A 1153433-nucleotide genomic window follows, 5' to 3' on the forward strand; every position below is an offset into this window, starting at 1 on the left:
TAATGTGTGCCATTTTTACCAATTCTTGTTTGCTGTGGTTTTTGGAGAATACTATCTTCCTCCATAAATTCTTAAATAATGTTCAAGAAAAGTACTGTGTGATGGATGAATCTTCTTTAGGAAACTATTCCATGATTACTTCCTTTGTAAACCAGTACATACTATTTACTTTTCACCAGAAATTACACGCCCTAGAGTAATTTAAACTGACACATAATTGTGCTTCTATTAAGGTTTTTATTTCTAATCTCTTCCCAATTTATAGAGGAATAAAATTATTGATGCCATCTTATGTGAGGACCAGGTGATTGTAATTCCCTTAAGAGTGTGAGCGTGTGCCAGACAGAGTTGCTGAAGAGAGAATGTGATATTATGAAATATACATTTGGTCTTCAACTCTGTTTCCTGTCATGCAACTCCTGAAATCCTTGGAATCTCCAAAGTGATGTCTTTTTTTTTTCCTGAGATGGAGTCTTGCTTTGTTGCCAAGGCTAGAGTGCAGTGGTGCGATCTCGGCTCACTGCAACCTCCACCTCCCAGGGTCAAGTGATTCTCTTTCCTCAGCCTCCCAAATTGTATGGGATTACAGGCACATGCCACCACGCCCGGCTGATTTTTGTATTTTTAGTACAGACGGGGTTTCACCATGTTAGCCAGGCTGGTGTCAAACTCCTGACCTCTAGTGATCTGCCCGTCTTGGCCTCCCAAATTGCTTGGATTACAGGCGCCCAGCCAGATGGGTTTTATTTGACCCTATATATCGTGACTTACTTTCCAATCTGATTCTGGCATAACATTATGAGACAAGGAAAAAAATCAAAATATTTAAACTCACTATATATTTCCTTGCCATACCTTGAAATTGCCCTGCGGAGTCTCTTGCGGGAAGAATCCACATTCTGTAGAGAATCCCCTTTCCTCTTTGTTTTCCTTCCTTCCTTTCCAGGTCCAGGAGAAAATCAAGTAAGAACCAGGCACCCTTTTAGGTCTGATAAGAAACATTTTACCACCTGCTCTCTCTGAAGTCGACTGAGAGCTTCCTCTGCACAATAAAACTTGGTCTCCACAATCCTTTATCTTAACCTGAACATTTCCTTGCTCTTGATCCCAGGTCTTCGGATGAAGTCAACCAGTTGTCAACCAGAAAATGTTTAAATCTACCTATACCCTGGAAGCCCCACGCTTTGAGTTGTCCCACCTTTCTGAACCAAACCAACGTATTTTTTAAACGTATTTGATGTTTCATGCCACCCTAAAATATATAAAACCAGGCTGTGCCCTGACCAACTCAGGCTCATGTTCTCAGGGCCTCCTGAGGGCTGTGTCACAGGCCACGGTCACTCATATTTGGCTCACAATAAATCTCTTCAAATGTTTTACAGAGTCCGACTCTTTTCGTCGACACTACATCGCTTCTCCATTCCTAATCCCAAATTATATGAAGAAACGCCTCTAAATAAAAGCAAGCCATTTCCTATGCATACATGCTCGGACAGTGCAGCTTTGCAACGGCAACTGGAGTCCTTGAGACAGCTCCCAGCTCACACCCACAGAGCATCTCCTGCAGAGCTGATCCAGGGCAAAGGGAAACAGATTGCGTCTCTCAGTCTTCCAGATTCCAACAATGATCGCTGGTCCTTCAGAGTTATGTTTCGTGGGAGTGACACGCTCTGAGCAACGATCCTTGTTATTACAGATTGTCTCCTTTGGGCGAAAAGAAATGGTCAACATTTGGCTGGAAGAAACATGATGAGGCTTTTCCTTGTGGCCACACAGTCCTCTGTCTTGAATGAGCAGCTAAAAGAAGGGGTAAAAGATATGTAAATGATTTGTTTGAATGAATCAAATAAACAGAAGTGATTATTAATTAAGGTAAACTGGATAAGAAAGCTAACACCTCATTTATGGAATAGACAGCTATTTACACAGTCTGACTTTAGAAGTATTGAAAGATTCTCTAACTTCAAAATACTTTATGCTGGCATGGCGCAGTGGCTCACTCCTGTAATCTCAGCACTTTGGGAGGCCGCAGCGGGCAGATAACCTGAGCTCAGGAGTTCAAGACCAGTCTGGTCAACATGGTGAAACCCCATCTCTATTAAAAATACAAAAATTAGTCTGGCGTGGTGGTGCTCGCCTGTAATCCCAGCTGCTCTGGAGGCTGAGACAGGAGAATCGCTTGAACCCAGGAGGCAGAGACTGCAGTGAGCCAAGATTGTGTCACTCCAGCCTGGGCGACAGAGTAAGACTCCGTCTCAAACACAAAAACAAAAAACAACTTTATCCTGCTGGCCATGGTGGCTCACACCTATAATCCCAGCAGTTTGGGAGGCTGAGGCAGGTGCATGACTTGAGGTCAGGAGTTCAAGACCAGCCTGACCAACATGGTGAAATCCCATCTCTACTAAAAATACAAAAATTAGCCAGGTGTTGTGGTGCATGCCTGTAATCCCAGCTACTTGGGAGGCTGAGGCAGGAGAATCACTTGAATACGGGAGGCAGAGGTTGCAGTGAGCCGAGATTGTGCCACTACACTCCAGCCTGGGCAACAAAAAAAACTTTATCCCAAGTTGCCATCACAGTATCTGAAACCCATACCATCAGACAATTCACTACTTTGAATGAAGGCAGTATATATCTGTAAGAGTGTACTCCATTGAGCATGAATCTATGTCATACTAAGAAAAAACCATACACACAGACAGATGTTCATTAATGTCCATGAATGTAAAGAAATCCCAGATTTAAATAAATAGTTGTATTTACCGTAAAACTTACTGGCGTTTGGAAAAACTAAGCATTACAAATCTCCAAAAAATGTGACATAATAGGCAGTATGTTTCAAACTTGATTGGCAATGGGACACTGTTTTACAATACATCTTATGAGATTGGTTTTACTCAGATTAAAAAAGGCGTCTTTCCCAGGTGACAACTGAGAGTACGTATCATAGTCTGACGGGGCTAATATAACAAAAACAGAATAAATGGGGTGGCTTATAAACAAAAACAGAATAAATGGGGTGGCTTTTAAACAAAAACATTTATTGCTCACAATTCTGGAGAGCTGAAAGTCCAAGATTAAAGGCACCAGCAGATTTGGTGTCTGGTGAGAGCTCATTCTCTGGTTAATAGATGGCACTTTCTCACTGTCACCTGCCATAGTGGAAGGAGCTAGGTAGCTCCTTGGGGTTTCTTTTACGAAGGCACTAATCCCATATGAGAGGGCTCTATTTTCATGACCTAGTCACATCCCAACATCTCCACCTTCTAATACAATTGCACTGGGGACTAGGTTTCAATGTATAAATTTGAGGGTGGGGTGACACAATTATTCAGACCATGGCAGTATGCAAATATCCTAACTAGATGGGCAACTCCTGAATACATTATCCTGCAGAAATAACTGAACACGAATTTTTATTTTTTTTTTGGTAGATATGCGGATCTCATTATGTTGTCCAGTGTAGTTTCAAACTACTGGCCTCAAGTGGTTCTCCTGCCTCACCTCCCAAAGCGCTGGGATTACAGGTGTAAGGCTTTTTTTTTTTTTTTCTTTCATCAAGAAAACTTGAAACTTGCAGCAACAGGGGATTTTCATGTTGGTGTGATTAAGAGAGAATGGTGATACCTAGTGAGTGCTAGGGCATCCACGAGGAAAATTGCTGAGCAGCTGAACTCATGTACAGCACTACCCAGTAAAAATTACAAGAAACCCCACAGCGAGGAGAGCACGTGATGGAGAACAGAGAGCCTGTGTGAGAATCATCAAAGAGACAGAAATGGAAGTGCATTGGGAAAATGGTGGGAGACATTTAAGTTTTTTTGTTTGTTTGTTTGTTTGTTTGTTTTAAGATGGAATCTCGCTCTGTTGCCAGGCTGGAGTACAGTAGCACAATCTCAACTCACTGCAACTTCCGCCTCCCGGATTTAAGTGATTCCCCTGCCTCAGCCTCCCGAGTAGCTGGGACTACAGGTGTGCGCCACCATGCCTGGCTAATTTTTTGTATTTTACTAGAGACAGGGTTTCACCATGTTGGCCAGGATGGTCTCGAACTCCTGACCTCGTGATCTGCCCACCTCAGCCTCCCAAAGTGCTGGGATTACAGGCATGAGCCACTGTGCCTGGCTGGCTTTTTTTTGTTTGTTTTAAATAGAGACAAGGTCTTGCTCCATTGCGCACGCTGGAGTGCAGTGGGCTTATCATAGCTCACTGTAGCCTCAAAATCTCAGGCTCAAGCAATCCTCCCACCTCAGCCTCCTGAGTAGCTGGGACTACAGGTTTGCAGCAATGTGCCCAGCTAATTGTTTAAACAATTTTTTTGTGGAGACAGGGTCTTACTATGTTGCCTAGGCTGGTCTCGAACTCCTAGCTCAAGCAATCCTCCTGCCTCAGCCTCCCAAAGAAGTGCTGGGGTTACAGATGTGAGCCACCACATCCAGTCAAAAGACATTTTTTTGTGCATGCAAATCTTTTGCCTAGAACTACCCTTACCAGAAAAGTAAAATCCACCATTTTTCATTTCCGGAGGCAGCCAGCTATTACAGGCTGCTTCTAAGGAAGTCATCCAAATGTGATTCTTTCTGCAGCACACTGTAAATGGATGTAATTACAGTGTGCAAAATAGTGGAGACCTTCAGAAATACGAAGTTACAGCCTAACACTCAATACTGTGTGACTCTCCAGTGCTCTGAAGTTTAACAACCACATTTTAATTCCCCCGCTTCTCTATGGAGAATGGGTTAATTTCCTTGTCTGAAAACCATTCATCAAAAGCACACAATGTTTAATTCTGTATTTGGAATTTATTCTTACGACGAGAGTTTCAGATTTGCCTCCAAGGAAAAGCACCTGTAATAGAACCCCCAGAAAATATTAATTTCTTCTGTAAAGTGAAGTGTTAGTCAAGACCCCAAATTTATATAAACACCATTCCAATTTTAAAATTAAGTTTCTCAGTTTAAAGAGATTAGGGATTCACTTGATCCTAAGAGAACACTTTCCAACGTCACCTCTCAGTATAACTGAATAAATTCAAAAGAAAGTGGTGATAGCGCTTTTATTTTGGGAGATGAGCAGATCATGTCAGTATCATAATTCAACGAAGACACGATACACACGTGGACTGTTATTTTGAACTGCATCCTTTTCCAAATGAAGGGAAAATGTGTCTTGCTGTAGCAAGAGGGTTTTTTTTCTTCTTCCCACCTAAAGTCATGTTTTTCACCTTAATACTCACATTCGATTAAATATTTTCATGTGCAGTTTCTATCGCCTGTCAAAAGGCGCAATTTGCCTGTTATATGATGTGCTAACATATTTGTACCTTATCATCTGTTAATTAGTGTGACAGCCTGAGACTTCTTTTTTTTTTAAATTTACGGCAGCCCTTGGTGTCTAGGCTTAGGTTAAAAGTACAGGCTGACATAACTGCTATCCTTTTACACTTACTTGGTGTTCTCTGGATGCTGACAGAAATATTTTTTATGCTGATAAGCCAGGCTGTCCTGTTATCTAAAAGAGGAAAGAAGGCAAGCAAAAAAGTTAGGGAAACAAACATTTCTATGACTGCACCCATGCCAGAAGGTAAGCAATAATCCCATCTCTGAGGGGTACAAATGATACCTTATTCCTACAAGATTTCTTGTAAAATACTGAATTTGCCTGATGTCCGAACAAAATTAGGTTGTCTTCTATTACTATAATAAATAAAGTGAGTAATAATAGCTTGTCCTTTTAAAGAAGTCTCTGGTTAATTTCAAATCCTGTCTTTTCCAACTTTTTCTCTCCTTGCCTTTCGGTCTATCCCCTTACCAATCAGAAAGTCATCTTTAAATAAGGTGGTTAAGGGTTTTGAATGTGAACGGAATCATAGGAATCACTCAGTACAGGTGCAACTACAAGGTCAGGTGTGAGCCATGAAGAACCACATTAGGTGTTCATGCAATTCATTAGCAAAGCGCAACTCTCAAGCAAGGCAAAGGAAACTTATCCAACCTGTTAACCAGGTACAGGAATTCTACAGCAACACTCAGCAGCTCGTGGTAGCATTTCAACAGAGCACAACACAAACCACTGTCTCAGAGCAGGCACGTATTAGCCACTGGCATCTGCATTCTGAGACCTTTGCCAATGTTATTACTGGAACACAAAACTAGAGGCAGAGAGAAATGTGCCAAAATTAGCTGCAAAATAAGACACAACCAATATTCCGTTTCAAACCATTGATATCAAAATACTCAAAAGAATAAAGCAAGTTATTTAACATCATCGTCTTTAGTTACTGACTTACTATTTGGAGGAAAAGACAAAGCCAGGACTGCCTTCCATTTTCTTCTCTTCTTCATTTGCACTACACATTCTGACAGTCACATGCCTTCTTATCCCAAGTCATCATTTGCTCTGGGACTCTAGTTCTCAGGATTCTTTCTGTTGAATGACCTGAGTCAAGATGTTTCACTGGGAGAGTCCAAGCAGTATCGAGATGGAGGATCTATTATCCGCGGTATTCCTCGGACACCATGGGGTTAACTGAGGTTCTGAAGGTTCAGTGGGACTTGCGGTGGATCCTATAGATCCTGAAGTCTTGGTGCTTAGGCTCGTGGTCTGCCCCTGTTCTAACTTCAACAGGGAAGCCAGTGTGGCCAGAACTTACCCTCTTTGAAGAATTTTCCCAGCCCACGCTGTGCCTACAAAAATAGAGTCATTCTGTTTTTACAATATAGAGTTTCACCAGTAAACCCTTGGGATCTCTAACTTAAAGAGCAGAGGAGTGAGCCAGGAAGTCTTCTCAATCATTCAAAATCTGCCAAACGTAGCCGGGTGCCATGGCTTGCACCTGTAATCCCGGCACTGGGAGGCAAAGGCGGGAGGATCGCTTCAGCTCAGGAGCTCAAGACCACCCTGGGCAAGGTAGTGAGACCCCTACCCTTACCAAAAAAAAAAAAAAATCTGACAACACAGAACAGTCTTTCAATAGGTAATTACTCTAGAAATTAGCCCTTTGGGAATTTTTATCCCTAAAAAGCTTAGACAAAGTCAAGTGTATTGATTTGTTATAGCATCTAACTGACATACTATGTGTTGAATACTGTTGTTGATTCTAGCGCTTGAAGGAACTTTTATAAGTGACTTATGTCTTATGTTTCATGTCTGAAAAGTACCATCGTTAACTTTAAAGACAACTTAAATTTGAGCAAAATTGTATTAAGAAAAATGGCATTTGCTGTCACTTTGCAGGTCTGATTTTCAAGGGTAACACTTTCCCACTATTCTGTATCCTGCCTGCAGGAGGTGGTAGTGGTGAAGGGCCTGCAGTACTGGATGTTTCTAAAAGTAAGAGAAGAATAATTAACATAGGCTGGGCACAGTGGCTCATGCCTGTAATCCCAGCACTTTGGGAGGCTGAGGCAGATGAATCACCTGAGGTCAGGAGTTCAAGACCAGCCTGGCCAACATGTTGAAACCCCATTTCTACTAAAAATACAAAAATTAGCTGGGCATGGTGGCACATACCTGTAATTCCAGCCTCTCAGGAGGCAGAGGCAGGAGAATCGCTTGAACTCAGCAGGCGGAAGTTGCAGTGAGCCGAGATCACGTCACTGCACTCCAGCCTGGGTGACAGAGTGAGACTCCGTCTCAAAAAAAAAAAAAAAAAAGAATAACATAAAATTCAGGAGGGTGGCTGCCTGCAATGGGGAGGTGAGAAACGTGGCAGTGGGGAGATATGCAAAGAACATCAATGGCATTGACGATGCTGGGTTGGGTTCAGGGCTGTTTACGTTATTACTAGGCCTTATAAATTACATAATATATGTTGCATTATTCATCTGTATCAATTAAAAAAAACCTGTGTGCTTGCCCTCAAATAAGAGCTGCCACATTTATGCTCCTTAGATTAAAAAAATAGTCTTTTTTTCTTTTTATTTTTTTGAGACAGGGTCTTGCTTTGTCACCCAGGCTGGAGTGCAGTGGGGCAATAACAACTCACTATTGCCTCAGACTCCTGGGATGCAGCCATCCTCCCACCTCAGCCTTCCAAGTAGCTGGGACTACAGCATGCAACACCACGCCTGGCTAATTATTTTGTTTTGTTGTTGTTGTTGTTGTTGTTGAGATGGAGGCTCGCTCTGTCACCCAGGCTGAAATGCAGTGGTGTGATTTCGGCTCACTGCAACCTCCACCTCCCAGGTTCAAGCGATTCTCCTATCTCAGCCTCCCAAGTAGCTGGGATGACAGGCATGTGCCACCACGCCTGACTACTTTTTGTACTTTTAGTAGAGACGTGGTTTTGCCATGTTGGTGAGGCTGGTCTTGAACTCCTAACCTCAGGTGATCTGCCCGCATTGGCCTCCCAGAGTGCTGAGATGACAGGCATGAGCCACTGCGCCTAGCCCTGCTAATTATTTTATTTTTTGTATAGATGAGGTTTTGCTATGTTGCCCATGCTAGTTTCAAACTCATGGGCTCAAGCCATCCTCCCGTCTCGGCCCCCCCAAGGTGCTGGGATCACAGGTGTAAGTCACCACACCCAGCCAAAGATAGTTCTTTACGAAAATGACCCAATCATCCTCACATCCTATTACCATCTAAATATCAGAATAATGAAATACTCTATTTTTAAACAGTTTAAGGAATCTTAAGAAAAAGAATGCCAAAGCCTAATATGAAAGTTTTCCTGTTACATCTGTTCCTATTAACACGTATTCTAACCTTAATCTCACACATATGCTGTGATTATGAAGTGCTTTCTGACTCACCCTGCTTCTCTAAAACCTCTCTCTGAGACTTCAGGCTCTTTGCATTAAAAGCCCTTTTGAGTTTCTTTATTTCTCCACAGATGGTGATTTTTAAAAATCCCAGTGAATGTCCTTTGCCTCCTTCCAAGAGGAAAGGGTTGGACACTAGATTGTTTTTAAGATCTTCTTCTGGCTCTCAACATCTCTCATTTTGTGATCATCAGGAAGAGTGCTAGCTTTTCTTTCCAGCTTCCTTGTTATGAAAGCATCTGGTTCCTTCTCTGCACAATTAGAGAGAAAAAAGAATGCTTGAAATTAGGAATACCTTTGCTTTCTGACTCCTCACTTCTTTACTCTCTGATATGAGTCAAGTTTCCTTACTCACCAGAACACCTCCCACTGTGTCCCTCCACCTACACACTGGCCTCCCCTCCACACACCCATGCATGCACACATGCCTGCGTGCGCGCGCACACACACACACACACACACACATACACCAGTATATAAGGAGCCTGGCTTCACAGTGTCTCCAGGTGAGTTTCCACTTTGTTTCTGCTGATCTGTACCTAACAATCCCTTGTTTAGATAACAGCTAACATCTATTGATCCCTTTGCTATGCACTGTGCTAAACGCTTCACTTAGATTACTGGGTTGTTTTGTTTTAAGAGACAGGGTCCCATTCTGTTTCCCAGGTTGGAGTGCCAAGGCGTGATCATAGCTCACTCCAGCCTCGAACTCCTGGGCTCAAGCAATCCTCTTGCCTTAGCCTCTTGAGTAGCTCGAATAATAGGAGCCTGCCACCATGCCCAGCTAATTTTTTTTTTAAGAGGTAAGATTTCACTATGTTGCCGAGGCTAGTCTCAAACTCCTGATCTTGAGCAATCCTCCTGCCTGAGCCTCCCAAATAACTGGGATTGGATTACTGAGCAGTTCTTAGAGTTTGAGTTTTAGAGTCAGCTCGTCCTAGACTTACCGTCTTAGTCCGTTCTCATGCTACTGTAAAGCACTGCCCCAGACTGGGTAATTTACACAGGAAAGAGGTTTAATTGACTCACAGTTCTGTGGGTCTGCGGAGGCCTCAGGAAACTTACAATCATGGTGAAGGAGAAGCAAACATGTCCTCCTTCACATTGTGGCAGGAAGGAGAATTGCTGAGCAAAAAGGAGAAAAGCCCTTTGTAAAACCATCAGGTACTGTGAGAATTCACTCACTATCACAAGAACAGCAGCATGGGGGTAACTGCCCCCATGACTCAATTACCTCCCACCAGGTCCCTCCCATGACACATGGGGATTACGGGAACTACAATTCAGGAGAGATTTGGATGGGGACACAACCAAACCATGTCAATTTGAATCTTGACTTAGCCATTTATTAGCTATGAAACCTTGAGCAAAAGGACTTCACATATCTGAGCGTCAGTAAAATGGGGATTATGTGCCTGTAAACTTTTAAAATGTTTACAAAGCACTAATAGAGACTGGCACACAGACTGTTAATAAATGATAGTTATTTTTGTCACTGTTATTATTGTTATTGCCACTATATTGACTGAAATTCCTAAATCATTGCACCTAGACTCTCGGTTCAGGGCACTGATAACTTGGTTTTCCTGTCCGCAGTAGTGGTGTTGGATCCTTTCTCCTGACCTTTGGATCCTGGGCTTCTGGCAGATGCTCCCTGCATGGTGATCGCTTAGGCTACCACACCCTGAGTCCCACCTACCCTCCTGTCTAAAAACACTATTTTTTTCTTTCTGAGAAGGAGTCTCACTCTGTCACCCAGGCTTGAGTGCAGTGGCATGATCTTGGCTCACTGCAACCTCCACCTCCTGGGTTCAAGCGATTCTCCTGCCTCAGCCTCCCAAGTAGCTGGGTTTGCAGGTGCGGCACCATCACACCTGGCTAATTTTTGTATTTTTAGTAGAGACAGGGTTTCACTATGTTGGCAAGGCTGGTGTCAAACTCCTGACCACAGGTGATCTGCCCATCTTGGCCTCCCAAAGTGCTGGGATTACAGGTGTGAGCCACCATCCCCAGCTTTTTTTTTTTTTTTTTTTTTTTTTAATGGAGCCACGCTCTGTTGCCCAGGCTAGAGTTCAGTGGTGCGATCTCAGCTCACTGCAATTTCTGTCTCCCAGGTTCAAGGAATTCTTCTGCCTCAGCCTCCCAAGTAGCTGGCATTACAGCTGCGTGCCACCACAGCTGTCCAATTTTTGTATTTTTAGTAGAGATGGGATTTTGCCATGTTGGCCAGGCTGGTCTGGAACTTCTGACCTCAGTTAAAAGCACATTATTTACTCAATTCTGTTTGCTATTTCTGACTTCTTTGTACTTAAATCCTAATTACTGTCTCTTGTCTGGCGAACTCCACAGTGTTGCTCTAAAGACCCCAAATAAGACACTTTCATATTGTGTGTCATTTAATTCACATGCCAATCCTACGAAGGTACAGGGTTTCTACCATCCTCAACACTTAAACTCTGGTTTCCAGGCAGCTTCTTCAATTCTCATCGTCTCCCAGTGGGATATGCACCTAATCTTCTTAGTCATAGGACCATGCCTAGCTGCGAGAGAGGCTGGGCAATGTCACCTTTAACTGGGAGGCCATGAACCTCACTAAATTAGTTATGTGACAGAAAAGGGAAAAGGATCTTTGAGGCAACCTGGAGTTGGCCAGGGCAATGTAATAATATCCCCACTTTATATGAAGACACCATGGCTCAGAGACATTAAGAGGTCCCATAGCAAGAAAAGAGAGGAGCCAGAAATTGAAGTCAGGTCTATCTGACTGCAGAGCTACTTTCCAATGGACTGGTCTATACCACCTGGTCCCCTGTGTTCACAGAGAATCCACGTGTTGCAGCACACCCTGGCAGGAGATTCATTCCAAAGACAAGACTCTGATAGTTCCCCTTTATTCTAGCTAGGAGATTGAATCAAACTCTGGTTATTTTAGCTGCAATATAATTTTTATATATTTTATCTATGATTTTTATTTTTATATGTAATTTTATATATCCTAGATGTTTTTATATATCCTAGATATTTTTATATATCCTGGATATTTTTATATATCCTGGTAATATTTACTAAGTGACACAATTTTGCAAACTACACATGCAGAGGAGTTCTTTAGTAACTAAAGCTGCAAAGGCATGTGTTCCTTACATAGTACAATCAAAAACAGGACTTTTTTAATTTTTAAGAGACAGGGTCTCTGCTCTGTTGCTCAGGCTGGGGTGCAGTGGCACAATCACGGGTCACTGCAGCCTTGACCTTTCAGGTTCAAGAGATTCTCCCACCTAAGCACCCTGAGTAGCTGGGATCACAGGTGCATGCCACCATGCCCACCTAATGTCTAGTTTTCCCATTTTGTAGAGACAGGCTCTTCCTATGTTGCCCAGGCTGCTCTTGAACTCCTGGACTCAAGTGATCCTCCTGCCTTAGCCTCCCAAAGCACTGGGATTACAGGCATGAGCAACAAAGTTTCTGATTAGAAGTTTTAACTAACTCCATGGCAGAAAAATTTCTTTAGAAGACCTTCAAATGAAAACAAATTATTCATATTACTTAAAGAAAAAAAGTCAAGGAATTTGATTTATAAATTCAAGTTGTCCTTGCAATGTTTAGTTCCAGACCACATTGTTTTTCAACACTGAGAACACCACCATTTGGCATTCTTCACAGACACACATGGTTGAGCTTCCAGTTAATAAATAGCTTCCTGGCCATCATTTTGAGAGTTTAATTCCTTCTGTTTAATTAATCCAGCTCTCAACATTGTATTTATTAGAGACCAATAATCACATTATTGTGTGCTAATAGATGCTAGTATTTAAATAATTCTCCCAAGGATTTGGAAGTCATCCTGGGACCTATTTAATATTAGTAGTTAATGGCTTGCTAAAGAAAGTTGGTTTTCAATTTGCATATAGGTTCTTCGAATTCTCTTACTGGGACAAATACCATATTAATTAGGGTACGCTATCTGCTGTAACAAATAATCACAAATCTCAGTGACTTACAACAATAAAACTACATTTTTCTTTCTTTCTTTCTTTCTTCCTTTCTTTCTTTCTTTCTTTCTTTCTTTCTTTTTTTTTTGACAGAGTCTTGCTCTGTTGCCTAGGCTGGAGTGCAGTGGTGCGATCTTGGCTCACTGCAGCCTCTGCCTCCTGGGTTCAAGCGATTCTCTTGCCTCAGCCTCCTGAGTAGCTGGGATTACAGGTGTGCACTGCCATGCCTGGCCTATGTTTTTTATTTATATCATTTATATTTATATCAGATGTTAGGGTTAGTAGGAGGGTTCTGCTCCACACAGCTCTTCAAATATAGCCCCCTGCCCTCCTGTGGCTGCATTCCACAGGTCCTAGAGAATTCTCTTTAGCCAGCCCACAGATGAACAAAGAGAGGAAGGATAGTTGTTGATGGGCCGGTTCTGGAAGGAACATGTCTACTTCTACCACATCCCATTGGCTGGAATGTAGTGGCAGGAACACACCTAACTACCAGGGAGCCTGGGAAATGTAGTATAGCTATGTGTCCAGGAGGAGTGGGAAATGGGGTCAGTGAGCACAGTCACCAAATACCATTAAGTCTCTGTCACAAATACCAAAAGAAATTGCTAAGCTAAAAAAATACATAGGCTGGGCACAGTTACAAATATCAAAAGAAATTGCTAAGCTAAAAAAAATATATAGGCTGGGATTACACCTGTAATCCCAGCACTTTCAGAGGCCAAGGTGGGTGGATCACTTGAGGTCAGGAGTTCAAGACCAGCCTGGCCAACATGGTGAAACACGGTCTCTACTAAAAATACAAAAATTAGCTGGGTGTGGTGGCACATGCCTGTAATCCCAGCTATACAGGAGGCTGAGGCAGGAGAATTGCTTGAACCCGGGAAGCAGAGGTTGCATGAGCTGAGATTGTGCCTTGTACTTCAGCCTGAGTGATAGAGTGAGGCTCTGTCTATATATAGATATATATATCAACAAAGTGATTTGATTAACACATTTTTTTAAGTAATGGTGATATAATTTAAAATTCTGACCCTTTCTTTAACATTAGCAAATATTAGTGAGAGTAATAGGTGTTCTAATTCGAGTTATTGCTGGTTATCTACACAGCCATCTAAAGTCAAATATTTTTTATTGTGGCAAACTATACACAACATAAAATTTACTATTTTAACCTTTTATTATTATTATTTTTGGTTTTAACCATTTTGAAGTACAGTTCAATATGGGTACATTCACATTGTTGTACAAGTACCCACACTGCTGCTCTCCAGAACTTTTTTTATCATCCCAAACAGATAACAGCTCCTCATCTTCTTCTTCCCTCAGCCCCTGGTAACCACTTTTCTCATTTCTGTCTCTATAAGTGTACTACTCAAAGTATCTCATAGAAGTGACATAATACAATGTCTGCTCTGTGTCTGGCTTATATCACATAGCAAAATGTCTTCCAGGTTCATCTAAGCTCCAGCATTATCAGAATTTTATTCTTTCTTTCTTTTTTTTTTTTTTTAAAAAGACGAATTTTCTCTCTTGTTGCCCAGGCTGGAGTGCAATGGTGTGATTTCGGCTCACTGCAATCTCTGCCTCCTGGGTTCCAGTGATTCTCCTGCCTCAGCCTCCTGGGTAGCTGGTATTAACAGGCGACCGCCATCACGCCTGGCTAATTTTTTTGTATTTTCGGTAGAGACAGGATTTCACCATGTTGGCCAGGCTGGTCTCAAACTCCTGACCTCAGGTGATCCACTCACCTCAGTCTCCCAAAGTGCTAGGATTACAGGCATGAGCCACCACGCCCGGCCCAGAATTTTATTCTTTTTTAAGGTTAAATAATATTCTATTGTGCCTATATGCCACTTTTTTTTTTTTAATCTGCTCATCTATTGGACATTTGGGTTGCTTCCACCTTTTGGCTATTGTGAATAATGCTATAAAAGACTGAGCTCCTGCGTTTACTTCTTTGGTAGAATTCCACCAAGAAGTGGAATTGCTGGATCACATGGCAATTATGATGGATTGCTTTTGAGGAATTGCCTGCCCGTTATCCACAGCAGCTATGAAGTCAAAATATTTTTTAAGACAAACTTGTAGTTGGCTTCTACAAAAGGTTGTAAAAACGTACCGATGATGACATAGTCCCGGAAGAAAGGCTCACTCAGTTGCGGAGTTATGTGTTCTTAATCTGGCTCTTTAAGATCTAGAATGAGGTTAGGCGTGGTGGCTCACGCCTATAATCACAGCACTTTGGGAGGCTGAGGCAGGCATACCATGAGGTCAAGAGATCGAGACCATCCTGGCCCACATGGTGAAACCTCCGTCTCTACTAAAAATACAAAAATTAGCCGGGCATGGTGGTGCGTGCCTATAGTCCCAGCTACTCAGGAGGCTGAGGCAGGAAAATCACTTGAACCCGGGAGGTGGAGGTTGCAGTGAGCCGACCCTGCCCTCCAGCCTGGGGACAGAGAGAGACTCCATCTCAAAAAAAAAAAAAAAAAAAAAAAAAAAAAAAAAAAAAGAAAAGATCTAGAATGATTTAAATTTCACTTTTCCTTTGCTTCTAAGTGAAGTAACAATATACATTGAATACTTAGTTGTATTTTCTGGGGGGTACAAAGAATAGGAATTTGATAGAAAAAGATCTGTGTGTTCAAAGTTCTGTTCTAGTTCTCTTGTGACATTAGTATCTAATAGGTGTCCTATAAATGATAGGAATGGCTTATCACACCATGACTCAAAATTAAACCAAGAAAATCTCTGCAGCACTGTAAATTTCAGCTTCCAATTAACAATTAAAACCTAACAGCAACATCATTGATAGAATTGACATCATAGGTCCTGCTTTTTTTCCTGCTGCTTATGTGATAATTATCTGGATTATTTTCTATTTTGCCCCCCCCCCCCCAGATTGTTTCTATAAACTACTTTTGTGTAAAAATTTAAAACAACTAACTAGGGTGATAAAAACCTGTGTGTTTTCTAGAAGTTTAACCCAAACAGCAGGGGCTTTGGATGTTTGCTTTTGATTTCATCCTTTTTGCCAATTTAGTGTTCCCGGGTACAGGTACTGTCAAAATTCAAAGATACTATGAAAATGAAAAGTAAGTACTGTAGAAATGAGAGTGCATTTGAACTAAACCTTAACTGAGAGATTGATTTGGAAACTCGGTTCCTTAATAATGTGATTTTCAACTTTGCTATTTCATCACAGACATACGACAGTACATTGATATTCTCGGTTTCAAAAATTATTTCCAAGTTAAGTTTCTCTAGGAAGAAAGACTGAAAAATAAAGTTGGGCACAAGTTTGATGCCAGATTATCATGTTTGACAGCAGAACATCATCAAGAACCCTTTTCACCCATTCTTGTCCGCCTATCCCAGGGCTAGTAGATTTTGAGGCCAGTAGTGAAGAATGTTTCTTTTGCTTTCTAAAAGATTCAATAGCATTTAGTGTTTAACTAGCAATAGTGCTTAGCGAAATAGGATTACAGTGTGTACACAGGTGCTATATGCTAAAAAGTTTTCCATTCTTGTGCATTGGATTTACATGATTTTCTCTACTGTTCTTTGTTCGTTTGTGTTTGTTTGTTTTTGTTTTTGCTTTTTGAGATGGAGTCTCACTCTACCTCCCAGGCTGGAGTGCAGTGGCACGATCTCGGCTCACTGCACTCTCTACCTCCCAGGTTTAATCTATTTTCCTGCCTCAACCTCCTGAGTAGCTGAGACTACAGGTGCACGGCATGACGCTCGGCTAATTTTTGTATTTTTTTTTTTTTTTTTTTTTTGAGATGGAGTTTCACTCTGTTGCCCAGGCTAGAGTGCAGTGGCATGATCTTGGCTCAATACATCCTCCGCCTCCCGGGTTTAAGCAATTCTCTGCCTCAGCCTCCCGAGTAGCTGGGATTACAGGCACCAACCACCACGCCTAGCTAGTTTTTGTGTGTGTGTTTCGTTTTTTTGTTGTTTGTTTGTGTTTTTTCTTTTTTTAGTAGAGAGATGGTTTCACCATCTTGGCCAGGCTGATCTTGAACTGCTCACCTTGTGATGCACCCGCCTCGGCCTCCCAAAATGCCAGGATTACAGGCATGAGCCACCGCACCTGGCCTTTTTTTTTTTTTTTTTAGGGGAGATAGGTTTTCACCATGTTGGCCAGGCTGGTCTCAAACTCCTGGCCTCAAGGGATCTGATCACCCTGGCCTCCCAAATTGTTGGGATTGCAGACGTGAGCCACAACACTGGCCTCTGCCTTTCTTTGAACACACCTGTAGACAATAGTTTGAGAAAGTTCCTGAAATAAATATCCTGCATATTAATTTGAAGTTTCTTTGTAGCTGCTTCTTTCAAAAGAGAAATAAAATCTCTTTACCACTATCTTTTTAAGGAGTAAAGCCACAGAAGTAAGAGCGTGCATTTGAAACCCATCACAAATCTTGCTCAGTGGATTTAATGTGGGCAGTGGAGAATTTAGTAACTTCCATAAAGAAAAACTAAAGTTTATTTTTCAATTTTTTTTTTTTTTTTTTTTTTGAGACAGGGTCTCTCTCTGTCACTAGGCTGAAGTGCAGTGGCATGATCTCAGCTCACTGCAATCTCCACCTCCCAGGTTCAAGCAATTCTCATGCCTCAGCCTCCTGAGTGGCTGGGACTACGGGCACGCACCACCACACCCGGCTAATTTTTGTATTTTTAGTAGAGATGGGGTTTTACCATGTTGGCCAGGCTGGTCTCCAATTCCTGGCCTCAAGTGATCTGCCCACCTTGGCCTCCCAAAGTGGTGGGACTGCAGGCGTGAGCCACTGCGCCTGGCCTGAAGTCGTTTTTTAACAAGGACCTCGTGTATCATTTAACATCTAGCAGCATAGACTACTAAAATTCATAACATTATAAATAATGGACTTTCGAGCCTCTCCTTAACACCGTCAGGTCCACATTTATATGGCTCCGTGCTTGTAGCACACACAAAGAGGGAGCTAGCACTGAAATCACTCCAGAAGCCTCCCTGGATCCAACTCCTCATTACAGAATCTCAGTGTGAGCCCGTCATTGCTACTAATATCCAACTGTCCCAGCACTCATGCCTCTGCAGTTCTTAACCCCTACAGTTATTCTTGTCTCTCCTACTCTTGGGCCCTATTTTTATCCCTTTTCTGTTTCTAGGATTTACCCAGCCATCCTCCTTAAGAACCAATTTTTTCCTCAGTATCTTCTCCCTGACTGTCCCTTACCAACCAACCCCTTTTCTAAATAACTTCTTGTACTTTTACCCTTAAAAAACAAAAAACAGAGAACAAGACCTGTATATTTTTTTCTCCTCCTTTTTTTCTGATTTAAATGAATTAATTTATTTCTATTAATCTCCTATCAAAGCACCCCATTCTCTCCTGGTGCGGTGGCTCATGCCTGTAATCCCAGCACTTTGGGAGGTCAAGGCAGGTGGATCACTTGAGGTCAGGAGTTCGAGACCAAGCTGGCCAACATGGCAAAACCCCATCTCTACTAAAATTACACAAAATTAGCTAGCATGGTGGTGGGTGCCTGTAATCCCAGCTACTCAGGAGGCTGAGGCAGGAGAATCCCTTGAAACCAGGAGGTGGAGGCTGCAGTGAGGTGAGATTGCACCACTGTACTCCAGCCTGGGCAACAGAGCAAGACTCTGTCTCAAAAACAAACAAACAAACCAAAAAAATTCCCCATTCTCTACTAAGAAGGCATAGTGTAGTGACTGATATCAACTAATCTGGGTTCCTAGTCCCATCCTTGAACAAGGTGCTTGTCTAAGTTTGTTTTCTTGTCTGTAATTGGAGGGAAATAGCTCCTACCACCTGCAGGTTGCTCAAAATCTTAAACAAAATAACATACACCCATTACAAAACCTGGTAGAGTTGGCCCCGATAAACATCATCTATTAATATTATTATTAAATCTCTATTTTCCTTTGAAATGACATCTGTAGCTTCTGCCCATCTGCATACCTATTCTGTTTTTTCTCAGAATTCAGGATAAAATTAATTAACTTGGCCTTGTGCTATGGCTCGTGCCTGTAATCCTAACGCTTTGGGAGGCTGAGGTGGGAGGATCCTTTGAGCTTAGGAGTTTGAGACCAGGCTGGGCATCATAGCGAGACCTCCATCTCTACAAAATTACAAATATTAGCTGAGTGTGGTGGTGCACACTTGTAGTCCCAGCTGCTCAGGAGGCTGAGGCAGGAGGATCCCTCGAGCCCAGGAGTTCAAGGCTGCAGTGAGCTATGACTGCACCACTGTAATCTAGCCTGGGCAACAGAGCCATTTCAAAATAATAATAATAATAATAATTGATGACAGTGTAATATTGTTGGGGTTCAGAAAATGATACCCCAAAATGAAGGCCTTAGAAGCAGCTCTAACCTCATGTCCTCCTGCCTCTGGCCCGTCATTCTAGAAACTGGAATCCCTCTTCCCCAAGGTGATTCACAGAAGCCAGAACCCCCCTATCCCCAAAGCCAAGCATAAAACCTAAAAGTTTGACTCTGCGTGTCCCCTGACTCTCTGTGTCAAAACTGGCTGTAAAGAAATTCTCTGGCCTGCTTTGTTTGACTGTAGGTCATAAGACCCCCACTCCAGAAAGGGTCCTGCTCTATACCCAGAAGGAAGGAACACTGCACAGAAAAGCCAAAAAGAATCTAAACAGACAGGGCTTGCTCACTAAGTCTATTAGCATTATATCAGACCCTTTTTATGCCATCGTAGTATCTATTAGGTTTGTGCAGAAGTAATTGCAGTTTTTGCCATTAAAAAAAGCAATTACTTTTGCACCAGCTGAATACATGGCGGTCCATACTTTGTTGAACCTAAGCAAAAAAATGGACCGTTTCCCCTGCATCTTTGGGTCTTCATTCTACATAAAGTTATGATCTAGTATATTTGTATGCCTTTTCTACTGTGAAACTGCCTTTTGTCAGTTGATTTTCAGCAAACCTTCAGAGGACGAAGGAGAGGTTTGCCCTTGGCCCCCTACAATACCTAAAGGTATGACTCTTTATTGTGGCAGCTGCTCCAAGCATCATGTTTTGCCAACAGACTTACACACACTCACTAAGTTTATTTCAGTCGCAGCAAGTACCAGGGCCAGTTCAAGTGCTCTAGCACGGCACTCTAATTCTAAAGAGAAGGAAACGCGGCCCCGGGGCAGGAAACAGTGACAAGTGGGAACACAAAACCAAAGTTCTCCGTATGCAGCATGAGGATCGAGAACCCACTGTGACATCAAACTGCCAGCGCACCACCTCCGATTTATTCCTGGGGAAAACTAAAAGAGCTACGGAATGCTCCCTTGTTCCAGGATGTTCTATGGAGAACTGGGATCTGGGGAAAATGCAAGTTTCTTTCCGTTTGGGGATCTAGCCCCGAATTTTTTTCATTCAGGCAAACTACAGACAGTCAGACAGCCCCTGCAGGAGGGAGTGGCTAGGCAGAAACGCGGGGAACCGCCCCGGACCAGGGTGGGGCGTGGCGAGCGTTTGAAGGGGGTGTCCTACGAAGAGGTAGGGCGTGGCAAGGACCCACGGGGCGTGTCCTAGGACTCGGTGAGGGCTTGACCTCGGGCCAGGGGCGGGGAGAGAACCAGAGGGCTAAGTGGGAGGGAACAGGGGAGACTAAAAAGGCCAGGGAAGCTGGCCTGGTGGAAGTTCCCAGGGAGAAAGCGTCGCGTTGTGACTCGAGGTAAGGCTCCTAGGAGTCAGAGCAGGAGCCGGAACTGTGGGCCCAGTAGGAAGAGTGGGGCCCGACGGCGGAGGCCGCGCGGCCGGGGCTCGCTGCAGAGTTCTACGCGAGGGTCCTGCCGGAAGGAAGGATTTTCTAGCCGCTGGCGCTTGGGCCCTGCCGCCTCTCCCTAAGTGCTTGAGGGACGTTGCAAAGAGCGCCAGTCCCATGCGGCGCCAGCTCCCTGTGGCTCGACAGCAATGCCCGGGGGCGTCGTCGGGTAGCTGTGCTGGGTGGGAACGGCTATTCCCTGCTAAGCCTCCTTTAATAAGCTTTCTTTTTTTGTTTTTGTTTTTTTTTTTTTTTAATTCAGGGTCTGGCTCTGCTGCCCAGGCTAGAGTGCATTTGGCGCGATCACAGCTCACTGCAGCCTGGACCTCCTGAGCTCAAGCGAACTTCCTGCCTCAGCCTCCTGAGCTTCCTGAGTAGCTGCGACTACAGGCACGTGCCACCACGCCCGGTTAATTTTTGTATTTTGTAGAGAGTGTCTCGCCATGTTGCCCAGGCTGGTTTCGAACTTCTGGGCTCAATCAGTCTGCCTGCCTCGGCCTCCCAAAGTGCTGGCATACAGGTCTATATTTTTTGACAGTTTGTAAAAGCTAATTACCAGCGGTCATATGTCAGAGTCCTGTGCACTCTTGCTTAATCCACTCTGCAGCCCTGTGAAGGATTCTAGTGATAACGACAAAGCTAAGGTACAGAAAAATTAGGCCACACTGCTGGAACGTTTAGAGATGGAAACAAAGTTTAGAGGTGGAGTCTTTCTGACTCCACAGTCTGTGTGCTATTACTCTCTTAGACTACCTTATTCTTTGTACATCACAAGTCAACAGGAACTAAAGGTATACCCTTACATAAGCAGTAACAGGGGTTGCTGATTTAAAGAACTTTGGACCCGGAAAGACTAGAGCCCTATTCTAGTTCTGGTTCCAGCTCAGTGACTTTCGACAAGTTGGTTTTCTTTTGCTTTTTTTTTTAGACGGAGTCTCGCCCTTGCCCAGGCTGGAGTGCAGTGGTGCGATCTCGGCTCTCTGCAACCTCCGCCTCCCGGGAACAAGCGATTCTCCTGCCTCAGCCTCCTGAGTGGCTGGGACTACAGGCGCATGCCACCTCACACAGCTAATTTTTGTATTTTTAGTAGAGACGGGGTTTCACCATATTGGCCAGGCTGATCTCGAACTCCTGACCTTGTGATTCACCCACCTCGGCCTCCCATAGTGCTGGGATTACAGGCGTGAGCCACTGTGCATTGGCCTCTTGCTTTTTAAGACTAGGTCTCACTCACCGAAGCTGGAGTGCAGTGGTGCTATCATAGCTCACTGCAACGTTCACTTCCCCAGTTAAAGTGATCCTCCCAGCTCAGTGTCCCACAGGTGCACACCACCACGCCCGGCTAGTTTTTATTTTCTATTTTATTTTTTGTATTTTTGTTAGAGACGGGGTTTTGCCATTTTGCCCAGGTTGGTGTCAAACTCCTGGGCTCGAGTGATCTGGCTGCCTCGGCCTCCCAAAGTGCTAGGATTACAGGCGCCTGGCCTGCCTATGTTTTCTAGACACATTAAGGTAAGTGGTCTCAGGCCAGGCGTGGTGGCTCATGCCTGTAATCCCGTTACTTTGGGAGGCTGAGGCAGGTGGATCACTTGAGGCCAGGAGCTCGAGACCAGCCTGGCCAACATGTTGAAACTCCTTTTCTTCAAAAAATTAGCCGGGCATGGTGGTGGGCGTGCTTGTAATCCCAGCTACTCAAGAGGCTGAGGCAGGAGAATTGCTTGAACCTGGGAGGCGGAGGCAGCTGTGAGCTGAGATCACACCACTGCACTCCAGCCTGGGTGACAGAGCAAGACTCTGTCTCAAAAAAAAAAAAAAAAAAAAAAAAAAGTAAGTGGTCTCTAGTGGATCTAATAATCTATAGATTTATGAGGATAAGATCCTGATTTTACCATTTAATGATATTTTGGGCCCTTTTTTTCCTTTTTAATTGGGCAGCCCTCAAACCAGAATAGATTCAGAGGGTCTTCCAATTTTTGGTCATATTTGCTGCTGAAATTACAAGGTAGTCAGGAAGGGTCTGTTTATTCAATCAAAGACCAATAAGTGTGTATTTTAGAGGTCAGTAGGAGAGGATCCAGCCAGAAGGTGGCTAGTGAGACAGGAGGAAATCAGGACGGTGGCTCTTCTGGAGGGACTTATGGAAAGATCAGTTTCACTGAGCAAATTTCCCCTTCCCTGTGAAGGACAGAAAATACCTTCGATATGGCTAAAGTGAGAAGCATTTCTGAAAAAAATTGCAATTTAATATCCTTTGAAGTGTCAGTAAATTTTGAGCCAAATAGCAGAGAGCAAGAGAACACAAAAATAGATCATTTAGAATCTGGGAAGCACATGACCACGTACTCAGTGCCAGGGCTTGGCCATAGGATCCCTGTGACTATTTTAAGTTGAGTAAGCAGCCCTGATGGAAGGGTTTTAGAGATTGTCTCAGATTTAAGCTTAAAGACAAAATGATGAATTGTATAGCATGAAAAGAGCTTGGTAAACATCCACCTTTGCTTCCATGTGCTTTGAAGTGTTCATACAGGAGGAATGTTTATCCTTAAATATCTTCTTTTTAAAATATTTGTTTATTTATTTTTGTAGAGATGGAGGGTCTTGTTTTGTTGCCCAGGCTGGTCTTAAACTCCTGGGCTCAAGTGATCTTCCCACCTCGGCCTCCCAAACTGTTGAGATTACAGGCGTGAGCCACGGCACCCAGCCAAGTTCAAATCTATTAAATACCCTAGTAAGCCATATAGTAACAATATTGAGAATTTCTGATCAAGCTCCAGTCTGCTCAGTATCCCTATGAACTTAACTGAGATAGTTGTTGAATATTTTTTCATACATCAAATGTGGCTTTGTTCTGTTTTCTCTAGCTGTTCTCGCTAGTGTATTTTCAGTGGTCCAGGTTTTCCTAATAAGGTTTTTTTTTTTTTTTTTTGTGGCAGGGTCTCACTCTGTTGCCCAGACTGGAGTGCAGTGGCGCTATCTTGACTCACTGCAACCTCTGCCTCCCAGGTTTAAGTGATTCTCCTGCCTCAGCCTCCCAAGTAGCTGGAAATACAGGCATGCACCACCATGCCCAGCTAATTTTTTTGTATTTTTGGTAGATACGGGGTTTCATCATGTTGATCAGGCTGCTCTTGAACTCCTGACCTCAGGTGATCCACCTGCCTCAGCCTCCCAAAGTGCTGGGATTACAGGCATGAACCACCACGCCCGGCCGTTAATAACAATTTTATAACAAAAGGCTTCTCATTCATAGACATCATCTCTTAAAAAAAAAATAAATAAGAAAAATAAAATATCTGGTTCCATTTGGCATAAACTGGCTCTGTGGTTCTACCTATTTTGTCAAAACAATAACCACCTGAGTACAAATACCTCTCTGCCTGCTCAGCCTGAGAGCTGTGTTAGCTATTTCCCTGTCTCCTTCCAGGCACCTATGTCCATGTGACTTGTTTGGCTAATGAAACGCAAGTGGAGTGACCTGTGTCACTTCCAGGTAAAAGTGTGTTAGAAGCCAGTGAAAGATTTGTCACACTTTCCCTCTGCCACAGTGACCATCCAGCTAGAGGCAGCAGTCTCAGCCCGGGTCATAGAAAGAGGACAGTGAGCGGAGCCCCCTGCCTTCCTGTGTTAGACGTATTAGATGAGCTAGAAATAAACTTTTGTTGTGTTCAGACCCTGAGATTTGGGGATTTGTGTGTTACCGTGGCCTAGCCTGGTCAAGCCTGCGTAATGAATATTATCAGATAAGCTGCATGTATGCGGGGATTTCTGGCTCTGGTTTACCAGATACCTTGGGAGCTGTGGGGAGGGGCCTGAAAGAGGCTTGTCCTATGAATCATGCTCCTTTTACTGTGTGGGAGATGGCAGGTGTGCTATTCCCATCATGCTCCAGTCTACTTTGTGATTTTAATCAAAAGTGGCAAAAATGGCATTTAGTGTTTAATTGCATTCTGTAAGGGCAGACCATGTTAAAGTATAAAATAGGTAAAGGCTCTATGCCTGGAAGGGATGAGAATCAAGGCTTTCATTTTTACTTTGAAAAACACAATTTATATATTTTTAACAATTTTCAGTGCACTTCCAAATTTTCCAATACAGAGGATTGTTCGTGGGTGAGTTGTGAAAAGATGATTCTTCCCAAATGCAGTTATCAGTGGATACATTTCAGAAATTATTTTGTCACTGAAGGACATTTGAAATGAATCATCCATACTTACCATTGACTAATACATTTTTTTCGGGCAGCTTCAAAGAGTATTTTAAATATGATTTCCTGGCTATCTGATTACGGATCTAAGAGTATCAGACTTAGGTTTTGCTGTTAATGTCCTGGGGGCAGTGTGTTCACTCTTTTATTCTGAGTTAAACAGAAGGCAAGCAGGGAGCATTGTGCTTTGGACAGAGCTGTGCTACATTCTTAGGGGACACTGGCTATAAATCCAGTCTCCCTAGAGGTTAACAATCAAAGTTCTCCCCCTCTCATACTCAGGCGAGTGATATGATGATGATAAATTGCTTGGACATGACTGCCCCAAGCACTAGTGTGATGAATTATGTTGTTCAGGGCATGACCGAAGATCTCCTATTGTCAGCTGGCAATGCTAAGTATTGGCAGTATTCATAAATAGCCTTTTGCCAATGGTGGTCTCTGCTTTACATATTAAATTCTCTGTTTTCACAGGTTGTGGTTCTTAGTCATCTCTGTCCTCCACTGAATTCACTTACATAATCAACCTTTTTTTTTCCCTGTTCCCTACTCATTAAAAGGGTGGGATGTGCTCACTTGTATATGGTAAACATTGAGTTCTTTCTTCACAGAAACTGTTAAAAGAGTAATTATTAGTACTTTTTACTAAATCCAGAGTAATAGCAGCTTACCTTGCAGTGGCTTAATTGGGTAATTATTAGATGTCTGAAAAGCACTTTGAAGAGAATATTGGTAAATATTGTTAATTTCATGCTCTTTTGTGTAACTGAAAGCCCATTGTGACCACAAAATCCTTGGTGTTATTGTGTACCTACAAAATTTCTTTCCTGATGTGGCTTACTATTTTCAAAATATTTGTGTGTTGATTTTTAAAAATATTTTTAAAATTTTCATAAATTCTCAAAGTTATCTCATGTTTATGCCTTCACAATTCGACATGTCTCATCTGCTACATTCCTTGCGTAACTGAAAGGTTAGATGTTATCAGTCTTGCTCTCTAACAGTTTGGAGGACAGATAAAGCCCAGCCATGTAATTGAGTAATTGAAATAAAGATGTATTTGGTCAGAGCCCATGCCCTGAGCTGTTATCTGATTGCCATCAGAATTTGTTTAAAAGTGTTAGGTTGGCCAGGCACGGTGGCTCATGCCTGTAATCCCGGCACTTTGGGAGGCCAAGGCAGGAGGATTGCTTGAGCTCAGGAGTTCAAGACCAGCCTGGGCAACATAGTGAGACCCCATCTCTATTAAATAAGTAAATAAATAAAGAATTAGGTTGACTTGCATGTGCCTGGCCAGCTCTTTGGACAGATTTTCTTCTCACTTTATAAATTCAGAGCCTGCAGGCCAGGCGTGGTGTCTCACTCCTATAATCTTAGCATTTTGGGAGACCAAGGCGGGCGGATCACTTGAGGTCAGGAGTTCAATACCAGCCTGGCCAACATGGTGAAACCCCGTCTTTACTAAAAATACCAAAATTAGCCAGGCACACGCCTGTAATTTCAGCTACTCAGGAGGTTGAGGCAGGAGAATCGCTTGAACCCAGGAGGTGAAGGTTGCAGTGAGCCAAGATTGTACCACTGCATACCAGCCTGGGTGACAGAGTGAGACTCTGTCTCAAAATAATAATAATAATAATAAAATTCAGAGCCCCCAGGTGTAAGTAAGGGCCATTTCTGCAGCTTAGATTAGATGACCTTCATTACTCACTATATTTGTTTTCCTAGGGCTGCCATCACAAAATACCACAAACTGGGTGGCTTAAACAACAGACATTTATTTTCTCACAGTTCTGGCAGCTGGAAGTCCCAGATCAAGGTGTCAGCAGGGTTGGCCTCTTGTGAGGTCTCTCTCTTTGGCTTGTAGATGGCTGTCTTCCCTTTATGCATGTCTGTGTACTGATCTTTTATAGGGACACCAGTCCTATTGGATTGGGACCTACCCTAACAACCCCATTTTAACATAATTACTTCTGTAAAGACTATCTGCAAATACAACCACATCCTAAGGTGCTAAGGGTTAGGGCTGCAACAGACAAATTTTGCAGGGAGACATAATTGAGCCCAAAATGCTGCCCTGCAGTAGTAATGGTCTGTTTGGAAGCTACTGTTTTTGGAGTTATTTTCTTTGATTGTTAAATTTGACCTTTCAAGTGATGACTACACATCTTTGGAGAATCTCCGCAGTTTAGGAACTTCTTTTTAACTAACATTACTTGGAGGAGAGCTTAATGCTTGTGACTTTAAACATTTATGTAATTAGGTAAAAAGGGAAGCAACATTATTAAATGAATTGGGTACAGTTCATCAAGCAGTTAAGAAAAAAATGTACATAATCAAGCGTACATTGCAATCTGAACGACAAACATCCAAACATTTGCTATAACAACTCGCAGATATTTTTACCAAAAATTTCCTCTCCGAATCAGAAACTTACTATGATGAGTCCATGTACTTACATGTACCATCAAAAAGGGCAAGAGGATCTCTAGACTATGCTGTGGTCCTATCTGCTCTTTCTATAAAGTGGTATCTTGTGCTCATCTTGCTTAAATATGTTGTGTCTTATAATTGTCACGATATTATCAACTGAAAATAGAAAGGTCTCTGAGAAGAGATGTGAGCCTAAGAAGCTAAAAAAGCTCTTTTCTTTTCTTTTTCTTTTTCTTTTTTTTTTTTTTTTTTTTTTTGAGATAGAGTCTCGCTCTGTTGCCAGACTGGAGTGCATTGGCGTGATCTCGGCTCACTGCAACCTCTGCCTCCCGAATTCAAGTGATTCTCCTGCCTCAGCCTCCCGAGTAGCTGGAACTACAGGCATGTGCCGCCACACCCAGCTGACTTTTATATTTTTAGTAGAGACATGGTTTCACCATGTTGGCCAGGATGGTCTCAATCTCTTGACCTTGTAATCTACCCACCTCGGCCTCACAAAGTGCTGGGATTGCAGGCATTAGCCACCACACCTGGCCTCTTTTCTTTTTTATTGAGACAGTGTCTTGCTGTGTCACCCAGGCTGGAGTGTGGTCGTGATCATAGCTCACTTGAGCTTCTGGGCTAAAGTGATCCTCCTGAGTAGCTGGATTACAGGTACTCAACACCATGCCTGGTTATTTGTTTGTTTGTTTGTTTGTTTTGGACAGAGGACCTACAGGGAACTTTATTCTCTTGCTTTGTCTTCACTGGGGCACTACCCCTCGGGAAGACCAGGTTGGCTCCTGGCACAGGGATACGCCTGGTTAATTTAAAAATAATTTTTGTAGAGATGGGGTCTCACTCTGTTGCCCAGGCTGGTCTCCAACTCCAAGGCTCAAGTGATCCTCCCGCCTCGGCCTCCCAAAATGCTGGGATCACAGGCATGAGCCACCACACCCAGCTAGCAAAGCTCTTATATTCAAAGAAATATTGGGGAATGTGAAGGCACAGAAGGCCTCAGTTTGACATTATCCGTCCATATCTATAATGCATAGTATCTTTGATTCTGACGAGCTTTTACAATGTTCCTTCAGAATAGAATAATAGGGGTTTTTTTTTTATCCTTAAAAGAATCTTGCATAGTAAATTGGTAGTCAGAAATATTAGAGCGTTGTTACATGGGTATGTAAGAGTATATAAGTAAAACTTGGGGTTTTGAATGGGCTGTAAAACCCTTTTCCCTTTAAAACTGTTTTAAGTGGAAATGTATTGTTGAAGCTGTGTGATGGATGAGTAGGGGTTCACTATACTGCACTCTCTACATTAGCGAATTTTTGAGAATGTCCATATTAAAAAGTTTAAATAAAAGTTATTTTTTAAAAAGAATAAATGAGTGAAATATATGGCCTTCTGTGATGCAAAATTCAATACCTATATAAGGGACAGATTAAATGAGGTATGCATGCATATGTTAGACAATAGTAAGTTGAGTATGGTTTTAACTACCAATCGCTCTGTAGAAAAGTATTGTTGAGGCTGGTCGTGGTGGCTCATGCCTGTAATCACAGCTACTCAGGAGGCTGAGGCAGGAGAATGGCTTGAACCTGGGAGGTGAAGGTTGCAGCACCACTGCACTCTAGCCTGGGCGACAGAGTGAGTGAGATTCCATCTCAAAAACCAAAAAAATTATTATTGAAACCCTTATCCAAGAGTAGCTGGAAGAGCATCTTTCCTAGTTTTGGCCTAGATTATTTGAGACATTTTTTATTTATGCTCCTCTGGCATATGACATGTCTATTACTTCCATGAATCAGTGCCTTTCTCCCAGTTAGCGTTTCCCAGGCTCTCAGGCTGCAATGTCTCCGAGTTCAGTCTTTGATTTCAGAGCCTGTCTATTAGCCATGGCGCAAATCGAGTGGACACAGAAACTTAGAAAGAGGCTGCTTGCCTCTGATGCACCATGTGCGGCTAGTGCCTTCTGCCCAATATCTTCTCTAAAAACATTCCCTGTTGTTGTAGGAAGGATCCTACAGGCTGACAGCAAGGAAGCCATGCTCTCTCCTGGGCGTTCTTCAGAGGACACTGCCTCCTGAGGGGCTGACATGGCCAAAGCCCATCCAAGTCCTCTCAGCTTCTATATCTAGGATTAGAAGTTGTCCTGGGCCTGTGAGTCTCGCTCACATTTCTACATAAGTGTCAGGCCTAGCATAGATGATTCCCTTTTGCTTTGGTGCTACTTTGAGCTTGCCCCGTTATCATTTAGTAAAGTGCATCTTCAGGAGTGTTCGTCTTTCTCCTGTGCGCCAAATGTTTCGGAGCAGTTCAGTGCATAAGTGGTAAAGAATTTGCTATTTCACATACTGACATTACTGAGACTTTTACTTGCAACCATAGTTGATCTTGAATGTTTGGGGTTGGGGAGAAGGCTCTTAAAAATAGAGGTGCAATGCACGCCACCCCACCCCAACTTCTTTTTTTTTTTTTTTTTTTTTGAGACAGAGTTGGTCTGTCGCCCAGGCTGGAGTGTAGCAGTGTGATCTCGGCTAACTGCAGCCTCTCCCTCCCTGGTTCAAGTGATTCTTGTGCCTCAGCTTCCTGAGTAGCTGAGATTAAAGGCATGCACCACAATGCCTGGCTAATTTTTTGTATTTTTACTACAGATGTGTTTCCACCGTGTTGGTCAGGCTGGTGCAGTGTCCCTTGTTGGCGTTCATTCCTGCCAAGTGTTATCTTTGCACTCTTTGCCTGTTACTGTAGTTGGATAGAGAGATCAAAATATTTCAAGCTAAAAGTTCAAGTTTAAAATGTTCTCCATGAAGACTCTATGTAGTTCCATTTGTGTATTGAATTTAATTGTTAGATTTGTTATATATATTAAAGAACATATGCAGTTTCTTAGCATTAGAAACATTTCATGGACTGTTGCTACTAGTTATTGTTGCCATGGTGAGGTCAAAAAACTTAATTTTTAAATTCTTTCTTTTTTATTTTGATAGACCATCAAGATTGTAAAGGATTTTTTTTTTTTTTTTTTTTTTTTTTTTTTTTTTTTGAGACAGGGTCTCCCTCTGTTGCCTCGGCTGGAGTGCAGTGGTGCGATCTCGGCTCACTGCAACCTCTGCCTCCCAGGTTCAAGCAATTCTTATGCCTCAGCCTCCTGAGGAGCTGGGATTACAGGCATATGCCACCATGCCCAACTAATTTTTGTATTTTTAGTAGAGACAGGGTTTTGCCATGTTAGCCAGGTTGGTCTTGAACTCCTGACTTCAGGCGATCTGCCCCACTTGGCTTCCCAAATTGCTGGAATTACAGGTATGAGACAGCACACCCGGTCTTTTTTTTCTTTTTTTTTTTGAGTCGGAGTCGCTCTGTCGCCCAGGCTAGAGTGCAGTGGTGCCATCATAGCTCACTGCAGTCTTGAACTACTGGGCTCAAGCGATCCTCCCACCTCAGCCTCTCAAATAGCTGAGACAACAGGCGCGTGCCACTACGCCTAATTGTTTTTTTTGTTTGTTTGTTTGTTTTTTACTTTTGTAGAGATAAGGTCTCACTGTGTTGCTCAGGTCAATGTCTTGAACTCTTGGCCTCAGGTGATCCTCTGGCCACAACCTCCCAAACTGCTAAGATTACAGGTGTGAGCCACTGCACTAAGCCTGCAAAATACTTTTTATGTGGAATTTTCGTAATGCATTATGTAGTGACACTATTTTTTTGTTATCCTGTTTCCACTTCTCTGTTTTTATTTTTGTGTAATACCTTGGTCATAATAGGTTTACATTCATTATTACTATATAACATAACAATTTCACATTAGCATTAAGGACAATTTTTAATAAGTTGTTTCTATACAAAGAATGATGTATTAAATTTTAGAGTTTTTAATCTATAAATATCGGAAAGCTTTGGAAGTGGCTATACTATCTCTGACTATAAGGTCTTGGTCCATATTCTTTACACCATACATCATATTTATATATATGCCTGCATATATTCACGCCTGCATATTGTGCAGAACCACCTGTGAACCAGACCCTAGTCTTCGCTTCCTCTGTCAACTGATCATAGGGAACTCCCCATGATACCATTGGTGCAGGCTGGGGAGAGAAGGCATGGTGGCAGGATTGGAGACCATGGGCATTTGAGCCACTTCCTCATATAACTTACCTGTGTCTTCAGGACCTGTTCGAGCCTGATCACTTATATACCACTTCTGTTTGATGATGGAATGCTGCTGTGCCCACCCTACTTTCTGGCTAGGTGGGTCAGAAAGCACCCAGTTCATGATAAGCAGTTCAGGTCACATGGTGACTTGATGATCCATAGTTAAATGTTCAGTTTCTACCAAAGCCCAGTAACAGGCCAAGAGCTATCTCTCAAAAGGACACTAGTTATCTGCAGAAGATGGCAGGGCCTTGCTCCAACATCCCAGAAGCCTCTGCTGTGATTCACCTATGGGAGCCTGCCAAAGGCTCCAAACAGCATCCCTATCTGCCACTGACACCTCAGGCACCATTGGATCTGCTGGGTCATATGGCCCAAGTGGCAGAGCAGCTTTCACAGTAGCCTGGACCTGTTGCAGAGACTTCTCCTGTTCTGGACCCCACTCAAAACTGGCAGCCTTTCAGGTCACTTGATAAACGGGCAGGAGTAACACACCTAAATGAGGAATGTGCTGCCTCCAAAAATCTAAATAGGCCCACTAAGCATTGTGCCTCTTTCTTGGTTGTAGGAGGAGCCAAATGCAGCAACTTATCCTTCATCTTAAAAGGAATATCTCAACAGGCCCCACACTACTGGACCCCTAGACATCCTACTGAGGTAGAAGGCACCTGAATTTTAGTTGGATTTATTTCCCATCCACTGGCATGCAAATGTCTCACCAATAAGTCCACTGTGTTTGTTACTTCTCACTCACTGGGTCCAGTCAGCATAATGTCATCAATGTAATGGACCAGTGTGATACGTCATGGAAGGAATAAGTGATCAAGGTCCCTCTGAACAAGATTATGACACAAAGCCAGAGAGTTGATATACCCCTAAGGTAGGACAGTAAAGGTATATTGCTGGCCTTGCCATCTGAAGGCAAATTACTTCTGGTGGGCCTTATGGATAGGAATGGAGAAAAAGGCATTTGCCAAGTCAATGGCTGCATTCTAGGTACCAGGAGATTTATTAATTTTCGCAAGCAATGAAACCATATCTGGTACAGCAGCTGCAACTGGAGTCACTACTTGGCTAAGCTTACAATAATCCACTGTCATTTTCTAAGATCCGTCTGTCTTCTGCACAGGCCAAATAGGAGAGTTGAACAGGGATGTGGTGGGAATCACCACCCCTGCGTCTTTCAAGTCCTTGATGGTGGCTCTAATCTCTGCAGTCCCTCCAGGGATGCAGTATTGTTTCTGATTTACTATTTTTCTAGGTAGAGGCAGCTCTAATGGCATCTATTTGGACTTTCCCAGCATAGTAGCCCTCACTCTACCAGTCAGGGAGCCACTGTGGGGATTCTGCCAGGTGCTAAATATGTCTATACCAATTATGCATTCTGGTACTAGGGAAATGACCACATGATGAGTCCAGGGACCTACTGGACCCACTGTAATTCAGACCTGAGCTAAAACTCTATTAAAAGATGTTCTTCCAGCTACTCTTGGATAAGGGTTTCAACAGTAATTTTCTTTTTTTTTTTTTTGGGACGGAGTCTCACTCACTCTGTCGCCCAGGGTACAGTGCAGTGGCGCAATCTCGGCTCACTGCAAACTCTGCCTCTTTGCTTCTGCTGTCCATTACAGTAACGATGCCCACCTTGTCTTTGATGGTTCAGTGTTGCCACTTGGCCTCTGCCACCTTGGGATCCAATTATTCCCACTGCATTTAAATTTTGTAGTTGAGTGACTGAGGTTCCCACTGTAAGATCTGGCATACAAAGAAGAGCAATCACAGAGCTCTTCAAGGATGCAGGTGCTCCTTTCACAAATCTATTTCACAAGGTATTGGTGAAGGACATATCTTCTGGGTCCTCCTAGCTGGGATGGGTAGGTCTAAAGTGACTAATCCACTCTAGCATCTTAATCTCGCTAAGCCCTTGGATCCCTTCCTCTACATTAAACCAAGGGAAATCAGGCATTTCTAGCCCACACACAGTGGGTCATCTTTTGATCCACATTTCAGCTAACCAAACAAATAAACTATTAGAACCTTTTCTAACTCCCTGAGTTGCAACATTAAATGCAGAATCCCTGCTTAGTGGGCCCGAATCAGTAAGTTCAGCCTGATCCAACTTTACGTTCCATCTACCATTATCTCACACCCTTAATATCCATTCCCATGCCTGTTCTCCAGATTTCTGCCTATATAAATCAGAAAACTAAAGCAATTCTTTTGGAGTGTAGTGCACCCCCACATGGGTTATACTCTGAACCTCATCTCTAGGGGCCTACTGGGACTTTAGTCTAGTTATATATCTAGAAGCAAACAGGTATTGGGAGTGGGTCCTGAGGAGAATCGACATTGTCTTGCCTGGCAGCTGCCTCAGGAGAGGCCGTCACTGTTGCCTCAGGTAGTGCCTGGTTAATCTCCTCAGACAAAGGTGGAAAGGCTGATGGCAGTATGGGTGGAAGAGGGGACGTTGCCACCACTGGGGATGGGGAAGCTGTTTCCTCTGGTAAAAAAAAAAAAAAAGGCTGATAAGAGTTTACAAGCTCAGTGTCCCCAGTTTCATCTGGGTCCTCCCACACGTCCCCATTCCAAGTTGCAGGGTCCCATTCTTTTCCAGTCAGTGCCCTCACTTTGACAGCAGACATCTGATGAGACTGAGCATCCACCTTTAATTGCAGATCAGCCACTCACATGATAAGAGCTTGTGTCTGATTTTCCACAATTTCAGCCCTTTGTCTACAGGATATAAGACCCTCCCTCAGGGCAATCTTAGAAGACTTGAGGCTCAGTATGTGCTTCTGGAGCTGGAAGTTAGAATCCCTGAACTCATCTTTTGCTTTCATTACCTTGTCCAGCGAACTTAGTAGCAACCAACCAAGTTTATTATATTCCTTGGTTCTCCACATATGGTCAAAGGTATTATGTAGAGAGTCACTAAACCCCTTGCCTCTCATAAGTGGTGAATCAGGAGTATCAAATGCATCTATTTTGCATAACTCTTTAAACAGTTTGCACTAAGGACTATCAGCGTTCTCATACTATTAGAAGTAGGGTACTTAGCATTTTTGGATGTCATCAGATTAAGCAGTCAACTCCAGAAACCCCAAAATGCACTAAAGAACTCCATCCTTAAAATTCTGTCTGTGACCAAAGGCCCGAGAGCCCCTGGTAAACCACTGGTGTAAGTACAAGAGTCCAAAAGCTGAAGAACTTGGGGTCTAATGTTTGAGGGCAGAAAGCCTCCAGCACGGGAGAAAGATGAAGTCCAGAAGGCTCAGCAAGCCTGCTCTCTCATCTTCTCCTGCTTGCTTTACTCTAGCTGCACTGGCAGCTGATTAGATAGTGCCCACCCAGATTGAAGGTGGGTCTGCCACTCCCCATCCACTGACTCAAATGTTAATCTTTGCCAACACCCTCACAGACATACTCAGAAACTATACTTTGCATCCTTCAGTCCAATCAAGTTGACACTCAATATTAACCATCACAAGGTTTGAGAGTTAAAATTGGATAATAGGCCGGGCATGGTGGCTCACGTCTGTAGTCCTAGCATTTTGAGAGGCCGAGGTGGGTGGATCACTTGAGATCAGGAGTTTGAGACCAGCCTGGCCAACATTACAAAACCCTGTCTCTACAAAAAATACAAAAAACAGTAGCTGGGTGTGGTGGTGGGCTCCTATAATCCCAGCTACTCAGGAGGCTGAGGCAGGAAAATCATTTGAACCCTGGAGGCAGAGGTTGCAGTGAGCCAAGATCGTGTCACTGCACTCCAGCCTGCGCAACAGAGTGAGACTCCATCTCAAAAATAAATAAAATAAAATAGGATAATAGCTTTCTCTGCCTAATTAGAAGTCAAGGCTATTATATCTGATGTGTTGGGAGGGTTATTACACCCCAGAAAAGGAGTTAGTTCTTTAACAGATGAAATAAAATAAATTTGTTACAAGACATTGTGGAGATGTTGCTAAGCCCTTTAATTTTGGAAACTCAGTGTAATTTTCGTCAGTTCTTGTGAAACTTGATTTATGCTCGTATCATCTTCCAGAGTGTTTGCTATACCTGTGTACTGTCTTTACCGCTAATTACTTAATAGTTTTTCTTTAAACCAATCCACTTTTTTACTTTAGCTCCATCATAAGCAGTAACATCTATGAAATCACAGGCTTGCAATGTTGATTACTTTCTTTTTTCTAAAACACATTAAAATAAATAAAAACTTGTTTAAAAAAATTTTAATGCCCATATATCACCTAAAATCAGTTTGAACCACCAGTGGGATACACACACACACACACACACGCATATATATATATATTTATATATACATATGTATAATATTACAGTTTTTGAAAGCACTGAAAAAAACCAAGCAGATTATTGACTTTTTTTTTTTTTTTTTTTTTTTTTTTTGAGATTGAGTCTTGCTCTGTCACCCAGGCTGGAGTGCAGTGGCGTGATCTCAGCTCATTGCAACCTCCACCTCTGAGGCTCAAGCAGTTCTCTTGCCTCAGCCTCCTGAGTAGATAGGACTACAGGTGTGCATGTCCATGCTCAGTTAATTTTTGTATTTTTAGTAGAGGTCGGGTTTTACTATGTTGGTCAGGCTGGTCTTGAACTCCTGACCTCAAGTAATCCGTCTGCCTAAGCCTCCGAAAGTGCTGAGATTTACAGGCGTGAACTACTGCGCCCAGCTGTGACTTTTTGTTTTCTCTCTTCCTCCTCCTTCCTCTTCTTCCTTCTTCTTCTCCTGCTGCTGCTGCTGATGATGATTCTCCTTCTCCTTCTCCTTCCTTTTCCTCTTCCTCTTCTTCTACTTCTTCCTCATTATTGTTATTATCATTTTGAGACAGTGTCTTGCTCTGTCACCCAGGCTGGAGTGCAGTGGCATGATCTTGGCCCACTGCAACCTCCACCACCCAGATTCAAGTGATTCTCCTGCCTCAGCCTCCCAAGTAGGTGGGATTACAGGCATGCTCTCACACCCGGCTAATTTTTATACTTTTTTAGAGACGAAGTTTCACCATGTTGCCCAGGCTGGTCTCAAACTCCTGACCTCAAGTGATGTGCCTGCCTAAGCCTCCCAAATTATTGGGATTACAGGCGTGAGCCACTGCGTCCAGCCATTTCTTCTTATTTTTCAATATAATAGAGATGGGGTCTCACTATGTTGTCCAGGTGGGGTCTCACTGTGTTGCCCAGGCTGATCTTGAATTCCTGGGCTCAAGTGATTCTTCTGCCTCAGCCTCCCAAAGTGCTGGGATTATAGGCATGAGCCACTGCACCTGGCCAGGTTATTGATTTTTTTTTTTAACACTTATTTCACCATCTACTAAAGAATAAAATTATTCTTGGTTAAGTTGGCACAAAATTTTCACAGTAGTTTCTGCAGTTGTGTTGTGATTATTGGAAACTGAAAACTGTGTATATAGACACACACACATATATCCATATATATTATATATATATAAACACACACTTATATACATATATGCCTAGACAAATAGTGGATTATATAAACTTTTATTTGGGATATAGCCAGCCGTTTTCAGTTGCTTAGGCAGTCAGCATCATGTATTTGAGGGCTACTATAAAGACACCATTATTTTATACTTATGCCTCTATTCTTACTCACAAGCAGTATGAAGAATGATAATAAATGATTAACAATCTGGAACTTCTGGGTTGTGAGGTATTTTTATTTCACGCATCTGTTAGTAATAATCTGTTGTTTATACTAAGTTTATAGTAAAGTAAATACTGGAATATGGTTCATTTAAGTATGGTTTGCCTAATGGGACATCAGGAAAAATTCATATAAAGAAAGATATCAATAGTTTTCACATTCCTTGTAACAAAATGGTCTGTCTGATTTTCTACTATACATATATCCCCATTCATTTAATATTGAAACAGATGTGAACAAATGGAGAAGCTTCTGGAAAGGTCATTTAGAGCCCATCTAACATCTCTCCACATAGACTCATAGAACTTGTATCCGGAAGGAAGCTTAGAAATCACTTTGTTCAACTCCCTTGTTTTATTAATGAGAAAACTGAGGTCCTCAGACTAAGTGATTTGCCCAAATACGTGCTTCTGGCATATCAGCTTTGTCACATTTATGCAGCTGGTAAAGTTTTAGCTTTTCTTCCTTGGGGAAATAGTGATATGCTCAGAAAGCATTATGTCATCCCATCTGTGTCCATTTTTTTGTGAGGGAAGACAATTTTTTGGAGGACAATGAAATAACATCCACTTTTATTTTACATTACAGAAATTCCATGGTCAACCAACTCAACTTCTAAGCCATTTTCGAAATACAGTAAGTTAACATTAATTTTTGGTGGCACAGAAGATACTTTATAACTACTATTATTCGTATAAATACAAAATTAACCTGCCAAGCACGGTGGCTCATGCCTGTAATCCCAACACTTTGGGAGGCTGAGGTGGGTGGATTGCTTGAGGCTAGGAGTTCAAGACCAGCCTGGGCAACATGGCAAAACTCCATCTCTACTAAAATACAAAAAATTAGCCAGGCGTGGTGGTGCATGCCTGTAATCCCAGATACTTAGGAGGCTGAGGCATGAGAATTGCTTGAACCTGGGAGGCAGAGGTTGCAGTGAGCCAAGATCACACCACTGCACTCCAGCCTGGGTAACAGAGTAAGACTGTCTCAAAAAAAAAAAAATTAACCTATTGAATTAGAGAATTAGCCTATTGAATCAGGAATTATTTGTGTTTCTAATATACGTGAACAAGGGAGAAAAACATTTTTCTAAGCAATGTCAAGACATACATAATATAGGTTCCATTTTTATGGCAAGTAAGTATACGTACATTTAAACATTCCAAGTTCTTGATTTTTAATCTATAATTATGTCTAATAACAAAAAATAGAACAATAAATACTAATATATAATAAACTGATAAGTACTATACAGTAATGAAATAATAAAAGCTGATAATCAAATGTAATAAAAGAACATTTTCATATTAATGCATAATGAAAACTGTATGAAATAAGTTACCTAAAGACTAAACTGGCCAGGTGCATTGGTTCATGCCTGTGATCCTAGCACTTTGAGAAGCTGAGGAAGGTGGATCACTGAAGCCCAGGAGTTGAAGACCAGCCCGGGGGACATGGTGAAACCCTGTCTCTACAAAACATACACAAATTATCTGGGCATGGTGGTATACACCTGTAGTCCCAGCTATTAGGGAGGCTTTAGTGGGAGGATGGCTTGAGCCTGGGAGTCGGAGGTTGCAGTGAGCTATGATCATGCCACTGCACTCCAGTCTGGATGACAGAGAGAGACCTTGTCTCAAAACAAAACAAAACAAAAAAATGAATAAGCAGAGCTGTTCTCCTGAAGCATCAGACCAAGGGCCAGAAAAAAGAGAAACTTCTGTGCAGAAAAGTACTGCCCTGGCCCCAATAGTTTCCTTGATTTGCTTTCCATAGTTGCAACCATGGTATAAAACGATTATCATGTGTCAATGACAAATTAACAGGTGCAGTGACTCATGCCTATAATCCCAACACTTTGGGAGACCGAGTCAGGAGGATCATTTGAGCCCAGGAGTTTGAGACCAGCCTGGGCAACATATCAATACCTCGTCTCTATTAAAAATAAAAAAATTAGTGAAGTGAGATGGCGTATTTCTGTGGTCCCAGCTACTCAAGAGGCTGAGCGAGGTGGATCACTTGTACCTGGGAGGCTGAAGCTGCAGTGAGCCATGATCATGCCATTGCACTCTAGCCTGGGCAACAGAGCGAGACCCTCTCAAAAAATAAAAAGAGCAAGCCAAGAGGTAAAGTTTTAACTTCATCTGATACCTAAACAAGAACTCAAGAATAGCATAGCAAGTGCCATAGAGACTTTACCTATGAAGTTAAAAATAGTTTCAAAAGAAGGACAGCTAAGTTTGTGTTTGTAATAGGTTTATACTGGATTGCTCCACAGCTTGTTGGTAAAAGTCACTTTGAGCACTTAGAGAACACATATTTATCCTTAGTGTGTTCCCATTTAAAAAGTGTTATTACTTTTTTTTGGAAACTGAGCTTCCAAGTAGTTCTGAGGTCTCCCAGGCCAACAGAAACTGAGACAGGGAAAATGAACAATCATCATCCCCGGAATGCTGTGATTTCCCACAACCAAGAAGGCAAGTGAGTTTTCACTGTGCAAAAGACGTTGCCAGTTGTTCATTCTTCTGTTAATGCTACCAGAGAGTACATATTCTAAATCTGTTCACCTGTGTTTTCAGACTCAAAGCAGCTCTAAAACATGTACATGCTTTCCAGTCAAGTTCGTTTATCCATCCATCCACAAACATTTATAGAATCCTGCTATGGGCCATCCATTGTGCTAAATGCTGTCTGTGATGCTGTTCTCACTTAAACATTGGGCAGAGATGAGTGTTTAAGAGTTATGATAGTCCTTTTGTAGTTCTCCTGTGGTGTCCCCAGAGAATGCCAGGAGATTAGAGGCCCCTCAAATGCACACAATATCCTGCCAGTCTCTGCAGTGTGCGTCATTTGTCATTGACACAGTATAGTCATTTTGCACCATTGTTGCAACTATGAAAAGCAAACCAAGGAGACTCTTGGAAGCTGGGCAATGCTGTTCTGCATAGACGTTTCCTTTTTTCTGGCTCTTGGTCTCAGGCTTCAGGAGAACAGCTCTGCTTGTTCTTCTCTTAGCAATAAAGAACAAGGTCCCACCTTCCATTATCTCCACTGAAAGCAGTAGAGGTACCCGCAGGGGAGAAGAATTCTGCGCATTACCTGTTCTTGCTCCCTTCTTGGATAGGGCTGTGGCTGTGTCCATTGCTAGTGTCTTTCGTGGCTGATACGGTTTGGCTGTGTCCCCATCCAAATCTCATCTTGAATTGTAGCTCCCGTAATTCCCACGTGTTGTGGGAGGGACCTGGTGGGAGGTAACTGAATCATGGCGGGGGTTTCCGCAGTGCTGTTCTCGTGGTAGTGAATAAGTCTTACGAGATCTGATGATTTTATAAGAGGTTTCCACTTTCACTTGGATCTCTCATTCTCACTTGCCTGCCGCCATGATTGTGAGGCCTTTCTAGCCATGTGCAACTGTGAGTCCATTAAACCTCTTTCTTTAAATAAATTACCTAGTCTTGGTTATGTCTTTATCAGCAGCATGAAAACAGCCTTCTTTCTTCCCAGAGTGAATTAGTGAATACAAAGACTTCAGCGAGTTACATGCGCTTCATTTCTGCCTCATAGTCATTATCTTTAATACGTTTAACCCTTTAGTTGTTTTTTTTTTTTGTTTCTGTTTTTGAGATGGAGTCTTGCTGTGTCGCCCAGGCTGGAGTGCAGTGGCGCGGTCTCGGCTCACTGCAAGCTCCGCCTCCCGGGTTCACGCCATTCTCCTGCCTCAGCCTCCCAAGTAGCTGGGACTACAGGCGCCCGCCACCTCGCCCGACTAATTTTTTTGTATTTTTTAGTAGAGACGGGATTTCACCGTGTTAGCCAGGATGGTCTCGATCTCCTGACCTCGTGGTCTGCCCACCTCAGCCTCCCAAAGTGCTGGGATTACAGGCGTGAGCCACTGTGCCCGGCCCCTTTAGTTGATGATTAAGCATTTCTTCTTTAGAAAAGCCTTGTTTAGTTATTCTCACCACTATGTAATGCCAGTTACTTCAAAGTACTTTGTTTTTTTTGTTTTTTTTGTTTTTGAGAAGGAGCCTCACTCTGTCACCCAGGCTGGAGTGCAGGGATGCAATCTTGCCTCACTGCAACCTCCCCTTCCCAGGTTCAAGCGATTCTCCTGCCTTAGCCTCCCCAGAAACTGGGACTACAGGTGTGTGCCACCACAGCCAGCTAATTTTTGTATTTTTAGTAGAGACGAGATTTCACCATGTTTTCCAGGCTAGTCTCAACTCCCAGCCTCAGGTGATCTACCCGCCTTGGCCTCCCAAAGTGCTGGGATTACAGGCATCTGCCACCATGCGGGGCCCTCAAAGTACTTTGTGTATCATAAGTGTATTCATTCCATTTACCTACATGCTGTATAAAATTTGTTATAAACCTGATTAAATTGCAAACTCATTGAAGACAGGCACTATGTCTGCTTTTCCTGTCTCTACGGCAGAGAGGGTCTGACCCAATTTATTACTGTTGTATGAACCATCAGCAAAGAAAAAGAAAAACAAAACAAAAGAAACCCTGATGTCTTGTGGAAGGACCTTATATTGAATTAAGGATTATAGGAAGACCTGACTGCAGAATGGATTGAACTTTTGAGGAGTGAAATGCTTTGCTGCTGCCCGGCACTTTTTTTTTTAAGCTCTCATATCATAACAACTTGGCTCCATCACAATTAATCTTATATGGTAATGCAGTGACAATGAGATGATTTCTCTGGAGAATCTATGCTAATACTATTAAAATGCGCTTACAATGTCAAAGTGATTGCAGTGTATGCATGTGGGGACTGTGCTTATGCGATTATGATATTATAGTGATGGGCGATTACCATAGGAAACTACTAATTCAACCCTGCAGGGACTTGCATTATGAAGCCATTATAACATGAGATTATAATGACACAATAACTTGGATGCACATTCGTGATGTGAAAACCAAAAGCTAATTGGAATGCAAGTCATATTTCCATTAAATTGTAATTAAACACTGAAAGCAATGCTTGTTTAAATTTGAGACGGAGACGTGCAATCCAGGAATGAAAGTTGTGGGGAAGGAGTGCATGGCGAGTGTAAGCTTAGAAGTGTCTAGAAACCATTTGCAAGTCTGCCCTTTAGTATTTACTGGGTGTGAAAGCTGTCTCCGAAGGTGCTTCTCCAGATTTGCTCCCTCTCTGCTGGTCCTCTAAAGCAACCAAAAACAGTACCAAGACACAAGAAGCGTGGGTCCAATTTCCATTCCTATCACAACGGCTAACATTGACAGCCTTTGTGTTTTGTTTTTGAAGTGGGCATAAAGCACCTTACCTCCCACAATACAAGAGACTAAAGCAAAATTTTTTTCCATGAATAATAACCTTTTTTATATACAACAAAATTAGTCCATATTCAAAATCAGACAGAACAGATAAGTGCAAAGGGAAAAAAGATTTTAAAAAAACTTTACAAATTCTACCCCCAGAGATGACCTATATTAGCATCTCTGGGTATTTTCTTTCAGACTATTCTCCATGCATAGTATCAATGTATTTTTCTTCAAAAATTTGCATTCTACAACACTTTTAAAACCTACTTAGTGATTCTTCTCACCCCTTCCAGTCGCAAGATCTATTTCTTATCCAAGAGATTCCAGTTGATAAGTTTTGTTTGTTTTTTAAAGGTCAGCTCAAGCTGGACGATTTTACGTGTCACTTGGGCAAGTATATTTTACTATTAGAGAACCATACTTGCAAAGGTTTATACTGTGCATATATCAGTTACAGGGTGGGTCTATAGTAAATTCTTCAGATTCTACTAGCAGTACTGTAGCTACTCCACATTTGTCTCTGTTTAAGGAATCAGTGGGGCCTTTGAGAAATCATAGGGCTCTAATTTGTTCTCAAACTGATAATTATTGTATGGTTTAGATAAACATTGATTATTTTGAAAAAACTAGGAACATTTAGGAACTACAGAACTTGTTAGATACACCCCTGCATCTGCTAGTTCAGATGTGCTAAGGTCACACACAAGCTCCTATGTATTCTCCCCTAATTATGACTCAAAGTAGTTCTTGCTCCTTGGTTTAAATATAGTTGAGTTTTTGTTATTAAGTATTTGCTTTGCACTTAGATATGCTGTATATTTCAGAGTTATTTATTTATTTATTTATTTACTTATTTTAGACCAAGTTTTGCTCTCCTTACCCAGGCTGGGGTGCAATGGCACCCCACCCCAATGGCTCACCACAACCTCCGTGTCCCGGGTTCAACCGAGTCTCCTGCCTCAGCCTCCCGAGTGGCTGGGATTACAGGCATGCGCCACCATGCCTGGGTAATTTTGTATTTTTAGTAGAGACCGGGTTTTTTCCATGTTGGTCAGGCTGATCTTAAACTCCCGACCTCAGGTGATCTGCCCGCCTCGGCCTCCCAAAGTGCTGGGATTACAGGCGGGGGCCGACGCGCCCAGCCCAGAGTTATTTTTATTACCCCTTCTTGCAAATGAAGAAGACAATTTAAATTACTAGAGTCTTATTTTTCTAATTAGGAAAAGGAAAGCACACTGCAGTTAAAGGGCTTGCTTCGTGTCATTCAGTGAACAGTGGAATTGAGATCAGGTCTTCTGGTCCTGGGTTAGCATAGCCTCTTTTTTAGGCTAAGATGTGATGTTACCTTGGGTTAATACTTCTGTATTAATAGAGACAAGAATAACTAATTTTGATGTTCATAGTAAATACCTACATAGCTTAGTAAAACGAACACTGGACAAATTGAGAGACTGGGTTCTAGTTTAGGCTATCTGACCTTCAAAAGATTAAGGATTCCATTTTAGCATCTGAAAATGAAGTCATCAGATTAAACAATCTCCTTAGTTTATTCCAGCTCAAAAATTCTAAAATCAAATAGTATTTAACATTAATTGAAATGCAAATATTTTCATTTTAAGCATTATACATTTTAATATTTAATAATATATTTTACCTACTTTAAAAACCATTAATCTAAATTTAAAACCAGTCCTTACTTGGATGGCATTTAATAATTTGACATTTTTTAGCAGTAGATTTGTGATTTGACTTAAACTTTCTTTTTTTATTTAAGACATTTATTAAAATCATTAAAGTTGCAGTTATAAATCTAATCGAAAAGAGATGAAAATTACAGTCTTTTTTTTTTTTTTAAATAGAGTCTCACTCCGTTGCCCAGGCATCCTATTGCAACCTCCACCTCCCGGGTTCAAGAGATTCTCCTGCCTCAGCCTCCCAATTAGCTGGGATTACAGGCACCTGCCGCCACGCCTGGCTAATTTTTGTAATTTTGATAGAGACAGGGTTCCACTATGTTGGCCAGGCTGGTCTCGAACTCCTGACCTCAGGTGATCCGCGTGCTTCAGCCTCCCATAGTGCTGGGATTACAGGCGTGAGCCATTGCACCTGGCCGAAAATTACAGTCATTTGATATATCGGAATATTGTTAAATTTTACTGTAGTTAAAACTACAGTGAAAGGAGATTTTTTGCTTGCATAATAATATAAGTATATAGAGAAATCATTGTGTCAAATAATATTTTAAATATATAATTTTCTGTGAATTCTTAGGAAGCAGGTGATAGCAATGATTGAGGTGCTCAGTTAAGCTATGGTGCTAGACAAACCTTTCTAAATATTTTACTGCAGCTTATTTTTATGGGGAAAATACATAAGCAAATTAAATTTAAGCAAATTAATATTAAATTCCTTCATATTTAATTACATATATAATTATATATATGAGTTAATTAAAATTTGTTATTTGATAGTAGAGATTTTTTTCTATTTTTGCTAGACCTTTTCTCTAGAGAATTTAGAATTCGGTTAGAGTATTTTCTCAGCCATCTCAAAGACTGGGAAAGAATGATTATTGCTCTATGACACATGTAGTCATTACAGATTTGCCCTTGACCCCATTGTAGTAAATCAGCTTTCAGGAGTTGAAATCAGCTGTTTGTTACCTTACTTTTAGTACATCAAATACTAGTCTTTCCCCAAAACACTTCTGTCAGGTGCCACACTCTCTTAGGACTAGACAAAATTTGTTACTTTGAGTTCTTTCCTAGACCGTTAATAAAGGCTACCTCTAAAGCAATTTTTTCTTAAACTTGGAGTTCTACAAACTCTCAACAAAATTTTGATTTTGTCTTTTCATTTTTATAATCATCAAACCATTTTAAGCATATTCTGAATCAATATACCTATTTTATAACCATATATTGCCCTAGGGTTTCATTATATGCATTTCCATTACCTTTTTAAGACTTGAGTGATACTGGCCCGGCGCGGTAGCTCATGCCTGTAATCCCAGCACTTTGGGAGGCCGAGACGGGCTGATCACGAGGTCAGGAGATCGAGACCATAGCTGGCTAACACGGTGAAACCCCGTCTCTACTAAAAATACAAAAAATTAGCCAGGTGTGGTGGCGGGCGCCTGTAGTCCCAGCTACTCGGGAGGCTGAGGCAGGAGAATGGTGTGAACTGAGATCACGCCACTGCGCTCCACCTGGGCGACAGAGTGAGACTCCGTCCCAAAAAAATAAATAATAAATAAATAAGAATTTGGAATTTGCACTGACTGTCCTCTTTGCCTAGAATGCTTTGCTGGGCACGGTGGCTCACACCTGTAATCCCAGCACTTTGGGAGGCTGAGGTGGGCGGATCACCTGAGGTCAGGAGTTCGAGACCAGCCTGACCAACATGGAGAAACCCCGTCTCTACTAAAAATACAAAATTAGCTGGGTGGGGTGGCACATGCCTGTAATCTCAGCTACTTGGGAAGCTGAGGCAGGAGAATCGCTTGAACCCAGGAGGTGGAGGTTGCAGTGAGCCGAGATCGTGCCATTGCACTCCAGCCTGGGCAACAAGAGTGAAACTCCCTCTCAAAAAAAAAAAAAACAAACAAGAAAAACAAACAAAAACAAACAAACAAAAAAAAGACTTGAGTGATACCAAATCGTTACCTAAAATGACAACATATATCTTTTTCATGACTTTTTTTTTTCAAACTGGGGTCTCTGTTTTACTGGAAGCCATAACCGTATTTCTTAGGACTTTTTTTTTTTTTGAGACGAAGTCTTGCTGTTGTCACCCAGGCTGGAGTGCAGTGGCGTGATCTCGGCTCTCTGCAACCTCTGCCTCCCGGGTTCAAGCGATTCTCCTGCCTCAGCCTCCCGAGTACCTGGAATTACAGGCGCCTGCCACTACGCCCTGCTAATTTTTGTATTTTTAGTACAGATGGGGTTTCCCCATGAAGGCCAGGCTGGTCCTGAACTCCTGACCTCAAGCAATCCACCCGCCTCGGCGTCCCAAAGTGCTGTGATTACAGGTGTGAGCCACCATGCCCAGTCTTCCTAGGACTTTTTGAGAGGTGGTTGGATTGAGAAAGCGGGGGATAATCTGTCAAAGTGGTTTACTTCCTTTATTTCCTTTATTAGAAGTACAGTTGGTTTACAAATTAAATCATATATGATGGTGGCATGTATGTTTGTTTTTCTGAGTCTGACTTTAGGGTTTGTTTATACCAGTATCCTAAGGGTAGAACCAAGAGTTAAGACTTGTTGTGAGTTTTCTCGTCTTTGCAATTTTTCCAGCCCTGCGATTTGTACTGTCTTCCACATAATCTACTTTTTTTTTTTTTTTGAGACAGAGTCTCACTCTGTTGCCCAGGCTGGAGTGCAGTGATGCAGTCTCAGCACATTGTAGCCCCCGGCTGCCAGGTTCAAGTGATTCTCCTGCCTCAGCCTCCTGAGTAGCTGGGATTACAGGCATGCACTACCATGCCTGGCTAATGTTTGTATTTTTAGTAGAGACGGGGTTTCACCTTGTAGGCCAGGCTGGTCTCAAACTCCTGGCCTCAAGTGATCCACCTGCCTCAGCCTCCCAAAGTGCTGGGATTACAGGCATGAGCCACCGTGCCTGGCCACATATCTACTCTTAACATTACCTCCTTAAGATTGATGCCTGCCGGGCGTGATGAGTCATGCCTGTAACCCCAGCACTTTGGGAGGCTGAGGAGGGCAAATCGCAAGGTCAGGAGACTGAGACCATCCTGGCTAACATGGTGAAACCCCATCTCTACTAACAATACAAAAAATTAGCCGGGCTTGGTGGCAGGTGCCTGTAGTCTCAGCTATTGGGGAGGCTGAGGCAGGAGAATCGCTTGAATCCGGGAGGCAGAGGTTGCAGTGAGCCAAGATTGTGCCACTGCACTCCAGCCTGGGTGACAGAGCGAGACTCTGTCTAAAAAAATAAAAAAATAAAAAATAAAATACTGATGCTCGATCATCTCTCAAGCAGAGGGAAACTTGGAGACAGAGGGAAGAACTCAGCCAAGCTCCTGATAAACCACTTAATTAAAGCTAAGAGATTATCATGACAAATGATAATTGGGATTATCATGATAAATTGGGATTCTTGTCCTGTGTTCTTTTATAAGAAACAGGTGATGCATGGCTAACTGCAACCTCTGCCTCCCGGGTTCAAGCAATTCTCCTGCCTCAGCCTCCCGAGTAGCAGGGATTACAGACGGGTGCCACCATGCCCGGCTAATTTTTGTATTTTTAGTAGAGACAGGGTTTTGCCATGTTGGCCAGGCTGGTCTCGAACTCCTGACCTCAGGTGATCCACCCACCTCGGCTTCCCAAACTGCTGGGATTACAGGCATGAGCCACCACGCCCAGCCAATGCATATTTTCTTTGGCCTACATTTTAGGTGTTTATTAATAAGTGTTGGTTGACTCCCAAAGGAGAAATCTCAGAGGTCATGGTTGTTATACTATTTTTAAAGGTCTCCCACGAGTTGCTTACGGAACCTATAGCAGTGGATTCTGCCTTTAGTGAAAGTGGGATACAGCTCATCATCCTTGTCTCAATAATAACCCCATTTCCTCATTGGTGAAATGGGAACAATAATAATAAAAGTGGATTTCATCTCAAAGTACATCCGATGGTCCGGTCTTCCACTGTTTTTGATGACTCACCTTCTGTTGATCCCTTGCCTATTTCACCAGTACATTAGGAGATTTAATTAAAGTGTGTAGAGGATCTAAGCTCTTCAGAGAAATACACAGCATTATTATGGTAGATAACACTTCTGATCTTCCATAATCTTTTGAAGGTAATGAAACCAGCAATATAGAAAGCTGAGGGTTTAATATAGTCAGAGTTTTATGAAGACACTTCCATACAATACTTTATTAATAGTGGTCATCGTTGTGGGCTTGAGAGTTCAGAATTCAATTCCTAGGAACTTTCTAATTGTTCTAAGCATTTTAATTTAACTTTTTTCCTATCAATAAACACATTTGAGAGATCAGTTAGGTATTCAGGTCATGCTGGTTTTATTCAACTTTGAAGGCTTTCCTATTTTGTTTTCAAACTATGATTATTACAATACTTTTATAAGTTGGAGCAGGGGGGAAAAGAGTATTTATTCAGGCTTGTGTTTCCCCTGAAACACAGTCCTGCTTTTAAGATCGCTGAGGAACAAGGAAAATTACTTTTGTTTCCTGACTCGTCTCCTGGTCTCCGGTTTCTCCAGCTTTCAACCTATACTCCAACTGCCTACTTAATGATTGCCCTAATGTAGTTCTTATCCTCTGGGCCAAGCCCTTGTGTCAGTATTTTTCACTGTAAGCTAATGTGCAACCTACAATCAGCCTTTACGGGATGCTTTAAAGTCTGGAAACATGCTCCTCATTGCTCATATCATCAGAATGTCTCTGTGACATGCCACCTCCTCCAGGAAGCCTTCTCATTCCTCCAGTATCAGTGAATGTTGTCCATACCAACTTCACAGGGCACTTGCTTTGTACCTGTATCCGTCCATTTTCATGCTCCGGATAAAGACATACCTGAGACTGGGTAATTTATAAAGAAAGGAGGTTTAATTGACTCACTGTTCCACATGGCTGGGGAGGCCTCACAATCATGGCCGGAAGGGAAGGAGAAGCAAAGTCACATCTTACATGGCAGCAGGGAAGAGAGAACTCATGCAGGGAACTCCTCTTTATAAAACCATCAGATCTCGTCAGACTTAAACACTATCACGAGAACAGCATGAGAAAGACCCACCCCCGTGATTCAATTACCTCCCACTGGGTCTCTCCATGACACATGGGAATTGTGGGAGCTACAATTCGAGATAAGATTTGGGTGAGGACACAGCCAACCCGTATCAGTACCTCTCTCCTAACATTTACTGCACTCTGCTTTGAATCATAAGTATCCTATGAATATAGAAAAACAATGAATGTCTCATTGAATGCTTACCATATATGTGCTAGACACTGTGTTGGTGGCTCCTCTCCTAGGGCCAGGATTGTTTCTTTTTCATCTTTGTTTCCCTGCATATCTTCAGTTGAAGTTAGTAGATACTCAGCAAACATTTGCAACATTCAATTGAAATGTATGCAGGTGAAATGAGCACGTTTGGAAAGCTGATTTCCTTGTATTCCCTTCCTATGCCCTGAGAACTTAAGACCCAAGTTACCCCCTCAGATCTGTAAATCAAAGCAGTTTTTCTTAATATTTCAGGAAGCATAAAGATTGTTGGTCACAAGCCTATGAAGAGGACATAATGCCAATGAAAACAGGTTTGCTTGTGGCTGAAATTACATTCCATCAGTGTGGAACTGAAGGGTGGATAGAACAGAACTAAATATTTGCTCATTGGTTGAGCAGACATTTATTGAGCATCTGCCTCTGTGCAATTGCTGTTTGTATTAGTTCATTCTAACACTGCTATAAAGATACTACCCAAGTCTGGGTAATTTATAACGGAAAGAGGTTTAATTGACTCATAGTTCTGCCTGTCTGGGGAGGCCTCAGGAAACGTAAAATTATGGTGGAAGGGGAATCAGGCATGTCGTACATGGCAGCAGGAGAGAGAGGGCGAGTGACAGCAGGGAAAACTGCCTCATAAAACTGTAAGATCTTGTGAGAACCCACTCACTATCATGAGAACAGCATGGGGAAAACCGTCCTCATGATCCAGTCACCTCCCATCTGTTCCCTCCCTCAATATGTAGGGATGATGGGGATTACAATTTGAGATGAGATTTGGGTGGGGACACAGAGCCAAACCATATCATTGTTATAGCTTAGAGTTGTACATAGTGTTCCAAGCATGGGAATGGAGTTAGTTATCAAAACAAAGTCTAGTTACAAGTACAGCTGTCCTTTTCATCAATTATGGTGTTGAGTTTCCCAGACAGGTGTCCAGGCAGATAGCAGACCCAAGCAAGGCAAGGGTTACAGTCAGAATGGAAAAGTCTCTGAGCCCCCTGCTAGTGGCTGTCAGACCTTTTTCTGTGATAACTACCATTTTTTTTTTTACACCAAACAGGCTAGGTTAGACCATCTAAAAACAGGTACCTGCACTGATTGTTTGTTTGAGACAGAATTTTGCTCTGTCACCCAGGTTGCAGTGCAGTGGCACCATCTCAGCTCACTGCAATCTCTGCCTCCCCTGTTCAAGTGATTCTCGTGACTCAGCCTCCCAAGTAGCTGGGATTACAGGCATGGGCCACCACGCCCAGCTAATTTTTGTATTATTAGTAGAGATGGGGTCTTGCCATGTTGGCCAGGCTAGTCTCAAACTCCTGGCCTGAAGTGATCCACCTGTCTCTGCCTCCCAAAGTGCTGGGACTACAGGCATGAGCCACTGGACCTGGCCTGATTCTTTTAAACTCTGGATTAGCAAAACATAGTAGCCGAAATCAAGACTTTTCTCAGAGAGTCTACTGTGTGATCTTCAAAGGACCTGGGGAGACTTGTGTGGGAAATACCTTTTAGATATACTGTATTGTTATTTGTGCAACTGAATCATACAGCCTTTCTGTGATTCAAAGTTTATTTAAAAATTAAACGGCCTTAGCAAGAAATTCCTGTAGATGGTCTATACATTTAAAACATTTGCCTAGGAGCCATTATCCAGTTTTACTTCTTACAAAGGATGACCTGTGGCCATGAGTCACCTGCAGTAATTTTACTAAGTATTTTTAGTTTTCTGATTTTCAGTTGACTTCCACCAATGCAGATAGGAAATGTCTTTGGAGATGAAGTCACTTGCTGTTATTTTTTATATGCTCAAGATTCTGGCTCTTACACTACTACTCTCCCCTTATCCATGGTTTTGCTTTTTGTGGTTTCAGTTACCTGTAGTCAACCACAGTCTGAAAATATGAAGATATTTTAAGGCAGAAAGAGAGAGAGGAGAGAAACCGCATTCACGTAAGTTTTATTCCAGCATATTGTTATGATTCTTCTATTTTATTATTAGTTATTGTTGTTAATCTTTTACTGTGCCTAAATTATAAATTAAACTTTATCATAAGTATGTATATATGGGACAAAAACATAGTCTCTACAGGGTTAGATACTATTTGCGGTTCCACGCATCCACTGGGGGCCCTGGAACAGATTTTCTTTGGATAAGAGGGCACTACTGTGGATAGTAAGGGAAAGTTAAAAAAAAACAAAAACAAAAAAACAAAACTTAAAAAGACTATGTATTCCTATGTAGTTGGGTACAGAAGAATAATCTAAAATAGTACATTTGCTGCCAGGTGCAGTGACTCACGCCTATAATCCCAGCACTTTGGGAGGTTGAGGTGGGTGGATCACCTGAGATCAGGAGTTCGAGACCAGTCTGGCCTACATGGTGAAACGTTGTCTCTAGTAAAAATACAAAAATTAGCCAGGTGTGGTAGTGGGTGCCTGTAATCCCAGCTACTCGGGAGGCTGAGGCAGGAGAATTGCTTGAACCCGGAAGATGGAGGTTGCAGTGTGCAATTGCACTGCAGCCTGGGCAACATGAGTAAAATTACATCTCAAAAAATAATAATAGTAAAATAAAATAGTATATTTGCTGCCTTTTGAGAACTTGGAGTGTGAAGATACAGGAAAGTTGAAAAAACAAACCTGGCTTCAAAATCCAGAGCCCAAACACTTTTGGAAAAACATTTTCCATGCTTTTTAATAATTTTTAGATCTTCCGATTTGGGAAAATAATGTGATATTCCATAAAAGGGCTGTGCTGTGATCTCAGAATTATCTATTGTCAGAAATATATTAAATAAAGATTCCAGGAAAATGGCCAGGCATGGTGGCTCATGCTTGTAATCCCAGCACTTTGGGAGGCAGAGGCGGGCGGATCACTTTAGGTCAGGAGTATGAGACCCACCTGGCCAACACGGCGAAACCCCATCTCCAGATACAAAAATTAGCCGAGTATGGTGGCAGACACCTGTAATCCCAGCTACTTGGAAGGCTGAGGTAGGAGAATCACTTGAACTCGGGAGGCGGAGGTTGCAGTGAGCCAAGATCAAGCCACCGTACTCCAGCCTGGGTGACAGAGCAAAACTCCATCTCAAAACAAAAAAGATTCCAGGAAAATGTTTAGCTCTTTTTTAAAAAATAACTTTTAACCTCTATTAACTACACATTTATGTTGTTCTTTTCTAGTGCTAATTCCACTTCTATTTATAATTTGTTTGCTTCTGCTTTAATTTTTGTTTTCTTTATTGTGTGCTTCCTTTGTGCAAGTCTCCTCAAACCCTTTGTGGATAATGCTGGACTAAAACAAGCAAGCATCTAGATGTTCGCTAAATACATACTATGTACCAGGCACTGCAGGGAACTGGGGATTGAGAGGCAAAGAAGATGTGACTCACCCCAACGAGCTCAAAGTCTGATGGAAAAGACATAAAACAGAAGAAGGTAGCTGGGTGCAGTGGCTCATGCCTATAATCCCAGTACTTTGGGGGCCAAGGTGGGAGGATCCCTTGAGTCTAGGAGTTCAAAACCAACCTAGGCAACATAGGGAGACCCCTTTCTCTATAGAAAATAAAAAAAAATAGTTGGGTGTGGCAGCATGCACTTGTAGTCCCAACTACTCAGGAGGCTGAGGTGGGAGGATCGCTTGAGCCCAGGAGTTTGAGGCTGCAGTGAGCTACGATCATACCACCGTACCCCAGCCTGGGTGACAGGGTGAGACCCTGTCTCTTAAAAGAAAAAAAGCCAAAAAACAAAAATCAGAAGTGCATTATTAAGGTGAAACTTGAGGTGCTATGAAAGTACCTAGAATTGACGTCTTACCCGTATTGCTTGAGCAACAAGGAGGAACCACAGGACAGTCTGCTAGTTAGGAAGAGTGCTGAAGGCCGAGTAGAAGTTGGCCAGGACTGGGAAAGGGTTAGGGAGGCAGAGTGGGCATAGGCTGGATTTGCAAGCTGAGAGCAAAGAGGCAGAAACCTGCTCAGAGACCTTGGGACAGGGGAGAAGATGAAGTCCAGGAAAGGGCAGGTGAGTGCAGAGTGGGTTCACAGGGTACTATCAGGCTCTATGTTCACATTTGTTTTTTAAGATTAGAATAAGACTCAGGGAGAGACACATTCATGTCTGCGTTTTAGAAAGAGCGCTGTATAGGCTTCCTAAGGTGGATTGCAAAGCCAGAGAGACTGCTGAGAAGCTTTTACTGGAATCCATCTGTGAGATGATGGTGGTTCCTACTAAGATCGTGACTGTGAGAATGAAGGGGAAAAGATGAATCAAAGAGCTATTAAAGTGGTGGAATTTACAGGATTTAGAAACTGAGTGGGTGTGGGTGAGGCAGGAGTCTTGGATGAAATCTGAGTTTGTTTTGTTTTCTTGTTTGTTTCTGAGAACATGAACATGGCTCACTATAGCCTCGAGTCCAGGCTCAAGTGATCCTTCTGCCTCAGCTTCCTGTGTAGCTGGGACCACAGGTGTGTGCCACCATGGCTGGCTAATTTTGGGATTTTTTTTTCTAGAGATGAGGTCTCACTTTGTTGCCCAGGCTGATTGCGAACTCCTGGGCTCAAGCAGTCCTCCTGCCTCAGCCTCCCAAAGTGGTGCTGGGGTTATAGCATGAGCCACCATGCCTGGCTGGTTTTTTTTTTTTTTTTAATTTAAATAAGAGCATTTGTAGATGTTGCATCAGAGAGAATGTGAAAAATGTAGACATGTCATGTAAATTACCAAGTGCTGGGCTTGGCACATGGTAATTTTCCAATAAGGTTGCTATCTATTGTCATTGTTGGCTAAACTGGTCTAATTAATCTTAACAGAACTCTGTATGAAGTGCTGTTCATAGTCAATATTTTGCATTCTCTAAGCAGACTCAGGTTGGAATTGCAGCCTTTCAGTCCAGGGGCAAGTTTCTTAACTTTTCTTGGCCTTACTTTCCTCGTAGAATATCAAGCTAGCAATGCATTCATGAGAATTTGAGATAAGAGATGTAAAGTGCTTTAAGCAACACATAGCAGAAGCTTAGTCAATGAACAAAAGGCATTATTGTTGGTTCCCAGCCTCCAAATGAAGCCACAGGACTCTTATCTATCTTTGTATCTCCCGTAGACCTTACCTGCCTCTCATAGCATCTTACACTTATTAACTGCTTAATACATATTTATCAAATCCATAGTAACTTTTTATTTCATCTTGTTGAGGCTGTTCGCCCTCCATTAAAAAGGTTTTTTGGGAGAGAGCAGTGGCTCACGCCTGTAACCCCAGCACTTTGGGAGGTCAAGTCAGGCGGATCACTTGAGGTCAGGAGTTCAAGACCAGCTTGGCCAACAGAGTGAAACCCCATGTCTACTAAAAATACAAAACTTAGCTGGGTGTGGTGGCAGGTGCCTGTAATCCCAGCTACTTGGGAGGCTGAGGCAGGAGAATCACTTGAATCCGGAAGGTGGAGGTTGCAGTGAGCCAAGATTGTGCCACTGCACTCCAGCCTGGGCGACAGAGTAAGGCTCCATCTCAAAAAAAAAACAAAAAAAATTCTTCTTACGGATCTGTTCTTTAAAAAGGTTTCTTTCTATGGTTCTATTTTTATGGTTTATCTTTACTTAAAATTTATTGTTCTTGATTCTTTTTTTTTTTTTTTGACTTAAAAATGATGACTGACACTTCCTAATTTATGATTAGGAAGTTCCCTTCACAACACCCCCGCCTCCATTTCCGCTGCTAACCCCTCACATGAGTGTGTTCAAATGAGATCTTGTTCCTGGTCTGGCTTAACTGTGATAAGAATTATTCAGGCCATGGAGCTTTTTCCAGAATTGTCACTGGGCTTCAAGACTTCCACCAAAGTCAAAATCAGTCAGCGATGGACTACCTCAAACAGCTTGAATTGAATTAAAATGAACCATAGCACTAGAAAGGCATGTAATTGGATCTGAAATATTGTGCAGGAACAATATCAGGTCTCAGGCAAGACAGGCAATTAGCAGCTTTGTGATAATAAAGAATTTGAAATAGCTCTTGAGTTCATAACTCGTTGTCTGTTTTGGTTGGGGGATTCAAAATCTGTATTTTACTATTTTACCTGTGACATTAGTGTAAGCATCCGATGGATTTACACTAGTAACATTGATCTTTTCTCATTTTACTCCCTTTTACTGATTATAAATGTCATAAACATTAAAAACTGGAAAATACATTAAAGTGTAATGAAGGAATAAAAATGGTCGATCTTCACTCCTCCCGCTCAAAGATAAGCTTAACATTTTAGTATCTCTGGCTGTTAAGTCCTATTTATGTGTAGATACATACACTCCGTATAAATTTTTATCGCACTTAATTTACTTAAACTAGTTTTGTGTTTTGCTTTTTCAGGTAATAGGAGCATTTTTCTTTATTTTCCTCATTTTTTTCTTTACATCAAAGAGCATACAGAATATAAGAGCATTTTTCTATGTCATTAAATATTCTTTGCAAATATAATTGAATGGTTGCGTAATGTTCCATCCTGTTTATATGTAAACATTCCTATGTTATAAGACATTTTGTTGCCATTCTATATAATGCCATAATGGACTCTTTGAGCATAAATCTTTTTTACACATGTCAAAATATTCCCTTAAGACAGATTCTCACCAGCAGGGCAACATTTTTAAGACTCGGGATACTTACTGCTAAATTACTTTTCAGACAAGTTGGGCAAATTTGCACTTTTGCCAGCGTTGTGGCTAGGAGGTTGTCATATCTCCACGCTCACTACAATCTTCCTGTTTTCACAAACAAGTCAGTGAATGGGCTGGATTTGTTGTAACTGTCTCTCAAGTGATGCTTTCTATTGGATTCCCACAATATGACTACTGCTAACTTTTAAAGACTAAGTTACTATTTTAAATGGAAAGATTTTTTCTCGAATGTGTAGCTGGATATCTATAAATAAAAAATTGCAATTGGTTATTTGGTGTTTCTTGCATTGCTAGTATAAGTTCCTTAAGTATTATATAGATATTATTTTTATTATTTAGCATTTATCCCACGATAAAACTGGAATCATGTATGCCTGATACAGATTGACTGTGTCCCCACCCACATCTGACCTTGAATTGTAATAATCCCCACATGTCAACGGTGGGGCCAGGTGGAGATAATTGAATCACGGGGGCTGTTTCCCCCTTACTGTTCTCCTGGTAATGAATAAATCTCACGAGATCTGCTGTTTTTATAAATGGGAGTTCTCCTGTGCAAGCTCTCTTGCCTGCTGCCATGTAAGTCATGGCTTTGTTCCTCATTTGCCTTCCGCCATGATTGTGAGGCCTCCCCAGCCATATGGAATCGTGAGTCCATTAAACCTCTTTCCTTTATAAATTACCCAGTCTCAGTTATATCTTTATTAGCAGTGTGATAACAGATTAATACAGTCCTTCTCCCCCACCATGTTTTGGGGCTTATGTAGGGATAGTAATTCCTAATAAATACTTTACTTCTTTGGTATTTGGACCTCTGGACAGCTTTTTGAAATTTTAACAGTTTTCTATTATCTTGTACCCTCTGGAATTTATAAAAAATACACTGTGCTTCAGGTTTAGTTTGTAGAAGTGAGAATTTTATGTACGTAGCTTCTATTCTTTTCATTTCTCACTAAGAAGTCAAAATTTAAACCAGACTTCATGTTTGTCTGGACATAAAAGAAAAAGTAATTATTTGTAGAGTAATTTAATTGAGTAGGTCTTAGGGCATAGCTCTCCATATTACATGCCCAATTTCCTTGCAAACGTCAACAAAAAAAAAAAGGAAAAAACTTTATTGGAATTTTAGAGTTAAAGCACATTGTACTTTATTCACTTTAGAATAAACCGTTTGGCTCTTTCATTCTTTAATTAGGATTTAAACTAGTTATTATACTTTCCTTCCCTCTATTCAGTTCAACTGAGTCTCACTGATGCCAACTAAATACTAGATACTATGTAACTATTGGGGATAAAGGAGACCTTCTGCCCACCCCACCTCTAACCTGACGAAGCCCCTGATGAAGTCAAAGGAAGACAAATCCATGCAGTGCTGGGATATACTGTGGAACCTCATGATGTATTCATTATGAGTCCTCCTCTCCACCACACTCCAGTTAGTTACTTAGATAAACCATATCTATGCACAAATGAACGGACTATTAAAAATTAGTTATCCTAGCGCTTGAACCCGGGAGGCGGAGGTTGCAGTGAGCCGAGATCGCACCACTGCAGTCCAGCCTGGGCGATAGAGTGAGACTCTGTCTGAAAAAAAAAAGTTCTCCCGTAAGCATTCCTATGTCCTTAATACCACTTTCTGTTCCTGCCTTGCATCTGTGCATCTTTTCCTTTGTGTCTGGCCAAATACTGTAAATGCTCATAAATATCAAGTAATATGATGCAAAGAGATTGTAAACTAAAACTGAAAACCTTAAAGATGCAGTTTGTTATGAAGCTGCTGAAAGAGATACTGGAGAAATGCCAAAATACCTCCAAAGCCAAAGTCTGGCTGTGTGACTGTGGAGCATATAAAAGCTTCTCATGACTTAGTTTCCTCACTAATATCTGCCTGATTAACCACATAAGATTTGAATTAAAAAGCAAGTAAAATGATACCTAAAAGCACTACTTAAATAATAAAGTACCTGGCCAGGCGCAGTGGCTCAGGCCTGTAATCCCAGCACTTTGGGAGGCCAAGGCGCGCAGATCACGAGGTCAGGAATTCGAGACCAGCCTGGCCAACACAGTGGACCGTCATCTCTACTAAAAATACCAAAAATTAGCCAGTTGTGGTGGCATGTGCCTGTAATCCCAGGTACTTGAAAGGCTGAGGCAAGAAAATTGTTTGAACCCGGGAGTTAGACCCTTAACAGCCCAAGAGGAGAAATTGGTAGGAATGGTATCAAGACAAGTGCTTCAGAATAGAAGAAGTTGCATAACAACCAGTTAATAGAGGACCTTGGTAAAAAAAAAAAATGATAGTCTTCAAAAATATTTTTGCAAAACTTTTTTCATCACTGGGATACCAAAGTCATGAAAAGAATGTAGTCTCACATAATTTTGTCAGAAAAATTATCTTCCCTCCCCACCAAACCTAACACTCAACTAATTCTTTGTTCTAACCATTAGGGCATATTTATAATGATGACTTATTTTGATTTTTTTTATCATAAAATCTTAAGCCCTTTAAAAGTGACATATTATTCGGTGTTGGTCTCTATATTTTGATTATCTACTGCTATGTGAAAAAACCACCTACCCATTCGGGGTGCTCTAACAGAATCATATAGCCTGGGTGGCTTACAGAAAAACAGAAATTTGGCTAGGCGTGGTGGCTCACGACTGTAATCCCAGCACTTTGGGAGGCCGAGGTGTGTGGATCATGAGGTCAGGAATTGGAGACCAGCCTGGCCAGCATGGTGAAACCCCGTCTCTGCTAAAAATACACAAAATTAGCTGGGCATGGTGGCGTGCACCTGTAATCCCAGCTACTCAGGAGGCTGAGGCAGGAGAATCGCCTGAACCCAGGAGGCAGAGGTTACACTGAGCCTTGATCGCGCCACTGCACTCCAGCCTGGGTGACAAAGTGAGACTCCATCTCAAAAAAACAAAACAAAACAAATCAGAAATTTATTTCTCATCATTCTGAATGCTGAGAAGTCTAAAATCGAAGCCCTGGCAGATTTGGTGTCTCGTGAGGGCCTATGTCCTGATTTGCAGATGGTCATCTTGCTGGGTCTTCACATGGTGGAAGGAAGGAGAGAGCTCTTTGGGGTCTTCTTAATAAAGGGACTAATTCCATTTATGAAGCCTCTACCTTCATGAGTTGATCACCTCTCAAAGGCCCTACCTGCTAATACTGTTACTGGGGATTAGGATTTCAACATAGGAATTTTGGAGGGACACACACATTTATAGCACCAACCCTAAGCCAGAGGTTACAAACAACCACCATTGTATTGTCCCTCATCATTCTGTGGGTTGGTCAGACTCTGCCTGTTGCATTTAGCTGGGCCTGACGTCATTTGGGATCTTGGCTAGACTAGAATGTCCAGGATAACTCACTTAATCTGCTACCTTCACAGGGACGGCTGCAAGGCCGAGATGATTGGGGGCCCTGGGATGGCTGGAGCCTCTCTCTTTCTCTCCATATTGTCTCAGGGCCTCCTCTTCTCCATGTAGGAAGGTAGCCAGACTTCTTACATTGCAACTCAAGGTTTCACAAGGCACAAAAGCAGAAGCTACTTCCAATGATATGGGTCCTAAACTGGCTTTGCATCACTTTATTCACGTGCTGTTGGTTAAAGTGATTCACAGACCAGCTCTGGTACAGGGTAGAAGGGGGCTACACAAGGATTTGAGTATTGGAAAGCACTGAAGGTCATCATGAAGGCTAACGTACTGTAGGAAGCACATTCATCGAAAACGTCATTTCCAGTACTGCTTATCCGTGGATAATGAGGACCTCCTGTAGCTGTAGTCACTTTGGTGCATCATTTCCAAAAACCTAATGAGTTGTGATGTCAATTGCAGCTGTCAATCTACTTTTAATAATCACAGGCCTCAAATGAAGAAATTCATTTACAGGATAAGCAAATTGTAGCTTCAGTTTGGTTCATAAACTTAAGCCCCTTATTGCTAATTTTTTGAAAGAAAAGTTTATACTGATTTGTCCTAGGATACTCAGCAAATATTTGGAAATAATTCAAAGTTTAATGTATAATCATAATCCTATCGCTTCTCGGCCTTTTGGCTAAGAACAAGTGTAGTGTCTGTTCTTATCAGTTTAATAATCATAATCCTGAACATTTGTATAATATTATTATTATTTTGAGATGGAGCCTCGCTCTGTTGCCCAGGCTGGAGTGCAATGGTACGGCCTCGGCTCACTGCAACCTCTGCCTCCCGGGTTCAAATGATTCTCCTGCCTCAACCTCCTGAGTAGCTGGGACTACAGACGCATGCCACCACACCTGGCTGATTTTTGTATTTTCAGGAGAAACAGGATTTCACTGTGATGGCCAGGCTAGTCTCGAACTCCTGACCTCGTTATCCACCTGCCTCGGCCTCCCAAAGTGCTGGGATTACAGGCCTGAGCCACCATGCCCTACCTGATACTTTATTATTTAAGTGGTGCTTTTAAGTATCGTTTCACTTGCTTTTTATTTCAAATCTTATGTAGTTAATCAGGCAGATATTCTGGTTTTCAAGTGAGGAAACTAAGTCATGAGAAGCTTTTAAATGCTCCACAGTCACACAGCCAGAAAAGATTGGAGCCAAGACTCCAAGTTTTGGGTTCTTCCTTTTTTTATTTTTATTTTTTATTTTTTAAAGACAAGGTTTTACTTTGTTGGCCAGGTTGGAGTGCAGGGGTGTGATTAAGGCTTACTGCAGCCTCAGCCTCAACCTCGCAGGCTCAAGTGATCCTCCCACCTCAGCCTCCAGAGTAGCTTGGACCACAGGAGTGCCCCACCATGCCCAGCTAATTTTTGTAGAGACAAGGCATTGCTATGTTGCCCAGGCTGGTCTCAAACTTCGAGACTCAAACAATTGTTCCACCTTAGCCTCTCACGGTCCTGAAATTACAGGCTTGAGCTGCTGTGCCTGGCATTGGGGTTTTGTTCAAACCACCGTTCCATCCCAGAATTCTCTCTCTCTCTCTTTTTTTTTTTTTTTTTTTTGAGACAGGGTCTCACTCTGTCACCCAGATTGGAGTGTAGTGGTGTGATTTTGGCTCACTGCAGCCTCTGCCTTCCAGGCTTAAGCAATACTACCACCTCAGCCTCTCAAGTAGCTGGGACTATAGGCACACACCACCATGCCTGGCTAATTTTTGTGTTTTTAGTAGAGATGGGCTGGCCATATTGTGCAGGCTGGTATCAAATTCTTGAGCTCAAGCAATTTGCCTGCCTTGGCCTCCCAGAGTGCTGGGATTACAGGCATGTGCCACCATGCTGGACCTAGAGTTCTCTTTTAAACTTTGAAGGACGTGAAATGGAAATTCATTCTGTCTTTCGATAGATAGATAGATGATAGATAGATAGATAGATAGATAGATAGATAGATAGATAGATAGATGTCTGCACATGCATATAAAATACACATTTTTTTTATTAGAGATGGGGTTTTACCATGTTAGCCAGGTTAGTCTTGAACTCCTGACCTCAAATGATCCGCCCACCTCTGCCTCCCAAAGTGCTGGGACTACAGGCGTGAGCTACTGCGCCCAGCCTAAAATATACTTTTAAAAATCCATTCTGGAAGTATAGCTTTCATTGTCAGTTAATGATCTATAGGTAGTCAATAAAATCCATTTCAAGTTAAAGGAATCACAGATGCATGGATGCCATCTGGAAGTTATCTGGTCAACCCCTTCATTTCACAGACGGGAAAAATAGGTGTGGAGTGGTTAAGTAAGTTGCCCAAACCCACACAGCTATTTAGTGAAGAGCCATGGATTCTTGCCTGTGAACCCATCGTTTTACCAACTAGACCTCACCACCTCAAGAATAGCCTTCCGGATGAAACTGTGACAGGAATATAGATTATTTTACATGTTGCAAACATTTGTCTACGGTTTGCCAGGACTTAAAAGTAATACAAATTTTAGGCACTTTACTGATCAAATACAGCTAAAGACCACTTGTGCAGCTGGCTCGAAGTATCGCTATTTCTGGGAGGCAACCTATGACTAGGATTCCATGGGACAGAAAATCCCCTGTAGAAAAAGCAGAGGGCAGACTTCAACGTGGAGAGTTCTTTATGAAGAAAAGCAAGTGATAACCATTGTATTCCAGTAACTTGGTGTATGTTTCACTCTCAGGAATATATGTTGCTAGCAAAATCAAGAATTTTACATCAAACATTCTCAAGGCATTGAGTGTGGAACCTTCTGAGAATGAAAAGGGCAGAGATGAGATCTCCATTTTTCAAATTAAGTAAAATTTAAAGGTCAGTTACTCCAACAGTGTCTTGACAATAATATTGCACTTGTCCCAACTCTAGGATGTCACTATAGTGAGTAATGTTGCACTTTGATCTGGGTTGAAATACTGTTTTCTTCCTCCTTCTCCCTTTTCCTCCTTTGTTTCCGTTTTTTTGTTTTTTGTTTTTTGTTTTTTTTTTTGGAGTTGGAATTGGAGTTTTGCTCTTGTTGCCCAGGCTAGAGTGCAATGGCACGATTTTGGCTCACTGCAACCTCTGCCTCTTGGGTTCAAGTGATTCTCCTGCCTCAGCCTCCCATGTAGCTGGTATTACAGGTGCCTGCCACCACGGCTGACTAATTTTTGTATTTTTAGTAGAGACGGGGTTTTACTATGTTGGCCAGGCTAGTCTCAAACGCCTGAACTCAGGTGATTTGCCTGCCTCAGCCTCCCAAAGTGCTGGGATTACAGGCATGAGCCACCATGCCCAGCCCCATTAAAAACAAACAAACAAAAAAAACCACATGTTTTCAGTTGGCCACTAAACAGAGAAATTTGGGAAGCCAGTGGTACTAGTTACAAGTTTGTAGACCACAGTCTACACAAAGGCCATCTGTTCAATCCTGGTGACTTGAGGTTGACTGGCCCATGTTAAATTGAAGAGTTAATGAAGCCACAAGCTGATTTTTTTCATTCAAGGAGTCTGATGTGTTTTCTGGGTTTTTAAATGGCTTCAATGAATTTACTTACCAGTTTAAGATGAACAGCTCACATCAAGGAATGCAGGATGGCGAAAGCCTGAGCTGACCCAGAGGAGGAGACCTTTCCCAGGCTGACCTGTCTGCAAAGGCCTTTTCCCAGCGCTGTCACTTCCTGGGTGCATCACTGCCATAGTCCTCGTAATTGTTTAGAATTTGCAAATTTCCTCAGGTTTTCTCACATTCTTAGTCAATTTAAAAAAAAAAAAAAAGGAAAGCTTGGGAATGAAACCCAACGTTTTCCTCCAACGACAAGCTGCTCATTTGTGTCTCTGAGCAGTTTTGCTTTATTTATGTCACAGTTTAAAGAACTTGCTGGGTCCCATTATTGCTCTGTATCCTGAAGTGGTGGGATTTCTTTCTCTTCATTCAGGCATGGTTATTGATTCTTTTGACAGTGTTTAATATTAAAAGTTATAAATCCACATGCAGTAGGGCCATTACACCATTAATATCTGAGAGAGTAGAAGCGTGGTGACTGTGTCCAAGGAGGGACTCCTGGTGTCACCGTTGGTCAGCGTCCAGGCCCAGGCTGCTTCAAAGAAGACATGTTGCAGGTCTGAACCTGTATGCACAATGGAAGTATTCAAACAAGCTTTAAAAAAAAAAAAGGATGTATTTAAAACATATTTTTGTCACAAATCAAATGTCAGCGTTAAGTGCAGTGTTTCTAGAGTGCAGCCGCGCTCTGTGATGTAACACTTCAAAAAATAGAAGTGCTGATCTATTTGGGCCAGACAGCACTTTTTTCTTAGAAGTCCGTTTATTTGGAGGATACTTTTATAGTACCAGCAAGTCCAGTTAGAAAGTTCCATCTGCTCTGCCTCTTATTGCTTCTGGTTTCTTGCCATCTCCACTGGTGTCATCTCAGACAAGACACTACCTGATTTTTTCTGGATAATAGCGACATCCTATGGGGCTCCCTTCAGGTACAACGGGCCCCCTCCCTTCATCCATTCATACACGGCTACCAGGCTCTTCACTTCATATCATCTGCCTAAAACCCTGAGATGCCTTCCCATTTTTTTGTCAGTTAGTGTTTGTTCAGAGACACAAAACTATTAGGTTGGTGCCAAAGTAATTGTGGTTTTTACCATTACTTTCAATGGCAAAGACCGTGATTACATTTGCACCAACCTAATACTATGAGTAAAATGAAACAAGGGGTGTATGATAAGAATTAGACCTTTCATGGTTGGGGGAGGAGTTGGGAAACTCAACTTAAAACTGATCCACCAAAACTCAATTTTCTAATTTGACTATTGGATTTTTTTTTTTTTTTTTTGAGATGGAGTCTCACTCTGTTGTCCAGACTAGAGTGCAGTGGCACAATCTTGGCTCACTGAAACCTCTACCTCCCAAGTTCAAGCGATTCTCATGCCTCAGCCTCCCGAGTAGCTGTGATGACAGGCATGTGTCACCACGCCCGGCTAATTTTTGTATTTTTTATAGAGGCGGGATTTCAACATGGTGGCCAGGCTGGTCTCGAACTCCTGGCCTCAAGTGATCTGCCTGCCTTGACCTCCCAAAGTGTTGGGATTACAGGCGTGAGCCATTGTGCCTGACCTGATTTGACCATTGCATTTAAAATTATTAGACGAGTACCTTCAACCAGGTCGAGGGCTGGGTATAACAGAATCGGGGTGGGAGAAGAGCCTATGTTTATGAAATAAGGACAGTGTATTGCAGTTAAGAGAAGCTCTCCTCATTCACAGGTGAAATAGAGTTCTGGAAAGTCCTACCCTCTGAAATTCAAAATGCCACTGAAAAATATATTCAATCTACATGGACAGAATCATCTTAAGTATAATGGCCAGGGTGCAATAGCTGTGAGGAACTCTTAGTGAAACTGAACTAAAATTGCCCCCAAACTACCGTCCTGCACACCAAATCTTCAACAATTAGGTGAATTGTCTAAATATTTTGTAGAAGTTGATTTATGCATATAGTTTTAGAATACACATATTTTAAACATGCATATTTTAAATAAGACAAATCCTATTTATCGTTTCTGGCTTTCAGCTGTGCTGGAGTACTGTTCTCTGATTCTCTTCTCTTGTCCGTTTTATTTTTTGTCTTTAAACCTGTTCTTTTTCAGTTCTAGATCCATCAGAATTAGAAAGTTGTTCCCCTGGGCTAGGCTGTAATAGTAATTGCAGTCTATCCTCAGTCTCTCAGATTGTTCAAATTTCACATTTGAAGTGCAACAGAACTTTTGACCCATGTGTTTATAGCTCTGGCTACCCGCTTTCTCAATAGCTTCTGTGCCGGTGTATGTGAGTGATGCTTAAGCTTCTCAGGCATACTCTGGAAAATGCCAGAAGCCTGCTTTGTTTGTTGGCAACCAGTCCTGTTTGCACCATTGGGTATAGCTGCTCTCATCGTTCCTTGCCTTCCTCCTTGTTCTGTGAACTCTCTGCTCTGTGGCGGAAGGCCATGAATAGCCCCTTGCCTGTATGTTGAGAAGAGAGCAACCTCCAAGCTGAATGCAGACGGAAAAGGGCTCCCTCACTGCACAGGAAGCGTGTATTCTAGATACATACTCCACCCCACTCAAAGACATTCCAGCTTAGAGCAATGTTGGCTACAGTTTGTTCTTTAATCGTTTCTTATCCTTTGCGTGGAGGTTACATTGTGTGTGATCATAGGAAGTGCCAGCCAGTTCTGCCTGAGAGCATTAGAGGAATCTCCCAGAAGGGATGACATTTCTTAAGTGATTTTTTTTTTCAGAAAGACTCACAGCTTGTGAGCTTGAAACGTACCAACATTGCTCTTTCAAATATACATCAATTAAATATGCAGTTTGGTACTTTTCTAGCAAAAGTGATAGCATTTTATCAATTTAGCTCAGTTTCTGCCCCTCTGTGACTCTCTGGAACACGTCCGTAAGATGGTCAGCCGGAAGGAAAGAAACAGCACAGTTAACCCATATGGAAGTTTGCATCTATTATTAATGGTACTGTGATTTCATCAACGGAAGGCATGAACTACATACTTCTTGCTCTCAGTAGCAAGGAATAAGACATTGAACAGTAAATTCCTATCCATCATCAATGGAAAATATTGCCCTGTATAGTGCCTGGCAGCTGTGTGGTGATTCTCTGAACAGACACTGCCTGATCTTCTCCTAGCCACCGCTTGAATTGCCTAGCTGATAGAAGCTTGGCTTCCAGAAAGGCACTATCAAACAAAATCAATGGCCATGTTAGCCACAAGTCCTAAGTTCTGTCCAAAAGTCTAAATCCATCATTTATGCCTTATGAGCCAGTATGTCTCAAACACCTGAGTTCCAGATAATTGCAGTGGCTTGCTATAAATTGGCCTACAATTCTGTCACCCTCTGACCTCTGGTGTTGTTTTCACCTTGTCTTACCGTGTGTACTGTACCCTTCACAAATTTTCCCGTTGTTCCCCCAAATCATCTCCCCTCTCATCAGCCACTTCGTCTGAAAAGAAATAATCTAGGAAATACATGAATAGTTGCTAGAATTCGCAGAACAAAGCTACTATTTGTTGAATATGGGCTGTGTGCCAAATGCATCTACAGGTATTTTTGCCTGTGGTATCTAATTTGTTTTTATGACAGTCTATGAAATGTGCTTTGTTATTTTAATTTACAAATGACAAAAAATGGAAGGCAAAGAAGGCTTTCAAGGGATATGGGGGAAATGATGACTTCAGAATGTCGTTTGAAGGAACAGTTTGAGAGCTTGGAAACACGTGATGCTCCTTTTCTTCAGTTCCCAGAGTGTGGGACTCGAGTCCTGGTTTTGCTCTTGGCCATGCAGGAGTTTGTCCTCACTGTTTTCAGTAGCTCTTGTTCCTTTATAAACCGTTCATTTAGGAAATGTATTTTAAGTTTTTTTTTGAGACATAATCTCGCTCTGTTTCCCAGGCTGGAGGGCAGTGGCACGATCTCAGCTCACTGCAACCTCCGCCCCCTGGGTTCAAGCAATTCTTCTGCCTCAGCCTCCCAAGTAGCTACAATTACAGGCACACTCCACCACACTCGGCAAATTTTTGTATTTTTAGTAGAGAGGGGGTTTCACCATGTTGGCCAGGCTGGTCTCAAACTCCTGGCCTTATGTGATCTTCCCACCTCAGCCTCCCAGAAGTGCTGGGATAATAGGCATGAGCCAACTGCACCTGGCCATTTAATCTTTAATTTAAACAAATTTTTTAAAAGGAAATGTACTTTTAAAGGAAAACAGTGGAATTGGAGTTCTTCGTATCACTGATAGACATTGGTGAACACTTAATTTGTGCTAGAAATGAAAGCAAATCGAGGATAGAGAGGGCTTTGCTCTTTTTAGAGCTAGCCGATTTCAGTTTCAATAAATCACAATCGCTTTCATTATGGCTAAGAATTTTTGCTTTTCAGTATTTTTGAAGTGTGTTTCTGTGTGCCCTAGACAATCAAGCATTCAACCTGCAGAGGTTCGTTTATTGTCGTTATTTCATTATTCAACCAAGTGTGCTCCTCAGTTGTTTTGGGGAGGGGCATATTCTATGAAGTCATGTGAGTCAGAGATCTCGTCTTTTGTTTCTTTATGGCTCTAATTTCTGACACATAATGGACCTTCAACAGAAATTTGTTTGCTTGGGTAGTGGAAGAACAGTAGAAAGATCAGTTGTGGCCAGGCACGATGGCTGACACCTGTAATCCAAGCACTTTGGGAGGCCGAGGCAGACAGATCACCTGAGGTCAGGAGTTCAAGACCAGCCTGGCCAACGTAGGGAAACCCAGTCTCTACTAAAAATACAAAAATTAGCCAGGCTTGGTGGCACATGCCTGTAGTCCCAGCTACTCAGGAGGCTGAGGCAGGAGAATCCCTTGAACCCAGGAGGCAGAGGCGAAGTTAAAGTGAGCTGAGATCGCACCACTGCACTCCAGCCTGGGCAACAGAGCAAGACTCTCCCTCAAAAAGAAAAATAAAGGAGGAAAGATCAGTTGCTTCGGGATATTTAATTTAGCTACAAAGTGACAAATGAAACAGTACTGATACATGGTTAGTTTGGATGTAAGTTATTGATTCTGAATAATTTTTTTTTCCTTTTTTTAATTATTATTGTACTTTAAGTTTTAGGGTACATGTGCACAATGTGCAGGTTTGTTACATATGTATCCATGTGCCATGGTGGTGTGCTGCATCCATTAACTCGTCATTTAGCATTAGGTATATCTCCTAATGGTGTCCCTCCCCCCTCCCCCCACCCCACAACAGTCCCCGGAGTGTGATGTTCCCCTTCCTGTGTCCATGTGTTCTCATTGTTCAATTCCCACCTATGAGTGAGCATACGTGATGTTTGGTTTTTTGTCCTTGCAATAGTTTACTGAGAATGATGGTTTCCAGTTTCATCCGTGTCCCTGCAAAGGACATGAACTCCTCATTTTTTATGGCTGCATAGTATTCCATGGTGTATATGTGCCACATTTTCTTAATCCAGTCTATAGTTGTTGGACATTTGGGTTGGTTTCAAGTCTTTGCTATTGTGAATAGTGCCACAGTAAACATACATGTGCATGTGTCTTTATAACAGCATGATTTATAGTCCTTTGGGTATATACCCAGTAATGGGATGGCTGGGTCAAATGGTATTTCTAGTTCTAGATCCCTGAGGAATCACCACACTGACTTCCACAATGGTTGAACTAGTTTACAGTCCCACCAACAGTGTAAAAGTGTTCCTGTTTCTCCACATCCTCTCCAGCACCTGTTGTTTCCTGACTTTTTAATGATCACCATTCTAACTGGTGTGAGATGGTATCTCAATGTGGTTTGGATTTGCATTTCTCTGATGGCCAGTGATGATGAGCATTTTTTCATGTGTTTTTTTGGCTGCCTAAATGTCTTCTTTTGAGAAGTGTCTGTTCATGTCCTTTGCCCACTTTTTGATGGGATTGTTTGTTTTTTTCTTGTAAATTTGTTTGAGTTCATTGTAGATTCTGGATATTAGCCCTTTGTCAGATGAGTAGGTTGTGAAAATTTTCTCCCATTTTGTAGGTTGCCTATTCACTCTGATGGTAGTTTCTTTTGCTGTGCAGAAGCTCGTTAGTTTAATTAGATCCCATTTGTCAATTTTGGCTTTTGTTGCCATTGCTTTTGGTGTTTTAGACATGAAGTCCTTGCCCATGCTTATGTCCTGAATGCTATTGCCTAGGTTTTCTTCTAGGGTTTTTATGGTTTTAGGTCTAACATTTAAGTCTCTAATCCATCTTGAATTAATTTTTGTATAAGGTGTAAGGAAGAGATCCAGTTTCAGCTTTCTACATATGGCTAGCCAGTTTTCCCAGCACCATTTATTAAATAGGGAATCCTTTCCCCATTGCTTGTTTTTGTCAGGTTTCTCAAAGATCAGATAGTTGTAGATATGCAGCATTATTTCTGAAGGGTCTGTTCTGTTCCATTGATCTACGTCTCTGTTTTGGTACCAGTACCATGCTGTTTTGGTTACTGTAGCCTTGTAGTATAGTTTGAAGTCAGGTAGCATGATGCCTCCAGCTTTGTTCTTTTGGCTTAGGATTGACTTGGTGACGTGGGCTCTTTTTTGGTTCCATATGAACTTTAAAGTAGTTTTTTCCAATTCTGTGAAGAAAGTCATTGGTAGCTTGATGGGGATGGCATTGAATCTATAAATTACCTTGGGCAGTATGGCCATTTTCACGATATTGATTCTTCCAACCCATGAGCATGGAATGTTCTTCCATTTGTTTGTATCCTCTTTTATTTCATTGAGCAGTGGTTTGTAGTTGTCCTTGAAGAGGGCCTTCACATCCCTTATAAGTTGGATTCCTAGGTATTTTATTCTCTTTGAAGCAATTGTGAATGGGAGTTCACTCATGATTTGGCTCTCTGTCTCTTATTGCTGTACAAAAATGCTTGTGATTTTTGCACATCGATTTTGTATCCTGAGACTTTGCTGAAGTTGCTTATCAGCTTAAGGAGATTTTGGGCTGAGACAATGGGGTTTTCTAGATATACAATCATGTCATCTGCAAACAGGGACAATTTGACTTCCTCTTTTCCTAATTGAATACCCTTTATTTCCTTCTCCTGCCTGATTGCCCTGGCCAGAACTTCCAACACTATGTTGAATAGGAGTGGTGAGAGAGGGCATCCCTGTCTTGTGCCAGTTTTCAAAGGGAATGCTTCCAGTTTTTGCCCATTCAGTATGATATTGGCTGTGGGTTTGTTGTAGATAGCTCTTATTATTTTGAGATACGTCCCATCAATACCTAATTTATTGAGAGTTTTTAGCATGAAGGTTGTTGAATTTTGTCAAAGGCCTTTTCTGCATCTATTGAGATAATCATGTGGTTTTTGTCTTTGGTTCTGTTTATATGCTGGATTACATTTATTGTTTTGTGTATGTTGAACCAGCCTTGCATCCCAGGGATGAGTGCCGTCTGTCACCCCTTTCTTTGACTAGGAAAGGGAACTCCCTGACCCCTTGCGCTTCCCAAGTGAGGCAATGCCTCGCCCTGCTTCGGCTCGTGCACGGTGCGCAGCACTGACTGTCCTGCACCCACTGTTTGGCACTCCATAGTGAGATGAACCTGGTACCTCAGATGGAAATGCAGAAATCACCCGTCTTCTGCATCGCTCACACTGTGAGCTGTAGACCGGAGCTGTTCTTATTCGGCCATCTTGGCTGTGCCCCAATTTTTTAAATTATAATTATTGTTGATTTATCCAAGAATGCATAGCTATGACTAGGAGATACAATTAAGTTAAAGAAAAGTGAACTGAATATCAAAGAATATTTCCAGTAGATAAGGTTAGGACTAACTCAGGCAGAGGACTTCCAGTAGAAGGGGTGGGAGGCAATTAACACCACGCATGTCACTTAGATCTGCAGTGGGGATAGATTCTGATGTCAGCAGGATCGTGAGATCATATCTCTATTTCTGTTGATTTGCCTTCTTACATGGGTATATGTTCACAGCCTCCCACCCCTTACGGACAAGGGTTTATGTGTGTGTTAAATATTCTGATTGTAGTTGTTTGTTTGTTTTTAGAAAAAAAAATCCTCTTTTTAGAACATCTCTTGGTGGGACCATCAGAAATGTCTTCCTTAAGTGGAAAAGTCCAAACCGTTTTGGGCCTTGTAGAGCCGAGCAAACTGGGCCGCACCCTGACCCATGAACACTTGGCCATGACCTTTGACTGCTGTTACTGTCCACCTCACCCGTGCCAAGAAGCTATTTCCAAAGAACCTATCGTGATGGAGAATTTATATTGGATTCAGAAAAACGCCTATTCCCATAAAGAAAACCTTCAATTAAATCAGGAGACAGAAGCCATAAAGGAAGAATTGTTGTATTTTAAAGCTAATGGTGGAGGGGCTTTGGTGGAAAACACAACCGCTGGGATTGGCCGAGACCCGCAGACATTGAAGAGGCTTGCAGAAGAGACTGGCGTCCATATCATATCCGGAGCCGGGTTTTATGTGGATGCAACCCACTCCTCAGAGACCAGGGCCATGTCAGTGGAGCAGGTAAAAAGCCTAAGTTCTTTGACAATATTTGTTCGTAAATTCAGAACAGCCAGAACTTTGGAAATGCCCTGGGTTCAGAGGTAGCTGGGCATGCTACAGAAATTTGCTAGCTAGCAAAGACATCTGCCAGTTGGGGCCCCAGTTAGTAGCACTGTATTTCATAAAGAAAGTGCCAATTTTGCAAGCAAGCCTTGTGGTAAAGAAAAAAGAAAATAATAATAATAAGTGTCAAGGAAAGAGATCTTAGTGCACTGGTCACTGGAAAATCCAACGTGGTAATAGTTAGATTTGTGTATATCGTATCTGTCCTCAGTGTTGGCACCACAGTCTATTTGTAAACCTCACTTTTCCATCTTCAGTTATGCTACCTCAATTTTTTTTTCACCCTGGATTTTATAATAACCAGCAATGAAGATTCACTGTAGGGTGAAACTTGGCAGGCAAAGACTTGGCACATTTGTGAATATGTTTCACTCTCCTTTCACAAAACAGGAGAGGTGGAAGGAAATTCATTCCCCTGTGTTTTGTCATAATATGGTCTTAAACAAGAATGGGCAGAAGGAAGTAAATTGTTTAGGGACAAAGAGAATAAGCTGCAAAACCTTTTTTGCATATGTATGTGTTCTCTTTCTAAACACACATGTATCTATTTATACATGTTTACACATATATGTATATATTCATATGCATCTTCCATTGCCTGCATGACAGGCATAGGGTGTCAGCTCAGTCTTTGCGAAAGATCACTTACTCTCTAGAATATTTTGTATTTCAAAATTTTTTCTGCATTATTTTCCAACCAGGACTTTTTAAATATATTTATGTTATTTAAAGACTATGCTGATGATGAGGATTATATATTCTTCCAACCACTCTTAGTGGTAACTATACATATGAACCAAAAAGTGTAATAGTAGTATAGTGTGCTGTGAATTTTCTATGCTGTCTGTGATAAAAGACTGAATAAATAGGAGAGAATTAAAGCATTTCTTGATGCCTTGTGTGGTGATGCAAGCCTGTAGTCCTAGCTACTTGGGAGCCTGAGATGGGAGGATCACTTGATCTCAGGAGTTCAAGTCCAGCCTGAGTAACATGGTGAGACCTCTGCTTCTTTAAAAAAAAAAACAAAGAAGAAAGAAAAAGAATGACTTGATACACGGGACATAGTTTCAATTCATTGGCGGTCTTTCTATATTCTAGATGCTGCTCCCCAGGTTAAGTTATAGATTTTTCTTGCTTCACTCTGAAGGTACTCTCATTAAGTCACTTTGTCCCCCTCCAGCTTCCTAAAGCTATAAATTTCTTGTTAAATAATCACAGTGTGATATTATCTAATCTTGGATTTAGTGCAACTTGTTGATTTGTCATTTGGCCAACAGAATGCCTTTTTCCTTGGCTAGTACTAATTGATAAATATTGAATACATTTTTAAAAGAATGAATGACTAAATAAATAAATTCATTCACATACTGTGGTGGATCTATTTTGATAAATTTCACAACCTATAAAATATGTTCCTTCTCACTCTTCCTTAGCTTACCGATGTCCTTATGAATGAAATTCTCCATGGAGCTGATGGAACCAGTATCAAGTGTGGCGTTATTGGAGAAATTGGTTGCTCCTGGCCTTTGACTGAGAGTGAAAGAAAGGTTCTCCAGGCCACAGCTCATGCCCAGGCTCAGCTTGGTTGTCCTGTTATTATCCATCCTGGACGGAGCTCCAGGGCACCATTTCAGATTATCCGAATATTGCAAGAAGCAGGTGCAGACATCTCCAAAACAGTCATGTCGCACCTGGATAGGTAAGCAGGCTATCTTACAAATGGATGCAAACCGCCATATAATTAATGCATGATCAAATTAAGAATCTACAGTAATCAGTCAATGCGATACTAATCACGTAGAGAAAACCACTAACAATATGGAAGGTAGTATTTATAAAGTTTCACAACTGACATTAGTAAAAGTCAATGCTGCCATTTTTGTGTCCCTCCTCTGTGTCAGATAGTATCCTAGGTATTTTGCATAAGGTATTTTGCATAAGTCATTTCCTTTAATTTACTCAATCCTTTATAACTCATAATAGGTGTCACTGTCTCCTTCATTTCTTTGTCTCATGGGATGCTATCAAAGTAGCTGCCAATTCCACTTGCTCAATGTTTACCAGTAGTTGGAGTAATAAAGTTATCACACATATAAAGGGAGGGAACGTCACTGGTTTCACCCAGAGAAGAAAACCGCAAATATAAATGTTCACATTTGTGTCACTTGTGATATGAATCATCTGAATTTTGGAAAATGCAATTATAAAAAATAATAAGTATAGCATGTGTTGGTTAGTATCATGCATTAGTTTCCTATTGCTGCTGTAACAAGTTATCACAAACTGGGTGCCCCTAAACAACAGAAATTTCGTCTCTCAAAGTTCTGGAAGCCAGAAGTCTGAAATGAAACATCGTCAGGGCCCTGCTTCCTCCAAAGGCTGCAGGGAGAATCTTTCCTTGCTTCTTCCATAGCCTCGGATCGAGCTGTTTCACGGTTTGTGGCTGCATAACTACAGTTTTTGCCTCCGTCTTTGCATAGCCTTTTCCTCACTGTCTGTGTCTTCTCCTCTGTTTGTTACAACAACAGTTACCATTGGATTTATGGCCTGTCCAGATAATCCAGAATAATCTCATCTCAGATCATTTACTTAATTATACCTGCAAAGAACTTTTCCCCCAAATAATGTCACTTTCAGAGGTTCCAAGAGTTAGAATATGGTCCTATCTTGTTGGGGTTCACCATTTAATCCCTACGTATTATTTTAGATGCATAGGGGACAGTAAAATAAATGACGAAATGGAGAAATGTCAGCTGCTGTTAATTTTATGAACGCGTCTAACAGTGTTGCTAAGGCTACTCATTAGCCTTAAATTGAATTTATTACAGAATTAATACAGCACCAGTGAGACTAATAATATAGTTACTTCTGTCTTGCCTATTGGAGTAAAGCCATATTAACATATTGATAAATCCTGATTATCAGACCAGACACATTGCTATTTAATAAACTAACAGTCCTGCAAAATGTATGGATAAAATGCCTGTCCTTCTGAGGCTGCAGTGAACCATGATCACACCACTACACTCCAGCCTAGGCAACAGAGCAAGACCCTGTCTCAAGAAAAAAAAAATTCTTCTACTTAATAAAAAATATTGTAAAATCATGTGCAGGAAATATAAACAAGTTGTAGTTATAGCAGAACAGAGAAGTCAGTATTAATGGGGAAACTGAGGCACAATAGGGTAAAGGTGGTTCTCCTGGCAACCGGGTTGGTATCAAGATCCATACTTGGGTATCTTCAGGAATCTTCTGGTTGCGCTGATAAAATAGAGGCGTGCTTCTATATACTGGTCGCAGAGGTACTGCATCAGAATGTGAAAACTAGACTCTTTGGACCCAGTGAGAACTTTCAATTCTGACTCTCATTGGTGTAAGACCTTGGACAGCTTAATTTGAATTTAAAACAATGTATTTTATAATGTTGCCTTGTATGATATGGGATATATGTAGCAAATTTATTAAGTAAGGATGATACTTTTTAAACACTGTGATATATGTCATACCTTCAAAAATGTATTACACTAATACTTTTAAATTTTATAAAATTTTTTTAGATTCTTAAAAGCATTGTGTTCTGCAGTTATTACACAGTATAAGTGTTCTGTATGTCTATTAGAACATAATTGTTTATCACGTTCAAGTATTCTGCATTTCTACTAATTTATATATATAGAGAGAGAGAAAGAGAGAGAGAGAGAGACTCTCTCTGTTGCCCAGGCTGGAGTGCAGTGGCATGATTTTGGCTCACTGCAGCCTCAACTTCCCAAGTTCAGGTGGTCCTCCCACCTCAGCCTCCCAAGAAGCTGGGACTACAGGCATATGCCTCCACACCTGGCTAATTTTTATATTTTTTGTAGAGATGGGTTCTTGCCCTGTTGCCCAGGCTGGTCTCAAACTCCTGAGCTCAAGCAAGTTACTCACCTTGGCCTCCCAAACTTCTGGGACTATAGGCATAAGCCATTGTACCTGGTCATAAATTTCTTTTAACTGCGTGCTTGGCATTCCTTGGGACTCCTGAATGTAAGGATGTATCTTTCGTTGTTTCTGAAAAGCCTCAGCCATTATCTCTTTAAATATTGTTTCACTCACATGTTGTTTATCATCTGTATCACAAACTCCAATTTGATATATGTAGGACTTTCTTACCTATGCTCTGTATTTCTTAACATCTCTTTCGTATTTCCATCCACTTGCATCACTGAGCTATAATTTCTTCCGTTCGATCTTCCTATTTACTACTTCTCTTTCCAGTAGAATCAATCTGTCGCTTAGCCAATCTATTTGGTTTATAATATTGAGAACTATATAGTTTTTCTGTTACCTGTTAAGTTCTAGTTGGTTACTTTTCAAATCTGCTTGTTTAATTTTGATAATTTATTTTCCTTTCAACATGGGTTCAATTCAACCTTTAAAAAAATATTAAACATACAATGTATAACTTGTAATTGATAAATCTAATTTCTACTGCCTTTTTTTTACTCTGATATCATTTACTAGTTCTTCTGGCTGTCATTTATATGAGGTTATTTCCTTATAATTTAGAGTAAAACTTTTTGTTGTGAGATCAGTCTTCTTGGAAATTATTATGAGCGTTAGGTTGGTTTCCCCTTACCCCTGTTTTGTTTTGGTTATTTTTTATTTCTGGTGGGCAGTTGTGGCACTACCTACGTGGGACAATTTATACTAAATTTTTTAATTGTGGTAAAATGTGCATAACATAAAATTTATCTTTTAAACATTTTGAAATGTACAGTTCAGTAATGTTGAGTGTATTCACTCCCCAAGGCCTGTGACAAATGCTATTCTACTTTCTGTCTCTATGAATTTGACTGCTCTAGGTACCTCATTTAGATGGAATCACATAAAGATTTTTGTGACTGTTTAAACTAAATTTTAGACTTGAGAGACTTAGACCAACACAGGTGCTATGAGTTCTGACCCCTCAGCTTAGCAAGTGCAGGAATGGGGCTATGGATTCTCAAGGGAGACTTTTTCTTAACTTACCTTCCTTTCACTGGAAGACAAGACTGAGAAAGATATATGCAGATACCACTCGACTTAAGATGGGTTATGTTCCAGTAAACCCATTGTAAGTCAAAAATATTGTAAGCTGAAAGTGCATTTAATATACCTAACCTACCGAACACCACAGCTTAACGTAGTCTACCTTAAACATGCTCAGAACACCTACATTAGCCTGTACTTCTGCAGAATCATCTAACGCAAAGCCTATTTTATAATACGGTGTTGAACAGCTCATGTAATTTATTGAATACTGTACTGAAAGTGGAAAACAGAATGTTTCTCTGGGTACTTGAAGTACGGTTTCTAGTGAATGTGTATTGCATACACGCCATTGTAAAGTCCAAAAAGCATTAAGGCAAACTAGCCAGGGACCATCTGTAATCTCCAAAAACTGTTTGTGGGCCAAATTTTTACCTACTTCATCCTCAAGGGTTTTGACTTCCATATAAAGGGAGTAGCCCTTTATATGTCTCCAGTCTGATCTCCTACTCAGTTCAAGCCCAAGCTCTCTCTTACTTGGCTCATTAATACCTTTTAGGCAAATGCTAGCTCTAGGTCTCAACTTATTCCTCATTTTCTCAGCTCTCTTGTTGTCTCTGTCCCCCGAGCAAGTAAGTGTTACTTTCCCACCAGCTAAACCAAGCATTTCAAAATAGGGTGTTTTTTTTCCCTCTCTTCAATATAATGCAGTATTTTACATGCATTCTGCTGGAAAGGTTTTCTGTGAACATCTAGTCTGCCATACTGCTTGAAACTGGCTCAAGATGATTCGTAAAGAAGAATCTTTCTATCTCCATCTATTTACAGTTAGACATGTATGTAAGTTAGAAAATTATGCTTGGCACAAGTGGAAAACAAGCTTTCATTGGAAAATGTGAAATAAACCTTTACTTCTACCACAGTAGTACCTCCCTGCTCATAAAATCAAACAATATATAAATTGCAAATGTTTTCTTTATTGCCTAGTGATATACATATATGTATACACTACACCTATATATACACATATGTATATATTTATGTATATACACATATGTATATATTTATGTATATACACACACATATGTATTTTTTTTCTGTTAAACAATAAAGATACATTACCAGATTTCCATGTGGCTGCAGTTTCAATATATCTCTCTAGAATGGCTCAGAACAGAATGGAAAGGTTGACCTGACATCAGATGAACTCAGAACATTCTAGAGAATTCTGAGACCATCGCTAGAGCAGCCATCCATTCTGTACCTATCTGATGGATTATGCAGGGTTCCAGTGCATGAAAAAGACATACCTGAAAGTATGAGCATTTCAGTAGGGAGGCAGCTAGGGAACATGGCTTTAGAAAAAGCAGTGCATTCGGAAAAGCATACCGAATAAAGTAACAGAAAAAAATAATCAGGGAGGCAGATGCAGGCATTGTTAGCTCTTTGAAGTGGCTGTTCCCAGCAAGACAGTGGCCATGCTGAAGTTTGACTGGGTCAGCCTCTCACAGACTCTCTGAGGTCTGCAGGGCTGTGCATACAATCTGAGCCATACTGAAAGGCCAAGGACTTCAGCTTTCTGTAATGGGGACAAATCACAAAGGGCATGTATTTCATGCAACGAAATGCACAGAAGCCTCACAAAACAGACCTGCATCCCCAAAACAACGCCTCCAAAAAATAAAAACCAAAACAAAATGGCAAATCATTTCATTTCCCCCACCATGCCTTTTCAGACATTAAAAACCAAAAAAAAGGCTCTGAAGCTACCCTGTGATTGGAAGATAATCAGGCGGTGGCTCTGCTTCATAGCCGCCTCTAGAATGCTGGGACTCTCCAATTGGACTGACCCTCAGTCTTACCTACCCATGATCAGTTTATTTTTCCCCTTTAAAGTGGTATTTCCATCATTTGAGTATAGAAAAATAAAATATTATAGTATGCCCCCAATCACATTGAAGCAGGTAAATATTTTTGAAGATATACAATCTTCATTAGGATTCATGAATTTGTGTGGGTGCACATACACACACATAAACACATTGCGACAACAACAACAAATTGCTACATGGCTATCCAAAAGGGGCATTTGGGACCCTGAGAGGGAAGAGTTAATGAATGGCCATCACCTTAGGAGACCTCTGAGCTACATTGTTGTCATGTGACCATTGGTGACCTGCTTAAGGTCATTTACTAAGAGATAACAGCTTGACAAGATAAATCTGCTTCAGTGTCTAGGCCGTCCCGTAACCATCTGCTCCCTTTAAGAAACATGGGCCTGTTGGCTGCTGTGAATTTAACCCTAGGGAACATTGCAGGGGGCTGCCCTTGATGGTTACAGCCACCCAAAGTCAACATTTATTGGAAAAGAGCACCTGGCACTTAAGTGTTACTGCTTGGTCTTAATCTATGAAGGCTTTCTGCCTTTCAATCACTTACTATAATTTTACTACCTGTTAAAACTCTACCCACGTGTCCAGGTGACATGTAATGATAGCACTGCCTTGGCCTCCGATCTAATACAGGCTAGATGCGGTTGAAAAAAAAAACACCCCACATATATCCTTTTTGCCATTCATCTTCAAGATTTTATCCTTAATGGACTATCAGAGTAGCTGTAGGTATTTTTATGATGACAAAATTATTTACCAATGAAAGCTGAGTAAAACAGCATGGCTGGCAGGTATTTGGGTAGCAACTACTTACTGATTAAATTTTTGAGCCCCCTGGAGGGGCAACAGACAGGTGCTGTGTGCCTGAATCTTTTTTCTACTTGATTATCTATTCAACAAGCCAAAGGGCTTTGATAGAAATTCAGGGCCTAGGGTTTGATTAAGGGCACAATGATAATTAAGTGAAGGAAAATAGCGCATCACTGTCTTTGAAAATTCCTAGCTGAGGAAGGTAGAGGAGTTGACCTAAGGGTTTCTGAAAGACAACAAGAGGGAAACATTTAGGGAACTGGCCAACAGCGCATTTTATTCCCTTTGCCTCTGATCATTCGTGCCAAATTGGCCAAACTCTTGGAAAGCTATAATTTTGATATTTTTTTCATGCTCTTAATTAGATGAAATAAGAGAGTGGAATATCACATCATTCATTCATTCCACAAATACTTGCATGTCTAATTACCATATACCAGACGCTGGGCTGTAGCCTGAAGAACAACCCACTCTCTGCCTTCAAAGTCATTATTTAATTATAATTGCGGTGATTTTTAACCTTAAGGTTTTCTGTGAAAAGCCACAAAAAATAATTACGTGGTTTCCTTGGAACTTACATTTAATCCCTGTGAATATTCGTGAATTAATGGGAAGTCATTCAAAAACAATTCCAAGCAAATGTTTGACAAACTGAAATTGAGCAAAACATATTGATATAGTTAAGTAATACAGTGGTGTTTAAGAACAATTGGAATGCTATGTGCATGTATTTTTAACATCTAGAATCCTATGAATATGGCACTGAGTTTCTTTTATTCTTAAAAACAAATTTTTTTTTAATTTTTAAGAATAAAAGAGATGGGGACTTGCTATGTTTCCCAAGTTAATTTTGAACTCCTGCCTCAAGTGATCCTCCTGCCTCGGCCTCCCAAAATGCTGGGGTTACAGGCGTGAGCCACTGAGCCAGCCAGAAAAATTATTTTTAACTCTAAAGTGTTATGCAAATTTTCCCCACCTCTGTCCTAATTATTGCTTACTATGTATTTTCCCTCAACATGTATAACCTATGGAAGGAAGAAAGGGAAAGGGGGAGGGAGAGAGGCAGAAAGGAAGGGAAGGGAGGGAGAAAGAAAGGAGAGAAAGAAAGAAGGAAAAGGGATGAGAAAGAAATCCAGGCAAATATTTGACAAAATAAAATGCACCAAAATTCTTTATATTCATAAATAGTGCCAAATAAAATGCAATAAAGTTATGGTGATAATTAATAATTAATTGTGGAGTATCCCAAATTATACTATTTTGGGCAGACTTGCCTTCCTGGTGAAAGGGAAACGCTGGCCACGTGCTCTATCCAGTACATTCTACCCACCAAAGCCTTCCACGAGTACTTTTTTTTCTAAAGCAATTTTTCATGACTCTGACACCATTCCCATGAAATGTGACATTTTAACAAATAGGATTGCCACGTCTATGAGATTTATCTTCACTCTCCTCAATACCGTCATTCCCTGAACCGTGTATTGCCTTACATGAAAAACGCAACCTCTTTTGTGCTATCTGGTAGCTGAAGAGTTCATATGGTAAAAAGCTCTTCCTGGGATGTATAAACTGTGAAATGCATTCTAAAATAAAGTTTTAATTACACTTTGTAATTTGGAGCCAACTTCTGGGTTTAGTCTAATTTAAACAAGGGTTTTTCTCTCTTGCAGCCATCTGTTCCTTTTGCTTAAACCTACACTTAAGTCATAATATTGAAAGAGTGACGTCATTCCTTCCTATGATGTCATTAAACATTTCTTTAACGACCCAAGCAGTCAGAGAACTGAATAAAGTGGTGGGGGAGATGCTTGTTAAAATACAGATAATAGCAAACTGAATTTTTTTTTATTTTTCATTCCCAATTATTCTCCAATATCAAAAATATTATTCAATAAAAGTCATGCCTTCATGCAAAAAGAATCCCATAAAAAATAAATCTTTAAAATACCTACGTATTTGGGCATAAACTAGTATATTAATGCAAACGTACCACTCTCATTTATGGCTTGAGTCTGGATCAAAGTAAAATTCTTGGCAAATTGTTAGTGGAAGTAGCAAATTATGTATTTTTAATCATAGGCAATGTTTAGATCACACATTAAAAACTTACATCATCTCTATTTACTTTCTATTTTTGACATTTAAATTTATTTTTAATTAATTGAGATCAGTTAAATTCCATCAATTAAGAATTTCTCAGATCTCATAGTTGCAGTGGAGCTGTCATTAGCAGTGTAAGAATATACATGAATAATGTTTTAAAATTATGTTAATATCAAATCAGAGTATAGTAAATTAGGTTATAATCACTCGATTATAGTAGTTTGCTTTTTTAAAATATTGCATTATAAACATTTTAAAATTAATTTTAGGTTATTAAGTGTATAAGTCTAGCTGAGTTTAGTAATTATTTTAAGTAGTTTTGAAAAACTTTAAAAAATTAAGAATTCCATATAGTTTTACAAATATTCATTGGTTCTAAATTGATAAACTCAAGGGGGAGGAGGACAAAGATTTTTTGGAATTACTTTTTTTTTTTTTTTCGAGACAGTGTCTTGCTCTGTTATCCAAGCTGGAGTGCAGTGGCGCGATCTCAGCTCACTGCAACCTCCACCTCCCAGGTTCAAGTGATTCTTGTGCCTCAGGCTCCTAAGTAGCTGAGATTAGAAGAGTGCACTATCACGATAGCTCAGCCAATTTTGTATTTTTAGTAGAGACGAGGTTTTGCCACGTTGGCCAGGCTGGTCTCAAACTCTCCACCTCAAGTGATCCACCCACCTCAGCCTCCCAAAGTGCTGGGATTATAGGCGTGAGCCACCGCGCCCAGCCTGGAATTACTTTTTTGGTAAACAATTTTTAATGATCAGTCGCTGAAATTCAACAATTTTTTCAATAAATCAGTTGTATATATAAGCATTCTGTTGCTATTTTATTTGTATGCCAATTTTTAAAACATACTTGATCAAGTCTGTAAGTTTTATCAGGGAATGCAATTTATGATAAATTCCGATGTCAGGGCCTGAGCTAACTCCATGAGCCACATAGAGCTGCCCTCACAGACCCACCACTTGCCCAAGGACTTCACAGAGTCAAATGGCTGATGAGTTACAATTAAATCAAAGCTCAGCACAATGGAAAGGGCACTAGATTAGGAGTTGGAATACCTGCGTTGTTGATCACTTTAAAGAAGACCCATGTTTTCATTTCTTTATTTGTGCAGTGACATTAATATGTGACATAATTATTTCACCAGTCTATTGTGAGTTTCACAACCTGCTCCTTGTTCTTGTTATTTAATGGTGCCAACATCTAATCAGTTGCCCAAGCAAGACAGGCTTGTGATTCTCCTCCTGCATGGCTGTCCCTGTGGTGCCAATCCCTCATCCTTCACTCTTGCTGCTGTGCTCCGTAATCTGGCTAATAGCAGCGCTATTTACCCAGCTGTTAGCCTAAAGACCTCCAAATACAAGCTCTCCTATCCACTCTGGTGTTCTCTGAATTCAGCCCCTCATTTATCATTTGAATTATTATAAGTCTCCAAACACAAATCCCTCCCTTAGTTTTGGTCCCAGATCTAGCCTCCACAGTCCACTAGATCTTTCCAAAGTCAAATCTAATTATATCCCTGATCCTGACTTAAAACCCTCCAATGGGTCACCTTTGTCTCAGGCACAAAATCCGAAGGTCTAAGTCTTCTGGTTCCCTCGCCTCCCTCCACCTTATCTCTCGTTATTTCCAGTATGCTCACAGTCTCTGAGCCAAAGCCACATTGACCATGTCTTTGAGTGCCCTGTATTGGTTGTCCTTATATGCATCTCACACATGCTATTCTCTCTGCTATGAATGTTCTATTTCCCCTTATCTATTTAGCAGAATCTTTCTTCAAAATGCAATTCACCAGGGGTTTTCTCCTCTATGAAGCTTTTCCAGAACCAGCCAACCACTGTTTGTTATCTCCTTCTCTTTGCCAAACTAGTTCCTAGCAGCACTCCTACCATGACACTTGGTAAATTCTGTACAACAAGTATTTGTTTCCATGTCTCTTTTCTGTAGTAGATACTGAACTTCTTCCAAGATGGGACTGGTGTTATTTGTGTTTGCTTTCCCAGCTCATGGCTGATTGCAAGTAGGTGATCAACAATTTCTTGTTAAATGGATGGGTGGATAGATGGATGGATGATTCCCCTCTCTTCTCCCCTTTCTCTGATAAATTACACCCTTATATTCAGAAACAGCAAGCTCCCTTTTTGCCTCTCAGCAGGTGATTCTCTGGATTTTTTTTTTTTTTTTTTGAGATGAAATCTCACACTGTCACCCAGGCTGGAGTGCAGTAGCACGATGGCTCACTGCAGCCTTTGCCTCCTGGGTTCCAGCAATTCTCCTACCTCAGCTTCCCAAGTAGCTGGGATTACAGGCGCCTGCCACCACGCCCGGCTAATTTTTGTATTTTTAGTAGAGACAAGGTCTCACCATGTTGGCCAGGCTGGTCTCAAACTCCTAACCTCCGGTAATCCCCTCGACTTAGCCTCCCAAAGTGCTGGGATTACGGGCATGAGCCATATGCCCAGCCTCTCTGGATCGTTCATCTTGAACCCTATCAACGTTTGTCTAAATAGTGTCCTTTAAAACTCAACTCAAATGAATCAAAGTGAATCAAGTGAAAAAAATTAAGTGCTTCATTCTTCTTTTGTAATACTTTGTATTTATTTGTACTTAAATGTTTTTAGCACATTTAACTATAATTATTAGCTTAAATATCTTCCTTTTGCAGACTTTAATTTCCTTGAGACAGCATCTTAAATTTCTTATTCGTGTCTATATTCCTAACACAGAGAATAGCACAAGACAGCTGATAGTAGATGTTCACTGAATTAATTTATGAAGGTGTGTTTCAATGTGTGAAATGAAATAATGTACCTGAGAGTTATTTGAAACTGTAAAGCCCAAGACAAATGGTAGGTGCTTTCGTTATCTTGATCCTACCCACGGATCAAATTCTTTCCTTTGCTCCTTAGTTCTTTCTACCTAGGGAGCCCACAGACCCTTGTCTAAATTATCACTTCATGCAGACTTCCTTTCTCCCACACAGAGTGCATTTTGACATTAAACTAAACCCCTCAGCATATGGATTAGATCTAGAATATAAAAGGGGGTTGAAAATAGAATCACCTGTCTTGCATTATAGTACCAGCCTTAAGAAACTAGGTAAATGATAACTATATTCTGACAATAAAGAGCCAAATCACTTTGGACACCTTTTTTTTTTTTTTTAGCTGATGGCAATATATTTTCCCTAAATTTATGCCTGTTTTTTATACACAGAAAAGTTACTTACGAGTTGAGCAAAAGTATAAAATATGCAGCAGAAAAAATGATACCATATGAATGACATGAACAATACTTGATGCAAAAATCTGATCTTCCTTCTGGGAAATCCCAGGATATTTTGTAAATGACATTGCAATCATTTCATCCACCTTGAAGATGGGACTTTTCTTCAGTGTGAAATGCAGTAGCTCTTCTGTGTGTCACAATCACTTCACTGACTCTTCAGGGGAAGAAGAGAAAAACACCCACCTTAAAAGCTGGGAAAGATTGGAGTAAGAAAGAATAGAATTATTCATGGATGGCCGGGCACAGTGTCTCACACCTGTAATCCCAGCACTTTGGGAGGCTGAGGCAGGCAGATCAGCTGGTGGATCAGCTGAGGTCAGGAGTTTGAGACCAGCCTGGCCAACATGGCGAAACCCCGTCTCTACTAAAAATACAAAATTAGCCAGGTGTGGTGGTGGGCACTTGTAATCCCAGCTACTTGGGAGGCTGAGGCAGGAGAATCGCTTGAACCCAGGAGATGGAAGCTCCAGTGAGCCAAGATCGTGCCACTGCACTCCAGCCTGTGTGACAGAGCGAGACTCTGTCTCAAAAAAATAAAATAAAAAACAACTCTCAAGAAGTATTCATGGATATAGAATGCAGAATGAGGAAAATTGGCTGAGGTTAGCACCTCCACTCTTCTAAGATGTGCTATGAGATCATTGGTGACTGGGAGGGACAGGACCTCTGTTTAATCCTCATCTGCTGGACGGCACACAGAGTTCATTTTCCCATGGTAATATACTGACATCTGGGGTCAATCCTCTCCAAGTGAAAAAGAAATTCACTTGCATAAATGCAACTTCAGTAGCGCTTTGGCAGTCCCTGGAAGCCATCCAGCTGAATGTCAGTTTCACATAGGTAAGTCACCTTGTTAGACGTTCATGGCGCAAGGCGCTTGTTCCTAGATGTCACTGCGATGGTGAGTATGTCTCCGTAGTGTGAGTGCCTTGGAGGAGGTACGGAGTTGCCGTGGTGCCTGGGTGTTCTCACCCCTGGAGGGGCAGCCTGGTCTAAGTACATGGCCTCTGAACACAAAAGCAGTTTGGGTTTCTTTGAAGCTCTTCAGGTTGAGACCTGAGTTTATCTTTTCTGAGACTTGAAGTCCTCATCTGTAAGATGGGGACAGTCACACCTTCCTGATAGAGCTTCTGTAAGGATTAAACAAGCTGGGGTCATATTAAATACCTGATGACTATCAGGTGTTGATTTTCTTATTTCCCATCCCACTCCTTATTAATATCTCATACCACATTCTACTTATTTTCAGGACTTTCCTTTGAAAACCATGTGTGATCACTCACACCATTTTCTTCCCCTGAATTTTGCACTTGGTTTGCTTTGTCAATAAGAAAAATTTAAATGAATTCATTCCCTTTTTTTAATTTAATTATTTTATTTATTTATTTATTTATTTTTTGGAGACAGGGTCTCACTTGCTCTGTCACCTAGGCTGGAGTGCAGTGGCTTGATCGTGACTCACTGCAGCCTCGGCTTCCCGGGCTCCAACCTCAGTCTCCCACCTCAGTCTCCCGAGTAGCTGGGACCCCGGGCGTGTACCACCCTCACCTGGTTGATTTTTTGTATTTTTGTTAGAAATAGGGTTTTGCCATGTTGCCCAGGCTGGTCTGGAATTCATGAGCTCAAGTGACCCCTCCACCTGAGCCTCCCAAAGTGCTGGGATTACAGGCATGAGCCACTGTGTGCAGCTGAATTCATTTCTTAATTGCCTTCACATTAATATTTAGTTACCCAGAGGAGGTCATATCAATAAATGTCAGTTAAAAAATCAGAAAAAAACCTGCATATATATGTAAGTCTTGTTTTTTTAATGACAGCAAATTTATCTTCCCCTCTTTTTCTATTTCTTTATTTCTTTATTTATTTATTTATTTATTTATATTATAGAGGCAGAGTCTCTCTGTGTTTGGTCTCAAACTCCTGGGCTCAAGCAACCCTGCCAGAGGCTCGGCCTCCCAAAGTGCTGGGATTACAGGCATGAGCCACTCACTACGTCTGGCCTTGCCCCTCTTTTTCAACTGCATTTTCCTGATGTCTAAAATATCAGCCTAATTGCTTCCCTTCTGAAGCAATCTCCTGTCGCATGTGACCATGAAATTTTTAAGAGCATTTTTACAGGGGAACCAGCTTCCCCAAGGTCACACCCCTTTATATAAGCTTTTTGAGCAGAGAAGAATTCACAGGGATTACTTTTTTTTTTTTTCTTTTTTTTTTGACACAAGGTCTCGCTCTGTCACCCAGGCTGGAGTGCAGCAGTGTGACCATAGCTCACTGCAGCCTCAAACTCCTGGGCTCAAGTGATCCTCCCACCTCAGCCTCCTGAGCAACTGGGACCACAGGCACACACCACCATACCCTGCTAATTTTTAAAGTTTTGTTGTAGAGACAGGGTCTTGCTTTGTTTCCAAGGCTAGTCTCAAACTGCCGAGCTCAAGGGATCCTTCCACCTTGGCTTCCCAAAGTGCTGGGATTACAGGAGTGAGCCAATGTGCCCGGCCAGCGGTTACTTTTGAAACTTACATGTGTGGATGAATCTTATTGAACAGTGTTAGTCTTCCTCTAGAAAGACATCTCTGCTTATTGTGAGATTCTTCAGTTAACATTTATAACGTAGGTAACATTTATATTTCATTGCATCTGGAGAATTAAGTCCCTACAGCCCCCATTCATCTTTTATTTTTTATTTGTTTATATTTCTTTTTTTAGAGTCAGGGGCTCCCTGTGTCACCCAAGCTGGAGTATAGTGGTGTGATCGTAGGTCACTGCAACCTTGAACTCTTGGGCTCAAGCAATCCTCCTCACTCATCCTTGCAAGTAGCTGGGACCACAGGCGTGAGCCACCATGCCTGCCATCTCCCCATTCCTGTTGTATTTTTTTTTTTATTTTTATTTTTTGAGACACAGTCTCACTCTGTCACCCAAGCTGGAGTACAGTGGCACGATCTCGGCTCACTGCATCCTCTGCCTTCCAGGTGCACGCAATTCTCCTGCTTCATCCTCCTGAGTAGCTGGGACTGCAGGCAAACGCCACCACACCCAGTTAATTTTTGTATTTTTAGTAGAGTCAGGTTTTCACCATGTTGGCCAGGCTGGTCTTGAACTCCTGACCTCAAGTGATCCACCTGCCTCTCAAAGTGCTGGGATTACAAGTGTGAGCCACCACGCCCGGCCCCCATTCCTCTTTTAGATGAGGCTTTTGCAAGACCACGTGGACAGAGATCACACAATACCTCATGGGCCACCATAAGGCCTTGGCTTTTACTTTTGAGAGAAATAGCCATTGGTGGGTTCTGAGCAGAGGAGAGACCTAGTCTGACTTAGGTGTGGAGGTGGCACTTTAATTGCAGTATGTAGAATAGACCGTAATAGAGCCAAGGTAAAAGCTGAGAGAACAATTTGGTATCTATTGCAGTGTTCCTGCAAGGGACGAGGGTGATTTGGGTCTGGAGGGTAGTATGGGAGGTGATGATAGGTCTGGATTCTGGTTGTATTTTGAAGGTTGAGCCAAAATGCTTTCCTAATAGGTAAAATATAGAATGTCAAGGGAAGAAAGCAGTCAAGAATGATTGAGGTTTTTGGCCTGAGCAGCTAGAATGGAGTTGTTGTCAACAGAGATAGGGAAGGGTGTTAGAGCAGCCAATTTGGAGGGTAGAAGAAAGGTCCAGTTTGGGACATGTGAAGGTTGAAGTCGCTATTAGGCATCCAAGTAGAGATGGCAAGTGGGCAGTTGGATTTCAGGTCTGGCTTCAGGAGAGACGTCTGATCTGGTGATAGAAGTTGCGTCTGTGCCCCTTAATATTTGAAATATTCGTTTCTTTTTTCTTTCTTTGTTGTTGTTGTTGTTGTTGTTGAGACAGAGCCTCCCTCTGTCACCCAGGCTGGAGTGCAGTAGTGCGAGCTTGGCTCACTGCAACCTTCACCTCCCAGGTTCAAGCAATTCTCCTACCTCAGCCTCCCAAGTAGCTGGGATTACAGATGTGAGCCCCCATGTCTGGCTAATTTTTGTATTTTTAGTAGAGACAGAGTTTCACCATGTTGGCCAGGCTGGTCTTGAACTGCTGACCTCAAGTGATCCACCTGCCTCGGCCTCCCAAAGTGCTGGGTTTACAGGTGTGAGCCCCCATGCTCAGCCAATATTTGTAATATTCATTTCTTAGTTGACTTCACACTAGTGTTTAGTTATCCAGAGGGGGTCATATCACTATATGTCAGTTAAAAAAATGAATAACTACAAACACATGCGCACACACACACACACCCCATAGTAAGAAAGTAAGCAATTGTCATGATTATCATAGTTCCTTTGTCTTTGATCATGTCATTCAAATTGTCTAAAATAACTATAAAGATTTAATCCTGCTTACTATATGTAGTTACCCTCTGAGTTAGCAATTAAAAATCTCCACAAGTGAATCCTTTCTTACCTTTCTGGGATTTTCACTTTCTTCCCCCGATACTACCCTTTGATGGTAAATTCTCCGTTTTTCAAGTGCAGTTTGAGGGTACCATGGGGAAGAAATTTCAAATTAAAAATTAAAGCACACTCTGTGCACATTCAGTCATTGTAATTCTGGAAAATGTCCTTTGAGTAAAAAACAATATTTAGCAATAGGAGAAGCCATACAGTATGGTGGTTAACAGCGTAAGTTCTAACTTTGAGATGAATTTAAATTCTAGCACATCACCTTGAGTGAGTATCTAATCAAGTCCCAGTTTCTCAGTCTTTAAAATTGAGAGCTGCTGGGATCATGGAGAGTATTAAATGAGATAATACATGTAATGCACTTCGCACAATGTCAGACACATAGTAAGTTCTCATAATTGTCAGCATGATGATAATGATGCTAAGTGACTTTACTTTTTATTTTCAATTGGAGCTAAGGCTAAAGAGTTTTCTAAGGCTTTACATTTACCACAGACTTTTCACTAAGTATGTGCCTTGATATAGCACTGAAAATTTGGAAAAGTTATTCTCAAGGCATTGGGCCAAAGGAAAGAAAAAGACATTAGGAGCAGAAATAAGAGTATGATCCAACCTGTAATTGGTGGCTCCATTTCCCTGCTGACTCCTCCCCTCCCCCAGTACCCTGCCCATATTGGATAATTAACACACTGAATTTACTCAGACGGAAAAATACTAAACTTACCTCTTCCCGCTTACGTTACTTTAATTGTGTATATTTTGTTTTTTTCAAGTGTGGTTCTTTGGGGAAAACAGAATATGTTTTCTATAGAAAAACACATATTCTTTCAGCCTAGTAATTTTGGAAGCAAAAGATGGTCTCCATGGTAAGAAGATGGAAAATGAGTAGTATTAATAGAAGATAGCACAGAACTAATGTACATTTTATAGTATAAAGGAAAGATTTTTTAGCCTCCCTGCCTAAAACAACATCGTGAACTCTAAGTTATGCTAAATTGGTGAATAAAATGAAAAGGAGCCAGCCAGGGTATGATAGCTCAGAATGAAAGTCAGTAGTCAACTCCCAGGAATCTCACAGGAAAGGAGAAATTTCCCACACCCGTGGCACATGGAGGCTTAATTGGTTCTCCTATGGTTTATAAGAAAAGCTTTGACCAGGTACGGTGGCTCACGCCTGTAATCCCAGGACTTTGGGAGGCTGAGACAGGTGGATCACCTGAGGTCAGGCATTCGAGACCAGCCTGGCCAACATGGCAAAACCCCGTCTTTACTAAAACTACAAAAATTAGCCAGGAGTGGTGGCACACGCCTGTAGTCCCAGCTACTCGGGAGGCTGAAGCAAGAGAATCACTTGAACCCAAGAGGTGGAGGTTGCAGTGAGCCGAGATCATGCCACTGCACTCCAGCCTGGGCGACTGAGGGAGACTCCGTCTCAAAAAAAAAAAAAAAAAAAAAGCTCTGAAAATACTTCTGACCTCTTAGAAGTAGATTCATGAATACATAATAGTGCTTTTTTTTTCTTTTTCTTTTTCTTTTTCTTTTTTTTTTTTTTTTTTTGTATTTTTAGTAGAGATGGGTTTTCACCATGTTGTCCAGGCTGGTCTCAAACTCCTGGCCTCAAATGATCCACCCACCTTGGCCTCTCAAAGTGCTAGGATTACAGACGTGAGCCACCACGCCCAGCCACATATTAGTGCTTTTAGTTTTTTGAGATGGAATCTCGCTCTGTCACCCAGGCTGGAATGCAATGGCACGATCTCAGCTCAATGCAACCTCCACCTCCCGGTTTCAAGTGATTCTCATGCCTCAGCCACCCGAGTAGCTGGGATTACAGGTGCCTGCCACCACCCCCAGCTAATTTTTGTTTTGTTTTTGTTTTTGTATTTTGAGACGGAGTCTCACTCTGTTGCCCAGGCTTGAGTGCAATAGTGTGATCTCAGCTCGCTGCAACCTCTGACTCCCGGGTTCAAGCAATTCTCCTGCCTCAGCCTCCCAAGCCAACTAATTTTTAGTATTTTTAGTAGAGATGGGGTTTCTCCATGTTGGCCAAGCTGGTCTTGAACTCCTGCCCTCAGGTGATCCACCCACCTCGGCCTCCCAAAGTGCTGGGATTACAGGTGTGAGCCACCACACCCGGCCATTTTTGTATTTTTAGTAGAGACGTGGTTTCATCATGTTGGCTAGACTGGTCTGGAACACCTGACCTCAAGTGATCCACCTACCTCGGCCTCACAAACTGCTGGGATTGAGCCACTGCACCCTGCCACAAAATAGTGCTTTAATCCTCACATCGTGGAGTTGCCAAAGTAATAGAAATATCAGCATGGATAAAAAGCCAATAAGACAATGACTGTCTAATGTTCTCGACTCATCTCCAGGACAATTTCCATCCCAAACGATCCCTTATATTTCTCTAGGTCCTTCATTCCTTTCATGCAGTGTCTAATGGGGTATATTTTTCCTTCATTCCCTTCATGCAGTGTCTTCCTTCCCTTTCTGAAATGTCTAATGGGGTATATTTTTCCTTCACTTTTTTTTCCCATATTGTCTTCTGCTAGGATGTTTTTATTCCTTCTTAGCTCTCTGTGTGATTGGATCCCTACAGTGGTATTTTGGGGTTTCCTTAGTGCATCTCTTTTTACTTGTTATAATGCAAATTTCTTGAGATAATCTACTCTTGCTCTGTACTCTACTCTTGTCTGTAGCCTGTACTTGTCTTACATTTCTCTCCTTTCCCTTTCATTTACATAATCTTACATCCTAAAATAGTTATATTCTTTATATGATATCTATTGAAATGAGAAGATATCCATAAAATTTATCATAAAATAATAAATTTTATTTAAAAAATAAGCACTCCAGAACATAAATATCTGTATGAGTATTGTGCCTTAAAGAAAATGTTGGAATGATATTCTTTAAAGGCTTTAGAATTAATTTTAGAACCACTTTACAATCTTCACAAGAAAATCACCTTCCTACCATAAGGCAAAGCCTCATGTGTTACCCAGATTAGCATTACTCACCTAATTCACCAGACCTGAGGCCAGATTTCCTTTGATAGTTTTCACAATTCATAGCAGTCCTTAGAGGATGAAAATTTACCGCATTAAGGATTCTCAAAATAGTGTGGGGGCATATTCTGAACACAGTTCTGAGGGAGAATTCCAAACTTGCTTTGGAATAATGGAAGCATCATTAAACGAAGTCTGTAGTACCCAAGTACTTTAGAGGGGAAAACTCCCTTTTAGATAAGTAAGTTCTTTTATTTCTAGTAACAAATTGAACTTACTGTTTTATACTCACATCCTTAAGAGCCATTTCAGAAGTTTCTGTTGCTTGACTTCAGCTATGTTCTTGTACACAGTGTGCTTAAAACTTCTAGTATGTACATGTGGAAAATGGGCTCTTCATAATAACAATTTTTCTGTCGTATTGTTTCTAGGACTATACTTGATAAGAAGGAGCTCTTGGAGTTTGCTCAACTTGGCTGCTACTTGGAATATGATCTCTTTGGTACTGAACTGCTTCATTACCAACTCGGCCCAGATATTGACATGCCTGATGATAACAAAAGAATTAGAAGGTAAATATGGTAAAGTCTTTCATAGCATTCCTTTTCCCTAGCCCTTTTTGATTGTCATATCTAGGGAAGTATTAGCAAAGATTCAGAAAACAGTAAGCAGGCTGAACCACAGACTTGCAGAGAAAAATATATCTATACTGTTTCAGGGAGAAAATCTCTCTATATTATTTTAAGGAGAAAATGAGTCATCCTAAGTAGGCTAAAGCTTAGCAGAGCCTTAGAAGTTCAGTGCAGATGGGCAGCTGACAGGAAACACAGACAATACCCAATCCCTGCCATGAAAATCAGAGAATAAAAGACATTTTCCTCTTTTTTACCCCAATGAAATAAGCTGTTCCTCTCTTAGGTTGACCACACTAAAGCCATAACTTCCTACAAGTAATATTTGAAATGCTTTGTCAAAAGTTTTCATTAAAAAGGTGATTTCAAGTTAAATGCTAGAAGTATAAGGTCTAAAGACCAAATATCATGTAAAATGAATGCAGCCTTCCAAAATTGCATAATGTGTGATGCTAGCAGATAATTGTAGGAGTCATTCTTTGTAATCAAGTAGAAAATTTTAGGTGTCAATGATAGCTACCTAGTTTGGTCTTGGTCACATGGTGATAAGAAGACTGAATGAACCAAGTTAGAAAATCTAGGAGGAGAAATAAATTGGAGATTGATAAGGAAGACTTTCTTTTGGGAATATCTAGGTGTTGCTATCCAGTGAAGCCCTAAGATATGGTTTGTATGTGATAGTTGAACCATGGGAATGAATGACATCACTCAGAGAAGAGAGTGAGGACAGAGACCTGGGGACAGAGACATTTAAGGAATGGAGTAGGAACCGTTGCTAAGGAAAGGTTGAAGAGAAGTTTTCAAAGTGAAAACATGAGAGACATATCTTGTTACGGAAGTCAGTAGAGAGGAAGTCTCAGGGCAGAAGGGCTTGAATGCCGGTAATAAGTGACAAATATCAAGGGAAATAAAGACTGAAAAGCATCTATTGGATTTCACAATTAGGAGGTTCACATTTTATAAACAGTAAGTGAAGTGTCAGTGGAAAAGGCTTGAGAAATGGATGGGCCGTGAGGAAGAGAAGAGAGGATGTGGAGGTGACCCTTTTAAGAAGCTTGGCAGTGGAGGGAAGCAAGGAGATGGGGCTGGAGTTAGAAGTCAATAAAGGATCAAAGGAAGCTTCTAGTAAGAGTTGAGCAATGCTTATGTGACTTAAGAGCAAGAGCAGAGACAGAGCCAGAGAGAATGAATCCAGGGAAGTGCCCATTCCACAGGATTACTATAGAATTGACATGAAATAATGTTTTCCAAGTTTTTATCTGAGTGTCTGGTGCAGAATATGGAAGTGTTCAATAGATGTTGACTTTAAAAACCCTGGATAGATAAGAAATATAGAGCAAGTTTCCTAAGGCGACAAATAGATGGAATCTGGGGAACAAATAGAAAGTCAGTTGAAAGGATGCTTTCTCCATGGAAATGAGAGCGCGTGACCCAGCAATGGGGTGAATGCAAATAGAAGTCTTAGTAAGGGAAACAGGAGACTGAGGACACGTGGCCACATGTCCTCTAGTGTCTCTGTGAGGTGGACATGGTTATCTCCTGAGAAAAAAAGAGGAGTGGATTTAGGGCAGCACCATGTAGAGCAGGAGGAAGGCTAGGAATTGCTATCAGGTCAATGAGAGAGATCATGACATGGATGTGTTATGTGTGAGACTCAGTTGAGTCTAGAAATCATGACTGTGTACCTGTGTATTGAAACCAATGCACATGATTTGGTGATTATTTTCCAAAAGCAAAACTGTTTTGTGTTTTGGTAGTGGAACCAGAGAAGTTGTGTGCATACAAGCAGAAAATGGGAACAGTTCAAGAGATTGAGGGTTGGGATTCTATCTGAAAGAGATGCATAACAAAGGAGGGGTTGAGATGAGGGTCATGGGATCCAAGCTGGGGGTGAAGAAAGCATAGAGAGGAATGGGCAGATAGACAGGAAAAGCATAGCAGGGCAAATAACTGGACTGCAGGCTTTAATGAAGTGGGTGGAGCATATTTATATATATGTTCAAATATATATACTGTATGTGTATGTGTATATATATATATGTGTGTGTATATATATACACAGTAAAAGAAGTGACTGGAAAATGTAGAAAAATGTAACATGATCGGGGTGGGAAACTGAAGATTGAGATTTCAGAGGGGGAGCAGTAGTTCCCTATGATAACAAGAACTAGAATGTAATTATGAGAACAGAAAAGTGGTTGCAATGGAAGTAGCAAAGCTGGAATTGAGAAGTGATGTCCAGGAACCATGAGATTGAAGTATCACTAGTTGAATAAGGCACACTGGGTTGAGGGGAAGCTCTTGAGCCAGTGGTCATAGTTGGGACATCCTGAGGATCTTCCCCTGGGAAGTCAACGTTTACGTCTGTATGCCTTCTGCTGTCTCCAAGTACTGGCATTCTGCCTTGATTACCTCATTAATAGTACTACGCTTCACGTTTAGTATCATTAAGGAAAGCTAGTTAATCAGTGTTGCGCTAGTTAGGTAAGATGGCAACTCTCAACTCTACATGAGCAAATGACTTCACCTGTCTTGACCAAAGAAGCTCTGTCTTATTCTTTTAATACTCAGATCAGTTATTTGACAAGTAGATGTATTGTTTCTTTGTTTATTTTTGTTTTATTATTTTAATTTACTTGCCCAGGAACCCGATTCAATACAGGTGAACCTGTTCCCCTAAAGCCCTAGTAGTTAGTTTATACTCAGAGGAGACTATTCCTTGCCTAAGGGCATCTGGAATTTAAAATAGGGCAGTGCATTCAGTCATTCTCATCTTTCACAGTCTCAAAACCATGATTTCCTGATCAGTGCCCTCAACATATGTTTTATTTCTTTTTTCTTTCTTTTTTTGAGACGGAGACTCACTCTGTCACCCAGGCAGGAGTGCAGTGGCACAATCTCACCTCACTGCAAGCTCTGCCTCCCAGGTTCATGCCATTCTCCTACCTCAGCCTCCCGAGTAGCTGGGACTACAGGCGCCCGTCACCACGCCTGGCTATTTTTTTGTATTTTTAGTAGAGATGGGGTTTCACCATGTTAGCCAGGATGGTCTTGATCTCCTGACCTTGTGATCTACCTGCCTCGGCCTCCCAAAGTGCTGGGATTACAGGCGTGAGCCACCGCACCCGGCCTCAACATGTTTTCTAAATCATCTTGGAAATGGGAACTTTGCACTCTGGATCGGCTTCCTTTTACCAAGCCCCTTTGTGGTAGTGAGGTGCATCTTTTGTGTGCCTGTGTCTCGCATGAGGCTCCCAGACCTTCTAGAATAAGAGAAAGAAGATCTGTAAAGGGGCATCTATGAAGGAGATAGAAGGGTCAGATGACCGATGGCTCCCTCAGCATTCCTTCTTAGCTCCTTTTGGCCATTTGTTTATCCTTTACTGTGCTAAATATAGCCATTCTGGATGTATGGAAATAATAAAAACTATTATAATATAAATGTGTGTATATATATATATAATGCCTGTGTGCTATTCCATACATATGTATATGTATGTGTGCTTAATCTTCCTTAAATTAAACCATGCATTATCACTTGGCCCAAGGACAGCCCATGGTAAGCACTGAATGCCTTTTTGGGTTGCATGTGCTCCAGTACCCCACTGTCTTGCACACTTGGTTGTCATCATGCATCTGTGGTCCTTTTCTGAGCCATCATAGTCTTAAACCTCTGAAGTGCATGAACACAGAAGCACGCTTCTGCCTACCTCTGGTGTTCAGCACCATAAATTCTGTGTCTAACACCTGTTTTCAATCTTCTGCTCCATTTCTCAAATCTTATTATATCTCTGTCTTTTCACACTTTGTAGTCTCTCTCTAATATTTGTTTGCAAACACTAACTCATTTGTATTTCTATAATTACCGTGATTTTTTGTCTTCTCAACTGCAGTGGCTCCCCCTTTTCTGGCAGCATCTCTGTAACTCCTGTTCTTCCTTATAATGACACAACAGGAGAGATGATCTTTTAGTGTAAGCGGGATGGGGCAGGTTTTCTTGATAGTCAAGATATGATCCTGTGTCCAGAGCCATAACGTTATCTTTCTCATAAGTAGTCTCCAGATTCTTGACTTGATGGATTCTAAGGATTCCCGGTTTTAAGTATGAGTATCTTGTCCTCTATACTCTTTCATTCTACTTCACGATTTGATAACATTGTGTTTCAAGGTCTGACACAAGACATCTTAGAGGAATTTGTTTATCCACACGATCTGCCTTTATAGTATGAGAAATTATATTTCTCAGATAAGAAACATAGGCAAAAATTTTGGAAAATGCCCAGAAAATATCAGGGAGAAAGTGTTTCCTAAAACCTCCTATACCATGATACTTCTTTGCAGTTGTGGATCAAGGTTTGTCACCCTAAGCTTCAGCATTGTGTATGCATTCTGTCAAATCTTCCTCTTTTTTTAATGTGATCATATAACTTATCTTAGATAATTCCCCTAAACTGAGTGTGTTCCAAAAGTAATTGCAGATCAGAACTTTAGGATATTATACAAATTTCAATGAGGCAAAAAATCGTAGTGGCACGAAAGTCATTATATGCACTTATAGGACAGGCATGGCTCATCTCTACTGGTGCTTGCATTCCTTTGACCTGCAGATACAAAGTCTATTCTTTCATTATAATTTATTTTAAAATATGTGTTCTCAGAGGGCAGGGCTTTGTGCTTGAGTTTGTGTGTGTGTGTGTGTAGTACCCCACGTTTTGCTCACTGTAGTAGTTATTAAATATGACTCATGTACTAGGACACCAAGAAATGCTTTTGAAACAAAAAAGACAACTTTCAAATAATCAACCTCTAGAGGAAGGCACAGTCCATCCGTCTAGATCCACTTTAGAATCTAGATGCTGAAAAAACTATTCAGAGAATCCCAGAGAAGAGCCATTGTCTGCAAGTGACATCTTCCACCATCAAAGACCCATGGAAGTCACGACAGACACTGCCCAGAGTCCAGACACGTACAGATGGTGGCTGTCAGGAGGTGACTCACACTACAGATTCCAGCATTTAACAAAGCAAAGAGGATTTCATTTTTAGAGAATAGTCAGGAAGCTGTTCTTTAGTCCACCGACTATAAATTTAAAGGAACAGCTTATTATTTTAGCAATCTTGCTGACATGGAAAGAAGACAGAATATATTTGTATTGGTCAGTTTAATCCAATGCTCAGAGACTACAACTAAATCAAAATTGCCTTAGACTTCAAAGGGGCAAATGATTAAAATACTGACCAACCCTTTTTCAGTGGCTTTGTAGCTTATCAAATGCCCCTCACTTGCAGACCAACTGATTTTGCTCTCAGAATATTTTACTTGTAGTGAGATTCCTTTTGTTTCCCTATTTTAATCGCAAATAGTCCTTGATATTTATTTGCTAGATAAAAGGAGAAAGCAAGAATGAGATCTGAAAAATGGGCCCACAGAGAGAGGCATTTGAGAGAGGATTGCTGAATACAAATCCAAAACAAAGTTATTTAGTGAAATGCCAAAGTGGTCATTCATCCAGACTGGCACATCCTATTAGAAGCTATCTTTAATGCGGTATTGCCAGGCATTGTCATAAAAATCACAGGTTAGAAATTGCTGTGTGCATGGAATAAGGATATGTTCCTGCTAGGATGCAGCAATATTTTTATCGTCACCACACAATATTTATTAAAGGTCTCTCAGTACACACGCCACAATAGAAGGCAGTATCTTTACGACAAGCACAATAGGTTAATGAGTAAAAAGTCGAAAGCACCCTGAAAAGCGAAAATGAAAGACAAATGACAACTAATGAGTTAACATTTTTCACAGGGTGCGTCTCCTGGTGGAGGAGGGCTATGAAGATCGAATTCTGGTAGCACATGACATACATACGAAAACCCGGCTGATGAAATATGGAGGTCACGGCTATTCTCATATACTCACCAATGTTGTTCCTAAAATGTTACTGAGAGGTATAACTGAGAATGTGCTTGATAAGATTCTAGTAGAGAACCCTAAGCAATGGCTAACCTTCAAATAGGATGGTTGCTTATGAATTCACACCTTGGGTATAAAACTTGCAGAGAACATTCAGCGATTCCCAGTCCACTGTGAGATATTAATCAGTTACCTAGGACTAATGACTGATCATTTCCTTCTGATGAGAACTAGGAGGGTTTGCCTTCTCTGAGACTAGCTATTACAACTGTGCCTCTGGGGAGTTACTCAGCCTAATTGAGCCCTATTATTTTGCCTTAACAAAATAAATACAGAAGTACCTATTTCTAAACAATGATTTAAAGTCTATATCCCCTAAGCGGAGTTGTTGTTTTTCTCCCTAATCTATCAGCTGCACTACTTGAGAAAATTTAAAGTGTTTCTAGTTGAATTATTCCCTTCTTGAGTGATCTAATGTTTCTTGTAATATTGATGATCCTACTAATTATCCTGCTGTTCTTTAATTAATGCTTAATGAATAATATGGCACTGTAAAATAGCTTCTGCAATAAGGGAAGTTAAATTTTGAGACATTTTCCCCAAAGGATACTGACTGTAATACGATTACCAATTCACAATGCTAAAAATATTTTGAAAGGTTAATTTTATGCTGTCCACCTATCTATATATTCTTCTGATAAAATGATTTTGATATCTTTGGCTTTCTGGTATCCATTTTGCCATAAATTTTGCTGTTTTGCAAAGTTTGTGTAAGAACACATAACACTACTGAATTATAAAAGTTCAATCATAAAAGTCAAAATATATTACATAATATAGTTTAATGAATCATTACATTTATAGTAACAAAGGCCACAATTTAATTAATTGATAAGATATAATGCAAAAAAAAGAGAAATGTTTGCCTTATATATATTCCCTTTATTTCCTTTACTTTTTGTTTTTCCTTGGACCTAAACAGAGAAAATAATGCTTATTTATCTGAAGAAAAGGTCAGATCTATTGGAAATGACAGGCTGATACTAGAGCCTCCCCTTTAAAAGGTATCCAGCCCTGATATTTTGTGTAAATAAAGCATTTTTTAAAACTCTTAGTTAAAACACTTAGGTGATGGGCACTGCTGCTTATAAATTCATCTTTTGGTTGAATCCTCACTATGCTATTTGGTACCTAAAAATATTCTCCAAACCCTTGCTGCCAATTCCTCTTTGATAAATATATAGTTAATTCGAAATAAAATCCATTGCGATTCATTTATGAGTTATCTTACGTATCACAAAGGCCAATTAGAATTAGTCATTATTCTTGATGAAGGGTCTGTTTTTAATCATAAAAATCGTGACAGTTACTCAGACCCAGGCATTTCAACAGAGCTAACACCGCCTTCAGATAGGCACACCGTGCACAACTCTTGGGAAGTTGAGCTTTGCTAAATAAAAGATATTTCTGCTGATCAAAGATGATCAAGCTTTCTGTGTATTGGAACAGAAAGTAACAAAGAGGAATGAGCCAGGAGAACAAATTAATTCCTTTAAATAAAAAAAAATGCAAATGTCCTTCACCGGTAAAGCAAGCAAATTTTTAAAATGTCTGTTTTTGAAATCTACTTGTCAAAGAGTTTTCAAAGGCAATGAAATGGGAACAGATTTTTCATTGTAATAGTGGAAGTTGTATGATAGCTAGGAGATATCAACATGCATTTTTAATCTTTTCCTTAGATGAAAGAGATGGCTTTTGGCAGTGTGTTCTAACCAGAAAGAAAGGATTTGTATTACTCTCCAAATCTACTGTACTGTCAGCTTCACTCCACCTGAGAAAAAAGAAAAAAAATTGATAGCTCAAATACATATAATTCATAAACACTGCAAATGAGAGCCACTTCGTGTCTACAGTCCTGATATTAACAGTCTGTCACAGAATGCAGTTAAAGTATTGATTGGCATATGGTAATAGAGCAACCATAGCCTTAACTCACAGACCTGTGAAATAAAGGGCATTTTAACCTCATACAATTAATTTTCTGGATAACTCTTAAAGAGAAGTCGTTTTAACTGTTTTTGCTACTCCATATATTGTCATTCAAAATATATTTTAGCCCAAAATAAGTTAAACAATTTGTGCATGTTTGTGTGTGTGTATATATGCATACACGTTTTTATATTAAAATTTTGAGGCTATACAGCCACTGTGCCCTATGGAATAAAGCCATTGTTTTATATGTATATGTTTTATACATATATAAAACATTTCATCTAACATATATACGTGTGTGTGAGTATATGTGTGCGTGTATAGCAGATATTTGTATAAAATATAAACACTCTGTTGTCATATTGATTATATGCGAAATTGTTAATTTTGAAAGAATCTCAGGCCACAGACTTGTAGTAATCATTTGAAGGCCTCACCTAGTGTCCCCTTGGTGACGTATGCAGCAGTGCAAATTAAACATTTGTGTATTGGGTTATGAATAATCTTTTGTTCCAAAGATGGCAAAAGCCTCGGTTTGATTTGATACTAAAGAATAAATTTCTCTGACTTTCCCAGTGAATCTAAATGTATTCAGTTGACAAAATGGACACATAAGGGCTTTTTCTAAATACCGTACATAATTACACATTTTCACACTTACAGGGTAATCCTATGATACACTGTCAATCTCTATTTTTAAAGACTATCACCAGAAAAGAGAGAAAAGAAAATTCATATAAGAAAAAGAAAATGTGAAAATGATCATAGGCTTGGGAATTCCCTCAAATCCAGAAAATTCCAGGTTAAGGCTTGAAGTTGAATCATTCCCAGGTCTAGCTCTAAAGTTAACAAGAGTACAAGGCAAACAATTTCTTTGGGGACAAGCAGCATTATTTCAATTAGACCTTCTCCTGCAGGGTAAAAATTCTTCCCCACACTATGAATGGACTCCAAGTATCATAATAAGCAGGTAAACTCACAAGAACCAAAGCTGACGTATGGATAAAAGCAGCAAGATCACAGTACACCAAAGTATCATATATATAGAAGAAATAATTCAGTGTCTTAGATTTGTCTATAAAAATTTGTGATCTATATAGGACTTCATTCACATGGACACTAACAATAAGGAGTATTTGCTTTGGCGGAAGTGGATCACACATCTGCTTATCTTGCTTTGATATTTTTTACACAATGTTTCTGAGTGATACAGATGTGAGTCAGGTAGCATTTGATTTCCCCACATATACACAACTGAGATGCCCTGCCATTGGCATCCCCTGGGATCCTTGATTCACTGACGTTAGCCATACGAATCCAGTGTTCAAACTCAGAATAATAAGCTTAGTTTCTGCATTATCAGTCAGCATAAATAATAAATCCAGAAAACGTGCTGTATTTGTTGTTGTTGCCTCCATGGGCTTTCCCGCCATCTAATTTGATATAGACTTCATCTCCCGGCTCCAAATGAAGAACCACACTGTTACTGGCATAGTCGTAATTCTGATCAGCGTCTTGGGCAATTGCACTAGCACGCACCTATGTGAAACAGACAAGAATTAGGATGCATAAACGAGAATTCTCAAGTTTTCTTTTTTGCCATTCATGTAGCATCACAAGCTGACTTGCTGCCATAGTACAGAATTTAGCATAGGAAAGTCCATGTTGACCTCAGAGCTTTATGAGGATAGTGCTGTGGCAGTTTCAGCTGCATTAGTGAGAAGGAGGACAGAAAGGGACAAAACAGTGCTTCAGTGGGGACCATTCTGGCAGTCTTATCTAACTACACATTCTAAACTATGCATACAATTTATTATCTTCCTGTATCACTCGTTTTTCTAACTCCTTCAATCCCTATGCCCAATCACATTTTGAAATGAAACTAATAGTATTTTTTGCATTTTAATTTAAGCCAAATAGCAATATTCTAATCAGCTGTTTATGAGTACAGACGTTAAAGTCTAAGTTCAGCTGTTCACCACAATTATTAGAAAATTGAGGTATGTAATAGCTAAAAATACCCAGGAAAATACCAACTCCTCTACTACTTACAAAGAAAAAAAAAAGAAAAAGTCATTTGATTTAGGGCTTTCCAAATCTAATTCATGTAAAGCCCGCTTTACCAGGCTGCTTCAGAAGCTTAGCTCATTTATACATCTTTGATTATATCACTTGAGTTTTCAGAGTTCTTTTTTCCATCGTGTCTTTTTATTACTTAACTATGACATGTGCATTTAAATCAAGAATTTAACCTCAACATATCTAAAAGTTAAAGAAAGGACTAAATTTTCATGCTCTGAGGCCTCTCAAGTTTCAAGAATTTTTGAATGATTTCATTGAATATCCACTTACACTTAGGAGATTCGAAATATGTGGCTTGATTTGAGGACAGAGGCTGCTTATAATCTGCCCATGGTAAGCCTGTGATCTCATTAGTGAGTTGATAGACATTTACAAACAGTCAAATTGCCTATCATCTCATGCATTGTGGACATTCTGTCAGATCCTTAGCTCAAATTAGGCTTCATATTCATTTAGATATATTGTGATTCTGCCTTGGAAAATCAACAGGCAGACTTAGATTTGATTTATTTCAGTAAAACATCTTCTACTTTGTGGCTTGTTTCATTTCTATTCCACTATAATGATATTTCCCTGAATAACATAGCAAGTGATTTAGTGGTTTTGTAAACCTGCACTATGTAATAATGCATGATTTGGGGTACAATATGCTGGATTTTATCACTTGGCAAAATGAGAGAAATGAGACAGAAGTCAGGAATTTCCATGCATTTCTTTCAAAATTTAAATGATGAGTTTTCCAATTAAGTTTTCATGTGATATGTTCTCACGTTAATGCTGAAATGTTAAAAAAAAAAAAAAAAAAAAAAGGAGAAGGCTCTTTAACACTGCTGAACTTGTAAAGTCATTTGAGTAGTATCTTTAAAATGTCTTTCTGGGTATCATATAGCAAAAGGAGAAAATGGCTTAAAGGATTTAGAATTGCTTAACACTGTACTAACAGGCACTAATATAATGAAAGCAATATACCATGTAATTATGCTTGGACGCATTGACTCCAATGTATATGCCAATTTAGTAAAGTGGTCCGTTTTGACCATTAAATAATGAAGCAGTCTGATTTCATAATATTTTCTAAAAATTAATCATGAGTTTGTAGGAGTTGAATGCTTTGATTCATTAATTTCATCTGGCCATTAATTCCCAGGGAACCAAATCTACAAGAAGGATATTGCTCTTATGACTTGTGTTTTTTCTCATCTGTGGATTTTTAATGGGTGAAAAAAATTAAAAACAAAATATTCATGAGCTATATTAGTAATACGTTAGTTATCAACCCATAATATACTCCTCAGCTATTACTAATAACCAGACACATTTTATTCAGTGCTTTGGGTATTTAGGACATGTTCTATGGTTACTGGGCTTTAACATGGTTTTCTACATGAAGGTAGTGGAGAAACAGGACATACTAAAATTACTTGATTTAGACACAATAATCCTTTTACAAATATAATGCCATTTTTATTCTCCAGGGTGTAATCACAAAACCAAGTGAACGTCACCATTTTTATTCAGCAGGTATAACCACAAAAACCTGCGAATGCATTAGAGTGATTCCACAGACTGAAAGGTTACCCTCACAGTTTCCACCACCTTTGCTGGATCAAGCCAGTGTGGTTGCTTTTTAATGAATGTAATTCTCTAAGATTTTAACCTATACTGTACCGTAAGACTGTCCCAATTAAATAATTGCCATACTCCAGTGTACCTGGCATGATTTTGGTATGGCTGCTCACCTGATCATACTCTAAAGATATAACAGGACTTGAAATTTCAAGCTCTAGTATCCAGCTCAGTGACTTCAACAATTCTTTCAAGCCATCAAACTATTGAGGAAGGTAATGTGTTCACCCCAGAGGCTATTTCCAGATTCCTAAATGTACACTGATTTCAGCATTCTGTCTGGGAATAAGATCCATCCTTTCTTCAGCGCAATCGACCGATTTCTACCTAAATTTACTCTAATATCTTTTCTTATTACAAGATAACTATTTAGATTGTGCTTTGTCTTTAGTCCATATTTCTTTAACCCTAAAAAGATTATTAATTTGACATGTCATTGATCTCTCTAATAAGCGAATACTAACCCACAAACCACTCATCCTTTTAAAAATATTTCGTGAGCATCAGTGCCATAACTAATAAATTTTTAAGAGTACCAACTGATCTTTAATTATTTTATGCTTTTAATCCTGAACTAGTTTTAGTTTTCATTAGAGTGACTTATTTATTATAGTGGCATTAGAGTGATTGTATTCAAATAGCAATTTTTCTTCATGTTTTCTGCTAAAAGGGTTACAAACATTAAAGAGATTTCCTCTTTCCAAATGTAAAGCTATTTGAGTTGAACTTTTACCTTTAATATGCACTGTCATGGGCTTTCAACAAATGGTAGGATTAAATTTAGGTTGATGGCTTCATGGGGAGTATGAGAGCTGCCGTCATTTTAGGGGTATGTTTCTGTGTCTGCAATAGGTTGTGTAGTTTTAGCATTATCTTATTAGTGAGGATCTATCATTAGAGATAATATTTATGGTGACATTTGTAATTAAATTAATTGCTACTGATGTTCTCGTAATTTCATTTTCATTGTACTTCTGTGGAATCATAAACAAAAGGTTAAGTGGCACATCAGGTTAATTTACTGGTCTTTGATGTTTCCATCTGTGATCTTACATTCTACACAAAGCATAAATAAAATGGCTCTCATATGGTTACGGTCCAGAAGCATTTCTCTCTCTTAGAGGGAACTGCATTTTTAGTTTAATTTTTGTGCTTCTCAAAATCCACTTAATCCGTAGAACATTACACTGACATGGATCTCTGAGTTTCTGTTTTATGAAAACAAATTAGGTCAGCTCAGAGAGGGAAACTGCCATTCTAAGAAGTGATTAGACCAGAATATAATCGAAAAGCAAGAGTGAAGTATTATTTAAAATTAATAAAAAGATTTTATAAGATTTCTCATTTGTAACTGCCTTCAGACTGGACTTGACAAAATAGTTCTAGTCTAGAGATAAAATTCCTTAACAGTAGTAGTGTAGTAACCATTTTCCAAAATGGTCCACACTGAACTAAGAAAAAAATGTTTACCACTATAGATTTATTTTTCTGAATTACCTGTTGCATACCTTTTGCAGAAGTAGCAGCTTAATATTACCAATGAAAAGCATTATACATTATAAGGTCAGCTGTTTTACCTTATTATTTTTCCTGATCCTCATGGAATGTGTGTGCTAGCGTGATACAAAGGAAGATTTTACACCCCAAACAATGAAATAATTATAAAAACAAAATGCACGTAGAACACCTACATGGTGTTATTTTCTTGGAATCAGTGTAATATACACAGGCTCAGCAGTCTAGACGTCAACATTTAAACTAATTTAAATGTATTAATCCCTGCCTTTTTTATGCAATTGCAATTTCCAGATAAAGATGTCAGCGTTTTTATACATTTGCTGATAAAATTGGAATCATTTCATTTTAATTGATACCTCTAAAAATCATCTCTTCAGCCCGATTGTATTTTCCAGACCTGACCTTTGAGTCAGAGGAGAGCCAATTTGCAAATAAAGGGGTGTCTCACGGCTGCCTGCTGAGGGGCTGTTCATAAGCCGTTTTGTGAGGGTGATTCAATAGCTCCATTCTGGTACAGTGAGTCCTGCCCGTTTTAGCCATTTGCCTATAACTGTTTTACTGCTCTGTGAATAATTTTTATTTATCTTAATATTATTTTCATGCATAATAACGATAATAAACAACCCTGTCAGTGCCTCCTGGTGGCCATTTTTCCTCTTTTTGTTCTATGTTTCCTGAGGGTCCCTTAAGCTATTTGTAGGATAGGGTAGAGAACAGGACGTTTTTTGTCTTTTTTCTCTCTTACGCATTTAGGACTTTTTTTTTTTTTTTTTTTTTTTTTTTTTTTTTTTTTTCGGTCTTTCACTTTCGAAAGAATTCTGACACTAAATTAGGTCTTCCGAATCCTGCTTGAATGGTGCTTAACAGAAACCTGGGTTATAGCTAAGAATCTCTGAATGTCCAGGGGGCGAGTACCTAAAGCCCAATAGACCTCGTTAAGTCAAAGTTGCTGCAGGGGAGGAGGTCTCTTGATGGTGATCCCAGGGTCGCGGGCCATCCCCTATGCCACTCAATAAGCAAAGTTAAAACCGAGAAACTCAGCCCACACCGCAGGCTGCAGGATGCAAGGCCTCGCCTCAGTGGCTACTGATTCAGCGTGCACAGAAGGTCCCATTACACTTTTAGGTAGTTACAAATATTATTTTCCTCCTCTGACCAAGAGATCAAACAAGCTTCGGTTTTGCGATGACCTCGAATTTCTCCACAGTAAAGTGGCCCCAGCAGAATACTGCAGACCCATGCTTAGCCCTTGTAGCGGCGCCGACCGGCTCAGGGAATCAAATCCTCTTGGCCGGCTGGTCCAGAGGCCCATAGACCCGGGGCTGGGCTCGAACCGGTCGCCCCCCAGGCCACCTGCCTGAGCGTCCTCCGACTCCATAGAGAGTTTGGGTTCTGAGTCTGGCTGCGCGCTGTGTTTCAACGCATGAACCCCCGAATCTCAACTATTCTTTTTGTTATCAGCACTCCTTGCCTCTCCTCTCCGCTATTTTTTGGCTGAAAACGAAACTGGAGTTTGCGCCTTGAAATTGACTGTATGTGAGTTTCACGGCCTGGGACACCGCAAGGACTCGGCGACGGCTGGCCCCACGGTCGCTCCTCCGCTGTGGCTGCGCCCTGCTTGGACTCACTCCTTCGGGGCCCTCGTTTCTCCCTCGGGCCTTTGTCTACCACCCCAGAGTCGGTCACCCTGCCACGCCCATTCCGGACTCCCCCAGCCCTCTCCACTCCCCAGAAAGCCCGTAAGCGACCCTATGCTGCGGAGGATCCCACGGCCAGGGGTCGCTTCCCGCGCCGGGACTCCCCAGCGCACGAGCTGTCCCGGGGACCCAGCTCCCGGCTTCCCGCCCCTCAAGGGTCACGCTCGCAGGCGAGCGCACCGATCCAGGGTCCCAGACTCTGGAACCGCCCTCTCCAGGCCGCGGGGCGCCCTCCTGCGCGCACGACCCCCGCCTCTCCAGGGTGGGACGGCGTCCCCCCTCGCCGTCGCTCCGGGGAGCCCGGCCGCCGCGCCCTTCCTCCGCGGGCTCCCACCCCCATTTCCGGGGTCTCCTCCCTCTCGCCCGCACCTTCCCGCTCTCCCTCCCCGCCCTCCTCGCCGCCCGCCCGCGCTCACCTGGTTGTTTTTGCAGAGATCAGCCCACATGCTGGTGCCGTCCCCTCCGCGCATCAGAACGTGGTAGGTGAAGAAGTAGATGCCCGGGATGGAGCAGGTGAACTTGCCGGTGGTGGGGTCGTAGTGGTTTCCGAGGTTGGTGACCACGTCGTCGAACTTGAGCACCTCGTAGCCTTCGTGCTGCCGCTTGAGGCCGGCGTAGAAGGCGATCTTGGGCACCGTGCTGTAGGTGGCGGCGCTGATGGCCCCGGCCGCGTTCAGGCCGGGCGCCCCGGGCGGGCCCGGCAGGCCTTGGCGGCCCGGCTCGCCCTTCTCGCCCGGGGGCCCCATGGGGCCCGGCGGCCCGGGCTCTCCGGGGGGCCCGCGCGGACCCGCCTTCCCGGGCCGGCCGGCCTCGCCTTTGGGGCCCTGGATGAAGGTGGGCAGGGACTGCATGAGGCCGCGGTCGGGCGTGGCAGCAGTGCTGGGCGCCTTGGTGCCCCCGTAGGGGTCGCAGACCATGCGGCAGGTGCCCAGCATCTCGTAGTGCGCCGACGTGCCGGCCGAGCTCACCAGCACCGGGATGAGGATCACCAGCAGCAGCACCATCACCACCCCCAGCGCCCCGGCGGCGATCAGGCGCCTCCTGCTGCCCACCAGCCGGCTCAGCGCGGGGCGATCCTCTTGTCTGCTTTTGGACAGAATTTTGAAGGTTGGGCGGGGACCTCTTCAGAGCCGAAAACAAACCCCTGCGAACCCCAACTCCCTTGGGCGGGCGTGCGCTGGCCTCTGCTGCCGACTCCTGCTCCCCCCGCGGAGGCTGCGGCTGGGGAGGGAGCGCGGGCGCCCAGTGACTTGAGCCGAAGTCCCGAGCCCGGGGTGGGGGCCGGGGGAGGGATGCGCGGGGCGCCCTCGCCCCCCGCGAGCTCCTTCGCACCTGTGGCTGCAGCCCGCGCCGGCGCGGCCACCGGGAGGACAGAGCCAGCCGCCGCCTCCTGAGCTCGCCGGGGCAGCTCACACTTTTATGCTGCCGCCGCCTGCGATCGACTTTTCCGTTTTTGCAGACTGCGCCAGTTCGCACCAACTTTCCGTCTGAAGTTGCCTTTTTCTGCCTCCTCCTCCTCTTCTTTCGCTCGCTCAGTTCGCCCGTCCGCTGCCTTTTTTTTTATTGCCTCCTTTCTCTCTTCCTCCTTTGCCACCACCACAACTCGAATAGACGCGCACCCCAAAGCCCTGCGTGGGCCCGGGCGTCCCCCGGGTGCGCCCAGCGGCGGCGGCGGCGGGCACGGTCGGCACGGCGAGGCTCAGAGCTGGGGCGGAGGAGCGAGCGAGCAGCGGCGAGCGCCTCACGGCCAGGAGCGGAGCGAGAGAGAGACTGAAGGCAGAATTCTGCCTGGGTACCACCTGCCAGGAGAAGAGGAGGCTGACAAACGCGCGCCGGAGCAATTTATAGGCACCCAAGGCACAGAGGAAGGGGAGCCGCTTTGGCATCTCATTGCAGCATCTGCTCTGCTCATCCCACTCAGAGAGAGTTTGGCATTACTCTGACAATGTGGGATTTTTTTTTTTCGGCCTCTCTTTTTTCTCTCTCTGCACATGGATGAACAGTGAGATTCTGAATACTCCCTTGCTGAACCAAGCGATGGCAGGTCCTACTGGACCCACCTGGGGGAGGGAGACAGCTGTGCGACAGCTTTCAGGGCTCAAGGGTCACACCTAAGTCCCAGATTTCCCCACTGCCAGCAGCCCCAGTTGGAGGGTGGAGGTAGAAGGTTGAAAGGAGGGTAGCTGAGTTGACAATGTTTCTTTGCTGGCTTCTCTACAATCAGTGCTTCAGGTGTTTTCAAAATGCCACTGTTAACAGAAGGAGAGCCTTTTAGAATTTTCCAAATGGTAGATGTGATTTTCTTTTAACCTGATGGTTTTCCTCCTCTGCCTTCTAAATGAATAAGATGTTACCCCAAGAACAGTGAGGTATGTTGAAAAGCCAAAGAACATTTCTGAATGATTTTAAATGAACATGTCCACCTCATCTGGGGGAGGAGGGGGTTGGTCCTTTTTACAAATGCTGCACCGTGGTGAGTGCATACATATGTACTCCACTTACAGGCTTACAGTTCTAGCAATCTTTCAGGGGATACTGCCAATGGCCCTGAAGTTGCATTTACTTAAAGTCGCTAAATGTACGAGAAATAATCACTTGTCAAAATGGCGTCAAAAGATCAAGCAAGGAGCTTTTACACAAGTGCTGGGCAAGGTCTTTTCCTAGGATATGGAAAGAGTTCTATAAGCTCCATGGCAGATTTCCCGAATGTACATTGAGGGAGGGGAGAAGTAGGAGAAATACAAGAAAGAAGAGCCCCCATTCTCAGTGGGTGAGCTGCAGAAGGAACAGCATGGTTTATCATATTACTGGAAGGCCTCCAGGGTAGATATCAGGCAAGTTAGCCCACCAACAAATGCATAAGACACACAAGAATGGCTTTAAATAAATAAGTAGAATTGATTCCTAAATCATACTTCTGCATTCAGGAGCAACAGATGTCAATCAAACGTGGGTGACATTTGCTTGTCAATACGAGGATGATGGCTGGGAAGACGGTGACTTATTACATCAGGGTGAGAATCTGAAATGAGAAAAGCAGGAAAAAATAAGACTACAGCCAGCAAACAGTAACATCCTGGGTGAGGATCAACAGCCTGTGATCTTGTCTGTGGGTGTCACAGCATGGACTTCTCCTTTCCTCCCTGTGCCTCAACCTCCCCGTCCCCCAGCCTACTTCAGTCCACCCCACCAATTTAGTTCTTTCTTTCCTTCTTCTCTGTTTCAAAACAAAATAAGGTCAAATGAGCAGACAGAAGGAAACAAAGATTCATTGATTCTTTTAAGAGAAATGTCAGTAGCTCCTTCAGGCCTTGGCTGGGAGAATCAACCCTAAGAGGTGTGCTGTGTGGCTCAGCGGGGTGGGGGTCTCCACCTCCTGGCTACTGACAGAGCCACACTGCTCCTGGTATTGGAAAATAGGCCTTCCCACTTCTCAAGCCCTTAACTTTTATTTTAGGGTAGTGGTTTTATAAATGCGCGCCTATTGCTTGGGCATAATTATACACATATCTCCATAATATTTTTGTTCATATGAGCTGCCTTATTTTCATATTTTTAAGCAGCAAGCACATAATAAGTTCTCTCCTGGCCGTAGTACTTACTTTCCTAACACACCTTCTGGATTGCTTCTTAAAAGTCACCTTCCTTTTGGAGGACAAAATGGTGAGGTTTGCTGCCAGCACTGGGGGGGCGGGGTAGGATATTAATAAAACTCTGATGCACCAAATTATCAAATTTCATAAGGCCTCTCTATTGCTATGGAGAGTTCTGTAGGTGACACAAAAGGAGTTTTTAAAAGGTAGAGATGTATAGAGAAGTTCTCATCAAAACCTCAAGCTATGTGGAGTTTTCCCATTGACTAACGCTTAAGATATATTACAGTCGAATGCTCATAAAATGCTCATCAATGCTTATAAAATATTAGAGTTGAAATGGACCCTCTGTTCATGCAGATGATGAGCCCGAAACAGCTTCCAGGAGGATCAGCGCCATTCAACGAGCTTGCTGCTGCACTCCCCTCTACACAATATGGATACATCCCATCCCAGCCCGAGACTGGCCATACTAGTTCTAGTAACTGAGGCTTTCCTCCTTCTACTTTCTCTGACACCAAAGCAAATTTGATTTTGCAAGTGAGTGCCCTCACATTTTAAAGCTCTGCTGAGATTTAGAAAGGCAATCAGAAGTCATCATTCATCATGAAGGCACTCCCTCCCAGGCCATGTGGCTGACCCCAGACCTTCTATTAACTGCACAAGCCTGGGCAACGCATGGATATTTGGCTCTGAAGTGAAGCAAGTTTAAATTCTTGGTCTCCTTCCTCTCCTCTAGTAGTGTCTCACTGTGCACTTTGGGAGAACCAAAAGGTTCCCCCACAATTTTCAAGGATGGATTGGTAGTAAACGAACTTATGGCTTGTTATTGACACTTTCTACTGCTTGAATTTCCCAGAAGGTTCTCTGCAAAGTTACTCACGCTTCAGCTCTTGTTCTGACAGTTTGGATAAACCATCTGATATGGCATATTACTCATCATCTTTATATATATATAATAATAGAAAACGTCTCAATTAAAAAAATATTTGATTTTCTTCAGTCCTCATTAGAGAACCAAGTTTTCTCTCATATTCGATAAGAATCTTGGAAGTGGGCCCTGGAATCTCATTTCTGCAGCATCTCCCAACCATCTCTCAAGAAAACACCGGGCTCCCTACTCCCATTCCACCTGTACCTGGGCCCCGCAGACCCTCCAGAGGATGAAGTCCAATCCAGAAAGCCGTGATCGTGGTTGGATCACAATCCTGTGATTTTTATCTTCCCAACATCATTTCTGTTGCTTTCGGAGAGCTGAGCGGATCCTAAGCACACGACTCCCACACAGACGTGCACGGCCATCCATTAATCATTATTGAGTATCTACCGACAGCACAGCCCTACGCTGGGCTCTTACCAGGGAGACAAATATTTAGTCATGAAAATGATTTCCAAATCCAACAGCACTTAAGCAGAAATAGCATTTCTTAGAACAGGAAAAATAAATAAATTAATGAACCCAAGGACTGTCTAGAGAATCAGACATAAAAAATACAAAAAAAAAAAAAAAAATTGGGACTAGATCTGCTATTTATCTTTAATTTTGTGGCCTCCAAATTGCATTGCAGAACATACACTCCTTTGACTGAAGAATTGTACATTTCTAACCAGAAAGAGTCTGCCTGGAGTTATGCAGGGAAGCTGTATATCCTTACGGCTTTGGAATCAGATGGGTCTTAATTTGAATACTAGCTTCCTCATTTAGGAGCTGTGAAAATTACTTAATCTCCCAGAGGCTCAATTTCCATTTCTGTAAAGTGGAAATAACACTAATACCTAAATTATAGGGTTGTTGTGAAGATTAAGTGAGTTAATGCATATAATTACAATGGTACCCAATTTATAATAAGAGCCTAATGACTGCCAACTGTCAAGTTAGTATATTGTAGGACTAATGAGTAGTGTATGCCTATGAATTGAATGTAAGAATGCAAGCCTTAGTAAAGGAAGCTGAAACCAAAGGGCCTGACTTAAGACAAATGGCATAAAATGAACAGTAAGTATGTTAGACTTAGATAAAACTGAGGGGAATACGAAAGTTCTCCAAGAGAGTTGCCGAGGTGTACTCTCCTGTAATATCAAGCAAAACAAAACTCAAAACTCAAAACAAGGATCACATGACCCTTCTCCAAAGTAAGAAGACAAAGTTTTATATCAAGGTCATTTGAATTCATTGTGCTTTGATAGCCCAAGTTTTCAGATATAAGACCTAGTAGGATGTATTAACACATGCTTTTTGTCCTCTAGGAATTCCGCAAGTCAACAAGTTGCAAATGTACTTAAAAATTATTGAGGTCGTTATTCAGGAACTGTTTCTGTGGATAACAATTCTCAAAAAAGCAAACATACCAGAGAGGGCTGCTTTGTTTTTTGTTTGTTGTTTTGGGGTTTTTTTTTTTTTTTTTTTTGAAACAGGGTCCCACTCCATCACTCAGATGGAGTGCAGTGGCATGATCTTGGCTCACTGCAACCTCTGCCTCCCAGGTTCAAGGGATTCTCGTGCCTCAGTCTCCTAAATAGCTGGGATTACAGGCATGCACCCCATACCAGCTAATTTTTGTATATATATACATATATATATATATAATTTTTTTTTTAAGTAGAGACAGGGTTTTGCCACATTGCCCAGTCTGGTCTCGAACTCCTGGCCTCATATTATCCAACTGCCTTGGCCTCCCTAAGTGTTGGCATTACAAGAGTGAGCCACTGAGCCCGGCCCCACTTGTACATGAACCAGAAGAGCAGTCACTCTGAAAGACACCTAAGTCATAGCCACATCTCTGGGGAATTTTCAACACGAAACTCTCCATAGAAGGCAAGTTGGAAAGCTAGCTTGGCAGGTGTCTTGTCAAAAATTATTGAACCACTAAATGGAGATGGTTACCAGCACATTACAGAAGGCTCAATGTACAATGTATGGCTTCATTTTGGTCCAAAATTCTAACTATATCAGTCAAGAGAAGGATGAAATCTCAAGTATGGATGTGACACTTTATACCTGCGATACGTAGAATGTTCAATTCGTATGACCTTACTTTATGTAGAATTAAAGGAAAAGTTACCAAGAATGAGATCTGAGAGCTTAGCAAGTCCTCCTAAGCTATAGACATGATAACTCATCATACAAGGAAAATCAGTGAATTCAAAGAACTAAAAGCAGCTGCCATTAGATTACAGGGAACTTTCAAACAAAAGATATATCATAGGAAGTCAGGTGAGAAGCTGTCAACTGGGCAGGCAGTGATGAGAATCGTAGTTGTCTTATTGTACTGTTTTGTTCAAAAAACCTAAAGCATCATGCATTTTGAAAGCAAAGTTTGCAGAGAGTCCCCAACAGAGCCAGAACTTGCCAAGAGCGACTGATATTTCTAGAATCTGGCTCTTAAAGTAATAAGGCTGGAGGAGACATGAACACCAAGGGAAAGTGTATTCAGCCCCACTCCTATGTGAATGTAGCTTCAGAGCAAGTCATATTCAACGAGGAGCAGCACATCCTGTAAACAAATACCATGCCTCTTGGGTACTTATGTGCAAATAGACATACCAGCTTTTCCCTAATGCAGGCAGTCTCTTGGGGATAGTTCTGTAACATGTAAAAATATATATAATTTGAAACCATAATCCTAAAAGTAAATTGTGAAGGTATTTTAGATTTGTAATAAATTGCAGGAGGAGAAGAGAGAAGACAAAAGTAACCTATTGCAAGTGGCTGTATATTCCATATAAGTAGTTGTATACCTCAGTGTTTCCCATTGAAAGTAGCTGTAACAATTCATGCTTTAATTCATTAATCAATAATTTAATCTCTGGCTCTGGAAAGTGGAAAAAGTCCGTAAAAGTTGGTCCTACTTAGATGGAGATTTGGAGTTTTCGTTTTTCCCGGATTAGTCAAGATACTAGTAGAAATCCTTACACCTGCCAATACCCACAAAGGCATCTATGTTTTCACACAGGCCCCTCTAATTACATATCAGCAGTTAAGAGGTTTCTCCCCTTCTAGCTGCTTCTAAGATGCTAATGATCCTGGGAGTTTTAGCCTTTTGTTGCCTGCTGCTGCGGTGTTTGAACCATTCCATAAGCCAGCAACTTTGCAGGGTCAAGGACAGAGGTAAGATTTGTTTGTTGTTTGTTTGGTTGGTTGGTTTTTGTTTTGTTATCAATGGGTGAAAAAAAGTTAAAACTATTGATTAAATTAAGGGATTACCTGAACATGTCTATTATCCAATAGGATACCCATTATCCATTATGTATTTACATTTGTGTGTATGCCTTCCATTATACATATGTATATTATTTATTTTACATTCACTATTAAGAATTTGTTTTTGTAGGTGGGCAGAGGGTGTCAATGGCTACATAATGAGGGTCAGATATTGAGTAACCATGATGGTTTCTTTTTGTCCAAAGCCCCAGTACATAGGAACATTGTTCTGTCATGACACAGACAAGCAACTGGCCCTCTGCCCATGTTCCCCAGGAATAAGGGTGCATTCAGCCTCAGTGGCAGTTTTTGTAAAAGTTCTTGAACAGAAAAGAGAAAAAAAATTAGGAGCGAATTAAAAGGGATTTTAGGAGAAGTGTCCTCAGCAAAAATGCACTGGGCCAAGCACAGTGGCTTATGCTTGTAATCCCAGCAGTTTGGGAGGCCAAGGCAGGAGGGTCACTTGAGTCCAGGAGTTTGAGACCAGCCTGGGCAACACAGGGAGACTTCATCTCTATGAAAAATAAAATAAAAATTTAGCCAGGCCTTCTGCTGTGATGGTGTCACTGCACTCCAGCTTGGGCAACAAACTGAGACCTTCTCTGTCTCAAAAATAAAACATTTTTTAAAAAAAACATGCACTAAATCTAAGCTACACAATCAAGCTTTCCTTCAGAAATTCTGGAAGAGCCAGAAGGCCCTAATCCAATGTTTTAATCTAATGTTTGACTGCAATGGTTAGAATGAATTCTCTGGGTATATCCATTCTATTATCTTCTCATTAATGTGTAACATTTAATTCAATTTAATTTAAAACATGCAAGAAGAGAAGTAGCCTTTGCTGTCCATTCCCCTTCCTCCAGCCTTTCCCATCTCCAAACTGTCTCACACAGGGCATCAATGGTCATCTTCCTGTATCAACTGCTCACAGCCTGTGCCCACTCAGCTCAGAAGCAATGATATCCTTCCCTGTTGTCCACATTGTCGGAAAGTCTAACTCCGTGGTGCCAGGTCCTGCACCACGGGCGCAAAGCTTCTCTAAATTCCCAGGTTTCATTTTCATAACTGGCCCTCTCTTCTACTCCACTGTTCAGTTATCGGGTATTCACACCTTAAACGGCCTTGTCATTTCTCATTTTGCCTTCCCCTTGACTCTTTCAACCTACCTCCTCCCTCTCTCTCTCTCTTCTTTTTTTTTTTTTTTTTTTTTTTTTTTTTTTTTTTTTAGATAGTGTCTCATTTTTCAGTCCAGGCTGGAATGCACTGGCATGATCATGGCTCACTGCAGCCTCGAGCATCCAGGTTCAAGCAATCCTCCCATCTCAGCCTCCCAAGTAGCTGGAACCACAGGTACTCATCACCTCACCAGGCATTTTTTTTTTTTTGTAGAGATGAGGTCTCACTATGTTACCGAGGCTGGTCTCAAGCTCCTGGCCTCAAGTGATCCTCCTGCCTCCACCTCCCAAAGTGCTACAATTACAGACATCAGCTACCACACCCGGTTCTCACTCCTCCTGATCTTGTCACTCTTTTGAGACCCGGCTGCAAAGTCACCTCCTTCCCCTATCACTCCATCCTGAGCCCCGAACTGCCAACCACTGGATCTTTCTTCCCTGTGCTCCCAAGCACGTTAAATGTCACCTCCTGAAAACGCTTACCTCATTCTGCTTTTGCCTTACACCCTCATCCTTTTTCCTGTTATTGAGAGAAATATGAAGTCTCTTAATCTCTGGTCTCCAACCCCACCCTCACTCCCACACCCAGGCACCAAGGACATATTTACTAGGACTAAATACGTGTTTGTTTATTTGAATGGCTGAATTGGGAACAAATAGCCCAGCTTGCAAAATATTCTATAAATTTAACAAACCTAGATGTAGTGAAAAAGCCTGGACTGAAAATTAGACATTTCTATGACCCACTTTCCCTAAAGGACTGGACACTCTTTCAACTCTGCCAGAGAGGTTAGATTAAGAGCCAGCTTAGTGTCAATTCTTTACAAAAGAAGTAAAGATAAGAACAGAGAGATAACTTGCACAAGAGTTGGAGTTTAAAATGTATTAGGGCCTTGGATGTCAGACCTTATATGTGATGGGAAGGGATGCTTGCAGATCCGCTGATACTTGCAACTGGTTCTAATAGTTTAAATATATGATTAGATTTTCTAATCATATATTTTCTAATGTATTTTCTAAATGTCTCACACCATGAGTGTGGTGGAAGCAGAAACTGCACTGTGGTCACTGGAAGAGAACATGACTTTCTCACAGATTTCTGCCCAAGATAGTGGCTGTATGAACCATCTAAATTATGTACCTCAGTGGATATTCTATGAGGTTCTTCACCTCATCTCTTTAAGGTTTGTGGACAAGTATTTTGTCTATACTGTAGACATACAAAATAGTTTTTTTTAATAAAAATAAGAAACCTACAGTTATGTGGCTGAAAGGAGGGCCATGGAAAAGAAAGAATTATACCAGAAGTGCTATGTCAAGGATGATAGCTGCCATATAGGAAATAAAAATACTTTCTGAGTTTCCCAATAGCCAAGGCAAAAAGGGAAACACTACAAGTTACCCTTATGATTTTTTAAAATAAACATTACAGTTTTTCATGAGACAGGAGATTTTTTCCTATCACAGAATTCTGGGAAGAATATATCAAGCGAGGGATATAAAATAATATCATGGATACTGATTAAAGGTGGCTTTATAGAAAATAAAGAAATTACAGACGTCAGCTACAATTACAGACGTCAGCTACCACATCCGGCTCTCACTCCTCCTGATCTTGTCACTCAAGACCCTGCTGCAAAGTCACCTCCTTCCCCTATCGCTCCACCCTGAGCCCCGAACTGCCAACCACTGGATCTTTCTTCCCTGTGCTCCCAAGCACGTTGAATGTCTCCTCCTGAAAACACTTACCTCATTCTGCTTTTGCTCATTGCTTCTCAATGAGGAACTAAAGCAGTTCAAGTCTTACCCAGTTCACCATTTCCTAGAACATCTTGAAATTCATTCAAAGAAAGCTGACATTGTTGCATAAGAGGCAAATACTACCCCAAGAAAATGCACAATTAGCAAGAACAGAATGGATGGGATAGATTGAAGAGCAGAGACTGAAGTTTCCACCAGAAGGAGTGACAACTCGTTTTCAAATAAAAAGCAAAAGTGCAGTAAATGCTATCACTGGAGTGATGAGACTCAGCTAGAACGAATGCAAATAAATTCCACATTTCTGTTTCTTTTCAGTAAGTAGTTTGAAAAGATCAGTCAAATGTGTGTGACTAGCTGCAGGAAAAAAAAAAATTAAACAATTTGGCAGATTTGTTCCCAAGTCATGCCTACAATATTTTGACCCATGAATTACTACAGATATAAAAATGTTACTACTTGTATTATAAAAAACGCAACCTTGAGCAAATACGAAGTTAATGAAATCACACTGAAATCTTCAATTTTGAAAACAGAAAATGATTGTCAACACTATTTGATAATGATGTTCATCACCGCTGTGAACTACTCTAATAAAAACTTAACAATCGTATGCACCCTCTTTGAATCTGCAAGCACTGATTTACTTACTGCAAATATAAAAGCCATTTCCCCCTCACATTTAATTTGTAACTTATAATTAGAAAATTTATTTCAACCCCAGTAACTCCTTAATTTGCCCTATAGTAAGTCATTGCATAATTACTCAAAGTCTCCAAAATACAGGCAAGGATATGCAAAGTAAAGGCATCACGGTGTTCTTGAGACAGCCAATGAATTTTCTGAAGATTTTTGAGCATTCGGTATAGTAAGAATTTTCATGATCTTCAGCTCCTCTTAGATCTAGACACAAATATGGAAATGTATATTGTGCAATGCAAATGAACTGGAAATGGGTTCAGTGGAAGGTACTGCCATCCCTGGGATTGTTGCATTAATACCCAGGACCGAAAACTGCTCAAAAGGTAACACTCTTCTATCACCAAAAGAGAACAGGCAAACTGCTCTAACAAAATAATAAACTACGTGTCCAAACAGGGAAAGTAAATACTTTTACATAACACAAAAGAGAATGGAGCTAGGGAGAAAACAATGCAGGAATATGCCAGGCATGGTGGCTTATACCTGTAATCCCAGCACTTTGGGAGATCGAGGCAAGAGGATAGTGTGAGTCCAGGAGTTCGAGACCAGCCTGGACAACACAGTGAGACTCTGTCTCTACAGAATTTTTTTTTTTTAATTAGCCAGGCATAGTGGCATGTGACTGTAGTCCCAGCTACTTGGGAGGCTGATGTGGGAGGATTGTGTGAGTTTGGGAGGTTGAGGCTGCAATGAGCCATGATTGTGCCACTGTACTCCATCCTGAGTGACAGACCAGCCCCTGTCTCAAAACAAAAATAATGCAAGAATAAATATGGGTACTTTACGTTAGTAAAGGAGAATCTAAATGAGGGAGAAAAATAATTTGGCTGCTTTATTTGAGGGCTTGACAGACAAGCTTTCTCAGAATAACTCAAGTTTCAAACATGGCAGCATATTCAAGTTCAGTGTTTGAATCCTGTCATGGTCATGAAAAGATGTTGAAGCACTGTGTGCATATCGAAAAATTGGAACCTCTTCGAAACAATGGTTACACTATTTTTCAGTGCAATTAAAAATAATGAGTAGGGAGGCCAGGTGCGCTGGCTCATGCCTGTAACTCCAGCACTTTGGGAGGCCGAGGTGAGTGGATCACCTGAGGCCAGGAGTTTGAGACCAGCCTGGCCAACATGGCAAAACCCCGTCTCTACTAAAAATACAAAAAATTAGCCAGGCATGGTGGCACACGCCTGTAATCCCAGCACTTTGGGAAGCCAAGGTGGGCAGATCACTTGAGCTCAAGAGTTCAAGACCAACCTGGCCAACATAGTGAAATCCAATCTCTACTAAAAATACGAATTAGCCGGGCATGGTGGCATGCACCTGTAGTCCCAGCTACTCAGGAGACTGAGGCAGGAGAATCACTTGAAGCCAGGAGGCAGAGGTTGCAGTAAGCTGAGATCGCACCGCTGCACTCCAGCCTGGATGACAGCAGGAGCCTCTGTCTCAAAAAAGAAAAAAAAAAGAAAGAAAGAAAGGAAAGAAAGAAGAAAGAGAGAAGGAAAGAAAGAAAATAACCAGAAGGGAGGCATGAGAGGAAATGTGAAAGTCTGCCATGCTATTGTGTGCCAGTTTCTTCCACCAACTCAAAATCTACTGTCATCTTTAATGAGCGCCCTGGTGGCATGATAAACCACGGTCCTTTTTACTCATCAGAAACTTGATGGATGTGTGCTCTGAGTGGAGAGCTGGGAGTGGGCAACTCCAAATTAAAATCTTCGCTGTTTCGTTAGCCAGGAGATTCATTTTGGCTGTCATCCTCTTCATATACTCCTCCCTTTGTTTCCTGATTATTAAATTTGGAATCATTCATAATTTAATTTTTTAACCACAAATGCAATCATTTTAATTATTCAAGTGTAATTTTTTTTTTTTTTTGACAGCGTCTTGCTCTGTCGCAAGGCCAGAGTGCAGTGGCCCGATCTCTGCTCACTGCAACCTCCGCCTCCCCGGTTCAGATGATTCTCCTGCCTCAGCCTCCTGAGTAGCTGGGACTACAGGCACCCGCCACCACACCCAGCTGATTTTTGTATTTTTTAGTAGAGACGGGGTTTCACCATGTTGGCCAGGATGGTCTTGATCTCCTGACCTCGTGATCCACCCACCTCGGCCTCCCAAAGTGCTGGGATTACAGGCGTGAGCCACTGTGCCTGGCCTCACATGTGTAATATTTTTAAATTTAAAGTAGGAGAGAGTTTAATCTAAACTGAGTTCTCTGAAATGACCTGGCTTCTTTGTGGTAGATAGCCTGTTTTAAGGCAACTCGGAGTCTTTGGGGGGAATTTTGCTGCAATCCTAGAGTCCAAGGTAGTGGGATGATTGGGCGTATCTTCATGGATTTAAATAAAATGTACACAATTGGAGTTGGAAAAATCTTTTTGGATGAACTATTCATGAAAGTGAAAAATGATAGGATTTTTCTCAGTAACATAAAATTTGGAGCTATGGGAGGATAATATAAATACTATCGCTGATTCTGACAATAAGATCTTGTTCAAGTAAACGGGATTCTTTGAAAGGAGGGCCTCAGATTCGAAGGCTGTTTGTTTTGTTTCGTTTTTCATAATGATGAAGCAACAAAATCATAAAAATATTTCTTAAGGCTGTTAAAGAAAGAAGCAGCAAAGAAGCCAGCCTCCTTTCAGTTCTCAAATTATTCAGTTTTGGATAGAAAAAGTCTGTATTCAGGGGTTGGATATATTTGCTACCAAACATATCTTCTTCCCTTTTATATGTCCCAGAACATCTATACCAGCACCTGTGCACCAAGTAAGGCCACAATAATTGTTTTTTTCCAAATGTGTAAAAAGAAATAGCATGTTTGTGTAAAGCTAAGATCAAAGCATTTGCAGTTGTTATGGTACAATGAAGTGTTCTGTATCAGCCGCTAAAGGGACACCTTCATCCAGTACCCTGGATCCTTGTGGAGGTTGTGGCCCCACTCAGAGTGACTCCTCGTTCTCCAGGATCATTGGGAAGACGCTGGGATGGGCGACCGGTAGCCATGCTGTCCTCTGTCCTTGAGGACCCTGTTGCCACATTTTCACCAGCCACATTTGACCAAGTGAACCCTTGTCCTGACATGGGCCGATCAGATTCTCTTTCCTGATTTTTGAGACTTGGAACAAAAAGACATGGAAACTTAGCCAGGTGCAGTGGCTCACGCCTATAATTCCAGCACTTTGGGAGGCCGAGGCAGGTGGATCACATGAGGTCAGAAGTTCTAGACCGGCCTGGCCAACATGGCAAAACCCCGTCTCTACTGAAAACACAAAAATTAGCCAAGCATGGTGGCGGGCACCTGTAGTCCCAGCTACTGGGGAGGCTGAGGCAAGAAAATCACTTGAGCCTAGGAGGTGGAGGTTGCAGTGAGCTGAGATCGCGCCAGTGCACTCCAGTCTGAGCGGCAGAGTGAAACTCTGTCTCAAAAAAAAAAAAAAAGACATGGAAACCGAAGACCACTGGCAGCTCCATAGAGAAAAGGCCAGAAGAGCCTGCTGCCAAAGTCATCAGAGCTGCCCTTGGTTCTTCCAGCTGTCCTTTTGATCTTGTGGGGTATTTATATCTTCCAATAAGGTCCACAACTACCTTCCTATTCCACCTTAAAAAAAGAAGAAAAATCTACCTCGAGCAGGTTTATGTTGCTTACAACTAAAAGAACCTTAACAAATACAACCAGGTTGGGGCTCTAAAAGAGAGGATTTAAGCTTTCTCCTATAGCATGTCCAAGAGAACTCTACGATAAGGGAAATGTTTTATATGTGCCATCCAATAAGTTAGCCACTAGTCACATGTGGCTATTGAACACCTAAAATGTAGCTACTGCAAGAGAGAATCTGAATTTTATATTGTATTTCATGTTAATTAAGTGGAATTTAAGTAACCATAAGTGGGCCAGGTGTGGTGGTTCACACCTGTAGTCCCAGCACTTTGGGAGGCTGAGGCTGGCGGATCACTTCAGGTCGGGGGTTTGAGACCAGCCTGGCCAACATGGTAAAACTCCGTCTCTATAAAAATGCAAAAATTAGCCAGGCATGGTGGTACACTCCTATAATCTCAGCTACTAGGGAGACTGAGGCAGGAGAATCACTTGAACCTGGGAGGCGGAGGTTACAGTGAACCGAGATTGCGCTACTGCACTCCAGCCTGGGCAACCAGAGCAAAACTCCGTCTAAAATAAATAAATAAGTAACCATAAGTGACCAGTGGTTATGTATTAGATGATGCAGTATGATGAGGATGACATGAATTCATTTTCTCTACTAAAGGACAGAACAAGAGAAAATGGATTTAAGAGGAAGCAATGAAGCTATGTAGTGGCCGTGAGCCAAATCACTGGAAAAGGGGATCAAGAAAGGTTCCTGGAAGCCCCTGGCATGCTCACAAGTGGCCATTGAGTAGAATGGTGTAATCTTTTGCTTGGGCTGCCTTAACAAAAGTATCCACATACTGGGTGGCTTAACTCCAGAAATTAATTTACTCGCTGTTTTGACTCTGTAAGTCTGAGGCTGAGGCGTCAGCAGGTTGGTTTATTCTAAGGCCCATGTCCTGGGCTTGTAGATGTCCATCTTCTCTCCATGTCCCCCTTCATGTGGTTTTCCATCTGTGCATGTCTGTGTCCTCTTCTCTTCTTAGAAGGGTACCCATAGGACCTCATTTTACTTGAATTACCTCGTTAAAGACCCTGTCTCCAAAAACAGTCACATTTTCAGGTACTGGGGGTTACGGCTTCAATGTACGCATTTGGGAGAGACACAATTTAGCCGATAACAAGTGGTTTAGGTGTGAATATGCCTGAGAGATGAAGGAATGATGAAAATTCCAATCACAGCATGGCTGGGAACTTGCAGTCTCCTGAGACCAGAGACCTGTTCAGCATTTTGCAATCCGAGTTTGGCTGCGCCTCATGCATTTTAATTGTGGCATCAGATGAGCTGTAGATATGGCATAGCTCCTTTCTAGGTTACCATTTCCAGGGAGTTTAATGAGTGTGACTTAGTTCATGTAACTAAGAGATTTCAATGCCAGTTTTGACTCAGTCAATTCTTCCTTTGAAATTATCTCCAGTTTTCTATTTCTCCTGCTACAATTGCGATTTAAAGCAGCCCTTTATGACCACGTACACAGGGCCTCAGAATAGCTTCCTGCACAGTCACCTGGCCTTTCAGTTTATCCCAATTCTCATTCATTCTGTGTACCGAGTTGAGATTCTTCTTCCCATGAGACCATGTTCACGATTCCTCCCATTTCCCTGAAACTTCAAAGGACTCTCTCAACCCAGTTGTCTCAAGATTAATCCCAAATCCCTAACTTCTCAATAATTGTACTTTATCACCTAACTATGACTTTATTTAGTCTTTGACTTCTGGCTGTAATTTCTATTGCTATAACTTTAGCATATCACCCTGCAAAGGACGTTAACTTCTATTGCTACTAAAAACAAAACAAAATAAAACTCTTCTATGACCCCCAGATCTATTTTCTTACCTTCCATGACATTTCTCACACATGTAAAAGCCCAGGTTCTTGTTTATGCTACTCATCTAGAATGCCTCCAAGAGCTCCAGGTCTCAAGGCACTTTCTCATCACAAGAAAAGTTTTCATTCATTCATTCATTCATTCATTATTGTTTGTAGAGACAGAGTCTTGCTATGTTGCCCAGGCTGGTCTCGAACTCCTGGTCTCAAGCAGTCCTCCCACCTCAGCCTCTCAGAGTGTGGGGATTACAGGCATGAGCCACTGCATTCGACCAAAAAGAAAGCTTTTACTCAAATGTTACTTTCTCAGAAATGTCTTCCCTGGTCATTCCGGGTAAAACAGTGCTCCGTCAGCCAAAATCCTATAACACTGCTTTCTTTTTCTTTATGATGTTATGGGCTGAATTGTTCCTCCTCACCCCAAATTTGTGTGTTGAGGTCCCAACCTCTAGTTAGCTCAGAATGTGATTGTATTTGGAGAAAGGGTCTTTAGAGAGGTAATTAAGGTCAAATATGCTTATATGGGTACCCTCCTAAGAAGAAGAGATGCACACAGACATGCACAGAGGAAAAACCGTGTGAAGACACAGGGAGAAGGTGGCCGTCTGCAAGCCAGGGACAGGGACTTTACAAGAAAGCAACCCACAGACACCTCAGTCTCAGATTCACAGCCTCCAAAAGGGAGGTGATTTGGTGATAGGGTCTTTTCTTATTTATTTTTATTTTTTATTTTATTTATTATTATATTTCTATAACCCAATCTTGGAAGTAAAGGAGGTAGGATCTTTAGACTGTATTTGGCACACCCTTCTATGTGCCAGCTGTGTCCCATCCCTGCCTCATTCTGGGGTTTATTAAAGGAAGCCCATCTGCCTGCAGCTAAAAACTACATCCTCCAACCTGGACTTTGTTGATCATAGGGTCTTTAGAGAGGTGATCTTTAAATTACAATAAGGTCATTCTTGTGGGCCCTAATCTGGTATGACTGGTGTCCTTATAAGAAAGAGGCGATTAGCACACACACACATGCACAGAAGGGAGGCCGTGTGAAGACGCAATGAGAAGACCATCTACACTCCAGGAAGAGAGCCCTGGAACAGACCTTCCCTCGTGACTCTCAGAAGAACCCAACCCTGCCGGCACCTTGGTCTCCAGCTTCCAGCCTCCAGAGCTGAGAGAAAATTAATTTCTTTCTTTCTTTCTTTTTTTGAGACAGAGTATCACTCTGTCACCCAGACTAGAGTGCAGTGGCGCCATCTTGGCTCACTGTAACCTCTGTCTCCCAGGTTCAGTTAATTCTTGTGCCTCAGCCTCCCCAGTAGCTGGAATTACAGGTGCACACCACCACGCCCAGTGAATTTTTATATTTTTAGTACACATGGGGTTCCGCCATGTTGGTCAGGCTGGTCTCCAACTCTTGGCCTCAAGGGATCCACCCACCTTGGCCTCCAAAAGTGTTGGGATTACAGGCATGAGCCACTGCACCCAGCTGAGAAAATGCATTTCTGTTGTTTAAGTTACCCAGTCCATGCTACTTTGCTATGGCAGCCTAAGCAAAGTAACACAGCTGTGTATATCACTATCTAACTTTTTTTTTGAAGGGGGGTCTATATTCCCTCACTAGAAATCAAGTTCACAGGGCAGAAACATAGTTTTATTCACTGCAGTGTCTCCTTATCTAGAGCAGTGCCTGGCATGCAGAAGGTGCTCAGTGAATGGGTTTTGGAAGATCATTCTTTGTGCCCAGCTCTGCCCATCCATTTGTGCCTGGCTCTGCCCATCCCTGCCTCGTTCTGGGCTTTAGAAAAGGAAGCCCATCTGCCTGCCGCTATAAACTACTTCCTCCAACCTAGCCTTTGTTGGTCATAGAGGTAGTGCTTTGGTCTCTGTTGGCTTTATCTCATTTCTCAATTGACTTAGAACGTGGGCAAGGAGGAGGGGTGCTAGTGCTTAGTACTCTTGCTCCCTAACACCCTGCAGTATCTTGCCATTGGCAGACACTCTGTGAATATTTTCCTAAATAAGGTCCTATTTACATGTTTCCTGACAATTTCATGCATGCATATTTTGATTCCCAGCTAGCATCCCAGCTTCTAAAGGGGAGAGTTGTCCCTAAGGCCTGAAATTCTGCCCTTTTGTAGTAGTGGCTCAATAAATCTTTAATGAATGAATGACACATATACCCATTCTGTGGGGCCTTTCGGGATATTAATTGAGCTTCCAACAGCTCCCTTCTCTGAGGATCATCTCACTCCCCTGTCTCTTCATTTCTCCTCTACAGCGTGCAAAGCATGGAGGGAAAGTAGGAGTGTTTGTACCATGAGTCTCTGCACACCCCTCATCTTGGCTATAGTAGACTGGACCACAGATGGACACTGTACCATGCAGAGTACTTCTTCCAGGAACTTGGATTGAGACCAAGAGACTCACGGCATCCTTTTCTGGCTGCAAGACTTATATTTTTATATTTAGGCAATAGAAGAGGGGCAGCAGATGCCTACCTTGTGGAGCAGAGGAAGGAAGGCAGTTCACAGAGAAAGAGGACTAGACAGTCAGGCAGAGGGGAGCGGGCTTGAGAGCTTCCTGGAGCAAATGTCCATCTCTGCCCTTCTTTTCCACTCGATGCTCCTGAGTCCCTGCCTTCAACCCCCACTTCTTTGCTTAAACTGGTTTAAGTTTGTTTCTGCTGTTTGAAAAACAACAACAATAACAACAAAACCCCAAACAAAACAAACATCAAACAAAAACCAAAACAAAACCATTAACTCACTCATCCCTATGATCGTATTTTGAGAAATAGAGGTGATTTCCTTCAGAAAACAAAGTGTAAAAACGCTGCCCTCCACCTCTACCTCTCCAATCACCTATTAAAGCTCATTTGCTCCACGGTACTATAGAAGCTGTTCCCACCCATCAGCTCATGTACAGTGTTGGACAGCATTTCTTTGCAATTCTTTCCAAATCAAAGATAGTTCACCTGTGCTCCCAAATCTACCAGGAACACTCAGTGTTTTTAAATCTATGTCTTTCTAAATTGCCTCATAAATTCTTGCTGTTCTCAGGATCGCCTTTCTCAACGGTACCAGCTGAGATCAATTCAGGCAGTTACCCTAACAGTTCCAAGATGCTCAATCGGAAATGCTAAACAAAGATCTTTCTGGGAAGAAGGGCGTTCAGAATGTGCGTGTGTGTGTGTGTGTGTGTGTGTGTGTGTGTGTGTGTGTGTTTACAGCAACACTGTTCAAGAGGAAAATAGGGAGGAAAAAAATCCTTGTGCATTAAATTCAGATTGCAGTGACAGAACAAAATTGTTGGACACATCTCCAAGGACTTCCACCTGTCTTCATTAGTTTCTTATTGATAACCAATGAGAAGGCAGTTGCAGTGGATCAAGTCAGATGGTGGCTTAGAGCAGGAGGTCTTGGTGGAGACAGAGGGGGCCCAATGAGAGCAAGAATCAGAGACAGAAAAGGAAGAAACAGGTAATAGATGAGGGAATCAAACCTAGCAATGATAAATTCAGTGAGGAAAATGAGAGCTGCGGCATTGTCCTCTGGGAGGACTGACAGGTAAACTGGGACCTGGAGAATCTGGGGAGAGAAAAAGATTGCAGGATAAGGGAACAACTTCATGTAAGGCACTTGATTTTTAACAAGACTGGCAGGCTCTAGAAACAGAAGGAAAGTCAGTATGGTTGGTGCAGAGTGAAGCCAACGGGAGGAGGGGTCACAGAAGGAAGGCAGCAACTCCCCAAGGTCCCTGGAGGCTCTGGTCATTGTAGCCAGTCAAAGGGCTCTTTTTTTTCCCTTTACATAGGATTTTTCCTCTTAAAAAATGGGCTGGGCATGGTGGCTCATGCCTCTAACCCCAGCACTTGGGGAGGCTGAGGCGGGCAGCTTGCCTGAGGTCAGGAGTTCCAGACAGCCTGGCCAACATGGTGAAACCCCCTCTCTACTAAAAATACACAAATTAGCCAGACTTGGTGTTGTGCACCTGTCATCCCAGCTTCTCAGGTGGCTGAGGCAGGAGAATCGCTTGAATCCGAGAGGCAGAGACTGCAGTGAGCCGAGATCACGCCACTGTGCTCCAGCCTGGATGACACAGGGAGACTCCATCTCAAAAAAAAAAAAAAAAAAGATTAATAGACTATTGTTAAGAGCAGTTTGAGCTTTCCAGAAAAATGGAGCAGAGTACATAGTTCCCAGGTATCTTCTCCCCTCTTCCTCTGCCTCAGTTTCCCCTATTACTAAAGTTGTTAATCTTTGCCTTAGTGGGCATATTTATTACAATTGGGGAATCAATACTGACACATTATTATAAACTCTATAATTTACATTAGGGTTCACTCTTTCATTGAAGGGATCTTAGTGTAGGTGGAGAATGGGACTGACATTTTCTGATGTACAATTTTGGAAGACCCAGGTTCACAAAAGCTGTTGTTACGGGCTGGATTCTATTCCCCACCCCCCCAAAAAAATTCCTATACTGAAGTCCCAACCCGCAGTATCTCAGAATATGTGAAGTTATTTGGAAATAGGGTCATTGGAGATATAATTAAGATGAGGTCACACTGGAGTGGGGTGGGCTGTAATCCAATATGACTGGTGTCTTTGTAAAAGGGAGAAATAGGAACACAGACAGGCATATACAGGGAAGACACTGAATAAACCCGAAGATGGACGTACACAAGCCCTACAGAGAGACCCTGAACAGGTATTTCCCTCACTGCCTTTGGAAGAAACCAGCCCTGCCAACACCTTGAATTATGGGTTTCAGCCTCTAGGACCATGAGACAATACATTTTTGTTGCTTAAGCCCCCCAGTCTGCGGTACTTTGTTATGGCAGCCCTGGTAAACTCATAACAGCTGTGAAGACCTGCTGTAAGAAAACCTACTGAGGGCCTAGCGTGCCAGCTCACACCTGTAATCCCAGCATTTTGAGAGGCCAAGGTGGGAGGATTGCTTGAGGTCAAGAGTTCAAAACAGGGCCTCACTGTGTCGCCCAGGCTGGAGTGCAGTGTACAATCACATCTCACTGCAGGCTTGGCCTCCAGTGATCCCCCTGCCTCAGCCTACTGATTGATGGGATTACAGGTATGTGCCACCATGCCCAGCTAATTTTTTAAAAAGAATTTTTAGTAGAGACGAGGTATTGGTATGTTTCCTAGGATGGTCTCGAACTCCTGGCCTCAAGAGATCCTCCCAGCTAGCCTCCCAAAGTGCTGGAATTACAGGCGTTAACCACTGCACCTGGCCTCCAAATTTATTTTTGAAATCACCTAAGTAAAAAGAACAGCTGTAAGCAAACAAATATCATATTTTTTCTCACCATTCTCACTAGAGAAATCTCTAGGGGCACCTGGTTCTCTAGGTGGGTTTACACCAGGTAACTGTATTCTCTAGAGAACTGTTTAATCATCTGTATAGCGTTGGTGTAGCAAAAAATACTCTATTACCAGAAGTCGAGTCTACAGAGTGCTACGTGAAAATAAAAAGTGGTCTTTATTCTATACAGGTGATCTGGTTTGGCTTTGTGTCCCCACTGAAATCTCATCTCAAATTGTAATCCCCAGGTGTTGAGGTGATTGGAGCATGGGGGCGGTTTCACCCATGCTGTTCTCGTTATAGTCAGGGAGTTCTCACGAGATCCGGTTTTATAAATGGCAGTTTCTATAGGTTTCCTTTTTTTTCCTCCTGCCACCTTGTGGAGAAGGTGTCTGTTTCCCAGTCCGTCATGACTGTAAGCTTCCTGAGGCCTCCCCAGCTATGTGGAACTGTGAGTAAATTCAACCTCTTTCCTTTATAAATTACCCAGCCTCGGGTAGTATGTTGATAGCAGTGTGAAAACGGACTAATACAACAGGTTTAAAAGCACGGTTATGAGATATTTAAGAATAACAGCACTCTCTGTTCCAGGGAGTAAATTGAGTTATTTACAGTAGTCCTCACCTGTGGTGCTAGGATTATTTGGAAAGAAGGAACACAGCCTCCCTTGAGCAACTTAAGCCAAGTGGCATAGAGCATTAAAACACATGTGGGCTAGAGCAAAAACCATTAGGAAGTGAGGCGTGTTCAAAGATAAACTTTCTGCTGGCTTTCTCATCTGGTCTGTATGTTCTCCCTTAAGTATGGCTTCTTGTTTCCCTGATTCTCAGTTCTCCTGTAGGTCCTAACTGACCCTGCCTTTATGTATTCTTCGATTCCAGAGAGAATTCATTTCCTTTGTTCAGTTCATTACCACAGCGACTTTGGGAAGAGTCGTTTGTATGACGCCATGTCAGGTCATTGCACAGGTTTATGGCCAGACTGTCTAGGGCACTTTGTGGGACTTTGTGGGTTGTACCCAGTGAGTGGCTCTGGGGCTGTCTGTGGGGCCCCCAACAAGCCACTGGTCCAGTCAGTGGCCGCCCTTGCAGAAGGAACGGTTGAGTTGTCTGTGACCATGGTACGCACATCTGGGGTGCTTTGCTTTCATATTCTGTTTACGTGAATCTCAGTTATCACCTGTGTTCTTCAAAGCTCATCAGTCTGAAGTGGCATAAGGGTGTGAAGAAAACAAAAGCAGGGAGACAGGGCGTTGCTGGAACAATAATCTCTTCACTGGTTATTTTCATATCTTATTAACTTTAGTCCACTTTGCAAATTATATTTCATTTGCACATCGGATATGCAAAACTGAATCTGTTTGAAAACTTCAAGTATTCAATAACTTAAAATTTGAAAGCCTCAAATATTCCAATAACTTGAATGCAACATCTTCGTAGTAATTTTTTTTTTTTAGACAGAGTCTCACTCTGTCCCTCAGGCTGGAGTGCAGTGGCGTGATCTCAGCTCACTGAAACCTCCACCTCCCAGGTTCAAGCGATTCTTCCGCCTCAGCCTCCTGAGTAGCTGGGATTACAGGTGGCTGCCACCACACTTGGCTAATTTTATTTATTTATTTATTTATTTATTTATTTATTTATTTTGTATTTTCAGTAGAGATGGGGTTTTACCACATTGGCCAGGCTGATCTTGAACTCCTGGCCTCAGGTGAGCCACTCACCTTGGCCTTGCAAAGTGCTGGGATTACAGGCATGAGCCACCACACCCAACCCTGGTAGTAATTTTTAAATATCTATCTTGTCAACGAATGCCTGATAGCAAATATAAAATGTTACAGCAGACACGCTGTTCAAACGTTGTGAAGAAAACCGTCTTTTTAAGAAACTGACAATGAAACTGACCTCTCTGGTTCCCTTACCACATAAATAAAAGCCTTTAGTACAGAAGTATCTTTTGGAAAAAAAAAAAAAAAAAAGTCTAAAAAGTAAATGAGAGCCCTGCATTGGCTCACGAGTGGAGAAAAAATGGAAAGTTTTCAGGAACAATCAACATAACTCTCTGCCCCACCCCTGCCCTTTCCACTGAAGGAGGACACGCTGTCATTACACCTCAGACAAACACCGTTGCCCCAGTCCCTTGGGCTCATTGGAAGGTAGGCAAGGAGGGAACAGCCTGTCTCCTGATAAACAAGTGCAGAGGGTTCCAAATATCATCTCAAAGAGCCTAATTTATTTTCCTGCAACTTTTCATAAACCCAAGGGCTACATGGCTCACAGTAACAAAAAAAAAAAAAAAAAAAAAAAAAAGTGTACAAACCAAAGCATTGGGATTTTAAGAATTATAGAAACATTTAGTCATTAAAAAGCATAGAGACAGTACTTGATAGATATATAAATATTTTATACATAAAATCTTCTTGGTTATTGGAAAGGAAAAAGGTGCCAAACTTGGAAAATGGCAGCTTCTACCAAATGTGTGAACGAGGAGAAAAGCTGGTTTGCTTCTCTGTGCGTTTGTGAATCTTATTTTCACAGGGGAAAGCCTGCCCTGTTTCTCTTTTCACGATACACTTAGCAGCCCTGCAGCCAGATTTTTTAGAGAGAAATGAGGGAGATTGGTGAGAAGCAAAGTATGAGTTTTCCAGCCATTTGGCTGGCACTATGCTTTTTAAAATGGTTTATACCACTTCATATTTCCCAAGAACCCCACATCATCCATCTAAAAAAGACAAACACAGGAATCAAGTATTTGGTTGGTTTTTCTTTTTTTTTTTTTCCAAAAGAAATAGCAGGTGGATTTTAACTTGATCTGTGATAGTTGGACTTTGGTCTTAGATGTCCATTATTTTTTATGTTTGAAAAATTACCCAATATAAACTATGAGTCGTGATTTTGTCTCCTTTCCTTCCTGTTTAGCTTGGATCTCTTTGGCAAGAACTCTTTTATTCCCCTTGGCTCGTGCAAAAACATATGCCAGTTATGGTGTTTCCTCTGTACTTCCTGGTTGTCAGAAGCAATGTTGGTAGACTACATCTTCAAGTATCAGTGTTGTGTTAAGGGAAAGGGTTGCTGACGGCAAAAAAGTAAGCTCCCTCTGCTGGTTGAGGGCTCCCTCTGCAGAAACGAATGTCTGAATATCCATTTAGAGACGGCGTTCTTTCTTCTTCCTACCCAGACACAAACGCTTTTCTGTTATTGGAGGTGAAGACTGTCTATGAACCTGAGACCTGGAAGAGCCCCACAGGAAATGCTGGAGTGGATTTCTCTGAGGATACTCCCTGAGGTTTTACATGCAAACCCCGAGACTCTGGACAGTGTTAAATGATAAGGCTTATCACTCTGAAAGGGACAGATGGCAGACCTACCCTGAAATAGCTTTTCTGAAAGAGTAACACATGGTAAATTGCATTAATTGCAATAATTGCTTTTTATGCCTTGATAAAAACCACCGAAGACCTTCAAAGATCTTCTAATCATGGCAGATGAGCACAGTTCCCCCTTAGCAGTGACACAGCTACAGTGCTATGGCTTGGGCTTCTGCAGACCGGCTGCAGAATTAAAAGCATAGGAACCCGCAGACTTAGGAAAGAGATGGGCAGATGAGGCCCTGGGTGTAGCACAAGCTGGAGGAGTATCTAGTCCCATCTGGGGGCTAAGTTGTGGGTATTTCTTGTATAACATGTATTTGGTTAATTCAGTAGTCATGGTGGAGGCCGGGGTGGGCAGATCACGAGGTCAGGAGATCGAGACCATCCTGGCCAACATGGTGAAACCCCATCTCTACTAAAAATGCAAAAAATAGCTGGGCATGGTGGCACATGCCTGTAGTCCCAGCTATTAGGGAGGCTGAGGCAGGAGAATCACTTGAACCTGGGAGGCGGAGGTTGTAGTGAGCCGAGATTGTGCCACTGCACTCCAGCCTGGTGACAGAGTGAGACTCTGTCTCAAAAAAAAAAAAAAAAAGTCATGGTACATAAGAATTTAGGGAGGCTTCTCACTTAGCATGAACTGCAGGTGAGAATGACGTTGGTGTCTTGTCTTCCTTCTTTCAAACTCAACAGAATAGCAGAGGGGGTGGAGGGTAGACTTTCCTACTACATTTCTGTGATTTCCATCTGACACAAACTAACCATGTAACTCAAGGAGGATTTATATTCTTTAACAAAGCTTTCCAGTTTTTCTCCTTTCAAATGATTTGGTTATGTGTCCCCTCCAAATCTCATGTTGAAATGTGACCGCCAATGTCGGAGGTGGGGCTAGTGGGAGGTGTTTGGGTCATGGGGGTGGATTCCTCATGAATGGCTTGATGCCCTCCTCATGGTAATGAGTGAATTTTTACTCTGTTAGTTCACACAATAACTGGTGCTTTAAAAGAGCCTGGCTTCTCTCTTGCTCCCACTCTTGCCATGTGACATGCCTGCTCCCCCTTCATCTACCACTAAGCTTCCTGAACCCTCACCAGAAGCCAAGCAGATGCTGGCACCATGCTTGCACAGCTGAAGAAGCATGAGCCAAATAAACCTCTTTTCTTTATAAATTACCCCGCCTCAGGTACTTCTTTATAGCAATGCAAATGGAGTAAGACATCCTTCTATGAAGATTTTTACGTCTTTGCTTTATTGTACCTCCGTTATGTTGAGTCAAGCTTCTGCTTTGTGCATGGAATCAGTCTATGACTTTGGATATTTTCCATTATTTTAATCTTCCAGGAATATTTATATCTTTTTTCATTCACTCTGCCAACAAATGCAGGAAACTTGATGAAGAAGACACTAGATTTCAGGCACTCTACTAGTGTGGGCTACTTCCATGGTATGTGGGATAAAAAGATTACTTATCTCTAACATTTTGTTGTTGTTGTTCCAGACAGTATTGGAAGCACTTTTGGTATATCTCATTTAATCCTCTCAGTAAACCTTTGCAGTTATTATTATCCCTATTTTGCAAGTGAGAAACCAGCACCCAGACAGATTACGTGGTTTTTTCAAGGCCACACAACTCATAAGTGGCAGAGCTAAAACCAGAAATTTTCAGACACCTTGTTCCTCATGGTCTGTACATGGAAGGACTATCACTGTTGGGGGGGTGGGGGTGAACTTGCAAGTTAGCAAACAACTCCCATCCAGGATGACAAGGGTCCTATTGTACATATGCAATGTGTTAGGGCAGATGATATCATTTGGATGTGTGTCCCTGCCCAGATCTCATATTGAAACGTAGTTGCCAGTGTTGGGACTGGTGGGAGGTGACTGGATTTCTCATGAATGGTTTAGCACCATCCCTTTGCTGCTCTCTTTGTGATAGAGTTCTCTTGAGATGTGGTCATTTAAACGTATGTGTCATCTCCCTCCTACTTCCATTGTTGCTGCTCTGGCCATGTGACCTGCCTGCTCCTCCTTTGCCACCATGATTGTAAGTTTCCTGAGGCTTCCCCAGAAGCTGAGCAGATGCCAGCATCATGCTTCCTGTACAGCCTGTGGAGCTGTGAGCCAATTAAACCTCTCTTCTTTCTTTCTTTATTTTACATTAAGTTCTGGGATACATGTGCTGAACATACAGGTTTGTTGCATAGGTATACATGTGCCATGGTGGTTTGCTGCACCTATCAACCCGGTCATCTAGGTTTTAAACCCTGCATGCATTAGGTATTTGTCCTAATGCTCTCCCTCCCCTTCCCCCCACCCACCCCAATAGACCCCAGTATGTGATGTTCCCCTCCCTGTGTCCATGTGTTCTCATTGTTCAACTCCCACTTATGAGTGAGAACGTGCAGTGTTTGGTTTTCTGTTCCTTTGTTAGTTTGCTAAGGATGATGGTTTCCAGCTTCATCCATGTCCTTGCTGAACCTCTATTCTTTATAAATTACCAGTCTCAGGTATTTCTTTATAGCAGTGCCAGAACTGACTAATACAGCAGGTGTCAGCAGTTTTCTTCTGTCAAGTGCCACATAATTAATATTTAGGCTTTGTGGGCCAAACAGTCCCTGATGCAACCGCTTAACTCTACATACTAGCAACAAAGCAACCACAAAAAATATTGAAGTGAATGAGGTGACTGTGTTCCAATAAAACTTTATAAAAACAGGTGGTAGGCTGGATTTGACCCACAGGACTGTAGTATGTCAACCTCTGTTCTAGGGGATTACAAGGAATAGAAAAACCAATTCTGCCTAAACATGAGAAACAGACATTTGAATTAATCCTTGGATATTAGGCCACAAAGGAGAAAGCCATTCCAGGCAGAGAGAAATGTGTTTATAATTGGGGAACTCCAATTGAAAATTGCTATTTGGGGAAAATATGAAATGTTAGTGACAAGAAATGTGTAGGACAATGGCAGAATCCAAGTTTGGAAAGGGGGATTTGTGCCTAGGTTAACAAATCATGTATTTTATGATAACCACTTAGTAAGTGCAGTTTGTTTATGTAGGCTTTTTGTTTTCTTCTGTGAACAACTTGTTTCTCTTCTCCTGATACTACGTTGCTATTTTCCTCTTAATTTGTGACATACAAAATGCCTTCATATGCAATTGTATCAGCAAGACAAGAAGATAAACCGTAAGGGGTCTACCAGCTACATGGGGATAAATACAGTTGATGAAACATGGTATTTCAAAGATACTGGACTGAAACATTGTAGGAGATACTCTGACAGAAAATGAGGACAAATTTTTGTCTTTTGTAAAACCCTGTGGGTATAATTTTGCCATTAGTCAAGATGGATGTTTCAATGTTGAGACATGAGAAATCTTTGAAACACCAAGGCATCACATGAATGCTGCAGGGAGAATGAAGTTGATTTTTTTGAGCTGTAAGTCAACTAAATTTGCTTATGACAGCTTGCTGATGAAACATGATTTTTATAATGCTCACAGACACTTGTCCAAGTTACTAAGTTTATTAGAATTCTTGCATAGGTGGGAAAGTTGTTGAGTATGGTGTTGGATTCTAGTCTCTAAAGTCAAGTGATATCCCCAGGGCTGTATCTGGGATAGTTTCAGTATGGGAGAAAAAAGTAGAGACTGGAAGATCCATCCGTTTCTCTCAAGATGTGGGCATGTTCTCTTCATGCAATCAGGAGATTCCCTTAGTTCTAAGATTCCCCATCTGGAAAAAGTAAATTTCAACTGATGCACTGAGATAAAATAGATGATATTCCTTAGTTGAGTGCCAAGCCAAGCTGCAAGTTTTTAAAAGAGAAAACCAAAAAGTATTATAGATTTTTAAGCCCCTACCCACATTGAAGGAGTAAAAGGAGCAATTAGGGTGCTAGGTGTCCCCTTCTACCACACCCACCCAAGGAGCAGATGGAGAGGCTCTGCCCTGCACTTCAAGCCCAGTGGAGTTCCATCAGGACCCCACAGTTAGTGGCACGGTGGGGCCCAGCGGCCCAGTGTCTGACTGCAACTCCTGAGAGTGGAAAGCAGGCTGGCAAGTGGAAGGGGGAACATTTGAGCTGGGGACTCCCTGCTCCATGAGAGTTTGCTGGAGCAAAGGATGCACCAAGGTTTCTTGCAGATTGGAAATGGATCATGTGGGAGGGTGCTGATGGGCTGGTCTTAATCCAGTCTGAGATGGCCACACACAATGTGAAGGAACTTCAGTGCAAAGCAGCTGGCGGTGAAGTCCAGATTTAAAGAGGCTGAGAAAGGAGAATTTTAGAGACCAGCGGGGAAAAGAAATTCATTCTCCCTCATTAGGGGATGATGTGGTTTGGCTCTGTGTCTCACCCAAATCTCATCTCAGATTGTAATCCCCATGTGTCGGGGGAGGGACCTGGTGGGAGACGCTTGGATCGTGGGGTAGTTTCCCCCTTGGTGTTCTCGTGATAGTGAGATCTCATGAAATCTGATGGTTTCAAAGTGTGGCACTTGCACCTTTGTGCTCACTGTCTCCTGCTGCCATGTAAGACGTGCCTTGTTTCCCCTTTGCCTTCTGCCATGATTGTAAGTTTCCTGAGGCCTCCCCAGTCATGCAGAACTGTGAGCCAATTAAAACTCTTTTCTTTATAAATTACCCAGTCTCAGCTCACTGCAGCTTCCCCCTTCCCCCTTAAGCGATTCTTGTGCCTCAGCCTCCCGAGTAGCTGGGATTATAGGCACTTGCTACCCTACCCGGCTAATTTTTGTGTTTTCAGTAGATACGAGGTTTTGCCATGTTGGCCAGACTGGTCTCAGACTCCTGGCCTCAAGTGATCCATCCACCTTAGCCCCCCAAAGTGCTGGGATTACCGGCGTAAGCCATGGTGCCTGTCCTCAGGTAGTTCTTTATAGCAGTGTGAAAACAGACAAATAGAAGGGAACTGTAGGTAGGAGATGCCCAACCCTGGAAACATCTCCAAGAAAGCCATACACATGTCTACAAGAGAAAGGAAGCATTAAACATCTGCCAGGCCCAGAATGCATGAAGCCAAGCTTTGACAGCACTGGCTTCAAAAGTTTCCTGCCCTACCCTCCATGCGCGTCTTGGAGGCTGGTCACTTTTATCTGCCCCCTTTGTGAAGGTGTTGGAAACTGCACTGAGCAACATGGAGAGGAAAAGAAGAGCGAAGCAGGGAAACAGCAGAAACTGATCACAGCCTTAATCCAGTCTAAGATGGTCTTAATCCAGTCTAAGATGGTCACACAATCTGAAGGGACAGCTTCCTGGGCCTGAGTTAGGAAAAGGAGGAGAAACATCCACTTTGATCAACTTAAAATGTTGGCTCTGGGCCAGGCATGGTGGCTCATGCCTGTAATCCCAGCAGTTTGGGAGGCCAAGGTGGGTGGATCACCTGAGGTTAGAAGTTCAAGACCAGCCTGGTCAACATGGTAAAACCCCGTTTCTACTAAAAGTACAAGAATTAGCCGGGCGTGGTGGCGCATGCCTGTAATCCCAGCTGCTTGGGAGGCTAAGGCAGGAAAATCACTTGAACCCAGGAGGCAGAGGTTGCAGTGAGTTGAGATCGAGCCACTGCACTCCAACCTGGGCAACAAAGTGAGACTCCATCTCAAAAAAAAAAAAATGACCCTGACATGCAACTGGACAATCCAATCAGTAAATTGGCACAGTGTGTTATGACCTAGGCATGAGTTTACCCCTTTAGTTGATAGATTTTTTTTTTTTGAGATGGAGTCTCGCTCTGTCTGCCAGGATGGAGTGCAGTGGTGCGATCTCAGCTCACTGCAAGCTCTGTCTCCCAGGTTCACGCCATTCTCCTGCCTCAGCCTCCCGAGTAGCTGGGACTACAGGTGCCCGCCACCACACCCAGCTAATTCTTTTTTTTTTTTTTTTTTGTACTTGTAGTAGAGACAGGGTTTCACCGTGTTAGCCAGGATGGTCTCCATCTCCTGACCTCATGATCCGCCCACCTCAGCCTCCCAAAGTCCTGGGATTACAGGTGTGAGCCACCGTGCCAGGCCTAAACTCCTTCTTTTTAAAAAACTCAAATGGTTTCTGATTCCTGGTTAGATCCCAACCATAAGAGCATCCCATGAGTCATGCATCCCTCTACATTTGCCTGCATGTAAATATATATGACACTTCTAATATATGTGTGCATGAATAAATCTGTGTGTGTATATATATATATATATATACGTGTATATATGTATATATATACGTGTATATATGTATATATATACATATATATGTATATATATACGTATATATATATATACGTATATATGTATATATATACGTATATATATATATATATATATACTTTGTTTTAGTTAAACAATGACCCAAAGCACATTCAGTGAGCTTCCAGCACTTTAAGAATGCTTTTAGCTCATTAATAAATTGCTGAAGGAAAACACGTTCTTGCATTTAGTAAAACAACATGTTAAACGTTTTGCTAGACAGATCATTGACCTAATTGAGAATCCCAAATCCATCTTTGCCATCTAATCCATGATGCCACAAATCTTTGTGTGCTTGGTCCTCTGGGCCAGGAGCTGATCCAGTTCCAGGGACTCTGAAGAACTCTACTTCCTCCTCCTTTACCGTTATGTCATGCATTCAATAGGTACTTGGCATCAGTACATCTACAATAGGTACTTGGCATCACTAAATCTACAAAGCCCAGAATTAGCAAGCACTTAAAACAAGCATATACTGAGTGTCCTGGTCATTCAAAAACATATTTTATCCATAGTTATTCAGAAACCCATTCATTTGGTCACATTGGCACATCTTGGTATAAAGTAGAGATACTTCCTCAAAGGAGTGAATTCCTAGACTGTTACAGAATATAAACTTTCTTGCCCTTTTTACGATATGCCATTTATGGCTGGAGTTTGCAGGAAAATGTTGAGTAAGGGATGCTCAAATGCAAAGGCTCGACCCACAAAAGGGGAGCTGCTGTTCCAGCTCTTTATCTAACATTTGTGTATGAATATGCATTAAAGAGCCAGTTGGCCTAGGCTGTGGATTAGTGCCCTAGGTAGGCCCTGTTTCTCACAGAGGTAACACTGTTTTATGAGTGCTGACTTAATCCTTAGATGTAGCTTGTTGCCACACCTATCAGTAGCCCAGTGGTAGCTTTAGGCAAACAGAGAAGGAGAGAACAATTCAACGCAATAGAACTCACGATCAGGAGTCAGGAATAAACCTGCATGATGGAGGCTCAGCAGAGGTACCTTCTCAGATGCAAGTTGAAAAAAAAATTTGTTTTTAGTTTAATTGGCATGATTAACACTTTCTCTATCACTCTCTTAAGCCTCAAAAAATCAAATAATTAATCAAGCTCTGGGCCAGGCACAGTGGCTCATGCCTGTAATCCCAGCACTTTGGAAAGCCAAGGCAGGTGATCACCTGAGGTCAGGAGTTTGAGACCAGCCTAGCCAACATGGTAAAACCCTGTTTCTACTAAAAATACAAAAATTAGCCAGGCATGGTGGCACATGCCTGTAGTCCCAGCTACTACAGAGGCTGAGGTAGGAGAATCGCTTGAACCTGGGAGGTAGAAGTTACAGTGAGCAGAGATCACGCCACTGCACTCCAGCCTGGGTGACAGACTCCATCTAAAAAAAAAAAAAAATTAAATTTTAAATTTTAAAAATCCAGCTCTGATTTGGAGGGTTTGCCCGTTTCCATGGTGTAAATGTTAGTGTGTAACCCTCTAGCATTAATCACTAAGCTGGAAGCTTGATGTGGGGATGTGTGTATCTGCTATACACACAGCTGTGTCCCCCAAACTTTGTAGAGTTTATCCTGGTCAGTCTACCCAGTGTTGCTAACCGTGCTGCATATTCAGCCCCTGCCATTACTCACCTTGGGCCATGGTAGATGTTTGGTTACAAACCAACAAGCAATGCAGAGCATTTGCTCTTCTGTCTTTTCGTTTCAACGTCATGATGATGCTGTGGACAGAAACAACAATGGATTCTAATGTGAGCCAACTGATTGTTCAGAATGTTGCCTTTTGATGAATACCTGTATCTGTGGCCATGCTGTGTGAAAGACAAAGGAGCATAGTTCTGACATGAATGGTGGTTGGTGTTTTCCTTAATGAGTGAAAAAGGAAAGTAAAACAGCAAAGGAAATGTATATAGGAATTTCACTCATTTGTCAATGATATGAGTGGCTCCTTTGCAGATTTAGGTAATAACTTTCTATTAATTTCAATGGTTTTTGAGGAATGGGTAGTGATCAGTTACATGAATAAGTTCTTCAGTGGCGATTTCTGAGATTCTGGTGCACCTGTCACCCGAGCAGTGCACACTGCACCCAACATGTAGTCTTTTATCCCTCACCCACTTCCCACCATTTCTCCAAGTCAGCCGAGCCCATTGTATCATTCTTAAGTTTTTGCATGCTCATAGCTTAGCTCCCACATATGAGTGAGAACATACGATGTTTGGTTTTCCATTCCTGAGTTACTTAGAATAATGGTTTCCAATGCTATCCAGGTTGCTGTGAATGCCATTATTTCATTCCTTTTTAGAGCTGAGTAGTATTCCATGGTGTGTGTATGTATTACCTTGGGCCATGGTAGATGGCCCACACACACACACATATATACATACAGACCACATTTTCTTTATGCACTCATTGATTCATGGGCATTTGGGCTAGTTCCCTATTTTTGCAAGTGTGAATTGTGTTGCTATGAATATGCATGTGCAAATATCTTTTTTGTACATTGACTTCTTTTCCTCTGGGTAGATAACCAGGAGCAGGATTGCTGGATCAAATAGTAGATCTAATTCTTTAAGGAATCTTCATGCTGTTTCCCATAGAGGTTGTACTAGTTTACATTCCACCAGCAGTGTAAAAGTGTTCACTTTTCACCACATCCTCTCCAACATGTATTTTTTTTTATTATGGCCATTCTTGCAGGAGTGAGGTGGCATCTCATTGTGGTTTTGATTTGCATTTCCGTGATCATTAGTGACGTTGAGCATTTTTTCATGTTAGCCATTTGTATATCTTATTTTGAGTATTAGCTGTTCATATCCTTAGCCCACTTTTTGATGGGATTGTTTTGTTCTTTTGGATTTGAGTTCCTTGTAGATTCTAGGCATTAGTCCTTTGTCAGATGTATAGATTGTGAAGATTTTCTCCCACTCTGTTTTGCTGACTATGTCTTTCACTGTGCAGAAGCTTTGTAGTTTAATTAAGTCCTATCTATTTATCTTTGTTCTTGTTGGATTTCCTTTTGGGTTCTTGGTCACGAAGTCTTTGCCTAAGCCAATCTCTAGAAGGGATATTCCAGTGTTACCTTCTAGAATTTTATGGTTTCGGGTCTTAGATTTAAGTCTTTGATTTACCTTGAGTTGATTCTTACAGAGGGTGAGAGATGAGGATCCAGTTTCATTCTACATGTGGCTTGCTAATTATCCTGGCACCATTTGTTGAACGGGGTATCCTTTTCCCACTGTATGTTTTGGTTTGCTTTGTCAAAGATCAGTTGAGCGTAAGTATTTGGCTTTATATCTGTGTTTTCTATTCTTTTCCACTGGTCTATATTCCTATTTTTATACCAGTACCATGGTGTTTTGGTGACTATGGCCTTACAGCATAGCTTGAAGTTGGGTAATGTAATTCCTCCAGATTTGGTGTGTTTGTTGTTTGTTTGTTTGTTTTTTGCTTAGTCTTGCTTTGGTCACGTGGGCTCTTTTTTGTTTCCGTATGAATGTTAAGATTGTTTTTTCCAGTTCTGCAAAGAAGCCTGGTGGTATTTTGATAAGAATTTCATTGAATTCTTAGATTGCTTTTGTCAGTCTGGTCATTTTCACAATATTGATTCTACCCATCCATGAACATGGGATGTGTTTCCATTTGTTTATAACATCTGTGATTTATTTCAGCAGTGTTTCAATGTAGTTTTCCTTGTAGAGGTCTTTGACCTCCTGGATTAAGTATATTCCTAAGTATCTTTTTGTTGTTGTGGCTGTTGTAAAAGGGGTTGAGTTCTTGATTTCATTCTCGTCTTGATTGCTGTTGGTGTATAGCAAAGCTACTGATTTGTGTACATTAATATTGTATCCTGAAACTTTGCTGAATTCATTTACCAGTTCTAGGAGCTTTTTGGATGAGTCTTTGGGGTTTTCTAGGTATACGATCATGTCATAAGCAAATAGTGACATTTTGACTTCCTCTTTACCGATTTGGATGCCCTTCATTTCTTTCTATTGTTTCATTGCTCTGGCTAGGACTTCCAGTACCAAGTGGTGAGAGTGGGCATCCATGTCTTGTTCCAGTTCTCAGGGGGTTGCTTTCAACTTTTCCCAACTCAGTATAATGCTGGCTGTTTGTTTGTCATAGATGGCTTTTATTACCTTAAAGTATGTCCCTTCTATGCCAATTTTGCTGAGATTTTAATCACAAAGGGATGCTGGATTTTGTCAAGTGCTTTTTCTGCACCTGTGGAGATGATCATGTGATTTTTGTTTTTAATTCTGTTTGCATGGTGTATCACATTTATTGTGGATGCTAAACCATCCCTGTATCCCTGGTATGAAACCCACTTGATCATGGTAGATTATCTTTCTGATGTGCTGTTGTATTCTGGTAGCTAGTATTTTGTTAAGAATTTTTCCATTTATGTTTATCAGGGATATTGGTCTGTGGTTTTCTTTCTTTGTTATGTCCTTCCCTGTTTTTCAGATTAGGGTGATAGTGGCTTCGTAGATTTAGGGAGGGTTCTCTCTTTATGTATCTTTTGAAATAGCATCAATAGGATTAATACCAATTCTTCTTTGAATGTCTGATAGAATTCAGCTGTGAATCTGCCTGGTCCTGAGCTGATTTGTTGTTGGTGGTGGTAACTTTTTAATTACCATTTCAATCTCACTGCTTGTTATTGGTCTGTTCAGAGTTTCTATTTCTTCCTGGTTTAATCTAGGAGGGTTGCATATTTCCAGTAATTTATCCATCTCCTCTAGGTTTTCTAGTTTCTGCATGAGAAGGCAAACGTTTATAGTAGCCTTGAATGATTTTTGGTATTTCTGTGGTATCAGTTACAATATCACCCATTTCGTTTCTAATTGAGCTTATTTGGATCTTCTCTCTTTTCTTGGTTAATCTCACTAATGGTCTATCAATTTTATTTATATTTTCAAAGAACCAGCTTTTTGTTTCATTTATCTTTTGTATTGTTTTTTTTTTTCAATTTCATTTAGTTCTGCTCTGTTCTTGGTTATTTCTTTTCTTCTGCTGGGTTTCAGTTTGGTTTTTCTTTCTCTAGTTCCATGAGGTGTCACATTAGATTGTTCATTTGTGCTCTTTGAGACTTTTTTATGTAGGCATTTAATGCTATGAACTTGCCGCTTAGCTCCGCTTTTGCTGTATCCCCGAAGTTTTAATAGGTTGTGTCACTATTCAGTCCAAAGAATTTTTAATTTTCCATCTGGATTTCATTGTTGACCCAAAAATCATTCAGGAGCAGGTTAATTTCCATGTATTCGCATGGTTTTGAGGGTGTCTTTTGGAGTTGATTTCCAATTTTATTCCACTGTGGTCTGAGAAAGTACTTGATATAATTTCGATTTTTAAAAATGTGTTGAGACTTGTTTTGTGGCCTATCATATGGACTTTCTTGGAGAATGTTTCATGTGCTGTTGAATAGAATGTATAGTCTGCAGTTGTTGGGTAGAATATTCTGTAAATATCTGTTTAGTCCATTTGTTGTAGGGTATAGTTTAAGTCCATTTTTTCTGTGTTGACTCTGTCTTGATGACTGTCTAGTGCTGTCAGTGGAGTATTAAAGTCCCCCACTATTATTGTGTTGCTGCCTATCTCATTTCTTAGGTCTAAGAGTAATTGTTTTATAAATTTTGGAGCTCCAGTGTTAGGTGCATATGTATTTAGGACTGTGATGTTTTCCTGTTGGACTACTCCTTTTATCATTACATAATGTCCCTCTTTGTGTTTTTAAACTGCTGTTCCTTTAAGGTTTGTCTGATATAAAAATAGCTACACCTGGTAGATTTTGGTGTCCATTTGCATGGGCTATCTTTTTCCACCCATTTACCTTAAGTTTATGTGAGTCCTTATGTGTCAGGTGAGTCTCTTGAAGACAGCATATACTTGGTTGGTGAGTTCTTATCCATTCTGCCATTCTGTATCTTTTAAGTGGAGCATTTAGACCAATTACATTCCATGTTAGTATTGAGATGTGAGGTACTATTCTGTTCATTGTGCTATTTGTTGCCTGAATATCCTGTTTCTTTCTTTCTTTTTTTCATTGTGTTTTTTATATAGGTCTTGTGAGATTTATGCTTTAAGGAGATTCTATTTTGCTGTATTTCAAGGATTTGTTTCAAGATTTAGAGCTCCTTTTAATAGTTCTTGTAGTGCTGGCTTGGTAGTAGTGAATTCTCTAAGCATTTGTCTGAAAAAGAGTATCTTTTCTTTATAAAGCATAGTTTTGCTGGATACAAAATTATTGGCTGATACTTGTTTTGTTTAAAGAGGCCTTCTAGCTTGTAAAGTTTCTCCTGAGAAATCTGCTGTTAGTTTGACAGGTTTTCTTTTATAGGTTCCTGATGCTTTTGCCTCACAGTACTTAAGACTTTTTCCTTTCTCTTGACCTTAGATAACCTGGTGACCATATGCCTAGGCGATGATCTTTTTGTGATTAATTTCACAGGCATTCTTTGAGCTTCTTCTATGTGGATATCTAGATCTCTAGCAAGGCCAGGTAAGTTTTCCTCGATTTCTCTCTCAAATATGTTTTCCAAACTTCTAGATTTTTCTTCTTCCTAGAGAACACCAATTATTCTTAGGTTTGGTTGTTTAACATAATCTCAAACTTACGGACGCTGTGTTCATTGTTTAAAATTATTTTTTCTTTGTCTGTGTTGGACTGGGTTAATTCAAAAGCCTTGTCTTCAAGTTCCAAACTTCTCTCTTCTACTTATTATTCCATTCTATTGCTAAGACTTTCCAGTGATTTTTGCATTTCTCTAGATGTGTCCTTGCTTTCCAGAAGTTGTGATTTTTTTTTTATTTATGCTATCTATTACACTGGAGATTTTCCCATTCATATCCTGCATCATTTTTTCAAATTCTTTAAGTTGGACTTCACTTTTCTCTGGTGCTTTTTTTTTTTTTTTTTTTTTTTTTTTGAGACGGAGTCTCGCTCTGTCACCCAGGCTGGAGTGCAGTGGCGCAATCTCGGCTCACTGCAAGCTCCGCCTCCTGGGTTCACGCCATTATCCTGCCTCAGCCTCTCCGAGTAGCTGGGACTACAGGCGCCCGCCACCACGCCCGGCTAATTTTTTATATTTTTAGTAGAGACGAAGTTTCACCGTGGTCTCGATCTCCTGACCTCGTGATCCGCCCACCTCGGCCTCCCAAAGTGCTGGGATTACAAGCGTGAGCCACCGCGCCCAGCATCTCTCTGGTGCCTTTTTGATTGGCTTAAAAATTGACCTTCTGATTTCTTTTTCTGGGAATTCAGCAATTTCATCTTGGTTTGGATCCACTGCTGGTGATCTAGTGTGATCTTTTGGGAGTGTTAAAGAATCTCGTTTTGTCATATTACCAGAATTGCTTTCCTGGTTCCTTCTTATTTGGGTAGACTATATCAGAGGGAAGATCTGGGACTCAGGAGCTGCTGTTCAGATTCTTTTGTCCCGCAGAGTGCCCCCTTGATGTGGTGCTCTCCCATTTCCCTTATGGATGGGGCTTCTGAGAGCCAAACTGCAGTGATTGTTATTTCTCTTTTGGATCTGGCCACCCAGCAGAGCTACCGGGCTCTCGGATGGTACTGGGGAGTGTCTGCAAAGAGTCCTGTGATGTGATCTGTCTTCAGGTCTCTAAAGCATGGATACTGGTACCTACTCTGGTGAAGGTAGCAGGGCAGTGAAGTGGATTCTGTGATGGTCCTTGGTTGTATTTTTGTTAAGTGTTCTGGTTTTGTGGTGGCCTCCAGCCAGGAGTTGGCACTTTCAAGAGCACTTTCAGTTGCGGTAGGATAGGGAGGATCCGGTGGTAGTGGGGGCCCTAGAGCTCCCAAGAGATTGTGTCCTTCGTCTTTGGCTACCAGGAGAGGTAGAGAAAGACCATCAGGTGGGGGCAGGGATAGGCGTGTCTGAGTTCAGAAACACCTTGAGTGGGGCTTGCTGTGGCTGCTGTGGGGGATGGGGATGTGGTTCCCAGGCCAATGGAGTTATGTTTCCGGGGGGATTATGGCTGTCTCTGCTGCATCACACAGGTCACCAAAGAAGTGAGGGAAAGCAGGCAGCCGCACACAGCCCTCACCCAGCTCTCAAACAGCCTGCAGCCAAGAGGCCAGTCTCCTCTCTTTCCAACTATGACCCACCAATAGCACCAAGTTTATTTCCACGTAGCCAGTGAGCAGGGCTGAGAACTTGCCCCAGCATACAAGCCTCCCAGCTCCGAAAGCAAGCGGACTCACAGTTCTTCAGTTGTCCCATGGAGCCTGCAGCAGCAGTCCACCTCCTTCAAAGAGTCTGTGGATTCTCTTAGCTTTCTTGCTATGTTCCTGCAGTAGTCCTTGGAGCAACAGTTCAAGATGTCGGTGTCCAGACACTGCTGTATCCACCAAAGTGGGAGATGCAGATTAGTCCTGCCTTCTATTCTGCCATTACTCCCCCTTTGGTCTTCTTATCCTCTCAGGCAATAGTTTTTGAATACTAGAATACTGCCTCATGCTTCTGTGCTGTATGCAACATAGCAGCTACACACACAACACATTTTTGTGTTCTATATGTAGGATTAACATTTTCTCCATCACTTAAAGCCTAGAAAATCAACAAATAATAAATGAAGCTCTGACTTGGAGGGTTTGCTATTTCTGTGGTGTAAATCTAGTGTGTAACCCTCTAGTATGAATTACTAAGCTGGAAGCTTGATGTGGGGAGGACAGACGCTTATCTGCTATGTGCACAACTGTATCCCCTAGATGTACAGTTTATGGTAGATGTAAGATGCTCAACAGGAATGTATTGAAAGAATGAATAAATCCTCTCTATCCTCCCTCTTCTGAAATGAATGGAAAACAAACTCCTAACCTTTTGGGAGTTATTTCATTAAAATTCCTTGGTTTAGAGAGGTGATTACTTTTTGTTACTATTTTGTGACTGAGATCTAGCAATCCCACAGAGGGCTGAGAGGGCTTCCCAACATCCTTTCCTTCCTTAGTCAGTAACAGGGATGGTTGAGGGAAATAAGTGAATCAGAAAATCCAAATTATATTTCTGCCACTTAGCTCAGAATAAATTCCCATTTGAAGGTGGACTCCTGTAATAAGAAAGAGATTAGATATCCTTTCTAAGCTTGCTTTCTTCCTCCTTATGTTTGTATCAGTCACACTTTGTCTTCATTCCTTACCATCTTCGTCCTGGTCCTGAGTAAATGCTGCCTGATGGAGCTATTTTCTTAAATGTCGCTTTGCAGGTAAGACTTTCCTTGGCCAACATATTTAAACAGTATGCATCTCTCATCAACATAATCCCTATACCTTTCTTTAATTTTCTCTGAAACACTCTACATACTATATATTTAATATATAGAAATTATATTTATTATTTCTCCACAACACTTTACATACTATATATGTTTATGGGTTCATTTTCTGCCTCGCCCTACCAGAATGTAAGCTCCATGAAGGTAAAGATTTTTTGTTGTTATTTGATTTACAGTATCTCCAGTTCCTCAAATGATAGGTATTAAATGCATAAGCCAATGCATTGAGCACCTACTTTGAACCACAAACTGTTCTGAGAGAGAGTGGTAACAAGAAAGACAAAATTACTACCCTTAAAATTTACATTTTAGAAAATTTCAACTTACATAAGACCATAATTCATCAATGATTTATGTGAACATAACAACATACAGCATACTTACATAAAACCATAACTCATCCATGACATGGATGTGTACCACAACATACTTAAGTATACCATAACATACTTATTATACTTGTTAAGTATACAATAACATGCTTACATAGAACAATTTACATAAGACCATAACTCATCAATGATTTACGTGAATTCTTTTTTGTTTAGTGGCCAAATCATTAATGAGTTATGGTCTTATGTAAGTCGGAGGTAAGGTACAGGTTGATTAGCCAAATCCTAAACTCATGGAAGGCCTCCAATATGGTTTGAATCTATGTCCCAACCCAAATCTCATGTTGAATTGTAATCCACAATGTTGAAGCTGGGAGATGGTTGGATCATGAGGGAGGTTTCTCGTGGTTTTACACCATCCCCCTTGGTGCTGTCCTCACTATGCTGAGTTCTCATGAGATTTGGTTGTTTAAAAGTGTGTGGCACCTCCCACCTCATTCCCTCTTTCTCCTGCTCTGGCCATGTGAAGTGCTCATTCCCCCTTTGTCCTCGGCCCTCATTGTAAGTTTCCTCAGGCCTCCCCAGAAGCCAAGCAGATGCCAGCATCATGCTTCTTGTGCAGCTTGCAGAACCGTGGGCCAATTAAACCTATTTTTAAAAAAATATATTTCCCAGTCTCAGGCATTTCTTTTTCTTTTTTAAAATTGAGACAGAGTCTCATTTTATCACCCAGCTTGAAGTAGAGTGGCGCAATCTTGGCTCACTGCAACCACTGTCTCCCAGGCTCAAGTGATCCTCCCACCTTAGCCTCTGGAGTGGCTGGGACCACAGGTATGCACCACCATACCTGATTATTTATTTATTTTTGTATTTTTAGTAGAGACGGGTTTCGCCATGTTGCCCCGGCTGGTCTTGATCTCCTGAACTGAAGTGATCCGCCCAACTGGGCCTCCCAAAGTGCTGGGATTACAGGTGCAAGCCACCACGCCCAGCCCTCAGGCATTTCTTTATAGTGATTAGAGAATGGACTAATGCAGCCTTACTTACCCATTTCCCATTTAGAAAAAGTGCAGCTTGCTGCCAGCACTCATTTCATTTTACATAAACACGTTCTTTGAAGTTGAAGCAAATCTGACTGATTTTCAATGTGAAAATGAAATATAAAAACATGGCTGGGCATGGTGGCTCATGGCTGTAATCCAAGCACTTTGGGAGGCCAAGGTGGGTGGATCATTTGAGGGAGATCAGCCTGGCCAACATGGTAAAACCCTGCATCTACCAAAAATTGTCTGGGCATGGTGGCTCACACCTGTAATCCCAGCACTTTGGGAGACCAAGGGGGGCGAGTCACGAGATCAAGACACTGAGACCATCCTGGCTAACACAGTGAAACCCCATCTCTACTAAAAATACAAAAATCAGTTGGGAGTGGTGGCGGATGCCTGTAGTCTCACCTACTCAGGAGGCTGAGGTGGGAGAATCGCTTGAACCTAGGAGGCGGAGGTTGCAATGAGCCGAGATCGCACCACTGCACTCCAGCCTGGGCAACAGAGCGAGACTCCGTCTCAAAAACAAAAACAAAAATCCTGTTCTTGGAGTTATTTGTAAACAAAACTAACATCAGAACCATCTGAATCATCAGAATTGTCTGTTTCAGAAAAATCAGATTCGTGAAATGAATTTTCAGCCAATGGCTGTTAGAGAATCACATTAACTTCATGTATAGGAATGTTACGTTTTCTAGAATTTGACATTTTCAGCAATTGAGAATTACTATATTTTGTAAATGGAAATGCCACTACTAAAAACAGAATGCTATAAATAGAATGATGTCTTTGGTTTCCGAAGTCGATAAAGTAGAGCGATACAATAATAATAAAAGTGAGCTATTTTGTGGCAAAGTTATCTCGGGGTAAATGCTGCAGCTGCAATTACTGCTGGCGAGTATTCTTGGGGCAAACAGGAAAAGGGTTAAAAATCACTAGTTTTTAGGCTGAGATTTCACAGAACGTATGTAGACACAACCAAGCATCAGGAGTGAGGGCAACAGAAAGCTCTGTTAAGTATTCAAAAACGTAAGGAACACGGTGTTGTGAGTCCTTGTTGGACAAAGTTGCTTGCTGACAAGATCCAGCAGGTCATGAAGAAACACAAATTTAAAATGTTAGTTTAATTACTAAATTTAGTGTACATTTAGTAATTAGGCCAGGTGCGGTGGCTGATGCCTGTAGTCCCAGCACTTTGGGAGGCCAAGGCGGGAGGATCTCTTGAGCCCAGGAGTTCAAGACTGGCCTGGGCAACATAGTGAGACCCTGTCTCTAAAAAAATACATAAATAAAATAAATTTAGTAATTAAGATGATACAGTGGAAGAACTAGCTGTGGGCACTGAATCTATTTAGATAAAGGACTAAGGATAAGCACGATGGCAATTGTGATTAGGGCCGTAATGAAAACCTTATAAACCTTGACAACATAAAAATAGTAATAAAACTGCAAAACTAGAAGGAGGAGGGAAAAATTGTAGGAGAAAGTATGAATGCTAATTTTCTAATCTTTTGTAGCAAAGAGTCAACAGAATCTGTTAAAATCAAAATACATCATTTAAAAATTATAATGGGTCGTTAGTTTACTTACTGAGTTTTGAGAAGTCTTTATATAACTTAGATACCCGTTATCAGATATGTGCTTTGCAAATATTTTCTCCGGGTCTGTGGCTTGTCTTTTTTTCCTTTCAACAATGCATTTTGAAGAGCAGATGCTTTACATTTGTGAGGAAGTCCAATTTATCATTGCAATAGCCCCAAGTTGGAAAGAACCCAAATATCCATCAACAGGTAATGATAAACAAATTGTGGTACATAGGTGCAATGAAATATTATATAGTAATTAAAAGGAATAAACTACTGATGCATGCAACAGCACATCAAATAATCTCGAAATAATTATCTGAGTGAAATAAGCCAGACAAAATGAGTGTGTATTACATGATTCTATTTATAGAAAACCCTTAACAAATTCAAAGTAATCAATAGTTTATAGATAAAGAAAGCACGTCTGTTTGGGAAAAGGTGGCAGGGAAGGGTAAAAGAAAGGAATCTGCAAAAGTGTATGAGGAAACTTTCGGTAGTGAAGGTGTGTTCACTCTCCCAAGTATAGAGATGGTTTCACGGCATGTAAACAGACAAAACTTAGCACCTTCGATGCTTGGAGTTTGTGCAGTTTATAATTCCTCAAGTACAGCTCCAGAAAGCTGTTACAAAACAGAGGAAGTCTATTTACTAGTCTGTGTTTTTTTATTAACTTTAGTGGGATTTTCCTTTTTCATTTTCTTTTTTTTTTGGGGGGGGACACAGAGTTTTACTCTTGTTGCCCAGGCTGGAGTGCAGTGGTGCAATCTTGGCTCACTGCAACTCTGCCTGCCAGGAGTGATTCTCCTGCCTCAGCTTCCTGAGTAGCTGGGATTACAGGTGCCCACCACCACACCCAGCTAATTTTTGCATTTTTAGTAGACATGGGGTTTCACCATGTTGGCCAGGCTGGTTTCGAAATCCTGACCTCAGGTGGCCCACCTGCCTCAGCCTCCCAAAGTGTTGGGATTAGAGGCCTGAGCCCCTGCACCCGACTGCTTGTTTCTTACATGTGAGGGAAGCTGCGCTAGATACTGACAAAATGCTTGGAGAGGTTGGGGGTGGCAGCCAGACAGAAGAGGAACACTTGGGGGAAGTATAAAGAACAGGGTTTATTTGCCACACAGCAGTCATTCTTGCTCCTGCCCTTTAGCTGTTTATGAAATACAAACGCATCCTTATGGAGTGTGCACAGTTCCTGACTTGTTCTTACAAGTTGTTTCTTAATTCCAAAGTATGACATGGATTGGGACTTTTTTTTCCTTACCTCCCTTGTTAAAATAGAAAGAAAACAACCATTAGTAATTTTCAGATGGTTCCATTCTGAAAAAATTATCGGAAGACAATTCAATTTTTTTGAGACACGGTTTTGTCATGTTGGCCAGGTTGGTCTTGAACTCCTGACATCAAGTGATCTACCTGCCTCGGCCTCCCAAAGTGCTGGTATTAGAGGCATGAACCACCACACGTGGCCTTTTTTTTTTTTTTTTTTTTTTTTTTTTTGAGACAAGGTGTCACTCTGTCACCCAGGCTGGAGTGCAGTGGTGCAGGGAATATGGGGGTACACCACCATGCCAGGCTAATTAGAAAAAAAATTTTTTTTGTAGAGACAAAGTCTCACTAAATTGTCCAGGCTGGTCTCAAACTCCTGGGCTCAAGCAATCCACCTGCCACAGCCTCCCAAAGTATTGGAATTATAGGCATAAGCCACTGCGCCCAGCATGAAGTACTTCTTACATGTATATATGTGTGTGTATATGTATTATCTAAGTAATATATATCACATGAGCATGTATAAACTATATATACATACTTTATATGTAACATACATTTAAATGTATAAACATATAAATGTATATTAAATATATTGTATGTGTATGTTTGTGTATGTATTTGATATGTACTGCATATTTTAAACATGTGTACATATTTATATATTTGTGTATATAAACAAGGTTTGAAACGTTCAATGTGAATCATAGTAATTAGTGGTGAACTGACTTTTTTAAGACTATTTTGAGCTCTGTATTGCTTGAGTTTGTTGATTTGAAGCATACTGCATTTTCGGTAAACAAACATAGTTACTAGTTACTATGAAGAAGGTGAGGGGCAGGAAGTCAACTGAACAGGAGGAAGAGCATTTCCGGAACTGGGAATTCTCATGGGAATAGTTTGAAGTGGGAAAGGCTTGGTGTGAAACAAATGAACAAGGAAACAACACACAAAAAATTCCAACAGTGGAACATGAGGGAGTGTTCAGAGATGAGGGGAGGGCAGAGAGAGATCCTAATTGGATAGGACTTTGCAGGCTGCCTGAAGCATTTAGGACTTCATCCAAGCCTGAAGCAGGGAAATGTCCTATCATGAGAAGATCACTATGTTTAAAGTCTAGAGAGGTGACTGCTGTTTTTTCAGAGGTATAGTCATAGGAAAATTACCAGTTTTAGTAAACTTGAGAGAACAACAATCCAGAACATATTGGGGTTTCCGCTAAAATGATGTGTGTTCTTCAGTCCCAGTGGACACCGCTTGGCAGTCAGTATTTTCGCCCAGGCTGGTATCTGTGCCTCTGAAGGGGAGTCTCGCCATTGCTTTGGGTCCTGTCACCCTCAGAAGATGATATAGCTGTAATCACACATATATATTCCCGTACAACATGGAGATCAAGCTTTGATCAATTATGAAAGGAGAGTTCCTCATTTAAGATAGGCAGACAGAGAAAGAGAGAGAGAGAAAGGGAGGCGGGGGTGGGGAAAGAGGTCGAGAGGGAAGTGGAGCATGGGGAGGGAGGCAAAGAGGGATGTGAATGGTGGAATACTGGGGAGGGAGGCAGAGGGAGGTGAGGGGGTACACAGAGGCAGGGAGGGAGGCAAAGAGGGATGTGAATGGTGGAATACTGGGGAGGGAGGCAGAGGGAGGTGAGGGGGTACACAGGCAGGGAGGGAGGAAGGGAGGCAGAGAGGGAAAGAGTGATGGAGGAGGCAGAGAGAAAGGGGGAGAGGCAGAGAGAGAGAGGTGGAGTGAGGGGGAGAGAGACACACAGAGGGAAAGAGTGAGGGAGGAGATAGAAAGGGGGAGAAGTAGAGAAGTGGAGTGAGGGGAAGAGAGACACAGAAGGAGAAGGAAGAGGGAGGGAGAGGAGAGGAAGAAAGAAATGGAGAGACAAAGAATTGCAGAACCAAGCACAGCTGAATGGAGTTCATACGGAACTGAAGGCAGACAAAAAAGAATAGAGAAGGAAAGAAGAGAGGGAAGGAGGGTGGAAAAAGAGAAGGGAAAACAAACGAAGCGAGAAGAGTCAACAGCAGCAGACCTGGGCGAATCCCTCCAGGCTCCAGCCTTGCTGTAATTATTTAGCTCAGTGAGTTTAGGCACCAGCGCCAGCCCCCAGAGGGCTTGGCTGAGACCCTTCACTGTGACCAATTAGTTTCACTGCATCCCCTGCTCTGCCTCAGTCATTTTTCATCACCTCGGGTCATGGGCTTCAGGTTTTCACGCCTCAGGTTATTTTTCTATGAAATGGGAGTAGTGATATTTTTTGACCTCATGGGACTGCTTTTTAAAAATGTGCATAATTTACTTGAAGCAAGAATGACAATATTTAAAAAAGAATGCTCAATTCAGAGTGAGTTGTTTTGCCTCTTCTAATTTGTCAATAAACAAAGATTAACTAAGGGTCTACTTTTGTGTTACAAAAAAAAAAAGCCCAGTTCCAAGTTCAAAGCTGTGGAGGAGACAAAGAAGTAAATATTGAAAGGTGTCCCTTTTCATCAAAATGCACAACTTCTCGTCTTCAAATGACAATGTTAAGAAAATAAAGAGGCAAGCTACAGATTGGAGAATCACAATACATATATCCGTTTTTTTTTTTTTTTTTTTTTTGAAAAGAGTCTTGCTGTGTCGCCCAGGCTGGAGTGCAGTGGCACAATCTTGACTGACTGCAACCTCCATCTCCCAGGTTCAAGAGATTCTCTTGCCTCAGCCTCTTGAGTAGCTGGGACTACAGTCATGCGCTGAGCCCGGCGAATTTTTTTTTCCTTTTTTTTTTTTTTGTATTTTTAGTAGAGACAGGGTTTCACCGTGTTGGCCACGTTGGTCTCAAACTCCTGACTTGAAGTGATCCACCAGCCTCAGCCTCCCAAAGTGCTGGGATTACAGGTGTGAGCCACCACACCCAGCCTACAATACACATATCCGACAAAGGACTACATCTAAAAAAATAAAAACAATTATTGCAATTCAATGATAAGACAACCTGATTTTTTTTTAATGAGCAATGATATGAATCGATATTCACATGCCTGAACACATGGAAAGAAGCTTAACATCATTAGTCATTACCCACAACTACATCCTTCTACAGACCCACTACAATGGCCAAAAGTTAAAAGATTGCCAACATCAAGTGTTAGCAAGTGTACGGAACAAGTTGAAGTCTCATACACTGCTCGTGAGGTTATAAAACTGTTCAACACCTCTTGAAAACAGTTTGATAGTTTCTTATAAAATCATATTATCATGTGCCATACAACAGGGCTCCCTAACTCTCAGGTGGTGGACTGGTACCAGTCCCTGGCCTGTTAGGAACCAGGCGGCACAGCAGGAGGTGAATTGGGAGCTAGCATTACTGCTTGAGCTCCACCCTCCGTCAGATCAGCAGGGGCATTCGATTTTTTTTTCTTTTTTTTTTTTTTTTTTGAGATGGGAGTTTTCTGTTCTCGTCACCCAGGCTGGAGTGCAGTGATGTGATCTTGGCTCCCTGCAACCTCTGCCTCCCAGGTTCAAGCGATTCTCCTGCCTCAGCGTCCCGAGTAGCTGAGATTATAGGTGCATGCCACCACACCCAGCTAACTTTTTTGTATTTTTAGTAGAGATGGGGTTTTACCATGTTGGCCAGACTGGTCTTGAACTCTTGACCTCAGATGATCCACCCACCTTGGAGTGGAGCCCTGTTGTGAACTGTGCATGCCCAGGATCTAGGTTGTATGCTCTGTATGAGAATCTAATGCCTGATGATCTGAGGTAGAACAGTTTCATCCCAGAAACATCCCCCACCACCCACAGTCTGTGGAAAAGTGTCTTCCACAAAATGAATCCCTGGTGCAAAAAAGACTGAGGACCGCTGCCCTACTCTCCCTAGATGTTTACCCAAGAGAAATATGTCCACAACAAAGATTTATTTATGAATAGATAAAGCAGCTTCACTGACAATGGCCCCAAACTGGAAACAAAAATGGCCATCATCAATTGAATGTCTACACACGTTACACTCTGTTCTCACAAGCGGAAAAAAGAAAATGAACGGCTGATACAGGAAATGTGGGTGAATCTCAGAAGCATTGTGCTGAGTAAAGGAAGCAGACACAAAATTCTACACTCTGTAAGACTGATTGATAGAAAACTCCAGAAAAGAGAAACCCAATCCAATTCATAGTGACCTAAAATAGATTAGCAGTTGCCTAGGGCTGAGGGGTAGAGGGTGTTGCCTGGGAAGGACCAAAAAGGACCTTTTGGAAGGATGAAATGTACCTTGATTGTGGTAATGGCTACACAGGTGTGCACATTTGTCAAAACTTACAGAAATGTATACTTACATTGGGTGTATCTTATTGTATATAAAGTGTACCTCAAACTGATTTAATTTTCTAAAAAAAAAAAGGTTTATGTCAAGGGGTAGCAAGAGTAAGAATCATTGCATCCTTAGGGCATTTTATTCCAAATTATATCAATTTGAAGAGGGGGAGAACTTTCTATTAGGGGATTTTAAAGCCTGTTCTAATATTAACATACTTTCTATATTAATGATACCATCAATCATATCTCAATCTATAAAGTGACAAAGATGCTAAGTAAATCAAGCTGCATACCAAGTCCCTCTAGTGACATCTTGACTATCCTTTATAATGTCATCTGCCTTCAAACAAATCAGATTTTGTCCTAAGAGGTACTATTCATAATATTGGTGCCATCAGTTTTACATTTATTGTGCGTACTGGCTAATAGCAAGGTTTTTTTAAGCTTAAGAGACTCAAGTGACATTTGAAAAATATCTGAGATGAAGAATGTAGTAGATGAATAATTTCCTTAATCAGGATAATTGCCAAGAAATTGATTATCACAGTTCATAACTGGTTCGTAGGAATATTTTTTAAGGCCTTGGACTACTGTCGAATTAAATGTGTTACCAATGATCATTTATATTATAAAAAAGAGAATAATCAAAAGCTACTTTTTCATATCCCTTCTGCTCAAATTGCTTACAATTACTGTCACTCACTCTTCTGTGGAATTTCTTGTCATTACCTTTTCATGACACACTTGAGCTCTGGTGTACCCATAAGAGCAAGAATTGTTGCACAAATGCAAAATGCTCTGATTATAGCAGAATAACGTAGACTTTGCTTACGCAAGAATGACAACATTTCCTTGCTGCCTTAATCTTTGCAAAATGTTCCTTATCTGGCTCATCCTAGATGTGCAAGGCTTATAATTCTGTCAACTAACACCTGTGGAAAGGTCTCCTTTGGTTGTTTATTTCTTGTTGTTGTTTGTTTTTGTTTTGTTTTTTGTTTTTGAGATGGAGTCTCACTCTATCGCCCGGGCTATAGAGCAGTGGTGCAATCTCAGCTCACTGCAACCTCTGCCTCCCAGGTTCAAGCAATTCTCTGACTCAGCCTCCTGAGTAGCTGGGATTACAGGCACCTGCCACCATGCCTGGTTAATTTTTATATTTTGAGTAGAGACGGGGTTTCACCATGTTGGCCAGGCTGGTCTTGAACTCCTGACCTTGTGTTCCACCCACCTCGGCCTCCCAAAGTGCTGGGATTACAGGCGTGAGCCACCATGCCCGGCCTCCTTTGCTCTTAAGATAAATCTAGTTGCAGGGGAATCTAGGCATCTCACTTTCCACTTTGTTTTTATTTGTCATTATTAGGGAAATTAAATGATAAGGATGATTTAAAAGTCTTCTAGAGTTACCAATGCCAGTTGCCTGGCTGATGTGAACAGTGGGATTTTTTGGTCTGACATCTACCTTCTGGTGTCTCATTTTGGGTCATCTTCAGTAATAGGTTTCATTCTTGCTTGAGCCATACTCGTTGCACCCTTAGAAGCAAATCAACAAGTGTCTATTGCGTGCTAGGCACTGTAGAATGAGATTTAATTCTCCACACCTCCCTACAAGGTAGCGATTATTATTGTCATTTCCATTTTTGCAGAAAAGAAAACCAAAACTAAGAGAGGTCATGTCATTTCCCCAAGGACACACAGCTAATGATTAAAAGAGTTAGGAGTCAAATATAATCTGTCTGACTTCACAGTCACCAAGGTATACTACTTTTCTTATTGCAAACCTTGGTGCCTACTTATTCAGACATCAAAGACAGTCCAACTCTGTTCAATGGAAGAGAGATTTTGCACAGAGAATAAGGATAGACTCAACCCAAAACTAAAAGTCAACCTGGTAGAGAGTAGAAAGATAGTTACCAGAGGCTGGGAAGGGGAGCAGGGGGTAGGGAGAAGTGGGGATAGTTAACAGCTACAAATAAACCCTGAAAGAATTAATAATACCTAGTATTTGATAGCACAGCAGGGAGACTATAGTCAAAATAATTTAATTGTGCATTTAAAAATAACTAAAAGAGTATAATTGGATTATTTATAACACAAAGGATAAATGTTTGTGGGGATGGGAACCCCGTCTTCCATGGTGTGATTATTAAACATTGCATGCCTGGATCAAAAGATCTCATGTACCCCATAAATTTATACACCTGTGTACTCACAATTTTTTTCAAAAGTCAATTTGGGATATAATTTTGACCTTATACTGCAAGCAAATTAAAATAAGAATAGTAGTTACACATGTGAATCCTTTACTAAAACTCTACTAATTTTCAACAAGTTTGATCCAAATAAATTCGTTTTGTTTTTTTGTTTTTTTGTTTTTGTTTTTGAGACGGAGTCTCGCTCTGTCGCCCAGGCTGGAGTGCAGTGGCGCGATCTCGGCTCACTGCAAGCTCCGCCTCCCGGGTTCACGCCATTCTCCTGCCTCAGCCTCTCCGAGTAGCTGGGACTACAGGCGCCCGCCACCACGCCCGGCTAATTTTTTATTTTTATTTATTTATTTTTTTATTATTTTTTATTTTTATTTTTTATTATACTTTAGGGTTTTAGGGTACATGTGCACAATGTGCAGGTTTGTTACATATGTATCCATGTGCCATGTTGATTTCCTGTACCCATTAACTCGTCATTTAGCATTAGGTGTATCTCCTAATGCTGTCCCTCCCCCCTCCCCCCACCCCACAACAGTTCCCGGAGTGTAATGTTCCCCTTCCTGTGTCCATGAGTTCTCATTGTTCAATTCCCACCTATGAGTGAGAACATGCGGTGTTTGGTTTTTGCCCGGCTAATTTTTTGTAGTTTTAGTAGAGACGGGGTTTCACCGTGGTCTCGATCTCCTGACCTCGGGATCCGCCCGCCTCGGCCTCCCAAAGTGCTGGGATTACAAGCGTGAGCCACCGCGCCCGGCCTATAAATTCGTTTTTAAGAGCTAATCAGAAAATATTTGGAGGGCAGACAGATAGTATCTTACAGAATTTAGATTGTACATTTTTGACCCAGTATTTCCACTTCTCAGATCTGTCTTACAGTAAAACTTGCTCAAGTATTGAAATACATGTGTACAGAAACATTCTTGGCAAAAGCAATTGTCGGAGCTAAAACAAAGAATCCAACAAGCCATAATTGGAGATTGGTTAAGAATCTTTTGCTACATTTATTCAATGGCATTACAATGTAAATTTAAAAGAAAGAGATAGAGTTATACCATGTAGGAAGCTATCCAAAATATATGATGTAGAAACATGTATGATGCGTAACAGTATGTATGCTATTTTTGTAAAAATAAAAAGGTATATTTGCATATGCATAGAAAAACCAGGAAAGATACAGGCTAATTGTTAACAGGGGTTATCTCTGTAGGAAAATATTGATGAGACGAATATAAGGAGGGAGGATAATATTTTATTTTTCATTTTATGTACTCTTAGATGTGTGCAATAAAAATGTGTATGTTTTTAAATAAAAGCGAAGTAGGCCAGGCACGGGGGCTCATGCCTATATTACCAGCACTGTGGAAAGCTGAGGCAGGCAGATCACTTTGAGCTCACGAGTTCAAGGCCAGCATGGGCAACATGGCAAAACCCCATCTCTAATAAAAGTACAAAAAAAAAAATTAGCAGGCATGGCAGCATACACCTGTGGTCCCAGCTACTCAGGAGGCTGAAGTGGGAGGATAGTTTGAGGCTGGGAAGCAGAGGCTGCAGTGAGCCGTGATCATGCCGCTGCACTCCAGCCTGGGTGTCAGAACGAGACTCTGTCTCAAAAAAGTAATAGTAATAAATATAAGCAAAGTAGGCCAAGCGAGGTGGCTCACGCCTGTAATCCCAGCACTTTGAGAGGCCGAGTCAGGCAGATCACTTGCTGCCAGGGATTCGAGACCAGCCTGGCCAACATGGTGAAACCCCATCTCTACTAAAAATAAGAAAATTAGCTGGGCTTGGTGGCATGTGCCTGTAATTCCAGCTACTCAGGAGGCCGAGGCAGGAGAATCACTTGAACCTGGGAGGTAAAGTTTGCAGTGAGCTGAAATTGTGCCACAGCACTTCAGCCTGGGCAACAGAGTGAGACTCCATCTCTCTAAATAAATAAATAAATGCAAGGTTTTCGAATGTATAGTGCTCTTTACTTTTTACAGTATATCCAGGTGTATGTTTAATTTTCATTCTATGTTTTTTATTTCAAAAGCTTTAAGGGTATAAGTGGTTTTTGCTTCCATGATGAATTGTAGAGTGGTGAAGTCTGAGATTTTAGTGTACCCGTCACTCGAGTCGTATACGTTGTACACAATATGTCGATTTTTTATGCTTCCTACTCCTCCCACCCTCCCTGTATACTCATTTTTAAAAACTGAATGAATAAATCAAATTATTAACAGTGATTATCCCTGGATGGTGAGACCAAGATTTATTTTTAATTTTGTGCTGTATGTTTTTATATTGAAAAGTTTTCCCTCGTGAATGTGGATTGATTTTAGAGTCATAATAAACTGTATGAGTCCCTGGGGAGAAACATTCCCCTTTCTGGAACTTGGCTCTATCAATATCCCAAACAGACTGAGAGAGTACGATGATCCTTCACCTTGTTGGGCAAAACAACATATTTACAACTTAAAATACTTGGTTCTACCAAACAAAACAGAGTGTTTTGGTTTTCTGAACATACATAGGCATGTTCTTTTGTCCTGAATGTCTTGGAAATATCATTTCCCAAGGCCTGTATCAGTTGTCCTGTAACAGTTGTTAAGCTCTTGACTGCAAGTAACAGAAGTTCCAAAAAAATGTGGCTTAAATGATAATACTATCTCGCATTAGAAAAACATCTCATGATGGTTCTACAGTTGGTTAATTTAGTGACTCATTGTCATTGTGAGAGACCCAGAATTTGTCTTTTAACCCTGATTTTCCTGGGAATATACTAAAACCAATCCATCAACAAGAACTAATCTACATGAGTGAATAGTAGAAAATATGGCTATATAGGAGAATTAGGATAGGACTGGAAATACAAATGTATTTAGATATAAAAAGAAATAGGTCACTGTCCTGATGAATGTAAGGGAGTTGGCTTCCCTGCACAGTAAGGATTGATTTCATGGGGGACAGATGGGATTCAAGGAAATAAATTGGGAAGATAGAGCAGTGTCCTTGGCAGCTAGGGGACTGAATTAGGTGATGATAAGGAGAACAGAAGAGAGTGGTAATAGATTAGATGAATTTTATAGGGAACATGGATAGAACTTGGCTAGATATGGAGGGTGAAAGATAGGAATAATTAGAAGATGAAGTTTTCGATCTTGGTGGCCTCAAGGATGGGAATAAAAGTGACAAGATTTGGGGGAAAAAAAGCCAATTTTTGTTCACAGGTGATCGTGGGTTTTTTCATAACCATGTTGAAATAGAGGTAGCAATGAAACATTCCAATAGAAATGACCACAAGGCACCTGCAATCCCAGCTACTCAGGAAGCTGAGGCAGGAGAATCGCTTGAACCCAGGAGGCAGTGGTTTTAGTGAGGCGAGATCGCACCACTGCACTCCAGCCTGGGTGACAGAGCAAGACTCTGTCTCCAAAAAAAAACAAATACCACCAGGCAATTGGAGATGAAGACCAGAGTTTAAAGATAATCATTCCACATTTACCAGTCCCAAATGTGGAGATACGACCTCAGAACTGTGTGAATACTTTCTCCACAACTACAACTTGCACAAAATACAAAGGTCATAAACTCACAAACTTTAAAAAAAAATCTATGTGGTTCAGTCCACAGGTACAACATGTTTCCAATTCTATTAATTTCTCATTTAGCCATTCCCTCCTGAAGAGGATACAGGATACGGGCTGAGAAGAGAAGATTATTTCTCTGCGGCATTCATTGTATGTTTTCAGATACCATCATCATCCAGGAGGATTTATTTATTGCCAAATTAAAGTTGAGCTATATCGGGTGTTGCACAGAGATAACAGCACAGATATGGTCCCTGGCTTTGAGACTGTTACTTATACAAATGAGTAAAGTATTCACAGGCAGAAAAAACAAAATTCTAAACAATGGACAAGTGGGAAGTATGCACGTCATATAGAAGTTGAAAGTGTTGCAGAGGAGAAGGAAGAGAGAATATTAGAGAATTATAGAGAACATTCCTTAATTATACAAAATGGTAAAAGAGGTAGTGCAGTGTGAAAGTGAGGTGGTCACGGGACTCCCGCCCTATCATTGAATCACTGAACTACTGCATGGTCTTCAGCAAATCAGTTAAATTCATGGAGTTTTCCTCTCTCCATCTGTCAAACACCGCTGACATCTGTTTGAGGAAAAATTTGCCTGTTTGCTTATTCAACAAATGCTGATTGAATTTTACCTCCATATGATGGTCCCTGTGGTTGGATCTAGAAACGTAAAAATGAGCATAACATAACCCTTACCTTTGGAGAAAGTTAGTAAAAAACATTTACTAGGAGGAAAGTGTATCAGTTGGTATGCTCTTGACTGCAAGTAACAGAAGTTCCAACAAAATGTGGTTTAAATAATATTATCTTGCATTTAAAAAGTCTCAAGATATAGAAGTTTCTAGAGTTGGTTGATTCAGTGGCCCACTGTCATCATGAAAGACTCAAATTTTTCTTTCAACCCTGATAGGTTCAGTATGTTGGCTTCAGTCTTCATGCTTGTGGATAAAAATGGCTGCCACAGCTCCAGCCATCAAATCCTGATGCAACTGAAGATTGAAACTGTGAGGATTAACAGAAGTGATGCATATGTAACGCATAGGCCTTGACACCTAGAAATTGCTCAACAGATTTTTGCTTTCATTTACTTTTGATATTATGTGATACTATCTTGCTCTAAAGAAATTTCTTATATTGGATTGCTAGAGCTTTCATAACAAAGTGTTATGGTTTGGCTGTGTCCCCACGCAAATCTCATCTTGAATTGTAGTTCCCATAATCCCTACATGTTGTGGGAGGGGCCAGGTGGACATAATTTAATCATGAAGACAGTTACTCATGCTGTTCCCATGATAGTTCTTATGAGATCGGATGGTTTTATAAGAGGCTATTCCCCTTTTGCTCAGCACTTCTTGCTGCCACCATGTGAAGAAGGATGAGTTTGCTTTCATTTTCGCCATGATTGTAAGTTTCCTGAGGCCTCTCCAGCCCTGCAGAACTGAATCAATTAAACCTCTTTCCTTTGTAAATTACTCAATCTCAGGTATGTCATTATTAGCAGAGTGAGAACAGATTAATATAAAAGCCTCAAAAACCGAGTGGCTTAAGCAACAGAAATTTATTGTCTCATGGTTCCGGAGGCTATAAGTCTGAGATCAAGGTGATAGCAGGGTTGGTTCCTTCTGAGGGCTGAGAAGGGAGGATCCGTCTTAACCTCTCTCTTTGGCTTTAGATTCATCTTCTCCCTGTGTCTCTTCCCATTATCGTCTCTCTTTGTATGTCTCTCTTTTTAATAACATTAAAAGAAATAAGATCATCAGTCATATTGGATCATTTGCTCACCCTATTCCAGTATGACTTTATCTTAACTGAATATATCTGCAGTGACTCTGTTTCCAAATAAGGTCACATTATAAGGTTCCAGTGCTGAGGACTTCAACATATGAATTTTTGGGGAGGTATAATTCACCCTAAGAGCACTACTTATTTATGTGCTTTAGTTCATGTGTCTGTTTACTAAAGATTTTAAAAAGATTTTAAAATCATCTTTCCAGAGAGAGAAAATAAGTGAGGAAATAAGAACTTGGCCAAGTGTTCAGTTTAGTGGGTCTCCCTTCTAGCACATTCCCTTTCTCTGACTACGGGTGGATTTCTGATCCACTTGGAGGTGAAAGCTGTTGTGGAAATTGTGCATATACTGAGCTCTTTCTATAAATAATTATGTTATCTTCCTTGGTTTTGTTTCTGTCACTCTTTTCCCTTCCAACTTCATTTCACTTATTTTCTTGCTCTTTTTAAGAAAAAGAGGGAAAATCATATTGTATTCATTTGCATTTCTTCCCACAATGGGGGAAAATACCAACGGCCAGGAGCTTGTGAGTACATTTTTGTCTTGTTGCCATCCTTTTCTTCTATGAGAGACTGTGGCTGGAAGTTGGCCATGGTTTATGTAGTCCACCAACCAAAGCAAAACATAATACTTTTTACCAACTTTCAAGCTCTTCTGGATGCAGGAAGGGTTTGTAAGCTATGAAAAGTTGAGTGAGCACTCTCAGTTGTTTTTGGAAAACACAAAGATCATCTGGATGGTCATTTAGGATCACAGTCACTCTGCCCCTGGCCTGGAGGGAAGCTGGATGGGAGGGAGCCCTGGGTTTCATTGCTGGAAAGAGATGGAAACTGAGAGGAGACCTAACAAAGACTCCTGCTCACCAGGTGGATCGCAGCCTTCTTCATTATGCCAAGCTGAGAAGCTGTCTGGTCTCCGCTTCTTCATTTACCCCAGCTCCTGGCTACCTTCCTCTTCCTTTGTCTTTCTCATCCACCAGACCTCTTACTGTTTGTGAACTGAAGCTTTTTAATTTTGTAACTCAGAGCCCTCCAACCCAGAGCCATTTCCACCAGTGCACACTGGCACTTTACACCCACTCGGTGGGATGGAGAACTTGGCACCTACCCTGCTGTTTGATAAAAACGATCAGGTTGGTTCACGGGGTGATTACTCACAGATGCTTGATTCACGATGATATGAACAATTTTTAATTTCAAACTAAGCTGTCTGAAAACCAAATTAAAGACTTTTCGTTTCTTTTTTAATGCTTACCATTAATATTTTTAAAGGAGAAAAATGAAAAAAAAAAGTTTTAACATCTCCAACAGTGTGTTCCATGAGTTTCCTGGTGGGAGGTGATAAAGGCATTTTTTTAACTGACTAAAAATGGTTAGCCACAACACCATGAAAATATCTCAGAATGTTTTAAAATGAAAAAATTCTGTGACATGGAAATAGCAATTTAGAGGGGGCCCAGGGGTTGATGGCAGCTTTGAATGGCTGATTTGTTTCTTCTCTAAACCTCATGATTTCCACACCAATTTCCATCTACTTCAAAAAAGCAAGCCTCCTGAGATACAGAGCAGGGGGCGGGGGGAAATAGGGGGACCATTTGTTATTTTGGACACAGATGATTCCAACTGAGGGAGGACATTAAAATGTTTCAAGAAACACAGCCTTTGAAATACAGCAAGAGGTTCACATCTATAACAGACTCTTCCGTAATGTCAACCCCCTCCACCCAGTGCAGAACCCTTTTGTGACTCTGCAAGCTTCAGAGCTCACTCCCTAGGCACCTTTGAAGCAGTGGAATTTAGCTAGAGCCTGTACCGATGCTTAACAACTCTTGCGCCACACACAGATCTAAGCATAAAATCATGGTAGACAACATCATTCTCAAAACTTCTACCATGTTAAACTTTTCTGTTGAAAAGAGGGCGGAAGTCCACTGCTTGGCTGTGTATTTCCAGAGGGAGGAGAATGAACACGCTTAAGAGGAGGATTTCAGTTGATCTGACTGGAAAACAAACAAAAAACTTTAACCAAATTTACATGTCCAAAATAGAGGCATGATGAAGGCAATTTAGGATTATTTGCCTTTACTTCAAACAATACTGAATGAAAATGTGACTCCCACCATTCTGGTCGTTAATGACCCAAATTATTTTATTGTCATGCAGATTTTTCCCAACAATTTTTCTGCTACCCTCATCTGCCTCCTCCATGTTATTCTGGCAGTTCTAGGCTTTTGATGCCCATGAACAAGGCTACTCAAGGGCTATCCCTTGAACATCTTTCTAGGTAATTAGTTATTCTGAGGATTCCTTATTTTTTATGGATTCAGGCTCCCTCTTGGGAAGAGCTGCTTGGGGCTTGTATCCTTGTTTTAGAGGAGATTGAGGGTTTCTAGGGGTGAGAGAGAAAGAAAGCAAGGGAGGAAAAGATGTAACAGGATGCTGCTGTTCATTTGATACAGGTTTAATGTTTGTCCCACCCTGGGTGAATGAAAAAGATCAATGGGTGGGGATATGTAAACATACAACTTAGCATTGCCATGTTATGCTGGGGTTATTTGAATTTAGCTGAAACAATCTATAAGGAGCCAGAACATATCAGAGACCAGGTCAAACAATAGATAGTTAGTTCTTTTCCTTTATCTTCTGGCTCTGTTAGCTTGGGAGAGAAATCTAGTTCCAAATGAGCAGAATGGTCTACAAGAGACCTGCTGGAAATACATGTGTCTGCTAAGGGAATTGAGATGGATTTTTAACTCAAATGTAGTTCTCTGCTTCAGGCAGTCTTCAAAAGATATAGGAAACCACCAGCTCTGTTTCACTAGCCCTTCAGTTTACTTGATCTTTCTCATTGGTTTTGAACAAAATATGCTCATCTTTGCATGAGCTCTTACTGTGCCTTTCTGAGATAATTAATGAAAGGGGGTTGTTTTGGTCTTCTGGGTTGTATTTTTACCCCAACCTCAATCAGTCTCTGACATTATCCAAATATACATCATGATATATCATGTTTCAGGTATCAGGGCTTTTATCATGTGGGCTTTTGGTCAGCTTGACTTGACCCTGGTGTTTGCTTTCAAATCCAATGGTGGGTTTGAGTGTTTTGCACTGTGGCGCAATAACCATTATGCCACGTTCTTAGGCTACTGACACTTTGCTGTTGGTAACTCCATGCGGTCTCCAAATAGCAAATCTCCTAAATCACTCAACTCCTCATAAAAGAGACAAAAGCTGCAGATACTGTCATTCCCTCTTTTCAGATGAGGAGAGTGAGGTATATATATACACATATATATATGTATGTGTATATATATATATATGTGTATATATACATATTACATATATACATATATATTACATAGATTGATTGATTGATTCATGCGTGCATAGGGTCCCAGCTACTTGGGAGGCTGAGGTGGTAGAATCGCTTGAGCCCGGAAGGTCAAGGCTGTTGTGAGCCATGATCATGCCACTGCACTCCAGCCTGGGTGACAGAGTGAGACCCTGTCTCAAAAAGAAAACAAAAAAAAAAAAAGAAATTCTGAGGATAGACCACATTAGCATACATTTCGTTGGTTTGTTTCTATTCTTAGTATTTTACTGAGATGGTTCTTTAATGATGTCTGGATGTCCAGATTCTTGTCTTTATTTTGCCACTAATCTGCTGTGAGACTCTTGAATTTCTGGGATCACTCAACTTGTCTCTGTACTTCTATTTTCTCATCAGCCAAATAAAGGGACTGAACAAGATGTTCTCTGGAAGCCTTGCCTGAGCACATCCTTCAAGGTTCTCTGACATCCAGTTTTCAGACTATGATCTTTGTATAAGAGGAGGAGGGGGATGTGGATAAGATGATGACAGTATTTTTTTTTTTCCCAAAACTTTGATTAAACAAAATTGGCTGAGTAGGAAACTTATATCTATCTACTCTTGTCTCCATATATAATGGCATAAGTTGCTAACTATATGCAAGGAAGCATTTCTTGGGAAAATGTGAAAAATGTAAATGTGGTAAGAACTCTATTATAATGTGTACATATGATCTGTATAAAGTTGGTGATCTCTGTTCTCTTGCAGTCAGAAATCGTATAGAAAAAGAAATCAATGAGCAGCTAGGAGGGCTGTATTAGTGCCCTTGAAGGGTAAAATGGCAAAATAAAAGTTGCCTTATAACAGGAATGTCATTATCTGATTCAGTGTGATGATTTGGTACCTGGACTCAGATAGTGTCATTGTAGAGCTCTGATTTTGTGACAGTTTGTTAAATGCTGGTGCAGTGGTGAACTCAATTTGTGCTCATTGGTCTTCATGCTGAAAAGAAGTTTATTACCCTTTTAAAAAGTTAGTAGTCAAAACCAATAACCAGATTAAATGCTATCTTCCCAGTTCTTGGTTTTCTACAAGAATGGAAATGGGTATGGATATACCATTGCTGTGGAATAGAATGGCTGCCATGTTGCTATTTAAGGCCAGTAAAATAAATGCTGGTCTTGTTCACCTTGGTCTCTATGCAGCAAAATGGCCTGACACAGCTCATCACCCAGGGGCTACTGTGCCAAGACTGTCTGATACATCTATTCTCCACCTCTCCCAAGTGGTCTTTTAAATAACTACATGGGATCATATGGATTCTCTGCTTCAAATCCTTCAGTGGGTTCCCTTTGGGTTTGTAAGCAAATCCAACCTCCATAAGATGGCTGGAATAGCCCTGTGTCTGTTCACTGCTGTGTCGCTGGTGCTGGGAACAGCATGAGGCATGGAGTAGGTGCCCAGTGAATGCTTGTTGAATGAATAGAGATCCTGCAAGATCTTGTCCCTGTTCTATCTTTCCTACCTCTTCACTCTGCTCCAGCCATACTGACCTTCTTCCAGTTAGAGAAACAGACCATGCCCCTGTTCTGCTGAAGAGCTTCATCGTACCGCCAATTTCCTTCTTCTTGTCTAGTTAACTTCTGCTTTCTTTCAGATGACTCATAACTCCCTCAACAGTTCTCCATGATGCTCTGATCTTACTTGGTCCCTTTTATTATGCATTCTTACAGTATCAAATTCTTATCTTTCAGATAATTATCCAATTTTGATTGACACAATTATTTTGTGAATATTAGTTTATAGTTTCTTCCATTAGACTAGGCTATTAAGTTCCATAAGGGCAGAGATTGTGTCTACTTCATTGAAAACTATATGCTGAAGACATGGACTCAACCTAAATGTTCATCAGTGGAAGACTGTGTAAAGAAAACCTGGTACATACACACCATCAAATTCTATGCAGCCATGAAAAAGAATGAGATCATGTCCTTTGCACAAACATGGATGGAGCTGGAGGCCATTATTCTTAGCAAACTAATGCAGGAACAGAAAACCAAATACAGCATGTTCTCACTTAAAAGTGGGAGCTAAATGATGAGAACACATAGACACAGACACCGGGGCCTGCCTGAGGTGGGAGGAGGGAGAGGATCAGAAAAAATAACTAATGGGTACTAGGCTTAGTACCTGGGTGATGAAATAATCTCTACCACAAACCCCTGTGACAAGAGTTTACCTATATAACAAACCTGCACATGTACCCCTGAACCTAAAAGTTTAAAAAAAAAAGTATATGTATGTTCCATAATTAGTGCAGTATAGACGTATAATAAGCACCCAATAAGTATTTATTTTAAAAATATTTTAGAGGGCTGGGTGTGGTCACTCACACCTGTAATCCCAGCACTTTGGGAGACAGAGGTGGGTTGATCACAAGGAGTTCGAGGCCAGGTTGGCCAACATGGTGAAACCCTGTCTCTACTAAAAATACAAAAAATGAGCTGGGCATGGTGGCACACCCCTGTAATCCCAGCTACTGGGGAGGCTGAGGCAGGAGAATCGCTTGAACCCAGGAAATGGAGGTTGCAGTGAGCCAAGATCATGCCATTGCGCTCCAGCCTGGGCAACAGAGCAAGACTCTGTCTCGAAAAATATGTGTGTGTGTGTGTGTGTGTGTGTGTGTGTGTGTGTATTATATATATATTTTAGAGAAACCATTGCCATATTAAAAACTTAAGTTTTATTCTAAATATTTCATATACATACACATTGATGATTATCACAATGATGATTGTCACACTGATGCTTTTTTAAAAAGAGTATACAGTAAAAATAAGTCTTCATTTTCTATCCCCAGATGCAACCTCTGTTACATTGCTTAGATCTCATTCTTGGGATAGTCTGTGAATATATAAGCATATATTTCACATATGTTCAACAAATAGTCTTTTGATGAATGAATTCATGAATCGCTCTTATTGCAAACCCATTGTGAAAATTTTTCATGGGGGCAATTAGATGAGAGCTTCTCATTCTGTTCATAAAACTGTGTTGAGTAAGCCTTACCTAGGCAACAACAACAAAAAACCCATAATTTAGCCAGCTCAGGAAAAAAAAAAAAAAAACACAAAAACAAAAACATCCTTTTCATATTGAATCTTTTTGTCTTTGTTTTTAGCTCTGGATCAGAAAATCAACATGACTATAGAATGTCATCCAACTCCTACAAAGAAAGGAGAGTTCTTTAATGAGGTAACCAAAAAGATTTTCTTTCCACAAAAGAGATACTTCTGTTCTTAGACTTTAGTTTAGCAACAGAAGCTACCTGATGAAACAGGAATCTTTCAGGTTTGGTTTTGTTTTGTTTTCCTGAGACAGAGTCTCCCTCTGTTGCCCAGGCTGGAGTGCAATGGCACAATCTCGGCTCACTGCAACCTCCGCCTCTGGGGCTCAAGCGATTCTCCTGCCTCAGCCTCCCAAGCATTTGAGATTACAAGTGCCTGCCACCATGCCTGGCTGATTTTTGTATTTTTAGTACAGAAAGGGTTTTGCCATGTTGGCCAGGCCGATCACCATCACCTGACCTCAGGTGATCCGCCCACCTTGGCCTTACAAAGTGCTGGGATTACACGCATGAGACACGGCGCCTGGCCCTATTTGGGTTCTTAAAAGGGGAGCCAGAAACACAAGGCTTGGGGTAGGGAATGTCCCCAGGGCACTTCGGGGGATTCGCTGCCCAGGCTGATTTGCTGCATCCAGGGCAGTTGGTCACACACAGTTCTGCACCTGCCAACAACGGAATGCGGAGCCAGACAGCCCTGGTTTGCTCTGGCTTCCCTGTTCTGAGTACAGGGGCAACCACTGCAGGCAACGTTTCATGTCGCAGCGTCTGCTCTGAGCTCATTCTGGGTGCCGGTATTTGTTTCCTAGGTGTGCTATATCCAAGTACCACCAACGTCGTGGTGGCTTAAACTAGCAGAAATGTGTACTCTTATATTTCTGGAGGTGAGAAGTCCAAAAATCAAGGTGTCAAGAAGACCACGATCCCTCTGAAGTCTCCAGGGAAGGACCCTTCCATGCCCCTTCCAGCTTCTCCTGTTTCTGGCTGTCCTAGGCTCTCTTGGCTTATTACTGTATCCCTCCAATCTCTGCCTCTTTCATCACATGGCCTCTTCGCTGCATGTCCCTGTGTTGGCACACGGCCTTCTCATAAGGACACTGTCATTGGATTTAGAGCTCACCCTAATCCAGAATAACCTCATTTGAACATGGCTAACTGTATCTGCAAAGACTATTTCTAAATAAGGTCACATTCTGATAGTTCTGGTGGACATGAATCTTTGAGGCACACTCTTTAACCCAGAACAGTGTACAAGGCAGGCAAGTGTGACCAACTCTCTGTGGGGTCTTGCCAGCCAGCAGGGACACCAGTATCTTTTACACACCTGAGGTTTAAATAACTACTTTCTCATACCATTTTTTTTTTTTTTTGAGCTAGGGTCTTGCTCTGTTACACAGGCTGGAGGGCAGTGGCGTGATCATAACTTGTTGCAGGTTGGAACTACTGGGGTCAAGAAATCCTCCAGCCCCAGCCTACCTAGTGATGTAGTTAACATCACTAACCACATCTGCAAGGACTATTTCTAAATATTTCATATTAGTGTCTTTGTAGAGCTCTGATTTTATGACAGTTTATGAAACATCGGTGCAATGGTGAACTCAATTTGTGTTAATTGCTCTTCATGGTGAAGAGCAATGTTAGAGAATACAAGCCACCACGTTGGTGGTACTTGAATATAGTGTGCCTAGGAAACAAGCAGCTAGGACTATAGGTGCTTGCCATCATGCCTGGCTAATTTTTAGGATGTTCCTTGTAGGCCTGGCATGGTGGCGGCTCACACCTGTAATCCCAGTACCTTGTGGGGGCCAAGGCACATGGATCACCTGAGGTCAGAGGTTCAAGACCAGCCTGGCCAACATGGCCAAACCCCGTCTCTACTAAAAATACAAAAAAATTAGCTGGGTGTGGTGGCGCATGCCTGTAATCCCAGCTGCTTGGGAGGCTGAGGCAGGAGAATCACTTGAACCCGGGAGGCAGAGGTTGTAGTGAGCAGAGATCGCCCCACTGTACCCCAGCCTGGGTGACAGACCAAGACTGTGTCTCAAAAAAAAAAAAAAAAAGAATTTTTTTGTAGCAACAGTGTCTCCCTACGTTACCAAGACTGGTCTGGTCTCAAACTCCTGGCCTCAAGAGATCCTCCCACCTTGGCCTCGCAAAGTGCTGGAATTATAGGCATGAGCCATCGTGCCTAGCCTCGTGTCTTTATGGCCTTTCATTCAAATCCTTCCAGTTACTGATCCTAACCGGCAACAGCAAAGCTCCACCTCACACTGGAGCTGCTAAATGGTTTGATGGTCTGCATCTCAGACCTAGCCTTCCTAATGGAAATACTGGTTTCGCAGCTGCATTGTGCATGGCGAGTTAAAAAGTGGCTCTTTGTTAAAATCCTGATTGCACAATGACAAATACAGCAGCCCACACAAACAGCGAGATTGTCCACCTGGTGTGGCAGGGCTATTTTGGGTGGCACTCTGGGGGAGTTATGAATGGATTGTGCTTCTTTCCCTGCTTTCAGCTATTAGTCAGTGGAAGTGCTTTCTTCCTGGGGCGGGAAGGAGTCAGTTTTGCTGACAACATCTGTACACTGGAAATGGCAGTGTCAGAGTGTGCTGGGCAGTAGGTGTATCCAGAAGACTGTGTCTCCAGAGACAGATGAAGTTGGTCCTGTGAATGCAGACACTGGGAGGCTTCCTGGGGTGGATGTTGGGGCACAGCACAATTCTTGACCCCAGGGAGCTGTGTGTATGTCAGCTATGTAACTGAAGGCTTGTTGATTCTAAGGAGGGTCTGACACATCCCCTAAGTAACTGGAGATGAGCAATTCTAATTACAAGTCTTTTCTGATAATGCTATATTTGTATCCAACCCTGATTGCTTAATTCACTCCCAATTCCTGGGTCTGAAAACTTAGAGATATTGGCTCTTATATCCCATCACAGGACATGGTCTCTCCATTTATAGAGGGAGTATAAATGCTTAGGGAAAAATGTCAGTAGGGCATTAGAAATATTCAGTGGAAACGGAACATGCATGCATTGTTTGAATGTCCAAGGTTTCAGGGACTCACTAGCTGTGAGACCAGGATGGATGAGATGGGGTCTCTCCTCAGTCTCTGGTTTTCCTTTCCTTTCCCTTTCCTTTTTCCTTTCTCCTTTCCTTGATAGGGTCTCACTGTGTCACCCAGGCTGGAGTGCAGTGGCAAGATCACAGCTCACTGCAGTTTTGATCTCCAGGCTGAGGTGATTCTCCCACCTCAGCTTCCTGAGTAGCTGGGACCACAGGCCTGTGCCACCACATCTGGCTAAAAAAATTTTTTTTGTAGGGACAGCGTTTCACTATGTTGTCCAGGCTGGTCTCTAACTTCTGAGTTCAAGCAATCCTCCCACCGTGGTCTCCCAAAGTGCTATGATGACAGATGTGAGCCACCTCACCCAGCCCTCAGTCTCTGATTGAATGACTAAAAACAAAATCTCCAGGTGGTCTGATGACGCCACCCCAAACCTGCTTCAAAACGAAACCCAAAGCCACTTTCTACCTATTTCAGGAAGCGCTGCTCTTTGGGTGGGTCATATGAGGGAATCCCTTTTGGAGTAAAATAGTTCATTGATAGGACAGTGTTGGAAATGAATTTCTGGATGAGACGGGGAAAGGACAAAGTTATTCTTAGAAGTGAGGCTTATCCGCTTTGGTCAATCCATCACTGAACCATCAGAGATGCTGTCACCTGACTAAGCATGAGGAAAGAGACAGCAGAAACCAAAGGTTTCTGTCATTTATAGAAATGGGGTAAAGCTGTCTTCATGCAGTAACTTGAATGTGTTAATAAAATGAACACTTCAGGAGCTCAAAAGCAGAAACTTCCTTCATGGGAAGGAAAATTGCTGCCTTTTGGATAGGCCAAGGGAGTCTTGATTGACAGCAGAGTGTGCTGTGGGATTGAGGAAAGACATTAGCTTTACAGTCAAATGCATGTTCTTTTCCATCCTTCCTCTGCCGCTTGCCTGCTGTGGGCTCTTGCAGGAAGTTCCTTAATTTCTCTGAGGTCAAATTTCCCACAAAATGAGGATATCCATTGAGTGAGAATGAAAGGAAACAAAGTGACAGGCTTCAATCAATGAGTGCTAATATTAGTAAAAGAAAATAGATTAAGGGGGAAATTTAACAGTGGCAAATCACCAAATTCTATTGTGTATAAAATAAGCATGTGGTAAGAAAGAGGTAATACACAAAATGTTTATGCAGTCTTAACAGAAACTGGTATTAGAGCCCAGGAGTCTCCCAGAGCTGTTATTGATGGGAAGATCAATTATAAAAATAAGGACACACTATATATGGTAGGATCACATAATACTATAAATGGAGAGATAATAAACATGAATGGTTAATGCCTAATTTTAGGTCACAAAATCTCCAGAGAACAGAGACTTTTCACTTTACTTGCCAGTTCTGCTGCTTCTAAACATCTGAATTGACTCACATTGACAAGGGCAGTTTGGATTTTGCCTGTGACACGAACCCTTCTTCTGGGTTCACACAGGTAAATTGGGCCAGGCCTTTCTGGTTTTGTTACTGAAGAAATTGATGGTTGTTTGAGGAAGGCTAAATGGTCAAGTATGAAACAACTGGGTAATTATAAGGAAAACCAAACATCCAGGTAAAGGTTTGAACTCTTACAGGGTTGCATACATTCTCACCTGTAATAATATTCATAGTTTTTTTTTGCCTTAGGAGAATTCAGCTTTGATAAAGTAGCCTTGAATGACGAAGTAATAAAAGGAATGTCTAGGATTTTTTCCCTTCCCTCTACCTTAATATTAGCTTTGTATCACCCAAATCACAAGTATCCAATTTGTAGTCTATTCAATTAAATAATTATTGCCCCTGTTGTATACAAGGCACCATTCTGGGTGCTGGGGATGTAACAGCTGATAGAATAATCAGCAGAAGTTTCTCTGGAAAGGGCCAGATAGTAGAAGCCTTTTGCTTTGTGAGCCATAGGGTCTCTGTGTCAGCCAGTCAGCTCTGTTGTGGTCACATAAAAACAGCCACAGACTGGCTGGGCATGGTGGCTCATGCCTGTAATCCCGGCACTTTGGGAGGCTGAGGCAGATGGATCACTTGAGGCCAGGAGTTCGAGACAAGCCTGGCTAATGACAAAACCCCGTCTCTGTTAAAAACGCAAAAAGTAGTCGGGTCTGGCGGTGCACACCTGTAATCATGGGAGGCTAAGGCACGAGAACCACTTGAACCCTGGAGGTGGAGGTTGCAGTGAGCTGAGACTGTGTCACTGCATTCCAGCCTGAGCAAGAGAGGGAGACTCCCTCTCCAAAATTAAAAAAAAAAAAAGGAAAAGAAAAAAGCAGCCACAGACCTTAAGTAAATGAATGTGGATGGCTGTGTTCCCACAACTTTATTTACAAAAACAGGCGTGGGCTGGGTTTGGCTTCTGGGTGCCTCTGAGCTGTAGTTGGCTGACCCTTTTCCTGGAGGAACCTCTACTTCACTGGGGGTGGGAGGCACGTGACAGACAAAATAAATTGCAAATTTAAAGCAGGGTAATCAGGGGAGGCTCTGTTGAGAAAGTGACTGTTTAACCAAGATTTGAAGTTGATGAAGGAGTTATAGGTATACATTTGGCAGAACATTCTAGAAAACGATCACCTGCACAAAAGTCTTGAAGGGGGAAGAACCTGGACGAGTCGGGGGACCCTAGACCCTGGTAACCTAGGCTTTCATTCTGAGTGAAAGAGACAAGGGGACTTCACTGGAAGACTGTGGGCAGAAGAGCGTCCTGATGTGATGTCAGCATATAAAGATTTGCTCTGTTGCATGGAGATCTCAGTGCAAGAGCAAAAGAAGGAGCCCCACCAGAGGATACCAGAGTGGAACAGGCAAGAGGGCAGGGTGACCTCGGCCAGTGTGGAAGAAGATGGTGTGAGTCTTCAGTTCGGGTTATGTTTTGCAGGTAGAGCCTAGAGGATTTTCTAACATGATACTTGCGGGGTATTATGACTACGAAGCTTTATTAGAAACTGAACTATTAGTGACTTAACTTTGCAATTCGAGGCAACAAACAAGTGTTGTGTACGGAGTCTGTAGAAGGAAGTAAAAGTACAGGATAAAAACATGGATGGGGCAACTTGTGTTTTCAGTGAATATGGACACAATGATTGGGACAACCTGGTGCTCTGCAGTCACAGGATTTTCTCTTCTATATTTAAGTTTATCAAATTGAAGATTGACTTCTGCAGAGTGGTGTACAAGTCGCTTCTATTCCAAAGGGCGAACCTGATGTGACTGGGGGCCTGTTGCTTTGTCCCACAGAGTATTTCCCAACCTGGGTTCCACAGATTATAAAGGCGGTACAAAGCTTAGAGAAGTGGTTCTGTGGCCAAATGGCCCATCCACTTTTTCTACTTGCTCCTACCTTAATTGAAAAAAAAAAAAAAAAAGACTCCTAATAAACATTAAATCACCTCTAGCAAATAAAGAGAAACACTTCTCTCCTGGATCTGAGAACCATTATACAGTTTATTCTCAAATAACCTGCCTTGCCTATCCCACAAGGCTCTTAGACAAACCATATGTGATTATGTGCATTAAAGTATTTTGCATAACATCTTGAAGATACCTAGCCACGTGGGCAAGGCCAGTGTTTTATATAAAGGGGAGAAACCCTGGAGAAGAAGTTTCAAATGAGGAATAAAAAAATATGCACGGCTTCCCACGTGGGCCCTTAGCACTTGGAAGACCGGACTGCACGGCATCAATGGGGACAGCTGATTTCATCACTGGGCTAAAAAACTTAGATTATCTTTGTGAAAAGGCCACCTTTCAGCCGGGCGCAGTGGCTCATGCCTGTAATTTCAGCATTTTGGGAGGCCGAGGGGAGCAGATGGATCACCTGAGGCCAGGAGTTCGAGACCAGCCTGGCCAACATGGTGAAACCCCGTCTCTACTAAAAATACAAAAATTAATTGGGCGTGGTGGCGGGCACCTGAATCCCAGCTACTCGGGAGGCTGAGACAGGAGAATCACTTGAACCTGGGAGGCAGAGGTTGTGGTGGGCTGTGATCACGCTATTGCATTTCAGTCTGGGTGACAGAGAGAGACTTCGTCTCAAAAAAACAAACAAAAGGGGCCACCTTTCAAACTTTGGATACTTTGTTTGCTGATCCAGATATCAAATAACTAAAAACTGTAGGAAGAGACGTGAAACCCATTTTGGTAACAAAAAGAGAAAAAACTCTCCCGACATTTTATATTATGCCTTGAGCTTAAATATATATTTCCTGGATTGCATAATATACCATGACATACCAGTTTCATTTAGAAAAATACATGTAATATTTTCTGATTACAAAAGTATATGTATTCATTAGAAAAAATTTACAGAATGAATAAGTATAAAATTCTAGGAAGTCTTAGTTCACAATACAGAGATAATTTATCTGCCTTAAAATTGTGTTCATCTCTAATTTTTTATGCATACATATTACAAACACAGCTTCCTTTTGACAGAGCTGGGACCATCCTTATATAGTTAGTTTTAAAAATCTTGCCTTTTCTGTTTAATCAGATGTTATGATTCTCTCCCTTTGCCCTGATTGTTGAACAATTTTTTTTTCTTGGAAATGGAATCTTGCTCTGTTGCCCAGGCTGGAGTGCAGTGGTGCAATCTCAGCTCACTGCAACCTCTGCCTCCTGGGTTCAATCAATTCTCCTGGCTTAGCCTCCTGAGCGGCTGGGACTACAGGCGCATGCTGCCACCCCCAGCTAATTTTTTGTATTTTAGTAGAGACGGGGTTTCACCGTGTTGCCCAGGCTGGTCTCGAACTCCTGAGCTCAGGCAATCTTCCCACCTTGGCCTCCCAAAGTGTTAGAATTACAGGCGTGAGCCACTGTGCCTGGCCATTGTTCAACAATTTTTAATGTCATAAAAGCCTCATGCAGATACACCATAATTCAATGAACCCCTTTTCCACTGATAGGCATCAGGCTTTTCTCTGTTTTTCTTGCGTATACAATGCTATAAGCACAATTCCTAAACATTGCAGTTGGTGGGGATCTCTGATAATTTCCTCAGGATGCATTCCCATAAATAAAAATTCTGGGCCCGAGTACACAATCTTAAGGTTTTGCCACCTACCGTCAAACCGCTTCAGCCTTTCTGGAGCGAAATTTATATTCCCAGTAGCCGTGTGAAAGAATGTTTATTTCATGTTACTCCTCCTGCACTTAGCACTGCCTTAAAAAATATTTGCACATTTCTCTTTGTTACACATGGCTTATTTTTGCTTTGATTTGTATACTTTTTAAAAATATTACCAGTGAGTCTTCGATGATTGCTTCATGCTGCTGGGAGGTATTTCATTCCTGTACGTTTCTGGAGTTTTCATCTTTTGAAAAAAATGACTCATAAGAGCCCTTCATATTGTTAGATTCTTACTAATGCTTTCTTGCTGGTTTAATTTTAGGTTAAGTCTTTCATATCCACAACCGCAGAGGGCGTGCTCTCCCTCCTGCAATCTCAAAAGCTCAAAAGTCAATTAGAAAAATTCAGGCAGAGGCAAACATGGCACCTATAAAAATGATATCAACTCTATCCCTAAACAGGGGATGGCACCTGGGGAAGCCGCTTCCCACAGTTAAGTGAAGTGTTCTATCAGGAATTTGTCTAGAAGCTGGAAGTTTAGACCTTGCTCTGTGACCTCTCTGATTGAAATGCAAAGTCTGTTTCCTAATTAACTCAGAACTTGTTTGTTTGATTTTGATTTCTGGCTTATTATATGCCCCAATGGGTCCTGGTCTTAGGAGCTCAACTGGGAAGCTGAAAGGACACAGCAGAGAAGGGTAGGCCCCCTCTCCCAGGCCATTTGAAAAGACGGTGCATCTTCAGATACCATTTTTTTGTGTCGGCCTTCTGGGGTTGGCAGCCCTTTCAGTGAGCACAAAACCTCAGCTTGCATTTATTTTCATTTTCATAGGTATCACTGTTGAGAAGAAGGAAAGCTGCCTATCACAGATGTTAAACAATTGATTGTTTAATGACTCTGCGACTGTGGTTTCCGCCCTGGGTGTGGTGTAGCATGTGCACATTTACACAACTTACTCGGCATCGAATTCACTTAGAAGAATGCTTTGATGTGAGCAGATTTTCTGCTGTGACAAAAAAACACAGTTGAGGTTTTTTCTCTCTCCCTTTCACAGTTCTTGTCTACCAGCCCCTGGCAGAAATCACCATTTCTTCGGCGAAGGAATGCTACTTTCCAAAATCCTTTGGCAGAATCTCCTAGAGATTTGTTTTTCTGCTTCCTAATTTAGAAAGTCTTCAAAGAAAAAAAAAACTTGACAAATTAATGTGAGAAGAAACGAACTGTGATTTAATTTTGCATTTCTTTCATGAAAAGTTTATCATGTATAACCAATAAAATTGGACAAGATGATTTTGGGGCAGAAAAGTAAATGAAAATGTGTTATACCCCAAGATCAGACTGTTCTTTTATTCTGAGTCAATAAGTAACATGTGATACAAACTCAAGATTTTATTAAAATCATTTGTAAGTTAAATTAACATATCTCGGTGTTGAAAGAAGACTTTTAATAAAGCAAAATAATGAGTTATGTGAATCAACAGAAAGAGTGAAAAGTGTAACAGTGACATTTAAATGGTTACATGATTTTAATTATTCTTTTGATAATAAGCAACCTTGTGATTTCTATTCAAGAAAAGCCTGAGCCCACTATGGAATTTGCAGTTGAATAAGAGCTTTGTTCCCTGCTTTTGGTAATTTTAAAGAAACAAATGGAAATGGTTTAAAGACCTTATAACAATCTCCCACCTAGCAAAAGAATCTAAAAGGTATGGTGGGAAGCATTAGAGAGTGAAAAGAAAAATAATAAAAAAGGCCACACACGCATTGTGTTTATTTGAGAGACAGACAGAGCAAGAGAGAATGAAGTGTTGGAGAGAGAAGGTGCTGGAAGGCCAGCTGATGCCAATCCCTTCCTTATCTGTTCTTGGCTGCCAGGGGTTTCCGGCTGATCTTTTTCGATTTGTCATTATTCTTCTTCGGTGGTTCTGGGTTGGCCTGCATGTGTCTGCCGTAGAGGCTGCAAAGACAGAGAAAGGACACCATCAGATCTATTTTGCCAACACAAGATAGCTTTCATTGGAAGAGCTTTCAGGAATAGAAGAATCTCCAAAAGTATTCAGTAAGCCAAAGAAAACCTAAAGCTCACTTCTGTGTTCTCTGGGTCCTACGCTGTGCTGAATATAAAATTCTCTTACACATGCACGCCATGCCATGACGTCCGATCACGGTCCAGTCTCTTGGGATTTCACAGTCACTGGGAGAAGTGGTCAGGCCCTGCTCAGCCGTTCTGGACTGAAGTTCAAAAGCTTATGAGTGTTTAAGTGGACAATGATAGAAACGGGACTGAATGGAAGAGAGTGTCCATTTAGTGAAAAGTGAGCATGATGCTTAGCCTGAAAGCCCAGGGGCTGGCTAATGGGACAGAGAGCAGTGGTGTCCAAATCTGTGCTGGCTGCTCACCCATGATGGATAGTGTGGGGCTGGCTACCACATATCAATGCCACATTAATAAGTACCGCTGATTAAATGCTGACAAAGTGCCCTATAATTACGGTGGATGGCATTCATTGCGCAGCGAAGCTGGCTCCGTGGCTGAGAGCATTTAACTGAACAGCAGAATGTAATCAATTGATAATTTATGAGTAATTCTGATTAAACCAAATTAAAAGCCACCCTAAAATAAATACAGCTCAAACTTTACTCCTTTTATTGATATAACTGTGTCTCCAAGAGAACCTGGCGGGTGTCTCAGGTCCTCTACAGCAAGGGCATACCCGGCTCCACAGCCTGCAGTTGCTGTGAATGAGGGGTGGCACAGAGCCTGAGGTCCCTGTACCAGGTGGCCCCAGCTCCAGCATCCACACAAGGAATATACATACTCTCTGGATGCTGGCATCTTGGGCTGTTTAGCATATACTGGCATCTGGCATTTTTTTTTTTTTTTTCCTGAGTGCCTCACTCTGTCACTCTGTTCCCCAGGCTGGAGGGCAGCGGTACGATCATAGTTCACTTCGGCCACAAACTCCTGGGCTCAAGTGATCTCATGCCTCAGCCTCCTGAGTAGCTGGACTACAGATATATGCCACCACCCCTAGCTAATTAAAAAATATATATCTCATATATATATTATATATATATATCATGACATATATATGACATATCATATATATATATTTTTTTTTTGAGATGGAGTCCTATTCTGTTGCCCAGGCTGGAGTGCAGTGGTGTGATCTTGGCTCACTGCAACCTCTGCCTCCCAGGTGCAAGCAATTCTCCTGCCTCAGCCTCCCAAGTAACTGGGCTTACAGGCATGCACCACCACACCCAGCTAATTTTGTATTTTTAGTAGCAATGGGGTTTCACCATGTTGGCCAGGCTGGTCTTGAACTCTTGACTTCCAGTGATCCACCTACCTCGGCCTCCCAAAGTGCTGAGATTCAGGCATGAGTCACCATGCCCTGACAAAAAAAAATATTTTAATAGACATGGGGTCTCACTATGTTGCCCAGGCTGGTCTTAAACTCTTGGCCCCAAGCAATCCTCCTGCCTCGGCCTCCCAAAGTGGGATTACAGCGATGAGCCACCGTGCCTGGCCTCCAATACTAATGTTCTTGATGACATCTGCACCATGGCTGACAGGCAGAGGGGAAGGGCTGGCAGATGGAACTGCCCAATTGATTTTGTGATCCAGGAAAGCTGGACACTATGGTTTTGAGAGGCCGTACTGTATTCTAACTATTCCAGTCTTCCAAGTGTCACCTTGGAGGCGGTACAAGCAGGTTGCATCGGCAGTCACTCCCATGGAGTGTAGAACGCAGGATTCAGAACTGGCCAGGGACAGACCTACGAGCCAGGGCGTGCACATCCAGCCAGGTGCTGGGATTGCGCTCCAGGAAAAGGGGAGGCCATTCGTTTGCATCAAGAAGGTTCCATATGTCCTAGACAGACAACGTAAGAGCCTGCAAATTGGCTTTCCACATCTCTAGGAATTAGTTTGGAGGCCTTTTTGCTTGTGTAATGGAGACAGTAGCCCTGTCCTGCTCAGCTCAGCTGTGCCTCCTCTGAAGCCACAGAAGAAACATCTCCTTAAGAGAATCTGAACTTTGGGAGGCGGAGGCAGGCAGATCACGAGGTCAAGAGTTCAAGACCATCCTGGCCAACACGGTGAAACCCTGTCTCTACAAAAAAAAAAAAAAAAAAAAAAAAAAAAAAAAAAAAAAAAAAAAAAAAAAAAAAGAAAAAATTAGCTGAGCATAGTGGTGCGTGCCTGTAGTCCCAGCTACTCAGGAGGCTGAGGCAGCAGAATCACTTGAACCTGGGAGGCAGAGGTTGCAGTGAGCTGAGATCACGCTACTGTACTCCAGCCTGGCAACAGAGTGAGACTCTGTCTCAGAAAAAAAAAAAAAAATCTGCTCCATGAAAGCGCATTTTTCAACCTATAGGGGCTCCCCCAACCTACACTTTTAAAAGGGTCACAGGTCCCCCTGAAGACAAGGCCATGGGCACCTAGGGGTCCCGTGTCCCAGGTAGGAGACCACCGGTTTAGATAGGGAGTAAAGTTCAGCGGGTCCAACCCTGTCTCTGTTGCTGCCCCCAATTTCCAAAGATATCTGTGTTCAAGTCCTGAAACCTGGGAGTATGTCACCTTACATGACGAAAGGGGCTCTGCAGGTGTCGAAGTTAAGAACCACCCTGCATTAGCCATGTCGACTCAACCTGTGTTCCTCCTCCTCGGCATCTCTCCCAGACACAACAAATAGGCAGAGGAAATGCTCAAAGTAGATCCCTCCATTCTATTCCTCATCCTCCAAGCTCCGAAACATGCTTACTCCTCTAATAGCACCTGCCCTTGTCCTGGGATGTTGATTTACTCAGGGCCACTGACTGAATGCTCAAGGGCTTAACACTGCAGAGTAATAAACCCTGGAGGCATCAGGTCTCCAAGCTCCCTTCACCTGGCAGGAAGCAAGAGTCTGACTCTGTTCCCTGTCTTCACACAGGCACCTATGGCCTCGGCAGCTTCAGCTACACACACAGCTTCCTTACGGCCTCAGAGATCTTTCCTCTATTTCCCAACCCCTTATCCACACAGAGCAAAAAAATATGTATGTACATTTTTATTCAACGATAGTTTCAAACTTTAAGGATTACTATTTTTTTTTTTTTTTTTCAGATGGAGTCTTGCTCTGTCACCCAGGCTGGAGTGTAGTGGCACTATCTCAGTTCACTGCAGCTTCTGCCTCCCGAGTTCTAGTGATTATCGTGCCTCAGCCTCCCAAGTAGCTGGAATTACAAGCGTGTGCCACCATGCCTGCCTAATTTTTGTATTTTTAGTAGAGATGCGGTTTCGCCACATTGGCCACGCTGGTCTCAAACTCCTGACCTCAAATGATCCACCCACCTTGGCCTCCCAAAGTGCTGGGATTACAGGCGTGAGCCACGCACCTGGCCTCCAAACTGTAAGGATTCTAAAAGTCAACAGAAAGATGACTCCACTGTTCATGCCCGTGGAAACCTAGCAATACCTGAGTGTAAGGAAAGGGTCTTGGCAATGATAAGAGGTCAGCAGAGAGAGAGGAGCAGTAGGAGTTGAGAGGAATTGACAAGGCCCTTCTTCGAGTCAAGTTTTGAATGTGGGAAGGGCTGAGGTGGGTGTTCAGCTGCGCCCTGACGTGGGGATTCCAGGCAAGCGATTTCAGAAGGGGTTGCAAAAGCCGCAGGGCTCTTCTCCTTTTTCGCAGCGAACTGGAATGTTCCAGTGTTTCAGTCTCTGCCTTTTTATATTCAGATCCCACTGTGTGTGTCAACATCCTGGGGCTGCAGAGCAAGTCACACTACAAAGGGCCAGGTAGGAGCCGGTGGCCCTGAACTTGCCGTTCAAATCCTGCTTTTGACGTTTATTAGCTGATGACTCTGGGCAAATGATCAGCAATGTTTGCCTCCCTCTCCGTGCCTCAGTTTCTTTATCTGTAAGCTAGAGATGTCGTTTGTTTTCCTTGCAGGGTGGTTCAGTAAGCCCAGCACCATGGCAAACCTACTGGAAGCAGTCAGCGAATGCTTGTTGAAAAGTAGGACAGACGTGGGGTTACAGTCAAGAGTGATTAAATCAAGATAATTATATGATTACCTTCCTTCTTTAGGGCTGTTTCCCCTACAAAATAACACGGTATTTTCTATCAACGCTAAATCCCCAAACACCTCTGGAACAAAGGTTTTAATCCTTTTTGAAGAAAGCAACTAAGATCTGAATGCATGGCCCACTTCCTCAGTGAGTCATCGGCAGGGCTGGATGACGCTGCTGTCCGCCGCACGATCCTTTAACTCCTCCAGCTGTGTGGGCAGACGAGAGCTGGCGTTTTACTAAGCAGACATAAGTGGCCATTTTCACGGGGATGTGGCTATGGCAGTGGCGGTGCAGTCACAACAAGCTCCAAAGTCTGGTGTTCCATTCCTGGTTCTGCCAGTTATGAGCCACGGGGCCTTAACTGGGCAAGTAAGTGTGGTAGACAGAATCACAGCTCCCAAAGATGGCCACATCCGATCCCTGACACCTGTGACTGCTACTTTCCATGGCAGTGGGGACTCTGCAGGCATGATTTAGTTAAGAACCTTGAGCTGGGAAGAGAATCCTGGATGATCCCGTGGGCTCAGTGTCATCAAAAGGGTCCTTATAAGAAAGCAGCAGGAGGGACCAGGTGCAGGGGTACACATCTGTAATCCCAGCACTTTAGGAGGCCAAGGCGGGAGGATTGCTTGAGGCCAGGCATTCACGACCAGCCTGGGCAACATAGGGAGACCCCATCTCTACAAAAAGTAAAAAAAAAAAAATTAGCCAGGTGTGGTGGAGCACACCTGTAGGCCCAGCTACTTACTTGGGAGGCTGTGTTGGGAGGATCTCTCGAGCCCGGGAATTTGAGGCTGCAGTGAGCCATGATCACACCACTGCACTCCAGCCTGGCGACAGGGCAAGACCTTGTCTTTAACAATCAATCAAAAATAAACACAGGCAGGGGGTCAGAGTGAAAGAGATTTGAAGATGTTACACTGCAGCCTCTGAAGATGGGGAAAGGGGCTATGAACCAAGGAACACAGGTGGTCTCTGTAAGCCAGAAAAGCAAGGAAATGCTCTTCCCTAGAATCTCCTGAAACAGGCAACCTACCAACACTGGTTTCAGACTTGTGACCTCCAGAACTGTCAGGTAATACATTCGTTTTGTTTTCAACTACTAAGTTCTTGGTAATCTGTTAGAGCAGCAATAGAGAACTAACATAGTAGGTGACCCTCTCTGGGCCTGACAGGGCGGCCTGTCCGTGAGGATTCTGCTTAATTTCAATAGGAAAAATGAGTTCCTGGGGTAAAAGATGGAAAAATGAAAGAACCAAGATGCAGAGAGGCACAAGGTATGTCCCAAAGGAAAAATGGGTGTTGTTTCTACGACAGGAAGTGAAAACAGCTTTGCAAACTGTCCCCTTACTCCTACGAACTGGCTGGTCCCTGTCCCACCATCCTCTGAAGCTAACACTCGTGGCTTGTGTTTTGCATGTACCTGGATTGAATTTATAGCAGTGACTGACTACAAAGGACAGAGCAGTCAGTGCCATTGAAAGACGTCCTATTCCTTGCAGTTCCTGAGAGGAAAGAGTGTGGCATACCACGCAGGGCCATGCGGGGAAGTGCCAGGGTTGGTGAAAAACTTTTGTCCTGATCTCTTGTAACTTGTACTTTTCCCCTAGGGCCTTGGTGAACACAGCTTCTCCATCTCCTGCACCTGGGAAACGCCAACCATCCCTCAGACCCTGCCACCACTGTCCCCTCCTAGACAGCATGTGCCCTCCGGGCCACCACAGCTCTCTGCTCACATGGTACCCGTCTGGCCCTACAGGAGCCCACCACATCCTGCACCGGGGATTCCTGGAGAACAGTCTCTGGGACTGATAGTCACCTCTGCCTTCCTTACGCTGCTCGGCCCTGAACGACGTGTGCCCTGGGGAACCTCGCTCACCTCCCACAGTCCAATGTCTCCATCTGCAAGAGGAAGATGAAGATTCCCAGCTACCATGGAGGGCTTGGGAGAAGATTAAATTAAGGAAACGCTCTTGTCCCTTGGGCACATGGTAGGCATTTTAGAATGACAGCTATCGCCTCTAACCTCTCAGGAAGCTTCTCTGACTCAGGCTAACAGGGCCAGCTCCTTCCACCTCTTGCAGGCTGCTGCCACGCCCTCGTGCTGCCCGGAATCTGCACTGCCAGCCTGTGTCTTCGGTGTAGATGTTTCTGGGAGAGCTTCGGTGGGCACTGCCACTCGGCCATGACAGCCAGAGAGTGATAAAGGGAGCCTGGCCCAAGGTCAGCCATGGGGCTGCAGTGGCTGGTGGGTAAAATGCTCAGCCCAGGAACTGGAGGAAACCCTTTGGCATGGAGCCCTAGAACATCTCTCCCCTGATACCCGGGGTTTGGAGAGGAGAACTGGGAGATGATTAAGAAGTGGGAAAAAAACGAGAAAGCGCACTCTGAAGGGACACAAGAGGATCAGTTGCTCTTGAGAGTCTGATGAACAGGTTTCTGTGACTGAAGATGGTTTCAGAGGTGAGATGCCTGCTATGCTCTCAGCGGTGGGAGATGAGTGAACCAGTCTGCTAGGCTCACAAGGGCTCTTGATCTCACTGTGAAGCCCAAATGCCAATGTGGGAGTGGGCCCTGCCCTGAGCAGCCACCCCAGGAACCCCTGCTGAAGCCCTCCACTAGAAGGATCATTGGGAAACGATCCTGGAGACTGCCTGGGTTGGCAGGCTGGTGACTTCGGTGGTGTGCTGTTAAAACATCCTGCAGACAGGCCGCTTAAAGCTCCGTGCAACTGACCGCTACCGCCTGGACAGCTAAGACTGCACAGCAAAAAATTCCAGTCCACTGTACTCAGAATAAATTTTGCAACTTTTTTTTTGATTAAGCAGATACATTATGCATGATTTTCTATTACTGACGTGTGGTTTTTTTTTTGGATTTTTTTTTTCTTTTTTTTTGAGACAGGGTCTTGCTCTGTCACCCAGGAATGCAGTGGCATGATCACAGCTCACAGCAGCATTGACCTCTGTGCTCAAGCGATCCTCCTGCCTCAGCCTCCCAAGTAGCTGGGACTATAGGTGCAGACCACCATGCCCAGCTTATTTTAAAATTTTACTGTAGAGATGGAGTCTCACTGTGTTGCTAGGCTGGTTTCAAACTCTGGGGTTCAAGCAATCCTCTCACCTCACACTCCCAAAGTGCTGGGATCACAGGTGTAAGCCACAGTGCCTGGCTGATACGTGGATTTTATTTAATATGGGCATCTTCATTTTTGGAAAAATTGAGTCTTATATCCAAGGGTCTCATATCCCTTTGCCGCAGCAGCAAGGAAGACCCCCACCCTGCGGAGCCATTCATTCTTCAAAATGTCCTCCCGTGGCTCTAGGATGTCAGCCTGTTCTAATTTTCTCTCTGGACACCTCTTTGGTCCTGTCTGTCTTTGTGTCTTCTTCCCATCTAATTTTATCATTTTAATCACTGTCTCTGAGCAGCTGTTCTCCAAGTCCTCATCCTTTTCAGCCCACTGGGACACTTTGGCTATGAATCCCCAAAAGGCAGGGAAGTGTCCCTCACCCCACCTTCCATAGATCTGTCCCTCCCTGTCTCCAGAACTTCAGGAGCAAATGCTAAGTTATTTTGACATTCTCCTCTTTTTGTTTTTGGTCACCAGATTAATCAGGTCTGATAGGAATTTAGTTTCCTCTACAGTAGAAGTTCTTAGCCTAGGACCCTAGAACTGTCTGAAACGCTAAGTAAAGTTGTATATGTATATTTCGGCAAAAGGGACCACAGCTTTCATCAGCTCCTCAAAGGGCCCATAACTCATTAATTAGCTGTTTTATGGTACCTCGTTTATTTCCATCATCCATTCCTTTTTTCTTCTTTAATCAGGCCCATGTCACATGGCTATTCAATTATTATAATGGTTCCCTTCTTGGTCTTCCTGATGCAGGTGACTTCCCTTCCCAGTGTGTCCTACACAGGATGTCTGAACAACTCTTCCTGGTGCGTGCATGAAAAACAGCAACCTTTGGCCCCTGGATGGGGTACCTAGCCTGGCACCTGGCACGGAGCAGCCACAGCGCAAGCGGCTGGGGGATCTGGCCTGCCTAATGTCCTCTCTCTTTCTGCACTAACAGGCCTGTGCAAGGTAAGGCTGGGCTTGAGGCAGGCAGGGCAGAGTGCAGGAAAGATGGAGTGAGTGTGAGCTATGCCACCTATTAGCTGAGTAGCCTCAGAGTCCTGTATCTTTCCAGAACCTCTGCCATCTGAACTGGAAAAGGGGAGTATTCGCTCATTATCTACCTGGCAGGTGAACTGGTAATCACGTTGCCTTGGGCTCACTGAAGTGTTTTGAAAAATGAAAAAATGGCTAACTCAATCTGAGGCCTGAGATGAGCCTTTCCTGACAGCCAACATTCCTTCTGGCTTGTTTTTGTTGTTATTGCTTATCTGTGTTATTACTGCCAGGAATGCCTGCTTAGGTCCCCTCTGCAACTGAGATCTCCTCTGTCCATATTTTGAGGCCTTGAGGACTTTCAACAGCTTCCTCCTCCCCTTCTCCATTCTGCTGTCACAAAGCCCTACGGGATGTATCAGGATCTTATCACTAAGTCCTTGATGATACATAAAGTGACTTCTGACCTTGGCCTGTTATCTCAAAACATCAGCAGAGTGCCATGATCGGAGCACATTTCCAATGCAGCTAACGTGCATTCATTATTCACTGTCGCAACAACCCAACAAGGAAGCTCCTATTATCATTATTTGTCAGATGAGGAAATTGAGGCTTAGCGGCTTGAGGCTCCGATAAACCCAGGCAATGACTCCAAAGTCCAAACTCTTAAAGCACTAAGTTATCCCATCTCCCATCTTGGTTTGTTTTCTTAAGAAGTCTACCATTTTCTGCAGGGCAGGGAGTGCAGGCTTAATTTCTTTTGTAGTCTATACACTCCAGGCACTGCTAGAAACACATTGTGTGCTATGTAAATATTGTCTTTCAGAATGCCAGGTATATGAGAGGTGCAATATGCTGTTCTGAAGTCGTTTGCTCGTGTCATATGTATCCCTACTGTTGTTTTGGGTGTTTCCATGGCAAGTCCTCATACAGACCAAGAAAAGAACCAATTTTAAAATCTCAGGATATGGCCAGTGAAAATAATGGAGAAAAATAATTTTGCTTCTAATCTGTAATCTTCTGGTAGGATGCCAAATTTAAAATCTCCACAAATAGATCTGCGGACAAAGTGTGAAGCTGAGATTATTAATAAGCACTTGTAATAGCTTTATTTCTCCTATCCGGCAGCTGTCACGGGCTGGTGACAGAACCTGAGCATGTAAATTGCTGAGTCCTAAAGAAAAAAAAAATTAACAGTTACCCTAATTCCTGTGAGAAGTCTCATTAATTCAAAAGGAAATGATTTTTTTTTTTTTTTGAGATCAAACCTCCAAGAGTTGGTTCCATGCAATTTACGAATGGCAGCATGTGTCTGTTACATTCTTTTCCATTATAACCTGCTTTCTGTTCCCAACATAGTGGAGAAAGAAAGTATAAACATGCATGCACAAATGGCATCTATATAAACAGCCACAAGGAAATGTGTTAGTTGGCTTAAGACAGATAGCAAGCTATATGAAAAATAGGCTATAATATATAAGGCAGATTTCAAAACAGCCATATATTCTAGACTCACGATCTGCCCCACTGGAGGGGAGAAATGAGGATTCTGGCAGAGCAAAACTAACAATATCATGCACAAAAGATGCTCATTAAACTTCATCATCCTGTCTACTCTAATGATGCTTTTACTTAATAAAAATGCCTGGAGCAGTTGCAAGGATATTAGGCAAGGTCTTTGGTTATGTATCAGAGGTCCAAGCTGTCACCAGCAGGCATGCAGTTCAGGAGGTATGTTCCCTGGGGAAGGAGCTTCCACGGAATACATGCGGAGAAAAATCAATAACTGCAACTTGCTTCCCTGCTTAAGCATTTAAGAAAATAGGTAATCCTTTTAAATTAAACTGCAAAGTGGTAAATGTTGCAATTTCTAGAATAAACTCAAAGGCAAAAGGAAATCAGTCCAAGGGCACTGGTAAGTTTCCCAAACAAGCTACTTCCCTGATAGACTTCATACCTGGAGTGGATTTCTTTTACTTATGAAAAGAAAATTATTTTAGTACTTGGCATCTGCAGAGACTAAAAAGAGACATCCAACTGTATATGTATGTGCTTGTAATACAACGATACACAAACCTATTCATACATATAAGGAAGTAAGTTAGTAATTATTTTTGTATGGGCAATTTACCCGTTTAAAAATTATTCTTCAAAAACACTACTATGAAAATCCACTAACTTGAATCTAGCTCTCAGAACCTAAATAGTAACCATCTAATGGACCTCTTAAAATGGCTGGCTGGCTGATGATACGATACAGTCACCAGTGATCACTTTGGTCCATATTAACATAACCTGCTTCAGATTTTATGCCCTGCCAACACAGAACTAGCTGGGGATGACTCTGGTCGGGGCAAGAGTGAGGCACCACCCCAAAACTTGAACGTATGGGGAAATAAGGTTTTCCCCTGGGTGTTAAGTAATAAAAATCAACACAGAATAGATCAAAGCAGAAACATGAAAAGTCACCCAAAATAACACCAGCACTCCCAGAACAGTGTGCCTCAACTATAAGCAGACCAGGGATATCAACAAAGCTGGAGAGAGAATCTGCCCATCAGAGTCAGCACTGAAAATGGGGGAGAAAATGCAGGCAGTGGGTACCAGCAGCTGTGAGTTCTGTGGATGCCCTGGCAGGACTACGTGTCTAGGAGGAATCACAGAAAACAACACAGCACTGCCCACCCGGCGCACGCGATCCACACCTGCACGGTCCAGCTTCTGGCCAGCTCCCCTCCATACCTTCTGCCGCGACCCTCCATGCCCCTGATCCCAACTCCTTAGGGGCTTCTGTTTCCCATTGTTATTCACTCTGCCTGGAATGCTCATCTCAAGGTCCCCCTGAGACAGGCGCTACTACCATTCCCATTTGACAGGTGGGGAAACAAGGCACAGAGTTTACATACTGTGATGTGACCGCAGGTTCAGACTCCAGGGTCTGGCTGTGCTTCCCTGATGTTAGTGTCAACATGACTCAGTCTTAGGTCCATCAGGGTGTCCTGTCACCCTGGGTACCATAACTGGTTTACGCACAAGCAAGGGGCCAAGGAGAGCCAACGAGAAAAACAGGCCTCACATCGGAGCTCAAACCGCGTGGGAAGAAAAGTCCTTTCTTTTTTGTTTTACTTGAAGTTAGGAAGGATGAGCCCAGATCTGCCAGTACCCTGTCCTAACACTGTGGCGAGAGAGCCTGCTTGGGGGAGAGACAAGCTGACAAAGCAGAATTGAAGGACGGAGACAGACTGGGCCCAAGGACATTGTGTGGGTCCCCATGCCTGAAGTCAGCTGTATTGCTGGATGATGTTTAGTGTAAAATCATCAAATAATCCCCCTCCCTCTTAGGCCTTGTGTTCCTTGTAATCAAAGCAGTGCTGGTCCTGATGAACACATCACCACTCTGGTCTACTGCAAATGTGAGTTCCCCAGCCAGGTCATCTTTGCCCACACTTTCTTTGACTGCGTTCATTTCCATCATACCACTCGTCACCATCTAGTTATTTATTTGATGTCTGTTTCCTGCCTCCCTTGATAGAAGGTTCATTCCTAGAGCACCAGAACTTTATCTGTCTTGTTCAGTGTCCCTGGGACACACTAGAAATGTCTGTTGATTGAGTGAATGGATGTGTGTATAGCTGTACTTACTAGGAAGTATTACAAATATCCAAATACATGGATCCCAACTGGATCATTAGTGCCTCTGAGACAGGGACTAGGCCTACATCACTTTTGTTTCTCCAGTGCCTGGTGCCTCGTACACAATTGTCACCCCAAAAATATGGAGTGACTGAACATCTGAGCCAAGGATCACTTCCTGATGTCCTCAATTCCACGCTCATCAGGTGACTACCATCAGCTTCCCGCCTGGAGCTGTCTACTGAAGGGATGTGTGCTGTGCAGACCGAGGCAAGTGCTCCCGTCTTTGGGGGCAGTTACCCTGTGTTGTGGAATTGGGGTTCCTCCAACAGCTTCTTATGTTTTTTCCTCAGTTGGCTGCAGGGTTTCATTTTTCTTGCCTTTTTGAGACAGGGTCTCACTCTGTTGCCCAGGCTGGAGTGCAGTGGAGCGATCACGGCTCACTGTAGGCTACACCTCTTGAGCTCAAGTGATCCTCCTGCCTCAGTCTCCTGAGTAGCTGGCACAAGCACGTGCCACCATGCCTAATTTTTTTTTTTTTTTTTTTAAACACCAGGCTTCAAGTGATCCTCCTGCCTCAGCCTCCCAAAATGCTGGGATTACAGGCACACCTTGCCAGCTTGCAGGGCTTCTAAGGCCAAAGGGAAGACCAGGCACTCAGTAAAGGAGCTGCAGTGCCGCTTCGTGAGGCCTTTTGGGAGCCAGGCCATTGTCCTCTTGTGGACACTTTTTTACAGTACCGTGACCAGGGTGATTCTACTAAATTCCTTTAAGGTACAAAGGACTTTTATAGAATGTTAATTATTTTTAATGTTGATAAGAACTAGTTGAAGATAGTAATTTATAAGAGAATTCAGTTAAAATTAACATTATATATATTTTTTAAACTTTATTTTTATAGATGGGATCTTGCTATGTTGCCCAGGTTAGTCTCAAAGTTCTGACCTCAAGTGATCTCAGCCTCCTGAGTAGCTGGGATTACAGGTACAACTCACCAGGCCCAGCTAAAATTCACATAAAAGTAGTGTTTTCTTCTCTTTCTGTTGGAAAAAAAATCAGAATGAATTTTTATTATCATGGAAGGGTTAGAGTCTTTCTGGCCACAGGAGGCTGCTACATGGACAGGTTAGGGTCGTTCATGACCTCTGAGTCATTAGGCTGGTCATCACCAGGGCAGGATTCCTGTAGTGTGCGCACAGGAAGCTCCTCTGCCACGTTGCATATACTAAGTCATTGACGCCTTAAGCAATATCACGTGAAGGAAACCATGACGAGCACACATTGTCCTGTGGCTCTAGATGTAGTGACATTACACAAATCTGGTGTCCCATGAAAAGGAATGCCAGTATCTGGAGAGATGCCTTTGCTTTGTCTTGTTTTACGATAAGGACAAATGGTAAAAGCACACCATACATAGTGGTATTAGTATCGCCACTGATATTCCTCCTCCTCTCCCTATTTGTGGCTGTTGGCCATCTGCTCTTGGCACTGTCCCTCCCTCTCAGCCCAGGTGACCTGATGATTTCACCACAGCAGGTGACACATGGCCGTGTGATATAGTTTGGATCTGTGTTCCCACCAAATCTCATGTGGAATTGTAGTCCTCAATGTTGGAGGTGGTTGGATCATGGGGGCGGTTTCTCATGAATGGTTCAGCACTATCCCCTTGGTGCTGTTCTCGTGATATTGAGTGAGTTCTCGCGAGATCTGGTTGTTGAAAAGCATGCAGCATTGACCCCCCGGCCTCTTTGGCTCTGCCATGTGGTGTGCCTGCCCCCTCTGCCTTCCACCATGATTCTCAGTTTCCTGAGACCTCCCCAGAAGCAGAAGCCGCCATGCTTCCTGTACCTCCTGCAGAACCATTAGTGAGTTATACCTCTTTTATATAAATGACACGGTCTCAGGTATGTCTTTATAGCAGTGTGAGAATGGACTAATACACCATGTCAGTGGAAAGCTGGACATCACGTTCAATCTAAGTTCAGGCCTATAGGTTTCAGAGCGCAGGGCAGAGAATGGTGAACTGGAATTCAGAAGGCTTTGGGATTAATCCACTAGCAGGGTGATTTGTGTTTCCCCAAACAGAAAAAGGAGGTGTCTGGATCTAAACAGGGATGGCAACTATCTGGCCTGAGCACTGCTACTCCCCATCTCATATCCACGGCAGATATCACACACTGAGCAGGTGCTCTGTTGGAATGTGCCAGACCTCACTAAGATAAAGCCCTCCAGGCAAAGGATTCAACCTGGTCAGGGTTGGGCATCTGAATGGAACTTACATGCTTTGCCCAGGAACCCTGTAGAGCACATCACTTTAATATTAACATATTTACCCCTCAACCAAATCATGTTACGTGAAACTCTACAGGGCTTGTACCTCTAAGACTCCTGTGCTCTGGTTAGATTATGGCATGATAATCTTTAATTATCATGAGTTTTTTTGAGACAGAGTCTTGCTCTGTTGCCCAGGCTGGAGTGCAATGGAGCGATATCAGCTCACTGCAACCTCCGCCTGCCAAGTAGCTAGGATTACAGGCACGTACCACCACACCCGGCTCATTTTTGCATTTCCTGTAGAGATGGAGTTTTGCCTTGTTTCCCACGCTAGTCTTGAACTCTTGGACTCAAGCCATCCATGCCTTGGCCTTCCAAAGTGCTGGGATTACAGGCGTGAGCCACCACACCCGGCCATTATCATGAGATTTTTAGACAGCATTGTATTATTGTCCCCTCCTCCGTCGCCCATGGATTTTCTGGAAGGTGAATCATGTTCCACTTATGGAGCAGACCAGGTGCGGTGGCTCATGCCTATAATCTCAGCACTTTCGGAGCCTGAGGCAGGAGGATCCTTTGAGCCTAGGAGTTCAAGATCAGCCTGGGAAATAGAGCAATACCCCATGTCTGTTTAAAAACAAAAACAAGTAGAGTAATATTTTAAAAATTCTTAGGAATCAATGCCAGAAAATACCCAGCTACCCTACTACCTACATGTGCTTTATCTATGAGGCTCTCACCAGGTGAGCTTTAGGCACAGGCAGCTAGGAGAAACTGCATCTGGTACCTTTTTCCACTTCCCTGGCAAAGACAAACTTCCCCATGTAAGCCGTGTTCTCTTTGAAGTGGCAAATACTATCCACAAACACAGCATCTCATTTCTGCTGGTGTGCAGAAAGAGCAAAGTGGTATTTTAGGAGCAAGTCAACACCTGGCAATGGGATAATGGAGACGGCATCTCCCAGGGCTCAACAGGAGATGAGACTTTGAACCCCATCCCTTCTTTTTTCACTTTCACATTTCTGAGTTTTTTGGAAAAAAAAAAAATCCTGAAAAAGAACAGTTTGAAGTTTAAAAAAATACTTGTAGCCCTGGGTACATTCAGCAGACAATAATTTTCATCCATTTCCTCCTAGTTTAGGGACAGGGTCTTGATCTGTTGCCCTGACTGCAGTGCGATCATAGCTCACTGCAGCCTCAAACTCCTGGACTCAACAGATCCTCCTGTCTCAGCCTCCCAAAGCGCTGGGACTACAGGTGCGCATCATCACGTCTGGCTAATTTTTAAATATTTTGTAGAGATAGGGAATAGAGAACTCCTGGCCTCAAATGATCCTCCTGCCTTGGCCTTAGACCTCCTCTTCCTCAGACCTTCTGGGATTATAGGTGTGAGCCACAGTGCCCAGCCTAAAAACAGATTTTTAAGAATCTCAGAAAAATGTATGGTCTGCAAGTGCAAAACGCTTAAAAATAAAGATGTCTATGGTTTAAAGTTGATGTTAAAAATGATCTATGAGAAGATTCCATGCATCAGCAAGGAATTGAGTGGGACCCTGGCACTGCCTCACCTAGGAGCTGCCTCTGGCTAGGGGAGAGCTTTAGCTGCTTCATGCCCCCAACAGGCCCCGTAAGGCTGCAAGCAAAACTGTGGCTGTGGGTGGGGAGGGAAGAGCCAAAGCTTGTCATAACAGCCCCTAGCATCCAAGAATCCAAAGTGTTTCATCTAAGAATCTCACCCACAAAACACCCCTGGAAGGTGCTACAGCATGCTAAATACAGCTGGTGAAAGCGAGGTGGAAGTAAAAGCGTGGGGTGGAGATGGCAGAGGAGCAGGTGTCTGCAAAGCCAAGCACCTCCCCGGCCCCGAACGACGACACTGGATGGAACATTCCAAAGGAACGGGTGCACCATGGTTATTTTCAAACGTCAACAAACCATGTTCTGTAACAATCGTCTCCTACTACCTCAACAATATTCTCATGGAAAAGTATTCTTCCCTGAACAACGATCGTCCAAGAAGATTTCCATCCAACATATCTCCTCAAAAAGGTAAAACAAGCCCTCTTTTATTTAGTATTTGCTGCACTGAATACCTCGAGTTAATTTCTCATAAGCTGTTTCTAAAATCTTCTTAAACACACATTAGTACGTCCAATTTGCAGAGGCACATTCCATATTCCACATATCTCTACAGAATAGCACTGTCCAAAATACAATTTGAGCCATGAATGTAGCTTTAAATTTTCTCGTAGCTGCATTATAAAAGTAAAAAAGACTGGATGGAATTGATTTTAATATCATATTTTATTTAACCCAATATAGCCAAAATATCATTTCAACATGTCATCAATTTAAAAATGATTCATGATCTGTGTTATCTATAATTTGATGATGAATAATTTAGTAAATTTGTTACATAAATTTAATGATTTTTTGAGTACTATGTCTTTGAACTCTGGTGAGTATTTTAGAGTTAGAGCACACTGTCCGTCAGACAAGCTACAATTCAACAGCTCAGGAGCTACCTGTAGTTGGTGGCTATGCTACTGCACAGCAGATATAGACAAGCTGAACATGGTGGAGTTGAGTCATCTTCTTGTACTTAGATGAAAGATATTTTAATGGCTGATGGCCCCTTTCCTGTCATCCTGGCACTTGATTACTTTTAATACTTTAGAACACGGGTGGCCAACCCTTGGGCCATGGACAGGTACCCACCTGCAGCCTGTTAGAAGCTGGGCCACGTAGTAGGAGGTGAGTGGCAGGCAAGCAAGCAAACTTCATTTTTATTTACAGCTGCTCCCCACTGCGCATGCGAGAGATCTAGGTTGCACGCTCCTTATGAGAATCTAATGCCTGATGATCTGTCACTGTCTCCCATCACCCCCAGATGGGACTGTCTAGTTGCAGGAAAATAAGCTCAGGGCTCCCACTGATTCTGTATTATGGTGTATCGTATAATTATTTCATTATATATTACAATGTAATAATAATAGAAATAAGGCACACTATAATGTAACATGCTTGAAGCATCCCCAAACCATCTCCCCCCAACCCTGCTAGTCCATGGAAAAACTGTCTTCTACATAACTGGTGCCTGGTGCCAAAAAGGCTGGAGACTGCTGGTTTAGAGTAAGGAAGGATACACACAGGAAATCTGTTATCTAGAGTCCCGTTTACCTAGAGATTTTCCCAATATCCTTATTTGTAATAGTTGTGATATTGGAAAGGTTTTTAAGCCAAAATGAATAACTCCTGAAGCCCGTAAATGCTACTTGCTTGGAGAAAATATGTTCAGTCCGTCTCCTCCCCCAAAGCACACAAACTTAAGAGCCAAAGGTCCCCAATGCCCAGCTGGCTAGAGTGCATTATCCATGAGGCCCTCCTTGGGGGCTCAAGCAGCAGTGACTACAGGCTGGGTGCATTCATGAGCTTGCCATTTCCAGGGTGGAACAGACTTCCTCACTCAGCTGTGCTCCTTCTCGAGTGGCCATACTACGTCTAGCCTCTGGGCCCATTGCCAAGGAAGACGGGCTGCAGGGAAGTCTCTAGAATAGGCTGCAGTGGCCAGGAGGAGGGACGTCCCAATCAGGCTTTTATAAACAAGGCAATAAACTGCTTAGAAGTGATAGGAAACAAACACGAAATCCCCTCGTTATAATATGGCTAATTGTATTTTTTAACTTCCCCATTCTTTGTTGAGGTATTTTTTTTCCCATAAAATTTAGAAATACACAACTGAAAACTAAAGAAAAGGTGAGATCCGAAGACGCTACTACTGAGTTCCCATAGATGTCTTTGTTATTCTTTTCACAACTGTTGATTTGTTTCCAAATACCACTTTGCTGCTTTCCCTGCAACAAGACAGCCCCTCACCCACTGGCCTCTTTGTGTTCTCTTGCTTGCTTCTAACTCCCATGTACTGAGGGCTGCCATCTGCACCTCCAGCTAATAGTGACAGTAAACCCTTTCTCATGGGAGATACCTGTGCAGAGTTAACTTTTAAAATACACAGCAAGCAACGCTGGTATGACTCATGAATACTGGCTGAAAGCAAGGCTTCTGGATAGACTTACTATCCAGGCTGCTTTTCCAGAGAGCGAGAGAGTGAGTGAGAGATAATGAATATGAATGAATCTCTCTTTATGTTCAGCACCTGTATGGAAGTTATAGTGTACAGCAGACTGGTAGAAATGACTTTGAAATTCATTCGTGATTCTTGGCAGCTGGGTATCCTTGGACAAGTTACTTAACCTCTCTGAGAGTGCTTTATCCTCCATAAAACAGGACTGATAATAATAGCACATAACTCAATAGGGTTGTTGGGAGGACAAAATAATAGAAATACAGAGTGCTCAGCAGGTATCAAACAGGTGCTCAATAAACCAAGGCAATGCCACACTACGCTCAGAACTGGGGTTGTCCATTCAAATGTGGTTGAAGCCATAGAGTTGCAATATGCCTTATGGTTGTGTGCCCAAAGTTTTAGACAAAACACAGTTTCTTTCCAAAGTGATATATATTTTTTTAAATGTTGCAATATGTATGCTTGAGGAAAATAGCAAATGGCAGAGAACATAAGGAGGAGGCCTTGGATATGAAACTACCAACAAGTTTAGTCACTTTCTGAGCCTGGTTTTCACTGAATATTACACATGACCATGCCAGTCATCGCCAAAGACAATCGCCAAGACTCTGCCTGGAGGAAGGCGTAAAACTCTCTTTGCTCTGTCCATGGTCCTGAACAGGCAGCTCCCAAGGACTAATTGAAAACATGAATGAGGGGACTGAGTATATCTTCAGTCCTCTGGTGGCTGCAGCTCTCCCATTGACAGGCTAAGCTGTTCTTGAATCTGTTCAGATGGGAACCATATTACGTAAGAGTCAATAATCTTATGGTAACTCTGTAGTGAAAATGTCATTTGTTGTAATGAACACTGATCATAAGTTAAGCCTCTAGCTACTCTCTCTGTTATTTTTCATTATACTGTTCCTTGCTCTGTTATATTTCAGGAGTACTCGGGGAATTCATCCAACTATGTTCGCTAGTCAGCTCTTCATTACCCAGATTAGATTCTGCTAAGATGCAACGGAGCAATTTGCAAACACACTGATTTCTTAAGGAAGTGCATCAGACACTGGTTATATGTTCTCCTCTCCTGATGCCAGCAGGCAACCTTCCCCCCTCCTTTTACCCCTGGTTATTTGTCCCCTTAATTTGCTATTTTCCTCTCTATTTATCTTCCACTCAGTTCACAGTATGGTTCTCCAGGTCCAAATCTGAGAGAGCATTAACAATGCACTTCTGGGTATTTTTTCCTTCAGTAATAACTCTTTGTTCAATTCAACACCCAGAATAATGTTTCCAAAATAATCATCGCCTCTCCCCCAGCTCTCACTTGCAAACACCACTCTGCTTACATTACAGTTAATCCCCCTCTGGCTGCTTTAAAGGACACTAACTCCAAAAGGCACACCAGTGAGGGAAACCTGGAACTCTTCCATTTTTTAAAAAAGCCAATATGAAAAATTCATTTTGCATGTTGTATATTAAGCATGAGAGTGGAATTTCCATATGTCTCTGTGCTTCCTGCTCCTGGAATTGCCTGTAAGCAGGCTGTGAATCTCCACAGAGACCACCTTCCTGCCACGCCTTAGTGGTCATGACCAGCACAACAGTTCAGAGACTGTGTGGGTTCATGCCAAGAGTCGGCACCTTGGTCAGAAACACTAGTGGACTTCACCACTCTAAGTGGGTGTAGGGCTTCATCCCATCCCCATCTGAGCCTGGGCATCTTTCATTTTGATTAGACTATTAGCTCTGATCCTGGTTGCCACTGTGCTGGAGAATAAAATATTACAAAAATGACACCTGCAGATACCAAGAATCTGGGCTTGCCACCTTGGTTATGATTTTAGGGCAGACTTGGCTGGGAACGTTCCCTTTTCAGGGAAATCTAGCTCAATGAACTGAAATGTATTCAGACAGGCATGTTGCAGTAATGCTATATTCTCTGTTACTATACTTTCCTCCTGATACGCATCAGAGAAAAGCTGAGAAGAAACTTTTATTAAAATGTCTACAGCTCTTAAAAAAACCTTTCCCCAGACATGACATCGTGCTTTTGGTGAGTGCAGAAGACTAACTACTGATGGATGTGAAGATCACATGTGTGTAAAAATACATGAAACAATCTCTTACCAGGCTATATTCCTTGGGAATTTGAGGTCACACGGCAAAACTACTGGGTTGGATTCAGGGGTACTTGCAGGGATTGTGGACAATAGCATTAAGGCCAGGAAAAAAAAGTTCAAAATATGGGTAAGGAATAATGTTAGTGCTGAGATGAGCTATATAATATATAACTGTAACGTTTAGGAACAAGAAGTACAAAGTAGGTAAGCAAAGCTCCCCCATACTTAATGGAAATAATCGTGCTTAGCAGTTAATTCACCAATATCTAAATTTCAAATTAGGTGTAACATTTAAAAACTGTAAACAAGCAAAAATAATCTGATAAATGTTGTAGATGTTAAATCAAGAACCAGCTAGTCCATGTTCTCACTAACTTGTGGGATCTAAAAATCAAAGCAATTGAACTCATGGAGATAGAGAGTAGAAGGATGGTTACCAGACGCTGGGAGGGGTAGTAGGGGGTTGGGAGGAAAAGTAGTGATGGTCAGTGGTTGAAAAAAAATAGAATGAACAATAATTAAATAATTCACTATAGTCCCCCCACCACAAGGGAATTATAATCAATAACTTACACTTAAGAGTATCATTAGATTGTTTGTAACAAGGACAAATGCTCAAAAGGATAGATACCCAATATACCACGATGTGATTATTACACATTGCATGCCTGAGCCACAGTATCTCATATTCCCCATAAATACACACACCTACTGTGTACCCACAAAAATTAAAAATAAACTTTTAAAAGAGGAAACAGCCACTTTTTGATATGCACCAGAAGACAAAAAGCAAGCTCCCTTAGATGACAGACAATAAATAGACTTACCCCAAATGCAAGAGGACTCACTAAGGAATAGATCACCATGCAGAGCCACCGAGGCAAGAATCCTGAACTGGTCTGAGCCTCATTTACTCATATCTAAAATGGGCATTCCCTGCCTTACAAGAGCTCCTGAGGAAGCACTAAATATGGAAAGGAAAAACTGGTAACAGCCACTGCAAAAATACAACAAAATATAAAGACCAAGGACACTACGAAGAAACTGCATCAACTAATGTGCAAAATAACCAGCTAGCGTCACGACAGGATCAAATTCACACATAACAATATTAACCTTAAATGTAAATAGGCTAAATGCCCCAGTTAAAAGACAGACTGGCAAAGTGGATAAAAAGTCAAGACTCATTGGTGTGCTGTATTCAGGAGACCCATCTCACGTGCAAAGACACACAGGGGCTCAAAGGAATGGAAGAATATTTACCAAGCAAATGGAGAGAGCAAAAAAAAAAAAAAAAAAAAAGCAGGGATTGCAATTCTAGTCCCTGACAAAACAGACTTTAAACTAAAAAAGATCAAAAAAGACAAAGAAGGGCATTACATAATGGTAAAGGGATCAATGCAACAAGAAGAGCAAACTATCCTAAATATATATGCACCCAATACAGGAGCACACAGATACATAAAACGAGTTCTGAGAGACCTACAAAGAGACTTAGACTCCCACACAATAATAGTGGGAGACTTTAACACCCCACTGTCCATACTAGACAGATCAACAAGACTGAAAATTAACAAGGATATTCAGGACTTCAACTCAGCTCTGGATATAGTGCACCTAATAGGCATCTACAGAACTCTTCACTCCAAATCAACAGAACATACATTCTTCTCAGTGCCACAGGGCACTTATTCTAAAATCAACCCCACAGTTGGAACTAAAATGCTCCTCAGCACATGCAAAAGAATGAAATCGTAACAGTGTGTCACACCACAGTGCAATCAAATTAGAACTTGGGATTAAGAAACACTCGAAACTGCACAACTACATGGAAAATGAACCTGCTCCAGAATGACTCCTGGATAAATAACGAAATTAAGGCAGAAACAAGTAAGTTCTCTGAAACCAATGAGAACAAAGAGACGATGTACTAGAATCTCTGGGACATAGCTAAAGCAGTGTTTAGAGGGAAATTTATAGCACTAAATGCCCACATCAGAAAGCTGGAAAGATCTGAAATCGACACCCTAACATTACAATGAATAGAACTAGAGAAGCAAGAGAATACAAATTCAAAAGCTAGCAGAAGACAAGAAATAAGATCAGAGCAGAACTGAAGGAGTCAGAGACACAAAAAACCCGTCAAAAAAATCAATGAACCCAGGAGTTGGTTTTTTTGAAAAGATTAACAAAATAGACCACTAGCTAGACTAACAAAGAAAAAGAGAAGAATCAAATAGACAAAATAAAAAGGGGATATCACCCCTGATCCCACAGAAATACAAACTACCATCAGAGTACTATAAACACCTCTACTAAAACTAGAAAATCTAGAAGAAACGGATAAATTCCTGGACACACACCCCCTCCCAAGACTAAACCAGGAAGAAGCCAAATCTCCGAAGAGACCAATAACAAATTCTGAAATTGAGGCAGTAATTAATAGCCTACCAACCAAAAAAAAAAAAAAAAAAAAAAAGCCCAGGACCAGATGGATTCACAGCCAAATTCTACCAGAGAAAAAAAGAGGTAATACCATTCCTTCTGAAATGATTCCAAACAATGGAAAAAGAGGGACTCCTCAACTCATTTTATGAGGCCAACATCATCCTAATACCAAAAACTGTCAGAGACACAACAAAAAAAGAAAATCTCAGGCCAATATTCCTGATGAAGATCAATAGGTGAAAATCTTCAATAAAATACTGGCAAACTGAATCCAGCAGCACATTAAAAGCTTATCCACCATGAACAAGTCAGCTTCATCCCTGGGATGTAAGGCTGGTTCAGCATACGCAAATCAATAAAAGTAATCCATCACATTAACTGAATCAAGGACAAACACCACATGATTATCTCAACAGACACAGAAAAGGCCTTTGATAAAATTCAACATCCCTTCATGCTAAAAACTCTCAATAAACTAGGTATTAATGGTACATATCTCAAAAAGAGCTGTTTATGACAAACTCTAGCCCATATCATACTGAACGGGCATTCCCTTTGAAAACTGGCATGAGACAAAGATGCCCTCTCTCACCACTCCTACAGTATTGGAAGCTCTGGCCAGGGCAATCAGGCAAGAGAAGAAAAGTATTCAACTAAAAGAGAGGAAGTCAAATTGTCTCTGTTTGCTGATGACATGATTGCATATTTAGAACACCTTATTGTCTCAGCCCCAAAACTCATTAAGCTGATAAGCAACTTCAGCAAAGTCTCAATATACAAAATCGATGTGCAAAAATCACAAGCATTCCTATACACTAATAATAGATAAGCAGAGAGCCAAACATGAGTGAGCTCCCATTCACAATTGCTACGAAGAGAATAAAATACCTAGGAATCCAACTTACAAGGGATGTGAAGGACCTCTTCAAGGAGAACTACAAACCACTGCTCAAGGAAATAAGAGAGGACACAAACAAATGGAAGAACATTCCATGCTCATGGATGGGAAGAACCAATATCATGAAAATGGCCATACTGCCCAAAGTAATCTATAGATTCAGTGCTATTCCCATCAAGCTACCATTGACTTTCTTCGCAGAATTAGAAAAAAAAACTACTTTACCTTTCATATGGAACCAAAAAAGAGCCCATATAGCCAAGACAATCCTAAGCAAAAAGAACAAAGCTGGAGGCATCATGCTACCTGACTTCAAACTATACTACAAGGCTACAGTAACCAAAACAGCATGGTACTGGTATCAAAACAGATATATAGACCAATGAAACAGAACACAGACCTCAGAAATAACACCGCACACCTACAACCATCTGACCTTCAACAAACCTGACAAAAGCCACGGGGAAAGGATTCCCTATTTAATTAATGGTGCTGTGAAAACTGGCTAGCCATATGCAGAACAGAAACTAGACCCCTTCCTTACACCTTATACAAAAATTAAGATAGATTACAGACTTAAATGTAAAACCCAAAACCATAAAATCCCTAGAAGAAAACCTAGGCAATTCCATTCAGAACACAAGCATGGGCAAAGACTTCATGACTAAAACACCAAAAGCCATGGCAACAAAAGCCAAAATAGACAAATGGGATCTAATTAAACTAAAGAGCTTCTGCACAGCAAAAGAAACTACCATCAGAGTGAACAGGCAACCTTCAAATGGGAGAAAATTTTTGCAATCTACCCATCTGACAAAGGTCTACTATCTAGAATCTACAAGGAACTTAAGTAAATCTACGAGAAGAAAACAACCCTATCAAAGTGGGCAAAGGGTATGAACAGACACTTCTCAAAAGAAGACATTTATGCAGCCAACAAACATGAAGAAAAGCTCATCATCACTGGTCATTAGAGAATGCAAATCAAAACCACAATGAGATACCATCTCACACCAGTTACAATGGCAATTATTTAAAAGTCAGGAAACAATAGATGCTGGCAAGGCTGTGGAGAAACAGGCACACTATTACACCGTTGGTGGGAGTGTAAATTAGTTCAACCATTGTGGAAGTCAGTGTGGCGATTCCTCAAGGATCTAGAACCAAAAATACCATTTGACTCAGCAATCCCATTACTGAGCATATACCCAAAGGATTATAAATCATTCTACTCTAAAGACACATGCACACATATATTTATTGCAGCACTATTTACAATAGCAAAGACTTGGAACCAACCCAAATGCCCTCTGATGATAGACTAGATAAAGAAAATGGGGCACATACACACCATGGAATACTATATACAGCCATAAAAAAGAATAAGTTAAAGTCCTTTGCAGGGACATGCATGAAGCTGGAAGCCATCATTCTCAGCAAACTAACACAGAAACAAAAAACCAAACACCACATGCTATCACTCATAAGTGGGAGCTGAATGATGAGGACACATAGACACAGGGAGGGGGAACATCACACACTGGGGCCCGTGGTGGGGTAGGGGACGGAGAACATTAGTACAAATACCTAATGCATGCGGGGCTTAAAACCTAGATGATGGGTTGACAGGTGTGGCAAATCACCATGGCACATGTATATACCTATGTAACAAACCTGCGTGTTCTGTACATGTATCCCAGAACTTTAAACAAATTATAAATAAAATGGGCATTCCACCTGCTACCTAATAGAGTAGTTACGAGGACTGAACGTCAGGTACTTAGCACCTCATTGAGAATGATTCCCTTAGAGGACAATGTTTACAATTCTGACCAAAATACTCAAAACATGTCTACTATGAAGTGCTAAGAAATTAAAAATGAATGGAAAGACAGATGGAAGCCTGTTTCAGAAAAATATTGCTTGATAGAATACTCACGTAGTTTACAAAATATTCTATGCCTTCTGCCAGCAGCAAGAATCTACCTGGCAGTAGGTGACAGAGAGTAGCATTGTTTTCACCTCACAGTCTTCTCCACGTGGTTCCAGATACGAGTTTCACTAGCGAGAGCTGATGGTGACATGATCTACCATCAATGTCCCCTCTGTGATGGCAACAGGAACAACTGCTGTGATTCAGAGTGAACCAATCTAGGCATATCAGGTTCCCTGCTCTTTCTCTTAGGAGGTACGGCTTAATCTCACCCCAGTGTAGCATTAAAACGAAACAGAGGGAGTGAAACAACTGTCCTGCTTCTCCTCAGTAGGTATTTTCACTGGGTTCCCTAAGGAAGTGTCTCGTGTGTTTCCTTGAACAAGAGGTGGCAGGACAGAGTCCTCAGCTCAACGGTACATCAAATGAACTCTGAGAGACTCCTGAGCCTAGACATACGGACACATGGACAGAATATGGTCATTTCTTAGCTAGAGTTACACAGAAAAAGCAACTTTCTCGCAGTTATGTTAGCTATATCTCCCTTCGCTTTTAACTTATAAATTTCATTTTCCAAAGAAGTAAAAATATATTGCAACCCATTTAGAAATTCACAAGGGAGTTCAAAAGAAAACTGCAGAAGTATCCCACTTAAACATAACTTCTGCTTCTATTTTCGTATATTTCTTTAAAGTTTTCATCCAAGGTACTTAAAAAAACAAACCAGTAACAATCACAGGGTGCCGACAGGTTTATACATTTATATAAAAATTATGACATCAGTATACCACATACTCATAATTATTGACAGGCTACCTATGAATTCATGCGATATTTCATAATTAACATGAACATTGTTTTGGGGGAAACTGCTTCAAATATTCTGCTTTATCAGAATAGCAATGGCAGTGGTGTGGCTTTGAGCAGGTTATTTAACCTATCTAAGCTTCAGTTTTTCTCATAAAAAAGTAGGGATCAATAGTATTAACCAGCAACATTAAAGTGTTGTGAAAGTTAAAAGCAAAAATGCACTTTAAGTATTTCGAAAAAATATAGGCTGCTGTTGATATCAATAGTGGATGACAGTGAAGTAATTTCTCACTGAGTTTTCGTGAAAGGAATCACATCTACGTATAAGCAAAAAACAGTGAGGAAGGGAGGGAGGATCTGGTCTTTCATTTACACATGAGATTTCTTTGGGAACTGACAGTCAGTGGGCAGACCTAACTCACCTCTACAGTTGGGGAATCTGGTGTGGCCTCAGCAGGTCTCATGAGAGGCCAGGACAATCTTCCATTTTGGGGGGAGGGGAGTTACTGGCATATGTACAAAATGTTAAAAAAAAAAAAAAAAAAGTCTCACTCAGGCCTGTAATCCCAGCACTTTGGGAGGCCGAGGTGGGTGGATCACGAGGTCAGGAGATTGAGACCATCATGGCTAACACGGTGAAACCCCATCTCTACTAAAAATACAAAAAATTAGCCGGGTGTGGTGGCGGGTGTCTGTAGTCCCACCTACTCAAGAGGCTGAGGCAGGAGAATGGTGTGAACCTGGCAGGCGGAGCTTGCAGTGAGCCAAGATCACGCCATTGTACTTCAGCCTGGGCAACAGAGCAAGACTCCATCTCAAAAAAAAAAAAAAAGTCTCAAAAATTGTAGTGAATTTTATTTTGTAAAAAATTCCTCCCTCTCTTCTTTCCATTTTGAACAAACAACGATGCAAACTGGGCAGTCCTGAAACCAGAATAGGTGCAGAGAGACTCTAAAAAATTCCCTTGCAGTGTTTTTTTCAATCTGCATACTTAACCAAGTAACAGTTTAAGACCAAGGACACACAGAAGAATCAAAGCAACATAATGACTTATGTGTGACTTATGTGTGACATAGGCACAGTCATAACCTGTGCAATTCTGCCCCTAGCAGGGGATATTTGGCAATGTCTAGGGATATTTTTGGTTGTCGACTGTCACCTAGGGGTGCCTGTGGGGGTGTGTTATTGGCATCTAGGAGATCAGGGATGCCACTGAACATGCCACCCTGCACAGGACAGCCTGGCCCAAAATGTCAACAGTGCTAAGGCTGAAAATTTCTGGTGTAAGAAAAACTTACAGGTAAAATTGAATCTGAGGCCCCTACGAATATTAACACTATGGATAACTGGCTCTGTTTCCTGTACCCAGCCTCAGTCCCTGAAATGTAACATTTCCTTCCAGTAGTGGTTCCCAAAGATGTTCTATGAGAAGATTCTATGTGTACACAGATGCAAGTTGTCAATTTTAATGACTGTATTAGTCTGTTCTCACACTGCTAACAAAGACATACCCAACACTGGGTAATTTATCAAGAAAAAGAAGTTTAATGAACTCACAGTTCCACATGGTTGGGGAGGCCTCACAATCATGGTGGAAGGTGGAGTAGGAGCAAAGGCACATCTTACATGGTGGCAGGCAAGAAAGCTTGTGCAGGGGAACCCCTCTTTATAAAACCATCAGATCTCATGAGACTTATTCACTATCACAAGAACAGCATGGGAAAAACCTGCCACCCATGATTCAGTTACCTCCCACTGGGTCCCTCCCACGACACATGGGGATCATGGGAGCTACAATTCAAGATGAGATTTGGGTGGGGACACAGCCAAACTATATCAATGACTGTATGTGATTTTATTGATAGCAAATGAAACCTAGTTTTCATTTAGAATAACGCTATAAAGTTTTTTACCAGTAAATTTGAGAACTGAACTTATTAAAGGAAAAACATTATAACAATACAGGTGCCTTGCTTGAGGGAATGGATACTTCATTCTCCATGCTCTGATTATTTTGTACTGCATGCCTGTATCAAAACATCGCATGTACCTCATAAATACACATACCTACTAAATGCCCACAAAAAATAAAATTTTAAAACCCCAATACAGGTGCTGTTTGAATATGACAAAATACCTCCCCTGAAAAAGTGTTTCTGTGCTTACTTTGTGTTTTTGTATAGATACTATTCACATTGGCTGTTTAACAGATTCAATTGGAGGGTGATATGACGTGAGGTCAACAAACTTCTCCAAGCTCCCAAATGAAAAACAAAAGCATAGATCCACCATTTCCAAGGTTTCTTTTTTTGAAGGGAACCATGCTGGTAACAATATATTCAGGGATTTCAGAACCATTGCATTAGGGAAGCGTTCTAAAGAGGGCAACTGATGTTGACTTTAGAACAGCAGGCAGAGTTCTGGAAAACACTCTGAAAAAGTGCTCACGTGGGAAAACAATTTCTCTGGATATGTGATTTTATTGAAAAAGGCTATAAACTAGGGCTACAGAGGGTTTACACACACACATACACACAGGTGCAACCTGAACTAAAATTAGCACACAGAATAGATATGGGAAAAAAAATGTTGAATGGCAGAGTTCGAGGAGAGAAAAGCGTATCAAACTGAGCTCCCTGAAAGATGAGCCTAAATCTACAAAGGATAAGCCTTTCTGAATCACCACGGCCCAGGATCAAGGTTAAGGATCCTTGCCCTTGAGGTGTTCTTGGATGATTTAAAATAAATGCTACTCATGAAAGTTTACCAAGGAGCAAGCAGAGTCACAGACTGCCTGGTCTCGGGGCCCCTGAACAAGACCCACAGCGCTCTGGCAGGCAATTTAAAAGAACTGCAATTTTGCAGATACAATTCAATGATCTGAATGTCTAGGTATGAAATTAGGAGAGAGCTGCATGTGAGACTACAACTCAACTGGAAAAAAACTGTAATAATTAACACTCTGTGTAAATCAAGAAAAAGTATATTCTAATCTTTTTTTTTCCCCCAACTTTCATTTTAGATTCAGGGGGTCCATGTAGAGATTTGTTACCTGGACAAAATGTGTGATGCTGAGTTTGGGGTACGAATGATCCCATCGCCCAGGTACTGAGAATAGTTTTTCAACAGTTTTTCAAACCTTGCTCCCTCTCTCCCACCTGCCTCTAGTAGTCCTCAGTTTCTATGGTTGCCATTTTTTTGTCCATGAAGACCAATGTTTAGCTCCCATTTATAGGTGAGAACATGCAGTAATCTGGTTTTCTGTTTCTGTGTTAATTAGCTTAGGATAATGGCCTCTAGCTCCATGCGTTGCTGCAAAGGATGTAATCTCATTCTTTTATGGCTGTGTAGTATTCAATGGTATATATGCATCACATTCTCTTCAACAAATCCAGCACTGATGGGCACCCAGGTTGATTCCATGCCTTTGCTATTGTGAATAGTGCTGCAACAAACACACGAGTGTATGTGCCTTTATGGGAGAACGATTTCTTTTGGATATATACCCACCAATGAGATTGCTGGGTTGAATGGTAATTCTGTTTTAAGTTCTTTGAGAAATCTCCAAACTGCTTTTCACAGTGATTGAACTAATTCATATTCCCACCAGCAGTGTATAACCATTCCGTGTTCTCTGCAGCCTTGCCAGCATCTGTTGTTTTTTGACTTTTTAATAACAGCCATTCTGACTGGTGTGAGATGGTATCTCACTGTGGTTTTAACTTGCATTTCTCTAATGATTAGTGCTGTTGAGTATTTTTTCAAGTTTGTTGGCCCCTCATAACAACTTATCTTCATAAAACCCTTCTCCAGTTACAAGAGATTCAAGAAACTAGAATTCAATGGATATTAACACATCAGTGTCAAGAGACATTAAAACATTGGTTTTGAGGTGCTTCTTTTTGAGCTCTTGCTTCTGGCTCCTTAGATCTTAGACCTTGGGCTCTGAAGTCAAAATGAGTATGAAACCCAGTTCTGCTTCTCAGTCTAAGGGCTCACATTCAGTCTTCTGTTTGTAAAAACGGATTACCCACAACTAGGTATTGTTCTAGGTACAATTTTATGACATGCTGGGTGGTCATGTCAGCTACACATAGTGTATTGAGTCCCCTTTTTAACCACTCCCCCGTCCTCTAGCTCAGGGTATCAGGTCCCTGCAGGAGGCCAAGCTTGCACCTGTGTGTGTGTGTGTGTGTGTGTGTGTGTGTAAGTGTGAACAGAGTCAACAGAATCAGTAATGCAATGGCTGGTAGACTGACTGAGAGCTGAAGGGCTGGAGTGGACATCCCAGCTCAATGCCAGTTACTTCCCTTTCTGGTCCCACTGCCCTGACCTCTTTCCTTCCACCTCTGTGGCTGCCCATCACTCCTCACCTGTTGGAAATCTGATTCCTCCTCCTGAGAGCCCAGTTCTAGCCATCCCAACTATTTCTGCCCATGACTTTCAATCCCCCCTCTGAACTCCAACTCTTCAGCCTGCCAGGTGGTCCGTAACCACCTTTGTGCCCCAGACTCCCAGGGGTATGATACCCTCCCATCACTTACACGGGCTCACTACTGCAACCCCAGAGCAAGAAGGGCACCGGTGTAGTTTGAAAAGCTTCCTGAGCCCTCAATGCGACACTTCTCTTATTCACTCATAGTGTTGTGAAAATGCTTTGACCTCACTCTCTGAAATACTGGCTCTCTATCTGTGCACACTCTTTGATTAGGTGGAGATTCTGAAGGCAAAGACAGAATCTTATAAATCTCTGTCCACATAGTCTGGTCCCATGCACACAAGGTATATTTAATAGGTAATTGCTCATGGGCTGATTGATTAAAAAAGGCTCAGACTGACTCCCGTCACAGGTTCCTAAGAAGAAATATACCATGAAACTGAAGGCTACAGCTGGCTTCCTAATTAATATTAGTCACTTGGCAGTTCTTAATTAAGAACTCTAAAACAAAGACCCACCTTTCCCCCATGCCAAGTGGGTATCACCTTCATTAGTATTTAAGTGTTGTAGCCACAACTTCATTTTTATGCTCTTTTCTCTGCCCTGTCAGATGGGAACATTAGCTGCATAGTATTTATTAATAAACAAAGACAAGTGCAGAAACTTGGGGAAATTCAGGCAGAATCCGTCACCTGTACTCTTTTACTGCAAGCTTTTCATGTAAGCTGAAGGAAGCCTTCTCTTGTCCTGCTCCTGAGAGGAAGTGAATCAGACTGGGCTTGGGAAGCAGACTCTCTCCCAGTCACCAACTGTGAAGAGCTTCTGTCTTGTGGGGTCTGGTGTGTCCTCACCAGGCCTGCCCCCGCCCACTCTCATGATGGCCCGAGGCTCACCTATCCCTGCCTCACGAAAACAGTGGGGACTTTTTAAACTAGTAAAGATCTCAACAGAAAAATCTCACCATCCTCAAGATAATCACACGTTCACTGAAAGAAGCAAAGCAGTATTCCTATGACAGCAGGGTCCCCAGTGCATTCTGATCAGGAAACCCACGACACGTTTCCAACTCTGTACAGAAGCATCAACCATGATTTGGTAAGGCTGCTACCTGCTTCAAGGCCCTGAAACAGGCATCACTGAGTGACCCACATCAGTGTCCTGGTGGAAGTGTCCCCTGTCACTCTCAAAAATGTCCTTGCCTGGCCAATGAATTATTTGCTCACCTTACTTATCGGGTAATGAGAAAGAAAGTGGAGGGAAATCAAGAAGAGGTGGGTGAAGGGCATCAACAGGTTATACACACCCATCCTTTTGAGGGCACATTCTGGTCTAAGGAGTAGGAGCAAGAGGTTGGGCTTTGAAGTCAACACAAGATTGAAATCAATCCAGTTCTTCTCATAGGCTGGTTGACTTGGGAAAGGGCTCAGACTCAGGCTTCCTGTTTGTGAAAAGGGATTACCCACAACTAACTACACTGCAGGGCTGTTGTGAACATTCGGTAATATACACAAAGCACTGGGGCATGGTATTACAGCTGGCAAGAGATGGGATGGGTGCTCAGTGCATTTCAACCAATCCTTTTCCTTTTTTCTTTTTTTTTTCTGAGACAAGGTCTCACTCCGTTGTCCAGGCTGGAGTGCCAATGATGCGATCAGGGCTCAGCGCAGCCTCATCCTCCCAGGCTTAAGCAATCCTCCCACCTCAGCCTCCTGAATAGCTGGGACTACAGGTGCATGCCACCACATCTAGCTAATTTGTTATTTTAAATTTTTTGTAGAGACAGGGTCTCCCTATGTTGCCTGGGCTGGTCTTGAACTCCTGGGTTCAAGTGATCCTCCCACCTAGGCCTCCTGAGGAGCTGGGGCCACAGGTGCATGCCACCACACCTGGCTAACTTGTTTTTTTATGTTTTGTAGAGACAGATTCTCCCTGTGTTGCCCAGGCTGGTCTTGAACTCTTGGCCTCCCAAAGTGCTGGGATTATGGGAATGCGCCACCACGGCTGATCAATCCTTTTCCTTTTCACAAGCACAATTCTAAAAAATGATCCAGTAAGCCTACTCGGGCTCTTCTGTGGCAATGATGGCCTGTCTCGATGCACTGGGGAGGATGGAACAGTGGGTTAAATGCAGAGATTCTGAGGTCAGACAGATCACAGTCTGAATCCCAACTCCTCTACCTCCTAGCTCTTTGTCTTTGGGGAAACTACTGAAGCTTCAGTTGCCACATCGAAAAGGAGAAATGAAAATCCTAGTAGCCTGGTCTCGTGGGGTGGCAATGCTTCACTGTAGACTTTTGGAAATCTATAGGGCAGTTCATGGTCGACCTCATGAATGGGGGATTCTACTAGTATTAATTGAATGAAGGTTTGGATGCCAGATGTCTTTCATGAACAATCCAGGCCTGGAGTACTGGGAGTGGTCTCCCAGGCTGCATACCTTCTCGATGTCCCAGTGGGTAGTCGTGGAAATGAAAATCCTGTTTACAAATATTTGTGCCTAGAATCTAAATCTGTATTATATGTGAATGCAAAGCATTTTCTGGCCAGTAAGAATGTATACTGATATTCCAGAAATGCAATTCCTGTGCAAACTGAGGTGAGACTGAATTTGGGGAACATTTCTAAGAAGTATTCACCCATTTATAATATCACTTCACTGACAGGACGACCAGTTCTAGTGTGAGTAGCTAGAACATCACTTCTCTATCAGTCTGCAGTTACAGCTGTTAGATTTGCAGGATTTCTATGCACAGATGCAAACGTCTATTACTTCCCTCCATTATAGACAGAAACAAATAACTTATACATTGAATGTACTCAACAGTCAATTCTATTCCCTTTATTTGTTCATTATGTTATAGTTGGGGAATTATAATGACTTTTAAAACAATTACGTGTAGAGTAGGTTATGTTAGCTACAAGATTTATTTCAGGATCATAGTGGCATGACAAAAATGTTTGTAATGAAGGATCTGAGAGGTTGTAGAATCTTTCTCATAGGGTGAAGATTAAGAAGTAACAATTATTGGCCAGGCGTGGTGGCTCACACCTGTAATCCCAGCACTTTGGGAGACCGAGGCAGGTGGATCACTTGAGGTCAGGAGTTTGAGACCAGCCTAACCAAAATGGTGAAACCCTGTCTCTACTAAATACAAAAAATTAGCCAGGCATGTATGGTGGTGCATGCCTGTAATCCCAGCTACTCGGGAGGCTGAAGCAGGAGAATCGTTTGAACCTGAGAGGCAGAGATTGCAGTGAGCCAAGAATGCGCCACTGCCCTCCAGCCTGGGCAACGAGAGTGAAACTCCGTCTCAAAAAAAAAAAAAAAAAAAAGAAGTAACTGAATTACGGTACTGACTGCTGACTGCAGAGTCCAGCACATATAGAAGCAACTGCCTAAGAAATGTTGGCTTCTCTGATGATCATTAATATTATCAGTAGCTACCCTTCTTTCCACCTCCTGTTGCTTGACTAACTGCTAGTAGAAAATGAAATTTACTTTCTGCTTCTCCAGCTCCTCCATCCAGAGGTGAGACCAGCGATGTTGAAGGGCACTCTTCCTTGAGTCAGAGGGAGACTAATAACGTATGGCAAACCGCCCAGAAGGGAGAGAGATTTTTCCAAATAGCTCTGACACTCACAGAGGGTACTTCATTAGCCTGTCTATTACAAACCATTTATGACACATATTTATTGACAACAATCTGCCAATTGATTAAACATCTCAATATATGAAGCTGACTTTTCATTAATTAGCAGTTTGGAGAACATGATCCTAGAAGTTAGGGTGGATAGTTTTGAACATTCTTGGAACACTCTCATTTGCTTTGACCTTCTGTAAGAATACCAACACATTATAAAATCAGACTATGTAATCTTCCTCCATATCAGAAGACATTATTCACACCACGTGTTAACACACTTGTATGCTCACACTTCTCAGTAGATTCGATTTACCTTCTCATCAATTTAAGTCGTGTACCTAATACTTAATTTCTTTCAATATAAACCTTAAAAACATCAGTGACCACATCATTTAACTTTCTGTAAGTGAGGTGTCAAGTTCACTTAATTAAAATAAACAAAGTGCAAGAAATTTTACATTTTAAACTCAATAAACAACTACATGAGAAAGGAAAGGCATTTGTTAATGCATGCTGTGTATTTTTTCTCAACAAGAGATACAGGTAATTATTTTATATGACACATACGATTTTTTTACTTTGTAGTTGTTTTATAAGAAATGTGAACTTACAGGGAAAAAATATGGGGCAAAGTGCCCTGTAGTTTAGCTGAACATGAGAACCTTGGTTTATAACTAAGTTTTTGCCTCTCTCTTTTTTAATTAATTCTTAATTTTTATTCATCGTTCACCTTCCAATCAATCAATGTAGAATGAATTTCTTCTCCAAAGGTGGAAAAAAAATTCTTCCTCAACCACACAAGCAGCAAGGTCCATGAAGAGATATTTTTCACTTTTACAGCTTTGCTTGTGTTTGGGTCATTTTCATCCTTCCTCACTGTCCTCCGTTCCTCATATATTCCTCAAATGCGTCATTCTTGGCCACAGCACTATCAACACCGCTGTCATGCAGTGACACTCAGGCTGTGTTCCTCTATCAGCTTGGGGTTTGCCTGGGAGCCTGCTAGACCTGCAGAGCTCTCCACACTTCAGTGTGCATAGGAATTGCCTGGGGACCCTGTGCACGTGCAGATTCTGATGCAGTGGGTCCGGGGTGGGGCCTGAGACTCTGCATTTCTGACAAGTTACCAGGTGATATTGATGCTGCTGTTTGGGAGATGCTACTTGAGTATCAGATGTTTATGCTGTTGAATTGGCCCCTACCCTCCTTAACCTTTTGAACAAGACTGAATTGCCAATCTCTACCTGTGCCAAGAGGGGCTCTGCAAAGGTGCAGCTTCCTTTCTGCAGAACTAGGACAGGCAGGAGGCTCTGAGTCTCTTTAAATACAGAGGGCTTTCCTTTCTGGCGCAGGGGAGGGAGAATTGAGGTCACTGAATTACTGCATGGTAAGAATTAAAAGTATCAAGGAAAAGCTGGATGGAGCAAAGAAAAATGAGATTTAATAAATATAATTCCCCTAAAATTCCTTCCTCGGATGCAACAAAAAGTATCTGAAAATTCAACCCTAAATGTAATTGGAGAAGAATCTCAGGGACTACAAAGGAGTTTCTTATAACATCATTCCTCCCTCAACCATACCTGTTCTCCTCTGGAACAATGGAATTTATGTATCTGTCATTACCTCTGTGTAAATTTTCCCTGAGAAATGACTGTATTTAGAGTGGTTCACGTGTCTCTAAAGGAAGTTGGGGAACTCACTGACCTGCTGCATCTTCAGGTGAAACTAAGGGGAAATTTCTGTGTCTGTCACCAGACAGTCCTGTATGATGAATAACGATCGAGCTGCAACATTAGACAAAACTTATTTTTTTATATTGTTATTTTATAACAGCCACCCTCATTTAACAAGAAATTATAAATTATTTAACTTTCTTTGAGAAAAAAAATGACCATTAAAAAAATCCCATGGAATCCCCAAAAAAGTATTTATGGATGCTCTTTGTTTACTTTTTAAAGTTTTTTAAAATTTTTTTATTTTTTGAAAGGCGGCATCTCACCACGTTGCTCAGGCTGGTCTCAAACTCCTGGGCTCAAGTGATCCTCCAGCCTCGGCCTCTCAAAGTGCTGGGATTACAAGAGGTGCAAATGCAAGCCACGGCCCTGGCCTTTACTTATTTGTTAAAGATTACTCTAGAATGCATGCTTGGAATATTGCCTGTATCATATCATGCGTTGCTAAATAAAGCCACCCATTTCATAACTACACGAATTGATTAGGAAGTTTCCATCATGTTCTTTACTCTGTGTTCTTTCTCCACTAATATTTGATCTCCTTCCTCCTCTTTTGACAAACTCATAATAGATTATCAGCCCTTCTAATGATCAAGGGTCTGTCGGCCTCTTTCTTATTCGTTCCAATGAGAGCTGGTGACAGCATCAATCTTGCGTCACACAGCTCCATGAAGTGTCTGCCTGCCTTCATCTTTGTATCTCATTAATGGAACTGTTGATGGGAAGGAGCGAAATGATGCTCAAAGCCGGCATTAGCACAGCCGACTCCCAGACTGTCTCTTTGTGAGGCCGGCAGCTTTGTTCACACCATGACCCCACACTACAGGTGTGTTTCATGATTCCTTCTGCAGTGGTCATGATCCATTTAATTGAAAATAATTCTTCCTGGGTGGTACTTGCTAGAAAGGCTTCACAAACCCAGGACACAGTGTGAAGGCAAATTAGATAATCAAACTTAGATATTCTGAGAACATCTCCCAAATGTCATCTCCAATTTAATCAATGCCAGTCTTTTTGCTTTACGTAGAAATAGCCAAGCTCAATCCCCTCTCTAACAGAGAGTAGCAACTAATTAACCACTTCTCTAAACCTTCTCACTGCGAGCAAGGGTTTGGGTAGATTTCACTCAGATCTCAGTTAACTCAGTCCAAGTTTCCTGGCTTAATCTGCATTGTTTTCAGTTTAAAAACGTTTCTTTCTTATTTTATGGTTTTTCATTTTTCTCAGCAACAACAAACATCGACACATTTGGGTTCCAGGATCCCTAAGGTTCCAATCATAATTAGCATCCAACTGTCTGCTAGCAAACCATTTCTAATAATTAATTTGGTCATCACAGAGAAAACTGTCACGTTCCACAGGAGAAATCTGAAGGCAAGCTCTTGCATGAGAGCTGCAGTGTCATCAACTGGGGGGATGGTTCTGAGCATGTCTCCAGAGGGAAGAATTCAGGGTGCTGAGATGATTTAAGCCACAAATAAGCCCAGGGCGCACTGGCGCTGGGGCCTGTTAGCACGGCAGGGACACAGCCACACCTTAGAGAGTGCGCTTGTCTGGCGGCGGCCACCATCAGAACCTCGGCTGTGCGTGTCCATGAGCCTCATGTGGAGGGGAAACACCGCGTGACTTTTACCATGGGGGGAAATATCACACAATTGGAGGAGGATCCCTGTACTGTGCCCTAGAACATTTTAAACTCCAACTGGGCCACCACGACTTAGTAACAACTCCTTCATTTAAGTTTTGCCATTTTCACTTTAAAAGTGAAAAGTGTCACTCAAACATTATGCTTACAAGCCAGAAAAGAAAAAGAGGATTTCACCTGGTGGGACAATTCAGAATCCCACAGTCCTTTGTTTATACCGCTGGTCTTATGTTGCCAAGTGATGGCACATGGTGGGCCCAGGACTCCTTCCTTGCCCCAACTTCTTTGTCCCTAAGGAGCGCACATCTCTTGTTCCCATTCTAGGATCTTGTACCAAGCCACAGATAAGGCCAGCACAGAGGCGGCACCCCAGAAATGTTGATTTCATCCATTTTCAAGTTTGGATTGGTCTCGGTCATGGGGATGGGGGAAAAGGGGACCTGAACTGATGTTTGTGGCAAATGCGATTGATTCTGGAAGAGTCTGGAGAGTGCTGGAGCTCAGTGAAAGTAGCTGCCGCCCTGACTGACAAGCTCTTCCGCCTCCTCTCTCAGCATGGGCCCTACCCCAGAAAGCGGGTGTGGGAATGACCCAGTGCCTCTGTCTGTCATCATCCCACCACCATATAGCAACACTTGCATCATTATCTTTGTCTTCTGAAGTGAAGGAGAAAAAAAATGACCTCACATGTTTTTTCAAAAAAAATATTTTTGGTCTCCCCTGGTACATACATGAGATCAACCAAAGCAAACCCCTATCAAGCAATAAACAATTTACCAGATTTAGAATTCTCCATAAACTACAGCAAACAAATGCTTTCTTAAACTGGATGAATAAGCTATTGAAAAAACAAGGCCTTTTACAACTCTCTGACTGGGACTCCGTGCTGTCTTCTCCTCTAATTGGAGGTAACAGATACCTCCTTGGTTTATTAGTAATAAGTTGGACGTGTCTTAGAAAACCCAAGAGGCCTTTTAAAAATAAGCTCCTAATTATGATTCCAAGATATCCACCAATCTGTGAGGAAAGTTATGGTTGAAAGCTGGCAGACTGCAGTGTCCCTGCATCCTATCACAACCACCATGGCCCACGGCACCTGATTTTCCACGAATTCTTTCTACAGCAAACTGCTTGCTTCTACACGAACTCTTCTGTAAGAACCCTGAAGACAGGCTGAGTGTGGTGGCTCACACCTGTAATCCAAGCACTTTGAGAGGCTGAGATGGGCAGATCACTTGAGCTCCGGGGTTTGAGACCAGACTGAGCAACATGGCAAAACCTTGTCTCTACCAAGAATACAAAAAAAAAAAAAAAAAAAAAAAAGCTGGCTGTGGTGGTGCACATCTGTACACGTCCTAGCTCCTAGGGAGGCTGAGATGGGAGGATCTCTGAAGCCTGGGAGGCAGAGGTTGCAGTAAGCCAAGATCATGCCACTGCACTCCAACCTGAGTGAGATCCCATATCAAACAGAACAAAATTTTTAAAAAACCCTGAAAACAAGTATAAATGCAGATGGTCCTACTGGTTGGCTATTTATGGTCCCTTTAGACTAGAGTTTCTCAGTCTTGGCACTGAGATGTTCTGAGCCAAATCATTCTTTGTTTTGGGGGCTGTCCTGTGAACTGTATGGTCTTTAGCAGCACCCCCTAGCTGTTACCCACTGGATATCAATAGCACCCCCACACCAGCTGTGGGAACCAAAGTGTCTCCAGAGAGCACCGAGTGTCCCCAGGAGGAGTGGGGGTGTGTGTGAAATTGCTGTGGCTGGGAGTCATTGCTTTAGAGTTACAAATAAATGGACTTTTGGGTAGCTATGGAGAGCATCAGACGAACGTGGGGAACGAGTTGTCTCTATAGTCCAATTTAAAAATCAGCTTAGCTTAGGGTATGATGGCCCCTGGGCAGGAAAAAATGTTAATTTGTGCCTCCAAGAAAAAACAGAAATAAAATGCTTATTGTGTCCAACACCCATCCCCACCTGGGGAGAGAATAAAAAACATCCAGAGCTGTTACCCCCAAGCTAGCTTTAGAGTCTTTCTTATCATGGAAGAAAGGTTATTCAGCACTGCTGCGGTGAGGCTGAGTCCTCAAGGAATGTTCTGGAATGCTTGAGTCCTATACAGTGACTATGTTGAGGTGGTGAGTCCCAGGTCACTGAGGGTATTCAAGTAGGGGCCAGATGACAACCAGCTCAGAGAGGCCATGAAAAGGACTCCACCCAAGGCAAGAATTTGGCCTAAGTGACCTCCACTGTCTTAACTCCACGATTCCATGGGCTTCTGTGTGCTTTTCAATGCTCACACTCCTCAGAGTCCCTTCCAAAAAGGCAGTGACAAGCAGAGGGCATTTGTCCTGCCCTGGGTGGGTCAGGACCTCACAACCCCAGGACCCTGAAGGGTGACCGAGACCGACTGGACATCTACTCCACCACTGATCACCACCTGGTTCGGGGCTGTCTCCAGCTGGTTTTCCCCTTCCCATTCCTAATTCTCATTAACCCGAAAGACAGATTATGGCAGTGCATGATCTCACACTGACGTTCAATCTGTCTTTTCCAGCATCCTCTATTTATCAGACAGCTTCCACCAAGTGAACCATGACTCCTCAGTCTTTGGCGAAGTGCACCTTCACCAGGCAGTGCTGAAGTTTGGGAAAAGCCAGAAGATTAACAGAGAAAGATTTATAGCAACGCTCACTTAGATACATTTACAGGCCAGAGATAGCGCAAAGATGGCCCTGGGGCTACCGACTCTGTCTGGTGGGAGGAAACAGCAATTTCTTCTCTCCTGGCTGGAGAGAACCCAGGCAGACAAAACACTTGCCCAGCAGTACTGCAAAAGGAATAGAGGCCAATGTTTTGTTACGCTGGCTTCAAAACAAGCCACAACAATCCAAACGGTGGATGGGCAACTTTTTTCTCCTCAAACCATCCAAAAGCATCTCCCGGTATTTGTTATCATTAAAACAGAATTGGAGCTATTCATAGGTATATAACTTTTTACACAAGAGTAGAGTCCTGTATCACCTTACAATGGTGGTTTTGTTTTGTTTTGTTTTGTTTTTTGATACAGAGTCTGGCTCTGTCGCCCAGGCTGGAGTGCTGGAGTGCAGTGACGTGATCTCGGCTCACTGCAGGCTCCGCCTCCTGAGTTCACGCCATTCTCCTGCCTCAGCCTCCCAAGTAGCCAGGACTACAGACGCCTGCCACTACGCCCGGTAGAGACGGGGTTTCACTGTTAGCCAGGATGGTCTCGATCTCCTGACCTCGTGACCCTCCTGCCTCAGCCTCCCAGAGTGCTGGGATTGCAGGCGTGAGCCACCGCGCCCGGCCTACAATGGTTTTTTGAAAGAATATGTGATTTTCACACAAAAGTATATACTTCGTAGGAGCCTCATCCTTTTGCCTCTGCATCTTATGTTCTAGATTTTTTATTACTGTGTCCAGTACATTAAATGCTGCTCAACTCCCATGGGATAAAAATGTACACAGAGGTGGCTTTCTATCCATTACCATTTGGCAGAATTCCACCAAAAATCAAAGAATGTGGGGTCTGCAAGGGACCTTACAGGTCACCCAGTTACCTCAATTACCTATGGAAATTGAGTCCATGGATGTTCGGTAATGTTCCTAAGATTTGCTAAGACTTAGCTGTGACTAAGTAGAAACGATAGAAGCTGACTTTCTATAGTGATAGAAATTCTATCTAAATTTCTAACTCGTAAATTTCTACTTTTCATTTATTATAGCTAATTTTCTACCTTAAGGGGTGAAACATTTGCCTGGTTACTTTTACAGAACAACTACTTCAGAAAATTGTTTGGCAGTTTCTTACCAAGTTATTATATACCTATACTATGACTCAGCTATTCTGCTTCTCGGAAGAAAACGGACGTCCATAAATGAATGTTCACAGCAACTGTATTCATAACAGCCTCCTACCGGACATAACCAATCATGCCCAATATAGGCAAATGAAATACACAAATTGTGCTATACATATGCAATGGAATATTGGCCGCTTTTGCCAATATCCAAACCAAATTCTCCTGATGCAGCAATGAGAAGAGAAAGTTCAATTTTCTTGAGTTATCACCTCTTGAATTATCATCTTTCTACCTTTCTTCTTCAGTCCGTTCTCTATCCCTCTGCTAACCAACTATTTCATATCCTTTCCTCTCTCTGCAAAACTCTAATATGGTAATACTTTCTCCTCCATCCTCCCTCTCAGCCAGCTGATAACCCCGCTTTGTATTTCACTGAGAAAACTGAAACACACCAAAGAGAACTTCTGTCTGGTGCCCACACCCTTACCAGCCTACCATGCTGCTACTATACATTCTGCCTTTTCCCCTGTCGCTGGGACTCTGGCCAAGGCCAGTCCTCCCTCCACTGGCATTCAAGATCCCAATCCCTTTTCCCTGCACAATGATACCGCCCCAGCAACTGGGCCTATCTCCTACCTCATTGTCCCCACTCTGCTAGCCACCTGCAATTACAAAAGACACATTGTGCTACTGCCTGTCTTAAAAACACCATTCCTTAACCCAACATCCTCTTCCAGCGATAGCAATATCTTTGCCTTCACTTGGAATAAACTCTTCAAGGCCTTACCCATGTTGTACCCATCACGGGTAAGCTTCTAGCCCCATTACGTTACCAAAGCCAGCTCCTGACCTTGCTAGGACCTCCACATCCTCAACTCCAAAGGCAACCTCTCCCTCTTAATGTTACTCCAGTCATCAACAGCAGTGGGCAAAGCGAATGTTTACCTTCTGGAGATACTCAACTCCCTTGGTTTCCAGGACACTGCGCCCTCTTGGTTTTCTTCATGACTGGCTGCTCCTCCTCAGTTTCCTGTGCTAGTCTCTTCTCCTGCTGCTGGTGCCTCCAGGCTCGGTGTATGAAGTACTTCTCTTCTTTTTATACTCAATTGCTAAGTGATCGCTTTCAGACTCATCACTATCAACCAACAACACATCTCTATCTCCAGCCAAGATCTCAATCCTGCCTCCAGATGCCTAGAGCCACCTGCCTACTGAATATCTCCACTTAGATATCTGGAGGCAGCTCACCTTTAACTATCCCCAAACTGCCCCCTCCTTCAAATCTGTTCCACTCTCAATATTCCCCCATCTTAGTAATGCCAACATCATTCTTCAAGTTGCTCAGCTAAAATGTAAAGTCAGCCCTGACTCCTCTCCTTCTCTCCCATCCTACATCCAATTCTTTGCCAAACTCTATCCCTCTTCCCCTTTGAATAAATACCTAGCATTTTATGACTTCTCATCCCATCCGTCCGTGGTTGGCACTCTGGGCCAAGCCACCTTCAGCTCTTGCCTGGATGATTGCAGTTGCCTCCTGTTTTCTGCACTTCCCTTTTTACCTACTTGTAGCAGTGATCGTTTTGAAAAGATTACTCTGATCTTGTCACTCTTTTGCTTAAAACACACCCAGGCTTTCGGGTCTCCTTGTGAACAAAGGCCAAACTCCTTAAAATGGTGCAGAGAACTCCTATCTGATCTGTCCCCTAGCTCTCTCCTGTGTGAACCAACTTCTTCCTGGGGGGCGGGGGGGTGCACTTGCCAATCCCACTGTCTGAAACATTCTTTCTCTAAATTTCTGCACAACCTTTAGGTCTCTGAGGTCTTCTTTGATCCACTATAAGTGTGCAGTCTCCTTCCCCCACATCCCCTACCCCTCACATTCTTATCACCCACCATCGGGCACAATACACAGCCATCTGTTCACTGTCTCCCCACTAGACTCCAAACTGCATGAGGAGAGGGATTCTGTATTTTATTCTCTTTTGTAAGAAACAGGCATTATAAATATTGGCTGAATAAATAAATGAATAATAAAAGAACAGCTATGCTTGTATTGAGTGGAACATGTTCCATTATTTCCTGCAACCAAAGCATTACAGATAAACCACATTATTAACAAATTAGCTCGCTGAGGCCACTGCTCTCCAAGCCACCATAAGCAGTTTCAACTATACCAAATCAAACCATGAAGAAATTCAATCTTGCCTCCACATGAAATAAAAAGAGCACTTTTATGATATCCACAGTTATGTTAGTTCAGTAAACATTCATGAACATGCCACTGTGAGTATAAACTAGTTAGACAGGAGGAATCAGGAGGTTGGAGCCAGAAGGGGGTTTATGCAGGGGCCTGCCATCTACCAACCTGTGCAGCGGGGAATCTGCAGTGAACTTTGCTCCCCCATCCTGACTCCCTTAGAGCGGACGCCATGCTAGTTTATACTTGTCATTTTCCTAAGGATTTTTTTAACTCATAAACCCACTGGGTTTCCAGTTCTGCGAAGTTTTTTGAGGCCATGATGTGTTATACTGGAGAATCCTTAGGCAGGGATGATCTGTGTAAGACACAAGACTCCCTCTTTTTCAGTTTTGTTCTTTTAATAAACCTTAGGCCATTCTGGAAAAGCAGAGCATGGAAAACAGAGGGAACACACAGATAATTACAGTGCCGCATTACAAAGAGAAGTCTTTCTAGGCATTATAAGAGTGTGCATTTAGATGACCGCGTAAACATGACAGTAAAGCCACTTAAAATGAGAACTCAAGACCAAGCACCGACTAATGGCAATTTTCTGCAATTAGTAATATGGATCCTCAAAAATAAAAGTTATTTTCCTAGCAGAGAGGAGAGTTGGATAGGAAGAATAAAGGAACACAAAGAACAGTATCCGGATCCCTAGACTCTGAGCAATTAAAGCATCGGCACATCATTTCTTCCACACTGTTTCCAAAAAGATCAAAGGAGAAAAAAATCATCATCTGTTGCATTTTTATGGTACTTTCCAGCTTGTAAATCACCTGAACATACATTGTCGTTTCTGCCCTGATAAAATTTGTGTGGTAGCCAGAATAGTGTAACGACATACTTTTTCATATATTTTGATTTAGATTTATATATTTTATAAGCAAAGAACTTGAAGTTAAGCTACTCTTCCAAAAAGGGTTCTATGGTCAATTAAGTTTGGGAAATGCTGCAAGCTGGGTCGGCTCCCTGGACACTCATGATGTACAACTGCATATCAGAAAACAGTCTCGCCAAGGTTTCCAAGCTCATTTGAATGTAATGCCTTTTCTTCATGCGTGCGTGCACGTGTGTGTTGTGTGTGTGTAGTACCTTTTAACATCCTTGTGTCTTACGTAGATCATCCCCGCCAAAAGATTCTGCAATATCACACATCGTGGCCTCAAAAGACTTTGCAGAACTGAAACCCCAGTGGGTTTATGAGTTCAGAAAAAATCCTTAGGAAAATGACAAGTATAAACTAGCACAGCATCTGCTGTAAAGTAGTCAATCACCGAGTGTTAGTTTCTTTGCTTCCACACAAGGACAGGGGCCCCAAGGTGTCCTCACAGGGGGCTCTTTGAGAGGTTCATTTTGGATGAGATGAGACTGTGTTCTCGGAGATGGTAATGGATGCCCAGAGGTTAGCATATACAGAGGCTTTGCAAACCCTAAGCTAAACCATGACACACGTGCCATTAAAATACACACAGCTCAATCCCATCCATATAACAGCTTTTGAAACGCGAGGAGGCCTGGCGGGAATGGGGGGGTGCACGGAGGAGGGCTGCGCTAGACGAGAAAATTCTACAACAGAGCATTAGCTCAAACACCTTATGGTTTTCACAACTTAAAGAATGGATGCAGACTTCAGTGGATAATTCATGCTTATTAAATATGTGTGAAATTATTGTGATTCATCTTCCTCCTGTGTTTTAAATGACTTTGTAAAACCCAGACTTGGCATCAACAGAAATAACATAATGCAGTGTAAAATGATCTCATTATTATAAGTATCCTTTAATGCAAAACACTCTCGGACAGTTATATTGTTGTGATCCTGAAGGACTTCTTTCCTGTTGACGAGTGGTAATGTATGGGGTAAATTATTTCTTGGATATCATGTAAATGGAACTTCTGAACTCATTATGTATAAATTATTAAGTTACAAAACACCATTACTAATAAAACTGTGGCTACAGTGAGAAGTGTGATTAAAATCACACGTGACTCCGACGTATTAAACAATAACGTATTAATCCATAAAGCTGTAAGCAGCTTATCCAGTTACTATAATTAAAATATGCTTCACTACTAATTGCCTTACCAATCCTTAAATTTACCTGAAACCATTTTCAAATGATGGCAAAACAGCAGCCCTTACTATTATATCTTCTAATACTGGTGAACTAAGAAAACCCTTGTAATAAAGAAGCTTTTATCTCTGTTCTAAGGCAATCCTATTGATTAGTATTAAATTTATAGCTGGCAAAATATTTTGGTACAATTAATGTGGGTTTAAAGGTAGAAAAAAATCTATGCACAGAACTGGAGGGGAATAACAACGTTTCACATATTTCTGCCAACATATTAACTAATACAGCAAAAAGGATCCTTGATATGTCATTTGTTGACTGATGAGAGCACAGAGCTGAGACTCGGGCATGAAATTTTATTGCCAAAGACATTTTCATCTGCAGCCAAATCACCAGGGAAACACTTTGTCAAACAACTTCATTCTGCATGGAGACTTTGTGACAATATTGGCATCCTAAGAATTTGTTCGGGTTTTTCCTATTGCATCTATCTGTCTGTGCCTGGAAATATTTACAGCAACACCGCAATTCAAGCGGACATTTGGTTTAGCACCTAGAAACAACCCAGCCAGCTCATGTTTTATCTCACCAGCGAGCTTCAGATAAATGCTCAGAAGTTGTATGCTTTTTAATATAAATGAGACAATATATTTTAGAAAGGTTTCATATCAAAATTCCATTTCATATTAATGGGAACTGATCTAGCATTGGGTATCTACAAAGTTATGGGCCAAAGTTTACAAAGTTTCTTTAGAAGTACCCAATCTTTCTGCCTGAGTTTAACCCAGAAAATTAGAAAAATTATGACAGGGGAAGAGAGGGAATGAAAAGGAGAAAGAAGGAAGGAGAGGGAGAGAAAGAGGATAAATGCTGGACTCTGGTCATTTAGAACTGCATTTTTAATTTTAGATCCTGTATTTATTTTGCCTGTGGTGGGAGCATAACCCCCAGAAACAACTCTTGATATTTCACACCTCCTCTTATCCAGTCATCACTTAGGTGCTGCCAAATTCTCAACCCTAAGTAACTTTGTTAATCTCTTCATCATCCCCCTGGCCTAGCAACCGGTCTCTCCACTTCATTCTATGCAGAGTCTAAAGCAATCTTTTCAAAAAGTCAATATGATCACTTTCCTGCCCGTTCACATTTGCTACTAGAGGATAAAAATCCTGAACATGGGCCACCGGGCCTGGAATAAGGTAGCCCCTGCTTGCATTCTGATCTTCCCTGGGACCACTGGTGACTCCTCCAAGCATAGTCAATTTCTCAAATAGGCCTTGCCCTCTGCTGCCACAGGGCCTTGTATGTGTGCTTTTCTCTGCTGGGAATGCCTTCCAGGCTCACACCCGAATGGCACCCGCCTTCTCATTCCTTCACCTGGTTAGCTCCTGCCCCTCTTCAGGGGTTCAGGTGGCTGTTGAGTCCCCTGTTACTAGCTCTCATAGCCTGATTCATTACTAGCCTGATTCACCATGCTTTGAGCTTACGTCTATTTATGAAGCTCCCTGTCTTCAGACACCATTGAATCCCTTAGCCAAGGGCCTGCCATAAACATGAAACAGGCTCTGAGGCAGTGCTGCTGACTGAAAGAATGGAACTGAACAATGGTTCCTCCCACAGCATTATTATTAGGGAAGAAGGCTTGTAGTATCATCATTCCCATCATGGCCACCATTAAAGTCAGGCTCTACGTCAGGAAAAATAGCTAATGCATGCTGGGCTTAAAACTTAGGTGATGGGTTGACAGGTGCAGCAAACCACCATGGCACACGTTTACCTATGTAACAAACCTGCACGTCCTGCCCATGTACCCCAGAACTTAAAATGAAATAAAATAAACACTCAGGCTCTAGGATCACAAACGGAATCACCTGACAACACTACCTTCCACCAGCTAATTGGTTATGTTATCAGGTTGTTTGTTTCCTCAAAGCAGATTGAAGACTTTAAAAAGGTTCAGCCTGGCCAACATGGTGGAAACCCATCTCTACTAAAAATACAAAAAATTAACCGGGCGTGGTGGCAGGCACCTGTAGTCCCAGCTACTCGGGAGGCTGAGGCAGGAGACTCACATGAACCCGGGAGGCAGAGGTTGCAATGAGCCGAGACTGCGCCACTGAACTCCAGCCTGGGCAACAGGGTGAGACTTTATCTCAAAAAAAAAAAAAAATTAAAACGGTTATTTACACACCCACACTCACATCTGTATAAGTACATCTTTATTAGGACAAGCACACAGCCAGGGCTTGGGTGGGCCCATTAATGAACCTGGCTCTCTGAAACTCTCAGGCCAGATTTCCATTGCCAACACCAGCCCCTGCCTTCCCAGAATGTGACTTGGAGCCTGAAAGCCTGGATAATTCTTCAACTTCTGCTATAGCCACCCAGGGATATTCATCCCAGGTTCACATCCAGTAGCAGTCGTGCCCACTTTCACAGCAGACCGACTTCCCATCCAGGCAGGAGAGCAGGAAGGCATGGGCTGGGCTGGGCTGTGCAGTTTGGCTCTGAGCAGGGTAAGGCATCAGAAACCTGATCCACATAGCAGAGCAGGCAGCAGGGCCTGGAACCTGGCCCAGGACCCTCTGACAAGCTGGCTGCTGCAAGTGTGAAATGTGTCCCACGGGATTCCTTTTAGCGCTGACAATCTAAGATTCAGCTAACTTTTGTAAACTTGGTATTACAGGTTTATAAAAACATCCTGCTGCTCTTGATTTTTCTAGGATATGGAAACAGAGATGGAATTGATTACAGGCAGCAGTCTGATTTCAGTCTGATTCTGATTTTCTCTGTCACCTGACACATCACCTGATAGAGAGGAATACTGATATCCACTTTCTCTTTAATAATGTTACTGAAAAAACACTGAAATGAGCTAAGGCAGGCAGGTAGGGAGGAGGAAAAGAGGCAAGGGACACGGTAATAAATGTGTGGAAAACCAAACCAGATAATCCAGAGAAGCTGTAGAAAAACAACATGCTGTTCTGCGGAGACCCGCAGAGGGCATCTTGCAGGCAGAAACTGCACCAATGCCAGCTTCTCACCTTGGACTCTGGTTAGCAATAGGAATCTATTACCAGCGATAGATTTTTGAGTCTCTAACCTTTCCTATCAATGATTTTTCATAGACTGTCAGCTACATGCTGGGGGAAGAGCCACTTCCGTCTTAAGTTTTTTGGCCATTAATGATATCCAGGATGGCATGTTTTCATATGGTAGGTAAACAAAGAAACATGATTCTTGGCGTTATGTAAAATTAGAGCATTATTCTTAAAATTCAATTTGTAACATTCTTTTCTAGTCATACAGATAAATATTCTCTAAATGGACCCTGAAATAACATATTATGTAAAAGCACTAATCTTAAACCTATTTCCAAAAGACTAACCACCGCATCAGACAAAATCCTTGTAAATTCCGTTTTGAATTTATGCATACTTCTTTGCCAGTCTCAACATTTCCAATAGTTATGCATTCCTTTGCCTTCTAAAAGTCAGGTTTATTGAGGTATAATTTATGTATAGTAAAATTTCATGCTTATTCTTTAAATTACAAGTCAAAACAAAAACTTAACAACGCTTATAATTAAAATGTTAATTTTAAGAGGTGAAATGTTAACAAGTCCTTTTTGATAAGTGTAAGTGTTTACTGCTTACTTAGGAGACAAAAAAAATCAGTATTTTCATAATGATGGGATTTATAAAATAGCATGGCTATGCAGAGATATCACCTTGAAGGGCAGTTATGAATCTGTACAGAACTAGTTTATTTAATAATCATAATACAGTGTAAGAACTCAGTAATGCCCAGCTATCAGGGTCATATGGATTTGTCTGGATAACTTCAAACACATAAATAACAATTTATAGAAAAGCATGGAAGATGTGATCTGTTACTGAGACATGAAATACCATCATTGCCTTAAAAATGATAGCTACCCTTTGCTTCAATGGATTCCTAGTAGATACTTTGAAGACGTAAAAGTTATTTTCAGTACATAAATAATGCTCATACATTAAAAAATTGGCTAGATTATTAGCTTAGTACTTTGTGGGCAGAAGCTTTATGATAATGAATGCATGACTTAAAATATATAAATTATATATTACATACAAAATTAGGTTAGAAACAAGTCTATGTGGAACTCTTGCTGCCTTACTTCTCCTTCTTCCAAGAATTAAAATGACAAACACCTTGTATTTCATATTCACTCTCACTCACGTAACATAAAGTGATCAGTATGCAAAATAGCCCATAGAGTTACCTATCCTGGCGCCGCCTTTATTAACTCTGTGATCTTGGGAAAGTTAGCTAACTTTTCTGAGTCTCAGTTTCCAAATCTACGTAATAGACTTGGAACACGTATCTCCAAATGTGCATACTAACAGCACGTGCCTTAAAGGGCTGCTGTTAAGGCTAAATAGAGAATGCAAGTATATTCAGCCCTTCATATCTGTAAGCCCAATCAACTCCAAATAAAAAAATACTCAAAGAAAAAACAATGGATGGCTGCAGCTGTACTGAACACGTGCAGATTTTTTTTTAAAGAAACTTGTCATTATTCTCTAACCAATACAGTATAACAACCATTTACATAACGTTGACATCATATTGGGTATTACAAGTAATCCAGGGATGATTTCAAGTTTAGGGGAGGACGTGCATAGGTTACACGCAAATACACCATTTTATTTCAGGGACTTAAGCGTCTGTGGATTTTGGTATTGTAAGGTGGGCAGAGGGTGGGGGGGGGGGGGGCGTCCTAGAACCAATCCCCCACGGTTACTGAAGAGTGACTATATAGTCCCTAGAGCTGTGTTTGGCACCTGCGAAGCTGTCAGTAACTATAAGCTGGGGTGATTACTATCTACAACTCACTACTATCCTCCCCAATGAAAACGACTTACAAATTACATAGGAAGTTCATGTTTTCAAAGTGAGTCATCTCCACAACAAACATGTTTCTTGATAGTCTGAGGGATCTGAATTTAAACACTCCCCTTTCCCACCCTAAATAGATACAACCACAAATATGGTGATTACAGGTGACATGAGTGGCATTTCCCATATGCCAAATACCTGGCTGTGTTTTTCTGCACTATCTTATTATTCTTCAAAGTAGTCCTTGGATATATGTGCTAATACAGACTTTACATGTTACAGAAAAGGAAATTGAGCCCTAAGAGAAGTTAAAGGTCTTGCTCAAGGTCATACAGCTAAAAAGTAGTGACTCCAGAAAAGGAACCAGGCTCTGGGTCTCCCAGACCTGTGGCATTAACTGCCACATGTAGTACAGTGTTCTGATTTTGCCTGCTAAATGGATCTGCAGAAAGAAGAAAAGGAAAGGGAATATTTATGGTGAAAAGTAGAGCAATATTCATAGCAGGAGGAAATAAGAGTGAACATTTTCTCAATGCTATTAATAAAAGTGATTTGATAAGCAAAAATATGCATTGTGACAGGTTAAATTACATTTAAGAAAACACCAATACAAATAACTGAGATTTCATTATTTCATGGCATATCTGCAATCACCTATTTTTTCATGAAAGCATTCCAGAAAACCCTATATTCCTGGTCTAATTTTATCTGCAAGAAAATAAAATCAAGGAAATTGTACGATAATATTTAACAGCTCTGATTTCTCAGCACACTTCTTCATATATCTTAAAGGGGGGGAAAAAGCAGTCTAGTTGGAATGGGTCCAGAAGTTTCAAGATACAAATATATTTTTCCTTAAGCCATTAAACACCATAACCAATGGGCAAAATCATTTTATATGGCTTTCTAAAATATCATGTCAGAGTTGCAAATTTCATAAACATAAATAAGGATTTGGGCTAGCAAGGTTGGTAAAGGTTACTTCTACTCCCATCTTTTAAACCGCATCTTGGAGAGTTTTTAAAATGCAGAAGTGTTCATTCTAGGTGAGATTTAGTACCATAGGTGGTTTTGTTTGTTTGCATGCTTCCCAAAAGCTGATCTTTTCCTCCAAACTGTCATAGAAGATATCAGAAAAAGAATGAATCATAATAATGAAAAACCCTGAAAATCCAAACATTTCATTGGAAAATAAACTTTTCCAAAAGAAAAAAATTTCTTTCATGTATGCAGCAGATCCAGGATAGTCACTTCATATCTCATAAATCAAAGATTACAAGTCACATTTTGGCTGGGTGTGGTGGCTCATTCTGTAATCCCAGCACTTTGGGAAGCTGAGGCGGGTGGATCGCTTGAGCTCAGGAGTTCAGGACCAGCCTGGGCAACATGGCAAAACCTCATCTCTACTAAAAATACAAAAATTAGCCAGGCGTGTGGCGCACACCTGTAATCCCAACTACTTGGGAGGCTGAGGCAGGAGAGTCACTTGAACTCGGGAGGCAGAGGCTGCAGTGAGCTGAGATCGCGCCACTGCACACCAGCCTGGACGAGAGAGCAAGACTCCATCACAAAAAAACAACAAAAACAAGTCACATTTTGTCTAAAACTTTTTTTTTTTTTTTTTTAGACATATAAATGTGCATTCAAAAACAGAAACCACAACAACAAAAGCAACAGCAAGAAAGCAGTTTCTGGAACTACTGGGCACAGCTCTCATTCCGGTGTTTTGTGATATCCCGCCCCTTCTGAGTGATAGGAGAAAGCCCGTTCCCCATTCGGGAGGGTTTCATTAAAGGAAAAAGACACCAGGTCAGGAATGCTGTGTTCAACTGTGGCCTCAAACATCTTAACTGTCAAGAATCAAGACTCACAACAGGCCCTGCTCACTATCCGTACAGTTAGGAGCCATGGTTTATTCATCCTGGTATCCTCCTCCTTGGTTCAATGACTGAAACATCATTGTTTACAGATGAACCATCACCTCCTCTTTGACTCTTTTGCCCCTGATCAAGTCCCTTCTCTCCAGCAGAATCAAACCCTTCCACCCTTATGTTCCCATTGGTCCCTGCACACACTTCCATCGTAGCTCCCCAAACACTTTATTTCATGTATTTAAAGTGTTTTTTTCCTTCCTCCTACCCTGTATGTCACCGAGGCAGGGCCTCAAGCTCCTTCTAGCTCCAGGGGTTACTACATGGCACATGTTAGTCAATACTTCTGAGTAACAGTCTCAAAGATATTATGGTGGCAAGCATTAGCTTGCAAGGCATTGTAACTAATAATATTAAAATATGTGAGTAAGCACATGGATAAGATGTCCAGCATCAAAGCCATTAGGGAAATGCAAATCAAAACCACAATGAGACATCACACTGGTGTGAAATGGGGCTGGAATCAACATGCAAACCAAAACCACAATGAGATAGCATTTCATACCAGTGGGTGTGAAATGGGGCTAGAATCAAAACGTCAGCTGGTAACATGTGTTGGCCAGGATGTGGAGGTACTACAACTTTTTTTTTTTTTTTTGAGATGGAGTCTTGTTCTGTCTCCAGGCTGGAGTGCAGTGGCATGATCTCAGCTCACTGCAACCTCCGCCTCCTGAGTTCAAGCAATTCTCCTGCCTCAGCCTCCCGAGTAGCTGGGATTACAGGTGTGTGCCAATGCACCGGTTAATTTTTTATATTTTAAGTAGACATGGAGTTTCACCATGATGGCCAGGATAGTCTCAATCTCCTGACCTCGTGATCTACCCGCCTCGCCCTCCCACGGTGATGGGATTACAGGCGTGAGCCACCACCCCCAGCCTGTACTGGAACTTTTACACATTGTGGATACGTATGTAAAGTGGTTGCAGGTGCTTTGCAAAAGAGTCTGGCTGCTCCTCAAATGGTTAAACATAGCTACCATTTGACCTGGCAATTCCACTCCTAGGTATATGCCCAAGACAAATGAAAACATACGTCCATGCAAAAACTTGTATGGGAATGTTCACAGCAGCATTACTCATAATAGCCAGAATAACCCAAATATCCATCAATTTGTGAATGGACAAAGAAACATGGTAAAACCATATAGTAGGATGTTATTCAGCCATAAAAAGGAATGAAGTACTAACATATGGTATGACTCCATTTATATGAAATGTCCAGAACAGGCAAATGTAGAGAGACAGAGAGTAGATGAGTGGTTGCCAAGGGCTGGGGGAAGAGAAGTTGGCGGTGATGCTAAGGGTTGTGGCATCTTCTGGGGGGGTTATAAAATATTCTATAATTGACTGTAGGGATGAATGCTAACTGTATGAATATATAAAAAGCTACTCAACTGTACATTTTGAATGAGTGAATTGTATGGGATGTGAATTTTATCTCAATAAAGCTATTTAAAAAAACTCCACCACCACATGAGCTCTTTGGCATCTGACTATTCTTTGACTGGCACAAAAGCAGGAATTGGGATGACTGCTAAACTGTGTGCTTTCTTCTTTTTCTTGTTTTTCTTTGAGACAAGGTTTTGCTCTGTCACCCAGGCTGGAGTGTGGTGGCCTGCTCAAGGCTCACTGCAGCCTTGACCTGCTGGGTTTAAGCAATCCTCCTACCTCAGCCTCCCAAGTAGCTGAGACTATAGTCATGAGCCATTGTGCCTGGCTAATTAAAAAAAAAATTTTTTTTGTAGAGATGAGGTCTCGCTATGTTGCCTAGGCTGGTCTTGAACTCCTGGGCTCAAGCCATTCTCCTGCCTCCACTTCCTAAAGTGCTCGGATTACAGGCGCTAGCCTCCACACCTGGCTTATGTGCTTTCTTCTGAATGAAGTCTCTTTGAATCACTTTTGTCTTTCATCTCACAAAGACTGATCATTTTGGGAAACTAAGGCAGTTCAAAGGCAGCTCAATCAACCAAAGTCAGATAACCTGATTTCTCAAATGCTAATGTGCTGACTCTGGGCAGAAAGCTTATTGCTTTTCTCCTTCACACTGCCTGCGAAGATAGGTCAAAGCTTGCTATGAGCCTCCACATTGGAGAGAGAGGAGGAGAAGCTGTAATCTACAATTAGCCAAGTCTATGGCTTGTTTGAAAGAGCAGGAAGGGGACAATAGTGAGGAAGGGAGATGAACAGATGGCTAAAGTAAGCAATGGGAATTCATTTTTTTTCTAAAATCAAATGGGAAATTCAATTATTCACTATTCTACTTAAAAGCACTGCTTTCCAGAAAATTAAATGTACCTGGAATATATGCAGAAGATTTAGAACAAAGAGCTGCCAGCTTTCACAGTTTATTGTTGAAAACCAAGATACTTAAAATAAATAAATAAATAAATAAATAAATAAATAAATAAATAAATAAATGGCTTTGCTTTACTATTAAGAACAGGAAACCGTGGGCTGTAAACTGTTAAACAGTTTGCCCAAGTCACAAGTATAAGTGTCATTAGCAGATGACTTTAAGATTTCATTTATTTATAAAGAAAGACTTCTGTGGTATATTCACTTTCCTCTTTCCAGTAGACACTCTATAAAATGATTCTGTTCTGAGACGTTTAAATGGTTAGGGAAAATCCATTTAAATAATTCCCTTAAAACTCACAAGAACTTTATGAGCTTGCTTATTAACCAAAGATTTAAACAATCTCATCTTCATTTTTAATTTATTTTTGAACTTAACTTAAAAAGGTTTTCACTCTCTTTATTTAGAAGCAAGACAAATACCCTAACAAAATGCAGATTAGAAATGGCTCTTATGAATCACGAAGGCATATTGCGCACATATGAAAACGAGGAATTAAATCAGTCTCCTTCTCTGAGATATGCATCTTATTTCTTCATTATCCAAACAATTGGAATAGCTTATTTATCCAAATCAAGTAACAAAATTAACAAGAAAAAGCATATTCAAAGGGGAAAATCTTATCAGTCTTTAAAAGAGAAATATTGTACCTGACAGCTCTGTAACTCCTAAGAGGTACTCAAAATCAGACTACTAAAAAAAGACAGAAGCAAATAAAAACTGTAACTTTCCAATACGCAAGAGGCACACACAAAACAGAAAATGAACTCAAATGCCTTGTTACTACCTTGCAAATCAGCAACAAAAATGCCAAAGAGTAAAATCATTATCTTCAATTTTCCCTATTAAGTTCTTTATAGGCACGTGATTTTTCTACGGGGCAGGGGGCATAACAGAACTATTTACTGAATTTAGTATAAAAATTCTCTGTACAAAAAATTCAACCATCTTCACAAATCACTAATGAGTGTTAGTGTCCAAATTTTACCAGAAATGATTCCTGTAATCTTGTCTGAAATGAGATTTCATATGAGACATAAGGAGATTTAATTTTTTTGGGAAAAAACCCCACCATTCATACAGCAATAAAGTCCCAATTTATCACTATGAAAAACCAGGCCCTAACACTACACTAGGACTTTTGTTTAAAACCAAAAGTAAACACATCTTGCCATTTAAAACTCTTCAAATTCCACTCCTTCCCAAGGAACTTTTAGAACTCGGCATTTCTCATCACTAAGAAACACAGTTGTAGTGCGCTTTGTAAAATTACACATATGCAATTATCTCACTTATTTTGACAATAATTAATTCTCTCTTTCCCTCAGGCTCAATCTGTAAGAATGGAATCACGCTAACAGAAAACTAAATTAAAACACGCGGGCATGTCCATTCTGTAAAAGCTGAGACTATCTCTTCAGCTCACTGAGAGGTTATTTTTAAAATTCTGTATATTTGCAGACATGTCAAAAGGTTGACAGGAGGTGGCAGGTTCATGGGGTCCCCTTAATCACCTTTCTATTATAACAGATGTTTAAATGAAGATTATACAGTAGCATAGCTAAGCACACTTCCAACATTTTCTTCCTCCTCAAAATAGCACTGACCTATTGTTACGTTTATCAAACCTGCCACGCAGTAGGTCCTCCATAAATGTTCACTGTTATTCATAAAGACAACGATAAAGGCATCTTTTGAGAAGAGACTTACAATTAGGCAAAGAAAAGAAAGAGGCAGAAGAATAAGGAGTGGATCTAACTAAAACTGGAAGTCAGCACTAATGAGGAGTCCTGAAAAGCTTTTTTTTGAGACGGAATCTCCCTCTGTCGCCCAGGCTGGAATACAGTGGCATGATCTCGGCTCACTGCAAGCTCTGCCTCCTGGGTCCACGCCATTCTCCCGCTTCAGCCTCCTGAGTAGCTGGGACTACAGGTGCCCGCCACCACATCCAGCTGATTTTTTTTTATTTTTAGCAGAGACAAGGTTTCACCGTGTTAACCAGGATGGTCTTCATCTGACCTCGTGATCCACCTGCCTCGGCCTCCCAAAGTGCTGGGATTACAGGCGTGAGCCACTGCACCCGGCTGAAAAACTTTCGATGTTTTTATCCAAAAAGAGAAAGCAGTGAGTTTTTCATAATGTATATTTCATTCATGTTTTTAATATTTATAATGGATGCACACAATTTACGAACAAAAATGTGGACTATGGAATTTAGATTTGATTTACTTGAATCATCTTTATTAGATAAATTAATTTTTTATTGTCACATATCCAAGATGATCTGCACATGAATTTTTACTATGAAATAGTTTAAAAATTTAAATGCCATATGCATCAACGTTTTTACTACTGAGCTATCATGTTCCTTTTTACGTATTTATAAAACGTATTTTTCAAGCTGATGTCAAGGCATACAGGATTGAATCAATGATATGAAGCAACCTCTTTATTCTCTTGTTTCTAGGTTAAAAGGTGTTCTGTGTTTAATGATGAAACTTATTCATTTTGCCAACTTTTCTTCTAAAATTTATTCAAGGAAGTGTCAGTTCAAATGTACTTTATTTGAAAGAAAAATGTCAAATGCTCACCCTTCAAGATTTTATTTTTTTTACCTTAGTTTAGCATAAGCAGATAAATTCTCAGTGTCATCACTGCTGGGTTTCCCTGCTATTTTTATTTTCCACTGACAGAATATTCAAAGCTGACAAATGTTGCAGAAAATACTTAGTTATTAAAAGCTTAAATATACAGCAAATAGTGACAGTTTCTTTTGCTCCTCATAAAGCAAAATCGAAGAGGTGTAAATATACAAGGCAAGGTGGAACAAACACACTTTGCATACTTTCAAAAACAGTTCTAATAAGTAGTGCTCATTTGAAATACTACTCTAAAGGTACCAGTTTAGGTCTTGATTCAAAGAATAAAAATTGAATCAAGTTTATGGCTGACAACTCTCAATAGTACTTTAAAAGCTTGACTTACAGATAGCTTTTGTACCTAATGAAGCCTTTAAAAAATAACAAATAACTGACTTAAAATAACAGACATAGTTTAAACTAATGTAATATTATGTGTTTGCCAAGAGGAAAACAAAATAAAGTAAGTAAATGAAATATTTATTTCTACTTCAAAGAAATGGCTGGTTTGGTATTGAGTTAAATTTCCTAAATATCTCAAAATTGACAGTAACTCAGACTTCTACATTTTACTAAATTTGGGGGAGGAGAGAGCGCATTTATGTACACAAACACTATGTAAATTCTGAGTGGTGCAGGGGGAGAGTAAAAAAAATTTCAGAGACAACACTAAAATGTTTCTTAGTGGAAAGCACCCTTAAATGACCTCTTTGGAGTCTAAAGGTTGTGCTAAACTGCAAAATATACTGCCAGCACCACCTGGAAATGAGGAAGAGAGATGCCAGGAAGATAATAAACAAAACAAAACAAAAAACTGGAAAATTCTCATAGAAAAAGAAAGCAAACTTTTTCCTCTTCAAGAAGCATGTCATCGCTAAAAGGAGGCTGATTGAGAAAGACTATAGCTCTGAAGCTACAGGAGGGGCGCTGATAACAAGAGAGATGATTCACCTGCCCCAAAGCAAAAAAACCCCAAGAATCTGGAGAAATGAGCCATTCTTAAGTGGAAAAAAACACTTCCCAAACTTTCCAGGAAGATCAGAATGTTTCGTAACTAAACTGGTATACTGGTTATACACGTTTGTCAAAACTCACACACACACACACACACACACACACACACACGGTCTGTATATATGTATGTAAATTACACTTCAATTAAAAAAGAACTCATAAACATGGCAAATGTATAAGTTTATTTTAATGTATTAGATGCAAAATTAAAAATCTTATTTTATTTATTTATTTTTGAGATAAGGTCTCACTCTGTCACCCAGGCTGGAGTGCAGGGTGTGAGCACAGTGGTGTGATCATGGCTCACTGCAGCCTCAACCTCCAGGGCTGAAATGATCTTCCCATCTCAGCCTCCCGAGTAGCGGAGACTACAGGTGCACCACCATGCCTGGCTACATTTTTTTTTTTTTTTTAAGAGATGGGGTCTCGCTCTGTTGCCCAGGCTGGTTTGAAACTCTTAGAGGCTCAAGTGATCTGCTTGCCTCAGCCTCCCAAAATGCTGAGATTACATGCATAAGCCACCATGCCTGGCCTAATTAATTTTTAATGAATCTTTCTTTACATAGAGAACAGAAAAATATAAAAGGGAGAGCTAAAAAAATCTAGGGAAAAAAATACAGGTAGAGCCGAGAGATGAACCATGAAACTTTGCATCGCCATTGGAAAATAAGTATCTTTCCAAAGGTTCTAACAGTGCTCATGAGGCAAGCGAAGACAGGGAAGAAGCAGGCTTCAAGTCTGTGTAACTCCGACATATGTTACCTACTTTTAATAAACAAGTTTCTGTGTTACAACAAGCTATTAACACTATCTCCATTTTAAAGTTGATGAAATACACAGTTCAGTGACATCCCTAAGGATATACAATTAGGAAAGAGCTAGGATACAAATAGATCTCTAAAACTCCTACACACAATTCTTCTCACAAAACAATACCCTGTTGTGTGTGTGCAGAGGGTAAAAATAAAAACCACTGCAAGTTTCACATGGTAGTAACACGGCTTTCCCTCCTCGCCCACCCACACAGGATGGATGAGTATAAATGTGCCGGGATGTGCTTTGACTAAGAGCATGAACTGAAACAATCGAGATTTTTTTTTCATAAATATTCATTCACTCCTTGGTTGAAAATTCTGCAACAAGTAATACTTGTGCCTGAAAATACATACAAGCTAAATACTTAGGGCCAAAAGGGGTCTCTGGCTACAAACACTATTATTTTTTATTTCAGTATGCAATTTGTATTATGATTTGATTGAAGCCAGCTGTACTAGATTTCAGAAGAGCAGAAAGAAGATAATATCGGACAAGAGCGTACTACCTGTGCATTAGTAAGTGGGATATGCTTTCTAGAAATCTTATGAAAATTGGGGAGGGGGAGATTGAATTATCAAAGGAATTTCACAGAATTTCACTGATGCCCAATGTGACACCAGAGCTAATCCCTAGATTTGTAAACACACAAGTAAAGGCTCTACATTAATAATGCCTGTCTCTCCATACACCCCCAAGTAACCCTAAGTGCCTACAGTAAGAGGGTAAGTGTGACTTCTTATTTTTTTTGAGATGGAATTTTGCTCTTGTCGCCCAGGCTGGAGTGCAGTGGTGTGATCTTGGCTCACTGCAACCTCTGCCTCCCGGGCTCAAGCGATTCTCTTGCTTTAGCGTCCTGAGTAGCTGGGATTACACGCGCATACCATCACGCCCAGCTAATTTTTGTATTTTTTGTAGAAATGGGGTTTCACCATGTTGGCCGGGCTGGTCTTGAACTACTGACCTCAGGTGATCAGCCCACCTCGGCCTCCCAAAGCATTGGGATTACAGGTGTGTGCCACCGCTCACACGGTGTGACCTTGAAACACAAATGTGTGCCATATTTGGTTTGTTGCCTACACCTAAATTGGCAGAACAAAAAAAAAAAAAAGGAAATTGGCTGGGTGTGGTGGCTCATGCTTTTAATCCCAGCACTTTGGGAGGGTGAGGTGGGTGGATCAGTAGAGGTCAGGAGTTTGAGACCAGCCCGGCCAACATGGTGAAACCCTGTCTTTACTAAAAATACAAAAATTGGCTGGGCATGGTGGCGTGTGCCTGTAATCCCAACCACTTGGGAGGCTGAGGCACAAGAATCGCTTGAACCCGGGAGGTGGAGGTTGCAGTGAGCCAGACTGCACCATTGTATTCCAACCTGAGTGACAGAGTGAGACTCCATCTCAAAAACAAAAACAAAAACAAAGGAAATGATTTAGTATGAATTTAAGAATCACAACGTTTGACATAGCCCAAGTGCACCTTTTCCTTTCTAAATAAAGAAATGGGCCCAGTATAGTGGCTCATGCCTATAATCCGAGCACTCTTGGAAGCCAAGGTGGGAAGATCACTTGAGGCTAGGAGTTTGAGACCAGCCTGGGCAACATAGTGAAACCTCATTTCTACAAAAATTTTTTTTTTAAAAACAGGTGGGTGTGGTGGCACGTGCCGGTAGCCCTAGCTACTCAGGAGGCTGAGGTGGGAGGATCCCTTGAGCCCAGGAAATCGAGGCTGCAGCGAGCCATGATTGTGCCTGGAGTGCTGGGCAACAGAGCAAGACTTTGTCCCTTAAAAAAAAAGAGAGAGAAAGAAATGCATTCTGTATCATTCAATAAAATAAGTGAAATGCAATCTAATAATTAGTCAATAGATATTTAAAAATACCACTTGCTTCAATTCAATTGTGACAATCTTTATAATTTTCTCTCAAATGAAATTTGCATCTTCTTCTGCAATAAGAAATGGAAGACAAGAAATGGATAAAGGCAAAACCACTGCTAATATTTAACAACAATTAAATAAAGTAAAAGACAAAAGGGCAATGCTTAAGAGCATGGGCTTGGGACTTAGGCTCCAGGTCAAAGCTGGGATCTGTCACTTAGAGGTTAACACTACTGAGGGCAAAGCACTTGATCAAATCCTCAGTTTGCTGACCTACAAAGTGGGGATGATTATGTTTTCTGCCTACCTGAAAACTTGTATAAAGAGCTTAGCAGAGTATGTGATATACAATAAGTGTTTGATAATTATATATTATATACAATTTGCATATGTATGCAGTAATAATTGCTTATTATATAATTTACATTTATATAATTGTTAATTATATATGCATTTAAAGCATATGCCTATAATACAAGCATACCTTGTTTTCTTATGCTTTGGAGATACTGAAAGTTTGTGGCAACCCTATGTCAAGCAAGCTTTTGGGTGCCATTTTTCCATCAGTAAGTGTTCGCTTTGTATTTCCATGTCAGCATCTTTATCAGCACATATTTTAAATTAAGGTATGTCCACTATTTCTTTTAGATACAATGCTACTGCATACCTAGTAGATTTTAGTACAGTATAAATATAACTGTTACATACACTGTGACTTGCTTTATTGCACTATTTGCCTTACTGCTGTGTTCTGGAGCTGAGATATCTTTGAGGCCTACCTGTAATTATATTGAATACCACTGTGATAATAAAAATACAAGAAATGTGATGTTCTTTTTTTCTTAATATACTTCTCATTATGAAAGTTTATTAAAACATTTCTATGTTTTTAGCCAAAATGATAAATTATTGAAATTTACATGTTGTTAGAAAAAAATAAATTAGGTTGCACATAACAATTAGAGAAAAATTACAAAGTACTGGAAAGCATGAAGAGAGAAAAAACCCACATACAATCCTACCACTTAAGAAAACTATTAATATTTGAGATGTATCCTTCAACGCTTTTTGTTTCCATACAGATTTGCCTTGGGATATGGACTCTCAGCTTTTCAAATTTATAGTATGTTATGAAAATTCTCAAGGTCATTAAACCATCTTATACATCACAACTTGAAATGGTTGCCTAGGATTCAATCATATTGTTGCATTGTTATTTACTTAATCAATCAAATCTTACAGGGCATTCTGTTGTTTCCAATTGTTAGTATTACAAATGAGATTAAGTTTTTGTTTGCTTGTTTGTTAAGAGGATTACCTTATGTACAAAATAAAGGGAACACCAGCTAAAGAATTCTATTTTATTTTAAGGTGTCAACCAGGGCCTGCAGAGTGAAACTGTATAAAATCAATGTATTTAAACAAGTGATTCTCAGGTAGCTTCACTCTTCCTTTCTATCATACATCCTTGACCAACCAAGTATACACAAGCATATGCACAATCATGTATTGAATTAATCGAGGTAAAACTGGAAGGTCTTATCTACCTAACAGAATCGGCTTATATATATTAATTCTTCCATAAACACAACATGTAATGCACAAAGAAAAGTGGCTTTAACAAAAGTCGGACATTTTATTCAGGGTTTTTAAGAAAATGTTTTTGAAATATGCCATCTAATTTAAAAAATTCCCCACTTCTACTATTGAATCAACAAAATTAGTAATCAGCAGGAACAAAATGAGAGACAGTTTGGTAGCTGTCAATGTTTTCCAGTACGGTACAAATAGAAGAAGCGTCCACAGAAGGAAAAACACTGTTCTCCTTAAATCTTGGAAATATGCAAATACAGTATTGCTTTAGAGGCTCAGAAAACTGGTTCTTTATTCCGCAGAGATTTTCCTGTCAGCGTAACAAGCTGAAAACAAAATATGAATGACACCTGCACATGCTGAGCTGATGGAGAACAGAGTCCAACAGGAGCCACATTAATCTCTCACAGAGGTTATATGACTTACAGGCAGAGATACTGATTCAGATCTAGTCCATTGCTACCAAGTTTCACAAGTATTCAAATCCAAGAGTGGAAATTTTTCCCCAAGATGGTAATTCCTAGTACTTCCATTAGCTTCCCTGGCTAATTAGGTAACTTACTTGACTACTCAGTTTAGTTCAAGAATTAAGAATGTTTAATAAACAGGCTGTCTGGTAGTAAGAGTATGTACAAATATGTCTCACTAAATACTGAAAGTTATTTGGATACTAAGAATTTAAAGAACAAGGCAATATGATCAGTGCAGTTATTCTAGGTTAGACTTTTGGGATATATTTTTTTCATTTTTAATATTACCATAGGGGGTGGAGCCAAGATGGCCGAATAGGAACACCTCCGGTCTCCAGCTCCCAGCCCCAGCGACACAGAAGACGGGTGATTTCTGCATTTCTGCTTGAGGTACCGGTTTCATCTCACTAGGGAGTGCCTAACAGTGGGTTCAGGACAGTCGGTGAAGCGCACTGTGCGCGAGCCGAAGCAGGGCGAGGCATTGCCTCACTCGGGAAGCGCAAGGGGTCAGGGAGTTCCCTTTCCTAGTCAAAGAAAGGGAAAACAGACGGCACCTGGAATATCGGGTCAGTCCCGTCCTAATACTGCGCTTTTCCAACGGGCCTGGAAAACGGCACACTAGGAGATTGTGTCCCGCACCTGGCTCGGAGGGTCCTATGCCCACAGAGTCTTGCTGATTGCTAGCACAGCAGTCTGAGATCACGCTGCAAGGCGGCAACGAGGCTGGGGGAGGGGCGCCCGCCATTGCCCAGGCTTGCTTAGGTAAACAAAGCAGCCAGGAAGCTCGAACTGGGTGGAGCCCACCACAGCCCAAGGAGGCCTGTCTGCCTCTGTAGGCTCCACCTCTGGGGGCAGGACACAGACAACCAAAAACTCAGCGAGAACCTCCACAGCCTTAAATGTCCCTGTCTGACTGACAGCTTTGAAGAGAGTAGTGGTTCTCCCAGCACGCAGCTGGAGATCTGAGAACGGACAGACTGCCTCCTAAAGTGGGTCCCTCACCCCTGAACAGCCTAACTGGGAGGCACCCCCCCAGTAGGGACAGACTGACACCTCATTCAACCGGGTACTCCTCTGAGACAAAACTTTCAGAGGAACTATCAGACAGCTGAATTTGTGGTCTCAGGAAAATCCGCTGTTCTGCAGCCACCGGTGCTGACACCCAGCCAAACAGGGTCTGGAGTGGACCTCTAGTAAACTCCAACAGACCTGCAGCTGAGGGTCTTGTCTGGTAGAAGGAAAATTAACAAACAGAAAGGACATCCACACCAAAAACCCATCTGTACATCACCATCATCGAAGACAAAAAGTAGACAAAACCACAAAGATGGGGAAAAAACAGAGCAAAAAAACTGGAAACTCTAAAAAACAGAGCACCTCTCCTCCTCCAAAGGAACGCAGTTCCTCACCAGCAACGGAACAAAGCTGGATGGAGGATGACTTTGATGAGTTGAGACAAGAAGGCTTCAGACGATCAAACTACTCTGAGCTACGAGAGGAAATTCAAAACAATAGCAAAGAAGTTAAAAACTTTGAAAAAAAATTAGAAGAATGGATAACTAGAATAACCAATGGAGAGAAGGGCTTAAAGGAGATGAAGGAGCTGAAAGCCAAGTTTCGAGAACTACGCGAAGAATGCAGAAGCCTCAGTAGCAGATGCGATCAACTGGAAGAAAGGGTATCACTGATAGAAGATGAAATGAATGAAATGAAGAGAGAAGGGAAGTTTAGAGAAAAAAGAATAAAAAGAAATGAACAAAGCCTCCAAGAAATTTGGGACTATGTGAAAAGACCAAACCTACGTCTGATTGGTGTACCTGAAAATGATGGGGAGAATGGAACCAAGTTGGAAAACACTCTGCAAGATATTATCCAGGAGAACTTCCCCAATCTAGCAAGGCAGGCCAGCATTCAGATTCAGGAAATACAGAGAACGCCACAAAGATACTCCTCGAGAAGGGCAACTCCAAGACACATAATTGTCAGATTCACCAAAGTTGAAATGAAGGAAAAAATGTTAAGGGCAGCCAGAGAGAAAGGTCGGGTTACCCACAAAGGGAAGCCCATCAGACTAACAGCTGATCTCTCAGCAGAAACTCTACAAGCCAGAAGAGAGTGGGGGCCGATATTCAACATTCTTAAAGAAAAGAATTTTCAACCCAGAATTTCCTATCCCACCAAACTAAGCTTCATAAGTGAAGGAGAAATAAAATACTTTACAGACAAGCAAACGCTGAGTGATTTTGTCACCACCAGGCCTGCCCTAAAAGAGCTCCTGAAGGAAGCACTAAACATGGAAAGGAACAACCGGTACCAGCCCCTGCAAAAACATGCCAAATTGTAAAGACCATCGAGGCTAGGAAGAAACTATAGCAACTAACGAGCAAAATAACCAACTAACATCATAATGACAGGATCAGATTCACACATAACAATATTCACGTTAAATGTAAATGGGCTAAATGCTCCAATCAAAAGACACAGACTGGCAAACTGGATAAGGAGTCAGGACCCATCAGTGTGCTGTATTCAGGAAACCCATCTCACGTGCAGAGACACACATAGACTCAAAATAAAGGGATGGAGGAAGATCTATCAAGCAACTGGAAAACAAAAAAAGGCAGGGGTTGCAATCCTAGTCTCTGATAAAATAGACTTTAAACCAACAAAGATCAAAAGAGACAAAGAAGGCCATTACATAATGGTAAAGGGATCAATTCAACAAGAAGAGCTAACTATCCTAAATATATATGCACCCAACACAGGAGCACCCAGATTCATAAAGCAAGTCCTCAGTGACCTACAAAGGGACTTAAACTCCCACACAATAATAATGGGAGATTTTAACACCCCACTGTCAGCATTAGACAGATCAACAAGACAGAAAGTTAACAAGGATATCCAGGAATTGAACTCAGCTCTACATAAAGTGGACCTAATAGACATCTACAGAACTCTCTACCCCAAATCAACAGAATATACATTTTTTTCAGCACCACACCACACCTATTCCAAAATTGATCACATAGTTGGAAGTAAAGCTCTTCTCAGCAAATGTAAAAGAACAGAGATTATAACAAACTGTCTCTCAGACCACAGTGCAATCAAACTAGAACTCAGGATTAAGAAACTCAGTCAAAACCGCTCAACTACATGGAAACTGAACAACCTGCTCCTGAATGACTATTGGGTACATAATGAAATGAAGGCAGAAATAAAGATGTTCTTTGAAACCAACGAGAACAAAGACACAACATACCAGAATCTCTGGGACACGTTCAAAACAGTATGTAGAGGGAAATTTATAGCACTAAATGCCCACAAGAGAAAGCAGGAAAGATCCAAAATTGACACCCTAACATCACAATTAAAAGAACTAGAAAAGCAAGAGCAAACACATTCAAAAGCTAGCAGAAGGCTAGAAATAACTAAAATCAGAGCAGAACTGAAGGAAATAGAGACACAAAAAACCCTTCAAAAAATTAATAAATCCAGGAGCTGGTTTTTTGAAAAGATCAACAAAATTGATGGACCGCTAGCAAGACTAATAAAGAAGAAAAGAGAGAAGAATCAAATAGATGCAATAAAAAACGAAAAAGGGGATATCACCACCGATCCCACAGAAATACAATCTACCATCAGAGAATACTACAAACACCTCTATGCAAATAAACTAGAAAATCTAGAAGAAATGGATAAATTCCTCGACAAATACACCCTCCCAAGACTAAACCAGGAAGAAGTTGAATCTCTGAATAGACCAATAACAGGTTCTGAAATTGTGGCAATAATCAATAGCTTACCAACCAAAAAGAGTCCAGGACCTGATGGATTCACAGCTGAATTCTACCAGAGGTACAAGGAGGAACTGGTACCATTCCTTCTGAAACTATTCCAATCGATAGAAAAAGAGGGAATCCTCCCTAACACATTTTACGAAGCCAGCATCGTCCTGATACCAAAACCTGGCAGAGACATAACCAAAAAAGAGAATTTCAGACCAATATCCTTGATGAACATTGATGCAAAAATCCTCAATAAAATACTGACAAACCGGATCCAGCAGCACATCAAAAAGCTTATCCACCATGATCAAGTGGGCTTCATCCCTGGGATGCAAGGCTGGTTCAACATACGCAAATCAATAAATGTAATCCAGCATATAAACAGAACCAAAGACAAAAACCACATGATTATCTCAATAGATGCAGAAAAGGCCTTTGACAAAATTCAACAACCCTTCATGCTAAAAACTCTCAATAAATTAGGTATTGATGGGACGTATCTCAAAATAATAAGAGCTATCTACAACAAACCCACAGCCAATATCATACTGAATGGGCAAAAACTGGAAGCATTCCCTCTGAAAACTGGCACAAGACAGGGATGCCGTCTCTCACCACTCCTATTCAACATAGTGCTGGAAGTTCTGGCCAGAGCAATCAGGCAGGAGAAGGAAATAAAGGGAATTCAATTAGGAAAAGATGAAGTCAAATTGTCCCTGTTTGCAGATGACATGATTGTATATCTAGAAAACCCCATCATCTCAGCCCAAAATCTCCTTAAGCTGATAAGCAACTTCAGCAAAGTCTCAGGATACAAAATCAATGTACAAAAATCACAAGCATTCTTATACACCAATAACAGACAGAGAGCCAAATCGTGAGTGAACTCCCATTCACAATTGCTTCAAAGAGAATAAAATACCTAGGAATCCAACTTACAAGGGATGTGAAGGACCTCTTCAAGGAGAACTACAAACCACTGCTCAATGAAATAAAAGAGGATACAAACAAATGGAAGAACATTCCATGCTCATGGGTTGGAAGAATCAATATCGTGAAAATGGCCATACTGCCCAAGGTAATTTATAGATTCAATGCCATCCCCATCAAGCTACCAATGACTTTCTTCACAGAATTGGAAAAAAAACTACTTTAAAGTTCATATGGAACCAAAAAAGAGCCCGTATCGCCAAGTCAATCCTAAGCCAAAAGAACAAAGCTGGAGGCATCATGCTACCTGACTTCAAGCTATACTACAAGGCTACAGTAATCAAAACAGCATGGTACTGGTACCACGACAGAGACATAGATCAATGGAACAGAACAGAGCCCTCAGAAATGATGCCACATTTCTACAACTATCTGATCTTTGACAAACCTGACAAAAACAAGCAATGGGGAAAGGATTCCCTATTTAATAAATGGTGCTGGGAAAACTGGCTAGCCATATGTAGAAAGCTGAAACTGGATCCCTTCCTTACACCTTATACAAAAATTAATTCAAGATGGATTAAAGACTTACATGTTAGACCTAAAACCATTAAAATCCTACAAGAAAACCTAGGCAATACCATTCAGGACATAGGCGTGGGCAAGAACTTAATGTCTAAAACACCAAAAGCAATGGCAACGAAAGCCAAAATTGACAAATGGGATCTAATTAAACTAAAGAGCTTCTGCACAGCAAAAGAAACTACCATCAGAGTGAACAGGCAACCTACAGAATGGGAGAAAATTTTTGCAACCTACTCATCTGACAAAGGGCTAATATCCAGAATCTACAATGAACTCAAACAAATTTACAAGAAAAAAACAAACAACCCCATCAAAAAGTGGGCAAAGGACATGAACAGACACTTCTCAAAAGAAGACATTTATGCAGCCAAAAAACACATGAAAAAATGCTCATCATCACTGGCCATCAGAGAAATGCACATCAAAACCACAGTGAGATACCATCTCACAACAGTTAGAATGGCCATCATTAAAAAGTCAGGAAACAACAGGTGCTGGAGAGGATGTGGAGAAATAGGAACACTTTTACACTGTTGGTGGGACTGTAAGCTAGTTCAACCATTGTGGAAGTCAGTGTGGCGATTCCTCAGGGATCTTGAACTAGAAATACCATTTGACCCAGCCATCCCGTTACTGGGTATATACCCAAAGGACTATAAATCATGCTGCTATAAAGACTCACGCACACATATGTTTATTGCGGCACTATTCACAATAGCAAAGACTTGGAACCAACCCAAATGTCCAACAACGATAGACTGGATTAAGAAAATGTGGCACATATACACCATGGAATACTATGCAGCCATAAAAAATGATGAGTTCATGTCCTTTGTAGGGACATGGATGAAACTGGAAACCATCATTCTCAGTAAACTATCACAAGGACAAAAAAAACAAACACCGCATGTTCTCACTCATAGGTGGGAATTGAACAATGAGAACTCATGGACACAGGAAGGGGAACATCACACTCTGGGGACTGTTGTGGGGTGGGGGGAGGGGGGAGGGATAGCATTAGGAGATATACCTAATGCTAAATGACGAGTTAATGGGTGCAGCAAAACAACATGGCACATGGATACATATGTAACAAACCTGCACACTGTGCACATGTACCCTAAAACCTAAAGTATAATAATAAAAAAAAGAAAATGTAAATAAAAAAAAAAAGAAAAAAAAAAAAAGAAAATATAAAGCACATCTATCTCAATATTCAAGGTTTGACCAGAGAAGAATTTGGCTTGTAAATATTTTGGTGTGGACGGGCACAGGGGCTCATGCCTGTAATCCCAGCACTTTGGGAGGCTGACACAGGCAGATCACCAGAGATCAGCAGTTCGAGACCAGCCTGGACAACATGGTGAAACCCCGTCTCTACTAAAAATACACAAATTAGCCAAGCGTGGTGGCAGGCACCTGTAATCCCAGCTACTTGGGAGGCTGAGGCAAGATAACTGCTTGAACCCGGGAGGTGGAGGTTGTAGTAAGCCGAGATCACGCCACTGCACTCTAACCTGGGTGACAGAGTGAGACCCTGTCTCTAAAATAAATAAATAAATAAATAATAAAAATATTTTGGTGCTCGTTAAGAACAGATAAGATTTTTGTTGAATCAGCTTCTCCTTATATTTGATAAAACCCTAGAGAAGTTAGACTATACATGTCTGCCTTGGTCTTTGCAGGGAATTAGATTGAGACCATCAGAGTTCCTGTGGCTCCATATCCTTGCCCACAAACTGTATTGTTCCAAATGTTAATTTTGCAAACCTGGTAGATATAAAATGCTGTCGCTATGGTTTTAATTTCTAGCTCTCTAATTACAACTGAAGTTGACCATTTTTCATGTATATTAGCAAGTCATGTTTTCTTTGAAATGCTTGTTCATACCTTTTATCAATTTTTCTTTATCTTTCTTAAATGTTTTAGATACTAATCGGCTGTCAGCAATGTGTGTGTTGCAGACCACTTTTCTCAGTTGTGGCTTGCATCTTTTCAACTTATTAATGGTATCCTTTGATAAAGAGAAAGTCCATTTTAATGTAATTGAATTTATTAATCTTTCCTTTACAATCTGTGTTTACTTGAGTTTGGGGTAAGAAATCCTTCTCCACTCTGAGGTTATATTCTCTCTCTCTCTTTTTTTGGTTCTTTGAAGGTTCTATCGTTTTCCTTTCCTTTAAAACTTTTCTGCTGGTGATTTAAAAATACAAATATTTAGTATGCCTGGAACCAATTTTTTGTGTACTTCAGGATCTGGTTTCATTTTGTTTCTCCACATGTATGATCTTGTAACTGCATGATTTATTGATTAGTTCATTCTCTCCCCATTGATCTGCAATACTCCTTCCATTGTAAGTCAAGAGTGCATATATGCATGAGATTATTTATGGGATTTTAATCCTGTTCCATTGGTCTCTTTGTCTATAACTATACTGGTACCCTAATACCAGGCTGTCTTCATTATTATAGCTTTATAACAGACCTTAATGTCTCTATGGCAAGGCAGCCCATCTCTACTACTTTGTTTCTTCCTCAGGAAGGTTTGTGTTATTTTTGACCCTTCACTCTTCCAAATAACTGCAGAATGAGCTTGTCAATTTGAATTCTTTTCTTACTGGTTGCTTTTAATGCCTCCTCTTTCGTTTTTCGTGTCTACCATGATAGGTCTAACTATATATGTATTAGTGCTGGTTGGTATACAAAGTGTAAACTGTATCAGAGGATTCCAATGTTCTAGCATTCTGAAAAGTCTGTCTTAAATTGTTTCTCCACTAGCGGGAAATAATTCTCCATGGGACTCACAAACTTTTGCATGTTTTGTGAGCAGAGGCACTGATAGCATCAGTTCTGAACAAACTATTCAAGGATATTTGGAAGACAGAGATAGTGTCTCTCTGGAGCAGACAGCAGATTCGTTTACTGTCTAGTAAGGTAATACTGTCTACTACGATAAATAATACTAAAGATAATGTCTCCCTCCAAGGTAAAGAGCACATTTGCTTACAGACCATTTTAAAAGACTTGGGCTTCCGAAGGTCAGGTGTCTTTGGGCATGACTCAAACTCACTGCTCGCCCAGTGTGTATCAAGGCCACATCATCCCCATGGGACTTGGGGAGCAGGGGGAATTGGCTTGAACATAAAGTTCATGCTACCTGTTGTGCGGTGAGAAATAAAGTCCTTTGTGTTTGACCCAGGAATGTCGTGTCTTCAAACAGCATCCATGAAACTGTGGGAAGCTAATTTATGAGCTGGGAAGCAAGGTAAAATCTCAAACATTTCCCAATTCTGAACTTCTCTCATTTTCAGCATTTTAATATACTGGATCTTCAATCAACATGTTACATGTTTTCAATCTGTCATCTCTATGTCTTACTCTCTCTTTACTGTTTTTCATCTCTTGTTACTCTGTGTTTTGTGTTGGGTTATCTTTTTCATGACTTTCCAGTTCATTTATTCTTGAACTCCTTTTTTTTCTTTTTTTGAGGAAGGCTCTCATTCTGTCACTCAGGCTGGAGTGCAATGGCACCATCTTGGCTCACTACAACTTCCACTTCCTGGGCTCAAGTGATCCTCCCACCTCAGCCTCCTAGTAGCTGGAATTACAGGCACACACCACCACGCCTGGCTAATTGTTGTATTTTTAGTAGAGATGGGGTTTCACCATGTTGGCTAGGCTGGCCTCAAGTGATCCACCCACCACAGCCTCCCGAAGTGCTGGAATTACAGGTGTGAGCCCCTGTTCCTGGCCCACTTATTCTCTCTTCATTTTTGTGTAATACCCTTTTTAACCTATCTACTGAAATTTTAATTGCAATGATTATATTTTTCATTTCTTGTTATTCTATTGAGTTATTTTTCAGATCTTTCTGGTTGTTTTTGATGGTTGCTGACTCTTCGCTCAACGTTTTTCTCTATATAGCTCACACGTATTTTTCTATAGGCAGTATTCTGCACCCCAATGTTATAAGGCATGGGGGATGTAGATCTGTGTTTCTTGTTTCTGTTGAGTCTTGCAAATTTGGGCTTATGTTATTCCCTGTTTGGTAATTTTTCATTGCTTTCTTGAGAGTGTATGTGTGATATGTAGAATGTGTGTGTGTGTGTGTGTGTGTGTGTGTGTGTGTCTGTGTAAGTATTTATGATGACTTCATATCAGCTGAATCTGTAGGAATTCTTAGGACATGATTTTGTTAATGCTTTGCTCCAGATTTATGCTTATCTCTACCAAATGCCACAGAGTTCCACCAATTTGGAAACAAGTTATCTACATTTTTTAGATTAGAGTTTCCATGATCTTGCAAGTAGCATATACTTATACTGCATGCCCATCCAGCGATAAGCTTATAGTCACAACTGGTTAGGAGAGAAGAGAAGATGACTATGATGACTACTATTTTTCCTTGATGTAGAGCAATGGCAAAAGCAGACACATTTTCCCATTTGCTTCCTTTCTTGGTAGGCTAATTTTTTCAGCTCTGACTTTCACTGAGGGGGTAGCCCCTTTGAATGTTCTAGCTTTGTGAAAGAGTTTGGTCCTCCAACTGCACCCAAACCCCAGTCCTAGTCATCTTTTTATTTTCCACAGTGGTTAAGTTCTGAGTTCCTTACACAGGCATTGCTATTGAGACAGTCCTGGTCTCCTTTAGCACATTTCTTTGGTTTCAAATTATTATAAGGTCTTTCTGCCCCTTGAGGATTTTCCTCTACTCTTGTAAGTTCAGCAATATATTCATAAAGTACATTTCTCTGACTCATTCTGCATCTAGTCTACCATAGTGAGAAGGTTTTCAGAATATCTGGTCTTCATGAACTATCATTTCTATATATATATTTTGCCCATGCACCCAAGAATTGGGCATTTTTCCCTTTTTGCAAGTGCCGTTTAGAGATGGTTAAAATTAGTTGACCATACAAGTGGGCAGGAGAGACTGCAATTATAGCTTTTCTGTAAGTTACAAAATTGAGACCAAAATTCATTCTGTAACACCCACACAACTGGTATAACCCAATACATTGATCAGATCGGCACTCCTATTTTTACAAGTTTAAGACAAAGAATTTTCACAGATTATTTTACTTCATGTGCCCATGGTGTCTACAGACAGCACTTCTCTTTAAGAAATACTGGTAAATTTTTTGAATGGATTTCTGATTAATCAAAAAATCATAGATCCTTGTGAACTAATATGTATTTCTCTGAGATACACACCACACACCTGAAAGAGAAGTTACCATATATTTTTGGTAAATAACTCAGCTTCTTCCTGATTGCCCATAGACTTCTCTTCTTCACTTTCCTAATAAAATTACACTGACACCTTTTGCCTGTCCTTATATACATATTGTAGCCTACTTTAACCCTGATGGACTCTTGGGTATCTTAATTGTGGCAAATTTAGTCACAGCATTAGAGGTATATTTTTGGTGACTTCAAACACGTTTTTTAAAACTGTGAAATACAGGAAAAGAAGAATCAATAAATGAAAATGGTGCTGAAATTCTATTTTTGTTTAAATGAAAGGAGCTTCCAAACTTCAACTGGTTAGATATTATCTGATCGTTCATATGCTAATTCATACAGACTTATTTTAATTACAGAAAAAAACTGGGTTATTTTTCTCCTGCCATTTTAAAAGTAAAAGACAAAATAATCCAAGAAATCAAGTGTGTGGTAACATTAACTATTCTGTGAATTTAAAGATAAGATTAAATTTGACTATAGTCCATGACAGAGTGAGAAACTGGCTGTGGTAATCATAATTTCTGGGGCATCTCTCAGCAATCTTTCAAAAAGAAAAACACCCCCTAAGTTTGAAAGGATGAGAGCAAATGTGCTCAGCATAAAAACAGAAAGGAGCTAGAAATAATGACGTAAAGAAAAGCCCATTCATGGTGTCTCAGATGGGTGCTTTCCCTTCACGTTGCCTGAACACCTTTAAATATCTTCCAACCAGATCTGTATGCGCCATGAGAGCCTGGCAGACATGGTTAGGATCGTTCTGAAAAATTTTTTCAAGGCAGTCCATTCAAAGGCATCCTGTTCTAAACAAAGGGCCCTATCTGCTCCTGTACGGCCAGGAGGAAGAAGCATGTGTGATGCTCTGTCTGGACCTGCCCCTTTTTATGCTCTCAGAGTGAAGAGAGGAGTCTTTATCCTGGAAAGATGAAGGGACTGCAAATAAAGAGGGATTACTATTTAAGGTTGTAATTTGCTTATCTGGGAGTCTACTTTCTTCAATTGAAAGAGCTGTATCAAGCAAGACACTTTGAACATTTCCTCTTAATGCTCTTGATAATGGGTTAAAAATATTCTGCAATTAAGCCTCAAAACCACTCTGTGGAACAAGCCCAGGGCCATTATCTCTGCCATTATACAGTGCAGGAGGCTCTGCAGGCTGGGAGGCTAACGCCTACAGCCAGAAAGGTCACATGAATAGCCACTCGCCTCGCAGAACAACTACCTTTGTCGTCAGTATGCAGAGGTCACCTTTGCGCTCTCTTAGTTTCACATGTGATCACCACGAAAATACAGAAGGAGGACTCTGCTCTGCATACCCCACAGATCAGTGTGACGACAATCTTTTCACTTAACCTCAACTACAAAACTGTGGCTGAGCCAGAAGGGAAGCTTCCACTCCCATGCTGTGAATGAGATGAAATTCACCCTCTTTTCAGACTACCCTTTGTTGACAGGCGGGTCCCAGAGCCAGGAGCAGGCAGTGCCTCTAAGAAAAAAGAGTGCTGGGTAGCAGTGGGGTCTTTCTTGGGCAGTGATGGGTACAGGGGCATTTTCAAAAAAGAGTAGTTCAATTACTCTACACTCCAGGAATCATAGAAGAGATGAGGGTTAAATATGACTCCATGAACACTGTTTGTGATACCAACACTGACCTTTACTTTATTGCAAATTTTATAGAACCCACTAAAATATACTGCACAGAAGCATCTAATGCATCTCCTTTAACACACGACTCTATTTTACAAGGAAGAAAGGCTTTATGTTAATTTTAGAAGTTTATGAGGTCTTGAGGGAAATTACAGATCACTCCCCTGACATTCCATTTTCTGTACCTATACCAAAAACGACCACTATTGTCCCAATGAGGAATTCAGGGAGAGCTGCTCACACACACTGATGATGGCCCTAGCTCTGCGACAGTCAATCACTTTCTGCATGACTCTTAGGTATGTGGAAAGATATTTCTGGAGGCTTAAAAGTCACTAGGACACCAAACCCAGAGAAGCAAGGAAGTGTTACATACTGGCTAAAATTTCACGTACTGCTTATTTCCCAAAATAATTGCTGCATCTAAGACAACATCAATGAATGCTTCTTGCTAATAAATGAGTGTCTCAAAACAGGCCAAGTACTAGGCTTTGAACCAGGAGACCCGCGTTAGAGCCTGCAGTCCCAGATGGGTGATCCTGCAGTGGTCACTTGACCTATGGGAACTGCACTTTTTACCTACGAAAAGAGAGGTCATTAAACTAGATTATCTGAGACTTCTTTGAACTCTATTATAATTTAATTAATATTCTAGCTGAAGAGTTGTACAACTTTTCTTTCCTAACATCATCTTCTAATGAAGTCTTTAGCAGTTTAGAGACATAATACCGGAAATAAACTTCTCTTTACCATATATTCTTGCCAAAACTCTAGCCTATGCTTGCTGAGGCATTCCATGATATACTATTATTAACATTGACAGCACCAAGTATTTATTGAATGCTTATTATGTGTCTGGCTTAGTTCTTTTTTCTTTCTTTTTTTTGAGACAGAGTCTCACTCTGTCGTCCAGGCTGGAATGCAGTGGCACGATCTTGGTTCACTGCAACCTCAGCCTCCCAGGTTTAAGCAATTCTCCTGCCTCAGTCTTCTGAGTAGCTGGGATTACAGGCACATGCCATCACGTTCGGCTGATTTTTGTATTTTCAGTAGAGATGGGGTTTCGCCATGTTGGCCAGGCTGGTCTCAAACTCCTGACCTCAGGTGATCCCATCTGCCTCAGCCTCCCAAAGTGCTGGGATTACAGGCATGAGCCACCACACCTGGCCACATTCTAAGTGCTCTTATATGCATTATCTCATACACTCTTTCCTAACAACCCTCCAAGATGAACACTATTATCAACTAATTTTACAGATGAGCTAATTGGTGCTCAAAAAGTTAAACAACATAAACACTAAGTGGTGGGCTCAGGATTTGAACTAAAGGCAGCCTGACTCCAGAACCCACCATCCAAATACACTGTTAAATTGAATGACCACAGCAACACATTAAATTCTCAACAAATAATACTCAAAGCAAACATAGTTATCTCAAAATCTGCATGAAGATCACAAACTTCTATTCTTCCACAAAAGCATTCACATCTTGTCCAGATTTTTAGGTTAACAAATATTTTGACACATAAATATTAATGATATATAATAACTTTTCATACTGAACAAAGACTTCAGTCTAAAATTCATTCCTTAAAAAACTGCTTATTTTTCCCATGGAGACATCTTCTAAACCTATGTAAAAGATCATATTAGGCAAAATGGAAAGAATAAAATATTTAAGAGATGCTGACACTGAAAATATTCCACGGATCATCTTAAAATTTAGATAAATTTCTATTACAGTGCTATGATAAATGGACAAGACAATATATTGGACAAAGGAACAAGGACTCAACAGTTCACCTAGGCAGCTATGCAGTTATGAATAATTTTAATAAATATGCAAAGCTGGTATTCTGCCACATAAAATAGCTAGTCAATTGTGAACCTGAAATATATTTTTAAAGTATACTGTGTCCTTGGGATTAAATAATTAATCATAACTTTAATGAATATCACTATTTTTGACCCTATGATACCTGCATTTTTGGCTTATGCTTTTGTAAGATTTTGATCTCTTCACCATTTTATCTGTGACTATTTTACAGGTTATTAATATAACTCAATTTTTATTCTACAGCTATTCTATTTCTGTACACTAGAATACACTGATGATCCCTTACTACATGTACTTTTATACCTAGAGATAACACTGCTGAACTAACTTCAAGGATATGATTTGAAATAATAGATCATATCTACGTCTTTGAAATATACACAGGAAGCCATGGAATGAGTGTAGAAACAAATACATCTAAAAGGTCAAAGAAAGGGTAAAGAAGCAAGTACCCTTCTCCTGCAGTAACTGAACAAGGACATCACAACTGCACTCTCAAATAACATGTTGATCTGAAGATACTTACTTTAGACTTTCCTAATGGCCAAAGCTTGAGATGCTGGTTCAGAGAGTTATCTGGGCCAGGCGTGGTGGCTCACACCTGTAATGCCAGCAGTTTGGGAGGCCGAGGCAGGTGGATCACATAGTGTTTGCACTAAAGTATTTAAAAATAGTCCAAAACTATTATAACAAGTTTGTGTTTTCCAAGGATAGACCTAACTGCCCCTGGGAAATCTCTAGGTGGGCTCACAGCCACCTCAAACTCAAGGTGTTCAAAAATGAGCCATCACCCGGGTACGGTGGTGCACACCTGTAATCTCAGCACTTTGGGAGGCCAAGGTGGGTGGATTACTTGAGGTCAGGAGTTCAAGACCAGCCTGGCCAGCATGGTGAAACCTCATTTTTATGTAAAAATACAAAAATTATCCAGGCATGGTGACGCATGCCTGTAATTCCAGCTACTCAAGAGGCTAAGGTGGGAGAACTGCTTGAACCCCAGCGTCGGGGGGCGAAGGTTGCAGTGAGCCGAGATCACGCTACTGCTGCACTCCAGCCTGGGTGACAGAGTGAGACTCCGCATCAAAAAAAAGCCAAACCAAAACAAAGCAAAACAAACAACAACAACAACAACAACCAAAAAAAGAAAAAAACAAGTTATCTGTTAATTACCACTGAGTCATAAAGACTCTGGGTCTATCTTCAGCTCAAGAATAAAACTGACACCAAGGAGGGAACTTATACTTTAGCTGTCTGTTAGTTAATCTGAAATCACCTCTGGGAAGCAATATATTTTCTAAGACTCACTTTTCTAATTATGTTCATTATAGGTACCCAAAGGGGTAGGAAATAAAAGTTAAGAGCACTAAGCATTTGGATTCAGATTCTGTCTTGTGATCTTAAGCTAAATCTATTTATTACAATTAACCTCCTTTCAGTTATTGAGTACTAGCGAGTGACATGAACTAGTGACTACTCTGTATATATTATCTCAATTCTCCAAACAATGCAATTAGTACTAGGGTACAATTAAATAGTACCATAAAATATGCTATTAACTCTATTATTATTATTTTTTTTTTTTGAGACACAGTCTCCCTCTGTCACCCAGACTGGAGTGTAGTGGTGCTATCTTGGCTCACTGCAACCTCTGCTTCCCAGGTTCAAGTGATTCTCGTGCCTCAGCCTCCCAAGTAGCTGGGATTACAGGCATGTACCACCACACCGGGCTAAGTTTTACATTTTTAGTAGAGACAGGGTTTCGCCATGTTGGCCAGGCTGGTCTCGAACTCCTGACCTCAGGTGATCTGCCCACCTTGGACTCCCAAGGTACTGCAATTACAGGCGTGAGGCACTGCGCCTAGCCAAAATATGCTATTATCACCTCTAGTTTACATATGAACTATATTCAATGAGCCTGCCAGATATCAGGTTCTTAGGCTCTAAGCAAAATTTGGTCAATCAAAAAGATATGTAATCTGAGCCTAAAAGTTACACTCTAGTAGAAAAAAGCGTATTAATCAAATAACCACACAAATATTAGAATAATAAATGCTAAAGGCGGATCAAGGTATTCTGATAATAGAATAACTGGTAGAGTAGGACTGAGCTTGGAGTTTGCAGTGAGAAATGCTTGGTTTCAATACTTGCTCTACCACATATTAAAACTGTAACCTTGAGCAAGTTACTTAATCCCCCTGTATTTCAGCTTCTCCTTTGAGAAAATGAGGATAAGCAGTATTCACCTCACAGAGTTATCATGATTAAATAAGTATTCAATGAACATTAGATGAGATTGTTTTCTGTTATTATCATTATTTGACCTTGATAAGATGTGGGGGCAGTGGTCAGGGTAGACTCCCAAAAGAAAGTGATAAAAGACCTAAAATCTGCAGAACAGTGGAAATTAACTGTGCAATGAAGGAGGATGAGTATTGTATAGGACAAATGTTTCAGGCAGAGGGACTGGTGGTTGAGAAGATCCTGTGAGCAAAATATACTACCTAGCTAGATCATCTTGGGTTGGTCATTTAATCATTTTGGAATTCAATTTCATCATCCAAAAAGTAAGAAGGAAAATGAGATTATTTCTATGGTTTCCTGAAATTTATAATTCTATAAAATTTGAACATCATAAAACATTTGAAATAGGCTTTAATTGAACATGGTTTTTCTCTCCCCCCCAAGTTGTATTGCTTTCCCTGGTTCTCAGTGCAGTCACAAACGTCCTCAGATATAAATTTCAATAGCATTCCCATTTTGTCTCCTTTCTACTCCCCTTCCTCTGATCTCCCTCATTATTAACTTTCCTAGATCTGTAAATAAAAGGAGGCACACTGCAGTGACCTCATTTTCTGTCTTTGATGGTGGTTTACACTTTTCCCACTGTGATGTCAATTTGCCGTTTCAAGAGTATCAGCCACTGACATGATTCCAGGCAACTATGTCTCCTCAGAAAGCCTGTTGTGTGCAAATATGGCTGGTTACACGTTTAAAGTTACCAAACTTCTCAGAGAATCTTATATATAGTTATGGCCATAAGACATGTTCATTCACCAAGAGGTGGTGCACTTTTCCTTTCACACTGTTGTGCTTTCTGTAGCGGTTCAAGCCTCACTACTTTGACCTGCAGTCTATTATAAAAAGTGTTTGCAATTTTCTGTTAAGAGGAACATTTATACAAATGTTGGAATTGTGCTATCAGATCTTATTTTTCCCAAAACAAATGCTAGACCAGAGCTGTGCATAGTGTGATCTACAAACCTGCAACTCCTAATATGTTACAGAAGAAAAAAAATTCAGGGCATTAAAATAATGCGCTGACAATCATGTGACCACCCAGAATGTAGAACTGTCATTCAACCCCAGGCCTGCCTCACTCTAAAAAGCCCATGTGACTTCTCTTGTATCGTCTTCTTGAAATTAACATTTTCTTTTATGGTTTTTTGGGTTTTTTTCCCCCCCAAAGCACCACACTGCTTTTTAACCATTTTTCATTAACTCCCCTTTTGGAATTTCTACCGGCTGCTGATCTTTCACCATGTTTGACTACTTACCCACCCCAGGGAAAGCCAAGCCAATGTCTTCTTTCCACACCATCAAAGAGAAACCTCCCTCTTCCTGTCAGTGACACTCATCTACAAAAGCTGCCATTTCTTCATCTTCTCTCTCTCTTTTTTTATGTGTGTGTGTTGTTCCCCTCCCTGTCTATATATTCTCATTGTTCGGCTCCCACTTATAAATGAGAACATGTGGTGTTTGGTTTTCTGTTCCTGTGTTAGTTTGCTGAGGATAATGGCTTCCAGCTCCATCCATGTCCCTGCAAAGGACATGATCTAAATCCTACATTATGGTTGCATAGTATTCCATGGTGTATATGTACCACATTTTCTTTATCCGGTCTATCACTGATGGGCATTTGGGTTGATTCCATGCCTTTGCTATTGTAAATTCATCTTCTCTTCTTTATTCATACTTACATGCCCAAAGTCAGAGCAAAAAGGCAAAAGTGTTGGTATTTAATAGTATACAGTATGTCTTTCTTACCTTATAGACCGATTAAGAGAAGTTCATAGAAACTGTAGTCTCTCACCAATGGTGTCTAGGTCCATTTTTTCCCCCAAATTATAAAACTAAGATCTAGATAAAGCAGTTTCTACTCAGGCCCATGTAGTGCAAATCAATTCAGTAAGTTGTTTTCTAAGCTGACCAGGTGAATTGTTTACTTCCCATTGCTTATGCTGGAGAATAACTAAGGAGGAAAAATGTAGAACATTTTAAATTACAGAAGAAAGCACAGGGGCTAGCAAAGTTGGCTTGGTGCCTAAAATGAAGAGATAGATTTCGACAGTGTTAACTGAGCTTGCTACATAATTGTACATGCCAAAGACTCCTTTTTATTCCATGGTAAGATCCAAGATACGGCCACTCAATCTGATAAACAAAACTCCTCAAAGCAGCTAGCAATGCATACCCACAGACATGAATTGATAAACTGAGATCCTACCTCTTCAAAGCAAAAGGCCCTGAAGCTAGAATATTCTGTTGCTGCAGTGTGCAGGGCTGCACCATAATGAGGGGTTGCCAGGCTGGTGACTAATCAAAGCAGGGGTTCTGGGAGGACTTCGCCACAGGAAGGTAAGTTCTACCTCCAGCCTAAACTTGCTTCCTAAATTCCAAGCCCCTAAAACATTCTCTGTTAGGTATCTCTCCACTTAAGGGTCTCCCCAAGCCTCAAATTTAGTGTACATAAGACCAAACTCATCTTTCATGCTCCCTGCTTTGCCTCTTTTTCTTCCGGTGTTCCCTTGGTCAGTACTGGTCAGCACCATGGATAGCGCCACAGACCCTCTTTTTTAAAGCTCGAGTCTTGTTCTTGTCATCCAAAATATGCTATTATCACCTCTAGTTTACATATGAACTATATTCAATGAGCCTGCCAGATATCAGGTTCTTAGGCTCTAAGCAAAATTTGGTCAATCAAAAAGATATGTAATCTGAGCCTAAAAGTTACACTCTAGTAGAAAAAAGCGTATTAATCAAATAACCACACAAATATTAGAATAATAAATGCTAAAGGCGGATCAAGGTATTCTGATAATAGAATAACTGGTAGAGTAGGACTGAGCTTGGAGTTTGCAGTGAGAAATGCTTGGTTTCAATACTTGCTCTACCACATATTAAAACTGTAACCTTGAGCAAGTCCAATGGCACAATCTTGACTCACTGCAACCTCCACCTCCCAGGTTCAAGTGATTCTCCTGCTCCGACCTCCCCAGTAGCTGGGATTACAGGGGCCCACCACCATGCCCGGCTATTTTTTTTATTTTTAGTAGAGATGGGGTTTCACCATGTTGTCCAGGATGGTCTCAATCTCTTGACTTTGTGATCGACCCCCCTTGGCCTCCCAAAGTGCTGGGATTACAGGTGTGAGCCACCATGCCTGGCTGGCTCAAAGGTTTTTAAATGAGAAATTGTATATAACATAATCCAGGATTATCTTATTTTACAGTTTTGCAGTTACTTAAAAAGGTAAATCCGGCCGGGTGCTGGCTCACACCTGTAATCCCAGCACTTTAGGAGGGTGAGGCAGGCAGATCATGAGGTCAGGAGACTGAGACCATTCTGGCTAACACAGTGAAACCCCGTCTCTACTAAAAATACAAAAAAAAAGAAAAAATTAGCTGGATGTGGTGGTGGCCACCTGTAGTCCCAGCTACTCGGGAGGCTGAGGCAGGAGAATGGCATGAACCCGAGAGGCGGAGCTTGCAGTGAGCTGAGATCACGCCACGGCACTCCAGCCTGGGCGACAGAGCAAGACTCTGTCTCAAAAAAAAAAAAAGTAAATCCATACCCGCCATATGACCTACCCATTCCACTCCTAGGTGTTTACCGAAGAGAAACAACAGCACACATCCAACAAAAGACTTATACACAAAAGCTCACAGCAGCTTTATTTCTAATAGCCCCTAACTGGAAATAAGCCTAATGTCCATCAGCAGGCAAAAGGATAAACAAACTGAGGTATATCCACACAATGGACTACAAATCAGCAATGAAAAGAAATCAACTATTGATGCATGGAATAAGAATGAATGACTCTCAAAATACTTATGCTGAATGAAAGGAGCCAGTTGTTTTTTTTTTAAATAGAGTACACATTATATGTCTATATTTATCGAACACTCTACAAAATGCAAACATACAGTCAGAAAGTAGGTCAGTGGTTGCCTGGGGATGGGGGAAAAGAAAGGAGAGGCACAAATGAGAAATATGGTTTATATATGGGCACAAAAAAACCCTTCGGGATGAGGAATGTGTTCACTGTCTTAAGTTGTTTTACAGATGTATACATTTATCAAATGCATCAAACTGTACACCCTAATTGTAGTCTGTTGTATGCCAATTGTTGTCAAATAAACACGTTAAATGAAAAACAAATCTATCTGGCCCAATGTCACAAAGCTAGCAAAAGGTAAGGGTAGGGCTTGAACCCAGGCAGCCTGTTTCCAGGGCCAGGCTCACACCCACTGGTCTACAGGTGGAAGAGAATCTAGTATGTCTCCTAGGGCCAGCTTATTCTCCAAGGCTACACCTGCTCCTCATTAAAACACACTTCATAGTTTTTGTACATTTCCTTAGAGGGTATTCAGAAGTCCTTTGGCCCCATAGAAATGCTTCTTCAGGGTCCGTAAGTCCCGCTGGCAGAAGCGTGCATCTCTGGTACCTGGTAGGACTCAGAGACCAGAAGCACTGTGACACTCACTGTGGTTCTGACAACTGCTGTGGAGTCCTTGTTTCTCTTTTGTATAGCAGGCAGCCACACTTATTCTCAAAAGCAGGAAATTTGCTCCAACATAAACAGAGCAGCTACAAATTTTTCTTTTTACTGGTGCCATACATAATTAAAATGAAATCATGTTATTTCCACATTTTAGGAGGAAGAAACAAAATACCAATTTTCTCAACACTTAATTAACAATGGGAATTTGACTGGGAGAATTTGTCTTAGCAATACAGAAAATTAATTCCATCTGTGAGAAAATTTAAGGTCAAATGCAGAAGCCGTGTCTTGACAGGATTCTTCTGTGTGGAGAGAAGCCAAATGTTTCTTGAAGCACATGATCATGCCTGACCGTCGCTGGGTGTCCCTGTGTTCAACAGGTCAGGCTCCATCTCAAGTGACGCAGGTGGAAGGATGAGCAACGGCAGAGCCTCCTGCAGCACACAGCTGCTTCTCAATGGGGCCGATCAGGAGACCCCTGGCACCCAAAGACTGCGTGATGACTGAGGGACTCTTTATGCTCTCTTCTGCCTAGGTCCTTAGGTTCAGAGATCAGGCTCTAAGTAGTTTTTCTGACTTGCCAATGTAACCCGCACATATTTTAACAGCTAGGAAGAAGAGCTGCCTCCCCTCCCCTCTCCTCTGCTGTTTATTTTCAAGCAATTACTATAGTTCAAAGCCTGCCAATTTACCTTTTAAAGGCTCTTTCACACCATCATGATGGAACACAAAAGCAACACCTGCATCCTGAGGCTCTCAGCAGCCAATATCTAGGTCCCACACACAGAGGTGTCTGTTAGGGGATGGAGGCCTGGCTGACTCAAAAACAAAACAAAATATAAGGCAAATGGGCTGAGTCCAGGTCAAACAAAGCGTCTGTTTTTATTTTGTTCCCCTCCCCGATGCCCCCGATATTGCCCTTTAAAATTGTGTGCAGGAGTTTCTTTCAAAGCCTAGTGAAAAAGAGCGACTAGATTTGATGGGAAATAGCTGGTTGGGAAAGGCTGCAGCCTTGGAAACATCAGAGCAACATTTATGGTGATGGAAACGGCACTAATAATATGAAATCTGAGCAACTCAGACACAAAGAAAAGGGAAACACTGAAAATGTGTCACGGACGTGTCATGGAAGGTTTTTTTTTTGTTTTTTTTTTTTAAATCCTCTAACAGAAATGTTTACACTGCAGGTGATGAAGTATGCTTGAAAGAACAACAGCTCTCATTTATCGAATATTCAGAGAGTCCACTAGGTGCCAGGCAATGTCTGAGGCTCCTGAGGACAGAGCAGTGTACAAAACTAAGTCTCCCTGCTCTAGCAGGAGCCTCCATTCTAAGCACATTTCCTTAGAGGGTATTCAGAAGGCAGGAGTGGGTGGTGGGCGATGTGCCTCTCCTTTCTTTTCCCCCATCCCCAGGCAACCACTGACCTACTTTCTGACTGTATGTTTGCATTTTGTAGAGTGTTCGATAAATATAGACATATAATGTGTACTCCTGGAGGCAGGAGTGGGTGGTGGGCGATGGGGTCCACTTTAGATATAGTGATATGGAAAAAGTTTTGTTGAGACGGCATTTGAACTGAAACTTGAATGACATAAGAGAGCAAGCCTAAGGCCATTTAGAAATTGAATATAAGTGTAAAGCTGGTGAGGTGCTATAATCCCAGCACTTTGGGAGGCTGAGGTGGGCAGATACTTGAGAGTCAGGAGTTTGAGACCAGCCTGGCCAACACGGTGAAACTCCGTCTCTACTAAAAATACAAAGATCAGCCAGGCATGGTGGTGCACGCCTGTAATCCCAGCTACTAAGGAGGCTGAGGCAGGAGCATCTCTTGAACCTGGGAGGCAGAGGTTGCAGTGAGCCGAGACTGTGCCACTACACTCCAGCCTGGGCAACAGAGCAAGACCCTGTATCAAAAATAAATAAATAAAAATAAGAATTAGCTAGGCATGGTGGTACACACCTGTAACCCCAGCTGTTTGGGAGGCTGAGGCATGAGAATCACTTGAATCCATGAGGCGGAGGTTGCAGTGAGCTGAGATTGCACCAATGCACTCCAGCCTGGGTGACAGAGCGAGACTCTGTCTCAAAAAAAAAGTGTAAAGCTGTTAGTGTTAAAAGACAAATATTAGTGCCCAAGAAAATCAGGAGATAACAGACTTCAAAAGGTTTTGTAATTATGTCTTCCCTATGTCACTGTTATTGCTCCATAATTAAATGGTATTCTATCTAGACACCAGGTGACCTAAGGCTTTCTACTACTGAGTGGTCCACGCTTCTTTTTTTTTTTTTTTTTTTTAAGAATAAAACCTAGAAGGAGGTCGCAGTTTCTTTTTCTTTTCAGGCAGGTATTGCTCTGGACAGTAACAAGGGGAACTTCCTGAGCTTACACACTTGGCAGCCAATTCCAGAACACTAGAGACCAGGGTCAGGAAGAGACAAGAAAACGAAAATTTGGAAATACGGGATCACTATTCACATAAACACATGGTTTCATTTAGTACGTATGGCTTGGCAAAGGGGGACTGGATTAATAAATTCTGGTAATATAGTAAGGACAAAACAAACGTAGAAAAGATAGAGGGAAATGGAGAACATCAACATGAACGCATGCTCCTTTGAGTAGAAAGTAATTTTTCTGCTTTGTCACTCAAATAGCCGGCAGACGTGACATCACCCTGCCTCTACTTCCATGCTCTAAAACTTTCTTGGGCCTCAGATTTGGATTCTAATACGATTTTCCACTTAATGGGTAAGAGCTCCCTGGAGAAGAGCTCATTCTTGGATGGGCAACAGAATTAGAGCCTGAGTCTAGAGCTAATAAAACAAAGACAAAGAAGGGATCACGGAGAAAGCTTGGTAAAGACTGTCCTGGCCAATCTGATTACAGTCAGTTGGTATATGATGAGCCAAGAAAGGCCAGGAGTCCATCCTCAAGTCCAAAAGAGACAAATACTAGTAAGTATTCTAGAGAAAGGTCATACCATTTAATATGCATTAACAGACTGAAGCCCGACTACAAAACAACACAGGTTGATCCTTGTATTAGTTCATTTTCGTACTGCTATGAAGAAAAACCCAAGACTGAGTAGTTTATAAATTAAACTTCTTATAAAAAAAAGGGGGTTTAATGGACTCACAGTTCTGCATGGCTGGGGAGGCTTCACAATCATGGCAGAAGATGAAGGACGAGCAAAGGCACATCTTAATGGCGGCAGGCAAGAGACTGTGTGCAGGGGAACTGCCCTTTATAAAACCATCAGATCTCATGAGACTTATTCACTATCACAAGAACAACACGAGAAAAACCTGCCCCTATGATTCAATTATCTCCCACTGGGTCCTTCCCACAACATGTGGGGATTATGGAAGCTACAATTCAAGATGAGATTTGGGTGGGGACACAGCCAAACCATATCAATCCTTTATCCAGAATTCTTGGGATCAGAAGTGTTTTGGATTTCAGATTTTTTTGGACTGATATATTTGTACTCTATTTACCAGTGCAGTATCTCTAGTCTGAAAATCCAAAATGTTCCAATGAGCATTTCCTTTGAGTGTCATGTCAGCACTCAAAAAGTTTCAGATATGGTGCATTTCAGATTTTGGATTTTTGGATTAGGGATACTCAACCTGTATAAGTGTGTGTTATATATCCACTGTGGGTTACAGTTATACAGATTGAGTATCCCTAATCCCAAAATCAGAGGGTGTATCTAGCAGAAAGACAGATTTGTACTTGTTGTACCAGAATCACTCAGATAAGGGGTTGTTAAATTAGAATCAGGGTGAATTGCAGGAAGAGAGCCTTGAGGGACTAAGGAGCTGGCAGCAGGAATACTGTTAGGGACCCTTGAATGTCACATGTGCCTGCAACCCTAGTATGAGGATGCGGCCTTGTAGGAGGCTGAATTTGATTCAAGAACCAGAAAAGTCAAATGATCATGTACATTCCCCTAAACTCCATACACTGGCTTCCCTTTGAGGGTTATCAACATAAACTTAACATTTTCCTATTTTCTTCCCAGATGTTACTCAAAGCAACATGGAAAATGAGACAACCTTCCTTTAAATTGGCCAGAACTTGATTTCCGGCTTTGTCACCAGTTGTTTTACTTAAACGATGACTGTCCGTTTTCTCGTCTGAAAGCAGAAGCAAATCGTGAACCTACAGATGAATTCTGTAAAGAACTAACCAGGACCTGGATGTGCATGGCAGGAACACAGAAGTCAATATGAAATGTCAATTCTCTCTCCTTAGTGTAACTGAGGCAAACTGTATCACACACTCATCTACATGAAGAAAATAAAAATGGGGGTAGGAATTTGGGAGTAGCTGACTTTATAATGCAGGTCCTGAATTTTTCTAGTAAAAGCCACTCGATACTCTTAGTATTGAAACCACAGTAAACCCAAATCGTCTTGTATCATGCATGCGTACAGTGGCCTTCAAGAAGCTGTTTCCCCATTTGCAGTTCCCTTCTAACCATGTTCCAAAAATTTATAAAGAATATTTTTACTTTATGGCCAGTATTTTTTCTTGTTGCCCTGTCTCAATTAAACTTAGAAAAATGAAGCAGAGACTGTCTTCAGAAAACTTAAAATAATATAGCTCTAAGATTTTAAGTATTTCAAAACAAAAACTTTTATTGATAACATTTACATTTCTTAGGAATTATCCAGAATTTAGCACCAAAATACATTTGTTAGTTGCAAGACACATTCTATTAAAAGATCACACCACTCACGCAGTTTCTATTGGGAATGCACAAGAACAGATTGAACATGCTCATAATCCCACATAAACAGTCTGAAACACACACGTCATCTTAGTTGACAGCTTATAAAAATTAAGGAGAGAAGAAACAAAAAAAAATCCTTGTCTCACTGTAGGAATCCGAAGCGCATTTCCATCCTTTAAGACACAATCAATTCTTCCAAGATCCATTCTTCCTTATTTCAAACCCTCACGCCCTTTCAAAAATAGAAAAGCCTTTCTCTCACTTAAAGTCTTAGGTGGGAAAATACCCCTAACGAAACAAAACAAACCCAACATAGAAATCCATTTTCTCGCTTTTTCTTTATTCTTCTCTTTTGTTAGGTCTTCATGAATGACCATCTTTTCTCATTTGATTCTCAAGGAAAAACAGACTGCCATAGATTCTTCCAAGAACACAAGAAAGCCTAATATTATCTGACAGGTGTTATCAACAGTGGAAGATTTCACAGTGCTTCAGCCAAGAATTGGGATGGTGCATGCATTACGTGAGAAACCTTCTCTCAAGCTGTCCTTCAAATTGTCTCTTTCCAAGATTCAGGACTCATTTTAAGAGGTGATATCACATTGAAAATTTTTAGTGTACCTGATCAAAGAGAGACTAAAAAGGAGGACTTACACACAATCTCCAAATGAATGAAAATAGGAGATAGTGTACACAAAACCAGTTACAAAGCCACATTCTTTGTAGTTTCTTCCTTTATACCTTCAAGGGGAAGTGAAAACTTCCTACTGGGGAGTATTTTCTTTTTTTTAAGAAATAATCTTTTCAATAATGAATACATGTAAAAATAGGACATTCAATAGGTACCACAGGATAAAGAGTGAAGAGGATGTGCCCACTCCTCCCTGTCTCTTGCCATCCAGTTTCTTTGCCTAGAGATAACCACCACTACTAGTTTATTGCCTATCCTTCACGAATATTCCATCCACTTACAAGCACAATCACGCATTCCACATGCCCCATGGACTACTCCATCAATGGAAAAAGAGAAGCAGACAAACGAATCACAGATCCCTCAGATTTGAATTTAAAAAGTCTTGCTTTCAAACATAATTAGTTTATTGGTTAAGGAAATGTTTCATTTGCACCATAAGAGTAGTGTGATAAAAAGATCTATAAAAATAATGAAGTACCATAGGGAAGACATAATGTGAGTATTAGATATTGAGAACACATTTTAATGTTTCCAGTAGTGTTTATTACCTACCACCAAAAACAATGAACTATATAACTTGGAACACTCCAGACCCCAGAATGGTCTTATTTTTCAGAAATTAGGGTGACCTGTCAGAAGTTATATAAGACACTGGGGGCATGTCACGTGCAAAGCCCAGTCAAGAAGGAATCTCGCTTTCAAAAAGACTTCAGTCCCTTACAGGAGAAAAAAACACATACTTAACTACTAAAATACCGGTAGTATTCACACCAATAAATATTGAGTGACAAACTTACATACAAGGCATATAATGTCTGACACCTGGGAAGTAAGTGATAGTCATTGTTATCATTAAAATTACTACTATTGAAAGTAGAGGCCCTAAAGAAAGACGATAAAAGGAGCCTAGAGTTGATGGGCAGTAGGGAAACCTTCCAAGAAAAGATCTCTGAGGAAACGATATTTAACCTGCGACTTGAAGAATAACTGGGCATTCAATAGGTAAAGAAGTGAAGAAAGAGCATTCCAGACAGACAAGGCGGCACACATGGATGTGAGGTGGCAAGCAGGTTGTATCTCTGCTGGGATGTAACCTGGACTTGTCTTTCTGGGTCCATTCCCAGCAGCTCTGTCTGAAGGCTCTCTATTGCCAGCTCAGCTCCCACGTGGCCCATCACCATCCTTCTGCCTAGAGGATACTGTGATGCAGGAACACTCAGGGCAAAGATAGGGTGATGGAAAAACTCCTCTCATCTGGCACAATAAAGACCCAAGTCTTTTTTTTTTTTTTTATGAGACAGAGCCTCACTCTGTTGCCCAGGCAGGAGTGCAGTGGCACAATCTTGGCTCACTGCAATCTCTGCCTCCCAGGTTCAAGCGACTCTCCAGCCTCAGCCTCCGGGATACCTGGGATTAGAGACGTGCACCACCATGACTGGCTAATTTTTGTATTTTTAGTAGAGATGGGGTTTCACCATGTTGGCCAGTCTGGTTTCAAACTCCTAACCTCAAGTGATCTGCCTGCCCTTGCCTCCCAAAGTGCTGGGATTACAGGTGTGAGACATCGCACCCAGCCAAAAACTGGATTTTTAAGAAATCTGGTCTCTTATTACACCTTTAACGGGGTATCAAAAACAGTGCCGAGAATACAGCAGATGCAGGCCTGTGTCTCATGACAGAAGGTACATGTGAAGCCTGGACATAAGAAAGGCAATCTGAATACCATTTTCCCAAAACATTCCAAAGAGCTAAAGTTTAAAAAAATAGTAAGAAGAAGAAAAATAAAAAACAAGGACTGTGTTAGTTCATTCTTGTGTTGCTATAAATACCTGAGGCTGGGCAATTTATACAGAAAACAAGTTTAATTGGCTCATGGTTCTTCAGGCTGTACAAGAAGCATAGTGCTGGCATCTGCTTGCTTCTAGGGAGGCCTCAGGAAGTTTACAAACATGGCAGAAGATGAAGGGGGTGCAGGCATGTCACGTGGCAAAAGCAGGAGCAAGAGGAAAGGGAAGGGCAGGGAGGGAGGTGGCACACACTTTTAAACAACCAGATCTTGTGTGAACTCAGAGCGAGAGGTCACTCATCACCAAGAGGACGGCAAAAGCCATTCATGAGGGATCTCCCCTCTGATCCAAACACCTCCCACCAGGCCTCACCTCCAACACTGGGGATTGCATTTCAACATGAGATTTGGGTGGGGACAAATATCCAAACTATGTCAGGAAAAAAACGAAACAACAAAACAAAACAAAGAGCTCAAGTTTAGCACCTTGTTCCCAAGGGAAAGGGCTGAGCTCATTAACTCTTAATTTTGGATGACAACTCTAATAAAATCCAGAAGAAAATGGAGATACTGCTTTAAAATAAATGCTATAGGCTTAACATTGGGAAAAGATGCTTCCTATCGTGTGTCTATTTAGCAGTCTTAGCCTTATAGTTACACCAAACACAACATTCTGCTGGAGAAAAACAGAAAAGGTTTACCTAAGACAGCAACTATCACCCTGCTGACTATTTGCATGAAATTATGAGTAAGTTCTTAGATATTGGTTGTAAATATAATGCACAACTGACAAAAAGCACCATCTTAAATGATCCTTTACATGCCACTTTCTCTACCCTATTAAGATGCTCGTTGTTTCTTTGATTTATCTGATAATAAATTTTTGATGACTGGTAAGTCTCATAAAATTGCTCTGGTGCTGACAACACTGATTAATAAGTCTGAAGAACCGAAACTGTCAGGAATTCATGTGTAAGAATAAGTTACTCCCAAACATCTATTAGATATTCCATAAAATATGGAATAAAAAGGTTGATCTGGTAATTTTATCTTAGATCCATTTTCCTGTAACAATTTGTATTCAGGGTCATCATTGTCTTCTATTGCCTTAAAAAAAATCGATAAAGTAAATCCAGATGGGAGGCAAATTTAAGAATTAAAGTGAATTAAAAAAATAATGAATTGATGTCAATAAAATATATTTCCTAGAAAAATAAAGAACTGACAGGACTAGAAATCATTGCTGGGACGACCCTCAGAGATGATCTACTTTGAAACTTGAGCTTTGCAGACGGGGAAGCTGAGGTGGGTGGGATGAGGTCATTTGCCATGAGAAAACTGACACTAGAAGCCAAGTGTCAGTTGGATGAGTAAGATCAGTAATCTAAGAACAGTCCTATGTATATGGCATATATATGTGCTGTATGTTTTTTAACAATGTTATCTCGATTTTAAAAAGTTCAAGTTTATAATAAAAATCAATCCATCTCTACCTGGAGCCTTTTTCCTCTAACGAGTCCTATATTCCTTATTTCCCCTTCTTTTTCCTTAGTGTTTCACAGAAGAGTCACTGTGTCTTTACGGCATGGTGCATCCTATGAAAATAAGCACTCCATCTTTGATACCTCTCTCAGCATGCTGAGAAAGCAAGCCAGCTTTAACTACATGAGAAGAGAATTCTGTGCCTCTTGATGCTACCCACCAATCCATAGATCTCCTGGGACAAGGTAGGAAAAACAAGACAAAAATCATGAAGGCTGTAGATGTGGTGACCACAGTCCCAAGATGGGACAGGGAAACTCTGACTCCACACTCTATAGGGCAAAACCCTCAGAGGCGTTCGAACCAGAGTGACTCCATCTTGAGTGAGGGCTAGGAAAATGAGGCTGGGACCTGCTGGGCTGCACTCCCAGAAAGCTAGGCATTCCTAGCCTCTAGATGCTTATAGTTATGGGAACACACTGATAATGGTGACTAAACAGATCCAGACTTGGGAGTGTCCTGATATCCCGATATCTGGAGAACAAAGGCATTCCTAATTTTGCTTTAAAGATAATATTGATTCTTGCAAAATATAGTAATTAAGAAAATTAATCCTTTATCAGAAACCCTTGTAGCAGAACACAGCTCCCCATGGTCTTTTAAAATCATTCATACACACAAACACACACACACACACACACACACACACAAACACACGTTATCTAGGGTGGGCATGTGTTCCTCCTCTTACTTTCGGGAACACCCTACTCTGTCTATGGAGTAGCTGTTCTTTCACCACTTTACTTTCTTAATAAACTTACTTTTACTTTGCAATGCAGACTCACCCTGGATCTTTCTTGTGCAAAATCCAAGAACCCTCTCTTGGGGTCTGGATCGGGACCCCCTTCCTGTAACAAAACTCCAACAGCCATCACACAGGACCACACAGGTCCCAGGATCCACACCTACTGGAGGGGGTCCCATCACATGATGCAGACACAAAGACCCTCCACACTGCACATGCCCTCTCTAGGAGTGAAGGAAACAATGAGGGTTGGTGCTCTGTGGAACCCCCCCTTCATGAATTCTCTACCAAATAGGACAAAGAGGTGGTTTGTTAGGTACCTTTCATTCCTAACGCATCTTCAAAATCGAAGCAGCTTTTGTTTTAACAGGGTCCATTTGCATCTTCAAATTCGAAGCAGCTTTTGTTTTAACAGGGTCCATTTGCATCTTCAAATTCGAAGCAGCTTTTGTTTTAACAGGGTCCATTCTTAAAAGATTAACACTAACAGACCCCTCTGCCATTCCTTACAGTGTAACATTGGTAAATGTGCATTTATGGAGAATAACATGATGTTGAAACCCAAGCCTTAAGAGAGGGATGGGTGTGTGTGTGTGTGTGTGTGTGTGTGTGTGTGTGTGTTGTGGTAGGGGCGTGGATGAAGACTTAGCCATTTAAACGCACTGGCTCATAAACAGAACGTGCCTCCCTGTGAACGTGTAGAGGCTACAGATGAAGAGAGGAAAACGAAGGAACAAACTCATAAAGAACTCAATGCCATTTCTGGGCATTTGAGTAACAATAAATATTTCATTCTGTTTGTATATTATTTCATATGTGTTTATAAGGCTCATGGTATTAAAAAATAGCCCAGGAAATAGTGTTTTCCACTATAATGTTTAATTTGTAAATCATCTCATTGGGAAGATAGACAATTCTATCCCCTTTGACATGCACATACTTTTAACTGATGTTGTTTATATTGAGACTGAGTACATTATCATTGAAGTTTTGGTTATTTTATATGGCAAATTTACCAAATACTTCTTTGTTGAAGTCCTAACCCCCAGTACCTCAGAATATGGTGTCAACAAAAAGAGTACAAACTCTGTAAAATATTTGGAGAGATTTATTCTGAGCCAAATATGAGCGACCATGGTCGTGATACTGCCCCCAGGAGGTCCTGAGAACAAGTGTCCAAGGTGGTTGGGATGCAGCTTGGTTTCATGCATTTTAGGGAGGCATGAGACATCAATCAAATACATTTGAGAAATACATTGCTTTGGTCCAAAGGCAGTTCAACAATTCAGCTTCAATTCAATTGTACAACTTCCAACAATTCGAAGCTGGGTCTTCCAGGCTTTAGGTAAATTTAAACATTTTCTGGTTGACAATTGGTTGAGTTTGTCTAAGACCTGGGATTAATAGAAAGGAAACGCTCAGGTTAAGATAAAAGGTTGTGGAGACCAAGATTCTTAAAGTGTCATAGTGGCTGTCCTTAGAGACAACAGATGACAAACGTTCCCTATTCAGACCTATAAAAGGTGCTAGACACTCAGTTCATCTCCTCAGGATTGGGAGGGCGTTGAAAGAAAAACATCTAGCTATGTTGGTAAACATTCTTTACAGATGCACATTTTCACCCACAAAGGATGGCTGTGCAGGGCCATTTCAAAATATGGCAAAGAAACATGTTTTGGGGTAAAAGATTTTTATTTTCTTCTTTGTCACATAATGTTATGCCAGAGTCAGACTGGAAAGTAAGTCAGGATATGTAGGGTTAAATAAAACCCATCTGATAAGAATTTATGGTTTGTAGGGCATGACTCCTCAACTCTCTAGATAGGAATTTTGGCAAGATAAAAAAAAACCAGAGCATAGTCCTCAATGGTCATATTTGGAAACAGGGTTTTTACAGAGATAATCAAGTTAAAATGTAGTCATTAGGGTGGGCCCTCACCCCGGATAACTGATATCCTTGTGAACTGGGGAGCTTTGGAGACAGAGACAGAGATACCTAGAGAGACGATGATGTGAAGAAGCACAGAGGTAAAAGAGGCAAGGACAGAGGCCTTAGACAAACCCTTCCCGAACTGCCCTCAGAAAAAGACAACCCTGCTGACACCCTGATCTGGGACTTCCGGCCCCCTAGACCATGAGACAATGAATTTCTGCTTTTCAACCATGCTGTTTGTGGTACTTGGTTACGGCAGCCCAAGCAAACGAATACAAATAGTAAATACAAAATCAGCTGTCACCAGGAAATGAAAAAGAAACACCCAAAAGCCACTGTACTTATTCACTAACCTGCCACAAAAAACCAAAACTTCAGTAATTGCTAGACACTACCTAATTGGATAAAGAATATAAAGTATGTGCATTTTGACAATGACAGTATTGCATATGTTCCAAATGAGATTATTTAGGCCAGGTGTGGTGGCTCACGCTTGTAATCCCAGGACTTTGGGAGGCCGAGGTGAGCAGATCACCTGAGGTCAGGGGTTTGGGACCAGTCTGGCCAACATGGCAAAACCCCATCTCTACTAAAAGCACAAAAAAATTAGCTGGGCATGGTTGTGTGTGCCTGTAATCCCAGGTACTCAGGAGACTGAGGCAAGAGAATCGCTTGAACCTGGGAAGCAAAGGTTGCAGTGAGCCGAGATCGCACCACTGCACTCCAGCCTGGACAGCAGAGTGGGACTCCATCTCAAAACCAAACAAAACCAAATGAAATTATTTAAAAATGAACTGTTACAGGAAAGGGGTCCCGATCCAGACCCCAATAGAGAATTCTTGGATCTCACACAAGAAACAATTCAGGGTGAGTTCACAGAGTAAAGTAAAAGGAAGTTTATTAGGAAAGTAAAGGAATAAAAGAATGGCTACTCCATAGACAGAACAGCCCCAAGGGCTGCTGTATGCCCATTTTTATGGTTATTTCTTGATGATATGCTAAACAAGGGGTGGATTATTCATTCCTCTCCTTTCTAGACCATATAGGGTAACTTCCTGACATTGCCATGGCATTTGTAAGCTGTCATGGCGCTGATGGGAGGGTAGCAGTGAGGACAACCAGAGGTTACTCTCATTGCCATCTTGGTTTTGGTGGATTTGGCCAGCTTCTTTACTGCAACCTGTTTTATCAGCAAGGTCTTTATGACCTGTATTTTGTGCTGACCTCCTATCTCACCCTGTGACTTAGAATGCTTTAACCACCTGGGAATGCAGCCCAGCAGGTCTCAGCCGCATTTTACCCAGCTCCCATTCAAGATGGAGTTGCTCTGGTTCATGCGTCTCAGAGAGAACTATTAAAGTGGAAATAATATTTTCTTCTTGACTACATTTTAAAAAATATCAAGAGTCTTATAAACAAATAATATGCAAACAAAGTAGAACAAAATATGGAAAGTTATTTCCTTAATGCTTGATGAATACACTGAGGCATGGATAAATACCTGTGAACATAAACTCACATTTAAGTCTTTTATCTCGTAAAGTTGACTGAAACTCCTTTCATAGCATTTTGCATTTTAATCTAAAATAACTGACAACACAGAAGAACCCTTAAATGCCCAAAATTAAAAATTTAAAAAACCCCACAAAACTTCCAACAATGCCTGGCCAGAATAAGAGACCAGAGCTCAATAAAAAACCAGCATGTAATAAAACAAGATATTACTGTGTAGAGATTAGAAACCACAGACAGTTTTGTTTGATTATAAAAGCGCCACTTTTAAATTTATCTCTCAAATAAAAACAGCAAACACAGGCAATTATTCATCTTAGCTGAATAGAAAGCATCAAGCATTGAACCTTTAAGATTCCTGGGAGTTAATAATCAATATGTAGAGTTGACCAATTTCACTTCATTGAGGTCAATATCCAATAGTTCAATATGATTATATCAAATGAATAGCATCCAAGAAAAGTAGCTCAGAATAGCTCCTCTTGAAGAGAACGTAACCTGACACATTTTGGGTTTTTTGGAGTATGGATGGAGTCTAGCTGGTATTTATTTTCCTTCTGTCAAATGAGACAAATTATCTATATTCTATTTACCTTAAATTGATACTGTAATGTATCATGCTCCACTTTAGGAGCTGTATAAGGCATGCCAAATGCAGGCTTGATAGTCAACAATCAAGTGAGGGGGATGGAGAAGGGAACAGGGGAAAGAGGGGACTGGAGTAGGAGGAGACACACACAGAGAGAGACTGAGATAGTTTTACTCTTTAAAGTCCTATGGAAAGGCCTTTTGTAGTGCAAGGTTCAGAATAAATCTCTCTTCTCCCTTTGATGTTGCAGCTGTAGTTTTTTTCCCCTATGCCCCTCTAATAGTTATCCACAACTCTTCAAAGATAAGTACACTAGTCATTGAATAAAACGGAAATTGCATTGAGTAAAAAAGGCAAAGAGCATAGAGTTTTTTCTCACTGGTCAAACCTGAGCCTACCAAGTCCCAGTCAGAGCTCCCAGGCAAGCACAGAGTGCTGGAGGATTGACCACATGAGAGGACCACAGGGAAGTAGTGAAGAAAGCAACGTGGATATGGGAGGGTACATTTTCCAAGTCTTTATTTGCATCTATTGCATATCACAGTGGAAAACACTGCAGAGTAGGACACGTATAAAATGGAGTCTTACTAGATGCCTTCAGGAATACAGCTAGTCTCCTGAAGCTGGTTTTTAAGCCCTAGTAGAGTTTCACCTTTGACCTTCATAGGATTAGGGGATGGAAGTTCCTAACTTAACTCACAGAATCCAAGTGTCCTGGAAACAGCAAATGGGAACAAGAACCTTCCATTTAAAAAAACTGAACCATTTTGCATGAGCTATAAAATTACAGAACAGTAAAGCCTCAAAAGCCTGTGAAAACATCATATATTGAATAAATTATGAAAATGCAAAAAAGGGGAAAATACTAGTTACCTGTGAAGTATATATGAATAATAGTGTTAACCAAGTTACAGGGCAGAAAAAAAAAATCCTTTAAATGCAAAATACACTAAGCAATCTATCAAAACACTCGGAAGAGAGTAAGAACTTACGTATTTTTCCTTACATCGTCTGTATTCCTCCTGTCATATTAAAGAGGGAGGTATCAATTTAGCAGGGTAATTGATACCTCATGATCACATATAGGAACAGTTGAGCAATTAAACCAAAAATCAAATTATTATTATTATTATTATTATTATTACTATTTTGAGATAGGATCTCACTCTGTCACTGAGGCTGGTGTGATCTCGGCTCACTGCAACCTTGACCTCCTGGGATCAAGGGATCCCCCCACCTCAGCCACCCGAGTAGCTGAGACTACCGGCATGTGCCACCATGCTCGGCTAATTTTTTTTCATTTTCTGTACAGGCGATGTCTCACTATGTTGCCTAGGCTGGTCTTGAACTCCCCTGGGCTCAAGTGATCCTCCTGCCTCACCTTCCCAAAGTACTGGAATTACACGCATGAGCCACTGCACCCAGCATTCAAAAGTTAATATTACATATTGGCTTACTTTTATTCAGTAGAATAAACATTCTGGAGTTTTTTGTTTTAAAATGTGATGCTACCTAATTTTGTCATTGAAGTTAACATGAAATAAGAGACATGACACAATACACCCCAAATATAACATATTATACGGGTTTCCCTTTTCTCTGGTACTTTTTAGCAACACTGGTTAAATGCAACACATTTTCTTGCAAATAGGTCCAGAGATGCCAAAACTTTGAGTCATATATTATGGATAAAATGTGATAATGCATTTTCAACTTTAAAGGAGAAAAAATAGGCCTGGCACGGTGGCTCACGCCTGTAATCCAAGCACTTTGGGAGGCCGAAGTGGGCGGATCACGAGGTCAGGAGATAGAGACCATCCTGGCCAACATGGTGAAATCCCATCTCTACTAAAAATACAAAAAATTAGCCGGACATGGTGGTGGGCACCTGTAGTCCCAGCTACTCGGGAGGCTAAGGCAGGAGAATGGTGTGAACCCGGGAGGCGCAGCTTGCAGTGAGCCGAGATCGCGCCACTATACTCCAGCCTGGGCAACAGAGCAAGACTCTGTCTCAAAAAAGAAAAAAAAAAAAAAAAAAGAAACGAAAAAGACAACTTTTAAAAAGTAAAAACAATCTTTATGTTAAAAGCCAGGTACAGTGGTGCATGCCTGTAATCTCAGTGCTTTGGGAGGCTGAAGCAGGAAAATCTCTTGAGGCCAGGGGTTTGAGAGTAGCCTGGGCAACATAGCAAGACCCCGTCTCCACAAAAAAATAAAATAAAAAACTAGCCAGGCATTATGGTGGTGTGTGCCTGTAGTCCCAGGTACTAGGGAAGCTGAGGCAGGGGGATTGCTTGAGCCCTGGAGATCAAGGCTGCAGTGAGTTATCATGCAGCCTGGGTGACAAAGTGATAATGTGTCTCTAAGAAAAAAAAAAAGCTTTAAAGAAAAATGGTTCTTCATTTTCATGTCTACTACACAGAAATATAGTTTTTCTGTGGCTTAATATGAGCTATTTTCAGATACAGCAATGAAAACGAAGAGCCTACATTGTTCTACATACTGATTGTCACTATGCTCAATTTACTAACCACCAGAAAGTTCCCAGAAATTTAATCCTCTCCTCCATCTTTGTGAAGATATTTATAAAACCATCTGCTAACTTTGTGCACCCATTTACACTTCATCAAATGTTTATTAAGTTTTTCTTAGAGATAATTTCCTACAGTGAAGGGCTGTTTTAAAATGAATGGGCTCTCCTATTAGGTTTGAAATACCCTAGCCTTGTGGTGGAAGGGTTGTATCAGTGAAGTTATTTAAAGAATTTCTAGGCCACTGACTCAGCAGTCACTAGAGGATATAGTCGTTGTTTAATAAAGCCCATGTATGTCCATTATAGCTTGTAACAGGTTTGCACAGAATGCAGAAGAAAAATAAAACATTACTTAGCTTTAATTCCACAAGTAAAACAACGTGAAAAACAATAACCAACAGCCAGAACAATGCTTCCTTATAAATCAAACAGGATGATTTATTTGGCTAGATTTCTAATAAAGAGGAATTCTCAGCTTTTATTTCATGGTTTCCCACCATTCACCAAAGACTGCTGTGTTAAAATGTTTCTGTTAACTATTATGAATAATAGTATGGCTGGTCTTTCATTTAAGGTTAAAAAAACAGAACACGCAAAAAACAGATGAGTGGGGAACTTTTCCGGAGAGAGAAAAGAAAGGTGAAAAACACAGGCAGAATGACGAGGAAGCATCTTGTGAGTGATGCCATGCTGGAAATGAGGCTTCAGGACTACCATGCTTGGCAAATTGCAGTTTTCATGATGACACCTGTTTGCCAAATACCTCTTTCAACGGATGCATTTTCACCCTAACATTTGTCAAACCTCTTTTGTTAACTTGTTGACAAGAGTTAACCTGTCAGCTTTTAAAAGGGCTTGCAGTTGCTATCCATGTTCCTTGATGGAAATGTGCAAAGTGTGAGTTACCCCCTTTCACATCACAAAGAATCTTGTCAAGGGTGCTGACTTCAACCTGAGTGCCTCTCCTAGGAGGAAAAAAAAATCTACCTTCTGGAGACTTAAGTGTTGAGTATTCTATCATAATTCTGCTTCAAAGAAATAAAAGAGGTCGAAGAGACAACCACCATCACATAAAGAGTTAACAGGTAGTTGTATAACTCAGCAACAGGTTAAAAACACACTGGAGCATGTAGGATGTGAGCTTCAACGACCCAACCAAGCACATCACTTTATGTTAACCGGCAACTCAATGACACCAGCCAACACGTTCCCCTGTGGAAGGCATGAAAGATGAACAGAGAGCAGCTTCCACCTGAGACATGCTGAAGGGGCCATGATTAATGCCCAAAATGTTACTCCAAAGAGCAATCTCTGAAGAACTGTACCTCACCATCCTACCAGCCACACCCCTCCTGCCTAATGGAACAAGTTCCCATCTTCATGAAGCTAAGTCATCTCCAAGTATTTTAATTCTGCTGACACACTGAATTCATTGTTTTGTTTCAAGCATCCATGTCTCCTCTTGGAGTCCATTAGAGCCTATAAATCAGATCATTCATCTTCTCTGCCCTAGACTCAGAAGAACTTGAGGAAGGTCACCGTGAATGCCGATCATAGACGTGAATGAAAAGAAAACATTCCGGTGAGTTTTTTAGTTCTTTATTCCTCTCATTTAGGTAATGGGTTAATCGGTTAGAAAAAAGGGGTTGGGGTGGGGGAGGGAGGAGGAGGTTCGCAGGCATTTTAAGTGCCAAAACCAAAAGTATGCTTTCATGGTAGTTTAAAGATAGACAGATAAATACACATTCGCAACATGCAGACACTGATAAATATCTAAGTAAGGATTCTTTTTAATAAAGGGGAAGTATGCAGCTTAAACACAGAGACAAAGAAGTGAAAATTAGGAACTATAATAAGTTTTAGACTAGAAGATCAAAAACTAAGGCAATGAATGTGAAATTTGCTTTTTTAAAAAAACTATGAGTATCATCAATAAACTGCCTCCCCCGAAGGCTGCCACATATAAAACGTTTTTAAAAAGTAGCCAAATACCTGCTAATTCGCATAATATTTTTCAGATAGGATACTAAAAATCCCCTAATTATGAAATGGCTGCTTCAAACAAAGAGTTGAGTTGGGTTCTAATTATATGAGGATATACTTAATATAATACAGATCTATTCATATAAAGGAGGCCCTTAATTTTGAAAATCAGCGTGTGTTAATCTGGTGAAACACAACAGCGGCATTTTTGGGCATTTTTTTTTTTTAATGACTAAGAGTTTGACTCATTGTCTTATCAGCTAACAGTCCGTATCTTGGGCTAGTATGTTTGACAAAGGGGTGACGACAGCTGCTACAGGAGAATGAGAGAAGGACAAAAAAATTGAAATACACAAAGTAACCAACCCTCTTCTCCTTCCCAAGGAGGAGAGAACTCACAGCAGGACCCTGCCCTAGCACAGCTCATGTACCTTGTGACCTCCCAGCAGAGGATTATGTAGATGCCCCTAAAAGCAGCCATTATGGAACCCGCTGGTCCCCGTGGAAAGGGGGCAGTGGCTCTCCTGTGCTTACTGAAGCTGCTGCTTCTTTTTTTTTTTTTTTTAAGCACAGTTTCACTATGTCACCCAAGCTGGAGTGTAGTGGCGCCATCTATCTCAACTCACTGCAACCTCCACCTCCCAGGTTCAAGCAATTCTCCTGCCTCAGCCTCCCAAGTAGCTGGGATTACAGGCACCCATCACCACACTCAGCTAATTTCTGTATTTTGAGTAGAAATAGGGTTTCACCATGTTGGCAAGGCTGGTCTTGAACTCCTGACCTCAAGTGATTCACCCTCCTCATGGTGAATCACCCCACAGTTCACCCCAAAGTGCTGGGATCATAGGCATGAGCCACCGCACCCAGCCTACTGAAGCTTTTTAATGTTGACTTAACTGCATAAAAGGTAATCCAAGGCTCCATGAGGGAATGAAACAGAAAAAGTTAGCAGACACAGTGCTTAGATGACGCCAACCCCCCAAAATCGGATGCTAATAACAGACATAAAAACAGATATACCAATTATGTTATAGATACCTCTCATTTATCCAGAATCCTGACCACATTCAAATAAGTTAAAATAGTCTGTAACAGTGCAGAATGGTGATTAATTGCCTAATAATTACTTTGAGGTAATACAAAATCCATAAACTCACAATTTAATCTTTTAAAATTAAAAGCACTTTCATATGCAATGTATTCTCATCCTCTGTAAATTATAAACTGATCTATGCAAAATTAAAAATTGTTAACCAGAATAATAAACAGAGAATTTCCTCTAATTCCAGATGGCTAGGAGTTTGTTCACGCATTTTCCTGTATACTATCATATACAGAATGACTTTTTTCAAGATACCGTACAAACCAAGCTCTAATTTTCTTTTCTTTTTTTAGGGATGGAATCTTGCTCTGTCGCCCAGGCTGGAGTGCAGTGGCATGATCTCAGCTCACTGCAACCTCTGCCTCCCTGGCTCAAGTGATTCTTGTGCCTCAGCCTCCTGGGTAGCTAGGATTACAGGCGCCCCTCCACCATGCCCGGCTAATTTTTGTATTTTTAGTTTCACCATGTTGGCCAGGCTGATCTCAAACTCCTGACCTCAAGTGATCCACCCGCCTTGGCTTCCCAAAGTGTTAGGGTTGCAGGCGTGAGCCACCATGCTCAGACCGGCCATTATTCTTTACAGCTTGTCTTCCCTGTTTCTGTCTGGTGCAAACATGGCCACAGCAAGCGCTAAATGTCTGACCAGGAGCATGGCGCTCAGGCTACAAGACTGCAGAAATGCAGCTAGCCATTTCTGTGCACAGGCTCTGCCCTGCCAATCAATCCTGACCCACTGGCCTGGCACAGATTCAGAGGGTTTTCTTAAGTGTGGGACATATTTCTGACACCAAAAAAAAAAGAAAAGAAACTCTTAACTAAATGTGACCTTTAGCAATCTTCTAGCTTTCTTCCAATAGGTGGGATGTTAAATTCTCAAAAGTTGGTGACAGGCTGGGCATGGTGGCTCATGACTGTAATCCCAGCACTTTGGAAGATGAAACCAAGATTGCTTGACACCAGGAGTTTGAGACCAGCCTGGGCAACATAGGGAGACCCCGCCTCTGCAAAAAATTTAAAAAATTAGCTGGGCATGGTGGTATGCTCCTGTAGTCCCAGCTACTTGGAAGGCTGAAGTGGAATGATTTCTTCAGCCCAGGTGTTTGAGGCTGCAGTGAGCTGTGATTGTGCCACTGCACTCTAGCCCAGCAATACAGTGAGATCCTGTCTCTTAAAAAAAAAAATTAATTAAAAAATAAATTTTAAAAGTTGATGTCAGACACAAAAACAGATTACATTTGACTAGGGATGTTTTTGTCTTTTTTGTATATGCTTAAAATTATACTAGATCTCAGCATACGGGGTCAGGCAAGTATGTGATAAATGACAGATTGTTTTGCAGCTGGGGGCTAGGATAAAGTAGGAAAATAATGATGGTACATATAACAACAGAAGCACGTGGAAGTGGCAGAATTCCTTTCAACCTTGACACATGGAGGAAGACAGAAGCAGGAATGGTGAGGTTTTTGGGACAGTTTTGCAGAGACTCCTTTCACCTGGAGTGAGGACTGGAGGTATTTTGATGCTGTGACTTTAAGCTGGCAGATTCCGCTTCCTCTGCTGACTTTTCCTTTTCTCTAAGAGATTATCATCTCACTAGAGTAAAAGCTTCTCTGTAATAGAATGACGCATTGCTAGTACTCTCTACTGATTTTATAAATAAACTGCTTAACAATTTTGTTCAGAACACTTGTAATTCTTTGCATTCACAGAAGAAAAAAAATATGTTCTGATCTGAATGGTGAATTTCCTTAGTGCCATGAATATTCAACTAATTTAATACCTCAAAAATTCTCTAAAGAAAATCGGTAAAAATCTCCTTGAAAATATCAATAAAAAGCAATTTACAAATAGAGACAATGACCACATGCTGTTTTTTCTTGTTTTTGTCTGTTTCTTTTGAGAAAGGGTCTTGCTCTCTCATCCAGCCTCGAGGGCAGGGCATGACCACGGCTCTGTGCAGCCTCAATCTCCTGGGCTCAAGTGATCCTCCCAACTCAGCCTCCGGAATAGCTACAATGACAAGCATGCACTACCATGCCTGGATAATTTCTTTTTCTTTTGTAGAGACGGGGTCTTGCTATGTTGCCCAGGCTGGTCTCAAACTCCTGGGCTCAAGCAATCCTCCAGTCTCGACTTCCCCAAATGCTAGGATTACAGGTGTGAGCCACACCACACCTGGCCGACATGCAGTTTTTAATAAAACATTTTAAAATGCTAAGTGTTAACTGCCACCAATAGGATACTGTCACATAATATTTTTAAAGGCATAATTATAAATACTATAAAATCACAGCCTACTATTTCAGAAAATCAGAGTCTACTTACTATTTGTATGTCTCAGAACGGATATACTCAAAAACATGGGACACGCCAAGCTGGAACTGGTCTGCAATGGGGGTCACCCAAGGATTGTTCTCTGCTTTGAATACCTGCTTCTGGCCAGTTAAATCCAAGTTTCCTGGGGAAAAAAAAAAAAAAAAAGAAAAAAAGTGAAGTTCACTTCATCCAATACAGATCAGATCTAAGAAGTCCTTCTCAGTAATCACAGCCTAAGTACCCTAAACCAAACCCTAAGTACCTCTTGGGTCATTTGATGTCTTTTAAATTTCTTAACCCAAGTCATCACAGGTACACAGTCATGACAGTATCTTGGCTCAAGAAATTAAGTACAAAGGAAAGAAGAAAGAAGACAGATGGAAAAGGAAAGCACAGCAGAGGGAAGGAGGTATTTGCTGCAGAGACAAAAATGACTTATTCAAGATTAAGAGAACTGATAATATGAAAACCATTTGAAATTCTATCTTGACCACGTCAGTATGCATCACGCCTTGTCCTGGCTGATCTGGGCCCAATCTGATCAACACCACTTTTTTCACCAATCAAGACAGTGTATGAATGGAGAAAGACAGGAATATTACCCAAGTTAAACTGTTGTTACTCAAGTATAAGAGCACAAGCACACCTCGGAATCAGCCCTAAATGAATCTCATTAACATGGCAGTGATAAAGACTAATTACCTTTTAAAATCATTCCTCATTTCACTCTCCAGCAATCTGGAAGGTCAGATACTAATATTACTTTATAGGTGAAGAAATGGAAACTTAAGGAAATTAACTAATATGCCCAAGATCAGAAAAAGCCAGCGTGAAGATTTCAAGCTGATGCTCAATCTCATACTCCTTCTACAGTGTCTGGTGAGGCCATCAGGTTACATATCAATCTAGATAAGGTTGAGTTAATGAAGGTAGCATAAAAAAGCCAGCAAGCACCCCTCATCTGGATATTCTCTGTTGATGACCAGTTGACTGTTTTTTTTTCTTTTAGATCTATTCAAAAATGGAAAAGGCAATGTGTGAAAGAACTTCCTAAAATGCGCTCGCCTATGAAAGCAAGAAGCAGAGAAAGAGAAGTTAGGCAGCAGGGATATATGTGAAGGTCTGTCCCTAAAAGGCGTACTGAGGAAATCAATTTTCAGACTTCTCGTCCACGGCCTGGCACTGTTTGAACCTAGAGACACAGCAAAGATTCTTGCTAAGACACAACCGAAGTTACGTGCTGTTGCTGTTCCCAGACTCTACTGCCTATGTTTTCATAGGTGGTAACTCAGGACAATGAAAACATATTCTGGGAGGCAAGTATAGCACAAAGCAAATCATTGCCTAGCTGATCTGAGCTTTGGAAATGAAAGGATAAATGAAATTTTTTATGAGGAAGATAATGCAATATTGCTTCTTAAAACAATATAATAGATACTTTGAATCTTTCCTTTTTGTTCTATGAACTTGCAACTATTCAGAAAAACAAAGAAAAGAAAAACGACTACAATTTCACAAAATCTTTTTAAAGAAAATAGACACTACTAAATATCAAGAGAGAGTAATTCATCATCTTTCCAAAGCCACTAAGAATTTGTTGGCACTTGGTACAAAAATAAGCAGATTCAATTATCTCCAAGATTATCAATATTGTCAATTTCCTCATCTTAATGGTTAAACATCATTCGTCAGATATTAAGTCACTTGGGAAATTAGTGAGCTTGATTCTCTAAACCATGAATCAGAAAGCTGCCTAGGGCGAATGAAAACCCAAGGGTGGTATGCATTCTGCTTAGCTGAGTATCTCACCTGGGTTTGATCTTGTTGGCAAGGGGCTGCCATTGATCTTTATTTTTATCTTTACTTAGGGAGGGGGTTTTTAGAGTCCCAAGAATGAAACTGATCCCTTGTTTACATTTCTCTGTAATTCTTATTTCCTCTTAAAATCTACTTTGCTGCACTCAATTTATCTTGTCTTCCATATAATTCCTTCATGGTTTTTTCCTCCAGTTTTTCATTTTCCTAAAAATGAATATAATATACATTCCTGGAAAGAAGCCATCCATTTAAAAACAAGTCTATTTCTGACATGTCGTGTTTTATGTGCACGATGGTATGTTGCCCATCGTGCTTAGGAGGCAGGGCTAGTAAGGGAAAGGGTTACAAACCGGACAACAGTGACTACGGTGCAGCAATGCCCTCATCAGTTGGGAATGGCAGTGCTGGAGCTCAGTATATCTCTCTTAAAACATTCACCTGAGAAACAACCTATGCTTACATCTTGTCATCTTCCTGCCTCTAATCTCTGCCCACAGACATCAGCATGAATCAACTATGAAAAAAATAAACTTGAGGTGTTTGGAAAAAATGTGTATCCTTGGCCAGGAGTGGTGGCTGATGCCTATAATCCCAGCACTTTGGGAGGCCGAGGCGGGTGGATCACTTGAGGTCAGGAGTTCGAGACCACATGGCAGTTTGGCCAACATGGCAAAACCCAGTCTCTGCTAAAAATACAAAAATTAGCCAGGCGCAGTGGTGCGCATCTGTAGTCTCGGCCTCTTGGGAGGCTGAGGCAAGAGAACTGCATGAACCCGGGAGGCAGAGGTTGCAGTCAGCTGAGATGGCACCACTGCACTCCAGCCTGGGTAACAGAGCAAGACCGTCTAAAAAAAAAAAAAAAAAAAAAAATATATATATATGAGTGTGTGTATTGCAAAGTGGATGAGAAAAAAGATGCAGAAGCCATGAAAAGTATAAACTATCTATTTATGGAATAGGACAGAAATGAATTCCTAAGCTAAGGGGATTTTCTAGTTAGTGAGTATTTTGCCCTAAATATCTTTCCTTCTTCTGCAAAATTGGTTATCCTAATGAGAAATATAGTTGGAACTTCTAGTTGGTAGAATTTTATTCTGTTGAAGAAGCGTCCAGGGTTTTCAATCATTTACACAACTGCTTTGCTTTTAACATCCGGTTCAGAGGAGGGATTGCAGGAACACACTTTTTTTTTTTTTTTTTTTTTTTTTTTTTACTTTGGGAAGAGTGAGAAGAGGAGGGAAGTCAGCTACATTTGGGCACAGAGCATTTCTCACCACACTATATTTTCAGGGCCCTTGGCGAGCATGAGAACAACGTGGAGCAGAGAAAGGATCCGGGAAGGATGACACATACAAGTCTCAGCTATTTCAAATTTTCCCTGGGAAGACTTGCTTGGGATAACGAGGAGAAGAGACTCTTCTTTTCTAGCCTGCCTCACAAGCTCCCTTCCGCTGAGTCCGAAGCCTTGCCCGATCATCCGAAACTGGAGGTATGTTATGAGTAAAGCTGGTTTTAAAGACCCCTCCTTGAACTTAAGGAATAGGTACGTATTTCTGCGGGAAAGGAGCACTCGTGTTCTACTACTGACAGCCTGCAAAACCACTCTGGAACGCACACAGCCTCTTGTTAACTTATTAACAGCATCTTACTAAGCATGCAGTCTTTTCAGTGGTAATCCTCTGAAAATAATGTACTAAAGTTCTATGCTCCCTGACTGCCACTCATGGAAGGAGAATAATGCCAAGAAAGGTCAGCCATGTTCTCTGGGCCCTTTTGTCTGAAGCCTGTAACCCCCTGGAGATCTGTCAATCCCAAGTGATGTCTCTATTTAGGTGCTGTCAGTGGAGATGCCAGAGCCATCACAGATTGCTAACGACGGCTGCTAACTGGAGCACACAGGAGACGCTGGATGCGAGCTAGACATACTCCCTTAAGGGAAAAGGAGTCACACGGTGATGTCTGCAAGTCAGAGTTAACAGAAAGGACCACAGGCTATTCATGATCATCTTCACTTATATCACTTTCAACTCATCTGCACATTTTAACTGGGATGGGGAGTGGGAAGGAGGGGACAGATGACTGGGTTACCCTCTCCACCCTCATTTGCTTACTTCGATATCAAGCAATGCTACTAAATTAAATTCACAAGTGCTTCCTAAAGCTACATGAACTTAAGAGCCTAATGGAAAAGAATGATTAGGGTTCACTGCGGAAAAAAAAGAAAAGAAAAAAGCTTCTTGTTTGTTGTTGTTCTTTCTTTTTAAAAAAGAGCCATAAAACCCAGGTATAATGTCCGTAGCAAACCTTAAAGGAGGAAACTATTATAAATGACAGAGATGGAAACTGCGCGAGCCAAACAGGGCAATGTCTGCTTGGAGTTAGAACTGGGACTTGCTGTAATAGGGCATGCTTGTTTTGTTTTTCAACTTAATGTCACCGGTGGATAACACAATACCTGTTTCTGTAGCACTGCAATCCTCCCAGCAAGCGATTTGTCTCTGGGTTCTCTTGCCTCACTCTGCACCAGTCGGGGATGAAGCAATTTCAGAAGAGGGTTAATATAATTAGAGTAAAGCTGGCCATTATATTGTGTGAAAAGATGACACCCGACTCATATTGGCCTAGCAACAAGTTACCATTGCCTCGGCAGAGCTCGTCTGTCAGCTGTCGGAGGTAGGTTCCCTTTTAAGTAATAACATGCAGGAAGCATCTCACCCTGCTGTCAGTCAGCCTGCAATCGCCCTGACGCCGCACGCTTCAGTGCGTTGAGTTAGGAGCCCTCACCCATCCCCTTTATTAGAAGGCTGAGCGGCGCTCTGGTGGTGTTCTAACAAGGATCAGGCAGCAGGATTAAGCACTGTGACAAAGAGGATCTAATAAGCTAGAAAGTGGTGCATCTACAGACACGCTGGCTGGCTCCCAGACACAGATTCACTTTGCTCACTCCTCAGTCGGAAGGCGCAGGCCACTGGGGAAGCCAGGCAGCGCCGTGATTAGCAGTGACCCTCTGACCGCTGCTGCTATGAAGATCGTATATCACTCAGAGGCTTATTCTGCAATTGCAAATTGGATTTTCCATTTTATTACCTGCAAAACGACCACATATGCTTCTTTCCAAAGCCTCTACTACAGCAAGCTTTGCCATGCAACTGCAATTGTGTAAACACTAAATCATGCAAAACACTCATTCTCCTTGCTGGTTATAAATGTGATTGAATGCAACAGGCAATTGCAGCCCCATTAATAAGCATGCTCATTTTCACTTATGGAAATTGGTTGCTTCCATAATCACACTCTAAGAATTCTTCCTGAGTATTCAAAATCCTGAAACATGTGGCTAGCAGCACCATTTATCACACAGTAAGCAATCGAGGCGATCTGGGCAAATTTTTCACGTCATCAAAGTAGCATTCCCTCCCTTCCTAATTTCAAAACAGTACCACAGAGAGCTTTTTTAAATTAATGCACTCCAAAAGCCACGCTCTCTCATTCACTCATAAATATCTAAGATTGTGGTCTAACAAGGTAAAACTAAAAAAAAAGTGGCTGATTGGGTATAGTCCATCATTTCTATACTAGATTTGTCCAAACCCAAGCAATTGATTTGCTCCGAAAGGATCGAGATGGGACCTAACAACAGCTGAAAGATCACCTCCTCTCTGCAGCGAATCCTCACAGGGAAGCTAACCACAAATGACTCCAATACAAAATAAAAGCTACATTTAGGGACGCTCTCACATAGACAAAGATTCTACACGTAAGTCCCCATAATTCTCATTATGATGTGCTAGGCTACTAACTATAGCAGTGCATGATTACAGACAAATGGCTGACTCTGGAAAGTTCCTACTTTTTCACTTCTTTAGGAACACACTTTACTGAGTGGAAAATAATCAGAAGGCCTATAAAATGCTCATATTGTAATAGACAGTGTCTGCAGTAACTAAACATTGGAAACAACCGGAAATTTCACTACCAGGTGATAAGCAGAATAATGTGCTATAGCCATACTATGAAATGCTATTCAGTTATTAAAATAGAGTTACTCGTATGCACTGACCTGGAGGGAGGTCTGTAACTGTAATTAAAACAGTGAGGATCTACAAAGCTTGCTATCAACCAATTTTTGAAAAAATACAGAACAAATCCATATATGTATATGACTAAATGTTTATGTGTAAAAGAAAAGGATAATATTAAGTTATTAAGGTTGATTTTCTCAAATAAGGGAAATATTAATGTTGGTTTTCTCAAATTAAGGTAGGGCAGGAGGCTGAACTGGCAGAGCAAAGGATAAACATTAATTATCGATTTGGAGAATTCCACATTAACAGTATGGATTATTCTCATAATTAAAAAAGATTCAAGTACATTGAAAGGGAATGGTCAAAAATAAATTCAAAGCACATGGTGCACACTAATTGGTACAAAACAGTATCCCTTAATTTAAGTTTAGCCTATTGCGGTGAACATCACGCTTGTGGCCCATTCTCTTCTGTCTGCGTAATAGATGACGGTCTATAAACGTAAGTGGAATGAGAATCTAGGTCTGAGGTTGCTTTTCTTTCTGTGCATCATCAATGCAATGTAAGCTGGGATATCTCATGACAGCTCTCAAATTTATTCTGTGGGGAACGCAAGGCCACACTGTCATTCCGGGAACTGTCTGCTTGGCCTTTCCAGCAACACATTTTTAAAAGAGGCATTCTGTACATTTAATACATGCATTGCATTGCTGCTTAAAGATACATACTAAAATAAACGGTTACTCTTCGGATCTAGTCGGGGAAGATAGTACAACTTACACACACACACACAAAAAAGATTTAAAAAGAGAAAACCACCACCCTACCAAATGGTTCCAAAACAAGCAGCACCTGATTTAAGTGTGTGCTGGTGTGAAGAGGCCCAGAAGTCCTTATGCCAATGAAGAAAAATAGCATTTTACATTGCTTCCATCTGATGCACTTCTTGGCCATTTGATATCTGCGGTCCAGGTTAAGAAGGGATAGAAGGAGCTCTCAGTTGCTTATAAATATAATTAACCAGCAACAGAACAGTGCCATCCTCAACAGTCACCTCCAAGGTTGCCTTATGTTGCAAGTTGAAATGGCTGTTAAGTAAATAATTTATTTTTTAAACCTGGCATTCATTTAGGATTTCTTCTTCACATTCTTCTAAATGTGGGAGGCAATCTTGTTTTTCCTTGCCAGATTTCCTTTTTATTGCTCAGGTAATGTTAGGACATAACGGACAAAAGTCTTGTGGATCTGGCTCCTGATCCCAAGAACCATTCACTGACTTGGGCAAATCCCAGAGTGAAAGAGTGGAAGATTGGAAGCCTCTGCCTAGATTTCAGAGAATGTAGGGAAAAGCCTGGATGTCCAGGCAGAAGCCTGCTGCAGGGGCAGAGCCCTCATGGAGAACCTCTACTAGGGCAGTGTGAAGGAGAAATATGGGGTTGGAGCCCAGACACACAGTCTCCACTGAGGAACTGCCTACTGGAGCTATCAGAGGAGGGCCACCAACCTCTAGACCAGAGAATGGTAAATCCACTGACAAGCTGAACCCTGCACCGGGAAAAGCTGCAGGCACTCAATGCCAGCCCATTAGAGCAGTCACAGGAGCTAAACACTGCAAGGCCACAGGGAGACATCCAGGGCTTTGGAAGGCCATCTCTTGAATTAGAGTGCCCTAAATGTGGAACATGGAGTCAAGGGAGATAATTTTGATGTCTTAAGATTTAATGACTGCCATGCTGGGTTCTGAACTTCCATGGGAGCTGTAGCCCCTTTCTTTGGCCAATTTCTCCCTACTGGAACAGGAATATTTACCCAATGCCTATACCTCCATTGTATCTTGAAAGTAACAAACTTATTTTTTATTTTATAAGTTCACAGGTGGAAGGGACCAGCCTCATCTCAGGTGAGACTTTGGACTTTTGAGTTAATGCTGGAATGAGTTAAGACTTTGGGGGACAGTTGGGAAGGCATGATTACATTTTGCAATGTAAGAAGAACATGAGATTTGGAGGGGCCAGGGGCAGAATATCGTTTGGATCCGCAACCCTGCCCAAGTGACAGGTCGAACTGTAAACCCCAATGTCGGAGGTGAGGCCTAGTGTGAGGTGGCAGGATCATAAGCATAGTCCTTCATGAATGATTTAGCAACATCCCTCTGGTGCTGTTCTAGTGACAGCGAGTAATCATAAAATCTAGTTGTTTAAAAGTCTGGGGCACCTCCCCACTTCCTTTCTTGCTCCTGCTCCAACCACGTGAGTCATCTCACTCCCCCTTTGCCTTCTGCCATGATTTTAAGTTTCCTGAGGCCTCCCCAGAAGCATAGCAGATGCCAGCATCATGCTTCCTATACGCCCTGTAGAACTCTGAGCCAATTAAACCTCTTTTCTTTAAAATTACCCAGTCTAAGGCATTTCTTTATAGCAGTGTGAGAACAGACTAATACAGCAGCATTGGTTGCGTTACAGGAATGGACAAACATTTTCCCTACATTGCTGGTTAGAATCCAAACTGGCACCTCTTCTCTGAAAAGCAATTTGGCAATTTATATTAAGAGTTGTAAAAATGTTCATACTGTTTGACCTGGTAATTCCACCCTAGTAATAAATTTATGCTGAGGAAATAATCACTCATATTAACAATGATTTATGAATACAGATTTTCAACTGAGTGTTGCTTATGTCCTTCTGAACAACTAGAAACAACTCAGATGTCTGGGGGTTGGTTCATAACTATGAGACACTCAGAGCATGGTATAATATGTAGCCATATGATTAAAAATGTTTTCAAATAAAATTTAATGACATGGGGCAATGGTCATGACATAATATTGAAGGTCAAAATGAAGGCTACAAAACTTATATAGCATGATAATAACTTTTTAAAACGCCATAAATATATACACAGGTATATAGGAAAAAGAATAGAAGAAATACACATATAAGTATATATGCATATGAACAGAGAAAAGACTGGAAAAAAAATCTCAGAATTTAAAGTGGTTATTTTTGGATGACAGATCATAAATGCTACCCTTTTCTGTTTCCCAGATTTATTGAAGCAGGGGTTCTCAAACTTGAGTGTGCACCAGAATATTTTTTACAGAATGACTAAAACTTCCAGAGTTTTTAGTTTCATAGGTCTCAGGTGAAGCCCTAGTGTTTGCATTTCTAACAAGTTCTTAGTGGATGACGGTGTTTCTGGCTGAAGGACCAGACTCTAAAAAAATCCCTTTTCTTTCAAAAGGATAAAATTTTTAATATTAGAACTTTAAAATTTTAAATCAAAGAAAACATTAAATCTATTTTGAGTACTGAAAAAGAAATGTGAATTTTTAGATACTATCACAAGTTCTACAAAGGATAAAAACCCACCAACTAAAGAATCGTTATTATCATGATAATATTGGTTTTTATTTGGTATACATGTACTGTGTACCAGCTATCATTTCAGGAGCTTTGCATACATTATTCCAGGGTGTCACAATAATCTTGCATAGAAGGCATTATTATGATCTCATCTTAAAATTAAGAAGCAGCAACTATCATTTTGGGGGTTTAGGATTCATACTCAAGGTCATGTGACTAGTAGACAGCCAGGCAGGTATTTAAAAACCAATTTATCTGGCTCTTTCAAAGGCCTTGGTCTTTCCAGTACATGACATTTAACAGATTTTCTCCCTCCTGTAAAAAGGTACTGAATATTGTTGGTATAATCAATAATGTGACATGATTTAGGAGCACTGGGGTGTTATACACAAAAACAAGTCACTCACCTCCCTCACAGGGCCCAGAATTCTGTCATCAGAATCATTCCCTTTGGGCTGAAAGCCCTATTACCTCCAGAAATTTTATGTTTAAATTAAAACACCCTAGTGGGTAACGCATTAGGTGAATACACTTTCTTTTCTTTTTGTTTAGTTTTTTTGGTTCTACTTTAAATTGGTTATTTTTTAAAAAATAATATACTCTGCTTTTATTAGTCGACTGGTTAGTTTTTCCGCCTTTTATTTGCATTAAAATACACATAGGATAAAATTTATCATTTTCATGATTTTTAAGGGTATGGTTTGGTGATATTAATACATTTGTAATTTTGTGCAAACACCACTGTACCATCTGCCTCCATAACTTTTTTTCATCTTGAAAAATCTGAACTCTAAAACCATACAACAATAACTCCCCATTTCTCCTTTCCCTTATCTCTTGGCAACCACCATTCTGTTTATCTCTATGATTTTGACTGTTCTAAGTATCTCATATACATGGAATCATACAGCATTTTTTCTTTTGGACTGGCTTATTTCACTTCATATAATTTCCTCAAGGTTCATCCATGTTGTAGCATATGTCAAAATTATCTTCCTTTTAAAGGCTAATATTCCACTGTATATACAGTCATCTCTCAGTATCCATGGGGGACAGGTTCCAGGACCCCTGAGGATGTCAAAATCCACAGATGCTCAAGTCTCTCATATAAAATAGTGTAAATTTTCATATAACCTATACACATGCTCTGTATGCTTTAAATAATCTCTACATTATTTATAATACAATGTAAATGTGACATAAATGATTTTAGGCTATATTTTAAAATATGTATCTTTAAAATTGTTGTTCTGCTATTTTTGTTTTTTTTCCCCATATATTTTATTTATTTTGAGACAGAGTGTTGCTCTGTCACACAGGCTGGAGTGCAGAGGCGTGATCCCAGCTCACTGCAACATCTGCTTCCCAGTTCAAACGATTCTTCTGCCTCAGCATCCCAAGTAGCTGAGACTACAGGCGAGTGCCACCACACTCAGGTAATTTTTGTATTTTTTAGTAGAGATGGGGTTTCACCATGTTGGCCAAGCTGGTCTTCAACTCCTGACCTCAAATGATCAGCCCACCTTGGCCTCCCAAAGTGCTGGGATTACAGGAGTGAGCCACTGCACCCAGCCTGAACACATTTTATTTTTATTTACTGATTGGCTGATTCTTTTTTGAGAGATGCTGTCTCTCTCTGTTGCCCAGGCTGGTGGTGGACTTCTTGGCTCAAGCAATCCTTCTGCCTCAGCCTCCTGAGTAGCTGGGATTATAGGCACACACCACCACACTCAGCCCAAATGTTTTTGATCTGTGGTTGGTTGAATCCATGAATGCAGACTCTGTGGATACGAAGGGCCAAATGTAAATACCATATTTTGCTTATCCATTCATCTGTCGATGTACACATGTGCTGCATTCACAATTTTAGCTACTGTGAACAATGCTGCTATAAATATGGCTGTACACATATCTTTTTGAGATTCTGTTTTCAATTATTTCAGGAATATACTCAGAAGTGAAACTGCTGGGTCATATGGTAGTTTTCATTTTTCAAGAAACTATCATACAATTTTCCATTTCCACCAACAGTGCACAAGGGTTCCCAACCTCATCTTTTTGTTAATACTTGTAATTTTTTTTATAGTAACCACCCTAATGGATATGAAATTATATAGCATTGTAGTTTTCATTTGCACTTCCCTAATGACTAGAGATGTTGAACATTTTTTCATATGCTTATTGGCCATTTATATATCTTCTTTGGGAAAAAGTTATTCAAGTCCCTTGCCATTTTTCAATTGGGTTGTGTTTTTTGTTGTAGCTGTTGTTGAATTTTAGTTCTCTATATACTCTAAATTTTAATCCTTTATCAGATATACAATTTACAAACATTTTCTCTCATTATGTGGGTGGTCTTTTTAGAAAAAATATATTTTAACTGACACAGTGAAATTATACATACTTATGGGGGTACAATTTGATGTTTTGATATATATCTATGCTGTATAATTATCCAATCTGGGTGGCTAGTATTTATCACCTTATGCACTTATTTCTTTGTGGTGGGAACATTTGAAAGCCTCTCTTCTAGCTGTTTCCTAATATACAATATGTCACTGTTAGTTACAGTCACTCTACTGCGAAACAGAACATCAAAATTTATTCCTACTGTCTAATTGTAACTATATACCCACTGGCCAACATCTCTGCATCCTTCCTTCTCTTCCCTCCCCTCCCAGTCTCTGGTAACCACTGTTCTACTTCCTGTTTCAAGGACACCAAATCTGTTTTGGTTGTTGTTAAGAAAAAAAGATCTCACATGAGTGACATCATGTGTTATGTGTCTTTCTGTGTCTGGATTATTTCACAAAACATGACTTCCTTCATGTTCATCCAATTGTGGCAAATGTGAAGATTTCATACTTTTATGGCTGAATATTCCATTATGTATATATACCACATTTTCTGTATTCATTCATGCATTAATGGACACTTACGTTGATTACACATCTTAGTTATTGTAAATAGTGCTGCAATCAACATGGGAGTTGAAGTTTTCTCTTCAACATACTAATTTCTTTTAGATATATACCTAGTAGTGGAATGGCTGGATCGTATGGTAGTCCTATTTTCAATTTTTTGAAGAATCTCCTTACTCTTTTCGATAATGGCTAATTTACAATCCCACCAACAATGTGTTTCCCTTTCCCCACATCCTTGCCAACACTTTTCTGCTCTCTTTTTAACAATAGCCATGCTAACTGGAGTGAGGTGGTATTTTATTGTGGTTCTGATTTGCATTTCTTGATTACTGATGTTATTTTTTCATATACATGTTGGCCATCTGTATGTCTGATTTTGACACATGTCTATTAAGGCAGTTTGCCCATTTTTTTAATCAGGGTTTTTTTTTGCTGTTATGATCCTTATATATTCTGAATATTAACCTCTTGCCGGATACATAGTTTGTAAATATTTACTCTCACTCTTTAGGTGACTCTTCACTCTGTTAATAGCTTCCTTTGCTGTGCAAAAGCTTTATAATTTGATGTAATCTTGTTTGTCTAGTTTTGCTTTTGTTGCCTGTTGCTTTTGAAGTCTTGCTTAAAAAACCCTTCTCCAGGTCAATGCTGTGAAAAGTTTCCTCTAAGTTTTCTTCCAGTAGTTGCATAGTTTTGGGTTTTACATTTACATTTTTAATCTGTTTTTTCTTTTTTTTGTTAAGAGGTAGAGGGCTAGACTCATTCTTTCCCATGTTGATATCCGATTTTCCCAGCATCATTTACTAAAGAGATTTGTCTTTTCCTTAACGTGTGTTCTTGGCACCATTATGAAAAATTAGTTGGCTATAGGTGTGTGTAAATTTATTTCTCGGCTTTCTATTCTGTTCCACTAGTTTATGTGTCATTTTTAAAGCCAGTAACATGTTAAGGTTCCCCTAACTTTGTAGTAGCATTGATCCTTGAACAACAACTTTTGACTTCCCCCAAAAAACTATTAATAGCCTACTATTGATCAGAAACCTTACGGATAACATAGTCAATTAACATATTTTGTATGTTACATACATTATATACGATATTCTTACAATAAAGCTAGAGAAAATGTCATTAAGAAAAACATAAGAGTAAATATATTTATTATTTATGAAGTGGATGTGGATTATTATAAAGGTCTTCATCCTCATTGTCTTCCTGGTGAGTAGGCTTCCTGTTGAGGAATTTGTCTTGCTGTTTTCAGGGGTGGCAGAAGCAGAAGAAAATCTACATAAAAGTGAGCCTGCACAGTTGAAATCTAAGTTCTTTAGGAGTCAACTGTACATTTTGAAATTGGTTGGTGTGATACCTCCAGGTTTTTCTTTTTGCTCAGGGTTGCTTTGGCTATTTGGGTCCTTTTGTGGTTCCATATGAATGTTAGGATTTTTTTTTTTCTATTTGTGTAAAGAATGTCATTAGTATTTTGACAGGATCTGCATCAAATCTGTAGATCATTTTAGGTAATATGGCCATCTTAACTATATTAATTCTTCCAAACCATGAAGACAAAGTAGCTTGCCATTTATTTGTGTCCTCTTCAATTTCTTTCGTTAAAGTTTTAGAGTTTCAATATAGAGAGCTTTCAATTTGGTTTTTTTTCTAGTATCTTTTTTTTTTTTTTTAGCTATCATAAATGGAGCTGTTTTCTTGATTTCTTTTTCAGATAAAGAACTAATATTAATAATGGTTAATATATAAAAAGACTACTGATTCTTGTATGCTGATTTTGTATCCCATAACTTTACTGAATTCATTTATTAGTTCTACCAGTTCTTTAGTAGAGTCCTTTGGGTTTTCTATATGTAAGATCATGTCTGCAAACAGGACAATTTGACTTTCTCTTTTCCAATTTGGATGCCTTTTATATCTTTCTCTTCCCTAATGGCTTAGGCTAGGACTTCCAGTACTATGTTGAACAGAAGTAGCAGAAGTTGGCATCCTTGTCTTGTTCCATATATTAAAAGAAAGCTTTTCCCCATTCAGTATGATGTTAGCTGTGGGTTTTTCATACACGACCTTTATTGTGTTAAGGTACATATCTTCCATAACTAATTTGTTGACAGTTTTTATGAAAGAATGTTGAAGGATGTCAATTGCTTTTTCTGCATCTACTGAAATGATCATATTGTTTTTGTCTTTTTGTTAATGCGATGTATTACACTTATTGACTTGCATACGTTAAACTATCCTTGCATCACTGGTATGAGTAATACTTGATCACAGTGAATAATCTTTTTAATGTGCTGCTGGATTCAGTTTGTTAATATCTTATTAAGAATTTCTGCATCTATGTTCACATTACAGATATTTACCTGTAGTTTTTTTTGTTGTTGTTGTTGTATCGTTGTCTGGTTTCGGAATCAGGGTAATGCTGGCCTCATAAAATTTTAGAAATACTCCCCACTTTTCAATTTTCTGGAATAGTTTGAGGAGAACTGTTATTAGTTCTTCTTCAAATGTTTTGTAGAATTCAGTAGTGAAGCCCTCAGGTCCTAAGCTTTTCTTTGATGAAAGAATTTTTTCAAAAAATTTATTTTTATTATACTTTAAGTTCTGGGATATATGTGCAGAACGTGCAGGTTTGTAACATAGGTATACATGTGTCATGGTGGTTTGTGAACCCATCAACCCGTCATCTACATTAGGAATTTCTCCAATGCTATCTGTCCTCTTACCCCCTACCCCCCGACAGGCCCCAGTGTGTAATGTTCCCCTCCATGTGTCCATGTGTTCTCACTGTTCAACTCCCACTTACGAGTGAGAACATACAATGTTTGGTTTTCTGTTCCTGTCTTCGTTTGCTGAAAATGATGGTTTCCAGCTTCATCCATGTTCCTGCAAAGGACATAAACTCTTTCTTCTTTATGGCTGCATAGTATTCCACATGGTGTATATGTGCCACATTTTCTTTATCCAGGAAAGACTTTTTATAACTAATTTCCAAACGAGTTATTAGTCTGTTCAGATCTTTAATTTCTTTATAATTGAATCTTGGTAGGTTGTGTCCAAGAACTTACCTATTTCTTCCATGTTATGAAATTTGTTGGTATATAGTAGCTCATAATATTCACTATAATTTTCTGTATTTCTGTAATATCAGTTGTAACATCTCCTTTTCCATCTCTGATTTTACTTGAGTCTTGTTTTTTTTAGTCTAGCTTAAAGTTTGTTGATTTTGCTTATCTTTTCAAAAAACCAACTCTTCATTTTGTTAATCTCTTGAATGTTAATTTGTCTTTATTTCTGCTCTGAGCCTTATTCTATCTTTCCTTCTATCAATTTTGGGTTCAGTTTGTTCTTGTTTTTCTAGTTCCTTGTGGTACATCATTAGGTTGTTCATTAAAAATCTCTCTTCTAATGTAGTTGTGTATTGCTATAAAATTCCCTTAGAACTGCTCTCTCGCTGTGTCTCACAGGTTTTGGTATGATGTACTTGCATTCTTCTTTGTCTCAAAGCAATTTTTCATTTCTCTCTTAATTTCTTAATTGACCCACTGGTTGTTGAGGGCCATGTTGTTTAATTTCCATGTATTTCAAAGTATCCAAAGTTGCTCATGTTGTTGTTTTCTAGTTTCACACCATTGTGGTTAGAAAAGATACTTGATAAGATCTCTATCTCAAAACTGTTAAGACTTGTTTTGTGGCCTAGCATGTGCTCCATCCTGGAGAATGTTCCATGTGCAATTGAGAAGAATTTGTATTCTGCAGCTGTTAGAATGTTCTGTAAATGTCTGCTAGGTGCATTTGGTCTTTGATGCAGTTTTAGTCTGATATTTCTTTGCCAAACTTCCGTTTTATAATTGTATTGCAGTTGATCTGTACCTTTATGTGCAATCATGTTTGTTTTATACATCTATATGTTTCAGAGTTGAGTGCATATGTATTTATAATTGTTATAATATTCTCATTGAATTTATCCTTTAATCATGACATAATGACCTTTTTTCTTTTTCCAGTTTTTGACTTAAAATCTGTCTTATCTGATACAATCATAGCTACTCCTGCTCACTTTTGGTTTTTGTTTGTATGGAATATGTTTTTCCATTCCTTCACTTTCAGTTTATGTTTGTCTTTAATGATGATGTGAGCCTCTTGTAGCCAGCAGATAGTTGGGTCTTATTTTTAAAACCTGTTCAGCCACTCTGTATTTTTAAATTTGAGACTTTAATCCATTTATATTCAAGGTTATATCGATAAAAATTTATTCCTGCCATATTGTTGTTTTCTGCTTGTTTTGTAGATCCTTTTTCCCCTTCTTTTACTCATGTTATTTTCCTTTGTGGTTCGATGGTTTTCTGTGCTGCGAAGTTTTGTCTTCTTTCTCTTTATTGTTTATTATTCTGTAGTAATTTCTTTCTTTGTGGTTACCACGGGGCTAACATAAGAGTCTTGTAGTTACAATAGACTACATCAACCTGATAGCAATTTAAATCTGGTTGCATGAAAATATTCTAGACTTAACCCCATACACAATTAATATTTTTGTTACCTTAATTTACTTCTTTATTTATTATATATTTGTAGCCACTAAGTGTGGTTGTTGCTGTTTTTGACCATTTTGACTTCTAAGTCCTCATACTAGAGGATTGAGAGATTTACATAGCACCATTAAATCACTAGCATATTTTACGTTTATGAATTTACCTCTACTAGTGAGTTTTACACCTTCACATGTTTTCATGATCATTATTGTCCTTTCTTTTCCAGTGGTAGCACTCCCTTAAGCATTCCTTATAAGGCCAACCTACTGGTGACAAATTCTCTCAGCCTTTGCTTGTCTGAAAAGGTCTTTATTTCTCCTTCATTTCTGAAGGATAACTTTGTTGGATATAATATTCTTGGCTAAGAGTTCCTCCTCCCGAGCCCCCCTTCTTTCAGCACTTTGAATATATCATCCCATTCTCTTCTAACCTGCAAGGTTTCTGCTGAGAAATCTACTAGTATTCTAATGGACATTCCCTTGTGTGTGATGTGACACTGTTTTCTTGTGGCTTTTAAAATTCTGTCTTTAACTTTTGAGAGTATGATTATAATGTGCCTCAGAGAGGACTGAATCTAACTGGGGACCTCTGAACTTGCTGAATTTCTATGTCCTTATTTCTCCCAAGACTTGGGAAGTTTTCATCTATTATTTCATTATATAGGTTTTCTGTGCCTTTCTCCAACTCTTCTCCCTATGAAGTTCCTATAATGCAAACATTTGTTCATTTAATGGTATCGCATGAGTCCCAGAGGCTTCCTTCACTTAAAAAAAAATTCTTATTTTTTTTCCCTCTAACTGGGATAATTCAAGAGGCCTGTCTTCAAGTTCAGAAATTATTCTGCTTGATCTAGTCTGTTGTTGAAGCTTTCAGTTGCACTTTTCATTTCATTCATAATTGCTCAGCTCCAAGATTTCTGTTTGGTTCTTTATGACACTTATCTTTGTTGCATTTCTCATACAGATGATGAATTGTTTTCCTGATCTCACTGAATTATTTGCTGTATTCTCTTGTATCTCCATGAGTTTCCTTAAGATTATCTTAATTTATTTTCAGGCATTTCATAAATGTCCTTTTCTTTGGGGTCTTTTACTAAAGACTTATTGTGTTCCTTTGGAGATATCGTTTCCTTGCTTTTTCACATTTCTTGTGTCCCTATGCTGATATCTGAACATCTAGTGGAATAGTGACCTCTTCCAAGTTTATGAAGTAACTTTCATCAGGAGATAATTCTTCCTGTAGATGGGTCCCAAGATGTCATTTGAGTGTGGTGAGTTGGCTTTAGTTCTGGGTGGACTCAGTAGCATGGTCTACATGTAGTTTTTTCAGCTGCAATCTTCATCAGCAATGTCTGCAATTGCCTCAATGGCCTATGCTGTAGGTATTTGTGGTAGTTGTAGTGTGTGGTTTTGCTGGGAGTAGGGGTGTTGGGCTGGCTGTTGGGCTGAATGTGTGTGGGTGTGGAGGGCCAAAAGGCTCTCCAACAGGCTTTTCAGGGAGGTGGGGCCACCACTAGTCTGGCTGTTGGGCTGAACTCAGGTGCATATGGGTGTGGCTAGCTGAGCAGCTATGTGGCTGTCTCTTCAAGAGGATGGATGAAGAGTCTACTGGTCTGATGCTGTGCCAGGTGCACATAGGTGCAGCTGTGTCAGGTGGCCCTGTAGGAGTCTGTCTAGAGGAGCAGGTCCACCACTGGCCCAGCTATTGGGCTGGATGCCAGTGTGAAATGGGGTTGGGTGGCCCTGCAGTTATTTGGGAGGCAGGGCTGCTGCTGGACCAGCTGTCAGGCTAGACATAGAGTAGCATTCAGCTGCTCTTTGGGTGTCTGTATGGGGGAACGAGGTTGCCACAGGACCAGTAGTTGGACCAGCTATGGGTGCACCATGATTGGTAGGACAGGTGGCTATGGTGCAGGTATGTGCAGGAGAGCTAACTGGATGACTGTTCAGTGACTTCAGCATCATACAGATCTGCCTGTTCCCTGGGGGGTGGGGGGTGCGGTGTGTCACCTGGGTTTGAACACTGGGGTCTCAGGCATTCCATGTGACCTATGCTTTGGGTAGCTATGGTCATGGTGCTGCAGGTACCTGTGTGAATGTGCTATAAGGATAGCTGGGCTTCCAGGATGAAAACAGTCAATTGCTACTGGTGCGCAGGGCAGGATGCACCCTAGCAGTGGGAAAGGTTCAAGACGGGACAGAGCTGAAGCTGCTTAGTTTGCAGGTCCTCAATGTGGACTCTGAGGCATTGCATCTATGTGAGCTCCCGGCTACTCTCCAAACTGGATTGGGGGCCTGTGAAGTTTAGGGGACTCCTATATCAAAGATTGCTAGCATTTCTGGTGGCAATGGGGACTGCTGGGAATCACCAGCATACCTTTCCCCATAAACAGCACTCCATGACTGCCAAGTCTCCACTGGGGGAAGACTGTGGCAGAGGCAGGATGCCTCGCTCACCTGTCCATGGTGCTGTCTTGGCCTTTCATGTACCACAGGAAGTTCACTGCTCCCCTAGTGCTGTCTAGCATACTTCCTCAGTCATTCTAGTTGAAATATAGTTGTTTATTTGTTGTTTAGATCCCCTTTTGGGGGAGGGATGAGCACTAGGCAACTCTCATTGGCCATATTGCTCTGGGTTGCCTTTTCGTTGTGTTGATATTGTCTTTTGATGCACGAAATTTTTAAATTTTCATGACGTCCAATTTGCCTATTTTTCCTTTTGTTGTCTGTGCCTTTGGTGTCATAGCCAAGAAGTCATCTTAAAGTCCAACGTCTTGAAGATTTTATCCTATGATTTCTTCTAAAATTTTTATAGTTGTAGTTCTTACATTTAGGTTTTTGATTCATTTTGAGTTAATTCTTCTATATGTTATTAGGCCAGGGGTCCAACTTCATTCTTTTGCATATGGCTATGTAGTTTTTCACTTCCTCATTTCTTAACAAGACTGTCTTTTCCCCATTGAGTGATTTGGGCACACTTGTCAACAAAATCACTTGACCATATATGCAAGAATTTATTTCTGGGCTCTCTATTCTATTCCATTGGTCATTATGTCTGCCTTTAGGCGAGTACCACACTGTTTTGATTACTGTAACTGTAGCAAGTTTGAAATCACGAATTGTTAAATCCTTCGGTTTTGTTCTTTCTCAAGATTGTTTTGACTACTAGACGTCCATTGCAATTCCATAAGAACTTTAGGATGGGATTTTCTATTTCTGCAAAAAACATCAGCGAGATTTTCATAGCGAGTGCATTAAATCTACAGATTGCTTTAGATAGTGTGATATACTTTCACTAATAGGACAGAACAAATATTTTTAGCAGGTTGCATTTAAATATAGGCAAGCATTTCCCTAATCAAGAGTCAAAACAAAGTAGAAAAACTTTTCTTAATCAGATAATTTATTTACATAGTGTTTAAAAGAAAAAGAACAAAATCTCATGTAATTATATGTTGAATGAATCTTTTTAAAAGAATAATATCTCCTTAGTCGGAATTCTTGATGAAAATCATCACAGAGAGATTATGGAAACTGAAACTATCTCAGAAAAAGTTCAAATGCAGGAAAAGGAAGAACAGGTCTAGATAGGGCATCAGAGAGACGCCTTCACAGGCAAGCTAAAGGAGGTGGGTGCCAGGGCCAGGGCATAAATGTTCAACTGAGTGTAGCAGGACTACGATGTTCTATGGACGGACGGCTTGGAGCTCTTGGAGTTGAGGTGTTATATTTTAATCTATCTTTATTTTTAAGAGTAGAAACATCTACACTATTGCAGAGAAAAAGCCATGACTCACTTTTCACAATGTACATGGCTCATCCTAAGCAGTTCTGAGAGCCCTCATATTTTTCTGCAAGTTTCAAAATGCTGCTTTCTCTGGGAAGTCGGGTAGGGAATGAGAAGCAAAGGGGATATGCCCTCCTGATCCCTGCCACCTCCCTCCACACTATGATATGAGCACCAAAAGACCACACTCATCAGGTGAGATAAGAAGACTCCAGGGGACTGCCTCTTCAGTAGGCATTGATAAGCGTACTTCAACCTTTCATCTATAACCATGTATACAAATACACTATTGATAACATTACCTAGAAAAGGAGTCTGACCATGATCCAGATGCCTGTACAACTAAAGAGCCCTTTCAGAGAAGTTTGGAGGGGATGAGGGGTTAATAAATTTTAATTTCTAAAATATGTAACAGGAGGAAATGACTTCTTAGATACCTTCATAGGAGATAAGAGGTCAAACAAATACAGACTGATTTAATCACTGTGAATATGATCACGTAATCTTAATATTCATCTTAAGAATCTTCCCTTTTTAATGTCTAACCTCAAAAACTGTTGCTAAAAAAGTAGGGAATTTTTTCAGCCAATAGGACAAATACTGAAGTTTAAATGTCATTGTAATACATTACTAGACACTTGCTCATAGGGAAGTATGAAACGAAATTAACTTTATTTTTTTATTTACATATAAATACCCTTGAATCCAGTTTTATTAAAGGTTAAGTAAGGGATCAACCTACTATACAGAACCCAAACTTAAGTTATATGTAAAAATGGCTTGTTTCAGCTTTGCTTCCCGCTCTGGGGCTTATATTTTTATTACTTTGGTGCTATGTGTTACATTCTCTACAGAGGCTGGAGATGGTAAGGGTGCAGATATTATGTCATATAAAATATGTACAAAGATAATTAAGAAGTATGAGTGACATAACTGCCAAGTCTATATAAAAACTGCAACAACTAACTTAAATTCCAGTGAATTCAAAATTCTTCATGCTAGAAATAAACCAATTGTTTTCAGGTTATATATTAACAATGCATTTTAATGCATTTTCATGAAACATTTTCACTTGTTCTCAGGTTTAACAAGAATATTTCAGAAGAAGCCATGAAAAGAAAACCACAACTATCTGAAAGCAATTATTTCCATATAACTATGTATGTAAACACACAGATAAATGGACATAACCTTCTTCAGGACTGGAGAAATCTGAGAAAAGCAAAAACTACATACCAAAGCTAATATAAATAAAGGATGCCTTATTGTCTAGTATTACTCCACAGTCAAGCACAGGCCAAGGACATAAACTGTTGTACTTCAAAAATTTAACAGTAGGACTCAAAAATGAAAGCAAATTAACTATATGACTCAAAGGAAAAAATGTCTATCCCGCCTCTCAGGGATCTACTTAGACAACTTACCAGTCCTAACACATAAAAACGCATTACTATAAATAACAGAGTGAAAGTGGAGATCTACCACAATTTTGGACACGGGTGAGGATGATTACATCATGCATTTGTTTCCAGTATTTTTGGAAAGCCAACTGTCTTGGGTTAAAAATATGAAATACTGTCACAGTAACAAATAACAAAAAAAGACAGTACTATGATACTCTACTCAAGAAAGAAAACAATCAACAAACACAAAGTCATTTTCAACATGTGAAGGTGTTTCCAAAGCTCAATTTATTAAAAAAAAAAAAAAAGAAAGAAAGAAAAGAAAAAGAAATAGAGCTTGAATTATCTGGGCCCTGGCTTGACTCCAAGCATTGGCACTTCTTGCTACTGGTTTACACAGCATTTTCAATCCCCAAATTCTAGCTTGCTACTATCAATTCTCAAATTCCAGACTATTCTAATATTCCTTAGCATTAATATAATAAAAACTGACAACAAAAAGGGGGCACAGAATTTATACTCAGTAGCAAGAATTATTTTAAACACAAAATTACAACCTTAGGCAGTAAATAAACTACATGTGACATGTTATACTTTATTCACATTTATCATTTTATTTGATTATCCTGATCCGGAAAGCCAAAGAGATGATCACAAGGGCAAAAATTTTTGTTTGGTAGTAGTCTGACATCAACAAATGTGAACAAATGGTGTCCTCTAATCCAATGGAGAGCCAGGTCCCCTAGCCAATGATGAAAATTTAAAATGGTAAATGGTACATCTTAGGAGAAACAAAAGTAGGCCTCTCAGAATGGTCAGACTCGTGGCTCAAATTTTATACAAATATATTTAAAAATTATAAAATAAAGTCACAAAAAAAAAAGTGGCGGCCCAGCATGGTGGCTCACATCTGTATTCCCGGAACTTTGGGAGGCCGAGGCGGGCAGATCACCTGAGGTCAGTAGTTCGAGACCAGCCTGGCCAACATGGTGAAACCCCATCTCTACTAAAAACACAAAAATTAGCCAGACATGGTGGCACGCACCTGTAATCCCAGCTACTCGAAAGGCTGGGACAGGAGAACTGCTTGATCCCTGAAGGCGGAGGTTGCAGTGAGCTGAGATTGTGCCACTGCACTCCAGCCTGGGCAACAAAGAGCGAAACTTCATCTCAAAAAAAAAAAAAAAAAAAAAATTATGTTGGCTGGGCGTAAGGCTCATGCCTGTAATCCCAACACTTTGAGAGACTAAGGCAGGAGGATTGCTTGATGGCAGGAGTTGAAGACAAGCCTGGGCAACATAGTGACAATCTAATTCTACAAAAAGATAAAAAATTCGCTGAGTGTGGTGGTGCATGCCTCTAGTCCCAGCTACTCAGGAGGCTGAGGCAAGAGGATCACTTAAGCCCAGGAATTTGAGGCTGCAGTGAGCTAAGACTGGACCACTGCATTCCAGCCTGCGCAACTGAGGGAAACTCCATCTCAAAAATAAAAACAAACCAGAAAAACCCCAATGTCATTCAAGATCATTCTCAGGGCAATCCAGTCTTTTTTCCAGTCCCTTTCCATCAGACAATGGTGGCTCACTTGCATCACCCAAACACACCATGGCCTGTCTCGCTTCTTCACCTACCCAAATACCCTCTTCTCCCGTCTGCTTCCTAAAACGTAACTTATTTGATGTCACCTCTTCAGAGACGCTTCCTGGATCTCTCCACTAAAAGTTGCTCCTTCTTATTTTAGTTTCTCCCAGAATCTATTGGTTTGTTTCACAGTACTTACTATATTTTGCAATTATTTTGTTCATGTTTATTCCCTTTGGTCTGTTTCTCCAACTGCACTGTAAGCCCCATGGGCACAGGGGCCGCACAGACTTGCTCAGTGCGGTGCCTGGTGATGACGCCTTCTCTAAGCTCTGTCTGCATCAATGGCTGCTATATCTGCGCTCCTATCACCTGGAGCCCAGGTTTAGGGCTCCGTTTCCTTACCAGCTTCCTTATCACCGTTTCCTTACCAGCTTCTCTCATTCAGTAGGGAAAAAGAAAACAAAAATGTTTGCCTTAAATGAATACCTAACAATTCAAGATTGGGGACAATGCTTTTTGCATATATACACCAGAGACTAGCCCACATGCTTTATGCATATAATCTCAGCCCGCAAAGGAACCTGGAAACTGAGGTGCTTTGCAGCTAAGGAAAATGTGGTGCAAGGATGAACTCATTTCCCAAAGGTCACAGGGTCAGTACACAGTAAGGCTGGGATTCAAACCAGGGTCTGTTCCTTCCTAAGCAGCACAACCACGTGTCTGAAGAGACATTTGCTTTCCCTCCCGCAACTCTTTCCAGTCTTTCCTTTTCCCCCATATCTTCCCTTTAAAGAAACATGACAGTGGCAATGGCAAACAAATCTTGATGTTCTTTGGAGTCAAGGCAACTGGTTGATTATTCCTAAACCAGTACCTAACCATAGTTATGACAGAAAACATAAAGTTTATTACATAAAATATTCTGGATAGCAACGAAACATCTATATCTCAGAAATAAATCTACAAATATAAATACTGAACATAAATAAATTATCAAATAGAAATTAAATGTCCAAAAGAAACGCACATAATCACCAAATCATGACAGATAGTGGCAGAATTACTTAATCTCTGAATATTTTACAGCAAAAAACAACATGTATAATATTAACAATAATATTTAGGGAAGAACTCTAATTTTATAGTTAAACTCAGGATAAACAGAAAACCCTCTTAAATTGTTGTTCAACATTTTCTCATGCACTAGAGTTTCTCATATAAGTAAGTATACTACACAGAATATATAAATAAGTATACTACTCTTAAGGATTGCAACGGCCTCTTTCACACATGTGGATGTCTTGTGTGTGTGCATGTGTGCACACACAAACACCCATCCAGCTATCACATGGTTCTTAGCAGTTATTTCATATGCCACTGGATTCATCTGTTAGGGCTGCCGTGACAACTTGGGCACCATGGCGAAACCCCATCTTTACAAAAAATACAGTAATTAGCTGGGCATGGTGGTGCACTCCTGTGGTCCCAACTGCTTGGGAGACTGAGGTGGAAGGATCACCTGAGCCCTGAGAGTTTGAGGCTGCAGTGAGCTGAGACTGCACCACTGCACTCCAGCCTGGACTACTGAGCAAGACCCTGTCTCACATAAATAAATAAATAAATAAATAAATAAATAAATAAATAAAGTATCTGGTTCTGGTTCATCAAAGTACATTTTCATTCACAAACATTCCATTAGTACAGTTTGTGTCACGAAGATAAATAACTTGTCCGTCAGGTGCTCTTGGTCTAGTGGTTCACATGGAAACTGAAGAAAGAGCTCATGAGAACACCACAGGCTCTTGAACCAGTATAGAGACAGCAGTGAAGAGGCTCGGAATGACTTTCTGGAGAAGGAGATGCTTAACCAGATCTTGGTGAATACAGTAGAGTCTCCAAAATCTCTAGAGGTGGAAAGCAAAAACCACAATGCAAACAGGGAAGCAGGGGAGATACTCATCAGAGAGGCAGGCAGGGGATACACCATGAGCTGCCTTTCTGGCTGGGCTAAGGAGCTCCACCTTTACCTGGACATGTCAAGAAATAATACAAGAGTGACAGCATGAAAGCCACAAGGTCCAACTGCTTCCAATAGAACACTTGAGCCATTCTGTACAGAGCAACAGTCATTGCTATACACAGGCTTCCTGGCACGTGGCTGGGCGGCCTAAGCCACTTCCCCAGCAATTTGTTACTCGTGATGGTTGAGTGACTTATAAAATGTTCCTCACAAATTAGGCTAGATCCAAGATTAACCCTTTAATGGTACCACGCTCATTCTCTTGCACTGCAACAGGCTTTTCTGAGTGGGAGAGATGTGGGTGGCAAATCACTTGATAACTGCAATGGAAAATCGGTGCCCTGGTATTCCTTCTCCATTTCCATACACTGCCATTAGAATCCCGGAAGTACTAACAATATGAACTTGGACAAGTTCATATTTATCCTCTCTGCATCTCAGTTGCCTCATCTAAAAGATAGGGATTATAAGTGCTTACCTCACAGCATTACTAAGGGATTAAAACATTAATGTAAAGCTGTTAGAACAAAGCCTGCCACATAGCAAGTACAACAGAAACTTGTGCTATGAATTACTACCATGACTATTGCTACTGCCACTGTACTATCATAGTAGTTCTTTCTTATTCGTGGTTTCACTTTCCTGGTTTTAGTCACCCATGGTCCAAAAATAGGTGAGTCCAGTATGAAGAGATATTTTGAGAGAGATACTACATTCACATAGCTTTTATTACAGTATATTGTTATAACTGATCTATTTGATTATTATTGTTAATCTCTTACTGTGCCTGATTTATAAATTAAACTTTATCACAGTTATGCATGTATCAGAAAAACAGAGTACTGTTTATCTAGGGTTCAGTACTATCTGCAGGTTCAGGCATCCACTGGGGGTCTTGGAACACATCCCACACTAATGAGGTGGGAATACTGCTTAAGAAAACAGATGAAAAGTAATAACCTCTGATCCAGGAAATGGATTTGATGAAGCATGGGAGCTGATACCCAGGCTTCTAGCTGGTGGATGTACGAATGGTGGTGTCACCGACCTAAGCACAGAATTCAAGAGAAGTGGAGGAGCCCAACTTCAGGCATGTTACAGTGTGAGGTGCCTCTGGAACATCAAAGTGAAAATATCCACCAAGCAATAAGATTTATCATCTGGGGTATCAGGTGAGAGGACTAGTTAGGTTGGGGATATGGAGTTAGAACTCATGAGTGAAGAAATCCAAAATTAAAGTTAAGGATATTATGGGTCTATATAGCATTTACAGAAAGGCCAAATAGACAATATTCCAGACAATAGAGGTTAGAGAAAAGCAAGCTGTCTTAAGAGCACACTTTTTATATAACTCAAACTACATATGTGTTTATCTGTATATATGTGTGTGTGTGTCTATATACATATATACACATAAATACATTAAACAGCCACACACACATGTACATACATACATTTATGTATATAAACACACACAGACACATATACAAATATGTATACAGACACAAACATACACATATATACATATATGTATATAGACATACACATATATACATATATGTATATAGACATACACATATATACATATATGTATATAGACATACACACATATATATCATGTGAGATATATGTATACATATATATCATACGATTTACTATATTAGTTGGCACATAATTTGAATTGGGAGAGCAAAGTCCATCACAATGTGACTTCATTATTCTTATGAGTGTTTTCAACTGTGGGTACTATTTTGGTGAACTGGAAAGCAAAGATACAGTCAGACATAAAGGTTACATTTCTCTTTAATTATATAAGATCCAATGTTTTTTCAACCTTCAGATGAAAAATTTTCTCAAAAATGTTGCTGTCACTCTAAATCTTAAACCTGTGTCTATTTTTAAAGAGATACTGTTCCTTCTGTAAAGTTACGGCTCTGAAGGGACTGCCATGTTGGCACCAAATTATCCACATTAGAACAAAAAGCACCTCCCTACAGTTCAGTGAAGCATTTGAGCAAGAGCTCCAAAGGCAGATTTCAGATGCTTTTTGATGATGAATGAGAATATTAAGCTCATACTCAAAGGCAGCATACAATAATTCTCCATTCCCTGATATTAAAAACCTATAAAGGAACATAAAGCTAGCCGCATACTATGATTTACCCCCTCTAGTTAAAGCATTCTTCTGAGCTAACCAGCCTCCAAGAAGAATGGGAAACTTCAGATGGGTAGGCAAGTGTCAGGGCTAACACACGACAGTGGACAGCCAGGCCTGAAGGAAGATGGACTAGAGGGTGGAGGGCAGGACGCTGGGACAAACAACAGGGAAGGCGACTGAGATGGCCCCAAAAGGAAACTCAGTCCACCCGTGCACAGATATGCCAACATGGTAAATATTCACCATGTTAGTAAACCTCTGCATTATCAGTCCTGGGTTGTTAAATGCACTTATTCCTAAGCTAACTTATGAGACATGCATTTTTATTTATTTTTTTGAGATGGGGTTTCACTCTTGTTGCCCAGGCTGGAGTGCAGTGGTATGAACTTGGCTCACTGCAACCTCCACCTCGTGGGTTCAAGCGATTCTCCTGCCTCAGCCTCCCGAATAGCTGGGATTACAGGAACCTGCCACCATGTCCAGCTAATTTTTTTATATTTTAGTAGAGACGGGGTTTCATCATGTTGGCCAGGCTGGTCTCGAGCTCCTGACCTCAGGTGATTTGCCCGCCTTCGCCTCCCAAAGTGCTGGGATTACAGGCATGAGCCACCGTGCCCAGCTGAGACATGCAGTTAAATAGGAAGGAACAAAAACATTTTTGTGTATTCTCCTTCCCTAAAATCTACTGTGAAAGAGAAAAGAATAAAATATAATAAAATGCTTTCATAAATAAATGGTTATTACTCCAACACCAGAAACTATAATGAACATCAGCTGAATACAGGGAAACTGGACCAAAATGAGGGAGGGCATTAGCAGTGAACACATGGCTCCTTGGAATGCAAACATGACACAGATTTTTCTCAATCCTAAAAGACCACTGAAATGAGCCATTGGCTAAAGGGCTAAGATCTGAGTGAGAACGTACTAAAAGAAAAGGGGCAGCAGTGGGTATCCCCAGAGAAACCCTGCTAACAGCACACGGCAGAAGAAGAGCAGAAGGGGGAATCACGAGCAGTGACTTTGCTGTCCGAGAAGGAAGTGACAGGAACGAGGGAGGGGACATAGTGCTCACTCATCAGCCCACTGACAGCCTCTATTTCACTGCCAGTCCCAAAGTGGGGAATGACTCAAAAGTGACGGGGCTGTTGCTTAAGCCACTAAGTAGCTCAAACGAGAACTAGGGCTGACACACAGATAATTCACATATCATGGGAGCAAGGAAAATGAATGAAATACTGCTCTATGCAACAATCGGGATCAATCTCAAAAAGCAATGTTGAGTGAAAGCAGCCAGAATGCATACTGAATGGTTCCGCTGACGTAGAATCCCCAAACAGCAAAACTCAATAATATTAGAAGGTGAAGAAGTAGCTACGTTTGAGCAGAGAGGAAGGCCTGCCTAATGACTGAAAGGAGACCAGAGGAAACTCTGAAACTCCAGTGGTGTTCTATTTCTTCACCTGAATAGTTGTCCTGAGTTTTTGCATGTTGATCATTCACTGAACTATAAGCTTATGTTATATGCACTTTTCTGTACATGTACAATGCTTTAATAGAGAGAGGAGAAGAGAGAATATGAATAAAAATAAATAATCCTATGTACATACTAGTAGAGAAAGCAAGTCATCATTAAGTGGGAAACTCAAGTTAGCCCCTAGTGTCACATTAAGGAAATTCAATGCCCAAAAACAGTATCTACAAGGTTCTAGTAAAAGAAAAGGTGACTTGAGATTTTTATACCCAGACAAATTATCTATTAAATGAGAAAGGAACAGATACTCTGAAGTGTTAGGGTCTGAATGTTTCTGTTCCCACTACAACTCATGTTCAAACTTAATTATTAACGAAAGCATCTTGAGAGGCGGGGACTTCAGGAGGTGACTAAGTCATGATGTTTATAAGCACACCTAAACCCTTGTGAAAGGGATTCGGTGAGCTTATAAAAGGGCTTGAGAAGGGAAGTTCATTCCTCTTGCCCTTCTGCCTTCTGTCACGGGAGGATACAGCATTTCTCTTCTCCAGAGGATGCAGTGTCACCAGATGGAATGCAGCCCTCGCCAGACAACTGAACCTGTCGGCTCCTTGATCTCAGGTTTCCCAGCCCCCAGAATGGTAAGAAATAAAGTTCTATTATTTATAAATTACCCAGTCTCAAGTATTTTGTGAAAGTAGCACCAAATGGACTAAGGTATCAAGTATGCAGGAACACAGGACATATAACATAAACCATATTTGAAAAAAATAAAATAAAATTCTTGGCAATTAAATCTAGCCAAATGCGCCACTGCACTCCAGCCTGGGTGACAGAGCAAGACTCCGTCTCAAAAAAAAAAAAAAAAAAAAATCTAGCCAAATAAGCAACAAATCAAAAAGCTATCAAAGCTATTTTGAAAATTACAGTTTAAAAATAGTTATATATGTACAAAACATACACAGAATGTAGATACATATGCACGTACATATGTGTATATACATATAAAACTTCTCAATATTGTAATTGTTATTTTTACTTTAGAATAATATTTTACGAAGTAATAGCTTAATATTCTTGGACTCACATAGTAAAAGTTCAGTAATTACTTCATCTGATTTTCCTTTCTCGGATTCAAATTTACGTTTAAAAATATTATGTTTCTTCATTTGTCAATATAGTTACCTACTTCTTGACCTACATTTCTGTCTATCTTAGGAACATATCTTTTTTTTTTTTTTTTTTTTTTTTTTTTTTTTGAGACAGAGTCTTGCTCTGTCACCAGGCTAGAGTGCAGTGGCACAATCTCGGCTCACTACAACCTCTGCCTCCAAGGTTCAAGTGATTCTCCTACCTCAGCCTCCTGAGTAGCTGGATTACAGGCACCCACAACCACACCCAGCTAATTTTTGTATTTTTAGTAGCGACAAGGTTTTACCAAGTTGGCCAGGATGGTCCCAATTTCTTGACCTCGTGATCCGCCCATCTAGGCCTCCCAAAGTGCTGGGACTACAGGCGTGAGCCACTGCACCCGGCCAGGAACGCATCTTGAATGATGGTCACCAAAACATACTTCTGATTATTTCAACGTGGTGGCAATTTGACTGAAATGTTTTTAGCTTTCTGAATGTTTCAGTTGGTTGAAAAAATGAATATAAATTATTTTTATGATAGCAATACCATCTTTTTTCTTATACTGAATTAGTTACCAAAAAAATGGCCCGGCTGCCTTCTGCCCACCACGCTCCTACTCTACCTCCCCTCCCAAAATTTGTAGTATTTAATGTACCTAAAAAAATGGACCTCTTTATGTACTATCTGTAGGCATTGGATGAAGTGAGCCAGTAGGTTCAAGGAACAAAACAAAATCCACCAGGCAGAAGGGCGTTGCATATGGTTTGACTGTTTTATAAACAAGATGACAGATTCTGATGACTAAACTTGTTTTCTCATTATCAAAAGCAACACTCTGAACTCCAGAACATTTGCTTTAACAACTTACCTGGAGTTAATGAGGGAAGAGTTTCAAGGAACTAATTAATGTGCTGCCAGTTGGTGGTTTTTGCCAAGATGCCTACCATAAGGGAACAGGATGTGGCCTCCCATCTTACCTATAGTGACAGGAGTCATTGACTTCAGAGTGGACTCACCTGGGCGGAAAGAGTGCCTATGTTCCGCCTGGCTGCATCTTTTGTTATAATTTCACAGAGGAGATAACTTGATTGGAGGCAAATTGATACAAATCCTCCCAAAGCACCCAATTCAACTTTTATATCAAACTTAAAAAACCTTCTACCTTTTCTGAGATAAATATGTGTTTCTGGCAAATTCACGATCACAATGAAGGCCAATTAAAGTTCAAATAGAAGCTGGCAGGAATTTCATTTCCCTCAGAAACAGCAGAAGGCTGTTCAATCGTGGACTGCCGCTACCAATATGCAAGTATTACTGATCATGCAAGGTAATAACAGGGCTGGAATTTCAGTCTGTGTCTCTAAAAACATACAGAATGTCCAACTCGGGCCACTGTTCTTGGCACAAGTTCTGGGAGACTCTTAGGGAGAACATTTAGTATTTTTCACTCCAGATCCATACTGTGAACCAGGCCCTGAAATTTCCAGTGATGACATGAGTAAACAGTAACAGTAAAGTGATAAAATAAGAAGATTTTTAAAACAGCATTCAAGACACCACTAGCCAAACGGCGTCGTGCTAATGACTTCTACTTTTAGATGACAAGTCGTGCTATTTAGACAACCAAATTTCATTGCAGACAGCCTTCAGGAACAGGTACCAAGGCAACCATACCGCTGCCAGGCTGTGGGTAGCCGTGGGGGACTAGAGGAGGGAGAACACACGGATGAAGATCCAAAACACCACCACAAACTTAAAAAAATTATCTACAAAAAAACTAAAAACTGGACTTCATTCAACATCCATCTGGCATCTCGGAGAGAGAAAGAAATCACTTAGGGCTCCCTGTCTTCAACAAATTGTATCTTTCAAAACTGCAAGTAAGGCAGATTCCAACCCTCTGAATGAGACTATTTGTAAGAGGTTTGGGTGGTTGATATTTTAGTGTTATTTCTGGACATGACATCTTTGGTTGATTACTTGGGTATAAAATAATGAGCGAGTGGCCCCTGTCATTTACTCCTGTTAGAACAGCTAAAAGCAAGCCATTGCTGCTGTCAAAATACGTCATAAAAGACTCATATTTCAAAATAGTTTGGAGTCAAAAGCTATTAATCATAATAATATAGAGAATGAGGGAGGAGAGCAAAATAAACTTCATTTCTCCCCAATATGAAGAATAAAAATCAGTCACATATACACCTACACCCTTCATCATACCCAGATCCAAATCCCACTGGAATCAGGATCAGGAAGTGAGGCAGAACCCTGCAGACCAGCCAGCTCATCCAGAAGATGAGAGGTGGGCCCGTCATGAAGCAGGGGGAAAAAACCATTTTCACAAACGCAACGGAACTATGAGGTTCATAAGTGTGTTACTATGTGTGGGAGGCAGGGTGATGGCTCCCCAAATATATTTCTGTCCCAATCCCTGGAACCTGTGCATGTCAGCTTATGAGGCAAAAGGGACTTTGCTGAAGTGGATAAGTGGAGGATCCTGAGTTGGGGAGGTTATCTAGGTGGGCCTCATATAATTACAGTGGTGCTTATAAGAGGGACGGGAGAAGAATCAGAGTATGAGGAGAATGCAATGTGATGACGGTAGTAGACAATGATGTGGTAGGTTCTGAGGATGAAGGAAGGGGCTATAAGCCAAGGAATGCAGGCACTCACTAGAAGCTGCGAAAGGCAAGGAGCCATTCTCCTCTAGAGCCTCCTGAAGGAACTGACTTGGGTGACATGTGGAGTCTAATTCAGTGAAAGAGATCTCAGACTTCCGCCCTCCAGAAGCGTAAGAGAATACATTGGTGCTGTTTTCAGCCACTGTTTGTGCTCATTGTTTATAGCAGCAATAGGAAACTAAGGCACTATGCAAACATATGCTGCATATTTATCTCCATTAGCACTTTCAGCTATTCTGCAACTTATTTTTCTAGGCCTCAAAATACTATTCATAAAGCATCTATGGAAGCTTTTGCCTCTTGTTACACAAAGTGAGAGTAGAATAATCTACTTTTGTCTTGGCACAGAAAATTTGCAATTAAATGCAACATGTTTTAATTCTTACAGAAGGCTATGAAACATTATTAGCGATACTGCAGAAACAAAAATACACTTCCAATTCAGACCCACAAAATGAACACTCTTCGATTATAATTCTATTCACCTCCCTGTGGGTACCATGATATTGGTTTTCTTCTGGGTGTGGCAGGAAGTTTCAGTGAAACAGAAAGAAAAATTAACAGATAAGCCCAAGTACATGGCCACTCAGGCTGAAAAGGGAGTGGTAGGGGAACTGCCGGCTAGATAGTCAAGGAAGGCTAACTGTAGGCTAGATGGCCAAGGAAGGTGGCTGGTGATCTGCCCGCCCCCCTCTTCCCTACTCCTTATAGCCACAAAGGCATGAAAAGATATGGAGACCTCTTAAGAAGTCAAAACATAAAGATACTATCACTCTCAGAAGGCTGTGCACTAGAATTCAGATGAGTTAGGGGTTTATTTTTCTTTTTTATGGCATTGATTACCACAGTTTATGTCAAAAATTGTTTGCAAAAACAGCTGTGATCATCCCTCCCTCTCCCCTGTACCTTCCATGCCCTTGGTGTTTCCTTGTACACTGGCTCTGGGACTAATCATGTGAATTGCTTTGGTCAATAGAGAGGGCATTAGCAAACGTGAATTAAACAGACTTGGAAAGTGCCTGTGTACCTGGGCTTATGTCTTAGTCCATTTTTGTGTTGCTATAATGGAATACTTGAGGCTGGGTAATTTATAAAGAAAAGTGGTTTATTTGGCTCCTGGTTCCACAGGCTGCACAAGAAGCATGGCGCCAGCATCTGCTTCTTGTGAGGGCTTCAGGAAGCTTCCACTCAAGGCAGAAGGGGAAGGGGAGCTGTTGTGTACAGATGACATGGAGAGGATGGAGGGATAGAGGGAAGGGAGGTGTCAGGCTCTTTTTAACAATCAGCTCTCCTGGGGACTCATAAAGCAAGAGCTCACTGATTACCATGAGGACACACGAAGCCATTCAAGAGGGATCTGCCCCAATGTCCCAAAGATCTCCCACCAGGCCCAACCTCCAGCACTGGGGATCAAATTTCAACATCAGATTTGGAGGTGACAAACATCCAAACTGTATCAACTTGCACCTCACACACGTGAGCTGTAGCTCGTACTATCCCTAGAAGAGACCGCCATGTGAACAAATCCAAGCTAGCACATCAGAAGGCGTGAGAAGCCACCTGGAAGAGAACTGCAGTGCCTTGGACAATGGTCTGCCAACCACCACACATGAAGACCATCCTAGGGTATCCTATTAGCCAACCCTCCAGCTGACCCTACATTCAGGAAAGAGCCCAGTAAATATCAGCTTGGACAGTTCTGACAAAATTGTAAGATGGTTTTGTTTTAATTCACTAGGTTTGGGGTTATTTTGTTGTGCAGCAAAAGGTTACTTGATATAATCTATAAAGCTAACACCAACACACTGGAGGAATTATAAAAAATAAAAAACAAGTAGAAAAATAAAATCACTGAGAATCCCAACATACAGAGACATTAACCAGTAACTTTTTCATTCATTTATGCAGCTATGTGAATATTCTCTGTAACTGGAATCACACTGTAAAGCAATGTTGTTTTGTTTTTTTTTTTTCAGTGAGACTGAGTCTCACACTCTGTCGCCCAGACTGGAGTGCAATGGCGTGATCTTGGCTCACTACAACCTCCGTCTCCTGAGTTCAAGCGATTCTCGTGCTTCAGTCTCCCAAGTAGCTGGGATTATAGGTGCCCACCACCACGCCCAGCTTATTTTTGTATTTTTAGTAGAGACAGGTTTCACCATGTTGGCCAGGCTGGTCTAGAACTCCTGATCCAGCCGCCTTAGACTCCCAAAGTGCTGGGATTACAGGCTGAGCCATAGCACCCAGCCTTGTAAATGCAATCTTGTAATGTGCTATTGTAAGTATTCTCATGTCATTTTATGTTCCATCATCTACTAGTTAATTTAACCATTTTTATATCAGGGTGCCCTCAAAGCTTCTACTGTTAAAAATACTGTGGCAAATGAAATCCTGTCTCCACTAAAAAATACAAAAAATTAGCCGGGCGCAGGGGTGGGCGCCTGTAGTCCCAGCTACTCGGGAGGCTGAGGCAGGAGAACGGCGTGAACCTGCGAGGCGGAGGTTGCAGTGAGCCGAGATAGCGCCACTGCACTCCAGCCTGGGCGAAAGAGCGAGACTCCGTCTCAAAAAAACAAAACAAAACAAAACAAAAATACTGTGGGAAAAAACATATTTATACTAACCTTTTCTGAGTTCCTGATTATTTCTTGATGATAGAATTCCAAGGGAGCTTACTGCAACAAAAGGTTGGAAGCTTTTACAGTGCCTGGCATATACTCCAAAAATGGGTCTAGAATTAACATGCTAATTTACAATCCAAAAGCAACGCATGAAAATGTCTATTTCACCAAACCTTTACTATCACTTTGCATTATCTTTTTCTAAAATCTTTGTTAATCGATATTCTAAAAAATAGTAACTTGTTTTAATCTGCATTTCATTGACTGCTACTAAGGCTGACCAGTTTTTTATAGGCTTGGTCATCAATCTTCTCTTGTGAAATATGTGTTCTTGCTCATTTTTTTTCTACTGAGATATAAAAAGTAGCTTTCTGCCATTTAACTCCAACACTTTTGAGAGTGGTTAAGATAAGCCGATATTGTAGGGACAGGGCAGAGATATTTAATCCCAGGTCCCATGGTCAAGTATATACAATTTTTCCTAGACAGAATCTATGGCTTTCATTGACTTCCTTAAGGGGCCGATGGACTTACAAACTCTGAGAACCAACTGGGCTAAATGAGGAAGTACAGTATCAGTAGCTTCCACCAAACTGATGCCTCAGTATTACCCAACTAGTCACAGAAGACCTAGCTGAATGAAAGGCAGGAGTTCTGATGAGTGCTCATGGAAAGTACACAAAGGGACAGAGACCATGGCCTAGTAACAGTTTAAATCTATATTCAAGTCATGAAATGTAATATATACCACTGCTTTGCATTTTCTCTTACCGTTGTTGATTCTGCTATGTGCCAGCTAAAGTCTCACCTCTGCTTGCTGTGGACTGAATATTTATGACCCCTCCACATCCATATATTAAAGCCCTAAGTGCTAATGTGACGGTATTTGGAAGTAGAGTCCTTGGAAGAGAATTAGGTCATGAGAGTGGAGCCCTTATAAATAGGATTAGTGCTCTTATAAGAACAGACACAAGAAAAATGATCTCTCTGCCATGTGATGATACAGAAAGGATGTGTCACCTGGGACCAGAAAGGGAGACCTTGCCAGGAAATGAATAAGCCAGCACTTTGATCTCAGATTTTCCAGCCCACAGAACCATGAGAAATAAATTTCTGCTGTCTAAGTCACCCAGTCTATGGTATTTTTGTTACAGCAGCCCAAGCTGACTAAGATACTGCTGAAGCTTTTTTAGACTATCTCAAGCCATGATGATTTCTGCCCAGGCTACATTTCTACTGCAGTGACACTTGGTGTTCCAATTTAACAGGTTAACTATTCTTCAGGTTTCGCTAGGTTAGTAGCTCTGTTAGAAACAGAACTGGGTCAGAACTTTTGTGCTTTTCAGAAAGGCTTACGAAGGAGTTCAATACCAGTCTGGCCAACATGTTGAAACCCCATCTCTACCAAAATACAAAAAAAAAAAAAAAAAATGAGCCAAGCATGGTGGCAGGTGCCTGTAATCCCAGCTACTCAGGACGCTGAGGCAGGAGAGTTGCCTGAACCCAGGAGGCAGAGGTTGCAGTGAACTGACATCACGCCATTGCACTCCAGCTTGGGTGACAGAGTGAGACTCTTGTCTCAAAACAAACAAACAAACAAAAACAGAAAACCCAATGTTATTCAAAGTGGTGTTTGCTACAGTTCAAGTAGTGATCGGTGAAAACTCTCATAGTCTGAAGAAACGGAAAGCTGTGATAAATTAGGGCTCAAAGAACTGTTAAAAAGGCTATAACACAGACCCGAAAATTTTTTGTGAAAGAAGTAGGTGAACAGCTAAAGTAAAAAAATGAATATATACTGAGCATGCAGAAATTCTAGAATATCTATTAAAAGCTTGAATGAGCTTGAATGAGAAGAACAAGCTGAATCTTTCGGTCACTGTCCTAGGAACACAGCAAGTTGAGAAATAAGTCTCCAAGATGTTATAAAGTTGGGCAACTAACTTTTCTGCATTCTCTTATAGCAAATTACAGCTGGCAAACTCTTTTAGATAGCAACTGCTTTCAATTCAGTCAACCAAAATGACCAAACAATGAACCTTTAACACTAACCATTGATCTTGCTAATTACGTCTGCCACTATATCAGCTTCTTTTGTTCCCAGTCAGTCCTCTTCCAACACGATTCCAATTGCTAAATTGTCGGAACACACAAAGTGACAGATTTAGTGTTTCACTGGCAATTTATATAACTGACTGCAACACTGTTGTAGTGAATCATGATTTATTTGTCTCACATTGCAGCACATAACCTTTTAAATGCAAGGGGGAAGAAAGCCAACACCTCTTTAAAGTTTAATATGTGACCATCTACCACTACGTCCTATGATCTGAAAGAGAGCAGATCAAATGAGTGATGTATTGCTTTTCCCTTTCAATACCTGTAACTTCCTGCACTAGGCATTCATGCATCCTGTGCTCACACACTCTTCTTCATTTGCATGTGATTTAGGAGGAAATCTGGTAGATATACATGAATGACATCTATACCAGTCAGTGGATGGAACCTAGAATAAAGGGTTACAATGATGAATATTTGGGGTGGGAATTCTGTACTAAAGGGCACATGCGTGGATATGGGGGCATCTTAAAACTCTCCAAATTAGATGTAAAATTTCATATGTGAAAATATATACTGGGGTTATCTCCATAGGTTTCACTTGTTTCTCAAAGATTTTTGAAAAGATTAAAAATAATGGCTTAAGGAAACTTGACTTATTGTTGCAATAATGAAAAAGAATGATGACATGAATAAGCAGGTGAACAATGAAACAGTATCACAGGATATCAAGTTTTACACCAAGGCTTAGAACCAAAAAGTAAGAAACATGAGAAATGGTTGGTGTTATGGGCTGAATTCCATCCCAACCCTCAATATCTTGGAATGTGACTGTATTTGGAAATGGTGACTTTACAGAGATGATTTAGTTAAAATGAGGTCATATGAGTGGATCCTAATCCAATACGACTGGTGTCCTTATAAGAAGGGCAAAGCCGAACACAAACAGGTACTGAGGGAAGGCACAGTGAAGACACAGAGAGAAAAGGGCCACCCACAAGCCAAGGAGAGAGGTCTAGAAAAGATCCTTCCCTTAAACCCTCAGAAGAAACCAATTCTGTTATTTTGACATTAGATTTCTAATCTCCACGAACGCAAGAAAATTTATTTCTGTTGCTTACGTCACCCGGTCTTTGGCACTTTGTTATGGCAGACCCAGCAAACTAATACAGTTGGTCTCGGCTATAACAGTGCATTAACAGATAAGTTAAAAAGCAATAAAGACCAAGAAATTCTTCTAGAGGTTAAAAACTTGATAATACCAAGAATAAAGATGAAAATGGTCTTAAAGAACATGTGTACATAACATGAAGTCTGATATGCATCCTAATACTGCTATGTCTGCTATGGAATCCAGCCAGTGCATGCAGGGTTGAGGGGATGACCTGAGCAAAAATAACCTCTGGAGGTTGTGTAAATAGGTAAGAAAAGAGCAGAAAAATAATTATACCTTTCCACATTGGCAGTTATCAAAAATTAATCCAGACTTTTACTTCTGGCATTCTGAAGTAACTGGACAAAATGTATAATAGAAATGCTTCTAGATATTGGGCAATGTATTAGTCCATTCTCATACTGCTAATAAAGACATAACCATGACTGGATAATTTATAAATGAAAGAGGTTTAATTAACTCACAGTTCAGCATGGCTGGGGAGGCCTCAGGAAACTTACCAACATGGCAGAGGGGAAGCAAATATGTCCTTCTTCACATAGCAGCAGCATGGAGAGGTGCCAAGCAAAAGGGGAAAAAGCCCTTTATAAAACCATCAGAGTTTGTAAGAACTCACTATCAAAAGAACAGCAGCATGGACTAACAGCCCCTGTGATTCATCTGTCTCCCACTGGGTCCCTCCCACATATGGAGATTATGGAAACTACAATTCAAGATGAGATTTGGGCGGGGACACAGCCAAACCATATCAGGCAACAAGCAGCACAGGACTGTGATGCGTGAGGGAAGGGAAATGAGTAAGGAAAACTCTACATTCACTCTGGTTTTCTCTGAGAAGCGTTTCCAGACAGCTGTGCAAGAGTGGATCAAAAAATACAACGGTGATGCTGAATTGAAGGGGCAGAAATCAGAGTTTGAGGCTACTCAAGGAGCTGGAATCTGTGGGGCAAGGTAGCAGGAAAGAAGGAGCTATGAAGAAAAAGAGGCCCAGAAAGCTGCATAGGAATTCCCATGGATCTTTGCCAAAATATTAACTGCAATGTTCAGGACAAGACTCCTCAAGGTTCGGAAAGAACAACCACAAGGAAGATATAACTACCAGGGAAAGACCAACTACAAGAAGACATAAGATAAACAATTACTGGAGTTTTCACAGGACCAGAAAACACTCACACTCTGATGAGCCAGAGTAGAGATGTCACTAAGCACCCTGGTCATGAGGTAGTAATCCCAGATGTCTTAAGAATAGGGTTAATCTAGCCCAGGAGTAAAGCCTAGTAAGGACCAACTCCAAACGGCATTAAAAACCAGCCTTGAAACAATCAAGCTAATCAAAAATTAAAGACCTGCTAGAATGAAACTCAACAGACCATAAAGGAAGACAAAAAGAATTCATACAACCAAAAATTTATTCTTAATGTCTACAATACAGTAAAAACCCAAAATCAAAAAACAAACAAAAAAAACCCACAAAAAAAAAGACATGCAGAGTAAGAGGAAAAAAGTGGTTTATGAACAAAAGAAAAATCCGTCAACACAAACAGAATCAGAAATTGCATTACCAGATAAAAATGTTAAAACAGCAATTTAAAATATGTGCAAAGATTTAAAGAAAAACATGAACATAATAAGGGAAATAAATAGTATCTAAATTGAGAAATGAAATTATAAGAAGAGCTATATGGAAAACTTGCAAGTGAAAAATGCAACATCTGAAACAATAAATTTTATTAAATATGCTTATCAGGAGATTAGATACTACAGAACAAAAAAAATCACTGAACTTAAAGACAGGGCAAAAGAAACTATCCAAACTGAAGCCAAAAGGAGGATGAGGTGAAGATGCTTGAAAGAAACAAAACAAGACAAAAAGTTTTGTATAAGTGACCTGTGACAGATATCAAGTGATCTAACATAAGAGTAATGTGAGTTCTAGTAGAGGAGAGACAGATGGGAAATCAGTCAATCAATCAATTTTAAAAAAAGGCTGAAAATTACTAACTTACCAACCAATCAATTTAAAAAAATGGCTGAAAATTTACCAAATTTTATGAACACTATAAACCCATATATCAGACAAGCTCCATAAAACTGTCAAAAAGGAATAAAGAACATGTTACATATCAAACTGCTAGAACTCAATGATAAAGAGAAAATTTTAAAAGAGGCCACAGAAAAATAGACACAGAGGACAAAGTAAGAATGACACTAAACAACGCAAACCAGAGACAAGAAAACACCCTTGAAGCAAGGTAGAAGTAAAAAAAATTAAAAACCTGTCAACCTGAAACTTCATATCCTGAAAAAAAATTCCTCCAAAAACTGAAAGCAAAATAAAAATATTTCAGATAAACAAAAGCTAATTAATGACCAAAAGTAACTGTATTACAATAAATACAAAAGAAAAAATTCTTCAGGATAATGGTAAATGATACCAGATGGAAGCGCCTATCTACATCAAGGAAAGAAGAGTGTCAGAAATGGTAAATAGAGAAGTGGCAGTCAATTCAAAAAACTTTTTCCTCCTCTCTAAAGTTATTTAAGATAACTAACTTAAGGAAAAAAAAAACAACATTATTGGGAGTTGTATCAACTAATGTAACCTAACATTTATGGAACACTGATGGGGCACATAAAATTTTTAAGTGTGCTTGTAAAATTCACCAATTGGAGAATATGCAGGCCCATAAAACAAGTCAACAAATTGTGAAGGATTAGAATTATATAGATTATGAATTTTGATCAGGACATAATTTAAATTAGAAATCAGTAACAAAATGTTTCCAATATCTCCAAATACTTGAAAACAAACAAATAATCAATTTCTAAATAACAGGCCACAGGTCTTACAAAAGAAAACATTTGAAACTGAATAATGAAATTACAGAATGTGTGAGATGCTGCTAAAACAATGGAGAAAAATTTCTAACTTGAAATGCTTATATTAAAAAAGAAGAGGCCGGGCACAGTGGCTCACGCCTGTAATCCCAGCACTTTGGGAGGCTGAAGTGGGCGGATCACGAGGTCAGGAGATCGAGACCATCCCAGCTAACATGGTAAAACCTCGTCTCTACTAAAAAAAATACAAAAAATGAACCGGGCGCAGTGGCGGGCACCTGTAGTCCCAGCTACTTGGGAGGCTGAGGCAGGAGAATGGCGTGAACCCGAGAGGCAGAGCTTGCAGTGAGCCGAGATAGTGCCACTGCACTCCAGTCTGGGCGACAGAGCAAGACTCCATCTCAAAAAAAAAAAAAAAAAAAAAGAAGAAAAACTAAAAATCAATCATTTAAGCTTTCACCTAAACAAGTTAGAAAAATCTGAGCCAGCTGCACTCAGAATGAGAAGAAAAGCAAATTATTGAAATACAAAACAAAGAATAAAATAACTCAGTGAAACTACAACTGGCTATTTGGACCAATCAATCAAAGGGGGGAAAAATGGAAAACACAAATTAACAAATAAAAATGGGGACAACACAGACTAACTCAAAAGAAATGTACTTTAAAAAAAAATTATTTTAAGTTCTGGGATACCTGTGCAGAACTTGCAGGTTTGTTACATACATATACATGTAGCATGGTGGTTTGCTGCACCTATCAATCCATCAACTAGGTTTTCAGCCGAACATGCATTAGGTATTTGTCCTAATGCTCTCCCTCTCCTTGCCCCCCACCCCCCAACGGACCCCGGTGTGTGATGTTCCCCACCCTGTTGTCCGTGTGTTCTCATCATTCAACTCCCACTTATGAGAGAGAACATGTGGTGTTTGGTTTTCTGTTCCTGTGTTAGGCTACTGAGAATGATGGCTTCCAGCTTCAACCATGTCTCTGCAAAGGACATGAACTCATTTTTTATGGCTGCATAGTATTCCATGGTGTATACGGACAACATTTTCTTTATCCAGTCTATCATTGATGGGCATTTGGGTTGGTTCTAAGTCTTTGCTGTTGTAAACAGTGCTGCAATAAACATACATGCACATGTGTCTTCATAGTAGAATGATTTATAATCCTTTGGGTATATACCCAGTAATGGGATTGCTGGCTCAAATGGTATTTCTGGTTCTAGATCCCTGAGGAATCGCCACACTGTCTTCCAGAATGGTTGAACTAATTTATACTCCCACCAACAGTGTAAAAGTGTTCCTATTTCTCTACGTCCTCTCCAGCATCTATTGTTTCCTGACTTTTTAATAATCACCATTCTAACTGGCGTGAGATGGTATTTCATTGTGGTTTTGATTTGCAAGAAATGTACTCTTTCTTTCTCTCTCTCTCTCTCTCTCTCTCTCTCTCTCTCTCTCGATGGAGTTTCGCTTTTGTTGCCCAGGCTAGAGTGCAATGGTGTGATCTCAGCTCACTCCACTTCCTGGGTTCAAACAATTCTCCTGCCTCAACCTCCTGAGTAGCTGGGGTCACAAGCATGCGCCACCATACTCGGCTAATTTTGTACTTTTAGTAGAGATGGGGTTTCTCCATGTTGGTCAGGCTAGTCTCAAACTCCCGACCTGAGGTGATGATCCGCCCACCTCGGCCTCTCAAAGTGCTGGGATTACAGGCGTGAGCCACCGCGCTCAGCCAAAATGTACATTTTTAAGACATGAGAATTACTAAAAGATACTAGAGGAAACAGAAAATCTGAAGAGCCTTATATCTAAAAACTGAATTCATAATTCAAAACTTTCCCACAAAGAAAATTCAAGACCCAGATGGCATCAATAATGAATTCTTTCGAACATTCAAAAAAGAAAAATTATCAAATTTTACTCATTTTATGAGACTCGATATTCCTGAAACAAAAACTATACAAAGATACTATAATACCAGAAGAAAACTACAAACTAATATCCCTCATGAACGTGGAAAAATTTTAAGTAAAATACTAACAAATGAAATCCACAAATATATAAAAAGTAAGATACAAAAAATAAAAGCCACACAGACATAGAAAAGGCATTTGACAAAGTTCACCATTTCATGATAAATCATTCTGCAAACAAAAAATAGAAGGGCATTTGTAAAACCTGACAAAGGTTACACAAAAAATATCTTACAGATAACATAATATTCTATGGTAAATGACTGGATGCTTTCCCCTTAAGGTTTAAGACAAGGATGTCTGCTCTTGCCATCTATATTCCACATTGTACTAGAAGTTGCAGCCAAAGTAATTGCCAAGAAAATAAAATTAAAGACATCCAGATTGGAAAGGAGGAGGTAAAATAGCTCTTAGAAAATTCTAAGGAATCCACTAAAAATGAGAATAACTGAGTTCACAAGGTTGTAAAATAAAAATCAATACAATATCCACTGTATTCCCACATACTAGCAACCAACAACCCAGAAGTAAAATTAAGAAAATAATTTCATTTATAATAGCATCAAAAATAATAAAATGCTTAGGCAAAAACTTAGCAAAAGTATAAAACAAACTCTGAAATCTACAAAACATTACTGAAAGAAATTGAAGGTCTAAATAAATGGAAAAAACATCCCATGTTCATGGATCTAAAGAGTTTATACTGTTGAGATTATGATAATCTCTGAAATAATCTACAAATTCAGTGCAATTTCTACCAAAATACAAGTTGGCTTCTTTGTATAAATTAACAAGCTGATTCTAAAACTCATATGGAAACTCACAGGCCTCAAAATAGCTAAAACAATCTTGAAAAAGAATAACAAAGTTGAAACTAACATGCCCCAATTTAAAAACTTACTACAAAGCAATAGTACTAAAGATAGTGTGGTACTGGCATAAGGATAGACATATAAATAAATGAAATAGCATTGAGAGTACAAAAATAAAACTATATATCTGCTGTCAATTGGTTGTTGACAAGGGTGCCAAGACCATTTGATAAAAAGAGAACAGTCTTTTCTACACATGGTGCTGAAACAACAGGACAGCCACAGGGAAAAGAATAAAACTGAATCCTTATCTCATATCACATATAAAAATTAACTCAAAATGGATCAAAGATATAAATGTAAGAGCCAAAGTACAAAACCCTTAGGGCTGGGAGAGCTGGAGGGATGGGAGCAAGAAAGAAAAGGGTACAGCGTTTCATTTTGAGGTAATGAACGATGTTCTAAAGTTGTAGTAATGATTTTACAACTCTGAACATACTAAAAAACACTGAATTGTACACTTAGAATGTATGAATTGTGTGGTATGAGCTGCAAAAATATTCAGGTGAAAATCCCAAGGAGAGAGCAAAGATCATGAAGAAGTGAGAGGAAGTTATTGACAGCAGCTCATGAGTGAGTGAGGGTGATAAGTAGCATGGAAACCATGGGTGCCAGATGGGCCTTAAATATTCCTACAGAACATTAAAGAGCTCTAATTGACAAAGGCATACAATCCACTCTGTAATTTTGTAAGATCACCTTGACTACCGGGTGAAGAATGGATTGTAAAGGGAAGGTAGGAAGCAGGAAACCAGTTGGGAGGTTATTCTAGCAACCCAGGTGAGAGATGAGGGTGGCTTAAACCAATGTCTTGGGGAAGCTTACATTCTAGCAGCCATTTTGTAATGTTTAACTATTTGTTTAGCTGTTTCTTTCTTTCAAAGGTTTTCTTTATGAAAGTAAGGGTTATGTATGTTTCATTTAACCAGTGCTCCCCAAACTGAACTGATTACAGAAATACAATGTTTATGGGGTTGGAAGTCAGATTCTGATATGGTAAGATGGATTCAATAGGGGCTGTCCAAGGAGAAGAGCCGATATTTTTAAAACAGCAAATATAAAGGGCAACAGAGATAGTACTGGGCGTGTTAAAATCACTCTACATATGTTGAAAAAATAAGCATAAGCTTATTTACTAATATTAGAATGCTATCACCTAAAACTTCACAGGAGTATAAATGGTACAATTAGATGCTTTTGTGTAATAGGTAGTCAACTTATGGAATACTCAGTTGAAAATGTGAAGAATTCTGGAAAGGTCTAAATAAACATAAATATGAAACACTGATCCATGATGTCATGATAAGGCCTAGATTTCTGGTGTTGACAACATGAGGGACAATTGTCACCCACTTCACTCCTTTCAAACTCCCACTGCACTCTGAAAGAAACTCTCACACTCATACACGCATGCAACACCATTTGGGTCTGACTCAGTATAACCTTGCTTTTTTTTTCTTTTAACATAGGAACACTATAATATATAGGAGATGCCTCAAAGGGAGAGGCTACATAAATGTAAGATATTATATATGTATTGAGGTGATAACAACTGTATTTACAGACATGCCTCTGGAATTAAAAAAAATAATAAATTCAGAACGTTAGCACTGCCAGCATTTCTCCCAGGGCAAAACTACATTTAGCATCCTGTTAAATCAAAGGAAGTCCACTGCACACAGTGGCAGGCTTTTCCAGCTGGTGTTAACACAGACTGATGCACATGCTCAATACCGCTGAACCTGACGCTGGGCTGCCTGAAATTTATACTACAAAACGGAAACGTTTTATGTGTTGCAACTTCCCACCCCCTTAAAGGCAGTAACTCACCAGGCAGAAATATAATTCACTTAGCATTTTAAAAATCCACGCTGAAAACATTTTCCGGGGCTAAAGATTTCACTGAAATAGAATATATAAAATGGAACTTGTTCAAAAATATCATGTGGGAGACTTGACGGGAGTCATTTTTGATTATCAGCTAAGGCCAGGGGAATCAAAGGATATGGTATGATTTTTTGTGAAGTATGGCGAAAGAAATATTAATGCAGAAATAAAATGTAGGAGCATGCAATAAAATCCAAGTCAAAATTCGAAGTTGGGTACAAATATTCCATTCCCAACATTTTCTTTTTCAAATAAAATTAAGGCATATATTTGGAATCACAGCAATCTTTCATCTAATAATAAATTAGGCCTTTTTATTGGCTCAGTTTTGACACATTGATGGGTATATCATTGTGAGGAATGCTTATTTTTGAATTAGAAAGATCTGAACTAACAATTGGATTCCGTCTATAATAAGCCATGTCAATAATGTGGCCTTAGGCAAGTCACAAACTCCCTTGGTCCCATCATCTTTAAAAAGAGGCCGGAGACCTCTCCTTGCCTACATTATACAACTGAGATTAAGTGCATGAAACTCTTCTGCAATTTACGATATTCTGCATAAAAACTAAGATACGTCTGTAATTATATCTAGCTTAAAACTAATCTGAAAAATGTTAGTGATCAATTGACAAATTCAATCTTATTCATGGGTAAGTGGCACAGTTTACAATTCCATAAAGAACATCCTTGTCACTTACTGCTCTACCTATTAAGCTAGATCTTCTTTTCATAGTAATAGGATTTAGGCAAGAAAACCAATTCTGATAACAACATAAAGCTGCCTTGGGTTAGGGCAGGTAATTACCCAGAATCAAAAATCTAGTCTAAAAAAATTAAATTTTTTATTATGTATTTGGAGTCTGCTTATTCTAGACATAGTTAATAACCACACTACATCTTTTCTTAAGGAAATAGTTAAAAGATTTAGCCAGGTGGGTGGCTCATTCCTGTAATCCTAACATTTTGGGAAGACAAGGTGGAAGGATCGCCTGAGCTCAGGAGTTCGAGACCAGCCTGGGCAACATAGGGAGACTCAATCTCTGAAAAAGTTAAAAAATTAGCCAGGCATGGTGATGCATGCCTGTGGTCCCAGCTACTTGGAAGGCTGAGGTGCAACGATCACTTGGGCCCAGAAGGTCAAGGCTGTAGTGAGCCATGATCATGCCACTGCAAGCCAGTGTGGGTGACACACAGCAAGACTCTGTCTCAAAAAAGAAAGAAAGAAAGGAAGGAAGAAAGGAAGAAAGGAAGGAAGGAAGGAAGGAAGGAAGGAAGGAAGGAAGGAAGGAAGGAAGGAAGGGAGAAAGAAAGAAAGAAAGAAAGAAAGAAAGAAAGAAAGAAAGAAAGAAAGAAAGAAAGAAAGATTGATTTCATATGAGAGCTAAACTACTTTGTCCAACTCCAGAAGAGACTTCTTTTTCTACAATGCTTTCAATTTATAATAAAGATTTCGAAAGATGGATTTATATAGCATATTTTAAACATGAAATAAATTACTAATATGTAAACAAGTGACAAAAGCATTATAGTGTAGGCACACAACTGATACAACAAATGAAGCAATTGGTTCACCACAGTGGTTGTTATCATGAATTCTGGGAGAAGGAAAAAAAATCCCCAATGAAATAAGCGCTGTCACAAAAAGTAACGTTAAGACGGTGAGAAATTAAACGATTAGAAAATAATGTTGTCACTTGCAGAGAGGTAGTTTAAGATCTTAACATGGATAAAGAAGTGAGTCTGATCAGTTAGTGCAAGTACTACAAAGTACCCAACACTTACTAGGAACAAGTTAACAATCATATAAAGGATGTCAAAAAGAAAGAACTGAATGAATGAGTGAATGAGTGAATGAAACAACTAATGGTCCAACCAAAAAGCCAATCACAGAGCTCTCTACATAGAACAACCAGAACCTGCTCCCAGCCTCAATATAAAACTCCCAAGAAAGGCACAGACTTGGAAAATTGCTTGTAATTATAAAATTCTTAGGATGGGTGGACTGCAGGCCTACTCTTCTTGCTGTGTCTTTTGTCTACCCTGAGTACTGGCCATGCAGAATCGCTTCATCTGAGCTCCTCCCTCTTGCCCCTTCTTTTCCCTCGCTTTTCTCTTCTGACCCTTCCTATGTGCCTCAATTTTCACACAGGAGGATAATTCCCAGGCTTTCTTTTATCCACAGGATACATTGACCAATCCCACTGTGTGAGGTGAGACTTTGGCTTTGGATCTACTCTGTTGTTTCTTTCTCACTAAGCACTCAGTAACTAACTGCCTCTTCCCTGTCAAAAGGGTGGGGCTGGGGTGACCTCTCTGCTTAGACTGTTTTAGAAGAGCCCAGGTTTCAGAAAGCTGGCCTCTAAACAGTCAAAGTTTAATAGCATAAAAATCCACTGTGCCCGTATGTGTATGTGCGTGTGTGTGTTCATTTACCTAACATTCACTGAGCAGCTGTACGCATTCCTGAATCAAGGCTAAATTCTTTAAGCAGATTATCCTTTTAATCCTCACAAAGAAACCACGAGGTGGGAGCTGTTATTACCCTCATTTTACATGAGGTATAGAAGGGAGGTAAAATAACGTATCTGTTGTAGTCCGTTTTCACGCTACTGATAAAGACATACCCGAGACTGGGAAATTTACAAAAGAAAGAGGTTTAATTGGACTTACAGTTCCACGAGGCTGGGGAGGCCTCACAATCATGGTGGAAGGCAAGGAGAAGCAAGTCACAACTTACATGAATGGCAGGAGCCACAGAGAGAGCTTGTGTAGGAGACTCCCATTTTTAAAACCATGAGATCTTGTGAGACCCATTCACTAGCACAAGAACAGCACAGGACAGACCCGCCCCCATGATTCAATCATCTCCCACCAGGTCCCTCCCACAACACGTGGGAATTATGGGAGCTACAAGATGAGATTTGGGTGAGGACACAGAGCCAAATTATATCAATATCTGAAGGTCACAGAACAAGGCAGTGGGAGAGTGAGGTTTGAACCCAAGCCTAGTGATGGAGAGTCCAGCACTTAACCTCTATCCAAAAATGTTTTAAACCTCTGGATAAAATAAATGGGAACCAGTCGACAGAATGACAATACAGAAGAGAAGATAAACAAGACACTTATAATCAGGGACTTAATTGACCAAACAAAAGAATACTGGATTTTCTTCTTGCCTGCCTCAGTAAAGAAAGTTATTTTTCTTTAGCTTCTTAATGTCCACAGGAAAAGGATTAAGAGATATAACAGAAGAGATTTTTGACTGTACATCCACTCATTGTTAATTCTGTTTATTCTGGACAATATAATAGAGAGGAAATTCTAAATTCATAACATCCTTTACTCTCTGAAGGGTATTAATATTTGTTTCCACTCTTCACAAGTATGCTAGAAAATACTATGCTTCTCATAGTTTCTGTAGCAAAAAATGCTATCGATTGTGGGCAGATATTGTAGGGCACTAAGCTGGCTAGCCCCAGGTGTATGCAGCGTTACAGACATACATCCCATGGGCTGCTGGGATTGGTGCAAATAAGGTTTTGATGTCTATAGCACTTTGTTTTGTTGCATACCAAGCAGACCAATGTGATTTTTTTTCCTCTTCTCCAAAGGCAAAATTATTTGGGTAACAAATGCGGGAGAAGAGGTCCCATTATTGCCTAGAAGCCAAGAAACCAGAAACGATTCCAATTCAGAACAAGCAGCAGAAACCATGGAATGCTCAGGAAAGAGAATTATGCAAAACACAGAATCCAGATCTTCAGCTCACACAACAGCGGTCCCATCGGCAGGTGAGAAAATGCAGAAGTGGAACAGAAAACTGCTAACAAACCCCAGGTGACGCCACCAGCTCCCAAATCACCTTTCTTTTTTCCTGGGTCTGTTGACCTATTCTGAGGATTGGTCAAGGTATATATTGAGTTTCCTTTCTTCACTACCAATGCAGGATTTTTATCCTCTCTACTAATTAATTCTTTCAAGAAATAATATATAAAAGAACAAAAAAGGGGTGAAAGTTCAGTTAGCCACATGGCTGGCTGCTTTTTAGGAGACTGGATGCTGGCTGAAAATACTGGGCAAAAAGAGACTTCTGCATTCAGCCAGGCTCCGGAGGATATTTCAATTACGTGCATTCCACTGTCCTGCCCTGGCTGAGGTAACTGCATATGTCAGGAAGAAGAGAATAATCCCCCATCCCCCATCTGCCTCGTAAGAGAACCTCTTTTTCCTATGAAGCTAAAACATACCACACAGCTCCAGCAATGGGGAGCCATCTGTGGTGTCAACCGAGGTGGCCACAGTCCCTGACTGGCCATGGATGTCTGCCTGGCAGTCAGTCCGACCCATAAACATCCTCGATCCTTCTGGCTTCAGTGTTTAGGAACCACAGGGCTTCAGGCTCAATCTTTCACTCTCTGCAGTCACACACAAGGGATCTCATCCAATTTGTAGCCTTAAATGTATGCTGATAATGCCCCTAACTATGTATGCAGCCTAGATCTCTCTTCTGGACTCCAGATTCTTATACCCCATTGCCTTCTCAATGAGATACCCCGAAGGCATCTCAAATTTAAGATATCTGAAACTCAGCTCAGGATGACCTCCTCTCCTCAATCCCTCTCCTAATCTACTCTTCCTATAATCTTTCCCAGCCTTCCAGTTGCTTAGACCAAAATCTCACAGTTAACCTTAACTCTCTCATCCCTTATCTAAACTGTCACCAATTCCTGTTTTACCTTTGAAACAGATCCGGTATCCAACCATTACTTGTACCACTACCACTACCATTTGGATGAAGCCAGCACCTACTCCCACCAGGATTGCTGTGATAGTCTCCTATCTTTCGGACTCTCCACTTCCACCCTTGCCCTCTGCGCTCCAGCCTATTTTCAGCACAGCAGCCAAAGAACTCCTCTGAAAAACAGTCAGGGGCTGCACACCATGGCTCATGCCTGTAATCCCAGTGCTTCAGGAGGCTGAGGCAGGAGGATCACTCAAGCCCAGGAGTTTGAGACTAGCCTGGGCAATACAGCAAGACCCCATCTCCACAAAAAACTGAGAAAATCAGTGGGGCGTAGTGGTGCATGCCTGTAGTCCCAGCTACTTGGGAGGCTGAGGCAGGAGGATCGCTTGAGCCTGGGAGACAGAAGCTGCAGTGAGCTATGACTGCACCACTGCACTCCAGCCTGGGTGATCACATGAGACTCTGTGTCGAAATAAGAAAGTCAGATCATGCTATGCCTTTGCTCAAAACCCTTCAATGTCTTCCCATTTGTATCAGTTTCCTTTTGCTGCTCTAACAAATGACTACAAGCAGTGGCTTAAAATAATAGAAATCTAGTCTCTTACTGTTGTAGTGCACAAGTCCAAAAACTGGATTTTATGGAGCTAAAATTGAGGTGCCAATAAGGCTGCATTCCTTCTGGAGGCTTCGGGGTTGCAGGGGGGAAATCCAGCTGCATGCCTTTCCAGTTTCTGGAGGCTGCCTGTATTTCTCGGCTTGTGGCCCCTTCCACAAGTGACTCCAGCCTCTTGCTCCTGTCACCACGTCTTCTACTACCTCTGACCCTCCTTCCTCCCTCTTACGAGGCCCCTTGTGATTATACTGGGCTCACCTGGGCAATCCAGGATAATCTCCCCATCTCAAGACTCTAAAGCCCATAAGCAAAGTCACTTTCCCTATATAAGGTAACAAATTCTCACATTCTGGTGATTAGGACGGAAGCATCTATGGGAGTGCCCATTTCACATGGAGTAAAAGCCCAAGTTCTGACAATGTCCTACTAGTTCCCATGTGAACCAGACCCCATTTCCTGTCTAAGCTCATTGCTTACAACTCTCTCCCCTTTACTCACTCTGTTCCAGCCACACTGGCCTTGCTCTTCCTCAACACAAGCCCACCCAGGACCTTTGCACTTACCATTCTCTCCGTCAGGAGACCTCCCTCCTGCATTTAAGTCTCTGCATAAAGGGCACCACCCTATGAGTGAGGGTTTGTCTGATTACCCCTTCCCTAGCTGGGCACTCCCTTCCATGCTCCATTTTTTTCCCAGAGCTCTTTATACCACATATCTGTCATTCATATTCTCTCTCTCTTTCTTCTGTCCTCTCCCACTAGAACATCATCAATAACGCAGGTTCTGTCTCTTGTCCTAATCCCTAGCAAATACCAGGGGCTCAACAAACAGCTGTTGAATAAGTGACTCTTACTTTACCGGAAAAGGCAAGTTCCTTGGACTCAAAGATCTGCCCTCAAATAGGAACTTAACCCGAATGAATAAATGAATGAATGGGTACACGAGACTCAACTTACATCTCATTTTTTATAGGTATATAGACTAATATGAAAGCAAGTGCTTTACTACTTAAGAACCAGACATAACAGTTTAAATAGCTTATTCAAAGATACACAGTAAAGGTAAAGTAATACAATCACATATTAAACCTCCAGCCAAGCCCCTGACTTTATTTTGCTGTGTCCCTGCACGTTCTCAGACCTGACAAATCAGAACTCGCCTGGATACTCTTGCTTGGCTGAAATACCAGTACCAAAAAGGTTACAAGTCAATAAACTCTGGATTTATTATGAAAGGAAATTTCACAGAAATCTCGAAAGCATTTATCTCCTGTATTCAGATATGTAAAAAATATATAGGGAGAGATCATCATCCACACTTTAAAACACCCCCAGAAGCAAACCTGCAGCATGAGCTTCATGTGCATCATCAGTGCCCAGCACTGCCCATCAGCCAGCCCGCAGCAGCATCCAGATGGTCACCTCTGGTGTTGGGGACACAAAGAAACCAAAGACCATCCCATCCTGGGGCATGTTTACTGAGGGGAAAGAGACACGGGGACAATGCAACTGGCTTGGAAAGGGCCAGCGATTTGTCTCGCAGAGGCCATCTCAGCTGCATTTTGCAAAGTGTTATGCTAGCCTTGCTCACATGCCGGCAAAGCCCACGCCAACTCACCATCCAGCAACATCTCTCCGCCTGCCTTTTCGGGAGAGTGTGCTGGGGTTGTGTTTTGTTCAAACTTGGAAACTGCATTTCTAGGAATCCTCTTACCAGCATATGGGTGGCAAAGAGGACCTCACCGTGATCAGGAAGCTGGACCCAGAGGAGGGACTGCCAGGTTCAAATCTCACCTGAGTCACTAGCTGTGTCCCCACAGACTTGTCACCAACCAACCCTCTCTACGCCTCAACGTCCTCACCTCTAAAAAGTCTGCTTATAATTCTTACGATAATTATAAGTGATACTGCAGGAAAAAACTTACACTGCCTTGCAATTCCAGGCCTTAATAGATACTACCTATTATTATAATAGCTGTTACTATATTAGTATTATATTAATCTTGACTTTTTTTAAAAAAAATCATTCAAAAATAAATAGTACATTTGTCTCCATCTTGAGTTTTGCTTGTGACAGTGACTTCTAAAGGTTTATCACTTACTTACAACTAAGTGTTTGTCTATAATCAGGAAAAACTGCTATCAGGCAAATGTTAAGATTAAGCTTTCCTAATTACGGCTGGCAAAAATAAAGTCATTTAAAGCCTTCCCCATCAATTCTACACCTGAATAAAAATATACATGATTTGTTAATGGAAAGCCTTACAGAAATGTTGAACAAATATGACCTCATGCAGTATTTAAATAAGATGAGCAAAATGAGTAAGAATTTAAAATATATACATAGGCATGCGTAGGTTCAACTAGACATTTTTGTGGCAAATTACTGTCTGATAAAATAATTGTTTAATATCCTACGTTGCCTCACTGCTTGAAAAATGAAATAAGATCAAATGACATCAAAATACACATTTATTTTTCCGTTCCTACTAACCACGCTAACCAAGGATACATGTCAGAGGCATTAAGTGAGCTTTATACCAAGTTACGCAAGAATTCACCTCACACATGGAGATTCTGATTTAGTAGGTTGGGGAGGGAGCAAGTTTTTGAGTTCTGCAGAAGCTCCCCAGCTATTACTAATGCTAACATCTGTGGTTATTAACCACTGTACAAGATCTCTCTTTTTTTTTTTCCCCCTTTCAACAGGGTCTTGTTCTGTCACCCAGCCAGGAGTGCAGTGGCACGATCACGGCTCACTGCAGCATTGACCTCCCAGGCTCAAGTAATCCTCTCACCTCAGCCTCCCGAGTAGCTGGGACTACAGGCATGCACCACTATGTCCAGCTAATTTTTTGTACTTTTTGTAGAGACGGGGTTTCACCACGTTGCACAGGCTGGTCTCAAACTCCTGGGCTCAAGCTATCTGCCTGCTTCGGCCTCCCAAAGTGCTGGGATTACAAGTGTGAGCCACCATGCCTGGCCCAAGATCTCTCCTTTAACAAGAAGTTTTTTGCCTTGAAAATGTTTGCAAAAAGCGTTTCTTGATTCTGTCACCCTGCTCCCAAAGCAACACTGGACTACTTGCAACTCAGTAAAGAGAAGCGTTGAGTTGCTCCTCAGCCCTTAAAAAAACATTAAATAATCCTCTGGTCTTTTAGCACTAACAAGAGAGCTAACGGAAATGGGAAGAGAGGAGGCGGGACTTCCCAGCTGGTCCACGAAATCACGTGACTGCCTTCCGTTTAGACTAATATGGCTGCCTACAGAACTCTAGGTGCTGATAGGTGTGCTGTGTCTCAGCCTTCCTATGCGTAACCATTAGCCACATAAGCCTCCTCATAACCTTCCTAACATCCTGTCATCCAAGGTCCTTGCTTCATTAATTCATTCAGTCAGTGTTTTCTGCGCACCTACTATACCCCAGGGAACAAATGCAAAAATGTCCCTGCCCTCCTGGTGCTTGCATTCTAATTTCTAACAAAAGGCCTCTTCAAACCGCCAGACTTGTTTAAAGAACTGCTTCCTCAATATGTTTCTTAAAAATGATGGTATTTTGGAGTAGAAAAGTAAATAATCGCAGTTTGAGAAAACGATGTGGTTCAAAGGATTGAAGAAATCAGAGGCTATGGGGGGTCTGCACAAGAAAAGTAAGGGAACTTGTGAACCTTTTGCAGTGGAACGAAGCAGTAACAATTACTGGCTTGGAGGTTATTTCTGGAGGGGGACATAAACCCACTCTGAAAATAGGAACGACCTGGCAGAGAAATAGGATTAGGATTCAGCAGCCAGGAGTAGGATCCATTCCCAACAAGAACATATTTAACAATTCCTACTAAAGATGGGATCAGAAGAGAGGCAAATTCACGACCCACAGAGGTATTAACATGTTCAAGTAGCCGTAACAACTACTTTAATTATTTGGTAAACGTTTTTCCAGGTCAATAAAAATTTCAGCGGTTAAAAAGTAAGAGTGATACTTAAAGTTATTAATAACCAACCAAGACCCAGAAAGCTTACCCAGCTAGTCAATGAGGAGCCACGGATAAGGCTCTTACTACTAATCCCGTGCTTTTTCCACTACATCACGCAGGGAGCTGAGCGGGGTCACCTTTCATCAGCAGTTTCTAAGACACGGGACACTACAGCTGCAGAACACAGGATTGGGGAAGGTCAAACCTACAACAGCTAACTCTGGTCAATGACAAATGGTTCTCCAATGATCAGAACTGGGTGCCTAGGTGGAGAGTAGTTGCCAAGAGGAGACAGGTTGTTCAGAATTGCTACATTAGGATAATTGTTATTCATGAAACCCAGAACTAAGTTCATTCATCAGCAACCTTACCTAGTTCTGGGGGCAGAACGGTGAGGCGGTTCCCCTGAATGTGGAGCTCTTTAAGCTGGGTAAGCTCCCCGATTTCCTTAGGCAGCGATATCAGGTCGTTATCCCTAAGGCTGAGCTAAACAGAAGAAAACAAGGAGTTGTCAACATATTTACACATTAAAAGGTGCTCCACAGAAACTCTCATCCTCTCTGTCCTCTCTTCTACTAAAGCTCAGTCCTTTCCATTATTTACAAGTGCCGGCGGATAATCAAGAAACACTATCAGGAGTAGTGGTTTATTCCCACAAAACAAACCTTACTCCTGCTCAAATTGACTTGATTCTACCCCTACAAGGCTGCAGCAGTGAATTGATTTTCTAAGAATTTAGATAAATTACTTACTATCTGCAACTTTGTGAGCTTCCCAATATCTGGCGGCAGGATTTCAAAATCGTTGTCACTTAGATAGAGTGCACGCAGGGTGGCTGCAAATTAAACAGCAATATATAAACAGGGTGGCATGGAACCCAACCATTTGAGGTCTGATCAATACGAGGGAGTCAGCTTTGATTAATAACCCTGGCTTGGTGAAAAGCCTTTGACATACCTAGGGCTCCCAATAATAACAAGCAGGTCAAACTTAGATTTACTGGCTTATTGTGTAGCTGGTGTGTCCAGGAAAACATCTATATCCAAGAGGAATGACGCAATTAACAACTGTGGGTGCCAGCATTTTGGCGCACAGAGTTTCAGCACATTTTCAGAAAAGATTGCTATTTTTCTCATAGATTACTTTTGATTCACATGTATTTCTCCATTTGCATCCAAAGTAAAACAAAGAACACTACTGTGCCACTTTTATGGATACCTAGGGAAAAGGGTTCTTTCAAGAGAATACAAGTCTGTTAAAATAGACCTTTTCCTATGTAAATAGCACTGTGGTACAAATTAATGAAAGGCTTTCTGGTGATGGAGGCTATAACCACAGCTCCTCAGTTCCATAATCTGACTAATTATTATTACTTGTTTCTACAGCCTTAAGGACAAAAGTAAATGAAGACAAAGAGGCTAAAATAATGACAAGTTAACAGAGTAAATCCTAACTTAAGAATATCAGTAGTCAGAAATTTGTTCATAATTATTACACAATGATAATACGATTCCAATCTAATGAAGGCTAAAATTCTAAAGCATCTGTTTATCCTCAACCAAAAAAGCTGAGTATAATTAGATACATGTTTTGTTTACCAGTATTTATTTTTTAGAGACAGAGTTTCGCTCTGTCACCTAGGCTGGAGTGCAGTGGGTCACTGCAGCCTCAAACTCCTGGCCTCAAGCACTCTTTCCACCTCAGCCTCCCAAGTAGCTAAGATCACAGGCTCATGCTACTATGCCTGGCTACTTTTTAAATTTTTATTTCTAGAGACAGGGTCTCTCTATGTTGCCCAGGCTGGTCTTAAACTCCTAGCCTCAACTGATCTTTGTAGCTGAGACTCCCGAGAAGTGCATGTTAATATAACATGATAAAAACAGTTGCTCCACTGCCCAAGAAAATATTTCATAGTTGGTTTCATGTGCTTGAGAAAGTCACAGAGAGGTAATGCACATAAGGTAAAAAATAAAATTTTAGAGACCAGCTCTGAAAATTCAGATTTGCTGAATGCCATACAAGTTACTGTTTGAAGAAATAGAACACTCACTTAAGGGAAGCAAACCTTGTCCAAAAGAGTGCATGAGTTCCCAGAAGAAATCATTTTTTAATTTTCAAAAGCATCTCCAGCAAGAAATTTGTTTGCATATGAAAGAATAAAGTGTGTTCACCTGTGGCCAATAATTTCTTAATGCCTGTGTACTGGATAAATAGGTCAATAAGAGTACTTTTTAAAAGGCTGAAAATAAGAATCCTGGCTGGAAAATTTAAAAATTCTGTTAGTGGTTTATTAATAAATATTTTTTATAAAGAATTGACTGGAATATCCTGAGCAAATATCCTACAAAGAATTAATAGCAACATAGGAAGATACTTTTTTTTTTTTTTTGGCATGCTATTTAAAAAGAAAGTCAAGTCTCTTAGCTAAATGTGAGGCTTGATCTCATTTAGGTATATAATCTCTCTCAGAATGTTAATATGACATTACTAAGTCCACTTCAGCCCAATGGTGTCACACAACGATATATCAAATGCACATACTGCTGAGCTATGAAGGAATATTCAAAAGGAGTCTCTAAAGAAAAAATCATCTCTGTCCAATAATTTCTCTTGGAGTTTGGGTCCTGGCAAATAAATTTCCCTCTCAGAACGCAAAGTACAAGGTTGAGGAGATTTATAGAATTGAAAGTTTCTTACTCAGGTAGAAGAAGTTTCCAGGAAGAGAATTTTCACTCAAGTTGTTGTAAGTCAAGTCCAGAACCTCAAGAGCTGGCAGGGAGCCGAAGCCTCGTGGCAAAGTGTTCAGCCTGTTCATGCTGTTGCAGGGGGACAAAAATCTATGTCATGACACCAAAGACACGTTCATACAGATACCGAGGGCACCTCTGTTTCAGAGGCTGAAAGTGTAAGACAGTGCCATGATCCTAGAGTCACTGTATACTTTATTTTTATTATTTTTTTTTTGAGACAGGGTCTTGCTCTGTTGCCTAGGTTGTAGTGCAGCGGCACGACCTCAGCTCACTGCAGCCTCAACCTCCCCAGGCTCAAGAGATCCTTCCACTTCAGACTCCCAAGTAACTGGGACCACAGGTGCACACCACCACGCCCTGCTAACATTTGTATTTTTTGCAGAGATGGGGTTTTGCCATGTTGCTCAGGCTGGTCTCAAACTCCTGAGCTCAAGCCTCAGCTAGGCCTCTCACCTAGGCCTCCCAGAATGCTGGGATTACAGGCGTGAGCCCCCATGCCCATCCTATTTTTTTTTTAATTAAAAAAGCATTTAATATTTACAATGACAAAGATTGTACATACTTATGGTGTACAACATGATACTTCTGATATATGAATAATCCATCGTGGAATGGCTTAAATCACACTATTTAACATATGCACTGCCTCACATGCTTGTCATTATTTTTGTCTTTTGTGGTGAGACTGCTTAAAATTCACTCTTAGCAACTTTCAAGTATACCACATATTGTTATTAACTGCAGTCACCATGACGTACAATCCATCTCTGGAACTTATTTCTCCTAACTAAAATTTCATGTCCTTTGGCTAACATCTCTGCAATTCCCCTCTCCCTCCAGCCTGTGGTAACCATTTTATTCCGTTTCAGTGAAGTTCACTTTTTTACATTCCACACGTAAGTGAGAAGGTGTGGTATGTTGTCCTATTTAGACTAATAATTTCAGTCAGACAGCTTATATGTTTTTGAAACACTTGAAAATTTCTTAGTTGTTATTTTCCTCCAACGGTGAAACTTAATCACTGCTTTACACAAAAACTCAAACCATTACAAAATATCTTTCCTTGTAAAGAACACCTTCCTTATGAACGTAGCGATAATATCTCAAAATATACACATGAAGCTTTGTAGTTTTCAGACTTTTGCTTGATTTCATTCCATTTATTCCTTTTTGGAGGGAAAATCATGTTTTTGTTAGACAACTGCTAACACTGAAAATTATCTTCAATTAGAATGATGACGGCCAGGGGCTGGAGGGAGGGGGAACTGAGAGGTGCTGTTTAATGGGCATAGGATTCAGGTTCGCAAGATGAGAAAATGCTGGGGATTGCCTGAACAACACTGTGAATACACTTAACGCCACTGAACTGTCTACTACAAACACGGTACATTTTGTGTGCATTTTATCACAACCTAAAAAATTTTTAAATCATACAATTGACCCTTGAGCAACATGGGTTTGAACTGCCTGGGTCCAATGACACATGGATATTTTTTTCTTCTGCCTCTGCCCCCTCTGAGACAGCAAAACCAACCCTCCTCTTCCTCCTCAGCCCACCCAACATGAAGAGGATGAAGACCTTTAAGATGATCCACTTTCACTTAAAGCACAGTAAATGCACTTTCTTTTCCTTATGACTTTCTTAATAACATTTTCTTTTCTCTAGCTTCCTTTATTGTAAGAATGCACAATAGAATACATATAACACACAAAATATGTGTTCATCAACTATTTCTAGTTTTGATAAGGCTTCTGCTCAACTGTAGGCTATTAGGAATTAAGATTTCACGGAGTCAAAAGCAATGTGTGGATTGTGGATTTTTGACTGCATGCATCACTGTGTGGCTCCATCAACCCATGTGTTAATCAAGGGTCAATTATGTGTGAGTGTGTGTGGGGTGTGTGTTGTGTGTGTTTGTATGTGGTATTGTGTGTGGTGTTATGTGTATGTGTATCTGGGTGTTTCGTGTGGTGTGTGAGCGGCATGGTGTGTGAAGGGCGCGTTGGGGGGCTGTGTGTGTGGTGTGTGGGGGGTATGGGTGTGGTGTGGTGCCTGTATAGGGTGTGTTTGGGGGTGTGGTGGTGTGTGTGTACACAGTGTGTGTGTGGTGTGGTGTGTGTGCAGGTGTGTTTGTACACGGTATGTGTGTGTGGTATGGTGTGGGTGTGGGTGTGTGAGGGTGTGCATGTGTCTGTGTGTGTGCGTGTCTCCAATGAAGTCTAAGGGAATTTTTTTCTACACTATCTTTTATCCTTTCTTCAAGCCCCTTATTTTTCTTATTGCAGTTCCCTTTGAGCATACTTAAAAGCCAATTTTTTTAAAAAACTTTAATAAAAGTTGACAGATATTGAAAGGTGGAAGGGACTGTGACAATAAAAATCATTCTAGCCATCGATCCTTCTCAGAACACATCCAGCTCCGCCCAGCCCTACGAAGTGGGCCTCACCAGAAACAGCTGACAGCAGAGGGGGCAACCAAAAGGGAAACGCGGGTTCCCCTGTCAGGCAGAAAACGTCCCAGACAGACTACACCCAGCAAAACTACCTCCATGACTATCTACTGCCACGACAGCAAGAACAAACATTCTCCATCAAGTCACAATTTTTGAAGCACATTATGGCAAGTACTTCGCTTGTTCACTAAAACTACCTTGTAATACAGGCAAGATGGAGCTTGTCATTAACGCTGAGATGAAAAAACAGCGTAAGAGAGGGTAAGGAGAAAAGACTTCAGAAGTGACTGATGAAGGTGACATGTGTCTGGAAGCACCCCATACCACACAGAGGCCAAAGCTGCTCCAGACCCTTGGGCTCTGGTGCAAGGATTCTGAGAAAAACTGCTAGCCAAAGAGAGGATGGCAGAGAAGCACATACTAGGTGCTTCTGTATTTAAACGCTGCTTTAAGTTATGTTTTTGAAAACTGCTGATTCCTTAACATTTTTCTCTGCAAATAAATACACTTTTGCAATATTAGGTAGAGGAAGTCCATGGTTAGACAGGCTTACAGGGAAGAGGCATCTCACCTGAGACAGCTCCCACTCAATCTCCAGCCCAGAGCAAGCCTGGAGCACCTCCACCTCCACCTCCTGGTGGCAAGAATCTACTTAATTGCAGGTTCCTTTTTCCTTTGAGTGAAAACCAATACCCACAACATGTAAGGAACACAGCAGAGTCCCATGTGTAGCTGACAGCAGTAAGTAACAGCAGTAGGCACACCACCCTGGCAGGCAGAAAGGAAGCCGTTAAACAAATGCTGAAACTTCAGAAGAACTGCTAGCAACAGCCCCAGCTACAAAGTGGGCTAGGAACCGCAGAGACTTCTGGCCACCTCTCCGGACGCCAGCCCAGGTGCATGGTGACCTGGTGGCATCTGTCTCTGCAGAATGAAGGATGGAACATGCTGGCTGTCCCCCCTCCCCACAGCAGGTGCTAACATCCACCTCCATCCATCCACATTTCGACACGTAGGAATTCCGTGCTCAGGGCCCCGCTCTGACACTGCTAGCAATCAAGGTTTCCATGAGAGGCTACAGCGGGCGTAGGAAAAGTATGGAGCTTTAAGGTAGGAGACAGCTAGGTGAGGAGACCGGCTCCAGCACTTGCTAGCTGCGTGACCTTCACCAAGTTACTCAGCTTCTCTGAGACCCAGTTTCCTCAACTATAAAATGAGGCTGACAACACCTTCAGGGCAGGATCACTGACAGGATAAGAGAGAAAATATGTGAAGCACCCAACACCCAATCCATGGCTCACACATGGCTTCTCAGGGAATGAGAGGTGTTGCTAGAATTATTTTCCAAAAGCTTTGAGAGAAAATTTTGATTCAGCCCTAAGCGAGCAAGCTCACCTCATGACAAGCCACTCTGGATAGTCCCAACTATCAAGTGTGGTTTTCTATTTGGGCCACACTTGCTTAATCTCAGGTGACTTCAGGTGTTTAAACATACAGCTTCGCAGGGCTCAGCTATGCCAAGTGGTATCAATTATTTTGTTTCCATGGGAAGATTTTTCAAGTGCATGTTGGAAGTGGGCAAATGCCTGCATATGATGGAGAAATTGATAAAACTAGGGGGTTTCAGGCTATTTCAGCATCTTTTTTTCCTTTTCTTCTAAAGCCCCAGAAAGGTCTGTACTAATGCCCCCTTTTCAGAGCAGTTTCTTCTCTGCAGGTTGTCCTGAGCACCTCCAGCTTCAATGAAACCTTCTTATCTAAAGGCACTAATTTTTCTCACCTCCACAGTGACCTACTCACACTTATCAAAAGTAAAAATTAAAAAAAAAATCCAGGCTGAGCCCAGTGGCTCATGTCTGTAATTCCAGCACTTTGGAAGGCCAACACAGGCAGACTGCTTGAGCTTAGGAGCTTGAGACCAGCCTGAGCAACATGGCAAAAATCCGTCTATACAAAAAAAAAAAAAAGCCCTACAAAAAGTAGCCAGGTGTGGTGATGCGTACCTGTGGTCCCAGCTACTCAGGAGGCTGATGTGGGAGGATCACTTGAGCCCAGGAAGCATAGGTTGCAGTGAGCGGAGATCATGCCACTGCACTCCGGCCTGGGTGACAGAGTGAGACCTTGCCTCAAAAAATAAATAAATAAATAATCCAAATCCATAAATACCCAACATGGGACTTAACAAAAACTTCTATGTGTTTATGAGACAAGCTCTAGCAACAAACGAGGTCAAACGTTATTCCCGAATAGTTGGGCACGGTGGTCCTGCCGTGAAGTTACCCTAGAAATAATCACCAGCATGGATAATTGTTGAAGCCATATCAACCTATGTGGCTTCACATTTTTTGGAAAATAACTCCATGAAATAAAACGCATTTAAAGAATTGAGAACAGAACTAAACTTTCTTTTATTTATTCAGGTGGCCTAAAATTCTCTCATGTCTTACAATCATCAGAATAAACTGTAAATACTGTAAACACTTTGAAAGCAAATTCTGATGGAGGGTGCCTTTTGGGTCACACATACAAGTGGCTTCCCATCTCCACTTTGTGATCTCCTCTGTGTATGTTTTTCACCCTAGCTCCTTAGAATAAGGAGTCCTCCCTATAACTTGACTCACTGTGTGAGTATAATTCTTCATGCCATTTGAGGACAGAGTATCCTTTAGTGAAACCTATCTTAGCTCCTTTCTCAAAGAACTGGGAGTTTTGTTCAAACTTTGACAACTCTGTCTATGTAGCTATGTAATTAAATACAAAAAGCTTTACACAATCAATACAGCACCGACAGCCAAAAATGCAAACAACTCCAAAGAGAACAAGAAGGCAACTAAGATGCATTCGTTGAAAAAGAAAAGTTTAGGGCCGGGCGCAGTGGCTCACGCCTGTAATCCCAAGATTTTGGGAGGCCGAGGCAGGCGGATCACCTGAGGTCAGGAGTTCCAGACCAGCCTGACCAACATGGTGAAACGCCGTCTCTACTAAAAATACAAAAGTAGCTGGGTGTGGGTGGGTGCGCTTGTAATCCCAGCTACTCGGGAGGCTGAAGCAGGAGAATTGTTTGAACCCAGGAGGTGGAGGTTGTAGTGAGCTGAGATCCTGCCATTGCACTGGAGCCTGGGCAAAAAGAGCGACACTCCAACTCAAAAAAAGAAAAAAAAGAAAAAAAAAGAAAAGAAAAAAAAGAAAAGTGTACGACTCTGTCCTCTGCTGCCTCAAACCAAAATATTAGTAAAGTCAAAAAAGAACAAAATCTGAGCTTACTATCTTCTTCCCAAACCTGTCTCCATCTGTTATATTTTTCAGCTGCCCAACACAGAAATGTAGGTATCATTCCATGCCATCAGTTACTGTCAACGTTACCGCCTGTATATTTTTCATATAAAATCCCCCCCCTCTGCCTCCCCTGTCACTGTCCTAGTTCACATGGGACATGAAACTCGTGTTCTTACTGGTCTCCTAACCTCTAGTTTACCTCCCTCCACCCTCTTCTCCATACTCTTTCATAGGGAAATCTGATCATATCTCCTATCTGCTACTCTGCTATGCAAATTTCTCAATGGTCAGTATAAAATTGGAGCTCATTTGTTTATTTTTTTATTTTTTTATTTTTATTTTTTTTTGAGACGGAGTCTCGCTGTCGCCCAGGCTGGAGTGCAGTGGCGCGATCTCAGCTCACTGCAGGCTCCGCCCCCTGGGGTTCACACCATTCTCCTGCCTCAGCCTCCCGAGTAGCTGGGTCTACAGGCGCCCGCCACCTAGCCCGGCTAATTTTTTGTATTTTTAGTAGAGACGGGGTTTCACCGTGTTAGCCAGGATGCTCTCGATCTTCTGACCTTGTGATCCACCCGCCTTGGCCTCCCAAAGTGCTGGGATTACAGGCGTGAGCCACCGCGCCCGGCCTATTTATTTATTTATTTTTGAGATGGAGTCTCACTCTGTCACCTAGGCTGGAGTGCAGTGGTGCAATCTCAGTTCAATGAAACCTCTGCCTCCTGGGTTCAAACGATTCTCCTGCCTCAGCCTCCCAGGTAGAGTAGCTGCGATCACAGGCAAGTGCCACCACACTTAATTTTTGTATTTTTAGTAGAGACGAGGTTTCACCATGTTGACCAGGCTGTTCTCCAACTCCTGGCCTCAGATGACCTGCCAGCCACAGCCTCTCAAAGTTCTGGGACTGCAGGTGTGAGCCACCATGGCCGAGAGGAGCTGGTTTATTTAGCAGAGAGCGCTTTTCTTAGCACTTTTTACTCCCTGTCATTATTATAAACATTTATTTGGTTATAGTTGGTTTCCCCAACTGTAATGGAAGCTCCATCAGGGCTGGATGGCCAGTAGCTAGAACAATGCCTGGTACACGGTGGGGAACTTGGTAAATCCTCATTCGCTGAACAGCAGACATCCAGGTGCCCTGTCTAGCCTGACCTCTGACCTTACAGCCGCCTGCCTCGCACTTTATACTCAACAGTGCCAAAAACTGACAATTCCTAGGCCCCAGGCAGGCAGTGCTGTGAGCGTTTAAATATGTCATTCTCAGCCGGGCACGGTGGCTCATGCCTGTAATGCCAGCACTTTGGGAGGCCGACGCGGGCGGATCATGAGGTCAGGAGAGAAAGACCATCCTGGCTAACACAGCAAAACCCCATCTCTACTAAAACTGTAAAAATTAGCTGGGTGTGGTGGTGGGCGCCTGTAGTCCCAGCTACTTGGGAGGCTGAGGCAGGAGAATCTCTTGAATTCAGGAGGCGGAGCTTGCAGTGAGCCAAGATTGTGCCACCGCACTCCAGCCTTGACGACAGAGTGAGACTCTGTCTCAAAAACAAAACAAAAAACAAGAGTGCCATTCACTCCATCTGAGACGCCTTCCTTCAACTTGTAAGTCTGAGAAATTCTCATGCATCAAGTCTCAGCTCCTGCGCTACCTGCTGTGTTCGTGCTCCTGGGAATCTCACCTGTGGACTAAAGTGCTCCCCGTCCTGCTGTTCCCCCTGCTGGTCCACAACCGCCAGCACACCTGTGACCTCACTGGTCTGTTCCTGTTTATAACCAGCCTTGCCCCAATAGGTAAGGTCAGGGACCATGACCTTCACGTTGGCTCCCCGGTACTAGGAAGATTCCTGACATAGAATAGTCACTTACATAGTCATGGAATCAACGAAAACGTAAAGAAGACAATTATGATGATAACAATAGCTAACTAATACTAGGTACTGCTCAGTATGTGCCAAGCACTGTTCCTAGTGATTAAGATTTTATATATATATAATATATTTTTTATATAAATATATATTTATAATATTTATATATAAAATATTATATATATTATATATAATGTGTATATATATTTCATTTAATAAATGAACAAATTAACAGTAAGAATATACATGTATATGTAGTTTTAGCTTCTTTCCCACATACAAATTAAAGATCAGGATAGAATAGCCTGTAAAACCAAGATATAAATGGAGAATCTTTTCATTTCTGCTTTGCCAGATGGGTATACAGGCTCCAAATTTGTAGGGAGAAAAAAAAAAAAAAAAAAAACCATCTCATCTCAAGTGATGTTTCTCCCTCCTTTTAACTTCACTTTCCCTCAGACATAAGCATAAAGGCTGCCCATGGATCTTACAAAGTTGGTCCCTAAGCCCAAGTGAACTTCAAAATAATGTGTCTGTCCAAACTCCTTGTGGAAAGAATAAACTCAAAATCACTCCCTGAATGAGGTTTTTTTCATAACTGCTCCCTACTAAATTGGCAAATACGGCCAGACACAGTAATCCCAGCACTTTGGGAGGCCGAGGCAGGCGGATCATGAGGTCAAGAGATTGAGACCATCCTGGCCAACATGGTGAAACCCCATCTCTACTGAAAATACAAATATTAGCTTGTCATGGTGGCGTGCGCCTGTAGTCCCAGCTACTTGGGAGGCTGAGGCAGGAGAATCGCTTGAACCCAGGAGGCGGAGGCTGCAGCTAGCCGAGATAGCCTGGCGACAAAGCGAGACTCTGTCTCAAAAAAAAAAAAAAAAAAAAAAAAACCTGGCAAATACCTGGCCAGCATCTATTGCCACTCCACGTCAACCACTAACTTAACCAGAGCATTTAGTGGCTACAATTTAACGAATATATGACTTTGCACAGAGACTGAAGCATGAGTGGGCAGTTTCATCTGATAGCTGCGCCAATGAAGATGGAATTCTGATGCCGAAGTTCCGGTTGGGGTCTACGGATGTATTTGTCTGTTCTCTCATTGCTATACAGGAATGCCTGAGGCTGGGTAACTTACAAGAAGAGAGGTTTAACTGACTCATGGTTCTACCGGCTGTATAGGAAGCATGGCAGCAGCTGCTTGTGGGGAAGTCTCAGGGAGCTTTTACTCATGGTGGAAGGCAATGCAGGAGCATGTGTATTACATGGCAGGAGCAAGAGAGCACGAGTGGGGAGGTGCTACACACTTTTAAACAACCAGCTCTCACAGTAACTCACTCACTATCATAAGGATAGTACCAAGAGGGGATGGTGCTAAACCATTCAGGAGAGGTCTGCCCGCGTGATCTAATCACCTCCCACCAGGCCCCACCTCCAATACTGGGGATTACAATTCCACATGAGATTTGGTGGGGACGCAGACCCAAACCATAACAATGGAGTCTGATGGAGCCTTTAGACCCAGAACCATCTTCCCAGCTTGGCTGCTAACCCCAGGGGTGACCAGGAGCCAGGCCCTTGGCCCCTTTGAAAAGGCTGGGCTTCCTCTGTATACAATGAAAGCACTAAAACCTGCCTTCCCTACCTCACAAATGTTGAGAGGGTCAAGTGCTGCAAAGCAATACACAAAAACAGGTTATCGTTATAATTATTTACTGCTCCCTGGTTCTGCAACCTCAGCTGAATCAAAACTCCTCTCTTCACCTTTGCATAAAGAAAGACAGAGGATTGTCACCTCTCAGCTAAAGAGAAGAATTGCATAAACGAATGAAGCATCATTAGGGAAAATATTCTTCCCTCCATGGCACGAAGGTGCTTTGTAAACTATTCCAATTTAACACAGAGAGAAAAAAAAATTAGCCATATTACCACTTGTCTGCCAGTTCATGCTATGCAAATAAGTCCCTTCTCGGTCAACAGAACTGAGATAAAATTTTACTGGACACAAAATACAGTAAAAATTTAACTTCCTTATTGCGCCAACAATTAGCTTCTCAATTAGCTCTCAAATATTCACTAATGTAGGCCACCGAAAGAATATATTAAAACAATAAAAATTTTTTAAGACCCAAAACATAAAAAGAAATTAGAAATCCATTTCTGTGCAATAATATAGAAGGAATCCCTCCCCTGGCCCTACCCGGCACGCCCCTTCCACTCTCTTCCTCTCCATCCTTTCCCCTCTACTGATACTCACCCAAGGTTCAGGTGTTTGAGTTTTTGAAGGCTACTGATCTGTGTGGGCAGCTCCTCGATCTGGTTATTAAAAAAGTTAAGCACTTCCAAATTCTTCAGTTCTGCGATGTTTGGTGGCACCGCTATGGAAACAAAAATGCTGAGTGTGAATCAGGGAATGGAACTCCTAGCAAGGGATGGCAGCGACACATTTTGTTTTTCTTTCAAAGCAAAGAAAGATATAACTTCAAAAGGACCATTGAATTCACCTACCAGTCTTATTTTTTACACGTTTTTCATAAGCAGTCGCTCACTTCTGAGTGGCCGCTTAAATACTTCTTTATATATGGTTAGCTAAGTGCTCGGCATAGTTTGTTTCAGATGGACAATGAGGGGGGAAACAGGGCAAAAATGCACAAAAGAGAACTTCTGTACCATAAACTGCCAATAAAAATGAATACTATGAAGCATATATACTTATGGTTGTCATATACGATCTTCTAAGTGCAACTATTTTTTCTTTTGGTTTTGTTGCATTGCCATCAGAAGAAGAAATGCTTCTTCGTATATGGTTAGCTAAGTGCTTGGCATAGTTTGTTTCAGATGGACAATGTGGGGGAAACAGAGGAAAAACGCACAAAAGAGAATTTCTGTACCATAAACAGCCTATAAAAATGAGTATTATGAAGCATATATACTTATGGTTGTCATATATGATCTTAAAAGTGAAACTGTTTTTTTTTTTCTTTTTTCTTTTGGTTTTCTTGCATTGCCACCAGAAGAAAGATGGCGACCTCCAAATCCCTTCCAGGGTGATGTGCATTGAAGCTGTTTAAATAACCCAGTATCTGAAGAGCTGTCCTCTTAACATTGCATTAATAACAATATAAGCTCAATTTTAAATGATGAAATATTTGACCTCCCTAGTTTCTGATTTTGGCCTCTGGAGTAATTTATCTTGATCAATAACACACACACACATACACATACATACACATACACACACAAAGCTTACATCAGATTAGCAACAGATCAATACACTGTTAGTATATAGAAATATAAAAAGTCAACTCAGTAGCATGCTATGAATACTAGTATTCAGATCAAAGGTGAAAATCAACCACTGGGGACCTGAAAGATTCCTCCTTCCCTAGCATATATACACTTGAAAATACAAATGTAAAAGCCAAAGGCATCTTTATCTCAAAAGCACAAACTGTGAATTGGCAGCGGCAGGAGTTTCCATAGACTGTAATTCATCTATCCCATTTGCTATTCAGTCTTTCTACAAACATTTCTATGGGTGATAAGCTTGGCCATAGTTCACATAAACTCCGATACCAAGACTATCCAGGTAACTAAGAACATGAACAGGGGCGTGGAACCCAGCCCGAGAAAGTGTGATGTCTCTTATCAGTCAGGTGTACTTCCCATCCCATCTGCTTCCTCCAGGGGTGCCCCAGGAAGCTGGGAGACCAACCTGCTTCCTGCAGTCAGACCTAAACTCAGACCCAGGAGCACCTGTGATTAGAACCACCACAAAGGTGTGTGTAAAATGCCAAACATCCATCTAAAATATTTAAGCAGCTAGCCATTTCAAGACCAATTGATAACACCCAGGGGAATAAAAGTAAAGGGACAGGCATATTGCTCATTCTAGTTTTGAGTCATCATTTCCAGCTTTCTGAAATGTCTAAGGTATCACTGGCCTTTTAGAGGTAAGGCTTGGTGAAAGGTAAAAGAGATGCTTTCACTGGAAGAAGGGACTGTGAAGAATACAGATTACTCTGAACTGGGGCGCATGGGCAGGGGGCAGTGGTCTAGTGAGCAGCCCCTGGGTGAGCTCCTGAAGTGGCTGTTGATAAAAGAACAAGTTTTCATCGGGTAATCTAGACAGCTCAAAGTTCCTCCAGAACCCTCCCTCTTGGATACCTGCAGGAATGCCAATGAACCCTACCTGTACAATGTGGCTGCAAATGCACATTCCTTCTTAGGTGCACAGTCCATGGAACACTTCTGTGCAAATGAATGGTATTCACTGTGTGTAAGCGACTACCAAGAAAATCACCAGGGCCGGGGGCGGTGGCTCACACCTGTAACCCAGCACTTTAGGAGGCCGAGGTGGGTGGACTACCTGAGGTCAGGAGTTAGAGACTAGCCTGACCAACATAGTGAAACTCCGACTCTACTAAAAATACAAAAATTAGCTGGGCATGGTGGCAGACGCCTGTTAATCCCAGCTACTCGGGAAGCTGAGGCAGGAGAATCGCTTGAACCTGGGAGGCAGAGGTTGCAGTAAGCCAAGATCATGCCATTACACTCCAGCCTAGGTGACAAGAGTGAAACTCTATCTCGGGGAGGGGAGGGGAGGGGAGGGGAGGGGAGGGGAGGGAAGATTGGCCTGGTGCGGTAGCTCACTCCTGTAATCCCAGCACTTTGGGAGGCTGAGGCAGGTGAATCACCTGAGGTCAGGAGTTTGAGACCAACCTGGCCAACGTGGTGAAACCCCATCTCTACAAAAAATAAATAAATAATTAGCTGGGCATGGTGACGCATGCCTGTAGTCCCAGCTACTCGGGAAGCTGAGGCAGGAGAATCGCTTGAACCTGGGAGGCAGAGGTTGCAGTGAGCCTAGATCAAGCCATTACACTCCAGCCTGGGTGACAAGAGTGAAACTCTGTGTCAAAAAAAAAAAAAGAAAAGTAAAGAAAATCACCAGGCTGTGCCTTCTGGGTCACTGGATGTCATCTTCTCCCCCTAGATCGTAAAGTATATATAGTACAGCTGCCTACAGACCTCATCCCTCCCCTGTCCACCCTCCAGCTACCACTAAGCCTTCATCTGATTAGTTTGAAGAGCACATTCATCTGATTAGTTTGAAGAGCAATAACGAAAGTTAGTGAAACCAGGAGAAAATGATGATCTCAATTTAGCCACAAACCAAGAATAATGCAGCCAGAATTACTGCAGTCTTCCCGAAGTTACTCCGCCAATGCAATTAAATGCTGGTCTAAAGGTATCGCCTTTTTGACAGGATGAGAGATTATTTCACTCTCCTTGCTAAATCAGTCCAATTTAAAACCACAAATTATGCTAAATGTGATTTAGGGCTTTGTTTTGTGAACGCAAACAATAACCCCATATTCAAGTTACAGAACCTCTCTCAGCCTTTTGGTGAGCATGTGAATTTTTCGTTTAAGACTCCATTCAAGCTAGACGAGGATAAAAAAATAACACACAGCTAATAGTCTCCCTAAATATATGGAATTTTTTTTTAACCCCCAGCCATAGTGAAAACCTAAAGATATTAACGTGCAGACCCTTCTGGATGGGATGGTATTCATTCTTTGAACCAATATTTAGAGAATGCTGATTAGGTGCACAGTGCCATACTTTGCACACACAGCATCTCAATACTTTGGGGATAAAGTAGGAGAGGCATGTTATTTAAAGAAAGTAAGTTACAAAAGACAGGGTATCAAAGTCAATCAACTGAAACAGGCCTAGTGCTTGGAAAATAAACTACTCCCAACCAAACTCTCCGAAAAAAATAACCAGTTAGCAATACGAATTGTGCTATGACTAGATCCTATACATACGTGGTGGGAACAATTTTAGCTATTCCAAAAAGGCCACTGCAATATTTTACCAGTCAAAATATTCTACTGGAGTTTTCTAGATATCTACAGGATGCATGAGCAAGAAGCATTTTAAAACCTAACAGTGTGCATCAGTGTATTTCTTACATCTTTGAAACGATCCTTTTTCATCAATCTGTCCAGCTTCTGATCTATGACCCCAGGTGACCTATGACACCAAAGGAACTAAAGAGCAACGTGGTCCCTGACCCTACAGTGCTGTTTTTGCCCTCACTCAACTCATAACCTCTCTGGGCCTCTGTAAAATAAGAAGGCTAGATTATGACCATTTCCAAGGTCTCTTCCACCTCATTTTAACATTCTAGGATTCTAAAAGGAGATGGATTATGAAAATCAATGATACGGCTTTAAATAATTCAACAAATGGGGCCCTCAATTAGGAAGCTTAGTCATGTAGAACTCTGCTTCTGATAGAGAATTGAGTATCATTTTCTGCCTAGCCAAATATGGCTGCTTTAATTTTGAGACTTCAGTTGCTAGGTTTGGGGGAACAGTCCCAAAGGACTCAGATATCCCCTGTCTCAATGTCCCATTTCGCTCTCGCCGCAGGATCACAGGACTGCTGGGGATGATCTCGTCCCAGAGCCTCTGCTCGTGTTTTGGAAAGGTGACAAGGATGTGGTCACATCACCCCAGAGACGAATCTCAAAGTTTCTTCCGGGCTTTGCAGCAGCAGTTCCGCCTAACACACCCAGCATGACCTTCTTTCCTTCAGGTCCTCCTAAACTGAAGAACCCCAATGTGATTCAAGAGTTTTGTCCATCTGATGTGCCAGCCCAGACTTGGCAATTGAGCACTCCCATCTCCCCCAGCAGTTTCTGGAAGGTTCCACAAGCAGCCCAAAGTGCCTGAAGGGTTCATTAACTTCTCTTTGGCCAGAAGCACCTCCACTTTGCTGGACAACTGGAGAAACCAAAGTCCATCTGTGAGAAACACTGACACAGCCCCTTCCCTGAGCAACAGCTTTACTCCTAAAAGGACATGTATCTACGGCCATCGGTTATATCTGCAACAGGGATGAGCCAGCCGGTACTGCACCGTTGATGCACATTAACAAAATCAACAATCAATCAGCTCAAGAATAGGCTTCCCCCAACTGGCCAGCAGCCTGCAAACTGTCTCCCCCTCCACACGAAGAATCAAAATCAACTACTGTTATAACAATCGCAGTTTCAATTCTGTTGAATTGAGTAAGGAAGATTCTATGATCTAAAATTAATAATTCCACAACCAACAACTTAAAGCATTTTAGGAGTTTACACAATAATTAGCAGGGTATGTTCTGGGGCTGGTCTTTCTGATGGACAGCCACTAGTGGTGTGTAGCTGTTTGAATTTAAACCTAGATTAATAAAAATTAAATAAAATGATGAATGCTATTGTTGGTCACAGCAGCCCCATTTCAAGAGCTTGACAGCCACATGTGGTGGCTAGTGGCTCCACTACTGCACGGCAGGGATACTGACCATTTCCATCACCGCAGAACGTTCTATTACACAGCCCTGCCCGATGGCAGTGGGTCTCAAACCACAGAGACATCAGAATCACCAGAGGGCTTGCTAAAACCCAGATGGAGGGGTATCCCCGAGTTTCTGATTTAGTACGTTTGGGGTAAAGCCTGAGACTCTGAATTTCCAACAACTTCCCAGGGGATGCCGATATTGCCGATCTGGGAATCCTATTTTGGCTCGGAAAACTTTTAATTCATTGGCAGCATCACAATTATCAATCCAACACATATGTCCCTTAACCCATGCGATAATGCGATGAGTACAATAATCAATCTGATCCAAATGAAGATGCCTCTTGACCCTGGAGAACTGATGACACGTGAAACAAATGATACTCTAGGTAGCTAAGACGTTCAACGTGGATGCCACGATCAAACCCTTTCTAGTCAACTTCTGCTCCCCCACACAGGATTTTATGGTGAGATCGGTATTGCTTAAGATGGACAAGTTTCCAGAGGAGAAAAGCCTTGAATTCCCTAGCACACTGAATGAAGTCACTCAGTGGCAAATTCATCATGACCAAGGGTAGTCATACAAAGAGATGTCACCTGCTCTACTGCTTGGCTTCAAAACACTGAGCCCTAACGGCAGGATGTTGGGTGGTAGTGACGGCACAGACAGATCCGGCTTGGGTGCAGCTGATTTGGGGGCTTTTTGAGCAAAAGCATCTTGTGGCCCTTGAGGCAAAAAAAAAAAAAAAAAAAAAAAAGCTGTAAGGAGCGACAGACTCTGGGAGCAGCAGGCACCACGCAAAAACATAAGGACAGGAGCTCTGCCTGGGTGCAGCCCACGGGAGGGTCACGGGGTCACACTTTGGTCTTTAGAGCCATATGGTTACCAGCAACAGCCAGGTCCTCTTCAGCTCCAGAAGGGCAGCACTAGACCCTGCACCATGCTAACGCACACCCACGGCTGCCAGGAAGCCAGAAGCTGCTCCGAACACATGCTGCTTTCCCTCCGCCGCACAGGCATGAAATCTGGAGGTGACCTCCACCCACCATCTCCACCAAACTTCTGGGGAGTTGGGGGCTGCACTACACCCACCTGTTTTTGCAGAAGCACCAAAGGATGTGTTTAGAGCTGGTGGTTCCTGAGCTAGGGCTGGCACAGGGCATGAAAGCCAGGGGACCCAGCCTCTTTGAAACAAGTGAACCGATAGCTCACCCTCTGCCTCCAGTGATGGATTGCGAATTACAGCAAGGGAATGAAGAGGAGGACTTACGGCAGGTACTTCGTGGGAGGCAACTGCTCACAGCCAGGGCCAGGACAGCAGGTGGCACAGGGGCATGCCCGCCCTCGTGCTGCAATGGAGGCAACGCTACTGTCTCGTGCCCATTTCCAGGAAGCAAAAGTGCCACCAATCCTCGGAGTGTCCAAAGAAACCACATAGAATGAGTCACAGCAAAATGAAACTGAGTAGCATTGCTTCTAAAAACCTGACATATTGCTATTTTAAAAAAAAAGAAGTTTTTGTCTGTTGTCATAACAAATGAAAATGCCTGGGCAGATGTTCACAATGTCATACATTTCTACAGCTTTTTTTATAAAGCACAGAAGGATAGAGGATGGTAAAGGATATTAAAATTAGCTTGTTATTTAGATAACTTAGTATGTTACATTACTACAACCAAGTTACTAGAAAAATTACTAAAAACATGAGAATAGGTGAAAATGAGTGAGATTCTTCATTATACATATGGGAGGGGGGACGGACCATTTATGAGAAAATGGTGAAAGCAAACATTTCCTTGCCCCAGCATTTGATGAATATGATACTGAAAAACAAGTGTCCCCCTTTGGCCTGAATGAAGCAAGGGAAGAAAAAACCAAATTAGCAGAAACTAGATGAAATATGACTTGGGGCATCTATGGTCAAAGTAAAAGCACAGCCTTTTTCATCTCTAGCCGTAACAACTGGAGAACATGAGTCCATTCATAGCACAGAGGTAGTGTCTAGACTAATTACATGCATGCCGATTCTTTCAGCAAATCATAGTTCTCAATGCCATTTTAATGATTATACATAAAGAAGAATCTTCTCACTCTCGCGTAGGAATAATTACACTCTTCAGCACTTTATATGCCAAAAAAAAAGGTCATTTATAGTTATAGTGATTAATTACCTTTGTTTTCTGGCCAAAAACACAAGGTGGATAATAATGAACTAATTACCTATTACCACAAGAGTCTGATGTTCAAAAGTATACTAATGATAACTGGCTTCACAGATTTTATGGGATTTCCCCCAAAGCAGCTATTAAAGCAGTGAATTACAGTAGTTCTAGGTTATTTAAAAACATAAAGTTTATGAAACAGTAAAGCAAATTCTCATTTAAAAGGTTCTACATGTTCCTCAAGGTAAACATAAAACAGCAAAGTATCTAAGCATCTACCCCAAGAAAGGCCAACACTCTCCAATTATTAGCTTTATAAATAACAATGGTAATGCACTTTTGGTTAATAAACAACAAGTATCTACTGAGGACCTGTGGCCCAAAATTACACGCTGACTCTATGCTATCATGAGCTGCCTCAGGATTCTATAGCCTAAGTCATTTTAGTAAACAAAAATATGCCCTGGCCTAACTTACCGCAACACAATGGTCCTACTCTTTCAGCAGCAATGTGAAAAATCAATTACGTGAAAATTAGAGGAAAAAAGGCATAAGCAAGCGATAAGGTCGATTTTAGAGTATAAAGCCAAACATGCAAAAATATATGTTCCTGAGTTATAAAAAGTATGTATGCATAACCAAACAGATTTCCTAAAAACCTGACAAGTACGGATTTCTTCTCCTCTGAGGATATAAAAATTAGTTAATGCCTGAATCTTGTGTTAACTCCCAAAGCATCTTCAGGAAGACGTATGAACTCTGAAATCTCGCAGGAACACCGCTTCTAAATTGCACTCCAGTTCCGATGCGCGGCCCCTCCAGCAAAGCCATGTATCAATAAAGAGCTTTAATTGGGGAGCTGGGAGGGAGAAGAAGCACTGAGAGGAAAGGAAATGGCATTCAGTGGCCTGGGGAGGAAGTGACATCCAGCGAAGGGTAAGAAAAGGAAGGGCAGGAAAAATGCCCAGGAAATTCCAAAACACTGGGAAGAGAGAGAAGGAGAATATGAAAAAAAAAAAACTTCAATTCATCAATGGAGAAAAGCAGGCTCAGTGTTATAAAAGGAGTGATCCAGGCTCTTTTATATGAGTACACGCCTTTACTATGTATAATATATGTGGATGTTTATCTACACATAAGCCTCGATTATTAACATTATATGGTAGACAGTAAGCAAGTCACATTCTATCTTGCACTCTTTTACGTGCACACACAGAAAAAGCATGTTTTGTCATTAGTTTCTGTCTTCTTTCACAATTAAGAATTAATCTAGGCTGGGAGCAGTGGCTCACACCTGTAATCCCAGCACTTTGAGAGGCCGAGGTGGGTGGACTGCTTGAGCCCAGGAGTTTCAGACCAGCCTGGGCAACAGGGCGAAACCCCACCTCTACAAAAAAATTAGCTTTGCATGGTGGTGCATGCCTGTAGTCCTAGCTACTCAGGAGGCTGAGGTGGGAAGATCACTTGAGCCTGGAGGTTAAGGCTGCAGTGAGCCAAGATTGCACCACTGCACTCCAGCCTGGGCAACAAAGTGAGGCCCTGTCTCAAAAAAAAAGGAATTAATCCATCAAATCCATCAAGAGGCCACAACTGGACTGCTTCTCTTCCCACTGGACCTTATGTTTAGGGTCACTGCATGAAGAGGGCAGGAAGGGGAGGGAAAGGAAGAGGCCCAGGGCTAGGGAAATCCACCAAATCCACATGGGAGCTTTGATCATTCCCTTCGAACTAACACAACTATGGCTTTTCACCTTAGGAATTCTCCCGTTCTTCGAATGGAAAGAGTAAGGATCCAGAGCCACAGGAATACTTCATCTATGGAGCTGCTAGACTGACCTAAAGGGACGTCAAGTGCACACACACATCACTTGCAGAGGCAGCAGGGGACATGGCGGAGCAGCCACTTGGAAGCCATACAGAAAGCTCTGTCGCCTCCTCATTCTGGTCACTTAACCACTTTACACCTGTCTCCTCCATGTGATACAGAGTGGGGGTTCAACAAATTCACTCTTTTCTCTTTCACTTCCTGCTGAACTTATTATATAGGTGTCGTTCTTGATGGTCCCACAGGCTGTGGGTTGCCTTGTATTTCCTTCCACATAATGCTGGTTCAGTTGGATGAAAAGGAGGGCTTCACAGAGAAAGATGAGCATTCATCTCAACTTCCTGAAGGATAAGCCAAATTCAGACAGAGGGGTAGGAACATCAGTTTTAAAAAAAAAAAATCAGGTGACTAGAACAAAGAATAGATAGGCAGGGGAAAAAAAGTTAAAGAACTAGCAAAAATTGGACAAAAGAGGGTTCAGACTAAAAACAGCAAAAGGCAAGGTCAATGAGTTTGTTAACTGGTTATCAATTGTATTTGAGTGGTTTTCGTCTACGAGGCTGACTGACGAACAGAAAGAAAAATGGAAATGGGAAAGGTATTCCGTTAAAGAAAAACAAAAAAACTGCATATGCCCATAGGCCCACACACATATTCTGTTCAACCCTGGGAGCTACAGGATTGCAAATTCTTATTTAACAAAATGTAAATTTAAGCAGATTAATAAGGTGGCACTTATCAACATTTTTTAAAAAGTGATCAAGAATCAGTTCTGTGATGCATTAAAAATCATCTTAAGTTTTATACAAATCTCCAAGGAACATCTCCTTTAAGAAATAGCATCATTAGGCCGAGGCAGGCAGATTGCTTGAGGCCAGGAGTTCAAGATCAGCCTGGCCAACATGGTGAAACCCATCTCTACTAAAAACAAAAACTAGCTGGGCATGGCAGTGCACACCTGTAGTCCCAGCTACTAGGGAGGCTGAGGCAGAAAAACCGCTTGAACTCGGGAGACAGAGGTTGCAGTGAGCCGAAATCACGCCACCGCTTTCCAACCTGGGTGACAGAGTGAGACCCTGTCTGAAACAAACAAACAAAAAAATAGCAGCACTATGTCCACACTGCATGCAAACATACTAGTGTTATCTTCATCCGATTCTGGAGTTTCTAAATCTGAGCTGCGTGGACCTCTAAAGAATTCATGGATGAACACAATGGGATCCACAAGCCTCTGCTGGAATTACAACCATCACGTGTACTTCTCTACGGATCAGGGTTGTAGTTTTCACTCTATTATTTTAAAAGATCAGTGACTTAAGAAAAGTTAAGAAGGCTGGACACAGGGGCTCACAGTGGCCTATATTTCTGGTACTTTTGGAGGCCGAGGCAGGAGGACCACCTGAGCCCAGGAGTTTGAGTCCACACTGGGCAAATTAGCCAGGCGTGGTGGTGCACATCTATCTAGGAGGCTTGCTTGAGCCCAGGAGTTTCAGGTTACAGTGAGCTAGGATTGTGCCACTGTACTCCAACCTGGGTGATAAAAACACTATCTCTAAAAAATAAAAACATAAAAAAAGAGAACAGATGCTCAATGTATGTACCTAAGTATCGCACCTCTTAGTATATCTCCTCTACCATTCTGCACACATACTCCCATGTACACACACATCAAGTGATTTAGGAGAGAGTGCATCAACTGAAAATCTACGTATAATATTCTGCTATTAAATCAATTCTGTTTCATAGACATTCTATCATCAATAGCAATAGAAACCTTTTTCAGGATCAGCCCCACACATGGGCTAATTATGAGTTGGAAAGTGACAGGCTTACACTCCCCCGTCTTATTTTCTCCACAGCCTGCCACCGTTCTGAAGTTCTCACGATTGGGGTGGTTCCATTTAAAAATATATTGTGGAGGAACTAGCATGTTAGCTGGCTTCCGCTTAGCACAAAACAGGACCTCTAGAAAAAGGATTCTAGAAGAGGTACATTTTGGTTGGTGGGGCTGACAACAAAGGGAACGGGGGTGGGCGGTGGCCACAGTCTACAAGCTGAGGACAGATAAGATGCCATCGGGAGGACACATCTTCAACTTCATTCGCTGGCCTTGGCTGCACTGGTTCTGGGTCCCTGGGTCAACAGACCCTCCCACAGGATGATCTCAGGTGCTCACTCACTAAAGCCAAAAAATAGCAACACATGCCCAACTGCCAGTGATTTTTTTATGGTAACCTGACTACCGGTACCATCAGATAGATATCGTTTAATTAACAGCTGTTAGAGTCAAAGATACTATGCATATTTTTTTAACTCTCATCTTTTAATGATGGCACAGAAGCAAACTGATAAATATGCAGTAATTTAAAAAATAAGTTATTGATCAAAGCCTCTGTATTATGAATACATTTACACTCTGTTAAAATGCAAACAGCAAGTTGTTTTGATATTGTCACAAGATAAATTCATGACACAGAGACCATTTATTTTACATATTCCCCCCTCACGGTTTAATTTCATACAAGCCATGCACAAGAACTTTTGCATAAAGCATGACAAATAATCTATGAAAGAGGGAGTAACTACAGACTTAAGAACAGCAAGGTCTGAGAAGAGCGGTGAAGATCGTCGTCAGGAATTCAGACAGTTAATTCTTCTCAATCATCCCAACAATCTATTATGTCTGTATAAAAGGTTTCAATGTATTATGCTTTTTAAAAACTGCTAAATTTTCATTATAATTGGATCTACAAATTTTAAGAATACAGTATTTTCACGTGAAATATGCTGCTTAATTTGTTTATAATATGACTTATGGTAGATAATCAATATATACATCTGCATAAAATTTAAAAGTATTAAGTTCTAAGTACTTAAAATATTATCTTTGATAAAAAATTATTGAAACCACCAAAGAAGGTATCTTAGTATTTCTTGTTTGCTATAATTCTAGATTCATACATAAGCTATAATAGGAAATAGTGTGTATTTAAAAAAAAACAAATTTTGCCATAAAACTTAGGTTTACTACCTGCCTAGCCATTTCCGATGCATTAAATGACGAGATATGGTCACAGTGAAGACCTGACATTGCAGGCAAAACTGCCAATACCTCGGGCAAAGGTTTTACATGACAGTTAAAAGTTAAAAGTATAAAACTACACAATTACATTCAGCGACACACACTTTTGAAAGGTTTTACATAGATGTCGGCTCCTCAATGTCTGCACAGAGCTAAAAGATATCCTTGGATATTTCTTGCACAAAATGATGAATGTCTAATCCTCAACACACCTGGGTCGCAAAATTAAAAAAAAAAAAAGAAAAACTACTGTCATATTTAAGCCCATCATTCCTTGGCTCTATGATTGTAAAGATGAGATGGCTATCATTTACTGGACATAAGGTCATATATCTTTTTTTTTTTTTTTTTTTGAGATAGGGTCTTGCCCTGTCACCCAGGCTGGAGTGCAGTAGTAGCTTGCAATGTTTACATATGGGTTTTGCTGTTGGAATAAAATTATTTTTAAAACTTAAGGAAAACTTCACTTAAAAACGTAACGCCCAGAGCTTGTTTTATCACTGGTACAGAATGCAATTCATTTCCTGTTGTACATTCATTTCATATTCTCCCCAACACAATGGAATTGAGCAGTATACGAATCAGCATAAATATGCACAGAATACACATTTTCTTGATTTTTACAGTTATTTTTGAATTAAAATCTGGATACATAAATACTTCAAACTTTCTTCCACAGATTAAAAAAAAAAAAACTCACATATGCCCAATACAAAATACTATGGAAAGCAGTATAATTCTTTCAATGTAAGGATATTGGAGGAAAAGAAATGTTTCTGATTTGAGAAAGTAGCCATAATAAATACTAAAAAAATGATACGTGAAACTGAATATTTTCATGGTAGGAGAAGAACGAAAAACGCAGCATACCTCCTTCTATAAGGATTTATCTTAAATGTGGTAAAAACTGCACTATGTAAGCAGCAATAGCAACATGCCCTGTGGTGCAGGGCTGGAGAGCCTGCACAAAATTTATTCTCACAACAAAGTTGGTTTCTAATTTTTAGGTACAAACCCTGGAGGAGATATATGTGTCTCAACAGTGACCTCTAGTGGAAAAGTCTTAAAATGGTTGTCCCCAAAAGAAACTCCTCTTTAAAAACAAATAAGTAGGAAAGCATTTACAAAGCTCACACTTCCAAACACCATAAAACCTGGGGATTGTATTAAGGAGCAGGCTACAAAAGACTCAGCTGACAGTGGCTTGAAAGGGAGGATAACCACAGAGGCCAGGGGCAGGAAGGAAAAGCAAAGAAACACAGGAAGATGACCTTCGGCATTATTGCTGCCTTCCCACGCATCTGAGTGGTCATGATACCAGTTACCCTGGCTGCGAGTCCTTTGTGTGCCTGAGTAGCACATCACAGCCCACCATTCCTTGGCTCTATGATTGTAAAGATGAGATAGCCATCATTTACTGGACATAAGGTCATGTACATTTTTTTTTATTTTTTTTTTTTGAGATAGGGTCTTGCCCTGTCACCCAGGCTGGAGTGCAGTAGTATAACCATAGCTCACTGCAGCCTCAAACTCCTGGGTTGAAGTGATCCTCGCACTACAGCCTCCAGAGTAGCTGAGATGCCTGGCTCATTTTTTTTTAAGAGACGGGGTCTTGCTATGTTGCCCAGGCTGAAGGTCATACATCTTTAGAGCATCACACTCTGCCATGTTTGAAATGAGCACACATTGAGTAAGAAACCAAAGTCTGTGGCGGCCACATCTACTCAAGTCTCTATACCAGTTAATCCCAAAGAAATCGTCTGATCCCAATGTTCTCCACTTTCTCTCCAGCCAGCAGTTTCCTCTCTGCCCTTCCCTGTCATCCACATACCTCCTGGGAGCAACGAACACTCGATTTATACAGGTAATTACTGGGGAGCCACTAAGTGCCCAGCCACAGGCATTCAGGAATAATATGACATGATCCCTGCTTCCACAAAAGCTGCCCATCTATTTGGAGAGAGAGAAAAAACAGAAAGCAAGAGAAGGATAGGGAATGCCTTGCTGGAGTTAAAGAGTCTACATGCAAGAGAGTTTGGGGAGGAAAGGCTTCAGATGGGCCAGACCAGCCAGGGGGCCCCCAGAGAAGGATGGGGACAGGCTGGTAGACAGGAGGAGGGAGGAGGAGAGACAGGCAGGAGTGGAGCCTGGGCCCAGAGGCAGGGCTACGGGGAGACAGAAGATGATCCATCTTCCTAGAGCAGCATATGAAGAGGAGAGGCTGGCATGGGATGTGGGGCAGATTAGGGCAGTTTCTGAAAGACAGCGAGCACATGAGAGCGAGCCAGCCTTCTGCCAGGTGCCTACTACATCACAGGCAGGTGCTCAAAGAAAGCATTGTTTCCGAAAGGATCTTTAATCTGAAACTCTTCCCATTGGGCCAGGATGGCTTTGCATTCTGACTTTGCCAATGACTTTGTTGCATTCAAAGTCAGTACCTGCCCATTCATAGCAAAAAGGCAGAAGAAAAAAACTCACTTGCAACTATTCTTCCCGTCTCCTTAAATACATCATGCATATATACATATCTAGCAAAGTTGCTACAGACAGATTAATTCCCCCGGTGACTTCAAAAACCCATCAACCCTGCCCCAAGCCCCCAGGTTTAAATTCAAATACTGTCACCATAATAGTCTTGGAACATTAACAGCAATTAGCTTGACAATACATAAATATTTTTATGAACTGCAGTATTTAAAAGTTCAGGAATTTCTGCTCCCAGATTCTTGAGGAATTTCAGAATCACAGATCCCACTTTCAGCTTCCTCGTGGCCTCACTTTTACTGCCCTGGGTGGACGTGTCAAGGCCAAAACCACTGGCAAGAAAAGGGAAGTCAACCCCGTGCCACACTGTTTCAATAACCCTGCAGATCTTAAGTCAGTGGAGTCAACAGTGTCCCCAAATCAATGTCCCAGTTTGAGTAAACCATTCATTCCTTCCATGAGTACATACGTGGAAATGTCAGAGAATAGTGTAATTGGCATACTAAGAGAAAAACATGAATACTTTTGCAAGATAAAAGCAGTGCTGGGTGAGGGGGTGGGGGAGTTATCTTTTGAGTCCCTGTGGTTTTAATGTGGCGTTGTCAGCTGGTCCCTATTAAAAACAACAGAAAGTGAAAGACACTGATTACCATAAAAAGTGACAGCAGGGTGTGCCTAGCCACTTACATTTAATGCATATTTATATTTCCATCAAATGGACATATTTACTATAAACACTTGAAAAACCATAGCAAAGTCATTCATTTAAATGCCAGAAAAATAGTAAAGGATGCTAATTTGACCTTACTGAAACAGATCAGGTGTCACTGACACTACTCAGGATGGCTTGAAACAGAATTTACCAAGACCATTAATTACAGTTTACTGGATTAGGTCAAGAGTGTCTCAAATGGAGTGAAGAAAAGAAAAAAAAAAACTGGCAAGGCAGAAATATAAAGTTTGGATTCTTTCACAGTCAGTCTCCTGAATGGCCAACATAATGTAACTCCACATATAAATATGCCCCTCTAAATTAACCTAATATTATAATGCCTGGAGGAAGAAACTGATCCATTGACTCCTGAGATTTCTACCTTTGTGAAGATGTAAAAAGAAATAAACTACAGCGATCTGAAAGATGTTTTTAAAGAAGAGATCAATGAATGCTATAATAGAAATAAAGGTTTTGCTTTCTTTCTGTTGGAGACAGGGTCTCCCTCTGTCACCCAGGCTGCAGTGCAGGGTCGTTATCATAGCTCATTGCAACCTCCACCTACTAGGCTCAGCCTCTTGAGTAGCTGGAACCACAGGTGCTGGACCCACTATGTCTGGCTAATTTTTTGATTTTTGGTAGAGATGGGGGCCTCAGTATGTTGCCTTGGCTGGTCTCAAACTTGTAGGCTCAAGCAATCCTCCTACCTCAACCTTCCTAAGTGCTGAGATTACAGGCATCAGTCACTGATCCTGGCCAGTTTTGCTTTCTTGTGTAAACCGGTTTCCACGAGATAAGCAAAACAAGATATCATTATTGTAACAATGATAAGCTTAGCAATTAAGAAATACTTTAATAAACTACACAACAGAGCCATGTCAGTTATTACTGCTCACAAATCTTGGGGGATTTAGGAATCATGTGGTCCACCCTTCAAAACAAACCACGAATCCCTTCTGAACTGAGAATCGGGTCTCTGTGGACCACGGGACCATTTCCCAGAAAAACAATGGAACCGGCAATAAATTACCTGTTACAACAATGACCACACATGACTTGTAGGTCGCACTTTTGGCTTCTGTGGCCACTACAGACAACTGTGCCGTCACTCTGCCTTTGCCTTACAAATATGCACTTTGGCTAACAACGAATTAATCTGCTTGTTTCTTGTCCATGAGGGGACCTCGCTGCCACTCTTAATTCTCAATAATCAACAGCTCTGTGACATCGCTTCAAGCTGTATATAATGCACATACACACATAAATTCACGACACAAATCCCTCAACATGACATTCTGCTCAATTTCACTGGACTCGGAAAGCTCCTTCACAAATTCTTGCCACATGATTAGAAAATCATTCAAGTCTGCAAGAAAAATGGCAAGCAAAAAGAACTGACAGTCATTAGGAATGGGAAAGGAGCGTGGGTCCCTGTCATTAAAATCTTTAAAGCCACAGCTCTATGAAGAAAATGGCCCATCATGCACACAAGATAATCATATAAAAATAGGCATTCATCCTACTGTATGCTAAGCAGATACTTTTACTGTGGGGTCTATGGATGCCCAGCAGAATTTTTCTTTTGCGGAAGCCAGACTCAAAAATTTGAAAAATGCAGACGTAAAGGTATATCATGTATACAATTTTGCATCTTTTCCCCCATCAAGCAGGGACGGAAAGTGTATTGAACAGTTAAACCTTTCCCTTTTGAGGAGGAAATATAAATGAAAACAAAGAACTTGTTCTAATAATTTCAAGTTTTTAATGCTTTCAAGTAAGTTTTGCTCATGAAATGCTCACCAGTGGTCTGGCAGTTCAGGTCAGCATATCATTTATTATCTCTGAATGGAACCACTTCCAGAGCAACAATGTCATTTTTATCTCTTTGGTTTATAAACATGATAAGAATGAATCTCTAGGCCAGGTGCCATGGGTCATGCCTATAATCCCAGCACTTTGGGAGGCCAAGGCAGGAGGATCGCTTGAGCCCAGGAGCTCAAGACCAACCTGGGTAAAACAGCGAGGCCCTATCTCAAAAAAAAAAAAAAAAAAAAAAAAAAAAAAAAAAAAAAAAAAAGCAAATAATCTTCAAAGTAGAGCTAACTACAAAACGACAAAATACAGAATGACAATATTCTCATCTTAGTGTCACCAAAATAAACTAGGGTTTCTGCAAATAATCATTTGTCATTAGTTTCTTCCAAGGAAACAGTAATAGACTCAGAAGTGCCATAGGATCACCTAAATGTCAGAAAATGCAGCAAATGAGAAACATCACTTACTTGTTAGCTTGTTATGGCTGAGGACCAGTTGTGTGATATGGGATAAGGTAACTAAAAAGAAAAAAAAAAAAGTCAGTCAGTAAATGTATCACTGTATCCGGATTCTACCTGTACTCCTACAAAGCAAACGGCCAAGTTATTTTCACAGGTTGAAGCATTATCGCTCACCAAAATAGAAGCTAGGATTCACGTAACGCGATCTGTTCAATGTTAAACCAAAGGAAGAAAAGGCATGCAACTAACGGTGCAATTAGCTCAGCAAGCTAGAGCTAATGAGATTAATGTCACAGAATCCAACACGACAAGGCCCAGTTAGTTCTGTGTGGTGCCCAGGCCTGCTTGCCCAGCCGTTAGTGATCCATTTCAATTATCTGGGCCAGTCAGAAAGACCAGCCAAGAGGGTAGAGGAGCACAGGGGCCTTACCTTGTGCTAAAAATTTTTAATTATTATTATTTTTGAAGCCACTTCATCCAAACAGAAACTTTATCTAGCAGAAGGCCGCCAGTGTTACTGCTTCAGCTATGTTCCGTGCCCATCCAGAAATTCTCCTCCAAGCTATCAGATGATCAGAGTTAAAACCCTTCACAATTTCTTCTAAACATATTTTGGTTGACATTTCGAAGCACTGATTTGAAATGCAGATTGCTCTCCGGCTTCAAACATTATCATGGCGGTTTAATCTGCTCAGTAAGATTAGGTTTGCTTAAAGAATGGTTTTTCTAACTATAAATAAAGAAAATATATAAACAGCCACAAAAGTAAAAGAGAGAAATGATCTGCCCTCTGCTCTGGGGTCTAAAACTTTACTGCATGTGTCAGCATTTACACACATATGCATACACACGTGTGTGTATGTGTAAATTTTTCCAATTTTTTTTTTTTTTTTGAGACAGGGTCTCACTCTGTTGCCCAGGTTGGAGTGCAGTGGCACAATCTCAGCTCACTGTAACCTCTGCCTCCCAGGTTCAAATGATTCTCCTGCCTCAGCCTCCCGTGTAGCTGAGACCACAGGCACATGCCACCATGCCCGGCTAATTTTATATTTTTTGTAGAGATGTGGTTCTCGTTATTTTGCGCAGGGTGGTCTCAAACTCCTGGGCTCAAGTAATTCTCCCACCTCGGCCTCCCAAAGTGCTGGGATTACAGGCATCAGCCACTGTGTCCAGCCTCCAATATTATTTCTGTAAGAACGTTCTAATGCAGTAGAGGTTTTTCCTTAAACGGGTAAGACAAAAATTTTTCTAAGGGTCTCGATGTTGGGGCTCAGCATGCTTTGAAGAAAATATGCATCACTTCTACTGACCACAACTTTTGCTTTTTTTTTTTTTTGAGACTGAGTCTCACTCTGTCGCCAGGTTGGAATACAGCAGCGGAATCTCAGCTCACTGCAATTTCCACCTCCCAAGTTCAAGCGATTCTCCTGCCTCAGCTTCCAGAGTAGCTGGGACTACAGGTGTATGCCACCACGCCCAGCTAATTTTTGTATTTTTAGTACAGACGGGGTTTCACCATGTTGGCCAGGATGGTCTCCATCTCTTGACCTCATGATCCGCCCACCTTGGCCTCCCAAAGTGCTGGGATTACAGGTGTGGGCCACCAAGTCCGGCCGCATGTTTTTTTTCTCTAAACCATTGCAAACTTACAGAGAAGTTCAAATTGCAATACAAAAACCTGTTTTCCCAGCTTGAACCACTGAGATTAAGCTGCTGGCCTGACGCCCCATAAACTCTAGGGTCCTACAAGCGAAAATGTACACAACCACAATACAACCATTAAAACAGTTAACCAAGTACATGAGGACCATCTAATCCTAACCCCATCCAAGTTTCTCCAAATGTGCCAATCATTTATTTTAGGGAAGAAATAGGATCTGGTTGAGAATTCACACTGCAGGTAGCTGTCAGGTCTTTGTCGTCTCCTGTAGGCAGAGAATTTCTCTTTCCTTGACTTTCATGACCTTGGCAATTGTGAAGACTGTAGGGGCAATTGTTTTGTATTATGTCCCTCTATGCAGAATTTTTTTTTTTTTTTAACATGACCTTGCTCTGTTGCCCAGGCTGGGGTGCAGTGGTGCAATTACAGCTTATTGCAGCCTCAGCTTCCCAGGCTCAAGCAATCCTCCAACCTCAGCCTCCCAAGCAGCTGAGACTACAGGCTCACAGCACCATGCTTGCTTGATTTAAATGTTTTGTTTTTTTTTTTAGAAATGGGGTCTCACTCTGTTGCCCAGGCTGCAGATTTGTCATTTGTTGATTCTTGACTCATGCATCTGTATTAGTCCATTCTCACATTGCTATAAAGAAATACCTGAGACTGAGTAATTTATAAGAAATTTATAAGTAATTTATAAGAAAAGTTTATATGGCTTATGATTCTGCAGGCTGTACAGGAAGCATAGAAGCATCTGATTCTGGGGACACCTCAGGGAACTTAGGGTGGAAGGCAAAGCTGGAGCAGGCATCTTCACATGGGGTATTAGCCTGTTCTCACACTGCTAGTAAAGAGATACTCGAAACTGACATGGGGTAATTTATAAAGGAAAGAGGTTTAACAGACTCACACTTCCATATGGCTGGGAAGCCTCACAATCATGGCAGAAGGCAAAGAGGAAGCAAAGGCACATCTTACATGGCACCAAGTTAGAGAGCATATGCAGGGGAACTCCCCTTCATAAAACCATTCAATCTTGTGAGACTTATTCACTATAATAAGAACAGCATGGGAAAGCCCCACCCCCATGATTCAGTTACTGACCAGGTCCCTCCCACAACAGGTAGGAATTATGGGAGCTATAATTCAAGATGAGATTTGGATGCGGACACAGCCAAACTGTATCACATGGCCAGGGCAGGAGGAAGTGGGTGGTTGGGGGGAGGTACCACACACTCTTATAACAACTAGATCTCATGAGAACTCTATCACTATACAGTACAAAGGTGGTGTGATGGTTAATACTGAGTGTTAACTTGATTGGATTGAATGATGCAAAGTATTGATCCTAAGTGTTTCTGTGAGGATGTTGCCAAAGGAGATTAACATTTGAGTCAGTGGGCTTGGAAAGGCAGACCTACACTTAATCTAGGTGGGCACCATCTAATCAGCTGCCAGCATGGCCAGGATATAAAGCAGGCAGAAAAAGGCTAAACTGGCTTAGCCTCTGAAAAGACTAAAATGGCTTAGCCTCCCAGCCTACATCTTTCTCCCATGCTGGATGTTTGCTGCCCTCGAATGTCAGACTCCAAGTTCTTCACCTTTGGGACTTGGACTGGCTTTCCTTGCTCCTCAGCTTGCAGACGGCCTATTGCGGGACCTTGTGAATGTGTGAATACTATTTAATAAACTCACACACTCTCTCTATATAGATAGATAGAGTTTACATATAAATAAATATATAAACTAATATGATATATATATATCATATTACAATTCCACATGAGATTTGGTGGGGACACAGATCCAAACCATATCAGCATCTTTGGCAGGGATATCGCAGAAACACTGTGTTCTTGTCATGGCACCCTACCTAGGACACACGACTTCCATTTATCCCATTGATAAGGATCTTCACTTTGATCGCTGAAGTCTGCCTGGCCTCTCCATTGCCAATGTCTTGTTTTCCCCTCTTGTAGTTAGTAAATTTGGGAAAAGGAGAAAGGGTACTTTGATACAATGTCAATATCCTGTTCCTCACCAAACTCTAAACTTATTGTGTCTTTTGGTCCCCAATCAAGGCAACTTCCCCGCCCCCACCCCCAACCCTCAATTGGGATATGTGGCAATGTCTAGAGACATTTTGGATCGTAACAACTGTGGCCACTAGAAAATCTAAAATTTCGTTGGTGACTGGCATTCTGTCTGCTGGATGGCACTAGTGTAAAGCACTGGTGTAGTGGGTGGAAGCCAGGGATGCTGACACATATCCTACATCACACAAGGCAGCCCAACCTCTGACAAAAAATTGTCCAGTCCAATATGTCAACAGCATTGGTGCTGAGATCATGGTTTATTTAGTTATGTGTGTATATATACATATATGTATATATATATATATATATTTTTTTTTTGAGACAGAGTCTCGCTCTGGGGCCCAGGCTGGAGTGCAGTGGTGCAATCTCGGCTCACTGCAAGCTCCGCCTCCCGGGTTCACGCCATTCTCCTGCCTCAGCCTCTCCGAGTAGCTGGGACTACAGGCGCCCGCCACCACACCCAGCTAATTTTTTGTATTTTTAGTAGAGACGGGGTTTCACCGTGGTCTTGATCTCCTGACCTCGTGATCCGCCCACCTCGGCTTCCCAGAGTGCTGGGATTACAAGCATGAGCCACCATACCCGGCCAATTTAGTTATATTTGTATGGCTTTGAGGCTTGCTATTTTAGCTGATGGGTTATAATCTATCATTATTATTTTTGCATGGCTTTGCGGCTTGCTATTTTAGCTGATGGGTTATAGTCTATCATTATTATTGACAGTGATGCTCAAATTATCCCTGATTTGGCCAGTATGAGTCCATCCAAGCTGGCTTCTTAGTCCTTTCGACACGCCCCCTCATTCTTGCAGCACTTTCTTGCCTTCTGACACAAGATATTCAGGTTCATCTTGTATTTTTTCTGCCACAGCCCTGGAATCAGCCATTTATCCCATGATCTCTGGTTCCTTTTTGTGGGAAATAATATTTATAAGCCAAAATTCAGGCACTAGATGTGCTCACTGCCATGGTGTGGTGGGGGAATTAGGTACTCTCGGCCCCTCTGAGTGGTCAGAGCTAGGGGATAAGACGCTCCTAACACCTGTATTGATTTCACTGTCTATTTCTATTTCTAAACACCCTACGTTCACCCCAATCTACGCAATTCCAATACATCTCAGGGCTCATTCTAGTTTTCTCCCTTCCCGTATTTGTAATTCTCTCCTCTAATGACGAGAACTCCACTTGCATGGTCTTTAAACCGTTTACTTATTTAATAAATACCCCTATATAGAGATACATAAAACGGTTATCTTACAGTGAAACCAGGACAGCTCTGTGCTCATCTGCAAGGACACCTGGAAGTTTGGTACTGATTCTTAATCAAGATAAGGAGGAGTGGGCCAGCTTAAAGTTAAAAATGCCCCTGGTGGTCCCCAGAGCCAGCTTGCTTAGACCATTCAGGGAGGTATGCATCGGGATCAATGCCTTACACCTGGTCACAGGGCCTGGGTTGGCTTGGTGACTGGCCAAGCACAGAAGACAGAGCTCGATGTTTTTGCCCAGGCTCTCCTGACACCAAGATTCCTTGGACACGTCTTGATGGTTCCTAATCTGGAGACAAAATGTGCCCTGTGGAGCCACACCAGTGAGTCTCTTGGGTCACCGATGCTGGCTTGTGCTTTCTTCCTCCAGCTGAACCACCTCCTGTGCTTTTATTAAGTCTTCACGTGAGCAGGTGCTGTGGAATCTTGCGAGCCCTTTCAATTATCCAACATGTGTTCCACTACAGCAACCATCTCCCCATCACTCCTTCCTCTTCACTCTGTCCTGATATTAAACTCCATGCCAGGCCACCTCCACCAGGACGCCCTCCTCACTCTGCCTGGGCCCCGACTTGCCCAACCCGCACGGCTGCTCTCCTCACCAAGGTGCCAACGCTCCCCCACAGGCCACCCCTGAACGCCTGTCTTTGCCTGTCCCTCTGATATGGTTAGGCTGTGTCCTCACCCAAATCTTACCTTGAATTTTAATAATCCCCACATGTCAAGGGCGGGGCCAGATGAAGATAATTGAACCATGGGGGGGCGGTTTCCCCATACTGTTCGCGTGACAGTAAATAAGTCTCACGGGATCTGATGGTTATATAAATGGGAGTTCCCCTGCACACGCTCTCTTACCTGCCCCCATGTACGATGTCCCTTTGCTCTTCATCTCCTGCCATCACTGTGAGGCCTCTCCAGCCATGTGGAAATGTGACTCCATTAAACCTCTTTCTTTATAAATTACACAGTCTTGGTATGTCTTTATTAGCAGTGTGAAAACAAACTAATGCACCCAGTTAATGGCTTTAGGACCGAATTGTTACAGAGTGGGACAGAAAGAGGCCAAGGGGAAGAAGAAAAGCATTTTTGTGGCTTTTAAACAGAATCCTGATAGTGGTTTCCCACATCATGGTTAAGATGTTATACGCTGCAGAAATCTCACACATTTTTATTTCTAAGAGTTCAGATTTTTCTGTCCACCAGACAAAGCACTGCTCTATCCCTGAGATGTATAATCTGACATGAAAAAATCTCCCCAGAAATCCCTGATAACAAACAAGATTATTAAATAGATTCATAGATGAATCAGTTAAGATTATGCTCAGCTTCATGTGAGAGCAAACCACACTCAACAGGAGTTACACAAAACAGGAGTTTCTCTCTCATAGGCAGTCCAGAGGCCCCTGGTTTCCCATTACCAAGCCATCCGCTGTGCATGGCTCCCACCTTGCTAGGGACTGTGCATTTGGAAATTTTCCCTGAAACATTCATATACGGAAGCCCTAATCCCCAGTGTATGGTATTGGGAGGTGGGGCCTTTGGGAGGTGATTAGGTCATGAGGGTGGAGCACTCATGAATGAGGTTAGTGCCTTCATAAGAGGAGACATGCGAAGGACAAAAAACCAAACACCGCATGTTCTCACTCATAGGTGGGAATTGAACAATGAGAACACTTGGACACAGGAAGGGGAACATCACACTCCGGGGACTGTTGTGGGGTGGGGGGAGGGGGGAGGGATAGCATGAGGAGATATACCTAATGCTAAATGACCAGTTAATGGGCGCAGCACACCAACATGGCACATGTATACATATGTAACAAACCTGCACATTGTGCACGTGTACCCTAAAACTTAAAGTATAATAATAATAAAAAAAATAAAAAAGGAGACATGCAAGACACAATCTCTTTCTCCACTGGGTGAGGATACAAGAAGGTGGCCTTCCACAAACCAGTAAGAGAGCCCTCACCAGACACACTGCATTCGTCAGTACCTTGATCTTAGATTTTCCAGCCTTCAAAACGACGAATAAAAAAATTCTGTTGTTTAAGTTACCCAGGCTATAGTATTTTTGTTATAATGGACAGAGCTGACTAAAATACACCTCATGATCCAAGATGACAGCCTGAGCTCAGCCATCACATCTACATTCCTCTCAGGAAAAAGGATAAAGAAGGCTTCCTCCTTCAGGACACTTCCAAGAAGTTGTACATGGTATTTCCACTTACAAGCAATTAATCAAAATTTAGTAACACCGTGATGCCTAGCTATAAGGCTGGCTTCTGGGTGACCACGTGACAGCTAAAAATTAGGGGTTTTATTACCAAGAAAGATAGGTGAGCTGAAACTGGCAGACAATTAGCAGTCTCTCACACCCGCAGACCATCCATCTGAGTCACGGAAATCAAAAGAAAACTGAAGGTACTCCCATCTTCCTTGCCTTAATTTCTCCGAAAATAGCACAAGCAACTAATTAGCAAGGAAAAAAAAATGTTGCTCTTCTCAAAAAAGTGCAAAGTTCACAAAAGCTCAGGTTCACAAGGACAGATTTAATGAGGGAAAACTGGTTCTTTTCAGTCATTTCACTGTGTCCTTTCAACAAACACTTAGCAGGAGAGAAACTAAAAAAGTTAAAAAGTTGTGTTTTCTTTTTTTTTTTCTTTAATGGAGAAGAGAAATTCAGTAGTTGCTTCACCCGATCACACCACTAGAATGTATTTTTCTTTCTCACTCTTGCCACAGGGCCACATGCTAAAGTAGGTAAGAGGAAGAAAAACAAGAGCAGAAAAGAAAAAGTTAATAAAAGATCTTTGAGAAAAATATTTAAGGCAACAAAGGACTCCAGGTCGGGTCTGCAGGGAAGGCAGTTAAGTTGACAGAATCAACAGACCCCCACAAAGCCCGGACAGGCAAAGACCAAGTGGAGACAGACGTATTTATACAAGCAGTCACTCCTTTCCACTCGGGAATGGTGAGTTCATTGTGAGTCTTGTATGGAAACCGCACTGTTAGAAAAGAAGGGAGAAAAAGGTCTACCAAAACAGAATGGGTTATTTAAAAGCACAAAAGCTGCCCCTGTTGAACATGTCAGGAAAATGGGAGCAGGCTGTACCACTGACCCGCTACCGGCGCCTTGCTGACCGTAATCACACCTGGTAGCTTCTCTGCTGTGTTAATAGCATCCTCTAATGCTCCTGCTAACCAGACACCATTCAGAATGAGCTCCCCCAAAGCACTGAGAACAAACTGTTGCTAAAATTCCTAACGCAATATTCAACTATGCTTTGCCCGGGCATTTTCAGAGTAGAATACATTTCAAAATTCAACTCAGTAACTAAGAAAACGTGTTGACGTGCACAGTTAAACGCTACAGTGCCTTGGTTATCATTCTGTCTCTAGCCTCTTTAGGAATGTTACTTAGGTGAACGGCCAAAATGAACACTGGGAAACAAAATCATTGGGAGGGACGCATTTGTGGGGTGTGGGGGCAGGGTGAGGTTGCTGGCACTGTCTCTGTGATTTATGATTTTTTATTCTTGAGCCAGGAAGGGAATCAGCAGGAAAATGCTCAAAAGGAACTAGTTGGTTCAATAATTTCACAAGAAAGACAATCAAGGACTCATGCAGGCACTTATTGACTGGATATTTACCGATCACACTCAGAGCGCCAGCCATCTCTACCATGGGGATTCTCTTACAGGCAGCATCGATCACACATCCTGATTAGCCTGGAATGGTCTTGGAATATACCAGCTGTCTCTCTAAAAAATGTCCTGGTTTGGAAGATAAGCTACATGACCACCCAACTTACGGAACAGAGAATACGGACCAACCACCTAACACGCTAGGTATAAAAGAATCATGGACACTGAGAGGTGGATTTACAAGGACAATGGCAGTTCAGAAAGAGATGTTACTTATCGTAGGATGACAAATTGAGAAATGCTTTAGGGTAGAGAGTACACCATGCACCCAGGGGACCTATACAACTCATGGGTGATGGAATCAATCCCAGGCTTATCTGAGCAGAGATGAAAAACAGGGAAGGCACATGATAGGGTCTGGCTCTGCGTCCCCTCCTAAATTTCATGTCGAATTGTAATCCTCTGTGTTGAGGGAGGGACCTGGTGGGAAGTGACTGGATCATGGGGGTGGATTCCCCCTTGCCCTTCTCATGATCGTGAGTGAGTTCTCACCAGATCTGGTTGTTTCAAAGTGTGTTAGCACTTCCCTCTTTGTTCTCTCTTTCTCCTGCTCCCGTCACGAAGACGTGATTTCTTCCCCTTCGCCTTCCACCATGATTATAAGTTTTCTGAAGCCTCCCAGCCATGCTTCCAGGTACAGCCTGTGGAACTGTGAGCCAATCAAACCTCTTTTCTTCAGAAACTACCCAGCCTCAAGGAGTTCTTTACAGCAATGTGAGAATGTACTAATACAGGATATAACCTGGAAGGAGTGGTATTTTAACAGAGTAAATTCAGAAAAATCAAAGAACTAGCTGGAGTGCATGGCATGATCTTGGCTCACTGTAACCTCCACCTCCCAGGTTCAAGCAATTCTCGTGCCACAGCCTCCTGAGTAGCTGGGGTTACAAGCATGCACCACCACACCCAGCTAATTTTTGTATTTTTAGTAGAGACAGCATTTCACCATGTTGGCCAGGCTGGTCTCGAACTCCTGACCTCAGGTGATTCACCTGCCTTGGCCTCCCAAAGTGCTGTGATTACAGGCGTGAGCCACCTGTCAAAAAAAAAAAATCAAAAAACTGGGCAGATGTGGTGGCTCATGCCTGTAATCCCAGCACTTTCGGAGGCCGAGGTGGGCAGACTGCCTGAGCTCAGGAGTTCAAGACTGGCCTGTTCAACATGGTGAAATCCCGTCTCTACTGAAGTACAAAAAATTAGCCGAGCATGGTGGTGCATACCTGCAGTCCCAGCTACTTGGGAGGCTGAGGCAGGAGAATCGCTTGAAACCAGGAGGCGGAGGTCGCAGTGACTGACATCGCACCACTGCACTCCAGCCTGGGCGACAGAGCGAGACTCCGTCTCAAAAAAAAAAAAAATAAAGGAAAAACAAAAAAACTAAAACTCCTAGAAAAAGAATCATTATGTCTAGATAACTCATGGAAGCAGATATCAGTATTTGAAATAGGTCCCACTTTCTCGTCTTCTTCAGGATAAAGTAGACAATATAAGGAAGGAAAAATAAGCAGGATACAATCCACAGCCCTGTAAGATGACATTACAGACTCGTTCTCAAGGTGGCCCAACATATCACAAAGATGTGGCACTCTGGAACTTGTCTCCATAGTTTTCAATCTGGCAAATTAGGAAGCAAATGATTCCTTTAGTAGCACTTCAGAGATGGGAAAAAGTTCTAGCGTCACAGAACGGCACTTACATCCGGAGAGATGAGGGGGAACAAAGCCGGGATGAGACACGGGAAATGAGGCCTGAAAACACACAAAATGATACGGAACTTGGAAGTTTCTAAGATCTTCCTATGGGTGAGCATTGGCCATCTTGGACTCTAACTGAAAGGTTCTGTAACGTTGGTCATACAAACTAGACTGCAATCACCAGTTCAGCTCACGCACTGTGCATTCCGAATGGAAGCCACTATAAAGGACTCTGCTATCCGCAAAGGGTTCATCACATTTTTTGTTTGTTTTGAAACAGAGTGTCACTGTCGCAGGCTGGAGTGCAGTGGCACAGTCTCGGCTCACTACAACCTCCGCCTCCCAAGTTCAAATGATTCCCCTGCCTCAGCTTCCCGAGTGGCTGGGACTACAGGCACGTGCCACCACACCTGGCTAATTTTTGTATTTTTAGTAGAGACGGAGTTTCAGTATGTTGGCCAAGCTGGTCTCGAACTCCTGACCTCGCAATCCACCCGCCCCAGCCTCCCAAAGCGCTAGGATTACAGGCATGAGCCACCGCGCCCGGCCAGTGCTTTTTCACACCTCTTGTGGTTTCAAATGTAACATGCTGGAAGAACCACCATACCTTCTGGGGTATTCAAAGGAGGCCGCCTTGTTTTACCACTGCAGGCTGCACTATTCCAATTCTGCAAGATTCTACAAATTGCACTGTAGACAGAACCCTCGGCAGTTGTGCACAGAGACAGCCACGTTAATGCAAATCATCCCAGAGTTCTAGACCACAAAGAATTAACTGGATCTTAACATGCAGCACGGTGTAAATGGCTTTTCCATTTTGGCTCCCTGGTGGACTAGAAACAGCCACAGCTTTAAATAACCCTCATCAGAGGCTCCACAGGAATGCGGAAGCTGGCCAGATGTCAGCACCGGGCAGCAATGCTGACCAACTTGAGCTCTGCATCTCCGTGATGCTGCTTAAAATGCCTGCCCATGTCACATGGCTGAAGTTATTTCACCCTTGGTAGTAGGACACAGATTCTGATCTACTTACGTATGCAGGTTCTGACATTGTATTAAAATGAAGACAGACAATAAAATATTTGATATCAATAAATAATAAAAATATCATATTCATCAACACACCCAGAATCATAAAAAACTTTCTTCTGAATTTTGTTCTTAAGTTAAAACTTTTAAAATATCACTGTGGGATGAAAGCTTTTCCTTATTTCACAACTAATTATTGTGCAGGGTTACTGAAACTCTTCAGTAGTAAGTTTTCAAAATACTTGAAATTTTGAATACTTGACTAAATTCTACTATTTACAGATCAAGGGTCTACCAATCACAATTAAGTCCTCTCTCAATCAACGACAAAACAATTGAACATAAATCGCAACTGAAAAAAAAGATGGCTCCTGTTTCTACACATAAGAGCAGCCAATTCACCTATCTTGAGAAGCCCCCATGAGCTAGTCACTAATTGGGGTCTTTGAGTCCATCAGGACATTAAGGAGAAAGAAGACAGATAGATCCAAGACACTGGTATTTAAATGACGGAGCCCACATCATTCCTGTCCAAACACATCATTTTATAGATTTTGCTCCAGGAAAAAATACACAGAAAAACTATTTCTGAAGATGCCTGGGAGAATTAAAGATAAAAATATAGTATGCCACCTAAGATATGCAGTCACTGGATGGTATTAACAAAACTTGGTGAGCTGCAACTACTCCACAAGCCACTGTACTTCTTTGGTGGGACAGGGATAGAATATGAGTGAGATGCAGCTGCTGCCCTCAGTGAGAGAATATGAAATAAAACACTAGGATACAATACAGAACATGATGGTGAATGTTATTTGTCAACTTGACTGGGCTACGAGATACCCAGATAGCTGGTAAAATGTTCTTTTCCAGGGTCTGTGAGGGTGTTTCCAGGAGAGATTAGCATTTGAATCAGGGGACTGAGTAAAGAAGACCTACCCTTGCCAATGCAGGTGAGCAATAACCAATTCATTGAGCACCTCAATAGAATAAAAAGGCAGAGGAAGGGAGAATTCGTGAAGATCCGTCTTCTCCTGCCCTCAGACATCAGAGTTCCTGGATCCTGGGCCTTCAGATTCTGGGACTTGCATCACTGACATGCACCCCTCCTGTGACTCTCCAGCCTTTGGCCTTGGACTAAATGACATCACCAACTTTCCAGGTTCTCCTCTTGCAGACAGCACATCATGGGACTTCTTAGCCTCCATAATCACCTGGGCCAATTTCCATAAGAAATCTCCATATATATATTGCCTATGGATTCTGTTTCTCTGGAGAACTCTGACAAGCAGAAGACCTGTACCATAAAAGTAGTAAGCTGCTTTGAAACTCCCATTAAAAGAGAAGTGCCTGAAAATTTTTTTAGGGTTAATGAAACCTTCAAGGACCACAGTCCATTTTATTTTATATCTAACTACCTTCCTCCTCTGTCTCTTCCTTTTTCTTTTTGGCTTGTTTGTATTGACTAATTTTTCTAGCATAAACTGTTTTAATTGTGTAACACAAGATGTATGTAGTTTTAGAAATCATGGTTGTAGAATGTTAGAGCCAAAGGAACCCTAGAAATCAAAGAACTTAAGCTCCTCAATTTACAGATAAGAAAACAGTGGGCCAGAGAAGTAATGGTATTCTTCTAAGATTCCACAGGCCACCAGAATCAGAACAGAGTACAACCAAGGTTTTCAGATTCTAAATCTTGAGCTTCCTCTTTGCAAACTGGAAAAATAATATTGACACCTGGATGGAATGTCCTTTATGACAGCAATTCCAACCATAATAAAAATAATATAAACCTGAACGGAAAATTCCTTCCTATCTAGAATAAAATAAGACACAAAAGCAAAGCAAAGAATGCACAGTTCCTAGCAGGTGAGACCTGCCCTGTCATCCCATGAGATCCTGAGAAAATCACTGGATTGTTCTGGACAAATTCCTCATCTTTAAAATGAAACAAATAAAAGAGAGAAAAAAGATTATTTATGTAATGACCACTACATCACTGTGTTGTGCTGAGCACTTTACATATCTGTTCACTAGAATCAAAAATGTTAAAACAGTCCTGGCGTGGTGGCTCATGCCTGTATTTCCAGCACTTTGGGAGGCCGGGGCAGGCAGATCACCTGAGGTCAGGAGTTCGAGACCAGCCTGGCCAACATGGTGAAACCCCATCTCTACTAAAAATACAAAAATTAGCCAAGTGTGATGGTGGGTGCCTGTAATCCCAGCTAGTGGGGAGGCTGAGGCAGGAGAATTGCTTGAACCCAGGAGGCGGTGGTTGCAGTGAGCCGAGATTGCGCCACCGCACTCAAGCCTGGGTGACAGAGTGAGACTCCACGCCCCCCCCCAAAAAAAAAAAAAAGTTAAAACAAAGTAAGGTAATAACAAACAACAATAGCTAATGCTTACCAAATGCTTAAAACATGACTGGCACAGTTCCAAGAACTTTATCAATTCACCTATTTCTCACGATAACCCTACAAGGCAATAGTAGTATCTTCTTCCCTCTCAAATTTAGATGAGAAAAATGAGACACAAGAGGTTATGTAACTTGTCTGTGATTTCAGAACCAGTAAGCAGAGAGAACCCCCTAAAAGCTGTTTCCAAACAAGAAGTTGATTAATTCTGATACTGTTTTACTTGCCAAACAAATATGCCACTGGTTGCATCCACAATTTGCCAATTGCATGGCATTTTATTATGTTCAAAAGACAAGAAGTAGTTTAAGTACACAGGTTCTTTTCTTGCCAAAGTTAAGACATGAGCGGTATTAACTGTGCACACTTTGCATTTCAGAAAATTGAGTGTATCTTCAACCCCCAGGAGCCCTAGAGATAAACAAGCTGCCCAGGTGGGGCGCCAGCCCCCTCTTCCCAGGGTCTGATGTCAGACATTTCTCTATGACTCTCCATTCTCCCCTTGAGCAGCAACTCTCTGTGTCTGCCTCAGCCTTCCGCCATACTTCTCACCTCAACCTGGCCCCACATTTCCCTGGGAAAACTAAACCTCCTTTCCAAGCAGGAGGAGCTGGAATCCTAAACCTGCTGCCTGTACAAAAGCCACATGACTCTTGGAGCTCTAAGAGTTCTAAGTCCCTCAACAGTCACTAAATATTAGAAGACCATGGTGTGCCACCTGCTCTTACCCGAAGGTAAAACATGATTTGGTCTCGTAGGCAGCTCAATCGTTATTTTTAACCTTGGATTTTGATTCTCTCCCCACGTCATCCCTTATCCTGGCCTCCAAGTGTTGCCTTCTCCAATCCTGTAACCAGTCACCTAGATTGACACTGATCACCAACCAGCCCCTAAGTCAAACTTAGGTCTGTTTCTTCTGAGCTGCTCCAGGGCCTCGCTAGGTCTTCACTGTGTGTGATGTCTTTTCTCCCAATCCTGCTGCAGTCCATTCCCTCTGCCTTTCTCTCAACACTGCAAACAAATCTGTCATCAATGACACCCATAAACCCTCACCCTCTTGTTCCTTCCTCACCCCAAAGGCCCATTAGACTCTTCACCCCTAAATCCCCCTCTTATCAGAGCTCCGACAATGGCGGCTTCAAAACAGACTATGCCTCAGCTCAACAAATATGAAATTGTCAAACTGTTCATCACAATGATCATGTTTTGAGTACCTGATCTGCATCAGATACTACATACACATTATCCTTCATGTGAGGAGAAGCTTATTTTTCCCACTGTACCAAGGAGGAAAAAGTGTAGGTGCAGGAAACGTGGAGGCAGCATGGCAGATTTTAGGAATCCTGAAACCCTACATCAAAATAGAGAAATTAGGCAGCAAGAAAAAATTCAAGGACACGATTTACAACAAAACTAGGTTATAAAGTGTCCCCACAAAAGACTCTGAAATACAAGTAGATGAGGACAAGCTACCAGCAACCCAAACATTGGCGTGATATCAGCATGCATGTGATGAAAGCAGAGAGAACCCAAGGAGCGACTAACAAACTTGACGACAGAGAACCCCCAAAGAGCTAAACGAATTCACCAGAAAGCCCAGAAGACCTCTGTGAGAATAGCAGCTGAAATTAGGAACGGTTTGTCCATTCCAACAGCGGGGACTGCAGTAGGGTCTGATGGATCAGGACAAGTCTAGGCCCTGTGACCTGGAAACTGACCACCTAGGGCTCCCTTGCAGGACAGGGCCTGGAATCAAAGCTGGATAAGAGAGAAATAATAGAGACCAATGATAGAGGCACACTGCCTATAGGGTAGCCCTACTCCCCAAGGAGCAGTAAGTAAAAATAAAACATTTTTAAAAAGAGAGAAAAAAAGAGACCAAGGATAGAGAAGACTCAGATAAAAGTGGGCAGAAGGACTGAACCAAGTCATCTGAAAGCAAGCCACTGTATTTTTGAAAACTACATAAAATCAACCAGAGGACAGAGCTCTGTAAAGTTAGAAAAGCTATCTAGAACTAAGCCTTCCTCTGAAAGTTTAGGACAATTAATTTCATTTAAAAATGAGCAACATAAAAAATATTGGGAGCAAATCTCATAACGTTATTATGGAATAAAAGGAAAAAGAAAGTGTAGAAGAACATCACTGACCGTGAAAACTCACTAACCAAAAAGATGCCCAGAAAACACGGCAAAACTATAATTGACTATTTTAAAACAAGGTAAAAAGACATTACAACAATGATACATGACATAAAACAGAAACATAAATCTGATTTCCAAAAATTCAGCAATAAACGGACAAAACTTGAGAAAAAAATTAGAAACAAAAAAAATTATTTCAGAAATGAAAGCTAAGTTCAAAGACATATAAGAGCAAATAAACACAATAACACAATACATAATACTTTACAAGAAACAGAAGTTAAAGTGGGGATTTTTTTTTCCTTTTTTTTTTTTTTTCTGAGATGGAATCTCGCTCTGTTGCCCAGACTGGAGTGCAGCAGCGTGCTCTCGGCTCACTGTAACCTGTGCCTCCTGGGTTCAGGCAATTCTCCTGCCTCAGCCTCCCGAGTAGCTGGGATTATAGGCACCCACCACCACGCCCAGCTAATTCGCTAATTATTGTATTTTTAGTAGCGACGGGGTTTTACCATGTTGGCCAGGCTGGTCTCAAACTCCTGACCTCAGCTGATCTGCCTGCCTCGGCCTCCCGAAGTGCTGGGATTACGGGCATGAGGGATTTCTTTTAAAACAAAGAAATGAAGCAGGAACAGGGATCTGGGCGAAAGTGACAAATATTAAAGATGGGCAAAAAGATCAACATACAGACCCCAGAAAACCATAAAGAAGAACATAAGGAAAGAGCTCATAGACTAAAAATCACAATAAAAATACTTTCTTGAAATAAAAGGTATTTAAAAGTTTTGATATGGTTAGGCTGTGTGTTCCCACCCAAATCTCACCTTGAACTGTAATCCTCATAATCCTCATACATCAAGGGAGAGACCAGGTGGAGGTAACTGAATCATGGGGGTGGTTTCTCCCATACTGTTCTCCTGATAGTGAGTTCTCATGAGATCTGATGGTTTTCTAAGGGGCTCTTCCCCCTTCACTCAGCATTTCTCCTTCCTACCGCATTGTGAAAAAGGCACCTTCCTTTCCCTTCCGCCATGATTGTAAGTTTCCTGAGGCCTCCCCAATCATGCTGAAATGTGAGTCAATTAAACCTCTTTCCTTCATAAATTACCCATCTTGAGCAGTTCTTTATAGCAGTATGAAAACGGACTAATACAATTTTCGAACTTTAAAGAGCATACTACATACCCGGGAAATAATAAGCCCAGAATGACCTATACCCTACACCAAGTACTCCAGTAAAATTACAGGAAATAAAATTTTATCACCAGACTTTCGGACAACACTTTATGCCAGAAGAAATAGAGTAACACATCGACAACACTCCAGAAAAGAAACTGAGTCTCTATACCTGTAAAATTGACTTCTATGTAAAAAGAACACAAATTTTTACGTACTACCCATAGGAAAAACTCTGGGATTATTCTCTTGATACCTTTCTGAGGAATATTCCAGAGTATAAGCTTCAGACAATCAAAATAACTAGAGATACATTGTCCTCAGGACTCCTAATGCACATAAAAGATAGGGGTGCCTGTAGAACTAAGACTACATGAGGGCTAAAGGAGAGACTGTATCATAGGAAATGGCTATATGTGCTGAAAATCTAGACACAGTTCAAATTCTAAAAACCAGGGAGACTATTTCCAAAATTAATACCAGATTAGAGATGTATCGGGTTTCTGGTTAGCAAATAGAGATTCTGGAAGTTGTCACTACCATACTCACAGTAAGAAAAAAGCTGAGCAAAAAGAAAAGAAACAACTCTTCCATAGATTCATCAGAAAACTCAGGTCACAGGGCAAACCACCATACCGAAATCTAGAGACAGGCAAACACAGAGAATCACAGCACACTAGGAGCAGAAATACCTGCTGGAGCCAGCAACCAATAGGGATGCCTCAAGGGTAAATGGCTAATTGCCAGACTCTGAGTGGTAGACTAGTTTGAGAGATTAAAAACAACAACAACAACAACAAAAACAACAACAAATTCCTGGGGGCCCAGTCTTAAGAGGTCTCCTGTACTTTGCTGAGTTTTACCTCCAAGAGCCCTACCAGGTTCTAAGGGTGAAAAAATTAGATAGAAAAAAAAATCCCTCTGTGCTTTATGGAAGGGGAGAACAGCAACCACTGTGAAAGAAGCCCAAAGCATTCTGCTCTCCTTAAGAAAGGAGAAATGATTCAGCAGAGCCTAGGCTACCTGGGATTTACCAGAGCCTGACCAACAGCAACCAGTGGAAATACCCAACTCCAGCCTGCTCACACATTCCTGTCTGAATTTGTTGAGGGGGGATGCGGGGAAATTGAGAAACAGCTCTGAAGGTCACAGCCAAGTGGCACAGGCTCACTAGAGAGATCTAAGCACAGGATTACAGAACATTTCCCTTTTCCTGATGCCTTCTCATCAGAAGGGGTCCTATAAAATAATACGGAATTACGGCAGAAGTTCAATGCTCACACAGTATTTAAGGATTCAACCGGGAAAATCTAAGATGAAAGGGGAGGAAAAAACAAGGAAGACACAAGAGAAAATTTTACCCTCTGACACCCAAAGCTACAAAAATGTGAGAGCTTGCACTAAAAGCCTATTTACCTCAGTTCCTTTTATCCAATGCATCATGTCTGGCTTACAACAAAATTACAAGGTACTCTAAAAAGAAGAAAGGCTGACGAGAGAAATCAGGCAGAAGAAGCACAATCAGATATGGCAGATATTTTAAAGTTATCTGACTGGGACTTTAAAATTAATATGATTGATATGCTAAGAGCTCTAATGGAAAAAGTAGACAACATGCAAGAAAAGATGGGTAATGTCAGCAGAGACAAAAGCCCTAAGAGAGAATTGAAAGGAAATGCTAGAGTTCACAAACACTGTAAGAGAAACAAAGAGAGCCTCTGACTAGCACTTTAGTAGAATGGATACAGCCAAGGAAAGAATCAGTGATCTTGAAGACGTGCCAACAGAAACTTCCTAAACTGAAAAGCAAAGAGAAAAGAGAATAGGAGAAAAGTAAGACAAAATATCTAAGAACAATGGGATAATTACAAAAGGCATAACATGCATATAAAGGGACTATGAGAAGAGAGAAAGGAACAGAAAATGATACTTAAATAACTCGGAATTTTCCAAAATTAATGACAAGAGACCAAACCACATATCCAAGAAGCTCAAGGAACACAAAAAAGGGTAATTATCAGAAAATCTACACCTACACATACCACATTCAAACTGTAGAAAGTCAAAGACAAAGACAAAATATTGAAGGAAGTCAGAGGAAAAAAAACAAACAAACACCTTACCTATAAAGAAACCAGAATAAAAATCACATTGGACTTCTCTTAAGAAACGATGCAAGCAAGAAGAGGAATGGGGTAAAATATTAAAAGTGCTGAAGGGAAAAAACCCTCCAATCTAGAATCCTGTATTCAGTGAAATTATCCATCAAATATAAAGAAGAAAAACTTTCTCACCAAAGTAAAAACTGAAGAGACATAAAATGTGTTAAAACAAGCTTGTCACAGAGAATAAAAATGAAACAGCAGAAAATGGATCTACATAAAGGAAGAGTTAAAGAATAAATGAATAAAAGTAATATAAAATGGTTTATTGTTCTTATTCTTAATCTAACAGATCACAGATTGTTCAAAAGAGTAACGGCAACAATGTGTTGGGTGGTTATAATTTACAGATAACTGAAATGAATGATAGCAATTCTATAAAGGACAACAGGAAGGAAATAGAAATGTTTGATTTTAAGTTACCTGCACTGGCTCTGAAGTGGCACAGTGTTATTTAAAAGTGAGTTAAGATTAATTGTAAATGTATATTGCAAACTCTGGGGCTATCATTAAGAAGTTTTTATTCTTTGCTTTATCCTCCTTCTAAAACAAATACATTTTTAAATGTAAATTTGCTGAGAGAAGAGAAAATGGAGTATATTGTGAGAGGAGAAAATGAAATCATTAAAGCCACGGAAAGCAGAAAGAGTGGGAGACAAAAAAAAAAGGAACAAGGGCAAGAATAGAAAACACTTACTATACAGATATTAATCTAAGTAATATCAATTATCACATTAAATGTTAATAACTAAATATATCAATTAAAAGACTATCAGGGTGGATTTTAAGAAAAAAAACAGGATCTAACTATATGTTATCTATAAGAAATCCACTTTAAATATAAAATATAGATACAACTAAATTAAAAGTAAAGGGATGGAGAAAGATCTATGACACTAAACTCCATTTCAAAAAAAAAAAAAGTGAACTCCGTTTCCACCACTGCCTGAGTGATACTGGGGACTTCACAGAACCTCGACAGCTCTCTACTTTCTCATCTATAAAATGCTGATGATAATCAGGTGAACCAAAGAGGGATGTTATGAGTGTGAGAAGGAAGGAGACAGTACATGCTTTTTCTCCAGAGCTATGCTTTCTCCCTTAGCCAACCTGAATCTCTTAACTAAAAGCAGTAACATCCCTTCTTCAATAAATTTTTCCCAAGCACTATGCCAAGTAGAGAGACACTTCAGGCAGGCTGGATGGGATGGTGGGTCAGAACTGAGTTTTTTTTTTTTTTTTTTTTTTTTTTTTGAGACAGGGTCTCGCTCTGTCGCCCAGGCTGGAGTGCAGTGGCGCAATCTCGGCTCACTGCAAGCTCCGCCTCCTGGGTTCACGCCATTCTCCTGCCTCAACCCCCGAGTAGCTGGGACTACTGGCGCCCGCCACTGCGCCCGGCTAATTTCTTGTATTTTTAGTAGAGACGGGGTTTCACCGTGTTAACCAGGATGGTCTCGATCTCCTGACCTCGTGATCCGCCCGCCTCGGCCTCCCAAAGTGCTGGGATTACAGGCGTGAGCCACCGCGCCCGACCAGAACTGAGTATTCTTGAGGGGCCTCCTGGAGGAGGTGACAGGAAATGGAGTCATGTGAAAGTTAAGTCCTTCCTTCTTTCAACAAGCACTAACTGACAAGGGGGCAAGAGCTAGCTGGAGAGAGAAAAAGGAAAAGGGCTCCACAGGCCAAGATGCAGTGTGTTTAAAAACAGAAAGGTGGGCACATACACACAACCTACAGGAGTGAGAACATAAATAATTTTAAGGCCAGGCATGGTGGCTCATGCCTGTAATCCCACAATTTTGGGAGGCCAAGGCAGGCGGATCACTTGAGGTCAGGAGTTCAAGACCAGCCTGGCCAATATGGTGAAACCCCGTCTCTACTAAAAATACAAAAATGAGACAGGTGTGGTGGCGCACGCCTGTAATCCCAGCTACTCGGGAGGCTGAGGCAGGAGAATTGCTTGAACCCGGGAGACGGAGGTGGCAGTGAGCAGAGATCACGCCACTGCACTCCAGCCTGGGCAACAGAGCAACACTCCATCTCAAAAACGAAAAAAAAATTAAAAAATAAAAAAATAATTTTAATAAAGATTATAGCTAAAATTACAGGTCCTCCCCAGCTCTTTATCCCCAAAGAAGGTCGACATGGATAGCATGTGTTCCAGGTTTAACAAGACTTTTGAGATAGCTATTCCAGATAACCCATGATCATATTTATTATTTTGCCTGGTCCTTCAGAAAGACCACTCCCTTGAAAGCAGGTTGTTTTCAAGATTTATCTGAAAAATATTTTAGTCTAACTTGGAAAAAAAATGATAAAGGCTTGACCACCCAGAGAGGGCAATACACTTGAAGAGATTAAAAAATCAGGAAACACTTAAATAAGAGAAATGAAAGGAAGTTCCTCCGGCTACAGGTGGGATTCTGCCTCTATGGAAATAGAAGCTGATTACAGGGCCCTTCAAAATCAACTTTATCAACCAGATGAAGACAGCTGCTGCTTGGGAAAGAGCTTCTGCAGTGAAATCTCTTTAATAAAAAGAATAAAATCAGCAGCATTATGATTATGCTGGGAAGTTTTTTGTTTGTTTGTTTGTTTTAACAGACAAGGTCTTGTTCTGTCACCTAGTAACACGATTATAGCTCACTACAAACTCAAACTCCTGGGCTCAAGCAATCCTCCCACCACAGCCTCCCTGAAAGCTGGGACTTGCACATCACCTCAGCTATTTTTTAATTTTTTGTAGAGATAGGGTCTCACTCTATTGCCCACACTGGTGTTCTTGGAAGCTTTAGGGAAAATGTGTGTGCAAATTACATGCCATGTTAAAACAAAATGATGGAAAAGAAATAAATTAGGACAAATTTTAAATAAATAGCTATCTAAATCAATTAGAACCTTAGGCAAAAGTACCAAACACTATAGGTTCTAATAAGCCACACAAAAAATTCCAACACCTGATACAAATGCCTTACCCAGTCGAGTTAACAAAGCAAAATTCTTGGTTCAGGCTAGTGACTGTTGGAACTGGGTATGTCTGAGGCATATGGGCCTATAGCTGGATATTCATATTAATAGTTAACATTTAATGTACACTATTGGATCTAACACTAACTAGTTACTAACATTTAATGTGCATTATTGCATTTAATGCAAACCATTAAACCAGTCTTATGAAGTGGTTACTTAGGTTACCATTTGTTAAGGAACTTGAGGATCAGAGAGGTTAAGTAGCTTCTCTAAGGTTACACAGTACTAAGTAGCAGAACTGGAATCCACGTCTATCCAAATCCAAGTTCCCCTCCTATGTGCTGTACTCCTCCTGCCTCTCATGGTAGGAAGTGAGCATTTCTAGAATCTGGCTGGACGACTAGAAAACTGTAGAACCTGTCTGATATCTGTCTCCAGCCTAAGAAGTTTTCTCCATCAGAAAGTACCTGGTACCTAAACTCCTCAAAACATCTTTTAAAGGTAATTTGCTGTCTCTAAGGAAGTGCTGTGTTAGAAGATACAACTCTCCCAGGAAGAAAGACGGGCATCTCATATGCTTAGTAGTACAAAACCTTACTTTTATCTTCAAAGCTTAATTCTAACCTCTTGAGAAATTAAACAAAGTAAGAATAATAAAGGGAAAGCTTGAGATGCAAGAAACAGCTATCCTCTGTACATACAAGTTAACTGTTCCCTGTGTTTAAGCTGGATACTTATAAAACTTCCTGGTTACAGCTAAAATTTTATCAGTAAAGAAACATGGAGGTCGGGTGTGGTAGCTCACATCTGTAATGCCAGCACTTTAGGAGGCCAAGATAGGGGCACTCCTTGAGCCCAGGAGTTTGAGGCCAGCCTGGGCAGCATAGCAAGACCCCATCTCTACTAAAAAATAAAACCATTAGCCAGGCGTGCTGGTGTCTATCTATAGTCCCAGCTACTTGGGAGGCTGAGGGGGGAGGATTGCTTGAGCCTGGGAGGTTGAGGCCACAGTGAGCTGTGACTGCACTACCGCATTCCAGCCTAGGTGACAGAGCAAGACCCTGTTTTCAGGAACAACAACAACAAAAAATTCTTACACTTATAATTAATGTAGCCATGTGAAGTATTTCACTACTTGTATATATTAAGCACTGTGTCACTGTGTGTGCACTGCTGAGAATTGAGCCCTGGTGGAGGCTCCGAAGAGCATCCTGGAACCCCCTAGGTTCCGAGGAGTCCTGAGGTCAGGGAGTTTGCAGAGAGCAGCCTTGGGTCAATGCTACAGAAGCCAGAGGAGGTGGAATCTGGAAATCTCCAAATTCACTTCCACCCAACTTCCCAAAAAGTACTATTATCCTTTGTTAGCTACTTTTTTAGGAAAATTTAAGAATGATCTCGCTTTTCACCACCCAATGTTGTACCAGAAATATATTTCAGGAAGCAAGTGGCTATCTTTCCTTCCTTAATAAAAGCCAAGGCTTCAAAGAGATAATGGAGCTGAACCGAAATAGCTAAGCCATTCTCCCCATTTATAAATATTACATAAAGTCTCCTCTTCAAAAGTCGAAGGGTTTAAAGCTCCTCTGCTGAAAGCAGCCTCTCTTCTACCCGGTGAGAATGAGTGCTGGAGGGAGAAAAGCCGTGCGGCCAAGGGTCCCGCTATGCATCATGTTCCCCCATCCCCTGCTCTTTCTCCTCTGTATCAACAGTGCCCCCAGTAATGACCATGGTCATGGCAGAACCGGGCAGGGGCAGCAAGGGGCACACCCAGATATCCAATTCCAGAGGCATCTGCTCAGTTGCTGACAGCAAGGACCCTTACGGAATGCAAGAGACCAACACACACCAAGCCTGAGAGGCTAACTAGTACACAACCTAAGTTTAATGGCACGTATTTTCATAAAGCCTACGAAACGCAAATCTACGTTTCCTCCCTTTTCCTTCTGCCAAGACATATCAACAGCATCAACTCCAACCTCTGTACCAGGCAGGTTTTCAAACCGTGAAAACCATGAATTCACAGTAAACATGACTCTGCCGTTCTCTCCATGCCTAAATGGCTATCCATCACCTTTCAGGGTCTCCAGAACAGCTCCATTCTTCTCTCTTGTCACATCCTGAACCTGATATCCCAAACTCACAGGCCTAACCCATCATTCTTTCATTTTCTTCATTCCTCAACTATTTTTGAGCATCTACTGTGCTCCAGGCACTATTATTAAAAAAAATGCCAGCATGAATATTGCACAGCTTTTGTCTTCTCAATGTCCCAGCGAAGAGAGACTTCTAGATTAAAAAAGAAAAACTCAGTACGATCCTATGTGACAGGAGTCACAAAGCAATACACACGAGCACCTTCACAGAGGAGGGAAGGGCTATCTCAGCTTGGTGCAGACGGATAACGTTCTACACAGGTGGTAATGTCTAAGCTGACTCTTAGAAGTAAAAGGATTTCAGGTGCAAAAGACTGAGAAAGAAGGAAAACAATTCGTAAAGGCACGAAGATCTGAACGAGTAGGCTCTGGTCCAGGAAGGGCAATAGGTTCAGAATGGCTGGAATGCCAGCTGCATGGAAGGGTAAGGTTGTGTTCAGATTCAGAAAGGCCTTGTACATCACGCCAAGAAACCTGGAGCATTACCGTCGATAATGGACAACCTGGAGAAGGGCAGAGAGGGTTTAAACCAAAGCCACGTCAGCCTGAAGAACTGCTTTAGCTCACTTATCACAGGTTTTTCAAATATTAAAATTAGTAGCCAACATCTAAAAATTAGCAAATTTCACATAAAAATATAGAATCTTGGCTCCTTTAATAATCTGGCACACTGGGCCAACATTCCTATGGTGACATGTGTCTGAGTAGCAGGTGCAGCAGCTGGCCCCTTCAGGTGGGACACCTATCACCTAGTTCATAACCTCCCCTGACCGCCCTCGCTTGGAGGCACGTGAACTTACAATCCCTGATTTTAAGGGAGAGGGTAACACCATAGACCGGGGTTACAGGAAAATAACACTGAAAGTGACCCAGTGATTAAACTGGGCAGTGAAACTGACGGCAAGAGGGCAAGTTAGGAGGATTTCACCACAGCATGAGGAGGTGACAAAAGCCTGAACCAAGTTCGGAGAATAAACACTCAGAAGAATGTAAAGATTCAAGAAACGCTTAAAATGCTCCAGGCACAAGAAGGCTTATTAATCATGGAACTTTTCTGTGTCATTTGTTCATGGACAAACACTGTATTAGGAGACAGGAAGAAAGACTCAAAATTAATTTTCAATTTATAATTAAAGTGGCTATTAAGCAAACTATGTGGAAAATCCACCTCAATGCCATAGAGCAGAGACAACCGATGAGGCACAGCTGTCTGTGTGATTCTCATCGTGGACTCTCAGGATCGTTTTCCAGGTGCAAATGCTACTGCAAACCCTCTGCGCGAAGCCCCTGACAAGTGATGTTTACAAGCAGGGGCTGGGGTCTAAACCAGTACAATCGCTCACAGCAGGACCAGCAGTGAACTGGCAAACTTAGAAAGCCTTCCAGCTCATCCACGGGAGGGTCCTGCCCGAGAACTCACACAGGCCGTTGACATCCAGCATGTTGGAGATGCCCCGGTCACTCATGTCCACTTCGGGCTGGTTCTTCTCCCGGCTCTCCTCCACCAACTTCTTCAGAGACTTGGACATGGTCTGCACCAAACAACAACAAAACACGTGGGCGATGACAGCAAGTGCAGGGGCGGAAAGGAAAGAGGCCTTCGCTGCCACTCTGGGGCTTCCCCAGGGTTGGAGCGGGTGGGCGTCCGATGGCGTCCCAGGGGCTGGTCCGGGTGCGGGGAGGGGATGGGGTAGGGCAGGGGAGTGGGAAGTGTTCAGCCGCGCTGCGGCCACGCAGCGAGAAGCAACCCAAGTGCAACGCCGCACACACTCACCACGGAAGGTAGCCCTTAAGAGGGTGGGCGTGCAACCACAGGCTTCGGCAGGACGCACTCCGGCTGCCCTCACTCCCTGCGACACCGGCACTGAACAGGGAACACGCCCTGTCTCGGCGCCCCGCGCAGGCGCACATAGCGCCGCTGCCAGCTCCACGCCCGACCCTACCCATATTAGGAGAACAGCTCTCTAGACGTGGCTCCAGGGCCAGGCTCCGCCCTTAAAAGTCTGTGGAAGAGGCTGGCCAATGACGTTCGTTATTCGGCTTCGAGACCCCGCCTCACGCTGAGGATAGTTTATCCCCGTGGCGTCCACCCCGAGGTTTGGGACGCTGAATGGGCCGAAGTTGGCGCGTGCGCACTAGACTTGGCGCAAGCTCAGTTGATGGGTCGAAGCCCAGAGGGCTGTGGGCGGAAGCAGGGAAGTTTGTGGCGTGACTGCGTAAGGGAGGGTGGTGACTGAGGGTGGGTGTTGCGAAAGCTGGAAGTAAATTGCTTCCGAATGTTTCGCTTCTGTAATAGCCGCTCCACTCGCCAGAAGTTGCTATCCTGAACCCATCTCCACAATGTGCCTCTGAGGGACCTTGTGGGGCACGCAGCTTCCCGCCCTATTAAGAGCTTCTCCAGGCAGGGATTCCGGCGGGGTCTGCGTTTCCCCAGCGCCCCGCTGGAAATCTTTTTTGACAGGTTTCTAAGGCTGGTTTTTAGCCCCGATCCTTTTGCTCTTGAGCAGCAGGAACTACCCTCAGGGCTAGAAGCTACAAGTAAAACCCTACTATTTTAAAAGTCATTTGAAAACACCAGATAATCATGTGGTTTTTGTCTTTGGTTCTGTTTATATGCTGGATTACATTTATTGATTTGCGTATGTTGAACCAGCCTTGCATCCCAGGGATGAAGCCCACTTGATCATGGTGGATAAGCTTTTTGATGTGCTGCTGGATTCGGTTTGCCAGTATTTTATTGAGGATTTTTGCATCAATGTTCATCAAGGATATTGGTCTGAAATTCTCTTTTTTGGTTATGTCTCTGCCAGGTTTTGGTATCAGGACGATGCTGGCTTCGTAAAATGTGTTAGGGAGGATTCCCTCTTTTTCTATCGATTGGAATAGTTTCAGAAGGAATGGTACCAGTTCCTCCTTGTACCTCTGGTAGAATTCAGTATCGCAAGGACAAAAAACCAAACACCGCATGTTCTCACTCATAGGTGGGAATTGAACAATGAGAACTCATGGACACAGGAAGGGGAACATCACGCTCCGGGGACTGTTGTGGGGTGGGGGGAGGGGGGAGGGACAGCATTAGGAGATACACCTAATGCTAAATGACGAGTTAATGGGTGCAGGAAATCAACATGGCACATGGATACATATGTAACAAACCTGCACATTGTGCACATGTACCCTAAAACCCTAAAGTATAATAAAAAAAAAAAAAAGAAAACACCACTAAAGCGATGTGTCTTTCCCAGCTAGGACTTTTACATCTGTGAAACATGACGTTCTGGCTTCCAGAAATCTCCCACTTTCTCTCCCAAAAGCAACCAAATTTTAAATTCTAGCGAAACTGCTGCCCTCTGCCTCCCTATTTCCTGACCCAGTCTCAGTCACCCAGCAATATCCTGTGCTTCTCTCACCAAAAACCCTGTCCTGAGAGAGTGTTTCATACTATGGAATAAAGATTGGCACCAGACACTTTTCTCCTATTGGTCACCTAAATTGATGATAGACGGATACCACACATATGCATTTATATATTGTAGATTGTAGCAGGGATCAAAGCCTTAAGGAGATGTGGTAAAATAATTTAATTATAGCTCCGAACCAATTAGATAAGAAAAGGATCTGCACTCTTAAATTCGAAAGCAGGTATTTCTTGCTTAAAAAACATTCCAGATGAGTTATTCCTGCATTAGTCTTCTTTGATCTGGAACCGTCCTTAACTTTTATGTTTATTGAACTAGACATTATTTAAGAATACAGACCAGGTATTGTGTGGAATATCCTTTAAAGTAAGTTTGATGTTCCCTTTCAGGTTATGAATTTTTGGAGAAACACCACTAAAGCGATGTGTCTTTTCCAGTGCATAATATCAAGGTACAGATGGCATCTGTTTCTCCCAGTATAGGTGATGTTCACTTACGTAATGTAGTGTCTGCCAGGTTTCTTCACCATAAAGTTACTATTTTTTTCTTTATGATTAAAAATAATGCTGGGGAGGAGGTGCTACTTGATTACACCCCATTCCTCATCTAATTTTTACCCACAAGTTTTATCATCCACTGATGATTTTCTGACTTCATAATTTCATCTATACATATTAGTAATCTCCTAATACATTTATTTCTTGAATCATTAACTCTTTTAAAGCAAAAGTCCTGTTTTGAAGCAATCAGAATTTTTCTTATTCCATCAATTTCTAATAGTGAATCTTGCCTATGTAGGCTGAAGACATATAGTACCTGTGTTAGTCGGCTAGGGCTGTCGTAACAATATACCACAGCCTGGATGGCTTAAACGACAGAAATTTCTCACAATCCTGGAAGTTCTAGATCAAGGTGCCAGCAAATTTGATTTATCCTGTGGCCTCTCCTCTGCCTTGTGGATGACTGTCTTCTCTTGGTGTCCCTCCAGGGCATTTTCTCTATGCAGTCACACCCTTGGTGTCTCTTCTAAGGACACCAGTCCTATTGGTCTGCCGGCCTATAATAACACCCTGCATTTGTTTCTTGAATGTACTCTCTTCTCAAGTATCCCGACGATAATAGTTTTTAAACCTCTCTTCTGTTCACTCAATTATGTTTCTTCAAGGTTCCATTCTTATGTATATTTCTCTAGTCTTTCCCCTAGAAAAGAAAGATTCTTCCCCTCTCTGGTGACGGATTCTTGGTTGTCCTTTTGAGTTCAAGTGTGAAGATCTGAACTGGTTTTTCTAGATAGCTGGAGTGGTCTCTTGTTTGTGTGTATTGTTTTCCTCCTAGATCCTTAGACTGATAGTTGAATTTCTTTAGAGGCAAAAACCCAGTGTTATGCCTGCAGGTCATCACCCAGCTACCTTTGCAGGTGGAGGGAAATGGTGGACTGTGAGTGCCAGTTAGGGCAACTCCGTGACTTTGGTTTTAGCCGCTCACACTGCACCTGCCAGCCCCACATACAGGTAACACCTGGAACAGAGAGTCCCAGCCCTCCTGCATGTCTCTCTCGAAGTTATTTTGAGCTACATGCCTCCATTCACTCCTATTTCATAGGAATTTGTTTTCACTCCCATTTGAGATAGGAAGAACCCAACTGTTTTTGCTACTCTCACTGGCTCAACACTTCTGACACCAGAGAATTCCCCCACACATGAAACAGTTCTCCACAGACACCAGCTTGGTGTCTTATAGTTTAACTTAATTCTGATGCTGTCCACCTCAACTTACAGTCAAATTCCACAAGTTAAGGGTTCATTTCCACAAGACTTTAGGTTGACTGTCACCTACACTTCTGACTGACCAGCTATAAATCAGGGTTCCCACACCCCCTTCTCGGGTTTGATTAATTTGCTAGGATGATGGTTAGCCTGTCCAGGGTCCTGATTGCTAGCAGTGAAACTTCATGGTGACACAATTTGGAATCAGGAAACTTATCCCTTGGCCACTAGATCTGGGAAGCTGGCTGAATGTATGTTTCACCAGATAAGAATATTAAGGTTTTTGCCTCAGAACTGGCTCAGGAAATCAAGCAAGATGGAGCTGGGAAGTGTGCTTTGTGAAGTCAGGAGACATCAGCTGATAGTCTTGCACGGCTGTCTTGTTCTCTGCTTTATCCTCAGTGCGCTTAGTACATGCCACATAGCTGATGCTCAATAAACATTTGGAAACAAGTGAATTAAATGTAAATCAGAACCAGAGGATGTACGATGGGTCTTACTAATGAGAGTAGAGTCGACTCTTTTGTCCTTCTTCCAGCTGAATTACTGAAAAACTGAATTACTCAATAACTACTTCCCTTTGCTATACACGAAAATGTCATTCTCCCAAGCCTGACCATCCCTAACCCACTAAAAAAACCACTGCTTATATCCTAGATGCCTAGCTTGGAAGATTTTGTAAAGCTTCATTTTGTCTTTTTTCTGTATTTTTAATTTTAAAATTACATAATATTGACCATACTTTCCTCAACTTCAGGTTCACACCTCCCGGATATTCCAATATGCCTCCTAGAAAAGCATGCCCTTCGGAGTGAAATGATACCGTTACTCTAATGATGCAGTCCGTGATCAAAGCATCATTTTTTTGACAGTAACATCATGTTAATCTTGCTTTCAGAAAAGTACTATGTCATTTTATGTTATTGTTAAACTTTCCCTGTATTCTGTACCTTTGCAATTCATTTTTTGATAAAAGAGGAAGATCTTATATCTGTCACATTTCATCTGTTACAATTGGCCCATTGTTCTAGCTTATCAAGACCTTTTGGATTTGATAGTGTTATTTATCTCATTCACGGTCCTTGTCACCCATAAAGTTGATATATCTATCCATAATACGAAAAGGGAGCAGGAATTTTTGTTGTTGTTGTTTGTTTTTTTTTTTTGAGATGGAGTCTCACTCTGTAACCCACACTGGAGTGCAGTGGCGCGATGTTGGCTCGCTGAAACCTTCACATCCCAGCTTTGAGCGATTCTCCTCCCTCAGCCTCCCAAGTAGCTGAATTTTTAAGGTGAGAGTATTTTGTTTATGTGGCTCCATACTCTGTCCAGAAATAATTTCTCTGGCATTTGAGTATTACAGTAAGATGAAGTAATACATTCCTCAGCTTCTTTCATTCACATGGTCTCTTGTTAATAACCCTTGATTTTGCATAATTAACATAAAGCAAATCTCCTTTGTAAAGGCTTCCGCTTTTCTAGAGGCACTGAAAAACTTTATAAAAGCTTTGAATTTTCTTATGAAAAGGAAGCTAATAACTACTTCAGTTACATGTCTGGCAGCATTGGAGATAAGGACGTGCTACTGAACTTTCTACTTCTTGTTAACTGGCAAACCGTATTGTTTATTTATAACTTAATATATTGTGTTAAGGAATAGGCAATGGTGGTGCTTATGGAAACTTGTACTCTTGAGTGTAAATATATAATAGAGTTTGGATATTTGTCCCTGCTCAGCTCTCATGTTGAGTTATAACACCCAATGTTGGAGATGGGCCTGGTGGGAGGTGTTTAGATCGTGGGGGTGGATCCCTCATGAATAGCTTGGGCCATCCCCTCGGTGATAAGTGAGCTCTTGCTCTGAGTTCACATGAGATCTAGAGTCACTTAAAAGTGTGTGGCACCTGCCCCGTACTCTCGCTGTCTTGCTCTTGCTTTCACCATGTGACATGCCTGTTTCCCCTTTGCCTTCTTCCATAATTATAACCTTCCTGAGGCTGCCCCAGAAGCCAAGCAGATGTCAGCACCATGTTTTCTATAAAGCCTGCAGAACTGTAAGCAGATTAAATCTCTTTTCTTTATAAATTACCCAGTCTTAGGTATTTCTTGATAGCAATGCAAGAATGATCTAATACAGAAAATTGGTACCAGGAGTAGGGTTTTGTTATAAAAATACCTGAAAATGTGGAACTGACTTTGGAAAAAGGTAATCGGTAGAGGTTGGGAGAGTTTGGAAGGCTCAGAAGACAGAAAGATGAGGGAAAATTTGGAACTTCTTAGAGAGTGTTTAAAAGTTGCGACTAAAATTCTGATAGTGATATGGATAATGAAGTCCAGGCTGCCAAGGTCTTGGATGGTAATGAGAAACTTAGTGGGAAATGGAGCAAAGGTGACACATATTATGCCTTAGCAAAGAGCTTGGCTGCATTCTGTCCATGCCCTAGGAATCTGCAGAAATTTGAACTAAAGAGTGGCAACCTGGGGTATCTGGTGGAAAAAATTTCTAAGCAGCAGAGTGTTCAAGATTTGGGCTGGCTGCTTCTAATAGCACGTGCTCAAATGTGGAAGCAAAGAAATGACTTCAAATTGGAATTTATATTAAAAAGGAAGGCAGAGTGTAAAACTTTGGAAAATTTACAGCCTGGCCATATGGCAGAGAAAGAAAAAAGCTTTTTCAGGAGAGGAATTCAAGTAGGCTGTGGAGCATCCACTTTCTGGAGATATTTGCCTAACTAAAATTCAACTGCTAATATCCGAGATAATGGAGAAAAGGCCTCAAAGGCATTTCAGAAACCTTTGCTGAATCCCCTCCCATCACAGGCCCAGAGGCCTAGGAGGAAAGAATGATTTCATGGGCCAGGCCCAGGGCCCTGCTTCCCTACACAGGCTCAAGACAGGGCTCCCCACACCCTGGTCACTCCAGCTCCAGCTGTGGCTCAAAGGGGCCCAGGTACAGCTTGGGATTCCACTTTGGAGAATGAAAGCCATAAGCCTTGGCAGCTTCCAGGGGGTGTTAAACCTGCAGGCACACAGAGTACAAGAGTGGTAGATTCTTGGCAGTTTCTGCCTAGATTTTGGAGGCGGTATGGAAAAGCCTGGGTTTTCAGGAAGCAGCCTTCTGCAGGGGCAGAATCCTCACAGAGAACCTCTACTAGGGCAGTGTAGCAGGAAAATGCAGGGTTGGAGGCCCCACACTGAGTTCCTGCTGGGGCACTGCCTAGTGGAGCTGTGTGAAGAGGGCCACCAGTCTACAAGAGAGTGGAGAATACTCAGAGAAATTAAATAACCAGGAGAGTACAGGGTTGTGGGGATAAATGAAGAAAAGGTCCAGCGTGGCCAGGAAAAACAGAAGTTTGAGGCAAATGGGAGGTAAATAGAGAATTCAGAGGTTACAGCAAATTTCTCTGTAGTTAAGGCAAGGTCTTTGGAGAAGCTCAGATTGACCTAGGGGCCTAGGGGCATGGCAAAAGGTAAACATAGGTGAGACTTGGGCCTGGCTTTGGAGGAGTATGGGAAAAACAGGTACATCTGTATGGTAGCGAAGTGAGTCATACTACTACTAATTGACATAGAAGCTAGCATTTACTGATTACTTAATATGCACCAGGTATTGTTCTGAGTCTTTACACATATATATTTAATTATTGCAACCCTGTGAGACAGGTAAAATAATCCCCTTATACAAATGAAGAAACTGAGCACAGAGAGAATTTGTAAGCACTTAACAAGTACAGTTAAAATTCAAACTCCGGCAGCTTGGCTCCAGAACTGAAGCTCTGGAAGATTCATATATATATATTGAATTCTTTGCCAAAATGTAAAAATTAAACTTGAAAATTTATATATGCCCCATAGTGAAAGACAGAGTTTTAATAAGTCAAAAAATTAATGCAGCATAATTGTGTATAATTCAGTAATGTTTATTATGCCTAACTGAACATTCACAGGAAATTTATGCTTCTACATTATCATTAACTTTTGTTGTTCTTGTTGTCATTTTTGAGATAAGGTCTCAGTCTGTCACCCAGGCTGGAGTACAGTGGTTAATTCACAGGGTTTCACTGCAGCCTTAACCTACTGGGCTCAAGTGATCCTCCTGCTTCAACCTCCTGTGTAGCTGGAACCACAGGTGCATGCCACCATGCCTGGCTAATTTTTTGATTTTTTTGTAGAAATAAGGTCTCACTTTGTTGCCCCGGCTGGTCTTGAACTCCTAGGTTCAAGCGATCCTCCCACCATGGCCTCCCAACGTGCTGGGATTATGGGTATGAGCCACTGCCCCTGGCTATTATTATTAACTTTTAAAAATGTATATCACATATGCCATAATCATTTCCAACTCTTTCAAAGTTTTTTTAAATTTCAGCTCAAAATATTAGAATGAAATGCACACTTAAGACTAAAGAAGCTGTATTCTATGTTCGAGAAAATGTACAAATATTGATCCTTTTTTTTTTTTTTTGAGATGGAGTCTCGCTCTGTCACCCAGGCTGGAGTGCAGTAGTGTGATCTCACCTCACTGCAACCTCTGCCTCCTGGGTTCAAGCAATTCTCCTGCCTCAGCCTCTCAAGTAGCTAGGACTACAGGCACCCACCACCACGCCTGGCTAATTTTTATATTTTTAGTAGAGACCGGGTTTCACCATGTTGGCCAGGCTAGTCTCAAACTCCTGACCTCAGGTGATCCACCTGCCTCGGCCTCCCAAGGTGCTGAGAATACAGGGGCATGAGCCACCACGCCTGGCCTACAAATATTGATTCTATTCATTGTTTGGCGAAAACCATTAAAGTTCAGCTTATTCTCTGTGGCATCAGCAGGGCTCATGTATAACGACGGCAGAGTCCTGTCCAGCGTGCTGCAGAGGGAAAGTGCTGAGTGAACATCAGCTGTTACCCACTTAGCTGTCCCAAGTTAATCGGAATGCGGATGGATGCCGTGCATAATCAGCATGAAATTTTATGAAGACCTGATTTGAGGAAGCCAGGAAGGGAGCTATGCTGGTGTCCTAAAATTGAAAAAAAAAAAAAAGAGTATCAAATTATATATTTCACATATTTGAATGTTTTTCTAGAAATGTTAGCCTAGTAACAAAGTACCACATAAAGAAACTTTATAGCATTTATGGTGAACCTGCATATATTTCTTGAAGTAACCTTGCAAAGAATGAATGCAAATGCTTTACAAAGGAATATTTCTGGGCGTGGGGAGTTGAGGGAAAATTGGGAAAGACTGCTAATGGGTACAGGGTTTCTTCTGGGGGTTAATGAAAGTGTCCCAAAATTGGCTGTGCTGATAATGGCCACACAGCTCTGTGAATCTACTAAAAACCACTGAATTGTATACTTTAAGGAGATGAATTTGATGGTATGTAAATTGTATCTCAATAAAACTGTTATCAAAAAACTTGAACTTATTCAAGTTCTTACTGCAAATTTAATTTTTCTGAAACAAACGTATGTAATTAAAATGATCATATTAAGTAAAATATAATATTTTCATTCTCAATGTTTATAGTTTCCTCTTGAGATTTGTTTTCATATACTTCTGTGGAACAGTGTGTGTTTGTGTGTGTGTTGGGGGGATAGATGGGTCCCCGTTGTCTCTCACTTTCTAGTCATTCATTTGGCAAATATTGATCAAGGCACTGCCACGCTGCAGGTATTAAGAAGACATTAAAAAATGAGCAAAACAGGCAACAAGCCCTGCCCTCATGATGCTTACATGACTGCCTTCTCCTGCCTCAGCCCTACCCCGAGTCATCAAAACACAGGCTTATTTCCAAGATACTCACTCTAGTGAGTGTAGATTTTTTTTCTGTAAGAAATACATCAAGGAATATACAATATTTTTATTCCTATGCATATCTACTTTTTACTTCCATTTTAATCTGCTTCCAAATTTCAATAACTTCTTTTATATTGGCAAACTAGTATGGCAACAGACGGTCAACAGAAGTTTTAGAATCTCCTTTGATTCTCCTTCTTTGTCCCGTTATTCTTTCATTTGCTAGATGTTCATTTTCTGTAGCTGCAAGGGATATAGGATTTCCCTGTGAACAATGGTATTTACCGTAATATAAAATATCTCCAAGTCAGGGTTTGTGTTTATATTAGCAAAATAAGGAACTACCTCTGTATGTACATTGTATGTATTTAAATACTGTATGTATATAAATATTACAAGTTTAACAAACATATTTAAGGAGTATACATACAAAAGTATACAACTTTCATAGGTACGTAAATATGCATGTAAATATGTATGTATGTAACATGTAAAAGTTGTATGTATGTAAATATTAGCAAAATATTACAACTTACAAAAAGTATGTAAATATTAGCAAAATCAGAGCTACCTCTGTACTTCATGTTTTATACTTATGTTTTACATTTTTTCATTTGTTTAATATTGATAAAGTGTTAAAGAAATCAGTGGTACCTTTAAGAAAAAAAAATTACACATGAAATTATATCCACTTTTATAAAAAAATGTAAAACTGGGAAAATACTGTAAACACCAACAGTTAAAAAAATTGATGTATCTCGCTATATACTTCAACTTAACGTGGCAGTGGATTAAATGGCCGTCACTTCTCTCAGTGACTCGGTTTATACTTGTTCAGTATAAACCTGGACTCAGTTTATACAAGTCCAGGATATACTTGTTCTTTCCACCTTATGGGAGTGTCACTGTGGGGATCAAACGGGGTTGTATGTTTGCAAGCCACTGAAAACTATGTCCATAAAAAAACCCTACCAATATAAAGTCATGGTATTGTTAAAATTGTCTCTTTTCCTCCCTTTTGAAATGTTTGTAAATTTCAATTCAATGTCTAATTGCTGAGTAGCTTCTAAATCTGATGTGTGGCACATTTACTGGGGTCTCTCTCTGTGGGCCTTCTGTGCATCACCGTGATACAGTGTCTGCTGGTCCTGCGATTACCATTTCTCACCAAGTAATGTAACTATGTGTATAAAGATATCATTACCAAAAAGTTTATTAAGTGTTGTCTGTAGTTGCAAAAAGTTCAAGAGACCTAAATGTCCACTTAGAGGGGCTTCATTAAATAAATTAGGCCACACTCATGCAATGGAATACTCTCCAAAACTTAAATATGATGCACCAGTGTTTTTATTGACATAAGATACTAATGATATATTGGTAAGTAGAAAAAAACACACCATCAAACAGTAAAAAATACGCATGTAAAAATATATGCAAATATATTCAAAGAAAGGTGTTAAGAATATATGAGAATGCCCAGGTTTTAGAAAAATTAGACTATTTTCTGATACTTCTGAAAACAGCATTTATCAATTTTATAAATAGTAAGTTATATTTTAAAAACCATCTAGATTTCCAGCTGATACAGTTCTCTGTCTAGTTTGATTACAAAGTCTAAATGATTAAAGGGCAGAAAAATCAGAAACAGATACCCGCTTGCCAACAGCCAATTTTCCCTTACTTACTCTCTTGTTTTTTGAGATGGAGTCTGGCTCTGTCACCCAGGCTGGAGTGGAGTGGCGCCATCTCGGCTCACTGCAACCTCCGCCTACCCGGCTCAAGCAATTCTTTTCCCTCAGCCTCCAGAGTAGCTGGGATTACAGGCGTGTGCCACTATAGCAGCTAATTTTTGTATTTTTAGTAGAGACGGGGTTTCCCCATGTTGGCCAGTCTAGTCTCAAACTTCTGAGCTCAAGAGATCCACCTGCCTGGGCCTCCCAAAGTGTTGGGATTACAGGTGTGAGCCCTTACTCTCTTTAAATATCTACTTGCACGTCAAATGAGAGGATCATAAGCACAGATGCCTGCAATATTGAATCAACGTCAGATTCTGAGTTGTTGTTTAGGGAAGATATCAGAGCTTTACAAAAACAAATTATCAGTCACCATTTCTTCAAAGAATTCCTGCAATTTTCAGCAAGAAGTAGATAAAACAGAGCCAGGTGTCCAAATATTCTGTAGTTCTATTTATGCAGAAATAAACATGGGTATTCAACCCTAGGCAGTGCACTGACATCACAGAGGGAGCTTTTTTTTAAAAACAGCATGCTGTGATTCCTCCCTGGGAAATCCCGATTCAGTGGGTTTCGGTGGGAACTGGAAGTTTAATGTTAAGTAACTCCACAGGTGATTCTGACGCAGAGCCGATTTTGGTAACTCTTAATAGTAATTTAATGCAATGCCCACCAGATGGCACTCATGCTCCCAGAATAGAAAGGCAAGTCGGAAAACTGCTGAATTTGTTAAAGGCTGTGCTTCCTACTCTGCAAGTGTCTGCCTTTAAAAGTCTACACTAGGCCAGGGCCGGTGGCTCACGCGTGTAATCCCAGCACTTTCGGAGGCCGAAGCGGGTGGATCACCTGAGGTCAGGAGTTTGAGACAAGCCTGGTCAACATGGCAAAACCCCGTTTCTACTAAAAGTACAAAAATTAGCTGAGTGTGGTGGTGGGCACCTGTAATCCCAGCTACTCAGGAGGCTGAGGCAGGAGAATTGCTTGAACCCAGGAGGCGTAATCCCAGCTACTCAAGAGGCTGAGGCAGGAGAATTGCTTGAACCTGGGAGGCGGAGGTTGCAGTGAGTTGAGATCGCGCGCACTACTGCACTCCAGCCTGGGCAACAAGAGCGAGATTCCGTCTCAAAAAAAAAAAAAAAAAAAAAGTCTACACTAAGTGACTCTTATTATTGTCTAAAAATAACAAATGGGAATATAAAATGTTTGTTTTACTCACGCCTCCGCAGTATGGTCCAGAGGATGGAGAGCTGGCATTGGGCCCATCGTAGAGTGTGAGATAGTTCTGGACACAGTCTCCTGGATCGTCAATGCTGATGAAGTAGAAGTTGACGGTGACAAGCCTTCCAGCAGGAGCAAGGAGGGCCCACTCGCAGTGCGTGTTGTTTGGGTATGTGCCTGGATAGCCGGGGCTGGTGAATGAGCCTCTGTCTCCATAAAGAGTTCCACCACATCCTGCAAGGAAAACAGGACAGGAAGTTTGATTCAACAATGTATAGGCCGTCCAGTCTGGCTTGTTAGGCAGTAAGACTTTATTTTCTGAAGGTGCTGAGACTCTGCAAGAATAATGGGGGCAGAAACCCCTTTTCCTGTTCCTCTTATTTGGGCTACACCCTTTCTCCTCTCTTCCCCTCTCTTCCCACCGCCACCTCCAGGTCTTCCATCCTCCACACACGTGCCTTTGCCTGCATATCACAACCCAGGGACAACTTCCTCCAGGACCATACTTTGAAAATTGGGGGTTGAGAGCAGAATGGAAAAAAAAAAATTGATAAAGTAACTGTGGGAGAGAATCAAGTTGTTGTCTGTGTGCTTTTGATGCTGTGGAGATCTTTGCATGCCCAGAGTTGACGCTAGTGACGTGAGTGAAGTAAAATCAGAAATAAAATTCAGCGCTAACCCAAGAGGGAGTGTGTTATTGTAGGTGATGGCAGGAATGACTTCATTATAAAAGTGACTTTACCAGGCTAATAACTGACATACTTAAGGTCAAATACTTCAAGTTTTGGTGTCAATTTGTTCAATTTGTTAATCTGTATATGAAGGCTGTCATGATTTAGACTATATATCTGTGGAGATCCAGGTCATCTCTGGGACAGGAAGAAGCTGGCTGGCATAGTTACAGAGCACGTGGCTGGGCCTCTGACTACCGAGGTCTAATCCCACCTCCACCTCAGTCTAGTGGAGCATTTTGGGCAACTCATTAATCTTGGTGGGTTTGTTTGTTTGTTTGTTTGAGATGGAGTCTTGCTCTGTCGCCCAGGCTGGAGTGCAGTAGCACAATCTTGGCTCACTGCAAGTTCTGCCTCCCGGGTTCATGGTGGGTTTTGTGTTTTTTTATTTTTTTATTTTATTTTTTTTTTGAGACAGAGTCTTGCTCTGTCGCCCAGGCTGGAGTACAGTGGCATGATCTTGGCTCACTGCAACCTCTGCCTCCCAGCTTCATGGTGGGTTTTGTGTTTTTTTTGTTCTTTTTTTTTTTTGAGATGGAGTCTTGCTCTGTCACCCAGGCTGGAGTGCAGTGGCACAATCTTGGCTCACTGCAAGTTCTGCCTCCTGGGTTCATGGTGGGTTTTGTGTTTTTTTGTTTTTTTGTTTTTTTTTGAGATGGAGTCTTGCTCTGTCACCCAGGCTGGAGTGCAGTGGTGTGATCTCGGCTCACTGCAGCCTCCATCTCCCAAGTTCAAGTGATTCTCCGATCTCAGCCTCCTGAGTAGCTGGGATTACAGGCATGTGCCACTACACCCAGTTAATTTTTGTATTTTTAGTGGAGATGGGGTTTCACCATGTGGGCCACACTGGTCTGGAACTCCTGACCTCAGGTGATTCACCCACCTTGGTCTCCCAGGGATTATAGGTGTGAGCCACAGCACCTAGCTTAATCTTGGTGTTTTATTTGCTCGTTGATAAAATTTAAGCATTAGAGGTCATCTTTAAGCTTCCTTTGAGTGTCAAGATTCCGTTACCCATGATTGTCTTAATAGAACCCTTTTCTTAAGATACTTAAAGTGAATTCTGTTTACCTTTCTTATTTTGAAGGTATTTTGGTATTTTGGGACATTTTATAAAGGTATTCCTCCTCTCTTGAATTAAATGTATTGACATGACCTAAATTTTCTTTAGTTGTTTGATAAATAGCCAGCCAAAAATGTGAGAAGATACTTACTACCCTAAAAAAAGCAATTTCTCTCCAGGACTGCCAAGAAATGTCAGGACCTGCGAGAAGCACAACCACTCATATATATGCCAGAATGTGTGTTCATAAGTTGGATTTTTGGTAAAATTTTTCTTTAAATTCTCAAAGAACTTCCTTAATGGTCAAGCCAAAAGTCAAAAAGTCTAACAAAATTTAATTTACCAAGGAATTTTTGAATCTTTCTACCTTACCTTATATATGCTTTATATGAATATATATTCCTTTATAAACAGAAATAATGAATAAATGTAGAATTTAAAGTAATCTGGCCGGGCGCGGTGGCTTATGCCTGTAATCCCAGCACTTTGGGAGGCTGACATGGGTGGATCACCTGAGTTCAAGAGTTTGAGACCAGCCTGGCTAATATGGGGAAACCCTGTCTCTACTAAAAATACAAAAATCAGCTGGGCATGGTGGTGCATGCCTGTAATCTCAGCTACTTGGGAGGCTGAGATAGAAGAATCATTTGAACCCTGGAGGTGGAGGTTGCAGTGAGCCAATATCGCACCATTGCACTCCAGCCTGGGTGACAGAGCGAGACTCCATTTCAAAAAAAAAAAAAAAAAAAAGTAATCTGTACTTTCATTGTTAAAATCTCTATTCTTAACATAATCAGGTACACAGGTAGCTAAAAATATAAGGTTACTTTGCCTTTTACTATTAGACACCTCATGGTTTTTCTCACAGTGCTTTCCCGTACAAAGTGCAAATGTCTTACCAGAGGGTGATGAAGTCCAGATGATTTCATATCCATGATCAGAAGTTACACTATCACTCTTAAATCGTAGGTATAGTTCATTATTTTGAGAGAAGACAGGGTTTGGCAGCAGAGTTCCACAGTACTTGCCCAGTAATGGTGAATTGCTGTTACTTCCATTTCTCACCTTTAGGAAGGAGTCATTCATTATTAACCTTACACTTTCTTCTCTAAGGTATATACATTAAAGTGGGAGACAATTTGAATGATGACATTGTTCGGAAAAGCTTTGTCTTTGTATACAGTTAAGAAATTCTGAAAATACATGCAGAAGTCACCTTCACTTGCAAAGGGGAAAAATGTTCCACGTGTAGATCAAAAACCAATTATCTGTTAACCTACAGCAATTAAAACACCAGGCAGCTTTTTTATACCATAGTTTGTGCTGTGATCCTGCAGCCTTTGCTTATGGGGAAACATTTTGGAGAATGTAGATAAAGTGAATTTTTAAAAGGTGGAGATGGGTGGGGGCAATGTTGCCTGCTGTGTTTCCAGTCAACTATTATACGTTTGTCATTGTGTGTGTGTGTGCGCGCGCACGTGTTTCCCATTGAAAATTACTTGGCTGTAAAGAGGCTATGAAAAAATACAATGCAAAGTATAATAAAGTTCAGAAGGAAAGGAATTTCTATATGGGCAAAGGACAGAATTATAAATCTATACAATGTCTGTTGTTAAATGTGTTTTACAAACACATTCCGAGGCCTTGTTGCTTTTTTGTTTCAACTCATTTTTAAGTAGACACATATAAAAACAGGAGATGAGTTGGTGTTTTATGGGGAGAGAGAACCACACTGTGAACTGAACCCCTTTCTGTCCCCCAGCCTGGCTCCTACCCTGCATTCACAACCAGCCCTGCTTCCGGGAGGGCTCTTGATGCTTCTTAGGGAAACGTTATGCAGGCAATGTATGTTGGAACCAGCCTGACATGCGGAAATGCTGATTTTACTGATCTATGTATTCAAAATATTGGAAGTTCCTCTGTTCCCTTTACAATTCCATAGTTTAAACTTTGGTTAATTGCTGGTATCTTAAGTCACAGAGTTAAGACATCTTGCTGGGCTGTGTTGATCAGATGAGATTCCTTTTAGATCTATGTAGTAGCCCATGGGAGAGAATAATGCCTTTCTAGTGCTTTGGGGATGATTCTGCTAAGTGTTTAAACAAAGTAGCCTTGCCATGACAGAGTAGCCAGTCACCCACTAGTAGATGGGAGGGCTGCCACAGCCAGCACCACGCTCCTGAGTTTGGGCGTTTTTCCCTCAGGGTCCTCTTTTAAAATGCCGTTGCTCTGAGAGGAGCAGCAAGATACCAATTTCCACTGACACTGCTGACAACTTGTCTTACTCACTTTCCTCTCCTAGGAGGAATGGGGCCACCGAGAGCAGTGGGCATCTCTGGGACATCAGAGGATCCTGAAAGGGGAGGCGAAGGCATGAAAACAGATTCCGAGCATGGTTTAGAGCTCGGCCCTCGCTTGGTAGTAACACAGTCAGAATCCTCAGTCAGACATTTCCGTTCCCACCGCAGTTCACAAGAATGGAATGCTGAGGCTTCCTGGTACAGCTGCCAAGAAACTATGCCCACAGTCTTCCCACTGAGAGCCAGATGGAGCTACATTTTACAGGCCTAAGCAGTGGTTTCCTTTCATTGCTTATGGGACAGGAAGTTTCAGATCCATTCTGTGGAGTAATGAAGGACAGCTAGGAGGAGGAATTCTCGCTCTCCACGGCTGGAAAGCAAGGCTTTGCTTCCCAGCATCTATCAGGCAAATGGCAAATGTTGACTCTGATCAATAATGGTCCATTCAAGCTGGAGTGAGTTAAGAGTTAGTTGCACTGTGACTCCAACCTAACGGGATTATTCTCTATTTCCTCCAGATCCCACTCCCCTCATTCTTTCTGCTTTACACTTCATATAAATATTTGGATCTCCATGGTGGGGGAGGTACACAGGTCCAAGTTGAATAACCTGACCGGCACAAAGAATAACTGTATTTGCCTCTTCATTACCTCCCTGCTATATACATCTTTCGGTCTCCTGTCGTGGCGAGTATTCCTTTAGAAAAGGCATGAGCTTCCTCCAAGTGTTATTTATGGTGCTATATGTTAAGGCTATTGATTAATAAAGGATTTAGATGAATTCCAAAGTGGGGAGCTTTCCAGGATGATAAAACTCCACATCAGGAATCATGTTGAAGCTAAACCCATATGCAAAGACCATGTGCCAGAACACCCTTCCTGGCTAGGCCGGGCAGAAGGTGCCAGCAGCCCTAGAAGCCAAATCGGATGAGGGGGGTTGCAGGGGAGAAAAGAAAGAAGAAGAAAGAAAAGAAAGAAAGAAGGCCCTTGGTACTAAGAAGCAGAAGATGTTTTGTTGGGAACAAAGGCTGAAGCTACCAAGAAACTAGCAGCTGAGCAGAGGCCCTCTGGAAAGAATCCTCTCACAGAAGGAAAGGAGCCCGCTGCAGACACCGGTAGATTTGTTTATGCTGCGAAGGTCAAATCCTCTTGGGCAGCTTATTTTGAATGAAGACCTGATTAAAGAGGCAGTGAGAAAAATAAAAAATAAAAAATACAACTCCAGATCAGGGGTAGAGGAACAAGCACACTTTTTGGAAACTTTACTGAAGACTCTTGTACGGTGAAACAAAGCCAATTTAGAGATGGTCAGGATGAGGTTTAGATTTAAACTCCACTCACAGAGGAACTCAGCGTCTTTATGCTTTTGGCTCTTAGGTTCCACCTAAGTATATTTCCTAAGGATGAATGCATTTTCAACAGAACTTGCAAAGCTCACAATCCCGTGAGCTCTGGGGTTTTTCTGGCAAAACACAGGTGCTGAGTTCCAGTGAGTTCCACACACTGGGTCCGCATCAGATGAGGCTTATTCAGACTATCTCCTGCCTATGAGTGATGATGTTCATGTTCCATCTCATATGCCCAATGCAGGCGATGGGGCAGAAAGAGCACAGAGGGAGCTCATCAGGTGCACTGGAGGACCCCAAAGGTTCAGGCCCACGAGGCGCGTGGCTCTGCCTGCTCCAGGTGCAAGGGGGGCTTCTCTCTCAGTGTGTCCTGGGGTGGGAGTGGAGGGTGGGTGGGTGGAGGATGGGCAAACAGCGAAGTCACTTCTGTGCCCAAATTCAAGCTCTGGAGTTGTAGTGGAGAAAGGACAGAGCACACCTCCTGCGACCAGGGAGCACTTATTCAAGGAAACACTTGTCTTTAGAGGATGTTAACGATGCCCCAAACTTACTGTAGCTGTCAGGGAAATTAGGTGAGCTATTTAGTATCATTCAGTTTCATTTTACAGAATCAGCATGTTGTCCTTAGACGTCCCTCTGATCCTTTTAGGTCTCGACTTACATATTGCCCTCTTGAGCCTTCTAGTTCCCAGACTGAGTTAGGGACCCCTACCCATGCTGGACTCATTTAGTCCTTTCCACTTTGTGTTGTAATTGGCTATACCCCATCTGTCCTTCCCGCCAGACTACGAGTCTCCTGAGGGCCCTGAGGTTCCCAATTTCCAGTGCTTGGACTGGTGCTCCATAAATGTTTAGGGAATGAAACGGTAATGAATAAATTAATGAAACAAATAATCATATAGTATTAGCAGCACTAGAGAAAAGTTGTAAAATCTTAAGTGATCCACCATCTTTTAAATAATTCATTCAAATGATATTCAAATGCATGTTACCTCCAAGAAATCGTTTCTGCATTCAACTGAGTTCTCGATGCCAAATGAATGAAAAAAGAGGGAAATGGTGTGGTTCTGGGGGGCTGTGAGAGTAACGGTGCAATCCATGTCATTGTCATAGTTATCTGGCCATCCAGGGTTCCTCAGGTTGCCGAATGCCTTGTGATAGTCTCTGTTGCAATCTTAGAGGAAAAATATGCATAATTAATGTATGCATTCCAATATTTAGTGCTCTTTCAACTTCACAGGAATTATTCAAAAAGATCATTACATTTGATAAACTTTAGAAAAAAGTAATCCAGCTTCTTCGTTTACGTTTAAGATAATTGAGACCCTGAGCAGTGAAGTGAATTGCTCAAGCAGCACACACAGGTGCAATGTAGCAGCTCGTTCACACAAACACCCCTACGGGAAGCATGACACAGGAGGCTTCTCCTTTAAAGACGAATACTCGCGCATCCTTTGAACTTTTCTGATCACATTGAGGTGGAAGTGGCTAGCATTCAGACTCCCTTTTCGAGAAGGACGCTACCTCCAAGACAGAGTTTTGCACAAGGATTTTAAATCCATTGTTATTTGTGGCAAATCATTCTTTACCTTTTTTTTTTTTTTTGGTAAAAAAATACCAAGAGTACTTCTGTTTGTTTTAACCAAAGGAAGCTTTCATCTGAGTCAATTCAAAATAAGTACTAAATAAAGTGTTCTGTGAAAATAAACTTCTTAGTGACAGTAATCAGGTAACCCTTTCAAGGCTTTTTGATTTTTACAAAACAATATTCTAAGATTTTAAATTTTGTGAAAATACTAAAAACCTCTGAAATATAAACTTTAAATGGGTAAATTGTATGATATGAGAATTATATTTTGATAAAGCTTTTGTAAATAAATATGTATATTTCTTGTAAATAAAAATGTATATTCAATGTGGTTAAGTGGATAATTAAAAAGATAACTGGCATATTTTTAAAATCAACTACATATACTTTGAAGAAAATGCTAGCATTCTAACTATCTTGGTTAGTATTATATTCTCTTTATCTCTTTAGAAACCAACTTTAGTAATTTGCTAAATTGGGCCTGGGTTCTAGTTAAGAGAGGGGTGTGGTTTTTGTTAACAAATCCTAATTTACTCACAGGAGTCAATTCTAGAAATAGTTGTAATTATTCTAGGAATAATTGTAACAATGGCAGCTTTTCTGAATAAAAGATGAAGTTCCAGGGCTCACCTGCGATCTGATAGGTGAAACTCATTCTAGAGTTTCTGTTTACAACTCCAGATTTGAAAATGACAATTGCAGTACTCATAGAAGAATAAAACACTGGCACAGCTGAAGCATTTCTGCCACAGAACTGAATTCTTGAATTTCCGTGACCCTGAAATGAAATGGGAGCCAAATCATGTTAGATTTAGTTTTAGAAGAGAACAGGCCATAACAGAAATTAGACTGCATATAAAAGTCTGGCTTAAATATTTAGCCATGGAAACCAGCTCTGTTGTTGGAAGTGCTCTGCAAGAAGACTCACGTTGGCCTTGGAACTGATGCAAGTTGCACCTTCCCAGAGTGGCAGAAGGAAGGGAGGCAAAGTTTCTGCTGAAACCACAGACACTTCCCGGCTGAAAACAAGACCCCTCCCCTCTCATGTGACTTCCTAGCTGAGGCCTGTGCCATTACTCTGAGGACCACAAGGCTGTTTGAGAGCTCACTGGATCTCTCCTCCTGGAGCTTCTGCCGTTGTCTTGAGCTCCATGGGACTAACAATCATCATCGCCCTGATCCAGCCCTTGCTACCCCTTAGCAAATCTAATCAGAGCCTTTGGTTCCACTGTACATCCCCCAAGCCAGCTGGGGCCTGTCATGAGGTACCGGTTCCCCTGTGTAACACTAGGGAAGCTCTTATCACCTCTCAAAAGCCTGGAGTAAATGCAGTCGAACGCCCATCAGTTCTTGGTAAAAACAAGTTGTACCAAAGTCAGGGTATTTGCAGCCTCCCTGTCACAGGAATGTTTCTAATATCTGCAGTCCTTAGGAACCTACTGAAAGACCCCACCCGTCTCTGCTTGCAAAACTCCTGTAACTGCTCAGGGCTTCCACCCCTCCTCCCCACTGTCTCCTGCTCTTGGTCCTTGTCTAACTTTGCTGTATCCTGTGAACTTTAACTGCACTGTCAGTCATTCTCTGTATACATCCCCCGCCTTTCCACTTTGTGGCCTTAGCAAAACCTGGTTCTCCAGCAGCCTCCTGGTAGAGGCTGTTCTTTCCCCATGCTCCACAGTTCATTGAGTGGGAAGGGTGGGGGGCCAGCCTTGGGGGAAGGGAGGGATGCTCCACATTCCTCACTGCAGCTTCCATCCTCATCTCAAAGCTGGTTCTCCTTCGAGGGTCTCTACATCTGAACAAAGATATTCTCACCATTCTCATCACTCTCATTTATTTTTCTCCTGGTTACTTCCCTTCATTTATGAAAGACTTGAGGTGTCTCAGCTCATAGTCATCTCCTGCCCCCGATTTCCTTTCTGAACCCTTTAGAGGTTTCTGTGTTTTTATAGACAAGCCATTAAACACCCTCACTTTGTATTTCTTAACCCCAGGGCCTTCCATCTCTGTATCTCTGTTCATCTCCAATGCCAGCTAACCACTGAACATCCTCTGTAACCACCCTACACATCATTCCTTCATGATCTGCCAATTAGGGCTGCTCTGTCTACTCTTGGATACCCTGAGAATCCCAGTTTCTCCCAGCTCATCCGTCAATGTTTGCCTTTCCTCCCTACCTACCCAGTCTGAAACCCTTGATTGCTTCCTGTATTCATTCAGTGGAAAACATTATTCAGTCATGACAAACACTGGATCTTACTCAAGGCTGCTCCAGCTGCTGTTATGTTTCAGCTGGTGCCTCGTGCCCTGAAAGTGCCATTCTGTGCCCCACTGACTGGTCCACCCTGATCCCCATTGTCTTAGCTTTGTGAAACCGGGGGAAATTGAAAGAGCTTTCACCCAAAGGGCCTTGTTCCACTTGACTGTAAGTCCTCTAGGGTACCACTGGGTAATAGGGATTTTGTCCTGAAAACCATTACCAAAGGAATGACGATAATCTAGCATCTTGTCCACCTTGGGAGCTCATCTCAGTGTCTATGCTTTGCACAAAACTGAGCAAGTCCAGGGCCTATTCAGCTGCCAGCATATCTCATGCCTCTCCACACTGGAGTCAGACAAACTGGACTTTTCTTTCCCCAGCAAGACCATGTGAGAAGCAGGGGACCACAGATTTGTAATGAAGGGGACCCTGAAAACTCAGAAGGCACCTACAGGACTAAGTTCAAGTTTCTCGACACACCTGATTGCAGGGCTTTGTGTATGGACGAAAAACACATTAAGCTGGAAGTAACTTAGAAAATTATTTCATCATGGCTTCATTACTTCAAGTGTTTTGCAAATACTGGTGAAAAGGTCACTAGATGTGACTGTCATTCATCCTATAATTGTTACCTGTGGTGAGTCCTGAAGCTGTAAGTAATTCTGCATGCAGTCTTGCGAGGTCAGCTCTAATGCCCACACAGTTATCTTGACCTGCTGATGCGGAGGGGCGTCAATGACCCAAGTACAGATGGAAAATGGGACATCTGGGTCTGATGAATTGGGTGATGAAATATTTTGTGGGGTCCAAGATGCATTGTATGTTCCACCACAAGGCACTGGGGAGAGAAGAAAAAGCAACATAGGAGACATGTTATTCATGCCTCATCTCAGGCAATCTTTAAAATTCTGTCTTCCCTGCCTCCCACCCCAGAGGAGCTATATTTTCATCACTCTATTAAGAATTCAGGGTTTATATCCTTGACTAAAGATTGTATCTAATTTGTACCACAGATTAAACATACAGTAATTAACATGGTGTTTAGCAATTGACATTGAGTTTAGATAGTAATTGACACTGAGTTTAGATAGTAATTGACATTGAGTTTAGTAATTAACATTGAAATTTCGATATAATAAGCAGGGCATTCTTTTCAGTGCATAAATACATGTGTATTTCATAACATATAAAAATGCTTCTATTTACTCACTGTCCATGATGGTGTATGTAGCATTAAATCCTTCCCTTTCTAATGTTAAGTCACTGATGAATTGAACTGTAAGGAAGTTACCAGAAGAGATAAAAGGAGCAGGTACTGTGGAACCACAAAACGTTCCAGCCAAGTTCGCATTTTCACTATCCCCATCGTATAACTGAGAAGAAACACAATTCATTACTTCTCCATTACTTACAAAAAAGTTGCATATTTCACACTAAATTGGATGTGAAGTTGCAATAGGTCACAATTAAACATTTTAAAATTGATGTTCTTAGAGGTAGTCTTAATTTAGGAACAGAATTATAATTGGATTGATTATATTATGACTTTCAGGAAAAACCTGTTATGATGCCTAACATTTTTTTCCTCTTTGGGAAATATATGATTTTTAAAAGAAGGTGTTATGGAGTCCGCTCACCCACTGCTACCTTAACCTCTGCACCCACTCACACTATGGTCCCAACTGCTCTCATCTCTTGCCTAGATGATCATTGCAGCCTCCCATGAAGCCCCTGATTCTGCTCGTGTTCCTCTTTAGTGAATTCTCAAAATGTCATCGAGAGGATACTGTTAAAACGTAAGTCAGACCAGGTCACCGCTCTGCTGAAATCCTCCTAACTGCTTCCCATCCACTCAATAGAACAGCCAAAGCCATCACAATGACCTTCTCTCCTCTCCCGCTCCTGACCTTTCTGATCTAATTTCTTATTGTCTTCACTTTGTTTGATTCCGCTTCTTGAGCCAAACCAGGTGTGTTCCTGCTTCTTGGGTATGGCATTTGCTGTTCAGTTTGCCTGGAATGCTCTTCCCTGTATATCCACAGTTTGTCCTCGCGCATTCCTTCAGGTCTTTACTCACATATCTCCAACTCAGCTGGGCGTGGTGGTACACGCCTGTAATCCCAGCTACTTGGGAGGCTGAGGCAGGAGAATAGCTTGAATCTAGGAGGTGGAGGTTACAGTGAGCTGAGATGGTGCCACTGCACTCCAACCTGGGTGACAGTGCAAGACTGTGTCAGAAAAAAAAAAAAAGATATCCCCAACTAAATAAGGCCTTCCAGATGTAAACTCTCCCAACATTCCCATCTCCTTTCCTGCTTGATTTTTCTCCACAGCAACTGTTACCTTCTTCAATATACTACATATTTAGCTCTTTTTTTTTTTTTTTTTGAAACAAGGTCTCATGCTGTTGTCCAGGCTGGAGTGCAGTGCTGCAATCATAGCTCACTGCACCCTTGAACTTCTGGGCTCAGGTGATCCTCCCACCTCAGCCTCCCAAGTACCTGGGACTACAGGTGCATGCCACCATGCCTAGCTAATTTAAAAAAATTTTTAGAGATGGGGTCTTGTTATGTTGTCCAGGCTAAACTTGCTTATTTCATTGTCTTTCCCTCTGAAGAGAATACAAGTTCCATGAATGCAGATTTCTGCTCACTGCCATGTTCCCAGTTTTTAGAAAAGTGTCTGCACATGAGAGGCTCTCAATAAATATCTAATAAATAAACAAGCGCTTTGATTCCTCTGTCCTACTAGCCCTCCCAAAACTGTTCTCCCTGAGCCATCTTTACCCCAATGTTTCAAGCCTACAACTTTAGTCATCTCTGATTCCTCTCTCTCTCTCTTCACTCCACAACCACTCCATTCTAACTTCAAAATATATCCCAGAGGGCTCCATCTCCAGGTGACCTCCATCATTCTTCACCTGTTCCCACTGAAACATCTTCTTAATAGACCTAATTCTGGAGCAGCCATGGTGTTCTCCACTGAACTACCTGCATGTCTGCAAACTCCAATGAGATGACGATCCTGCTCTGTCTAAAATGCTCCGGCAGATCCCTGTTGCACCTAAAGTAGAATTCCAACTCCTTCCCACGGTCTGCAAGCCCCGGCTGCTCTGGCCTGTGCCTCCTTCCCAGGCCGCCTGCACCTCACTGCTGGCTGCACTTCCTTCACTCCAGGAGGACTCCTGCCCACAGCCCTGTTCCTGCTGCTCTTCCTTCCTCAGGTGAAGCTGAACCCACACAGCTAAGGACTCCCTGTCATGGGCCCTCACCTGACATGTCACCTCCTCAGAGAAGCCAATGCTATTGAATGTTGCCTTCCCATAGCATCATCCTGTTTTATTTTCCTATTATAATCAAAACTGATCTTATTTATTGTTTATTTACTTTGTCCGGTCTCTTTCCCAACAAGGATGTAAGTCCCACGGGTGGGGAGACGGAGACTCTGTCTGACTTCTTCACTGTGGTGTTGCCAGCACCCAGAACAATTCCCAACCATGGCTCCCTTCTAGAAACATCCATTGAAATAGTGGGTGCTTGGATTTCTCTGAAACACATAACTAGAAAATGTTTTCTTCTGAGTAATCTTCATTGTATTTCTAAAATGAGTGTCTGTGTGTATCTAACTCTAAATATTAAATTCGTAACAGAGCTAGGATGTGTTCAAGGCCTCAGAACAGCCATGACCATGACCACTGACATTATTCTAAAGCGCTAGGATTATGTAAGACAGGAATGACTAAAAACAGTCATTGCCAAAGAAAAAGAAATGCAACACTAGATGGCACTGTCTTTCCAACTTAAATATGATTTTAGTTAATTCAGAATCAGATGAAACGAGTTTTCTAATCTTCACCACTGTTTCATAGAAGAGCACATTTGCCAAGTTTTAGGTCATGCACTTTTTCTGGTAAACAAGTTAAAATTTCATCATAATCATTGCTGTCTTTATGATCACATTTATATTAGCAAGCATTTTTATTCTGGGACCTGTGTGCCAGGCCTCTGTGCTAGATCCCATGCATACAAAGACTTATAAACCCCTTTCTAGACCTTCAAGACATAAGACCCCCTCATGAACAAAGGAGAGTAAAGGTCTACAAATTAAATATACAAATACATATATTTGTGTATATATGCACATACACTATATATGTATACACATAAATATATGTGTGTATATAAATTATATACAAAATAGAGAAAAATAAGTGCTACAATAAAAGAATGGGAGTGTACCATGAGAACTCACATGACGGAGACAGACATTTGGGTTGGTCCTTAAATGTAAGTAGAGACCTTCCAGACCTGCTGGGCATGGTGGCTCATCCCTGTAATCCTAGCACTTTGGGAGGCCGAGGCGGGCGGATCGCCTGAGGTCAGGAGTTCGAGACCAGCCTGACCAACACAGAGAAACCCCATCTCTATCAAAAATACAAAATTAGCCAGACGTGGTGGCACATGCCTGTAATCCCAGCTACTTGGGAGGCTGAGGCAGGAGAATTGCTTGAACCCGGGAAGCAGAGGTTGCAGTGAGCCGAGATCGCACCACTGCACTCCGGCCTGGGCGAAAAAAGCAAAACTCTGTCTCAAAAAAAAAAAAAAAAAAAAAAAGACCTTCCAGACCTACAAAACAGGAAGGGTATCCCAGCCAGACAGACATGAATGCCAGGCCATGGAAGTGTGAAACGCATGGCACGTGTCAACAACTTCTGACCCCCTTCATTGGCCCTGAAGGCTAGGGTGAGAGAACAGGAGAAATGATGAAGTCCAACAAACAAAGCTGTGAAGTTCCATACATTTCATCTAAGGAGTTTGGATCTGATCCTACATAATGTAAGATCAGATTTGGATTTTAAATGGGTAACTGGTAAATGTGAAGGAAGGTAGGAGGCAGAAGCCAGGGCTGGATGAAGGAAATGACATACATGCCTGGCCCCAAGCTGGTCTTGTGTTAGTTCATTCATTGCCACAGTAAGATTTCTCCTAAGTGAGTTGAAATAGCTTGTGGCCTCGCGATAACTGATATAGGAGGCTTTAACTCTTGTGAGTCAAACCTAAGATCTCTATCTGGTCTCTTGTTCTCTGATAACACTAAATCTTCACTATAGACTTTTGCCAGGTTGCCCTACAGTGCATTGCAGGGGGTGCCCTATCCAATGATGAGGAGAGGGAATCATATATAAACTGGGATAAAAATGGTGCCTTTAGGATCTACACCATTATACGCAGCTACGGGCCACATTCTGGGAGCAAACATTTCCTGGCACAACTGCGATGGACCTGGAGCTTGAATTATGATCTAAGTCTTGTGGATGTGGGTAAGTGCTGAGAAGAATGTTATATTTTCTCAACTTTTAGAAATCTGATAGTTTTAGAATCTGCTAAAGATCCAGAAGGCATTGTACAAAGAACTTAGTGGCAGGCAGGCTCTGCTACAACCACGGCAAAATCCCACATTTCACCCAGCTATTGACTTGAGCAGTTAGAAAAACTGGGAAAGAAAATTTTTGGATTTTTATTTCTATGAACTTTTAATGCACAAGGACAATAGACTTTGATATTGGACTATAATTCTTTTCAAATGTAATAATTTCATACATTAATATCCTTAGGACTTTATCTTTTAATATTTTCCTGGGAATTTGATCACAAGAGGATTTTGATACTCTTACCGGGAGCAGAATCTTAGAGTATCTTCATGAATTCTTTGATCCTACTGCAGAACCTCTGATGCAGTCTGCTGGGCAACATGCCAGGGCATAATTTCATATGGGAAGAAGAATGGAGAGTGACTTTTTTGGGTTTGGGGCTAAACTCTGACCCATTTCAGAATCTTCTGGAGAAAAAAGTTATACTAGTCCCAGATATCTGGGAAAAAGCCACAAAGAAGCAATGATTAGAATCAGCTCTACAAGAGCAGGGGTTTTCCTAGTATTGTTTTCTAAAATCTCAATGTTCTTTTCTAGTTCTCGAAGCAACGTCTAGAATATAGTAGGTATGCTAATTAACACTGAATTGAATGAAAGAATGAATGAATAGTAGGTACGACCTCATGTGGATAGGAACGTGATGCCTTCCATAGACTGCTGATCCTCTCCCCAAAGATGGACAGCCCCTCCTCAGCTCCAGCGTCTGACACAGACTGAATGGTTAAGCCCGGTGCATTAAGTCAGACCTTCTCAATGAGGTCAATACCACCCCCTAAGGAGTGTTTTGCACAAGTGTGCTGGTTTTTGGGTCATCACTATAATTTGGGCCTATAACTGGCATTTAGTAATTCACAGGACGGTTTTGCAAAGTGAAGATTTTTGTCCCGCATAACTTTTGAATGTCCTGTCAGACATTTCTGTAAAAAAAAACTTGTTTATAATTATTTGATCCCAGAACCTAAGTCCATTTTATATATTAACACAAAAATATTTTTGCACAGTTTTGATATGCACCAAATTTCCAGAAATGCAATTATTATGTAAGCTGAAGGAAGACTATACTTTGTTTGGTTTAGAAATGTTTGTTTTGAGTTTTTCCACCGTTTTGGGAACTCACGTTGCAGATGGTGATGCTGCTATTGGCATGTGTGTTGCAAATACAACCCACCCGTATTTGTTTACATTTATACTTTTTATTCACCACCATTCTACATATAAAAGGAATCTATTTTATTATGTGACTTTGTGTAGCAGTGTTAGAGTATTTACATATGCGAAGACACACTATTTTATATACTTTCCTTTCATTTCTCCTTTTCATTGCCTTTGGGATAGTATAGTGATTTTCTGAAATTACATTATGGGTAGGTTATAGCATAGATGACATTCACTTCAGGTGAGAAAGGAAGCCTTACAAAATATTGGCTGTGAAAAGGGGCAGTGACACCTGTAATCCCAGCACTTTAGGAGGCCAAGGTAGGTGGATCACCTAAGGTCAGGAGTTTGAGACCAGGCTGGCCAACATGGTGAAACCCCGTCTCTACTAAAAATACAAAAATTAGCTAGGCATGGTGGTGCATGTCTGTAATCCCAGCAACTTGGGAGGCTGAGGCGGGAGAATCACTTGAACTCGGGAGGCAGAGGTTGCAGTGAGCCAATATCGCTCCATTGCACTCGAGCCTGGGTGACAAGAGAGAAACTCTGTCTCAAAAAAAAAAAAGAAAAGAAAAGAAAAGGGGCACTGATGGGGTTGAGGAAAAACTGGGCAATGTTAGGATGAAGACGTCTCTCTGCTGGTTCCATATTTCCTGGCAGAAAAAGCCAGCTAGGTTCATGCTCCTGTCAATTTTGTAAAGGATAACAAAAGGGAGTGAGTTTCTGTTCATTTTGTAAATCCCAGCTCAGCCATCACTCTCTAGAAAGCCTTTCCTGAACCCCAAAACAAAGCCAATCAGAGCCTCTTCTGCTCTGCCCTTCTATGTTGTTTCTATTTATGATTTTTGTCATGTTATACAACATGTTATACAACGTGAAAAAAAATGTCCATTATTTAAATGTATTTGGGCCGGGCGCGGTGGCTCATGCCTGTAATCCCAGCACTTTGGGAGGCTGAGGTGGACGGATCACAAGGTCAGGAGATCGAGACCACGGTGAAACCCCGTCTCTACTAAAAATACAAAAAATTAGCCGGGCGTGGTGGCGGGCGCCTGTAGTCCCAGCTACTCAGGAGTCTGAGGCAGGAGAATGGCGTGAACCCGGGAGGCGGAGCTTGCAGTGAGCCGAGATAGCGCCACAGCAGTCCAGCCTGGGCGAAAGAGCAAGACTCTGTCTCAAAAAAAAAAAAAAAAAAGAAAAGAAAAATTTATTTTATTTGTACTTTAAATGTAATTATTTAAATGTGTATTTTTTGTTTACATGTCAGTCTCCTACACTTTACTAGCAGCTCCTCAAGAAGCTTGAACTCTTCCTGACATGTCTTTAACTCTCTACATCTCCAGTGATGCTGGTACAGGGCCTGGCACATACCCTTGCCAACTAACTCCTTCTGCAATGGATGTGATGCGGATTTCAACAGAGACCACTCAGTGACATGCACAATTCACTAGGTGATTCAGTTACCATAACTACTCTCCAAGTCAACCCTTTCACAGACAATCATGATAGAATTATGAATGAATAATGGAATTGGTATGATTTTACTTGTATATCTACCACAGAGTTCAGTTAAATTAGCTTTTCTAAAAAGTGATTTGATTATAATCTCTGAAAAAAAAAATCTAAAAGGAATCAAATGTCCCATTTATCACAGAAAAATCTCTTTAATAAAGAAAGCTCCAAGCTCCACATTCCAAGGGCTATTCTTTGATCTGCCAGTTTACTGGTAGCTGGAAACCTTGCCAATGGAAGGAAATTGCTTTTCCAAGGGGGAAAACAAGAATAGCTCTGAACAGAATTTATTTGAAAAAAACGATATTTTATTTTGAAGCAAGAAAATAACTCCTTGTTTTTGATATTGCAGTTTATGGCCTGAATGAATTGTGGAAATTCAGACAATGACAGGCTGTTTTGATGACATTATCAAATCACATTCCATAAAAATGGATCTTGAGAGTAAATCCAATCAACTCTCCTAGCAGGGCCATAGTCAAAACATTCTATAAGAATTTAACATTGTAATTTTATATGCAAATCCATTATTTTTAGTTTTTAAGAGAAACAAATTCCATAGTGCCCATGCCTATTTGGAATTACTCCAAGGGGGAAAAAAAGGGTGGTAAATTTGTTTACAATTTATGTCAGGCACAGTGCTAAACGCTCTAGTACACATAATTTTAATCCTCAAAACTGCCTTTCACGGTAGGTACTATTATGTGATTTAAAGAAAAATTGATGAAATGATGAGGAATCGGGGAGATTAGGAAATTTGTCTGACAGCAAAATTGGGTTAGAGTCCCCATCCTGTCTTTCTCTAAACCTTATTACCTTCCTCAAACAGTTTTGAATTCAGCTTTAGGACTGCTGTAGTCATTTTGGTCTCTCTCCGCCTTTTTTTTTTTTTTTGGCGAAAGTATCTCACTCTGTTGCCCAGGCTGGTGTGCAGTGATGCAATCACGACTCACTACAGCTTATACCTTCTGGGTTCAGGGGATCCTTCCACCTCAGTCTCCCGAGAAGCTGGTACCATAGGTGCACACCACCACACCCAGATAATTTTTTTGTATTTTTTGTAGAGACAGGGTCTCACTATGTTGCCAGGGCTTGTCTCAAACTTCTGAGCTCAAGCAATCTGCCTACCTCTGCCTCCCAAAGTGCTGGGATTACAGATGGGAGTCACCGCACCTGGCCGGCCAGGTCTCATTTTAGGAAAGGAGAATTAAACCGGAATTGACATTCCTTGCTATCTTTAGTCTTTCATGAACTCCTCTGATCCAGCTTCTGTGCCAATACTTTATTAAAATGGTTGTCATCCAGTGCAATGAGGCTGTTCTTCATCTTTCCCTTTCTTGGCCTCTACTTTACCACTTAATAGTATTGACCACCCACGCTTTTTAAAAGAATCCCCCTGCCCCTTGACTTCAGGGATACTACACTATTCCTGGTCTTCACATTTATTTTTTCATGACGCATCTGTTCTTTTCCTGCCCCTTTTGCCTTCTCCAACTGCCTCCCTGGGTACCTTTCCTGGAGCTGAGAGCCTGACTCTCTGGAATCCATGCTGACTCCCTCTAAGAAAGCATCCTTTCTCCTGATGGAAGGAAGGCTCTTTGCTGCATCCTCTCTATTCACGGAGCTGTCTTCTCACTGGAGCCCCATTCCATTCTCTGCCCACTGCACTCTCACTTGTCTGTGTGCTCTCACCAAAACCACACTGTTATTTTTCTGGTCTCCAAGCCTTAGCCCTTTTCATAGTAAAAACATAAGCGTATAACTAAGTGCTCAAATGGGTATGCCCTCCACAAATGTTCCTTCCTTTTCTTTTAAAATGATTTTCTTTAAAGTTTATTGCAATCCTAGAACTTAAGTTTCTCTTGCACCCCTCTTGCCATCGCCGCCACGGCTGCACCCCTGATCCAGGTCTAAGACTGACCTTCTCACCTAGGAGGGACCTCTCTCTGGAGCCCTCCCAGCCTCCTCTCCTTCCAGTTCCCACAGCTGCTGATTTCAGGTTAGTCTTCCCTAGCTACTGCTGTTGTCACATCACTCATTGGAAAACCTTCAACCACTCCTTATGTTCACCCTCACAGAGTCTAAAGTCATTAGTTTGACTTTCGGGATCCTTTGTAATCTCGGTATTTCTCTACGTAGGCCATCTTATTTCTTGCTACTCTTTAGCACTATTCTGCTTCAATACAGCCAGTCTCTTTACTCTTTCGAGAACATGCACATATCAAGTTCTATGCCTTTTTGACAATGTTCACCTTGCCTGAATTCTCTCCTGTCCTGAGTAAGTTTTCCCTCGCTCTATCAAGTCTTTCTTGATCATGCCAGTTTCATGAACTTTCTTTCCTTTCAAGCTTGCACATTGCTTCAAGCCTGCATCGAATGCATTCATTAGCGCTTAAATGCTGACTATCCTGAACTAGGCATTCTTAATTTGCATGTGTCGTCCCATAATTTTCTAATCAGACTTAAGCTCCTCATAAATATAAATCTTGCCATACTTTTTATTTTTACCCTGAGAGTGCAGTAGTAAATCCTGATTGATGCTACTTAACACTTGTAATCTGAACCCATGTATCCTGATAAGTATAATAATTTAATATTAAAGAGTCATTAAAAATTGAACAGAAGTTTCTTGATTTACTTTTTTATTTTATTTATTTATTTATTTTTGAGATGGAGTCTTGCTCCGTCACCCAGGCTGGAGTGCGGTGGCGAGATCTCAGCTCACTGCAACCTCCACCTCCCAGGTTCAAGCCATTCTCCTGCCTCAGCCTCTGGAGTAGCTGGGACTACAGGTGCCCGCCCCCACGCCCGGCTAATTTTTTGTATCTTTAGTAGAGACAGGGTTTCACCATGTTGGCCAGGCTGGTCTCAAACTCCTGGCCTCAAGTGATCTGCCCGCCTCGGCCTCCCAAATTGCTGGAATTACAGGCATAAGCCACTGTGCCCAGCCTTTATTTACTTTTAATGGGATTTCAGAACAATTTTAATATCTAAACATAATGTGATAAGCAAATCTATAAGCCTAATAGACAAATTAAGAGGTGATTTTTTATGTCACTGGCATTGTTTATTTTAGGATTTGCCAAAGGTCCTTTGAGTATCTCTCTCCAGAAAACCAACCTTCCTATAGATCATCTCTTGCAAGACATTGATGAATAGGAGATTTAAACGCTAATGTTGGAAGCCAGTCACACAAAATACTTGAGTCATCCATATTAAAGATTAGTTTGATATGAAGATAGAGCATCTAGAATAGTAAATGTAGTATCACTGAAGAATAGGTCATTTTAAAAAGCAGCAGTACCTGTACTCACAATTTTCAGGACTTCCTGTAATGATATAAACTGGAACACACTATATTAGAGTCTGGGATGAGTAAACTCTGTTAAAAAAATAAAACAGCCTTACCTTTACATAATCATAAAGGCATCTTTGCCTAGTACTTGCTGCCTCCAGAGCAAATGTATTGAAGGTGAGGTGAATTACTTTGTTTACAGGTGCAATTATGATCCATACACAGTTTAAATTCTTGTCATACATTCCATTCGAATCAGAATCAGGAGAGGCAAAGGTATTATTTGAGCCTGTCAGATAACCACCACATCCTTGCTGAGGCCCTGCATTAAAACAAAGACACATCACTATGCAGACCAAACAGAACCGACCTTACATTGTACATGGAGGGTTTTTAAAAAGAACAGAGTTTCCATATTCTGTTACACTCTGAGAACATGATCAGAGCATTCCCTCCCGGGCCCCCTCCTTTCCTCCCTCCCTCCTTTCTTTTCTTCCTTCCTTCCCCCAACCCCGCCCCGTCCCTCCCTCCTTCCCTCCCTCCATCTTTCCCTCCCTCCATCTTTCCCTCCCTCCATCTTTCCTCCCTCCCTCCATCTTTCCCTCCCTCACTCTATCTTTCCCTCCCTCTATCTTTCCCTCCATCTTTCCCTCCTTCACTCTATCTTTCCCTCCCTCACTCTACCTTTCCCTCTCTCACTCTACCTTTCCCTCCCTCACTCTATCTTTCCCTCCCTCACTCTATCTTTCCCTCCCTCACTCTATCTTTCCTTCCCTCTATCTTTCCCTCCATCTTTCCCTCCTTCACTCTATCTTTCCCTCCCTCACTCTACCTTTCCCTCCCTCACTCTACCTTTCCCTCCCTCAATCTATCTTTCCCTCCCTCCCTCCATCTTTCCCTCCCTCACTCCATCTTTCCCTCCCTCACTCTACCTTTCCCTCCCTCACTCTATCTTTCCCTCCCTCACTCCATCTTTCCCTCCCTCACTCTATCTTTCCCTCCCTCACTCTATCTTTCCCTCCCTCCCTCCATCTTTCCCTCCCTCACTCTATCTTTCCCTCCCTCACTCTATCTTTCCCTCCCTCCCTCCATCTTTCCCTCCCTCACTCTACCTTTCCCTCCCTCACTCTATCTTTCCCTCCCTCCCTCCATCTTTCCCTCCTTCACTCTATCTTTCCCTCCCTCACTCTATCTTTCCCTCCCTCCATCTTTCCCTCCCTCCATCTTTCCCTCCCTCACTCTATCTTTCCCTCCCTCACTCTATCTTTCCCTCCCTCCCTCCATCTTTCCCTCCCTCCCTCCATCTTTCCCTCCCTCCCTCCATCTTTCCCTCCCTCACTCTATCTTTCCCTCCCTCACTCCATCTTTCCCTCCCTCCCTCCATCTTTCCCTCCCTCACTCTACCTTTCCCTCCCTCACTCTATCTTTCCCTCCCTCACTCTATCTTTCCCTCCCTCACTCCAACTTTCCCTCCCTCCCTCCATCTTTCCCTCCCTCCCTCCATCTTTCCCTCCCTCACTCTATCTTTCCCTCCCTCACTCTATCTTTCCCTCCCCCACTCTGTCTTTCCCTCCCTCACTCTGTCTTTCCCTCCCTCACTCTATCTTTCCCTCCCTCACTCTATCTTTCCCTCCCTTGCTCTTTGCTTCCATAACAGAGCCTTCAGGTGTCTCCTTACTCACAGAGTTGCTGAAAGAAGTGGGAAAACACATAGGGTTCTACATAACGTTTTTGGGATTGCTGATGTGATTTATTGAAGATTTTCCTAGCCTTGAAAAATCCAGTTTTATACAAAATCAAGTATTTTGCATAATAAAACTGGTGGAAAATGTGCATATGTTTTACTTTTATATTCCGCTTTTATGAACACTGTCAGACTGAAAACTGAATTTACGAAGAATTTACCCAACAAACCAAGAAAATTGCTGCCAACAAATCTTTTATTTACATAGTGTGATAGAAAGAGGCTGAGAGGCATTTAACACTGCAGTCCAGTTTATATTCAGCCACACTCTATATTTAACTTTTTCTTTTCCAAAACATGAGAAAGCTAAAGGAAAAAATCTTTATAGAAGAAAAAGGCCTTCTTTGAGATAAAAATTTTATAATTCAGAATAAAAATACAAAGGAGAGATAAAGAATAATCTCAAGATGATTAAATGGTCTACCATAAAAGAATACAAAAAAAAACAATCCTCAGAACATAAGATTTAGTTTTGTCTACTCCATGGCCTAAGCAGATAGCTCAGAAATGATTTAAGAAGAGCATAAAGGGATGAACAATTTATTGACAATTTTGAAAGAAATGGTAAGGATGAAATAAGCTCAAAATAGCCCTAGTAGGAATAGGGATTAAACTGGTGCTGAAACTAATGTCTGTAAAGCTTGCATTCTACACAAATACAGGTCATGGCTAGTTCCAAAGTTAAACTTCACTGGGATTGGTCTTCAGTCTATTTTTCTCATTCCATTTTCTGCTCATGGTGAAAAGACTGCTTTCAACATGAGGGGGTGCTAAGATTTTGTACTTGGACCTTGGCAGTAAACATGAACAATGGTGGCTCTCCTGAACTCTGTAAATCCAATGGATAGCAAATGTGCAGGGTGATTTTTGTTACAGGTACATTACTTAGCAGGTCAGGCTTGGCCTGTCCATAGCTTCTAAGTCAGGCGAAACTATAGAGTATTTGCACAGTCAGACATTTCCCAAAGTTGAAATGCTTCCAAAGGCCCAGTCCCTGATATATTCGCAGAGGGCATCTAGGACAAAATTATTCTGAAACGTAAGCAATACGCAGTGCTTCACCACATGTTGCTAATGATTCCGCTCATCTGAAATGGGCCTGCAAACTAAAGAGAGGGTTGGAGTTTGTGGAGTTTGAGCAGCTTTGATTCCAGTGTGAACTCACTGTTACTTAAGGAAACCACTTAAGCTTATTGGCATGCATAGTACAGAAGAACGATGACTGAGGGTATGAATGGATTGATAAATGTATTTATTACATATTGTTTTAATATTCAAGAAAGTATATTTAGTATTTAAGTACAAAAAGATAAATGATATTCCATTAGTAGTAAGACATAGATAAATAATGATGACGCAATTTAGAAAACGATAGGTTCAGTAAAAGAGGCAGAAAAGTCTTACAGTTTTGCAAAAAGATGAAGATTACTTTGGGCTATGAGGATCTCAACTGTTCCAAGGAGGAGGTGATTTGGATCTGGGTCTTGAAGCATAAATAGAATAAAACCATGTAGAAATGGAATTGGCATTGGCAATTCCAGCCTGAAAGAATCTCTTGATCCAAGCCTAAATGGGCAAGAATTTACATCATATGCATGGGCAAGCATAACTCTGAGAAAAGAATAGGGCACATGAAGGAGAATAATGAGAACTCGGATTGCGAAAACAGGATGGGGTCTTCCACAGAGGGCCTCCAGTGCTGGATTATACAGAGTTTGGCTGTCAGACTGTGTTCTGTGGCTAACTGGATCCATTTGAAAGATTTTTAATCAAAGAAGTGGTAGAATCAGGATGTACTTGCTAATCAAGTCTTATCTAAAAATTGATCCAGAACCAGCATTTTACATGTAAGGGAACGGGACTGAAGGAGATGAGACCAAGTGAAAGGACATTGCTGTGGCGAGGGCTGCAGGTAGGAGCGCTGAAGAGTTGGAGGTAGGTAGACAGGAAAACGCTGCTGCTGGGCATTATTCTATTAATCCATCAGCTTCAAAAACTCAATGTTATTTTTAAACGTTCAAGCTATACTTATCACTACTTGTTTATTAATTGTTACTAATAAGTTCATAAGGGCAAGATGGCAATTGTACTTGGGCACAGTGAATGCCATTACACACACTTATTATGTAGTACTACTGCCATGACTAATGGCATAAGGCAGCGCACCCACATTCCAGGGAACCCCAGAACAAACATCCTTAAATCACTGATGTGTTTGCCATGGATTGAGTGGTAAATTGGCTGATCCATTCTTCCTTCCTTCCTTCTTTCCTTCCTTCATTCCTTCTTTCCTCCCTCCCTCCCTTCCTCTCTTCCTCCCTCACTCCTTCTTCTTTCTTTCTTCTTCCTTTCCTTTCCTTTTTTCTCTCTCTCTCTTTCTCTCTCTCTCTTTCTCTCTTCTTTCCCTCTATCTCTCTTCCCCTCCCCTCCCCTCCCCTTTCCTTCGTTCCTTCCTTCCTTCCTTCCTTCCTTCTTTCCTTCTAGATGAGGACTTGCTATGATGCCCAGGCTGGTCTCATATTCTTGGGGTCAAGCAAATCCTTCCACCTCAGCCTCTTGAATAGCTGGGCTTACAGGTGCATGCCACCATGCCCATCTTAACTGGCTGATTTTTAATTCTTCAGTCTCTCTCTTTACACTGCACTAAAATGGAGAGTATATTTTTCTGTGCACTTGATGTTAGGCTTGGCCCTACGACTTGCTTTAGAATGAGTATTAGTGGTCATGAAGCAGCCAGACGCCTTAAACGTGCTTATGTTTTCTTCTTGTTTTTATTGTTGTCTAGGACTTTGTGCTCCTGTGATCCACTAAGATATCATGCGCTGAGTAACTGCTGGTTCAAATAAAAAGTGGATTCATGTGGAACAGACTTGAACCCAGATTCAACTTTATAGCCAACTGCAGCCAACCCGCAGCTTGGAACGGAGGCAGGCAAGCTAGTCCGTGGACCCATAAGTGATTAAAAACAAATGCTTTCATTATAAGACACTGAATTTTGGATGGTTTGTTATGTAGCACTGTCATGGAAATAGCAGACTAATACACACACTAATATTAACAGCTTGTTTGAGCTATCAAACTATAATAGAGCTCATTGTTCAATTCATAAAATATACACACAGAATAAAGAACATGGAGAAAAAATATCATCAGATAATCCTGGCCAAAATAGTCAAATATTTGAAGTGAACATCATATTACATGAGTGAACAGGTATTTGTGTAGTGCAGGGAATAGCAGTTGCTCTAATTCCCCCACTTTAGTGCTTAAATATAGCAAAACTGCTCCATGCAAAATGAAATGTAAGTGTATATGCCTTTCAGAAAATGTAATGATCAATATTAACAAAAGAAGGGTTCTTTCGCAAAAGGAGCTATTGCCACATTGCTCTTTCTGTGTTTCAGTGGTGGAGGAATATAAACAAGGGCGACCTCTGTGACTATGAAATAGAGTCCCATGCATCAGAAAGTCAATTTACCATACTGATATTTTGAAATTGTGTTTTTTAATGTATAAGCCATCTTAACCTTGATATGTTTAGCATCACCAATCCATCATTTCCTCATTACTACACATTTTTGGGCCACCCAGACAGCTCTCATCCATCAGCACCTGCCTCATCAATCAGGTGTGTTAGTCACTCTCTGATGACACACCCTGTGTCCAAGAACAAACGGTACTCTAACTTTCTTCCCTGAATTGGAAATATCTCTCTCACACAAAAGAGCCATTTCTTCAGAGAAAATACATGTTTTGGCTAAAGAAATATTGGAAATACAAACCCCATAACAAGAAGTGAGATCCAGGTCTAAATCTACTTAATTAAAAGTCAGTAACTGAATCCTGAATTATTACCTTCCAGTGACTAAACCTCAGAGTGAAGCTTAAGCCAAGATCAATCTGATAAGGGAAAAAATTGTTACATTCTCTCGGATAAAACATTTCGAAGGCTTCAGTGGAGTTGGATACATTTGTAAATCGTTATTTGGAGAATTGACATTTTCGTGGCTCATATTCTATATGGCTGACATTTTCTTGAGGTTGTCTGGATAGTATCTCTCTCTGTCTCTGGCTGATCACTACTGAGAAGGTGCACAGTGTGCTGTACCAGCAGATACAGACTGGCTTGACTTCTGGCACTCTCCTGTTTCCAGCAAGCCATCTGTGGCTTTGGGCTGCAGCTGAAGGAAGCTTTACAGGAAACTACAGGAAGCAGAATACAAAGCCTTTTAAAGCTGGTACCTTAGGGAAATGCGAGCACACCTAGACAGCTTCCTTTCTACCACCCAGGGATGCAGGGCTAGAAATGCATTTCATTATCCTTTTTTGGAATCAGCCTTACTGTGATTTATAAAGCTGCAGATACACAATTGCCCCAAAGCAGTGTATTCATGTAAAAACATTCAACTAGGTTTCAGATGAACCTGTTTTGTCTTTTTCTCTAAACGTAAACAGTGTTTATTATTTTACTCCCTAACCTCTGATGTGTACAATACTTTAGGTATAATATTTATGTTATACAAGAAAAAATAGTAGTAGTTTTTGTAATGAGGTTTTTTATTGTTTTGTTTGTTTTTAGTAGCTTCACTCAATTCGACTCACTTTAGTTATCCTAATTTGAAACCCAGCTTAATCTAAATTAAAATGTGTATTAGTCTGGTAATATTTAGGAATCATAAAACTAAAAGAATGGTAATGTACTAAAAGAAAGGTAATTTCAGCAAGCTAATCAGTAGCTATAGTTAATAGAAAAAGAGCAATACTTGTATAAAGAACTTAGGAGAAGGAAAATTTTATCATTATCTTTTAATTTATCTTGCATTATTTAGATATCACTGAAAATGCTCTATGTATACATCATTAGCCCCAGGGCATTTTATGAGAATCATTCTTTCCAACTTGGAAATTAAAAAAATAATTTACTAAGCAAAATGACATGATCATGTCAGTTGATGCTGAAAAAGGATTTGACAAAATCCAACACACGTTCATGATAAAAACTCTTGGCAAACTAGGAATAGAGGAGAAATTTCTTGACTTGATAAAAACCATCTGCAAAAAACCTACAGCTAACAGCATAATTAATGGCGAAATACTAAATGCTTTCTCCCTAAGATCAGGAACAAGGCAACGATATTGATTTCACACCCCTCTAACTCAGCATAGTATTAGAATTCTTGCCAGAATAAAGCAAGAAAAAATACAGAGAGAGACTGGAAAGGAAGAAATAAAATTTCCACTTTTGCAAGTAACTATAAGCTGCAGAAAATCCCGAGTAATATAGAAAAACATTCTTGGAACTAATATGTGAGTTCAGCAAGAACTCAGGATAAAGGAACAATACACAAAAATCAATCAAATTTTAATATACTAACCATGAACATGTGGAGACCAAAATTAAAAAACAATACTATTTATAATCATTCCAAAAAATGAAATATTTAGGTATATACTTAATGAAGCATATACAGGCTTAAGTGATGAAAATGACAAAATAATGAAATAAATAAAATAAGGCCTAAATAAGTCTAGATACATATATATTCATGGATTGGAAAACTCAACATAGTAAAGACATCAGTTTTCCCCAAATCGATGGATAGATTTAATGCAATTCCTTTAAAAATCTCAGCAAGGTTTTTCTGCAAACATCAAAAAGCTTAACTTATTTTTATTTTTATTTATTTACTTTTTTTTAGGATAGAGGCTTGCTCTGTCACCCAGACTGGAGTGCAGTGGTGTGATCACAGCTCACTGCAACTTTGAACTCCTGGGCTTAAGGGATCCTTCTACCTCAGCCTCCCAGTTAGCTAGGACCACAGGCAAATGCCACCATGCCTGGCTAATTTTGTTATTTTTGGTGATGACAGGGTCTTGCTCTATTGGCTGGGCTGGTCTTGAACTCCTGGCCTCAAGGGATCCTCCCACTTTGGTCTCCCAAAGCTCCGGGATTACAGGCATGAGACACTGCACCCAGCCTTTATCTTAAAATTTATATGGAAAGGCACAAGCCTTCAAATAGCTAAAACAACTTCACAAAGAAAAATGAAGTGGGAGGAATCACTCCACCCGATATTAAGGCTTACCATGTAGCTATAGTAATCAAGACAGTGTGATATTGGTGAGGAGTTAGACACATAATCAATGGAATAGAATACAGAACCCACAAACGGACCCATACAAATAGGCCCAACTGATTTTTTTCAAATGTGCCAATGCAATTCAATGAAGGAAGGACAGCCTTTTCAACCAATGGTGCTAGAGCAATTGGACATCCAGAGGCAAAAAACTGACTTCCACCTAAACCTCATATCTAAACCAAAATGAGCTCAAAATGGATCACAGATACAAATGGAAAATATAAAATCATAAAACTTTTAAAAGAAAACAGCAGAATAATCTCTGGGACCTTGGGGCAGGCAAAGGATTTTTAGTCTTGGTACCAAAAACATGATCTATAAAAGAAAAAGTCGATAAATTGAACTTCAACATTAGAAACTTTTGTTCAGTGAAAGGCCAATATAAGGCAAAAAAATTAAAAGGCAAGATATAGACTGCAAAATAACATTTGCAAACCACATACTGACAAAGGATCATTGATTGAGAATAGATAAAAAGCTCTCAAAACCCAACAGTAGAAAAATAAACAATTCAATTAGAAAATGGGTAAAAGATATAAACAGATATTTCACCAGAGAATAGATATACAGATGACAAAAAAGCACATGAAAATTGTTCACCATTAGGAAAATGCAAATTAAAACCACATGAGATATTAATACACACCTACCAGAATGGCTAAAATAAAATTAAATAACAACAGCAACAATAAGAGTACTGCACAATGACATGACCAGGGGAGGGAGGGGGGTCCCCAGTTATACAATGCCATGACTTCCTAATCAAAATAATACAAGCCAGAGCATGATGGAATAGCATCGTAAAGTCCTGAATGAAAATAAATGCCAAACTAGAACTCTATACTCAGAGAAAGAATCCCACAAAATTTAAGAAAATCAAGTCATTTTCGAAAAACAAAAACAAAGAACACTTTTTACCAGAAGATCTCCAATAAAATAAACATAAAAGAGAGGTCTTCCAAAAGAAATACATTAATCCCATATGGAAGCATAGAATTTCAGGAAGAAAAGAAAAAAAATAGTAATGGTAATTTTACATTATTTATAATTGTGTAAAACAATAAAAATGTTTTGTGTACCTATTATGTATGTGGAATTAAAATACTTGGCATATATAGCACAAAAGACAGGAAGTGGGTAAGTGGGTTTAAAATGTTCCAAGGGCCTTGGATTAATTATTAATTGTAACATGAAAAAGTATCAATTTAAAATTAGATTCTAACATATTAAGGTTGAATACTGTAATCTCTAAGGTAACTACTGAAACAAGAGTAACAGGATGTATAAATAATAATTTTAAAAGGGGAGTAATAAAAAAGTGATTAATTTTAAAAAGAAAAGATAATTAAAGGACAATAAAAAGAAGTGGGACAATCAAAACACAAATAGTACAAAGGTCTATTTAAAACTAATATTGTTAGTAATTTTATCAGATATAAACACATTATATTGTTCAATACAAAGGCATAGCCAAACAAAAGCCAAATATATTCTTCAGGATAGAGACAAGTTGAAAATAAAAGGGTTTAAAAATATATCATGCAAATATGAACCAAAAGAAAGCTATGGAAGTTATACTAAATCAGAACAAGTAGAAATTAAGGCAAAAAGCATTTAAAAACGTTGTTACATAATGATATGAGTCAATCCACCAGAAAGATATAATAATTATAAATGTACATGTGCCACATTATATGGCTTCAAAATAAAAAAGAGCAAAACTCTAGCCAAGATGTTTCTACTGAACTTCTAACTCTCTTATCTGACTACCTACTGAACACTAGCTGGATATTCTAAAGGCACCAAATTCTCCAGACAAAACCCCAAATTTTTATTATTTTATTCTGCAAAGCACTGTCCTCTCCTAGTAGTTTTCTATTTGAATAGTGGTGTCACAAGATATTGTCCAGAAACCTTAGGAGCATTATTATTTCTTTTTCCCAAGCCGCTTCTCTCAAATGGAACACTATGTTATTGATTCAATATCTTGAGGATTTCTCCTTTCAGTCTCTTTCTTTATTTTCATGCCTTATCATCATCCCATGCCTAAACTATTGCACGCCTAAACTATTGCAATACTTTTCTAACTTTTTCCCTGGAATGCTGCTTGAAAACATCATCCCCACAGGTGCTGGGATGTGCTTTCTAAAATAAATCTGACTAGATGATAGCACTCTCCAGCTCAAAACAATTACTGGCTCCTCTTTGCACATGATACAGAGCCCTCTATGTCTGGCCTTTGCATATCTCTCCTCTCTCAGCACCTATTGTTCTCTGCCTTATGCCCCAAAGCATTACCAATGTTCAGGTTAGCCAGCATCCATTGAAATGGGATGCACCTGTAACTTTGTGCATGTGTTTTATTTCTCCAAAGATTGTCCATTTTCCCAATGAATGCCTTTTTTTTTGAGATAGAGTTTCACTCTGTCACCCAGGCCAGAGTGCAGTGGCGTGATCTCGACACACTGCAACCTCCGCCTCCCAGGTTCAAGCGATTCTCCTGCTTCAGCTGCCCGAGTAGCTGGGACTACAGGTGCGTGCCACCAAGCCCAGCTAATTTTTGTATTCTTTGGTAGAGATGGGGTTTCACCATGTTGGCCAGGCTGGTCTCTAACTCCTGACCTCAGGGGATCAGCCCGTCTCAGCCTTCCAAGCGCTGGGATTACAGGCGTGAGCCAGCATGCCTGGCCAATGAATGCCTTCTTATCCTTCCAAAATAATACTATTTATAGCTAAAAATTCTTGCATGTGAAATGAGTGACAAGAATTTTCTAATTTAATCACTGAACTCTATAAGGTCATTATTATTAGTGTACTGTTTTTACAGTTAAAAAAAATCAAGACACAGAGTGGATAAGTAAATTGTCCAAGATCAACCTCATTGAGATGTACAAACTGAGTTTGAATCTGGGATGTGATGCTCCACGTTTACCCTCTTACCCACTGCACCATAATTCAGGACTCACATTCTCTGAGGTGCATCCTCTAACAATCCTGTGTCCTTTCTTCCACAGAACATCCAAGTACCATAGATCCCGTCTTTCGTGCTTCCAGTGCCCTTTTGCATACACTTCTGTTAAAAAGCATCGCTGGGGGCTGGGCGCAGTGGCTCACGCCTGTAATCCCAGCACTTTGGGAGGCCGAGGCGGGTAGATCATGAGGTCAGGAGTTCGAGACCTGCCTGACCAACATGGTGAAAGCCCGTCTCTACTAAAAATACAAAAATTAGCCAGGCGTGGTTGCATGCGCCTGTAATCCCAGCTACTCAGGGAGCTAAGACAGGAGAATTGCTTGAACCTGGGAGGAGGAGGTTGCAGTGAGCCGAGATCGCGCCACTGCACTCCAGCCTGGCGACAGAGCGAGACTCCATCACACACACACACACACACACACACACACACACACACACACATCACATCACATCCCTGGGTATTTTTATCAATTGCCACAGAGGCAATGAAGGCTTACTAAGAAAATCATGAGTTTGGGGGACAGTCAAACCTAGTTCAAAGCTTGGCTTTACCTCTTACAAACCCTTTGGACCACAGACAAATTACTTAATCTCTTAAATTCTTCTTTCTTCCTTTGTAAAATGGGATAATTCCTGTCTCATCTGGTACCTCTGAGGATTAGATAAAGTAATATATGTCAAGCAGCTCATGCTACATCTGGCAGGGCAGAGGCTCAGGGACAGGCAGTGATTTTCACGATGCCCTGGGATTTGGTGACAAATCTTTACTTGTGAGCGAACAAAATATACAGCTACCACGTAATGTTAACAGACTTTTTACATATTAGAATGAAGAGAAGAACACGGTCCCACTATTATATTTCCTAACAATTTATTTATAACAAAAGAATGTTTTAAAATTTTTATTGCTGACTGCATATATTTTGTTTTTGTGTTCCTGGGAATACTATATCAAAGCCAGGCTGATCTGAGTAAGGATGATGATTATCACAGGGAATTTATGGGTACAAATAATTTAAGCCAAAATAACCAGTTACCTGTGACAAAACTAGGTTGCGTCTTGTGTTTTAGATTACATAGAATAAGTGCTTCTTCCCAGCACCTGTTCCCTTCAGTGTTTTTCAAAATGTTATCCTATAATTTACCATTAACTCAATTTTATCACTTGGTTTGGTCTCCACAATACCATCTGGCTTTATTTTCACAAGGACAGCCCCACTCTTCAAGACCAGGAGTGGCAGTCTAGTCATCGGTGGGGCAAAGGCTCCAGTGTTGAAATATATTTATTAAGAACCTTTCCTTTCTTCTTGCTGATTTGGTATTTAACTCCTGTGTACTTGCTTTTGTAAAGTTTTGGTGAACTAAGCATTTGTTGGTTTCTTTATCCCGTTCCCACATTCTCAGCTCAGCAAAAAACCTTTCCCCATAAAACCCACAAAGAATAATCTGAAGATAACCTTGTCTTTAGTATCATCCCCCAAGGGAAGTCTAATCACCAGTAAAAGGTACAGGGCTTAAAAAGGGCGGAAATAAGCTTAGTTGGGTTTTTCTTTAAACGGGTTTACAGTTTCAGCTCATCTCATTCTCAGACTTCATCACAGGGAGCAAATGACATTAGGAAACCAGAAAAATGACATTCCTTGGTTGCTTTCGAGCAATACTCTCATTATCGCTAAACTGAGAGTTATTTGATCAGTGATTTATCTAATTATTCAAGTTATAATTCAACTTCCTTATTACATTTGTACTTCTAACAGTAACGTGAGCTGACAACTTCAATCAGGCTGCCAAGAGGTACCTAGAGACACATACATATATTTTTTATGCCATTGAATTTTTAAGTTTATTCTTGTATTGTTTAGCTATTTTAGAATGCCTCACAAAGTTTAAATTTAACACCAAAACTGGGAAACTTAAAAATAACTAGAAGCAGAAGTCTGAATTGGACATGTTAGATTTTTTTTTCCATTTGTTGTGACCATGTTTTCCATCTTTGTGGCCCTAGACCCTCTTCAGCTTTCTCTGTCTCCTTCTTTCTTCTCTGTTTCCTTCTTTTTCATCCCCTTCAACTTCCTTCTGCCACTCCCACTGTCTTCCTTTAGCGTGTTTGAGAGACATTTCCCAGATGTTAATATAACAGGTAAAAACCCACAGGCAAGAAACACAGATGACCTAAATATTGAGTGTGATCCGGTATTCCTAATTCTCTGAGGACGAAAGTGATTCAATTTACCTCCCTGTGTAGAGCTTACCCAACAATTATATAAACCAGGATTGCATTTTGAGAATGAGCTGAATCTAGATAAAATCTAATGTGTTCTATATGGTATATTATTATATCTCATTATAAAATATGATTTTGAAGTAGGCACAATTTATCCATTTATTCTGTAAATCACTCATATGGACAATATGGATGGAGTAACACCAGGCCTCTGTGAGGCCTGAGGATTTAATCAGAATGTAGCTTTTGATTTCAGATTTAGGCTATAAAATATACTCTAGGATTTGACGGTTAGGTGTCACTGCAAAGTGGGTAGGAAAGAACAAGAAATCATTGTAGCATGATGTGGTCCTGTTGAGAATGCTGATTCCTGCCCACCCCACCCTCAGCCACCCCCCAACCTTGGAAATAGGGTTGGGGGGGGCTTGAAAATTTCAGACTTCAATATTACTTTCTAATACATAGAGTCTTTCACTCTGACAGCTAAGGTGCTTTCCAGAAATTATCTGCTTTATCCCCGTCACATTCTTAAAAGATAAACAGTTGTAATATTTCAAACTGATCAGTTTTTTAGTAGATAAAAATTGAGTTCCAAAACGTTATAGGGCTTTTCTAAAGCCACATCACCAGGCAATGATATCATGCATCAATCAGCTCTTTCCATCTGGCCATATTTCTTTTTTTCTCTTTTTTTAGATGGAGTTTTTTGCTCTTGCTGCTCAGGCTGGGCACAATCTCGGCTCACCACAACCTCCACCTCCCAGGTTCAAGTGATTCTCCTGCCTCAGCCTCCGGAGTAGCTGGGATTACAGGCATGTGCCACCATGCCTGACTAATTTTGTATTTTTAGTAGAGACAGGGTTTCTCCATGTTAGTCAGCTCGAACTCCCAACCTCAGGTGATTCACCCACCTCAGCCTCCCAAAGTGCTGAGATTACAGGTGTGAGCCACCATGCCCAGCTTTTTTTTTTTTTTTTTGAGACGGAGTTTCACTCTTGTTGCCCAGGCTGGAGTGCAATGGTGCTATCTTGGGTCACTGCAACCTTTGCCTCCTGGGTTCAAGCGATTCTCCTGCCTCAGCCTCCCAAGTAGCTGGGTTTGTAAGCATGCACCACCATGCCCGGCTAATATTTTGTATTTTTAGTACAGACAGGGTTTCACCATGTTGGCCAGGCTGGTCTTGAACTCCTGACCTCAGGTGATCCACCCACCTCAACCTCCCAAAGTGCTGGTTATGTTTGTTAAGTGATTTTTTTACAACATTAAAATATGTCATACATAATTTTTAAAACCAAGCCCTTACATGGCATATTCTTCTAAGCTTCAAGGAAAAGCAACCATAGTCAGGTGGAGGGGGGGGATAATTAAAAAAAGCAGAAAGGTAACAGTCCTGAAAAATAGATTTACAACTCCAGAATTCTTACCCAATGTCTGCCGGAAAGATATCTTCCAGCCTTTTGCTGTCTGAAATGAATCTGTCTTGAACACCAGGAGCATACTATTATTGCTGCTCTTCACATTTGGTGGGCGCTTGGAACCGCAGAATTTCCCAAGAAGGGGATCGCTGGTATTGGCACCATCATAAATTGCCAGGTAGTCATGGGAGCAGGAGGTGGAGGAAACCACATCAAAATCACTGAACCTGTGAAATGTACCTTGTTAATACTGATGTTTCCATTTGGACTTCAATTAAATTGTAGCTTTAGCTCTTGCAAAAAATGACAAGGAAAAAACTACCAGTAGAGCATTCAAGACTCACTTGATAGGAAATATTAGAAATCAAACAGTACTTTACTGATCAGTTCAAAAGTTTAGCCAAATTTGTTTTTAGTAATTACAATATACCAAAAACTGTGACAGCAGCTGGGGATGTAAACGTGAGTAAGATACAGTCTTACATTTCAAGGAATTCACAGTCTAGGGCATATTAAAGTCCATCTGAGATCAACTTTTGACAAGTTGAACTTATATTTATTATCCCAGCAATACTTTAGTTTTTTAGGTCTCATTAAAAATACCATATTTACTCTTCCCTTGTTATCTTATGAGATGAAGTAGAACTTACGGGAAGCATGTTAATATAATAGAAGAAATGCTGGTTTTAGAATCACAGCTCCATTCTCCTCACAGTCCTATTTTCCTCTTTTAAAATGAAGTTTATATTAAGTTCAGGTGAAGAACAGGAAATTCACATTGAAGATCTCTGTGGTGGTCACTGACACTTCTGCACATGGTCTCAGCTCTTTGCCTCCCCAGCACCGGTAGGATTGCCCTAGGTGCACACTTTGAGGCTTGACATGGCTGCTAGGAGTTGCTTTGACCACAGAAATGTAAGCAGAAGGGACACATATTACTTTACGGAAGAAGTTTTACAAACGACTACTTGCTTTGCCACATTGCCTTCCCACTACAGTGATGATCATGGAAGCAAATGTAAAAACGAAGCTTCCATCAGCCTGGGTTGTTGGATGACCACGATGAGCAGAGCTTCCATGCCAGGCCACACTGAACATGCTCATGAGAACGAGAAATAAACTTGTTGAGTTAAGCTGCTGTGAGGTGGAGTTGTTTGTTACTATGAGCATAACCTATCCGGACAGATGCATCCCTAACTTTTCTGTCTTATACAATGTTTAATTTAGGCCTTATACTTTGTCATTTTAAATAATGATTTCTAGAGTTCCTGAACAAGCAAGGCTTCTTACATGGATTTACTTTAGAGTTTTATGGTAGGTTTATTATAGCTTAATTTTAAAACGTGTTTAAAAAAATAATATTTGATATCCTGTCCTCATTTTTATAGGTTCTTCTGCTTTTTCTTTTTTTCTTTTTTTTTTGAGACAGAGTCTCACTGTGATGCCCAGGCTGGAGTGTAGTGGCGTGATCTCGGCTCACGGCAACCTCTGTCTCCCTGGTTCAAGTGATTCTTTTGCCTCAGCCTCCCAAGTAGCTGGGATTACAGGTGTCCACCACCATGCCTGGCTACTTTTTAAATTATATATATATATATATATTTTTAGTAGAGATGAGGTTTTTGCCATGTTGGCCAGGCTGGTCTTGAACTCCTGACCTCAGGTGACCCGCCTGCCTCAGCCTCCCTGTGCTGGGATTACAGGCATGGGACACCATGCCCAGACTGCATTTTCAATTTATTTTGGCAGTAGCTCTAACAATTCATAACATGGAATAATTTTGAAAATATATAATAACATATATTTATATATAAAATATATAATAAATGCTTTCTTTTAACAGCCTTGAGAAAAAAAATTGTTAATTTTTTTTCTAAAAGGTTTTGGTTGGTTGAAGGTTTTCAGACTGATGATGAAGGACAAGATGAAAAACGTATTGATTTTCTTTTATCACATTTAACATTTAATGTTATTGTAAAAGATCAGGGAAGAACAATAGCTAGATAATTTCCAACAACACTGTATTCATTTTAATTCTCTACAGACAACACATTTATTTTCCACAATAAGAATCCACAAAGAAAGATAAGATCTGAGTTTCTAAGAGGACTTAAATCACTTTGGCTTTTTATTTTACATCATTTTCCCAGGAGAGCACAGAAGAGATCTGAAAAAGCCCATCGACAGAAAAACTTGTGCAGCCAGAATCTTTTGAGAGCCTTTTATTAATGTCTGCATCTTCTACCACACCTAGAATCTTATCTGTTTCATAGAATGTAGGCTCTTAGGACACAATAAATAATTTTCTAAACCTGCAGACGTAGGCTGGGTGCGGCAGCTCACACCTGTAATCCCAGCACTTTGGGAGGCCGACGCAGGTGGATCACTTGAGGTCAGGGATTCAAGACCAGCCTGGCCAACATGGCAAAACTCCATCTCAACCAAAAAAAAAAAAAAAATACATATATATATATATATATATATATATATATATATATATACACACATATATATATATACACACATATATATACACACATAGAGATATATATATATCTATACACATAGATATATAGATATCTATACACACACACATATATATATATACACATAGATATATATATATATACAAAAGAAAATTACCCAGGCTGGTGGCACACACCTGTAGTCCTAGCTACTTGGGAGGCTAAGGCGGGAGAATTGCTTGAAACCAGGAGGTGGAGGTTGCAGTGAGCTGAGATCACACCACTGCACTCCAGCCTGGGTGACAGAGTGAGAGCTTGTCTCAAATAAATAAATAAGTAAAATAAAATAAAATAAAATAAACATGCAGATGTAAATTTGATTATGGTGAGCTCCAAGATCCAGGCTGAAAACTGAAAAAATATATTTAGATTATAAACATACATATATATAAAAATAGATAGATAGACAGATAGATAGATAGAGAGAGAGAGAGAGAATATATAACATAACTCTATGAGTTGGTGTGTATACCATGGTCGGAATGTTTGTGTTCCCCTAAATTCATATGTTCCCTAAGCTAATGGTATTAGGAGGTGGGGCCTTTGGGGGGCGATTAGGTCATGGGGGAGGACCCCTCACAAATGGGATTAGTGTTTTATAAGAGGCCCTTCCAGCTCATGAAGACACAGCAAGAACGGGCCTTCTATGAGCCAGAAAACAGGAGCTCACCAGACAACGAATCTGCCTTGACCTTGGACTTTTGCAGCCTTTTGTTGTTTATAAGCCATCCAGTTTATGGTATTTTGTTAAAGCAACCTGAACAGAACCAGGCAATAATCCTACACATATGAGAAACAAATAGTGAGTGACAGTAGCAAATGGCTCCCCCTTACACTTCCACGCCTGGGCAGGCGTACTTCATAGGCCTCCTCCTCCTGGCCATCTGACAGTTTCTGTCCCCAGGACTTAAAGGACACTCTGTTTTCCTACAAAAAGTCCAGGTAAGAGCTGCAGTTTTCTTCGAGGTCCAGCCTATAGAACGCCTGATAGACAAACCAAATCAGGCTTGATGAGAGATGTCTTTCAGTTGGAGAGCCAACTGATACATGAGGCCTCCGGAAGTAAACTGCAGGGAGTACAGAATTTTTAGGGCGGAAAATGATCACAGACAAATAGAGGGGAGGTAGGGAGGTAGGTAGGTGTGGTCTTAGCCCATCAGGCTTCTATATGGAAAGTCCTACATGACCATAAACTATATTACCGTTCAGAGTTTCCCACCACATGCAGTACATATATCACTGAAATTGGCTGTCAGGTGAAAACAGTCTTGAACTTTATAATTCTGGAGAGCGGGAGGTTGCATCGCCCTCATCAGTCTTGTTGGGAATAGGTAAGACTGGGAAGAAAACTGACCAGTGACGCAAGCCATCTCTCATAGCATCAGTTTAGAGGTGTTCTGACACAGGTATAAAAATAGATTTATTAAGTAGTTAGAAAATGTGTCCTTTGAGGCTGGGTGCAGTGGCTCACACCTGTAATCTCAGCACTTTGGGAGGCTGAGGCAGGAGGATCACCTGAGGTCAGGAGTTCGAGACCAGCCTGACCAACATGGTGAAACCCCATCACTACCAGAAATACAAAACTGAGCAGGGCATGGCGGCGCCTGCCTGTAATCCCAGCTACTCAGGAGGCTGAGGTAGGAGAATCTCTTGAACCTGGGAGGCAGAGGTTGCAGTGAGCCGAGATTGTGCCACTACACTTCAGCCTGGGTGACAAAGTGAGAACTTCTCTCAAAAAAAAAGAAAAAAGAAAATGTATCCTTTGAGAGACAGTATGGGGAAACACTGAGGATGTGGTGTTTGGAGGAAGCCTGGCAGGAATACACATTTTTACTCTTTATGTATGAGTTACTTTTGGAAAGTGATTTGATTCTTCTGAGCCTCAGTTTCCTCATCAGTGAAATGGGAATAATCTACACAATTCCCAATCAAGAATCTATATATACCTCATATGACTGTTTTAAGAATACAATGAGACAATTATGGCAAGTGTGAATCAAAGTTCTTTGTGTATAATAAATACCCAACACATGGCAACGGCTTTCTCTTGCCCTTCCTCTCTCCTTTGATTTCAAGACGGGCATATTTTACCTTGACAATCCATTTTATGATGCTCCTGTACAACTGTTGGGAAACTATAATGACTGTTTTAACTGGTGAGTGCTTGTTTTTCGCCCTTAGTTACTACCAGCTTGTGTGGAGAAGGGGAGTGTCATTTCCCAGGTTGAACTATCATCTAGGAACCTCACTCCTCTGTGTAGATTTCCCTCCAGACTGCCGATGAGAATCAGCGCTCTCCGTCAATAAAGGAATGACTCTTCTATAAATAATGCTGAAAAGATTTTCTTAAGAAAGCCAATTTGTCTTACGTACTTGAGCTCGATCACTTTGTTGTCACTAACGGTGATGGTATACAGGCAGTGCATATCATTTGGGTAGTCTGTATATGAATAGGCAGGACTCGTGATGATTCCAGAAGAGAAATTGAACACACCACCACAGGCTGCAACAGAAGACAAGGGAATATGAAGAGAACAATGATTAGTCCCAGAATGGAAAAATGATTTTAAGAGATTCTATACTATTGTACATTTTTCCCTAAGAGAGGTAATAATTATTTTTCTTAAAGTGACTTATATCTCCCTTCATTGTGTTTACACATAATTCTGATTTTCCCACTAGGAAGGAAAATGAAAGACAGCAAGAGGATAGAAACAGGGAAGAATATTTAAAGGCACATCTTGGAAAGGAATCAGTCTGAGTCAAATTAATGGCCAGAGTGGAAATGACGAGAAGGAACATTTCACCATCACCTCCCTGTATTTCATTGACAGGTTGAGAGAGGGATGACAACAGTAACGCAGTATGGAAAAGGTGGCCAGAATGATGTTCTGGGCATACAGATGTAGGAAAGATTGTGATCTGGAAATCTGAAATAATAGAGATCTGTGTCTCTTCTGTCAGGGATAGAATATTATAAGGTAAACTACTGGAAATCATTTTTGGAACTTTCCATTTTAGTTCCTTCTGTGGGCTCAAATGCATAGCTCTCCAGTCTGGTGGATTTGCAGTCAGTTGTGAGACTGGTAAGGACTAAACTTGCCCCAGTTTGTATTAATATCACTGATCCTCAATCCTCAACAAGCAGGAGGAGGCCAGGCCCATTCCTCTCCAGTATTCCAGCAATTAACAGCTCAGAGCCTTGAGCTAGACACATTAGTCAGTAAAATAACAGACATAAAAATGTAACAAAGCCCTCTTATCCACAATATAAAATGACTATTTATGCTTGGGTTTACATATGAGGATCAGATTGTACCTCCTGATGATCACTCTCACTGCAGTGGAAAGACCTATCTATGTATATTTACGATTCTAAAATTATAATGGGGTTAATGCATTTTGAAGTATTTCCATGGTCTATACACTATCAATGGACACGTTCCACTTTACATCCTCAGAAATGAGGAACAAATTGGGGCTGCCCTGTCAGGCTCTTTCTTTCTTTACTGTTTTTGCCTCAGCTGAGCCCACCTTGCAGGGAGCACTCTTCTCTATGTACCTGTAAGTACGTGTGTGTTCAGACCCCCAGGTCCATCTGTAAAAGTGAATTACATGTCAGATAAGGGTAGCAATCACTCCTTTTCACTTTATACACAATTACGCGGTCTCTGGAAGTTTATCAAAGCCTAAATAACTCCCATCTTTGCACCATATCAGCATTTTAAGTCTTAACATCAACAACACTTTTTAAGTTGGACTCTTATACTAGAATATATTGAATCTTGACTACTTCCTTGTAGGAAAATGAAAGATTAAAGAGAAGAAGAATATAAAGCAGGAGTTTACCTCTCCAAAGCAGCAGTTGTGCCAAAAGAATAAAAACAAATCCATCCTTATCTTTATTCAACAAGACGACGGGAGAGGAAATGTTAATTGCATGGTTCTATTCTGCTTGAGCCAACAGAGCTACACAGCCATATGTAATCATACTTTACAAACTGTGGGAGTCAGGATGCAGATAGCAGCTAATGTGAACAAATTATGGAGGCGCTTTTCAGAAGTAAATACATGTTTTTAGTCTTCTCTGGGGATGGGAACAGTAATTTATTCCAAGGGAAACTCTTTAACTTTCTACCTTTAGCAATGGGTTTGGTGGAGCAAAGAAGAAACAGACTCAAGAAAGATGTTATAAGATTTGTGTGCCAGTTTGACTGCAGCGGAGATGTCTATTAGATGGTGCATAAATATTGTCAGCAAACTAACCAGGCAGGAGGGGAAAAGACTATTCAAGATTGGGAAGTGCAACCTTAGAATTTTCTGGGTAGCAACAAATGCCTCTGTCTAGTCTGTTGCTCCTCTTTTCTCTTTGCCTTTGATGCAGAGAAGTTGTAAATTATAGCATAATTGAATATATCAATCTTTTCCATTAGGGCTTGTGCTTTGTGCATAGTGTTTTAAAAAAGTCTTTCCTATCAGATTGTAAAGACATTCTCTTATATTTCTTCTAAATATATAAAATATTAATTTTTGTATTAGCAAAATGACTTGGGGAAATAAAACAGGCATCTGGATAATTTGGACTAACAGGCAACTTTGTGTAAGGTAAGAAAAACAAAAAAATTGCAGTAGTATTTATTTAAATTAAATTACAAAACAAATGTCAATTCTTCATTTGATTTTCATAGTAGTTCTAGCCAAAGTTCTTGAAAAAGGTCCTCTTCTTTTTAAGAAAAAATGTATATATATATATTTTTAGCCACGAACCTCATTGACAATTTTTTTCCCTTAAATTCTCTGAATCTTCAAGTTAGTGCTGTATGAATCACAGTGAAAACTCCTTGCATACATTACTCAGAAAAGAAGAAAGTTCCAAACTCTGTCATTATGGCTACTCACAGTTTATCCTATAGGAAAACTTGAATCCGAAGTCTGTGATTTGCTCGTTGGAGTAGAAGTTAAGCAGAACCGGCCCGGCAATGGTGAGGGGAGCTGCCATCTCTTCTCCACACACAGTAGCAAATGGGGTGGACGCGACGCTGTAACCTCTGATAATGTGCACGCCGTCATTGACACAGCTTCCTGTCACAGCGGAACGAGCTGGCCAAGGCATGGAACAACCGCATTACGATCAGAACCAACACAAACAGTTAATGCCGTAAACATAAAAACAAAAATGTGATGATGATTCATGCAATTGCTATAAAAATTAAAATGAGAAACAAGAGATATTTAACTTAGTTTCCTGTTGAAATGATGTTTACTCTAACTACAAAACAGGCACAGGTATGAGAAAACAGGTAGAACTTTACGAAAAAAATAGACACATTCCACTTTGAAACAATTCAGAATTTCCTTTCTTCAGATAATGGCTCCTTTAATTCAGTGACTGTAAACTGGGGACTGTGTTGCCTCCCCAAGAACACCTGGCACTATCTGAAGGCATTTTTGCTGTCACACTGTAGAGTGGAGTAGAGACCAGGGATACTGCTGAAGACGCTGCTATACAGAGGTCAGCCCCTACACCCCGGACCCTCTGGGACCCACAAAAAACTACCTAGCCCGACATGACAATAGCGCTGCTACTGAGAAAACTTGCTCCAAGCTTATGTCCAGATAAGTGACTCCTACCATGGAGATATCATTAGAAACTCCTTAATGTTTATTGAACAACCATTTTAGATGTTCACACAAACACTATTAGTGTTTAAGGACTACAAAATATATATTATTGTTTTGTTTGCTAATTATAATGTGAATATATGCTCCAGCCTACCATCCCCCAAAGAAAAATATAAAAAAAAAACAAGAAATTAAAAAGATATTTGTCCATTACAACATATCCAGTGATTTTTGTAGGTGAACACATACTGTTAAAATATTAACTTGGATCATACCTAATTTGTATTAATATGAAATGACACCCATATGGTAACCTAATTTGTATCAATATGAAATTATATCCATCATGCATTTGTATGTGATTAAATATTCTTCTAAAACATTATATCAGTGCCAGACATGGTGGCTCACGCCTATAATCCCAGCACTTTGGGAGGCTGAGGCGGGCGGATCACCTGTGTTCAGGAATTCAAGGCCAGCCTGGGCAACATGGCAAAACCCCGTCTCTACTAAAAATACAAAAATTGGTCAGGTGTGGTGGTGCGTGCCTGTAGTCCCAGCTACTCAGGAGGCTGAGGCAGGAGAATCGCTTGAACCTGGAAGGCAGAGGTTACAGTGGGCTGAGATCACGCCACTTCACTCCAGCCTGGGTGACAGTGCAAGACTCCATCTCAAATAAAATAAAACCTTATATTATTATGAAAGGAAAGGAAAAAAACCGCAATAACTTTTGCACCAATGTAATATATTAATGCCTATATCAAATTCCAACATATAGATGTGCCATCCACGTTCCATCAATCCCCTATTGCTTGAAATTCTATATTCTCCACATTTCTGTAAATAAAAATATTGTTGAAACAAACATTCCTGTACATAAATATTTGAGGAAGTTTTTCATTATTTCATCAGAATAAGTTTTTAGAAGTTAGATACTGGCACTAAGGTAAGATTATTTTTCAGGTTATCAAATGATCCCTACATTGGTGCTGCCGACTTACTCTCCCACAACATTTTTGGCATCTGACATTTTTCCCAATTCTGTGTTTTCATTGCCCATAGGAAAATGTTATGCCCATTAACAATCACTTCACTCTCATCCTTTCTGTATATGGTCTCCCACCCTACGCAATTACTAAACTACTTTCCGCCTCTATGGATTTGTCTACTCCGGACATTTCACATGAATAAAATCATGCAGTATGTGACCTTTTGTGGCTGGCTTCTTTCACTTAATGTAATGTTTTTGAGTCCATCCATGACAGACATTTGGTTTGTTTCCACCTTTTGGCTCTTATGGATAATGCTGCTATGAACATTCATGCGTGAGATTTTGAGTGGGCACATGCTTTCAGTTCCTTTGGGTATATAAATGGGAGTGAAATTATTAGCCCCCAAATTAGGTATGTATTTAATTTTTTAAGAAACTGCCAAATTATATCTAGTAGTTACATCAGTATACATTCTCACCAGGAGTGTGTGGGACTTCCAGTGCTCTGCAGGTATGCCAACATTTGACATTGTCAGTCTTTTTAATTTTAGCCATTCTAGTGCAAGTGAAACGGAACTTCATTGTGATATTTAATTTTAATTGCTCTGATGATTAACAATGTGAAATATTTTCCCATTTTCATTTACAAACCACAAGAACAAAATACTTTTATTTCACGGCGATGCTAACTTGAACATATATCTAATGATCCACATCACCCCAACACACAAAATTTACTTACTTACAAATGCCCCATTGGGAATGACCAAAACTGTATTATTTTATGTAAGCACATACTGTGGCACAGTGGACTCTGAAATCAGACATCCTGTTTGCTGTTTGCTGTTAGAATACTCTTCCTATAAGAGCATGCTGACAAAATCATTATGCACACTTACTTTATAATTTCAAGTCCCCTGGCCATAGACCTTGATTCAAAGGTGGGTGTGTGACCTAATCCAATCCAATAAAGGTGAATTTCAACACCCTTGTTTGACATTTGGAAGTTGGAATAGAGGCAGTAGTATGCTGGTAAATATAACAACCAACTCTCTGAGAGATTTGTGGCATTTGCCAATTTCCATCGTATAGATACTCCCACAATAGCCAATTTCAAGCTATTAACAACAAGTCATTAAGTGCAGAATAGGAATAGATGAGCAAAATTGACTCTTGCAAGATGGTGCAACCCAACTCTAGCATACCACGGGATAGAAGCCATCTCTCTTTCTGATGTGGGTGAGGAGTACCCACTGTGAGAGCAGCACCCGTACAGCAATGAGAGGAGCCAGCCTTAGGGTGAGGCTCACACTGGAGTAGCACAAAGTAAAAACAGAAACAGCTGAATATTTGATGACATAATTAAAAGGCTGAATTGAGAGATTTGAGGCACACCCAACTTTGAAACCTTCCAGAATTAAAAACCAATGAATTGCTCCTTTGTGTTTAAACCAGATTAATCAAGTTTCCTGTTAATTGTGCCATAAAACCTCCTAATGGATATGGTAGATATTTTTATGATTAGAGTCATTGTTGCTGTTGTTTATACAACCCCACCATCCTGACCACAGTTGATTGATTGATTGATAATTCCAGTCAATCAATGGCAAGGCATGGCATCAGACCCAATCCAGGCCAATCAGATGTGTTCAAACTGCAACTGAGTAAGAGTCAATGGTAGCAGACAAAGATACTAAACTTAAAAAATGTCTGCAGCCATGTTTCCTGACACATTAAGGAAGCAAGGCTGCCATAAGGGAAAAAGAAGTTGTTGTGCAGAAAGCAGCAAAAAGAGTGGGGAAGAGAGAGCATGCTGACAGATTCTTGTCCCTGGTTTCCTTTGTTCTAGAAGCCCTTCCTTTGATGAGATAAAATCACCCAGTATCCTTCTTATAAACCCTACTTTGTATCTAAGCTAACTTTTGAAGATAATTTGCCACTCAAAGAATCTTGACAAATACTTTTACAAAGTATATCTATGCATTAAAGAGTTACCACACATTCTTAAATCGTTTTAAGAATACATTCAGCTCCTTCGCTAAGTTTCTATTCAGCCTGCAGAAATCTTGAGGTATCAATTCAAGATATACATTTTTAAATTAACCACAAGGAATTCCCTTATTTTGAAAACGCTGGAATAGAAATATTTCTAATTGGGCATAAATCTACAAGTTGAAAGCATGAAAGACTGAACTTCGATGGCCTTTTCATGTAATTAGAAGCAATACGATGTTGGAAAAAGACAACAAAAAAGAAATAAACTCAGATTCATGGTTTGAATATTGCCAAACTATGTACCTTAGTTATAACCTCAGTATTTGTCTTTAAGACATCAAAAGCTCCACTGGAATTTAAAAAAATTCAAAGTAGATGAGTTTGAGAATAAAACAATTGTGCATTAGTTCTAGAAATTATTTAGCAACAATATATCAAGTTATAAAACCAACATCACATAATGTAGGGAAAAATTGCTGATGCTGGATTGAAATCTTGGTCCCACATTTGATCAAATAGGCTGCTATGCATGTGTTAAGTATGAAAGAGTTAGTTGTTAAGTTGTGGGCTAATGATATAGATGATCACAGTGGCAGTTGTCTTAGAAAACAGTGAAAAGGTTGTGAAACATAAGGTAAAGTGTCACTCATAGTTGATTATGTTGACAAATAGTTGATTAAAGGAACTAGTTGAAATACAGAAAGCTCATTCATGAAATGGCAGTGGTACGAGACATAATCAAAACTCATTAACAATTTATTAAATGTCCACATTGAACAATAAGGAAGTTTGTTGGGGAAATGCACAAGAAGTTGAGAAGGGATTTTAGATTTTCTGTAGATGGCAATAGAATATCAACTAACTAAACCAATTATGTAAGACAGTCTGCTTCTCAAAGCCTGATTCAGTAAAACGTAAAAGTTATAGTATCTGGCAACTTATTTCATGGATTAAAACATTCTCGTATTCTTTCTAGTAGTCATTTCTTTAACGTAGGATGTTATGCCCTTTCAAATTCTGTCCAAAAGAAATCAAACATGTACATAGTATTAGAAGCTGGTAAAATTAGCTAAAGTCTAAGAAAATATCAAAAATTAACATGAACAAAGTAATATGCAAGACAATGGATATGTGTGTCACTAGGCATTAAGTACTTTAAACACATATATCATATTCTAAAGTTCTATATATCCCATCACTGCATTAGATCAAGAATATCAGCCTGATTCTTCAGTGAGAAGGTGCTTGGTGACAGACTAAAGGCATCAGAAAATAATTATATTAAACACTTTCTCATCATTATTGGACGAGCCAATTGCATGTATAATCAAAATATACACAAAACTCTCATAATTAGGGTGATTGTCTTCCAGGGAGAGAAGGAAACTTAGTTGAGGTTTGGAAAAACTTCTTCAAGGAGCAAGATGGATATCAAAGTTTATGACCAAGAGGCAGCATTCGATCAGACATATGTGAACTTGTGAGGAAGAGAAGCACCCTGAAATTGAACAATACTTTCTCCATGGACTAGAGTCCACGTCATGGGACCGGGAGCTCAGTAATTCTTTATCTTCAACAAGTGACTTGATAGACATTTACTACTGAAATCCGTGAGCTGTAAAATGGTTCCCTATCATTTGTTTTTATGACTATTTTCCATCCTTTCTAAAAACTTTAAAACATATTCATCGTTTGAAATGGGCAAGGCTCTATGCCATGCAGTAAAATTTAATTTTTTGTTCTATTTTTCTGGGATTTATTACTGGGCAACGTCTAATTCCAAACTTCATCATAGTTCTAAGAACTATGAGAGAACTGAAGGAAAACTAAGGATGAGTAATTCCACAAATAGAATAAACTTGTGGGATTTAGAGTGGGACCACAATTTTTCTCCAAAGTTGGGGGAGGGCGTGGGCAGAGACACCAAAGAGGACTAGAGATGAGGGAAAACCCTTTGTTTGGGATATTTCCATGTTGTAGTTATAAGATCAAGTATTTTCAGGAAATAGAAATGGGTTCTAGGGGCCAGGCACAGTGGCTCACACCTGTAATCCCAACACTTTGGGAGGCTGAGGCAGGCAGATCACTTGAGGTCAGGAGTTTGAGAGCAGCCTGGCCAACAAGGTGAAAGCCCATCTCTACTAAAAATACAATAATTAGCTGGGCATGGTGTCTGGTGCCTGTAATCCCAGCTACTTGGGAGGCTGAGCCACAAGAATTGCTTGAACCTGGGAAGCAGAGGTTGCAGTGAGCTGAGATTGCACCACTGTAGTCCAGCTTGGGCAACAGAGCAAGCCTCTGTGAAGGGAAGAGAAGGGAAGGGGAGGGGAGGGGAGGGGAGGGGAGGGAAGGGAAGGGAAGGGAAGGGAAGGGAAGGGAAGGGAAGGGAAGGGAAGGGAAGGGAAGGGAAGGGAAGGGGGAAGGAAAAAGAAGGAAAGGGAAGGGAAGGGAAGGGGGAAGGAAAAAGAAGGAAAGGGAAGGGAAGGGAAGGGAAGGGAGAAAAAGAAAGGAAGGAAGGAAGGAAGGAAGGAAGAAAGAAATGGGTTCTAGGCAGAGGCACATGAATTACCAGGCAGCAGTGACTGAGACCTATCATCTGTCTTGTTAACTTTACCCTGAGTAGCTGGGAGACTGGTCTCCTCTATGGAGGCATGATTCAGAGGAGGGGGAAGCATGTACTAGTATACAGCTAAGTTCCATTGCGCATGAAGGCCAAACAAATTAAAGCAAATTGGGGTGTAACACAGGCAAACAAGGGATTTCACAGAAACTACACCATCTGCTCCAGTGCTCTGCCAGTTGAATAAAATATCAGTAGGAAACATTTCAAAAGGACCACTGCCCACGTTTTTCTAAAGCAATGTGGAAGGCGACCACATTCTGAGTTCTTTAGAAACAACTGAGAAAGCAAAGAGAACAAACAGTAGTTGAGCAATACCAGTTTTTAAAAAATTTAAATAGGAGGAAATAAAGAAAACTGACAAAGCTCATTTATTGTGCTTCTTGATGGGGAAAAAAAGCCAAAAAGAAAAATCTAAAACTATTTTTTTTTACTTTTTTTCTTTAAGCTTTGTATTAGGTATAACCCATAAACTGGGACTTCAGTTAATCAAAGAGAATTTAGGCAAATATTAGGTGTGAATCTGGGCCCACTCCTGTTGGGGCTTTGAAGCCATCTCTGGAGGACAATGAGCAAAGGCATTTGTCCCTTTGGTGCTTCCATCTCATGAGCTAAGTGCTGCTCCCCCCTCCAATGCTTGTCAAGAATTACTGGATCTGAGAAACACTGAGTTTACAGTTTACTGCATGTACAATTTTTAAATTGAGAATCTCTAAATTCCTCATTATCACCAAGGTGAATTAATGTTACTATCCAATTTTTTATTTTTTAATTTTATTTACTTATTTATTTTGAGACAGAGTCTTGCTCTGTTGTCCAGGCAGGAGGGCAGTGGCGCAATCTCGGCTCACTGCAAGCTCCGCCTCCCAGGTTCACGCCATTCTCCTGCCTCAGCTTCCCGAGTAGCTGGGACTACAGGTGCCCACCACCATGCTCGGATAATTTTTTGTATTTTGTTCAGTAGAGACAAGGTTTTACCGTGTTAGCCAGGATGTTCTCGACCCCCGACCTCGTGATCCACCCACCTCAGCCTCCCAAAGTGCTAGGATTACAGACGTGAGCCACCATGCCCGGCCTACTATCCAATTTTAATGAAAGAATAATCAAGGTTTAGAAGGCACTGGCTTGCTTCATTTTGCCTCATGAAGTGCTTTATCTATGAAGTAAGAAAACTGGATCTATAATTTTTTTTTTTTTTTTTTTTTTAGCAGATTGAGGGCATCTAGTTGGCCACATGAATAACGAGAACACAAAATTTTGGACTGTTGAATATTTGGGAAAATAAAATAAGCAGTTATTTAATAATACCAGATTCCAAAATGAGGACAAACATCAATGGTCTGTAGTTCATGGAATGTCCAGTATTGGAAATGTAAAAGCAATGAGAAAGTTAGAGAAATTTAGGACAACATTAAACTTGGAGCAACTTACTTTGTGGTAAGCGGAAAGTAGGTCACCGAGCCTTTGTAACCCAAGAGTTGCGTGTGGTTCAACAATCTGTATTTTTCCCTTCATAGTAAAACCTTCCCTAAGCAGTTGTCAATGTTTAGCAGACGCCACATAGAGACAAGTCTGTTTCCTCACAGTATTTTGTAGCCTGGGATACCATATCTGTTCCTTGCCAATCCCACCTTTTGTGCTAATGGTCCACCAAGATGACAGATCTAGAGCCTTCATCACCACCTAAGTCAACACTGGCTCTGCTGGGATCCTGGGCTCAGAAATGCTTAGCCATTTGATCAGAGTCTCTCAGAAACAGTTCCAAGGGCCTATAGCAGCTAGAAAGGCCAAGGCTCTTTCAATAAAGCTATGACTTTCCTTGAGAGCAATTCTCAGTTTCATCACAATACATTGCATATGAATCCCTCAGGCTCACTTTAGAAGGGCTGGGGAAAGGTTACTTTTACTGTAGCTAGCGAATCTCTAGCTTGGTGATGGTATTCAATAAATGTCAGCATTGATGTGGTTAAGGACAAGAACCTAATTATAAAATAAATTTGATTAATGTCACCCTTTTGGGGAATCATCATAATTCGATGAATCTATAGCCAGAAATTACTCAGGCAGCAGTTTGAAAATGCTGAACACTTAAACACCGGAAATGTCACATGGCATTGTTGTAAGGATATCATGTTAGAAAAGAATCAGTCTTCAACTGAGTGAGGATTGGCAAATCCATTAGTGGAAGCAGAAATCAATCTAACATTATCTGACTTTCAGAACTACTATTATACATAAATATATATTAGACACACACACACACACACACATAGCAAAGTGCTATTTATATAAGTAAGTATCAGACATAAAGGTGAAGTAATTTGCACAAAGTCACTTGAACAGCAGTAAGTGGCTGACCTGGCATTAAGATCCATCCTAAATGCTGTGCTCACTTTCCCTGTACTATACTGAGATAGTCCAGGGTTGCTCCCCTTCATCTCACCTGATCAACTGAGCTCAGGGAGCTGTCTCAGGTCACAATAGGGTCTCTTCTAATAATACATATACCACTGGTATCAGCAGTGCTTTCTGTGGCTTTGTAGTACAATTACTAGAGTCTCCTTTCTTAGTCTGAATGATACGGTCTTGTGAGATGCACTGTTTATTTAAGTTAATGAGCACAAACACAATATTCAAGCCACATGTTGTTCCCCTGCTATTAAAATAATTGTCCTAATTATAAAAATAACACAAAAGCTATAAAGAAGAAAATAAGCATCTCGAATAAATCTATCACACAGTGGTGACAACTATTAATGTACTGGTTAATAGCCTTATAGATTTTATTCCCACACATGTTATTTTAAAAAGAAAATTGGATCATCTTATACAAACTATTTTACCCTCCCTCAAGCCTTCATATATCATGGGCATCTTTTTATGGTACTGGGATTTTCTGCTAGCAAATGCTGAAAAGATGACACTTTATATTCCATTTTTACAGTGACATACATTGATTTACACTTGGCATTGTTTTAAGCAAACTCATGTGCTAAAAATTACAACTGCAGAGATGTATGAAAAGGCAGTGAGGTCATAGGAAAAAGGATTAAGTGAGACAAGCTTTGTTAAATTTATCCATTTATGAGTTCTGACATGTCATTTTTATAAACCATACATTTCCCAGATGTTGAATGCTATAGAACATTTTGCAGAGTGTAACTTTTCACTGCCATGAGAGACTAACCCAAGGGTAAGAAATTTCGAATATACTGAGGTAGCTTGACAAATCTGCAGATAAATTGTGGTTTAGAAATAGAAAGTTGATAGGTAAAAAGAAAATGAATACGGTTATGAGCGGTTGAAAATACCCATCTATTTGAAGGAATTTCCTTTCCACTGTGTCAAAGCCTCCATTAAACACCAAGTTGTGTCTATTGTCAGACATAGCCCAGCCCAAATCGGCATCTCTACTGTTCCCTCTGCCAACGGCCCATTCCCTAGAGTGGGAGAATGAACACAGAGGGCACTTGTGGCCAGGAACTTAGGCACTGAAGAGTCAGGACTGAGAAGATGAAGATGACCAAGATGGAGCAGAAGAAAGAACACCCAATGGTAATATTTACTAAAAGCAGGGCACATATATTAATTTTTTTTTTTTTTTTGAGACAGAGTTTCGCTCTTGTTGGCCAGGCTGGAGTGCAATGGCGTGATGTCAGCTCACTGCAACTTCTGCCTCCTGGGTTCAAGTGATTCTCCTGCCTCAGCCTCCCGAGTAGCTGGGATTACAGGCATGCGCCACTACACCTGGCTAATTTTGTATTTTTAGTAGGGACAGGGTTTCTCCATGTTGGTCAGGCTGGTCTCAAACTCCTGACCTCAGGTGATCTGCCCACCTCGGCCTCCCAAAGTGCTGGGATTACAGGTGTGAGCCACTGCGCCCAGCCTATATTAATTTTATTAATTTACTCACTCATTCAATATTTGTCGAACACCTATGTTGACTCAATAAGACAGTTTCTCTCACTGGTTTGGTTAATTGTGTGGGCATGAATGTGGGTGTGTGTGTGCACATGTATGTGTATAAACTTTAATTGCAAGTGAATAAATTAAAAGCTATGTTAACATGAAACGTTTCAGACTCATTTTCTTTAAGCAATTTATGCAATACCTGTGTTGTTAAAGTTCTTTCACTATTTTTTTTACTTCTAGATGGAATACATAGAATAATATTTGTATTCTTTAAAAATTGGATGAAATTTTAATCACGTTTACATTAAATCTACTCTGTAACATATTTTCAGTATTTTCTTTAAATGGTGAGTTTTAGACTTCTGCCTCTACTTACTCCTCATTCATTTCTGAGGAATCAATTAGAGTTTACTTAAGAATAAACTTATATTCCATGGCTATTATGAAAAGAGAAGAGGTAAGTTTTGGCAAGGATGTGGAGAAAAGGGAACTCTTCCTTGTACACTCTTGATGGGAATGTAAATTAGTGCAGCCATTATGGAAAAATGCATGGCAGTTTCCCAAAACATTAAAAATAGAACTGCCATATGATCCAGCAAGTTCACTTCTGGGCATAGATCCAAAGGAAATCAAATCAGTGTGTCCAAGAGATTATCTGTACTGTCGTGTTCATTGCAGCATGATTCATAATGGCCAAGACATGGAATAGACCTGAGTGTCCATCAGTGAATGAATGGATAAAGAAAATGTGGTAGATATACACAATGGAATACTCTTTGGCCTTAAAGAAGAATAAAATCTTGTCATTTGTGACAACATGGATGAACCTGGAGGACATTATGCTAAGTGAAATAAGCTACACACAGAAAGGCAAATACTGCATGATCTCACTAGCATGTGGAATCTAAAAATGTCGAACTCATAGAAGCAGAGAGTAGAATGTTGGTTACTAGAGGCTGGTAGGGTATGTGGGAGTGGAGATTTAGGATATGCTGGTCACAGGATACAAAATTTCAGCTAAGAGGAATAAGTTCGGGAGATCTACTGTACGACATGGTGCCAATAGCTAATAACAAGGTTGAATACCTGAAATACTTGATTACTTGCAGAATACTTAAAAATTGCTAAGAGAGATTTTAAATGCTCTCCCCACAAAAAGTGGTAAGTATGTGAGTGAGTGGACATGTTACTTAACTGGATTTAGCCACTCCACAACATGTACATATGTCAAAACATGTTGTACACCATAAAAATACAATTTTTGTTTGTTAATTAAACAATTTTTTTAAAAGAATAAACTTACCTTCTAAGTGGAAGGACATAAAAGTCAAGAGGACCACTGACAGAGGATTAGCCTCTATGACATAGGTACAATTCATGTTGTTGTCATATTGTTTTGGGTAATTTGGAGAAATGATGTAACCTGAAGGGCCAGTGAAATTACTTCCACATCCTATGTGAGAACAAAAAGTCATCATCAGACCATTTTTTTCTCATGTATCTATTTTGTCAGTGAAGGAAAGAGGCATTTTCCTAAATTATCTATAGACATAGTTCCTTGAGATATTCCAAATGGAAGAAGCAAGAACGAAGAGAATAAACCTCTGATTTAAAAACACACATATGTGCATAATAAGAACATTATATATTTTTAGAAAATGCTGCAGAGTTTTATGCACTGAGTACTCAAAATATTACCACAAATCTACTGCAAATCCCTTAATGTTAAGATATTAAGAAAGGATAAATGAGCAAAGATCAAATATGGTTCACGTAGATAAAGAAATAAAATGGATAAAAAATGATTTGCACTTGATTAGTACTTTACACAATTAATGTTTTTAAAATGTCTTATTATTAGAAAACTGCTATTTTCATTACCATTGTAATCTAGCCAAAACAATGGTTGCTTTTTAAAACTAGCTGGATTTATTAATCCCACCTCTTACCAAATTCTTTCATGCATCCCTGGTTTTCGAAACAAAAAGAAATAGATTTTCACCACTAAAATGATTTGTTTTCATATAACCATTGACTAGTTAATCCACTTCACTCTCTGATCTATCAAGCATGAAAATATCTCTACCCTTTTAAATTGACATTAACACACACACAAGTACACACGTGTACACTCACACAGTGGACCACCTGCAGACCTAAGATTTGGTCTGGGGTTGTCTTTCAGTACTTCCTTTCCAGCACGCTCTGATTCAGTCTGAAAAACCCGTCTATTGTATTACTTCCTCTAATTCCTTTCCTCAAACTTTTCCCTAAACAGTGGTTTGCCATGAGTGGCTACACTTGATTTAACTCAGCCAACAGGAACACACCATTGCTTCTCTGACTTTAAAACTGCTACATTTCCCACGAATCTAATAGTGTACAGTAGCTAGAAAAGGAGATCCATCCTTCCTAATTTTGAACATTCCCAAAGAAACTGGCTCCCAAAGTTGATCCCAAAGTTGACTGAGCATGAGAACCCTCTGGATGACAGTTAAAACATGCAAGACCGGCCGGGCACGGTGGCTTATGCCAGCACTTTGGGAGGCCGAGGCAGGTGGTTCACAAGGTCAAGAGATCCAGAACATCCGGGCCAACATGGTGAAACCCTGTCTCTACTAAAAATACAAAAAAAAAAAAAAAAAAAAAATTAGCTGTGCATGGTGGTACACGCCTGTAGTCCCAGCTACTTGGCAGGCTAAGGCAGGAGAATAGCTTGAACCCAGGAGGTGGAGGTTGCAGGAGAATGGCGTGAACCTGGGAGGTGGAGGTTGCAGTGAGCGGAGATGGCACCACTGCACTCCAGCCTGGCGACAGAGTGAGACTTCGTCTCAAAAAAAAAAAAAAAAAAAAAAAAAAAACATGAAAGACCTCGCTCATGGAAATTCTGAATTCAGACAGACCTGGAGTGAGGCTCAGGAATCTGCATGTGTTTCAAGCCCCCCCACAGGATTTTGTGGTCAAGGTGCCACGGGCCAGCCACACTGGTTGTTTGCTAAATAGCCACCTGCACTTCTGCCCAATATCAGCCCACTCTGGGTGCCAGGCTTATTTCTAGACGTTGGCTAGTGCCCCTCATGGCTTTTATATCACTTCTCAATTAAGTTCTGTTCTCACTGCTATTTGGAAGAAAGGTGTCTTCTCGGGATTAGGTGACTCATCCTCCCCTATACCCCCAGGTTTAGCCACTCCTGCCTGCCTGTGACAACCACACTCCCTCAAAGACCTCTGGGTTTGGTTCTTAGGGCTACTTACGGCTAACAAAGGACGCGGAGAAGCCCTGAGCTGGTGCCTCCTGAGACTGGAAGACGGCAGTGAATGTGTTACTTGGTGTGACAACGGGACCCGGAGCCACGTTCCCACAGCCGGTGGCTAGCAGAGCTTTGTCGACCTCCTCAGTTCCTGCCCATACCTAGCAGGGACATACACAGAACTTTAATGCTCAAGGGTTTCCCATCAATATTTTAATGCACATAGGTTTCAAAATAATGGCACTCACATGTATACAGAACTAAGCATAAGAGTAAACAAAACACGGACAAATCTGTAGTATTTTCTTTTGAGAATAATTTTTTTAAAGCTGCTTTTAAAATAGCACGTCCCGTTCTTGACTTCTCTAAGGAGATGGCATTCCTTTTTGCATAGCTGGGCGGTGATTTTTTTTTAAAAATCCAGCTTCCTGGATCACTGTTCGGTTTCCTCTTAACTTTTAGTTGCCCTGACCTAGTCGAGCTTCCCGGGTGCTGAGGGAGATGGAGCAGCCAGGTGGAACACAGCCCTGCTCCTGGGAAGATAGCAAATTGTGGTCGCAGCTGGACAACACCAGCAAGCAAGAGGCACATCGTGGTGCATGAAGAAAGTGGGCATGAATTCCAAGTATACGTATAATCAGCATGAACTGGAATAAATCAGAACACTTCTTGGCTGTGTGGAATTGTAAGGTCCATTTTGACGAAAAGCTGACATCCAGTCAGTGTGGGGTATTCACCAAAGATTTGATTGTCAACTCCCAAGTAGACCTGGGCTGTCACTTAATTGGTCTGGCCACCTCGAATGACTGAATTTATATACTTATGCAAAAAACAGTTGCTGGGAAGTAAATGCTGAGCACCAAAATTCCAAATCGAACCAATTCTTATCAGTCCAGGGAAAAACAGAGACATTAATCACAGAATCATAAATTCACATGCAAAATTCCAGCTATAAACAAGGCATTATGATGGGGCTGTTGAGAATGTATAATTGTTGGCTTTACCTAATTGGGGGAAGTGAGCCTGCACCGAGGGAATCCCGATGGCAGGAAGGGCCATGGCTAGTTCAGAGAACAGAGAGAAAAGCAAGGAGGAAGGGGTGAGGAAGGCTGCAGAGGGGGCTGCAGGACACGTTAGAGACTCGGGCCACTGTCCTCAGTACAGCAAGGAGCCACCAGGAAGCTTGGTTTTTGGAAAACATTACAATTCGGAAAATAGGAGTCAGAAAGGATGCCGGAAAAGTGTCAGGTAGGTTTTGCCCTAGTTCAGGTGAGAGATCATGGTTATCTACAATATTGAGTCACTCAAGGAAGGTATGCATATTAGGTAATGAATATACATAACTTGGTGGAAAAAAAAACATTAAACATATTAACCACAGAAGCTCGTCCTAGTTCAGAGGTCTCAACTAGGAGCAATTTTGGGACCTCTGGCAAGGTTTGGAGGCATTTTTCTATTGTCACACTTGGTGTGATGGGTAGTATCTAGTGGGCAGGGGCCAGGACTATTGCTAAGCATCCTACAGTGCACAAGACCTCTCTCCCAACAGAGAATTATCTCAATCAAGGATGTAATTGGATGTGTATTAATCTTACTTGACTATTCAACATTTTATTCACATGGAATGATACAAAATTACTCATTCCAAATACATCTTTTTTCAAGGATATTCCTCACCCACAGCAATAAAACATCAAGTCATTAAAAACATTTCTATTGGGAAATCAGTCCATAGGAAGAGATGTGAAATAGCACTGATTCATAGCATTGGTTTAATAATTCTCAGCTCTTTAAAGCCATATTGTTTCAATTGATTTTTAAGCACTGGGTATCCAGCTGTTAGTCATCCTACTGAAGACAAATCATATTAGCCATTTATTAGATAAGGGAGGTGCCTGGCGCTGGACCTACTGAGAACAAAACTGCAGATATTCTGCCAAATGCCTAAGATCAATAAATATGTCAGGAAAAAAATGCACATACTCGATTTTACTTAATGACCTCTAATTAGATTTACCCCTAATAATCTATCCAAGGAAACAGTATATGGCAGTTTTTTATCCACATTTCATAAAACTATAAACATAATTTATTAATAATCTGTACATATATACATTATATATATATATATTATGTGTATATATGTATATGTTTTTGAGACAGGGTCTCACTCTCACTCAGGCTGGAGCACAGTAGCACAATCACAGCTCACTGCAGCCTCGACCTTCTGGACTCAGGTGATCTTCCCACCTCAGCCTCCCAAGTAGCTGGGACTACAGGTGCGTGCAACCATGCCTGGCTAGTTTTTTGTATTTTTTTGTAGAGATGGGGTTTTACCATGTTGCCCAGGCTCGTCTCAAACTCCTGGACTCAAGTGATCTGCCTGCCTTGGCCTCCAAAAGTGCTGGGATTACAGGCATAAGCCACCATGCCTGAGCCATATACTATATTTTTACAAACATTACTAAACAGGCAAAGTAAGAAGGGCTAAAATTTAATAAAGAGCCTCAAGTTCTTTAATGAAGGAATCCAAGAATGCTTAAGTGCTTACACTTTTCCGAAGTCATTAATTATAGATCTGACATCTCTACTTTTTGGCCTAGGAACATAAGTTTAATAATAATGATGATAATGGTAATGACGATGGTAAAGAGTTATTCAATATTCATTTCTGCCTTGCCTATCAAGAACTCATTTCATTGGCTATATGACAGAGGACTCATCAAAACTATATTGAACCTACAAAATGTTACTTAATTGTCATCAGGTCAAAAACTTTCTGATTTTTCTTAGAGTTCTATACAATTCAGTCAGGTTGTAGGTTATATTTTATCATTCAACTATTTTTTTAAACAAATGTTTACTGAAATAATTGCAGATTCACATACATTTGTAAGACATAATGCAGAGAAATTCCTTGTACACATTTCTGAGTTCCCTCAATACTGACATCTTGCAAAACTATAGTATACTATCACAACCAGGTTACTGGCACTGATATAACTCAACAATTTTACTCAGTTTCCTAGTTTTACTTGAACTCATGTGTGTGTGTGTGTGTGTGTGTGTGTGTGTGTATTAAGTTATATACAAGTTGTACACAATTGCATTCAAGATACTGAAATTCCAATACCACAGGAATCCCTAAGTTGCTCTTGTTATTTATAACCACACACAGTTTACTCCTACATTGCCTTCTCTCTAACCTCTGGCTCTCTGTTTTCCATTTCTAAAACACCATCATTTCAAAATATTATATAAATGGAACAGCAGAGTATGTAACCTCTGGAGATTGCCTTTTTTCACTTGGCATAATCCCTCAGTGACTTGTCCAGATTGTTAATCTATGAATAGTTTGTTATTATTCAGGAGTTACATTCCACGGTAAGCAAGTACCACAATTTGTTTAACCATTCACCTGTTGAAAGGCCTTAGTGCTGGTTTCAACTATTACAAATAAAGGTGCTATTTATATAGATTCTTAAACAAGTTTTTTGTGTAAACATAGTTTTCATTTCTCTCGGATAAATGCCCAGAGTGCAATGGGTAAATATTATGCAATTGGTAAATATTGGTCTTTTAATAGGTGTGTAGTGATAGCTCACTGTGGTTTTAATTCACACTTCTCCAGAAGTTAATGATGTTGCAACATCTTTTCTGGTATTTATCATCTGTATAGTATCTTTGGTGGAATATCTGTCCATGTCTTTTGCCCATATTCTAATAGAATTGTTTGTATTTTACTCCTGAGTTTGAGAGTTCTTTATATATTTTACATAGTAGTACATTGCCTATGTGAAGAAAGTGAACAGACTGGCTACAGACTGCACGAAAATATTTCACATGGCACAAGATTTTTAATTTAAATGAGGTAAAATTTATCATTTTCTTTTCTCTTATGAATCATTCTTTTGCTGTTTCATTTAAGACCTCTTTGCCTATCTCCAGGTCCTGAAGACATCTGCTATTTTTTTTCTCTAGAAGTTTTATATTTTACTTTTCAGTCTATCATCTATTTTGAGTGAGGTTTTCTACAAAATGTGAGATTTAGGTTGAGATTCATATTTTTTGCCTGTGGATGTTCAATTGTTCTAGTACCACTTGTTGAAAAAACCATTCTTCCTACATTGGAATGTTTTTGCACCTCTGTCAAAAATCAATTGAGGATGTTTGTGTGAGTGTATTTCTAGGTTCTCCGTTTTCATCTGGGTTTTCAACCAATACCACATTGTCTTGATTACTGTAACTAAGATAAGTAAGCCTAGGTAAATAGTAAGGTAGAATTCTTCCTCCCATTTTATTCTTCTTTTCCAAGATTCTTTTAGCCATTGAAGGGTCTGTGCCTTCATATAAGTTGTGGAAAAAGTTGCCTATGCCTACAAAAGACTTCGGAGAAATTTTGATAGGAATTGTATTAAACCTATCCATCATTTTGGGGAGAAGGGACATCTTTACTACGTTGAGTCTTCCAATTCATAAATATGATTGTCTCTTTCATTTAGGTCTACGCCAGCATTTCATTATTTTTAGCACCCAGATACTGCACATATTTGTTTGGGGCTTACTTGGCAATGAGACCATTTCTACATCTACACTGATCCATCTGATCTTTACCAGGCACTTCCCATGGGAAAGAATGGACGACTGTGGGAGACAGAGCTTTCTCCTGTTTGGCTTCTTACACCACAGCAGAAAATGATGAAAGACAGGACTGTTACTCACATTGTGGCCTGTTGTTTTAATTAGCTGCTCCAACACTTGGCAGCTCAGTTCTCTCCAGCTCAGCTCAGTGCTTAATAAGATATTCTTTCTGCTTTGTTTTTTAGTTCAGTTTTAATATAGTCAAAGAACACACTCTGTATTTCAATTCCTTGACTTGGTTGAGGTTTTTTGATGTCTCAGGATATGATCTACCTTGGAATGTTATAAGAGTTCCTTAAAAAGTGTGTATTTTGATGTTGCTGTGTGGTGTATTTTACATATATATTTATATATATACACACACACATATATATTTATATGTATATATACACATATATTTATATATATACACACACACATATATATATATATATATATCAGATCCTATTGACTGATGGTTTTGTAGAGTTCTTCTATATCCTTGGCAATTATCTGTCTAGTTGTTCTATCAGTTACTGAGAGGAGAGTGTTGAAGTCCTCAGCTATAATTGAAGATTTTTCTACTTCTTTTCTTAGCTCTATTGGTTATTGCTTTATGTATTTTGTGCCTCAGTTGTTTGGTGCATATACATTTAGGATCACTATGTCTTCCTGGTGGATTGATATATTACGTAAGATTCCTCTTTTCTGTTGTGATTTTCTGTACTCTAAAGTCTACTTCATCACATATAAATATATCCACTCCTGCTTTTTTTGGTTAAACTTTGCATGGCATCCTTTCCCATCCTTTTACTTTTCATGTACCTTTGTGGTTGAATTTGAAATCAGTTTATTATCACTTAGGTCATGTTTTGGCTTGATAACCTGTATTGTGATTGGTCTAACTATTTACAATTATACTGATATACATCAGTTATGTGTCTACATTTTATTATATGTTTTCTATTTACTTTATCTGCTTTTTGGTCTTCTATTTCTCTTTTCTTGACTTCTTGGGGATTCCATTTTGATTGATATTAGCGTTTTTCTGTACATTTCTTCACACAGTTTTAGTAGTGGTTGTTCTGGGTGTGACAATATGCCTATGTGATTATGGTAGTCTACCAGCATCCACATCTGACCACTTGCAGAAATGTGATTTTCATTTAGGTCCCCTTTCAACTTTTCCATATCATTATGCTGAGTATCAGAGGGCATTATCATTTCTTGTTTTATTAAATATGATTCACAAGCTTTATGAGGAAAAGGATATTCTATTGTATGTACACATATTTTTGCTTTTTCCACATTCCTTTTTCTTTTCTCATGCTCCAAGATTCTTTAATAATTTCATTTTTGTTTGAAGAACTTCTGTTTGACCATCTTTAATGGTAGGTCTTCTAGTGATAGTTTTGTTTAGTTTTCCTTCATATGAGAAGTTTTTATTGCCTCTTTACTCCTGAAAGACAGTTTTCCAGATATAAAATGTATGGTTGACAATTCCTTTGTTTCAGCACTTGAAGAATATAGTGTCAATTCATTAGGGCCTCCATGGTTTCAAATGAGAAATCTGCTTTTATTCTAACTGGACTTCCTCTCTAGGTAATGTCCCAATTCTCTCCGACTGCTTTCAAGACTTTTTGTTTGCCTTCAGTGTTCGGAAGTTTAATTAAGATATGTCTGAACTTACATTTCTTTGTGTTTATCTTGGTTTAGGTTCACTCAGATTCTTGAACCTATAGGTGTGTTTCTTTTGCCAAATTTGGGAAAGTTTACAGCCACTAGTTCTTTGACTGTTCTTTCAGCTGCACTCTCTCCTCTCCGTTTGAGAGAATGCTGAATCTTTTGTTATTGTCCATGAGTCCCTAAGTCTGTGTTGATCTAGTTTGTTTGTTTTTTCAGTCTATTTTCTCTTCATTGTGCAGATTGGGTGAATTCTATTGTTCTACCCTCAAGTTCACCGATTCTATTCTCTGTCATCTCCATGCTACTATTGAGCCTATTCAGCATGTTCTTTCTTTATGTTATTGTATTTTTCAGTTCTATAATTTCTATTTAGTTCTTTATTGTAACCACTATTTCTTTGCTGATATTTTCTACTTGTCTCAAGAGAACTCGTCAGTGATTGTTGAAGCATGTTTATGGAAGCTACTTCAACATCCTTGTCATATATTTCAACATCTGATTTATCTCACTGTTGACATCACTTGATTCTTTTCTCCTTCAAGTTGTGATGTTCTTGAGTCCTGATACGACGTGTTCTTTCTGATTGTACCCAGGACATGTTATTTATTATGTTAGGAAACTTTGGGTCCTATTCAAATCTTTTATTTTAGCAGGCTGTCACCCTGTTTATGTTTACCACGTGGCCTTGCACATTTTGTGGGCTACAGTTCCAGTTGCTCTTCCATATTCAGAATCTGTGTGGTGGAATTTTGGTCTGCTTGGTTTACATAGTGCTACTAGGGCTCTTACTAGTTCTTGCTGGTGCTACCTGAGGGGCTCTGTGTGTTTCTCAGCTGGAGGCAAAGGGTATAATAATTTTCTCCTACCAATGCCCCCTGGGTATCTCAATGTCTCTGGGTGGAAGAGGAGCATGTCTAGCCTGTGGGGACAAAGAGGCTTCCCAGACTGGGCCCCTTTCTGTGACTGGGACCCATTTTTCCGTTCCCACCTACCCTGGTGTCTCTGGGTGGGTAAAGAGAATCTCAGCTTTACAGGTGTTAAGTGGCTTCCTGCAGGCGCTGCTTGCTGAAGCTGGGTCTCTTTACTGGTTCCGTCCACCCACACAGCATTTCTTGGCAGAAACAAGCATCTCAGGCCCATTAGGAGAAGATGAGTGCTTCCCACGGCCAATTATTTTTGGCAGGGCTCCTAATCCATCCCACTCGCCAGCAGCGTTGGGCTTGCCTGATGTTGTCAGAGGGACCCACATTCAATCCAGAGAAGGAATGAGCCTAGGCCATTTTCCACATTCCAGTTTTACAACTGGAGCACTTGAAAGTTTTACTTAAGTCTGAATACTTGATATTGATTCATTTCATGAGAAGAGAGTTCATTTAGTTCATGGAAAAAGCCATTAAGAAAAGTGTGTATTAAATGTATTTTATTATATACTTATGTTATACACATATGAGATTTTCATTTAAACAGTAAGCATGGGTCAATGAGATATAAAACAACATTTGAGAGTTGATAGGAAGTAATAACACTGACAATAAAAGCCACTTTGACTCATCAAGTGATTTTAAATTCCAAGTACTTAGCACTACCTATGTTATTACATCGTATTACCTCCAATGCTTAAAACAGGCCTACTAAAGAAGGAATCATGCTCTTCATTTTACAGTTGAATAACTTAAAGGCCAATTGTTTAAGTAGCTCGGAGAAGAACATGCAGGTGGTAGGTATGAGAGACATGAATGGAGGGGCTAACATGACCAGTGTTATTTCCACTGGAAAGGCACAGTGGAAATAAGGCACTCTTTCTGTAAAAGGCACAGCCTTTTAGAGACATAACTTGAAAGATGTAAAACGGTACAGATGAAATGAATTTCTAAGACAGTCATCATAGTCACAAGTCAGTGGAAAGTGACAAGCCACTGCCACACAAGCAGCATTTATAACTTCAGATTTTGAAAGAGCCTTGCTGTCCTGATGCCCCATTCCCATCATTTTTACATGGGTTTCTCATGGCTTTTTCAGACTGTGCGGTCTTAAGGCCCAAGGTGAAGGCTGGCATTAGCTGCTTCTTTAACGTTCCGTAACTTTTGTGGCATGCTGTGCCCTACATTATAAAGGGCATTTTTCCCTTTAGGATCTATTGAAAAGTAAGAAAGAAAAGAAATTCTAACTGCTAACAGTCGAGGTTTCTCACTTTCTCACTTTTCATCCAAGGAATCCAGGCAGCAAAATTTTCTTACTTTGGGCGACAATGAATCATTTCTAGCTTAAACACTAATGTTCACAAAACCAACTTGGCTCCAATTAAATGAACAAGTGTACTAACCTTCACGAAGCTATTCTGACATTGTCCATCACCGCTGGGGATTAGGAAGTTGTTGTCAAAGCTGATCTCCAAGTGTTTACTTTTGTGAGTAATGACCGTCCAGGAACATCTGCTGTTTTCGGGAAAATTCTGAGGCCAGTGAGGGGATCTGATTGTACCATTATCGGAATGAAATATTCCACCACAACCTGAAATATTGCCATGTAAAAAGCCATCAATCTGCAAGGAAAGTAATTGTGGAAACTCAAGACTGCTACAGAAGGAACATTTCTAAATGTGGGATTTCAATTCATCATTTTTTACAAGCGATCATCTTCCAGTCAGGTGCACAGCAAGCTCTCTCCATAAATGGAAAGGTGAGTTAAATTGAGAGAAAATTTCAGCTGTTACAGTTGTGTTACAATGATATTGAATTCAATCGAGAACACTAATCCTTGCCATAAAGAGGATAGATTTCCATCCTGTCTTCAAACAAGAGCTGTATTTTTATTTGAGCCTATGTAGTGTATGTAACCTGGCAATGCTAAGTTCTGTATGTTATTACCATTCGCACATAAGAATATTACTCTACACTCCATTTGCAACGTTACTCTAACTGGACTAGAGAAAGTGATTTTGAGTTGGGGAAAATTCTTTTATTAAGCTATCTGGCTCATTCATATTGAAACTGACTGATGGATCAAAATAAATTACACAGATTCAAAGGAAGAAAAATCTAGAATTTTCATACTTTTAAAACATGTACTTAAGAGACGGCAAAGAAAAATATGAACTCAAAATAAAATGAAGTTAAAGAGGCATTCTCTGAATCTTTTGCTGTGAAACCCCTGGAAATCAGGGATTCACCTAAAACTCCCTTCGGACTTCAACAACAGCCAGTGGTTGTTAACCAGGGGAAGTCTGACTCAGTCAACAAAGAGCTTCATAATAACTGTGACTCTACCAGAAAGAATTGTCTTGTGTGATATACAAGATTTACAGAAATCCCTAATAAAGTATCTGATACAAGTCCTTATATTTTCTGAGAATTTTCACAATGTTTATACTTTCTATGCACAAAAACTATTCTTTTAAAATGAAATCTGTCATATTTTGACTCAGGACCCATTCACTACAGCATTTGTTCTAAATTACAAATCTCCTCTTGTCATCTTCCTTTTCAAAACTCTTCAATAGTTTCCCATTGTTCAAGGGATAACATATAAACCAAGGCTCTTTATGTTGTGGACTTATTTTCCTGCCCCCAGCTCACCACTCAGCATTCTGCTTTTAGGCTCCAGATATTTTTAAGCACTTGGGATTCCAACTCATGTTTCTATTACTTGAGATTCCCAGGTTGTGCCATACGCTTTTGCCAATGAAGGCAGCATCATGAAGTGTTGAGATCAAAGTTTCTGGACTCAATTGCCTTTATTCAAATCCCGACTCTACGAATTATCAGCTATGTATCTGGGCAAATGATCAACCCATGCTTCCTCAGTCTCTGCCCATGCAAAATAGAGATGCCAGGTATTGATATTGTGTTATTCCACCAGGGTTGCTACATGAGATGACATGTGCAAATATTTAGAATTAAGCCTGATGTAAAGTAGGTACAAAATGTACATATTATGAGATCATAATATACATCACTAAAAAGAAAATCAAATGCAGCAAACATTTCTTTTACCTAAAGTTTGTGTGTTCCACGTAGCATAAAATCCACCACCTTGCAATGAATGGTCTGAGTTAAAAGTCACGACCAGCTGATTGGAACCTGACTGTATTGTCCTGGGGTTTGAATTTCCACAGTATTGTCCTATAATGGGTGATTCAGGGGACCCACCATTCCTGACAGTGACGGAGTCCCAAGCACAAGTTGTATGGGGTTCAATATCAAAGTCACTAAATGTGAGCTGCAGGAGAAAAAAGAAAATGGTTGTCAGTGAGCTTTTATCAACCTTTACGTAGATAAGGCCCTTACAAATCCTTTAACTTTGTTTTAATTTTCATAATTTTATATTTTTGTCTCTTATTTAATTCTCCTTTCCCCTCTACTTTTTTTCCTTATTGAAGGTTCTCTTGGAAATTTTGAGAAAAGACATTTCCCTAGTTTGGGATGGCAACTCATATTAAGAAAATGAATACACTTCTCTCTAAGATGTAGAATTATCTTCTATGTATATCTTTCCCTGTGCTTAAAAAAGAGATTTCACTCTTCATTAATTATAAATGCCATTGTATGTGCTCTAGTGAGAAAATGTTAGGGAAAAACAGTGATCTCATTGTAGAATCAAAGCCTTCTCTAATCACTTGCTTACTAAAAGAGCTCCATTTTCATGCAGGACAGGCTATTGTGGTTCTATTGTCTCAGAAGCATTTCACCCAGTCATTAGCACTCACAGTGATGGTGTGCCCTTGTGGGGCCTCCAACAGCCAAGAGCAGTGGGTCAGGCTGTCATAAGCATTTGGATAGTTGGGGCTTGTGATCACTCCACTCTCACCTATCTGTATTCCGCCACAATCTGAAATGAGATTGATAACCCTCTCAATAAAACAGAAGTAAAAAAAAGAACCGATAATGCCAAAGTAAGTAGTAATCATAGCCATCAGATTTTGTGATTAAAAACATAGTAAGGCCAGGCATGGTAGCTCACGCCAGTAATACCAGCATTCTGGGAGGCTGAAGTGGGCAAATCACCTGAGGTCAGGAGCTCAAGACCAGCCTGGCCAACATGGTAAAACCCCATCTCAACTAAAAATACAAAAATTAGCTGGGCGTGGTGGCATCTGCCTGTAGTCCCAGGTATTCAGGAAGCTGAGGCAGGAGAATCGCTTGAACCAGAAGGTGGAGGCTGTAGTGAACCGAGATCATGCCATTGCACTCCAGTCAGGGTGACAGAACAAGACTCCATCTCAAAAAAAAACCATATATATATATACATATATATTTCATATATATATATTTGTATATATATATTTTGTATATATATATTTTTGTATATATATATTTTGTATATATATTTATATATATATTTTGTGTGTATATATTTGTATATATATATTTTGTACGTTTTTATATATGTGTATTTTGTGTATATATGTATAAAATAAATGAAATTAAATAGAAGAAAAGTAAAATTGGGTAGAAGTTTAGGAATAACAAAATTCCATACGGTATTAGCACAGAAAATTGAAAATTGAAAAACAAATACGTTTCTGAAGCATAATATGGTCTGATGTTCAATACAAATAATACTGCTTACTGAAACCTGACTCTTTTCTTTGAATCTGATGAAGGAAAATCAACTGGCAAGATGGTTGAGTGAGTAGATAATCAATTTCACTCCTTCTTCACCCAGCTGTTTGGTTATAACACAAAGGAATGTTAGATAAAACCATAACTAAAACATATTTTGATTCATAGCCAACTCAATGGAAAGAAAAGCAGCTCTCCAAAATCCAGCAGCAGTAAGTGTACTCAAAGTGAGAGGAGTGAAACTGAAAGAGTGAAGTAGGAGAAGGTAAAGAATGCAGGTTTGGGTCCCAGGGTTGGGCTCTGAGGTTTTGGTGACCGGGTAGGAGGAGAAGATAGGGCTCTGGGTCTCCACAGAAGGAAGGACTGGAATTGAGACTTTTACATGAAGTTGGGAATCTAAACAAACTGGCATGCTCATGAAAAGGGACTAGAAAACTTCCCATAGCCAAGGGAAGCAGTCAGGAGTAGGGCTGGGTTTTCCAGCACAAACTCTGAATGTCGCATATGCAAATCCAACACAAAACACTAGCAAATAGTATCCATTATATGTATAAAACACACATCATGACGAAATAGGATTTATCTCAGAAATGCAAGGATGATTTACCAAGAGAAATAAATCTTTCATATAATTTCTCACATTAACTTATGAAAGGAGAAAAAGTTAAATCATCTCAATGGATGCAGAAAATCATCTGATAAAATCTTATGCCCATTTACATTTAAAAAAAGCTTTTTCACACTAAGGATGGAAGGGACTTTCTTTAACAAAAGATATTTATTGGAAACTTAAGAGCAACCAATATATTTAATAATAAAATGTCATAGTCACATCCAGGTCAGAAACAAGATGCTATCCTTCCTTCTGTTCAGTATTCTGATGGTGGCCCTAGCTAGCAAAAGGATGCAAGAAAATGAAATGAAGTATTATGCTGAAAGCAAAAAGAACTAATATTTGCAGAAGACATGATTGTTTACACAAAGATCAAAGAGAATCTATAGACAACATATTAAAACTAATAAGAGGATAGCCAGATCTTTGGACTAAAGATACATGTATGCAAATTATAAAGTTTCTAGATATCAGTCACAACCAATTAAAAAATGTAATTTAGAAAATCTCATCGATAATATTAAGAAAACTAATAGCTATGTAGAAATAAGTCTAACAAAACATATAAGAAATCTTTATGGACAAAAATCATTAATCTTTATAAGTAATTTTATCAAGATCTTAATTATAATTCTTACCTGTAAAGGAATACTTTGCATGGAATCCAATGTGTTCTACATGTTCATTGGTGACAAAGTGAATCCATACCTGAGAATAAGGTATAACCAATGGCAATGTAGGCTTTGAAGGACCACAAAGTCTCCACATCAGGGGCCCATCAGCATCACCTGAACAAAATAATATACCAAGTGCCATTATTGATATAGCTTTTGAGAAATACATTCAATGAATTTGGTAAGAACAAATTTCAAGATATTCACCGACACACATTTAAATTCTGATTTAGTAGCACACATTGCACAATGTTTCTCTGTCTCTGTCAACTGCAAAAGAAAGTCCCTCCAAGAAGGTAAAACAAACACAAAAAATCAAAGCAATTTTGAAATGAACCTCTCTCTATGGTGGACACCATTTTGTTCCAATTTGTGTTTTCATAGTTATTTCAGCATATCTAAACAGAGATACAATGAATTAAAATAGTACTTTTGGATACACCTTTTGTAGGGTGTAAGAAATATAATACCAACAGTGATAAAATATATCCTCAAGATAAAGTGATCATTGCCTAAAATTTGAAAGATTTCTTTACTATATTAAATCAACTAAAATGGACTCAATATTCGGCATTCAGGCCAAGAGCTGTGAGATCTGAGCCTAATATTTTTTATGAAGATTACTTTGCAAGAGTTTGATGAACATGTACAGAGCACCAACAGAGCTCTCATTTATCTGCTTTCTTTTTATTCTGTCAGATAAACATCACTGGTCTTCTAAATCAATGATATAGTATTTTAACTGCATCTAAACCTGAGCAAATAAAGAGAAAACAGCATTTAGCTGACTGAAATTTGAGATATAGCTGTTCTGCTTAATATTACGAGCCCATAGTTTTGAACCTGAACCAGGTAGAGGGGGTGAGGGTTTATCAGAATTCCATGGAGAACATTCTCAAACCACAACTTCCCTTTCCCTCATAAGCCTTTTTAGACTCTTCAGCCTCAGAGAGGTTGGAGGACTCTCTGGCTGAGGCCCTTGGTCCATGGGCACAGGCTCTATCAAATTCTCCTTCTTGAAAATTCTGTCATTCACGTTCTCAAAGGTAACTAACATTGACCTCTCAGTTTCCCAAGGACTTCTCCACCAACTAACTGATGAGCTTCTGCTGCTTTCAGCCTCCTTTTCTTTAAATTTTGGGATTACACAGAACTCAGCAAAACTTTGACAGTATGGATGATTACATACTATTTACAATATTATTGTCTTCCTCTATCTACTTGTTTATTTACTGAGAAAAAAGTGTCAGCATAATCATGGAAAAACCTAATGAATAACCTACACCTTGACTATAGGAACAAAAGAAAATTGATTCATCCTCTTTGAATACAGAGTTTTAAAAATTCTTAAGAGAATTATGGTTTATTGAGTACACTGCAATCCTTTTCCATCACGAAAACCAAGACAAATGACTGCTTTGGGGTTATTTCCCCAAATAGCTTCCATGTGTTTCTCCATCTGGTATATTGCAAAACTTCTTTTAACTCCTAAGGCCTCAGGAGAATTTCACAGCCCTTTCATAAATCCTGGAAGTTCAGGAAACTGCCAACACATGCTGAGCATGTGCAGTCCCAGTCTCCTTGGAAAGGAGTGTTGATAGTAGTGGACTCTCCCTTTGGCAAAAGTCACATGCCAGGAAACGAAGTGACTGTAACACAGGGTCTAGTTGTACAGTGATCCGCCTCACTCACTGTTCCTGGGGTTCGTTTTCCTCAGCTGGGCACACACAGAATTATGGCTTTGAACAGAGTTCTTTGGGATTGTGTGTACCTATGTTAGAGCCATTTGACTCCCTTCATTGTTAGGGGTCTCCAAGCATAAGAAGAATATTGTAGGCCAGGCGTTGTGGCTCATGCCTGTAACCCAAGCACTTTGGGAGGCCAAGGAGGGAGGATCACTTGAGGCCAGGAGTTTGAGACCAGCCTGGACAACATAGGGAGACCCTATCTCTACAAAAAATTTTAAAAAATAGTTGTAAGTGGTGATGTACACCTGTAGTCCAAGCCACTTGGGAGACTGAGGCAAGGGGATCACCTGAGCCTGGAAGGTTGAGGCTGCAGTGAGTTATGATCACACGAGTGCACTCCAGTCTGGGCAAGAGAGAGAGCTCTTTTGTTGTCTCAAAACAACAACAGCAGCAGCGACAACAACAAAAAAGATACAAAGAATATTGTAGATGAATGGGAGAATGTGTTCTTAGATAGAACTCACCCACTCGAAACTCCAGGACATCAAATTGACAGTCTTGGTGACTTTCTAGGTAAAAATCTTCAAAATGAATGGAAATGGATGAATTTCTCTGATTTGGATTGCTGAGAGTCCATTCGCAGTTCAGGTTTCTTGAGTAATTCCTGACTCCATCATAGCCAGGAGAAGTAAAGTTTCCTTCAGGAGAATTTGGAAGAGACCCACCACACACTAACAAAACAGAAGGCAACAGAGAAAGCAGTAGTAAGATTCAGGCCACAACAGAAGAGATAAACAATACAGGAACAGTAACTAAAACATCAACATTACTGCTTTGATTTATTTTTCTAGATGCAGTCAGGGTTATGGGTAAAAGGCATGCAAATTATGGAAGTTTCTGCAAGTTTATAAAGGAAAGATGTGCAAAAATCAACAACTTCTCTATTTTCCTGTTGCTGTAGATTAAGTGGTGGGGGTTTGGCTTTGTATCAATAGGTCCAAATATTGAGGCCTACTGTTCATGAATATTTAATTTAGAGGAATATATAAATATAATGGTGGCAGGTCCTAATGGCTTGATTAGCAATTCTCCACTTGATCTAATAAATTATTTTAAATCAAACAGATAATAGGACATTGACTTGCCAATGAATTTGCCACTTTTTAATAAAGGAACAGATGCTTCTTGTACCAATGAAATAACTTAGCATTTTTCTTTTAATATTCACTCCCACTTCTAAATTTTAAAACCCTTAGATAATAGCACCAATCCAGGAAATAGGAGGATATTTACAATTAGAGGCCATATCTTGCTTAATTCTGGAATATTCTATATCAAATCAAACCTCCCATTTATTTTCACTGGAAATATGTGTGTGGATAGATGACTAGAAACAATAAAGCCTGTTCTGTCGCCAGCAAAATTAATTACTCTCTGAGAGTAAGTTACCTTCTAGGAGGTAGACGGTTTCTTTCAGCACAAAAGAATTGACCAGGGACTACGGAACAAGTCACCAACCCTCATGGTAACATGACCTGAAACTGTGCTAGAAGCTCATCTTGATCTAATTAAAAGTTTTAAATTCACTATAGCAGTTTCTTTCTGAAATCAGAAAGCTTTTTTCCGTCTGCAGTGCATTTTTGATCTGCTTATGTGTGTTTGTCTTATGTCAAAGATTCCAAGTATCACTAAAGGGAAAATGGATTGCTCTGCTGCCATTGGCAGTAGCTGGGGGCATCTGCAGTGCACCTGATTAAAATGGGGTGCATTTACAACATCCTACATTACCTGCATCTTCACTGGAGGTATAGGAAGCAGTGAAGCCGCCATATGGCCTGGATCCATCCGTGAAAAAAATGACTTTCATTGTGTTTCCTGAAGATTTAATCTCATTGCTTACATTCACACTACTACACAGTTTCTCTAGCTGGGGTGAGTTACTCCTAATGCCATTGAATACCTGTTGGAAAAAGAGTTTAACATTCAGGCACACAATCCATCTTATTTCATATTTCCTAGGAGGTGATATTCCCAGCCCAGACCCACTTCCTTCTATAGGAACCCTGCCCCAAAATGAATGACCTAACAATGCAGGTTTCTATCCCAGTGCCACAAGCCACTGTGTTACCCTGAGCACATTTTGTGACTTCAGGGTGATTTCACTGGAATGAAAGTATTGCAGTAATGCCTTCCCGCCATGTGGTGATAGATTAAAAGCTGCTATATACTTTGCAACTGGAAACAGTGCTCTCAATGTAAAGGAGATGAGCCACTGTGCTTACGATGTGGTCTGCAGAGCTCACTGATCGGCAGTTTTTCTTAAAAATGCATCAGGACCTTTGTTACTCAGAAGGGAAGCTTAAATGTGAGTTTCTGATGATTTCATGTATATAATAAAGCAGATATTTTTCTTCATTTACTTTAATTTTTGTTTATTTATTTTTTGAGACAGAGTTTTGCTCTTGTTGCCCAGGCTGGAGTGCAATGGCGTGATCTCGGCTCACTGTATCCTCCACTTCCCAGGTTCAAGCAGTTCTCCTGCCTCAGCATCCCAAGCAGCTGAGATTACAGGCATGCGCCACCATGCCCAGCTAATTTTGTATTTTTAGTAGATACAGGGTTTCACCATGTTGGTCAGGCTGGTCTTGAACTCCTGACTTCAGGTGATCCAACTGCCTTGGCCTCCCAAAGTGCTGGGATTACAGGTGTGAGCCACAGCACCCAGCAAGCAGATATTTTTAAATACCTTGAAAAGTAATTTGAAAAATCAGTCTCCATATGCAATTAAACATAATAGTTCTTTCCTCGTTAGTTAAGGATTCAAAGTTTCAATTTTCCTACTTATTTGAATTTCTAAGAATGGATTATTATTGACTCTAAAATATTAAATAATAACTGTAGTCATTCACATAGTTACAATAATTGGCAAACTATTCTTCCAATGCTTTACAAAATCAAATGAATTTGCATGCCTGGTTTTCACAGTTCAAAAAAAATCTAGATGAAATAACTGAATAATAATTCATTGACTGAACGATTGATATTCCCATTTCTAAAAGGATTTGAATGACTCAAGGTTAGAAATAATGACTCAGACTATGGCACTAACAGTTATGCAGAAGGAGAATGCACTCCACAAAAAAGATGTCACCTCTTTAAATTTACTATAATTAATCAAATGTAGCTCTCTGGGGGCTTCTGGTGTAAAGTGTCTTCCCGCTCACTGGACCAGGAGAAGAGCTTGCTATCACTTACTGAGCAGACAAATATGCCAGTCTTTGCTTATCATCCACTCAGCCTGTCTTATCCAATCAACACAACACCCTCCCAGGCAGATAACAGTATCCCTGTTTTCCAGATTATGATACCAGAATCCAAAAAGATAATGTAATTTGCTGAAGTTCAAATAACTAGTAATAATAGAACTGGGATTGAAACCATCCCTCTGATTCCAAACCATGAAGTTATGCATCAAGAAACAGATGAGGAAAAATATTTCTATAATGCTGAAAACAGGAATGGGCACCACATTGCTGGAATCAAAAGGGATTAGAACCAACTATAAGGTTAATGGGACGTGTTGGAAACTGTGATCAATGGCTGTTATCCTGCCTCTGAGTCGGCCTTTGGCATAGAATCACAATGACTGAACATGTTATAGTCATCCATTTATCACATGGACTTCTGCTGTTAGAAGCAACCAGAATGCAATTCCCATCATTGTCCTCTAATCCCTTTTGTACTCAGAAACTACAACTCCCAGAGTACAAATGGATAGGAAGCAGGCACGCGAGATTTAGGATCTGCTATGAGCAGGGACAAAATCAGACACAGGTCTTATTTTAGGACACACTGAGTGGCATAGCTTTTCATTTTCTCTACCTGTACAGAGAGTCAGATAGGCAGGTGGGTTTAGAGAAATTTTAGGCTCAGTCCAGCTGGATAAGGTATTAGCCAGGAAGCAGTGCAATGAAAGTTAAAGCTGCCTCCTCTGCACCAGCAGATCTTCTTCTTTCTTCTTCACTCTTTTCTTTTTTTCTTTCTTCTTCTCCTTCTCTTTTTCTCTTTCTCCCTCTCCTTCTCATTCTCCTCCTCCTTCTCTTTCTCCTTCTTCTACTTCTTTTCTTCTTTTCTCCTTCTTCTTCTTGTTCTTTTTTTCTCCTTCCCCTTCTCATTCTTCTCCTTCTCCCTCTCTTCTCCCTCTTCTTCTTCTCCCTCTTCTCCTCCTCCTTCTCCTTCTCCTTCTCTTTCTTCTTCTTCCTCTTTCATCTTTCTTCTTCCTCTTTTCGGCAAGTTCTCAATCAAATAGAGTGGGGGCAAAGGCCAAACCACATGCCCTTGTTTGGATCAGAGTAAAGAGGAATCAAAATAAACATTGAACATATAAAAATATATTTTAAAAAAAGGAATGTGGACATTATACTAAAGATTCAGAAAAAAAATTAATTCTGAAAGTGATTTGTTGCTGGAGTTTTAACCTCCCCAAGAGAAAATACCTGTGGATATGACATTTGTAGGTTTGTAGGTTTCCCTAATTAAAGAGTCAGGGCCCCCTCATGCATACAGAGATGCCAGTCATCCTTTCGGTAATTCATTCTTAAACATGAATGAATAGCCAAGGATCAGCAGACATTTAGGGAAGTGACTTATGTAAAAGGCAGAGACCAATGTTAGTAAACAGGAGATAGGAACATGAAGAAAACTGACCCCAAATAAACAACACAAAACTTCAAAATTATTATTAATATATTCATATATATATAATATAGCAAACATAAAATATTTAAATATGTACTTTTCAAAGATTGATGGTAAAATAAAGATAATTTCAGGTATACCATTTTTCAAAAAATTTATTGCCCTTGCCCATTTCCTTGGGGAGCTACAAGAGGGTATGCCTCACCAAAAGAGGAAATTAACCAAGAAAGGGACGTGCATAGCATCACAAAGCCAGCTTTCTAGCCCAGGAGAAGAATGAAGGAACTTGCATATTTGATGACAATGGGAAATTCTGAAATGACAGCTAGCATCAGGCTTGCAGCTGATGTACAAAGGCTCAAGGAAGGATATTACTGAGGAAAATAAATGGAACCGAAATGTTTTACTACAGATGGTAAAGATGCACACCTGGGGTAGAGAGGGTGTGGAAGAATTGGTGATCAATGCATAAAACCCAAGAAAATATAAAGAAGACACAATTATTATTATTCCTTAGGAAAACAAAAGCAAATGTTGCCATAGTACACTACTTGGCTCAGTTGTGAATGGTGTTTACATAATCATGGTAATGTCAACTGAATGACAATTTAAGCAAAAGCTGTGACATGTATTTTGGGAGACAATTGGGAAAGCACATAAACTATGCATACCTCATGTGTGTTTGTGGTGGCAGAGGGGTAATTCTCATCTTCTAGAGTAGGATGTGGATAGATAATGCCCAAAAAAAGCAAGGAGTTGTAGAATAGGAATATTATTTAGAAATAATGACATAAAACTGACCAGCAGTAGCTGCAAGAGTTGTAAGTTGATAATTAAGGGATAGGGAGATGACAAGTAAGATCGGCTTTGGAATTTGTGGTTGTGGCTATAACTTTTATCTTTATTTGAGATCTAAAACTATGACTGCTCATATTCTCTTTCCTAAAGGACATGTGAATACTCTGCTTGTAAAATTCCTAATAATCATTATATTCAGTATGATTTAAACTATGAAAATAATTTCAAAGGTAAAAAACAACTGTTAGCATATACATCAACATTTTAGTAATAGATGAGTAGAATTAAAAATATCTTTATATTTTTTATTTTCTGAACTCTCCAAATACTGCTCAATAAGCATCCATTATATTTATAACCAGAAAAATAGACTAAAATCAGAATTCAAGTGGATTTATATCACATGATTACAAGTACATAAAGTATGCTTTGCCAAGAATAGATGAGAAAATGAATCAAAATATGGTACAGTGAGAGTGGTTAGTATTTTTTCTACTTCATCTTTGTTTATATAATTCAATCAATAATAGGAAAAAAAGTTTCTTTATAATAAACAACCTTAGTCCAAAATTTCCTTGCTCTCAAATAAAAGAAAACACACCTGGTTTCTTATTTTCAAGATCTGAAAGACAACAGTTGAGTCCTTCAGATATTAGAACTTGGAAATAAAATCTGAAGGTTGAATGAGATCATTTTATGGCAATACAAAGTGGTCATAAGATACAAAGATATTTCATATTTTTGAAATTCACTACCCAACAGGAGACAATTAAACTGAAAATAAAAGTGGCTTGTTATAAAAGGGATAATGATAGTACCTCTACTCTCCATTCATTCAACAATTATTTATCTGTATTATGTACAGGCACTGGGGATTCAGTGAATCCCCAGCAGTGAATGAAACTATGGCTTGACCTCAAGGAGCTTACATTCTAGTGGGGGAAGCAGACAATAAACTGATGAACAAATCAAAATGATGTATGGCAGCAGGTGTGAAGTGCTGTAAAACAACATGGCAGAGAAGGGTCAGGCCAGGGTGGGGTCTGTAATATAAGGTACTTAGACCTTATGGATTAAAAGGCATTCGAGCAGAGATCCCAATGAAGTGAGGGTGTGGAGCAAGCCGACATCTGGGTAGGGGCATTCCAGATGAAGGCAACAGCCAGATGGGGAGCATCTCAGCACATTCAGGGAACAGAATGGAGGCCAGGTGGCTGGATCCCAGAGAGCAAAGAAGAGAGGAGTTTGAGATAAGACAAACAGGTAGAAGAGGGAGGAGCAGCAGATAACGTCAGCCAGGTGGGCCACAGGTGCAGTTTGGGATTTTCCTCTGAGTGAGATGAGAAGCCATTAGAGGATTTTCAAAGGGAGCAACGTGATCTGATTGAGGTTTAAAACCATCACATGCTGCTGTGTTGAGAATGTAGGGAGATGAGAATGGAACCAGGGGGACCAGGTGGAACTTCCTAAAATCATCCAAGTGAACGGTGGGGGTGGTAGTAGTAGATATGATAAGAAATAGTTCAATTGTGGATATTTTTAAAGATGCACCCGATGGGACTTGCTTATAGATGCCATATAGGGTGTGAGAGGAAGGATTCTAAAATAGACATCAAGACTTTTGACCCAAGCAACCAGAAGTTTGGAATTATCTACTGAGATAACAAACACTGCAGAAGGGGCAAGTTGGGTGGAGAAATTTACTAATATTAATCCAATCTACCTGTCTACACACACATATGTGTGCATAGTACTTCACAGTTAACAATCTATTTGTTATTCACACTCAGGGATCTCATTTGCTTTCTTTCACTGCAGGAAGCTGAGATTGCTGAGGGCACATCTGAAACCACTGGAGGTTGGCGACATGGAGGTCATGTAGCAGTGCTCTCCCACCAAGAGTCCCTCTGCACCCCTGGAGAGAGCAGTGATTATGCAGGACCACCCACCTGCTCAGAACTTTCGTGGTGGTTTGTGCTGTGACTCTGGTACCATTCAGCTAGCTATGTGCTGCTGTAGGCTTCGCTTCCCACAGCCTCCCCAGTTTTGCCATTTGTCATGATCATCCACTCTTAAAATTTATTCTATGACCCTGATGCACAGAGTGATAGCCGATACTCTCTTAAAACAACTTTTACAATTATTTTGACAGGTTATTGTGATTTTGTTCCCTCAACAATACTTAGAATTTGTCTGAGTTATAGTTGCATAGATGGCAATTTTCCTGACCTAGTTTTCTGACTATGATTTATGGATCAGTAAACTCTTTAAACGATGGAAAATAACATCTCAGGCGGCAGGGAACACTTACTATCACATGCTCATTGTTGCAGGACGGATGCGTGGCCATCCTCAGGTTGTTAAACGTTAGGGTGATCTGCCTTCCCTCCGGGGCGGTGATTCTCCACTCGCAGATCCGGCCATGAGGATTTGGGTTCGGGTAGTTGGGAGAAGTAAATGTTCCAGTAGAGCCCTGAAGATCCCCACCACACTCTGATGTGGGGGAAAAAAAGCCAAGAAAACTTCCAATCAAATCAAAATGTTTCCTTCCATCAGGAAAGCTCTCAAAATTCAGGTATTTAAAAATAATTCTTCTAGATAAAATTATTCTCCATATTTATTTATGTGCATGAGGATTTTAGTGAACATATACATTCACTTTTTATCTCTATTAATATTTAACCCTGCCTTACATGGATGATAGTCCACAGGCAGCAATTTAGTTATCATCATGGCCCAAGAAATGAGAGATAAATGAATGTAATGAACTTAAGAATAAGGAAAATTGGGCCAGGCGTGGTGGTTCACACTTGCAGCACTTTGAGAGGCCGAGGCAGGCAGATCACAAGGCCAGGAGTTCAAGAACAGCCTGACCAACATGATGAAACCCCGTCTCTACTAAAAATACAAAAATTAGCTGGGCGTTGTGGCGTGCACCTGTAATCTCAGCTACTCAGGAGCCTGAGGCAGGAGAATTGCTTGAACCTGGGAGGCAGAGGTTGCAGTGAGCTGATATCATGCCATTGCACTCCAGCCTGGACAAAAGAGTGAGACACTGTCTCAAAAAAAGAAAAAAAAAAAGAATGAAAGAAAAGAAAAAAAAATCAAGAAAATTGGCCACGAGTGGTGGCTCACACCTGTAACCCCAACACTTTGGGAGGTCAAGGCAAGACCCCACGTTTACAAAAAAAAAAAAAAAAAAGAGGACAATCAGAAAGTGAATGTTAAGTACCCAGTTTTTCTGAACAAGATCTTTATTTTATCTGAGTTTGTTGGGTTTGCAGTAAGACAAATTCTGAGTAACTACAGGATTCCCTCAAGGTGGGTATTACAGCATAACTCTCATCCTCTTATTATATCTCTCGTGATACTAGTTATTTTCCCTTACAGCATTGATCACAGCTGTGATTTTTCGTTTATCACGGTGACTTTTTTATTAAGGCCCAAGAAAATAGGGGTCATGTTTTGTTTTGTTTTTCAAATATTTTAACACCAGTGGCTAGCATAGTGTCTGTCCAATGCAGGTGCTCAATGTTGTGTTGAATGAATCAATGAACTCACCTTCCATACTGGATTCAAATCGTAGTCTGAATCCTGAGGCAGTCAGAGAGCCGTCTGTGACAAACCTGACCACAGCAGTATTGCTAGGAGTGTCTACGCTGTCAGGAATGGTGTTTCCACAGTATCTGCCCAAGATGTTTCCTGTGAGAGACAAATAATTAAATATACATGTCCAAGTGATCGATTTCTTTTAACCTCTATTCAAGGTGTCCTGTGTGTACAAAGAAAATAATAAAAAACAAGACCCTGCCTATGAAGAAACATTAATCTCTGTCAAGACAACAGGAAAACATGAATAAAAATGAACATATTCAAATACATGAAGAAGTGAAAAAAATGCAACCAATTAGGGGAAGGATATCTCAGCACAATGAGGAAGGCTTGCTCATTTGGTTGAAAAAATGATCTGAGATAAAAGAGTGACAAGTATCTGCCTTATGCTACCACTAGGAGACATGCATGATCCCTTCCCCGTCTCAAGCTATAGAACACCCCTCAAATAACAGCATGTGGCAATGGGATGTCTCAGCAGCAAGAGGTGCCTTCCCACTACTGTTGCTCTCCCCAAGTGGCCTCCAGGGTGGGCTATAGGACACCTGGGCTCTGGGCATCCATTGTTAATGGCAGAATTGAGGGAAAGAATCACCAGTATTGCCCAAAGCTCATTAGTCTGCACTTCTCTGCAGAGTATAGACATGCTTTTGCCTTTCTTGGAAGTGAAGAAACTTCAGAGGCTGAATAAGTACATGTGAAAATAAACACCCAAAAGAGAGCAGATATATTTTACTAACCAGAGGTATGATTGTCCCAGATCTCCACGAAGTCTTTTTCACAGCCAGAAGAATTCTGAAGGTTAAAATCTTCAAAAGAGATGGTGAGATAGTGTCCAGAGAGCCCCTGGAGATGCCACTCACAGAATAAGTTGTCTCTATATGGAAGTGTTGGATGTCCAATGCTTTCAACAACACCACTTTGCCCTGTTACTCTTCCCCCACACTGAGCTGCAAAAAATAAAAATAAATAAATATAAGAAAGCAAGCAAGCAAGAAAGATTGATTCTATTACAAATTTTTTCTTCATTTCACCAGCACATTTGAAAACTTTTAGGTGCCAAGTGACTCTGAATTGAAGTTTTTAAAATTCTGAAAATGGTTAGTGCTTTCCTCATTATTTGAATTCTACCGTTGATGTAAACAGAAATGATACCACAAGTCCAATACAATAATGGGAAACAGAAGATGATGACTAAAGGGAATATTCTGTAATGTCACATTAATTCTTTTGGGACAGTATGTAAGAGCTAATAGTCGCAAGTAAGTTTCATCTCAAGAACCAACTGATAGGCTGATCTGGCCTGCCTAGTACCCTGTGTTGATCCTAAAGACTGAACCCAAGCTCAGCTGGAAGGGGTACTGTGGGGACACTTGCCATTTCTAGTTTTACTCTCAACTAAACAGTTCACTACAGTAACTGATATCTCAGGGCCTTGAAAATTACTATTCAATTATGTCTTATTAGCTGGGTTTGATAGCTAATTGAATTATATGCAGCTTGACTCAGGATATAACATGATCTATGGTGTAGTTAAACATTGTTACCACTAGGCTTTCTGAACTTTCGCTGTATTAAATATTTGTTTGGTTTGTGTCTAAACCTATTAGATACCAAATTATGTGCTATTGTGACCATATTATAGTGAATCTTCAACAAGCAAAGTTACCGCTCATTTTTTAAATAAGGAAATCAAAATGCTGAAGAGGCATATTTGCTTTCTTTTTTCTTTTTTTTTTTTTTTTTTTGAGACAGAGTCTTGCTCTGTCACCCAGCCTAGAGTGCAGTGGTGCAATCTCGGCTCACTGCAACCTCCACCTCCTGGGGTTCAAGCAATTCTCTGCCTCAGCCTCCTGAGTAGTAGGAATTACAGGTGCTCACCACCATGCCTGGCTAATTTTTGTATTTTTAGTGGAGACAGGGTTTCACCATCTTGGCCAGGCTGGTCTTGAACTCCTGACCTCGTGATCCACCTGCCTTGGCCTCCCAAAGTGCTAGGATTACAAGCATGAGCCACCATGCCCCACTGACATGTTTGCTTTTTATCCAGTGACTGATTTGGCACTAGAGACTCAGAGAAAAATAAAGGTTAATTATTTTATATATGATGAGGAATTCAAAGACACTGTTCTAAATATAGTCACCTGGTTCTTAAACGGTTTTATTACTTAAAGTAATAAACATACTGCAGTTCTTCCTTTTCCTTGGGGGATACATTCCAAGACCCCCAGTGAGTGCCTAAAACCTCAGATAGTACCAAACCCTATACAGACATATAGACTATTTTTTTCTCTATATATGTACCTATGATAAAGTTTACTGTATAAATTAGACATAAGAGATTAACAACAATAACTAATAATAAAATAGAAGAATCATAACAGTATACTGTAAGAAAAGTTATGTAAATGTGGTCTCTCAAAATATCTTGGTGTACTGTACTCACCTATTTTGGGGCCTCTGTTTACCAAGGGCATTGAAACCATGGAACATGAAACCATGGATAAGAGAGAACTACTGTATTTCATAGTAAGCTGAAGAAACAGGAGTTTGATTTAACTACATATATTTCTTCACAAATAAGTTAGAGAAAATATAAAATATTCAAGTTTACTAAGATTACTTTTTTAAATGAAAATTAAAAGAGAAATTAAAGTTGATTAATGACTGTGGTTTCAAACATTTACACTCCTTACTTATTTCTAGCATTAAAATATTTTTAAAATTAGGCAAATAGAAAGACTTATTTTTAAAAGGTCATGGTTTTTAGAAAAGTTTTAACATATTCATTCTATAATAACTCTTATTTAATATAAAAATGTTTCCCAGGGTTTTTATAGTTTTGTGTTTTACACTTAAGTCTTTACTCCATCTTGAATTAATTTTTGTATATGATATAAGGAAGGGGTCCAGTTTCAATCTTCTGCATACTGCTGGCCAGTTCTCCCAGCATCATTTATTAGATAGGGAATCTTTTCCCTGTTGCTCGCTTTTGTCAGCTTTGTTGAAGATCAGATGCCTGTAGGTGTTAGACCTTATTTCTGAGCTCTCTTTTCCATTCTATTGGTCTATGTGTCTATTTTTGTACCAGTACCATGCTGTTTTGGTTACTGTAGCCCTGTAGTATAGTTTCAAGTCAGTTATTGTGATGCCTCTAGCTTTGTTCTTTTTGTTTAGGATTGCCTTGGTTATTTGGGTTCTTTTTGGGGCCCATATGAGTTTTAAAATAGTTTTTTTCTAGTTCTGTAAAGAATGTCGTAATAGTTTGATAGGAATCACATTGAATCTGTAAATTTTGGGGAGCAGTATGGCCATTTTAATAATATTGATTCTTCCTATCCATGAGCACGGAATTTTTTTTCATTTGATAGGGTGGAGGGTGGGAGAAGGGAGAGGAGCAGAAAAAATAACTATTAGGTACTAGGCTTAGTGCTTGGCTGATGAAATAATCTCTACAATAAACCCCCAAGAAGGAATTTACCTATATAACAAATCTGTACATGTACCCCTGAACCTAAAATAAAAGTTTTTTTTTTTGAGACGGAGTCTCACTCTGTCGCCCAGGCTGGACTGCAGTGGTGCAATCTTGGCTCACTGCAAGCTCCGCCTCCCGGGTTCAAGCCATTCTCCTGCCTCAGCCTCCCGAGTAGCTGGGACTACAGGCACCCGCCACCACGCCTGCCTAATTTTTTGTATTTTTAGTAGAGACGGGGTTTCACCATGGTCTCGATCTCCTGACCTCGTGATCCGCCTGCCTCGGCCTCTCAAAGTGCTGGGATTACAAGCGTGAGCCACCGCGCCTGGCCGAAATAAAAGTTTTAAAAAAATTATTACCTATAGAATACTTGGCCTTGAATCCCACATGTGTGGGGCTGTTGTCAGATCGAAATCTCAAATACATAACCTCTCCTGAGGACCACTGACTGCTGGGCAAATATGTCCCACAAAATTTGGAAAGTATTGGTGCATCTGAATCCACTCCATCCCGCAACTCAAGGTAGTTGGAAGTACAGCTGAAGTGGAAACAAAATTCTGTTAAATTTACATGATCAAAGGCCTTATTTTGATAATGACAACTTCACTTACTTTCTTTGAAGATATTATTAAATCATCAATTCTTAGCATAAAAAACTATGATAGAATCAGCATAAGCCATGTCACTTTAAAATGCTGTATGATATTTTTCCTAATAATACATTCTTTTATTAGTAGCTGAAAAGACAGGTTTTACATGTTCTACATTCAAGAATATTTACTTCCCTTCCATATTCTGTATTGGTTTTACAAACATAAATGTTGCTTTCAAATTAATCCCTATGAATTTCAAAAAACAGCAAATGTTTTGTTCCACACAATGATTTGATACATTTCACATGACAAAGATAAATTCTCTAACAGCTCTGTAATTGGGACTAATGGAGCATCCCAACTGGAATTTTCTGTGTCCATAAAAGTAGATAAGCATGTACCTAATGTTTCTTCAGGAAGTCACATCAGCAAGTTAATGCTCAGTGAGTGGAAGAGTAGTATTAGACCCAGTGCCAGAAATAGCAACAAAAGATCTTATATCCAAGTTTTGCACCACAGCTGCATTCATGCAAATGTATACACACGTTTGTTCAAGGAAAGAGGAAAATGTTTTTTACAATCTATATAGTTTTTCTTTCTCTTCAACATAGTAAGACTTACTCTCTGTTTTGTAATCCTTTCAGAACTCTTATTAAATAAAGACTGAGAAATTATACTGTGCATGCTTTAGTACTGTTCCGACACTGCTGACCCCTGGTGACACACCACACAAATTCCCATTTGTTAAACAGACATTTTATCATTTGTGACACCGAATATGAGGCTGGGCAAATAAATATTCATCTATCAGAAACACAATATATTTCCTGTGGGAGGAAGAATGGATAACATCAATCTCAAGTAGCCACGCTCAGTGTCCCTTGCAGGAAGTGTCTAGGGTCACAAGGGACAGTATCCATGTACATAACCAGCTCAGCTGATGGGAGAGTGGCTGGCCGACTGTGTTTTCAGGCCTGAGCCATTAAGAGTTTCCCTTTTCCCCTGGATTTCCTTGCAGTATGTGCTACCGAAAGAAATGGACTGTTTTGAGACATGACAGTTAAAAAATACTAACTTTTGGTAGGAAAAAAATAAAAATGGAAGTGACATACTTGGGTGTTACTTCAATATCGAATTGATCTTCAAATTGCAGCTGTATGCGTGTTTCCGGTGGAGCCGCTAAGATCCAAATGCAATCAGCATGCGGGGGATAATTATCAGGGTGGTTGGGGGAGGTCACATACCCAGCAGAATCAGCATCATGGATGTAGACATTGCCCCCACAGGCTGTGAGCAAACACAGTTAAATCAGTCTACGATCTGGTGAAGGGGATGCAGTCAATGGCTACGAATCATCTTTTAAAGTTGACTTCTCTGTATTTTGTCTCCATTTCCTTTCATCTGTTATGATCCTCATTTTCTTTTCCAGCAAACAAATTCTCAATTTGCTATCAAGGGAGCTACCAGGTGTGACACTTTTTAATTTGCCAGACCATCTATCTATTCTCATTGGAAATTTCATTCTTTCTTAAAGCCAACCAAATGATTATGGCACATGGTGCATGGGGCAGAACATCACAGAAGCACGAATAAATATCCACCACTTCAATAAGCATGTAACTATGCTAGCAGTTACAGCTTCCCACTGAGCATTCAGTACAGCAGAATGATGCAGAGCTATAGTCTTGGTATATTTAAAAGACTAAGCAGATATATCTTTGCACAACTCTGGGAGCATTCATTCTTTACATTTCTTCAGGATTTAGATACATTTGAGAAACAAGATCAATGGCATGAAACAATTTATAAGCCATGTTATGCCAGAGGATAAAGGAGCTTTTTAATATTTCTTTTCTAAAAAACCAAAGTATTATCACAAAATATTTTTCTATTATCAATAAATACTCTTTGGCATTTTCAACAAACAAACCAGATACGAGTAAAACTACTTACAATGCCAATGAAATTAACCTGTCCAATCACTTAGCCATACACATACTTGATCTGCTCAACTCTAGAACATTTATGTCCACTGTCACTCACCCACTTATAGTCACATCCTGAATTCTGTCAATACTTCCAACTCCCCCATCTCTGAAACTCTGAATTGCAAATCCCTTTGATGAGCTCCAACTCCCTTGCTTCGTGTCTTTCATTCAAACTTCCCTTGCAAAATACCAACTCTGTGGTTGTGTTCAATTCAAGCCATTCATTCATGGAAATTGATGCCCCTTGCAAATATATGTTCTCCCATCTCAACACCGCCGAGCAATTCACCCATTACTTTTCATATAAACTACAATGGCTGTTTGGAACTTTACTCCCTAAAGCCTTGACTTTCCCCATTTCCTCTTGATTCTAAGCACATTACATTAGGCTCCACTTTACAAAGAAAGTAGAAGAAATCAGATGAGAATCCCTTCCATTTGTTACCCCTAATTTGTTACTATCCTCAATAAATTAATCTGCATCTCTATGCTCTATTTTTCCCTCTGTACATTAACTTCCTTTATCTCTGGATCAAGTTCCCATCGTATTGTCTCCTCCAGGATCCTGCTCTATTTAATCTCTCTCTCTATCTGTCTGTCTGTCTCTCTCTTTCTCTCTTTTCGCCCTTCCTTCTTCAACCCTATGAAAGCACTCATGTTCTCCCAAGTCACCTCACAGCTATATGCCCAAAGAACTTTTGAAATTCTTATTTTATGTCCACAGCATTTAACACGGTTGATCACATCGTCCTTCTTTACATTTTTGTCCCTTGGCTTCTGTGACACCAAGCTCTTCTCTTCCTTTTACTCTTCACATCATTCTTCCTCCGGCTCTTGGGCGCATCTCTCCAGGCCTTCCCTGACATTGCTGGAGGCCCTCAGGAATCCTCCTGTAAGCCTTTCATCTCACTCTGAATAATTCCCCAGTTGCTGTCATACATCTTCATGACTTAAATGATAAGCAGTCTGTTGATTATTCCCGTATTTACAGATTCAGTCTAGACCCCTGTTCTGACCTCGAGACTCCTGCTCTGACCACTTACTGGGCATCTCCAATGGAGGTAATTCAGAGATTTCAGACTGAACTTGTCTCAAATGAATACTCTCATTTGCTCGTCATCCAGAGCTCCATACCTGAGTCTGCTGATGACAGCATCAGCCCCTCTTCCTATGGATACTCTCTATCCACTCTTACTGCCTTATTTTTCTCCTTGATACCTTTCATCATATGGCATATTATACATTTTACTTATTTATTGTCTGCGTCTTAACACTAGAATTAGGCTCCATGAGGACATGGATTTTGTTTGTTTACTGCCACATCCCCGGGGCCTGATACAGTGTTTGTCCCATGGAAAGTTCTTAAATGTCTGTGGGAAGAATGGATCCACCCAGACAAAAACCTAACAACTGCTCCTAAGGTTCCTCCCACCCCTTCCCTCCTGCCTCACATCCAACTGGCCTCCAAATTCACCCAATCCCGTATTTATGATATCTTTGATATGCCCTCTCTCCTACCTTCTTACTGCCATTGCCTTAGTTCAGGGAGTAATTTTTTTCCCTAAATTACTCTTTCATCTGGTCTCTCTCTCTTCAGTCTTCCCCGCCTCCAATGTTTTCGGTGTTGCAGCTACATTCGTGTTTTTAATCTGATCACATTGTTCAGGTTTTGGAGCAAAATCTTCCAATGCCTCCCATAACCTTTTGATTAACATCTTCACTAACTTAGGGTGGTATCCAGGGCCCTGAGCACAGTGATTCCTGCCTGCTTCATCACTATTATGCTTACCTCTTTTTGACTCTGTTCTCTAGCAGTAGTGAATTCTTTCAAATTATTGAATATGACTTGTAACATTGAGACTTTCTACGCATTCATATCTTTTTATCACTGATGGGCAAATCTCACCATCCACTTCCCCTGGAGCCCTCTCTGATGTCCTGGGCTGAAGTAGATGTTTCTGTTCTGTGCATTCCTCTTTCTAGCACTTATTATACCATATACCACGCTCTTCTTTTTTCTTCCTTTGAGACAGGGTCTTGCTTTGTCACCTAGGCTGGAGTGCAGTGGTATGATCACGGCTGACTGCAGCCTCAACTTGCCAGGCTCAAGTGATCCTCCCAACTCAGCTTACTGAGCAGCTGAAACCACAGAAGTGCGCCACCATGTTTAGCTACTTTGAAAACTAAGGTCTTTCTATGTTGCCCAGGTTGTTCTCAAACTCCTAAGCTCAAGTGATCCTCCTGCCTTGGCTTCTCAAAGTGCCGGGATTACAGGCATGAACCACCGTGCCCAGCCTTATATCATGTTGTAATTGTGCCTTTGCTTGCCTGTCTCCTCTACCACACTGTGAACTCCTTGGCAGAACTCGGTGGTTTGCATGATGTGAAACACCTTGTAAATGTTTGATTAATTAATAAATAGGCCAATTAATCAGGTGAGAATAAAAGGCAACTACCACAGGGTCCTAGAAATCTCAATCAACCATAGCGAAGGAGTGTCTCTGGAGAAAAATGGTATAAAACTAGGTGATTTGATGTCGAAAAATGTTCACAAAAGGACCTAGGTTAAAGGCTGAGAAATGGAGTGGCATGGAAATAGATATGGTGGGAAGATAGCCAGATAGATGTGGGAAGTAGAAGGCTGGCTATAGTTATGGAACATGGTTGAGTTGGTAAGTAGAGAGAAATAACAGTGATGCTGCTGTTTCAGGTTGCCAAGAACAGGTTGTGAAATCAAAAGACTTTTAAGTCTGATGTTAACAGCTGTCATAACAAGCTTCAAGAAAGACAGGGAGAAAGTAATGGCCATAACCATACTTGCATGAACAGTGAATCCACAAAGGAACAGAAGAGGCTCTTAGTGTATCTGAATTACCACTAAATGTTGACTTTAAAAATATAAATCAAACTGAGTCTATTGGCTGAGGATGGTGGCTCACTCCAGTAATCCTAGCACTTTGGGAAGCTGAGGCAGGTGGCTCACCTGAGCTCAGGAGTTCAAGACCAGCCTGGGCAACATGGTGAAATCCCATATTTACCAGAAGTACAAAAATTAGCTGGGCACGACGGTGCATGCCTATAATCCCAGCTACTAGGGAGGATGGGTCAGGAAATCACTTGAGCCTGGGAGGCAGAGGTTGCAGTGAGCTGAGATCGTGCCACTGTACTCCAGACTGGGCGACAGAGAGACCCTGTCTCAAGAAAGAAAAAAAAGACTGAGTCTATTATAAACAAAAACAGAAGAGTAGAGTTATGCAGGATGGGCTGACGTCTACTCACTAGACTCAAGACACTGCTACTCTTGAAATGCTTTGGTACCAGGTGAAAACTGCCCATTCATGACTCAGCTGCAAAGCTCAGCATCAAGAGATGGAGGGATAAGAAGGTCCCAGCTTAGAAAGCAATGGTACAGGTGCCCACAGAGCTGCATTAAAGCTCCCTCCTTGTGCCAGAGCTCTGGGAAGTGACCAAAGCTCCTTCCCTGGTGTTTTGGACCTTACTCAAGCTATTCGCTTATTTTTGTGTGTCAGTTGGTGAAGACTCTTATTCATCTCTTTTATCAAAATGAAGAAACCATGTTGACTTTAAACCTCATACAATGTGCAATAAAACATATGATTCCATTTTTATATATATATAAATATATGAATCTGGGATTCAAGTCATAGGATCATTTTGAAATCTATATTATCTAAATTCAGGTGGGACAAAGCAAAAATTTATTATTATATTACTTTCTACTGACATTACTCCCTTTTTTTGAAGTGATGCCTATTTACTTATTTATTTATTCAATTAAACATTACTAAAAAGCAAATGTCATCAAAATCAAATCATTACAGTAGAATTAAATGCAATTATAATCAAGTGTAATTAGTACAAGCAATTAAGGATATCATGTAATATATAATTAAATCAGTAATAATAGAATCAAAAAATTATGTGTTCTTTTAAAAACAGCATACAAATTATTATAAAATAAGGTAAATGTAAGTCTTATAATGTTTCTGTAACTAGAATTAACTTACAATTAGACATATTACAATGGAAAGGTCTAAGGAATTTCAGGGATCAAGAAGAATAGTTTATCTTATGGAAAATTTCACTTTGGTCACTAATTAGGTATGTGGCCTTAGAAAAGTCCAAGCCTCATTTTACTTATCTTTAAAATGGAAATAATGATACTTTACTTGAAAAGTAGTCACGATGAGATACTGAATGTATCAAATATAATAAGTACTTGATAGTAGGTATTCTTATTAATTCTATTACTGTTAGTTCAGGAAAGAACACTTTATATCAAAGAAGATCAAGCAATTGCAGGAAAAGTAGATATAATTCTCAGTAAAAATGCTTACCTAAACTCTTTGCCTCGTATTTGATCTTAAATCCTTGCCCTTCATTACTGTGATCAGAAATAAACTGAACAAACATTTGATTATCCGAGGTGAACAGAGTTGATGAAGCATGACTGCCACAGAAATGACCATTTCCTCCAGGGCGTCCCAAGGGTGGAGAATAGATATCAGGACCATTTCTTAGCTGGAAAGACAAATTAAAATTGCATCAACTCCTTTACATTGCAAAAGAAGGAGTACGTAATTCTTATCCATTTATGTCCCAGGAGAGAAAAATCATCATTTTGTTTTCTGAATGAAGTCTATGGAAAATGTAATTAGAAAGGGTAGCAAGCAAGACCTACCACCAAGTAATCCCCCTGGTTGCAAGAAGAATCTCCATTTGGAATCTGGAAAGTTTGTTCAAAATGGACAGCAATGGTCAGGCCACTTTGGACCAGGACGTGCCAAGAACAGTTGAGGTTGGATGGGTAAGTCTCCGGATACTTGGGGGACGTGATGATCCCTCTGTCTGCATGCAAATAGCCACCGCAGCCTTCCCACAAAGAAACAAAGGTCGGTTATTTAAATAGCATTGGCAGCTGGATTTTTATGCTTTCTTAGTTTTCTTGGGGGGTTTTCAAAGGGAGGCAATAAAAGTGCTTCAAAATAAAGCCAGAGTGCAGGAAATGATGATGATAACAAGCATGTATTGAGCACATGCTATTGGCTACTCAGTTTGTGGTGGTCGTTGAGATCTGGGATACAGAGGTAAGTAATCAAGACAAATTACCCGCTTTCATAAAGATTTCTTTATAGATGGGGAAGACATACAATAAACAAATACATGATATGTGAGATGGTGATAAATTCTATAAAGAAAAATGGATGAGAAGAGGGAGAAGGGTACTTTATTGTTATTAAAGTTAAGTTAGAAAAGCCACGTCATTGGAGTAACATCTTAGCAGAGACATGAATGAAATGAAGGATCAAGCCAGATGGTTATGGGGGAGAAAATATTCCAGTTCAGGAAACAGTTAGTGTAAAGGCTTGATGTGTTAGAGGTACATCATGGAAGTCAGAATGGATGAGGCAGAATGAGAGATTCCAAAGGTAGCATGGCTAGGTCATGCAGGAAACTGAAAAGATTTATTCTGAGTAAGAAGAGGGGCCGGGCGTGGTAGCTCACACCTGTAATCCCAGTACTATGGGAGGCCGAGGCGGGTGGATCACGAGGTCAGGAGATCGAGACCACGGTGAAACCCCATCTCTACTAAAAATACAAAAAAAAATTAGCCGGGCACGGTTGTGGGCGCCTGTAGTCCCAGCTACTGGGGAGGCTGAGGCAGGAGAATGGCGTGAACCCGAGAGGCGGAGCTTGCAGTGAGCTGAGATCGCGCCACTGCACTCCAGCCTGGGCAACAGAGCAAGACTCTGTCTTAAAAAAAAAAAAAAAAAAAAGAAGAGGAAGACGTTGAAGGGTTTTGGGGATCAGAATGGCATGATCTCACTTAAGTTTGAAAATATCACTCTATGTGCAGTCCTTAGGCTGCAAGGGGTGGAGGACAGGGAAGAGCAGGAGCAGAGTGTCCAATAAGGAGGGGACCGCCTGAGGCCAAGGAGAGATGATAGGTGCATGGGCTAGGCTGGTAGCAACAGAAATGGAGAGGCGTGGTTGGAATCTAGATACATTGTGAGGGTAGAGCCAGTGTGATTTGTTGATGGTTAAGTGTGAGACAAACAGAAAAGTCAAAAATAACATCAAGATTTTTGACTTAAATAATGAGAAAAATGTACTTTCCATTTGCTAAGATTATGAGGAGTGTAGAATTGGGGGGTGGTGGCGTGGAAAAGGGTGGGAATAAAGTGTTCAACTTTCAAAGGTGAAATTGTTTGTTATCTATCTATCTATCATCTATTTATCTATCTATCTAATTGGGATCCAAGTGGTTTTTCGTTACATGGATGAATTGCATACTGATGAAGTCTAGATTTTAGTGCACTGGTTCCCTGACTAGTATACATTACACCCAATATGTAGTTTTTTATCCCTCATACCCCATTCATCCTCCCCGCTTCTGAGTCTCCAAAGTCCATTATACCACTCACAGGTTAAATTTGAAATACATTCTAGACCAGGAGCTGCCAAGTATGTATATATACATAGATACACACACATATTTATATATATTATATACATATATAAAGACACATATACATACACATATAAATCAATTACAATGGTTCTACCCTTACTATATACATACATATGTATACATGTATGTATGTATAATGAGTTGTGATACATATTAATGTATACATGAGAGTGAGAGGGCAGGAGATAAAGGAAGAGGATGAAAGGAGGAGGCATTAATTCTCCAGTTGTCAGGGACTAGAAGCTCACCAGTAAGGGCAGACATCTCACACAGCTAGTTAAATTGTAGAGGTGAAAATGCATCTTAGGTCTAGTTCCAAAGCCCATGCTCTTAAGCCACTATGCAGCCTGCCTCCCTTGAGCGTGAGGAACACAACTTATCTTCAGTTGCTCCCTACTTTATAAAAGGTATATATAAGCAAGGAGGAAATAGTAGATTAATTTTTAATGTTAGATTGAGAATCTACTTTAAAATTATGTTTTTCGATTGAAAACATGAGAATCTTTCACTCTTCCTTGGACTACTTTATTACCTTTCATTTAGTTTGGATTTAAGGCTGTTACTGGACTTCACATGTCAAGTTTGAAAAGTCTCAATCATACTGTGCATGATGGTATCCCATATACGGTGCCCACTTTTGACTCACCAAATTCATATTTCAAGAGCAACAAATTCTTCCTGCCAACCCTCAGATGGATGACTTCAACCATGTAATTATGAGGATAAATGATGATGCTTTGCTCCTTCGATGAGTTATGGATATGAGCTGTGCTCTATCTAGTTCCAGCCCTCAGCTAGGCTGAAAAATTGCTTTAAAGCTCTCTCTCATGCATTCCCTGGACACACCTCCTTTGGAGCGAAGATGCCCCACCAGAGACCTGAAGGCAGCACACTTTTGTACGACTTGGCCCCAGTGCTTTGGATCAGGACTCAGCATTGATGTAAGGGGAGCCAGCCTTCCAGAGCCTGGGCAGAGACCCATGTCCTCTGACTTGTCTTGTGTCCTGGTGCCCAAAAAAATTATATTAGGAAGAGAGAAAGAGAGGGAAAAAGAGAGGAGATAACATGGGATTAAAAAATATTTGAACTCATTACTCTTGTGAAAGGATGCATTGAAGCCTGCCCTGGTTACACTGGAGTCCGTGGTGAAGCGGATGAACATGTACTCTCCAGTAGACCGGATGGGCCCAGGGATCTCTCTGCCACAGAGAACTGCTAGCTGCTGGGCCAAGTTATTGTCTCCTACGTTGAAAGAAAGGGAACAACATGAAAATACAGTCTTGAGAATCTACTCTACAATCATTTGCAGCTTAGCCAAAGCAGCTCACACATTTTTCTCAGAACATCAGGATTCGTAGGAGATAATGGGATTCTCAAAAAGAAGGACCCCTCAGGGGTGATATCATTTTGGCTCCAGCTTGCAATGGTGCTTCCTGCCCTTTTCTTTACCCCCACCCCCCCCTTTTTTTTGAGATGGAGTCTTCCTCTGTTGCCCAGGTTGGAGTGCAGTGGCACAATCTCGGCTTAATGCAACCTCTGCCTCCCGGGTTCAAGCGATTCTCCTGCCTCAGCCTCCTGAGTAGCTGGTTTTATAGGGGTGCACCACTACTTCTGGCTAATTATTGTATTTTTAGTAGAGGCGGGGGGTTTACCATGTTGGCCAGGCTGGTCTTGAACTCCTCATCTCAAGTGATCCGCCCTCCTCAGCCTCCCAAAGTGCTGGGTTCTTTACCCTTTTTGATAAAGACATCTTTGACAGTTTCCACTGTCTTTCTAAAAACTGGCTGCCAGTTCTCCCTGTCACTAAAACTCAAAATCAGAGTACCTGGGATTGGGAAGCGATGGAGGCCCAGTGATGATATGTGTGTCGATTAGAGACTCTGACCTCAGTTACTCTGATTGCTGAAGGTCAAGTAGGTAAAAGAAAAAAAATAAGTTGGCTCTTTGACCTCAGATCCTACACTAATGTTACATGTCATTCACCAAAAGGTATGCAATTTTATACGCCCTTTCTTCAGTGCCAGTGGGTTTTTTTTAAAGAAAACTTTTCATTTGTGTTTGTTCATTGCTTTTGTTTGTTTTGGTATAAAAACAACCACACACTTGTGTGGAGGGTGAGAGAAGAGTTCCAGCAACTGTGCCCCACCCCCACAGAGAAACAAAGGACAGCAGGGGCACCTCAAGTCTCCTTTCATCTTGATTATCTTGGATACAAGCTTTGATCAAAGCCCTTGTGCCGGCTGAAACCAAAATGGAGCAAAGGGGATTATAGCAGACTTGGATGCCGTGGCTGGGAAAAATGTTGTTTTTTTTTCTTTTGTCCTAAGGCAGAGAATTAATAAATTTCAAGTTTATAAAAAACAAAAATAGAATATGAGACACGAGTAAATATACCCTTTTATACAACCAGCCACATGGATTCTTTGTGGCACTGACTACAACTTGAAACTCATTCATTATTAACTACTTTAGAAAATAAGTTATTTTCTATTCTTGTAATTACAAATGTAATGGCAGACTTATAAATACAAAATGCTCGAAATGGCATTCTTTGGAGGGTTTCTGATCTCTGGAAACTTTTGTGTTCTTTGTAATTCAAAAATGTATCTCTTATACTTCCTTTGCATTTATAGTAAGTGCACTTCATTATGCTATTTTGCTACACATTTCGCCCAATATTATTTTTTCTTGACTTATTCTCTGATTACCTGTACTACAAAATTTTGAAGTTTATTATATGTCATTCATTCACATGTATATTTTATCACTGGATGAAACTGAGTTGAGTCTACTGATTTTTATTTCTTTTCTAAAATTCACTCCAGATCATCTGGTGAAACAATGCTTGTCTCAAAATAACTGCTTGTTGATTAGCCCACTCATTAGCGGGAAGATGACCCAAAAATCACAGATGGTTTGTTACTTGCCCACCCACCCCTTCAGTCTTCATACTGAGTACTGGGGTATTTCTGGAGCCTTCCAAAACCTCAACATATGGATTGCAGCCTAATCTTTAAAGGGGAGGGGAAGTCAAAGAAGAGTAAAAGCTAGCACTAGAAGGCAACTTGGGAATTCTTTCTCTAGTCCAACCTCTTCATTTTACAGATATAGACACTGAGGCCCCAAGATTATTCAAGACTGACATTTATTGAGCAATGACTATATACCCCTTTAAGTGCTTCACATGTACTATCTGATTTTATCTTCACAGTGACACTATTAGGTAGGCATTTATTTTTATCCTCATTTTGTATATGAGGAACTGAATCTTACAGGAGATACAAGTCTCTTTGCTGCATGCAAGGGCATAGAGATAGAAGTTAACAGTGATGTTAACCTTTGTAGATTAACCTCAGATGCCCCAAAACCATGCTATTAAATGATTTATCTAAGTTCATGAAGAACGTACGCTTAAGATCTGGAACTAGATTAAAGGATTACTGATTTTTTATACAATTTCTTTTCTATTTAAAAGTTTTTCTAGGACCAATGTAGTTTCATGGAATCTCAGTTTGGAGAAATCTTCGGTATACAGAATGGGTAGGTGTGTGGTCTGGAGGAAACTGATTCATTTTGAACTACAGCAACTCTATAAAATGAACAAGGAGGTGGGACAGTGACTCATTTCTCCCAAGAATGCTGCATGACCCTCTCTGGGGTAGCCCAGGAAGGTTCACAGCCTCCATACAGCAAAAGGCCTGTGATGACAGGCCAATTGCATGAGCAGGAATAGCCTATAAGTATCTTTGTCTGTGGCCAGTTGGCTTTAGATATTTGCTTCAGAATGTTACATGCTTCTGCTACTCAGAAGCAAAAGGCTAGCTGGGCAAAGAACAAATAATTGAAGTGGAATTTAAAATTTAGTCATAAAAATATGCTAACAATGTGTAAATGACTACAATACCCACCAACTGACACAGACTAGGCACTCAATAACTATTTCTTGAATAAATAATTAAACAAATGAGGAAGGAAGGAACCTTATTGAGCATCTACCCACATTGCCAGTGCATAAAAAGGAATCCATACGGAAAGTCCGCACAACCAATTTAAAATATTTGTGTCATTTTGGCACGCACCTTAGTTTCTTTAGCTCTTTCAAGCCGCCGTGTGCCTGAGCAAGGACACTGATTAAACCTCTCTTAGAAATTTCCATCTAAGTAAACTGAAATCTAAACTATTCCAAATTCGTCATCTACAAAATGCTTGTACTTTTGCTTAAAAAAATGTATTTATTACTTTCCTAAATCCTCAGAAAAAGCCTGTGAGAGAGGTATTTGTCTATCTCACAGATAGAACGGGTTTGGAGCCACTTAGTGACCTGTGCAAGGCCACACAGGAAAAAAGGACTGCTCCCCAGTCTCCCTGCTTCCAAGAGAAGTTAGTGATGAAACAAAAACAACTCAATGGAATGTGATTTTAAAAGAATAAGCGTAATTTACTTCATTGATGCAGTTACCTACTGAAGATTTCCTTTGAAGACACTTTTTAAAGCTTCTAGTAGGTTCTGAACACTAGAATATGTGTGCAAGGACACATCCTTTCCATTACATGAAAAGTTTTAAATTTCAATATGCACAGGAAGGCTTAGATGGGAAGAGAGTATTCTGGTGCTTTGATGCTCCTCTGTGCAACATGCTGATAGCCAATTGCTGATGGGAAAATGGGGGAGAGTCACACTTTGACATCTCATCATGTGTGTATGATTGACTTGAGTCTCTACTTAGTGTCCTGCCTCTACAGAAGGGACATAAAGCACCTCCACCATTCAGTTTTTCTCACTCAGCAGGGCTCTAGGGATCAGGGATAAGGGAGAAAAGATCTTGCACACTAGCAACCTGTGGGCCAAAGGCAAACATGTTTCTTTTTGCTGAGAATGTGCACATCTAACAAATGATGCTGTGGATCTGGGGGCCACACTGAGAAATACTGATGTGGAGGATGTGGCCTTTCTGCTGTCCTCCTTCATTCCAGTCCATGCAAACTGTGAAGCCCAATTTTGTATAAGGCATACATCAGCAATATTTATTTCTCTAATTTTATGTCACATAGCAACACCATGCCTGTGTACAGAGGAAAGAATACAACAATATCACTCCTTAATTCTACCTATTCTACCCAGATTCAGGGCACAAAGAGAAATGAATACATTACTATTTTACATTCTTCTTATTTTAGAGACAGGGTCTCATTCTGCTGCCCAGGCTGGTCTTGAGCTCCTGGACTCAAGTGATCCTTCTGCCTCGACCTCCCAAAATGCTGGGATTATGGTGTGAACCACCGTGTCCAGTCACATTACAATTATAATTATTTTTTTCAGCCAGAAATATAAAATATCAATATTTATCTCAGAGGTATCTCAATAGGACAGGTGAACAATGTTGACATTCAGACTATTCTTTCCTTCTTAAGCCTCTAAAAAAGCCTTTTTTCCTTATAGAAATGTGCTATTCCTGACATTCTGTGACAAGTAATTTAATACTTTCCTATGTCCTTCAGAAGTTGTAGCCAATTCTGGTACTGATGCCTTCCTTGACCATAATATCTGTGTAATTCCAAACCAAACAGATGGAGGCAGTATGCAAGTCTGATGGTAATGGACTAGAAGTAAATATGTGTCAGGGTTGAAACTCAGCATTCTTTATAATGTTCTCACCATCTCGTATCACAAGGCTATCATAGGCACACGTTCGGTGAGATTCAATGTCCAGGGAAAGGATGTTGAGTTCCACGGTAGAGTCCGGAGCCTGGATGAGCCACGTACAGTCCACTCTATTACTGTAACTGTCAGGCCAGCCCGGGGAGAAGAGAAACATGGGTGCATCTCCTGTCCTCAGGAAGCCACCACAAGCACCTGTAGAATAGAAAGCAACATCTTTGACACAGCCCTAATGGAAAAGACGCTAGATAGCACTTTTTCACTTGAAAGTGACAGCCCTCTACTGAAAACAAGCAACCAGTTGAAACAATTTCTCAGAGAAATCAATGAATATCGTATGTAACCCACTGATTGAGAGCTGCAATTTCCGTAATTGATCTTTGATGTAAAAAAATGCATTGTGTTCTCCATTTTCACCATAATTTTGCTATATAACCCATTTAATATTGAGTGCTGACTATTTAGGCATCAATAAAGACACATAGAGGATCCCCTGTATTACTGTGGTGGAACTGTATTCATTCCTGTGTTTCTCATGTTTCTTTATCATTTTTGCGTAGTTACTTATGTAATTTATATCTAGGCAATTTTGAGGTGACAGATTAGGGCCCTTTCAGGGTCTATTTCTGGGCATGTGTACAGCTGGGCTTATGTGTGTGGCCTTCTAGATTTCCAGAAACATGTCGGAGCTTTTCAAAGCCCCAGTGGGCATCTCCTTCCCCATTTTTTCCTTTCAAGTTTACTAGTCAGTTTCTCATTAGCTGTAACTGGTGTCACTGCCTCACACGGTTGTGATGTGAAACAGCTGTTGCTGATTGTTTTCAGCAAAGACCCCAGGGACAAGGCTGTTTACACAAGAGTGAGCTCTTGCCCAGGTCCTGTGAAGACAAGACCTGAGAATGCAGTTTTCCAGGAAGTCGTTAAACTGGAATAATGGCAATGCTGAGGAGATGGGCTGTTTTCTGAACATCTGCAGCCCCACCACCCGCGGCTGTTAAAGCTGCTCATTTTCACAGCTACTGTGGTCATGAGGCTACTACAAAGCTAGGAGGAGAGAGAGAGAGAGATGGGAATAGGAAGAGAATGCCACAAAAATGACTCTTACTGAGATTCAGTGATTTTTCTTGAATAAATATGCCTCAGATTGTTGTAAGGCTTTGGTCTATTTCCAGAGTTCTCAAAAAGCTGATTTTAACAATTATTTTTGCCATCACTTTTATGGAGGAATAGATTTCAGAGATCCATTCTTCACCATTTCAGAAGTGTATGACTTTTATGCCATAATATGTTTGAATGTTCTCAGGACCAACAGGAAGTGAATATAAAATGTTGTAGAACTAGGTCCTAATTTCTTTATCCCATTACTATGTAGGCTACAGATTTTTTTAAGCAATTTCACATGGAAAATCTGAATGCTGAATGTTATCCAGTATCTTCAAATTTTAAGGTTTTCCTCTACATGAAATATTTCTTATCTTGAATTTATAAAATATGGTTATAATGACTGTGGGTCATTAGTGCTGTTTGCCAAATATTTCCTTTGTCTCCACTTCCAAACACAAGGTAGAACTGCATTCTTCGAGTGGCTGAGAGAGGCCATTTGACCAGTTTTGGCCAATGAACTATGAGCAAAAGGCATGTGTTACTTTACACTGAGCACTTTTAAACCGAGACATCCAAGGGCTCTTTTGCCTCCTGCCATGGTCTCAGGCAATATCACAGACAATGGCAGCTCCAACAGCCTGAGTTAGGAAGTGATGGATGATGAGAGGCACCCAGTTAACACAAGAGGAACATGTAGAAGGAGACCTGTTGTTTTCAGCCCCTAAGAGTTTGAAATTATTTGTTACCGCCATATGGCTGAGCTTTTCCTGACTGACACACTGACTGCTTTTCCTACTTGACATATTGAATTTCCTTCAGTTGACCCTAGTCCACAGGAAGCTCATTTTTCTTCCCTTGTTTATTTGCTACTGGTACCAATTGCTTTGTCATTTACCCATTTAATTACGATACCATTATTTAACTGACATACGAGTGCTTTTTCTTTCCCAATCTCTTTTATTATTTATTTTTACCATTTATTTATTTATTTTTAGGACAGGGTCTCACTGGAGTGCAGTGTCATGATCACTGCTCACTGGCAGCATTGAATTCCTAGGCTCAAGCGATTCCCCTGCCTCTGCCTCCCGAGTAGCTGGGACTACAGGCATGCACCGCCATGCCTACCTAATTTTTTAAATCTTTTGTAGAGATGGAGTCTCCCTCTGTTGCCCAGGCTGGTCTCAAACTCCTGGGCTTCAAACAACCCTCCTGCCTCAGCCTCCCAAAGTGCTGGGATTATAGGCATGAGCCACTATGCCTGGTTCCCATTACTTGTAAGCTCCTGGAGAGTAGGGATTGTATCTCATTTTCCTTTCTTAGTCTCCTCAGTGTATCCATAATAAATTCTCAATAAATACGTGTTGATTTAAAATAAATATATGTGTGTGTATAAGAAATGCTGATAGGACAGGATGGATGTGGAGGCTCATGCCTGTAATTCTAGCACTTTGGGAGGCCGAGGTGGGCAGATCGTGAGGTCAGGAGATCAAGACCATCCTGCCTAACACGGTGAAGCCCCATCTCTACAAAAAAATACAAAAATTTAGCCGAGCGTGGTGGCGGGTGCTTGTAGTCCCAGCTACTTGGGAGGCTGAGGCAGGAGAATGGTATGAACCCGGGAGGCGGAGCTTGCAGAGAGCCGAGATTGCACCACTGCACTCCAACCTGGGCGACACAGCGAGACTCCATCTCAAAAAAAAAAAGAAAAGAAATACTGATAGGACAATGCTCAATAAGTTGATATATTTCAAAATATTAAGGTTTTTTCAGTTTTAATGACACTTTCACAGTGTGGTATCATTACAAGATAATCACTTATGCCATCTAGATAATTAGTAAACTCTAAAATTCTCTTGACCCCTTACTTTCCTTTTTCCTTTTTCTTCTTGACTAAGAAAAATAAAGTTTATGGCTCTCTTCTTCACCTGTCCACTTACATCATACAATTATGGAATTTCATAATAAAATATTAGAAGAAAATTTGTTGGTATAATATTTTACACAAGTAAATAATTCCTTTTCTACCTTGAGGGTTGTAAATATAAAAGAAAGCTTAACTCAAGTTTATTTCTAAGCGCTCTGGATATATCCCTCCAGAATTAAATGTTGCCTTTAAATTGCATTTGTCAATCTTGCTGATGGTTCTTTGCTCTTAGATAAACAGATCAATATTTTAAGGAAGAGATTTGTATTCAATGTCATGAAAGCATCTTATTAGAGAAGTAAAAACAACATTTCAGAATGGAATACTAAGGGACATTAAATAAATATAAGTACAAATTATCTTCATTAGTGACTTCTGCCAATATAAGAAGTTAGAAGCAAATAGGCTAATCTTTTAAGTCATAGAACAAGTTCAGAGTTCGAATATTCTTCAATGAGATACCATGATTCTGTGCTCCAATCAAGTATTCAAGGACTTAGAATATCCTCCAAGAAATATCTGATGAATTTCTTCTATGTCAATCCTCAAATCCATAAGAAACCCTCAAATTCATTTAAATAGATTGCTTTTCTTTTCTTTTCTTTTTGAAACGGAGTCTCACTCTGTCGCCCAGGCTGGAGTGCAGTGGCATGTTCTCAGCTCACTACAATCTCTCCCTCCTGGTTCAAGCAATTCTCATGTCTCAGCCTCCTGAGTAGCTGAGGCTACAGATGCGCTCCACCACACCCAGCTAATTTTTGTATTTTTAGTAGAGATGGGGTTTTGCCACGTTGGCCAGGCTAGTCTCGAACTCCCGACCACAAGTGATCTGTCTACCTCTGCCTCCAAAAGTGCTGGGATTACAGGCATGAGCCACCGCACCCGGCCTCATTTAAAAATTTTTCAAGAAAAAAGTCTCTCCAAACAATGCCAGCTCAATATTACTTTCACTGAGGGGATTAGGAATGTAAAAAAGTAAAATAAAAGCTTAAAATTCAGCCCATTTTACTTTGAAACATGGAAATTTACAACCAGCTAAGGAGAAACTGAAGCATTTCTGAAGGTACATTTGAAATAAAATGCAGAGGAAAAATAGTTACTTTTATGAGTTGATCCTTAACTAACTGATTGTGTGTGTGTGTGTGTGTGAATGTACATGTGTAGTATGTGCAAATCAAATTTTCAGGGATTTCTAAAGTGGTCTCTAGAAATTGTAAGTAGATGATCTTATGGATATCAAGCCCCTAATTATTATAATATAAACAATATAATGGGAAACCTGCATTTTTTAGAAAGAAATGTACAATTTTTACAAAAGGTAGTGTTTATGAACTTAAAATAACACCTGAACATATGGTGGAAGGGCTTCGGGGCTGTACTTATTCTTATTTTTATATCTGGCCCCTGTTATGATAGGACCCTTTGAAACATTGGCCTGCACATACCAGTCCTAAAAAGAACTTCATTTATTACCAAACACACCTGGAGCAATGGTAGGTAAAACACCATCAGGTGCATCCACTGCAAACCACTCCAGAAGGAATCCCTTCCCCGAGATTGAAGAGTCGGAGTAAAAATGAAATGTCAAAGAATTTCCAGTGGAGCTGAAAGATTCAGTCTGGGTACCACAGTAAGCTCCAATTAGGCGGGTGTGAATGCTAGGCCCATCATAGATCTGCACATAAAAACAGATAATAGAGCATTGTATTTAGTCAATCATCTATATTTTTCTTCATAAAAAGATAAAATAAAAAATATGCCTTACATTATTACAATGTTATCATAACAAAAAAATGACAAATGAGTAAACATTTTATTTTAGCTTAAAACAGATCCTGCCAGATAATATAAAATATTATTGAAGGTAATTTAATGTTTTGAAAACATTTGCATCTTTGTTGCAGAATTATATTAATAAACATGCGCTGTGGGAATCACTCATAAGATGATTTACAGAAAAATTTGTGGATGAAAAAATAGGAACCAGGATGGTTGCCTACCAACAGTAGTTAATAAACGTGCTTTGGGGCTTCAAAGGGAGGAATTAGGAAGAAAGAAGGGAAAATAACCAGAAGAGAAAAGCTTTAATGAGAGAAAGTGGACAGGTATCCTAAAGGACTTCATATTTCCACAGAAGGAAAGAAGAATAAATGACAACAAAATAACCAAAACTTGCAGGGCTCACCATGTTCAAAGCACTTAGTAAATCTCCTACCTTTGGTTTTAAAATCTCAAATTACCTATTTTGAGGCATATTCTATGATAATTTTTAAATAGCTCAGGACAAATTCATATTAACAGTTATTATAAAATCCTCTACCAAACAAATTATGTAATAGTCATTCCCATACATATTGGGCACCCATCAGGCACTGGGTTCTATTCATGACCAAGAATCCAAGATGAATAAGGTGGGGTCATAGCCTGTAAGAATCCGATTGTGTTTCTGGAATTGATACAGTAGCCAATGTCTGGATAGCAATGATCACCATGATTTTTATATTTATATTTATTTTTATATGATCCTTAAAATTTTTAATACTCTAACATAAAAACAAAGAGGATAGTAGGAAATAAGACAGAATAAATACTTACGACATACATGCATGCTTAGACAAAGCTCAACAGGAAAATTATAATAATCCTAAAAAACTCCTTAGATATGAAATGGAAAATAATAAATACAATACTGAAATTGCCTTTGTCCATGTAATCTAGATGCAGTCTGCTCTAAACATGATTTAGAGCAGACTATCCCACATGATTTGCAAATGCTTGAATAGACATTACCTTGGATTTATTTTTACCAATAGCAATTCACCAATATTTATGAACATTGATTGCATGTGGAAACTCACCCTTAATTTGTCATAATAGCAGTTTTGTGTTTCTTCTATGTCCATCTGCAAGATTCTACCATGGACAACGTGAGATACATTCACATTTACTGTCCATTGGTAATTGGAGTTGTGTGGGTAGTTTTCAGGCCAGAAAGGAGAGGCGACTTTCCCATGAGTTCCCACAATATTATCATTGCCAAATACTAGGAGGGAAGACAGAGTAGTAAATCAGACCCACTTAGAATTGCTCTTTAATCAAATGAAAAAAACAAAAGGCAAAGGGTGTTGAAAAGGATGGACTTTTAATTGACTGTGATTTCTTTTCTGACTATTGAAAGAAATACTGCTTCTTTTTTGGTTTCTGGGCTATCACTTCCTTAGAAAAGGTCCTTAAAATGTTGCATGGTGTGAAAAGAGGCCACAACTTCCCATGTGAAAAGGGGTTCCCAGCTCCTAGGGGACTTGGGGACATGGGCAGGTGGAGTGAGCAGCCCCACTCTCTAATTTTGGTTTATCTATTTTGCTTTGTTTTTCAAAAGAATAGAACATTTAAAAAAATTTACAAGAAAAACCGATAGTTTGAAATCACATATGAAATAGCCAATAATGGAAAAGTTGAGCTAGAGAATAAAAATATTTAACATTTTATACTATTACAAGAATATCCTATTCTTATATTTGAGCACTTAAGCCAATCTCAAAGTAATACTAAATGTCTTAAATGTGAAGAATGCAGAGTTTATGAAATCAAATAAAACACACTTGATATAAATACACCAAACCTAAACTATAATATATTACAAGACTCTACCGCAATATCATGAAAAAAACTAATTTAATATTAGGTAGAAATTAGAGCTTAAAAAGAACAATAGAACCATTGAGAGTGCTCTTCCTTGCCCTTATTGAGCCATTCATATATAATTCAGTTTTTCTAATATGTTATAAGGTAACTCACAAAGACAATGCAGGAAAATAGTGTAGAGTTTAGGATTGTTCTTGCTTAATATATTACTGAGAAAATTATTATTTCTAGTTTGTAAGACATATTCTGGAAGCTATCACTAAAATAGATACAACTTACTCTTCATAAATGTGGCCTGGAAGCCCGTGCCGCTGCCAGAACCATCTGAGATAAATCTGACCCACAGGGTATGTCCAACGATGGAAGAATAATTGAGAGGGAAGGAGTTTCCACAGTATCGTCCCACCAAGTGACCCGTGGCATTTCCTTCACGGATCTCCACAAAATCTCTGCTGCAGTCCTGAGAGTCTTCCAACTGGAAAGATCTGATTTGGGGAAAAAATATTTATAGGGATTAAATTGAGAGAATGGACTTTGGGATTCTCCTGGATGACATGCTAGGTTAACCCGTTCACTTTTTTAAACTTTAACTTTGATCACAAGATTATTCAGCTGTCTCAAAAAATTTCTTTCACTTGGATTTGTTGAAATGTGTATTCAATAGCTACAAAGACAATGAATACACTTCCTTCAAGGAGTTTTCTTCCTAGTGGGCAAAACTGGGCAAGAATACAGAAAAAAATATATAAGGCAGAATAGTGTGAGTGCCATCGGAGCTATAAAGTGGCGTTTAAGAATTGCAAAGCAGAGGCATCACATCTGATTGTGGGGCTCTGCAATAGCTTGATGGAAAGACTTTTTGAGATGGAAATACACATGTTAGCTGGATGTAAGGAGTATAGATGGTGGGCAAAGAATCATGACACCAAGGCACATGTGCAGAGAAGGGCGGGACATATTCAGAAAACTGCGAGATACCTGGTTTGTTTAAAACACTGAGTACCTCTAAGACTGAGGTGTGAGTTGGTTGAAGGTAAATAATAAAAAAAAAGAAACCATTAAAACGTAACTGGGGCAATATGATGGGATCATTTAGGTGGCACTTAAATGCCCTGCAAAGGCGTATGTACTTAATTTCTGGAGAGGTAGCAAAATTATGGGATTTGTGACAACACAGGCTAGTGCTTGAATGTGACCTATTCAACTTGTCTTATATTCTGCAACTATGATGTGATGGGGAGTCGAGGATGGGAAATAGTATCTACCTCATATGACGTTCATAGGTAACATATCTAAAGAGTCTGGAACATGTAGGTGCTAGTTCAGTACTTTCAAAACTTGGCCTTACTGCTTAAAAACATGAGCTACTCAAGATAAAGTGGTATTGGTGTTAAGGGTAGACAAGTGGATGAATGGAATAGGAAAGAATTTCCAGAAGGGGACCCAAAAATACACAGCCAATCCAATTCAATCCACGGTGCCAAGACAAATCAAGGGGAAAAGTCATTTTAACAAATGGTGATGCAATAATGGATATCCTTATGGAGAGAGAGGGAAAAAAGAACCTCTACTTCTGCCTATCTTCATACACAGAAACTAATTTGATATTTCTCAAGGATGTAAATATAAAGGCTAGAAACATAAAGATCCTAGGAGAAAACACGGAGAAAAATCTTTGCGACCTTGGGATGGGCAAATATTTCTTAGACAGAATGCAAAAAGCACTAACCATAAGATAAAAAATTAATAAATTTGAATTCAAAAATAAACATTTCATTAAAGACATGAATAAGATAATAAATAGACTGTGTTTGGTGGCCCACAACCATAATCTCAGCACTTTGGGAGGCTGAGGTGGGAGGATCACTTGAGCCCAGGAGTTTGAGACCAGCCTGGGCAACACAGTAAGACCCCCTCTCTGCAAAAAATAAAATGTAACTATGTGTGGTGGCCTGTGCCTATAATCTCAGCTACTTGGGAGGCTGAGGCAGGAAGATTGCTTAAGCCTGGGAGATCGAAGCTGAAGTGAGGGGTGATCGTGCCACGTCACTCCAGCCTATGCGACAGAGTGAGATCCTGTCCAGAAAAATATATATATTTTAAAAAATGAAAAGGCAAGTTACAGACCGGGCTGGGGAAAGGGGAGATAATTGTAAAGTATTTATCTAGCAAGGGACTCATAGTTCAAATATAAAAGGAATTCCTACAGATAATGGAAAAACAAACAACCAAATTAAAACTGGACAAAGGGCTTGAGCAGATATTCATAAAAGAAGACAATAAAATGGCTACCAAGAATATGAAAAGTACTCTATATGATTAGTCATCAGAGCAATGCAACTTAAATACCACAGTCAGATATCATTCCACACCCATCATAAGGGCTAAAATAAAAAGACTGACAAGATCAATCGTTGACAAGTGTGCAAAGCAACTGAAGTCTTATATATTCCTCGTGGGACTGCATACTGACATAGCCACTTTGAATAATTATTTGGGAGTTTCTTGTAAAATTAAATGCACATCCAATTAATGCCCAGAAATTCCACCCCTAAATATATACCTGAAGAAAATAAAAACACATGACCAAGCTAGTATCCTGAATATAAAATAACTCCTGCAACTCGAAAATTAAAAAACAAATAACTCAATTAAAATGGCAAAGAAACTGAATAGACAATTCTCCAAAGAAGATTTATGAATGGCCAATAAAAACATGAAAAGATTTTCAACATTATTAGTCATTAGAGAAATGCAAATCAAAACCACAATGAGATAACACTGCAAACCACTAGGAAGGCTTATTATTTAAAAATGGAATATAAGAAGTGTTGATGAGGATATGGAGAAATTAGAACTCTTATGCATTACTAAAGGGAATTTAAAATAGTCCATCCCTATAGAAAAGTTTGGTGGTTCCTCAAAAAGTTAAACATAGTATTATCATATGAACCAGCAATTTCACTTCTAGGTTTATACCCCGAGGAAATGAAAGTATGAACTCAAACAGGAAAGGGGAAAGGGGAAAGGAAAAAGGGAAGGGAAGGGAAGGGAAGGGAAGGGAAGGGAAGGGAAGGGAAGGGAAGGGCAGGGCAGGGGAGGGGAGGGGAGGGGAGGGGAGGGGAGGGGGAAGGGAAGGGGAAGGGAAGGGGAAGGGAGGGGAAGGGAAGGGGAAGGGAAGGGGAAGGGAAGGGAAGGGGAAGGGAAGGGGAAGGGAAGGGAAGGGGAAGGGAAGGGGAAGGGAAGGGAAGGGGAAGGGAAGGGGAAGGGAAGGGAAGGGGAAGGGAAGGGGAAGGGAAGGGGAAGGGAAGGGGAAGGGAAGGGAAGGGGAAGGGAAGGGGAAGGGGAAGGGAAGGGGAAGGGAAGGGGAAGGGGAAGGGAAGGGAAGGGGAAGGGAAGGGGAAGGGAAGGGAAGGGGAAGGGAAGGGAAAGGAAGGGGAAAGGAAGGGGAAGGGAAGGGAAGGGGAAGAGAAAGGGAAGGGAAGGAGAAGGGGAAGGGGAAGGGGAAGGGAGGGGAATGGAAGGAAAGGGGAAGGGGAAGGGAAGGGGAAGGGGAAAAGAAAGGAAAGGAAAAGAAGGGAATGGAAAGATTCCATTTCAAGATTTTACTTTATGCTAAGTATAATGCTCCCCTGGGGCTCTAGCTCAGCTAATGGGGGAGAATGGTTAGAGATAACCAGCCTGGAGGCTCTGGCCACCTCAAACCCTGCCACTGATCAACATACCAGGCACATCTCTGGTCATTCCCTGCCTACCAGACCACAGGGGTGGAGGAACTGGTCAGCTCTGCTCTACCCTAGCTCTCAAGCCAGATACTAGCATTGGTAGGTCTCTAACCAAATCAGTAAGGCTGGTGGTAAGCTGGTGACTCTCACAATCCCACCAAGGTGGGTCACTACAGTATAGACCATCTGGACTAGTCTAGATGGAATTTTTACAGCAAGCTATAACTGATAATTGAAATCAGGATATATCCACATCAGACAAAGCAAACCATGTATTTGTCTCCTTTGACAATCTGATGATTTATAATGCAATATTTGTATCTTCAATCTTTTTTTTATTTTGCAAGGAATTGGTCTAAATCCATCTTTGGGATGGCTGCCAAGTTTCGTGAATACATTCAGGTTCAATTTTATTACCCATAATATGATCAACAATGTGAAATACGCTAAAATTATTTTCTTCTGCTTCTCAGAAAGCAGAAAGGGAAGAAAGGGAAATCATTTTCCTCAGAAGGTAAATTACATGGAGTTGCCTCTAAAATCTTTCTTTTCAAAGTGCAGTGCATAATCCAGCAACACCAGCATCACCGGAGAGCTTGTATGAAACAAGGAATCTGGCCGCACCAACCCACTCAGTGAGAAAGTGAACTTCAGCAAGATCCTAGGTGATCAACATGCACATTAGCATTCTGTCTGACGCTCCAGAAGATTACAAAGTGAAGGTCTTATCTAAGTACTAGACTAGTGTAATCCAGTGCTAGACGGCAGAAAAGACATTCCATTGGACATGGTGGTAGGGAAATGCCTATAAGGATTAAATTAAACTTCAAAAAAAGCTTTATTATGCTTGGAAGTCTTTGCTTTAGGCTGGTACATTTTACAAGCAACTACACCCTTTGGCTTAGATCTGTTAGTAAATGTAGGATGTGGAACAAAAATAGTACAATCACCGTTTCTTATTATCTCATTCTGATTCTTGAACCGAGACCAATCACTTTCTAAAAGCACTCTGCAAGTATAAAATACCATTTCTGTCAATTCCCTGCCTACCAAACCACAGGGGTGAAGTAACTGGTCAGAAAGATTCCACTGCACTTTGAATAGAAAGATTTTAGAGGCAACTGCATGTAATTTACCTTCTGAGGAAAATGATCTCCCTTTCTTCCCTTTCTGCTTTCTGAGAAGCAGAAGAAAACAATTTTAGCATATTTCACATTGTTGGTCATATTATGGGTAATAAATGGTTAAATATATGTCTTACAAAAAACTCCTTTGTAGGTTTTATTTCTCCCCGTTCCTTTTTGTTACAGATTCAACTATAATTTCTCCAGTCTTCTTCCCTACTCAGTTTCACCACAATCCCAGCCCCATGTTTTAGAGCTTGATGTGATACACATGCTTCTCATATGCTCTCACACACCACAGGGTAATGTTTCCAAGCATCCATCTGGATAGAATTTAGACCAGGGCAGAAATAACTCACAGGCCTTGCGTTCTCATTAATCAACTGCAAAAAAAGAGGCATCTTGCAGTCTAAAAAATCCATTTTAAAAATAAAAAGCAAGTAAATCAGAGTAATCAAAATTAACTTCTTACAGGCGAGAAAGGAAATAGCTGAGTCGTTACGATGTTCTATACCATATAACTAAATATATATAATTAAAATGTAATGTCTATTAAGCACTGAAATAGATGAAACTTGCTTTCTGTGTGTGTAATCTCCCATCCTCTGGAAGGAGAGCCTAGTGCTGCCCGTTTGGATTTATTTGTGAACTATCACAGAAGATACTTCAGAAATGGTAAAGATTGAGAGAATTAGGTCACCGAACATTTGCTGTGCAGCAGCTGTGTGGTATGCGTTTTAAATTTGACATCTTCTTTAACCTTCACAGTCCTAGAAATTTGAAATTATTATAAATTTGTTTATAGAAACTTGTTATTATTATCCCACAGAAATAACATGAATTTAATTAAATAGCTTCTTAATGTTGGTTTATGAGAAATTTATCAAGACCTGAAATCTTATCTGTCTTGAACACCTAGCTCAGTTCCTGGCAACCGCTGAATGAGAGCAGTCAACAATGTGAATGTGGAAGAGACAAAGAGGAAAAGACCAAAAAAAAAAAAAATCATTTTATGTGGCAATTCTGATAAGCCTACTAAAGCTGTGCGAAGGGCTTTGGATTTTATTCTAAGGGCAATGATGGTGTTTTATTGACCAATATATAGAAAGCACCTCATAGGAGAGTAGCATGTGCCAACTACACGCCTAGGACATATTAGGAGCTTAATAAATATCTGTTGAGTAAAAGAATAAATAAATGTCTGGTAAACATAAAGTATATAGATTTCTTCCCATCCAGAACTCTGTGCTCTTAGTGAAGACAAAGACAAACCAGGCCAGGCACGGTGGCTCACGCCTGTAATCCCAGCACTTTCGGAGGCCAAGGTGGGTGAATTACTTGAGGTCGGGAGTTCGAGACCAGCTTGGCCAACATGGTGAAACTCCATCACTACTAAAAATATAAAAACTAGCCTGGCATGGTGGCATGTGCCTGTAATCCCAGCCACTCAGGAGGCTGAGGCAGGAGAATAGCTTGAACCCGGGAGGCGGACGTTTCAGTGAGCTGAGATCACTCCACTGCATTCCAGCCTGGGCAACAGAGCCAGACTGTGTCTCCAAAAAAAAAAAAAAAAAAAAAAAAGACAAACCGAAACCTCCTTCCTGTGAGGCAGTTTAAACTTGCATTGCCTTTCGGCACGCAGAGGGTGTCTTTGTTTTAACACAAGGCCACTTATACCCTGAAGAGGCTCTGTCTGATTGAAGGATTAGAAAAAGCAACTTGAGATGTTTGAACTTGGTCCACAAATAGGATGGTTGTCCCATATTTTTAATCAGTTCCTGATGCACAGATTAGCAAGTCTTGGAAGAAAAGTAAGACTTTTAAATAAACAGGCCAGGGTCCTCAAAACAATCCTCCTCTCTCAACAATAAGTTACTTATATTCTCTTCAAAACAGAATTAGCAATCCCAACCACAGCCTGGTAAAATGTAACATAGACTGGTAAATAACTTTTAATTCAAAACAGCAATTTAAATTCCAACATCTTATCTCTCAACATATAATAACCATCCATTATCAGTGTGACATGTCACATATACCTCTCTATGAGTTGATTAAAACGTGTGCTTCTTTTTTACATCTACTGTAGGAGATATTATTGTTGCTGTCTAATTTAATCTAAGACCACTCAGAATGTGATAGGATCCCACTACTAATTCCATATTTATAGTCCATTGCAAAAAGTGTTCTAGTTCAATGAGGAATATGAAAGTGTTCTAAAAAATTAAGTTTAAAGTTTAAGTAAGTTTAAGTTTGGAAGTTAAAAAAACTTCCAAAACCATTCTTTTTTTTTTCAAGATGGAGTCTCACTCTGTTGCCTAGGCTGTAGTGCAGTGGCACAATCTCAGTTCACCGCAACCTCCACCTCCAAGATTCAGGGGATTCTCCTGCCTCAGCCTCCCAAGCAGCTGGGATTACAGGTGCCCGCCGCCACTCCCGGCTAATTTTTGTATTTTTAGTAGAGATGGGGTTTCACCATGTTGGCCAGGCTGGTCTCGAACTCTTGACCTCAAGTGATCCACCTGCCTTGGCCTCCCAAAGTGCGGGATTATAGGCATGAGCCACTGCACCCAGCCCCAAAATCATTCTTCTGATAGAAATAGAAGGAAAGGTGGATTGAGGTGGGGATAAGATAAAAGCGTAAAGAATGCTTAATTGAGATGGGAGGGCCCTGCTGGAATAAACAATACTAGTGATTCCCTGGAAGAACCTTAACGTGTCTAATCCCAAAAAAAAGATAAGAGTCCTGTACTCTGAACATGAACGGGCCACAGATTCATTCATTCACCAAGGACTCAAGAATGTACTTTTGAGAACGTTAGACAGGACTCAAGAACCATGGTCGAGAGAATCTTCATGCTATTTATAACTCAAACTACGACTGAAACAGGAAATTTGGAAAAATACTTCCTAAATTTCACTTACACGGTGAGTTGCCCATCCTATTAGCACCAGCACTTCTTTCCTACAGATTCATTAGCACTGAAACAATACACCATAAAAAAGGATTTACATAAAAGACAGCTGGAGCCGGTTGCCAGGGGAACTGACGATGTTCCAGACACATTCCACATTAGGGGGATAAACGTCTGGGTAGCCAGGGCTGTTGAAGATGCCTTCAGCCATGTAGAACATTCCACCACAAGCTGGAAGAAAATAGAAATAAAGTGTCAGAGCAAAGACTGCATCAGACACTATAAAATAAAGGAGAAAGAACGCCAGAGCCATTATCAATGTAAAAGAATAGATAGTATTTCCATCTCACATTTTAAAACATTCATGTCATATAAAATAAGGGAACGATTCTGCAAACTGAAGACCAAGGGCCATGCAGTGTGGTGGATTAGAAGGAATTTCTGCAATGTCTTTTCTCAAAGCCTTTTCTCCCTGTGAACGGTAACTTTGAAGAATAAAAGACTTGTTTATCATCCTACAGCCACTTGGCTTTTGTGACCAGGATTCTATTCAACCTGGTCACAGGTCACAACCAGGTTGGCCTAGAACCCAAAGCAGCATGCTTGCTTCTCCCTCTCAGTAGAGCACCGAAATGCACACACCAATCTTCTAGGTGTTCTGTAGCTTTTAACCACTAAAAACAAGGAAGATGGCAGTGACCAACAGCACTCTCTGGGCTAAGAGGCTAAGAAACCCAGTCTTGGGCAGCTCCTTGTTCCTCTCCTTCCCAGGTTGGAGCTGCCTTAACAAACAAGCCAGAAAGAAGAACACCAGGGTGAGCACGGTGGCTCACGCCTGTAATCCCACCACTTTGGGAGGCCGAGGCTGGTGGATCACGAGGTCAGGAGTTCAAGACCAGTTTGGCCACATAGTGAAACCTTGTCTCTACTAAAAATACAAAAATTAGCCAGGTGTGGTGGCGGGTGCCTGTAATCCCAGCTACTCAGGAGGCTGAGGCAGGAGAATCGCTTGAATCGGGGAGGTGGAGTTGCAGTGAGCCAAGACCGTGCTATTGCACTCCAGCCTGTGTGACTGAGTGAGACTCCGTCTCAAAAAAAAAAAAAAAAAGAACACCAAGTCATCTGAGAGCATGGGGTGTAGCTGAAAAGACAGCTACATTTCCAACCAATCCTCCACACTTCCAGAGTTCATTATTGCTAGAATTGACAACACGTTCACTTAATTGGGAAGAAGGTAAGATTTGGCCCAGAGGTGATCTCAGGAAACTAGCTCCCAACTACGAAGGTCAGAGTCCCCAATAACAAACCAAGAATTTCTACCACATCCCTGTTAACCTCTAGAGCCAGGTGCTAAGGTTTCTTACCCGACACTGATGCAGTGACTGTAGCGTGGAAACCCCCAGCACTCATGCTAGAATCAGAGATGAACCTCAGCATCAGGGCGCTGCTGAAGGATGTGATAGGGTGGGGTATGTCGGTGCCACAGTAACGGCCTAAATAATGAAGATAACGACAAGGAGAATGAATGACAACATGGCACAGGCCGCTATTTCCAGGAAAAACATCTTTACTAGAATTACAAGAGACCAAAACAAAGGGAAGAAATTGCCACTAGGAGAACCACTTCATTCAGGGTCAGTGTTTGAGACAATACCTGATGATTTAAAATAAACTATATATAGGAGCTATATATAGGAGAGGTGACCAAGAACAATGGGACCAGAGGGAAAACTTAGATGACCAAGGGACACATGTACCTAAAGCAAAAATCTCTGGCCCAGTTGGACCCGTACAAATAGATGCACTAATATTCAATATGTTGTAGCACAGAAAAGTGTGGATGCTGGAGCCAGGCTACCTGGATTCAGCCCCTGCCTCTGCCATTTGCTAGCTGTGTGATCCTAGGCAAGTTACTTAAGTGCTTGGTGCCTCAGTTGAAAATAATGAAACCTATCTCATAAGGTTACAAGGATTGACTTACTATTTATAACATATTGAGAATAGTACTCAGCCCAAGGTATTGCTATGTAACAGCTTGTTAAATAATATACCCTTATCCTTAGTTAAATGCTTACTAACAAAGACCTCAGGCAATGCTGTGAGAGGTATGCAGACGGTGTGGAGAGTTCATTGATGGCTCACTATTGTCTCAGACACTGTCCTGGGCACTGGGAATTAGGCAACAGGCACAACAGTCTCCTCTCCGACAGACCTTGTCTTCTAGTGCGGGATGAGAAGTTTTTACAACAAAATTCAAAAGTTAGGAAATTTATGGAGAAAGCTTAAATGGCCTGATGTGTTGTTTTTTTTGTTTTGTTTTTTTTTTTTTTTTTTTTTGCCTGAGAGTATTTCAGCAACTAGATAGTGGCACTCTTTAATTTTATTGGGATGTCTAACAAACCAAATGACAGATTTTTAATGGAATTAATTAATTAATTAACTAATTAAGTGCTTTTTTTTTTTGCTTCCACTAAGGACAAGACTGAAAGAAACATGCTCCATATGAATGTAAGAACTTGGTCAAATATTAACGAGAAATTTCTAACAGAATGCTATGTAATACTGGGATGGGCTGCATTCCACTATTCTTTAAGGCAGCTGCAATTTTTAAATGTTTTAAAACATATACACAAACTACTCACGTGTTTGAATATATTAATAAACAGGCTGAGTTCCCTGAACCCCACATTCCAGCCTGCTTTCTTACCCTCTAATCATCTTTACTTGTCTTAGGCTGCTCTTTCTATTTATTGGAAACATTCTAACCTAGAATGGCAGCCTATAAATATGCAGATCTATAAATAAAGCACAGCTAAGACCACAGATGTAGATGAGTGAGCACTGAGGTACCTTGGAGGGGCGCGTCTTCGTGGCCACCGTCCAAAATTTCTACAAAGTCATGTGCACACGTTGTGCTTCTTTCAAGTTCAAAGTGGGTAAAAGAGAGGGTGATATGATTTACTGGAAGAAAAAAGAGAAGATTGTCTCATAAAGCACTGGCAAATAAAACATACAGGGAGATGGGGCAAGACGGGGAGGTGGGGATGATTAACGAGTATAAAAAATAGAAGGAATGAGCAAGACCTGTTTGATAGCACAACAGGGTAATCGTAGTTGATAATAACTTATTGTACATTTAAAAATAATTAAAAGAGCATAATTGGATTATTTGTAACACAAAGGATAAATGCTTGAAGGGATGGACACCCCATTTCCATGATGGGATTATTTCACATTGCATGCCTATATCAAAACATCTCATGTACCCCATAAATATATACATCTACTATGTACCCACAAAAATTAAAAATAAAACGTTTTTACAAAATAAAATTAAAATTAAAAAACATACAGGAAGATAAATTTTACTTCTGGTAATTTCATGTAAGGGTTCTCCAGCAGAGAAGTAATGAATGAGGCGGATTTGCACATGGTTGAAGGGATAAAGCAAGGGAAGGGGACAACTTCTATGCTAGATGTTTTCCTTTGAAGAGTAACAGAATAGATGCTTGCCAAAGTGCCTGTGGCATCTGAAACACTGGTAGTGGTAAATAAGAGGACTCCTGGGTAGGTTCATTCCAGGCACTATAAGGGAAAATCTTGTTGGAAAATGCCGTCTTTCCAGTTTTTATATCACCATTGCTGTGTTCCTCGCAGAAGCATTTTTCTCAATAAACTCATTTCCTTAAATTCGGATTCTTTGCAGTGCTTGTAAATAAGGCATTCTTTTCTCGCTGGCACTCACATTTTAGCTCACTCAGTTTTATTTTCAGGCTAGAGCTAGTGCCCTAAGGTTCAGAGACATTCATCAAGAAAGTTTTGAATTACTCGCAGAACAGCAAGCGCCTGGATACATTTTCCTTTTGTTGTTCTTCAAGCTCCCTAATCTTCAGAATAGAATCTTTTCCTATTGCTGTTCTTGACCCAGTGAGATCTTTCATCTAAATGCTTTACAACTCATTAGAAAATAATCCTCAGGCACAAACTGCTCCGTTCAAGGGAGGGGGCTTCTTTATCTACAGCTCAGTTTCTGGCTGGCTGGCAACTTTCTTTGGGGCTCCACCTCCCCGTTCGAATTGGCTAAGGATGACATCATCGGCCTCCACATCTTATGCATGTCAATAAAGATACTAGCAATTTGTTAACTCCTGACATCCCAAGGGAAAGTGCTAGAGAATATTTAAGCCAAACTCTTCATTTTGCAGATACTTTTTCATGGCCTGATTAGCTTAAGTGACTTCCCTATTTTCACACCGGCGATCAATTACTGTGCAGAGTGAAGAACTTAAAGCTTTTCCTACATTATGCCTGAAACTGTATTTTCCTGCAAACCTCAAAGGAGGGCAGGGCTTCTCTGAAACAGGATTCAGAAGGGCCCCAGCATCACCCGCTTTGCAGCCATTCTGTCATGTCCTTGAGGGGCATTTCCTGATGTTCTCTGTAAGATAAGGACAGAAGTCCTTACCATCGGACTGTTACCAGATCAGAAAATAAGATTCTAGGGTTCCAAAAAAGAAAAGAAAGTAAGCGTTTATTCAATGTTTCTTCTAGGCCTGTGCTGGAACAGTACCTTGCAAGAGAGCCCAGGTTTTATGAATGTTTGCTTTGATGGATAGGTGCGTGCATTGCATTCTGGCCCGTGAGTCACTGATTCTCCAGTCTGTGGCTGTTCTTCATTTGTTCACTCAGCAACTGTCTTGAGCATCAGCTATACTCAAGGCACACATGTCAAAAACTATTTAATGATTATTTTGGTTTACCCCCAATCTCATACGCCTGCATATGCCTGTTAATACAGCAAGGTTGTAGGTGTGTTGTGTTGTTGTGTGTGTGTGTGTGTGTGTGTGTTTTAACCTTTCCTAGGCCTTGAAATGAAAAAAAAAATGTTTTTAAATTTAGAAGCAACTGTAAAAATGACTTCCCTATCAGATTAGGAAATGCTTGTTCTTGTGCACATCAGGAATTGGGACTTGCAAAAGATGAAGAGGAAGGCCATTGATTGTTCGCACTGAGATAAGAAGGTTACTCATAGACTGACCTTCCCACAGACACCTTCTCTCCTGTGTCCCTTTTCTTTTTTATTTTTGTTACTTACATGGAGGTTGCGCTTGAATGATCCAGCTGCAGTTCTGATTGTTTGGATAATTGGCAGGGAACCGTGGAGAGGAAACAGTATCAAATAAGCTGGTGAGGATGTGGCCTCCGCAGGCTGGGGAACACACAAACATACATACATGTCATATGCTTTTCATTTCTACTGACCATACAAAACAATTATTTGATGAATAAAACCATCAATGATTTTTCTTCTTATTTCTAAAACCAAGAAATAGAACCAAGAAAGTTCTCCGTAAGGAGAGCTGTACATAAACCATGAGAAAACAGAAGCACAGTTTATATTTTTAACAATTATTCTTCAACTACAGGAAGTAGGAAATGGCAAAAAGCAACAGATTAAATGGCTATGAATTGCCTAAGTCATTCAAACAAAATTCTTGCATGGATTCGTTTACACTGCCCACTCATAAATCATAGGTATAGGGATAATCCGCTTATAAATGATGTCTTTTTTTCAGGAAAATAAATACTCAATTGAACAAGGCTTCATAAGGATGACTGCAGATTATCAGAGAAGAGTAAAATTCTATGTGAGTCCTGAAGAGGGAGAGGCGGTCACCGCTGGAGGGCATAAGAGGAGTCTCACCAAGGAGGAGGCTGAGGTAAACTAGGACTTGGAAGGTGACAAAAGGGAGGCCAGGGAGGGGACCGCCTGAGCAGACACAGAGGAGCATGTATACAGGCTCAGCTGGAGCATGGGGTGCCCGAGGGATGTGGGTGACTGACGCTGCAGAGAGGTCAGGGTGGGTTCTGGGGCCCTTGGTTAACATCTGCAGGAGCTTGAGCTTCATTCTCCGGGCCAGGTGGAGATGGGACAGACACTGAGCATTCCAATGGCATGATCAGAGCAGGGCTTTTACAGGTGACTTTGGAGAGAGATGGGGTAAGGGTAGGTGACTTTGAGGAGGTTGTTATAGTCCAGATGAAAGCTAGCAGGGACTTTTTACTACGAAGCAACATACAAGTGAATAATAACATGCAAAAGAACTATTAGGAAACTAGTTTTTCTTTAAAATCAACAAGAATATAGTCTGTCTTGCTCCAAAGTCTAAAGGTCTATGGTGCCTATTTGGGAGACCTTGATTCAGGCACTGTCCCTATCCAGAGCTCTTTACTATAGAATATAAGTGAGTTGACTAAGATAGACATAATGACTACACAGACTAAATATATTTGTAGTGAATATTCTGAATCATCTGAATACAAGTCATCTCTGACCATGGGATAAGGGGTTCATCTCTTAGAATGAGCAGATGAAAGGCAATGGGTAAAAAGGTCTTGGAAGAGTGGTGATTTAAGAACAACAACAATGGCCAGGTGTAGTGGCTCATGCCTGTAATTCTAGCACTTTGGGAGGCTAAGACAGGAGAATCACTTGAGGCCAGGAGTTTGAGACCAGCCCGGGCAACAGAGCAAGAACCCATCTCTAAAAAAAAAGCCAGGCATGGGGTTGCACCTATAGTCCCAGCTACTCAGGAGGCTGAGGTGGGAGGACTGCCTGAGCCTGGCTGGTCAAGGCTTCAGTGAGCCATGAATGCACCACTGCACTCCAGCCTGGGTAACAGAGAGAGACCCTATGGAAAGAAAGGGGAGGGGAGGGAAAGAGAAGGGAGGGAAAGGAAGGGGAGGAGAGGAAAAGGAAGAAGAGGGGAGGAGGGGAGGAAGGGAGGGAACAAAGAAAGAAAAATAAATGGAAAACAACAGTGACTTCTCAGTTGGACAATGGCAGGATTCAGAAATGAGGGAAACCACTGCTTCCGGGGGCTGGAATCTGATTACATTACAAGCAAGTCTTGTAATTGATGGCAGTGTATCCCATTCTAGTGTAAAGCTTTGGGTAGTGTTAGATCAGTGAATTTGGATAAAAACTTTTCTATACTGTTTCTAGTCTTAAAAGCACTTTTAAACTTTAGTTAGAGATGCAGGTCCAAAGGAAGTCAGAAAAGAAGTTTACAAGCATCAGGAGTTGGGAAAATTGTAAGTCACAGTTCTGTTGTTCTATTTAATGTTTTACATGTTAAGTAGAAGGCTGTCATCCATTTCTGAGCACAGGTCTCATTTCACTGTTGCACCAAACAGAGCACTGAAGATTTCTCTTGTGCTTGGGAAGATCCACAGGGTACTTGCCTTGCCTGAATTGAGCTCGGAAGCCTCTGTTCTGTCTGGAAGGGCCAGACTGAAATCTCAAGAAGAGGTTGTTTCCTGAGGAGACGATGGGGTTAGCCAGCTGCTCCCTTCCACATGTCCTGGCAAGGCGGGGCATTGTGGAGCTTAAGCCATCGTATGCCTACAAGAAAGGTGACAGGGCAAACAGTGGTTCAGATTCACATCTAGAAAGCCTGTATTCCATGAACTGCCTGCATGCTGATGTGCTAGTGGAAAATCACACGTTTGCTGGATCTAGAGAAACTGGCTTTATTTTCTTGTCTTGTCTCACAGCTGTAACAAGTCTTTGGTCATTTCTAGGGATGCTGACGTGAATTTCGGCAGGAGTTCCTCTGTCAGAGCCACTATTAGATCTCTTGATATCTTCATAAATGCCATCCCTTCCACACTCCCCTTCCTCCCCAACCCCAATGTAGTCACCTTACAGGCCATGCCCACAACATGTGCTGGAAATGTGTAATGCAAGAATAGACACATGAGAAAACAGATGAGAAATAATGATGAGTGATGAGCATTTGTTGTCAGAATCCCGACATTTGTTGGATCTGTTTGTTCTTCATAGAGTTCGTGATAGGGTAATGCTCAAGAGAAGAGAAATGGCAGAATTCTTTTCAAATGATAGGGGTGATATGAGGCTGATTTAGAAAACTACCTCTCTCTCTTTTTGGCTGTGTGTGGTGGCTCACGCCTATAATCACAGCACTTTGGAAGGCTGAGGCGGGTGGATCACCTGAGGTCAGGAGTTCAAGACCAGCCTGGCCAACATGGTGAGACCCCATCTCTAATAAAAAATGCACAAATTAGCCAGGTGTGGTGGTGTGCACCTGTAGTCAAAGCTACTCAGGAGGTTGAGGCAGGAGAATTGCTTGAACCCAGGAGGCGGAGGTTGCAGTGAGCCGAGATTGCACCAGTGCACTCCAGTCTGGGCAACAGAGAGTGAGATTCCTTCTCAAAAAAAAAAAAAAGGAATAGAAAATTACCTCTCTCTTTTTAACTATTGGTCTCTGTCTTGCCTAGTGCCATGCTGGGACCTTGCTGTCCCTCCATGCAGGTAATGAAATGGAATCTACATCACATATACCTGAAATCTCTGTATTGATTTGTAAAAATTGAAGCTTACTAATTTGCTTGGAACTCAGTGTCTAGATGAATTTTTGAATACTCTTATGTGTAAATCAGGGGGAAACGAGTTCCTTTGCTTGGATGATTAATAATAATTCCCATTCATTAGGTGCTTACTATGTGCCAGGAACTGGATTCAGCCCTTCACATACACTGTCCCATTTTATCCTCCCAAATTGCTTTCCATTTTTAAGAACAGGACGACAGACGCACAGAGAGCCTAAGTAATAGGGCCAAGTCACACAATTTCTAAGAGGGAGCAGGTCACGTTGAATCAGACCACTAGATTCCAGAGTCCAGAATTGAAACCCTTTCCTCTTGTTCAGTGCAAGGTATCAACGGAGCAGGATGCATGCATCAACCTACCAGCCATCAGAATGTGACTAAAAGTATGAACGTAAAATATGGCTGTTTCATTCAAAACAAATTGCCACTTATATTTCATAAGAAAATCTTAGGAAAAAAACAGAAAGTTCAGAGATTCAATGTAAGGAAGGTACTTGCGAGTGACTTTAAAAATCTGGTGATGATTATAATCAGTGTTCTGTTTAGTACACAGGTATGATTCTGCATGTTCTCTTTAGCTACAGGTATGAATGGCAGGATATTCTCAGTTTGGCTTATACAAGCCCATGAATCAAATATCAATAGGATTTTTAACTTTCTGAGGAGCTAAAACTTTTATAATAATAAGTTTAAAACAAATGTGGGTCTGTTCTGGAGCAGCAAATCTTTTTTATTATTTAATGTTCAAAATTTAAATATATATATCTAGCTATATATATATATCCAATAAATGAAACCTGATGACTGATTTTCATTCAACAAAGATTGATTAAAAACTAAATTCCATTTTTTAACAAATTCAAATTATAATTTCCAATCTAGTATGAATGCTTCCTTTGAACACATTGAACACTGTAAACAGTAGACAAAATGACATTTAAACCATCACTACGAAACCTCTTACTACATTCACACATGAGTCTACTCTCAAATATCACCACCATTGGTTTAATTCAAGTCTTTATTATCTCTATACTTGGTTTCATGCTGTCCTAAGGTTATAGATACAGCATCCTAAGCTTTTAGTAATATTCTATTAATACTGTCTTAGTTTTAATATCAAAGGATAATGAATACCTTCTTAGAACATCTATGGTTACAGAGTATGGAGAATATACCAATTGAATCTTAAGGCAAAGACTATTCACTTCTCTCAAGATAATTTATTCATTTATTTGTTTAGAATAGCATTTTTTAATTTTTATAAAAGTTTAAGATTCAATTTTATGAATATATATAGTTTATATTTATTTTTTATTTTGGTTTTAACTGATGCATGATAAGTGAACATATGTATGAGGTATAGTGTGATGTTTCAATACACATATACATTGTGTAAGTACCAAATGATGGTATTTAGCATGTCCATCAATTCAAACATTTATCATTTTTTTGTGGTGAGACCATTAATAATCCTTTCTTCTAGTTACTTTTAACACACTATAATATTTATAAACCATAATATTGTTTACTGTGGGTGCCCTACTGTGTTATAGAACATCAGAACTTATTCCTCTTACCTAACTGTAATTGTGTACCCTTTGACAAATATCTCCCCATAATTTCCTCCCCACTACCGTCCCCAGCCTCTGGTAACCAGTATTCTACTCTGTACTTCTGCGAGATCAGCATTTTTACGCTCCACAAATGAGTGAGATCATGCAATATTTCTCTTTCTGTGCCTGGCTTATTTCCATTAACATAAAGTCCTTCAGGCTCATCCATGATGCCACAAATGACAGGAATGTATTCATTTCTACAGCTAAGTACTATCCCATTGTTTATACATATCACATTTTAAAAATCCATTCATCCATTGATAAGTCTTTTTGTCTTCAAAAGAAGACATACAAATGACCAACAGGTAAATGAAAAAATGCTTAACGTCACTAATCACCAGTGAAATCCAAATCAAAGCCACAGTGAAATACTACTTTATCCCAATTAGAAAATAACAAGGGCTGGTGTGGATGTGGGGAAAAGGGAACCTTTACACACTATTGATGGGAATGTAAATTGATACAGCCATTATGAAAAACAGTATGGAGGTTTCTCAAAAAATCAAAAATAGAGCTACCATATGATCTGACAGTCTCACTCCTGGGATAAACAGACAAAGGAAATTAAATAAGTATGTTGAATATATCTGCATTTCTTTGTTAACTGAAGCACTAGTCACAATAGCCAAAATGTGGAATCAACCTAAGTGTCTAGCATTTCTTAATTTTTTAAACTAGTGGAACAATGGGTTCTATGGTGTTTATAGACTTCTCCTTTTCAAAAAAAAAAAAAGAAAGAAAGAAAAAACTCTAAGATTTTGCAAGTCCATGGACTCAAAAACAAGACTCTTCTGGTTTCAAAAAAATTTTCTCTGAAATTCAAAGGTCCAAGGAGTAAGTACATATTGTTTCTTCCCTTTCAAAGTCTTTGTTTTCAGTCTGAGTGGTTGGAATCCTCTCAAGGGACAAGAGGAAATAAGGGGAACAAAAGTAAACTAAAACATTAAGGCTGAAATCTTCAGAAAATCACCGGAATGACCCATTTCCTTGGAGATCCTTTAAAAGGGGCACATCTAGAAGCTTAACAGACTTCCCAGCTATTTCCCCTGCCCCCAACCCCTGAGGTCCTGGAATTACAAGACCTCTGCTAAAATTCATCTGGCTGAAGTAATACTCCACAAGGAAAGGATCAAGAACAGAAGGTTTTCTCGAGACCAGCCTGGCCAACATGACAAAACCCTGTCTCTACTAAAAATACAAAAAAAAAAAATTAGCCAGCCATGGTGGTGGGCGCCTGTAATCCCAGCTACTCAAGAGGTTGAGGCATGAGATTTGCTTCAACCCAGAAGGCAGAGGTTGCAGTGCGCCATGATTGCACCACTGCAGTCCATCGTGGGTGACAGAGTGAGACTCCATCTCAAAAAAAAGAAGGTTTCCATGTGTCCCGGAATTGAAATTATATACCAATGACACCCCAAATGTGATGAGCGTGTTATAATTTTACAAGCTCCATCACAAACATCCTAACCTATGTGATTTTCTATAAAAAAAAGACAGGGAGGCAAGTGTGTAAGCTATTAAACTACTGTCTCATTCAATGTAAGCTAGTAAGTCATCCAAGTTCACATCACTAGTGAGTAGTACAGTCTTCTCTCTCCAAATTCTAGATTTACCATGTTACTTCTCTTTAAAATGCTCATGACACACCTCAGTCTGCTTCTTTGTGATACCATAGAATACCTGAGGCCAAGTGATTTATAAAGAGCAGAAATTTATTTCTCACAGTTCTGAAGGCTGAGAGGTCCAAGAACAAGATGCCAGCAAGTTAGAGCCGGGTCTCTCTGCTTCAAGATGGTACCTTGAATGGTGCATCCTCTTGGGGGGAAAGAACATCATGTCGCCAAGTGGCGGAAGCACAGAAGAGAGAGAACCCACTCTCGCAAGCCCTTTTTTTTTTTTTTTTTTTTTTTTTTTGAGACGGAGTCTCACTCTGTCACCCAGGCTGGAGTGCAGTGGCGCAATCTCGGCTCACTGCAAGCTCCGCCTCCCGGGTTCACGCCATTCTCCTGCCTCAGCCTCTCCGAGTAGCTGGGACTACAGGCGCCCGCCACCACGCCCGGCTAATTTTTTGTATTTTTTTTTTAGTAGAGACGGTGTTTCACCATGGTCTCGATCTCCTGACCTCGTGATCCGCCCGCCTCGGCCTCCCAAAGTGCTGGGATTACAAGCGTGAGCCACCGCGCCCGGCCGCAAGCCCTTTTTATAGCAACATTAATCCATTCATGACGGCGAGGCTTTCAGTACCTGAACACCTCCCAAAGGCCATACCTCCTGATGCTGCGGTATTGGGCTTTAAGCTTCCAGCACATGAACTTCGGAGGGGACACATTCAAACCGTAGCAGGATAGTTATTAATTTTATGTACCTAATTGTCATTTTATGAAATTTTAAAACCTCAGGCTATCAAGGAGGGAGAATATTTTTAACAGAGTTTGAAATATAAATTATTTTATGTGAGTGTTTTTAACACTTACAATATCAAATCAATATTCTCAGGGTTAGTGCGGTGGTTCATGCCTGTAATCTCAGCACTTTGGGAAGCTGAGGTGGGCAGATCACCTGAAGTCGGGAGTTCAAGACCAGCCTGACCAACACGGAGAAGCTCCATCTCTACTAAAAATACAAAATTAGCCAGGTGTGGTAGCACATGCCTGTAATCCCAGCTACTTGGTGGCTGAGGCAGGAGAATCGCTTGCACCTGGGAGGCGGAGGTTGTGGTGAGCTGAGATAGTGCCATTGTACTCCAGCCTGGGCAACAAGAGCGAAACTCCTTCTCAAAAAAAAAAAAAACTCACTTTTAAAATTTTAATTTATAAAATTCCACAAGAAAAGCACTTCAAAGAAGAAAATATGAGAAACCTTGTTCCCATTCATTTACAATTCTAAAGTCATAAAAATTATCAATATGAATTTCCCCTTAACTTCTATTTAGTTCCCAAGGCAAAGCTAGCAAATGATATTACTATTGGATACACATATATTAATATAACATATAATTCTTACTTAAGTCTACTGCCAAGAGTTTGCTAGGCCTCAGCATTGATTTTCTGATCTTTACTTAAGTGGTAAAAGTCAGGGCAATATACAAACAAATAAAACTTTGTACATCTCAACTAATTCATTTCTAGATTATAGTAATAAAATAAAAATTTGAAGTTGAAATCACAAAATAAAAAGTGGCCACTGTCCCCAGGAGAATTCCAACTACAGAAGCTCTTAAAACAGAGGCAGATCTAGTGGAGTGGTCATTTAATTTCTACAGAAAAGTTGACCAGTCTTTTTGTAAAATATCCAGAATTTTATAAAACGTCAAGATACTAACACACATATTCAAAATACTTATCAGGCTGGGTGCAGTGGTTCACACCTGTAATCCCAGCACTTTGGGAGGCCGAGGCAGGTGGATCACCTGAGGTCAGGAGTTTGAGACCAGTCTGGCCAGCATGGTGAAACCCCATGTCTACTAAAAATACAAAAATTAGCTGGGCGTAGTGACGTGTGCCTGTAATCCCAGCTACCCGGGAGGCTGAGGCACGAGAATTGCTTGAACCCAGGAGGTGGAGGCTACAGTGAATGGAGATGGTGCCACTGCACTCCAGCCTGGGTGACAGAACAAGACTCCATCTCAAAACAAAACAAACAGAAAACCCCCACAAAAACAAAAAGCTTAACTTTATTATACAAAAATAGGAGACTTTTTTAAAAGTACAGAACCTGGCACATAACAGGCAATAAATGTTTGATGAACAAATGAGTAAATGAATATGTATGACAGTTGCTCGTCTCTAAAAATTGAGGACTAGGGCTGAGCAAACCCCTGAGTTAAGAAAAAGCTGTCCTTGCCCTCATGGATTCAATGGTATAAACACATAGTAGACACAATTGTGGGTAAGAGGCTATACACAGGGGGAAGGAGGTCAGCTCGGCTGCTTTCTGGGCAGGCTTCCTATATGCCAGGTCTGAAGGAGAATGAAGGGGCCCAACCACAGGGCACAGCCAATGTCATGCACTCCACTTCCGGGGGCCCTTCACCAACAGGGTGAGAGAAGGCAGAGGCAGAAGGTGGGCAGACAACACCAGACCCATCCCCAAGGCCCAGAGTATTCTGAACACATGATATATTATGGTGCTATCAAGTCCCCTCCACATCCTCAGCTCTAGCCAGAAGTGAGAACTAAGCCAAACATTTATGAAATTTCTTCCCTAATTATTATTATAATTATTATTTTTGTAGTCAGGGTCTTACCCTGTCACCCAGGCTGGCATACAGTGGTGTGATAGCTCACTGCAGCCTTGACCTCCTGGGCTCAAGGGATCCTCCCACCTCAGCCTCCCAATTAGCTGGGACTACAGGTGTGCACCACCATGCTTGGCTAATTTTTAAATGTTTTGTAGAGAGGGGATTTTGCTGTGTTGCCTAGTGTGGTCTGGAACTCCTGGCTCAAGCGATCCTCCCACCTCTGCCTCCCAAAGTGCTGGGATTATAGGCATGAGCCATAGCGCCCGGCCTTAATTTTCATACTTGATGCTTCAATACCTTGAGGAGATTTGCATAAATGTCCATCATTTCTAAAGTTAACATGTGTTCAACTTTGTCACATGTCAAGTGACACACGAGGAAAACCATTGAAGTGAGAGACGAACATCCCTTCCTGGTGGCATTTCTAGTTCTGGAGGCCTGTGATCAGAGTTCTAAAGAATGGTAATGTGGGAAAATAAAGAAGCCAAGCAAAGGGAACCTTTTACTTCTCATACACGCCTTTGCCGTATAAATAAGCATTAGTTAAAAGTATGTTGCATTATTTAAAAATTGTGGCAGGATTCCTTTCAGAGGGAAAAGCAATCTCTCTCTCTCTCTCTTTTTTTTTTTTTTTTTTTGAGATGGAGTATTGCTCTGTCACCCAGGCTGGAGTGCAGTCGTGCAATCTCGGCTCACTGCAAGCTCTGCCTCCCAGGTTCACGCCATTCTCCTGCCTCAGCCTCCCAAGTAGCTGGGGTACAGGCACCCGTCACCATGCCCGGCTAATTTTTTTTTGTTTTTAGTAGAGACGGGGTTTCACTGTGTTAGCCAGGATGGTCTCGATCTCCTGACCTCGTGATCCGCCCGCCTCGGCCTCCCAAAGTGCTGGGATTACAGGAGTGAGCCACGGCGCCTGGCCGGAAAAGCAATCTTTATTGAGGAAAATATCTTCGTAGGCTCTCAGAACATGAGTATAGTAGGGGAGGTGTTATTTTGTGTTGTTGGGGACAAGTTGCCCCCCTCTCTTTGCTTCCTCATCTGTTGCTGAGTTTCTTAATCTGCAAAATTGGATTAATATGAATATACAGCTCATACTGTTCATAAGAACAAGTTAAAAGATATAAATACTTAGGAGAGTGGCTGGCATCTAGTAAGCATGTGATAGATGTTAGCCTCTACTATTAAAGTGAGACAAAGTGGGAGCTAAATTGCTGTGTAAGAAATGAAGTAGGGAATTAGAAAGCTATGGAGGCAAAAAAGAAAAGAGAACCAAGGGGTCGGGGGGTTGTCCAGAAATATGGGTAGGTAGGAGTGGGAGAGATAGATGAAAATTTTCCAACTGGAGATTGTAGGGGTGGGGGGTGGTAGGCAACTTCTGACCCAGCTCTCAGTGATCCCCATGTCCTGGTATTCATGCCTCTGTGTAATCTCCTCCCTGGGGTATGGGATAGACCTCGTGATTTGTTCTAATTAACAAAATACAATGGAAGTGATAGTCTGTCACCTCCACAATGAGGTGAGAAAAGATGGTTCCTTCCCTCTTGCTAGTACTGTCTTGTTGGACTCTCTCTCGTCCTCTCTATTGCTTGCCCTGGTGAGCAAGGTGCCGTGTTCTGAGATACTCTGTGGAGGGGCCTGTGTGGCAGGGAGTCAAGGGAGGCCTCAGCCAACAGCCTGCAAGGAACTGAACCCTGTGTACATTCATGTGAGTGAGCCACGAAGCACGCAGGTGAGTGGCACCTGGCTTCCTGACCCACGGAAACTGAAAGGTTGTGGTCTTAAGCCGGCAAGTTCTGGGGTAAGTCTGCGGGTGTGGAATGAAGAAGAGTTGAGGAAAGAGTGAACAAAGGCTTCCGAAGAATGAGGCTGTCCAGGGCTGCATTCAAGTCACATGCTGTACTGCTCTTTGCAGTAACCACGTCAGAGACCTCATCTAAAAATGAGGGTAGGTGGCCGGGCGCGGTGGCTCACGCTTGTAATCCCAGCACTTTGGGAGGCCGAGGCGGGCGGATCACGAAGTCAGGAGATCGAGACCACGGTGAAACCCCGTCTCTACTAAAAATACAAAAAATTAGCCAGGCGTGGTGGCGGGCGCCTGTAGTCCCAGCTACTCGGAGAGGCTGAGGCAGGAGAATGGCTGAACCTGGGAGGCGGAGCTTGCAGTGAGCCGAGATCGCGCCGCTGCACTCCAGCCTGGGCGACAGAGAGCGAGACTCCGTCTCAAAAAAAAAAAAAAAAAATGAGGGTAGGTGATCTCCCCTTGCTGCCAAGATCAAATGACACAATGTGTTAAAAGTTTTCTGGAAACGATGATTACAAGTACGAAGGTAAGTTTTTCTCATTTCATTACAGAAATTCTCATATATATATTTCTTTCTTTTTTTTTTTGAGAGTCTTGGTCTTGCTCTGTCACCCAGGTTGGAGTGCAGTGGTGCAATCTCAGCTCACTGCAACCTCCACCTTCCAGGTTCAAGTGATTCTCCTGCCTCGGCCTCCCGAGTAGCTGGGATTACAGGTGCACGCCACCACACCCAGCTGATTTTTTGTATTTTTAGTAGAGGCGGGGTTTCTCCATATTGGCCAGGCTGTTTTCAAACTCCTGACCTCAAGCAATCCATCTGCCTCAGCCTTCCAAAGTGCTGGGATTACAGGCATGAGCCACTGTGCCCGGCCTCATATATAAATTTCTAATGAAATTTAACAACATACAGAAAACTTAAAAACTAGCAATTGCACTTCTGCAGGTTTACACCAGAGAAAGTCTTAGGTGGTTACATACAGATATTGCTACAAGAATATTCGATACAGAAAGTTGCTAAGGAAAAATATTGCAGCAACTTAAATGTTCATTAACAGGAGAATGGGCAAATGACTTGTGGTGCATATATAAAATGGAATGTGTAGTGACTAAAAGAATGCGTTAGAGCTGTATGTGTCACAATGTAGAAAATGTGAAAAACAGAATAATGAGTGAATAGAGCAAGTCAAAGAAGGATATGTAGCGTGAGACATGATGTACATAAAGACTTAAAATATGCAAAATAATATTTCATAGTGTGTACAGATATACATGTATAATGAAAAAACTACAAAAACCTTCATGGGAATCATAAACCAGAAATCTCATTAGCAGTTTCCTCTGGGATGGGGAACAGGGCATGGGATCAATGGTAGGAGCACGTGGGACTTCACCTGTGTCTTGAACAGTTCATTTTTGTTTGGGAGAAAACAAAAGAACTTGAAGCAAATGTGGCAAAATATGAAGATTTGGCCAGTCTGGACAGGGAGAAGTTTTTGTACGTTATATACTTTGTATGTGTTATATGGTCTGTATTTCTCTACATCCTTAAAATATTTCATAGTAGAGTGTTCAATAAAGAAAAGAAAAGCTATATAAAGGAAATAACAGGAAATGTACTAAGATTCACATATAAAGATACCCCTCATAGCACTGTTATAACAAGAAAAGAAAAAACCCATTAATAATCCAAAAGGTTAATAATAAACCTGTGGCTAACTGAATTACAGCACGTCCATTTCATTGACTAGCCAAAGAAACTATTTAAGAAAATTTCAAATAATATGAAGTGAAAAAGGCAGGATATAAAATTATATATATTATCTTAACTATGCATGTTTGTGTGTACATGAGTGTGTGTATATTTGTATGTGTGTGTTTGTTAGGGAACTAAACCAAAATTTCAATAGTTTGTATCTATATTGTAATACTAAGGATGGCATTAATTTGTTATTTCTTCTTTTCTGTATTCTACAAATTTAATATGAGGAGCATGTAAGATTTAAAAATAAAATCTATGTTAAAAGTTCTTTAGTGTTTCATCACTCAGACGCATGTGATTACATACAGACATGAAAGGGCACTATTCATATAACAGCACTGCAGTACCCAAGCCAGATGGCTACTAATGCCAGTTAATCTAGCCTCTTGCTGCCACCAGGAATGTATCAAGTTTAATGGACGTGGCTTCTGTTTTAAGATCTCCAAAGCATCTGTTCATTGCCTAATATCTATAACTGTGCCCCAGTCCTCTCCCCTAAGCCCTAGGCTCGTATAGACAACTGTATCGTAGACATCATCTCTTCCATGTTCCACAAACCCTGAAAATCAGTCTCAAACTGAAGCCCTCTTCCCGTCCCTCTCATTTCTCCTTTACCTACATTTCTTGCCACAGTAAATGCCGGAAGCATGTACCCAATGACCAGACCGTTTTGGGAACCCCCCCGTCCCTGCTACATGTAATGGATCAGCATGTTCTAACATCTCTTTGTCCGATGTATCGCTTGGCTCCTTCCCTCTACTTCATCCATGTCCCTCTGGTGTCTTGGTGTGGGGCCTCATTACCTCTTGCCTAGGCCACTACAACAGCCTGAAATTTCCCCTGCCTTACCTTTGTGTCTTCCTTCCATTCAGTCTCAAAACAACTGCCAGTGACCAGTGTGCGCTTTCTAAAATGTAACATCAAATACAAAAGTAAAGCTGAGCATACATTTTTAAATTGCACGAAATAAAGACCAGTAATCATGCATGCTTTGCTTAAGAACTAAAGACCACGTGACTGATGTGGACGTGATGCAGAGCACTTCAGCGGCTGCCCCTTTCTGCTGTAATCAAAACCCTGGAGTGATTAAATGGCTGGTGACCACCTGACTGAAATGTCAGTCATCATTTGCACCCCTCATGACTGAGGGGGGAAAATGAATTGTAGCTTCCTCAGTAATATCTGTATTTTTATTTAAAAAAAAAAAAAAAAAGGAATATATTCCCTGAGATTGTTGGAAAGTAGGAAGTGAGGATTCTTTTTCTACTGGATTTCTTATCTGCACGTTTACTAAGTTTCATCTTGCTCAGGGAGAAAATTTTTTAAAAAAGATTACTTAAGATCTTTAACATAGCGTTGATAGCAATAGAAGCATGAGCATTGTAATAGAAAAATTAGGAATAGCGCTAATACTTATCTGAACCAGACACTGATAGGTACTTTAAATACATTTGTTTACATTTGATTCTTACAGTTCCACTTTGCAGCAGGGAAAACTGAGCCTCTGAAAACATACATGACTTGCCCAATCACACGCTTAGCAGTGCAGAGCCAAACCCCATCTGTCTGACATCCGACCAGTTATGATTAAACCTAGAGAAAAGGTGAAATCAAGTTGTATTCATTCAGTTAGAATATCGAGAGACCATGATTCTGTGAAGCTAAGTGAGATGTTCACGGTCTCCAAGAAAGAAGACCACAGCAGCTCTGGAAATAGGGTGGGAGTCCCCCATCCTTTGTATGTGAACCTGCAATCAAGCATCCTCAGTAGCATTTGAGAAAGTCTTGTATTGGGCTCCTGTGGCTTTCTGAGTGGTTGGCATCTGCCCTACATTCCATTCCACTGAACGTGCATGGGATTCCCAGCATGGCTCACTTAGCAGAATGGGTAATAAAGTGCGCAGTGTCTGGGGTCAATAAATAAACCCAGAACTTCTATCGTTGCCACATAAACTTGATTCTATTCCAGGATTCAGATATGAAGCTGCTCCTTGTCCTTCTCTGGTCCAACCGCCATTCTCTGGTCTAGTGTGGCCTCTTTCTCACCTGGACCCTTATGCTTTACTACATTTTTTTTTCTTGAGACAGAGTCTCGCTCTGTCTCCCAGGATGGAGTGCAGTGGTGCAATCTCGGCTCACTGCAGCCTCTGTCTCCCAGGTTCAAGCAATTCTCATGCCTCAGCCTCCAAAGTAGCTGGGATTACAGGCATGCACCAGTACACCCAGCTAAATTTCGTATTTTTAGTAGAGACAGGGTCTCACCCTGTTGGCCAGGCTGGTCTTGAACTCTTGACCTCAAATGATCCACCCACCTTGGCCTTTCAAAGTGCTGGGATTACAGGCATGAGCCGCTGTGCAAGTCCCGCTTTGCTACATTTTTAACTCCAGATGGTAACACAGGTCTCCTGCCCTGGATTGCCTTTGAACTTAGCAGGGTGCAAAAATGTGGAAGGATAAGACATTCAGGGCACAGGAGAGAGAATTCACACGGAGGTGCAAAGTCCATTTTGAGGATCGAGAGTCCATGAGGTATTTTCACATGTTATAATATGGTAGTATAGCTGCTAATGGAATTCCCACTTTGGAATATGAACTTCTCCAAAATAGAGGAAACATTAAGTGATAGGGAGGGAAATCCCTCAGGAAATTATACAAGCTGTTACAGTCATAAATGTGAGTGCGGAAGGAAATGAAAACATTACTCATTATAGCATCTTTTCTTGGGGCTGGGGAAGGAGGAAGCATCGGTTTCCTTTGTCAGTGATTTTTTTCCAGTTACGCTCCTTGGAAATTCAATACTAAGTTCAATTCACAACCCCATGTCTCATGTCACGATGTGTTCACCCCTATTTCTTTGTTCTACACTCTCCCACTCAGTCTTCACATCTTACAAGAGACTATAAACTCTAAAAATTTGCAGCTGTTGCGAGCACTGACTCAAAGATTCCTGGAAATGTTGATATGAGAAGAAATCCAAGATGCTCATTTTACTTTCACAAATAAACATTTAAGGAGAGTCTGAGCTGAAATGGAAACCAGGCCAAACCAAACCCGTGTCCACAGATTGAGAGCTGTGGCTTCAACTCAACTCTTCCTTCTTCTTGCAGATGCAAAGCACTGGCTCAGCATTTGGTTGTTAATAGGACACCCGCACCAGGAAGCAAAGTAGCTAAGCATGTTAACAAATGCAAGTCACAAGATAAACGTTTGAAAAAGATCATCTTCAAAGTACCAGATGGAAACAAAAATTCTTGTGGTGGGGCGTAAAGGAGGGAGGGAAGAAAGAGAGAGTGAGAGAGAGAGAGATAGAGGGAGGAGAGAGAGAAAGAGAGAAAAAGGGAGAGGGAGAGAGAGACAGGGAGAGAGAGGAACAAAGAAAGACAGGGAAAGATAAGAGAAGGAGGGAGAGAGAGACAAGGAGAGACAGAGGGAGAGAGAGAGAAGGAGAGACAGAGGGAGGGAGAGAGAAGGAGAGACAGAGGGAGAGAGAAAGAAGGAGAGACAGAGGGAGAGAGAGGGAAAGAGGAAGAGAGGGAGAGAGAGGAAGAGGGAAAGAGGGACAGAAAGACAGGGAGAGAGAGAGAGAAAAAGAGAGACAGGGAGAGAGGAAGAGGAGCGGAGAGAGAGACTGGTTTCTGTCATGGATTTGTTTGTAAAACAGTAAATATTTAAAGAAGACTTGTTTCCATCATCTCTTTGAAACACCGAGTTCTATTATTCCTGTGTCTGTTTGCTCTGCTTTGGAAACGATCAGTGTTTTAAAAGGAAACACATCATGGGTGGTGTATTACAAAAATACAACAAAAGAGGATGCTGCGTTAGGTATCTGCCCTGCTCCACCCTGCATTTTATTGTCGAATAATGGAACAACAACAGACACTGCAGCTTTAGGTGGGAGCACAGGGACTTTTTTTTTTCCGAATCACATCAGACACTTTTCTTTCTTTCTCCTAGACAGCCACAAAAAGCTTCAGAAGTTACTAATCATATTGCTTTTTCTTTTTCTTTTTGGTACCAGGCTCTGTTAGCCCTCGTTTGTGTTTTCCTCCAAATGAGAGGCAGGACCTGGACCATGGTCCGCTTGCTTTGAGCTGCTCCTTGCTGATTCTCACAAGGCAGACATTCCAATGAGCTGAGTAAAGAGGATGCTGGAAGCAGAGGTCAGGAATCTCCAGGGGCCAGCTGGTGCTGCTGAACGGACTTTCCTCTTCCTGCTCTCACATTGAGCTACAAGCAGCCTTTCTAGGAGATCAATAAGAGCTTGCAGAGCTACATGAATCTAAGACTTAGAAGAAAGGCTCTAATTAAGCAATTAAACTGTCAGTCGGAGGTCACTTTAATACTCAGCCTTCGTGAAAGGAAACGTAATGAAGCCACTTGTGTGCTGACCAGACAAGACCATGCCCAGCCAATGGGTCCCACCGCTTCCTTAGCAAGAAATACTCCTGATGTGTCATTGAGGAGAGCCCAAGGCTAATTACACCAGATACTTGAAAGTGACTGAGCAGAAAGTGCAAATATATTACCAAATGTGTTGAAACCTGCCTGCAAGTCCAGCTTCCTGATTAGCTCCCCACGATGGATGCCATCACCATTTCAACAGAAGTCAAAAAATTCAGTTTTTCCCTTTTCTCATTATATCAGCATGCAATTCTAGAAAACGCACTTCTGTGATGTTATCTAAGTCCTCATGTGGCTCACAGCATGAAGATTGTATATCAATAACAGTGCCAGGGAGTGAACTCAGTATACCACGTTCCCGATGGTGTCCTCTGAGATTTTCCACCAAAGCACTGAGCATTGCAGGAGTAGAGATGACAAAAATTCATTTATTCAGCTATGCATCTATTAACAATTCATGCATCGAAAAGATTGGTGCTTTGGTGATATAAAGACTACTGCTATGGGTTCTATGAAAGAGGATGGAGGCTGTGTATTACTGTTCCATTTTTTTTTTTTTTAGTTGGAGTCTTGCTCTGTTGCCAGGCTGGAGTGCAGTGGCATGATCTCAGCTCACTGCAACCTCCGCCTTGGGGTTCAAGTGATTCTCCTGCCTTAGCCTCCTGAGTAGCTGGGACTACAGGTATGCGCCACCAAGCCCAGTTAATTTTTGTATTTTTAGTAGAGACGGGGTTTCACCATGTTGGCCAGGATGGTCTCGATCTCTTGACCTCGTGATCCTTCCGCCTTGGCATCCCAAAGTGCTGGGATTACAGGCGTGAGCCACTGAGCCCGGTCTACTGTTCCATTTTTAAATGTTCATTTGTTTCTTCTACTTTGGCGAATTTTGCCTTTGTTTCCACGACACCAAGAGTAATGGCTGTTACATGTGGGCTTAGCTTGCCTCAATTTGGAACTTATGGGGACTAGGCCTACTCTAAGAAGAGCTTTCTATTGTATTCCCAGAAGAGTGTGGGGATAGTCTTGTAACCCAGAGCTCATGTGAAGCCTGGTGGCTGCCTGAGGCTGATTTCAACTTTGAGGATGAAACCACCACTGACGTCACTGGAGGGTCCTCAGTGGCCATTTCATCTGCCATCTTGTCCTCCTTTTCTTACCCACAAATGCAACTCCTAACTGAATCCTCTTCCTTAGTTTTCTTCTTTCTGCTTGTGTTCCCCAGGCACCTGATTTTCTAAATAAGCAAACTAAGAACCCCAAGCCATGAAGAGAGTGAGGGGTGGTGCATGTCCAGAAACAAGCGCCTGGCAGTGTCTGGTACATATTCGGCACCGAAGAGCAAAGTAATGAAGGAAACCCTGACCTCCTGACTTCAAAGCAAGGACACTTTCCATTTCATATTTGAATTCTTAACACTTTTCCTTCTACTGACAAATGAAGGCTGGGTTTATCCAATATAGAAGTCAAAGTGGGCTGGGCACAGTGGCTCACGCCTGTAATCCCAGCATTCACACCTGTAATCGCAGGCTGAGGCGGGTGGATCACCTGAGGTCGGAAGTTCAAAACCAGCCTGGCCAACATGGTGAAACCCCATCTCTACTAAAAACACAAAATATTAGCTGGGCATGGTGGCGCATGCCTGTAATCCCAGCTACTTGGGAGGCTGAGGCAGGAGGATTGCCTGAACCTGGGAGGTGGAGGTTGCAGTGAGCTGAGATCACGCCCTTGCACTCCAGCCTGGGCAACAAGAGTGAAACTCCATCTCAAAAAATAAAAAAAAAATCAAAGTGGCCCCAGCCTGACCCTAAGTTTATTTTCTCCCTCTATTTTTCCAGTCTGCCATTCCATTTCCTGTACATAACTGCAATTTTTATATTTTACCAAAATACTTATTCACCTCATAGGAAGCATAAGGCTTTCATTTTAGTGCTGATCCTGCTGTTAATTTCTATTTAGCCTTGACCCTGACATTTCTGGATCTTAATATCTTTTTAATTTTTTAAATTTATTTTTATTGTTTGCACTGCCCCACCTCCACCTCAATGTCTTTTTTAAAAAAATTAGGAGACAACAGCAAACGAACTCTAAGCTTTCTTCTTCCAACCTTAACATCCTATGTATCTATAGGTTTATGACAGTTAATCATATATTAAATCATATTTAACATACAGCTAAATTACTATTTCTTCTTCTAACAACCCAAATTGTTATAGAAGTTTTGAAAAAACAGGATGGCTGGTCCCATTCCAGCATAATTTTCACTGGTATTTAAAGAGTACACTTGAACTCTATTAAAAATCTCCTGAACCCCAACATTATCTGACAGCATCACTGGCAACTGAATATTTTTCTCTTTGCTAATAACTCTGTCTAAGCAACAGGACCAGGACATTAACTTGTATGTCTCCAAAATGAATGATTGGCTTTGTATGAACTGAGACTGCAGAGATATTATGTAAGATGTTGGACTTTGGGGTACATTTCATGTCCAGTGTCCATCTGGCTGTAAAGATAGAGGGCTGGTGCTTCAATGCCGGCCTTCATGAATCCCTGGACAACTAACTGTAACTGCAAGCCAAGCTTCCAGCCTTGCCAGGGCATTGCCTGGTCTGGTTCCAAACCTCTGCAGCCCTCCTGTCCCCTTAAGTGGGTCCATCTGGCAAATATACAGCAGATCTCCACCCCAACTTACCTGGACAGTCTTGTTTTCTTTTTAAAACTTCCTTATCTTTTTGTAAAGTTGATTTATAAATCATCCAAGAAAAAATGACTTAGTTTGTATACAATTTATGCAATTTTTAACATAATGAATTTATAAATCAGAAAAATCTTGTGCTAAGCCATGTGTTTCAATTTCTTGTTCTAAAAAATCTGAAATTAATAGAACCAATCTGGTGCTTCTTGGTGTCTCTGTCCTGAAAACATGATTTTCTCTATTGTTCGCCTGGCTCTTACATTCAGCTGCTCTTTTTCCACCAGCACCCTGCCCTCTTGACACAACTTAAATTTCCCCATTATTTTTTTAAAAAACCAACTCTCCACTGATTTTGGTTAACTCATTGGTTACTGCCCATTTTCTCCTTATGCCACTCATTTCCATAACTCTGGGGAAAAGCTCAGAAGCTCCTGCACCTCCTAATCACTGTGACCTTGGGTCTTCTACCACCACCCACCCCAATCCTGCTCCTTGCAGGTTATTAAAGACGGAATCCAGGGGCTTTGTTGCAATCCTCACACTCGTTGGTATCCTGAATGGGATTTGATACCTGTGATCACCCACCCTTGAAATTCAGCTTCCCTCGTGGTTTGAATGCTACCACTCTCTTCTGGTCCTCTGCCGAGCACTCAGCGCACCTCCTCAGCCTCCTCTCCTCTGATCCTTCATCCACCCCTTACATGGCAGTGTTTCCCAAGAGTTGGCTTGGCCCCTTTCTCTTGATAAAATACTCCTAAAAGTGATCATACCTACTCCCACAACTTTAATAACCACCCAAATATACAGAAATTATCCTCAATTGTATATGTCTAGCTCAGATCCTATCCCAAGCTCTGAACTCTTGTGTCAAACTATATAATATTTAAACCCAAAAGTTTACAAGTCAAACTCACTATCATCTACTCCCTTTACTCAGTTAATGGCCTCATCATTCACCCTTTTTTTTTTTAAACAGGGTCATGCTGTCAGCCAGGCTGGAGTACAGTGGTGTGATCACAGCTCACCACAGCCTCAACCTCCCATGCTCAAGCCATCCTCCACCTCAGCCTCCTGAGTTACTGGGAATACAGGTATGTGCCACTTTGCCAGGCTAATTTTTTTTATTTTTTTGCAGAGATGGGGTCCAGGCTGGTGTCGAACTCCTGAGCTCAAACAATTCTCCTGTCTCGGCCTCCCAAAGTGCTGGAATTACATGTATGAGCCATCACTCCTGGCCATTCATTCATTCTTCAAGCAAATAGCCTTCCCCCCACCATCTCTATCACCAGCCCCACTCACCACCATGTAATTAGCCTCTAATTCTAGTGACTGCCACCGTGACAGTTCTCCACATGTCCCTGCGCTCTCCATGTGTCCCAAGACCACTGCCTACTATGAGAACTTATCACCTCTGATCCAAGCTTTTTCCATTGCTTCCCAAACAGACATGCTACCATCTTTCTTTTTCTCTGCCAACCCATTCTTCACACACTGCTGCCTGTTGTCATTGTAAAATACAGCTCTGAGTATGTTATTTTCACTGACTCCATACTACCTATAGGATAACTTCAAATTCTTAACTGGAGCAGAAGAGAGCTCAGATGTCTTCTGTAGCCCCCTGGTCTCCACATGCTCCCCAGCATTTGTTCATGCTCCAGGGACAACACTCTCATTTTTTATTCCCAAATGTGTGTGCACCATTTCCCCATCCTTCCCTTGCAGCCTCCCCTCCTGGCCTCACTGCTGCATTTCTACTGGCGAGACTCTGCCACTTAAATGTCGCCTCCAGTGTGAAATCTTCCCTGGCTTCCAGGCCCAGACAAATGATGTCGGCCATTTTCACAATGATTCCAGAGCACTGAGTCCTAGATACGCTAAATCCTAGGTGCTATACTATGAGAAAGATTCAAAAGTAGGCTCTTCTACTTAAGAGCTTGAGGCCCAGAATTACAGATGGCAAGTCCTGACCTTGACTTCTTTTTTTAAAAAACTTTCATTTTAGCTTCAAGGGTCCATGTGCAGGTTTGCTATACAGGTAAATTGCCTGTCATGGGGGTTTGGTGTACAGACTATTTTGTCACCCAGGTAATAAGCAAAGAATGTGATGGGTAGTTTTTCAATCTGCTCCCTCCTCCCAGCTTCCAACCTCAAGCAGGCCCTGGTGCCTGTTGTTCCCTTCTTTGCGTCCATATGTACTCAGTGTTTAGCTCCCACTTCTAAGTGAGAACATGCAGTATTTAGTTTTCTGTTCCTGTGTTACTTCACTTAGGATTATGGCCTCCAGCTCTATCCATGTTGCTGAAAAGGACATGATCTTGTTCATTCTTGTGGCTGTGTCGTATTCCCTGGTGAATATGTACCACGTTTTCTTTATCCCATCCACCATTGATGGGCATCTAGGTTGATTCCATGCCTTTGCTATTGTGGACAGTGCTGTGATGAACACAGGCATGCATGTCTGACTCTGACTTCTAAGTGCATTTCTGCTCCTAGTATTCCACGCTGTCTCTTCTTCCAGTCCTCATTAAATGAACCTCCTCCAAAACACTCACCATCAGCAGCATCATAATGGCTAGCACAAGTGGACAACTTTCTGTGTGACAGCAAGCAGGTCATCTATATTATCTCAAATACCTAACAATAAATCTGACCCAGGTCCTCTTATTATCCCCATTTCCATTAAGGAAACTGAGGCTGAAAGATTAACTTTCTTCCAGAGAACACAGCTAGAATATCACAAAGTCCAGGCTCAGCCCCAGATCCACCCTATATCAGAGCTAGATTTCTTAGCTGAGGCACTGTGCTGACTCACGCTAACGGTGTGGCTCACTTTTTATTTTAATGTCTTGCCTGGGTGCTTAGAGGTATTTGCTTCTAATGTCTCTTCTGCCCACTGGCTGGGATTTTCCAACTACAGTTAACTCTTTTTTTTTTTTTTTTGAGAGGGAGTCTCGCTCTGTCTCCCAGGCTGCAGTGCAGTGGCGCCATCTCGGCTCACTGCAAGCTCCGCCTCCCGAGTTCCCACCACTCCCAGCTGATTTTTTATATTTTTAGTAGAGACGGGGTTTCACCGTGTTAGCCAGGATGGTCTCGATCTCCTGACCTCTTGATCCCCCCGCTTTGGCCTCCTAAAGTGCTGGGATTACAGGCGTGAGCCACTGCGCCCGGCCTACAGTTAACTCTTGAACAACACAGGTTTGAACTGCCTGGGTCCACGTCAACACAGATTTTCTTCTGTCTCTCCCACCCCTGAGACAGCAAGACCAGCGCCCCCGTCCTCTTCCTCCCCAACCCATTCAATGTGAAGATGATGAGGGTGAAGACCTTTATGATGATCAACTTCCACTTAATAAATAGTAAATATATTTTCTCTTCTTTACAATTTTCTTGATAGCGTTTAATTTTCTCTAGCTTTGTTGTAAGAATACAGTAGGTAATATATAAAACATATAAAATATCTGTTAATTGACTGTTTATGTTAATAGTAAGCCTTCTGTCCATCATAGGTATTAGTAGTTAAGTTTTGGGGGACTTGAAAGTTGTATGTAGATTTTTCACTGCACGACAGGGGAGCAGGGGGCCAACGACCCTAATCCCAGCATTGTTCAAGAGTCAACTGTACTTCATACAGCATTATCTGATTCTGACAACTTGTTTGGACTATTACATTTTGTATTTTGCCTTACCGACCCCCCAAAGTCCTCCCAGCACTTGTTTTTGAGTTTATTTTCCATCTCCATGCCTCAGACCCGATCACATTTGAGGTTTCACTCCTGCTGCCTGTTTCCTCCTGCTGCATTTTGTTAAGCCAAGCCCAGCTGCATGCTGAAATATGGCAGTGTTCATAGAAAACCTTGTCTGTGTGTTTATGTCCCATGTAGGTGGAAAACCCTCCTCATGACCACAAGAGGGAAAAACCTAGCCACGCTGGCATGCAGTTGACCTAGGCTCTGGTTTGGTGACACACTTTGTTTGTTAAATTCCATGGATTCTGCACTGTATCAAAGAAAAGAACACCATGCCAATGAGGGAGGGAACAAGGGGTAGAGCAATACCCGCCATAGTCAAAACTATGAGTAGCTTTGTCTCTGGCCCATTCAAACTTCTCTTAAAGACACCCTTTTTTTTTTTTTTTTTTTTTTTTTTGAGATGGAGTCTCCCTCTGTCACCAGGCTGGAGTGCAGTGGCACAATCTTGGCTCACTGCAACCTCCACCTCCTGGGTTCAAGCGATTCTCATGCCTCAGCCTCCCAAGTAGCTGGGATTACAGGCACACACCACTACACCCAGCTAATTTTTGTATTTTTAATAGAGATGGGATTTCACCATGTTGGCCAGGGGTCTCGACCTCCTGACCTCATGATCTGCCTGCCTCGGCCTCCCAAAATGCTGGAAATACAGTTGTGAGCCACCACGCCTGGCCAAGACCCTTCTTTTGCTTCAATATTTATTTCACCTTTATTCCTTTTTTTTTTTTTTTTAACAGACAGGGTCTTGCTTGTTGCCTAGGCTGAAGTGCAGTGGCAAGATCTGTGCTCACTGCAACTCCTGCCTTCCACCCTCAAGTGATCCTTTCACCTCAGCCTCCAAAGTAGCTGGGATTACAGGTCTGTGCCACCATGCTTGGCTAATTTTTAAACTGTTTTGTAGAGACAGGGTCTCACTACATTGCCCAGGCTGGTCTCAAACTCCTGGGCTCAAGTGATCCTCTTGCCTCATGCTCCCAAAGTGCTGAAATTACAGATGTGATTTACCATACACACCCTCACCTTCATTCTTAAAGGAATATTAGGAGAGCATAGAGTTCCTGGCTGGTAGTTACTTTTTTTTCTTTAAACTGAATATATCACTCTATTGTCTTTAAAAAATTTTTTTTTTGCTTCCAATCCTGGTTGAAAAGTCAGCATTTAGTCTCCACTTTCTAAGAAGCAATCTATTCCCCACCTACTTACTCCTCTAGCTGACTGTTACATTTTTTCTTTATCTTTGTTATGTATTTATTTTTAGAAAAGTATGTCATTCTATTTATCCTGCTTTGCTGCTTGGGTTCCTTGAGATTCTATTTTTTTAATGATGACTTCCACCAGTTTTGGGAAAATTTTAGTCAGTAGCTCTTCAAAGTTTGCTTCTGTTGCATATATCTCTCTTTTCCTTGTATGACTCCAATTAAGTGTGTATTATATGTTTTCTGAGTGTCCTCTATGTGTCTTAACCTCTCTTATATATTTTTCACCCTTTTTTTATCCATACTTTTTTCTGAGTAGATTCTTGACTTATCTTCCAGTTCACTATTTCTCTGTAGTCACTATTTCTCTCTTCATCTCTGCCTAATCCCCCCAAAAAACCTGCTGAGGTGTTAATTTTAGCTATTATATTTATCAGTTCTCGAATTTGTAGTTGGTTCTTCTTCATACTGCAGTGTCACTTTCTATAGTATGCAGTTCCTTGCTGAAAGTTCTGTTTGACTTTTATTTCCATGAGTTGAGTAATCACAGTTATTTAGCAAGTGTGCCAGGTAACTTTAGTATCTGGCATATTAGTGGATTTGTTTCTATTGTCTCTTACTCATATCACATCTCATTTTTGTTATACTGTCCCCTCAAGTACATGACTATCTTTGATAGTGTGTTGGTGATACACACAGGATACAGGGAAATACTGGGTAGAAGAGGGCAGTTCCCCAGCAAAGTCCCCACTCTCAAGCCTGGAAACCCATGGCCCTAAATGGGAACAGGCATTCCTGTTTCCATGCCCAAATTTTGCCTTTTGGCCTGCCACACCCCCCTATCCTGTACTCATATAAACCCCTAAACCCAGGCTTCACAAGTAGACAAGCAGATGAGCAGATAAACAGAAGAACAGAGGAGCAGAAGAGCTGTACAGCAGAGAAAGAGAGAAGAGAAGGAGCATCTGAACATTGAGAGGAGTTCAGCCAGGGTCAGTCAAAGAAGAAATAGGCCATGGGACAGTGAACTCCAGGGGGAGGATCATCTTCCCATTTCACCCCCTTTCCAGCTCCCCATCCATCCCACTGGGAGCCATCTCCATCATCCAATAAAACCTCCGCATTCATCATCCTTCAAGTCCATGTGTGACCTGATTCTTCCTGGACACCAAACAGGAAGATGGATACCAAGAGGACACTGAGCTGGTTAACACTTAAGCCATCTGAAGATGGCAGAGCTAAAAGAGCACTGTAGCATGCCCACTAGGGCTTTGGGAGTTGTAGGCACCTACCCCTAGATGCTACCATGAGGCCCGGAGTCCAAAAGCACTCTCCCCGGCTCCTGCACTCCTGTCTGCATGCTTCCCTGCCCGTAAGGGGTTTGAACATGCAGCAGTTGAACAGATGAGACCCACCCCTGTTGCATGTCCTGCAAGGGAGGTCAGGGAACTCTCTTATTTAATCAGCTATTACACATGAAAAATTATAGGTAGAAATGATGTCTAGAATGTTAATATCTCTCTTTGAAGAAGATTTTAAATTGCTTTTGCTGGATGTCCAGTGCCTAGATGCAGGAGAAATACAAGATTCACTCCATTATTTCATGGCTTCAGATTTTGGGGATTCACTCAGGTAACTCAAACTTCGAATGCAATCTCAGTGAAGGCTGCTTTCCTTTCATTTTACCTAAGATATGAAGGGCTTACCAAGACTGCCACTTTAACAAAGCTCTGGACTCAAACTTTGGTCCTCTTTGTCCTGAGAGGCTCTCAGAAGAGCTGCTAAACCTTTGTGGATCAGTAAAGGCCCTGCAGGCAAAAATGGTCCCAAAGACTGGACTCACACCTGTCTCAGATATTCACTCAGAAACTTCACACTACCTCATGAGCCATTGGCTACTTTTAGAAGATGTTTGTAAATGTCATCCAAAATTTCGAAATGGTCTTTTTCAGGAGAGTAGCTAGATGTTCTACACTTTCAGTCTGCATGATGCTTAGCCAACTTAGACTCTGAAGACTCATTTGGATGGTTAATATACAGTGATAAATAAACTTAACTTTCATTAATAACCTAATCTTGTAAAATAATATTGAAATCATACTATTAAAATGGACTACTTGGAAAAATATAAAACAACCTTTGAGTTTTCTTGAGTTAAATTTGCAAGAAGCTAGCCAGTTGGAACTTGTGTAGGAAACTATCAGGAAGCTAAAATAGAAAGATCCAGTAACCAAGAGAATCTGGTTTGTATTTGAATGAAATGTTGATATATACAAATGAAAGATGAAAAACTTTTTGTTAGAAAATCAGGTAGCCCGGAACAAGACAAGGATGCTCTCTCTAACCACTCTTATTCAACATAGTATTGAAAGTTCTGGTCAGAGCAATCGGGCAAGAGAAAGAAACAAAGCATATTCAAATAGAAAGAGAGGAAGTCAAATTGTCTCTGTTTGCAAATGACATGATTGTATATTTAGAAAACCCCATCGTCTCAGCCCAAAATCTTCTTAAGCTGAGACAGAGGCAACTTCAGCAAAGTCTCAGGATACAAAATCAATGTGCAAAAATCACAAGCATTCCTACATACCAGTAATAAACAGATAGCCAAATCATGAGTGAACTCCCATTCACAATTGCTACAAAGAGAATAAAATACCTAGGAATACAACTTACAAGGGATGTGAAGGATCTCTTCAAGGAGTATTATAAATCAGTGCTCAAGGAAATAAGAGAGGATGCAAACAAATGGAAAAACATTCCATGTTCATGGATAGGAAGAATCAATATCATGAAAATGGCCATACTGCCCAAAGTAATTTATAGATTAAATGCTACCATTGACTTTCTTCACAGAGTTAGAAAAAAAACTCTAAATTTCATGTGGAACCAAAAAAGAGCCTGTATAGCCAAGACAATCCTAAGAAAAAAGAACAAAGCTGGAGACATAATGTTACCTGACTTCAAACTATACTACAAGCCTACAGTAACCAAAACAGCATGGTACTGGTACCAAAACAGGTATACAGACCAATGGAACAGAAGAAAGCCCTCAGAAATAATGCCACACATCTACAACCATCTGATCTTTGACAAACCTGATAAAAACAAGCCACAGGGAAAGGATTCCCTATTTAATAATGGTGTTGGGAAAACTGGCTAGCCATATGCAGAAAACTGAAACTGGACCCCTTCCTTACACCTTATACAAAAATTAGCTCAAGATAGATTAAAGACTTAAACATAAGACCTAAAATCATAAAGACCCTAGAAGAAAACCTAGGCAATACCATTCAGGACATAGGCATGGGCAAAGATTTCATGACTTAAACACCAAGAGCAATGGCAACAAAAGCCAAAATTGACAAATGGGATCTAATTAAACTAAAGAGCTTCTGCGTAGCAAAAGAAACTATCATCAGAGTGAACAGGCTATCTACAGAATGGGAGAAAATTTTTGCAATCTATCCATCTGGCAAAGGGCTAATATCCAGAATCTACAAGAAACTTAAACAAATTTACAAGAAAAAAATAAACAACCTCATCAAAAAGTGGGCGAAGGATATGAACAGACACTTCTCAAAAGAAGACATTTATGCAGCCAAAACACCTATGGAAAAAAAAGCTCACCATCATTGGTCCTTAGAGAAATGCAAATCAAAACCACAATGAGATACCATCTCACACCAGTTCTAGTGTGGGAGATGGAGTGAGACTCTGTCTCAAAAAATAAAAAAATAAAGTCAAGAAATAGATGCTGGTGAGGCTGTGGAGAAATAGGAACGCTTTTACACAGTTGGTGGGAGTGTAAATTAGTTCAACCACTGTGGAAGAAAGTGTGGCAATTCCTCAAGGGTCTAAAACCAGGAATACCATTTGACCCAGCAATCCCTTTATTGGGTATATACCCAAAGGATTATACATCATTCTACTATAAAGACAGATGCACACGTATATTTACTGCAGCACTATTCACAATAGCAAAGAATTGGAACCAACCCAAATGCCCATCAATGATAGACTGGATAAAGAAAATGTGGCATATATACACCATGGAATACTATGTAGCCATAAAAAAGGATGAGTTCATGTACTTTGAAGAGACATGGATGAAGCTAGAAACCATCATTCTCAGCAAACTAACACAGGAACAAAAAACCAAACACCGCATATTCTCACTAGTAAGTGGGACTTGAACAATGAGCACACATGGACACAAGGAGGGGAACATCACACACCAGTGCCTGTCAGGGGGTGGGGGGCTAAGGGAGGGATAGCATTAGGAGAAGTACCTTATGTAGATGACAGGTTGATGAGTGCAGCAAACCACCATGGCACATGTATACCTATATAACAAACCTGCCGGTTCTACACATGTATCCCAAACTTAAAGTATAATAATAATAATAATAAAAGAAAATCAGGTAGCCAAAAAATTTAAAAACAGAAAGAAAAAAGAAACCTTCAAAATAAAACTTCATTCACTCTTAAATTAAGCGCAAAGCATTCGTTTCAGGTAGGAATGCATTAAAAGTGTTGATAGTAGTGATGGGACAGGAGGCAGGAAAATGCTTGGCAGAAGAGGTTGAGGTCCCTGGTGAGGGCTCCACCCTCAAGCCTGGATCTGCCGCTCAAAGTGAGAACCATCCTTGTTTTCCTACCCAAATGTTGCCTTTTGGCCTGCCCTGCCCCCACCCGGTGTCCATAAGAACTCCAAGCCCCAGACTCAGCAGACACACACACAGAAGAGAGCTGTCTGAATGTCAAGAGGAGAAGGAGCTGGACATCGGAGACTATGGTGAGAGAGGAGTTCAGCCAAGGAAGGCCAGACTCCTGCAACCCACTTCCTCCAGCCCTTTCAAGCTCCGCTTCCTGCTGAGAGCCACTTCTACCTCTTAACAAAGTTCTCCACATTCGCTACCCTTCAATTTGTTCGTGTGACCTGATTCTTCCTGGACACCGGACAAGAACTTGGGTACCAAGAGGTCAGGGTGACCTTCCACTGAGCTGGTTAACACTTAGCTGTCCATGGACGGCAAATGCTAAAAGAGCACTGATTGTAACACATGCCCTTTGGGGCTCTGGGGGTCGCAGACACCCTCTCCGAGATGGCAGATCTAAAAGGGCATTGTAACAAGCTTGGACGCTGCCGTGGGCCCTGCACAGAGCCTGCTCCCACCAGAGGGGAGGGACTAGCCAGTTCTAGGGTTCGTTCACCCGGGTTCCTGCATTCGTCTGTTCGTGTGCTCCCTCCTGAATTCAGCTAGGCAGCCAAGCAAATAAGCCACCTCCTTCACAAGTCCTGTGAAGGAGTCCAGGAAACTGTCCCATCTCAGTAGCAGAAACTTGTTTTGTCATCTGGCCAATTCATAGCCATATTCCTTCTCCTCCACTCCCATCTCCCAACTATTCTATCAGAACATGGATTTGCTCAAGTAGCAAATCAAGATATCCTGGTCTCAAGAGAAGCAGAATCCTGTGAAAATCCCAGAGGCGTAATAATAATAATTGATGTAAAACATTTATGACAAATCTGTTCCATGATACTTTCTGGATCTCTTTTGTAGTCAGTTCTGGCTAATGATATATCGGGGGCTTTTGTGGAAAATTTGCTTTCCTTATTAAAAGAAACACAAACAAAACAGAAATAGTTAACACTATTGCTTCTTTTTTCAGAGGTAGACTCAGGTAGGACATTCAGATAAAAACCACTGCAGCCATTTTTTGACCATGAAGTAACAATACAATGAAAAGCCAACAGGCTAATAATGGTAGAACAGAAACTGACTTGCTAAACAAACCTAGAGATTATCTACTTCCTGATTTGTTTTTAGGTAAAAAATAAATGTCCTTATATTTTAAGTTGCTAATAGTTTGGTTTCCTATGATTTGACATTAAAAACACCCATAAGTAATACATTCACTAAATACGCTTATATGGCAGTGTTTTGACCCAGGTTTGACTGGAGATAATGCTTGAAATTTATATCACTTACCATAATACAAGAGTCCTGTGGTTCAAGATCAAAGTCAGTGAAGTTCAAGAGAACACGATGATTTCTGTCAACCCGAATGACCCAAGAACAGTCTGTGTTGCTCCTATAGGGACTGGGGTAATTTGGAGAATGAATCTCTCCACCGGGAGCCTGGAAAATCCCACCACAACCTGGAAGTGGGGAACACAATTATTTCATGAGAGGAATCATGGATGCTCTAAAATCCATTACCTGGTTGTATAGATCAATACATTACTTTGCTTGACTATCAGTTTTAGTTAGTCTGTGCTAAAAACACTGAAGAATTTGATATCCACATTAAGTCATTTATCCCAACAGAATAAGAAGGGATAACATGGATGACACTAAGGAAATACTTCAAACACTTTAAATACAGATGCCAAAATTTATTTTTAAAAATAATTAAAAGGAAACACAAATGAAATCACGTTTTCACAAAGCCATGGAACGCTGCTTCTTCATTGTCCTCTAAAAATATAGCATACAGGAAGAATAACATGTTTCCTTCCAAGAATTGTGATAATCTAGTAGTGCATGCATTTAAAAATAATTTACTGTCTACCTTTTAAAAATTTAATATTCTGGATATATACAGTTACTTACGTTTTTAAAAATTCCTTTGATGTTATCAAATACCTGTTAGTGCAATGTCTTCTCTATGACCCACCATTTCTTGGATTTATGATAATATAAACCAATAATAGAAAAATTTGGCACTATTTTCTAATAATGGAGAATCATTTAGGGGTAATCTAAACACTAAGTGTGTGTGTGTGTGTGTGTGTGTGTGTGTGTGTGTATTTAAATTCCTACATAATTAACTTTAGGGGAGAGCTCTGATATAGCTACCCTGGTTATGATAGAGTTGAAGAAGTGTGGCCATAAGGTAGCCTGGGATCACATATGTGCTTTGACATTTTCTAGCTGTGGAACTTCGGGTGAGTCACTAACCTTTCTAAACTTCAGTGTCCACACTGGTAAGATGAGGATATGAAGCGGACTTCCCTCATAGGGTGATTGTAAGGACTAAAGGAGATAATCCTCATAAAATAGTTAGAAAAATGCCTGGTACGCAGTAAGCATTCTGCAAATGTGGCCATCTCTAGTAGTTGTATATGCTAACATCTGTTAAACTATTTTGTGCCATAGTTTGTTGTTATAGTTTAAAAATATACAACAGGCAATTTATTTGGACTACCTAAAATCTTGGGCAGAAAGTCACCATAGAACACACAGTAATTCCTTGCAATTCACAAATTTAATGTTTGCAAGTTTGATATTTGCCAAGAATCCAAAGGTCTGTACTATGGCATGAGGTATGGAGGCTGGTTAAGAGGTATGAGCCCTTGGAGAGTGGGTTTGGCCGATCACCCTTGTTCTGCTCTCACCATGGACTTACACACTTATATTCTTGTTTTCACATATGTAGTGACGCTTAGGAAGTTAAACTTTATCACATATTTTAGGGAAGGGTATATGTCAGGTCTCAGATGGCTTCCTTTTGGGATGTCACTAAGTTATCAATCAGGGTGTAGCCTTCATATGTTTTCCCAAGCATTTCATGAAATTTAACGAGGGCTCGGCTTAAGTACTTTAGGAAACCTCCTTTTTTCACTCACCTCCAGGGACTGCTTGCCATGATGCATTGAAGCCTCTCCCATTTATAGACAAGTCAGTCTTGAATCGAATTGCTAGCTCATTTCCAGTGCTGGAGACCTGCATGGGGTTCTCAGGTGATCTCTGGGTACACAGTTGGGCTATTCTGGGAGAGTGGAAATCGGGGCCTCCATAGATCTAACATGGGATGTAGGAAAAAAGACTTTAAAAAATATTTTAAGCAATTACAGGCCCTTCCCCTGGCTCATTTTAACCCCCGGCTCCTTGAGTTTATGATTATTAGAGATTGAAATCTCAGCCTCCCTGGGTGGGGATGCACTATAAACTTGAGGCTGAGTTTTCAAAGGCACTCCCTGTGCCTTAGGAACACACAAGTTCAATCACCCATAAAATGCCTGCTTGTTTCATCAGCCAGAATTGCAGAGGAGGACGGAGTAGATTATTCCAGAATCTTCCCTATCTCCTCTTTTTGTCTTTTCATGTCTTCATGGGATTTCCTGCTTTCTCTAGCAGAAACATTACAGATCATACAATATTAAGTCGATTTTCTGAATTTTAGGGGGACCTTTAGAAAAAGAAATGTCTGATTTTCTAACTCTGGCACATATGATTAGTCTTAGCATAAAGTCATTTTGTTATGAAAGTTGAGTTCACTGAAGGCTACCAATATCCCAGTTATACTTTTAGGAATTTCCACCTACCCTGCAAACTGAATGTTTTCTAAGACCACACATTGAATATAATGCGTATGCTTCTTCAGGAGGAGTGGAAATATCAGCTCTCTGGGTGTGTTTTGGAGCGTAGGGAAGGGGACGCTATGCACCCTCCCTGTGCCTGCTCACGCCCAAGAACCTGACTAAGTGCATCCCACTTTTCTGCTCAGGGATTGCCCTAGACTCTGCCTTAGTCTCCAGATGGCTCCTTCTGATATAGACAGCAGATAGGGAAACACTGGGTAGAAAAGGTTCTCTGGCAAAGGCCCCATCCCCAAGCCTGGAAACCCATGGCCCTAAATGGGAACAGGCATTCTTGTTTTCACACCCAAATGTTGCCTTTTGGCCTGCCACATCCCCACATCCTGTACCCATATAAACCTCCAACCCCAGGCTCCATGAGCAGATGAGCAGATGAATAGAAGAGCAGAGGAGGAGAAGAGCGACATGGCAGAGGAGAGAGAAGGAGCATCTGAATGTTGAGAGGAGTTTGGCTGGGGATGGTCAGACAGTTGATCATCCTCAGCACAGCCAAACTCTATGGGGAAGATCATCTTCCCACTCCATCCCCTTTCCAGTTCCCCATCCATTCCACTGACAGCTACCTCCATCACCCAATAAAATCCTCACATTCACCATCCTTCAAGTCCGTGAGTGACCTCATTCTTCCTGGATGCCAGACAAGAACTTGGGTACCAAGAGTCACTGAGCTGGTTAACATTTAAGCCCTCTGTGGATGGCAGAGCTAAAAGAATACTGTAGCCTGCCCATGGGGGATTTGAGAGTCACAGGCACCCATCACTAGACCCTACTGTGGGTAGCATCTTGCCTGGGTTCCTGCACCTGCCAATCTGCGTGCTCCCCCTCCCATAAGGGGTTTGAGGGCACCACAGCCGAACAGATGTGCCACACCCCTGTTGCAGGTCCTGCAAGGGAGTGGCCAGGGAACTCTCTTCTTTCACTTCTAGATCTATCACACATGACTTCAGACCATGTAGGCTCCTCCAAATCTGCCAAACTGTCTGTCTGACTGGAATCCAATACCCCAGTGACATAGTCCCCTGGAAAGGGTCCCCTTGGGCTCACAGAGGGCATCTTGCAGGCAAGGACAGCCTAGGCCAGGCCTCCATGAGGCCTCACAAACAGGTTTCTCAGTCTCCTCTGGGTCCTGTTTATCTCCTGTGTGTATGTGTGGGGCTGCAGAGGGTGGCAAAGGGAGGATGGGAATCAAATAGAAGATGCTGACTCCTCATTTTCAGGTCTTTTCAAATTTCAATTTTTAAAAGAAAGACTATCTTTGGGAGACAGTTTTCAAAGACATTCGTATCTGAGACCTTCACAACTGCAACCCCAGCCCTCCATGTACAGGCACTCAGGGCCAGAGCCAGGAAGGCGGCTCTCAGGGGGATCTGGGCACAGCGCCCTCCCACCCTCCCTCTGTGCCTTTCCCCCACCTTGGGGCACTCTGCCCCCATTCCTCAGCACTCCCGGCCCTTGCCCACCCTCACAGCCCACTGCTGACTGATAGGAAAATCACTCAAGTGTTCTCTGGGGAGACAGAGTGAGAACAAGAAGCCTACTTTGGGGAGGAGTGTGTGATTTGAATCTATAATGATTTCTTTGTCTGATTAATTCCCCCCAGCCATCCGGGAAAGGCCAAAATGAATGAAACTGCTGTTCCACAGAGGGCTGAGCACAAGGACAGTAATTGCAAAGGAATGAAGCATACCAACTGCTTCAGGCTTATTTTTATTAGGAGGAGTTGATGTTTGTGCACACCCCCCACAAGTCCCATCAAAAGCAGGACTTCAGGAAGAGCCTTGTGTGGCCCCTGACACGTACACATATGCAAATGGCAGAAGCAAGCTTGCTTGGTGTGTAGAGCCAGCTTTCTTTCCCATTTTCACGATCTCCCTACCCCCTCGCCTAGGGCACAGTCCCCACAGCATGAAACTGACAGCATGTGCTCCCAATCACCCAAGCCCAATCAACAGCACATATTTGGAGAGACCACTGAACGCAAGTGTTAAGTTCTAACAAAGAAAACTCGCAGGTCGGCAAAATATTCTTTGTTTTCTCTGCTCAAACATCCCCTTGAGATAACAAACATAGTGGGTATGAGTTGGCTGGGCCTAGAAGCCTCTAGAAGAATAAACACTGCCACTTTGGACATTATTTGCTTCCCTTCTTGCAAGGCTGAGCTCACAACAGCCTATTGCAGAGAGGCCAGACCAAGCTAACTGTCCACACCAAGCAATTGTCCTGGTTTGCTGCTCCAAGGAGTGGATTTCCTTTTCTGCCTAATGCCAGTTTGGAATCTCTCTAAAGACTTTCTCAGAGATTAAAGTAAAATCAGGCAGAGTGTTTCCATGACCGAAACAATGGTCCTTCTGGCTTCCACAAATAAAACCGATAGTTAGCACATGACTCTTCAAAAGAAGAAAAAGATGGAAAGAATTTCAGGGCGTGGTTCATTCAACTACAGCATATGACTAAACTTTGGGGGAAAAAGAAGTGGTCTGATGATCAGAGATTTAAAAATGTGTTTTAGCAAATGCTCAGGATGGAGAACATTTCAAAGCCTATGGTTTTAATCTGTTTTGAACATTTCTTTCTGCTCTGTTAGCTCCATTTATTGTTACAATCAAGTCAGCATTCCGGGGTTATGAGTAACCAAACAGCTGCTGCTTTTTGCAATGGGCCACTTTCTGGACTCTGATTTTTCAGGGGAAAAATGGCTCCTGAATAAATTTTGTGAAACCCAGGTAAGCTCAATACTTAGTGACTGTAAGGCCCCACTTGACTACACTCACGTGCAGGCTGAGAAAGTCAGCAAAGTTTTTAGATCACATGCCCATCATGGGTAACAAACTTTTAAACCCACTACTAACATGTTATCAGCAGCTAGGGAGGGGTGAAAAAAACCATTCCACCACCATCAGCCCAATTTTATTACAGCATTTTCCAAATGAGTTGAGCATTTGCAGAAAAGCAAAACAAGGATTTTGAACAAAATGTCAGAGGGTTGCTCATTTTAGCTTTCAGAAAAAAACTTTCCCCAAATATTTAAGGGCCTCAAAATAGTCCCCCAAACCTTGCTTTTGGTGGAATATGGGAGGCCACTGCAATGTCAGCTTGTCAATAATAAAAATAAGCCCCAAGCCGACTGTGCGTCTTCTCACAGCCATTTCTGTCAGGCATAGGGCTCTCCTTGAAAGCTGCTTCTGTCTGGAGTCCCCGATTTCGTCCCTCAGGCCCCAGGCCTGCTTGCAGGGAACAGCCCCTGTCTCTACTTTCTCCCATAATGGGTGTGACACAACCCGCAACACAATTGGCCCATTTATATTTTGCCAAGTGGGCAACAATCACATGCACTCTGGAGTATGAAAATAAAGGGTTTGGAACATTGCACATAGCTGTGGAAGATCCACCGCCAGCCCTTTGTAAATGATAAGGGGTTTTTTGCAACCAAGTGATATCCTCGCTGGTGAGCGAGACCATCTGAACATTCTGCACGTGGATTCTAGTCCTACTTTGTGCCGTGAGTTTGAATTTCAGGAGGCACCTTGTTTCTCCTCTGAGATGGAGTCATGGCTTGGCAGCAGTCCTTCCATGAAGACTTTCCAGTTCTATCTGATTTCATTTACAATTACAATAGTAAATTGTCTGTAGAGCTACAGTAAATGAAATCAGAGATAGTAATGGTAAATCTTTTATAGCTACTAAAAGTAATTTCTAGTGACTCTCACTGAGAAGGATGACTTTACTAAATTACTAAAAGTGATGAATTAGTAAAAGTAGTGATTGAATGATTTAGTGATGAATTACTAAAAGTAATTCCTAGTGACTCTCACTGAGGGGATGACTCCATTTCTTTTCAAGATAAGAGCCTGTTTTATAATTAAAGTATTTGTTAAAGTTTCCTGTAACGTTCATACTAATCATATCGACCCCTTGCACCCTGCACCCATCTATGGTCTCAGGGTTTACTGGAGTGTTGAGCAGTGACTGGCTTCAGTTATTAGCTCTTCCACTCCTCTTCCACGTGGTCATGGAAAAGCCCATTAATCTTTTTGAGCCTTAGTTTTGACCACTGTAAAATGGGAATAAAATTCCCCTCTTACCTCATGGAACGATTTAATATTTAAATGAGAACATGGAGGTAAAAATTCCTTTGTAAAGTGCCCTGAATGTGCATTATTATGGTGTGACAATCAGAGACTTTGATGCTTTCATTCATTCCACAAACATCTATTGAGTGTTTACTCTTTGCTAGGTACTCTGTGGAGCTGGGAATATAGCAGTAAAACAAAGCAAACAAACATCTAGCCTCATGGAATTTAGGTTCTACTGGATATAGAATCCTTGTCATGCTGTGCTACAGCAGTCCCTAGAGCTGAGGTGACAGGATTTTTGTGTGTATTTGGAAGACATTAAAGTTTGCAGAGAGGTCTAAGTTCAAATTATACATAATAAGTGTGTTACATACATGTAATTATATATAACATTACATAATTATGTAGTATATTATATACTTACATTAAAATATATAATATAATAATCTATTATAATAAATATTAATTATTGTAATTATTAATTATAATTTATAATGTAAGTATATAATATACTACATATTACATATATCTGGGACATATCTATATATGTTATAAAATTATATAAGAATATTACATAAATAATGTAATTATATAGTATGGTATATAGTTACAACAAATTATATTTATATAATTTTATAAACTGTAACCAAATATTTTAAAGCTATATATTAAAAAAAAATATATATATATACATACACACACACACACACGCACATACATATTCTAATGACTAGATTCCTGCAATTAAAAATTGATTATAATAAACTTTTGGGCTCAAGATTCTCAAAGACTATTTTAATGATCCAAGATACACCCTTTGCAGTAGCGCTGGGAAAATTTTCATCTTCAAATGCCTCATGTTACCTAGGTGGCCATTTTTTTACAAAAGCCCTTTGAGGCAGATGCCCTGGGGGCCCCTTGAAGAGCAGCGGCAGCCCTGGTAGGCCGTCCCTGTGCTTGTTGGCAGTGCCCAGTCTCTATGCTCTGCCACACGAATGCTGTTTCTGGGGGAGCTTTCTCAGACTGCAAGTGTAAGGTGTTAGCCATCCCAAGCGCAGTCCTTACCAACGGGAACCAGAGTTGGGGGACCAGTGCCTCCACTGTGGTCCTTCAGAGGGTCCCAGCGGATGGGGCCCAAGTTGCCCCCAGAGGCTCCCTCTGCTGGTTCCCCCTCCTCCTTTCCTTCACTCACTCGTCCTGGGCTCCTGCTTCCTGGCATCACCTCCTAACTCAGCTGCAGCAAGGCCCTCAGGCATTGCTTCAGGAAAACCCAAACCACATATTAATCCCATGTCTACCAAATGATCACCGAAGGGCTGATGCTCATTAAAATGTCTAAGTATAGAACACTGCTGACTACTGGAAAGAATTCGGAATCTTGGCAGAGGGATTTCCTGTTCTACCCCAAACTTCGGAATGTGCTGAAAAAACCATCTCACTTCCTACCTCCAAGACATCAAAGTTGCACCTTGAATGATACTCCACATCGAAGTCATGGATGGTGAGCTGAATGCTACTCCCGGGGGCCGTCCTAATGTACCAGATACACTCCTTGTTTGGTGGATACCTGTTGGGGTACCCGGGGCTGCTGAAGGAGCCTGTGGCCCCAGACAGCTCTCCACCACAACCTGTTAAAACAGCAAGGCTCAGTCAGTTCAAAGTGGGCAACAGCCCGTGGAAAATAATGCACAAATTCAACTCACCGAAAGGTCATCAAAAATATACAATGCCTAATTAAGGAGAAAACCGTTAAGTTACAAAAAAGTTATAATTATGCAGTTATAAAACAATGAGAAAAAAACATGGCTACAACTTATTAAGTTTATCCTTTCAAAAAAAAAACACTATATATAATTTAGTACAATAATGCTCGATCCTTTTTCTTACCATAGCAAACCTTTGTACATTTTTTTAAAAAAAAGTCATTCTAATTTTAGATTTTCTTTATTATAATGAGGTAAGAATTACATAACATAGTCAGAAGTACAATGGACTGTGTGAACCATGGTCATGAACTTGAGGTCCCTGGGTCTTCATGGGTCTTCAGTGTCCTTGTAGCTAATATATTATTCCGCAGTCCCGTGCAGATTTAAGAACCAGAATTTTAAGTGCTAAAAATCCTTAGCTTTGTACCAAAGACTGTAGGAAATAAACAAGTAAATTATATAGGTCCTAACTCAGCAAACTTATATTTAAAAAAAATACAATGGATATAGAAAAATCCAACCAAGGAAAAAGACAACAGCACGTGTTTAAGAATGTTGATATGTCATGCCTTAGAAAGCAATTCAGGCAGACTATGACAACAAATAATCAAATGCTATAGCCTGCGGCACAGAGTAGAATAATGCCACCTTTCATTGAGTGCTCAAATGGGCTTTCCATGTATTTTCTGTTTCAATACTCATAAGGACCACATGAGGTAGGTACTGAGGATCCATTTCTTAAATGACCAAATCAGTGCAAACAGAGGTGGCATGGATTTTCCAAGGTTAATTGATACTAGGACACTAACTGAGGTGATCTGGTTGTATCTTAGTACTTCATTACTATACTGCACAGGCTCTCACATTGTTTGCAGGAATTCAGACAGAGATTTCAAAATGGAGAGGAAGAGAAAACTTTGCAGAAGAGGTAAAATTTGAGGAAGGCTTATGAGAGACAAAATTAGAAAAGAAATTATCTTGTTTTCCAACAGCAATTTTTGATGATTAACAAAACGTTTTTTACTCTTCTTAACGTTTCTGGGCCTCTTTTTCTGTTTCGTTGTTTTTTTTTTGTTTTTTTTTTTTTGCTTTTGCTTTTCCCCAAACCACTCTTTTTTTTTTTTTTTTTTTCTTTTTTTTTTCACTAATCTTTTTTGCATACAAAAACAATAAACATTCTCCAAAAATACACACAAACAAAAAGATGCGCATCAAACATACCAGGAAGGTTGCACATGGGAAGTCGGGGAATAGAAATGGGGGTGGGAGTCAAAACAAACGAGAGAGGGACTTTATATGGATCAGTGACAATAACTCAATCCTCTATTTGACAAAGAAGAGGGAGAAGGAAGAGGAAGAAAAAGAAAGTGGGACAAAGGATCAGAAAGGGAGGAAAATAGAAAAAATTAGAGTATGACTCCAGGGTAGACCTGTTTTGTTGTCATTGAGTTGGTTAGTTGGTTTGTCTGTTGTATTCTTCATGTTTCGCCAAGTTGGCCAGACTGGTCTCGAACTCCTGGCCCGAAGTGATCAACCCGCCTCGCCCCCCAGAGTGCCGGGACCACAGGCGTGAGCCACCACGTCCAGCCCCCACATTGCTTCCGGCCTCCGCGGTAGACCTCCCAGACGGAGCGGCCAGGCAGAGGAGCTCCTCACTTCTACCCAGACACGGGGCGGCCGGGCAGAAGGGCTCCTCACTTCCCAGATGGGGCGGCCAGGCAGAGACGCTCCTCACTTCTTCCCAGACGATAGGTGGCCGGGCAGAGGCGCTCCTCACTTCCCAGACGATGGGTGGTCGGGCAGAGGCGCTCCTCACTTCCCAGACGATGGGTGGCCGGGCAGGGGCGCTCCTCACTTCCCAGACGATGGGCAGCCGGGCAGAGGCGCTCCTCACCTCCCAGACAATGGGTGTCCGGGCAGAGGCACTCCTCACTTCCCAGATGGGGCAGCCGGGCAGAGGCGCTCCTCACTTTCCAGATGATGAGTGGCCGGGCAGAGGCGCTCCTCACCTCCCAGACGATGGGTGGCCGGGCAGAGGCGCTCCTCACCTCCCAGACGATGGGTGGCCGGGCAGGGGCGCTCCTCACCTCCCAGACGGGGCGGCCGGGCAGAGGCGCTCCTCACTTCTTCCCGACGGGGCGGCCGGGCAGAGGTGCTCCTCACTTCTTCCCGGACGGGGCGGCCGGGCAGAGGCGCTCCTCACTTCTTCCCGGACGGGGCGGCCGGGCAGAGGCGCTCCTCACTTCCCAGACGGTGGGTGGCCGGGCAGAGGCGCTCCTCACTTCTTCCCGGATGGGGCGGCCGGGCAGAGGCGCTCCTCACTTCCCAGACGGGGCGGCCGGGCAGAGGCGCTCCTCACTTCTTCCCGGACGGGGCGGCCAGGCAGAGGCGCTCCTCACTTCTTCCCGGACGGGGCGGCTGGGCAGAGGCGCTCCTCACTTCTTCCCGGACAGGGCGGCCGGGCAGAGGTGCTCCTCACTTCTTCCCGGACGGGGCGGCCGGGCAGAGGCGCTCCTCACTTCCTCCCGGACGGGGCGGACGGGCAGAGGCGCTCCTCACCTCCCAGACGATGGGAGGCCGGGCAGAGGCGCTCCTCACTTCCCAGACGGTGGGTGGCCGGGCAGAGGCGCTCCTCACTTCCCAGACGATGGGTGGCCGGGCAGAGTCGCTCCTCACTTCTTCCCAGATGGGGCGGCTGGGCAGAGGCACTCCTCACTTCTTCCCGGATGGGGCGCCCGGGCAGAGGCACTCCTCATTTCTTCCCGGATGGGGCGCCCGGGCAGAGGCGCTCCTCACTTCTTCCCGGTCAGGGCGGCTGGGCAGAGGCGCTCCTCACTTCTTCCCGGACGAGGCGGCCGGGCAGAGGCGCTCCTCACTTCCTCCCAGATGGGGCGGCCGGGCAGAGGCGCTCCTCACTTCTTCCCGGACGGGGCGGCCGGGCAGAGGCGCTCCTCACTTCCTCCCGGACGGGGCGGCCGGGCAGAGGCGTTCCTCACCTCCCAGACGATGGGAGGCCGGGCAGAGGCACTCCTCACTTCCCAGACGATGGGTGGCCCGGCAGAGGCACTCCTCACTTCCCAGACGGGGCGGCCGGGCAGAGGCGCTCCTCACTTCCCAGACGGTGGGTGGCCGGGCAGAGGCGCTCCTCACTTCCCAGACGGTGGGTGGCCGGGCAGAGGCGCTCCTCACTTCCCAGACGGTGGGTGGCCGGGCAGAGGCGCTCCTCACTTCCCAGACGGTGGGTGGCCGGGCAGAGGAGCTCCTCACTTCCCAGACGGGGCGGCCGGGCAGAGGCGCTCCTCACTTCCCAGACGGTGGGTGGCCGGGCAGAGGCGCTCCTCACTTCCCAGACGGGGCGGCCGGGCAGAGGCGCTCCTCACTTCCCAGACGGGGCAGCCAGGCAGAGGTGCTCCTCACCTCCCAGACGGGGCGGCCGGGCAGAGGCGCTCCCCACCTTCCAGACGGGGCGGCGGCCGGGCAGGGGCTGCAATCCCAGCACCCTGGCAGGCCAAGGCAGGCAGCCGGGGGGTAGAGGCTGCCGCGAGGCCAGACCACGCCACCGCCCTCCAGCCCGAGCAACACCGAGCACTGGGTGAGCGAGACTCCGTCTGTAGTCCCAGTACCTCGGGAGGCTGAGGCGGGCAGAGCACTCTGCGTCAGGAGCTGGCGACCAGCGTGGCCAAGATGGCGAACGCGTGCCTGCAGCGAAAGGAGAAAAGGCAGGGAGTGGTCGCGCGCGCCGGCAGTCCCAGGCAGTCTGCGGCGCGGGCAGCAGCAAGCCGAGTAGATTGTAGCCTGGGCCAGAGAGGGGAAAGGAAAGAAAGAAAGAAAGAAAGAAAGAAAGAAAGAAAGAAAGAAAGAAAGAAAGAAAGAAGGGAGGGAGGGAGGGAGGGAGGGAGGGAGGGAGGGAGGGAGGTCGTTTTTTTTTTTAATATTCTTTATTGGTTGGTAAATTCTTCCAATTACCTGCTCGTATTCTTCATCAAGGCTTTTCATGTGTGATTACTAAAAAGTCAGGAAACAACAGGTGCTGGAGAGGATGTGGAGAAATGGGAACACTTTTACACTGCTGGTGGGACTGTAAACTAGTTCAACCATTGTGGAAGACAGTGTGGCAATTCCTCAAGGATCTAGAACTAGATACATCATTTGACCCAGCCATCCCATTACTGCGTATATACCCAAAGGATTATAAATCATGCTACTATAAAGACACATGCACACGTATGTTTACTGCGGCACTATTCACAATAGCAAAGACTTGGAACCAACCCAAATGTCCATCAACGATAGACTGGATTAAGAAAATGTGGCACATATACACCATGGAATACTATGCAGCCATAAAAAAAGATGAGTTCATGTCCTTTGTAGTGACATGGATGAAGCTGGAAACCATCACACTGAGCAAACTGTCACAAGGACAGAAAACCAACCACCACATATTCTCACTCATAGGTGGGAATTGAACAATGAGAACACTTGGACACAGGGTGGGGAATATCACACACCAAGGTCTGTCATGGGGTGGGGGAAGGGGGCAGGGATAGCATTAGGAGGAATACCTAATGTAAATGATGAGTTAATGGGTGCAGCACACCAAAATGGCACATGCATACACATGTAACAAACCTGCACGTTGTGCACATGTATCCTAGAACTTAAAGTATAATAAAAAATAAAATAAAAAATAAAAATAACAGCACCTCCTCACTCCATTATGAGTAAATGTGCATTTTTCACATGAATAACATTAAACTACCGTGGCTTCTAAAGTAAGACACCAAGTCTGAGATCTTGTCTACTATCCACTCTATGAAAGTTCCTCCTGTACAGTGAGTTAAAAGAAAAGCTTTTAAAAATTAAGGAGTTAAAAAAAAAAAATCTCCATGCAGAATTCCCCACTGCACTGAGAAGCACTGAGAATTCCAAGAATCTTGATTCGGCAGAGGAATCTGACTCTAGCTCAAAGCACTACTATCTTCTTGACTTCTTAGTCTCCTTGCACTTGAAAACCTCGGCGTTTTCAGACTTTAAATGTATTGCACAGAGCAATATCTTTCCTGTGTCCTATAAAGTTCCCGCTTTTATTTCTAAAGCCTACGACAAAGCTGTTTAAAATTAGATATGCTGACATTGTTTAGAGACTATGGTGAATCTTAAAAAAACACAAGTATCATAAAAGACGAGAAAATATTTGTCCGACTACAACAACACATGGCAAATATTCCTGAAGCCAAAATCATCACAGATTGTCCATATCTCCTGTACCAATGCCCAACTCCAGGGAGCACCGCTCACAGGACATTCTATAACATGATGCTTCTGGAGTGGTACAACACAGTGCCTCATGTAACTCGTGTTAAGATGTTCCATTACTGGGTATATACCCAAAGGACTATAAATCATGCTGCCATAAAGACACATGCACACGTACGCTTATTGTAGCACTATTCACAATAGCAAAGACTTGGAACCAACCCAAATGTCCAACAACGATAGACTGGATTAAGAAAATGTGGCACATATACACCATGGAATACTATGCAGCCATAAAAAATGATGTCTTCATGTCCTTTGTAGGGACATGGATGAAACTGGAAATCATCATTCTCAGTAAGCTATTGCAAGGACAAAAAACCAAACACCGCATGTTCTCACTCATAGGTGGGAACTGAACAATGAGAACACATGGACACAGGAAGGGGAACATCACACTCTGGGGACTGTTGTGGGGTGGGGGGAGGGGGAAGGGATAGCATTAGGAGATACACCTAATGCTAAATGACGAGTTAATGGGTGCAGCACACCAACATGGCACATGGATACATATGTAACAAATCTGCATATTGTGCACATGTACCCAAAAACTTAAAGTACAATAATAAAAAAAAATCACAATTCACTTTTAAAATAAAAATTCACGGGAAATATTTTCTTCTTATTAAAAAAAAAAAAGATGTACCACCTTTTACTAAAATACATTATAGGTAAGCAAAGCCTGTTAGTGAAATTTTTTTCTCAACTTGCATTTTCAGCTCAGATGGTTCTATCAGTGGTATCAAATAAATTATCCAATGGAAAAAATCTAGAAGAAAATAACTTTATGGCCACATCATACAAAAGATAAGAAGGAAATGAAAGTTTAGATAGCTCACTTCTGCATTTTTATTTAGCATTCATTCATCAGCCAATCTGATTCAATTTTTTTATCTTAGTTGATTCATATAAAACTCCGTGTAACATTTTTCCATTGTCTTTTCCAATTGTTTTACGTTTCTTTGTGAATTCCTTGGCAAATAACAGGATACGAATACCCTTAAATTAGTCGCTACAAACTGGAATGGTAATACAGATTCGTGGCATTCAGTAATGTTTTTAAAAAAAGTACAGTACAGTTATATGGACCCACAATGTCTTTTTTCCTAGGATTTAAAGCAAATAATAAACAAGGTTTGTTTAATAAACAGAGCAAAATTTTATTTTTAAACATGTCTTGTTAATAGCACATGTGCGTATGTTTTTTTAAAAATTTTCTTTTTCTTTTCTTTTTTTTTAGTAGAGATGGGGTTTCACCATGTTGGCCAGGCTGGTCTCAAACTCCTGACCTTAGGTGATCCACCCGCCTTGGCCTCCCAAAGTGCTGGGATTACAGGTGAGAGCCATCACGCCTAGCTGAGAAATTTCAATTTTATAAGTGATACTCTGTCAGGAAAAATATTGTATGGTTATGAGAAAGAGGGAAAGAAACTGTTAGGGCTTGAAATCTCTGAAGTTTTCTTTTTCTCCTTCATGATCTCACTACCTCTGAGGATTAACATATCAAAAGTAAACATTTGAATTAAAAGTTCACAGCAAATGCAAAATAGGATAGATTAATTTAGTGGTACTTTTTGGTGAAAATTATAAAGTACTAGGAGGGTGCAGCACACCAACATGGCACATGCATGCATATGTAACAAACCTGCATGTTGTAATTCTGGTAATTATGGTAGAAACTTAACTCTCTTTGTATTTCTAAAATTTGGAAGAGGTAAAATAGCTTCCCAATTCCATTTATTTATTCATTCATTCACTCATAAGTGTTTATTGAGCATCTGCCCATAATACAAGCAGTGCTATAGGAGCCAAGTGTATTTAATATCTCTTGAAAAAAAGACATTTATAGACATAAAAAGTTCTATTGCCCACATGTCTTCTTGCAAGTTATTAAACCCTTTTTGCTTCTCCTTCAGTTTACTAAGAGTAATTTCAATAAGTTTTTATTTGAAGAAAACAATCTGAATTCTATTCTATCCTTTACATGTTAATCACTGGTAAGTTACAAATAAGAATAAATAACTCATCCTGCCATTACCAGTCATATTTGCGACTCTGGATGCATGACAAAGGGATCACAAACAGGGAAGGGAAAAACAGATGGAGAATACACAAGTCTGGAGAGGAAAGAAGTTATATCAACCAGTACCCATCAGGAAATAACACAGGCGGGGATGTTTAGACCACCAACATCCTTGTCGTCGTCCGGTTACCTGTCTGGGTGAATGAACAATAAAATGTAAAAGAAATAGAGAAGTTTTTAAAACTGGTCATTCGTAATCTAAAATACATGACAATGATTTAGAAAAGCCTTTCAAAAGAAGATAAAAGAGGATAATTTAAAAGATGAAAATACCAGCCAGGTGTGGTGGTTCACACCTGTAATCCCAACACTTTGGGTGACCAAGGTGGGCAGATCACCTGAGGTCAGGCATTTGAGACCAGCCTGTCCAATATTCTGAAACCCTGTCTCTACTAAAAATGCAAAAATTAGCTGGGCGTGGTGGTATGCGCCTGTAATCTCAACTATTCAGGAGACTGAGGCAGGAGAATCGCTTGAACCCAGGAGGTGGAGGTTGCGTTGAGCCGAGATCGCACCACTGCACTCCAGCCTGGGCGACAGAGCAAGACTCTGTCTCAAAAATGAAAAAGATGAAAATACCAACCAAGAAGGGAACAGTGACATGATGAATAAAGAGTTTCGAGAGAAATAGACACAGTGGCTCTTTGTCACTTTGGTAAGAGAAAGTTTTCATGGAGTAGACATGATTTTAGAACTGCTTAATTGGCATGTTAGATTGCAAAACTTTTGGAAACATTATAGTGTAACAGAGGAAGCATGGGCTGTAGTTCAGACAAATGGGTTTCTAACCTGGCTATGATAGTTCCTAGATAAGTAATCTAACGTTTATTTCATCTATAGCAGTATGAATACTTACTTCATAGGGTTGTTACATAGAATAAATGAAACAATCCAAAGTTTTTAGCTAAATGTTGTGCATATCATAATCCTTTCATACATGCTGTGTATTCTATCTTTACATTTTTTTTTTAATCTTTTCTTTTGAAACAGGATCTAGCTATATTGCCCAGGCTGGTCTTGAACTCCTGGGCTCAAGTGACCCACCTTTCCCTCCCAAAGTGCTGGGATTACAGGTATGAGCCACCACACCTGGCTGTGTTTTGTATCCTCACAAGACTTTATCCCCAGATTTGAGACAAAGACTTGGAGCTAGAAGAGGAATTACTGGTTAAAAAGCTGTCATGAGTAGCTAGAGAAGAGGTAAGAAACTGGTTTTTCATTGAGGTGCACAAAAATTTTTAAAAAGACAATCCATATTTCTATGGTAGTTCAGTTCTCAAGTGCTTTTATTTTATTTGAATTATTTTTATTTGAAGTGCATTATTTTATTTGAAATTAATCATGACAACATGAGGCAGGTAACAAGGATAAAGTCAGGCCCATTGCAGAGGTGAGCAAAGTGAGGTTCAAGAAAGCTGTGGAACATGCTCATATCACTTAGTGAATGGCAGATGTGGGTGCCAAACCCTATTCTGACACCAACCCTCCCCCATCCTGACCTCCACTTCTGTGTTCTCTCTCCCCTCTATGCCTTGCCGAGAACTTCGGCTCAAAGGCACGGAACTAACAATGTTGAATGCTGCCCTCATTATTGTCCTGTCCCTCCACTGAAGACAATCACCATAGCAACCTGGAAAATGTAAACAAAGCAAAAATCTTTTAATTGACTTTGAGGCAAAAACTAACAGAATACATCATTAGACATCAGCTGAACTGGAATAAAATAATGCCCTGAAGAGAAGCCTATGTTTTTCAGTTTAAAGAGTTAATCTTTTTAAAAGTTTTAGTACTGGTGACTGATCATCTGTTTGACTTGATTTTCCTCCAAACTCTCAGTCATCAGCTGAAAGGAAGTGCTTGCTTTATCTGCAGGAAGCACATTGATCTGCTGAACTCATAACAACCAAGAGTAACAAGCTGTTGCTAAACCTGCTTACTTGTGTAGATAACTTAAAATACCTTCATAAAAGAACTTCGCTAATATTGTTTTGGTTTTTGTCCAAAACAAGCCATGAGTTATAAAATTCCAGTACTGAAACATTTAGTAATAATCTCCCATGTAGTTACTATCTTTAAGTTCGTATTTTTAATAAGAGCTTTAATAAAAGCAAACCAGTAATGAAACAGCTAGACGGGATCCAAGGCAAAAAATTTAAAAAGTAAATGCTGTATTGCCCGGCAACTGCTCAAATGCAGTCAGTGCTTTGCTGGCTGGCATTTTCCTGAAACTATATGTCATAAACTGATGGCCTCAGTAGGAATAACGTCTTGAAACTGACATGGCTAAAGCCCAAAGAGGATGGGAGAAAAGGAAGAGAGAAGTGATACAACACCGACACCCTCCCACCCTTATCCCTTCATTCCTAAAGGAAATGCCTGGGAAATCAACAGTTGCTGTTAAAACAAAGCCAAAAGCCAAGGCACAGTGAAAGAAAATTAAATTTTAAACATAATTAGTGACGATGTTCGCATGCTTCATTAAAATGGTCAATTTATATTTTAATAGCTTTTTTTCTGTAACTTAAAAATAAAAACTCTTTCTGTTCTATAAGACCTTGAGATGTGCCTCACTGGTGAGGCCAGTTTGCCTTCATTGTGTAAAAAGGTGGCTTGTGGGCTGGGCGCGGTGGCTTATGCCTGTAATCCCAGCACTTTGGGAGGCTGAGGCAGGCAGATTACGAGGTCTGGAGATGGAGACCATCCTGGCAAACATGGTGAAACCCTGTTTCTATTAAAAATATAAAATATTAGCTGGGCGTGGTGGCAAGCACCTGTAGTCCCAGCTATTCAGGAGGCTGAGGCAGGAGAATCACTTGAACCCAAGAAGTGGAGGTTGCAGTGAGCTGAGATCACACCACTGCACTCCAGCCTGGCGACAGAGTGAGACTCCATCTCAAAAAAAAAAAAAAAAAGGCAGCTTGTGGAGGAAGGGAAGGCACAGAAGAGAAACTGCCAGCAAGGACTCTTTTGGTAAGGCAGGTGTGATGTGAATTGGTAACTAAGAGCTCAGAATCTGGGCAAGCCCCAACCCAAGGCAAAGTGAACTATTTCCTGGAGTGAGTATACAAGCCTCACTTCTGATACATCTATGAAACATAAAAAAATGTAATTACAAGGATTTTGAACAGAAACTTTCAGGTCAGGGAGGGTGGGGAAGTGGACAGGAATATGTGCTCCTTAAAATGGCCAAAGTTGTCCAAAGTTGATTGGCATGTAATGAGAACCACAAAAAGTCAGTAATTCCTGGTTTGATGTTAACAGTTAATTCCCCAACATTTCACAGGTATGTGGCCAAGTGATAGGCACCTGTCCTACTAGGGTCACTAGTCCTCTCTGGACACAAGGCCAAGGGTGGAGCTCCTCAAATTCATAAGGACATGAAGCATGTGCAGATGAATTTTTCTGAGGGATTTGGTCAGATAGCATGTATTCTGAGGATGGAGACACAAACTGGAGTGATCATGAGATGAAATCAAAGAAGAAAATCAAGTAATATAAAGGCCAAGGAACATAAAATTTCCCTGACAAAAAAGAAGGAAGAAAGAAGAGAGTAAAAAGGAAGAAGAGGACAAAACATCGTGCCTCCAGGAGAGGAGAGAGTTGTCCCTGTATTGGGTTGAACACTGTCCCCTGAGACTTACACCTACCAGGAACCTGTGACTGTGGCCTTTTTGGAGGAAAGGGTCTTGGCAGATGTAATCAAGTTAAAATGAGGTCATACTGGATTGGGGTGGAACTGAAATCCAATATTCTTGGTACTCTTATGCGAAGAGGGAAATTTGGTCCCAGACACCAAGAAGGAAGAAGGTCATGTGTGGATAGAGGCAGAAATTGGAGTTATGCATCTACAAGGCTTAGAAAGCCAAAGACAGCCATCAATCAACAGAAGCTAGAAGAAGCAAGGAAGGGTCTTCCCTAGAGCCTTCAAAGGGATGACCCTGCCAACACCTTGACTTTGGAATTCTAGCCTCCAGAATAAAGAGAATAAATTTCTGTTGTCCCATGCCACCCAGTTTGTGGTACTTAGTTACATTAGCCCTAAGAAGCTAATATATCCTCATTCTTTTCCTGATAAATGAGGTGGCTAAACTCCCAGGTAGGTACAAAATGGTAACAACTATTTGTGTGGTATTCAAGGAGTGCACATTTGTAAACCTTCTGTATTCCATCTTGTAATTATTACTTCCTATTTGTCATCTTGAGGTTTAGAGGATGGTTGGTCAAGGATAAGATTTTCATGAAAATAGAAAAGGTCTACTGTTGAGAAAACTAGCAGCAAATACAGGGCCAGGTATCACATCAGGAAGAAATAGGTAAACCCAAGAATCAGGGAGTTAAGTCATAACGATTTTTAGCGTTGGAGAGTCAATAAAGGTTTAGAAAGTTTCATGTTCCATGGAGACTTCATCCTTGCCCCATATTTTGTGATAATCCATTTTATTCGACTAATTTCTATACAGCAGTGGATATAACGTAGAGTGCCAGGTTTCAATGGTAGAGACACAATAAAAAAGAGTGAAAGAATAAGTCATTGCATGAAGTCAGTGACTTCGAAAACAGATACAAGAAGCTTAGAAATCAATGCTGTTTACCACTATAAAATGACCTTTACATTCCTATTCAAGATGTCATATAAATATTCAAAGTTAAGACTGTCATACCCATCTGACTAAGATGGCCTAGATCTAAATACTCATGTGTTTCCCCTTAGTACATCATCAAAGAGAAAGAAATCCAAAAAAGCCATAATTTTAGAGTTTCTGTGTAATATAAATTTTAATTTCCTGTATACAAAAGGATACTATCTTTCATCTTAACCCAGAGAAGTTAGCCAATCTTGTCATCTTTCCACTTTGATTAACCTTATCAGTTTCCTTTTAAGCTACTAATTTCAATCAAATTAAAAAATGGTTTCCCAGTGGAAATCCCGTGCTTACAATTCTTCAGGAGAAATCAATCATTTGATCAATCTATTTTCCCTCTCCTCAGATATTTTTGAAATGATTGAAGACTTCTAAACAAAGTTTAGTATAAAAAGATACAAGGAAAGAAATGATACTAAGATAACTGTCCTAATCTCCCCTGAAATAAGTAGTCATGCCTAAGGCTACTGAAAGCTTCTTTATGAAATCCCTCAAACAAAGACAGAGAAAACATGTTTTCTGTAGGGAGTTTCCAAGTTCAACAGTCATACTTCTATTTAGAAATATTATTCAAAGCTGCATGCCTACAATTTCATTATTTTGGTACACAGGGCTCTTGCAGGGAAAAGCTCAAAGAGCCTCCAGGGACCTACATTGCAGGCCTCTCCCTGATTCCTTCCCTCACCTCCTCCAACCTCTAACCTTCCCTCTGTAGGGAGTGGACTCCACCCAGGGAAATGGACACATGTGGGCAGCACCACGTCCATAGCAGTGGTGTTCTGTGACCCTTTAAACTCTGCCCAAATCTGAGCCTCAAGGTTGTTTTCTGTGATTACAACATCCCTTGCTGCAGGCCCCTCACAAGGCAAATCCTGCATCCAGCCAGCCTGGGTCCTTAGCTTAGGGGAAACAAAACAACTAAATTATCCCAAGTCCTCACACGCTCCACCCCATTCCCATGGTCCACCCCAGCCCGGCCAAGCTGTTCTGGGGGCAGCTACCCTTTCACTCTTCACTTTAATATAACATCTCCCTCTTGTAAGTGAGTTTGTATAACTAAACCTTGGTAACTGACTAGATGATCTCCGTGGTTTCTTCCAGATTGGTGGATCCCATCAGCAACATATAGCAGCTCCAGAACAGCACTTCATAAATGGGTAATAAAGCAGAAATTGTGTTTAAGGATTGCAAATAACATCAGCTATTTTGAACTTGTCTTTTGCCAAGCAATGCACCCCTCCGCCCCAACCCACATATTATTGCTACTTGAACCTGAAGAAAGAATGAATGGTGTCATTTAGTGGGAAGCCTTTGAAACTGGATCATCATTTACTTGGGAAAGATTGCACATATCTCTTCAAAAACATTTATTATTACGGGAATTTATAAAATTACCTACTGTAAGTTCTGACCTTCTTTGCATTGCAATATCATTTGACCTTTTTTTGCAATGAAAAATTGTGGGGAAAAAATATTTGCTTTCAGGCACCGTCATGCTACTTATTGCAGGGCCTTTGAGTTTGACATCACACACTGAGTTTTGTGTTCTGATTCCATTGCTTAGTGGATTTGTAAGTTTGGACACGTTACTTAACTTGTCTCAGGTGCCTTCCTCAGTTTTCTCATCCATAATAAGGGAATGATAATGCTCATTTAAGAAAATTATTGGGATGAGACATGTGATTGTGTCCGGAATTGGTTCCTTCCGGTGGGTTCTTGGTCTCCCTGACTTCAAGAATGAAGCCGCGGACCTCATTGTGAGTGTTACAGTTCTTAAAGATGGTGTGTCTGGAGTTTGCTCCTTCAAATGTTCAGATGTGTCCAGAGTTTCTTCCTTCTGGTGGGTGCGTAGTCTTGCTAACTTCAGGTATGAAGCTGCAGACCTTCACAGTGAGTGTTACAGCTCTTAAAGGTGGCGCCTCCGGAGTTGTTCGTTCTTCCTGGTGGGTTTGTGGTCTCACTAACTTTAGGAGTGAAACGGCAGACCTTCACAGTGAGTGTTACAGCTCATAAAGGTGGAGCCTTCAGAGTTGTTCATTCCTCCCAGTGGGTTCAAGGTATCCCTGGCTTCAGGAATGAAGCTGGAGACCTTCGCAGTGAGTGTTACAGCTCATAAAGGTAGTGCAGGCCCAAAGAGTGAGCAGCAGCAAGATTTATTGTGAAGAGTGAAAGAACAAGACTTCCACCGCCTGGAAGGCAACCAGAGTGCATTGCTGCTGCCTCTCTGGAGGCCAGCTTTTATTCCCTTATTTGGCCCCGCCCACATCCTGCTGATTGGTCCATTTTACAGAGTGCTGGTTGGTCCACTTTACAGAGTGCTGATTGGTCTGTTTTACAGGGTGCCGATTGGTCTGTTGTACAGGGTGCCAACTGGTCTGTTTTTACACATTGCTGATTGGTGCGTTTACAAACCTTTAGCCACAGAGCACTGATTGGTGCATTTACAATCCTTCAAGCTAGACAGAAAAGTTGGACTCCAAGTCCCCACTGGACCCAGGAAGTCCAGCTGGCTTCACTTCTCAAGATCATATTTTTAAATTACATATGTTGAGTCACGTTTTAAAATGATAACATCAAAAACTGTAATAGTGAATGAGATGTCAATTAAACCGGTGCACTAAGCATTTAATCATATTTTCATTCACTCTTTATATGGCAAGATAGTTTATTTTTATCATAATTAATATCTTCAGACAAATTTAAGATTACATTTAGGTGGTAAAATCTATATTATCTATCCTGCATTCCTTCAATTTCATTATTTTGGTACACAGGGTCAAAATAGTCTATATTTGAGTAGCCTGTGAAACTAGCAGGAGAAAAAAATCAGGGACAAAGTATATTATTGTCATTACTGATCTACAGATTATCAAATTCTACTAACTCTTATAAGTGGTAGTTACCGTCCTCCACCAGATCTGTTCTGTTTGTGAGACAATGCTGCTGCCGCCTGGCACTGCTTCCTCTGTTCTTCTGAGTACACAGTGCATTCACACAAAACAAGTCCTTGGGTATGTAATGTTTGAGACAAATATGGCACATTTAAGTCAACGGTCAAAAAGAGAAACCTCTGGGGACAAAAATTCAGGTTCTATGCTGAACGTCACATTTGTTCTGAGTTGGCTTAGAACTCAAGTTTCTACACTTCATTTTTGGCTGCTATGATATTTGAAACTGAAAAAAAAAAGTGTGGTTTCAGTTTTTGTGTCATACGAAAAAGTGTGGAATCCCCTGCAAAGTACATGCATTCGTCTATTGGGGATATTGTTGCCAGGGAACCAGAACACAAACAGAAGTTTCGAGAAAGCCCTTTCTTTGGCCCAGATCTCAAGGACTGTTATTACAGATTGTGCAATCTATGATTTGGGAAGGTCATGGTGGTTTGAGGGTTTTTTTTTTTCTTTTTATAACTGTTTCAAAGAGTGGCAATAGAAATAGAAGTCCAACTTTTTCAAACACTGGCAACATGGGAACGGGGAGGCGAGACTCCTGAGAGGCCCTTGCTGGTGAAGAGACTCAGAGCCAACATGAGATGAAGGTCAACTGTGTGGATGTGTATTTACTGCTGTTGTCAAGGAGGCAGAAATGTCAGGAGTGAGCTTTTCCACTCATTCTGAAAGGTCTGCATATGCACAGCTTTAATGCTGCCTCTGATCATTGGGACCTTGCTGGAGAAGCTCTGAAGCCAAGGCCAAAAGAGTTGCAGGATTTTCGTAGTCATTATCCCAACTTTACAACGAGGAGTTATTTAGAAACAGATTTCTTAGAAATGAGCATCGTCCATTAAGAATTTCTTTGCAGAAAAGATATAAGTGAAAATTTGTCATAAATAAGAATCAGACTCAATATCATGATGCAGAAACCTGTGCTTTGGTTCCACACTAAGATGCAACTCATTTTCAGTCTCCATGCTTAAAAATATTTTAAGAGTATCACAAAGACAAAAGCCCAAAATAGCAAATAGGCTGAAAAAGCCATCATAAACAGGATGGGATATAGCATGTATAAATGTGAGAGAAAGAATAGTCAGCATTTAGGGAAATATCTCTTAACTTCAACAGAGCTAGTTGTTTTTAAAAGCTTCTCTTTTACTTAAATTTCTACCAAAACCAAGCAGGATTTCCTTATCTGACATCACATTCTTGAGGTTACTTTGGAGGTCGATGGATGGGTGCTTTACCGTTTCTCTCTGTGTGACATTATGTCTATCACAGCCTAGCAGGAAGCGACACTGTGAAAGCAATTCCATCACCTACGGAGAGAAGGTCTGCGCCTGAGATTAGAACCAGACAGTGTGATTCACAGTCCAGCCCTGTGAACCTGCCCTAGAATCTTTGCTGACCACAATTCATAAATCACTTTCATTGCCAACATCATACTTCCAGATTGTTGTGAATTTTTTCACCATGTGGCAGCAAGGACACACAATAATAAAAATTTTAAATTGAACATTTTTTGTTCAATAAAATCTTTTTGTTCAACAAAAGTTTTTTGTTCAATAACAAAAAAGAGTCCTAAAATCATTTTCAAACTGGAAAACTTAGGTAATCATGAGTCTGTATTTCAAAGTTATAACTTTGAAGAAATTATTAGGAAGAGAGAATGTGGCAATTGGTCTAATATTTTCTGTGCCAGGATTTATCACAGCACTGGCCACATAGCCCTTGAGTGTCTTTGCTGAGGATTCATCAGAATGTTACTCACCTTGGATCGTCAGTTGTCTTGTCTCTGCAGACCGCTATTGCCTGCTCTTAGTAGCCAGGACCCAGAATGGTCCCCTGGGGTTGCCTCTGTCACTGTGATTTATGATTTCTCCAGTTGTAATTTCCTCCCTTGACATTTCCCACTCCATTGTCTAAAACAACAGTGGTTCCCTTTCCCTTACTACATTAAGTTCACACTAGCCTGGCTGGCTTTGAGAATTCTAAAGAATCTAGCCCAGGAGGTCTACGAAGCCTCATATCCCAATGTCTTGATTACATCAGGCTTGTTTCTCTCTCTTTCTTTGCTCATGCTTATCCAGGCACCATGTGTCATTTCTTGTCCTGATCATTCTTCAAAGGCTCTAAAATCTCACAGAGTCCATGAAGATTTTCCCCAATGACTTCCAGCCTCCTTACTAGCCTTGCAATAGGCACCTCGCAGTTCAGCACTTCTGTTAGTTTTCTACACCTGCTTCCTAACTGATCATGCACAGCTTGAAGACAAAGACTAACGTGGTATTTCTTTCATATGCCTAAAAATACCTTGCACAGTCTTGGACATATATTTCATCATGCTCACAACTCCAGATTCACCAACATGTAGTTTAGTCCAAAGTCTCTTTCTCTGGCCCAAATCCTCACCTAATTTTTATACTGACACCAGCAATGGCTGAAAGGATACCTCCCCTGAACATCTCAAATTCAGCATGTTCAAATAGGAGCTCACAATTTTCCCTCAAACATGATCTTTATCTGGGATTTCCTATCTATGAATAATGGCACCAACATTCACCAAATCATATACCACAGGAAAACCGGAGCTATCCACAATTCCTTCTTCTGTCTCCCAGACTGACACACATTTACCCCACCCTCAGATCTGTCCATCCCACGTTCTAAATAGCTCTTTTTTTTTTTTTTTTTAAGCAGAATCTCACTCTATTGCCCAGGCTGGAGTGCAGTGGTGCCATCTTGGCTCACTTCAACTTCTGCCTCCCAGTTTCAAGCTATTCTCCTGCCTCAGCCTCCTGAGTAGCTAGGATTACAGGCACACACCACCACAGCTGGCTAATTTTTGTATTTTTAGTAGAGATGTGGTGGGCCAGAGCAGTCTCAAACTCCTGACCCCATGGTCCACCCGCCTTGGCCTCCCAAAGTGCTGGGATTACAGGTGTGAGCCACTGTGCCCAGCCCTAAACAGCTCTTTAATACACTGCCTCACCCACTACTCATTTCCTTTCTCCCTGCTCTGATTTAATAGCTCCCTAACTAGTCACCAAACTCTCAGTCTCTTCCTCTTCTTGGGCATCCCTCTACTTATCAGAACTCTTATTCTAAAGTGTACTTCTGTTTGCATCACTAAATTTCCCACTTAAAAATCCATCGGTGGTCTTTCCCTGATGGCAGAATAAAATCCAAATTCCTGCGATGTTTCTTATCAATTGGCTTCTGATAACCTGTCCTGCCTCAACTTCTATCACTCCCTTTCCCTAGTGTTTCTCACTTTTTTTTCATTATCAACCCCCTAAAGAGATTGTTCAGACATTTTTTTCCAAATTCTCAACCATGAAAATTTAATAACACAAGTAAATTACATATCCGTTATGTACTATATATCTTTATGCTTTATACATTAAAGAGTAAGAATTTCTTAATCCCCCTACCAAGAGCCAATTTTACCTCCTTGGAGCTGATACTGCCCCAATGGAGAATGCAGAGAATATGTGGTCTAGCTGAAGGACTTGCTCTTTGCAAAACTTTTGTGCCCTCATGCCTAGCTGCTTCTACTTAGAAATGCCTTCCTCTCCCAGATATTTGCCTGATCAATTCTTGCCCATTCTTTAAAACTCAGTTCAAATGTCAAAGTTGCCTGGAGGGCCCTTTGAACTTCCGCAGGCTGTCCTAGCTATTTTCTTCTGTGTTCCCATAGCGTCCTGGATTATGTATATATTTCTACACTTGGTTTACCTGCCTTGCCTACTCGATAATTAACTCCCCAAAGTCAAGAATGTGATCTCCTTCCTTTCTGGTATGGTCTGAATTGTATCTCTATTGAGATACAATTCATATGTTGAAGTTCTAACTCCCAGACCTCAGAATGTGACTGTCTTTGGAGATAGGGCCTTTAAAAAGAGGTGATTAAGTTAAAATGAAGCTGAATGGACTCTAATCCAATCTGACTGGTGTCCTTATAAGGAGCAAATTTGGACACAGAGAGCTACCAGGATGAACACACACAGAGAAAACACCATGTGAAGACACAGGGAAAAGGCATCGTCTGCAAGCCAAGGAGAGAGGCCTCAGGAGAAACCAATCCTGCTGACACCTTGACCTTGGACTTCCAGCCTCCAGGAGACAGCACACTTTTGCTGCTTACGCCCCCCCCAATCTGCGGCATTTTTGTTACGACACTCCAAGCAAATTAATACTCTCTATATTTAGACACCAAGCCCAAAATATGTGCTGGCTGGTTGGTTGAATGAATGAAAAACTTCTCAAAAAATATCTGCTGGTACAGGTTATGTGTAATTGACATGTAAATAATCATGTAATTAACATGATTCACAGTTGTAGCTGCCTGTCCATTACAGGCTGGGCCCAGCAGATCTTCTCCTAGAGCCCAGCTTACTTACCCTCACACCCTAAGGCATTCTCTCTCACACAAGACAAGTGGATAATGGAATTATGAAAGATAAAACCTTTGTCTTTAAAGGGTGAACCTCCCAGAAATCATACTACATGTACTCTAAGTCACAAAAGGAATAAAATTTTTGAATGAGAAGGAATTCCCCTGAAAGACCAGTGATAAACAAAGACTAATGAAAGACCATGCGAGAGAAAGAGACCTGGAGCGAAGATCTAACTTGAAGAGAAACACTGCTGACCTCATGGCGGCTTTCTGCCAGTGCTGTAAATATGTTTTTTAAAAGCCCTTTGGTACAGTGCCTCATGCCCGCAGGTAGTCAAGAAGGCACTGGCTTACATCCAAACCGAGCCAGTCATAAAAGATGTTGACACGGTTTTTAAAATGCTCTCTTCTAACTAATTTCTGAAACTTCTCAAGGCTTGAGAAATCTCATTAATAGCTAAAAGGAAGATAAAACGGACCCAGTCCCCATTTGAGAGGCTGATGTCATCTATCTTCCCAAAGAAAAGGCCACTATTTCCTTTGTGGAAATCCTGGGTGACATCACCTCCTGATCACATGCCCCTTAGCCCTGCCCCTGCAAGCTCCCAGCTGAAGGGTTCGCTCCCTTTGCAAATGTCACTCTCTCGCTCACAAAGCTCCTTGACCTTGTTTGTATGCTGGATTCCATCACTAAGTGAAAGAAGGCCTCTGGGAGCAACGACCAGAAGAGGTGAAGGGGTCTGTGCAGCTGGTTGGGAGGCCGCTTTTCACACAGCCTGCAGAAACTTCTGTATTCCCCACCCCTATCCCCCACCCCCTCCCCCCGCAACCCAGACGGAGGCCTCCAAGGCCGAATTCAGCCTCTGGACAATGCTGTCAAGGCTGAATACCATGAACCGATTAGAGACACGGCAACTGTGGCCATTTCTTTATTTCCAGGGTGGGGCCGTCTTTGAGGACCCCCATAAAAGGCCCTGCAATGTTACTTCGTCTCACGTCTACATGGCCAGGTTCAGAAAGAGCCCACAGATAAAGCCTGGTTGTAGATCTGTTTTCTTAAAGCCAATAGAAGGTTTGTGTCGCTCACGAAGAAGCATATATTGTAAACGCGTTCATGTATGAACTGGGGAAATGAGTGAGGCGCATAGGAACTTTTCCTCAGAAGCAGGGCTCAGGAAATGATGTCGCTGCCGAGTTTGAACTCTCTGCTTGGTGTTTGGAGATCGTACTGCACAGTTTAGAAAAGAGTCCAGTGGGGACAGTGGGGCGGGGGGAAGGGATTGCAAGGTGATAGGATTCTGAGGAAAAGAGGCTAGGAGTTTAAAGCCACTTGACCTGGCCAGGGCAGGAAGAGCAACTTCAGGGCCAGCTTTGGTGGGCTGTCCTGAGCCCTCCACCTGATTCTGAGAACATCCCTTGCGGGGCTGGGCAGGGAGAAGCCTTTCTAATTCTTTTCCTTCTGTTATGTTACACACACTCACACAAATGCATTTAAGAATATTATGACCAGCTCAGTGGCTCATGCCTGTAATCCCAGCATTTTGAGAGGCCGAGGCGGGCAAATTGCTTAGCCCAGGAGTTTGAGACCAGCCTGGAAAACAGAGAAACCCTATCTCTACAAAAAATACAAAAGTTAACTGGGTGTAGTGGTGCACCCCTGTAGTCCCAGCTACTCAAGAGGATGAGGTGGGAGGATCACCTTATCAAAAGGCTGAGGCTGCAGTGAGCTGAGATCACACCACTGCACTCTAGCCTGGGAAATAGAATGACACCTTGTCTCAAAAAAAATAATAATTACAATTACACTTGAGCATTGAGAGTAATTTTTATATTTATTTAGCTCCATAGCTGCAGAGTCCCTGCTCGTGTGTGTGTGTGTCTCTTGAGCATTGAGAGTAATTTTTACATTTATTTAGCCCCATGGCTGTAGAGTCCCTGCCCATGTGTGTGTGTGTGTGTGTGTGTGTCTGGTGTGTGTGTGTGTGGTGTGTGTGTGTGTGGTGTGTGTCTCTTGAGCATTGAGAGTAATTTTTACATTTATTTAGCCCCATGGTTGCAGAGTCCCTGCCCATGTACGTCTGTGTGTGTGTGTGGTGTGTGGTGTGTGTGTGTGTGTGTGTGTGTCTCTTGAGCATTGAGAGTAATTTTTACATTTATTTAGCCCCATGGCTGTAGAGTCCCGGCCTGTGTGTGTGTGTGTGTGTGTGTCTGGTGTGTGTGTGTGTGTGGTGTGTGTGTGTGTGTGGTGTGTGTGTCTCTTGAGCATTGAGAGTAATTTTTACATTTATTTAGCCCCGTGGCTGTAGAGTCCCTGCCCGTGTATGTCTGTGTGTGTGTGTGGTGTGTGTTGGTGTGTGTGTGTGGTGTGTGTGGTGTGTGTGTGTGGTGTGTGTGTCTCGAGCACTGAGAGTAATTTTTACATTTATTTAGCCCCACGGCTGTAGAGTCCCTCCCTGTGTGTGTGTGTGTGTGTGTGTGTGTGTGTGTGTGGTGTGTCTGTCTCTTGAGCATTGAGAGTAATTTTTTTTTTTTTTTTTTTTTTTTTTTGAGACGGAGTCTCGCTCTGTCGCCCAGGCTAGAGTGCAGTGGCGCAATCTCGGCTCACTGCAAGCTCCGCCTCCCGGGTTCACGCCATTCTCCTGCCTCAGCCTCTCCGAGTAGCTGGGACTACAGGCGCCTGCCACCGCGCCCGGCTAATTTTTTGTATTTTTAGTAGAGACGGGGTTTCACCGTGGTCTCGATCTCCTGACCTCGTGATCCGCCCGCCTCGGCCTCCCAAAGTGCTGGGATTACAAGCGTGAGCCACCGCGCCCGGCTGAGAGTAATTTTTACATTTATTTAGCCCCATGGCTGTAGAGTCCCTCCGTGTGTGTGTGTGTGTGTGTGTGTGTGTGGTGTGTCTGTCTCTTGAGCATTGAGAGTAATTTTTACATTTATTTAGCCCCATGGCTGTAGAGTCCCTCCGTGTGTGTGTGTGTGTGTGTGTGTGTGTGTGTGTGTGTGTGTGTGTGGTGTGTCTGTCTCTTGAGCATTGAGAGTAATTTTTACATTTATTTAGCCCCATGGCTACAGAGTCCCTGCCCGTGTGTGTGGTGTGTGTGGTGTGTGTGTGTGTGTCTTGAGCATTGAGAGTAATTTTTAAATTTTTTTTGGCCCCATGGCTGCAGAATCCTTCCGTGTGTGTGTGTGTGTGTGTGTGTGTGCTTAGCCACATTATGTGCTTAGCTCTGCAGCCACCTTGGCAGCGCTGTTCCTCTTCGACTCAGTTCCAGCCTCTTGACTTCTCAGGTCCCTCGGGCTCTCCCTGCTCCCTCCTATCACCGGGTCTTTCTTCTACTTGGAATCCTTTTCCTTCTCCTGCTTGCCTAGTTAACTCCTGCTTATTTTTTAGGTTTTGGTTCAGAGGTCTCATTTGCATGGAGATCATCCCTGACCTCCTGCTGGGCCCAAGTCAGATGCCCTGTGTGTGCCCGCTTGGCACTACTCACGGTTTTGATTTTCTATTTATTTGTGTTTTTGCATGATGTCTGCTTCTCCCACCTAGCCTAGCTCTGTGAGAGTAGAAACCAGGCCTGCTGGTCTGAGTCACTCTGTGTCCCCTGTTTCAGCACAGTACCTGGCACAAAAGACATCCTTAGTGTCTGTGGAATGAACAAATGCGTGAATGATACATCATGATTTACGTCTTCCATTTACTTCCAAAGGATCAAAAATGGCGGGACCTCGCCCATGGAAGAGCTCGCTCTCTCTGTGGGCTCCCCTTCTCAGGGTTATCTCAAACTAAAGACCTACTTCAGATGCAGAGTATTAAACTCTGTGTACCTGTGGCATTGCACACCTACAGAATATGATAGTCAATTTTGCACAGATCTAAATGACTAACAATTCCTTTCCAGAAGGTTCTTCCCAAGTATAATTTACATATTGTGAGCAGCACAAAGTTAAAAAACAATTTTATATTTCAGTTCTGGTCCCAGCTGGCAACATTTTGTTGCATAACTCTGGCTCTGAGTTTCCAGCAACTGGGAGAAAGTTTTGAAATAGTAAACAGGAAAGGAGAATAGACAGAGGGTGCCTTTGACTCTCCCAAAGGAAGACAGATTCCAAGTAGAACTGGTAGAAAAAAATGTTCCCAACATAAAACTCAGAGCTTTCACCAGAAGATTCAGCATGTTGGCTGGCAGAGCCCATTGATACAGTAATCTGGGCACAGCCTGCAATGACCATTCAATCAAGCTCCTTAGATGGCCTTGGGTTAGTAAGGCTAGAACAGCCTGGAGGGGAGACAAGTAGCCACTTAGGAGAAAGTAATCAGCAAAATCACTGCCCCCCCAAACTCTCCATCCTGACTGTATGGATGAATCACTTAAGGAGCATTTAGAAATTAGCAATAGTCAGGGCCCCACTGCAGACCAATTGAATCCTATCTCTGGAGATTGGAACCCAGGCATGGGCACTTTTTAAAACTCCCAGGCACTTCCAATGGTGCATCTAGGGCTGAGAACACTCTCCAGGGCCCTGAGCCCAGGCTTCCTTCCTGGTTAGCATTTCTTACCTTCTACACTGGCTTACCTTCTGTCCCTGGGGGAAAGTTCTCTCTGCTTTAGATCTTGCTATTATCCTACTGTCATTAAAACAAAACAGTACAATGTGCCCTTTCAACATCTCAGAAGGATTCTCCAGTCCCTAGGGATACTGTCTTTCTACCATCTCATTTCTCTAGTCTCAACACTTGCTCTCACCTTGTTGCTCAGAGTGGTCCACAGAGCAGCACCAGCAGCATTACCTGGGAGCTCGTTAGAAATGCAGATTCATGGGCCTTGCCCCAGACCCCATCCTCTATCCAACAAGATCCCCAGGGTTCATGTGCATAGGAGCATCTGGGAAGCACGTATGCTCTGGAGAATGCCCCAGCCCTTGAAAATCTGGGCCATTTCCCAGGATTCTCCTGTCCTTTCTGTCTCTTTTCACACTGTCTCAAGTTAGAATCATGTGTTTCAGAATCATGGAATACTACAGATGATCTGTATTATAGAGATGAATCAATCCAATCCCTGCATTTAATGGATCAATGAGTTGACTTAGGTTGAATCTACCCACTTGGGCCAGGTGCAGTGGCTCACACCTGTAATCCCAGCACTTTGGGAGGCCAAGGCAGGAGGATTGCTTGAGCTCAGAAGTTCAAGATCAGACTGGGCAACACAGCAAGACCTCAACTCTACTAAAAATAAAAAAAAATGCCAGGTGCGGTGGTACACACCTGTAGTCTCAGCTACTCAAGAGGCTGAGGTGAGAGAATCACTTAAGCCTCAGAGCTCAAGGCTCCAGTGAGCTATGATCAGATCACTGCACTCCAGTTTGGATGACACAGCGAGATCCTATCTCAATAAATAAATAAATAAATAAATAAATAAATATCTACTCACTTGATGAAGAGGAAGGTCCAGAACTTCTACAAGCTTAATTATCATAACTCATTTACTTTGGGAATTCATAATGTACATTTCAAGCTGCAAGTAGCTCTGTGGATGACCACTGACTATTTTTAAATACTGAAAGCCCCACACATATTTTAACAGACATACACTCAGAGCCCAGTTTATAATCTCAGAATGCCTAGCACTCCTAAGTGTATAATAGGGCTATTCAGTTATATGTAGCTCTGATATTCATATAATGAGTGCACCAGAACATGAACAACGTTAAGAGTCAACCACTGCACACATTCATGTGTGCTCAGCTAGAGCTCAGCCCTGATTTTGACAGCAGGGCCACAGCTTAGAGGTCTATGCTTGATTCCTGGTATAATCTTGGAACTCTACTTCTCTTTCCAGTTGACTGAAATACACCAATGAGCTCTAGCATCATGGTTGAGAACTATTGCTATAAGACCCACAAGGACTACATGTTCCAAGGCTAGATCACTCTAAGACAGTAGTGGGTCCAGAATTTATTCCTTCCGGTGGGTTCTTGGTCTCGTTGACTTCAAGAATGAAGCCACGGACCCTCACAGTGAGTGTTACAGTTCTTAAAGATGGTGTGTCCGGAGTTTGTTCAGATGTTCAAATGTGTCTGCAGTTTCTTCCTTCCAGTGGGTTCGTGGTCTCGTTGACTTTAGGAGTGAAGCTGCAGACCTTCACAGTGAGTTTTATGGCTCTTAAAGGTAGCACGGAGTTGTTTTTTCCTCCCAGTGGGTTCATGGTCTTGCTGACTTCAGGAATGAAGCCGCAGACCTTCGCAGTGAGTGTTATAGCTCATAAAGGTAGTGTGAACCCAAAGAGTGAGCACCAGCAAGATTCATTGTGAAGAATGAAAGAACAAAGCTTCCGCAGTGTGGAAGGGGACCCGAGCAGGTTGCCGCTGCTGGCTAGGGTGGCCAGCTTTTATTCCCTTATTTGGCCCTCCCCACATCCTGCTGATTGGTCCATTTTACAGAGCACTGATTGGTACATTTTACAGAGCGCTGATTGGTCCATTTTTACAGAGTGCTGATCAGTGCGTTTTCTAACCTTTAGTTAGACACAGAGCGCTGATTGGTGTGTTTTTACAGAGTGCTGATTGGTGCATTTACAAACCTTTAGCTAGACACAGAGTGCTGATTGGTGCATTTACAAACCTTTAGTTAGACAGAAAAGTTCTCCAAGTTCCCACCCGACCCGGGAGCTCAGCTGGCTTCACTTCTCAATCCCCCCTCTAAATAGGACACATCAACTGCTGCTAGGAATTGGGTGATGACCACTCTAGCTACTTCCTGCTGGATAGGGGCAAAGAAGGGGCCCTGCAGTTGTAGTGTCCTCCAGAGGGGAACTCTTTAGGCCAGTGAAAGGGCCAGTGGGTCGGTCCAGGGGTCCTTGATAGAAGTTGTTAGTTGAGCTCATTTGGGGTTCCATTTGTAAGACCATCTGTAGCTTGATGGCCTTGATTCTAGAGGAAACAAATTTGACAAGGAGGTTAAAAATACAGGGCCCAAAGGCAAGTAATAGCAAGATGGCTGCCATGGGACCTAGAAAGGGGAGAAGCCATGTTGCCCAACTCCAGATGTTGGTATAAGAGTTTGAAAGGCGTTGTCTGATATCAGAAGCCTTTTCCTGTAAATGCTGGGTGGCATCTCATACTATCCCTGACTAGTTAGTGTAAAAGCAACACTTTTTCCCGAAGAAGGTGCAAAATCCTCCTTTCTCAGCAGTGAGGAGGGCCTAGGCCTCAGCAGTTTTGGAGAGCCACGGCTGCCAAAGAATCTATTTGGGATTGTAGTTACTCTCCCTACTGGATAGATTTTGTTATTTCTTGCAAACTGTCTGAGAAATGCTTTGAGAGTGTGTGGTAGTAGGATAATGCATGTTACACTGTTAACTTTTAGCAAACTCTACTTTAGTAGAAAACCTTGTAAGTTTGGGATTTTAATTTTTCTTTGCTATTAATAAAACCTCATTCCATCCATATTAACTTAGAATTGATATAGATGGCTCCTTCCTGATTCTGTAAGTACTTTAAGATTTGGCTGAGTGAAAACAACTTGCACATTTGAGCAGACCAATTATTAGGCAATTTTCCTAACTCTGCTTCTATAAGAGTTTCCTGAATACTCATCATGTCTTTTTCCTTAATCGCCTGGGAGGAACCATCTATCTCCTGTCCTGAAGGGAGTTCCTCCTATGTCTGGTGGGACCTTTGTATGATAATTAAGATTTAGATCCCCAGTTAGGAAACCTGCTGGGTTAAGGATTTTTGATAGGAAGGCTATGGGTTGTCAGTGGCCTCAGTACTTTTGGGCTACGCCCTTGTTTACATTGACAACAAGGTGGTATTGGAGTGTTATAGGGTTACAGAGAAGACCTTCAATTATCAATTATAGGTTTTAAATTTACCCTGGCTTTTAAAGGAATAGGGTACACTGTTTTTTCTTTACTACTTCTATCTCTTTCTCTCTCTTTGACTCCTTTGTCTCTTCCTCTCTTTCCTTCTCTGACTTTGTCTTTCTCTTCCTCTCTCTGTCTCTCTCTGACTTTCTGTCTCTTTGTCTCTTCCTCTCTATCTCCTTCTTTTGACTTCTTATCTTTCTCTTTCTCTGTCTCCCTGTCTCTTCCTCTCTCTCTCTCTCTTTGACTTCCTATCTCTCTGTCTCTTCCTCTCTGTCTCCTTCTCTTTCTTTGTTTCTCTGACTTTCTCTCTGACTCCGTCTTTGTCTCTCTCTTCCTCTCTCTGTCTCTCTCTCTCTCTGACTTTCTGTCTCTTTCTCTCTTTCCTTTCTGCTGGTCTTTCCCTGCCTCTGCCAGCCACTTATGCTGCTGTTCTCCCCTCTCCTTCCCCTTTTTGATGGCTTTGGCAGTGTAAGACTGCCACCTCCTTGGGTTTTGGCACTGAGTGCAATAACTCCATGATTTCCTTGTGGTATTTAACGGGGGTTCCCCCAGAGGTTAGGAACTCCCTTTCTTTCCATATTGCAGCATGGGCATGTAGGATTAGATAAGCATACTTGCCATCTGTATACACATTTATTCTTTTTCCCTTTCCCAGTTCTAAGGCTCGAGTAAGTGCCACTATTTCTGCTAACTGGGCGCTGGTCCCTGGGGGAAGAGGCTTACTTCAGTACGGTTACATCACTAACTATGGCACAACCTGCCCTTCGTACCTTATTTTCCACAAATGAACCTTCATCAGTATATAGGTTAAGGTCAGGATTAGCTAAGGGGACTTCTAAGAGATCATCTCAGGCGGCATAAGTCTGGACTATAATTTGTTGGCAGTCATGCTCAATTGGTTCCTCATCCTCTGGGAGAAAAGTAGCAGGGTTGAGGGCCATGCATGTACATATCTGAAGCACCGGTCCCTCAAGGAGTAGCACCTGGTATCTAAGTAGGCTGTTGTCTGATAGCCATAAACTTCCTTTGGCACCTAGTATGCCATTTACATCATGAGTAGTCCAGACAGTGAGATCCTTTCCTTGTGTTATTTTGATAGCCTCTGACACTAAGACAGCCACCGCCACAACTACCCACAAACAGTGAGGCCAGCCTTTTGCTACTATATCAATTTTCTTACTTAGGTATGCCATTGGTTGTGGGGTCGTCCCATGAGTCTAAGGACCCCAAGAGCTATTCCTGCTGTCTCTGTGATGTATAAAGAAAAGATTTGTCCTGTGGGAAGGCTTAAAGCTGGAGTTTGTACTAGGGCCTGCTTTAAGGTTTTGAAGGTTGTTTCTGCCCCTGGTTCCCATTCTACTAGATGAGTATTTGCCCTCCAGGTCTCCTTGATTAGAGTATAGTGGGGCCTGGCTATCTCCCTGTATCTGGAGATCCACAGTCGGCAAAAGCCGGTGATTCCAAGGAACCCCCGCAACTGTTTTAACGTCTTAGGGCGAGGATAAGCCAGTGTAGGCTGTTTTCGTTCCTTGCTGAGGGCTCTGGTCCCTCTGGCTAAGATTAGGCCTAGATATTTGACCTGCTGTAGGAAAAGCTGGGCCTACAACCTAGGTGCCTTGTACCCTTGATTAGCTAGAAATGTCAAGAGATCTAGAGTAGCCTGCTGGGATGAGGCTTCCAAAGTGGTAGCCAAAAGTATATCATCCACATATTGAAGGACAAGAGTGCCTGGACTTGAGAAGTTGCCTAGATCTTGGGCCAGTGCCTGACCAAACAGATGAGGGCTATCCCTAAACACTTGGGGCACAACTGTCCATGTAAGTTGGGATGTGTGGTCTGTGGGATCCTCAAAGGCAAAAAGAAACTGGGAGTCAGAGTGCAGGGGAATACAGAAGAAGGCATCCTTGAGGTCCAGAACAGCAAACCAATCTGCCTTCCTTGGCATTTGAGAGAGCAGGATACAGGGGTTGGGTACAACTGGACATAGAGGAACCACCACCTCATTGATTAGTCCAAGATCCTGCACTAGTCTCCAATGACCATTCAATTTTTGTACTCCTAGAATTAGGGTGTTGCAGGGACTGCTGCATTTCCTTACTAAGCCTTGGGCTTTTAAATGTTTAACAATATCCTATAATCCTTTATGAGCTTCAGGACTTAAGGGATATTGCCTTTGATAAGGAAAAGTGGTGGGGTCTTTCAGCCTGATTTGGACTGGGTGGGCATTTTTTGCCCTTCCAAACTGTCCTTCCAATGCCCAGTCTTCAGGGTTGATTCCCTCCTCAAGTAGGGTACAACAAATGGGTAACTTGTTCCCCATATTTATGTAGATAATAGCTCCAGCTTTGGCTAATATATCCCTCCCAATAAGGGTATGGGACTTTCACGCATAACAAGAAGGCATGTGAAAAGAGCAAAGTCTCTCAATTACAACTGAGGAGGTAGGAGAAATACCTGGTTACAGGCTGTCCCAGGATTCCTTGGATGGTAATGGACCTTGAGGACAGTCGTCCAGGACAAGAGATTAACACTGAGAAGGCCATGCCAGTGTCCAGGAGGAAGTCAATTTCCTGGCCCTCAATGGTTAAATGTACCCAGGGCTCAATGAGGGTGATAACATGAGCTGGCACTTGCCCTGGGCACCCTCAGTCCTGTTGTTGGATCATCTGGTTGGGGGCTTCTGGCCCAGAGAACCATTGCACTCTGGAGCAGTGTGCCTTCCAGTGATTGCCTCAGCATAGTGGACATGGACAAGGGGGTGGCTTGTTTCTCATTGGGCAGTCTTTTTTAAAGTGTCCTTGTAAACCACACTGATATCAAGCCCTCCCAGGTGATTGGCCTGCTCCATTTTTTGTCCTTTCTGAACCACCAAGGTTTGTTTGTCTGAGGGCCATGACTAAGGCTGTGGCCTTTCTCTGATCTCGCTTTTCCTTTTGGGTCTGTTCCTCTTGGTCCCTATTATAGAACACTGAGGTTACCAGGTTTAATAATGCTTCTAGATTTTGTTCAGGGCCCAGGGCTCACTTTTGGAGCTTTCTCCTGATATCTGTGGCTGATTGAGTAATAAACTTATCTTTTAGGATCAATTGACCCTCGAGTGAGTTGGGTGACAGGGGAGTATATTTTCTTAAGTCCTCCCATAGCTGCTTGAGGAAGGCAGGAAGATTTTCTTCCTTTCCCTGAGTTATGATGGACATCATTGAATAATTCATGGGCTTTTTCATAATTCTCCTTAGTCCTTCTAGAACACAGGTCATTGGATGTTTATGACTCCAGTCCCCATAATCTGAGTCGAGGTCCCAGTGGGGATCCATACTGAGGAAGGCTTTTTGACCGGTAGGGAATTTGTCCCTTTCTTCGGCTGTCATTCTATCATTTACTTCACTAAGATACCAGGTATCTCCAAACTCTTGGGCTGCAGCTAAAGCTGCATTCTTTTCATTAAAGGCCAGGGTTTGATCTAACAATAGCATGACATCTCTTCAAGTGAGATCAAAGGCTTGCCCTAGACCCTGTAGGACATCTGTGTACCTATCAGGATCATCTGAAAACTTCCCCAGGTCTGCCTTGATCTGCTTTAAATCAGAGAGGGAGAAGGGGACATGTACCTGGGTTGGGCCAAATTCCCCTCCCCCTACAGCTTGAAGGTGACATAACCAATATCCTGGGGGTTTTTGTGGTCCCTTGGAGATTTCTTTGCTTATTTCCTTCTGGGGGGGGGGAGATTAGAAAAGGCTTATCATTAATAGGAAGGGGAGCTATAGGGAGGCTAGGATATGAGGGTAAGCTGAAAGGTCCTCCTGTGGGATGTAAATTGCAAGCTTTGCATAGTTGTGTATTCACCTTCAATGAAAAGAAAGCTTGGACATAAGGTATTTCACTCCATTTGCCTTCCCTCTTACAGAAAATGCCAAGCTGCAGGATAGTATTGTAATTTATACTTCCCTCAGGTGGCCATTTTTCCCCATCAGAGAGAGAATATTGGGGCCAGGCCATAGTGCAGAAAAAAATGAGCCACCTCTTTTTCAGGGTTTGCGGGTCAAATTGGTCCCAATGGCTTAGGATGCATTTCAAGGGTGAGCCTGTTGATGCCTGAGTGTTTCCCATCTGAAAGACAAAACTGCCCACGGTTTTGCTTTGTTTTGTTTCTCCTCCTGCCCAAGAACCCACAACAGTCCCCGGACCCTCCTGATCAGAATAGTTGCGCTCACCGACGCAGCAGCAGAAACACTAGTTTTCCTCCTAGACCACAAGGAGGACTGAGGAAGGTCAGATTTAGTGGCCCTTACTGATGCATTATCAAAAACCTGCACCCTTGCCTGTCCTCCTAGACCACAAGGAGGACTGCGAAAAATCGGATTTAGTGGCCCTTACTGACACATTCTCAAAAACCTGTTCGAGTCCGAAGCATTCTCTTGTTAGTACTGGGACCTTACCTGCATCCTATAAAGATGTTATGCCCCAAAAATGAAGTAGAGGGACATACCCTGAGGGAGGGAAGGGATCTCCAGAGTTGGAAGAGTGGTGCCTTTTGTCTTCACTTATATGAATAGGAAGGATACAATTTCTGAAGCTACCCATATCCTAGCTTTTGTTAGGCCTGCTTGTCTGAGGAGGGATCCTAAAATTCCAGATAGTACCCCCATGACAGGGCTTTGGGGAAAAATTATGTCTTTCTGATTGGTTAGCCCAGGTGCCTAAAGAAGGTAACAGAGTCCTGGAGTTTATACTAGAAATCATTCCTACAGGAGAAACTAGAAAAGCACCAGAGACAGGGAGTGGTTTTTAGAAGCGAGACTAGCCTTGGAGAAGAGAGGCGAGAGGAAATTTGTCTGACAGGCATTAGGACCCAGGAGGCAAGGGTCAGGATAGATGGGATAGATGGGCAAGTCTTGCTTGGGCAACATGACTTTGAGAGTTCCACTCATGGCTGCAGGGTCAACCAACTTGTTGTTGGGACCCTGGAGCTGAATGGCTTTCCTCTCTGTCAATCCTCGGCTCAGCCCAGAAGTACAGGAAAAGCGGAAGCTGGTTCCAGGCCAACCAACGCTCCCAACTCCGAGGAGTTGGGGGTTGTTAGAGAGCCCTTTCCCAGAAAGCCTGACACCCGTGTCTTTAGTCCGGCGGCCATGCTAGTCACTTTTAACTGGCCGACAGGTGCCCGGTATTTAGCCCCCAAATTCTAAGGAAAAATAGGACAGAATAGCAAGCGAAAGGGGTCCGATGGTACTCACCGCTTGGTGATTGTCCCATCTGGGTCACCAAGACGTGTCCAGAATTTATTCTTTCCAGTGGGTTCTTGGTCTTGCTGACTTCAAGAATGAAGCTGTGGATCCTTGTGGTGAGTGTTACAGTTCTTAAAGATGGTGTGTCCGGATTTTGTTTGTTCAGATGTTCAGATGGGTCCGCAGTTTCTTCCTTCTGGTGGGTTCATGGTCTTGCTGACTTCAGGAATGAAGCTGCAGACCATCGCAGTGAGTGCTACAGCTCATTAAGGTGGTGTGGACCCAAAGAGTGAGCAGCAGCAAGATTTATTGTGAAGAGTGAAAGAACAAAGCTTCCAAAGCATGGAAGGGGACCTGAGCGGGTTGCCACTGCTGGCTAGCGTGGCCAGCTTTTATTCCCTTATTTGGCCCTGCCCACGTCCTGCTGATTGGTCCATTTTACAGAGCACTGATTGGTCCATTTTACAGAGCGCTGATTGGTACATTTTACAGAACACTGATTGGTCCGTTTTTACAGAATGCTGATTGGTACATTTACAAACCTTTAGCTAGACACAGAGCGCTGATTGGTGGGTTTTTACAGAGTGCTGATTGGTGCGTTTACAAACCTTTAGCTAGACACAGAGTGCTGATTGGTACATTTACAAACCTTTAGCTAGACAGAAAAGTTCTCCAAGTCCCCACCTGACCCAGAAGCTCAGCTGGCTTCACCTCTCAGTAGTTTCCAAACTTTAATCACCAGGGAGACCAGTTAAGACACAGATTATTGGGCTCCACTTCAGAGTTTGTGATTCTGTAGGCCTGGCATGGGGCCCAAGAATTTGAATTTCTAACAAGTTCCAGGTAATGCTGATGCTGTTCTCTAGGGACCATATTTTGGGAACCACTGCTCTGGGGCTCTCCACTTGCAGATTGGCCCACCTGAGATTTGCAGACATTTCAGATCGCTTGTTAAAGAAGACCTTTCATCTTCAGAGGAATGATGATCCTTACTTGCTTCCTGAACCACCAATTCGTAGGTGGGATCCAGATGTGCCCCTTCCTGTTTGACAAGTACAACACATGCCCCTGGCTTTGTGCATCACAGCTCAAATTCTCCTCCTCTCAGGCCAACCCTACCCCTTCCTTTTCCTCATCCCTGTCTGACTTTCATTCTTTCTAGTCTATCCCTATCCTTTCTCTGCTTAACATCAAGGTGAGCCTTAAGTCTCATTCTATTCCATTGCACCTGAGATACTCCCACCCCACCTTGCAGTTAGCTTGCTATACCCAGGTTCAATTCTTCATCCCTGCAAACTTCGTTCTGCTTCTTTCTTTATCTAAGGCAATTTATTACTACACCTACAATTAACCAAATTCTTTCCACTTTGATGTCACTTCCTCTCTTAATCCTAACAGACTTAACTCTCCAAGTTCGGTCAGTGTCTAAGTATATTTCTCAAACCCTTGCATGAGATTACTACCTAGGTTCCATTATTTGTTCATGGTATTGTTTCTAAGTTTGGAACTGAAAAAGAAAAAATTCTTGGTCAAATAGCAACAGGAAATACAACTGAGATCAGCACCCGGCTTACCGTAAACAAACCACTGCATCTGAAATCCTTTCTCATGGTGGCCAACCCCATCTGTAAGGAGCAGCACTTGAAGCTTGGAGCTTGTAGTACTCCCTGGAGGGGGCAGGTCTACTCCACAGTAGCGTCCCATCCACCGTGGTCCATCATAGAGCTGAAATCGAAGAGAAACTTTCCCATGTAAAAATACATGGTTTGTCAGATGGAAAAATCCAAGTCTACCCAAGTAGCAAAAGCTGTTCCTTGGTTCAAAAGTTAGAGGTAAATCTGCTGAGGTAGGTTGAGTACACAGAACTCAACATAAGAATTAAAAATTGATAATTGCATAGAGAGGGTATTAGAGATGGATCTGATTCCTAAGCCCAATAAATTTGGAAACCCAACTAGTAACTTTTGGTTTTATGTCAACCTAGCAAGTCCAAAGTATAATTCCGGCTCAGAATAGGGAAATAGTAGGCATTCACATATTAACAACACATAGGGGGGCTCAATGAATAGCAGCTATTATAATTGTAAGATATAATTTTAAAATATTTTTAAATGTTTATGGGTACATAGTAGGTGTATATATTTATAGCGTACATGAGACACTTTGACACAGGCATGCAATGTGTAATAATCGTGTCATAGAAAATGGGGTAGCCATCCCCTCAAGAGATAATTTTTAAAATAAATGCTACCTGTGAAATAATCAGACATTTTAGAAATGTATGAAAAAGGAAAATACAAACATTGATTTGACTGAAGACAAACACTGTTAATATTTCATTAAATCCAAAAATTTCTCGATACTTTTTTCATTTGTATATATGTGTAATATACCTATTTGTGCAGGTGTATATATGTGTTTATACATTTGAGCTATGTATTTGATTGTGTTTCTTGTTTTTCATTGAACATATCACTTAATTGTCTGTGGAAACCTTGGTGTAAAATGTCACAAATATAATGTATTTATATTATAATTCTATTGTTGTTTCATTTAAGATATTTCCAGTCTTTTGCTGATATAAATACTGTTTGATACTTCAAATGTTTCTTTTTTAAAAAAGATTCCTAGAAAGGGAATAACAAACAGTATAATCCTATGGCTCTTTATAAAATATTATTAAATTTCTTACCAGAAAGTTTACACCAACTTACCCTCCCACCAGCAGTTAACAGAGGTGTTTCTTTCAGCGGAGCTTTGTCAATTATGATGACGATCATGTTTTAAACCAGTACTGATAGTGAAAAATTGCTTTTTTGTAATTGTCTTAATTTGTATTATTTTGATTACTTTGACATTGAAGAATTTTTTTTTTCATGTTTAGGGGCATTTAGATTTCTTCTCTTGGAAATTGTTCACTGATGTCTTTGCCCATTTTTCCATTGACGTATTTATATCTTCAAGGAGAAATGGAGGGTGCAAGGTTGTGTCCCCTTAACCTACCTCATTTAATGATTTTATCAGCTGTATATCTCCAAACTGAAAAATAAAAATTAAAAAACACAAAAATCTCTCTACCATATCTCTTCACTTGAGAAAGATAATGGCAATCCAACAAGACTGGCTTCCTCAGGACTCAGGCCATTACATTTTCACCTAATCGACTTCATGTTCCCTTTAAACACTTTGTTCCAGTTACCCTTGGGATAAGCTGCCCATGACAATGAAACAGAAAATACCTGGTAATGGACGCATGGATTTCCTCGAGGATTCCCTTGGAGAGTACATCTACTTAAGAGTATGTGTGAGTGTCTGTGTGTTTGCACGTGTCCATGCATAAATATATAATCTGGATTCAATAAATTCCAGACTGACCAAATTATTTTCATTGAATAAAATGTTATGACATGAAATACTGTTTGAAACATATGATTTGAGTGTGGAGAACTTTACCACCAAATGTTACAAAGCACCTCCCTGGAGCCGCCCCTAATCCCCACAGTCAGACATAAATTAGTCTGCCTTTGAAAGCCATTAGCTTTTCATCTGTGCTTCTTTTGTGAAAATGGTCACATCCCCAGGCATTCTTGTTATGGGCTTGTGTGTCTTACCTCCCCTACTGATTGTGAGTCGCCTTAAAGCACAGACCACCTCTGGCCTTCCCCTCACTGCCCAGAGCAGGGCTTTGATAAAGGCAGGTTCCCCCATGCATCTCCAATGAATGAACGCAGTGATTTCCCCCACCAGCTGTATTTATTTTACTTAGGACCCAATCTGCACGATTACTTGCACTCTGTATAGTTAGATAGGTACTAGGGCCATACAATCCTCAATTTCAACAGGCTCCTCTTTGACTATAAAGGATTTGGACGCTTTGTGCCACTCCGTAGAAGGGAGAACCAGGTGAGGGCCTTGTTTAAGGTCATGATAAATCGCAGATTTTTAAACCTTGGCCTGTCTCGTTGAGTTCTCAAATCGGCTGTTCATCGTTAAGTGCTTGTGAGATTTCAGGGAAGGTCAGCAGAGATTTTTAAAAAGACAAGCTCAGAAGCCCATTATGTCATTCACCCCAAAGTACTAAACCTAAGCATTTTAACCAAATGAATAAAGATGAGTTTTATTTTTCAGGCTTATTGCTGTAGCTTCCTTTTTTTCTGTTTTTCGTACTGCTGCTTTGAATGTGTATATTTATTATCAAGTTTCTAATATTCTACACATTTATCAGAAGCCTCCCCTATAATGAATAGGGGAGAATAAGAGAAGAATAAATCAACAGAAAATGAAGAGGGAAACGAAACGGGACAGAAGCTTTTCACCTTAGCGCTGAGTCCCACCCTCTCATGCAGGCGGAGAAACCGGAAGGCGAGAGGCCAACCTTGCAGTCTGTGGTTCTAAATCCTTGCTTCCCTGCAGGAGATTCATCTCAGCTTTAGAGTTTTTCTTAATTCTAGGGCATGAAGTCCAGTTCTAAACTAATTAGCACAGAAACAAACATACTGCTCCCAAGTAGTGGAGTAATTAGCAAGCAAATGCTCTACCGTCTTTCACTCCCAAAATCTTAACCTTTGGATTGTAATTTAGTGACCAAAGCATAAATTATTTCATTTTTGTCAGGCCTCTGAGCCCAAGCTAAGCCATCATAACCCTTAACTAACAAAACATAAGGTAAGATTTCTCCATAACTATAATCACCCTAAGCTCGATGGGTCTTACGGAATACTACATCGCAACATGTTGAAGAATCATACTTCAATTCTGTACAAAGCCGTGGACGAGATAGCATTTTTGCCTCTCAGCTCTGCAAGTTTAAGAGACGTGGCATTTTCACATAACTTAGAAGGATTTTTTTTTCTTCTTTCCAGATGGGATTACGTATTGAAGGAGACCCTTGAATCTCGGCTGTTCAGTGATCTTTAATAACACATTGTAAAAGTACTGGGTGGGGGTGGGGGGCGAGGCAGTACGTTTGGGGGGCCACACTGATGAATGACAATTAGTTTCTTTTTGCCTTTGAGGGGGAGAAAATTATGCATTAAAATAAACATCAAATAGACATTTATGAAAATGCTTAAATATAATATCCAATCAAGTATAAATATGTAGAACAATGTCTCGAAAAGGAAAAAAAAAACACTCATACCTCGTTTTTTAAAGTTTGCCATTAATAAAATCAGGTTTTTTGTTTATATTCACACAGATGGGTAACGTCACCTCTACAATTCATTCCCGCGCAAATTGACCACCCGAAACCACACAAAAAGGAACAGTCATTTTTCAAAGTATACAAATACAGGTTACCATGGAAACCCGTCTCACTGATTCTGATTCTGTTTTCAGAGCAGAATGTTAACCACAGGACGTTCCAGCTGTGACTCATTGCGACTACTGACAAGCACGCTGGAGTGGCCCTGCTTTTAGAGAGCCTAAAGATCTACTCAGAGTGAAAAATACTTGAAGTTCTAATTGAATTACAGAAAGGAAACTAGTAAAAACTAAGAAAGATTGCGAGTGTCACCTTGAATATGCAGATCTAATTTTTTTTTTTTTTTTTTTTTTTTTTTTTGAGACGGAGTCTCGCTCTGTCGCCCAGGCTGGAGTGCAGTGGCGCGATCTCGGCTCACTGCAAGCTCCGCCTCCTGGGTTCACGCCATTCTCCTGCCTCAGCCTCTCCGAGTAGCTGGGACTACAGGCGCCCGCTACCACGCCCGGCTAATTTTTTTTGTATTTTTAGTAGAGACGGGGTTTCACCGTGGTCTCGATCTCCTGACCTCCTGATCCGCCCGCCTCGGCCGCAGATCTAATTTCTGTAACTGTGTTTAGGGGTATTTTTCTAAATTACTAAAATAACGCTTACATTTTCAAATTGGCCATTAAATATATCTTCAGATGTGGAGATGTGTATATTACAAAACCTTCCTCTGTGAAATCTTTTGTTATTCTCTTAAAGAGATTATTCACTTAGGATTTTCGTGGCTTAGGTCCCCCCACCCCCACCCTACCCCCAAATACCTCAACTCCTCTTGACACACTCAGAGAGGAAGGAAATCTCTTGCCTTAGCCACACTTACCAGTTTCTATCTACTTCCTTTGTGCGGGTTTGATAATTTGGCACATAGTTTACAATACCACAGTGAATTCAGACTCCAGTTGCAATAGGAAATGATCCGTGGACTCCTAAATAGGAAGGACCCATAACAAAGGGGAGGATATAACACTAAAGACACCAAGTGTGGTCAATCACTGATAGAGATCCAATTTTTTTCTAAGATTGAGGGTACTTAGGAGTCACTGAAAGTCAAGTTCTAAGTGAGCAGAGACCCAGACACCCCACCTGTCCCCTCAGTAGAAATCAACTTTATGAATTGCAGGATCTCCAAGAATAAAAATATGCCTTTCAAGTGCCTTGCTTGCTAAATTGTTTTATGGCTAAAAATTTTAAACTGTAATAAATTAAAATTACAAGTAATTATCTTATATATATATATATATGAGCTTGGGATGTAGAAATTAACTTTTTTGCTTAACTTTTTTTTTGTTTGTTGGTTTGAGACAGGATCTTGCTCTGTTGCACCGGCTGGAGTGCAGTGGTGCAATAAGGTTAACTGTAGCCTCACCCTCCCAGGCTCAAGCCATCCTCCTGCCTAACCCTCCTGGTGGCAGAACCTACAGGCGTGCAGTACCATGCCCAGCTATTTTTTTATTTTTTGTAGAGACAGAGTTTCGCCATGTTGTCCAGGCTGGTCTCGAACTCCTGGGCTCAAGCAATCTGCCGACCTCGGCTTCCCAAAGAACTGAGATTACAAGTGTGAGTCACCATGCCCGGCCCCAAACTCATTTTAGAATCACAGTGAGTGACAATTAAAACTCAGCCCTTTCTGTTTTAGATTGACGTCTAATTCATACTGTTTGTAAATGTGTTTCTTTTATTTCCTGGAAGGTTTTCTGGAAGAAAATTCTTTTTCATAGGAGAAAATCAATTTTAAGAATTAATTAAATATAGTCCATGTAGAAAAAGCAACTCAAGAGTTTCTTTAGGATGGTATCATTAAAACATGGAGAAACTTCTGGAGAATAATTTGGTCCATTTCCAATTATAAATCTTTGCAAATTCCAAAAAAACCTCTATTCTTTATAGCTTAACATGTAATTGAAATAATTCATCTGCTGTGAGGAGAAATTTTGGGTGTAGTAGAGAATCCCCTATTCTTGCTACAGAATAAAAATTCTACTCAATGAAAAGATGATCGTTAAATTTTTGAGAACTATACTCAATGAGTTTATAGAGTGGCATTTTGAAGTCAGTGTCACTAATAGAAGATTATATTTCAATCACAAGCAGGAAAGCCATTTTATTGCAGAACGTACTAGACTAATGTCAATGTGGCCAGAGCCAGGCTCTGTGTTCATAGCCCAGCTCTAAAATTTAGAGAGCACAATTTTGTGAAAATTATTGAACTTCTTCAAGCTAAAATGTCTTTATCCATAAATCTGGCACCATAATGGTACTTATCTCATAATATTGTTGCCAACAGCAAATGAGATAAACCACGTAAAAGGTTTGCTATGAGGCTTGGCATGTGGAATGTGCTCAAATTGTTACCCTAACTCTTTGTCAGAGGCAAAGGGAATCAACATTTTTTCCAGAAAGACCACCCCAAAATAGCTATGAGAAAAGAAAGATGTTGGGGATTAGAGAACACGAGCTGACTCACATAAAACAGTTCACAGAAATCATCACTGGTAGGGCAGATGGGGAAGTGATGAATTCAGTGAGGAGGTGGAGGCCATTCCTTGCAGTGTGTTGCTATGACAACTTGGGCATTGTGGAGACTGAGGCATCCCGGACAGCCATGCAGAAACCAAGGCGAATCATCCTGTGTGGGGTGGAGATAAGCATGCTGTGTGTGTGGAAGGGATTGCGGGAGGACAGATCATGCAGGGGACAGCAGCAAACAGAGTTAGGAAACCAGAGGCCGTTAAGGCTGCCACAGTGAGGTGGATAGACTCCACTGGCAAGCAAAGTGGCTCTCATGCTAAAAGTGAGACGCATTTCTTCCTGTTGCAGCCTCCCCTCCCCTTTGGGTCCTACCCAGCCCTGTAGTTCCTGCTGAAATCACTGGAGCTCCAGAAGGATGGGACCCAGGGAATTCTCAGGGCATTTGCTCAGATGTTCCCCACCTCAAACAACCACCGCAGCAGGATCTATGGAGAGGCCTCATTAGAGTGATTGTTAAAAATGTTGTTGCTGCGGTTTGCACTCACATCTCCTGGAAAAACTTGGAACTTTATCCAAGTTTAGGTTACTTTAAATTTGAAGGGCTTTGAAATGTTCCTGTCACAACAGTAGAAATTGCAAAACCAGAATCACAGAGGCTGGGAGCGGTGGCTCACGCCTGTAATCCCAGCCCTTAGGGAAGCCGAAGTGGGTGGTCATTTGAGGCCAGGAGTTCAAGACCAGCCTGGGCAACATGGCAAAACCCTGTCTCTACTAAAAATTAGCTAACAAAAAATTAGCTGGGTGTGGTGGTGTATGCCTGTAATCCCAGCTACTTGGAAGACTGAGGCAGGAAAATTGCTTGAACCCCAGGAGGTAGAGCTTGCAGTGAGCCGAGATCGAACCACTACACTCCAGCCTGGGAAACAGAGCAAGACTCTGTCTCACAAAAAATAAATAAATAAAAAATAAGAATCACAGAGGAGATACAGCCCTCCCATTGTGGATAAGCAAAGCCCAAGGGGGCAAATGCAAAATCAAATCATGGTGGATAAATGAGGCAAATGTAGAGGAAGGCTGATAAGCAGAGCATGGTTGATCCCAGCTGACTCCAAGATGGCCCTCAGGAGGCTAAGTCCCCTCCATAGGCACATGGCCACTCATAGCATGCTCCCTGACATAGGCACAGAAAAAGCCGCCTTGCCATGTGCTGACAGGGTGGGGCAGGAAATATGAAATATCATCTAAAAGTAACAATTACTCATAATGTTGGGCTTTGCCATCGAAAGACCACATTTTGAGTTACTTGATGTCACCCTGAGTTACAGGTCTGTCTCATACAAAAACCAGTGTTTCCTTTCTATGTGGTGGCTAGTTGCTGTCTGCTCTTACTGGTGAATTTACATTTTTATTTCTGCTTTCTATATATTACTCCTATTAGAAGCCACAATTTGGGTCTTTTTATTTTTTAAATCATTGTCTAATCATGGATGTGGGAAAACATTTAACTACAAAGATATTTATCTCAGAACTGTTTATAATGGTGAAGATTTGAAAAGATTCTAAGTGTATCACAACAGGAATTGGTGGCTGTATGGTGATGATGGGATGTGCAATGTCGAAAATAACATAATAAATAACATGGGGAAATAGTCACAAGCTATTGTTAGATGAAAAAAGTCATTATGGGTTAGTATGTACAGAATAATCTTCTTCCAATATTAAAATAAAATAAATATACAAGGAGCAATGATAGGAAATCAATACTACCAAATATTAGTAATAGTGATATAATTTAGGATTTTTAAATCTAGCTTTTTCTACATTTTCCCAATTTCCTATAATGACTATGAATTCCTTTGTGATCTGATAAATTTATTTTTAAAGCAGTACCTTTGGGGACCTATTGACATGGCAGTAGAGATATGCATTAGTAATGTTTCTCCAATCTCAGAATTTCATACCCTTTTAGACTGTCAAATAAACACCTGGCCTACTAAAAATATTACATTGTCTATCTCCATAATCTTTTCTTATGTATCTCAAGGTTATATGTAAAAATTAATCCACTGAAATGTTACCACGTAAGGTAATCTGGTCCAGGATTAATTTAAAATCATATTTTGCCTTTAATGCTTCCTTTTGTCATAGAGATTTTTATTATTAATTAGACTAATTATTTATAAAAAATTATTTCTTTATTCCCATGATGTGACTATTACACATTGCATGCCTGTATCAAAACACACCATGTACCCCATAATATATACACCTACTAATTACCCACAAAAATTAAAAATTTTAAAAATAATAATGTCTTCAGATGTTCAGGGACTGACGGCTTCATCTAAACGTAAGTTTCAATAGTCACTGATGAAGCAGGGGCTCCTAAATCTCTCCCTAGAGTTAAGTGAAATGCTTTGAAAGCCAAGCATACTCTCCTGTGTAGACATGAAAATTTAATTCTATAAACCTCAGCCTTCCCTCTGTCAACTGTCCTGCTACAGTAAAACACTGAACATTTATTATTATTATTATTATGCCTCTTAAAATTCTCACCACCTGCTGCAGATGGTCTCAGGAACAGAGAAGAACCTGGTTCATAGAACAACGTGAAATCATAGACCTTTGAGCTGGAAGAAGCCAGAGGACTGCCATCTGGGCTCTCCCTGAAGACAGCGAGAGCAAGAAAAGAAAGTCTATTAAATAAAGAGCCTGCTGGGCGCGGTGGTTCATGCCTGTAATCCCGACACTTTGGGAGGCCGAGATGGGTGGATCACGTGAGGCCAGGAGCTCAAGACCACACTGGCCATTGTGGCGAAACCCCGTCTCTACTAAAAATACAAAAATTAGCCAGGCATGGTGGTAGGCGCATGTAATCACAGCTACTCAGGAGGCTGAGGGAGGAGAATGGCTTGAATCTGGGAGGCGGAGGTTGCAGTGAGCTGAGAATGCACCACTGCACTCAAGACTGGGCAACAGAGTGAGACTCCGTCTCAAAAAAAATAAAGAAAGAAAGAAAAAATAATAAATAAATAAATAAATAGCCAGTGTAAGAACTGCAGGGTAAAGATTTGTGTTTAAACAAAATTCTGTAATGTTGCAATTGGAAATCTTTCCCATTTTAAAAAGTAGAAAGTCAATATAGTTAACTGAAATCCACAACTGTAATTACCAGTGTTTAAAATTTAGCATTTTGCTCAATGCATGCTTATTCATACCATGAGCCTGTCTGATAGTGGAAGAGACCTTTCGGTCGCCCTGCCTTTGGCCAGTCTGAGGAGCAAAGCGACCAGAGGTCAACCAGGAAAGGCAGTGTGCATAGGACAATTCAAGTTCTGAGCATCTAATGGAATTTTTACTGCTTCAGCGTAGTTTAGAAATTATTTTAGGTTTGATTATTATTCATCCTAATTCTGTCCTTCATGTTTGAAGAGAGGAAACACGCAGAGTTTCTTTTGAATCTGAGAGCAGAGGCTCTTTTGAAGGTTGGAATGTTTGGTTCATTAACTGCTGCAAATTAATGCAATCATATGAAAATCCTTCATTGTGAAAGATGGTCAGAAAAGATCAGTATTTCTTTTTAAGGAAAGGGATTTTGATCACACTGAAATAACATTTCTTCTTTCAATATTTTATAATTTAAAAAATCACATTTTACTCAGGCAATCTTAAATCCAAAATTTCTTCTAAAATGCCTCATGCTAAACTCAATGACACTACAAAGCATCTGGCTTTGCTAACTAACAGATATACTTCATCCCAAACTTTTTTTGAATCCAGGTATCATGCTTAGTACAGTGCTAGACTCATATCTGGTATCAAGATATAAATTGAAATGTTTGGTAAACTCTTCCCAGCTTTTATGCATGTTTTTGAATAGCAGCTGAACTTAGAATTGTAATAGCTTATCTCTAAGCTCTAAGCAAAATGCAAAAGTCCCAGAAGCAAACTTCCTCTGACAGACAGTTCCAGGAAGCATGACTCATCTGCCCAGGAAGCGTTGGCGGTGGAGCCATAATCAAAGTCGGCTCAGATCCACCGCTGCTCAGACAAAATTTCATCTGCCTCTCTGCATCTTGCCAACTGGAAAACAGGATTTTATCTACAATCCCAGTGGCTTTTGTAGGAAAACTGGAAGGCAGGAGAAGCAGCACTGCTTTCAACACAGTGGGGCTAATTGATGTTAATTACAATTGGGAAGGCTGCTCTGGAAACCACAGATTTATTTACCGCAAAATGTTATAGAGCAAGGGCCCCAATCCCCAGACCAGTACTGGTGGCATTAAGCTCTCATAGGAGCATGAACCCTATTCTGAACTGCACATGCGAGGGATCTAGGTTGCGTGCTCGTTATGAGAATCGAATGCCTGGTAATCTGTCATTGTTTCCCATCACCCTCCAATGGTACTGTCTAATGCAGGAAACCAAGCTCAGGGCTCCCACTGATTCTACATGATGGTGACTTGTATAATTATTTCATTGTATATTACAATGTACGAATAATGGAAATAAAATGCACAATAAATACAACGCACTTGAATCATCCCAAAACCATCCTCCCAGCCCACCCCTGGTCCATGGAAAAACTGTCTTCCACAAAAACAGTCCCTCGTGCCAAAAAGATTGGGGTCTCCTGCTTCAGAGCGCAAAAAAATAATCCATGAGACTATGTTTATGTTAAAATAACCATAGATAATATGTATTAGCACTTATTCCATGCTGGTCATTATTCTAAGTTAAAAATCCTAGCAGCTCTGTAATGAAGGTAGTATTGTTATCTCCATTTTAGAGTTCTGGAAACTGAGGTAGGTAGAGGTTTAGTAATTTAATATTTTGAAAGCCATCAACTACTCAAGAAGAATTTTTCCTATTTCCTTCAGTGGCAATTCTTTTCTTAAGAATAAGTATTATTGGTCGGGTGTGGTGGCTCATGCCTATAATCCCTGCACTTTGGGAAGCTGAGGTGGGTGAATCACCTGAGGTTGGGAGTTCGAGACCAGCCTGACCAACATGGTGAAACCCCATTTCTACTAAAAATACAAAAATTAGCCAGGTGTGGTGGTGGGTGCCTGTGGTCCCAGCTACTTGGGAGGCTGAGGCAGGAGAATCATTGGAACCCGGGAGGCAGAGGTTGCAGTGAGCCAAGATTACGCCACTGCACTCCAGCCTGGGCGACAGAGTAAGTCTCTGTCTCAAAAATAAAATAAAATAAGAGTTGTTAAACTCCAGGATATAGCAAGTCTTTATTCTCTGTAATAATAGAGATTAACCAAAACAATTTTTAAAATGATAGGGACAATACGAACACTCCTGCTATTCACTGAAATTAAAATTTTTTCATTATTTTTCTTAACGGAGCTTTGAGTAAAATAAGTGGAAAAAATTATTGGTTTTATCATTTGTCATTTATCCTTAGTGAGAAGTGTCAAAATGCATTAACCATGCAGGCTGCAGGCAGAAAACAAGAGGAAAATTAAATGTCTTGAGAAATGAATCATTAATTATATCTCAGCCTAAAGAATTGAAGGCTCTCTATTTGTGAACTTCTCTACACTTTACTGAGGTGTTTCTCTTACATCAGCATCAGTGCAAATAATAACAGTGAACATTTATAGATGTGTTCACTATTTGCCAGACTTTGTTTTGGCTCTTTACATATACGGACTCGTTGACTCTTATTACTCCGTTTTACAGAAGGGGAAAGTGAGGCACATAGACACTAAGGAACTTGCCCAAGGTCACCTAGCTACTAAGTAGTGGAGTTTGGGTTTAAACTTCATTCTGAAGTTACCTGCTTCACTCTGAAGCAGGTACAGAGACTACCAGTTTAGCACATTCTATCATGTGTGTGGGTGCCTAGAAGACATTCTCTTGAGAGTGAGTGCTAGAGAACTTACTACATCTTTGTCATTAGCATCCCATGGTAGTCAGCAGATAGAAGAGTGCTGGCTGAGGCAGTTCTAATTCCAGCGACTCCCCTCTAGAACAATAGAAAGCACAGTGCCTGGAGCTGTTTTCAACAGGGAGCTAAAGACTGGCATTTACCTTTAAACCAAGCAATTTGTAAATTGAAGAATCGTCCTTGGCACCTGTTTGGAATCTGTTATGTCGTCATGTGACCAGCAGTGATGTGCACTGCAAATACAAATATTGATTTACACTTCACTTATTAGAGCGGATGCAAGGTCTTTACAAGGACAGAAGAAATTTGCCTTTAAACAGATTCTGAGAGCACAGAGAGAAAGCAAAGCCCTTATGGAGAAATCCATGAATCGAGTTAGGGAACTCGGAAGAGAAAGAAAACAAAATGTGAACTCTGCCTGGAGAGGAAGATAGACCTCGCCAGGGAGGAGCCACCACCCTAACTGGCAGGGCACAAAGAATGGAGATGGCATTTCCAAGAGATGGAGGTGAGCCGGTGTAAGGGTGAGAAACCATTTCCTGAAGCGTCCCAGGAAGAAGCTGAATGACCAGGCAGGAGCTGGGCTCTCTCCAGAAGGGGCATGGAGGGGAGTAATAAGCATTTCCTGAGGACTCAATATTTTCCAGGTGTGTGGATTATTATCTTCATTTTACACACGAGAGAACCAAAGCAGCCAGACGTTAAATTCCTTGCCCAAGATCACAGCTGGTAAAGAGCTTTGGAGACAGGTGGACTCCAGAGCCCACACTGTCTTCATGCAGCACTGAGTGTGAACATAGTTTCATCACTTCCTGTAGTGATGACACATCCTGCACTGAATATGGTTCCCCATCTCAATCCCTGTCCTCCTGTGAGCATAATTATACTCAGTTACTGGACTACTATGAGGATAGACAATTATATCTATCAAAGTATTGGTAGTACTGTCTAGCACATGATGGGCATTACATTAATGACAAATATTACTGTAATTCTCAAAATAAACATCTGAGATGCAAAGAACTCTCTCATACCTCATGAACTTCAAAAGTCTGCTTGTTTGTATGAGGGGAAAATGAAATAAACTTGGAAAATATTTCTAGAATAATGTTTTCCTGAGAATGCTCTGTGGAATACAAATGTCCAATAGATGTTCATTAATCAGACTTCTGGGCAAGGATAATCTATTTGGGACTAATCTCCCCTGGTGGTTGTCCCTGCATGCAGTTCTATCTATCAGGCTATATTCTGATGTCTCCCTTTCCTTCATCCTGTTGTTCATCCGTTTCTGTCAATTGTACCTCCTAAGTGCTCTGAAATCCTTCGATCACATATTTCCTCCCCAGCAATGGTGAAGACCTAGAGCTCTCTCTCCCTTGGCCTACAGCAATCCCCTTACTGGGTTTCCACCGTTACTCTTACCTCCCTCCAGTTTATTCTGGTAGCCAGAGCTATTGTTTTAAAAGTGCAGATCTGACCACACCCTTGAAAGACCTCCTGCTGCTCTCCAAGAGGTCTCTGAAACTCTTAATGTGCCCACCCTGCTCTGTAGGCCAGGTCCCTGTCCACCTATGAGCCTCACACTGCTCTCCTTCCAGTCCCTCACATCTCAAGCCTCCTGGCACCTGGTGTGTTACTCATCCTCAGGGAGGCCTTTCCTGACCCACAAAGGAGCTCAGTCCTTCTGGGGGATCTCATGCCTTCTGGGTACACTATAACTTTCCCTCCCAGCACTTAACACTGCCTGTGGTTACATTTTTATTGTGTGATAAACTGATTACGGTGTGTTTCCTCCATCGTGACAAGGAAAATTGATGATAAAACAGTCACATGTCCATAGCCTAGGTGTCTAAAATATATCCTACTGACTGGATGCATGGATAAAGGAACGAAGAATGCATATTTAGGATAGTGACAGTCTGAGGAAATACCACAGCAAACACAAACAAAACAACAAATCCTGCTTAATTGTGTTTTAATTTGGCATATCCCAGATTTATTAGAATATAGGTCTCTATTTGTGAAACATCTATCAACATTTGTTGCAGAGACAGTTATGTGGCTTCCGCAAATTGACTTCCCCTTCCTTTGGTTTCATGAACTACCACATGGAAGCCAGAAACACCTGCCTTTGACTCTGATGTGATTAGAAATAACCTTGTGTTGCAGTAAGCATCTGAGAATGTATGAGTTCTCCATAACAGCTAGCATCACTTTAAGTATTGACAATATCCCATGAGCCTGATGTTTCTCAGTCGTGGTATATGGAAAATGTTGTTTAGGCTATAGACATGGAGAATATGGATGTGAAACTGCAAGATTCAGGGATACTGGTGATGTTTTTTATCCATTCTTCCACTTGGAATGCATTATTTTGCAACTGAAAGGAGGATATGGGAGTGCAACAAACTGTGATATAAGCATCTAGGGTGAACAGGATGACATCAGCAAGGATTTGGCAAGAGATGAAATGCATGTTATAAAGACTGGAGGGAAATGCCTTTGATCGAAGTCCCCCATACAATCATAAGGACTTGAAATGGACTTTAGTGGAAAAGGGGAAGGAATAAGAAAATGATTTAATGGAAGATGATAGTGACCAAGGTGCCCAATAAGGAAAAGGAGGAGAAAGTTTAGGATCAGAATACAAAACCTGTAAAGTGAATCCGACATGTTTAATATAATGAGGTAAATGTAATATCAACAGTATGACCAGGTCTTGGTGAGATAAAATACATAACTCAGCCATAGCAAGGGAAGAGTAAGTCCTCATTGGAAAGTAACATTTAATAGCAGGCAAATGTTAACAAGACGCCTATACTTTTCCCGCCCCAGGAGAGAGCACTGAAGTGACGATAAAACAGGCTATCTTGGTGGAAGTGGACTATGAACAGTGGTCTCAAGTGCTGGACCAGGGGCTTGTGCAAAGCTTGCTCTTGGGGAATCCTCAAGGTTTTAATTAAGTCTGGGATGACGACTAGGAATAAATTTTTCTAACAAGATCCCCAGATGATTCTGGAATGCAGCCAGATTTGGAGGACTTTATCCTCCCACCTCAGCTTCTTTTCAGTAGAGACGGCAATCTTTTGAAAAGGAAATCTATCAACACTAATGTACCAAAAGAGATCTACAGGAGTGGTGATGGGGAGACTGTTTCAACCATCTAGATACCTATGAGATGTCTTGTTCCCCAAAAAATGTAGCATTAGTTGAATTCTTTATATGCTCTCCTCATATAAAGGAGACCATGAAGAGAAGTGCAACTCTGGACTAATTCTGGCTAGCAAAGAATTGGTTGTTAATATGGAAGTGACCAAAACATTAGGAGACAGTGATCGCCTTGCCTTAACGTAGAGCCTGTGATGGCTGACCACTTAACCGGACTAAGGTTTTGGGGATTCAAACTGCAAAACAAGATATAAGCCTATGGATTAAAAAAATAAACAAATGAAAAAGCAATTGAAAAAGGAAAGAAAATTCTAGAAAATTGGCAAATTCTGAAAAACTAAATTCTCACTACAAAATCAGGAATAATTTTGGGGGGTGCAAAAAAGGAGAACCCTCTAAAGAAATCAATCTAGGCAGAAACCCAAGAGGTTCCACGGAACTTTCTGACCATTTTATGGGTACACATACGAACTAGCTAAACTTTGGGAAATGGCACAGAAAAATATCGTTGAACATTAGAAAAAATGTCTAATTTTAAGGCTGTGACTAGGGCAAGTGAAAGATCGAAACATGGATGGCATGGATGCTTTCAGAAGGGAGTGTGATGTCAATGAAGAGGAGGTAGAAACATGCCTAGATTCATTTTGAAACTGGAAGAAGAGACATGGAATTCCAGTCTACAAGATAAAAGAGTCCACTCCTTTCAATGAACTTTTCCAGGCCTAAGGGAATTACATTCCACAGCACTGAAAGGTATAGTCATTACAGAGCTGATTTTGTAATCTTGGTGAATTCATGGGTGCTTAGTTCATGGTTAATGTTTTCAACGCAGCCATAAAAAAGAGCAAGATCAGGTCCTTTGCAAGAATGTGAATGGAGCTGGAGGCCATTTTCCTTAGCTAACTAACGCAGGAAACAGAAAACCAAGTACTGTATGTTCTCACTTATATGTGGGAGCTAAGTGCTGAGAACACATGGACACATAACAGGGAAACAGCACGCACTGGGGCCTACCTGAGGATGGAGGGTGGGAGGAGGGAGAGGAGCCAAAAAAATAATGAGTACTAGGCTTAATACCTAGGTGATGAAATGATCTGTGCAACAAACACCCATGACACAAGTTTACCTACATAATAAATAAGTTCAGGGTATGTGTACTACTATCAGGGTAGTGCACATACCCTGAACTTGAAAGTTAAATTAAAAAAAAGAGTTTTAGGGCCAGGCGCGGTGGCTCACGCTTGTAATCCCAGCACTTTGGGAGGCCGAGGCAGGCGGATCAGGAGGTCAGGAGATCGAGACCACGGTGAAACCCCGTCTCTACTAAAAATACAAAAAAAAATAGCCGGGCGTGGTGGCGGGCGCCTGTAGTCCCAGCTACTCGGAGAGGCTGAGACAGAAGAATGGCGTGAGCCCGGGAGGCGGAGCTTGCAGTGAGCCGAGGTCGCGCCACTGCACTCCAGCCTGGGTGACAGAGAGAGACTCCGTCTCAAAAAAAAAAAAAAAAAAAAAAAAAAGTTTTAGCATTCCAGCAGAATCTATGGCCCTGCTCACGAGTTCTGCTTCTGCCCAGAACATAATCTGTGAACATCACTGGCTAGAGGGCTTGGCTACACTGCCCTAATGAGTACCGTCCATAGGCAGGATAGACCCATGCATTTGCTGTCCAGCTCCAACACATGAGCTCCCTGTGCTGGGGATTTGTCACCAAGGGAAAGTCCGATTTTATGCAAGCACTTGAGGTAAATGATCCTGTAGGGTCAAGGCTGGGGTGGTCACGTTGTTGAAGCTAAAATTCTGAGGTTGCTGAAACTCAGAGGAAGCCTTTGGGGAGAGGGATGGGAATGGATGGGAACAGTCAGGGAGCAGAAGCAGAGCCTTAGGAAGTGGGAGTGGAGAATCCGCCTCACTGTCTTGGCTTCCCACCTTCTCCCGGCTTCTCAGCCTCTCCTGTGTGTGGGGAGGTGTGAGCCTTCTCAAAGTAACCAGCCTGTCACACGCGCCTGTCCTCTTCATGTGGCTCAGTTGTGTTTCAGTGCCGCCACCAAGAGTGCAAGCCCAGGCAAGGAGAACCAGCAGGGCTGCCACGGGGCTGAAGGAAAAACGTTCCAGCTTCCAAGATGGGGAAAGATTCATTCTAGAATCTCGTAGATCAGTAAGATTAACAGTAATTTTTGGAAAAATTCTAAATTAGACACTAAAAATAATTTGTCAACGTGAAGCAAAGAGGTGATTATAATAAATAACACCTGCTTATCTATGGAGTCATGCAAAACACTGATTTCTCTTTGCGAGAGTGTCAACAGAATGGTAGACTTGGGGGCTGCAGGAGCACTTCCCCATGATCCCTGTGAGGGTGACAGAAAGCTGTGAGAGTGCTCCCGGGGTATGTGGTGTAATGGCTGAGAGCATCCGTGTGGAGTCACAGTCCTGCTAGAAAGCCTGCCTTGACACTTACAATCTTTCTGAATATGAACAACCTATATCTGCCTCACTTTTCTCACCTAACGAATGGGGATAATATTTCTTATAATACAGGGTTGCTGTGAGAATTACTTGGCAAATAATATATGCTGAATAAACATTAGCTTTTATTACCTAGTAGTTTGAATAGTGCTATTCCAAAAGCACTTAATAATAGATCAATTTTAACCAAAAGAACCTATCATTTAAGAGTATTTGAAATAGATGCAATCTTGTTTGACATTTTTATCAATTATTTTTGAAGAAGTACTAAGTCAGTGGCCAGTGAGTCTATATGCAAATGAATAATGCTCTGAAATGCAATAAATGAAGATTTAGGGAGGTCATGATGTGTTGGGATTCTCAGACAAAATCAAATCTGACTTATTAGGAAAAATATCTCTGTTTAGATTTTTTAAAATCATATAAACTAAGGCTATAAAGTCATAATAATTCAAGTAAAAGTGATATGGAGATTATAAATCTTGATAGATGCCAATACTATGACTTAGCTACCATAAACCCCATTTAACTTCAGCATACAACACCAGAAATATATGAACTGGATAATATAGTTCCAACCTACTTGGACCTAGCCAGGTTTAGTTGAACTGTTGCATCCAATTCTGGGGCCACATTTAAAGAGGCACTGACATACAAGAGAACATGCAAAGGAGTGTGTCCCACACACGTGAACTAGATGAGGACCAGTTAGGGAAATGAAGGATAAGGATTGGAGAAGGGAAGCCATCACTTACTCTGGTTTGTTACAGAGAGCCTCAGAATTTAGGGACCTAGACTTCAGTCTACACTCACTCTCCTCTTTGTACCTCTTTACACTGTCTGGTTCCTGCTCTCGCCACCCCACAAACACTGCTCTGACCAGAGTCACACTGATCTCCAAGGGACCCTTCTGAACCACGACCTCTCTCAACTGCTCTTCCCTTGGCTCCCATGACACAATCACCTCTTTTTTTTTTTTTTTTTTTTTTTTTGAGACAGGGTCTCACTCCGTCACCCAGGCTGGAGAGCAATGGTGCGATCCCAGCTCACTGCAACCTCTGCCTCCCAGGTTCAAGTGATTCTCCTGCCTCAGCCTCCTGAGTAGCTGGGACTATGGGCGTGAGCCACCGTGCCCAGCCACAATCACCTCTTAGTGTTCCTGCTTCCTCTTCTCACTACACACATGCTCCCTGTTGACTTAACTAATACCCTGGGCTTCCTATACATCTCCGTGTTGATTTCTCCCAAATCTATCATTTCCATTTCTATATTCAATAACTGGTTTGAAATCTCCTCTTCTGCATGGAGACTCAGACTCAAAATAAAAATGGAAGACTGAAATCAAGTTGTAAAATACAGCCAGAACTCTTCAGGTTGATTCCCCATGTTTGCATGGGCAAATGGTCTTACTCCTTTAAGCAAATGGTCCCTTCTCCCACTGCATATTTTATTTCCAGATCTGAAACATTTTGTTTTGCCCAGAGGGTGAAATAATAAAGGATGGATTTGGTTTCCAATGGCATCTTTACCAACCCATACTTCTCATCAAGGCAGGATAGTGTCTGACCAGCACGTAATTAAGTCTTTTTATAGTTTCCATTTTATTAATTCAGAATAACTAAATTCTGGCTCTAGTAACAGGCATCCAATTGGGATTTGGGGAAGTCAGCTGAAAAAATCCAGAAGCGATTAAAATAATGGAAGCTAGATTTCTGTGTTTGTGAGTTTTCTCTCTGTAAATGGTTGTTTGTGTGTTAAAATTTCCATCATAGACCAGCTATTGCAGCTATTGCTCTGGTCTGGCCTCTTGGCTCACAGAGATGGAAAACAATCTCCTCCCTCTGGCAACAGCGCCGTTTTTTTGGAAGGCCTTTCTGAACTTCTGGTTCTCATTTTGTATTTTTGCTCTTTCACCGTCAATGTTGCACAAGAGAAATGGCATGACCATAACATGACAGACACGTCATCCATACGGGACTCTAATGAGCTACTCTGCCGTTGCTGGAACAAGCATTTTTTAATTTGAGTTTTTAAACATCTTTTTGTTACCATTTCATCCTCAAATGAGTCCAAAGAAGTGGAGTTCAGGTCCTGGAAATGTTTCATCTCTTTTCCTCCCCCCTCTTTCTGCCAAAGCCTCCTTTAAAGCCCAATTCAAAAGCATCCTCCTTTCTGTAGTTTCCTCAATTACACTTTACCAAATCATGATTATGGTGCCCAGCACACTGTTACACATGCAACGCTCGGCAAGGTCATGAGTTCTATTTTGGTTTGTGCTCCAATTTGTAGGATTGCACTGAATGTGTAGGAGGTCATACAAAAACGCCAGTTTGGAATTCAATCTTTCTCATTCATTGGTAGTTATCATTAGACTGATACTAAAATATGGCTGTGATACTCAATTCAACTTGAACTTATTGAACTCCTGTAATGTCCCACCTGTATAATAAGCGCCTGGGTTACAAAGTTAGTAGGAGACAGCACAGACCTTCAAGAAGCCCACAGTCCAGTAGGGAATCAGGATAGTCCTAACTGGTAAAAAGAGGTATGACCAACTGCTGTGTTCACGGTATAAACAAAGGGCTTTGAAAGCAACTTTTCTGCTTTTTCTAAAACTTGAACAAGGTCTCACCATGTGAAGAAATGGATGCCTATTCTAGTAGTATCTTAATAATACCAGCCTGGTATCATTAAGCTTGTGAAGACCAGTTGAACTCTGGGTCAAGGAAGGTGGATTTTAAAACCATTGTCAAGTACATGCTTGTAAGTTTGTTTTATGTTGTGCCATATTTTCTTAGAATACTGGTAAACAAAACTTTCTAATAGGCAAACACTATGGCTAATATTTCTATAATATTGTACTTTTGTAAATATAAGGCAAAATTTTTTCCCAAAAAATTATCTCTGAAAAACAAGGGAATATCCTTATAGTTAGGACCTCACAGAGTCTCTCAAAGTGCAGAATGCTTTGTTGTCACTCTTTGTTTCCACAAACAACAGTGCTATTTGGAAAATATATGTTAACCTCAAACAACCTCAATCAATGCTAGTTTTCCTACAGAACTTGTAAAAACACAATTAAGAACATTTTACAAGAATAGCATATTTTTTCCTGGGAATATGACCCCAGAGTTGCAAGCCATGGATGTTGAAGTCTTTGTAAGTAAGACATCTAAAAATCACTGACCACCTTAAAAACAACTACCTTAAGTCACTAGGCTGCAGGTAGGTGGGCAGGTGGGAAAAAAATGTCCTGTTATCAGAGCAATTACTTATCACTTCAGAAAGGGTATCTAGTGAAAACATTATATGTGGATTTTTTGAAGTATTGTATATTAACAATATAGACAGAAATAAAGATAATGTGTTAGATGACTCAAAAAGTGATTTTACTGATGATGAAACGTAGATGCCAAAATAACCTCCCAATTTATAGCCCTAAAAGTTACATATGCAAGTTATCAAAAAGCTTTTTAAGATAAAATTTCTTATTGCAAAAATAGCAGATTACCTTATATTCAAGGTTGCCTAATATTTAAGCAACACTTATTGCCTAAAATTGCATACAGACAGTTGAATAATGTTACTAGTGGTCATGATTATAACAATTGAAACTTCAATTTTACAAAAATAAAAATAAACTGAAATGAACTTACCTTTAAAAATAAAAACAACAATTAAAACCATGATACCTCATACTAGGCAAATGACATCTTAAATAAATCTAAGATACCCAAACATTTTCTGATCTCTTATACACAGAGAACAAACATAAAAATAATCAACAAAAAATAGAGGTTATTACTCTCCTTCCATGTAAGTTAAGTAATATGAGGTCAATGAGTCCAGAAGTTACACTGAAACCTAAAAACATAGATACTTCTCTGTATTCACAACTTAATACATTAAATATGAAATATACCTGTTCAAATGCCATGGGTGGTTGGTGTGTTACAGATGCATGGGGCAGAGTTAGGGATTTGATTCTAAAAAGCATGATGGATTCTAACTTGACTTGTCTCCCTTGATCTGAAAATGCAGTGATCAATTAAGCTTTATAATACATACCTCTAAATAATCTGTGGAGCAGTTTATGTGATGTTCCAAGTCGAATGCTAAAAATGTGTAGTTCACAGTGTTGCCTGTTGTTGCCCGGATGGTCCAGTTGCAACGCTGATTTTCAGAATAAGGATTTGGATACCCTATACTCTCTAAGATGCCATAGGTTTGATTGACTATTACCACATTCTCACATGCTGGAAAAAAAAAATGACTGTTAAGAACCGCTATTATATACTTCATAATTGCTCCAAGATGAGATTTTCCTTTAAAAAAAATAAAAATCATCTGTGTATGTACACACACACATATGATGTGTATATATGTGTGTGTATATATACAAACACAGAGACACACACACATATATATTTGGTGCAGTATTTTCATAGTGAAAGGATTTCCATTTAGAAGAAATGTGAAATAATACTGAAGTGAATTCAAACTAAAGAGTCATGAAAATTAAATAGTCATGTTAAAATAGGCATCAAATTCCCTTGAATTTGTGGAGAGCAGAATAACTTGGTTATATTCAGGGATCAGTCTGATTTGTTTGTTAGAGAAGCACATTCGATGTTCTGTGCTGCTGTTTTTTTAATGTTAACATTTGGAAGGGACAGAAATTCTGACTTTTAAATTCAACAGTTTAAAAACCCAAAATCCTATGTGAATGCTAAAAACTAGTAACAACATGGCTTTGTTGAACATTCAAAAGTCTGCGTGAAATTCACAATAAAGGCTCCGTTCTTCCTCTAGTTAGTCATCAGGAAGTACCAAGAGAACAGACAGAGTATAAAGGATTTAAAGAAGAAATGAAAATGTGAAATTAAAGAAAAAAAAAGTCTTCAATCCAACGGTGGCATTTTCTTGAGCTGAGTTTTCAACAAAACCAAACCAGATACCTCTAAGTATGTCTAATCCCGGGTGCCCAATTCAGCCAATCCTAATGACTTAAACAAGGAATATATTATCTCTATGATGTGCAATAAAAGAGAACGGGAAATAAACATTATATGGAATGAACTGTCTCTGAAAGTGTGGTTCATAGATGTATTCCTACTACAGTATGCTTTCTGAAGGTGGGTACAACACCATTTATAACTTTGGTTTAAAAAAGCGTACATTTGTGGCTCTTCAAAATATTGCTTTGTTGGAGCAGGGAGAATACTTAAACCCATTCTGTTTGAAAATCTTTAGGTCACAGTTTTGTCCATAAAGGATTTCTAAAGAATAATCTTATTGTTTTAGAAGCCAGTGAGAAGTTACACCTATTAGGCAGATAGGTATCCTGTGCCTTGATGACTAAGGGCAACACAGGGCCCAGGAAAATACATTCCAGTAAACCACATGGGCTGCTCTCAGCACTCAGACCTTACACTATTTGTAAATCTCCAATTTCCCATGGCAAATTTTACAGATAATCTCACTGGTTGGCTCTGATTTTGCCTCTTATGTGCACTCATTTACACTTTCAGGGTTCTGAAATTATGAGAGAAAAATAAAATATCTCAGAAATAAAAAGAAAAAAAAAGAAACCCTTAAACAACCTGATTATAACCGGAAATAGATTAGCACAGAAGTAATAAAATTAGAGAAATGATTATATAGTCAAACAGATGCATCTCTGATAGAACTTGGGAGACCTTTTTATATACTAGTGATACATTTCTGAAGAACAAAGCTATATATTAAAACTCAATATTCAAACCTATCTAGGATTCAGCCTAATCCCCAGATGTAAATGAATGTGAATCTTAAAATTCATACATAATCAAGGTTAAATGTTATTACTCTTTCAGTTAATTCAAGGGATATTGTGTATTCAGTTAATAATTTTGTGACTTTTAATTCCATTTTCAGATAATTACATAAAATTATGGATAAATTTTGATTCTGTGGGAAAAGATAATTGTGTAAAATTATGGATAAATTTTGATTCAGTAGAATTATGTTTCCAAAACCTAGGCTTTACTTTGACAAAGTAAAAGTCTTTATCAAATAACAAATTCAAGAAAATATTGTTTTCTTGAATGTCCATTTTGGAAATAACTTCAAAAAGCATTTAATTCTAGAGCTAGAAGGCGGGTTTAGAGACCATCTAATTTAATCTCCTTTCCTAAAAGAAGAAACCGTGGGACCACAAAGAAAAGTGACTTTCTCAAGAATTAGGAGCCAGAACAAACCCCAGGCCCCTTGACATTTTGCTCAATGTTCCTTTAATTCCACCATGTTGCTATATGGGAAAAGTAGATTTAAAATGGCATCTGTACAATGGCCAGATTTTTCTACTGTAAAGAACATGCTTATTCCGTGCATGAGTCACATGGACCACAGTTTTCCTTAATAAAATTAAGGTATCTTTTAAGGTAGAGACTAGTGTGATAGAATACTGTGTACATTGGAATAGTATAATGTACACTGCAAGATTGCAATGTGTGAGGCAAATGAAAAGCTATTAATCATTAGTCTGTTACACTGATCTTTCGCTGAATTGCAACTCTCTCAGCATATTAAATACTCTTCTAAGTTTCTATAGTTTGCCAGATGTTTTAGTTATATGAGATTAAATTTAATATGTAAGTATTTCTCCCTCAAATGGAGTTAAATTTTTCACAGAAGAAACTAAGATGAAGTTCAATTGCTCACACCAATGCGTTACACTTATTTCAATTGTTTCAAGAGTTTGAAGGCCCACTCTGGGCACTGAACAGCCAGTATACATACTTACTCTGACAGTATACACACTTACTCTGCCGGTATACACACTTACTCTGCTGCTATACACACTTACTCTGCCGATATTCAGCCTCGAAGCCACGTCCTTGCTGACCTTCATCTGTCCTCAGTTTTATAAACATGCTGTCTCCACTAGAACGAATAAGAGGGGGTTTCTCATCCCCACAAAGCTGAGTTAGCAGATGAGAGTTGCTACTTGGGCCATCATATACCTTTAAGAAAACATTTTGAATGTTAGATGGTTGAGACTATAAACATTATGTATTAAATATTTATATGTAAACATAAATATATATAAAATAAATATATCTTTATATCTAATAAATATATTTTTTTGTTATATATATGACAGCACAAAAGAATAGCCATGAAATAAAATAACCTCACAAATTATATTTAGGTATTTATAAATTCAGGCCATAAACTCAGGCAATTGAGCTGTGTACATGTGCAGCAGTAATAAGCATGTGAGCCTACGCTGAAGGCTGAAGATTGCAAATGAAAGCCCAATACATATTGTAATGCCACAGCTGATGTCAATTGTCCTCCTTGTGTTTTGATTCCATAGTTTATGATTCATGACACTTCGATACATTTTTATTTAGATTTTTAACAAATGAACAGTGGTGAATTTCTGTACTGTGAAAAATCCTAGTTGAATGACTAAAATTACCTTCTCTACTTCACCAAAACTGTCTTCTAAATTGTGATTTTTCAAAGCATATGTGGAAATAACATAAACAAAGATTATAATAAATCCTGTAATCCCTTTCAGGAGATTTTCACCATATCCTAATAGTCTATAATCAATATATTTTAAATACTTAGTGTATCGAGCCATTCAGTACTTCGAAGATGGTCATTTTCACCAAATTTCTTTTATGTTTTTATTTTGTTTGAATTTTTATATGGATGTTTGGTTTAGACGCTCCCCTTTCCTGAATCTCGAAAATAAAAGTAAGTGCATTGTGCATTGGGTGAGATGGGAGCAGGGAACAATACGATGGAAACATTATACATACAGCCAGGTAATCTAAAGTGCAGTTTGGATGATGCTCCAAGTGAAAGTCTTTGAATTCCAGTTCAAACGCGCTGCCGTGGCTAGATTTCAACCACCAATAGCATTCAGAGCTGTGGTAATAGGGCATTGGGTAGTTGGGGGATATGAACATGCCGCTTGAAGTGGTGAGATTACCCCCACAACCTAGAGGAGAAAGAAATGGAATGACACACACCCTTTTCCTTCTGGGGAAATTGAATCTTTTTGTCTGCATTAAACTGGTGCCACTCTACTAACCTTTAAAACAAATTGCACAGCAAAATGGCATCACTAAAGAGTAGTTAGCCTATAAACCCAATTTCTATTTTTCTCTTTTTTTTTTTTTTTTTTTTGAGATGGAGTCTCACTGGGTCACCCAGGGTGGAGTGCAGTGGCATGATCTTGGCTCACTGCAATTTCCACCTCCTAGGTTCAAGCGATTCTTCTGCCTCAGCCTCCCTAGTAGCTGAGATTATAGGCACCCGCCACCATGTCTGGCTAATTTTGGTATTTTTAGTAGAGATGGGTTGGCCAGTAGAGACTATGTTTAGTAGAGACTATGTTGGCCAGGCTGGTTTCAAACTCCTGACCTCAGATGATCCCCCTGCCTCGGCCTCCTAAAGTGTTTGTGAGTACAGGAGTGAGCCACAGCACCCAGCCCCAATTTCCATTAATGCAATTTCCTTATTCTAACCGGGATTCTTCTTTATTGATAAAAAGAAACTAGAACTTTCTCCCTTTGTCTGTTAAAAAGAAATGGCTGCTGTTAATTTAAAATTATTTGCAATATTGAAGTTTAAATACAGCTGGGCAAACATGGACAAGTGATGCACAGAGCATGACAATCCCATAATCAAGAAACCAATCAGATTGGCTTCTCCAGTAAAAGACAGCTCTTTGCTATTTACCTGTTGATGACCCATCCCAGTAAGCTGAGAATCCAGACCTTGTGTCTATTTGGTCACTCTTAAATTTTAACCATAGTTTGTTACTATGAGAGATGATTGTTGGGGGTAGATTTGAGCCATAGAATATTCCCAGCAATGGTGATTTTTCATAGCCTCCATCTCTGGCAGAATACAGAAATTAAAATTTATTGGGTTACTGACAATATTACTGTATAAACATTTAACATAATTTGAACTTTGGGATTGCAAACATTAGCAGTTTTTTGGATGAAGTAATTTCTTTCAAACACTACACTTACTCTAAAAAACACAATTTTAACTTTTAAATTTTTTAAAATGGTATTTGAATGACTTAATAAAGAATAACCATCATTCATGGTTGGCATGATGTTTTATATAACCAATCACAAACTGAGAGAATGTGTTTAATTTTCACCCTTTCAAATAAAGCCTCTGGCAAATGTGTCAGAGAAAACACGATAAAGAAACTATACTATTAACAATATAAACATACTGCTGTATTTTACAGAGAATCTTTCAATGTTTTCATTCTGATTTGGAAATTTTTGAAATGTAATATATCATATTTGATATATTTAGCAAAATTCTGGAAATAATATTTTCCTAAAAACTTTTGGGGCCTTAAATCTAGTTTATAATCTGTAGCTTTTTCAAACAAACAACAAAAAAGGGATTTATTCAACATCGAAGTCCAGTGAGTAACTGCTGTAAATTAAGAAAATTATGTCATTTTAGCATGATAGGGTCCAATTATGATTTATTATTTTAATACCTTACTTTATATTATAGAATAACATTTATTATAATACATAAGATTCCAGATTTAAAATCCCAAATAAAATATTTGATATAGATGCCCACCAGAATGATGAGCCTAATTTAACTCAAAGTAGTGGCATGGAGAGATAGTAACATATAAGTTAACTTACTTTTACTGCAAATATAACTTTTTAAACACATTCTTTCAAAGTGATGATAATGAAAGAATAATGCCTTCTACTGAAATTCACAAGCCTAGACTTTTATTACCTGAACATGAAAACTTTAAGATTGCTATCCTGCCATCATTTTATAATATAGTTAGATTAAATGAACAGCAAACAGCTTAAAATTTACATCGATTTTACATAATTAAAGTAAGTATTCAACAGTAGCAAGTTACGTCATTTCAGAGTAGTAGCACATCTGTTTCTTCGCCCACATAAAATCTGGAGTTTATTTTCAAGTATTTCCAATAAAATAATCACTTCAAAATAACCACAGAATCTTCTGCAATTCCTATATTTCTCCTAAGTCAGGCTCCAAATGACAAACTTTATTTCTTGCAAGAAAGTGCACAGCAGGGATCTTTGCAGAGAATTTCCATATTTTTTCCTTAATCTTCCTAGGATAGATTATTAATGAGAATAAATAATGAAAAGATTATAATGAAATAAATAAAAGTGCTGACCTGATTTCCAGAAAATCTGTGTAATAGTTTCCAATGGCTTCCTCCAAGGAGAAGTTTGTGAAGTGCACTGCAATCAGTTGGCCAGTTCTCACTGTGATCCTATAAACGCATTCCCAGTTGTTGGGGTAATTATTGGGGAAGTTTGGAGAAGTTAATGTCCCCAAATCATCTGTGTAGTCTTGCAAACATGCTGTGAACAGAAACAGACCATAAGAGAGAAAATAGAAAATATTGTTGCATTTATAATACATCTAGCAATATGTATTTCATTAATTTGTGCCCATACTTGATTTTCAATAGGCCATTCTGGAATGTGCAAATAAAGATTTCATTCTGAAACAAAGTTTTTGTAATCTTAAAGACAAAATAATTACCAACAGTAAATCTAAGCTATGGAGTGGAAATTGTTACATATATCTTGAGTAAACAACCCTTTAAGTCTTGAAAGTGTTACGTTTTTCTAATTCTTGCAAATTACCATAAACATTAAAAATTAGGATCCACTGCAGGAAGGCCTAGAAATAATTCAGTCTTGTCTTTTCATAAGCTTCCTTTAAAGTGGTTTTCACCAAAGCATGTATTTATGAGAAATGACAAAGCAGGTACCTCCACCATGGGGTGAAGAATAGGGACCCAGGCTCAAGAGTCAGAGTGATCTCGAATGAAAACCCTCTCAAACACTGACAAGCTCTGCAGCCTTAGGAGAGTTACTGTACTTCTCTAAGCCTTAGTTCTCACATCTCTCAAATGAAGAGGGTTGCTACCTTTGAGTGAAGGTTTAAGAGTTAAAGATAATGCATTACAAGGGCTTGGCCCATGATATGCACTCAGTAAATGGTGGTCATTTACGTTATAAGGAAGACCTTAGGTCATTTATAAAACATTTAGCATAGTACCTGGACAATTTTGAAGTCCTAAATAAATATCTTCTTTAAAAACTTTTCTAGTTTAACAGTTTTAATGTTACCTATTCAGTCGATTCTGTGTTTACTGCCACCCACTCAATCTCCTATGCTCTCCAAATCTGAAATATTTTACAAAGAAAATCTGGTTTGAATGCTTTTGTTTTTGTTTTTGCTTTTGAGACAGGGTCTTGCTCTGTTGCCAAGGCTGGAGTGGAGTGGCGGGATCTTGGCTCACTGCAACCTCTGCCTCCGGAGTTCAAGTGATTCTCCCGTCTCAGCCTCCCCAGTGGCTGGGACTACAAGCGTGCACCACCATGCCCAGCAAATAAATGCATTTTTAATGTATTTCTAATTGCATCCAGCCATAACCTAAATCTAGGGTATAGGGGTAGATAGAGGTCTCCTACTGAAAGGTTTTGGATACAGTAAACCATTGTGTTTCATTGTGAGTCAAAATAATAATAATAATAATAAGGATGTTTAGTTATGCTGTTTCTCTAGTTGCTGCTATATAATCCCCATACTCAGAAAAGAAGAATCACTGGTATTGAAAACATAGAGCTGCATAGAACATATTATAGGTTCTACCATCTGTGTATAGCTCTCAAAGTAATGGGTATTTGCCAGATATTTGATTTTACTCTATTTTAAACAGCAAGCAATCAAGGCTTTACTTTATTGAAGGAATTCACAGTGACATTTAACATCAAAGATTATGTTTAACTCCAAAAGTATAGAAAGGTATGCTTTTCTGTAGTCTGCCAAAATATTTCCACAAGTGGAAAGGAAGGTGGAGAGGATGGGAATAAGAGAGACAGAAGAGAGACAACAGGAAAGGTAGAAAAGAGGGATAAAGAGAGCAGGGAGAAGTACAGCATTCATCTATTAATATTTCAGACCCAGTAATGAAACTTACTAAGCTAAAAAAAGGACATCAAATGAAAGCAATGACCCAGTATCCCTGAGTTGACAGAACAGACAGACTCATTGACCCACACACAGAGAGCTTTAGCCAGTAAATCAAATATTTAGAGGAAATTATCTGTTGTCCCTTGTTCTTAAAGAGACAATGCTCTTGCTTACTCACTGTACTCCCAGAGGGGAAATACAATGGTCTTGCATATCTCTAATGCAACTTGTCTGCGGGAGAATGTTAAGTGTGATCAGGTTCTCAGGTGGAGGAACCTGAATTAATGACATTTTGGGCCAATAATGATGGGTAATTTCCCTTTATCTTGCTTACATGCATGTGATTATTCTGGAACAACTGGTGGGAGTCTGTTAATCTTTACTGAAATTTTGATTTACTCACCAAGCTTCTTTTCTGTTGCTGGCACAAAAGTAAACTACAGTTCCTGATGCGTTCCAATGATATTTACACCATTCACTTTGTCTGAAATGCTTTACCCTTTACCTGATCCGCCACCCCACAACCCCTGCCAATACACAGTTTAGCATATACACTCTTACCCATCATTTAAGTTTGGCTGAAACCTTTCCCAACCAAGCAGAATTAATTTATCTCGCATAATAAAATTTTATGCAAATAGCAATTTGAACCCCAAACATATTTTGTAATTGTTTTTATGTGAGTATATTTACCTTACTAAACCTTGGGATATGAATAAGACTGAATTAACCATTATTTACTATCACTGTATTACCTCGTCCAGATGAGGTCCCATTAGGTAGTTTTTGAAATATTATTACCTGATGTGTTGGAAACGAAGGGGACTGGTACATGCATCTAAGTTCCTCCCACTCTCTCTACTCCATTCAGTTCTTCTCTTTCAAGCTACCTCTAAACCCCAATCTTACGACTTCTATTTTTCTCACCTCATTTTTCCTCTCTCTCTTCTTCCTCTACTCTATCCTGGTTGGCTGAGGTCCTTTAATATTTTTTTTGATTCCAGCTATGACAAGCAACTGTACTCAACTAGCTCCTCTCCTTAAGAACTGTAAAACTGAACAAAATATTGGACAACCTGCAGTACAAGATTGTGATTCTTGACAGAAAGGAAACTCATGATGTACGACTCTTGATTTCCTTGGCTTTCTACCTGGGCAGAATTTCCCGACCACAGAAGGGAGCTGAAGCCCAAGTAGTGAATGACAGTCCTACTGAGCTGATGATGCAAAGATTAGGGTTGCCAAAGCAGCTGGAACTATATGGAAATTCTACAGAGAAGAAGAAGCATACAGAGAGGAAAGCCGGGCATCTGAGTAGGGCTTCCCATGGATTCTTAGCTAAGCCTGGGCTGAGAATACATAAGGTGAGACTTCAGAAAGCATGTCAGACAGGAGCTGCTAGTAGGCTGGAAGCACAAACAAGATCATTTAGAGTTCTCTCCCATTCCAGAATGGGGATACCTCCTTAACACCTCAGGCATTCAAATGAGACACCTAAAAGGCCGTATCTTACAAGTGAAGACCATGGCCAAGAGTAGGGCTCTCTAGAACTTCCCTACGAAAGGATAAGTCTTAACAAGACCTGCAGGAATCATAGAAGTTGGAGGTTGAGACCTACCAAGTTAGAGGGGCTCGAGAAATAGGAATGTTCACAAATATTCTTTAGCAAATAAAGATATAAACCTATGCAGATACAAAGTAATCAGCTAGATATCAAACTGGCTTCAGAGGAAGATAAGAGAATACAGAGTGTCTACAACACATAATTTACCCACATGATATGGGACACCCATATCATGTCCCAACCTATCATGTCCACTATAAAACCCAAAATTACTACAAATGTTAAAAAAAAAAAAAGTGAGAAAATATGGGCCGGGTGCAGTGGCTTATGCCTGTAATCCCAGCAGTTTAGGAGGCCAAGGCAGGTGGATCATGAGGTCAAGAGATCAAGACCATCCTGGCCAAAATGGTGAAACCCCATCTCTACTAAAAATACAAAAAATTAGCTGGGTGTGGTGGTGCACTCCTGTAGTCCCAGCTACTCGGGAGGCTAAGGCAGGAGGATCACTTGAACCTGGGAGGCGGAGATTGCAGTGAGCGGAGATCGTGCCACTGCACTCCAGCCTGGCGACAGAGTGAGAGTCCATCTTAAAAAAACAAAACAAAACAAAAAATGAGAAAATATGAATAAAATCAAGAAAAGAAATGGCATCAGTAGTCAAGAAAAATGTGGTCATAGTCGAGAAAAAAATGTCATCTTGTGATTCAAAGACGATCCAGGTATTAGATTTAAAAGAGAAAGACTTCAAAGCAGCCATTAAAAATACGTGCAAAGATTTAAAGAAAAAGCCTTAAAAAGTAAACAGATAAGAAATTTTGGCCCAAAAAGGGAGAAAATTATTAAAAGGAACCATGGAAATTATATAACTTAAAATTATACTAATTCAAATAAAAACTTCATGATGAGTTTAATAGGAAACTGTAGGCAGAAGAAAAAAGGTCAGTAAACTTTAATATGTATTAATAGACATAATTTAATCTAAAGAACAAAGAGAAAAGAACTCCAGGAAAATGAACAGAGATTTAAAAACCAAAGAAAAAACAACAAATAGGTTAACACACATACAGTTAGAGAACCAGAAGGAGAAGATAATAAAAATGAGTCAAAAAAAGAGAAGGATATAGTGGCTAAAATTCTCCTAAATTTTATGAAAAATGTCTAGTAAGATATAGGAGTTCAGTCAATACTAAACAGGAGAAATAAAAGAAAACTACACTTGGACATGTCAAGAGTGAATCTATTAGAAAACAGAAACAAGGAAAACACAGGAGCCGGTTGGGGTGGGGAGGAAGCCACGTCACATACAGGGACATCATGATAAGGATGACAGCTGGCTTCTAATCAGAAACAATGGAGGCAAGAAGAAAACGGAATACATCTTTAAAATGTTGAGATGGGGAAAAAAGATTTAAATATCCAGCAAAACTACTTTTTTAAAAAAACAAGAGTGTAACATTTTTAGACAAACAGAAGCTGAGATAATTTATCACTGGAAGACTTGTACTATATGAAATAATATCCACTGGGCCAAAGGAAAATGATACTGAACAGAAAATATCTCCAGGAATGAAGAACACTGGAAATGATAAATCATTGTATAAATATAAATGCTAGGCTTTCTTTTCATTATCTCCTTTAAAGAGAATTAGTGATTTAAAGCAAAAATAACAGTAAGGTGAATTTATAATATAGAGAGAAGTAGGCCAGGTGTGGTGGCTCACACCTGTAATCCCAGCACTTTGGGAGGCCGAGGTGGACAGATCACTTGAGGTCAGGAGTTCGAGACCAGCCTGGCCAACATGGTGAAACCAGGTCTCTACTAAAAAAAATACAAAAATTAGCCAGGCGTGGTGGTGCAGACCTGCAGCCCCAGCTACTCGGGAGGCTGAGGCACGAGAATTGCTGAAACCTGGGAGGTGGAGGTTGCAGTGAGCCGGGAGCATGCCACTGCACTCCAGCCTGGGAGATAGAGTGAGAGTCAGTCCGAAAAAAAAAAAAAAGAGAGAGAGAGAGAATTAGTAATTTAAAGCAAAAATAATAGTAAGGTGAAGTTATAATATATAGAGAAGTAAAAGATATAACTAAAACAGCACACAGAAGGACAGGCACATGGAATTACACTAGTATAAGATTATTAAACTTGTGAAGTATAAAGGGGAATGTGTGTAATATGAAGTGTCATGTATGAATTAGAAGTTATGAAATGTAAAGCAGCTGCATATTAACTCTAAGAAAACGTGCTTATAAGTTAAGGAGTATATTTTTAGCCCTAATGTAAAAATACACACAAAAAAAGTATCATTAAAAAGACAATGAAGGAAATAGAATGGAATACTAATAATATTTTGTAAACCAAAATGAAGACAGGATAATGGCAACATAAAAAGAGACGAATGGAAAACAACTAGCATAATGGTGTGTTAAATTCAACCATAACAATAATTGCATTAGTTGTATATGGTCTAAATACTTCAGCTAAAATACAGGAAAAGCAGGAACCAATTATATGTTTTTTACTCTACATGCACATTATATATAATGACACCATTATATATAATGGTGAAATTAGGTTGTAAGTAAAAGAATGAAAAAAGATATACCATATGAACAGTAAATATAAGAAAGCTGAAATTACTGAAATAATATCCAACAAAAGTGACTTCAAGAAGGATAATATTATTAGATTTATAGAAAGACATTTCATAATGACAAAGGGGACGATTTATCAGTAAAACATAATAATCCTAAATGTGCATGCACGAAGTAATAGTTTCAAAATACATGAAGGAAAGTGAAAAGGCAAAAATTAAAGAAAAAAATAAAACCACGATTAGAGTTGAAGATTTCAACACCTTTCTCTCAGTAACTGAAAATGAAACCGATAAAGATGAATACGGGTATAGAAAATCTGACCAGCACTATCAGCCGACTTAAGCTAATTGACAGAGAGCACTACACTTAATAACTGCAGACAACACAGTTTTTCAGGCGTACATGAAACATTCAGCAGCATAGACCACATGCAGGGCTGTAACACAATTCTCCATAAATTTTAAACAATTGAAAACTTAGAAAGTATATCATTTAACCACAATAAAACTGAAATTATAAATCAGTAAGACATCTAGAAAACCTGCAAATATTTGAAAATTAAATAATACATTTGCAAATAATCCACAGAACGAAGAAGAAATCACAAGATAATTGGAAAATATTTTGAACTGGAAGTTAGTGAAAATAAAACATTAAAATTTGGCAAGTGGCCAGGCACAGTGCTCACTCCTGTAATCCCAGCACTTTGGGAGGACAAGGCGGGTGGATCACGTAGTCAGGAGTTCAAGACCAGAGCGACCAACATAATGAAACCCCGTCTCTACTAAAAATACAAAAATTAACCGGGCATGGTGGTGAGCACCTGTAATCCCAGCTACTTGGGAGGCTGAGGCAGGAGAATCACTTGAAACCAGGAGGCAGAGGTTGCAGTGAGCCAAGATCGCGCCACTGCACTCCAGCCTGGGCAACGAGAGTGAAACTGTCTCAAAAAAAAAAAAAAACTGGGGAGGTGAAATGAAGTAGTGCTTAAAGGCTATATCTATATCTATCTGAAGTTAATTTTATCTAAAGAAACTAGAAAAAAGCTAACTAAGGCAATAATTAAATGAAATAATATAAGAACAGAAATCAATTAAATGGAAAATGCAATAGCAATAGAGAAAATAAACAATGTCAAAAACTGGTTCTTTGAGAAAATTATTTAAATTGATAGAATTCTACCAAAACTGATTAAAGAAAAAAGAGAAAAAACACAAATTACCATTTCAGAAATGAAGAGGTGATGTCACTATAGAATCTTCGGACATTAAAATCATAGAAAGACACCATTACAAAAAACTGTGCGAATAAATTTGACAACATACATAAAATAGATTAATTCTTTAAAAATTCCCACAACTGACTCAAAAGGAATATAAAGCTTTAATAGTCTCTATTAATTGAAGAAATTAAATTTGTAATATAAAACCTTCCTACAAAGAAAACTACAGGCTCAAATAATTTCACTGGTGAAATTGTATCAAACAATTAAGAAATTGTTTATATTCCACAAACTCAGAAAATAGAGAAGATACTTTCTAACTAACAAGACCAATATTACTCCTATACCAAACCAGACAAAGAATTTCAGAAAAATTACAGTTCAGTATGTCTTACATTGATGCAGAAATCCATAAGAAAATTTTAGCATCACAATTCTGAATATACATAAAAATTACAATAGATCAGAACCAGGTGGAGTTCTGATGTATTATACAAGATTGGTTTGACAGTAGAAAACTAAATCAACATAATTTACCACCTAAACAGAATAAAAAAAGAAAAGCTTTGAGAGATACCAAAAGATGCAGAAAAATTCAACACCCATCCAGGATAAAAACTCAGCAAGTATGCCCAGAAGGGAACTCCACAAACTGATGAATGGCATCTATGGAAAATCCAAAGCTAACATCATACTTAAGTGGTAAAGGACTAAATGCTTTCCTATCAAGAGTAAGAAAAAGGTCAACATTCCAACCTCACCCTTTCTGTTCAAGAATGCACAGAAAGTTCTAGCCATCACAGCAATACACATACACAGAGAAAGAGAGACAGAGAGAGAGAAGGGAAAAAATAAAACTTATTTAACTTATTCACAGTTATTGTCATCTATGTAGTATATACTAAAGGATTTATTTAAGTTATTAGAACTAATAACTGAGTTTAACAAGACTGCAGAATACAAGATATGTACAGAAAAATCCATTTATGTTGCATATATCAGCCAAACAACCAGAAAGTAAAATTTTAAAATAGCATATATAATATGGCATGTCATTTTATAATAGCATAACACTTGATAACAAGTTTAATAGAAATATGCACAAACTCTACACGGAAAACTTTATTGCTGAAGGAGATGAAGGAAGATGTGAATAAATGGAGAGGTAAAATATGTTCATGGATTGGAAGGCTGAATTTAAGATGACCTTTACCCCCAGATTGGTCTGTAAATTCAACGCAATCTCAATCAAATTCTCAGTATTGAAAAGCTGATTCTAAAATGAATATGGAGATACAAAAAATCTAGGATAGCCCAAACAATTTTGAAAAATAAGTATCAATCTAGAGGTTTTATACTTCCAGATTTTAATATACAATATGAAATTATGTAATATTAAGTAATATAATGTCCTATTGTTAAAGGGGTAAATAGGTACATCAATGTGATGAAATGGAGATTCCAGAAGCAGACCCACACATGAACACAGGCAGGTGATTTTCAACAAAAATGCAAAAGTAATTCAGTGGGAGTGGGGGTGAAGGAGAATCTTTTCAATAAATGGTGCTTGAACAATTAAATACCATTTGCTAAACACACTTGGACACATAACTCATGCCATATAGAAAAATTGATTCAAAATGGATCATAGAACAAATATAAAATCTCAAACTATAAAACTTCTAGAAGGAGCCGGGTGCGGTGGCTCACGCCTGTAATCCCAGCACTTTGGGAAGCCGAGGCGGGCGGATCACGAGGTCAGGATATCAAGACCATCTTGGCTAACACAGTGAAACCCCTCTCTACTAAAAATACAAAAAATTAGCTGGGCGTAGTGGCGGGCACCTGTAGTCCCAGCTACTCGGGAGGCTGAGGCAGGAGAATGACGTGAACCTGGGAGGCAGAGCTTGCAGTGAGCCGAGATCGCGCCACGGCACTCCAGCCTGGGCAACAGAGTGAGACTCCGTCTCAAGAAAAAAACAACTTCTAGAAGTAGGCACGTGGGAGATCCTGATAACTTCGGTAATCAAATATTTCTTAGACAAGATACAAAATGCACTAACCATAAAAGGGATAAAAGGATATATTGAACTTCTGTTCTTCAAACGATACCATAAGGAAAAGTTTAGCCACACACTGGAAGAAAATACTTGCAATACATTTATCTGACAAAGGACATATTTGTATGCAGAATATATAACATATGACTCATTAATAAGAAACAAACAAAAATGAGCCATATGGTTTTAATGAACACCTCACAAAAGAAAATAAATCAATTGTCAAAAAGCATGTGAAAAGGACTCAGCACTATTAGTCATCAGGGAAATGCAAAATAAAACCATCAGATACTACTATGCAACTACCAGAGGCTAAAAATGAAAAGATTGGCAATATTAAGGATTGGGAAAGATGTAGAAAAGAACTGCTGCAAGGCAGGCAAGCCCCCATATTGGGACTCTACCCAGGAAGGTTTTGGGCTTTGCCCAGGAAAGAATTCAAGGGTGAGCCGGTGGTAGAAAAAATCAGCTTCACTGAGGTATCAGTGTTCCAGCTCCGTGACTGCTCCAGCAGAGCAGGGCTACCCCGTAGGCAACGTGTTGAGAGTAGCAGCTTGGTGCATTTGTGCAGTCATATTTACACCCACATGCAAATTAAGGGGTGAGTTATTTGGAAATTTCTAGAAAAAGGATGGTAACTTCTGGGTGTTCTCATGGCAATGGCACACTGTCATGGCGCTTTTGGGTATGTCTTATGCAGAGGTGCTTCTGTCTCTTCCCTGTTTTAGCCAATCTTCCATCTGGTCTGGTGTTGAGCCCCAACTTCTATTTCAGAATTGTCAATCATATAGGTGGGAATATAAAATGGCATAACCACTTTGGAAAACAATTTGGCACTTTCTTATAAAGTTAAACATATCATTACCATATGAGACCCAGAAATTCTACTCCTAGGTATTTTATGCAAGAGAATGAATAAGTCCACAAAAAACCTGCATGTCAATGTTCATGGTAGCTTTTTTTGTAATAACTAAAAACTGGGAAAAGCTCAACTAACTAACAACAGGTGAACAGATAATCAAATTATGATATATCCATGCAATGGAAGGCTAGGCAGCAATAGAAAGAAAAAAACAGATAAATACAGCAACATGAAAAATATCCAGACACATTATGCTAAATGAAAGAAGCCAATCCGGGCGCGGTGGCTCACACCTGTAATCCCAGCACTTTGGGAGACCAATTTGGGCAGATCACGAGGTCAGGATTTCGAGACCAGCCTGGTCAACATGGTGAAAACCCGTCTCTACTAAAAATACAAAAAATTAGCCGGGCATGGTGGCGCGTGCCTGTAATCCCAGCTATTCGGCAGGCTGAGGCAAGAGAATAGCTTGAACCTGGGAGGCAGAGGTAGCACTGAGCCGAGATCGCGCCACTGCACTCCAGCCTGGGTGACAGAGAGACTCCGTCTCAAAAAAAAAAAAGAAGCCAGACGCAAAAGAGTATATACTATGTATTCTTGTTCACAGCTGCCTTTTGCACAGTTAAAACTATTCTATATTGGTAGAAACCAGGTCTGTGGTTGCTGACATAGAGGGTGTTGAGGAAACTAATCAAAGGAACACGAGGATCCCTTCCGGAGGGACAGAAGTATTGGATAGCTTGAATGGAGAGGTGGTTAAATGGGTGTACACAATTCTGAAAATTATGGATAAATTTACTGAAATTACAGGAAAAAAATCCATGTTATGTTAAAAGCTTGAAAGTTCTGTGCACAGACAGGTTGCACTCTCTAGAGAAAAGTCCAATAAATAATTCAGATATCTAATAAAGAATACATAAAATTGAAGTAGAGAAATAAAATATCATATTTGAGGGGACCCCTGCTATACATATTAAATAATAGAATATTTAATCTTAAAATCTGATGGTAGTTTTATGAGATCCAAATTTCACAGAGAGAAAAATTATTATTCTCTGAACTTAATGTATCTATTTCTTGAAAGATTAAAAACTCCTCTTAACTATCACTGAACTCTGTAGATGTTTACATTTCTTCCCTTGACAATATAAATGGCTCCTTCTAGAATAATAGTAATACTGAAAAATATCAATACTAAGTTTTGGTTTCCTCTTGTGATTTTCAACGCAATGATTCAATCCCTGTGATTTCAAGCACAAATGATTAAATTAGAATGTGTTTCTATACAAGGATATTTATGTGTTGGCATGATGCTTATTATTACATCAATACAAAATGCAAAGATAAAAATGTATCTATGCCTTTTATTTTATCTTATATTGCCAAAGGAAAATTCATATCCAATATCAGTTTAGCCTTTTATTATGGTCTAAGAACATTTACAAAGAAGTGAAAAATGAAAGTACATTTTTTCTATCCCCTAAATTCAACTGAACTAGCAATGGAAAAGCATATCTCTGAGGATCAAAGGCAACTGTTTGGCAGAACTCACATATTTTTCTCTCTGACCAACCTCAAAAAAAAAAAAAGTAAAGAAAGAAAAGAGAAAACATACAAATGCCTTCTGTGGACCATTACAAAAATCACAAAACTAGACTTTTCTAAAACTCACAATGTATTTTGCCTTCACTAAACATTTTCAAATAAGTTTTTGTAACACAGGACTTGGCTCATTATCAAAGGGGAAAATGAGAAACATGTATAACCCTCCAAACCACAAAGCAACAATGATATCAGTCCCATAAAATTTGAGCCACAGAAATAGGATAAACTGATCCTGTGGAGAGAGGAATGCATCTCATAGGGAGACTCTAGATTATGGGGAACTGCTCCAGCTCCTTCCTGCTTTGCATTATGGGATGATTTATGTGATTATCCAGTTACATTGAGGCTCAATCTTTAGGCTATGCTTTCTGAAATCACTTATGAAACGTTTGGTTTCTGAATGAATCCATATGACCTCAGATATTCTAGGAATGTGCTAAATAAACAGCCAACCCAGGAGCCATTATCTGCTTCCACAGACATATTTGGTTTAGCATCCTTCAAAGTGAAGACCCGAGGGAAGATATAATTACAGGTTCAGTTTCTCCCTTAAGAAAGAGGAAGCCTTCTCAATCAAACCCAACATTTGGCTACAATTTTCTGCTAGGTGGTCATGGTCATTGCTTTGTCTTTTCCCTCTCAGATGACCAGTGCAGATTCATATAAAAACAAGCAAAGTAGCTATTGTAAAATTGTCCTTGCACATTGAGAATCACATTTTATATCTGGCAAAGTCATGGTCCTTTACAACTCTAATGTAATTTTCACATTGAATGTCTCATTTTGTCTTCCTCAACTTTGCAAAACAGCCAGGCATTATCACCCCACTTTCTAGAGAGGTGTAGATGAGAGATCTCAGGTTCCTGGAGATTAAATTCTAAAAGACACTTATTTCAGACTTGGCCAAGATAAAATATGAACCCAAGTCCCCTCGTTCCAAATCCTATTCTCTTTAACAATCCCTGGTTTTTCTTTTCTTTTTCTTTTTCTTTTTTTTTTTTTTTTGATGGAGTTTCACTCTTGTTGCCCAGGCTGGAGTGCAGCAGTGCGATTTTCTTTCACCGCAACCTCTGCCTCCCAGGTTCAAGCAATTTTCCTGCCTCAGCCTCCCAAGTAGCTGGGATTACAGGCATGAGCCACCACGCCTGGCTAATTTTGTATGTTTAGTAGAAACTGGGTTTCTCCATGTTGGTCAGCCTGGTCTCAAACTCCCGACCTCAGGTGATCCGACTGCCTCGGCCTCCCAAAGTGCTGGGATTACAGGCATAAGCCACCCTGCCTGGCCACAATCCCTGGTTTTTCTACACAGGAAATGTCAATTTAAGGATGAAGACAAGTAGGGAACTCAGAATTTAATGATTAAGCATTTTGTTGCATTTTTATTCTAAGGAGTAAGAAATATAACAAACAAGATAAATGAACTGAACAAAGAAGTGCTGGGACACCTGTACATACAAAGTTATGAGAAAACAGTAGCCAGTAAGAAAGTAAATCTTTAAAAGACGAATTGACTTACTACAACACCTTTTCCAGAGGGAAAGTATCTGAATCTGTCGTAGCAAAGAATACAGAATTCAAGGCAGATAGAAAGAATCAGAGAGGCTTGTGAGTTGTCCAAAGTATTCCAAATTATGGCCGGGTGCGGTGGCTCATGCCTGTAATAACAGCACTTTGGGAGGCTGAGGCGGGGGGGATCACCTGAGGTCAGGAGTTCAGGACCAGCCTGACGAACACAGTGAAACCCTGTCTCTACTAAAAATACAAAATTAGCCAGGCATGGTGACCATGCCTGTAATCCCAGCTACTTGGGAGGCTGAAGCAGGAGAATCACTTGAACCTAGGAGGCAGAGGTTGCCGTGAGCCGAGATCTTGCCATTGTACTCCAACCTGGGCAACAAGAGTGAAACTTCATCTCAAAAAACAAACAAACCAACAAACAACAAAAACAACAACAACAAATCCAAAAACAAACAAACAAAAGTATTCCTAATTAGTTTCAAGGCTGAGAGTAGGACCAAGACTTCTGACCTCCCTACAGCATCCCCTTTCCCTGTGTCATGAATAGTACTTTCTATGAGCAGTTACAGTCCAATCCACTGTTGTATCTCCCTTGTAATTCTACAGCAATTCACATGCTAAGGCTTGACTTTCAGAGTCCTTGATAAACTACAAAGTTTCATTAGAACCCCTTGAATTGCTTGGTGAACAAGCACCCTAGACCTATTTTAATCAGAATTTCTGGGTGGGGCCCAGGTGCCTGAATTTATAGCAAGAAAATCTCCCATCTCAAATTTCTTATGAACACTAGAATTTGAGAACACTACACTCCCAAACTGAAGTTTTAAAATAGAAACAGAACTCTCTTTACCCATTTAGTGTAAAGAAGGCCTCTTTGGGCATGTTTGTCATCATTTCTTAACTTTGCACTCCTAGATGCCTCTTCTGAGCTCATTCCAGGATCACTGATAAAAAACAGCACTAACCACCCACTGATGAGTAGGTGGGAACCCTGCCTTGGGAAGGAGGGAGGCCAAGAAAGCCCAGTAGGGCTCATCTCTTATCCTGTGTTGTTGTTGTGATCATCCTTGGCCATTTCCCTGGACAATGGTGAAGGTTTTCACTTCGCAGGAAATATGAAAAATTCACCACAGTTTGATGATAGCCCTGAATTAAATGTTACTAGCTGTTATATGCAGTTCATTTAGAGCGTTTCTAAGAGCTAACCTAGACGTGGCAAAAGAAATGGATTCTAAGACGGGACTCAGTTGTTTAGTCTGACTTTCAAACCAATTAGCTATGTATTCTTGGGAGGATATCCTAGACTTCTATCTCCCTCATTTAAAAATTAAGGTAACTGGAATAGATTTGTGCTTCAAACTTTCTTGACATACCCTAAAAAATACATTTACATTAACTACCCACGTGCACAGAGATACTGCAAACAGGTCTCATGAAGCGGCACCTAACTTTGTATGATAAACTCTGATACTTTCTCTCCTATTCCTTTCTATTCTACTCCATACTTTTAACAATCACAAGTAGCAACCGAATAAATTAATTTCATGACTCATGAATGAGTCATGAATTGCAGTTTGAAAAACGTTGGACTAGATGTTAAATAGGTTTTCCTCTAATATTAAAGTTTAAAATGAATCAGGTACATTTATCTGTTCCTGTTTATACTTTTAAAGTTCCCTCTTAGCAGGATTATTTATTAATGTATACGCAATACATGTTAATAGAATATAAAATTTTGCTTTAAATTGATAACATTAGTCAATTACATTCTCTCAGGATTCAAATATTTTGTAGTTTGAGCAAAATCTAATACGTTAAATTAAAGCTTAGTCTTGTAGTTCCTAAGAACTTCGTAAGAGTTTTAACCTGTTAACCTTGTACTTGTTAGTTCTTTTCTTTCTGTTTTCCCAGGCACATCTTGATAAAGGCAGAAACAAAGTAACAAGGGAGGAAGTCCGAGTAATCACAAGAAGCCAATCTTTTTTCTCCCAAACACATATTTTGGGGCTGACATCATAGCCACATGGCACAGACTACAGATGGAAAATTATCCAAACTCAAATCCGGAAACTTAACCTTTATCAGATGAAGACAGGAAAGACTTCAGCAGGCAAACTCACACCTGTTGGGCCCAGGAGCTAGAAATCAACAACCAAATACCAACATTACTGCTTTGGAAATAACTTCTGTTAGAGCAATAAAGTAAGATGAGGGCCAATGACTGAGCTTCCCTTGATGCTTTTCCCTGATGCTATTTTATTCTGCAGAAAATATCCAACATACAATGACACCTGAAAAGAATGAGTCCTAGCATCTCTGTGTTTCCACACCAGCAGCTCACTCTGACTCTGGCTACCTTCCAGGTCTAGCCACTGCCTTAGAGAACTAGTCCACCACCTGGTGTCACCAGCCCAACCCCAGCTCAGTCTCCTGACACCAGCCCTTCCCTAAAAAATGCTGCAGGATCCCCCCTCAGCAATGCATGAGAGCCGATCTCTCAGGTCTTGATCTATGGGAAACTGTGACAGGCTCCAGAATTATAAACAGAAGGTGTGTTGTGTCTTCCTGGATCTCGTCATCTGATTGCTATTTAGAATGGCTTGACTGTGTTAGTCAGACCTATGAGTTCATCCAACAACAAGCGGGCACAGTGACCAGCCGGGCTCAGCCCAGGGACAGAAAGCAAACACTCCCTCGTCTGTGATTTCAGCCTTATGCAGACCAAATAGAGGCCAAAGTAATGATTATCGCACAGGGAAGCCGGCTGGAGAATCCTTTGAGTTTCTGTGAAAACATCGTCTCCCCTTCGCTTTTATCGCTTGCCTTTTTTTCTGCTCTTTCTTTATAGTTTCCTTTCCTGTCCAGTTTGCTTCTATCTCTTTTCCTGACTCATTTTTATTTTACCTGTATCTTATCTTTCTGAAAACTTTTAAAATTAAAATCTAATATCCTCCCTGCCCAATTATTTTAACTGCTCTGGGTTCTTTCTGCACAAAATATTGCCTTACAAGCTAGGGTGGTAATAGAATTCTTTTACAAAGGTATGTCTTACTTTGCATATCATTACAAAGATTTCCACATTTTCAGGAGGCCCTGCCTGTATTATATGTTACCTAAGATACAGCCAGTTTTATCATGCAGCAAATTAAAATTATGTTCATAGATGATTAAAGCCAGAAGTCATCTCAAAGATTACCACATCCAATTCCTTAATTTTACAGATGAGAAAACTGTGGCCTAGAGAGTTCAAGTGACTTGCTCCAAATCCTGATCTAATATTCAGTGTGCTTTGGGGCCAAACATACAAGACAGATAAAACTACAACAGCATGAAAAACTGTGTGCACCCTATAATTTCTTAAGAAACCAATTTTGGTCACTGGATGTTAACCACCTGAATGAAGTCCAGTGAATACGTCAATCACACACCATAGCCTATTGTAACTGCCAGAGATTCCATTTCGCATGCGCTTGTGCTTGAGCTGGATAATGAACTGCTCCTGCAGAGGTTCCCACCTGGGAGAAAAGTATTGATTGATTCTCTTACACTTGGGATTCTGGAGCAAATCTAAAGCCATGCTTTCAAATATAGAACTTGAACGGCTGCAGAGTTTTGCCTGAAATCAAGAGTAGTGGCCAGCCCCTCTGAAGGAGAAATAAATGGGAAATTGGGTAAAGATTTTGAGTGGGAGATGTTTAAACTTTTATTTACTTTAGGGAGTGGGGACTTTAAAAGACAAGCATCTGGGGTTCTCAGGATGCAAGAGTGTGTCAGAGGGTGCATGTCCCAACATAGGAAAAGCTACCAGTTCTTTCTGGAGGGAGCTCGGTGAATTGTACCATGCTGCTGGGGTAATCCCAAGGCTGAGAGATGCTTGGAAGGCATGGTCACCATATGCCTACTATGGGTCTATGCTGGATGTTATTTGGGTCCTTTAATACAATGATGCAAAAGGAAAGCTCAGAGTCTCTAAAAAAGAACACATCCTAGGGAAATATGAGCCTAACGAAACGTGACTCCTTCATCAATCCCATGCACAGGCTCTTGGGGCTGGGAGCATCTCTGGTTCACATGCTACCTCAAAGACCCTGTCTGTAAAATGGATTTGTTTCCTATACTTCATTTGCAAAGAGCATAGAAATAATGAGAAATTAAGTAATAGGAAAAAAATACAATGAAAGGAATAAATGCTGAAAAGATTAACTTCATTAGGTCAAATTGAGAAATGCATATTTTGCCAAGAAATCTTCAGTTCCTTTCCCTGGAATTTCATGCGGTAGTCTCTAATTTTTATATGTTGCTATTCTGTTTCTAATTTCTTAACATAAGTATTCAGTCTTTTTGGTAACTTTTCATTCTGATAGAATTTTAAAAGATGCAAGAATGAGCTCCTGAATTCTTTTTACCCAGATTTATTATGTATTTGTATTCTGCTCCCATTACTTTATCATTGCTCTCTCTTTCTCTCTCTGTCTCACACACACACACACACGCACAGACACACAAACATTCACACTTATTATCTCAGCCAATTCAGAGTACTTTGGAGACATTATATTTCTTTACCATCTAAAAACTTCAGTGTATTGTTCCTAAGGGAAGAAAAAACATTCTTTTAACAAAACCACAGTACAATTACCAAAATTAGAAGATTTAATATTGATACAATATTCTTATCTAGTCACTACTTTTAATAAGGAAGGTATTTAAGTCACTACTCTTTATTCTAAATATAGCTCTCATTGTGTGCCACAGGTTTGCGGATGATGTATTCTCATTGCGTTTTAGCTATTAGCACTGTTTTGCAATGGAGCCAATAAAACCGAATATGCAATGCTGTTTTGTTACCTGTTGCTGCACTGATTGCTTCATAGTTTATTAAGAAGCCTTCATAAGCGAGGTCGGAGTCAGTCACAAACACCAGCATCAATGAGTTACCACTGCTTGTGAGAGATGGCGGGATCGATTTTCCACAGTATCTATTCCAAACAAAGAAAGGACAGATGTGTGTATTTTAGTTTGGTATATTGAAAATGATGTAACAAAAATTTGGACATGTAAATACAATAATAAGTTTTGTTCTCTATCTCTCATCAACCTTAAAACACAAATATATTTCAGGCAAAAAAGATTTGCAAACTTACTAAAGATTGTCCTGTTCATGATTATATCCCTGAAATTGTTTTAGGTATGTGACTGGCTATGTGAGTTGTCATGTATGAGAAGTTTAGTAAAAGCTACACTAGACTGCCATATAGCATTTTAATACACTTTTTAATAGAAATGTAATAAACATATACAACCAAGGGAAACAATATATCGTAAAATCAGAGTCATCTCTCCAATCTAAACTCATAGATCACTCAATCCCTGTGCCTTGCCTTCCTCATCCCTAAAATGGGAATGATGACAGTACCTACTTCATAGAGTTGTTTTGAGAATGTGATGAGTTAATACCCTGTATATAAAGCACTTAGAACAGTGCCTGGAATCGTAATCCCTATAGAGGGAATCTATTGTCCTTAAACAGCTCACTTATAAAGAGATAAGAGTGATGATTCAGCCATGCCATGTTTCTGCTGAACAAAAGCAGTTTAGCTCAGAAAAACTATTCTATTAATCTTAAAAAGAGAGTTGTGATAAAAGACAGAATGCCATGAGCTTTTGTCTAGAGAAATACCTGTAGGAAGAAGTGACAAAATAATAGGAATCTCAAATGAAAGCACACTTGGTAAAATTAACCAAAAAAATGATAAAGAAAACAAATATAGAAACCAAAAAAAGAGGAAATGTTGAGTAGGAGAAATGGATAAGTTAATTGCTAAAGGAGAAAAAGAAAGAAAATTTGGTGTATAATACCATTGCAGTGTGAAAAAAATTTAATATCTTGATCAAAATAAAGGTAGGTGAACTAATTGATATTTTAAATGCCTTCGTATACGCCCATGTATATGAAATTTGGGGAAGATCATTATAGTTTATGCCATTCAGCAAACGTTCTGTATTTTGCAGTGGTGATATGTTAAGTACCTTCCCAAAAAAGAAAAAGAAGAAAGTTAAAAAGATCAAAGAGTAGGATAAGAAAGATATTTAAAACATGAATGAGAAATAAAGAAAATAAAATGCAAGATAAAGAAATTTTAAAATATCAAAAGATTTCCATTTCCAACAGAAATGAAATAACAGGGGCTAGATTTAACTTTGCACCTGAAACAACAAAAGTCCTGGACAAAAACGTATAAAACAATGGCTCTCAAAACACTGGATATCAAGCAATAACCTTCGGAGACAGGAAACAAATGAGTTTAAAGGCAAAACTGAAATGGATCAACCTGTTTCCAAAGTAGCTTAACTGCTTTCCAGAACAACGCTCAAGAATACTTACGGGAGGAATATGGCAATATCCAGCAGGCAAAAACATAAAATTGCAAATGTCTGTATCCTACTGAATATTACTCAGACATGAAAAGACGTGGGAAAGTAAAACTCAGAAAGAGAGGAAAAATCAATCATAAAACCATAGCAGGAAACAATCCAAATGTTTGAATTAGTAGATAAAGTCATTAAAATAGCTACATCTCATAGATTTTTTAAGTTAGAGAAAAAAAATTCATGTGTAAAGTAGAGACATGGACTATATATAAAATGACTCAAATTGAACTTCTAAAATGAAAACTACAATATCTAAGATGAAAAATACACTTGGTAAAATTAATAGCAGATTTGACATTGCAGAAGAAAAGATGAGTGAACTTGAATATATAGTAATAGAAACTTTCCAAAGTAAAACACACAGAGAACAGAGGCTTGAAATCAAACAGACTATCAAGAGAGTTGTAGAACAATTTCAAGTGCCTAATATACATGAAATCAGAGCCCCTAATGGGGAGGAAAGACAGAAAAATATTTTAAGAACCAGTGGTCAAAAATGTTTCAATTTGATAAAACTACAAATCTTTGGATCCAAGAAGCTCAACAAAAAATTATGCTAATTGAGGAAAGTCAGAAAAACATTCAGTGCGTATAGTACGATTCCATTTAGATGATATGCAAACGAATCTACAGGGATAGAAAGTAGATTCGTGGTTTCCTGTGGGTGGGGGTGAGGAGCAAAAGCAAGGAATTATAATGGAAAGGAAGAAAGTTTCGTGGGTAGTGGATATACGCATTATTTTAATTTTGATTTTGACTTCATGAATATATACAGATGTCAAAACTTAATGCCTACAGGCCAAAACTACAGAGTAGTTGCGTAGAAATGGTCATTAAGAAGCATGAGGATTTCACCTGGTTTTTGTAACACAACGTGGTCGATTTTAAGATCTTTCACCGAAGCAGGAAATCAATGAAGTTTTATTGTTAAACAAACAAACAAAAATAACCTTACCTTCCAAGGGATGTCTCAGAGTCAGTGTCATAAATTTCCAAGTAGTCATTTGTGCAATTGTAATGAAACTCCAGATGAAATGTTTTGAACATTAAATGAATCAGGTGATTAGGTTGGACTAATATATGCCAAGTACAGTTGATACCGTGGGGGTAGACATTTGGATGGCCAGGACTTTGAATGGTCCCTGTTGATTCTGTAAGAATTTCTCCACATGCTGTTGAAATAAAAATTACAATTACCACAGCAAGTAACCAAGCTACCTGGATTTCAAATTAAAAGGCTCTGATAATAACCTCTTCAAAGATTAAAAGGAAAAATGTTTCTTAGATGCCACTTAAGATAACTTGATTTTTCTCTTATTAATAAGTAACAATTAACTTTTGATATAAATGTTGATCAGAAAATATATATTCTTTGTCTTTGAGTGCACTTTAAAATTTTTCACAGTATAGATGATTTTCATATAATTTATTTCTATCATTCACTTATTCTGATACAAGCCCAAGAGGAGGAAAAAAAAGAGAGACAATCTCTTACCCAAATCCTCAGCACTGAACTTAGCCATGAAACCATGGTTTTCAGTAGAAGAACTTTTCACGAATGTGACATACAGAAAATTGTACACAGATGTTATAAATGAAGGTATGTCTGTACCACAATACTTTTTATTTTCAGGAGAACCCAAAATGGAACTGCTACCAATCTAAAATTAGAGAAGATATGTTCAACTATGTTGTATATCAATTTTGAAAACTGCTTCAAGAATAATTATTTCTGAAAAGTTTTTAATAGAGTACAAATCAATTTGAGAATACAATCAATTTAAGCATATTTTAGTCACCCCCCCAAAAAAACTCATATCCTTTAGCAGTCACTCCCCATTCCCCTGAAACCAGAGCCCCAGGCAGCCACTAATCTACTTTCTGTCTCTATAGATTGCCTATTTTGGACATTTCAAACAAAATGGTATTATACAATATGTGGTCTTTTGTGACTAGCTTCTCTCACACTGTATAACATTTTCAAAGTTCATCCACGTTGTAGCATGGATCATTATTTCATTCTTTTTTAATGCCATATAATATTCCACTGTAAAGATATACCACATTTTATTTATCTGTTTACCAGTTGATGGACACTTACGTTGTTTCTACTTTTAAAATTAAAAATAATGATTGCATTTTGCTATTTGTATATGTTATTATAGATGATGACTGTAGATATAGTCACATACAAATTTTTGTGTGGACATATATTTTCATTCCCCTTGAGAATGTATCTAAAAGTAGAATTGCTGGATCAAATGGTATCTCTATGTTTAACTTTTTGAGGAACTGCCAACTGTTTTTCAAAGTGGCTGTACCACTTTACATCTCCACCAGAAGTGTATAAAGGTTCCAATTTCTCCACATCCTTGTCAACACCGTTATCTGACTCTTTTTATTATAGCCATCCTATGGGTGTGTCCTTTTGTTTTTGGCATTTTTTTTTTTTTTTTGATACAGGGTCTCACTCTGTTACCCAGGCTAGGGTGCAATGGCACAATCATAGCTCACTGCAGCCTCTACCTCCCAGGCTCAAGTGATCCTCCCACCACAGCCTTCTGAGTAGCTGAGGCTACAGGCGTGTATTACCACACTCAACTATTTTTTAAATTTTTTGTGGAGATGGGGTCTCACTATGTTGCCCAGGCTGGTCTTGAACTCCTGAGCTCAAGTAGTTCATCTACCTTGACCTCCTAAAGTACTGGGATGAGGTGTGAGCCACTGTGCTCAGCCTCCTTTGCCCATTTTAAAAATCAAGTTATTTGTTTTTAATTTTGAGGAAGTTATTTTTCTTTTCTCTTTTTTTGTTTGTGCTTTTCGTGTCATATTTAAGAAGGCTTTGCCTAAACTGAAGGGCATAGAGACTACTCCTAGGTTTCTCCTAAGAGTTTCATGGTTTTAGCTCTGACATTTAGGTCTATAATCCATTTTTAGTTAATTTTTGTGTACGCTATAAGGAAGGGGTCCAGCGCCATAATTTTGCGTGTGGCTATTGAGCACCATTTGTTGAAAAAATGATTTTTCTCCATTGATATGTTTTGGCATCATTTTCATACATCAATTGGCCATAAAAGTACGTGTTCCCTTCTGGACTTGCAATTGTGTTCCATAGATCTGTATTTATATCCTTACTTCAATAAGATACTGTCTTGATTATTGTAGTTTTGTTCTAAGTTTTGAAATCAGGAAATGTGAGTCCTTCAACTTTGTAATTTTTCAAGAACATTTTGGTTATTCTGGTTCCTTTGCATATTCATATGAATTTTACAATCAGCTTGTGTATTTTTTTAAAAGAGCCATCTGTGATTTTTATGGGGATTGAATTGAACCTTTAGCTCACTTTAGGGAGTATTGCCATCTTAACAATATTGTCTTCTAATCCATGAACCTTAAATGTCTTTCCATTTATTTAGGTCTTTTTAAATTTCCCTCAAGGACGTTTTATAGTCCCAGAGGACAAGTTTTACCCTTATTTTTAAAACTGTATTCCTTGATGTTTATTATTTTTAATGCTATTGTAAATGGAATTATTTCCTTGATTTCATTTTCAAATTGTTCATTGCTGGTGTATAGAAAAAGAAAGATTTCTATATTTTGATCTCATAACCCACAACTTGCTGAATGGATTAGTTCTAATAATTGTTTATGTGTGTGTATTCCTTATGATTTTCTATATACAAGGTCATGTTATCTGTGAATAGAGAGAGTTTTACTCGTTCCCTTTCATTCTGGATGCATTTTATCTCTTCTCCTTACTTAATTGCTCTAGCTAGAATTTCCAGCTGAATGGAAGTAGTGAGAACAGACATTCTTGTCTTTTTGTGACCATGGGGGCAAACCATTTAGTGTTTCACAATTAAATGTGATGTTAGATGTGGGTTTTTAAATGAATGTCCATTATCAGATTAAGGAAGGTTCCTTCTATTCCTAGTTTGTTGAGTGTTTCATCATGAAAGGATGTTGAATTTTGTCAAATCTAGCAAAATCCAGATCTCACATCTATTGAGGTGATCATGGAGTTTTTGATCTTTATTTTATTGGTACCATGTATTACATTAACTGATTCTGGGGTTTTATATTAATCTAGAATTCTCGGGACAAATCTCACTTAATCATGGTATATAAATCCTCTTTTTATGCTAGATTCAGTGAACCAGCATTTTGTTGAGGATTTTTACATATATATCCATAAGACATATTGGTCTACATAAACTACTTTCATTTTCTATAACAGATTTGAAGACAACAACCCATAATATTTTTTATAATATACAACCAAATACAAATTCAAAGATTTTTTTCCCTCTTACCTCAATATAATCTGTTTCACAGTGGGCAGAACTTCCAGTTTCAAAGACAGTGAAGTTGAGGAGAATGACTTGGCTTTGGGGCTGGTGGATGGTCCACCTACAGGTTCTTTCTCCAGGATACACGTTAGGAAAAAAAGGCGAGCGAATGACCCCTTCTCCAGTTAATTCACCCCCGCAAGCTGTAAGCATAAAAATTATAGTAGTGTTTGTCCAGATATTAATAATTTTATCTCAGTTTTGTTGCAAAATCTAATACTGCCTGAGGAGATAACCGAATATAACATTTCTATGAGAATATTTTCCACTTAACACTAGAGGACATAAAATGACTAAATTATTTCGAAGAACTAAAATATTACAATCAGGCAAATTAGACATTTAAAAATTATATGTTTTCTTACCAACTTGATAAACAGCTCTGAAACTAGCTTTTTCAACAGAAGCATCTATTTTAAACCTGATCCAGACACTATTAGTAATGGATTTAATGTGAGAGACGGTTCCGTTGCCACAGACTTTTCCAAGTAAGGTTTCACCATCTCGAACCTAAAGAGAAAAATAAAATAAAGATGTAATTCTGATAAAGAAACTTACGTCGGAAATGGTGGCATTACTTGGAGATGAAAAAATGGCAGATTCAAAATGAATGATAATCTAATTTGAGCTACATATTTCTATTATTTTCGAAAGTAGTAGGACATTTTTCAGCACAATGCAATAACATGAAATGCTGATAAAATCTTAAGCCAATAAACTCCAAAAGCATAAGAATTTAAACAATGTTCTTCTAATAATTTTCACAATGTCAAAGAGAAAATAAATTCACAATTTAGACTACTTGGAAAACAATAAAAAATGAGAATATTACCTATGAAAAAACACACGTGTTAGCCAAATCTGCAATCAAAGAAAGTTATGGACTAAACTACTTTTGCCATTGAAAGAAAAAAGGAAAAAAAGAAAAGCTGATGAAAGAGAGAGAAAGTAAAAGAATGTAGGGAGTCAACTTAAAAACTTAGAAAAAAGGCCAGGGACGGTGGCACACACCTATTCTCTCAGCACTTTGGGAGGCCAAGGTGGGAGGAATTGGAGACAGCCTGGGCAACATAGTTAGACACAGCTCTATGTACAATTTTTTTAAGTTAGAAAAAAATCCTTAAAATGAGGAAGAATACAGTAAAAAGAAGAGCAAAACTTAATAAATGAAATACAAAAGAATGTGGTATTCATAAATATATTCAAGAACTGTTTTTCTGAGGAAGGTTATGGGTGGGGATATAAAAGACAAATCTCTGGCAAGTCTAATAAGAAAATAAATATATAAGCACAAATATACAAAATTAAAAATGACAAAGACACAGATACTAAGATTTTTTTAAACATGAAATCTATGTACAACTCTATGAATGTTTTTAATGGGTTATTTTCAGAAAAAGTATAACATTAAAATTATCTGAAGGAGAAGAAAAATAAGATTTGAACAGACATAAGTCATAAATACAATTGAAAACATTATCAAATAATTATTCCCATCCCACCCTCAACCCCCAAAAAGAAAAATCTCCCACAAGATGCTCTACTTAGTACATTCTTTAAAACTTTTAAGGAAGAGATAATTCCCATGTATAATTTATTCTAAGCCATCCTCAAAGATAGAATAATTTCCAACTAATTTTTGTCAGAATGCTGTTACCAAATCCCAACATAGATTATAGAAATAAAAACTATAGACTGATGTCACCTATTAATATAGATACACAAATCCTAAACACAGTTCCAGAAAAATAAATTCACAGTCCATTGCCAGCTTATATACCAGATCAAATATGGGAATAATAATAGTGCAAGAAAGGTTAGAAATTATAAACTATAAATTAACTTCCTCAGTAGATCAGATAAGATAAGCCATATGATAACTCCATAAATTCAAAAAACATTGTTAGCATTCCTGTTTTATTAGAAGAAAAAAGAAATTTCCTTCATATAATAGACTACTGATTTTAAATCAATAACCAGCTCTTTTTTTTTTTTTTTTTTTTTTGAGATGGAGTTTCGCTCTTGTCGCCCAGGCTGGAGTGCAATGGCGTGATCTCAGTTCACCGCAACCGCCGCCTCCTGGGTTCAAGTGATTCTCCTGCCTCAGCCTCCCAAGCAGCTGGAATTACAGGCATGTGCCACCACGCCCAGCTAATTTTGTATTTTTAGTAGAGATGGGGTTTCTTTATGTTGGTCAGGCTGGTCTCAAGCTCCCAGTCTCAGGTGATCCACCTGCCTCGGACTCCCAAAGTGCTGGGATTACAGGCGTGAGCCACGGCGCCCAGCCCAATAGCCAGCTCTTAATAGTATCGTGGCCATGAACGCAGTCTATGGACTTGGGTTCAAAACCTACCTCTGTCACTTACAAACCACCTCACTTAATAGCCTTGAGCAAATTATCTAAGCTCATGGGGTTGTTGAAGCAAACAGATGAAACATTAGTGTGAATTCCTTAGCCAAATGTTTGGTAATAGAAAATGTTGACTAAGGATAGCTGTTGTTATTCCGGACATTTTTAGACGTGAAACACTGGAGGCTTGCTACTATGAGCAGGAATTATTCAATAGATATATTTACCCCCGCCGCTCAGTACAATTATTCTGAAGGATATAGCCATCCAAATATTAATTCATTCACTTCATTAACATTATCAAGGCATGAATAAATGCCAGGAACTGTGCAGGTGACAGCCATGAAACAGTCACTGCTCACAAGGAACTTACAATAGGCAGGAACATCTTTGAAAAGCATATGACTGTGGTTTTTGGGCAAGCGCAGGATGCTTCATTGTTACCTAACCAATGGTTCTCAGCAGGGACCACAATTTAGCATTTGGGAAATGTGTAACAGTATCTTTTTGGTTTTGTGTTAATTATTATCACAGCAATCGTGGGGCATTACTGGCATTTAGTAAGTAGCAAGGGACCAAAGACACAAGGCAGCCTGAAATGTGAGAGTCACACACATCAAGAATTCTCCTGAACCTGTGTGACATTCACATAAATTAAAGTTCTGTTACTGGGTGTAAAATCTCGCTCTGTTTTACATATTAAGCGCAAAGTGGTTTTGTGCAATTTTAATGCATACTGAATTTTCCAGGATTACAAGTAGAGTGTAAATTGAAGATTCTTTCTCCTGGAAATCTGTCAAGAGTTGGTCACTATTTCTGAAAAATTAGTCACCAACCCACATAACTGTGTCAGCCTGCATTTGTACTGTCATATTCATAGCAATTTGGGGTCAACTACTTCATTTTGTCTTCAAGTACAGCTTGCCTAGGTTTTCAGATACTGAAATAAATGTGATTTTATTCTGTTACTTTATTTTTTCTTAATGTTATTCCTACAACTTTACATATTTTTAAATATAATGTGTCTAGTGGGGTTATATCAGTGAATTTCATTTCTGAATAACCAAGGAGTGATATTAAAAAGTCTTAAAATGTAGAGAACCACTGGGTTAACCAAAGACTCTGAACTCACCCAGGGGATTATGGAAAACTCAGTGTAAATAACATTTAAGCAGAGACTTGAAAGTTGAGTAGGAGTTATCTAGGCCAAGGCAAACAGGTAGTAAAAAGAAGATTTTTCTTTTTTTTTTGTCTTTTTTTTGAGATGAAGTCTCACTCTGTCACCTAGGCTGGAGTGCAGTGGCGCGATCTCAGATCACTGCAACCTCTGCCTCCCAGATTCAAGCAATTCTCCTGCCTCAGCCTCCCAAGTAGCTGAGACTGCAAGGGTATGCCACCACGCCCAGCTAATTTTTGTATTTTTAGTAGAGATGGGGTTTCGCTATGTTGGCCAGGCTGGTCTTGAACTCGTGACCTCAGGTGATCTGCCTGCCTTGGCCTCCTAAAGTGCTGGGATTACAGATGTGAACCACTGTGCCTAGCCAGTAAAGGAAAGATTTTAAAAGGATGATATTCAAAGTTGGTAGGGATGTGGCAACACAGTTACTCTCATCCACAACTGGTGGAAGTATAACGTTCTGGAAAATAAACTGACAATATGTATTAAGGGTATTTCACTTCTAACACTGTATCTCAAGGATATTCAAGATGCAAGAAAAGACACATACAGATCCACATCCAAGTCTGCTCTATAATAACAATAATTGAAACCATTCTAAAGGCCTAATAATAGTGAGGTGATTAAACAAATTATGATTCAGCCATATGATAGAGCCTGACACAGACACGAAAAATCACATGCCTCTCCACTGACTCAGGCTCATACTAGTTCCTTTCTCTGAGCTCTTACAACATCTGTAACATAAATTTCACATATTGTAGTAAAGTTATGCTAAATTTATCTCTAACCAAACAGTAAGTCTCTGAGGGAAGGGAAAATTTCTGTTTGCCCTTCAGCATCTAATAAAAAAAGCTTTGCAAATAGGTATTTGACAAATTCTTGTTGATTCATTAATTTTAAGGTACAGTATGGTGGTTCGGTTTTTGTTAGAGATACAGACATACTGCAGTTCTTGAAAACTAGAAAGCATGAAACACAGAGTAAGTTATCTTCCTGCTCCCTAATCCTCCAGGGTTCTATTTGCTTCTTCGAAGATTGTAATCTCTCTTTTCTATTTTGCCCATTAGAAGATGACAAGAAGGAAAAAAAAAAAAACAGCCAAATATCATCGCTGCAAGCTAAAGTGGGCCATTCCCCTGGGCCCCAACTAATGAAATTCAAGGATTTTAGCAAGGAGAAAGGCAGCTGTAGTCCACATGTTTTAAGAGGAACTTACAGGGCTCAAGGGCCCTGAACCTAGAAGGTGCAATTGATTTTGGCTCTGTTTCTCTCTCTCTCTGTGGAAATGAAACCTTATTAATTCTGAAAGCCTGTATTCTCCCTGGATCCTAGACATGGCAATACTTTAACTACGACTCCTTTGAAAGAGACACTAGAATAAAATTCAGCAAATGTTCTAAAGTGACCCTAACTACCTCTGCAGCATGTATTGCATTCAATAATCTGGGACTTGATAAATTTGCAACCCCACCAAAAAAAAAAAATCTTTCTTTTATGCTCATGAACTGGGATGGATGGCATTATTTTACATAGTTATTCACTTCCCTTCCTGTAAAAGGATTGACTGTCTGTGCTTTTTGCCATGTGACTTGCAACACCGCCATAGGGAGAATTAATACATATTCTTCCCGTTGACTATGGGCTTAGCCATAGGACTTGCTTTGCCCAACAGCGTGTGAGCAAAAGTGATACACCAATTTCCAAGCAGAAGCTTTGGAAGTCACTGCATAATTCAACCATCTTTTACTTTTCCCCTAGCAAGCTCTAGAGCCTGGGTCTCAGGATGGTGAAGACACAGGAAACTGACATAGGAAACAGAACTGCGATGGATCCAAAACTAACATGCTAATGTGAGCAAAGAATAAACATATGTTGTTGAAAGCCACAGATGCTTTTGGTTTGTTATTGTTTTCGATTTTTCTGGTTGTTGTTACTAATTGTTTGTTATTGCAGCATAATCTAGAGAAAGATGACCAATATCTGAGCCTGGTTTGTTCAGAAAACTGAATTTTTCTAAGTCAGGTGAAGCCATGCCGTGATCACTTGCAGAGGAGTCACAGTGAATTCATTCTTACTAGTGAATCGCATTTGCAAGGAAACAACAAAGACCAATTCAAAATTCTAGGGTTTCATGGACCAGGTTCAGATTTCTTGTGGATTGCCTTATTTGTCCAGGAAACACTGAAGGTCTCAGGTCCCAGGATGTTCAGCATATGGTGTATTCCAAATGGCTTCCAATTTTTACATTCATCAGATTAAACTAGTTCCTGACGAGAAACTACTCATAGAAAAAATGAGTTTTTGTAAAGGAATGATTTTCTATAGAGAGAACTAAAATTTACTGGGCTGAGAAACACCATTTACATGAAATTTTAAATGTGGGCTCTTGAGCCCAGTGAGTCGTGAGCTTTAACATCTGGAATGAGTCAAGTCCCAAAGCCATGTCTTAACACGCACGCTCATTTGTCTTCCCCTGCTTTGAATCCAGATTTGGTTTTATACTATAATTTCTAAAATAAGAAGCATTAAATTTTAATTCAAAGCCAATCAAATATGCTGGCACTTACGCTTAGTCCATCTGAGAGCTGAAAACAGAACCACACCGTATGGTAGTGTTTAACATGTGGCTTTCTGTGAAGTGAGCTTCAGGCTGACATACATCTTAGCTAAGTAAAGACTGGATCTTAGAGAGGAGGCTTGGGCTAATCTGGGTGAGCAGGAGAGGAATGATGCCCTGCCCCTAGTGAGAGAAGAAGGGGTGAGGAGGATAAGAGATGAGAGAAGCCATTTAGGATCTCAAAATCATTTACTTTGGTTATTATCCTTTGTTCTTTATTAGTATGTTTCATGGTTTTTAGAGTTGATATTTTAAACCTTTTCATGCCTTGTGAAACGGTGTCCCTTCTAACATCTCTATTAATAAATATATCCTTTATCTGATCTTTTAAGATCTGATATTCTAAAATCAAGAACACATGAATAAGTTTTACCTAGAAGTGCCTTCCTTCATGATTGCAAACTTCAGTAGGTCACCTTCTCCTGCCCTCTCTTCTCCTCCCCATCATCATCATCATCATCGTCATTATCATCCTGATGTTAACTTTAGCGAGCATTCATTGTGTGACAGGCACTGTACAAAGAACATTCTAATGGTTTGTCCTTGCATATAGAATATAACCCAGGCTCTTTATCTCAGCCTACAAGACCCTTCAGGGTCTAGCTCCTGCCTAACTCATATTTCTCTCTTCCATCCCTGTGTGATTCCAGCCACCCTGGTCTATTTCCAATTATTTTAGTTTATTTTTTCTGACTTCAGTCTCTAGGGCTGGGTTAGCACCACTACCTGGAGTCCTCCTTCTCCCAGTTCTTTGCATTGCTCACTCCTCATCTGCAGATTCTGCATACAGGGTCTACAGATGAGAATGAGTTAGCCATACAAAGACCCTTGAGAAGCAAACTCGGACTGCTCCACTGAAGTCAGTAGCCCTGTTCTTTTCTCTTGCAGTACTGTTTCTTTCCTGCCCATACTTATCCCCTCTTGAAATTATGTAGTGTGTGCTTACTTACTTAATATCTATATTACATACCCATTCCCTAGCATGGTGACTGAAACCTAACTGGTTTGATAAATATTTAGAGAATGAATAGATAAACCAATGAATGGTCTCTTTTAGTCCCTTTTGGGAAAGTACTATTACTATTCCTATTACACATGAGGAAGCTGTGGCTTACAGGTATCTTGCCTTTAGTAACACAGAGAGCTGAAGGGTTTTATCATGTTTCCATTTTATATCAGAAAAGTGCCAGCCATACCCCCTATTTGACCTAGGAATTTGTAATGTTCTTGATAATGGTCCATCCATATCCTCTTATTCCTGCTTACTGCTCTACATCATGCATGTTCAATGGGTTTGCAACTTCTACATGAGCATGCAACTCCTTCAAACACAGCAAAAATGTACTCTCTACAAGCTCTCACAACTCCAAATTAGGTGTTCTATCATCTCTCAGTCTGTTTCCTGCCTCCCACTACTCCAACCTACAGAATTATTTCACTAGAGGAATGGCCTATCTTCTTCCTTCACTAAAAAGCATCAGGATGGTCTAGCAGTTGTGGGAAAACTGTGCTGACAACAACAGAGCTCAGAGTCTAACCAAATGTTCCTAGTCTCTGTCAAAACCCTAAATCCAATATGCTCAAGAATGCAAACTTTTTTTTTTTTTTTTAGATGGAGTCTCACTCTGTCACCCAAGCTGGAGTACGCTGGAGTACAGTGGCGTGATCTCGGCTCACTGCAACCTCCACCTCTTGGATTCAAGTGATTCTCCTGCCTCAGCCTCCCAATTAGCTGGGATTACAGGTGCGCACCATCACACCCGGCTACTTTTTTGTATTTTTAGTAGAGATGGGGTTTCACACCATGTTGGCCAGGCTGGTCTCAAACTCCTGACCTCAGGTGATCCACCCGCCTCAGCCTCCCAAAGTGCTGGGGTCACAGGCATGAGCCACCGTGCCCGGCCAAGAATGCAAACTCTTGAGGATCTCCCCCTTTGCCCTTTACCCTACGCTCTCTAGAAAGATATTTTTCTGACCTACAATTAATTTCAATATGTACTTAACTGAAAAACACAATACTATTCAGCCTATGTGGTGTGTTTGCTTGCTCCAAGGACTTAATCTTTTTCTGTCATTTAGCTGTGCATTCTGTGAATTGCAGCCATGAGACTCTGAGCAGCAGGTCCACTTGAGGGAAGCAAGTGCCTCATGCATTCCACAAGTCCTGGCTCTCCCTCACCCAATCCCAAGCTCATAGCGGACACCTCTATGCCTAAGAAGTCACAAAAGGAGGTCCTTTGTGAATTTGCATTCATCTAAAGACATGCAGGAGATGCGGGAGTGCTGCTTAGGCCGAAGCAGGAGTGTAGCAGGGAGGGAGAGGTAGAGGGAAGGATGGAGGGGAAGGTGGTGAAAGAAAAGGTTCAGACGGAGGACAGACCTTCCTGCCTCAGCTTCTGCTCTCCCACTTTCCCAATCATTTTGGTTCTCTTCTTTTAAATCTTAAAGATTTTACCAGGGAGTGGAGTTTCATCACATCTCACAGGTTTTGATACATAGCATTTCCTGTTTGTCATTTTCTATATAGTCTCATTTTTTATTTCTTTCTCAATCCAATGATTATTTTGGAGAGAGTTCACACACTTCCACACACTTGGGCATTTTAAAATGTTTATAAATAATTTTGGGTTATGTTATATTGTGAAGAGATGTACAATTTCCGCTTGTTAATTTACTGCGATTGTCATAGAGGTCTAAAATATGATGAATTTGGGGTTCAATGCCACTTGTAGAACAGGTATATTCCCTAGATTTCAGAAATAAAATTCAATGTAAATTACTCCTTCCTGTCTTATTGATTATATTTTTCAACTTCTCTGTTTGTGTTTGCTTTCCACATCTAAGAAAGAACAACATCTCAAAAGCCCTTCTCTTTCTCCAGAAGGCACATCGCTCTCCCTGCCTCCCTTGTAGAGCTCCCTTTCCGGTTCCTCAGTGTCTTCAGAGAGAGGAGGCAGATACTTTGGGATTGGTCAAGGAGATTTGATGGGTGAACAATTCTACTCATTTCCCTTCGTATCCTACCTCAAGCCTTCACCTTAACATCCTATAGCCTTCTGAATTTATTATTCAGCCTACAACTTCCCTTCTCTGGGATTTAAAATTAAACTTTCATTACTACCTATGTATCCTTCACTCAGACTTCTGATGGCTTAAATCACTTATGAAATATTAATGAGAGGTGCTGCTTTTTATTCTGGAAAGATGCTTCCATCACCTTCATTGAACTATTCTATACATTTAAAAGCTCTCTTCGACAAAAACAGATGAACTAACAATTGATCTGTTCTTGTATTCATTCATTTGTAGCCATGTCACATCTTCCATGGGTAATGTATATCTTTAAACATAGAAACTTCACTTAAGAGAGACATATAAATCTAAGAATTAATATGTTAATGTCTGTTTCTTGTGTTAAAAAAAAAGAAAGATATACTACACTGGATCAATATCATTCTTATCTTTTGCAGTTAAAATCTATTCTTTAATGAATGCTTATGGAACTCTCTTACTGAGCAAAAGTAAGTCTTTCAAAACCACAGTATCTGTGAAAGATACACACTCAACAATGGTACCTTAATCTTCATTTGAAGGATATGTTTGCCTGGCAACCAAGGCACCTAAAACCACACAAAGAGAAGATCTAGGATTCTTAAAAGTACACCTATTCACACTCAAAGTAAATGTCCTTAGGATCATTCTCCCACATCTCTGTAGAATTTCTTTTCTGTTCTCCACTCTTTCTAAAATTTTGGGTGGACTGCTTTTACTCATCAACGGAGTCAGTAAAGGACGAAGTCATGCCCCCTCTAAACCATCAGAGTATTCGAAATACCAACATTCTTTTTTTAATTCTTTTTCATAAATATTTCATTTTTTAGAGATAGCTTTAAAAAATGAAGACATCATTTTAGGGAACAATATATTGAGTCATAATAATGTCATTAGAATTTGGTTCCTGTATCACTTTCTTCTATGACCACTATCTGAAGAACAACAAGAGAAGTGAACATACTTTTTAGAAAATGGGTTCAGTTCACAAATTTTCCCAATGGATAGAGATGATTTAAAGACAAGAGCTTTAACCAAAGTCAATGTATGTCTATCTAGAATCTCATAGAGGTACATCTAAGTTCTACTTTGACAATAACTAGAGTTTGACCTTTGTGAGCCTCAATTTTCTCATTTGTAAAATTAAGGTCCTTGCTGATGCCAAAATTCTACACGTTGACTGGCTGTATTCCTTTAGGTTGGTTGGTCAAAGATATAATAGAAAAATCTATCTAACTATTAATATTTAAATCACCAAACATGACCTGTCCTTCTGAATAATACAGTTTTTTTTTTTTTTTTTTCCATCAACTATCCTTGAGGGAAATTTGGTCAAGACTTTGAGGATATGTGGTTACATCAGAATGTAGATACCTCGCTGGCCAACTGTGATAGCCACATCGGCTGTCTCTGGACTGATAAATTCAAAGCTAGAGTTAAAACTTTGTTCCAGAAAAACCTTGCAGTTGCATTATCTTTTTAACACTTCAAGCTTCTTTTATCATTTATTTCCTTGATTTTACCCCCAAAGTTTAGAGAAATAGATAGGACATCTTAGTGAAGTAGGAACTGAAAGATCCAGATAAAGAATTGTCCAAGGTTATACGGTCATCTGACAAATGAACTAAAATAAGAAGTTAGGTGAACTAACTTTAATCCCCTTCTGGCTACAAAACATTCCACCATTCTGGTTTATGAAATTAAATCTTCCAAAGCCAGTTTTATGATTTTTTGTGCGAACTTTTCAGAACAATTCAGAGGAGTTCATGGAACCGCTCACTGAAATTCAGTTCTAGTGTTCTGCAAAGCCTGAGAGGATGAACCATTCAGAGGTACGGATAGTTCTTTAGAACCACAGAATCACCATGAAGGCTTTAATAGAAAGGGCCCCAAATTTCCCTGAAAATTATAGTTACATTCTTGCGTATCTGAGAAAAGCATGATGCTTGGCTTCATGTTTTCGTCTCGTGATCAGAGAGCCAGGTATGGAATTGGGTAATTCACAAGACCTTCCTCCCTATGGAAGATGAGACACCTCTTGTAGTCAAAGCCACACAATTGCATTTCTGTTCTTACTGAAGATCAGTATAACTAGATCTCCTAAATTTGAATCCCAGCTCCATTACTTGCTAGACATGTAACTATGGACAAGTAACTTATCTGGGCTACAGTTTCCTAAGATTAAAACAGAAATAATAATGGTTGTTGAGAGGATTCAATGAAATAACTCACGAAAAGCACTTACCACACATGGCAGGCAGTAAGCCGACAATAATCATTATCTATTTAATTTGTTATACTATTTTAAAGTCTTATAATAGTGCCTGGAGTATAGAAAGCACTCGCTAATTGAAAGCTATTTTTGCTGTTCTCAAAAGTTAAAAAAAAGGAGTTGATAATTTAATTTTGATTTACATAAAAATATTTGAAAATCTTCCATAGTGTAAAACTTTAATATACTTTATAAGAGACTTTGGAAAACCTAAATTGAATAAATATACCCATTCTGAAATGATCTGAAATAAAAATTCCTGGATTAAAAAAATGCAGGCTGGGTGTGGTAGCTCATGCCTATAATCCCAGCACTTTGGGAGGCTGAGGCGGGAGGATCACCTGAGGTTGGGAGTTTGAGACCAGCCTGCCCAACATGGAGAAACCTTATCTCTACTAAAAATACAAAATTAGCCGGGCGTGGTGGCACATGCCTGTAATCCCAGCTACTCAGGAGGCTGAGGCAGGAGAATTGCTTGAACTCAGGAGGCAGAGGTTACGGTGAGCCAAGATCACGCCATTGTACTCTAGTCTGGGCAACAAGAGTGAAACTCTGTCTCAAAAAAAATACATACATACATACATACATACATACATACATACATACTGCTGTAATGCTATGGTCAATGCACTTCAACTAAGTCTAGCTAGATCTTATGCTAAAGTTCTGTTTCCTCTGTCTAAATGTAGAAGAGGACAGGAGGTCACATGGGTTTTTCCTGGATGAATAAATGGATTTAACTTGCACAAACAAACAAAATTGTAAATTCTTCTCTAGTTTATGTAAAATGATTATGCCCAAAAAACAATGTTTTTTCTTGCTCAACACTTTAATTTGTGGCTTGACCAATAATTTAGCATAAGAAATACCAGGCCCAGCAAACAAAAACAGCCTGTCTCTGTTTCAAATATTCCCTGTATTACAATCATTACCCACACTTAAATCAAAATTAAAGGTTTCTGGAGGACAGCAAGCAAAATAAAGGAAGGAAAAACCCTAACCTCCAAAACAAGGGTCATTCAACACTGACTAGCTGGGTCATCCGGGCAAATCCCTTCACTTTCCTGGGTTGATTTCTTTCCTGTATTAATTATTCTAGATAATAAATCTGTATCTTATTAGTACATCCTATCAGCCTTATTTGCCTGCACCTTAGTCATTAGAGCTTAGTTATTATTGTATTTCTAACAAGCTCTCAGGTGTTCTGGCTGCTGGTGGCCCAACAATCTTTTGAAGATCACCACTCTGCAGAATATAAAAATGTTGATGAATGTCATCTAAGGGAGATTGAGTAGTAAAAGTTACCTCAATGTAATTCTGAGGACTGTCACTCTGGCATTGCAGCTCCACGTGGGTGAAGTTGATTTGTATTTGTTCTCCCTGGGGCTGCTTTATCATATAGACGCATTGCCTGGTGTGAGTGAAAGTCCCAGACAATTCAGGCAGGAAGAGTTCACCCTCTGGTTCCGTGTAGTCCCCACCACAACGCAGATCCGCTAAGAACAGGGAAGAGATGAACAGGTTACGGCAATGGCATTTCTCTGGCCTGCAGGCATTGGATCCAATTTCTAAAAATTTACACACAGACACACAGACGAGCACATACCCACTTTATTCACCCTCTATAGGCTTGTGCCTCTAATTTTAAGATTTTCAGTTTGATGTGTTGTGGGACATCCCTGTAGTGGCTTAAAGAAATAGATGCAGAGATGTGTGATCTAGCTTCCAATCTACCATTCTCTTCTATAAGTTGCTTTTTACATACATTAATGCTCTGTTTAATTCCAATAAGATTTGAGATGGTTATTAAAAACATGTAACAAAATAAACTACGTAACTGTATACATGAAGCAGATTAAAGAAAAAATGAATACAGAATAGCAAGATGTAGCCAGGGGGAGTTGATTTGCACAGAAAACAATTGAAAGGGGAACAGGAGGTTGGCACCAGATTCCGTGGAAAGAAAAGGAAATGAAGAAGGGACAAGTAAAGATGTTCATTGTTACTCTTCCTGATATTGAAACTTAAAAGGTACTTTTTCTGGGAACGCTTATTAACGGCACAATAATAGATGTCATAAACAAAATCCTCCACTTCCCTAAAAAAACCCAAATCATAGAGTATTTCCTGTGTTTTGTTGTTTGTTTGTTTGTTTTAAGGTATCAAAGCAAGTGAGGTCCTAACAGCTAATAGTATTTGGCTGGAAGTGAAGCTCTAGAGTCTGGGACACAGTGATGCTGGAAGCCAGCTCCAGCCCTTGTGCAGCTGGACTTGATCCGAGGATAAAATCCAGAGAGACGGCACCACTCACATGCACAAACCTCTCTCACAACTAAACATCAAACACCACGAGGGACCTGGTGCCCTGAATTATTTAAGTTTGGGTGCCTCATACATCTTTATCATGATGTGGATCCCATAATTTAGGGATCAAAGGGTATTGCAGTATTAATAATAGAGCATTGGGAAGATAAAGAAAAAATCTGAAGCCATGAGAGAAATATTTATAAAGAAATATTCTTGGTCTAAGACAGTCAGTCATCCTCTGAATCACATTAAAATATAAAACAGATTTAAGCATAGCATTGGCCTTCAAATCCCTCTCAAGCTCCCAACTGGTAGGTTACTTACAAGGTGATGTTAAGTAGGTGATATGGAAGCCTTGGTCACTAATCTGGGAGTCTGAATGGAAGTGAATTCTGGCAAAGGGGCCAGTAGTCTGGAGCGGAGGGACAGAGAAAGTGGTGCAGAACCTCCCAAGAAGGGGGTCCTGATACAAAGGACCATCTCGAATCTAAAACAAAAGGATGCATCATTAAGCTCGAAGTCGTCAGATTTTTAACAAACTAGGTCACTTTGGATATTAACTTCATAAAATCTGTCATTTAACAGTGATCGCTCAAGGAAGTTTCCCCATCACATCCAAATCTAACTCACGGCTGAGGTTCAACAAAGGGTGTCTCCTTCTCCCATCACCCCAATGCCTTCTCTCTGTCTGAATTTTTTTTTTTTTTTTTTGAGATGGAGTCTTGCTCTGTCACCAGGCTGGAGTGCAGTGGCACGATCTCAGCTGACTGCAACCTCCACCTCCCAGGTTCAAGCAATTCTCCTGCCTTAGCCTCCCAAGTAGCTGGGACTACAGGCACCTGCCACCACGCCCAGCTATTTGTTGTATTTTTAGTAGAGATGGGGTTTCACCGTGTTGGCCAGGATGGTCTCGATCTCTTGACCTCATGATCTGCCCGTCTCAGCCTCCCAAAGTGCTGGGATTACAGTCATGAGCCACCACACCTGGCCTGTGACTGGATTTCAATTCCAAGGCTGGACATACAGTTTGAATTTTTCTCATGATGTAACTAATCAAATATCTTCCCCCTTTGATTTTTTTTCATTATAATTCTTAGTGATCTAGAAGAAAATGAATATGAGCAAAGAAAACAGAAGAAGGAACATTATTGATGCCAATTGATTCATAACTCGGTCCAGGTTTTCAGAAGGATCAGAGGTAGAGAGGAAGTGCCATCAGATTAGACACAACATAAAGACAGGTTAGTGAATTTAAAAATGCAACTTCGATAGTAAGTAAGTACTACAATGATAATGATGTGACCTTAGAAATCCTTTTTTAATTGTTGGTTTTTAATCTATTATGTAATCATGTCAATCTCTCTATAATTCTGTTGTAATTGCAAATTCTATACTATATAGACCACCGAGGAGTCAATGAACTAAAGAATATTTTAATATGGTCAATTTTGTCTATTCAAATTACTTTTCTTACTGGGATCAAAGTTATATGGCAGCATTACTTTATTCTAATATTGAACTGGTTCTCTGAAATACTGTAGTTTAAAGAGAAATGAGAGACATTTCAATATTGTCAGAGTGGTTGACATTTTCTATCATATGGTCTCCAGAAATGAATGTGTAGGAATTTTTTAAAGCCTCTAATTTTAACTTGATAGAATTTATTGAAAATTAATTTCAAGTTAACTCACTTTTCTGTCAACATTTAAATGACCATTTTGCAGAAATTTTCCAGAGAGAGACAGATCTTCCAGTCATTCCCAAAGGTTTCAAATCCATTATTGCTGAATTACTAATGACTTTTACTTGCGGAGCCCCTTTTTGACACCACATCCTTCTATCCTTTATGAATAATTCCATTGAACTCCATTCCTCTCTAATGGACTTGGAAATGCATATTGTCTTTTTAGCACTACTGCAAGAGGCTGAGATTTATGGTGATAAAAAATACAGGACAACCTAGGAACTCAATCTTCTTCATTATCTTGTCAGTCTACAAATGAAGAGCAACACTTTTTGATGCACCTACGTACAAATGGCATTTGAATATAAGAGCCTTTTCTCCTTCTCCATATTTTAATCTTTTACTAATGGGTAGGCAGAAGGAGCTTCGGCTGATACCTCTCCTCTCAGTAATAATGATTAATTTATTCCAGGAACCTAACCCAGCTCAACACAATCACTATTATTATTCTTTTTCATTTTTTTTTTTAGACAGAGCCCCACTCTGTCACCCAGGCTGGAGTGCAGTGGCACGATCTCAGCTCACTGCAACCTCCGCCTCCCGGGTCCAAACGATTCTCCTGCCTCAGACTCACAAGTAGCTGGGGTTACAGGCACCCGCCACCTTGCCCAGCTAGTTTTTGTATTTTTAATAGAGATGGTTTTTCACCACGTTGGCCAGGCTGTCTCCAACTCCTAACCTCAAGTGATCTGCCCACCTTGGCCTCCCAAAGTGCTGGGATTTCAGGATTGAGCCACCACGCCCGGCCTCTTCATGGAATACTACAGTTAAGTTGTGAAAGACCTTGCCAGTTTACCACAGACAACTGAAGGTTTGAGTCTGCATTGAAGGAGATGGCTATTACTGAGTGTTTTTTTCATAAATTCTGCATTCTCATGGCAGGGGTGTGGGCTTCCAGGTAACACCATAGCAGGGCAAGGTAATCTGTTTCCCAGATTCAAATGGAACCCAGAAGAAGAAGCAACAAACAGGCACAATTAAAAATAGAGACTTTGCAAGAGTTATATATTGACTGACTATTAAGAAACACACCTAACTACCGCTAATATTTTTGGGGTCATCCATGGGCATGGCTAGACCATAGTGCCCTGAGTCCTAATCATATTGTGATATGTTCTATCTAAATATAATTATTTACCTCAAGGTAATCTTTGTTGCAGTCATCATGGTGCTCGAGGCTCAAGGTCCCAAAAGTAAATGTTACCAGGAGGTCAGGACTAGTTACAACAATCCAGACACAATCTCTTCCTGGGGGGTAGTTTCCAGGATACCCCGGAGACTTAATAGAACCGTAAGGACCAGTCAGTATACCTCCACACTCTAAAATAAGAGGGAAAATAATGTTACATTTGTATAGATGTTATAATTTATGGAGAATGATCAGAGCCCTTGGCGTAAGAAGCCAAACTTTGTTTAAATAACTATGAGCAGTTTTAGACACCCTCATAAATTAAACAAGACTTACATTTTCCAGTTTTATAAAGTTACAAGTCTAGAAGTATCAATTGATAAATAAATGAATCACCCACGTGTCAAGCTCTGTGCTTGTGAGCCATCACATGCTGACACAATTTAAACAGGGCTGAACCATCTGAGGGATGAATACCAGGATTGTAGAGTTATCTTTTTCACTTTGAGGATATTAATTTCTGTATGTGAAGTTGTAAAGAATTCCAGAACTTCTGCCAACCTCTATGTGTTTCAGCAACCCAGATCACTTTGCATATTAAAATGGTTAAGCACTACATAATTTTCATTTGAGAAAGTTTCTTAATACTATCATATAGTTAAAACATTCATTTTATAAATGAAAAAATTCAAATGTCTGTAGTGATCCAGCCACTGTTCCAAGAATGGAGCAAGTGAGGGACTGAGCTAGGCTTTCTGATGCTGACCCCACTACCATCCTCATTATACCACACCAGCCCCCTTAAGTTGCTGACCAGTGACTGGAAAAACCTGTTCTTCATTAATACCCACATTTACTTAACAAAGACTCTATAGTGGCTTAGATTTCTATGAGAAATGCTACTGTAAATCAATTGATAGAAACACTAAATAATAAAAATCTAGACTGTAGTAATACAGACATTAGAAATAAGTGAGATAGGTAACATTTTAGATGTGTAAGATATGAAATTTACATAGCTATACAGGTTGTTCAAATAAAAATTTTGCTGCCAAAGTAAAAAATGAAACAAATTAGTTCCATGAGTCTCATTGTTCCTACTGAGAAAACATCTCAGTTCCTCAGAAAAAGAGGCAATTCCCCGGTGTAATACTTTAAAAGTTACCAGTTTTAAATGCAGAAAATACCATAAGCAAAGTAAAAGATTAATGACAAAATAAGAAAAAATGCAATATGCAACAAAGAGTTATTATCCTAAAATATACAGAACTTCTAAAAAGAATAGAGACATGAGTAGAGTACACTGAAAAAAGTTCAGATGTCACTTAAACATATGAAAGGATGTTCAACCTCACTCATCACAAAGAAGGTGCAAATAAAACCTTCACTGAGATGCCATTTCTTACCCCTCAGAATGTTAAAAATCCAGATTTTTGAAAACAAATTATTGGGGAGGCTGTGGGGACATAGGCATTCTCACACATTGCTAGAGAATGCAAGATGGTACAATCGCTACCTAAGACAATATAGCAATACCTCACAAAAACGTATGCATTTCATTTTTTTTTTGACCAAACAATACTACCTTTGGAAAGATATCCCAAAGGTACATTGGCAAAAGTACAATATGACAAGTGAATAAGGTATTTTGTTGCAGTAACATTTGGAATTCCAAAAGATTGGAAACAAGACCGAGTGTGGTGTCTCATGCTTGTAGTCCCAGCACTTTGGGAGGCCGAGGCAGGAATATCATTTGAGCCCAGTTTAAGAACAGCCTGGGCAACATGGGGAGACCCCATCACTACAAAAAATAAAAAAATAAAAATTAGCTGGGTATGGTGGTGTGTGTCTGTAGTCCCACTATTGGGGAGACTGAGGCAGGAGGATCACTTGAGCCTGGGAGGTTGAGGCTGCTGTGAGCCATGATCTCACCCTGTCTCAAAAATAAAAAATAAAAGACTAAAAAGAAAATGGCCAAAGGACTGGAAACAAGCCAAATGTCCGTCAATAGAGTATTGATTGAACAGAAAATGAGACATCACATAGTGGCATACTACGCTCTGATTATGGAGTAATCTCCAGGATATATGAAGTGAAAAAAAGCAAACTATAGAACAGTGTGTATATTATGCTCCCTTTTATGTAAGACAGAGGAAAATACAATTATATGAGATCATTTGCTTAATTTTTAAATAGAAGGATAAATCAAAAACTAATAAAAACTGTTCTCTAATGGGGGAGAAAGAACAGAGTGGAAGGGACAGGAAAAAAAAAGCTAGACCTCTCTTAATCTACCACGCCCATTGATTTGGCTTTGGAACTATAAATATATTTTACATAATTATAAAGCAAAATTTGAGAAAAATGAAAAAAATCTTTAAAATCACAACTGAAGTGAAACTGATGAAATAATTGCATTGAGCTGACAGCCATAGAGGTAGAAATATTCCAAGGGACCTTAAACACTGTAATTTGACTATACCACTCAAGCAAAACATATTTTAAATACACAAAAAAGAGCAAAGAAATCTTAAATGGTTTCCAGTTATCACACTATTAGTAATAATATTAGTATTGTTATTTTGAAAATGTGTACAGTAGGACTAAGTACATAAATAATATGTTCATGTCATTGGGAACCAAGATTTTTACTGTATGAGAGAAGAGGTACAAATGTAAAGTAAAAAAAAAAAATGCAACTCTGTAATCTCAATATTCCAATATAGTATGAGATCATTATGAATACATAGTGTATTTTTTCTTTAAAAACAACAAGAAAGTGTTTTCTAATTCTGTCCACTGAAAGGTCAAGGGACGATGACACACCCCGCCATCCGTAACACCCAGATTGTGAGATCTAAATACCATTTCCCATAGAAAGAGTCGGAGCTCTTTAGGGAAATTAGGGTTTTCAGTCCTGAGAGTAAATAATGTGCAGGAAGAGCCTAGAACATCTTTTCTGACCAGAAAACAAACAATCTTTCAAAGGTAACTGGAGTTTGGTTAAAGAAGTTCAGAAACTAACTGGAAAATTTTCCAGAGTTTTGAAAACAAATTATTAACAAACGTAACAAACAAAATACGGAAAAATGAAACATTTTTAAATGCCTAGAATTGATTAAAGCACATCAAATGTGATATAATACATAAATGTACAGATATCAAAAACAAAACAAAATAAAATAGAATAAGTGACCATTTTGAAGAATGCTAAGGAACCAAGTTATTAATTTGAATACTTTTTAAAAAAAGAAAAAGAGAGAAAATCAAGCATTTATCCTACCTTTCCTACATGATCTCTGTATGAGAGCAATCAAATAGCTGATATGAGTAAGTTCTATTCCATTAAAGAACTTCAAATAACAAATAAATAAAGAAGAAATAATAAAATCAAACTATTATCATGTTGTAGGTCTCAATGAGTAACTCATCTAAATAATGAACCTAAAGCATGCTAAAACCATTAGAGAAAGTACAAAAGAGGCTTTTAATGGGAAGTTCAACCTGAGGAGATCAGAACACTCTGACCAATGTTAACATCATAATAGAAAAGCAGATTTCATGTATCTCCTGAAAAGACTAATTTTTACCAAATAAAACCCCCTGGATTTAACCAAAGTTTTTGGTATAAGTACCAGTTTACAAACAACATGACAAATTGCATGTAGAATATAAACAGCAAAATCCAAGATGTGGGATGATCTACAGAACAAACAACCCATTTCTTTCACAAATAAATTTGAACAATGGGCTGCTCTGCCTATGGAGTAGCCATTCTTTATTCCTTTACTTTCTTAATAAACTTGCTTTCACTTTACTGTGTGGACTCGCCCAAAATTCTTTCTTGTGCAAGGTCCAAGAACCCTCCCTTGGGGTCTAGATAAGGACTCCTTTCTGGTAACATCTTCCTGGCAAACCCCATAGGGACGATACGGAGGAAAACCCTGACCCATAGGAAACAGACTGCAGCACCAATTGGCCGACTGTGGATATCACCTTTTATCAGAGTTGTGAACGGGCCTCATCATACTGACGCTTTCTGACTAAGCTCCTCTCTACCCTGAATACAAGAGACCCTAACAGTTAGGCAGGAATATCATCACCCCTATTCATCCTGAAGGAGTTACAGAAAATGGACCGTCGTCCCTCTACAATCCTTGGGATTAAAGGTCCCCTTGTAAAAGTGAGTCGGGTAATAAACCACAGGCATTCAAACCAGAGCAACTCCATCTTGAATAGGGGCTGGATAAAATAAGGCTGAGACCTACTGTGCATTTCCAGGAGTTTAAGGTATTCATAGTCACGGGGTGAGATAGGAGGTCGGCACAAGATATAGGTCGCAAAGACCTTGCTGATAAAACAGGATGCAGTAAAGAAGCCAGTCAAAAACCATCAAAACCAAGATGGTGAGGAAAGTGACCTCTGGTCATCCTCACTGCTCACTATATGCTAATTATAGTGCATTAGCATGCTAAAAGACCCTCCTACCAGTGCCATTACAGTTTATAAATGCCATGGCAACATCAGGAAGTCACCCCATATGGTCTAAAAAGAAGAGGAACCCTCAGTTCCAGGAATTGCCCACCTCTTACCCAGAAAACTGATGAATAATTCACTCCTTGTTTAGCAAATAATCACAGAATAACTGTAAGTATACTTAGTCAAGCAGTCCATGCCACTGCTTTGGTTATGGAGTAGCCATTCTTTTATTTCTTTACTTTCTTAATAAACTTGCTCTCACTTAAGAAAAAATGAACAATGATTAATGTTTGATAATAGTAAGGAATTATTGCTTGTTTGTTTTAGTTTTTATCATTTTTGGGCATTGAGAACAAACAGCAAAGGACTGTAATCCCTGAAAAAAGAAGCATATGAAGTATGTCCCATACACACTCAAGAATTCAAAGAAGTGAAGGCCAAGGAGACAGCAACACCCTTGCTACGGTAAACAAACAACTGATGATTTAGGGCTACCAAAGCATCTGGGGGTTTTGGAGCTGCATACTATAGGGAAAGCACCTGCATGGAAATGGCACCTCAAAAATGTACAGGCATTTCCTTGGGTCCTTAGCTCACTCGCAAGCTGGAAATGCACAGAGAAGATGGCAGGTCTAACAGAGAACAGTTTCAGGGGGAGGAAGGTTGCTAAGAATTGAAGAGAGACTGCATAATAAATACTGAAGGGATGTGTTGCCTCATTCAGTCAGAAAGGAGATACTTTTGTAAAAACATTGAAACATGAGAAAAGTATGCTACAGGAGTAAGATTCATGTTCTAGGAAATATGGCAATCCACCAGGATTCATGGAAAATTTGAAATAGGTCCCCTGTAAATTCAAGCCTTGATTGAATGAAAGTGATCTGCCAGGAACATAAGTGCCTGCTAGAACAAAACCCAACCCTTCTGAGAGGAAGATAATATAATCCAGAACCCCTGCAACATATCACGTATAATGTCCTGCTCACAATAAAAACTGACTAGGCCCGTGAGGAAGTAGTAAAAAAAAAAAAATAATAATAATAAATAAAACAGGCAATCTGAGCAAAGCCAGAAACATTCCAGATACTGAGGCTACCAAACAATGACTCCAAAATAACTATGATAAAAGTTAGAGGAAAAGGTTGACAAAATAGTTGAAGAACATTTCAACACTACTTACAGACTTTCCAAAACAAAATAACCAAATAGAATCAAAGCAAAAAAAGAAGGCAAGGATATAAAACCACAAAAACTATTAGAAACAGTCAAAACCTTCAGCATATGTGTAATTTGAGTCTCAGAAGAAGAAGAAAGAGAAAGAGAAGGAGAAGAGAAAAAAATTTGAAAAAATATTGGCTGAAATTTTTCAAAATTGTATAAAAGAAAGCAACCTATAGATTCAAAACTCTCAGTGACTCTCAAGCAGGACAAACACAGAGAAAACCAGATCTAGATATGTCATAATCAAGTTGTGAAAAATTAAATATAAACACACAAAATAATCAGTGAGAGGGGAGAAAAAGACACATTATCTTCAGGAGAACAACAAGAATTACTGCTGAGGTTCCTCTCCCCCAAAAAATTATGGAAGTCACAAGACACTGATGTGGCATTCTTAGAGAGCTAATAGGAAATGGCCAACCTAAAATTCTATGTGTAATAATATCCTTCAAAAATTAAGATGAAAAATGCATTCTTAAACAAAAGCTGAGGGAATCTGACTTCAACAGACATGCTCTGTGAGAAATATTAAAATGTGTTCTTCAGGCTGAAGAAAAATGATCCCATTAGAATGTAAAATGGTCTGTTTGCAAATGGCATGATCTTTCATACATAGAATACCCTAAAGACTCCAACAAAATACTTTTAGAACTAATAAATGAACAAACTAATTCAGTAAAGTTACAGGATATAAAATCAACATATAAAATTAGTTGCATTTCTATACATTAACAACTAACTATACAAAAAGGAAATTAAGAAGAAAATCCCGTTTACAATAGTGTCAAAAAGTTAAATACTTAGGAATGAATTTAACCAAGAAAGTGAAATATCTGTATTTTGAAAACTATACCACATTAATGAAAAAAAGAAAATATTTGGTGTTCACAAATTGAAAGAATAGTGTTAAAATGTCCATACTATGCAAAGCAGTCTACAGATTCAATGCTATCTCTAACAGAATTCCAATGGTATTTTTCACAAAATAGAAAAATAATCCTATAATTCATATGAAACAACAAAAGACCCCCAAATAGCTAAAGCAATCTTGAGCAAAAAGAAGAAAGCTGGAGGCATCCTGATTTAAAAGTATATTTGAAATAAAAATACACTACCTGATTTTAAAATATATTACAAAACTGTAGTAATCAAAACAGTATGGTATTGGCATTAAAAACAGATAAGAACAGAACAGAGAGCCCAGAAATAAGTCCATACATTATGCTGAATTGATTTTTGACAAACATGGCAAGAACACACAACATGTAAAGGATAGTCTATAATAAATGGTGCTGAGAAAACTGGATATCCATTTGTAGAAAAATGAAACTGAACCCTTATCCCACACCACATACAAAGTCAACTCAAAATTAAAGACTTAAACGTAAGGCCTAAAACTGAAGAACTAATCCAGGAAAACATACAGGAAAAGCCCTATGACATTAGTCTGAGTAGTGATTTTTTTGGATATGACCACAAAAGCACAACTGAAATATATAAAAAACTCAACTCAATATCAACAAAACAAACTAACCCAATCTTAAAAATGGGCAAAGGATCCAAATAGACATTTCTCAATAGAAAACATACAAATGGCCAACAAATATATGAGAAAATGCTCAACATCACTAATCATCAGGGAAATGCAAATCAAAACCACAATAAGATGCCACCTCATACTTGTTAGAATGGCCATTATCGAGAAGATAAAAGAAAACAAGTATTGATGAGATGTGGAGAAAAGGGAACCCTTGTGGAAAGTATACTCGTACAGCCATATTTAAAACAATATGGAGGTTCCTCAAAAAATTAAGCACAGAGCTACCACATGATTCAGCAATCTCACTTCTGGTTATATATCCACAGAAAATTAAATAAATATCTGGAAGAGCTATCTGCACTTTCATGTTCATTGCAGCATTATTCACCATAGACAAGATATGGAATCAGTCTAAGTGCTCATCAACAGGTAAATGGATAAAGAAAATGTGCAATATATAAATACACACAAACACACACACAGACATAAATGGGATATTATTTATCCTTAAAAAGAAAAGGAAATCCTGTCATTTGTGACAACATGGATGAAACAGGGAGACATGCTAAGTGAAATAAGCCAGACATAGGAGGACAAATACTACATGCTGTCGCTTATATGTGAAATCTAAAAAAAGTTAAACTCATAGAAGCAGAAAGTAGAATGGTGGTGGCCAGGAGCTGAGAGGTGGGGGCAATAGGGAAATGTTGGTCAAAGGGTAAAACGTTTATGTTCTCTGGAATGAATGGCTTCTGGAGATCTAATGTACAGCATGGTGACTATCATTAACAATATTGTATTATACACTTGAAAATTACTGAGAGTAGATCTTAAATACTTTCACCATATTGACTAAAATGGTAACTATGTATGATAGATATATTAGTTAGTTTGATTGTGGTAATCATTTCACAAGTATACATAGATCAAAATACCAAAACATTACATTGTACATCTTAAATATATATAACTTTCATTTGTCAATTAAGCTCCAATAAAGCTAGAAAAACATGAACACTTGAAATATCGGGAAAAGAAAATAAAAATAATATAAGAAAATATATAAAGCAAAAGTTTCAGAACAAAAAGGTGGCAAATCTAGAATCACAGTTTGAGATTTTACTATAACTTTCTCACTAAGTAATAAAGCAAATATTTTTTTAAATCAGTAAATAAATTTAATATTTGAAAAACACTATTTACCAACTTGACTAAGTTAATATAGGTAGAGGACTACATCTAACCATTACAGAATATACATTCTTTCCTGTCCATACAATAAATGCACCAAAATAAACTTTAGTCTATAAAGTAAATCTCAATGAATGTTAAAGATTGAAATAATATACTGCATGATTAGTGATCACATCAGTAAATAAACAGTATAATTTTAATAAAACCTATGGTCACAGAGAATTCAAAATAAAAATGACAAAATACTTTCAGCTGAATGCTAATGAAAACATACATATTAAAACCTGTGGCATGCAAATAAAACTTCTCCAAGGAAAATGCATTAGTTTTAGTGCATACATTAGAAATTCTAAAAAGTTCAAACTCATTTGTCAATGCTCCCAAGTCAAGAAGCTAGGAAAAATTTTTAAAGTTAACAGTACATTAAGTGCAAAATAACACAAGGGAAGAAAATGATAAAACCATGAGGTAAATCAACGAAATAAAAATCAACAGAAAACATTAACGGAGCCAATAGTTGGAATTTTGAAGACGTTAGTAAAACTAACAAACCCTTAGTAAGACTTATCAAGGTAAAAAAGATAACATAAATTATCAATATCAGGAATGAAAAGAGACATCACTACAGAGCCTACGAACACTAAAACATAGTAAGAAAATATTCTGAAAGTACAGATGAGTTTCTTGAGTAAAAAATTACCAAAACTGAAAAAAGAAGAAATGTAAAGTCTGAATAGATCTATATTAAATACACTGAATCATAATTTAAAGCCTTCTCACAAGGAAGCCTGCAGGCTCAATTAACTTTATGGTAAATTATTTCAAACACTTAAGAAATATTGTCAATCTTACACAAATTCTTCCAGAGAATATAAAAAGAGAGGACATTTTTCTATTAATTTTAAAAGATTGACATTACCTGTAACTTGACAAAATTACAAAAGAATATCTCCCAAATACAGATATAAAAATCCTAAAAATATATATTAGCAAATAAAATCCAGCAATGCATAAAAAGCATAACTTGCCATGAACAAATGGAAAATATTTGATGAATGCAAAGTTGATTTACCATTCAAAATCAATCAATTTAACTCACTATATTTACAGAATAGAGGACAAAAAAACATATGATCACCACAATAGAGTCAGAAAAAGTATTTTATATGTTTCAACATTCATTCATGATTTTTAAAAACTCTTGGCAGCTAGGAACAAAAGGTGTGTGTTTTTTTTAAATTCTTTATAAATTCTGACACCTCTCCCACTTAGAAGTGGGCCTATGTCCCCTCCCCTTGAATTTGGGTCAGCTTGTGACTAATTTAACCCATTGAGTATGGCAGAAATAACACAATGACTTCCAAACGTAGGCTGAAAAAATCCCATGCAGCACCTGTCTGGTTCTGTTGTAATGCTTGCTCTGAGAGAAGCCAATTGCCACGAAAAAAGTTTCACTACTCTAAGGCCACCTTTTTAGAGTAGCCACATGTAGGCACACAGGTCCATAGCCTACTTGAATTCCCACTGAAAGCCAGCATCAATTGGTAGCCATTGGAGTAGGCCATCTTGGATATTCAGCCCAGTCCAGCCTTTAGACAGCTACAGTCCCAGCTGACACCTGCTTATAACTGCTGAATAGATTTCAAGTAGCAACTGTCATGTTAGGTTCTTTCCAAATTCCTGGCCCACAGGATCAGAAACAAAGTCAAATGATTAATGTTCTACAACACTGAATTTGTGGGAAATTTGTTATACAGCAATAGTAGTTGACACAGGAAAGGACACTCTTCATCTGATAAAAGTTATCTTTGAAAACTTACAGCTAACATCATATTCAACAATGAAATATTGAGCATTTCCCCATGCAGCTGGGGAAAAGACAAGGATTTCCTTTTTACCACTTTTATTTGGCTTGGTATTGAAGGTCCTAGCCAGGGCAGTAAGTCAAGGAAAAGAAATAATAGTTACAAAGACTGGAAAGGAAGATGAAAAATATCCTTCATTCACAGATGATGTAATTGTGTATGTTTAAAAAATCCAAAAGAATCTACAAAAAATAATTAGAGATGATGAATGAATTTAACAATGTATATGGAATCAAAATCAAATATTTAAAAAATACATATTTTTACATAACAAGTGAAAAATTAAATTTTAGAAAATTAATATTTCACTAAGCATAATAAATCAAATATCTATAAATAAATCTACCAAAGATATGGAATACTTGGACACTGAAAGCTATAAAACATTGCCAGGACAAATTAAAAGAGAACTAAATTTAAAAATAGTTTATTTTCATGCATTGGCAGGCTGAATATTTTTAAGAGGTCATTTCTTCCAAAGTTAATTATAGATTCAATGTAATTCCCATAAAATCTTTGGGAAAACTGACAAGTTGATTCAAAAACTTATATGGAAATGCACAATATCCAACATTGTTGAAAGAACAAAGTTGAAATTACACTCTCAGATTTCAAGCTTCAGAAGTTAAGCCTAGGTAGCATCAGGATAGATAAAAACACCAGTAAAAAAGATGAGAAAATGCTGAAATTGATCCACAGATGTATTGATGAATGAATTGGGGGCTTGGTATAATGATCTCTTTACTTTTTATTTGTTTAAAACTTTCATAGTAAAAACTTAAAAGAAAATAGAATAATTAAAACAAAATAATAACAAAAAGAAAAAATTACTGAGTGATCATTAAGATGAAGGAATACTACATGAAGGGGTGGATAATGTCCTCAATATTTCTGCAGTAAACTACTAGTAGAGCTTATAAAAAGGCTGTTCAGTAATTTGATAAGAGACCAACTTAAACTCATGTTTTTTAATCCGTTCTATTTCATGCTTATTTTGTTGTCTTTAGACACAAAATAAATTCTAATTCATTCTAGATTGATTTGATTTTAAAGTAATTATGGTTGGTCACAGCGGCTCATGCCTGCAATCCCAGCACTTTGGGAGGCCAAATTAGATGGATCACTTGAGCCCAGGAGTTTGAGACCAGCCTGGGAAACAGAGAGAAACTCCGTCTCTACAAAAAGCACACAAAACATTAGCCTGGAGTGGTGGTGCACACCTGTAGTCCCAGCTACTCAGGAAGCTGAAGTGTGAGGATCACTTGAGCAGGTGAAGTCGAGGTTGCAGTGAGCTGTGATCAGGCCACTACACTCCAGCCTGGGCAACAGAGTGAGACCTTGTCTCAAAATAAATAAATGAATAAAATAATTTTAAAAATATTATATATCTTCAGATCCCAAAACATCTCATGTATCCAAAAGTCTAACACTGATTAAGAAAACTTAATAACCACAAAATTTTGCTTGTTTTTTTCTCCAGGTTCACACATACCTGGTTGCTGGGTTTCCCATCTTACTGTAAAGCCACTCCCATTTCTTAAATGTTCAGAATAGAGATGAAAATAAAGAGCATTGTCACTGCTGAGGAGTTCGTGAGGGAGGCTGGAGCCACAAAATCTTCCAAGTTGAAAAGCAGAGGAGGAATCTCCATCATAAACCTGAAGAAACTCGTGTGGACAATTGTCCATGGATTCTAACCGGAAAAAAGTGAAAGTGATACGCAGGACCTAAAAACACAAAGGCCACATATATTATCTTTTACTTCCATGTTAATTTTAAGGTATTTCTCCCACTTCCTAGGCAGCATTCATACTGAGGCACTTTCAAGAGCTAGATCTATCATTCCCTAATTATCCACCAGTACATATGGCAATCTATATATTAAACAACTTGTGCTAAATATTGATAAAAATAAACTTCAACTAATATCAAAATATATCAAAAAATCTTAATGTTAATAACATAGATTTACCCCAATTTCATTAAACGTGTCAAGTCCACCACATCAAGGTATTTCAAATGTATAACAGACATTGTTTCTAAAGCAGTAAAATAAATTGGAGATTTGAAAATCTACCTGAATTAAGTTTAACTGGCTAATATTACCATTCACAAGAATGTACACCCTGATTCCCTGAATAACCTGTGGCCTCTATCAAACACACAGACGTTCATCACTGCCTGCCAGGGATGTTGATTCCAGAGGGGCTAAGATTCTGATGCCAGCCCAGACCGACATGCTCAGGTGTGGGCAGAGTAGGCGGGATGTAGACAAGCAAGGCCTGGAAGGCTTCAGGGACTGGATATAATTAAAGGATGAGTAATACCAAGAGTAGAGAATGAGAAGAAGGTAACAGGAAAAATTCTAAGCATACAAGTAGAAGAGAATAAACACAAAAATGTATCCGAATGGATTAGAATACAGACTTCAAATATAGTAATATAACTTATAAAATGTACTGACAACCTCATTTGAGATAAACAATCAAAAGAAGGCTGTCGAATTTAATTTTCACCAGAACCTAAAATCACAACAATATTCAGTTAATGAAAAAGAATATAAAGAATTTTTGAAATTCTGTGCTAGGGTATTTTAAGATCAGTTACCTATTACTACATGACTTTCTTAAAACAGTTTAATTGGAACTCAAATTTTCATTAATTGAACTATCCTGATTTGTACCTATTTTCTACCATATTATGTCCATTATGAGTGAGAAGATATAAAATCACAATAATCAAGAAAAAAACAAGATGATTTTCTTACAAATTAGTAATAAAAGTATTACAAGCTTCTCACCTAAGAATATTTTTTTTCAAAAGAATGTTTTCAATGCCAGGAAATAGAATTCATGAAAACTAAATGGAAGGAAGGAAATTCACACAGCATACCCACTGGGAAATTTATTTTGGAGTTTATTTTAGTGTGAGGTTACCAGGTCCCAAATAGTCCTCCCTCCTCAAGGGAAAAAAAATGTTTTTTGACCCTTGTACAATGCCCTCTGTAATAGTTTGCTGGAAAAAGTTAATAGGATTTCAAGGGAAAATTTTATCTATTCAGACATACCACTTTATTTTTATGAATCCAGGAGGTGGTTGAGAAACAATATTTAGAAATGCCTGGGTAATTAATGTCAGGTATAAGAGCACTAAAAACCTTGGACTTGGATCTTAATTTGAAGAGCATTCACACAGCAGCTCAGAGGGACAGGCTGTGGAGGGGACTGGCCTGTGTCTGAGTCATTGCACGCCACTTTCCAACCACATGCACCTGGACACACTTCTCAATGGCACTAGGCTGTGTTTCCTCATGTGCAAAATGAAGATAATAATTTCTATCCTTCAGGGTTATGAGAGTTAAAAATGGAATGCTGTAATGTGTATGAAGCACTTAGCTTAGAACATGGCAGAGCGAAGACATTTGATAAGAAAACTATCTTAATATCAGTGGCAATTTTTGCATGATAATCAACATAATACTGAGCGACCATCTTCTAAAATACTGTCTCAGTAACAACATGATTTTACAAATTAACTAGTGGCTTGCAATCAGTCAACCAGTGCAGAGAATCATTCATACTGGAGAAAGCATGGACTTTGGAACCAGACAAACTTGACTTTGAAATTCAACTATTACAATTGCAAGCTAAGAAGTGTTAACAAAAAATGTTTAGCTTCACCTACTTTTCATTATTTCATCTATAAAAGGAGGATCGTCTTATTTATTTACTCATTTATTTACTTATTTATTTATTTTTGAGATGGAGTCTTGCTCTGTCACCCAGGCTGGAGTGCAGTGGCGCAATCTCAGCTCACTGGAACCTCTGCCTCCTGAGCTCGAGTGATTCTCCTGCCTCAGCCTCCCGAGTAGCTGAGATTTAAGGCACCCCTCACCACACCTGGCTAATTTTTATCATTTTAGTGGAGCCAGAGTTTCACCATGTTGGCCAGGCTGGTCTTGAATTCCTGATCTCAGGCAATCCGCCCGCCTCGGCCTCGTAAAGTGCTAGGATCACAGGTGTGAGCCACCAGGGCTGGCCTTGTTATTTTTATTTTTTTTTTTTGTGAGACGGAGTCTCACTCTGTTGGCCAGGCTGGAGTACAGTGGCACTATCTCCGCTCACTACAAACTCCACCTCCTGGATTCAAGCAATTCTCCTGCCTCAGCCTCCCAAGTAGCTTGGATTACAGGAATGTGCCACTATGTCTGGCTAATTTTATTTTTATTTTTATTTTTAGTAGAGACAGGGTTTCGCCATATTGCCCAGGCTGGTCTGGAACTCCTGACCTTAGGTGATCCATCCACCTCAGCCTCTCAAAGTGCTGGGATTACAGGCAACAGCCACCGCGCCCCTGTGACTTATTTCAAACAATTAATGTAAGGTTATAGAAAGGTAGGTATATGTCTAGCCAAAATCCTGGCACTCCATACTTAGTAAGCACTCAATATATGATAGTTGAATTATCATTGCATGTATTTTATGTAATATACAAATACTCCATATTTATATATACATATATAGTATGCATTTGGGCAAGAGTACTACATTTACCTTTCCCATTTCAGTTTTGATAACCCAGAAGCAGTTAACATCATGAACATAACCAACATCTGGGCTCCTGTAGCTGAAGCTTCCATTTATTCCTGAGAGGGACTCTCCACAAACTGCAAAGGAAAAGATGAACTGTGCTTTTCAGAGGTTCCTAGAAGGAAGAGGTTGGGCAACTGTAACCCTGCTGCTGATAAACTTAGAGGAAATTTAAGTAATGAAGGTTGGAGACAAAAGCCCTGCCATTCCCTCTCCTCTGTCCCCTTTTTCTGTCAACTTCCATAGAAATCCCACCTCTTGTTCAAAGCTCAGCTGATGCCTCATCACCTGCTCCATGAACTGCCATGTCTTATGTTTTCACTGATTCCCATTCTCCATGTCCCTGTGACACCCAATTTCACCCCACACAACATAGCTCATATCTGTAACTCTTGTATCTGTTCTCCCATTGGGGTTGGTCTTGTCTCCTCAACTGCAAGGTGAGCAGTTCATAAGTGGAGACAGTATTTTACGCTTTCATATTTTTCCATAGGGTCTACTGTTGTCCTAAACATATAACAACCTCTCAATAAATGTGTTGATTCCAAATCAGGAGTTTAAGTGAGGGGCAGAAGAGTCAAAAGCGACTTTATGGAGGAAGTTGAGGGGGAAGTGCTCCTGAGGGACAGACACATCTGGATGAGAAACAAGGAAGACGTGTGAGGAGGTTAATCAGGAGAAACATTCTAAGTAAATGAACACAGTGGAAAATACTCATGGTGGCACACGGAGTCTGGTGACGAAAGAAAACTTGCTTGAATGAAGGTATTTCTAGGGAACTAGTGAAAAAAAAGGTTAGATGGATCAAGTGAGACTTGGTTATAGAAGATCATTGAAAAATAATTCCAGTCTCTGTTTAACAGGCAGCGGGAAGCCACTGTGTATCCTGGAAAGGGAGAGGGACTTGACTCAATGCAGTACTCTAGGGAAATTAAGTGGCTGCTCCTCAGAAAACTTCCCTTTAGAAAACCATAAAAGACAATACCTTAGCATGTTTTATATTCAAAAAGGACATAGTGAAAATGGCAAATACTAACGTAATTATTCTTTGGAAGAAAAGTTCTTACAGTGAGATTTATAAATATTTACCATGTGAATTTTATACCATTTCTGCAAGGAAAGACTTAGTTCTCAGTATCTGAGCAACTGGACAAGAAAGTGGGTTCAGCAGAGGAATCTGCTGAGGGACTCACTAAAGGATGCTGCTGCTATGCTGTGAGCATCCGTGGCATAAGAAATGCTGACTGTACCTTGCTGGGGAAGCTGACAGAGAGCTCCAGTCCAGAGACGTGTGCATTCACAACTGAAAGAATTAATGCCATCAACACAAGTTCCTCCATTCAAACAGGGGTTGCTCAAACACTCATTGATGTTTTCTGTACAGTTGACACCTGTCCAACCTGAGTCACACTTACAAAAATAACCAGAGACTGTGTCCTAAGGAAAAAAAAAAACACTTAATACCATAAAACAAATGGATACACAATAAACTTTAATCAATCCAAATAATAGGAATGTAGTGCCATGGAGTATATATATAAAATATATAATAATTATATATAAAATAATATATAATTATTATATATTAAAAATAATAATTACATATGTAATAATTATATATGTATCATATAGATAATTGTATATATTACAATTATCTATATAATTATTATATAGATAATAATAATTTTTTTTTTTTTTTGAGATGGAGTCTCGCTCTGTCACCCAGGCTGGAGTGCAGTGGTGCGTTCTCAGCTCACTGCAACCTCTGCCTCCCGGATTCAAGTGATTCTCCTGTCTCAGCCTCCTGAGTAGCTGGGATTACAGGCACGCGCCACCACGCCTGGCTAATTTTTTTTTAGTAGAGACGGGGCTTCACCATGTTGGTCAGGCTGGTCTCAAACTCCTGGCTCGTGATGCACCCGCCTCAGCCTCCCAAAGTGCTGGGATTACAGGCGTGAGCCACCATGCCCGGCCTATTGATATATTTAACAGGTGCTACAAATATATATATACACATGTATTTTCTAGTAGTCTAACTTGTTATTAATAAGTTTAAATGGTAATTGTTAAGTATAAGTCAGATTTATTTAGATCAAACTGCAGACATAGTTTAGTACTTCGTAAACCACTGAGACAAAAAATTAACTCAATATTTTTTCCTGAGAACTAAAACCATTATTTGTCTTTTATCTGAGAGTTCTCGACAGTTCCTTATCTGAAACTTGACTCATTATCTTAACATTCCTGAATCCTATAACGATACATTTTATAGGCGTGAAACTGAAATTATTCTCAGGTACTCTCTATCCACAGGAAGAACAAAGGACTCACTATGCATTGTCCATTTAGACAGGGGTGACTTAGGCAAGTATTACTGAGCTGCACGCATCCATCTGGCCCATAACCATTTCCAGTATAACCCGGGAGACACGTGCAGAGAGGTAAGGAACCTGTTCAGAAACAACAACAACAAAAAAAAACGTGTAAATACGGGTCTCCTCCTCTGTTCAGATGCAGTATCTAAACTCAGAATCTTCTGTCTAGACAAGGATCCACCAACATCCAGTCTGCGTATTTTGACAGGCAGACAAAACAAGGTATGAGGAGAAAATATTAAAATCTTTACTTTTGTATTCCTTATCTTAAAATAAGAAAGCCATTAAATGCCTTCCATACATTATTGACGTACTGGGTTGACATGGGTGCTGTCAGCCCATATGTCAGATGGTCCTGAGCTGTGCACAAAGGTGAGCTGCACCTGTGGAAGACAGAAATTCCTCATCATGGAGGAGTTAACGCAGAAAAGGAGATTCTTAGGAGGAAACTATCTGTTGCAAGCACTGGACTTACTCTGACTGATTTAATCCTCTCAAGAGCCCAATAGAGGGCCAGGCACAGTGGCTCACGCCTGTAATCCCAGCATCTTAGGAGGCTGAGGCGGGCAGATCACTTGAGTTCAGGAGTTCGAGACCAGCCTGGCCAATATGGAGAAACCCCGTCTCTACTAAAAATACAAAAATTAGCCGGGCATGGTGGCGCATGCCTGTAATCCCAGCTACTTGGAAGGGTGAGGCAGGAGAATCACTTGAACCCAGGAGGCAGAGGTTGTAGTGAGCTGAGATAGTGCCACTGCATTCCAGCCTGGGCGACAGAGTGAGACTCCATTCCAAAAAAAATTTTTTTAATAATAATAATAAAGAGCCCTATGGAATCTGTAATCCCTGTACTTTGGGAGGCCGAGGCAGGTGGATCACCTGAGGTCAGGAGTTTGAGATCAGCCTGGCCAACATGGTTAAGCCCTGTCTCTACTAAAAATACAAAACAATTAGCGGGGCATGGTGGCCTGTAGTCCAGGCTAATCAGGAGGCTGAGGCAGGAGAATCGCTTGAACCCAGGAGGTGGAGGTTGCAGTGAGCCAAGATCCTGCCACTGCACTCCAGTCTGGGGAATAGAGCAAAACTCAAACTCCATCTCAAAAAAAAAAAAAAAAAAGGCCCTATATAGGTACTCTTTTATAATCCCCATTTTACAGATGAAGCCAGAGCACAGACAGACTGTCCTGGCCAAGGACACACAGCCAGAATGAGGAAGAGCCCAGAGAGCAAGCACCCATGTGTAGGGTGCCTACAGCACATCTGCACAGGAGTGTAGCTTACACAGGCAGGCCACATGTCCCCAGTTATGTGGATGTGCAGATTACATGCTGCCAGTTTAAAACAGGCTAAATAGCCATCACAGAATGAACTTAAGTCTCTAAAAGATGTTTGCAATAAAACCACAGAATGAAGATAATACAGTAACATAAATATATGGGGACATCAACAAAATACCAGCACCAAAACTTCTCCCACACTTCTGGTGAGCTCCCCATCACCATGGTACAAGGCTAAAACAATGGCAATCGAATTGGGTTGGGAAGGAACTTGGTCAAAAGGAATTTGAAATGATTGAATTTTTTTTAATTTAAAACATGAATTAACTTCTATGTTATTTAAAACATGAATTAACATCCACAATTAATTATGATGTACATGAGGTAACAGCTAACAATAGTTTTACAGCATCCAGCATCTTGACAGTTTTCTTACGCAATGTTAAGTGAAAAATACTCATCCTAGACGTTACAAAATTTTACTAAATTTAATATCCAGAGACTTTTCCAGATTTCTCACCTAATAGCAAAAAGTCACATCTCATTGCAGAAATATATGTTCTTTCTACTACTGCACAATGGTTGAAATAATACAAGGAAATCAATGTGGCAGTTAACTACATTCCTCCATCAGCAAGAACTGTTTAAGATGGATAGAAAAACCCTGCTGAATAATTTAAAAAATAGAACAAATTATACAATGTGACAGATTTACAGTAGAATGACAATAAAATTTTTGTTTGTTTGTTTGTTTGTTTGAGATGGAGTCTCGCTCTGTCGCCCAGGCTGGAGTGCAGTGGCGTGATCTCAGCTCACTGTAAGCTCCGCCTCCCGGGTTCACGCCATTCTCCTGCCTCAGCCTCCCGAGTAGCTGGGACTACAAGTGCCCACCACCACGCCCGGCTAATTTTTCGTAGTTTTAGTAGAGATGGGGTTTCACCGTGTTGGCCAGGATGGTCTCAATCTCCTGACCTCATGATCCACCTGCCACCTGAGGTAGGTGCTATTATTCTCCTCATTTTACAGATGAAGAACTAAAACATAGAGATTAAATGTCTTGACTGAGGACAAGCAGCTAAAATATGGTGGAGCCCAGGGAAAAATGCAAGCAGTCTTTATCTAGAAATCATGTTCCTAACCACTTTGGTATGTTGATAATCAGTTAATAAGCATTTAGTCACAAGTATGTGTGTGTGTATGTGTGTGTTTACATACGCATATATGTTGTTTTCTATATATGCAAATATATGACAAATTAATAAAAAATAAAGGTGGTATCTTGAAATAGCAAGAGATATGATTATTCAAGAAATGGAATTGGGTCCACTTATTTGAGCAAAAATACCAAGCCAGATCTCTATTTGATGCTACGGATAAAAAATACATTCTAAAAATATAAAATATCTTACCATAAAAAAAGAAACCATAAAAGTATAAAAGAACATGTACTTGACAATTTTTAAAGAGTTCAGTAAAGAAAGCCTTCCTAAACATGACTGTGAAGGGAAAAATAATAAGAGAAAAGATTTATCTTTTTGACTACATAAAAATTCTAAACTTCTGAATAGCACTACCACTACAAGATTAAAACAAAACAACATGCCAGGAAAAACATTTATAAAACATAAGACAGATAATGAGATAATGTGCTTAGTACATAAAGAAATGTTACCATTCAGTAAGAAAGAAAAAGAGCAAAGGGGATGAACATATAGAAAAATGCCCAGTGAAAATTTGGAAAGTATTAATTATTAGTAGTCAAAAAGTATAAATGAAAATAATGGAAAAACTAATTTTGCCTATAAAACTGACCACGATGAAAAATAATAATAATATCTATTATTGTCAAAGATGGAGTAAATATGTATTTTTATACACTGTCGGTGAATACATACATTGATACAATCTTTCTTGGAGAAAGTTTTGCAGTATATATTTTGTTAAATTACAGGGTTAAACCCTTTTATGCAGCATTGCAAACACTGTTGGTTGTCACCCTAGATCTATTTTCTACTTCCTTCGTTCTGAACTCCTTATTTCAGCTGGACTCAGGATGTCTGAAATATAGACTGTACTTCCCAACCTCCCTTTGCAGCCAGGCTCAGTTCTAAGCAACAGCCTAGAAATGGAAGAGTCCTTTAAAAGAAGGTGGCATTGCCTTCTTCCTCCTTTTCTCGTGCCTGCTTGTTGGAATACAGTCATTAATTAATTAGCTGGCTTAATTACCTTATTTCCTAAATCAGAGCAGACCATTAAAGAGCATAGTTTATTATATTTTTAAGAAAGTCAAATGTGTAGTTTTATGACATGGATTAATTTTAGGTTTGAAGGTCAAAATAACAATTTGAGAACAGAGAATTTTGTGTTTAAGATGTTGAATTCGTTTAGAAGGTCATATTACAATACCCAAAGCCAAAGAGAGAGATGAGTCATTACCTAGAGTTGAGGAGCATGAGGCATCTGGGTGGCAGCCTCCATTACTGACCGAGCAGATGTCTATGAGCGTGCACACTTTTCCGTCACCCTGGTACCCTGATGAGAACAAGAGCCGGGGCATAAGAAACAATGTCAAGAAGATGGGAGGACAATGCCTGTCTAGGATTCAAATATCATGAAACAGACTCATCAGGGATCCTCTATCATCAAAACAAAAAATGTAAGTATAAAATGTCATCAACAAATGAAACTTCATAAATAAGAAAAATAACAAGAATTAGTAATCTGATTTCATAAACAACGTTCTGGGTCGTTTCTAATGAAAAAAATATGTATAAAACGACTGGTAGACTCAGAAAGTGCTGACGCTAAGAAAGTTAATATTTTTACATTACAGTGACTCTGATGTTCTTAGAGGTCAATTATTATAGAAACCCAAAGTACTGTAGTTCCATGTTATTAAAACATACAAGGTTTCAGTTTATCCCTTAGTACTCCCTGAACTTCTTGGGTAGTAATTTGATTTAGATTAGAGAATAGCAGAAAAGACTTCTTTCCAGAAAAAGAGGGAAACCAACAATTACAGTATCTGCCTACTGTGATGCCTGTGGTTTAGTAAACTTGGTATATGCAAAACAACTCAGGAGTGCACGATAGTAATAAATTATTAATGAGGGCAATGGAACAGTAAGTCTGTGATCTACTCAGAAAACTTTTCAAATTCTGCATTATCTCTGTAGCTATTTGACAGTTTGTAAAGCTTGTTGTTTTCCACTGATATTCAAAATGTTTTTTCTTTCTTATCATAGAGTTTACTAATGTGTCCTGAATTCACAAAATAAGCAAAACTTTCTGTACTATTTTCTCTCCTAAGACAGAAACCGTATTTTATTTTTTATTTTTTTAAGACGGAGTCTCACTCTGTTGCCCAGGCTGGAGTGCAATGGTGCGATGTCAGCTCACTGCAACCTCCGCTTCCCAGGTTCAAGCGATTCTCGTGCCTCAGCCTCCTGAGTAGCTAGGATTACAAGCATGCACCACCATGCCCAGCTAATTTTTGTATTTTTAGTAGAGACAGGGCTTCACCATGTTGGCCAGGCTGGTCTCGAACTCCTGACCTCATGTGATCTGCCTACCTCAGCCTCCCAAAGTGCTGGGATTACAGGCATGAGCGACCACGCTCAGCCAGAAATCATATTTTAAATGGAGCACTAGATTCCATATTCACATGTCTGTGTTCCCTGTACTGGGGTCAGGAGGTTGACACTGAACCAAGGTAGCACCTGGTGGACAGGCCTGACAGTGGGAAGACCCAGGTGTATTCACACACTCAACAGGTGGAGCCACAGAACAGCCGCCGTTATTTATCTCACATTCATTGATATCTTCGCAAACATATCCATTGCCTTGCCAGCCTAGAAAAACAAGAGGATTTAAAAGTTTAGCTCTATAGACAAGTCAACAAGGAAGAAATACAAGAGTCAAAACATATAAAAACCTTCTCCATCTAAAGAACTATAAAATAAAAATGAGATATACGTATCAGATTGGCAAAAGTTCTTCTGAATTCTTAAAATCAAATTCTGACAACAAAGCGGGCAAATGAGCTCCTCTTATATGCTGATAGTTAGACATTAAATTGCTGTAACCTATTTGGAAAGAGCTCTGGCAGTATTCACTAAAATTTTTAAAATACATAGACTTTGACTACCAATTGCACTTATTAAAACTCAGCCTATTACGATAAAACTACCAGTATACTAAGATGGTAGTATACTGGTATAAGTAGGTAAGAGGATGTCTACTGCAGCACTATTTAATAGGGAAAAACCCCTCAATTATCAATAGATGCATAGCTGAACGCCTTATGACTCATCTTTGTGACCGAATACTAAAAACACTTTTTAATATCATGTGCACACCTGTATACCTAATTTGCATACACACACACATTGAAATAATTTTTGTATATACATTAACTAAAATACTAAATGTGGCTGGGCAAGGTGGCTCATGACTGTAATCCCAGCACTTTGGGAGGCCGAGGTGGGCAGATCGCCTGAGGCCAGGAGTTCAAGACCAGCCTGGCCAAAATGGTGAAACACCATCTGTACTAAAAATACAAAAATCAGCTGGATATGGTGGTTCATGCCTGTAGTCCCAGCTACTTGGGAGGCTGAGGCAGGAGAATCCCTCAAACCCGGGAGGTGGAGGTTGCAATGAGCCAAGATTGCACCACTGCACTCCAGCCTGGGCAACAGCGCAAGACTTTGTCTCAAAAACAAAAACAAAAACAAACTAACTGTTAAAATCATATGGAGGATTGGGCTCATACTCCTAATTTTGGGAAAGAATTTTTTAAACTCTTGCATATGTGCTTGTGCAAATGAAGAATAAGGTAGAAGAGGAAGGAGAACAAATGACTAATGGTGTTATTAGGAAGATGAGATTTAATAATTTTACTTTAGTCGCTCCCATTTTATTCAATGGTTGTAGATTTATAATTCAAATTATTAAAATTATAAGAATCCTTAAAAACCTTTAAAGACTTAAAACTACTTATATTCTTTGATTTAAGTAGAATCCTCTTCTAAGACTCTACCTAAGAAAATTATCATATTTGTGCATGGCAAAATGTGTACATGAAAAAAAGTTGGAAGAAAAAAATGCCCAAATGTTCATCATGGTCTCTGCGTGATAAGATCACAGGTATTTTTTTTCTATTTTTTCCGTATTTTTGTAGTGATATTTTATAAGCAGCATGTATTGCTTTGCTGCTTATAAAATACAACTACTATATATTTCAGGAAAAATAGGGTGATAAACAAGAAAACAAAAAAAATTGTTTCTCTTTTTCCTCTCCAACAATAAAAAGAAGAATGTAAAAACACATAGCCAATCCTCTAATTTAAATAATTTATTTTTCTGATTTATAGTTTTTAAAGATTGTCCATGATAAATTACCTTCAAAATGTGATTGCTTGCAAATTGTGTTTGCCCCTGAGAACTAAGAGGGAAACAGTCTTTATAGGCTTTTTTTCCATTTCTTTCCAGTTTTACGAGATCTAAATATACACATGCAGAAAACCACTAAACCAAAAATCACTACATGGGGCAATAGGTGTGTGGGGTATCTTGGCAAGAAGAAACTTGCTGAGAAACTTGGGTTTCAATTCTGGCTATCTGTAAAGCTACGTGATCTTGGGTAAGTTATTCAACCTCTTTAAGCTCAAGTTCTCATATTGTAAAATGTGAGTAATACTTATTTTTTTGTTTGTTTGTTTTTTTTTGAGACGGAGTCTCGCTCTGTCGCCCAGGCTAGAGTGCAGTGGCGCAATCTCGGCTCACTGCAAGCTCCGCCTCCCGGGTTCACGCCATTCTCCTGCCTCAGCCTCCCGAGTAGCTGGGACTACAGGCGCCCGCCAACACACCCAGCTAATTTTTTGTATTTTTAGTAGAGACGGGGTTTCACCGTGGTCTCGATCTCCTGACCTTGTGATCCGCCCGCCTCGGCCTCCCAAAGTGCTGGGATTACAAGCGTGAGCCACCGCGCCCGGCTGAGTAATACTTATTCTTACCATGTCTTGGTTTTGTTGTAGTTAAAAGAATTAAAAATTGCTTATACAGTGCCTTAATAACACTTTTATTAAAAATAAAAACCAGGCCGTGCGTGGTGGTTCACGCCTGTAATCCCAGCACTTTTGGAGGCCAAGGCGGGCAGATCACTTGAGGTCAGGAGTTTGAGACCAGCCTGGCCAACACAGCAAATCCCGTCTCTACTAAAAATACAAAAATTAGCCAGGCATGGTCGCATGTGCCCGTAATCCCAGCTACTCGGGAGGGTGAGGCAGGAGAATCGCTTGAACCCAGGAGGTGGAGGTTGCAGTGAGCTGAGATCATGCCACTGTACTCCAGCCTGGGCGACAGGGAGAGACTCTGTCTCAAAACAACAACAACAAAACAAAACGAAGCCAGCTACTATTATCACATTATCTTTGTGCTCCATTTCTAAGAACAGCCCTGGAGTGCAGATGAACCTGAGGTCTGGCTAATTGCCTACCAATGCACCCAGCACAGTGCTTTGCTCATAGTAGGCATCCTACAAAAAAAAAAAAATGTGTGGAATGTATGATGACTATCTCATAGAACAAAAGATGCCCTCGGATTCAAACCCAGGCAGTCTTTGACTAACAGAGCCCATGTTTTCCATGACTCAACATATGGCATCCCTTGAGATTCAGTCGCTACGGGGCTGTAATGGAGCTGGATATATCTGTTTACATCAAGTCCACAAGATACTCTAATGACACACCCAGGCAAGAGCTACTGGACTGTGGTGGAGATGAAAAGAGGTCAAATAATTTCCCCGTGTACAAACATCTGGTTAGTATGAAAGGTGGAACTAGAGTTTCCTATCTCTTTTGATCTCAATTCTGGTCAGTTGACGGTCACTGCAATGCAGTGTCTAACTTACAAATTGTATGGCTAACCTTGCTCCAAAGTCTGACTCTAGCACAGTTTTGGATAAGCCTCCCCCTTTTGTCGTGGAATTGTGATAGCAGTGAGATCATCGAGCAGAAGCTAGTGAACCAGGACACGAAACTGGATTTGAATACCTCCTAAGAATGGTCTTCTTACTCATCAATAGTGAAAGAAAATTGGTTCTGGCACCTCGCCAACCTGGCGTGCAGAGCCTGGCATGTGGCCCTGAGAATGTACCTGTTGGACAGGCCCCACAGTAGAAAGAGCCTTGAGTGTTGAAACACTGCACAAGTGTGGAGCAAGGCCCAGGCTGCAAGCTGCACTCGTCTCTGTCTAGGGTGCAGGCAGGGCTGTTCGGTGAAGACATCCACCCAGCATCACAGATGCAGCTGTACTTGGGCTGGCAGGATGACAACAGCGTGAATAAAGACAATCATGAAAATCAGGAAGAAAAGCTTTTGAACATTTCATCAAGCCCCAAACTGTTTATCCTCTAACGTTCATTTCCATAAGGCCAATCTTCTGGCTTCTCTTTTTCTTCCCATATGATTAAGCATTTAGACCAGACCATGCAAAAAGGGAAACATCTTTATTTCAGAGTAAAAGCAAGCTATAATTTCTCCCAAAGATGCCAGGGAAAGAGTAACAACAATCAAGAACTGTAAGTCAATATAATTAAAGTCAATCAACTCAGCCTGCTATGTTTTTAGAGGGAAAAACACCCATGAAGGCACAGACCTTGGAAAATCAATTCTGTTTGTTTTTCTTCGGAAAGTTCTTCCTCCTTACCCACCTCCTCAACCCTTCCATCCCCATCATTGGACGGGAACTATTTTCCATCACATGGGTAGAAAAAATACAACTAAAAATAAAGAATTGAAGTTCTCATGAAGAGCCAAGCCAGCCAAGACTGGACAACCTTGAGGGTCAGGAGTCAAAGTCATCAGGACCCAGGGCATGGAGGGGCATTCTGGGGAGTGGGCTTTTAGAGTCTGCAGCAGTTCCAGAGACTCAGGCCAGGAAAAGTCAGACTCCTTGAAACCACATGTTGTCAAAAAGACTGGTCCTTTTATATTCCTGTGTTTTGTCAGTGTTAAAACTTACAAGGCCAAGAGAAGGTCTTATCTCAGAGAGAGTCATGACAATAAAAATGGTCCTATTTCAGCCAGGCGTGGTGGCTCATGCCTGTAATTGCAGCACTTTGGGGGGCTGAGGTGGGTGGATCACCTGAGGTCAGGAGTTCAAGACCATCCTGGCCAACATGGCAAAACCCCGTCTCTACTAAAAATACCAAAATTAGCCAGGTATGTTGGCATGCTCCTGTAATCCCAGCTACTCAGGAGGCTGAGTCACGAGAATTGCTTGAACCCGGGAGGTGAAGTTTGCAGTGAGCTGAGATCATGCCACTGCACTCCAGCCTGGGTGACAGAGTGAGGCTCCGTCTCGAAAAAAAAAAAAAAAAGATCCTATTTTATATAATGACATCTCAATCTCTGGGTCCTACTTCCTGCATGTTTCATCTGCCCTCCTCGCCTACGTCCCACTTACAGACAGGAAGTGACTTCACCTCTGCAAGCTCCAGGCAATGCTTGTATACAGTGGGCATAGGAGGAGGAGGAGCTACTAACCATGGCTCTCTGCAAGGAGGCACATTCGGGGAAGGGACCCACCTCTCCAGCTTGCTCTCGGACTAAATCCTCACAGATGCCATGGACACAGCGTGCCACAGAACCCCCTTCACAGTCATCATATTTGGATGCACACTGGGGTCCGTACGTCTCAGGTGGGCAGTGACAACTGTTGGTTACACAAGAGCACAATGTCAGGGCATGTGCTTTGGGGCCAGTGCCTGTCTCTTAATATCAATGAGAAAAATAATTCAAATTACAAATCAACAACGTTAACATGGAATCGTCAGCCAGCAATGCAAATTTACTGACTGGAGTCTCGGGAGAAAACCACTCTGCTCTGCTCCAAGTGGTGGATTGAATAAATACAATGTTGGTGAATCACAACTTATTCTCTGGTAAGCCTAGCACTATAAATTCTTGTGTTATCAGGTCATCAAACAGCATTTTCAAAGGTCAGATGTGTATAAGCCAAAGGTAATAGAGTTCGTTCAAGAAGGTAAAGGGAGAGATCAGCAAATCCATTCATCATCTGTCCAATTGGACCTGCCACGAAGCACAGGCAACGTGGGCTACACTGATAACTCCCAAATGCTCTCTAGGATTACATAACCCCACACGCAATCCAGTGTCCACACCTCACAGTCTATGATCATTATTATTACATTACAAAGGGCAATATGTCTTCTATCCATAAAAGGTGTAGTTATATAATATAGTGACATTTCCTTCATATGCACATTTGAATTTCCAACAAAATGTGGTAATTATTACATTATGCCTAAGCTAGCAGTGGTTTGTTACTAGAAGATTTTAGTCCAATAATAATCAAATAAGCAATGTTGTTTTAAACCCTTGTCATTGTTAAAGCTGCTTTCGCCTTATCTCTACAGCTCAATGGGAACGTCTATGATCTGAGCATGGGAGCTAGGGGAGGAGGAGGGTAGAGGAGTCCCAGAAGCCTAAGCCTATCCCCACATGCCAGGGCACACCTGATGGAGAGGGAGGGCCAGGCCCAGAGGTTGCCGATTGCTGGACTTGAGCAGAATTGGCAAGAAAAGCTCTCATGGGGGAAATGACTGTTGGTGCCAGGGGTCAGAGACAAGGAACAGGGCATGCCTGCATGGCCAGGCCTCCCTCCCATGCCATTCTACAAAGGAAAAGAGCTATTTTAACAAGACACAGTGAGGTACAAGGAGCTTAGTAATGTCCATGGATGACAATGTATGAATGACATCGTGGGAAATTAGCATTTGACTGTTTGAAAGGCATCAAGAACCAAACTCCAGGCACAGGATTCGGCTTGCCCGTGGTGGGCCCCAGAAGCAATTGCTGAGGTGGCAGCTTTTTGGCAGTTTCTAAGGAAGAGGAGAGCAATGAGTGTGGCCAGAAATGGAGAATAAGAATGCAGGGAGCACCATCCATGCATTCATGTCGGGAGACCAGACTTAGCAAATAAAAACACAGCATGCCCAATTAAATGTGAGTTTCCAATAAATGAATATTTTTTGGTATAAATATGTTCCATGCAATTTACAACAACAGTATATATTTACATAAAAGCTGATTCATTAATACATGACATTTCTGAGCATTCCAAAGTTGCCTTTCGAATGGCTCATTAAGATAAAGTCATAGGAAAATAACAATAAATATTAAACTTAAGGAGAAATTGAATTATCCATCCCCCCCCGCCCCGCCCCACAGCCATTTATCTTCTGGGCAGCTCTCTCTACTTTCCTTCTCATATTGTTTTCTTTCCTCTTTGTCCTCCCATCTTTACATAGAATATTTGTATAGAGAATTTAATTAGACTCTTGAGGATTATAGAACTTTAAAACAGTTCATACACATATTTGAGCATTTGATCCAGGAGGCTTCATTACTAAAAGTTTATTTTGCCACCTGTCCCAACACCTGCCAAAAATGTTTAAGAATCTTTTTTTATTTTTATTTTTGAGTTGGAGTCTCACTCTGTCACCCAGGCTGGAGTGCAGTGGTGTGATCTCAGCTCACTGCAACCTCTGCCTCCCAGGTTCAAGCAATTCTCCTGCTTCAGCCTCCTGAGTAGCTGGGACTACAGGTGCATGCCACCACACCTAGCTAATTTTTTTTTTTTTTTTTTAGTAGAGATGGGGTTTCACGTGGTGAAACCAACTGATTAGTTACTCATTTAGCAGAAGTCTCTTTTCTAGAGGTAGAGGCTGGTCTCGAACTCCTGACCTCAGGTGATCTGTCCACCTCGGCCTCCCAAAGTCCTGGGATTACAGGCGTGAGCCACCACACCCTGCCTAAGAATCTTTAAACCAACTGTTACTAGCTTTCTATTTTCTGTATCTGGGAGACCTGAGTGTTTGGGAACCCCTGGGATAAGATTGCCTAGGTTTAAATTTTGGTCCTTCCTGTTAACTGTTCACCCAGACAATGTACTAACTCCCTCTGCCTCAATTTCTTATGAAATAATAGTGGTAATCTCTGTGAACTATGGTCATATTCCAGTCTAAAGGCATTCCCTTGTAGGAAGTGCTAAGAAGATTGTCTTTATTTTATCACTAAGTGCTTAACTATTGCAAAATGACGTAAGATTTGAGAGGAGATTCTGGTTCATGGACCTGCAGTTAAATCCTTTCTCTTTATCTCTCTTCCTTCATCCTTGCTATTATCACTGGGAGATGAGTAGGCATTAATCCTACACTATTCTCTAAATAGCTACAAAGTACACTTCTTTCATTTAAGTTTAGATGATGTGAGAAGATAGAGAAAAGGAGGAAGAAGGTCAAGTAAACCATAGGATACCTTTCTATGATCCTCAAAAACAAGTATTATTAATCCCATTTTACAGACTAACATTTCCCAAAACCACAAAATGAGTAATTGGCAGAAGATAAATAGACACTTAGGTCTACCCAACTCCTGTACCATTGTTTCTGCATGTTGTATTCTTACATTCTGATAAGTAGAGTTATATGAAGATGCTGCATTTTTAGGCACCTTTTTGTTTTGTTTTGTTTTGTTTTGAGACAGGGTCTTGTGCCCAGGCTGGAGTGCAGTGGTGCGATCTCGGCTCACTGCAACATCTGCCTCCCAGGTTCAAACGATCTTCCCACCTCTGCCTCTCAAGTAGCTAGGACTACAGATGCGTGCCAGCACGTCAGCTAAGTATTGCATTTTTTGGTAGAGACAGGGTTTCACCATGTTAGCAAGGCTGGTCTCGGACTCCTGGCATCAGGTGATCCACCCGCCTCGGCCTCCCAAAATGCTGGGATTACAGGCGTGAGCCACCGTGCCCAGCCTCATGTATCTTTTAAACATAACAGGGTTAACAGGCAAAATATACTCTCAAGGTGTCTTGATATGGCCTTTAAAAATGAACAATTACTTATATACCTCCCAAAGTGAAAATGAAAGACGTATATTGTATTTTTAGAACCAACTGACTACTATTCCTGCTTTAGTTATTAGTTACTGATATAGCAGAAGTGACTTTTCTAATGACCTTTTATTGCCAACTTGGTTCCAGCAGAACAAAGCTAGGCTTTTCTTGGAAAACACTGCAAGTGCATTTTGGCAATTGAGAAGAGGTTAAACACACTTTGATAGTCATAGTTTAACTTGTGTTAGAGTCCATGGTTCAATACTAATTTTACTGACTGATTGAAAAAGGTAATATGTTTAATACCTAACTACCACCTGAGCTAAAACCAAATTATCCTCATTGTTTAAGCTCTGTATGATGTAAAAATCTACCAGTGATATGAATGGAAATAAATGAAAGAAAATTTACTAATCATCATGTTTCTGGAAAACCAAACAAACTCAACTTTTTGTTTTTCTGGAAAGCCTTCTAGATCTCAGCCCTAAATGTACAACACACACCATCCATGCATGGCAAGTTCAGATCCCAAGGGCTGTCTTAAATCCAAAGTAAGAAGGGGAGGCTTGGCACGGTGGCTCACGCCTGTAATCCCAGCACTTTGGGTGGCTGAGGTGGGCAGATCACCTGAGGTCAGGAGTTTGAGACCAGCCTGGCTGACATGGTGAAACCCCATCTCTATTAAAAATACAAAAATTAGCCGGGTATGGTGTCAGGTGCCTGTAATCCCAGCTACTCGGGAGGCTGAGGTAGGAGAATTGCTTGTACCCAGGAGGCAGAGGTTGCAGCCATTGCACTCCAGCCTGGGTGACAAGAGCAAGACTCTGTCTCAAAAACAAACAAACAAAAACAAACAAAACAAAACAAAGTAAGCAGGGAAACAATAAGAATCAAGTCTTCAGAACAAAGAAGCAGTAACAGCATGGAGAAGCGGCAAAATATCTTTGTGTTAGTTGTCTGAAGCTCTGGGTCTAGACCTGAAGCCAAAAGAATCAGTGGAAATAGAAAATGATGTTTCTTGTGCTATAATCATTGTTCTAAAAAAGAATTTCTACCAGAAGTTTACCTATGAAACAGGTATGAAACAGGACTTCCCAAGAATGAGTATCTACACCTTTTCAGAGGTCTTTACAATGGCAAATTATTAATCCAGTTAAAGACTCCTTTTTCCGTCCAAGTAAAAGAGCTCAAAGAGTTAAAGAAACTGAACGAGGTCCAAACTCCAAAGCGAACTTTGATGCCATGACATTTTTGCAGGTCCAGATGATTCTGAGTCTCAAGTTTTCTTTTAGCTAATGTGTGTTGAAGTTTCCCAAAGGGTTTTCTAGCCTCAGTGAATATCCTGATTAACAAGGATTTAACCTCACATAATTAACAGAACTCAAGAAAGTGTCTAAATGTTCACTTGTTTCATTACACGTGGATTCCACAAAGCAATAATTTAATCTTATGCACCTTTTTTCATTTTCTTTTATTCCCTCAAAAAGTCTCCAACATATGCCTGAATTAGGGGACTTAAAGTGTAGATAAGGAAATGGAATTCATGAGATTTCAGAAACTATTTCCATATCAAGAGAAAGAACCCTGATTTAAATGCTCTGTTCTCTAATGTCCTCCAGCAAATCTATGAAGGGCAGAGACTAGGAATCAAGATCATTTCCAAAGCCATCCACACATCATCAGTTCTTCTGCATTCTTGCTCTCCTTTATAAAAGAGTGCAAGACAGAATTTGGTACTGTTCTTACAAAGTTGAATCTGTCATTTAGAAATGCAGCTTTCAACAAATAAATGGTTCCTTCCCTCCTAGCTCTTATTCCATCATATGTGTGTGTAGATAAAGAACTCTAACCTCTGACATGCTGCAAAGAGTGGTGAATAGTAAAGGGGTTTCTGTTTTGTTTTTCATTTTGCAGGGGGAAAAAATAATGTGCTGAAAACAGCAACAGCCTTTATCTTGGTCTATGGATCTCATCGCAGTTTGCCCACACTTGTCGCTCTATTGGCCCACAAGACTCCAAAAGACAGTGATGATAAAGGAAGACTAGGAGTGAAATCTAATCTCTATGACATTCCTAGATATCAGGAAGGTCAGAAAGCAGAAGTTCTAGGAGCCTGGACATTTGCCACCAATACCTCTACGTAGCAATCCTCCTTGATAAATGCCCATAAACAGAAATAAGGAGAAAATGGGTTCAAGGAAATGAGAGACTAGACTGCATTTTGCTTCCAGCCCAAGCCTAACAAAGGCAGGGAAAAGAGGCTTCATTTAAATGAGAAACAGAGTCCTGGAATCAAAAAGCTCTTTAATAAATTTTAAAGTCAGAAGTGGTTAATTTTAGTTTTGCATAATGATTGGACTCATAGACATATCTAGCAGAAGTTTGAATGATTTGAGTTTATAACCTGGAATGAGTAAAATTTTAAAGATCAGATCAAAAAAACAAAAGTGTCAAATAAAAAGAGAAGGCTTGTGACTGCATTTTTAGGAGTGTGCGTTAATAGTGATGGTTTAAAAAACAAAATTATTGCACTCATTTTTGCTGGAAAGACTAGAATGGATATTGTTATGAGGAAATTGAAGAGCAAGATATCAGAGACACCAGTAAGAGAGCGAATAATTGCTCTTTAATCCAATGAGATTCTACTCCAGCGTATTGAAAGGAATTGTTCATTCTATAACAGAATTTATTTATTGATCTTTTAAAAATCACACAGTAAAAGAGACCAGCCAAACTACAAGGAAAAACAATGTCTAGTTTAAAAGGTGACTTCAAAGAACTGTACAAAAGTAAGTTTGCCATTGATCTGCCTTAAAGTTTTGGACTTCGTTATTAGAAAGACAATGTGTGCGTCATCAGCAAAGCTTTGATGATGGATATCCCTAGAGCATGATGGGAACATAGAGGCCCTGAGATGCCTCACTCTGCTTAAAAAGGGAAGGGAAGGTTTCCTGCAGAAAGTAATGCCTGAGCTGAGCAGAAGAATTCTGTGGACAAGTCACTTGACAGAATAAGTCAGAAGAGAAGATAGAGCTGTAATGATAATGATGACTGTGGTCAGAGAGAGTTACTTCATTCATTGAACCTCAGTTTAATCTTTGACCTTGTTATAGTCACATTTTGACATAGTATTGAATGAAGCTCTCTTTACTCAAAACTATGAGCTTGCTAACATATGGAACGAGTACAGCGGGAGGCACTGGTGTGGTGGGGTGTCCCCTTTTCTACTTAAGGCCATTCAGTGGCTCCCTTTCAATGCTCTGGCTCTTCCTAAGTCTTCAGCTCCTCTTGCACCAGGCCATGCTTACCCTCTGTGCCAATCACGGGAGCCTTCTTCCGGTTCCTTGGGGATGTTAGAGCAAGGATTTCTTCACGGGGTGAGAGTAAAGGACTCATGAGTTTTTCTTCAATTAAGTAAAAATAGCTATGTAGACATTAAGCAAGAGCTAAATATTTCCTCATGGAGTACCAACTTTTGCTGGAATACAGATAGTTAATTTGGGATGCTCTTAACTATGGGACGTTTTAGGCCTTCAAAAATATACCTGATATTTACCAAAAAAAAAAAAAAAAAAGTTACCTGTAACTTCCCATTGTATTAACACATGTGCCTCCATTCTGGCAGCTCAAGGGTGTTCCTGAGTAAATCTCACATTCGTTAACATCAGCTGAGCAGAGAGGACCCTGTGATCATATAAGGAACAAAGTCAGGTGCCAAAAGTCACAGAGATACCTGGAGCCAACATTCACATGATATGTTTAAGGATTTATACGTGGACAGTAAATAAGTCCTCATAAAGCCAAATACAATAATACTAATATTAACCCCTGGCTATTCTTCCTCTGGAACTCAGATTTCACCTAATAGAACCCAAGAGCTCTTCATAAGATCACAGCAGTCACAGGAGAGGAATCTTTATCTAGACATTATAGAATCCTCAGTTCACAGTTGTGCTACGTCTGGGAACACTTAACTTTTTTTTTTATGTGCATGCTGGAGACAGTTTCACCATTATCAGAAAAAATAAACAAACAAAGAGAACAAGAAAATTTGCATAGGTATGTCAAGATTTGTTTGGTACATTCCAATGCTGAACAATTTAATGTTAACAGTAATATTGTGTTCTTCCAGGTAGTTATCCAATCAAGTGAACCTCTCCTTTCAATGGCTTTAGTATTCAGTGGGTTATACAATCAAACTCACCACTGTTTGGATTTTAGCATACATGGTATACTTCATTTTGATTCGGGAGGCCACAGAATCCTAGAAACTTTGGATGCAGAATTAAATATGCCTTATGATTCCAAGGAAACCACAGATGCTGACCTGCCATCATTCTTTTTTTTTTTTTTGAGATGGAGGCTCGCTCTGTCACCCAGGCTGGAGTGCAGTGGCGCAATCTCGGCTTACTGCAAGCTCCGCCTCCCGGGTTCACGCCATTCTCCTGCCTCAGCCTCTCCGAGTAGCTGGGACTACAGGCGACTGCCACCATGCCCGGCTAATTTTTTTGTATTTTTTTAGTAGAGACTGGGTTTCACCGTGGTCTCGATCTCCTGACCTCGTGATCCGCCCGCCTCGGCCTCCCAAAGTGCTGGGATTACAAGCGTGAGCCACCGCGCCCGGCCCATCATTCTTAACCAAAGAGCAAGTGACTCACCTTCCACTGTGGGGGACAGATACAAAAAAAGGAATCATGCAGATTGAGGCAGGTTCCACCATTCTGGCAAGGATTGCTGCTGCAAACCTTTTTGTCAACAGTCTGAAACAAAAACAGGACAGTCAATGAGATGACTTGCAGTCAGCAGCAACAAAATGCATGTTACCGTGCATGTGGGATTACATTTAACTCTTAATCAGTGGGGGTCTCCCTCCAGACTTAAGCCGTTACTTATGTTCTTCTTCAAATCACCTCTCCTGTGAAAAAACAGAAAGCGTTTTCTATTATCAATCTTGTTCCTATTCCTTAACTCTCAGCATGCTTTTGACCATGGGTGGGATGAGGTCTGAGGGGAGAAGATTCTCACTTTGTCTTGGAAAAGTATTATTCACCTGAGAAAGAGACCTCAGTGGACAAGAGTAAAGGTTTCAGGTGTGGAAATAATAACGGATGTTCCTATTGCACAAAGAAAATAAAATGGAGATTCCGGTTCTTTTACCCGTGATTCTTATCTTTGGTCCCTCGAGGTGAGCCTTTGAAATATGATCATCTGCTGCTGCTGCCCCTCCTCCCATGGGTTAAGGTGACTGAACTCCTGCTCCAAGTCCCTTTGTTTGAAATGTGGCCAGCTAAGACATACCCTTCACCCTGGTGCTCACCTGACTGCTTTCAGCCCAGATCACAAACAGACCTACCTTTGTCTACATCTACATCTACATAACCGGGGGAATCTGACCTATGTCAGCTACCAGTTTGAATCTTTTAAGATTTTTATTGCTTTTGGGTGCAGAGAAAACTTCTTTTTTTTCTTTTGATTTTTTTTTTTCTTTTTTTGAGACGGAGTCTCGTTCTGTCGCCCAGGCTGGAGTGCAGTGGCGCCATCTCCGCTCACTGCACGCTCCGCCTCCTGGGTTCACGCCATTCTCCTGCCTCAGACTCCCGAGTAGCTGGGACTACAGGCACCCACCACCATGCCCGGCTAATTTTTTGTATTTTTAGTAGAGACGGGGTTTCACTGCGTTAGCCAGGATGGTCTCAATCTCCTGACCTTGTGATCCACTTGCCTCGGCCTCCTAAAGTGCTGGGTTTACAGGCGTGAGCCACTGTGCCCAGTCAGAGAAATCTTCTTTAGAGGGAACAATTGATTATGCAATGATGGCCATTTTATGAATTTCACTCATAGTCCAATTGTCTGGGTTTTTGTTGGTATTGTTGTTTTGTTTGTTTGTTTCTTTGTTTCTTTGTTTTTGAGATGGAGCCTGGGTCTGTCACCCAGGCTGGAGTGCAGTGGTATGATCTCGGCTCACTGAAACCTCCACCTCCTGGGTTGAAGTGATTCTCGTGCCTCAGCCTCCTCAGTAGCTGGGACTACAGGCATGTCCCACTACGCCTGGCTAATTTTCCTATTTTTAGTAGAGACAGGGTTTCACCATGTTGACCAGGCTGGTTTCAAACTCCTGACCTCACATGATCAACCTGCCTCGGCCTCCTAAAGTGCTGGGATTACAGGCGTGAGCCACCATACACAACCTAATTCTCTGTTTTTAAAAAGTTAAAATAGGGGCAAACTGTTCATTACATTTCATATATATGTATACACACACACATACATATATATTATATATGTGCCTATATATATGCCCACACATACACGCACACATACAAACACAACGTACTATATATAGTGACTCACAAAAAAAATTACGTCTGTTTCCTTCATTTTATGGATGAAATAGAAAGCCAGAGGATAGCCAACTGACTCAATACCATTTTCTGCAAAGCACATTCCTTCTCCACTTTGGTCATAAACTAGATGACCATACATCTGGGGGTCTCTTTATGAAACCTGTTTTATTCCATTTTTCTATTTTTCTCTTTGTGCTAGCACAACAATTGGCTCTGTCCATCATAGAATGCTCTTTAGAACATTAACCACAAACTCATTCAAAGATTTTCTGTTGGACAAAAGCAACACTGTCTGGGGACTAAAAACTTAAAAGCCTACAGGGGCCCAGTAGAAAATGAAATCAGGAGTCAGGAGGAAAACAATAGGGAGTGGTGGGGACTGTGGTGGCCAGAGAGCATTTGCCCTATCCAAAGGCACAAAGGCATTTACATTTGAAAATCATTCAATGTTCCTCCTGAGGGATGGGGGTAGGAGGACCGGCTGAGCGAAAATAATGAAGCCCTCCAGGAGACAAAACTTGAGTGCAGTGTCATGGTCCACAGCACTGTTCTTTACTCATTTTCTTTTGCTCAACTACTCTTTAAAAAATGACAGCTGAGGGGTCAATGTATTATCTAAGTTGAGAAAAGGAATACATGAACTTGTTCATCAAATAACAAAAAGGTTTGTAGCAGCAATTCTTGCTGGAACGGTGGGACCTGCCTTAACTGCACAAGTCCTTTTTTTGTATCTGTCCTTCACAGTGGGACAGATCAAACTTAAAAGTAGAGGAAATAGCTTGAAGCATGAGGAAAACAGATGAAGAATGTTTGTGCAGAAATTCTTACACTGGAATCCCCAGACTTTTATGCAAAATTTTAAATATGAAGAGATTGTGTACATTTCTCTGCATAGAAGTTTACAGCTTCCATGAAAGTCTTTAAAAGGTCAGCTTCCTACAAAATGGGTAAGAAGCCTAAGTTTACATAGATCAGTCTACAAGCATGTAGTACAATTATAGAATGTTTTCTGTAAGAAACTGTTCAAGTTTAATTACCAGCAAATGTCGTTTTAAGAAAATTTGGACTATTTTTGATACACCTAGACTTCTGAGCTTTGTGTCAGAGAGGATGCTCGCTTTCCAAGCCCCAGTCCCTGACGGGAGAATCAGCAAGTTGGGAGATCACTAGCTGACCAAGCACGACACACACAGCTAAAGGGCGACGGTAAAGGATGTGGGCTGTGGGCTGCAAACTCAGGGTCAGAAGCCCTAAGAGGCTCAGAGACCTCAGCCTTGTCATTTTGTCTGTCTTAGACTCAGCTCTGCATCTGCATCCTGGGAAGCATATGCTGGGATGAGAATTAAATTATGGGAAAAAGCAAGTTTTTAATATTAATCATCCATTTACCTTTAAAATAAGAATAGCAGCTCTATTAATGATTCTAGTATGTTTTCTGCGAAAGATGTTGGGTATGTAATAGGATGAGACCTACCTGCTGCAAGCCTTGGAATTTTCTCTCAAGATCCATCAGCTGGCAATAGGGAAGAAAAAGCTTCAGTTAGGTGGTTCAAAGGCATTGCGCATGTGATGTTGTATCTTTGACATATTGTCTTAATGCCCTCTGCTAGGGACACACTTTGTTCATTCCTCCATTTATTCCCTTTTTCCTCTTCATTCCTCTCCCCTCAGGATTTTCTTCCTTCCCATTCCCTCCTATCACATAGATTTCTGGGTTTTTTTTTTAAAGTTTTTTTTTAAAGTACAACCCACTGATATGTTGACTGATTGCTTCTCTGTACACAGTGACTATGGGAATGTTCATAAATGTCAGCGATACATCCACTTCCCCAATAAGAAGGTTGCTCTCAGAACTTCAACAAGGCTTATTTTCTTTCTTTCTTCCTTTCTTTCTTTCTCTGTCTCTCTTTCTTTCACTCTTTCTGTCTGTCTCTCTCTCTTTCTTTCTTTCTGTCTCTCTCTCTCTCTCTTTTTTTTTTTGGCAAGGTCCCACTCTGTTGCCTAGGCTGGAGCACAGTGGCATGATCATAGCTCACTGCAGCCTCAACCTCCCTGGCTCAAGCCATCCTCCCACTTCAGCCTCCCAAGTAGCTGTGAGTACAGGCTCATGCCACCATGCCCAGCTATTTTTTTTTTTTTGGTAGAGACGGAGTCTCACTATGTTGCTCAGGCTGGTCTCAAACTCCTGAGCTCAAGCGATCCTCCCTCTGTGGCCTCCCAAATTGCTGGGATTACAGGCAGTTTTTTATATTAATCATCCATTCACTTGCAGTGAGCCACTGCTCCCAGCCCAAGGCCTACTTCTGCAACAAGTGCTTGCACAGCATTTCCTGCCTCCTGTCCATCACTTCTACAGCCTCCATTACAGCTGTGTCATTTAACCAAACAGTGCGTAGTTACATGCTAAGTCTCTAAAACGCACGCAAAGTTGGTATATCACTACCAAACGGTTACTTATAAAATAGAATTAGGGAGAACTCATTGGTTCTTATGATGTGGATGTCAGACTTACCTTGGAATTAAGCTGATAGATTTGACTAGATATATTTTGAGGCAGACCAATTGCACTCCCTTTTAACTCTATAATATCATCTTTGTTTTTCTGGATCTAATTTTAGAAAAAGAAGAAGAAGAAATGAAGAGCACTAGTGAAAATATCATATTTATCTTACAGTAATATAATTAAAAACTTGAGTAGTATTCTACTTTAAGCACTAAGATCTTGCCTATTATTATAAAAACCAAAACACCATGTGTAATAAACACTGGGCTAAAACAGCCACAGCATAATTCCACTTATCCTTTTCAGTAACAATACATCAAGGTATTTTCCATTTGTATGTTTTCGTATAATACCAGTTTAGGGTGCTTATTAAGAAACCTGGCTTGGAAGCAGACTGTTTAGGTTTTAAGTTCCTGGCTCAGCTATTTATTGCACATCCTGGGCACGTTACTTAACTGCTTCAGGGTTTCTTTACCTCTCGTAAAACTAGGGTGACAATAAATGCCACCTCATAGGACAGCTGTGAAGGTCAAATGAGATAACATCCATACGGTGCTAGGCACAGTGGATGGCCCACAGTAAGCTCTGAATAATGCTGACTTCTAACATTATGCCTGAAATATGCAGTGATTATTGGGAACTGAAAACACCCAGTAAGGCAGGAGAATAACTGGCCAATTCTGTTCTGTGGCAAAAGCAAACTGGTCACATGTCCACATATCCTTGGTCCCCTCCTTCCTCACAACCCCTGTGGAGGAGTTTCAGTTCTACCCTCCGTGCCTTCTCTGGACTAGGGTGCATTGTCTGGCACAATGAGCTTCTACCTTTTAGCATATACTCCCTCTACCCACCATGAACCCCCGGACATTTTCCTTTACAAAAACGTGTCTGATGCCCAATTATATTCTCTATGCTAAAGATGGAAGGTACACTAGGAAGGGGGAGGGAGGTTGAAGACAGGTTGATTAATGAGTACAATATATAGTTAGATAGAAGAAATAAGACCTAGTGTTTGATAGACCAGTAGGGTGACTGTAGTTAACATTAATCTATTGTACATTTCAAAATAACTAGAAGAGAACAATTCATATGTTCTTAGCACGAAGAAAAGGTAAATATTTAAGGTGACGGATATCCCAATTACCCTGATTTGAACTTTACATGTTATAGGAATGTATCAAATTATGTATTAATAAAAAATAATAATTAAAAAAGATTCAAGGTACAGATTAATCTAGACTTGTTCAATTAAGTCACCGTATATGGATATACAAAATGACTTCAAGATATTTCCAGTGTATTACCTGATGTAAACATTCACTGAGATCTTCATCATTTAATTTAATTTTTCCCAGGGATCCGGTTCTAAACTCAATGTTTTGAGCAGACCCCGTAAGAAACACCAAATTTCCTCTCTCTGTAGCCATTCGAGGCCTATATAATTCAAACCAGAGAATGCATCAGTAATTAGCAGGTACAATTTTTAAACCAAAATAACAAAGTTTCTTACTCAATAACTACAGGCCAAATACATCTTCACTTTTTGATCAACTCAACCCAACTGCCCCTGCTCATCTGCCACTTTTTTCTTTGCACATTTCTCAGAGATACCTCCTGGCAATTGCAAACAGATTATTTGCAAAATGACAGATGAATAATTTGTGCATGGGAAAGTAATTTCATACCTCAGTCTAAATGTTTTTCCCTGTTTGCTTCTCAACATAATTTGCCTCAAGAAAAACTGCACCTTTGTTCATCTGGCTATTTGGGAAAACTGGTGAGGAATTAGTCTAGTCCCTGAGTAGGAATAACCCATGTGTTTACTTACGGTTGGAGATTGATGCTTCTTTTTTGTCTCTGCAGTTCAAGTCCTCCAGCTTCGCCATTTACTTCAGCAAATGTTAATAAGGTAGCCAAACTCCAAAGAAAAGGTAAAGACATGTTCATCACCAACCACCCAGGTTGGCAGGTAAGAGTGAGGCCCCTCCAACCAACTGAGTACAAGATTTTGGAGAACAGCAAACCAGGCAGGTGTACTTTGAACCATGGAATATCCTGTAACTGTTGAGTTTTTTCGTCTTTGCCCTAGAAGGCTATGTTATTTTTTCTTCCAGAGGGATGTAAATGATCTTAGATCTTCAGTACTCTTCAACTTGTGAGAGGTCAAAATCTACCTTAAGTGATGCACAACTTAATCATTATCTATTTGACCTTTGAAACAGTAACGAGCAGCTTTGAAAACATCCACTTAAACAATCTTTGCTTAAGAAGTAACTAGGTTTCAACAAAAGTAGACTGGTCATTATCTACACCTTTCTCTGCTCCCCTCCTTCCTCACCTCCCTTGCAGAGGAGTTCCAATTTTACCCAGTGCTAGGAAAACTAGATATCCACATGCAAAAGAAGTTGGAGGCTTACCTCACACCATACACAAAAATTAACTCAAAAAAGTTCAAAGATCTAAGTCTAAGAGCTAAAACTATAAAATTAACTCATAATGGTTCAAAAAATCTAAAACTATAATATAAAACTCAGAAGAAAAGGAGAAAAATTCATGACCTTGGATTTTGGATTTGGCAATGATTTCTTGAGTATGATACCAAGAACATGGGCAAAAAAAGAAAAAAACACAGACAACAAAAAGATATAAATTTGAATACATCAAAATTAAAAACGTTTGTGCATCAAAAGACACATCAACAGAGTGAAAAAGCAACTCACAGAATGGAAGAAAATATTTGCAAATCATATATATATATATGATAATGGGTTAATATCCAGAATGTACAAAGAATTTGTACTTTTTACTTTTCATCATCCCTCTGGGACCTATGGACAGCTGTGGAATCCATTCCCACTTTCCACACTGCCCTATACACCCTTCCAGCTGGATATATGGTTTGAGGACATGAAGCATTGATGTCCCCACTGAGTCTGTGCTGGGACTACAGAAACCACTTAGAGTGATGAAAATATTCTACATTTCGATTGTAAAATCAACTATTGATGCACTCAAACTTTCCATGAGCACACAGACAAAACTGAATTTGAGGGAGAGCTATAAAATCTCACTTCTAAGAAAAATCTCTAGGTAATTACCATTGAATTGGTTAATACCCATGCAGGCTCTTTCAGGACAAGCCTCTGTGTTTTACTTATTTTGTGTCTTACTTATGTAGGCTCTTTGAGGAGAGGATCATTATGTACCGTAGCATACAATACTTTACTTGTGCCGGGCGCAGTGGCTCACGCCTGTAATCCCAGCACTTTGGGAGGCCGAGGCGGGCGGATCACGAGGTCAGGAGATCGAGACCATCTTGGCTAACATGGTGAAACCCCCATCTCTACTACAAATACAAAAAATTAGCCAGGCTTAGTGGCGGGCGCCTGTAGTCCCAGCTACTCGGGAGGCTGAGGCAGGAGAATGGCGTGAACCCGGGAGGTGGAGCTTGCAGTGAGCCGAGATTGTGCCACTGCGCTCCAACCTGGGTGACAGAGCGAGACTCCGTCTCAAAAACAACAACAACAACAAAAAAAACTTTGCTTGTGATACTCAAATAGTCACTACTTTTTAAAATTTTTAAAAATCTTCCCAATTTCTTCTATATGTCTTTTGTATCTGCTTTTTTCACTCAAGATAATGCTTTTGTAATTCATCTGTGCTGTAGTGTTTATCATTAATTGGTTCCCTTTTATTATTATTATTTCATCATATGACTATCCCATAGTTTGCTTCTCTACTCATCAATTGATAAACACTTGAGTTATTTCCAGTTTGGGACTACTATAAATAAAGCTGCTATGAACATTTGTGAACAGGTCTTTGTGTCAACATAGGTATCTCACTGTGATTTTAATTTATATTTCCCTAATGACCAAAGATGTTGGGCATCTTTTTACGTATATTTGCCATTTGTCTATCTTCTTTGGTGAACTGTCTGTTTAGATCCTTTGCCTATTTTTTAAAATTTTGTTGTTTGTCTTTTATTGAATGTAAGAGCTCATATATTCTAGATACAAGAATTTTCAAATATATATTTTGCAAATATTTTTCTGCCAACCTGTGGCATGTCATTTTGTTTGCTTAAAAATATTTTTCGGCCGGGCGTGGTGGCTCATGCCTGCAATCCCAGCACTTTGGGAGGCTGAGGCAGGCAGATCACAAGGTCAGGAGATCAAGACCATCCTGGCTAACACGGTGAAACCCCGTGTCTACTAAAAATACAAAAAATTAGCCAGGCATGTTGGAGGGCGCCTGTAGTCCCAGCTACTCAGTACACTGAGGCAGGAGAATGGCATGAACCCGGGAGGCGGAGCTTGCAGTGAGCCGAGATCACGCCACTACACTCCAGCCTGGGTGACAAAGCGAGACTCCGTCTCAAAAAAAAAAAAAAAAAAATATATATATATATTTTTTTTCAAGGACAACAATAAGTAAGACACAAAAGACTGCTTCCTAAGCGATTCCATATTGTATGATTCCATATGAAAATCTAAAAAAGCCAAAACTAAATTGATAGACAACAAATCAGAGGCCAGGAGCTGGGGAGGAGATTGATTGCAAGGAGGCATGAGGGAACATTTAAGGGTGATGAAAATGTTCTGTATCATGATTGTGGTTGTGGTTGCATGACTGTATAAATTTGTCAAAACTCATAAAGCTGTATACTTAAAATAGATAATCTTTGGTAGATGTAAATTACAGCACAATAAAACTGATTAAAATTATTTCTCTTCTATATTTGTAAATGGCTTCATATATCAGGATGATACAAAATATTAATTTGGTGTTAAATTAAATGCTAAGAAAAGATATCCAATAGCCTTTACATCAATAGAGATGAAATTTATCATAATAAATTTGTTTATTTGAAAGCTTAACAACTTGGCATGGGGTGGAGGGAAAGCTTGACAATATGAAATTGTTGGCAAGTTTAGAATAGGATAAAATAGGCTGGGCTAGAATCTTCCAACCAAAAGGACAATTCAAACACTCTGAGCTCTGGACGTAACTATTTTCATGATTATACTTTCTTAAAGACCACTGAACTCTGCTAATCTTTCCAGTGCAATAGAAAAGGCCTCCAGCATGATCTTCATAAGGACTTCCTCTTTGATAGGATTTTCCTGTTTTGTTAATTAATGTGTTTATTACTCAACAAAGTAATCTCTCAGCTCCCAATCTAAGCGTTCAATTGCTCACTGTCCCCCATGTTAGAAAAAAAAGAAAGTAACAGTCTTTCAAGGTCCGACGGACTTTTAGTGATGAGTTAGGAAATTTTACATCCAGCTCATTCACTCAACTCTAGCTCAGATCAATAGGCAAGGCAGACTGTCTGCATATGTTGAGTCTGTGAAAAGCAATATAAAAATCAATTGCTGTTTCCAAGGCATTGTCACTCATTCTGTTTACCTACTCTATTCAGAAATACTTCAGGAAAGATGAATTAAAGTAGTTTTAGAATCTATGACCTTCAGATCTATATGGTAAATAACCTCCCTTCTTCTCCTCCCCCAAGGTAAACATTCTATAGACCTGAAATTCTATCTTTCACTGACTAGTAAAGCTCCTGTCTGTTCCCTAATCTAGAATGCATTCCACTAATAATTCTGCATGTGCCCTTTACATGTTAGCCATCTATAAGATGATAGGAATATGAAATGTAATAAATTGCAGATTCTTCCCTCTGACGGCTCCAGTCTAGGGAAGACCACATGGTTGAAGGTTAAGAACATGGGCCTGAAGCTCATTTATGTGCGTTCAAAGTCTGACTCCATCACTTACTGACCATGGAACCTTGTTTTTTCATCAGCAGGCAGATAATAACAGCACTGAAGTTATGTAAAATGTTTAGCACATTAGGTTTCTGGCACAAAATAAGTGTTCATTAAATATAAGCTGTTATCAATATCATGTAAAGAAACATAATAATCCTCACCCTCCTCTATCCTCTCTTGGGTTTAGGTTCCTTAAAAGAAAAAATGACAAAAAGAATTCACAGCTGTCTTTATAATCTTGGGTACAAAGAGAAGTAAGGGTGTCTGATCATTTCTCCTATAAAAGAGGATTTTGGAGCAGAGAGATGAATTGGGGACTTTGAGTGAGGAAGATGATAGCTGACCTGGAGTTAGAGGTGTGAGGCAAAGGTAACTGATGTCTAAGAACAAGGCAAGGTGACTCCAGGAAGCACAGAACAACTCCACATTGGTGGGTGGAGAGCAAGATTCCATTTAAATCCAAGAGTTTTGAAGAGCAGGCAATCCAAAAGAAACGGTATCATCCTTGAGTGGAACTGAGTAACCAGGGTGAGGAAGCTTTTGTATGGGGTGCTAGCAATGGAGCCCTTGGACAGGGAGGGTCTGCTCTGGGGGCTGCTCAGTATTTGGAGGAGGGCACCTAGGTGGAGAGTTTACCTAAGGAACCCTTATGCACATTTGTATGCATTCATTAAAATAAAACCCTTAGGGCCGGTCGCGGTGGCTCAAACCTGTAATCCCAGCACTTTGGGAGGCCAAGGCAGGTGGATCACGAGGTCAGGAGATCCAGACCATCCTGGCCAACACGGTGAAACCCTGTCTCTACTAAAAATACAAAAAATTAGCTCGGCGTGGTGGTGGGCGCCTACAGTACCAGCTACTCGGGAGGCTGAGGCAGGAGAATGGCTTAAACCCGGGAGGCGGAGCATGCAGTGAGCTGAGATCACGCCACTGCCCTCCAGCCTGGGTGACAGAGCACGACTCTGTCTCAAAAAATAAAAATAAAATGAAATAATAAAAAATGATGTTATCAGTATAACATCAATGGCATGTTGTAGACTTTAAGTTTATAATGGTGTCTGCTGTACTCTTGATTTCCACTCATCAGCCTTTCCTCTCTTTGACTTCTTCAGCAAGATGCATGTGAATGTATTTTGCATTGTTGCTGATATCATACATTGTACATGGAATAACGGTGGTACCCGAATGTTCAGTGTACTGCTCATCCATAATTCATGACCTGCTGACTTCTGCTCCGGGTCCTGTCTCATGGTCTCACCTTTTTCTTTCTCCCTCATCCTGGCTCCACAGCCCTTCTCACAGAAGTCTTAGCTCCCTTCTCTCCCTGCCTCCCTCCTTCCAAAACCACCTGAATGTGGTTGTAAGAATCAGAATGAACTACTCCTTTCTCCTGTTTTTTATGTTTTTCAAGATAATCTCTGTGCAACCTTTTCTCCTTCTGTGACATCCACTTCTCCTCCCTTTATATTCTGAATGCTCAGTTCTTTGCTCCTCCTTTAAATAATTCCCACAGACTTCACAAATAAAAATTCCCATAGTCATTAAAACATACATGAAAGTTAATCCCAGTATACTAGAATTTCACATGAGGGGAATTTAAGGTTAAGAAGGGGTCACGGTAATCAGAATATGGCTAAGGACGAAAACAGAGGTGAGGGGAGGGAGAGAGAGAGAGAGAGAGAGACCTTTATTGGAGAACAATGGAGGAGAGAATTAACTCTGCCTGGAAGGGGAATGCAGGCTTCCCAGGAGTCCATCTGAGTAGTTCCCATGTAGAATAGTGGAGTGAGGAGTTTCAGGCAGAGTAATGGCGTATACACAAAGCTTCTCAGTGGAAAGTAGCTTGGCAGGGCTACAGCAGTGTGTATATGTGGGAGATGAAGTTTTAAAAATGAACAGGAGGCCAAATCAAGATGGACTTTGAAATATCATTTTAATGAGCTTAGATTTTACTTTTAATACTGCAGAATTATGAGAGTCTCTTAGGGAAGAGATTAACATGGTCATGTTTGCATTTTACAAGCATCCCTGTGGAGCCATGTCTGAGACCCAGAGTTGGTAAGGAGGTTAGAGTACATGTTCCCCCCTGCAGATGGAGTCTCACTCTGTCACCCAGGCTGGATTGCAGTGGTACAATCTCGGCTTACTGCAACCTCTGCCTCCCAGGTTCAGGCAATTCTCCTGCCTCCACCTCCCGAGTAGCTGAGATTGCAGGCCACACCACCACGCCTGGCTAATTTTTGTATTATTATTAGAGACGGGGTTTCACCATGTTGGCCAGGGTGGTTTCGAACTCCTGACCTCGTGATCCGCCTGCCTAGAGTACACTTAAAGAGATGTGACTTGGGGAGGCTTAAGGCAATGGACAGTCAGATGAGGAGACAGTGAGAAAGATATACAGAAAACAGGCTAAAGAAATACTTGGGCAGTTAATATTTCATTAGAACTATTAGAGGGGGAAGTTGGCTGGGTGCAGTGGCTCATGCCTGTAATCCTGACACTTTGGGAGGCCGAGGCGGGCAGATCACTTGAGGTCGGGAGTTCAAGACCAGCCTGACCAACATGGTGAAACCCTGTCTCTACTAAAAATACAAAAATTAGCTAGGCGTGGTGGCATGCATCTGTCGTCCCAGCTACTTGGCAGGCTGAGGCAGGAGAATCACTTGAACCCAGGAGGTGGAGGCTGCAGTGAACCATGATTGCACTACTGCACTCCAGCCTGGGCAACAGAGGGAGACTCTGTCTCAAAAACAAACAAACAAACAAACAAACAAACAAAATAACTAGGGGGAAGTTAATGAGTTAATGCAGAGGCTTCTTGCTTGGAAAATTGGAAGGAAAGAGACGTCATTAATTGAGTAAGAGAATAATCAGGGGAAGGAGATTTTGGAGGAAAGATAGTTCAGATTTGGATACATAGAGCTCTAAGGAACATCCACCACTCTTTGCTGCTTCACAGGCCTCACTCTCTGCAAGTGGTTTAACCATCTAAGATGGGAGTGGGGTAAGATGGGAGTGGGGAAGATGTAGAGATGGCGTAGACTAGAACCTTGCTACTCCAACTGTGGTCCACAGACCCAGCACAGGCATTCACTCAGGAGCATGTCAGAAATGCAAAATCTCAGGTGCTACCGCCAACCTGCTGAATTAGAATCCTCATTTTACAAAGATCCCCCTCCCTGCCAATTATCTGTACACTCATTAAAATGACCTAGAAGCATGAAGACACCTTCGCTCATGAAGAGAGTCAAGTGGTCCCTGCCACCGCGTCTGCATTTCCATTTCTACATTTTTCTTAGATTGATTCTCCAATTTTTAAATAATTTTCTATTTTCCACCTCTTTGTCTTGTTTTGTCATACTTTCTGAGAAAGTATTTATCTTTTAGTTTTCTAGTAATTTGTTTTAAAATGTTGCTATCATTTTAAATTTAAAAACCCCTTTTTTGTTCTTGTTTCGTAGTTGTAACATCATCTAGTAATTTTTAAGATAGTTGCTTTTTGACGCTTTCTTGTTTCCTGTATAGGCTCTGTTTTCTCTAAGTTGTTTTTCTCCCATTTGTTTGCTGGTTTAGGTCTTTCTATTTCATGCTAGAGGCTTTCTTCAAATACCTATGGATCCTTATATGTTCACTGACATTTAAAAATAAGACATCACAGAGCAGATTGTAGGCTCTGTGTGCATGGGTGGTGCTTATAACTGGTAGGCTTTGCCACAGAGCAACTGAATGGCAAACTGACAATTTCACTGGAGAACCCCAAATGCCCATCTTTGAAGGCAATTTCCCTTGGAGACGTTCACTTTGTCCAGAAAAAAATTCTCCAGTTTTCTACCTGGACTAGTAGAGGTGATGGAGATTTTATAATAGGTGTACAAACTTTACTTACCCTCTTATCTTCTATATTTTTCTCCAAATTCTTGAAGAGCATCTCATTGCCACATTAGTATATTTCACTGCTATTTTTTATACCAAGATTCACTTTTTATTCCTACCAGCTTTATCTAAATTCCATTGTTTTAGAGGCTTAATAAGCATTTAGTGAAGATATACGAAGTACTTGACCATGCGGGAAATTCGAAAGAAGTAAATTTATTGAGTTTCTCTGATATACAATAAAGTCATAATGTACAAATCTGGAGAGCTGGAGTTAGGCAACATTACAAAGACAAGTGTGACAAGATGGCACAGAATACACAGTAACATGCTGTTAAGTAAACAGCAGGTACCAAACTAGGAAAGATGTCCAAGGCCCAGTATAGGCACACTATAGAAAGTGGTTCCACTGGCCGGGCCCAGTGGCTCGTGCCTGTAATCCCAGCACTTTGGGAGGGCAAGGCGGGCCGATCATTTGATGTCAGGACTTTGAGACCAGCCAACATGGTGAAACCTTGTCTCTATTAAAAATACAAAAAAATTAGCCGGGCATGGTGGCACACGCCTGTAGTCCCAGCTACTCGGGAGGCGAGGCTGAGGCAGGAGAATTGCTTGAACCCAGGAGGTGGAGGTTGCAGCAAGCCGAGGGCCATTGCACTCCAGCCTGGGTGACAGAGCGAAACTCTGCCAAAAAAAAAAAAGAGGTTGTTCCACTTGTCCAGCAGGGTGACCTTGGAGGAAAGTGGCTGGGTAAAGGAAGAGACATTGACAGAAGGCCTTAAGTGGCAGAATAAAGAATGTTGATTTGATCTTTTTAATAGGGGGATGTTCTTTTATCTTGAGTGCAATAATCCTTATGTGATATTTCTGCTAGGCCAGCTGAATTTATCTGGAGGACTGGATCAATGTGGGAGTCATAAAAATGAGGAGAGGGTTGAGATGCAGAGGTGCGTTGGAGGATGGACAAATTGGCAAGATTCTCACACCCCTAATGCTAGCTCCCATTACATGTTATAGCTTCAATCTGGCTTTCGTGCTTTTTTTAGTCCCTTTTCATTTTCATATCAGTTTAAAACAGAACACTGTAGAATTAATCTGGTTTTTAGTCGTTAATGGAAACATTTGTGAATATAACGATCTTTTAACCCTCATGACACTTAATTCATTCTCTTTTTCAGGGATGTAACATTGCTTAAAAGATACATTTACATATGTCAGTTTTGTGATTTTCTGCAAAATTTTGGGGCAATATAACATTGTTCCAATTCATTCATTTTCCATGAAGGATTACATAAAATAATTATGGAAATCAAGGTACATTTAAAACTATTCTTTTGCTCGTTTCATGGGAAGTGCATTACCACCTAGGAAATTACCAAGTCTACTACTGTGATGAACTGATCTTTTTGAAAGCAGTGTGGTTTTGGCTCAGGGCACATAAAGCAGACATTTGTTCTCCATGCTCATTACTACGATGACTACAATTATCTTTGAGTAGAATGAAAAAGAATTATGAGTTAATCATTACCATTTAAATTACTGAGGTTTGGCAGAGCTTTTCCTGAGAAAGCAAATTGTTGAGAGGTTGGAGAACTTTTCCACTTTTTTCAAGTTTTTTTTTTAAGTAATATAATCCCTTCATAAACAATGAGAATAAAATAACGAAATTCAAATCCAGAGGGAGAAACGCAATAGGGGAATAGGGCTTTGGAGGACGAGCACAGGGGTGTTCATGGCACATGTATACACACGTGTGCACACACAGCTTCCTAATTGTAACTCAAGCAAATGTTACAGAAAACATAAAATATGCACTGGAGGGTCTTGCATCATTGTGAGACAGGGAGTGGTTAAGGATCAGCCATAGCAGAGGATGTATTAACTGCTAAGGATTAAAGGCTCCAAAAGCTAGTAAAAAAATCAACAGAGTTTTCTCTACCTCCAACAGCTCCCGGAATGGGGACTTCAGCAACTCCATTGGATTAATCCAAGCTTGGTTTCCAAGAAGGTGTGAAGCAGTGAAGCGGAGTTTACCATAGGTGAACCCTCCTGCCATCCTGTTCCAAATCAACCTAAAAAGGACAAAATGAGTTTTCTACTTGGTGACCCCTAAAATTACCCAAACAAAGCGGTAAAGTTAAATATTTAGACACCATTCATACGATAATCAAAGGAAAATGTCTGATTGCACTCAGACTTCAGCATGAATGACAGAAGAAATGTAGGTGGTAAATAAATGCAAACAACTTATATTGGATCTGATCTTAGGAAAAGGGGAAAGTACATCTTTGTGACAATATTTTGTGTTCTATTAGGGGAGGAGAGCAAGAGAGGTGAGAATGTCACCACCGAGGGGGGGAGGTAAAAAACAGTTTGGTTCTCTTCTGGGAAGGAAAATGAAAAAAAAGAAAAAGAAAACAAAGTTTGGGGATACTTGGCACTCTTCAGACTTTGCCTCTTGTACCTTTAATTGGGAAGATAGACGCAGAAGCAGTACACACAGGCATCTTTATCTTGTGAGAGGAAACTTTGCATTATGGATGTGATTTATGGTGGGAGAAGTGATTTAACAAGGCTGATGCCTTACAAAGGGGCATCATTCCCAGGGGATTTGTTAATTGAAGTGCCACATAGATCTGTGGGAAGATTTAAGGTGTTGTCATCAATGGCAGAAAGGATGAGATGACCTCACTTCTGTCTTTTTCAATGCCATTATTCTAAGATCTATAAAACACAACACCTTTGTATGTTTTCTTTATAGTGACTTGGACTATATTTATTACAGAAGTACTGCTAAATCAAGCTTTGTCAACAATTCCTAGACTATGTTTAGAAGAGACATAAACAATACCCTAGGAGTTATACACAATTTTGGCATTAAATATTCTTCCAGTAACATCTAATGTGCTTCTTTTTATTTTTTTTTTTTTGAGACAGAGTCTTGCCCTGTCACCAAGGCTGGAATGATGCAATGGCACAATCTTGGCTCACTGCAACCTCCGCCTCCCAGGTTCCAGCGATTCTCCTGCCTCAGCCTCCTGAGTAGCTGAGATTACAGGCAAGTGCCACCATGCCCGGCTAATTTTTTTTTTTTTATCTCTTTAGTAGAGATAGAGTTTTTTTTTTTATCTCTTTAGTAGAGATAGAGTTTCATCATGGCCAGGCTGGTCTTGAACTCCTGACCTCATGGTCTGTTCACCTCAACCTCCCAAAGTGCTGGGATTACAGGTGTGAGGCACCATGCCCAGCACTTCTCTTCTTTTTAGCTGACAGAATTATTCAAACAAACCCCCAAGCCATGAAAGCACCTACAATTCTATTATCATACTCAGCATACTCATATCTAAGTCAGTTAATTGGACAATTATTTATTAGGCACCCACTATCTGTCAGCATCTGAGAAAGGTACTGAGGATACACAAATGGGCAAGATGTAGCTTCTGCTCTGGAGGAAAAAAGTCAGCAGGGGAAGGGATTATATTACATAGCATCAAGATGCAAATGAGGTAGCAACTTACAAGCTTACAATGACCAGACTCTACCGTAAAGACTTGAAATTGAGTGTTTTGAAAGAAAGAACATTTTAAATTATAAAACTAATATTATGCCACATTGATGAAAACAAAAACAACAAAAAAGATTACATTCAATTGAAAAATATAAACAAGAAAAATTAAAATGCTATTACTCTAACATAACTGCTATCATTATTTTATTCCAATCTATTTTTAGATGAATAATTTCACAGTTATAATCATTAGCTATATGTTAGGTCTCTTCCTTTCATCTTTGATTATTTCACATATCACAAAAGCCTAATTCCATGTAACTACCTGCTCTCCCTAATAATAATTGTAAAGAGGTGCATAGAGGTATATGTATATCTATACATATATAGATATAAGAGAGATCTCTTGAAGGATAGTTTGGCTAGATATAGAATTCATAGCTGACAATGCCACCTCCTTCTGGTCCTCATGGTTTCCGACGAGACACCTGCTGTCATCCAAATTGTGTCCCCCACCCCATAGCAACATGTCATTTTTCTCCAGCTGCTTTTATTTTTATTTTTATTTTTTTGAGACGGAGTCTCACTCTGTCACCAGGCTGGAGTGCAGTGGCACGATCTCGGCTCACTGCAGTCTCCACCTCCTGGGTTCAAGCCATTCCCCTGCCTCAGCCTCCTGAGTAGCTGGGACTACAGGCGTGCACCACCATGCCCGGCTAATTTTTTTGTATTTTAGTAGAGATGGGGTTTCATCATGTTGGCCAGGATGGTCTCTATCTCCTGACCTTGTGATCTGCCCACCTTGGCCTCCTAAAGTGCTGGGATTACAGGTGTGAGCCACCGCACCCAGCCTCCGGCTGCTTTTAAGGTTTTGCCAAATTTGGAATGTTTCCAGCCATTATTTGAACGCTCTTTCAGCTCCATTTTTTTCCCTCTACTTCTGGCACCCCAAACATATAAATGTTGGTTCTTTTGTTATTGTCCCACAGGTCCCCAAGGCTCTGTTAATTTTTTTTGTCAGCCTATCTTTGCCCTATCATTTAGATCAGGTAAATTCTACTGATTTGTCCTCAGGTTCATTGATTTCTATCTTCTGTCATTTCCTCTACTACTGATCTCAAATTTAGCAAAAGACATAAATGTACAGATTCAAGAAGTGAATGAACACCAAACAGAATACTACATTCACTTTGAAATATCTGCCACTTTGAAAGAAATTCATGCCAAGACACATCATAATTAAATTTCTGAAAATAAAGTTAATGTAACAGACAAAATGTCCAGGATCTAATCAAATTATCTGTTACCACAGAATGTTTTCTATTTGGTTATTGTATTTTTCAGTTACATAACTGCCATTTATTTCTATTTTTAAAAATTGGCAAATAGTGCACCTACCATAATGGTTCTTTTGTTAACTTCTATTTCTTTTCTGAGCTTTTCTATTTTTTGTTGCACGACAATTTGTAATTACCCGTTGAAGCATTTTTATGAGTTGCTTAAAATCCTTGTCAAGTAATTCCAACATCTGATTTGTCTCAGTGTTGTCATCTGTTGATTGTCATTTCTCATTCAAGTTGTGATTTTTCTGGTTCTTGGTATGACAGGCTATTTTACATCATATCCTGAACATTTTGTCTATCATTTTAATCTTTTATTTTTAGTAGGCAGTCACTCCATTTATGTTTAGCATGCAAGCCCTGGCTTAGTTTTTGTGGGCTATGACTGCAGTGGTAATTTAGTTTTTAAAGCCTTTGCAGTGTTATTTTGGTCTGCTTGATCTGGTGCTGTTGGGGCTCCCGAATGGTCCTTCATGATGCTGCTTTAGGGAAAGAAGGATTTTCCCCCAAGCCAGGTCCCGTGGTACCTCTGGGAGAAGGGAGTCTTGGGCTCAAGGTAATAAAAAATCTTCCTGGGTTAGATGCTTTTTGCCAGAGGCCCCTGGATGCTCATCTCTCAGCACCAAACACAAGTCTCAGGTCTGGATGTTTGTCAGTGGGGTTCCTGATATACGCCTGTGCTGGTAGAGCCAGACTCAGCTGGTATTACCGACTGGACTTCAGTTCCCTCTTCTGTAGGAATGAGCCTCTCTGGGATGCCTTCTATTGTGTGGTTGTAGGTCGGCAAACACCAAGCCTGGGTAACCTTCCTCTGTTGGGTGAGGGGTCAGATGTCTTGGAACCATGCTGTTCCTCTAGTCTTGGGGTCCCTGCCCAGTGTGTCTTCCTGTTCCCACCTGTCAGAATTCTCCTTCTGATTCCTCTTGCATTATTTTATAATTATACTTACCCAGAGTTTATAATTGTACTTTCCAGGGAGAGCAGGGAGAAATAAATCTACACTCTCTTGTCAAGACCAGAAGTCAGAATACACTATTTTAAAAATTTTTATTTGCACTACTTTCCAAAAGCCAAAAGCCTATCCCAGAATTATTTTTTAAATCATGTGTTCCGTACTTGAGTAACTTTGGCTGTTCCTCTGGGCATGGAAGAAGTGGCAGTAACAGACAAATTAAATAGTTTTCAAGAGAACAACTTCAAGACATTGTTTGAACTCCACAGTGTGATGCTTTCTATGTAGCTTCAATATTGATTCCAGTAAGGTTCCTACATTAATTCATTCAACAAATATTTATTGAGTGCTTACTATGTGCCAGTACTGTTTGAAGTCACTGGGGGGAAAATGTTTTAACAATCTCTGCCCTTGTAGAAGTTTACATTCTCTAAAACATGAAACATTTTCCATTTTTAAAACTCAGATTGTAACAACTGTTCAGCTTATTGTCTACTCATTCACAGGATCAGCTCTTAAATATGAAACTCAACTCATTTCTACTACACAAGGAGTATCACATTCCATTAGGTGCTTTCAGTCATTTTTTTCACATGTGAAATTTAACTGGACTTGTGTAAGGAACCAGCTAAGTGAGTAAAATAGCAAATATTTAGTAAAAACGACATTCATGCTAGATTAAATTTAGAAGGCTCAAATCTGTTAAATGTCGATATGCTTAACCAAGCACACAAATATGATTGCAAATATATGTGTGGGTGTTTTTAAATCTCAGTGACTTTTTATAAGTTTTCCTAAAAATAAGTGATTGTTCAGAGGCCTGCGTTAGGAAGGCCATTTTAACAGAAGCTGACCAATGGAATGCAGAGTGAGAAGGAAGATGAAGATGATCTTTGGTTAGGAGGCTTGAACTTGGAAGCTTTGGAGACTAACCGTACCATAAATATTAAAGTCACGAGTGGAACTGACTATAGAATGGAGGGTGCTTAGGTTGCAAGCATGCTAAATTTGATGCAAATTCGATACAACCTGAATAGCAAGATATCCAAGTAAAAAATGTCCCAGCATGAAGATTCTACAATAGGACTTAGGAAAACAGCAGATTTAGAGTCATCTGGGTGTCATCGGCAAAATGGCTGAAGTTGCAGGAAAGGGTGAGAATCTCTGAGAAAAATGGCATGAAAAGTGAAGGGTAGGAAGAGACCTGAGGATGGAATCTTCAGATAAGTCAGCTCCAAGCCTCTGCTCTTCTCTTTCTTTCTCTCTTTCACTCTCATCCTCTGACCCTCTAGGTGATCTCATCTGATTGTAGAGCTAATTTAGCTAAACAAACATGTTCTCTATGTACACTCATAATTTCAATCTGTACTGATAAAAATAGAAACCAAAATGCAAACAAAATACAGAGCAAATATTTGAAGTAAACACTGAAGCCATGCTAGGTACAAGCAAAGAAATGAAAAAACCCTAGGGTTATTCAGAAGAGAGTTCCATGGGAGAACTCAGTTCCTATCTTCTAATTTTTGTGAAAATTTCCAGTCTCATATTTATAGGAAAAATTAGATTTTGGAAGCTTTAGGAGTCAAGTGTGGTGTACTTCAGAGAGACTTCAGTAAGTGCTGGATGTGGCTGAAAGTAAGACTCAGAATCTATGGTAAATATAACGCCAATTTATATGAGAACTTGGGGAATACAAAGCCAAAACAGCTCGTTGCACGTGCTCATATTTCTTGAACAAATATATTTAAAAAGAAATAAATTCACAAGCTAAGACACAAATGATGATGGAGTTTGGATCTTGATTGTTTAAGATTTTGAAGAGCATGAGTACCTTAAAATGTTCCTAGACAGCCTAAAGAGAGAAATGGAAGCTAGAAACAACAACAACAAAAAAGACTTTTTTTTTTTTTTTAAACTGAAGCTTTAAAATTTCACCAGCAAAGACAAGAAATAGTGAAAGGGAAAATGATGCAGACAGGTTGACTCAGGAAAACTGAAATGAAAGAACATGTGCAAGATGCTTAATGCCTTTTTAAAAAACATGCAAAGGGAGGCCGGGCGTGGTGGCTCAAGCCTGTAAAACCCAGCACTTTGGGAAGCCAAGGTGGGTGGATTAACTTGAGGTCAGGTGTTCGAAACCAGCCTGGCCAACATGGTGAAACCCCATCTCTACTAATACAAAAATTAGCTAGATGTGGTGGCACGTGCCTGTAATCCCAGCTACCAGGGAGGCTGAGGCAGGAAAATCACTTTAACCCGGGAGGGGGAGATTGCAGTGAGCCGAGATCACACCACTGCACTCCAGCCTGGGCAACAGAGCAAGACTCAGTTTCAAAAAAAAAACAGCAAAGAGAAACTCTCAAATGAAAGGCATAACTAGACATCTTGGTGGGTGTGACGGAGGACCAGAAAAGTGCTTGCTAAGAAGTTGATACGATAGTTGTATATAGCACATTTGAATGGTAGATGGAAGAGATTAACTAGTAGACAGAGGTCCAAAGGCCATGTCTTTAAAAATTACATAATCTCAGTGCAATCACATGCTACAAGAAAACTGCTGAGGCTATATGACCCTCACACAGTTTCAAAGTCCAAAGCTATTAGTAAGTCAGTGTCATAAATGGTGGCCTAAAACAGTTAGAATCCCAAGCCAAAGGCCAAATTATGACAAGGTAACCTTCTGTTCATAACATAAGCAATTCAGGAAAACCCACTTTAATCTCTTTGTCTATGTGGGATTAAAATTTGGTCTTTATTGTGTTATCTTGGCTTTTTTAGAAACCTCTTGTTTCTAAACTCTTAAGTTATCAAAGCAAAAGAGCAACCAGAGTGACTTTGGTTTGGATGCGGATACAGCTGGCCTGCAGAATGCATCCTTTAGTAGGTGCTTGATGTTAGATGAAATGTGGTTGCTTCTTTGTTCTGTTCTGCTATAGCTAAAATTAAATCAGTTGTATACATCTTTAGTTCATTTCTCTCTCCTCAGAAGTCTCCAACTTAATCACTCTAGACCTGAACTTGGTTGAGGTGGGAGCAAAACCCAGATGGTGATTTCTGCTGAGGAATTCCACCCCTACCAATGCGTTGAATTGCCTGCACTCATCTCTAACCCCATCCAATTTTACATCCCACATGGTAGCAATACAGTCTTTCAGGGCAACTTAAAAGCCTCTCTACTAAGTAACTTTACCTCTTTGAAAAGTCCGATCATTTCAAGCAACAGTTTACCCTCAAATTTCTAAAAAAGTGCTGGGTGGACCCTCACTGTTCACAATTTCAACTACTGTTTTTGCCTCTTTAGAAGGCTCTACTTTTTGAGGAAGAATAAGTTGGCTGAAGGTTGGAGGTATTTTCTCATCTTTCCAGACACAGGGCAGTGCCCATGGTGCAGGTCTGATTTAACAACCAGAGCACCATGTCCAGGGTCCTCTGTGAAGGTGATGCTGTCATCCCTCTTTCTTGCCTGCCACTGAGGATTGTCAGGCTCTGACCCCTCCTACAATGACTACCCACCTCTTCAAAATCATTTTCCAATTATGACTCATTTTGTTTACATTAATTGATTTGGTCATCTTTTAGAATTAGTTTTGGATCCTGAAGACATACTAAAAATAAGAAGCAGGGTAATAAATACCTTAGAATTATCTGGCAAGCCATTTAAAAGAGCAGGGATGATGGTAAAAGGTGAATGAAAAATCAGTTTACTGTTAGGTATGCTGAAGACTGAATTACACATAGTTCTCCTGAAAATGAGAAGCTATGTTTTCTAACATCTGAATAAATGTACAAGTCCAAATATCAGGAAACAGAATTTCCAGTGCAAATTTTATATACAGCATTATTACCAAAACCATATAGCAAATATTCCATAAAATAACATTTTCCAAATTAATTATGCATACATATACATCTGCTAATTGAATGACACTGGTAGATACATCTTCATTAAGATGTGAGTTTTATGCTTGTTACTGTATATTTTCAATTACGAACTAAGGGCAAGTATCACCGTCTTCCTGTGAATACATTTCCATAATTTAAGAATTCCACTGAGCTACATTCTGTCTTCCAGTTTGTAAGCAAATGTCTCTACAGACCCTTCAAGTGTTTATAGTTGGTGCACAGTAACTCGACACTTATTTTGTATAATGTTGCTCAACGGAATGTGGGATACTATAATTATAGCATAATTATTCGTACTTACAGTAAAACTCTAAACCATTTTATTTAGAATATTTCAGCAGTGAACAGAACCTACATGAAAATGTGCCAAAATAATTTGCGATTGTTTACTGAAATTTATGAGACTTGTACTAGGCTCTGTCTGAACACATATGAAAAATGTAGATAGTGATAGTTTCTGTATATGGGCTGGCTTACAGCTTCCCTATATTCATATTTATCTATGAGTTCTGAAAAATTGGTAATAGAGTATGATTTTTTCAATTGCAGTAAAATATACATAATGTAAAATTTATCATTTTAACTATTTTTAAATATACAGTTGCAGTGGCATTAGGTACACTCACACTGTTGTGCAACCATCCTCCCCATCCACCTCCAGAACTTTCTCATCACCCCAATCAGAAACTTTGTATCCATTACGCAATAACTATCCATTCTCCCTCCCCGCATAGTGGCTCATTTCACTTCGCATAACGTACTCAAGGTTCATCCGTGTCACCGCATATGTCAGAATTTCCTTCCTGTGGAAGGCTGGTACTATTCCACTGCATGCACGGAACACACTTCCTGTATCCATGCATGGGTGAATGGGATGACACTTGGGCTGCTTCTACCTTTTGGCTACTGTAAATAATGGTGTTATAAACACTGGTGTACAAATATCTGTTCAAGTCCCTGCTTTCAATTCTTTGGGGTCTATAGCCAGAGGTGGAATCACTGAATCACAGGGTAATTCTATGTTGAATTTTGTGACGAACCCCCATAGTGTTTTCCAACAGTAGCTGAACCATTTTACGTTCCCAAAAGCAATGCACAAACTTCCAATTTATCCACCTCAAAATACTTGATTTTTAAGAAGAAAAATTTGAATTAAAATCTTGTAATATGATTTCTGGACTTGTTTCTTTTCATCTCTCTTCTCTTTGTCACTCGCTTTTATCACAAACCATAGAATTTATGATGCAAGACTTAGTTTGATTAGAAACCCTAATTCCAAGACGTCTGCTGAGGAAGAGAGACAGAGAAAGTTAAAGTCATAAAAGTTAATTCAGAGTACACTCTGTATGTTGCCACAATAAAGAACAACTGGGGGAGGGGAGTAGTGTCATATGACATGGGATCAGAGGGCAGCTTCCACCCTGAAATCTTAACATCATGCTACATTCCTCAGCGTGCAAAGGCAAATTCAACTCAGAAGCTGAGAAGACAAAAACAAGCTTTGATAATAGCCAACAAAAGGAAAGTACATACAAAATGAAGAAGGAAAAACGAGTTTTCTCCTTCAGACAGAGGCTGAGGAAAATGTAGATAATGTGCACCAACAGTTTCTGTGGCCGCTTGATGGAGAGGTAATCAAACATTTAGGATTATTTTTCCTGACATATTTTCAGACTGCTATATAAATTGAATAATGATAATTTGGTTTACATATCATATGCATTTGTTTAGATGAAATAAAGAAATATTTACAGGATTGGAAATTAAGTAAAACATTCAATGGGCTAGAATTAGAATCATTATTTTAAAATTAGAAATAAAAAACTTCTTTAATTAATATAAAAATACGTTATGCCTGTTATGACACTTCACAAGATACTCATGTAGACACTAAAGCTCTAGTGCTCCTTGATTTGTTTATAAAATCATTTTTAAAAAGAATATTCCACATATATACTTACCAGTTTCATATGAAAATATACTCTCCATAAAACATAACAATAGTTCGTATTTTACAAAATACAGTAACATAAATTTGAGGAAACGTGGATTTTTTTTTATAAAATCCAAATTTCTTATTAAAGACAGATTAAAATAATTTAGTTCAATATCACCAGAATTAGTTCAAAACAGAATTTCAGAATTACTCTCTGAAAATGAAGGAATATCATATGACCATCTTTCAGAGTTATTTCAAAATGATTCATATAGGATTTTGATTAGTTTAGCTACTACATGCACGTTGAGACTATTTCCAAGTAGGCGATAACGCTGTTTCACTGTTATCTTCTCAGGAAATCCTAAAAAGACAAAGAACAATTTAAAGAAACCATTTGTAATCACAATTTCCAGAGATGAAAGGATGTATCCTTTAGTAAGGGCACAGCGGTCATTTCATAAATAAATCACTAAGGTCTCCATGAAGTTTTATTAACAGAAGAGAATTTGGAGCCAAAAATATTCTGTAACATTATATTGCCTACACAGTGAGATAGTAACACATCACATTATGTGTTATGCTCAGCACACACACACATACACATATAATATCCACAGAACTCAGAGAAATGCATGTATTAGTGCACTTTTTTAAAAAGCTGTGCCTGCCATTATTTCACAGTTCTTCCTTTGATTTAATAATCATTTTATGGATATAAATTGCATAGCATAAAAATCACCCATTTAAAGTGTACAATTAAGAGGGTGTTAGTGTAGTCACTGAGATTTTCAAACATCTCCATTATCTAATTCCAGAATATTTTCATTACTTCAAAAAAAAATCTCATACCTATTAGCAGTCACTCTCTATTACCTCCCTGCCCCCAACCATTAATCTACTTTCTGTTTCTAGGGGTGTCTACTGGATTATATTTCATATAAATGGAGCCATAAAATATGTTGTCTTTTGTGTCTGGTTTCTTTAACTGAACATGTTTTAAAGGTTCATTCATGTCACAGCATGTACTAATACTTCATTCCCTGTTGTCGGTGAATAATATTCTATTGCATGAATTTACCATATATTATTTTTCCATTCATTCATTCATAGACATTTGGATTGTATCTACTTTTTTGGCTGTTGAGAATAATGCTGTTATGAACATTCATGTATGTTTTTGCATAGACATATATTTTCAATTCTCTTGGATATATACATAGGGGTGAAACTGCTGGGTCACACAGTAACTCTATGTTTAATGTTTGAAGAACCATTAGACTGGTTTTCAAAGCACCTGCACCATTTTACATTCACACCCAGCAGTGTATGAGGGTTCCAATATCTCCACATCTTCATCAATACTATTATGGATTGTCTTTTCTATTTTAGCCATCTTAATGAGTATGAAGTAACATCACATTGTGATTTGATTTACATTTCCCTAAAAACTAACTAACATATTTTTAATGTGCTTATTGGCCATTTATCTATCCCTTTTGGAGAAATTTTGACTCAAATCCTTGCCCATTTTAAAATTGGATTTCTCTTTTTTTAATTGTTGAATTGTAAGAGTCCTTTACATATTCTGGATACAAGTCCCCCACGGTTGTTTTTACACTCTGCTTCCACAAATTGCCTTTCTCATATTGGACTTCCATTTGCTACATTCCTTTCTTAAAACAAAAACGCCCATGGATCCCTCATATGCTGGAAGAAGGCCTTGCAAATATCAGCATAAAAGACGGTCCATGTACAAGAGTGTGCACTATAATGTTAGTTATAATGTCAGGATTTCACATTCAGCATACTCTAGCATAGCAAGGAAATAAAGGAAAAATAACTTACATAAGAAAATGAAAAAAAAATTAGTATTAAGAATAGCAAAATTTCATATACTCGTGAGGACAGGAAGGTAAAATTAATTACAATAAAGTTGCTTCATCGACACTTGACATTTTATTAACTGCAATAACATAACAGCAATTACTGTTGCAATTAAACATGATCATAAAGTTTCTATTCTAAAGATAATATCTTAGGCAAGCACATTATTTATCTAAAATTATTTACTTCCAAGTAGCCAGAGGTACAAATGTACCTACAAGCAGGCTTTTAGACTATCCCAGAGATGATCTTTTGCAATATTACAATTACCTCAGAAGGAAAGAAAGGTTTGAAAACAAACAAGTAAGATTTGTACAAATTATATCTATGTGCGTGTGCGCGTGTGTGTGCGTGTGTGTGTGTGTGTGTGCCCATCTGTGCATATTTCTTTAAATCTAAATTATTAGGTTGGCGCAAAAGCATTGCAGTTTTTGCCACTGAAAGTAAAGCATCTGTGCATATTTCTTTAAATCTAAACTATTAGGTTGGCACAAAAGTAACTGCAGTTTTTGCCATTGAAAGTGATGGCAAATTACTTTTGTACCAACCTAACAACTTTTGAAAAAAATGACAAAATTTTTTAAGTTAAAAGACAACCTTTAAAAAACTTAGATACATTAAAAATAACGATAATAATCATTAAAAACAAAGAAACAGAGGATGAACAAGGTCAAGATATCAACTTTCACCCATAACGGCAGGTTAGTGTTTTTCTTCAAAAGCCCGCTACCGCAGAATACACACCACCAGTCACAGAACCAGGACAGAGCGTTTGGAAGGATCAATGCAGATCCATCATTGCCAGTAGACAAACAGCTCAAACAATGCCCATTTTTGGACCCAGGGTCAATAATGTTGGAAACACACATGAGGGACAGTTGTCTCACGGTGCTGCTCAGTGGTGACATCAGGGTAAGCTCAACGCCACAAACATATCACGTATTTTAAAAGGAGGTTCAGTAATTTCAAAGGCTGTTTTCCTAAGTATTATACATACATATTCAGAGAGCTTTGAAAAATTTTTTTACCCACTTAAAATTTTAAAAAATTAGGAAAATATTTATGAAATAAAGATTATAAAAGTAAATAAATGTTCATAAAGCAAGTCCTGAGTGACCTATAAACAGGCTTAGACTCCCACACAATAATAATGGGAGACTTTAACACCCCACTGTCAACATTAGACAGATCAAAGAGACAGAAAGTTAACAAGGATACCCAGGAATTGAACTCAGCTCTGCACCAAGCGGACCTAATAGACATCTATAGAACTCTCCACCCCAAGTCAACAGAATATACATTTTTTTCAGCACCACACCACACCTATTCCAAAATTGACCACATAGTTGGAAGTAAAGCACTCCTCAGCAAATGTAAAAGAACAGAAATTATAACAAGCTGTCTCTCAGACCTCAGTGCAATCAAACTAGAACTCAGAATTAAGAAACTCACTCAAAACCGCTCAACTACATGGAAACTGAACAACCTGCTCCTGAATGACTACTGGGTACATAACGAAATGAAGGCAGAAATAAAGATGTTCTTTGAAACCAATGAGAACAAAGACACAACATACCAGAATCTCTGGGACACATTCAAAGCAGTGTGTAGAGGGAAATTTATAGCACTAAATGCCCACAAGAGAAAGCAGGAAAGATCCAAAATTGACACCCTAATATCACAATTAAAAGGACTAGAAAAGCAAGAGCAAACACATTCAAAAGCTAGCAGAAGGCTAGAAATAACTAAAATCAGAGCAGAACTGAAGGAAATAGAGACACAAAAAACCCTTCAAAAAATCAATGAATCCAGGAGTTGGTTTTTTGAAAGATCAACAAAATTGATAGACTGCTAGCAAGACTAATAAAGAAGAAAAGAGAGAAGAATCAAATAGACACAATAAAAAATGATAAAGGGGATATCACCACCGATCCCACAGAAATACAAACTACCATCAGAGAATAATATAAACACCTCTACGCAAATAAACTAGAAAATCTACAAGAAATGGATAAATTCCTCGACACGTACACCCTCCCAAGACTAAACCAGGAAGAAGTTGAATCTCTGAATAGACCAATAACAGGCTCTGAAATTGTAGCAATAATCAATAGCTTACCAACCAAACAAGAGGCCAGGACCAGATGGATTCACAGCCAAATTCTACCAGAGGTACAAAGAGGAACGGGTACCATTCCTTCTGAAACTATTCCAATCAATAGAAAAAGAGGGAATCCTCCCTGACTCATTTTATGAGGCCAGCATCATCCTGATACCAAAGCCTGGCAGAGACACAACCAAAAAAGAGAATTTTAGACCAATATCCTTGATGAACATTGATGCAAAAATCCTCAATAAAATACTGGCAAACCGAATCCAGCAGCACATCAAAAAGCTTATCCACCATGATCAAGTGGGCTTCATCCACGGGATGCAACGCTGGTTCAACATACGCAAATCAATAAATGTAATCCAGCATATAAACAGAACCAAAGACAAAAACCACATGATTACCTCAATAGATGCAGAAAAGGCCTTTGACAAAATTCAACAACCTTCATGCTAAAAACTCTCAATAAATTAGGTATTGATGGGACGTATCTCAAAATAATAAGAGCTATCTATGACAAACCCACAGCCAATATCATACTGAATGGGCAAAAACTGGAAGCATTCCCTTTGAAAACTGGCACAAGACAGGGATGCCCTCTCTCACCACTCCTATTCAACATAGTGTTGGAAGTTCTGGCCAGGGCAATCAGGCAGGAGAAAGAAATAAAGGGTATTCAATTAGGAAAAGAGGAAGTCAAATTGTCCCCGTTTGCAGATGACATGATTGTATATCTAGAAAACTCCATTGTCTCAGCCCAAAATCTCCTTAACCTGATAAGCAACTTCAGCAAAGTCTCAGGATACAAAATCAATATACAAAAATCACAAGCATTCTTATACACCAATAACAGACAAACAGAGAGCCAAATCATGAGTGAACTCCCATTCACAATTGTTTCAAAGAGAATAAAAGACCTAGGAATCCAACTGACAAGAGACATGAAGGACCTCTTCAAGGAGAACTACAAACCACTGCTCAATGAAATAAAAGAGGATACAAACAAATGGAAGAACATTCCATGCTCATGGGTAGGAAGAATCAATATTGTGAAAATCGCCACACCACTCAAGGTAATTTATAGATTCAATGCCATCTCCATCAAGCTACCAATGACTTTCTTCACAGAATTGGAAAAAACCACTTTAAAGTTCATATGGAACCAAAAAAGAGCCCGCATCGCCAAGTCAATCCTAACCCAAAAGAACAAAGCTGGAGGCATCACGCTACCTGACTTCAAACTATACTACAAGCCTACAGTAACCAAAACAGCATGGTACTGGTACCAAACAGAGATATAGACCAACGGAACAGAACAGAGCCCTCAGAAATAATGCCACTTATCTACAACTATCTGATCTTTGACAAACCTGACAAAAACAAGCAATGGGGAAAGGATTCCCTAGTTAATAAATGGTGCTGGGAAAACTGGCTAGCCATATGTAGAAAGCTGAAACTGGATCCCTTCCTTACACCTTAGACAAAAATTAATTCAAGATGGATTAAAGACTTAAATGTTAGACCTAAAACCATAAAAACCCTAGAAGAAAACCTAGGCATTACCATTCAGGACATAGGCATGGGCAAGAACTTCATGTCTAAAACACCAAAAGCAATGGCAACAAAAGCCAAAATTGATGAATGGGATCTAATTAAACTAAAGAGCTTCTGCACAGCAAAAGAAACTACCATCAGAGTGAATAGGCAACCTACAAAATGGGAGAAAATTTTCTCAACCTACTCATCTGACAAAGGGCTAATATCCAGAATCTACAATGAACTCAAACAAATTTACAAGAAAAAAACAAACAACCCCATCAAAAAGTGGGTGAAGGACACGAACAGACACTTCTCAAAAGAAGACATTTATGCAGCCAAAAAACACATGAAAAAATGCCCATCATCACTGGCCATCAGAGAGATGCAAATCAAAACCATAATGAGATACCATCTCACACCAGTTAGAATGGCCATCATTAAAAAGTCAAGAAACAACAGGTGCTGGAGAGGATGTGGAGAAATAGGAACACTTTTACACTGTTGGTGGGACTGTAAACTAGTTCAACCATTGTGGAAGTCCGTGTGGCAATTCCTCAGGGATCTAGAACCAGAAATACCATTTGACCCAGCCATCCCATTACTGGGTATATACCCAAAGGACTATAAATCACGCTGCTATAAAGACACATGCACACGTATGTTTATTGCGGCACTATTCACAATAGCAAAGACTTGGAACCAACCCAAATGTCTAACAATGATAGACTGGATTAAGAAAATGTGGCACATATACACCATGGAATACTATGCAGCCATAAAAAATGATGAGTTCATGTCCTTTGTAGGGACATGGATAAAACCGGAAACCATCATTCTCAGTAAACTATCGCAAGGACAAAAAACCAAACACTGCATGTTCTCACTCATAGGTGGGAATTGAACAATGAGAACTCATGGACACAGGAAGGGGAACATCACACTCTGGGGACTGTTGTGGGGTAGGGAGAGCGGGGAGGGATAGCATTAGGAGCTATACCTAATGCTAAATGACGAGTTAATGGGTGCAGCACACCAACATGGCACATGGATACATATGTAACAAACCTGCACATTGTGCAAATGTACCCTAAAACTTAAAGTATAATAATAATAGAATAAAAAAAGTAAAATGTTAAAAAAAAAGTAAATAAATGGCTCATTCTAAAAATGAAAGCTAAAACAAGTTTTACATTATGTCTCAGATATTATATAAGAATTTCCTATACATGAACTCATTTAACTATCACAATAACTCTATGAAGTAGGAGTTATGATTATCCTCATTTTACAGACAAGTAAACTAAAGAAGGGAACGGTTAAGGTGGGGCTGGGATATGAAATCACTCAGTCTGACTCTGGGCTCTGTGCTCCTTACCAAGGTTCAGTATTACCAAAGTGACTACTGCCCTTTGAAAACAAAAAAGCACTGGAATAAAGCTGAGGAATTCATTTTAATTAGATAGTTAATCTCTTTTCTGTCTTCAAGAGTATGTCTGATTGCTCATCTGAAAAAAGGAAAAAAAAAATAGTAGCTAGGAAAGCAGACTAGGAATGAGAATTCTTGAGTCTAATTCTCAGCTCTTTATTTGTTTTGTAATGCTCTCACTCGTTTTGTGACAAAAACTACAAGGAAAGTTGTGTTTTTCTTAAACAACACTCCCCAGGATATTTGGGACAAAAATGAGATCACCAAGAAAGAGGCAGGGAGTACAAAATAAACCTGGTTGCTGCGACTAAGCTCAGAGAATCAATTACCAAGAGGGTAGTCAAATTATAATGGCAGTTTGTTCCCTATGTACAAAATGGTTGTGTTCCAAAACCTCAGCTTAAATCCATTATTTAGAATTTGAAACATGATCTATTAAATCCATTATTTATTTAAGGGATAGTGCCATATTAATATTACAAAAGTATTGGACTTAACAAAGCTTGACTTTTCTGCATTCGAACTCTCAGAGTCCTCAAAAGCACATTTCCTCCTTCTCTAGCCAGGGAAGCATGCTAGGGAGGTCAGTTTTTCTCCCAGCCCATCAGCCAGGTACTGGGAGCATGCCCACCCCAGGCCTACGAAACCCACAGCCTCCTCAGAGCTGAGAGGACTGGCCCTGGTAGTGGGATCAGGGAGATGGGCTGGAGCATCTCTGAGAAGGCCAAAGCAGTGTGTCCAATCTCTTCAGAGCACCAGTCCTTGGACTTCCTGGACTGCCAATGGAGTTAGGCCTTTGACTTTCTCACTCTACAACTAAATCTTCCCATTTGTTCTTGAGATTCCTTCCTGTAGATCCCCAATCTTTCATCAATTCTGTGTCAATTCATCTCATGTGTCAATTTCATCTTCTGAGTCCCCCTTTCGTTCCATTATGAAAGCTCCTTCCTAGGCAGCCTCTCCACCTCCTCTTTCTCCACCTACCCCTTGTAGGGAAGGACAGGGGTACACAGCTGACACAGGTGTATCTCTGAGGAGAATAAATACAAATACACCCCCACCCTTCCAAAATAATCCCTCAACTGCCTTTTAATTTATAAAAAAGGCAATCGAAAGCATTCTTTCACAAGCTCTAGTGTGGGGTGATTAGGAGAGGACCTCTGGAAAAGAAAATAAGCTAGAAAGGGAACGCTACGCACAGCCATTTGTGGAAAGAGGCGAGGAGTTGCCAATGTGACCCTTCTAGCCATGCCAACCTCTGTGGCCCACTAGTGGAGTTAGAGAGAGGGAGAATGAGTCAGGAGAGAACCAAATGAGGCAGTTATGAGGGGAAAGAGGGCAGAAAGATGCCATAAATGGCATGATCAGGAAAGGAAAGAGGTTTCTTGAACCCATTTGTTTAGGCAGGTCCTAGACACACAAGTCCCTAAAGATTTTTGAGAGTTTTAATACATGAAGGCTGAATTCTGCATGTATCCTACATACCGAACTCTGGAGGAAATCCAAGGAGATTTGCTATTTCTTTAGGAGTGAAATATCGCAGTTTAAGCATTAACAGCTTTGTTATCTGTTGTTCTTGTGACAAATTGGTAAGGGATTTGTAGACATTCTCAACCTGTAAGAAAATACCCAAGATAAGTAAAAAAGTAATGTGCAACTAGATTTAAGATCTCCTGCTGTGAGATAGTTTAAACTCGACGAACATACAGCCTGCTGTAACACACAGTGGCAAAGTGCACAGGACAAAATGGCTCTGTATAATAGACTACATATTGGCTCGATAAGGGCGATGTAAACTTTGAAAAGAAAAAAAGGTTAACATTCAACAGTTCAGGATATTTTTCAGGGTGTCTGTCATTTCTGAGCCCTTAAAATAAAATCATAAGAGTATAAGCAATAAATGACAATATAAAAGAAATATAGTGAAAAATGCAAAAGAAGCTTGACAAAATAACGAAGTCAATTTTACAATAAAACAGGAGAATCATTAAAACTTTTATTTTTTTATACTCAGTTTCATCAAGATACTTCCTTAAAATGATTAAATATATTAAGCAAATATAACTTCTCAAATCCAGACATTCAATTGCCTATAACAGAATTTTTACCATGGGTAAATTTTATTAGTAGTTAAAAGTTTGAATCAGTATAAAAGACAATGTGATCTCACTTTAAAATTATTCAAAAAAATATAAAACTTGCTATATATTAGACTTGTATTCAACCATGACACCATGAAGAGTTAACAACTGAAGTATTCATAAAGCACATTGCCAAGATTTTTTTTTTCCTTAAAAGGAAGTTTTATAGTGTGTGCTGCAAAGAGGGCTCCAATATTAAGATGTTTGTACAACATTTTAGAGAACATTAACTATTGTAGGCTGAGTTTCAACTTACTATTTATGGAATAAAAGAAAAGCAGAAGGTAAAAATAAGAAAAAGAAAAACATAAAACATTCCTTGTGCATATGCTCATGCAGAGCAACAAGAAAAAGATTTATTCAACAGTAATAAAATATTATATATATGAATATACTTATGAATGAATAAAATATATATTCATGGCCAGATGAATGCATAAAATTATTTCAATGTTCTCAAAGTATTAAACAATTTTAGTTAAAAATTTTAAAGTGTTTTAGCTTTAAAACATGCATAGTACCTGCACATCCTCTGCAGTCTGTAACACAGACCCTGTCCCTTCTATGTAGCTTCCATATCTGAAAAATCAACACAACTATTATGCGGCACCTGATGTAAGTGTTAATGCTAAATTTCTTAAATATTTATTGAATGAATTAATCTACACAGTTACATCCTTCTGAAATATCTTGAATAATGTCACATAAATATCCTTTGTAGGTAAAAAATTACTAGGTAAAAGACATAATACAGTTCCATTTAAATGTCTCATAAATGGGCCGGGCACAGTGGCTAATGCCTGTAATCCCAGCACTTTGGGAGGCCCAGGCGGGTGGATCACCTGAGGTCAGGAGTTTGAGGTCAGCCTGGCCAACATGGTGAAATCCCGTCTCTACTAAAAATATAAAAAAAATTAGCGAGGCGTGGTGGTGCGTGCCTACCTCAGGAGGCTGAGGTAGGAGAATCTCTTGAACCTGGGAGGCGGAGGTTGTAGTGAGCCGAGATCACACCACTGCACTCCAGCCTGGGCAACAGAGTGAGACTCTGTCTCAAAAAAATGATAATAATAATAAATAATAAATGTCTCAGAAATGAAACATGGCACAGTTTTTTGAGTTGAGTAAATACCACTGAATGATGAACTATAAATTGTCATTTCTTTTTATTAATTGTCCTGTCTTGAATGTTCATCACTGGAAAGGATGCACTTTATATTCAAATATAATTCAGTATTGGCTCCCTTGCCACATTAACCTAAATGTTGTACAGGTGAAAAGAAATCGCTGCCATTTTTATCATGCCTGAACCATCATTTCCTCTCAGGAACCCACCACCCTGCTCTCTAACACCACAGCAAACACAGTGACACTGAGCCTATGTCTGCTTGTCATTTAACACAGTACGATTTTATGATCACTTTCACACAACAATCAGACCATTATATAAAAAATTGCATAGAAAGTACAAAACACTTCAGAAATGCAAGTCATTAGCAGTATTTCTCTCTCTAAGATTATTGCCAAGCTGGCCGTTCACATATTAGCATTATTTCTTTTTCACAAAGAAAACAGTTTAAAATAAGAATTAGAGGGAAAAAGTCAAACCAGGAAAAAAATAATTTTTTTCAAACTGCCTTTTTCATATATATTACACATACAAATATGTGTGTATATACACATAGTATCTATGCCAAAATAAATTTTACAATCAGGCTTCTTTTATGCCATCTTCATAATTAGAAAAGAATTTCAAGGTTGTTTTTTATTACAAAATTGCTAAGTCTTATTTTATGAGAGTCCTAAACAGAACCTATTGAACTTAGTAACTGACAACAGCCCAGTGAAGTCTTTCAAGGTAACGGAAAGCAATAAACCCTTTCCCCTGAAGTACGAGGGCAGAGTATAATAAAGTCAGAATGACTCTGGTATGGTTCTATTGGGGTACAGTGTATCATACAAGATATTAACAGCCTAGAAGGTAAGAATAGAAAGCCTGAATTGACAAATCATACAACTATCTATCAAATGAGATTGAGTAGCATTCAGAAAGCAGAGATAGAGATCCTTGGCAAAATTTTTCTTTTTTTTTTTTGAGACAAGAGTCTCACTCTGTCGCCCACGTTGGAGTGCAGGGGTATGATCTCAACTCACTGCAACCTCTGCCCCCCAGATTCAAGCAATTCTCCTGCCTCAGTCTCCCAAGTAGCTGGGACTGCAGGCGCCCACCACCATGCCTGGCCAATTTTTGTAGTCTTCGTACAGACAGGGTTTCACCCTGTTGACCAGGCTAGTCTCAAACTCCTGACCTCAGGTGATCTACCTGCCTCAGCCTCCCGAAGTGTTTGGATTACAGGCATCAGCCACCGTGCCCGGCCAAAATTTTTCTTAAAAAGGTCTAATTTTTCCCCTTTCTAGGTTTAAAAAAATTACTGAGAAATGTATTAAATGTTAAAGAAATAACCCAAAGGAAGCCCTCTAAATGTTCATGAATAGGTAACCAGTAAAGCAAATTACAGAATATACCTATACCATGAAAACAGAAAGTCCTTTAAGTACTGATACGCGATGATATTCTATTTATATTGTGCAGTGAAAAAAGGGGCATATATATAGTATCCTGCCATTTACTTATAAAGGGGGATAAAATATACATGGATATTTAAATACACTTTCAGATACAATACCTCTGGAAGATTATACAGTAAACTGATATCACTGGTTGAATGTGGGGAGAAGAACTGAATGGTCAAGAGACAGAAATGGAAGGGAGTCTTAGAATCTTAGTTATCTTTTGAATTGGAAACCATGGGCATATATTATTTATGTAAAAACCTGAAAAAAATTTAAATTTAAAAGTTACCCTAATATTCTCCAGATAACTCAATATTACTTCTTTAGTTTAAAATTTAATTTCTTATTATACATTGATCATAAGAGTGAACACAATTCTTTGAGGTATGATGTGCCACAGAAGTGCTAAAGAATTAGCAAGCAATAGTCTACAGAAACCATGTTTCTACTATGGGTATTTAAGTTCCTATGAAGGTCACCAAACAAATGACATTGTCTTTTATGAGCACTTTTGTGGGTGGTGCACATAATGTTCTGCCAAACGGAATTTTTACTTGTGTTCTATTGGAACATGAAGCAGGCAATTAAGGGAAAATACATCATTCTAGCAAAAACATTTTATAAAATGCTCCCTGTTTTTAGAAGAACTTAAAGAAACAACAGCTTTAAAAAACCTGGTTATTCTGGATACAGGATGAATAGATCTTTAAAACCTACCCTTTGGTAAAGCACACGGACCTTCTACAAGTGGGCTGAACAATATCTAATAGAAGAGCATATCGCAGCAATGACTTTGATGGTAAAAGATACTGGTTCATGTCAGTGTCATCTTCAAGAAAATCTTTTAGCATTTTCACGGAGAGATCACTATCTTGTTGATTTTTCCTGTGAATTTCTTCTGCAGTTTCAAGCTTAAAAAGAATGGCATCTTTTCCAGAACACTGCATGCTGCTATCAAAGCTAATATTTGGTTCAATGTTCTTTTCTTGAATTTTCTTTTCTACATCCATCGCATATTTTTGTGGATGTACAGATTCAATTTTGGGGAACTCCATCAGTACCTGGCATTACATAAAAATACACAAATTGTGAAAAGTTTCATTAAAAATAAGAGAAATTAATAATGTCCAGTCAACATTATGAAAAAAACCTCATTTAGTCTTTACGGGGTTGCCATTAAAAGATAGAAATTGTGGTTTACTCGTATTTGTAAAAGTTATTACAAGTTATTAATCATACAGCTATATTGTCATCTCGTTACAGATGATTTATTTCATGGATTAGTGTTTACGGTATTTATTAATAAAAACATTCAATAAACTAACAGAAAGTATATACTGAATATAGATAAATCATATTTGTAGCCTATTTGGAAAAGAAGTTTAGAAAGCAAGACTAACATTTCCAGAAAACATGTTTCGAATCAAGTTTTGCCATACTCCTTCATTAAAAATGAAAAACCGAAACATAGCTATGGTCTAAAGGAAAAATAGCAATTAAAAAAAGAAAAGCGATTTTCACTGTGAAGGATTATTTCTACTCATGAGTCCCATGGGAAAAACTTGTTTCTGCAAAACATATAACCAGGTATAAAGTCCTATTTTGTAAAAGGAAAACCATTCCAGGAATTTTTAATAATGAAGTCTTTGAAGTCAATCTATGAAGTTAATATTAACGTAATATAATGTATAAGGTATATTAACTTTACATTGGAATTGGCTACTATGGAAAGGGAGCAATATTAGGATTATATTATAAAGGGATTGAGTTGACACTACCAATCCCTTATTAGTAGACGTGACTTTTGTGTCCTTACCTATGACAGTTAAGGAGAGTTTCGCTGAAATTTTGAAATTCAGTTATCCATCCCCATTTTTTGACCTAAGCACGTAAAACTGCTGACATAATTAGAGATTCTATCTGTAGCAATTAAGGATTTTATTCTAGCTTGTACTAATCATTACTATATTTTAATCAATTAAGCTAAATAGCACTGGCTTTAAAGAAAATGCAACCCATGTGTTAAAATATTTGTAAGCCACTTTTAAGAAAAAATAATAAATTTTATCAAAAGTAACCAATAGCTTCTATGGGAAGGATAAAATGATAAATGCAAAATAGTCTACAGGCAAAAGGGAAACTATGGGGGAAGGAGGAAGATAACAATACTAATGATAAGATTTTTAACTCATTTGTTTTCTAATGAGGAAAAGAAAAATTGTTTCGTTTTGTTTTTGTTTTGTTTTAAAACAATAAAAGTGGCAAGAGGAAAACGGTCTTGAAGATGGACCTAGGGCATGGTCTATACTTCAGATTCTATAGGACACAGAGACACCTACACAAAGTAGTTCTTGAAAATAAATTAGCAGACTAATATATATTTATAATAAATAGGCCATAATACTCATAACAAAATTCCAATAATAATACCTGACCAGGGGCTTGAAAAGGTAATGGCTCTGACTGAAGCTTTGCAATAAGAAAATATCGTAGCCTTGAATTTGGAATGCCAAGCTGTAAGCAAAGCAAAGCAGTTAGTTACTCTAGAAAATCAGAGACAGCAATACTAACTTTAGCACCAAGTTAAACAACAACAACAAAAAACTCATACGAGCCTACATTTAGCTTCTACCAGAGCAAAATTTGCTATGGATTTGTAGAAGACTCCACTGTAGTATATTCTAAACTATTAAGTTGCTACTTTGTACTATTATTTGAATGAGTTAAAGATTGATGCTGACAAATATATCTACAAGTCACTTCCATTTTATATTTCCCAGCTAAGACGTAGTATAGATATTTTTACATTCATTATTGATAATATAGTAATAATTTAAAAATTCAAATATAGTTATTCTTGGCTATTTATTACCTCATTCTGTTAAAAAAGGATGATTCGCTGTGTTTTACAAGCTAAAAGGCAATAAATATGAAATACATTTAAAGAGATCAAATATGTTGCCAATTTCCACAGCTTGTATCTTGAATTTTTGTAATGGGTTGTCTATTAATTTCTGGGCAAAGAACAATATAATATGGCTAAAGATTACAAGAAACTAACAAGAACAATAACAAAAAGCTGACAGCAACTCTTGCAAAATTCAAATCTGTCAAATAACTTGTCTTATCATGATCAATTACTTAAATTTCTTATCCATGAAATGGAAGCAGTGTTTTCAACTTAATGTTATGTCCCCAAAGCAGTAATTAGAAAGTTACTACATGTTTATTTTGTTTTCTATTTTGGATTATTTTGAAACATTAACATTATTAATTATTAACATTAATTTTTTTTTTTTTTTTTTTTTTTTTTTGAGACAGAGTCTCGCTCTGTCGCCCAGGCTGGAGTGCAGTGGCGCGATCTCGGCTCACTGCAAGCTCCGCCTCCCAGGTTCACGCCATTCTCCTGCCTCAGCCTCCCGAGTAGCTGGGACTACAGGCGCCCGCCACTGCGCCCGGCTAATTTTCTGTATTTTTAGTAGAGACGGGGTTTCACCGTGGTCTCGATCTCCTGACCTCGTGATCCGCCCGCCTCGGCCTCCCAAAGTGCTGGGATTACAGGCTTGAGCCACCGCGCCCGGCCCAATTATTAACATTATTAACACCGAGTTTGGAAATACCAAACTTGACATATTTTCAAAATATGCTATCCTTTGCTCTCTAAAAGAGAAATATAGTCTCTCTTTCAAGCTATATAATTTTTTTCATAAAATAAGTCTGAATGAGTTTATATGCATGCACTAAATTCTGTGGGAAGGAAGACCCATAATCTAAACTATTGTCAGAGTTTACATATAATATTATCCAACATAAAGCCATTCTGCTTATCGAATCAAATTCTCTTTGGGAAAAAAAGCCTTTAAATTATAATTTATATAAGCATTTATAACTGTGGTACCTACAGAGGTTGGAGATAATAGAAACTCTTGGTACTGAAAGCCACAATTTTCTATTGTTTGTATCAAGAGGTCTCTAAAAAGAAAAAAAAAAAAAAAAGCTTTAATTCTTTACTTGGAAAGGGGGTTCTTATTTAAAGAACGTACACAAAAACTGGGGTTTTTTTGTTTGTTTTCTTGTTTTTTCGTTTTTTTTTTGAGACAGAGTCTCACTCTGTCGCCCAGGCTGGAATGCAATAGTGCAATCTCAGCTCACTGCATCCTCTGCCTCCCGGGTTCAAGCAATTCTCTGCCTCAGTCTCCTGAGTAGCTGGGATTCCAGGCACACACCACCACGCCCAGCTAATTTTTTTGTATTTTTAGTAGAGGCGGGGTTTCACCATCTTGGCCAGGCTGGTCTTGAACTCCTGACCTCATGATCCACCCGCCTCGGCCTCCCAAAGTGCTGGATTACAGGCATGAGCCACCACGTCCGGCCCACAAAACCTCATTTTAAGTGAAAACTGTAACTTCACTTGTTTAGAAAGATAATGACCCTATGTTTTTACTGAGTTCAGCACCTGAGAAATAATACTGAATCAAAAGATACAGATAATTGTTTACTACAAATAAAAAAAGCTGCCAGATAAATTATCCAAACTGATGAAACTTAGAATTGCTAATCTAGTGATGATCAATCTGCCATGGGAACTAGAACTTTATCTTCAAGGTGGCCAGTCAGATAGGAGCACTGTTACAGACAGCAGCTGACTCAAGAACTCGGGTGGATGCTTTCTCTCCAGCTGAGCCACCATCTGAAAGAACCCCGACACAGGGATTCCTCCTGCATCCAACTGTAGGGCAGAAAATACTTGTCAACAGGACCAATTCTTACTGAAAACATTTCTACTTCCACAGAAATAAGCACCAATATAAATGACTAAAATTGAGAAATGCCATTCTTACCAACCACTTACTCTAGAAAAATTCAAAAATATCAAAATAGAAGAGAATCGGTTGAACAAAACTTTGTAATACTTTACATTATTAGTCAAAATTAATATTGATGAATAAAACATTTAATATATAAAATGTCAGAATGTATGCACTGGTTTTTAAGATTTTTATTTCACAACAGTTCCTACTATAAGATATACCAAGTCTAAGATGTATGCAAGACAAATACATTTTTTTACCTTGTAGAAGATACTTCAAAACCTTTAACATTCTCCAAAAGAATATACTTTGGTAATTTTTGTAATCTAAAAAAAAACAAACAAATGGAATTCTAAATATCTCATTACTAAGAAGAAAAAGTAAAGAAAATCATTACTTGTGGGAAATATAAGGTAAGTAATTTTCTGAACTCTTTTTAAAATGGAATTTTATAAGGCTGGAGACAACTTATATTCTATTCATTTTTCCCTTAAACACAGCCTACTTGATAAAGTTAACATCTGAAATGTTGATTTCCATTGGAGTTTATGTCAAACATGGGTTCACACAGAGCCTCTGTGGTGACAACTGAAAGGGCTGCTACTCACACAGAAGGGTGGCTTTAAGGGTTTGCACATATTTCCAGGCCATGGGTAACAGCATTCACTAACATTAGCACCATCTGCATCAACACTATGAGCAGAGGCAGTAGAATCTAGCTAGTAGGCTGTGATTCCCTGTCACTCACTGTGGCGGCAAGCATGGAATTGTGAAACATTTGCAGTTACTCTATTAGTCATGGTAGAAGATAAATGACATACCCAATATCTCAAGGGAGCACGTATAAATGGCTATCCTCTACAAAATGACAAACATCACATTCTTCCAGACCTGGAGTTTCAAATTAAAGGTAAGCTTGTACAGGAACATAAGTTTTTACCTTGGGAGAATATCTAGAATATATAAGAAGCTATTCGTCCTTGAATCAGTCATATCACCCTGCTGGCCAATCCTAAAGGGGTAAAAAAAACACACACACAGGAAGTTTATCAAGAATCTGATAAAAAGATGTCAAATCATTTTTTAAGTCAAAACAGAGAATAAAAATAAGTTGGTCCCTACAAAAAATAGGGTCATCTTTCTTGTTACAGAGAAGGAAATACATTTATTCATTTAAAAAGAAAAAAGGGGTCCAGGTGCAGAGGCTCACGCCTGTAATCCCAGCACTTTGGGAGGTTAGGCAGGTGGATCACTTGAGGCCAGGAGTTCAGGACCAGCCTGGCTGACATGGTGAAACCCCATCTCTACTAAAAATACAAAAATTAGGCCAAGCGTGATGGCTCACATATGTAATCCCAGCACTTCGGAAGGCTGAGGTGGGCAGAACACTTGAGCCCGGGAGTTCCAGACCAGCCTGGCCAAAATGGCAAAACTCCATCTCTATTAAAAATGCAAAAATTAGCTGGGCGTGGTGGGGCACACCTGTAATCCCACCTACTCAGGAGGCTGAGGCACAAGAATCACTTGAACCTGGAAGGCAGAGGTTTAACAGAAAAAAATCCTTACATATATAATAAGTACACTTAAAATTTATCTTTATAAAACAATATGACAAATGACTTACATTAATCAAAAAAGAACAAGAAGTCAATGCAGAATAAAACCAACTGCTCTCTTACAATCACTTTGTTTAGGAAAACACACACAAATGTGCTGGTTGACTACACTTTTTGCTCTCCCCTTGGTGATATAACCAGAGTTGAGATGAATGAGCTGCTGAATGGAGCAGCAACCTGAAGCTAATGGCACTGGTGGCCAATCTAAGCCAATCAAAGCAGTAGATAAAACTAACACAATTTTGTCCAAAGTAAATAGGAGAGACTTAAGCTGAAATCTAGATTCTATAAGCAGGAGGAGCAACTTGGTTAGAGTAACTAGGGTCAAAACAAGTCATGTAAACAGGCAGTATTTGGGCTAGCAAATAGATCCTACAAGTAAGATTCACAACATGACCAAAGATAAAGCAGAAATGAAGACTTGAATTGAGCCTGAGCAGCAGGAGCAGAGGACCAGCGTTCAAAAACGTGTGTAGAGGGAAATTTACAGCACTAAATGCCTACAAGAGAAAGCAAGAAAGATCCAAAACTGACACCCTAACATCACAATTAAAAGAACTAGAGAAGCAAGGGCAAACACGTTCAAAAGCTAGCAGAAGGCAAGAAATAACTAAGATCAGAGCAGAACTGAAGGAAATAGAGACACAAAAAACCCTTCAAAAAATCAATGAATCCAGGAGCTGGTTTTTTGAAAAGATCAACAAAATTGATAGACCACTAGCAAGACCAATAAAGAAGAAAAGAGAGAAGGATCAAATACACACAATAAAAAATGATAAAGGGGATATCATCACCGATTCCACAGAAATACAAACCACCATCAGAGAATACTATAAACACCTCTACGCAAATAAACTAGAAAATCTAGAAGAAATGGATAAATTCCTCAACACATACACCCGCCCAAGACTAAACCAGGAAGAAGTTGAATCTCTGAATAGACCACTAACAGGCTTTGAAATTGAGGCAATAATTAATAGCTTACCAACCAAACAAGAGGGCAGGATCAGATGGATTCACAGCCAAATTCTACCAGAGGTACAAAGAGGAGCTGGTACCATTCCTTCTGAAACTATTCCAATCAATAGAAAAAGAGGGAATCCTCCCTAACTCATTTTATGAGGCCAGCATCATCCTGATACCAAAGCCTGGCAGAGACACAACCAAAAAAGAGAATTTTAGACCAATATCCCTGATGAACAATGATGCAAAAATCCTCAATAAAATACTGGCAAACCGAATCCAACAGCACATCAAAAAGCTTATTCACCATGATCAAGTGGGCTTCATCCACGGGATGCAACGCTGGTTCAACAAACGCAAATCAATAAATGTAATCCAGCATATAAACAGAACCAAAGACAAAAACCACGTGATTATCTCAATAGATGCCGAAAAGGCCTTTGACAAAATTCAACAACCTTCACGCTAAAAACTCTCAATAAATTAGGTATTGATGGGACGTATCTCAAAATAATAAGAGCTATCTATGACAAACCCACAGCCAATATCATACTGAATGGGCAAAAACTGGAAGCATTCCCTTTGAAAACTGGCACAAGACAGGGATGCCCTCTCTCACCACTCCTATTCAACATAGTGTTGGAAGTTCTGGCCAGGGCAATCAGGCAGGAGAAGGAAATACAGAGTATTCAATTAGGAAAAGAGGAAGTCAAATTGTCCCTGTCTGCAGATGACATGATTGTATATCTAGAAAACTCCATTGTCTCAGCCCAAAATCTCCTTAACCTGATAAGCAACTTCAGCAAAGTCTCAGAATACAAAATCAATGTACAAAAACCACAAGCATTCTTATACACCAATAACAGACAAACAGAGAGCCAAATCATGACTGAACTCCCATTCACAATTGCTTCAAAGAGAGTAAAATACCTAGGAATCCAACTGACAAGGGACATGAAGGACCTCTTGAAGGAGATCTACAAACCACCGCTCCATGAAATAAAAGAGGATACAAACAAATGGAAGAACATTCCATGCTCATGGGTAGGAAGAATCAATATCATGAAAATGCCCATACCACCCAAGGTAATTTATAGATTCAATGCCATCTCCATCAAGCTACCAATGACTTTCTTCACAGAATTGGAAAAAACCACTTTAAAGTTCATATGGAACCAAAAAAGAGCCCGCATCGCCAAGTCAATCCTAACCCAAAAGAACAAAGCTGGAGGCATCACGCTACCTGACTTCAAACTATACTACAAGGCTACACTAACCAAAACAGCATGGTACTGGTACCAAAACAGAGATATAGACCAACGGAACAGAACAGAGCCCTCAGAAATAATGCCGCATATCTACAACTATCTGATCTTTGACAAACCTGACAAAAACAAGAAATGAGGAAAGGATTCCCTAGTTAATAAATGGTGCTGGGAAAACTGGCTAGCCATATGTAGAAAGCTGAAACTGGATCCCTTCCTTACACCTTAGACAAAAATTAATTCAAGATGGATTAAAGACTTAAATGTTAGACCTAAAACCATAAAAACCCTAGAAGAAAACCTAGGCATTACCATTCAGGACACAGGAACGGGCAAGGACTTCATGTCTAAAACACCAAAAGCAATGGCAACAAAAGCCAAAATTGATGAATGGGATCTAATTAAACTAAAGGCTTCTGCACAGCAAAAGAAACCACCATCAGAGTGCACAGGCAACCTACAGAATGGGAGAAAATGTTTGCAATCTACTCATCTGACAAAGGGCTAATATCCAGAATCTACAATGAACTCAAACAAATTTACAAGAAAAAAACAAACAACCCCATCAACAAGTGGGCGAAGGACACGAACAGACACTTCTCAAAAGAAGACATTTATGCAGCCAAAAGACACATGAAAAAATGCTCATCAATACTGGCCATCAGAGAGATGCAAATCAAAACAACAATGAGATACCATCTCACACCAGTTAGAATGGCCATCATTAAAAAGTCAGGAAACAAGTGCTGGAGAGGATGTGGAGAAATAGGAACACTTTTACACTGTTGGTGGGACTGTAAACTAGTTCAATCATTGTGGAAGTCAGTGTGGCGATTCCTCAGGGATCTAGAACTAGAAATACCATTTGACCCAGCCATCCCATTACTGGGTATATACCCAAAGGATTATAAATCATGCTGCTATAAAGACACATGCACACGTATGTTTATTGTGGCACTATTCACAATAGCAAAGACTTGGAACCAACCCAAATGTCCAACAATGATAGACTGGATTAAGAAAATGTGGCACATATACACCATGGAATACTATGCAGCCATAAAAAAGGATGAGTTCATGTCCTTTGTAGGGACATGGATGAAGCTGGAAACCATCATTCTCAGCAAACTATCGCAAGGACAAAAAAAACAAACACCGCATGTTCTCACTCATAGGTGGGAATTGAACAATGAGAACACATGGACACAGGAAGGGGAACATCACACACTGGGGCCTGTTGTGGGGTGGGGGAAAGTGGGGAGGGATAGCATTAGGAGATACACCTAATGTAAATGACGAGTTAATGGCTGCAGCACACCAACATGGCACATGTATACATATGTAACAAACCTGCACGTTGTGCACATGTAAAATATAATTTTAAAAAAAAGCATGCTATTTATCTTCAGAGTCTTAAATAAGTTACTTGGCATCATTGGTCAGTTTCCTCACATCTGATGGCAGAATCAAAACCATCAGTGGATCTGAGGTTCAGCTATGGGATTAGACTGGATGTGAACAGACTTCTCAGCAATCTGCCGTTCTTATTCGTCCTTTCCTGTCAGACTTTCACATGAGGACTACAGAATCAGTTACTCCTGCCATCAGCAGCTGGAGCTGTGCTAAGACAAGCGGGAGGTGGGAGTAGGACAGCTACGGGGCCCTCTGCAGTATTACCTGAGGCTTCACAGAGCTGGAGCTGCATTCCACTGTGTATATCCTGCTCACTGTACTCCACAGGCCACACTCTTGCATGTGCCTAGAGCCACCCTGAGATGGAATGGCCTCTGCCTCCTCTGATAAACTCCTAATCTACTTCCGGACACAGTTCAGACATCACCTCTGAAAGAATTCCCTTCTCTTGGCATGCAGCAAGCCCTTTTCTCCTCTGTACTCCTGTGACACTTTCAGTATTCTTTTATTATATAGCTTACAAGATAATTTAAGATAACATTATAAGATAATTATTTGTCAGCTATTCCCATTAGACTATGAGTTCCCAAGGGACAGGAACTACAGCATCAAAAATAATGCCTGGCTTGTAGGTGAACAACAAATCCTTGGGAAATTCACTTCCTAGAGAATTGTTTAAAGAAATCCAAACCCAGATGGAAATTTGGCATTAGAATATTCATTCACTGAATTAGACTGGCTATTACATATGATATTCTACTTAAAATCATGGAATATATAAAATGATTGACAAATCTTGGCTCTGATATTCTTTAATTGTATATCCTTGAGAAAGTTAACCTTTCTGTGCCCCAGTTTCTCATCTGTAAAATCATTATAACAGCAATGGCTACCCCATAAGCTTGTTAAATTGAATGACATCCTCTGCGTAAGACACAGACACTTAGAGCTCTGATTACTACTGCTATTATCATTTAAAATAATTCAAAATACTCTTATTAAAAATATCTAAATGAAAACGAATTAGTCAAGATTTGGTCAAAGATATAATTTCCTGAAACATATAGCCAAATATATATATACGTACATACATATAATTTTTTAAATGAAGAGATTGTAATGATGCTGTGAAAAGTCAGAATTATTCAATGTACATATGAATTTTAAGAAATGTAAAGTTCACAAGTGCATGCTTAACTAGCTTTTAAATTGTATAATTAAGCAATTTAGGACTTGAATATTTATTGTGGAAATTCACTTTGCTTAATCAGTATTAGAAAGATATTCTTGAATGCTCATTAGTTTAAATGAATTAAGGTACTTTGGGCTGGAAATAAACATTGTGTCCTAGGTAAGTATAAAAGAGGTATCCTACAGTCTTGCATATCTACTTTTGACCAAATTAATTTGCTTATCTGGTAGCAACTGCTATTTCCTTTGTGATTAATGCTTAATTATAAATATGAATGGAGGCTGGGCCTGGTGGCTCCGCCTGTAATCCCAGCACACTGGGAGGTCAAGGTGGGAGGATAGCTTGAGCCCAGGGCTTTTAGGCCAGCCATGCAACATAGTGAGACATCATCTCTACAAAAAATTTAAAAATTAGCTGGGCATGGCAGTATATACCTTTAGTCCCAGCTACTCAGGAGGCTGAGGCAGAAGGATTGCTTGAACCTGGGAGATTGAGGCTGCAGGGAGCTGTGATCATGCCACTGCACTGCAGCCTGAGTGACAGAGCAAGACCCTGTCCCAATAATTATTATTATGTAAAAATAAATAAATACATATATAAGTAGATAAAAGGATTTATGAAAAAAATTCCAAATTATGAAATGCAGGTAATAAACTTCAGAGTGTCCATGTTTGACACTACAGTATGATTTGATTTAGTAAGTCCTTCAAAAGCACTTTCTCAACACTTGATATGGTTTGGCTGTGTCCCCATGCAAATCTCATCTTGAATTTCCACGTGTTGTGGGACGAACCCGGTGGGAGGTAACTGAATCATGGGGGCAGGTCTCTGCTGTGCTGTTCTTGTGACAGTGAATAAGTCTCATGCGATCTGATGGTTCTATAAAGGGCAGTTTCCCTGCACAACCTCTCTCTCTTTACCTGCTGCCCGTGACTTGTTCCTCCTTGCCTTCCACCATGATTGTGAGGCTTCCCTAGCCACATGGAACTGTAAGTCTAGTAAACCTCTTTCTTCTGTAAATTGCCCACTCTCAGGTATGTCTTTATCAGCAGCATGAAAATGGACCAATACAACACTGAAATATTTATGACACATACCTTGTGAATGGCTGGCAGGGAGGGCTCATTAAAATCATATCGAAAGATAATCTGTCAAACTCTTCGAGTGTAATGCCCTGAGGAATGAACATTTGGGGGAAAAAAGAACATAAAAACATGGATAGAATGGGGAAGAAGGAAAATAGTAACTATAACTAAATATATCAGAAACACACAGTTTATAATACAATGCTTGTCAAATCAACTTTGGTTAACTAACTTCTCAAAGCAATCCTGTGAAGGAAGTGGGGCAGTAAACTGAAGCTACAAGAAATTAAGTGACTTCCCCCAAGGTCCCAGCACCAGCCAGAGCTGGAACAGTTGTTTCCTGGATCCTAAGCACATCTGGCCTGTATCACGTCTCAAGTGTAACACTGCTGTTTTCAAGTGTAACACTGCTGCAGTAAAACATGGAGAACGTTATTTTATAATTGACAATTTTCATGGGGATGGGGTCTAGGAAATTTTTAAATACCTACCTGTCAATAATGTTCTTTATTTAGCAAATGTGATATGCAGACCAGTCACCATCCCTTTCATATACATCTGTTAATATATTATCAAATGGAAAAGGGCCTCATTCTCAGATATCCGCAATTATTTTGTTTTGCAGTTGTGTGCAATGAACTTCAAATGACTGTTGACAAGATGAATCAAAAGAATTCCTAATGGGCTAAGTAGCTGAAAGCTGTGCTATGTTGCTCCGTTTCTATATCTCAGAAGACAAACACAGGGAAGCACAGGTCAGGGGTTTGCCAACTCACATTAAGCACTCTCAGTGCACATCTTTAGCTAGAAACTTAAAGAAATGAGCCCAGAATCAAAACCTTCCTAATTATAGCCCACTTCTAAGAAGTTCAAGCACATGAATAAAGCAGGAAAAGCTTTACTCTGAATTCTGTAAAGAATGAGTTAACGTGGGAACATGTCAGTTGTCTCCATTGTATTAACAGTTTGAATGTGCATGTCTATCAGTTTTTGATCATAGGATTTTAAATAATTAAAGATACATCTGTGAAAATGAAATCAAAATCAGATATTGAAAATTTCCTAAAGCACTTCTCGACTCCCCAGTGCTAAGGAAAGCAATCTGAAAATCCTACACTGAGCAGTCTGCCAGAACACATGGGGCAGGGTATGAGCACGTTGCATTCAAGTTCAACAGCCTGTACATACAGGGTCAGTATGATAAGCAACTGGACGTGGAATGATAACAGCTAAATTCCTAAAACTAAAGTAAAAATAAAACAACAATCTCTCATAGCAATTATTCCAGGGGCATCCTATGTCTAGAATTGAAAGGAAGTAAACAGAGTCAATGTCTCTAATACAGCTAGCCACTAAAAAAATTACAGCTTTAACAGATTCTTGAAAATAGTGATTTTTTAAATATTGTAGGCCAACTGATAAGGCAGTTAGGCAAAAATTCATCACTGAATTGAACAATTCACAACTTATTTAACCTGGCATTCTAGGTCAATGAAAGTGTATTTGGATTAAATAAAGTAGTCATGGAAATACACAGGTTATTTTTAATGACTAAATATTTTAAAGCCAATGGAAATTGATTTTTTACATTATAGGACTATACAAGTTAAGGAAAATACTTTTGCTTTCAGATAATGTTAGATCGAGTCAGTGTGCTAACACTGTTCATCCTGTATTGACTGGCAGGTGTATTGGTCCCTCTGCCTGCCTTATTGCTTATTTTCTCAGAAAGTTTTCTGGCTATTCTTAAACTTAATTTTCATTTGAACTTTAGGAAGAACTTGGCAGATTAGAAAACAACAACTTTGACTATTTTATTGAAGTTATAGTGAAAGACAGCCAATATTTTTACAATATTCAGCCATCCTATCCAAGACCACAGTATGCTTTCATCATTTTTCAAGTCTCTTTAACTCCCATGAGAGTTATACAGATTTCTTGTTACATAGATTCTTGTGTTGTTACTAAAAATAGGAACTTTCTCCTATTATGTTTTCTAGTAGGTTTTTGTTAGTATATAGTATGCTATAGGTTAGCATATTTTTGTAGCCAGCCTCCTTATTAAAGCACTAATTGTTCCTCATATACTATTTTTGCTTAACTTGTTGGTGTTTCCTGGTATACTCAATCACATTTTTAAATCTTTATTTCTATTTATATGCTATTTCTCTGTGTAAGTACATTAGCTAACAGATCCACAACAATATCAAGTAATAGTGCTAATGGTGGACATCCTTGTCTTTTTATTATTTTAATGAGAATACTTTTAAAGTTTCACCATTTGGTATGTTACCAGATTTAGAGGTGTGTGTGTGTGTGTGTGTGTGTGTGTGTGGAGTCAAGGTCTCAGGCAACCAGGCCAGCAGTCATGCTCTTGCAACATTTGCATTCTTAGTGACAGAGCCTTCATTCCGAGGTCTCCTTATCTGAGGCCTTGAGCAGAACTTCTCTGCCTAGGCCTCCTTGTGTGGGGAGGTGTGGGAAACCCTGAAGACACTGATGACACCTGAAGAGTGTGCCACTCTGACTCAGTCCCTAGCACTTTTCCACTGCTAGCCCTCCCTGCTTTCCCTTCCTTTAAGGCCAAGGATTCCCTCAACAGTGAGAGGGCCCTCACGTCTACACTGATCCATGGGTAAATGGAACCGGGGAGAGTGGCATTGTCACTGCTTTTAGATTCTTGCCAGTAACACCACCGTAAGTGAGTGAAGCCTTAACTCTTGTTTTTGGCCTGTTGCCTTAATCAGCTACTTTAATGCTCTTGAAAGCTGAGCTTTCTCTTTCCCAGCTCTGCTGAGACCCTGACAATAACACTGAATAATGTCAAAAAATTGATAGTTTCATTTATCTGCAAAGACATATTTTCTGTGTCTCACTGACTCTTCCCACTCCAGTTACATTATTATTTCTACACTGCAAAGCTTCACAACATTTTCACCTATTTTCTACCATAGTTTTCCTCCTAACATGGCAGCTTCATTCCTGGGTTTTCTACTTTGATTCATCTCTTGCTCAGCTAGATTAAGTGATGGAGTCATCTGTTCCAGAAGGGCTCATGGACGTTATATTGTAAATTTCATTCTAGAAAAATTTGTATCAATTTTTATTAAGAGTTTTTGTTCCACTGGAGTCATTCTCTTCTTCAAAGGCATTAATGATATTTATCATGGATCACTCTGTCTTCAGTAGCTATCATTTACTCTACAATATGTAACTGGAGAAAGTGAAGAAAGAGAACAGAGATTATTTTTGAAGCAATATTGGTCAAAACCCCCGATGAAAATTATAAATAAGAAAAGCACCGCAAGGTCCAAGCACTACAAATAAAGAAAAACATAGAGAGCACATCAAAATAAAACTTTTCAAAACACTTGATAAAGATAAAATCTTAAATGTAGACAGAGAAAGACACAATATATTAAGAGGAATGAAAACAGAAATTATTACAGACCTTAAGTCAGAAATTAAGTAACCCAGATAACACTGGAAAATATTAAAAGAAAACAAACAGATTTTTACAAAAATATCTTTCAAAATGAATGCAATCAAAGATTCAGTGGGCCAGGCACAGTGGCTCATGCCTGTAATCCCAGCACTTTGAGAGGCTGATGTGGGAGGATCAGTTGAGCCCAAGAGTTTGAGACCAGCCTGGGCAACGTAGTGAGACCCTGTCTCTCCAAAAAAGAAAAAAAAAAAGAATAAAAATTATATTTCACAGTGAAGACAAAATAAAACACTTTTTTACTCAAAAGCACCAAGGTAATTTGTCCCTTTCCACATATAACCAACAAGAGACACTAAAAAAGGTTTTTCAGGAAGAAGAAACATTATACCACATGCAAACTTTGATTTAAAACACAAGGATAAAAAGTCCTGAAAATTGTAGATATAAAGATAAATGTAAAATACTTTCTGGGCTTTTTAAAAGTTCTTTAATAGATATTTGATTACTTAATCCAAAAAATAGTAACAATGTATGTTGGTGCCTATAACATTTGTAGCAGTAAAATGCAAGACAAAATATCAAAATAGACCAGTAGGGGAAATTGGAGGAATACTGTTAAAATTTAAACATAAAGTGGTATAATGTTATTTGAAGGTGGGCTTCCACAACAGATGCATATTGTAAACCCTAGAGAATCCAATAAGAAAATAAAACAAAGATAGATATAGATATGTAGATATTTAAAAAGAAATTTCAGTTTACATTGAATAAATATTATGACTGTCTTTAAAAAGACATTAGTGAAGAATAATGAATTTTTTTAAAAAAATCCAAATAGGCAAGAAAAGAGGAAAAAAGAAACAAAAGACAGATTAGAGAAATAGAAAACAAGTAACAAGGTAGTTAAATTAAGCTCAACCATATTGTAACAAGATTAAATGTAAATGTTACAAGACTCCAATTAAAAGGCAGAGATTATTAGAATGAATAAGAAAAAAGATCCACCTATATTCTGTCTACAGTAATCCTAATTTAAATATAAAAACATAATTAGGATAAGATTAAAAGGATGAAAGTATATGTGCAAACATTAACAAGTAGCCTCAATAACCTTATAGCAATTAAAAAATTAAATTCATAAACACCTTCCCCCAAAAAAAATACAAAAAAGCAAAACTCCAGGACCAAAAGGCTTTACTAACAAAATTCTATCAAATATTTATAGAGGAACTAATATCTGTTCCTCACAAACTCTTCCAGAAAATATGAGACTACTATTATCCTAATACTGAAACCATACTAAAACATTATGAAGAAACCACAAAAAAACACTATGCAGGTAAATGCAAAAATTCTTAATAAAATATTAGCAAACTGGATCCCGTCCTACATTACAAAGATGATTCATTATGACTAAGTAGGATTTATTCCAGGAATGCAAGATTGATTTAATATTCAAAAAAGTAATTAATATATTTGCCCTATTAAAGCATTAAAATGAAAAATAACATAGTCATATCAAAAGATTCAGAAAACACATTTGACAAAATTCAACACCAATTCATAATAAAAAATTCTCAGAAATCAGATGTTAAGGGAACTTTTTTAACCTGATAATAGGCAACTATGAAAAACTACAATTAACACCATACTAAATGACTAAATACTCCACTCCTAACATCTGGAAAAAAGCAAAGATATCCACCTTAACCCTTTTTACTTAACATTGTACAACAGATCCCAGACAATGCAATAAGATAAGGAAAAAAAGTCACAAATTGAAAGGGGAAAAGTAAAATTGTCTTTCAGACAATATAATTGCATATGGAGAAAATCCTTTAAAAATTCATATTAAAGCTAGCAGGACTAATAAGTGACTATAGAAGACACAGGATACAAAGCAATAAACAAAAATAAGTATATTTTTATATGCTAGCAACAAACAATTGGAAAATGAATTTAAAAAAGACTCACCTATAATAGCACCAAACCCCACAAATATTTAGGGAAAAATTAACCAACATACGTGTGAGACTTATACACTAAATATTAGAAAACATTGCTGATAAAAACTAAAGAAGACCTAAATAAAAGGAGATACCATGTTTGTGCATTGGAAGACTCCATTTTATTAGGATGTCAGTTCTCCCAAAATGAATCAGTGCAATTTCAATCAAATTTTTTTTTTTAGAAATTGGCAAGCTGATCCTAATATTTACACAGAAGCATAAAGAACAGCATAGCCAAAATAACTTAGAAAAAGAGAAACAAAAGTTCAAGAACTTAACACTGCCCGAATTCAATATATACTATAAAGCTACAACAATCAAAACAGTGTTACTGATATAATAATAAACATAAATACTACTGAAGAGAGAGTTCAGAAATAGACCACACATACATGATTTTTTAAAATAAAAGCATCAAAGAAATTGATTAGGGAAAGGACATTCTTTTCAGTAAATGGTTCTGGGACAACGTTATGTCCCCTTGTAAGAAAACAAATAAATTTTGACCCATACCTCACAATCTACACAAAAAGTAACCTTAAATGTTCAAAGACCTAAATGTAAAACTAAAACTATAAAATCTCAGAAAACAGGAGAAAAACGGAGTAAGTAAAGATTCCTTAGGACACAAAAAACATGTCCTCTACAAGAAAAAAAAAATGGTAACATCTGTGTTTTGACAGACACAGTTAAGGAAATAAAAAGAAAAGCTACAGAATTGGAGAAGCTATTTGTTATGCATATTTCTGACAACTTAAATCCAGAAAAGATAAACAACTCTTACAATTAAATAATAATAATACAAACACCCAAATAATAAAAATTGGGCAAGAAATTTATTGACAGAGAATGCATACAAATTGCCAATAAGCACATAAAAAGATACTCAACCTCATTAGTCATCAGGGAAATGCAAATTAAAAACCATAATACCACTACATGCTCACTAAAATGGCTAAAATTTAAAAGACCAGCAATATAAAATGTTGGCAGGGATGTGAAATTTCTCAGTTAAACATTAATAGTGACAATGTAAAACGGTAAAAACACTTCAAAAACTTGGAAAATTTGGTATTTTCTCATAAAGTTTAATAAATGTAGGCATTTATCCACAATAAATGAAAACTAAGATCCACACAGATTTGTACATATATGTTCATTGCAACTTTACTTGTAATGGTAAAAAACTAGACACTACTTAAATGTCTATAATAATGTGAATACATACACATATTGTAGGATACGATATTCTATTGTACAAAATATTACTCAACAATAAAAAAGAGCAAACTACTGATATACAACAAAACATGATGAATTCCAAAACCATCAACACTAAACAAAAGCAGTTCCACTCAAAAGAATTACACTCTTATGATTTTATTTGTTATATACTAGGAAGGGAAAACTTAATCCATAATGAAAAGAAAGCAGATCTATTGTCGCCTAGATTGGGGTTGGAGACTGACAGAAATGTGGCACTAAGAACAATTTAGCATGATGGAAATGTTCTAAGTCTTGATTGTGGTGGTGGTAGTTACACAGTTGATGACTGAGTCGAAACTCAACCTGCCCACTTAAAATTACATACAATAAAGTACATGTTTATTGTATGTAAATTATGGCTTCATGAGAAATTTGTTTGTAAAATTTTTCATGATAAATTAGGAGAAACAACACAGTTTCTTTCTTGCCCAGGCTGGAGTGCAGTGGCGCGATCTCGGCTCACTGCAACCTCCGCCTCCTGGGTTCAAGCAATTCTCCTGCCTCAGCCTCCTGAGTAGCTGGGACTACAGGCATGTGCCACCACACCTGGCTAATTTTTGTATTTTTAGTAGAGACCAGGTTTCACTATGTCAGCTAGGCTGGTCTCGAACTGACTTCGCGATCTGCCTGCCTCAGCCTCCCAAAGTGCTGGCATTACAGGCGTGAGCCACCGTGCCCAGCCAATTTCACATTATTTTTAAAAAAACTCAACATAAATCAGTGTTTCAATACTTGTGCTGAAGTCACCACAGGTGAAAAAGGTTAACCTTGACAGGTTTGCTAAAATAAGAAGCATTCAGTAATAGCCAATGATTTTCTCTCTTGTTCTTATTGCATGCTATATATATTGCATAAGTATTTAATAAAAGTAAATACTTTTTCGAAGTTCAATATCACCACAGAACCAAGCATTTAGAAGTCAAGCATATCCTTACATTTCAATTATTTCTCTGAGAGACGAAAATATTGATCTCCGTCTCTATAGCTGGACATTTTTTTTTAAAAGCATGCAATCTTCTGATAGGATATAAAATGTTAATTCCCTTCTCCTGAACTCTTAAATTTATATATGCTTTATCTTCCAATTAAGCCAGCGGAAACCAGTATTAGGCAGTGTTTTTCAATCGTATTTCCCCTGCTACATACTTATTAAAACAATGACAATTACTCACTTCAATTGTCTTGGCAAGTAACTGTGTGTGAGGAAAATTATACTTGTATACTTCATTAGCGACAGTGTTGACATCAATGGCAGCCACCACTTGTGCAGGTATACAGCTTTCTGTAATGATAAATGGAATATCTTGAAAAGAAAAGTCCTTAAGTTCATTATAGAAAGAAATCAAAATAGCAGAATTTAGTAATCCATTTCCTTACTTCCTCATTTATTAGCCTGATCTCAGACTGTCAGTGGAAGGTCAGGCCCTGGGAAGCCAGGCATGAAGTGAAATATTTGAACATGGACTTCTGGTTCATCTCTCTAAACAGCATTCCAATGCTAAAGATAAGATTTAAATATTTTAGTGCTTACCTCTTATATTTGCTTTCCTCCCTCATTAAGAGACACACTTATAAGTCAAATAGAAAGTTTTCCTAAGTTAAAACAAACTAAAAATTGAAAAGTGAGATATATTCTAAAAGCCCTACGATTTGGAACTTTATATAAATAAACTACCATTTGTTCTGCACCTTCCCACATTAATACAAAGTTGCTTCACAGTACCACTGAAAATGCTTCAATTTTTTTTTTAGTAACAGCTTTATTGAGATGTAATTCACATTTGACAAAATTCACCCAATTAGAGCTTACATAAGTTTTTAAATGAGATGAACAATTAATTGGTATCTAAATGTAAATGATTCATTTACCAACATTTTAAATGTTGACAGACCAGGAGAGAATACAAGAAGAATAAGGGAAATAATTATAAAGGAATGCCTTCACTGCCCTTCTGTCTTGCTGGTGAAGAAAACCATTTTCAAAATGTTTTCAGATTCAGAGAATTCTAGCATATTCTTTAATGTTAGTCAAAATTGGAACTCCACAATTGTAGCCATAGCTATATTTTACCATGACCACCCTCTTTCCCCAAATATGTATAAAACCAATTATGTGCATGCCCTGACCCAAGTCAGGAGAAAGTGTGAAGTTTTAAAAATAAAAATATTTGAGACTTAAGAAAATCATCAGAGAAAGCAATACAATATTACATAGTAGATCCAAGTAGCCAATTCTTTAATACCATTAGCTGATTAATAGCTGATTAGCTTATCCCAAATATCAAAAAAGAAAAAAAAAAAAAAAGTGGTGTGAGGAACTAGGACTCATGCAGCAGGCACCCGGAAATAAAAGCAGACCACAGGAGACAGGGCAAGGAGAAAGGCTCACACACGCTCAGAAAACAGTCATAACCTTCCACTGAGGCCTAGAAGAGATGAGGCCAGGAAGAAAAGAAAGGCACAAATGTCTCCAAGGATTTATATTAAATGGCTGCTAGGCTCCAGACACTCAGCAGGTATCCTGCTGAAAAGTAAGATCCCCTGCGTGCTGGAAACTTGGTGGTCTAATTAGTAATGCTATAGACAGCTGCCTCTTCTGCATTTAAGTGCAGTAACTATTACTGGCCTTAGTATAAAATAAATTTAAGGTTATAAATTATATCTGTTAAAGTCATCAGATCTTGAAACATAAATCAAGAAGGCTTCTAAACAAAAGAAAATATTATTAATATGTAAGGATCGATTTGCAAACACAAAACTATCATAATTCAAGTCAAGAATTAAGCTACTACTAATCACTATAAGAGAACTGAAAATTAAATAAACTTCATTGTACTATTTTACTGTTTTGTTAAATAAGATATGCTTTAATCAGCATGATGTAGCCTGCTTGTATTTCCACTATATATGAAGCAAACTGGGATTGCCTGACGTTGGTTAATAGGACTTGTATCTTTTTTTCAGGCAGAGTAAAAATGTACAGTGATGTGCTGAATCTGTACTGTAATCAATAGTTAATTTTATGTTCTTGTGTTATATGCCTGGAGGTCACAAAAACTGACAGAAATCAACTGCCAAATGAGTATTTCATATGGTGATCCAAAAACTGATGAACTGAAAGTTCTTTCTCAGGAAAGAATACATTTTCAAAGCCAATAAGCAAATGCACTGTTTGCACGGATTGATGCACATATTTTAGACTGTTATAAAATTAGGACCTACTGCATAACTTGAAAAGTTATTTCCATTAAGAGAAATGGATGTACTAAGATATTACTGACATTAATTCAACTTGCCTTTTCAAAATAGAATTGGGGGGCGGTTATTGTTTCTAAGGAAAAGGTTAAACTTACAGATAAGTTTTAAAAAGCAAACCTGTCAATTCTGTCAAAATCTTAACTTGAATTCCAAAGACTAGTTGTCTTGATATTTCTTAGTATACAGTTTAAATCTATAATCTCCAAAATTCTTTACTTTTAAGTTACATATATAGATTTTGAAAATGTATAATTAAAAATGTCAAAGTGAATATAATTCTATAGAATTTTGCCTACTTGAGCTCCATCACTGATCCAAGAGTAATAATTCTCAAAAAGGAGGCAGAATTTGGGAAAGGGATTCATGAGTATCTTTTCATTGAAACAGAGGAAGAGGATGTGTTTTCAGTACTTTGACGTATTACTTTGCCTAGACTTTATTCATGATATTTCAGTTATTATTCAGGATTTCACATTCATTAACAAGAAGCCTGATTTAAAAAAAAAGGTGAGATATCCTACTCACAGAAACATAATTATTTATTTTATTTATTTATTTATTTATTTTTTGAGATAGTATCTCACTCTGTTGCCCAGGCTGGAGTTCAGTGGCATGATCTCGGCTCATTGCAACCTCCACCTCTCAGGTTCAAGCACTTTGATTCTCCTGCCTCAGTCTCCAGAGTAACAGAAACTACAGGCACGTGCCACCATACCCAGCTAATTTCTGCATTTTTAGTAGGGACGGGGTTTCACCATGTTGGCCAGGCTGGTCTCGAACTCCTGACCTCAAGTGATCTGCTTGCCTTGGCCTTCCAAAGTGCTGGGATTACAGGTGTGAGCCACCACGCTTGGCTGAGAAACACAATACAAATTATTTTAAAAGGTCGTCAGATTGGCTCCGAAAGGAATACATAAGGACATCATGCTTCCATTTATATCAGGACTAAATTTAAAAGGTAAATTTAGTTATTTCAAGAGACACTTCTAGGTAAGATGTTAGAAATGTCACTGAGGATACATACATAATTCTTGCTTTCAATATGCTTCTTACTAAAATAGACAAGAAACACACACACACACACACATATTTGAGTAGCAATACTTTCCTTCCTTTTTCTGATGATTCTTTCTGGAAAAACTGTAGGGAAGAACTTTTTGTTGGTAGTAGTGAAAAGCTTTACAAGTTCACACTCTTCTTGACTTTCCTAACCAAATAAATAAAAAAATTTAACTGTTCTTGTGTAGTTATTAATGTGGGGAAAAATCAATATTTACAAAATGTAAATGCAAATGTAAAAAATGTAAATGTAAAGATGTTATGTTAGATAATATAATGCAGTTTGAAGTTTTGAGGACCTTGAGAAAGAAAATAAAGGCATAACCAGTACACTTTGAAATAAGGAAAGAAATTTTAAAAATTCTATTCCTTCTTTATTATTTATTTTCTAATCTATATCTCATATAGGTGAGTAACTACTGAATTACTCATTATACTCACACCTGAGACATTTAATCAGGTATGTTAACACTGACATCTAGTTGTAAGATGAAAGATCAGTTGAATACACCCAATGTCCTTTCATTCAAAGTGCTGGCTTAGTTAGGAATAAAAGTACGAAATACAGACCTAAAGGATCTGAACTTAAAATTGCTGACAAATGTTTTATCACTATTAGTAAAGTATATTGCTTGGTTCTTTTTAAAAGTTCTTGTATTTTGCTGGGTGAGGTGGCTCACACCTGTAATCCCAGCACTTTGGGAAGCCAAGGAGGGCGCACCATTTGAGGTTCAGAGTTTGAGACCAGCCTGGCCAAAACAGTGAAACCCCATCTCTACTAAAAATACAAAAATTAGCCGGGCATGGTGGCACATGCCTGTAATCCCAGCTACTCAGGACGCTGAAGCAGGACAATTGCTTGAACCCTGGAGACGGAGGGTGCAGTGAGCTGAGATTGTACCATTGCACTCCAGCCTAGATGACAGAGTGAGACTCTGTCTCGGGAAAAAAAAAAAAAAAGTTATTGCATTTTAAAAATTGCTGATAAATAAAAAATACATTAAAAATATTTTTCAAAGATCCAATTTCCTTAGAAAGTTTCCATAGTCAGATAATAGTCAAAAAAATTTACTTTCTGTCAAGGCATACCTTAGATTATTATTATTACTAACACCCGACTAAATATAAGAGACCACCAGCCAAAATATAGATAGGAACTGCTGGAGATCTATGAAATTATCACGTCCTTGACACTGTATCTTAGGAGAATTTATTTTTCAACAAAATACCAAAAGACATACCAGAGCCAGAGAAGTGGTTTAAGAGAGAAATATGGCAAATTAATGTAAAAAAAAAGGAGCAAACTGAAGGAATTTACACGGAATGGAAAATAAAGATGTTATGTCAGATAATATAATGCAATTTGGAGTTTTGAGGAGGACCTTGAGAAAGAAAATTAAGGCATGAGTAATCTTTCCGGTACAACTCTAGGAAAGTCTATTTAAAGTCATGTTGATGTCATCAGGTAGCTAATACAGCTTCCCCAGCCCCTCAACCCACAACCTCGCACCAGCCCTGAAGCTTTCCTCAGCAGAAGAGAAGAGAAAAAGCAATTTAGTTATCCACTTTCAGCAGGGGTTACAGAAAGGCCACATAGCCCGGCATTACCCTTAGTCCTGAGGATGCATGGTCCTCAATTTCCAGGGGCATAAACTGGTCTCTAAAAAGAATATAGGTAACGAATGCCTAGGATACAGTAGATGCTCAATAATTATTAAAATTCATATTCACTGCTTGGCATTTATCTGGAATATTATAGATTAAATAGATAAAATAATAATGATAATGATTACTTTAATTAAAATTGAAAAATCAAAATTAAAACCATCATTATCATTATTATTAAGGTTAGAAAATCAGACCAGTGAGAAAAGCTTAAGACTCATACTGTTCATCTGGGAGATGAATTGCAGGAGAAATATTTTTGAAAGAGTTTCAAGCAATGTAAGAAGAGATCTTCACAAATGACAAAAACTAGCTGATTCCAATCTCTACTAAAAAAAAAAAAAAAGGGAAAAACAGAAAACGGGCTAAAATTTAATCCCAAGAGACTAGCATTGATGGGAAAAGCTTTCCTGATCTTGCTATCAAACCCTAGAATGAAAGAGAGAAATCGGAGGTATTGGGGAAAGGATTTTTTTAACACAGGGCAGAAAAATTTTCTTCTCAGGATATTTATTACTTGTTTTACCCAATTTGGAGGAGGATAGTCTCACTAAGCAAACCTCTAAAGACACTTTCTAGCCCTAATACTCTATGAGCATTTAGGCAAGAAGCATAGGTCTTCAGATCATCTTTTACTACCTGCCATTATTAACAAAGATCTTGGCCTTTTCACCCTAATTCACTGGTTAGAAACTAAAGAACTGAAACAAGAGAAATGCTCTTTTATGGTTATGTTTGTCTATTAATTTGCCTTTCCTAGATACTACATTTAAAATAACTATTAAGGAATAAAAATAGTAAGTCTATAAGTAAACTATGACAAACAATATAAATTTTCTCTTTCTGCCAGGTGTGGTGGCTCATGCCTTTAATCCTAGCACTTTGGGAGGCTGAGGCAGGTGGATCACCTGAGGTCAGGAGTTTGAGACCAGCCCAGCCTGGCCAACATGGCAAAACCCCATCTCTACTAAAAATACAAAAATCAGCTAGGCCTGGTGGTAGGCACCTGTAATATCAGCTACTCAGGGCCTGAGGCAGGAGAATCGCTTGAACCCACGGGGTGGAGTTTGCAGTGGGCCGAGATAGCGCCACTTCATTCTAACCTGGGCAAAACAGCAGAACTCTGTCTCAAAAAAAAAAAAAAAAAAAAAAAAAAATTTCTCTCTCCATATTCGGTACAGAGAAAACCTGATTTGTGGGAATCAACATGAAGTAACATTGCATTAATGCTTAATTTTTCCTTCTACTTATAACTGTCTATTAGGAGAGAAACTAATATTTCCCAGACAAAGCTGGACCTTAGGTGAAATACTGCCATGCCTTTTTTGACGATAATCAATCTTCAATTCCCTTTTCCCTCTTCCCATTTCAAACTACCTAGCAATATGCTAAACTCAACACTAAGCAAATGAGTACTTAAGAAACTATGAAAGATGGATAGCAAACAACATATTTTTCCTATTATAGAACTCAAGGAACTTCACAATTTCTCCTTAGTGCTCAGTCTCTTTGAAGTAAATTCTACATCAAATTAAATTTTGCTAATGAAATTTTACTAATATGTTTTACTAATGACTCAAAAATATGATTTCTAGTTATACTATCTCTGCAAAAATTATTTGCATATCCCAACATTTATTTCTTCCTCCTCTTCAATAACCAAACATCAAATTTATTCACTGTGGCAATGCACCCTGCTAAAAGGATATCTGCCATCCCTCTACAGCTAGATGCAGCCATGGACTAAGGTCAGACTAATCAGACAGAATAAGGGTGTCAGACTAATGAGAAAGAATAAGTGCATCAGACTCTTGGAGAGTGTTCTATAAAGGAAGAGAGTGGTAGTTCCCTATGCTCTCTGGCCTTTCCACTGGAGGTTTGGAAAGCAGATGTAATGACCTGAGCTCCGTTTGCTGTGACGGACCATGAAGGCTGATCCGTGCACTCTTATCACGCTCCAGTTCACTCTACTGTCACATTTTTCCCAGGACAGTGGCTCCCTCACTAGACTAGTCAATCATCTCAGTGTTGACACCATGTCTCATTCACATGGGTACTCTCAGCACCCAGGCATTGCAGTAATTGGCACAGAATAGGCCCTCAGTAAACATCTATTGACTGAATACATACAAGAGAATAAGTGAATTATACTTCCTAAAATCAACTCCTGATTATTACTGATTACCCTCCTTGTTCTCCTGTTTCTGAGAACACTGCTAGCTTAAAAAGTATTTAATATGTCTGAACTTATATGATTATCTATCTCAATGCTCATTTTTAAGTAATTGTTTGACACTTAGGTCAAATTTTTTACCTTAGAAACACCTACAATGAAGTTCCCAGGAAACCTACAAAATTTTATTTATGTTACAAATATCTTAAATGTAGTCCCAATAGTGCTATTGCCAGGCAGTAAGTAAATATCTGTGAGATTACCTAGCATGTACTGAGCACTCTGTGAGGATACAAAATGAGTGGACATTTGTTTTCTGTTTTACCAGCATCTGGCTCCTCCTTTTCTGGCAATAGTCCCAGATTTTCTTTGGGGGACTCTTACCTCACTCATGCTCTGTTGAAGTGGTTCAGATGGCCTCAAATCCCCCTCTCCCAGCTTCTAGAAGCCTGGGTCAAGTGCCTGAGCCAGTAAGACTAGCCAGACCGGTTTCAGGATGGGCATGCAACTCAAAACAAGCCAATCAGGCACAATAAGAGGGGACCCCTGGCTTTTTCTTGTGTAACTATTAATAGCAAGAGTTGCTTGATCTTTCTTACCAGGTTAAACCTTGGATGGAGATAAGTTCAGAGGCTACTACATCCATTTTTATGCAATAAGGGGAGAACATATATAAAAATGTACCCAACCTAGAAGAAACAAGGCTGAGATACATGGAGAAGAAAACTGGTTTCTGGTGACATGATTAGAGCCCCTGCTTCAAACTCTACCCCTAACTGGGCCTACATGTGGACCTGGTCAATTAAATGAGTCCATATTTACAACTTTTAGGAAATCAGTCTGAGCTAAGTTTCTGTCACTTGCAAATAACACTTCTAAGTGGCATTCAAGTGAACACAAACTAATATGCCATTTGTTCCTATGAGGAGAAGCATCTCAAATTCCAAACTGGCAAACAGAGCAATATGAATGCAAAAGTCCTGTAAATAAGTAATTAATTAACCATGCATCTACAAAATAGAGGTATCCTTCTTGATAAAACTGTTCTAAATTGAAGAAAGAAGGTCAAGAGTCTTCAATTTGGGGAGTGAAGACTTCCTTATGGTAATACCCAATTACCTATTTCTATATACGGACACTAAATACAACAAATACAGAGAGAGAGGTACTTATAAACTATAGCTCCCATGTCTTTTAAGGAGCACAGAATATTTTCAGTTGCCCAGTCTCATCAATTCTTACAAAGCTCAAGTCCTGAAAGTAAAACAGTTAAAATAGAAATTTCATTACAAGCAATTCAAAAATACCAAATTTTAAATGATTGATAAACATATAAAAGACACCAAACCTCACCAATAATGACAGAAATCCACATTAACCAGTTTTACCTAGCAGCTTGGCAAAGATTGAATAAATGAACACTGTCCAATGCCAGCAAGGATTTAAGAAAATGTGCTCTCCTTCATGTCATTTGTAGTATAAATTGATATAATTCTTCTGATTATTAGACCTAGTTATACTACATCTAGAAATATTTGCTAAGGAAAATTGTAGACAAGTATGTAAAGATAAAAGTGTAAGATGACATATATGTATGAAAATAGAGATGTTAAAGAGATAACATCCATATTTACTGTCACAAAGCAATATCCATATTATTTGCTACATAGAGCAATTACAGAATATCTTGAGTAAAAATCCAAGTTTTATAAAGTGTATGTGTATGTGTATGTGTGCACCTTAAGACAGAGAAAACAGCAAATATCAACAGAGGCTATCTCCTGGTGGTGAGATTTGCAGGTAATTCTTCTTGCTTTAAACTCTTTTGAATAATTTGATTTTTTTCATTGAGAATATACTATTATTTTCTTTATATATTTATTTTTTTTTTTTGAGATGGACTCTTGCTCTGTCGCCAGGCTGGAGTGCCATGGCGTGATCTCAGCCCACTGCAACCTCCACCTCCTGGGTTCAAGCGATTCTTCTGCTTCAGCTTCCTGAGTAGCTGGGACTACAGGCGCGTGCTACCATGCCCGGCTAATTTTTGTATTTTAAGTAAGAGACAGGGTTTCACCATATTGGCCAGGCTGGTCTCGAACTCCTGACCTCGTGATCCACCCGCCTAAGCCTCCCAAAGTGCTGGGATTACAGGCATGAGCCACCACGCCCGGCGAGAATGTACTATTTTTATAATTGGCAAAAAGCAAACAAAAAGATAACTTTTATTTTGGAACAAAAGAATTCAGTGCTGCTCTTGGTTTTGACCCTGAAAAACAACAAAAGGAAAGTAACGAGGACAGACAAGAAAGGTTTGGCTCTTTTTTCAAAGCATGCCAAGTGTGCTGTGACCTGTCACAGGCACATACACACCAGTAAACAATTATAACTCATTATAATTACAACAATTATAACTCAGTGCATTATTTTATCTGGCAACTCAACAATAATCAAAAGAAAAACTAAAAATTAAACTACTTTATGAAAGTCTTTTAAAGAGCAGCAAGTAGCTAGCATACGACCAAAAAATGTAGTGCTGAAAGTAACCTATTCACATGCTTATAGAAGTCGAAAGATATCAACTACTTAAAAAGTCAAGAAATAATAGAAACACAAGTGATCCGGTCAATTACAGGTGTGAACAACAAAGGCTTTGATTTTGTTTTACATAAATTTGTTTTGAGTGAATGACCACTCATGAATGGTTCCTTACTATAAAATGTTTACAGTCCTCTTTACTGATGCTTTCTCATAATTTATAAGGTGATCATTTCTGACCTATTTATGGAAAAGTCAATGAAAAAATAAGAAGTGATATAAATATTAGTACTCTATATCGAGTTAACTGAATTTTTTAAAGACTTGTAAAAATATAATTATTTTAATATTTTATAACATATGGTATAATATATAATAATTAACTCAGAAAGATCCCTAAAATTAGCCTAAGAAAATCCTCTCTAAATTTGACTTCCCATTCTGAGCCTTCTTTGCTTTATAGTTAGCCCTCCTTGAAAGCTTCTACCTTTCATCACTATTGACTCAATAAAATTTCAAATCCTATCCTGCGAAACACTAGCAGTATAATTTCTGCTACAGATACCACTAAAAGAAGAGTTAAGTTTTAACAATTTTGCACTAGGCCAGAAAGTATAGGCTTGTCATAAGACCTATGCACTTCAACTGCCTCACTCATTTCCCCTTTCCAAGTCTCCTCGTAAGTATATCATTCTCTACAAATCTTTTTTCCACTAAGCCACACAGTATTCAACATTAGGCATTATTATTTTATTTTTTATCAAAGCTATCTTAGGGACATTCTTATGGAATTTTTTATTTCGTGTGTGTGTGTTCATACGTCCTGATGAAGATTTAGAATATGGATAACTGTTTGTGTATTTCTTTTTCTCTTTGTCTACTAGAATTCTGCATTTAAATCCTAGCTTGGCTATTTCCAGTTGTGTGATTTAGGCAAGTTTCTTTGTGTCTTTAAGCCTCAGTATCTTCACCTATTATGAGGATAATAAAGTACCCATGCCACAGAGTTTTCTGAGGATTAAATGAGTTAATAACTATAATAGGATGTGGACATCTTTGGGGATTATTATTTGATTAGTGTCTGGCATATAACAAATGTTTGCCATTATTATATTGAAAGTGCAAAGACTCTTTAAAAATGAGAATATCAAATGCTAGAAAGGACTAGGTGTGATTTAAAAATCGTCAGTGCAGCACTTCTCAAAAGAAGACATTTATGCAGCCAAAAGACACATGAAAAAATGCTCATCATCACTGGCCATCAGAGAGATGCAAATCAAAACCACAATGAGATACCATCTCACACCAGTTAGAATGGCCATCATTAAAAAGCCAGGAATCAACAGGTGCTGGAGAGGATGTGGAGAAATAGGAACACTTTTACACTGTTGGTGGGACTGTAAACTAGTTCAACCATTGTGGAAGTCAGTGTGGCGATTCCTCAGGGATCTAGAACTAGAAATACCATTCGACCCAGCCATCCCATTACTGGGTATATACCCAAAGGATTATAAATCATGCTGCTATAAAGACACATGCACACGTATGTTTACTGCGGCACTATTCACAATAGCAAAGACTTGGAACCAACCTAAATGTCCAACAACGATAGACGGGATTAAGAAAATTTGGCACATACACACCATGGAATACTATGCAGCCATAAAAAACGATGAGTTCATATCCTTTGTAGGGACATGGATGAAACTGGAAACCATAATTCTCAGCAAACTATCGTGAGGACAAAAAACCAAACACTGCATGTTCTCACTCACAGATGGTAATTGAACAATGAGAACTCATGGACACAGGAAGGGGAACATCACACACCGGGGACTGCTGTGGGGTGGGGGGAGGGGGGAGGGATAGCATTAGGAGATATACCTAATGCTAAATGATGAGTTAATGGGTACAGCACACCAACATGGCACATGTATACATATGTAACAAACCTGCACGTTGTGCACATGTACCCTAAAACTTAAAGTATAATAATAATAAAATAATAAAATAAAATATAAAATAAAATAAGTCAGGAAACAACAGGTGCTGGAGAGGATGTGGAGAAATAGGAATGCGTTTACACTGTTGGTGGGACTGTAAACTAGTTCAACCATTGTGGAACACACTGTGGCAATTCCTCAAGGATCTAAAACTAGAAATACCATCCCATTACTGGGCATATACCCAAAGGATTATTAATCATGCTGCCATAAAGACACATGCACACATATGTTTATTGTGGCACTATTCACAATAGCAAAGACTTGGAACTAACCCAAATGTCCAACAATGATAGACTGGATTAAGAAAATGTGGCACATATACACCATGGAATACTATGCAGCCATAAAAAATGATGAGTTCATGTCCTTTGCAGCGACATAGATGAAGCTGGAAACCATCATTCTGAGCAAACTATTGCAATGACAGAAAACCAAACACCACATGTTCTCACTCATAGGTGGGAATTGAACAATGAGAACACTTGGACACAGGGTGGGGAACATCACACACCAGGGCCTGTTGTGGGCTGGGGGAGGAGGAGGGATAGCATTAGGAGATATACCTAATGTAAATAACAAGTTAAGGGGTGCAGCACACCAACATGGCACATGCACACCTATGCAACAAACCTGCATGTTGTGCACATGTATCCTAGAACTTGAAGTATAATAAATAAATAAATATCATCAGTGCAGTTGTGAGCATCAATTAACACTCAATATTTCAATGAATATTTGGCGGTATACATTTAAAACCTTAAAAATTACTTTTGATTTTTTAGCTTTACATTTTGGCACATTTCTTAAGGTGTGATAGGCAAAATAATAATCCCCAAAGATGTCCACATCCTAATCCCTGAAACCTGTGAAAATGTTTCCTTACATGGGAGTCAGGATTTTGCAGATGTGATTAAACTTGACATGAGGAGATTATCCTGAATTATGCAGGTGGGCCCAGTATAATCACAAGAAGGACTGAGGAAGGTTAAAATCAGAGAAGGGGATTTGGAGATGGAGTAGAGGTCAGAGAGAAGGCTTTGGGATGCTACACTTCTGGCTTCAAAGATGGAAAAAGGGATAATGAGCCATGTAGCATGGGCAGCCCTAGAAGCTAGAAAAGCCAATGAATTCTCCCCTAGAACCTCCAGAAGGAATGCAGCCCTGTCAATACCTTGATTTTAAGACTTCTGACCTGCAGAATCATAAGATAATAAAGCTGTGTTGCTTTAAGCCACTAAGCTTATGTTTATTTGTTACAGCAGCAATAGGAAACTCATACATAAGATAATAATTAGAGATGTAAAGAAAATATTTATATATAGGATAAGTGATGCTATTTTACTTATAATAGTGCAAAATTATGAATGATCTAAATGTCCCAGAATAGATGACTAATTCGAACAAATACTGTACTTTCATAAAGTGGAGTATCATACAACCATTAAAAGTTTATAAATTCTACATTTAATGGCAAGGGAAAATATTCAAGATATTCTAAGTAAAGAAAGCAAGCTATAATTTATTTTAATGTTCATGGTCACATTAGAACAAAGATTAAAAAAATATAATCTAAGCCTTCACCAGTGTTTATGTCTGCATTAGGATCATTGGTGATTTAAATTTTCTTCTCTATTTGTGTAGCATTGGTATTGCCCAGTAGAGCATAATCTCTAGAAAAAGGAACATGACTGTCTCGTTCAATGCTGTATCCTCACCATACAACACAGTAAGCAACAAAAAAAAATCACTCCATAGTTACGTACTGAATAAATGAATATTTTCAGTGTGTCCCAATATTTTAACAAATATATTACTAATATTGCTAAAAATAAAAAACAAGAAATGCACATAATAATAATTTTTAAATATTCAGCTTCACTAGTAATCAAAAATTAAGATAACAATTTCACCTAGTAAATTATATAGGTTAACATATTATATTGGCATATTTATGGTCACTGAGACATTATTGAATATAAACTAGTATGTCCTTTTAAAAATATAATTTGACAATATCATCAACAACCTTTAAAATGTTCATGTACTACAGCTTATTCATTAATTCAACAAATATTTGTTGAGCATCCACTATACAATGGTGCTTTTAGGTCCAAGGATACAATGGTGAACAAAATAGAACAAAATGCAACAAAAAAATCCCCACCCTCATAGAGCTTACATTCTAGAAGAGGAGGCAGTCAATTATAAAGATAAACAAGTACAATACAAAATATGATAGGCAGTAATAAGTGCTAAAGTGAAAAACAAAACAGGCCAGAGGATAGAGAGGCAGGGCAGAGGATACAAGTTTTGGTACTAAGAACAGTTCACTGTGCATCTTTCCTGACCTTTTTCTGTGTCTAAACACAAATATATTACACACATACCCACTGTATGTGCCCAAATATAAGACAACTGGAATAAAAGTTAATCCCCTATTTTCCCCATGAGAATATCCGAAATTAGATTTCTGGCCATTTTCATTATATAAATGTTTAAGGATGTAGCCAAAATAGTCAAATGACTTCATTTGTATAATTTATAATTTAAACATATTTTATTTTTTATATTCAGTTTAATTACTATTTTTAAATTAAAATTAAGTTCTATATTAGTAACACAAACTCTGTTTTTTGAACTTTTTTTTAACTGGCATGAAGAATTACTGCTCTTAGGTGTTAACATGGGAAGGGAAAACGGTATTTATCCCATTTAACAGGTCTGGCTAGCTTGTATTCAATAAATATGTGCTTGAAGAAGCCATCTGAGGTAATCTTTAGGATCTGTTATGAATTTATAAAGATATAATTCCAGGTAATATCTTTAAAAAAATAGAGAAAGGATTTCTTATCCCCTGACTACTGAACTGGACAATGCTTATGAAAACCTTTTACCAACCCTGTCAAGTGTTTATTCATGCTCTGCAAAATATTTTCAGCAAGTATTTCCTGTGAGTTTATAACCAGGTTCATTTATGAATTCAAGACATATTTATTGAGCATGACTGACACTGGCTCTGGCTCCAGGCAGAGACGCTAAAACAATGAATCCCTGCTCCCACAGAGCTTCACACAAGGAGAAGCCTCCAACATATTTTATATAACACTATCTTAGCACGTTCATTTGGAAATATTGTATATTTTCTACTCAAAGTTCATGAAATGATTTTATTCCACTTTCTCATGTGAATCTTTGAAATCAGGGTCACTATCATCAACAGAGCCACCTTTTAAATCATCTAACAGTGTTCAAGGACACACCAACTTTCCTTCAGTCAAAGTTACTTGAGAACTAGCCCTTTTTGAGTTCCTGTATAATGATGTCACTGGAAATTTTATGCCCACCACAAATACCCAGTAGCTATCTGTGATTTCCGCAAAGTAATCACCTACTGTATTGCTTTATAAAGTAATTTTCAAAAGGCTTGTTTACAATAACATCCAACACTTGTAATTGTGAGGTCATCCTCCTAAAAATTACTTCTAGATCTTTAAATTCATTTGTATGGTTTTTGGCCAATTCCACTGAGTGACCTCAATAAACATCTAGAACTGGTATTAAGTTTCTCCAGGCAAATGTAGCTTATCCAAGCAGTACTTTATTGATTTGCTATTTTTGAAAAGTTTAGTAATTGACTAATACAAAGAGATTTCCTTTCTGAAGACTAAATTATAAGGCCATACTGTCTTTCTGAAGTATAATTTTTCAGGTAAAATGAATATCTCATATAGAAGAATTTATGCCAAATGCGTCTATAAGAGTGTATGTATATATGTTTGTATTTGGTTTTTGTTCTTAGTTAAAATAATGGGATCACAAGCCTTTTGAATTTACAGTCATGAAGGAAATGCAAAAGATGATGTCTTCATAGCGAAAAACCCTTGGATTTTAAATACAGTGCCTTTGCCATATATTGATATGCAAAGCCATAAAAAATTTAGAAAAATGGTAGATTCACATCTTTTTCTTCAAACCATGGTGCCAACATTCTGACAGTTCAAAATTAATGAAAAGAAATCTCACTGGATGGAGAACAAGCTAGAGATTAAGTCACAATCAACAAAGAACATTTAATTTGAATATTCAAATAATATAGTTTTAACAATTATCTCAGCAAACAATAACTACAAAAATAAATTGAGAACACATGAATAACATCCGTTCTGAAGAAGCAGAGAAATTATTCTGGTACTTTATTACCATCTAAACCTTAGCGATCTATTAAAGTTTAGCATAGTTTTAAAATTCTAGTTAATTTAAACTCATATGCTAACATGATGCTAAAATTATACACTAGCATATGATTTAAATTTAACTAGAATTTTTAAACTACAAATCCTTTGAATTATAGGTTCTTTTTGGACCAAAATTCAACTCTAATGAAGGCATCTGCCAAAGTCTATGGGGTCCTGTATGTGCTAAAAGACTCTGGCATTTGTTTCTTAAGTCTCATTAATTGAGTACTAGAGGGTAATTAACTTCATTATTGAGTTTGAACAAAAATCAGTAATGGATGCGCAAGAACTATTTAATATTAAAGTTCAACTCTCTAAAAGAGCTGTTTTACTTTAGACAAAGGGGTTTGGCTAGGTTTGTGGTGATTTAAAGTCTCAGAATGAAAATAATTAGTGGATATAAGTAAAAGAAATCATTGGTCCAGGCAAAGTAATGGTAATGTTTAAAATTCCAACATACACTTTACCTAGTCCCTAAAAGTGAGATACAATTTTATGCTTTTAGACAAGATGAGAGCTGGTTGGCACTATTCCCGGGTAGCACTTTTCACCAATATTTCTGATAATGTTCCATGGGAAAGCAAAAGGCAACAGAGATTCTAAAAAGGTTCCTAGACACCAAACTGTACATGCAACCTTGACCTCATTTATCATTATGATAATAATCACCATGTAATTATGTGTAGATTTGCTCTCATACATCAACTTCTTTTCAGCTTTGAAAAATAAAGAGTTCATATTTCTTGACAGGAATAAAAGAGCAAAAAAAAAAACAACTTAAACTTAATTATTTTGGCCATAGCTCACTGTTAGCAAATGATTTAAATTTTACAGTGAGTAAAGACCAATTTATTCTCAAAAGCCCTGATTATTTTGACAATATTTAAAACGTTTTAAATTAAAAGAACAAAAAAGTTTTATCATGTATTACAGAAAAATATTTGTTATCTATTAAAATGTCACACACAACCATGCCTACAAAAACTTTCCATGATTCAGACTTAATACTTAAGTTTAAACTTATCACAGAAGGATGATATCTACTTAAAGCTGCAGATATTTCACAGCAAGCATGCCTATAGTTCATTTTTTCATTTGTTCATTCACGCATTCAACAAGTATATATAAAAATTATTCCAGACAAAGCCTATCTTATCATGGAGACTACATTCTAGAGGAGAGAGACAGACAATAAACAAACAAGTTTAAATTATGCCTAACAATAAAATGTACTATGGAGAAAACTAAAAACCAGAGCAAGACAGCATGGGAGAAGGGAGTGGTTCTAGTTTCATGCAGGTCAGTTACAGAATATCTCTTTAGCAGCAACCTGGAAGAGATGAGGGGATGGGCCTGACAGATATCAGGGAGAAACACTTTCTAGGACAGAGAAAAGAGACAATGCAAAGGCCCACAGATGAGAACATGCTGGTTTTGTAGGAAGAACAACCAGGAGGCCAGGGAGCCTGGAGTAGAGTGAGCAAGGGGACAGCCACAGGAGATATGGCCCCAGAGAGAAAGGGGCTCTAGACTAAGCAGGCCTGGGGACCCATTCAGGACTCTTTTTGAGTGGTTGGAGAAGCTCCTCAGGAGTTTTAATCACAGTAATAACTTACCAGACGTATTTTTTAAAGATCACTCTGGCCACTCTACTGAAAACAAACTTGCGATGCCAGAGCAGAAACAAGATCAGTAAAGAGGCTACCGCAATAATCCTTTGTCCAGGGTCCCAGAAAAGTAGCTCAGGCCAAGCTTAGCTGCAGATGCTTTATCTGGAAGGAAAACTCCAAAGCGGCAAGAGTGAGGGCAATGAGGCAGGGAAGGAGGGAGTGCATTAGCACGTCGATCAATGCTTCCCAGAAACCCAGTCAACTGCTCTGGCATGAGGGATTTGGTAGAGCCAGGCTGGATGGGATGACCACACCTCAGAGGTGTCAGGGGAGGGCTGTATCTGCTGTGGGAGATGATGGGAGGCCCTGCAGTAGAGACGCTACTGGGTCTGAAATAGCACTTCCCGTCTTCTCACTGGCATTTGAGCAAGGAGCACCGTAGGGGAAGAAGGGAGAGAGTTGTATCTGCCGGCTCCTTTCTCATCCTGTCTGTTACTGGTCAAAAGTCCCCCCAAAGAGTGACTCCCCACCTCCCTGCTACTTACACACACAAGTCAGGTTTTGTGATCTGACTCCTCCAGACAGCTACTGAGCAGACAGAGTGCATGCCCACACCCTGACGCTTCACCTGAGTCGAGGTACAGGGGTCGACGATCATCCTGAGGGTCAAGCTCAGCCATCACCCCCTTACAGTGCCAGATGAGGCAAGGTGGCATTAGTCAGGGTGTGACACTGAACAAGCAGCCCCAGGCCAGGAGGCAGGTGGGGCCAAGCAAATCTGGGCAGTGCAAAAATTAAGTCTGACAAGACAGGAGAGAGATTATAGATCAGGTGGTAAAGGTGAAAATGGAGAGAAATGATAGTTATAAATATAGTCTGAAGGTAGAGCCTGTAGAACTGGCTGATGTGGGTGAAAAAGAAGAAACAAGATGACTCCAAGGCTCAGATGGGGCAACTAGAAAAACAAAGCCGCCTGTTATTGGGGTGAGGCAGGTTACAAGAGTGGCAAGTTTTGGAAGGGAACAGAGACCAGTAGTTCACCTTTGGGCATTCTAGGAGAAAACAGAGATAGTAAGAACGACAATACCTGCCTAATAGAAAAGTTACAAAGAAGCTTATTTCAAAGTTCGTCCAATTTGTGAACATAGTTGGCTAATATGTATGGCCTTGGGGCCTCTTCTCTTTCACAACCCCAGCATCTCCTCCCATAGCTCCATCACTGCCCTTTTGTTGCCCATCAGACATTTCCCGAAACACGCACTAAGGAACACTGTTTTCACAATGTAGGTGTGCTCTCCTTCCCGCAAAACAAAAGGGTAGGCGGGGGGCAGGAGCAGCAGAGTCCTTGCCCAAATATAAATACATATGGGAAGCACGGTTTTAAGCCAAACAGCTTCTTTACTTCTCAAAACCTCTGATACATTTCACGTGTCTTGAGAAGGTCTCAAGGAAAGATGTTGTGTGGAGAGTTTCTAAACGTATTTGAACATCAAGGTACACTGAATAAACAAAATCCATATGATCCTCTCAAAAGATGTGGAAAAAGCTTTCAGTAAAATCCAACATTTCCTCATGATAAAAACCCCTCAAGAAAGTAGGCATCAAAGGAACATACCTCAAAATAATATGAGGCATCTATGACAAGCCCACAGCCAACATCATACTGAAGGGGCAAATGATGGAAGCATTCCCCTTGTGAACTGAAACAAGACAAGGATGCCCATTCTCACCACTCCTATTCAACATAGTATTGGAAGTACTAACCAGAGCAATCCCTCAACAGAAAGCAATAAAGGAGCCAGGCACAGTGGCTCACACCTGTAATCCCAGCACTTTGGGAGGTCAAGGTGAGCGGATCACCTGAGGTCAGGAGTTTGAGACCAGCCTGGTCAACATGGTGAAACCCCATCTCTACTAAAAATACAAAATCAGCCAGGCATGGTGGCGCATGCCTGTAGCCCCAGCTACCCGGGAGGCTGAGGCAGGAGAATCGCTGGAACCCAGGAGACAGAGGTTGCAGTGAGCTGAGATTGAGCCACTGCACTCCAGCCTGGGTGACAGAGTGAGAAGACGTCAAATGATCTCTCTTTGCAGACGATATTATTTTATACCTAGAGTACTCTAAAGACTCCACCAAAAGTCTACTGGAACTAATAAATGACTTCATCAAAGTTTCAGGATACTAAATTAATGTGCAAAAATTAGAAGCATTTCTATACACAAATAATGTTCAAACTGAGAGTCAAATCAAGAATGTGATCCTCTTTACAAGAGCCACAAAAAATATATAAAAATACCTAGGAATACATCTAACCAAGGAGGTGAAAGATCTCTACAAGGAGAACAACAAAATACTGCTAAGAGACATCATACAGGTGACAAATGGAAAAATATCCCATGCTTATGGATTCAAAAAATCAATATTGTTAAAATGGTAGTACTGCCTGAAGCAATCTACAGATTCAATGCTATTCCTGTCAAACTACTAGCATAACTTTTTCATAAAACTGGAAAAAAACTATTCTTTTTTTTTTTTTTTTTTTTTTTTTTTTTTTTTTGAGACAGAGTCTCGCTCTGTCGCCCGGGCTGGAGTGCAGTGGCGCAATCTCGGCTCACTGCAAGCTCCGCCTCCCGGGTTCACGCCATTCTCCTGCCTCAGCCTCCGAGTAGCTGGGACTACAGGCGCCCGCCACCGCGCCCGGCTAATTTTTTGTATTTTTTAGTAGAGACAGGGTTTCACCGTGGTCTCGATCTCCTGACCTCGTGATCCGCTCGCCTCGGCCTCCCAAAGTGCTGGGATTACAAGCGTGAGCCACCGCGCCCGGCCGGAAAAAAACTATTCTAAAACTCATATGGAACCATATAAAAGCCTGAATAGCCAAAGCAATCCTAAGCAAAAAGAACAAGGCCAGAGGTATTACACTACTGGACTTCAAACTATACTATAAGACTACGGTAACCAAGACAGCATGGTGCTGGTACAAAACAGCCATATTAGACAAATGAAACAGAACAGACAATCCAGAAATAGAGGCACACACGTACAGTCATCTGATGTTCAACAAAGTAGACAAAAAAAAATGGGTAAAGGACTCACTATTTAATAAACGGTGCTAGGATAGCTGGCCAGCCATATGCAGAAGAGTGAAACTGGACCCCTACCTTTCAGCATATACAAAAATTAACTCAAGATGGATTAAAGACTTGAATGTAAGACCTCAAACATAAGAATTCTAGAAGAAAACCTAGGAAACACCACTCTGGACATTGGCCTTGGAAAAGAATTTATGACTAAGTCTTCATAAGCGATTGCAACAAAAACAAAAACTGACAAGTGGGACCTAATTAAACTACAGAGCTTCTGCACAGCTAAAGAAACTATCAACAGAGTAAACAGACAACCCACAGAATGGGAGAAAATATTTGCAAACTATGCATCCAGGAAAGGTCTAATATCCAGAATCTAAAAGAAACTTAAACAACTGAACAAGCAAAAAAAAACAACCCCATTTAAAAACTGGGCAAAGGACATGAACAGATACTTCTCAAAAGAAGTGGCACATCAACAAAATGAAAAAAAAAGTCAACATCACTAATCTTCAAGAAATGCAAATCAAAACCACAATGAGACAGCATCTCACACCAGTCAGAATGGTTACGATTAAAAAGTCAATAAAAGGCTAGGCGTGATGGCTCATGCCTGTAATCCCAGCACTTTGGGAGATCGAGGCAGGTGGATTGCTTCAGATTAGGAGTTCGAGACCAGCCTGGTCAACATGGTGAAACCCTGTCTCTACTAAAAATACAAAAATTAGCCAAGCGTGGTGGTGGGCACCTGTAATCCCAGCTACTCAGGAGGCTGAGGCAGGAGAATCAATTGAACTCGGGAGGCAGAGGTTGCAGTGAGCCAAGATCGTGCTGCTGCACTCCAGCCTGTGCAACAAAGCAAGAATCCAACTCAAAAAAAAAAAAAAAAAAAAGTCAAAAAAACGCAGATGCTGGCAAGGCTGCAGAGAAAAGGGAACCCTTATGCACTGTTGATGGGAAAGTAAATAAATTCAGCCATGGTGGAAAGCAGCTTGGAAATTTCCCGAAGAACTTAAAACAAAACTACCATTCGACCCAGTAATCTCATTACTGAGTATATATGCAAAAGAAAGCAAATCATTCTACCAAAAAGACACATATACTTGCATGTTCATCACAGCACTAGTCACAATAGCAAAGATGTGCCCATCAATGGTGGACTGAATAAACAAAATGTATATATACACCATTGGAATACTATGCAGCCATAAAAAAGAACAAAATCATGTCCTTTGCAACAACATGGATGCACCTGGAGGCCATCATCCTTAGCGAATTAACACAGAAACAGAAAACCGAATACCTCATGTTCTCACCAATAAGTGGGAGTTAAACACTGGATACTCATGGACAAAAAGATGGCAACAATAGACACTGGGGACTACTAAAGGGAGTAGGGGGGCAGCAAAGGTTGAAAAACTAACTGTAGGTACTATGCCCAGTGCCTGGGTGGTGGGATCATTGATACCTCACATCTCAGCATCACACAATATACCTAAGTGACAAACTTGCACATGTACCCCTTGAACCTAGAAGTTGAAAAAGAAAAAAAAAAAAATTTACCCCAACCCCCAAAAATACGTTGCAGTGAAGTAAGCACACATTATTCCTCACAAGAAAAGATAAGTAATTCAATTGTCTAATGGGAAGTTAAAGTTCTCTTTTACTGAATACTCAAAATGCATCTTACATATTTCTTTTTTGTATTTCAAGTTTATTAACTTCCACAGGTGCCAGAGAAGAAATGATAAATTTATTTTAATAGGACAACTTTTTACGTTGCTTCACTTTAAATCTGACATGCTATAAAAAGTAACCAGAAGGAAATAGGCATGAAAAGGAAAATTTTATAATCCCAAAGACAGGTATATATAAATGAAAAAAAAATTAAGCGATTCATATTCCAGCCCCTAACAACTGATGCTATAAAAATATCCTTATGTGACATTCATATCTACATACAAATACACTTCACCACAGTGTAGTTGCCTGATTCAGTTACAAACACACCCAGTTACAAACTGGTTTGGTAGACTCCCAAGTTGGCATGTAAGTCATCTAGGAACAAAGACAAAAGAGATTCAGAAAATGAATAATTAATACGTGACAAATGAGAGGCTTAGCATTTTAAAAGAAAATATTAAGGCTGAGTAATTCTTACTAAACACAATGAAGTATTACGGGGTAAAACTCAAAGCCAACTCCTTGGAAGAGCTTTAGAAGCTATTTGGCAGACAGGCCTTTTTGCTTTTAAGGCTGACTCCAATATTTGACTATATAGAAAACAGTCATCCAGCTAGAGCTTTCCTTTATTTGCCACCTTAAACCACATTTTACTCTTCTCCTGCTACTACATTTTAAAATGAGAAAAATACAGAATCTTATTTGCATATATTTGCAGGTGACCTTGCAGGCTCCACTGATATATAACCTATGACACTACTTCTTCCACTGCTTTCTGAAAGAAGATATTTTCACTCGGAAGATTCTCATTAGCCAAAACTTTGTAGACTGTGCAGACATAAATATCAAAGTGCGCATAAGTATTTTCTGTATAGGTCAAATATGTATTTAAAAATGTGATAGACATTGTTACGCTGTGGCCATCTAGAATCTTTGCCTATGTTTCCTGTGTTGGAAAATTTGCCACAGTATGGATCCTTCCTTCCCCAAATAGAAGCCAGAACTCACCTTCTCAGCTTCCCTTGTCTGGTAGTGGGATCTAGTGCCTACCAACCACCTGCATCCACATGATAAGACCTCAGTTTAGAGTTAGCAGTGTGAGGAGAGACTTCAATTCAGAGGTAGCAATGTAAGGACTTAAACAAATGAGGAAACCCATCTTTCTGGCGAGGGAGGTGGTAAGAGGCATCCACCTCTCAAGGGAAAACTGTGACAGCACTTCTGGCTTCCAGACCCCAGCACTGTCGGTGTAAGCTGTGATGTCAGGATAAAGTTTCACTGTGGCAATACCCACACTATAGTGTTGGCAGTACTCCTGTTCACCTAACCTGTTTGTTGGATGTCCTGGAGATTCTGTGAGTTTCCAAATGTTTTTAATTTTTTTTTTTTCCCTGATGATGTTAGCTAGAGTGGATTCTGTGGGTTGCAACTAAGAACTACATATAATACAAAAAAAGAATCTGGGCTAAATAAACCTTCATCATTTGATAAAACGATAGCAGAATGATTATCAATTCAATAGTAACCTCAATAGTAAGCTAGAAAGAGTGTGGTACTGTGCTAGAGGCTGTACAGGAACAGAAAGGAACAGCAAAGGATGTTACATTTAAGCCATGTAAATACATGGGAATATAGATATAAATAAAGTTAAATGAAATTTAGAAAATACAGAAGCATCTATGTAGTGACCGTAAAAATGCAACAGCATATTGGATATGCTAATAATGATGAAAAACTTTTGACATATTTTTTTAAATGTTTACTGGGTTTGAGGCAAATCTATCATGTTGCTAAAGAAATTAAATATACTTTTTATAACTTAAAATTCAGTAATGTGGGGAAAAATATTTGCAAATCATATATCTAATAAGACATTAAGATCCAGAATATATAAAGCCTACAACTCAACAACAACAAAAAGAAAATTCCAAAATGGGCAAAGGCCTTGAAAACACACTTCTCTGTATTGAAGAAAACAAATGACTAACAGGCACATGAAAAGATGCTCAACAACCCGGCACAGTGGCTCACACCTGTAATCCCAACACTTTGGGAGGTCAAGGTGGGTGGATCACCTGAGGTCAGGAGTTCGAGACCAGCCTGGCCAACATGGTGAAACCCCATCTCTACTAAAAATACAAAAAATTAGCCGGGCGTGGTGGCAGGGACCTGTAATCCCAGCTGCTCGGGAGGCTGAGGCAGGAAGATCGCTTGAACCTGGGAGGCGGAGGTTGCAGTCAACCGAGATCACGCCATTGCACTCCGGCCTGGGCAAGAAGAGCGAAACTCCATCTCAAAAAAAAAAAAAAGAAAAAGAAAAGATGTTCAACATTTTTAGTTATTAAGAAAATGCAAATCAAAACCACAATGCGATGTGATTTCATATCCATCAGAATGGCTATTATTTTTAAAAAATGGAATAACAAGTGGAGAATATGGAGATGGAGCAAATGGAGTGCTCATGCAATGGAAAATTGTGCCGCTGCTGTGGAAAACAGTCTGGTGGCTCCTCGAGAGTTAAACAGAATTATCATATGATCCAGCAATTCCACTGCTAGGTCTATACCCCAAAACTTAAAAGTAAGGACTCAAACAATACTTATATACCAATATCCAAAGCAGCACTATTCACAATGGTCAGCAGGTAATTGATACAACTCAGGTGTCTATCAATAGATGAATGGATACACAAAATTGTACAGCTATACAATGGAATATTATTCAGCCACAAAAAGAACTGAGATATTGATACAGGCTACAAAATAAATGAAACTTGAAGACATTACTCTAAGTAAAATAAGCCAGACACAAAAAGACAAATGTATTATTCTACTTATGTGTGGTACACAGAGTAGACAAGTTCATAAAGACAAAGCAGAATCAAGGTTACCAGGGACTAGGGGGAAAGGGAATTTGGAGTTATTGTTTAATAGGTACAGAGCTCTGTTTGAGATGATTAAAAAGTTTTAGAAACGAACAAGGGTGATGGTTGCACAACATTGTGAATGTACTTCAGGCCATTGAACTATACATTTAAAAATAGTTTAAATGATACATTTCATGTTGTGTTTTACCACAACAAAAAAAATTCCATTATGAACCTTATCTAGAAATCAGTCAAAACTGAAGTTCAGTATTATTCCTTTTGTGCTGCTTGTTATGTTATTTAATGTATAGATCCAAGGAAGTTAGTAGATCTAACCAGAACAATGGCAACATAGCATGGTTAAAAGGTCAGGTAGGTAGACCTAGGTTAGAATACTGGTTCTACCGCTAACTAGTTTATTACGTACTTAAAAAAGGACCTGAATTTAAAAGATCCCTAATAAACACTAAAGTTAGCTGCTGTTATTAGTCTTTATTATTATATTAAAAACCACCTGGAAAGGAGCAATGCATTTCATTACAGGTAAATTTTAAACTTTAGTACATCAAATAAGCGAACATTGGAAGGCAAACAAGGGTGGAAAAATGTTTGCATCAATATGATTAAGAGTCTATATCCCTAATATGCAGATTTCCACCCAAAAGATGAGAGAGCAGAAAGGTACAGGGAGGCAGGAAAGTTGCTTTGGATCACAGGGTCAGCCAGGGAAGGCCAATATATGAACTGAGACATGAAATGTGAACCGAAGCTAGACTGAAAAAGTCTAGGGTTAGGGAGCACTCTGGATGAGGCCACAGCAAAAGCAAAGGCCAGAACATCGAAGAACTTCGAGGGTTTGAGCAGTAGAGAGAAAGAAAACCAGTAAGCCTCAACAAGAAAGGCTGAGGAAAGAATTCAGGGAATCGTTTAATTAGAATTTCAGCTTTGGGTGTTGACGGTGAAGCGGCAGATAAAACTGAAGAGAAGACAGAAGCCAGAACTCACAAGCCTGTTAAGATGGGACTGTGATTACAACCTCAAAGGGAACCATTTAAGCAATGAAGTGACATGATCTGGTTTACTGTGCAAATGATCATTCTGCCTGCTAGAAGGAAAACAGATGGAGTAGGGAGGCAGAATGGAAGTAAGGAGAGAAGGTGGGAAGCTATGATAATAATTTAAATTAGAACATAATAGCTTAGATTCACAACAGTAGCACTGGCAATAGAAAAACGTGTACAAATTCACACTGCATTGGCTAATAGAGAAAATATTTCACTCTTTCATTAATCTCAAAACTGTCGCTTAAAATTACACAATTTCCCCTAACAAATTAGCAAGGATTAAAAATTGATAATACATAACCCTGATGAATATGTAGTTAAGGCACTCAAAAATCTCTGAAAAGCAATTTGCTATCCTCTCTCTCAAAAGCCTTAAAAATTCTCATAGTTTTTCATTTAGTAACTAGCACACAGTTAAGTCTTACTGTTGAATTAATTCCAACAGTTAGGAAACGTGCTTAAAGAGAAAATCGGCATTATGCTCAAGAATGTAACTGTAGTACATTGTACGTGCAAAAAACTGAAGAATGATCTAAATATTCGACACTTAAGGAGTGGCTGAATTACAGCTTATGATAAAGTACTAAGCAATTAATTAAGGAGTTTCAAGATATGGGAAAACGCGGACATTATATCACTTTAGAGAATTAACAAAGAGTAAATAGTACTAGAGTTTTGTTTTGATGCTGCTAAGTTTTAACATGGGAAATAAAGATGGCCAGCAAACAAGTACTAAAAACTTAATGATCATTAACCTAGTCTGGAATTGAAACAATAAATCTGCTCAAAAAACTTACATGCTAAACCCATTAAATATTGTCTGTATCTTACAGTTAGTCTCTTGTTACTCTTGGTCCTAAATAAGGAAGCAGGGAAGTTTCAGTTTGGTGGTTGTCTTCGTAATTTAAGAATAAACATGCACCTTCAAAGCCTGTTTGTCACGCTATATCCCCAGCTCGTAGCACAAAATCTGGCACAGAATAGGAGCTCAACAAATAATTTTGAGTGAATATCACCAGAAGTAAACCTTTCAGTTCCAACTCAGCACGAAAGAAATCAAAAACCTCAAATCAAAGACGTGCATAAAAGTAATAGTTTGCTTGATAATATCTCGTGATGTCGTTTTAAAGTAATAGTGATAATAATGTATAATATTTGGAGTGGTTACAATGTATCAGGCACTAACAAGCACTTGACAGACTTTAATCCTTATAATAATCATTCTCTTTTAAAACCAGGAAACAGGTTCATCACTGTTCACGAACTAGCCCAACGTCACACTGCCACCAAGCTGGATCTCAGTTCTCTGGCATCTAAACAGAACTATAGAAGACACGTTTCTTTCCAACGATCAGACTTCCAAGTTCCTCAAGCTTCCTCTACCGTCCTGTTTAGCATTCGCAAACTTCTACCTTGAATTGTAGCTATTATTACCCCTTCCAAGATCCATCTCTCACCAGGGGAGCGCCTGCTAGCTCCCTCCCTCCCTAGCTGGGAAGCCCCCCAGGATGAAGGACCGAGTTTCCATGTTTCTCGGTGGCTGCACACTTAGAATGGGGCTTGGCACCAGGCGAGGGTCTCGCCCCTTTGATACCCTTTGAGTTTGATTCACTGCCTTGCGAATCCCGCCTCCCAACTGAGCCCTTGGAGGCGCCATGTGCGGCCCCTCGAGCCAGACTCGGCGCCAGAAGGGAGTCAGCGTCTGGAGGGGTGGACAGGGAGGCGCGCAGGAGCGGTTTCCAGGACAACCGAGGGCCGCCCCACAGTGTCCGCCGCACAGTGTCCGCCCCTAGCGCCTCGCCGCTCCGCCTCTTCCCGGCGTGGGTGCTCCGACCAGGCCCCGTGAGCGAATAGAGAGAGGGGTGGTCGATGGACTCTCACCTCTCAGCGCGTGGTGCATGCCGCCCACGCCGCTGTACAGCTCCAGCACCCGCACGGGCTCCATCCCCGCGCCTCAGCCGCCGCAGCCCCGGAGCTAGGCCTGCCGGTCCGTCGCTCCGCCTTCCTCCGTCGCGCCGCTCCCTCAGCCTCTGGTTCCCCGGTGTTTCAGTTCCCCCGTCTCCTACCGCTCCAGGCTCAGGGCTTCAGAGGGCCTCGCGGCCTGGGGGTTGGCAGGGGTCGAGAGGGGAACAAAGGACGGAAAACAATAAGGCTTCCCGAATGAATGGCGGCCACTCTGTAGCCTGATTTACGCTCCATTTCCTTCTTTGGTGTCAGGGGCCTTGAGTGGAAAAGAAATCCAGAGTTCAGTAAAGGGGAGAAAACTGCCTTGGTTTCCAAGTGAATTAACACTGGTTAGAAGCCAGAAAAAAATCATTTTTCAGGCAAGCTGCTTTTCTGTCACTTAGAAGCCTGAACATTCAAACATTCTTTCCACAGTGTGCCTTGTGTCCTGCCTGCCCTGGGTCAATAGAGATAAATTAGACCAGCCTCTCTCGTAGAGAAGGTTCCAGAATTATAAGTAAGGACACAAGTCCACTTGCAGCAGAGAAAGCCCTGTGTGCGTGCTAATAATACAGAGGATGTTCGTTGTGTCTATTAGTGGGGTTAATTATGTTTTTGCTTGGAAATTACACCTACATAGAATACACAGTGAATATCATGTAGGATTATTTATGGGTCTTTAAGTGCTAGGGCCTTGATTCCTCAGGATGATCCAGTAACCAACTGTTAGAGGCTCATGTTGACAAAAAAAGCCAAACTCTGTAAAACGTTTGGAGAGGTTTATTCTGAGCACAAGGCGAGGACCGTGACCCATGACACAACCCCAGGGGGTCCTGAGAACATGTACCCAAGGTGGTTGGGCTACAGCTTGGGATTATATGGTTTTAGGGAGACATAAGGACGTTAATTGGTATATGCAAGGTGCACTTAGTTTGGTCCATAAAGATGGGACAACTCAAAAAGGGGAAGGATTCCAGGTTACAGGTGGATTCAAAGATTTTCTGATTGGCAGTTGGTTGAAAGAGTTAAGTTGTCACCTAAAGACCTGGAATCAATAGAAAGGAATGTGTCTGGGATAAGATAAGGTGGAGACCAAGGTTCTTATTATGTAGATGAAGTCTCATAACAGGCTTCAGAGAGAATAATTGGCCAATGTCTCTTATCACGTGTAAAAAGATGCCAGACTCTTGGTTAAATATCTCTTGGATCAGGAAAAGACCTGGAAAGGGAAAGGGAGTCTCTATAGAACGTAGATTTTCCCCACGAGAGATGGCTGTGCAGGGCCATTTCAAAATGTGTCAAAGAAATTTATTTTAGGGTAAAATGCTTTGATTTAGGGCCCGCTATCTTTCGTGTGATGCTATACTAGAGTCAGGTTGGAATTTTTGTATCTTATGCTAAGAAGAGTCTGTTTTGTCAGTATGAAGATCTCTTGTTTTAATATGAATACTAGTCAGTTGTGCCTGAACTCCAAAGAGAGGAGAGTATAATGAGGCATGTCTGACCTTCCCCTTCCCAGCATGGCCTGAGCTAGTTTTTCAGGTTTCTTTGGAATCCGCTTGGTGGAGGCGTTCACTCAGTCAGTTGGGGGGAGCTTAGAAATTTGGGGGGGGGGGATGTTTACAGTCAATTATAAATGAAAATAACGTACCCATATGGAGCATAGAAAATGTTCCCGTTGTGAAATGTTCTTCTCTTTGTTCCCAACACTGCCACAGGTTTTTGTTAGGGGGAACTTGGGGGTGCCACTTGTAATAACAATAACTGATCTGTTAGAAATGTTGCATGCCTGCTAATATAATGCTGTTAACAAATAAAAGTATAACCACTGCATCCAAATTATAGAATTCACTGGTTCATTTTGATGTGGTCTATGAAATTAACTTTTTAAATTGTACAAGTGCATTGGCCACGTGCTTTGCTTTTTGTTAGTCACTTTCAGGTAAGAAGAGGTGTATGGTAGAAAGATACCAGATAACTCAGCTTTAGCCCTGGCACTGCCAGTTAACTGACTGTGTGACTTTGAGATGACCCTGGTTTCCTCATCTGTAAGATAAAGGAGAAGGGAACAGAAAGAGATGGATTGTTGAGGGTATTTTAGTTCCAAGAAATGAATTCATGGCTAAATTCAAATTAGAAAGAATGAGACCTCATTTGGCAACCTGTTAATTATTTATTGAATTTGAAATATGTAGAAAGAAGACTTGTTACCTGCTGTAAGCAAATGTACTCTTAAACTAACTCAGCTTACAGAAACTATGTACACACTGACATATGTATAATGCATGAAGCAGACTTTTCTAATATTTATTACATATAGTACCAGAAATAAGCATCCGTACATAAAATGTAAAGGGAGCTATGTAGTTATAGTGATTTATATATACCCAAAAACCAATATATTAAACAAATCTGGAATTTTCAGCATTCATGCTATAAACCAAAATAAATGTGACAAAAGACCTTACCTGTAGGGGAGAGACAGTACAGAAACGTAGCAGAGTTAATGAAAAATACCAACCTCCTGAGAGGAAGGAGCCTCAAACCCCTTCCCCACACAGGCTGATTACACACTGTTTACTCTGATACTTAAGGATCTTCACAGTATATCCCTGAACTTATTTTTCTTCCTTTTTTCTCTTCTTGAACTCTGCTATAAATGAAACTACTTGGTGTTCCCCAAACATACCCTTCACTTCACTTCTCTGCTTGTGTTCTTTCCCTTCTCTAGAAATCTCCTAGACTTCTTCAAGACCTATACTTCAAGTGGAACCTTCCTTCTAGAATCCCAGCCTAAAATATCCTGACACATTACATCTCCTAGGTCTCCCTCATCTTCTGAAATACACATCACCCTTGTACTTGCCATTCAATCCTTCCGGTTCTTCTAGCCCAATTTTCACCTCATATGTGCCACATCTTTATGTATTATTTCCTCTCTAAGTCTTATCTCATGAAAATTATTTCAAGAATGAAAACTCTCTCCATAATCATAACCTACAACTATCTCCATGGAAGCATCTGTAGATATTAGGCCCCCTGGGATTATGTATGCAAATGTCTTCCAATCACTGGCACAAATTACATGATTTGGTGAAAGAGTGGGAGGGCTGGTGGAGGTGGTACAACAGGGAGTAGTCGAGGAGAAAAGTGGGGTGAGCAGAATGAAAGTATATATTGATTACTTTTTCCCAAAGCAAATCCTGAAGGCTCATAAGAGAGAAGAAAAGCTCTCTAGTCCCATAGTTTCCCATAAAGTCATCCTCAACGATATGTACAATACTGTTTATATTTTAATTAGAGAAAATAGACATACTTTTTAAAAAGCAAGCAAATATCAAAACTTGAATGTTAGTATATTTACTACATTTTCTCTAAAAGCAGAAAATGCATTTCTTTTAAAAAAACACATTAATTAACACCTGGAAAATAAAGGCACATATAAAGCATATCAGAAATAATTAAGGGGCACATCACAATACTAAGGATCGTATTAAAAGAGTAATAGCACACACTCAATTATTGAAGGCACTGGGCTTGGAATCTAATAACATTTTTATCTTCTTCCCTTATGTGTTCTTTCACTGATCATTAATATCAATTAAATGAAATAAAGTTTTCCAAGTGCTGAAAATACTTTTTCATTCATCTTTGAATTTCCATGATCCAGGCCACTCTATTTCCCAGCAAAACATGCTGTGGATTCCTATACAGGCTCGCTTACAGGCTGAGGACACCCTGCTTATGCCAATTTCAGTCATGAATAAGTTGCATTCTGGTTTTATACGAAGAAGGTCTTTATGAATTGAATGGAAAAAGAAAAAGTCATATGAGAAGAAACTGACAATAAGAAATGTCCTCATGAGAGTAAATTTTACAAATTTGAATTGGAAAGGCCCACAGAGCTCATTTACCACTTTTGAGCTCCCACTTATTTGAGAATGCCTTCTACTATTTTCCTGATCCGTGGGCAATAAGCCTTAGCTTGCAAACTGCTAATGAAATATTTCATGGTGAACAGCTGGAACTATTAGAAAATTCTTCCTTATAGTCTCCTAAATTCCAGTTTCTTTTAGATTTGCCCTCTGCACTTATTTTAAAGAATTATTCCTCTTCTGGCTGGGCACTGTGGCTCATGCCTGTAATCCCAGCACTTTGGGAGGCAGAGGCGGGTGGATTACTTGAGGTCAGGAGTTCAAGACCAGCTTGGCCAACATGGTGAAACCCATCTCTACTAAAAATACAAAAATCAGTCGGTTGTGGGCTGGGCGAGGTGGCTCACACCTGTAATCTCAGCACTTTGGGAAGCTAAGGCAGGTGGATCACCTGATGTCAAGAGCTCGAGACCAGCCTGACCAACATGGTGAAACCCTGTCTCTACTAAAAATACAAAAATTAGCCACGCTTGGTGGTGCATGCCTGTAATCCCCACTACTCAGAAGGCTGAGGAAGGAGAATCGCTGAACACGGGGGGCAGAGGTTGCAGCGAGCCAAAATTGCGCCATTGCACTCCAGCCTGAGCAACAAGAGTGAAACTCCATCTCAAAAATAAAAAAAAATAAAAAAACATTTTTTTTCCTCTTCTATAATGATTTGCTTTGTGGTTAAGAATGCAAGCTTGAGAGCCACAGTGTAGACAGGAAGCACATGTCTGCTGCTGCTGCTCCCTAGCTAGGTGACGTGGAGAAAGTCACTACATCCTTTTAAGCCCAAAAGCACCTCTAAAATGTATAAATAATAGGACATGCAGTTGCTATGAAGATTAAAAGCACTTAGCCCAGTGCCTAGCACAATGCAAATAAATGTATGTTAAATAAAGAGTGTCTATACAATAACATCTTCTAAGTGATGCATTCTCAGTCCCGTTGGCTATGAACTATCACATGGCATGATTCAGATCCCTCACATTGGTCACAGTCTAGCTTGGTGATACCCATTTTAGGAGCCACCACTGCATAAAACAAACTGAACATAGTCAGGTCAGCATATGGTAGAGTGAACCAGATGGCTACAGACATTTAAGGGCTCTAGGGCAGCTTTGGGCCCTGTAGGAAGTGTTCAGGGTTCCTCGGCTTAGACCATCGTGGAGTAAAGACTGAAAGTCTGGAAGCTGCCTCAGCCCTGACTGAGTAGGGGCTGAGCATGGAAATAAGGAAGTCAGAGAATAGACAGCAGAATTCATAGTAAAATAGATACCGCTTAACTCTTAACTTCCAGAAGAACCAGGATTGCTGTGAAGGCCAGAGCTACAGCTCTGACAATCTTCAGGGAAAATTTTTTCAGTGACCTTAAGCAGGATGCATGAACTGGGGAGATCTGGGGTGCAGAGGAGGGGAATCTATTAATAGCAGCTAGTCATGTGTTGACTCTTTCATACACTAGGCACCGAGGAGATTTGCAATTTAAAAAATTTAAAAAGCAGCTGGAGTGGTGGATCGTGACTGTAATCCCAGCACTTTGGGAGGCCTGGCTGACAGAGCGAGATTCCGTCTCAAAACACAAACAAACAAACAAAAAACTTACAAAGTGTAAAACTTTGTAATCTATTTCAGACCATAAAAGTGCCAATAGTAAAAAATGCAATTGAATACTTTCATTTCCTAAGCATAGGGCATTTTTTTCTAATTTAATTGATTCTCACTATCCAGTAGGATAACCAGTAGCCACATTTGGTAAATTAAGTTTAAATTAATTTAATTAACATTAAAATTGAATTAATTATACTAGGCACATATCAAGTGCTCTGTATTGCTCACCACAGATGTAGAATATTTCCATAATCACAGAAAGTTCTATTGTACAGAGCTGCTCTGCAGTGATGGTTCCTTTAATTACAGCGTTTATTAATAGCCCATCAGTAAATGACCAGTGTTGGAATGTGTGCATCAATTATTGCATACTGAGCACCAATTTTAAATAAATGTCCCCCAAAATATGGGGCAAAACGAACTCAAATTAAAGCAAACCTTTCAGCTAAACATTCTTTCTCTTTCTCTATTACCCAGTCACCTTACTGATAAACTGTCATGGAGGAAAAGAAACAGGAACAGCAGATGTGTTCTGTCAGTGCACGTGATAAACTTTCAAGAGAAAAAGAACAGATGGAAAATGAACTTCATGATGTCTTTAAGGAGTAGTACTTTTTTTTTTTTTTTTTGAGACAGAGTCTCACTCTGTCACCCAGGCTGGAGTGCAATGGTGCAATTTCAGCTCACCGCAAACTCTGCCTTCCAGGTTCAAGTGATTCTCCTGCCTCAGCCTCCCAAGTAGCTGGGATTACAGGTGTGCATCACCACACCCAGCTTTTATATTTTTAGCAGAGATGGGGTTTCGCCATGTTGGCCAGGCTGGTCTCGAACTCCTGACCTCAAGTGATCCACTCGCCATGGCCCCCCAAAAGGCTGGGTTACAGGCATGAGCCACTGCGCCCAGCCAGAAGTAGTACTTTTCTGTTATGAAGTATATTCTAGTGACTTCTGACTGTGAATAATGTTATCTTACACTTACCTCAGAAGGAATAAAAAGAAAACATGTTTTTAAAAATTAGGATCATGAATAAAGTTAATTATACATTTTCTGCCAAATAAAATAGAAACCATGCAGTTTGCCTCATACTTTGCCATTTCAAAGTAGTCATAGATTTTTAACATGGATTTTGCTCTTGGAGGCTCTTTCCGAAATTCCCAATTTAAAAATATTTTGCAGCAAATTTAAAAGATGATGTTTCAAAGTAAATATAGTGGGATCCATTCTTTAAAACAGCTTTCTTAACTTCACAGAAAGTTAGAACTAGAAAGTATCTTAAGGACTATTTGATACACTGTTTTTAAACTATTTTTAGAGATAAAGCCTTTTGTTCAAACAAAATCTCCTCTGGAATGGGGAGCAAAGATAGAGAGGTAGAGCAACAGCTACACTGTAACTTAGTATAAAAGATACTAAGTAGACTCATTTGGTCCCGCCTGCTGCCCCTCTACACCCAGAGGCAAGGCCAGGGATCTAAACCAAAGCAATCCTAGGAGCCACAATATGTCACTTCCTGAGAACAAGCTGACCTGAGGACTGAGGGCAACTTCAGAGATCTATGAAGCAAACTTGATCTGATATGGCAATGCATGTTATAAAAGCCAGACAAAAATGTTAACATAGCTGCACAAAATAGACTATCTCACAAACTAACCTTTAACATTTATAACAGATCCCCTGCCCAATCACTCCTGCAAAGACAGCTTGATACAGTACAAATAATATGGTCCTTAGAACTAGATGGATTACCGGCCTGGCACGGTGGCTCACGCTTGTAATCCCAGCACTTTGGGAGGCCAAGGAGGGCGGATCACGAGATCAGGAGATCGAGACCATGGTGAAACCCCGTCTCTACTAAAAATACAAAAAATTAGCCGGGCGTGGTGGCGGGTGCCTGTAGTCCCAGCTACTCGGAGAGGCTGAGGCAGGAGAATGGCGTGAACCCGGGAGGAGGAGCTTGCAGTGAGCTGAGATCGCGCCACTGCACTCCAGCCTGGGTGACAGAGCAAGACTCCGTCTCCAAAAAAAAAAAAAAAAACTAGATGGATTACCATGGATCCTGCCTCAAATACTCCTTTCCTTCACATATTAAACGGGTAATATTTGATAACAAGGTAATATCTGATAACAAGGTAACTGTGTGTGTATATATATGTGTATATGATATAATTGTACATGTATCAATTATATATGTGTACATACCAATATATACATATATCATTTATATGTGTACATATCTATATATACAATGTGTGTATATAGACAATGTATATATGTACATTTCAATATAAACACAATGTATATAAGTGTGTATATATGTATATATATCAGTATATATATATGTACACACACACACTGATAGATATATATCAATAATGTGCCTAGAACAATAAATACTGGTTTCCTTTCACTTTCTGAACAACTTTGTCATAATATATAACCCATTTCTTCTAACAATAGAGGGAATTATTTTCCTAGTATGTTTTCATTAAGGGTATATTACCAAGAGATTAATTTGCGTATTACCTAACAAGATGTCTTTCCTAATTGTTTTCTATTATAGCCTTCAATCTTCTCAGGTGGAAAAACATGAGAGAATGACCCATGTTGAGAATATAGGAGACAGAATTTAGTACTTTGGAGAGCTGTTAGTACTTTGCTCCTTTTCTCTTGTAATTTATCTGAACATTTAGAACTGCTCAAGGTAACCAAAGAACACAAATCAGACCTACTCACACCAGGAAAGGGAAAACACACATACACATAGACACACACACAGGCACACACCCCTTCATAGTCTTTTTTCTGCATTGTTACATCATCAGAACTGATAAACTAAAACCCAGAGAAAATTCAAAGACAAAGACTTTTAATTTTACCCTACTTAGGTACTAGTTTAGGTAGACAACAGTATCACTTAGAATTGTTCTCATATGATCCAGTAATGACAAATATAACTAAAATGTAATAACACTTCCATAGCACTGCCATGACTGTATCTATTCACTGTAAGAAAAAAACTTTGTATTATTTAAAATTATTAAAAAGTTTATCAGTTTCAAAGCCACTTATGCGAACATATTACAACATACAAGCACATTTTGTATTTCAAACTTTCTCCTCTAGCCTCATGTTCTAGAGGCTATCAACCTTTACTCTAGAGAGTTAAACTTATTCCTGCAGATCAAGACTAAAATGTTTTATTTCCATCTAAGGTAATTACTGCTAAGTTAAAACATATAAATCCTCCAATGGGATTGGACTATGTTTAGTCACTCAGAGAATACTGGCTGATAAAAATAGACCACATTCCAAAAGGCAGAAAAAGTATGTTTGACTAATAGAAAAATACCAATAATAACACAATAATGACTTGTACGTTTCAAATAACTTTATAAATGTTTAAAATGCTTATTAACCCATTTTAGACCTATCAGCTTTTCTTTTTTAATATTCACTTTTTTACAAATAAAAAGTAGAAAACCACATCATTTGCTCAAAGTCACATAAGTTAACATTCTGCAGGTTAACAGATTTATTTACAAATCACACAACCATATTTTTAAAAGAAGGGAATTTAGACGATAACACTAGTTTTTTTGAGGAAAAAATAGGCTGGAAGTCATCAAATAAAAATGAAAGGGAGTTAGTATATATTTTGAGGAAGAATTTCATATTAGGAGTTAGACAGGATTCTGGTTAGGAAAGAATGTCAGGAATCTGCATGTCTTTTTTTTTTTTTTTTTTTTCTCCTTTCATTTTAGGACCAAATCCTAGAAAAGAGAGAAAAAAGAATGCAACAAAGAGCATTATTTATATATCTTTGTAGAGTTCACAGTTTTAAAATCAAAAAGCAGTTTTATTATATTACTTGAGGCATTATTATTTGGAAAATAAATTTTTGATTATCACCTAAAGTTAAAGGGACTTAATAAACAAACATTGGAAAAGCCCAAAGTACTGAAAGCTCAATATAACTGCAAGAGTCTCTCTTCTGACCATTTTTTCTCTTTTTTGCTAATAGTAGAACATGCATGCAGTGGCGCGATCTCAGCTCACTGCAACCTCCACCTCCTGGGTTCAAGTGATTCTCCTGCCTCAGCCTCCTGAGTAGCTGGGACTACAGGCATGCACCACCACACCTGACTAATTTTTGTATTTTTGGTAGAGACGGGTTTCATCATGTTGGCCAGAGTGGCCTTAAACTCGTGACCTCAACTGTTCTGGCTTTCTTGGCCTCCCAAAGTCCTGGAATTACAGGTGTGAGCCACCGTGCCTGACCATAGCTAACATTTTGAGCTTTCTCCCCCGTAGTCTTTGAACTAATTGTATTTTACCCAAATCAGAGTCTTATTGCATATATGTTTTATACTTAGCTCTTCTTCATCTAATATGTTATCATTATCAGTTCTGTACTTCATTAAACACATCAAAGATATATACCCTTTTTAAATGCTGACTTTATTTTTCTGAATTTTAAAAATAATACATGCTAATTTCCAGGGTCAAAACAAATTACAAAAGTATACAAAAATTAAAGGCACTTCCTTCTGTTAACCTTGATTCCATCCTCCCCCTTAAAAAAAAATTTTAAATTTTTTGAAAGTCTTTTAATAAAGATGTTGGTCTCCAAAACTATGACAAGGCAGTCACAGACATTTTTGACATGAGCTCAGAGTTGTACACATATGTTTATGTGGAGTTTTCATATTTAAAAATATTTATGCCTGAAGTGCAAAAAATAATAATTTAAAGAAAATACATAATACATTTTGTTTAATTTGTCCTAAGACTGATGTATTTTATATACATGGGAATCTGGAATCATCTTACAACTGAGAAAAGTTAGCAGTTAACTTCCTCTGAATGTTATATTTTAAACACATTTTAGCTCCCAAAACAATATGTCAGGCCTCAGATAAGCACTCTTTCAAAATTCTGCCTATGAGGAAAATACTAAATATGAACATTTCAAAAATAATTCACCTTTAAAGCTCTATTTTGTGATTACACTGAGTACCATGAAAGTCGTAATTACAACCCTTGCGTGTGTAAAGTATCTTCTCCTCGGCAGCCTCAGCTCCTACAGGATGATGGTCTGTAAAGTCAGGGCATTTGCAAAGTGATTTATTCCCCCTTTTACCTTTAATATGGTGCTATAGACCACATTTTGGCCATTGCAGTGCAGTAACTCATGTCTACAATCCCAGTGTTTTGGGAAGCCAGAACAGCAGGATCCCTTGAGGCCAGAAGTTAAAGATGAGCCTTTAAACAAAACAAAACAAAGCAAAAATATTTAATTAGCCAGGTGTGGTGGGGGGCGGGGTGTGCCTGTAGTCCCAGGTACTCAGGAGGCTGAGGCAGGAGGATCACTTGAGCCAAGGAGTTTGAAGCTGCAGTGAGTTATCACTGTACCACTGCACTCCAGCCTGGGAGACTAGTGAGACCTGTCTCTCAAAAAGAAAAAGGAAAAAAAAGTGAGTATATTTTGCCTAAGGTACCCAAACACTAGAAACGTATTCCAAAGTGAAATATAGCAGTATAATGCAAATTTTTCAAAGGAAGGGGTGCAGAAATAGTTACATAATTCTTACAACCCTATACTTATGTTGAAGGTATAAAAGAGTTGAAGATTCTTGAAGACAAAGAGAAGGTCTTTGGAGAAAGTTGTCAGCATGCTATAGAGGCTGTCTGTTTCTCACCTCAAGCCTGAGACAAGGAGATTCAGAGAACCACCCAGAGAGTTTAAAATGTAACCCTCTAACATTTGAGTCTGAGGAGGCAAAGTAATTCCCTTGGATAGATCTGAGCCATACAAGAGAGAAAGCTGTCTTAAGCCCTGTTCAAGGGGTCCCTCACAAGAAAAAAGGTGTCATGCAAAAAGGAACAAGGGGTATACCACTGAATGACTCCTAGGGGCTGTGGCAGCAGTCACAGAGAAGCAGGACACAAGAGCATGTCTGCATGTCGGGGAAGCTTTGAGAAAGAGAAAGGGAGAGACAGAGAGAGAGAAAGAGAGAGAGAAAGAGAGAGAGAGAGAGAAGAAAACCCCAAAGAAACACCTGCTAGAAAAAGGGCCAGCTTTAAGCATATGCCAAACCTCGAGGTGTAAACACCAGATCACCAAGAGCCCTTGTCAAGTAAGAGTTTTCTTATCTCCTACACCTCCTTCCCTCTGTGAGCTCTAACCCTGCAGTGGCAAGAAACCTTAGTTAGCAAAATGAGGAAGGAGGAAGGGAGGCACCTAAGTAGGGAGAGAGAAAGCCAGGACTTCCCTTTCCTAAGGCACAGTCAAGCCACAGGAGGGAGGATATTAACTCTTGGGCAAGATTGAAATTTTGAAAGTTACATACATGTGAGCATTGTAAATTACTATGATCACTTTTCTCCTTAGAAGTGATCAAAGAATGGTTTGGTTTTAATAAATGACTGGAAAACTCACAGGAGCTGTACGAATTTTCATTTGTAAAATGATCGTTTATCAACTGCTCTCTTGTCTTCTTATTCCTTCCTGCCCTTGTTTCTTGGACATAGGTTCTTTTTTCTCCTCTTTATGCCATAGTTTTCAATAATATCATCACCAACCATCAACACTTATTGAGGATTTACTCTAGGCCAGACAATCGATAATGTATTTTATATACATTTCTCATTTCATGCACATGCAACTGTTATTATCACCTCCATTTTTTATATCAAGAAAATGAGGCTCTTCCAAGGTAGCATAATTACTAAGCATAGATGCTGAGAAATTTAGCTTGGGTACTCTGACTCCAGAGCCCCACTTTTTTCCCTGAAAGAATGAATGAAATGTATTTTCTCAGTTCAAAGGATACAAAGTATTAAAGTTGCCTTTTTTTTTTTTTTTTTTTTTTAACAAACAGGGTCTTGCTCCGTCTTCCAGACTGGAGTGCAGTGGCATGATCATAGCTTATTGCTCACTGCAGCCTAGTCCTCCAGGGCTTAAGTGATCCTCCCACCTCAGCCTCCTGAGTGGCTAGTACTACAGGCATGCAACACCATGCCCAGCTAATTTTTAAACACTTTTCATAGAGATGGGTTTTTGCCGTGTTGCCCAGGCTCGTCTTGAATTCCTGGGCTCAGGTGATCCTCCCACTTCAGCCTCTTTAAATGCTAAAATTATAGGCATGAGCCACCAGACTTGCTTTCTTTAATAAAACAGAGCTCTCAAAAAAATGGATCTCCCCCATTTCATGAGAAAATTGAAACATTCCACTGAAGGAGAATTAACAGAAAAGTAAACACAGCTACTTTTTGTAATCAGAAAACTTGCTGATGTATACTCTTATTCCAAACCCCTGGATGATGTCATTATGTCAACAATCCTTTAGGATTCCTCAACCCAGACATAAAATAACAGTCACAGCACTAGCATATCCAAAAGTGGTATTGCTTTATTTTTTAAAAATATATTTCCTTTTTTTCGGAAAATCAATCGAATCAATTTTATTCTCACAACAATCCTGTGAGTAAATATTATTAAAAATATATTTTTTGAGGAAACAGATTAAAAGCTTTAAAAAATGTGATTCACTTAAAATCAAATAGTGAATACATGATAGAGTCAGCACTAGAAAGGCAGATATATCAAAGAGAGACTGAAATAAGCAAGTCATTTTTTGTATCGACTTCGAAACACCTCTTTACTATCAGTGTTTGTATTAATCATTCTTGATCTTTATACTTCACATTTCTTGGTAATCCAAATGCTTCATAAATTCTCTTACACATCCTGAATCTCTTGCTTCATTCAGTGAGATAATTCCTGGTGAGCAGGAATGCATATGGTTTTCAGATGTAGAAACTGGGATCTCCAGAGACAAACAAGTTGGCTATGGCAATGGGATACAATCATCTTATAGGATTTTACAAACCTGATTTGAAGTTTTGTCCTAATGTGGAAACGTATGCCTTTTCTCGCTAGAGAGATTATTCTAGAATTTTAGAGCCATACCAATATATTTCACGGTAACCTAGTGATCTGGATTGCCCCTCTCTGAGAAGGCAAAGATTCTGCAAGCAATGAGTCCTTCAAATCAAATTCCTGGCTTTTACAAATTGCTTCTTTTTTGAATTCCAAAAGTTAACTAATTCTTTTCTATCTATTCTTTTCCTCATAAGCGAACACTCATCAATTTCCCCATTTTCCAACCCTATACTTTTCTTATTCTTCGTGGCCACAGACAGGAACAATTCACTAGTACAGTGGTTCTCAGAATCACCTGGTAAGTCTTGTAAAAATACAAATTACTGGGCCCCACGTACTCCCAGATTTTCACATTCAGTTGGTCTAAAGTGGGGCCTAACAGTTGGAATTTCTAACAAATTATCCGGTGATGCTGATGCTACAGGTCTGAGTAGCACATTTTGAAAATCTCTTCACTAGTACACCCCCGATGTGTTGTCTTGATGGATCCTTCCAAAAAATTGTGCAGATGCCAAGGCTTGTGAATCGCACACATGGTACTGAATGCCTGGGCCTCACATCGAAGGCTTCTATATCGAGAAGAAAAGAAATATTTCTCATGACTCATTGCCTTTTTCAAGCTGTTCCAGCTACAAAATTAAAACCAGAAAAGGACTCAAATGAAAGCAAAATTAAAACAGCTCAAGTAACACTGTCCAAATTTTGAGATTTATGGCATCATTTCTGGAATTAAGACAAAAGGTATACTAGTGATTCAGGTATGTCCTGGGCTGACCACACTGGAAGCTGGCATCTCCAAGGCTCCCGAAAAACCCTGGAACCCAAGCCAAGTTGTTCCTGCACTCCCCCAGAAGCCAGCTCATGTCCTCGGCTTGTGGCTTGCTTTTTCTGTCAACAGTAAGTTCTTCCATATAGCTCTCCAAACACATTAGCAACCTATAACTCTTTTAATTAACTGATTTTTCTACAACTTCTCGGCTATTTTTAACACAGAAAAAAGTGTCAGTTGTCAAGAAATAAATGCTGTTGGGCCATCAAGCAGGTAGGCTGTAAATCTGAACGGAGAACCTAGCCAATGGATTTCCTTAGGATTTCTTTCTTTTGTAATAGCAACCCTCAGCGGAGATTTTAATTCCATTTTTCATGTATTTGGGGAAAAAATAAGGCATTTTATGTCATAGTACAAAATTCTTCAGCATTCTATTTTAGTTATTAAATAATGACTAGCATTTGAAATAGCACTGCTACATTAAGTAAAAAATAATTGGCAAGAAATGTCAACTTAGACATTTAATAAGATATGTTAATAAGATAATATTTCTGCTTAGAAAATAAGGTGTTAGTTCTACCTTTAACGTACCAATATATTGTAGGAAATACTGCCCTTGTATTCTGATCACCACGAGTCCATTAAATTTCAAAATGTGGGACAGCCAACACATGATATACTACTAAGTAAGAAATCTATGTCATCCAAAGGGAGCTTTGCTGTCTGAGTCCAAAAAAAAGAAAACAGAAGCATAATGGTAAGGTTACTGAACACTCAGGTCTTGAAATAAGTCATTCTGTATGAGCATGAGTCACCAAAACTACTTCCTTAGTGATAAAAGTTGCCTAAGTAACATCAATGCCTCCCTACGCTGAGAAGGATATGGGCAGTGTGCTAGGTTTCAAACCCACTCATCATAGTCATTTCCTTTACTTAATTGCTAACTGCCCTTCCCAGCTGTAGTTTGGGGCCTGTGTTTTAGGTAGTAACTCAGCAACTAGTTATTATGCTATATTTTATCAAGGAGAACAAAACAGTAAACTTTGCATTTCCATGGATTTCAGAGTAAAAGTCAATGTTATTTCACCAAGGCCCTCTGACTTAAGGGAGTTATTGTGAAACTGTTCAAGTAGGTCTCAATGTGGCCACATCATTATGCAAGACTCAAAGGCAAAATGATTCAACAGAGAAAAGAGGAGCAGATTGGGAGCCCTCTGAGAGGAAGGGAGGGGTGGTATTCATTTCTGTGTCCTTAGCACCTAGCAGGGAGCCAGCTCACCTAAAGACTCAAAATGCAGGCTGCGCAGGCGCATTGGCTCATGCTTGTAATCCCAGCACTTTGGGTAGGCCAAGGAGGGATCACTTGAGCTCGGGAGCTTGAGACTAGCCTGACAACACGGCAAAACCCTGTCTCTACAAAATATATTTTAAAAAAATTATCTGGGCATGGTGGCATGTGCCTATAGTCCCAGCTGCTCAAGAGGCTGAGGTAAGAGGATTGCCTGAGCCCAGGAGGTCGAGGCTACAGCGAGCTGTGATGGAGTCACTGTATTCTAGCCTGGGTGATATCGCAAGATCGTGCCTCAGAAAAAAAAAAGACTCAAAATACATCCACCAAATGGGGTTTGCTGGTTCTTTTCAAAATAATCCAATCTATGAAGTAATCGTGCCACTGCTGAGCTAGGATTTCATCAGGCTTTGTTGTTATTGTTGTTGCGGTTGCTGTTGAGACGGAGTTTTGCTCTTGTTGCCCAGGCTGGAGTGCAGTGGCGCCATCTCAGCTCACTGCAACCTCCACCTTCTGGTTTCAAGTGACTCTCCTGCCTCAGCCTCCCAAGTAACTGGGATTACAGGCGCCTGCCACCACGCCCGGCTAATTTTTGTATTTTTAGTAGAGACAGGGTTTCACCATGTTGGCCAGGCTGGTCTCGAACACCTGATCTCGTGATCCGCTCGCCTGGGCCTCCCAAAGTGCTGTGATTACAGGCATGAGCCATTCGTCAGACTTTTTAACACATACATGCCTTTCTTTTTCCCTTATATTTACCATAGGACTGTGGTATTTGCTGCTGTTGCCCTTGCAGACATGTGAAGTACATTAAGTATGCTCTATTTTAAAATAAACCTGGTGTTGATGAGCACTACTTACAAAAATCTGACATACAAAAGCAATGAGATTAGTATTGCATGAGAAAATTTAAAAACTGGATAGCCCATAGGTATTATCAGTAACACTGTTGGGTTTGGCCTTGAGAATCTTGGTTGCCTATAATTCCCTGAGCCTCCTCTCATTTCCAAAAACTCCCCCATAATTCTTGGACTGCACAATAGTACTACCATGAAGGACTAAAATGTTAATAAATCTCCCTAAAAATCAAACTAATAGATGGTAAGTATAGGGAGAAGTTGTTTTTAACTGATATAAGTATTGCGTTCCAAAAATGTGGTTTTATTTCTTTTCTACTAGCAAATGGGGCAAAGCATTTTTATTCACTTAATCGTACGCAAGATTCAAATGCCATAATTATCCATTCATTCTGGTGGGTTGAGTCAGAATTAAGAAATGAGATCTCCACAGAAAACCCCTAAAACTGTCTATGGACTTCTTGATGATTCACTAAGGGCACCATATTCTCTGAATCAAAATGGGTCCTGTTGCTGCATCAGAACAGGAAAAAAGTAGATCAAAGAGACAAACATCATGATAACAATGCCAAAGAGATTTGGGGACATCTCCAATGGTAGCACAAAATTACCATGGCATATAAAGTACCACAGCACAGTGAGGTTTAGAGTTTGGGGACTGGAGCCAGAAGTCCTGTGTTCAGGTCTGCCACCTCTTGGCTGGATGAACTTCAGTAAGCTGCTTACCTTCTCTGTGCCTCAGTTTCTTCACATGTCAAACCGGGCTGTCGTGAGGATTAAATAAGTTAACCTATGGGCAGTACATAATGATTGCTTTCATATGTTGTAGGCACTCAATATATGAAAGCAATCATTATGGTTACCATTAGCCTTTCTATCCAGGTCAGACTCCAGTTTTAGCAATGATATCAAAGTGTGCCTGGTGATGGTTGTTTGGGGTTCACTCAAGGACCTAGTATTAGTCAAGGACTGTGAAGGCTAGCCTAGAGTTAGCAAAAGAAAAACCCTGGCCTGGTGTGGTGGCTCACGCCTGTAATTACAAAATTTTGGGAGGCTGAGGTGGGTGGATCACTGGAGGTTAGGAGTTCGAGACCAGCCTGGCCAACATGGTGAAACCCCATCTCTACTAAAAATACAGCATTAGCCAGGCGTAGTGGTGGGCACTTGTAATCCCAGCTACTTGGGAGGCTGAGGCAGGAGAATCGCTTGAACCTGGGAGGCAGAGGTTGGAGCCGAGACAGTGCCACTGCACTCCAGCCTGGGTGACAGAGTGAGACTCTGTCTTAAAAAAAGAAAAAAAAAAAAAAAAAAACCCTGATCAAACACATAAATATCTCTGCAGTGTATTCTATCACACCTGTCTGAAGTTCTAGCGATGCCATTCCAGTAAAGTACAATATTGTATCGGAAAAATTTCTCATAATTTGTGTTACAAAGAACATGTACTTAATATTAAGCTTGAGTACCACAGAATTTTTTTGTCCATATGCCACGTATCCATACGAGCCACGTTAGAGAACATATTTCTAGTACTTAGCTAATTAGAAATACAAAACCTTACTCAGTGGTTTAGAAATCGTCACGGTAGAATTACGAAGAGGGCTGCCAAATCCTTTATTCTGCTACAGTTAACTCTGAATGGTCTTTCTTTACTTATATCTCATTGTAATGTTAATGAATTTTCTTGTCTTTTAATCCTTGCATATTGTCATTATGTCATTTTATATTTCCTTCCATTTGCTACATGGCTTCATTTAGGGTTACTTTGTGTTATTTTTTTTTCTAGAATTTGTCTTTTATTTTCATTTCCAACCTCTGCAAATCATACTGATCTTTGTCACCATACACAAAAAACAAAGCTTGAGAGGTTTATTTTAAACTCTGAGTTTATCAAACATATTCACAATTAAATATAACATTTAATATGCTGAAGAAAATCATTTCACTGGCTGAGTGAATGTGATATGCCAGAGTTAAAGCATCTCCCAATTGTCCATTTTTGGAAATATCAGTCAATTCATTAATCAGTTTTGAAATACATAAGATGGAGTTCCATTGTATTTCACAGATTTATAGGAAAGAGATTATGACTGTATAGATGGTCAGTAATCCCCTTCCAACGTCACAGGTTACCATAAAGGCAAACAAAAATTTGTATTAAAAATGTATCTGTTCTTTAAAAGAAAATTAAACAACTGATATGCACATCAATGGAAGACTGGCTAAGGAAAATGTGGTACATATACACCATGGAATACAATGCAACCATGAAAAAGAACATCAGCTGGGCATGGTGGCTCATGCCTGTAATTCCAGCGCTTTGGGAGGCCAAGGTGGGTGGATCACCTGAGGTCAGGAGTTCGAGACCAGCCTGGCCAATATGATGAAACCCCATTTCTACTAAAACACAAAAGTTAGCCAGGCATGGTGGCATGCATCTTTAATCCCAGCTACTTGGGAGGCTGAGGCAGGAGAATTGCTTGAACCTGGGAGGCAGAGGTTGCAGTGAGCCAAGATCGTGCCACTGCACTCCAACCTGGGAGACAGTGAGACTCTGTCTCAAAAAAAAAAAAAAAAAAAAAAAGACATCATGTCCTTTGCAGGAACATGGATGGAGCTGGAGACCATCATCCTTAGCAAACTAATGCAGGAACAGAAAAGCAAATACTGCATGTTGTCACTTACAAGTGGGAGCTAAGATGAGAACACATGGACACAAAGAAGGTAACAACAGACACTGGGGCCTACTTGAGGGTGGAGGGTGGAAGAAGGCAGATGATAAGAAAAAATAACTATTGGATACTAAGCTTAGTACCTGAGTGATGAAATCATCCGTACAATAAACCCACATGACACAAATTTACTTACATAACCAACCTGCACATGTACCCTTGAACCTAAAATAAAAGTTAAAAAAGAAAATTGTGCTATTCAACAAAATTATTATTAGGTCCCTTACCTAAATATCTTGAGAAAAAAACTACCACTGGGAAACTATATGACCTCCTCAAAGTAGGCAGAGTAAATTCCCAAGAAGCCAATTGCACTTGGCAAATTTTCTAGCTGTGGCATAACCTTTTTCTCTCTACAAAAAAAAAGGAAAAACAACATTATAGGCCACTGGGCAAATGCGTGCTAGTTTTCTTATGGTAGTCTCACTCAGCCAGTAACTAAACTGAGATGATGTCATTTAGGGCTCTTTCAAGTGACATGAGGTTTTTATAACTGGATTGATGGTTTTTTTGTTTGTTTTTGATCAAGTGAACTAATACTGAAAATCTGGCTTTAATTCTTTGTCCAACATCAGCAGGAACTTATTTTTGCACTAGATTTCTCCTCCATGTGTTAATTAAACTCTTGTGTTCCCCCTACGTACTTACCACCTTCTCTTTCCTCTGTCACAGACTGTGAATTAGACATTGATGAAGTTAAAAATCACTTATAGTCTACAGGGAATTGTTAGCTGTGTTTTCCCCCTCAAATGTTCAAAGATACCTCCCAGAAAGTGTCTTTAAGGTTTTTATTTCCCTTCTGATGTTTTAAACACTGTTTTAGAGGATCGTGATGAAGTTCATGATTTTATACTAGCTATGCGAACAAGACTAACACACTCAAAGCAGCTAAATGACAACATAAGACCATCTACTTTATTCCTTTAAGTGAACAGATTAGAAGCGCTTAAAAATGCTGTAGACCCTGCGCCATGGTCTGATAGTGGTCGGTGGGCATTAGGTTCTTGTAGGAGTGTGAACCCCATTGTGAACTCTGCATACCAGGGATCCAGGTTGTGTGCTCTTTATGAGAACGTAACGCCTAATGATCCATCATTGTCTCCCGTCATCCCCAGATGAGACCATATAGTTGCAGGAAAACCAGCTCAGGGCTCCCACTGATTTTACATTATGGTGAGTTGTATAATTATTTCATTATGTATTACAATGCAATAATAATAGAAATGCTTGAATCATCCTGAAACCATCCCCCCACCTGGTCCATGGAAAAATTGTCTTCCATGGAATCGGTCCCTGGTGCCAAAAAGGCTGGGGACCACTGCTGCATAATGTAAAACCACACTACCCAATTATAGCTCACCTTCATGAGACTATAATTTATATAGACTAGAGAAGGGAAGATACTTCCAGATTAGGGGACCTGAATTAACCGTCTTTCAACTCAAATTAACTTTCCAACTAATTATTTCTGTCTGGAATGCATCTATTCTTTTATTTATTTTTTTTTTTTTGAGATGGAGCCTCGTTCTGTCACCAGGCTGGAGTACAGGGTCACTATCTCGGCTCACTGCAACCTCCGCCTCCCGGGTTCAAGCGATTCTCCTGCTTCAACCTCCCCAGTAGCTGGGACTACAGGTGCGCACCACCAGGCCCAGCTAATTTTTGTATTTTTAGTAGAGACAGGGTTTCACCATGTTAACCAGGATGGTCTCCATCTCTTGACCTCATGGTCTGCCCACCCGGGCCTCCCAAAGTGTTGGGATTACAGGCGTGAGCCACCGTGCCCGGCTGCATCTATTCTTTTAATTATCCTGTTCACAAGGCTCAGAGCCTACTCAATTTTGCTTATCCCCTTGCCCTTAAACATCACAATTCCTAAAATAATCTCTGCATCAGGCTCCCTTTACCATTCACTTGATCTACCTCAAGCAGACCTCAAATCAGCCTCATTCTCCACCCCTAAAATACAGCTACGAGCACATCTTTCTCCTAGTTGAAATTCACAGTGCATTCCCACTGCCCACCACGTTAATTATCAACTCCTCTTCCCGGCATTTACTCATCCAACGCATGGCCCCACGTTAACTTTCAGTTCCCTTTCTCCTCTACAAATACTCCAGAATCCAGCAACTTTGGGATTATTCCTGTTCCCTAAATGTCCTCAGCACTCTGCCACCCACACAGTTTTTGCTTATAATGTTTGGTCAGCATTAGAGCAACCTTTCTTTGCCATGATAAGCTGTAGAAATTGTACTCATTCTTCAAATACTATCTTTTCTAATGACATTTTCTGTTCTCCCTCAAGTAGATATGATCATTTGTTTTCTCAACAATATTTAACTTATTTTTAGGCATAGTATTATAGCTTTTTTTATTTAGATTTAGGGGGTACATGTGCAGGTTTGTTACATGGGTACGTTGTGTGATACTGAGGTTTGGGCTTCTAATGATCCCGTTGCCCAACTAGCGAACATAATACTCGATAGGTGGTCTTTCAATCCTTGCCTCCTCCCTCCCTTCCCACTTTGGGAATCCCTAGTGTTCATTGTTTCCATCTTTGTGTCTGTGTAAACTCAATGTTTAGCTCCCACTTAGAAGTGAGAACATGCAGTATTTGGTTTTCTGTTTCTGCATTAATTTGCTTAGGTTTATGGTTTCTAGTTGTATCCGTGTTGCTACAAAGGACATGATTTCATTCTTTTTTATGCTTACGTATTATTCCACAGTGTATATGTACCATGTTTTCTTTATCCAATCCTCTGTTAATGGGCACCTGAGTTGATTCCATGTCTTTGCTATTGTGAATAGCGCTGCAATGATTATTTCTCCACCTAAACTCTTTAGCATTTTATCCTATCTGTGCAACAGCACTCACTTACCACATTCTGCTATGTATTCTAACTCTTTTCTGCTTTCCAATCCTTATACAAGGCGATGAGATCCCTAGAGGTATAAAAAGTATCTTACTTACTGAAATATACTAAGAAACATTGCAGGCAGTGCAAAAAAAAATATGAATACATCTATCTGCTGAATGGAATATGAGGAAAGACCTGAGGGTGGGGGAAATGTACTGTATTCATGGAATAAGAAAGAGCTTAGGGTTCTACTGAAATTGCTGCCTGGGGGGAACAGTGGAAAATGAGGATGCATATACATACTTAACATAGCTTCCAAAGGCCACCAGTTAACTACGATTCTCAACGTCCTCCGCAGGATAATTTCTGTTTCCCTCATAGTCTTTATCACCAGTTGCAATTATTTTGTTTGTTCCTTTATGAATATTGTCTCTCTGTATCATATACATATACACAGACTCAACACTATGTTCCAAGAGGCTTTGGGCCATACCTGCTTTGGTCCCTTCCCCAAGGTCTACCAGACTGCCCGGCACATGGCAAATATTCAATAAATATGTTTGGAGTAAATGAATAAAAGTTGTGTATCAGGATACCTTGTGAAGATTAAATGTAGTCATGTCTAAAGTCACCAGCACAATGCTTAAACATAATGAGCACCAGTAAATATTAGCCCCACACACTATATTTCTTCCTTCTACGAACTACTCATGTATTAATGTATATATTCAACAGATGTGCCTGGCTTTTCTCTAGCCACTGGAAATACAGTAGTGAACAAAAGAGAGAAAAATTCCTACCTGCCCTTAGGGAGATTACATTCTAGTGAGGAGATGAGCAATTCCCACCAAGAAGTTTAAAGAAGGAAGTTTTTGGCCAAATGTGGAGGCTCATTCATGTAATCCCAGCATTTTGGGAGGCCAGTGCTGGAGGATTTCTTGAGCCCAGGAGTTCAAGACCAGCTTGGGCAACATAGCAAGACCCTGGCTCTACAAAAAATAAAAAGTTGGCTGGGCATGGGTGGCACTCCCAGCTTCTAGGGAGGCTGAGGCAGTAGGAATGCTTGAGCTCAGGAGTTAAGAGGCTGCAGTGAGCTATGACTGCGCCACCGCACTCCAGCCTAGGCAACAGAGCAAGCCTTTGTCTATATAAATACATGTAAGTTTTAAAGAAAAAGGGGTGATGGCTTGAAGATAGATGCATTGGTGGGAGAAAAGAAAGCATGGAGGTGCCAGGCGCGGTGGCTCACGCCTGTAATCCCAGCACTTTGGGAGGCCAAGGTGGGTGGATCACGAGGTCAGGAGATTGAGACCATCCTGGCTAACACGGTGAAACCCCGTCTCTGCTAAAAAGATACAAAAACTTAGCCGGGCGTGGTGGTGGGCGCCTGTAGTCCCAGCTACTCGGGAGGCTGAGGCAGGAGAATGGCGTGAACTGGGGAGGCGGAGCTTGCAGTGAGCCGAGACCGCGCCACTGCACTCCAGCCCCGGGAGACAGATCGGGACTCCACGTCTCAAAAAAGAAAGCAAGCAAGCATGGAGGAACGGAAGCCAATTGCAGTATTGCAGGAAGGAGGTATGAAATGGCTTGGATCTGAGTGACAGCAACGTAACAGAGGAGTGGATCCAGGAAGAGTGGGGCATGATACCCATTGGATCTGAGATGGAAGAGTTAGGAAGTGGCAATGATGAAAGTTTCCCATCTTGTTGTTTTGCTGTATTGCCCTGAATAGACAGGGAAGCTGGCAGGGGAAGCGACGGTGGTTCATGGCTTTTAGGGCGTGAGACGGGCTAAACCCAATCTTGCATGTGATTCCTCCTAAGAGGCAAAACAGAATCTAAATGAAAATTTTTAACTCACAAATGAAAGTAATGGTTTAGAATGCAGGTGAAAACAAATCTCCCTTCTTATGTAGTATGATCACTGTTACATCATTTGATTTTGTTTTTTACATCATTTTACATCGTAAACATGGTGTTATAGCTGTCTGCCAAAGTCCTCTATCTGTCCCTTTGCAGCAAGATCTGTGTTAATCATCCCATCTCTTCAGTTCCTGGAACACAGTAGATCCCTAAATAATAGGTCCAGCACTTAATATTTGTGAATTGAACTGGTTGATAGTAAGCAAAATTTTGTTATCAAGGCAAACAGAAAAGAGAAGTGCATTTAGAGTCAGAAAGGCCTCGATTCAAATTCTTGTTCCCTTCTTCCCACCCCTTCTAGTCATACAACCACAAGAAAATTGCTAGCCTGCATCTTAGGCTCCTCATTAGTGAAATGGATGGTCAAGTCTATCTTGCAGGAGGGTGTGAGTGCATTAAGTTAAATTAAATATATACACAGTGCCTGTCATTCAGTTGGCATCAACATTACTTATTATACTATTTATTATTATTACCTGTATTTCCATGGATTTTAGGTTTTGCTATGGTTTTCATGCTCTCACTGTAGCCTCCTTCTTTCTAACATTCCATCCAAACAGTCCTGCTAGATGCTGTTCTCTTGGCACGGCTAGCCAGCTTTCCCAAAGCCTCCATAGGCCACTAAGCTTCTGTCCACACGGCTGGCTGGTCCGTCAGTTTAAGTCACCCATTTCAACTGACATCATGATAGCTTGCAAATTCCAAAATCACTGTTGGTAATTTAGACGTGGTAGTGTTTATGCCTGGCCTATGAATTATACCACCATGTCTTTATTTATATGCAACTTGCATCATGCTGTGTTGAAAGCAGCTTCCCAGTCCAGCACTTAAAAATACTTCTGAGATAGGTTTTCATAGCAATCAAAAAATAAACACAAAACCCGGGAAAGCTATGTCTGTGTACCCAAAAGATACCTAAGAACATAGTAGCATAGAGAGCAGGCTGAGTTGTCTCACTCAAGGATGTGAGTTTAGATTCATTGATCTCCGTGACTGATAACTATCACCCATTGATTGAGGCACTGTATATCTTACCTCAGAATGAAATGAATTCTTAAGTCTCATGAATTCTACATGAATGAATGAAAGTGTTTCTGTAGCTTTCACTTCTCTTACAGCCCACCAAAAACAATGGCATTTTCTAATAGGAAAAACACACTGAACTCTGCATATGTGTGTGTATATATATGTGTGTAGTACATACATATACTTTATTTTGAGACAGGTTCTCACTCTGTTGCACAGGGTGGAGTACAGTAGTGTGCACAGCCTACTGCAGCCTCAATTTCCCAGGCTCAAGCAATCCCCCTGCCTCAGTCTCACAAGTAGCTGGGACCACAGGTGTGCACCACCACGCCTGGCTACTTTTTTTGTTTCATATATATATGTTGCCTAAGCTGGTCTCAAACTCCTGATCTCAAGCAATCCTCCTGCTTTGGCCTCCCAAAGTGCTGGGATTACAGACCACCTACACTTGTATACATTCTATATGCATCAAACAAACATATGTCTGTGGCAAGAGAGCAGCCTATCACAGCCCAGAGACTTCAGAATGGGGACAGGTTGGAAGGAGGAGCTACCTATCCCTGAGATGATGAAGACGATCAGTGCCCATTCCAGGAGACATCACCGCAGCCCTGAGGAATCGGCTATGGGCACCAGCAGGGCACCGTGCCACACCGCGCCAATGCCTTGTCCTCCTTTTCCATAGTGAGTCAGTCAGCAAGCGTCCCCTGACAGTGCCACCGCATTGCCCTGGGACCGGCACTGCATGTAGAAGTGAGTTCCACACTCTCTTCCTCCCATAGGGAGATCACTTTTCTCATTCTAAGGGTTCCAGGCAAACTCACAATGGTGACATTTGCTGAGCAGTGGCTTGAATAAAGGGCTCTCAGAAAGCAAGACGTAACTCAGAACATAGGCCTGTCCTCCAGGGCACCCAGCCCCAGGAATGCTCTTGGGGAATGACCCGCAGCCTCCCAGTGAAAGAGAGAATAAAAGAAAGCCCCAGCAGGCGAACTGGGCAGTAGAGTCCTGTAATTCCACCTTAGCAGCACCATTGGCAAGAACGAACTGGGATAAGGTAAACAAAATATTGCCTAAAAGAGGCTTGTCCAAAGAAGTCAGAATAAGTTCTTCATTTACCTGTAAATTATGTTTCTTAAATACCAGGTAACCTGCAGTACCCCGTGCCGCCACCAAAAAAAAAAAAAAAAAAAGAGGGAAATACTTTTTTTCTCCTATCCACTGCAGAATCAATTTTACAGTGGTTCTGCAGTTAATCCTTTCAGTACACCATAAATCTAAATACTCAAAAAACCTGTGCTTTTTCAATTGCTACTAAATCACAAGACTGATTTACATAGTCTCCTTTTAGAGAGTAAGTACTCAGCTCTGCTCGTTACTAATATTGAAACAACAGCCCTTGAATTGAGTGATTTCCCTAGAAAGGTTAAGGTGACCGAATCTGAACACTCCCTCCATGTCTTGGACACGAAGTTTTTTGCTGCGTAGACAATTTTATCCCCCTCACCCCAAGGTCAATTGCACGAATTCTTTTGGAAAACAGGACCGGTGACATTTCCCAGACAAATCACCGTGAACCCTGTACTGTGCATTGCTGTCCTAAAATTAACACATAAATCTATCGCCGCCAAACATTCTGTCATTTGTGTTATATAATTGCCTTTCATTTGAACTCATTAATCAAATTGGGGTTTTTAAGCAACACCTAATTAATTCTTTAATTGGCTCACATTATATCTTTAATGACTTCCACCGGGGTAAAAACCACTGATCACTGAGTTCGATTTTGAAACTACGGACGTCGAGTTTCCTCTTTCACCTAGAATTTTCAGATCTTGTTTAAAACGTTGGGTGTGGTTTCATGGGGGGAGGGGTAAGAGCGAGAGGAGACCGGAGGGACGGGGGCGGGGACTCTGCAAGAAAAACCTTCCCGGTGCAGTCGTGATCCGGGAGGCCCACGTATGGCGCCTCTCCAAAGGCTGCAGAACTTTGTTGCTAACAAAAAGTCCGTACATTCGAGCAAAGCCAGGCTTTAGCGGGTTATTAAGAACTTAGGGGCGCTCTTGTTCCCCACAGGGCCCGACCGCACACATCAAAGCGATGGCCCAGCTCTAAGTTGGTAGCACTGAGAACCAGCAGCGCGCGCGGAGCCCGCGGAGACTTGAATCAATCTGGTCTAACGGTTTCCCCTAAACCGCTAGGAGGCCTCAATCGGCAGGACAGCAGGGCGCGGTGAGTCACCGCCGGTGACTAAGCGACCCCACCCCTCTCCCTCGGGCTTTCCTCTGCCACCGCCGTCTCGCAACTCCCGCCGTCCGAAGCTAGACTGAGCCCGTTAGGTCCCTCGACAGAACCTCCCCTCCCCCCAACATCTCCCCGCCAAAGCAAGTCGATGGACAGAGGCGCAGGCCGGAGCAGCCCCCCTTCCCAAGCGGGCGGTGCGCCAGGCTGCGCGAGGCCAGAGCCCTGCGTTCCTGCGCTGTGCGCGCCCCCACCCCGCGTTCCAATCTCAGGCGCTCTTTGTTTCTTTCTCCGCGACTTCAGATCTGCCAGATTCCTTACTCTTTCCTCTTCCCGCTCCTTTGTTCGCGGGTCTCCCCACCTGACCGCAGCCCCGAAGCCGCCGCACGCCTCCTCCCACGCCCCTTTGGCGCGGTGCCACCGGACCCCTCTGGTTCAGTCCCGGGCGGATCCCCCCCTCACCGCGCGACCCCGCCTTTTTCAGCACCCCAGGGTGAGCCCAGCTCAGACTATCATCCGGAAAGCCCCCAAAAGTCCCAGCCCAGCGCTGAAGTAACGGGACCATGCCCAGTCCAGGCCCCGGAGCAGGAAGGCTCGAGGGCGTCAGTACCCCACCCGCCCACCCTCCCCGCTTCTCGCTAGGTCCCTATTGGCTGGCGCGCTCCGCGGCTGGGATGGCAGTGGGAGGGGACCCTCTATCCTAACGGGGTTATAAAAACAGCGCCCTTGGCGGGGTCCAGTCCTCTGCCACTCTCGCTCCGAGGTCCCCGCGCCAGAGACGCAGCCGCGCTCCCACCACCCACACCCACCGCGCCCTCGTTCGCCTCTTCTCCGGGAGCCAGTCCGCGCCACCGACGCCGCCCAGCCCATCGCCACCCTCCGCAGCCATGTCCACCAGGTCCGTGTCCTCGTCCTCCTACCGCAGGATGTTCGGCGGCCCGGGCACCGCGAGCCGGCCGAGCTCCAGCCGGAGCTACGTGACTACGTCCACCCGCACCTACAGCCTGGGCAGCGCGCTGCGCCCCAGCACCAGCCGCAGCCTCTACGCCTCGTCCCCGGGCGGCGTGTATGCCACGCGCTCCTCTGCCGTGCGCCTGCGGAGCAGCGTGCCCGGGGTGCGGCTCCTGCAGGACTCGGTGGACTTCTCGCTGGCCGACGCCATCAACACCGAGTTCAAGAACACCCGCACCAACGAGAAGGTGGAGCTGCAGGAGCTGAATGACCGATTCGCCAACTATATCGACAAGGTGCGCTTCCTGGAGCAGCAGAATAAGATCCTGCTGGCCGAGCTCGAGCAGCTCAAGGGCCAGGGCAAGTCGCGCCTGGGGGACCTCTACGAGGAGGAGATGCGGGAGCTGCGCCGGCAGGTGGACCAGCTAACCAACGACAAAGCCCGCGTCGAGGTGGAGCGCGACAACCTGGCCGAGGACATCATGCGTCTCCGGGAGAAGTAAGGCTGCGCCCATGCAAGTCGCTGGGCCTCGGGAGAGGGCTGGAGGGAGAGGGGAACGCCCCCCTGGCCCCCGCAAGAGCTGCCACGCCCTTGGGGATGTGGCCGGGGGGAGGCCTGCCCGGGGGACAGCGGAGAGCGGGGCTGTGGCTGTGGCGGCGCAGCCCCGCCCAGAACCCAGACCTTGCAGTTCGCATTTCCCCCTCTGTCCCCACACATTGCCCAAGGACGCTCCGTTTCAAGTTACAGATTTCTTAAAACTACCACTTTGTGGGCAGTTGAAGGCCCTTGGGCACAACGAGAGCGAGTCCTCCAAACTTTTAGAAAGTTTCCTCCCCCTTCTGGCGGGCTGCCAATCACCGGGCGGGAGAACGAAGGAGGGGAAGGCGGTGGAGGGAGCGAGACAAAGGGATGGTCTCTCAGGGGCGGGGATGGGGGGGCTGTCGTGCAGGTCTGTGCAGCCACCGTGATTGCCCCTCTGCGCGGTGCCCGAGGTCCCGCTGAAACCTGCCGAGGGCAGCAGGTCTGAAAGCTGCAGGCGCTAGTTGCGCGGAGGTGGCGCAGCTGCTCTGGAGGCGCAGCGCGAATACGTGGTGGTTGGGTGTGGCCGCCCCGTCCCTGGCGGTTTCCCGGTTCCCCTTTGGTTAATGCGCAACTGTTTCAGATTGCAGGAGGAGATGCTTCAGAGAGAGGAAGCCGAGAACACCCTGCAATCTTTCAGACAGGTTTGTAGACTCTCTTCCCACTTGCAGCCGCCTGTCCCCACCCAACACAACCCACGAGCAATTCTAAAAGTTGCTTAACTCACGTCTAAAAAGTGCAAAACTTCAGGGCAGCGCGTAAAGCCCTCTAGTGGCGGGAAGACCACAGGTTGGAGCTCCTCATGATTAGAAAAAATATTAATAAAACCCCTTGAACGATTTTTTTTTTTTTTTGAGACGGAGTTTCACTCTGTCGCCCAGGCTGGAGTGCAGTGGCGAGATCTTGGCTCACTGCGACCTCCGCCGCCCGGGTTCAAGCGATCCTTGAATGATTTCTTAGCAATTACTTGGGACATAAAGAAAAATCTTTTAACTTTTTACTTTTCTTTCCAAAATGTTGCACAGTTTTGCAACACGTTGACCTTCTGGTTTCGAACGATTACAATTTTAGATTGTGGTTTACCAAAGTCAAGTTGCTTAATTTTTACAAGGCCACAAAAAGCGCAGTTATGCCCTGCAGTTTAAAATGGAATACGTGTTGGAAGATAAGAAAACTTAGTTTACAACTGGAATGGAGCCAGCAAGTTTCTTTTCTTCTTTGCAACTTATATTGTGGCATTAAAGTTCGATGAAAGTATCAGTATGCACAACTATTTTGTGTTCTAATAAGGGTGGAAAGGAGCCATCTGTCCCCTCAGCTGAGGGGTATTAATGGTTTCTATGGGCTTCACTATGGAATGTAGATACAGACATTCTGGCAAATGTGGTGGCTCTGGACAGAAATAATAGGAGTCTTTGTGTTCCCAGGGGAGCTTTGCAACAGGCTACATTCTTACTGAATATGTAATGATGTAAGCACGGTTCTAATTGGACACGAGTATTTGCTAACATCCGTTATCTAATATCTGGCCCAGACATGAGAAGTATGTAATGTAAAAAGTTTTTAAAGCTACAAGCATACCTCACATTTTGAAAGTCCTTTCTCAATTGGGTTCTTGTGTTCTTTAGCACTCTCACCATAAAAAATAATAATAGTAATAAACCCAAGGCTGAAAAATTGAATTTTAACGAAAGGATTTTTGTGCGTGTTTTTTTTTTCACCAAAATTAGATGGACTTACAGAATTTTTAACCTAAAATTGGAATCCAAAAGCCAGAAGATCCGCATTATAGTTTATAGTTGTATTCCCTGGAATATTTACTGGGATTAACTGCTAAGCACTCTCAGATGAATAGTGTAATATAACATTTTGAAACTGAAATACATTTACGAAATTAATTTAACCATAGCAATGTGTGGTTCATTTTAGTCCTTGAGCATTTTTGATTATCATACCTGTCATGTTTTCTGCAGAGTAGTGAGTTAACATAAAACAACATCAATACAAAAGATCCTCTGTTTTGAGATTAAGCAAAATTCCTCATTCTCTTCAGTGTAATAGAATACCATGTTGATCTTTCTTTGGAGGTTAGTGAAATATCTTTTGTGTGTTTTTTTGGGCTTAACAAGTAAAAATGAATGTTTTCATCAAGTCTGATCTTTTTATCACCCACTCTTCATTCGTTTTTCCACCAAGGTGATAGAAAAGTCTCAACAGTTTAAGACCGTAAGGCTATAAACTGAACTCCAAATTTAATTGCTGACAAGATAAGCAATCCTCACGCATCCGTCTGAGAGGAAATAAAATCTTAGTTGCAAGATTACATATTCTGATTTGGAATGTTGAGCTTTACAAATGGAAACATAGAAGGACAGCTGAATCAGCAAAAATCCTTCATTTAGTTTCATTCTCTGCAAGCTTGACCAGTCATTCTGAAACAGGCTAACTGAACTGATACAGTGGCAAGTGAAGACACGCCTTTATAGGATGAGTCAAAGGAGTTTTAGAAGAAAAATCCACCAGAGAAGGCAAAGCAAATACAGTGTAGAGTTACATTTCTTTTCCATTTTTTCCTGAACTGAGTCTTTGGCATGCATATCCTAAATTGGGTTATTTCTGAATATAAATCTAGCTTGGTACAATGGATGCCAGATGACTACATATTTGCTTTGGCGCCTAAGGATAAGTTTCAGAAGATTTGAGTGGAGAAAAAAAACTAAAACTCTTGAAGCACAAATTTCTGTTCTCCATGTACTCAAGTGTACATGAAGTTGTGAAAATTTGTCCACCTCTATCATCATGTTATTCCGTGAAATTACAAAACAAATCTTAAAAGTGTTGTGGCATAGATTTTCTAGATTTCAAAAGTAATTAAATTAAATGAATTACTTTATTTTTTGAGACTGAGTGTCACTCTGTTGCCCAGGATGGAGTGCAGTGGCACTATGTCAGCTCACTGCAACCTCTGCCTCCTGGGTTGAAGAAATTCTCCTGCCTCAACCTCCCAAGTAGCTGGGACTACAGGCATGTGCCACCACACCCAGCTAATTTTTGTATTTTCGGTAGAGACGGGGTTTCGCCATGTTGGCTAGGCTGGTCTCGAACTCCTGACCTCAAGTGATCCACCCGCCTTAGCCTCCCAAAGTGCTGGGATTACAGGCATGAGCCACCATGAGCAGCCTTAAAAAGTAATTTTAAAATATCACTGGTAAAATGTGGATTCAGTCATGACTGAGTGCAGTTTACTGTGTGTGGACATTTATTTATTTTAAAATTGTCCGATCACCACCTTGAGTAAAACACAAGGAGTCACAATTAAAATATATTTGTGAGCAGGAGAAAGCACAGCATATGATAGCACTGAATGACTTATCAACCTATTCCAGGGTCATAAAATGTGTCAACACCTTTTCTGTAGTAAGGAGACTAGGTTCAGATGGTTAATCTAAGACAAATAAATGAGATAAGCCATAGACTTTTACATCCTCCATGTCCTGTCTTTTCTCTGTTCAAAATAGGATGTTGACAACGCGTCTCTGGCACGTCTTGACCTTGAACGCAAAGTGGAATCTTTGCAAGAAGAGATTGCCTTTTTGAAGAAACTCCACGAAGAGGTTAGTGGAGTGACTTTCAGGGAATGAATGAGGGTAAGGCAGCCCCCACGGTTGGCACAGCTGACCGTCTGTCTGTTCTTTTGCAGGAAATCCAGGAGCTGCAGGCTCAGATTCAGGAACAGCATGTCCAAATTGATGTGGATGTTTCCAAGCCTGACCTCACGGCTGCCCTGCGTGACGTACGTCAGCAATATGAAAGTGTGGCTGCCAAGAACCTGCAGGAGGCAGAAGAATGGTACAAGTCCAAGGTAGGAAACAAATCAGCACGGCTTCAACCAAAGAAAAGCATTGTGTTCGCAAAACCCTGTACCTGTGTGTGATTCCTAAATATCCTCTAGCCCCAATGCAAAGCTGGCTTTGACTTCTTGCTCGTATTGTGTTTGTCGCCACGGCCTCCCCACCACTCACATCTCCTCCTTTATTTATGTATTTTCTTATTTATTTATGAGACAGAGTCTTGCTCTACTGCCCAGGCTGGAGCGCAGTGGCATCATCTTGGCACGCTGCAACCTCCGCCTCCCAGGTTCAAGTGATTCTCCTGCCTCAGCCCCCTCAGAGCTGGGACCACAGGCAAACACCACCATGCCCGGCTCATTTTTGTATTTTTAGTAGAGATGGGGTTTCGCCATGTTAACCAGGCTGCTCTCAAACTCCTGACCTCAGGTGATCCACCCTCCTCAGCCTCCAAAATGTTGGGATTACAGGCGTGAGCCACCACGCCTGGCCACATCACCTCCTTCAGAATAGCAGACTCCCTTCCCCCTAACCTTGCCTCCAAGTAAACCCAATGCCATACCTTTCACCTCCACTGTGTTGAAATGAGCACCGTAGAGTGAACTCTGAAAATATTAACGTCAGTACTCCACTGCTCTTTCCCTGGCTTTCAAAACAGAAATTTAAACCTATACTGGAAGACATTCAGTGAGAAATATGATTTTTTTTTTCTAAGAGAGTCAGAAGACTTGAATGTGAGCAACCTACATTTCCATTTTCTTCCCGACAGTTTGCTGACCTCTCTGAGGCTGCCAACCGGAACAATGACGCCCTGCGCCAGGCAAAGCAGGAGTCCACTGAGTACCGGAGACAGGTGCAGTCCCTCACCTGTGAAGTGGACGCCCTTAAAGGAACCGTGAGTACCAACCCTGCAGTAAAAGAGGGAAAATAATGATCCATTCTGCTGACTAAGCTCATGATGATACCTCGACAAAATGTTGAGTGAGTAAAAATTTATACCATAATACAAAGAAAATGAGTTATCAAGACAGACTCAAAAGGGACTTGATGGAACTCTTGAAGGTTTTAGCTTGCCTATATCGTTGCTTCTAATATGAAGGACTTGGTACTTGCATTCTCCACCTAAAATTAGAGTGGTCGCCATTTGCCACTAATGGAAATTATTGCAGAAGGTCTGTAAATGGTTCTGGGAACAGCTGGGTTTTTCTGAGAAATAACACCAGACATCTTTCTCACCTCCTGCAGAATGAGTCCCTGGAACGCCAGATGCGTGAAATGGAAGAGAACTTCGCCGTAGAAGCTGCTAACTACCAAGACACTATTGGCCGCCTGCAGGATGAGATTCAGAATATGAAGGAGGAAATGGCTCGTCACCTTCGTGAATACCAAGACCTGCTCAATGTTAAGATGGCCCTTGACATTGAGATTGCCACCTACAGGAAGCTGCTGGAAGGCGAGGAGAGCAGGTAGGGAACTCAGACTTGGATGGGTGAACTCATGGTGACCATTTGTTAGGCCCTGTGCCACTGGGCTCTAGGCACAGTGTGACATTTAATCTTTAGAAAGTTTCTTTGAGGTAACTACTTTCCACTTTTTGTAGAGGGAGGAATTTGAATTGAGAGAGAGTAAGTGACTTGCTGAAGTAAGGGTTAATCAACAGCAGAGCTGGGATTTGAACCCATAACTCTGTCAAAGCCTCCACTCCTAACTCCTGTTCATGCCCCTGTGGAGAAAATGCTTGTAGTAACATATTTTAAATGTACTAACAAGACCAGTCATGGGAAAATGTTTCTGAGACAAATCTCTAGTTTATGATTTAAAACAGTACGTTTTCTTACGTGACGAAAACAAAAAGTGTGTTAATTTGTTCCTAGTGGTTGAAGTTATTTGCCAGCAATTTTACTCTTTCTCTTCATTTGTTTATAGGATTTCTCTGCCTCTTCCAAACTTTTCCTCCCTGAACCTGAGGGGTAAGCGTTTTATTTCCCTTTAAGAAAAACGTCAGCAGCTTGTAACCGTTGTGTTTATGTCAAAGCGTTCATTTTTTTTTAGGATATCTGAAAAATGCCATATAAGAGAAAACTCTATAAAACATCTATAATTTTCAAACCCAAGTACACTCTTGCATTCTATGCTTTAAGTTAAATGCAAACTCCTTTTTCCTTCTTCCTGCTGCAAGTACTATCTCATCCTGATGCTCAAGTGTGTCAGGGCCTGGGTTTGCAAACAGAGACTACTCTAAAATTATTTGGGGAGTAGTACTTTACACAATTGCCTCTCCCCCACAAATCATAATTGTTTCAGTAAAATGATTACTTGTTTTTTCTAAGAAAAAACTCATTTTTACTCATTTTTGGCCTGTTTGTTTATTTAGAAACTAATCTGGATTCACTCCCTCTGGTTGACACCCACTCGAAAAGGACACTTCTGATTAAGACGGTTGAAACTAGAGATGGACAGGTTGGTATCTTTTAAGTAAAAAATAGAGTAATCTCAGACAGGAGTTGATATATTTTAAAATCAATGAATCTGCATCTCAAATACAGCTGGCTAATTTGAGAGGTTCAGGTTTCATTCATGCCTACTAAAAAAAGAACAGGCTCCTTCTTCCAGCAGTACACATAGCCAACTAATTATTTGGCTCCTAGATGTGAAGTTGAGATAGCAATCCTCCTGCACTCCAAAATTAGTGATTGGCTTTGGTGCTTAATTTGAAGTGGGAGTAATCTTCCTTAAACCACTTCCTAAAGCAGTTACATGAAACAGCTTCACTAGACTACCTCAGAATGAGGAATGTTTTGATCCTGGACATATGGCGTCTTCCTACCTCCATACTTTATAGATTGCTAAACCCATCTACAGAATACAAGCATGTGCCATACGATCATTTAGTGTCTTATTACCTCCCTATGCCAGGAAAGAAATAGTTGCAATTTATTGTAGTCATGAAATCTTCCCTTGCACATAAATTTAAAATGTACCTGCTGCACGTTTTAATATGTCTTAATTGCTTTTAAACTTGGCTGTGTTGTGTACAACTATTATACCATCTTTTATAAACACAGTTTTTAAAAAAATTTCTTTTTGTAAGTTACAACATTCCATTGGATCCTTATATTGCCTGTAGTGGAAGACGATCTTGTGTGTCTGCCCCTTCTAGCTTTCACTCATGCAGAAGCAACATAACCTTCTGATTTGCACAATAAATTACATATATTTAGCAGGATTTTTGCCATGATATATAGGATAATTTAATCTTTGGCATGTGGCGTTATATTTATTTTGGGTTTTTTTTTTAAACAGGTTATCAACGAAACTTCTCAGCATCACGATGACCTTGAATAAAAATTGCACACACTCAGTGCAGCAATATATTACCAGCAAGAATAAAAAAGAAATCCATATCTTAAAGAAACAGCTTTCAAGTGCCTTTCTGCAGTTTTTCAGGAGCGCAAGATAGATTTGGAATAGGAATAAGCTCTAGTTCTTAACAACCGACACTCCTAAAAGATTTAGAAAAAAGTTTACAACATAATCTAGTTTACAGAAAAATCTTGTGCTAGAATACTTTTTAAAAGGTATTTTGAATACGATTAAAACTGCTTTTTTTTCCAGCAAGTATCCGACCAACTTGTTTCTGCTTCAATAAATCTTTGGAAAAACTCTTGTTGTGTTATTTATTGGATAATATCTAAACAATTCTCTATTTGGTCCTATTAGTTAATTTGTCATTACAGTCATGGAACTTGATAAATGCAGGTTATTTATGCTTGAGATGTAGTTCTTAATTTTGTCATTTTTGATAGACCTCACTTCTTTTTATTATTACTTAAAAACATTTACAAATAGATGCTGTCGAATAAAGTAACTTGTACCAAAATGAAGATAGGTCTCTATAAAATGAGCTCAGCTCCGTGATTTTAATCATAACAAACAGATTTTCTAAAATAAAAAAAATAAAAACTTTTTTAGTACATACAGCATATGAGTAACACAAATTCCACTTTGGGAGTTAAAGCATAGGAAGTTGCCAAGATATAGGGGCTTATCTTCCGCTAGCAAGATGCAGAGAAATGGAAAAAGTTCACCAAGTTTTTCTTTTATTTAAGACAGGATCTCACTTTGTCACTCAAGCTGGAGTAAAGTGACTCAATCATAGTTCACTGCAGCCAACAACTCCTAGGCTCAGGCAATCCTCCCACCTCAACCTCCTCAGTAGCTAGGAGTACTCAAAACAAATAAACTAATGTCTAACTTTAGCCTAAAATGTGAGTTGTCTTCCCACAACTAGCCACACACCTGGCTAATTTTTTAAATTTTTTGTAGAGATGGGGTCTCGAAGTGTTGTTCAGCCTAGTCTGGAACTCCCGTGCCCAAGCGATCCTCCCTCAGCCTCCCAAAAAGCTGGGATTACAGGCATGAGCCACCACACTCAGCCTAGTTCACCAAGTTTTAATATATGAAACCACTCTGCTTTATTGTGTGTGTGTGATAGCTGTACCTATATCCATCTATCTATAGATGCAGATATTTTTAAAGACCTTCGTGTTTGGAGAATGGCATTAGGCACAAAATAAAACCCCCTACCTTTTCTTCCGGGGAGATGAGATTATTACATGTGAATCACATGGTGCTAACTGTAGGTGTAATAATGTTTCAAAGTCTGGAGCAATAAAAATGAAGTAGGGCAGTCATGCAAAGCTCCCTAGAAAGCACTCAGTGTGAGCATAGAACTTACATAAATAGATGAGAGAAGGTATTGCCGAGAGGCAATAGTGTAGTAATGGTCAATAATGTGTGTTCCGGAGTGAAAACTTCGAGTACATTCTCGGATATCTCCTAAGTTTCAAATTCTGGAAATATTATTATCTTCTCTCCTCCGAGAATGATGTGGTAGATATTGTCATAATTTTTCTATGTTTGCATCTGCCTCTCTCTGGAGTTAACTAGTAAGATGGTTCTCACAAAGCCCTGCCCATTTGCAGGAATGTTCACTGTGATTTTCATCATTTTGGTTACTGCGGGTACCGCATGAAAAAGAAAGGATTGGGGCTGGATACAGTGGCTTATGCCTGTAATCTCAGCACTTTGGAAGGCTAAGGCGGGTGAATGACTTGAAGTCAGGAGTTCCAGACTAGCCTGGCCAACATGGCAAAATCCTGTCTCCATAAAAAATACAAAAATTAGCCAGCTGTGGTGGTGCATGCCTATAACCCCAGCTACTCGGGAAGCAGAGGCAGGAGAATTGCTTCAACTTGGAAGGTAGAGGTTTCAGTGAACCAAGATTGTACCACTAAACTCCAGCCTGGGTGACAGAGCGAGATCCTGTCTTAGAAAAAAAAAAAGAAAAAAAGGATTGGCTGCTGAAGTAACTCCTGGCCATTCTAAATGTAAATTCTAAATGTAAAAGTAAACTTTACATTCTTGTTTACTTGGGACACTCTTGGTTTATGACTGTTGTGTAAGCATAATTATTAATAATAACAGTTTAGACAATAGACTGTATATGGTCAGGTCATGCTACCCTTAGCATAATCTTACAGAAAATGTGTCTGTCCCCTCAACCCCCATATTCAAACAACTGACATGGAAAATGGCATAATTAATTTTATTAGTGTAAACATCCAGGTCTTTGGGCCCTTACGAAACTTTTTCTATTTGATTTTTCATTTTGTTTTCTGTTCTTTAGCCGTTCTTACCACTGTTCCCCGCAGCCTCCTAACCCTATGATCCCTGCCTCCTCTTCCACTTCTAACCCACCTTTGGCTTATAAGGGTCATCCAGGGAAGACCCCAGCCCCATATTGGCTTTCTTCACACACCAGGCTCCTTATTATTTTTTTAAAAATTGAAAAACAAGGCCGGGCGCGGTGTCTCACGCCTGTAATCCCAGCACTTTGGGAGGCCGAGGCGGGCGGATCACGAGGTCAGATCGAGACCATCCGGGCTAACACAGTGAAACCCCGTCTCTAGTAAAAATACAAAAAATTAGCTGGGCGCGGTGGCGGGCACCTGTAGTCCCAGCTACTCGGGAGGCTGAGGCAGGAGAATGGCGTGAACCCAGGAGGCTGAGCTTGCAGTGAGCCGAGATAGCACCACTGCAGTCCGGCCTGGGAGAAACAGCGAGACTCTGTCTCAAAAAAAAAAAAAAAATTGAAAAGCCACAGTTTTCTTTCGGGGAAAAGAACCAGGACAGCAAGTTCTGCTCACACCTATTGAGATTAGTAGACTCCCACCCTTAAAAATCCTTTACAGATGGAGGCCAGGCATGGTGACCAAGGTGGGTGGATCCCCTGAGGTCAGGAGTTCAAGACCAGCCTGGCCAATAAGGCAAAACCCCATCTCTACTAAAGACACAAAAACTAGCCAGGGGTGGTGGTGCACACCTGTAATCTCAACTACTTGGGAGGCTGAGGCATGAGAATTGCTTGAACCCAGGAGACAGAGGTTGCAGTGAGCCGAGATTGTGCCACTGCACTCCAGCCTGGGCAACAGAGTGAGACTCTGTCTCAAAAAAAAAAAAAAAATCCTTTACAGATGGAAACAACAGACACTAGGGACTTCAAAAAGGAGGAGGTTGGGAGGAGGGCAAGAGTTGAAAATCCACCTATTCAGTACTATGTTCACTCTTTAGGTGACGGGTTCAATAGAAGCCCAAGCTCTGGCATTACACAATATATCTATGTAACAAACCTGCACATATACCCCCTGAATCTCAATTTTAAAAAAATATCTTACAGCTCTTTCTAAAGTCACATCCCAGAAATGGAAAAGAGGAGTGGGCCTCCCTTATCTGTGACTGTCGGAAATGAGAGCACAGTGAAAAGCTTCGCAGGTGCCCCATCTCAGAATAATTCAAATCTATTTCAGTCTTCTTTTATTTTATCTTTAATTACACTGTTAGTGTTTTTACTTATCTTCCACTTTGAAAAATTTATAAAAAGAAACTATGTTCTCACCACCTATGGTGAAAGAGAGATGAATGCTTGGTTCCTTTATGTATAACATTAATCCAAGATTAAAGGAGATGGAAAAAAGTGGGGGGGGGTGGGGAGAAAGAAATGGTGGCATAAAGTGTTTAAGTCTGAAAAAAGTTACTAAAGGAATGGTGAAATCCATGGAACTCATGTGACTGTAAAGTCCTGCTAAGTTTTCTCGCAGTGACAGATGGAAGAGGCTGCTGGTGAACGAAACAAATATCTACTTTTAGCCTAAAATGTAGTGAGTTGTTTTCCCACCACTAGCCGCTAACAAAGGCACTAAGAAAACAAAATCTCTTCCCAGGCTATGAGACTAAGGGAGTGAGTGTGTGTAGTGATAGGGGAGGGAGACAGACTTTCACTCCAACTATGGCCTGAATGTTTGTGTCCCCCCAACGTTGTATGTTGAAACCTAACCTGCAATGTCATGGTATTCAGATATGTCTCTTGTGAAGTGATTAGGTCAGGAGGCTGAAGCCCTTATGAATGAGATTAATGCCCTTATAAAAGAAACTCCAGGCTGGGCATGATGGTTCACGCTTATAATCTCAGCACATTTGGAGGCTGAGGCAGGTACATTGTTTGAGTCCAGGCATTCCAGACCAGTCTGAGCAACATGGTGAAACCCTATCTCTACAAAAAACAAACAAACAAACAAACCAGGTGTGGTGGTGCACACCTGTAGTCCCAGCTATTCGGGAGGCAGAGGTAGGAGAATCACTTAAGCCCTGGAGGCAGAAGTTGCATGAGCCAAGATCATGCCACTGCACTCTAGCCTGGGTGACAGAGTGAGACCCTACCTCAAAAAAATAAAATAAAGCCCATAATCCCAACATTTTGGGATGCTGAGGCAGGAGGATTGCTTGAGACCAGAGTTCAAGACCAGCTTGGGCAACAATATGAGGCCCCATATCTACAAAAAATAAAAATATTTAAAAACAGCATGGTGGTACATGCCTATAGTCCCAGCTTCTTTGGAGGGTGAGGTGGAAGGATCACAGGAACCCAGGAAGTCAAGTCTGCAGTGAGCTAAGAAGGTGCCACTGTACTCCAGCCTGAGTGACGGAGGAGACCCCATCTCAAAAAAAAGAGACCCTTAAAAACCCACTTGTCCCTTCCATCATGCAAGGACACAGCAAGGAGGGACCTTCTGTAAACCAGGAAATGGCTCTCACTAGACACGGAATCTGCTGGTGCTTTGATCATGAACTTCTCAGCCTCCAGAACTGTGAGAAATGTTTCTATTGCTTAAAAGCTACCCAGTGCACATGATTTTGTTACGGCACCCGAAAGAGCCTAAGACAGCCCCATCCTAAGGATTACTCACGAGCTTTTTGAAGGAAGCAAGGATAAAACAGACACTATGCCCACATGAAGGCTCCCTCTCCAACCTGCCAGACCAGCTACATGAAGAAGGGTCTGTACTGCTCAGCTAGTGTTGCTGTAACAGAATACCACAGACTGGATGGTTTAAACAACAGAATTTGATTGTCTCACAGCGACAGAGGCTGGAAGTCCAAGATAGAGGTGCTGGCAGGGTCGGTTTATTCTGAGCCTCTCCCCTTGGCTTGCAGATAACACGTTCTCCCTGTGACCTCACATGGTCACCCCTTAGTCTGTTTGGTCTATGTCCTAGTGTCTTCTTCTAAAGACACTAGTCCCATTGGATTAGGGCCTACCCATATGGCTCCATTTTACCTTAATCACCTATTTAAAGGCCTTATCTCCAAATACTGTTACAATTTTTTTTTTTTTTTTTTTTTTTTGAGATGGAGTCTCACTCTGTCACCCAGGCTGGAGCGCAGTGGCATAATATTGGCTCACTGCAACCTCTGCCTCCCGGGTTCAAGCGATTCTCCTACCTCAGCCACCCAAGTAGCTAGGATTACAGGTACACACCACCATGCCCAGCTAATTTTTGTATTTTGAATATAGACGGGGTTTTGCTATGTTTGCCAGGCTGGTCTCGAACTCCTGACCTCAAGTGATCTGCCCACCTGGGCCTCCCAAAGTGCTGGGATTACAAGTATGAGCCACCACGTCCGGCCCAAATACAGCCATATTTTGCAGTACTGGAGGTTACGGCTTCAACATATGAATTTTGGGGAAACACACTTCATCTCATACTAGGATCACCATTCAACATTGGGAAACACTCTCCTTGCCTGTACTCACAATAGGTCTGTGATACAGATTTTCAAAAGCTGTAAGTTTGCAAAATCATTGATCGGGAATGCATAGCTTACAGATTTGTTGATCATTTGTGACTGCCCGGCTTCTCCACTTTTTTTTTTTTTTGGTCTCTTGTCTAGAGTCAGGGCAGTTTGAGGTCAGTTCCATGGAGTCTTTCTACAAAGATCTTTCATGTCAAGCAAATGCTTCTTTTAGGGCACTGTAGGAAGTGAGCAGGCAGCTGTCAAAGGCCTTGGAAGAGTCAACAAGTAGGGTACACGCCAATGAAAATTTTTCTCATTCCACAATAACAGAAGGCCAATTTCTTAGGAAGTTTCAGTTTCTTGTATGTATCAGGCACTGTGCTAGGTGCTGGCTGTACAATAATAAAGTTTCCTCCCTTACTGAGTTCACAGTCTATCAGTCTAGTGGGAAAGAACAGAGAACATAAGGAAAATGCAAGAGGTGTACTGTATATGTTTAAATGTACATAGTACATACAAAAGCCATACAGCACAAGTAAATCCTGCAGGACATGCTTACAGGCAAGCACTGTCTACTTCTTAAATCCACTGTAATATCTTAATTCCAATCCCACATAACAACTACCTTCCCCAGGAATATTGACCAGTCCTGCCTACCCGTTTTACTTGGTAAATGTCGCAAAGCAGATCACCAGGTTCAGTTCAATTCTCCTTGATGCAAGGTAACCTGAAGGAGCGTCAAGTTCTGTCCTTGGAGTTTAGACAGTAGATTCCAGCCCCGATGCTGTTCATAACTCAATATAGGCCTCGGTCTCTCCAGAATATGAGATTTTTTTCTATTATCTTCTCCTTTATGTTGTTAATTATATAAATTGTACTTATATTATTTTATTTGTTTATTTTTCATATTGGCTTAAATGTCCTTCTCTGCTAATGTCAACATGTGAATAACATGTGAATTACATTTATGCATCTTCTGTTTTTGTTATGATCATTTGGTCTCTCTTTTTTTATTTTTTAGCATGTCTCATAATTTCTCCTGAATGCTGGACATTTTAAATGGATACTTATGTAGGACCTGGATGATGTTTTCTTCCTCTAAAGAACAAGAAAAGTTTTCTTTTTTACAGGCAAAGGGAGAACCAGGCATTACCTCGATCCTGGCCAGAGTTAGTTTTAGCCTTTGTTAGGGCTGGTCTATTTTAACATTGTCTTAGTACTGGTACTTACTTCCCAACTGTCTTCTTTAGCCCTAGTGTTGGGTATTTCTCGGCCTCAACTACAACCTGCTTGCATTTATCAAAGCCCTTCCGCCTTGGCAGAGCTAAATTCTAACTTCTGTTTCTCCAACACTACTCAGGTGCTGAAATCTCTGCCCAACTTTTAGTTTCCTGGGTGCTGCTTTGTGCTGTGTTTCTTGGAGTCTCTTCTTGAACATGCAGCTTAGGAGATGGCCAATAATTGGAATGAATTCCTGTCCCCTCAGCCCAATAAGAATTCCATTTTATGTTTGAGCTCTCTCTCCCTCATTTGGAAATTACCCTCATGGGAAAAGCCAGGCAAACATGAATTTTACCTTGAATATTTTTCTTCTTTCAAGGAGTATAACTCTCCAACTAATTTGTGACTGCATTGCTTGCTTTCATAGGCATTCAGACAGGTAGGGGTGTGTGTGTGGTGGGGCAGGGTGTGTGTGTGTGTGTGTGTTTGTGTGTGTGTGTGTTCCAAATATTATAGTTGTTTTTATGGAGCGGAGAGGTACAGACATCCCCAGCTTACAATGGTTTGATGATTTTTCCATTTTACAATGGCGTGAAAGAGATATGCATTGAGTATGCTTCTTGACTTAAGATTTGTTTACTGGGAGGTAACCTTATCGTAAGTTGAAGAGCATTTGCATTCCAGTTATCTATTGCCACTCTGAAACATCCAGCTGCAAAACTTAGCAGCTTAAAACAACAATTTATGGTTCTCTGATTCGGCTCAGCTGGAGAGTTTACTTGGGAATGTTCATGCAATTACAATGAGATGGCAGCTGAGCTGTGGTTATCTAAAGCAAACTATACTGGACTTGTAAGATGTCTTCTTCATTCTTCTGTCTCTTTCTTCAGTGCTCCTTGAATTATTTTACTTTCTACTAATTACCTCAGAATCCAGGGCCTAGGCATCTCACAGCAAGATCTCAGGTTACTCATGCTCTGGCATTGTGACTCACTGCTAAGAGGCAGAAAGCAGAAAAGTCCAGGTTTGATAAGGGCTGCATCTGTAAATGGCACAGGATAATTACCATTATATTTTATCAGTGAAATAAGTCACAAGGACCACTCAAATTCAAGAGTAGAGAAACAGATTCCACTTCTTCATGGGAGAGTGGCAAGGTCACACTACAGAAGAGCATGAGAGATGAGATAAGATTGTGTGCAATTTTGGCAAATACAATCTACCATAGATACAACCTATTCTTCTATTGTTTACCTTAAGATTTTTCCACTTTATGATGGTGCAAAAGTAACATGCATTTGGTGTGCTCCTTGACTGAAGATGAGTTTATTGCAGGGTAGCTCAACTAGGTTAATGAAACACCATAAATCTTTCAAATGGGAAGTCCCAATCAAAACCGTACAAGATATGAAAAATCTAAATAGGCTGACTGTAGAAGATACGAAAAATCTAAATAGGCTGGGAGCAGTGGCTCACGCCTGTAATCCAAGCACTTTGGGAGGCCAAGGAGGGTGGATCACCTGAGGTCAGGAGTTCAATACCAGCCTGGCCAAGATGGTGAAACCCCATCTCCACTAAAGATACAAAAATTTGCTGGGCCTAATGGAATGCGCCTGTAATCCCAGCTACATGGGAAGCTGGGACAGGAGAACTGCTTGCACCCAGGAGGCAGAAGTTGCAGTGAGGAGAGATGGTGCCATTGCACTCCAGCCTGGGCAACAAGGGCAAAACTGTCTCAAAAAAAAAAAAAAAGAAAAGAAAAGAAAAAGAAAGAAAAATCTAAATAGTCTCATTACCATCAAGTCAAGTCAATAGTTAAAAGTCTTTCTTAAAAGAAAATACCAAGATGACGTAACAGTTACGTTCTGCCAAGCATTTAATATACAAAGTCAAGTCAAATGCTTCCAGATCAGAAAATGAGGAAACATTATCAAACTTACTATATTTGTGAATCTATTTGTGCTACTGTCACGAAATATCTGAGACTGGGTAATTTATAAAGAACAGAAATTTATTTTTCATAGTTCTGGAGCTGGAAGTCCAAGATCAAGGCACGAGCAGGTTCCGAGTCTGGTCAGGTCAGCTTTTCATTTCCAAGATGGTGCCTTGTTGCTGTAATGTTCCCCTCTGGAGGAACACTGTGTCTTCAGATGGCAAAAGAGATGGAAGGGGTGAAAAGGGTTGTACTCCCTCTGTCAAGACCTTTTATAAGAAACCTAATCCCATTCACGAGAGTGTAACCTCATGACTCAATCACCCCCTCAAGGCCACGCCTCTCAATACTGTTGCATTGGGGATTAGGTTTCAACATGAATTTTGAAGGGGACAAAAATAGTAGCATAACCTTAATTCCAAAACTATACAGAGATGCAACAGGAGACGAAAATTGCAGCCTATCTTTATTCAGGGATATTGAGGCAAATATCCTAAAGAAGTATCAGCAAAACAATTGTGTTGGCTAAGATTATTTGAGAAGCAAAATGTGGGCTTAGATGTACAAGAGACTTATAGAGAAGGATAAATGGGAAGAAGTAGGAGTAGGCAGGTGAGACTTCAGGTGTTAATTTAAGTCTGACACCAGTGAAAGGAGAGAGGGAAGGATGGAGGAATAGGAGTACCTCAGATTGCAGGGCAGACTCAAGAAAATTTTGGCCAAGTCAGTGAGGGGGTCCTTAAGTCAGTCACAGCTTAGAGGAATTTTATGTCCCATAAGAATTGGTCAGTATCATGTTCTTTACCACATGCAGTCATTGATTGGGAGGAGGTTGGGGGAAGCATGCTTTTGACCCAGATGTAGTGATGAATCCAGAAGGATGGCAGGCAGAGCTGTCAGTTAATGATGCTCCCTGAAACAAGAGATGTTCATGATCTATTTTCCTTGCCACTACACAAATCTAGCAATATATTTTAAAATGTTCATATGTATTATCAATGTATAAAGATATTATGCATGTTAGATACAGCTCAGAAATGTAATATTATTTTAATATTCAAAATTGATTTACACAATTTAATACATTAAGAAATTAAAGGAGAAAAATGGTGAAATGCAACGGCTCACATCTGTAATCCTAGTAAGAGGTGACAGCATGCTGGCAGTCGTCACAGCCCTCACTTGCTCTTGGTGCCTCCTCTGCCTGGGCTCCCACTTTGGCGGCGCTTGAGGAGCCCTTCGGCCCACCGCTGCACTGTGGGAGCCCCTTTCTGGGCTGGCCGGGGCAGGAGCCGGCTCCCTCGGCTTGCAGGGAGGTGTGGAGGGAGAGGCGTGAGCAGGAACCAGGGCTGCGTGCGGTGCTTGCAGGCCAGCTGGAGTTCCGGGTGGGCGTGGGCTTGGGGGACTGCACACTTGGAGCAGCCGGCGGGCCCTGCCCGTCCCAGGCAATGAGGGACTTAGCACCAGGGCCAGCGGGTGCGGAGGGTGTACTGGGTCCCCCAGCAGTGCCAGCCCACCGGCGCTGCGCTGGATTTCTCACTAGGCCTTAGCTGCCTTCCCGCTGGACAGGGCTCGGGACCTGCAGCCCGCCATGCCTGAGCCTCCCACCCCCTCCATGGGCTCCTGTGCGGCTGGAGCCTCCCCGACGAGTGCCACCCCCTGCTCCACAGCGCCCAGTCCCATCAACCACCCAAGGGCTGAGGAGTGCGAGCGCATGGCGCGGGACTGGCAGGCAGCTCCACCTGCAGCCCCGGTGCATGTGGGATCCACTGGGTGAAGCCAGCTGGGCTCCTGGGTCTGGTGGAGATGTAGAGGACCTTTATGTCTAGATCAGGGATTGTAAATGCACCAATCAGCACCCTGTGTCTAGCTCGAGGTTTCTGAGTGCACCAATTGACACTCTGTATCTAGCTGCCCTGGTGGTGCCTTGGAGAACTTTTATGTCTAGCTCAAGGATTGTAAATACACCAATCGGCACTCTGTATCTAGCTCAAGGTTTATAAACCCACCAATAAGCACCCTGTATCTAGCTCAGGGTCTGTGAATGCACCAATCGACACTCTGTATCTAGCTGCTCTGGTGGGGCCTTGGAGAACCTTTGGGTCGATACTCTGTATCTAACTGATCTGATGGGGACGTGGAGAACTTTTATGTCTAGCTCAGGGATGATAAATACACCAATTAGCGCCCCGTCAAAACAGACCACTCGGCTCTACCAATCAGCAGGACGTGGGTGGGGCCAGATAAGAGAATAAAAGCAGGCTGCCTGAGCCAGCAGTGGCAACCCGCTGTGGTCCCCTTCCACACTGTGGAAGCTTTGTTCTTTCGCTCTTTGCAATAAATCTTGCTACTGCTCACTCTTTGGGTCCACACTGCTTTTATGAGCTGTAACACTCACCGCGAAGGTCTGCAGCTTCATTCCTGAAGCCAGCGAGACCATGAGCCCACCGGGAGGAACGAACAACTCCAGACGCGCCGCCTTAAGAACTGTGACACTCACCGCGAAAGTCTGCAGCTTCACTCCTGAGCCAGCGAAACCACGAACCCACCAGAAGGAAGAAACTCCGAACACAACCGAACGTCAGAAGGAACAAACTCCAGACGCGCCACCTTAAGAGCTGTAACACTCACTGCGAGGATCCGCGGCTTCATTCTTGAAGTCAGTGAGACCAAGAACCCACCAATTCCGGACACACTAGGGCTTTGGGAGGCTGAGGTGGGTGGATCACTTGAGCCTAGGAGTTTGAGGCCAGCCTAAGCAATATAGTGAAACCTCATCTGTGCAAAAAATTAAAAAAAATTAAGAAGAAAATAATTAAAAAAACAATTAGGTGGGCATGGTGGTGCATGCCTGTAGTCTCAGCTACTCAGAAAGCTAAGGTGGGAGGATTGCTTGAGCCCCAGGGGTTGAGGCCTCAGTGAGTTATGATTGCACCACTAGACTCCAGCCTGGGCAACAGAGTGAGACCCTAGCTCAAAAAAAAAAAAAAAAAGAGAGAGTGGAAGAAAAAAAAATTAAAGCAGAAAATCATGTGATGGAGAGAAGAGAAAGGAAAAAACCTGTCAGGTAGGCAGTTAGTATGGGACCTCAGCTGAATATTTTCAAACAAAAGAACAGCCTGAACACTCAAGCTGCAGGCACAGATAAGGGAACTTGAACAAGCGGGCTTGCTTGAGACATGCCTACAGCCACACAGATAAGAAACACTACACATGTGACTTGTCCAGACATGCCTGCAATGGAAAACTCTGTCCCCTTACACGTGCTTGCTAAGGGGAACAAAACAATACAGAGTAACTCAACCTAATGGCCTTCATGCGCATTAGGAGGACAGAGTGGAGCTACCAGAAATGCACACCTTATGCAAATGAGATGTCTAGCCCTCATCAGTGTTTTATGAAAGCTTTTGCATTCAATTGTAAAAATAGCAACTCTTTTTTTTTTTTTTTTTTTTTTTTTTGAGACGGAGTCTTGCTCTGTCGCCCAGGCTGGAGTGCAGTGGCGCAATCTCGGCTCACTGCAAGCTCCGCCTCCCGGGTTCACGCCATTCTCCTGCCTCAGCCTCTCCAAGTAGCTGGGACTACAGGCGCCCGCCACCAAGCCCGGCTAACTTTTTTGTATTTTTAGTAGAGATGGGGTTTCACTGTGGTCTCGATCTCCTGACCTCGTGATCCGCCCGCCTCGGCCTCCCAAAGTGCTGGGATTACAAGCGTGAGCCACCGCGCCCGGCCAAAATAGCAACTCTTTTCCAGGCCCTCTCTCCATGGCAGAGAGCTTTCTTCTTTTGCTTATTAAATTTTTGCTCCAACCTCACCCTTTGTGTCCACACTCCTTAATTCTCTTGGTCATGAGAAAAAGGACTCCAGGTGATACCTCATAATGAGAGACTGCTACATTGTGGTGTATTGGCGAGGCTGTAACATGATCAGCTTGAAATATAGAAAAAAATGTTCCATAAAATTCAACATCTAATCATTATAAATTTTTTTGAAAAAAATAGGAATATAAAGACTTTTCTTAACTTGGTAAAAGGATCTATAAGAAACCAAACTTTGGGAGGCTGAGGTGGGGTTCACTTGAAGCCAGGAGTTGAAGACCAGCATGGCCAACATGGTGAAACCTCATCTCTACTAACAATACAAAAAAAATTTAGCTGGGCATGATTGTGCATGCCTGTAATCTCAGCTACTCAGGAGGCTGAGGCAGAAGAAACACTTGAACCCAGGAGACAGAGGTTGTGGTGAGCAGAGATAGTGCCACTGTACTCTAGCCTGGGTGAGGGAGTGATACCCTGTCTAAACAAAAAAAAAAAAAAAAAGAAAGAAACCAAGAGTAAATATAAAAAACAATAGCGAAATAATATAACTAGTCCCTGTAAGATCAAAAGAACAAGAATACCCACTATCCATCCCCACTCCTATCCAATATTGTACCATAGAAAAAAAAAAAAAAAGGTCAGGCACAGTGACTCATCCCTGTAATCCCAGCACTTTGGGAGGCCAATGTGGGAGGATTGCTTAAGCCCAGGAGTTTGAGATTAACCTGGGCAGCATAGTGAAATCTTATCTCTACGAAAAATTAAAAATTTAACTAGACATGGTAGTCTATGCCTGTAGTCCCAGCTACTCAGTGCAGGCAGGGTTGAGATGGGATGATGGCTTGAGCCTGGGAAGTTGAGGCTGCAGTGTACTATGATCATATCACTGCATTTCTGCCTGGGTGAAAGAGTAAGACCCTGTCTCAAAAAAATAAAGAGTTAAAAGGCATAGTGGCCGGGTGCAGTGGCTCACGCCGGTAATCGCAGCACTTTGGGAGACCGAGGTGGGCGGATCACCAGTCAGGAGAGGGAGACCATCCTGGCTAACATGGTAAAACCCCATCTCTAGTAAAAAATACAAAAAATTAGCCAGGCGTGGTGGTGGGCACCTGTAGTCCCAGCTACTCAGGAGGCTGAGGCAAGAAAATGGCGTGAACCTGGGAGGCAGAGCTTGCAGTGAGCTGAGATCGTGCCACTGCACTCCAGCCTGGGCAATAGAGTGATACTCCATCTCAAAAAAAAGGCATAGTACTAGAAGAGATTAAAATTTCATGAATTACAAATGATACTATTGCTTATTTGGAAAATCCCAAACTATTTACAGATAAATTATGTATAAAGAAAAGCAAAAGGCCAAGAGGAGATAAGACACCCCAGACAAGATAAGGCAAGATGAGATGATAAGATAGATAAGATAAGATAAGATAAGATAAGATAAGATAAGATAAGATGGGGTAAGGTAAGACAAGAATGGGATAAGATAGGATAAGGAGAATATCAAGATAGAAAAACACATCCTACCAGATAGGGCTGTAGTAAAATGTAATAGGGTAGATTGGTACAGAAACAGGCACAAGGAAACATAATAAAGTACTCAAGAATGAACCCATGTGTATGAAATTTTATTTCTGATAGAGTGAGCCTAGCTCTGACATGCATTAATTAGAAAAATACCTTGATGAGGACCCTTAAAAGGGAGATGCCAGCATTACATACCCAAAAGTTTTTCTGACAGTTTTCTTTAACATGTACCCAACACTCTCTTTCTGTCCCCTGTCTTCTGACCTAAAGAAATGTGTTCCTTCTTCAAGGAAAAGGGATGATGAATGGATGGTTCTAATGTCCCTTTATGACTTCTCAAAGATTTCTTTGACAACAGACAAATGTCACATCTAATTGTCCACCAAGTACAAACGAAATTAATTTTAGATAAATATATAGTCTGAAGTTAATTCTGGAAAGCGTATATTATGCTTGACAATCTTAAAAACGTTTCTGTTCCTATTTGTTGCCAATTTCACCCCACAAATCTTATCTTTGAATCCCAATTAAATATGGATAATATAAATTAGCATTGTAGAATCCAGTGTATGTAGGGTTATGGGTATAGTCAGATAACTGAATGTTCTCCTTACTACCTCCAGATAAATTCTCTTCCCCTCTGTGATTCACTGATCATAAATCCATTTACTGTGAGAAAAATAGAAATGGATAGGTTGACGTTGTCCCCAGGTGGTAGGTAGGATGAACTGCCTATAAAACAATGCAGTCCTCTCCAGGCAGTACACATTTCAAAATGCTTCTCCCTATGGGGTTTGACACATACAGACAATTTTTGCTCCAATTGCCATGTGCATTAGCAAATCATTCTGCCTATTCTGAGTAGGCACCTTTCAAGCCATGTTACCATTTGAGTTCTTTTGTCTCAAACTGACGGAGCAAAATGAAAACAGAATGTCACCCATGCAGTTCCTGTCTGTTGTATTCGAGAATTTGATATATTCAGACCTATGCCTGGCTTTCAGTACCATGAGCTAATGACATTTCTTGGCTTGACTATAAAGTTCTCTTGACGATATCGTGTGGATGAGATTTTACTGTTTGTGCTAGTCAACAACAAAAGCAGGACCTGGTAATGCCAACAACTATCTGAAGAAGGTCGATCAGAAAAACGACAAGGTGGCCTATTCCAAAGCAACTCTGCATTCTTATAATTTTGTTAATGGAACTTCTTTTTAACAGGTTTCTGAAAATTAAAGTTTGAGGTTATAAAATGTGAGCACACTAGAATGACGCAAAGTTGAATTTCAAATATTGTTTCTTGGATGTTATAAAAATATGTTGTAAATGGATTTCTGCTAAGGATGGACTACTGTCTTCAAAGCTAGAGAAGATAAATTGTGGAATCAAGCCAGCTGTCCAGAGAACATAGAGAGATTTGGGGTCTCTGGTTATGCATACTAAGTGCAAAGCTATCACGTGGCCCAGGGGCAGGCAGGCTTGCTTGACTTTAATAATCAGCGCCTGCAGTAGGTAGCCTGTCCTTGGGAAATGGGTGTCTATAGCTTTGGGCCCATGTGTAACCTCTGGTTGGCTACCATGCCCACTCCATTTTTATGCTCGTTTTCCCAGTTCCAGAAAGATCAATGCTGAGGCTGGCTAATATTAATTGGCTGTGTCATTTTGTCCACTTGGCTGTTCAGTGTGACTTCTGTGGTGGGATGCTCTCTGGTGGCCATTAACATGTGATACAAAAATCTTGCGTACAAAATTTTTTGGATCACATGTTAACGTTTTTATTGCTGTGCATCCCCATTTTGTCCATCCACCTGCCTTTACCCCAGCCCTCCTTGTGTCTAATGTTTTGGTCCTTTTCTTTCCAGGCTTTTGACTTGCTAGCCAGGCTGTTGGTCTCAGCCTAGGAATATCATATAATCTTACCTTGGGTTCCTTCTCCTTCTATGCCAGAAGCACCACTTGCATCCTGCCCATTAGAAAACTTTTTTCCCCTCCCCACTATCTTTTTTTCTTTTTTTTTTTTTTTTGAGATGGAGTCTTGCTCTATTGCCCAGGCTGGAGCGCAGTGGTGCGATCTCGGCTCACTGAAACCTCTGCCTCCTGGGTTCAAGCGATTCTCCTGTCTTAGCCTCCTGAGTAGCTGTGATTACAGGCACATGCCACCGTGCCCGCTAATTTTTGTATTTTTAGTAGAGACAGGGTTTTGCCATGTTGGCCAGGGTGGTCTCGAACTCCTGACCTCAGGTGATTCACCCACCTCGGCCTCCCAAATTGCTGGGATTACAGGCTTGAGCCACTGTACCCAGCCCCCACTATCTTTTAAGGCCACCTCTGAATATGTCAGCAATGGAACCACCAGGTATTTTCATCATATACCCACAAACTGAGCCAACCCATATATAAACCAAACACAAGTTGTTCCTCGTTCATCTGGTTGTGTGGCATCTCTCCCCATAGGGCGACGAGTGTGAGCTGGGGGGATAGGGCGATTAATGCAACCATGGATGGTGACTTGGGGACTTCGGGGCTGCCTGATCCTGCAGCTTACCTTTGCTCTCTGGCCCTGTTCAGGCTTAACTTGGGATGTATCATTTTCATCTTTACTAAGATGCAGTAACAGTAACTATTCCTCAATGATGTGATTCTCTGCACATGACATGGCCTTCCTTCAGAATCCAGGGGTCTGCATAATATTTTTCCTGTTTGGACTTTCTGTAAAAGACACACTACATCTTTTCTCACCGAGGACCCCTCCAACATCAAAACGTCAGCTGGATGTTATGGCCAATGAATCAAGGCTGCTCATTCCATGGCTGGACCTGCTGCAGAGTCCTTCCCTGCTCTGGACTCACAAAGCAGGCAGCCCTCTGTGTTGCCTGGTGTATGGAACAGAGCAGCATTCCATAAACCAAGAAGGTTCCAAAGAGGTGTAACAGGCTTTGTGCTGTTCTTTGGGGAAAGGGATGCAAGATGCAGCAATTGTTTTTCACTCTGGAGGGAATAGCCAGGCATATCCCTAACCTCTGACCCCTAACACTTTATAAAGCGGCAGGTCCCTGACTTTTCACAGGGCTTATCATCCACCCTCTGCTGTGCATGTTTCTTACAAAGGCCTTCAGTGTCCTAGCCATCTCTTCCTGGTCCTGCTCAATCAGTATGATGGCACTGATATAGGGAATGGATATGATATTCTATGGGATGTCTAGATCTCCTTGGATTATACCACGACTGAGAGTGGGGAATTAACAGAAGCCTGGAACAAAACTGTAAATGAATGTTCCTGTCCATTCCATGTGAATGCAAACTGTTTCTGATAAGAATAGAGACTGGGCGCCGTGGCTCATGCCTATAATCCCAGCACTTTGGGAGACCGAGGTGGGTGAATCACCTGAAGTCAGTGGTTCAAGGCCAGCCTGGCTAACATGGGAAAACTCGTGTCTACTAAAAATACAAAAATTAGCCAGGCATGGTGGTACACGCCTGTAGTCCCAGCTACTTGGGAGGCTGAGGCAGGAGAATCACTTGAACCTGGGAGGCGGAGGTTGCACTGAGCCATGGTTACACCACTGCACTCCAGCTTGGGTGACTAAATGAGACTCCGTCTCAAAAAAACAAACAAACAAACACAAACCCACATTTGCCAAATCAATGGCAGCATGCTCTTACTGGAGACATTATTAATCTGTTCGACCAATGTCACTTTCAGCACCGCAGCCAAAATAGGGGACTACTACTTGGTTGAGTGTGCATTAGTCTACGGTCATTTTCTTGGATCCAGCCAGTTTCTGCAAGGCTCAGGCTGGTGGTGAATTGAACAGAGATAGGATAGAGCCCACCACTCCTGCATTCCTTTGGTTTTTAATGGTGGTGTGTATGTTTGCCATCCCCTTGGTATGTGATATTGTTTGTGATTTACCATCTTGACCAGGGAGTGGGGCAAGATTCAGACTTCTACTTGACCTTTTCTACTGTGATAGCTCTTACCTCGTAAGCTAATGTCCCAAGGTGGAGATACTCCTGTTGTCAAGTACATTCATTTAAACTGTACATTTACCAACTAGAAAAATGATGAGTGGACTTGTCTATGCACCCAGTTGGCCCACTCTGAATTAGACTTTACCCAGCACCCTGTTCGTTTCTTTGTCCCCAAATCCTCCATTCTAACAGAGGGGCCATAGTGTTGCTTCAGATCTCTGGGTACTATAGTCAGTTGAGAGCTTGTGTCCAAAAGTCCCCAAAAGGTCTAGATATTCCACTTACCCTGGTGTACAGTTGCTCAGGTAAACAGCTACAGATCTGTCTGGAGAAAAGACTTGGGAATCATGACAGGAATTATTGCTGCAGCATTGCAGAGTTCTTTCTCTTAGGGCTCCAGCTATCTCTTGAGCCAATGGCTTCTAGATCTGAAAGTTGACTAAAGTCTGAGAACTGAGCAAGGTATGAAAACTTTTTATTAGGTGATCACCAGTAGTTTTCTGCTCCTCCTTTCTTGCCTTTTTTCTTGTTGCAGAAATTAAGAAGTCCCCTTGCTGGTTGACTATCTATTTTTCCCCTAAAGGAGCTAGGTTCTACTAACCCTCTTCACAACTTTCTGTGGGCCAAGCCTCTTTGGCTACTCTTCCAAGCTTGCTGGTCACTATGGTCATCGTGACTCCCTGGTTTCTAATGGTTAAGTGACACCCCATCCTCCACCATCAGTCCAGGCCTGCAGACCTTATGTTACTAGCTGTTTTCTCTGATCACTCCAGGTTCCAACTGTGTATGTTCAGGTCTTCTAAGAAGTAGAAGCCAAGACAGGACTACATGTACAAAAGATTTATTGGATGAAATGTCTGTGATATGGTTTGGCTGTGTCTCCACCCAAATCTCATCTTGAATTCCCACGTGTTGTGGGAGGGACCCAGTGGGAGATAATTGAATCATGGGGGCAGGTCTTTCCTGTGCTGTTCTTGTGATAGTGAATAAGTCTTATGAGATCTGATGGTCTTAAAAATGAGAGTTTCCCTGCACAAGCTCTCTTTTTGCCTGCTGCCATCCATGTAAGACATGACTTGCTCCTCCTTGCCTTCCACTATGATTGTGAAGCCTCCCCAGCCACGTGGAACTGTAAGTCCATTCAACCACTATCTTTTGTAAATTGCCCAGTCTTGAGTGTGTTTTTATCAGCAGCATGTGAACAGACTAATACAGTCTGTGACAGATAAAGGAAGCTGGAGAAGAAGTAGGCAGAACAGGCCCTCACATCACAGTGTAAGTTTTACTTGTATAAAAGGAGAGGAAAAAGGAAGAATTGATCTGGAAGAGTCTGAGCTTACAGAGCTTCTCTAAGAAAAGTCTCAGCTAGGACAGTGGAGAGTCCTGAACAAAAGTTGCCCATTAGAGGAATTTTTCATCAGGCAAATGGTCCTATGCCAGTGTACACGACAGGCTACATCATTGGGTGGGAACAGCCTAGTGGTATAAATGGTTTAGAAAGAATGCAAAGGTATGACAGCTTGAGACTGTCAATCAGCTGTATTCCATTTCTCAAAGGGAGTTCTGAACCTCCATAGTCATCTGTTTGGTCATCAGGGCCACAAACTAATTCTTATTAAAGAAGAGCATTTCCGTAAATGCAGCAGAATCTGCAAAGATTCCTCTGAGCCTCCAATGAGGAGAAAATATTACATTTTGAGACAGAACAGTGTCTGTATTCATTCTCATTTTTCAGACTGTGCTTGGCTGTCTCTGCATTTGAGAAAAGAAATTCATTACATATACAGCCGTCTTTTGATGGCCCCTCAGCTATACGAAGGCCCAACTAAAGTTTTAAAATTATTGTTTTCCTTTAATGTTATTAATACGGTTTGGCTGTGTGTCCCCAGCTAAATCTCATGTCAAATTGTAATCCTCATGTGTTGGAGGAGGGGCATGGTGGGTGGCGATTGAATCATGGGGGCGGACTTCCCTCTTGCTGTTCTTGTGATAACAATGAGTTCTCAGAAGATCTGGTTGTTTAAAAGTGTGTAGCACTCCCCTCTTCATGCTCTGTCTCTCCTGCTGCTGTGTGAAGACATACTTGCTTCCCCTTCCCATTTCCACTCTGATTGTAAGTTTCCTGAGGCCTCCCCAGGCACCCTTCCTGTACTTCCTGCAGAACTGTTAGTCAATTAAACCTCTTTTCTTTATAAATTTATACTGGATAATTTATATAATTACCCAGTCTCAGGTAGTGCTTTATAGCAATGTGAGAAGGGACTAACACAGTCATTTACTCAAAGTGACTCTCCTTCATCTTCTTCTTTACTTTGTTTCCTTATCCTACCTTGCTTTTCTTCTACACACTCATTACTATCTATGTTATTCTGTATTTATGTGTTTGTTTACTTTATAATTTTCTGTGTCCTCCATTAGAATGTAAGTTTCACGCCAGTAGAAGTCTCTCCTGTCATGTTCACTGGAGTATCTTCGGTGGTCAGTTCATACTCCCTGGCACAGAGTATGTGCATAACTTGTGATTATTTTGAAAGAGTAGATAAAATCTGTGGTAGGCCAGCCTCCCCCATGCATACCTAAAACCAGTCCTCAGAGTGGAGGATGGGGATAGAGAACTAATAACATTATAGACACTTTACAATCATCCTACAAATAAAGCATTGTCACCCCCATTTTGCAGATAAGGAAACTGTGGTTTTTAGAAGTTAAGTAATATTGACAAAGTCATTCGGCTAGTAAATTACAAAGCTGGGCTCTGAATGGAGTTACACACTATATGTCCTCAACCACTATAGAATATTAATAGCAAAAAAAAAAAAACCCTCTAGCTTGTAAATAGATGAGGTTCTGGGAAACACTGAGCTAGTTCAATTTCCAAACTTCTTGCACATAATGACTCTCACCATCAAGCTACATAATCGCTAAATTATAAAACCGGCATTGTGAATAATCCTAAAGCACTTCTGAATTGTCCACCTAACAACTGATTACATCCTCTTCTGCAAAGGGAAATAAAACTGTTTGCTAATCAGGCCTCAGAAAGGCTTAAGTGTTCTACACCGAATATCAGAAACCGAGAAAACCATTAAGTCATTACCTCATGCCAAATTGAATGCTACAGTGTGCTTTTCTGGTATTTTAACCTGTCTAACATCTGATGACTCAGAAAGTATTTCTCTTATTTAATCCCTCTCAGCGTTTTTTTTTTTTCCTCACTGAGAAGCTACTATTAACCTCCCTTGTCAAGGAAGTGAGTCTCTTCAGATATCTGTCAAATAATTTTATGTAGTTAACCTAAAGCGAAGGTTTTTCTAAAAAAAATAGAAGGATCGTTCTGAAAAAGAGACAAGAAAAAGCAGTCCAGTGGGAAGAACATAATTGTCTTAGCATACCCGCTGCTGGCAGATGCATGAAAAAGCCACACAAATGAAACACCAGCATCTAAAATCAAATGCCTGTCAGCTTAAATTCTAGTCTTCGGTTAACCTGATCAATTATTCAGCCTTCTTACACATTTAATAAAGCTCCAGAACAGGGCCCAGAAAATAGTTGCATATAAAATATTCTTTGAGAAATAAATTACTCCTTAGTAGAAAGCTACAGTCTTTACCTAAGCTAATTCTGATGATACTTCAAGTGAGCTATCCGTCCTGCTAACTTCTGACTTTTTTTCTTCAAAGGACAATCCTTTTTGAATTGGCATTTAGCATGGTAGTATTAGGTTGGAGAAAAAAATTGCTTTTTTTTTGCTATTAAAAGTAATAGCAATAACTTTAGCCCCAACCTAATAGTTGCTTCATTCCTGGAGAGTGGGATCTGCTTGGTTTACCGGCCAGAGGGCTTGACAAAAACTGGCTTTAGTGTCTTCAGATGTCCTTTTCCAACATCTGCACAGAAATATCTTCATGGGAGAAAATCATCTTTTTCATTAAAAAATGTCAGTGTAGGAGTATGGGGAGAGGAAATAGGGAGAGAGAGAAGGAAAGAGACGCACACATACAGAGAGAGACAAGGAGAGAGACAGGGCAAGACAGTATTGCCTTGGGGTCACCAACACTCTTGAAGATATCACATAAGATTGTTCCAACTAAGTAAAAATGTAGAAGAAAAGTCACTGCTCCTTCTTCAAGCAGTGGATCTTATGAAGAGCCTGGTAGGGCAAAAACTTGAGAGGCCATTGCAGTGTCCAAAGAAATACTGACATCTACTGGTGGGTTCGGAAGTCACAGGACTTTTCCAAGGGCCACATTTAGTTGCATGGAATTGAAAGAATTAAAATCCAATGGATACAATTAGGCATTCCTGAGGATCCCTTCTAAATAAATTTTAAAAATTAACTGATGACCATCAAGACTATTTCTGAATTGTCTGTTCTTTAATCCACCAGATAGATAATCATTGACTTAGTCTGCATACCTGAAATATTTCACACAGTCCAGGGAAGAGTAAAATGAACAAAATTTCTTTCTCTTTATGACCCCAGGACCTACCTCATCAAAAACGGTGCTTTGAAAAACAGCAAGAAGAATGGGAAGTAATATTGCTCAGTCAGAAGATAAACCTGTGTTCACATCCAGGAACTTTCATTTATTGACTGTGTAATTTCTACCAAGTTAGTCTCCCAAAGCTCATTCTTTCTCAGCTAGAAATGAGAATTGAGGATACCTGACCTAAATGACTGTGTCAGTAATTAGAGATCACGAACTCAAAGTGCTTGTGGTTCACATTACACACTCAGTAATGGCCGGGCACGGTGGCTCACACCTGTAATCCTAGCACCTTGGGAGGCCGAGGCAGGTGGCTAACCTGAGGTCAGGTGTTTGAGACCAGCCTGACCAACATGGTGAAACCCCATCTCTACTAAAAATACAAAAATTAGCTGGGTGTGGTGGCGTGCGCCTGTAGCCCCAGCTACTCAGGAGGCTGGGGCAGGCAAATTGCTTGAATCCAGGAAGTGGAAGTTGCAGTGAGCCGAGATGGCGCTACTGCACTCCAGCCTGGACGACAAAGCAATGCTCCATCTCAAAAAAAAAAACAAAAGCAAACAAACAAACAAAAACAAAAGAAAAACTCAGTAATGGGGTTGTTGTTACATTTAAAGGATAGAAACATCCTGGGACGATTTGCTTCTTGACTGACCAAGCTGTTATTTAGGAGAGTACTTCTCAAACTTTAATTTGCACTTGACTCACTAGGGAATCTTGTTAAAATGAAGGTTCTGATTCAGCGGCCAAGGGCAGGGCCTGAGACACTGCATCTCCAGCAAGCAAGCTCCCAAGAGATGTTGATATGCTGGCCTGGGACAGCACTGAGTAGCAAGAATCTGTGGGGTCCAATCCCCACTAGAGGTCAAGAGTATTGAGGTGGTCCCTGTCAATTGGCTTCCTATGTGAGGGGAAATAGCTCTCAAAATTTCAGTTGTTTCAAAGTATAAACAAAGTGTATATAAGAAAATTGCCAGGAAAGATGGGTTTGCCTAATGTAGAAACACTAAAAATTGGCTGGGCACAGTGGCTCACACCTGTAATTCCAGCACTTTGGGAAGCCAAGGTGGGTGGATCACCTGAGGTCAGGAGTTCAAGACCATCCTGGCCAACATGGCAAAACCCCATCTCTATTAAAAATACAAAAAACATTAGCTAGGCATGGTGGCGAGTGCCTGTAGTCCTAGCTACTCGGGAGGCTGAGGCAGGAGAATGGCTTCAACTCGGGAGGTGGAAGCTGCACTGACCCTAGCTCGCACCACTGCACTCCAGCCTGGGCAACAGAGGAAGAGACTCCCTCTCCAAATAAATAAATAAATAAACACTAAAAATTGACTTCACATCCATTCCCAATATACAGATTCTACTTATCATGAGAGAGAAGAGGTGTTTGGGTTCTGAATCAGAAATGCCCCCATAGGTTAGACATGGTAGAACATACCTGTAATCGTAGAACTTTGGGAGGCGGAAGTGGGAAGATTACTTGAGCCCTGGAGTTTGGGACCAGGCTAGGCAACATAGTGAGATGCTAACTCTACAAAAATTTTAAAATTAGCCAGGTGTGGTGGCGCATGCCTGTAGTCCCAGCTACTCAGGAGGCCGAGGTGGGAGGATCACCCGAGCCCAGAAGTTCATGGTTGCTCCAGCTACGGTGACAGAATTAAATTCCAGTAGTTAATTTGTTCTGTTTCAGCTTTAGGCTTTCTGTAGAATCTGGCAATGGCAAGCAATTAAGCTAAGGGGATTTGGAGTCACAGGTGAATTTGCATCCTGACTTCGTAACTTGCCATCTGCCAGGTCATAGACAACTTTCTTAACTTTTCTAGGTCTCAGATTTCTCACAGTATATTGTGAATATTGTGAACAGTTCAATGAGGTAATACAGATAAGCCATTAGCACATAAACTGCTCAATAAATGATTGTATTATAATTGTTTTTAGACAAAATAATGCAGCTGTTATTTCTCCCCAGCACACTTTGTTTTGAGAATGGAGTCTCTCTGTGTTGCTAAGACTGGTCTTGAACTCCTGGGCTGAAGCAATCAGTCTCCAGAGTAGCTGGTACTACAGGCACGAATCATCCCTTAATTTTTAAGTATAGCACTATAGCTTTGGGGAAAAGTGTGGTAGAGCAAGCAGTGGAACATCACAGAATGCTATTTTGCAGAAAGTAAGATGCAGGTTTAAACCCTAGTTCCACCACCAGAAATGGTGGAGGACTTTGGGCTGGGTTATATAGTATCTCTGGGCTTCAGGATTCATCTGCACAATAGAGAGATTATGATGTAGGCAGTGCGAGGATTAGAAAACTCTGTCAAGTCCTGCTATGCAATCAGCCCTCAAAATTAGTTGCTATTAATGACAGTGGGTTTTTTGGTTTATGTTTTTGTTTTTGTTTTGAAACAGAGTTTTGCTCTTTTTGCCCAGGCTGTAAGTGCAGTAGCGCAATCTCAGCTCACTGCAACCTCTCCCTCCCAAGTTCAAGTGATTCTCCTGCCTCAGCCTCCTGAGTAGCTGGGATTACAGGCACCCACTACTGCACCTGGCTAGTTTTTTGTATTTTTAGTAGAGACGGGGTTTCACCATGTTGGCCAGGCTGGTCTTGAACTCCTAACCTCAGGTTATCCACAAGATCTGAAGTGCTGAGACTACAGGCATGAGCCACCATGCCCAGCCATACAATGGGATATTAATATTGATAAAGTGTTTTATGACGTAGGTTCGGTAGCTCCTTAGACTCCCCTGACTCCTCTACCTAGATTCCTGCTTTTTTTTTTCACCGAGGCTGGAGTGCAGTGGAGTGATCTTAGCTCACTGCCACCTCCACCTCCAGGTTCAAGCAATACTCCTGGTTCAGCCTCCTGAGGAGCTGAGGGGGCTGAGGGTCTGCAGGCATGTGCCACCACGCCTGGCTAATTTTTGTATTTTTTAGTAGAGACAGGGTTTCACCATATTGGCCAGGTTGGTCTGGAACTCCTGACCTCAACTGATCCACCCGCCTTGGTCTCCCAAAGTGCTGGGATTATAGGCATGAGCCACCATGCCCAGCCCAAAGTCATGTTTTAATTATTGTAATTAATTAAATGATATTTTAAAGTATTTTTACACACAGATAATTTTTTACGGTAAGCAAATGTTTTCCTTACATATTATCATCATCATTTTGTAAAACAATGGTGTAAGGTAGGAAGGGTGAGTATGTTTTTATTTGTTTGTGTATTTTACAAGCAAAGCAACAGGAATTCAGAGAAATTAAGCAATTTGTTTAAGACCGTGGAGTTGGCAAATGAAAGATATTCTCACTCCCACAGAACTTATGGTAGAGCCTCATGGAGCAGAAAGTACCATTTAATTGGGCTGGTGAAAATGCTCCCTGTTTTTACCACTATTGAGAGATTGAGACTTGAGCATGATTGATGGAAAAATTCACTGTATATGGGCTCAGAAGAAATGAGTTCAAGGCCCAGCACTGTTAATTTTCACTGGTGATGTTGAGCAAAACCATGATTATCTCAGATCCTTGCTTTACCTGTAGAAGGAGGACTTTGAACTAGATCATAGCCAATAGTCTTCTTTGCTTTTAAACTGGTTGTAGGGATGGGGGGGTTAAAAGAAAAACTGTAGCCAAGTTAAATTTAAAATAATTTAATTGAGCAAAGAATGACTCATGACTCAGGCAGCATCCTGAGCCGGAGTGAGCTCAGATACTCCAGGACAGCCGTGTCGTGGAAGAGGATTTATGGACAGAAAAAGGAAAATGACATACAGAAAATGGAAGTGAGGGACAGAAACAGCCGGATTGGTTGTTGCTTGGCATTTGCCTCATCTGAACATGGTTTGAACAGTTGGCCAATGTGATTGGCAAAACTTGGCGACTGGTGCAAGAGTAGGCTACAGTCTGTTTACAATTCCATTTAGGTTATGGTTCACTATGTACAGAGAAACCTTTAGGCTGAACTTAAAATATGTAGGGAGGTAACTTTAGGCTAAACTTGATTTAACAGTGTTCATTGCCAGAAGAAGAGAGATGTAGAGAGTAAAAAGTTCCTCTTCAAATTATCCCTTCTTGTTAAAGAATAAATCATAAGTGTTAGAAATCATAGTTTCTTTTAAAGACTAACTTTCTTCAAACCTCTTTGCTTCGTACTAATAACTCTTTTTTAAGCCCTATATTATGTAGCTGTTAGATATAAAGGAATGAGCACATTCTGTGTCCTTGTACTTTAACCAAGTTATCTGTGCTGGATGTGCTCACAGGCATGTCCCAGCTCGCAGCCTATACCCCTTCCTTATTTAGGAATGTTACTACTTTTCTAAGTCTTTTCATAAACAACTTCTTCTTTTACTTTGTTGTCCATTGCTTTTATCTATTTAGAAAAGTTTTAAGTTGTTAGTCAATCAGGTTCAGTTTAGATTGTGCGGTCCGGTTCCAGCCAATGGAGACAGGACACAGTAGCAAGGACAAGCTGTTTAAGGGATAAAAATTGCTTCCCTCCTTCTTGCCATTATTCCATCTGCAAGGAGCACCCTTTCTGCAGAAAGTAAATTTGCCTTGCTGAGAAAACTTTTTGCCTGAATGGTGATTTTTCCTTGCAGTACCAAGGAACAAGCACTCTGTTTCTGAATAAACATTTTACTTATAACAAGAGATAAGATTAAATATAAGAATATATTTTATTCGCTATTTTAGATAAGCTTGTCCTTGAATGTGGAGGATATAATGTCATCCAAAGCATCGTCCAACTGCGACACTGTTCTTCTTTTAGTACCCTATTCTCCCTTTTAGGAAATCTCCCATAGTGTGGAAGTCTTTCTACTGAAATCTAAGTAATAGACAATTCCTCTTCCTACTACAAAGCAGTCAGGGATGGAGGACTCTTTCCTTGGACTTCAAATCTTCAATGAGTGTTAGGAAGGTAGAGAGATGTCTGAGGTTCATGTTCATGGCCACATTGTTGATGATTTATGGACTAGACGCAGAGTGCTCTTTTGTGTGATTCCAACTCCCTAGCTTCCCCAGGCTTCTTGGCTTTTTTTTCCAAGCCTGGTCCTCCAACTCCCAACTCATTCCAATAAATTGGAAATGCAGTTCAAGATAGCCAGAGTTGGAGTCTGTGGTATTGGGGGAACCCACCCCCAATACTTCAGTGTAGGTTCTTTCTATTTTCCCTAAGTGTCGGCGAGTCTGAGAAATAAAGAGAAAGAGTACAAAGAGAGGAATTTTACAGCTGGGCCGCTGGGGGTGACATCACATATCAGTAGGACTGTGATGCCCACCTGAGCCTTAAAGCCAGCAAGTTTTATTAGGGATTTTAAAAGGGGAGGGGATGCAAGAACAGGGAGTAGGTCACAAGATCACATGCTTCAAAGGGCAAAAAGAAGAACAAAGATCATATGCTTCTGAGGAAACAGGGCAAGGACAAAATCAGGAACTTCTGAGAAGGGTCTACGTTCAGCTGTGCACGTATTGTCTTGATAAACATCTTAAAAAACAGAAAACAGGGTTTGAGAGCAGAGATCCAGTCTGACCTTAAATTTACCAGGGTGGGGTTTCCCAATCCTAGTAAGCCTGAGGGTAGTGCAGGAGACCAGGGCATATCTCAGTCCTTATCTCAACCGCATAGGACAGACACTCCCAGAGTGGCCACTTATAGACCTCCTCCCAGAAATGCAATTCTTTTCCTAGGGTCTTAATATTAATATTCCTTGCTAGGAAAAGAATTTAGCGATATCTCTCCTAGTTGCACGTCCATTTATAGGCTCTCTGCAAGAAGAAAAATATGGCTTTTTTTGCCCGACCCCACAGGCAGTCAGACCTTATGGTTGTCTTCTCTTGTTCCCTAAAATCGCTGTTATTCTGTTCATTTTCAAGGTGCACTGATTTCACATTGTTCAAACACACGTTTTACAATCAATTTTTATAGTTAACACAATCATCACAACGGACCTGTGGTGACATACATCTTCGACTTACGAGGATAACAGGATTAAGAGATTAAAGTAAGACAGGCGTAAGAAATTTTAAGAATATTATTAGGGAAGTGATAAATGTCCCTGAAATCTTCACAATTTATGTTCCTCTGCCATGGCTCCAGCCGGTCCCTCCCTTTGGGGTCCCTGACTTCCCGCAACATCTGGCCTGCCACTAAGACCCTGATGAACCAAGCCTGCATTTTTTTGTTTGTTTGTTTTCTTGCTGAAGCTACTGCCAACCTTCTTGTGATGATCTGAGGGAATACAATTTAAACCATGATTCATAATTGTGCAAGGTACATGAGGCACCAAGAAAGGCAGGGTAAGTAATTACAAAGTAGTTATCTCTCTTCCCAAAATTTAAAATTGAATATCACTTTATTCTCCATTTACAGACAGAGAGATTACAGGCAGTAATCTTCCTTTCTAAAGCCGACAGTAACTCCCACAGTAACAAATGGAAGCCTGTTTGGTAAGAAATATTTACGTATGTGACTGTGAGCACAGCTGAAAACGTGGTGTACTTCATAAATTTAGAACTGCATTTTCTAAATGTCAAGTGTTTATTACCTGGAAAAAAGAAAGGAAAAACAACTCTACATTTTAGACGTGTTCCACAGCTTCCTTGATGAGGCATTTTAAGGACCATTAGTTGTCTAAATAGAGATTGTATTTTAGAGTGGAGAATATGAAAGAGCGTTCTCTAGTTTAAGGTTATATCCTTTACCTTGTGATAGAGTCAAGCTGTAAACTCAAAGCAAGCATTTGGCATTCTGGTTATTCTAAGTCATCTTTCTTCACTTTAAAAACAAACACAAATAAAAGCACCTAGCACAAGGAGGGCCTCAAATGAGGGCTTAATAGGTGTTGCTTCGCTTCCTCTTCTCTTTCCTTTAGTAGGCAGACTAAATTCTATGACTCTGATCTGAGGGTTAACAGTAGTCCATCTATGGATCCTATGGACTTGATGTATCTTATACTGTGGTTCCTGGAAATTCATTTTGTCAGGAGTGAATGATCTTTTCAGAAAACCTGCTCAAGCTTGACCCCGGGAGGTGGAGGTTGCAGTGAGCTGAGATCATGCCACTGCGCTCCATCCTGAGCAACAGAGTAAGACCCCATCTCAAAAGAAAAAAAAAAAATCTGCTCCAGATTTTCAGAAAGGAAAATAAGATTTTACTCACACACACATACACACACACACACACACACACACACAGTTTTATGTGTCTGGTAAACTAGCAAACTGTCTCATCTGATTTCTTTGCCATCGTTTCTGCTTTAAATTAGAACTCTAAGGAACAGCTCCGGTCTCCAGCTCCCAGCCCCAGCGACACAGAAGACGGGTGATTTCTGCATTTCTGCTTGAGGTACCGGTTTCATCTCACTAGGGAGTGCCTAACAGTGGGTGCAGGACAGTCGGTGAAGCGCACTGTGTGCGAGCCGAAGCAGGGCGAGGCATTGCCTCACTCGGGAAGCGCAAGGGGTCAGGGAGTTCCCTTTCCTAGTCAAAGAAAGGGAAAACAGACGGCACCTGGAATATCGGGTCAGTCCCGTCCTAATACTGCGCTTTTCCAACGGGCCTGGAAAAACGGCACACTAGGAGATTGTGTCCCGCACCTGGCTCGGAGGGTCCTATGCCCACAGAGTCTTGCTGATTGCTAGCACAGCAGTCTGAGATCACGCTGCAAGGCGGCAACGAGGCTGGGGGAGGGGCGCCCGCCATTGCCCAGGCTTGCTTAGGTAAACAAAGCAGCCAGGAAGCTCGAACTGGGTGGAGCCCACCACAGCTCAAGGAGGCCCGCCTGCCTCTGTAGGCTCCACCTCTGGGGGCAGGGCACAGACAACCAAAAACTCAGCGAGAACCTCCACAGCCTTAAATGTCCCTGTCTGACTGACAGCTTTGAAGAGAGTAGTGGTTCTCCCAGCACGCAGCTGGAGATCTGAGAACGGACAGACTGCCTCCTAAAGTGGGTCCCTCACCCCTGAGCAGCCTAACTGGGAGGCACCCCCCCAGTAGGGACAGACTGACACCTCATTCAACCGGGTACTCCTCTGAGACAAAACTTTCAGAGGAACTATCAGACAGCTGAATTTGTGGTCTCACGAAAATCCGCTGTTCTGCAGCCACCGGTGCTGACACCCAGCCAGACAGGGTCTGGAGTGGACCTCTAGTAAACTCCAACAGACCTGCAGCTGAGGGTCTTGTCTGGTAGAAGGAAAATTAACAAACAGAAAGGACATCCACACCAAAAACCCATCTGTACATCACCATCATCGAAGACAAAAAGTAGACAAAACCACAAAGATGGGGAAAAAACAGACCAAAAAAACTGGAAACTCTAAAAAACAGAGCACCTCTCCTCCTCCAAAGGAACACAGTTCCTCACCAGCAACGGAACAAAACTGGATGGAGGATGACTTTGATGAGTTGAGAGAAGAAGGCTTCAGATGATCAAACTACTCTGAGCTACGAGAGGAAATTCAAAACAATAGCAAAGAAGTTAAAAACTTTGAAAAAAAATTAGAAGAATGGATAACTAGAATAACCAATGGAGAGAAGGGCTTAAAGGAGATGATGGAGCTGAAAGCCAAGTTTCGAGAACTACGCGAAGAATGCAGAAGCCTCAGTAGCAGATGCGATCAACTGGAAGAAAGGGTATCGCTGATAGAAGATGAAATGAATGAAATGAAGAGAGAAGGGAAGTTTAGAGAAAAAAGAATAAAAAGAAATGAACAAAGCCTCCAAGAAATTTGGGACTATGTGAAAAGACCAAACCTACGTCTGATTGGTGTACCTGAAAATGATGGGGAGAATGGAACCAAGTTGGAAAACACTCTGCAAGATATTATCCAGGAGAACTTCCCCAATCTAGCAAGGCAGGCCAGCATTCAGATTCAGGAAATACAGAGAACGCCACAAAGATACTCCTCGAGAAGGGCAACTCCAAGACACATAATTGTCAGATTCACCAAAGTGGAAATGAAGGAAAAAATGTTAAGGGCAGCCAGAGAGAAAGGTCGGGTTACCCACAAAGGGAAGCCCATCAGACTAACAGCTGATCTCTCAGCAGAAACTCTACAAGCCAGAAGAGAGTGGGGGCCGATATTCAACATTCTTAAAGAAAAGAATTTTCAACCCAGAATTTCCTATCCCGCCAAACTAAGCTTCATAAGTGAAGGAGAAATAAAATACTTTACAGACAAGCAAACGCTGAGTGATTTTGTCACCACCAGGCCTGCCCTAAAAGAGCTCCTGAAGGAAGCACTAAACATGGAAAGGAACAACCGGTACCAGCCCCTGCAAAAACATGCCAAATTGTAAAGACCATCGAGGCTAGGAAGAAACTATAGCAACTAACGAGCAAAATAACCAACTAACATCATAATGACAGGATCAGATTCACACATAACAATATTCACGTTAAATGTAAATGGGCTAAATGCTCCAATCAAAAGACACAGACTGGCAAACTGGATAAGGAGTCAGGACCCATCAGTGTGCTGTATTCAGGAAACCCATCTCACGTGCAGAGACACACATAGACTCAAAATAAAGGGATGGAGGAAGATCTATCAAGCAACTGGAAAACAAAAAAAGGCAGGGGTTGCAATCCTAGTCTCTGATAAAATAGACTTTAAACCAACAAAGATCAAAAGAGACAAAGAAGGCCATTACATAATGGTAAAGGGATCAATTCAACAAGAAGAGCTAACTATCCTAAATATATATGCACCCAACACAGGAGCACCCAGATTCATAAAGCAAGTCCTCAGTGACCTACAAAGGGACTTAAACTCCCACACAATAATAATGGGAGATTTTAACACCCCACTGTCAGCATTAGACAGATCAACGAGACAGAAAGTTAACAAGGATATCCAGGAATTGAACTCAGCTCTACATAAAGTGGACCTAATAGACATCTACAGAACTCTCCACCCCAAATCAACAGAATATACATTTTTTTCAGCACCACACCACACCTATTCCAAAATTGACCACATAGTTGGAAGTAAAGCTCTTCTCAGCAAATGTAAAAGAACAGAGATTATAACAAACTGTCTCTCAGACCACAGTGCAATCAAACTAGAACTCAGGATTAAGAAACTCAGTCAAAACTGCTCAACTACATGGAAACTGAACAACCTGCTCCTGAATGACTATTGGGTACATAATGAAATGAAGGCAGAAATAAAGATGTTCTTTGAAACCAACGAGAACAAAGACACAACATACCAGAATCTCTGGGACACGTTCAAAGCAGTGTGTAGAGGGAAATTTATAGCACTAAATGCCCACAAGAGAAAGCAGGAAAGATCCAAAATTGACACCCTAACATCACAATTAAAAGAACTAGAAAAGCAAGAGCAAACACATTCAAAAGCTAGCAGAAGGCTAGAAATAACTAAAATCAGAGCAGAACTGAAGGAAATAGAGACACAAAAAACCCTTCAAAAAATTAATGAATCCAGGAGCTGGTTTTTTGAAAAGATCAACAAAATTGATGGACCACTAGCAAGACTAATAAAGAAGAAAAGAGAGAAGAATCAAATAGATGCAATAAAAAACGAAAAAGGGGATATCACCACCGATCCCACAGAAATACAATCTACCATCAGAGAATACTACAAACACCTCTATGCAAATAAACTAGAAAATCTAGAAGAAATGGATAAATTCCTCGACAAATACACCCTCCCAAGACTAAACCAGGAAGAAGTTGAATCTCTGAATAGACCAATAACAGGTTCTGAAATTGTGGCAATAATCAATAGCTTACCAACCAAAAAGAGTCCAGGACCTGATGGATTCACAGCTGAATTCTACCAGAGGTACAAGGAGGAACTGGTACCATTCCTTCTGAAACTATTCCAATCGATAGAAAAAGAGGGAATCCTCCCTAACACATTTTACGAAGCCAGCATCGTCCTGATACCAAAACCTGGCAGAGACATAACCAAAAAAGAGAATTTCAGACCAATATCCTTGATGAACATTGATGCAAAAATCCTCAATAAAATACTGGCAAACCGAATCCAGCAGCACATCAAAAAGCTTATCCACCATGATCAAGTGGGCTTCATCCCTGGGATGCAAGGCTGGTTCAACATACGCAAATCAATAAATGTAATCCAGCATATAAACAGAACCAAAGACAAAAACCACATGATTATCTCAATAGATGCAGAAAAGGCCTTTGACAAAATTCAACAACCCTTCATGCTAAAAACTCTCAATAAATTAGGTATTGATGGGACGTATCTCAAAATAATAAGAGCTATCTACAACAAACCCACAGCCAATATCATACTGAATGGGCAAAAACTGGAAGCATTCCCTCTGAAAACTGGCACAAGACAGGGATGCCCTCTCTCACCGCTCCTATTCAACATAGTGCTGGAAGTTCTGGCCAGAGCAATCAGGCAGGAGAAGGAAATAAAGGGTATTCAATTAGGAAAAGAGGAAGTCAAATTGTCCCTGTTTGCAGATGACATGATTGTATATCTAGAAAACTCCAGTGTCTCAGCCCCAAATCTCCTTAAGCTGATTAGCAACTTCAGCAAAGTCTCAGGATACAAAATTAATGTACAAAAATCACAAGCATTCTTGTACACCAATAACAGACAAACAGAGAGCCAAATCATGAGTGAACTCCCATTCACAATTGCTTCAAAGAGAATAAAATACCTAGGAATCCAACTTACCAGGGATGTGAAGGACCTCTTCAAGGAGAACTACAAACCACTGCTCAATGAAATAAAAGAGGATACAAACAAATGGAAGAACATTCCATGCTCATGGGTTGGAAGAATCAATATCGTGAAAATGGCCATACTGCCCAAGGTAATTTATAGATTCAATGCCATCCCCATCAAGCTACCAATGACTTTCTTCACAGAATTGGAAAAAACTACTTTCAAGTTCATATGGAACCAAAAAAGAGCCCGCATCGCCAAGTCAATCCTAAGCCAAAAGAACAAAGCTGGAGGCATCACGCTACCTGACTTTAAACTATACTACAAGGCTACAGTAACCAAAACAGCATGGTACTGGTACCACAACAGAGACATAGATCAATGGAACAGAACAGAGCCCTCAGAAATGATGCCGCATAGCTACAACTATCTGATCTTTGACAAACCTGACAAAAACAAGAAATGGGGAAAGGATTCCCTATTTAATAAATGGTGCTGGGAAAACTGGCTAGCCATATGTAGAAAGCTGCAACTGGATCCCTTCCTTACACCTTATACAAAAATTAATTCAAGATGGATTAAAGACTTATATTTTAGACCTAAAACCATTAAAATCCTACAAGAAAACCTAGGCAATACCATTCAGGACATAGGCGTGGGCAAGGACTTCATGTCTAAAACACCAAAAGCAATGGCAACAAAAGCCAAAATCGACAAATGGGATCTCATTAAACTAAAGAGCTTCTGCACAGCAAAAGAAACTACCATCAGAGTGAACAGGCAACCTACACAATGGGAGAAAATTTTTGCAACCTACTCATCTGACAAAGGGCTAATATCCAGAATCTACAATGAACTCAAACAAATTTACAAGAAAAAAACAAACAACCCCATCAAAAAGTGGGCAGAGGACATGAACAGACACTTCTCAAAAGAAGACATTTATGCAGCCAAAAAACACATGAAGAAATGCTCATTATCACTGGCCATCAGAGAAATGCAAATCAAAACCACAGTGAGATACCATCTCACACCAGTTAGAATGGCCATCATTAAAAAATCAGGAAACAACAGGTGCTGGAGAGGATGTGGAGAAATAGGAACACTTTTACACTGTTGGTGGGACTGTAAACTAGTTCAACCATTGTGGAAGTCAGTGTGGCGATTCCTCAGGGATCTCGAACTAGAAATACCATTTGACCCAGCCATCCCATTACTGGGTATATACCCAAAGGACTATAAATCATGCTGCTATAAAGACACATGCACACGTATGTTTATTGCGGCACTATTCACAATAGCAAAGAGTTGGAACCAACCCAAATGTCCAACAACGATAGACTGGATTAAGAAAATGTGGCACATATACACCATGGAATACTATGGAGCCATAAAAAATGATGAGTTCGTGTCCTTTGTAGGGACATGGATGAAACTGGAAAACATCATTCTCAGTAAACTATCGCAAGGACAAAAAACCAAACACCGCATGTTCTCACTCATAGGTGGGAATTGAACAATGAGAACTCATGGACACAGGAAGGGGAACATCACGCTCCGGGGACTGTTGTGGGGTTGGGGGAGGGGGGAGGGACAGCATTAGGAGATACACCTAATGCTAAATGACGAATTAACGGGTGCAGGAAATCAACATGGCACATGGATACATATGTAACAAACCTGCACATTGTGCACATGTACCCTAAAACCCTAAAGTATAATAAAAAAAAAAAAAAAAAAAAATAAATTAGAACTCTAGAGAATGTAAATATCTAATTATCTACAGGTCAGCTTCAGAGCTTTCAGGCTTCAAAGAAGTTCAGTGTGGTTTTTGTGTGATGGTTTATGATATGGATTATTCAAGGAATTCTTTCCCCACTGCCTCCTTTATTTTTGCTTTTGCTTTGCTCTGCAGAATCTGGGGTTTAGCCAGGCTCAGAGCTGATACTGCCTAGAAATTCATGTCAAGACATGAATTCCATGAGATGTACCTTCATGAGTTAGAAATATTAAGGAGAGTCATTTCTTATAGAGGTACGCATTGTAGAAAGAATTCTCATGGATAACTAAACAAACCATTGTTTTGGAAGAAGAAAGCAGCCTGAGTTGGCTTCTCTTGACCTTACTTGTGTAGACTGCAGCACTGATTCCACAGTGGGTATCTCCCACTATTTTTTTTTTTTTTTTGAGACAGAGTCTCAGCTTAAGAAAAGCATTAGCAATTAAGATAGTGGGAGAGGCTGGGCGAGGTAGCTCACGCCTGTAATTCCAGCACTTTGGGAGGCCGGAGCAGGTGGATCACTTGAGGTCCGGAGTTCAAGACTAGCCTGGCCAAAATGATGAAACCCCGCCTCTACTAAAAATACAAAAAAATTAGCTGGGTGTGGTGGCGCACATATGTAGTCCCAGCTACTTGGGAGGCTGAGGCAGGAGGAACACTTGAACCTGGGAGGCAGAGGCTGAAGTGAGTCAAGATCGCGCCACTGCACTCAAGCCTGGGCAACAGAGAGAGACTGTATCAAAAAAGATAGTGGGAGATAGGGCCGGGCACAGTGGCTCACGCCTGTAATCTCAGCACTTTGGGACCAATCCCACATTTCCCTTCTGCACTGTCCTGGCAGAGTTTCTCTATGAAGGCTCCGACCCTGCAATAAATTTTTGCCTGGACCTCCAGGAGTTTCCATACATCCTCTGAAATCTAGGTGGAGGTTCCCAAATCTCAATTCTTGACTTCTGTGCACCCACAGGCTGAATATCACATGGAAACTACCAAGGTTTGGGGCTCACACCTTGGTCGCCAGGCTGGAATGCAGTGGCGCAACCTTGGCTCACTGCAACCTCCGCCTCCCAGCTTCAAGCAATTCTCCTGCCTCAGCCTTCCGAGTAGCTGGGACTACAGGCACGCACCACCACATCCAGCTAACTTTTGCATTTTTAGTAGAGATGGGGTTCCACCATGTTGGCCAGGATGGTGTCGATCTCTTGACCTCGTGATCCACTGGCCTTGGCCTCCCAAAGCCTTGGGACTTGGTGCCCTGCATCCTACCTGTGCCAGCTCTGGCTGTGGCTAAAAGGGGTCAAAGTACAGCTCGGACTGTTGCTTCAGAGGGTATGAGCCCCAGACCTTGGCAGCTCCCATGTGGTATTCAGCCTGTGGGTGCACAGAAGTCAAAAATTGAGGTTTGGGAACCTCCACCTAGATTTCAGAGGATGTATGGAAACTCCTGGATGTCCAGGCAAAAATTTGCTGCAGGATCAGAGCCTTCATAGAGAAACTCTGCCAGGACAGTGCAGAAGGGAAATGTGGGATTGGTCCCAAAGTGCTGAGATTACAGGCGTGAGCTACTGTGCCCGGCCCTGTCTCCCACTATCTTTTTTGATACAGAGTCTCTCTCTGTTGCCCAGGCTGGAGTGCAGTGGCATGATCTCGACTCACTGCAGCCTCTGCCTCCCGGGTTCAAGCAATCCTCCTGCCTCAGCCTCCCGAGTAGCTGGGACTACATATGGGCGCCACCACACCCAGCTAATTTTTTTGTATTTTTAGTAGAGGCAGGGTTTCACCATTTTGGCCAGGCTAGTCTTGAGCTCCCAACCTCAAGTGATCCACCTGCCCTGGCCTCCCAAAGTGCTGGGATTACAGGTGTCAGCCACCATGCCCAGCCTCTCCCACTATCTTAATTGCTGACACTTTTCTTAAGCTAGTGCTTGCCAGCTTCTTTGCTCTCCCCTTTAAGCCTCCTTCTTCTCTTTTAAAATAAACACACATAAATGCACCTAGCACAGGTGATTGCCAACTTAAGAAAAGGAGCTGGAAAATCTTAGAAGAATCACTACTCCATCAGCTGACATTTACTATACATCCAGCATGTGATGAACAACAGGGTATAAAGGGCAGGACCCTTTATAATAGTGATACACTTTTGCAAAAATGCACAGTTCACATAGGCAAAGTGTGCACGTCTCACAACAATCCAGGTGTTAGGTACACTTCAGTGGCAGGAGACAGGGACTCCCTTTTATGGGATAAGAAGCACAAAAGGGTGTAGCATGAAAGTCAATGGCAGGCAGCCCCTTGCTTTCCCAGAGAAGAAACTGTTTACCTCTTCACTGGGAGAAATGCAGGCTCTCAAAGCAGGAGAATGGAAATGAGGCAATTGGTTGAGGACTTCAGCTTTCAGTGGCACAACATGGGGCTGGAGGCTTAATTAGCTTAGCAACTGGCTTGTTAATGTGGTGGTTTACAACTCAGCAAATTGTTCCATTATCCTTCCACATTAAACTAATCCTTCAAGTGGTTCCCTCACTCTTCTCAGGGCAGCTTTTCAGTGGTTTAAATAATTCAGTGTCTTCTGGAGAGTCTCTAGTATGAAAACTTGTAGTTCCTGAAGTACACCAAAAGATGAAATAGAACCCTTTTTATGACGCACTAGAGCTCCTTTAGAGGCAGTGGTTCTAGATAATTGAAGCTTCAATCCAACATCTATGATGATTACCATAGATTATTGTTGCTGACATTTTATGATGGACATCTTAAAAACTCATCCCATGTGAATGAGACAGCTCTACCAATCCTCAAGGCCAGAAATACAACATGGCTTTTGGCTCTGTCATTCATCCGCTGTGGGTCTACCTGGAGCCATTTGATCCTGCTAAGCTGTGGCCTTCCCTTCTGCTAAATGAAGAAGAATGCCCCCTTAGGCCAAATGGGACAATGTATATGAAAAATCACTGAAAATTACCATGTTCCACGTATCTATAAATGTCATGATTATTGATGACTAATACATTGGAACAAATAGACTCTGATTTATAATCAATGGAAGAGCAAAAACTCACAGAAGGAAATTAACACATAATAATGGTTCAAATAAGGTGAGATTTGTCAGCACAGGCAAGCTTTCATGTCCCTTTCAAGTTCCATGTGATTATGGTACATAAAACATCTCAGAAATGAGATAAAATCCATTTAGCTAGGTGACACGCAGGGAGGGCAATTATTTTCCATCAAATACGCACAACAAAGCTGGCCAGTCTCAATTTGAATCAGAATACACTGCTGTTCTGTTAGCTGGAAAAGTAACAGGAATTTTATATCAAAACACTACTAATATAAAAAATGAAGCCAGTGTGTTTTACTACGATATTGCAGAGCTTATAACATGCGTAAAGAAGAATCAATATGCTGAATTTTTCTTTCAAGAATAAGAGTTTTATTAAAACCTGAGAAATAAAACCATGTTAGCATGATATAATCTATAGTTAGCAATCAAGGACTCCATAAAAGTATTCAATATTTTGAGAAAGTCTTAAAGCGGACTGCATAACAAACCACACGGCCAGAAGATTAAATCCAAATTATAGCATTATTCAGAAACTGGCTCATTCAAATAGCTATTTCCTGCCTCTTCTCCAAACCCTCTAATTGCTTTCTTAACCTTGAGCACTATTTAAATTTACGGTGATTTTTTAAAAATTTAAAGTTTATGTAAAATAACTTCAAAGTGTGAATGACATGAACTTGATGATTCTAACTCTTCATTTTTTTCAAATAGAGAAGCCCAGCAACTTGGTAGGACCCAATTCCCACCTTATTTTGATACTCCAGAAATGAGTTGAAGATCATCAAACGAAAAACTCAAAATAACAGTGTAACCTCCTTTTATTTAGGATTATAAACATCACACAACTTTTTTATTAAAGAAAATGATAATTTTTATTCTGTTCCTTAAAATTCACCCTATAGTCTCCAATTCAATGTTAAAATAATATAAATCTTGAGGCTGACGTGGGAAGATCACTTGAGGTCAGGAGTTTGAGACCAGCCTGGCCAACATGGTAAAACCTCATCTCTACCAAAAATACAAAAACTAGCTGGGCATGGTGGTGTGTGCCTGTAGTCCCAGCTACTTGGGAGGCAGAGGCAGGAGAGTCACCTGAACCTGGGAGGCAGAGGTTGCAGTGAGCCGAGATCCCATCACTGCACTCCAGCCTGGGTGACAGAGTGAGACTCCCTCTCAAATAATAATAATAATAATAATAATAATAATAATGTCTTACTTTTGGTTATTTTCTAATCTGAAGTCTTCCCCACTCACTAGTCTAAGAACATGACACAATTGTCCCCTATTAAATCATCACCTTTTGTTGATTCTTGCTCTTTCCAGCTATGTTGAAATCTCAGGTTAATAGATATCTCAGATTTGAAGGCAAATGAACACTCTGTATAGCTATAAAAGAATGATGTACACCAGGCTCAGCTGTGGTGCACACCATCCCTCCTATAGAAGCCTAAAATATCTATGACTTATAGTACATCAAAGTTATGAACCTATATTCCTTCTTGTACTTACTTCACATCTTCTTGAAAGAACTTTAAAAATGTGAAGGTTATATTATTTCTCCCTTACCAAACAGATGGGATCACAGAACTTCTAAAATATTAAACTCATTCTAGATTTCACTTTTATTCATTTCTTGTTAAAGAGAGAATATGGGGCATAGTGAAGGGTTTTGGAAGCCTGAGGAAGTTATTTTTATATTTACCTCAAACTTATGTAAATGCCCTCTTTTTACACAAAGTCCTTGCTGTGTAAAGCGTACATTGTAGTTGCCACTTCTTCTTCTTCTTCTTCTTTTTTTTTTTTTTTTTGAGACTGCGTTTCACCCTGTCACCCAGGCTGAAGTCCAGTGGCATCATCTCGGCTCACTGCAACCTCCACCTCCCAGGTTCAAGTGATTCTCCTGCTTCAGCCTCCCAAGTAGCTGGGATTACAGGCGCCCGCCACCATGTCCAGCTAATTTTTTTTGTATTTTTAGTAGAGATGGCATTTCACCACGTTGGCCAGGCTGGTCTTGAGCTCCTGACCTCAAGTGATCCACTCACCTCGGACTCCTAAAGTGCTGGGAAAACAGGCAAGAGCCACCGTGCCCGGCCCACTGCTTCTTTTTCCCTAAAGAAACAGTAGCTCCCGCAACCTCACAGGCTCCCCTGTGAAAATAAACACTGAGATGGTATCTTTGAATTGATAAAGCAAAATAAATGAGACGCGACAGAATAAAGAAAGGGAAGTAAAGGAACACTTCCTTGAGAAATCAAATATATATAAAGTCTACTTCTCTATTCTTGTTTATTCACATCTTAAATTTGATCTGCATAATATCTGGTAAAGTGCTCCCTGTGGTTGCAGAAAGACATTCAGAAATCAGAATATTTCACTTAAGGAGTTAAAACTACAGCAACACAAGAAAAAAAGTCTGCTAAAAGTACAATTTTAAAAGTAGTTAGCCTTGGCCATGTGCAATGACTCATGCCTGGCATCCCAGAGGTTTGGGAGGCCGAGACAAGAGGATCACTTGAGCCCAGGGGTTTGCGACCAGCCTGGGCAACATGGTGAAACCCTGTTTTGACAAAATATAAAAATTAGCTGAGCATGGTGTTGTGCACCTGTACTTTCAGCGACTTCAGAGGCTGAGGTGGGAGGATCGCTTGACCTTGAGAGGTTGAGGCTGCAGTGAGCTATGATTGCACCACTGCACTCCAGCCTGCCAACAGAGAGAGACCCTGTCTCAAAAATAAATAAACAGGCCAGGCGCAGTGGCTCACACCTGTAATCCCAGCACTTTGGGAGGCTGAGGCGGGCAGATCCAAGGCCAAGGCCGAGGTAGGCGACAGAGCGAGACTCCATCTCAAAAAAACAACAAAAAAAAAAAAAAGAAAAAGAAAAAACTTGGTCTCTTCTGTGTGTCAGATAAGATTTTAAGTGCTGGGGATACACAGTGAGCAAGATAAAGACTCTGCTTTCCAGGTGCTTAAATTATATACTATGTATGTGTGTGTATATATATATATATATATATATATGGTGAATTTTTCCCATTTTCTATTTCCTTTCTGAGACCATGAGTGTAAGGGGGAATTTGGAACAATACATTTATGGTGGTAGACATCAAAAAATATTTCAGATCGCACAAATGAAGCGCTAGCTTCTTCCCCCACCTCCAGGAATGAAATCACTCCTCCATATTAAACACCTGGATAAGCGTTGCTCAACTTTGTTAAATGACCATTTGTGAAGCGTCTGTGATTAATTGCAATCAACTCATTTATTGAGTGCTATCCAGCACTAGAACAGATGCATTTAACATGAGATAGGATAAAGTCTCAAACTTCAAAGCATATGGAATTTACCTATATGATTTAAAAAAAAAAAAAAAAAAAAGACTAACGTAATCAAGACAAACTCAAGTATCTACGTAATCTAAAGCAGGGGTCTGCTTTATAAAAAAAAATGACATATTTTGATATAAAGCTTCTGTTTTTCCTGGTCGAATTGAAGGTAAATAGCTCACCATTTCATTAAATTATGAGCTTCAAAATTTCTCTCCCCAGATCCCGTCTCTGCCTTCAATACCTTCCCAGGTCTGCCTTGGGAAAAGTTTGTGACATTCTACTTTTTAGGAGACCATTTTGCCATTATTCTTTCCACCTCCTTCCACTCCCCAAACCAGAGAGAATCTGGTATCAGTTAAGTAGGGACTAACAGAAAGCGATTCTTTCAGGTGTGAGCCCCAGCTGAGGTTTGAGGGGAGTGGGTGGATGGGCAGATAGCTGAAAGAACACTCAGGGGGCCATAGGCAGGTGAATATGGTTTTATGCAGCAGCTCTCTCATCAGCCGATTACTCACGCTGTCCACCTTTATCTCGGCTATTTGCTCCAGCTCCGCGGCTCTCGCCGACCCCACGCCAGCAGCTGCACTCTCTGGCGCACAAGGCCAGTTCTCTCTTACAGGGAGAGCAGCTTAACTCTTTCCCTCTGGGCACAAGCTGGTTCCTGGCTCCCCAGTGCCTGCCTTCAAGGTGACCCACTCTCCCTTACAGGGGTAAGTAGCCTTACTCTCTCTCTGGGCACTAGCGCCGAGCCATGTCGAACCATTCCGTTCCGTGCTGGGCCGAGCGGAGCCGTATGCACGGTGTCAGCCAGGCAGTTACACCTTTTCAAACAATAGCGGCTCAAAGACAGGTATGAGCTTACCCAAACAGGTTCTATAACAAGTGTATTGCGCCCGTGTCCTAAACTCACTAAGTCATGCAGGCCTGGATGTCTGCCTCAGCCTAATTCTTGACAAAAGCACATCCATGTAGCTTACAGATCCACTCTTAGGTATTTGCTCGATCACACATTGCATTTTCTCTAAACCTCTCATCCTATGGCCTCAACTCCATACCCACCTCCCCACCACCCTCGCCACCCTAAACTTCCAACAGAGAGAGTAGGACATTTTTAGCATACAAGGAACACCTGAAATCACCTTTAGGCCTTTTCAGTGGATCAAAAGGAAAACCTGATGTTGACCTTTGGATGGACAACCAGGAGGGAGGGCCATCAAACAGGCAGCCCTAAAATGACCCCTGAATCAGAGCTGGAGGACGCAGGGTGAGCCTCGTAGAGGTTTTGCCCAGGCTGTGCTGCTGAAGAAGAAGGGTCCTCTGGGTCTCCTCATCACTGACACCTTTCTCTCTCTCACACACACACACACACACACACACACACACTCTCTCTCTCTTCCCCAAACCCTTAATTCAGGCTTCTCTAGGGAAGCAGTTTTCACTTTGTTTTTTCAGCAGGTATTCATGATAGATGTGAGTCATGTCTACCACATGACTCACTCAAAAGGAGTGCTGGGATTAAACCTGAGAGTGAGTCACGTGATAGAGTCTCACTCTCATTTCCTGTCCAGGGAACAGAAGATTCTGCTTGGTAGCTGTAACTCACTTTCTTACCTGGACATACAGAATTCTGATTGCTAGCTGTAACTCGCTTTTTCTTTCCTTCCTTCTTTTCTCTCTCTTTCTTTCTATATAAAATTCTGCTTGGTAGCTGTAACCCAGCCTGCCTGCCTGCCTTCCTTCCTTCCTTTCTTGGAATATAAAATTCTGCTTGGTAGCTGTAACTCCCTTCCCCCTGCCTCCCCCCCCACCCCTCCCCTTACCTTTCCTCCTCCTCCCCTTCTCCTCTCCTCCTCCTCCCCTCCTCCCCTCCTACTCCTCCCCTCCTCCTCCTCCTCCCCTCCTCCTCCCCTCCTCTCCCATCGTCCTGCTCCCCTCCCCTCCCATCCTCCTGCTCCCCTCCCCTCCCATCCTCCTCCTCCCCTCCTTCCCTCCTCCTCCTCCCCTCCTCCTTCTCCCCTCCTCCTCCTCCTTCTTCTTCCTTCTCCTTCTCCTTCTCCTTCTCCTCCTCCTTCTTCTCTCTCTTGCTTTTGTTTTTTGAGACAGGATCTAACTCTGTCACCCAGGCTGGAGTGCTGTGGTACAATCACGGCTCACTGCAGCCTTGACTTCCTGGGCTCAAGCAATCCCCACCCCCCGCCCCAACCCCCGCCTAAGCCTCCCAAGTAGCAGGCATTATGCACCACCTTGCCCAGCTCATTTTTACATTTTTTGTAGCGATGGGGGGGTCCCACTATGTTATCTAGTTGGTCTTGAACTCCAGTCTCAAGCAATCCACCTGCCTTGGCCTCCCAAAATGCTGGGATGACAGGCATAAGCCACCACACCTGGCCTACTATCTCTTTCTTTCCCAAGGAGAGTATATGAGCAAGAGCTGTTCATGGGGATGACTTTGCATCTGCTGTGTTTTAATTTTTTTTTTTCTTTTTTTTTTTGAGACGGAGTCTCGCTCTGTCGCCCAGGCTGGAGTGCAGTGGCGCAATCTCGGCTCACTGCAAGCTCCGCCTCCCGGGTTCACGCCATTCTCCTGCCTCAGCCTCTCCGAGTAGCTGGGACTACAGGCGCCCGCCACCACGCCCGGCTAATTTTTTTGTATTTTTAGTAGAGACGGGGTTTCACCGTGGTCTCGATCTCCTGACCTCGTGATCCGCCCGCCTCGGCCTCCCAAAGTGCTGGGATTACAAGCGTGAGCCACCGCGCCCGGCCTGTGTTTTAATTTTTAAAAAGTGAATCATTTGTCAACTTGGGCAATTAAATTATTATTAGTTACCACTGAATCCCCATGTACCTCACAACTAATCTCAGTGCTTCTATGGAGAGCTATGACCAGAGACCTTCCTCTAACCAAGGCTCAGCAAACTACTTTTGTAAAGGGTAAGGCTGTAAATATTTTCAACTTTGGGGGCCGTACGGTCTTTGCCACAACTATTCAGCCCTGCTGCTGTAATACAAAAGCAGCTGTAGATGATGATAAATCAAACAATGGGCGCTAGTTATGTTCCAATAAAACTTTATTTGAGATGATGAGCAGGCTGATGGGGCTCATGGGGTGTAGTTCCCCAACCCTGCTCTTAGCACTGCTTGCCCACTCTTGGACTCAGACAGGACCCTCATCTCCCCTCACCATCCAATGTTAGCCCATCCCTGGTGGGTTTCTCTCCTCTGCAATTCACCATCCTCTCCCCTCCAAACAAAATCCGACATAGCTTATTCTTCCTTGAACATTTGATGTTATTTTACTTACATTTCTTAAACTGCTGTGTGATATCTGGAAACATATTCCTATGCCTTTTATCTTATTTTTGCCTGTGGTAATATGTACTTTTGACAGAGAAGTGTGTTTGAGAGTGCATTCCCTCATTAAAAAGAGTACTGCTGCATGTATACATTTTCCAGTCAGCAATAATTATTGCCAAATAGAGCAAGGCTTCTAGTTAACAAGCAAATTCCAAATTCCAAATGGTGTACCAGACTACTTAATTAGATCTGTTGCTTTTTAATTCCCTCACTGAAAGTCTCAGGCATGGCTTTAACTCTATTTGGTCAGTTATTTTCTTTAGCCTAACCCTGGTCTTACTGTAGGTCATGCTAATTATTCTCATTAATTTATTTGTTTACTGCAGTTAGAGGCTCTCTTGCCCTACACAGTTCAGGGAATTTCAAAATCTCTGCAACCCATAACTCTGGTTTTATCTCCCAGACAACAAGAGCAATACCTGACAATGGTTTTGTTTTTCAGATCTAGGTGTTTTTTTTTTCCCCTCTCTTGCCTGCAACCTCTACATTTGTTACACAATAGAATATTTCAACTCAAACAAATGGCATGGAAAAACAGTATGTAGCCTGGTTTTACTAGAGAAATGAAGCCCAGAGCTAACATGAAGACACGGTGCTAGGGAATGGCCGGAGAGAAGGTTGACAAGCTTAAGTAATGAGGATTTTACCAAAAGGGCTCCAGAGTGCTTTCCTCCTGTCCTCTTCTCTGGACTCCAATTTCCAGCTGTTTCTCTGCGGTTTGGCACCTGCAAGCCATTAGCAGACCTGGAGGATGTCAGCAAAGCCTCTACCCAGGCCCACAGGAAGTAGCTTAGGTAGGATTTGTTTCCCTCTTGATGCCAGATCAACTGTATGAGATTTCTATTACTGCTGTTACAAATGACCATGCATTTAGCGGCTTAAAAACAGCACGAATCTATTATCTTACAGTTCTGGAGGTCAGAAGTTCAAAATAGGTCTCACTGGACTAAAAGAAAATTGTTGGTGGGGTTGTGTTTTTTGAAGAGGCTTTAGGGAAAAACTCCATGTCCTTACCTTTTCCAGGCCACCTACATTCCTTGGCTCGTGTCCTCTTCCTCCATCTTCAAAGCCAGCAAAGGAGTATCTTCAAATCTCTGTAGGACTCTGACTTTCCTGCCTCCCACACCTAGATAATCAAGGATAACCTCCCCATCTCAAGGTCCTCTGATTAACAACCTTAATTCCATCCACAATCTTAATTCCCCCTTGTAATAGAACATATTCACAAATTCTTGGGCTTAAACATCTTTGGAAGACCACTATTCTGCCCATTACCTCAACTGAGTCTAAAATTCAATAATTGAGAGTTCTGGGGCATCTCTATGCCTTTCATCAAAATTACTGAATTCCAAAATAAAGAATAAATTTTTACAATGTTCTAGACATAAAATTTAGTAATGTATACATACACATATAAGATTAGCATTACATTTATCTGTGGAATGAACATGGAAGAGTTTGGACACCCACAGACTAAAATTCAGGAAATATGTTTCCATCTAAGATATCATTCACCCATCAAGGAAAACAAAGACATTTATAAATATGCCAGAATTCCAAAACTATATAATCTGTGAACATTCCAGGAGAATATTCAAGAAAAAAACTTGTAGCCAAACAACAAACTATCTCAGATATCAGAGGACAGAGAAAGGGAAAAAGAAAATTAAATAGTGGCCAATAATGAACATTTCAAAAAATGTATACATTGTTAAGTCTAAACAGAGAATGGTAGAATATAAAAAATTAGAAATTATGCATTTAATTTTTTTGGCTGATCTTAGTGATAGGAATCTAATTTGCCATTTTATTTGATGAGAAGCCTTGTGAGGAAACTAGACTTGGTGACTTAAGTCCTTAAGGGCTGTGCTAATATTGCGTTTCTTAGTGTTAGATACAGCTACGTTCTTCTTCAAATAGCTTGCCCAGTTCCCCTGTTCGTTATTCTCTCATTCCAAGTACCCACCCCCCACCCCCACTTTTGCTGCACCTTAACCTGTCTAAATATACTTAGACATGCCAGAGCCCCAGTCCACATTCCTTTCCTTATGTGGGAATAGGTTAGCTTTCTAGTCTCCTGTAGTTGACACCTTCCTTCTCTCCCTCTTTCCTCTATCACGGGCCTACCTTATCTATGAAAGTTTAAATGTTTAGACAATTGGGACTAGTTTACATTGTGTGGTCCAACCCCAGCCAATGGCGGAAAGACACAGAGGCAGAATCTGCATTAGGAAGAAAACCCCTACTCTCCTTTGTCCTGCGTGCTCTTGTAGCAGCCAGGTTTATGAGCAGCACCCTTCTGCAGAAGTAAATTTGCCTTGCTGAGAAATTCTTTGTTTTAGAGCTCGTTTTCTTTGTGACCCCGAGCTCTTACTTCCAACATTAGCAAGACAACAAAAAAAAAAAAGATGAAGAATATTTGTATCCTTGTGACCATGAGAGCACTCTAATCGAACAAACCATGCTAGAAACTAAAAGCATTCATGGTCTGGCAGAACAAACTGTATGCTAGCTCAGTTAGAGGGGCTGTCCCTAAATTTACTGATAGCTATAAGAAAAAAAAAACAAGAATTCCTGAGAAATGTAACTGTTTGACAACAAGGTCTGTAAATATAATGATTTAACCACAAAGCTTTAAAACGTTTTTTATGGGAAATTGATTTTCTTCACTTCAGCTGTAAATTAACTCATCAGTTTTGTGATAAGTAATCTACCACTCAGGATGTGAACTTTCTGGCCTTCTGATAATGAATCCACCACACTGTGCCTGTTCTCCTGTTTTTTAGAGAGCTTTTTCTTCCTTACCAGTTCTATTCCCAACAGGTATAGAAGTGATTTAAGCTGCCTCTGACAGATCTGATCCATATAGAGTACAAAGCCTCTTTCTTCCATGCACTGTGAGTGAAATACTAACTACAGTCTTGTACTAAAAGTTATAAATTTAGCAAAAGCTAGGCCTTGAGGGGATGGGAGTGAGTTAAGTAAAATTAAAAGTAGTCTAAATTTATCTTCTTTCTGGTGTATGAATAAAAGCAATAGGGAAAGAGAGTATCTGAAGTATATGGGAATTCTATCTTGCTTTCATGTAATAGTCAAGAAACAGTATTTAATTATGAAGCTAGTTGTTCAAACAAAGAAAAAAAACTAATACATTTTCAAAAGAAGAAATTTTAAGAGACCACATTCCTTGATCATAATCTGATACAGTTAGGCAAAAAATAAAACTATGCCTCTATTACTCAGAAAATAACAAATCCACTTCTACTTGAATCTTGGATAGAAGAGAAAAGTCAAAATAAAATCATCAACTATAAGTAGGCCAGTGAAAGGAAGGCCACTACATTCTAAAACCTCTGGCACACAGGCCGGGCATGGTGGCTCCTGCCTGTAATCCCAGCACTTTGGGAGGTCGAGGCAGGCAGATCACTTGAGGTCAGGAGTTTGAGACCAGCCTGGCCAACATGCTGAAAACCCATCTCTACTAAAAATACAAAAATTAGCTGGATGTGATGGCGTGCACCTGTAATCTCAGCTACTTGGGAGGCTGAGGCAGGAGAATCGCTTGAACCCAGGAGGTGGAGGCTGCAGTGAGCTGAGACCACACCACTGTACTCTAGCCTGGGCAATAGAGAAAGAATTTATCTCAAATAATAAAAATAATAATAAAAGCATCTGGTACACAATGAAAACTATACTCAGTGGGAGATTACAACCTTGAAAGCTATGTTGGGGGTCCCCAAAACCACCCTCAGGCTTGTCAATGTACTAGAAGGACTCAGAGGACTCAGAAAAGCCGTTGTGCTCGCAATTACAGTTTATTGCAGGGAAAGGATGCAGATTAAAATCAGCAAAATGCCAAGGGTCATGGAGCAAAGTCCAGGAGAAACCAAGTGCAAACTTCCAGATGTCCTCTCCCAGTAGAGAAACACAGGTGCATTTAATTCTCCCAGCAAGAATGTGTGACTATGCATGCAAAATATTGCCAGCCAGGGAAACTTACCTGAGGCTTGGTGTCCAGGGTTTTTATTGGCAGAGTCAGTAACATAGATGTAGTACATGCATGATTGACCTCAGCCTCTCCGAGCAAAAATAAGCATCACCATAAATCACATTGTTAGCATAAATGATCTGACTAAACTAGTACCAGGTAGCCCCAGGCCTCAGTCATCCAAAACTGTCGGATCCTGCAGAGTATTTCAACATCACAGAGCTCACCTCCCAGGAGCCAGATAAGGCTGATCCTAAAGGCAGGCCTTTTTTGGGAACATGTGGAGTTTAGCAGCCAGACCTGTACTTAGCATCTTCTGCACAAATGCCTCCATGATTATAGAAGAAGCAATAAATTTTTTTAAAAATGCAATGCTTGGTTTAAGAAATTAGAAATAAATAAACAAAAAGTAGCACAGAAAGGAATTAAGATAACAAAAAGAAATAAAACATAATAATAGGTTACATATATCCCAAAGCCAGTTCTTCCAAAGGACCAATAAAATAGGCAAAGTTTCATGAGTTTAATCAAGAATTAAAGAGGACAGAAATATACAAGCTTAGGAATGAGAAAGAAAACATGACCATAGATAAGGAAGGCATTAAAATAGTTTTAAGAATATCCTAGATACGATGTATAGAAATAAAGGTCAAAACCTGGAGGAAATGTGTATTTTTTTTAGCACAATATAAGCCGCCACTATTGATCCCAGAGGAAGGAAAAACCATGAATAAACAAATTACCACAGAAGGGATGGAAAAGATAATGGAAGATCTACAATTAAGAAAGACAGCAGTATAAGATATTGTCACAGCTGAGGAAAGCCCTCTAGGAAGGAGATGCAGGTGTTGGCAGCTGGAAGTCCAGCAGGCATTCACAGAAAAGGTAAGAGTGGGAGGACCTGACAGAACACTGATAGTATCTGCAACAACTACTAGGGCAAAAATATGTTAATTGCCCTGGTAGGCAAGTAAATGCACATTAAAACAATAGACATCATTGTGCCCCATAATATTGGCAATTATAAGATTGAATTACAGATGCTTATGGCTGGAGGCCCACAGGAAAAAAAAATTATATTTGGTGGTGGAAATATGAATTGTCACAACCTATTGAGAAACAATCCAATAATATCCATTAAAATTCAAGGTGTGTGTGTGTGTGTGTGTGTGTCTGTAAAATTTGTTTTAGCAATTCCAATTCTAGAGACCCATCCCATGGAAATAAAATAAAAGCAACAATCTATATGAATATATGATCAGGGAGGTTTTACAGTAATACTGTAGAAATTTTTAGAAAAGGGCTGGGCGCGGTGGCTCACGCTTGTAATCCCAGCACTTTGGGAGGCCGAGGCGGGCGGATCACGAGGTCAGGAGATCGAGACCACGGTGAAACCCTGTCTCTACTAAAAATACAAAAAAAATTAGCCGGGTGTGGTGGCGGGCGCCCGTAGTCCCAGCTACTCGGAGAGGCTGAGGCAGGAGAATGGCGTGAACCCGGGAGGCGGAGCTTGCAGTGAGCCGAGATCGCGCCACTGCACTCCAGCCTGGGCGACAGAGCGAGACTCCGTCTCAAAAAAAAAAAAAAAAAAAAATTTTTAGAAAAGAAAATGCCCTGAAAACATATTAATACCTCCATACCATGTACAATTGTTCAGCTGTTAAAAATGAGTTATGGCCAGGCATGGTGGCTCATGCCTGTAATCCCAGCATTTTGGGAGGGTGAGGCAGGAAGATAATTAAGGCCAGGAGTTCAAGAGCAGCCCAGGCAACATAGTGAGATCCCACCTCTACTAAGAATTTAAAAAACTTTAAACAAATATATAAAATAAAATTTTTAAATGAGTTAGATCTAAATAGATCAAATCATAAGAATTTTTCAATGTATTATTAGGTAAGAAAGCTAAGATATGGAGGAATTTCCATAATATGATTTCATTTTAGTAAAAAAAATTAAATCACATTGTATCTGTGTTTATGCTTACGCAAAAGCATGAAGGAAGGTCCAGAAAGATGCTCAGTAGCTTAGTACACAAGGTACCCTTCTTCTGCTGGTGGTGGAGAGAGATGGTAGTAATGCCAGTGTTTGGGAAAGAAAGAGAGAGAAAGACCCAAGATTAAAAAATATGCATGATATCTCTGTTAGCCCATTTTCACATTGCTATAAAAAAAACTCTCTGAGACTGGGTAATGTATAAAGAAAAGAGGTTTAGTTGACTCACAGTTCCATATTGCTGGGGAGGCCTCAGGAAACACAATCGTGGTGGAAGGTGAAAGGGAAGAAAGGCGCTTCTTACATGGTAGGAAGAGAGAGAGACTAAGGGGGAAGTGCCACACTTTTAAACCATCAGATCTCGTGAGAACTCACTATCACAAGAACAGCGCAGGAGAAATCTGCCCCCGTGATTCAATCACCTCCACCAGGCCCCTCCCCTGACATGTGGGGATCACAATTCAACATGAGATTTGGGTGGGGCGAAGAGCCAAACAATATCAGTATCTATGCATCATTCTATATGTGTATGGATATAAAGAAATATATGAAAAGCAGGTCTCCAAAATTAAATAGTATCATGTGACAAGATATCAGAGATGGTTTTGCCTCTCTCTTTCATATATTTTTGAGTCTTAATTTTAATTAATGTGTGTTTGTATTAGTCAGGGTTCTCCAAGGAACAGAATCAATGGCAGAGAGAGAGAGAGAATAGATGATTTGATAAACAGAGAGATAAATAGATGATTTAATAGTTTGATAGAGAGATAGGAAGATAGTGGATAGACATAGATAGATATAGGTAGATGTTTAGATAGATAGATAAATACATAGGAAGATAAATAGATGATAGATAGGGAGATAGATAGGAAGACTGATAGATCATAGATGATTTTTTGGATGATAGATATATGAATAGGAAGATAGATAGTGATATGGTTTGACTGTGTCCCCATTCAAAATCTCGTCTTGAATTGTAATCTCCATGTGTCAAGGATGGGACCAGGTGGAGGTAATTGCATCATAAAGGTGGTTTCCCCCATGTTGTTCTTGTGATAATGAGATCTGATGGTTTTATCAGCATCTGGCATTTCCCCTGCTTCTACTCATTCCATCCTGCTGCTCTGTGAAGGTGTCTGCTTTTCCTTTGCCTTCTGTCATGATTTTAAGTCTCCTGAGACCTCCCCAGCCATGCTAAACTGTGAATCAATTAAGCCTCTTTCCTTTATAAATTACCCATTTCTTCATAGCAGTGTAAATTGGTACCAGGAGTGGAGTGCTGCTATAAAGCTACCTGAAAATGTGGAAGAGACTTTGGAACAGGGTAACAGGCAGAGATTGGAACAATTTGGAGGGCTCAGAAGAAGAAAGGAAGATGTGGGAAAGTTTGGAACTTCCTAAAGATTTGTTAAGTGGTTTTGACCAAAATGCTGATAGTGATGCGAATAATGAAGTCCAGGCTGAGGTGGTCTCAGATGAAGATGAGGAACTTGTTGGGAGCTGGAATAAAGGTGACTCTCACTATGCTTTAGCAAAAAGACTGGCAGCATTTTGCCCCTGCACTAGAGATCTGTGGAACTTTGAACTTGAGAGAGATGATTTAGGGTATCTGACAGAAGAAATTCTGAAACAGCAAAGCATTCAAGAGGTGACAGAACATAAAAGTTTGGAAAGAAATTCTGAAATTATGACGGGAATTACCTCACAAGACCATGGAGGCTCCAAAGTCTCACAGTGGGTTGTCTGCAAGCTGAAGAGCAAGGGAAACCAATACTGTGGCTCAGCCCCAGTCTGAAGGCCTGAGATCCAGGGTTCGGGGGCCACTGGTGCAATCCCAGAGTCTGACGGCTGCAGATCCTGGAGTTCTGATGTCCAAGGGTTGGAAAAAATTGGCGTCTCAGCCCCAGGAGTGAGCAAGCAAATTGACTTTTTCTCTTCCTTTTAGCTCTCTCTGGGCCCTCAGTGGATTGTAAGGTGCCCACCCACATTGGTGAGGGCAGATCTTTCCTCCTCAGTCCACTGACTCAAATATCAATCTTTCCTGGAATCACCTGAACAGACATACCCAGAAATAATACTTTGCCAGCTCTCTGGGTATCCCTTAGCTCAGTCAAGTTGACACCTAAGATTAACCATCACAGTGTTCTTTTATGATTAAATGAAAGTAAAACTTTTATGAAATGGAGTAAAAGAAACTTCCAAGGCAGAATTTCTTGAAGAGGACAAATTCTGTGAGATATTTATTAGGGGTGGCTGAATTAAGATCTCTGTGATCAAATAAGTTTGCTAAACATGAAAGTAAATGAGGTTGAGTGTTTTCTTTACTTTAGAACTTCTAGGACCTTCTCTGTGTTGATCTGCATGATAAGTCCCCCTCAGTATATGCTATGGTACAAACTGTTTCTAGATCTTATTCAACCATAGGATACCCAACACCTGCCCTGTTTGTGAAGTGGAAAGCACTTTGAGATTCTTGTATTTCTTGGACCTTCTCTGGGGAGTGAAGAGCCACAGAAGCTTTTTGAGCAAGCTAGTAAATGTTTTAGGAAAATTAATGTAGAAGTGAGGTGCTAGACAATAATGGTTTCTCTTCTCAAAGACATAAATTCCAGTGGGCAGTTGAATATTTTAAGGCTGAGATCATTAGTGGAATATTTTTTCCTTCACTTTGTCCCTCAGCTGCCCCCAGTGATTTTTTTTTTTTTTTTTTTTTTGAGATGGAGTCTTGCTCTGTCGCCCAGGCTGGAATGCAGTGGCGCGATCTTGGCTCACTGCAAGCTCGGCCTCCTGGGTTCATGCCATTCTCCTGCCTCAGCCTCCCGAGTAGCTGGGACTATAGGCACCCGCCACCAAGCCCGGGTAATTTTTTGTATTTTTAGTAAAGACAGGATTTCACTGTGTTAGGCAGGATGGTCTCATCTCCTGACCTCGTGATCCACCCACCTTGGTCTCCCATAGTGCTGGGATTACAGGTGTGAGCCACCGTGCCCGGCCCTGCTGCCCCCAGTGATTTATGCAACTTCACAACTCTGTAGTTCCCTCATCTACAGCACAGGCAGGAAGGGCAGAAGGGGTCAAGGTAAGCCATCTGCTAGAATACCTGGTGGGAAAGAGATGTCATGGAATCACAATGATGAATTTTGCTACAGTTGGTATATTAGTCTGTTCTTGCACTGCTATAAAGAAATACCTGAGACAGGGTAATTTATAAAGAAAAGAGCTTTTTTTTTTTTAAATTTGTGATGAAGTCTCGCTGTGTCACCCAGGCTGGAGTGCAGTCATGTGATCTCGGCTTACTGCAGGCTCACTGCAATCTCCACCTCCCGGGTTCAAGCGATTCTCCTGCCTCAGCCTTCCGAGTTGCTGGGACTACAGGCACTTGCCACCATGCTCAGCTACTTTTTTTGTATATTTAGTAGAGACGGAGTTTCACCATGTTGGCAAGGCTGGTCTCAAACTCCTGGCTTCAAGTAATCCACCCACCTTGGCCTCCCAAAGTGATGAGATTACAGGCGTGAGCCACTGCGCCCAGTTTGAGAAAAGAAGTTTAATTGACTCATGGTTCTGCAGGCTGTACAGGAACCATGATGACTTCTGCCTCTGGGGAGGCCTCAGGAAACTTACAATCATGATGGAAGGTGAAGGGGATGCAGGCAAATCTTATGTGGCCGGAGCAGGACCAGAGAGAAAGGAAAGGGGGAGGTACACACTTTTAAACAACCAGATCTCATGATAACTCACTCACTATTATGAGAACAGCACCTAGAAGATGGTGCTAGACCACACCTGAAGGATCCACCCCATGATCCAGGCAGCTCCTACCAGGCTGCATCTCAATCCCTGGGGATTATAATCTGACATGAGATTTGGGAGAGGATACAGATCCAAATCATACCAATTGGTGCTGAAATAAATGGAGCACCACTATGGCAGTCTCAAAGAATGGTCTTAGAATTCATTCATTAATATAAACCATTTCATATTTTTAAATGTGCCAAAGACTCTGTTTTACTTTTACTCCCATCTGCCTCATAGAGAGGCCCAGATCAAATGTTCCCTTATCTTTGTCTTCTTTCCTAATCTCTGCAAATGAATGAAAACTGATCCCTTTTCCGAACCTTCAAAGACTTTAGCTTTCAGAATCAGTTCATGTCGTCCAGGAAAGAGATATCAACATAGAATAACACATGCAAGAAATTTCTTAGGGGAATCCCCTGTAGAAGGTAAACGAGCGGAGGAACAAGAGTCGGCAGAGCTTCCAGACCAGGCTTGCAGTCTGACACCTGTGAAAGAAGAGGAAGGAGGAGGAGTCAGGAAGAATCTCAGACTCCAGTGCAGCTCTGAGAAAGTCTGGCCAGGATGATGGAGTGTCCTGGAGCAAAGATTGTTAGAGTCCTGCACTGGGGCAGAATGGTTTGGCTCAGGTGTCCCATCCTCACTGGCTGGGAGCAGCCCAGGTAGTGTATGGCCCTGGCTGAAGTCTGCAGTGGGTCCTAGAGGGGTGGCCAGTGGAGCTCTTTAGCTAACTCCACTCCCCACATCAGGTCTCCTCCCGGAGGATCCGCAGGAAAGTCTGCACAGCACAGCTGAGCTATCCCCCTCTATTTCTCACGTGCTGTGGCTCACTTCCAGGCTTTATTAGAATTACTTCTTACATATTTTACTTCCCTAACTAGTGTGTTGCATTCTTGAGCATAGGATCCATGTCTGATTTATTCTTGCAAATGTGCAAAGCTGGGATGTACTTGAAGGGACCTAGAGACTTGTATCTCGGGATCCCAAAATTATTAATCCATAAGGAAAAGTCAAGCAGGGAATGGCATCAGGCAAAGCTGCCTCCCATTTGATTCTTAAATAACAAAGCTACAAAGATAAACAAGCTACCTCCCTCCCTCACGATTTGCCCACAAGGACATTCCTTGTGGACAGGGGACACACAGAACTCAAAGTCATCCCTCTGTTCACGTGAGGCAAATGCATATCTGATAGCTTCGTCTGCCCTATTGTTTTACTGAGCCACACTAAGACTTGAGTGACTATTCCTCTACTCTCATCTCACAGGTAATTTGTGTATTCAGTGAAAGGCTAATCAGAGACTCAAAAGAATGCAACCAACTGTCTCTTAACTACTTATGACATGGCAGCCCTCTTCCCGGCTTCAAGTTGTCCGGCCTTTCCAGAGCGAACCAGTATTCATCTTACACATATTGACTGACGTCTTATGTCTGCTTAAAACGTATAAAACTGGCCGGGCGTGGTGGCTCACGCCTGTAATCCCAGCACTCTGGGAGGCTGAGGAGGGCGGATCACGAGGTCAGGAGATCGAGACCATCCTGGCTAACACGGTGAAACCGTGTCTCTACCAAAAATACAAAAAATTAGCCGGGCTTGGTGGTGGGGGCCTGTAGTCCCAGATACTTGAGAGGCTGAGGCAGGACAATGGTGTGAACCCTGGAGTCGTAGGTTACAGTGAGCCGAGATCGCGCCACTGCACTCCAGCCTGGGTGACAGAGTGAGACTCTGTCTCAAAAAAAAAAAAAAAAAAAAAAAAAAAAAAAATATATATATATATATATATATATAAAACCAAGCTGTTCACTGACGACCTTGGGCACATGTTTTCAGGACCTCTTGAGGCTGTGTCACGGGCGTGTCCTTAACCTTGGCAGAATGAACTTTCTAAATTGATTGAGATATGTCTCAGATACTTTTGGGTTCACATAACACAAAATGAATGGTCAGAAATGGACTTCCACAGTAATAATTATTTCTTGAATACATCATGGTGTGAAATTGAGGGTTTCCTCAGCTTCTGCAATTAATTGCCCTTAGCATCTTTTGAATACAACAGTTTCCTATTCTGACAGCCTTCTCTTGTTTACTTAGGAGTTCAAGTGTTCACCCGCTTCCTAAATGCTTTTCCTTCCTTGACAGCGACATGAAGTTAAGTGAGACCAATCATTTGCAGGGGCGGGTACTCACTCCATAACGCATTTCTCATCCATTCTGTGCAACACTCCACCTGGTACTATGCATGTATAACATTAATTGTATACATTTATCATGTACTTTTTACAGGTAAATTTATATACATTTACTATGCACCTTTTATAGGTAAATTTGTACACATTTACCATGCACCTTTTGTAGGTAAATTTGTATACATTTACCATGCACCTTTTATAGGTAAATTTGTATACATTTACCATGCACCTTTTAAGGATTCAAGCTGTATGTACAGGTGACACAGACTACAAAAGTCACTTGATAAACAGTTCTAGTTTGAATAAACCAAATTCAACTTAGTATAATACTAATATGCAAAAAAGAGGCTGCTGCTAGGCATACCAGGTCAAGTCTAAATAATCTCTCTTCTCAACAATCTCTTTTTGTAATATTGGGTCAGTATTGTTTGGGTGGAGAGTTACTTTTTTTTCTTTTTAAATCAAAATGTAAACGTTGCTCTTTTGAACTACTGGTTAAGAGCTGCCACCCTGAAGACCTCATGGAAAAAAGATAAAAGGGAAGAACTGATAATTCTTTTCTATAACCTGGTATCACTCGTACTCATGCTGATCAAATGGCTTGTGGTGGCACTACCATTGCTGTTTTGCCAGTAATTCAGAATCAGTTGAAAACACAGAAGGTAGCTTACATTCATTCAAACATACATATGTGCATGGAAAGAAAGAAATATTTCCTTTGGATTACTGTATTTCAGAATGCCAAGAACACCATGGGATTAGTATCTAGCCTGAGAAGGCAGAGAAGGACTAATTTTTTATCAAGTGTTATTTTATTTTAAAAGAAACACTATTTTTTCATTTTCCCCAGTCACTTGCACCACGTTTATGAAATTATGAACCAATAAATATTTTTGAGCCCCCACTAAATCATTTATAGCACAGAAGACCCACTTCATAAAAGAGATCCAGGCTAGAATTTTTTAAATTGTCTACAATAAAGATCACATGAGCTGAAATTTATGAATACTGGAGGCTTTACAAGTTGAATCCTCAGCAAGTTGGAGTATCTCCACTATTCCCCGCCACCTAATTTTTTGAGGATGAAAAATTTTCCCCACACCTAGGAGATGAGAATGTTATTTCCCTGTGAAACAAAAGAGGAACATTGACCTGTGAGCAACCCAAAGCACCCTCAGAAAGCTTTGAAAATCAAAAGCTGAAAGTAACTATCAGCCCAAGTCACTATTTAGCAATCTGGAGAGCTTGGTTTAATTTTTTTTTTCTTTTTTGAGACGGAGTCTTGCTCTGTTGCCCAGGCTGGAGTGCAGTGGAGCAATCTCGGCTCACTGCAACCTCTGCCTCGCGGGTTCACGCCATTTTCCTGCGTCAGCCTCCCAAGTAGCTGGGACTACAGGCGCCCGCCACCATGCCCGGCTAATTTTTTGTATTTTTAGTAGAGACAGTGTTTCACTGTGTTATCCAGGAAGGTATCGGTCTCCTGACCTCGTGATCTGCCCGCCTCAGCCTCCCAAAGTGCTGAGATTATAGGTGTGAACCACCGCTCCCAGTCGGTTTAACTTTTAATGTGTCCTGTGGTTGCGATCTAATATTTTGACTCTCTGTAGTTTATAGCTTGTGAGTAGCATTCTGTGTATAATGAGAAAGAATCATCTATTAGAGCAGGTGCATTTCCACATGCCTGTCAGCATTATGCATTCCACTGGACACCTTTATGTCCCATGCAGTGCCAACCATTCTCACCTCTGTTAAACTGTAGAAAATAGAAGCTTCTATTAAATTGCCATTTCAGCACCTGCAATTCTGCTAATCCTTCATTTCAGAAGAGCAAATCTGATTTAGCCACAGTGCAGGTTATTAGACAGTGGTGATTATGAAGCTTCGGTCCCCTGATAGCTACTCTCTGCTAAAATAAATAATCCTTTAAGGAAATGTGACGATGCCCCTCTTCCTTCCTCTCTCGAATATTAGTTTTGTACCTAGTGAATGAAGTCAAATGACATATTGCAGAAAATCTCTTGAAGGCAAGATTGAGCTGAAGACATGGGTCACCTGATGGTTTCACCTCTGGTTCTCAGGTCTGACTGAAACGAGTTTTGGAGATTACAGTTCAGTCCCTAGAGGGCCCTACAGGATAGTCAATCCACATCAAAAAGCCATTACATGTATGAATTCATGCTGATTTTCTGTGACAGCCTGTTTCTGTTTAGACAGGTTCAAGCACCACAGAGTGGAATCACTCGTCTTCTGGTAAGATGAAAAGCTTACCCATTTTTGCACAGAACCCTTCACCAGGAATTGCTCTTACTACTTTTTGTTTTCTCAGACTCATAAAATCTTTATTTTCTGATAGCAGAAAACATTTCACCATCCATTCAGCTTCACTTCTTGCAGAACAGAAGTGTCATAACTAAGACATCAGCTGGTTCAAGGGGCATTCCTTTATTTTGTTTATGAAGAAGAATTACAAGGCTCTAACTACAACTAATAGCAGGCCTTAAGAATTTAAAAATGTCAGCCCGGTGTGGTGGCTCATACCTGTAATCCCAGCACTTTGTGAGGCCGAGTCAGGCAGATCACTTGAGGCCAGGAGTTTGAGACCAGCCTGGCCAACATGGTGAAACCCTGTCTCTACTGCAAATACAAAAATTAGCTGGGGGTGGTGGTAAGCACCTGTAATCCCAGCTACTCAGGAGGCTGAGGCAGGAGAGGTGGAGGTTGCGGTGAGCCAAGATAGCGCCACTGCACTCCAGCCTGGGCAACAGAGGGAGGTCCTATCTCAAAAAAAAAAAGTCACCTCTGGAGGAACCATATTATCTACCCAATGGGTCTCTCATTTCTGCCTATCAATGAGCTAAACATTTTTTTCCCAGAAGATTCAACTTCTGGGAAATCCAGTGGATTTAGTGGGAAAATAAATCAATAGAAAGGCTTTTTAAGTCTTACTTATTTCTCCAGTGTGTATTCATGTTGGATAAATCCTTAAGGAGAAGACAGGTTAACTGAAAATTTATTAAAATTTCTAAAGGAGTTGAGGATTATGATGATCGTGGGTTATTCATTTACTTAGCAGTTGTATGTATCTGAATTCAGATAATAAAATCAGAAGATGGTGATTCAAAGAACTGCGGTGAATGCTCTACGGGAAGCTGAGAGCAAAGCTTAACAATATGGGCTTAGGAGTCACACAGACCCGAGTTGAAATCCTGCTGGCTTCTCCTCTTTTTAGTGGCTTTGGATAAATTATTCACCTTCTCAATGTCTCTGCTTTCTTATTTTTAAGATAGTGGTTGTAGAATATCTCCTTACGGTGTCTGCTTAGGCCTCATAGTATCCTTCCTCTAAGTAAGTCCTCTCCTCCTATGTTCCTGCTCAGACTGGAGTGTTGGCAGCCACGTGAGTCTTTTTTCCCCTGGCTTTATTGAGACAAATAAAACTTTGGTGATTGACAAATAAAAATGGTGGCCAGGTGCAGTGGCTCATGCCTATAATCCTAGCGCTATGAGAGGCCAAGGTGGGCAGATTGCTTGAGCCCAGAAGTTCAAGACCAGCCTAGGCGGTATAGTGAAATCCTGTCTCTATTGAAAAAAAAAATACAAAAAATTGGACAGGTGTGGTGACATCAACTGTAGTCCCAACTACTTGTGAGGCTGAGGTAGGAGGATCACTTGCGCCTGGGGAAGTGGAGGCTGCAGTGAGCCATGATAGCACCACTGCACTCCAGCCTGGGTAACAGAGCAAGACCCTGTCTTCAAAAAAATTGCAAATACTTAAAGAGTACAATATGATGTTCTGTATATGTTTATTTTGTGAATTGATTGCCACAATCAAGCCAATTAATATACGTTAATATATTAAAATATTCTGTGTGTTTCTATGAAGGCTGAATTAACATATCCTTCACCTCAAAGTTATTATTTTCTGTGTGTGTGTATGTGTGTGTGTGTTGAGAACACTTAAGATCTCCTCTCAGCAAATTTCAAGTGTACAATATGTAATTGTAAAGTGTAGTCACCATGCTGTACATCACGTCTCCAGAACTTATTTATCTCATCTATAACTGAAAGTTTGTACCATTTGATTGGCATGTCCCCATTCCCCCACCTCTCCTTCTACTCCCAGCCCCTGGCAACCGTCACTCTACCCTCTGCTTCTGTGAGTTTGACTCTTTTGGTTTCCACGATAAGTGAGATTCATACAATGTTTGTCTTTCTGTGTCTGGCTTGTTTCACTTAACATAATGTCCTCCAAGTTTATTCATGTTGTTGCAAATGGCAGGATTTCCTTCTTTTTTAAGCCTGCATAATATTCCATTGTGTGTATATGTATATTTCACATTATATCCATTCATCCATTCACCACTTCGGTTGTTTCCACGTGTTGGCTATTGTGAATCATTTAGCAGCCATGTTTGTTACTGCATGACTATGATCTGGAGCGGATGTGACGTGTGACCCAGACCGAACCATTAGCTTTCCTCTCCAGGGAAGTTGTAGCTGATATGAAATAGCTGTCACTGAATCTCTGTTTGTGACTGGCACCAGAGAATGGTGGGATAGCAGGTGCGAGAAAAAGCCAAGAAAGTCAGACAGCAGAGAACTAGAAGCCATATGTGGAAATCAAGGTCAATGTGGTTCCAGAAACAGGGAGCGTGACTGTAGAGGGGGCTGTCTTGGTATCCCATGGCTTTTCGTTTCTTGGCTTAAGTCACACAAGAGGCCAAATTGCTCTTGACTTAGGCAGTATATTTTAGTCAATTTCCTATTTTTTTGAGATATTTTAAAGTGAATTTCCTATCAGTAGAAAATAAAATACTCACACCCACTACAAGGCTAATAGTACCTAAATATGAGGGCAACTGTGAAAGTTAGAGGATATGTGTAAAATGCCAGCAAGTACATTCAATAAATAGTAGCTACTTTTTTTATTTATTTAGAGACAGGGTCTTGCTCTGTCACCCAGGCTGGAGTGCAGGGGCAGTGAGATCACGCTCAGTGCAGCCTCCATCGACTTCCTGGGCTCCAGCGATCCTCCCACCTCAGCCTTCTAAGTAGCTGGGACTACAGGCACATACCACCACGTCTGGTTAATTTTTGTATTTTTCGTAGAGATGGGGTCTTGCTATGTTGCCCAGGCTGGTCTTAAATTCCTGAGCTCAAGCAATCTGCTGGCCTCGGCCTCCCAGAGTGTTGGGTTTACAGGGGGGAGCCACTGCACCAGGCCAGTAGCTATGGTTATGTCATTTTTCCTATAAGTAAACTGTGAATATACTTGCAGTAAAGACCGTTATTGGAGAGATTTTAAAGTAAGTGCAGATAACAGGGAAACTGTAAATTGGTAGAAAATATCATTGTTATAACTTATGCTAACGTGCTTTCCTAGAAACCCAAATATAAAGTTTCTGTCATCTGTGTTTCCCAGTGGCACTGCTAAGGAGTCACAGAGCTCTAATTTAGTTGTATGTGTGTGTGTTGTTGTGTACTTGTGTGTGAATATGTATGTGCTGTGTATGTGTTTTATAGATGAAGATAATGCGTTTTCATCTCTTATTGAATTCAGATTACAATTATAATAAGAGCAGTTGAATATCACCTAATAAAGATTACATTACATTTTATTACATGCTTTTTCTATTTTTTTTTTCTTTCTTGAGACAGAGACTCACTCTGTCACCCAGGCTGGAGTGCAGTGGTGCAATCTTGGCTCACTGCAACCTCTGCCTCCCAGGTTCAAGTGATTCTCCTGCCTCAGCCTCCCGAGTAGCTGGGATTAGGGACGCCTGCTACCACGCCTGGCTAATTTTTGTATTTTTAGTAGAGATGGGATTTCACCATGTTGGCCAGGCAGGTCTCGAACTCCTGGCCTCAAGTGATCCATCTGCCTCAGCCTCCCAAAGGGCTGGGATTACAAGCATGTGCCACTGCACCTGGCCTGATTTTTCTATTTATGCAATCACTTAATAAGCTGGGGACTACCAGTTATATTTATGAATGCTAGAATTTTCAGCTAAAACAAAGGTGTTAGCAGTAGCGTTTAGTACTTTAGAATTATGATGCTTAGTCAGTGGCAATCTCAGGGAAAACTTTGGGGGGTCTTCCCCTTTTGCATAAGATCCAAAAGCATCCCTTGCATACTGCAAAGCATGGATTTTCCAGAAGTTCATATCACCAGATGGGTAGTCTCACTCGGTTCCCTTCTATCTGTGTCTCAAAGCAGCCATTTCTTATGTGAGCTCATCTCATTCTTAAAACACTTTGCTAAATATAAGTGATAACAATGAACACTTCTAATGTTCTGATTTCCAAGTTCTTTCCTCAAAGCTAGAGTTTTAGTAGGCACAAGGTCTTCTTCCCAATTTGTTGCAGTGACGATTTTGCCAAAAGTTTGATTCAGCATGACAACTTTTCCAAGCCTTCCCTCCCGCCTTATCTACATTGCACGGCCTTAAGGTAATTTTTTTTTTTTTTTTTTTTTTTTTGAGACAGAGTCTCGCTCTGTCCCCAGGCTGGAGTGTAGTGGCGTGATCTCGGCTCACTGCAAGCTCTGCCTCCCGGGTTCATGCCATTCTCCTGCCTCAGCCTCCCGAGTATCTGGTACTACAGGCACCTGCCACTACGCCTGGCTAATTTTTTTCTATGTTTTTTTTTTTAGTAAAGATGCGGTTTCACTGTGTTAGCCAGGATGGTCTTGATCTCCTGACCTCGTGATCTGCCCGCCTCGGCCTCCCAAAGTCCTGGGATTACAGGCGTGAGCCACCGCACCCGGCCGGCCTTAAGGTAATTAAAAATAAGTGGAAAAAAAGAGGCAGGAGAGATAGAAAAAAAACAATTAACTGGTCTTGATGATTACATCTAGGAAAGAACACAGGTTTGGTTACTAACACAAGCAACTGGAAGTAAAATTTCAAAGGCTTTTCTTAAGTTTTTGAAGGAATCACATTGGCAGAGAAACCATAAACACAGAATAAAAAGATGTCTTTGGTCGTTCCTTAAAACATTACTTAGACGCCAAACGAACCAAATGCATCTTTATACTTTTTCAAGGATTTAAACACAAAGTAGTTATTGGACTTTTCTTTAAAGATGGAGTCTCGCTTCATTGCCCAGGCTGGAGTGCAATGGCACAATCTCAGCTCGCTGCAATCTCTGCCTCCCGGGTTCAAGTGATTCTCCTGCCTCAGCCTCCGGAATGGCTGGGATAACAGGCACCTGCCACCAGGCCCAGCTACTTTTTGTATTTTTAGTAGAGATGGAGTTTCACCTTGTTGGCCTCGAACTCCTGACCTGAGGTGATCCACTCGCCTCAGCCTCTCAAAGTGCTGGGATTACAGGTGTGAGCCACCACACATGGCCTGGATTTTTTTTTTTTTTTTTTTTTTATTGAGACAAGATCTTGTTCTGTCACCCAGGCTAGAGTGCAGCAGTGTGAACATGACTCACTGCAGCCTCCTGGAATCAAGCAATCCTCCCTTCTCAGCCTCCCAAGTAGCAGGGACTACCGGTGCTTGCTATTACACCTAGCTAACTTTTTAATGTTTTGTAGAGACAGGGTCTTGCCATGTTGCCCAGGCAGGTCTCAAACTCCTGGGCTCAAGTGATTTTCCTGTCTCAGCCTCCCAAAGTGCTAGGATTACCAGCAAGAGCCACCGCACCTGGCCTGACTGAAATATCTTAACAATACTTGTCTTATACTTTAAAAACAGTGCATTAATTTTGCCTCTCTTGAATGTTGATTAATATTTTAAAAATCCAGTCATTTGAATATATCTTTGAAAACAGTTACTATTATTTTATTTTGAAAAATGACTTCATTCAAGTATAGATTTCTAGAACCTATGAGAAGCTGCATTTCACTGGAACAAAAATAATGTAGGGGAAGTCCAGGGTGCCTACTAAAAATTTCTCCACTTGGAAATCAGAACTAAAAGACAACCATTCATATACCTCAAAATAAAAAAGAATAAGATGCTTTACAATGTAGTCTTGATTAATTGCAGTTTAAATATAATGGCAGAAGTCTCTTTACATATATAATATTGACTTTATTTCACTAGAAGTTACATTTGCATACCATCGGCTTTTAGGATGTTCTCATTGACACATCTCTGTTCCATAGTTTTAGAGGATATAAAAGGAATGTGTAGGCCTGGCACAGTGGCTCACACCTGTAATCCCAGCACATTGGGGGGTTGAGGCAGGTAGATTGCTTGAAGCCAGGAGTTGGAGACCAGCTTGGACAATATAGTGAGACCCCATCTCCACAAAAAAAAAAAAAAAATACAAAAATTAGCTGGGCATGGTGGTATGTATCTGTAGCCCCAGCTACTTGGGAGGCTGAGATGGAAAGATAGCTTGAGCTCAGGAGCTCAAGGCTCCAGTGAGCTCTGATTGTTCCACTGTACTCCAGCCTGGGCAAGAGAGCAAGACCCTGTCTCAAAATAAAAAAAAAAAAACAGAAATGTGTGTGAGATAATAATAATAGTAATAAACAGCTATGGCTACATGTGTTTGAGACGTACTTCTCACTTTTCATGAATCATTTACCCCACAGCCCTATGGGGAAGGCAACTCAAAGAAACAATTAACTGCATCTGAAATTAGTATTTATTTATTTAAATTTACAGACAGAGTCTTGCTCTGTTGCCAAGGCTGAAACGCAGTGGTGCAGTCGTGGTTCCCTGCAGGCTCAAACTCCTGGGCTCAAGTAATCCCACCACCTGAGCCTCCCAAGTAGCTGGGGTGTGTGCCACCACAGTGGGCTAATTTTTTAAACTTTTTGTGGAGATGCAGTCTCACTACATTGTCCAGGCTGGTCTCGAACTCCTGGGCTCAAGTGATTCCCCCATCTTGGCCTCCCAAAGTGCTGAGATTTCAGGTGTGAGCCACGATGGCCAGCCCCATTCTGCCTTTAAAATGTCCTCCCCACCCACCTTGTCTTGGACAAAGTAGTCATCCCTGGTTTGTTGATTTGGGGGAATGAAGGAAAGAACTTTAGAGATGAGGACAGCAAACCTCTTAGGGCGGGCATTTCTGAGCTCTCTTCTGAGACCTGGCGGGTGGCTAAGCAGGCAGAGCCCTCAGCATGCCAAGGGACTTGAGTTCATCAACTCCGTGAATCTGACATATGGTTGAAATATTGGGAACAAAAAAATATGCCAGCTTTGCGACTGTAGATCTATGAAAAATAAAATGGGAATGAGATCATTGTCTCATCAGGAATCTAGCTTCTGCGAAGTGTCTGGGGAAAGATGGATGTTATGTTTAATGTCAGAAGTGCCAATTCATACTGCTCTTTATTAAACGGAGGTGCTTTGCCATCCACATTGTCTCAGAGGTTGACAGGCCATACCTCCAACTGCCTAATATTATACACACAATTTTACTGCCTATCTACTGAGGAACTAGAATGAAAAGTCAAACTTGTTACCTGTGATAGGATGCTGTAATGTGGCTGGTTTGTTTTTGTGTCCGGCTGTATTAGTCTGTTTTCATGCTGCAGATTTCATACCTGAGACTGGGTCATTTATAAAGAAAAGGAGGTTTAATGGACTCACAGTTACACGTGGCTGGGGAGGCCTCACAATCATGGCAGAAGGTGAAAGTCACGTCTTACATGGCGGCAGGCAAGACATCATGAGAACGAAGTGAAAGAGGTTTCCACTTATAAAACCATCAGATCTCATGAGACTTATTCACTACCATGAGAACAGTGTGGGGAAAACTGCGCTCATGATTCAATTATCTTTTCCCACGTCCCTCCCACAACACAAGGGAATTATGGGAGCTACAATTCAAGATGAGATTTGAGTGGGGACACAGCAAAACCATATCACTTGCCTTGCAGCAGTGCCAAGGTTGAGAGCTCATAAAATACTTCCAGGTTCATGGCTCGACCAGTAAATGTAGTGAAGTCCTTAAGGTCAGAATTCATTGATTCCAAATTTTATTATGCAGAAGAAAGAAAAACATCCTTGGAATACATGTCATAGGAAGCCTCCAGAGTCCTGTGCTTGAAGATGTGTTAAAAACCAGTGTTCACCCCTTTGCTGGAAATGGAGAGAAGACAGGGGAACCCTAAAACCTTTCAGTGTTTTGTAATAATCCTCAGAAAGGCTGTGACAAAAATGAATGACCCTAACATTTTCTTAAGGCATACAGAAGAAACCAAACACGTCTGAAGACCAAAGGGTTCTGTTTTGTTTGATTCACTGCAGTAAATGTATTGAATGATATTTTGGAAGAGAAAATCTGCTGACTTTCACATCTTGCTCAATTTTCTAATTTGCATTCAGAGGCCATGTAGGCTGCTTAAAAGCTAGCTAAAAATGAGTTATAATAATAAAAATTTTGTGAAGCATTTTCAGACTGTATTTCCTGACAAGTAAAATACGACTCACCAGTTGCCTGCAAATATGCCAAAGAATAGCAAAAACACTAGAAAAATTCTTCTCAAGAACCGAACAAATAACTGACTCAAGGATTGCAGACATAAATAATACTCTTGTTCTTCACCCAGATGGAGGAGATAATCGAGTATGTTGATAAAGAAGGAAGTTTGTTTTCTGCAATTCGTTTCTAATTATATTGTAGTTATATAAGAAAATGATACTGTTCTTAGAAAATACTTGGTGAGGCTAGGCTCAATGGCTTACACCTGTGATCCCATTACTTTGGGAGGCCAAGGTGGGAGGATTGCTTGAGCCCAGAATTTCTGTACCAAACTTGGAAACATAGTGAGACCCTCTCTCTACCAAAAGATACAAAAGAAATCAGCTGGGCGTGGTGGCATATGCCTGTAGTCCCAGCTACTTGGGAGGCTGAGTTGAGAGGACCACTTGAGCCCAAGAGGTGGAGGCTGCAGTGAGCTGAGATTGCCCCACTGCACTCCAGCCTGGGCAACAGAGCAAGAGTCTGCCAAAAAAAAAAAGAAAGAAAGAAAGAGAGAGAAAGAAAGAAAGAAAAAAAGAAGAAAGGAAAGAAAGAAAGGAAAGAAAGAAAAAGAGAAAGAAAGAAAGAAGAAAGAAAAGGAAGGAAGGAAAGAAAAAGAAAGAAAGAGAAAAAGAGAAAGAAAGAAAAAAGAAAGGACTTGGTGATTTAGGAATTTAGGATGAAGAATCATGATCTCATTCGTATAACCCCAACTCAATTGGTAATTTCAGGTAAAGGAGCCTATGGGAAATTTATTATACTATTCTTGAAAATATTATTACTAGGAAATTTAAAATATTTCAAAATAAGAAGTTATTAAACATGTATTTTTTTAGTTTCCACTTGTCAGCTGTAAATCTAGCTCAAGTTTTGAATCTTTAATTTTCTTATCTATAAAATGAGGATAAAACACTAGTGATAACCTCAAAAAATTCAATAAAATGACAACTCAATAAAAGTTGGTGATAGTTTATACAAATCTCAAAAGTTATTTATAAATAACAGTTTATGTATTTTGGTTTTGGTCAGTTACAAGTAGCTGAGTCCTTATATGATATCTACTATGATAAGAAAATATGTTGATACCATGTTTACTATATGGCCATCAGTGCTTAATGATATTCAACATTTACAAATGCAAACATTGTAAAACAGGCTGTTGATCACAGAAGCCCTCTAGTTATGAAACAAACATATTCACCCAAAGATATGTATTAAATGAAACTGAAAGAATTGGAAATTTATCAGACATTAAGATTTATTTAGAAATGGTGTGGAATTTTTAGTAGCTTCTCAAAACATAGAAAAGACACAAAAAACAAGAAGCAAAGAAATGTTCAAAGTTTTCCTAGACACCATAAAAACGTTGATGATTGGCCGGGAGTGGTGGCTCATACCTGTAGTCCTAGTGCTTTGAGAGGCTGAGGAGGGAGGATGGCTTGAGGCCAGGAGTTCAAGACTGGAAAACATAGTGAGACCCCATCTCTACAAAAACTTAAAAAATTATCCAGGCATGGTGGTACACACCTGTGGTTCTAACTACTCAGGAGGGTGAGGTGGAAGAATCGCTTGAGCCCAGGAATTCGAGGCTTCAGTGAGCCATGATCACACTACTGCACTCCAGCCTGGGTGACAAAGGGAGACTGCTGGTCTTAAAAAAAAAATAACAACTTTAATAATTGTCTCTGGCATGTATAGACAAGGAAGCCTATTTACTGTTATTATTGTGCCATGGAGATGGGAGGAATATTTTGTCAACAGGGAAAATAAATATTGGCACCTCCTCCTGAGTGGGCTGGTACCTGTGTTTAAATCAAGACCAGTTTTATCTTTCTTCTTTTTTAAAAATTATACTTTAAGTTCTGGGATACATGTGCAGAACATGCGGGTTTGTTACATAGGTATACATGTGCCATGGTGGTTTGCTGCACCCATCAACCCATCATCTACATAAGGTATTTCTCCTAATGCTATCCCTCTCCTTGGCCCCCACCCCTCAAAAGGCCCCGGTGTGTGACGTTCCCCTCCCTGTGCCTATATGTTCTCATCGTTCACCTCCCACTCATGAGTGAGAACATGTGTAGTTTGGTTTTCTGTTCCTGTGTTAGCTTGTTGAGAATGAGGATTTCCAGCTACATCCATGTCCCTGCAAAGGACATGAACTCACCCTTTTTTATGGCTGCATAGTATTCCATGGTGTATATGTGCCACATTTTCTTTATCTAGTCTAACATTGATGGGCATTTGGGTTGGTTTCAAGTGTTTGCTATTGTGAATAGCGCTGCAATAAACGTGTGTGCATGTGTCTTTATAGTAGAATAATTTCTAATCTTTTGGTTATATACCCACTAATGGGATTGCTGGGTCAAATGGTATATCTAGTTTTAGATCTTGAGGAATCGCCACAGTGTCTTCCACAATGGTTGAACTAATTTACACTCCCACCAACTGTGTAAAAGTGTTCCTATTTCTCCACATCCTCACCAGCATCTGTTGTTTCCTGACTTTTTAATTATCGCCATGCTAACTGGTGTGAGATGGTGTCTCATTGTGGTTTTGATTTGCATTTCTCTAACGACCAGTGATGATGAGCTTTTTTTCATATGTTTGTTGGCTGCATAAGGTCTTCTTTTGAAACCTGTGTTTAAATTAGGACCAGTTTTATTTTTGACACAGTGAATTCTTTTTCTGATCTTCAGGAGGGCTATAATTACTCTGGTGACTTCAATGTCTAGCTTTAATTCTATCCAGAAATATTTTGACAAGCTGACAATAAATATGTTAAGATATTTAAGTGACAGGTTGCTTTTGCCTTTAAAATGCTGAACGTATTAATCTATGAAGATATTTTGTGGAGTGGGTACTTCCATCTACATTTCTTAGAATGAAGAAAAAAACAATAGAGATTAAATATATTTATGACCGCAATTGGAAGCCGGTACTGGAATGAATCAGGGGAGTACTGGAACTGACCCCATAGTTTTCTAATTATGCACCATTTCTAGAGAGTTGCCCATGCAGAAAACAAAATCCATTCACAGTAGAGATAAAAAGAGTTCAAAATTCAGGCAATTCCCCTAAAGCCCTCTACACACCCATGTGACCAGGTATCAATGTCCTCTTGAATCTCAGAGAGTTAGAAATACGCCATCTCTGGTTAAGAGTTTTAAAAACCTGAACTTTAAACTTTTCAGTAATGATATGCTACATTCTTACTGACTTCTGTTTATGAAATTCTAATTTCAAAGAATCTTGGTGACTATATACATTGCCATTCAAACTGGACAACTTTGAGAATGAAAAAGGATAAACTAGGACTGTCTGGGCAAACTAGGACATATGATTACTCTATTAAATAGTATCTTTATAAAATAATATAATATTGCAGATATTCTTCTACTACTTGCAAATTTGCTTTAAAAACCCTCCAGACTGTGTTTTTGAGATTAACCCATTGAAACATACACTATTTAAATTTAGTTAATTTTTATCTTCTCGTGGTATTGTAGTGTATAATATGCAGTTTATTTATCCACTATCTGGATTAATGTGTCTTTTTTATTTGCACTTATGAACAATGCTAGTTACCAGTACCTCTCTCTTTGAGCACACAGGCAAGAGTCTCTCTTGGGTGAATACCTGGAAATTCATTTTCTGAGTCTCTGGCGTGTGCATCGTCATCTTTACTAGATATTGTCAAATTGTTCTCTAAATTAGTGATTCTAATGTTCATTCTTACTTGTAGATTGAGATTAATCATTTAGCGTTATTCATAACTTTCCCCCCCAGTCTCTTGGACTGAAAATGGTATGTCAGTGTGATTTCAATGATTACATTTTCCTGAGTATACATGAAGCTTAGATTTTTAAAACTGTGAATTACTTCTTTTTATTGTTAACTTTTTTGTATTAAAATGTTTTGTATTGATTTAATGTCAGTAATTATATAGTCTGGAGAGTAATCCTTTGTGTACTATATTTTCATTTTGTTCATGGAGATTTTTTACTCCATAACTTCTACTTTTTACTCTATACCTTTCTTTTTAATTTACTAATACATATATATGACTTTTAAAACAAAGATCAGAAAACAAAACAAAAAGAATAAACTTTTATAAGCTGTTGACTTACTGATGCAAAATGAAAACATGCATTCTCTTCAGAGACGTTTATTGCTAGGAAACCAACCATTGTCCTGTGAGTAGAACTACTATGGTGCCGCTAATGTACAAGACATTGCATGATTCTTAGAAGAGCAGCTTGGGTGAATACTGAATGAAAGGGCAACTATTTTAGGAAGCCATCAGCACGGAGCTCTTTAGACAAACTTGTTAAAATATCACTATCTTTATCGAAAGATCAGTAGGTCCAGAAAGTCTACTACACAGTCTAGTCTTAATAGGTATTTCTAAGACTTCACACATGAGCACACGTTTCATTACACTTGTTTGATGAAAAAACTAATCAAGGTATTGTCTTATGAAAAAGAAAAATAAGAATATCAAATCCTCCATGTTACATTTCAATTTAATACAGAACATCTAGTGTTAACACACTATGATATTAATAAAATATCAATATTTTTATACCATCTAGTGATATTAATAAATATAGATATTTATGTAATATCATCTAGTGTTGATACAGAGTTGACACACTATGATATTGATGAAATAAATCAATGATATTTCTATATCATCTAGTGTTAGCACACTATGATATTGATGAAATAAATCAATGATATTTCTATATCATCTAGTGTTAGCACACTATGATATTGACAAAGTACAACGATGATAGTTGTATAATTTCATCTAGTGTTAACACACTATTATTCATAATATCTTAGGGAGATATTATTCCTAATATCACAGTTGGTGTACACCATGTGTGTACACCCTGTAATATTATTCATAATATCCTAGGGAGATATTACTCCTAATATCACAGTGGGTGTAAACCCTGTGATATTATTCACAACATCCTAGGGAGATATAACTCCTAATATCACAGTGGGTGTACATCATGAATATACACCCTCTGCGATATTAGGAATAATATTTAGGAGTAAATAATTAGGAGTATTATTTGCAATATCTTAGGAAGATACTTCTCCTAATATCACAGTGGGTGTACACCATGTGTGTACACCCTTTGTGATATTCGTGATATCCTAGAAGGATTTTACTTCTAGTATCACAGTAGTTGTACACCCTGTGATATTTTTCGTAATATCCCAGGGAGATAACACTCCTAGTATCATGGTGGGTGTACACCCAATATCACAGGTAGTATGAAAGGTATAGACCCACTGTGATATTATTCGTAATTTCCTAGGGAAATATTACTTTTAGTATCATAGCGGGTGTATGCCCTGTGATATTATTCATAATATTTTAGGGAGATATTACTCCTAATATGACAAGGGGGTGCACACACTGAGATATTATTCTTAATATTCTAGGGAGCTATTACACCTAATATCACAGTTGGTGTACGCTTTGTGATATTATTTATCATATTCTACAGAGACATTACTCCTAAAATTACAGTCCGTGATACTGGACGTAATATTCCGGGGGGGACAGGATGATAGTACCCGCAATATAGCAGGGGTTGTGTACACACCCCTGTAATACCGGTCGTAATATCCAGGGAGAAATAGGATAATGCTACCGGTCGAAATATCAAGGGTGGGACAGGACGACAGTACCCCCGACATCGCAGGGCATATATACACCACTCTGTGATAGCAGTCATAATATTCAGAGGGAGATAGGATGATTGTACCCCTAATATCGCAGGGGATGTGTACACCCCCCTGTGATAGCGGTTGCAGTATCCAAGGGGGGACAGAATAATAGTACCCTCCATATCACATGTGGCATTTTCATTCCCCTGTGATTCCGGCTATTATTTTCAGGAAGGGACAGGATGATAGTAACCCCAATATCGCAGAGAGTTTGTACACCCCTTTATGATACCGGTCGAAAAGTCCAGCAGGGGGAAGATTGATAGTACCCCCGATATCGCAGGGCATGTATACACCCCCCATGATAGCGGTCGTAATATCCAGGAAGATAAAGGATGATAGTACTCCTATATCGCAGGGGTTGTGTACACTCTGCTGTAATACTGTCTCGCTGTTGTCGGTGTGGGCTGGAGTGCAACGGCATGATCTCGGCTCACTGCAACCTCTGCCTCCCAGGTTCCAGCAATTCTTCTGCCTCTGCCTCCAGAGTAGCTGGGATTACAGGCATGCGCCACCACATCCGGCTAATTTTTGTATTTTTTGGTAGAGATGAAGTTTCACCATGTTGGCCAGGCTGGTCTTGAACTCCTGACCTCAGGTGATCCACTCGTCTTGGCCTCCCAAAGTTCTGGGATTACAGGTGTGAGCCACTGCGCCCAGCCATATCATCTAGTGTTAACACACCATGATATTAATAAAATGTATCAGTGATATTTATCTATTTCATATCATCTTGTGTTAACACACTGTTATTAACACAATATAGATGATATTTATGTAATATCTTCTAGTGTTTACACACTGTGGTATTAATAAAATATCGATGATTTAATCAGTGCATAAAAGGAATTTTTAAAAGGTATTGATATAAGCATTGTTTCTAGAGTGAATGCATGTCGTGTCTAGTAACTAATTTTATGGGTGAAAATTTAATGTCACCTACAGCGTACCTGCTCAGTGATCAGCAGGATGGCATTCTAAGAAGCTTCAGGACTTGAGAGAAGATCATGAAATGTGGAGACTGAACTATTTGAGCTCAAACTCTAGTTCAGTCACTTAAGGGATAGGGGAAGATACACTAACTATGGTTAGTTGCCCACCCAGCATCATTTATTCCTCCGTTCCTCCTTCCTGACAGAACCCTCAATTTGCTCACGTACACGTGTCCCGCTTAGAACCCCTAGGGATGAGACTAAAGATGAAGGTTACACCCCAAATCCCTTTGCCAATGGCTACTTTAAGAATAGCATGTGGGCCAGGCGCAGTAGCTCAGGCCTGTAATCCTAGCACGTTGGGAGGCTGAGATGGGTGGATCACGTGGTCAGGAGTACGAGACTAGCCTGACCAACATGGTGAAACCCATCTCTACTAAAAATACAAAAATTAGCCAGGCGTGGCGGCTTATACCTGTAATCCCAGCCACTCAGGAGGCTGAGGCAGGAGAATCGCTTGAACCTAGGAAGTGGAGGTTGCAGTGAGCCAAGATCACACCACTGCACCCCGGCCTGGGTGACAGACCGAGACTCCATCTCAGAAATAAAAACAATAAATAAATAGAATAGAATAGAATAGAATAGAATAGAATAGAATAGAATAGAATAGAATAGAATAGGCATGTGGACAATTTGAACCAATGAGAAACAAGCAAAAGTTTGCAGGGGCTTTAAGGAAAGTTCTTTCTTCTGGGATAGTCCAGAAGTGACCTTCTCCTCTACACTGCAGATATACAGATGTACAGATATGAAACCTGCATGTGTGACACTTGTTCAACAGCTGGTCTCAGCATGAAGCCATCACACAGAGGTAAACTGGGCTAAGACGCCACAGGGAAATGAAGCCAGAATCAAAGGGTGAAGGCAACTGTTAAGCTTCCCTGTCTCTGGACTTCCAGATCTGTGAGCCAAGAATTCTGAACAGTGTAAAAGAATTTGATGGGGCTTTTTGATATTTGTGGCTGAAAGCACTCTAATGGCTCTAAGCCAGTTGTTTAATCCGTGAAAGTCAGCTGGATAGCTATATCGCATTCTTCCAATAATTCAGGATAATACATGTAAAGTATTAGGCACAGCACTCGACACAGAGCAAGCTTTTAATAAAGGACACCAGACATGGGGTGTTGGTTGTCTACACACTGAATACCTGCTACTAACTTAGGGAACAATTAAGCAAATGTTTAACAGCCTGGATTTTTGATTGCTTGCATTTCCACATCAGATGAGTTGGTGATATTAGTGTCCAGGGAAGACAGTGTAATCGCTGAGGTAAGGGTTTTCAGTCTCTCTGAGATCCTCAAAAGACAAAGAATAGAATCATAATGCAGTGGTATTTTATTGGATGTCACACACACACACACACACACGCACGCACACACACTCTTAAAGGCCCAGAAAATAAACTAATTTATCAGAGTACAACATATTGGATAATTCCAAAATTAATTAAACTTTAAAATAAATCCAGTAGAATAAACAAAATTTATAGTATAAGCCTGAGTGATAATTCCTTAATTGAGAAAAGTTAAAATTTGGAACCAATCACAAAGAACGAGACAATTAAAAAAAAACAAAAAACCAATATAGTGATGGTAAAATTCCAAAACTTTTAAATTTTAGATGTTTTTTTTTTCAACTATCAACAACAATGAAACTAAAAGATACTGACTAGGCACATGGGCTTTGGGTATACAATCGGAATTTGAAACTTGCCCCTAATGTTTGTAACTATATAACCAAGGGCAAATTTCTTAGCCTTTCTTAACCTCAGTTTTCAGATTTATAAAATGTAGATAGTAAAACTCTACCCTGACTTAGGTTTAAATAAGATAAGATAATCTAGGCCAAGTGCTTATATAGGTGCCAAATATATAGTAAGCACCTAATAAAAACAAAAAATATTTTTTGAGACAGGGTCTCGCTCTGTTTACTAGGCTGGAATGCAGTGGTGTGGAAGGCAGCTATGCTAACCACTATACCACCAACGCCTCAGCAAGTGATGTGATCTCTGCTCACTGCAGCCTCTGCCTCCTGGATTCAAGTGATTCGATTCTTGTGCCTCAGCCTCCCAAGTATCTGGGACCACAGACATGTACCACCATGCCGGGATAAGTTTTGTATTTTTAGTAGAGATGGGGTTTTGCCATGTTGCCCAGGCTGGCCTTGAACTCCCGATCTCAAGTGATCTGCTGGCCTCCGCCTCCCAAAGTGCTGCGATTACAGCGGGAGCCACTGCACCCGGCCAATAAAATGTTTTTATTAAAATAAAACTTTCTTCTAATAGAATTAGTGCCATGGGATCCCACTGACTTCTGGTGGTCTAAGTTGAAAGTGATCACATAATCCTGGGACTAAGAAGACAGGCTCAAATTTCAGATGAGCAAAGAGAACTACTAGAAGATATTTTCAGCAACCCCAATAAAGACAAGAGACAAACACTATAAAAATAAAATCAGAAGGTAATTTCTCCTTCTGAATGAGGTAGAGTACCAGGGACTGGATTTAGCCCCCATCTAAACAAATGTGAAAAGGAAAACCAGACAAGCCATATGAAACAACGGTTTTCAGACACTGGACGTCGGGCAACTCAGGACTGTGATCCCTAAGAAAGAGAAAAGAAATGAGGTGAGCCTACTGATGCCCAGCCCACTGCCTGGAGGGTTTGCAGGCTACAGCACAGGCAGGAGGAACTCGGCGGGGTCCAGAGGTCTCTCTGAGTAGACAGGTTACAGATCTAGGAGCCTGGAACACCAAGGGAGCTGCAGAGGGAAGGTAACTTCATGGATCTCAGCAGAGGGTTCCCTCTAGTCTTCAACTGAGTCCTGACCAGCACATGTGTGGGAGGAAACTATCTGTATTAGTTTGTTTTCCTGCTGCTGAAAAAGACATACCTGAGACTGGGCGATTTACCAAAAAAAAAAAAAGACTCACAGTTCCGTGTGGCTGGGGAGGCCTCAAAATCATGGTGGAAGGTGAAAGGCACATCTAACATGGCGGCAGAAAAAAGAAGAGAATGAGAGCCAAGCAAAAGGGGTCTCCCCTTAAAAAACCTTCAGATCTCGTGAGACTTACTCACTACCATGAAAATAGTATGGGCAAAATCGTTTCCATGATTCAATTATCTCCCACTGGGTCCCTCCCACCACACAGGGGAATTATGGGAGCTACAATTCAAGATGAGATTTGGGCGGGGACACAGCCAAACCATATCACTAAGTGAGTCTGGGAAAAGTCACCCCAAAGGAGCAAAGGGAACATCCCCTGAAACTTAGAAGACAAGCAATAATTCATGCTCCCACCCAACAGAAAGGACAACCTTGCCCGTCAGGTCATTGAATAACATGGGTTCATTCAACATTGTTTTGTTATATTGTTGATCAGAAAAAAAAAAAAAAACCTTAATTGCTGACTGGGGCCACTGTCCGTGTAGAGCTTGCATGTTCTCTCCACACCTGCCTGGGTTTTCTCGGGATACTCCAATTTCTCACTATGTACCAGAAATGTGCACATTACATCAACTGGTGTGTCAACATAGTTGCAGTCTAATGAGAATACTGGATGTGGGGTGTGGGTGTGAATGTGTTCTGGGATGCAGGGGAATCCTGCCAGGGTTGGTTCCCTCCTTGCCCTGAAGCTACTCGAATAGGCTCTGGACACCTGTGACCCTGAACTGGAGTAGTGTACTCAAAAGGGTATTGTCTGAGAATGGGAAAAAATTAGAATAGACACAAGAGAAAACTAAAATAAACACCAAAAAACTAGAATAACCACTGCTCTCATTCCAACAAAGACTAAAAGTAAGCCTCTGAAAGAAACCAATTGTTTCTAAGTTTGCAAGTAACCCAAATGCTTTGGGAATAAATTTTAAGATATTTGTCAGAATATCAAAATATCCAGCATCTAACAAAGTAAAATTCACAATGTCTGGCACTCAATAAAAAAATTACCAGACATTCAAAGAAGCAGGAAAATATAACCCATAATGAGAAGAAAATTAATTAGTAGAGGCAGATCCAGGAATTACACAGATGATGAAATTAGTAGAAAAGGACATTAGAAGAGTTAAAACTATATTTTATGTGTTGAAGAGGATAGAAGAATGATAGCACATGTCAAATAGAGATGCTAATAGACTAAATGTTTATGTTCCCCCTAAATTCATATGTTGAAACATAATCACCAATGTGATGATATTTGAAGGTAGGGCTTTTGGGAGATGATTAGCTTATGAAGCCAAAGATGGTATGAATGGGATTAGTGCCCTTATTGAAAAGGCTCCAGAAAATTCCGTCCTTTTGCCATGTGAGGACACAGAAGAAGGTTATGAACCAGGAAGTGGGCCTTCATGAGACCAAGGCTGATGCCTGCATCTTGTACTTCCCTGACTCCAGAACGGTGAAAAAGAATAGATTTCTGTTATCTGTAAGCCAGCCAGTCTATGACATTTTGTTACAGGAGTGCAAATGGACTAAGACAATAGACAAGGAAGATAGAAAAAGACACAAGTCAAACTTCTACAGTGTTTTAGATTAAAAACACATAGATTGAGATTAATGGAAAATTAGACATCGCAAAAGAAAATGCTAGTTATGTTGAAGAAATAGGAACAGAAATGATCCAAATAGAAATTATGTAGTATACAAAGATAATAGAAATTATCTAAAGAATTTTCTTTGGAAAGTTCTTTTCCAAAGGAAAAAAAAAAAAAAAAAAAACCAGAAATAAAGTGAGCAGAGAATCAGTGAAATTATCTAAAGAATTTACTTTGGAAAGTTCTTTTCCAAAGAAAAAAACAAATAAAATGAACAGAGAATCAGTGAATTACAGAACAAATTAAAGTGGCTTCATATGTATGAGTAATTGAAGTCCCTGAAAAGATTTGAAAATAATGGCAAAAAACTTTCCAAATTTAATGAAAGCTATAAGCCCACAGATCTATTAATGAGAAGCTCAAAGAATTCCAAGTACAAAACACATAAAGAAGATGACACCAATACATATAAAAATAAAAGTGCTTAGAACCAATGGTAGAAAGCAATATCTTAAAAGGAACAACAACAAAATGATATATGATGTATCTGGGAACAAAAATAAGGAAGACGACAGATTTTGCATTGAAAATGATGCAAGTCAGAAGAATAGCACGCATTTAAAGTAGTGAAAGATGCCATCAATCTAGAACTCATAGCCAGCAAAAATATCACTTGAAAATGAAGAAATAAACACTTTTCAAACATACAAAAGCTGAAAAAATTTATTACTGGCAGTCTGGCACTACAAGGAATGTTGTTAAAGAAAATCCCTCAGAGAAGTGATCATCATTAAAAGTCTAAATCTATACACAATATGAAGAACACTGGAAATGGTAAATAGGAGTAAATATAAATTCTTTTCTTAACTGGCTAGTCATATGTGGAAAAATGAAACTGGACTCCTTCTTACTCCTTACCCAAAAATTAACTCAAGATGGATTAAAGACTTAAATGTAAAACCCAAAACCATAAAAACCCTAGGAGAAAACCTAGGCAATACCATTCAGGACATAGGCATAGGCAAAGATTTCATGAAGAAAACGCCAAAGGCAATTGCAACAAAAGCCAAAATTGATACATGAGATCTAATTAAACTAAAGAGCTTCTTTACAGCAAAAGAAACTATCATCAGAGTGAACAGGCAACCTACCGAATGGGAGAAAATATTTGCAATCTACTCATCTGACAAAGGTCTAATATCCAGAATCTGCAAGGAACTTAAACAAATTTACAAGAAAAAAAGAAACAACCTCATCAAAAAGTGGGCAAAGGTTATGAGCAGATACTTCTCAAGACAGGACATTTATGCAGTCAACAAACATATGAAAAAAAGTTCAACGTCACTGATCATTAGAGAAATGCAAATCAAAACCACAATGAGATACCATCTCATGTCAGTCAGAATGGCAATTATTAAAAAGTCAAGAAACAATAGATGCTGGCGAGCCTGTGGAGAAATAGGAACGCTTTTACCCTGTTGGTGGGAATGTAAATTAGTTCAACCATTGCGGAAGACAGTGCGGCGATTCCTCAAGGATCTAGAACCAGAAATACCATTCAAACCAGCAATCTCATTACTGGGTATATATGCAAAGAATATAAACCATTCTACTATAAAGACACATGCACACGTTTATTGCAGCACTATTTACAATAGCAAAGACATGGACCCAACCCAAATGCCCCTCAATGATAGACTGGATAAAGAAAATATGGTACATATGGACCATGGAATCCTATGCAGCCATAAAAAGGAATGAGATCATGTCCTTTGCAGGACCACGGATGAAGCTGCAAGCCATTGCCCTCAGCAAACTAACACAGGAACAGAAAGCCAAACACCATATGTTCCCACTTATAAGTGTGAGTTGAACAATGAGAAACCATGAACACAGGTAGGGGAACAACACACACCAGGGTTTGTTGGGGGGTTGGGGTCCAAGGGGAGGGAACCTAGATGACGGGTTAATAGGTACAGCAAACTACCATTGCACATGTATGCCTATATAACAAACCTGAACATTCTGCCCACGTATCCTGGAACTTAAAGTAAAATAATAAATAAGTTAATTAATTTTTAAAAAATATCAAAGAAAGATAAAAGAAAAAATATTTTCTTTAAAAAGAAAAAAATATTTTTGAGACACACGTCTCACTCTGTCACCCGGAATGGAGTGCAGTAGCATGATCACAGCTCACTGCAGCCTCAACCTCCTGGGCTCAAGTGATCCTCCCATCTCAGCCTCTCAAGTTGCTGGGACTACAGGTGTCTGCCACAATGGCTGTTTTTTTTGGTTTTTTTTGTTTTGTTTTTTGTATTTTTTCTGCAGACGAGGTCTCGCTATATTTCCCAGGCTGGTCACAAACTCCTGGGCTCAAGCGATCCACTCTTTTCGGCCTCCCAAAGTGCTGGTACTATAGGTGTGAGCCATCATGCCCAGCCTTAAAAAAAAATCTTTGAAAGGTAACTGACAGTTTAAAGCAGAAAAATAATAATGTCTTGGGAGTTTACAATATATGTATAAGAATAATATGTGGCAATAATTACAAAACACCAGATAAAAGGCAGATTCTCAGATTGTATCAAAAAGCCAAACTCAACTATATTCAGTTAATTAAAAAAACTTTTAATATAAAGAATCAACTTAAAAGTAAAACAATGAAAAAAAGATATGCTAACTAACATAAAAAGCTGGAGTGGCTGTAATAATATCAGACAAATTAGATTTTAGAGAAAAAAGATTAGTAGGGATAAAGAGGAATATTTTATAATAATGGGTCATCGATCAAGAAAACATAACAATCCTAAATATTCATGCATATACTAAACAGAATTTCAAAATACATGAAGCAAAAATCACTAGAACTGCAAGAAGAAATAGAGCCACAATTATTGCCAAAGATGTAGCACTCTTCTCTCTATAACTGATAGAAGTATACAGAAAATTAGGAAAGATAAGTCTTGACTAACAGCATCAATCAATCAGATCTAATTGACATTAGTAGAACACTCCACCTAACTACAACTGAGCACACATTCTTTTGAAATGCACACAAGATATTTACCAAGAAAGGCTGTATTCTGGGCTGTAACAAAGTCTCAATAAATTTAAATGGATTTAAATCCTACTGAGCATATTCACTGACTACAGTGAAATTAATTTAAAATGTTCTACAGTAACACATATGAAAAAAATCAGAAATATTTGGAAACTAAATAATATACTTCTAAATAACCCTTGGTCCAAAGAAGATTTCAAAAGGCAGTTAGAAAGTATTTAGAAAGGAATGAAAATGAAAACATGACATATACAAATTTGTGGGAAACAGCTAACAGTTTTTAGAGGAAAATATAGCACTAAATTACCATGTTTAAAAAAAGGTATCTCAAATCAATGACATTAGGAAACTATGAAAGGGAAAGCAAATACAACTAAAGAAAAGAAATAATGACCAGAGAAGAAATCAGAGACCAAACAACAGGTTCTCGAGACAATCAATAAAATTGATAAATCTCACACTGGACAGACGAGGGGCAAAAGAGAGAAGACACAAATTACCAATGTGAGAAATCAGACGGGGATCATTGCAGACTCTACAATATTAACAGATAAGGGAATATTAAGAACAACTTTATTATGATGAATTCTACAACTATGATGAAGATTAATTTCCCGAAGAACATAAACTACCAAATCTCACTCAAGAAGAAATAGACCGTCTGAATGGTCCTGCATCTATTAAAGAAATTGTTCAATATTAAAAATCTTCCCTCAAGGAAAATTGTAGGTCAGATGGTTTTTCTGGTGAATTTTTCCAAATGTAAAGAAGAAAATGCTGAAGTTATGCAAATTCTTCCAGAATAGCAAAAAGCAAAACATAAACAAAACCAATACCAGCTTTGAAAAAGAATTAAGATTGGAGTTTTATCTCAAGACTTATAAAGCTACAGTAATAAAAATGGTATGATATTAGCATAACAACAGACAAATCAATGAAACAGAATAGGGTCTACAAATAAATAAACTCAAATATAAATCAATTGATTTTCAACATAGGTGCCAAGCAGTACAACAAAGGAAAAGATCTTCAACAAATTCTACTGGAACAACTGATCAGATATACGCCAAAATATGATTCAATCCTTACCTTACACTATGAACACATATGTAAAATAATTAACTCAAAATGGCTTGTAGGCTTAAATATAACAAACTATAAGTCTTCTAAAAGAAAACATAGGAGAAAATCTGTTACATTGGGTTTGGCAAAGCTTTCTTAAATTCGACACCAAAAACACAAACTATAAAATTTAAAAAATTAATAAACTAAACTTTAGTAAAATTAAAAACTTCTGCTATTGAAAAACACTATTAACAAAATGAAAAGGCTGAGAAAGTAGTTGCAGAATACTTTCTAATAAAAGACTTGTACCTAGAATATATAAAAATCCTTTATAAGTCACTTATAAGAAGACGACCCAATTAAAAATTGCCAAAATATTTCAGCAGACACTTCATCAAAGAAGATATATGGAAGTCAAATAAACACATGAAAAAATAATAAGGGAAATGAAAATCAAAATCACAATGAGATACAGAGATAAAACTGTGTACCCAATAGACTGTCAAAAATTAAATACTACTCAAACCAAGTTTTGTCAAAGATGTCAGGCAACAGCAACTGGCATAGGCTACTGATACGAACATGAAATGTTATAACCACTTTGTAAAACAGCATGGTAGTTTTCTAAAAGTGTTAGACATATATGGACCATGTGACCTAGTCATTCCAATCCTAGGTATTTGCCCCAAAGAAATAAAAATATGTTCACAAGAAGACTTGCACATAAATGTTCATGATACCTTTATTTGTAATAGCCAAAACCAGGAGATATTAAAATGTTCATCAACAAATGAGCAGATAAGCCAATTGTGGTCCATCCACATAACATAATTCTACTCAGTAAATAAAGGCATAAACTACTGATACACAATCCACATGAATGAATTTTAATATTATTATGTCAAGCAAAAGTGCAAGACAAGAAATGAATACAGGCAGTAAATTCCATTTATATAAAATTCTAAAAAATGTAAACAGTCTATAGTGTAAAAATGTAAATTAGTCTATAGAAAAACAGATTAGGAATTTTCTGGGGACCAGGGTGGGATGGACAGGGAGGAGGAAGAGGGAAGGATTACAAAGCAGCACAAGAAAACATTTTGGGGTAATGAATATATACATTGTCTTAATTGGAGAGGCGGTTTCATGGGTAGACGCATGTCCGTAAATATGTGCCATTTATTACATGTCAATGAAATGGGATAATACTGATTTTTCTTTTCATTTTATAATTGCATAATGGAAATAATATTGGCTTTAGAGTCAGACATATAAGTTGAATACTAGCTCTGCTCTTATATAGAATGCAACCTTATGTAAGTTACTTATCATTTTGAGTCAGCTTCTATATTTATGTAGTAGTAAGAAAATCATATGAGATTAAGAATATATATGTCAAAGGCTTGCTGTATTAAATATAAGAACATGTATATTTTTCTTCTTTATCCCTAAACCCACTCCGATTACCCTCTTCTTAATGGGTACCCTTCTTGTATTTGACAAGTAGCCTTGAATACGTTTGTATGTATGCATGCATATGCTTTAAAGTAATTAAGTGGCATTGTGCTAAAGCTCTTGTTTTCCCTTTATGCTAAATTTTAAGGATATACCCTTAATTCTGTATATATGTCCAGTAAGTTGCTTCTAACTGCAGTATTGTATTCCACACTATGGATCTAGCTAAGTTAGTTGACTGACTTCCTAAGAGACAGACATCTGTGTGTCCAATTGTCTACTACCACAAACAATAATGGAATAAATATCTTAGTACTTGTTTTTTTGTGCGGATCTGAACAAGTTCTCTTGGCTGTATATCCAAAAGTGCAATTGCTGGACTATAGGACACACATATGAATTTTACTAACTCAGTACTCCTAGGTTGCTTTCCAAAATGATTCAATCAGCTTATACTTCCACCAGCACTTGAAGTTAATGACCTTACTAATTTTTACCAATGCAACAGATATAGTATCTCACTTTCATTTGCATTTCTCAGGTTACTGGTAAATTTGAGTATCACTTCCTATTCTTATTAGCTACTCAGCTTTCCCCTTTGTAAATCACATTCTTATCTTTTGTTCATTTTTATATTGAGTTTCCTGTCTTTTACTTGTTGATTTACAATTCCTTGGAATGCCTCTCTATTAATGTCATTAATTTTATGCATTACTAAAAGCTATTTCAGTCTGTCCCCAGCCTATTAACTTTAAGGTGTCATTCACTGGCTAGAACTCTTTTATTTTAATACAGTCATAGCCATCCTTTCTTAACCCAATTCATTAAAAAAAATATTTTTGGGTCATGTTGAAGAAGTACAGTTCCTCACCTATATCTCAAACATAATTCTCCTACATTTTCTTCAATGAGCTTTAAAGTTTTCTTTTTAATCCATCATTTTCATCCCTCTCGAGTCCAACTTTTTATATGGTGCAATGTAGGCATTTATTTTTCTCCATACAGTGAGCCAATTTTTCAATATTATCTGCTAAAGAGTTTTCCCTGTCTCCATTACATAAGTAGTGCATCTTTATCATATATCACCCACATTTTGTTTATAAAAAGAAGAATGCTTCTGGAAGAGCGATAACTGAAAATAAGAGCATGAGAAATATTCTTGCCTTTCCACTCTCAGGAGGGTACTGGTGACATTGTTCCTCACTATGGGATCAGCCTTCTGAAGCCACATATAAATAGGAAATCTTAAACACTCCTAGCAGCCTCAAGTGGATTTTTTTGATCAAGTATAAAGAAAGAAATAATCTTATTAGGTCAAGTGCATCAGATATATCAGATGAATTCCTACAATGCTTTCAATTTTTAATGGCATAACAATGTGTTTCCATGTCATGTTAGATAAACAAAATGTTTTGAAGGTCACAATATATTATATATCACATCATAACTATACTTCTGCAGTAGCTATTTAGGATGTTAGTGGACCTGTTTTCCACAAAATTTTCCAATTTTCCCAAAGCTTCCTAATTCATGGGTTGATTTAGGATACTTGACATTACATAATACTTAACTGATTAATTTTTTATAAGCAAGGAAAAATTTAGGCAAACACGGGTCTGATTTACTGCTTAATTCTGTATTCTACAGAGAGTCCTCAAAAAAAGACTTTTTGACTGATTACCTGGCTGAGAGCCCACGCAGTTACTGGGTTAGGACTTACATGAAGAGGGAAATCTCCTTTAGTGACAGCCATGATCTATTTGTCATTGCCTTTTGTTCCAAGGGAAAAGCACCAGAGACTTCAAGGATGTTCAAGGATCATTATACTGCACAAAAATTAACACTTATGCAATTGATCGTGAAGCCCTTTGCAGGGACCACAGAGTACTATGGACTATATACTTAAATGAATATTTCTGCCTTGCCTTTGGATTTGGCTAAAAATTATATTGGAATCTTGTTATTCTGTTTCATTGCTCAATGAGGCTGAACAACAAGTGGAAAATAGAATCCAGCAAGCTAGTATTTCTCTTAGAAACTGGTAGTATGTAGCATTATGAGCTAGAATCCTAACTAAAGGGCAACTTTTTTTTTTTTTTTTTTTTTTTTGAGACAGGGTCTCGCTCTGTCACACAGGCTAGAATGCAGTGGTACCGTCACAGCTCACTGCAGCTTCTACCTCCTGGGCTCCAGTGATCCTCCCTCCTTAGCCTCCCAAGTAGCTGGGACCACAGGTGCACACCACTATGCTCAGCTAATTTTTTTATTTTTTGTAGAGAAGTGTACTCACTATGTTTCCCAGGCTAGTCTCAAACTCCTGGCCTCAAGTGACCCACCCACCTTGGCCTCCCAAAGTGCTGGGATTACAGGTGTGAGCCACTGCGCCTGGCCTAAAGTGCTACTCTTGTCTAGTACCAGAACTCAGACTTTCCATTCTCAATGCCCTTAGATGTGCTTGAGTTTTAAGAGCAGATGATCACATTAGATCTAACAACATTTAAGCAATGCTGATTACATACAGATTTCTTGGGAGTGTCACAGCCAGACTTCATTGTGGTGAATCTACAAATCTACAAGATGGAGTTTATAGTTTTTCTTTTTGTTTTGCTCTTGGTGAAAAATTTGCAATGATTCACCAATACAGAACAAAAAGAACTGTGACTTATGTTTTACAGTTTACATAGCTGACATGCTGTATTGTCAACATTCATGTTCTATCGTATTTTAGAAAGTTCTAAGTAATGTTCTGTTTTGGAACAAAAGAACATTATTGGCACCTCACAGCAGGATATATGGAAGGTGGGATATATGCTCTACCAGGAAGAAAATGTTAGGATTGAATGAGGCACTGTGTCTTTCACTCCCTTTAGTTCTCTGCAACACACTGACTATGCTAGAAAGAGAGTAGGAGAGCTTCAAATAATGGCCAACAACCCCAATCTGCTGTGAAATCGCAACTATAGACCCACTTGAGAAAAAGATAAAAAGAATGCACACGTTATATGTGTCACAATGAATGTGTCTAAATATGACACAATATGGATATCGATAATACACCACATCAGCTATGTAAATCATAAAACATGAGTCACAGTTTTTGTCGCTCTGTAATGGTGAGTTACTGCAAGTTTTTCACCAAGATCAAAATAAAAAGAAAAACTATGAACACTATTTTGCACATTTGTAGATTAATTACCACCAATTCTGACTATAACACACTTTATGAAATCTCGAGGTGTCTGTTTAGCCAAAGATTTTTGGCTAATGTGAATCTAGGTAGGATTGTTGTAAAATTTCCAACATGCTTTTAGGATGGCAACACAGATGTCGAACCAGAAACTTCAGATATATTAACTTGGAAATGTCTACAATTTTCTCCACAAAAGAAAACCCACAAACATTTGTTTTATCCTAAGCTTTTACTGGAACATAGGTATCATTATGCTGTTTGATCTCACACCATTTGGAATATTTCTGAAATCCATATCAGTGACACCAGAGATTCTGTCTTGATGTTCTACAGAAAAATTTTTAAGATAGGATATTATATGGGAAAAAAACTTAAGTAAGCTCCAAATGTCCTAACTATATGTAATTTTTATTAAAATAGCATATAAAGTCCCCACATTGTATGTTTAATTATTTCAGTATACTTTGTTACTTTTGCTAATCAATTACATATTTCTTATATCATCAATGGTTTCGGGCATCCACAGGGGGTCTTCCCGTATCTGCAGATTAGGGGAGACTATTGTACATTGAAATAGATGCCACTGAAATGGATTTAATTATCCCTGCTTCTGTTCCTTGTAGCACTTTATTCATAGCTTTTGTCATTGTAATACTTATCATACCCCATCATAATTAATGATATGCACATCTGTTTTCTCCTACAAGAGGCAACAATCCTTCTTGTCCTCTCACAGAGCCTGGGGCAGGGCCTGGCATGAAGTAGTTATACAGTAGTTTTAAAACAAAATTGAGTGAGTGACCCCACAGACAAGACAATAGGTAAGAAAGACTGGGTATTGTAACTGTTCATGTCCTTGAAGTACATCATATAAGTGAGAGAGAAAAAAGTGTAAGAATGAGGCAGGAAGTTAAAATAAAATTATTAAGTGATGAAAAAATGTAGACATGAGAGGAAAATAAATGGCTTAAATGCAACCAAAATATCATCACAGCTACTATTAAAAGTGAATTTAATCAGAAGCAGGCATACTGCCATACTCAGAGAAGAATTTCATTCCTGAATGATCAAGAATTTTTTGCTTAAGAATATAATATTCTTGCATGCAGTCTTTGAGACAGAAAAATGGGAAGGATATTATTGATAGAGACCTGCCACAGAAAGAAATCCAATGGATACTGGTAATGCAGCTATTCTCTTTAGAAGAGACCTCCAAGAAAGCACACTTTTATTATCGGTCTGGTGAAGGTGGAGATGGCTGGTATAAATAGTAACAAAGAAATATTCTTTGAGTCCCTACCTCACACCAAAGGCCATGCCAATAATTTTCATAAATTATAAAAATTTGTATGAGTCAGATATCATGGTGTCCATGTTATCAGGAGAAAAAATGAAGATGAGAAGGATTGAATGATTTGCCATCGTTGCAAAATGAGTGGGGAAGCTTTGGTCAAACCAAATTTTGGGGTTCATCTTAGAATACTCTGTAGCCACCTCCTTTGGTGTTTGGAGACATTGTTAATCACCTACTGCATTATGTTAAAATTATTCCCATTTTAAGATACTTTGTTTAGGCGACTTCACATTTGCTAAATTGCAGCTTGAGGATTCCTTTCATGTGAAGTTGGAGGATCTGGCTGTATTCTTTGGGCATCTGATGGACACCACGTTTAGGTAGCTTGTTGTCATAATAGTGATGGCTGACAGGTGTGTCTTCTACAGTTTTAGAGAAGGGCCAGAATCCATACAGCTTCACATTTTTACACAGTTCCACTGCAACACTTGTGATCATCAAGCCGGTGGACAAGCGGTATGCAGTCACACCTTTAGTTCTCCAGAAAAGGGCCAGATCTTTCAGGTACTTGGGATGGAAAAATAGAACCTTTTGTCTTGCTTTAGACTCTTCGAGCGTGTAATACACTTTAAAAGAGGTACCCGTGTTGGCCCTGAAGGAAAATGCTGGCAGAAGAAAAAATGCATCTCCATAGGTTGCAATGTCCTCCAGAAATAGGGCTTTTTTTTCCTTTAAGTTCCCATATCTGCCAAATTAAAAAAAAATTATAGTAATCCCAAGAATAATAATCAAAGTAGCAGTTTTGATAACATAAAGCTGAATTTACCATTGATCAAAAAACTGAATGATTTGTGTACTGTATATAAAACAGATAAAATGTGGACTCAGAGAAAACTCATTCAAGAAAGCATCATGTCAGTATCAACGACTAGATCTTCATCTCTCTTTCTTAGAATCCTTTCAATTTCTACTTTCTTACTGGGCTATATCCTTACTGAACAGACATTTCTTGTGTTATTTTCTATTCTTATTCATTAATTTTTCCTAAAGTTGCTTTTTGTTATTGAAACACCTTCCCAATGTATAATGATAAAATATTTTTTCAAGCATAGTATGCATATCAATACATTTAAAAAAATTCATTGAGCTGCACGCTTATGATTTGTGCACCTTTTGCACATATTTCATTATAAGTTTCCTTTAGAAAACCTAAAATAGACCGGGCACAGAGGCTCATGCTTGTCAGCACTTTGGGAGGCTGAGGCGAGAACATCACTTGAGGCCAGGAGTTTGAGAACAGCCTGGGTAACATAGCGAGACCCCGCGCCACATCTCTATAAAAAATAAAAATATTAGCTGGGAACGGTGGTGCATGCCTGTAGTCCCAGCTACTTGGGATGCTGAGGTGAGAGGATCCCTTGAGCCCAGGAGTTTGAGGCTGCAGTGACCTGTGATTGCACTGCTGCACTCTAACCTGGGTGACAAAGTGAGACAAAGAGAGAGAGAGAGGAAGGAAGGAAGGAAGGGAGAAAGAGGGAAGAAAGAGAGAAAGAGGGAAGAAATAGAGAAAGAGGGAAGAAAGAAGTAAAGAGAGAGAAAGAGAGAGAAAGGGAAGAAAGAAAAGGAAAGAGAAAGAAAGAAATAAAGAAGGAAAGAAAGAAAAGAAGGAAAGAGAAAGGAAAGAGAAAGAGAAAGGAAAGAGAAAGAAAGAAAAGGAGGGAGGGAGGGAGGAAGGGAAGAAGGAAAGAAGGAAGGGAGGAAGGAGAGGGAAGGAGGAAGGAAGGGAGGGAGGGAGGCAGGAAGGAAGGGAGGGAGGGAGGAAGGAAAGAAGGAAGAAAGGGAGGAAGGAAGAAAGGAAGGAAGAAAAGGGAGGGAGGAAGGAAGGAAGGAAGAGAAAGAAAGAAGGAAGGGAGAGAGGAAGGAAGGAAAGAAGGAAGGGAGAGAGGAAGGAAGGAAGGGAAGAAGGGAGGGAGGAAGGAGAGGGAGGGAGGAAGGAAGGAAGGAAAGAAGGAAAGAAGGAAGGAAGGAAAGAAGGAAGGAAGGAAGGGAGAAAGAGGGAAGAAAGAGAGAAAGAGGGAAGAAAGAAGTAAAGAGAGAGAAAGAGAGAGAAAGGGAAGAAAGAAAAGGAAAGAGAAAAAGAAATACGGAAAGAAAGAAAAGAAAGAAAGGAAAGAGAAAGAGAAAGAAAAAGGGAGGGAGGGATGAAGGGAGGAAGGAAGGAAAGAAGGAAGGGAAGAAGGGAGGGAGGAAGGAAGGGAGGGAGGGAGGAAGGCAGGGAGGGAGGAAGGGAGGAAGGAAAGAAGGAAGAAAGGGAGGAAGGAAGGAAGAAAGGAAGGAAGAAAAGGGAGGGAGGAAGGAAGGAAGGAAGGAGAGAAGGAAAGAAGGAAGGGAGAGAGGAAGGAAGGAAAGAAGGAAGAAAGGGAGAGAGGAAGGAAGGAAGAAAGGGAGGGAGGAAGAAGGGAGGAAAGAAGGAAGAAAGGGAGAGAGGAAGGAAGGAAGAGAGGGAGAGAGGAAGGAAGGAAGAGAGGGAGGGAGGAAGGAAGGGAGGAAAGAAGGAAGGAAAGAGGGAAAGAAGATTTAAAATAAATGCGAATATAGATATACGTATAGGTTATTTTTAAAAATTTCCTCCACACATTGTAGTATCTATATGTATGATTTAAATAACTTAGTATCCTTGTAAGTATAATTGTGAGTGTTTAGAAAATATGCTTTGAAAGGCAAGTTCAATATTTATTTTTTTCTTTCAAGAGATGCTATAACTATTAGCACAAACATATTCTATTACTAATGCTTATCAGTCACTTTTGATGAAAACAATGGAGTAGAAACTTTGTATAAGATTATTTATTAGCCAACAATTTTATGGTAGTTACATTGCAGAAATGAAAGATGGTAATTATTTTTTAGTAATAAACTCTCCAACGTGATAACTATTTTGCCAGGTTGTCTTAGCCCTTACTCTCTGAAGTTTCTAAATAGAGTAAGTTTTATCAAGAAAGTGCTACCAAGATAGAAGAGTAATGCTAACACTCTAAAAGAAAATGGAAAAAAGTGGCTTCATTATTGTTAAACGAGATGAAGAAATAAATACGTTCTCATTTGATTAGCTTATGACATTGGAAGTACAACTGAGTCATAACTCTTATGAAAAACAACCTTGATAGAATGCCATAATCTGCAAATGAATTCTTATATATTTTTCCAGAAACTCATTCCACCTGTATTGCAAGTCAGTCTCAGCAACAAGATTAGTGCTTAAGCTGAGAAACATGTTGAACAATGAAAAAATGTTCTTGATCAGTTATGTAACTTGCAGCTACTTACTTCAGAGTTATGATACTAGGATTTATAGTCACAAGATTTGTTTTACTGCCAACATCTTTACTAACATCTCCTGTGGTTGGGGGGAGGTTACACCTGAAATTTGAAAAGAAAATCATTTTCAAAATAGAACTTTTAGAAAAAAGATTGTATACACACATATGCACACACACACACACATACACACACACAATCTATAGTAATTGTCCTTATGTTGGAGAAATCATTGCTATTAAGAGACCCTCAGAATCCATTTGGTTTCTTTTTTAAATTATTTACTTTAGTAATTACTCAGTTCTTAGTTGACATTTCAATGTTGTGTAAAATATACACTTTTTTTTTTTTTTTTTTTTTTTTTGAGACAGAGTCCCGCTCTGTTGCCTAGGCTGGAGTGTAGTGGTGCTATCTGGGCTCACTGCAAGCTCCGCCTCTCAGATTCAAGCAAGTCTTCTGCCTCAGCCCCCTGAGTAGCTGGGACTAAAGGCATGCACCAAGCTAATTTCTGTATTTTTAGTAGTGATAGGGTATCACCACGTTGGCCAGGCTTGTCTTGAACCCATGACCTCAAGTGATCCACCTGCCTTGGCCTCCCAAAGTGCTGGGATTACAGGCATGAGCCACCGTGCCTGGCTAAAATATACAATTTGATAAATGCTTTCAATATGGATAATGACTTTTATAAGTATCAAAACCAGAAATGACAATTACACCTTGTCTAAGTTTAAAAGAGTTCCTAATTCTTTTATTAAAATTGTTATTTATATTATTTCTATTGATTATGTTCCCATAGTGGTATGATCACCAATTTGCATATTCTTAAAAACTTGATGTACTGTGACTAAAGTTATACAGTCTGCCAGAAGCAAAGACTAAATTAAAAAAATCAAAACCTCCTGATTCCCATGTGGATAGTTTTGCTGCCAAATTATGGTGTTAATAAATAAAATCCTAATGTTCTTATAGTGATGTTTTCATACTGATGTTCTCATCTTCCTTTGAGTACTAATTTGCTTTTAAATTGGAAAACAAATTAAGAATTCTAATTTTGAGTAATTATATTCTTGTCACAAAAAAGGAAAAATTGGTTATGACTTTCTAAATATCATTTACTGAATTTCAAGTAGTAAGGCTAAACATAAAAAGGGAGCATCTTTGAGTGCTTCCTAAGGAAGGTTGTTCAAAGTTGATGTGGTCTATAACATGACTGAAAATGAAATAAGCTGTACCATGTCCTATAAAACACATGAATGAACGAAACATGAACTTCCCTCATTGACATAAAAGCTATGTCAGAAAATAAAATAAATACGGCACCTTGGTAAAATAAATATGAATCAAATATTAATAATAAATATTAAATGATAAAGATTAATCATAGGTACTAGGCCATAAAGATGATCTCAGTAGTGGGCCTCCCACAACAAATGTCCTTTCTAGAACAGTCTCATATTCTTCTGAATAGTCAAAAGTGATTTCTAGGAGAATATCATAGGAGACTCCATAGGGAAGGGTATTTTATAGACAAAATACAATAAGTTTTGGCTTAAAACTTAAAAGAAAAATATTTCAGAATATATTTAATTTATGAGTCTAAAATGCCCGTGTTTCTAGGTTCTATTTTTGCTGATGCCAGGTATTTTCCTGAATATAGAGTACACACACACACACACACACACACACAAACAGTAGTATGGGTCATGATGTACTATACATATATACATATATGTTACATTTAAATTATATAACAGCATTATATGTTATTATACATGTACATGCATACATATTATAGATTATATATTATACGTAATATTAGTATGTTATATAATATGTATATATGTGATCTATGTATATTATATATAACATGTATATATAATATGTAATACATAATATGCCTACATATTATACATATATAACATATATGTATATAATATGTAATATATAATATGTATACCTATACATATATAACACATAATACTGTTATATAATTGTATTTATTATATATGTATATATAATATGTATATATTATACATATATATTATATATGTATAATTACATTTAATACTGTTATATAATTTTATACAGAATATATGTATATATGCTATTATAGATGTGTAAAATGTATGCATATTGTTATATAATATGTACATATGTAATGTATGCATATTATACATATATAATTACATATAATACTGTATTATATAGTATATTATATAGTGTACAATATACTATTATATACTATGCAATATACAATATATTACATACTATCTATAATAGAGTATTATATATTTATCATACATATGTATTATATGTATAGCTAACATGTAATATATAAATACTACTGGATTATATGTATTACAGTATACTATAGTATATATGTGATTATATATTATTACTACTCTAATATATATATGTGATTATACATTACTACTACTGTAATATATATGTGATTATATATATTACTACTACTCTAATATATATATGTGTATATATAAACTGGTATAGTCATGTATAGCAGTAGTATATATAGTCGTTGCCTATTTTTGTTCCTCACACGCTTAATTCACAGCTCCGAATCTCTTGAAATGAAAAATAAAAGTTTGTTTTATGAACTATCAACCTGAAGCACCAAAATAAGCACAGGCTTAAAAAAATTAAATATATTTTAATGACACCAAACACGTCTAGCCCTCATTTTGCCTTTCAGTTCGAATGGCTAGTTTTAAAGGGAATTCTATATTCAGGAAAATACCTGTCATCAGCAAATGTGGAATCTAGAAACACAGACAGTTATTTTAGAATTATAAATGAAATATCTGCTGAGATATTTTTCTTCTGGGTTTTAAATTAAAACGTATTTTATTGCCTATACTTGCTATAAAGTATAATGAATGTTTAGGCCTGATCCTTATCACAGATGTTTTGGGAATTTTAAGCCTATAAAAAGTCTACTGCAAGAAGAATTATCTTCCTTATGGCTTTTTCACACTGAGTACTTGAACAAAATGGGTAAACCATTCAGATATTGGCCATTTTAACACTAATCATGAAGAACACATTCAATAATTGTTGCACTGTCGGGTCTATTGTGGCTTCATCATTACCTGCAGCACAAAATTTAAAAATGAGATTAAAATTGGGAGGGAGCTGTTTACTAGAAACCCTGTTTCTTTTTCAGTTGCTTAAAAGGGCAGCATTAAATCAAGAGGGATCAAAGCATCTCCTCTGATGTATGAAATCAGTGCTCCTAAAACAGGAAGAACCAGACTTCCACTTAGTCTTGGAAAAGGTGCATTTCAGTTGAAACCCATCCTCAGAAGGATGAATTACCTTTCCATTACACTGAGACAGTGGAGATGCTTTGGTATGGCTTATTAGTACAAGGCACGCAGAAAAACCATTTTGTTTCTATTTTTGCATGCTAGCTGATACTCAGATAGAAAACATTTTAAAAAACCAGAACTTAGAAGCTGCACAAATTTGTTTTTTAAATTGCAAGCCAGAAAATGAAATAATGATATAGTTTGCAGGGCTGAAAAATGTCTTGATCAGCATTTTCCCAAGTATTGTCTAAGAACAAAACATTCTTGAAATGCTCTGTTAAACAAAAACAAACAAACAAATAAAAAAAAAGATCTTCAAGGTCAGGTGGGTCTGAGACATGCTGCCCTCCGGAGGCCTCCCAAGGTAGCCATAGTACCCATTAACATCCTGAACGCTCTGAAAGGTCCTGCACTACCAAACCCTCTTTCACCACAACTTCACCCAGAGTTTCCTAAACATATATAAACATAGCACATTTTGATTCTTCTGGTACTGACATTCTGAGGAACTCATGAGCCATATAACACTTCAGGAAAACCTTCCCGGGTAATTAGTAGACTTTTGTAACAGAGCTCAAAGGTGAAAATATACAACAGATATCTTTACACTATCCCCCTCTGAAATACTCAACTGATCTTTTGTTTCAAAGAAACCAATTTGACAGGTCTTACCTAAAAACGAAGTCGGATTTATCTATTTCATTTCCACAGAGAGACTTATTCAGAATTCCCCCATTTCCGACCACTGCACACTGATTATAAGGGTATTCCACAAAAGGCTGGGACTAGCAGGAGAAAGTGGAAAACTACCATGAAATACCGTTAATTTTAGAACCATAGACAACAGCTTAATTCTAGTAACTTGACTCTTTATACATGCTAAGGAGAAGAATAAGAACAAGAAAAAGCAGCAGCCCAGTTTACTAATCAACTTATTATGACTTAGTATAAAAAACCAGCCGGGGCTGGGCGCAGTGGCTCACACCTGTAATCCCAGCACTTTGGGAGGCCAAGGCGGGTGGATCACAAGGTCAGGAGTTCAAGACCAGCCTGGCAAAGATGGTGAAGCCCTGTCTGTACGAAAAATACAGAAAAAATTAGCTGGGCGTGGTGGTGGGTGCCTGTAATCCGAGCTACTCGAGAGGCTGAGGTGGAGAACTGCTTGAACCCAGGAGGCGGAAGTTGCAGTGAGCCAAGATGGCACCACTGCACTCCAGCCTGGGCAACAGAATGAGACTCCGTCTCCAAAACAAAACAACAGCCGGGCGCGGTGGCTCACGCTTGTAATCCCAGCACTTTGGGAGGCCGAGGCGGGCGGATCACGAGGTCAGGAGATCGAGACCACGGTGAAACCCCGTCTCTACTAAAAAATACAAAAAAAGAATTAGCCGGGCGTGGTGGCGGGCGCCTGTAGTCCCAGCTACTCGGAGAGGCTGAGGCAGGAGAATGGCGTGAACCCGGGAGGCGGAGCTTGCAGTGAGCTGAGATTGCGCCACTGCACTCCAGCCTGGGCGACAGAGCGAGACTCCGTCTCAAAAACAACAACAACAACAACAACAACAACAACAAAAAACCAGCCGGGTGCAGTGGCTCGCATCTGTAATCCCAGCACTTTGGGAGACTGAGGTGAGAGAGTCACTTGAGGCCAAGATTTTAAGATGGGCCTGGGCAACAAAGCAAGACTCTGTCTCTACAAAAAGTAGAAAAATTGACTGAGTTTGGTGAAGAGCGCCAGTACTCTTTGCTGCTTGGGAGGCTAAGGTAGGGGAATCACTTGAACCTAGGAGTTCCGGGCTGCTTTGAGCCATGATTGCACCACTGCTCTCCAGCCTGGGCGACAGAGCAAGACCCTGTTTCTTAAATTTTAAAAAACGTATAAGTAAAATAAAATAAAATAAATCATTATGTGAACCTAAGTTTCATTTATCTTGAGAGAAATAGACATCATAGGATACACAGCATAATGTAATAATACAAAATACAGTATCATGTATTTTTCATCACATAATTAAGGAAAAAAACTAGAATGGAAAAACCCCATATTCTGCCTTTCTGATAAACAAGGACATTTTCAGCAAGAAAGAGAAAATAAAGAAATTAGGAAGCAGCATTAAATCTATTCTAAGGCATAAAATTAATAGGCGATTTAGCAAAAATTTCCTGTGCTTCTTAAATAGTTAGACCTTCAGGCTCAGTAAGGCATTAGATTTATGCCTGCCGTCTCTGCGAATGACCAGCCAGCGTGCTTCAGGGAGACCTACCAACTGGACTGACATATTTCAAATTAATTTCCAAGACCTGAATCTTTTTTATTCCTTTTAGGACCCGGCCTGCTTACCCCAGAAGGTTTCCTATTTTCCCCAAGTTCTCTGCATCTTGAAATCTAACTTTTCAATTCATTGGTGCACTTTCCTTCTCTTTCCCCGTCACTTTCCATGCAGTAATAATAATGTGACCTTGAGCCCACAGCCAGGGTGCCAGCTCATGCTTCCCAGTGATGACGTCCTGATCTACCGATTTTGTCTGTAGGATTAAGGTGTAAGTCCTCAAGAGCAGAGAGTCTGTTAATTATCTTTTAATTTCCCCTCATTTTTCCCTCCCGATCTTGCATAGTGCAATGTGCACAGCTTTCAATATCCATCTCATGGGCTTTCAACAAGCTATCCCACCTTCTCACTAGGCGGCTTTGTGAATAAATCTTATTTCTTTTGCAAAACCGGTATCACGGCAATTAATTTACTGCACATGCGCAGAACGAATCTGACCCTGGCCTGTAACCATTGAAGGGGCCACTGGTAAATATTCAGGAATTTTGTGAGCTGGTTTTTTAAACCATTGGTAACTAAAAATTGTTCAGGGTGGGGGTATTGACACCACTGAACTTGGCAAAGTTTACAAAATCAAGGCACATCGCCCTTGCCAAAGTCAGTTTACCAGCCCCACTGGCAACAGCCCAGGGCCGATGTGGTTCTGAGCAGCCCAGAGTGATAGAAGATGCCCCAGAACCGCTGTGACTGCTGTCTGCCCCTGATGCTGGCTCTGGGAGCTGCCCAACTAGCAGAGAAACTCGGTTTCAGTACAACTCTCTCTGTAGGTTTGTCTTTGAAATGTAAAAGTCATATTGCGTTTTTTAGGCAAGACGCACTATTTCAAGTACATACTTTATTAGCACATTTAGCCTACACAGCAACCTTTTGAGTATTTTACAGATGGGAAAATGGAGGCATGAGTCCAAGTAACAGCTAGAAAGTGGCAGAACTGGAATAGGAACCCAGACAGTTTGCTCCAGAGTACCTGCTCTAAACCACTACATATTATCGTTTCTCACAATTCCATGGATTAAAATGATAATTATGTATAGTTATATATCTTATTCCTTGTTATATCTGCAATGGCTAGCAGAGTGACTGGCTCTTAAATGAATGGTTCCTAGATACCTCAGGCTATTTCATGTCACTGAACTTCTAGCTCAAGATGGCTTCAGCCAGTATCTACTAAATGGTGCCATCATAAATTCTGAATTTTATAGATAGGGTAGGATGCAAAAATGCAAATAGGCTCATTATGGTATAAAGTAGGAAAGATTACTGAAGGAAACATGTCTCAAATTATGCATTCACAATAAGGAATGTTTTTCTCTGGTTTCTTGGTCAACTGGGAGGAAAACATCTATATGCTTTGGTATCTCATGTTCAGTATGAATTTAAATAAACTACAAATCTCAACATTTCCTTAAATAAACCTCCTAAGAAAATGCAAATGTGCACGCTCCACTGCCTGCTCATTGCCCACTCTGGTTGAAAATCAACTTTTATTTTTTTCTCTGCAAGAAACTTGCAAAGTTTGTGGAGGAAGTGGCTCCATATCATTTCATTAAAACATTTAATGCAATCTTCTTGTGTGCCCAGCACTTCATCCTGGAGAGTTTCATGTAGCAGGGCAGAGTAAAGCAACGTGGGAAAGAAGACATCTCCACCACAAGCCCCGTCCATGAAAGGAGAAGGCTGAAGCAACACAAATAAAGGGACTTGGCTCTGCAATTGCTGCTGTGTTGACTGCAGAATTTCCTCTCCCCAGTTTAAAAAAGAAAATCAGTATAAATTTGGAAAGCGGATGCAGTTCCCAGTTGCATACATCATTATCAGGCCTATATTAAGGTAATCCTTTCAAAGTACCAAATGAGAGTAAAGTAGTTGCCTCTCCTCTGTTCTGGTCAGTCGAAAACATGGCAGACACTGGCAAAACCTGCATGGATGAATGAGTGAAAGGGCTCACTGTCAAACTTTCCAAGGCTTTCCCTGATAGAAAAGATAAATACTCTTTCCTTATCATCTTTTCAATCACTGGTCATTTCAGGGCATCATGAGAAAGCTTTATAAGTTATATTTTTGTGCCCTTTTTCTTCCAGAAAATTTACAGTATTTTTTTCTATCATTTTATATTTATTTCTCACTCATGCTCAGCAAGTTATTCTTCCTCTGAATCCTAATATAAAAAAAATTGGAACAATTTACATGAGCAACAAAATTTAGCTGAAAGAGGTCAAAGCTCCAACAAAAGAAAACTGTAAGAATCTCATATCCTACAGTTAGTATACTGCATATATAGAGGGATCCTATTTTGACCATCTCGATATGGCCTAATTGTTTTTTAGTGGAATCATAGAAAGATGCTGGAGAGTGTATGTTTATAAGCAATGAGATGTTTGTGTTCCTCAGAACCAAAACTTCCCCAAGTGTGGATTTGCATTAAGGGTCGAGTTTCTCCTTACTGTGTGAAGTGGTTTTGTATCATATCATTACTCATTTTTCTAATTTTAAGAATAGGTAGTGAGTGCATATATGTACTGGGAAATGTTCTAGGAGTTTGGGATATATCAGTGAACACAGCAGACAACAATCTCTATCTTATGTTGGGTACGTTTATTGACTATAAATTCTTACATATTTACTTCCCAAAGATGAGCCACATAAACGCACCGTTCCTTGTGAAGGAATTGATTTAGTCACCACAACTGACAATTGGAAGAATCTTACTAGAGGTGAAAAATGGCCGTCTTCACAAGCCTTAGTAATTACTAAGCAGGGAGCCCAAGTGTCTCATCTCATTCAAAGAAGAGTCTGGAAGACTCAGGACTGGAAGAGCTTATCATTTAAGAGATAAATAATCCTTCCCTACAGAGCCACACTGCATTCAAAATGGACCTTTTAAAAATGGCCCACTATCTAAATTTTATACAACATAACAATGTGGTATTTTAATTGATTCCACCATAATTGTAAGTTACAGCTTAAAGTAAAAGAAAATTCACCTGGAATGGTAACACAAATAACCCACCACAAATCTTTACTCACCACTGGAAACATATGAAAAATGTTCTTCTTAATTGGGATTTCTTTTTTGCTTTCCACCTCGTAACTCATATTAGTCCCAACTGGAGTGTTATCCTGAGAAACAACAAAGTTTTGAACAGCATCACAGCAGGAAGCAAGTTTTGCTCTGCAAAGGAAAAGAATAAAAAGGAGGCCAAGGTATAAGATTAAGAAACCGAAAATACAGACCACATTGGACAATGCAAAAGAGGATTTTGCCAAACTGATTTTCAAAAAGAAGATAATTATGCACAAAGGTGACTTTGATTTTTGTCCTCCAGGCTTTATATCCCTTGAGGATTGGGACTGACTCTCTTTCTTTCTTTTTGTTCTTTTTTTGTCTTTTGTTTAATCTTATTTTGATTTCTTTTTTAGTTTTTTTTTTATTATTTTACTTTAAATTCCAGGATACATATGCAGATGTGCAGGTTTGTTACATAGGTACATGTGTGCCATGGTCATTTGCTGCACCTGTTAACCCATCATCTAGGTTTTAAGCTCCACATACATTAGGTATTTGTCCCAATGCTCTCCCTCCCCTTGCCTCCAACAGGCACCAGTGTGAGATGTTCCCCTCTCTGTGTCCATGTGTTCTCATTGTTCAACTCCCACTTATAAGTGAGAACATGTGGTGTTTGGTTTTTTGTTCCTGTGTTAGTTTGATGAGGATGATGGCTTCCAGCTTCATCCATGTCCCTGCAAAGGACGTGATCTCATTCCTTTTTATGGCTGCATAGTATTCCATGGTGTATATGTACCATATTTTCTTTATCCAGTCTATCATTGATGGGCATTTGGTTTGGTTCCATGTCTTTGCTATTGTAAACAGTGCTACAATAAACATATGTGTACATGTGCCTTTATGGTAGAATGATTTATATTTCTTTGCCTATATACCTAGTAATAGGATTGCTGGGTCAAATGGTATTTCTGCTTCCAGATCCTTGAGGAATCATCACACTGTCTTCCACAATGGTTGAACTAATTTACACTCCCACCAACAGTGTAAAAGCATTCCTATTTCTCCACAGCCTCGCCAGCATCTATTTCTTGACTTTATTTTTTTATTTTTTGAGACAGTCTTGCTCTGTCTCCCACGCTAGAGTACAGTGGCATGATCTCGGGTCACTGCAACCTCTGCCTCCTGGGTTCAGGCGATTCTCCTGCCTCAGCCTCCTGAGTAGCTGGGATTACAAGTGTGCACCACCCATGCCTGGCTAATTTTTTTAGTAGAGACAGGGTTTTACCATGTTGGCCAGGCTGGTCTCAAACTCCTGACCTCAAGTGATCTGCCTGCCTCAGCCTCCCAATGTGCTATTCCTTGACTTTTTAATAATTGCCATTCTGACTGGCATGAGATGGTATTTCACTGTGGTTTTGATTTGCATTTCTCTAATGATCAGTGATGATGAGCTTTTCTTCTTATGTTTGTTGGCTGCATAAATGTCGTCTTTTGAGAAGTGTCTGTTCATATCCTTTGTCCACTTTTGATGGGATTCTTTTTTTCTTGTAAATTTGCTTAAGTTCCTTGTAATCCTGGATATCAGACCTTTGTCAGATGGGTAGATTGCAAAAATCCCATTCTGTAGGTTGCCTGTTCATTCTGATGCTAGCTTCTTTTGCTGTGCAGAAGCTCTTTAGTTTAAAATCAATGTGCAAAAATTACAAGCATTTCTATACACCAACAACAGACAAGCAGAGAGCCAAATCATGAGTGAACTCCCATTCACAATTGCCACAAATAATAAAATACCTAGGAATATAGTTTACAAGGAATGTGAAGGACCTCTTCGAGGAGAACTACAAATCACTGCTCAAGGAAATAAGAGAGGACACAAACAAATGGAAAAACATTCCATCCTCATGGATAGAAAGAATCAATATTGTGAAAACAGCCATACTGCCCAAAATAATTTATATGGTCAATGCTATTCCCATCAAACTACCATTGACATTCTTCACAGAATTAGAAAAAACTACTTTAAATTTCATATGGGACCAAAAAAGAGCCCATATAGCCAAGACAGTCCTAAGCAAAGAGAACAAAGCTGGAGGCATCATGCTGCCTGACTTCACACTATACTACAAGGCTATAGTAACCAAAACAGCATGGTACGGGTACCAAAACAGACAGATAGACCGATGGAACAGAACAGAGGCCTCAGAAATAGCACCATACATCTACAACCATCTGATCTTTGACAAACCTGACAAAAACAAGCAAAGGGGAAAGGATTCCCTATTTAATAAATGGTGCTGGGATAACTGGCTAGCCAGATGCAGAAAACGGAAACTGGACCCCTTCCTTACACCTTATACAAAAATTAACTCAAGGTGGATTAAAGACTTAAATGTAAAACCCAAAACCATAAAAACCCTAGAAGAAAATCTAGACAATACCATTTAGGACATAGGCATGGGCAAAGACTTCATGACAAAAACATTAAAAGCGATTGCAACAAAAGCATTTTTTTTTTTTTTTTTTTTTGCAACAGAATCTTGCTCTGTCCCCCAGGTTGGAGTGCAGCAGCACAATTTCAGCTCACTGCAAATTCTGCTTCCTGGGTTCAAGCAATTCTCCTGCTTCAGCCTCCTGAGTAGCTGGGACTAAAGGCACCTGCTACCATGCCCGGCTAATTTTTGTATTTTTAGTAAAGACAGGGTCCAAACATATTGGCCAGGCTGGTCTTGAACTCCTGGCCTCAAGTGATCTGCGCCCTCAGCCTCCCAAAGTGTTGGGATTACAGGCGAGAGCCACTGCACCTGGTAGTTTTTTTTTTTTAAATCTCACTAGGCTTCTAACTGCCCCTGGATTGTAGCATGGTGACTTGGCAAGATAAATGGTAAAGCAGTTAAACATACTTATGTAGGGACCTTCTCACCAATAGAAAATACCCATGAATATAACATTTTTAAAAATACGAACTTTCTTCTGATGATGCTGTTATAACACTAAAGACAAAAAAGAGAGGATTCATCATAATGATTTTACAATAATTATAAAATGTAGAATATAAGTTAAGAACAGTATCACAGTCACTAAAACAATACATAATAATTTATTGTGAGACAAGTCCAATGAAAAAAAGAAATATCTAATACAGTGAATTTTTAAGTGGGGCGAATTTAAAGTTGCCATTCCTTATAGAAAGCCCAGCGAAGCATAAATTAATGCCAAGCTACATTTCAAAATGATTACCATGGAGTGAAACATTATTATTAGAATGTAGACCTAAGAAGTGCTTTCAAGGATCATCTGAGTTAACCCCCAACCTCCGGCAGGTGCATGTAGAATCACTTAGAATTCATATTTCATTTCTTTAATTCTCCAATGATGTAGATTCCTTAAAGTCTCTTGATAATTGTTCCAGGGTTTAATCAACCTTAAAATCAAAGAGATTTCTGCATTTGCACAATGAAACTATGTTTTAATGTAAATCTATTTTCTTTGTTCGGTTTTCATAGAATCTCCTTATGAAAATACTTCACGTACTTGGAAATGGAAATCAAGCAAAGCTTTAGCCTTTTTCAGTCTTGAAGAGTTTACAGAATTTTCTCTTCTCTCAGGTTTTCCTCACAGGACCAGTTTTTCATGATTTTAGTCATCTTGTTTCTCTTTAAACCTCAACTTATTTCTCCATATTACTTAAAAATCTGTATCCAAGCCAGATCCAGTCGTAAGACAAGAGTCAGTGAATATTCAGCAAGAAATGTTGACGGTAGTGAGTCATTAGAAATAGTCCTTCCTCAGCCCACGCTTCTATTCTTGATTTGGTCCTGCAAAGTAAGCTTCCAAACATGTTTCTACTGAATTTTGCCCTTTTGAAAAAATGCAATGCTCTAATTTGTCAATGTCATCTAAAATTTAGTCTTCTGAATTCCAGTAATTCTCAAGTAAGGGTGATATCTGCACCTCAAAGTTAAGGTTTTTAACAATACTTCCTATCAGTTACCTTACATAAGTTAAAATATTCATTAAAATGGTATATCCTTCTTAATTGGATTCTGTCACCCACTTATAATTTCTTTTTGTATTTTATAACCTACTATTTAAAAAAGATGGTTCATGGAGATTAACAAAAGAGAAAAAATGAAAATGAAATGGTGTGTAGTCAAAAAAATGATACTAAGTAGTTTTTAATTATACATTTAATTTGATAAAAATTTGTGTGACATATTGCAAATTCAGAAATTCTTACGCGTATATAATTTTTAATGGCTCTTTCATCCAGCATTTTGAGAAAAAGCAACATAATAAATTCTCATTTACCTTTGGTAAACAATTTCTCTAAGGATATTCAGTGCCTACAAGAATATTGCATCACCAAAAATACTAAATCAGATTTCCCCTTATGCTTTTTAAAACATTAATAGAGTTTTTGCTGCATTTTTTTTTTTTTTTTTTTTTAGATAGAGTCTCACTGTGTTGCCCTGGCTGGAGTGCAGTGGTGGGATCTCGGCTCCCTGCAACCTCTATCTCCTGTGTTGAAGCAATTCTCCTACCTCAGTCTCCCGAGTAGCTGGGACTACAGTCGTGCACTGACACGTCCAGCGTATGTTTTGTATTTTTAGTAGAAATGGGGTTTTACCACGTTGAGCAGGCTGGTCTCGAACTTCTGACCTCAAGTGATTTGCCCGCCTCAGCCTCCCAAAGTGCTGGAATTACAGGCCTGAGCCACCGCACCGGGCCTTTTTCTGAAATTATGTATTTTAAATATCATATAAAATTTCCAAACCTATAGGAAATTTAAAAGAACTGAACAATAAGCACTTGAATAACCAGCAGCTAGATTTGACAATTAACTTTTCACTATATTTGCCTTATTGTGTATCTGTCCATTAATCCAATTTTATAGTTGTACTTGTTGCAATTCAAAGTAAATTATAGATCTGAGTGTATGTCACCTTCAAACACTTCCTATCTCCAGACCCTACGCCAAGCCCCAGAAGACACTTTTTTGTGATTTTTCACCACAAATTCGTTTTTCCTGTTCTAGTACATGAACAGAATTATATCACATGTATGCTTTTTTTTTTTTTTTGAGATGGAGTCTCACTGTGTCTCCCAGGTTGAAGTACAGTGGCCAGATCTCAGCTCACTGCAACCTCCACCTCCCAGGTTCAAGTGATTCTCCTGCTTCAGCCTCCCGAGTAGCTGGGATTACAGGCGCCCGCCACCATACCCAACTAATTTTTATATTTTTAGTAGAGACAGGGTTTCACCATGTTGGCCAGGCTTGTCTCGAACTCCTGACCTTAGGTGATCTGCCCCCCTCGGCCTCCAAAAGTGCTGGGATTACACATGCGGGCCACCATGCCTGGCCCACATGTGTGCTTTTATGTAAGACTTCTTTCACTCAGCCTAAATGTGTTTTGAGATTCATATATGCTATCATATGACATGGTTTGGGTCTGTGTCCTCATCCAAACCTCATGACGAATTGTAATCCCGTGTTGGAGGAGGGGCCTGGTGGGAGGTGACTGGATCATGGGGGTGGATTTCCCCCTAGCTGTTCTCATGACAGTGACTGAGTTCTCACGAGATCTGGTTGTTTTAAAGTGTGTAGCACCTCCCCCTTCTCTCTCTTCCTCCTGCTCTGGCCATTTAAGATGTGACTGCCTCTTCTTTGTCTTCTGCCAAGATTATAAGTTTCCTGAGGCCTCCCTAGCCATGATTCCTGTGCAGCCTGAAGAACCGTGAGCCAATTAAATCTCTTTTCCTTATAAATTACCCCATCTCAGGTATTTCTTTAGAGCAGTGCAAGAACAGACTAATACACCTTGTGTAGCAGCAGATTGTTCTTTATTGCTGGAGTAGTATTCCATGGTATGGATGTACCAGAGTTGGTTTAGCCATCCCCCTTGCAACTTTTGAAGATCTTACTATCAAAAATAAACATTCAATCATTCAACCCCAAAGCACTAGTTATAATCTCCCAGGAAAAATATCAGAATTATAATCTAAGATGTCACAGGCTAAGGGGATTTTCCAGCTTTTGTGTGCAGTGGCGGAGTGATAAGCATATGCTCTTTGTCACTTTCCAGCTCATCCATGTGACAGAGAGTAAGAGCCAGTGTTGGTTGGTATAAAGCTGCGCTGCTTACAACAAACAAAACAAAATGGAATTTTTATCTCTATTACGCTATTTCCCATCACCCCTAAAGTCAGAGTCAGTTCTGATCTTGGGTGACTCTAAAGTCAACTAGACATGTTCACAATAATGGGTACAGCTGTTGCTCCCTTGTTGGGTAAAAAGAAGAGGATACATTAAGAAATGAAGGACACTGTGGGTATTCATCAGAAATCCTGCCATTTCCATGACATCTCAGTTGTCTATAATGTAAGGTTTCACCTTCCATGGCAGTAAATATCCCCACCAGATTAGTAGGCACAAGGCTTAACCCGGTAAAACACTGTACACTTTTGCCATTACCCCCACCCGATTTCCACAGCACACAAGGAGGCAGAAAATACTATTATTTCTTTTTTTTTTTTTTTTTTTTGAGACGGAGTTTTGCTCTTCCCGCCCAGGCTGGAGTGCAATGGCACAATCTCAGCTCACCACAACCTCCGTCTCCCGGGTTCAGGTGATTCTCCTGCCTCAGCCTCCCAAGTAGCTGGGATTACAGGCATGCACCACCACACCTGACTAATTTTGTATTTTTAGTAGAGAAGGGGTTTCTCCATGTTGGTCATGCTGGTCTCGAACTCCCGACCTCAGGTGATCTGCCCGCCTCGGCCTCCCAAAGTATTAGGATTACAGGAGTGAGCCACCATGCCCGGCTATTATTCCCATTTTAAAGATGAGAAAATTGGGGTTGAGATAGGGTAAGTTATATGACCAAAGCATACAGTTTGTAAACAACTCAAACCTTTGTGTTCTGACATTCACTTCTCTACAGTTTACACTAGAGTGTGTTGTAATTGGGGAAACATCATTATCTAAGCCTCTTCCCCTTGGACGCTTCCCAAAATGGTACCACCATAGCATAGGTAGTTGTTCCCAAAGTAGGGCTGGTAGCATCTTGCTGAAAACCTACCTAGACTCAATTCAAAGGCTACCATACAATGTACATATAAATGCCTCAAAGCCTGTATAACTGAGACATTTGAGGCTCTCCTTTTACGTGGAAGATGTATAAGCTGCCCTACGGGAGCAGAATTATCAGGTGACCCGAACAATGTGCCCTAAAATGAATTGAAAAGAAGCCTCTGGCTTGATAAGAGTCTAAACCTTGCTGCGTTCTACCTTCAACAATTTCCTCCATGCAACCCAGGTTCAAAAGAGAATACACTGCTCATCCATGTGGCATCCCCCAAAGAAAGAATTGAGACTTTCTATACTGCACCGAGTTCTAGAATTCAGGAGAGTTCATACACTTTGAAAAATGCTTAACTTTCCAGGAGTAGGTTGGTTCTGGGAGAATCTGACTTAATGCTTTTCACCTGGATCTATAAAGATAAAATCGAAAATCTGCAAAATCACCTTTGCATCCAGATGTCAAATCATTTTTGTATTACAAATTCCTTTTGGGAAAGGGATCTTTATTAAAATTGTAAAAATTCCTTTTTTTTTTTTCACTGTAGGTGCTATTTTCTTTTTCTGTTTCTTTTGTTTGTTTGTTTTTATTTGTTTCAAGTCTCAGGTCAAAATTCTTCTTCAGTTCTAAATGCAGTGCTTCCTGGATTTCCATGAAGTGTTAACAACTACTTAAGGCTTACAGTTCACAGACCTTGGCTAACGACCTGAAGGCGCAAACCCATGGCTCCCAGGCACCTCTTCTGTTTATTAAACTCTGAACCTCTCTAATGAGATGTGAAAAAGTTCCTGTAAGGTAGAGGCTGCAGGCACTTTCCGGGTATTGATAAAGAGCTACCTTTCCAGAATTCATTCTCTGTGATTCTAATGAGGGTCCTAGGAAAAAGAGTTTTAAAATGTAAGCACAGCAGAAAGTCAAAGGATTTATTTACCATCCAAACCATTTCTAAAACGGCCACATTTCTTTCTCTTCAGGAAAACATAACATACATAGGCCAACAATCCAGCACTTGCCTCTCTCCTGTTGATGCCCCCTTTTTTGCCTCTCTTCTTGCCTCATGTGACATGTAATTCATGGTTGACCAATAATAACAATAACCAACATTTAGTGCATTCTCACTGCATGCTAAATATTTTACATAGATCATTTCACTTAAACCCTACAATAGCCCTACAAAATAGATGCAATTAATATTCTCATTTTACAGATGAGGATAACTTAGGATCATAAAGTTAAGAAGGTCACATATGACACATTCATTCACTCATTCATATTTATTTAGCACCTATTAAATATTGAGCTCTATGACAAGTGCTGGCTACACACTGGTCAATAAATTAAGCATTGTCTCTGCCTTTATAGTGTTTGTGATCCAGTAGGAAAGAAAATAAAAAGGTTTCGAAAGATGACTTGTAAGGCAGTAAGTAGCAAAGCAAAGATTCAAACCCAGAATTCAAACTACTCCTCTCAAAGCCACTGCCAGGGCTTGCACTGCAAAGAAGTGTTAAATACAGTGAGTTCTAAGTTTCTCTTCAAAGAATCAGTATGTCAGTATGTTCAGTTCTTTGTTCTCCATTTTAAAGTTTAACTTCCTTGTTCTCTTCGTCTCCTTGCCCGTAGTTTCAGTAAACAACCTTCCCACCAGTTCTAATCAGTAGTTCACATCTGTTCCCCTGGTCACCTGCTCCGTCCTGGGTCACTCCTGGTCACCTGCTCCATCTTGAGTCACCCCTGGTCACCTGCTCCGTCCTGAGTCACCCCGGTCACCTGCTCCGTCCTGAGTCACCCCTGGTCACCTGCTCTGACCTGTGTCACCTTTAGTCACCTGTTCCGTAACTGTCTTTCCTGCCAAAACTGCTCACCCCGCCACTCTGGCTCATACCCCTGCTCTCTTTAAAACGGCCAATCGGAATTAGCTTAGACTGTGTGGTCCAACCCTAGCCAATAGGGGAATGTCACAGCAGTAGGAGCTACCTGTGTCAGAGATAAGAACCCCTTCCCCTCCCTTGTTCAGGTGTGCTCTCGCCATTGCTCCCTTCATGAGACACACCCTTCTGTAGAAGTAAAATTGCCTTGCCGAGAAAATTTATGTTGGAGTGCTATTTTTTTTGCAGCACCGAAAATTTATTTCCAACAAAACCATGGTGTGCAATGGGGGAAATTAAAATGTTCTTATCTGAGCCACTGTATCTTACAACCCAAAATATTTTTCTAGATTTCTCAAGTTCGTATTTGGAAGAACTTCTTTAACAAACAATAAAAGAGCTTTCTGGGCGCAAGGGGCCTTTCCATTGCTGTCACGTAGTGTAGAAGACCCACCCCCTGCACCCCAGCTGCCCAGCCTCCACACACAGTCTTCATGTCCCAGTGACTGCTCTAGACTTTGCAGGAGTCTGTGTGTTTGCCTGTGGGCTTGTGTTGTGCAGCTATGGGAGGCAAGGCCTGGACAAGGTGAAAGAGAAAGAATACTTTGGTGTTACAGATTGAGAACAAGTCATCTCTGGTTAGAGGCCATTGAAGGCAAGAAGATTTACAGGCTTTCACTTGACTTTCTAGAACCCAGCAGGGTGCATTGGCTTTCCAAAATTCAAGTGTGATCTGAAATTGTATATTTAAAGGAATCATGGCTACAAAGGGAAGAGAGAGATACATACTACTCTATAATGTTCAAAACCACACCTAGTGTGCTTGGGTCTGTTGTGGAAGCTTACTTTCAAAGGCAATTGACAAACCAGGGCTTGTCTGTAGGGAACAGATTGAAATCCATGGTAGGTGAAGAACTAATAACATCCCAGCTGGGGAAGAGCAGATTCGGGGGATTCAACAGCTCTTTTCAAATATTTTAAGGACCATAAGGTAAAGGAATACTTAGATTTAACTTCTGTAGCTTCAAGATATAGAATGAGGACTGATATGGAGTGAATGCTTGTGTCTCTGCAAAATAAATATGTTGAAACCCAAAGCCCCAGTGTGATGGTATTAGGAGGTGAGGTCTTTGGGAAGTGATTAGGGTCATGAAGGTGGAGCTCTGATGAATGTGAGGTTAGAGTAAGAAGCTGGGGCCAGGTGCAGTGGCTTATGCCTGTAATTCCAGCACTTTGGGAGGCCGAGGCGGGCAGATCACAAGGTTTAGGAGTTCGAGACCAGCCTGGCCAACAAGGTGAAACCCTGATGTCTACTAAAAATACAAAAAATTAGCCAAGTGTGGTGGCAGGCACCTGTGATCCCAGCTACTTGGGAGGCTGAAGCAAGAGAATCACTTGAACTTAGGAGGCAGAGGTTGCAGTAAGTGGAGACCACACTACTGCACTCCAGCCTGGGCAACAGAGCAAGACTCCATGTCAAAAAAAAAAGAAAGAAAAAAAAAAGAAGAAGCTGGCTGTCTATAACCCAGCAGAGGGCCCTCACCAGAGCTTGCCAGAACCATGCTGGCATCCTGATCTTATACTTCACAGCCTCCAGAACTGTGAGAAATAAGTGTGAGTTGTTAAAGCCACCCTGTCTATGGCATTTGGTGATAGCAGCTCAAGCTGACTGAGACAAAGACCGATACATAGAGCAATTCAGCCCACATTCACTGAGCAGCCAGCAGCGATGTCCATGGCCCAAGGTTGTGGTATTACAATTTGCAAAGTATTAACTACAAGTATGAATAAAACATGGATGGGCCTTGCCCTCTGGAAGCTTAAGTGTATTAAGAGAGACAGACACAAAGCATCACTGGCATTTAAGTATCATTTCACTATAATATGAGGCTATGAGAGCGGCACAGGGGAGGGGCACTTAACCAATCTGGGAGTTAGGGGAGGTTTTGTGATGGAGCTTTTAACACAGAACCCAGCGCACAGGAGGCACTTGATCAATATTTCCTCATTGAATGAATAAACTTGTGTTTGAAGATAATTCTTTGGGTCGTATAGGATGGATAGCAGTGGAAGGAGATCAGAGGGAGGAAAGCCAGCTGGGACATGGCTGTGAGGTTTTTACTAGAGTCACCTAATTAAAGATTAAAAGGGCCTACATGAAACAAGTAATTTTAAAGTTGAAAAGAGGAGGAAGGAGACTTGAGATGTATTTAGTAGGTGGAAAGAACAGCCTGGGCACAATGGCTCATGCCTCTAATCCCAGCACTTTGGGAGGCCAAGGCGGATGGATCACGAGTTCAGAAGTTTGAGACCAGCCTGGCCAACATGGTGAAACCCCCTCTCTACTAAAAATACAAAAATCAGCCGGGTGTGGTGGCGGGTACCTGTAGTCCCAGCTGCTCAGGAGGCTGAGGTGGGAGGGTCGCTTGAGCCCAGGAGACGGAGGCTGCAGTGAGCTGAGATCGTGCCTCCATGCTCCAGCCTGGGCAACAGAGACACCCTCTCAAAAAATAAAAATAAATAAGAATGACAAAGGCAGCAGGGCGTTATGATAATGACTCGATATGAGATGCTCTTCTTGGTCTTCCCCTAAACCTCAGTACTCCCAGAGGAAAGCATTCTTTTCATAAATATTCATCAAGGGCATCCCGGGTGCCTTGCACTGTGCTGGGCTCTGGGGATATGCCAAGGAATGACCCAGACCCCCAGCCTGTCCTCTTCTTGCTCCTGGGACAGCACAATGTAGATGAGAAGCAGAAGGTGGAAGAAGCCTCTGAACAAGGTAACAAAGATGAACAATGGTTGTTAACTACGGTCCAGAAAGAAAGGTCAGCAAGATAAGGGAATCTTTTCTCTACAAAGGGTCACTGAACCACAGGAAGAAAAATCAATAGGTGGTTGTGCAAGCAAAGAACAATTTGATTACCGCTTAGGGAGCCATAGGAAATATTGTATTCATAAGCTCATAAATGTTTGAAAAGGGAATAGAAAACTATTTAATGAGCTCAGAAAATGGTTTCTAAATTTCAGCTCTGATGTTATTGGTACCTGCAGAAGAGAGGTGGAGAGGTTAAAGAGAAAGAGCAAACTAAGACTGCAGAAATCAAGGGAAAAAAAGAAGAAGAAACAGGTGAACATTGCACGAAACAGAGGAGGAAAGTAAAGTAATGGACACATGAAATAAAACACAGAAAGAGAGCCCTGAGAAAAACAGAAGAGATGAAGACAGAAGGCAAAAGACAGTCACCCACAGAAACCAAGGATATAGAGACACATGAAATAGACAGATAGAAATGCAAATATGTGATCACAGAGGAGCAGGTTTACACAGGCAGAACGTTCCACAGAAAGTGCCAGGAAAGAGAGACACCAGACAGTGGCTCAGATAGGAGTGTAAAACAGGGAAACGTGTGTTTGAAGCTCATGTCTATAGAAGCATAAATAATAATAATAAATACATGCATGGCTTTTACTGTCTCAAGCACTCTTCCAAGCACTTTATATATTATTTAATCCTTAAAAGAGCCTTATGAGGGAAGCACTATTATCATCACTGTTGTTGTCCCCATTTTTCAGATGTAGAAGCTGGGTCACAGTGGTGAAGTTACTTGCCTGAGGTCACACAGCTAGCTACTGACATGACTGAGACTTGGACACAGGCAGTCTAGTCTTAATAGCTGTGTGCTCTTAATACTGCCCTATATCCCTCTAATTGTTGTCTAATATATGCACAAATAAACCACGGCAAAGATGCGCAGAGGGGGAAAAGTCAAGAAGAAAGCCCACACAGTCACTGTCACAAGACATGAATAAACTCTGTTGTATTAGGAAGTTTTCATGCTGCTAATAAAGACATACCAGAGACTGGGTAATTTATAAAGAAAGGAAGTTTAATGGATTCACAGTTCCACATGGCTGGGGAGGCCTCCCAGTCCTGGCAGAGGGCAAGGAGGAGCAAAGCCACATCTCACATGGGGGCAGGCAAAGAAAGAATGAGAGCCAAGTGAAACCACTTGGGTCTCTTTTCTTGTAAAACCATCAGATCTCATGAGATTTATTCTCTACCATGAGAACAGTATGGGGGAAACCACCCCAGTGATTCAATTATCTTCCACTGGGTCCCTCCCACAACATATGGGCATTAGGGGAGCTACAATTCAAGATGAGATTTGAGTGAGGACACAGCCAAACCACATCATCTGTCCTTCATGGGAAAATATCTACATCTTCGGAAATTTTGGAAATTGTGACTAAATATTCTTAAGCTGTGCTGAATGTTCACAGCTATATGCATAATAAAAGAGGGAAACAGTGTCCAAATCCCTCCCTCGCAAGGGCCAGGGAAGACCCAGCCTGACACAGGTTAAGGGGCTGCAGGTTGGAAACGGGAGTGCATGGAGTCAAGGCTAAGGGTGAAAATCCCTGCCCAGGCAACAGATTGCTTGGGGCTGGGTGAACCAAGACAAACTCCTGCCAAAAAGATAGGATGGAAATACTCAGAAGAACAAATATAATTCACGTGGACATGAGTGGATAAACAAATCAAGCACTTACTACTATTCTTACTACTAGGAATGTAACAGAAAAAAAGACAGAGAATATCCCATGGAGAACTCTTAGCTAGTGGGAGACAGAAAACAGCAAACAATTAGAACATGGTGCCATCTGTCTACACTGCAACAGGAGGAGGAGGAGGGAAGAGCTGGGCTAGGCCAGGCCTACTATATACCTCTGAGGCTTCACAGAAGGAGCCGGGAGGAGTGAGACTGCAGCACAAAGGCCCACTTCCTCTTGTGACAACAGTGGACCTTTGAGACTGAGATGCCTGGAACACTTCAGGTGCTGCTCTGAGTGGGACAATCCACTCCCTAATCTTGTGTTTATATTTTGCTTGTTCCGTAATTAAAGCAAAGTACAAGCAAGTTTGGCTGAGTCCAAATCCACAATCATGCAAGCCCAAGGAACTGGGCCAGCCATGGCGTCAAGAGCACATTGGAAGGTACCCAAGCCACCTAAAGTTTGGGGACTCAGCTCCCCAGAAGACACAAAACTTAAGCTGAAAACTTAAACAGAACTAGCCAGGTGAGGCAGGAGAAGGAGATGGAGGGGTAAAGACTGAGAAGCAGGAAGGAGGGAATGTGAAAGCCTGGAGAAGAGAGAGAGAGAGCATAGAATGTGCAAAATTCTGAAAGAAATCCTGTGTGGCTTGGCAGATGGAGAACTAGGTGGAGAATGCTGGAGAACTGTAGCAAGAGTCTTACAGGCATCACAAAATCAACAATGTGGCTTTCTTCTATGGGAAAGGGCAAAGCATTGAAGGTTCTTAGTTATGGAAGTGACACATGGGATATGCATTTTAGGATGTGCACCCTGGCTTCAGTGAGGATAGATTAGTGGGTCTGCAAAAAGATCCCACTAATCAGTTAGAAGGATAGGCAATGACCCAGTGTTGCAGTGGCCACCATCAACTCTTTCTCTCCCTACATGCACGTGACAAGAAATGAAACCTAAAATTCCTCCGCTTGAATCAGGGCTGGCCTTAGAAAGTACTTGAACCAGTAGAATGCGGCAGAAGAAGTGACATTCTGGGATTTCCAATGCTAGGTCATAAAAAGTGTTGTGGCTTCTACCTGGATCTCTTGGAACGTTCATTCTCTGGACACTTCCCCAAGGAAACCAGCCATTCCCCCAAGGAATTGAGCCTTCTTGAGCTGCAAGAAGCTCAAGTCACATATGGAGGCTCCTTTGAAGATCCTTTAGATGGCAGCTCTAGCTGAATTCCTGGTAAGCAGTCAATGGTAACTTAACTGACAGGTGAGTGTCACATCTTGGATGTCCAAATCAGGCGAGCTCTCAGATGACTCCAGTGGACTACAACCCTATGGAAGCCCTCCATTAAGAGTTGCCTGGGCTGGGCGTGGTGGCTCACATCTGTAATCCCAACACTTTGCTGAGGTGGCAGGATCGCTTGAGCCCAGGAGTTGCCCAGGCAACATAGGGAAACCCCATCTTTACAACAATTTCAAAAATTAGCTGGGCTTGGTGACATGCTCCTGTAGTCCCAGCTACTCAGGAGGCTGAGGCAGGAGGATTGCTTGATCACAGGAGGTCAAGGTTGCAGTGAGCTGTGATGGTGCCACTGCACACCAGTATGGGTGACAGAGTGAGATCCTGTCTCAAAAACAGTAACAACAACAACAAAAGAAATCCCCAGCTGAGCCCAGGCAGCCCATGGAACTGAGAGAGAATATGAAATCACTGTTTTAAGCCATCAGTTTGGGGGCAGTTTACTATGCAGCAATAGATAACCAACATGCCAGTTAAGAGAGAACGATAGCTATGTATGTATGTCTGGGCTCTCCAGAAAAATGGAATCAACAGTCTATCTATCATCTATCTATTTATCTTATCTATCTATGTATGTATCTATGTATCTTTGTATCTATGTATGTATCTATCTATCTATCGAGACTTAAGAATTGGTCCACACAATCGCAAGGGCTAGCACATCTAAAATGTGTAGGGTAAGCCTGCAGGTTGGACATCTAGGCAGGAGTTGATTCTGCAGTCTTGAAGCAGAACAACCTCTTCTCTGGGACACCTCAGTTTTTTGCTCTTAAGGCCTTTAATTGATTGGGATGAGACCCACCCACATCATCAACAGTTAAGTGCCTTTACTTAATGTCAGTTGATTGTTGACATTAACCACATCTACAAAATACCTCACAGCAACACTTAGATTAGCATTTGATTAAATAACTGGGTACTATAGCCTAGCCAAGTAGACACATAAAATTAGCCATCCCAGTAACCCAGACCAGAGATGGGTGGTGAGATTTCAAAAAGATAGATTTAAAACATATTTAGGGTGTGAGACGTTAGCAAAAGTTTGGCGATGGACTAGAAATGGGCACTGAAGGAGAAGACGGCAAGGACCACCCAGGAGTTTCTGATTCAGGCCACAGGGAGAAGGATGCTGACTTCTCTGACACACAGAGTAGCGTAAACGAGAGGGGAGAGGGCAATGATGATAATGAAGGTGGTGACGTGTTGTGGTTTTAATTCATGCTAAGACTTGTAAAGAAAAAAAAATGGGATCACGTTGCAGAATCGGAGTGAGATTGTGAAAAAGCAGGACTGTGAAATCTTTGGAAAGAAGTAAGGGGGGCACCCATCTGGCTGCCTTCAGGTACCTTTTCAGTGAGCATAAAGCTGTGACAGAAGTGACTTGCAAGGATCCCCCCGGGGGTCTAATTGCATGAGTGTCCTTTGTCTGCCAAAGCGGGTGGATCATGAGGTCAGGAGATCGAGACCATCCTGGCTAACACAGTGAAACCCTGTCTCTACTAAAAATACAAAAAATTAGCTGGGCGTGGTGGCACGCACCTGTAGTCCCAGCTACTCGGGAGGCTGAGGCAGGAGAATCGCTTGAACCCGGGAGATGGAGGTTGCAGTGAGCCGAGATTGCGCCACTACACTCCAGCCTGGGCGACAGGGTGACGTCTCAAAAAAAAGAAAAAAAAGCCGATTGTGAATTGCTAAGTGTGAAAACACAAGTTCTAAAAATACAAAATCAACAGTTAAGGTGACTGTTAAGAGTTCAGAATATATTTTAGTTTGCAGACAAAAAAAATCTAGGTCACTGCCATTATTGTTCAACATGTGAAGAAGAGAATGTAAAGAAACCAATTTTTGTTGACGGATTATAAACTTTTATTTAGTTAGATATTTTTAGGGAAGGAAAAGGGAAGAGTAGGAAACTTTTTTTTTTCTTTTTTGCAGACGTTGTCTGGCAACATATTGAGAGCCTGAATTAACACTGAATCCTATGAAAACAGTTTTGTAATTATAATGCTGAATCAGTCTTATGTGTAATTACACCAATATGCTACTCTGTGAAACATTTCTTATGGGAAATGTTCCTGGTATACTTTGTATTTATGCCACTGTCTTTTATAAAAGGTGCCATTATTTCATGAACTTCAATTTACCAGACCAAGTCCTAACTGTAGGCTTCGGCGAGGGTCAGTAGTGCAGGTGTATTTCAAGGAGCTTCGTCTGTGCTCTGAGAAACTGTGTCTTGCACAGGTGGAGAAACAGGTAGGCAGGTCAGTTTTGCTCATGGCCATTTAGTGAGCCGGGTTCACATACATAAAGGGGCCCGAAGTGCTCCCAGAAAGCCAGCGCACATCTCAGGCATTGTTCTGGGACAGCTCCTAGGGCTAGCTGTGGAATTCATCTTCCGCTTTTTAGCTTCAGCCCCACACTCAGCTTCTGTTTTTGCCTGGCCTCTGGGAACTGCTTGTGGCTTCTGGCTCCCTTCCAAATCCTGACTTTTCATCTATGCCCTTAGGCTTCACCTGGCAGAATCTCAAATAAGAATGATCCCTTCCTACCCTGGGTTTGCCAGCCCTTATTTAGCCCTAGTCAAGGGTTAAGTAATCTGGGGGCGGGGTGGGAAGCGTAACTCTTGGCTCTGCCTGTAGTGGAGCTGATTAATTTTCAGGGAATTCAGAGCGATTCCTGATTAGACCTCAGAGCACGTGGTTTGACTGGCCATCTGGAAAGGGAGGGGCGAGCCACAGACAGTTCATACAAAGGTAAATCCTTTTCTACGGAAAATAATGCACAGAAAGACGATAACCTAGAAAGTTGAAGTTTAATACTTTCTGCTTGGTGTGACCTACTTTCCATCATGAAAAGACCAAAGAAAGTTCAAACATAACAAACTGAACAGGAAGAGTTGGTCCTTACCAAGCACATGGTATAATCCATATGAAATGATCACAAAAGCAAAACTGGGGTTTATAAATGTTTACACATCCCCCTAGGCAGAGGACTGGAACAGAAACTATTATAGCGTTATTGTGCCATCATAGACTTGCTGTATTTATTGCAGATACCAAGAGTTTAAACTAGTTAGTAAATATTAATTGTAAGCCAGAAAAATGATATTAAACTGGAAATAATCAGAATAGCTACCATGTGCCGAGATTCTAATATATAACAGACTCTGTACTGAGCATTTGACATATTGAATATTCATAAAAACTCACAGAGGTAAGTACTGTCTTCATTTTACTGACAAAGACACTGGCTAGGAAAAGTGGCTTAGCCTAATAAGAATAAAGACATAAAGACGTGGCCATCAATAACCAGCAGCAAAGGTAAAATGGTGCCTTTAAGATGTTCTAGTAGGAACTCATTCACTTACAGGAGAGACCAAATTTAAAAGAAAATGAAAGATGAGGGATAACAAACAAGAAACATCAATAATAAAATGCCTGAAACAACCAAGGCACATGGAGTCAACTTAAAGCTGAGCCTAGAAACCAGACTGTACTCCCCAACCCTTTCCAACTCCTAGTTCCTATAGTGAGTCTTGACCTATTTTCTGAACCACCTAGAAAGAGCCTTTGTTCCTCCTGATGTATTCCGTAAAACACATGACTCAAATTAACCAGGTCTGTAAATTAAATAAACACACACACACATGCACACACAAATGAAAATTTATTAATTGTGGCTGGCGTAATGAAGGTGAATTTCAGGATAATACGTCAGCAATGACTTAATCAGGTTGTCCAGGGAAGGCTTCCCTGAGGAGGGGACAACTGGTTCTAAACTGGTTGGGGCAGGGGTGGAAGTGGTTGGAGCGATGGGGCCAAAGTCCATAGTCCCTCCAGTTATTGGGCAAGAAGTAGATGAGAAGGATTCATCATGGTTCATGGTGGTTCATGGTGGCCAGTTTGAAGGTCATGGAATAAGTAGAAGGTACTATGAGAGAGTAGGTATAGACAACTCCTGCCAGGATTTGGCTGCGTCGTGGAGGACAAAGCATCTTTGAGTGTTTAAAAAATGAAACAAAAAATTAGATTGAGATGGCATGCTGACATACTGTGATTTTAGAATCGACAGGCTCTCAATGAGTGCTTGCTTCACACTAAAGTAGTTTATGTTATTAAGAAAACAATGATCTAGCCCCAGCTACTCCGGAGGCTGAGGCAGGAGGATCGTTTGAGCCCAGGAGTTCGAGACCAGCCTGGGCCATGTAGTGAGACCCTATCTCAACAAAACAAAACAAAACAAAAATGATCTAAGAAATCCAGTGATTTAAGGATTCCAAAGGCAGGGAAACATTCCATTTCAGCCCCAATAGATTGAAGGAAAATTAAGATCTTCAAATAGACACCCCCCACCTTTTTTTTAGCAACACATCTATACCTCAGTTAAAACAGGGTTGTCTATTGATTGAAGGAAAAATAAGAGCTTCAAATAGACACCCCCCCCTTTTTTTAGCAATACATCTATACCTCAGTTAAAATAGGGTTGTCTATTGAACTAGCCAGTTGGTACATTGGGAAAAATCCCAGTAACCTACAGGGGAGCTGTCTGTAGTCCTCGTGATCATTAGGCTGACACCACACTGACAGGTAAGATACGGCCATTGATAGTCATCCCTGCTTCACGTTAATCCGTGACACTGATCTCAGAGTAGAGATTGATCTTCAAACTCCTGGCTCCCTCAAAATATTGGGAAGGTGGCATGACCTGTACATTTAAAATTGGAAAGTCAAACATCAGTGATTGCCCCTTAATGAATCTAGTGAGATAAATAATGGAAGACATGGTATTCAGAAAAGCCAAGAATATTATAAGACCTCAACAACTGGAGAAACCTCATGTCATCATCTTGCCACTTTTCCCTTTCCCTGAAACTGCTGAGTGTTTCCTGCCCCCACCCCAGCATCTCTCTTCTAATTGCTCTACTGGGCTTCTCAGTCCAAGTCTTCATCACTTCACACCTGGCCCAGTGCAGAAGAGGCCACCTGTGCTACCTAACCTGCACAAGTCTACTGCACTAACCATTTTTTCATGTGATGGCAGAGGGGGCAATGGATATCAAGAATTCCAAGACTAGATATCCAGTTCCTTCATTTACTAGTGATGACAACTTGGAAAATTCACCTAAACTCTGAACCTCTACCTCTTCATTTGTTAAATGGGGTTAAAAAAAAAAGTTAAATTTCTTCCAGGATAGAAGTAAAAAAAAAATTTTAGTACTGTAACCAGGACATCTATATTTAACCTTCATTTTACGTTAAATTATTCCACCATCACATATTAGATGAAACTCAAACTCCTAGGGCCCCACATAACATGACAGCTAAAGAAAGAAAATGAATAAATACCCAAAGGAAATGAAATCAATATGTTAAAAAGATATCTACACTCCCACGTTTACTACAGCATGATTCACAATAGCCAAGATGTAGAATCAGCCTTAAGTGTCCATCAGTGGTTGAATGCATAAATAAAATGTGGTATATATACACAGTGGAATAGTATACAGCCTTAAAAAATGAGGAAATTCTGTCATTTGCAGACAACAAGAATAAACCTGGAGGACATTATGCTAAGTGAACTAAGCTAGGCACAGAAAGACAAATACTGCATAATCTCACTTACATCTGGAATCTAAGAAAGTCGAACTTATAGAAGTACAGAGTAGAATGGTGGTTACAAGAGGTTGGGAGGAGATGATGGTCTAAGGGTACAAAGTTTCAGTTGGGCAGAAAGAATACATTTTTCAAGATCTATTGCACAACATGGTGACCATAGTTCCTAATAATGTATTGCATATTTCAAAATTGCTAAAAGAGTAGATTTTAAATGTTCTCACTACAAAAAAAAATGTTAAGCATGTGAGCTGATGGATATGTTAATTAGCTTGATATAATTATTCCACAATGTATGCATATATCTAAACACCATATTTTATTCCATAGATACAATATTCATCAATTAAAAATAAATATTTAAATTTAAAAGAGTAATAAGTAAAACTCTTCAAAAAGTCCAAATTCAATCAGCAACTCAGATGTCTAAGTTTTTCCCTTAACAGCTAATGTGTACACTGATATTGTTAAGTTTATAAAAGATCAGCTCACATATTTGAGTAGAATGTCAGAACTAATGCAAGGTAAAATGAAATATAAAAGAATATGATGATTAAAGCAAAGGATAGGAAGTCAATTGAAGTATAAACTCATGAGTGAAGGAACAATGTTAAAACACTGGAGAAAGATCTATCTACTTTGATATTGTACCAGTGTAAACAATGTCATGTACCAATGAAGACATCGCAAGCAATGTTATAAGGAAAAGAGAATTTGAAACACAAGGCAGCCTAAAAGGGAGCTCATTTGACATGTGAACATAAAAATATATAGCTAATATTGTGTACAACTTGGGAGATAAATTTTGAAGTAGAATTTAGAAGACCAGTGAACCCTATGTGAGTTCCATATACTTTGATGGCAAAGTTTATATTCTGAAGACCAAGGAGAGGAGCTAGTCCCTAAATGTGCAAGAGTTAGTTTCTGTTATTAAATACGGCAGAAGTAATGACATGGTGTGGTTTCTGTTGCTTTTTCTAAATGCACAGGCATGCTGTACGGTAATGACAAATAGAAGACGATATGACAGTATATTAATGCTGAAAAATGGTCTTGATGCAGAGGAAACAAAGAAAAAAGCTTTTTCAATGTGACAACTGACCCAAATCACCTATCATAAAGTACACACATCTTCTTAGATTAAAAAAAAAAAAATATGTATTGCTTTCAGCTGTCAATGTAGTCACCCTGTATGAATTGTAAACAGCAAACATTTAGAGGCTCAGAAAAATGAACTTAGTCTTGTATTATGGAAAGAAGCCCCTAGCAGAGATGATTTTTGGTTTTCTCCAAGAACTTTGTTCCACAGAACAAAACGCCTGGGACATAATAAGGTTCAATAAATGTTAATTGAATGAAAAAGTGTAAGCTCACAAAACACTTACCAAAATCAAACAATACTGTTGCTTTTGCAGAAATGGTTCAGAAAATAAGTGAAAACTTCGTGGTAAAACTAAGTGTGGTTTTCCAGTTTTATGATCTAATGCAAAAATTTGATTAACTTGTCCCATCTCTTTTCATAATTTATATCCTTTCACAAAGTTAAATCATTAAATGGTATGGTTTGAATAATGTAAATGTCATATAGCTAAAACAGTTAACATAGGTGGTAGATATGCATGTGTATTTTGTTTAACACTATTTTCTTCAAAGCACATAAAAATGAAAGCAACACGGTGACTGTTATTTTAGAAATATCAATGAATCTACAAATACAGCACTGGAATCTTTTCTCACATATCCAACACAAGAAAGACAAAGAAATAACTTTCAAGAAATTTTAATCAAACCTGAGGGGATAATACAAGATTAAATAAAATTGCCACAGTGTAATAGTTATCTGTAACAAAGTAATCAGGCAAGAAATACCTGTTTTACAAGTCATTTGAAAGGTATCTCATTTGCCTGAGTCATAAATGTGTGGGTTGACATAATAGCACTGTTTCCTGCCACTAAGTTTTCAGTAAATATGTGATTGATAATATTCAGTCATCTTGGATTCCAGCTCATCTCTTTGAAACATGACGATGTCTATAAAAATCAAATGGTATTAGTGGCTCCAAAAGAAACTAAGAAACAAAATAATAGTATGTGTATTTCGGGGCCGGGGGTAGTGGGGGCGGGGTGGGGGGGGGTTGGGGGCAAGAAAGTAAAATAGAAATTAAGCACTCTTACTGTGTACCTATTAGTTTTCTGTAATTGCTTACACAAATGAATATGGTTCTTTTAAGTTAGAAAACTATTCAAGAAAGCTAATGCAGTAATTACCATGCAAGTTACCTAGGGAATCTAAGACTAATTACTGGAGCTCAAAGATCTGCGGGGATAAAACCTGCTTACCAGAAGTTTCCAGAGCTTCACAAAGGCTTCAAGGGTGAAGCAGAAAAAGTGGGGAAGGAGGAGTAGAGGGCGTCTCATATCATGTTTAATTTAAATTTAAGCATCTCAATGTTATTCTCAAATAGCTGAGTGTCACGCTCAAGCAAATGATTATCCATGAGTCTTCTAAAAATCAGAGGGAGAGACTGTGAAGAGGAATAATTTCTTAGACTGAAATACAGGTAGATTTTTCACAAATTATTCTGTGCATTAGCTTGTCCTTGGAGGGAAGGGGGTGGGACCTCTTACAGGAGAATCAATCAAGCTTTTAAAAGCAGAAAAGGCAGACACCTGAACATTGTTGACTCTGTACAGCTACACCTAAAAGAAATTAGATACCAAGAAAGAACAGAGAGCAGGACATCTTCAACTCTTACTTAAATCTCTCTTTAATTGAGTTCAACTGGTATCTCGCAAAATGCAAATTCATAGCGGAAACTTTAGAATCTGTGGTAAATTTCAGGTAAATCTGAGCCAGACTCATGCCTATGCTTGGGATAACCATGCCATCTTGGAAGGTGATGGGATAGGCATCCTGGATAGGCAATTGAATCCCAAACAGAGTCTCAGGGCCAGAAAGATCCTTAGAAATACATTAGTCCATGTGGAAGGTCCTAGTGAGAATCTGATGAAAGTCACAGATTCTTTTCCCAGAAACATGTACAAAATCTCACAATTTCAAGAGTTTTAGGAAACCACTTTCATGGACTTCAGATTAAGAATCTTCCTAGTTAAGCCTTTCATGTTTCCAGGTAAAAGCTGAAGGAAGTTCGAGACTCAAACGCCTAGCTGCCAAGTTCTCAGACCCCACAATTAAGTGCTGAATGAGTAAAAGCTTAGGAATCTATAAAAAGAGGACAAACCCCCTCGTAGCACAAAAAGAAAGTTAAAATAAAATTGCTGAGAAGATAGACTTGGAGAAGCCCTATGTCTTACAAAAGCCAGATTTAAACTGCAGTTGCTTTTCTTTTTTGAGAGAATTCATTTTCTCTTAGCATTTATATTTTCCCCAGACCAAGGAAAAGGTCTTCTATATCCAGTTGTCCTAAAGTCAGCTCAAACACATCCTGTCCGAGATGCTTTTATCTTCTCAATCCAATTTCTCTTTGAAATCTTTCTATCTGTCAGTAGCAGCATGAGTATTCCAGATGCAAGATTTCTCATTTGACTTTGTTTTTCTTCTCCTTCAATGAGAGAACTGGAAGTCAACAAGTAACTAAATCCTCCCAAGTCTTCAGTCATAGAGCAATTTATTGGGTACCATCTATGTGATAGGCACTGCAGATACAAAGATAAACAAGATAATGCCATGTCCCCAAAGGGCTCATAGTCAAGCATCTCTCTTGATATTTTCTTAGCTACCATTGATGTTGTAGGTGATCACCATTCTGTAGTTACTTGTCTACAACCAGCCCCTACTTGCACTGATTTTTCTACACTACTCCCTCCCTCCTAATACTCCAACTTGCTTTCATTCATTATGCTGTCTGAATACTTTCCCTAAAACAATAAATTCAATTTGTAATTCCTTTGCTAGCAATATTCCTCTTGGGCTCCTGGTATCTACAGAATGTCTGTGGACTTTAATAACCAGATCTCCATGCATCAGACTCTTCCTTGTCTACCTGAAATTATCCTCTTTATCTTGCGTACCTAATAGTACAAGTTCATTGCTCCAGCCCAACTGGCCTTGAAACTTATTGGCCTTTCTTCCTGGCCTCTTCAGTCCCAAATTGGTCTCACTCTCCCTTTCCAGCAGCCATCTTCAGAGCTATAGCTCAAGTTCTGCCTCTTTTCACAAAATATTTCAAAAAACTATATCCCACAGTGATCTTGCATTAATATATGACAGTATTTGTCCAAATCACTCATTCTGATATTCAATCATAAATATTCATATTTATATTTCTTGTCTTTCTAAAGTGACTATAAATTCTTTGAGTTCAGTAAGAAAACATTACACTTTTTTGTTTACTTTCATGCATCCATTTCTTTAATTTTTTTTTATTGAGGCCCTATTTTGTGCGCAGCACTCTACCAGGCATGAGAAAAGTCTACAGTGCTCTGACTTAGTAAATCTTAAATTTTTGTGGCTGAGTAAACTTTATCTTTTTTGATAGCAAGTGACATATTTATTTAAGAAAAATAACTTTTAAGCTCTCTCATGGTTAGCTCACACACAGAGGAGTCCTGTAATTTTCAAATAATCCCTAGGTGTCAACTGTTGGAAGTTTCAACAATCAGGTTGCAGATGAGTTTAAAATATATTGACTTGTTTGTATTCTTCCAAATTTAATGTAACTTTTGTAATTGCTGCTTAAAAATTACCACGTTTTGAAAACTCACATTCTACTTTTCTTCAATTTGGTCTCTAAGTAAATAAAATAAAATTAAAAATAATTTAGCTACATGACATCTATAATTACAGTGAACATATCTATAATACCAGCTTTATAAACAAGCAAGAGATTCCCCAGATTTGGCCAGCTATATTGGTAAAAATTGAGGAAAGTAGGTGGTTTATTATGATTTAATTGCATAGACTTCTGCTGAGGGTTTCTGTAATTTAGTTTAGAAATAGGCCCATAAAAAGAACATTACGATATAATAAATATTCAAGTCAATAAATAAATGTCTGCGTGCCTGTTCTCTTCTCTGACAACAAAGTGTATTATAGCCCCAGATGTTTACTTTTTTTTTCTTTTTTGAGGCGGAGTCAGTCTGTCAGCCAGGCTACAGTGCAGTGGTACAATTTAGATCACTGCAACCTCCGCCTCTCAGGTTCAACTGATTCTCCCGCCTCAGTGATTCTTCCAAGAACCTGGGACTACAAGTATGCACCGTTACGCCCAGCTAATTTTTAGTAGAGATGAGGTTTCACCATGTTGGCCAGGCCAGTTTCTAACTCCTGACCTCAAGTGATCCACCCACCTCGGCCTCCCAAAGTACTTGGATTACAGGTATGAACCACTGTGCCTGGCCTAAGATGTTTACTTAAATTGGCCCTAAAGGGATGGATAGGCCATTGGGAATAATTGTCATGGTTACTGATGCATTTTTTTTTAACGTGGAAATGGTACTAAGGTAAGAATGGCTGTACCCTCCACGGACCAGCCATCTATACAGATTCTATACCTCATAATCTGCAGCAGTGACTCTCATACAGCTCTGGCATTTGAAGAGACTGATTTTTGTCCAAAAAAAAGAAAGGAAAGGAAGACAAAAGATTTACAGATAATATAGTTATTAAATGGACCCAGACATTGTGAGTGAAATAGAGATGATTGAAGGCTCTGAATAAGGTTACCTTCCCCCAAGGGAATCCCCAAAAAGGGATTTCCTTTTGCTCCTATCAGGCATCTAAGCTAAGGGCAGATCTAAATCCAGCTCAGGATGGAAATGTTTCAAAGTTGGCCTTCAGTTCTTTCTTTTTTTTTTAGAGACGGAGTCTTGCTCTGTCATGTCACCCAGGCTAGAGGGCAATGGCGCGATCTGCAACCTCTGCCTCCCGAGTTCAAGTGATTCTCCTGCCTCAGCCTCCTGAGTAGTTGTGATTACAAGTGCGTGCCACCACGCCTGGCTAATTTTTTGTGTGTGTGTGTGTATTTTTAGTAGAGATGGGGTTCCACCATGTTGGTCAGGCTGCTTTAGATCTCCTGATCTTGTGATCCACCTGCCTCAGCGTCCCAAAGTGCTGGGATTACAGGCATGAGCCATACGCCCAGCCCCTTCAGTTCTTTTAAAAACTGGTTTTTCCAGGGATTCAAAGTTGGCCTTCAGTTCTTTTGAAAAATGGTTTTTCCAGGGATTGCTAGAAGCTCTGCTCAGCTTCTCTGCCTCTCAGCCAAATTTTGCTTTTGTATTCGGCAAGTTCTTTGTGAGAAAAACCAGCCCAAATTGATGGGTTCCCTTCACCTTCTGGGCTTTAGTCCTTTAAATTCTCCCTGTCTTGGTGGCAGGGAGGACCTGCTCCAGTGTCCTCACACAGGTGTTTGGTAGACTTTGTTTTATTTCCATTACTCTCAAGAGGCTTGGTCTGAACTTAACAGCCAGAAGTAAAAGCTCCTATACTCCCTAATTTGATCATTACAGTCATTACGAATCTATCTTTCCAGCTAATTATCTTAGATTGATCCTCAGTAGCTCACTACCTGAATCTCTCCCTCTTCTTTTCTTGTCTATTCTGCATATGCAGAAAGGTTTCTCAAAATCAGACTCTGTTATCACTTGTTGACCCTGTGATCATTTAGGTTATGATTGTGCAATTTTCAGTCTCATCTTCCTGCCACCTGGACCTCTCAAATCCAGTCTGAAATAGATTGGATTTGGCATAAAATGTCCTGGAAATGAAATAGTTAAACAGGAATCCCCTTTCCAGCCTCTCTTCCTAAAATATCAGGTAGGAAAAATGTTTAATGATCTCCTGCAGGAAGTCATGATATCCATGTGTCTACCCAGTGGAGGGAAGATATACCCATTTTTAGCTTTGACACCACCAGGAAGGCACTCTTTCACCTACTGGGGGTGGAGCAGAACCCTCCTCACATTGGCAGCAGAATCGAAGGCAGTTGGTCCAATCATACCAGCATATTCTGACTGAAGAAGGAACAGGCAGAGCCACTATATAAGGCAAACAAGAAGAGCTGCCTTCCCACATAAAGAAAGAGAACCATACTGCAGATATTTCTTAGAGTATTTTAGGGGAAAGCAAAGTCTCTTTAGTAATAATTTTTACAAGTTTAATGCTTCAAGTAAACTTTGAAAATAATGAGTAAAGATAAAGACATGTCTCTGAATTGTAATAGGATAAAATAATTTGGCATAGGATGAAATTGGAATGGGATGTACAGGAAAGAATCAGAATGTGGAAAAGAAGGAGGAAGAGGAGGAGGAAAGGAGGAGGGAGAGGAGGAAGGAGGAGGAGGGGAGGGAGAGGAGGAAGGAGGAGGAGGGGAGGGAGGAAGGAAGGAAAGAAGGAAGGAAGGAGAAAAAAGAGAAGGAGGAGGAGGAAAGAAGAAGAGGAAGAGAAAAAAGGAGGAGGAAAGAAGAAAAGAAAGAAGAAAGAAGATGATGAAGAGGAAGAAGGAGGAGGAGGAAAAAGAAAAGGAGCCCCGCCCCCCGAAACAAAAACCAGAGCAATGTAGACCAAGCAAGCACAGAGACAACTGACCTTGATCTATGATATGTGGAGGTATGGGGGTAAGAACTATCAGAGAAGTACTGATGCTCCCTCACTGCATATTGCTTTAACAAAGTTTATTTCTGTCTGGATGGGCTACAAGTTTTCCAGCTACAGCCCTATAATGGTCAAGTGATAACCTGGTTTGCTAGTTGACACCTCCTTCCTGGGTTATTACTTAAAGCAACTCATGCCCCTGAACGTCACTTGTGTTAAAAAGTGAATGAGGAAAAACTGGAAGAGTATGCAGAAAACTAAAGTTGTTCTAAAGTGATGGGATTATAGATTATGTTTTCCAAACGTTCTTTACTACGATGACATTTTATTTACTAAAATAAATAAATACCAAATATAAATGGTACCAAAAAAACACAACATCTTCTAAAATATAACTTAAAAACATAATAAAATCTTTCTTTTGAATTTGGGATTTTTTGTAATTAAAACAGTAACATAATGCAAATTTCTACACAAGAGGTGGAGATGGAATGCCCTGTGCCTCATGAGAGGGTCTTAGAATTTAGTCGGCCTCATTGCCAGCTGGGGTTGGTTCTACTTCTCTTTTTAATAACATATTGCCTATTTTTCTACAAAGCAAATGAACAAGACATTTTTAAAATCTCGTGTTATTTATGAAAAAAATTACCTAAAATTTGCATATTCTTCTGCTTGCCGTTTCCATGGACAACTCTGTATATCTGTGATAATCTGAAGGTAGTCGTTCTCTGAATACCTAAAAATTAAATGTCAATATAATTAGAAAATAATGATCTCATATGTAAGTCTTCTTAGAAGATACTTTTATAATCTACTCACTTTAGTCTATAAATATTTTTTGATATAAGGTGAGGCAGAAATAATTAAAATCATACTCATTTCAAAACACCGAGAAAATACAATTTGTAAATGATTATTATGTTGGTGTAGGGATTTATAATTTGCACATATCATAAGCCAAGTGTAGTATTAAAAACCATGACAACACACCAACTCACATATGTATCTTATGGACATTTCACCTTGGATTGAAAGAATTGACAAATAAATATATATTTATAGATGTTTTATAGATGTTTGCCATAAATATGTACTCAATAGATTTTTTCAGACTCTAAGTTCACATATTTACCTTGGAATGTATAGACAAAAATTTCCTCCAAATAATTATCTTCAGTTATAATTTTGAACTGTACATTCAACACCCAGATTGGACTGTTGAGAGAGAAGTTTATTGACATAAAAATCTATAGGTAGAGTGGTATAGTTTGAGAAGCACTGAGCAGGATCCCAGTCCCCATTAGATCTCTCCCTATCTGAAATTCCACCATTAAGTATTAATTTCTAAAGCACAGAATATCCTTTAGTCTTTTTTTATATTTTATTTTTAATTTTTTTTTTTTTTTTGAGACAGAGTCTTGCTCTGTCACCCAGGCTGGAATGCAGGGGCACAATCTCGGCTCACTGCAAGCTCCACCTCCCGGGTTCACGCCATTCTCCTGCCTCAGCCTCCTGAGTAGCTGGGACTACAGGCGCCCGCCACCACGCCCGGCTAATTTTTTGTATTTTTAGTAGAGACGGGGTTCCACCGTGTTAGCCAGGATAGTCTCAATCTCCTGACCTCGTGATCCGCCCACCTCGGCCTCCCAAAGTGCTGGGATTACAGGCATGAGCCACCGCGCCCGGCCCCTTTAGTCTTTGTGTTCTCATTTGAAATGCAAATATCCCTTTGAGTGAGAAAACTCTTAAATTTTATTTCAATTAGTAACTTATTCATTAGTTGCCAGGTATTAGTGATCAAAGGCTCTACAACAATGAGATAGAATATATGTTGAAGACATAATGGAGAAGAAAAATGAAACCAGACTGGTATCTAGATTGACAGAACGTGATGAAGAGTACTGGGAATGGAAAATATTAAAATATATATGAAAGACTTTTTCTTATTTTTCTAAGTCTTCTTGAAAGAAAATTGTTTAAAGTGACTATAATAATATTTGAGGTGGGGTTATATATGTAGACATAAATGCATGACAACTATAGAACAAAGGCCAGAAAGAGGTGGGGGTGGGAAAGTGGAAATAGAAGTGATATAAATCATTTGACAACTGACAGCAATAAGAAAAAGATGAACACTCTTCACCTAAAACAACGAGCAAAACCAAACAAAATCATAAAAATGTTATCATAAAAACACTCAATCCAAAGGCAGGCAGAAAAAGAGGGAAGGGAATAAAGAAGAGGTAAATAGAGAACAAAGAGCAAGATGGTAGATTTAGGCCCAACTGTGTGACTAATCTCAACAAAGATAAATGATCTAGGCATACCAATTAAAAGGCAAAAAATGTTAAACTCGGAGAAGAAAGAAGATGAAGAAGAAGAGGAAGAGGAAAAAGAAGAAGAGGAAGAAGGAGGAGAAGGAGGAGAAGGGGGAGAAGAACAAGGAGGAGGAGGAGAAGGAGAAGAAGAATCGACCAATCCACATGTTGTCTACATGAAGCATATTTCATATAAGCAAATAAAACTAAAAAGAATCATTAAAACAAAGAAGGGCTATATTCATAGTATATTTCTGAGCAAGGAATGTTACTACAAGAAAATAATATTCCCAAGCAAAGAATATTAATGAAAAAATGAGATTAGAGTAGAAATTGATAAAATCTTTAAAATTCAATGAGATCAAAAACTTTTGAAAACATCAATAAAATTGATAAAACTCTTGCTGCACTGATTAGAAAAAAGTGAGAGAAGATACAAATGACCAGTACCAGAAATGAGAGAGGATGGAGTGCTAAGAATCCTTAAAACATTAAAAGTATAATAACTTTATGCCAAAATAGTTGGTGACATAGATGCAATGGATATATGTGTTAAAAGACACAAACTACCAAAGGCCACTCAAGAAGAAATTGATAACATAAATAGTACTATAGCCATTAATAAAATCGATTTTGTAATTAAAATTCTTCCTACAAAAATAAAAATAAAAAAACACTAGGCCCAAATGGCTTCACTGGAGAATTTTATCAAACATTTAAGGGATATTAATACCAATTGTATGCAGTCTTCTAGAAAACTGAAGGGGGTAAGACACTTCCCAACTTACTATATGAGAACAGGGTTACCCTGATACAAAAATAAGGAAAAGACATTGGAAAAGAGAAAAAACAGGCAGGCCAACATTTCTTATAAAGATAGATGCAAAAAATCCTCAACAAAATGTTATTGAATTGAATCCAACAACATGAAGAAAGGATAAAGCACTGTGACCAACTGAGGTGTCTATCAGGAATTTGGTTTATTTTAAAATCAATCAAAGCAGCTCACCATATTAACAGAATAAAAAAAACACAAATAATAATCTCAGCACACAAAAGGATTTGACCTGATCCAACATTCAGCAATGACAAAAACCCTCACAAAATTCAGTGTAAAAGAGAATTTCCACAATTTGATAAAGGACATTTACAAAAACACCCATGGCTAGGGTCACACTTAATGGTGAAAGACTGAACGATGAATGCTTTCCCCCTAAAATCAGGAAAAAGACAAGAATGTCCACTTTCACCATCTCTATTCCGCATTGTATTAGAGGTCTAACCAATGCAATAAAGAAGAAAAGGAAATAAAGCCATCCAGATTAAAAAGGAAATAATAAAACTGTCTTTATTCAGAGATGATATAATCGTCTAATGATTGTAGAAATGATGTATACATATGCCAACACTTGACAAATTATACTTAAGTTGAAGTTCATTGAACATTACTCCTCAAAAAATTTTAAATGTTTATTACTAAACTAAAAATTATACTTTCCATGATGCTATAGCTAAGATAATAAGCATTACATATCAGCCATTTTTAAGGATCAAATATCTAAAATTTAAAATCGGATTTATTATGAACCTAAAGTATGTTTAAATTGATATGCTTTTTCAAAGAGTTCCCTGGATAGCTAATAAGTTGCTACTTCCTATGAGCTCTCAGACTGCTTTGACCAACATTTCTATAATAGCTTCTCTCACATTAAATTTAATTGTGAGTTTACACGTTGGTTTCTCAGTCTCTCCCTTCCCCTCAGGACTTTGAGGACTGACCATTTCTAGCCCAGCACAATCCCTGTGACATGCTGATTTGTTTTTATTAACCTAGGAAATGCATTTTATTTATTTATTTATTTAGAGATGGAGTCTCGCTTTGTTGCCCAGGCTGGAGTGCAGTGGCGTGATCTCGGCTCACTGCAACCTCCGCCTCCTGGGTTCAAGCTATTCTCCTGCCTCAGCCTCCTGAGTAGCTGGGATTACAGGCACGCGTCCCCATGCCCGGCTAATTTTTGTATTTTTAGTAGAGACGAGGTTTCACCATGTTGATCAGGCTGATCTCAAACTCCTGACTTTGTGATCCACCCACCTCAGCCTCCGAAAGCGCTGGGATTACACACCTGAGCCACCGCGCCCGACCTGGAAATGCATGTTTAAATATAAATACAACACGTAATGAGGTCGTAAACTATTCTGAATAAGCTCAAAGCTTGGATTATGGTTTCCACTTAAAACTTCCCTCAGTACTGACTTACTTCCACTGACTTTTCCTATTTACAAATCTCCCCATTTAAAGCCCAGCCCTCCTTCAATGTATCTATCACTTGAGAATTCTCACATTAGCGCTCAATAGCTCATTAGTCAATATTCTCAGTCCAGTAATTCAATTCACCCAGTTTCTTAGCATTAAAGGCATGCATGCGTGTGTGTGTGTGTGTGTGTGTGTGTCCTGTTAAACTACTACCCCCTTTCTCCATGAGTAACGTGTACATTAACTGTACCCATCTTCCTTTCTGAGCTCCCTCAATAGTGATCAATGTAGAATTTGCCAATTAGTTCACACAGGAAATGGAGAAAGGGGTTTATATTACTTGGTAGTAGTGATCTAACGTCTGCAACTTAAAGAATACAATAAATCCCTCTCTTTTTGGCTGACTCTTGGATTTGAGGGTAATCTCCTTTCTCAGCCCTCTTTGTTGGCATGGCATGGGTATGAGGATCCTCTCGTCCTTTCCTCCATACTTTATGTTATGAATATGCTGGAGTTGGCTCATACAAGTATGGGAGCTGACTGTTAAGTTTTCAGGAATGTTGTGAACAGGTTATTAAACCATTGGTAGCTTGAAATCAGCAAAAGTGGAAGCATTTACACCACAGGAATTGGCGAATTTGACAAGTCAGGTTTCTCTGCTTCCCCCCTCCACCCAAGCTAATAGTAAAACATGAATGAGCTCATCATAGCTCCTATACTTCTCATCCCAGCTGTGAGCCTGTTGGCCTGGCTCATACTCATTCATTATCCCCATAGTTTGAGCTTCATTGAGGCTTGCTGTAAAGGCCAGGTAAGACTTGGCTGCCACATCTAACTCATCAAATAAGACTGATCCAGAGTGGTTCTGGGTTATACAAAACTATCATATAACATCCAAACAGCAAGTACCACCTTGGCAAATTAAAGATGACTTTATTACCATCAAAATTGTGTGCAAATGCTCCTGAGTATATGATACTTTAGCTTACTTGAAAAGCAGAGGTTTTTTGCAATCATTCTTGCCTGTATATTGAGCTTAGTCTGGAACATTAAAATTGCCATCCATGGACAATTGGGAAAAATGTGCATTGTAGAATATGGATAGTCTTTAAAATATTTTGTTTGAAACATCCCTCCCCCTATATATTGTAGGTGGTTCCAATTTAACCTAATATTGAAAGACGCCAATCATAATGTATCTCAGTTTACTGGTAAGTTAGCTAAATAAAATGGCCTTTGACTTTATGGTCACTGATATGTAAAACAGTGAATACCTTATGGCAGACCCATCTATTATTAGATATACTTCTGGCCATTTTACAATTGGAAGACAGTACTCAAGGTACTTATTCCTTGAGATTAAATGTTCAAAAAGTCATTTTTACGTCCAATCTGGAAATGAAGACTTATCCTCTGACATTATAGAGGGGAAGATAAAAGAATAAGAGATATCAAAGGGAATTTTTTTCTAAGTGCTTGCTCTTTTTAGTGAAAGTTAAACCACCAAACAGCTTTTTGAGAAAATTAAGATTGCCACAGGGTCATTGCAATTATAAAATGGAAGCATGGTTGCAACCAAAAATCATTTGAGGAGGAAAAACCACAAGTGTGCTCCAGTTGTGGGCCAAGTTGGGGATAGGCGTGTCTCTGCAACAGCTTCCTGTTAAGTAAAATGTTCTAAATCACATCATATTTTCTGCACACTTACATGTATAATTGATTTTCAGTTTATAAAGCACAGATCTTACCCCAAAATCTTGGGAGGTAGCTCTGCTTCAGATATCATTTCTGTTTTTCTGGATGACAAAACTGAAAGTTCTGAGAAGATAAACAGCTTGCTCAATATTGCCTTGTATGTAGATGAGCTAAGAATTAAACTCATGTCTTTTGATTCACATTCTGGCTCTTTCAAATATATCATATTGTATCTCATCTATTTTCATAATGAAACTGCAAATCCCATCAGAAATGTTTTCTGTCCCAAGACATATAATAAATCACACTAAATAATGCAGCAAGTTATGTTCAAAAGAATAAATAATGTCTATTTAAATCATTATTAGTAATACTCAAAATGAACCACAAATTATAAATAACCTACTAAATGATAATAAATGTCATATTAAAATTTTAAACATTTTTCTAGAAACGTCTCTTTGAAGATGAAGACCTACATGCTGTGACTAGTTTTATCTCAATTAAGATATAAATGGGGCTTTTCAAGCACTATAATTTATGGTTAATTAATTAAATGGTTAAGTATTTACAGTAGTTCCCCCTTATGTATGGTTTCATTCTCTTCAGTTCCAGCTACTCATGGTGAACCACAGTCCAAAAACATTAAATGGAACCTTCCAGAAATAAACAATTCATAAGTTTAAAATCGTGGACTGCTCTGAGTGACCTATGAAATCTCACATCGTCCTGCTCCATCCTGCCTGGGATGTAAATCATCCCTTCGTTCAGCAGATCCACCCTGTCTGTGCTAGCTGCCTGCTGTCTTAGTTACTTAGTAGCCATCTCAGTTATGAAACTGCAAGAACGTAGTATATATAGGGTTCTGCACTATCTGTGGATTCAGGCATCCACAGAGGGTCTTGAAAAATATCCCATGCAGATAAGGGGAACTACTGTATTGGGTACTTACTATGTACATGGAAGTTATCTTGGAGATACTCATTTACTAATCGTATTTAAGCAACTGAGATACCAATTTGGTTTCCTATGACATATCTCTTCATGGTGAAAGCCAGCCATTTTTCATCCATTGAAATAGGTGGGGACAACACAGTAATATTAAGTCAGTAGTTTTCTGAGTGATGTTCTGTGTAGATCAAAAAGTCTTTTTCAGCATTTTCACCAAGCCCCTGAAGAGCTCAGTTCCGCTTGAAAATAAATTCTGCAAACGAACACAGTGCTACAAGACTTTCAGTCAATACAGTCAATCATTTCCACTGGGTAATACTCTTTAAAGGAATAGCTAATGAGTGTATGAAAGCTAAACTAGGAGAAGTGTGTGGCAGGTAGACTGAGTTGAGCTATGCAGTGGCACTGACATTTTATCCACTAAAGGTAGAAGAGTTCAATTTACATTGTTTTCAGCTATGCATGATGGTAACTTCTAATTAGAGTGTCATGGGTACTGTCAACCGGCATGGGAAAAAGGGATCTGCAACTTTTATTTTCTCCATATCTTTTAATGTCCCTCAGACAAGTTAAATAAATATAGAACACAGCTTCAGAAATTAACTCCTGAAGATGCCAGTGTACTTCTTCACAGCCCCAGTGAAATCTCCAAAGTGCTATACTGTATTATTTGAAAAAGCCAGGTGTTCTTTTTTTTTTTTTTTTTAAGGGATGCTTCCTTTGTTCTACAAAATTAAGTTATTGGGCACTGGTATTAAGCATATACTTAAGATGTGCTAGGAAATGCTGTGAGCAGTGACCAGCCTTAGCCAACCAAGAGGGAATGGTATATCTATTTACAAAGCGGTGGGATGTGATGTAGCAAAAGCTACAGATTGGTGGAGCACACTAGGGCCATCAACGGGGTAGAGTAAGAGAGCTGTTACCACTCCCAAATCTACAGGTGACCCAGAAAGAGGTGTGACTGTAGGTGAAGACAATGGTGGTAGCCTTTGGTAGAAGATGCAGTCATACCTAATCCCAGCCCAGAGAGAGGGATCCATGGGAGTAAATCCCCCAAACTCACTCTCTTTCCACCTTCCACTCTCCTGCCAATGACTCCCATAGGCTGAACCTAACCAGAACCGAAAGGGTAAGAGAAAGAAGGTCCAACTAATGTAGTCCAAGAAAGTCAGCCTCAAGGACAGGCAGCAAAAAGAAAAAGCACGGATGGTAGGTCTGAATGATCAGCCAAGAATTTATAGCACAAACGGCAATCTATTCATGATGCTATTTCTTAGCATTATTTTGGGGTAACTGAACTGTACTTCAATGGAAAATTTGATACAATGCCAAAATCAAGCAGTAGCTCACAGCAAAATACAAAACAGAATTTTCAGTATCTTGAAGCTTTGTGTATTAGTCCATTTTCATACTGCTATGCAGAAATACCCAAGACTGGGTAATTCATAAAGAAAAAGAGGTTTAATGAACTCACAGTTCACCATGGCTGGGGAGGCCTCACAAACATGGAGGAAGGCAAAGGAGAAGCAAGTGTACGTCTTACATGGTGGCAGGCAAGAGAATGTGTGCAGGGGAATTGCTCTTTATAAAACCATCAGATCTCTTGAGACCTATTTACTATCATGAGAACAGCACAAGAAAACCCACCCCCATGATTCAACTACCTCCCACCAGGTGCCTCCCACAACACATGGAGATTATGGAAGCTATAATTCAAGATGAGACTTGGGTGAGGACACAGCCAAACCATATCACTTCTTCTTCACAAATATCTGCAACCTGCAAGTATGTCACCAGGATAAAGAGAATCAATAAACAAATAAGGAGTCTGATATTTAACAGTTTCATATTTCCTCTTATCACACAATCACTATAAAATTTCTAAAGATGAAAAAAATGATAACCCACTTTTCAAGTTTCAAGGAAAGCTCCAGACATATAAGAGAATATTCAGAGATGAAAGTGACAATTTAGTGATCTTATACCATCAGTTTTTACAAATAAGACCTATAAATTGCAGAGTCTGATAGAACCAATAAATTCACTATTTCACCATTTCTTGAGCAAGCATGTATAGAACACCTGCTAGGATTCTTAAGCCATATATGAGTGGCTGTTAACCTTTTGCATCTTTAGTTGTCCAAACTCACATAAGCAGAGCTGACCCTTCCCTCCCTCCTGACTCTCCTTTGCACCACCCCTATATCTATTACGTATCCCTACTGCACTTATCCTTTTATTTTCATGTATTTATTGAAAAAATATTTATTGGGCATTTGCTACGCATGAGACACTGTTCTATGCATCAATAATAATCAACAAAACACAAAAATCTATGTTCTCCACCAGGCGCAGTGGCTCATGCCTATAATCCCAGCACTTCGGGAGGCCAAGGTGCGTGGGTCGCCTGAGGTCAGGAGTTCGAGACCAGCCTGACTAACATGGACAAATCCCGTCTCTACAAAAAAAAAAAAAAAAAAAAATACAAAATTAGCCAGGCATGGTGGCACATGCCAGCTACTCGTGAGGCTGAGGCAGGAGAATTGCTTGAACTTGGGAGGCAGAGGTCGCAGTGAGCTGAGATCGCACCATTGCACTCCAGCCTGGGCAACAAGAGTGAAACTCTGTCTCAAAAAAAAAAAAAAAAAAAAAATCTATGTTCTCGTGAAGTTTATATTATAGTAAGGGTTGATAGCAAACTGAAATAATACGTACATTAATAGCATGTTAAAGTGCTAGGTATTTCAATGTATTAAGTAATACAAAAGGAAATAAGGACAATAGGAAAAGAAAGTACGAGGAATAGTGTTGCAGTTTGTGTAGAGTGGCCAAGGAAGCCCTCACTGAGAGGTGATAATTGAGCAAATACTTGAAAAATGTATTAAGTAATTAATAAAGTAATAATTAAGTAAGCTATGCAAATATAAGGGGGTGCAAGTGTGGTGAGAGCATTCTGGGCAAAATGACAGAAATTGTAAAGGCTGGAGGTAAAAGCAGGCATGGTGTGTTTGAGGGACACAAAATGATGTGGGTGGCTGTAATCCACCTCTGAGTCACTCATGAATCCAGTCATGAAGGTGGCAGGAGATGAGATCAGAAAGGTAATAAGAAGTCTGATGCTATTGGCCTTGCTATTCAAAGAGTGGACCTGAGACTAGTGGTACTGGCATCACATAGGATAGGCTTGTTAAGAATGCAGTATCTCAGGCCCCATCCCTGACTCACAAAATTAGAATCTATATTGAAAAATCCCACAGGTGATATGTAGTTAAAAGTTTTTGGTAGCTTGATTGCGATATAATTTGTATGCCACACAATTCGCCCATCATATGTGTACTGTTAAGTGGTTGTTATATTCACAGATACGTTCAAACATCATCGCAGTCAATTTTACATTTTAATCACCTCAAAAAAAAATCCTGTATCCTTTATTACCCTCTGCATCCCATAAGTTTTGGTGTGCTATGTCTTCATTTTCATTCATCTTAAAGTATTTTCTGATTCTCCTTTTGATTTCTTCTTGGATGTACTGGATATTTAGAAATGTGTTGTTTAATTCCCACCCATTTGTGAGCTTTCCAAATTGTTTTTCTGTGATTTATTTCAAATATCACTTCATTGTGATCAGATATTATGCTTTGTATTATTTCTATTCTTTTAAATTTACTGCATTTAAAAAAATGATCTAACACATGGTATATCCCGGAGAATGATTTGTGTGCATTTGAGAAGATCATCATAGTCTGTTGTTACATGGAGTGTTGTAAGTCTGGTGGGTTTATGGTGTTCTTCAGGATCTTCTATTTCCATGTTAATCTTTTTCTCATTGTTCTATCCACTATTGAAAGTGGATATTGAAGTTTTGAATTATTATTGTTGACTTGTTTCTCTCTTTATTTGCTTCATGTATTTTGGTGCTGTTATTAGGCGCATACATGTTTATAATTATTATATATTGCTAATGGATGACCTTTATCATTATAAAATCTCCTTCTTTATCTCTTAACTTTATTGTTTTAAGAGTCTATTTTGTCTGATATCAGTAGAACCACTCCAGCTTTCTTGTGGTTGCTCTCTGCACAATGTACGTTTTTCCATCCTTTTACTTTCAATCTATTGTATCTTTGAGTCTAAAGTGTGTCTTCTGTAGACAGCATAGAATTGGATCATGTTTTTAATTCAGTGTGACAATCACTGACTTTTTTTGGGGGGGGGAGACAGAGTCTAGCTCAGTCGCCCAGGATGGAGTGCAGTGGCGTGATCTCGGCTCACTGCAAGCTCCGCCTCCCGGGTTCATGCCATTCTCCTGCCTCAGCCTCCCCAGTAGCTGGGACTACAGGCACCCTCCACCACACCTGGCTAATTTTTTTTTGCATTTTTAGTAGAGACAGGGTTTCACCATGTTAGCCAGGATGGTTTCAATCTCCTGACCTCATGATCCACCCGTCTCGGCCTCTCAAAGTGCTGAGATTGCAGCCGTGAGCCACCTCGCCTGGCCTGATAGTCTCTGACTTTTGATTGGGTGATTTAATCCATTCACATTTAATGTTGTTATTTATATAGTTAGATTTATGTCTGCTATTTTACTTTTTGTTTGCTGTATGTTTCATGTTCTTTTTTGTTTCTCTGTTCTTTTATGGCTTTGTTTTGACTTAGGTAAATATTTTCTAATGTAGCATCTTACATCTTTAATAATTTTAACTATTTTCAATGTGGTTGCTCTAAGGTTTACCATACACAACTTACCAGAATCAGCTTCAACTTTATACTAGTGTAATTGTAGGGATACATAGAAACATTATTCCTACATAGCTCTATTCTTTTTTCTCCTTAATTATGATATTATTATTATAGGTATTATGCCTATTAATGTTACAAACCCAACTATACCCTGTTATCATCCTCAGGCCTCATTTCTCTTGTCATCATCTCTTGTCATTTCTATAGCACAGTATACCTTTGCTCCAACCCACTTCCTTTGTGATGTTAATGGCAAACATATGCATATATATTTGAGAAGCACTTGTAAGAAACTTGTAGGTCACTGGAAGAACTTTGTCCTTTATTTTGAGTGAAATTGAAAGACTTTGGAGCAGAGGAGTTGTCTGTCTACTTACAGAAGTAGGATGCCCCTGCTACTTTGTTGAAAATAGTCCTTAAGAGAGCAAGAGGTGGAAGTTGGCAGAAAATTAAGAGATGTTTGCCATAATCCAGCAGAAGGATGAAGGTGGCTTAAACCAAAGTGGGAGTGGTGGGGTTAGGAAGAAATCAGCAGCTTCTGGATTTGATTTGAAGGTAGCCAATAATATTTAATAATAGATTGGACATGGTGTGGCTAAAAAGAGAGGAATCAAGGATAACTCCAAAGTTTCAGGCCCAAGGAACTGACAGGATAGACGTGTCATTAACTGATACAGGGAAGAGTGCTAAAGTGCAAAGTTGAGAGGGAATTCCAGGACATCAGTGTGAGACGGACTAGGTTTGAGATCCCTTATAGACATTTCAGGAAAGCTCTGACTGGGCAGAGATACATACAAATCTGTGAAGTGGTTCAGGTGGGAGATAGAAATTTGAGAATTGTCAGTATGGTATTTAAAACCATGAGACTAAATGAGGTCCTTGAGGGATGAGGATGAAGAGAAATGAGGCCTGAGGATTGAATTCTGGGGCATCCAGTGTCAAAAATAAGGAGACGTGAGAAGGAAACTACAATGAAGAATGAGAAGGGGCTGGGCACAGTGGCTCATGCCTGTAATCTCAACATCTTGGAAGGCAGAGGTGGGAGGATGACCTGAGATCAGGAGTTCAAGACCAGCCTAGCCAACATGGTGAAACCCCTTCTCTACTAAAAATACAAAAAATTAGCGGGGTGTGGTGGTGCACGTCTATAATCCCAGTTACTCTGGAGGTTGCGACAGGAGAATCGCTTGAACCCAGGAGGCAGGGGTTGCAGTGAGCCAAGGTCATGCCATTGCACTCCAGCCTGGGTGACAGAGCAAGACTCTATTAAAAAAACAAAAAGAAACAAAAAAATGAGAAGGGAAAGCCACAGTATGATAAATATTTGTTTAAATATACAACTCTCTTAATATACTATGGACTGCTAAGAAGTAGAAATAATACATTTATTGTCATGCTCCTTATATACAAGAGTTCTAAATCCATTCTCAACCATGTATACTTCGAAAAAGCTCGCCAGTGAATCTAATGCACTCTCCAGGTTGAAAATAACTCTTCCTATGCTTGCCATGGTATTGGGCACTTAGTAGTTGCTTTGCATTTCTCAAAATTAATATTTAATACATGACTAGAACTTAAAAATGTCCAAAGCTTTCAGACACAAATTTTGAACAATGACAATAATTAGCCATCAGCCAGGATCTTACCAAGAGAAACCATACTGATACCCAAGCTGCAAGTAGGGTACTGCTACGTAAGATAATGCTATCTAAGTATATTTCTATTATGGACGCTTGTGTAAAATAAGTAACAAAAAGTGAGGAACGTGTGTTACTATTTTGGAGGCTGGATCACTTTTGAATAGCTTCACATTATAAAATCAAAATCCAATGCTTTCTGTTTTCAAATTTCTGACTTAAAATTCTGTTGTCGTTAAGAGTGGTGACTCGGAGTAGTGAAAAGAGAATAGTTAGAATTTTATCCAAATCCCAGCTCTGCTATTTGTAACTGTCTGACGTTCTGCAAGCCAACCTCAGAGCTCATTTGTCTCACTTGTAAAATTAAAACAGTAAAACCTACTCTGAAGAAATATTGCAAGAACTATACATATATTTAAATTACCTGGCAGAGAGTCAGCCCACAAAAATGGTTAATTGTGACTATCACTATTGATAATTATGGTAATAATAATTACCGTCATTATGACAAAAATATAATAATATAAAGGATTATGAACTGAATAATGGGTTAGTTACCTATGACTATGTAACAAATTACTCCAAAACTTTGTGGCTTAAAATAACAGTAAACATTCATTATTGCACTGAACTCACAAACTCTCTTATGACTTTTCTTGAAAGTCACACATTATTTCTGCAATATTCTATTGGTTTCATGGGGCAGCCCTCTTTATAGGCTGACAGGGACTGTAGAAGTGTATAAATACCAGAAGAGAGGATCTTTGAGGCTGTGATCTGAGAGACCAAAATAGATGCCCTTTTATGAACTAGGAAGGACCACAAGGTTAGGAAAACAAAAGTTTACCTACAGATCGAGGGTACAGGGCATCTAGCATGGCAACTCCATAAATTCCCACAGCTGCAAGAAAAAACACACTCTTTCTAAACTCCCTAACAGGAGCTATCAGGCAATTTATCAGGCTGATTTACAACCCAGATAGCCTCACCTCTGATTGGATGGAGGACAGCCTTACAGACATTGTTTTCTGACAAGCAACTCCAGCAGACCTTAAGCCAATTTCAGCAGGTTGTAGAGGCTGTACACAAACTGTCTTTGTGTCCTATAGTTCACCTTTTGACATAAAGAGCCAAATTCCACCTCACTTAAATGCTAAAACCCACCCCAAAGTGAATATGGGATGTATGTTACATATATAGCACATGCACTTGACTCCCCCTTATAAATATGCATAACTTTTCCCCAAAACCTGCTGAATATGTTTGACTTTACCATGTAATACAAACCCTGAGAGGCATAAAACCCAACCTGCTCTTCCTCTCTTTAAAGAGAGAGCACCTATGGTCCACGCTGGAGACTTTATTCCCAGTTTGCAAACTGATATTGCCAATAAAGCCCTCCTTTCTACTATTTTCGCCATCCTGATGGTCTTTTAGATGACAGTCACCTTGCAGCTCTGGCTACCACAAATAGCAAATAAACTATGCCTTTAACATTGCCTGTTATATTTGAAGACATTGGAAACAGCAACAGATTTGCTATCTTTCCCGGTGCCACTTTTAAAATTGAAAATAATTCCAATTATTTCTCAACGACTTTAAATAAGTTTGATTATTTTTATTGCCATGGTCTTCCCAGAAAGGCTTCGTTCAAATGACTAGTTATTTGAGGAACTATGAGGAAGCCTTCTGATATGAATGCGTCATCAACATTGTAGCCTAACTAGCAAGCCAGCATTTCCATTTTTCTCTGAGAGAAAATTCAGTTTTGTTTCCACTGACAAGTACTTAGAATAAAATAATACATGATTCCAATCTTCAGCATAGTAAAAATGGTCGTAAGGAACTCTTACCAACTATTAATTAAGGAATTCAGATTAGGATTATGCTAGTTATCTTTTAACATCAACAACCACAACACACACACACACACACACACGCACGGGAAAAATACAGTCTTTTATTTCTCATCCTCCCACTAACAGATTGCACGACTTTGAACAAGTCATAATCCCATTTTTTTAATCTTTCAACTGAGAGAGTTAAAAAAAAAAAGTCATACATGCTCATAGTTGAAACAAACAATATACGAATTCAAATAATTTAAGAGAGACTATGCTTTCAAAGTCTTAGACTGTAATTATTTTTCATGTACTCTTTGAAGTACAGAATGATTGTTAAATCACCTTTTAATAAATTTGACATAACTTTTGTTTAAATGCGAACATTTTCAGAGGCTTCTATCATACTCTCAATATTATTACCTCGGCCAGGTGTGGTGGCTCATGCCTGTAATCCCAGCACTTTGGGAGGCCAAGGCGGGTGGATCACCTGAGGTCAGGAGTTCGAGAGCAGCCTGGCCAACGTGGTGAAATTCCATCTCTACTAAAAATACAAAAATTAGCCAGGCATGGTGGGGGGCACCAGCTTCTTAGGAGGCGGAGGCAGGAGAATCGCTTGAACCCAGGAGGCGGAGGTTGCAGTGAGCCGAGATCGTACCACTGCACTCCAGCCTGGGTGACAGAATGAGGCTCTGTTTCAAAAATAAATATATATATATATTATATATATATATTATATATATATTATATTTTTTATATATATATATTATATATATATATATTTAGCTCAACTGCCCTCCCAACTTGAAATTTTGTATCAGCAAACACAGCCTTTGCTTTGATTACCAAGAAGAATTTCCCAAAATACTAAGAATGTAGTGTGTTGGTATGAATGGCTGTTTTGTGTTGATGTATTATTTTCTGATCTATAGCTCTTCTTTTTTTCCAATTTCATATATATATATATATATATATATATATTTTGAGACAGGGTCTCACTCTGTCACCCAGGCTGGAGTGCAGAGTTGTGATCATAGCTCACTGCAGCCTCAACCTCCTGGCCTCAAGTGATCCTCCAGCCTTAGCCTCCCAAAGCAATGGAATTACAGGTGTGAGCCACCATGCCTAATTCTGGAACCCTTAAAAACTGATGAGAAAAGGCAAGTTAAAAGGGCAGAGGTGAGTAGAAAGACAAAAATGTGCACATCGCTTTAAAAAGCAATCAAAGCACCATAGATTTAAAGCAGAATGGAAACAAGTCATACATCATTCTAGGCCAAGAAAATCTTGTCTATGACCAAAAATCTTTCTTCTTGATGGACAACTTGAAACTTAGGACTACTTGCATAGTTAGCAGGCTGTCAAGTGATATGCTCACATTTGGGCTTTTTGAAGTTTGATCGGCCATAATTTATGCCTTTTCTTTTCAAGCAGCAATCAGGTCATGTTGTTCTCTCCAGGATAATAGAGTGAAGAACACTTAGGGCAAGTCTTCAGTTCACTTTGCATTTCACCCTGCAAAACGGTGCCTCCCGAGTAGCAACTTTATGCCACCCCATGAAGAAGATATCTTTCAGAAAATTCAATTGTTCTCAGTGATTTTAAGTGGTACAGCATGAAATAGCTCATCAAACATAGATACTCACCTATGGCATAAGCCGCACTTAGTGTGTGCAAGGCAGATGTTCCAAATCTTGATTCTGAGCATTTGTATTTTACCCCAGAAAGCTATCTGAATACAAGTGAGCCCACCATGCCCTAGTAATTGTGCAGAAAGTTACAGGGCAGTGGCTTACATGCTGTTCCTTAGAAGACATCTCAATCCCTTAGTAGAGGATCTATTTAAATGCTCCGGTGCTCAGAAGATGTACAAGATTGCTGTTGTTTTTTAAAAAATGTTTCTTTCTACCTTTAAGAGACACCCTAGAGGCCTATAATCAATAGAATGATCAGAATGGTAGAGCTATTTAATACATACGTGGCAGAGATGCCTGGCGGATTACCACTGATTGGTGCTCCCTTTCTGTAGTACACCTGTAGTACACACTTGTTGCTACAAGCAGCTGCCCAGCCAGACACTCCATTCCCAAACACCCACCGCACATCAATGCCACTTGCATTTTGTTAGTCAAAACCCCCAATATGTCTCCAGCATCTAGAAGGGCCAGTCCCAGATGGCAGAGTGAGAATGGGAGTGATGTGCGCCCCCTGCAGGCTGCATGCAGTATCCGCTTTCTCTTTATGAGTAGCCACCCTTTGAGCAGCCAGATGGTTGAAAATGGCTTGATCTTAAGATGGAAGGAACCAGTATCCCTGAATCAACATCTGGGGGAAAAGCCCCCCAGGAGCGTTGCCTGATAAAGAAGAAATATTTTACACTGTCTGAGAGAGAGTAAAATTTTGTGCTCAGACTTCCGAGTTTTGAGAGCTTCTGTTAGAGCAGTGTGTCTACTCTAACCAAATGGTAGAAACTGAACAAATCTAATGGTCCATTTTCTTGGGAGCCAGGACTCTTGGAGGAAATGAAAGAAAAGCGTAAAAAAGAGAAGGCAAAACAACAGAAGCAGAAAAACCCAAGAAAAGGAAATGAGTTGATTTCCTGGGTCAGCACCTCTAAGTATCTGCTCTTAGAAAAATCATTTCATTTATCTGAGGCAACGAGGAATAAGATGGACGGCTTGGATATCCGTGGAGACATTTTTCTAAAAATATAAGTAAGAAAGATTACAAGTAATAAGTTTGCCATACTGAAAAATGAGCAAACTAGCAGTGATAAGATGGCTATAAAGCATTTTTAATACAGTATAATATTTTATCTGGGAGATAACCTACTAGAAAGAATAGAGCTGCAGAAAGGCAGAGAAATATTCAAGGGAAAAGGATGGGGTAGAAAAAAAACAGCAAAGTACAGACTCAAAGTAAGAGAAAGAGTGAAAGAAGTTAAAATAGTTTACAAAAAAGTATTGGTTTATAGATTTATAATTTTTTTCAAATCTAGGAATTAGAGTTTGTCAGGCCTCTGAGGCCAAGCTAAGCCATCATATCCCCTGTGACCTGCGCGTATACACCAAGATGGCCTGAAGCAACTGAAGAACCACAAAAGAAGTGAAAATAGCCAATTCCTGCCTTAACTGATGACATTCCACCATCATTTGTTCCTGCCCTGCCCTAATTAATCAATTGACCTTGTGACATTCCTTCTCCTGGACAATGAATCTCAGGAGCTCCCCCACTGAGCACCTTGTGACCCCTGCCTCTGCCTGCAAGAGAAAAACCCCCTTTAACTGTCATTTTCCACTACCTACCCAAATCCTATAAAACTGCCCCACCCCTATCTCCCTTTGCTGACTCCCTTTTCGGACTTGGTCTGCCTCCACCCAGGTGATTAAAAAGCTTTATTGCTCACACAAAGCCTGTTTGGTGGTCTCTTCACATGGACACGCCTAACATAGATGGTATAAAAATGCTTTGAAAACCTAAGAAAAACAGGCCGGGCGCGGTGGCTCACGCTTGTAATCCCAGCACTTTGGGAGGCCGAGGCAGGTGAAACCCTGTCTCTACTAAAAATACAAAAAAAAAAATTAGCTGGGCGTGGTGGCGGGTGCCTGTAGTCCCAGCTACTCGGAGAGGCTGAGGCAGGAGAATGACGTGAACCCGGGAGGCGGAGCTTGCAGTGAGCTGAGATCGTGCCACTGCACTCCAGCCTGGGCGACAGAGCGAGACTCCGTCTCAAAAAAAAAAAAAAAAAAAAAAAAAGAAAACCTAAGAAAAACGTTCATTCAATTATTTGTTTATTTAACAAAAATTAATTGAGCAACTGCTGTGTGCTGAACCCTTGTGATTGGCACCAGGGGATAGACGTGTGAACAAGACATTGTCCCATTCATTTTGGAGCTCAAAATCTGAAACACAGAATAAAGAATTAAGGCACAAAAGAGCCTATCCCACTTGTTCTCCTAATGGCAACTGCCTAATTTTCGTTTATTCAAAAAATATAGTTAAGACTAGGGGAGAAAAAGAGCACTTTTCCCTCCCACTATAACTCCATCTTTCTAAATCCTATTTTAGCAATGTGAAAGGGACAGATAGGCTGAAGAAAGAGAAAATTCTAAGTCTTTAACAGACCATGACAAAAGTAGAGCCAGATAATTATTTCTAAGAAAATGCAATTACTTTTTTATCGCCATACACTGAATGGCTTTCCCCATCGTGCTCCCTAAGTCTCTAATAGCACTGCTTATGGAACACACAACCCCTGACCATAGACAATGCAACCGAAAACATTAGTCTCCTGTGTGCAAAACAACACTTTTATAACAACAGGCAATTCATGCCTGCTCTCTCTAAACCTTTGCCAAACAGAATACCAGGGCAGGCTAATTATATGAGCTAGCTGAAAATTGCATGTGTTTAATGGAAAGGCATCCCCTTAAAGAATAGCTGAGAGAGGGTCTTAGCACCAAAAACAAAACAACAGAGAAGGAGTGAGAGGGCAAACATGGGGGTATGGGCACCCGGCATTCTCATTAGCATACCGCAGTTAACCTCTTTTGTTGATGCACATCAAAGAGTTGTCAAATTCTCTGCCTGGAAAAAGATGCCTTCCATGATTAGAGAATTTTCTCCCTCACTCACTCAGGTGTTTTGCAAAAACACGCAGCTATTTGTCACTCTCAAGTTGAGAACTTTGGTCACTTTGGAAATCAAAAACAGGTAATGTCAGAGACCACTGAAGACAGTCAAAGGCAAGTTTTACTCACTAATTTGCACATCTGTCAAGGAATATAGCCAGCTTTCCACAGGGTCCGTTGGAGCAAAGACCAATTTTCCCGTTCTACTTTTCCAGCATCATTTTGTCATATGTCTGATGTGTGGAGGGTGCCACAAAAGGTTTGGAACTCAAGTCCCTCAGGAAAAGCTTCATAAAGATCCTTGTAACACCCACATACCCAACAAACAACAAACAAAACAACAGCTTCAACATCAAAACTGGCAGGTAGTGCATCTCCAATGCATGAACTACTGTAAGTCCACCCCCGAAATCAGTGACTTTGTCCACCCCCGAAATCAGTGACTTTATCATGAAAGGGGAGAAGCATTTGCAAAAGTGTTTGTTCCAACCAGTCTATAGAAACCTAGAGTCCTGGCAGGAATGATGGCCTGCTCCAATCAGGGAATTTAAGAAGGGCTTAAAGGAGGGAATTTTCGGCCAGGCACAGTGGCTCAGGCCTGTAATCCCAACACTTTGGGAGGTCGAGGCGGGCGATCACGAGGTCAGGAGATCAAGACCATCCTGGCTAACACGGTGAAACCCCGTTTCTACTAAAAATACAAAAAATTAGCCGGGAGTGATGGCAGGTGCCTGTAGTGCCAGCTACTGGGGAGGCGGTGGCAGAAGAGTCGCTTGAACCCGGGAGGCAGAGGTTGCAGTGAGCTGAGATCGCACCACTGCACTCCAGCCTGGGTGACAAGAATGAGACTCCGTCTCAAAAAAAAAAAACAAAAAACAGAAGAGACTTTTCCCAAAGATCTAGCTAGGCAGGTTGTAGATAAATACAGGTACAATAGTAGGGGACTATTAACAGCTTATCCCTAAGTTCAAGGGTCCAGTGGAGGGAATGGGAGAGAGGGAGAGAGGGAAAGCTAGAGTGAAAGTGAGAGAGAAAGAGTAAGAATGAGAAAAGGAGAGAGTGAGAGACCTATAGAATCACCTTAGCGTTTGTTCCGTGATGCAGCACTTCTTTCAGTCATGGACGTAGGCCAGGAGTGTTGGGTCACACCTGTGAAAGGAAAATATCTTGGGCCCCCAAAATCACTAAGGAAAACTCAAGCTGGGAACTGCTTAGGGCAAACCTGCCTCCCATTCTATTCAAAGTTATCCCTCTGCTCACTAAGATAGATGCATATCTGATTGCCTCCATTGGAAAGACTAATCAGAAACTCAAAAGAATGCAACCGTTTGTCTCCCACCTATCTGCGACCTGGAAGTTCCCTCCCCGCTTGGAGGCTTCCTGCCTTTGCTTCCAGTTGTCCTGCCTTTCCAGACCGAAGCAATGTACTTCTTATATTGATTGATGTCTCATATCTCCCTAAAATGTATAAAACCAAGAGATGCCTGACCACCTTAGGCACGTGTCATCAGGATGTCCTGAGGCTGAGTAACAGGTGTGTCCTCAACCATGGCAAAATAAAAACTTTCTAAATTAACTGAGACCTGTCTCTGATTTTCTGGGTTCACATTTTGGTAACCAGGAAGGGATTCTGAGTGGAGATGCCCATCACCTTTGACAAATCTCCTTTTGGTGCCTGGTACCAGCATGAGCTAACTTTATAGCTCAAACAAATAGGAAAATTTGCTGAGGTCTGAGAGCACCCTCCAGAGAATCCCTGATCTCCCAAAATTTGGTTGAGATCTAAAGTTTATTTTTCTGTACAACTCCTTTTGGGGGGACTTTACTTGCTTCCAACAGGAAGGCAAGCTTTCCTGCTTCCATGTCGATGGAAGACAGGTACCTCCTTTATGGACCTTGAGCTCGCTTCCCACAGGGAAGATAAGTTTTGTTTTGTTTCCTGCTTTTTTTTTTTTTTTTTTTTTTGAGACGGAGTCTCGCTCTGTCGCCCAGGCTGGAGTGCAGTGGCGCAATCTCGGCTCACTGCAAGCTCCGCCTCTGGGGTTCACGCCATTCTCCTGCCTCAGCCTCTCCGAGCAGCTGGGACTACAGGCGCCTGCCACCACGCCCGGCTAATTTTTTGTATTTTTAGTAGAGACGGTGTTTCACTGTGGTCTCGATCTCCTGACCTCGTGATCCGCCCACCTCGGCCTCCCAAAGTGCTGGGATTACAAGCGTGAGCCACCGCGCCCAGCCTGTTTCCTGCTTCTAGGATGGGAGAGAGCAGTCTACAGCTTGAGACCCATGACTAAGTAAGAAGCTGGTTTGGGATTCCGTCTTGCCAATTATTGTAAACAACAGAAGTTAGTATTAAACAACCAGCTGGTGTTAATTTCTGCTTACACTTACAGCACTCAGAAATCATATAATTTGTGTGATCATTGTTAGTTTTGCTTAATGGTTTTGTTCTTTCTTTCTGTCTTGGTCAAATCTGAAGGGGAACCCTAAATTATGGAGAACAGGGTCTCTGAAGTGGGAGGAAAATGGCCATCAAAAGGAAAAAAAAAGATTTTTAATTTTAACTACAAAAGGGGCTTTATTTACACAACAAGGCCACCTTTTTGCCAGCCAGACCAAACTGAAAGAGCAATGGCTGTACTTCTGAAATAGCAGCACTTTGTCCTAGCTGAAATGTGGTAATAAGATTTAAAAAACAAATTTGTGTAAGGAGCTCCATGATTAAAAGCCAGCTTAATGAAAAGGCTAACAGCCAAAATGTGTGTGTGTATGTGTGTGTATGTGTACATGTTTGTGTGTATGTGTGTATGTGTACATGTTTGTGTGTATGTGTGTATATGTACATGTTTGTGTGTATATGTACATGTTTGTGTGTATGTGTACATGTTTGTGTGTATGTGTGTATATGTACATGTTTATATTTGAAAGGCCTTCATGTTTTGAGGGTTTTTTTTGTTTGTTTTTCTCTCCTAAGATCTTGTCTTTTTTTTATGCAAAAGTTTTTTTTCTTTTTTCTTTATCTTCTCAGTTGACTGAGTTCTGTTTTCACCTGATTTTTTGACTAACATGGTTATTGCAACAGAGGTTATTCGGGTTTTTAAGGAAGAGTGTAGTTTAATTTTATGTTTAATTTGACTCATAAAAATGAAAGTATCTCCTTCTAGTACCACCAGACTTTCTCTCTCTATACCTTATGATGTAAATTTTGCTATTTGATTTTCGTCTGAGTTGTTTCTTTTAATGTGCAAACTTAAGGCTGTTTAGCTGACAACTACGTAGGGTTGTAAAACAGATTATCAAGAATCTGAAAGTCTATAATAGGAAAAAGGGGGTGCGGTTATAAATCTATAAAATGTGCTTCCATCGGCATGCCTAATACGTCTTTATATGTATTTAGGCGTTATGTACACAATGTTTCACTACTAAAAATATATAAAAGAGCTCTAATTAATTGGCTTAAAAAAAGTGCTTAAATCAAATACCAAAAAAGAAAAGACTAGTCACATGCTTTTAAAGGTTATATAACTTAAGTAAAATCTTTAATAAATAAGCTGGCTTTAAAATTATTGGTAAAGTAATATTATAAGTGTCTTAAGAATTGCCAGCATACATTTTTGTTTGCATTTATTAATCAAGCAATTTCATACTTATCCTTGCCAAATAGTATGAGATGTCAAAATTTGGCATGGGTTACAAAACTGTAAACCCAGCCCCAAACAGAATGATCTTTGCTTGTGTAATTTTTAATAAGTAAGACATTGATATGGGTTTAATGAAAACGGCTGTATCTCAAATTTAGTAAGATTATCATAACTTCTAATCCTGTGGCTTTAGGCAGTCTAGTCCACAGACAATAAAGAGGTTTGTTTTGGGAAAGAACTGTTATCGTCTTTGTTTCAAAGCTGAACTGTAAACTAAGTTTTTCCCAAAGTTAGCTTGGCCTGTGTTCAGGAGTGAACAAGGACAGCTTGGAGGTTAACAGCAAGATGGAGTCAAGTCAAACTTTTTTCACGGTCTCAGTTATAATTTTGCAATGGTGGTTTCATAACTTTAAATCATGACTATCACAGTTTTCATAAATAATCTAGGTAAACTATTAAAATAAATAATTAGGTAAATGTAATGGGATAAATACTTGTAGACAAACAGGTCATAATTTATAAAATAAAGTTGTATTAAATTATAGATATTTCATATTTGGGAATTTTCCAATAAAAGAAGTTTCAGTGATAATTTTTTTTTTAATTAAAGTTATTACATCCATATATCTTCTTGTAGGTGCTTTTTTTTTTTTTTTTTTTTTTTGAGACAGTCTTGCTCGTATCACGCAGGCTGGAATGCAGTGGTACAATTTCGGCTCGCTGCAACTTCCTCCTCCCAGGTTCAAGCAGTTGTCCTGCCTCAGCCTCCAGAGTAGCTGGGACTACAGGTCTCCGCCACCATTTCTGGCTAATTTTTGTATTTGTAGTGGAGACAGGGTTTCACCATGTTGGCCAGGCTGGTTTTAAACTCCTGACCTCAGGTGATCTGCCTGCCTCAGCCTCCCAAAGTGCTGGGATTACAGGCGTGAGCCACCGCACCTGGCCCCTGTATATGCTTTTAAAGTCCTTGTAACATTGAGCGACAGGGCTTTAACTCCTGGGTTTGAAAAGGACATCGAGTCCTGCTAAATCTTAAACACTGATAGCAATTAAAGCCTTATCTTCAGGCCCCATACAAGATGCCAATCAAAATAAACTGCATGCCTGAGATACAGGGCAAGAAATTAAAGCTATTCAACGCCTCAAAGCCCAGGGACTGCTGTGAAAGACATAGGTCCATAAGATCGTAAGGGCCGATTTTGAAAGTTAAAATAAGTTCAGTTTCTCTATAAATTAATCATTAGTGTCAAAGGCACACTGATGCAAAACTAGTATACGGATCCCTGTGTCAAATTAACAAGATTTTCTAGAAGCATTAACCAACTCCTTAATAAAGGTTATAAAGGTTATAAAAGGCTTGTGGAAGTTATATTTTATAATCAAGATTAAATTTTATAGACTGTTTACAAAATTTTGAACAAATGTAATTGGCTTCATGCTGTTTTCATTAGGGCTTGTTTAGAAAATTAATTCTCTTCTCACAAAGAATGAAGGTTTTCACTTTATTTTTTAATACTTGAATTATCACTTTGGTGAAATAAATGACTTCACAATGACTTATAATCCTATTTTGTAATATTAAGTGTTTTAAACTTTTGATATATGACAAACTTTCTAAAATCAAATTATAAATTATGTCTTTTTCTAATCTAATTAATCCTTTAAGACGTTAGGTTCCCTAAAGTCCAAAAAATGACATAATTTGGCTTATTTGGTATAAAAATTATACAGGAAGCATTGTCAAATATAAAGTGGTATTTAGTTTTCTTAGGGCTGTATTTGTATAAATATGTTGTTGATATGTGTTCCAGAATTATGGGAAACTCCTGTAATTCTGATTTAACTTAGTGTATATTATCAGTAATAATCATAATTGTTATAATCATTGTGTGCCACAGGGGTAACCAATTTTCTTGTCAATTGTGTCTTTTGACTATGGCTGTCTTAAAACTTCTTTTTCATCCATGGACAATTGTTGTCTTGTTCTGTTCCTCTTTAGAGGGTGGTTTTATAATCAGCTATAAAACTTCAACAGGTGCTTTTAAACGCAGTTTTCTAATAACTTTGTAGGTTGTGATATCAGAATGCAGGAGAAATTTTCAGAACTCATGGAGAGCTAATATATTCATGAGTATCAAGCAAAACACAGGAATTAACTGCATGGACTAAACCAATCTTTTTGACTTTTTGCTTAAAATGTTTCCTGATCCTTTGTTTTGTTTTTCAGACTCTTAAAACATTTCTTTTGAGCTATTGACAGCTTTTAACAATTTAGTATACTCCCATGAACAAAATTTGGAGCATATTTGTTTCTAACTGATTTCTCTGGAATTAGGAAACTATTTGTGAATATTCTTAACTGATGGCAATACAGTTATTTGCATAAGTGCAATAGGAATCTGTTTTCATTTGTAACAGGACACAAGTGGAGAAACTGGTTATTTTACCAAGGCTTTGATTGGAATGCTGTGCTTTCCTTTAAAGAATCAAACTTGACTTATGGAGCCAATAAAGCCCTTGGAAAAACTGGCCTCAAATTTTGTGTACACAGTCCCTGTACAGGGTTTCTGACCTGTGGTAAAAACAGAATGTCACTTTCTGACAGGCACAGAACCTCCAGGTTAAACTTGGAACCTCGAGAGAGAGGAAATTCACAAAACTAGTAAGTATTTGATGGCACAAATCCATGGCTGGGCTTGGCTTTTAAAAAGTCTTATCTGAGATTCTGTCGATGGAACACAGTTCCAGGAAAGCCAATTTAAAAAACTACGTAAAAAATAATTATTCATGCTGCACTATATACAAATAATTAGGAAAGTATAATAAGCAAACCAGTGCCACCAGGATTTGTCTTTAGTAACATGGGAAACTGGAGAGAGAAAAAAATTGTTTTCCAAAACGATAGTACACGTGTTAGATTCTAGTCTTGCCTAATGTTTTCTTTTCCATTTTTATTATTTTCTACAGTTTGGACCAAATTCTAATTTTGCTTGGCTGCAAGTCTTCAAAATAATGTTTTCAATTTTTTTTTTTTTCCATTTTTCCTAATTTGGAGTCACTAAAATCTAAGCTGTGCTTTCTTCAAACCATGAGAACTGAAACCAGACAATTTAAACTTAAGAAGAAAATAACAGCAACCAATTTACATACATAAACCACTTTCATACCTACCTACTAACGTATGGACTTCCGAGTAATGTGGCCTATATCGATTTTTCCAGGATTGTTCTTTTGTTTGTTGTTTTTTCCCCCCTTCCTCCCCCTAATTTTCTTTTCACAGGACAGGAGACTTCGCAACCTGATAAAACGAACTTTCGGGGCCTACCCATCTGGGAATAAACCATCCTAGCCATGAAAGATCAGATGAAACCTGAGACCAGAGACTTTTTTTTTTTTAAATCATTTCTCCAAAAGATTTTAAAAAAGAAAAAGGGTGAAATGTGAAAGGAAGATATCTTGGACCCCCAAAATCACTCCAGCTGGAAACTGCTTAGGGCAAACCTGCCTTCCATTCTATTCCAAGTTATCCCTCCCCTGACTAAGATAGATGCATATCTGATAGCCTTCTTTGGAAAGGCTCATCAGAAACTCAAAAGAACGCAATCATTTGTGTCTCACCTATTTGTGACCTGGAAGTTCCCCCCATACTTCGAGTCTTCCTGCCTTTGCTTCAAGTTGTCACCCCCTTTCCAGACTAAACCAAGTTACTTCTTACATATAATGATTGACGTTGTCCTGGGTGACTGTGTGAAGAGACCACTAAACAGGCTTTGTGTGAGCAATAAAGCTTTTTAATCACCGGGGTGCAGGCGGAGTGAGTCAGAAAAAGGAGTCAGCAAAGGGAGATGGGGTGGGGGCAGTTTTATAGGATTTAGGAGGTAGTGGAAAACGACAGTTAAAGGGGGTTGTTCTCTTGCAGGCAGGGGTCGGTGGGGAGCTCCGGAGACATATTATCCAGGAGAAGGAATGTCACAAGGTAATGTCATCAGTTAAGGCGGGAACCGACCATTTTCACTTCTTTTTGTGGTTCTTCAGTTGCCTCAGGCCATCTGGATGTAGACGTGCAGGCTTGGGCTCAGATGCCTGACAGAGGTCTCATGTCTCCCTAAAATGCATAAAACCAGGCTGTGCCCCAAATACTTACGGCAAATGTTGTCAGGACTTCCTGAGGCTGTGTCATGGGCGCATCCTCAACCTTGGCAAAATAAACTTTCAAAATTAACTGACACCTGTCTTAGATTTTCTAGGTTCATGTGCCCGTAAACACAACACTTTGAGAGGCCAAGGCAGGAGGATCACTTGCACCCAGGAGTTTGAGACCAATCTGGGCAACACAGAAAGACCCCATCTCTACAAAAAATAAAAATTAGCCAGCCATGGTGGCATGCACCTGTGTCACTGGCTATTTAGGAAGCTGAGGCAGGAGGATCGCTTGAGTACAGGAGGTCAAGGCTGCAGTGAGCTGTGTTCGCGCCACTGCACTCCAGTCTGGGCGATGGAGTGAGACTCTGTCACACACACACACACACACACACACACACACACACAGAAAGGCCGGGCGCGGTGGCTCGCACCTGTAATCCTAGCACTTTGGGAGGCTGAGTCGGGCAGATCACAAGGTCAGGAACCTGGCCAATATGGTGAAACCCTGCCTCTCCAAATAACACAAAAATTAGCCAGGCGTGGTGGCATGCGCCTGTAGTCCCAGCTACTGGGGAGACTGAGGCAGCAGAATCACTTGAACCCGGGAGGCGGAGGTTGCAGTGAGTCGACATCGCACCACTGCACTCCAGCCTGGGTGACAGTGAGACTCTGTCTCTAAGAAGAAAGAAAGAAGCATGTAGTTAACCTGCAACGACGCCAAAAACAAGAGTTTCTTCTCCTTCCTCCTGCAAGGCTCTTGTATTGGTTCAAACCCTGAGAGAACGCCAACAAACAACACAATGCAGTGTGGAGCAAGTGGCAGTTTTAATCAGTGCCTGACGGCAGACAGGCCGAGGCCTAAAATGGCGTCATCCCCAAATGAGGACGGGCAGGGGTTTTATAGTCTCCTGTAAACGGGAAGTGTCTCAGTCTGATGTAACTGCTACGTGGTACCCGGTCGGCCTCTCTCCGGGTCTTCAGGCCAGCTCTCTTCCTGCTTCTGCTATCTTGCTGACGCACGCTGATGACGTAAGTGGCCTTGCGTCTTGGTACTGGGCCTGGGAAGGGAGGAGTTTTTCAGGCCTCCGCCAGCTTCAAGGTCCCGGGGAAAGTCTTTCACCTCCGTCTTTCTGAACTCTTTTTCATGCTCCTCCTTGGTCCAAAGAAAAACCGGATGGCAAAAGAGCCCAGAACCTATTGGTGAGTTCCACATACGTCAACCTCCCTGGGAAAAGGCAGGCAGAGATGAAACGGGGGGGTGAAAAGCTATGAGGGTGAAAGTGGATTGAGTGGGGCCAGTGGAAGATACACAGCACCGTGGATTCCCCTTGCAAGCTTAAGGCCCGCTAGTTGGAATTTAAGGAAAAGAAAACAATAATTTTTTTTTTTTTTTTTGAGACGGAGTTTCACTCTTGTCACCCAGGCTGGAGTGCAATGGCGCGATCTTGGCTCACCACAACCTCTGCCTCCCGGGTTTAAGAGATTCTCCTGCCTCAGCCTCCCAAGTAGCTGGGATTACAGGCATGCACCACCACGCCCAGCTAATTTTGTATTTTTAGTGGGCGGGGGGGAGGGTTCTCCATGTTGGTCAGGCCGGTCTCGAACTCCCCCCCTTCAGGTGATCCACCCGCCTCAGCCTCCCAAAGTGCTAGGATTACAGGTGTGAGCCACCGCGCCCGGCCCAGAAAACAAGGATTTTAATAGGACTATCTTTCTGTGAGAAACGGAGCTAACATACAGGACTGGACTGCTGTCGAATCGATTAACTCAAATCAGAGATCTTAGCCAGTATCAAGCTTTCCTAATAATTTCAAAGATCTGCAGCGAAATGAGGGGAAATGGGGCTAGAGGTGAAGTGAAAAAGTTAAGAGATTTCTGCTGAACTGTAGCAGAGAGATTGCAACTCTTTTTACTTGTCAGGATAGAATAGACTATGATATGATAACGCCAAGCTCTCAATTGCTTTACAAAACAAAGGTTTGTTTCTTGCCCATGAAATGCCCACTGTATATCTGGAGGGCCGTCTAGGACAGCTGTGCTGCGTGTGGTTTAAGGCTTGCAATGGTTCATTTTCTGCGTCGACGTGACTGGGCTCAGGCATGCCCAGATAGCTGGTAAAACATAATTTCTGGTTGTGTCAACAGACTCAGACAAAGCAGAGGCAGGCTTGGGACATCAAGGGTGGACACCCCAGTCCTGTCTTCCCACTTGCACATGGCCCAGGATAGTAGGTGAGGTTTCCAGGTGAGGTCAGTGGGCTTCCTCACACAGCAGGAACCTTTAAATTGTTCAACGAAACGGCTTCTCTTTTAGACCCAGGGAGTTCCACAGCCTTTGAGCCATTCTCCAAGCAGTCCTGCCTCCTGGATCCTGGATTCCATTAACTTTAAGCAGGACCTCAGCCAGAGATCAGCCTGCTAGGGACACTCAATGGATGCTTCTCTTCCTCTAAGCAAATATCATTAGTCTATTTACCCAGAGGCTCAGTGGAGAAACAGGTTAAACCAGTTTACCTACCTTGGTTTCTTTATCCCCAGGTCAAACTCCAACACCCCCAGGGAAGGGAAGGAATGGATTAGAGGCAGCTGCTTAAACACTATTTCTAACATTAAAAGAAGAGGTGTGTGTGTGAGAGAGACAGATTGAGAGAAAGAGAATTATTATTAGGAAGAGAAAGCGAAAAACATGAAGGCAAGGAAGACCGCTCACTGGGTCTTCCTTGTATAAGATTGGCATGTGGAAATCAGCAATACCTCTTACTGAAACCATCTTTGAAAATTATAACTGAGGAAATTATGACATGAAAGAAATCAGACCTAACCGACTCCATCTTGCTTCTAATCTTTAAGCTGTCCTTGTTTATTCCTGGGTGTAGGCCGAACTCACTTTCAGAAGGAATTCAGTTCATGGTTTGACTCTGAAACAAAATTGATAATAGCCTTTTCCTGAAAGGACTCCCTTCTGCCAGGGGAGCAGTCTGCCTTTGCAGGACTAACAAATTAGCTACAAGATTAGAAATTACAGTTTAGGGGTCATGCGGCCTCTGGCTCCAAGAGTCTGAACCTCCCCATGTTGCTCCTGGGGATAACGGCACTACTGTAAAATCTAAGATCAGTACTTGAGATATTTTTCAGACCCTAGACTGGATGGATCCGCTGACACCCCCAGACTCGTAATCTGGCTCAGCCAGTTCTGCCGTCCCACCCAGGAACAGAAGATGGCAAGAAAAACTCACTTCAACTCCCTGATTCACTCCAACCTGACCATCAGCACTCCCCACTTCCCAAGCGCCTACCCTCCAAATTATCTGTAAAAACTCTGATCCCCGATCCAACGCTCAGGGAGACTGATTTGAGTAATAAAACTCCGGTCTCCCACACAGCCAGCTCTGCGTGAATTACTCTTTCTCCATTGCAATTCCCCTGTCTTGATAAATCGGTTCTGTCTAGGCAGTGGGCAAGGTGAAACCATTGGGCGTTTACATTATCCTGAACCATCTTCAAATGTTGTCAGGCAAGCATAAAGCAAGATGAAACTCGGATTACTTCCTTTCAGGGAGGTTACAGGCATAACCTCGTGTCCCTGCCCGACACACACACATCCTTTGTCCAGCACCACTGGACTGGGCGCCTTCTAGGAACAATCAACATGGTGCTTCTCACTTCAGAGTCTCAGGCCACCAGTGCCTCTTCCATGTAGATGAGGCCTGAAGCACTTGGATTTCCTTTTTTTGAAGGAGATGTTGTAGCAAACCCTCTAAAATCTAGGATTGTAAGCAGCGCAGGGGAAGCTGAGGGAGTGTCACAGCTGAGACGGGGTAAATCGTTCACCTGCTGAAATTCTAAGCACAATTTTGTACAAGTGTGTATTTTTCTAGGATAGCGTTCAGAATACGTATCACGTTCTCAAAGGATTGAGGGCCTATAAAAGTTGAGCCAGTAAAACAACATGGTGTTTTGAGGAGTTTTTTGGTTGATTTTAGAGACAGGATCTCGGTCTGTCACCCAGGCTGGACGCAGTGGTGCAATCATAGCTCACTGCAGCCTTGAACTCCTGGGCTCAAGCAGTTCTTCCTCAACCTCCTGAGTAGCTGAAACTACAAACCTGAGCCACCACATTCAGCTAATTTTAAAAATTAGTTTTAGAGTTAGGGTCTTGCTCTGTCCCCTGGGCTGGAGTGCAGTGGTGCCATCATAGCTCACTGCAACCTTGAATTCCTGGTTTCAAACGATTCTCCTGCCTCCGCCTCTTGAGTAGCTGGGATTACAGGCACATGCCACCCAATTTTAATTATTTTTTGTAGAGATGGGGGTCTTGCTATGTTGCCAAGCCTGGTCTCAAACTCCTGGCCTCAAGCAATCCTCTAGCCTCTGCCTCCCCAAACACTGGGATTACAGCCATGAGCCACCGCACCTGGCCCCTACATGATATTTTTAACAAATGTGGATCCAGGGACAAATAAGTTGAGTCCCACTGCCGGGGTCTGACCCTGGTACACGTTGTTTGGCCCCGGGTCCATCATGCTCATTAACAGGAGCTTCAGAACCCAATGGAAAGCCTGAGAGTGAACACAGTCTCATATCCAAATGACTTCAGAGACACTGTCAAACATTCTGAATATAAAACCCTTGTTGTAAAAGGAAATTAAATGTGAAGAGTAGAACTTACCCTTTCGTTTTGTTAGAGAAAGACTCAATGCCATATTGCAGATTTTTGCATTTCTCCGTCAGTTGGAGCGACTTCTCATTCAGATATGTGCTGTTTCATGAAAGAGATTTTTAAAAAGATTGATTTAAAATGAGAGCTTATAAGATATTGTTAACAAAAATCAGATTTAATTGATAAAGTGTGTCCAAATGAAGTCTGATTTTTACTTCATTATTGGATTTCTCCATGGAAAAGGAAATTAATATTTTCATTTCTGATGGGTCTAAATGAAAAAAACAAAAAACAAAAAACTTATGCTGTAAAGTCAAAAGTAAAAGAACTCTATTTTGAAGACTTTTTTTTTTTCTCTTTTTGAGATGGAGTTTCGCTTTTGTTGCCCAGGCTGGCGTGCAATGGCACGATCTCAGCTCACTGCAACCTCCACCTCCCTGGTTCAAGTAATTCTCCTGCCTCAGCCTCCCTAGTAGCTAGGATTACAGGCGACTGCCATCACGCCCAGCTAATTTTGTATTTTTAGTAGAGATGGGAGTTCTCCATGTTGCTCCGGCTAGTCTCGAACTCTTGACCTTAGATGATTCATCCGTGTCAGCCTCCCAAAGTGCTGGGATTACAGGCATGAGCCATCGCTCCCGGCCTTTGAGGACTTTATACTGGCAGGTTCTCCTATTCTGAGGTTAGTATTTACAATGAACAAGTAATTTAATAGTTTTAATCACTGCGTTTATTTTATTTTTATTTATTTGTTTATTTATTTTTGAGATGGAGTCTTGCTCTGTCGCCCAGGCTGGAGTGCAGTGGTGCATCTTGACTCACTGCAAGCTCCACCTCTCAAGTTCACGCCATTCTGCTGCCTCAGCCTCCCGAGTGGTGGGACTACAGGCACCTGCCACCATGCCCGGCTAATTTTTTGTATTTTTTTAGTAGAGACGGGGTTTCAGCATGTTAGCCAGGATGGTCTCCATCTCCTGACCTCATGATCCGCCCGCCTGGGCCTCCCAAAGTGCTGGGATTACAGGCTTGAGCCACTGCGCCCAGTCGCGTTCATTTTTAAAGGATGTTTTCTTTGGTAGAAAATATGCAGACATAGGAGATCATTAACTCTCTCCATAATGAACACAAATCTGGCCTTTGATTATTCTGATAGCTGCAATATACTGGCCTGGTGCTATTTGTTTTATAAACTTTGAAAACTGGAAGTGGAACAAAAGAAAAAAAATCCGAAGTCAGGTTAAGGACATGGGTTACAAAGTCAGCCTGCCTAATGAGCCTCATGGACATAGGCGTGTTATTGAACCCACTCCAGGCATAGACTTCCATATTTCTAAATCAATGATAATTGTGCTTACCTCATAGTGTTATTGCCATGATATATATATATGCTAAGAAAACAATGTAAACCACTTGTAACATGCATCACATATATTAAGTGCTCAAAAAAAAATCAACTATCTCTTTCCTTAGACTTAAAAAATATATATGCAACTCTGACTTGCTGTTAATGCATTTATTTCATCATCCTGAAGGTATTCATTGATAGCCTAATATGGGTTGGGCCCACACACAGGTTATTTAGGACAGGGAGGAAGAGAAAATAGACATGGTCTCATTCCCTAATGGAGCTTGCAGTCTAATTAAGGAGAAAGATATCAATCAACAAATAACCACACAAATGAATATGGAATTACGAACTGTGATTGGTTATGGTTGAACCAGAGTAGGTGGCTCAGAAGAGTAGGTCTCTACTCACACTGAGGGGTCAGAGGAGGCCTCCAAGGGAGTGTCATTTAGATGGAGACACCCAAGGATGATCCAAACAAAGTGGGTAGTGCATTCAAGGCAGAGGAAAAAGTGTGTGCAGGCCAGGCGCAGTGGCTCACCTCTAGTCCCAGCACTTTGGGGAGCTGAGGCAGGCAAATCACTTGAGCCCAGGAGTCCAAGGCTGCAGTGAGCCATGATCGGGCCACTGCACTCCAGCCTGGAGTGCAGTAAGAGTAAGACCCTGTCTCAAAAAAATAAATGTGCAATGGTTCCAAAATGGGAGCAGCCTGGATTATCTAAGGAAATGAAAAGATAATAGGATTCAAGGCTAAAGAGCCATGGCGTGATTGCAGAGAAATGAGGAGAAATGGGGCAAGAGAGGAAGTGAAAAAGTTAGGAGGTTTCTACAGGACTCTAGGAGAGAGCTGATGGCAACTCCTTTTACTTGTCAGGATAGGATAGACCATGATGTGATAACAAACAACGTCAAGCTCTCAATTGCTTTATAAAACAAAGGTTTGTTTCTTGCTGATGAAATGCCCACTCTATGTCTGGAGGCCCGTCTAGGGCAGCTGTGTTCCATGTGGCTTAGGGCTTTTGATGGTTCATTTTCTGTGTCAACTTGATTGGGCATAGGGGTGCCCAGATAACTGGTAAAACATGATTTCTGGGTGTGGCTGTGAAGGTATTTCTGGAACAGATGAGTATTTGAATCAATAGACTGAGTAAAGGCTGCCCTCACCAATGTGGGTGGGCAGCATCCAATCTGCTGAGCACTTGGATAGAACAAAAAAGTGGAGGAAGGGTGAGTACACTCTCTCTTCTTGAGCTGGGATGTCGTTTTCTCCTGCCCTTGGACATCGGTGCTCCTGGTTCTAGGACCTTCATATTCAGACTGGGACTTATACTGTTAGCCCCACGGTTTCCATCAAAGTCTCCTCAGCCTTTGGGCTTAGACTGAACTACACCACTGGCTTTCCTGGGGCTCCAGCTTGGAGAAGGCAGGTCATGGGACTTCTCAGCCTCCCCTAATTATGGGAGCTAATCCCTCGTAATAAATCTCTTGCTATCTCTCTATTGTTTCTGTTTTTCTAGAGAACTCTAATACAGGGATCCAAATTGCTTCAGTCTTGTGGCACCTTCATTTCAATTACCTGCTTCCATAATTGATGTTGCAGGAGAAGAACATGCTGGAAGGTCTTTCCCTGTATCCAAATGTTTGAACCAGAATTACAATGCATCATTAGCCAGAGCTGGTCACGTGCCCCACCTGATTGTAACGTGGGAGTCAGAAATGAGCCACCCTCCTGTGTCCCCAGAGAGGAGATCTGACACAGGTGTAACTGGAGACTTCACCACACCTGTGTCCATGGGCAGGAAGAGAAGTGGGCAGATTTGAGATCCATTCTAGAGGCAAGACTGACAGGACTTCCTAGGAGATTGGATGTGGGAAGTGAGGGATAGGAAGGCATAAAGGTAAAGAAATAAACAAGACAGAATCATAATTAATTCTCCAATATTTCTCAGAAATCCTTTCTAAAAACACTGCCTGCAGAGTACACATGGGCTTACAAAAGTCCCTCCTAATCCTGGTAGAATTTATCTCTCCCGCCACTTCCTTCCCACTTCCCTCCAGTTCAGTCTCCACGCATCACCCTCTGTGCTTTCTGAATGTATTATACTGTCCAAGGATTTGTTTATTTCCCATTTGCCTTGTATTTTATGCAGGCAGGACTGTTAATGAAGTGAATTAGCAAGCCAGCAATGCTTTGAATTATGATGACGTTGCAGTATTGAATTGTGAAACTGTGACCAGTAGGCACCAGTAGGATTGTGTCTCCTATGCCTCTTCTTAAATCAGAGAGGGTATCTTTTTAAATAAAAACTCAGAACAGGTTTAATTGGGCAAACTGAAATCACAGAAGATATGTGGAAACAAATGAGAGGATCTGGGGTAGAAGTGGAGGTGACAGAATGAAGTCCTGGGGACCAAACAGGGTCTTCAGAGTCAGCAAGGCCAGTCTCTGAATCTGGGCTCCACTCTCTGACTTTAGCTCTTGAGCTTTGGGATTGCCTTTAAGAAAAAAAAAAAAAAAATCCTTACCCAATAAAGGAATTTTAGAAATTTAATGGGATGTATATAAAAACACCTGACAAGCAGAAGTTAGTAAATAAATGTGTTCTTACTCTCTCAAAGTCATTATTGCATTATTTCCTCAAATCAGTCATTATTATTGCCATAGAGGTAGGAAGCATCTCACACTGGTAAGAAGTCACCCAGTAATGAAAGGTACAGACAGAGAAGCCATTTTAGTTATCTTTGCCTCTGTACCTTCCCTGTCCCCTCCTTTTCATTTCAAGAGTCTTCAGAGTTTTCCTCCTTTTTTCATCTAATGTCATTCAAACTTGCTCCGGAAAGAGACCTTCTCAATTCTGGGATAAGAGTGGACACTAGCTGTGAGCAGATCCCATCTAAGAGGTTGGGGCACACCACAGGTGAAGACATTGGGTTGAGTCCTTTTTTAAAAAATGCTGATTTGGGGACATCTCTCAGATAAGTCATAGGGGTTTGAGAGAAATTGATCAAGGTGAAAGTAGGAATTGCAAAGACTCTAAACCAGAAACAACATGGTGGCACAAGAGATGGCTGCAAGACAAGCGTGGGCTGATTTGTAAGCCCAGGAAGGACTACTGGGTGATATGGTTTGGCTGTGTCCCCCCCCATATCTCATCTTGAATTATAGCTTTCACAATTCCCACGTGTTGTGGGAAGGACCCTGTTGGAGCTAATTGAATCGTGGGGGGCACTTTCCCCCATACTGTTCTCATGGTAGTGAATAAGTCCGATGGTTTTATAAGGGGAAACCCCATTCGCTTGATTCTCATTGTCTCTCTTGTCTACCACCATGTAAGACGTGCCTTTCGCCTTCTGCCATGATTGTGAGGCCTCCCCAGCCACGTGGAACTGTGAGTCCATTAAATGTCTTTTTCTTTATAATTACCCAGTCTCGGGTATGTCTTTATCAGCAGCATGAAAATCGACTAATATACTGGGGATCATATCACATCCTGCTGCAGGAGAACTCCTTTCCAGGTAGAAGTCCAGCATATGAATGCAGAGGGACCCACCTAAAACTAACCAAGTTAGAAGTCTGAGCAGTTGAGTCTAGGGAGAGAAAAAGAATAGTACTCAGTAGGGTTGCCAGGCAAACTCTAAGAACCAAAACCCTGAAGCCAGACTCTTGCAGGCTCAAAGTATGAATTCTGTTTCTGTCAATTCTGAAACTGAAAAAAAAAAATTTAATTTTATTCCAATTTTCTGTTGAAAGCACTTCTTAAAAACTTGCCAGGTGTGGTGGCTCACGCCTGTAATCCCAGCACTTTGGGAGGCCAAGGCAGGCAGATCACTTGAGGTCAGGAGTTCAAGACCAGCCTGACCAACATGGAGAAACCCCATCTCTACTAAAAATAAAAAATTAGTCGGGTGTGGTGGCATGTGCCTGTAATCCCAGCTACTCAGGAGGCTGAGGCAGGAGAATTGCTTGAACCCAGGAGGCGAAGGTTGTGGTGAGCCAAGATTGCACCATTGCACTCCAGCCTGGGCAACAAGAGCAAAACTTAAAAAAAAAAAAAAAAAAAAACAAAAAACGCTTCATACCAGAATTAGCTGAAATAGAAAAAATGACCTGTTCACATCAGAACTGCCAAACTATACAGTTGAGAGTGCCCCCAAAGAGACAAGTTATGGGAGAGACCATGGCGACCCTCATGGTGTTCTGCTAGAACTCTGTAGTCAGGTTGGCATGAGAAGCCTCCGACCCATGAGTGGAGATGGCTATAACTGTTCTGCCAATACTTCTCTAATTGCTCCATTAGAAGATCACAATCTCTGTTCACATGTCACTGTGCAAGATTATTTTTCTGCCTACTTGTAGCATTTGTCACATCTTGACAGCCCTCTCAATTCCCTGATCCATTGACATCTTGTCACCTGGCAAATCTGCAATAATGTAGCAATACAGCCCCTGGCATCCTATATTCCTATACCTGACCCATGAGGAGTGCTGGAAAAAAAATCATGCGGGTGGGTTTGTGCCTTGGTAAATTCATAGTGTCCAATCTGCAGGGCCTTTTATATACCTTGGCAATTCTATTACATGCCCAATTCCCTCCATGGCTACACTAGGCATCCACTGTTTCTTATTGTTTTTGCCTGTTCTCTGGACTCCTAACTTCTCATTTAACTGTGCTCCTTTTTCAGAGAAACATGGTGCAGCTGGGTGAGCATTGGCCTGTAAGTACAAGCCACCCTGACTTTCCTTCTCAGAGAAAGAAATGTCTCTCCTCTCACAAAAGAATAATCCACCTGCCATCACATCCCCCTCTATCTCCTCTGAGATCCAGCCCATCCCTTGATTTTTCTCTCTCCTGAATCTTTCTCCTTTCCCTACCATGGTCTCCTTCCCCAGCTCAATTCCATCTTAAAATCAAAAACAAACGAAATCACCCATTGTGCTATGCTCCTCCATCTATTGCCTTCCCTTTTGTTCGAAGTGCAACCAACTCTTGTCCCTTTTCTTTACCTGCAAATCCACTAAACCATTCTTGGAAAGCATCACCAAGTCCAAGAGCTATTTCAACATTTGTCATTTGACCCCCGAGGGGTATCTGAACCACTGACAACTCACTCAGTGCCTGGCTTCCACCACAGTCCTCTCTTCTTGTCCTTTGACCTCTGACTACTACTCAGGGTCCTTTCTCAGGTTCTTTCTTGGGCCAGTGCATAAGAGTGAGTGTTTCCCATGAGTCTTCTTTTTCTGATGTTAATTTAAAGTAAGTGGCTGGTATTCACTTTACTGGTGTTCCCCCATACACTGCCTCCATGTCTCCTGTCTTAGCCTGCTGGCTTCCTGTAAACACCTCTGCCAACCTCTTTCCCCTTCAGCTCCATCCTCATTTTCTCTGCGGTGGGTTGTCTCGTATGCACATTTTTTTTTTTCTGAGACGAAGTCTCGCTCTTGTCCAGGCTGGAGTGCAATGGCGCATTCTCGGCTCACTGCAACCTCCACCTCCTGGGTTCAAGTGATTCTCCTGCCTCAGCCTCTTGAGTAGCTGGGATTACAGGATGCCTGCCACCACGCCAGGCTAATTTTTGTATTTTTAGCAGAGACAGGATTTTACCATGTTGGCCAGGCTGGTCTCGAACTCCCGACCTCAGGTGATCCGACTGCCTCAGCCTCCCAAAGTGCTGGGATTACAGGCGTGAGCCACTGTGCCTGGTCTCCTGTGCACATTTGATCACATCATTTCCCTGCTCAAAGACCTTCCATCCCCATCGCTCTTGAGATGTGCTCTGTACTCCTTATTAACTGGGCATGCAAAGCCATCCACCACCTGGCCCCTGCCTGCATTTGTTAACCATTAATTGGTACACATTTCCTTTTTTTAATTCCTTCCAGTCTTATATTATGGCTTCTGGCTGCTTTTATTATTTGATTACAGAATTTGTTTGTTTGGTACTGGCAACCAAGACTTTAGGCATGTTTTCATCACTTCAGTATGTTTGGGGGGTAAAAATCTTTAATAAGGTTGGAAAGAAAAGATGCACAAAAACAAGCAGTTCTGCTATCACTGTTATCCACATATGGTTGATGTACTTTTAAAAAATTATATCTGTATAAGTCATTCTTGAGTTGAAAGTGATCACTTTACAAGCCCTGCTGACAAGATTCCGCAGAATAGCTAAAAGCTTAGAGACTACAATGGCTACTGCCAAGTAAGAAAAAGTAAGACTCTGGGCTGGGCACAGTGGCTCATGCCTGTAATCCCAGCACTTTGGGAGGCTGAGGCGGGTGGATCACCTGAGGTCAGGAGTTCAAGCCCAGGCTGGTCAACATGGCAAAACCCCATCTCTACTAAAAATACAAAAATTAGCTAGGCATGGTGGCGCGTGCCTGTAATCCCAGCTACTCAGGAGGCTGAGGCAGGAGAATCGCCTGAACCCGGGAGGCAGAGGTTGCAGTGAGCAGAGATTGCACCATTGCACTCCAGCCTGGGTGACAGAGCAAGACTCTATCTTAAGAAAAAAAAAAAAAAAATTAAGACTCTGATAGTGTGAAGAATGCCTCTTGAAGGAAACAAACTATTCAATCCCTACAAAATAATGCCATCAGTGCTTACCGATCATCCACAAAGACCTCTAAGACCTCTAGAATTAATGTCACGCTCTGCATATGACTTGTAATTAATACAATCATGCAATCAGTCCCCTGGCCAAGTAAAACATCCCAAAGAATAATCTGCATATGGGTGACAAAGGAGTTTCCAGAATATCCCAAATTCTATTTACAGTGACTGTGCAGGGGCTAAAACTGGATTGTGAATTTAAATGTAAAGCTTAAAACCAAATCAGTGTTACTCTCTCTGAAGAAAGAATGTTTTAACAGACAGGGAATATTATCAAAAAACAGAAAGCCCAAAGGATTATAAGGTTCTTTCCATATACTTAGAAACACTCTGTCCTCATTCCAGGGATGAGGAGCCAGGACAGCACCCTAGCCACCAGCATGCTGAGCACCATAGAGGGATGTAACAGGCTGACCTGCCCCTGGGACAGAGGCCACAGTCATTAGCTGTGCACCAACTTCCAGCTCATTAAGCAAACTTCTAATTATAATGTAGCCACCACCCCCCCCAACACACACACACACACACACACATACACACACACACCATGTAGTTTTCCCGAGGGAGAAAGGCAAGCATCATAGTCTACTGCATGATTTGAATACTCTTTTTAATTAACAAATTAATATTCTGGTTTATAAATCATCTTGTATGAATCTGGTTAACAAAAGTGTACCTTTGTATATCCATTATACTCAGGAACTGACAAAATCAAGTCACGGTGCCTACAAAGATGAGGGGCAGATTCTGGCTGCCTTTTAATTTCGTCCTTCACCTGATATCTGTGCCAGAGAATGGTAAGTTCTGGAGATAAAACAAGGTAGAAAACAGTTTCTTTGCTGCCTTGAAGCAAACAGCCTGGTGGGGATGACAGACAAGTAAACACACAATTACCATCTGAGATTGCAGAATGAAAGCCGGCTACCTTCCATAATCATATTAATTTCAAGAAACCATGATTCTATGTTTTGGTGAGTGCCGTTTAATTCAAAATAGAGGAACTTTTCTTAAAATGACTTCATAGAACTTCATTCTTTTATACACAAACATTGCAGGCAGCTTAAAATTGCAAAAATGTCTGCAAATATTCTCTGCTTAGTTGGCTTTTATTTGCCTTCAGTTACCCTCAGTGAAGATTAATTAGCTAGCTCTCTGCTTCTGAGTCGGTTACCTTAATGTATTTTGCCCTCCTACCATAGTTGCAAGATAGTTTTCAACAATGTAAAATCAGCCAGGTGAGGTGGCTTACACCTGTAATCCCAGCACTTTGGGAGGCCAAGGTAGGGGAGGGTCTTGAGCCTAGGAGTTTGAGACCAGCCTGGGTAACATAGTGAGACTCCTGTCTCTGTATACAATTTAAAAATTAGCCAAATGCGGAGGTGTGTGCCTGTGGTCCCAGCTACTCAGGAAGCTGAGGTGGGAGGATTGCTTGAGCCCAGGAGGTGGAGACTGCAGTATGCTTTGCACCACTGCACTCCAACCTGGATGACTGAGGGAGATTCTGTCTCAAAAAAAAAAAAAAAAAAAAAAAAGTAAAATTGTAACTCTCATGCACATATCAAATGAACATGTGTGAAAGCTTTTATTTTACTCATAATGAGGGAAGCAGTTCAAAGGAGAATGCAGAGCACCACCACCTTTGCAGATCAGGAATATTGAGATGAATGTGCCAGTAAAAGAACTGGCAAAGTGAGGGGCAGGGTGAGTCATTAGGACCTCTACCACGCAGGACATAATTTGCATATTTATGGACAAGAATTATTTTGCATTGCTATCAGTTAACTGCAACTTGGAGTTATAAAATAGCTCCCACAGGATCAGAATCAGATAACTCAGAGGTGTGTGATCTGGCCAGGTGCAGTGGCTCATACCTATAATCCCAGCACTTTGGGAGGCCGAGGTTGGTGGATCACCTAAGGTCAGAGTTCGAGACCAGCCTGGTTAACATGGTGAAACCCCATGTCTACCAAAAATACAAAACTTAGCTGGGCATGATGGCACATACCTATAATCCCAGCTACTTGGGAGGCTGAGGCAGGAGAATTGCTTGAACCCAGGAGGCGGAGGTTGCAGTGAGCTGAGATCACGTGACTGCACTCCATCCTGGGTGATAAAGTGAGATTCTGTCTCCAAAATAAAATCCTGGCAAACCAAATGCAGCAGCACATCAAAAAGCTTATCTACCATGATCAAGTGGGCTTCATCCCTGGGATGCAAGGCTGGTTCAACAAATGCAAATCACTAAACGTAATCCAGCATATAAGCAGAACCAAAGACAAAAACCACATGATCATCTCAATAGATGCAGAAAAGGCCTTTGACAAAATTCAACAACCCTTCATGCTAAATACTCTCAATAAATTAGGTATTGATGGGACGTATCTCAAAATAATAAGAGCTATCTATGACAAACCCACAGCCAATATCATACTGAATGGGCAAAAACTGAAAGCATTCTCTTTGAAAAGTGGCACGAGACAGGGATGCCCTCTCTCACCACTCCTATTCAACGTAGTGTTGGAAGTTCTGGCCAGGGCAATCAGGCAGGAGAAAGAAATAAAGGATATTCAAGTAGGAAAAGAGGAAGTCAAATTGTCCCTGTTTGCAGATGACATGATTGTATATCTAGAAAACCCCATGATCGTCTCAGCCCAAAATCTCCTTAAACTGATAAGCAACTTCAGCAAAATCTCAGAATACAAAATCAATGTGCAAAAATCACAAGCATTCTTATACACCAATAACAGACAAACAGAGAGCCAAATCATGAGTGAACTCCCATTCACAATTGCTTCAAAGAGAATAAAATACCTAGGAATCCAACTGACAAGGGATGTGAAGGACCTCTTCAAGGAGAACTACAAACCACTGCTCAACGCAATAAAAGAGGACACAAACAAATGAAAGAACATTCCATGCTCATGGATAAGAAGAATCAATATTGTGAAAATGGCCATACTGCCCAAGGTAATTTATAGATTCAGTGTCATCACCATCAAGCTACCAATGACTTTCTTCACAGAATTGGAAAGAACTACTTTAAAGTTCATATGGAACCAAAAAAGAGCCCGCATTGCCAAGACAATCCTAAGCCAAAAGAACAAAGCTGGAGGCATCACACTACCTGACTTCAAACTATACTACAAGGCTACAGTAACCAAAACAGCATGGTACTGGTACCAAAACAGAGATATAGACCAATGGAACAGAACAGAGCCCTCAGAAATAATACCACACATCTACAACAACCTGATCTTTGACAAACCTGACAAAAACAAGAAATGGGGAAAGGATTCCCTAGTTAATAAATGGTGCTGGCAAAACTGGCTAGCCATATGTAGAAAGCTGAAACTGGATCCCTTCCTTACACCTTATACTAAAATTAATTCAAGATGGATTAGAGACTTCAATGTTAGACCTAAAAACCATAAAAACCCTAGAAGAAAACCTAGGCAATACCATTCAAGACATCGGCATGGGCAGAGACTTCATATCTAAAACACCAAAAGCAATGGCAACAAAAGCCAAAATTGACAAATGGGATCTAATTAAAGAGCTTCTGCACAGCAAAAGAAACTACCATCAGAGTGAACAGGCAACCTACAGAATGGGAGAAAATGTTTGCAATCTACTCATCTGACAAAGGGCTAATATCCAGAATCTACAAAGAATTCAAACAAATTTACAAGAGAAAAACAACCCCATCAACCAATGGGCAAAGGATATAAACAGACACTTCTCAAAAGAAGACATTTATGCGCCCACAGACACATGAAAAAATGCTCATCATTGGCCATCAGAGAAATGCAAATCAAAACCACAATGAGACACCATCGCACACCAGTTAGAATGGAGATCATTAAAAAGTCAAGAAACAACAGGTGCTGGAGAGGATGTGGAGAAATAGGAACACTTTTACACTGTTGGTGGGACTGTAAACTAGTTCAACCATTGTGGAAGTCAGTGTGGCAATTCCTCAGGGATCTAGAACTAGAAATACCATCTGACCCAGCCATCCCATTACTGGGTATATACCCAAAGGATTATAAATCATGCTGCTATAAAGACACATACACACGTATGTTTATAGCGGCACTATTCACAATAGCAAAGACTTGGAACCAAACCAAATGTCCATCAATGATAGATGGATTAAGAAAACACATACACACCATGGAATACTATGCAGCTATAAAAAAGGATGAGTTCATGTCCTTTGTAGGGACATGGATGAAGCTGGAAACCATCATTCTCAGCAAACTATCGCAAGGACAAAAAACCAAACACCGCATGTTCTCACTCATAGGTGGGAATTGAACAATGAGAACTCATGGACACAGGAAGGGGAACATCACACACTGGTGCCTGTTGTTGGGGTGGGGGAGGGGGGAGGGAACCATTAGGAGATATGCCTAATGTAAATGATGAGTTAATGGGTACAGCACACCAACATAGCACATGTATACATATGTAACAAACCTGCACGTTATGCACATGTACCCTAGAACTTAAAGTATAATAATAAAAGGAAAACAACAAAAAAAGTCGAAGAAGTATGTGATCTCAACAGTGCAAACCTATCCATTGTGGCACAAAATTTTCCCTACACCATGAACACTATCGCTGCCCATCACTCTAATGTTAAGGGAAGGATTCACAGGAATGAACCTCACAGACTCACTTCTTCTGAATTTCAGTCTCCCTCCACCACACAGATTACCCCAAACGGGGAAACAGATGGACCTGGCTCAGGCGTGAGTCCTTTGTGCAGTCAGAAAGTATTGGCTTGCCTCAGTTGCCTGAAGTGGGAGTTATCACAAGGACAGATTTGATATGGAGATTTATAAAAACCTCAAATTCAGTGTGCAAAAGTAGGACCCTAATTAGGAAATGGTGTCTTTAGCTGAGTAGAGATAAAATAAAATAGAAACAGATTGAAAACAAGTTGCAGACATGAGCATCCATGTCTCATTTCACTGGTCCAGAAGTGACAGGTCTTTGGCTGTGGGAAGCAAGCCTAAAAGTGTAGAGTCAGTGTGGAATTCACCCACAGTGCAGTGTTTCTGTCTTTTTTAACCGACTTCCAATGATATTCTCTTACTCTAGGCTGGTCTGAAGGTAGTGAGTTATCTCAATTGATTGTTAACCATCAGTTACAGATTGAATTCCTCATTCTACTCTTTTTCCCCTTCTCATTACTGCACTTGTCTAATATACATATTTTTTCTTACTCTAAACAGCTAAGATTATTTTGACCTTTCTTTAGTGTGCCTTGAATTTGAAAATCGTGGATACGCTAAGTATTTTTTAATATTAATATTCACATTCCCTGATGTAAAAATCCTCATATGCCATCTTAGTTAAGAATGAAGGAGCCGGGCACAGTGGCTCATGCCTGTAACTCCATCACTTTGGGAGGCCAAGGCAGGTGGATCACCTGAGGTCAGGAGTTCGAGACCAGCCTGGCCAACATCATGAAACTCCGTCTCTACTGAAATTACAAAAAAAATTACCCGGGCGTGGTGGTGCATGCCTGTAATCTCAGCTACTTGGGAGGCTGAGGTGGGAGAATTGCTTGAACCCGGGAGGCAGAGGCTGCAGTGAGCAGAGATGGTGCCACTGCACTCCAGCCTGGGCGACAGAGGAAGACACTGTCTCAAGAAAAAAGAATGAAGGTCATAAGAGTGACGTATATTAAATGGTCGTTAGGTGCCATGTGTATTGTTTTAAGAAGTTTACACGTGTCATCATTTCATTTACTTCTCATATTGAACATGCAGGTTAGGTACTAGGTCCATTTTATAAACTGAGGAAATTGAGACACTGGAAGATTAAATAACATACCCGAAGTGACTGTGCGAGTTGGAAGTGGAGTGGAGTTTTGAACTCAGACATTATGCCATTCTACCTCCCAAATAGGGGAAAATTTGCCCTTCAATGGAGAACCATCTCATTGTCCGTAGCATCACCAGCCCCTCCATTGTATCGAATTCTGAGTCTATGGGAGCTGACGAAGATTTTCTCCTTAACCAAGCTACCCCAGTTCTTTTTCAACAAGGCCTCATCCTTGGACACAACCTCAAGAGCTCATCTTAGCAAAGATTTTACTAAGTCAGTTTGGCCAGAATTCCCTACGCTTAATGTCTGACCATCTTTGATTTCTGATAAAATTCTTCATCCCTCACCATGCCCTAGGTGATGTCTGATCACCCTAGTCGGCCTTACGCAGAATTGCACCTTACCCCTGATGCTTCCTCTTAGTGATTTTCCATCCACTGACCCCGCTGCCCTGCTCCTTGCCTATAAATCCCCACTTTTCCTTGTATTCGAAGTTGACCCCAATCTCTCTTCCCTACTACAAACCCCATTGCAGTAATCTCTACACCTACCACAATAGTCCTGAATAAATTCTGCCATACTGTTTTAACGAGTGTCATGAATACTTTCTTCTTTAACAGAGCTATTTTGCAATTCTATAAATTGTGCATAACTGATAGCAGTACAAAATAATGCTTATCCATAGGCATGCAAATGAATTGTGTCCAGGGGAGAGGCAACTCTTCCCTCTCCCACACCACAAGGAAAAAGTAGTTCTGCCTCCAATGACACACTCAGCTCAGTAGTTCTGATCTATACATGTAAATGTATCTATTCTGTGGATTCTCCTTTGAACTGGTTGTAACACCTTTCCAGTTTTCTCACCGATGATTTAAATTAAATCTTTACGGTTGAGCCCAGGAGTTCGAAAGCAGCCTGAGCAAAATTTCAAGAACTCATCTTTATAAAAAAATGTTTAAAAAATAGCCAGGCATGGTAGTACATGGCTGTAGTCCCAGCTACTCCAGAAGCTGAGACAGGAGGATTGCCTGAGCCCAGGAGTTCAAGCCTGCAGTGAGCCACGATCACACCACTGAACTCCTGGGTGACAGTGTGACCCTGTCTTAAAAATAAAAATAAAATAAATATTTAAAAAGTGATCATTTTCATATCTGTATGGTTTTACCTTTATATGAAAATTATCTTTTAACACCTCGAATGAGGGTGCTGACAACATTTTTGAATCAAATAAACAAATTACAGTCATCAAGAGGATAAACTTTAAAGGCAAGTGGACAATCACTCAGATTCCTGCTCTGATATACACTAGATGCTTAACCTTAAGAAAGTTATTGGCTGGATGTGGTGGCTCATTCCTGTAATCCCAGCACTTTGGGAGGCCAAGGTGGGCAGATTACGAGGTCAGGAGTTCAAGACCAGCCTGGCCAACATGGCAAAACCCTGTCTCTACTGAAAGTACAAAACTTAGCCAGGCATGGTGGCGGGTGCCTGTAGTGCCCCCTACTCGGGAGGCTGAGGCAGGAGAATTACTTGAATCCGGGAGGTGGACGTTGCAGTGAGCCACGATCGTGCCATCATTGCACTCCAGCCTGGGCAACAAAGCAAGACTCCATTTCAAAAAAAAAAAAAGAAGAAAGTTGTTTAGCCCTTCTATGATTTCAGCTTCCCCAGGTGCAAAATGAGAATAATCCTCTCTGATGAATTTGATGCAAAATCTGTATGAGACAATGCATAAAAACACTTAGAACAGTCACTGGAGTGCAGACCCTGCTTAATAATCAGTATTCAGGAGTATTTGTTGAAAGAAACCAGAATGTGTCACCTCAAAATATGCCTCTTTGACATAAATGTTTTTTGAGCTAAAGGCAATTAAGAAGCAGACAGAAAAGCTCTCTGCCTTCCTTCTGTTTGCCTAAAAGCAGGGCAGAGAATTGCAAAGACAAAAGGTCTCCTACCGTCCGCCTATTTTGCACCTAAAGCCAGGATGTAAATTCTCCTTTACAATCTTTTATCAGCTCAGCAACAAAGCCAGGAGATTCTGCCAGTGGATTTCACTCTCTTCATTTCCCATAAATTTGCCTTTCCACATTGTCCCACTTCTAGGATCCTGGGACAGCTTCCCCTTTGTCTTGTCACTTCTCTGAACTGTATTGTTCTTTGCCAAATATACGACATAAGCCAGACTCCTAAAGCCACTGCTTTGAGTTACTTTTCTCCCACGGGACGTGCACTGCATGCATTACTACACTTGCTTGTTTTTCTCTTGTTAATCTGTCTTTTCTTGTGAGTCTGTCCCAACTACAAACGTATGCGGGTTGAGGAAGAGTTACTTTTTTCTGCCATTCGTAGTCTATACAGCGGCGGTTGTTATTGTCTTGGCAGGCCTCTTAAGGCAGCACTTCTTCAACTGCAGTGTGCCCATGAATCACCTGAGAAATGCGTTAAAATGCAGGTTCTGGTTGAGTAGATCCAGGGTATGCCCTAATATTCTACATTTCTGAAACCGAGGGCTAATCTTTTTTTTTTTGAGATGGAATTTTGTTCCTTTTTGCCCAGGCTGGAGTGCAATGGTGTGATCTCGGCTCACCGAAACCTCCGCTTCCCGTGTTCAAGTGATTCTCCCCCCTCAGCCTCCCAAGTAGCTGGGATTACAGGCATGTGCCGCCATACCTGGCTAATTTTTGTATTTTTAGTACAGACAGGGTTTCTCCATGTTGGCCAGGCTGGTCTCGAACTCCTGACCTCAGGTGATCTGCCCGCCTTGGCCTCCCAAAGTGTTGGGATTACAGGTGTGAGCCACCGCGCCTGGCTACTGAGGGCTAATCTTTTAAGTTGCTTGCACCTTGTTGATTTTTGCTGCTTGTTGATTTTTTAAACCCACATAGCTTAAAGTCAGGCTGCTAAATGCTATAACTTAGCCTTCACTAGCTTCCCTATAAATAACACTCTGACATATATGTCACCATAGTAACAATTGCTTAAGTTGTCTTTCAGGAACTTGGGGCGGCCCCTGTCCAGTTCAAACCAGCTGAGGCCACCAACCCTCTGAATGCACCTGCATGGATGTCCAAAAAGTGACACCTGCCATCAGAGGGCCAAAACTCCACCCGCAGATCATGTTAACACTGCTATTTTCTGACCATGTGTCCTAGGAAGAGCGATGAGCCTTAACTGCACTTGCTCAGATCACCAATTACCTCATTTCTTCCCACCCTCAATCACCTTTCCCCACCTTAGACCATCCTAATTCTTAACTCCATAATATCCCTAAGCACTATCCTTGAGGAGGTAGATTTGAGAGCTGTTGTCCCATCTCCTGGCTGGGTTGCCCTGTGAATAAATCTTTTCTCTTTTGCAAAACCCACTGTCACTGTGATTGGCTTACTGTGTGCAGGCAGAATGAACCTGGTTTGGTGTCATATCTACGAGCTCCCAGACAATGCCGATCCCACTGGACTAAGGGTCTCACTTTGAGTAACAAGTTCTTAAAAGTCTTCTAGATCAAGTTCTTCTGCCCTGACATGTCTTTTTCATAATCGTCTAGATGTGTCTGGATCCAGCCCGACAAATGCAACCCTTGGATAGGGTTTGTGCAAGCAAACTAGATGATGACTGAAGAAACCCTGTCGCTTCTGAGAAAACACCCAATCCAAGAATGTGAGTTCTGGAAATGTCATTAAATGTCAGTTACATACATGCTTACTTACGTGTCCATATTAGCTATGAAATCACCATCAGCAAGTTGTTTTTCCCAACCAAACAAGGAAGTAAATTTCTCTGCTAATTAAATATTTCCTCAGGCCGGGCACGGTGGCTCACGCCTGTAATCTCAGCAGTTTGGGAGGCCGAGGAGGGTGGATCACTTGAGGTCAGGAGTTCAAGATCAGCCTGGCCAACATGGTGAAACCCTGTCTCTACTAAAAAGACAAAAAATTAGCTGGGCAAGGGGGCGTCTGTAATCTCAGCTACTTGGGAGACTGAGAGAGGAGAATCGCTTGAACCTGGGAGGTGGAGGTTGCATTGAGCCGCGATCGTGCCACTGCACTCCAGCCTGGGTGACAGAGCGAGATTGTCTCAAAAAAAAAAAAAAGATAAATAAATGAATAAATAAATGTATCTTCACTAAAACTCAAATAAGTGAATTTTGAGAGAATAATTTTCTTTATCTTTTTTTTTTTTTTTTTGAGACGGAGTTTTGCTCTTGTTACCCAGGCTGGAGTGCGATGGCGCGATGTTGGCTCACCACAACCTCTGCCTCTTGGGTTCGAGAGATTCTCCTGCCTCAGCCTCCCAAGTAGCTGGGATTACAGGCATGTGCCACCATGCCTGGCTAATTTTTTTTTTCTTTTTTTTTTGTATTTTTAGTAGAGATGGGGTTTCTCCATTTTGGTCAGGCTGGTCTCGAACTCCCAATCTCAGATGATCCACCTGCCTCGGCCTCCCAAAGTATTGGAATTACAGGCGTGAGCCACAGCATCCAGCTGAAATAAGAATTTTAATGGGAAAATATCTTGTATCTGTATTCAGTGTTGACTCCATGCTAATTTGAGTGTTTGAGATGGCCATTAGGTGCTGTAACATTAAAGAATTTACAAATACTTAACTATTTGAACCATAACTACAGTTTTAAGATAAGTTTACTCATCTAAGAGTGAAGGTCCTCTTACAATCTGGAAGTCTATAGCTCAACTTTTACATATTCATGTTTTATATTCATTTTCAGGAAAGCATCAGGTTTAATACCTAGGAACTCCTGTAGAGGGTGTTGTGGAATCTTCTTTAAATGAACAAAACAAGGCAAAACAAAGTTTAATAGGGTAGAGCAGCCAGGTGTGGTGGGTCATGCCTGTAATCTCAGCAATTTGGGAGGCCAAGGCACACAGATCACTTGAGCCTAGGAGTTCTAGACCAGCTTGGGCAACATGGCAAGACCCTGCCTATACCAAAAAAAAAAAAAAAAAAAAAAAAAAAAAAAAAAAAAGATGAGCCTAGGAGTATGAGGCTGCAGTAAGCTGTGGTCGTACCATTGCACTTTGGGAGGCAAAGGTGGGTGGATCTTCTGAGATCAATAGTTTGAGACCAGCCTGACCAACACGGAGAAACCCCGTCTCTACTAAAAATACAAAATTAGCTGGGCATGGTGGCACATGCCTGTAATCCCAGCTACTCTGGAGGCTGAGGCAGGAGAATCGCTTGAACCCGGGAGGCGGAGGTTGCGGTGAGCCAAGATCACGCCATTGCACTCCAGCCTGGGCAGCAAGAGTGAAACACCATCACAAACAAACAAACAAAAAACAAAAACCATAGAGTGATTTCTGGCCAACAGTGCAAGAAAGAAGTGAACCAATGAAAACTGGTCCAAGTCTGGGAGCTGATATGGAAAAGCTGCCTAATTAATATGGAAGCCCCAGGGAAATGATACATACCATGAAAACCTAACATCACAAAAACTAGTTGTCAGACACATGTGAGCAGTGAAAAAAATCCTAATTTGCTGGCTTAACATTCAAAACTGGAGAGTGTTTGTGTATCTTCTAAAGACTGGGGTTTATTTGTGGAGTTCAGCTGAGTGTCATCAGAACAAAGATTAGTGCAAAAAATCTTTCAGAAATCACGCCCAAACATTTGCATGCACCTTAAATAAGAAATGAAATGGCAAGAAGAGTATGTCACAATAAAGTATAAATAGCAAGTGACATGTCTCATCATACTGAGACAGTTTTATAAATGATGCAAAGGCCCTGTCAAAAAATAATGATTTTCAAAATTCTGAAATGCAAAGGGGGGGAAACTACTTCATTCAGTTAACAGGAAGCACAGAAGAATCTCCCCATCAACCAAGACTTTTTTTTTCTATGACCCACGCTTTGTAACACAATAATAACAAAAACTACAAACTAGAATTTGTTGAAAGAACAACTTCTAGAGTTTGCCCTTTATCTGCTGTTTTACCGTTTTCATGTCTCTGGTATGACTTCCTCATCTATTAGTAGCCTCCTAATAAATTTGACCAAGTGAATGAATGAATAAGAGACAACTAAACATGAGGTATTGCAAGATGGTAACTCATCCAGGGAAAATTAAAATCTGGAGTGGATCAGATGGAAAAACAAAATAAGACACTAGAAAAAAAATCACCTGGAGGATTTCAAACCAAAAGATCCCCTGGTTAACCTTCAGCTAATTATAAGATTTAATTCACTAGAAAAACTCAATCCTTGTTTATTCTATTTAGTTGAGATTTACCGTATTTAAAATGATGTCACTCAAGTGTTCTCATTAATATTTAATGAAAGTGTAAGAGAATTGGCTAACCAAATTTACTGTGCTTAGGTAAACTGTAATTAGGAAGGGTTAGCAGAGCGTCCCAAGGGACCCATCAATCACAAAGTGAAGCGATACAATTACAGATGAATTTCAACAAGGAAACACACAAAACGATGATCCTCAAAAAAGATGGAATAAAATTACTTGAATGTGGTGGTCGATTCTGAGAAGTGCAGTCAATCACGTGTCATTTCAGACAACTCAGAAGGAATAACCCTACCCAACAGACTTGAACTCTTTTTTTTCTGTGTGCGTGTGTGCGTGTGTGTGTGTGTGTGTGTGTGTGTGATAGAATTTCAGTCTTGTCGCCCAGGCTGGAGTGCAGTGCGATCTCGGCTCACTGTAACCTCTGCCTCCCAGGTTCAAGCAATTCTTCTGCCTCAGCCTCCCTAGTAGCTGAGATTATAGGTGCCCACCACCACACCCAGCTAATCTTGTATTTTTAGTAGAGAAGGGGTTTCACCATGTTGGCCAGGCTGGTCTCGAACTCCTGACCTCAGGTGATCTTCCCACCTTGGCCTCCCACAGTGCTGGGATTACAGGCATGAGCCACTGCACCTGGCCGAGACTTGAACTCTTGATTGCATGAAAGTGTATTAATCTTCTATCTGCTTATTCCCAATTTCCCAGCTGATAAAATGCCCCACTGTTATTTCACTTACAATTTGGAATAACCTGCATCCAGTTAAGTTGGAGCTACTTTGTCTTGTTGCGGATTTTCGTTTGCTTTGCTATCTTCATTCTAACTTGGCAGAGCCCAGGTGCTTTGTCTCTATTTGCCTGCAAGACCTCTTTTCCAAGACATCTCAGGTTTCCCTCTAACGCACCTTCCACCTGGAGGATGTCTGTTCTTGTTCTTCTTTTGCCCACCTCGGCCTCCCAAAGTGCTGGCATTACAGGTGTGAGCCACCATTCCTGGCCTATTTCCAAGTTCTGTTGTTGCATCATTGTTGTAACAGACACCGTATTTCAATCCTGCCTGTGCCCCCACACAGTGTGTGTGTGAGTAGGAGTGTGAGTGTAAGCCTGCCATCTATTAATGTATTCATTTAAAGATTGTGCTCTGATTGTCAATGATAAAAGACAAACCGTATTTTCATTATACAGGATATTTCGACAGGTCTAATATGAGATTTCTTCTCACTCCATTTATTCATACTTATTTCATTATCTCCCTGTTTTACTTGCAGCTGTGCCCATCAACCACTAATTATTTTTCTTTTGGGAAGAAATAATACATAACATCATAAATTTTTTTTTTTTTGAGACAGAGTCTCAGTCACCCAGGCTGGAGTGCAGTGGCACAATCTCGGCTCACTGCAACCTCTGCCTCCCAGGTTCAAGCGATTCTCATGCCTCAGCCTCCTGAGTAGCTGGGATTACAGGCACAAGCCACCACACATGGCTAATTTTTGTATTTTTTAGTAGAGATGGGCTTTCTCCATGTTACCCAGGCTGGTCTTAAACTTCTGACCTCAAGTGATTCTCCCACCTCAGCCTCCCAAAATGCTGGGATTACAGGCATGAGCCACCACGCCCAGCCACCCGTCAATGTTAACCCTAAAAAAATTGCTTCATCTTACCACCAGCTATCTGAGACTCAAAATTGGAATAATAACCTAGGAATATTCTATAAAGTGAAATGACTTTCAGAAATTACAAACATGTATGTATATTTTATATATATGTATATTTACTTATACACACGCACATCTCGAGTGGCAGGATATGCTTACATGTATACATATAGTTGTCTCAATTTGGGTTGTCCCAAAAGCAGACCACAAGAGAAGGATTGAAATATAAGCCAGGCATGGGTGGCTCACACCTGTAATTCCAGTGCTTTGGGAGGCCGAGGAGGCTGACTCACGTGAGATCAGGAGTTCAAGACCAGCCTGACCAACATGATGAAACCCCATCTCTACTTAAAATACAAAAATTAGCCGGGCATGGTGGTGTGCCTGTAATCCCAGCTACTTGAGAGGCTGAGATGGGAGAAATGTTTTAACCTGCGAGGTGGAGGCTGCAGTGGGCCCAGATCATGCCACTGCACTCTGGCCTAGGCAGCAGAGTGGGACCCTGTCAAAAGAAAGGAGAGAAAGAAAGAAAGAAAGGAAAGAGAGAGAGAGGGAGGGAGGGAGGGAGGGAAGGAAGGAAGGAAGGAAGGAAGGAAGGAAGGAAGGAAGGAAGGAAGGAAAAAAGGAAGGAAGGAGAAAAAGAAAAGAAAGAGCAAGAAAGAAAGCAAGAAAAGAGGGAGGGAGGGAGGAAGGGAAGAAAGAAAAGGAAGGAAGAAGGAAGGAAGGAAGGGAGAGAAAGAAAGAAAGAAATATAAGTAGGTTGTTTAGGAGATAATCACAGGTAAAATGGGAGGGGAGCGGGAAGGTGAGATACAGTGTATAAGGCCTAAAATTAAGATCCAATATTATGCATGCTTTGACATCTGGGAAAAACTGTGAGGGCCTCAAATGCCCTAACTGCAAGTTCCCATCCCCACTCTTTTTCCACAGATAAGGTACCCTAGCCAAGCCATCCTCCTTACCACAGGAAGCAGTCACAGTCCCTGCTTATCTCTGAGTAGTGGGGTTCAGTTGCCTGCCACCCTGTAGCATTATTCAGACGAGACAGTCACATCCTCCCACAGGCACTAGAGGAAGCTCCACCCTGCTGATACTACAAAGCCAGCCTCCCACAGCCCCTGCTTCTTCACTGTGTTCCCAAGTGCTGGTGACCCTGTGTGGCACGCGATGTCCTCTTCTGCCCTGCTGTGAACATATGGGACTAATACATTGCCATCCATCTCCTTATCCAGTGTTGGGTGCCATGTGTCTGGGCATCCCCATAATCCTGGGGTGAGAATCCCCCTTTACCAATGGGGTGACTAGGAGGCAATTAAAACCGATACATAAGGAAATGCATGTCATAAAATGCATGCTATCTAGCAAGTTTTTACATGGCTAACTGAGAAACTGCAGCAAAAAACGGTGTGGAGAGTTCTGGGAGCCAGTGAGAACCAGCTTCACAGATACCCAAGTGGGAAAAAGAGCTGGCGTTTTTAAAAGCCAACACTTGTCAGTCATTGATTGAAGGCTGCTCCCAGGGACATTAATTCACCCACATCTCAAGGAAAGTGGTTCAGCCAGCCAGAGAAAGCCCTCAAGCAAAGAAATGTTCAGGTTGGCAGGTGGAAGTTGACCTGCAAGCACTTGCATTATAAGACCTGAGGGGCTATGGGCTGAGCCTGGCTGCTACAATGTAAAAGCGTGGTGGTCTTTTAGACCAAAATCCTGTCCCTTCTTGATATTTTCCACAAAATTCATGGATCTACCAGCAGAAAGACTTCATCTTTTGGTACAGAAAAAGTTCTATGCATGGGGCCAGGCGCAGTGGCTCACGCCTCTAATCCCAGCACTTTGGGAGGCTGAGGTGGGTGAATCACTTGAGGCCAGGAGTTCAAGACCAGCCTGGCCAACATGGTGAAACCCTGTCTGTCCTAAAAATAGCAAAATTAGACAGGCATGGTGGTGTGCACCTGTAGTCCCAGCTACTTGGGAGGTTGAGACAGGAGAATAGCTTGAACCTGGAGGTGGAGGTTGTAATGAGCTGAGATTGCACCACTGCTCTCCAGCCTGGGTGACAGAGCAAGACTGTTTCTGGAAAAAAAAAAAAAAAAAAAAAAAAGTTCTATGCATAAAAGGGGGAGAGGGGGATAAAGAAAAAACAGAGAAAAATGTTCAATGCCATGGTCTGATGATAGAAGATACTGCTTATTCCTCTCTCTAACCTCCAGCATTGAGGAATGAGAGTTCTCAGACGTTAGCATGTATCAAAGTCACTAGGAGGGACTGGGTTTCAACTGGAGGGTCTCTCATTAAGTTTTCTGGAGTGAGATCTGAGAATTTGTGTTTCTAAGGAATTCCCTGGTGCTGCCAATGCTGCTGGTCTGGGGACCACACTTGGCTCTAGGCCAAGGTTCTACAGCCAAAGGTTTTCAAATGTAGAGCAATGGAGACCTGATGGAGACCTGGGATGGGGATATGACTGAGTCAGAATGATTCCAGAGGAGGCCTCTTCAAAGTGTGCTGCACCATCACAGCATGAGCCGAAGCCATAGAACAATCAGCAGCTTTGTCTTTGCTGCCTCACAGACAGGAGAAGGTGATGGGATTTCCTTTCTATAGATCAAGGTCAAGGAGACAGTCAAATGAAAACAAGAACTTGAGGATGGCAGCTGAATATGAATTCAGCCAAAGTCCTGATATACATGGACATTCTTCTCCAGGGACAGGATGACAAGGGGTTTCCAGAAAAGACAATATTGAGAACTGAAGTCAGACTCAGTCTCACAGAGGCAATCATTGGACACTGGTCTATTGATAAGGGGATGCCTTGCACTTCGTCCTTTATTCCTGTAGGAGCAGGAGCAATGGCCTATCGGAAATTGCCAGGTATCTTGGATTCATGGAAACACACTTGCTGATGAAAAGAGGACAGCCCTGACTAGCACTTTCTCTTTTTGCCTCTGAGTTTGAGTAGGCAAGAAGTACACAAGAGTCCTTCTATTTGTATGAAGAAAAAGATCATCGTGTTTATTGTCAGAGCATTTTGAGACATTGTTTTGACTTCATTTTAACCCCTATTAACTTTTAGTATTATCTCTAGCAGATTTCTTCACTAAAGTGAGTGACCAAATCTCCCTCAATGTCCATTTCTTTAAATGCTATCACATAAAAACTGGAACATGTATTCCATAGGTTGCTGTGATGATAAGCAGATAGTATGTGCCAAGCACCCAGCTGGGTGTGTCCTGGTGCAGCCGCCATCGGCCCTTCCCCTCCCCTCCCCACACTCTGTCCCTCCTTGGTTGTCTTGCTGATGACTTCCTGTCTGTAGAGTACATTACAAACCCTAATACTTTCATTCATTCACTGACGTAGCAAATGCTTATTTTTATTTGATATATGACCCTCCATAAATGCTGGAGATACAAAAATGATGGGTAGTCCCTGCTGTTGCATTGTTCTCAATCTACCCAAGAAGTGGGCAAATAAAGTCAGTCAACACTGGCGTGATACTGACCTATGTGGAGAAACACACAGGGAGAAAGTTAGAGAGAGGAGAGGCCGTTGGAAGGGCTTCCCGAGGAAAGCAGCCGCTGAGCTGTGTCTCCAGGGAGGAGCTAAGCAGCCAGCTAGGTAGAGGAGGAAGCGGCCAAGCAGAAGGAACAGCAAGTAAAAGGGTGCAGAGGCCAGACAGAAGAATGTGTCTGAATTGATAGAAAAGGGGACAGGAAGGTGAAGAGCGGCGCCAAGAAGCAGAGGACAGCCACAGAGCTGGCATCGTGTGATACGGAAGGCGTGGTCAATTTCAAGGAAGCAAGTAATACAAGGATAGATGCCAGGTGGCTATGTTGCCGACCATCTCGGCAGAAAGACTGCTGGGAGAAGAGTAGGTGGCACAGAAGTCAGTCCGTGATAACCTGGGAAATGAATGGGGGTTGAACGCTGTCAACATACTATGTGGCTTTTGTGGCCTCAGCTGCACCGCCACACCCCCTTCCTGTTGTGTGGGGAGATTCATGATGATATTAGTAGCACATATGGTAAGTGCGACCTGGGGCTTCATTTAACATCTTGTGTTTTGTTCTGTAGTGCCTCCTCCTCCTGTTGGTTTATATGTAGTATTAGTAGATATATCTCTTTAAAACTTGGTTTCATATTTTGGACTACATCAATTACCCTTAGAATTTATGATCGCTTATTCATTTATACTGCCAGTTTTTCACTTTAGGGATATAATAGATCATCACCACGACTAACCCCACCACCAACACCCCCACATACTCCTCAGTACTTTTTCTACCTTTTATTTCTACTTTTCTGTTTTCAAGGCAGGGTGTCACTCTGCTGCCCAGGCTGGAGTGCAGTGGCATGAAATTAGCTTTTCTTTTACTTGCTGTTGCTTCTGCTTGGCCGCCTCTTCCTCTACCTAGCTGGCTGCTTAGCTCCTCCCTGGAGACACAGCTCAGCAGCTGCTTTTCTCGGGAAGCCCTTCCAACTGCCTCTCCTCCCTCTCACTTTCTCCCTGTGTGCCCATGAAATCTGCAGCCTCCACCTCCCGGGCTCAGGTGATCCTGTCACCTCACCCTCCTGAGAATACCTGGGACTACAGGTGCATGCCACCATGCTCAGCTAATTTTTGTATCTTGTGCAGAGAGGAGGTCTCACTATGTTGCCCAGGCTCGTCTTGAACTCCTAGGCTCAAGCGATCTGAACGCCTCAGCTTCCCAGAGTGTCAGGATTACAGGCGTGAGCCACCATGCCTGGCCTTACTTTTTCAACTTCTATTTGTACTTCACGTTTTACCATTTGGAGCTTCATTTCGCATCCGATACCTTCTTCTATTGCATCCCTTCTCTACCAAATATTTATATTCTTTGTTAATTTTTTTTTATTTCAATAGTTTTTGGGGTACAAGTGTTTTCTTGTTACCTGGATGAATTGTGCAGTGGTGAATTCTGAGATTTTAGTGCAACCATCACCCGAGTAGTGTACATTGTACCTATGTGTGATTTTTTGATCCCTGGCCCTCCTCCCATCTTCCCCCTTCTGAGTCTCTAAAGACCATTATATCCACTCTGTATGCCTCTGCATACTCATAGCTTAGCTCCCATTTATAAGTGAGGATATACAGTTTTTGGTTTTCTAATCTTGTGTTACTTCACTAAGAATAATGGCCTCCAGTTCCATCCAAGTTGCTGCAAAAGACATTATTTTGTTCCTTCTTATGGCTGAGTAGTATTCCATGGTGTATATACACCACATTTTCTTTATCGACTCATTGGATGGGCACTTACGTTAGTCCCACATCTTTGCAATTGCGAATTGTGCTGCTATAAACATGCATGTGCATGTGTATTTTTCATATAGACTTCTTTTCCTTTGGCTAGATACCTGATAGTGGGATTGCTTGATTGAATAGTAGATCCACTTTTAGTGGAATCTTCACGCTGTTTTCCATAAAAGCTGTACTAATTTGGATTCCCACCAGCAGTGTCTAAATGTTCCCTTTTCCCCACATCCTCGCCACCATCTGTTGCTTTTGACTTTTTAATAATGGCCATTTTTTGCCAGAGTAAGGTGGTATCTCACTGTGGTTTTAATTTGCATTTCCCTGATGATTAGTGGTGTCAAGCATTTTTTCCTATGTTTGTTGGCCATTTGTGTATCTTCTTTTGAGAATTGTCTATTCATGTCCTTTGCTCACTTTTTGATGGGATTATTTTTCTCTTGCTGATTTGTTTGAGTTCCTTGTAGATTCTGGATTCTAGCCCTTTGACAGAGGCATAGTTTGCAAATATTTTCTCCCATTCTGTCGGTTGTCTATTTACTCTGCTGATATTCCTTTTATGTTCTTATTAAGGTTACATACATGAAAGACTTGCTCAGTGTGATCGGGGGCTCCCTCTTGTGGCAGACAGTGGCCCTAAGCCATTCCCAAACCCCTTTCCTTTCCCTGCCTTCAATACACAGGCACCAAGCGAGACATTTATATTTCTAGACTTCCAGAAAACAAGGCTGAGCATGTGACACTTATGGCTAAAAAGATTTAGGCAGAAATCTTTCAGTAGGGATTTCCTTTTCAACTACAAAGGCAAAGCCTCATTAGGAAGAAGCCCTTTGCTCTCCTCCTTTTTTTTCCTTCTCAACTGTGATGCAAAACTGCCCCAAGGGCTGCCACCTTTGGCTGACATGAGGATGAGAATGAGCCACTGAGGACGGCTGGAAGGCACCTGAGGATCAGGTAGCTCCTGCCCCGAGATGGAGGGTAAGGGAAAGAAAGTCAGGGCAGGTCTTTTGAACCACATTTGTAACATTTATATAAAAGAAATTTCTTCACAGTGCTGTTTTAAAGGTATTTAAAGCACATCATTTCAAAGTGTCACTGGAATAATGATATACCGATTCGAAAGCAGTTATTTTAGTGAATAAAAGTTTCGTTTTAAAGGGGGGGAGAGGGTGTGACTGTAATGTAGATTTATTTGGATTTCTGAAAAATATAGCCCGCCCAGGCTATGGTAGAAAAAGCATAAACTGTTAGAACAACAACGCACAGCCCGCTGCAAAAACAAGGAAAGAATTCAGAAAGCTAGCGTGAGATCCTCTCTGACCTAAAAACACCCCTGCAGGAAGGCATCCTGGGTTCAAGTCCCAAGTTGTATACCTACTAGCTGTGTGACCTTAGGCAAATCACTGCAATTTCTCTGTGCCTCATGGTCTTCGTTTGGAAAAAAAAAAAAGGAATTTGCCCAACAAATAGTCAGTTTCTACTATATGCCGTTATTATTCCAGGCACAACTGTAAATGAAACAGACAAACATCTCTGTCCACATGGAGCTTGCTGCCTAGTAGGAGGAGATAGATAAGAACAAGTACTGTGAAATATATGTGGTGTCACATGGTGAAAAGTGGTACAGGAAAAAATAGGGCAAAGAAAGAGGAAGCAGAAAGTAGGGTTAGGAGTGGAGTCTGAAGGGAGAGACAGAAAGCCAGAAGCCGGAAGCCAAAAACCGGAAGCAGGAAGTAGACTAGGTGGGTATCTGGGGGATGCTCATGAAAGAGCCTTGGTCCAGGCAGAGAACACTGTTGGAGACAAGGCGCCAGAGCATACTATGTTCTAGAAATAACTGGAAGTTCCATGCAGCTGGAACACAGTGAGCAAGGAGAACTGAAAGATATGAAGTCAGAGAAGCAGTGGGGACCAGATTTTTTAATGACTCACCAGCCTCGGAAAGGACTTCGGCTTTCACTGAGTGAACTGAGGAGTCACTGGAGGAGAGGACAGGATGGAGTTTACATTTAAAAGGACCACTCAGTGTGCTGTTTTGAGAATAGATGCTGGAAGGGGGCGCTAGTTCTGAGGCAGTTACAACAATCCGGGCAGACAGGAGGAGAAGGTCCTTTTCCACCCCACGGATTTGCCGTGATGTAATGTGTATGAATGTGAATTTCAAGAGATTGCCTGCGTTTATGATACATTATTATTGCCAGTTTATGACCTTTATGCTAAAAACATGCTAGCGGGAAAAAATACAGCCAACAAATGCAGTTGCATATGAGCTCACAGACAATGATAAACACACTTTTCAGCTTTTCAGAGAGTTGACACCAAACTGGTGTCTGATTTAGATCCTACTTAGTGGCTCAAGGAAACAGATGAGTGAGACATGTTAAAGCAAACTAAATATGGCCTGAGGACTCCGTACTTCTATATTTGGATCCTTGTGGACGAACTGTAACCCAGCTTAACAGTCAGACAAGATTGAAAAGCTAACTTAGAAGTATGTGCCTGTAACAATAGCTGAGTTTTGGCCAATCCCAGTGGCCACAGTTCAACCACTCATAGACTGGTAAGTGTTTAAACTGTGTTCAAATAACACAAATGCCAACCTGTAACTAACCCAGCTGTTTTTGTACCTCACTGCCAATTTCTATGTGTCACTTCCTTATTTATTTATATTTTTGTCTATAAATTCGCTCTGACAGTGAGGCATCCCTGGAGTCTCTGAATCTGCTGTGATTCTGGGGGCTGCCCAATTCATGAATCGTTTGTTGCTCAATTAAACTCCTTTAAATTTAATGTGGCTGAAGTTTCTCTATTAACAGACCAATGACAGGTCACATCCCAACTTCTCTGGCTTCTTTATATGACTCAGGAAACTAATGAACATTTTAAATCTGGGGGAAAAAAATAACCTGTACCTTTCCTCAACAGGACAATAACACATTTTTATATCAGCTTGTTAAACATACGTGACACATCTATATCAAGTTGTTACTCACACACACACCCTTGCTTAAATAATTGTTAAACACCTGTGGTCCAAAAAAAATAATCACAGGGCATCACTAATTTATTTGCCAGATTAAAGGTCTAAGATAGAGCTTTAATATCCAACCATTGGTGATCAAGGAAATTCCAATTAAAACAAAGAGATACAATTTTCGCCCATCAAGCTAACAAAAATATAAACATAATAACGCTTAATGTTCATGATAGACCCCAACTGATCAGAAACAGATGCTGGGCGCATGGTAGGTACTTCCCCAGTGTAGACAGCCACTCAACCAGGTATCCACCTCTGGAGTCCCTGGAAGGAGGGCCAGGGGCTGGGGACAGAGCACCTGGGACTCGGGGATGCAGCCCTCTCGGCACTTTAATAACTGGTATGGCCATCCTGGCTTGAACATCAGCTCTGCCTCACTGTAGCCCCAGTAATCTCTCCAAATTACAGACTTCATCGTGTCGTTCACCTGAAAAGCCTTCAATAGAGTCTCAAAACCTGTGAGATAATGCCTGAATTATTTAGCAAGGAGCGCCCCTTTGTTTTCTAGCCCCCCCCCCCCCATCTCCTTTTCCAGCCTCACGTTCACCTGTCCTCAACGCATATCCTGGGACCCAGCCATCCCGAGAGATTTTTCAGCTTCACAAACCCACCTTGTTCCTATATCCTTAAGCCTTTAGATGTGGTGCAAATGTCTTCTTCCCTCCTTGCCTGCTCAAGGAATTTCTACTTATCGTTCCAAGACTCAAAACAGCCACTTGTACCTGTTTAGCCTCCCCTGGCTTCTCTCCCCTGGGCTACCCCCTCTTCATGCCTAGACATATTTCAAGGACAGCATTTATGCAGAATGGTCATTACACATGCTGCTTCCCACTCTAGATGGGGGACTCCTTGGGAGCAGGGACAGATGCTTTCTCGGGACTATGTCCACAGATTCTGAAACTCCGGCTGACCAGGGCAGAGTCCCAGAAAATCTTCAAAGATTCGACAGTTGACGTGCTTTGCTACAAACACTGCAGAGCTGGACCTAGCACCTGCCTTCCTAAGGAAAGAAGGATGTTTCTACCCGATCAAATTAGGTACCACCTGCATATTCACCCTGTTGGTACCCAGGCTCTAAGATAAGAGCACAGGTTTCCTGCAGCATAAATATCCACTGAACGGGTGAATGAAGCCATTAATAACCTTTTGACTGTGTGCTGGAGTCAGTACTGTGCTGAGAAGAATATTTTCAAAAGAAAAGAAAATCATCTTTTTGAGTGAGTTGGGATAGAATCTTTGGATATAAATTCATTCTTAGGGGACTTGCTCTTAATGAAACTCAGGGTGAATGAGGCGGATGTGCTTATTCCCTGGACCTTCCTGAAAGTACAGTGCAATCCCACAAATACAGCCTGCACGCAGCAGGAATGAAGGGTGAACCTGTGTCTGTAGGTGTTGGGAGGACACACACACACAGACACACAGGAAAGGGAAACTGAATTGGTTAACTGCAACTTGGGTAAAGTAAATAATGAGGCCTCAGTGCATGTTCACTGGCATGGTTTATGGTTTCTCTTGTGACACAAGAGGGCAACTTTCTGGAGGTGGCCACCAGAACACCAGCTTCCGCCTTTAAGGCTGGGCACAGAGTCTCCGACCCACCCACACAGATTGGGGCAGCTCCAAGCTCCCAGATTCGGCAAGGACTCCCATGCTGAGAAAGCTCTCCAGGTTATTTTCAAAAATGGCCTGGGGCCTAAATTACACCTAGGGGGATGCCAACCCCCTGGAAAGCCCCCTGAAGCTGACCATACGTGGCTTATTCTGCATTCCTTGTTGCTGCTGCATATCTGAATTCATTAAGTTTGACTTCATAATCTGAAGAGATTCAAAGATCTGAGCTGGTCTCTTGCCTCTCAGTATGGTATGTGGCTTCTAGGCCAAATTCTATCACTTCCAGGTCTCCCCAAGCCCTCTGTCTCCAAAAGCCTGTCACATGTGCTCACCTCCTTCTTCCAAGTCCCCTAAATGTCCAGAAAGCTCTATCTCCATTTCCTATGAGACACACTGCAGCTTATCTCTGTTTCACCATCTGGAGCCTAATTCCCATGAGGGCAAAGACCATGAGGAGCATAGCCTTCAGCTTTGTGGCCTGAGAAAAGTTACTGACCACTCTGTGTTTTGGCTTCTCCTTTGGCAAAATGAGAATATTACCAGTTCTACATAATGTTGTGGTGAGAATTAAATGAAATCATACAAAGCTGCTGAAACCTGGCACTTAGGAACAGTAGAATAATTGCTAAACTTCCTTGGTTCTATTGAGCTTAACACAAAGCCCCATACATCACAGGGACTCCCATTTGGGTGACTATTCTCTGTCTTAAACAGCATTTCAGCCCTGACTTGAACTGCTTATAAAATGGTGGGGGGGGGGGGGCAATGCAAGAAATCTGAATATTAATGGAAAATTTTGCCCATTCTGTCTGTGTCTCACCTCAAGATATTTTTTATAACAATGTGGATTCCCTAACGAGACTTCTTAAAAGTTGATGCTCTTCAAAAACAGTTACATCCTCTCATATCCCAACAACAAAACTACTTCTGTAAAAGTTGATTATGTGAATTGGGTGATTCATGCCATACCCAAATAAATCAGAGTCTAGCGACCAGTGTGGGGAAAAGCACTCCACACATAGCACCTGTTTCAAAACTTATCCACAAACCCAGCTACTAAAACAATGTGTGCTGTAACCCTAAGATGAGTTTTACTTAGCAGCTGCTGGAATCACCTGCTGCGACTCTAAGACTAGTTTTACTTACCACAGTCACTCACCAGTCGGAGCTTGCCAGCTCCCAAAACCTTCTATCGTGCCAATGAGCTTTCTTTCAAAACAATACATAACACTTCTCTTACTGATAAAACTCCAATATTGTTTGGCTGTGTCCCCACCCACATCTCATCTTTAATTCCCACGTGTTGTGGGAGGGTCCCCCGGGGGAGGTAATTGAATCATGGGAGCAGGTCTTTCATGTGCTATTCTCATGATAGTGAGTAAGTCTCAGTAGATCTGATGGTTTTTTGGTTTTGTTTTTTTTTTTTTATACTTTAAGTTTTAGGGTAGATGTGCACAACGTGCAGGTTTGTTACATATGTATACATGTGCCATATTGGTGTGCTGCACCCATTAACTTGTCATTTACATTAGGTGTATCTCCTAATGCTATCCCTCCCCCCTCCCCCCACCCCACAACAGTCCCCGGCGTGTGTTGTTCCCCTTCCTGTGTCCATGTGTTCTCATTGTTCAATTCCCACCTATGAGTGAGAACATGTGGTGTTTGGTTTTTTGTCCTTGTGATGGTTTGCTGAGAATGATGGTTTCCAGCTTCATCCATGTCCCTATAAAGGACATGAACTCATCATTTTTTATGGCTGCATAGTATTCCACGGTGTATATGTGCCACATTTTCTTAATCCAGTCTATCATTGATGGACATTTGGGTTGGTTCCAAGTCTTTGCTATTGGGAATAGTATCTGCTGGTTTTATAAAGGGCAGTTTCCCTGCACAAACCCTCTTCCTTTGTCTGCCACCCTGTGAGATATGCCTTTTACCTTCCACCACGATTGTGAGGCCTTTCCAGCCACGTGCAACTGTGAGTACATTAAACTTTCTTCTGTAAATTGCTCAGTCTCGGGTATGTCTTTATCAGCAGCATGAAAACTAACTAATACAAACTCCCAACCTTCTCTTTCTTCTTCAGGCATACCCAAGACCACTCCGTCTGTGTGTATGCCCCAAATTGCAATTCTGTGATTCCCAAATAAAACATTTCACTTACAGATTCATCTCTCTCTCTCTCTCTCTCTCATACGTATTTCACATATATTTGAGGCAGGGTCTTGCTTTGTTGCCTCAGGCTGGAGTGCAGTGGCACAATCACAGCTCAATGCAGCCTTGAACTCCTGGACTCAAGCAATTCTTCTGCCTCAACCTGCCAAGTAATTGAAACTACACATGTGCCATCACACTCAGCTAATTTTATTTTATTTTTTAATTTTTAGTTTATAGAGACATGGTCTCACTATGTTGCCCAGGCTGGTCATGAACTCCTGGCCTCAAGAAATCCTCTTGGCTTGGCCTCCCAAAGTGCTGGGATTACAGGTGTAAGCCACCATGCCTGGACAATCTCTATATTTTATTTTGATTTCAGCATACTTGGTGTCAGAAGTGGGGTCTGAAGCAGACTCACCTTGGAGAGATCAACAACAGGCCCTGGAACTATGGCTTGTGGTACCCACGTTCAGGCCCCTTGGACCCGCTGTTTCCTTCCTTCCTTCCTTCCTTCCTTCCTTCCTTCCTTCCTTCCTTCCTTCCTTCCTCCCTCTCCCTTCCCTTCCCTTCCCTTCCCTTCCCTTCCCTCCCCTCCCCTCCCCTCCCCTCCCCTTCCTTTCCCTTCCCTTCCCTGCCTTCCTTGCCTTCCCTTCCCTCCCTTCCCTCCCTTCCCTCCCTTTCTCTCTTTCTCTCTTCCTTTCTTCCTTTCTTTCTTTCTTCTGTCACCCAGGCTGGAGTGCAGTGGCCTAATCTCGGCTCACTGCAATCTCCGCCCCCTGGATTCAAGTGATTCTTCTGCCTCAGACTCCCGAGTAGCTGGGACTACAGGTGGGCACCACCATGCCCAGCTAGTTTTTGTATTTTTAGTAGAGGTGGGGTTTCACCATATTGGCCAGGCTGATCTCGAACTCCTGACTTCGTGATTCACCCACCTGAGCCTCCCAAAGTGCTGGGAATACAGGTGTGAGCCACCATGCCTGGCCGTGCCCCCCTGTTTCTGTAGGTTGCCTCTTTTACCGCCTGTTGAGTCTCTCTTGGATTAAACTCTCTTTTTATTTTATTTTGCTGAGCTTGATTTTATTTGAGAATTGGTTATGAGAGGACTTTCCCTCTTCTGGTTATGAGATCTCCTGTTTAAAAAGGGTTTTTTCCCCTCCTGGTTACAGGGACTTTTCCCCACTGGAGAAGAGTTATCATCTTTCTTGGTAAGTATGTACTTTATACTCCAATTCATTTGCACACTTAGAATTTAATTTGGCTTTTGTGTATTTGGCATTAAACCGAATCACCTAGATAAATTTATTTACAAATAGGCTCTCAAAGTTCAAAGGCATGCCAATATAGCTCCCAGCTCTGGGACCCTAGCTGGTAACATATACAGACATTGTGGAGATCATTCAAAGAGTCTGTTTTTCTGAAAAGTAAACTAAAAAAAAAAAAAATCACACCTATAAAATCATACAGTCCAAATAGGACACATATCTCAATCGGTATCTCAAGGCTCCAAAACACATTCAGGACTCAAAGACTGTCTCTGAGCTAGCTGAGACTTTCCCGTCCAAAGCCTTTCCCTTCCCTTCCTACACCTCCTCCTCTTTATCTTTCTCTAAGCTAAGCTCTCTGCAAAACTCCTCAGCTATTCTGTCATACTGACTATTTAAGTAAAGACACTTGGAAACCAGAAGATAACAAAGAAAATCATTTTGACCTTTGCGGTATTTATTAAAAGCAAAAGATCAAATTCCCATGTAAAAGACACTTCCTCTGTACTAAAAGGAAAGGCAAACTCTTATCTTTTAGGAAAAGGGATTGAGACCAAGAGAATACTGCACAGACCTTGTTAGAGTAACTCTTAACTTTTTGAGCCTCTTCACATAATTCAGTCACATTTTCAGAGTTAACAATTCTTTTTCAATCCAGTGTGTTGGTCACTGACTCAAACTGCTTTACCCAAAACGTGCTTCACAGCCTCCATAAGATGACATATTATGGCAAATAAAAAACACAAACCACCTTCCAAACTATAGCTTTTTACAGTTTTACAGTTTCTACTTAATTTCAAGTTGAAAATGCTATCTTCTTCATTTAAAATGATAATTTCATTTCTCGAAATAGAATTTTCCTCTTCCAGCTTTTCAGATTCATATCTCCAGTGTTAGGTATTCAGCTTTTTACACATCTCACTACATGTGATTTACAGGTCATGCATTGTTACTTTCTGTGCTTCTTCCGTCTCTCTTTTTTTTTTTTTTTTTTTTTTTTTTTTTTGGAGGTGGGGATGGAGGCTCTCTCTGTCGCCCAGACTGGAGTGCAGTGGTGCAATCTTGGCTCACTGCAACCTCCACCGCCCGTATTCAAGTGATTCTTGTGCCTCAGCCTCCCAAGTAGCTGGAATTAGAGGCACCCACCATCACATCCTGCTAATTTTTGTATTTTTAGTAGAGACAGGTTTTGCCCTGTTGGCCAGGCTGGTCTCAAACTCCTGACCTCAGGTGATCCACCTGCCTCAGCCTCAGCAAAGTGCTGGGATTATAGGCGTGAGCCACCATGTCCAGCCTATATTTAACTTTTTATGAAACTGCCCAACTCTTTTCCAAAGTAGCTGCACTTGGACCTCCATGAATGTCTGATTTAGTGCCAGCAATCTCTAAGCCGCCTCTCCCCGCTGTGTCTGTCGCCTCCTGCACAATCCTAACAAGGCTCACTTTACCCCCACTTCCCACGTGTCAATTTAGAGACTCCCAGGTCAACAGCACGTGAAGAACAGGAATCACCACAAGCCATGCTGAGGCTATCTCCCAGGAGGAAATGGCTCATTAGAAATCATTAGAGCAATAAAATATCTATGCAGCTGTTCCTGCAAAGTGCATGAACACAAATGGAGGTATTTTCAATTGTACAACAAAGATTTAACACTCCCTAGAACTATGTGGATCTTCCAGCGATGAAAGGAAGATCTTAAATAAACTCCCAGTGCCAACAGTCTTAAAGCGGATGCCAGCTCTGGCTTCACTCCATTACAGCAATTTGAATGGCGGTAACTATGGGATTCAGGATGACAATGCCTGCGGCTTTCATAATCATAAGCAATAGGAAATTACTCCACAATTCCTGGAGGCAAAGGGATACTGATTTTTAGTCAGTTTTGTAATAGTTTGTCAACTCAATAGTTTCTCAAATGGTCTTTTTTTTTTTTTTTTTTTTTTGAGACAGAGTCTCACTCTGTCACCCAGGCTGGAGTGCAGTGGCATGATCTTAGCTCACAGCAACTCCGCCTCCCGGGCTCAAGCAATTCTCCTGCCTCAGCCTCCCAAGTAGCTGGGATTACAGGCGGCTGCCACCATACCCTGCTAATTTTTGTATTTTTAATAGAGACGAGGTTTCACCATGTTGGCCAGAATGGTCTCGAACTCCTGACCTCAAGTGATTCACCTGCCCCGGCCTCCCAAAGTGCTGGGATTACAGGTGTGAGCCACCGCGCCCAGCCTCAAATGTAATTTGTAATAGTTTCTCAAATGTAAAACTTTGCCTCAAGGTCTTAGGGCTATCCATAGATTCATAAGGAGTAGACAAAACTCCTGTGCACTACACCGGCTATGCACTCTCCCTGTTCTAAAACTTCTTATCCTCCTCTAACCCTACCCCAGGCCTTCCTGCCTATGTGAGTAATAAACCTTTCTGTGATCCCACTAAAGAACCACTGTCAGGAGCTTCGGCAGTAGAAGCTAACCTTGGGAGGAAGCCTTCTCCATGTCACGGTGGCATTGCTACAAAAGCCATTATAAAAGGCATGGAGTTGTGTCTTCTTGTGGTTTTGGTTTGCATTTCCCTAATGATTAATGGTGTAGAACATTTTGTCACATGCTTATTAGCCATGTATCTATCTTCTTTGCTGAAGATAGGTCTTCACATCTGCCCATTTTTAAACTGGGGTTGTCTTCTTGTTAATTGAGTTGCAAGAGTTCATTACATATTCTGGATACAAGTCTTTTATTGGATGTATGATATACAAATATCTTCTCTTGGTGGATGGCTTATCTTTTTATATCCTTAATGGTGTCTGTTGAAGCACAAAGTTTTTTTTTAATTTAGGAAAAATATAATTTATCAAATTTTTCTTCTATTGATTATGCTTTTGTTGCCACATCTAAGAACTCTACCTGATCCAAGGTTCTAAAATTTTTCTTGTATGTTTTCTTTTGGACATTTTATGTCTGTAGCTTTTGTCTATGATCCATGTGGAAACCATTCTTCTGTGTATGGTGTAAGGTAAGCATCTAAACTTTATTTATTTATTTATTTATTTATTTATTTATTTATTTATTTGAGATGGAGTTTCGCTCTTATTTCCCAGGCTGGAGTGCAATGGCACGAGCTCAGCTGATTGCAACCTCCGCCTCCCAGGTACAAGCGATTCTCCTGTCTCAGCCTCCCAAGTAGCTCGGATTACAGGCATGCGCCACCATGCCTGGCTAATTTTTTTGTATTTAGTAGAGACGGGGTTTCACCATGTTAGGCTGGTCGTGAACTCCTGACCTCTGGTGATCCACCTGCCTCAGCCTCCCAAAGTGCTGGGATTACAGGCGTGCACCACCACACCCAGCCCCTGGATCTAAACTTGTCTTTTTGCTTATAGAGATCCCATTGTGCCAGCACCATTTGTTGAAAACTATCCTCGCTCTACCATCTGGAAGTCCCACCTCTAAATTTGTTAATTAATTTAATTAAGTTTCATTTGAAAGAATTTGTCAAACTCAGTGAAATTACATTTATTAAAAAGACTTATCTGAAAGTTCCACATTGAAATTGGCCCTAAACACAAGCTCTAATTTTTATTGTTTTTATAGTAAAGATGATATAAAACAATCTTTTTTTTTTTTTTGAGATAGAGTCTTGCTCTGTCACCCAGGCTGGAGTGCAGTGGCGTGATCTGGGCTCACTGCAACCTTCACCTCCCAGGTTCAAGCGATTCTCCTGCCTCAGCCTCCCAGGTAGCTGGGATTACAGGTGCCTGCCACCACACCTGGCTGACTTTTGTATTTTTAGTAGAGATGGGGTTTCCTCATGTTGGCCAGGCTGGTTTCAAACTCCTGACCTTGTGATCCACCTGCCTTGGCCTCCTGAAGTGCTGCGATTACAGGTCTGGGCCACTGCACCCGTCCAAAACAGTCTTTTAAAATGTTATAATACGTGTCTCATTCTGGCAAAACACTCTTAAGGAAAATGGAAGAAACCTTATACAGTGGGCAATGTTTGGTAAATGCAATATTTTCCAGGTTGTTAGAGCTTTTTCCAAGAAACCAGTCCAAGAAAGCAATATTACTACTCACATATGTGAGTAGTGATACACTACAAAATCAAAAAATTTATGTGAACACTTTTTAGCTTAGAATATGCCATTTTTCTTCAAAAGGATTGTCTAGCAGCAGCCCAGCATAAACCTGAGTAATACTAATTTCTGCCTTGGAGATGCATTTTTTTAAATCATTATTTTTCTAAAGTTACATTTCTATACAAAGTTTCCATTGATCTGTAGCTTTTCAAAGAGTGTTCAAAATCCTACAGAAGCGTGTGCTAGCATTGAGTGAAGAGATATGTGATCATTAATCTCCAAATTGTTTATTTGAAAAAATTCTCCGAAGTACGAATATCATAAGACTTCATACCAGCTTATTATTCAAATTCTTTGTTAATATACAGTCTGCCTTTAAGAAATAATTATAGATATGGGTTTTCAACTCTGCAGGTTTAAATCATCCTCTTCCAATTAGAAAATTTTATATGCTCACACATAAGCACACAACTATAAACTCAGGCTATTTTGTCACGTAAATCTCACTGTCTGTCTATCGTGTAATACAGCATGGTAAAGTGCACCTCCAAAAACCTAGACAAGGCAACAAAACTCAAATCCCAAAAAGCTGCTGTTCTAGATTATAATTAGGGTACAGTGGTGAAAAAGATAGACAAGGCTGTGACCTCCCAGAACTACAATCTATTGCATGTATAGTATTCCCTAGATATAGGAAGCATAAATACTTTGATATGCCCAAAGTGAACATGGTGTGTTGGATGGACTCCCAGCTCAAAAACACAAAAATATGCCCACAACTTAATGTGCAAACAGTAAAGCAACATTGGCAAATGTAAATATGTAGGATATAGGTGTCCTCCTGAAATAGCAAAGTACCAACAATATTATAAAATACATATTATAGACTTAGAAGATACCTGGCAAACACCAGGTTTTGGAATCACACATTTATTTTATAGAGTTAGGAAATAAGGGGATATAATCTCAAAAAAACAATAAGTGGAATCCAAATACAGCTTGTAAAGACAGCATTCCAACAGAGGTTCCAGCAACCAGTGAGAGACTTTAATCATTTGCAAAATTAATCGTCTCTTTACAACCTCAGTTTCTTGGAATGCTGCATTTAAAAATTATGCAGTAGAGAATTTTGATGTATTTTACAATAACAACAATAACTAGCAAGATAACAAAAATTGTTTTACAATAACTGCAAAAGCACAGGTTGTGCCCTATAAAATTATCTTTAGAAATAATTATGCTCATGGATATGAATGTTCCCGAGAATTAATGACTGATTATCTACAGCATGTACAAATCATTCTTGGTACTTGGTGAAAAATCATAATAAATTTGTTTAAATCTGAGGATGTAGAAAAGATGGGCTTAGCTGCCCTGGACAAGCTAAACTCCTAAGTGTATATAGATAAATATACTACAGCAATGACCATCTTCTTAATGGCAAAGGAAGCTATAAAACAAGGCATGGGGGAAAAAAGAGCACCTTTCTCATGTTTATCAAAACACCAGTGGCTCTTTAAAGGGCTTCTCTTTTTGCCTCGCAAATGAGAGATTACAGAACCCTCGCACCCTTAGATCACAGAACAGCTGAAGACTACTGACTCTAAAAGGAATCGCTGCACCTTGCAGAAGAGGAGATATATTTCTTTCCTTTTCTTCCTTTCATATCCCTTCTGCTGTAACCAAGCCTCTGGTCTCATTATTTCCAGCGTTAGCACCTAATAGGCCAAAATGTCTGTGTTTCTCTACAACCACCCCTCCAAAGATATCCTTCCTGCCCCCACTGGGCAGTCAGGTTTTTTTTCTTCTTTCACATTTATGCTAATGCCTGTTGCCTTAAAGGAAATGTCTAATAAGGAGACACTGAATTAATACACAAGACCAGACAACTCTACCCCACTAAGGAAGTCTTGATTTTTGTTGCAGGGAAACCACCTTTGCTTTGACATACGTGTGTAAACGGTATTGTCTGCCGAATGTTGCCTCTTAAGTCATAAAAAGAAATATCCCAGCGTCTTTGTTAAGAGAAGTGCTGTCAAGTAAGTAGTAGAGTTATATGAGTGAGACAGAAAATAAAATTCCACCTCCAACAACCTCTGAAATGGGAGGTGGGTCATTCAGACACCATTTCTTCATGAACTGCTGCCCTGTTCCTCTACAGAGGAAAGGCAATAGCGGGGCATTTCCATGTGTCTTTCAAGCTCTCCATGTGAAAAGATACCCATAGAAGCTCAAGGGTGACTGCAGCCCATACTCTGTGGCCCTCTACCTGGGTCAGCTGCCCCGGACAATTGCACCTGATAGCTTTTCCACAGCACAGCAGCCAGAGAGGTGACAGAGAAGGAAAGCACTGAAAAATGTCAACCTGGGAAGCAAATGTGAAACCCATTTCCAAACAGGGAAGGCAAGGAGAAAAGCAAGTCACATCCGAACAGAGATGGGGGAAAACCCTTCTGAGTCTTAAAAGAGAAGGATTGCAATTAAGCTGGAATTAGGAAGTAGAAAAAGAAGCAGAATGCAAGATTTAAAGCCTGTTTCAAAGCCTTTCAGAAACCAGACTCAAGGCAACTTTAAAGCATTGTGAATTTTTTAAATCAGAACACATATTAGTATGATTACTTCAAAAAGCAAAGACACAACAGTGAAAAAGCTTTTATTGTTCTCGGAAGTAAAATCCAATAGCCTTCACCTATTTGGAGCATGGGGTGGAGAGGAAAGGGGTAAAAGGGTAAAAATCAAGTGTTCTAGAGTTAGGTTTAGTTTTCTTTTTTCAAGCTCTAGTTCACACTCATCTTGAATTTTCTGAAGCCTGTAGTTATGATCCCATTGTGAACATATACAACAAAAAATGTCAAATAAAACATTATTACAACTTTCAATATAAGACAGCAGAAAGTAAACAGTGCCTGATTTTCTGTCTTCCAGACTATTTACATTCTTACGAACAGACACAAGTCTACACAAAATGACAAGCGCACATTTCGGTGGCAACAGATCAGCTGCTTCAGAAATTTATTTGGCTTGGGGAAGAGATATTATTAACAAGAGCAAATATGGAACCACTCTGAGGAATTACCAGCAGCGGATGTAAATTTTCACCTCAGAAACAGACCAGGTCCAGGGAGAAAAAACTAGACAGGGTTTGATTCTCCTCCCACCATCTGCCTTTCTTTTCCAAAGAATAGAGAGCCTGCCCCAACTGGAAAATCAGGTAGCTTCTCCCACACAGGAAGGGATCTGCTGCCTGAGGCAGAAAGGGCTGCTTGGGTGCCTCTGTCTCCAGTGCCCCTTCATTTCTCTCTTCCTACATCCTCTTGAGATTACATATTGATTACATTATATTCTATTGTATTGTATTACATAATACAGAAACACTGAAAGAATGAAAGGAAACGGGAAAGGGAGCCAATCGGCGTTTGCACCCTGAGGACAGGAAGAGGGTGGTGGAGACTGGGACAGCACGGTAGACCCAGCCCTCCCAGGGTTTTAGATGACATTTGTCCCGTACCATTCTTGGCAGCAGCGGCAGGTCAGGGTGACCAGGATCACCTAGGAATACATGTACTTCTGACAGTCATGAAACCAAGGCACGAGAGCAAGAGAGAGCTTTGGGGTCTGGTATCCAAAAATTCAAATTAGTAAATTTCATGTTATGTGTATTTTATCACAATTAAAAAAAAAAAACTCAAGCTTTAAACATTCAGAGATTTGTTTAATGGGTATATGGCTCTGGTATCCATAATGCTGTAAAAAGGGAAATCTTTTAGTCCCTGAGGTGGACAGCAAGAAGTCCTAAGTCCTCCAATCTGATAAGCACAGTGGGACAGAGGACTCCTCACTTGAGGACATCTAGTTTGAAAACAAACAAAAAAAATCACAAAACTTATGAAAATATTCTATAATGTAAAATGCAGAGAAAAATCCTACTTTTGAAAAACAGTTAACTACAAGAAACAGGAAATCTTTAGAAAACATTCCCTTCGTGGACTCAATGAAATATAAGAAAACACAAAATAACAAATGGAAAGTGAGATGTAAAAGGCTAGTTAAATGCTTTCTGAGATGTAAACTGATACAGTAAGGTTCAGGCTGAGAGAAGAAAATAATTGTAAAGAATAAAAATGTAACCAATTTACTGTTTTTGATAGAGCACAACAGAGAAGTGACACTTCGGAAAAGTAATTCAGTAACATGGAAGACAAATTTGAGAAGCCATCCCAGAAAGCAGAGGAAAAAGACAAAGCCAAAATCTGAAAGAGAAAGTTATTAACCTGGGGAGGGGATGGTGAAGAAAAGGCAGAATAAGAACTATGTGAGACAGAAAACAAAGATTCACTTCACAAAATAGAGGAAAAATGTCTACAAAGCTTTAAGAATAAAAAGAAAAAAAGGACTGGGTGCGGTGGCTCACGCTTGTAATCCTAGCACTTTCGGAGGCTGCATCGGGTGAATCACCTGAGATCAGGAGTTCAAGACTAGCCTGGTCTCTACCAAAAATACAAAAAAAAAAAAAAATTAGCCGAGCATGGTGGCAGATGCTGCCAGTAATCCCAGCTACTTGGGAGGCTGAGGCAGGAGAATTGCTAGAATCCTGGGGGCGGAGGTTGCAGTGAGCCATGATAGCGCCATTACCGACTGTGTCTCAAAAAAAAAAAAAAAAGAATAGAGAAAAAAGAATAAAGCTGTGATCTGTGATCGAATAATAGAATATATGTATGAAAAATAAGAATTGTGGCTGGGAGCAGTGGCCCATGCCTGTAATGCCAGCACTTACGGAGGCCGAGGGGGGCAGATCACGAGGTCAGGAGTTGGAGACCAGCTTGGCCAACATAGTGAAATCCCATCTCTACTAAAAATATAAAAATTAGCTAGGTGCAGTGGTGTGGGCCTGTAATCCCAGCTACTGAGGAGGCTGAGGCAGGAGAATTACTTGAACCCAGGAGGCAGAGGTTGCAGTGAGCTGAGATTGTGCCACTGCACTCCAGCCTGGGCAACGAGAGCAAAATTCCGTCTCAAAAGAAAAAAACAAAAAGAATTGTGTCCTTAAAAGAAAATAAAAGCTTTCATGAACCAGTAAAAGAAAAAAAGTGCCCTCAAATATCTAAAGTTTCATGACTATAATCCATATGCCAATACTAAAAATATTAGACTTACGCAAATAAATACTAAGCTTATGACCAAGAAGGAAATAAAGAACAAAGAACTGAAGAAATGATAAATTCCAAGCAATGAAAAGATAATCTAAATAGTACTAGGTTGTTAAGCAATAACTCAATTCAAATCAAAAAATAATTTTCATAGGAAAAAGTGTATAATAAAATAATAATTACTAACTAAAAAGCCCACCCCTTTGCCACATGACCCCAAAAACTATATAGATTAATTTAACTAATATTAAAATTTAAAAAAACTTTTTTTTGAGACAGAGTCTTGCTCTGTCATCCAGGCTAGATTGCAGTGGAGCGATCTCGGCTCACTGCAGTCTCCACCTCCCATGTTCAAGTGATTCTCATGCCTCAACCTCCTGAGTAGCTGGGATTACAGACACCTGCCACCACATCTGGCTAATTTTTGTATTTTTAGTAGAGACAAGAGTTTCACCATGTTGGCCGGGCTGGTCTCAAACTTCTGACCTCAAGTGATCTACCTGCCTTGGCCTCCCAAAGTGCTGGGATTATAGGTGTGAGCCACTGTGCCTGGCCTAGTTTGAGGATTTCTAATTAGCTTTAGCAATTAGCAAGTAGAGGCCAAAGTCCTTCTGCAGAGAAAGGACCACAGGAAAGGGAGAGAAAGGCCATTAAGATAAATAGCAGGCGAACCTCTATAGGAAAACAGAGACATGAAGGTGAGGTCCCCCGTCTCTGGTAAACTCATGGTTCAGTCATCCCAGATGGGCCAATGAAACAGACACAAACTAACCAGGACATTCAAAGAATAACAGCAGCTGCTGTCCAGGACATCACGGCCAGCCACACAATCCCAAATCATCACCACAGATGTTTAAAGCCAAAGTGGACAGCTGCCATCAAAAGGTGCCAAATCATAGCCAAGACATGGATGTTCCCATGGAACTCCAAATTAGCTAGACAAGCTTGTGTGGGCCATTTCATTAATCTCCCAGTAATTCAACCCCTCATTTCTAATGATTGGATATTTGGGTACTCACTTATGGCATAATGGCAGAGTTTGTTTTTTGGGTTTTTTTTTTTTTTTGAGATGGAGTCTCGCTCTGTCGCCCAGGCTGGAGTGCAGTGGCGCAATCTTGGCTCACTCCAAGCTCTGCCTCCTGGGTTCACTCCATTCTCCCACCTCAGCCTCCCTAGTAGCTGGGACTACAGGTGCCTGCCACCATGCCAGGCTAATTTTTTGTATTTTTTTTTTTTTTTTTAGTAGAGACGGGGTTTCACCATTCACGGGATGGTCTCGATCTCCTGACCTTGTGATCTGCCCGCCTCGGCCTCCCAAAGTGCTGGGATTACAGGCGTGAGCCACCGCACCTGGACAGCAGGGTCTTACTGAGATTCTTTCATAATCAAAATGAAATTAATATTATCTAAGAAAATAATATTTTAGAATAAAATATTCAAAGTCTTCACCTAAATGACTCTAAAGATAAATAAAAAGTTCTATAATGTAATTATAAATAGTTTAGAATGTATTTTTAAACGTCTAAGCATTATATATAGAAACTGAAGAAATGAGTCTAAAGCTGCATTCAATGGAAAATTCATAGTATTAAATATTTTTGTTACAAAAAAAGAGGAAAAATAATATAAATCAAGTATTCATTTCAAGATATTAAGTTGAAAAAATAGAATATTTTAAAAGATAAAAGTACCACAAAAGAAACAGAACATGGAAATATATATAAATTGAGAAATAAATCCAAGAGCTGGTTATTTAAAGAACAAGAAAGCCAATGAAAAACTTTGACAAAGCTTATTAGCAAGAGAAAGGATCTGTTGTAATGGGGTGATATTTTGAAAACTACTAGTTTATTTTTCTCTTTTGTCTTTCTGAGTATATGACCTTACCCTAGCCCACTTGAAACATCTTTGCAGGGAGGAAGAAGAGATTAAGACTTTTTCCTGAAAGAATGCAAAAAGAGAAGATAAGGTAATAATCCACTTTAGACAAGTAAAATAGAATTTTCTGCAGCCTCAAGAGAATATATTCCAAATTCTTTTCATTCTCCCACTTTAGCACATTAACCATCTTACCTGGAAGACACAACTCCTTGAATTTTCCCAATCCTTTTCCTCTAGTCCCCACAATTTATCATTAAGGCTTGAGTTTGAGTTAGACCTGGAGGTTTGCATCAGGGCGAATAGAATATGAAACAGAGGGAAACCTGCAAATTTCTGGAACTGAGTCAGTAGGAGCAGAAGAGAAAAAAAGAAAGAGGAAAGTTTTGGCTCAGAGAGGGAGAAAGATGGGGGCAGTAAAAAGCTAGTGACAAGAGTAATAACAAGGACAAAAAAGCTTTGCTTCCTCCTCCAATTAGGATTTTGAAATAGATCACTTCTTGGGCAGTCCTCCATCCTGAGATAACTAAGAGTAGGGTCACATCTACTTGGTGGAGCAAGTAGAGGGAGGCCGTGATATTTAGTTTTCTGAACCAATTCTGGTACTTATATGTTTAGATGAGGCCCAGAAATAGGTGAGAGGCTGGCTGTGGAGCTAGCTAGCAACAGCTGAGTGAGTAGCATCATAGCAAATGTCACAGAGAGACAACCCAAGATAGGACCAAAAGAGAAACTTTGCTAGATCCCTGAAAGGTAACATCAGTAGGATCTCAGGTGAGGCCAAGACTAGCCAGGAGCACCAGCAGGTGCAACACCTGAGGGAAAAGAAAGCCACAGGCTGCAGATCTTATCATTGGCTCTCAACAGGGTGCCTGGCCACGAGATGGAAAAGAATCGACATTACCCTGTAGATTAGATGGAAAAGATACCATGATCATGAGCTCCAACTCTTGACTGCTGCATCACCCAAGGTCCCCTCCCTAATACACTTGGATGTCATCTTTTTCTTTTTTTCTTTTGAGACAGAGCCTTGGCCTGCCACCCAGGCTGGAGTGCAGTGTCATGATCTTGGCTCACTGCAACCGCCCCTTCGTGGGTTCAAGCAATTCTTGCCTCTCAGCCTCCTGAGTAGCTGGGACTACAGGTGCACACCCTCACACCCAGCTAATTTTTGTATCCTTTAGTAGAGACAGGGTTTCATCATGTTGGTCAGGCTAGTCTTGAATTCCTAACTTCAAGTGATCCACCCGCGTCTGCCTCCCAAAGTGCTGGGATTACAGGTGAGAGCCTCCGTGCTTGGCCTACTTGGATGGCATCTTAAAGTGAGATGAGATGGTAGGAGCAATCCGAGAGCCTGGGTATTTTTCTTCAGAAAGAACAAATATTGTCAGAAAGAGTCTCTTCAATTGTCACCTCTAAGCTTTTGCCTGGATTGAATATTTGAACACGCACACACACATAAACACACACACACACCATCTTTCCCAGCACCTATGGCAGGCAACACAGTGGGAGATTAAACGTGTAGGATTCTGGATTCTCCTGGCCTGGGTTTCACTCCGGGCTCCACAATGTGTTAAGTCTGTGACTGTGGACAATTTACTTAATCTTTTTGCCTCGATTTGCCCCTCTATAAAAATTAGGATAACAATAGTTTCTCTCAGTATTTCTTAAGGATTCAGTGAATTAAATGTAAAGTGCTTATTCCCAACAGCAAAGTCATGGAATCAATCTAAGTGTCCCTCAACAGAGGACTGGATAAAGAAAATGTGGCATATATATACCACATACTACAACTCAGCCATAAAAAAGAAGAATTTAATGTCTTGTGCAGCAACAGGGATGGAACTGGAGGCCATTCTCTTACATGAAATAACTCAGAAACAGAAAGTCAAATACCACATGTTCTCATAAATAGGAGCTAAATAATGTGTACATATAGACATAGATTGTGGAATAATAAACACTGGAGACATAGAAAGGTGGGAGAGTGAGAGTAAGCAGAGAGCTGAGAAATTATCCATTGGATACAATGAGTACACCCTATTTGGGTGATGGTTGCACTAAAATGCTGACGTCACCACAAGGCAATATATCCATGTAACAAAAATGCACTTTACCCCCTAAACCTATTTTGAATAATTTTTAAATTAAAAATGTCAGGTGCTTAGATCAGTGTCTGGCCCATAAGAAGAGTTCATTAAGTGTTGGATCTCCTTATTCCTACCAGCATCATTGCCATGAGGCTCATGTGGGAAGATCAGACCAGCTCCAGAAAAATGAAGAAATTACAATTTCTCTATACAACCAAGTAGTATGGTGGATTAAAACTTGCACCCCTGCTCCATAAGTAACCAAAATCATAAACGATAAAGGGGACATAAAATAAAACATAAAGAGGCTTTTACAAACACAGAAGAATGGTATAAATTTTAAAAAGCTTAATAAAATGGGCCATATTCAGAATTATGAGTTACTTATATTAGCCCAAGAAGTAGGCGAAGTAGAAAAGAAGTGTCAAAAGAAAGTGAAAAATTCATCAAAGAATTACCTCTAAAAACGACCTGAGATCAAACCATTTAATGAGTACATTCTTTCAAACTTTTCCAAAGGGTTAACCCTCGAATAGGTAATAGCCACAGGACTTGGGAAAAGATGGAATGATTCTCAGTTCATCAAGAAAGCTAGGCTACCTATAGTACACCAACCTGAATAGAATAAAACTATAGACACTATTTTTCTCAAAAGCTTTTGTTACTCCAGGAGGTCCTAGTGCCTCTAATATGCTGTGAAATTCCAATGAGGGGGTGGCAGGCAGTGGTATTCCTCACTTCAGGGTTTATGCAGCCACTTCCAGACCCTTCTTAGAGCCGTGCTAGAGCTTCCTGGAGTCATACCATCAGAAGATTAAGGTGGATCCAAGAGCCAAGAACATACAGAAGCATACGCAGAAGAAAAGGGATTTGCAAGAGATAAAAAGAAGAAAAGACACTATACAAGATTGCAATCATAATAGCAAGGCTACGGCAGGAAGCAGTACATTCTGCTTGTGAAAATGTAAACTGATTCAACCCTTCGAGGAAGCAACTGACAATGTGACTTAGAATCTAAAGAGTACATACTCTTTGACTTAATAATCTCAACTCCTATCCGTCCATCTTGGGTAATTAATTTGAAATGAAGATAAAGATTTACATACAAGGATGCACTTCATAGAATTACTGATGGCAGACAAAATAAAACAGAAACAAGAAGCAACCTAAATGTTTGAAAATGGAAACTATTAAATAGATTATGGCACGTTCAGATAATAAGTTATGCAACAATCCAAAGCAATGTTTTTGTTGGGGGGGGGAATGTAATGACAGGTATAGGTCTAGGATTTTTAGAAAAGAGTCAGAACATAAACTATAATTATAATCTAAGTTATATTTTTTAAATATATGTATATAGAAAAGACTACTGGAAGAAATATAGACCAAAACCACCCTGAATATTGTCTCTGAGAGGTAAGGACTCTGAATGAATAACATTTTCTTGTATACAGTTCTATTTTCTAACTTCCTGCACAAAGCTGTATTACTTTTACAATCAGAAAAAAAAAACAATTACTGCCTATGAATAAATACACATATGAATGATAAGAAAAAAAAATTTAAGCCTCCAATCACTAAGGACAAAATCATTCCTAGCACGCAGAAGAAACCTGAATCTTAACACCAGTGCACTTTAAAGCATAGAAAACAAAAAGCAAACCAACCAAATCCCTCCGTAAAGACAGGCTGAGCTGCTTCTCTCGAAAGGTGGCGGGATGGCGGGGGGGTGGGGGGGGCGGGAGGTGATTTCAACACACCATTGTCGAGAGGAAAACTCGGCACCCATATTTCAAATGCTGCTGTTGGAGGATCCCCCTTGATTCAAAGACCATTCACATCGAGGCTTAGAGGGTTGAGGGAGTGTGAAGAGTGCCCCCCCCCCACCCCGTCGCGCCCTCTCCAAACACGCACACTCTCACACTCAAACGTGCCGTCCCAGCCTATCTAGTCCCAGCGAGTCCAAGCCGGTGCAGCCGCGCCCCATGCCCGGATCGCAGCCCCGAGCCCCAGTCCGCCCGCGCTGGGCGCCGCTGTACCTGTTCGTGGCGCGCGGTACCGCGGTCGCCGGGTTCCGGAGCGTCCTCAGTGCTGCGGGTGTGCCGTGGGTGGCCTCCCTGCTTTCCTCCACCAGGATCCTGCACAGCCGGGGAGAAAACTTAAGTTGCTACACCCCGCCGGGAGCCGTTGGCTGACAGGCTGGGAGTCTCGTTCCTTGCCTGGCAGGGAGATCTCGCGCTCCCCGGCTCCCAGGCCAGGTCCCCAGCCCCAGAGTTGGAAGAGCCTTAGGGCGGGAAGGAAGGGACAGCAAGGACCAGAATGGGGAGCCGGGGATCCTGATGGGGAACCCGACGGCAGATCCCGCTCCACAGCTGCCTAGCCCACAGCGATGCGCGCTAGAGTCCCCGCAGCCCTGACCTGTCCCTCTGCTCCCCAGCCGATGTCCACCGGTCCGAGGGTCGCCTCCCTGCGACCCCCTCCCCCACTCCACTTTCAGGCCGTCGCCTCCCGTGGGCTGCTCCCCGCCGCGGCCAAAAGTCTCCGCTACCGAGGGGAAGCGATGGGCGGCTTGGAGGTCCGGGGGCGCCAGGCGAGGCGCGCGGCGGGCGGGTGGGTGGGTTACCTGGCGCGGGCGGGCGCGTCTGCCGGGCACCAGAGCAGGCGCAGCAGCAGCAGCAGCAGCAGGCTGGCGAGCAAGGCGAGTAGCGCGTCCCCTGGCCGCATCCTGAGCCACAGGCGCCGCCGCCACCGCTGCTGCCGGGGCGAAGCGCAGCCTGGGCGGCCCCGACTCGCGGCTCCCGCCGCCGCCGCCACCGCAGCCGTGGCCGCAGCCCCGCGCACCCACAGCGTTCACAGGCGGCAGCGAGGGGCGGCCCGCAGCCCACCCGGCAATCTCCGCGGCAGGCGGAGAAGAAGCCGCGTCCGGGCTCGCTCCGGGCTCCCAGCCCCGGCCCGCGGAGCGCCGCGATCGGCTGGCAGATGACGATTCGCCGAGCTCGCCGCCTGTCCTCCCGGAGGCGCTCCGAGCTACTGCGGGCTCCGGTCGCCGCTGCCACTGCTGCTGCCGCCGCCGCCGCCGCCGCGCGGGGTCACCTGAAGGTTGGGGCGCGGAAGCTCAACTCCGTGCTGATTGGGCTCCAACTTTTCTGCTCCCTCGCCTCGTCCCGATTGCCCGCGTGTCGCCCGGAAGCCCACGCAGACCACCCAGCCACACTACAACTCTGGCTGCCGAGAGAGGAGAGGAGAAAGGGGCCGCTTCAAAAACTTTCAAAACTGTGCAGTCGCTCAGCTGGATCCTCCCACGCATGAAGAAAGCTAGGGACTGGGGAATTGCTGGGTGGATCATGACACTGAACAGAAGCAGTAACCTGTGCTTGCTTCAACCCAGATTCAGAGGGATAGCGAATTGGTACGAGGGGCTAGGAGACCTTTAGGCGTGAGCACATTACTACCCGGAGACCGGTTTAGCCCCTGCCGGTACTGCAAATAGTTTCATTGGAAAACCTCCATGCCCATGGCTTTGTATTATCAGTGACTGCATATGGCTGTATGATCTAGGGCTGCAAGGGCAGAATTGAGTAGTGATGACAGAAGTGGCAAAGCCCACAGGGCCTGAAATATTTACCATTTAAACTTTCCAGAAAAAGTTTGCATACTGCTCTTAAATAAGCAAGAGGCCATTAGCTTGAGGCTGTCCCTGTACGTTGAGTTCCCACCTAACAATGGAAACCTACATTAGGCTGTAATGAACAGCAGGCTACTGGCCAATCACAGGCAACCAACTCATTATACCAGGCCCCACAAGGCAGCCTGTGTAGCTATCGCCCATCAGTTTCTCCACTGTGTTTCTGAGTTTGGCCTATCAGGCTTTGCTGCTCACACCACGGGGTGGACCTCACTGGACCTCCTCTGGTTGTGAGTGCTGCCAAATTCATGAATCCTTTGCTCAAATAAACTGTGCTAAATTTAATTTGTCTGATGTTTTTCTTTTAACACTGCTATGGGCTGAATGTTTGTGTCTCTACAAAATTCATATGTTGAAACCCAAATCCCTAATCTAATGTGGTGGTATCTGGAGGTGGGGCCTTTCGTACCTGATTAGTTCATGGGGTGGAGCCTTCCTGGTGGAATTAGTTCCCTCATAAGAGCAGGCAGCAGGGAATTTGCCTCCTCTCTCTCTGCTCTGTGCAGTGTAAAGACACAACAAGAGGGCAGCTTTCTGCCAAGCAGGAAGAGGACCCTCACCAGAACTTGATCATGCTGGCACTCTGATCTTGGGTTTCTTACCCTCCAGAACTGTGAAAAATAAATTTCTGTTCTTTCGGTCACCCAGCCTATGGTATCCTTCTTATGGCAGCCAGAACTAAACCACGGTCCAGATCATATTGGTTAGTATCTCATTTATGAGTATCTCATCTGCTGCAGGAGAGTGATCCAATGATACTATGAAACAGACTGGCTCTCTAATTATTTATTTAGAAGTGGGTCTCAACTCCTTATGCCCTAAACTATCCTGACTTCCCAAGCCCCCACTTAGCCACTTCCCTAGGTTTTAATTCCATTGTGGTTATATGCAGGCTTATAAAACTATTCACTCTTACTTTTGTATAGTTTTGAGATTTTTCCAAATGCAACCCTTGGATTCTACCATCTTGGGAGTACCTTGATAAGATCTTTTGAAATGACTTCAATTTTGAAAAGGCTTTCATGAGTTAACTTTCCCAAGCAACAAAAATATGATATTTCAACTGACATCTCCTAGAAGCATATGGTCTTCACCTGAAAGAGGCCAAAGTGAGAGCCATTTGGGAGCAACCAGGCCAGACAGCTAAATAAAGCTGTCACCAAAGGTTCCATCACACGAAAATATATATCAGGGAAAGAGATACCAGTATCCCTAGTCTCTTTCTGCTAATTCCAGATTTACTCTAAAAACATCTTGTTAAATACAAAACAGAAGTTTGCACATAATAATTGAACAATAAATGTTTGGTCAATGAATAAAAACACATAAGAACTACTGTTATTTTTAAAGAGAAAATGGAGCAAAAAAACTAAAAATAAATATGACTAGTTATATGATTTCCTTCTATAGCTCATCACTGCTGTTAATATATGTACTAATCAAATAAAAATAGGCTTCTACTTTTATATAAAACTAATATTTATAGGGTTTCAGTTGCTTCATCTGAGTATGACATAAAGTAATGCTATATTCAGGTAGTGATAAAATAATATAATAATCTAATTCTACATATTTCAAAGTTTAAGCCGTTTGTTAAATAAGTAGAATATGGCACAATTATCAAGAAAATGAAGAGTTGCCTGAATTTGAAAGATATTCCAATTTTTATCTCAGTGCAGAAAATTGTGCAGAAAACTAATGCTGAACATGGTTTGCAGAAAAAGAAAAAGGCATTATTGTATCAGCCAGGAAGCTGCAATTTCACCTAATTTACTAAAGTTTAATATTTCAGCACAGCTGGGCTCAAGGCAACAGCAGAAGAGTCAGCCTGGCACTGGGTTCCCTAAACACCCTTGCTGTAAATGAAGTTACTTTTTATCAAGCCAATGGCTATCAGCAGGGGACTCACAAAAGCCCATTTTAATTGGAAAACGAAGTGTAAATTTGCAGTGGGAATTCTGAGCCCAGTGTTAAAATTTGACAGTAGGGAACTTTACCACAAGCTTTCTAATTTAAGACCTGGGTGGGTAAGATATGAATTATCTTGTCCTTGAGAGAGAAAGAAACCTGACAAGAACATGATACCTTAACATTATTAGCCATAGAACCACTACTGGAAAAGTGTGGATTTGGTAGCTTCACATTTGCAGGCTTGACTTGCAACCCTAAAGATCTATGCAATGTAGTAATTTGAAATGCTGCTGAGGCCAGGAATTGAAACGTAAACTCAGGTTGACATCCAGATGCTGCTCCCAAGCTTGTGATAAGTGGCCAGCCTACCTCACTCACCCAGTCCACTCCACATGGGCCTCTCATTTGGTCTTTGTTATTCTTTATTCATCATCATGAATCTCCTTACCTTCATAAAATAACTTTTAAAAAATGATTGGTAAGTTTTGATATATAAAAAGTCTCCAGACCTATGGAAATCTTGAAAGTTGAAGTTTCTGATTTGGAGCGTAAGGTTTCTTACTCAGCTGACGAGTGACTTTCCACAAAAAAGATGATTCAAGGGAAAGCTAGAAACGTGTAAGATTCCATAAGTGTGGATTTGGGCATTCAGAAAGATGAATCACAAATACCAAGTGTCTACTTGACATTTGATATATACATAATATGTATGTATATACACTATATACATAGCATGCAATGTACAGAATATATACTGTGTATATACATATGTGTATACACATTATGTATACACACGTATTATGTATACATATTATGTATATATTATATACATAGTATATACTACGTATATATACATAATATATAATGTATATATACACACTAGATACATTATACTATATATGTATGTATATATACATTATCTTATGTATATTATATATACTATGCGTATACATTCCATATAATAATTATGCATATGCAAATTGTTATATAATATTTTGTATCTATATTATGTATATTATATTGTATATATACATGATTATATATTATGTATATAATACAAATGTATAAACTATATATACATATATTTGTTTACATAGTATGTATATATAGTGATATCTGTAATATATCTACATAATTTTTTTCTTTATATTGAAGACTCTTACTGATATATAACAGTGAATGAGTGTACATCAATATGCTATACCTCTATATAGATTATATGTATATATACACACACTATATAAACAAATATGTGTGTATAGAATGCATATACATGTATACTATGTATAAACACACTATACACATAGTAGATACAAATATATCTCACTGGTATATATGAACATCTTCAATGTAAGGTAAAAAAGGAATGCTGTGAGAAATGCACAAAAAATTGATGCACCAAAGACTCTTCTTCATTCGGGAGACATTTTTACCTCTCTGTTTAGAAAGGATGATTTCTGATGTTTCAGACCGCTTGATTGGTTTTTGTAACACTAAAGATTTGTGAGGACTACAGGACAATAGGTCATTTATAACATTAAACTATACCTTGGGGAGAACGTTTATAAGACTGTGATAACCAAGACTACATATTTTCAATAAATCATAGGATATAAATAAAAGTAGAAATGACTTGAAGAAATCAATGACCTCAGTATCTCTCCAAGTTTGTCTTATTACAGATTTTTGACCGCTGTTAGCTGAATATTAAAGAATGGGGGCCAGGCGCAGTGGCTCAGACCTGCAATCCCAGCACTTTGGGAGGCCAAGGTGGGCAGATTGCTTGAGCCCAGGAGTTCGAGATCAACCTGGGCAATATAGCAAAACCCCTCCTCTATAAAAAATACCAAAAGAAAAAAAAATTAGCAGGGCATGGTCATGCACACTTATGGTCCCTGCAACTCCAGAGGCAGAGGTGGGAGGATCACTTGAGCCCAGGAGGCAGAGGTTGCAGTGAGCTGAGATGGCACCACTGTACTGCATCCTGGATGATGGAGTGAGGCTCTGTCTCAAAAAAAAAAAAAAAAAAGTAATTCTATGCATAAAGTAGTTTTAATGTAAAGAGTATAAAACTACAGGACAAAATATAAGAATTATTATTCACTTTATAAAATAGATTTTTAACATATAAACATTCAAATTTCCAAAATCCCTCTCTTTGGAATGCACTTAAAACACTATAAAGGACTAAAACAGGAAATGCACACTATTTATTAATATCTCAAGACAATAAAATGGCAACAATCCCATTTCACAAATTCCCTGCTGAAGGTGAACTAATTGGACAAGAATGCCAATTTCAAGACATGTCTCCTCTATTTATGATCTTATATTTGTGGGAAACAAGTAGAAAAGTTGGTTGGGTGTGGTGGCTCATGCCTGTAATCCCAATACTTTGGGAGGCCGAGGCAGGAGAATTGCTTGAGTCCAGGAGTTCAAGACAAACCTGGGCAACACAGCAAGACCCCATCTCTACAAAAAGTGGTTTTTTTTGTTTGTTTGTTTTGTTTTTTAAATTAGTCAGGCATAGTGGCTGGTTCCTGCAGTCCCAGCTACTTGGCAGGCAGAAGTGGGAAGATCGCTTGAGCCGGGGAAGCGGTGGTTGCAATGAGCCAAGATCATGCCACTGCAGTGCAGCCTGGGTGACAGAGAAAGACCCTGTCTCTTGAAAAAAAAAAAAAAAAAAGTAGAAAAGTTTTTTTTGTTTTTTTTTTTTATTATACTTTAGGGTTTTAGGGTACATGTGCACAATGTGCAGGTTTGTTACATATGTGTCCATGTGCCATGTTGATTTCCTGTACCCATTAACTCGTCATTTAGCATTAGGTGTATCTCCTAATGCTGTCCCTCCCCCCTCCCCCCACCCCACAACAGTCCCCGGAGCGTGATGTTCCCCTTCCTGTGTCCATGAGTTCTCATTGTTCAATTCCCACCTATGAGTGAGAACATGCGGTGTTTGGTTTTTTGTCCTTGCGATAGTTTACTGAGAATGAGTTTTTAAGGCCCTACTAATTCGCAATTTGAAAGAGCAAAGGCTAGGAGTAGACCACAGTAAAAACAAGTAGTAATCAGTGTAAATAGCCAGGGCTGCAAGATTAAAAAAGAGCTGGAGGCTAACATTTCCGTTTTCAGCAAATGTAGCATTCTTGCCAGAGGCATGCTAGTTACCCAAAGATGCTGGTAAACTTAGGGAGAGATACTGCAAAAGAATGTTGTGGCTACTGACTAAAGTCAATTTACCAAGGAAAAATGAGTACGTGTTCTACCTATCTGTTTTTGAGTTACTGATTTTCACACGAAACTGGCCTCTCCCAGGGTCAGAATATCCTGCCTAATTCTACACCCTGTCAGACCAGGCAAAACTTCAGTTGTTTCAACAGATTGAGGGGTGGAGAGTGAGCATGCAGAAATAATATGTCAAATTCTGTCAAATTTCTTCCTCCCCTAACTTCTCTTCCCCACCTCTTCATTCCATATAACCTAAACTATAAACAGATAACTGAAAAAGAAAATTGACAGCCAGCCCATAATGGAAAACTAAGTTTCAACAAGTGCACAAAGAGAAAAGAAGCACTGCCAGAGAATTTCCATTCGCAATATTCCTAGCAAGTAGCAGAAAGGAACAGACATGACTTATTTCAAAGATGACCAGATAGGAAAGGAAATTATGCAAAGGTTCTGGAAAATATAAGATAAAAGGAAAGAAGTGTAACCAGTAAAAAGGGAAGTGAAGAAAATGTGTTGGAAGAGACTTACTCCAGGAAACAGCAGAAAATTTAAGCAAGATCACTTCATACTCCCCGGGAAACTAAATATAATGTAAACACTGTAATAGGAAAGTCCAATGAAAGAAAAACTGAAAAAGAGGTAGTAAGGCGATAGAGTATGTTGAGAAGTGAACTGACAACATTAAAGCAAAACAAAACAGAAAAATGTTGCAGAACTTAGAATATCTGGCAGAACTTTTATGGCAAAAATCTGAATCAATGTCAGATTGAACTGGTGACAATTGCAAAAAAAAAAAAAAAAAGAAAACGCACACAGGAAAAGGACAGGGAAACTACACTGATCAAAAAAAATATATATGTATCAGAAACAGATTTTGTTTTTGGTTTTTTTTTTTTTTGGAGATAGAGTTTTCACTCTTTTGCCCAGGCTGGAGTGCAGTGGCATGATCTCAGCTCACTGCAACCTCTGCCTCCCAGGTTCAAGCGATTCTCTTGCCTCAGCCTCCTGAGTAGCTGGAACTATAGGTGTGGGCCATCATGCTAGGCTAATTTTTTTGTATTTTAATACAGACGGGGCTTCGCCATGTGGGCCAGGCTGGTCTCTAACTCCTGACCTCAAGCGATCCACCTGCCTCAGCCCTCCCAAAGTGCTGGGATTACAGGCATGAGCCACTGTGCCTGGCCCAAAGGCAGATATTAAATATAAATCTATTTTTTCTTTTTAAGATGGAATCTCACTCTCTCGCCCAGGCCGCAGTACAGTGGTGCAATCTTGGCTCACTGCAACCTCTGCGTCCCGGTTCAAGTGATTCTCCTGCCTCAGCCTCCTGAGTAGCTGGGATTACAGGCAAGTGCCACCACGCCAGGCTAATTTTTGTATTTTTAGTAGAGACGGGGTTTCACCATGTTGGCCAGGCTGGTCTCGAATGCCTGACCTCGTGATCTGCCTGCCTCAGCTCCCAAAGTGCTGGCATTATAGGCATCAGCCACCACGCCTGGCCACATCTATTTTTTTTATAGGTATTAGATGTTCTTTTTAAAAAGCATTACAATGAAACATTAAAAACACTTAGGACATAATAGAAGAAAACTTTCCTGAAGCAAAGGAACATGTGACTCTGCAACATTTCTTCTTGTTGTCTGAACTCACTATGTGACCTTATGGTGTTACAGACAAATTTAATAGAGAATGACTAACTTCATGACTTATTTGTTGCAGACATTATTCAAAGACAAAAGAATCCTAAGAACATCAAGAAAGAAGAAAAAGGTAAAGATTAACCTGGCTTCCAACTTCATCTCGGCAACTTTAAACAAAAGGAACAAAATCATATTTACAGAGTTTTTAAGCAGAAAAGATGTGGCTCACACATTTCATGCCCAGCCATGATGGTTTTCATGGGGAAAAGCAAATGTTTTTAATGATGAGATTTTCAAATACTTTCAAATATTTAAGAACTCAGAATATACAACCCTTACGTGTGTATCCTAAAAAGAGAAAAATCAACTTGAGCCATAGCCTGGCAGTAAAACATGAATCAAAATAAGGACTTTACAATGAAGTCTTCTTCATAAATAATTCAGATGAGAAAATAAGCCACGTAAAAATAGAATTAAGTTTAAATATTAGAATTCCACAATATAAGTATAACATTTTGTTTAAAAATAGCTAGGTAAATATGAAATAATACGTTGAAGTAATAAATCTTGAAAGGAAAATTCCGTTTATGCCAAATAGTGGAAAGGAAAAAATAAGAAGGGAAATGATGCAGGTAGTAAAAGCACATTATTTCTTCATCTTTCAGCATGCATACATATAATTAAATCATTAACAATCCTGCTAGTCAGAAAAAGTAATAATTGTTTTAACCCTCTCCTCCCCAAAAAAGGATAAAAATCTTTCAGAGAGGGGAGAAAGAAAACTCAGACTTGTAAGCAAATGATAGAAAGAATACCAATTCCCCAGGCATAGTGGCTCACGCCTGTAATCCCAGCACTTTGGGAGGCTGAGGCAAGAGGATTACTAGAACCCAGGAGTTCCAAGATGCAGTGAGCTATGATGATGCCACTGCATTGCAGACTGGGTGACAGAGTGAGACAGAAGGAGGGAAAAATGAAAGGGAAAAAAAAGGAAAGGAAAGGAAGAAAGAGAGAGAAAGAGAGAGGGAGAAAGAGCAAAGGAAGGAAGGAACAAAAGAACGAGGCAAGAAGGGAGGGAAGGAAGGAGAGGAGGGAAGGAAGGAGGGGACCAATAAGTGTTAAATAAAGTTTATAAGAGGCTATGGATTTGGACTGAGCTCCTGCACTAGGCCCCAACAGATCAAACCAAAGTGGCATGACTCTTGCTAAAGTTCCATGTCATCAAACCAAAACTAAGCAGTTTGACTTTCTAAGAAATCAGGTGAGAGCAGTAACAGCCAAATCTCCAAACAGACCAGTTCTAGCCAGCAGGATAAGGAAATTCCCTCTGCTTTAACCCTTGCAAGGAGGTAACCAGAAGTAACCTGATAGTAACTAATTCCCTTTGCTGCTTCCTGGTTCCAGCTTAAGCTACTTTATAAACACCAACTGTTCTGCCACATCCAGTGTGGCACCTCCTTATTTTCAGACAACGTGCTGCTGGATTAATGACTCCCAAATAAAATCCAACTAGATCATTTAACTAAATTTGTTAAAATTTTGTCTTTTGACACAAGCAATATAGGGATCTGTTACAAACACTTAACAATGTTTTATAAAATATGACAATTAGAAATGAGTGCACAGCTAACCTCTTAATAATGAAAGAGAAATCCACGAGTACCAGAACTGAGGAATGAACAGAAAAAAAGATTAGCAAGTGTACGACCTGACACAGCTGCTCACATGGGATGCATTAGCATCCTGGCAACCTGGAGGTTTGGTTTCATTTGTTTTCATTTCTACTTTTTTAGAGGTGGATTCTTGCAATGTTGCCCAGGGTGGAACACAGTGGCTGTTTTTTTTGTTTGTTTTGTTTTTTTGTTTTTTTTTTTTTTTTTGAGACGGAGTCTCGCTCTGTCACCTAGGCTGGAGTGCAGTGGCGCAATCTCGGCTCACTGCAAGCTCCGTCTCCCGGGTTCACGCCATTCTCCTGCCTCAGCCTCTCCGAGTAGCTGGGACTACAGGCGCCCGCCACCACGCCCGGCTAATTTTTTGTATTTTTAGTAGAGACAGGGTTTCATCGTGGTCTCGATCTCCTGACCTCGTGATCCGCCCGCCTCGGCCTCCCAAAGTGCTGGGATTACAAGCGTGAGCCACCGCGCCCGGCCGGAATACAGTGGCTGTTCCCAGGCACTATCCCATTACTAATCAGCACGGGAGTTTTAACCTGCTCTGTTTCCGGCCTGGGCCGGTTCACCCCTATTTAGGAACCTGGTGGTCCCCCTGCTCCCAAGAGGTCACCGTGTTGATGCCAAACTTAGTGTGGACGCCTGATCGGCATAGCACAACACAGCCCAGAACTCCTGGACTCAAGCAATCCTCCTGCCTCATCCTCCCAAGGGGCTGGGACTACAGGTGCATGTTAACCTGCCCAGCCAGTGTTCACATCTACGCACAGAATGAAAAAAGAAGATTGTGTTGCTAGTGACACAGAGTTAGAATTGAAATTCATGCAGGAAGCTAATGCAAAATATCCTTGATAGCCAAATATCAAAATAAGCCAGACTTGGTGGCATTCGCCTCTAGACCTAACTACTCCAGAGGCTAAGGCCAGAGGATGGCTTGAACCCAGAAAGTAAACCTGTAGGGAGCTATGATTGTGCCACTGCACTCCAGCCTGGGCAACAGAGTGAGATCCTGTCTCTAAAAGAAAAGAAAATGAGAGAGAGAAGAAAATATCATATTCACGAAATGCAATACCCAAGGATACAGATGGCCAGCTTTTCATGTACATGTACATGGTTCCACAGAGCTGACAGTAGGACCTGTACAAAAACAGACTGGTATATGCATGAGGGCAGGGAACCAATCCCTGTGTATACCAAGATATGGCTGTAAATGATACATTCTAAGAGATAAGAAACTGACCCCAGAAAGAAGGAGAGAGATGCAAGAATAAAAGTGAAAAAGGAAAATGGCAAACCATCATTGACTACATAACACAAAACAATGATGACTCATCTGTAAAGGGAACTACAAAACAAGACTGAACTGAAAACCACAGACAATAATAACATGGAAGACAGACAGGAGGGATCAGGGCTCAAGCATAATAAGCTCCTTGTCTTATTGTGAAGGTGGGAAGAAATAATAATTACCTTTACGCAGTATTACGTCAAATATGCACTTTGTGAATGTTAAGACGTCTACCGAAAAATAAAGTTATAAGTCTTTCCGTCTTTTTTTTTTTTCTGAAATGGAGTCTGGCTCTGTCGCCAGGCTGGAGTGCGGTGGCACGATTTCGGCTCACCACAACCTCCGACTCCCTGGTTCAAACAATTCTTCTGCCTCAGCCTCCTGAGTAGCTGGGATTACAGGCATGCACCACCACACCCAGCTAATTTTTGAATTTTTAGTATAGACGGGTTTTCACCATGTTGGCCAGGATGGTCTTGATCTCCTGACCTTGTGATCCACCCGCCTCGGCCTCCCAAAGTGCTGGGATTACAGGCGTGAGCTACCGTGCCCGGCCTTAAAAGTATAATTCTTAAACCAGTGGAAGGAAAAAAAGAAATAGAAAAAAAAAAATCAATCCATTCAATAGAAGACAGAAAAGCAAGGAAGAGGTACAGAATAAGAAGTCAAACAAACAGCACAAAATAAGATAGTGTAAATAAATTCAAGTACATCAGTTATGATAGTGAAATAATCAGTTAAAAGAAACTCACAGATTAGATGAAAATAAGAAAAATGACACAGAAAAAAATGAAAGTAACAGTATGTAAAATGATATACAAAGAAAATGTTAGCCAAATAAAGCTAAAATAATAGCAGACAAAACCGACATGGAGGTGCAAAGTATTGATAGACATAAAGAGGGAAGGCCAGGCACAGTGGCTCACGCCTGTAATCCCAGCACTTTGGGAGGCCAAGGTGGGCAGATCACTTGAGGTCAGGAGTTTGAGACCATCCTGGCCAACATGGTGAACCCCATCTCTACTAAAAATACAAAAATTAGCCAGCCGTGGTGGTGCATGCCTGTAATCCCAGCTACTTGGGAGGCTGAGGCACGAGAATTGCTTGAACCTGGGAGGTGGACGTTGCAGTGACCCGAGATCATGCCACTGCACTCCAGCCTGGGCAATAGAGTGAGACTCTGTCTAAGAAAGAGAGAGCGACAGAGAGAGAAAGAAAGAGAGAAAGAAAGGAAAAAAAAGAGAAAGAAAGAAAGAGAGAGAGAGAGAGAGGGAGGGAGGGAGGAAGGAAGGGAGGGAGGGAGGGAGGAAAGGAAGGGAAATTTCATAATAATAAAAGGCACAACACAGTAGATACAGTCCTATATCTGTGTGAAACAACCAACAACATAACTTCAAATTATACAAGACAAATTCGATAGATTCAACACCTGTCTCACTCAAAGAGACAACAAAATAGCAGAAAACACTGATTGAGCAACACAATTCAAAAGAATACATGTTTCCCAAACTAATCTGGATTATTTGTGAAAACTAACCATATTTCTGTTCACACAGCAAGTACCAACAAACCCCAATAATTATTATAAAGGTCATGTTCTCTCATCACAAATCACAAAAATTATGAACCAATTTTTTTACAGATTAAGATGATCTCCATACTAACACATTCAGATACAGTGCTCCTTTACTTATGGTGGGGTTATATCCGATAAACATGTTGTAAATTTAAATTATCTTAAGTCAAAAATGCATTTAGTACTCCTAACCTACCAAACATCATAGTTTAGCCTACCCTCCGTTAAAAGGGCTCAGAACACTTACATGAGCCTACATTTAACCAAAATCATCTAACACGAAGTCTATTTTATAGCAAAGATTGAATATATCTCATGTAGTGTATTGGATACTGTACTGAAAATACAAGCCTGGGCAACATAGGGAGACCCAGTCTCTACAAAAAACATTGAAAAATTAGCTGGGTGTGGTGGTGCACACCTGTGGTCCCAGATCCTAAGGAGGCTGCAGTGGAAGGATCGCTTGAGCCCAGGAGGTGGAAGCTGCAGTGAGCCATGTCACTTGAGCCTGGGTGACAGAGGGAGAACCCATTCCCTCAAAAAACAGACAGAAAGAAAAAGCAAAGTAGAATGGTTGTATGGGTACTTGAAATATGGTTTCCACTGAATGCATATTGCTTTTGTGTCATCATAAAGTCAAAAAATTGTAGGTCAAACTATCATGAACCAGGGACTGTCTGTAATTCATAAGTCAAAGAGTTATCTCGATTAAATTTAGAAAATATTTATAAAACACCAATAATGCAAAAACAACAAACCAAATTGTAGACTGTAGTGAAAACAGGAAAATGAATAGCTTTAAATGCAAATATTAAAAATTGAACTTTAATGAGCTAAGCATCCAACTTAAAACACTAGGAAAAATACAGCAGAATAAACCCAAAGAATATGAAATATGCCCCCCAAAAATGGAATAAAGAAGTAAGAAAAGGTCCAGGTGTGGTGGCTCACACCTGTAAGCCCAGGACTTTGGGAGGCCAAGATGGGTGGATCACGAGGTCAAGAGATCGAGACCATCCTGGCCAACATGATGAAACCCCATCTCTACTAAAAATACAAAAAATTAGCTGGGCATGGTGGTGGATGCCTGTAGTCCCAGCTACTCAGGAGGCTGAGGCAGGAAAATTGCTTTAACCTGGGAGGCAGAGGTTGCAGTGCTCCAAGATCGCACCACTGCACTCCAACCTGGTGACAGAGCAAGACTCTGTGACAAATTAAAAAAGTAAGAAAATTGGGAGATCAATCTAAGGAAACTGTCCTCTAAATAATAGGTTTTCTTAGCCTGGCTCCTCCCCCACAATCTCCAAAAGCAAAGCTGAAATGGGGATTTTTGTACAGGTAGTTTATTTTTATTTATTTATTTTTTATTGAGACAGAGTCTCACTCGGTCACCCAGGCTGGAGTGCAGTGGCATGATCACGGCTCACTTGCAGCCTTTTCATCCGGGGCTCAAGTGGTCCTCCTACTAGAGCCCCCCAAGCAGCTGGGACCACAGGTGTATGCCATGTAATAAAAAAATATATATTTTTTGTAGACATGGGGTCTCACTATATTGCCTAGGCTGATCTCAAACTCCTAGGCTCATGTGACCCTCCTGTATGGGCCTCCCAAAGTGCTGGGATTACAGGCATGAGACACAGTGCCCAGCCAGGTAGTTTATTTAAAAATAATCCCTTGGAGGAGAAATGAGAAAATAGAGAAAGAAAAGCAGAGGAGAGAAAGCCAGTGTAAAAGCACATCATCGAATTGGACATTCCAGAAAGTAACAGACTTCATCATGTCAGGGAGTCTGTGACGAGCTTCATAGAAAGTGCCTCAGTATTCTCTGCTTGAGAGCAGGTTAGCATTACTCCCTCAGCTGCCAAGGCACATTGCATTTTTGGGTTGCACAAGAATGAGTGACAGGCATCCTGCAGAGGGACTGTGTCCCCACATTAGACTGATTCTCGAGACAATGTTCCTATATTAACATATTCTCCCTTCTTCAGTCTTATATTCTGCCTTGTCTGTCCCAAGACCTACAAGATACATGCCCAAACGTGCCCTCTCAGTTTCTGCTACTAAGTGCTGCAATTCTTTTTTGTTTGTTTGTTTTGAGACAGAGTCTCACTTTGTCACTCAGGCTGGAGTCCAGTGGTGCGTTCTCAAGTCACTGCAAACCCCGCCTCCCGGGTTCAAGCGATTCTCCTACCTCAGCCTCCCAAGTAGCTGGGATTAGAGGCACCCGCCACCATGCCAGGCTAATTTTTGTATTTTTAATAAGACAGTGTTTCACCATGTTGGCCATGCTGGTCTTGAACTCCTGGCCTCAAGCAATCTGCCCGCCTTGGCCTCCCAAATTGCTGGAATTACAGGCTTGAGCCACTGCACCTGGCCAATTATTTTGATGTGTATGCTCTTTTCTCCCGGAGTCCAGACTGCATATTCTTTCTTAAGCCATGCTGTGACTTAAGAGGCAATGAGAGAGGTGGAAGCAGCTCTTGAGGAGGACATTATTAAAAGAAGTATCTGTCTCCATTGAGGTCTTCGAGGTATATCGGCATAAGATGAAGCTCTCTTCAAAAGGAAAGGGCTGTTTCTGCCAGCCCAGAGAGTTAGGAGAGCCTGGAGGTTCAAGACGCTCAGGCTAATCTACCCAAATGTCTCCACAACAGCTCTCAAAGTCCCATTCCTTTCCTGTCATAAGCTTGCCGTTTGCATAGGTGACCTGTCAAGGCCATAGGTTCCGTCCTTTTTGTAGCGCTGCCACCCATAAGATTAAATCCTGGGCCAAAATGATCTGCAGCTGCAAGTGATAATCCCCTCTTTCAATGCTGCCATAGAGGTCTTCCAGCTTTCAAAGCCAGCACGGAGTTGATACTTAGCTAACCTAAGGCTGATATTTTTAAATTTAAAGCTTCTAAAGCATCAACCAAAATCAGGCAGTTCATGATTCGTTTCATTACCATTGCCCTCAAACTATTGAAACGATTTGCCTGTCTCTTAACCGGGTGGTTCATCTCTACCTGCACCTCACCTGAATTCATGTCAGTGAGACTCTCATTGGGATGTCAAGGGTTCTTACCACTCCACCCATCACCAACAATGGGATCTTTGTTGCTATGTAACTGCTAAGATTCAATTCCAGAGCCCTCTCCTAAGGTTCTACTTTCCAGGGCCACTTCTGATACCAACTCTTGACCTGCTCAGCATGTCCCACATCACCAAGTAAAGCTTCAGGCAAAGGCTTACAAGCAGGAAGCTTATTTGAGAACTGTTCTCCAGCAGCTGGAATGAGGGATGGCGAAATGGTTCAACTCGTCCATTCTATGGGAAACTGGAGCCCAACCCCTCTAGGTACCCACTGGAGCACCACATGGAATAAGTCTCAGAATTGTTCACCCAAAGGGCAGAGAAAAGGGGCCTTTATCCACCACTGTTCCTCATCTGTCGGGGGTTGTCTGCTGAGCTGTAAATTCCCTCACACTTTCACGTTGTACATGTGTGAGGACCAGGTCGGTTCCTGCAGAAATATCACCATGACACCACGGTATCAAAAAAGCTCCAGGAAGAAGAGTTATGCTGGGAAGCTGAAGTTTACAGAAGCGCTAATATGGAAACCTAAGTATTGGACACCAGATAACAGGTCGCATACAAAGAATCAGGAATTAAACTGTCATAAGAGGTGGTGATATCTACCGATGGAAAAAGAACTCTCAAGATTCACTATCTGGGTTCATATCTCGGTCATTTCACTTACCTGCAAGTATTTAACCTGCAAGGTATTTTACCTGCAAGTGCTTAGCCTGCAAGGTATTTAACTTTTTGTGCCTCGATTTCCTTATATTTAAAATGGAGATAATAATAATAGTAATATATACTTCATGATACTATTGTAAAGATTAGTGAGTTACTCATATAAAGAGATTAGGACAGTGTCTGGCATGTAATAAACACTAGGTAAGTGAATAACTACTATATTATTGGTAGCAATACTGGAAACTAGAAAACACCTTCAAAATGATAAGGCAAAATTACTTCCAACTTAGAATTTTATACCAAGAAAGGAAATAGAAAGTATGTAATTGTTCCTCAGTAGAGCAATAATTTTTTGTGGCTTGTTTATTCAGCAATTCAAATGAAAGAACAAAGTTTATATACCATAAATCCCCAAAATTACAATACAAGAACCATTACTATTTATTCTTATGGTGCAAGGATGGTTCAACACGAGAAAACCTAATTTTATTTACCATATTATTGGGGTGTTGGAGGAAAACCATTATCATCTTAGAAAGGATATATTTGGCAACCTTTCCTAAATTAAAAAAAAAAAATCTGAGGCTGAGTGCAGTGGCTCATGCCTGTAATCTCTGCTACTTGGGAGGCTGAGGCAGGAGAATCACTTGAGCCCAGGAGTTCAAGGCCAGCCTGGGCAACATAGCGAGATCTCATCTCAAAAGAAAGAAAAGAAACTTTAGTAAAACCAGAGGGGTTTGACAGCAGCTTCAAATAGAAAGATAAAACAAATTAACATCTCAAATCAAAAAGGAGCCAGACGCTTAATTGCTTAATAAAAACAATTTCTTTCAATCAAAGAATGAGACAGGATCTTAACAATTGTTTGAGTGAAGTGTGTCCATGATCCCGTGCAGGTTTTTGACATGCCATTTGACTACTCAACATACTAAAAGTAAGTTTCTTAATATCATTGAAGCATTAAACCTAAATAAAACCACGTAAAATACTCAACACTTTTATCCATAGCTTAAGAATCAGTATAACTGAAAAGTATCAGTTGTTCCATTTCTATATTTAACACTAAAAATTAGTATTGATTTTGTACCTATCTCTGACAGTAGAGAACAGAAAATTAGCAAATAGCTGATTCTACAGTCACTGGCAACTAACCAGAATAATAATCCTCACTACCAATTTACAGGACCAATTTTGTCCCCACTGACATGCTTGTAGGTTTTGGACTTGGTAGAAAATTTCCAGGTCTATTGACACAAGTAGTTCAACTTTTTCTTTTCATTTAAAGGCCTCTTTTTCCCAGGCATCTTTCTTGAACATGATCTGATATTTCAAGACTGAGGATAAATATTCAGGAATATTTGGGAATCAGGCATAAACTTCAGATCATTTTCTGATTACGTCCCTTCTATCAGTTCTCTACATTTGGGAAGGAAATGTATGATGTGGTTGTAAAACACAGGGTCAACGTGATTTTGTCACTGTGCCTTTGCTCTTGCCATTCTGTTCTCTTTGCCAGAAAAGCTCTTGCTCCAGACATGTTCTGGACTTATCCACTCTTTCTTTAGTCCAATCAAATATTGCCTTAATAAAATAAGAACTACCTTTCAACCCTAGACACTCAACATCTCCTACCTCCCTACATTGCTTTATGTTTTCTCTAGCACTTGTTACCACCAAATGCATTATGTCTTTATTTGTACATTGCTAGAGCCTTCTCCCAATTACAATGGAAGCTCCATGAAGGCACAGACTTGGTCTATTTTGCCCTATTCCTGCATTTCCAGTGCCTAGAACACATGGAAGAGACAAAATAAGCATTTGTTAAATACAGAAATGAATGTAAATGCCGAACAGTTTATAATATGCAACTGACATTTTTCTGTAACTAACCTAACCACTGCCTTTCCTCTGAAAACTTCAATGGCCTTTAGAAATGCTGGGTACAATCACAGTAATGATAGAAAAGTAAATATAAGGAGAAGCTTTCGTCAGTAAACAGTGCAGAATAAAGCAGAAAGAAAGGGCAGATAGATGTGTCAGCCACAGACTGAAAAAGTTCAAGCAAGTTGTTTTCCCATGAAAATATTTTTTCCCGCTAAAAATTTCACTTGGTCATATTTCTTTGGAAAAGATGACGTGTAAATATAGTACTGAGATTTTAATAGATTACTCCGCGATCTTCCCATGCTGATACTCAGAGCACCCTGTTGTAAGATACAGAGCATGAGGTTTTTATTTAAACAGGTTTGGTGTGGATTTTGGCTGTGCCACTAACTGAGTATGTGACTCTGAGTGGGATGTTTCATTTCTCCGAGTTTCTTCATCTGCAAAATAAGGGTGAAGTGAACCTACTAGGAACTGTGTTCCTCCTCCTGGGTTCTCTAAATCAGAGGTCCTCAAGCCCCAGTACTAGTCCCTGGCCTGTTAGGAACCAGGCCACACAGCAGGAGGTGAGTGGCAGGCGAGTGAGCGAAGCTTCATCTGTATTTACAGCTGCTCCCCATCACTCGCATCACCGCCTGAGCTCCACCTCCTGTCAGATCAGCAGCAGCATTAGATTCTCATAGGAGCACGAACTCTATTGTGACCTGCGCATGTGAGGGATCTAGGCTGCTTGCTCCTTATGAGAATTTAATGCCTGATGATCTGTCACTGTCTGCCGTCACCTTCCAGTGGGACCATCAAGTTGCAGGAAAACAAGCTCAGGGCTCCCACCAATTCTCCATTACAGTGAGTTGTAGAATTATCTCATTCTATATTACGTTGTAATGATAGTAGAAATAAAGTGCGCAACAAATATAATGCACTTGAACCATCCCAAAACCACCCCCACTCCATCTGTGGAAAAAATGTCTTCCACAAAACCAGTCCCTGGTGCCAAAATGATTGGGGACCACTTCTCTAAATGAAGGGCACCCTCAGCCAGCAAGATGCCAGAGCCAGACATGAGTGTCACCCCTCACTCCCTGTTCTTTTTCAGTGCCTCCAGCCACCACATCCAGCCCATCAACACACTTTCAATGTCATCAATACTTCTTGAACCCATTCCCTTCTCTCCATCCACACTGCCATTTGCCTTTTCCATGGTCCAGGCCACCACTATCGCTCCCGTCTGGATTATTGCAGCAGCCTCTTATCTGATTTTATTGTGGCCGGTTTGCCCACCACCACCACTTCCCCTCCATTCCCCAAACAGCAGAAAGAATGATGGCCCTAAAAGACAAATGTGCAGTGATCTATCACCCAGCAGTGTCTGTAGCCGACGCCTGGTGGGATTGTTTCTGTTGCCTGGCCTCCTTGGGTTTATGTCTATTTCCCAATCCCTGTTCTCTAGTCCTCCTGATGTTTCCAGAACTAGCCAATAAATATCCTCCCATTAAATTCCATCTCTGCCCAGGTCAATTATTTGTAACCAGGAGCACTGACTGGCACATCATGAAATGCCTGCTCCCTCCATCCCCTGCAAACACACCTATGCTTCCAGTGGCCTCCTGTTCACGCCTACATCCTTAGCACTGCTTTGGGATTCAAGCATCTCTCACCTCTCCAGTTTCTTCATCTCATTTTGTACTCCCGCCACATTCACCCTCCTGCAGTTGAGCTAGTGTGACATACTGTCTGTTGCTTCTGAACTTTTGCACATGCTGTGTTTTCTCCAAGACCCTCCCCTGTATGCTGTACTTAACACCTCCCAACACCCACCCATCCATCCTTCACTTGGCTAATGTCTACTTGTCCTTTGGATCTCAGCTTCAAATTCCCTCAGAAAGCCTTTCTTGAACACATTGCATGTGAACTTACTTCTTTCTAATGCAAGAGAGCTCTCTTCATCTAGCAGCGGTAGGCAGCTTCACACCTATCGCCCTATAGTGTCCCAAAGAGATGGCTTTCACCCCAGCTTCAGTTAGAAAAATCCTTGCACAGGACCCAGCTAGAGTCATAAGCTCATCTTTCTAGTAGGAGGGATAAGGCTGTGGCTGTCTAGCTGCAGTCACATGCTGGTCACCTGCAGAGTTCTTTGATCCACCCCTTTCCCCTTTGTGGGGTACTTTCCCCAAAGAGCTCAATACTTAGCTATTTTATTTAGAAAAAGAATTTCTGATCTTGAGTGAGACGTGTCAAAGAGAGAGAACTGGAAGGGGGTGCATTAGGCATTTCTGGAGAAAACCGTAAGAATAGAGACCTATAATAAGGACACAGCTAAAGTAGGGCATTGTGAGTTGTATGAAGGCACCGGAAGCTTAGGGCAAGGAGAGAGAGTTCTAGGAGGTGGGAGAAGAATTCACAAAGGAAGGGGAAAAGATGGACTTTCGGTGCTTTGTAAATCCACCCAGGCTTGGTGGCAGTCACTGCTATTTATAGATGAAAAGGCATCCCTGTGCTTTCAAGTGTCAACAAGAGAAAAGAAAATAAACCTGAGACGTGGGTCAGAGAGACCTGAATTCTCAGTTCTGCTCAGTTTGCTAAGACAACCTCTCTGAGCCTCAATTTCCTCGTTCATAAAATAAGGACAAAAATATCATTCTTGATACTAAGTGCCCAAAGCAAGGTGCACAACTATGTATAGTGTGGTCCCATTTGCCTTGTTTAGGAAAAGTAGCATATTACTCAAGTATCACTCTGTATACACGAAGCAGTAGCCATGGTTATTTCAGGAGAGGAAGCGTTGGAGTGGCGTGAGACTTCACGTTCCACTGTATATTCCTCTGGCCTTTTTTGAATTAAGTGCTAGGTATGTGTTTTAATGATTCTAATGAATTCATTACTTGCATAAGAATATCTCTCTCCCAAAGTTGTTGCAAAGAAAACGCCTGTAATCCCAGCACTTTGGGAGGATGAGGGGTGGATTGCTTGAGGTCACGAGTTCAAGACTACCCTGACCAACATGGTGAAACCCCGTCTCTACTAAAAGTACAAAAGTTAGCCGGGTGTGGTGGCGCAGGCCTGTAATCGTGGCTACTCAGGACGCTGAGGCAGGAGAATCCCTTGAACCCAGGAGGCAGAATGAGCTGCAATCTCACTGCAGTGAGCTGCAATCTCACCACCACACTCCAATCCAGCCTGGGCGACAGTGAGATTCTGTCTCTAAATAAATAAATAAATAAATAAATAAAATATATTGTGGGTCTAAATATATAACACATTCTGTGCAAAGGTATTCTGAACAAACAGTGACCCAGGGACCTACCTCATATTTATGTTGTTCTTCTAAATATATATTTTATTTACTATAAAATGTTTACCTTTTTTTCCTAAAAAGATACTATAAATTATTGAAAGTCCAGTACATTTCACCATTGCTTTCCACAGGTAAAACAGGTTTCTTGGATCACTATCAAAGTTCTTAAAAAGCAAGCCTGAGAGCCCAGAAAAGCACAATTCAGTAAAATCAAACACTCATCCAAGAGACTTATTTGTTCCAAAAGCTAAATATGGAAAATCGGATGTCCAAATGGAATATCAAAGGTTGTCATTTGGGAATTAACGAATAGCACTATTGTGATTAGGAAACTGCACAGAAATTAAATCTCTCTTCTTCTGTACCCTACAAGAGTAGGAGGTGAGAAATTAAGATCTGGAGGCATTTTTGATCTAGAGTCACATGAGTAGCACAGGAATTGTTATTTAAAGCCAAAACATTCTGATAATTAAGAAAATCCTTGATGAATAAAATGCCTCATTTCAGATCTCTTCCTTTTAGATGTTGTCCCTTCAGTTCCTTCATATCTGGCCATGGAAATGATCATCCCTCAGAAGCATTTTCGATGAGAAGACCTCTGTTTAGCATTTCACATCGTACTCACCATGCTTCCAGAGAGTATTTTCTTTTTTTTAATTTTATTTTGATCTGGAGAGACAGCTACAGCTATTTTTTATTTTATTTTATTTATTTATTTTGAGACAGGGTCTCACTCTGTTGCTGGGCTGGTGTGCAGTGGCGTGATCTTGGCTCTCTGCAATTTCTGCCTCCTGGATTCAAGCGATTCTCCTGACTCAGCCTCCGGAGTAGCTGGGACTACAGGTACGTACCACCATGGGTGGCTAATTTCTTTGTATTTTTAGTATAGACGGGGTTTCATCGTGTTAGCCAGGATGGTCTTCATCTCCTGACTTCTTGATCCACCTGCCTTAGGCCTCCCAAAGTGCTGGCATTACTAGCGTGAGCCACCATGCCTGGCCTTTGGAGGGCATTTTCTTACACTTTTACATTCACTGAATTACTTAGGATGGCTCCGTTCCAAGGATGCTGATCACCTCACTGTTCCAAATTACTTAGGTTATAAACCAGAATTCTTATTCTCCCAGACTCTACACGAGGCATAAGCGGTAATTTCACTTTTAAGTTATGAGATAACCGTATGTTTACCCAGCTTAATTAATTTTCCCTTGGAAAATGTTCCTTTAATTATGTTTTGTATATTTGAATGATTCCTATTTTGCACCTGTGTTCAGAGGCACCTGATTCTAATGAATTGATTATCTAGGCTAGAGAATGAATATAATTATATTTTGCCTACTTTGATGATGAACTTTTCATGTCTGACCTAGCTGGCATTTTTGTACGCTATCTTATCACCTTATTAACTCTATTAAGACGTTTCAGTGATATTTAACATCTTATAGAAATTTAGTCAAATTTATATTATAACTAATATTATAGAGCCAAGACAACTTGGCATTCTCTTCTTGCTTTCTCTGAGAAACTTACTAACTTGGAACTTCTCTCGGCCAATTATTTTCACTGTTTTATTCCCCCACAGGCATTTTTATTTGTTATGCTCTGACAGTTTTTCTTTGACGACCACTTTGTCTGTTCAATCAAGTCTCCAACATGCACACAAAATAAAAATTTGAAGGAGTTATTCAGATCATTTAAGCCAACATCATATTTTGTGTTTAGATTATTGGGCTAAGGACAGCACGGCTCAAATTTTCTTTCCTGCCTTACCCAAACAACAGTCTAATTACCCTTTCTATTCTAGCTGTGAAAGCCAACCAGTGGGAAGAGAAATGATTCTTTTTCCAGGTCCCAAAGCAAGTTATTAGCAGCTGTGAACCCAGGAATCTCTACTGTCTCCACAGGTGCCCATCAAATATGACCTCATGTTGCCACTGAATTGGAAGAAGATATTTTTTCTTTCTTCTGAGAACTATGGCATGTTATTGCTGCTACTGATTTCATTCCACCTTAAAATTACTGATGTTGTCCTAGTTGTTTTAAATCTGTTCTGGAAAATAGTTTAAATAAGTGCAATAATATCAGTAGTATTACTGGGACTCATGTTTTCAGAGAAAATGCCTTTAAAATGAAACAACTTTTACTTAGGAGTCTTTTGTTAAGTAAGTATAAATTATAGGCATGTGTCAATGATATAATAGGATAGAGATATAGGAATAGACCAGTGTCACCACACACACACACACACACACACACACAAAATGTTTAGAGATTTAATTAGAAGAAAGGACAGCTAGATAATAAAAATTTAATACAAAAGATTGCAAAATCTAAAATTACAGACTAAAGATGAGTTGCCATTTTAAGAATGCACCTTTTTATAGAGCTGCTCATCAGGTTTAAGCAGAGCTGAACAGATGAATATTATCCAGCCTAGGAAAGGAAGATTCCTTCTCTCTGAAACAAACAGCACTTAATAGACACCCGAGGGAAGGAAAATTCCTCATGCCTTTTTCTCATCCATTCTTTTTTACATAAAACACGTATTCAGAATTTATAATGTTTCAATACAGATACTGAAATAATATGACTTATTTTGAGCGCCGCATATAAGTAACAGACAGTTCTCCCATACTTTTTTTTTAAAGGAATGACCAATTAACCTTTTTAAATTGATTTTTACTTGTCTCTGTATTTAAGAAATTTAAATTTACTGGTTTTTTTCTTATTTTCTTTTTAATTGTTCTTTTCATTTAAGGACATACATTCAAACTCACAGTTTTCCTGTTTGGTAGTCAACACTCTTAGTGGACAGGAATGTTGACTGTCTTGTTCACACTGTATCCCCAGCACTTAGAACCACACTGTTACTTAAGTGATAGAAAACATTTGCAGAATGAATGGATCCATAACATATTAAAGACACAGATGAGGAGTTCATTGGCAAAATATGCATTATGATGATGTCTCATAAATATAAATAAATTTCATAGTATTGTTGGGACTCAGAAAATAATACCTCAAAATGAAGGTCTCAGAAGCAAAAGTTTTTCTCTTTTTCCTGTCCTCCATCTCTCATCCCATTCTCTCCCAAGGCTAGCCATGGAAACTAGAATCTTTCTTCCCCAAGGCAGGTCATAGAAACCAGAAGTGCTTTTCCCCCCAAACCAGCTATAAAGCCTAAAAATATCATTCTAACTCCCCCACCCCAAACTTTCCATGTAAAAACCAACCATAAGGGCTGGATGTGGTGGCTCTTGAATAATCCCAGCATTTTGGGTTGCCAAGGTGGGAGGAGCACTTGAGTCCAGGAGTTTGAGACCTGCTTGGGACCCAGACTCTGCAAAAAATTTAAAAATTAGATGGGTATGGTGGTGCAAGTTTGTAATCCCAGCTACTCAGGAGGCTAAGGACAGAGAATTGCTTGGGTCCAGGAGTTCGAGGCTGCAGTGAACTATGATCACACTCTAGCCTGGGTGACAGAGTAAAACCCTGTCTCAAACAAAACAAAACAAAAAACCCACAAGCCATAAGGAAATTATTTGATCTACCTTGTTTGACTGATATGGTTGGCTGTGTCCCCACCCAAATCTCATCTTGAATTGTAGCTTCCATAATTCCTTCATGTTGTAGGAGGGACCCAGTGGGAGATAATTGAATCATGGGGGTGCTTTCTCCCATACTGTTCTCATGGTAGTAAGTCTCACGAGATCTGATGCTTTTATAAGGAGAAATCCCTTTTTGCTTGGCTCTCTCTCTTTGCCTGCTGCCATCCATTTAAGATGTGACTTGCTCCTCCTTGCCTTCCACCATGATCGTGAGGCCTCCCCAACCATGCAGAACTGTAAGTCCATTAAACCTATTTTTCTTCCTGGTCTAGGGTGTGTCTTTATCAGCAGCAGGAAAACAGACTAATACATTGACTATAGGTCATAAGAGCCTCATTCCAGAGAGGGTTGTGCCCCATTCCCGGATGGAAAAATTGCTGCACAGAGAGCCAAGAAGAATCTAGATAGCAAGTCCTTGCTGGGTTTCCCCACTCAGTCCATTAGCATTAGATCAGACCCTTTTGTCCAAGCCTATTTCTACATGGCTGTTCATATTGTGTTGCACCTAAGTAAAAAATTGACAATTTCCTTTGTATCTTTGGGTCTTCACTCTGAAGGCCCTCATGCCACATAAAACTAAGATCAAGGCCGGGCAAGGTGGCTCATGCCTATAATCCCAGCACTTTGGGAAGCTGATGCAAGCAGATCATGAGGTCAGGAGATTGAGACCATCCTGGCTAACATGGTGAAACCCCATGTCTACTAAAAATGCAAAAAATTAGCCAGGCATGGTGGCGGGCGTCTGTAGTCCCAGCTACTCGGGAGGCTGAGGCAGGAGAATGGCATGAACTCGGGAGGCGGAGCTTGCAGTGAGCCGAGATCGTGCCACTACACTCCAGCCTGGGCAACAGAGCAAGACTCTTGTCACACACACACACACACACACACACACACACACACACAAAATTAGGATCAAATAAATGTGTATGCTTTTTCTCCTCAATCTGCTTCTTTTCAATGATTTCCAGTGAACCTTCAGAGGGTGAAGGGAAAGTTTTCACTTGGCCCAGACAGTATCTTGAGATTTTTTTTAAATTTGGGAGACTTCTTGAATTCGAAAATGGCAGATCTATGGAATTCACAAGCATGATAAACACACAGAGCATAACATTTTCTCCTTCTGAGACCCCTGGCAAGCCAGACTAACATTCCATTTTTATTGGAGAAACGAGGCAAGTTCTCCAGTGATGTCCTCATCTGCAGCATTCTTTCAGGAACAGAAAAAGCAGAAAGTATACAATAATAGCTGGGGCCAGGCACAGTAGCGGGTGCCTGTAATCCCAGCACTTTGGGAACCCAAGGTGGAAGGATCATTTGAGGCCAGGAGTTCAAAACCAGCCTGGAATACATAGCGAGACCCCATATGTACAAAAAAAAAAAAAAAAAAAAAGACAAACCATAAAATAATAGCTTATTGATGAAGATGCACAGCTATAAGAAGTGGACTCACCACACCCACTCACAGCATAGGAACAAGTGGTAGAAGCCAGAAAGAGAATCATTCTTAACACAGAAGCAAGAGATTTTCAGCCTCAACATCTGAGAGTGGCCTTCCCAGAGGCTCTGGTTAGGCCACCTTGTCCTAAACTGATGTTGAGTCCCATAATAATCAGTTAAAGGGTTTGTTAGTGGCATGAGTATGTTATATGGCTCTGGATTTAGGGGGTGGAAGAAAGTCAAAAACCTTAGAAAAGTATAGGCTAAAATGCTTTTCTCTGTGGTCCAGTTCTTAGTTCTGTCCCTCTGCTATGATTCTCAGGGAACATTTTGCATGCACAGATTGACTTCCTTGTTCCTTACCTGGATGACTCCCAAATTTGACCTCCAGCTTTGTCCTCTCTAGTGAATAGAAAACACTCCTATTTCTGGAAGCTTCCTGGATATCTCACCACTGTGATTTCCCACCAGCACCTCACTTAAGTTCTTGTTGATCTGCTCCTCCTGCCCAAACTAAACCTTCCTCTCGGCCTATTTCCTATGATGATGCTATTGAGCCACTGTCAAGCCTCTCAGGTTAGATTTCCTAGATGTATCTTTATCTTTAATTTCTCCCCCTCTCTTTTCACCTCTTTAATATATTTTCTCTGTCACCACCTTCCCCTCTTCTAGCATCGAAACTGGTCCCTTGACTTCACTTACTTCCTAACCTGATCGATCTTATATGGCACTTCCAAAATATTGTTCTTCAGAGTTGTCATATGTAGGTCTCATGCCATGCTGCTGTTCCAGGAGCAAATTTGCAGTTTCTCTCAATTGCAAGGCAATTGAGACAAAACTGAGTAGGAGATGGGTAGGACCTATTTCCCAGTCTCGAGAGGATGAAGTGAAGAAACTAGGCTGGGCTCACACCTGTAACCCCAGCACTTTGGGAGGCTGAGGCAGGAGGATGGCTTGAACCCAGGAGTTCAAGACCAGCCTGGGCAACATAGCAAGACCCTGTCTCTACAAAAATTAGCTGGGCATGTTGATTTGTGCCTGTGGTCTCAACTGCTCAGGAAACTGAGGTGGGAGGATTGCTTGAGCCTGGGAGATCAAGGCTGCAGTGAGCTATGATCATGCCACTGTAGTCCAGCCTGGGCAACGGAGTGAGACCCTGTCTCAAAAAGAGAAAAGGAAAAAAAAAGAAAAAGAAAGGAAGAAAGAAACCAACCAGCAGGAACCAGCAGAAGGTGAGGAAAGTGATCACCAGCTATCTTCATTGCTTATTAGCACAAGACACTCCCCCCAGCGCCATAACAGTTTACAAATGCCATGACAGTTTACAAATGCCATGGCAACAACCTAGGAAATCACTTCTCCTTTCCATGGTAACAACCTGGAAGTTACTGCCTCATTTTATAAAAGTTCAAAGTAACTCCCCCTCAATTTGCATGTAACTGAAAGTGGGTTCACGTGAGTATAAATACAGTTGCCAACAGCCCAGATTCTTGTTGACTGTGGTGCCCTCTACAGGGAGCAGTAGCATCCAATTAAAAGATTGCTGTCTTAACTCCACCGGCTCATCGTTGACTTCTTTCCTGGGTGAAGCCAAGAAACTTCATAGGCTTAGCCCCACTTTGGGGGCTCACCTGTCCTGCATTAACTCCACAGTCAATATCCAAACTACAAACTATACCGTTGTTATTATCAGCACCTAGATACCAGGGTTCAACATCTGTGTGAGCTCAGATGTCAACTTTTTACGTGTCAGTTACTTCACTTGAAAAGTGTTCTGTTAGAGTTGTGTAAAGATTGAGTTAATATATGTATATTAGGCACTTAGAATAGTACCAAGCACTTAGTAGGTATTATATTGGTGTTTTTGTTATGACCAGTCTTAGAACCTAACAAATAGAAACACTATTTCCCAAACATGTCTTCACTTTTATCATTTCTCAACTGATACAGTTTGGCTCTGTGTCCACACCCAGATTTTATCTTGAATTGTAATCCTTGTGTGTAAAGGGAGGGACCTAGTGGAAGGTGATTGGATTACGAGGACAGTTTCCCTCATGCTGTTCTTGCGATAGTGAGTGAATTCTCACGAGATCTGATGGTTTTATAAATGGTAGTTTTTCCTGCGCTCTCTCGTGGGCCCCCACGTAAGATGTGCCTGCTTCCTCTTCCGCCATGATGGTAAGTTTCCTGAGACCACCCCAGCCATGTGAAACTGTGAGTCAATTAAACCTCTTTCCTTTATAAATTACCCAGTCTCGGGCAGTTCTTTATAGCAATGTGAAAAATACGTGAACTTTTGTTCAAATTGTTCCCTCTGCCTTCAATGACCTTTTCGTCATTTAAAGTCTACCCATTTTTCAAAATCTACCTCAAATACCAATACTTCCCTTGAAATTTTCACTTAAAAGACTCGCCTTTTTTTGAATTCAGGATAATACATCTGCCCCAACTACCTTTATTCATAAGAAATAAAATAATATACGTTTTGGTATTTTAAAGTCTCTATATAAGATGATATTCTATAGAGCTGTTATATTACTAAGTTGACCTTTTTGTTACAGCCGTACTCCAAAAATTTTCATTATGTTATTTTATTTCATTTGTTTGTAAGTGAATTTGAAATCATTTTCAAGAGCAAAATTAGAAACAAAATCCCAGCTTTAGGAGGAAATAAATCAGAGCTTTCCAAAACTAATATTTTAGGATTTAGGAAGGTTTTTAAGAGAGAAGAGTTTAAATATTTTTAAAGTATAGACTTATAAAGCATTTCTGGGGAATCTGAAGAAACAAATACAGCATTGCACCAGTATTACGCTATTTAATTTTATTTCGATCAGATGATTTTAAAGTTTCAATGGCTATTTTTCTTTCAACTGTACTTTCTCTGCTATATTTCATGCATTATAAGACTTTAAAGGTTGGCCCCTTGTGGAGACAAATTACACCTGGGGAAATTAGCCCAGGTGTTGGCAATTGTGGAGCCAGAAACTCCCCAGTGACGTGAAACGGAGCCTTCCCACCGTGTTCTGTGGACTCCTTTTTCTAAGATGCTGGATTTGCAATTTTAATGAGGGAAAAGTGCCCCACTGTGGTTTGTACTTGGCCTTGGATTTTTTTTTTTTTTTTCAGAATAAAGATTATGTGCTTTCCCAAGGAAAAGCTGGCAAAACTAGGAAGAAGGTGCTACTCACCTGGATTCTAATTTTCTCCTCTTTGAGATCCTTATCCGTAGCAAATCACCTTTCAAGTCATCCCTTCACCCATCCACCAGCCTCAAATCCATGCCCTCACACTATCCCTTGTCCATTCTCACCTAGGTGCCTTCAGAGCCAAGATCCCTGCAAGAGCTCACCCATCCTAATGTTTTCAGGAGGGAAACAAACAGAAAATGCTTTCAGTAGTGGTTTGTGCTGGACTCCTCCCTCCTTTCTCTAGTTATTCTTTTCCCACTCCCACTCCTCCAACCTCCCTGCCACACCAAACTTTCTAATACCTCTGATGCATATCCTCTCATCTGTGTTTATTCTTTCAAGAAGTTTATTTTAGGTTTGTGTGCATTTATTTTTTTCTTTTTTTGAGATGGAATTTTGCTCTGTTGCCCCAGGCTGGAGTGTGGTGGTGCCCAGGTTGGATTGTGGTGGCACACTCTCTGCTCACTGCAACCTCTGCCTCCCAGGTTTAAGCAATTCTCCTGCCTCAGCCTCCCGAGTAGCTGGGATTACAGGGGTGCACCACCACACCTGGCTAGTTTTTGTGTTGTTAGTAGAGAGGGGGTTTCACTGTGTTAGCCAGGCTGGTCTCGAACTCCTGACCTCAGGTGATCCCCCCACCTCGGCCTCCCAAAGTGCTGGGATTATATGCATGAGCCACCGCACCCAGTCTTGTGTGCATTTCTTACTGCATTACATAAATGGTCTTGAGCTACAGGTAGCATTCTTTCTCCCAGCTGTTACTCAGCACTCTGTCTTTGAGAATGAGCCGTGTTGCTGTGTGGACGTTCAGTGCATTGCTTCTAAGGACTGCCCTGTGTTCCATAGCAGACATACAGAACATTATACCGATCCTCTATCCCAGAGATGGGTACCCTGATGGCCTCCAACTCCCACAAACAATGCTGTGATGAATATCCGTAAGCCTGTTCCAACGTGGGCCTGTATGTGAATTCCTTCCAGAAATACCAAGAAAGAGAATTCCTGTATTCTAGAAATATGCATACTCAGTTTAAAGATTTCCTGCCAGGATGTTCTTCAAGACTGCAATACCAATTTATACTTCCACCAGCTTATTCATGAGGGTGCCTGTAATTCCACATCCCTATCCTTTGCCAGGCTATTGTGTGGAAATGATACTTCATTGTATGTTGACTTACAATTCTTTTATTTGAATTCCCCCTTCTGTAAATCACCTATTTGTATTCTTAGATTTTTTGGTTTGGTTTGTTTTGTTTTGTCAGGGTTCCTACCTTCTTCTGGTTGATGTGCAGAAATCCCCAGTTCCTTGTGTTTTCTAGGTTTCAGTTCCTTGTCAGCTTTAGGCCTTGCCAATGATTTCTCAATATCTGTCACTTCTAACCTTGTCTGTGGCATCTTTCATTGCATGGAAATCATTAGTTATTTCTTTATGATATATCCTTTGCAAAAGTAGAAGAAGCCTTTTCCTATCCCTCCTGTAAGGGGATATTCTCATGCTATATTTTCTATTAAATCTGATATGTATATTTTTCATATCCATGTCTTTATCTGGAGTCCAGCTTTGCACACAGTAGACAGGAATCAGTTTCATCTTTCTTTATATGGGAGTCAGTGTTTCCAACGTCATCTACTAACATGTATGCTTTCATATTAATCTGTAGAGCCATCTTTATCATATATTAAGTTGCTGAATTGTCTGTTCTGTTCCATTGTTTTACTGTCTGCCTATATACCGATATCACACTGTTTCTAGCACTGTGAGGCTTTGTAGTATGTCTTAGTATCTGACAGAACAGGAGCAGCCACGTTTCTCGTTTTTCTAAAGATCAAATTGACCATTCATGGACCTTTAGTCTTTCACATGAATTTTTTAGTAAATTTAACCATGAATTTTATTGAAATTTCCTTGACTGTATAGATTAATTTGAGAAGAATTGACATCTTTATAATATTAACATCCATCCAGAGACATTGAAATTGTATTTAGTTGGATTAATTTCTACGTCCTTTGTTCAGTTTAAAATTTTTTTCTCAAAAAAGATTTATTCTTTGTTAATTCCTAAATACCTTTAGTTTTTATTGAAATTGTAAATCTTGCCTTATTTTTCTTGTAGTTTCTAGACAGTTAATACAAGTATTAAAAAATTATTGATTTTTATGTTGATCATATATGCAGCAACCTTGATCAACTCTGTTAATTGTTCTAGTAGCTTATCTATTGATTCCATTCCTATATTATCTATCTCTTTCTTGACCAAGCTTTATACACCATTTGTTTTTCTTTTTTTATGGCATTCACTGGAATTATGTTAAGCAGTAGTGGTGTTAGAGACATGCATTCTTGTCTTTGCCTCTATTATAAAGTGAATTTTTTGTTTTGGGATATATAGTGGTAGCAAAAATATCTCCTTTTTTCACTTTTTCATTTTGTTAGAGAAACTCTGAATTTTAACTAGAGTTATATCCATCCAGAATTAAGACTACCTTTACCATCCTCTCTTGCAGCTAGATGTGACCTCCTAATTAAGTTCTGGTCAATGGGATATGAGTAGAAGTGATGTGATCATCTTTTGCTTGTAACTTTAAAAAGGTCCACCTATCAGGAATCCCGTAGATTGCTTCTGAAGGTAGAGAGTATGCATGTAAGAAGAGAGGTTAAATGAAGCTTCCTTTCCCATCACCCATCTCAGAAATGGGTATGTCTTCCAGTTCCTCGTTTCTGATGGCTGAAATGCGGATATAACGGTGGTGTCCAGAGTAACAACAGTGGATCATACAGATGAGGCCAACACCTCAGGATGACATATCAACATAATCGAAGGAGAATAGGCCCCCATACCATGAAATTGCCGCGTTAATCCTGAACTGCTGTTGTACAAACAACACACACTTGGAGAAAGTACTTAAATTTTTATGTATACCCTCGTGTTTAAATGCCTTATGACTAGATATAAAAATCTTGGCTCAAAGTTCATTTCTCTTTGTTTTAAAATACTAAGCCATTGTTTTCTTGTATCTAGCATTGCTATTGAAAAGTTTGATTTTTGTTTCTCTGTAGATGATCTGCTGTTTATCTCTAGAAACTCACAATTCTCTTTGTCTTTGGTGTTCTGAAATGTGACTATGGCACCTAGGCGAGGGACTTTTTGTTGCTGTTTATTTATTTAATGTATGCATCATGCTTCACACTTGGTAAGCACCTGTTCCAGTCAAGAATTCATCTTTAAACTCCTCAAAAGAATAGGCATTGTGAGTAGATGGTCTCCCTCAGTTACAACCTACTTGCCCCAGAGAGACAGAGGTGAAGAAAGTGCCAGAGTGTGGCTAGTCATTTTTCGTATATTGTTATAAACTCTTCACTCTTGGAAGGCTTTTGTTCTGCTCTGATATTAACCTGAAGACCCAGGCTATAATGGCTGATTCCTGCAGTGAAGGGTGTAGCAACAATTAACCCAAGATCGTGGAAGAAGGAAGCAACAGCAGAACATGAAAGCTTTTTTCAAGCTGTGCTCTCGCTGTGCCTGTGAGATCCTTCTCCTCAAGCTGTCTCTCTCTCTCCAACCTGGCCCCCATTTCACCCACCATCCATACACAGGAGTTCACCCCACCTGTGCATGTCATATTTATGTTAGTTTCTCAGCTCCAAGCTTCTGTCTTACTACTAGATTCTCCAAGGTTGATTTGGGAAAAGAAAGCCAGCAACACATCCTGGCTCACCATCCTAACGAAAAGCCAAAAATCAGATACAGGAATTGTTTAAGAGGCTTTGGCTGGGTGGAGTTATGCACACCTGTAATCCCAGCACTTTAAGAGGCCGAGATTGGAGGATCACTTGGGCCCAGGAGTTTGAGACCAACCTGAGCAACATAGTGAGACGCACCCCCCCATCTCTAGAAGTAAATAAATACGAAAAGAAGTCCTAACAATTGGCAATATTGATGCATTAATAGTCAGACTTTTAATCTGGAAGGAAGGGAAGTTACCCTCACTAGAGCCTGGAGAAGAAAGTAAATTCATCCAGATGCGACGTTGCTGGACTACTTGACCACTTTTCCACACTCTGTAGGCGGCTACAAGGTACTCAGACAATCCCTGAGATCATCTCTGGTGAAAAACACGACGTGGGGAAGGGTAATATTTGGAAATTCCCTAGGAGGCCACCCTATCAGGCATCCTGTAGATTGAAGATGAAGAGTATGCATCAAAGAAGAGAGGTTAAATGAGGCTTCCTTTCCCATCACCCATCTCAGAAGCATATCACACATTGAACACAACCAAATAGGACTGTTCTGGGTATGCTGTGGTTTTTGTTTTTTTCCTCCCAAATTTGCATGGGCTGTTCATTATCTAAATAGGGATTGCTTTAGGCACCTAAGGGAAGGTCATCCTCTAGGCTGCTTTTTAGCATGTAAAAAATGCAGGGTGAAATCGTCAAAGGACTATTAATGCCTGCATAACTCATGGCTGCTGAGTCAACTTGACTTTGGCTGAGCCCAAGGACCATTTAGAAATCACAGCCTCCGGACATTGTCATACCCTGATGCCCAAAAGAAACTGTCTGGGACTTCCATTAAGCTGATGGATGTCAGGAATGGGTATAAAAGTTCTAAAATCTTGCATGAGAAATTGGAAGGGTCTGAGTTTGTTCTCCTACCTTTTCCAAAGAAAAAAGGGAGAGATATCTAATCTTTTAAAGTAAGCATTAGAAAACTCCAAATCCAAATGACAGAAGGGCCACTTCTTAAAAAAAAAAAAAAAAAAAAGCAACTATCAACAGAAAGTAATATTGTTAGTAATCAAACTGGATTGATCCAGATATAATACTATCATACAGAACCTTTATTATCTGCTTCTCAAATTTCCTTCTCTCTATCGCATCATCTCCCTCTAGGGACGCTTTTGCCCATCAGTATTAATTAAATGCGAATGTTAACATGTCGGAAGATTTATAACTTCCTTGGCCTGACAGCTGTGCTGAAACTGAAATGCATCAAAGAGGATGAATGGCCCCGTCTGCCACCCATGAATGATGATCACTTCTCCAAATTGGCCAGAGAGTTTGAAAAAGTATTTTGGGGAACTAGCCAGCTAAGACTTTTCCATTCCACCTCCTCACCTCTTTCTAACCACTGCCACCATCATAAAAGAAGCACGTCTATATGAAGCAGTGTGGAAAATTGGGGCCTGGGTGTGAAAAGTTAAAAAAGTGGAGTGAAGACCTCGTGATCAAATGCCAAATTGCAAAGTTGCAAAGAACAAATATTTTGGCCTAGAATCACCCCTATTTGAATCACAGCCAATTTAAGCAAATAGAATAAAATGTGTTCATATAATCTATCAGTACAGATTTCAAATGGGTCAGAAACACAATTTTTGTCCTATTTTAGACTGTGGATCCAGATGACAAAAAGAATGGATGTCAAAACACCTCGAAAGTTTCAGAACAGAAAATAGAGAAAACAAATTTGACGCTGACAATCATCTCTGATCATGACATTTCATACAGTTCCCAAAACCAACTTTTCAAAAATTTAAAAATGTATCTATGTTATGGTTTATAGGAATTGCATGAATTTTTTTATTCTACTTTTACTGTGCGTGCCATCTATTTATATATTCAAAGTGTTTACATTAACATGACTTTACTATGTTGTCTTTGTAGCTTATAACTCGATTGGCACTTGACTCTTCCAGGGTACTCTTGCCCTCGGAAATGACTTGATTGCTCATTACTGGAAGTTCCCAAAAGATCTGTTAGCTTTTCACTGGGAAGCATCAACTTTTGGTTTACAATTCTGTCACACTCCTGAACCCCTTGCCTCAAATTCTTCGCCGTGCTGTTTCCACTTACCCTAAACTGGTAAACATGATCCTGACCCAATCCTGGTCAAACTCTTGCTTTGAAAGCCCCACCTTAAACCAAACTTGGAATTCTCAATAAAATCTGATCTTGCCTTTCTCCCTGAAACCCTGTAGAAACTCTGCCAAGGCAGCGTTCTCCCAGAGCGTGGTAAGCAGTAAACTCAGCTTTGTCTTACCAAAAAGCTGTGTTGATGAGAGCTGAGAAACATTCAGCAGAAGAGCATGCAATATTGCTATATATTCATTAAAAGCATTTAGAGCATACAGAAAAAAGAATGACATAAATGACAAATTATTTTTCACTTTAGTAAATATTTAGTAAATATGAATGTTTCATGCCATCAGTGTTCCTTCCCCCAGGGTATTGGGTGGGACCTTCTCATGGGAGGGTCTTAAGACCCACAGTCAGAGGGGCAGGGGACTCTTAGAGTCTTGCCTTGGGCGGGTGAAAAGGGGGCAGAAGAAAGATTCTGTTTCTGGAGGTCCGCGCCTGAGGCCTAACATACCCAACCTCATAACAAGAGACTTGCACCAAGGGCCTGTAATCCTAGCACTTTGGGAGGCTGAGGCAGGCAGATTACTTGAGATCAGGAGTTCGAGACCAGCCTGGCCAACACGGTGAAACCCCGTCTCTACTAAAAATACAAAAAAATTAGCAAGGCATGTAATCCCAGCTACTCTGGAGGCTGAGGCATGAGAATCACTTGAACCTAGGACGTGGAGGTTGCAGTGAGCCAAGATCACGCCACTGCACTCCAGCCTGGGTGACAGAGCAAGACTCCGTCTTAAATAACTAAAGGTGGTGAGCAAATAACTGCTCAGGGTGAGAGGAGAGGGTTGGAGTCAGTTTTCTAGAGGGCGAGATGTTTTAGCTGAATCTTGAAAGATGGGAAAAGATTTTTTTTATGGAATAAGAGAGTAACATTCCAGTGAGAGGGAATAGCATGTGTTAAATTGCACAAGTTCAGAGCATATTCTAGAAATAACAGTATCTAGTGTCACCAGAGAGAGAAGTAGGTAGGAGGGCTGAGTAATTGTAGATGAAGTTGGAGAGATTTCCGAGCAAGGATTGTAAAGAACCTTGAATATGGTGCCCAGGTATTAAGACTCATCCTTTTATTCTGTTAAGCAGTGTGGGACCACGGGTGTGAGCCATGGTGCCCGGCCTTCATACAATATTTTAATAAATCCAAATTACTGCAAAAAGACCCATGATAGACAAATAACCAATTTTTAAATAAAGACAGGATCATTATGACTGATTTTTTTTTTCTTTTGGCCTCAGGCTGCAAATCTGGCTCAACACAGCACTGTGACTGATTCTGACTTTATCTGAATTTTTTTTTTTTTAGACAGTGTCTCACTCTGTCCCCAGGCTAGAGTGCAGTGACATGATCATAGCTCACTGCAGCCTCGCCTTCCTGAGCTCAAGGGATGCTCCTGCTGAGCTCAGCCTCCTGCAGAGCTGGGAATATAAGCACATGCCACCATGCCTGCCTTATCTAAAATTTTGATATTTTGTTCATCATGGATATTTTTGCATTAATTCTGATATCTTAAAATATTGCATTAGTCAGGGTTCTCCAGAGAAACAGAACCAATTTAGATAGGAGAATCAATCTAAATCTTTTTTTAGATTTATTGTAAGATACTGGCTCATGTGATTATAGAGGTGAAAAATTCCTCCCTTCTGCAAGCTGGAGACCCAGGAAAGCCAGTGGTATAGTTGGAAGGCCTAAGAGCCAGGGAGGTAATGGTGTAGATTCCAATCTGAGTCTGAAGGCCTGAGAACTAGGAGCATCAAGGAAAGAAGAATATTGATGTCCCAACTCAGCGGTCAGGCAGAAAAAGGGCAAATTCCTCTTCCTCTGCCTGTCTGTTCTATTCAGGCCCTCAATGCATTGGGTGGTGCCTGCCCTCATTGGGCAGAACCATCTGCTTTACTCAGTTCCTCCATTTAAATACTAATCTCTTAGTATTTAAGAGATTGGGAGGCTGAGGCAGGAGGATGGCCTGAGCCCAGGAGTTTGAGGCTGCAGTGAGCCGTGTTCATGCCACTGCACTCCAGGCTGGGCAACAGAGAGATGGCTGTTCCAAAAATATATTCCATACCTTCACAGACACACCAAAAAAGAGTGTTTAATGAGCTATCTGGGCATCCTGTGGCCCAGTCAAGTCGACACTGAACATTAATCATTGTAAATATTATTTATCCTAATTACTGAGTGTTTTTTTTTGTACCCTCTGAAATTTTACACCAGAAGTGAGTGAGGCCCTGGACCAGCCAAATTCTACCTCTGGGCCATGGGTACTGTGTTATGTATGTGGATTTCATGGCAGTCCAAGCAATTTAAGAAATATTGATAGAACACCTGCTGATTATCAGGCATGGGGTTCAGTTCTAGGGAGTGAGTAGTAAGCAAGACAGTCAGTCCCTGCCCTCATTAAGCTCACCGTCCAGTGAGAGAAATGTACATGAAACAGTCAAGATGACAAGTGTTATGGAGAAAATACAAGGAACATGGAGAACCTACAGCAACAGGGCTTTTTTTTTTTTTTTTTTTTTTGAGATGGAGTCTGGCTCTGTCACCCAGGCTGAAGTGCAATGGCACGATCTTGGCTCACTGCAACCTTCGCCTCCTGGATTCAAGAGATTTTCCTGCCTGAGCCTCCCGAGTAGTTGGAACTACAGGTGCGTGCCACCATGCCCAGCTAATTTTTTTGTACTTTTAGTAGAGATAGGGTTTCATCATGTTGGCCAGGCTGGTCTCAAACTCCTAACCTAATCCTCCTCCTAAACTTCCTCCTAATAAAAATTATCTGGGAGTGGTGGTGCCTGCCTGTAGTCCCAGCTACTCAGGAGGCTGAGATGAGAGAATCACTTGAGCCCAGGAGGTCAAAGCTGTAGTGAGCTGTGATCATGCCTGCACTCTAGCCTGAGTGACAGAGCAAAACCCTGTCCCAAAAGTAAATAAGTAAATAGAAAATTAAAATTTGGAGATGGTACAGGAGGAGAGAGAAGGTGCATATTACAGTGGCCCAGGCAAGAGAGACAGTGGCCCAGGGCTAAGTGGTAGCAGGGAGAAGAGAGAAGTAGAGATGTCTCCAGATGAAGTAATCAGGATGTGATAGCTCATTTAAAGGAGGGGTGAGGTGGAAGAAGGAGTCTAATGTGATACCTGAGTTTCCAGCTTGGGCAACTGAGTGGTTGGTGGAGTCATTTCTGGGAGATTGGGCATATTAATTAAGGTAGTAGCTGTATACACAATAGAAGTTGCTAACTGAAATGATTTTTTTTTTTTTTTAAGAGACGGAGTCTCACTCTGTCACCAGGCCGGAGTGCAGTGGCGTGATCTCGGCTCACTGCAACCTCCACCTCCCAGGTTGAAGCAATTCTCCTGCCTCAGCCTCCTGAGTAGCTGGGACTACAGGCACACGCCACAACGCCCGGCTAATGTTTTTTTGTATTTTAGTAGAGACGGGGTTTAACCATGTTGCCCAGGCTGGTCTCAAACTCCTGAGCTCAGGCAATCCCACCTGCCTCGGTTTCCCAAAGTGCTAGGATTACAGGATTCAGGGCCACTGCGCTTGGCCCTGAAATGATTTTGTATGTTACATACTGTACTTAGTTACTCCATGAAAAGAATCAAATTCTTTTCAGACAAAAACAACAACAACAACACAGAAACAATCATATAAGTTCGTTGTCATACCATGTGATAAGAAATTATGGGTTGTTATTAATCATTTTGAATAGAAAATAAGTGATGTAAGATGTTGGCAGCTGCATATTATATAGTAACAGACTAATAATAGATCTTGAAGGTCTAGAAATTGATTTCATTTTCATTCATCCAGTTTGTGTTTCTTGGTTTATTATTCATACGTTCTTTAAGCTTGACTTTCTAAGAGGCTTATCATAGGGGAAAAAAGATCATAATTCTCAGTATTTATTTTGAAGGGGATTGGAATGATTTATTCCATAATGTTACAAACATAGACAAAACAGCATTCTCTCCTGGGATCTCTGAGATTTTGCAGGTCCTGTTCAATGATTTTTATTGTATTTTCCATCAGTATTATGTTTATTATCTGATAGGTTTAAGGACAGGGAAATGATAATATTATAAAGAAAACATATAAAACATCACCTTGGGTTTGACATGCTTCAAAATGTCTCCAGCGCCACGTTTGCTCCAAAATTACCCATAGGCAAATAAATAGCAGCAGAAGCTAAAAAGTTTTAATCTCCCCCAATTCCCCTACAAAAATAGACAGAAGCACTGATACAGCAAAGCAAAATCTTGTGGACATCTACAACAAAAGTGATAAGATATTCCCATGAGGAGCAGGGGTCAAACCACTAACAGCAATAAGATACTTATGGTAACGGCCGTAAGAAGAAACAGAAGAAAGAAAAACCACTTCCCAAAAACAGCCTAGAAAGCAAATTAGCAGCAGGCAACCACTCCCAAAAGGAAAAGTCTGTTCTCCACATGGAAGCTACCCATTCCCAAAGGGAGGAGTCACTCTCGGCATTGAAGAATACCATTTCCAAAGGGAAGCGTAAACTCTCAGCCTGGAAATATACCATTCACAAAGGGAAGAGTAAACTCTTGGCATGGAAGGTACCCATTCCCAAAAGGAAAACTCCACTCTCGGCTGGAGAGTACCCATTCCCAAAGGGAAGAGTCCACTGTCAGCACAGAAGCCACCCACTCCCCAGGGGATGAGTCCACTCTCAGACCATCAGGTCAACCTGACAAGAGCAGCCCAAACTGTTGGTGGGGGAAAGGGGTGCTTTTGCAGGCTCCAGATCTCCTGCAAACTCTGTGATTGCTCAGATGAAAATGTGTTTAAAAAGAGAGAAGTCTTGGCCGGGCATGGTGGCTCACGCATATAATCCTAGCACTTTAGGAGCCAGAGGCGGGCGGATCACGAGGTCAGGAGTTTGAGACCAGCGTGACCAACATGGTGCAACCCCGCCTCTACTAAAAATTCAAAAATTAGCCAGGCATAGCGGTGTGTGCTTGTAATCCCAGCTACTTGGGAGGCTGAGGCAGAAGAATTGCTTGAACCCCGGAGGCAGAGGTTGCAGTGATCCCAGATCACACCACTGCACTCCGGCCTGGGCAACAGAGTGAGACTGTCTCAAAAAAAAAAAAAAAGAAAAAGTCTTCGTAATTCTAGAAGTTAAAATTCACAAGGAAGAGAAAACGGTTAATATTTATGCACCGAAATCCTCAACCCCGCTTTCATAAAGTAGGACAAATCCTGAGGAGAGACTGCTAGGCATTGAATGGAAACAGAACAGAACAGGGACACCAAAACTTAAGAAAGAGGAGAGCCACACCGAGCTGGAAAGGGAACACATCTCAGAATGTGGTGTGTTCAGATCTAAGTCCATGTTTGGATCTCAGTTCATAGATCTCAGTGCAGCACAGTTAACAACAGAAAACGAAGCCGTAGAACACTGGCCCTCGGGAAGCTATTCCCGGCATCCTCCTCTCTAAGAGGATAGCAAAGCCATGAGCTAAAGCGTAATTGTGCTTGAATATCCCATATGATGTAATTTAAAAAAAAAAGATTAAGTGGACAGAGAATATTATTCCTACAGATAATGAAATCATGTCATAAAGACATGAACTTACAATAATAAAAATATTAGCCCAATATTTCCAAATGAGCTTAGAGAATTTCAGAAAATGATTGTAGCTATGGAAGAATGCCATAAATCAGAATTAGAAAACGAGCCTGTAATCTTAGCATTTAGGGAGGCTGAGACAGGAGGACTGCTTGAGACTAAAAGTCCAAAACCAGCCTGGGTAACATAGCAAGACCCTGTCTCTACAAAAAACAAAAAATAAAATTAGCCAGGCATGATGGTGTGCTACTGTAATCCTGGCTACTTAGGAGGCTGAAGTGGGAGGATCACTGGAGTCCAGGAGGTCAAAGCTGTAATGAGCTATGATTGCACCACTGCACTCCAGCCTGAGTGACACAGTGAGACCCTGTCTCTAAAAATATTTAAAAAGAGGGAAAAAAAAGAAAATGAGATGATTGGAAAAAAGAAAAGCTGGAAATGTGAGCTAAGAGAATTTTAAAAAGAACTAGGAGTAAAAGAAAAAATAATTTCAGAAATGAAGACCAAAGTAGGATGAGCTTAAGGACAAATAAACATCATAAGAAAAAAAGAGAAAATAGAATGAGAGGAAAATAAGAAATTAAAACAAAATTTTAAAAAAAGATAAGGGCTGGAGAAGCCAGGTGTGGTGCCTCACACCTGTAATCCCAGCACTTTGGGAGGCCAAGGCAGGAGGATTGGTTGAGGCCAGCAGTTCAACACCAGCCTGGGCAACATAGCAAGATTCTGTCTCTATAAAAATAAAAAACATATTTTTAAAAATTTTTGAAAATGGTTTGGAGAGGGAGTAATAGATTATTACTTATATATTAGCATACATGTAATAAGAGTCTCAAAAGAAGAAAGCCAAAGCAAGGGGAGTGAATACAAACTGGAATTGTAGTTCAGAAAAATGTTCCTGATATCAGGTAGATCTGAATCCACATCTTTAACAGGCACATGAGGTACCTCGGAAAATCCATTGATAGTGGCCAAAATGAGACTTTTTTTTAAGTAAATTTATTGAACTGAAAGAAAAGGGAAAAACCAAATGAAATCTTTAGACTTCAAAGTAAAATGACCAAGCCACTCATTAGGGAAAGAAACTAAGGTAGACAGATTTCTCAATAGCAACATTTTATACCGTAGGGCAATGGAATAAAGTATATTACAAACAGTAAGAAAATGTAGTGGAGGCCGGGTGCGGTGGCTCATGCCTGTAATCCCAGCACTTTGGGAGGCCATGGCAGGCAGATCACCTGAGGTCAGGAGTTTGAGACCAGCCTGGCCAACATGGTGAAACCCAGTCTCAACTAAAAATACAAAAAATTAGCCAGGCATGGTGGTGCACAGCTGTAATCTCAGCTTCTCGGAAGGCTGAGGCAAGAGAATCGCTTGAACCCAGGAGGCGGAGGTTGCAGAGAGCTGAGATCATGCCACTGCACTCCAGCCAGGGCAACGAGCGAAGCTCCGTTCCAAAAAAAAAGAAAAGAAAAGAAAATGGAAAATGTAGGCAAGAATTTTATATCCAGTCAAGTTTAAAGTCATGCAGAAACTGTTATGAATATGCAAGAACTCATGGAGTGGCTGGGCGCGGTGGCTCACGCTTGTAATCCCAGCACTTTGGGAGGCCGAGGCGGGCGGATCACGAGGTCAGGAGATCGAGACCATGGTGAAACCCCGTCTCTACTAAAAATACAAAAAATTAGCCGGGCGTGGTGGCGGGCGCCTGTAGTCCCAGCTACTCGGAGAGGCTGAGGCAGGAGAATGGCGTGAACCCGGGAGGCGGAGCTTGCAGTGAGCCGAGATTGCGCCACTGCACTCCAGCCTGGGCGACAGAGCGAGACTCCGTCTCAAAAAAAAAAAAAAAAAAAAAGAACTCATGGAGTATTGTTCTCTGTGCCCTTCCTAAGGAACCTAGTAGAAAAAGACAAACTAGTAGAAAAAGACAAACAAATGACTGAAGAGGAATTGGCATAAGGATGAGGTGGGCGTTGAATATGTATATTTAAATGTATAACAATCACTACATGATGGATACAAGGGTGACCCTATAGAATGTGGTTGTTATATGATACACTACTACTATAAACAATTATAACACAGTTGTTTTTAAAAGTTATCTTTATAAAGCAAGGCAAAATGAAATGAATAAACCTAACTGTTCCACAAGTTGGTGGCATAAGCACAGACAGAGGAAGTATTTTAAGTAACTTTAAAATACAGTAATCTGAGGTTACATCCCTAGTGGTATATACCATAAAATCAAACAAGCAGAAAGTCTTAAACTGTTTTTTTAGCATTCAAATTTCTACTAATACTATTGGCATTGCTATTCTGAAACTATTACTTTGTTAAAATAGAGACGGGGTCTTGCTATGTTGCCCAGGCTGGTCTCGAACTCCTGGGCTCAAGTGATCCTCCTGCCTTGGGCTCCTAAAGTGCTGTGATTACAGGAATGAGCCATCATGCTTGGCCAAGCTGTTACATACCATATAAGAGAAATCAAGTAAATAATTATGTGCATGCTGTTAGGAACCAGGATTTTTGGCATGAGAAAAAAGAATCAAAGAAATACATTAAAACTTTATAATCCTAAAATTTCAATTGGAAATGTAAATATGAACTAATAATGTAACTTTAAAATATATACACACACATATAGATGCCAGTTCTGTTCTTTAAAAGGGCTTACTAGGCCGGGTGCAGTGGCTCACGTCTGTAATCCCAGCACTTTGGGAAGCTGAGGCGGGCAAACCACATGAGGTCAGGAGTTCGAGACCAGCCTGGCCAACATAGTGAAACCCCACCTCTACTAAAAATAAAAAAAATTAGCCAGTTGTGGTGGCACACACCTGTAATCCCAGCTACTCGGGAGACCGAGGCAGGAGAATCGCTTGAACCTGGGAGGCAGAGGTTGCAGTGAGCCGAGATCACATCATTGCATTCCAGCCTGGATTACAGAGTAAGACTCCATCTAAAAAAAAAAAAAAAAAGGCTTAATAATAATAAGCCAAGTAGCGGTGAGTACCCCTGGTGTCTACGTTGTGGAATAAAAGTACTATTTTGCACTAAAAGAAACCAGAGCTTCTTGGACAAATGGCTAATTGCAGGTCTAGGGCAAGAAACACATAAATATTTTGTAACACCAAAATATTTGGCATTACAAATGCCAAAAATTTGTAAACCTGAAATATTTTGTGCCAAAACAAGCCTAAACCATCATGTAAAAATGCCTTAAGGAGTGAAATTGAAGAGTCTTCAACTAGCCAAATATGAGACCATTGGAATTTTGAAGGAATATTAACCATCCTTAATTGAAATATGCCAGATACGTCTCAATCCTTTAGTTAGTAATGATACTAAAAGACCTCATTGGTCACATATGGAAGATGCTAGGAATCAACTCATAATTTTGAAAACTGATACAGATAAAATGAAATCAAGCCGTTGCCTTATATGTTTGAACTGTACCTGAGACAGTAACTGATGAGGGAAAAATGTGAAAGTGTTCTAGCTAATAAAGAAACGTGATAGAATTAGAATATCACTCTATTGCAAACCTTAATGAAATAGTAAATCATTAATGGCCGTTGATATCACAGAGAGCCAATCAGATATATATGCCTGTGATAGAAATATACAACCGCACTTAGGAAATATTACCATCAAAAAATTAAACCGGACTGCCCAAGCGTCTAGCAAGGACAAATAAACATGATAAGAAAAAAGTGGAAAATGGAATGGAAGGAAAAATAATAAAAATAGATTATTATTTATATATTAGCATACAGATGATAGGAACTTACCCAATTTACAGGAAATGCAAGAAAAAGAAACATGTTAAACCATACATATAGGGATGCAATCAGATAGTTTTAGAATATGGGAAGCTTGACAGAGAAGTATCCTGCCTTCCTTAAGTAGTAAGTTATAGGCCGGGCGCGGTGGCTCACGCCTGTAATCCCAGCACTTTGGGAGGCCGAGGCGGGCGGATCACGAGGTCAGGAGATCGAGACCATCCTGGCTAACACGGTGAAACCCCGTCTCTACTAAAAAATACAAAAAATTAGCCAGGCATGGTGGCAGGCGCCTGTAGTCCCAGCTACTCGAGAGGGTGAGGCAGGAGTGAACCTGGGAGGCGGAGCTTGCAGTGAGCCGAGATCGCGCCACTGCACTCCACCCTGGGCGACAGAGCAAGACTGTGTCTCAAAAAAAAAAAAAAAAGTTATAATGAACAAAAAGAAGGGGAAAGATGAGAAATCTATAGATAAAAAGAAATGTAAGGGACACATTAACAAATTGCAATATATGAACCTTATTTGTATCTTAATTCAAACAAGTCAACTGTAGAACAATTATGAGATAATCAAATGTGAACACTAGTTGAATAGCTTAGAATATTAACAAATTATTAGTGTTTTAAAGTTTAATATTGATGCTCTGCTTATATTTTAAAAGAGTTCTTATGCTTTATGGATTCATACAGACATATTTTTGGAGCAAAAAATATCATTAAGACTGTTTCAGATTTTAAAAATGAGCTTGCCTCAAAATAATCTGGTGAGGCAAGAAAGTATAAATGCACCAAAATTGACCTTGAGTTGATAATTGTTAAAATTGAGTGATGAGACTTGGGATTTGTTGTACTATTGTCTACACTTTTGTATATCCTTAAAATTTCCGCTCAGGGGGAATTTAAAAAACACACACAGTTATGCTTTTTTTGTTTTTTTTTTCTACTCCAAATTTATCTCAACCAGTCAGTGCATCTACTATGAGTATGCTAGATTAACTTTTCAGGTTACCCAGCCATTTGAAAATGGGCCCTAAGTTAAAAGAATAAATCATACTCTAAGTGTGACATATTTCCCTTCAGGCTGGTTTATATCATTTGTCAATGAATTTTAATAAACACTCAGTGACATACTGATTGCTTTATACTAAATAGGCAAAAGAGAAAATGGATTATATCACTGGCCTGAATAACACCATCTATCAATGCTGTGTGGCATGGTGACATCACTTTTGAAATCATCCCATTTCTTAATAGATGAAAATATCTTTTGTCATTTAAAATTATTATCCTGCCTCGGCATTACACGTTCACCTAAACATAATGTATTAAAACCTCTATTTATGTAATAATTTTTATTCCTGCATGTTTTTCATCTTCAGTTTATTTTAACAAGGCTGCGCCCGAGCAGGAAAAAGCTGAAATTGAACTTTGCATAGCTAAGTGGGAGGAAGAATGTTGTACTCTTCAAACTGGATTGACACAAAGTATTCCACATGATGCAAAACTTAATAAGAAGTAGCCCTGGGCTTTTCTTTCTTATAGCTGCATATTGCTTCTGGCTTTTCATTCTCTTGTTATTAATTGGTCGCAAATCTTGTTTTAGCTATCTCAGTGTTCCTCTCAGCTGATTTTTTTCTTAACCAAAAGAATATATCAGTCTATTTTTACAGTACATGACTAATTTAGACAATCACTGCAGTTTTAATTAATGGATTATGATCAAAGTGTTCAGCTTCAAAACCCATTATTTTGGGCCAGAAATAAACTTTACAGCCAGTGATACAGTAGAACAGTGGATCTGGACATCCGGAGGTTCACTGCCACGTGGCGTTTTCTCTAGGTCTCAGTTTCTCATTTCTCTAGGTCTCAGTTTTCCTCCTTCAATCTTTCACTGAATAAATATTTATATACCTTCCAAATGCCCAGATTTGTGCTGAAGTTAGCTATACAGGGGTGTGATATCACCTCCTTACAGTGGTGTTTGAGTTGACACCAGAAAGATGGTTAAGAGTTAGAAGAATGACGAGTCAAGGATAGGAGTGTTTTGAGCAAGGAGAAATTCAGTGGCGCTTAGGAAAAGGATGTGTATACAATGAGGATGTAGGATTTAGAATGAAGGAGGACTTTGGGAGGCCGAGGCTGGCAGATCGCCTGAGGTCAGGAGTTTGAGACCCACCTGGTCAACATGGGGAAACCCCATCTCTACTAAAAATACAAAAATTAGCTGGGTGTGGCGGCATGCCTGTAATCCCAGCTACTCAGGAGGCTGAGGCAGGAGAATTGCAGAAACCTGGGAGGCAGAGGTTGCAGTGATCTGAGATCGCGCCACTGCACTTTAGCCTGGGCAACAGAGCAAGATTCCGTCTCAAAATAAAAAAAATAGAATGAAGGAGGAAGATAAGAAAATAGGCATACTTTCGGAATGATAGGATTAAACTAAATGACCCATTGGGTCCTTCCAGTTCTAAATGCTTACACAACTGGCCAGGCATGGTGGTTCACTCCTGCAATCCCAGCACTTTGGGAGGCTGAGGGGTTCTGGATCATTTAAGCCCAGAAGCTTGAGACCAGCCTGAGCAACCTGGCAGAACTTCGTCTCTACTAAAAATACAAAAATTAGCCAGGCGTGGTGGCATGTCCCTGCAGTCCCAGCTACTCAGGGGTCTGAGACAGGAGGATCACCTGAGCCTTGGGAGTTCAAGGCTACAGTGAGCCAAGATTAGGCCATTGCACTCCAGTCTGGGTGACAGAGTGAGATCCTATCTCAAAAATAGAGTGAAATAAATAAACTGAATGCTTACATAACTGTGTAGCAGTTGTTGAATCAGAGAATCCAACTTTATCCTTTATTACCACCAAGACCATTTGCAAATTCTTAGCCTCTATAAATCTCAGCCTTTTCTATAGAATTGTGAGTATACTTACCTTAAGTTTGTTGTGGTGCTTAAATAAGATAATATATTTAAAGCCTGTGTCTGGTATACCCTAATCATTGTGTATAAATGGTAATAGAAATGTATAAATGGTATAAATGTGTATAAATGGTAATAATCATTATTGGCTTATATTTTACGTTACTCAAAGCAGCTTCTGCACCTACTACCTTACTTTATTAAAAAAAAGTCCTAGGAGAGATTTATGAGAGTCTTTATTACTCCTGTTTTACAAATGAGAAAACTTGAGCTCAAAGAGGTGCTTTAGGAAATGAATGGTGGAAATTGGTTTCTTGATTTCCTGTTCAGCTCTTTTCTTCCCCCCATCACATATTATTTTTCTATTTTAGCTTCTCTTTGAACAAGTAAGAAATATGAACACAGACTGGGGGCTTGTATAGATTTGTTTATCTTATGGCTGAAGATTTTAGGTTTTCCTTTGAGTCATTTTTCTATTATTCTAACAGATGGATGTTGTACAAAAACAGTTCCTCTCATGCTAAGCCTTCATTTTGGAGTGTTGAGATTCTGAATTCCTGTCACTCAATGATCTGTTAGAATGAAGACCAGTAAGTGTCTTTAATCATTTTTAGGAGCACCATAGTCTGTGCTCTGTCATGCTTCCATTACTCTAGATATGTGAGCTAAAGCTTTCTTTACAAGCTATTTCTCAGGAAATCAGTAAAGCTTCCACTAGAAATTGCCTCAGTTGGATGACATATCTCAAATAAAAAGTCACACCATTTGGGACTATGAGCTCATCTTCCCTTGAAAATTCAGGAGAAGTAGGCTCATTCCTAGCTTTCTTTTTACTTGAATTACAGATAGGAAAATCCTAAAAGCCATTCCAACCTTTGGAAGTGGAGGAAAAGAGGAAGATAGACCCAAAAGAACTTATTGTCTGCCAACATTGAAACACTTCAGAGCTGACCTGTCTATTACTTAAAACTGATTAAACAGAAGCTGTCCTCTTCAGCAGCTGTGCAGTCAAGTGTGTGTATATTGCAGCTTAGTTCTTTTCTAGGCAGAGTCTTTATTTCATCCAGGAACAGGAACGAGACGCTTTCTGACAGCAACTCGAACTGAAGGGGACATAAAATTTATTGGTTTCCATAACTCTGTTAAGGAAATGTTTCTTCTGCTATTCACCTCCAATTTGGCTGGGTGTTAAATCTGTAGTACAGCTAAAGATGTTTTCTAAATATTAGATATCCATTTTAAGCGTGTAAGTGTCCCTTAATTTTTTTTTTTTTTTTTTTGAGACAGAGTCTCGCTCTGTTGCCCAGGCTGGAGTGCAGTAGTGCAATCTTGGCTCACTGCAACCTCTGCCTCCCAGGTTCAAGTGATTCTTCTGCTTCAGCCTCCTAAGTAGCTGGGATTACAGGTGCGTACCACCATGCCCGGCTAATTTTGTATTTTTAGTAGAGGCAGGGTTTAACTGTGTTGGCCAGGCTGGTCTCGAACTCCTGACCTCAAGTGATTGCCTGCCTCGGCCTCCCAAAGTGCTGGGATTACAGGCATGAGTCACTGTGCCCGGCTGGGTTGTTTTCATGATGGGCGGAATCTATCAAGAGACTTGGTGCTGCCCGCTGTCTAGTCATTACCACAGAGTACGGGGCTGTCAAAGGTCTTGTTTTAAGTCTGTTTCCCTGAAAATTATCCCTGGCCATTTGCCTTGAATAGTTACATTTCAAAAATAAGATCTTTACTGAAAAAAGCAAAGATAAAAGTGAGAGGGAATGAATACCAATGCCAGATATCACACTGGTAAAGTTTCATAGAATAGACACGGTAGCACAACCGTTGGCTTTGTAGGTTTACTGACTCTTTTCATTGCCCTTGGAATGGTTTTTACCCGACAGCCAAATTTCACATTTAGGGTGCCTTCATCAATAGGGTTCTTTGCTACAAGTCAGTTAATTAAATTGGTGGGTTCTTTAATATCTTAGACACTATCAATTAAATATGCACATAATAAAAGGCCTATACATTCCCATGAAATACCTGCTAAAGTGTTTAAAAACTGGCCGGGCATGGTGGCTCACGTCTATAATCCCAGCACTTTGGGAGGCCGAGGCGGCTGGATCACCTGAGGTTGGAAGTTCGAGACCAGCCTGACCAACATGGAGAAATCCCGTCTCTACTAAAAATATAAAATCAGCCGGGCATGGTGGCACAAGCCTGTAATCCCAGCTACTCAGGACGCTGAGGCAGAAGAATCGCTTGAACCTAGGAGGCGGAGGTTGCAGTGAGCGGAGATCGCGTCTTTGCACTCCAGCCTGGGCAACAAGAGTGAACTCCATCTCAAAAAAAAAAAAAAAAAGTTTAAAAACTGGTGATACCATGGAATACTATGCAGCCATAAAAAAGAATGAGATCATGTCCTTTGCAGGGACATGGATGGAGCTGGAGGCCATTATCTTTAGCAAACTAACACAGGAACAGAAAACCAAATACTGCGTGTTCTCAGTTATAAGGAGGAGCTAAATGATGAGAACACACACATACCTCCAGGGGAATGACACACACTGGGGCCTTTCAGAGGGTAGCAGGTGGGAGGAGGGAGAGGATCAAGAAGAACAACTGATGGTACTAGGCCTAATACCTGGGTGATGAAATAATCTGTACAACAAACCCCCATGACACAAGTTTTCCTTTGTAACAAACCTGCACTTGTACCTCTGAAAAACACAAAGACTGGTGATACACATTTCAAGTGTGTGTATGTGTGTATCTATAGTCTCTGTGAGCTACAGAATGAGAGTAAGACTCCTCCTTGTCTATTTTGACCTCCCACTGTACCCTGACCAGGACCCGCTGTAACAAATTTCTTCTCTTTCTAGTCTACGCCTTTGTATCTCATTTACCTCTTTCTCCACGTGATGCTTGAGGCACAGTACGGACTCCACTTTTCTCAGTTTATCAAAATCTACTGGGCACAGTGGCTCACACCTATAATCCCAGCATTTTGGGAGGCCAAGGCAGGAGGATCATTGGAGGCCAGGAGTTCGAGACCAGCCTAGGCAACAAAATGAGACCCTGTCTCTACAAAAAAAAAAAAAAAAAAAATTTTTTTAAATTAGCCAGACATGGTGGCACCCACCTGTAGTCCCAACTACTTGGGAGGAGGCTGAGGTGGGAGAATCGTTTGAGCCCAGGAGATCAGGGCTGCAGTGATGCACTCCAACCTGGGTGACAGAGTGAGAACCTGTCTCTGAAGAAAAAAAGAAAAATCTGGCCAGACATGGTGGCTCACATCTGTAATCCCAGCACTTTGGGAGGCTGAGGTGGGTGGATCACTTGAGGTCAGGAGTTTGAGACCAGCCTGGCCAACATGGCAAAACCCCATCTCTATCAAAAATACAAAAATTAGCCAAGTGTGGTGGCATGCACCTGTAATCCCAGTTACTCAGGAGGCTAAGGCACGAGAATTGCTTGAACCTGGGAAGCGGGGGTTGCAGTGAGCAGAGACTGCACCGTTGCACTCCAGCCTGGGCAACAGAGTGAGACCCTGTCTCAAATAAAGAAAAATCTACACAAATGTGCTCCTTCTATTACTAAAACCAGGATCAAATGACTAATTTTATTTGACTGTATGTGATAACTGCTTTCAAATTCATGACCGTCATTCACTCTGCTTCTCCTTAGGAAATTTTTGTCTCATGAGTGACATACGTTTTGCAGGAGTTTGTGTTTTCCTTTTTCCTTTGGCTTCCTGGATGCTCAGGGTCAAACCTGTAACCCAATTTGGTAAACTCCAATGGCCTTATGCCTTGCATTGCTGCATAATATGTTCTTTCTTCTTTTCTTTTCTTTTTTTTTTTTTTTTTTTTGAGGCAGAGTCTTGCTTTGTCACCAAGGCTGGAGTGCAATGGGCTCATTCTCAGCTCACTGCAACCTCCGCCCCCCAGGTTCAAGTGATTCTCCACCTCAGCCTCCTGAGTAGCTGAGATTACAGGTGCGCACCACCACACCTGGCTAATTTTTGTACTTTTAGTAGAGACGGGGTTTCTCCATGTTGGTCAGGCTGGTCTCGAACTGCTGACCTCATGATCCGCCTGCCTCGGCCTCCCAAAGTGCTGGGATTACAGGCATGAGCCACCACGCCCGGCCCATAATATTTTCTAGTTTGTTTTATCTTGCTAATGAATGTAAATTTTCTCTGGCCTTGATTTTTTAAATTACTCTCATATTATATATAGCTTTTAAACCCTCATCAAAATTTTTGTAGGGTAAATGAAAGTATACACATATGTATACATATAAATGCCTAGTATTTATATGTATAAACTTATACATATAAATAAGTCCTTCAGTTATAGAATGCTGTTGAGAAAATCAGAGGTATTTTTAGGAGGGTACAACTAAGAAAAAAGATTAATGCCTCTTAAGGAAAATACGTCTGAAATAAAATAACATCATGCCTAATAATTATCCTGTAGTTATTTTCCTGCAGCCTTACCAGACTCTAATCCATCTATCGTCTTGAAATTAATTATCTGTCTTAAACACAGATTAAATCACATTACTTATATAATTTACATAATCATAGTACTTACATAATTATCTGTCTGAAACAAAGATTTGATCATATTACTTTTCTGCTCTGGAACCTTAGATGACATGATTCAGAATAAGGGCTGAGTTCCTAGGCATGGCATTCAAAATCTTTATAAGATACCACCCTCTTGGCTCAGCATGGTGGCTCACGGCTGTAATCTCAGCACTTTGGGAGGCCGAGGTGGGCGGATCTCCTGAGATCAGGAGCTTGGCCAACATGGTGAAACCCTATCTCTACTAAAAATACAAAAAATTAGCCAGATGTGGTGGTGGGCACCTGTAATCCCAGCTACTCAGGAGGCTGAGGCAGGAGAATCGCTTGAACCCGGGAGGCAGAGGTTGCAGTGAGCCAAGATCACGCCATCGCACTCCAGCCTGGGCAACAAGAGTGAAACTCTGCCTCAAAAAAAAAAAAAAAGATTCCATCCTCTTACCTGTCAAGCTTTTGCTCTCTACCTACATCTAACGTATCCTCCTCTCAAAAAAATTTGGACTACGTGTTTCTGGACATGACCTGCCCTTTTTTCTCCATCTTTAAGACTTTTCTTCCTCTTCTTTTTCCAAAGCCTACAGAAAATAACTCTTGCCTTCCTTCCTTCTGACCTAACATGCTTCCCAGCCTGGGTTAATTTTAGGAACATCAACATGTTAATGATCCTTTTAATGGACATACGATTTTAGAACAACAAAACAAACTGCTGTTCTCTTTTGTATTGACATTGAAAACTTTTTGTATCATCACTTCTTCCCAAGCTCACCTCAAGAAGTCTATCTGTTAGCCCAATATGGTCTCCCTTCTGTGACTGGTGCTTATTCTCTAACGTATTTGGAAGCAACAGACCTTAATAATTTAGAGGTGTGTCTTTGAAGGTAACTCATCTTGGGTTCAGCGCACTTACTTCACCTCACCTGCAAAATAAGATGATAATACATAAAACTTTAAAATACGTCCGTAAGTTATTTGACAATGCTCTCATGAAGAGGTAGAGTATATGTGCCCTCCTATTGAAACTAGGTACACTTGTGGCTTGTTTGTAAACAATGAAATGCAGGAGAAATGACACTAGGTAACTTCGAAGACTAAGTGAAAAAAAAAACGTTATGCAGCTTCTTCCCTGTTCACTGAGATATTCACTTGTGGAGGCTTAAACTAGCATTTAAGAAGTCCATTTACTCTGAGGCCACCAGGCTATAAGGAAACCTAGGTCATACAAAAAGGCCCTTGGCTAAATGTCTGGTAGGAAGCCTCAATGGAGTTCCCAGCCAACAGCCAGCATCCATTGATAAGCATGTGGCTGAAGCCCTGTCCAGGTGATGCCAGCTCTCAACTGTGAAGTTCCCACTTGTTCACTGAGTCTTCCCAGTTGAGGACCAGCCTTCACGGAGCAGAGATGAGCCATTTCTGTTTTGCTCTGTCCAAATTCCTGAGCTACAGCTTACAAGAGCATAATAAAATAGTTTCTTTAAGCTACTAACTTTGGGAATAACTTGTTATGCAGCAAAAATAATCAGAACAGAAATTTCGTACCTAGAAATAGAGTGCTACTGTACCATAAATCTAAAGCATGAGGCGTTGGCTTTGAAACCACTGTCTAGCAGCAGCTGAATGGGCTTTGAGGAGACTGTTAGCATCTTAGGCTGGAGAAGGCTGTTGGTGGGGACTTGCAGACAAGCAAGGAAAATGTCATTAGAAGCTGGAGGAAAGCAAAATCATTTTGCCTAGTGGTGAAAGTCTGGCCACACTGTCACATGTTGTAATGTGAAAAAAATAGAAAATATTCAATTACAAATTTGGTAAATATGCACCCTGAATACTACTCAGCCATTAAAAGGAATGAAATCACATCTTTTGAAGAAACTTGGATGGAGCTGGAGGCCATTATGCTATGGAAGTAACTCAGGAGTGGAAAACTAAATATCATGTGTTCTTACTTACAAGTGGGAGCTAAGCTATGAGGATGCAAAGGCATAAGAATGATGTCCTGGACTTTGGGGACTTTATGGAGGAGTCGGGAGGGTGGTGACGGATGAAAGGCTACATATTGGGTACAGTGTATGCTGCTCTGGAGATGGGGGCACTAAAATCTCAGAAATCATCACTAAAGAACTTATCCATGTAGCCAAAAACCAACTGTACCCCAAAAACTATTAAAATAAAAAATAAAAAACACACAATGAAAAAATAAAAATTACCAAAAAATTTTAAAAATAGAAAATATACTTAAGGAATTCGATGATCTAGCTAAGCAAATTTCCCCAGAAAATATTAAAAGAGCCACTTGACTTTTTCTTTCTGTCTGTGATAAAATGCAAGAGAAGAGAGATGAGCTCAATTCTTGACCCACAGAAGCTGCAAGCGTGATAAAATGGTCATTTTCAGCCAGCAAGTTTTGGGGTTATTTGTAGCACAGCAGTAGTAACTGGATCAGTACCTCAAAGGATTATCGAGAGGGTTAAATGAGACATGTACATAAAGCAACGAGCATGGCGTTTGGCAAAATAAATGCTCAATGAATGGATCTCAAGGTTAACTCTTCAACTGATTTGGCTTTGCTTAAAATATTTAGCATGGCACTGGAGTGTGCAAGAGGTGCTTAACATATGCTGGTTGACTTGAATTGAGGACAGACTCGAGGACAGAAAAGATGAGTTTGCAAAAAAAAAAAAACCCACGATCTTATTTTCCTGACCTGAGAGAGAATTTTTAAAATATTATTAGAAGTTGAATTCTTCTTGTTACAGTCTATGAAATTCTAAAATTTATCTTGGGAAGAAATCAGACTATACAATTCTTTTAATCCTTGCCTTTTCAGCTAAGTCTAGAGTAATAAAATTGTAAATGCCTGGATTTGGTGAATAATAGTTAATCTGGGCCCAGGCATGGTGACTCAATCACATCATCCCAACACTTTGGGAGGCCAAGGTGGGAGGATCCCTTGAGCCCTTGAGCCCAGGAGTTCAAGACCAACCATAGACAACATGGTAAAAACCCATCTCTACAAAAAATTAGCTGGGGGTGGTGGTGTACATCTGTAGTCCTGGCTACTCAAAGGAGGGGATGCTGAGATAGAAGTATAGCTTTGAACCCAGGAGGTTGAGGCTGCAGTGAGCTATGATCATGCCACTGCACTTCAACCTGGGTGACACAGTGAGACCTGGCTCAAAAAAAAAAAAAAAAAAAAAAAAAGTTAATTTGGGAAATGAGGGGTCTTGACTAGCAACTGTGGATATGGATATTGCAGTGGTCCACATCTGATTCAACCTTCACTGCAACTATAAAGTTAGTAAGATTTTCTCCCCTCTCATTGAATCTTATACATCCTTAAACCCTTTCCACAATCTAGCCTCATCCCCATCGTCCTCTTGTCCACTATTGTAACCTACTACATCCCATCCTGCAGAGTCAAACACAGGAAGGAATTTTTATCTTTAAAGCGTTTAAAAATTTTCCTGGAGACAAAAATCCCACTTAAAATGTGGCAGTATATGAATCACAAGTATGAAAATCTCTTACTATAAAAACAGTAACTTCTCACTTACTTTGTCACGGTTGGTGCAAGAGACAATGCACTGCGACCGATGAGGCTTGCAGGGCCCCTAATCTGTGAAGTCTTCACTTCTCAGGAAGGAGGCCAAGCGACCACTGCAGACAGCTTGCTTAGAAGGAATTTGAAGAGTTCAAACTCAAGCAGTAAAAATGCATTCTGATGCCTCGGTTGCATGTCTGATAAATGGTCTTTTTCTCATTTCCCAGCGAAAAGTCTTGTCTAGAAACTTAGCTCTTCTTGCACTAGTGTGCTGTCTTGCTCCTGCTAATGAACTGCTTGGAAAATTTTAACCTCCCCCTTGAAACCCTTGTAGTGGCTGGAGTCCTCGCTAGCTATGACAGACTTCTCTAACAGTTCACAATTAGGGCTCCATAAATTACTTGTGCCAGCAATCTCCATCACCAAGCCAGACCAGTGTTTCAGAGCACTCTAATACTTTCACCAGACCCCCCAATTAATGCTTGCCCACTTGGCCAGTGGTATCCCTTCAGAATATCTGCCTTTACGTAGACATTTCCTGGCATCTGCCTTATCTGGTGAATGAGACTAGTTTTGTTCTGGCCAAGCAAGTCATGTGGAATCAAACAATAGTAACGTGAGGATGAAAAGCTTCCCTATTATTTATGTATTATTTTAGAGACAGGGTCTCACTGTGTCATTCAGGCTGGAGTGCAGTAGCTGCAGTCATAGCTCACTGTAGTCTCAAACTTCTGGGCTCAAGTGGTTCTCCTGCCTCGACCTCCCAAAGTTCTGGGATTATAGGTGTGAGCCATCATGCCTGGCCTCTGTTCTTTAAATGGTTCTATTTCATAGCTATAAAAGAACAAATTAAATAGGCAAATTCCTTTGCTCCTTGAACTGCTCCTTTAGAGAAGCAAAAAGAGGTTTCAAAATATCTGTAAAATGAGGTGAAAGGCCATACCTTTCTGTCATCTGAATAATGATATTCCTGCGGAGAAAAGGGCAAATAGTAAATAATTTCTTTTCATACTGAAGATATATAAAACATGGCTTTAAAATTTATCTCTGCAACACTGTCCCAAAATTCTCTTGGTGCTAGGGAAAATCTTTTCCTAGAACTAAAATAATAACAAAAAGGAAGGGGAATAGGCCGGACACCAGTGGCTCCCACCTGTAATCCCAGCACTTTGGGAGGCCAAGATGGGTGGATCACCTGAGGTCAGGAGCTTGAGACCAGCCTGGCCAACATGGCAAAAGCCCACCTCTACTAAAAAATACAGAAAAAAAAAAAAAAATTAGCCAGGCATGGTGGCAAATGCCTGTAATCCCAGCTACTCGGGATGCTGAGACATAAGAATTGCTTGAACCCAGGAAGCAGAGGTTTCAGTGAGTTGAAATCATGCCATTGCACTGCAGCCTGGGCAACAGAGTGAGACTCTGTCTCATTAAAAAAAAAAAAAAAAAGGAGAATAAAAAAGATAAAAAAGGAAGAAACACTTCTACATGAAGACTGATCTCCTACTTGTTTTTAATTCAAGAAGCACTCTCTGAGGAGAGGGGGTGGGGAAAGAAGGATAAACTGTTAAGTTCCATCGTCCTATTCCATTAGGAGAAAACTCAGAGAGAATGAGACAGAAAGCCTCAACAGGTCTCCCCAAGGACAAAGCCAACTAGTTGCTTCAAGCAGCAGCTCCAGAAGTGCAACTATAAATTTCTTAGATCTCACACCCATTAAAATTCTAGGAAAAGGAGGCTAATTTTGCAAGTAGTCAACTTGAACTTCCTGTTATGTGCGCGTCTTACAAAATGACGAGAAGAGGATTATATGACAGGAACAGCTGAATAGCTACAGCAACGTTTCCAGGTTCTCGTAAAGACTATGTAAACAGATTCATCTTGATAAGTCTACGGTTTTCGTGTTTTGTTTTGTTTTTAAATAATTAATTAGATTTAAGCACAAAAGGAACTATTTAAATAATTACCAAAGGTACTACCAATGCTGTTATATAAGCAATATCTCTGCTGAGGTACCCACTGGTACTGCTATGCCCTATGGAATATGTATAAAAGAGGCATATTATCAAGAGAGGACTAGCTTTGGTCGATTGAAGACCCAGTGAAAATGGGAAGAAAATCTCTGGCCAGAGTAGTCAAAGTAATTAGGAAAGGAGAAGAAACAAGATGTTGACCACCAGTAAGGGTGATTAGGTGCTATGGTAGATCATTTCCAAAGATGGCTGCAAATAATTGCCACAGTCCCTGAATGTGCAAGCCACTCCTTTCATCACGATTCATCCATCTATCTCTCTCCCCCTTGAATCCGGGCTATCCCATATCTTGCTTTGACCAAGAGAACGTAACAGAAGTGATACAACTTCACTTCACCCAGACTTCTAAGCCAAGGCCTTAAAAGAACTTGTAGCTTCCACTTTCACTTTCTTGGAAGCCATTTATCATAGGCTAGACTATAACATGGTGAGAAACCACATGGAGACAGTGGCCCATGCCTGCAATTCCAGCGCTTTGGCAGGTCAAGGCAGGAGAATCGCTTGAGGCCAGGAGTTCCAGACCAGCAAGACCCAATCTCTACAGAAAATAAAACATTAGCTGGACATGGTGGTGTGTGCTTGTAGTCCCAGCTAGTTGAGAGACTGAGGCAGGAGGATCACGTGAGCCCAGGAGTTCAAGGCTGCAGTGAGCTATGACTGCACCACTGCATTCCAGCCTGGGCCAGAGAGCAGACCCCTCTCTCTGAAAAACAAAATTTAAGAAGCAAAGAAGGAGAGACCGAGCCAGTCTCATCACCCAGCTGAGGTACCAGATGTGGGAACGACCAACCTCAACTTGAATGTTGCTGCCTCAGCAGAAACTAAATACAGCTACAGGACTGACCACAGCCAACACTCAGTGGAGCAGAAGAACATCTCAACTGAACCCAGTGAATTATGAGAAGTAACAGTCTTTAATAATAGATGGAGAATTGAAATAGGTTCTCTGTCCCCATTGACAATGAAGAGCTAGTTTAACAACATATGGTTGCCTTGATTGGTGAGTAGACCAGATGTGTGGACAAACTTCTGGGTAAGTCAGTGGCTTCCTGAAAGGTGTGCAGTTTATTAGTCCATTTTCATGCTGCTGATAAAGACATATGCAAGACTGGGTAATTTATAAAGAAAAAGCGGTTTAATGGACCCCCAGTTCCACATAGCTGGGGAGGCCTCACAATCATGGCGGAACGCAAAAGGCATCTCTTACATGGCGGCAGATGAGAGAAAAACGAGAACCAAGTGAAAGAGGTTTCCCTTACAAAACCATCAGATCTTGTGAGCCTTATTCACTACCACGAGAACAGTGTGGGGAAAACCATCCCTATAATTCACCTCCCACCAGGTTCCTCCCACAACACATGGGAATTACTGGAGCTACAACTCAAGATGAGATTTGGGTGGGGACACAGCCGTATCAGGCAGTAAAGAGGTATGCATCCGAGCCACCAGAAAGCCACTGCCAGTTCTGACAGGATGAAGAAAGAGCAGACAAACTGGGATTGAGTTGAAGGGTTTTCTGAACACTTCTAAACTTAGACCATACGGCAGAATCCCAGAAAGCCGAATGATACAACACAGAAACAATAGCTCATTCCTGTTTGCAGGGTTGGGGGGAAGGGAATAAAATGGCAGTCTATTGAAAGGTGCAAGGAATACAGATAGGTGACGGGGGAAATTGATACAGAGACGTGAAGGCAACCAAAGCTAATAATAAGCCAGTCATCAGAGGGGTGATGAGGAATCTCTGGGAAATCTCTGGAAATACACTGCAGAATGATGCAAACCACTTGAAAAGGAAGCCAGAATGAATGCTATGTTCATGCATACACAAACATGTATACATATGCATGGACACTCATGGTTTTCTGGGAATGCTGCAAAAGGAGTAGAATATGCCCCTTGGTATATTCCAGGAAACTAATTTCCCAGGGAAGGCAAAGTAAGAGGTGCATGGAATAGGCTGGGTGTGGTGGCTCACACCTGTAATCCCAGCACTTTGGGAGGCCAAGGCGGTGGATCACAAGGTCAGGAGTTCAAGACCAGCCTGGCCAAGATGGTGAAACCCCATCTTTACTAAAAATACAAAAAATTAGCTGGGTGTAGTGGCAGGCACTTGTAATCCTAGCTACTCGGGAGGCTGAGGCAGAGAATTGCTTGAACCGGGAGGCAGAGGTTGCAGTGAGCTGAGATAGTGCCACTGCACTCCAGCCTGGGCAACAGAGCAAGACTACGTCTCAAAGAAAAAAAAAAGTGCATGGATTAAAGTTTACAGGCGAGATCCATGGACATTCTTGGCGAAACCGAGCTGTGGTCGTTGCCATCTAAGCAGTCAGACATGAAGCAATCTTATCTCAAAACTGCAGAAAATTTCCTGACAGAAAAGATAAACACAAGTCTAATGGATAGGAAGCTTTGCAGTGAGAAAGCCACATCTTCTCACTTCTGCATGTCACACCATTCTACGGGCTAGTCAAGTGACAAGCTAATTAATGCATCAGAGTTCCCCAGAAACTGCTAAGACACTGAAAAATGTTTCATGAGGACACAAATTTTATTCAGTAATGAGACTAAATATAATAACTGAGACGCATGTTATTGCAAAACATCACGCAAATGAATTATTGTTTTCATGACAAAGGTCTTCAAAGTGACAAGAGAAAGACTGTATATTAAGCAACTTTAGTAAAATATTCCGTATGAAATGAAATAAAAAAATTTAGATTGGGATTGGCACATCCTTATTTTTGTATCTAGATCAGGTTCTTGATAAACCAACTTAATTGTGTATATAATTGATATTTATTAAAGTATAGATTTTAAAATATTACCCTATTAAATTGTTCACAGTGTTGAGGCATTTCCACTGCTGTGTTGTCAAAAACATGTCTAACTTCTAATAATTCCTTAAAAGTTTCCATAATTTTACTTTCCCTTCTATATTTCCACACTAGTGAACAAATTCATTTGGTAGAAATGGTATTTTAGAGATGAGATTCAAGTACGTATTATACTTGGATGAAAATAAACAAAGTAATGATGACTTGTTTTTGATTCTTTAAGTTTTTTCATTCTTACTGTGTCTAGAGTATGACTATTCTAATAAAAACATCCTGTTTTAAAGAATCAAAACATAGCAAATGTATCACATTATATCGAGATTTGAATTTAAGATAATGAAAATTATTGCAAATAAAATAACAGCTTGTATTTGGCAATCTGTAGCCAGAGACTATGATATGACAAATAAAAATATTTTTAATCAGAGAAAAAAATATTGGAAAAGAATTTTCTTGTTAGCACAATTTATAAAATGCTGGTAAATATCTACCCTTTTTAGAGTGATACTATCTATAAAGCTTTGCAGTTATTTAATTCATAAAGCAACTCTCCTTTTACAAGCAAAAAAGAGATACTAAGAAACTGGCCTGTGGTCTCACAACCCACAAGGAACTTGGGACTCTAAAGTTTAACCTCTCACAGCACTAATCGCAAATAAGAGTTTTGGTGGCCTTTGTGATACCAGAGAACAGCTTCTCTTTTCTGTTCTAGTGCTTCAAGTTGACAGTGTTGCTAATGATTGAGGATCAAGATCATTAATTCTACACATTTTACTACATTAAAAAAAACTTTTTTTGAGACAGGGTGTCACTCTGTCATCCAGGCTGGAGTGCAGTGTCACAAATACAGCTCACTGCAACCTTCATTTCCTGGGCCCAATCAATCCTCCTCCTTCAGCCTCCTGTGTAGCTGGGACCACAGGTACATGCCAAACTGCCCATCTGATTTTTTTTTGTAGAGATGGGATCTTGCTATGTTGTCCAGGCTGGTCTCGACCTCCTGGGCTCAAGCGATCCTCCTGCCTCAGACTCCCAAAGTGCTAGGATTGCAGGTATGAGCCACTATGCCCAGCCCATTTTTAAAGTAACATATGGAAACCAGAGTTATGTTAGCAAAAATTCTTAAATTTGTAGTGCCAACATTTCAGCAATTCTTTAGCTGGGGGGAAAAAAAAGAAGTACTAATAGTGCAAATTATTGGTTAAATAATTTTAACTAGCAATAAATTCTCATTGTATAATATTTGGAAAAAGAAGGGAATGTTAAAAGACAATAATCCTGCCCAGAGATATGGCACAAAATTTTAAGAGCTGGATAGAAGTATTGCTGTCTTGCAATGAGCCTAAGAGATTATTTGGTCCCGTTCCCATCTTGAGTAGCGAAGGCATTTTTTATCCAGTAAGGTTAAGTGACTTATCCAGATCGCGTGGCCACTAAATGGTGGAGAGAAGACAGGAACCTCAGTCTCTTGCTTCTCCATGTACTTTTCCTTTCTGTGCTTAACATCCTTTTAACTTCTGTACAGAGAGGGGACCCAGCCTGCTGGAGGAAAGGCCCAAGAGAAGTCGCTGATCCCAGCTAAGGGAAGTAGACATGTAAGCCCCAAGCAGAATGCTTGCAATTTACAGACTAGCCAGAAATTTATAGCTTTTATCAAACGCATTCAAATACGTTTGAAAAACAAGAACGTCCACAGTCCGGATGGGTGATCATGAGTTATATCAGCCCATCTTCCTGATCATCACGCTTCTGATATGACTCATTGTCCCTTCAGAAAGTATTTGTTTTGGTTTGAATTTCTGCATCTGTTTCTGGAAGTTGTAGGGGGAAAAGTTGAATTAATTTTGACTTATCAATACTACTGCAGAACACTAGAAAATGATTTGCACTTATTTTATCTTATTTTATTTTATTTTTGAGACAGGGTCTCACTCTGTCACCCAGGCAGGGATGCAGTGGTGCCATCACAACTCATGCAGCCCCAACCTCCTGGGCTCAAGCAATCCTCCCACTCCAGCCTCCTGAGTAACTAGGGCAACAGGCACGCACCATCACATCAGGCTAATATTTTTTCTTTTTTTTTAGAGATGTGGTCTCACTATGTTGCCCAGGCTTGTCTTGAAGTCCTGGGCTCAAGCAATCCTCCCATTTTGGCCTCCCAAAGTGCTGGGATTACAGGTGTGAACCACTGTACCCGGCCAAGTTTTGTGATATTTTTAAAACAAGGGCTAATACAAATTACTTGTAAAACAAGTCTCAAGTATATTTTTAAATTCTAGATTGGTTTTCTCCTTATTTCCTAATCCTAGTGCTGCTTTCAAGGCTACATATACTCCCAGAATTAAAATAAGTATAATATCCATCTAAAGAATATTTTTAATAGCATGACTATCTTGCCACATTCAGACACAAACAAGTTTATTACACATCTTTAATTTTATTACTTAAATGCCCACTTGCCCAGAATTGCCCCCAAGAATTCTGGAATTTTTTCCAAGAGGAGAGAAAACTGAATCTGATCAGTCCTGGCTTTCATTGTCATTGTTTAATACTGCTGCCAGATAGTTTCTTGAAGACCCTGTGTCATTGTCTACTCTGGTTTTCAATGATCCTACTGCTCAGGCCATGAAGTTTCTTAAGAGGAGAAAGATCCCTCTCTCTGTGGTACTTCACAGCAGGGCCCTTATGACTATAGTTCTTTTATTTGCCTTCACCTACTCAGTGCCCTAAGCCCAAGCAGACTAGCAGAAGCAGGAGCGATTTCCAGCCTCATCCAAAGGTTGCCCTGAAACCAACAAGCAAGGTCCTATGTTGATCCATGGCCACGAGCCCAGACAATCCCTTCCTGATGTGAATTCCATCTTGGAAATTCCTGGTATCCATGCAAGCCAGCCTCAGACATTAGTCAGCACCACCTCAGTTCTCAAAGCAGTTCTTCAATAACAGAAACAGTAATGACACTAATACTTAAAAGCCTGTTGTAAGTGCTTTGTTCCTTTAATTTTCATAGGAATCCTATCAACTTTTGCCACATTTTTCTGATGAAGGAATGGAGATGTCAAGAGATTAGGTAGCATAGCTAGTAACTAGCAGGGGCGGGAGGATTTGAACCTAGGAAGGCTGGCTCTAGAGCCTGTGCTTGTAACCACAGCTCCCTTAAATTCCAAAGGGAAGAAATTGAAGTGTCTGCTTCCTTGGAGGTTCCCTGAGCCCTGTGTAAGGATGTCCCTCCTCTCTACTTCCCCAAACCCAATACCTTAAAGATTATAGAGGAGAGACTTTGTCAAACAACAAAAAGTATCACATGATCCACTCCACACAGCAATTAGGCACCTCCATGTCTGGGTAGACAGAGGACACCCAAGTGATCCTTCCAAGAATAAAGAATAAAAGTCACTGTCAAAGGTGATTTTTGGTCTCCATCTGAGTGAGAAGTGTCTGGGAACTTTTAAAACAATGGTTTAGGTTTTTTTAGTTTGTTTTTTGTTTTTTGTGTTTTTTTTTTTTTTTTTTTGAGAACGAGTCTTGCTCTGTTGCTTAGCAGGTTAGAGTGCAGTGGCACAATCTTGGCTCACTGTAACCTTTGCCTCCTGGGTTCGAGACTTTCTCCTGCCTCAGCCTCCCAAGTAGCTGGGATTACAGGCGTGAGCCACCACACTTGGCTAATTTTTGCATTTTTAGCAGAGACGGGGTTTCATCATGTTGGCCAGGCTGGTCTCAAACTCCTGACCTCAAGTGATCCTCCCACCTCGGTCTCCCAAAGTGCTGGGATTACAGGCATGAGCCGCTGCACCCGACCCAAAACAATGGTTTTTAATATGGCAATCATAAAACTTGTATCGGGGGGAAATGACATCTTTATTTTCACTATCTGTTCACTGAAATCTAGCATTTTCTTCAGCTATAAATATTAGTGACAAACTGTAACAGTATTAGCAATACCTGTGGTCTTATGACCACTTGAAATCACATATATTTTCGTATCACAGCAATTTTCAGATATCTCAAAAGATCACTTCTACCTACTCACTACTTTGAAATTCTGTTAGTCACAAGACTAACATAACTAAATCTTATGTTCAGACGCCAATAAACAAGCACCTATATTGCTACATTGCAAATATATTTTTAATAGTTTGGTAACTACATTTCTTTCTTTTTTTTTTTTTTTTTTTTTTAAGATGAATTCTCGCTCTGTTGCCCAGGCTGGAGTGCAGTGGAGTGATCTCGGCTCACTGCAAGCTCCGCATCCCAGGTTCAAACTATTCTCCTGCCTCAGCCTCCCAAGTAGCTGAGATTACAGGCGCCCGCCACTACGCCTGGCTGATTTTTTGTATTTTTAGTAGGGACTGGGTTTCACCATTTTGGTCAGGCTGGTCTCGAACTCCTGATCTTGTGATTCCCTTGCCTCAGCCTCCCAAAGTGCTGGGATTACAGGCTCCCTGGCTTATCTGGGTGTGGAGGGAAGACACCAAGTGAGCAGAGGAGACCGGTGCCTTTCCAGCAGGCACCGCTGAAATGTAGTGGGCATAATGTCATGTCACGTGCGGCTGCATGACAGGCCTTAGAATGCCATGGTTAAGACCGTGAACTCTTGAACTTTATCACCTGGGTTGGTTTTCTACCTCCACCACCTCCTAGCTATAGATCTCAGCCATGCTACATAACTTCTCTATGCCTCAGTTTTCTCATGCGTAGAATGGGAACAACTGTGCTCACTTCATAGAGTTGTTAAGTGCAGATTCAAAGCATTATACATGTAAAGTGCCTAGCACTTAGTAAGTGCTCCAAAAGAGTACTCTGACTACAATCTCTCCCTTTCCCAGTACTATGATCAGTATTATTATTTATAGTTTTCCCCATCATTAGGAGGATGCACAGGGCTGGCAGATAAGGTGTTTCGATGTAATCTACCAAGTACTTCATTTAGGATGGTGCACATTATAACTCCTGACTATTAGGAGGCTGTATCAGTCAGGGGTTTCCAGAGGAACAGAACCAATAGCATGTGTGTATCTACATGGGAGGGGGAAGGAGGTTTATTTTAAGGAATTGGTTCATGTGATTATAGGAACTGGCAAGTCTGAATTCTGCAGAGTAGGCCAGCAGGTAGAGATCTACGGAGAAGCTGATGTTGCAGCTCAAGTCCAAAGGCAGTCAAGAGGCAGAATTCCCTCTTGCCCAGGACACTGCAATCTTTCTTCTCTTCCGGGCTTCATCTAATTGCATGAAGCCTGCCCACATGATGGAGGGTATCTAATCCCTTCTGACTTCTACAACAAATTATCATAGCCTGAGTAAGAGAGTCTATAATAAACAACCACCAACATTTATTTCTCACAGTTCTAGGGGCTGGGAAGTCCAACACCAAGGTGTTGAGAGAGCTAGTGTCTGCTTGTTGTGCAGATGGTTGCCGTCTCATTGTATCTTCTCATGGTGGAGAGCAGAGAGAGACATTTTGTGTCTCTTCCTCTTTTTTGTTTTTTTTTTGAAATGGAGCCTAGCTTTGTTGCCCAGGCTGGAGTGCAGTGGCGCGATCTCAGTTCACTGCAACTGCTGCCTCCCCAGTTCAAGCAATTCTCCTGCCTCAGCCTCCCGAGTAGTTGGAATTACAGGCACCTGCCACCACTCCCAGATAATTTTTGTATTTTTAGTAGAGATGAGGTTTCACTCTGTTGGCCAGGCTGGTCTTGAACTCCTGACCTTGTGATCTGCTGGCCTCGGGCTCCCAAAGTGCTGGGATTACAAGCATGAGCCACCGCACCTGGCCTCTCTTCCTCTTTTTATAAGGGCACTAATCCCATTCATGGGAGTGCCCCTCTCGACCTAATCATCTCCCCAAGGCCACACCTCTAAATACCATCACAGTGGGGACTGAGGTATCAACATATGAATTTGTGGGGGTGCAAACACTCATTCTCTAGCAAAGGGTAATCTGCATTCTTCAAATCTACTGATTTAATCACATCTTAAAAAATACCTTCACAGTAAGATCCATACTGGTGTTTGAGCAAATATCTGACTACCATGGCCTAGCCAAGTTGACACATAAAATTAACTGTCGCAAAGCCATGATCACAATGGATTTATCATAGACAAATGCTACTTTTTGCTCTGCTGAATGAAAATCCATCTTCACCAAGGCCTAACAGTTGTAGATGAGGACAGAGCCATCTACCAGATAGGTCACCAACTCTGATGAGACATAACATGTTGCTGCAGAGAGCACACTGAAATCTCTGAGAACGGTGTTTCAGCACTCAAGTCAGGGCCTTGAATTCAAACAGTTGAAATTCTGCTTTCTCTTCTCCATACTGGAATTTCCCAAGAATGAGAATCCTCCATGTAACCACTGACCAGAGAGCCAGGACAGTCCTGAGGCCATTACAAAGCAACACATCTATTTAATATTATTTCACTGGAAGCCAGGTTACAAACAAGCCCAGGATGGAATCCTCTCACAGATTCATGAAGTGTTTCTCAGGATGAAATGCATCTTTGTGGGTAATTTGACAGCTCGTCCACTGAATGCCTGCTTGGAGAAGGAGGAATCTCCCAGTTATGAAGAAATGCCTGCCTCTTCTTCCACTGTGCTGTGGGGACCTAGCCAAGATGCAATTTCCAGAGACAAACAATAGAATTGCAATAAATATAATGGTAATTCAGCAAATACTATTTTTGTCCTTTTGCAGGTTGACCATGGTGGTAGCTACAGAGGTATGCCTCTCACATTTCCTTTGAGAAAGTCTACTGCAGGGAGCCTCTGCTCGCTGCCCCTTGGGATCCATCATGACATTCATGCTGAGGACAAGAGTCCTCTGTGTTGCTTCCACAGTGGGGATACCAGAGCTGGCCTGTGCGGGACTCCTCCAACAGGTGACCTTGCTTGGGGCTCTCCTCAGCCTGGTCAAGTCTCTCAGAACTGTGCTGCAATCTAGGCCTGGCGCAGGGGCTCACACCTGTAATCCTAGCACTTTGGGAGGCCAAGGTGGGCAGATCACTTGAGGTCAGGAGTTCGAGAGCAGCCTGACCACTATGGTGAAACTCCATGTCTACTAAAAATACAAAAAATTAACTGGGTATGGTGGCATGCGACTGTAATCCCAGCTATTGGAGAGGCTGAGGCAGGAGAATTGCTTAAGCCCAGGAGGCAGAGGTTGCAGTGAACCGAGATTGCACCACTGCATGCCAGCACCTGGGTGACAGAGCAAGACTCCATAAAAAAAAAAAAAAAAAAAAAAAAAAAAGAACTGTGCTGCAATCTGAAGCTCTTCCTAACCAACCAGCCCTCCCTCCCTTCCTTCCTCCTTTCTCTCTTTTCACAGGTATCAGACCTACATTACCATCTGAAGCTCTCTCCATCCCCTTCTGTTCCCTCTCCCTGTATCCTTCACAGAAGTTTCACACAATAAATCTATTGCATGTCTACACTCATTTCAGTACCTGCTTTCCTGAACTGACCCAACCTACTCTGTTCTGTTGCTTTTATATTGATGTACAGAGAATAACTGCTGTTGTGACATCCCTTGTTAACTATAACTAGGAGAATCACGCATCCTGATTTGCCCAAGATAATCCCAGATTATATTTTCTATCAAGCATAATTATTAACAGCCCCCTACATAGCCTCAGAGTCTCCCACTTTTGATTAAAAAAATACTGTTAGCCCAGCTTTAGGCTATATCCAAAGATTAGTCTAATAAAATGTTTCCCAAAGTGTATTTTGTGGACCATAACTCAGAAAATGCTCCAGGAAGAAGAGCTCGCTGGACAAATAAACTTGGGAAATACTCTTTTAAATTCACCACTCATGTTAGCGTGTTCAAATCTTGGAGTAAATCTTAGAGTAGTAAATCCTGCAGTAGAAAAACGTGTTTAACTTTGTTGTTACTCAGTGTTTGGTAAGCTTATTTGACTACAAGACTTTTTCTTATCTTGAATCCATAATACCATTGAGTGAACCACTGCCAAGACTGAATTCTCTCTACTCGCTCAGAGTATCAGGGGTTTCACAGTGCAGCAGCTTGTTCACTTAGAGGTGCTGGCTTGATGCAAAAAACAATTGGGCCCCAGTCTGTTCTGGCTCTGGATTCACCTCCGAGAGCAATTCACATTAGCAACTGTGATCCACAAAGCCATGTGGGCCCTTGGTTAAGTGAGGTCATTTGGATTTAAATGTTGCTTTTAATGGCTTCTAATTTCACCCATAAAATTTTTCAATCATAAAAATCCTCATTTTTAGTACCAAATTGGAAATGTTGTCAACAAATCACTTCATCTACAGTCACTGAGGTGATTTCAAAGAGCCCCTTCCATCTGGCCTGTTCTGCTCTCAGCCCTGCCAAGACCACACCATAAACCCAATTTTTTAATTTGGAATGCTAGAGTTGGCTGCTTCCAAATTTAGTGTGCACTTTCAGCTCACCCAATCTCTTGGTTTCCCCTTTTACACTACATATGTGTATACCTGTCCTCCCCAACTAGATGTAGGTATTTTAAGGGTACACAGGTACCATAGGCATCAATATACCACCCACATGGTAGGGTTTGAATGTAAATGTTCCCCCCACATTCAACTGTTGGAACTTAAAGCCCAATATGATGATATTAAAAGGTGGGACCTTTTGGAAGTGATTAAGTCATGAGGGCTCTGGCCTCATGAAAGGGATTCACGTCCTTATGAAAGAGGTTTCTGAGAGGGCCTTGCACTTCTATCTCTTCCGCTCTGTGAAGGCACAATATTTGTCCCTTCTTCCCTTCCATCTCTTCTACTATTTGAAAACATTGCATTTGTTCCCTCTGAAGGATGCAGCGACAAGGCGCCATCTTGGAAGCAGAGAGCGAGGCCTTGCCGGACACTGAATCTGCTAGCACCTAGATCTTGGACTTCCTAGGTTCCAGAAATGTAAGCAATACGTTTCTATTATTTATAAATTACCTAAGTCTAAGGTATTTTGTCATAGCAGCAGAAATGGACTAAGACATGACATATTTTGGGAAAATGGTTTCGTCTAGTGCTTTGCTGAAGAAAGGAAGCAAAGGAGAGAGGAAGGGGGAGAGAGAAGGGGGGTGTGAAAAGGAGGCCAAGGGAGAGAGAAAAAGAGGAAGGAGGGAACAAAGGGAGGGAGGAAAGGAGGAAGAGAAGAAGGAGGGAAGGAGGGAGGGAGGGAGGAAGAAAGGAAGGAAGGCAGAAAGGGAGGGAGGGAGGGAAGGGAGGGAAGAAAGAAAGGCTTTTACCAGCACAAAAGAAAACTATAAAAGATGGCCTTATGTTTGTACTGAAAAGACTAACTTGATATTTGGTCAAAATAGTGTTTATGTTCTGTTGATACCCTAACATATTTTACACATTACAGTTAAAATATATTCCTTTAAGTGTTCATAAGGTAAGGAGCCCAGGGAAACAAAAGAAATGAATAAAGTGCAAGGGTCTACTGTATTTTCATTAAAGAAACAGTGATTCAATTTATTTCAGCCTTATGTTATCTTTTTCCGTCTTCCAACTGACTGAATTAGTAACTTAATTATGAATTAAACTGAAAGCTATCTTGAGTACTCTTGATATGCAGGAAAGAACAAGAGCCTAAATAATGCATATATTTTAAATCCTTAGGTGAGGATATAGCTCTCTTGCTGCTCTGTAAATACTATGACTCTTATTTTTACAATGTAATACCAAATTCCCTGACAGGAAAGAAACATAGTGGTCCATTATATTATCATTATATTTTTTATTCTGGGTCCTAAATCATTCAATGAGATAAAACAAAATGCCCCATTAATGTTAAATATTGATCTATTAAAATATAAATTTTAGAAACTAAAGGACTTGTTTAGTTCTTATCATCACTTTCAATTTTCTGCCTTTAAAAATTGGGGGAGTCTGGGCATGGTGATGCATACCTGTAATCCCAGCACTATGGGAGGCTGAGGTGGGAGGATTGCTTGACCTCAAGAATTTGAGACCAGCCTGAGCAACATAGTGAGACCTCATCTCTACTAAAAATAAAAATTTTGAAAAATGGGCGAAATTATTTAATGTAATATAGTACCATTTTTATACATGTCTGATTATATTTAAAAGGAAATGTCCCAAATAATATATTGTTTATGTAGACTCAACTAAATCCAATTATTATTATTTTTTAATCAGAAAGCAAGAAATTTAAAATTATCCAGGTGTGGAGGCTGGCACCTGTAATACCAGCTACTTGGGAGGCTGAGGCAGGAGAATCGCCTGAACCCAGGAGATGGAGGTTGCAGTGAGCAAAGATCGCGTCATTGCACTCCAGCCTGGGCAACAAGAGCGAAACCCACACAAAAAAAAAAAAAAAAAAAAAAGAAAGAAAGAAGAAAGAGAGAGAGAAAGAAAAGAAAGGGAAAGAAAGAAAGAAAGAGAGAGAGAGAAAGAAAGAAAGAAAGAAAAGAAAGGAAAAGAAAAGAATTTTAACCACCGGTTTGAAATGGTTTTTGTCTAGTAACTTCTAGTATAGCATTTTGAACTTCCATTAAAATATGGTATGCAATAACAGAAAAAAAAAAAAAAGTACCACCAGGAAAATCTAGTATTGGGGATCATTTCAACTTAATATAAGTCCAAGAGAATTGCAAACAAAATGAACCTGACTAACTGAAGAGAATAAGGAAAGACTCCCTTCCTGCTCCAGTATTATTTTCCAGGTCTGATATATAAGGCCTGGGCCATGGAGGAGACTGAGCAGCTGTTCCTGTCCTGCATGTATAGACTTCTGAGATACTCATGATGCTATCAGTCTTTCCTCACCTTCACTGCACCTCTTCAACCAGCTCCTCTCTTTCAAAATCCATTTGGAGGCTGCAATCACCATAAAATAAACTGAGCAGAAAAGTCAGTGGAGGTCTGGAAGTAATGCTTTTAGTTCTAAAAAATTAGTCTGCCCAGATTCAATCAAAGACAAAACATTTTATACAGCAACAGCTTAGCCCACGCTCCTGACTTTACACTGTCTACTTAATATTGCTCTTCTTGCGTGTCCTCCTGACATAGTGAGTCCAGAGTGGACTCACAATCTTCCTCCTAGAACACACATGCTCTCTCCCAACAAAAGGCCCTGTCGTTCACCCAGTTATTATCCTACAAGTTGCTGGTAGTTCTTACTCCTCTTTCTCCCTCATTCATATCCAAGTCTGTCATTTCTGCCTCTTACTCATTTGTCAAAAGCATTCATTACTCTCCATCACCACACTTCTTCCAGCCTTCGCCCTCTCTTCTTTTTAGGAGTAGTTGTATGATGGTACCTCTTTTAAATTTTATTTTATTTTGTTGAGACAGGATCTCACTCTGTTACCCGGGCTGGAATACAGTGGTGTAATCGCAGTTCCCTGCAATCTCCACCTCCGGGATTCAAGAGATTCTTCTGCTTCAGCCTCCCAAGTAGCTGGGATTACAGGCATGCACCACCACACCCAGCTAATTTTTGTATTTTTAGTAGAGATGAGGTTTCACCATGTTGGCCATGCTGGTCTCAAACGCCTGGCATCAAGGGATCCGCCCACCTTACTTCTCAAAGTGCTGGGATTATAGGCGAGAGTCACGGTGGTTACTTTTTTTTTTTAATCTTACTTTAAATTCTGGGATACATGTGCAGAATGTATAGGTTTCTTACATAGGTATACATGTGCCTTGGTGGTTTGCTGCACCTACCAGCCCATCATCTAGGTTTCAAGCCCCACATGCATTAGATATTTATCCTAATGCTCTCCCTCCCCTTGACCCCTACCCACCGACAGGCCCCAGTGTGTGCTGTCCCCTCCCTGTGTCTATGTTTTCTCATTGTTCAACTCACACTTATGAGTGAGAACATGTGGTGTTTGGCTTTCTGTTCCTGTGCTAGTTTGCTGAGGATCATGGCTTCTAGCTTCATCCATGTCCCTGCAAAAGACATGATCTCATTCTTTCTTATGGCTGCATAGTATTCCATGGTATATATGTATTAGATTTTCTTTATCCAGTCTATCATTGATGGGCATTTGGGTTGGTTCCAAGTCTTTGCTATTGTAAATAGTGCTGCAATAAACATACAAGTGCATGTGTCTTTACAGTAGAATGATTTATATTCCTTTGGGTATATGCCCAGTGATGGAATTGCTGGGTCAAATGGTATTTCTGGTTCTAGATCCTTGAGGAATTGCCACGCTGTCTTCCACAATGGTTAAACTAATTATTTTCCCACCGACAGTGTAAAAGCCTTCCTATTTCTCCACAGCCTCGCCAGCATCTATTTCTCGACTTTTTAATAATTGCCATTCTAACTGGCATGAGATAGTATCTCATTGTGGTTTTGGTTTGCATTTATCTAATGATCAGTGATGATGAGTTTTTTTTTGTATGTTTGTTGGCCGCACAAATGTCTTCTTTTGAGAAGTGTCTGTTCATACACTTTGCCCACTTTTTGATGGGGTTGTTTTTTTCTTGTAAATTTGCTTAAGTTCCTTGTAGATTCTGGATATTAGACCTTTGTAAGATGGGTAGATTGCAAAAATTTTCTCCCATTCTGTAGGTTGTCTGTTCACTCTGATGCTAGTTTCTTTTGCTGTGCAGAAGCTCTTTACTTTAGTTAGATGCCTTTGTCAATTTTAGCTTTTGTTGCTGTTGTTTTGGTGTTTTAGTCATGAAGTCTTTTCCCATGCCTCTATCCTGAATGACATAGCCTAGGTTTTCTTTTAGGGTTTTATGGTTTTGGGTTTTACATTTAAGTCTTTAATCCATCTTGAGTTAATTATTATATAAGGTGTAACCACGGTTACTTTTGTGTGTCCACTTGCCTGGGCCACAGGGTGCCCAGATATTTGGTCAAACAACCCTGGGTGTCTCTGTGAGGGTGATTCTGGGTGAGATTAATGTTTCAATAGGCATATTGACCAAAGCAGATTGCTCTCCCTCATGTGGGTGGACCTCATCCGATCAGTTGAAGGCTTGCATAAAACAAAAAGGCCAACCGTTTGTGAGTAAGAGAGAATTCCTCCTGCCTGAATGCCCTAGATAGGACATCGGTCTTTTCCTGCATTAGGACTCAAACTGAAACCTCAGCTCTCCTTGGATCTCAAGCCTACCGGCCTTTGGCCTGGAACTTACACCATAGGTTTTCCTGGTTCTTGGGCTTTCGGACTCAGGCTGGAGCTACATGCTCAGCACTACTGTGTCTCCAGCTTGCCAACTGCAGATCTTTGGACTTGCCAGCCCCTATAATCACGTGAGCGAACTCCTTAGAAGAAATCTCTCTCTCTCTCTCTCTCTCTCTCTATATATATATATATATATATATATGGATATATACATCCTATTGGTTCTGTTTCTCAATAGAAAACTGACTAATACAAGTAGCCCTCTAATCATCTCCTCAGGGTCACTGCCTCCCCACCCTATCCCATTTTCCACAGAGCATCCAGGGTGATCTCAAACTACACATCTGATCATGGCACCACCCTGCCTAAAATCCTCTAAAGGCTTTTTATTCATCTTAGGAAAACACCCCAAATCCTCAACAAAGGCTGCATGGTCTGCCCAACGGGGCCCCTGCACTTGGCTTTAGCCACCGTAGGCTTCTTTTTATCCAAATGCCCTAAACTCTTTCCTGTCTCTGCAGCTTTGTACATTCAGTTTCCCTGCCTGGAATAGTTTTTCTTCCACCGTTTATGATGCTAACTCTAATTCATCCTTTATTGCCTCCACTTGAGCAAATTTCCACAAGTTTCCCAACCTGCAATTCTAGAACAATGGTCCCATTATATGTCTCACCCTGCATTTTCCTCCATGACCATGAGTGTTGCTAAAGGTTGCTTATGTAATGGTTTGTTTGATGTCTATTCCACCACTGCTCTGCAATTCCATGCCCGTGCGGGTATTTGCAATGCTTGCAGGAATTGCACATAGGAAGCCCTCTAGCAATAGTTGTTAACAAAAATGAATGAATATGTTATTTGCGATAAACCTATATAAATATAGTTCTTTTTTTTTTTCCTTTTGAGATGGAGTCTTGCACTGTCACCCAGGCTGTAGTGCAGTGGTGCGATCTTGGCTCATTGCAACCTCCGCCTCCCAGGTTCAAGCAGTTCTCCTGCCTCAACCTCCCAAGTAGCTGAGATTACAGGCGACTGCCACCATTCCCGGCTAATTTTTTTTTTTTTTTTTTGTATTTTTAGTACAGACGAGGTTTCACCATGTTGGTCAGGCTAATCTCGAACTCCTCACCTTATGATCTGCCCGCCTTGGCCTCCCAAAGTGCTGTGATTACAGGTGTGAGCCACCATGCCCGGCCAAACCTATATAAATAAAATAACATGAGTAAATATAAAAGCATGGACAAACACAGTCTTTTTTGTAAAAAAATAAAGGCAAAATCATTTAAGTACCAGAACATACTCCAAACTGCTATGCCTCTCCCTTAATATCAGACAATTTGTATGTTTAAATTTAGTTTGTGAAAGTGAAATACTTCATTTTAAAAACCTGAATTAGCATTTTAATACATAATAATATGTGTTCTCTAATAACTAGGTTGCAATATAAAAACGATTTAATTTCTTCATGTAATATAATGGGTGCCAGTGGGATTGCATAACAGAGATGGAGGTACCTGTGGAACTAGGAAGGGGAGAGAGGCAGTAAGTAAGGGAAATATCAGCAGAACTAATAAAGCACGATCCTCAAGTGCTTCCAGAAAACTCGAGGGAGATGTCAGCACAGGGTCTCAGAGCTGACTGGGTAGGTTTGAAGCGGGGCTGGACTGTGCTATGAGTTTAGGGGCATGAATTCATGAAATAAGATCTTTAATATCACTAAATGTTTACTCAGAGTCATGGGGAAATTTGGATTCCATATGTAAAATACCTGGCACATTATGGCTGAATAAATTTTAGTTTAATCGCTTTTGGTTTTATTTTTTGTGTTTTGTTGTTATTGTTGTTTTGTCAATTAAAAACAAAACAAAAATGACTTAGTTTAGTTAGGTTAAATTTCGCTTAGAGTATATTAAAATGATGCTTCCTTTACAGCTCAGATCTGAGTTGTATCATTACGTTTTTGTCCTAAGCATGGGAATATCTTGAGTCATATCTTCCACCCCAGTGAACGTTTTTTTTTCTTTTTTTTTTTGTGATGGAGTCTCACTCTGTCACCCAGGCTGGAGTGCAGTGGTGCAATCTCGGCTCACTGCGGCCCCCATCTCCCAGGTTCAAATGATTCTCCTGCCTCAGCCTCCTGAGAAGCTGGGATTACAGGCATGCGCCACTGAGTCCAGCTAATTTTTGTATTTTTAGTAGTGACGGGGTTTTGCCATGTTGGCCAGGCTGGTCTCGAACTCCTGACCTCAAGTGATAGTTTGATCACTTTTGAATGACCTCAATGATTCAATTCTTTTCACTGGAGAAGGCTAATAAGCCAGACATCTGTACCTAAGTTCCTCTTTAGGCTTCCACCTAGATCCTATTTTCAAACTTTACTGTAAGAAAGAGCTAAGAAGTTTGTAGAAATACCAGCTCTGGGGCCTACTGCCACCCGCAGAGACTTTCATTCAGTGTGTCTGAGGTGGTGCACAAAAATCAGGATTTCAATAAGCTCAAGGAGTTTCTGATGTGGATGGTCCACTGGCCACAGTTTGAGAAATGCTGATGTTGAACCTGTGAACAGACCTGTGGTAATTATACTTAATGGTTGATATGGTTTGGCTGTGTCCCCACCCAAATCTCATCTTGAACAGTAGTTCCCATGATCCCCACATGTCATAGGAGGGACCCAGTGGGAGGTAACTGAATCTTGGGGGTGGGTTTTTCCCCATGCTGTTCTCGTGATAGTGGATAAGTCTCGCGAGATCTGATGGTTTTATAAATGGGTGTTCCCCTGCACAAGCTCTCTTGCCTGCCACCATGTAAGACATGCCTTTGTTGCTCCTTTGCCTTCTGCCGTGATTGTGAGGCCTCCTCAGCCATGTGGAACTGTGATTCCATTAAACCTCTTTTTCTTTATATATAACCCGTCTTGGGTATCTCTTTATTAGCAGCATGAGAACAGACTAATACAATGGAATACTATGGTGTTAAGCCATAAATAAATAAATAAGATAGACTTCAAGAAAACACATAAGCCTCTGGGTGGTGAAATTCTTACCAATCTTAATTTCTTTTGTACTTTTCTATATTCCCTGACTTTTATGTTGAGATGCACTTTTTTTTTTAACTTTTATTTTTAAGTGTAGGGGTACAAGTACAGGTTTGTTACATAGGTAAACTTGTGTCATGGGGGTTTGTTATACAGATTATTTATCACCCACATATCAAGCCTCGTACCCGTTACTTGTCTTTCCTGATCCTCTTCCTCCTTCTACCATCCATCGTCTGATGGGCCCCAGTGTGTGTTGTTCCCCTTTTTGTGTCTGTGTGTTCTCATCATTTAGCTCCCACTTGTAAGTGAGAACATGTGGTATTTGGTTTTCTGTCCCTGTGTTAGTTTGCTAAGGATAATGGCCTCCAGCTCCATCCATGTCCCTGCAAAGGACATGATGTCATTCATTTTTATGGCTTCATAGTATTCCATGGTATATCTGTACCACATTTTCTTTACCCAGTCTATCATTGATGGGTATTTAGGTTGATTCCTTGTCTTTGCTGTTGTGAATAGGAGATGCACATTTTTAAAACCGGAAAGAAATGTTTTAAAAATGATTAGTAGCTGGACATGGTGGCACATGCCTGTAGTCCCAGCTACTCAGGAGGCTGAGGCAGGAGGATTGCTTGGGCCCTGGAGTTTGAATCTAGCCTGGGCAACATAGCGAGACCCTGCGTCTAAAAATAAATTAATTAGTTAATTAAAAAATAACAATGAGTATATGCTCTCTTGGTTTTAGTCTATGGTTCACTCATACCAGTGGACAAGTATGAAAGAAAATATTTGAAGGAAATACACTAAAATATTAAAGGTAGTAATAGGTTTCGGCGGAGAAAGAGATCCTTTTCTTGCGTTACTTTTTAGCTCTTTACTCACCTTTTTGGTGGAAGAACGTTAACTTTATCTTTTTTTTTTTTTTTTTTTTATACTTTAGGGTTTTAGGGTACATGTGCAGAATGTGCAGGTTTGTTACATATGTATCCATGTGCCATGTTGATTTCCTGCACCCATTAACTCGTCATTTAGCATTAGGTGTATCTCCTAATGCTGTCCCTCCCCCCTCCCCCCACCCCACAACAGTCCCCGGAGCGTGATGTTCCCCTTCCTGTGTCCATGAGTTCTCATTGTTCAATTCCCACCTATGAGTGAGAACATGCGGTGTTTGGTTTTTTGTCCTTGCGATAGTTTACTGAGAATGATGTTCTCCAGTTTCATCCATGTCCCTACAAAGGACACGAGCTCATCATTTTTTATGGCTGCATAGTATTCCATGGTGTATATGTGCCACATTTTCTTAATCCAGTCTATTGTTGTTGGACATTTGGGTTGGTTCCAACTCTTTGCTATTGTGAATAGTGCCGCAATAACCGGAGCTGTTCCTATTCAGCCATATTGGCTCCACCCTCCAACTTTATCTTTAAAATATAGTAAGGATGTTTTCTATCCAAAGAATTATCATCCATTCTCAAACCATTTTATAAAGTACGTGACCGTTTTGACAGAAGTAATGCCAAGTATCCATCACAATTCCTGCTCAGATACTGAAAATAAACCAACACAAAACTGGGAAGGCCCTGAAATTGTTTCGATTGAGTCTCAAATGTCCTCCTTTTGTGATGTTCTTCCTCCTGTGCTGGCTTAAGTTCCTCCAGCCTCACCCCACCCCGTATTTTCCAGCATAGTTATTTCCTTTTCTTAAATCCCCTGCCCATATCCAAACAAACACCAAGTATTGCTTCATTTTCATCTTTAAAGTAGTCACAAATGTTAAGGAGTCCCTTGTGCCTAGAGAAAGCCCACCTGCCCTGACCCCCTTACTTCCATACTTCCTCGCTTTCTTAGGCAGAAATAATGAGGGTCCAGAACTTCAGCCCTCCTGACTCCAGCACTCACAGCCTGCAGCCACTGTCGACCTTGAGACCACAGTACTAATCTCATTTTACCCTTTGCCTCTAGTTCAGTCCCAGCAGCCCCTGACTCCCAGATCACTCCTTATATCTTGCATTCTAATGATTATTATATTAGAGTTCTGGCCAGACACGGTGGCTCATACCTGTAATCCCAGCACTTTGAGAGGCTAAGGTGGGTGGATCACTTGAGGTCAGGAGTTTGAGACCAGCCTGGGCAACATGGTGAAACCTTGTCTCTACTAAAAATACAAAAAACTAGCCGGATGTGGCGGCATGTGCCTATAATCCCAGCTATTTGGGAGGCTGAGGCAGGAGAATCACTTGAATCTGGGAAGTAGAGGTTGCAGTGAGACGAGATGACACCATCATACTCCAGCCTGGGTGACAGAGTGAGACTGTCTTAAAAAAAAAAAAAAAAAGATTACAGTTCTGCCTAGGCCTTTTCTGTCCTTCCCAGTAACTGTTCTTTATCTCCTAAAAGTCCCCCTCCACTGTGTTCATTGAAACTTATGGTCCATTCATCAGCATAATCCACTAAACCTCAACTTCTCTCTCAGAACAGTCAGCTTTGCCATGGTGCAACATGATCATTACTAAAACCCACCATGCTATTCAAAATGACTTTATAAAAACCACAGAATTTATGGAAAAAGTAGCATTGGGGCACAATACTCAAATACTTTGCCAGTGACACCTTAAAAAAATTGTAACCTAATTAAAAGAGCAGCACAGTTTTCCATATGTTAAATGGTTAGGAAGGATATTACGAGCAATACGGCACTTTACCTTGAAAAAGACATGAAGTGTGCCTATGGAAGTGGGTCACAAGGAAATCAAACCAGAACTAAATAACAATAAAGTAACTAGGAAACCGGCCAAATAACTGAAAATGATATAGTACACTTCTCAGTAAACCATGGATCAAAGAAGAAATCACAAGGCGAATTAGAAAATGTTTTGAGCCAAATGATAATAAAAATGATACATCAAAATCTATGGTCTGCAACTAAAGCAGTGCTTAGAAGAAAAGTTATTTAGTTTTAAATGCACATATTAGAAAGAGAATATTCAAAGTCAACGATTTAAATTTTCACTTCAAAAAGCTAGAATCCAAACAGCAAAATAAACCCACAGAAACTAAAGGATGAAAATAATAGATGAAAGTATTTTTAGTAGAGACGAGGTTTCACTATGTTGGCCAGGCTGGTCTCAAACTCTTGACCTCAAGTGATCTGCCTGCCTCGGACTCCCAAAGTGCTGGGATTACAGGCATGAGCCACTGTTCCTAGCCCCATCTCATTTTATAAGGCCAATATAACATTGGTGAAAGGACATTACAGGAAAACTACAAACTAATAGTCGTCATAAATATAAACACAAAAATCCTTAATAAAATATAAACAAGTCAAATTTGGTAATATTATAAAAAGGATAATATGTCAACAAAAAGGACAGTTTATTCTAGGATAGAAAAATACCTTAACATTCAAAAATATTTATGAAATAAAAAAAGACAAAACATGGAGAAAATCAACAAAACCAAAGTTGGTTTTTGGAAAGATTAGTAAAACCAGCAATCCTTAGAAAGAAAAGAAAGAGAAAAAACACTTATAACCAATATCATGAATGAATAAAAGGACAGCATTCTGGATCCTATGACATTAAGGAAATACTAAGGGCCAATGCCTAATTTAAAGAAAATTCCAGGCCCAGAATTCATTGGTGAATCCTAGTTAACTTTTAAGGAAGACGTAATCACAATAATACACAAGTTTTTGTGTAAAAAGGAAGACAGAAGATTTTCCAACTCTTTTTTTTTTTTTTTTTTAAACTGAGCCTCGCTCTGTCGCTCAGGCTGTAGTACAGGGGTGTGATCTCAGCTCACTGCAAACTCTGCCTCCCAGGTACAAGGGATTCTCATGTCTCAGCTTCCCGAGTAGCTGGGATTACAAGTGTCCGCCACCATGCTCGGCTAATTTTTGTATTTTTAGTAGAGACGAGGTTTCACTATGTTGGCCAGGCTGGTCTCAAACTCCTGACCTCAAGTGATCTGCCTGCCTCGGACTCCCAAAGTGCTGGGATTACAGGCATGAGCCACTGTTCCTAGCCCCATCTCATTTTATAAGGCCAATATAACATTGGTGAAAGGACATTACAGGAAAACTACAGACTAATAGTCCTCATAAATATAAACACAAAAATCCTTAATAAAATATAAACAAGTCAAATTTGGTAATATTATAAAAAGGATAATATGTCAACAAAAAGGACAGTTTATTCTAGGATAGAAAAATACCTTAACATTCAAAAAGCAAGTAATGTATGCTATGGTTTTAATGGATCCTCAAAAATTCATGTATTGGAAATTTTACCCCCAATGCAATAGTGCTGAGAACTGGGGCCTGATGGGAGGTATTTAGGACATGGTGCTTCCACCCTCATGAATGAATTAATGCTGCTATTAAATGGGCTTGCTGGAGTGAGTTCCCTTTTCCTCACCCTTTCACCTTCCACCCATCTTGAACTTCCCAGCCTACAGAACTGGGAGAATAAATTTCTATTCTTTATAAATTACCCAGTCTGTGGTATTCTGTTATAGCAGCACAAATGGACTAACACAATGTAATTCACCACATTAGCAGACTAAAGAAGCAAAACATTCAATTATCTCAGTATCTGAAAATAAAGCTCTAGATAAAAGTCAATACTGGGAAGGCGTGGTGGCTCACGCCTGTAACCCCAGCACTTTAGGAGGCTGAGGCAGGTGGCTCACTTGAGGTCAGGAGTCTGAGACCAGGCTGGCCAACTGGTGGAGGTTGCAATGAGCCAAGATCCAGCCTCTGCACTCCAGCCTGGGCAAAAGAACAAGACTCTATCCCAAAAAAAAAAAAAAAAAAAAAAAAAAAAAAAAAAAAAAGTCAATACTGGGTCATAGATAAAAGTCAATTGTCCATCAACAAGAGAATGCATAAACTAATTATGCTATATTGACAGGATGGAATACTACTCCATGATACCCACCAACCAGTAATAGAGGGAATTATCTCAACTGGATAAAACTTGGCAACAGAAAACGTGCAGCTATTATCATTCTTAATAATAGACTATTAAATGTTGTCCTCCTAAGTCAGAAATACAGTAACAATGTCTACCCTTATCACTTCTGTTCACTATTGTACTAGTGGTTCTAGCCAGTGCAATAAGGCACCAAAAAGAGATAATAAAAATTAGAAAGAAATAATTTAGACTGTTATTCAAAGATAACATCGCTTTGCCCATAGAAATCCTAAGGAACCAACAAGTTGCTGGAACTAATTTGAGTTTAGCATGATTACAGGTTACAAGGTCAACACAGAAAAATCAATTATATCTGTATATACCTACAAAAAACAATTAGAAAATTAAATTTTTTTAAGTTACCACTTAGAATAAATGACATTAAATACTTTTGAGTGGAAAGTACACAAACCTAAAAATTAAAAGCATTGCTGAGATAAAGGAGACATAATAAAAGAGTGATATACAATCTTCATGGAATGGATTAGCTTAGTGGTATTAAGATTTCAATTCTTCCTAAACTAATATTTACCTTCAGTGCAAGCCCAGCAGATGTTGGGGGTGGGTGGGAGGTAGTGGAATTATATTGCTGATGTGAGTGTAAAATAGTACAACCTCTGTGAAAAAACTGGCAATTGCTGATAAAGTTAAACATAGAGTTACCTGTGACCCACAGATTCTACTCCTACCCAAGGGAAACAGGTAAATGTGTCCACTAAAAGACTTTCCCAGAAATACTGATTAAAGCTTTATTCATGATAGGTCAAAAGTGGACATAACTCAATTGTCCATCAACAAGAGAATGCATAAACTAATTATAGTCTATTCACACAATGGAATACTACTCAGTGATAAAAAGAACAAACAACAGATACATGTTGTTAGAACATGAATGAGTCACGAAAATATTATTTATGTTGATTGAAAGAAGCCAGACACAAAACAAGTACATATTATAAGATTTCATATGAAGTTCAAGAATGTATAATACTAATCTCTGCTGTTGGAAATCGGAACAGAAGTTGCGTGTAGGGCGTGGGCGCTGACGAGAAAAGGGCACGAGATAATTTTCTGAGATAATGGAACTGTCTTATATCTTGATGTGAATGGGGATCACATTTGTGCCTGTGCATGTGTGTGTAGACATATCTCAAGCTGTATGCGTAAGATTTATGTATTTTAACGTGTATAAATCATACCTCACTAAAGTATTAATATGTATATATATATATATTCTCCCCCTCATGCCCATCTCCCTTCCTGCTCTATTTTTCTTTTTTCACACTTACCCTATTCTGAGTTACTACATTATTTCTTACTTGATTTTTACATCGTCTGTCTTCCCTAGTAAAATGTAAGTTCTCTAAAGACAGGGCTTTGTTTGGTTCATTGCTGGATTTCAGCGATGAGAACATTATCATATATTAGACAGTTAAAAATATTTGTTAAGGGAATAGAAGGTATCCACTTTTTATGCCTTTTATTTATTTATTTATTTATTTATTTTTGAGATGGAGTTTTGCTCTTCTTGTCCAGGCTAGAGTGCAATGGCACAATCTTGGCTCACTGCAACCTCTGCCTCCTAGGTTCAAGCATTTCTCCTGCCTCAGCCTCCCAAGTAGCTGGGATTACAGGCATGTGCCTCCACGCCTGGCTAACTTTTGTATTTTTTTAGTAGAGACAGGTTTTCACCATGTTGGATAGGCTGGTCTTGAACTCCTGACCTCAAGTGATCCACCCACCTCAGCCTCCCAAGGTGCTGGGATTACAGGTGTGAGCCACTGTGCCCGGCCATATGCCTTATGGTTCTGATTGTGTAATTAAAGCTTTCTTTCCCATTAAAGGAATGGCCAACAAATGGAAGAAACAGTGGCTTTCCTCTCACTCCTGAAACCAAAATGGTGCTGAAGGTAGACCCTTTTCATTCACACAGGCAGGCACTCTCTCAACAAAACAAGGACTTGGAATCATAGAGTCACCGCTAATCCTCTTCTACTTTTCTCTTTTCTACAATACTTGTTCTTCCTCTTGTCACTTTATCACTAAACTCAAATGCTGAGTCTTTTAGCAGTGGCATACTTAGCATATTTGACATCAAGAGCATATCGTTTTTAGCCCACACACCCCCAATAGGCCAAAATTATTTTTAATAATAGCCATGCAATGGAATAAATCATAATAATGGCCAGAAAATAAACAGTGAAAATTTATTTTAGCTCTCTCTGTATGATTATGCCAGAAAAAATATTGTTAATAAAATTAAAATTAATATTATGATACAAAAAAAGAAAAAGATAATGAATTAATTCTTTTTAATTGGATTTATATTTTTATCTTGAAAATGAGGGGAAACATTTTTATCTATGTTCAGTCTCAGTAATGAACAATAACATGTTCTATTTGAAAGTCTAAATGACTTCATCAAAACTGGCCTTTTCTGGCCAGGTGCAGTGGCTCACGCCTGTAATCCCAGCACTTTGGGAGGCTGAGGCGGGCAGATCACTGGAGGTCAGGAGTTCGAGACCAGCCTGGCCAACATGGCGAAACCTGATCTCTACTAAAAATACAAAAATTAGCCAGGCATGGTGGCGGGCACCTGTAATCCCAGCTACCCAGGAGGCTGAGGCAGGAGAATGGCGTGAACCCATGAGGCAGAGGTTGCAGTGAGTCAAGATCGCGCCACTGCACTCCAGCCTGGGCAACAGAGCAAGACTCTCTATCTCAAAAACAAAAAAACCTGATCTTTTCTTTATATATAGTCATGCAACAGAGGGCTGAGTCTCTCAATCTATGCATGTGTGCTCACCGATGACCAAGGTACACTTTATTCACTTTAGTTTGAAAGCCTTTGTTTCACATAAAGCAACAAATACATGAATAGTTTGGAAAAGTTTTAAAGACAAAGATAAGTTTGGCAGAGATTTTACAATAAATCTCAGAACTTGCAATACTGTCTATGTGTTTGTTTCTTCAGGATAAATTCTAGCAGGTTTCAGATGTGCCCACAGTCAAGAAATATTAAACAAAATTAAAAACCTCAAGTGGTCACATAGAATGACAGATTGAAGCAATTCAGTTTCTGGTTTCTTTGTCTTTACAATCACTGTGCTGTCTTTTTAAATTTTTAATCCACTGTTTAAACCCAGGGATACATACGAGTATCACAGGGTTTGGAGGCCTAAACCACGCCTGAAGTGCGCACCAATGATTCTAAACCATGCAAACTGACTCTCAAAGCAATCATTGTGTAGCTGAGTCCACGTGTGTCTTAGTCTGTGTGCGGTTATGTAACTGGACATTCTCCAAGTTAATTTCTATGTAGACATCAGTGTGTATTAAAACAGAAGCTAAAGTGTTCTTATTTGAGACATACATATATAGCACTAAAATTCAGCAGGAAACCATGGTTGTTCAGAATCTAAAACAATAAAAAAAAGAGGGGGTGGGATATTTTATCAATTTTACATAAAATTGCTGCTCCACGGAGATGATAAAAAGCCAAACCCCTTTCAGTCACTTTTCTCCTTGCTTTTCACTTCTCTACAGACAATGCATCCTCTTAGTGCCTGTTGCCAGGGCTGACTGGTCCCACTGTCCTGCCTGGGGTGCTACTGAACTTCAGAGAAAATTTTTACAGTGTCCTGTCAAAGTTAAATAAAAATATACAGATGAGGCTGGGTACAATGGCTCACAGCTATAATCCCAGCACTTTGATAGGCCGAGGCAGGCAGATCACCTGAGATTAGGAGTTTGAGACCAGCCTGGCCAACATGGTGAAGCCCCATCTCTACTAAAAATACAAAAATGAGCCAGGCATGGTGGTGGGTGCCTGTAGTCCCAGCTACTCTGGAGGCTGAGGCAGGAGAATTGCTGGAACCCGGGAGGCAGAGGTTGCAGTGAGCCAGGATCACACCACTGCATTCCAGCCAGGGTGACAGAGTGAGACTCCATCTCAAAAAAAAAAGTGTGTGTGTGTGTATATATATATATATTCATCTGTATATATATAATGTATACATATACATATATATGTACACATATACATATATATGTATACTTATATATGTACACATATACATATATATGTATACTTATATATACACACATATATATATACACACACACACACACACAGATGATTCTCTAAACAAAACATCTTGTTTGGGAAAACAGAATTGCGATTGAGGGCATACACACAGACGGAGGAGGTCTTCAGTATGCTTGAAGAACAAAGGGAAGATGCGAGGTTTTATGAGAAAGCTCAATGTTAGGTATTGTTTTGGAAGCAAGCTCATTGGTGCTAGAGCTTTGAGGAGCTGGCAAGCCCTGATTGGTGAGTGACAACAATAGGTAAAACTAGTCTTAGGGTGGTCATGGCAGGTCATTTCAGCAGCTACCAGGTGAAACTTATCTTAGGGTTACAGCAGGTCATTTCAGCAGCTGGGCTTGGGGATGATTCCTGAAGCAGGTGCTATGTGCTTCAGTGCTTTTTCCCCCCCAGGTCCCTTGACTTTTATTTAGTTGGGTATGACAAAAATAACTCAATTTCTATAATCAATTCTCACGGCACTGGCTCAGTGTCCTCTGACACCCCACCCTCCCTAACCTAGGCAAGCAGAGAGCAAATCAAAGGGTCTTAGCACCAAGTTTCACTGCCTAGAACGCTCAGGTCAGCAACTGGGAAGTGTCATGAAAAGAGGATGTTGTGCGAGGGACTTCAGCCTCTGAGTGACAGTGCAGGGAGAACGTCGGAGGAGCTCAGGACCATTCCTTGCCTTTCAGTGTGGGTCTGTCTGATGATTTGCATAGAAAAGGGAGCATGGAACGAGAAGTAGTGATCTGATTCTGACGACAGACACTGGAAAACTCAGAAAATGAAAAGAGGAAAACACATGTTTAAAAATGGCTCTTGTGCTGGGGACAGTGGCTCATGCCTGTAATCCCAGCACTTTGGGAGGCCGAGATGGGCAGATCGCTTGAGGTCAGGAGTTCGAGGCCAGCCTGGCCAACATGGTGAAAACCCATCTCTACTAAAAATACAAAAACTAGCTGGGCATGGTGGTGGGCACCTGTAGTCCCAGCTACTCAGGAGGCTGAGGTAGGAGAATCGCTTGTACCCCAGAAGTGGAGGTCGTGCAGTGAGCCAAGATCACACTGCTGCACTCCACCCTGGGTGACAGAGTGAGATTCCATCTCAGAAAAAAATTTACAAAAGCCTCTTTCTGTAAAGAATGCCAATTACAGTCATTCATGTGGACACGCAGCCATTTCACTAATCACCGTACAGCATATTAACAATAGTCCACATCACCACATATGTGTCACAGTAAGTGTTTTTAATTGGACAATGTGTACTCTGTCTTTCTATATCACAGTTTATAACTCACGTAGCCTAACCTAGCCTATCTGCCCACAGGTTGAAAGAATCTCACGGAACGTTAGTCGCATGAATTTTTTGTCCCCAGTAAAAATCTGAATGCTGGGAAGCTCTGGGCTTTCCACAGTTTGGAACGAAATTCCTGTTACCTCCTTTTGTTTACAAGTCTCTCTCCATGGCCATCATAGCCATTGCTACTGTGCTTCCATCTGTTAGGATTCAGGCTAACTTTGAGAGGCAAGATGGAAACTTCCAGTGCTTCAACATACAATTATTTGGGATTGCTTCTTGCTCATTAATCAAGAAGGCAGGCACATGAAGTTCTGCTCTCTGAAGTGCTTACAGTGTTATCCACCAATTAAGGGGATTGTGAACTATCCCTCACTGACTCAGATGTATGACAACAATAGGTTCCAGATTTCCCAAAGGTTCTGATTTCAAATATTCTGTCTCCCAGTGTTTCACTCAGAAAATAGGGTCTCTGTACTCAGGGTTTGTGACTGCCCAGCTGTGTGTTACTCGAGTAATGACGCCTGAGACAACAATGAAGTTTGTTGAAGTGGTGGACAAAGTGCTCTGTAGTACTGTTCAATGTTAAGCTTTCTTTAGAGAGGAGAACAAGATGGCAGTGTCAGTAGACGTGGCCCCAGACCACCCTGATGGCCGACATCATGGAAGCTGGTCACTCTCTGCAATCAGGAACCAAACCTTCACATACAGACTTGGCTGGATTCAGTTGTTGTTTCAAGATGTTTGCTCTTTCCAAACAAAGAAATGATTGGGAAATTATGGTTCCTTATGAAAATAATAGACAACAATTTTTTTTTAAGAGACAGGGTCTTGCTCTGTTGCCCAGGCTGGAGTGCAGTGGTACAACCACAGCTCACTGTAACCTCGGGCTCCTGGACTCAAGCAAACCTCCTACATAGCTGAGACTGCAGATGCACACCACCATGCCTGGCTAATTTATTTATATTTTGTGTAGAGATGGAGTCTTGGTATGTTGCACAAGCTGGTCTTAGACCCCCAGCCTCAATGGGTCCTCCCACCGTGGCCTCCCAAACCACTGGGATTACAGGAGCGAGCCACTACTCCCAACCAACAGGCAACAATTTAAAATGATGATTATATTCATTTTCTATTGATACTGTGACAAATTACCACAAATTTATGGTTTAAAACAACACGAAGTTGTTATCTTTGATTCCAGAGGTCAGAAATCCAAAAGAAATCGGTAGGGCTGTATTCCTCCTGGAAGCTCTAAGAGGCAATCCGTCTTCTTGCTTTTCTGGTATTCACACGCATCCCCCATTACACAGCCGTTGGTCTCCACCTCACTCTGATCTCTGCTTCAACTGTCACATCTCCTCAGCTTCTCCCACCTCCATTTCTCTCTCATAAGAACTGTTGTAATTACATCAGGTGCACTCGGATAATCCAAGATCATCTCTGCATCTCAACTGCTTTATTTAACCACATTTGCAGTCTCTCTTGCCACAATGTGACATATTCCTGGGGGTGAAGGGAAACAGGTGATTATTCTGCTTACCACAATGATCCTGACACTGTGCCATCACAAAGAAGAGCATTTCTGATGCGATGTTAATTGAAGGAAAATATACAATTGACATTATTACATGGCATACAAAAATGTACACGTGGAATACAAAATCAAAATTAAATGAAATGCCGGGTCCAGTGGCTCACATCTGTAATCCCAGCACTTTGGGAGGCCAAGGTGGGCAGATCACCTGAGGTCAGGAGTTCGAGACCAGCCTGGGCAATGTGGTGAAACCTCATCTCTACTAAAAATACAAAAATTAGCTGGGCTTGGTGGGCGCCTGTAATCCCAGCTACTCAGGATGCTGAGGCATGAGAATCACTTGAACTCAGGAGGTAAAGGTTGCAGTGAGCCGAGATTGGGCCACTGCACTCCAGCTTGGGCAACAGAGCGAGACTCTGTCTCAAAAAAAAAAAAAAAAAAATTCAATGTGAAGAAAGTTCTGTAAAAGTAGCAAGAATACGGATGCTTTTTTCCGCTATCCCTCCTCCAATGGAGAATATACCATTTTTTTAATGGTATATTCTGAAGAAAAACAAGATGTGACATTCATCAGAACACACAAAGAGAGTAGTTAAAAATGGAAGAATAGTACATATGTTTTCTTTATCTCAAGAATTAATTAAAAGTCTTATTTGCCTTCCTAATTTGTAATGAAATGGAAAATAAATAAATGAAAGCAAAGTCAAGATTGGTTCAGTCACATGACAGAATAGTTATCACTTCAATTTTACCTTCATGATTCAGTCAATAATGCTGTTATTCACAATATTAAAAGAGAAAGAAAAGGTAAAATATAAAGCTAGAGACCTGACTCTGTGCTGATTCTTTAGAAATTCAGTGTTTATAGTCTAAATGTAATTGTTATCAATTCTTATAACAGTTTTCTTGAGCTATAGTTCACATACCATAAAATTCACATTTATAAAAGTGTTCAAGCTGGGCGTGGTGGCTCACACCTGTAATCCCAGCACTTTGGAAGGCTGAGGTGGGTGGATCACCTGAGGTCAGGAGTTCGAGACCACCCTGAGTAACACGGTGAAACCCCGTCTCTACTAAAATGAAACAATTAGCCAGGCGTGGTGGCGGGCACCTGTAATCCCAGCTACTAGGGAGGCTGAGGCAAGAGAATCACTTGAACCCAGGAGGTGGAGTTTGCAGTGAGCTGAGATTATGCCACTGCACTAAATTTAGCCTGGGCAACAGAGCAAGACTCCATCTCAAAAAAAAAAGTGTGCAATTCCTGGTTCTGAGTCCATACACGGGGTTGTTCAAGCACCACCACTGTCTAATTTTATGACATTCCATCATCCCCTAAAAAACAATATCCATTAGCAGTCACCCCTCATTTTCTCTTTCCACCAAACCCCTGGCAACTACAAATCTTTCTCTCTCTATGAATTTATATATTCTGGACATTTTACATAAATGGAACCATACAGTATGTGATCTTTTTGACTGGCTTCTCTTGCTTAGCATGTTTTCATGGTGCATTCATGTTGAGGCATGAATCTGTATTTTATTCTTTTTTAGGGCCTAGTAATATTCTAGTGTGTGCATATATCTCCTTGTATTTATCCATTCACCTATTGATGGACATTTGAGGTATGTCTACTTTTTGGCTATTATGCATAATGCTGCTATGAACATTCGTGTACAAGTTTCTGTGTGACATAGTTTTCATTTCTCTTGGGTATATACCTAGGAGTGGAATTGCTAGGTCATATGGGAACTTTATGATTAACATTTTGAGATGCTATGGCCATCAAACTGTTTTTGGCCATCATACAGCCAAACTGTTTTCCAACCTGGCTGCACCATTTTACAGCTCTAGCACTGATATACTTTGGATATTGATCCCTGCCAACTCTCACGTTGAATTGTAATCCCCAGTGCTGGAGGTGGGGCCTGGTGGGAGGTGTTTGGGTCACTGGAGCAGATCCTTCATGGCTTGGTGCTATCTTTGCAGTAGTGAGTTCTTGTGAGATATGGTCATTTAAAAGTGTGTGGCACCTCCCCCCTCTTTTGCTCTTGCTTTTGCCAAGTGAAATGTCTGGTTCCCTTTCACCTTCCGCCGTAATTTTAAGCTTCCTGAGGCCTCCCCAGAAGCTGAGCAGATGCCAGCACCATGCTTCCTGTAAAGCCTGTAGAAGTGTGAGACAATGAAACCTCTCTTTTCTTTATAAATTACCCAGTCTAGTATATTTCTTTATCGCAAACCAAGAACGGCCTAATACAACCACCAATGTTTGAGGGGCCCAATTTTTAGACGTCCAACCTTGTCAACACTTATTATTGTCCGGGTTTTTTGTTTGTTTGTTTTTGTTTTTGTTTTTTGAGACAGAGTCTCACTCTTGTTGCCCAGGCTGGAGTGCAGTGGTGCAATCTTGGCTCACTGAAACCTCTGCCTCCTGAGTTCAAGTGATTCTCCTGCCTCAGCCTCCAAAGTAGCTGAGATTACAGGCGCCCACCACTATGCTCAGCTAATTTTTGTATTTTAGAGATGGGGTTTCACCGTGTTGGTCAGGCTGGTCTCGAACTCTTGACCTCAGGTGATCCACCCGCCTCAGCCTCCACAAGTGCTGGGATTACAGGCATGAGCCACTGCACCTGGGCTATTGTCCAGTTTTTAAAATTATAGCCACCCTAGTGGGTGTAAAATGATGTCTCATTATGACTTTGATTTGCATTCCTCTAATCATAACGAGGTTGAAACATCTTTTCATGTGGTTATTGGCCATTTGCAAATTTTTTTTGGAGAAATGTCTATTCAACTATTTCTTAGTTATTTTTTATTGTTGAGTTGTAAGACTTATTTATATATTCTGAATACAAGCCCTTTATCAGATATATGATTTACAAATATTTTTTCACTCCGTGCATATGTTATTAATTTTTTTAAAACCAAACACATTCTATGTTTGCTTATTTGAGATTACAACAATGCCAGAAAAAGTTCCTCTGGATGTAATTCCTTTCACACTGGTATTTTTCTCTCCATTTCTTTCCTTCTGGTTTGAAGATCAATGTTACCATTCTAAAATTGTTTAACATGTGATTGTCAAAAATATTACCTTGATATTGAATGTATAGTTCCTTTCTCTATAAACTATTTCTCCTTTTTATCTTGCACTGCAGTTTTCATTGCCTTTTATCCATAAACAACCCAAAATAAAGGGTTTTCCAATAAGTGCTCTCATCTCTTGTGTGTTACTCGTAAAATCGAGGCTAATATTCCATCTCGTAGCTGCAGATAGTCCCCGCAGGCTGTTCCTGTCAAAATTCAGAATAACCAGGGATGAACTTCCTGCTCTATTTAAGGGCTGCTTTTTTCTTCTTTCCTGCTGTCAGGACTGGCTGCTGTGCGTTTCAAACATGACAATCGTTTTAGGGCCATCATCCTTAATTGTGTAAGTGATAATGTCCGTCTAGGCTGTCTCCGAATTTTAATAACCCAGAAGTTTATATAAAAGGGAACATCAACCAAAGTAATTGTCCTGGAATAAAATAGACATTGGTCTTCTGTGACTCTGATTATCTTTCCTTTTAGAGGGTACTGCTTTTGCTTTCTTTCTTTTCCTTCTTTTTCTGGCTGTGTTCATTCCCCTCTCCATCTTCAGGAAGCCATTGACGTGCCCTCAACTCACACCACCTCTTTCTTTTAGCTTCTTCCGTGAAGCTTTTTCTATGAGAAGATAACCTTAACCTGACCTGAGTTTTTCATTCTGCTTTTAATGTAATTTTCACTCTTTGGGTCTTTCTTAAAACCCAAACTCTTAGCATTTAAGATCCTCTTCCAACACTCTTAGAAGCCATTTTGATAAAATGTTTTTCAGCACAAAATACATTCTTACTCTGAAATGGGAGTTCTGTGTATCTTTTGGTGATCGTGCAGCATGGGATACTGTTATCTGATAAGGCCAGGAAAGAGTGTTTGCGCTGCAAAATCTGTGAATAGCTTAGGTTAATATCTCAATTTTCTTTTTAGATAGGGTCTCACTCTGTCACCCAGGCTGGCATGCAGTGGCATGATCACAGCTTACTGCAGCCTTGACCTTTTGGGCTCAAGCCATCCTCCCACCTCAGCTGCCCAAGTAGCTGGGACAATTGGTGTGCACCACCACAATGGCTAATTTTTAAACAATTTTTTGTAGAGATGGGGGTCTCACCATGTTGCCCAGGCTAGTCTTGAACTCCTGGACTCAAGTGTCCTCCTACCTCGGCCTCCCAAAGTGCTGTGGTTACAGGCATAAGCCAGTGTGCCCAGCCTCAAACTGTTATTAAAGATTCTGAGGACTTTTTTTTTTGGCAGGTAGGAAGCCTTGAAAGCTTATGTAGTTGATTTCATTTTCCTTTCTACGTGACACTCATTCATTTAAAATTATCTGGAAATTCAATTGTGGCTTATGAATTTGATTAGCTAAATGATCAATTAGATAATAAAGCAGATTATTGGACATCCACATAAGGGAATACTCCATCTCTAGTAAATACAGCAATATGAAATAATGTTCATGTTAATGGAGAAAGCATAAGTTATAGGTTTGGTGTGATTGTAACTATGCAAATAAAAATGTTCTTAATACTGAAAGGAAATACACCAAAGTACTAATATAAGTAAGAGTGCACATTGTTCTTTCTGCTTGTCAGTAATTTCCAAGTGTTCTGCAAATACAGATTTCATTGATTCTAAGATGCACTTTTAGGCCAGGTGCAGTGGCTCATGCCTGTAATCCCAGCACTTTGGGAGGCTGAGGCAGGTGAATCACTCGAGGACAGGAGTTCGAGACCAGCCTGGCCAACATGGTGAAACCCCATTTCTACTAAAAATACAAAAATTAGCTGGGCGTGGTGGCGCAAACATGTAATCCCAGCTACTTGGGAGGCTGAGACAGAAGAATCAATTGAACTCGGGAGGTGGAGGCTGCAGTGAGCCAAGGTCGTACCACCGCACTCCAGCCTGGGTGACAGAGTGAGACTCTGACTCAGAATAAATAAATAAATAAATAAATAAATAAATAAATAAATAAATAAGATGCACTTTTGCACATTTTAATCTCTCTGAGATTGAGATGTACCTTGCAATTACTCTCATTCATGCAGCAACCGCAACACAGTTATCACTGTGTGTGTATGAGCATCAAAACTGCCAAACTCTGCATCTGTGCCAGCCACTTGGAAGGCTATCCCAGAGTCAAGAGTGGAACACTCATTTAAGAAATGCTGCATCAACAACATCCTTGTTGGCACAGAGGGCAAGATCTTTTTCAAAACACAAATCTTGAGGATTTCTCGTCAAAACTCATTTAGAGGAATTTGACTACAAGCTGAAGTTTTAGTAATACCCTAACCAATTTGTTTTGCTTGTCTTTCTTTGAGCATCTGTATGCCTCATGTATGCAGAAGAGTGATATATAATTAATTTAACCTCAGCAAAAATAAGCCTATAAGAGTTTTTTTGTTTAAAATGTCCTTTAAAAAACTTTTAAGTGATAAGAAAGCATAGGGAAGTTATATAAATATACATATATACATATATGTGCACACACACACACACATATATGTACATTCTTTTTTTGAGACAGGGTTTCACTCCCATCACCTAGGCTGGAGTGAACTGGTACAATCGCAGCCCACTGCAATCTCTGCCTCCTGGGCTCAGGCGATCCTCCCACCTCAGCCTCCCAAGTAGCTGGGACCACAGGTGCACATGCCATGTGCCCGGCTAATTTTTATATTTTTTGTAGAGACAGGTTTTTCCATGTTGCCCAGGCTGGTCTCAAACTCCATGGCTCAAGCAATCCTCCTGCCTCAGCCTTCCAAAGTGCTGGGATTTACAGGCACGAGTCACTGCAGCTGGCCATAGGAAAGTAATATATTTTGAAAGTATATTTTCTTCCTTAGCATTATATAAACTAATGGTGCATACAATCTATGGCATCTTAGATTTGGCTGCATGTAACACACTCCAAATAACAGTGGTTTCAATGAAATGGAAAGGTATTTGTCTCTCCCACAACTGTTCATGGGTGAGTGATCTGGGGTTGGTATAGTAAGTACTTGACAAAGTCACCTAGAGATTTGGGCTACTTCAGTCATGTCACTTATCCGTTTCTAGGTTGTTCCTCTAATCCATGTGGCTTGCCATCATACTTGTGCTCCTAGTGGTAAGCAAAACAAGGTGAAAAAAAGGAACATGCCCTCTGCCTTCAGCATACACCACAGAAGCTACACATATCACTTCCTTACATAACCCATGAGCCTAGGCACATAGACCCACCTAGCTAGCTGCAAGGGAGGCTGGGAAATGTCTCTATTCCACCTTAGAGGTTGGGAAACATTTTCTATAAAAGGCCAGGGAGTAAATATTTTAAGCTTTGCAGGACACAGAACATTTCCGTTGAATATTCTTTTTGTTTGCTTGTTTCTAAACATCGCCTTACAAATGTAAAAACATTCTTAGCTTGTGGGCTATACAAAAATAGGAAACAAGCTGGGTTTGACCCACAGGACAGTTTGTCAATCCTTGTTCTAGACTGTCATGTGTACACATATAAAGTTAGAGTTCCATTCTTTTTTTTTTTTTTTTTTTTTGAGACGGAGTCTCACTCTGTCACCCAGGCTGGAGTGCAGTGGCATGATCTCAGGTTCAAGCTATTCTCCCGCCTCAGCCTCCCCAGTAGCTGGGATTATAGGTGTGTACCACCACACCCAGCTAATTTTTGTACTTTTTAGTAGAGATGGGGTTTCACCATATTGGCCAGGCTAGTCTCGAACTCCTGACTTCAGGTGATCCACCTGCCACAGCCTCCCAGAGTGCTAAGATTACAGGCATGAGCCACCACACTTGGCCTTTAACAATTGTATTTAATGAGCACATATTAACTAGTTAAATATCAACATTTTAGAGAATAAAAGATGTATTAATAATTTAGACTATCCATTCACAAACCTTTGTTCTTCACTGAATGTGATTTATAGCATAGTGATACATTACAAATAAAATAACTGTTAAAAGTTCAAAGCTGGCCAGGCATAGTGACTCATGCCTATAATCCCAGCACTTTGTGAGGCCGAGGCAGGTAGATCACGAGGTCAGGTATTCGAGACCAGCCTGGCCAACATAGTGAAACCCCATCTCTATTAAAAATACAAAAAATTAGCCGGGCGTGGTGGCAGGCATCTGTAGTCCCAGCTACTCGGGAGGCTGAGGTAGGAGAATCGCTTGAATCTGGTGGGTGGAGGTTGCAGTGAACCGAGATCACGCCATTGCACTCCAGCCCAGGCGACAGCGCAAGACTGCATCTCAAAAAAAAGAAAAAAAATATGTTCAAAGCTGTCACCTCACACCAAATAGGTTGCTATCAAAAACAAACAAACTAGAAAATAATAAGTGTTGGTAAGGATGTGGACAAATTGGAACCCTTATGCTCTGGTGGAGATGTTAAATGGTGCAGTCACTATGGAAAACATAGCATGGCAGTTTCTCAAAAAATTAAACATAGAAATTACTATACGATCCAGCAATTTCACTTCTGGGTATACCCAAAAGAATCGAAAGCAGAGTCCTGAAGAGATATTTGTACACTCATATTCATAGCAGTACTATCCCTAATAGCCAAAAAGTGGAAGAAACCAAGTGTCTATTAATGACCGAATGGGTAAACAAATGTACTGCACACATACAATGGAATATTATTCAACCTTAAAAGGGTGATATAGGCCAGGCATGGTGGCTCACACCTGTAATCCCAACACTTTGGAAGGCGGAGGCGGGTGGATCACGGGGTCAGGAGATTGAGATCATCCTGGCTAACATGGTGAAACCTCGTCTCTACTAAAAACAAAAAATTAGCTGGGCATGGTGGCGGGCGCTTGTAGTCCCAGCTACTTGGGAGGCTGAGGCAGGAGAATGGCGTGAACTCCGGGGGGCAGAGCTTGCAGTGAGCTGACATCGTGCCACTGCACTCCAGCCTGGGTGACAAAGCGAGACTCTGTCTCAAAAAACAAAAAACAAAAACAAAGGGTGATATATATGCTATATCCTTTTCAGGGTAATATAATATTCTGATATATGCTACAAATGGATGACCCTGAAGACATTATGCTAAGAAAAATAAGCCAGCCACAAAAGGACCAACACTGTATGATTCTACTTATATGAAGTTCCTAGAGTGGTTAAACTCATAGAGACAAAGTACAATGGTGGTTTCCAGAAGCTGGGGAAGGGAACAGGGAGTTAATGTTTATTGGGTACAGAGTTACAGTTTTGCGAGATGAAAAAGATCTGGAGGTGGATGATGGTGATGGTTGCACAACAATGAGAATGTCCTTAATGCCACTGAACTGGACGCTTGAAAAAACATTAAGGTCTCCAGCTTCATCCACATTCTCAGTGAACTAGCACAAGAACAGAAAACCAAACACCACATGTTCTCACTCATAAGTGGGAGTTGAACAATTAGAACACATGGACACAGGGAGGGGAACATCACACACCGGGGCCTGTTTTGGGGTGGGGGTCTAAGGGAGGGATAGCATTAGGAGAAATACCTAATGTAGATGACGGGTTGATAGGTGCAGCAAACCACCATGGCACGTGTATATCTGTGTAATAAAACTGTAGGTTCTGCACATGTACTCCAGAACTTAAAGTATAATAAAATTAAAAAAAGAAAAAAAAAAACATTGGCCAGGCGCGGTGGCTCATGCCTATAATCTCAGCAGTTTGGGAGGCCGAGGTGGGTGGATCACCTGAGGTCGGGAGTTCGGGACCAGCCTGACCAACATGGAGAAACCCTGTCTCTACTAAAAATGCAAAATTAGCTGGGCGTGGTGGCAGATGCCTGTAATCCCAGCTACTTGGGAGGCTGAGGCAGGATAATTGCTTGAACCCGGGAGGCAAAGGTTGTGGTGAGCCAAGACCACTGGACTCCAGCCTGGGCAACAAGAGCGGAACTCCGTCTCAAAAAAAAAAAAAAAAAAATATGTCATCAATTTTAGGTTATGTATATTTAATCACAATTTAAAAAAAAATCCAGGGCTGGGCAAGGTGGCTCACGCCTGTAATCCTAGCACTTAGGGAGGCCAAGGCGGGCGGCTCACAAGGTCAGGAGTTCGAGACCATCCTGGTTAGCACAGTGAAACCCCATCTCTACTAAAAATACAAAAAATTAGCCAGGCATGGTGGCGGGTGCCTGTAGTCCCAGCTACTTGGGAGGCTGAGGCAGGAGAATGGCGTGAACCTGGGAGGCGGAGCTTGCAGTGAGCCGAGATCGCACCACTGCACTCCAGCCTGGGCGACAGAGCGAAACTTCATCTCAAAAAAAAAAAAAAAAACTCAGACCTTCAAATCATTGTTTAATTCCTATATAACATTTTATTTTGCATTTATAACAGTTCAGTGCTAGATAAAGAAATGACTTTTTGTTGACTTTTGTTTTTCAATTATATGCAGGAATTAGTTGTAGTTTCTCATCATTGGTTTAAAGGCAAAGGCCTCAAAAATGAAGAAAAGAATGTCTTAATCAGTGGTTCTCCGCAGCAGGCCTACCCTGGGCTTTGTGGGGGAAATTAAGGTGGGGGAGTTTAAATTGTCACAGCAACAGGGAGGATTGCTGGCACTGGCGGGCAGGGATGAGGAATTTGAGAACTTCTGCAATTCAGGGAGAGTCCTGTCCAGCCAAGATTGTGCCTGTCTCTCAGGACTTGCATGGAGATGAAAACCTACTGATGACTCGCTGAGCTCAACTAGGATAAAGATGTTACCCAAAAAAGGGGTCTTGATCCAGACCCCAAGAGAGGGTTCTTTGATCTGGCACAGGAAGGAATTCAAGGCAAGTCGCAGAGCACAGTGAAAGAAGCGAGTTTATTAGAAACTTACAGAGAAAGGCAGCCTCAGAAAGGAAGTAGAGGAAAGCCCTGGCTTTAAGTCTTTCTCACACAGGGATCTTGCCCATGTAAACACTGAGCTGTGTCTGCGTGCACGTGAGCAGGCACCAGGACAAATGTATTACTCTATTGATTTCAAGAGAACTAGCCTTGGCTGGGCGCGGTGGCTCACGCCTGTAATGCCAGCACTTTGGGAGGCGGAGGCAGATGGATCACCTCAGGTCAGGAATTCAAGAGCAGCCTGGCCAACATGGTGAAACGCCGTCTCTACTAAAAATACAAAAATTAGCCAGGCGTGGTGGTGCACACCTGTAATCCCAGCTACTCAGGAGGCTGAGGCAGGAGAATTGCTTGAACCCGGGAGGCAGAGGTTGCAGTGAGCCAAGATCACACCATTGCACTCCAGCCTGGGTGACAAGAGTGAAACTCTGTCTCAAAAAAGAAAAAGAAAATAAAAGCTAGCCTTGACAGTCTAGTGTGTGGGTACACCAAAGCATACCAATTATTACCGAGAAAGCATATATTCTTATGGGTTTTGGGAAGTCTGGATTTTCTGATGCTGTAGGAGTTTGTCCTTGCAGGGATTAACAAGCTGCTTTCTTAGCTGTAAGCATCTTGGAACTATGCGTTGTGCCTGGCCAGAAATGTGCCTTGCTAGTTTAAAGATGGAGGTCTTCTTAAAATGGTGTCACCCTGGATCTCCTTGGCTCCTGCTTCCCTAACATACCTATAAACCAAATTATTACTTTTTTTGCCCATTTTTATACATTGAATTTTCTAGGACTGCAATGACCATATTTGAGGGACGTTTAAAATTTGTTTTGGAACTTTGCCAAGAGTGGTTCACCATTTGGGGATATCACAGGACTGATTGCAGCACCAATGCAACATACTTGAATCTGGCTGTACCTGCAGTGGTCGTATTCATGGCGGGCCTACAGGGAGGGGCAGGCATCCGATGGCATTTTCTCTGCCAGTGTAGTCGCGTCCAAATATTTACATAGGAAAGGCTTATTATTTCAGTTATTCTCTTATTATTTCTTTTGCTCTTTGGATCTAATGTAGAGAACCTATATTTAAACTGGGAGTCATTTCAGATAGGATATGATCACTAATTGAAATCCTTGAAAAATTAGAAGATTACTTGGAAAGGTGAGTCCAAAGCCAGCTGAGGTTAGAGAAGGAACAGCTGGAGATCCTTCAGAAGCCCAGGGTCTTCTTTGACCAGCTGTTTACTATTGCCTTTTCCTCATTCCTGAATTCTTGCTGTTGATGAAGTTCTTCAGGGCTAAGAGGGGAAAAGGGGTCTCTTGAAGGCAGTTGTGGCTTTATAAGGTAATTGCAGTCAAGAGTATTGAGAGAGAAACAGAGAGAGAAAAGAGTTAAGAGAAAAAGATTTATGTTAAAGAACTGGCTCATGAGATTGCGGGACTGGCAGGTCTGAAATCTGCAGGGCAGGCCGGGAGGCTGGAAGATTGATGTTGCAGCTGGAGTCCAAGGGCAGCCTGCAGGCAGAATTCCTCCCCTTTCCAGGACCTCAGTCTTTTTCTCTTAAGGCCTTCCAGTGATTGGATGAGTCTCATGCACGTTATAGAGGATAAGCTGCTTTACTCAAAGTGGACTGATTTAAATGTGAATCATATCTAACAACACAGCTCCACAGCAACATCTAGACTGGTGTTTGACGGAACATCTGGGTACCACAGCTTAACCAAGTTGACACAAAAATTAACATCACAATTACCAAACAGAGCTTGGAGTAAAGGTGTGATGGTAGATGTGGGTCCCTGGAGGTGGGAACGCCTCTCCCTCTGAGCTGGAGAAAGCAATCCTAGAAAGTGTCAGTGAGCAGAGGAAAGTGGCCTCTTCAAACTCGACTGGAGGCTGAGATTCAGCCAGGATTGGCATAGAGACCCTATTTCCAGTTTTCCTTGGAGCACAGCAGAGTGCCCCAAAGCCAGGTGTCCAGCTCCCCAATCTTCATCTCCTGGTGTTTTGATCAAGGTGTTGGGGATGGTTAGTGGCCAATTGCTCCCAGCAGGCACAGATTCCAGAGAAGGCACAGTCCTGTTCTTTGTACCTGAGACACAGCCCTTGGATTTAGTGGAAGAGGATTAAACTCTAGTCTTGGGAGATTGCAAACTCCCCTAGGAGGCACAAGGCAGCAGAGAACCCAGCGGAGGGTGAAAGCTCCCCAGGAGGGTCCCAGAGGACTCATACTCACCCCAGAGAAGAAACACAGGACAGGGAGAAAAGGTTAGATTTTGAATGGAAAAAAAAAAAAAAAAAAGAGACTGAGACCTTTTCAAAGGAGTCCCCAACACTGTCTTTTGTTTTTGTTTTTGTTTTTGTTTTGAGATGGAGTCTCGCTCTGTCGCCCAGGCTGGAGTGCAGTGGCACAATCTCTGCTCACTGCAACCTCTGCCTCCCAGGCTCAAGCAATTCTCCTGCCTCAGCCTCCCGAGTAGCTGGGACTACAGGCACGTGCCACCACACTTGGCTAATTCCTGTATTTTTAGTAGAGCCGGGGTTTCACCATATTGGCCAGGCTGGTCTCAAAACTCCTGACCTTGTGATCTGCCCACTTCGGCCTCCCAAAGTGCTGGGATTACAGGAATAAGCCACTGTGCCCAGCCAAGGGGTCAGGAACACTTTAACCATATCACATAACATGGTGTAAAAGGTCTTGCTATTGGTTTATTTCTTAGGAGAAAAGTAGAATGGAAGAGAAGAGAATTATTGAGCATTGACTGTCTACCAGTTGCTATGTTAAGCACTGTACGTTGTATTATTTCAATTCAATCTTTAATTCTACCCTGTTAGGTAAGTAGGATTATTAATCCAGCTTATGAAGAAATTAAGCTTAAATAATTTGGCCAAGGTCACAGAACAAGTAAGTGGAGGGCCTCGAACTGAGATGTAGAACATCTCATTACGAAGTTTATGTTTCTGATGTGGTACCAGGCAAGTCCCCAAATTGGGGCTTAGCCTGGGAGGATTCTTGGCTTTGCCCAGGAAAAAAAATTCAAGGATGAGCCAGTGGTGTTAGACAGCAACTTTTCTTAAAGCGGCAGTGTACAGGAACAGCAGAGGGACCGCTCTTTGCAGAACAGGACTACCCCCCAGGCAGTGTGCCCAGAGTAGGAGCTCAAAGGTAGTTCTGCAGTCCTATTTATACTCACTTTTAATTACATTCAAATTAAGTGACAGCTTATGCAGAAATTTCTAGGAAAAGGGTGGTAACAGGCTGGGTGCTGTGGCTCACACCTGTAATCCCAGCACTTTGGGACGCCGAGGTGGCTGGATCACCTTAGGTCAGGAGGTCGAGACCAGTCTGACCAATATGGTGAAACCCCGTCTCTACTAAAAATACAACAGTTAGCCGGGCATAGTGGTGTGCACTGTAGTCCCAACTACTTGGGAGGCTGAGACAGGAGAATGCTTGAACCCAGGAGGTGGAGGTTGCAGTGAGCCAGGATCGCGCCACTGCCCTCCAGCCTCAGAGACAAAGCAAGACTCCATCTTAAAAAAAAAAAAGGGTAATTTCTGGGTCCTCAGGTCATTGCCATAGAAAGGGGTAACTTTCAGGTGTTGCCATGGCAATGGTAAATTGACATGGCCCACTGGTGGGTGTGTCTTATGGAAAGCTGCTTCCCCCTCCACCCTATTTTTGCTAGTCCTCAATTTGGTCCGCTGTCCAAGTCCTACCTCCTACCTCACTTCTAAGCCCTATCTTAGGCTTCTTTCCAGTAAAAGGAAGATGAGGCTTGTGATGTTCTGTCGTACACTGGTTTTCGTCCATGGTTACTGATTCATAACTCCCATAGCCCTTGGTGCAAGTCTCTTGTTATGAGGTTGGGTGTGTTAGGCCTCAGGCGCGGACCTCCAGAAACAGAATCTCTCTTCTGCCCCCTTTTCACCCGCCCAAGGCAAGACTCTAAGAGTCCCCTGCCCCTCTGACTGTGGGTCTTAAGACCCTCCCACGAAAAGGTCCCACCCAATACCCTGGGGGAAGGAACACTGATGGCATGAAACATTCATAAAAACCCAAGAGGACAAGGTTCAGGGAATTTCTGGATAGCTAAACTTGTGGAGGTTCCTGGAGAATGGTGGGCCAGGGAGGGCGTGGAAGCTGCGCACCCCTTGCCCCGTATTTCACCCTAGGCATCTCTTCATCTGCATCCTTCACAGCAGCCTTTATGATAAATCAGTAAATGCTAGTGTTTCCCTGAATTCTGTGAGCCGCTCCAGCACAACTGAGTTGAAACAGGAGATCACGAGAACCCCAACTTGAAGCTGGTTGGTTAGAAGTTCTGGAGGCCCAGACCTGCAACTAGAGTGTGTGTTTGGGGGAGAGGGCAGTGTGGGGGACTGAGCCCTCAACTCATGGGATCCGACACTATCTCCAGGTGGATAGTGTCAGAACTGGATTAAAGGATGCCCAGGTGGTGTCTACTGCTTGGTATGTGGAGGGGAAAAAACATTCAGTCACAGAAATCTTCTTCTGTATTGATGCTTGTTGTGGTGTGAGGGTGGAGGAAAAGCATAGTGAGGAGGAGTTTTCCCTAGATGAGGCCTTCCCAGGAGACTGCACATGGAGGGAAGGATCCTGTGCAGAATTCTGGGGAGGAGGGTAGGCTGGAGCAACAACAAAAGCAGTAGAGAGACTGAGAAGGGAAAAAGAAGAGACTGAGAAAGGAGGGGAGTTTTAGTGGCTGCCGCAAGAGGAAAATCTGGGGAAGTGAGAGGTAGCTAAGTAGAATGTTTAGGAATTCTTCTGTGTGCGATGCTGAATGAAACTACTAAAAAGGAAACTTACAAGAAAAACCTATGTTATTCTCAAGACTTTTGGAGTCAGACCGCAGCTACCATTGCCTTTCTGTTCCTTCTTCCTTTTTATGAAATACAGGCCTAGATCACATGGGGCCACAATGAGGGTTTCTTTCATTTTGTTTCAGATTTTCTAAGATTTTGTTTTCCTCTTCTCAGTGTTTTTCAGACAAATCCCTTCCTTCCCACCATGACTCGAATCTTCTTTATCTTACAACTGCATGTTACAAAGACTTAATTTGCTTCTCTCATCCTGAACATGATCACCATAGTAATATCAAATGTTGGCTGGGCACAGTGGCACATGCCTGTATACCAAGCGCTTTGGGTGGCCGAGGCAGATGAATTGCTTGAGCCCAGGAGTTCAAACCAGCCTGGGCAACATGGCAAAACCCTATCCCTACGAAAAAATACAAAAATTAGCCGGGTATGGTGGTGTGTGCCTGTAGTCCCAGGTACTTGGGAGGCTAAGATGGGAGGATCGCTTGACCTCAGGAGGTGGAGGCTACGGTGAGTCGTGCCTGTGCCACTGCACTCCAGCCTGTACAACAGAGTGAAATTCTATCTCTAAATATATGTGTGTGTATATATAATATATATATAAATATGTATATATGTATACATGTGTGTAATATATAAATGTAAAAATATATGTGTGTATGTACACATATACACATATATACACACATATATTTTGTATATACATATAGTTTTATATATGTATATATAATTTAATATCTGCATGTAATTCTGTCTCAAAAATTCTCAATAGCCTTGTTTAAATTCTTCAGCCTAGATCCAAGACTCTTCAGAATTGAAACCTGTAAATTATTCAACAGTGTCTGCCAAGACTGTGGGGACAGATCTGCAGATCAGCTAACAACCTCTCTAACCCCATTCCCCTCTTCCCATTCCCCACCCTACAACTCACAAGACAGTCCCACCACCACACTCCTGCTCATACCATTTCAATCTGGAATTTCATCCCATTGCAATCCTATGCTTTTTTTCAGGACAAAAATCAAATGAAATGTTTTCTTAACTTTGTTTAGCCCATAATTAGCATGTTGTTCTCCAAATGATTATTTCACACACTTGTTCAGTAAACAGGGTATAATTGGCTGCAAGCTCAATAAGAAGAGGCAGTTGATACATGTAACAAAATAAAAAGTGAGTTACTCACTACTCTCGCACCCCTCAGTTATAAAATAGTGCAGGCATCTTGGTGAAGAATGACGTTATTACATTTCCCAAGCGGCATTTCAATGGGGGTCTGGTATATATATATATATATATATATAAATATATTTAATATATATTTAGTATATTTAATTTATATATATATTTAATCTATATATAAAATATATAATATATAACTGATTATATATATAATATAGATGATATATAACATATATATCATCTATAATATATATATCAGTTCTGTCCCTCTAGAGAATCTATATATATTAAATCTATAAAACACAAAAATTGGCTGGGCACGGTGGCATGCGTTTGTAGTCCCAGCTACTCTGGAGGCTGAGGCAGGAGAATCGCTTGAACCTGGGAAGCAGAGATTGCAGTGAGCCAAGATGGTGCCACTGCATTCCAGCCTGGGTGATACAGCGAGACTCCATCTCAAAAAAAAAAAAAAAAAAAAAGATAAATTTCAACTTGAGTTTTGGAGAAGACAAATATTCAATATTGAAACCACAGCAACCTTTAAGAACCACGCTAAAAAGGCAAATCCTTTTTTCAAATAACAGCTTTTCCACTCTTTGAGGAAAGTTGAAATAGGAATGGCAAGTCCTTTCTACCTTTGTTCTTTTCACCATTCCTCAACCTGACTTATTGCCTTTACTGCAGAATTACAGAATAAATGCCAACTCATACTTACTGATTCAGAAATTCTGCAGCATGGGCCCCTGCAGTCTGTTTCAACAAGCTCTCTGGGTGATTCTGATACATGTGAAAGCGTGAGAACCACTGGTCTGGTTCTCTTTGCTTGATCATCTCTCCATGGTCTTTAAAACTATGATTTTTATCGTTCATCTGCTTGCTCTAATTGTTGCAGCAGAAACTATGACCTGCTGCTGCTTACTGAATCCTGTATAGAAGCAAAGGTTTTCTGTACTCGTTCTTAATTGTTAGCAAGGTATAAATGCAATGTTGCTATTTGATAGCAAATATTATCTCCCTTTATTATGACACCAACTTTTTTTAAGGAAACTTTATTGTCAGCCATGTGGTTTGGGTGACATAAATTCCATCTCTAGCCTCAGAAATGGACCCTGATTCGCACAACCAAATTATTTCATGCACTCGTCCACGGTAATTGGCTCAAGAGCAGATACACAAACTCACTGAATCCTGTGATGTTCGAGGGTTTCTGAAGAGAGTTGTTTTCCCCACTTCCACTGGTTTTAATGGAGGAAGGACATGTTTGAAATTGGACTTCTTTTAACTAAACTGAGGAGCCTGAAACCATCACTGGTCACTTTTTTAAGGCCTGAAAACACAGCCCACCCTGCAGTAGACCAGAGAGGTGGGATGCAGATGACATTATTTGAGCAGTGAAGCAAGCCATTCCTGAACCCCACTCTACCTATGGAAATTTCATGTGCAAGAAGAGTGACCAGCCGGGCGCTGTAGTAGAGATGGGGTTTCACCATGTTGGCCAGGCCAGTCTCGAACTCCTGACCTCATGATCCGCTCCCCCCCTCGGCCACCCAAAGTGCTGGAATTACAGGCATGAGCCACCGTGCCTGGCCTTAATTTGCATAATGTCTTTAAAATGCGAGAACAAATGTTTGTGATGCCTGTAGAAGTAGTAGAAGCGGTACCACTTGTAAAATTAAAGGTTAAGGATGATAGTTCTAATTTTTATTCTGTTCGTCCATGAGACACATTTGTAATCTTAGATGTTAAATAGAAATAATGTTCACGACCTATTGCATCTGGTCACAACGAAGCAAAAACTACGCATTGTAAATCACAAGATGAATACAAATTACTGTCTGCGATCAGCCAGGCTACATTTTCTATCCTGACACCTGAGGTTTGTAACGTTACCTTGGAGGAGCCTTTTGGTACCTTTAAAAAATGGCGATATAACTCAAAAGTGTGAAGTTGCAAAACCCATTATTTTAAGAGCATGATCCTAATATAGTAGCACAAAATAAACCCTTACCTTTCCTTTTCTGTGACACAGCTGTCATCTGGGCTTTGACCGTGGCTGTTAATTTAGTCTATGACTACTTAAATTCCAGCTGAGCCAAAGAAACTGTAGTTCATTAAAGTCCATTTCTCAATTCAAACAACTGCCAACCACACAAGCTGTCCCTGCAATTAAGAAAATGTAAAGTGATCCCCCACAGAGAGGAATGAAGTCAAGTCAGAAGCTAGGCCAGCAAATCATTTTCTTCTTACGGCTTCCCAGAAAAGCTTTGGCAGGGGACATGACCAGACCATGAACTATGATAAATAGATGAAGGCTTGTTTGTATCATGCCTCTATATATTCAGCACCCGAAAGAACATTTTTCCCTGGACTATACTAGGTTCTGGATTCCGCCCAGATTTCATACACTGCCAATATTTCTGCTGCAAGCAAGTTTTATATGATCAAGAAACCTGAAGAGTTTTAAGAAGGGTCACAACATTGAGAATATCAAGTCTACACCACTTTACTTCTGAACTTCCTTCATTGTAAATTCAAATAAGCTTCAGGAAACTTTAATTCCGCTTTTCAATGCATACTCACAACTGAGCTATAAATTTCTTTGCACTCAAAGTAATTCCTTTTTTTGTCTTTCAGCATGAAGAAATATGAATTCTATACACAATTATTGCAGTGTTTATTCAAAAAGTCATTTATCCTGTCTTCCTAAGAAGCAAAATTATTGTATTAAACACCACACTGCTACCTTCCTGACAGCATTTTTACGTGTCCTTAATTTTAATATCTCTCTAGGTTGTTCGCTTGATTAGTTTTAGGGAAAATATGAGAACCTGAATTTAGTTCACTGCCATTGATGACTCATTTTGCAACCTTGTTTAAATCAGATATTAATAATCAAATACAACGTTGTGCTCCACAAGTCTGACAATTCAGAAGCTGTTTGGAATTCATGAAATCAATACCCAAATATAGAATCATTATTGCATTGCCAAATGAAATTTAATAGGAGGGCGTTGTTTTGGACTGAGCTCCTGCGCTAAGCCCCAACAAACCAGAGCAAACCAGAATGGAGTCAGTCGTGCTAAGTACCACATAGTCAAACTGAACTTTAAAATGGTTTTCCAAGGAATAGGAAACTCACAGCAGCCAGTCCAAAGGAGCCCAGTCACCCTGAACAGGCATGATGAGAAGGTTCCCTCTGCCTGAATCCTAGAAGGAGAGTAACTTGGAAAAGACCAGTTGACTCTCTGTTCCCTGTTTCTGCCTCTTCAGCTCTGTATGCCTATAAAGCCCACCTCCTCTGCCCAGCCCATTGGAGGGACTTTTCTATTTCGTAGATGAGATGCTACCTAATTCATGAATTGCTAATAAAAGCCAGTTTGATATTTTAACAAAATATGTTGAAATTTTGTTCTTCGACAGCATGAACCCCAAACAGTTTAGCAGCTCACAGCTTTACTAGCTCTATCTCAATCCTCCACAATCTCTCACTACTTTCATTTGTCCATCCCCACCTCCTCATCTTCCCATCACGGTCACACAGACACACACGTTCAGCTGTTATTTGAGAGACTGAAATCAAATCAACTGAATAAGGAAATTGAACGCAAACTTAACTGGTTGATTCTTTTTTTCATCATATACATTGTTCCCTCATCTCTGTAATACCTTTCAACTACCTACTGGGCAGAATTGATGGAAAAAATAATCATGTAGATCAATGGCATAAAATACAAAGCCCCATATAGATCCCTCTAAATGTGGGTTTCTATAGTTTCAAATTATAGAGAGAGACATCACAAAGCAAAATATAATCAGCTTGCATGTGCCAAAGCACGTGTGTCCACTGCGGAGGGGGTGTGGGAAGCCCATAACTGTAAGGAACAAGAGAGAGGAAGAAAACTTGCAGGAGAAGCAATAGATGAAAGATAAATGTCCCTGTCAGATAAACAGCTCTTTGAAATTTATTTTTAAAGCATCAAGAATTCCATAGATGCAAACACTGAAAAAAACGGTCATCTTAGTAATCACTGTCAATGCAATTCTTTTTTTGTTTTGTTATGTTTTGTTTTGTTTTGTTTTGTTTTGTTTTGTTTGAGACAGAGTCTTACTCTGTCACCCAGGCTGGAGTGCAGTGGTGCAATCTCAGCTCACTGCAACCTCTGCCTCCTGGGCTCAAGCGATTCTCCTGCCTCAGCCTCCCTAGTAGCTGGGTTTACAGGTGCATGCCACTATGCCCAGCTAATTTTTGTGTTTTTAGTAGAGACAGGGTTTCATCATATTGGCCAGGCCAGTCTCAAACTCCTGACCTCAAATGATCTGCCCACCCCAGCCTCCCAAAGTGCGGAGATTACAGGCATGAGGCACCGCATCTGGCCATGTTAATGCGATTCTAAAGTAGCATTCTATACTTTCCTGGGCACCAGCACTGTATATAATTTGTTTTAGCTATGCAGCTGTGTTTTTGCCAGTGTAACGTCCATGAATACCACTTCCACATCTGGCCCATTAAAAACTGCCTGCATGCAATTCTGTGTGTCTCTTCCGCTGTGCTAAGGTGATAAAGACAGGCATGTTGACCTTGAAAGGCATATGTTAAAGACAGCATAGCCATAAGATAGAAGGAGCCTAGGTCCCTGGACCCACTCCATGGAGGTGGGTTACACACCCATCCCTTTGGACTTTATGTTAACCTGCTGAGACTTCTGGATACACTGGTTAAAGTAGCTAGCTTTACTCTACTACCTGCTTTTAGTTTGAGGATTTCCTTTTTTTTTTTAGATGGAGTCTCACCCTGTTGACCAGACCAGGCTGGAGTGCAGTGGCACGATCTTGGCTCACTGCATCACTGCTACCTCTGCCTCCCAGCTTCAAGTGATTCTCATACCTCGGCCTCCCCCGTAGCTGAGATTACAGGCACCCGCCACCACACCCGGCTAATTTTTGTATTTTTAATAGAGACCAAATTTCACCATGTTGGCCAGGCTGGTCTCAAACTCCTAATCTCAAATAATCCACCCGCCTCAGCCTCCCAAAGTGCTGGGATTACAGGTGTGAGCCACCACGCCTGCCCTAGTTTGAGGATTTCTAATTAGCTTTAGCAAGAAATTAGAAGGAAACAAGTTGGAACGCGACAGGAGAGAAAATCTCAAGTTAAAATGTTGTAGCCCCCATACAGAAAACCCTGATTCCATTCTTTCTCTTTCAATATAAACTCTTCTATTCTCTTATCTGTCATCTCCCTTCTTCCTGATTAGACTTCATTTTCTCATCTAGGAAAAAAACTTCATAGGTTTGGTTTCAAATTATCATATCAATAAACACTGAAAATACCCTACCCAATATCATAAAGAAAAACAGAATTATTGATTAACTAGTCTACAGCCAATAACAGCAGGTTTCTCTTCAGTGGATACATGTAAACTATCTCACAGCCCAGTATCAACCAAAAGAAAAGAAAGTGAGAGCTTATGGCCATAAGATGCGTTCATATGTCAAAATTTTGTTGTTGTTGTTGTTGTTGTTGTTGAGACGGAGTCTCCCTCTGTTGCTCAGGCTGGAGTGCAGTGGTGTGATCTTGACTCACTGCAGCCTCCACCTCTCAAGTTCAAGTGATTCTTCTGCCTCAGCCTCCCAAGTAGCTGGGATTATAGGCATGTGCCACCATGCCTGTCTAATTTTTGTATTTTTATGGAGACAGGGTTTCACCATGTTGGCCAGGTTGGTCTCGAACTCCTGACCTCAAGTGATCCACCTACCTCGGCCTCCCAAAGTGCTAGGATTACAGGTGCATTTTTTTTTTTTTTTTTTTTTTTTTTGAGATGGAGTCTCTCCCTGTCACCCAGGCTGGAGTGCAGTGGTGCAATCTTGGCTAACTGCAACCTCCGCCTCCCAGGTTCAAGCAATTCTCCTGCCTCAGCCTCCCGAGTAGCTGAGACTGCAGGCACCCGCCACCACGCCCAGCTAATTTTTGTTTTTAGTAGAGATGAGGTTTCACCATGTTGGCCAGGACGGTCTTGATCTCTTGACTTCGTGATCTGCCCACCTCGGCCTCCCAAAGTGCTGGGATTACAGGAGTGAGCCATCGCACCCCGCCCAGTCACACTTTCTTGATGCATTTTTACAAGGGCAAAAAAGGGACAGACTCACTCCTTCCAGCCCTTGTATAAGGACACCAATCCCATCCAATCACCTTCCAAAGGCCCCACCCCTTCATACCATCACCTTGGGCTTTATGTAACAACATAGGAGTTTTGAAGGGACTCACATGCAAACCACCGCATTTTCCCCATCAAACTCCTTCAGAACCCTGTGCCTTTGGTCAGGCTGCTGTTGTCTCTGCCCAGCACAGAAAAAAATTTAAAAAATAAATAAACATCTATTTATATTTTATGTAAATAAAATCTACGTAATCCCTCAAGACTCAGCTCCAGCCTGCCCTCCTTTGCAGAGTGTCTCCTGAGTTAACTGGCCCTCTTCCGTACTCCAATAGCATATTCGCAAAGCACTGGACATGGACATTTTTAATTGCAAGTTGATTTGTCATTTAAAAAAAAAAATGACTGTAATCTCCTTGAGAGCAGGAACAACCTCTCCTGCCTTCATGCCCAGAGCACAGTGTTGGCATATGGATAGTTCCTTAATAAAGTCGTTATATGGCTGAGTGAATTCTGTAGCTTAAAAGCTCTTTTGAAAAATCATGCCAAAACCTAACCCCACACCTCAGAAGTTTTGTTTTGCTAGAAATTAGTTGAGTAGCATGGTACTAAGATATGGTAAAGAGTAGATTTTTTTAGATTAGGTATTTTTTTCTGTTGCTGGTTACAATTTATAGTTTATCAGAAATTCTCATCAGGTGCTATGTTACAAATAAGTGTTAACAACGGAAGTATCTAGTACATACTTCTGGAATTCAACCTTCTGTTGATAGGATTCATTGATTCATTCATTCAATAAATATTTCAATACCTTCGGAGGCTGAGGCGGGCGGATCACTTGAGGTCAGAAGTTTGAGACCAGCCCGGCCAACATGATGAAATCCCATCTCTACTAAAAGTACAAAAATTAGCCAGGCATGGTGGCAGGTGCCTATAATTCCAGCTACCAGGGAGGCTGAGGCAGGAGAATCGCTTGAACCTGGGAGGCAGAGGTTGCAGTGAGCTGAGACTGTGCCACTGTACTCCAACCTGGGCAACAGGGACTCTGGCTCAAAAAAATATATATATCAATACCTATTCTGTGCCAAGCTGCTTTAGGTGTTGGTGATGAAGCAATGAAAGAAAGGGAAATAAAAAGACCAATAGGCCTGCCCTCATTGAGTTTATGATCTATACAGTGGGACCCACAAACTATGTAGATATGTGTTTTGTCAACTGTTATTTAAAAATTAAGTTGGAGTTAGGGGATATAGAATGCAGTGGAAGGAAGTGGGTTGCTACCTCACAGGGTAGTCAGGGAAGGCCTCTGTCACAAAGTGACATTTTGAGCAGAAACTCATAGGGAAGCAGTGCCAAGGGCATTGGCCTTGAGGCAGGAGCCTGGTTGGCATTTTCTAAGGACAGCAAGGTGTCAAGTGTGGCTGGAGCAAAATAGCAAAGGACGACAAGGTAGAAGGTGATTGTGACAGCAGAGGACAAGCAGCAGATTATGGAGGGCTTAGCAGGCTGCATAGTTAGGACGCTGACTTACTCTGGTAGTAAAAGTAGAAGTGGTTAATTACTGGAAAGTTTTGAGAAAAGGAATGACATGATTTCACATTATTTGTTTATTTTTGAGATGGAGTTTTGCTCTGTCACCCAGGCTGGAGTGCAATGGTGTGATCTCGGCTCACTGCAACCTCTGCCTCCCGGGTTGAAGCGATTCTCCTGCCTCAGCCTCCCAAGTAGCTGGGATTACAAGCACCAATTTCACTTTAGTTTAGTAAAATCATTGCTATGTTAAGAGTAGTCTATAGGGACCCAGGGATTAAATGAGGAAACCAGTTAGGAGGCAATTGCAATGATCCAGGCAAAATAAAATGATGGCCCAGCCCAGGATAACGTCAGCCATGGATGGATGAAATGTCTGCATCTGGTTATACTCTGGTTTTTGTTTTGTTTTGTTTTTTAGATGGAGTTTTGCTTTGTTGCCCAGGCTGGAGAGCAGTGGCGTGACCTCAGCTCACTGCAACTTCCTCCATCTCCCGGGTTCAAACGATTCTCCTGCCTCAGCCTCCTAAGTAGCTAGGGCTACAAGCATGTGCCACCACGCCTGGCTAATAGCTGTATTTTTAGTAGAGACGGGGTTTCACTACATTGACTGGGCTGGTCTCAAACTCCTGACCTCAAGTGATCTGCCCGCCTCAGCCTCCCAAAGTGCTAGGATTACAGGCCTGAGCCACCATACCTGACCACGCATCTGGATATATTTTGAAGGTCAAACCAGCAAACAGAAATATGAGAGAAAATGTCACATCAACAATGACTGCAAGGTCAGGGGAACAGCAAAATAGATTTGCCATTTACTGATATGTGGGAGTTTGTTAATGTATATCTTTGGGGGAAATACAATGCCTTATTTTTGTTTCATGTTAGATTATAAGGTTATAGTTATAAC

General features: G+C 40.6%; 7 protein-coding genes, 1 long non-coding RNA gene and 2 pseudogenes across 26 annotated transcripts; 5 read left to right on the forward strand and 5 right to left on the reverse strand.

Annotated features, from left to right (window-relative positions):
* Positions 1-20294: 20294 nt before the first annotated feature.
* PTER (phosphotriesterase related) lies at positions 20295-101210 on the forward strand. Of its 11 annotated transcripts, XM_063610175.1 has the most exons (10): positions 20329-20460; positions 20813-20940; positions 37593-37640; positions 38081-38144; positions 51158-51236; positions 62094-62221; positions 70972-71450; positions 72986-73251; positions 92524-92664; positions 98531-101210. In XM_063610175.1, the coding sequence occupies exons 7-10, from the start codon at positions 71019-71021 to the stop codon at positions 98739-98741; spliced, it is 1050 nt and encodes a 349-aa protein (XP_063466245.1). In that variant the 5' UTR covers positions 20329-20460; positions 20813-20940; positions 37593-37640; positions 38081-38144; positions 51158-51236; positions 62094-62221; positions 70972-71018; the 3' UTR covers positions 98742-101210. The 11 variants fall into 11 exon arrangements, with proteins under 11 accessions (XP_063466246.1, XP_063466248.1, XP_063466247.1 ...); XM_063610173.1 differs by lacking the exons at positions 38081-38144; positions 62094-62221 and adding an exon at positions 49539-49597; XM_063610172.1 differs by lacking the exon at positions 38081-38144.
* Positions 21117-53553, forward strand: LOC129491582 (uncharacterized; annotated as a pseudogene).
* Positions 60004-60165, forward strand: LOC129492458 (uncharacterized; annotated as a pseudogene).
* A 94-nt stretch (positions 101211-101304) lies between the features above and the next one.
* On the reverse strand, positions 101305-109653 carry C1QL3 (complement C1q like 3). Its single transcript, XM_055296672.2, has 2 exons — positions 107970-109653; positions 101305-102169 (listed from the first exon to the last, which is right to left on the reverse strand). Exons 1-2 carry the CDS (start codon positions 108555-108557, stop codon positions 101990-101992), a joined length of 768 nt encoding a protein of 255 aa, XP_055152647.1. The 5' UTR covers positions 108558-109653; the 3' UTR covers positions 101305-101989.
* Positions 109654-180707: 71054 nt separating this feature from the next.
* Positions 180708-399495, reverse strand: RSU1 (Ras suppressor protein 1). 3 transcript variants are annotated; one of them, XM_055296670.2, is made up of 9 exons: positions 399369-399495; positions 399015-399126; positions 373138-373188; positions 355492-355612; positions 345582-345700; positions 343637-343719; positions 343256-343370; positions 287227-287359; positions 180762-181344 (listed from the first exon to the last, which is right to left on the reverse strand). In XM_055296670.2, exons 2-9 carry the CDS (start codon positions 399121-399123, stop codon positions 181242-181244), a joined length of 834 nt encoding a protein of 277 aa, XP_055152645.1. In that variant the 5' UTR covers positions 399124-399126; positions 399369-399495; the 3' UTR covers positions 180762-181241. The 3 variants fall into 3 exon arrangements, with proteins under 3 accessions (XP_063466253.1, XP_055152645.1, XP_063466254.1); XM_063610184.1 differs by lacking the exon at positions 180762-181344 and adding an exon at positions 276340-276643; XM_063610183.1 differs by lacking the exon at positions 373138-373188 and having other exon boundaries at positions 180708-181344.
* On the forward strand, positions 197430-222296 carry LOC129491955 (uncharacterized). The gene is made up of 3 exons (XR_008660672.2): positions 197430-197524; positions 210782-210864; positions 221778-222296. It is a non-coding gene; the product is annotated as an uncharacterized lncRNA (long non-coding RNA).
* A 7183-nt stretch (positions 399496-406678) lies between the features above and the next one.
* Positions 406679-712173, reverse strand: CUBN (cubilin). Its single transcript, XM_055296673.2, has 67 exons — positions 711964-712173; positions 711440-711569; positions 710145-710240; positions 709107-709145; positions 705947-706048; positions 704869-704972; positions 697958-698084; positions 696525-696687; positions 693089-693220; positions 691806-691901; positions 688049-688167; positions 686968-687154; positions 685682-685794; positions 682621-682855; positions 670839-671020; positions 668281-668443; positions 666955-667145; positions 654545-654689; positions 654144-654322; positions 651326-651491; positions 650786-651002; positions 648247-648377; positions 630162-630351; positions 628691-628851; positions 627766-627947; positions 626799-626955; positions 624020-624207; positions 602273-602423; positions 567975-568156; positions 561703-561877; positions 560063-560232; positions 531443-531602; positions 529293-529406; positions 527048-527158; positions 525562-525690; positions 524296-524428; positions 516713-516918; positions 515647-515831; positions 514271-514463; positions 509758-509955; positions 505197-505343; positions 502311-502501; positions 501967-502150; positions 496733-496907; positions 495387-495565; positions 492293-492502; positions 491502-491642; positions 490252-490433; positions 484233-484404; positions 482969-483175; positions 480721-480870; positions 478614-478735; positions 477901-478126; positions 476232-476419; positions 467607-467763; positions 465655-465804; positions 454111-454311; positions 451585-451714; positions 446699-446916; positions 432309-432517; positions 422013-422175; positions 421435-421640; positions 419173-419320; positions 417947-418128; positions 414209-414374; positions 411514-411749; positions 406679-407785 (listed from the first exon to the last, which is right to left on the reverse strand). Exons 1-67 carry the CDS (start codon positions 712080-712082, stop codon positions 407678-407680), a joined length of 10869 nt encoding a protein of 3622 aa, XP_055152648.2. The 5' UTR covers positions 712083-712173; the 3' UTR covers positions 406679-407677.
* A 17612-nt stretch (positions 712174-729785) lies between these two features.
* TRDMT1 (tRNA aspartic acid methyltransferase 1) lies at positions 729786-791418 on the reverse strand. Of its 7 annotated transcripts, none has more exons than XM_055296675.2 (11): positions 791286-791412; positions 763336-763445; positions 755456-755532; positions 748850-748921; positions 748170-748235; positions 747001-747070; positions 745529-745612; positions 743837-744159; positions 741049-741106; positions 739872-740001; positions 729786-731788 (listed from the first exon to the last, which is right to left on the reverse strand). In XM_055296675.2, exons 1-11 carry the CDS (start codon positions 791347-791349, stop codon positions 731682-731684), a joined length of 1161 nt encoding a protein of 386 aa, XP_055152650.1. In that variant the 5' UTR covers positions 791350-791412; the 3' UTR covers positions 729786-731681. The 7 variants fall into 7 exon arrangements, with proteins under 7 accessions (XP_055152650.1, XP_055152649.1, XP_055152652.1 ...); XM_055296674.2 differs by having other exon boundaries at positions 743816-744159; positions 791286-791409; XM_063610157.1 differs by lacking the exon at positions 729786-731788 and adding an exon at positions 737600-739372 and having other exon boundaries at positions 791286-791418.
* Positions 791419-818554: 27136 nt separating this feature from the next.
* Positions 818555-827559, forward strand: VIM (vimentin). Its single transcript, XM_063611068.1, has 10 exons — positions 818555-819008; positions 819256-819965; positions 820630-820690; positions 823565-823660; positions 823747-823908; positions 824664-824789; positions 825140-825360; positions 825821-825864; positions 826269-826354; positions 827198-827559. The coding sequence occupies exons 1-10, from the start codon at positions 818667-818669 to the stop codon at positions 827237-827239; spliced, it is 1890 nt and encodes a 629-aa protein (XP_063467138.1). The 5' UTR covers positions 818555-818666; the 3' UTR covers positions 827240-827559.
* An 89185-nt stretch (positions 827560-916744) lies between these two features.
* Positions 916745-1040372, reverse strand: ST8SIA6 (ST8 alpha-N-acetyl-neuraminide alpha-2,8-sialyltransferase 6). The gene is made up of 8 exons (XM_055296681.1): positions 1040197-1040372; positions 1039613-1039711; positions 989361-989450; positions 957491-957577; positions 928904-929048; positions 924222-924334; positions 920233-920325; positions 916745-917650 (listed from the first exon to the last, which is right to left on the reverse strand). Exons 1-8 carry the CDS (start codon positions 1040295-1040297, stop codon positions 917182-917184), a joined length of 1197 nt encoding a protein of 398 aa, XP_055152656.1. The 5' UTR covers positions 1040298-1040372; the 3' UTR covers positions 916745-917181.
* Between the last annotated feature and the right edge of the window lie 113061 nt (positions 1040373-1153433).

The sequence above is a fragment of the Symphalangus syndactylus genome, chromosome 10 (assembly GCF_028878055.3).
Source record: "Symphalangus syndactylus isolate Jambi chromosome 10, NHGRI_mSymSyn1-v2.1_pri, whole genome shotgun sequence".
Lineage (NCBI taxonomy): Eukaryota > Metazoa > Chordata > Mammalia > Primates > Hylobatidae > Symphalangus > Symphalangus syndactylus.

What these genes read in the sequence shown, in the direction of transcription:
- PTER (XM_063610176.1), top strand. Translation starts at nt 71,019, where the DNA reads ATGTCTTCCTTAAGTGGAAAAGTCCAAACCGTTTTGGGCCTTGTAGAG. An exon ending in GTCATGTCGCACCTGGATAG is followed by an intron (nt 73,252 to 92,523) that starts GTAAGCAGGCTA and finishes TATTGTTTCTAG; the next exon opens with GACTATACTTGATAAGAAGG. An exon ending in GATAACAAAAGAATTAGAAG is followed by an intron (nt 92,665 to 98,530) that starts GTAAATATGGTA and finishes CATTTTTCACAG; the next exon opens with GGTGCGTCTCCTGGTGGAGG.
- C1QL3 (XM_055296672.2), bottom strand. Translation starts at nt 108,557, where the DNA reads ATGGTGCTGCTGCTGGTGATCCTCATCCCGGTGCTGGTGAGCTCGGCC. An exon ending in ATCTCTGCAAAAACAACCAG is followed by an intron (nt 102,170 to 107,969) that starts GTGAGCGCGGGC and finishes TGTTTCACATAG; the next exon opens with GTGCGTGCTAGTGCAATTGC.
- RSU1 (XM_055296670.2), bottom strand. Translation starts at nt 399,123, where the DNA reads ATGTCCAAGTCTCTGAAGAAGTTGGTGGAGGAGAGCCGGGAGAAGAAC. An exon ending in TGGAAACTTCTTCTACCTGA is followed by an intron (nt 343,720 to 345,581) that starts GTAAGAAACTTT and finishes TTTAATTTGCAG; the next exon opens with CCACCCTGCGTGCACTCTAT. An exon ending in CGTTCTGAGACATACAAATA is followed by an intron (nt 181,345 to 287,226) that starts GTAAGTAGACTC and finishes CTGTCTTTGCAG; the next exon opens with CCTCTACGGCAGACACATGC.
- CUBN (XM_055296673.2), bottom strand. Translation starts at nt 712,082, where the DNA reads ATGAACATGTCTTTACCTTTTCTTTGGAGTTTGGCTACCTTATTAACA. An exon ending in AGTCACTGCATCAGTGTCGG is followed by an intron (nt 524,429 to 525,561) that starts GTAAGAAACCTT and finishes ATTTTCTTCCAG; the next exon opens with CTTGTGGTGGAATGTTCTAC. An exon ending in CCAGGCCACATTTATGAAGA is followed by an intron (nt 515,832 to 516,712) that starts GTAAGTTGTATC and finishes CTTCCCTCCTAG; the next exon opens with TATTTGGCAATGATAATATT.
- TRDMT1 (XM_055296674.2), bottom strand. Translation starts at nt 791,349, where the DNA reads ATGGAGCCCGTGCGGGTGCTGGAGCTGTACAGCGGCGTGGGCGGCATG. An exon ending in CCCTGCCAGCCATTCACAAG is followed by an intron (nt 748,922 to 755,455) that starts GTATGTGTCATA and finishes TTACCCCTTTAG; the next exon opens with GATTGGCCAGCAGGGTGATA. An exon ending in TCCGTGTGCTTTACCAAAGG is followed by an intron (nt 741,107 to 743,815) that starts GTAGGTTTTAAA and finishes TTGATTTTTCAG; the next exon opens with ATATGGAAGCTACATAGAAG.
- VIM (XM_063611068.1), top strand. Translation starts at nt 818,667, where the DNA reads ATGGACAGAGGCGCAGGCCGGAGCAGCCCCCCTTCCCAAGCGGGCGGT. An exon ending in TGGACGCCCTTAAAGGAACC is followed by an intron (nt 824,790 to 825,139) that starts GTGAGTACCAAC and finishes CACCTCCTGCAG; the next exon opens with AATGAGTCCCTGGAACGCCA. An exon ending in TTGAAACTAGAGATGGACAG is followed by an intron (nt 826,355 to 827,197) that starts GTTGGTATCTTT and finishes TTTTTTAAACAG; the next exon opens with GTTATCAACGAAACTTCTCA.
- ST8SIA6 (XM_055296681.1), bottom strand. Translation starts at nt 1,040,297, where the DNA reads ATGCGGCCAGGGGACGCGCTACTCGCCTTGCTCGCCAGCCTGCTGCTG. An exon ending in GAAGAATATGCAAATTTTAG is followed by an intron (nt 929,049 to 957,490) that starts GTAATTTTTTTC and finishes TTTCCTTTGCAG; the next exon opens with AGCAAAACTTGCTTCCTGCT. An exon ending in CCTAGTATCATAACTCTGAA is followed by an intron (nt 917,651 to 920,232) that starts GTAAGTAGCTGC and finishes TTAATTTGGCAG; the next exon opens with ATATGGGAACTTAAAGGAAA.